At 40.5% G+C, this 1111531-nt stretch overlaps 6 protein-coding genes, 1 long non-coding RNA gene, 3 other non-coding genes and 3 pseudogenes across 12 annotated transcripts; 3 read left to right on the forward strand and 10 right to left on the reverse strand.

The window, feature by feature from the left end:
* Window positions 1-67542: 67542 nt before the first annotated feature.
* On the reverse strand, window positions 67543-68526 carry LOC118629326 (annotated as a pseudogene).
* Window positions 68527-95216: 26690 nt separating this feature from the next.
* On the forward strand, window positions 95217-792023 carry ADAMTSL1 (ADAMTS like 1). The gene is made up of 30 exons (XM_036260364.1): window positions 95217-95363; window positions 127192-127314; window positions 419887-420014; window positions 443189-443234; window positions 476772-477008; window positions 522169-522295; window positions 537614-537688; window positions 540906-541063; window positions 552010-552121; window positions 555782-555920; window positions 568478-568528; window positions 573080-573284; window positions 574523-574670; window positions 577098-577182; window positions 607252-607553; window positions 614372-614501; window positions 657100-657310; window positions 673375-673554; window positions 679058-679211; window positions 680020-681145; window positions 698487-698614; window positions 718014-718142; window positions 725555-725734; window positions 735582-735716; window positions 773084-773296; window positions 774878-775058; window positions 777942-778149; window positions 789046-789155; window positions 789867-790087; window positions 791429-792023. The coding sequence occupies exons 1-30, from the start codon at window positions 95217-95219 to the stop codon at window positions 791533-791535; spliced, it is 5496 nt and encodes a 1831-aa protein (XP_036116257.1). The 3' UTR covers window positions 791536-792023.
* Window positions 792024-809322: 17299 nt separating this feature from the next.
* Window positions 809323-840506, reverse strand: SAXO1 (stabilizer of axonemal microtubules 1). The gene is made up of 3 exons (XM_036261991.1): window positions 840330-840506; window positions 831244-831446; window positions 809323-810457 (listed from the first exon to the last, which is right to left on the reverse strand). The coding sequence occupies exons 1-3, from the start codon at window positions 840350-840352 to the stop codon at window positions 809454-809456; spliced, it is 1230 nt and encodes a 409-aa protein (XP_036117884.1). The 5' UTR covers window positions 840353-840506; the 3' UTR covers window positions 809323-809453.
* An 83070-nt stretch (window positions 840507-923576) lies between these two features.
* On the forward strand, window positions 923577-925149 carry RRAGA (Ras related GTP binding A). The gene has a single exon (XM_036261206.1). It carries the CDS (start codon window positions 923806-923808, stop codon window positions 924745-924747), a length of 942 nt encoding a protein of 313 aa, XP_036117099.1. The 5' UTR covers window positions 923577-923805; the 3' UTR covers window positions 924748-925149.
* A 5466-nt stretch (window positions 925150-930615) lies between these two features.
* On the reverse strand, window positions 930616-979401 carry HAUS6 (HAUS augmin like complex subunit 6). The gene is made up of 17 exons (XM_036261500.1): window positions 979046-979401; window positions 974484-974579; window positions 971916-971994; window positions 971054-971186; window positions 967785-967932; window positions 956883-956948; window positions 956171-956219; window positions 953276-953446; window positions 950745-950938; window positions 949508-949634; window positions 947675-947777; window positions 943184-943265; window positions 937529-937595; window positions 936803-936988; window positions 933915-934050; window positions 932250-932852; window positions 930616-930754 (listed from the first exon to the last, which is right to left on the reverse strand). Exons 1-17 carry the CDS (start codon window positions 979228-979230, stop codon window positions 930666-930668), a joined length of 2514 nt encoding a protein of 837 aa, XP_036117393.1. The 5' UTR covers window positions 979231-979401; the 3' UTR covers window positions 930616-930665.
* On the reverse strand, window positions 937671-937800 carry LOC118630349. The gene has a single exon (XR_004959591.1).
* On the reverse strand, window positions 951285-951419 carry LOC118630356. The gene has a single exon (XR_004959596.1). It is a non-coding gene; the product is annotated as a small nucleolar RNA SNORA42/SNORA80 family (small nucleolar RNA).
* Window positions 979402-994188: 14787 nt separating the features above from the next.
* PLIN2 (perilipin 2) lies at window positions 994189-1013267 on the reverse strand. Of its 3 annotated transcripts, none has more exons than XM_036261039.1 (9): window positions 1013200-1013247; window positions 1012226-1012280; window positions 1011944-1012139; window positions 1008868-1008950; window positions 1008149-1008434; window positions 1007121-1007302; window positions 1005728-1005862; window positions 1004746-1005036; window positions 994189-994576 (listed from the first exon to the last, which is right to left on the reverse strand). In XM_036261039.1, exons 2-9 carry the CDS (start codon window positions 1012253-1012255, stop codon window positions 994436-994438), a joined length of 1344 nt encoding a protein of 447 aa, XP_036116932.1. In that variant the 5' UTR covers window positions 1012256-1012280; window positions 1013200-1013247; the 3' UTR covers window positions 994189-994435. The 3 variants fall into 3 exon arrangements, with proteins under 3 accessions (XP_036116932.1, XP_036116931.1, XP_036116933.1); XM_036261038.1 differs by having other exon boundaries at window positions 994190-994576; window positions 1013196-1013267; XM_036261040.1 differs by lacking the exon at window positions 994189-994576 and having other exon boundaries at window positions 1004161-1005036; window positions 1013196-1013267.
* A 3925-nt stretch (window positions 1013268-1017192) lies between these two features.
* Window positions 1017193-1017356, reverse strand: LOC118630413. Its single transcript, XR_004959635.1, has one exon. It is a non-coding gene; the product is annotated as a U1 spliceosomal RNA (small nuclear RNA).
* A 15152-nt stretch (window positions 1017357-1032508) lies between these two features.
* LOC118629555 lies at window positions 1032509-1064533 on the reverse strand. Its single transcript, XR_004959491.1, has 3 exons — window positions 1064475-1064533; window positions 1033667-1033705; window positions 1032509-1032556 (listed from the first exon to the last, which is right to left on the reverse strand). It is a non-coding gene; the product is annotated as an uncharacterized LOC118629555 (long non-coding RNA).
* Window positions 1064534-1077674: 13141 nt separating this feature from the next.
* LOC118629559 lies at window positions 1077675-1078295 on the reverse strand (annotated as a pseudogene).
* Window positions 1078296-1082453: 4158 nt separating this feature from the next.
* Window positions 1082454-1086757, reverse strand: LOC118629328 (annotated as a pseudogene).
* A 5588-nt stretch (window positions 1086758-1092345) lies between these two features.
* On the forward strand, window positions 1092346-1092768 carry LOC118629560 (60S ribosomal protein L23-like). The gene is given in 1 exon segment (XM_036260975.1): window positions 1092346-1092768. A coding segment is annotated over 1 exon segment (423 nt).
* The last annotated feature ends 18763 nt before the right edge of the window (window positions 1092769-1111531 follow it).

The raw sequence follows: 1111531 nt of genomic DNA on the forward strand, positions 1-1111531 counted from the left end.
TAAATTAGATGAATGGTTAAGTCCAGGGGGAATTTCATTGCCCAAATACAAAAGCATTGCCCTTCCATAGACATTCTCACATATAGTAATAGGTTGTAGGTTTTTGGACTGAATTTAACTCTATTTTACCCTCATACATTGTGGTCACCATTCTCCATGAATCTGGCTGGCTGCTTTTTTCTAAAACCTTGGACTTTTTTTTAAGTGGTATCATCCTTCGCTACTCTAGGTCCTGTCATCTTTATTTTCTGTGTGATATTGATACAGATACATTCAAATATGTTAACATTTCCATCTTACTTTATTTTATTTTTTTTATCCTCACCCGAGGATATTTTTCCATTTTTTGTACAGATAGAGTGGGAGGGAGAGAGAGGAAGGGAGAGAGAGAGAGAAACATCGACGTGAAGGGACACATCGAGTGGCTGCCACCCGCACGACCAACCAGGGCCGGGGACAAACTGCAACCGAAGTATGTGCCCTTAGCGGGAACCGAACCCGGGTCTCTCCGGACCGCAGGCCGACGCTTTAACCGCTGAGCCAAACTGGCCAGGGCAACATTTCCATCTTAATCAACAAGTTTAGAGCCAAAAAATTCCCTGATCTATAGAGAAGAGAAAAATATTAAGGGGAGATAGTGATATTGGAGAAATGGTTTGTAATTAAGAGAGTTCTAATATCTAATAGCCATTGTTGAGAGAATCATATTTTTCCTGGAGGATGATTCCTGGATAATTCTTTCTTTGTGTTTAAATTCATCAGACAAAACCACAACGGATTATTAGGGAAATGGCAAGTTGAGGTAACTTCTGAAAGGCACACATCATAAAGGACGTGTACTAGCTAAGATACAGGTCGGCTGCAGTAATGAAGAGACTCAATAGTGGCTTAAATAAGACACCAACTTATTTATGTCTTACATAATAGTCAGCTATGGTTTCAGGCTTCTGTAGTGGTCCCACAATCTTGAAGGGACACAAGCCTTTTCTAGCTTGTTGATCTGCAATCCTCAGTGAATGGCTTCTATGCAGTGGTTCAAGATGGCTGTTCTCATTCTGGTCATCACATGCACACTTCAGTGAGCAGGAAGAAGAAAACAAGGCAGGCAAGCTCTTTCCTGTTAAGGACGTGACACAAAAGTTGCACTAGCACTTTTATTCTCAGCTCATTTGTTCAAACCTAGTGACATGCTTATGTCTCACTGCAAGGGAGGCTAGGAGATGTAGTTTTTAGCTGGATGACCATGTGCCCAGCTGAAGAGTGTTAGTATGTTAGAAAAGAAGAACTGCAGTGTCTACCAGAGGAAATAAAATTTGTTGAGCCCCTATTTTGTGCACTTAACTATTGACAAATAATAACGATGAAAACTATAAGAATAGCAATAGACTCTACCATTTATTGAACTGCACCTGCTTCATTACTTACATTATATCTAATCTTGCAACAGTCCTACAAGTTAAGCAGTTACCTTACAGAGAGTAAACTAAAACTGAGGCGCAGAGAAGATAATTAACTTGCTGGACAATACAGAGCTAAAGCAACATCTTTGGAATCACAGGTAATTATTTCCATAACTACTTGATTTGGGGAAGAAGATGAGTTCAGTTTCAAGATTGTTGCTTTCCAAGAGGAATCATCCAGCAGGCCATAGGACTGTGGAGGGTCAGGAATGTAGATCGAGACCGGAGTCCTCACCAGAAGTCAGACCGGAAGCCCGAGAGGAGAGGAGACCAGCAAGGCAGAAGCTGTGTGGCAAGAGGAACAGAGTTGAACACATAACTGTCAGAATGACTTCATTTAGTAACACGCAGTAAACACCATGCTGTAAGCATCATCTTGGAAGAGTTGTTAGATTTTTTATTTAGAAATGCTGTCGCCCTAATGATGATTAGTCTATCATCTCATGGTATTTAGCAGGGCATTTGAGTTATTCTTAGGGCAAAAGTTTGATTTTACATCCACCCACATTTTGTTTATATGTAGTATATACAGTCTTTTTGTTTTGTTTTTGTACGTCACTAGTAATTTTATTTTTAATAAACTAATTTTGGACAGCTTTGACTTTACAAGAAAATTACAAAAATATTACAGATAGTTTTTATAATCCTGTACCAGTTCCCCCTATTATTAACATCTATCATTCAGAATGCATTACGTGTAGTTATCATTTGCCTTTGGGCTCTTCTTGGCTATGGAAGTTTCTCAGACCTTCATTGTTTTGAAGACTTTGGTCATTTTGAGGATCACTGGTCAAGTATTTCAAAAAATATCCTTCAGTTGAAATTTTTCTTATGGTTATTTCCTGATTAGATGGGGGTTACAAATTTTGGGGGAGGGAGATCACAGAGGTTGCCATTTTTTTTTATCACTTCATATCAAGGATGCATACTATCATAGTGGTTTATCAGTCTTCATGTTGACTTTGACCATATGACCGAGATACTTACTGTTTGTCAGATTTCTCCACTGTAAAGTTACTCTTTTTCTCTCCTTTTCATACTTGACTTCTCATAAGGAAGTTACTATGTGTTGCTCACATTTCACTAGTTGTGAGTTACTCTCCATTTCCTTGGGCATGGAATAGCTATATAAAATGTGCAGTCTCATTGTGATCCCATTCTTCCTGTGTTTTCTTTATGTGAAAATATGTGAATACACACATTTCATGATGAGTTTTATAACTATGTTTCTTCATTTTACAAAGAGATTAAAAATGGGTGAATTTCTAATGGGTTATATGCATGTTATAGCTATTAAATACTGAAACAGAAAAAAGATATTAGATAAAAACAAAGAAAATCTGAATAAGGTATGGACACTAGGTAATAGTAATGTATGGATATTGGTCTGTTAATTGTGACATTAATCTAATGTAAGATGTTAATAGGAGAAATTCACTATAAAATACATGGGAATTCTTTGTACTATCTTCACAATTTTCTGTAAATCTAAAACTATGTTAAAATAAAACATTTATTTTTAAAAGGAGACTTAAGAATGAAATTCCTGTTTGAAAAACAGGAAGGTGTCTATAGCAGACATCCTTAGCTGCCCTCCTTCCTCACCAGCTTTGTTCCCACATCTGCTCTCTTCGACGCCAGCACGTTCTTCAGAAAGGCCGTCCAGCCCCAGAGGGCGGACCCTGTGTGTCAGTTTCTGGGGCTGCTTTGCCAGAGTACCACAAACTGGGTGGCTTAAAATAACAGAAGTTTAGCCCTGGCCGGTTTGGCTCAGAGGTAGAGCATCGGCCCGCGGACCAATGAGTCCCGGGTTTAATTCCTGTCAAGGGGCACGTACCTCGGGTGCGGTTTGTCCCCAGCCCTGGTCGGGGTCGTGCGGGAGGCAACCAGTCGATGTGACCCTCTCACATCGATGTTTCTTCCTCTCTTCCTCCCACTCTATCTGAAGATAAGTAGAAAAATATTCTTGGGTGAGGATTAAAAAAATAATAACAGAAATTTATTCTCTGACAGTTCAGGAGACCAGGAGTCCAAGATAAAATTGTTGGCAGGATTGGTTCCTTCTTGAGGGAGAATCTCCTTCATGTCTCTCTAGCTTCTGGTACTTGCTGGCAATCTTCAGTGTTCCTTGGCTTATAGCTGATGACTCCAATCTCTGCCTCCATCCTCACTCACCTTCTCTAAGTCTCTGCTCTCCTTTCTCTCATAAGGACACTAATAATTGGAGCTAGGGCCCACCCTAAATCCAGGATGATCTCATCTCTACATCCTTAAGTATGTCTTCAAGACACTATTTCCAAAAGAGGTCACATTCACACTTACCAAGGATTAGGACTTGGGGATATAAATACACACACACACACACACACACACACACACACACGTATTTGTGGAGGACAACTCAAACCCACTATATCTCAGATGGTAAAAAGGTTAAAATTAATTATAGTGATCAGTGATCATTTTCATATTGGGAATTTGTCACAATTCTGACTGATGAGATAAAAAGTTTGGGGTCTTCTAGAAAAGGTTTCATTGCTCATAAAAAGTAACAGAGGGTAAAGACAGCCCCTCTTCTTTCTTTGGACGTTGGTATGTATAGATATAATGACTGGAATTATATAGCTGTTTTATGACCCTGTGGGGATGATAAAGCCACTATGTTGAGAAGGGCTGAGCCAAAAGTCAGAAAGAAATAGAATTGAGCCCTGATTGTACTATACCTGAAGCCTCTTTTTTTTCAGACTTCTTATTATCTAGGAAAAAGTGTCTTTATTTTGTAAGGCATTTGAGTTGGGAGCTTCTGTCCCTTGCTGCCAAAGGAAATGCGGCAGATACATTATCTATATTTACATATTTCCCAGAAGAAAATTTAATGGTTTCAGTCATCTAATGAAAAAGTTTAGACAGTGTTTGAGTTTTTCTCACAACCTAGTGTGACATTGGTGTTAAAATCTCATCATATAGAAGATATAAAATATCCTGTTTAAATTATTATAGTTAAAGATATGGTTTCTTGAGCACTAATTAGTAGATTTTAATATAACAAATACTTTAAGTTTACTTTTAAATTTTCTGCTAAGTGGGTCATCCTTTCTAAAAGTAATTTTAGAGATCCATAAACCACTTTACTTGAGTTTTCTTATAGCTGTATCAAATTATTAAATACTTGGGTTGTGGGTCAGTAATATGCCACCTTCCAAAAGTGACTTTTTTAAAACTCATCTTTATTGTTGAATGTATTACAGGTACTCCCCCATTTTCTCCCCATTGATCCCCTCCTTCACAATCCCACCTTCCTCCTGCCTTCTTTATACTATTGTCGGTGTACATTGTTTATGCATATATGCATAGAAGTTCTTTGGTTTATATTATTCTGCCCTTACCCTCTTCCCTTTGAGGTTCATCAGTCTAATAACCAATTTGTACTTCTTAATTCCTTCATCTTTTTCAGCCATCACCCATCTGGCAAGTAACAAAAAGTTCTCTGTATCTATGAATCTGTTTCTGTTCTGCTTGCTTATTTTGTTTGTAGATTCAATTGTTGATAGATATGTATTAATTGCCATTTTATTGTTCAAATTTTTGTTCTTCTTCACCTTCAAGAAGACCCTTCAACATTTTATACAATACTGGTTTGGTGGTGATGAACTCCTTTAGCCTTTTCTTGTCTGGGAAACTCTTGATATGTTCATTGATTCTGAATGATGACTTTGTAGGATACAGTAATTTTGGTTGTAGGTCATTGCTTTTCATCACCTTGAATATCTCTTGCCACTTCCTTCTGGCCTGCAAAGTTTCTTTCGAGAAATCAGTTGACAATCTTATGGAAACTCCTTTGTAGGTAACAACTGCTTTTCTCTTTCTGCTTTTAAGATTATCTCTTTGTATTTAACCTTTGGCATTTTGATGATAATGTGTTTTGGTGTGGACCTCTTGGGTTCATCTTGTCTGGGACTCTCTGTGCTTCCTGGACTTATATATCTGTTTCCTTCACCAAGTTAGAGAAGTTTTCTGTCAATATTGTTTCAAAATAGGTTTTCAATTTCTTGTTGGCTCTCTTTTCCTTCTGGCGCTCCTATGTTGCGAATGTTGGCAGACTTGAAGTTGTCCCAGAGGCTCCTTACACTATTTTCATTTTTCTGGATTCTTTTTTTTTTTGTTATTTGTTTGGGTACTTTTTGCTTCCTTATATCCCAAATCGATGGTTTGCTTCTTGGCTTTACCTACTCTACTATTAATTTCCTGTAAATTATTCTTTATTTCAGTTAGTGCATCCTTCATTTCTGTCTGGTCCTTTTTTATGTTGTTGATGTTCTCACTAAGTTCCTTGGAGGTCTCACTAAGTTCCTTGAATGTCTCACCAAGTTCCTTGAGCAACCTTATAACCTGTGTTTTGTACTCTGCATCTGATTAATTGCTTATCTCCATTTTGTTTAATTCTTTTCCTGGAGTTTTGTTATTTTCTTTTATTAGAGACATGTTTCTTTGTCTCCTTATTTTGGCTGCTTCCCTATTGTTTCTATGTATTAGGTAGAGTTGCTATGTATCCTAGGCTTCATAGGGTGGCCTGTTATTGTATGTGTCCTGTAGGATCCAATGGCACAGCCTCCCTGATCACCTCATCTGGGCCCTTGAGGTGTCCCCCTTGTGTGGACTGTGCACCCTTCTGTCGTAATTGAGTCTTGATTGCTGTTGGCATGTCAATGGGAGGGATATACTCAGGTTGAACAGCTGCAAGGACTGGCTGTGCCCACTGACCACTGGCCTCTGACTACCTTGGAGGATCAGCTGTGTATGGGCTCGCCACACAGAGCAAGATTTACTTCATCAGGGCTCTGGTACCCACTGAGTCTGCTCATAAGTGTGTCACTTGTGGAGGTGGTTGGGTGTTGGTATTTTGATGTGGTCTGAAGCTGTCCACTGGACGTGCTGGCTCTGAGGCAAGGTCAGCCACTGCCTGTGTTCTCTCTGGGGTCACCCGGCATAAGCTACAAAGTGATCTGCAGATGGCTGCTTCTCGTGCTGGGCTTAGAGGAGCCCAGGAAAGCCACGTTGTAAACCAAGTCTGGTTGCTTCTAGTGCCAGGCCTGGGACCACTTAACTAGAGTATGGGGCTGGCTGAGACCAGATGCTGCTTGTTTGAGAGATTTTAGGAAATTCTGAAGCAGGATCCAGAACAGGCCAATCCTATGGTAAAGCCTTTGGAAACAGCTTGGGTGGGCCCGAAAGTTGAGTGCGGTGGGGCTTCAGGGAATCACCAGGGCAGGGCAAACAGTGTGAACTGGGTTGCTGGAGTCCAGATATGGGGTCATCTGCCGCCCCAGGGAAGGGCTCACCAAAGGAACATCAGTCTCTGCCAGCAGTATGTCCAAGAGAAAGCCACCTCTCCAGCCCTCGTCCTGAGGCCAAAAAGCTCAGTTCTTCCTTGTATGTCTCTGGCACCCCTCAAGCTGCCTCCCCTCCAAACTTACAGGGAGCAAGTCCGAGTAAGTCTGTGTGTGGGCCCTTTAAGAGGAGCTGCCTGGGGCTCCTGCAGCCTCAGCTTCCCTCAGCCTCAGTTCCCACTGGTTTTACAGCCTGAAGTTATGGGGATTCTCTTCCTGGCACTGGAACCCTGAGCGGGGTGCCTGGTGTGGGACCCCTCACTCTTCAGGGAGGATCTTTGAAGGTGAGGTATCCTCCTAATTTTTATTCATCACATGTGGGTATGGGACCAGCCCATCTGCCCCTCTGCCCCTCCTACCAGTCTCCATGTGGAGGCTGCTTTCATTTAGTAGTTGTAGGACTTCTGGTTAGCTTGACTTCAGGGGGTTCTGAAGGATGCTTGTTCTATAGTTTAGTTGTAATTTTTTTTTTATCCTCACCCGAGGATATTTTTCCATTTTTTGTACAGATAGAGCGGGAGGGAGAGAGAGGAAGGGAAAGGGAGTGAGAAACATCGACGTGAAGGGACACATCGTGTGGCTGCCACCCGCATGACCAACCAGGGCCGGGGACAAACTGCAACCGAAGTACGTGCCCTTAGCGGGAACCGAACCCGGGTCTCTCCAGACCGCAGGCCGACACTCTAACCGCTGAGCCAAACTGGCCAGGGCTAGTTGTAATTTTGATGTGCTTGTGGGAGGAGGCGATACCGCATTTACCTACGCCGCCATCTTGACCGGAAGTTCCCCAAAAGTGACTTTTTAATATAAATTCCCATATAAGAAGAATAAAAGGTATTCCCATGATTATCTAATCTTTAGATTCTAAAGGGTTTGAGCATCAATTCAGATGACAAATCTCTAAATTGGTATAGCTGTTTCCATACTGGAAGAATCTCCTTATTCCATCAAAACATGCCCCCTGGGAGACAATATTAGAGCTCGTAATATGTTCTCCCTAAATAAGATTGTTACCAAAAAATGCTGTGGAAAGTCTAGACTGTTGTAAATCTATTTAAGTGCTGATTTTCAGGCTAATTTTACTTATTTTTGTTTTATTTTCAGGCTGATTACTTTTTATTACCAATTATACTGATATTATTTACTGATATTTTTATTACTGATTTTTCTTTGTTGTTTTAGAGAAAGGAAAGGGGAGAGAGAGAGAGAAACATCTGTTGGTTGCCTCCCATAAATATGCTGACTAGGGATCCAACCCACCACCTGGTGTGTGCCCTGACCAGGAATGGAACCAGCAACCCTTCTGTGAATGGGATGGCGCTCCAACCAACTGAGCCACACTGGCCAGGGCTTTATTACTGATTTAATTGATGCAAACTTTTTGTTAGTGTGACTCTTATGTAGCCCCATGGGGACATCTAAAGTGACATTACCACAGATGGCACAAGCTGAGAGCCCGACTCACTCAGTATAAGGGGGAGAATGAGAGGTAAGAACTGTGTCATCATGGCAAAATGATTGGGGTTCCAGTTTCCATATCTTTACAAAGCTTGTTGTACAACAAGGAAATCCTTTTGTAATCCAGGTGTTGGTGATATGACCATTGTACATGAAGTGTGATGTGACGTTGCTTTCGACACACTGGAACTTTACACTAGTGCTTGTAGAATTCATTCTAATAAGTGAACTCACTTTACTTAATCCTTAAAACACCCAGACTGTAAAGAGTGTCATCATTTACTGTGCTACTTTAGCTGGAAGCTGATGGACCACATGAGAGGGAATCATTAATGGAGGAAAAGGTAGGACTACTTGGAACATCTGACCAGGGGTAGGTCTCGAGGGGACCATTTCAATGGCTTGTGTGCTGTCGGTCTGCATGGCGTCAGGCCCAGAATCAGGTTCTCCCTGGAGAGGGAGAAAGATGGAAGGATGCAGATAACACCTTAGATTTTTTTGTTTTTAATACAGGGAACCCCTGGAGTAAATGGACACTCTTCAGAAATAATTAGGTTTTTCGTCTTTTGCATTTTCTAATTAAATGGCACATGCCTATCAAACCACTATTCATATAGAGTGGCATAAGTAAAATAGATGAGAAGAGGTTCTTATTTTAAAGCTTTTGGAAAGAACAGTGACTGTGTCAGAGTTTTGATTCACATCTATGGTCTAAGACAGCTATTCTATGTCTCTCCCTGTTGATGTACTTACTATTACCCTGTCTGCTTAGACAGATGCTAGGTGGACCTAAACAGGTTTTCTCATGTCTCATTGGTTGTCTGTATCTGTCAATCTAGGAAAATATACCTGTATAAAATATTACCACTATGCAAAGTGAAAGATGCCAGTCACAAAAGACTACATATTGTTTGATTTTGTGTATATATGTCCAGGATGTGCAAATCCATGGAGACACAAAGTAGGCTAGCGGAGAGTGGGAATGTTTTCTGGGGGAAGTGATTGGTATAAATTCTGTCTAAACATCTTACGGGGTGTTTCAGTGTACAGACAGGAGCTCCTGTTTGTGGGACAGGCACAGCGAGCCGTCAGTAGCTCTTCACCTCCATCTTCTAAAATCATTGTTATGCTTATCGGTTTCTGTGAGTCTGTCAACAGATATATATTTAACAATTGCATTTACGGACATGGCCCTTGCCCTTCTGGAGTTTGCAGTCTGGGTCAGAAAGCAGGCACTAAATATATAAACAGCCAAATGAATACATACTTTGCACTGAACTAAATGTCCCGAGGGCAAAGAACAAGATGCTTAGCAAGAAAATAATGAGGTGCTTACTTTAGGTGGAGTGGACAGGACAGGCTCTTCTGAGGCAGTGGTGTTAAGCTGAACTGTAATGGATGAGTAAGAGTTGTCCCAGTGGAGAGAGAGGGGCAGAGTGTACCACACAGAGGACCCAGTGTGTGCAAAGCCCCCGAGCATAGATGAATTTGCTGGTCTGAAGACCAGCCTGGCTTCGGCTGCGGTGCTGGTTCCGTGCTCATAGCTCTGTGATGCTTGCGAGGCTACATGCCTCTCTGCCTCCGTGGCTTCAGGTGAAACGTGAGGCCAGCGATGCGTTCTTGCAGTGTGGCCTGAGGATGAACGATGACGTCATAAAGTGGCTTTCACAGTAGAAACCGGTTCGTGCTGCCGTCATTTGTTCTAGTTTACCTTTTGAGGAGTCTTCTTCACACTGTCTCGTAGCTAACCCCATCCAGTTTTGTACTGAGGTCAGGGGGTGGGGTGTGGGTCACATTTTTAAGTCAGAGCAGGAAATCCTCAGTACATTTTGAAAACTATTAGAATGAGCACAAACCCAAGTAAAACTTTTACAGTTGTGCCAAGGCTCCCTTTCAAAGAGCTGATCGTTTTGAACGTGGGAATCTAACTGAGACCTGGATTCTCTTTCTTCAAGTAGTATCCTTTTCATTTCCTCAGTCTCTTGAGTCAACTGTAATGAAAAGTGTTATTGCTTTGGTTTTTGCCTCGGTACTACTTGCTCAAAATCAAAACTTACAGAGCGAAGGAAATACCACCTGTGCAATCGTGTTCTTGCATTTCTGAGCGGAAATGGGACCTCATACTTCTTGGCTTTGTTGCCAGTGTGCAGACTGCCTTAGTGGAGAAGGGCTTCTGGTGGGTCGGTTGCACCTGGGGTGGGCACTGCTCAGATGAGTACAGCCTTTGCTCTGGGTTTGGTCTTAGATCTTACGACGAGACAGAGAGGGCAGGAGAGGGAGGAGGCATCTACTTCATTGCTCCTTTTGCTGCACTTCTATTTTCTAAAAAAAAAAAAAAGAAATCATTTTGAGACTTAAATTTTTTCATGTTCCCTTCACAGTAAAGAGATAAATCCATTCCCAGAAATTATAAGAAAATTGTTTCAGTATGTTTCATAATATATGACACTGTCTTAATTTTTAAGAACATGGCTATTTTCTGATTTCATGAAAAGTTGTATATTATAATAATTGTGTAATGTGCTCACATTCTTTCTTTTTTTTAAATCCTCACCCGAGGATATTTTTCCATTTATCTTCAGATAGAGTGTGTGTGGGGGGGAGGGGGGGGAGAGAAAGAGAGAGAGAGAGAGAGAGAGAGAAACATTGACTGGTTGCCTCCTGCAACCCTGACCAAGACCAGGACTGAACCACAACCAAGCTACGTGCCCTTGACCAGAATCAAACCTGTGACTCTTTGGTCAGTGGGCCTAAGCCAAACTGGCCAGGGCTACATTCTTTTTTTAAAATCCTCACCTGAGGATGTGTTTTTATTGATTTTAGAGAGGAAGGGCGAGAGAGAGAGAGAGAGAGAGAGAGAGAGAGAGAGAGAGAGAGAGAGAGAGATGGAGAGAGAGAGAGACATCAATCAGTTGCCTCCCTAATTTCCCCTGATCAGGGATCAAACCCACAACCTTTTGGTGTATGGGATGATGCTCCAACTAACTGAGCCACCCAGCCAGGGCTCCACATTATTAATTGTCAACCATTCTTGACTCAGTCTGAATATATTTCTTTGAACATTGCTTTTCCAAGTCTTTTTATTAACAAGAAAAAACAAAACCCAACAGAAACCATGAAAGCCACATCCATTTCTCAGTTCTTTGAACACATATTTATGGAGTACTTACAATGTACTGGCTTTGAGCAGGCTTCAAGGGTAAAACATGGGCAGGACTCTGGCTACTCTGGTCTGCATCTTTCAAGCCCTAACAGTTATCACACAGTATTATTGGAAGTGCAAGTGTCTTTTGTTTTTTCTTTAACTGTTGGTGTGCAGCCTTCAGTATTTGTGACGTTTTGGACACTTCTGATGTGTAAAACATGGGAAACAAGGACTTGCTACTTTTTTCTTTCAGTGTTTCAGTAGCATGTACAGCTCCCAATAGAAAGGGACACAGATATTTATAATAGAAATTATTTATCCACATCTGTTTTTGAAATTTATTTTTTAACTACAGCTGACATGCAATACTGTATTAGTTTCAGGTGTACAACTTAGTAATTAGTTATTATATACTTGTTTATATGCCTTATGAAGTGATTTCTTGATTTAGTCTAGCACCCATCTGATACCATTCATACTTATTACAATATCATTGACTATATGTACACATCTTTTATATAGCATATTTTTATAGCACAAGATATATAACTTGTATACATGAAGATAAACAAATACATACAAACACACACACATGTTGTAGATAATTGAGAAACTCTGAAAAGTTCCAAGGAATGAAATGACATGCAATCCTAATTCTAAGAGATGCCCTCGTTTAATATTTTGGATTAGAGTCTTTCATGTTTCATTTTATACATATGCGTTTATGTGTTGTATGCGTGCTGGGGAGTGGAACTAATATTTATTGAGTCTTCTTATATTTTAGCCACTAGGCTCTGTACACAGGTTTTCTCATTGAATCACCCCAACTGCCCTTGGGAGGGGAGGAGCAGTGTTTCAGCCAAGTCACAGATCAGAGGACTTTGAGTTACCCATAGTCTTTCAGCTGTAACATGGGAGATTGGGGAGGCATGCACATGGATAATATTTTTAAAAACCCTTTTCTGTCAAAGCTGACTTTTTATTATCTACACAGTTTCATATGAATCCAGATGGTTGGCAGATTGAGGGTAAAATCAGAAATTGACATTGTCCCGGTGGCCATGGGAAGGGGGCTGTTGATGGTGAAGTTGGTTTTATTTTTTTCTTTGTTTTACTTAAGGAAGCATTGTTTTAAAAAATATATTTTCTCTTTATTGATTTTTGAGAGAGGAAGAGAGAGGGAGAGAGAGATAGAAAGATGAAAGAGAACATCGATTGGCTGCCTCCTGCATGCCCCCCACTGGGGATTTGGCCCACAACCTGGGCATGTGCCCTGACCGGGTCAGCGCTGAACCACTGAGCCACACCAGCCGGGCAAGGAAGCATTTTTTAAAACAAACCAAGTCCTTCCATAGGAAAAGTAACTGTACTGGTTCACTTGTTACTTGGAACTTCCTACAAACTTCTGCTGAAGGAAGTTTATTTTGACATCAGATCCTGTGCCTGGTCCCGCACTGGCGCTACAAGAGAGAAGGGAGTGGTTGGGGACATGTGAGGCACCACGCCCCAGGGGGAGGGAGTCAGCTCAGGTGACCTTTCTCTCCTTGCCCCAGATGCAGCTCTGTGCACCCTACGAAAAGTCTCTATTGAACAGTTTTGCTAAAAAGCAGAATAAAATGACAAGACTTTAGCTATCTCAACCAACATAATAAGGTAGTAACAGTATTCTTTTTAGTACCCATTCCTAGCTAGTTTAGTAAAAGCAGTTATGTAGCTATTCTTACAGACTGAGTTGTAAAATATAAAAGTCTTTGGGTATCACAATCACAGGCGGTTTTATTGGTTCTGTTTTCAAAGCGTTTGTTTATAGTCATTGTACTTGTATTTCCTTTCCCCATGTGCTAAGTGCCGCCACACCCAAGACCAGGGAAGTGTGTAAAAGTAGGGTCAATCTCATCGTGCCTTCCTGGAATCACGTTTTCTCATGGAAACTCTAACAGCTCGTCTAAAAACCCTTGAATCAACTATAAATGAGCCCTAAGACCCACTTGAGTGTCTGCACATTAAATGCTTAATGTACGTACAAAGGCCAAAGTGATTTTTGCTTTTCTAGGGTTCCCTTCTAAAATTCCACAAAGTCTTTCAAAGTTACAACCACAGAGTCCTAGAGGCAGGCTTGTCTGTGTGCCCCCTAATCCTTGGGGTGTCGTGGCTCAGAGCGTGCCGCGCATGAAGTCAGCGAACCCACGCGTGCCTCTAGCAGCTTAGAATATTTACGATAGAGAAGAATAAAGGGGGACATTAGGATGGAGCTCTGGCTTGGGCTTTGAATTCCCTCGATTTTACAAGCCCGTCATTCTCTCGCCGTCCTGACAAGGTTCAGTGTTCAGATGTCAGCTCAAAGCTGGGAGGGTATTCAGATTTTATACCTGTGCATTCATGTCTCATTCTTTTTTTAAAAATAAAATCTTTCTTTTTTTAATGTTCAGTTCTTAAAAAGTTTAAAAATACACCTGGTAATCTGAATTGCTACTATGGTAACACCATTTTTTGAGAATTTTCCTGCCCAAGCTATTGAGCCCATAGCTCTGGCAGAGGCTGTCCCCGGATCAGTGGCACATTCCTCCTGGGGGGGGGGGGGGATGAGGGGGGCTGGGAACTGCTGGATGTTTAGGAGGGGTGACCTTTTCTCCTCAGCTAAAGGGAAAACCTTTTTTCTCCTTTGCTGTGCTCTTAAAATATGAAAGCATAAAGCAGTCTCTTTCCACTAAAAAAAAAAAAAAAAAAGGAATAAAACGTTTTTTTTTTTTTTTTCAGAGTTATGGAATGTTGATTTGGAGGTGGAATTTTCAGAGAGGAAATATGAACGTCTTGCGTAATTCATATGGTGGGAGGCTTGTCCACTGAACGTGGATGGCTTTGGAGAGCAGTTTGTTTCAAACCCTTGACTCTTCTGTGTTGGCTCCGCCAGGGCTGCCTACAGCCCTAGAGGTTAACGTTACCCACAGCCGGGCTGCAGTGGGCAGACGAGTAATTCCACCTTCAGAGGGCCACCGGCTGGCACCTCCTCACACGTTGTCAGCGTAAACAGTGTGCAGGGAGCTGGGGTATTTGTTGGCAAAGTATATTTCTGTGGGAGGTAAGGAGAGAAAGAAGAGGTAATAAAAAGAGACTTAGATAGTTGAAAACTACAAATCTCAACGTGGCAAGTAGTTCAGAGCATGGGAGCTGGCCAAGAGGAGGAATCTTAAGTGTACAAACACACGTCTAATCTCTGAGACCCTCCAGGTAGATCCATGGCAGGGAGAGGTCCTGCTGTGTCTCATGCAGCGTGTTCTCTAGACCCCACAGAGGAAACACTCTGGGTTTCTGCCCACATCTCTGCCTTCACTTCTTCTCCACCCTTTCTCCAGTTCCCCTTCTCCCCTTTGCATTTGTCTCTGTATATGTGCTCATTTAAATACCGGAGCCTGACTTAGACATACCATTACTTTGGAATATGTCTGCTTCTCTCTTTCATCAACTGGGAATATCTCACGATGGAACAGCTTTAAAGGGCATCTGGAGACATCCAGCTAGACTTCATACTGTCCTTTCGCAGGGGGACTCTTACGTCCATTTGGGCAGAGACCCCCCCCACCCCCGGTGGACAGACAGTGGCCTCTCTAGAAGGCAGTATTATTGAGAGCTTGTAGACCACAGAATTTGCACTTCTCTACAGAATGAGTTGTTCTGCATTTTGTTTTCCTGTGTGTGGAAATGATGTGTAGTATTGGGTCAGATGCTTTTTCCCTCCAGAAAGGGAAATCTTGAAGTATCATAAAGGAGACTTAACTATTTCCCTATCCAAGTCATTTTTGGGAAATTGGTTACATGGTGTTGGTCTAAGGAATGATTTTTACAAACATCATGCATAAAACAAATATGTGTGGTTTTTATTTTTTTTAAGTGCAAACCTCATTCTGTTCTCCCAACATGATGGTAAGAAACATGTCTCGTAAATACCTGTGAGGACTCAGGAAAAGTTGGCTACAGGTAGATTTGCAAATTTTCTAAACCCAACTGAGGGGTATTTGTGGTTCAAATGTTAAAAACAGGGGAGAAATCATATAAGCAAACCCAGTACCTAATCCCTTGACAGACGCAGTGAGAATGATCTTTTACAAATGAAAATCTGGTTGTGGCCTGACCATGCTCTATAGATCCTATGTGATCTAATCCTGGACCCAAATCCTGTCTCATCACCACTGCCCATGTTCTCTGGGCTCCAGCCCTACCTGCTGAACCCGTCAAGCTCCGCTTTAGCTCAGATCCTGTACACATGTTGTTCCTTCGTCCCTGATAGCCTTCCCAGCCACTCTTTATCTGCCGAATTCTTCCTTGCTCTGGAGGATTAAATTTTAATGTCACCCTTTCAAGCAGGCCATCTTCTTTGAACCCCTAGTCTTGTTTAGATTCCCACATTATCCATCTCCACTGACTACAGTATTTCTTCTCTACAGTATTTATCTCAACAGTAAAGGCATGGACATCTGGATGGTTGTTTCTCTTTATTTCCCTTGCTAGCCTATAAATTATGAGCACGGGGATTCCTTGTTCACCATTTTATCTGTAGCATACCGCATAGAGTATGGTACACAGAAGCATCTGAATAAATATTTGCTTGGGTGGATGGGTAGAAGAATAGAGAGCTGGAAAGGCAGATGAATGGAAGAATGGGTAAAAGAATACAAGAATGTTTAGAACAGTAAACAAGAATCATGTTTTGTTTCTACTTAATTAGCAGTCTGAATACAATCACCTTAATTACAGATCAGGAGATAGACCCTTCCATCCCTAGATGCCAGATGAGTCTATTTTCTGGGTGCCTGAAAATAACATTTCTTCGAAGAAAAGAGACTAAATGGCGACACCGCCTTCCTGGGAACTTTTGTTTGGTATATAATGGCCCTATTTACTTTAGTCATTGTCCAATCAGAAGGTTAACCATTGAAGAGAAAGTACTGCATCTCATTGGTATGCATGCCATTGGTTGCATTTCAGAATGTAATGCTTCAACATTATAAAGGTTCTGAACATATTTTTTTCAATGAAAAGTACTATAAAGAAGAATTTGGGGATGAATGGTCTTTCACTGATACAACATAAACACCGCACTGATCACATAAGGGAAACTATGTAAAATCCCACACCATTTCATGGGTCTCGCTTTCCAAAACAGAGAACTTGCTTTGCCCTTCTGTTGTGAACACACAGAGAGACTATAAGAAAACATTTTTGTCTGTGCATCTATTGTATTTCGACACCATTTTATTTTATGAATAAGCCAAGGAGGGATGCTTGCCTCTCATAAATCTTTTACAAGAACAATTCCAGCAAAAGAAACTGCAGATGTAACTGCCAGTTTTAAGTTTCTAACAAATTACTCTGCCAGCCCCACATGAGCTTCCAAGTTGAAAACTTGCAATGCTGGGAAATCTCATGGAGATTCCTGCATTTTAGCTCTGGGATGAACATTGCCAGTGATAAAATCATGTTCTTATTTAAGCCTAAAGAATGAAGGTGCTTAACGTCAATTTGAGATTAGCCTCTGCGGCTTTGTTCCTGTCCACTACCGTGTCCTCCTTTGCTTGTATCTCAAACATCCCCAGTTAAATTCTCTGCCTCATTCTCTTGGAGGGTGTCACAAACACAAACCCTGATATCAGATGTAACACTCATCATACAGTGTCCCCAAAGTTAATTTTCCTACTGGACTGTTAGTTCCTTACAAAAACAGAATACACATCACCTCTGCACCTGTCAGGCTGGTATAGTGTCTTAAGGATGCTCAGTAAACATTTGCAGAATGAAGCTAAACTGAGTATCTTTTTTTTTTTTGGTTGAGATATTTATGGTACTAATTTTGTGTTATCTGTTTTGTAAAATTTTGACTTGTGTATAAAATTGTTACCTCTTAACCTAGTGTGGATGATGGTGATATAGAAGCAGGCATATTCAAGCCTGGTAACATTTTGATATATGTTACATACAATATAATTTATAGCATGACTTTGATAGACTTCAGCAGAATACGGAATTTCTTTTCTTCATAGACACTAATAAAGAGGTGGATATTTTTACAGATACACACACATGACATTAGGTTCAAGGACATGCATAAAAAGCAAGAACAAGGTCTACTCTGAAATGATTTCTCTTGACCTTCTGAAAACTTACCAAGGGATGTTTGTGTCCCATGTTTTTATACTTTCTAAGCTATAAAAGTGGATTTCTACTTCACCTCATTAAATTTTGAATCATTACAGTTTGGAATTAAATAAAAATACAGAATTTGGCTTGATTTTTCAGCCTGTATTATAAATCTTACTTTGGTACCATTTTAAGTTCTCTTTATGTGCATTTTTTTCTCCAAACTCAAAGTCCTTAACAAACCTTCTTAAAAAAACAACAACAACTACAACTTCGATTTTATTCATTGATTAAGTAATACAATCCCATGGCACAAAATTTAAGAGGTTCAAATAATATTTAATATGTTTCTTTTCCCTTGTTGACCCCACCACCACCCAGTTTATCTTTTTGGAAGGAATTATCCACTATTGACTGTGACTTACGTATCTTTCCAGAACTGGTTGATGATCACACACACACAAGCACATTCCATATATATGAGTGTGTGTGCATGCAAGTATGTGTATTTTTTTTTATCCTCACCCGAGGACATTCTTCCATTTTTTGTTCAGATAGAGTGGGAGGGGGAGAGAGAGAAACATCGACGTGAAAGGGACACATCGAGTGGCTGCCACCCTCATGACCCAACCAGGGCCAGGGACAAACTGCAACCGAGGTACGTGCCCTTAACGGGAACCGAACCCGGGTCTCTCTACGGGCCAGTGCTCTAACTGCTGAGCCAAACCGGCCAGGGCAGTATGTGTATTTTTTTAAATGCAAGTGGTGGCATACCATATACTCTGCTTTGCACTTAGAGTATGTGTTTAATCCTGTCTTTAACCAGGGTCAAATATTTGTGTTTACAATGACTTACCATTTGTGGGTTCATGTGAATGTTTATTGCAAGTCTGTTCATTTCATATTGTATGTAACTCAGACACTCTGTAAAATGACCCCAAGGACTAAGCCACCTACAATATTTTGTTTTCTTCATTTCAAAAATGGAAAAGAATCTGGCTTCTGTCCATTGAGGGTCACAGTCTCTGTGATTATCCTCATTACCAGCTTCAGCTTCTGACATGTCAGGCAAGACTAAACACAAAACTACTTGAGTAAGCTGCCTATAGAAATTTGTCACAGAAACAAGAAATGCCTAGTATTTATTTCTTATTACATTCTACCTCCTTAAATATATCTCCTTTTATTTTTGCCCTGACGTGTCTACCTGCTTTTAGTTAGGTTAACTGACTAATTCTTGTCACTACCTCCACCCTAACTTTTAGAAATTCTAAGGTCCTCTGTTTATGTGCTTAGAATCCTATTGCTAGCCTTTTCACATGCTTTGTATATGTACACATTACCTTATTTATTAACTTTCTGGCTTGTCCTTGCTGGACTAGAAAATGTCAGTAATGGAAAAACATTTTTTTTTTTTTTCCTTTAAATTTCTTTACCACAGAAGTGAAACAGGGCTCTGGCCGGCGTGGATCAGTTGGTTGGAGCATCATCCTGTACACCAAGAGGTCTCGGGTTCGAATCCCAGTCAGGGCACATACCTAGGTTGCGTGTTCCATCCCTGGTTGGGGAGTGTATGGGAGGCAACTGATCGATGTTTCTCTTTCTCTCTTTCTTCCCCTTCCCTTCTCTTTAAAAATCAATGAACATGTCCTCGGGTGAAGATAAAAAAAAGAAAAGAAATTAAACAGGTATGTGTTACCTAAGAAAGTGACTTAAACCAAACTAGAGCAGAATTCTAAATAGCAGTTATAAGTGTACATCTGTTATGGGGTGAATATGTTAATTTGTTTTAAAACCATCTTTTTTGGCTGTTTTCTCATGTCAGAAAATTTAAATAGAAAAACAAACATGACATTTTCTTATTTTAAATTTTATAATAACAATTATAAAATTCTAAATGTACAAACTGCAATGGAGGGTATTAGTGTCACATATCCTGAATGGTTTATTTATTTATTTATTTATTTTTAATGATGATTTTTTTCAGAAAATTCAAATTCTGTACCTCCCAAGGAAGGGAGTGGGAGTAATGGAGCGATGACTGAATATCAGAAGGTCTTTTTTTTTTATCCTCACTCAGGGACATTTTTTGCATTTATCTTGAGGGATAGAGGGAGGAAAAGTGAGAGAGAGAGAGAAACATTGATGTGAGAGAGACACATCGAGTGGTTGCCACCCACACGACCCCAACCAGGGCCGGGGACAAACTGCAACCAAGGTACATGCCCTTAGCGGGAGCCGAACCTGGGCCTCAGGTCGGCGGCTGACGCTCTATCCGCTGAGCCAAACGGATTAAAACTAATAGTTGCGCTGAACTAGTTGGGTAATGTTCAGCTGGTCACTTAGCATCCCTGATGGTGGTGTTGACATCTGCTGCCAGTGGAAGAGGGGATTGAAAATGTTTGCAAAATGCTTTAAAATTGACTAGTTTTTTCCCCATCAATTTTTCATTGTTTTAATGATCTTTTGCTTGCACCAGACACCAGGGTGGCCTCCGTGTGTACTCCCAGGCAGAGTGGCACTGCCAGCCCTTCCCTGACTGTCTGATGGGCGCTGTGGAGGGCAAACCAAGACGCTGTCTGTGAGCTTGCCCCAGGCTCTTCAGAGTTCTTTGCAGATGTAAACTATGTGTTTTTTTTTAGGATCATTCAAGGAGTTTTATTTATTTATTTTTATTTATTTTTTCTTTATTGATTTTAGAGAGAGAGGAATGGAGAGGGAGAGAGAGATAGAAACATCCATGAGAGAGAACGTCGACTGACTGCCTTCTGCATGCCCCCCACTAGAGATCGGGGCCACAACCTGGGCACGTGCCCTGACTGGGAATTGAACTGGCGACCTCTTGGTGCAGGGTCGACGCTCAACCACTGAGCCACACCGGCCAGGCAAGACTTCACGGTCTTTCAGGATGCAGTGCTTCTTGTCCTCAGGTGGGCCTCTTCTAACCATCCCAGAAAAGTAAAAACCTATCCTGTTTTATTTTATTTATTTTTTAAATTTTATTTTTGTTACAGATGTTTCTCCTTTTTTACCCCATTGACACCCTCCTTCCCATACTTGTCCCCAGCTTTGTTGTCCATGTCCATTGGTTATGCATACATGCATATAAGTTCTGTGGTTTATCTCTTCCCACCCCCACCACCCCCTCTTCTGAGGGTTGTCAGTCTGTACCCTGCTTCCACGTCTCTGGGTCTACCCCGTTTCTCAGACTGTTATGTTCATTATATTCCACCAATAAGTGAGATCATGTGGTATTTGTCTTTCTCTGTTTGGCTTGTTTTGCTTAGGATAATACTTTCCAGGTCCCTCCATGTCATCTCAAAGGATAAGAGATCTTTCTTTCTTACAGCTGCATAGTACTCCATTCCATACATGTACCACAGCTTTCTTATCCACTCGTCTACTGATGGACATTCGGGCTGTTTCCAGATCTTAGCCATTGTAAATAGTGCTGCTATGAACATGCAGATACATACATTCTTTCTGATTGGTGTTTCAAGCTTCTGAGGGTATATTCCTAGAAGTGGGATCACTTGGCAGTTCAAATGGCAGTTCAATTTTTAATTTTTTGAGGTAACACTATAGTGTTTTCCATAGTGGCCGCACCAGTCTGCATTCCCACCAGCAGTGTACTAGAGTTCCCTTTTCTCGCCAATACTTGTTTGATGATTTGTTGATGGCAGCCATTCTGACAGGTGTGAGGTGATACCTCATTGTTGTTTTAATTGGCATCTCTCTGATGATTAGTGATGTTGAGCATTTCTTCATATGTCTCTTAGCCATTTGTACGTCCTGTTTGGAGAGGTGTCTCTTCAGCTCCTCTGCCCATTTTTTAATTGGGTTCTTTGTCTTCCTTTTGTTGAGTTGTATGAGTTCTCTATATATTTTGGATATTGCAGATGTAAACTATTAATATGCTCTTTCCTTACACATGGATTGGGACGGGCTCTGACTGCTTCCTCTGAACAATCTTGTTTCCTCCCCAGGATCAGGTTAGGCGCCTCCAGGGAACCTGGGGTTGTGCTGTATGCCCTGGGCTTGTTGCATTTAATACTCTCTGACAAAAATTTGTCTGACGTGGGTGTCATTTTGTTTGAAAACAATTTCCAGTTTCCATTCTTGTATAAATCATTCTTTTTTGTATTTCAAAGAGATCAGTTTGTGGTCTCGTGGAGTCTGCGCAACAGATGAAGTGCACCAACTCTTTCTGCATCTCTGATAATAGAAATGCTTTGAATAACCAAGTGGCATCTTCAGTTTTCAATAGAAAAATGACCAATTGTTCATGCACAGAATCTGAGGACCAGTAAGAAGCTACCCATATTTACTTTGTCATTTACCAGACAAGACTGAGAAGTACACGTTACCGAGCAGTGAGTTGGGACCAGCTGCGAGCTACACACAGCAATTCACTGCGTTAGGGACACCTGCCTGCTCAGTGGTGGGTTTTCTGAAACAGGGAGAATGGGCATTTTATAAACCAGATAGGTTCCCCAAGAGATATGTCTAAAGTATTAATTTAAAACTTCATATATTATTTTATCTTTATTTTCCAAATATTTTAACCTAATGATTTATTTTCTGGAACAGTTCAGGTTTATAACATATTCTTCTGAATGAAAAAATGTCATGATTGACTTGTGTATGCATGTTAGAGAATATGTTTGTTTCATGGGAGTCTTTTCAGATAAAAGCAAATCAGAATTTAACACTGAGTTAAACTATTAGAATTGCTGAACATTAAAATGGGAGGAAAAAAGGGGACATCTGTAATACTTTCAACAACAACAAAAAATACATAAAATACCTCTGCAGAATATCGTAGCATGGACTTGAATGTTGTTATTAATGTTATTGAATAATTAATATAATAAAATAAAAATAGGGAAGTTGTACAATAATCAGTTCTTTTATTCTGCAATCACTTATTAAACATTTACCATGTATAAGCTACCTAATGTGTTTGAAGCCATCTACCCACCCATAAGTTAAAAAAGAAAATAAGAATTTTATAAGAACAATAAGAGAAGATTTTGAACAGTCTGTAAGAAAGTCACAACATAAATATTTGGAATTAAAGAATTAAACAAGATTCTAATGATGTATAATGCCTAATTCAATAATTGTATTTTATCTATTCAATCTATGGCATGTAGTGATGGCACTTAAAACAGTGCTTATGCTTTTAAAAATTCAACTTTTTTAATTTTATTTTATTTATTTTTTTTTTATCCTCACCCGAGGACATTTTTGCATTTTTTTGTTCAGACAGAGCGGGAGGGAGAGAGAGGAAGAGAGAGAGAGAGAAACATCGATGTGAAGGGACACATCGAGTGGTTGCCACCCGCACGACCAACCAGGGTCGGGGACAAACTGCAACCGAGGTACGTGCCCGTAGCGGGAACCGAACCCGGGTCTCTCTGTACCGCAGGCCGACGCTCTAACCGCTGAGCCAAACTGACCAGGGCTCAACTTTTTTTAGAAAGGTAGTTTTTAAGTTTTTCCTCTGATTTGTGGTTAGATACCTTGATGAAACCTTCCATAAACAGATACTTGCTAACATTGCTTCCTCCTTGGTTTTGCTAATTTTCTTAAATTTAGTATCATTTTGCTCCTTAAGTTGTTTACAAGCAACGATTTTTCATGCACATTATGCCAAGAAAAGTTCGCTTTATTTAATAAGTGCAAATAATGTACTACATTCCAATTACATTAGATTTCAATTTAAAAAAAAAATAAGTTGGTGTGTCCATCCTTTTATTTTGGAATTGTTATCAAAGGGCAGCCTTTAGAAATCAAAAGGAAAAGGTTATATTCTGAAATGAATAACCAACCTATTTTCTCTTTTATCTAAACATGTTTGTGAACTACTTATTTTCAGTCCTTGAAGAGACCACAGGGACACAAAGTGTTCAAAACAGGAATCATTCAGTTCTCTTTTCTGTTGCTGAAGCCAGTGCAGGGGAAGGGCCACGTCGAGTGGAACATGTCAAAATGATGGGGCCATCACCCGGGGCAGGACAGTGGTCCTCATTTACTGTGCCGCAGGGAGAGAGTGTGGGTAGTGCACACGGATTGTATGTCCTGATCTTGTTCACTTAGACAAATAATTGGAAAAAATAAACTAGAATAATCTTTTGAGTATCCACCCAGGCATAGCGTTTTTGGGCTGAGTGGTTTGGCTGTCACAAAACACCCTGTTTCCTTGCCGTGTCTGCCTCTTGCCGTGGCAGACACCCTTGGCTCTGCAGCTTCTTTGTGAAGCAATGTTCCGCGCCAGAGCCAGGACTCCAGTTTCCCTCCGGCTTCGAATCAGCGACTGCAGGACTCCTCTTTTATTCCTCCATTGCCTCTCTTCTGTCCTTTCATGTACAGCATCATGCATATTTTGATGAATCCTCTCCCTTTTTCAAAGTAAAAAAGAAAGAAACAGGTAAGCACGGATGCTCCTGCTGTAACTCCATATGGAATCCCACTTTCTAAATGAGCAAGTTGTAGATCTAGGAAGCACACTGAGCTGTCTCAAGCTTTGCCCCCTGGGAATGTGCAGCTGGAGGGGATTCTTAATTCAAAAGAGCAAAGGAGACAGGGTGTGTGTGTGTTGCAAGGAAATGATCAGTGTATTCTGTAGGGATGTGCAGGAGAAATCTGCAGGATTTCACCTCCTCATCCCAGATGGTTCTCAGTTTATCCAGTTGTGAGTTTACAGTAGCATTCTAGAGACACTTGGAATTTGGAGTCCCATTTAAATGAATTTTCTGTCTGTTTCTTTTACAGTTCACTGTTTAGGAGCTCTGTTTCATCAGAATTGATTCTAGAGGGCTATCTGTAGAAACATAAAGTGAAAGTTCTATGACCACCTCCTTGATCTATAATTTCTATATTCATTTTTAAGAATCCAGTGTATTGATACACATGTAAAGTCTTTGAGAGCAGGAACTCTCTTCCCTTTTTATATGCCCTTTAGTACAAACCTAATACTATGAACATTCATGAAGTAATAGATGGGCCAATGAAAAAATTATTATACATTGCTTAAAATTAATAATGGGATTAGACATCTGTGAAATCTCGTTAGCTTCTTTAAATTTATAGATTCATACCCTTTTTGAGGTTTGTAGGTGCTTAATTTCAAATTATATAATTTTAAATATAATATAGATATGATTTCAAATATATAACATATAATTTCAAATATATACATATATATTTGAAAACTTTTTTGTTATATTATTATTTTTAATTGTTTTTATTAATTTATTTTTGTTACAGATGTTTTTTCTTTTTCCCCCATTGACACCCCGCCCTGTCTCCAGCATTATTCTCTGTCCATTGGTTACGCACACATGCATATAAGTTAAAACTTTGTGGACATTAGGTAGGCTAATATTTTCTGGAGATATCTTTTTGTCATGACATTGGAACAAAATACCAAATAGAACTGTTGCTCATTCCCAGCAGAATCACACTGATACTCAGTGGTTCATTCAAAAAAGTCTATTTGCCATAGATTTTGTTTGGTGGGTTCAGAATAAATCTGGGGACAAGGAGAGGGTTGATAATGATAAGGATTTTTTAGAAAATATGTTTGAAGCAATTCCGTACCTTGGGGAAAACAATTTCAGGCTTCCAAGAACTTCTCTGCAGCTGGGAAAGTAAATTCCTATAAAACCTTTTTTACGGTTAACTCTAGCACATGAAGTCTGGCTCTCTGCACTTCCCTGACTCATGCTTCCCAGAGGGACGGGTTCCCATCTCTGCTGAGATGTGCCTGCAAGGATTTCCTGTGCACAGAAATGAAATAGCTATTGCCTTTGGTGGCAATTCTAATCACAGAGTAAGGAGACTGTATGTCTTTAAGGATTTAGGTTTTCATCTTTAATTACAGTGGGTTAACCCATGTTCATCATCATTCCCTTCTCAAAGTTCAATCATTTGCATGCCCGCTTTATAATTATTGCTATTTTCATGTACCATTGTAATTTTGATATATTTAATTAAATCAGATCACTTTGTAAATCAATTAACTTAAAAGTAAACTTTATATCACTGCTATAAATGGAAAGTCAGTGCCACAGGCCATAGATCAAAGGTAATTATAAAAATACACACAAAGAAAATAAAACGATGTCATTAAGTTCTACTCTGTCCAAGTCTCTGTGCTTGAGGTCTGCTCACTCTTTGTTTTGTTCTTTTATTTTTAAAGATAAAAATATATTTACTAAGCAATGAAATGTTCACACTCTGTTAAATGTAAGATTATCAGTGTTTGAGAAGTTAAAGACTACGACCACCTCAATAACCTACTCACGTTCACCTAATCAGAATGGCCAAAAGAGACAGAAAAGAAATAAGCCTGTGTGATGTTATTTAATACAGTCCCACAACGGTCTTTCAAATTATCTCATATACTCCACAGAACATTACAAACATACCTAAAATCCTGGGTACCATCAGTGGTCAGATAGCTCATATCTTGGGAAACACTGCTGTATAATAAAGCAAGGATTTCAGCACAGAAACTGCAGGAGCAATAGTAAAGTTCCTGAGTGTATTTTTCTCATTTTCTGGAATACTACTAGCATCATTAGGTAACTAGTTTTGAGTTGCATTGAGACAGATTATTACAGATGTTCATAAATTTAAGATTCCAAAGGTAGGATTATGTAAATCTAACTTTAAGATGGTGCTATCTATCTATCTATCTATCTATCTATCTATATGTATATAATGATTTTATCATAATTTTATGTATTTATACTGTAAACTTTGAAATTAATATGATACCTTTATAGAATATGTATCTATTGTACAGAATGCATGTGATTATTTAAATACTAACTCTTTTTTGAAATACGATGTCTATACTTTTAGGTAATTATTGGCTGCTATTCATAGTAGGTATTTTGTTAAAGTATTTTGTTAGTGTTTATTCCTTTAACTTCAATGGCGATTCCTGGAGATAAGAAAAAATTATGGTTGTGAGGCCCTAATAAGTATATAGCAGTGGGTTCAGTAAACAAGCTGTTAGATTAGAAACCAGAGTGGTTCAGAATAAACCAGGCTCTTTGGATTCCATTCCCAGCTCTACCATTTACTTACCATGTAACATTGGTCAAGTTACTTAACCTTTTGTGCCAATTTTCTCATTGGTAAGTAACAACAGTAATAATAGCATCTACCTCATTGGTTTCACTCAAGAGTAGTACGTATAATGCATGGAACAATACTTGGATGCAGTAAATATTAGATAACATTAGTTGATATCCCTGCTGCTACTGCTGTTGTTCACCCCAGGTGGCCTTTTGCCACACTATCAAGTGAGACATATGACAGCATACAATCCCACACCTCTAATCATTGCCATCTCATTATTGTCACATTTTAGTGAGTCTCAGCAGTGGGCAGTTTCGGCTAAGCCTAGAAAGCATTCGTGGTTTTGAGAAGGACCACCAAGCTAGTTCCAGTGTCCTTGAGGGCATCCCAGAGCATGAAGGGGATGCTCCTCAGTGGGGATGCAGTGATGCTGGGCACCGAGAGCCGTCGGCAGTGCTAAGCTTTGCAACAGCAGTAGGACTTCGGAACTTGGAGCGTCTAGTCTGGAGGCGTGCTACCACGGTGATTAAAAGCTTGTAAAATAAGATCAATGGAGGAAGGCTGAAGAAATTTGGATTGTTTATGCTGGAGAAGAGAAGACTTAATGGTGATTTAATGCTGTTATTAAAGCATAAGAGGGTTCTTTTCAGAGTCTCGTGGTAAGCTGGGCTGCAGCTCTCCTGAGACCCAAATGGGAGGAGGTGGGCTCAGCGTGGAGCACAGAGGACTTAGGGTAGGTAAGAAAAGCTTTTCAGTGGGGAGATTAAAAAAATTTTTTTTTGAAAGGGAGACTCTGTGAGTTTTTTCTAGAGGTTTTAATAATCATCTTCTAGAATGATTTGGCCTGGTCCTACCCGAGACATAGTGGTGGGACATGTTGCTGGAGAAGGCGTCTTCTGCCCATCAGTAAAGGGAGGGCCTGTCCACCCAACTTTATTAACATAACAACTCTTTCCATCAGAAATAATGTGGGGAAACCCAAATCCCTAGAAGCCCACGAGGAAGGTCTGCAACCCAGGTGTAGTAAGGAGATATACAAACCTATCAGTCTGGGGACCACGACTCCCAATGCGAGCCATGGCTCACTGTGTGTTCCTTTGGATTCTTCTCTAAGTTTTCCGTGTTGTAAATCTAGAAATTTTAGTATATTTAACATGTTTTCACTGAACACCTTTAGTAACTGGGCTAAATTTTAAGTATTTTCATGAAACAAATACGACGCACCCTGCCTTCAGGAAGCTCAGACTCTAACTAGGCAAGGCAGCGTGTAAAGGGACCACAGCAGGCAGTCTGGTGTTGCCTTAGGAGCATTTTGCTCTGGGATCCTGGAGGACAGTGCCTATCTTGGCCTACTTGGATTGGGGATGTTTCCATTGGAGGTGGTCCTTAAGGTAAATCTAAAAAAATGAGTAGGATCGATCAGATGGATTTAAGAACAAAATAACTACATTGAAGGTGATCCCAGGCATAAGGAACAGCCTGTGCCAAAACATGCAGGGTTAGGGAAGACTGGACTGTTTAAGTGCGTGACTGTGTCTGGGACCACTCTATTAGGGCAGCCGTCACTAACCACGTGTGGCCAGAGCACTTGAAATGTGGTATCTGAATTAAGATGTGCTTTAACTGTAACACCAACACAGATTTCAAGGACTCAGTACAAAAAAGAATATATTTTGCTAAATTTTTTAATGTATTGCGTGTTGAAATGATAATATTTTAGATATATGGAATTAAAATAATGTCATCAAAACTCATTTCACCCATTTCATTTTACTTTTTTAAAATGTGGTTAATAGAAAAAAATTAAATTATACACATGGCTCATGCTCGTGGTTTGCATTCTATTTCTGTTGTAATGGCTTGTTCTAGAATGTAAGGTTTTGGAAGAAGGAAAGTGATGGGAAATAAGCTGGAGAAGTATTCATGACTCAGATTACTGTAGAGCAGTAGACTTAGAATTTTTTTTTTTTTACTGTATCCTACAGTATAAAGTACTTATTACACTGCAACCTGTTAGCTACATAGATACACACACACACACACACACACACATACACACAGACACAAACATGCAAAACCTGAAAAAGTTCACAAATTTATTTTTTTGGATTACAGTGCACTCTGCTATTATCTATCATATTCTATTTCACATTATTTTATTTTATTGCTTTCTTTTTATCCTCATCCAAGGATATGTTTTTATTAATTCCAGAGGTCAGGGGGAGAAACATGGATATGAGAGAGACACATCAATCAGTTGCCTTCCACATGCGCCCCAACTGGGGATGGAACCTGCAAACATTTTGTTGTACTGGGTGATGCTCCAACCGACAGGGCCACCTGGGCAGGGCTCATATTCTTTTAATGTTAGTTGAAACCTATTAAATTGATTTTAAAATCCACTAGTGGGCCATAATTACAGTTTTAAAAATACTGAAATAAAATCTTATCCACTAATCTGGGTTTTATTCCTGAGTTACTAAAATAATTTTTATCACTATTGTGATGTTATCGAATTTATCTCTAGAATTTGTTCGTATGTGTTTGTATTGGGTGGAAGTGAGCACGTGACTGGAACGCAGGTGTGGAGCTGACACCACTGTAATAGTCCATGAGAGAGGTCGGAGGCTCTCAACTGCAGCCATGGCATCGGTGGTGAAGAAAAGAGATCGATGAGAAGTTGGTGAAGAGAGGGGAAAACTGTTTAGAAAGTGTATTAGTTTTGGATTTTGTGAGTGATGATTGGATGTGGGGAGTATGTTAGTTTGGGGTTCGGTGAGTGATTGGATGTGGGGGAGTTGATTCTTTTCGATTTCTGGTTTGAGTAACGCGATGTAGATGGTCTTGTTTGCAGTGACGAGGAATGTAGATAGAGCCAGCTGGGGGCAGAGAAGAAGTTCAGGTTTAGACATACTGATTGGAGATGTCTGTTTGACATCGGGAGTAAAACACGGGCAAAGTCATCAGTGTTTAGTTACATATGCGACAGTAGGTATAAAGGGGGAGACCCAAGGACAGTGTGTGGAGTGAAAAGAGACTAAGGAAGAAGACTGAATTCTGAGAAATATGAACATGTGAGAAGCAGAAGGGCCACAAAAAGGACAGGAGAGGAGAACGTGGTCTAGCGAAGCCAAAGAGGAGAGAGTATCAAGAAGGAGTGGACAGCTAGTCATTCTACAGAATGGCCATTGCTGGGGAAGGCTGGTCTGACTTGCTATAGGAAGCTATCGGTAAGAAATGCTTCCATAGAGTCACAGTAGGGCACTGCAATTGGTTGAAAATTAAAAGAAAAGAGATGATAGAGTCTTACCTAGTTTTTCAAGAATTTTAGCTGGAGAGGGAGTGTGAGGTTAAGGAAAGGAGAAAAGGAGGCAAGGAATAGGAATTCGTGAATAAACAAAAGAATGGAGAAAGTGGAAAATGCAAATTCGAGCAAGTGTTTTGGCCATTTTTTTTTTTTTTTTTAAATTTTAGGAAGGGAAAGATTTGAGTATCCTTATGAACTGAATTAAATGAGCCCCACAGAGAAGGAGAATTTGAAGACAGTCATGGGAGAGGATAATGAAGCAAAGGTCCTCAGGGGTCTTATCATTAAACTAGAAGCAGTGGAATTCACTATGGCTAAATGAAGAGTGAAGCCAGCACTGGAGAGCAACAAAAGAGAAGGGGATGTTTGTGGGACCTGTGATGGGTTGCTGAGCAGAATAAAAGGACCCCACCCCACCCTGGGGGTCCGACACTGTACACCTGGTCACATTGGATTCATGGATGTGCCTTTCTGCACAGGACTCATAGCCCAGATTCAGGAGCAGCGAAGAGTGAGAGTCAGGTGAGAGCTTTAGCACCTGAGCTAGCAGGTAAGAGGGAAAGCAAAGCAAGAGCAGAGGTGAGGGGTCCAGAGACCAAAGACCTTATTGAGGTCAAAGGTCAAGTGTATGTGGAAGCAAAGAGCAAGAGAACAGAATGGACAGGAGATTGTGGTCAGGTTTTAAGGTTTGTTTTCTGAGACAGAGGCTTTATGGAAAATGACATGAACTCAAGTTGATGATAATCTCGTGAACACAAGTAAGCAGGATGTAGAACTATAATTTTCATTTGTTATTGGATGTTTTCGGGCCTAAAATATTTGAAGATTTAGTCACCCCAGAGAATGTTCATGTGAGCACTGTAGAATTTACTTGGATAATGAGACGTGTGTGTGTGTGTGTGTGTGTGTGTGTGTTCCTCATTCTGTCCAGATACTTGGAAAGAGAAATTCCTGCCTTAAAAAATAGATCTCCATGGTGCAGACATAGAGAGCTGTAGTTCAGATTCAGTTAAAAGATATGTAGGTGGTTTTGTTATTTTTATAAATTCTCAGAAATGACAAATACTTCATAAATTATTAGGCTAGGATAAACGTGTGAGGAATGCTAACGTACTCAGAGAGCAGTGCTGGTAAACCCGGTGGCAGGCACGAGTGATACCTGTCAACTGCGTTCTGGTTTTACCCGTTCACTGAGCAGAGCACGGATGGACACGAGAAAGGGGTAGGTTCTGTCCACAAGTTTCTCTATATCAGAGAGTTTCTCAACAGGAGTGGACAACGTTTGTAAGCATGTGCCACGCCTCAGAGTGCAGCCAGTGAGTTGTTTGGTGCACTGTGTGTTCGAGGAGGCCTCCGTTGGGCAGTGTGGATGTCGGCGCTGAGGAGATCTGGTGAAGGTGCTAACCAGTGGGATTCATCAAGCCCGCTTCCTGTGTGCTCCTTGCTAGAACAGAATCCTCAACTTCATCCCCCTTTGAGAAAAAAGACTCTGAGTTCTGTTTTAATATAGAACAAGCCTAACAGTTCCAAGCCCTCGACAGTGCCAGGAGCTTCCTAAGCCTCTCAGCTATTCTGGCAACTGTTCGAAGAAGAACGTTGCCCCTCATGTTGCCAAGCTTGTGTTTTCCGGGTGGTCCAAAAGCCGTGGTCCTTGGGGATCCCACTTCTGTGCTGTTTTTGTCATTTTTTCTTGTTTTTCAGGGAAATGATAGTTGCAGAAGCAAAAAAAAAAAGAAGACTCAGTGAAGGCTTCCCTGAGTATTTTTTATTTCTTTCAATGGCAACTGGTGGGTTTCATGTTTCTTATTACTGTTGTGCAAAGCATTATTTCATGTGATAGCCACGTTGCTGAATTTGCAACAACAGGAATAAAATGTCACCTTCAAATTCGAGTTGTAACAGAAAGACCCAAGTCTGGAATGTTACACTGTTAGATAATTTGTGGAGAGGGTGCTGGATTTATATTTCAGGAGATAAGTCCTATAGCTCTTGACCCACTCTTCAAAACTAACACGGTTTGCTAGAACACTATGTGAGTTGTGTGTAACAACTTAACTAGAGTGTGTTTTAATTTTGTTTTTAAAGTAGAGAATGCTATTTTCCACCTTACAGATAATGTGCCTTAAACATTGGTCATCACTTGATCCCTTAGAGCAGCGGTTCTCAACCTTCCTATTGTTGCGACCCTTTTTATACAGTTCCTCATGTTGTGGTGACCCCCAACCATAAAATTATTTTCGTTGCTACTTCATAACTCTAATTTTGCTACTGTTATGTCTTAAGCGACTCCTGTGAAAGAGTCATTCGCCCCCCAAAAGGGTCACGACCCACACAGGTTGAGAACCGCTGCTTTAGGCTCAACATTGCTCAGACAGGAAAGGAAGATCTTAGACCACCTGTATTTTCATGCACACATTTGGGTCAAGTCCACTTGTCTTTGCAAATTGGTAGCTGTTACACTGACAATTTTTAGTTCCTACTGAGGGCTGAGAGGGTAATGAATAGAACAGTCCCCCAGTTTACTCCTCTGGCTTAGACAACATCCTTTTTCTTTTCTAAAGAAAAAATGACATTTTCCCTTTCTAGTAAAAAATGTATCTGTTATCCATTTGCAACTTAGGGGCAACATTAAGGATATTTGGTGTGCTGTTCAGTGTTTGTTCCCTGTTTAGAATGTGAGGTAATAAAGGTGATGTGAAGATCATTTCCCTCTGGGTAGATTGATAGAGTTTTCATCAAGGTCATTGTTATCTTCATCAATGAAGTGCACTTAAGTTTATGATATTATAAGAGGCACAGAACAGGCAAACATTGCCTATTACCATATGTTTCCTTTCTTCTAAAGTCCTGGATTTCTTAGAATTCGTGGATTAAATATATTCACTGTCGGCATCTTGAAGGTAACCCCCAAAGTCTGTGACATCCAGCAATTCACTACTTGAATTGCGTGCGTTGTGTGGAGGAGGGTGACTCAGTCTAGGTGGGATCCCAGACTGATAAACATTCTCATCTCAGCTGGTTCTGTTGCCTTCTACTTGGTCACATGAAGTCTTTTGAAGAACTCCTTTATAAATCAATGTGGGTGGTGTATGTAGAAACATTAGGATCTAAAGGGTTCATGTGTAGTTTTCACTCGTTTTGTACACATTTGCAAAGGAAACTGCAAGCCAGAGTGTATTTACCACTGGAGTGTTGTGCAAGCCCAGAAGCAGCAGAGTTCTGGAGGACGGAATTGTCTTTTTCCTGAGTGTGAAATAGGACTTCACGCAGAACTAAATTATGCAGTTGCATTTTAAAGACATGCATGCAGTTTTGATACACATGGACCTGTACTGAGGTGACAGACAACATGGCATACTTGAAGAAAGCCTGGCAAGGAATAAAAAATAATGTGCTGAATCCCACTAAGGGAGTCACCTTGCTTCTAGGGTCTGGTTGCAGTTGTTGGCTAAATAAGGTACTCTTAGTTATAATTTCAGATCTGCTTGGGGACTAGGGATTGTACATCAGAATCCTCAAGCCCTATTTTATTTTTTAGATTTTTATTTTTTATTTTATTTTTTTCTTTATTGATTTTTAGAGAGAGAGAAAGGGAGAGGGAGAGAGAGAGATAGAAGCATCAATAAGAGAGAACATCAATTGGCTGCCTCCTGCATGCCTCTCACTGGGGATCGGGCCCACAACCTGGGCATGTGCCCTGACCGGGAATCAAACCGACGACCTCTTGGTGCATGGGTTGACACTCAACCACTGAGCCACACCGGTGAGGCTCAAGCCCTATTTTAGGTTAAAGCTCCAAGAGATGGCTTTGCCCAGGAGAGAGCCCCACCCTGTTCTATGCCTGGCTCATAAAACTCAGAATTTCTTGCATTAAAAGGGGTGAGGCTGTAGAAGGAACAAGGCTTATTTATTTTTTAGTGAATGACATAAGTTTCTAGGTTCATTTCTTAAAGCTGCTTAAAATTTCCTAAACTTTGAGAATTGGGGTCAGGAGATTAAAAATGAAGACCCTGTGCTCTGGTGCAGGTCCAGGTGCCCAGCAACTGGTCCCTGCCCCCTGTGCTCTATTGAGAGGCACCTTGGGTTTCCCTTGGGGTTGATAAACGTCTTCTGAAGACTTTAGGGTCATTTCTTCTTATGTAACTACACACAATGCAGGAAGCACCATCCAGGATGTCCATGGGCTGCCAGCGAATGTGATGCTTGGGGTGGAAATGCTTCAAAATAGATGTGACAAGCAGAGGATGCTGTCTGTTCTCAGGTGGCCACAGAGAAGAGTGCTCACCAGCAGCAGTAGTTGTGGGGTGAAGGGGGCTGTTGGTCTTTCGGGGACCATGTCTCAGGCGCTGCCCTTGACCCTGCCTGCTCTGGAGCGCATACCTGGGCTCCGAAGCTTCCTGCTCTGCTCTTTCCATGGCACAAAGACCAGAAATCCCTCAGGTCTCCCCGTCTGCTGTGTCTTCACGAGAAAGATTCCAGTGTGGCCATTAGCTTCTCTCCTCTGTAAGTCTTTTGCTTCTTTCTTTGGCCTCTTTCTTTCTTTCTTTCTTTCTTTCTTTCTTTCTTTCTTTCTTTCTTTCTTTCTTTTTTGTGAATTTATTTATTTCTCTATTTTGTAGACTCCATTTGGGTTCTTCATCTACAGAGAGGGATACTGTTTAGCCTGGTAGAACAAATGTGTTTGAAACGAATGTACATTCCTTATTTCCCTTCCTCCCTCCCCGACTTCCTTCCCTTATAAAAGTCCTGTGAGAAAAAAGTATACTTCCCTGTAAGCCCTGATATAAATACCTTTACTATGATAGAAATTGACATTTGTATCATTTCTTAATTATTTTAATGAAAATATTGTCATAGCTGTTACTAAATATTAAATAAAACTGCTATAACATGAAGAAGTACATGTGATACACTTGTATGCACTTTTTAAAAATAATGCACCTAATTTGGGGTCATGGTTAATGTCCAAAAGTTTTGATGCAGGTAGTTTAACCTGCATGGGGGCCACTAAGGATTTGAGACTCATTTTACCCTACTTTATCCTTCTCAAACTGTGTAGTTTAATTACTGTATAAAAATCTGGTTTAATGTGTGTAGTTTGAAGAAGTCAGTTTCAATATAAAGATTTTATAAATGTCAACTACTATATTACTATATAGCCCACCCAAATCATGTAGTTTTAGCATATACCCTGGCCAATTGCCCTGATTTATTTAAGAAGGAAAATGGTTTCACTTCTAAAGGAAGAAAAGGCAAAATCATAGCCAATATCAGAAAATGGATTAGGGAAAGAGAGTAGCATCCTTGGCCCTGAGCCTACCTTGGGAGGCCTAAATGACCCCAGGAGGAGGCCTTGGTTCTAGAGGGCTGACCCAGCCTTTGGAGCTTTGACAAGGTGAGGGCTGAGCTAACATGGGAAGTTCCTGCTGAGGGTATCCTGTGCATATAAAAGGTGCTGATGGAATATTTATTGATCAAGCTATTAGTTAAATCCTAAGAGACCCAAATTGGCACTATATCCATCTGAATTCCAAGGGAAGTAGTATAATGTTTACACAAATAACCTGACCTAAGTTATGAGCAAATAAAAACGTTGCACAATTTAAACATCACCTCAAGTTGAATCCCCAATTCAAGAATGAGGATATTAGTCTTTCTCTTTTATTAGGTTTTATTCAAATGCCTAAACAATTTGGCATTTAATAGTTGCAACTTCCTCAAATCCTTCAAAACCAAGGTCTGTTCCTGTGGTTTGGCCTGTTATTTTCTTCCCCTTTCATTGTGTGGATAGCTGGGTCCTAATGAAGTCATTGCTTAAGGTAGAAAATACCTGGGCTGTTTTATGAAAGGTAGGCCATGGCCATGTTGACGTGCTAGCCCATCGCCACATCATTCTGCACAGATCATTGAGAGCCTTCTGTCGGCTGGGGCTGTCCTCCTGATTGGGTGGACACAGGTAAATAACACTGACATGGTTCATATCTTTAAGGGGCTTAAAGCTTGTTGAAAAAGATAAGTAAACATGCACATGCATGGTTACAAGTGGGTGTAAGTGCTCGGACATAAATGGTAGGGACACAGTGATAAAAACAGTGCCTAGCCCTGGCCAGTGTGGCTCAGTCGGTCAGGCATCATCTCCTGTACTGAAAGGTTACTAGTTTGATTCTGGTTTGATTCCCAGTGAGGGCACATGCCTAGGTTGCAGGCTTGGTCCCTGGTGGGGGGTGTGCAGGAGGCAGCCGATCCATCAGTGTTTGTTCTCACATTGATGTTTGTCTCTCTCTCTCTCTCTCCCTTCCTCGCTCTCTAAAAATCAATAATAAAATTTTAAAAATTGTTAAAAAAAAATAGTACCTAGATGTGGTGATCAGAAAAGGCATAAGTGAGTTGACTGTTAGGCCAAGTCTCCAAAAAGAATCAGAAACAGCCTGTTTTTGGATGTGAGGGCTTCAAAGTGTGCTGCAGTCAGAGAGCAGAACCCTTCAGGGTCGCTCAGAGGCCTGTGCTGGCAGTGTGGCCGCATCACATGAGCGAGGATCTGCAGTTAATGGCTGGAAGGCAGGATTTTGTTGAGTGAATTGAGTCTTTTCATGTGTGGAGAGGAACTGCAGATACCATGTACATCATTGAATATCACTGATAACGTGTGGAGTGTGCATTGGCAGAGAATAGAAGGAAAATAGGAGGGAGGTGAGGAAACGTTTGCACTGGTCCAGGTGAACCGATCAGTGACAGTGATGATGGAGAGCAGTATTAGGGTGGTGGGATGGGTGAAAAGGGGGACAGATTAGGAAGTACAAATCGCCAGTTATAAAAATAGTCATGGGATTTGAAATACAGTGTAGGGAACATAGTAAAACATATTATAAGAACTATGGTGTCACATGGGTACTAGACTTATAAGGGTGATCACTTTGTAGGTTATATAAATGTCCAATCGTTATGTTGTACACTTGAAACTAATGTAATATTGTACATCAACTATAATTGAAAAATAAAATATTAATAATAAAGATATACTTAGAATTACCATTTGATAGATTAGCTATGGAAGATGAGGAAAAGGTAGAAATGCAGAATGACGCTCAGGCTCCTGGTGTATGTAAATAGTGGTGACATTTACTGAGATGGAAAGTGAGAGAGGGAAACAGTCTAGGTGGAGGGGCGGGTGCAGAGTTTGTGGTCTATTTTGGACAAGTGGAGTTTAACATGCCTGTGAAATATGCAAACAGAGGTGTAAAATGAGTGGCTGCCTCTAGTGTCTACACTTAGCAGGAGAAATTTGGGATAAATGTGGTAATCAATACGCAGATCGCATTGCGTATTGCGGAGAACAAGAGAGGGCAAAGGACAAAGAAATAAAGGCCCAGAGGCAAGTCCTGGACTCTCCTGCATTAGAAGGTCACGTAGAAGAGGAGGTTGCGAAGGAGGGTGAGAAACCGCAGTCAGAGAGCGGGGAGAACTAGCCCAGTGACATCGTCCAAGTCAAGGGTAGAACGCGTTTTGAGATTAGGGAGGGAATGCTACTAGTGAGATAATGAGTCCCATGACTGAAAAAAAAATCCTTTGGATTTAACATTGTGAAGTCACTCGCCAGTGACCTTGTTGGGCGGTCTCCAGAAGGGAACAGTGGCCAGAAGTTAGAGGGGAGTTGGCTGAGGAGTAAATGGGAGGTGGGGACGTGGAGACAGCAGTAAATGCCACCTTTGTGAGAAGATGAATTATGAAGAAAAGCCAAGAAATGAAAAAAATAGCTGAGAAGTAATAAAGGACCCAAGGAGGGTCCTTTATTTAAAAATGTGTTTGCCTTCAGTCGGTAAATGGATAAATAAACTGTGGTACATCCAGACACTGAAATATTATTTAGCACCAAAAAGAAATGAGCTATCAAGCTGTGAAAAGACTTAGAGGGACTTTAAAGGCACATTATTAAGTGAAAGAAGCCCATTTGAGAAGGCTACATACTGTATGATTTCAACTATATAACATTTAGGAAAGGACAAAACTGTGGAGACACTAAAAGGTCAGTGATTTGTGTTGACCTGGGGGTGTAGGGATCCCCAGAACCCCTTTCTTAGGTGATGAGTACTAGACTCAGAATCCCACCAAACAGATCCTCTCCTGAAAATGTGTTCTCGGTCTTTACTACCATTCTCAGAGATGAGAGGTATTTAAAGGTCATGAAAACTTGCATTCTGATGAACACTTCACACTGGAATTTTTTCTATCATTTCCTGGCACCTCAAATTAAAATTCCAATTTAATATCCTTTTCACCAGTTTTTATAATGTTTTAAGTGAGAAGCACTGTGGTGGAGAGCATCCAGCTTGAGTTTTTTCAAGCAAGTAGTATAGGCACATGAGAGTTGGATATGTTCCCAGAGGGATGACTTTATTGAAGGAGCTGAGGATCCCAGGTGGACAAGAAGAACTGAAGACAGGAGAGGACTGATGGGTCATGAGGAAGTGGATACATTAAAGGTCACAATGAGGTTGAAGAATGTTGTAGTGGAAGTACTTGACCCAGATGAGCTGGGCGGAGAGGAGGTGGTGGATAGAGTGGATTGTTGACTGTTGATGGTAAGGGTCAAAGGATAACTGTTGGACTCAGGCAGACATAGAATGGAGAAAAAGGTGGTTAAGTAATGAGAAGCCAGTCCTGGCCAGTGTGGCTCAGCAGTTAGAGTGTTGGTTTGAAGACCAAAGAGTCATGGGTTCGATTCTGGTCAAGGTCATGTATCTCGGTTGCAGTCTGGTCCCCGGCCCTGATCAGCCTCTTGTGGGATGCAGCCAATCAATATGTCTCTGTCACATTGATGTTTCTCTCTCTCTCTCTCTCTCTCTCTCTCTCTCTCTCTCTCTCTTCACCACCCCGCCCTCCCACTCTATCTGAAGATAAATAGAAAAATACCCTCGGGTTAGGATTAAAAAAAAAAAAAAAAGTAATGAGAAGCCAGATGATGGATGGCTCATCGGCTCATCTTCAGGTTGCTGCAGTCCACATGATTGCTGTGTTGGAAGTAGATGGGAAGATGGAACCGAAGTGAACATCTGAGTGAACAAGGGGTAGTGACCACAAAGTGGGTAGAAACACTGAAGACGTAGGCAGTGGAGGGTAAACTATTTGCGTGGTTTGAGGCTTAGAGGAGCAGTGATTTTTCTAAGTCTGAAGGGGAGGAATGGTAGAAATATAAAAGGGGGCACTGGTGAGATACCCACAAGATGCCTCTGAAGAGAAATTTTAAGATGCCATCATGCATTTCAAATTGTGCCATGAGTGTACAATACAAGAGAGACAGGTACAGCGTAGTACTACGCAAGGGCATAGACACAGCTAGGATCCCAGATCATGACAAAGTTTGCTGTTTCTACAAATAACTGGCTGTGTGATCTGGGACAAGTCACTTAACCCCGAATGCCAAACCCCTACATCGAAAGAGCAGCTTATAAAACACTTTCCTAATCAAGTCAGGAGATCATTTTGTAGAGATAATTACCCTATGATCTCAACTTTATTTTCACCTTTTTTACAGTTAGGAAATTAAGGCACAGAACCATTAACTGATTTGTAGAAAAAGTAGGATTGGACTTGAATGTAGGTATTTCAGTTCCAAGTTGTGTGCTATCCATTTCTGCTCTATAGCCACCCTGTCAGCCTCACTGGAGACCCAGCAGTGCCCATCTGGACCCAGGAAAACTTGTCTTTGAGTAACAAAATGCATTTTTGACGGTATTTATGTTGTTAGACCTAAAAACATTTTAACTGGAGTCTTAAAATATTTGTTAATATTTAATGTATTTGTGAGTCAATTTTATCGTCCTTACCAGAGGATATGTTTATTGATTTTTTTTTTTTTTTTTTTTTTTTAGAGGAAGGAAGAGAGAGAGAGAAACATTGATGTGAGAGAGAAACACCGATTGGTTGCCTCACATAAGCATTTGGACTGGGGATCTAACCCACAACTTAGTTATGTGCCCTGAGGGGGAATGGAACCCACACCTTTTTTGGCACATGGGACGACACACTAACCAACTGAGCCACTCAGCCAGGGCTCAGTCTTGTAATATTAATGATTTATCTGGTGATATAATACCTATGTTTAAACAAAAAGAAATCTAGTTACGCCTGCCTTAAACACATAGATTACTTGATATCTTGAACTGATCACTCTCCTGGAAAACAAACAAAACAAAAAAACTCTGTACAACTTATGAATATTTCTGCAGCTAGCATATTTGAGTGTAAAGGACTTTGAGATGTCTAGTCTGTCAGAATCAGTAGGCAGAGAATTCATGTGGTCCCACGGTGGAAACTGCTCTTTTAATTCTGAGGACTACTGAGATGCCAGCCAGTCTAGTGCTTAGTGGCTGTATGTACCAAAATATATTTACTACTGTGTTTTCCACATTTATACTTTATTGTGAAAGAGTATCTTTTCTTTTCAAGCTTGCAACAGGAATAATTCTTTTCCATTGTTTTTTTTTTCTGCCTTATATTACTCTCACTTTATAAAACATTCCCAATCTTTAAGAACAGTTAACCATCGCACAACTGACCTGCACACAAGAGTACTCAGCAGCCCTATTAAACGTTTAACAAGCTTCATGAAAATTGTGTGCAGGTGGATCAGGGCAAAACTCTTTAAAATCAGTATATCAGAAGGACACATTTTTGCATATTTTCTTGTCATTTAGTCAAGCTCATCTTATTAAAGTAACTAAAATAAGAAATAGAATTTAAAACTAAGAAAATGATTTTCTCATTTCGTTCCTATCTCTCCCAAACTGAAAAACAAAAGTAGAATCCCTGTTTTTTATTTATTTGAATTTGTTTACTTTTTAAAGATTATGAAAGAAGATTATTTAAGTGGTCACTTTATTTTAACCAGTTGTTTTAAGAGCGAAGAAAAACTATACATTTGTGAAAATACAAGGGTATACTTGTCATGGATAAACTCGAGATAAACTCTGGATGCTCTTACTGCATAAGTATGAGGTTACTATTATTAAAGAGTTTATTGTATGATAGAGGTTATAAATGAATAGCTTAATATGTGTTAAACTGTTTTTACTTTCTTATAATATGAATCACTCAGAATTTATTTCTTGGAGAATTTTGTAACAAGAATATAAAGTGAGTAAGCACATGTTCATTTGTAGTTATTTTAATGTTGAAATGGAACTCACATTTTTTAGGACAGCAGGCTTATATAAGGGCATAGAAATACCTTTATTTTGTCAAATAACATATAGAGAAGAAAGAGGGTAAAACTGAATATGTGCTCATTGTAAGTTTTAAAGGAGTAGAAAACATATACTAAGGTGTCGATTTGCATTTTGATAATTTCTGTTTACTCGATTAAATCCCCATTTTTAGCTTCTTAAGCACACCCAAGACACATAGTAGCCTTCACTTATCCACTCTTTAAGCCTCCCCAAAGCAGAGGACCCTTCAAGTTGCCCTCAAAGCTCTGTACCTCTGTCCCGTTTCTACTAGGTCTCCTGCTGTAGGTTCAAACAGATGTTGGGCGTAGTCCCTTTAATGTCCCTCTGCTAGCTGATGTGAAGGACATGGCAGAAGAGAGATGGAGAAAGGGAAGAGAATAGGAAGAAGAAGAGGTTAAGGGATCGAGGAGGAGTGTCTGGCCTCCATTATCTAAAAATCCTTAAATGACTTAAGGGCATGAGAAAATTGTGATAAGGAGGGTAGAAAAGCCCATAATTAGAAGTGAAAACCAATGTAACTGCTTGTAAATGAAAATATGTCACAACTTATATTGCCAGGAATTTGGACTCTGATACTATCAGTTATTAAGCAAAATCGTATTGGAAAAGTCCTGAATAAATGGAGAAATTAAATGCATGTCTTTACTACAGTCATGTTATATATAGATAGGTATATGTAACATCAGTTGAGAGCAATCAAAAGGCTTTTTTTTTTTTTTGAGGATTTGGAGCCAAACTCGACATTTTGTATTTTTTAGTTTGACTACTATTCAAGTCAATATGTGAGGTTCTTAGAACCACTGAGAACAGTGATAGTCTGAGGAGCTTATGAGAATTGGAAAGACAGTGGTAAATGCACTTTAAAAGCAGGTTTTTCTTGTGTAAGTTCAAGTCTCAAGGTAAGAACTCTGTAACACTGAAATGATATCTCAAGATACTCATCTAAAATTCTCTGAAGTCATTGAAGAAGAAAGTTATTGTGCTAGGAAATCTTTCAATGCCAATGAGACTAGGCTTTTCTGGATAAAAATGCCCATAAGCTTGACTATGGCATACATCACCTAAGAAAAATCTATGTCTGGTTTCAATGTTGATATTTAGCCTTTGGCTTGGTTCAAATGCTGTAGGTAATTTCAGGCTTAAATCCTCGCTTGTGTAAAGCTCTGAAAATCTCGCAGCACTTAAGAGTTATATGAAAGACAGACCTGCAGTCATCTGGAATTCTCATTCCAAACCTCGTGCAACGAGGGCTCTTTATGAGAACCAATTTGCTGTTTTGTGCCTGCTATTTAGAACTGTGTGAATAACCTTGTCCATAAGACATTCATTTGAAACCATGTTTCTGGATATTCGAAATAACTTGTAAATATTATTCCTGACGTTAGAGATAGCTTCTGCGCCCCCACTTCCAATACAACATTTTTGTTCTAGCCCTGAAAATTGGGTCATTTATTCCTCTTTTGTAGGGTTCACTACCTTAGACAGTGGTCCTGAATTCTCTATGCTCAGATAATTCTGGATGGGAGTCAGTAAAGATGAAATAAAACATTAAGGGAGACCAATTACAAGATTTACCATGGAAAAAGACTTGCTTCTGATTCCTAAGGAGAAGGTTCCTCTCTCGTTTTCCATTATCAGCAAGTTCCCCTGCTTCCCTAACCAATTTTCGTGGAGTGAGCTCCAACGCCTTGCTTTCACTAACCCTGAGTCTTTTGGTTGTTTGCTGATTTATTGATGATAGCCATTCTGACAGGTGTGAGGTGATACCTCATTGTGTGGGGGATTTTTCTCTTTTGTTAATCCTCACCTGAGAATATTTTTCCATTGATTTTTAGAGAGAGTGGAAGGGAAGGAGGGAGGGAGAGAGAGAAACATCCACTGGGGCCAGGGAGTGAACCCACAACCCAGGTACATGTCCTTGACCGGAATCGAACCTGCAACCCTTTGGTCCATGGGCTGAGGCTCTAACTGCTGAGCCAAACTGGCCTGGGCTCTCACTGTGTTTTTTAATTGAATTTATCGGGATTACATTGGTTAATTAAATAGGTTTCAAGTGTACATCATCTGTTTACTGTATTGTGTTCACCACCCAGAGTCTAGTCTTTTTCTGTCACCACGTATTCTTCCCTTTACCCTCTTCTGCCTGCTCCCACCCCCTTCCCTCTGGTCACCATACTGATGTCGTGTCTCTGAGGTTGTTGTTGGTTTGTTTTATTTTGTTTTGTTTTTTGCTTAATCCCTTCACCTGTTTACCCGGTCCCCAAACCCCCTCCCCCCATGGACAGCTCTCAGTCTGTTCTCTGTATCTATGAGTCTGTTTCTATTGTGTTTATTTTGTTAATTATATTCCACATGTAAGTGAGAGCATACAGTATTTGTTTTTCTCTGACTGGCTTATTTCACTTAGCATGATACCCTCTAGGTCCATCCATGCTGTCACAAAAAGGAAGATTTCCTTTTACAGCTGAATAATATTTCATTGTGTAATCCACTCATCTACTGATGGACACTTAGGCTGCTTCCAAATCTTGGCTATTGTAAATAACACTGCAATGAACATAGGGGTGCATATATTCTACGGAGTCAGTGTTTTGGGATTCTTTGGCTATATCTCCAGAAGTGGAATCACTGGGCCATAAGGCAGTTCCATTTTTGATTTTTTGAGGAAACTCCATACTGTTTTCCACAGTGGCTGCAGCAGTCTGCCTTCTCACAACAGTGCACTCGGGTGCCCTTTTCTCCACGTCCTCACCAACACTTGTTGATGTATTGATGATGGCCATTCTGATAGATATGAAGTGATATCTCAATTGTGGTTTTAATTTGCATTTCTCTGATAATTAGTGACAATGAGCATCTTTTCGTATGTCTATTGGCCATCTGTATGTCCTCCTTTTGAAATTGTCTGCTCAGGACCTTTGCCCATTTAAAATTGGATTTTTTTTCTTTTCTTTTTTTGATGTTGAGTTATACACAAAAATTTTAACTATTAACCCCTTATCAGATCTACCATTGGCAAATATATTTTTTCATTCAATGGATTGTTTTATTTTTATTTTTTTTTATTATTTTGTTGATGGTTCCCTTTGCTGTGCAATAGCTCTTTAGTTTGATGTAGTCCCATTTATTTATTTATTTTCTTTTGTTTCCCTTGTCTGAGGAGACATATCAGAAAAAATATTGCTATGAGAAGTGTCTGAGATATACTACCTATGTTTTCTTCTATAATTTTTATGGTTTTGAGTTTAACCTTTTAAGTCTTTAATCCATTTTGAGTTTATTCTTGTGTATAGTGTAAGGAGGTGGTCTAGTTTTATTTTTTTTGCATGTATCTGTCCAGTTTTCCCAACACCATTTATTGAATAGACTCTTTACTCCATTTTATGTTCTTGCCTCCTCTTGTCAAATATTAATTGACTATAAGGCATGGGTTTATATCTGGGTTCTCTATTCTGTTCCATTTGATCTGTATGTTTTAATGTCAGTACCATGCTGTTTTGATTACTATGGCCTTGTAGTATAGTTTGATATTAGGTAGCATAGTACCTCCAATTTTGTTCGCCTTGCTCAAGATTGAGAAGGCTATTTGGGGTCTTTTGTGGTTCCATATACATTTTTGAAATATTTGTTGTAGTTCTGTGAAATATGCCATTGGTATCTTGATAGGAATTGCCTTGAATCTATAGATTGCTTTGGAGAGTGTGGACATTTTAATAATGGTAATTTTTCCTGTCCATGAATAAGTGTATATACTTCTACTTATTTGTATCTTTCTCAATTTCTTTCTTCAGTAATTTATATTTTTTTATTAATTTATTTTTGTTATAGATGTTTCTCCTTTTCCCCCCATTGACACCCTCTTCCCAATCCTGCCCTCCCCCCCAGCATTGTTGTCTATGTCCATTGGTTACACATACATGCATATGAGTTTATGGTTTATCTTTTTCCTCCCCCTGCCCCTCTCTTCGGAGGTTTGTCAGTTTGTACCCTACTTCTGTATCTCGTGGTCTATTTTGTTCATCAGTTTGTATTATTCATCATATTCAACAAATAAGTGAGATCATGTGATAACATAATTTTTTGAGTACAGGTATTTTATCTCCTTGGTTAAATAGGTACCTTATTTTTTGTTGTTGCATTTGTAAATGGAATTGTTTTCTTAGATTCTCTTTCTGATAGTTCATTATTAATGTGCAAAAATGCCACTGATTTCTGAACATTAATTTTGTGTCCTGCTACTTTACTGAATTCATTTATCAGTTCTAATAGTTTTTTGGTGGAGTATTTATTGTTTTCTAGAATATATAGTATCATGTCATCTGAAAATAATGACAATTTTACTTCTTTCTTTCCAATTTGGATGCCTTTTAATTTTTCTTCTTGTCTAATTGTTGTGGCTAGGACTTCCAGTACTATGTTGAATAAGACAGGATAGTAGACATTCCTGTCTTGTTTCTGCTTTCTCAAGGAAATTGCTTTTAGGTTTCGTCTGTTGAGTATGATGTTGGTTGTAGGTTTGTCATAAATGGCCCTTATTATGTTGAGGTATAGTCCCTCTTCTCCCATTTTGCTGAGACTTATCTTATGATACTTCGTCTGCTCTCCATACAGGTCAGGTGAGTGTTGTCAGCTCTTTGTAGTCAGATCAGTAAGCAGTGATGGTATTCTAGTTTCTCATTAGTGTAGGTCCATAGACACATCGAAGCTGTGAAGAAAACTGATTAGTTACAATGTACAGCTCAAGCTATCTTTCTCAATCACTTGTCCCTCTCTCCTTTTCTTTCTCCTCCTGCCTTTCTTTCTCCCTTCCAAGTGCCAAACACTGTTCTAGGTGTTGCAGACACAGGAGGGAACAAAAAATTCAAGAATCTTTACCATCACGCAATTTACATTATGGTGGTGTGAGGCAGAAATATACACAAGTAAAACATATATCTTGTCAGGGATGCTAAGATGAAAATAAAGCAGGCAAGGTGGACAGGGAGTGAAGGGAGAAGAGGTCTACAATTTGAAATCAAGTAGTTCACTAAGACTCTACTAATAACTTGACATTTAAGCAAACCATGTCGGTGTCTGGAGTAAGAGTGTTCAAAGCTGGGGAAACAGCACCTGCCCATATGCTGACCCAGGAACATGCTGGCGTGTTTGAAAAAGAGCAAGGAGGTGGTGAGGCTGGAGTAGAATGAAAGGAAATTAATAAGAAACATGTTGAGCAAGGGCTGGATTATATAGGACCCTGTAGACTTTATTTTTACTCTGAATAAGATCGGAGCCCTCTGGAAACAATAGAGAGACTAATCCCAGACTGCCTGGGTTTGAATCCTAATTTTGCCACTTAGCAGCTGTGTGACCTTGGGCACAATACTTAACCTTTCTGGATCTCAGTTGCCATTCCAGCAAATAGGATGATAGTAGTACCTTCTTCATAGAGTTACGATGATGAGATGAGTTAATTTAAGTAAAGCACTTTCTATAATCCCTAATATATCATAAGTATTCTATATGTGTGAACTGGCTGGTTGGCCTTTGGAATCACAGGCTGCTGTTTGAAGAAGTGACTATAGGGGGATCAAGGACAGGAGCAGGGACAGCACTTAGGAGACAATTTGTGTAATCCAGGCAAGAGATGACAGAGGATCAGACCAGGGCAGCAGGAGGAGAGGTGGTAAGAAATGAGTAGATTACAGATATGTTTTTGAAAGTAGAATCAACGAGATCAGCTGAGGGTTTGGGTGTGAAGTGTGAGAGGAGGAGCAGGGCAGAGGGTGCCAGCTCAGCAAGCTATCATCTACCAGAGGGAGGAAGAATATGTGAGATGCCATTTTGGGGGGGAAATTCCCTTTATAACCATGTGAAGTTTGATGTACCTATTGGTCATGTAAGCAGAGTCTGCCTTTATCACTGAACAAATCAGGCATCAAATGGTGTCCAGATTCAGGGAAAGGTGGATTTCCAGAGGGAAGAACCACAACATAGGGAAGGAAATTGAAATTAGTTTGGAGAAATGTAGCCTAACCTTAAATAAAACAGAATGACCAATAATTTGAATTCTATTGCCTGTGCTTGGTACAAAGGAACTTATAATGAATTAAAAAAAAAAAAAACACAAAACCTGCCAAAATCAATTTCTTTAAGAGCCATCACATAATCCTAAATCTCCTTAAATGTTAGATCAGAATCTCCCTAATGCTGCCTCTCTGGATTCTATGACTATGATAACTACATTCTTCTACCTTCTGACTTATTGCTGTAAAAATAAAAGATATTATTAAGCATTAAGATAAGAATTTGTACTGTACACTCTGATACACAGCATATTAAATACAATCCTAAGTGACTGGTAACTGTGTTTGTTAATTTATGTATACTTTAGAAAGCTTTTAAATGATTTTATATGATAAGGATGGCTATAGTTGATTAAAATGCTGCTTGTGACACTTTCTGTAAAAAGTTGGGAACTGGTCCTTGATTAGAGCTAAGTTATGGTTTAATTTTTCATGTGTTATCTTTATCTTTTTTATTTGATTTGAAACCAGTGAATATCTATGTTTTTCATATTCAGGACTTAAGATTTTGATGACTTATAATTGCTGATTGCTTGTAATTTTAAGAAAACTCAAACACTGGCCTATTATGTAACTCCATAATCATCTCTCAATCAAAATTCTCATGGGGTTGAGTTAATTTTGTTATTAGATGTTTAATTCTTGCTTTGCTTGATTTGGGTTAGATAACTACATTGTTATGTAAACTTTATTTTTTTGCTTTTGTTTTCTTCTCATTACACCCTATAGTTAATTTCAGTCATAACCCTCTCTTCACTCTCTCCTTGAATACTTTAATAAAAATAAGAGACTTTTAGCCAGAAATTTTTAATGCTTAATTTCATTTCAAGGCACCCTCTTCAGGAAATTTTAGCAAAATATGTTTAGCAATGGCTATATTTTATAGAGGAAAATAAACTTTTCTAAACTTAAAAAAAATTTAAAGCAATCAAGTTTGCGTGAATTGATAAACTATTGACAAGAAATATCCATGTGTATAGCTAGTTTTTATGAGGAATTGTGGGTCATTTAAGGTTGAATACTATGAAAGTGGTAAGTTCTACAAATCAGTCTGAAGTTCCATAAATTTAAAAAAATGTACATGTGTTTTATAAAACATAATTTTCTTATTAATAGATGTAGAACTGTGTTGTTAGTAGTTTTAGACTTGCATTTTATGATATAGAATTTAAAGTAATGGAATGGTAGAACTTTGGAAAATGGTATGACAGTTCATCAAAAAACTAAACATAGAATTACTATATGATCTAGCAATCTACTTCTGGATATATGCCCCAAATAATTGAAGGTAGGGATTCAAATAAATATTTGTTCACCCGTGTTCATGGTGGCAATATTCACAGCAGCCAAAAGGTGAAATCAACTCACTGTCTATTAATAGATGAATGAATAAACAGTGGAATATTATTCAGCCTTAAAAAGGAAGGAAATTCTGGCTCAGGCTACAACATGGATGTACTTTGAAGACATTGTGTGAAAGCATGGGGGAGGGGGAGATTGATTGATTGATATCATCTCCCTGGGGAAGACAGGGGAGGTTTTAGAGAGGAAGTGATGTTCATATCGAGTCATAAAGGATGAGTAGACCTTGTCAGGCAGATAGATGATAGTGACAAATCTTCTCAGGCAGAAAAAAATGGCTTCAACAAGAGTTGAGGGAAAATGTGTGTGCACTCACATGTACATTTGTTCCAACATCAAACATGAATAATTCAGGGATTATCTGCTATCTTTGGTCCACACCACTACTTTCCCTTAAGTCTGGATAATTGAAAAATTATTCTAATGGCATAGGACCTTTTAGAATAGCTTTCATGCCTGGCATTCGCATGTTGGATTTTCCCAGTCTTTCCCCAGTGCTCATGGTCCAGAGGGCTCCTAGTAAGGAATTTTTCATTTGCTCTAGAATCACCCAGTTCCACCTCCCACAAAGATAATCTGGTCAGGATATTTTGGGGCCACCAACAGAATAGCAATTTGCCAAAATAAATGTTTTCCATCAAGATTTCACACTTGTACTTAATGAAATAGACATTTTCCAAACAGTTTCTTTAGAGCTAAGTTTTTCTTTAAGATTTGTAATGAAAATATTTCATGACCTGTTGACATATTCATATGGTGATTTTCAAAAGGCAGATTTCGTTTACAAAATGGACTTGGCAACAAGTAGGAATATCTGGGAAGTTGAACAAGGCTGTTGACAGGGAAAATTAGGGCTGAATCATAACTGACATTGTTTTGCAGCTGTGCCATTTTTTAAGACTGACCAATGAGACAGGCTTCATAAAGTCCTCATGGTAATAATGCCTAGATTGGCAGCTAATGACCATTCAAAATGGAACCGCCTAGTTGGTAGCTGACAAGTACAGAAGATTTAGTTCCTGTAACTGGTTTTTCTTGGTAAGTCCCAAAGGCGAAATCATGCCATTTAGAAGAAAGATAGGAAAGAAGTTTTGTAGTACTTTCAGGAGGAGAAGATTAAAAATTCGAAAATTTTCTTTGTATTCTTTGTTCTCTATATATTTTTATCTTGTGTTATCCCATTGTTAGCTGGTTGAACTAATTGACTGACATATCTAACTTAAATTTATAGTTTCAATGCAGGTTTCAGGAGAATATATTCTGTGTTTTCTCCAGTAGTTGATGATTAAAAAGTCATATATATATATTTTTGGTAGTACATGCCCATAGCGGGACCGAACCCAGGACTCTCTGGTCTGCAGGCAGATCCTCAACCACTGAGCCAAACTGACCAGGGCTAAAAAGTCATATTTAAAGTCAGGTGACATAAAGCAGCATTGGGAAAAGTTCTAAAAATTAATTATTTTCAACTATGCTTTCAGGTTTATGAAATTTATATTAGATCTAGTCTCTTTCAAGTTCATTTTTCCATATCAGTAGGCTAAGAAGATATAAGAAAAATATAAATATCCTTACAAAACTCTAGTCAAATTCTTTAGGGACTGAGAAACAGGTGTGTGTGTCCAAAGTTTTAGCCTTTCCTGGAAGTGGTACCTTTGCAAAGGATGTGGTATTTGAGCTTTGGTCTTGGAAGAGAAAGAAATCACAGAGGGCTTCTTGGAGAAAGTGGTGTTTGAATCAGGCTTTAAATAAGGAGGGTGGGACTAGGTGGTGATGGAATTCACTTGGGAGAGACACATAGGACGGTCATTGTGCAATGTAACAACTCCAAGAAGAAAGGACAAGAGGTAGGTGATTATAAGACATGGAGGGGAGCTGGGAAGGTAAATTGGTCTCAGGTAGAATTTCATGTTTGGAAGTTGATATAATATTTTATTTTGTCAGATACTGGGGAATCATTGAGAATGTAGTTTTCATTGGATAATGTTCCCATAGTAAATTTCAGAAGTTAGAAACTGGAGGCCAGGAAACCTATGAATAATTGTTACCATTTTGGGTTGACTATTAAATACTACTCACTGTGATACAAAGTTTAGATGCATTTTTAAAACCCTTTAAGCAATTAAAACTAGATGAAGAAATTAAGGCCAAGGGAGAATAGATTTCTAATCAGATATATCCCCAGAAGTGGAATCATGGGTCATGAGGCAGCAATTTTAATTTTTTGAAGTAACTCCGTACTGCTTTTCATAGCAGCTGCACTGGTCTGCATTTCCATTAAGAGTGTACAAGAGTTTTGGATCCCACACACAACTGAGATCATTTCTATTTGTCTTTCTCTGCTTGGCTTACTGCACTCAACATAATGCCCTCACAACCCATCTATGTTGTCGCAAATGGCAGAATTTCCTTCTTTTTATGGCTGAGTAATACTCTATTGTATATATACAACACATTTTCTTTATATGTAAATTTATTCTTGATGGGCACTTAGGTTGTTTCATGGCTGTTTTTAATAATGCTACAGTGAACATACGGGTGCAGATTTAATTTCCTTCAATTACATACCCAGAAGTAGGATTGCTGGCTCATATGGTAGTTATATTTTTAATTATTTGAGGAACCTCCATAGTATTTTCATAATGACTATGCCAATTTACATTCTCACCAACAGTGCATAAGTGTTTCCTTTTCTCCACATCTTTGCCAGCACTTCCTACCTCTTGATTTTTTGATAATAATCATTCTATTAAGTGTGTGACATCTTACTATGGTTTTGATTTGCGTTTCCCTGATGATTAGTGATGTTAAGCACCTGTTCATGTAGCTGTTGTCCATTTGTTTGTCTTCTTTGGGATAATGTCTATTCAAGTTCTTTGCCCATTTTTTAGTTGGGTTATTTGTTTGTTGTTTGGTTGGTTTCTTGGCTATTGAGTTGTATGAGTTCCTTGTATATTTTGGTATTGGCCCCTTATTGGATATGTTGTTTGCAGATATTTTCTCCCATTACAGAGGTTGCTTTTTTATTTTTCACACAGCTTGTTTCTTTTGATATGCAGAAGAATTTTAGTTTGGTGTAGTCCCACCTATTTATTTTAGATTGTGTTGCTTGTGCCTTTAGGATCATATGCAAAAAATCATTTCCAGGACCTGGTCAAGGACATGTTGACTTCTAGGCGTTTTATGGTTTCAGGTATTATATTTAAGTCTAATCCATTTTGAGTTAATTTTTGTGAGTGTGTTAAGTTAGGAGTCCAGTTTTATCCTTTTGCATGTGAATATCCAGTTTTCCCATTGGATATTCTTGGCTGTCATCAAATATTGCTGTTATATTTCTGGGCTCCTGATTCTGTCTCACTGGTCTATTGGTCTATTTTTATGCTAGTGTAATACTGTTTTGATTACTGTCTGATTACAATATACTTTGAAATCAGGAAGTATGATGCCTCGAGCTCTGTTCTTCTTTCTCAGGATTGCTTTGGCTCTTCAGGGTCTTTTGTGATTCCATATCAGTTTTAGTATTATTTTCCTGTTTCTTTGAAAAATGCCATTGGAATTTTGATACAGATTACATTGAATATATAAATAGCCTTGGGTTGTATGGAAATTTTAACAATATTAATTTTTGATGTGTAAGTACAGAGCATCTTTCTACTTATTAGTGTCTTCAATTTCTTTTATCAGTGTCTCATAATTTTTAGTGCACAGGTTTTTCACCTCCTTGGTCAAATTTATTTCTAGGTATTTTATTCTTTCAGTGATATTCTAAATGGGATTGTTTTCTTAATTTCCTTTTTAAATAGTTTGTTATTAGTATATAGAAACACAACTAATATTTTTTATCCTGCAACTTTGCTGAACTTATTAATTTTAAGAGTTTTTTTTGGTGGAGTCTTTTTCATGCCATCTGAAAATAATGACAGTTTCACTTCTTCCTTTATGATTTGAATGCCTTTTATTTCTTTTTAAAAAATTTGTTTGCCTTATGGTTCTGGCTAGGACTTCCCATACTGTGCCAAATAAAAGTGATAAGAGTGAGCCTCCTTGTCTTGTTTCTGATCTTTAAGGAAAAGCTTTCAACATTTTACCATTGAGTATAATGCTAGCTGTGGGTTTGTCACACAGATGGCTTTTATTATGTTGAGGTATATTCCTTCTATACCCAATTTGTTGAGAGTTTTTAATCATGAAAGGATAATGAATTTTCAGAAGCTTTTTCTCCATCCAGTGTAATGATCATATGAATTGTGTCTTTTATTCCATTAATGTGGTATGTCTCATTTATTGATTTGCATACATTGAATCATCCTTGCATCCCAGGGATAAATCCCGCTTGATCATACTGCATGATCCTTTTAATGTGTTGTTAAATTGGGTTTTCTAGCATTTTGTAAATAATTCTTTTTTTTTTTTTTTTTTGCATTTATATTCGGCCTGTAGTTTTCTTTTCTTGTAGTGTCCTTATCTGGCTTTATTATCCCAATAAGGCTGGCCTTGTAGAATTAATTTTGGAGCGTACTGTCTTCTTCAGTTTTGGGGAAGAGTTTGATAAGTATTGCCATTAATTCTTTAAATGTTTGGTAGAATTCAACCAGTGAAATCATGTGGTTCAGGGAATTTCTTTCGTGGGAGGGCAGTTTTAATTATTGATTCAATCTCTGGTCTGTTCAGATTTTCTATTTCTTTGTGATTTGATCTTGTTAGATTTCTAGAATTTATTCATTTCTTTAGGTTATCCAATATGTTGGAGTTTAATTGTTCATAGTCTTTTATGATCCTTTGTATTTCTGTGGTATCAATTCTAATGTTTCCTCTTTCATTTCTGATATTATTTATTTTAGTCTTCTCTCTTGCTCAAGGGAACAATAGTTCTTAAGGTTTTATTAAAAATCATATTTTTCTGAAGTATAATGTATATTAAATGCCACATTTAGAATTAACTTTAATGGGTTTTGACTTGTGTTTGTATTATATAATCACTACCAAATCAGGGTTAGAACATCTTTGTTACTCTAGAGACTTCCCAAGTGTCCCTTCTCAATTAATTTGTCTTTACTCTTGCTCCAAATAACCACTGATATGATTTCTGTTGCTATAGATTAGTTTCATTGGTTCTAGATGTTTATATAAAGTTGTATTAGCTTCTTTTACTCAGCTTATTTATAAATCAACTTTGTTGAGGTATAATGTATATATATAAAATAAAAGGCACCCGTTTTAAGTATGCCTTGTGATGAATTTTGACAAATGTATCTACTTGTGTATCAAATATACTATTAAGATATATAGCATTTTCATCATCAAAATAGATTCCTTTGTTCACCTTCCAATCAGTTGCCTATCCCTACCTAAAACAGAGACTGATGAACTGTGTCATTCTAAATTAGATTTGTTTTTTTGAGAATTGCATGTAAATGGAATCATATGATATGTATACTCTATTGGGTCTGGCTTCTTTGTTTTGTCTATCAGTATTGCTATGTAGCATTTCTTTGTAGGCATATATCACAATTGGTTGATCCATTCACCTGTTCATAGATTTTTGTGTGTTTTCTAGATTTTTGGCTATTATAAATAACACTGCTATGAACTTTACCATATTTTGGTAGCCATATATTTTCATTTCTCTTGGGTAAGTTCTTAGGAATAAAACTGCTGGGACATATGAAAATTGTGTATTTAACTTTGTAAGAAACTTCTAGACTACTTTCAAAATGAGTGCACCATTCTATACTCCTCCCTGAAATGTATAAAAGTTTGATTGTTCCACATTCTTATAACACTTTATGTGGTAATTCTTTCAAATTTTAGTCAATAAGCGGTGTGTTGTAGTATCTCATTGTGGTTTTAGTTGTCATTTTCTTGATTAATGATATTGAGCATCTTTTCACATGATTATTTGCCATTCATAATATTTTCTTTTGTGAGTCTTTTTACAAATTTAATTGTTTTTTCCCCATTACTGAGTTGGAAGAATTCTTTACATATTCTGGATACATCCTCCATCAAATATATTTTTATAAGTTTTTTCTAATATGGTTAGAATATTTTTGTGTACTGAGAAAACTCTGCATACTTTGAAGATGACAAAGAATTTCTCTTATACCTTTTTTAAAAGTTTTATAATTTTAACTTTTACATTTAAGTCTGTGATCCATTTTGAATTAATTTTCATATATGATGTAAAGGTCAAGGTTTTTGTTTTTCTCCAGATTTATACCTAGTTTTTACTGGATTTATTAAAAAGAAGATTTAGTCTGATTGAATTACATTAGTGCCTTTGTCAAAAATTGTGTGGGCCACTTCTGAAATCCATTTTATTCTATTTATGTATATGTTGATCTTTATTCTACTACAAAACTGACTTGATTAATATTATTTTATAGTATTGTAATTTCTCCAACTTTGTTCTTCTGTTTTCAAGATTATTTTGACTACTCTAAGTCCTTTGCATTTTCATAAGAGATTTAGAGTCAGCTTATCAATTTATGCAAGTACTGCTGAGAATATAATTGGGATTGTGTTGAATCTACTGATAAATTTAAAGGAAAGTAGATATTAACACTTTTGGGTCTTCCAGTTCATGAAAATGATATATCTGTCTTTTAATTTAGACCTTCTTTAATTTCTTGTAACACTACATTGTAGTTTTTAGTGAAAGCTGGGATATCTTTTGATAAATTTATTTCTGATTATTTAGCTTCGTTGATGCTATTATAAGTGGTATTGTGTTTTAAATTGAATTTTCCAGATTTTGTTGCTAGTCTGGAGAAATGCAACTGATTTCTGTTGACCTTGTATGATGTAACTTTGCTAAATTAGCTTGTGAAATTAAATAGTTCATTTTTATAGATTTTCTTAGTGTTATTTATGTAGACAATGATGTTATCTGCAAACAGTGACAGTTTAACAATGTCTTTTTCTATATCTGAGCCTTTTATTTCTGCCTCTTGCCATATTGCATTGGCTAGAACCTCCAGAGTAGAATGTTGACTATTAATGGGGAGAGCAGATAATTCTTTCTTTGTTCTTTATCTTAGGGGAAAGCAGTATTTCACCAAGTATGACATTCGTTGTTGATTTCTGTGGAGATGTATCAGGCTAGAGGAAGTTTTCATCTATTCGAAGTGGCTGCAATGTTTTTCATAAAAAAGCAGTGCCTTTTGTTACATTTCCCCCTCTGTAACTATTGAGGACACTCTTTTTTTATTTTGATATGATGACTTATCTTAATTAATTTTTAATTAATTGATCTTATGCATTCCTGAGACAAACATCATTTGGTTATAGTGTATTATTATTTTTAGATATAGCTAAATTCTACTTACTAAGATTTTGAAGAATTTTGGCATCGATGTTCATGAGAAATATTGGTCTGTAATTTCATTTCTTTGTAATATCCTTTTCAGATTTTGGTATGGGGATTGTTCTATATTTATAACATGAGTTGGGATGCAGCCCCTCCTCTATTTTCTGCAAGAATTTATATAAAATGAAATATTTGATCAGATTCACTATTAACATAATCTGGGCCTAGAGGTTTTTGAGGGAGCTCTTTAATTATTAATTTAATTTTCTTTAGTAGCTAGGGTTCTTGAGATCTAAGTTTTTTGTGTTTTCTTTCTTTTTGATTAATAGTACTAGGGTTTATTAATTGTATTCACATTTCAAATAATGCAGTTTTGTTATATTTCTCCATTGTTTTCCATTTTATTGAGTTCTTCTTTCATCTTTATTAATTCTTTCCATCTTCCTTTGGTCATACTTTGCTCTTTAAATTTTGCTTCTAGCTTTTTAAAGTAGCATCTTAAAAATGAACGTGGAGATCATTAATTTTAAAATTGCTTTTCTAATATAAGTATTTTTCTACATACAGTTTTTGTTGTCTCATGAGTCTTGATATTTTCCATTTTCATTAAGTTGGAATATTTTCAAATGTCCCCTTTGAATTCTTTAACCCATGGTAGAAGTGTGTTATTTAATTTCCAGACATACGAACATTTTCTAGATACCTTCTTTTTCTTGATTTCTAATTTAATTCTGTTGTGATCAAAGAGTATATTAAGACTCATTTTAAGACTCAGCATATGGTCTATTCTGGTATATATTCATAGCAAGCCTCATGTGGTTTCTCTCTGCACATGCACAGTCTAGCTCTTGGCCAAGAACTCTAGAGGGTCACCCTCTCAACCGCCCCCCCCCCCCCACACACACACATTCACCCTACATTTACAGAATTCCGTTCACCCTCTTTGTGCCTCTCTCTTCTTTCTGGTGTTCTGCCCTATGGATTTTAGCCAATTCACCTACTTTAAACTTTGTTGCGTGCCTTCTAATTGCTGCAGGACCACAGTACTTGCCTGAGACTCCAGCTCCCTGAACTGTGTTAGAGAATTGAGAAATGTCTCTACACAGAGTCAGGTCATTTCCAAGGCTCCCTTTGAGTGCGCCCCTTTCCTCAGGGATCACCGTTTTATGCTGTCTGCTGAATAATGTCTGAAAATAGTTGCCTTATTTATATTTTTTCATTTCATCATTTATAGTGGGACTAATTCATTTATTCCATCATACCTGGAAGTAGTAGTTCATTCATGTTGACAACAGTTTTTTTCTGCCCTTTATATTTGGAAGTCAGTTTTGCTGGATATGAAAGATTTGGCTCATATTTTCTGTCCTTGATTGTTTAAATATGTTACTCCACTTTCTTTTGGCATAATGTGTTGCTCTTGAAAAAGGTCTCATGATAATTTTCTTTCCCACATAAGTTACTGGCTGTTTTTGCTTCTATGCCAAATGGATTTTTAACTTAAAGTCCAGTAATCTTACAAGTATATATCCTGGTTATGTACACTCTGGAGTTTAATATTCTCCAATATGGGATACGTTCTTTCAATGGAAAGCTTCCGTATTTTCCCTTAATTTCAGAAACTTTTAAAAAAAGTGTAGAGTTATATTTTTTTGTTTTCTTCAGGAACTCATCTACATTTTGTATTTTTTAGCCTATCATCAATAATTGTCACTTTCTCTCAAATCCTTTTTATTCATTTCTTCCTTCCTTGTTCATCTTTAAAGTTTTTTCCTTTTTATCTTCCATTTATATTGACATTTATCTCTTGTAGTATTTGTGTTCCTTATCATTTATTTTAATTTCTGATATAATTTTTCTATATTTCTAATTTTTTTCTGATGTAATTTATTTTTAAGTTTTTCTCATTTCGATTTATGCTAAGCTTTGTGTAATGTATCATTTTCTTAATATGCTTTAGCCTAGTTACATATATAGCCTGGTGAGTTAAATAGCATGGTACAATTTTAAACTGTTCTATGGATATGTCTTTCAGATACATGTTCTTTCTCTATAGGAGTGTCATTCAGTTCCTTTGTCCTTATTTTTTTTTTTATTTGTTTTTCTTTATTGATTTTAGAGAAAGAGGAAGGGAGAGAGAGAGACAGATAGAAACATTGATGAGAGAACATCGATTGGCCGCCTCCTGCATGTCCCCCACTGGGAATTGGGCCCACAACCTGGACATGTGCCCTGACCTGGAATTCAGCCCGTGACTTCTTGGGGAATGGGTTGATGTTCAATCACTGAGCCACACCGGCTGGGCCTTTGTCCTTATTTTTATTTTAAATAACTTTGCGTGGGAGTTGACCTTAATATTTTTAGGTTACTCATGTTGTGAAATTTTGTGAAATTTGTTTCCCTGAACTTGTGGAAGAAGCGTCAGGGTAGTTTTTTAACTCCAAAGAGCTCCATCTTCTCTCTTCTTTTAAAAGTGCTATTTAAAAAATATGACAAGAGGCCCTGACTGGTTTGGCTCAGCGGTTAAAGCATTGGCCCACAGATGGAAGAGTTGCAGGTTCGAGATCCTCAGCCCTGGTCAAGGTCATGTGGGAGGTGACCAATCGATGTGTCTCTCTCACATTGATGTTTCTCCCATTAATGTTTCTCCCACTGTATCTGAAAAAAAATCAATGGATAAATATCCTTAGGTGAGGATGGAAAAAAGTGTGTGTACATTTTATACACACACACACACACACACACACACATACATACAAGTGAAAGACAGGACTAGTAAACTGATTTGAGAGTTATTTACATAGAAGTGTTGGCTGAAATGCTTGGGATGGATGCGACCTCTAAGAAATAAATAAAGAAAAAGACTAAAGGTCCAAAAACAGGAACTGCTGAACATCTATACTCTTTGGCAAAAGAAGAAAAAACAAAAGTTTGAGAGAGAAAGAAGGTAGTCCTAGAGTTCAGAAGAGAAATAGGATGGTGCCTTTGAAGTGAAGAGAAGACAGACTGTACAGAGAGACACGAGGGTTGGAAGGACAGAAAGCAGGCTCGTTATTTCGGGCCGAGTGGAATCACTGATCTCGGTGACCGACGGTGGTGAGAGTAGCAGATGTGAAACACTCATTTGACAGCTGAGGGAAGGAATTACCATGGGAGAGATGAATAAAGTATTTTATTCCAAGATAACAGAGATCTGATTATGTTTGAAAGGCAAGAGGAAAAATAAAATATCTGAAGGCAGGAAAATTGAAGACGCTAAAGAGAGAAGATAAATGGGAAACAAATGAAAGATGAGGAAATTCAGAGGAGTTTTCTTTAAAGGAGGAAAAGAAAAACTAGGAAAAGGATAGACTTGCTGTTAAGAAGGCCAATAAACATATTGAAAAACACTTAATCTAAAAAATAAAAAAAGATGGAAACTTGATTCTTGATTTCTGAAATTTCCCAACTCTGACTCCGTCACTTTTTCTGTACGTACCTTCTCTTCTCGTCACTTTGGTTTTCCTTTCCCTGCTCCACTTTGATTCCACTCACATTAGTTTCTTTGCAGTTTGGGATCCTTCCCTGGAAAGGAGTCCTGGCCGTTTGGTGTTGAATGTTGACAAGGGTGAACCTGCAAAAGCCCCTGAAAATCTTTCCATGGGCCCTCTATACTCACCTATTATTGGATGGGCCAAACCTTCCTCAATTTCAGTTTCTGTTCTGAGATGGACCTGCATATTTTACAGTAAATGTCTGTTGGATATTTTGGAATTTTTCTCTTTTCTTGTGTTTCAAATATTCCATGTTTTTCTCTGCTATCTCCACACAGTCACTGATACCATGCCATTTTTTACCATTGGTGGCTTGTCATCTGCTTGCAGTTGGGGACTCATAGGGATACCTTGTTACCTACATTTGTTGTACATGTTGTTTATGAGATTTCTCCCTCCCTCTCTTCCGCTCTTTTCCATTTGGATGCATTGTCTTTTTAAGACCACTATCGTTTTTTCCATCTTTCTAGAATTTTTTCAGGTACTTGGATTTAAACATTGATACTAACTAAAATCAAATACAGAGAAATTCATGAAATATGGACTGTGGTTCTTGAAAAGTTTGAAAATCAATTTCCCTATAAGTAGAAATCACAATCCCATCAAAATATTTGCTGTTTGAGTCCCTTCTCAGGGTGCCCATTTGATCCTGCATAAGTCCTGGGAAGGAGAATCACTCTGAACTTGGATGTAAGAGCAGTGCATGGAGGTCTAAGAGATCGCAAAGAGATATGGCAAGGTAGATAACTGTTATATGTAGGAATGAATTAGTACACTATGTTGAAGTAAGAAGGCTTAATTGAGAATGTACCTCATTAGAAGAAGAAAGGAGGAACTAGCTGGCCCTTAGCTCTTGTGCTGATATGAAAGGCTACATGTGCCCTAACTCTAGATCAGAGGAGGGTTTCCTTGTTGTACACTGGTGTTTATTCCTGTTAAGAAGGTTGACTCTATGTATAGGTTAGATAGTGCTATGGGGAGGGGGGGGGGAGGTCAGGGACACATAAGCAAAACTTAAAATTTACTCTATTTAGGGCAAGGACAAAAACTTTCATTTAACTTCAAAATATGTGGGAAGGTATTTTTATGTTTCTTTTGCATTGTTAGTTGAGTGCTTTGGGGAAGGGTGTTAATATTATTTTTTAAAATATCTAGTTTTTTTTTTTTTTTTAATATAGTAGAAAAACTCCTTAAAAGAATATCATTCTAAATCCTGATGAATGTAATTTGCTATGTTCTAACTTAAATTGATCTTTTCACACATTAAGATTTCCTAAAGTGTTTGTGTATGTACTTCATTTGATACAGAAGTCTTGAAATTCATTTACTTCTGAAAATATTATTTACCAAATACCTGAGATAAAGACATGGTGTATCATGGTCTTTTTCCTATAAATCATATACAAACAGAACAGATCATAAATGTTCCCCAAAAGTGTTCAACGTGGGAGGAGGGTTTTGGTTCGATCAGTTAGTGGTCGCATCTACATGAAGGACACAGAACAGTTAATAAAAGAGTTCGAAGTGAAGCATGTTTTAGATGATGAGTAAGATTTTGACCAGCAGGGTATGGAAATGGGGAATGGAGAAAGATTAGGGCAGCCCATCTAGCATGAGGGGCTGGCTTCAGCAAAGGTACCCAGAAGAAAAGCATAGGGCATGCTCAGGCGATACCAATGGAGCAGTTTGGCTAGAATATATGACATGGCTAAAGAATTAGCGAGAGCTAGCCTAGAAAGCATGTCTATATTATCAAAGGATGAAGGGCAGGGAGAGGAGTCTGTACATAATTTTTTTTTTTATAAAGGGACCCTTCAGAAGTTGTCAAATAATAGATTGATGTGATCAGAGCTAGAAGGTGACTCTGTGTGGAGGGTGGACCAGAGAGGAGAGAATACAAAAGTCAGGACCTCTCAGTTATGATACCTTTGGACTCGATTATGACTATGTAGGCTGGTTTTGGTTTAAACCTGAACTGATGTCCTTGACTCTGTTCTTTTCTCCCTGTGCTTATGTACATGTGCCCCTTTTATATCTGTTGTCAGGAAAGTAGACTATTTAGTGAGAAATTTCTTCTCTATATGCTTGGGCAATAAGTAGAGATGCCAAAAAAAATTCCAGGATAAAGAGCTCTTTAATGGTATATAACAAATTAGATTGTGAAAAGATCAGGGAAATACTTTTTTTTATCATTGAAAATTGAAGATAGCTGGACTTTCGATTGTAAATATTTTACATGCTTAGGAGTAAGCTAACTGATGATTTTGAGGACAATCTGAGGTAACACATATGACTTTTAAGCTCATTACATGCTACATATATTTTAGAAATCAGAGTTGGATACTTATAACTATGTTGTCTCAAGAGATGATGATCTTTTCTGAGGATTTTTATGATGTCAAGAACATGAATGTATTTTAAGAAAGACTCTAAGAAAGATAATAGAGCTCAACTTTTTCTTTATTCCCTCAGGTCAACTCTATGAATTTTTAAAAAGTAGATACAAGACCATTCTCAGATTCCCATGGAAAAGTAGGCATTGCAGGAATATATTTTCTGCTTCTGCTTCATCAGCAGTTTTAAAGTAGAGAATTGCATATTTTAGGCTTATCAGCTATTAAGTAGATTTATAGTAGCATTTAAATGCCCACTATAAAAGACCAGTGTTGTATGTGATGTGGGCATTTTTTGAAATGGAAGTTAGATTCTTCAACCTACATTACATGAATCATATTTAAAAATTTAAGAGCTGGAAAGGACATTAGATATCTTCTAGGCCAGTGTTGCATGGGATACCAGTTCCATAGATAGTCTATAAATAAGAATCTCTGAGAGAAATTGCTGAATACTACACCCCTCGTCTTGGAGATGCATGTGCTTAGTAGCATGTTGAAGGCTGTGGGGTATTCCTAGTGATGAAGCAGTTTGATTTTTAGAATTTAAAGTTTCTCAAACTTGTCAAACTTATTTGATTGTGTGTGTGTGTGTGTGTGTGCATTCAATAAATATTAATATCCTGTAGAACTTATGTTGTCTAGAATGTGCTTTGGGAAGTAATTGTTCAATCTCTTCATTCTGGGGGAAGCTGAGACCTAGGAAGCTGTATTCACTCTCTGCAGGTCGCACAGCACTTGACAGTGCTGTGGCCCATGTCTCCCAATTCCCATATTACCAGATGTGATGAGCCATTGACAGTGCTGTAATCATCCTTTTGCTTGTTCCTAGTTTATATAAATTTCTTTTCCACTGATACATTTTTCACTCAAGTAGGAGATTGAAGTCAGGGATGAGCAACTCCATCTTAATTAGAAATCCTTTGACTTGATTCCACAGTGCTTAGCGCTACGGAGACTGGAGTCTCCATTATCTCCTTTTTGGTTCTTTCCCTAATCTGCCCTCTTCCAACTACCACCTGTACCCTGTGTATGACCATAGTCATGGTAATGGACTACCTCTTTTATTACTGAAATTAATGATTCACACCTTGCTTACCCCATTTGTGAATCACCAGTACCCTGTGCTTTCTTTATCCTCTGCTGCCTCTTTGTCATTTTGTTACTTATATAATGCTTCAAACTAAGGGAGAATAGGAGCAAAGTGAGGCAAATTAGACTTAAAAGGGTGTGTTAGTGTCAGCAACGGTGCCCCTAAGAACTTATGTTTTTGCGAAAGAGGGCAAGGTTGTATGTTAAAACGAATGAGTGAATGAATGAATGAATGACTTGTAAAGATAATTAATGGGAGTGAAAAGAAAGAAGTATATTGACTTACAAGAGCAGTGGGAAGCCGGAGCTCAAGAGGGACTGGTGTGATCCAGCTTCTGGTGGGTCCTGTGGGGTGCTGGGGCACCAGAGAAGCCTGTGCAACCCAGCAGCTCACAAGAACAGTGGGGAGACGGAGCCCAAGAGGGACTAGTGCGATCCAGCTACCCGTGGGACCTGCGGGGTGCTGGGGCACCAGACATTGCCTTTGCAACTCAGCATCCCACAAGATTTCAGGTTATACTACAAAGCTACTGTAATCAAAACAGCCTGGTATTGGCACAAGAACAGGCATATAGATCAATGGAACAGAATGGAGGACCCAGAAATGGACCCAAGACAATATGCTTAATTAATATTTGACAAAGGGGGCAAGAGCATACAGTGGAATAAAGACAGCCTCTTTAATAAATGGTGTTGGGAAAGTTGGACAACTACATGCAAAAAATATGAAACTAGACCATCAACTTATACCATACACAAGAATAAACTCAAAATGGATAAAATACTTAAATGTGACTCATGAATCCATAAAAATCCTAGAAGAGACTGTAGGCAACAAACTTCCAGACATCATACGCAGCAGAATTTTCACTGATACATCACCTAAGGCAACAGAAACAAAGGAGAAAAATGAACACATGGGACTACATCAAACTCAAAAGCTTCTGCACAGCAAAAGAAACAACCACCAAAATGCAACCACCAAAAAAGGCAACCTACTCTATGGTAGAGCATAATTGCCAATGATACATCAGATAAGGGGTTAATATCCAAAATATATAGAGTGCTTATACAGCTCAACAAAAGGAAGACAAAGAACCCAATTAAAAAATGGGCAGAGGAACTAAATAGACACCTCTCCAAATAGGACATACAAATGGCTAGGAGACATATAAAGAAATGCTCAACATCACTAATCATCAGAGAGATGCAAATTAAAACAACAATGAGGTGTCACCTCACACCTGTCAGAATGGCCGCCATCAACAAATCATCAAACAACAAGTGTTGGTGAGGGTATGGAGAAAAGGAGACTCTAGTACACTGCTGGTGCAGCCACTATGGAAAACAATGTGGTGTTACCTCAAAACATTAAAAATTGAACTGCCATTTGACCCAGTGATCCCACTTCTAGAAATATACCCTAAGAAACCTGAAATAACAATCAGAAAGAATATATGTACCCCCATGTTCATAGCAGCACTATTTACAATAGCTAAGATCTGGAAACAGCCCAAATGTCCATCAGTAGATGAAGGGATAAAAAAGCTGTGGTACACATACACAGTGGAGTACTATGCAGCTGTAAGAAAGAAAGATTTCTTATCCTTTGAGACGACATGGAGGACCCTGGAAAGTATTATCCAAACGAAACAAGCCAAACAGAGAAAGACAAGTATCATACAATCTCACTTATCTGTGGAATATAATGAACATAATAATCTGAGGAATGGGGGTTGTCCCAGAGACATGGAAGTGGGGTACAGACTAACAACCCCCAGAAGAGGGGGGAGAGAGAAACCACAGAACTTATATGCATGTATGCATGAACAATGGACATGGACAACAAAACTGGGGACTGGGTGGGGAGGGAAGGGGAGGAGGGAATCAGTGGGGGAAAAAGGAGAAACATCTGTAACAAAAATAAATTAATTTGAAAAAAGGGGCTTTGAGGCAGAAACTTTGTTCTATTCTAGGATCTATCCCTTATTAGGTATGTAAATTTGTTCAAGGCACTTAAACTCTCTGATCTTGGTTATCCCACCTGTAAAACAAATAAACTAGACTAAATGCCCTCTGACTTCCCATCTAGCTCTAACTTTCTGTGAGTCAGTGATCTGTGAGTGCTAATTAGCCATGACCTGATTACTATGGATAATCAAGATTTGGCTGCCCTTGTTCAAACTGACAGCATCCTGAGGGAATGGTCTGGGAAAAGAAGGAAAAGTAGAATCTCTGTTCATGTTTTCACAGCCTTTCAAGCTACACATTTTGATCTTTTATTTAATATTATAAAATTAAAATCACCTTATTGTTTATGGTAGAGTATTTTAAACCCTTTATTTTATAAGACATCACCTTCTTAATTTTTGTAGTGTTCTGGCTGAGAGAGACAAATATGGTACTTGAAAGAATATTGTTGTACTGGCAAAACCACATAGCAACAAGAAAGCAGAAAGTAAACCGGCCTTGCAGAGAGCTCTTTGCAAACCTCACCCATAATGCCAGATGCAATAAAGGACCTGGACTGTTTCCATGGGGAAGATGTTGTAGAAAGATACAACCCTATTAGAATGTATACATAGTCATAATTCTATGTAAGTTAGAGACATCTTATGCTGTATGGTAATTTTTTTTTTTTTTTAAACTGCACTGACAAATTAGTCAAGTAATCATCCCAGGAGGTTAGAACAAAAACACAGGCCCTCTGGTCTATGTCAGGGTTCTAAAATTTAGGGAAGTTCTTCAAACCAGTTGGCTGTGGGACAGGTTTAGTATTGCATTTGGATGCTCATTTCTGTAACCAAACTCATGCTCGATTCTGTAACATCGATCAGGAGGTTCTTGGTTTATTCTCTGTCCAGCTATTTCTTATCTTTGAACTCCTAGGGTGATTTTCATCACCTGCTTTTTCCGCTGGGAGCTTCTTGCAGTGCTTGCTTGAAGCTCTCCAGCCTATCACAGGGCGGGCCCGTGCTAAGAGGGCTGTACTTGAAGGGAAGTGGACTCACACCGCTGAAGGCTGGCATCTCCCTTTAGCCCCCTTACTTCACATCTCGTTCTCCCAGCTTCTTGGTGAGAGCAGCTAACTAGGCGAGAGTGAGTCTCACATGAATAGGCATTTGTTTTCACAGAGAAAGCTAAACTGGAATTGTGGGCCCACGCTGCTTTGTATCAGCGGATGCTTTAAGAATGCAGTGAAAACATCTTACAGAGTGAAAACCTATCATTTGTAAAGCTGCAAAGAGAGAGCTTTGTTTGCCCACACAGCATTTCTCAATGGAACCCCTGAGGCCATGAGTTTTTCAGGACAAGTTTCAACCCCGCTTAAGCGTACATCCATTGTGCTAAGGAGAAAAGGCCCAAAGAAGCAGGGCTACTATTGTGAATCTTGTAAAGACTGCATGAGTTTAAGATCTCTGTCTGTCTGTCTTTGAACTAGAGCCAATTTATAATTACCTGTGATCAAAAAGAGCGCAGACAAATTAAAATGGAATCCACATAATCTCTTCTTGACTTTGCAAATGTCACCCTTACCCTCACTTGTTTAGTTATTTGTAACAGAGGAGCTTGCAAGTAGCAACAATTGTACATCTACGTTTTGGGATGAGGTTCTAGGCAAAAGAAGAATGGTCTAAATTTAGATGATAAGAATGGATCTGTTTGTTCAATCCAAATATAATCAAATAGACTGTACATTACCAGGGCCATTTTTTAAAGGAAGAACTTTCACAAAGATCTGCTAATACCCACATGAAAATCTTTTTGATTAACTAACAAGAATAAGTTGTAGACGACATAGATTTGGATTTCTTTTAATGCAACTTCTCCCAGCCATTTGGGAATAGAATTTGATATGTGTTCACTATTTTTGTGCATTTCTTGCTACTCTTTTTTTTTAATTTTTGAATTTAAAGAAAAATGTATTGAAGGTTTGAAAAACAATTCCTAAAAGATTGGCTTTTCCAAAAGACCACAGCTACACAATGCATTGTGTCTATCACGTTGAAACATGCGTTAGACACAAATACAAAAACCATACACAAGCCACTGCTCTTCAACAATCTGAGCAACGATGAAATGTCTAAGGAACAACGTGGATGACCTGCAAAGGACAAGCTCTTTACACCAATAAAAAGAGAGAGAGAGGGAGAGAGAGCACAAATGGATGAGTGTGATCAGTTACATACACTGAATTGAACCTTTGGCACTAGGAATCAGAGCATTTCATCCTATAACATTAACACATATCATAAAAGTGCATAGTGTCAAAGAAATAGACAAAAGCAGCTTTGTCAACTAGGCAGTAGAACATGTGTCTCTCCATTGTTCATCAATACACTGGTAGCAACTTTGCAATGAAAAAAAAAAAAAAAAAAAAAGGATTTTTGCCCTGGCCGGTTTGGCTCAGCGGTTGGAGCATTGGCCTGCAGACCAGAGAGTCCTGGGTTTGGTTCCCGGTAGGGGAACATACCGAAAAAAAACAAAACAACAACAAAAAAAGGATTTTTAACCCCCTTTATTGTCTCTATTTATGAAAACAAACATCAAGTCCGTTATACACTGAGATTTTAAAGTACATCACTTGTACGAAGGACTGGAAACAGAAATGTGCTGCGGAGATACAACCGTAGTGTAAGTGCTTCGCACAGGTTTCCAGGGGTGCTCAGCAAGAGCCACCTCGTAACTGCTGCCACCAAACAAAGTTTCTTGGCCAGGCATTTCAGGAAACCATGAAGATCATTTAGTAATAAAGCAAGGTTCTCCGATTTGTACAAATACTCTCAGTAGCTGTGGCACTCCCTGGGGCACGGGTGCATCAGGGTGACCTGTGAGGAGTCCAGCATGCTGCGGTCTCTCTCATTTGTAGAGTAGCTGAGCGCCCAACATCTCCTTGAAGCATCCCTTCATGCCCACCACAACTGCATTAACAGCACACTCCTGGTTATCCATGTTTCCTGGAGATTTCTTGTAATTTGCATAATCCTGCAGAATGGAATCCACATTCTTCTTGGTAGGAAGATAAATGAAAGCTTTTTCTGCCGGGTGATTAAGTCCCAGTCATCAACAAGGCATGGTTTTAGTTATGCAGGGGTCTTGAACTTCACACTCTGTTCATGAAGGTTTCCTCGTTTTTAACAGTAGCATCTACTTCAGCACTTTTCTTGCGAGGAGGCTGCGGTGTCTCATTGCTACGGCCCCCATCTCCATTTCTAGGTGCGTTGTGTTCGTTCTTTTTTTTCCCTTCAGTGTTTTTCTGTTGCAGCCCAGATGTCTTCGTCCTGGGGCAGCGCCTCCCATCCGCCCCTCTGCCTATTGCTCCTGATTGACTTGTTGAAGTTCTTGCTGTTGCCACAGATTGGTGTCCCCGTCTTTGAGTACTCTGCTCTCTGGAGCCCATTCATCCCAATGTTGATTCCAACCACTGTAATATATAAAGTATTTCACTTGCTTGTCCTTTATGGCGACCTTCACACACTTGGCTTCATAAAGAAGAGGCCCGTGAAAACACAGCTCTCGCTCACCCTCCTGGAATTTAGGCTTCGGGTCCTGCTTCGGTGCCATTTATAGGGATTCACCCTGCCTCCACCCCAACCACCGCCCCCACTCACCACCACCCCCAGCGCCATGTCAGAAGCCATGGGCAGTCTCTTCTCTCTTTTATGAATCTCACATCTAATCTTTCTGGTTCAACTGCAGCACCATACCCATCCTAAGGGATGATATATTTGGAAGTTACCCTAATGATCTGGAGATAGAATTGATCCACATATAGGGCTATGATGCTTCTTCATTTCCCTTCATGGTCTGTGAGCTGGCTGTCTCCCAATCTAGCAGTTTTACGTCGATTGTCTCCATGTACAGGTATTTTGCAATTTCCAGGATCTAACTGCAGATGTGAATTATATTAGTACAAGAATTTACCTCTAACCCTTGCAGTGGGAGCATTTTCTTGCATGCACGAAGCTGAAACAGAACTTCCTGGGTGGAAGTCCACAGTGAGAGACACTGTTAAATGAGATCTGTATTTTCTTGTGGCATTGAACGTGGTAGTACTTTGGGCAAAAAGGCACTGGAGTTCTAGATGGATATGGAAATAACATGACTTATAGCCAAACTCTGGAACTTGAAAGAATATAGAATTAGAAAGGAAGGAAGGGAGCGAGGGAGGAAGGAAGGAAGGAAGGAAGGAAGGAAGGAAGGAAGGAAGGAAGGAAGGAAGGATGAAAGAAAGGAAGGAAATAAGGAAATAAATAATAGTTTGGAGACTCAAAAATAATTTAAGCAAAAATAAATAAATAAATAAATAAATAAATAAATAAATAAATAAATAAATAACACTGAACAAATACCCATTTCCTTGAGCTTCAGACCAGACTCATGAGATCCAGACTATGTTTCATGTGCTGCTTTCCCCCCAAAAAACATTAAATTATCATTGTTAATATGATGTTGGTAGCATGGCTTAAGCCAATGAATGTTAAGGCAGGTATAGAACCTGTTACAGATGAGACAGTTATACCACCAGGTGTTAAATGCTGAGTAAGGAGTGAGTCTGGCCTGTCCCAGCCCTTCATGCCCACAGTGCCCCGGCTCTAGTGTGGTTTACTGCCAGCAAACCGCGGCTTATTTCTGGTGGGTGATAGAATAAAGCGATGCCTGGAAGAACCCTGTCTCCAAAATATAGGAGGGTCTTTATACTTAGATGTTTTAGAAAGAAGGTTTTTATTGGGCTACAGCAAAGGATTTCCATACCTAAAGCCTCTATTGAAGAAAGAATTTGGGGTGTTCACATTCCTCCAAGTCCCCAAAATCTTAACTTTGGAAGAAGTTTGCAGAAAGTATTCATGTACACTCTTAAAGGGAAGAGATTTGAGAACAGCGAGTTTACAATTTTTGGAACCTGGATCACGAAGAATGTGAAAATAAAAAAATATTGGTTTGTGTTTAGTGTGTCGGCAGTTGCAGAGTCCCTGGAGTTCTAGTCTAGCTTCTTGTATTTATTTAACAAGAACCACAAAACACATCAATGAATCCTCAATATCAAGCATATGTACAACTATTTTTAATTTTACTCTTAAAATCTACTTGAACATTGATAAGTAAAACTCAGTCAATGGGATGAACTGTTTAGCATCCCCTGTCGTGAAATTGGATGAGGGGAGTATCTAGATTTTTTTTATCATGTAATAATTTATTTCCTAGAGTGAAACGTTTTCAGTATTGAAATAAAAATGATAAGAATGCATTTTCAGATTAAATTTACCAGTTACCCATGAAAACACTGGTGTGTGCAAGTGGGTGACAGGACACATTTTATTGTTTTCCCTAACAGTGGTATAGAATTATTAAAAGTTTGGGGCCATAATTAATTGATAGCCAGTGCTCAGTCCAGCAGTCTTTTCACGACCCACCATCAGTTTCAGAAAGCGACTTCAGGGGAAGTATCATGAAAGACTCTCCTCAGTTGCCTATATAGATACTAGAAATTTAGGGCAAAAACATTTTATGGACAAATTTCTCTCCCTCACTTAAGTTGCAGTTTATTAGAAGAAATAAATTGCCATTATAATCTTTTCTCCCTTACATTCTTAGCTGTTTATTCCTATGCTTTGTACCTGTGTTTGTAAACCTCTCTTCTGGTTTAATTATGAGAGGTCCGGGACTCTGTAGATGTGCAGTGATTTGAGGGGCTTTGGTGCCGCAGAAGCATGGCTGGGAATCACCTGGAAACAGAGGCTCCCTCCTGCACGTCATCGGGGAGAGTTTGGACCATAGACACGTTAGCTCCAGGCCTCGTTGACAGCAGACTGCAATGCTACCTGGATCATATTGGTGGCCAGTTTGGGGACAGTCTGGAGAATGAATCAGGCAATGAATCATCCTCTTGTCTTCTTTCATCTAACTTCAGTGCAGGGCTCATTTCTTCTTTCCTGAGGGTAAATTTAAGGCCTAGCCAGGAGGTCTCTTGATCAAGTCTTTAAAATTCAAAGGGTATGAATAAAAGGATGTCCTTGTCTCAGAACTTGGAGTCCCTGGGACAAACAGATCCAGAATAATAACATTCAAACACACATCTAAAGTTTATACTGAGCAATCTTTTTGCCCTGCTTTACTAAAAACATGTAGCCAATGCGTAGGCACTGTGAACACCAGGCCCCTCAGAATTCTCAGCTGTTGGCAGTGTGGCGTCGCTCTTGCAATTGCCTGGTGCCCCTAGTCCTCCGATAGGTATGCGGGGTGATTTATAGTTACACTTGCCCCGGCCCATAAAACCAAAAAACAGAGAGGGTGACAGACTGCTATATTTTATTTCATTAGCTCTGTGCAAATTAATTTGGTTTATGAAAGGAGTAGAGAGTGACCTTGACGAGCAAAAGAGGAACATAGGGAGGGAGGACGTTAAGGTGCTCTCCACTCCCAGCCGCTCAAGGCAGACAGTGAGACCTGGCTTCCAGATGCCTTTTGTTTATTCATTAATGCTTTACTTTCTTTTTTCTCTAAAGACTACTTTCAGTTACTCAGTTTTCCTTGAACTGTGTTCTCCTCACTAGAGACTGAGGGCTTTATTTCTTTGAATATTTTCCACAGGCATCTGGTGTTTGTTTCTAACCTAGACCCGAGGACAGTTGGCTATAGAGTGTCTAGTTCTCAGCTCTCTGGCATCTTGTGGTCGAGGAAGGCTTATCCGTGATCATTCAATCTTTTTTAGTTCACATTGATTCTGGGTTGGTCAAGGCATTCTCAAAAAGGAACAGGTGCTGATAACTGTGGCCCAGAGAACGCTGAAGGTAGGAAAGGTACATGACTAGGGAGATGAGAATCCAGGCCACTAGGGTCTAGTACTGAAATCAAGATCCTCGGTTCAAGGGATGAAGCTTAAAGATAGATGATTTCCTGGGAGCCCCCTTTCTCTGAACTGTTTTTTGAAACGGCCACATCTCCAGCTGAGACAGAAGCTTTGTTGTGTCTCTTTTGCAGAAGAAATATTGGTGGGATGGAATTGTAGCGGTGGCCATGTTTCCCATGGTGACTACTGAGCTTTAATTCAGGCACGAGGAGTCTCCGGGCTAAATGGAAATAGCCTCTTGATGCTTATTGGAAAGCTGTTAGTTTACACAAAAGCCACTCAGGTAGGCCCCAGATCCCAGTTTCTCTTTTGATCTGTCTTTGGTATGTTCACTCACGGGTGATAGTTAAGGAATAAGCTGAGTCTGGGCGCACATGCGCAGGATAAGTTAACCCAACTCATCAGTCCCATACTATCTATGTACCAGTTGACTTGGGGGGTGGGGTGGATGAAAGGTTTGTTTTTGATCAACTTTGTTTAACAAACTTGAGTGAAGCAAATGCCCCTCTCATCTACCTCTAAACTATAATGTGAAAAAAGTAGCAATAATAACAATTTCATTTTCTAAAATGATGTCTTTCCATGTGTTCATTCTTCAGAGTGAAGTACAAAAATATGTTCCTTTAAGCTTCCCTTGCTAAAAATAACAGCAAGAAAATTGACCTTTTTGTTTTTAAATGAGACTGAGGAATTTTCTCTATCTTAGATTGAGGTTGAATTCTCATAACTGTCTATTGATAAAATCTTCCCAATCATTACATGACAAGCATTACTTTAGAAACCAAGAGCTTATACTCAAGCTAGACACATTGAATTGTAATTTTTTTTAATATCCAACACTAAAAATAATTTTGCAGTGGGCAAAACCCCAGATGTGTTTTGTCAGTCTCTTTTTCACTTAATGTCTAAAGCTTTATGTTTTTAAGGAAAATGTTATCCATGTGTTTCTCATTTATTTACACTTAACTCATCAGTATGTTTAATATGAGTTATTTGATGTCCAAGAAGTCTTTTTAACTATTTTATTGCTTATTTTATGCACCTATGAAATGGGAGGTGACTTATGCCAAGAAAGCAAACTGTGCAAAGCCTGTCACCATCACTGTCAACAAATATTCATCCTTAAAATGTCAAGACTGATTTAAAAATCTGAAGAAATTTCTGAGTATTTCTAGACAAATCCACATAAAACTTACTACTCTTTCCTGACATCACTGGTGGGCGCACCTCACCAGTAGCATGAATCTTTTCAGATGTGATTGTCTTAGCTCGGGCTGCCATACCAAAGACCTCAGACTCCGTGGCTGAAACACAGAAATTTATTCCTCATACTTCTGGACGCTGGAAGTCCAAGATCAAGGTGTGGCGGGATTGGTCTCTGGGGAGGACCTCTCCTGGCTTGCAGACATATGCCTTCTCACTGTTCCCTCACATGGTGGAGAGAGAGTCAGTGCAAGGTCTCTGGCATCTCTTCTTATACAGACACTAATCTTATTGACTCAGAGCCCACCACCTTTATGACCTCATTTAACCTTACATACCTCCATAAAGATACTCTCTCTTTATGGGTTGGAGTTTCAACATGTCCATGTGGAGGGCAACGCACAAATATGCAATCCATGACGGTGGTCAAGGGTTAGAGAGAAAGCTTTTCAAACATATAATCAGTGAGTTTCATATCTGGTTATTTCACCAAGAAAATTCTTTCCCCAACCAGGACCTCCTCACCTGTATCCTCTTAGCCTTCAGTGTTACAGAGCAAAGAAGTCTGTTGAAAGTATTTATCATGTTGATGTAGCGGAGATTTGTCGATTGATTCAATACACTTACTGAGTGGACACTCTGCCCTGGGTACTTTGAAAAGTCCTATGAATAGGAAGATGGGTAATGTATACTTTTTATGATCTCAGGCTGGTAGGGAAACTGGACAGTGTAGTAGATGTTCTGAGGTCCCGCCCATTGTTGCCTTAACACACCTGAATTGACCCACAAACAAGGGTAACCAGGAAGTGCAATGGAGTTAATATTTCGAAGGGGCCACACTGTGTTAATAAGGATGAACTGCATCATTTCTCGCTCCGTCTGGTGTGATAATTCTGAGATATGTTCCACATGGTTTCTCAGAGAGATTTCAGGGGTTGCCCATAGTAGCCATCTACTCATTAACATACCCCTTATTGTATTGTTTCCCCTCCTTGTCTTAATTCTCCTCATCTCTGCTTCCTGAGATCATCCACCAAATAAACCACCTGCACCCAAGTCCTTGTCTCATTATTTCTTTTGGGGACAAACCTAAACTAAATCCCACAGAAAATCAGGAGTTGCAGTATAGTGATAGGAGCTGTAACAGAAGTATGTACAGTAAGAAGAGGCAGTAGCAGATCACAGACCCATGTTCTTCTGGTAGAGATTTGTGGGGAATTTGCTGGCTCAGAGTCAACAAATCAACATTCCCCCTACAGTGTCAACCTCACAAAGGCAGGGTACCATCTATTCAGTGCTTCATGCCTAGAGCTTAACACAGATCTGGCATAGAAGAGCTTAACACCTATTTGTTGACTTAATGGTCCTTTGATAGAGGGAAAACACTTGTTCTAATGGACGGTTCACGGCTTGTTCCCCAAACAACTCTGAAAGAATAAAGAGTTAGCTAGATGATTACAGGCATTATGAAGTGGGGTAGTATGTACTGCAGCTGAGTTCTGAGCAATTATGGTATACTTGGGAAAACGAGTCATTTAGATATAGTTGGATTGTAGGTGAATGTTCACTGGAAAAACATAGGTGAAGGACAATAAATAGGTCAGGCAGGAAGACATGGTAGACATGCTGAGGTTCTTGGGATCTCAGTGAAAAATGGTGGTGGAGGTAGCATATCATGGAATAATTTTTATTGGGAACAATATCTGATTAGAAAGAAATCTTAGAAAGAAACCCCTAGATTTTCTCCTCTGCAGTGAGGAGGATGGATGGGGTGGGGCAACACTGGGGATACCAGAGTGGAGTCCAAATATGTCTAGGAAAGTGGATTAACAGCATTGATGCTGAGATGCGTAGGTTGAGGCAGAAAATACTATAAAGGACCATGTCCTGGCGTGGGCAACTGAGTGGTGCCAATTCTTGAGACCGAGAAGGTAAGAAGATAGGACTATGAGAACTGATCTTCAGCATTCATAGAGAATATCTGGGGTCTACAAAAAGAGATCTTGGTTAAAAATATAGGTTGGTGAGTCATCAGCACATGGGTGATCATTTGAAGCCATGAGATTTAATGAAAAAAAAAAAACAAAAAACACTTAAGTTGTGCTTACTATATGTCAATCACTGATCTGAGTACTTAGAAATATTAAACTATTAAGTGTATTTAATATTAAAGACTTAATATTAAGTAGCTCTACTTAACTATTTATAATTATACTTCATATCTAACTCAACAACCTTATGAGGTAGATATTATTATTCCACTTTGTAGAGGAGAAAACTTAGGCACAAAGAAGCTAAAATAACTGTCTCATAGTCACACAGCTAGTGAGTAATGGAGCTGGGATCATGTAGTTCAGTGAAATGAGCAAGAAAAGGCAACTGTCATAACTCCAGGGAATGAAATAGGAGCTTGAGATCAATTAAGACCAATAAGGAGCATCAAGAGAGGTAAAAGAAATACCAGGGAAAAGGTGGAATTGTAGGAGCTTGAAAACGAGAAGGTTTTACTTTGGTCCCATTGCCACTGAGAGATCAAGTTACAAATAGGCTAAGAAACAGTCACTGTATTTCACGTCAAGAAAAGTCATGGGTGATCGCAGCTTTAATAAAAAGATGCAGGTTTGTCAATCAACTCAATTACTCTCCCTAGAGGACTTGATTCTAGAGAATGAGTTTGCCTCGACAAGTTTGTGCTGCGTATATTGAAGGAGGAAATTCAAACGGAGCCAAACTTTCTGCCTGCCCTGATACCAGAATGGACAAGTCTTAACCTTGCAATAATGCTAAAAATGAAGGTAGGAGTGAGGAAGGAAGGAGAAATCTGAGTGAAAAACACAGTGAAATATGAATATTGGAGAAGATTCCACCTTAAAGAATATTCTCAAAATTACTATTTTGAAGACCCAGGATTTTTTTTTTTTTTTTTGCGTTTGATGTTGCTCATATGTGAAGAAATAAGTGTTACATCAGACTCTGGAGCTCAAAATATCAAGAATACAAAGATTCATGTTAAATCCCTTGCTGATGGATATTGGCAACCTACGAGAAACATGTGGGAGAAAATTTTCAAGCTCTGAGTACAAGTGGAATGACTTTTGCACATGTCATTTGTCAAGCATGTCCAAAGACAGTGGTGAAGGCCGAAGGGACTGTGGGAGTTAGACATCGGTGTAGGCAGGCCTAATGAGGTGGAGACATTTCTCTCCACGGTCATGTTTTAAGGTAACTCAGAAGTGTTTGCACGTAAGCTGCTGTGGTCAGCTTTGTCCGTGAGGGACTTTTGCTGATACCTACAATGAATTCATTAGTTGTCAATGATAATTGAATCAATTTGGGATGTTTGCCTGGAAAAGACTCTACTTTCATTCTGACTTGCCAGATTTCAAAAAACAAAACACAAAAACGAAACTTTAAATCGGTCAGCTGAAATTGGTTTATGAATCGCTGGAAATCCCTGGACAGATTTCCATCAATTCAAAACATCACAGACAATCCTGTATGTGCAGTGGGCTTTGAGTTATTCATGAAATCCTATTGAACATCTTTTTCGCATTAATTTAGTGATATTTCTCACTGACGTCAAGGTGATGAAAAATAACACTAAACCTTACTTGGCTGACTGTGGAGGACCTGGATCCCCCCAGGCGTGCTGCAGGCAGTTTCTGGGAGGCAGGCCGGCCGGCGGGCCTCAGAGGCGAGTCGCGGAGAAGATCGAGTCTACAATTGTGGGAATAAAACCGAAAAGTATGTAACTGCTGCCGGCAGTTTCTGAAAAGCTATAGAAACTATGAAAACATGCACCAAGGGCAGAGCTATACGGAAGGAGGTGCACTTTAAAAAGAAAAATCAGCATTTTACTTAATTACCGAAAACGCCCATAGGGCTTACTATTTCCAGGACTTTTTAAATGCCTTTATCAATATTATTTCATTTAGTATTCTTGACAGCACCCATGAGGTGGGTGCTGTGATTACCCTCATTTTACAGACGGTGGTGGTTTGGCACGGAGAGCTTAGGTAGCTTGCTGATGGTCACACCGCTGGCACTGAGCTAGGATTTAAACTTGGGGACTCTGGCTCCAGAGACCCTGCTTTTAGGTACCATATGCCCTCCCTTTCATACAGGAGACCAAAGGTAACACAGCTTTTCCTATCAAGAGTCTAAACCTGTTTTCACTAATTATGCCCAGGATGACTTGCACACATGGTAGTGTCCTTGATTCCAGGTTTGCTGCGTTGTGCCCTGTGAAACTGGGTTTTGGTGTTGGGGAGCTAACCTCTACAGCCTCACTCCAGCACTGTTAGAAGTGGAGACATGACATTGATCATCTTACGAGTAGGGGTGGGGGGCTTCTTTCTCTGCGCAGTTGAGATCTCTAGCACATGTTGAAAGATTATAAATAGGAATCATTTCCACTGCATACACTGTGAACATGGACATTTATGAACCATTTATGGACTACATAGTTCTGCCAGATTGCCTTCAGAGAATCAGGAATGTCAAGAAATGGTGAAAAGCAGAAATTGGGGGAGGGGGGTGTAAATTGATTCTGCACAGCATCTTTCTATTGACACATACATTTTTCCAGAGCAAAATCACTACATTTACATCAGTTGTATTGACTAGTTTGAACAATATTTGTGTTTCTGATATGAAGACTCTCGGTTACTGGGTTTTTGTTTCTCACAAATACTTGTCCATCTGATGGACACATGGCTTAGAAACTCGCTTCTTCCTGTGTCATCATGAAGTCTCTGTATCAATTATTTTCAGGCAGTGCGGTTCCCCAGGAGTGATGTGGTTCATATGGCGGAGACTCGCACTTTTCATAGTAGATGTCTTATATAGTGGCCAAAAGAATTTTTATTAAAATACTCTATCTCCAGTCTAGACTTCTCTCCTAGACTCTGGTTTCCAACTGCCGATTCAATTCCACTTGGACTTCTAAAATTAATATCTCAAATTTAAAACATCGGAAATGACCATCCTTCTACCTGCAGCCTTCCCCATCTGAGAGGATAACTACGTTCTGCCACTTGCGGAAGCCTAAAACCTCAGAGGCACCTTGACTCCTGTCTCACACCCATCAGCCAGTCTCCTCTAGCAATGTCTAAAGCCCACTCAATCCTTCTACCTTGTGCACCACCTATTTTGAATCACCATCTTCTCTGGCCGGGATGGCTGCAGTCATCTGCTGACGGTCTCTGTACAGCAGCCAAAGTGACCCAGTAAAAATATCGGTTGACAAATGCCATTACTTTTCTAACAACCCTGTAGTAAGTCACCCTCCAGAGTGAAGGCTGAGTCCACTGATGGCCTCTGTTACCTCGTCTCTGACGGCCTCCACCCGTGCTTCGCTCCCCAGCGTCTCTGGCCCACGCTGGGCCTGTGCGTCAGGCGCACTCCTGCCCTGGAGCCTTGCACTGGCTGTCTGCTCTGACTGAGGAGGTCTCCTCCCAGATACCCTATGAAAATTCCTGCGGCCTCTTTTGACTCTCATGTGAAATCTCACTTTCTTATTGAGGCTCACCCTGACTCTCTTATTTAAAATAGGACTTCTGCCTGGCCGGTGTGGCTCAGTGGTTGAGCATAGACCCATGCACCAAGAGGTCACCGGTTCGATTCCCGGTCAGGACACAAGCCCAGGTTGTGGGCCCGATCCCCAGTGGAGGCACACAGGAGGCGGCCAGTTGATGTTCTCTCTCATCGATGCTTCTATCTCTCTCTCCCTCTTCCTTCTTCTCTCTCTAAAATCAATAAAAAAATAAAATAATAAAACAGGTCTCCCACCCTGGCTGGCTCAGCAGTTAGAGCGTTGGCCCGTGGACCAAAGTTGTGGATTCGATTGTGGTCAAGGGCATGTACTTTGGTTACGGCTTGTCCCCCACCCTGGTTGGGTTGTGCAGGAAGCAGCCAGTCGATGTGTCTCTCTCACATTGATGTTTCTCTTCCTCCCTCCCTCCCCCTCTATCTGATGATAAATACAAAAATATCCTCGGGTGAGAATTAAAAAAAAAAAAAAGGACTCCCCTCCCCAACTCCCCTCTATGGCGTTTGTCACCTAACAAATGGCAGACTTTACCTATTACATCTATCATTCAGTGTCTGTCTCCTCTGACTAGAAAGTCTGTTCCTCAGGGGCAGGGAATGTTGATCTGCTTTGTTCACTGAACTCTAAGTGTCTAGAATAGAGTCAGACACACAGTAGATATCCAGTAAATACTCGCTAAGGAAATCAATGAAAGCGTGGATTTAAAAATGTGTCCTACATTGGACCTCTCTGCTGAAACCACCCTTGGCTACACTGCTTCTCCATTTCCCCGTGGTGAGCTACACAAGTGTTCCAAATATGCACTAACCATACACTTTGCTTTAACGTTTGACTATTTAAAACTTTACATTCTTTAAATTTCCATTTAACGTCCTTACAACACAGTCCTAAAATAGTGTCTACTATTTTAATTAACTCCATCATGAATATATCGTTATCTAAAACACAAAAGTAAACTGTTAGAGAAACATCTGGTGGGTACAGCTGGATTTGCTATCGCTGCACGAGTTTCTTAAATTGTCTTTCCATTCTGAGAGTCAAAAAGGATCATTTGCTTTTTGATCAAAATAAAAGAAGAGCTATTGCTGCTACTCAGAGATGGAGAAGATGGGCAACAATTCTGGCTCCCTTAGTGATTCTTCTTCAAGGACAGGTTGGTTGGGAAAGGATTCTAACCTTGCCTAAGCAGGTACGTGCTGGAAACAGAGGACCTGGGGTAAAACCTCCTTCTGTTTTGATTTAAGATGCCAAGCTATAAACAGTCCTGGAAGCTACCAGTATCCAAGGACACAGATCTAGTGTTTTCCACCTTGTTTGAATGTTCAGTTTAGGCAACACGTGGAAGCTGGACTCAATCCTGTTGTTAGGAACATCCCTGAAGAAAAGTGCCCAGTCATTATTCATGATCCGACTGGTATGCTTCGAGAGCCAGCTTTCAGTCTGAGGTCACCTTTAAAGGGGGAGCAGGAGAAAACTTTGGAACTAAGAGGCAGAAAACAAAGATAAACATAGAAACAGCATAGCCAAGTGTTAGAATCCCCAAATGCAGATGGGACAGTTTTATCTCTCTCTGCTCAACAGTTAGGACTAGGTGGGGCTTAGACAGCCACAGTGGTATCTGCACTGTCAGTGTGACATAGGGAAAAGAATTGTTCATAAGCCCCTGGACTCCTGTGCCCTTATTTGACGTTGTGGTTCATTTGAAGGCATCACGATGCCCAAGTGGTCTAGAATTCTGTGTTTCTTCACTAAGAGAGTAGATAGTGAAAGCATGTCACTTGGACTTTCTTTACCTTGATTTTTTAATTAATAGCTTTTATTTTTTATTATTACTTTATATTTATTTATTAATTTTTGTTACAGATGTTTCTCCTTATTCCCCCATTGATACCTCCTCCCTATCCTGCCTCCTGCCCACAGCTTTGTTGTCTATGTCCATTGATTATGCATACATGCATATAAGTTCTTTGATTTAACTCTTCCCTCCCCGCTGTCCACCTCCTCTGAGGTTTGTCAGTCTGATCCCTACTTCTATGTCTCTGGGGGTTTTTTGTTCATCAGCTTATTTTGTTCATTATATTCCACAACTAAGTGAGATCATATGATATTTATCTTTCTCTGACTGGCTTATTTCACTTAGCATAGTACTCCATGTCCCTCCATGTCATCTCAAAGGATAAGAGATCTTTCTTTATTACAGCTGCATAGTATTCCATTGTGTATATGTACCACAGCTTTTTTATCCATTCATCTATTGATGGACACTTGGGTTGTTTCCAGATCTTAGCGATTGTGAATAGTGCTGCTATAAACATAGGGCTGCATATATTCTTTGTGAATTAATTGCTTTTAATGTAGTAAGTATGTTTGTTATTTAAGAAGGTCAGTAGTGTGGGGTTGAGAGCATGGTCTCTGTAGCCAGACTGGCCCCATTACCTAACTGGCTGTGTGACTTTGTGCAAGTTATTTAATGTACAGTTTCTTCGTCTGTAAAATGGGAATGATCACTGCCCCTACTTCAGGAATTTGTGAGAATGACAGAAGTTATATAAAAAGGGGTTAGTGTAACAAAAGTAAATAAATTAATTAAAAAAATAAAAGCAAATAATAAATAAATAAATAAATAAATAAATAGGGGTCAGCACATGCCCTGGCCAGTTTGGCTCAGAGGTTAGAGAATCTGCCCGAGGACCAAAGGGTCTCAGGTTTGATTTTCAGTCAAGGGCACGTATCTGGGTTGCAGATTCGATACCTGGCCCCGGTTGGTCAGGGTCATGTGGGAGGCAAACAGTCAATGGGTCTCTTTCACATCAATGTTTCTTTCTTTCCCTCACTCCCTTCCACTCTTTCTGAAAATCAATGGAAAAATGTCCTCAGCTGGGGATTTAAAAAAAGGGAAGGGTCAATACAGCAGTAACCCGTAGCTGCAGTTGCTATTATTCCAACGAATAGCCATTGTCATCATAATCCTCTTAGTTTTGATGTAGGCTAGACATGATTATTGCTACCTAAGAATTAGCTCTGACATTTGTAGGTCACTTTAATATAAGATGGTTTTCCTTCCTTGGTATGATATATTACAGATAAGGCGGAGTGCTGCTTTCTACTACGTTAACTCCCTGTTCAGTTTCCCTGGGAGTCAGGCCAGGCTGCTGAGCTGCAGAGTGGACGGGGATAGCTTTGCCAGGTGTGGAGCTCAGGGCGTGTGCGTGAGGAGGGGCTGGCACTCCCACCTTCCTCCAGCTCTGCTCTGAGTGACACAGACAGACAGACTGACAAGTCATCCTAAGCCATTAGACAGTATGTTTTTTAACCATGGAAGGTCAAAAATTTCCTAATTATTTTAATGAAACATCTGTGAGTTATAGAGACAGACCAATCTTCTGTGGGTTTGTTACTGTATGTATTATTTTTGCCCATTACTGTTAGCTATGGTTCTGTATGTACCCCACCCCTTGGTGGCTTAAACAACACATTTTCATGAACCTATGGTTTCTAAGGGTCAAGATTCTAGCAGTGGCTGGGTGATTCTCGCTCAGATTGCCTCTGAGGTGGCAGTCACGATGCAGACTGGGCCTTCAGTCATCCGACAGCTTGACTGGCTGAAGGGCCTTCTTTCGAGTTCACTCATGTGGCTGTTGGCAGGAGATCCCAGGTCCTCGCTCGGCACGTGGGCCTCACTCAAAGACTGCTCACCCCATGGCAGCTGGCTTCCCCCAGGGGACGTGACCCAGAGAGCATGCAGGAAAGCCCAGGATGGAGCCACCACGTCTTTTATAACCGAATCTCAGAAATGACGTAGCAATTATGCTCAATCCTCTTGTTCACATAGCAATCCGAGTACAATGTCAGGGGACCACGGGAGGGTTCCAGAGGCAAGGATCTCTGGGCGCCATCTTGGAGACTGACTGCCACAGCCATAGTTAACTTTTTAAGAGGAATTTATCTCTCTCTCTCTTTTTTTTAATCAATAGTAGAATAGTCTGCATCAAACAGTCACATCTGATCCAGGTATTCTTCATTAAACATTATAGTTTTGTGTGCATATGCATGACGTTATACGTGTACACACACATTCACACGTACTAGAAATGCAGAGTATTAGCCCTGCCCAGATTTATTGCCTCAGAATCTACATTTTAACCAATGCTACAATTTATACACACATTACACTTTAGAAACACTGGTGTAAGTTATATTTTATATATATATACACACACACACACACTTTTTCAGGCATAAAACCTAATATACCCTAAAATTAATAATGGAATGAAGTTAACAAAATTACCTATTAAATTAATGTTTGATACTAAAGATCCGTGTTCTCTCTCCCCTCCCCTCCACCTCGATTTCTTTCCTACACACTCAGCAGAGAAATCAGAGAAATGCAGCCTGGCCCTCCAGAATGTGAGTGCCAACCAAGCTTTTGTTTCCTCTTCACCAGAACCTAGGTGGAGCCCGGCAGTGACATTTCAAACAACCATGTTTTGAGATAAGGTTTGTTTTTATTGATGGCAGATGGGACTAGACTTCCAAAGGATACAGTTGGCTCTAGGAAAAAGAAATAGTTTTGAAAATCATCAACTGGTATTTGCAAAATGTCATCAGAGACTTTCTTTTCCCCTCGCCTAAAACAAATACAGACAATTCTACATCAAGAGCAAGCCCATGTATAAAATTCAGCCATGTGTTTGAAATGATTCCACTTTTATAAGACAGCTTGGAGTACCGTGACAAAAACTCAAACTAATTTGTTTTTGTGCTTTTAATGAATTTGTATTGGCCTTGTTGCCATTGGCGCTAATACCCACCCACTAGTAAATTACAGGGTCAGCCCCTAGAGGGGGGACCTTGAAATGAAAGCAATTACGCAGCCTGAAGCTTGTTCAGCAAAATCGTTAACATGTATTTTTCTCTGATTACAAAAGGAATACAAACTCATTATAGAAAATTTGAGAAATACCAAAAAACTATAAGAAAAATAAAAGTTATTTGACATCCCACTGAAAGATAACTACTTAAAAAAAAAAGAGAGAGATAATGTCTGTCCTCATTCCCTACAGTCTTTTTCTATGGTATGCCTCGTATTATGTGTGCCATGTGCATGACATATATACGGTATCTACACGTGTCATACAAAAAAGAAATGAATGTGTAAGTTTCCTGCTGTGAGGGGAAAAAAAAGTAAAACGATAGTACAATTTTTACCTCTAAAACTGCGGTGAGTCTCCAGGTGACCGTCCCTTGCTGTCCGCATGCTGCCAAGCTGCCTCTGTGCAGTGTGCAGCCACCCAAACCACTCCTAGAGCCGGTGAGCACATTCCATCACTCCGAAGGAAATCTCAAACCAACTAACAGCCATGCTCCGTTTTCTCCACCCTCCAGTTCACAGTAACCAGTAACCTACTTTCTGTCTCTATGGTTTTGCCTGTTCTGGACATTCGTTTCCTCGAATTGTATGATATGTGGTCTTTTGGGTCAGGTTTCTTCAACTTACTATAATCTTTCTGAGGTTCGTCCATGTTGTACCATGAATCAGTACTTCCATCTTTTTATGCAAGGACAGTATACCATTGTATGCATATACCACATTTTGTGTATCCATTCATGATGTGGACATATGGGTTATTTCCACTTCTTGGCTGTATAAATAATAATGCTATGAAGGTTCATTTACAAATTTTGGTATGGATATAGGTTTTTAATTCTTTTGTGTGTATACCTACAAGTATAACTACTATGTCATGTTAAACTCCATCTTTAAAGGGACTCCATGTTTAACTTCATATTTAACTTCTTTAAAAACTGCCGAATTGTTTTCCAAAGTGGTTGCACAATTTTGCATTCTCACCGGCAGGGTCTGAAGGTTCCTATTTCTCTACATTCTTGCCAAGAGAGGTTATTGTCTGTGTTTTTGATTGTAGCCATTCTCTGGGTGTGATGTGGTATCTCATTGTGGTTTTGGTCTGCGTTTTCCCAGTGACTAATAATGTTGAGCATCTTTGCATGTGCTTATTGGCCATTTATATATTTTCTTTGGAAAAATATTGATTCACATTTTCTGCTGAATTATATGTGTCCTTTTATTGTTGAGTTGTAATAATTCTTTATACTATATTCTGGATTCTAGACCCTTATCAGATATATGATTTGCAAAGTTTTCTTCTATTCTGTGGGGTGTCTTTTTTTTTTTAATCCTCACATGAGAACTTTTTTCTATTTTTGTTCAGATAGAGTGGGAGGGAAAGAGAGAGAAACATCGACTGGTTGCCTCCTGTATGACCCTGACCAGGGCTGGGGATGAACCACAACCGAGGTACGTGCCCTTGACTGTAATGGAAGCCATGACTCATCAGTCCATGGGCTGCCACTCTAACCACTGAGCAAAACAGTCCAGGGCTTTGGGGATCTTTTTACTTTGATAGTGTCCTTTGCACATTTAGATTTCAATAAAGTCCAATTGCCTCTACCTGATATATGTGATCTAGAATGTGGATGACATACACACATGTATATAAAATTAGGACCTTTAAGAAAAGTAATTATTTTAATTGAAATTCTTGATGCTCAAAACTTATTTCAGAGAAAAAACTGGAAAGCCATTTTAAGGCAAGTTATACCAACTCCTTTGCAATACAAAAGGCAATTCAGTAAGTTCACACATTTTCTAATGATTTAAAAAAATAGTTCTCTGGTCCTCTCTCTAAATATTCTCTCTTTTGAATATGTAAGGAGTAATTTCTAGTGTCCAATGCCAAAAGCACTGGACAAAAGTTCCAGAGAGGAAATGGAACTTTCTTCTTATGAATCTGTTAGAGGGACTCATTATCCAGATTGGTACTACTTGGAGAGGCAAATATTTCAAATTCCCAGAGTAGGTTCCACCTCTTGTTTTAAAACATGTCAAAGGGAAGTGCGGTTTATTCACTAATTCTTTGGTTGTTTGTGCTTTGGTGTCATATCTAATAAATCATTGCTTGATCCAAGGTTATGAATATTTACCCCATGTTTTTTTCGAAGAGTTTTACAGTTTAGTTCTTTGAGCCGTTTTAATTAAACTTTCTCTGTGATAAGGCAGGGTTCCAAGTTCATGCTTTTGTGGTTGTACCAACACCACTTGTGGAAAAGAATGTTAACCCCTTTCAATTGTGTTGGCGCCTTTGTTAAAAATCCATTGTTCATAAATATAATGACTTTTCTGCATTGAATCTTTTCTCCACACTGTTGCCAGTGGTTACTCTGAACTGTAGATGTGCTCATGTTTTTCTGTTACTGAAACGTTTTCACTGGCTTCCACAGGTTATAAGGAAAAGACCAAACCTGGCTGTGTGCAGTGTGCTAGCGAGAGCAGAGGCTCCGGAATAGGCACATAGCCTATTAGTTTGGAATCTGGCTCAGCTTTTATGAAAAGTTTGACCTAGAGCATGTTCCTGAATCGCAATTAGAATGTGACCCTCACTCTGGCCGGGACCTTGCCTGAACTCAGCACCGAAAGTCCAGCATGATCCCAGAGCTCAGCACCTCGCCCACATTCAGAAAGTATTCATTGAGTGGTGAATGCATCTCAGTTTCCTCATCTACCAAATCCAGATTATTATAACTATTTCATAAGGTTCTGATCAACGTTAAATTACATCACTCACCCATTATAATAAGTATTCAATAAACGCCTGGGGAGTGAAATCGGCTGATGTCACTTTGAGCTTGGGGAGACAAACACTGTTTCATTTCAAGCTATTATTACAATATTTTAGAAAATGTAAAGCAACATCAGTTTGGCAGAATAACATAGAAATGGAAGAAGACTGGATGAACTAATAATTTGGGTAGATCTCATATTAAGCAGTTATCCAAACAACTCAACGTGGGTTTTAATTAGTTATCTCTGAAACTTCAAAAAAAGTTGTCTATGATGATGCCTCTGGATGCAAACACAGCGTGTTGAAAACCCAGATTGTAACAAATAGTTGCAGTGTGAGGAGATACAGGGAGTTTCCTACACAAGCAGTTTCAGTTTATCATCAGCACAGACGCAACCAGTCTGACTGTTGCCAATCGGGCGGGTGGGGGCGACAGGGAAGTCTTCTAAACTGTCGGCACCAAAATGCAGCCCAGCCGGCAGGGAGGCCTCTGTGCACTGTGAAGAGAGCATTTCAGGGGGTGACCATCACTGCGAATACTGTATGGCACACGCCACAGCTGTGGGGGTTTTGTGCCAGGGGGACTGAGTTATAGGAAAGCCTGTGGAGACCACTGGACCACTTAGACCTGCCTGCAGAGAGGCCGATGCTGCCAGTAGGAAGACAACAGGTGATGAAGCCATTTCCCTCCAGAGCTTAGGGAAATCACTTTGCGATTCATTATCCGGGCCAGCGGATGGATTGTACTGTACTTCTTTCCTGAGACAGCGTTTTCTGATGTAATAGCGATGCAAAGTGGGTGTGGGTGTATGTGAATGGAGTGGGAGTGGAATGAGGAAGAATTAAAGGGAATTCTTAACAAATGGAGTGTGTGAGTACGTGAAGACACACACACACACTCTCTCTCTCTCTCTCTCTCTCTCACACACACACTTTAATAGAAGGAGAGCACAAACATTTTCACCAGAGCCAAAATGTTCCTCTAGCTTGGTGGGCTTGAAAAGTAATACGTCCAATTCAGATGTTTGGCATGCTGCGTGTGGAAAGTTTGTACGTTTTGTCATCCTTGTTTTACGGAGTCTTCACTGTCAGCACCGGGAAGGTCAGTGAGCTGGGTGGGAAGGAAGGAGAGGTGTGTGTCAGTTTGGCTGCACACAGAGAGGACGAAAATGGTCACCAGGAAACGCTCCACGGTCTCTGAAGTGCAATTTAAAGCAAAGACTCCGAGCACATCACCATTTCGTTTTCTTTTTTCCCCACATGTTTCTCTCAAGTTTCTATGGCAACAGTGCGGCAATTCCACATAGTAGGATTGGCCCTTGACCTTTGTTTAGGAGGCACAGGGCTTAAGCAGATGATGGATTTGAGATGTTTTCATTTGGAGCTGACAAGTTACCTGATGATTGCTGAGTTTTATGGAAATTTCTGATCTGTCAGATGATTAGATACATAAGGTTATCCAGCGGTTTGTGTCATGGAAGAGGTTTAGTTAGGTAGAAAGACATCTAAGTATACAGAGTTTCAACAGAGTTTAAAATTTGGGAGAATTCTATTAGGCTATGATTTTAATGAGATGTGATCAACGAAAATCAGAAAATCGCTTTATATTTCCTGTTAAGTTATGAATGGGCACCCAGGGTAATGAGGTTTGCATTTTTAAACAGCAACAACAATAGTATTTCTGGATGTCTTCTGTGTTGGTAGAAACATCCTCAGGTTGTAGAATTTGAATGAAAATATTGAACATGTTAGTTAAATCATCATCTCTAATGAAACTGGGAATCACTAGGGTTCCACAAATTAAGCTATTCAACTGTGAACGAAGGGAAGGATCTTGATCTCTCTCACCCGCTCCATCCTTCCCCCTTCCCTTCCTCCCTGTCCTAAACTCGTTCCTGCATTGCTCTAGCAAATAGCTAAGAAAGTAGGCATTTAGGCTGTAGGCTAACCCTAACATGCAGACAGCTTTGACAAACAAGAGCAGAAGGAAGGTAACCACAGAAGACTTTTGTGGATCTTATACAAAAAATACCAGGTTATGAAATTATTTATTTTTTAAAAATAATGCATGTAAAACATGCATTATAATAACAACATAGAGGTACTCTAGAAAAGTTTTTATAAAACAGACCATAAATATATTAGGATTATAATAAATATGTTTCCCTATTGTTCTTTCCAAATAATTTGTAGAAATTTCTTAATTAATTAATTAATTAATTTATTTATTTATTTTTATCCTCATCCGAGGACACTTTTCTATTTTTTGTTCAGATAGAGTTGGAGGGGGAGAGAGAGAGAGAGAAACATCGATGTGAAAGGGACACATCGAGTGGCTGCCACCTGCACGACCCAGCCAGGGCCGGGGACAAACTGCAACTGAAGTACGTGCCCTTAGCAGCTACCGAACCCGGGTCTCTCTGGACCACAGGCCTGGGCTCTAGCCGCCGAGCCAAACCGGCCAGGACAGAAATTTCTTATTTTAATAATGCATTATTTTACTAGTGGTTTAATGTGTTTTATGTCTATATCCAGGGAAGAACCAACTCTGGTCTGCCTAGCATACTATTATGATTAAAGGAGACAGAAGGCTTAGCTGCTAAACATATTTTTTATTTTTATGCAATTCTGGAAATTCTGTGAAAAACTGTGAAATTCTAATAGCGTCTGATAGAAATATGTTTCCTGGAAGTTCATTTTGTCACAAGAGTGAGATTCATAATTATAGACTGATAGTGCTGGAAGAGACCTGAGAAGCATGTTTGCATTACACCCCTTTTACAGACGAGAACATTCCAAAGGAGAACAGGGTTATCCTAGGTCACATGGTTTTCTGGGGTCAGACCTGGAACCGGACAAAAGTTTCCTGAAAGAACTGAAAACGCCCCCAGAGGCCTTTTCTCCTCACCTCAGGTCCTTCCTCCTCATCTTTTCAATCCCATCCCTTTTCTGCAGGTGTTTGTCTGCTGTTTGTATCAACTAATAGATGAAGGCTGGGCCCATAAGCAGGAAGACATAAGGATGGATGCGTTTCTTACACTTTTATATTTGTATTAGGTCAATCATATTTACAGTAAAATAACGGAATGTTAAATACATCGTCAACAGAAAGGTGTTTGTCCTCCATGTAGGACCAGCTTGTTACAAGAGAGGGTGAGTTCCTTTTCCGCCCTGAGATTCTGAAATACTGAGTCAGAACTGCAGGAGGGCTCGACATCATCGGGTGTTGTGGTTCACAGCCAGCAGGAATAAATTTGAGGTTTAGAAATCTTTCCTGTTCCCCAAGGAAGCAGAGAGGAAGGGAATGTTTATCTAAGGAGATGCTTCCAGGAACTGGTTCTTGTCTACATGCATTACTCCGAGTTACCCCATTGCAAACCCACGTTGGCTTCTTTGGGTCCCAGGCACTGGGGCTCTTTGACAAGGCAGCGTGTCCCTGACCTTCAGGTGCAGGTCCCCTCCCTCCATCCTCGGGCCCTGCCCAGCGACTGCAGTGGAGGGCCCCTTCTGCTAACATCACAGTAACCGCCACCGCTCCCCCCTCTCCTTCCCCTCAGGCCTCCTCCCGCCTCCTCCCACATGCCTTGACCTTGCGTCACCTCGGGGAGAGCAGCAAGCACCCTGGCCATCCAGCAGCTCCAGCTTTCTGGCCATCGTTTTGAAAGCAAGACAAGAAGTTTTACCAAGAGAACAAACAGGGAGGGATGTTTAACAAGTCCCGCTACTGCATTATCTTATCCGGCAGCTCTTAGTTCCTTTTGACCAGGTTGTCCTGCTGTTTCCTGTGAAGCCTGACCAGTTCTATGCACACACACATTGGCCGTGCCCTCCCGCGCGTCCGGCCGGCAGGGGCTGGCACACAGCGTCATCCGGTGGTCCAGCGAGGGTCGAGACTTTAGTAGGCCCGACTGCAAGCTTTCTTTCTATTCCACAGTTGATGTTGACAGAGGGACGCTAATGAGTTTCTGAATGACACTGATTATGTGACCATTTTAGATGGTCAGGAAAATATATGAATAAAGTATTTGGAGAAAATTAGGAATACAGACCACTAAATAAGATAGTAAAACCCAGCATGACCTCTAGACACATAGGGCATGTTTTTCTTCCACCAGACGGGGGTCCCCTCCAGCTCCCTTCGGTGCAGTGCACGATCGTTTCTCTGCCATAACCTCAGGACGTGAGCAGAGAGAACACCAGACAGGCTCGTCCCCGGTGCCTGGGCAGCTTACGCATCCATCATCCTCCTTTCTGGACTTTCTTGAAAAGTAGTTGCCTTTCTTGGCTCATGGTTTCCCTCAGTTCCATCAGAAACTAAAACCTGGGTAGCCGGGGAGCCTCGTGAGCATGTTAGGAAACCAGAGAACCCAGTGTCGCCAAGATGTGACCAATCTCAGAACCAGACATTGCTTTCCAAAGGGAGTTTGGCCTGGGACCCTGCTGTCCTCAGGCCCCATTTGGCTCTCAATCCTGTGTTCTTTTCGTAGTACCACTTCTACCTAAGGCGTAAGTCTTTGCGTCTGGCCATCCTGGGGTCTTATTTATTTTGACTAAGTTATTTAAGAAGGTTTTGATAAATTATTTTAACTTTTCTCCCCACATTTCATGGTGTAGAGGCCATTTGGGGATTCTCTGGGAACAAAACCCAAAATTATACCAATATTTCTATGAGAAATTGGCCTTTGATTAATATTGTTTTAAATAAACTGACATCTCCAAGAACATGACTGCAGCGTCATTGAAGTCAAGACGGTCTGAGTGCTGAGGGATTCTGAGCAGAGGTGTGGTCATCCTTTGTGAAGTCGTCTTGGAGAAGGTCGATGTCACGTGACATGGGCGAGCGTCAAGTGACTAGAGGGTTAGTAGAAATGAGGCAGGAGGTTCTCTTCTGTGCTTGCACTTTGAGTTTCCAGGATTACTTTCTTCTTGGAGTTCTCTCTACTGGTCTCCCGTAGATCCTCTAGGGCTTCTCATTTCTTCTTTTCTTTCACTGTGCTCCGTTGTGGCCATTCTGTGTAGTAACCACCGCCCCTCTTATCTGCTCCTCTCTCATCTTTCCCAAGGAGTTTAGGTTCTTCGCAAATAAAGCAGAAAGACCACTGAGCTGGGCCTCGTTTATTCTCTGGGTGGACTTGTACGAGCCCCTTCATCTCCCTCAGGCTTGGTTTCTTCATCTATAAAACAGAAAGATGAAATCAGATGATCACAGTGAATTCTTCAGAAGGAAAGCAAAGCACCTCAGCTCTAGGCTTTCACTTTATACCTTCAGTGAACAAAATAGATGTAGAGACATGGAAGCATGGAACAGACTGACGAACCTCAGAGGGAAAGGGGAAGAGGGGGGCAGAAAGAGATTAACCAAAGGATTTATATGCATGTATGCATAACCCATGGACACAGACAATAGTACAGTGAAGGCCTGAGGGGTTGGGGGGTGGAGGGGGTCAATGACGGGGTCAGGGGGGACATCTGTAATACTTTCAACAATAAAGATGAATTAAAATAAACAAATAGATAAAATTGAGAACTTGGCCTTAGCCATGATGCAATATTATAGCTCTTTGGGTCTGATTCAAAAAATTCATGATGTCCTCATCTATGAATAAAAAGGTATTTGTGGGCAGGGTGGCATGTTGGAAAGGTTTGGGAGAAGATGGAATAACAGTAATGGTGTTGGATTGTTGAATATTAAGGAATGAAAATGGGACATGTAATTCTTTAAGGAATTTATATTTGCAAGCCATTATTTGAAAAAAAAAATCCCATTAAACCATATCTTTGCAAGTCTAATTTGGCACAATGCAATTCTGGTCATTTACTAGGAACTCCACATATGGAAGTAAGTATTCGCAGTAAAAGAAAATAGGCCTATGACCTGAGAGCTTTTAGTGTAAAGATTTGTGATGCTCTGAATGCAGGAACTGACAAGGACGTCCAGTGTGCGGCTACTTGTCTAAACTTCCACAGAAACAAGTTTGTTGCTGCTGCATGTCATGGGTACCATTTGATTATTAATATCATTAAGCTGATGTCTTGGGAGCTCAGCCATTATCCTATTTTGACTTCAGATTCAATTCTGGTTATTGACAAATGTTGGGATGGGAGCAGAGACTGACTTTGCTGCAAGAAAGAGGCTGTAAGATTATGATGTCTCTGAGGGCCCTGTAAAAAGCACAGCTCTATAATTTGTTGAGATGAGTTAAGTAGTAGTCATCCTGATGTTTGACATTTACAGATTCTTCCCATAGTACTAGACATTCAGCTGAAGCACACATTAGACACTGAAGAAGTACTGTTCTGTGTATATGCTCAAAACGTCAGTTCGTGCAATGGCTTTTTCCTTAAAGTAAACAAACAGCCTGGGGTTTACCAAAGTCGTTTTAGAATACATGGAAATGAATTCACTAGAGAAATGAAGCCCAAGCATCAGAAATGATACTCTGATCTTCAAAATAGGAAGCAGAATGGCAGGGTCTGTTGTGGAGACAGACATTTCTTTCAGAAGTGATAGCAATAGCATCCGTCAACAGAGGGAGTCTAGTTGAAGATGACCAGGAAGACTAAACATGCTATAGTCACACCAAAAACTGGAGGGAAGTCACAGTCAATACAAAAATCATACCAGTTAATTACACTGGTCATTTCACTTAGAGAAAAGTCATGTCCCGACAGGAGAAGCAATGATGTTCTCGCCTGTCCTATTGTCATCGCCGGGAACACCTCTGTTTTCACCTGGGGCGCATTCTGTCTCTGTTTATTGTCTGGTTAAACGAGGTATTTCAATATTGCTGACTATAAACATCTGACTTAAACCTGCTCTGCATGTATAACTGCACATATGGCATCAGCTGTGCTTCAGCGATGAAAATCGGAGTATAGGAGGGAAGTGAGTCACCACTGAATTGTTATAATGGAGCACGTCACACTCATGATGCATTCAGATCAAGTTTTCCAGGATAAACTTCAACACAAATACAGCGCTTAATAACATTCACGAGACTATCAGGAAAGCAACTGCTGCAGAATGTAAGAGCAAAGACTCAAAATGTAAAGTGCCTTTGAAAACATTTATTTTTCTAAGGAACTAGTTTGCAGGAAAGGAAGGAGGGTAGTGCCCACTAGTGAGAATCTTATTAAAACAACAAGAACAAAACAAATATTTGAAATCGGCTCTCAGTGAGATGGTTAAAAATAAACATTATTTTAAAACGTAATAGTGAATGTTTAAATAGTGGTCTACAGTTTAAAGAATGCATTGCTGCCCTGGCTGGTGTGACTTGGTTGGTTGGGTGTCACTTCATGCACCAAGGTTGCCGGTTCAATTCCAGGTCATGGAGCATGCCCAGGTTGTGGGTTTAATCCCTAGTAGGGGTCAGGCAGGAGGTGGCCAATTGATGTTTCTCTCTCATTGATGTTTCTCTCTCCCTTTCCTTTCCTCTCTCTCTACAATCAGTAAAAACATAAAAAAGGAATGCATTGCTTATTTGATATTTTTTCTATTGAGGGGCACATTTCTTAATCATCGCTTATAGAAATGTAAGATGTATTTCAGTTTGATCCAGGCTAATTTCAACTTGCCGTGTGGACTCTGCAGGTTATTAATGTGTGTTTGCTAGCGCCTTGCTTTTCCTGCAGTCTAACAGTAACTGCAGAGATATTTGTTCACAGGCAAGGACAATGGCAGCTGGGAGCTGGCACAGTATGGTCCTCCTTTCCTTCCTTTTTTGCCTGCTCACCTTCTCTGTCTTCCTCTTTCACCATTATCGTCATTGCCTTTGTCCCTTCCAGCTCTAGTATTGTGTACAACTTGGCCAGACTTCACAGAAAATGTTAAAGAATGACACTGTCAGGGAAGCAGCTATTGTGGAATACAAGGCCAGTGATTCAAAATGTTATACTTTTGAAATAATGTGTTTGCTATGAACAGGAATGCTGGAAGGAAGTAGGCCAGTGCGTACTAGCCAGAAGGTGCACAGTTACCACGTCAGCTACGCATCGAGAACGTAGGGCTTTCTTTATAGACAGAGAGCTTTCATACTCATATAACCAACAGGAGAGCAGTGACCTCAGACACTCAGGAAAAGGAGACTGGTGGCACTCAGCAGGGGAGCCAGGATGGGCAAAGCTGGTGCTAAATTAGCATATCTCTAAAAGGTTGTTTGCAAAGTGTGATGAAATTATACATTTCAAAAGGTCATTATGTTTGTCCATGAAAACATTAAGGATATACTGTGCCTTTGATTTATTTATTTATTTTTGTATTTTTTTAATATTTTATTTGTTTATTTATTTTTTTATTCCTCACCCGAAGATATTTTTCTACTTATTATCAGATAGAGTGGGAGGGAGGGAGAGAGAGAGAGACAGAGAGAAACATTGATGTGATAGAGCCCCATCAACTGGTTGCCAACTGCATGACCCCACCAGGGCCAGGAATGAACCACAACCGAGGTACGTGCCCGTGACCGGAATCAAACTCCACGGGTCAATGCTCTAACCGCTGAGTCAAACCGGCCAGGGCAGGGATTTACTGTTTTGTTGCAACTTCCACTCTTTCTCTAAATGTGGACATGTAGTGCTGTCATTCAAAGGAGGGACCATTGTTGTCATCGCAGCTCACGTGTAAGCAGTGCCCTGTGCTCATGAGATGCTACACTGAGGGGCTGTACCCTCACACACAGTTCCCTGAGAGAGACAACATTTCCCTCATTTCAAACAGAGAATCAAAGGCACAGATCAGTTCATTTATTTGCCTGGGATCACGTAGCTAGGATGTATAGAGCCAAGATTCAAACCGTCTTACTCCGTAATCCATGCTCTGCACTGCCTCCCCCTCAGTCATACAGTACTAATGGGGGGAAGACAGAGCATTTACAAGACTCAGCAAAGCAAGTAAGTTGCACAGTGGTTTACAAATCTGGCTACATCAGAATCACTGGGGAAGCTCATTAAGAATAAAGATTTCCAAGGAATGCCCTTCGAGTGTCTGATTAGGAAGGTCAGACGGATGCCTGGGGAATCATCTTCATTACTGCTCCCAGGTGATTCAGATGTAGCCTTCAGCAGCGTGCAGAAGGCACTGGCTGGGGACAGTAAGGTAAACGGAGTGCATTTAGGCAAGGAGGCTGCCTTCTCCAAAAACACTCTTCAAAAGGTAGGTCGAGCCCAGCCGCTGTTGCTCAGTGGTTGAGCATCAACCCAGGCGCCAAGGGGTCGCTGATTCGATTCCCAGTCAGGGCACATGCCCAGGTTGTGGGCCCGATCCCCAGTGAGGGCATGCAGGAGGTGCCAATCAGTGTTCTCTCTCATCTATGTTTCTCTCTCTCTCTCTCTCTTCCCCATTCCTCTCTTTCTAAAATTATATTAAAAAAAAAAAAAAAAAAAAAGGTAGGTTGGTATCAGAGGTATGACGTGAATACTGAAAACAGCCCCTGACATGGTAGTGTGTTAACAGAGACGGGTTGGTGAACAGGTAACCACAGTGTACAGGTAAAGTGCTTTAACAGAGGACGGCGACAGGAAGTCCTCCATGTGGGGAAGTCAGCACAGGCTTTGCAGAGGGAATAACATTTAAGAGGAACTTGGCACTGTCTCTCTAGAGGGAAAAAGGGGAGGAAGGGGCGGCATTCCACGCAGGAGGCTGTGAGATCTGAGGGCTGGGAAGCCGGTACGTGGGCAGCAGCTTGGAGCTGTAGTGCGGCTGGCTCTGTGTGCTGTGGCAGAAGTGAGAACTTGTGGTGGTAGCCACCAACCACTGACATATTTAAACAAGGTTGTAAAGCGTAAGTGCTGTGTTTGAAAAAGATCTCTGTGGCTGAAGTGTGGGGTGGCTTACAGGGGGTGAGGGTGGAGGAGAGGCGAAGCAGTAGTTAAGATAAAATTGGATAAGGCTCTAACTGAGGCAGGATGAATGAGTGTGGGTAGAAGGGTTAAAGCAGCTCTTCTGAGATCACATATGCAGGAGATGAAAACACATCGGATGGGGCGGGCAGTAGAACAAATGAGGAGGAGTCAGAGATGAGACAGGGATTTCTAGATCGGTCCTGACAGTGATCGCAGCCCAGATTTCTGGGAGAAATACCTGTTGTTGGAGATGCTAAGTCTAATCCTTAGTGGTTCCCCCCCCCCGCCCATTTTATTGTCTGAGTCCATCATTTTAAATAGAAAATAAATTAATGTAAGTTTGAAGCCAAGTGAAAAAATAAACAATTTCATTATAGAAATAATGATAAGAATTGTGGAAAGAGAAGAGAGGTTCTTCATAATTTTCATGCTAAATTGGGACTGTCAAAGCTTTGGGCCTTTAATATTCATCTTTGAAAAACACATGGAGATCATTAAAAAAATTTTTTTAATATTTTCTGATAGATTAATATTGAAAGCCCAGGCTCCATTAGTCCCAGTGGTCAAACTTAAATCTCTTAATGTGTAAGTCTTTCTGTAGTTGCTTTCCAGTAATAAAGTGGGTGATGGAATTTTTAAGAAAACACTTTATGGCTCTGCAATAGATGAATTTTTCCACTGGGGTTTATATAATGACTTTGGAGAAAGCTAAAACAATGTATAAAATAAAACCCTGTGGAAGAAAAAATAATTATAAAGAATTCCCACCTGAAATGATGGAATGCCTATAGTTGTAGAGTTCTACATTTTGTTTCAATATCTATTTAATAACAAAAGGACCCTTTAGTAACCAGAAGTCCCATTTTAAAGCACTTTATTCTAGGTGCTAAGAATTCCACTGGTGTAGAGCGGTAACTTTTTCCAAATGTGGGGAGAGGAACATGCGAAAGAGGCATCGTTGGTCTGAGACTCACTCTAGTGAGTACAGACTAAGGGACATTTCTTGTCGGGTGGAGGATTTCCTGAGGTAGGATCACTTAGTGGACAGCTGGACCTAATATCAAGAAGTCCTGACATGTAAAATCTATGGCTCTGTCTTGATATATTTGGAGTTGGACTAAGGTCCCTGCTTGTGCCACTCGCTGGCTACATATTCTTAGGCAATTTCCTTACATTTTCTAACCTCATTTTCCAACTCTGTAAGATAGGAATGATAAAGTTGACTAATGGGAGCATTGTCAAAACTATTAAATGAAATGAGGTAATGTGCTCAAATTGCTTTGTACATTGGAGAGACTTATGCAATTGTAATTATTTTAGTTTCAGAACTTCCTTAAAACCAAATCATGTTTATGTTAAAGAAAACTCACAAGTGGTTTTTCTAAATAGATATCTCCCTAACTATTTCTTCTTCACCCATGTAGCTTGCCACTCATGTTTTGAAGGCAGGGTGTGCTAACTTTAGGGAATAATGAACATGAGCAGGCTTTTGGTTTGTGTTATTTGCTTTTGCAAAATAAGTTATTTGCAATTTTTACTACAACTAGCAACCTCCAGCATCATAGTATATAAACAAGCTGGTGTACTACCATGCGTCTGCTACTAACGTGAACCATAGTTTCCGCTGTGATGGTCCATGTGTGGAAAACTGACTCTTAAAACAAGTATTCTCATATTGTGAGTGTTTTCAGTATGCCTGGATGAGAAAGGAAGCACTGAAGAGACCCAGCAAGTTAGGAATCCCAGGGTAAGAAGGGCGTGGAGTTGTGGTTTTCACAGCATCCTCATTAACTCCAGCTGGAGTGCCAGCATCCCAGTGAGATTATTTAGTTTAAAGTGATCTTGTCTTGGTTGGTCAAATTGCCCAAACCTAGATCTAACACTCTTCCTCAAATGGTTCACACCACAACCATGGGCCTCTTATATGTCCCCATGAGAGTGTGTGTACATGTGCATGTATTTGCATGCACTAGGAAGACTGAGAATCTGGAGATGTGGATCCTACTCTCGTATCTGTCACTAAGGAACAATGAGACCTTGGGGGACATCATCTCACCTGTGTAAATCTCTTTTCTTCTCTCTCCTGGAAGATAAAGGGCAAGATAAGATGCTCTAACATTTTATGGACTTGTGACCAACTGACTCACTGTTTGATTCAGCAAACCTTGGATCTTATGGTATTGTCATTCTAAATGCAGTGTTGAAAGGGCAAAGTTCTGTCAACCTGGGTTCTGTGTTTAGTGTTCGGAAGGCATAGATGTTAGTATTGGAGTCTCTTTTCCCTCCAAGGCACTAGAGGGCGCACTGGGGCATATACACCGGATTCTACACAGTCCAGGTTCCTTAAAGCAAACCTGATGACATCACTTCTCAGAAGAATTAAAAGTATTAACAGTGTCTTCACTGTGAGGGAGGAAAGCTTCCTAACTTGGCAATAGAGAGCAGAGTCAAATAAAGATGAAGCCAACTTTCTTCTTTTGCCTTTTGTTAATATTCTTGAAAATTCACAGAAGCGTTTTCAATCCTGCCAGATGAGAATCCTTCTAAGGAAAGAAATTACATCTAACTTTTACATGACCAGGAAATCATGAATTAATAGATACTGATTATATGTTATATAACCCCTGTACAAACTGATAAATATAGTCATCTTATGTAATTGCTGTGTGTGTGAGACACCTTAATCGTATAAACTTTATGACTCAAGACGAGCTGTATGCATGAAATCACATTTTTTTTGCCCACTGAGAATGGGTTGAAGTTTAAAATTCAAATTTTGCATTAGAAAAATTTAAAAATATATCCTGTATTTCTTCCTCTAAATTGAAATGTGATTCTTTCTTGTTGATTTCTTATGATCTTTAGCCAATCACAAAAGGTTGTTGTATCTTTCTCTATCTCCAGAGACTTATGGAATTTTTAGTTCTGGTAGTTTAGTGGATGCTAATAATCTCACATTCAAAAAGATCAAATAAAAGCGTACTGTATTTTGAACGAGGCATTGTAATTGAGAGAAATACCTAAGAGGCATTCATCTATTCATGTACCAACTTTTTTTTTTTTTTATCCTCACCTGAGGACATTTTTCCATTTTTTGTTCAGATAGAGCGGGAGGGAGAGAGAGGAAGAGAGAGAGAGATATTGATGTGAAAGGGACACATCGAGTGGCTGCCACCCACACGACCAACCAGCGCTGGGGACAAACTGCAACCGAGGTACGTGCCCTTAGCGGGAACCGAACCCAGGTCTCTGTACCACAGGCCGACGCTCCAACCGCTGAGCCAAACCGGCCAGGGCTCAGGTACCAGCTTTTAATAGGTATATTCTTATTCTTTGTAGAAGGCACTGGACCAGGTAACACAGAGCTCAATCAAGCCCCCGCCTACTCTTAAGGATTTAACACCCATGTAGGGGGGTTAGGCTTGGACAAAAATGACCAAAATACAAAGTAAAAGTACTGAGGTCAAAGAGAAACACAGTTGACTTAGGAAACATTTCTAAGATTTTAGAAAAGTTTTTCCTTCACCCTATGTGTCGGGTATTCCCAAGACCACTCTCAGATTTGATGATTTCCTAGAACTCACAGAACTCAGCATTTGATCCTATTGAGAGCTACACTATAAGTAAAATGGAAAAGGAAAAAAAAAGGTGTATTTGGCAAAGTCCAGAGGAAGCCAGGAACAAGCTTCCAAGAGTCCATGCTCCCAATGGAGTCACACAGATTGAGCTGAATTCCTCCAGCAACAAGTTGTGAAAACATGTGCAATGTTGTCTGCCAGGGAAGATACTCAGTAGATACTCGGTGCCAAAGGATTTTTACTGGGGGCTGGTCACATAGGCTCCCTCTGCCTAGCACATACCAGAATTTCAGATTCTCAGAAGGAAAGGAATTATTTGACATAAGTCACATTGTTGGTACAAACAATTGGGGCACCATGAGCCCTTTTTATCATGGCAGGGAGCTAGCAAACCTGTGGTGAAGTCTTGGGATGATTGCACTATAGGTGAAACTCTTCTCCATCTTGCAGACTGAAGCTAGGATATTAGAGTTGTCTTATCACGTAATCCAGCCCTCATCCCCACAGACTGCTAGAGTTGTCTTCTGCCCCCTTGCTGCTAACACAACCAGCTGTTCCATGAGCAGGGGTGTGAACAAATGTGCAAGCCTAGTTAATATTCCCTGCAGTGGTTCTCTGTAAAACCTAGAGAAGCAGGTTGGATCCTCGAGAATGGGTCTGTGTAAGCATTATTCATCACAGTTGTTTGGAGTGGGTGAGGTGTGGGGGAGGTGGGTGATGAGAAGAGTAAGTACTAAGTTAAAGCCACACTGGTAATATATAAGAGGCTGCATGCATGCTTATCTTGATTATGATAAAAAAAATTTTAATAACAAACGAGCGTGAATTGCTTTTGGTTCATCCTGACTCAACAGGTATACTTTTATGGAAAAGGTTCCCTTCCCCCCACCCATGATTTGAAGTGTGACTGACTGCTCTCAAACATTGCAGGGAATGCACTCAAAGGAGAGGCATGACTCACGAGGAAGAGGAGTGATTGAGCTTTGGGAACTATGGGCTGTGTTTAGTCTAACTATTGATTTAACCTCTGAGCAAGTTACTTAACCTCTTGTCCTCGGGAACTCTTCCCCATCTCTTGTATAATAATTCTTGACTAACAGATGTTTTAACAACAACATAAAATAAATTGGCAAGACGATTGACTGACTCCAAATTGACTGGCTCTGTCCACAAGCACAGCTCAAGACCGTCAGACCTTCAAAGCAATGACATGACAGCACTCAGAGCTGATGCTCGTATTTTCCAACTTTCTTTATAAAATATGTGCTTTTCTGTAATACATTATGCTTCTTTCTCCAAAAACTCAGCATCAGGAGTGATTTTCTCTGCTTTACTGTGACATGTCCCTTCCTCATCAGACACATGTAAGGCAAACAATAGGAATAAATACTTCACGAGTGCCTTCTGCTTGCCAAGTGCACATCTAATAGCTTCCAATTTAGCCGTTCATTTCAGTCTCATAAACAACTTATGCAGTAGGTACAGCTGAGGAAACTGAGGCACAAAGAAGATAAATAACTAGCCAAAGTTCCTCAGCTAACAAGAGGCCAAACTGGGTTTGAAACAAGGAAGTCTGGAATCTCTGAACTTACCTGTGATACTGTACTGCATCTCTGAAAAGGAAATCACAGCAAAGTCACATCACAAAGTCATCTTCCTAATAAGAGACCAAGGCCAGGTGTTGATACTACGGAGTATAAAAGTGTAAAAAACTCCAGACTTTGGAATGAGACAAGCATGAGTTCAAACCCCGCCCTAGCCAGTTCTTACCCTAGACTTTCCGAGCGCCAGTCTTCCAATCTATGAAATTGGGTGAGTAATGCTTACTTCCGGTAGGATTTTGAAGATGAAATGAGCTAAGGTCCACGAAGCACCCATCTGGGTTCTGGATTCTGCAGGGGCTCAGTAAATGCTAGCTGGGATGAGGAAGATGATGGTCCACAGGTGGCTGTTCACTTCAACTTCAGGTGGCATTGAGCCTGGATAAAGTAGAACTGATTGTGGTCAATCAGGCTTGCCATCAGAGCGTTTAACCACCACCTACTCTTGGCTGCCATCTAAGAGAATGGAGCCAGAGCCAAAGGACACACTCATTACCTTAATACTCACAATTTCCATCTTCCACCTGTAGGGTGTGCTCAGGGGGGCCTGTGGGGCCTCTGGAGCAAGTTCCCTTCTCCTTCATTTAGCAATTACTCATGTGCTCGGGTCAGCTGACTCTAACAGAAGGATTTTAAGGAGCAGGTTTGTAGCTTCTCTCCATCCAGAGTACATCTTCCTTTCCCACAGTCAGGAACTTGCACTTCGCTCTATTTTGTATGGTGGTGGGGGTAGGGGTTGGGGGAGCAGGACAATGTTGCTTAGCAGCGCATCTCAGAGCTGCCGCTTGCTTTTGTGTTTTTGCAAGCCCAGGGTTGTGTCGCCCTGGCCAATGGAATCATATTGACATTCTCCCTTGTCAGAACCCGTGGGTCAAGTGTAGGCGTGTGCATGCTTTAGACAAGGGCCCCGTTCCTGCCTGCTGCCTGCTCGAGAGGATGGCTGTTGCTGGTTTTGTTTAACAGACACTTCATGCTGCAAATTCTCAAGTGCAAATCACCTTTTGTTTCTTTTATCCCCAGCAATAATGAAGGGCTGAACTGGAGCTTAAATAATTCTTTCAATGAATACATTAAACAGACTCTTTCATTATAGATGTTAGAGGAATGAAAATAATCTGCACAAAGCCACATTTCCTTCACAAAGTTTTAAAAGAAGTGAGGGAACTGCCATTGGGGGAACAATTAATTTTGTTTCTGTAGGAAAATGGAGAGGGGGTTGATGAAATATGTTTCAGGACTTTCGAAAAGATTTCTGGTGGGAACATTTAACAACCGAGTAAAACATTCCCTGGGGAAAGACAGTGCTATTTGGATCTGTGTTTTGTGGCAGTTTCATATTATCTTGTGAGCAGATGAAGAATAGAATTCCTCCTCTTTTGAGAGTGAAAACTTACTACAAAGACAAATTTCGAGAATGGCATTTCTGTAAGGGCTATGGAAGCGACTTGACCTGTCATAATATTATACATCTCTTTATGGCTGAACTTCGGCAAAGCTGGCTATTTAAACCCTCTTTCTCCTGTTTCAATGCCCCTTCGTCCTTCCTACTGTTTTCTTACTCCCCAGGTGCTTTCCCATTATTTACTTTTATTTTTAATTGATTTAAAATGGATTCTTGCAAATTTACTAGCTTTTTTAAAAACAGAGAATTGGAAAGCTATATCTTAAATGAATGAATTAAGACATAAGGGGATAAAACACCCGGCTCAGACTCACCCAGCTCAGACTGGTACCTCGGTACCTTTCATTTAGTTGGTGTTCCTTCCAAGATACCAGGCCGAGGATGTTCTCCATATTTAAAAATGATGGGACTGCCCGGCCAGTGTGGCTCGGTGGTTGAGCATCGACCCATGCACCAAGAGGTCGCTGGTTTGATTTCCGGTCAGGGCACATGCCCAGGTTGTGGGCCCAATCCCCAGTGGGGGGCACGCAGGAGGTGGCCAACTGATGTTCTCTCTCATCGATGTTTCTATTTCTCCCTCCCTCTCCCTTCCTCTCTCTCTCAAATCAATAAAGAAAAAATATTAAAAAAAAAAATGATAGGCCTTAGGTGGCATTCATGAAGATGAACTCTGCCCTGGCCAGTTTGGCTCAGCGGTTGGAGCGTCAGCCTGCGGTCCGGAGAGACCCAGGTTCGGTTCGCGCTAAGGGCACGTACCTCGGTTGCAGTTTGTCCCTGGCCCTGGTTGGTCGTGCGGGTGGCAGCCACTCGATGTGTCCCTTCACATCGATGTTTCTCTCTCTCTCTCTCCCTTCCTCTCTCTCCCTCCCACTCTACCTGTACAAAAAATGGAAAAATATCCTCGGGTGAGGATAAAAAAAAAAAAAAGAATGAAGATGAACTCTGACTCAGTGTGACAGTGACGGTATTTCCCCTGTAATATTTGCAGCTGTCAGGTCCAAGCCCATAGGTAACAGGGTTGTGAGAACTGCTCTTCGTGTTCGGGAGGACGTGAGCCTCACTCTAGCTAAGGGTTTAAAATGCTAAGTTATGTAGGTATATCCTGATCATTCTAATAACCAAAGAGGTGAAACAACTCTCAGTGGTTTGAGTATGTTAAAAGTGAACTGCTGGCCCTGGCCGGTTTGGCTCAGCGGTTAGAGCCTCGGCCTGCGGTCCGGAGAGACCCGGGTTCGGTTCCCGCTTAGGGCATGTACCTCGGTTGCAGTTTGTTCCCGGCCCTGGTTGGGTCGTGTGGGTGGCAACCACTCGACGTGTCCCTTTCACGTCAATGTTTCTCTCTCTCTCTCCCTCTCACACTCTATCTGAACAAAAAATAGAAAAAATATCCTCGGGTGAGGATAAAAAAAAAAAAAAAAAAAAAAAAGTGAACTGCTGAAGACAGGAAAGACTCTAGAAGCCAAGATACACCATAAAATGTAGTAGTAACAAAAGACTTGAGCCTTCTTGAATAACAGTCCATAGGTACTATGTGTTATGCACAGTTACTGCTGCCATTTTTTCAGTTCTTTGAGGACCATGTGTGACTGACTCTAGGAAATTACTATATTTACTGAGCCTCAGTTTCTTTGTAAATGGCTCATGTTAATGCACCCCTGGTGCTTTATAAACTCAATGACATTTTAATTATATTAGAATTATTCATTAATAAACACATATAATCTACAACAATCTCTTCATTCTATTGATACTAAAATTGATTATGATTATGGAGCTGAAACAATTATATGTCCATATTCAGCAAAATGAAGCCAGACACAGACCTCACAGAAATGAACTCTAAAAGGAATCATAGACCTAAATGTAAAATGCAGAACTGTAAACTTTTAGAGGAAAACTTCCAAGAAAATCTACGTGACCTGTGTTTGGTAATAAGTTTTTAGATACAACACAAAAAGCATAGTCCATGAAAGAAAATATTAACAAGCTGGATTTTATTAAACTAAAAGCTTACGCTCTGCAAAATACATTGCTAAGAAAATCTAGAGACAAGCCAAAGACTAAGAGAAACTATTTGCAAAACATACATCTGATAAAGGACTTAAACCTAAAATATGCAAAGAGCTCTTGAAACTCAACAATAGGAAAACGAATGAGCTAAAACTCTGAATAGACAATTCACAGAAAATATATACAAATGGCATAAGCATATGAAAAGATGTTCAACATTATTTGTCATTGGGGAAATGCAAATTAAGACCAAGGAGTTACCACTACACAGCTATTAGAATGACTAAAATCCAAAAGTCTGACAAGATCAATTGTTGAAGAGAATGCAAATCAAAGGAACTCTCATTCCATGCTAGTAGGAATGCAAAATAGAACAGCGGTTTTGAAAGACTGGTGGTTTCTTACAAAGCTAAAGAGTCTCATTGTTTGATCCAGTTATCATACTCCTATATATTTGTCCAACTAATTTGAGAACAAACCTGCACGTGAATCTTTTTTTTTTTTTTTTAATTCTCAACTGTGGACATTGTTTTTTAAATATTTTCTCTTTATTGATTTTAGAGAGAGAGAAACATCGATGAGAGAGAACAATAATTGGCCGCCTCCTGCATACCCCTGACTGGTGATTTGGCCCACAACCTGGGCATGTGCCCTGGCCGGGAATTGAACCAGTGACCTCATGGTGGATGGGTGGATGCTCAACCACTGAGCCACACTGGCCAGGCCATTTTTTTTTTTTTTAATTCATCTTCCGATAGAGCAGAGGAGAGAGAGAGAAACATCAATGTGAGAGAGACACATCTAGTGGTTGCCACCCACACAACCGCAACCAGGGCTGGGGACAAATTGCAACTGAGGTGGTGCCTTAGTGGGAACCAAACCTGGGACTCTCTGGTCTGTGGGCTGACACTCCAACGACTGAGCCAAACTGGCCAGGGCTGCACTTGAATCTTTAGAGCAGCTTTACTCATAATTATCAAAAACTGGGAGCAACTTGTAAGTCTTTCTACAGGTAAATGGAAAACAATTCAGTAATAAAAAGATATGAGCTTTCAAGCCATGCAAAAACATTAATGACTCTTAAATGTATATTACTAACTGAAAGAAGCCAATCTGAAAAGGCGGATAATTCCAATTTTATGGCATTCTCCCAAAAGCAAAACTGTAAAAGCTGGTAGATAAATCAATGGTTACCAGGAGTTTTGGAGGAGGAGGGAGGGTTGAATAGGTGAAGTACAGAATTTTTTTTAGGGTGGTGTATTCTATATAATATTATAATGGTGGATACATTACATTGAAAACAAATATTTTTTGATCACATGCTATCTGCAAAGCATGTGGTCGAAAATATTTGTTGAACATTTTGGTCTTCAGTGCGTGTAGTAGTGTGCCCTTATAATGAGCTAGAGGATTCAAGTCTTTAGGCAGTTTCATTTTATACTGAATATGCTTCTATATTATTAAGAATGTCTTTATATATTACATATATTAAAACATAAAAATTTAGTGTATAGCTTTTTACGACGATTTAGCAAAAATACAAAGCAAATTGGTATCACCTTCCTATTCCCCCTCTTTCTTTTTAGATTCTAATTCTTTGAGGGTAGGGATCTTACCTTTGAATTATTCATAGCTTCTGCCTGTGTTTTTAGGTACTTAGGCATTCAGGAATATTCATTTAAGTGAACAGCATGCCTTAATTTCTAAGAAAACACAATTGTGGATGCAAATCCAGCTATACTATTATGCAAGGTATATAACCTTTCTGAAACTTAGTTTCATCAACTATAAAACAAAAAATAGTAATACTGAAATTGTTTGGCTGATTTGTGAGGATTTGAAATGATTGTAATTGTACGATGCTGAGACTAATTTATGAGATGTTAGGAATCCAATAAATGGTCTTGAAAAAAAATAATGGCTATAGATTGATAAAAGGAGATGGCAAAGTATTTCAATTAATTGGGGAGAGGAAAAGATTCAGTAACTAGAACAAGAAAGATGGTGGGTAGTATGAGGAGGAGGTGGGATGGCTCATCATTGAGCACCTATTGGGCATAGTGTTAGTTTCCATCAGCGCCTTCATTTTTGTGACCAAGTTGCAGCATTATTGTAGAATGGAGATAATTGTTGGGAATTTTCTTTTCCTAGCTGCTATTGACATTGATGAAGGTACCCAGGAAATGGATGTGCTTGACCTTTTATTGGTTTCATTTTCACAGGTACCCAGCAAGTGTAACGGGACTTCCCATAGAGTCTATACACAGAGTGGAGGCTCAGTTGCTATTTGTTGACAGACACATCTCTGGGATTGTTCCAAAAGACAAAAGCAACCAAAAACATTGTTATCTATAGACTATTCTATTCATCAGTTGGGTTCCTGACATACTCATGAGCATCCTTGAAAATGAACATGAATAGTTGGAAGTTCTCAAAGCACATGTCATCATCCTTTAAATTACTCTATTTCATTATTTCACATATATCTAAGGCATGGTGCTTATATTTCCAAAGAGTAGACCCCCCCCCCCCCTTTTTTTGGCATTTTGTTATCACTACATCTTAAGGAAATGTGAAGGAAGCCAATGAAGTACCATTGCACACCTACCTACCGTGGTCACCAACCATTCTCTTTCTCCTACTAGACTGTAAGGTTATGAAGACCATGGTCCACCCTCTCCTGCACCTGGCACAGCTCTCACAACATAGAAGAAGCTAAATAAATATTTGTTGAAGTAAAATAATGTAGTAAAGGACCAAAACCTGTTTCATCGATGGAATAAAGGCTTAAAAACCTTCAAAACATAGTAATGTTTTTACAACAGAAAACCTGACAAAATTTGAGTTTAAAATATATAGTTTTGGAAATGGAGGGAGTGGGCTTTTTGAAACTAAAGGGGGAAAAAAAGTTCACATTTTTTTATGTTTACATAGTATAAACAAATGGAACATCCTATTTTCAGTTTGCATTTGAAAAAGAATGTTTATTTAACATTCAGTAACCCACACTTCACTGACAGAAAAAAAAAAAGATTAACAGAGTACAGGAATTTATTTGGTAGTTATAAAACAAAAATGTCTCTTAAAGTCAAGATCAGATACTAAAGTTTAGTCAAATGGGAATCTGCAAAAATATAACTAAAATATGCAATATTTATGAAGAGTGAGCAAAATGTTGGAAGCATCCATGAGTTCTGTCTAGGAAAGACAAGAGGGGCAAGTCATGAAGTTCTAAGGAATCTTACTTTTAATAAGTAAATAAATATTTACTTTTTCACTTTCTTCAGAGTATTGATAACACTTGATGATTAGGCTCCCAGCAATGATACTGTAACAACTAATAAGCAGAACCTTCAAATGACACATTAGCTAATCCTTCATTAGTATCCATTTTGTAATGGGTGACACATTTAACACATTTAGTAATATACTCAAGGGGCGCATTTAAATGAAAGAGTTTGGTGAAGCAATTTTAAAAATACGAAGATATTTTTATTAGTGATAAATTTGTCTAAATTCCAGTTGATTAAAAACAAGATAAGATCTGACTCTATGTGCAATATCTGCTTATATTACAAAACTTTTCCTCATCTACTCCCACTTTAGAATTTGTTTTAACCTCTAAAAGGAAAAATAGTTATGCTTATCTCATTGGAGCTTTAGTTTTACGATTATTAGCCAACATGTTCTCCACTAAAAATTGTTTAAGGAGCAATGGGTATGTTAAGAGGCTTCTGCTGTAGACAAATAGATTGAGTACTGGAGGCATACACCCCTTGGCCAGGATACTCTACTAGGTTAGGACCTTGGATATGAACTATACTCCCTCTGAAGCATCTCCTGGCCTGGTGAGGAGACAGACTTGCCAAGATAGAGTGGAGCTGAGTAGGAATTAACCAATAGACTCTTATGGGTGGGCATGCAAAGCAGATAGAACTAACCATGTAGAGGCATAGAGGAGCCAATGACCGCGGCGTGTTTGGGCAGCCACATGCCATTCAGTGTTGCTGGAGGTTAAAAGCGGAGAAGGGAAGGGTTAGAGAAGAGGCTGCAGTAGCAATTACAGAACCAACAAAAAGGCCTTGTGGGACTTTAAAAGGTGGTTGGGTTATAATCTGTAGAACCTTGCTACTGAAAGTGTGGATGCTGGACCACAGAAATGGCATCATCAGGAGTTTGTTAGAAATGCAGAATCTTAGCCCCCAACCCAGATCTCCTGAACTTCTTATATTATAATGAGACCCCTGATCATCGTTTAATGTTGAGGAACTTCACGTAGAAGGTATATAATTGTGAAGCGTGTCATGCCAAAGAGGGACATGCTCAGAACTGTTTTTTTTTTTAAGAAAACTCGCTCCAGCAGCAGTGCAGGTGTGGGACTGAAGAAGGGATAAGATTACAGACACAGAGACTGCTGGAAGAGTGCTGTGGTAGTCTAGCAGACAGGTGGGCAAACCTGGAGATGGAGAGGCCAAGTAGGGAAAGACATTCAGAATAGAGCAATGTCAGAATTTGGCAATCGATGTAATATAGGGGAAAGAAGAAGAAAAAAAAGACAGATTCTAGGCAGACTAAAAGGTTCTTGGCTTGCAACACATGGGAGGATATAGTGCCAGTATAGACAAAGTCTTCTAGAGGAGGAGTGTATTTGGAGGAGGTGGATGCAATGATGAATTCTCTTCAAAATATTCAGTTGGAGGTACCCATGGGACATTTGGTTGGAGAGTCTTAATAAATAACTGGGTGAATCTGTCTGGAGTTGGGGCTACAGATATAAGTGTGTGTGTGTGCATACACACACATATATGCACACACACATATTTTATATATATATATATATATATATGATACACATATATTTAAAAGTAGTCATCTCATTAGTGCTGTCTAAATCCATGATCATGGTAAAGCTTTCCAGGAAAAACTTGTAGAATAAGACACAAGTGGTATAAGGTTAGAGCACTAGAGAACACCAGGGTTTAAGGGATGGTTAGATGAATATCAAAACATGGGGGAAATTGAGAACTTGAAAAGTGTGCAGTCATGTGAAGTAAAGCAGAAGTTAGTTTCAATACAACCAGGTCATGATTCATGAATGTAAAATGAAGACTGGAAAATACCTGCTATATTTGGTAACTAGGAAGTCATTCATGACCTTAGCCTGATACATTTCAGTTGGATAATATCGAACTCAGGGTTGCTGTTTGTCAAGCTCGTGGAGCTACTAATTGTCGTGAAGATGTATTTATAGAAAAGTGTCTGTGAGAGGAATGAAACTGTTGGATACTAGATACAAGAGCAGAGAGTCAAGAAGAGACATATTTGTTCCTTTCTCATTCTCTCTCTCTCTCTCTCTCTGAAAAGCTCTGGACACAGAGAAGAAAGAGTCATTGGAGATAAATAATGACAGCATGTGGGGGATAGGGGACAGGAGAGAGGAATAGCAGAGGAACACAGTCCCGAGGGGGACATCAGCTGATGGGACTCAGAGTACAGGTGGAATAGAGTCCCCTTAGCCAGGAGGAAGTACATGTTAATGTATGAGACCAAGGGAAGCTTGAGGACAGAAGCATGTAATTTTGGGAAGGCAGTCGTTTTACAGTAGTCACATCTAAGGGACATAATTTCTTTCTGTGAAATAGGAGACAATGATATTCATGTAGAAGGAAAGTGACTAGTAGAAATGGGAGCCTCCAAGGAGAGTAAGAGAAAAAGCTGACTAGACATGAAATGTGGGTTTGGGTGTCAGCATTAAAATCATGCAACCCAGATTCTGTGCATATAGAAAATGTATGATGGTAGTGTCTGCATTATCTAGATCATGTATTTAATGAATAAACAGATTCAAATGTGTGTGAATTATCCATCATCTGTGATATTGATGCATGATCAAAGGGGCCATTATTCACATGCCTAGGAATAGAAATTGCTCCAAAGATGGCAAAAACAAACAAAAAGACCTTTGCACAACTGTGGTGTAGGGGAAATAAATGTTGCCACCAGTTGTTGAATATCTATGTCTACTATTATAGAGGAGGTGGGAGATGACAGTAGAAACAATAGCATAGATTTTAGCTAATTAATCCACAGATTTGCAGACTTAGAAAGACTCTCAGAAATTACCTAAATGCTTTCTTCAGCTCCTGTGTGGATGCTGATGGTGAGTCTTTGTTACCTACCAAGTAGCCAACTCCATGTTCAATACACTGTATTTAATTGTTTGAAATATCTACTTTATCAGGATAAGTTATGGCTGAATTTCACTTTCCTGAAACTAGATGTGTCAAATTTATTTTCATTCAATTCAACAAATATTGTGCACGTACTAAGCTTAAGGTATTGTTCTTGGACTTGCAGGATGATCAATAGGTCAGGATCCATGACCTTCATATCTTTAGCCTAGTAGAGGATGTAAGACAAGTTCCCAAATGACTACAAGAGAGATGAAATGTATGCCATTACAGAGGTAATAATATGCTGTTTTTGTTTAAAAATGAGGTGCCAGGACTCATATCTCAATAAATTATGACATGTGTCTCCTACACCCACTGCCCAATCCTGTTTATATTGGAATATCCACATGTTTTTCCAGCCAAGTGAGTCAGTCAAGATGAAAATGTTAATTTATTTGACTGGACATACTCTGTTAGCTCATACTGTCCAAAAAATAAAAATAAAAAAAAAATTCCCTTGTAGTAATGATACTACCAAACTGTTTGTACAGCAGTTTATAGTTTACTAGTCACTCTTCATGTGTTAGTCCACGTAATCGTCACAGCTCTGTAAAGTAAGTAGTGATGTTCTCCTCCATTTACACATGAAGGAACTAAGTCCCAATTTAAATTGTTTACCCAAATCACATAGCAGGTTACGTTAACATATCCAGGCCTCATGAATCTGGATCTAAACTATAAGAGCAGGACCTCTGTGGATTCAGTGGGGTTATTAGGTGCTTAGAGGGTTTAGGGAGAGTGCATAAAAGAGGCAGTATTTAAATACTGATGCAATTTCAGTAACAGCAGAGGGAAGGAGGGCATTCCAAGCAGAGGACATGGCAATGTTCAATGTATAGATTCAGGAAGTGCCGGGCATGCTTATGTAAAAACCCTGGTTCTATATATGGGTTTTATAATCATATTTCTGATTCTAAATGATTCTAATGATGGCTGATTCTAGTGATGGCTGGCTCTCTGAGAGCTCACCAGAATCCCAGGACAAAAAATAAAAGAGAGAGAAAAAGATGCCCATGGAAGAGCCCTAGGATCACCTATGATTATTGGGTGGGAGGCATAGGAGGAACCAACAAATGAGAAACCAGAGCAATGGCCAAGGGCTAAAATCCTATTCAATTATAGAAACCGAAGGTGGAGACTTTCAGAGAGAATATGTGATCATTAGGGATGAAGACTAAAGATGAGTGGGTGCAAGACCAGTCTTGATGAGCTTGGAGAGAGCAGAAAAGCCAGTGGTCAGAATGTAAGGAGCAAGTGCGTGGGAAGGAAGTGAACATCAGGAAGAGGTTGAGGAGGACTGGACCTAAGCAAGTAAGTTTCCTCTGTCTCAGAAGCCACCCTTCAAGTCCTTCAAGATAGCTCTCCAATCTTCTCCTTCCCTTTCTCAGGCAAACAAGCTCATAACGAATCCAGTTGATTACCATATGCTTTCCTGCTAGTCACCGTCATGGATTCTTTCCGTAGGTATTGTTGGTTTGTCAGTTGTCTTCTTAAATTGGCATCTAGAAATGAACTCTGTACCCCATGTTTATGGTCTGTTGATCATGCAGGAGAAAAAAGCTATCATATGTTTTGTTTCCCGTAGTGTATTTTTTTAAAGATTTTTTCTTTATTAATTCTAGAGAGAGGAAAAGAGAGAGAGAGAGAGATACATTTATTAGAGAGAACATTGGTTGGCTGCTTCCTGCATGACCCCTACAGGGGATTGGGCCCACACCTGGTCATGCGCCCTGACCGGAAATCGAACTGGCAACCCCCTGGTGCATGAGTCAATGAGTTAATGCTCAGCCACTGAGCCACACTGGTTGGGCTCCTGTACTGTATTTTTAATAGCAGCCACATTTCACTGCTGGTTCATTGAGCTTACAGTCATTTTGGATTCCACACAATTCCTGTACTTGCCAATATTTAATGACAACCCAAACAGGGGAGAAGGACACTGGAGCCATGAGGTGGAGAGGGCGCGGGACTAGCATCCGGAAATCTACATGCTCGTCTGGGCTTTGACACGTATTAAATATATGTTCTTGGGAAAGTCAGTCTGCTTCTCTCTGTGCTCCGGGGGGGGGGGGGGGGGGGGGGGGCAAGATTGAATGGTTTCTTAGCTTCTTTCTAACTCTAAAAATTCTGAAATTAATAACTAAAAAAAAAGGCCTTCATTAATTTACTATTTAGATATTTATAGAACTCAATTCTGTGCCAGGCACGGCTAGGATTTCAGGATATAGTGGAAAATAAAACAGAGCTGGTCCTGATCCATGGGGCTTAAATGGTGACATTTTCAGGCTGAAAAGTAGTTGGTTAAATACAGGGGAGAGTGCCTGAAGAACAGACACAGAAGGTGCCGTTAAAATTACCTGCAATTCTCTGTAAAGTAATGGAATTGAGTAGGTGATCAGCTCCTGAATCCATGGTCCTAATGAGCCAAAGGCCCCAAGCATGTCAGTAAACTATGTATAGATACTTCATAGCATTTTTCACGTCATTTCCCTTCTCAAAATCTATAATTGCTTTACTTTTTCCAATAAAAATTCCATCATAACCTAATTTTTAACCTTTTTTACTCTTTCTTAAATTGAAAATAGATGAGTAAATTTACAAAATAAATTTTTTTAACCTACCTAAAGGTGTGTAGAAGGGCTTTCAAAATAGAATGAAAAATAAAGTCTCTATATTTCTAATTATTAGTGAGAATTGATCACTTTATGTCATTTCATAGCTATAAAAATGATATGTGGGCCCTGGCCGGTTTGGCTCAGCGGTTGGAGCGTCTGCCTGCGGTCCTGAGAGACCCGGGTTCGGTTCCCGCTAAGGGCACGTACCTCGGTTGCAGTTTGTCCCCGGCCCTGGTTGGTCGTGCAGGTGGCAGCCACTCGATGTGTCCCTTTCACATCGATGTTTCCCTCTCTCTCTCTTCCTCTCTCTCCCTCCCACTCTATCTGTACAAAAAATGGAAAAATGTCCTTGGGTGGGGATAAAAAAAAAAAATGATGTGTGGAGCCTGGTTGGTGTGGCTTAGTGAATTGAACATCATCCCACAGACTGAGAGGTCCCAGTTTGATTCCCAGTTGGGCACATGCCCGGGTTGCAGGCTTGATCCCCAGTAGAGGGCATGCAGGAGGCAGCTGATTGATGTATCTCTCATATCAATCTTTATATCTCTCTCTCTCTAAAAAGATCAATAAAAACATTTAAAAATATATATGTGGAATAACACAGTGAACAAGAGAATAGAAGAGTATTGCACTGAAACTTTTCCAGGGACCTAGTATTTATAGGAATTATAGTTATTTATATTGAGGAAGAAGATGTTAATAAAAACACCATCTGTGATATGGCAGCATCATTATCTGGTTTTGGTGTTAATAACCCTAAACATAAAATTAGTGAAGCATACAAGAAAATTCTAGCAGTTTTGAACTTTATAGCATGAGACACAAAATTAGAGGTGCCTACTGAAAGATCATTATTTTTCCCAGAGAGTGTCAACTGGAGATCAACACCTGCAATGATCTTAAAATTCCATTTTTTCAACAAATATGGGCAACCTGGAAGTAAAATTGCCCCCTTTGTACGCTTCTAAAAGCAAATATGCATTGTGAAGATTATTTTCTCCCTTCCCTTTTCAACATATATTGACACAGTATTTCAGTCACCCATTGCTATTAGTAATAAACTAACCCAAAACTTAATGGTTGAAAACAACTATGTTACTATTACTTCTCATAATTTTGAGGCTTAGCTGGGCTCAGCTGGATGATTCTTCTACTCCATGTGACATCAGTTAGGGTTGCACTTGTCTGGGAGCTTCATTGGACTAGAATGTCCAAGATGGTTTAGTCACATATCTAGTATCTTAGCAGGGACAGCTAGAAGGCTGGGCTTAGTGGGGATACTGAAATACCTAAGTCTCTTTACATATGCTCTTAGGACTTGTCCTGTTCCATGTGGCCTTTCTACGTAGTGGCTTCGTGTTGCCTCTTTAGCTAGGTGCTGGGCCCTCTTGCTGGTCCGCGCCACCGATGCTCCAAGACTTAAGGGGTCAAAGCTCCTACCTGGTGAAACAGGAAGGCAGTCTTCCGTGCTCTGTTAGAGAGTTTAGAGCACACACCATTTTTGTTTAGTTTTTTTTGTTTTTGTTTTTTACTTAAAGAATCCCTCACTACATAGAATCTGAATAATCACTATGCTGGGAGTAGAATTACTCGTTTTGTTTTGTTTTGTTTTTATTCTCACCCGAGAATATTTTTGCATTTATCTTCAGGTAGAGAGGGAGCAATACAGAAAGAGAAACATCGACGTGAGAGAGACACATCAACTGGTTGCCTCCCGCACGACTCCGACAAGGGCTGGGGACAAACCGCCACCGAGGTACATGCCCTTGGCTGGAATTGAACCCGGGACTCATTGGTCTGAGGGTCAATGCTTTACCACTGGGCAAAACCAGTCAGGGCAGAATTACTCTTTTTTTCTTTGATATCCAGGGTTCTGGGACTAGACCAAGCTGGCATGACTTCTCTCCCAGGAGGCTCCTTCCTCCCTCATGAAAATAGACCCATCATCTATCGGACAGCCTAGGTCTTGCAATTTAGGGTCACAGTGGGATTTCCACTATTCATGCAAACGCACACACATACATTCATATGCATCAGTATACATGCACACACGTGTGCCTATAAAGTGCTTTCATTTCCATACAAAGATCATGCTGCTTTAATAGGAACAGATTATTATTACTATAAAAGAATGACAGAGTAATTATACACAAATATATTCAGCATTCTACTTCTCTTTCCCCCAAAATACATGGGCTGAATTTCAGAAATAACTTGGGAGTTAAGAGACAAAACCATTTTGAAGAGCAGCTGCCATCTGTATGAAGTCCATTGAGAATGACAGACGTGGGTGAGGTGAAAGAGTGGACATTTAAGAATGCTTGCTATGCATTAAGTATAAACCTCCCCACTTCTTGGGCATTTTCTTGAGATACTGAGTAAATATTTGAAATTCTTTAAGTTACATATAAAATTTAAATGCTGATTACATTTCTCCCAAGTTTTCATGTTTACATTTTTCAGAGACTGGACCTTGGGGTATGTGTGTTGTGGGGGCGGGAGGCAGGCATGGTGAGCTCACATATATCTGAGTTTACACTACTGCTACTATTGAAGCACTGTCTATAGCATTTGAATATTTTTTAAAAGGGGGAATGCATTTGCATGGGTCCAAACTATCCTGTCTTTTTTTTTCCTCTGAAATATTGGCATATGTTGGTAAGTTCTAGCCAGGAATAAGAGAGATAATGAAAGCTCAACTTGCTAACTTGCCCACAAAATGATATAATTTATTACCTTGACTCTTGTGTGTGTAGTTAAAACCATTGAGACAACTGAAGAGAGTGAGTGTGTGATGTCCCTCTGCAGTTCGGAGGTCGGATGAAGAGGCATGCCAGAACAGGGTGAACTTGGAGCTAGATGCGGGCAGTCTTGGTGAGAATCACAGAGGCATCACCAGTCTCTCTTCCACTCCTTCTGAACACTGTTTCCCGGTACTATAGAGAATAACTGAGGCTTCAATGCAGAGGAGAGAAGAGTCCTGACAGGGTTCCCATTTCTTTGGCTTCATGAAGACTCGGTGGCTCCCGTGTCAGTTAAAGTCCGCAGCAGCAGCTCCAGGGGCACGCCTTCATGGCCCCAAGATGCTAATGTATCCTAAGCAAAGGTGATGAAAAAGCCTCCTCCCATAATTAACTTCCATCCTGATTCAGGATGTGAGAGGTATGCTGACTTCCAGCTCCTCTTAACTAAGCCTCTCACTTTAGAGAAGCTTAGATAATAACATTGTATTGATCTATGTAAATGTTTGCCAACTATATAATCAAAAACGGTTGATTTCTACCACTGCATGTGTTCGTAGACATCCTTATGTCCTTCTTCCATTTATTCTTCACCTTAAAACTCTCTGACTGCATATCTCTGTCCCTTCATTTTTGACATTAATGAGTGTCTCATGTAAGATTTTAAGTTGATGTACACGAGAGCGATTTAAAGACCATTTCTGTTTCTCCTGGTTATTGGAACATGTGACAATGCTGTGCTCATCCATCTAGGAGTGGAGCACAAAGGATTCCACCTTTTCTGTCTCATCTGTTATCTCTTTGTCCAAGTGCGACTCTGAGTCACAGCTGTTACCTGCTTTCTGAAGCAGCGTGTCTTTAGACATTTGGAATTGGTCTCTGTTCCCCTCTTGATAGGAGTAGTGTAAAATGAGTTAAAATAGTTGAGGAAGATAAGGAAGAAGAAAATTGGCTATATATTATGGTAAAGTTGCTGCTTTCCTGGAGTTCATTGGCTGTTTTGCCATCTTATATATGTCAAGGGAGATATCTTAAAACCCACATGTTTCTCTGCCCTGTGCCTAGGAAGGTGGTGGTGGTGGTGGTGTTCTCCCTTATCTGAATATGTCAGTTTGGTGAAGATGGTCCCTAAAGTTGTTCTGAGCACTTGCAGTTCAGTGCCCGTGTTTATAACAGGTTTTGGAAATGCCACAGCTTATCTATCATTATATACAGTGCATACCCTCTGATGGAATTTCTTTTCCTGTATTTTCTTGATACATCTTTATACATTGTTCTGTGAGGGTAAACTTCTCTACATGTTTTTTTATTTTTATTTTTTAAGAATCTTTTTCTTGTCAAGGTAGCCGTCAATCTACTTGAAAGATAAAGTAGATATTTTTTTAAGCATGACTCCTCCTCTACCCCCATAAAGGTTATTTTGCTGGGGCAATGGAGTTTCTTTTCATTGACATTCTGGGACAGATCTTTAAATTCAGCTCCATCTGGTCACCTTGCCTGCAACCAGGTTATAGCTGTTTCTCTAAATCAGACCTGAACTAAGCAGGAACATCTGTACCAAGAATTATGAGGCCCAGCTGAGCGTTTTGGACCAGCGTGTTCCATCTCACTTCTTTCTGCTCTAACCTTTTAGCAATTATCTTTACAATCCTTAGAAATGGTAATTAAAGTTGGGAGAAGAACAAACAGAATACTGAAATGTTTTCAAGCTCCAAACACCAGGTATATAAATGTCAGTGGCTTAAATATGGTTATAAGAATGTTTTTATTAGCAACCCCCACCGATCTTCTTGGGGATCATATTTAGACTTTCCTTCAGGGAGTCTAACACTGCTAATCAGCTTGCATAGTTGGCAGCTATGAGCTGGAGACACCTGAAGCTACTTCAAGAATTTTTTTATTTTCCCAATCAAGCCTACCGAAGCAGTAGGTATAGATAAATATATTGGCATTGCGTAGTCTCTGTCTAAAAAGATTTTGTCACTCACCAATACAACAACCAAAAATACTTCCAAAGGTGAGCAGATAGTCTTCTAAGCCTTTCAACATTGAGAGCAGTTTATTCAGAGAATCTGCCTCGTACCTCTCTATAAAATTTGTGAATGTGTGCAGACAGATTTGCTGATTTCCACACATGCTAAACCGATTGAGCCTCTTCTGATTGGTGACCATGACTTTGGAGTCATTTATAAATATTATTTTGGTATTTATTCTCATGAACCTCTGAAATACTTCTCTTTCTGTTTCATAATGAAGAAGTTTCTTTGATATGATTATATGCTCATAATTTCCCCCTATCCTTTACAAATGAAATACTGTTCATTCATTTCCCCATCTTGTTACATTGGGGTATTCCAACCAGGACTGAAGTTATTGGGGATAATGGGAAGCAGGCCACTGAGAGTAGACTGGGTTTTGGGTTTGTTTTATTTCATTTGCTTGAGTTCATTAGAATAGCCCTACCAGGAACAAGCTGACAAATGGTCAATTCCCTTCCAAAAACGAGGACCCCCCCCCTTTTTTTAATCCTCACCTGAGGATATTTTTTCCATTTATCTTCAGATAGAGTGGGAGGAAGGGGGGGAGAGAGAGAGAAACGTCAATGTGAGAGAGACACATCGACTGGCTGCCTCCCGCATGACCTTGACCAGGGCTGGGGGCAAACCGCAACCTAGTTATGTGCCCTTGCTTGGAACCAAACCCTGCAACGCATTGGCCCACAGGCCGATGCTCTAACTGCTGAGCCAAACTGGCCAGGGAGAGGCCCTTTTTTATTGCCAAGTGTAATTTACTATTATTAGGCAAAATCAATTATTGCTACCAAATGTCAGGACATTTAATAAAGTTAAAAATATCCATATTTATTATTTTCATTTAGACTCTGTTTTTTAAGTAATTTAGACAATTTTTAAAATTTTATTTGGAACGATTATTTTTGGCTTAGTGTATCAATACTTTAAGAGCTAATGTTAACATAGTGATCCTTTGGCTTGATTTTCTTCAAACCAGAAGTTCCTTATACTTCCACATTGGAAATAGATTTTTTTCTTCCTTCCTTGGTCTCTGCATCACTTTGATTTTTAGGATCAGAAGTTAATGACATTGAATGGTAGGGCTACAGCTGAACTCTGAATCCATGTAAGTTTTCATTGTTTCCTCTTATTCATAGCAATTCTCAGAACAGGAGCTAAAGATTTTTTTTTTATTTTTTTATTTTGGCTCCAAGAAAACTTTCTACTCAGCTATTTATTCAATAAACATTTGAGGGTCCCCTTGAACTCATAACCCTGACATCAATCATTTCACTTTCACTGGTATTTATATATAAGTACATGTATATTCAGATAACACAGTGGCCAGTTATTTAAGTTGTTTAAATTATTTTTCTAATCTCATGAGCATTTTCAGTTTTAGTATCTTAATTCTTAGTAAACTATGAACCAAAATATGGGCATAAATATACCTTTCAAACTCCTAAAAAAAATTAACAGTGTGGTTTTCAGCACTCTACTTTGTAAGTAATATTGAAACCTAAATCCCACCCAGGGGACATAGGCTTGGCTACATTTCAGTTTTCACAGAAAAACTAAATGAAGAACGAAGAACAATGAACTGATCATTTGAAGGCATGTTTGTATGTTTAAGCTTCTATTATTTCTACAGACCTTTCGCCCAAACTTACAATAAATGACTGCCTCACCTAGAGTTATAAAAACATGATAGATGCTTGACAGCTTCAGCCATAATCCACTCCCATCATGAGCATTACAATTTCTCTAAAAATCATGACTCTTCCTTAATGATGGTAGAGATTCCAAAATGTGAACCAGTTGCTTTATATTTTAACTTTCCAAATTCTAGTCATAAGTCATAGAGCGAACTTGAAAGAAGTAGAAAATTCTGAAGGGGTATTTTTTTTTTCTCATGTCTTTTACCAAAGAAGTTCATTGTGAGCTGATGGGTTAGAATCCTAACCAGTAGTCTCTGAAGCCACTGAAAGATCAAGGGGGGAACGGTTGGTACAAGGTCATGACGGGATGAGTGTGAAGTGGATTGTAGACATAGTTGGAGGTTCTGGCCATCTCCCCAAAGCCAAATGCAAAAGCTTTTATTATTATTCAGTAGCTTTTGTTTTGTTTTAGTTTTAAACTACTCTTTCCTACTAATAGGGGAGAGAAGAAAGAGTTATTTAAAAGATTCCCCTGTTTTCTGTTTTTACTTAAGTCCCTCTCCAAGATCCCTCTATGGCCGATGGCTTGGCTCCTTAAAGAGAACATGTACCACAACAATATATTGCTTCAATGGGATCCTGGAGCTAAATGAGATTCTCTTCTGAGAGCTGGTATTTCTACATTCCTGCATTTTCCAAAGAGTACTTTGGTGTGCCGACCATCAGAAAGAGGACTCACTGATCGAAGCACCTCAGCTTTGTGATTCCTGGGGAGCAGGCCTTCGGAGTCTAGAAATCCTATAGGAACATAGGTGTCTCGGTAACGATTACTTGTTTCTTGCCCTATTCCTGTGGGTAAATATTTGGGTTTGAGTTCAGGGGAGACTTGATTTTTTAAGAGACACTCTCTCTGGTCCCTAGTAGCCACTGGCCATGTACAAAATTCCACCAGTTCTTGTATTTCTGCTTTCCTATCTGCAAAACTAACACCACTGAACAATGTGACACAAAGATAGGGTGCTGGTTTTGATCCATTTTTATGATTCATTAACTACCATGTAACTGCAAGGGGAGTTTTGACATATCAAATGTAATGTAACCATGTATTTCAAACCAAAAGTCAGGAAATGTGGTCTGACTATGAAAATAGAATTTTTAAAATCTGAATTATCCTGGAAAATTTCAAGTTTTAGTCAAAGTTTAGTTGAATTCAGGGGCTGGGGGCTGTTGATAGTCTGATGAGCCATGGTCTCTGTCCTCAAGGATCTGATTGTAATAAATTTGATATCAGGCTGCCACAAATGTATTTTCATAGGAAAAACAGTAAACTAAGATGGATAAAAATCAGTGTAAGTCTGGGTTCTCCTTGTTAACGTGTTCTGCGGGCATAAATGAGCCATTAGAGATGGATCCATTTTATCTGATAAATGGTGCTCTCCAGGGTTCTTATCTCAGCTCGCTTGTCTTCTCAGTCTTCTTTCTTTTCCTTAGCAAGTGAATTCATGCCAAATATCATCTGCTTCCCTTATGACGTCAACACTTACATGTCTCTTCCCCATGCATGAAACTCACCTTTCTCTGCCCAGGGCTCCTCAGACTCCACTTCTCTGGAACCAAACCCCTCATCTAACCCAGACACTTGACCCTCCTCCTTGGTTTCCTGTTTTGTTGAATCACTACTCCTGTTCACTTTGCTCTTCTCAAATCCAGGCATAAAATATAGACATAACCTGGGACTTTCCCCCTGCATTCAGTTGGCCACCAAATCTTATGATCTTTTTCTTCCCTGTCAGCCCCAAGGGTCTTCATAAAGTTCTCATCAGAATAATTACAGTGATCCAAAAACCAGTCACGTCATTGCCACTCTTACCTCTTCAGAACCACCAGAGTACTCTTCCGAAGTCCCAAGTCCAAGCAAGACTCTGCCTTAAGTCTTTCAGTGACCATGGTTCATAATCTGGCTCCTGCCCACTCTACAAATCCAGTTCTGCCGCTTGTTCTCATGTACTCCACAGTCTGGCAGTTTTAGACTACTTGCAGCACACCAAACAAGACAAGAGGTTGCAGGCCTCCATGCCTTTGCCCAGGCTGTTAACCTCTTCCTGGAGCAGGAATCTTCCCTTTCTCCCTCTGGTTCTCCGTGTCCCGCTGGTAAATCCCGCTCTCACTTTAACCCCACTTTAATGCCTTTCATGATCCTCCCTGGGATAGGTAGTCACCCTTGCTCTGTATCCCTCTAGCAGTCAGTGCCACCTGGATTTTCTCAGTGTATTAATTAGGGTAGTTTAACCATAGTAACAAATGGTCTCTAAAATAGATAATGGTTCAAACAAGTAGATTGTTCTTATTGCTCACTTATCAGTATTAGCTAAGTGAATAGGTCATGGGGTGGCCCTCCTGTATGCAATTATTCAGGGAGCCAAGCTAATGGAGCCTCTTCCACTTTTTTTCTTATCCTCACCTGAAGACATTTTTGCATTTATCTTCAGATAGAGCAGGAGGGAGGGAGGAGGGAAGAGAGAGAAACATTGATGTGAGAAAGACACATCGACTGGTTGCCATCCACATGACCCCAACAGGGCCGGGGACAAACTGCAACCGAGGTACATGCCCTTAGGGGGAACTGATCCTGGGACTCATCTGGTCTGCTGGCTGACGCTTTTACCGCTGAGCCAAACCAGCCAGGGTGCCTCTTCCACTTTTAACCATTGATTTCAGGATTTCCTTGAGGCTATTTCCATTCCAAACAGACCTGGAGCAAAAGAGCATGGGGGAGGGGATGTGGGAGATTTTTATTGGTCAGGCCTGGTAGTAGCATGCATTACTTCTACCAGCTAACACTCAGTCTTGACTGGAAAGGAGGCTTAGAAATATACTCCAGGTGTATGCCAGAGAGGATGAGAACAGACATATGTTGTCTATTGAAGCTCCTAGCAATTGATAGGTCTTGAATATATGTGTATACATAGGGGTGAATAAAAGAATGAATGAGTAAAAGTACTACTTTGGATTTAAAAAATAATTTTTAAAACAACTTAAAATAGAAGTATAAGATTTATATATTTATGTATCTTGATATCTCTCTTTCATTACAACAGTGCTTCTAAAACACACAAAATAGCATTACTATTCATGGTTGATAGATATTTAAAACTAACTTAATATTGACCAAAGCAATTTCGGTATTTTAAATCACCTAATTAGTAATAGTGTTGGTGGATAGAAATTAAATTAGAAACAGATATGTACAAGATATCTATAGGGGTAAAATGGTTATAATTTCATTCATTTAACTTTTACATTCTTATCTGTTCATAGGATTAAATTGAATTTTAGTTTAGTTAAAACCTTCTGCCTTAATATCACTTAAAAGTATTCGATAAATTAAGCATCTTGGTGAGAATTGTGAGACTTATAAAAGGTCAACATTCTAGGGAAAAACAAACAGGCAGAAATTTTTTTCTTAAACAAATACATAGTATGATTGAGAATTAAAATATAAACTAAATAGCCTGGCCAGTGTGGTTCGGCGGTTGAGCTGTGCACCAAGAGGTCACCATTTGGATTTCGGATTCCCAGTCAGGGCACATGCCCAGGTTGTGGGCCCGATCCCCAGTGGGGGGCATGCAGGAGGTGGCCAGTTGATGTTCTCTCTCATCGATGTTTCTATTTCTCTCTCTCCCTCTCCCTTCCTCTCTCTCTAAAAATCAATAAAGAAAAAATATTAAAAAATATATATATGTACCAAATAGACAAAGTGCTGATTATCCTTCACTGTTGTGTTAGTAAACATGCAATCCTTTTATCTGACATCTTACTGTCGCTTCTGGAAGAGATTTGAGTCATTTTTATCTATTTCTCTAATCAGTTCAATAAAAGTTTTTACAAAGAAAATGCATCTAACTTTATTAGTCTACTTTTCAGACTTTCACTTTTAAGAACCCTGGCATTAGATAACTAAAGGTGACCTCTATTTTGACTAATGGAGTTAGAATTCAAAATAGCCTAGGATTTGGGGAGATCATTCCTAAAATGTGAGATTCAATAGCAATCATTATACATTAGTTCTTTTGAAAACAATACATTAAAATACATCAATCCTAGGTCACTTTAAACTCAGGAGTTCTTGATCATTTTCAGAGGGTTCCACTAGGGCAGTTGCTCCTTATTTCAGACTGGAAGAGCTGTGAGTGGTTGGATGACCAAGCCTGGGAACTTGCAATGTACCCAGCAGGAAGTGGGGAGTCCTTCAAAGTTTCTGAGCAGGGAAGTAAGTAACATGGTCAAGGCAGGCTTTGAGGTGTATTTGATACCATTGTAATTAACCTAGTACTTAATAACAGGAAAGGAGCAAAGGGAAGGCCAAATATTACAGGCATGTCATTTGGGCAGCTTCACCAGGAAGCTACAGCTTTACAGACTTTAGGGAGCCGCCTGTCTATTCCCTGCAGATCACTGGGGGAAGGGACTGGGCAGGGAGGGAATAGATACAAACCGAGTAAGTTGAGTGATATAGGGAAGGTACTTGTCTGTCAGTCACACCTGGCAACAAGTCATTGGCTGGAATGGGTGTGGCCACTACAAGGGCTCAAAATTTGGGATATCTTAACCCCCTAAACAAAGGAGTTCTCTCTTATGCTCTTGTGCTGTTACTGCCCTTGGGACTCTTGTTGCTTAAGCGCCCTCTCCTGTGTTCACTCACATGGCCTTAGACCCCACACACAATGGATACTATAATGGACTGCAACTAGACTGATGCTGAGCTGGACCCGCTGCAACATGGAACAAAAACTCTGGACACTGGCTTTGCTTTTAGCTCTACTAAAACCTCAGCTACACTTCTTCTATGACTGGAATAGGACTTTGAAAACCCAGGGATGTAATTCCACAAAAATAAAAATCACCCCTTCTCCCATGTGAGTCTCAGAAAATTCTTTTTCTCGAGATATCATAAGGACCCCTCTCCAGCACCCAGTGGGGAAAAAGGATACCCCAGTTTCCCCGATAACATTTAACTACAGACTCCAGGGATGATTGACCTTGATGAGAAAGAAGTAAGAGAAAGTTAATTTTAAATGGCACAGGAATAAATACATCTCTAAGACTTAGTTCTTGCAAATTCTACCTCTACTTGTTTAGTGCCAGTCAATTCTTAGGAAACTTAATGCAGGAGAAGAAACAAGGTAACCTTTCGTGTCACCCTGCCTCTTGAAGATTCACCTGTTTTCTATTGCTGCCATGATTACCACAGATTTAATGGCTTAAAACAATACAAACGTATTCTCTCACAATTTCTGTAGGTCAAAAGGCATGACTAGATTCTCTCTTCAGAGTCTCATTAGGCTTAAAGTCAATTAATGGCCCAAGATGAAGTTCTCATCTAGGGCTCAGGTCCTCTGCCAAACTCACTTGCTGGCAAAACTTATTTTCTTCTCACATTTCCATGTGCCACACTTCATCTTCAAGCCAACAACATAGCAATTTAAGTATTTCCCATTCTTTGACTCTCTCTTATTTCCTTTCCTGCCCTCACCCCACTGAAATTTCGAGGCCACGTGATTACACCGGGTTCTTCGGGATAACCCCATCTTGAAGTCAGTAATTAAGTACATGTAGTCATATCTACATAGTCCCTTTCACCATATTAAGCAACATAGTCACCAACATCACAGTAGGGAGAAAAGGGGCCCACGATTCTGTGTACTCAAATGATACAGACTATACTGTATGTCAACACAGGCCACTTACATATGAATTAAAGAAAATTATCCTTTCCAAAAGACTTAGGGCTTACAATGATTTTAACTATTATGAATTATTGCAGACTTTCATGACAGTATACATTAATGTGATAAATATCCACATAGCATTACTGATATTACCAATACCATAAAAAGGTATAAAATTAAAAATGTATGAAAGTTGAAAGTTAAAGCAATATAAAATTAATGTGCCCAGCCAGTGTGGCACAGCGGATTGAGCGTCGTCCCAGGGACTGAAAGGTTCCAGTTCACTTCCTGGTCAGGGCACATGCCTGGGTTGTGGGCTTGATCCCCAGGAGGTGGTATGCAGGAGGCAGCTGAGAGATGTTTCTCTCTCTCTCTCCCTCTCTTTCTAAAAATAAAAATCAATAAAAATATATTTTAAAGTTAATGTAAAGGTAATATAATACCCATTTGTAATGTCCATTACAAATATAAATGTGGTTGAAGAACTTTGTGTATGTTAAAAGCTTAGCGTTTTACTGGTTCCTTGAACAGAATATGCTTTTGTTAATGATGGCTGTTATTTATTGAACACTTACTATATGCAAGTCACTGCACCAAGCTCTTTACATATATTATCTCCTATTTTCTCAGTAATCCAATAATGCTGGTATCATTTCTGTTTTATGATGAGTACACTGAGGCTCAGAAAGGTAGCAGGAGGTCTGGGTGAATTGCTTATTCCTCGAATCTATAGGAGTGAGTTAGTTTCTCCTTCACCGAAGGAGGTTTAAGTAGTTCAGTAGCAAAATGGTATAATGAAAAGAAATGGATTTGAGTGTCAGACCTGCCATTGAGAGCTGACTTCAACACTTACCAACTTGGCAAATTCCTGAGACCCTTTGTGCCTCCAGTTCCTAATTTGTAAAGTGTGGCTAATAACAGACACCTCCTGGGGCTGGTGCAAGATAACACGTGTAAAGAACCTGGTATGTGATAAGCTCTAGATAGAAGTTCTCCAATACCTCTCTCCAGAGTAGCTTAAGTGCATCTGGTTCTAAAGCACTTGATTAACTCAGGAAGTCAGTTCTGGGCTCAGGCCAGCTCTGCCTGTCCCAGATATCCTATCCTAGATATTTAATAGGACATCAGGATCCACCCGAAGGTCCGATCTAGGGGACTCAGATCCATGGGACTAGGGGTAGATCCTTGTGGGTCCAAAACCCCAATGTGACACAAACATACAGGTGGACAGCACAATGGAATGAGTCTAGGAGTCTGGTAACACTGGACCTGGCCACAGAAATGACTTATAATCACCGAATTTTGACATGTGCACCAGTCAATTAAGAGGCACCAACTTAGCAGGGGACTTTCCTGGCATTCAACCAAGTCTTTAGCCACATGTCAGAATATTTCAGTGGCTCTCACATTAATATGTATTTGCTCCTGTTGTTTTTGCTTGCTCTAATCAGACTTGAAATGAATCCAAGAAGTTTCTACAACTCCGAGACATTAATTCCTCAGTGCCCCCACCCTCCAGGCTCTGTCTGAAGGCTTAACTCAGCTATCTTATCTCTCTAGGTATGTGGAGACCAAAATGACGGGCTTGTTTTCCTGAGGGAATTTCCACTGGTTGGAAGAGAGGACTTTTATGAAGATTTAATCCTGTCTGACCTCTTGAATAGTCACAAAACTGAAGATCCGGTACAGTGTCTCTATTTATTCTTAGAAACACAGAAGTTCAATTGCTAATTCTGACTGGTGGTGGTGGTTGGGTTTAGCAAATCAGAAGAGGTTTGGGTGGTATTTTCTTCTATCTATGAGAAGGAGAGGGAAGCAAAGTGATAGGGCCGTGGACAGACTGCACAGGGTAACTTTCTGACTTTTTCTGTGTCTGGCAAGCTTCAAACATCTTACTCAAGCATTCGAGTTTGTTTGGGGTAGCATGTGGAGGATTCACATTAAAATAACTGATGTTTTGCCAGCAAGTTTAAACATGAAATGGTAATAATTTAAACGAGTGAAGAAAAAAGGAGGTTTATATTTAAAGCCCAAATTGTTTTATGGGTCAATGGAAATTCGACCATCTTCCAATCCTGGCTTCTTTGTGGATATTTTTACTTCAAAGTGTTAGTCATATTTATTTTCTGACAGTTTGTTTCTCTGGTGGTGGTTTCGAGGGTAAAACAACTAGAAAAATGAGCACTCAAGTGAAAACAGGTAGTGTCATTGACTGGAGAGGTCAAGGTGCAGGTCCCTCTTGCAGATCAAAGTGTGATTGGTCATTTGCACTGTATTGTGAGAACTGGACGGGTAACTTCGGAAAATTCTCAATGTGGCTCACGATGATGGCAACCCTGTGCTCAGGAGGACTCTCAGTGTCATGGGAGGATGCCCTCTGCACCAGCCAGGGGGGTTCTTGTCCAATCATAATGAAGGAGGATCACACAAAAGAACGCCTCACAACACCTTCAAAACAAACATGGATGTGTCTTTATTCCTACCCCCTCGACTTTGCCTCCTTATAGCCCTCTCCCAAGAGTGTTTTTGTATATTTGTCTCATCAACTTCTCTTGTAGACATTCAGTAAATTAGCTTTCTCAGCTACTCACAGGCCACCTCTTACTGCCTTTGTCATTTCCATCCTCTCTGTAATGGAAATTTAATCCTTTTCAGAACATGTGCCCAGTGTGGCAGGAACAGTAGTGTGGCGAAGGCTCCCAAGGGTATTCCAATTAATGTTCACATTGGTGTGCGTGTATGTTTTTATCTGAAAATGCAGAGCTGTTAAACTTTTGTTGTTTGCTCAAGGCTTTTTGTTTTGTTTTGTGATCTACGCTGGTAGCCACGCATTGCCACCTAAGTTTTATTCCTCCTTTTTGTGAATGATATTTTACAGTTACATTTAAATTTTGTCCTATTTGATATTGTATAAAATCTGAAATATGTTAACTACTTTTACATTTAATGTATTCAAAGTCCTGGAAAGTGCTGCTATGTGGATACTCCATTCAAACTTCACAAGCAAGTCTAATTAATACATAATTTACACCGTAAAGGAAATTGAATAGTAGGAACCAATTATGAACATAATGGAATTGTTATAGTGGTGCCACTAAAAACAATTTTGTCACTTGGCAAGCACTGAAGGTGTCACGAACATTGTCATTACATGGTTTCACATTGATTTACATCATAATAAAGACTGTACATGCTGCTGAATTTCCTGAAACCTCCTGAGGTCATAAGTCATTGAATGGGTTGAAGCATTAAACCTGAAAGAGGAATTACCTACCAACACATTCAGAACTAGGGTTATAAGGGAAAATGTGAGGAGAAAGAAAAGATCAAAGCTTCCTGAATACCAGAAGCTAATTCAGCCTCTTCATACATTTGTGAAATTCTAACAATTTCTGTGGAAGGTGTGTCTCTCTCTCTCTGTCTCTGAGCACTACATTTGGGCCAGAGGATATAAAACTTTGAAAGTGTAACTTTATTTTCTAAATAGACATTAAAAGATGAATCACCATCATCTGTGTGTTTGTCTAAGGTGAAGAATTTAAGCATGAGTTGTTACTTGTATTAATAGGCAGGAAAGTGGAAATTCCTTTTGTGCTCCTTATTTATGAGTTTCTGCTCTATTGGGAGGAGGCTCTTGAGCAGACGGGGGAATCAGCCAGAAAGCTTCCTGGTATAGGTCACAAACGCCACTTGGCAAGCACAGGTAGGTGAGAGGAAAGAGAGCTGAGCAACATAATCTGTTTGTACAATTCTGTCTGCTTCCAAGTAAGCCCTCTCCAGTGCCCTAAACATGTACGCACGTATTTCACCTCTCCTACCAGATTCGGAGCTCTGCTCCTCCAGGTGGGGATCCAGGTGGTTCCCACCTCCCTTGCATCTGGTCCTGCCGCTGGAGGTGATAAATGTTCAGTCGTGTTCAGTGTTTGTCGTTGGAGAAAACGCACCATGACTATTCTCTGTTTCTAGTATTTTGTATTGAAAACACTGTGAGAATTCCATCACAGACGATGCATGAAAAGGGCCTTATAAGTGTGAAAATCCTTCTAAATGCAAAGTATTATTGTTAAAATGGCACAAATGACTTGTTTTTAATGAGGTGAGGAAAGAACATTGGAAATTATCTCCATGATGTCCTGTCAAGTAATATGTAGGTTTATAGTAAAGAATGTCAATCCAGGGATGTTTGCCCACCGGAAATTTATAGTTGTGGAAGTAACAAATTTATCCCCAGTACGTATAACGATCTGAGCAGAAGTAGCATTAACTGTAGAAAACATTTTGTCACATTTCTGCGTAAAACTACCGTTATCCTCTTTTTAGGTCTTTCCTTTTTCTTCTTTATAACCTTCCTTTATTCTTCCACATGATTTTGAAAAACAGAACAGCCTTATTTGTGAAACTCTTTCACTTAAAAGCTTGAATTGAGGGGAGGCATTTTTGACCTTTGAGTTACATTTCCTCAACTCCTTCTCAATTAAGACCTCTTGGCACAGTTAAGTTTGACCTTGCATTAGAGAAACTTCCTGGTTCGCTTCCTCACAGAGAGCCAATTCCATTCATTCCCTCCCCTGTGAAAAGCTACCCGCCTGAGCCATTTGTCTAGAATCCACAGCAGGCAAGTAAATTTCAAATCATTGCCTGAAACTCTGCATGTAGGATTTGCATTGTTTACAGAAATAGGACGTTTGTCAAAGGCTGTCATTGATGCTTGGAATAGTCAAAACAGATCACGTTGTTTTTGGCTGTCAGCCGAATACGACATCAGGATAATAATTAACATGAAATTCGTTACAGAATGGGTTTCTTCAGTCTGTAATTAGTACAAACCTCATTTGTCGGTAGCTCTGTGGTTCACAAACTGGTTATTTAAGCCACTATTGTACCTTGGCAGAAAAGTTATTTAAGTATTTGTTCCAATTGAGGGTAGAGTGGTCATTTTAATGACTGATAAAATAGGGGTGTCCTCTGTGGAACAGAGGTGAGCTCTCACACAGAGATCCCCAGAAATGCTTGTTTTTAAGGGTTGTATGTGAAAAGATAGAGTTTGTTCTCTAGGTCGTCAGTAATTCTCTGAAGTTCAACTAAAACAAAAGAGGCAATTTATTAAGAATGATTTTGCTTTACATTGATTTTTTTCTCTCAGTTTGGCAGGGGTGGGGGACAGTTGGGGGCAAGTATTATTTCTGTGAGCTGAAAATTAGTTTAACCAACACACATACACTTATGAAAATGGAATATATCGATTTCTATATATCTTCAAGGAGTCCACTAACCTCCTCCCAACCCGGCTAATGGAAAGGAAACATTAGAATTTAACTAGTAACATCTGAAGATAACTTAATTTGCTTACTTATAATTTTATGTTGGCCACTATCGTATTGAGTAGACATAAATACAAGGAAGTAGTAATGTGTCAAGAACATTTATATTACTGAAGAATTGATACCATTATAATTAATATAGTTATTAATGACAAGAAAAAAGCAAAGGGAAGGCCAGACATTATAGGCATGTCCCCTGAAAAACACTGGGTGAAGGGGACTGGACAAAGGAAAGGTAGACATACAGCCAGTAAAGTTGGGGTGACATAGAAAGGTACCTGCCTGTCAGTCACACCTGGGAACAGAAGTCATTAGCCAGAATGGGCATGACCACTGCAAGAGCCCAAAGATTTGGGATATTCAATCCCCTGAACTAGGGAATTCTCCCTCTTGTGCTTTCGGGACCGTTGGAACTCTTGTTGCTTGGGGTGCGTTTTTCTGCATTCTCCCATGTGCCTGCGGCCATGGACACAGTGGACTAATGGACTGCAGCGAGCCTGAAGCTGTACTGGACCCAGCTGCAGCAAGGAACTGAAACTCTGGACTCCGACTCTGCTCTAGTTCTACTAAAACCCCAGCTACATTTCTTCTATGAGTGGACTGAGGGAAATAAGATTCTAGAAACCCAGGGATGTAATTCCACAAGAATAAATCTTTCTTCCATATCTCATCTTCCCATGGGTGTCTCTGGAAATGTTTATTCCAGCATTGCCCCAGGCACCCCACTTCCACCAATAACAGAATGATTTACCTCGTTACTCTCTTATTAGCATCTTCTCACCTGAATTCATTGGGCACATTCTTTTTTTTTTTTTTTTTATCCTCACCCGAGGATATTTTTCCATTTTTTGTACAGATAGAGTGGGAGGGAGAGAAAGGAAGGGACTGAGAGAGAGAAACATCGACATGAAGGGACACATCGAGTGGCTGCCACCCGCACAACCAACCAGGTCCGGGGACAAACTGCAACCGAAGTACATGCCCTTAGCGGGAACCGAACCCGGGTCTCTCCGGACCGCAGGCCGACACTCTAACCGCTGAGCCAAACTGGCCAGGGCGGCACATTTTTGATAGACTTACCTTTTCCCCAAACGAGTTGGATCTACTTGTTCTTCGTGAGTGTTTATGGAGTAAAGAGAAGAAGGAGTTAACATGTAATTGCAGAAGCACACATGCTCCAATATGCTTACAGCTTCATAAAGCCTTATTAATTAGTGACCACTATATTTTTTATTAAATGATTTTATGCAAAAAAGTTGTACAGTGAGTATTGAAGGAGCCAGATGTTTAGAAACTAGAAGTACATTCCAATGTAGTCTTTGATTTTTGTGGCATGTTTATAGGTATAATGAATTGGCTATCAAAATTCGTCCTTGGGAAAATACATTGAGACAAGAAGATTAGATTTGCTTTCTAGTACATCTGCTACTTTGAGTTATATAATATGATTTCACAAATAAAAAATCAGAACACTCTATAAAGTATATGTAATACGTCTGTCACCCTATAAGGGTTTTACATGTTTTTATTTGCCTATGTTTGTAAAACTTATCTGATGCATTATGATTCTAATAATCATGAGCTATTTTTAAAAATACTTTGGCATATAAAGATTTTATATAACTTTACATTTTATTATTATCTTTTGGTATTCAAAAGTAATATTCTACATCACTTCTACATTTCTGTGGAAAGGACAGAGGAAGCTTGGAGAAGGCCCAATATGTACCAAGCACTTACAATTTATACAGATTTCTCAGAACCCCAGATAGGCAATGATAGAGCCGTTTTGCAGTAGTAATAATCAATTGGAAATATAATTTTTGAAACATCCCACTCTTGATTGTAACAAAACTACAAGAATGTACGTCTGGAAGAGTAACAAAATCTGAATGGATGTCAATGAATAACTCAAGATAAACTATTTGTTAATAACCTGTTATTTACTTGTATACAAAAGAAGCTAATGTAACCAACAAGTGCTTTTAGCTAAGAAAGGCAATATGATTAAATCAGAGTTAGAGAAAAGGGGAGAAAGGAAAACCACAGATTGTTTGCATTAGCAAATTGTGTTTTTCACTTCTTAATGTTTGAAATAGTAAGTAGATGGTTAGTTGGCAGTTTCCAAAAGGATTGACCAGGCTTCCGCCTTGAATGACTAACTGGGTCATCAGAGTAAACAATTTCAGTTGTCTATGGATTCTCTAAGAGAACTTGGGTGTTTCACTGTGTGTATACGCGACAAGCTTTCTCTGTACCGTTGCAGTCAGGTTTCTGTGTTAGTGCCTCCGTTTTGTTATGCCAAGACTGCATCACATCCCTTCTCCAAACATCTCAGGGTAAAATGATGAATCTTGACTGAAGGATTAAAAAAGATTTAACTGAAGACATAGATAATGTTCATGAATGGGAAGTCATACACCATAAAGATGTTGGCATCCCCACAAATTAATCCACATATCCAGTATAAGAAAAACAATTTTAAAAGAGAAAAGGGATAGAGATAAAGTGCTCTACCAATAAAGACTTACTGCAAAGCTATAAGAATTAAACAATGTGATTTTAGAGTATAGATAAATAGACCAACATAGATGAGTGAAGAACCTATAAATAGACATACACATAAAAGAGAACTTGATAGATGACAAAAGTAGTGTTACAAATAATTGGGAAAGGATATAATAGGTGGTCACTATCCATAAAAATAAATTCTAGATGGATTGAAAGCCTTTATGTGAAAGGCATGACTTTAAAACTTGTAGATGAAAATGTAAAAGACTTTGTTTATAACCTCAGAGTTGGGAAGGTTTTCTAAAACACAAAGAGTCCAACTTGTAAAGGAAAATATTGATTCTTTAAATTATATTAAAACTTTAATATATCATTAAACATTTAATGTATAAAAATTCCATGAACAAAGTAAAAATAAATGACACAGCTGGAAGACATTATTTGCAATGTATATAACTGGCAAAGAAAAAAACTGTACTATTTAAAGAGCTCATAGAAATTATGTTTAAAAAGACAAACCATCGGCGGAGGGGGCGGGTCGTCATCAGACATGGTTGGCTAAGATGAACTAAGGATGCTTAACCTTACTCGTCATCAGGGATTTACAAATTAAAATAACAATTATATGGCATTTGATGGCCATCTGGATGGCAAAAAATTAAAAGAACTGACAGGCAAGTGTCAGGGAGGAAGAAATGTAATGAGAGACACTTCTATGTTGCTGTTTAGTATGAATTGGTATAAGCACTTAAAAGACAACTTGCCGAAGTCTATAAAAAAGAAAAAAAAAAATATATATATATATGTATATATATGTATATATATATCTCATTTCCCTTTGGGAATCCACCCTAGAGAAACATGTACATATATGTATATGTTCAATGAAGTATTGAATGTTTTAGTCTCAAATTGAAAGAAAATCTTAAATATTCATTAGAAGGTAAATGGATGAACTTGTGGTTTATTCATAATAATATAACATTACAGAAGCAATTAAATTAAATAACTAGATCTACATGCAATAGTATAGATATATCTCAAAAATACAAGGGAGAAATCATGCCATTCTATAATATGACACATTTGTATGAATTTTAATATTACGTACATATTATAGCTAGTTTAAAAAGAATGATTATGTATAAAAATGGGTGGGAAAATATGTTCCAACTCTGTAATGTTGCTTACTTAATGGGCAGGGAGAAAAGGGAAATTGGATTAGGGAGATGTACATAGTACACCTTGACCATATCTATAATATTTTACTTTTTAAAAAGAATATGATTAAATGTTAATATATGTTTAAATAGCTAGTGGTCACAGAAAAAATTATTACTTACTGAACACTTTATGATTTAAATATTCTTAAATACATGCATAATAAAACTTTCAGCTTAATGTCTGGCTAATAATCTGCAATATAAATGCTATTTTTATTAGCAGTGGCTGAACTGGCATAAAGTGACATAGCTCAATGCCCAAGATTTAATATATACACTATTCACATTTCTGCTTCACAGTATAATTAAGGAGTAGTCAAACGTATGACAACAGATCACACGGTCACGGGGCCTCCTATCAGTTCATGAACTGCGACTCTGGTAAATAATGTCAGGATGATGAATCTCAGTCTGTAAGGAGAGGGACCACTTTTTTACACTTGACCTTTGGAATTTACTGAGAAAACCATTATCCTTTAAGGAAAAATTTTTTTTTCTTTATCAAGTTCTGATTTTCTTACAGCTTATACAGTTCCTATCTGTTGTTTATGAGATGTCTTTTTACTGTTTGCTAGGATTCTGTCATTTATTCCAAATAGAAAATAGATATCAAGATTAATTATCTAAAAGACACTGGAAGTAATAAAATGTGAAACATTAAAAGTCCCGGTAATCATGCAGGCAGATTTTTAAGGTCAAACAACCTCTCAAAATACATAATTCTGTTAAAAAAGATTGAACGTCAGAAATATTTAAGCATATTTTCAGGTGTCAAATCATGAGTTCTTGCCCAAAGAGAACCTTGTCAGTAATGGTGAAATTTCAATACTAAAATTCTTTCTAGGCTTGAACTCCAACTTTGTTCCTTTAAGTTACCATTTAAATTCTCAAGCTAGTCTCCACTTATAGTTATCCTAAAGTAAACTAGCATACTTCGAAATGAATGTCAAATATTTTTAGTAAAAGTTATAAATATAAGGAACTATTTGCTGCTTAATTTTCAAGTTTTTCTAATCAGCGTAAACTAACTCTACAGACGGTGATTTAAGATTCATGCACTTTTCTCTATGCATGTTATACTTGGATAAAAAGTCCAAAAGGTTAAAGAAAACTACACCTCAGAAAATCACTTGGGGCACCAGAGAACAATGTATCGCTTCCTGGTGCTATGTGTCCTTAGTATAAAGAACTGATATTCATCTCATGGAAAGACAAATAACTTTCAAAGGAGTTCCATAGTGGTGTACAAGGCAGAGGTGAAGTGATCAGCCTCCGTGAGTTCAAATGCCTGTGTTTCATAGGCGTTTATGGCTTAGATGTGCCTGGAGGCGCTGTCCATCCGTAGTTGAAGGTGGCCAGAGAGAAATGGCTGTCACAACTCTAGCAGCTGGCCAAGGTCATTGGCACCAGGCTTCTGTCCCCTGAGTTTAAGAAAATGTAAGAGGATACTATGCATTGTAGGCATGGGCAAAATGTCCCTTTGAGGCTGCACATCATCTTAAAGTTTATTTTTTTAATCTTCTAATTTGAATAGATATATTATTTTAGAGTAGATGCTATTTCAAAGTAGGTAGAACTTTAGGCCTTTAAACTGAGATTGTAATCGGCTTGGCTAATTGAAGGGAAACATTAAAAGCACAATATTATTGAGTAGATGTAACCTCTAAATGTTGGTTTTTAAATTCTGTATACCATATTACCTTTCTTAATAGTAACTTTTAAGTAAGAAGAAGACTGTCATAGTTTGGTTTAATTTTAAAAAGTAATAGCATTATCACCAATGGAGAGTTTTGAAAAGGAGCACATTTTAGTTTTGTGTTATTTTATTAATTTTGATTTCAACTTGATGCTGACAAAAAGGAAATGAATATTAAAAAGAAATATCTGGATTACTTAAATATACGTATGCAACTTTTGCTAAGAGAAAGTATCTCTACAAGGAAATTGTTTTACCATAGCTGGAACTGTGGGACTTGATGGACAGCAGCAGTTGTACAGCCTAAAGCCCGGTGTGGGCGTGGGAGGGTGTTGTCAGATTGGGAGACATCAGGCAAGTCATACAGCTCTTTAAACCTTGTTTTCCTGAACTTTAAAATAAACATGTTCTGGATGATCCTACAGCCCTTAGAATACTGTTTCAAATTATATATTTAATGGAAACTCAAATTCCTTACAGTTGCTATCTGGTAAACTTTTTTTTATTTCTACTCAAGTGATGGTTTCTGTTAAAACTAATTATGTGTTTCTGAAGTCAGGTCTTCCCACTTACAGTAGACTTACCTTCTTTTCCAGTTTCCCACAAACATCGATTGGCTGCCCACTCATTCTGTGCGGGCCTGCACCAATGGAATATTCCTAGCGCTCCGCTTTGCCTTTCATACAATCAGAACGTGTATGTCAAAGCCACTTGGGTATTTCTGGAAGGTCACATTCCTCAAACACAGTTTACTGTCAAAACCCCTTAGTCTGGCCCCTACTTAACTCTGGCCTTGTTTCTGACATCCATTTAGACCTCCTTGACCCTCGCTGACGGAGGCCATGCTGTTCCCATATGAAATTGTCAGGTCACAGGGCCTCTTCTGCCTGGCAGGTCTTCTTTTGCCCTAAACCTCCCTTTATTAACACAACTCAAGTCTTACCTGCTCCAGAAAGCTGCCCTCAGGCTGGTCCTTGGGGTGAGCTTGTCTCTCTGACCTTGTATAGCAGTCACTGGCTTTGCTCATGGAACCAGCCCATGCCCTGCCTTCCCGTGCTGCCCAGAGGGCCTGCCACAGATGTGGGGAGTTTATGACGAGGCTCTTAATCTGCAGGGGTGCTCAGCCAAGAGTGGAGTAGTAGAGAGCATCTGGGAAAAGAAGGAGGAGATTGTGAGATCTCAAAGGGTGGAATGTGATGGAGGAAGCAAGAAGGGAGGGGACAGGAAAGTGAGGGTGTAGGTAGAGGTCAGTGGGGTACAGGCAGTCAAAAAATTCAGACTAGGACTTCCTTCCTGGATCCTATTCCATGAAAGTTGTGTATTTGTTGTGGCGTCCCTCATACTTTGCATCTTTATTTTTTTATACATGTAGGGGTGGGCAAAAATAGAATTATAGTTGTTTGTATGGAAACTAAAACAATAATTAGTAAATAATAATAAAAGAATAAAAACTATTTTATGTACTCACAACTGGAAAACTACTTTTGCCCCACCCTGTAAAGACCATCTGCAATGGACATTTTAAAGCAAAAACTATGTTTTATGATACATCGTTTTACTGAGTGTATAGCATAGACTCTTAAGCAGAATAATAATAATAGCATAATAATAATAAAGATACCAATAGTAACAAGAATAGCAACTCTCATTTATTGTCTGCCTCTTCAGTACCAGGTGCTGCTAAGGTACATTGCATACATATCTCATTAATCCTAACAAATGAAGAAATAAAAAAGAAAAGTAATTTTTCCCAGGTCATACTTTTACTTAAATTATTAAAATGATACACACTTAAAGAATACTGATTTATCTCAGCAGCCATTTACTGAGCACCTACTCTATTCAACATACTAGTCTAGTTAGTACCTAAGGATATAAAGATGAGTTAAGGAGTCCTTGCTCTCTAAGGCTGTAGAATATTAACATTTTAATTCTCACTGCTGAGAAGCTTTTATTTTTATGTGAGCTCACCAGAGTAATGGCAGAGTGCTTAGATTACAAGTATCATTTTAGGATAGCTCATTCTTTGATTAGGAAAGTCTTCAGAATAGCATTTAATTTATTTTGTTGTTTTTTCAGGAGGTTGAACTTGATTACATATGAAGCAGGTTCGGAGGAGCCATGGAACACATGATTTGGGTGGACTTTATTTCAGTTTACAATTAGATTCCCACATGAGTTATTGCTTTGCACACTCCACTGAACTTTAATGGATTTAAATGTGGATATATGTGTGTTCACATGGCTGCTTGTCACCAGCTTGAAAGTGCAGTTTAGTAGGTTGGTTGGAAAGTATGATCAGTTACCCCTGCAGGTAAGTGTCCCAAGTTACTATGGGGAAGATTGATTTTCATGTATTACTTGTGCCCCAAAGTATAAATGAGTGAGTGTGTGGAGCACATATGTAGGACACTAAGATAAATAAGTTGCTGAAAGCTATGTTGTTCTGTGATAAACTGCAGTTTGGTATAATTCTCAAGAAGAGTGAAATAAATTGTTACTAGTTTTTCAAGTCCCCTACCTTCTTAGTTCTAATGCAAATATAGCAAAAAAGTTATGTGACTTGGTAGTATTAAGTCCACTGTATGTGACTGAAACCTTCCCAAATAATGACATAAGCATAGACCTTTGCTTCTCTCTTATGTAAAAGCCATTTCTAGAGATAGAAATTTTAGGGTCAGTATGATCCAAAGTGCCAGGGACCCAGGCTCATTCAAATTTTCTCCTAAATCATTCTAGCCTCTGACTCCCATTCTCAAGGACTCCTGTGATCCAGAACTCCAGCCGTTACACCCATATTCTAGACAATGGGATGGAGGAAGGCACAAACAATAAGGTGGCAATGGAGAAAAAGGAATACATCAGCTGGCTCATAAGAAGCTTCCTACAAGTCACCCGTTATATCTTTTCATACTTCATTGCAAGACCTTAGTTTACATAGCCATGGCCAGGTTCAGGGGTATCTGAGCCATGCAGTTTTTATCCTGGGCAGCCACATACCTAGGTAAGGGAGAAAGGGGAATATATTTTGGAGTGAGCAGCTAATGGTCTCTCCCACAGTGATAACAATAATTGAACTAAATTCCCAAAGTTGGTGTGCTGACTGCAAAATTCATTTTCCAGTAGCTTTAAGATTTCGGGGGGTGATGATAATGTTCTAGAATTAAATAATGGTGATGGTTGCACAATATATATGAAACATTGTAGTGCATACTATAAAAGGATAAATTTTATGGCATAGGAATTACATTTCAATCAAAAAAACAACAACTCTGTAGTCTATAAAGTATCAATCTAGGAGGAGAGGACCAAGATGCAAAAATCTTTACTTGATTCCCATGAATGTGAAGAGGGTAGCTCAAAAGAGAGAGTGAAGGTTATCACAACATATTTCAGTGGATCTCTGTTATATAACGAGAACCGCCCCACACTCGTACTCCCTGCCTGATGTTGGGTGTAAGGGGAACGCAGGCTAGTTGGATGAACTGGGGAGCAGCTGGCGGTGGTGGTGATGACAGAGAGCACAACAGGAGCAAACGTGTCATTGACCCATACTGGCTAAATTTGTTGAGTAGATGATAATGATCATGGCAAACACTTCAGATAATATCAAGGTCATTTTATGGGAAAACTGAGGCATAGATTAGTTAAGTAACTGGTCAAGGTCACACCCTCTGTAAGTAGCGGAGCCTGTTTTAGTCCATACTTCTGACTGCTACACTAACAGGCTCTCTCTTGCGATCAAAAATGACCGCTCTGATTCAGAATAAAAAGCCATCTTTTATGGATTTTGTGATTTTTATAATATGTACATTTAAAATTAAATTCGATTATAATTACTCAAGTGATTTCATGACGTAAGACTGGATATCTTCTGTTCCAGAACTGCCTCATTCATTCATACTAAAACGCTTTCCTGGACTAATTGAAAACATGATGTCAATTATCAAGCTACACACACACACACACACACACACACACACACACACACACAGATGAAGACAGTGACCTACTTTATTAAGCAGGAACAAACAATAAGGTGGTAATGGAGAAAAAGGCATCAGCTGGCTCATAAGAACGTTCCTAATAGCTGTCACTCATTATATCTCTTCATACTTTTATTTAGATATTTAAATCACATATTTCCTTTGTCAAACCTAATGTGAGGCAATAAGACAAATGTATTTCCTTTCCCCCCCTGATGATCCCATATGGTCCTCGTAAATGTATGGCTGACTTTTGACAGGGGTAGTGGCATATTTTTTAAAAACTGGATTGAAGTTGTTTTCAGTTTTTTACCATTTAGATGTTTACTGTACTCATTGCTATAATTAAATAATACATGTGAATCTGAAGAGTTTATTTTTCAAGGCAATTGAAAGCTTGGGCAGACATACCTTAGAACAGAAATAGTCTCTTCCAAATTTGTGTGCATACATGAAGCTCTTCTCTATGAAATCATTGTACATGATACATGCAACACATTAAAACTTGGAGCATTTGCACTCATAGGATTTTCCCATTTCCTTTTTAGACAGGCTTTGCCTTATACCTGTAAAAATAGGGTGTTTTGTGTATTTATGGCATATCTGAGTCTATACCATAATTTTACCTATTTTGTGACTATGTTAGGGTATATATTGGAGCAAAACTTGTCCAAATCTCTTAATTGCAAGACCTAAAATCCCACAAAGGAACATACAGTCTCAAGAGAGATATAATAAAAGGCTGGTTTTAAAAGGGAAACAATAAGACTCTACCTGGCTTCTTGAAGTTGAATGAATATCCATGATCTCCAAAGAGATAGAGTTGTTATCATACACTTCAAAAAGTATTTTTAAAAATTTGTATTTTAAAACATAATTTTGCCCAAACATAGATGTGGTAGATATTAAATGTCACAGTTATACATGTAAGTGTGCAAAAGAGTGACTTTGGCTTCTTTTTGTTATCGAATATAGTTTCTCTTTTACCCCACCCCCTGTCCCATTCATCCTGTTGCAGTTCCTGTAGTTCCTTCCAGGTAAATCTACTCCATTAGTTATTTGGATTCAGAATTGTCTGTTGTATGTGCTCATCATCACCCCCCCCCCCCCCGCCCCAGTTCTCTGGGAAGTGTATGTAAATGCCACAGAGAGGAGGGGAAAGGCATGTGATTCTAACTCCCTCAAGGTGTTACCAGGGCTCTGGATCCCTGTTACTACCTACCTGCCAGGTAGCAGCCTCATTTATCAGATTCCTGGCAGGAACTGTCCAGGCCTTGTCCATCTGCCCAAGCATCTTCAATGATGAACATTCTGACAGATAGGCCATCATTATTTCTTTCTTTGATAATTTCCAGGTCCCTCTGGAATCCATAGATTATTCTAAAGCCAAGGGAAACCAGGGCCGAGGGTGTGGACTTGTGAGCTTGCAGCCTCTTTCAGGCTAGATCTATATGTCAAGGCACCAGGAACCATAATGGACTTATCTCTGAAGCTTGATTTTTCCCTTCCACTAAGACAACGTAGACAATGTCTTTTCTTCTCTAAGATCCCAAAACGTAAAACTTTAAAGTTGAGGCACAAGCTTCCTTTTTTCCCTAGCAACTCTTTCTGGTGGGTGAGCAGGGGATACAGTTTCCAGACATGTCCTTCTTGAATTCTCTGCCTCCTCAACTTCTGTAGGTTCTTATAATGTGGAGGAAGTAAGGAATAAGTGTGCACGGGGGGGAACGGTGTGATACATCATGTCTGTTATCAAATAATTGATTTTTTTACCTTACTCAGCATTTGAACTTAGAACTCAGTAATTCAACCTCTTTGTCTTCTGGCCTGGTTCGATAATCTTTCACTTGTGCTTCATGGTGATCCCCATTGCTTGTGGAGCAAATAAAAAAAAAATCAGTTAATGTCTCAAATAATTATTCCACCATACTAGCTTATGTGATACATTCAGTAATTATGAAAAAATGAATAGTCCAGCCTTTATTTACAGATTAGGTGACCTTGGGCATAATTTCATTGTTCCAGTTGCAGTTTTGAAGATGCTACTAACCTTTCTATGATTTTGAAGCTGTACTACAGAATTAAATTTTACGTAGTTGTGACAAGCACACGGTAATGAAATATGATGACTAGGCCAAAAAAGTTGTAATGTGTTTAAAATAAGAGCTATTGTTTTTCGGGTAAGAGTTGGTCATAGAATCAACTCACCCTGTTGCCTTACTTCCCTGAAAGAGGGAGAGATTATTTCATCATCCAAAACACAATTCCTAAATGTAACAAATGCTGACAGAAGTGACAAGCATTTGATTTTTTTTTTGAATGAATTCCAAAGTTCATTTCACTTGCTGCAAATAACTCCTCTAAAAGAGTTCTTGTTCTCCAAATAATGGCTCTAAAAGAGTTTAAATTCTGATTGCAACTTTGGTCTAAAGTAGTTAAGCGCATTGAATATGATGCCTATGACCTCTGCCTCGTACTGATGAAGGCATAGGGAGCTGACCTTTAAATGCTTGGAAGAAGAAGCTAATTTAAACAAGTTCCAGACTGGCGGGTATAGTGAGGGACATATCAACTTTGTTCAAGTCTATCTAAGATTGTTGAAGTAGTTCCTACATAGAACTTTTACAAGGATTTTAAAAAAATACATCAATATCAAAATATTCCGTAAACAGTCAAACAGCACAGGGCTTCAGAGGATAAGCTTCCTCTCTCCCAGGAGTCAGAGAAGAAGGAAGATGTCTGCTCTCACTTTGCCCATCAACATGGAAATTTCACCATAGAAAACGCTTAGTCCTTGCCCACTCCAGGGGGTTAGGCTTTCTAGTTACTGAGCAGTAGACAGAGACAGGCTCAACCTACTTAAAAACAAACTATTTGAATGTAGGAATGACAGCGAATTGACCAGCATTTTCACAATCCCTCTAGAGAAGAATGTAAAGAGGAGGGAGCATTGTTATTCTTTGAAAGTTGTGACCTCTGGCTCAAGAACTCATCCACGTGTCTAAAAATCACCTATCGAGTAGCTTGGACTATCCAGAACATGGTCAAGATTCAGAAAGTAATGACACTGGAAGTTATAAAAATAGTTAAGTTCGCTCACAAAGGCACCTTAGCCTCTTGTTCTGGATTTACTGCTCTTTCATTCAGTTCTACGTGGATTAGTTGGTATGCTGACAGATTGTAAAATAGTCCCCCAAATCTCAACCTCCTGCTATTTATGGGCTTAAATTTGGGGCCGACCTGTGACTTGCTTCTAACCAACGGAATACGGTAAAAGTGATTGTGTGTCGTTCCTGAAATTACGTTACGTTTGACTCCATCTTGCTAGAAAACTTACTTGAGAAGCTAGCCCTCCTTTCTGTTGGCATTGAAGAGACAAACTACTGAGTTCTAAAGACACAGGAAATGAATTCTGCTAACAACCTGCATGCTCAGAGGTGGACCCGTCCCCAGTGAGCCACCAGCTGAGAACTTGGCCGCCTTGCAGAAGACCCAGCTCTGTCATACCCCGACCCCGGGCCCATAGAAACTAGGTTAATAAACGTGTGTTGAGTTTAGCCTTTGAGTTTGTGGTAAGTTAATAAGCAGCACAAAAAATGAACACATTGGTTTCTTAAACTATGAAAGAGAAGGATTGCCACTCAAATCAGTCATTGATATTAATGAGGGAAGATACTCCTGACAGGGAGATAGACATGTTGTAAAAACAAAAAATCACATAGCTGTCTGAACCATTCATCACAGAGACTAGTAGCTGTATACACCAATATAATCTCAAAAAGTGTAGAGAAACAATAAATGGTGTTCATAATTATTATGATTTTGAGTCCACAAGCAGTGGATTTATTAGACAAAGTACTTTCTGTACCAGAGGTAGAGCTCTATGTAATACAACTGAAAAAAATTCATAATGATCGAGTTTGCATTAGATGTATTTGATTTTGCATCTTGAAATTGAGAATTTGGCATTTATCTTAACTAATTCAAAAGGATCCTAAAATAACTAAATATTTATGGTCAAAGGTTACACATGCCTTTCTCACAATGTCAGAATGCTTATAGAACCTTAAGTTCAAGTCTTGAAGAGAATTTTGAGTTGCAAATAAATACTTGCACTGGAAATTCAAGTATCATTTATTTCCATGCAGCTTGTAAGAGCTTGGGCTCTGATTCTGAGCAGGAAAGGCACCTGGAATTAGAAACAAAGACTAGCTGATAACCGTTCTATAAATATGCTTAAGGTATATTTTTCATGGTCTTTTCTGCATCTCCTGGAGTTTAGAATAGGAAGAAGTCATATGGGTAAGTATTGAAATGCCCTGGATACTGCAGAAATTTGAAGCCATTTTCTCTAGGTCTAGTTCAAGCACATACTAGTCATGTCATCTGCCAGGGACTTAGTTTCACCCACTATAAAATGGGAACAATATTCGTTACCATAAAAGCAGACTACATACCATCATCCCCCTTTGACTGACCCATCTGTAGATAAAAGTTTTGTAATTTTTTTTTGTGACTGATGATAAAAATTTTTTTTAAAAAGCTAACATGTTTATGAGGTCCATCAGATGAGCAGCTTTGAGATGAATCTCTATGTAATTTGGATTTAGGATTTCATGTCACAATTTATAAATCACTTTTCCCTGCATCCAATAATTGGACCTTCCTGGTCATTGTGGGAGGTCGGTATTACGTGTCAGCAATGCCTGCTCATTGTATACAGTACACCCTACCCAAACATTACTGATTCCTGAAGGATGGAGTTGCCCAGGGTCTCATAGCTGGTGCATGTTTGTCATTATGAAGGGAATGAGAATATAGTGTGTATAATTAAGCTGTGCCTTTATCCTGTATTTTAATAAATTTGTTTAAATGTCTCACATTTTCTGTGATATCTATTGCTTATGTTCCTGAAATCTCAGAACATGAGGTTTGGGTGGATACTGGGGAGTGTGTAAAATGTACAGTAAAGCCATGTGTGCATTGATCTTGCAGCGAGGTGCAGGAGAACACAAGGATGGACACACTGAACCCAGCTTTGGAGGGGCGGGGAGACCTGGGACAGCTCACAGGCCATTTAGCAGGGATGGGATGGTGAATAGGGGATGCCCTCACCACCTCTGCACCCTCCACCCCTCGTGTAAAAGTCTCTAATTGACTGGGTTACTTTTTGATACTGAGCCAGAGCATCCGTCAGGTCCCTTCTCGACCCGGCAGGAGCAGTCATTAGGGCCTGCTTGGCACTGGCTTTCAGTCTGTTGTAGAATTTAAAAGTTCTGAGGAATTTTAAGTCTACAGAGTCTTTCTATTTGGCTGCTCACGTGTGTTTTCTCATGGGCACATGAAAACATAAACTATTTAAGTGACCTTCCATGAGAAGATATCTGGGACCATGATAACTGTTTACCAAATAGCTGTTACATAGACAAATTTGATGTTATTGGATGAAAAGGGGATGAATGGGTAAAAGTCGACGGAAGACAACTTTTAGAGAATTTTAGGTTTGATCTTAAAGCAAAATGGTGAAATAATGAGAGCTGGCCTTTGAGGTCGCGAGTTCTCGTTTGCCAGAGCTATTCGAATGGCTTCTGGGGAGGGACAGCCAGGGTGCTGAGGAGGGGACTCATGGCTCAACCCTCCCGGTGCAACCCTCCCGGCGCTTCCATTCTACCTTACACATCCCGTTCATGGTTTCTTTATTCCCTTGTTTGGTAATTAATTGCTTATCTGTTTACTTGCCTATTACAGGATAATGATTAATTCATTGAACACTGTTATGTGCCAGGCAGCCCTAAGTGCTAATGGCATACTTTTTTCATTTAACATGTATAGGAAGAGCATGAAACCGAAATGATCCCTATTTGACAAGTGAGGAAACTGAGGCGTAAGGTTCAGTAATTTGCTTAGCTCATGATGTTGGCAACTCTGTGCTCTCTACCACTGCACAGTACAGCTTCCCAAGACAATTAGTGGCTGAGTGATGCTTGGATGAGAATGGTAATAGGCTTGAATAAGTGGGAAAAGCTGTCTCTTAAGTAAATCATTTCTATTTCCCACCAGCTAATTGGAGACAGGCGTTAAGAGGAAGGAATTAGTTCCGCTCCACAGTTCCAGGCTGAGTCCTGTATTGCCTCCAACAGAGGTGGGGGGGGGGGGGGGGGGAGAGCATGAGAACATTATTCTCATTGAGATCTTAGAGGAAATTGCTCTTGGAATGGCCCTGAATAGCTATATTGAAATCTAATTTGATATAACTTTGCTAATTTACAGAACATAATTATTAGGTAAATTTTGCCATTGTCATTCACAAAGCAGCAAACTTCCCATTGGTTTACACTTGCTGTGCAGTAGGCCAGGTGATGTCTATATAAGATTTTTTTCTAGTTGCCAAGCACATACAAGTCTTTATATCCAGCCAGGTCCTGCAAACTAAGAAGTCTTTTTATACTACTCCAGTGGGCAGGCTTGACTGCCTGTTTTCCCCCAATTTTATTTTATAAATCAATAAAAAAAAAAAAAACGTTATGGATATGACATAGTTCAAAATATATCTGCCCTTCTCATTCCCCCTGCACACAAGTCCTTGCAACCGTACAGAGGAAAAACCTGATGTAACTCATTTTTTTAGGAATTAACTTTTAGCTCCCAGAAGTATCCATGGCTTTTACTCTATTATAGAACTGTTTGGCGAGATAAGTATTTTTTTTTTAACTTCTCAAGTTTCTTTCTTTCTTACTTTTTTTTAAATGCAGGCTAGTTTTGTGGACTTTTAAACTCTCTGAGAACTGCCCTGTGAAAGGTTCTGTACTCTCTATCAAGTATTATTCAATAAATCATTCTCAACAAGTAAGTCAAATAAGCATATTAGTCTGTGTGTCGCGTTTAACCGGGCCTGTTAAACTGCATTTTGGCAGCTCGCCCAATTAAAGGTTGTCATAATGCATCTACCTAGAACAGGAATGAGCCTGGTCAGGTTTCAAATGAAATGTACGTTTTTGTGTAAGTAACCTCGGAGGGGCACCAGCCCTGCAAATTGCATAATATGATACAATAGTCACAGAAGCTCAGAAATGCAGGGCAATGAAGGGCAGCATAGTCATCCAACTATGTCATATATTAATCACAATGGTTTAGTGTCAGCTTTTGCTTTCAAATTCCAGTGACTAAGAAGACAGCTTATTTTCATAAGGATATCATGATGTGTATGTGTATTTTAAGTGGAATGTTATATGAATGGGTAACGCTTGTCCGACCAACTCCTTTTAATCCTTGACCATTTAAATGGAAAATCCATCTAAGCTGACTTTATTCCATGGAAGTCACTTTTCAGTGGGGGAGATTAGGAACTGTCACTGTGACCAGCATACTCTTGCACTTTAAACAGAGAGCTGTTATTAATGCTTGCCTGAATTTTATCCTTTATTTTGTTAATTAGAGTAGCTGTTTCAACCAGATTTCAAGCTAGGCTTTTATTGATTGTTCCCAAACGGGGGGAAAATGCATCTATTTACCAACTAAGAATTAATTTCTGGCTCTGAGTGTAGCAACAGCTTTCTCTAGATTTGACCTCATTAAATAAATCGTGGGGGGGCTTGATGAAGAATGACAATTGTTATTTGAAATTTGGCCAAAATAATTTCTATTGCATGTTAATTTTTAAATCAAGCATGCCCTTTTCGGTTTTCCCAACCCATCTGTTTGGTTTAAACAAACTGCTGGTTCTCAAGTGTTCTTAAATTCTGCGGCAAGCCTGAAAAGAACGGTTATGATAACCTACCACGAGGTGGCGCTATGTTTTTGCCATTCCAGAGGAGTGGGTGTTGCTCTAACACACCCTTTGGGCAAATGAGCCTTCCCATTTTCTCATTACCAGCCTGCAGGTGTCAAAAGAATCCAAATTTCCACATGAAATCTGGGATGATGTTACAAATAAGCAGATGAAAATTATCTTCTTATAATCATTTTTACAGTGGTAAAGGAAATGGGTTAGGGCTCCAAAAGAAATATTTAGGTCATATATTTCTGCTGGAGGGTGCCAGTTGGGGACTGGGTTCAGTAAGGAATGTTTATGAGCAGCCCTTGATAGTTTGCCTGGGTGGCTGCCCGCCAGGCAGTCATCTGGCCTGACAGATGAGGGTGAGAGGAAAAAGAAATTAGCTTGTCCCTCCCTTCCATGAAACCTCCAAAAATTGCTAGTAGGAGCTTCTGTAGATATGCTCTGGAGCTCCAGAGTCTCCGCTTCTTGAGCCCCAACAACAAGGCTAGAGAGTGGCATCTTCTCTGGCAACAGAGTACCTTCCCACAAGGCCACTGTTCCCCTCAATCCCCAGAGACTCAAACCTCACAAGGGAGTCTGGCAGGGTTAGCTCACAGCCTGGAGAAGTGGCCTGTTACCTGGGGCAGAATGGGGGCTCTTAGCTGAGCATCAGAACACCCGGGACCCTGAGCACAAAGAAAGCTCCTGAGAGGCTCTGCAGGAAGGCTTCTTCATTGAATCTAACTACCAGCTGAAAATACACTTGCCAGCCCGAAGACCCAGCTTTCATGAGTTTCCAGGTCTCTTATTAAGATGTCACTTCAGACTGCAAATCATTGTGGTAACTGACATCAACTATTAGAGGGTTTGGTGAAGATTATTATTCCAGAGACTTGTCTTACTCTACTTCTTGACATATTTTGTTATGCTCATATTCTCTTTCCATTTCTTGAGGTTATAATGTACCATTTCAAGGGAGGTTTGAAAGAAGAGAGTAATAAAAGGGATTCTTAGGATCTTGCAATGGAAACTATATTGTTATTTTAGTCATAATTGCCTAACAGGCCCTATGATAGATGCAATTAAGATCTACTTGTGGCGAAGTAAACTGGATATGAGAATCATGGTGTTTGATATTGATAGTTTAGTCTTTCCTGAAAATTTTTTTTTTTTTTTTGTGAATCCTCGCCCAAGAATATTTTTTCCATTGATTTTTAGAGAGAGTAGAAGAGAAAAAGGGAGAGGGAGAGAGAGAAAAACATCAATGTGAGAGAGACACATCGATTGGTTGCCTCCCACACGCATCCCTGCTGGGGCTGGAAATTGAACCTGCAACCCTTTGGTGCTCCGGCTGACACTCTAACCATGGAGCCACACTGGCCAGGGCAAAATGGTGTATTTTTATTGGTAATTTTATTTTCTTGCTGTCTTCATGATTAACATTAATTAATTAATTCTGTTTAACATTTCTAATAGGAATACTTGGGTTCTTGAGTGCTGCCCTTCTCTCTAACCAGGATTCATTCTATGACATAGCATCCTTGCATATCTCAGTAACTCAGTCATGGTGTCCAGTAAGACCCGCTTCCTCAGACTTGACCTCTTTGATGCTGCCACGTGGAGCGTGTCAAGGAGACTAAATTCTAAATTGAGTTCCTCTCTGATTTGGGCAAGAACTGTTGATATTTCAGTTTCTTCACATGCACCAAAGAAATACTGTCAAGTGGACTGTCTGAATGGTGATTAGTAACAGATCAAATGTAATACAACTTGAACGTATCAGTGGGGGAACCCAGAAATCCATCCTGCCATGTGGGTCTACTGTTGAGTAGAGCATGAAGCTTGCTGGACCCTTTCATGATATAATTTTCATAAAGAGCTTTGGAGAAAAGAAACCAGACTTTGGAAGCTGTATCCTCCAGTGTTCTCCCATGGTAAATGACAGTGAATTTTGGTTTTGGATAGGACATTTCTAAATTCCTTTTGTGGTATAATTTATGGATTACTTCACAAATGTTTAGCACTAACTTTTTATAAGACTAAGGAAATATTTAGAGTGCTATTTTGAAGACTTGATACTGAAGAAAAGATAGGATTTGAAGGAACGGAGGAAAGCTTGGCCAACTTAGAATACTTATATAACTCCATTTCTAAAAGTTGTATTCATTCATTGTACATTTATTGTGTAACTTTTACCTCAAGCATGGAGTATAAAAGTAGATTATTCCTGATTTCTATAATTCTTATTTTACTGTTCTGTATAATATACATGGAAATTATACAACTGGAGAAATAAAGGATATAAAAATATTTAGACAAAAGGGGCTGAAGAAAGTGCAGTAACAGGGGGGTCGGCGGTCATCGAGTCATCGTAGCAGATCAGGACCACCTTTTCCAAGGCTTTTCTTAGACAAAATAAAGCTACTGCTGTTCAGGTTTCCTGTGCCTCCCATAGTGCATTCCCAGCAGACTCACACCGAGGCAAGGCTGCAGTCAGCCTCACCATTGTCTGTAGATTGCTCACGTCAAGATGAGATTGGTGTCCAAAGGTTTTAAAATGGCTTTTAAAGGATGGTCCTGCCAGCCGTGGGGTGCAGCTAGACTGCGAGGTGACTAAGAATTGGTAGGGACCTAAGCTCGAGTGGGTTAGGATAGTGGGGAAGAATCATACACAGGTGGGGCAAGGGAGGTTTACAGTTGTTCGTATGGAAAATAATGCCACAGTAATAAGTAATAATGCACACATGAACCCCACGTTTCACGTACTCACAACTATAAACCTACCCTTGCTTCCCCTGTAGAAACAGCGTGAGGGGACCCAGCCACCCTGAACGTGCAGGAGGAAAGGGAGAGGGATGGACAGCTCCCCGGGGTGATGGAGCCCAGGGAAAACGTTCCCTGCCTGAATGAAGCCCCTCCCCTCCTCCTCCCCCCACTGCTGGCCTTTTTACCTGCTAGGTCTCAGATATTGCTGTCGTGTCCATGTAGAGGTGAGGAAAAGGACGAGGGGCCAACAACATTGGAGAGTTCCTGGAGAAATGGGAAGGAAAACAGACTGACAATCTGCCGCACACACCAGAAGAAAGGAGCAGGCCTGGCTATTCGGACAGTCCTCTTGCATAACAACTTTACAAGTCCCCTACCATGGACTGGGGACCCCAGTGCGGGATCTGTGACGTAACCCTATGGATTTGGGGCGGAGGACTAGATATCTGTCTTCTTTTTTGCCCAGCCTCTTACTGTTTGTCCTTTAAAATTATTTGCACTCAGTTAACTTGATCACCTTTTTAAGTTAAGGATGGAGAACATGGCTGACTGTTTATTACTGTGTCTCCTTCACTGAGTACAGTGTGTTTAATAGTACTCAGTGGTGACTGATTGCTATGGATCATAATAGCAGCCGTAATTATAGCAGAGAAGAGCTATGGATTTGGCTAGGAACACTGTGATTGCTAAATCTAGTGACGAGGAGAGTTGGAGAAATAGTAAATCATAATGGGGGCGAGGGAAGGGTGCTAAGAAGTCAGGTGAGTGGGAAGAAAAAAGAAGACCATGTGTTTGACCATAGATTCCTGCTTAGGCCAAGGGAAAAATAACAATATGGATCCTGGTGGAAAGAGTGGAGACTCAGGTGACATTTCAAAATAAGAGGTTTGAGCATATTTAAAGGCAGAAAAGAAGACACACTGGAGAAGAGGTTAAAATGTTGGCAGGGGAGTGAGGGGTTATCATAGCGGGAGATGAACCAAATAGAAATGTAACAAAAGCAACAAGTGCACCTTCTAATGCACTGTTCTCTCCCTCTGACCCCACATATCTCATGGTCCCCCTTCTTGGGCCAGGAATATTGTTGACGTATTTCTCCACCGATGCCCTCCCCCAGCCCAGGGATGGGGCGTGCTGACGGGGTGGGAAGCATTAGTTCCAGGGGATCCGAGATTGCTGAAAAACAGAAAGGTTGCTGTCCCAGAGGTAGGGGCTACCCTCTCTGTGTTCTTCCTTCAGCCATGGCCATGTACCTTCCTCGTCGCTCGATGTCAATGTTTGTACAAAAATTATGTAGTAGAACCTAGGCACCTGAGCCAAAACAGCAAAGGAAACAGCGCTCCCCTTGTGCCCCTCCCCCTCCACCCATGTGGCCCAGACTTCCCTGACCCCCAAGTTCTCAAGTTGTTCTCTGTGTACTCCCTGCCTGTCCAGGTTTCCTGTGACTCCCTCCGGGGGGGTGCTATCTGACTAATAAATATTTGACACTAAGGAGTGGGTGACATGTTGTGCTTACTCTTCTCAGGAGCAGTTGGCTTCACCAAAAAATGACATTGCTACCTCTTCAGAGTGTCCTATTTAAGAATGCGTGCAATACTAGTAGCCAGCTAGTCCTTGTTTAACAATAGTACCTCTAAGTTGCGAGGGTTACAATAACACTTACACACACATAATGTGATGCCTGGCATATGGTAAGCACTCAGTAAAAGCTAGCTGTTATTATTTCTTATATTTTATATTTATTTCTGGGGGGCGGAGGGGTTTTAGCCGCTGGTATCCATCTAGGAGTAAAATACATAGAATACTTGAGTCCACCAGCTATTCGCCACCAGCATGGCTGTCCCCTGCAGTAGCCTGTGTCTTGTCCTTTCTGTGGTTGGAACAGAGAACACTCGAGCATCCAAATGGGGCGGTCGGTCCCTGTGTGGTTTCTACCGTTGCCTTGTCTCTGGTGTCAGGATCAGGATGGTCCCTGGGAAGGCCTTCCATGTGCCAGGCTGTGCGCCAGGAAATTTCACGCTCATGATTTCATTTCGTCCTCCTGACAGCTTCAACAACAGATCATCATGGTCTCATTTTAGTGATGAGGGCCTAGGGTCAAAGGGCAAGGTGACATGATAGTAAGTGGCAGGACTGGGAACAAACACAAGTTTTGTGACTCTTAAGTCGAATGCTATTTCTAAGCACTTGGTTGAAAGTTTAAAAATGGTTCTGAAGAAGTAATGGTGCATTCTCATGGAGACATTTGTCTCAGTGGTGTTTACTTTGGCTTCATAATCTCAAAAGAGCTGGTACTTGTTGATCTTTGTTTGATAGTTTAAAATCCATCACTCTAAGACAATGTAAAAGCAAATGTCATGAACTATAAGCCTTATTTGTAATGGGCATAAGACATTAACTTCACACTTGAAAACTTGTTTATCTCAATACCCTTTTAGGTTATTTTATTTCCTTTGCAGAAATGGAAGTCATATGTTCCTTCGTTAAGATGTTTAACAGATTTTTAATTGGATGTCTATACAAGATGCTTTCCCCCCATATATTTCTGTCTTTATTCTTGGAAACCATTTTAGCTGATTCACATTTTTGAACCTTAGAAGAAAAAATAATTCATATATAACTTTCCATTTTCTATTTAGGACCAGTCAGATAAGTGTGTGTATTTCAGGATGTTGAATAGAACATGCCCCAGGCGGAAGTTTTGTAACCAAACTCAACTCTCAGGGACATTGCCTTTGGAGCCTGGAGCTATTAGTTAGAAGTTAGAGAGCTCTGCAGATTTGCATTCCTCTTTCCACACCACCGGCCTTCAGGCCAACTGCTCTCACGCAAATTCAGGCAGCTTGGGAAACTACCTACCGATGTAAATAATTTAAGAAATAACATGAGTTTATTTGAATTTTCAGGTATGTATGTGCATGTGTATTGTTTTATTCTTTACCTTATCCTAAAAGACGAGTTGGTGAAGTTCGAGTTCTGGGAAGCTCAACTCAGGTGTAGTCAGCCTGTAGAAACCTGGCTGTTACAGCTAGCCAAACTGAGTAGGTGGGCCTCCGTGGGGATTCCCTGAAACAGTTTTAGAAAAAGCAGCCTGATGGGACAGGGATGCAGAACTCTGAGATTATAGGACATATCTGCATGAGTGGTTGAGATGCTTTTGCTAAATCTTTTTATAAACCATTAGTGTATATTTAGCTTCAATGGTTAAAATCTCTTTATGCCTCTTAAAAAGTTGACAGATGTCACTGAAATATTGGTTGGTGTTTATGTATTATAATAAATGTTAATTTTGTGCTGGGAAATTATCTGTCCTAAGAAATAATGATCAAAAACCCCTGAAAGGTAGACCAAAGAAAACAAACCCATCTGCCTTTCTTGGTCTCTACTATGATTTAACTTAGAGGAAACAAAGATGCCTCATTGACTGAATAATATGCTACAGTAATTATTCACTCAGGTAATATATTATACCTCTCATGCTTTTGTTGTTCAGAGAAACATTACAACATATAAACAAATGTAAATTGATACAGTATTGTTTCAGGGCACAGTTTCCAAATGAGTTATGTTTAAGTTGAAAATTAATAGGTTCAATGTATATAAAAATATTCACATATCTCTTTTTCATCTTCCTCATGTGAGCCTAGCAATAGGATAGGAAAATAAGTAAAATAAAAGAGCTAATTAAGGAGGAACAGTCATGTTCTTTCAGTATACTTTTCTTATTCTCTAGAAATAAATATGATGGCCCTTCGAACCACATAATTTACATGAATTATGAATGATGCTACCTCTGATGCTAGAATTTTAGTTGTCACCTCTGCTGATATGTCTGATATTTTTCAACACTGAGAAACTTTATCAAGCTATGAAATATTTATTCTGGAATAATTCCTGATTGTATTCCTCTGAAATTTCATCTATGTTGCCTGGTGTGCTATAACTTAAGATGTCTTCTTTCTTTCTTTCTTTTTTTTTTTTTTTTACTGAAAGCATACAGTTTATCAAACAATGTTTTGGAATTTGAGGAAAGAAATTGATTTCCCACAGAGAGTAAAATTTGGTCCAGAAATGAATTCAGCACATTGGCTTTGTTAAGGAAATGCTTGGCTGTATCCATTTGGGAATTTCCTTGAGCAATAAATTTGATGATTTAGCCATGTACCTTCCAGTATGTCTACTGTGTTGGATGATGTTGAGTTATCTCTGATTAAGGGGAACATGCTTCGTTATGCTAAGTTGCTTTCATCATCATTCATTTTTTAGCTGCTTTCATGTATTCTCCTGATATTCTCTCATTAATAACAAGAATCAGTCAACTTGGAGTTTGCCAGACATTTTTGGAAAGTTCCAAAGAACATTCTTCCTTCACTTTTCTCTGCCCCTTCTTCCCTACTACAGAATATATAGTATCATGTCCTTAGAAAGAGCAGTGGACTGAAAAACTTTGAATCTTTTTTTCATTGAGATAGGAACAGAATATAAGGGAATAGCCCAAGCCTTTGAATATAGAAAACTAATCTAACAATAGGAAGAAGAGCGCTTTGCTCTGCCCTGGTCTTATTCTTGTCATGTGACAGGTATGTGACAGGATTTGGGACCCTGAAGACTTCAATTTGAATTCTGGCTTTGCGATTTATTTCTTGTATGCCTTAGGCAATGTTCTCAAACCCAATAATCCTTAGTTTCTCCATCTGTGAAATAGAAATAACTTTATATATGTATATATCTCACTATTTTGCTTTGAGCATTTACTGTGGAAAATATAGAAGAAGCACCTAGGTATATCTAACATGTAGTAATTTAGCAAAAGTGGATTTTATCTTTTAAAAAAATCTCATACATTCAATTGGTATACTTTCTAAGAATCTAAGAAAATCATTCAGTATAATTTGCTGTTACCATATTATCAGGACTATGGTCGTGATTGTTGGGTGATTTGCAGTGATTGTTATGATAGATGAAATAAAGCAGGTTATAAAAAATAGATAAAATCCATCTGTTTCCCAGACATACATGAAATTATAGAGGAAAAACATGAATGTAGATTCAGACAGAACTGGATTAAAATTCTGCTTCTAATATATCTAAGCTGTGTGACCAAGAGAAGCTTCAATAGACTTTTTCAGTTTGAAAGAACAAAAAAAGATAAAGCCATATAAAACACAAAGAATTGGGTTCAGGATGATATCTCTTAACTACTCAGTGTTTGGGTGATGTTTGGGACTTCATACAGAAGTCAGTTAATGTCAATATCCTTTCTAAACACCCGCTCAGTCTTCAGTGGAGCCAGTATCCAGTCTTACAAATGATGATCCCTGGAAATAGTTTAATTATCTTTCAAGTTGGTCTCATCCTTGGACTTTATGTATTGCTTTAGACCCACCCGCCCAGCAGAATATTTTATATCTTCTAAACCTCTCTTCATGACCGACCTGCAGATACGACCTGCTCTGTTCAGAGGCAGACTGAGGCTTCCCTGACTCCCGCTGGATTGATGACTTTCATTCTCTGCCTCCACTGCACCCTGAATATACCTTATCTTGCATTTGTAGCACATTTGTCCTTATTCATTTGCATATATGCTTCCCTCTTCAAGGCCGGACGCATTCCTTGGAGGCCAGGATCATGTCTTGTCTGGTTTGGCTCAAATGCTTGACACAGAGTAGACATTCAGTCTTCTACTGAGTGGGTTAAGCGGATGGATGAATGGATGGGTAAGAGAAATAAGCAGATTGTCTGATAAATGGCCCCAAGAGATCTTTCTAGAGTTCCTAGAAATTAGCTAAATGTAATCGAGGATGCTGCCTTCCAACAGGAGTGGTTTTACACAGACTCAGTTCTCATAATACACATAGTTCTGGGGCTGCCAAGGTCTCTAGCTGTCAGCTCTCCCCTGACCAGGTTATATCTCAGCTCAGACTTTGGTTCCAAAGCAGTTCATGAATTTCCAAAGGTCCATCCAGTCCTTGCTCTATAGAAAGAGGACAGTGAACTCTGGGGGAGGGCCTCTCCTGAAACCTATAGTACCATAGAACCTCCAGCTGCACTTCAGCCCCAGGTGCCTCTAAGGGGTGCCAAGGGAATGGGGGAGACACTATATTCACTTGCCAATGCTTCTTGCCAGACGCGTTCCAGGCTGTACTAAGTGATGCTGTTGCTGCTCTCGCCAAGTTCCTTTCAAGATGGACAAGTTGGCTTGACAAAGTCATACACATTACATCTATTAAATGACAAAATATAAGGCCTATGTAATTAAGAAGTTTGGGTTAGATAGATAGGCAGGCAGATAACTATACAAAAAAGCATAGGCTCAGGATAAAATTTGGATTGGAATAGAAATTTGAGCATTGGAATTCCTAAAACATAAGCCCCAATACCTGAGCCCTCCAGAAAGTCAAACATATTAAATTATATACTTACGCACATGCATACGTATTCACAGAGGATCTGAGGAAGCTCACAGGTTCACATTAATAAGATAGAAAAATATGAAATAATAGAAAATCAACAGGAAAAATACAGACTATTTTGAAAGGTAAGTGTGGAGAAAATGAGAATGAAGTTATATAGGCCATTGGCTCAGAGGTGGTTAGCACAAGTGTGACTCAGATTTGGCCCAAGCTTCACAGACAAACATTGTCAATGAAAGAATCTGATTTAAAAGGAGACATTGTCCTACATTTACATGTTAGAAATACAGTTAACAAGGAAGAAGAGCTCTGTGTCCTTAATGGTTGCCATGTTAGCAAAAGAAACACTGAGAATCGATTTTGGCAGGAGGGAGGGAGATGCAGTGTGACTGACCAAAGTGTCCCACCCATGGAAACAGAGAATATGAAATCCTGTCACCTTGAGATGGTCACTAAGCATCATGTCTGATTATTTGAATACAACATATAACAATATTAATAATAATATGTAGTGTGTACTACAGGCTAACTGCTCTTTGGAATTTTCTCCTGTTTTCCTTAAACAGCCCTATGTGATGGATACAATGTGAACAGGAGAAAATGGAGAAGTCTAGGGACTGCCATGCATATCAAGCAGAGGTGCAGAGAGGTGGGAGACTCGTAAGACTCTTACGCCTCCTGTTCACCATCCTAACATACTGCTTCCAAGTAGACCCAACAGAGTAGCTGAAGATTGATTTGCCAGAAGCCTTATGTCGCTCAGCATGATGTATTTGGGTTCACCCAGAAATTCACAACGGAAAGAGAATCTATGGGCTGTGGGAAAACAAGTGACGTCCAAAGCCATGAGTCTGATTGCCCTGGACAATAACTTGAACATAAGACTTTGAAGGAGCATCTGTTCAGACTCGTTTGTTCTAGAAGCAGCTCATGAGAGCATCTCGGCTCACTTTTATCCACTGTATATTGGGGCACTGGTAAGCAGTAAGGAGTGTGATTGGGTTGAGGTTAGACTTGGGCATTACAACAGTCAAAATGCCACAAGCGCAGTCATTCCCAAATCATCTTTCGTAGCGTTCCCACAGGCGGAGGGAGCGGAACCCAGTTCACAGTGAGCCACCGGCATGAGTCGCAGACCCGCCTGGTGTCTCATCACAGGGCTCTCGTCCAAGGAGATATCAGGCTCAGTCCTGTTTTGTTAATGAGATCTGACAGAACGATTGCCTAGGGTGGTGTATAAACACCAATTTTATTCTTTCAGAACAATTAAAAAGCCATCAAAGGACTTGAAGCATTAGTTATAATTATATATACTGTAATGCCCTTAGAAATACGAATTACCAGTTTAATTGATCTCAGAATGAAGGAAAGAGAAAATGAAAAAAACACAGTAACTTCTTAGGATATGATTTTACAGTTCTCAGAATTTTTATTTTCAAAACAAACTTATCTTTTATTGTTAGTTTTAAATAAATACAATAACGGATTTATGCTCTCCTTTTCTGTTTTGAGTTAGCCTCAAGAAACTGTTCTAATGTCTCTTACATTTCATCTCTATTAAACGATTTAGTATTACTGGGCTTCATTTTTATGTCACCTTGAGACACCTGAGGCACAGAGGAGTTAGGAAACATGGTCAGGGTCCCCCAGGGAAAAAACAAACCCAGGTTTCTCTGGTTCCAAAGCCCGTACTCTCCCCATATTCTGTTCTCTTCTCTCTTGGGAATTCACTCCCATTTTTCTGGAGCAGGTAAATGCTAGCATTCGCTTCTGCAACTGCCGTCTCGTGAGATTTGGAATCAAGAGCCTTCAAAAAAGCTAAGGTCTCAATTTTTACATGGAAATGTCGCATATTCCTTCTGTTATAGCTCAGGTTTGCTAAGGATCATCTTTTCAGTGCAGAAGCCAAAGTGGGAACCTCTGCCCAGGAAGGTGTTAGAACTCACCTTTTGTCCCTGACCCCTGCCTGCTTTGACGCAAGGTTATTGCCATGTACACTCTTGCATTTAGTTCCTCAGAGCTGTGCAGGCACTGAGGGCCAGGGGCTGGGGGTCCTGGTATGTGCTTTGGATCCTGGGCCCTGGGGCCCTCTTGCCCCTCTCCCAGTTTCCTTCCCTTTCATGAAGCTGTCCCTGACAATCTTCTTTGTTCTCTTCTGACTTCACTGAGTTCAGGTTATTCTGTTTCCTTGTTACGTTACAATGTTCCTTCCAGCTCCACGATCCAGAAACACTCTAAGTAGACCTACCTGTGCTCCCCATATCTGGTCAGAATGATCGATTGTCCCCAGGCTTCTCTTTATACCGCTTTATTCATTCTCATATCCCCATGTTTTAGGCATTGACAATATGTATGTCCACTCCTTGTTAAGAATATGAATTTCTTTTTAAAGGAAGCCGTGTTTACTTTTTTGCATCCCGACTTTCTTTAGACAGTACTAGGCTGTCTTAGGTAATACTTCAAAGTTGGTTCCTAACGTATCTAGAAATCTCTTCACTTGGATGGAAGGGGAAGCTGCCCAGCCAGGACGGAAAAGGGTATAAAAGGAAGGGAAAGGAAGAAGGTAGGAGAAGAAAGAGGAAAAAGGAGGAGAGAAGGAATTGCAAGAATTATCACGGTAATAATAGCTGTCAAATGTTGAGTGTTGTTATATATTCTTTGTTAGAGAGTGTGTTTATAATATGGTAACCTATTTAGTGCTCTCAATCACCATGTGAGATACATACTGTTTTACAGGTGAAAGAAAAACTAAACCTTAAGTTCAGTAACTTGCCTAAAATCACCCAGCTAGCCCGGCTGCTGTGGCTCAGTGGCTGAGCATCAACCCGTGCACCAATAGGTCACCAGTTGAATTCCCAGTCAGAGCACATGTTCAGGTTGTGGGCCTGATCCCCAGTCGGGGGCATGCAGGAGGCGGCCAATCAATGTTTCTCTCTCTCCTTCTCACTTCCTCTCTCTCTAAAAAGCAATAAAGGAAAAAATAACACCTAGCTAGTTACTGGCCAAATTGAGATTAGAACTCAGGTTTTTTTGGTTAATTAGTGGTGGTTTCTGAATAGTTCAGTAATTAGTTATGTGCCTAAATACACATCACACTGTGACTGTGTATAATCTTAGTATTCTCCCCTGATAGAGGACATGAAGTTAAATACTTTAATGCTGATGAGAATTTGAATTCATGGTCTGGTGCTAGTCATTTTACATCTTTATAGCATGTGTTTCTTAGGTTAACTTTTTATTTGGCAAAAACTCTATTTTCTCTTTCCTGTTTTCTATTCCCTTAGAAAATTGTTATTTAGTTTATATATTTGCTTAAGAGGTCTCAGTTTGTTTTGGAATGATTTAAAGTAAAACAAAAATAAGATAAATTTGGTTTTGTTTTATAATAAGGCAAGATAGGATCAAGGAAATATTTCATGAATTAGCCTTAGGAGGAAGCACTGTGTGATGTCATGGGCCTTAGTTTTGGAATCACACAGCACCTGTGAACCATTTAAATACTGCTTTTACAGCTTGCTCTGTGTCTTTGGACAAACTGACTCTCATTCATCAGAGTCTCATTCATTAGATGGAGGTAATGATGCATACTTTGTAAGGAGTATAAAAGTGGCTGAAAACACTTAGCACAGGGTTTTGCACATAGTAGGTGCTCAATAAATGGCAGCTGCTGTTATTTATAATAAATTGAAATGTTAAAAAAAAAGTAGCTGCTTGAAATATAATATACAATTATTACCCCAGGTTATAAAGAGGCTATGAATCCAAGACGCAGAGTTCCTCTGTACCCTTGGGTAGGCTGCCATGACATTGCTCAGTGAAATCAGAGAAGGCGGCTCTGAGACCCCTGGTGGCAGGATTCCTGAGGACTGTGTGGGCTGGCTGCCGGAGCTCTGTCCTACTCAAGTGTGCAGTTGCACCTGACGCCCACGAATCATCAGATGAATGGCCATCTGCCAGTGTCCAGGCCATCAAGCAGGCCCTCACGGTCAATGTGTTACTTTACTAAGCTGAAATGGGAAGAATATTATTTTTATTTACTATATGGCAGTCACTGTTTTGAGTGCTTCATTTGTCTAACTTTGATTTTATCATCTATAAAATGAGGATGATAACAATGAATGGATTGTTAGGGTTGTTAGGAAGATAATGTACTCAAAGATGTTTTGTGAATTGTGGCATGCCGTATAAAGGAAAATAGCACTAACAATTTAGGTTTATGTTATGTGAAGATGTATGTGTCTGCGTATATTGCAAATTCAAATCTGCATGGTATAAACTTGCAGGAATATTGTACAAGTCCCCCCCCCCTTTTTTCTGCTTTTTTGAAATGTTTGTTATGTTTTCTTACAATTGAAAAAAAAATCTATGACATAAAAATGCATTTAAAATTCATGCCAGACAGACTTGATTGTGATGACTGAAAGAAACCACTTGGGTTTATTATCACGCATTATATCATCATCAGAACCTTCACTATTATTTTGCAGAAAATGTCACATTTATGCATTTCATGTTGCTGCTGGAATGTGCAGCATAATGCCTTTTGTTATCGAATCATACTTATTACTCAGAGATATGTGAACACTCATTTGAGACCTATTATAAATATTTAGACCATGGAACCAAACCCAAACTCTGCTCAAACTCTGTGTCCAAATTTAGTAAATGAAACTTTAAAAAAAAAATTTTTTTTTCCTCTATTGATTTTAGAGAAAGAGGAAGTCAGAGGGAGAGAGAGATAGAAGATGAGAGAGAACATGGACTGGCCACCTCCTGCATGCCCCCCACTGGGGATCAGGCCCACAACCCAGGCATGTGTCCAGACTGGGAATTGAACTGGCGACCTCTTTTTTTTTTTTTTTTCATCTGAGGACATTTTTCCATTTTTTGTTCAGATAGAGTGGGAGGGAGAGAGAAAAAAGAGAGAGAGAGAGAAACATCGACGTGAAAGGGACACATTGAGTGGTGCCACCCGCACAACCAACCAGGGCCGGGGACCAACTGCAACTGAGGTACGCGCCCTTAGCAGGAACCAAATCCAGTTTTCTCTGGTCCACAGGCCAATGCCCTAACCACTGAGCAAAACTGGCCAGGGCAAACCAGTGACCTCTTGATGCATGGGGTCGACGCTCAACCACTGAGCAACATTGGCCGAACATGAAACTTAATTTCTAAGGCTATAGAGCAGCCTTGATTAACTTAAATCTTGGTCCTAAATAAACCACCTGAATTCAATCTAATTATCTTAGCCATTCTAATTAAAATATAATAGGTTGTTGATCTTTAAGAAATGCAAGTTTTAGCTTTGCTGATGTAATTTTTCTTACTGAAAAAAATGTCCTTGTTCCTTTAAACACACTTCCAATTGCTTTTTGCTGGATAATACTGACTTTTCACTTTGTTGCTTCCTCTTTGCTCTATTTGAGTGACATAAAATGGATAATCAATTCATTTTGTTGGTGATTTTGATGGTAACTGCCTAGGACATATGCCAGCATGCATGTAGGCAGTGGGAAAATGTAGCCCTGAATTACCTCTCTGAACCTGCGGCGGGTTCTCTAGGCTGTGGATCCTAAAGAAGAAAATATCTCATCAGCACAGAATACATGGAAATAACTTGTATTGGTTTCTGCGCATTACATTTCTGTATCTGTTTCTGTTTAAAACAATATCTGTGTTGTAAGCATGCTACATTGTTATCTCATCTTAAGCTTATAAAACAGGTCCCCTTCCTGATGTCTTCTTTCTCTTCCCTTCATCAGGCTCTTCTCTGTTAACGTAACCACAACCCGCTTGAACCAGTCCTCCAGAATAGGGTTCCATTTTCTTTCTTTCCTCCTATTAAGGTATGCTTTTTTTTTTTTTTTAGACAAACGCATGCCTCTTAAACAATATAAAATGAACACATGTCAAAATTTCATATAACTCAGTTAATGAGAGGAATCCGTAAAATGTTACAATTAGTTTAAAAGAGAACTTCAAAAGGGAATCAGGAATACTGTGATGAATTTGCTAATGGATGTAAAATTAGTCAATATCAATTGGGTAGTAATTGCTTATTCACCCAAACCCTTTGCATTTAATGGAAAAGAATCATTTACAGTATATCGCTTTTACATAACTTGGAGAATTGAAAATAACTCAGAAGTGAACTGCTTAGCTAACCCAGAAGGTGCCCAAGACAGAACACTAGGACTCTTTTTGCTTATCTTTTTTTAAAAAATTTTTTTGTTGTTGTTGTTACAGATGTTTCTCCTTTTTTACCCCATTGGCACCCCCCTCCCCATCCCCCCCACCCCATCCCTGACTTTGTTGTCCATGTCCATTGGTTATGCGAACATGCATGTAAGTGCTGTGGTTTATCTCTTCCCACCCCCCACCCCCTCTTCTGAGGGATGTCAGTCTGTGCCCTACTTCCATGTTTCTGGGTCTACCATATTCCTCAGACTGTTATGTTCATTATATTCTGTATATAAGTGAGATCATGTGGTCTTTGTCTTTTTCTGCTTGGCGTATTTCACTTAGGATAATATTTTCCAGGTCCCTCCATGTCGTCTGAAACCCCCATGTTCTTTTTGCTTATCTTAAACTCTTTCTCAACTTTTTCTGACTCTCTGTTCCTTAAATATTAATGGAGTGCCTGGCCAGGGATTATGGAGCAATCAGACAGAAGGAAAACCTGCCACCATAGATTCTAAAGCCCATTTAGAAACAAGGAGAGAATATTAGAGAAACACCAATATCTTATGGTGTGTTGCAGTGGTGCTAGCAAGAGAAGGTGAAAGGCAGGATGAGCAATTGGAACAAGAGATGCAGCGAGGGGTCTGAGGGAACCATGGTTAAGCCACTTTGAAGAGGAACCGGGGCTGGGTGGTCAGAAGAGATGAAGACAGCCCAGCTTCACAGACCAACACTGTTGTATCGATTCCTAGACGGCAGTCCGAACCCTGAAATAGTATTGGATGCTCCCAAATCTTTAAATTGTTTTATTCATCTTCTCTCTCCTTTTCTCCAAAGCAATTCAATGTTCATGTCACCAATTTTATTTTTAAATGTCTTTAACTTTCTAACTGTAGCTTTTTTTTCCTGCTCATCTAGGTGAGAATTAAAAAAAAAAAATGAGACCGTTACCATCCAAACAGGAATACATAGCTCCCCTAATCCTGTACACACAAACTGAAATAAATGTTTCACAAAATAACACCCTTAGTATATGGGATATTCTCAGATATTTTCTTCCTGCTTTTTTCCCCTACTATATTTCATTCTAAACATGCCAGTTTGAAGACTACTAAATTGATTTCATAAGCCAAATGGGCAACCATTTAGATTTTGAAAACCACTGTTCTAAAACAAAAGTGTTATGTATTTAGCCTCTGTATCTCTGTCAGAATGTCTTATTAAAAAATAGCAAACAAAACAAACACCCCTCTATGATCCTATTCTGAACTCTGTCCTTTGGTGCACAGATTGAGAATCTTCTGGTCCTTTATCAGCCAGTGTCCAGCCTGGATTTCCAAACTTGAACTTTCACGTACACATCACAGTTCTACACCCTGAGGCTAAAGATCTAATCTTGATGCTAAGAAAAGACCCTCCTTTAACTTTAACTTTAGTTCTCAAGTATTCCAGGTGTCCTCAAATGCCTGTGCACTGGGAGGTGCCCTTCCTGTCTCCTGGACAACTACTCCATCCTTCAAGCTCAGCAGACTCCCAGCAAGTGGGGGCTTTCTCTTGGGTGCTTGGTCTGCCCTAGTGTAATAGCGCCTCAGAGCCATCTTCATCTTGCACCTTAAATGTCTGTGGGCAGGCTGTCTTCCTGCTAAGAATCCAACACTTCCGAGGGCAAGAATCCAATCTGTCTCCCAATCTTGGAAGAGGGGCGATCAAAGCCCTGTGGTCGAGCCCTCACATGCTCACAGGGCTTCTCATGATCTCATGATTACCTAGGATCTCCTGGTTTTATACACAGCCTCAGAGATACACCGAGAACTGAAAGGTGTTAATTATGTAACTAAAGATGTGTCCTTTCGCTAGGTCACATGGCCTTACAGAGTGCTATTCCTTATATTCTGTAATTATTCCACAAATAGCATAATCGTATTATATTGTGTTTTTATACTATTACTTTATGAAATGTAAAGACTTAAAATGTGCCACAATTTTGGCATTATTCTTATTTTTTTTATTTTTTAAAATAAATGTAGGAGCTAAAAAAAAAGAAAAAGTAGAAGGGAGCTTGGCCACTGTTCGCCTCCTAAGAGGGAGATATTGTTGAGTGATTCAATGAGTGATGCATAGATCACATCAGTGTGATGTTGGGCAGGAAAGAGATTAGGGCAAGGATAAAAATACACGATTCATGGTAATCCTCACCTTTTACATTTATGACATTTCTGTGTGCTGAGACAATAATTTGACCCCCTGGATAGAAGTTTCTTGTGTGAGGTGACTAAATTCTAAGTCTGCCCAAGATTTTAAACTTATTATAGATCATGTTTGACAAGTGTACTTATGATTAACTTGTGTTGACCAACCCACAAAAATTTATAGAAGTAATATCTTACCTATCAGTTTTGTCAAACATCAGGGTCATCCTGCTGATCTTGAAAAAGACCGGATTGATCAGGCTGAAGTGTAATTTAAAAAGTTGTTATTGTAATCATCCAGTATAATCTTCTCTCTGTAATTTTATATGCAATTGCAAGTACATATGCAAGTTGGCATCACCTCTTTCCAAAAAATGTGTACATATCAAACGCACAGGAGGTACTACATTATACAGTTCCTATAGCGTATAGTTGGTTGACATGAGTTGTCTTCCATCCAAAGGTAGGACCACTTCTGGCTCCAGAGCACATTTCATTTTTGTGGTGTGGACGATGCCCCTCAGTCAGGTAGTGGATGCTGAGACCAACCGAGACACGCTTCCACATTTAAAGATAAAGTTTCTACATCAGTCATAACACTGGAAAGATTTGGACAGAATGACATCTGAAAGTCATATTTCAATTTTGCTGTTTTTATAGAATTTGCAGCTCATGGTCCTAAATACAAATTACCTGCCCTTTGAGATGTTATTATCATGGAATTTTCTATATGTATGCTAACAGTATTTTGAAACATCAACTCAGCTTGACTTTAAATAATGCTGTACTGGGCCATTTGCTAACGTTTATAGAGGTAAATGAGTGTTTGATATTTTGGCAACAATACACACACACACACACACTCACTCACTCTCTCCCCACACCAGAACCCCTCCCCCCACACACACGTGTCACTCACTCTCTCCCCACACCAGAACCTGACTAACCTGCATGAGTTATTGCCCCTTTGCTCTTCTTAGAATCTATTTACTATCTTTTCACCTAGTTGGATGATAGCCTACTAGAGCCAGTGTGATTCTTGTTTTCTCTCTTTCTGAGTTTAGTAAAACACAGTTACAGGTTCATGATCTTGTTTCATTGGAGCCCTGATGATAAGGGACATTTTCGGGAACTGAATTGATGTCTGTCAGATGAAACATAGGGTGTTGCTGGTTGATGAGCCTTTAAGTTGCAAACTGCTGGCGCCCTCTAGTGTTATTTTCCCCCAGAGCTCTGCTAGAGCTGAAACTTGCTTTGAATAGATGCTGAAAAAGAGATTCAGTCTTCAGCCCTTGGAGCCAGTGGTTTGACAATAAAACATGAGGGTATCTTCTGAATTCCAGCTACTCCCTAGATATACCTAGAAAATGAGGGTATTCTCTGTCCACTTTTTTGGAATTTTAATAAGTAAAACAGTCTTTATTATGCTTCCACAGGAACTTAGAGGTTTTAAAGAAAACACATAAGGGAACATCAATGTTGTACTTGAAAAATTTAAAAGATAGAATCTGGGTCCAAGGAAATTTAACTGTAATTTTATATTTTTAATTTATCTAAGATATTTAGATCATGCTATAAGAGATAGTTCGCTCTTAGTGATCTACAGGCTAATTTTTCATGGTCTAATTATCAACCCATATTTCTGTTTTCTCTTTGTAACAATCAAATTCCTCTATTTTCATCAGTCCACCTCAAATCATATTTACAAAGTAGATGCTGACTTTTCTTTTGTAAATGAAATTAATCAGCCACCGTTGTACTACATGTTGTCATAAACTATATTCCTAAGTCAAACACAATTTATGTTCACATAAATAGCTTGTTTGAAATTACTGAGGGAATTTGTTATTGGGAATGTAGCTTCTAATGTGCTCATAGGGATAATATTCTCTGAAACAATTCAGAGATCATGTCTCATGTTTTTGGGACCTGCTCGAATACAGAACATCTCCAGGAAATGCATACCAGTATTGACATTGTAGCCACTTTTGGACACCTGATGTCTGGCAGTGCAACTCAGTGTTATTAAAATACTTAAATTCAATTTAGGAAAAATACACCAGAACAGTTACATGCCATCACAAAAATCCATAAATGAAGAGCGAATCATGGTCTTTTACAGAAACGAATTTTGAATATGTGCTACTCATGGCCCCGTGGTAGGGTCCGTTGTTTGCTATTAATAGTGTTTGCAAAAGTTTGATTCCATAAAAACCCATTAATGCCAAAGTTTGTTTATTTCATTTGATAAAGGACTTAAAATATTTAAACATTTTAGATAAAAAATGGTTTTACTACGTAAAATGAAATTGGGAAACAACCAACAAAAGTGGTGTTCCAGTAATTTCATTACAGCCGCCCCTCGCCACTCTGCGCTTCGATTCGCGGCTTCACTCTATCGCGGTGTTTTCAAGTATATTCATTAAAAAGTTGATCAAGACAGTGAAAATGATACAGCGTGCGCTTGGTTGTCTGAGTCAATTATACACTCCTGTATTACAATTACAATTAAAATGACTGTCCGTATGGACTGTAGGCCTACGTACTCGAGCACCCCAGGAATCCTCCAACGCCAGGTGCAACCGCTAGCGTCTGGAGCGGATTAACCGCGATAAACGAGGAACGACTGTAACTGTAAAGGAGAACATTTATGTCAATGTAATATTGAAACTAATTTCTGTAGGTATTTTTTTCTGGCTACCACAGATCAAGAGATAGTCTTTATTGAAAGAAGACTTTAACAAACTGCGCAACTTACTGCTGCTTTTGGATTTCTTTATAATTACTTCTCATTGAAAAATTTGCCAGAAGAAATCCTAAATGTTTTATAGATCTAAGTATTGCTTTAAGAAATACTGGAAGTTTAATATGAGATGGTGGTTTAAATTATGAAATTAAAATATTGTCTTCCTATACAAATAAAAAATTATCACATGTGATTCCATTACATTGTTTGAACATTAAAATAATATGTAAAACTAATGGGTCACTTTTTAATTTGTTTGACTTTAATAGTTTTATTGATAATTGTAAAGTATTGCCTCATCAAATGGGAGTCTGTCTAAATTAAAATTAATGACAAAAATATAAGAACTATGATGACTCAAGAAAGATGATCTAATTTAATATTACTGTCAATATCAGAAAATATGTGAAATCTTAACTATAGTAACGTGATTATTTTATAAAAATGAAGGCAAGGAAAATTAAATTTTATGAAATAAATCTATAACGTCTGTAAATTATATGTGTGCTTATTTTATGAGTCATCTAAGCATTGCTGGCCTATCATCAGAATCCTGAGAGGTTCACAATTATGATCTTTGATGTCCACTGACATCATCAATAAAATAATAATAGCTTTACACCTTTTTCAGTTTTGTTGTCATGGAGGTTTATGTATCAAGCTGAGAAGGTAGAATATTTTATTTTATGGTTTATTAGCTTAATTTATGACCTTTGTACTATTTAGATTTGTGGTGAGAGCCCCATGTGTTCCCTTGTTCCTGCTCTTGCCAATGCTGGGGCTGACCTGCAGAGGGGGTTTCTGGGCGTGACCTTGGGAGGGACACTGCACCTGCTGTCCCCACTGAGAGTTCTGATTCTTAATTGTCCGCCTGAGAGCTGTCTGAAGAACCAGAGAGATCCCGCAAGTCAGTTTTGTCCATTCGCTGAATGTTCAGGCTTGTGAATTGTGTTCTTCCTGAATGAGGGAGGGCTGACCATGAGAGCAGAGTCAGGACCTCCGACCCACATATATACTAGGAAAACCCCAAGTTCTGTGATAGCTCCTTTTATAACACCTCTACTCCTCTACTCCTGGTAACACATCCTAATTGATACTTAAATACATTCCACCCTCGTATTCCGTTGATTGCGTGAACCAAGGTTTCTCTCTTTAGTAAAAGGATTCTCAGTGAAACTAAATAAATATTTAAAAAATACTAGGCTTGCACTAAGTAAAAAAAAATGAGCTCCAACTTTGGTTTTTCCTTTTCAGAACTCTGTACACACCCTTAGGTGTGTCCTGTTTTGAAGGAAAGGTTGACTTGAATCCGAGATGGGAACACAGCATGCGGTGTAGTCGTATAGTATTTCATTTTACGTAACTGGTAGGCAGGGCTGGAAATAGAAGCTCTGCCAGGTTTCTATAATTGTCGATCGGGCAGGCAGTTTTCATCGCAAGTAGTTCTTGTACCCTTGCGTTGCGCGCCTCTGAAAGAAACACACATGGACTATTAAGAGGAGAAGATATTAGCATGAGAGGAGTCAACTCGTGCTGCTGAGGTTGGTGGCTACATCAAGTTTACTCTGACAGTTAAGATGAAAGCCCAGGCGGAGAAGCCCAGACAAGCCAGCACTTCCCAGACTGATCTGAGCACGCAGCAGCAGCACCTGTGCCCTCAGGTGCTCAATCCTGGGTGCCCTCCCCTCTAAACAATGTTTGTTTTCTTTCAAGAAGACAAGCGTTTCGTAATTCTCTTCCCTTTTCCTTTACTGGCATTCCACTGCCTTCTGTCCCACCCTCTTGGTGAATGATGAATTCAGATATCAACGTTTTTGTTTTGGTTCATTGTAGTTTTTTTAATTCAAATTCTAGATCACATAATAGCATGGGAGTTACGAGCAAGGATGCTGGAGCTTCAAATCCTGGCTAGCTGTGTGGACTCAACTTTTCTTGGACGCAGTTTTCTCGCCTGTAAGATGGGAGAACTGTGGTGCCCCCTCATGGGATGGCTGAGGGTTGAGGCAGGGTTATGAGAAAACAAGTAAAGGGCCAGGTGGAGAATAGCAGACACTTACTCTAGGTGGCGATGGGAGGACTCTCTAGGGAAATGTCATTGCATCTAGGTCCCCAGGGAAGAGGGAAGGAAGGGGTCAGTGACTAATCTGTCCTGAGAGACAGCCCTATCACTTTGCTGTTTTGTTTTTGTTTTTAATTAGAAAGTTAGTCACTGAGCTCCACAGCCATGAGAGCTACGAAGGTGCTTTCGCATGTTATCTCTGTGTCCCGTTTGTTGTCATAACCGTCCTATGGTGTTTAGTGGAGGAACCGGAGCGCCGAGCAGTTTGCTGTTTTGACTGTGGTTCCTGGGACATCACCAGGGTCCTCACTGGGACCGGGAAGCAGCACCACCCCCGTGTCCCCTCCCCTTGTCTCTCACCTTAGAAATCTTGGGGTCTTATATTTTTTTCCTGCTTTGAGGAACCAGTGAAGAAGGATTCCTTTCTCATTTCAAAAGACTTAGTTGCTCTCCATCAGCCTGCTTCTCACCATCACTTATCTTTGAGGAGATGTGGACATGGCTGGTGACGTCGGCAGTGTTGTTTCGCTCTTGGGCACTCAGCTCTTGCTCGCTTGCCTGACCATTTGCGCTGACCCTTGGTCACTGTGCACCCTGCTCTGAGCCGAGTTGGATGCTGGCTTCACCCGAAAAAGTGAGACTTCCAGAAAATGTGGCTGATGGCTGAATTCTTCACCACAGAAAAGGCTTCCCTTTGATTTAGACCCAGGAACGGGTCTAATCAGCTGTTATTACTGAAGTGGGCAAAGGAATATAGTTTGAAGAAATAAAAATTAAGAAAGTTTAATCTTGTCTTTTTCCTGACATTTTCAAAATGCTTGCTTAGTGAAAGTGGAAAATAATGCTTTTTTCTTTAATCTCTCCAGCTACAGTTGTCTAATAATTATTCATGTTTGTAAACTGAATCATAGGCTGAAGATTCATCTCATAGAAACAAAATTTGATTTTTTTTGACATATCTAATTCTGTAGAAACTATAAGTCCTCCCAAATACCAGTACCTTTCTTATATTTACATGCACAAAGCATCAGGTATCACCATTAAAAAAAGTATTTCATTTAATTTTGAGTATTAAGTTCATGCTATTTAGCTGCTATATTTTATATATTTTTAAATATTTAAAAAGTTTTTTAAATTTTAAATATTTTTCTGTCACAAAAATATTGACTACTTGCTAATTTTTATGATAAATTTAATCATTCCTGAAGTTTTTTTAAAAAGGTTCAAATGTTAGAGAATACCGTGAAATGAAAAGTTACAGCTGTAAAGACTTTCTTTGATTACAAATGGTGCTGGGAATCTTTATATATGTATTGACCATTTCCATTTCCCTCTTTATTGGTTGTTTGTATCTTTTGTACATTTCTTTATTAGGTTTGTTGTTCTTATCTTACTGATTTGCATCTGACCTTTACATATTCTGGACACTAATCATTTGTCTGTACATGAAGGTACCTTCCTTTGGCTGTGGCTTGTTTGGTTATATAAGTATTTTTAAATGTAATGGGTTTACTTTGTTATGTTTTCTCTATTATGATGTATGCTGCTATATCTTGTTTAAAAAACCCTCTCTATTTTGGTTCGTGAAAATAGTCTGTATTTTCTTAAAGTAGTGATTTTTACATTTTGATGTTCAATTTACTTAAGGAATAATTTGATACAAAAATTTAATTTTACCTCTTCTAATATTTATTACCAACTTTCCCATCTTCTTGTCCATGTTGATATGTAATTCTACATCTATCAAAAAGCAGTTGCATTTATATATATATATATATATATATGTATATGTATATATATATATGTATCTCTATTTAGTTCCAGTATAAATATTAGTTTATACTTGTACCAGTATTACATTGTTTTAATTGCTATAGGTTTATACAGTCCTGCTATATTATTTCTCTCTAATTTGTCTCATCTCTTTCCTGTTCAATATAGATTAGATATGGCTTTTCAAGTTCCATAAAAACCCTGTTGGAATTAGTATAGAATGGGCTTTATAGATTAATACATGGATAACTGATATCTTTATGATATTATATCCTCTTATCTATTAACATAGCATATATATTTAGTTAATGAAACAATTGTATCTTTTATTATTATTCCTGTAATGACTTTGAATACTTGATAATTTTGAAAAGAAGAAAATAGGATGCCCTTGAAATCTCATCTCCCAGATAAATCATCATGTATCCTCTGATGACTTTCTCTAGCCTTCTGATGTTCGTGTTCCTGGCTACATATCACTGACCTCGGGGGAGCAAAAGGGATGGGGGAGCACCTCCCAGAGCTGGCCGAGGGCACTGCACAGAGCTCCTGCCAGTTCACCGGGGGCACCAGGAGATGGAGCTTCTGTCCTTTTGAAAGCATGATTCTTTCCAGAAAGCAATCATCATAACATTTATAAGTTAGTGGAAAACTAATTAAATCACTAGTAGTGGACTATTATGCTGGCAGATTCAAAAGTTTTCTTTTTTTCTTTTTTTAATTTAATTAAAATTCTCCAGCTCCCTTACATCGTTCTTTGTAGTATATGTAAACCTCTCAGATCTGGCCCCGGCTACCTAGGACACACGCGGTCACTCCTCCAATTCCGCCTCATTTGCATATAGTTTTTCTCATTATACTGTTACCTCAGGTGAGGGCAGAGGACATGCATGGTCACATTCCTACTATTGGACACTGGGTACAGTTGAAATTTTACCATACTGACAGTCTTCGAACCTACTTTTTAAATTTAATATAAGACTATTACCATATAGTTATTTTTTTTTATTATTATTATTTTTTATCCTCACCCGAGGACATTTTTCCATTTTTTGTTCAGATAGAGCGGGAGGGAGAGAGAGGAAGAGAGAGAAACATCGACGTGAAGGGACACATCGAGTGGCTGCCACCCGCACGACCAACCAGGGCCGGGGACAAACTGCAACCGAAGCACGTGCCCTTAGCGGGAACCAAACCCGGGTCTCTCTGTACCACAGGCCGACGCTCCAACTGCTGAGCCAAACCAGCCAGGGCACCATATAGTTATTTTAACACACATATAACATTCTGTGATATTGTTCTGTGATTTATTTTCTATTTTCTTTTTCCCCAATATTTTTGCTATGGTAAATACCTCATTATGACCATCATGCGTAAAGCTTTCTCTAAATTTCCCATCTTTATAAAAGTACATAAAACAGTTTCTATAAACTACTCTTTTGTAGTCTGAAACTGCCCTGGGGTAGGAAACCTGATGAAGAAGCTTGTTAGAAGTAAACCGAAGTAAAAAGTTAATAAGCTTTGCGGGAAGATCAAACCCAGGGACTTTGTGCATGTTGATGTCACAGAAGCCTTTTGTGGGGTGTTTTCCTGGTTTCAGGCAGGTCCACGTGGTGAGTGTGGCCTAAAATACCTTCCGAGAAAATGGGACACTAAATTACGGTTCACCTGGTTGAAAAGCAAAGGGTATTTTGTAGTTCAAGTTGTTAATGTAATTTAGCAGAAACATGAACATAAAATAAAACCTCATTTTTGGAAACCTTAGGTCATTATTTATACATCGTATGCTAGGCAAAATGTGCCTTGTCCTAACAAATACTTTCATAATGAAAATAAATATTGCATGTAAGCATTTCTAAAACTTGGTGTTTGCAAAGGATACATCTTTATCCCTTAGATATATCTTTGTTAAAATCCGTCTACTAGGCAATTACTTGTTAGCACAACTTGAATTATTTTTTGCATTTGAAAGCAATAAAATCACATTTTCTAAAATAGTAAAACTTCCTAAATTATGAACCATTCAGATAATCTTCAATTATTCTAATTTCTGAGTTTCTATAATATTACCTTGCTCAGAAACACTTTTAATAATGCTGAGAATAATGAATGAAGAAAAAAAATTGAGTTTGGCTCCCAGGTAGTTAAAGTTTAATATGATCATTTATGGAATCATTATTATTCTGCATAATTTAAGTAAAATCCCTAGAGGCTTAACTTGCTTCATTCTTGCATGATGTTTATATTAAAATACGTATTTGTGAATTGGAGGAATATATTTTAGTTCTGTTTGTATATGATTAATCTGCTTTCTCTCTTTTTCTCTCTGTAATTACTTCCTATCCCAGATAGGTAGGTGCTGATTTCATAGTAAACTTCATGTTTTGAGAGTACGAGTGGGTGGAGGATGGGCAGATAGTTATGTTTTCTTCAGCCGTGCCTGCATTTTATAAGGAGAGTGGCAGAGAAGTCAAAGTAGCAGCAGATAGCTAAAGCGAGTTTCATTTTTGAAGCAACATAAATTGATAGTGTTTCGGACTTGGGAAATACATTTATACCCTGTATCCTAGCAGATCCATCAAATCTACCCACCCTCTTGTCTGTCCTCTCCTGACTTTGCCGTCCCCCTGGTCACCCAGGTTTGAAATGACAGTTCTTGCTGCCCCTCTGCCCTTCCTCTCCTTGTTCCGTCGGCTGCCGTACTCTCTGTTCGGTGTCCGTCACAACTCCTCTGTGCAGCCCCTTCATCTTTCCCGATGGCTGCAATCCTGTGCTAGTCATTTTGTGTCCAGAACCTTCCACCTCTTTCTAGATGGTGTTATCTCCATCCTTTCTTCTCATGGCTCTGATCATGTCACTGCACTCTTGTAATTCTGCATCTGCCTTCTTTTGAACTTAGCACGACACTGGCCATCCAGCCTTCACCTGTGTCCGGATCTCTCTCCTGATCTGCTTACCCACAGGGCCAAGGCATCACCGTGTATGACCGACAGCACCTAGGGCCCAAGGCATCTTTAAGGATCGAGGAAAGTCTTTTTATTTTAATTAATTTTAATATCATAAGAAAGAATGAATATAACAATAATAATGAACGATCACGAATCCAGCCTGAGTGTATTTAGCTGCACACTCACATCCACTGTAGTATGTGTTCACGGAGGAAGAGGCTCACAGATGGGAGAACCTGAGGCCCACGGGAGGGAGGATGCATCTCCCTCCACACGCTAAATCCAAGCCCCGTTAGATCTCTCACTATTCTGAGCACACCTTTCTTTGTTTCAACACTGTTGTTCTCTTTACCTGGAAGTCATATCCAGACTTAACCGCTCAAATTTTTTCATAAAATAAAGCATGCCCTGGCCAGTTTGGCTCAGCGGTTGGAGTGTTGGCCTGCGGACCAGAGAGACCCGGGTTCGCTTTCCGCTAGGGGCGCGTACCAAAAAAAAAAAAAAAAGCGGTACCTGTACTTCAAAGCACAAATGGCTACTTTCCCCTCATCTTCCCTACTCTCTTGTTTTTTTGTGTTTTTTTTTATCCTCACCCGAGGATATTTTTCCATTTTTTGTAGAGATAGAATGGGAGGGAGAAAGAGGAAGGGAGAGAGAGAGAGAAACATCGATGTGAAGGGACACATCGAGTGGCTGCCACCCGCATGACCGACCAGGGCCAGGGACAAACTGCAACCGAGGTACGTGCCCTTAGCGGGAACCGAACCCGGGTCTCTCAGGACCACAGGCCGACGCTCTAACCGCTGAGCCAAACCGGCCAGGGCCCTACTCTCTTGTTTTATATCTATCCTAAGTCATATATATTCTTCATTGTCATCCATTTTTATTAACTCAGCAGTTATTTATTGAATACCTGCTATGTGTCAGGCTCTGTGCAAGACTTGGAGTCCATGAGGAATCAGACATCCAGCTCTCAGAGGTTTCTCCTCTTCATGGGAACAGGACATGAAAATAGAAAATTAGTTACTAGAAGGTCATGTGATAGTGCTATGGTAGAGAGGTATGTTCAGGGTGTTCCGCTTACGTTGTCTGGAGGTAAGCCCATCTTATCCATTTGTGTGGAGATGGTCTTCACCATGGAAGCAAGCTGTGTTCCAGTTATTTTCGGAGCCCAGGCCCGACTCGACTCCAGGTGTCATCTAGCTCCTGAATGGGCAGCAAATATGCCTCTGTGTCTTTTTCATGCAGAAATTTATACCTAAGCTACTTCTGGGTCCTCTGCAGCCTGTTAAAGATGTATCTTGAAAGTCTCTTGGAGACTTTCTCTGACACCCCAGGTAGCAATGATTACTCCATCTCCTCCATTCCCATAGTATGTTATATGGCACATGGTGTAATACAACATATCATAACTATTTCAGAAAGAGGAGGAAAAAGGAGTGGCTAGTAGCTCCTTGAGAATACTGTGCCTTCCTTCAGTTTTGAATCACGGAACCTGACTTCTAGAAGGTACTCAAGGCATATTTATTAAGTTGCTGAAAGAATAAAAATAAAACAGTTGTTTGGATCAGAATGTGTTTTTCCATTTATCCATAGAAACACTATGCAGGGAGTTAGCTCTTCCAGTCAAGGTTCCAAGTGATTAACTGATAACACAACTGAAATATAAATCTAATAGGCATGTTCCACCTAAATATCATGGGTTGTGTAATAATCTTTTCATGCAGAAGTTATTCAAAATGTTGGTGAAGCCCTGGCTGGTTTGGCTCAGTAGTTAGAATGTCAGCCTTTGAACCGAAGAGTCTTGGGTTCGATGTCCAGTTAAGAACATGTACCTGGGTTGCAGGTTCGATCCCTAGCCCTGGTTGGGGTCATGGAAGAGGTGGCCAATTAATGTGTCTCTCTCACATCAATGTTTCTCTCTCTCTCTCTCTCCCTTCCTCTCCCTCCCTCCCACTCTAAACATCAATGGAGAAATATCCTTGGGTGAGGATTAACAAAACAACAAAAAATGGTGAAGAATACAAAAAAAAAAAAAAAAAAATCAAAAAAATCTGTGTTCCTTAGAGAGAGGATATTGGCTTAAGCTCTTGCTAGCTGTTGGGGGAAGAGGAAGATCTTCTAGATCTTAAGGTTTGATGATGGCTTCTGTGTGGTCTGGATCCCAAGTTCTAGAAAGATTGTTTGTGGGAACATGAGCATAAAAAGAACAGAATTCTAGAGCCTTGGGAGGGAGAATATGGTGAGACCTGAGACTCCTGTCACTTATTAAACAATCTCACCACCCCCAGCAATACCACCCCCTGACAAGAGCAAAGGTCAAGTCTCCATATCCTGCTCAAATCTATGTTCTTCTATAAATGTTAATTCTACTGTTTCCATTCTTAAATCTCTCTCAAGAAACAGATGTGTAATTAGAATTGAATAGTTTTATTTTTTCCCATGCCTTAAGATTAAACCATCTGCTTCATTCAAACAGCAAGTATTTGCCTCCTTACTGGGTTACTTCCTTAATCTCCTTGTAGCAAGGAAAAACTTTTGAGTGTTTTTAGCACGTTTTTCCAAATCTTAGTCATCCTTGTGCGCTTCTAGACCCATGTCTGTTTTCTACATTAATTTTTGACTATGTATCCCTCCTTCTATATTTACCACGTCCCATGACTGTAGCGGCCGTCATCATTGTGATCATCATAAGAACTATCATTTAGACACATTCTTCCGGTGCCAGGGCTTAGCAAAGAGTTCCAAATGTACCATCTCATTTCATTCTCACTTCAAAGCCCAGACAGTTGTCAATTTATAAATGTATTTTTTATTGAGATATAGTTAACATATAACATTATATTAGTTTCAGGTGTACAACATAATAATTCATTATTTGTATATCTTGAGCACCACAATAAGTCTAGTTAATATTCATCACCACACAAGATTAAAATTTATTTTTCTTGTGGCAAGAACGTTTAAGATTTACTGTCTTAGCAACTTTCAAATATAAAATACAGTATCATTAACTATGGCCACCAAGATGTACATTACATCCTTAGCACTTATTTACTTTGTAACTGAAAGTTTGTACCTTTTGACCACATCCTCTGCTTTGTATTTATCCTGAATCACTTATAATATTCTGCATTGTCTTCCATCTTTGGAAAGTCTTCCAAATATTAAATATGACATGGTCTGGATCTCAAACTCTAGAAAGGCTGGTTATGGGCACAGGAGGATAGAAGAAGCAGAACTAACTCCAGGGCCTTGGGAAGGAGGAAATGCTAGAGACTAGGGCCTCTTGTTGGCTTATACCCCCTCTCTTCTCCATGCCAAGGTGAGTTCTGTCATCCAAAATGAAACTTTCCAGAGTTGGTGATATTTTTATAGAGTCCAGAAGGATAGCTGGAAGCTGACTGGGAGAAGAGTGGAGAAAGGGCCCCTGGGCTGAGGAACGATGTGAGTAAAAGTCTCGAAGCCAGAGAGATAGCATCATACTTGGGGAGCTGCCCTCACATGGCTGAATGTAGAATTCAAGGGAGAAAACAGAGACGGATAGAGTTCTGGCACATAATGGGTGTTCAATAAACACTCATGTAGGAGTATGAATCTATGAACATATGACTGAGAATGAAGAGAGACAATGTATTATGAAATCCACCTTCCTAAAATCTAGGGAGGAGTTACTGCGAGAAGGATCCTTAGAGCCATGTGCATACCAAATGTTATCTGTAGACTGAAAAGATGATATGGAATGTCTCAAACATATACGGACTACTTTTTTCTCAAACAGTGTTGTGATTAGTAAGACACAAATTCAAATAAAAGGATTACTGAAGTCATGATAGCTTTTTGTTATAAATTTTTAGGCAATCGATGTTAAAATTACATCATTTACCCGCAAGTGACTGTGGATATATTTTGTATTAAATGAGAGTTGAAAGGCTGAAATTTACTAATCTATTGAGGCAATTTCCTTCTATTGCTAGTTTGTTGAGAGTTTTTATTGTTGAAAGGGTGTTGAATTTTGTCAGCTGCTGTTCTGCACCTATTAAGATGATCGTGTGGTTTTTAACTTTTTCATCCTGTTAATGTGGTATGTCATGCCTATTGATTTTTGTATGTTACTGAAATTCATTAATCCGGAATGCACATTTGTGTCTAATACTCTCCTCCTTCAGGGCATTTTCTTATTATTCAACTGGACACCATTTAAAAAATTTGTTTAAGTAGCTCTCTGCTTGATGTACCACTTCCCTTCACACCCCACCTCTGAGACGGGGCAGAGCTTCCTCACACCGGACTTCCCATTCCGGCTCTGCCTTCCTTGATGCCTTTTTGTTACCCCCAGACCACTGTGTTGCTTTCCCTTCAAGGGAACTACTTGGAAGCTACCACGGCCCACTCCCCCTACTGTTCACGTCTCTGCACCCCTTGATACCACACCTTCCAAACACGTTCTAGACTTGCTGTTTCCATTTCTACTCATTTTAGTCAGGCGTGCACCCCCACCATTTCACCAAAGTGGTCTTTGTGAAGTCACCAGTGATCTCCATGTTGTTAGACCCAACGTTTTAGGTCTGTATGTTCTATGACCAGTTGACCAATAATCCTCCCTCCTTGGAATCCCTTTGCACTTGGCTTCAGGATGACACATACTCATGGTTTCTCTCCTACCCCTGACTGTTACTTTGAATTTTATTTTACTTTTTTCTTGTCATATCCAGGGCTCAGAACTTGGATTGTATTTTTACTCTCTCTACACTCATGACTTTGGGATCTCAGCCATTCTCATGGCCCAGAATAGGATCCATACACTGAGATTCCTAAAATGTCTCTGCTCTGGACCTCTCTCCTGAGCTCCAGACGCGTATATGCACCTGCCTACCTGCCTGCCTGCCTCCACTGGATGTCCAAATATACTCAACTGAACTGCTGGCCTTTCTCCAGGCCAGTTTGTGGCTACTTCTTCCAGTTACTTAGGCCAAAAAGTTCAAGTCATCTTTGACTCTTCTTAGCCATGCCTACAGCAAATCCTATTGGTTCTACCTTCAATATATATCCTAGATCTTTTCACCTTTACCCACACCACTACCACTCTGGTCTAAGCCACATCACCTCAGCCAGGGGGCAATGACCTCCTAACTGGTTTTCATGCTTCTTCCAGCACCTTTGCCCCTAACGCTTGTTCTCAGTACTGCAGCCAGAGTGTAACGGAGACGTTGTCAAAACGCAAGACGGATTATGCCACCCTGAGCCTCTTCACTCAAAGTCAAAGTCAAAGTCGGAACAGTGGTGATAGGTCCCTATCAGGCCAGTCTCCTATTTTCTCCCAGTGTTTATGTTTTCCTTCTGTTCTTCCTCAGCTCACTCTACTCTACCCACACTCATGTCTTTGATATTCCCCAAGAAGGCCAGCCTCTCCTTTATACTTGCTGCTCCCTCTGCTTGGACTGTGTCCCCGGGTAGCGCATAGTTTGCCCCTTTGCCCAATCCAAACTTTTCGGAGGTCACCTTTTTCACAAGGCCCTTTCTGACCTCCATATTTAAATTACGACTCATTGTTTTATATCTCTCCATTTATCACTTCTGTATAATTTACTCAGTAATCTTGTTTACCCCATGCAAGCAGTTTTTTTTAAACTGCTATATATGTGGGACCCCGAGAAAGACCTAGTACATAGTTAAAACTTAATAAAAATTTGTTGACTGAATGAATGAATGAGACACAATAGGTGTTTGCAGTCAAACCTCTAGGGTTTGATTCACATTCCTTCTATTTTCGCTCTGAGTCATCCTGCCAAATAGAATGTTTGGGACAGCAAACCTGTCTTTCTTTCTGAATTTACGCGATAGCAGTGCCATTATTATTTACTTAGAGAAGAACATTTTGCTCAAGTGTATAGTAGTGGCTGATAAAATAAAAATCTACTCTAGTTACAGGGGAAAACCTGCTTTCTTCATACTTCAGTATATGAGTATATTTTATAAATAGAAGATTTTCATTTCTTCTGGAAGGTTTTGGTAGCATACAGACTAGACTAGAGGAGGACTGTAACCACTCAATTTTGTGGCGTTTTATAATTTACCAGAGACAAAGATAGGGCAGGTATTTTTATTGTCATCTCTTGCTGTCATCCAAGAAGATCTATAAGGTTTCTGTTTGTCAAACACAGAGCTGGCCGGTGCTAAAATTGAAACAGTAACTTCAGACCGAGGAAACCACGTATTTTACAGAATAAACTAACAAGAACCTCCTTAGATTACAGCACAAAAATAGGTTCACTTAGAGTGAACCTTCTACTTTTTATCGTGAATTAATTATATTTTACTATAAGTTAATGTTTTCCCCTAGCTTAAAGGGATTTACTTATGGTACAGAAAGGGAAAAATGCAGAAAGATGAAAACAAACAAACAAAATGCCTCTAATCCCATCAGTAAATTAATCGACATAAAAATTAGGGTAAATTTTATCTTTCTTATTTATATGTATCATTTATTTACATAAAATTAGGATCATTCTATGAGTCTCCCTTTTTTATGGCGCTTTTCAGGAGAACGCAAGAGACCTTACTTAGGGATTCGCGCATCTCTTTAGTGACCACCTGCTGTACCAGGCCGTTTTCCAGGCTCTGGGATTGTATCGTGAGTGAAGAGGCTAGTCTCTTCCCCTAGAAGCTGACAAACGTGTAAAGTGAGACAGACAGCAAACAGACAAGGAGAGAAAGCATCATCAAATGTGTAAACTGCTATCAGAAAAATGAGCTTGAGACAGTTAAAGAGGAAAATCAGGCCTTGAAACCCTTGTTAGGAGGGATGACGAGAGAAGCTGACGGTCCCTAAGGCTGGGAAGCGGCCAGTCGTGGGAAGAGCTGGGGAATAGCACCTTCCAACGTGAGCGCGGCCCGGGGCCCTGGATGGCGGGCCAGAGGAAGAGTGGTGTGCCAGGGGGCGGGGCTTTGACTTTCTTCCAAAAATAATGAGAATTCCTTGAAATCTTTTAAGGGTGGAAATACAACACGCCCTGGTGAAGGTTTTAAAGTTGTACTTCGGCCTATATCTGCAAAACCGATGGTGAGAGGCAGGAGTGGAGATGAGACCGGCAAAGGCACTAATTCTTGTGGTAGGCTGCTGGCAAGGCAGGTGGACAGGGCACAGATCTGAGAAACAGCTCCCAGATAAACAGGGCAAGGCTTGCGGGGGGATTGGCTGTGGAGGGCGGGGGTGCGGAAAGGAGGCAGCCGGGATGACTCTACCTTGCTGGCAGGAGCCTCCGGGTGTCTGGTGGGCTGCTGGTGCCGTTTACTGAACTGGGGAAGTCTAGGAGGAAAACGTGTCAGCGGGAGAAGGCGTGTGTGAGGAGGTGTAAGAGGAATCAGGGCTGGCGATTGAAACCTGTGAAACGTGAGCTATCTGGACGACATCCAGGCAGAGATGTCAGAGAGGCTATCAGATGGTAGCAGCTGAAAATAGAAGGAGAAAGGGAGGAAATGGACCTTTCTTGAGCATCTGCAGAGCTAGATACTGCGTGTGTTATTTCATAGTCCTCAGGACCTCGAGAGAGAAGTCAGCCTGTTTAATAGTCACGGAACCAAAAATCAGTGCGGCTGACTTGACTTCTAAATGGTGATGGTGTAAATGCGGGCGCCAAGACTGGGATCCCTGTTTGCCTGGCCCAAAGGCCACACTGTTTCCACCCCACCAAGACTGACGATTGTTTTTATTTGATTAACATTTAATTGGACTAGAATTGGCCAGATGGGCATTCAACTAGCCATGCTTAAGGAGTATTTAAGAATATAGCCGTGTATTTATTCATTTCATGCAGCAAGTTATATGAAATGTCTGTCTGTGGATGACGGAACAACAGACAATCTCATTATTGCACTCTGGTCTTCAATCAATGGTGTCAAGTATGTTGCTACAATACGTTGAGAACCACATTGTCCGTGGGACCTATTTTGAAATAAATGCTTTATTTTGGAATAGTTATACATGTATGAAAATGTTGCAAAGTTAATACACGGTCTCTACATACCTCACACCCGATACAATTACGGTTAACATCTTACATTACTATAGTATTTGTCACTAAAAGGAACCCACGTTGGTTTATCATTATTATTAAATTCTAAACTTATTCAGATCACTAGTTTTCCACTAATATCTTTTTTTCTGGTTCAGAATCCCAGGCAGGATACCACATTGTATTTAGACATCCTGTCTCCTTAGGCCCCTCTTGGTGAGACAGGATCTCAGACTTTCCTTGTTTTTATGACTTTAACAGTTTTGAGGAGCATAGTCAGGTACTGCATAGAATTTCTGCAGTTTGGGTTTGTCTATGTTTTTATCATGACTGTACTAGTGTTGGGGTTCTTGGGAGAAGACCACCGAGGGGCATGTCCTCTCTGTCACATCATATCAAGAGGACCTGCTATCAACAAGACTTCTCACTGATGATGGTCGTCTTGATCACATGGCTGAGGCAGTGTTTTCCAGGTGTCTCCACGGTTAAGTCACTACCTTCCTCTCACAGGCGTATGTTTATTGTGTTGGATTTCCGCCATGTGCTTCTGGGGCTGACATGTCGCACCTATGTAGGTATTAGCTCTAGTGATTCACAGACTATTGAGTACTTAGCAAGTGCCAGGCATGGGGCTAAGGGCTCACCTTGGAATAGACACTGGTGTTTCTATTTTCCATGAGAGGAAACGTGCCCACCCAGCTGGGAGAGGTTGTGGAACGTGCCCACTGCTGCCCAGCCAGTGTGACTCAATGCCCACCTTGCAGGGGTGGGGCTGGCCCCACTGCCTCTTCCATTGATCTCAACAGAGCCCAGCACAGAGTGGAAACCAAGCCGAAGGCCCTGAAGACTGGACAGTCTTCCTGTTGGGCTTTCTCCCTGTTGTTGGGGAGTCAGCTTTCAGTTCTCTGGCCCTTTCCTTTCACATTAGTTGTTCATAGGCACACTGACAGAAAGTAACAAGGTACGTTGGTAGGGGGGATGGTACTCTGGCCAGCTTTCTACTCTTGGTACTTATTGCCTTTCTACTCAAATTCCAAATAATCAGTATCTGACCCCAAATTAATCAGTGGTATTTTGACTGTGTCACTGACAGTCTTGTGCCTAGCGACATCTGTGCATGCCAGATTCCAGCACCCAGCTGAATTATCTCTGGACGAAAGGCCCGCGCTGCCCACATCATTGCCATTTCATCCTTCAGCAGCACGCGGACCCGCTTCTCTTCCTGTGGTGGCGACGGAACACGTGTTTGCACTTTTCATCAAACTTGGGGAGAAATTTCATCCAGTTGTTATTTTTAGGTTGCTAAAAGAGATAAAATGCTACGAGTCTCTCTACTAAATTCAATACGTATTCGTACAGCCAAGACTGGATCTATTAATTTAATTTATCTCAGCAGCACAGGAATTAAATTAAAGCTTCGATATCTTTTCAGGGAACTATGAAGATAAACACATTTCATTCATATATATTCTTTTGGAAAATGCAATGCAAATAATCAATATTCTTGACATTCCAGTGCTATTCAGTTTCCCATAATGTAATAAATCTCTCATCTTAAATAGTCATAAAGGATATGGTTCAGAAAACCTGCAGATTTACGAACATCTACAGTTAAAGAAGTAATCACATATTGTTAAAACTTTCATGTTTTATGCCAGTGTGAGGGGTGGACTCTTCACAGTTAATCTTTCTTCCAAAGGCTGACTCTTGCCTACACATTTTTTAACCGTCTAATAAATATTTAGTAACATTTCTGTTATCTCCAAGTGGAAGTAAGCCCAGATAATAAACAAATACCACTTTATGTTCATCTCTGACTTTATACCTCTCAGATTTCCAAAAATATGTCATGTGTCGGAAGGTGTATCCTGCATGAGCCCTCAGTGTGGGCGGTGGGCCACCTGCTGTTTATGTCCCTGGAATTGCACCATTTGTCCCATATCACTGTGTGGCCATGCAGAGTCGCCTGGCTTGGCATGTCTGTTTACTAGCTCAGGAGTGACAACATGACACTGGTGTTCACAGACATGTGCAGCACCGTGTGTGGGAAGGGTCGATTTACTCCGCGTTGGCATGTTTACATTTACTTACATCTACAGTTCTGTTCTTATTTCCTCACTGTTCTCCGTTTCCGGGCTCTGCTGTTTACCTGAGTTGCTTTTGGCATTTTGGGAAATGTTTGGTATTCTTTATATAAATGTTATGGGTAAAGAAAGCACTTTGAGCTCTTCAGAGCTCAAATAAATCTAATAAATCTAAAATATCCTCTTGTACAGAAACCTAATACAGACCACCCCTGATATATATATATTTTTTTTTAATTTACTTCTTCTATGTCATATAATGAAATGCGGGTATTTAGAAAAAGTTAAGTAATCAACTGAATCTTTTTTTGTTGTACCCTGCTGCATTTGAAAGCTTCCATAACACCAACAACTTGTTCTAGTTCACTTTACATGGAGCATTGATTCTTAATAGTATACCTTTTTCTTCCTTTATTAATAGTTCTTATTTTACTTGCATCTGATGCATCCTTTGGTTAAGATAAAGCAAAATGAAATGTAATTGCTCAGCTAAAGTCATGATATTCTTTTCCCACACGTGGTTTGAACCTTTCATGCACTAGGCTGTGAGCCAGGCTCACTAAAGCACGTGTAGAGTTGTTAGAATGCAGAATTGGGCCACTGTGCGCACTGTAGCGCCCTCTAGAGGCCGGAGGAAGGAGCTTCATTCACCTTCCCTGAAGAACTACTTTTTATCTTGGTTCTAAATTATTTCACTGAAGAAAGTCGCTTTTCATCTACAATTCTAATTTGGATCCAGAAGACGAAGATGGTGACATTAGGTGTCCATGGCAATAAAATTTACACTGGTTTTTTTTTGTTTGTTTTTGTTTTTTAAGAGATGTTAAATAACTGAGTTTTAAGATTGTGTGGAAATTCTCTGAGATATTCAATATTCTCACATATAATTTCAAAATAGGGTCATTGCAATGGGAAAGAAATGAATTAGGACCCTGATATTACTCTTCCAGTGATTCCATCTTCTACTGTTTTCAGTGACTCATTTATAACACAGCACCTTTGGCAGGAGGGACTGTGCATTTTGAACCACACCCCTTAGAGCAGGCCACCCAGTGCAAGGAAGGAGCTGGGCTTTGGAGCCAGACCCAGGTGCAAATCTTGCCTTTTCACTCTAGCTCCTACTCAGTCGCTCTGGGTGTATTTTTTCATCTGTAAAGTGGGGATAGAATAGGATTATTAGGAATGTTAGATGAGATTAGTCAGCACAGTGCTTGACTTGTGATAGGTACCCAAAGATTGATAATTTTTTCCCATCCCTTTTCTAATGTTGTTGAAAGAGGAAAGGAGTAAAAGAAAAGCAATGATATAGCTTGGTAGTGAAGAGAAACAGGAATAAAGGAGGCAAAAGGCCCCAGAATAGTTGTCTTGAGATGACCAAGGCTAGGTGTGTCCTGTGAGAAGCAAGTATTTGGAAAGAAGTTGTGATTACCTCAAGTGATGGCAAATATTTGTTCCGATAACTGAAGCTTATCAATATTGTTTCCTGATAACTTGTTTGTTTCAGAACCAGTCACATAGAGTGAAATAATTAAGGAACACTTGTGGGGAGTTTAGTTTTTTAATTCACTGAAACTTTAATGCATTTAACTTTTTAAAATGGAGGTAGTATTGGCTTATACCATTATATAAATTGCAGGGCTATGACATTATAATTTGAAATCTATAGCACTATAGTGTGCTCACCATCAAAAGTCTGGTTTCATTATTTACCATATAATGGATTCCCCTTACCCCTTCTCCCCCGCCCCACAGCTGACATTTTAATTCTCAATAGAAATACTAACTTCAGATAGGAATGAACCTTATTATTCTAACTTAAAGGAGACATAGAGGAATGTTCTGATTGAATTTAGGGGAACATTTATCATAACTTGGTAATGATGTTAATGTTTTTAATAAAGGAGTATGTTCTCCAGATGAGCTAAACAGTTACAATAAAGTCGTTAAGGCTGCCTTAAACCATAACCGAGTACGTGATGATCCCTATACTAACATTTTAAGAGGACCCGACATGGCCTCTTTTTTCTGTTATCTCTCCAACTTAGGTCTATGAATTATTTCCATGAGAGAGTCATTCCCAGAATTTTTCTCTTTTTAGCATACATTAAAAATGCAACGATTCTTATGGGTATTAGTAAACTGATTTACAGTAAGGTATTTGTATTGGTAAGGACTTTTCCAACTAACTTTTCTTTTCTTTTCTTTTCTTTTCTTTTCTTTTCTTTTCTTTTCTTTTCTTTTCTTTTCTTTTCTTTTCTTTTCTTTTCTCTCTCTCTCTCTCTCTCTCTCTCTCTCTCTCTCTCTTCTCTCTCTCTCTCTCCTCTCTCTCTCTCTCTCTCTTTCTTTCTTAGAGAGAGAGGAAGGGAGAAAGAGAAAGAAACATCTATGTGAGAGAGATACATCAATTGGCTGCCTCCTGCACGCCCCCTACTGGGGATCGAGCCTGCAACCCAGGCATGTGTCCTGATGGGAAATCGAACTGGGACCTCTCAGTCCGTGGGAGGACATTCAATCCCCTGAACCACACTGGCCAGGCCCAACTCACTATCTTATACAAAACGAGATAGGGATTAGGAGTGGTGCAGAAGAGAAACATTTTACCAAAGACATCACGATATCAGATTTCAGAGTTCATTGTGGGGCAACAGAGTGGGCTCCATATAAACTTACCTGTTTTTACCTGTAAAATTATTGCAAATAATTTCTCTAACTCATGCACAATGAGGTAGCTCTACATAATTTTTTTACTGCCAGTGAATTTTGTTGTTTTCACTATGAATAAAATGCTGTTTGTAAATAAAACATGTTTGGGAGAAGAACTAAAGAGAAGCCATTATTCTATAATAATTTAATTAAGCAGTATTTAAAACACTTTTTAAGTCATTTTCATTCTCACTATCCTCTCTTTGAGAGCTGTAGATCAGTTTTTTTTGGGGGGGGGCATGAAAATGTGGGTAGTTACTGATATTGAAATAAGCTGGCAAAGTAAACACAGTGGTGAAGGATAGATGTGTTGAACATTCAGCTTTTTTCAGTCTAAATTGTTAAATTATTATTAAAAGTGTAGACAGCACATCAATATGATGTGCATTCTTTAAAAGTTTGATAAACTAGTATGCCTCTGTGCCACACTTTGAAGCCTGTCGTATATGCTTTCGCTTGCCAGCCAGTCCCTTGACTCAGCTGTGTTCGGAGTACTGGTCAACCAGTGGGCATATGCTCAGTGAGCCTGTCCACCTGGAGGCTGGACTAGGCCTGGGACTTTGAGCCAGAGTGAATGGCCAGCATTCTGTGTTGCTAAAATGAGAAACCATTAAATAATGACCTTTCCAGTGTTTAATAAACATGTTGCCCATTTACCTATAGCTTCTACATCTAAAGAATTATACAGTAGTAAGCGATATTCACAATGACTTAGTTATTCATTCATTCATATATTCAGAAAACTTTGCTTTCTGTCTGCCAGGCTCTGTGATGGAGGATGCAGTTCAAACCCCAAGGACCAGGGTACTGGCCATGAGCCTGGGCTTTGGAACCAGGCAGGCCTGAACTAGAATCTTGGCTCCTACACTTATGTAGAGACAAGTGATAAGTTATTTACCTTCCCTGAGTTGTTAAATAGTCCGATGTCTTTATTCTCTCTCTCTTTCTTCATAACTTGTTCAGAAGGTCCACCTTCTGGCCTCTCCCTAATTTCAGCCCACTTGCGTCCTTGATCACATTTTCCTAAGCTTCCTGAGTTTTGCTCCATCAATGATATCTTTTGCAGTTTAGCATTAATTTTGCCCTTTCCAGGAAAGCCTTCCTTTTAGCCTAAAAAAAAAAAAAGCCAAAATGCATTCCTTCTCTTCTGTAATTTTTAAAAAATAGTACTCCTTCTTCTCCTGTCCTTCCCTGTGCTCAATGCGTATATGCCCTTAATCATCCCTCCATTGTAGACTTCCTTCCGTTCCCACCATCCCCAACTCTGAGGACTCTCGCAGAAATGACCAGTGATGCCCCCGATGAACAAACTCGATTGTCTTTTTATCACTTCCAACCACCCTGGCCTTTGACACAAAGAACTTCCTTCTTGTTAAAATCCTCTCCTCTCAGTTTCTAGGACACTTCATTAGCTGTTCTGCGGGGGCCTCTGTGATCATAGGTACACTGCCCCACTCCTTCATCCTGCCACACAAATGTAGACGTGCTCTAAGTCCTCTTCTCAGCCCTTCCCATGTCTTCCTCTAAATGTCAGTCTGTGTCTTCACCTATGACTTCTCGATAGAACACTTTCCAGTCAAGATCTCTGACCTACCCTCTATCCAGCCGCACATCCCAGGCCTTCCTGGGATCTTCTTCCTAAATTATCCACCACTGCTCCATATACCACATGCCTAAAATCTAACCCTTCACCTTTAAGGGAGGACCACAGTCTTCCCTGGCTCCCCCGTTCTCACCACCACCGTCCTAGGCGAGCAGGTGTGAACGCCAAGTTCGACTCCCACTTTTCAGTGAGTTGTCAGATGACTATATTCAACCCGAGAGAATTTAGTGTTTTTTCTCCTCTGCGAACGTTGATACCACCCTGGTTAAGGGCTCTAACACTTTTGATAACTGAAAGATAGAAAGGCAATTTTCATTCACGTGCCAGTTACAGCGTCCTGCAACACGGTGTTGAGAAGAAACCAGAGGCTGCATTGGGGAGAGTGCTGGACTAGCTGGCACTACCAGGACATGGAAAGGAGGAGAGAGCCTCTCTGGCACAGGCTCCTCTCTTCCAGCCTCCCCCGTTTAACTTCAACTGTGCGGTAGTATTGACTGTTCTCCCAAAGCCCAGAGCCGGCCGCTCACCATTGCCTCCCGCAGTGGGTGCACCCTCTCAGGCTGCACCCTAGTGTTCTCACACTCCTCCGTCTGCCTCTCCGGCCTTCGGTCCCTCTGCTTCAGCCAAATTCATTACTTATTTTTTCCCAACATTCCCTACACCACCCTGCCTCCTCCTCTTTACCCAAAATATATGATCCTTCATTCTTCCACCCCAACCTTGAAACATGTACTCGTTTATTATTTCTTCCTGGAGACTTTTCCTGATTTTCTAATTTATCTAGGTTTTCCCTCACTTCTAAATCCCTGGGCTACATTATAAATTTCTGATACAAACATGCAATGGGGCTGATGGGGTACTGTATGAGAACAAAGTCACCATTTTGGCTGTGGATGAGCCTGGCTGTTTCCAGATCTTAGCAATGGTAAATTGTGCTGCTACGAACATGGGGGTACATATATTTTTTCTGATTGGTGTTTCAGGCTTCTTAGGGTATATTCCTAGAAGTGGGATCGCTGGGTCAAATGGCAATTCAGTTCTTAATTTTTTGAGGTAACACCATATTGTTTTCCATAGTGGCTGCACCAGTCTGCATTCCCCCCAGAGTGTACTAGAGTCCCCTTTTCTCCACACCCTCGCCAACACTTGTTGTTTGATGATTTGTTGATGGCGGCCATTCTGACAGGTGTGAGGTGATACCTCAGTAGACGAATGGATACAAAAGCTGTGGTACATATACACAATGGAGTAGTATGCAGCTGTAAGAAAGAAAGATCTCTTATCCTTTGAGATGACATGGAAAGTATTATCCTAAGTGAAACAAGCCAAACAGAGAAAGACAAGTATCACCTGATTTCACTTATTTGTGAAATATAATGAACATAACAGTCTGAGGAATGGGCTAGTCCCAGAGACGTGGAAGTGGGGTACAGACTGACAATCCCCAGAAGAGGGGTGGGGGGAGAGATAAACCACAGAACTTATATGCATGTATGCGTGAACAATGGACATGAGCAACAAAGCCGGGAACAGGGCGGGGAGGAGGGTGTCAATGGGGGAAAAAGGAGAAACATCTGCAACAACAACAACAAAAAGAACAAGGTCACCAGCGCCCTCCTATGCGGCATGCCTCCCTTCCCTCTCCAGCTTAGCTCTCTGGCCGTTTCCCTTCCACTCCACTGGAAGCGCCTTGCTGGCAGGAGCTGCACCTGTGCCTGCCTTGCGTCTTTGTGGTCTATGCCGTGTCCTGCACAGTTTCTTGCATGATGGCATTGGGTTGAGCTGTCACAAACAACTATTATAAAATAATGCTATGTATTGCTTTTTATTTGCATTTCATTCAGAACATCTGAAACGGAGCTTGTATCTGGCAGAGAGCCTGACCATCAAGGTAGGAGTGAAAAGCTGAGGTTGGGTGAATGGCAGGAGTTAGACCAGGCAGTTCCTGCGAAGGAAGCGAACAGCTTTAAACCACATGGAAAGCTGAAATCCAAAATATCATTGAGGGAGCCTAGCGCGGTTCTGTCCAATGGAAATATAATGCAAGCCACATAGGTAATTTAAAATTTTCTAGTTGATATGTTTTTAAAAAGTAAAATGAAACAGGTGAAGTGCATTTTAATAGATTTTGTTTAACCTACTTTAAAAATATTATTTTGGTATTTAAGCAATATAGAAACATATTAATGAGATATTTTATATTCTGTTTTGTCACAGTAAGTCTCAGAAACCCAATGTGTATTTTATACTTGCAGCACATCCCCACTGGGACTCTTTGCGTTTCAAGTGCCGCTAACCATGTGTGGCTATGACGACAACCTTATTGGGCAAGGCAGGACTAGAGCATCACCCAACCACAGACCCTGTAGATTAACGTGGAGACTGGGCTTGAGAACTAGGAATCCAGGAATTATGGGGATGAAGAAACGGGTCAGGATCTGACTGATGTCTCCTTTGGCAAGTCAGGGTGGGAGAAGTGGGAAGGGCCTCATAAGCTCAGCTGTGGTATTTGTGGAACAGCTTGTTCTAGCATTGGGATAGTGACCACAGAACCAGCTCATCCACTTTCGAGAGTCAAGGAACAGAACTGATCCCAAGCGCTGATTCCAAAGTCCCAAGCTCAAGAATGCTGCAGTGCCTACCTCATGCTGGGAGGTTAGAGATTCAGTCAGTGATCATTCTAAGGGTTTCAGGGAACTTAGAACAGAGAATGTTTACAAGGGAACGTGGCCAAATCTTTGGTTGATTGATTAAATTTTAAAAAGAAGGGTTTAGGGTCTTGATTACTTATTTTGTTGTAGATATACATTCAGATATGATTGCAAATCAGATAGAGGGAAAAGAAAGTTCATGAAGGGAAATGAAAGAAAACACCTTTGTTTTTCCCTCACTAATATCTCTTTCTTCCTCCTACCCCTTCTGTACAAGGGAATGAACGTCACCTCCCTGAGGACAGAGCATGTCTGTTCTGTTCCTCACTGAGTTCCCAGGACCCAGAACCAACCTTTTAAATATATGTGTACTTTGGTGAATGAATAACAAAACAAAGCAAAAAATCTGGCCTAAATTTCCTTCTCAAGCCACATTTTGACTAGCTGCATAATTTATTATTCTGCATTTTTAAACTTTGAATCAAGCATCTGCAAGCAAAGATTTTGTTCCCTTTTTGTTCTTTAACATTAAGTAGCACCCACCTTGAAAACTTGAGGGTAACCATTTTTGTTGTTGTTGTTCTACATGGAAATCTTCAAATCTTTTTACACTAATAAGCCCAGACTTTTTTCTGAAAAGAAGGGCAAATTGTTGCTATTACCATAAATTAAACTATATTTCACTCCTGTATCCCTCAATGGGTTGCTGTGGGTAAACTGCAGACACAGATTAGACACAGATTTTGCCCTTGGGGAAGCTATAAACAGTCAGGACTTTAATTTTTTTTTTAATAACCATGTCACCCTAGAGCCATCTGGTGTATATTTAGAGTAATGTAATTTCTATTCTTGTTTGATGATACTGATGTTATGCAGCAAATATATTGCCATTTTGAAGGATAATTGGGTTAATTTCTGCATGTAATCCAACAGTGATTTAATCTTTTATTCTGCGTGAACTGCAATAAATTCTGAATTAGTTCCATTTTTAGAACAGAGAGAACAGGGCACACTGAGAAGCCAATGCGTATTACTATATGGGAACATAAAATAATTTTTTAAATGTGTTCATGTAGTAGGTTGGTCTGAGGGTGCCCAAGTAAGAGGGAGATGAGAGTATTAGATAAAATGAAAATGGTCTCTAAGCAAAGATGGTGCTTGTTACCCTTTGCTGTGTGCTCATCTGTGCCAGGGTCACAGTACCGAAGAGACTTTACCTATGTCTTCTTTTTCCCCTTACAGCAGTGCGCTAATGTACATGTTACTTTCCCCTTTTTTAAAGGGTTAGGAAAATGAATCAGAGAGAAATTAATTTGCTTTCCTACAGTTTGACAGCTGCCAAGTGACAGAACTCACATGACATCCAAGGTCCCCCTACTACTCTTCCGTGTGTTTTAACATGTGAATCCTAGTGGGAACACACACACACACACACACACATACAGGCATACACATACCACCACCACCACCAGCCACATGAAAATTAAAATAATGCCTCCAGAAAAGAAATAAGTAATTCAGTAGGTTCAATGTAACATATGTATGGTTGTGGAAGAAGACTTTCTAACTGATAACTCTGCAGGACAGTACAGACATATATAGCTCTTTCTAAAGCTCAATAACAGAAACTCCTTACCTAATAATGGGTAGGCTTAGGGGAGTTCATGAACCCACACATTTTCTAGAGAATATGGGTGAGCATGTATTTTTCTAAGTATGGGATTGTATAGATTTAATTAGATTCTCAAAGAGATACATGGCAACTAAAAGGTTAAGAACAGCTGTATTAACAAATGGAAAGAATGGATGCATGAGCTGCTTGGTATAGCTTTTCCTTCACAAGTAATAAATACAATATCAGGTATCCCATGTTGCAATATTAATAGCAACTGTAGCATGTATTGCTAACGTGGCTATCTACCTCTGACATTTATAAAATGTATTGGGGTGCCCTAATGAGAAATAGGATATAATAATTATATTATTTACCTAAGTTTTGAATAAACAGGAAGAACATGCTATTATCCATATTTCATTTGTTTAACAAATATATATTGCGTGCCAATGTCCTAGGTGTTTGGAGCACAGCAGTACTCTGAGTTCTCTGTCTCGTAGAGTTTACTGTGAAAGACAGGACAGGTAAAAATAATACACAACTATTATTTCTTTGGCGGGAAGTGCTAAAATAAAAATTGACCAAGCCGGGTGCAGAGTATAGTGGTGAATTATGGCTGAAACATGGTGTAGGGCTCTGCAGGCTTGGTAAGAAATTTGTATTTTATGCTGAAAAAGAAAGGTGATGGAGTCTTGTGCAGAAGGATGACTTGGCCTGTCAGACTAGGTAGTAATTGAATTTTTCTTCTCCATAAACAGGGGAAGATATTCCAAAGGTGATTTTCTTACAGGTGGAGCATTTCTAAGGTTGCTCAGGTGTTTTGGCTACAAGTAAGACTCTCCCTATGTGAACTTCAGCTTAATTGAGTGGGAAATCTAGGGGATGCAACTTTGAAAAGCTTTAGATGCTGTAATTTCAGTATTTTCAAAAGTAGCAAGCCCAGGCACTCACCCTGCTCACCGGTGGCCACACAGAAGCTGTCACTGAACAGCCGGCGGGAGGCAGCCCGGCCCGGCCCTCCTCCCTGGAGGCAGCTGCAGGCAGAGACGCGGGGCTGTGGGTCACGTCCTACATGACAGCTCCGCTTCCACCTGGGCTACTCCAGGTGGCTGCATTGGGACCGGTGAGCCAAGGTCTATCCGGTCAATCCAGGAGCCTCCAGGCAGTTTCCAAAATACTATTATTGTCTTATATTCGGAAATGCGAAAGTCTGAGCAGTAAGGAATGGCCTGAGTGTCTGACAATGGTGACCGTCAGTGTGAAAATGGAAAGAGTGGCAATTGAACTCTTTCATCAAAAGGAAGGAAAGGAGAGAAAGTGGAGCAGTAGGATGTAAATACCCCATCAGAATATTTACGAACCACTGCAGGGCTTGGGTTCGTCCAACATCCTGTCAGGTCCCCACGCTGCAGCAGACCCCTCCATTAGGGGGTCTCATCACCTGGCTTTGATCCGTGTGCCTTGTCATTGCAGAGATTCATGGTCTCTTTCTCTCTCTTCCCCTCCCTCTCCTTCTCTCTGGTTTTTCTGTCTGTCTCTTTATCATTGAAAAATACGTTAGGAATGTGAAATGTGTATGTATTTTTCCTACATGGTTTTATAATTTTCAACTTTGAACAAAGTAAACAAAGTACTATGTGATAAGCATGGATACATTATGAATGTCACCTTTATCTACATGGCCTAGTAAACATCCCCAGCATCAGTGCAGGCACAGTTTCAGTGAGGATTGAGGGACAAGGACCTGTTCAGAGGAGCCTTGGCTATTTAAGGAAGAGAGCTCTTGCCCCCTTGGAGAGGCCTAGGAATAAGGTAGAAAACCCACTTTACCCCTTCACCTTCAGACACAGAACAGGGAAGCCAGTTAAGTGGTTGCTTCATTAATCCTGAGGTAAGAAGAGTGAATCATAAGCAAAAAAAAAAGAAAGAAAGAAAGAAAAGAATGATAAAGTATAGGTAGGACACTGACAATGTTCCTACTTGCTCAAATCACAAATGCACATTCTAAACTTGCCGAGTAGAAATGACCAGCTTAGAAATGCATTTTTAACTGTTTGGTCCTCAGCTGATCACCTGTGTCCACAGAAAGGCATCCCTTCTGTCAATAACAGTTTTTCAAATGTAATGCAAAGTACTCTAGACCTACAGAGTAATATGGCGAGGGACATAAAACGCCAAGCTGCCTGTCCCTACATTTAATAAACCTTAGCATTTTGTCGTATTTGCTTTAGGTTCTCTTTTAATAAGGCACGTTTTCCAGAAAAAAAAAGTAGGACAGCTTGGCCTACTGCTAATGTTTCATGCCTAGTTAGAAGATTTTCTATTTACTGGAAATTCTTATGTGGTATTGCTAAGGCACTGTGAATCAAGAGTAATCGAACATGATAGCTCTTGAAACCCTAAGGATATATAGGTCTCAGGGCTCCTCATGTTACCCTTAACCAAAAGCCAAAACCAAAACGCATGTCTCAGGAACTATTAGACTGAAATATTCTCTGGAAGGAATAGCTCAGGCAGAGAGGTTGGCCTAGACTCGGGGACCTGGGAGGATGTCATTCACGGTCATGGATGAGATTTTCTCAGGGGCAGTTGCTGAGCTGTTTGGAATACCTGATATTTTCCCTGATAGAATCACATATTGTGAGACCTTTCAAAATACACACTTCTTACATCTAAAATGGCATACCCAGATTTATCTACATTCAATACGTAGTATCCAGTCTCCTGCCCCTTTGCACGCAAGTGTGAAATCATCGTGCGGTGGGAAAATGTTACCGGCTTAGCCCATATAAGTGATCATTCCGTTTCTCTATTACTGGAAGGTAACTGTGACAGGTAGCACACGTATTCACTCTTTGCTCCGTTCAAATCCAGCCATGGGGCATGTGAGGAAGCAGCCGAATGCCTGTTCCTGCCCCCCTCTTCAGGAGGGGCTGGAGCGCTTAGGGGGTGTGGTTTCCTTGGGATCTGCAGGGACTAAGCAAGTGGGGACAGAGGTAGTGTTCCTGAAGCCTAAGGAGCACTTAAAAAACTGATAAGAAGAAAAGATCATCCTTTCCCAGGGCAAAACAAAGACCAGCCTTGCAAACTACCTTCTGAGCCCCATGGAGCCCGAGAACCCTCTCCCTTTGAGAAGGCTCCGGATCCACCCAGTTGCTCCATGTGACCTAGGAAGGCGCGTTCCAAGCCCCAGTACCAGAGGGGACGCCCACTGGAAGACAGAAGTGTGCCCGGGCCTTGCTAACGGAAAGGGGGCTGCCTGCCCCGCGGACGCTGGGGACTAGAGTGGCAGGTCTTCCTGTCCCTCAGAGGGTTCACAATTTGCAAACTGACTCACAGACAGAAAGTAGGGGAAGAAGCTACTTGTCTTTCAACCCTGACTGGTTTGAAAACCTGGTTTGAAGTCAAGAGACTTCAAAAACCTGAGCCCCGTGAGAGCTGAAGGGACACAAAACCCTGGTCAGGAGACAAACATGACGACTCACTCACTAAAGAGAAGTGGAATCTTCACAGCATGTGACCGTCCTAGAATCCCAAGTGTCAAGAAAGGAGAGCTGATGGGAGAAATAGGAGAGAACTTTAACAAAAGAATGGCAGAGAACTGTCAGGAAGATGCAATTAGGGCACCAAATTTAAACTCTAAAACTAAGAAGCAAACAAATAACCTGATGAGGAGGTCGATCTGCAGAGAACTGAGTTTGTGATGTAGATGATCAACAGGCAGAAACGCCCCAGTATGGAGAGAAGACCTAAAGAAATAACAGGCATGAGAAAACAGATAAGAAACTTGAAGGACATATCTAAGAGATAGAACAGGCAATAATAGAAGTTCTGGAACAAAAAATGGTGGATAGTAGGAGGAGAAGTAATAATGGGGGAAAAGTTTTCCTGAGCTAAAGAATGTTTTGAAAGTCTAGCCTAGAGAGATTTTTCGAGTTCTGAAAGAAGATGTGTTTAAACATTCGCTAGTAACTCTGTAAACTCCACAGAGCATTAAAAAAAAAAAAAAAACTCACAGTTTTCCAGACAGAAATCATAGGTTACTAATAATGGATATGTTCCTAAATGGAAGGAGATTTTTATGCGTGCTTATCCTTTTAAAATTATTGTTTAAATTGAATTCATTTTCTAGTAGAACATCAATTGGGGTTTGGTTTTGTTTGTAGAAAGGAACTGGATGACATGCTTTCAAGGCTCACATGAAAGAAAAAGGGTATAAGAAGAATACAGAAAATGGAAGAAGAGTATTGAGAGGGAACTTGTCGTACTGGACATCAAATATTTCTATGAAGCTACTGAAAACCAAATAGATTTGGCATAGGCATAGGCAGACGTTAGTACAATATAGCAGACAGATACAAATGTGAGGAATTACATTTGACTAAGATGGCATTTCGGTTCAGTGTGAATAGTTTGGTTCAGCTAAACAAAACTGGATATCATTGCTGACATAATTGACTATTTAGCATCAGAGAAAACAAAAGCTAAATGCCAATCCATTTTTAAAAATGAATTCCAGATCAAATAAAGGTATAAATATAAAATATGAATTAATTAAAATGTTAGAAATTTTTTCCTGACAAGACAGAAAACAAAGCCAAAAGAGAAAAAAAAAATTTTTTTTCTGTGACTTTTTTTTTTTTTTACTTTTATATTGTATGATAAAAGATACTATAAGAAAAAAAAAATGAGAGGCTGGAGGTCAAGTTTCCATGGACATGAAAGACAAAGGGTAATATCTGTAATATTAAAAACGTTTTTAAAATAAAAAAGACATATAACAATAGAAAAATGGTCAAGTTATATGGATGTGGAATCCAAATAGCCTATATGACATAAACATGCTCCACCTTGTAAAAGAAAGGGAAATTAAATACTTTAAAGTCTATCACTCTGACAAAACTTAGAGAGTAAAAAGTATCTGCCCTGGCTGTTCTGGCTCAGCTGTTAGAGCATCGGCCTGTGGACCGAGGAGTGATGGGTTCAAATCTCAGTCAAGGGCACGTACCTGGGTTAGAGGTTCGATCCCTGGCTCCGGTTGGGTTCATGCAGGAGTCAATCAGTCAATGTGTCTCTCTCACAATGATGTTTCTTTCTTTCTCTCTTTCTCCGCTCCCCTCTCTCCCTCCCACTGTATCTAAAAATCAATGGAAAAATATCCTAGGGCGATAATGAAACAAAACAAAAACAAAGTATCCATTTCTGTTGAAAATATTAGGAAATCAGCAGGCTTGCAGTCTTATATACATTTTCCGTTGGAGATTCAGATGTCACTGTTTTTGAGTTATCACGCAATAGCAAATAAAATGTAAAATATACATACGTGCCCTGGCCGGTTTGGCTCAGTGGTTAGAGCATGGGCCTGCGGTCTAGAGAGACCTGGGTTCGGTTCCCGCTAAGGACATGTACCTCGGTTGCAGTTTGGCCGCGGCCCTAGCTGGGTCGTATGGATGGCAGCCACTCGATGTGACCCTTTCACGTCAATGTCTCTCTCTGTCTCTCCCTCTCACTCTATCTGAACAAAAAATGGAAAAATCTCCTTGGGTGAGGATAAAAATATATATATATATATATGCACATACGCTTTGACTAAGCCATGCAATTGTGTAGACTGTCTAGAAAGCAAGCGCTAGGAGGTAAAGATGTATGTAACAGGTCAGCTGCCTCAGCATCTTCCAGTGCTATAACCTGGAAACAAAAGCAATTTTCACCAACAGGGAAATAGTAGAATTACTTATGGCATGTCCATATTATGGAATATTGTGCAGCTTTTTTGTTTTGTTTTGTTTTGTTTTATCCTCACCTGAGGACATTTTTCCATTTTTTGTTCAGATAGAGTAGGAGGGAGAGAGAGGAAGAGAGAGAGAGAGAAACATCCACGTGAAAGGGACACATCGAGTGGCTGCCTCCTGCATGACCCAACCAGGGCCGGGGACAAACTGCAGCCGAGGTGCATGCCCTTAATGGGAACCGAATCCGGGTCTCTCTGGGCCGCAGGCTGACACTGTAACCACTGAGCCAAACTGGCCAGGGCTGTGCAGCTATTTTAAAAGTATTTTTCATTGATATCTGTCAACTTGGGGAGATGCCCATGATGCAGTGAGGAGTGAGAATTTGCAGAACAATATGTTTCGTACATTAAAAAACCCTCGAATCTCGCATATGTCTGTATGAGTGCATACGGCTGCACGGTGTGGAGAAAGGGGAAGGATGGACATCGGATGTTTACGTTGGGTACGCAGGGAGTAATGGGGACTCTGGGTAGATGGAGATGACTCACTTTCCCTTTATACATATTCTGATGATTTTACTGGTAACAGTGACCATATATTAGTCTAGTAATAAAAAAAAATAACAAGAAATTAAAAAAGTAATTGTCCAATTTTTATCGAAAATAATATAAAAAGCTAGGTTTGTATTTATTCTCTGGAATTAGATCTAAAACTCTCACTTTCTCCATTACTATATGACTTGTCATGGATTACTCTCTAAATCCTAACAGAAGTAACTTACCAAGAAAAATCCAGAGTGTTCTCCAAGATCTGGGCCATTATCTCTGGCTGCTGTGGCCAATCCAGGGATCGATCATGCCTGTTTCTAGAGACTGCCAGCCTCTCTGTGGTCAGGGCTCCAGCATGGGTCCTGTTGGCCCCTTGTTTGTAGCCAGAACCACGGCTCAGAATTTTCATGTTAACCTGATGTTATGCTTTAAAAAATGCTTGCTGGTAGGAGCAGCTCCAAGATTCCCACAGAGATCTCTCCGTAAGGTACCACTCCCCTGGAATCTCAACTTCAACAGAGCCTGCGGGAAGGATCGCAGCTTAGTTTGTAGACGATAGAATGAGGCAAGTGTCCTGGGGCATCACGACATCCCCTTTTCTAGGCTGATGTTCACATACAACTTTTCAAACACATCGCCACCCCTGACTGGGGTCCTCGGCAACAAAATTACATGTCAATTCATGTGCCGACTTATCTGTGTAACCTGTCGCTGTAGACTCTGTGTAGTATCATTGCACTTGGGAGGCAGCGTATACCCGAGTGACTCAGCTCTAGCGTCAGACTCCCTGGGTTTGAATCTTATCTCAGCCAACCCTGTGAGCGGTCTGGCCTTAGGCTCAAGTAGGGTAGATAATAATGCCTCCAGTACTAGTTTGTTATGAGATAATCTCTATAAAACTCTTGGTAGATAATGTGTTAGTTGTCTTCGTCGTCGTCATCATCATCATCATTGTTGTCATCATCATCTAAGGGATAACATTCATTGAGGGGTCATCTGCTTTTTGTTACTAGTGTCTTAGTCATATCTGTGGACCTATACACGGCACTCTGATTAATGAACTTGTAATGAGAAAGTACAGGAAGAAAATAAATGTGAGAGCAGCATTTTAGAACCAATTGCCATGCCTAATTTAAAAAATAAAAACAAACTGCTTATAAGATACTTTAATAGCTATGTGACAAGGAGCAAGTTTGATGAGCCCTACTGATTGACTTTAATAAGTTTAACTCCCATTTAAAAAAGCTAAATGCATCACATTGTCTAGAACAAGAATTAAATTAGCCAGCTTTCCTTACCCTGGCACCGGAGACCTAATTTCTAAACAACCAACTCACCTTTGCCTGAGGTATATATTGCTCTATATAGGCTTACAGTATTTGCAAGTGACATTGCATTGATCATCATTGCTATAATAAAGTGTTATTAAAATGTTCAACTGACAGTTCATATTTATTACTTGTATTCATTTTTTTCTTTGAATAAAACTTCACATTGTTTGAAGTTGGGTTTGGAATTGTAGTATTAACAAGATTTTGGTGTTTTGGTGTTCTGGCAGTCTATGAAAACAAAGGTCCGTTCTAAGGGCACACTTGTGGAATGTAACTGGACTCGGAGAACACCAGGGGGCGCTGCTACATTCTTTACCCGGTGCATGTTGGAGTTAGCTAGCACCTCTAAGCTTAAAGCATGATGTGTGTATGCACACACTTAGACAAAAAGAATGAGGCTTTCAGAGTAAAAACAGATGAAACTCTCAGCAGGTTTCACATGTCAGTACTTAATTTTTGCAGAGTCAGAAAGAAGGCTTTGTGTTTTAGGCTGTACTCCTGTGACCAACTACTTATGTTGACTTCTCCTAGAAAAGCTTTGAGCTTTTCTGAGAATCCCCAGTGCATTTAGCATTTCCTATGTAATAAGAAATAGGCCTTTTACATTACAGGATATGTATGAATAAAGGTGTGAAATATAAACCAGTCATAACTACCATGGTTTCCTCACTAAAGGAAATATCTATGTTTGCAAATCCAGAGACAGGTGAAAATGAACACTTTGTCTTTTCATATTCTGTTATTAAATCTTATTTATCTGGATGCAATCCATTGTTCTGTCAAACTCCCGCTGTCTCCCTGCCCACTGTCTCCCACTCCCGGGCTCTTTCCTGATGTCCAGCAGGCCCTTGGTTAGCTGGCCACCTACCACATTTATCAGAAGATCCGTGGAGTCTTTGACAACAAAACTGAGGGGAGATTTTAATTTGTTTCTGTATCTGCTTGTGTACTTGTTTCTGAGATGTCACTGATTTTCACTTCATCCAAGGGCCCTTTGGATGTCTCATATCTGGATGACTGTAATGTTTTCTTTGGCTGTCTTCCTTTTCCCTGTGCTAAAATGCTCTTCCGACCAAAAAGTATGACTTCTTTTGCTCTTATCAGGAGATTCCATTTCTTAAATCTTCCCTGGTGACACTATACTTCTCTGAGCATGTTCTGCATGCTGCACCTTTGTATCGAGGTCCCGGTGTGATTTCCAGTCAGGGCACATGCCCGGGTTGCAGGCTCGGTCCCCAGTAGGGGGTGTGCAAGAGGCAGCCGATTTGTGTTTCTCACATTGATGTTTCTGTCTCTCTCTCTAAAAAAAACAATGAAAAACATAATTACACAAGCCCTGGCCAGTTTGGCTGAGCGTTTAGAGCATCGGCCCGCGAACCAGAGAGACTCGGGTTCAGTTCCCGTTAAGGGCATGTATCTCGGTTGCAGTTTGTCCCTGGTCCCCGTTGGGGTCATGTGAGTGGCAGCCAGTTGATGTGTCTCTCTCATATCGATGTTTCTCTCTCTCTCTTCTGCCCTCTCTTCCTCCCACTCTATCTGTAAAAAAAAAAGAAAGAAAGAAAGAAAGAAAGAAAGAAAGAAAGAAAGAAAGAAAGAAAAAAGAAAAAAAACCCATATTTAAACAAAAGATAGAAGATGCTGGACAGACAACTATTTAGTTGTAATAAGAAGGAACAGCTTGAGCCCTCGAGATCTTGGCAGGCCTTCTAGGGGTTCCTCAGAGGCAGGATGTGGATACACGAAAGGAAGCTGAGTACAAGGTCAAATGGGCCCTAGGCCGGAGTTCACAGGCGCGTGAGGGGTCTTCCAGAAGTTCACAGGGGACGTTTTCTGTCCAATACAGTATTCTAGATGGTGGATGATGTCATGAAAACGAGGTGGGAATAGAAATGAAGAGAGTATGGTCCCTGGTCCATGACTTCCAAGGAGTTACAACCCAGTGGGGAAGACCAGAGAGTCAGTGCAATAGGAGAGGGACAGGAGGGCTTAGGGTTGACTCTAGAAGCTACCAGCCTCAGGCAGTTTTACTTCTAGCCCCAAGCTCCATTGCTCCCACGCGCACCGGATGAGCCAGCGGCTTTGCCCAGCAGCCACCGTAATATACAGCCCGGGGCTACGATGGCGACATCCCATGTGCCTGTGTCCTGGGAACATTTTCCTTGGTTCATTTCCCCACGGAATTTCATTGAGGCATGTTCAAGGGAGCTGGCCTCCCACTGACTTCCAGCCCGCTCTGCTCCTATGCTGTATCGACAAGAGAAGTCCCAGAGACCGCTGAACCCCTGTCTCGACTTGTACATTTTATGAGACAGCATTGTTTGATTCGTTATTAAATTATATCTTGATGTTATTTTGAAATGTACTCACAAAATAAGCTTGACTGATAGAAAACTGAATAGATTATGGATAGGCATGAGATAAGACACATGTAATAAAATATTAAGTACAGAAGCTAGGTGTTAGGTATAGTGATGTTCACAGTATAATTGGTTCAACTTCTCTGAGTATCTGTAACTTTTCATAACATCGTGGGGAAAAAATCATGTTTGAATTCTTCCCTTTATTGAGAGTACCTTGCTACAGACAAGAGGGTCCAAAAAGACAACACGCAGGCAGAGAGCTCCCCACAAACCCACTCCAATAGGGCGGTGGACTTGAACAGACGTCTTTCCAAAGGAAGGGCACAGGGATGGGCAACCAGCATGTGAAAGGGTGCTCAGCATCAGTAGTCATCGGAGAAATGCAAATCAGAACCACACTGAAGTACCACTTCACACTCCTTCCTATAGTTGTCTTCCAAAATAATAACATATAATAATAACAATAAGTTTTGGTGAGAATGTGCAGAAATTGGAATACTCATACATTGCTGGTGGGGGAGTAAAGTGGTGCAGCTACTCAGGAAAATAGCTTCATGGTTCCTATAAAGTTAAACAATTGTCGTAGCATCCATCTGCTCCCCTCCGAGGTATACGCCCCAAAGACCTAAAAGCAGGGATTCAAACAGATACTCCGACATCCGTGTTCATAGAGGCATCATTCCCAGTGGCCGGAAGATGGAAACACGAACAGCTGAATAAGCACAATCTGGTATATGCACACAAGGAAATATTATTTGACTGTAAAAGAAATGAAATCTTGATACATGCTATAATATGGATAAAATATGAAGACATTGCGCTAGGTAAAATAAGCTTGATGGGAAAGGACATGTATTATTTGATTCCGCATGTATGAGCTACCTAGATTAGCCAGATTCTGAGAGGCAGAAAGTAGAATGGAGGTTACTGGGCTGGGGGAGGGGGAGAGGGGGGTTCTCGTTTTTGGTGAGGAAAATTTCCGGAAATACTGGTGATGGTGGTACAACTCTGTGATTGAATGTACTTAATGTCACTGAATTGTATACTTAGAAATGATTAAAATCGTAAATGTTACATTATGTATATTTTATCACAATTTGTTAAAAAGGCAGGGAGTCCCTTTCCCAAACATAATGTATGCTGAAGAAAAACTTAAATAAAAAGGCAAGGCAGCGTGCTCTTATGCAAAATGAGGTAAATGAGTAATGATCTGTAAGAGAGAAAGAAAGTAAGTTGGAGACAAAACAGAACACTGAGGACAAGGTGGTCCCAGGCCAGATAGCTAACGGGGTCGGGAATGCGGGAGATTTACCAAATACGCTTTCCATCCCGGCTCTCCCGGCGCTCTCTGGCCCTCCCTTCGTGTGCCCGTCCTGCCCCTTGCCATCCAGAGCAGAGGTCCCGCCCGGCAAACTGAAAAACCTTCATGTGTGGCCTGGATCTCCACATACCTTTCGTGGGACCTTGGGCCCTCAGTGACTCTCCCACATCATCAGTCTCTCTGGCTCTTGGATCCTTCCAACTGCACCAAGGGTGCTCTCCCGAATGAGCAAAGCGGTGAAGCCTGCACATCTTTCTGCACCCCCCCCCCACCTGGTTCTCTTATCGTTCTCATATCCAGGCATCTTTGCTGGCTGTCTACACTTGCTTAATTTTCATGTAGCCTTTAACCTATTCTAATCTCGTGTTTTTTCTGGTCATCCATTGGAATTACTATTGCCCAAGTCAGCAATGACCTTCATCTCACTAAGTATCATGGAGACTTCTCGGTCCTAACTTTATCAAAACTGCCAAGCGCGGCCAACACAATGATAACTCCCTTTCGGAATATCCCACGTCCTTGACTTCCTGGGAAGCCGCCTGTTTTTCACCCCTGTCTTTACTGCTGGCTTCTGCTTTTGCACATTTATCCTGGCTCAATATTGTGTCCTCTTCTCTCTACATTCACGTCGGAGGCAATTTTATCCCTTCACCTGGGATAAAAGACCATCCATATGCCTGCTTAAGTCATAGTCCCAACAAAACCTTGCTAGCATTTGAAGCCCAATAGCCAAGCTGCCTGTTACCCATCTCTAGTTTAATTGCTCAGCTAATACGTCAAATTCAGTGGGCTCCAGGAACAAGGTTACAGGGCTGTGAGTGAACACAGCCCTAACCTTTCTGCCCAGCTCCGCTGGCAGCACACCTCCCTCCTGGGCGTCGGCTGCCTTACTCTTTCTCACGCGTCGTCTCGTTCACAGGGTCTAAGAACACCCGCGTGGTTTTGTCCTATGAAAAAAAGATAAAATGAGAGGGGCTTAGAGTAGTGGGAAATGATAAAATCATTACTAGTGTTATTTATGCTGATCTACGCTGCTAAAAAAAAAGGAAAGCAGAACAATTAACATACAAATTCTTGATGGGTTGTTTTCTAGTCACTAAGAGGACAAATATGCTTGATAACTGCTTGGCATTTTTAATTCATTCATGGAGTCGGAAATACCTCGTTCGTACTACCCCCTCTGGAAATATTTGAAATGAGATTTTATCTATATTTTAAATTTGAGAAAACTGAGGCTGGCAATTAGGCCATCAAAGGAATCAGCCAGTTCGGGGCAAATAGTCACGCTATTATGTATTGTTTAGCCTTGGGAAACGCTTTCATTCCACGTCAGCTAGCAATGCTGGCATTGTGGAGCCGCCACCACAGATGCTAAAAATGGTGACCGGCCAGTCAAAGCCCCCTGCTGAGGCCTCCACCCACTGCCCTGGATTCCTTCCTCTTTCATGCAGCACAAAGCAAGAATGTTTCAAGTATCAAATCATTTGGCAGTCTTCAGTGGCATTAAAAAAAGGAAAAGAAAAAAACAACTGTTTGTATAGCAAAATATTTTCCAGAGCTAGAAGCCCATAAAGATTATTGCCTTCTTTTTAGTACACAGAAATATTCCACCAACACGACACTCAGCTTTCTGCAATATGGCACCCCGGAAGGGGTGGTCCCTCGCCTCCCCCACCGTGGCACCCTCTACTCGGCGTCAGCTCCTAGGCCTTGGGTCCAAGACCCTCCACGCTGCCGGATCACTCGCAGCCCATCCTCCCACCCACTGGGCTCACTGTTGGTTAGCCCAGGTTCAGGAGAGAGAAAGTCCAAGTTGGCGAGGCTGGCCCCTCCCCGCCGATGCCGGGGCCTTGGCATTGCTTTTGCTGCCAGTCTGGTGGCTTCCTTGTTGCCTTTGGAAGCCTGCACTTTCTCTGTGGCTTTTGTGGTCGTTTCCATCCGCCAGTGTGGTCCCTCTCAGAGGCACTAGCGTGCCAGACCGGCCTATTTGAATGGGTGCCAGGCCACTTACTGGGGAGGTGAAGCCAAACCCCATATATTTAAAACTGTAATGCTTTGCTTGTCCACCTAGCTCCTGTCTCCTGAAGTCATTAGTTGTGGTTTTACTTTACTGTTAAAATACTCTTCTTTTTTTCCCTTTCTCTCAGCTCTGGCTATTTTCAGCTCTATATATTTAGCAAGTTGTATGTAGGTAGAGATTCTGCTGTTCTACTTAAGTCTTTCTTTCTTTCTTTCTTTCTTTCTTTCTTTCTTTCTTTCTTTCTTTCTTTCTTGTGAGGTTTTGTGTGTGTGTGTGTGTGTGCGCGCGCGCGCGTGCGTGTGTGTGTTTGTCCTAAGGAAAGAGAATATGTTTCTTATTAAATGAAGGAGGAGGGGGGGAGAAGAGAAAGAATTGATGTTTGACTAGAATATAAACTGAGACAATGGTGGCAGCCTGTCCGGTCACATGGGAGTAGGGGAGCCCATTTGTATGGCCCCAGGACTGATGTCACACCTTATCTTGAATCTCTTCAGGAAAATTGATTGCGGTTGCTTGAGAGAAAAGTCTTCTGTGCTTCATTCTGTTTGGCATATTTTAAGATCCTTAGAATGTCACGGGATTCCCTGTGCATCATGCCATGTCTAAGGCTTTGCAAAATTCAAGCATGGTTGTGCGAGGTAAGGCAGATAAATAATACCGTTTCTATTCCACAGCCGAGTCAGGGAAGTTAAGTGATTTTCCTGAACTCCCCGAGGAAGCTAGAGACACATCTAGGAACACTCCATGTGAATTCTACATCTCAGACCTGTCAGCCGTTGCCCCATCTCCCTGTCTTTATTTACTCCAGAAATCAGCACACATGTTTTTCAAGTAAATATTTGGTTCTGGGGAGATCTAGGGTAGAACAATCTTCTAACTTCGCCAGTGAAAGGTGCTGGGTTAGCAGCAGATCCGAGTCTGCCATCTGTCCAGGGCTGCAGTGATAGCCGCCGTCCCTGCTCTCCAAGGGCCCCCACTACAGCCGGAACAGAACCCACGCTTACCAAAAGCAAAACTGTGTTTTCGGGAAGCACCCTCAATCAAGAGTGGAGCTTAGTGCATGAAAAACTACCCTTCTTAGGGCACTAAAAAGACAGCTTGCCCATGCTGGGTAGATGGGAGTGCTCCATGAAAATAGCATGGATTCATGGGTCTCTACCATAAAACCTGTGAAACTCATCCTTAGAGAAATACGACAATTTTCCATCTGGCTTGAAAGATGCCATCACGATACGTGTGGTGGTTTTAGGCATTCCAGCATCCGCAAAGAGGGAGAATTTGACTAATGTGTCGCGTGATAGATATAGTCTAGCAAACTCTGTAATTTCATTTTGCTTGGGTCTTTCCGGAATGAGGGTCACACATCCGAATATTTTAAGAGCCCAGGAAAAACTAAAGGAGAGTAGGGGCTGGTGGAGTACAAAGGCGCGGTGAGCATGATGTTCGGGGCGGTGGAGACTGCAGGCTAGCGCACGCGGCCCTTGCGAAGGGTGCGCTGCCACCGCTCCAACAGCGCTTCTCAGGCAGCCTGCAGACAGTGTGGTCAGATTGTCCGATTCTTTCAAAAGAACATGGAAATTAGATTTTTATGTAAAAATATCCCAACTTTTAAATGTTAGAAACTAATTTTTAAAAAATTTACAACACAGTGTTGGCCAAAGAAAGCATATTATACAAGACACATTCAACGAGTAGGCGGCCAGCGAATTTCTTTTTACCCTTGAAAGTGACGATTTATGTGATGAAATACGGGAGCTTGGGGAAGGGGGTTAGTAGAGAATCTGAAAAAAAAGAGGAGAAATGGATGATTTGATCGAAGCCAGAGATTCTCATTTGACACCTACAAGAGCGGTACATTGACACACAAATGACAAATCCACCAAAAATATTTCAAATAGAAGAAGAAAGAGACCCAGCAGAGCTCATCAGGGTATGTGGACTCAAGAGACAAACTGGTCTGGTCAAGTTGTGCAGGTAGGAGAGTGAGAGACCTTAAGGAATATTCAGCTGACTATAGAGAGAGTGCTTTTACCTGGGTACACCTGGGAGCCATACTGAAAGAATATTTTATTTGACCAGGTTAAGAGCCTATCTTGGAACTAGGAAGTGAAATATTAGTAACAGCCTGTTACACATCTGATTAATGAGTTAGGCTTTGCCAGGCGAGTGAAACCAAAGAGACTGGGTACAAGCACTGCACCAGCACGAACAGGGTGTGGAGCTCAGAGCTTTCTGATGTCAGCCAAGTAGTACGCGTTTCACTATTAAGATCTTTGCAAGCAGATGTTATTTACCCTCTTTACCACTGCCCCAGCACAGTGGTTGAGACAGGAGTAGCTCAGGAAATGATCTCAGTAAAGACACCATAACCACGTGATAGCACACATTCTGCTGAAGGGGACCCAGGTGACAGAGGACGCACTTGGTACCAGATTTAATGGCTACTTCTCAGTGCACCTACTACTCAGAGGAGTTTTAACATCATTCAGTCTCCAATCATCCTCTCTTCGAATGTCTTAGCATCCCTCTTTCCTGACCTTACCGTCACCTTTCTGGGTTATGCATTTTTCCCGTTAATCTAATTTACAGGCTCCTACTGTTTCCTCCATGTGCTCCTTCAATGACAGTGCCACCTGAGGTTGTAGAACTTATCAGCCCTGCTCTGGCTGCTTTGGCTCAGCAGTTCGACTGTTGGCCTGCAGAACGAAGGGTTATGGGTTGAAATCCAGTCAAGGGCATGTGGGGTTGCAGGTTCGATCCCCAGCCCCTGCTGGGTTCATCTGGATGCAAGCAATCAATGTGTCTCTCTCACATCATTGTTTCTCTCTCTCCTTCCCTCTCTCCCTCCCTCCCTCTCTCCCACTCTGTCTGAAGATCATTGGAAAAAATATCCTTGGATGAGGATAAAAAAAATAACTTATCAGTTCTACTCTTTCTACAGTGTTTTTCGGTAATTTCATCAGTACCTATTGGTTCAATTTCCATGTATATGTTGACATCCCACATTTCAGCTGGAACTCAAATTCCAGAACTACATGTTTAGTTACTATTATGGACTGAATGGTTGTGCCCCCACCCACTTCATATGTTGAAGTCCAACTGTTTTGGGAGATGAGGTCTCTAAGGAAGCACATAAGATTAAATAGGTCATAAGGTGAGTCTCTTGATCCGACAGGATTAGTATCCTTATAAAAAGAGATACCAGAGAGCTTACCCACCCATGTGCTCGCTCTCTCGCTCTCTCCCCCCCCCCTCCTCTCGCTCTCGCTCCCCTTGCACAGATGGAGGAAAGGCCCTGTGAGCTCACAGTGAGAAGGCAGCTGCCTACAAGCCAGGAACAGCGCTCTCACCGAAACCAAATTTGCTGACTCCTTGGTCACGGACTTCTAGCCTCCAGAACTTAGAAAATAAGTATCTGTTGTTAAAGCCCCCAGGTCTGGTATTTGCTATGGCAGCCCAAAGTTCCCCCATCTATATGTCGGGATCTCATATTGCTTACCTGAGATTTCTCTAATTTGATCACTAAGCTCCATTCTCTTCAGATTCAAGTTCATCTCCCTCCTTATCTCTGGAGTTCTCTTTCTAAAACATCTGACCGCCCTGGCCGGTTTGGCTCAGCAGTTGGAGCGTCGGCCCGTGGACCAGAGAGTTTCAGGTTCGGCCCCCGCTAGGGGCACGTACAAAAAAAAAAAAAAAAGATAAAACATCTGACCATTTAGCAGTATTTATGAACACACTTTCCTTTCTCCCTAAGTCTAAATTTCCCGATAGAGAGCTTTTAGCTCCAGCAGTGTGTCATTCAGAGGAGAAGCTGTAGGAGTGGGAAGTATCGTCCACGGATGAGATGAGGAGGGAGTCGGCCAGGAGCACTGCCTAAGAAGTCCCCTTTCCAAGGACCCTGAGGAAGCTGAATGTCCCCGTTTCTTAGCCAACAGGAGTGAGGTGACGGACATTAGAAAGTACGGCACTTAAGAGGCATGGAGAATTTCCCTTTCTAATTCAGGATTTTAAAAAAGTGCTGATAATCTTTTTTTTTTTTCCAAATAAGTAAAACTGTTTACTAACATTTTTTAAAAACTGTATACTGCGGTAAGAACACTTAACATGAGATCTCCCCTCTGGCAAATATTTAAGTGTACTTACCATATTGTTGACTATGGGTACAATGTTGTTTAGCAGATCTCTAGAATTTATCTTCTGTAGCTGAAACTTTGTGCCCACTGATTAGTAACTCCTCATCCCACCCTCCCCAACCTCTGGCAACCACCATTCTACATGTTAATCCTAGGATTTTGACTATTTTAGATACTTCGTAAGTCGAATTATGCAGCTTTTATCCTTCTGTGACTTTGTTATTTCAGTTAGCATAGTGTCCTTGAAGTTCATTCACGTTGTTGAACATGCCAGAATTTCCTTCTGTTTAAAGGCTGAATCATATTCCATTGTATGCGCATACCACATTTTTTTTATCCATTCATCCATTGATGAGCATTTGACTTTATGTTTATCACAGACTATTTCATGATGATTAGCAAACATATACACCAAAATTGGTCTTGGCCTACAAAGGTGGAAGTAAGCCAAGACCTTCTCTCTCTCTCTCTCTCTCTCTCTCTCACACACACACACACACACACACACACACACTTAAGTATAGTGTTGCAATTCAAATTGGAGGCTCTGGATTCAGATTCAGATTGCCTAGACTTAAATTCTGCTCCCCCTCCCCCCCACTGTGTGACCTTGGGCAAGTCACTTTATTTTGCCAAGCCTTCGCTTCTCTATCTGTTAAATGGTTATAATAATGGTATGTTTTGATAACAGTAATAAGGATCAAACAAGGCAAAGTACTTAGCATAGTGCCTGGTTGATAGTAAGTACTCAGAAGATGTTTATGCTGGCATCAGTGGTAGTCACAGTCCTAGTATTTTCTACTAATCCTTTAGTAAAAGGCTCAAGAATCCTTTAGGATTCTGGGGCTCAAGGAACCCAGTTTGAGAAGCATCGACTTAGGCTCCAGACACATTGCTCTCCTCCTCCTTGAATACGCCAGGCACGTCCTGTCTCTGGCCTTTCCCCTTCTATTCCTTCCTCCTGGTTACTCTGCTGCTGGCTACCTGCATGCCTTACTCTCAGTCCGGGTGAGTCGACCTGGCCATCTCGTCTGAATTTTAATACTGCAACCCAGCACAAAGCTATATATATCCTTTTTCTGGTTCATTTCTTTTCTTGGATACTTATTGTTAGCACATCATTTCTTTTACCTGCTCATCCTTTTCGTCTCTCCTACTACATAAAGCCAGAGGTGTCTATTTTGTTCCCCAGCACAAATAGGTTTTTAGTAAATACTTAGTGAATGAATGAATAAATAATCTCTAGTAAAATATTCAACATAATTTTGTACACTCTGTGAATATATCTTCATTTAACATTCTGCTAAAATAAAAGCTTTAACTATTTATTTAAAAAACAAAGAATATGCTGGCTGTTGTATTTATGTGAACATCGAGAAACTTACAAAAACGCCTTTTAAAATAATCTAATGTAGAATGTTTTCACATACATGGTGTATAATCCTAAAAGGAAGGAGGGCATTTAAATATTTAAGAAAATAAAATTATGAAGAAACTAGATTAAATTGCAACTTATTAAAAGTTTTCAGATATGGCACAGCATCAATCATGTTACTTAAACCATAACCATCAGCCAGAATGCAAAGCCATACTGTGTGCATTAGACCGGCTTGCTGCCAGCAAGGACACTAGGGGGCTCACTATGAAAGAAAAAAAAAAGAATAGCCTGGCCCTGGCCAGTTTGGCTCAGCGATTAGAGCATCAGCCTGGGGACCAGGGAGTCCCGGGTTCGGTTCCCGCTAAGGGCACCCCGCTAAGGGTACCCCGCTAAGGGTACCCCGCTAAGGGTACCCCGCTAAGGGTACCCCGCTAAGGGTACCCCGCTAAGGGCACGTACTTCAGTTGCAGTTTGTCCCGGCCCCGGTTGGGGTTGTGTGGGTGGCAACCAATTGATGTGTATGTTTCTCTCTCTGTTTTCTCCCTCCCGCTCTATCTGAAGATAAATGTAAAAAAAAAAAAAAACAAAACAGCTTGGCTATTCGCTCTGTTTTGTTAGGCATTGATATCTCAGAAATATAATTGATAAAAGAGAGTGGGATCCGCTGCTCTCTCTAATTGTGTACTTCTAATGGCCTTGCCTTTTGCTTAGAAAGCAATGATTATTTTCTCATTTGTATTTCTTTGCTAGCATAAGTTTTATGTAGGTGAATTGTGGTTTGGTGAGAAGGATATTCTAGTGAGAGGACAAGTCTGACCTTAGTGAAGTCACCATGGACCACAGTCTGATCCTTGGTCCAGAAACAATTGGGTCTGGCCATCCAAGTCCGTCATCCAAGAGAACTCAATGAGATCTACTAACCAAACGGGTTTAAGCAGACAGAGATGAATGTGGCTATCTCTTCAAAATAAATTAATGACACTTCATAAGTTCTTGGTATTGTATAAACTGTCAAGTGAAGGTCAAACACTTTCCCTATGGGTGAGCTCTGGGAATGCTGAAATTAGAAGCCGAAGTTTTATTTTGTTTTCTGAGTTTTTACAAAATAAGAAGCCAGAGAAGATGAATCAGTCTTCTGGAAGGGGTCCCCCTCAGAGAGGACAATGTGCAACTGTCCTCTTCAGAAGGTGATGGTCTCCCTTCAGGGGACACAGTGATGAACTCTTTGGGCCCTGATTAAGTCAACACGACCAAACCTCTGGCTCTTTGGAATTTTTTCATTTCTATGCTCCACATCACTGGCTCCTCTTTTTTTTTTTTCTTCTTAAAACTTTCTCTGCACAAGTGAAATAGAGCTGATTAGTCTCGAGCTTACTAAATTACTATCACGTTCCAGGCCCAAGCTTTTTAAGATGACTACTCCTGGGTCCTCAGCATCAGAATTGGATGGCCTCTGATATTTTTCATTTCCTCACCTGCCGACATTACACATCAGGGATGAGCTTGCTCAGGTACGGGATGGAGTGCAGGCCATGGTATCTTGCCACTTAATTTAATCTGACTTCTGTATGCTTTGCCTAAAAAATAGCAATGGCATCTAGTTGGCCTTCCATGCAGGACCTTGTGATGTCACTTTATAATATTTGTCTCCCTAGTGCATTAGAGCTATTTTGAATCATGTCTGGGCTCCCAAGGCCAAGTTAGGTGCAGTGTCATTTGGGGACTATTTTCAGAGGTAATATAGTCAGTCATGCAGTGATTTCTTACCTCATAGTATGGGTATCAGCCAAGCTCAGTTCCAGATGGTATTTAAAAGGTAATGTTTTGAGCTTTTATCTTTTATAGTTCTTACAGGTGAGAGAGCTGGTAAACAGAAGACCTGAGTCTAACAAGTGGCCAAATTGAATTCAGATTAGTTCATACACAGAAATTTATCAGAAACACATTTCTCTTGCCACCAGAAGAGAGGACAAATGGCAGGAAATGTAAAATCTGTGCATTACCATGCCTCAGCGCATGACTTACAGAAATGAACCTGTCATTGTATTCAGGCCACAGGAGTTCCTAGTTAAGGGGCAAGCACTCTATGAAAATTACAGAAAGCATAGACAACGTTCAATATATAAATGTTCTGTCTGTAAAGAACCCAATTCCTGAACCATCTTTATAAGCATGTGTTTTTTTTAAGTTTAGAAGAGTAGTAGGAAATTAAATCATGAATTATAAATACTGTTGCCTTTTTCAGATAACTTGAAGGCTGTCTACCTTCAAGTTTAAAAATATCTTAATCCTGGAAAAGCAAGACACTGAATCCAGAAGCCAAAATATTTCTTGTGATGGCTTTGATACATTCATTCCTCTTCAAATAAGATTCCTTAGAAGTCTTTTTGCCCCGAGTTCTACTTTCTCATCATCTCACTCATCTCTCTCAAAGTAAACTCTGGAATCAATTTTATTTTTATACAATTTAGATCTAGTGATTTCTAAGTTGTATTTTACCAAACAAGTGTGCAGATTTTTAAAATGGATATATTGTGCTAAGAACCAAAATTCATTTAAATAGGAGAGATAAGTTTTGATTAAATAAAAAAGCCAAAAAGATGAGAACCTTCTGTCGGCATAACTTGCCCCATTAAATTATGTTTCTTAGCATAAGCTTTGGAAGCTGAGTATTCTGCTTAACATTTGCAATGTAGTTTACTAGATGTGTTTATTCACTGTGTTTATTTTGATCTCTCTTATTGCTATTTAAGAGTTTGGAGTTGGAATCACTGGTACCCCTATTGATTATAAGATCATATCTCATGAGCAAAATAACTTTTTTTGATGTGCATTAGTCCCAAGATGACTGACTCTCTCCACCCCCCGCCACTAATTTCTTTCTACTTTGATTTAGTTAATCAATTTTAAGTGACAAAATCAAAGCAGCTCCACAAAAACACACGAGCAGGATTTCAGAATTGCTCTTTTATGTCATTTGGTAAGATATTAGTCATTTAAAAATATTTCGGGGAAGCAGGAGGAGGGGACGTTGACGAGGAAGCTGAGAGACACGTGTGACGCGTTCCTCTGCCGGCTGGCGAACAATGCCTCCTCTATTCACCGGCTGCGCCCAGGGGATGTGCTCTTCCTTTCTTCTGGGACTGAGAGTTGGACAGAGCGAAAGAGGAAGAGAGAAGGGCAGTTGAGTCCTCTCTAAATCACCAAATACCTTTTCAGCTGACAGACCAGCTCATTGTCAGGGTGTACTTCAAAGAAAGGGAAGCTGAAGTCGGTGCTTTATAAAGAGTGCACGCTGCGTCCTCCCCTAGTTAGATCTTTGGGCTGTTCTCGACACTGTAAAACAAGGCAAGTGGGTGATAGTTCACTGGATATTTCTTATGTTCTTTCTCTCCAGTGGAATATAAGATGGAATATCAACGGTCCTTCAGAATGAACATCTATCTCCCGATAAGAAAAACTTTCAGTACCATTTAGAATTTCCAAAGACTCCATAGCTAGACATTCCACCTACAAAAATGGTATTTCTTATAGTTCTGAGATTCTGTATAATGCATTGTACATCTAGGCTGTCTGTATTATTATATAGATATAGGAGAGGAAGACCAGATATGTGTTAAAATGTTTAAGGTCAACATTTATATAACAATGATAAATAATCCTTCTTGTGCTATGGAAAATATTCTATAGAATGATAGGATATTATGCCAAATAAAGTTTGTAGACTCTGCATTATAGTTATTCCTATTAATATCATCTCTCCCCAGTTATATTGTGAATTTCTTGAGAGAAGGGGTCAATTTAGTTTTGTATCTTCTGAAGATCTTAGCATAGAGTCTCTATGTTATAAGTTCTCAATAAACATGTACCAAGTGAAGGAATGAAACTGTAGGATAACTCTGCATGGATTTCTTGAGACTCTCTCTTATAGGCCCTTCAAATAAACTTGAAATTTGGAGTTCTTTGAAAGTATATAAAACATCAAATAAAAATACCTGACAAGTAAAATACACCAGAGGGAGACTATATTATGGTTTTCTAAGAATAGATAAATGTGGTCTCATGATTGATAAACTTGGCAATACTTCTTGAAAACATAGAAACAATTAGAGCATAATCATCTTGGTCACTAATTTGTTTTGAAAAATGTCTCTCTTCATTTTATAATCGGGCTACTTGTTCACCTTTGTGGTGAACCATAAAGGGCCATGTCCTCGGAAAAGTGTATGGACAAGCCCCTTGCAGTTTTATTTGGGGGCTGTTCAAAGCCAAACCCTCAACCTTTCCCAAAACTCGAGACCAACGTAAGTGCTAGCACAGATGAAAGTGAGAAAATTTGAGAAGAGGTTGTTTCCACTTCACCTTCAGCTCTGTGTGTGTGCCAACTGCTTGTTTAGATGTCTCCTGCTTTCTCACGGGTGTGCTGCTAGTCTGGACAGTAAAATCTCAGGACTAGGATGTTGGAACAGCAGCTTTTGGGAGGTTTATATTCTGGTGCTGTCTGTACAAGACTCCTTCCCATAAGAAGCTAGAGGGACTTTCAGTGGCACAGTTCAACTGAAATAGTAAAATCCACAAGGACAGAATTATCTTAGTATTTTCCCTAGAGCCAGAATGCCTTTGTTGAGGAGCTAAATCTTGATGTTTATAGGATGATAATTGAGTGGAATGAATGCTAGCTAAGAAATGTGAGTGTTAATCTAAGAATGGTTGACTCCTAGGTAAGCCTTATTAACATTTTTATCATCATCCAGTTGACCTTGCCTTAATGGGCCTTTTATCAAAAACTACAAAATAATTATCATAATGACCTAAAACATATACTTTTTAGAGGGGCAGTGGGGACAAGTAGCTGACAGTCAGATTTTGGTGTTCCCCTTCCACAATGTGGAGTTGTCATGGGGAAGCCACTGTCTGTCTGCAGGGACCATAATTATGATGCTGTGACTGGTTCTACTGAGAGGAAATATGAGTAGGAATGACACCTGTCATTTTGGGAAGCACTGAAGAGTCAGATGTATCTTTTCTGTGGTCTCTTTCCCTTCTCTTAATGAAGAAGACTCCGAGATCCTAGAAGGGGGTGGGGCCACAAGATGGATAGAGCCAAAGTTTCAAAATGACCATGTAATGGGGGAGGGGGGGAGACCACCCAATTGGGAGCATCATAAACAAGATGTTTATTGTGTTAATAAAAAAGTTTTGGTGGGGGGGGTGCATATCTGTTCCAGCATCTAGCACCGCTTTAATAAGTACAGGAGATAAATAATAATGTCCCCATAAAATGTCACTGCAAAATGGCAAATCTGCTTCTATCCTCTCCATATGCTGAAAGTGGAGGATTTGTACAAGTGAAGGCTTTCTCTGACAGTCACATCACAACGGCAGGACTTACAGACATAGGAGGCACGCACACTTCATGAATGCGGACCCATTCCTATCTTCCCCTTCCCAGAAAATGGCTTTCCTAGAAGTCTTTAAAACCATCCTGCATGCTCATCTCTCTTTAATCTACCTGTTGCTCTCTTAATCCATATTTCCATTCAATTCTCATCTCTTCCATGAAGCTTTCTCTTACCACTAAAGGCATCATTCATTTCTGTGAGCGCATAGCAATTAAAATCTTTACAAATCTTCATACTGCCTCATATGCTGCCTAGTGAGAGTACTTATTCCATTATTAATGAGTAAAGGCATCATTTGTCTAAATTGTAAGTTAATGGAAGGGAGAGATAAATAAATGTTTTTAAAAATGGAATCAGGATACTGGAAGTAGATAGACACACCTCTCCTTTTGTTCACAGCAAGATGAATACAGGGTGCAGTGTGGGGGAGGTTCCAAGACATGCACCTCATTATAATAGTGAACCTCCACTTTAGAACACTTTTTGTCTTATATCCCAGAAGGGATATAGCACTTACTGAGCCATTTACTTTCCCACAAGTATTAAGCCATTTATTCATAAGCAGAGAAGTAGAAAATTGCTCGGGAGTAGTGTAGGCATCTCTAGTAATTTTGGTTCATCAGGCCCCCTGGTTGCAGTCATCTTAAAAATTTGAGAGCATATCTTTCACTAACTTAGTTCTTGGCATCAATCTTATTCTGCCAGTGAGAGTGTCAATGGCAGTACCCTTAGGATGGCAAGTTTTATGCATTGATCCTACCTGAGAGTTGAGACCAGATTCATTCCACCCACAGTGCCAGCCATGTGGTAAACCCCATCAGTGGCTTAGATGGGACCTAGATTTCAATGGACAAAATGTAATGTGAACATTCCATATCCTCTTACCTAATTCTGGGTGATCAGTCCTCCATGGTTGAGTATCAAATGTCTACATTTATCATACCAGATCTTAATCATTGTCAACTGTGCAGAAAGACCCTTAGAGATTTTCATATGCACTGAATTCAGGAAATTTTCAGGTATGCTTCTCCCAACAATGTAAGCTATGCCCCTTGTGCGCACACATCCAAATCATAATTTCAAAGACAATTTTATATTTAGGCTTCAATAATTTGGAAGATGATTCCAAGATGAAGCCATAGAAGAGAAACTTTGAGTGACTCGAAGGGTTGGGGAACCTTTTTTCTGCCAAGGGCCATTTGGATATTTATAACATAATTCCCGAGCCATACAAAACCATCAACTTAAAAATTAGCCTGCTAGATTTGGTCAGGCTAATTTGGTGAGATGTGTAATATTAGCTGGTATTGATTTCATGGGCCTTATATGACCCGCAGGCTGGATATTCCCCACCCCTACAGGCATCTTATACTTGTATTGCAAAAGTAAGAACAATTAATTCTCTTTCATGCAGCGTAGTCCAATTATTTTAAGTAGTTATAGGAAAGCTTGAATTATTAACCTTATCTATAGACAAGGTTTATTTGAGGCATTTAAAAAATGTACATGATATCTAGTGCTCTTTCCTCTCACACATTAAGGTTCAGTTTAACATATGGTAATAATGCAGCATTGTTTAGTTGTCAAATTCTTCATATAGCATGAAATATAGAGTACAAAAGCACACATGTGCAAACCGAGCTAATATTTCTTTCTCCGAAATAAGTAACAGTTATTCATCTAGATTCTTTTCAGTTATAGAAATTGATGATGTCTTCATGAAAGGAACTAATAGTTTAAAAAGAATTCTGAAATGTTTGACTTACTTAATAGGACAACAGAAATGGGGCAAAATGAAAAGAAAGTTTGTACTTGATGTAGCAACAGTTTTGATGCCAATGTAGAAAGAAACAGTTTGAAAATTTTCAGCCCCAAGGTTAATTTTTATTATATATTAAATGCATGAAAACAGAGTTTGGAAAAGATGTGATTTTTCAGCTACTTTCTAGTATAATTCTTCAGTCACAATGAAAATGAAATTAGTTGAATTGTTGCATAGGAAGGAGATGTCATAAAGGTAGTAAGCAGATTTACCCACCATTTATTCCATCATCCTGTTTTCAGTGCTGCGTTTGAGGTTGTGTCGGTACTTCCATTATAAGCCTGTACTTTAAGGAATTTGGAATTTGGCCAATAAAAGATCATTCTGAAATAAAAGTTGGCACAGAAAGTTTCCTCCCATGAGCAAAAGTTGTTTTCATTATTTCTTCATTGTTGTCTTCTTTTTTCTCCTCCTCTTACAAAATTCCATAAAGCTTCATCTGGTTGCTTTTAAACCTGGATATCTGAAGAAAAAGTTAAGAATAAGAGAGCCAGGCCAGTGGTTTGAAGACAATGCATCTTTTGTCCATCTGGGCAGAATGTGTATTTGGTATTTTATATAAAGGAATCAATACTATTCAGTGGGGAGTATTTAGAGAAAGGGTAAAAACTAATTTTAAAAGACGTCTGAGTCTCTAATAATGAAGTTAAAAGCAAAGAAATGAGGGTGAGAGAGAGCTTAGTCACTACCCCCATCACTGTGTACATTACTTTATAGCTATTTATAAAAGTTCTTCACAGCACTCCTGCATAGTTTCATATCCACTTATTATACAGTTTTATTGATGTATAATTTACATATAATAAAATTAATCCATTTTAAGTATAAAGTTCTATAAGTTTTGGTAAATGTATGTAGTCATTCAGCTACCCTTAACCACAATCATGTTTCGGAACAATGCCATCCCCACAGAGTTTTCTTGTTCTACTTGCCAGTTATTCCCACCCCCAGCCCACTCCAGCCCCAGGCAACCACTGAGCTTCATTCTTCACTATAGATTTGCCTTTTAGAATTTTAAGTAAATAGAATCAAATGATACATAGTTGTTTTAATATCTATATCTGACTTGCACATAGCATGATGTTTTGCAGGGTCATGCATGTTCTTGCAAGTATCAGTAGTCCATTTTCATCGCTAATAGTATTCCGTTGTATGGATATACCACTATTTGTTAGTCCACTCATGAGTCATGGAAATTTGAAGCTGTTTCCAGTTGGGGACTATTATTAGTAAAACATCTGTACATATTTGCATACAGGTCTTTATGTAGGAGTGCTTTCATTTCTCTTGCATAACTAACTACCTAGGAGTAGGATTGCTGTGTCTTTTGGTAAGTTTATGTTTAGCTTTATATGGAACTGCTGTTTTCCAAGTTGTGTGTGCCATTTTGCATTTCCACCAGCAATGTATGAGAATTCCAGTTTTTCCACAGGATCACCAATAGTTGTTTTCTTTGAGATGTTCTAGTGAGTATGTACTGATCTGTCACTGTGTTTATTTGCCATTGTATATTTTCTTCAGTGGTTATTTGTATTTTTATCCTCTCCCTTTGTATTGGTTATTTGTGTTTTTATTGTTGAGTTTTATAAAAGAGTTATTTGTCAGGTATATATTTAGCAGTTGTTTTTCTCTCAAAATGTGGTTTGCCTTTTCATTTATTAATAGTATTTTTTGATGAGCAAAATTTTTAAAATTTGGAGTCCGATTTATAAAAATATTTTTTTGTTTCATGTTTCATTTATTTTTGTGTCCTAAAAAATATTTTCCTAATCAAGGGTCTCTAAGATTTTTTCCGTGTTTTCTGTTAGAAGTTTTATGGTTTCAGCTGTTAGATTTGGGTCTCTGCTCCATTTCAAGTTAATGTTTATGGTGTGAGGTAAGGATTAGATTTTACTTTTTCTCACATATAGGAATATTCAGTTTTTTCAACAGCATTATTTGAAAAGACTATCCTATCAACATTAAATTCCCTTGGCATCTTTCTCAATAAACATTTCATATATCAAATCAAGTATGAGTCTATTTCTTGACCTACATTTTTTTCCCATTGATTTATATGTAAGTCCTTATTCTAAAGCCACACTAACTTGATTATAATAGCTTTATAATAAATCTTTAAATCAGGTAGTGCAAGTCTCCTGACTTTGTTCTTTTTTAATATTATTTTGGATATTCTAGTCTTCTGAATTCCCATATAAATTTTAGAGTCAGCTTGTCCTACTAGAATTCTAGTTGGGATTGCATCATATCTATATATCAGTTTGTCAAGAATTGTCATCTGAGTCTTCTAATCCATAAATATGGTATACCTTTCTATTTATTTAGGTCTTTATTACATCAATTATTCGAGTTCAGTGTTTAGGTCTTATACATCATTTGTTAATTTTTTTATTTTTAAGTTTTTGTTTGATAGTGTTATGAATGGATTTTTTAAAATTTAAATTAATTAATTTATTTTTGCTACAGATGTTTCTCCTTTTCCCCCCACTGATTCCTCCCCCTTCCTCCTCACCCTCTCCCCAGCTTTGTTGTCCATGTACGTTGTTCATGCATACATGCATATAAGTTCTGTGGTTTATCTTTCCCCCCACCCCCTCTTCTGGGGAGAGTCAGTCTGTACCCCACTTCCACGTCTCTGGGACTACCCCATTCCTAAGACTGTTATGTTCATTATACTTCACAAATAAGTGAGATCATAAGATACTTGTCTTTCTCTGCTTGGCTTGTTTTGCTTAGGATGATACTTTCCAGGTCCCTCCATGTCGTCTCAAAGGATAAGAGATCTTTCTTTCTTACAGCTGCACAGTACTCCATTGTGTATATGTACCACTGCTTTTTTATCCATTCGTCTACTGATGGACACTTGGGCTGTTTCCAGATCTTAGCTATTGTAAATAGTGCTGCTACAAACATGGGGGTACATATATTCTTTCTGATTGGTGTTTCAGGCTTCTTAGGGTATAATGAATGGATTTTTTAAAATGTTATCAGATTGATCTTTGCTACTGAGTAAAAATATAATTGACTTATTTATCAACCTTTTATTCTGCAACCTTGCCAAATTCACTTGAAAGTTCTAGTAAGTTTTTGTTCTAGTAAGTTCTAGTAAGATTTTCTAATATAAGCATTTAAGCAATACATTTTTCATAGGCACTACTTTTGCTGAATCTCACAAATTTGATTTGATTTTTTATATTTTGTCAATTTAATAGATTTCCTTGCTTCTTCTTTGTCTCTTGGGCGAGTTTGAATTGTGGGAATACATGGAAATATTCCAGATTTCTTTCTAATTAAATTTTTTTGTGATTACAGAACATAATTTTGGCTCTTTTAAATATACTCAGGCTTGCATTATGACCTAGCATATAGTGGATATTCCATGCATACTTCAAAAAAAATATCTATTTATTGTTACCGAAAGTTTTTTACAGATGACAGTTAAGCCAGGTGATTTATAGAGTTTTAAAATCTTGTCTAGTTTTATTGACTTTCTCTTTACTTGTTCTAACAATTTCTTATGGAGAATTAAAATATTCAACTATAATAGTTGACTTGTCTAATTTCATTTTCAGTTTGGTTTTTGCTTCATTTTTTTTGGAGCTCAATTGTTAGGTACATATACATTTATATTTGGTATATGTTTGGTTGACATTTTTATTATTATAAAATATTCCTCTTATTCTCTAGCAATATTTTTTGGTCTGGAAGTTTATTTTGCCTGATATTAAGATAGATTCTCTATCTTGTGCTTCTCCTTTACATAGTATATTTCCCCATCCTTTTACTTAAAATGTATTTTTTCTACATTTAAAGTATATCTGTTTAGACAACATATATCCTAAGATCAAGATGTTTTTTATAAAAATGCAGTCTGACAATCTATATTTTTTGTTGGAATGTTTAATTGATTCACATTTAATGTTAATATTGGTATTATTAGAGTTAAGCCTGACATTTTGCAGTTCTCTTTTATTATACCTCTGTTCCTCCTTTCTATTGTTTTCTATTAAATATTTTAATATGCCATTTAAATTATATTCCGTTGATTCAGATTTTGTTGTTGCTTTAGAAATTACAGTTTACATCCTTCATTTATCATAATCTATTTGAAGTTAACTGACTTCTGTTAAAAAATAGGAAATGTGTATCAATATAGCTCTTTCCCTCACTTTGTATTATTTTTGTTATTTTATTACATCTATTTAAGAAAGCCAACAGTATAATGCTACAATTATTAAATACTAATGATTTAAAGTAATTAAAATAAGCATTCTGTATGTGTATTTATATACATATACATATTTATACTCCCATACACACACATTTCTGGTGCTCTTCATTTTTACCTGTGAATCTAAGTTACAATTCATTGACATTTCCTTTCATTTTGAAAAATGCCTTCAACATTTCTCATAGCACAGGTCTGTTAGTGACAAATTCTCTTATCCCAAAATGTCTATATTTCACCTTCCTCTTTACAGGATGGGTTCAATGGATATAGAATTCCTGGTTGACAGTTATTTTACTTTTGAGCACTTTGAATATGTAATATTAATATCTCCTGGCCTCTCTGATGCCTGATGAAGAGTGAGTTTTAGTTATGTCATTGTTTCTATTATATAATATTTTAATATATTATTCTTCCCTTCATGCTTTTAAGAACTGTTTCATAATTTTTACTTGCAGAATTTTACTTTCAGATGTCAAACTAAGTGTATTTCTCTGATTTATTCTACCTGGGGTCTGGTGAGCATTTTAGTTAATATGAATTTAACCAATTAACTGATATTATTTAATTAGTTAATTGACATTAGTTGAATTAATTTGTTAAGTAAGCTAATTTAGTTAATCTTAGTTAATATTTTATAACAAATTTGGTAGGTTTTAGATATTTCTTCAAATATTTTTCTGCCCCTTTTTATGTCTCTTCTCCTTTTGAGATTCCAATGATGTACATGTTGGAATCCCTCTGTTCTATTTTTAGTTTTCTTTAATATTTTGTCTCTAAGTTCTTCAAGTTGATCACTTTCTGTTGCTGTTCCTTCAAGTTTACTGATTCTTATTTTTCTCAGCTCTGTTGTCTAGTCCCTTTAGGTTCAGGTTTAAAGTGTCTATTAGATTATTTTTATAATCTGTTTGTTGGCATACTTTATGGTTACTTAGTATATTTTTTCTTAAAATTTTTGAGCATATTTTTCTTTAAGTCTTTGAACATATTTAGAATAGCAGTTTTAAAGTTTTGCTGAATCCAATATATGGGCTGGCTTGGAGTTAGTTTTTATTGAGTTGTTTTCTGTTTTGTTTTTGTAAATGAATATCAATTGTTTTTTGTTTTCTTAGAATATCTAGTAATTTTTGGTTGGAATATGGACATTTTGAACAATATGCCATAGCAATTCTTAATTCTATTTTGTATTAGGGGGATGGAAGTAATGAGTGGCTTTGCTTTGCTTTGTAGGTAATTAAATTTTCTGGACTGAACTATGTCTGAAATAAAGTCTCACACATGGTGTACAGTTGTTGATATATCTGCTCAGTTTCTTTTTTCCTGGTTATTTTTTAGCATGAGTTCCTTAGCATCTCCCTTGTACCTGTGTAATTTAGTGATCACCCGACCAATAACTGGGCATAGGTTATGCTCACACAGTCAGGCCAGTAAAGTTTGCATTCTTATTATGAAGCTACGGGTGGGTTGGAGACACTCTTAATGGCACAGCACGTTCTTATGTGTCCCAGACTTTTAATTCTTGTCAGGCGTGTATAGTTTAGCAGTCGGCCAAGTATGTATGGTGAATACATTATCACAGGACTTCAATAGCTCTCCCACTTCTAAATTCCCATTTTCCTTAAATTTCTAGCTGCTGTATCATCTGCCCTAACTTAAGCCCATCATTTTCAACTAGTAAAGCTATGGATTTTACCACCAAAGCCTGAAGGGTATGGGAACACTCTCATGTGAGAAGGCTATAAATTCACAGTTCTTAATCAAATACAGTAGCAGGTTTTTATGAATAAACACTTAACAAACTGTTGCCAGCTTTTGGCTATTTCCAGCCTCTAAAATGGCTGTTTTGAATAATTTCATCCAGTTGTATACTTGTATTCCACCGAGAGAAATTGCCCGGCTGTATTGTACTGCCTAGTCCCAAGGCTGAACTTCTATCTGTTTTATAAATGGAACTAAACTAGGCAAGCTTATGCTCTCCTTGATGTTATTAGATAACTATTACCCAGGAAAAAAAGAAAAAGAAAAATATACCTACTGCTATAAGAGAATATAGGTAAACAGGCATACTGTACATGTCTTTGACAAACTCTGTGAAGGGTTTTATAGCTATAGTCTTTAAAATATATATACCTTGGAACACTATGCAGCTGTAAGAAAGAAAGATCTAGTATACTTTGAGAGGACATGGAGGGACCTGGTGAGTATTACACTAAGCAAAATAAGCCAATCACGGAAAAATACCACATGATCTCATTTATTTGTGGAATATAATCATGAAAGAAAGCTGATGAACAAAACAGAGCCAGAGACATAGAAAGGAGTGTGGTTCAGACTCACAGACCTCAGAGGAGGGGGCCGGGGGGAGGGATGAGATAAACCAAAGAACTTAAATGCATGTATGCGTAACCAATGGACATAGACAACAATGTTTGGGGAGGGAGGTCGGGGCGCAGGAGGTGGGTGGGGGCAGGATAGGGAAGAGGGTGTCTTCAGGGATAAAGGAGAAACATTTCTAACAAAAATAAATTAATACAAAAAAACTTTAAAAATATATACCCTTTGACTTGATGTTTAAGTTGTGATACCATTTAATCTAGCTATTCTACTTCCAGGAATTATCCGACAGGATAATTAGAAATGTGTCCCAAATTACAAATACAGATATATTCACTGAAGGAGTATTTATAATAGTGGAAAATTGGAAGGAACCCAATGTCCAACAACAATCAGGTTTTCAGTGTATCTATGTAATAAAATATCATGCTGTCAGTGTAAGTAATGGTACATGGTAGTAGATATATTTTATTATTGTGTGAGCAAAGCAGGGCTCAAAGCAATATAGCAAAATCATTCCACCACTCTCCCACTTTTTAAAGTTCATATAAATACACTGTAAGAAATCTAGAGGCACATGTATCAAAGGTTATTCTAGATACAAAGCTTATGGGTAATCACCTGTTGCCATTTTGCTGTTGTATTTTATCTGTTTCATATTTATTTTCTATAATGAACGTGATTAATGTGTAATGAAAAATGGTGACCTCACTAGTTCTATGATGTGACTTGTGGTTACTAAATCTTATTAAATATTAAAATAGAATATCTGTTTGGTTTTCCTATTGTGTCAGAGACTAGGGTTGATCTGTTCTTTGAAAGTTGCTGTGCCAGAAGATTGGCTTTGCCCGGTGCTGCGGGGTCTGGAGAAAGTGGTGAGAACACAGATGGCACAGTTGTAATAAGCAACAGCTGAGAGAAGGCCTGCATTCCCACCATTTGATAGATTCGGGCTACGTCAGTTCACCGTAGATCACATGGAAACCAAAGAAGGTGGTTGGGGTTGAACCTTTCTGCAAGAACCCCTCTCCCCTGCCTTGGTGGAGGGTTGGGACAGGGTAAGGCAGAGATCAAGCCTCAGGTGAATCTCTCATACAAGGTCTGTGGAGCACAAGGCCACACAATAGGATCTTCCAAAACCAACACATGCACCCCATGAAAGAGCTAGGATTCAGAAGCCTACCACCCAACTGGACCCTATGTCATTCAGCGTTAGACCCAGAAATGATGGCAACCAAGTCACCACGGGCAGTGTTCCCTCTGGTCCTACTCCACCATACAAGTGGTGAGGGCCTGGGGTTGAAAGTTGATTTGTGAATTGAGTGAGAAATTATATTTAGATTCCAAGTATTCTAGCTGGGCTGCATGGGAGGTTAGCAAGAGGAGAAAAGAACTTAGAATTAAATTTGAGTCTCAAGTTCTAAAATGAATGAAACTAAATTCCAAGAACCAGAATAAAGCACTGTAGCCATTGGAAGTAGTTACCAGAAAATTAAAACTAATTTCATTTATACCTGAACAACGCTAGACCCTTCAATATCAAGTGGTTCCTTGGTCAACAGAATCGAGCTTATAAGCTAGAGGCTTCTACGCTATCATTTATGTATTTTTCTCAGCAAATATTTACTAGGCTTCTGTGGTATGCCAGTCATTGTTTTAGGTGAAGATACAGCAGCTAACGCGGGCTCCTAAGGACTGTCCTTATCACTCACTATTTGAAATATCTACTCTAGCCCAGAGGTGCTTGAACCACTTCCCAAACAGTGGACTCCCTGCCTCCTGTCTTCATACAACTGAATATCTGTCCTCGGGATTCTTGCTACTGGTATGATCAAGTTCAGAAGACAGTCTCCCCATCCTCTGATACACAGACACTTCATCTCTGAGGGGATCTCTTTAAATTCTGTTTCAGAGCCCAGCACACATCCCTCTAGCACGACTTTACTCTTCTGTGGAAACTCTGTGCCTTCACACAGGATGTGCCTTTACTCTTTACACCCAATAAGTATCGATCATACCAGGTCTCACCTCCATATTTCAAAAAATCACATACATAACGCAGTCTTCGGAGCCGTGTGAGGAAAGGTGCCGGCCCAGGGAAACCGGAGCAAAGAGAACCAACGATAGGACTGAGCCGCAGAAGCAGGGGCGGGTCTGCTCGGATAGACAGCCTGGGCCAACCAGTGTCAGCACTGAAACATCACCCGAGGCAGGAACTGGCCATGTGATAAGGGATATGAATACAGAGAGAGATCAGGATTTAGATGATCAGTCTCGAAGGAAGCTTCAGGTAACTCCCCAAGAACCATTCATTTTAAAGTTCAATCCAAGTTCATGTCCCTGGCAGGGCTAGAGCAGGTGACCAACCAGTCATCAGCAGAGGCCGAGCACAGCTTGCCATTTTGGGGGCTCGAGTTCCCTACAAGAAGTAGGGTGTATAGGATACAATCACATGGAAGCAAAGCAGCTAACAGGAAACTAGGGTAGCAGCAAGTGCCCAGTCAGGGATTGAGGCCATTCATGGTTGTTGAGAAATCGAAGTGTCAGGATTAGAGTAGAATCAGCTAGGGAAAGAAGAAAAAGTATATTTATTTAGAGAATACTAAGTGCCAGCCAGACATTTCCTCCTAACTTACCTCAGTTTTATCTCTCAGCAACTCTGAAAAACAAAAACAAAACAAAACAAAACCTGCTATCTTTCTTTCTCACATCCTTTCTCCAACGTGGAATAACTATGTGCCAAGCACTTTCCTTAGAGATGAGCCCCCTTTCCTTAGAGGGGCTCCGACGGGTCAACAACTAGCCAGAGGTCACACAGCCAGAAACTTAGAGATCCTGGGGTAGAATTCTGCTCATTACGAGCCCTCAGAGTTCGTTTTTGCCACTTCATTACTCTTCAGAAAAATGAAACAGGTGATAACCTTGCCATGGATTTGCTCATTCTATATGGGTGCAGGCGGGACCAGATCACTCTCGCAGCGGATAGGTCCACAGGCCTGCATGGTCAGGAAGCAGGCAGGTTATTATACTCATATCACCACACCACTTTCAATGAAGCCTGCCGTTCCTACCATTGAACTGACTCCTTTGAGGTAAGATATGGCAGGTGGTACACAGATATATTAATGGGCAGGATGTACCAGTGAAGATAGAATCAGTTATAAGTAACAAAACACTAGATGGCTAGCATACAAAAAAAAGGAAGAGAGGCTATTGTTTGGATCGTGATTGGCAATTTTCATTTATTTTTTGTAAAGGGCCAGAGAGTAGATATTTTAGGTTTTATAGGACGCATGATAAAATCTCTGACACAACTACTCATTTCCACCATGGTGGTTTGAAAGCAGCCACAGACAGTTTATAAACAAATGGGTGTTCCAATAAAACTTTATTAAAAAAAAAAAAAAAGCTGCAAGCTGGATTTCTTCCATAGGTTGTAGTTTATGGTTTCCTAATCTAGAAAACCTACAGTGTCTGCCACAGTGGAGGCAGACACATTTAATAACTAGGGACTTGTTAACTTGTAAAATCATGTTAATTCACTAGACAGGCATCATCTTAAAAAGAAGGTTCTTGTGCCAGGGCAGGGCATTGGGGCCCTCGGTGCCTGGCTCAGGGGGCAACACTGAAAGACACACATAAAGGGCTCTTTGGCTAAGAAGGTGAACTCTGCTGACCTCACAGTTTTCTCAGGTGGTCCCAGAGTGAGCAAATGAAGAATCATGCAGAAAACCAGATACTGAAAACCTCATGTGGTATTTGGTCTTTCTTTCCCTCCACAGGATTGTAATATGGGCTCTGGTCCATGTAGGAAGGGAAATAAACTTCTGCTTCACTAGTTATTGTCAGGATGCATTACCTTCTGCCCAGAGGGTGGGTCTTAGCTCTAGACACTGCGCGAGTTACTTAGATAGACTATATAACTGAAGGATTTGCAAGTACTAAAAGAGGTATATGGTGCTTCTAATCGGCCCAAAATGGGTTGAGGGTGGAGTGGAGGAGGAGGTGATATAGCGTAATAGCCATATTAAACTGTACTGAACTTGAAATAACGGGAAAAATATTTCCTTAAAGCTAATAGGAAAAATCAGTTAGCAGACTCAGAACAATGAATCTAAGTTGTCATCCAGCTGCATGGGCTCAGGAGGAGAGTTCCTATGCTAGGTTTCCATTAGAAAACACAGAAGCATTATTGGGGATAAATGAGCCAATATGAATGAAATTCCTGTAATTGCCAACCTAAAATTTCATGCCAAAAATCATCTGATTCCCAGGTTGACGTGGAGTGGTTTTTTCCTGAAAGTTCAAAAAGAATCCACTTTATTAGTGGAGCGGGATACTTAGCAGGAGTATATTTATAAACTTGGATTCTTTGGGTTTCCTCTAATATTGAAAACAGAAAGAAAGGGAACTTCTTCCTTGAATTTTTTTCCCTGAATCTACTTCTTGTGGTCTTTTGTTTGGTATGCTAAAAATAACAGTAGTGGTGTCTGACCACCAAGGTGAGGAGAGGCGAGGTCCTGCCAAGGTGTTTGCCAACCCGGGAGCCAGTGGGGCTGTCAGCCCAGGGTGGGTACTTTTGTCTAATTCACCTGCCCAGGTAGGTTGCCTTTCTCCATATTTGCACAAAAGAACGTCATAGTCTCGTGGTAGCTCTGCCTGGTGGCTACTGTTGCCAGGCTCGGCCCATCTTGGACTTGAGAAGGGCGAAGCTGTGGGAATATTTCTAGTGAAACCTCCCAGGAACAGGCAGCAAGATCAGAGGGGCATCTGAGCTGGGCGCTTCCTTCTCCCACAGCCCAAGAGCAGAACTTTGCAGAACGCAGTCACGGGATGCGCAAGACCCAGTGGAAGACTCATGATAGGATGAGGCTAAGCGAGTGCTTTTTGGGGAATCCCCATTTCCCTTCCCCCCTTCTTTTGCCCTCTCTCCTTCTCCCTTCTCCTGATCAGTACCAGGATCAGCTCAGATGACAGTATCTGGCTGACTCTCCTTCTCCCCTCTCCCCTCCTCTCACGCATTCACCCCCTTCTCTCCCCTTGATATATGTTTGCCATATTCCTGTTGTATAAAGCTTTGTTAAATTCTTTATAAAATGTCAGCCTATATGCTGCACTATATATTATGGTCACAATAAGAATGGGTCATGTAGCTTTATAGTCCAAAAGTAATGAGTTCATTAATTTGGCCATAAGGCCATATCAGTAAATCATTAGCTCTATTGAGAGGTCCCAGTGTAGGGAGCATCAATTTGCCAGAATAATGTGAAGGCCAAATAAATGACATAAAAATATATTCAAGAATGAAGACCTTGACTTAGTTGTTCTTAGTTACCTTTGTGTCTTCATCCCCTTTGAAAATTGCATGAACTTTATCTTCTCTGGACATAAGCGTATATATACATAACCTTTGCCAACAGTTTTAAAGAGTTCCTGTATATCCTGCATATGTACCCATCCATAGATCTGAGGTTAAGAGTTATTGAGCAATATGGATCTATAATGGCTTATATATGCTATATTTAATAACATCAAAATTGACACTGATATTTAATGTAATAAAAAGGAGAAAATATACTTATTATGGGGAGATCTGTCACTTGTCACCTAATCACGCAATTAAATGATTAAATTTAGCATCACCAGTAGTGACTCAACCTGGCATTCGTGTCTCCTGATAATGCTACAATGTAAAGGCTTCTGCACGGTTGATGAGGAACCCCAGCCAAAAATGATTATTTACATTAAACAAGCCTCTGGATGTGAAGTTTAGTTAACAGGGAATTCAGGAAGTAAAAAAGTTAAAGGGTATTTATTTCAAAGAAACAACCAGACAAATTCAAAATGCGAAACATTCTAAAAGACAGCTAGTTTGGCATCTTGAGAAAGTCAAGATCTTTAAAAACCAAACAAAATATCTGTGAGGACTGTTCTAAATTAAAAGAAACTATAGAAACGTAACAACCAAAGGCAAAATATGAACTTTTATTGGATTCTGGTTCTAATAAATAAGCTATAAACAAATATTTAGATAACAATTATGAAAAGTTTAATATGTCTACATATTAGTTGATATTAGAGAATTATTGTTATTTCCTTAGGTGTGATAATGGCATTTAATATATCTTACATATATTAAATATAAATATGTGTATTTATATATTTTGTATATATTCAATACTTGGAAGCATATACAGGTGTGGCAAAAGTAGATTTACAATTGTTCATGTGGAAAATAATATAATAACAAATAATAAGAACTCTGTGTTTCACGTACTCATATCTGTAAACCTACTTTTGCCCCACCCTCTACATGTAAATAAAATACCTATGGCAAATTTTTTTTTATTTTTGTATGTATCTTCAGATAGAGTAGGTGGGAAAGAGGGGGGAGAGAGAGAAAAACATTGATGTGAGAGAGACATATCGACTGGTTGCCACCCACACGACCCCAAGCAGGGCCAGGGACAAACTGCAACCGAAGAACATGCCCTCAGCGGGAACCGAACCCAGGACTCTCTGGTCCGTGGGCTGACGCTCCAACCGCTGAGCCAAAATGGCCAGGGCCCTATGGCAAAAATCTTAATACACTGTATCATTCTTTCAACTTTTCTATATATTTGAAATCTTCAAAATAAAAATAGAAAAATAAGGATTAAATGTACATTTAAAAAACAGTAATGGCACAAGAAATTTTAGTTCTTAGTCATGTACATTATCAACTTACAGTATTTTGCAGCAGTGGCTGGTTTTGAATAGTTTGGCTTCACCAAGCCGAGACTGAGCACTTTCCAATAAACAGCGAAACCTCTTTGTTTCTCTCATTCTTACAAAGGTAAAGGTGATTAAGAATCTATACTTTTAACACTAAAATGCAGCATTGCTTTGGGGAACTTTGTATCCAGAGGCTTAAATAATGCTTTCTGGCAAACTCTGAAGTTGAGTGCTTTTTAAAAGGAAACATACCCGAACTGCCACTGGCCACCAACCCCACCAGCACCAGCCTCCTGTGATGTCATAAAGGAGATGTGGTGTACATAAAAGTTAAGGAAATGTTATCACCTGAGATCATATTTTCCAACTGGAATTCATTGAGAAATAAGGAAGTTGGACTTACAGAGTCACGATTTGCCGGCATCACCAAGTCTAATTAAGCCAGCCCGTATTATCTCATGTCCCGTCCGGCTCAGTACTGTGTAATGCTGCAGATTACTGGAGATTGCCAAGAACTCACTGCACAGAATTAAATTGTATAGATAATGGCTTTTGGCATTTTTGTTACAAGGGACTGGTTTCAATATAAAGTAAGGAAACATCGTTTTACTCTCAATGGTTAGTTCATCACCAGCTTTTTTCTTTCTTTTCTTTCTTTCTCTCTCTCTTTTTTTTTTAAGTCCTGAAAATAGCTTACCAAAGATTTGTCATTTCCTGCCTGGAGAAAGTTCTGGAGCATTTGTGTTTTTATAAATATCAGATGTATAATTTCAGACATGAACTTATTATAACTAGCCCCAAGGCATCATGAGCTGCAAGTTGCCACACGAAAATGAAGGGGGTCAAGTTCAAAAAGGGTGTGTGTCCAAAGACTCCGGAGAAAGGGCAGGAGCTTAATAAGCATCCCTGAGATGAACCTGCAATTGCAGTGGAAGCTGCCATCTGTCTTCCACTGTTGGTCAGACTCCCAAATACCTTTTATAGCCCCCCGGTAGTAAATAGGGTCCCCTGGGCTCAATTGGAAGAAAAATATATTAAGTTGGCTCCTCTTAACTGAAGGGGAAGGGAGAGAAGTGTTTAAATGACTTACTATCTCTTGGGCTCTATTTATTCTGTTAAAAAATATTGTACCTAGTATTTCAGAAATGGCAACTCTTTGAACCTCAGTAAAAGTCTTTTGGGGGTCATTTGGTATCCTTTTGGAGCAGGGGACTTGATGCTATTGTTTTATTGGCAGCATTTATCATCAGTCCCACTTACTATTTTACCTTTTTCTGTAACATGGGATGATAAAGTAGCATCATAAAAACAGACCTGCAGGTTTGAATTAGTCTCCGTTCAGCTAATCCATTGTTTCTCGATTCGAGTCTGCTACAGCCAGGAACAGGCTCTCTGTGCTAGGACGTATTCCCAGGGGAGTGAGGACAGAGGATTTAACAAGTGTGGTGAGAGCAGTGATTAGAATAAAAGGTTAACTCCCAGGAGGCTAGAATAGGCGTAAGAGTGTGGAGAACAACCGTTACTTACATGCAGGAAAGGAGAGACCAAATATAAAAAGTGTAAACATAAAGAATGATGGCCCATGAGTCATGGAGAAAAACAGGTTTCTCTTTTTTTTAGTTAAAAGGGACACCAGAAAAAAAATTAGGTGACAAAAATGAGTCTTCTCCAAAGTAAAAGGAGGGTAGAAATGCTGTGAAGCTAATAACAGGAACCATGAGGCACATGGCACTGAATTTTGACTCAGAAGTGTAATCTTGATCCTGGGTAGGTCAGTCAACACGTGACTAAGGAGTAATGCGTGTGTGCGTGGGTGCATGTGTAGCTAACTAACTTTTATTAAGTGCTTAATAAAAGTGTGGGCACTGAGCAAGTACTTTATGATCATTTAAATGTTTGTTCTTCAAAATCACCCTATGAAGCAAGCACGCAAACTATTCTCATTTTCCAAATGAAATTTTAAAAAAGCAAAAAACAAGGGGTAAGCAATTTGTTCAGTTGTGTAATTAGTAAGTGTCAGCTAAGGACAACAGTGATCGCTGCCATTTGTGCATACTGACCTCATTCAGTCGTCACGATAGCAGTACTGTTATCACCATTTGGCAGACGAGGAAACTGAGGCTTGGAGGAGGTACTAAGTTTCACGAGATCCTGCAACCAGTGTGAAAGGCAAACTCAAGCCCATGAAATGGGACTAGAATGTCTGGCCTCTGCACCACCGCACTATTCCGCGTCTTTATGTGGATTTCATGTGTAAATTTGAGCCCCTCCCTCCCCCAACACTATCTGTATCTTCTCCATTGGTAGAGAAAATAACTTTTGAATAAAACTGTTTGATATTTTACGTCTAACATCGGTTAGGTGTTAAGGAAATGCTATAAAACAACTCCTGTCATCATTTGGAATAGAAATCATGCTGCTGCATAGATTAAGGTACGAATAGTCTTCATTATTTTTTGGAACATAACTTCGGAAGTTCTGAACTTCGTAGACGAGAAGAGGTACTTCAGGGACAGAACACTGGCTTATTTCTGACTCTTGTCATATTCAAATTGTCTTTGGGAAAGACAAATCATGGGACCATGTTATGCACTCATTGTTTTTAAACCTGGAATTCTTAGCTTGCCTTAAAATTGGCTGAACGCCGAGGCGGCCAAACCTGGGTGATGGAGCAGAGGCTGGGTGTGAGCATCTCCAAGGTTCACAGATGACTGACCGGAAACTGCAAAAACTGGTCTGTGGCCCCCGAGGCAGGCTACGGTCCGAGAGTAACAGAAATCTGGAATCCATGAAATGGAAAGTAAGCCACACCAAAGCACACTCCTGCTGATATTTCAAAATACAGGGAAACTGGAACCATTGTACACTATTGCAGAAAACTGGGAATCATAATTATAGCCGTCTCCTCATGAGCAACATTAGAAACTAAAAGACGGCCGAGCAGTGCTTTCACACTTCTAAGGGAAAATGATTCCCAAGGAAGCTATTAGTGTACATGTGTACACCCCCACACACACAAAGGAGAAGTCCTAGTGTGAGAGCGGAGGGTAAGCCCAGAGCAGCCAGTCCAGACTGGAGCAGGAATGTGCCGGGTTCCAGAGGGAAGCTTACACCAACGTTAAACTAAAGAGTACCTGATATGTGGGGCCATGTAGGAAATTACATTGATAGGCTTTTTACAGATGTTTGGGATGACTGAGCTGTAGGTTAAAAATAAGTGAACAAAAAATAACTGGACAGTTATTCAGTGGAGGGGAAAGTTATAGAAGAAAAATGTAATCAGGTCACTACTTAGCTGCAGAGCAAGTACTATTTTTGTAGTCATAATAAAAAAGTATTGAATATGGATTTCATCAAAATTATTTTATCAATCCAGGACACCTTATAAAATGCACCGTTATTTTAATGTGCATATTTTATGTGTGAAAAAAATATGACACACATTCTTTATAAAGTGCATATCAATTTCAGAGATATTAAAACGTATGAAAACAATGCATCTTAGAATTGATGAAATAAGATTTATTAGCCTAATAAGGAGAAGGAAGTATAAATTCCTCATCTAACATGATCAGAAGCCAATATATATTATTTTAATTTGATGATTCTGGAGATTGCAAAACATATACTGCTTAGAAAAACAGAGCAAATACCAGAAGAAATTGCTAAAAAAAATGTGCCTGCCTTATTTGGGGAGAGTGAAGGATGAAGGGAAACTATATGCTGGAGTCTTCTGGTTTTGGATGTAAGTCTCTGAGCACTTTTTGTCTTTTTAAATGGTGTGCATACATTATTCTTATAAGTATAAACTGATTTATGTTACACATATCTGAAGAAAAGTTTCTTGTTCTGTGCTGTTGGCAAGTGCCCTAAACTTCCTACACATGATCACGGAAGCCTTAGATTATATTCCAAAGGGAAAATATGGAAGATGATATTCATTTCCAAAGAGATAAGGCGGTGCCATTTTTGAAAGTTCAGTGGAAGTCCCATTTCATTAAAGCTTGTCACAGCTTTTGACATTATGTGACTTCTCCATTTTCTGAATTCCTGTGGTACCTGGGCCATTCCAGCAATTCTCCACATCAGTGGGGAGGCTTTGGGCAAAGGCAGAGGGAGCTCATCTTGCTGGTGGGAGTTGTCTGATCACCTGTGGAACATTTTCAAATGATAACACTACCCGAATGAGATATTAGTACTTTTCTAAGAGGATACTCTCCACCCGACCCCATCAAGGCCCTGCTGTCTTGAGGTACTGCCACTGTCAGTGATAAAAGTATTTCATAATCCTTTAGTGTGTTGGGGTGAAAAGAAGTTGAAATCCATACCACTTAGCCCTTCATTATATGGGTTTCCTTTCTAGATACATGAATAGGGAACTACTTTTTCTTTTCTATATGTTTAGGTCTTACCTCTGCAACAAAACAGTCAGGTATTTGAGGGCCCAGTACCCTTCCTAGTACCCTTCCTATGATAGAAAGTTGAATTAATAGGGTGATTTAATACACGAGGAAAGACACATAGAAACTCACACTTTTGTCCTCTCTATTCACCAAATATCCTCCAACAATTAAAAAGGATAGAGGATGGGTAGTGTCTAGCATGATCTGGGTAGTCAACAGGCACTTATTTAAAGAAAGTAATGATATAGGTGTTGACTGCCAGGTTTAATATTTAAAGGAACCAAGAAATAATCAAGGAATGTTCATGTGCAAAGATAAAAAAAAAAAAAAAAATTCTCATTTCTTCTTTTGAGAGAGTTGCCCAGTTGCCCTCCTCAGGCTGAATTGCTTGCCTTAGACACCTTTTCCCAAATGTTCATTCCTCTCGGGACAGAGCTTCTCTGGCCTTCTAGCCTCCTCCAGGAATGACGTAGGCCTTCTTTCCCGAACGGGCTGCCCCAGAGCCCCCTCGGTCTGAGCCGGTCCACGGAGAACTGCGAGCATTGGCTGTTCTCTTTGCTGCACAAAGCAGGGGCGGTTTGTTCTGCTCAGCTCAGCCTCAGGCCAAAGACAGGTTTCTCCAGCTAATTGGTTAACAGTCTCCAGGAGTAGGTTTTACATTTAAGCACCGCTCTGTACTTCCTGCAATGTCCAGCTGGGGGCGTAAGGGAGCCCCACTGGATAGAAGGGAATGACAAGAGGTAATGTCAGGAGAGAGAGAACTCAAGAGAGGCCAATGAGGGTGCGAAATAGCTGACATTGCTGATACCAAAGAGAATAAAGAACAATCCTGTCTAATGAGGAGAACTGTGACGCTTTTATGACCATTAATGGATTTAGCAGCAAGACTTTACTTTTTAATAATCATGGAATCCATTTGCGATTTTGACCTAGGCTTGGAATGCCTTGCTCTCCTCTCTGGCCCCCTGCTAAGCTGCCTTCCTTTCATCCCACAGCCTTGCAGTTCTTCCTTCTTCTTCTAGGGGAGACCCATGTGGAGGTGACAGCTCGCTTCCCACAGCTCTCTACCCGTTTGGACAGTTACGTTGCTCCACACCAATAAAATGCATTTAACCTTGGCCTCTGGGGGGTGTAAATCTTTCAGGGTCTATTTATGTATCAGTTTAATATTTTTATTTTCCTGTCTAGATGGCTGCTACGTGTCTGTCACTGCTGTAAAACAGTGGCTTTCCAACTTTCCCCGTTGCAGACACGTTGCTGGGACTCGTTCTCATGTAGAACCCAGTTTGTTTGTGGAGGAACATGAACTTGGGGTTCTCTGAAGCGATGGTGGGAAGAAGGGAGGCTGGCTGCTGGCCCTTCTCCCCCTCCCACCCCTTCCTCCAACAGGTCCCAAGGGGCCTCAAGCTAAGTTTTGTAAAAACACCATTTTTAACACAGAAAACCTTGTGAGCCCTGAACACTGGAAGTGTCCTATTTCCTCTGGACTATGCTCAGGGTTGCTTGTCCTGTGATATCAAAATAGTGGAACCTCAACTGAAATTTGGAATTAAGAGTCCTTCCCAAAGGATACAAACTCAGATTTCTTTTACTATCAGAAAGCAAAGGATTTTTTCTAAAAACTCAGAATTAAAAAATATATATATAAGCAGATCATTGACCTAAAGTGAAAGAATAAACTACTTCCAAACACAGTTGGCGCTGCGGATACAGATGAGCTTGGTAACACGGCCCACGCTTGTTTTTGAAGGCTCTTTAGTATGCTAATTAGAAATCTTTTTTTTGAAATGAACAGTATACTTTGAAATTATCTCTATTTTATAGACTTTAGAAATATTTTGTAAATCATATTTGCATTAATTCAAACTGCCTTTCTCATGAGTCTAAATTAGTCACGTTTTACTCTAAATTACTTTTGTAAGAAAGATTCAGGAGAATCTTTCTCTTTTATACATAATAAAATGTACACTAAAAAAGTATCATCCTCTGGAATGGTATAGTTCTATTAGTCTCGTCTTTTGGTGGAATCAGCGGGCATGTCAGTGTATCAAGTTGCATAAGGTAACAAGTACTGTAGCGATCACTGTGCCTGGAAATAGTAGATGCTTTCAAAGCGGAGGCTCCTGGCTTTCCCCTCAGTTCCGACCTAACTCAGCACCCCCGTGTCTACTCAGTGTTTCCCCAGTTCTGAATTGCTGAATGCCATCGCCAGTTAAGAGTTTTCCTGAAGTCCCAGGAAGACCATAGACCACAGAATCCTAATGGATCCATGCTGGAATCATATACTGACAGAGCCATATTAGCAAAGACGTGGTCCCTGCCCTCAGACCTTCCAAGTCCAGTTGGGGAGTTAAAATTTGAACACACATAATACTGCTGCAATTCAGCACTCTCTCGCCTTCAGCAGATTAGAAATATGACCTTAAGGCCAAGGAGACATTTGTCAAGTGGGCCAGTGAGCAGAGTACTTTTCTGAGACAGAATCAATATGAAAAGGCACGGAGAATTACAAATTTATTGAATGCTCTAATACAAAACAGCCATCAGGACCAAGCCCTAGTCCAGGAAACGCACACTCAGAGAATGCGCCGTGTTCACTGGCAGTTTAACATCAATGAGGGAAGCGGTGAAGGTGAGGTTGGTGATAGAGTTTAGCTTCCAGTGGAAGGGTCTTGAAGGTCTTGAAGGACAAACCTAGGAATCTGAACTTTAACCTATAGGTGGTTCCAGAGGCTGGTGACCAGTTTAGTCTCCAGAGGACAGGATTGATGATGACTTTCTGTGGACAAAATTAAAACCGCATGGTGTGTCTAAAACTGCTGCAGTGTTCAGCTGGGCATTTGCTTGAGCAAAAGTGCATGAGCTGGTTTCATACCTTGTCTTGGGTGGGTATTAAAATGCCACACCATTGTGTATAAGAGGATTTAAAAAGGAGAAAAATTAAAGTGAGAGCAGGAGTCACAGGAAATGGATGCAAAGTGGTGGCTTTGTACACTGGCCTTGGACCTGAACCCGAAATTCCTGTTGAGTGTGCACACGTTTCACCTGAGGTAGTCAGATGAGTAACAAAATGCCAAGATGTTCCCTCTGGGTACTTTAAAGGTTCCTAGAGCAACACGAGGCTTCTGTGCAAACCCTGAAAATGTGTAATCTGGGAACCCATTTGTCACCCTCAGTTTGAAACAGGAGTCTAATCTGTTGACTTGTCTGCCCCCACACCACAGCCTGTCCCACTGTCTTAAAGTTCTTTGAAAGTGCCCTACATATGTATTTTGCAAGGGTGATTGATTTTTTAAAAATGGTAGTCACTGAAAGAGCTCAACCTCTAGTGAAAGGAGCGTTTCTAATGTTTACACAAGCGGTGTGCTCCGTCTGGTGACCAAGCACGCCTGTCCTTCGGGGCAGCAGAAAGGGGTGTGGTTCATTCACCTTTGACCAAAGACTTGGATTAAGAATACAGCCTTTAGCCCTGGCCAGTGTGGCTCCGTCGGTTGAGAGTTGTCCCATACACCTAAAGGTAGCCGGTTCGATTCCTGGTCAGGGCACATTCCTGGGTTGCAGGCTTGGTCCCCTGTAGGTGGTGTGCAGGAGGCAGCCCGTCGATGTTTCTCTCTCCCTCTCTCTCTCAAAAATAAATACATTTTTTTTCAAAAGAATATAGCCTGTAGCAGCATAGTAAAATATCTCATTTTATGCAGATTGACCGCATGACCTTGACCTGACACATCTCCCTATCCAGTGGGTCTCAAATGTCTAATGTGCATCAGATTCACATGGGATTTTCTAAAGTGCACATTGCCGGGCTCGGCGCCCAGAACTGCTTACAGTGGGTCTAGGGGTCGGGCCCAAGAATTTGCATTTTTAACCAGTTCTCGGGCAATCTGATGCATTTCTGGACAACACTTCGAGAATTATTTATCTTGTATCCCAAATTCACCTGACCTACCGAAACAGAATCTTTAGGGGAGGGGCCCTCAGATGTTTGGGGTTTTGTTTTCCCCAAAGTGCCCAGGTGATTCCAGTCATCAGGGAAATTTAGGAAATAATGTTAACTCTCCCCAGGTGAATTACGTGATCATTATGTCTAACAACTTATTTTAGCAATCATTTTGAATAATGGTTCTCAACTTTGGATGCATACTTGAATCACTTGGAGAGGTTTTTAAAAATACTAATCTCTGGGTCATACTCCAAGAGATCCTGAGTCAACCGTCAAGGAAAGCACAGACATCTGTATTTTTAAAAAGCCCCCCAGGTATTTCTCGTGTAGCCAGAGTTTGGCTGAAAGCCTATTCGAAGGTCCTTAGTCCCCTGCTTTACCAGACTAATTACTTCAGCACCCGGCCTGATCTCCTCCTTGGGAAGCCCTCCCTCCCCTCTCCACCCCCAGGTGGGGTACATGCAGCAGGTCTCCTCCTCTGCACAATCAACAATCCCATCAAAACAGTTGGCACAACATTCGTACTCACCGTGGACTTACCAGTTTCGCCTGTGAGAAAGTAAACTTCTCGGGGCCAGACACTGACATGAGGTCCGAACTTGCTCTGCATCCCGGTGCCGGGCGACCAGGACTCGTCAGTGTTTGCAAGAGCAGAGCTGTGTGTTTCCTGGGCTGCCTCCAACAGTGGAGCAGAGGGCAGACCTGGCTCAGCCACCCATCTGCCCTGGACATCGCACACGTTCGTTCCCTTTGTCTAGCCTCTGTTTCCTTCTTGTCAAATGGACGCTTCATGGGGTAGTTGTGCAGTTTAGATGAGATGATGGATGTAAAGTGCATCTCACGTGCAGTAAGAGATTCGTCAACGTGAGCAACCCTTATGTTTTACCACCTGCACTGGTTAAGTTCACTTGCTGTTCTTCAATGCTATTACCGCTAGACTAGGTCATAGTTCATCCTGGCAGTGCTTTTAGACAGTGGCCCAAAGTGTGCTTTATGGGTGGACAGGCCCATTATCTTATTCTCACAACATTTAGAGTGATATTTCTCAAAGGGTGGTCCATACCTGGACCAGCAACATCAGCATCACCTGGGAACTTGTTAGAAATGCAAATTCGTAGGCCCCTATCAGACCTACTGCATCAAAAACTCAGAATTAGTCCCATCGATCTATGGTCCCACCAGCCCTTTAGGTGGTTTTGATATTCTCTCAAGTTTGAGAAACACTGAAGAATCCCTGCTTTAAAAGCACTTTAAGTACCTGCTGCACATTCCTGATTTGTCTGGACCCTGGTTGCTGACCTGTGCCTTTTCCTGCAGCGGTGCAGCAGATCCCCAGGGGGAGGGGTGGGTCCTAAAAGTGATCCAGAGATGCTTATTCTAGAGAGTCTCTAGAAGCCGTATTCCCGGTAGACAAGAATTGTTTTTTGTTTTTTAATTTGTTTTTAGGCCATAATGTTGGAACTGATTCAGATTCAGTCAAGATTTATTTAAAGGATATTATATGCCAAGCTCTGTGCTGAGTGGCTTTACAGATATAATTTTATTTAATGCACGCAAGTAACTTTATTACTGACACTTTACAAATTAAGAAACTGAAGGTAAGGGAATATAAATAATGTGCCTTTGGCCACACATTTAATAATGATGGAGCTGGGATTTAAGCCCTTTCTATTTTTTTTATTTCTTTTTTTCTTTATTGTTAGAGAGAGAGAAAGGGAGAGAGAGAGAGATAGAAACACCAATGAGAGAGAACATCGATTGGCCGCCTCCTTCATGACCCCCACTGGAGATTTGGCCCACAACCTTGGCATATGCCCTGACTGGGAATCGAACCAGCGACATCTTGGTGCATGGGTCGACGCTCAACCACTGAGCCACGCCGGCTGGGCTAAGCCCTTTCTGTTCTTAATCACTTGGAAATTTTCCTTTCAATTATATTTATATTTTCTATTTCCTTCATATGGCCTCAGTCACCTGATCTTTGGAATTAATTTATTTAAATATAAAATAATTAATCATTATGTCATTATCAATCATTTCACTATTATGTCCTATAGCAGTAATATTTATCTAACTTTAAAACCAAGGCAAGGGAAAGGGGAAGTCCAAGTTCTGATGATAGCTGCCTCTCCCAAGAACAACTATATAAATCTCAACAAATATATTTTTTTATAATGAAAACAATTTATTTAAGGTGAAATTCATGTAGGTGAAGCCATAGCAAACATTGTTTCTTATTCACTAATTTTAAAAATTCAGTTGCACAGAAAAGGGTATTATAATTTTATTGTACTGCAATATAACATTCATGTATACTTCTAGATTTGCCATCTTTGAACATTTTACCACATCAATTTCTCCTCTCTTGCTTTTTCTCAACCACTTGACAGATAATTTACAGACAGGATACTAATTATTCCTAAATATGTGGTCACATGTCGTCTCAGATGAAAATATATCTCTGCATAACTTTAGTATAGTGGTCAGTATCAAAAAAGTTAACAGTAACAAAAGAGCATTATCTCTATGTAGCCCATAATTAAATTTTCTTATTTATGTCATTGACGTCTTTTATAGACTTTTCTCAGTACATTACTATTGCACAAAATTGAGGTGCATTTAAAATAGAACATTTTCCCACTTTCTCATTTCAACAAATATTTTAAAAATCAAATAAATAGACCCCCGTTCCGCAAATTAGCAAGGATATACAAGATTTGATCAACCCAATCAACCACACATTTAAGGGGAAAAAAATTCCAATCTTACCAAAAAATTCTTCAGAAAGTAGAAGAGAAAATATGTCCCAATTTGTTTTGAGACCAGCATAACCTTTATACTAAAATCTGAAAATACATTATAAGAAATGGAAATTACAGCTAAACACATCTCATAAATATCAATGCAAAATTCCCTAAAATGTATTATCATATAAAATTGAGCAATTAACAAAAAGATTAATGCAATATTAGCAGATAAATGTATTCAAATAATGCAAGACATTTAAATTAAATCAATATAATATACCACAATCACAGAATAAAATAAAAATTATATAATCGGTTCAATAGAATCATATAAAGTATTTGATATAATACAGTCCCATTCATGATAAAAACTTTTAACAAACTAGAAAGAAAAGGGATCTTTGCTAATCTGATAAAGAGCATCTATGGGAAACCTAAAATTAGTGTAATTTCTATTTACCAGTAACAAAAAATAGAAATTTTAATTTAAAAGTAATTTCTATAATAACATTAAACATATGAACTACATAAGAGATACATTTAACAAAATACATGTAAAATCTGTACACTTAAAACCGCACATATTGCTCAGAGAAATCAAATAAGGCCCAAATAAATGAAAAGTTATGCCATGTACATGGATCGGAAGATTCAGTATTGTTAAAGATGCCAACACTCCCCAAACTGATTTATTGATGTATAGATTTAATGCATTCCCTCTTAAAATTGCAGCAGCCTTCTTTGTAGATATCAACAAGCTTATTCCGAAATTTTTATAAAATTGCAAAGGGTCCAGAAGAGGCGAAAGAATTTTGAAAAACATGAACAAGATTAGATAGGACTCATACTACATGAGTTCAAGACTTCTAATAGGCCACAGTAATAAAGATAGTGTGATGTTGGTATAAAGATACATGAACAGAACTGAGACCAGAGATAGACCCACACATAAATTGACTTTGACAAAATTGCTAAGGCAATCCAATGAAACTCTTTTTAACAGACATGCTAGAACACCTGGATACATATATGGGGAAAAAATGAACCTTGATCACTATCTCACACTACACACAAAACAATTCAAAATAAATGAGACAAATTTAAAAGCTAAAAATGTAAGTAAGGCTTCTTGTAAGAACATTGCAGAAAACCTTCAATGTCCTTTTTTTTTTTTTTAATCCTCACCTGAGGATATTTTTCCATTTATCTTCAGATAGAGTGGAAGGGAGGAAGAGGGAGAGAGGGAGACAGAGAGAAACATCAATGCAAGAGAGACACATCGACTGGTTGCCTCCCGCACAGCCCTGACCAGGTCTGGGGACCGAAGTGTAACGGAGGTACATGCCCATGACCGGAATCAAACCCACGACTGTTTGGTGTGTGGGCCGATGTCCAACCACTGAGCCAAACCGGCTGGTGCTCAATGTCTTTATCACCTGGAAGAGGCAAAGATTTCTTAGATGGGACACAAACGATTTTAAATATAAAAAGAAAGAACAAACAATACTTTATCAAAATTTAGATTTCATTCTCATCAAAAGACACTATTGAGAAAATGTAAAAGCAAGCCATATACCAAAAGGGAATATTTGCACTACATATCTGACAAAAACCTAATATCTAGAATACACAGAGAACTTTCATAATTCAATAATAAAGAAGCACTTGGTTGTTTAAGTGGGCAAAGAGCCTTGAACTGGCACTTCACAGAGGAAGACATACAAATGGCCAATAAACAAAGTTCTCTATTATTCTTGAGGGGAAAGCAATTTACAGCCATAATAAAATATCCTAGCCCTGGCCAGTTTGGCTCAGCGGTTGGGTCCCGAGAGACCTTAGTTCAGTTCCCGCTAAGGGCATGTACCTCCGTTGCAGTTTGTCCCGGCCCTGGTTGGTCGTGAGGATGGCAGTCACTTGATGTGTCCCTTTCATGTCAATGTTTCTCTCTCTCTGTTCCTCTCTCCCCGCCCCACTCTACCTGAACAAAAAATGGAAAAAAATAATAATAAAAAAAGTAAAATAAGATATTCTACACAGTGAGTAGAATGGATACAATTAAAGACTTAGACAACACCAAGAGTTGACAAGAATGTGGAGCAACCAGAATCATCATCTTTTGATGATGATCGTGTGAATGAGTACAAACCACTTTGGAAAAGGTTGGGCAGTTTTTATAAAGTCAAACACACACACCTACCCTATGTGTATTTACCCAAGTGATGTTACTTCTGTGTATTTACCCAAGAGAAATTATAACATAATATCTAAAAAAGATATGCACAGGAATGTTCCCACCAGCTTTATTCAAGCTTTAATATTGGAATCCTCTCAAATGTCCAACAGTAGAATGGATAATCAAATCATAATATATTCATACTATATACTACTACTTAACAATTTAAAAAATAAGTAATATTACATACAACAATATGTATGAATCTCAAGCATTACTTTGAGTGGGAGAAGTCAGACACAGAATAATAGTATCGACCTTGATATACAAGAATAGGCAAATCTCATCTAATGTTTATGTAAGAATGTCTCTAAGAGATTTCTTCTGAGAGGAGAGCTTAACTGGAAGGAGGCATAGGGGACTTTTCTGGGATGATGGGGATTTTTATGTCAATTATGATGTTTATATAGGTGTATTCTTTTATCAAAACTTATCTAATTATACACTAAAGTCATGTGCATTTTTCCTATATGTAATTTTTTATTTAAAAAAAAAGGCAAAAATTTGACTGGTAGCTAGATCATTAAGAAAAAAGTTCATAGTGTGTTTTGAATTTTACTCTAATATAATACACTTTATTACACATTGGATATTTAATATAAGTCAAGCATCTTACACATTAATCAAAAATTGGTTTAGAAACATTAGAGTGTTAGCACATTCTTCCTGCGTAATGCGTTTTCACACATCGGCCCTACATGGTTCCACTTAGGCCTTTCACGCGGGTAGTAAATAAGGGAAGGCTATTGAGGCTATTTTGCAGATTAGAGCTCCACTTTCAATATACTTGACCTCTTTGTGGTGGTTGATTATTTCCCAGAATGCATTTTTCCTAATGTGCAATGTTTATGTAAGAATGTCTCTAATATCGGACTACCTGTCATTATTTAAGTGAAATACGACCTGTTGCTTGCAGTTGGATTGAAATGCAAAGTCAACCTTAAACAAAAAATTGAGACTGGTTAAATTTTTTTCAAAAGCATAATTTTTGCCAATACAAAGGAAGGAAAATGAGCCAACAAAATGATATATTTCAGATCTGCTTAGTAAATAAGGAATCCTTATTTGGTTTGGAGTGGAGAGAAAACTTAATAAAAGCTGATAAAAACTTCAAATTCCTGATCCTCCACTTTTATTGAGTTTCACAGTAGGTCATTTTTAATTATATGCAGCTTCTTTCTGAACACCAATGACAATCCTGTTTCTGTAATAACTGACTGGGCAAAAACCTTTGCTCTCCTGGTAATACATTTTACAAAGTTGACTGAAACATAAATACAATTAGACTTACGGGTGTTTAGCATGATGTCACAGAGTGGTTGTGTTATTTTTTACTTCAATGACCTGTTCCAAAGAAGGAACCGAAGAGACCCGTTAATGACCCCATGTAGAGTCAGGCCTGTGGGCATACTTTCTCTTTTTATTTTGGGGATTTAGAAATTAGCCCTCAAACTCAAAGCAGGGGAATCTGGGCTCTTTCCTAGGCAGAACTGAAAATCATCTGGCCCATGTCAGCATTTCCCCCCATATATGTGTAAGGTCAGGATATGTCAGAAGTTGTCTTTCTGTTTTATAGATGCATATATTAAGGGGTCGATCGGCAGTGAGGAGTTTGCAAAGCCACAGAACGAGGCAGAGATAGGTAACAGTTACACTCTATCTTCCTGGTTCTTGCTCAATATTTTATTGATCATTTTGTTAGGCAAATGTATTATAGTCTGTTGATATGAGTGCCTTTAGACTAATTTTAAAATGATTATACAGCCCTGGCCAGTTTGGCTCAGCAGTTAGAGCATCGGCCTGCGGTCCCAAAAGACCCGGGTTTGGTTCCCGCTAAGGGTGCATACCTTGGTTGCAGTTTGTCCCTGGCCCTGGTTGGTCGTGCGGGTGGCAGCCACTCGATGTGTCCCTTTCACGTCGATGTTTCTCTGTCTCTCTCTCTTTCTCTCTTTTTCTCTCTCTTCCTCTCTCCCTCCCATTCTACCTGAACAAAAAATGGAAAAATGCCCTCGGGTGAGGATTAAAAACAACAACAGCAAAAAAATGATTGTACAAGGTTCTAACCCTGAGGTTAAAAAATAAGGAAAAGAGGAATATTTCTAATTCAACTAACTCCAAAGCAATTCAATTAGAAAAATACATGATAGAAAGAAATAGGACTTATCAATTTAACCACGTTGACTTCTTATGCATTCATTCAACAAGTATTTTTCATATGGCTTTACATTGTGGGAGTTCACAGATATTTAAGATGATTTTCCTGTTTGAAAGTAACTTAGAAACTATTTGTAAGGAAAAAAATTTATACACTGGAAATCTTGAATGAAGTAACAGTACAACATTCAAATAACAGGACACGCTGGTAACAGAGGTGTTCCAAATCAATACAAGTGCAAAAGATCATTACTGATTAAGATGATCATGTGAAATTTGAGAAGGAAACTAAATATCTGGGCAGAATTGACTTGTTTTTAATCAGTGACTGCTTAGGTGCCAGTTTAGCCAGTTAACTACTGTGTGAGTTTTCTCTCTGGAATCACATGTGTTCTCAGCAGACTATAATGAGCTATGCTTTTTGTGTGACTGTATCTGCGTAGCCACTGGAGCTACCTATTATAACTCTGACCACCATGTATTGTAATCAGTTATTTTCCTAGTTTATCTTTCTTTCTCTACTCTGGAACCCTGACTTAATAATAATCAACATTTATTAAGCTCTTTGAATATACCAGGTATCGTTTTAAATTGCAAGTACTTTCCACACATTAACTCATTTAGTCTTTCTAATAGCCCGATAACATAGATGTTCTCCACACACTTACAGGTGAGAAAGCGGAGGCCTGAGAAACGTCCTCAGCAGGTGGCTGGGGCGGACCTGAGAGGGGGACCGGAGTCTGGTTCCAGAGCGCATGCGTTAGTCCCTGCGCTGTACATCGGTCTTAGTCTCGTTTGTGCCTAAAATAATAGTTGATACAGTATCACTGGCTAGATTCACACATAGATGATGAATAATTTCTATAACTATAAATTTTCTGGAAATGTATGCCAGGATTAATTCAAACATTAATAGAGCAACTCCAGAAGGAGTCGCCCAACACTGAAGGATACAGAACCCAGAATACCCGCCAGAAATTGCAATGTGTCCCCAATCAATAGATGCCCTTAGATTTTCAGTCCCTCCTCTGTTCCTTCCTATACCTATATTTTAGCATGGCTGGCTGTGCAGTCAAAGCTCTTTGCAGGAAATAGAAACTCCTCCAACTAGTTCAGGTATTAACTTTATTAAGAGAAATCTCATGGGTACAAGGGAAGAAACATTATGGGGGTGCGGGAAAGATTAGTTCTCAGGGAATGGGGTGTGGCCCAAGCAGTCTCCTAAAATGTGTCTGCTACAAGTACGTTGCACTGGTACTTTTCAATGTTATAAGGTAACTGTCGCTTCAGGATTTATTTATTTTTCTCATATGAAGCTAAACAGTACTCCAAATGAAGGCAGTGCTTAAAGCCCCTCGTTCAAGTGGGCAGCGGCCTCTCTGTATCAGCAACACCCATCCAGTCAGGATCTCAAGGGCTCTGGCCCAAACCAAAGCTTGGTGCCTTTCCTTTGAATGTGTTGATAATTAATTCATTTCTTCATTTTCTTGTTTATATATATATATATACATACATTCTTTCAGAAACCTTCCTGTTCTTTGCTTCCTGTTTGCCCCCGCGGCCCTGGGCTGGGAGTACGCAGTGCGGGACAGGCACAGGCCTCCACATCCTGGAGGGTAGACTTGAGTGGTGTCGACATTAAACGTGTGTCTTAGTGAATATACAGATATGTCACATGTAATTCTTAGGCACTTAATTACCGAGTCCTGCTTTCTCATCTACATAACAGGGGCTAAAACTGGCCTGGCCTTTCTCACATGATGAAATGAGACGTCATGTGCATGACATCTCCTTTTTTAGTGTAAAGTTAACTAGAAATAGAACGCAGTTATTTGGTCATTTAACAGAAACGGATCATGGTGGCAGCTGGAGCAATGGGATGCCCCAGAGGCTTCAGGAGGAAGCCTGGTGTGGTGCAGGGAGCCTGGCTACTCAGAGGATGACAGCTGAGTTTGAATTCGGACTCACCGCATACCAGCCATGTCTCCTTGGGCAAGTTACATAACCCCTTTGGGCTTCAATTTCTTTATCTCTAAGAAAAGGCAAATCATTCCTGCTTTGTAAGGTATTGTTGAGGACCAGCAAGAGTTTGTAAACCACCTGACACAGTTCAGTCTTCCGTGCATGCTGCCTACTATTTTCAGAATCCTGAACCATTCAGGAGTTAGGTATTAGGACTGGCAGCTTTCCTAGGCTTCCTCCTTCTCTCCTTTCCTCTCTTCCTCATGGTCTGGCCACTCCCTGCATTGTCTTAGCCATCCCCTGGTCTGTGGTCACCCACTACAACTCCACCGTCAAGGTGTGCCTTCCCAGGTAGTATTCCACCCTCCATCAGTAAAAACCGGTGTCTCTCATTCCATCCTCTGGGGTCCTGTTTTCTGTGTGGGTGTAGAGGCCTGACATTATTATCCCAGGAATAAATCCTATTAGTTTATTTGTCGAGCACCAAGTGCATGCCAGGTATTTTATCCCTACAATATTCCTACAAGACAAATATTATTTCCACTTTATACACAGGTACAGTATTATCCCAAATTCACACAGTAGAAAGTGGTGAAACTGGCATCTGAACTCTTTCTGCTGAACCCAACATTTAGTGATTTCTACGTCAAGGTGACCCCAGTTATAAAGAAATACAACCCTTAGTTGTAGACCTAGCAAGAAAATTGTTAGGGATTGTATTTTAAGAAATGTCTAACCTTGCTAAAAGTAAACTCATAAAATCACTGATAACCAACATTTATTGAGCGCCAGTTGCATGCCGGTGACTGTTCTAGACGTTTAGCATACGGAGATAGATGCGCATGATCTTAACAAAAGGTGTTCATGTAAATGAGGAGGGGGAGTGGGGTAATGGGATTATGAACAGAAGGAAGAAATTCTGCATTTTTGGTCTGCGGTTGGAAATCCAATTTAAATTATACGTGGATTGTCTACCGCATGGGTGGTCTGCTCCCTTAACCCCACTGTTCAAGAGTCAACCATAATTAGTTCAGCCTGGATAAGAGACTGCATAGTCAGGGCGTATTTACATGTGTGTTTCGGTGGAGCATGCTCACAGGTAGACAAAGAGGGGACGCGCATCAAATACCAACAGCATGACCAGGGGGCAAAGCTATGCGAATACTGGGATTATTTGTAGGGCTGCAAGAAGGAAAGTGGCTAGATACAACAAAATATTCATGTGGAGGAATGAGAGATGAGGCTAAGGAAGTATGCTTGGGTGAGGCAAGATGGGAGAAATGTCTTTGATGCCATAGCTTCTAGACTTGGGTCTATAACCAGTGAGCAGCCATGGAGAGTCACTGTTTTCAAATAATGATTCTGGTGATGGATATGTTAATTTAACTTATTGTGGTAATTAATTATATATGTATATATATACATATATAATCATCACAATGTATACCTTAAACTTACACAGTTTCCCATGTCAATTATAGCTCAACAAGGCTGGAAAAATAAAAATAAAATAATGACTCTGTGTAAGTATCATTTCACCCTGTTGTGCTTGCTGGCTTATGGTTTCTAAGATGCCACAGATCAAAAAGCCTCTCTCTGGATCTGCCACAGGTAAAACTTGGTATAACTCTATCTAAATGAACAGCAGGACTTAGCCTGAATCATGGCTTGGTGTTATAATGCAATACATATGGTGATAAAGAATATGTCCCCAAGGACCCATAAATAATATGAATGAATTATTGAGGTCCCTATGCTAATTGTATCTGTGATGTAGAAGTTGAACTATCCATTAAAGCAGTCCTCGAAAGAAAACCAAGAAAGCCCCGTTTGCCACAAGACACCAAATTTTCTTCCCCACGGCCATCTTTTTTTTTTTCCTTTCTATCATGATTTCTATTTTAAGCTCTAACTTGCCTATATCACACGCTGGGGTTTTAGGAGCTAAGCAGCAGTAGCTCTGGCATGGCCCGGAGTCTTCCTCAATCCAGCAATAGAACTGAAATGAAAACAGAATTATGGAAAGGGCAGATGCAGTATCTTATATCACTTTTATTACATTATATTTTAGCAGCTGAGACAGGAGGGGAGAATATTATAGAATCAGCTTGCTGCAGTCGCGCCTATAATTATATTTTTCCTTGATAAGGCATTGGCAAAGAGCCCACCAAAATATTGATGCGAAACTTGATCCCTCAGCGCTGTGGAATTTCTCCAGGCCTGGGACTGAGACTGAGAGGTTTTGGAAGTGTTTGGCAGCTGTAGTAAATTCAGGAGCTGGAGGCAAGGAACAATTCCTCTAGCACGAGCCCAAAGTCAATATATTATATAACTACAAAAGGCACACCCCTCACTCCACTTTCATACCCTTGATTGGATCTCGTCCAGCACATGTATCCTATGTGGGTGTAAACATACACTTTATACAATATTTGGGGAGAAGGTGGGGAGCCCTGTAAAGTTTGATGGTTTTCTATTTAGGGAGGAGTGTGTTCCTTATAAACAGAGATGCTCATTCTAAAGATCTCTGAAAACGAGCGGCAGTAAAAACTGCGTGCCCGTGTCATCACGCGTTTGGAGTGTTGCTCTGTTGTGCTATCTTTTTCCTAAGTTCCAGTCCAATTTTTCTTTTTCAAAAAATATTTGCCGCAATGTGAACACAGAGCATGGGCAGAGTTTGCCGGGGACTACACAAAGTTTTTTTAAATTAGAGCTTATACAGCTATTTCCATAGGTAAAGCTGTAAGATATTGCATGCTTATGACATCATCTGGCCCACGGGAGTACCAGCATCCGTGGTGACTGTCAGGAGGCTGCTGGCAGAGTAAATTTGCACAAGCTTCAGAACCAGACGTACCTGGATTTAAAATCCCCATACTGGCACATCTCAGCTGCATGAGCCTAGTGAATATCTGAATCTCTCATCTGTGAGGACTAAAATGAGATTTTATACATATATACCCCACCATATCTGACACCTAGCAGGAGCTCAATAATACATTATTTCCCCCTATTTTCCTTTCTTTTTTTCCACCTCAGAATGTAATTACTTGTGTATGAATGGACAGAATGCCAGGAAATTTACTTCACAAATTATCTAACAAGTAAGAGATCTGGTTACTGAGGTTTACAGTTAGCTTCAGGTGTGATTTTTTTAAATGTTGCCATCTGTTTTATTCCATGCCACTTCTGTGGAAATGATTTGAGACAGATTTGCAAGTAAGACATGTCATACACTTGCTAAAATGGTAGTGGAAAGGTAAGATAAGGAAACACAGACCAAATATTCTAACCCAGTTGCTGTCACTGAGTACAATATTTGTCCAGGAAAAGTCCTTGGAAATTATATGTACTTTACATTGTAAGAGAGAAAAGATGATGACAGCTCATCAGAGGGAAAAGAATTTAGTCTGGTATTTTAAAAGTTCTCTTATTTGGGTAATTTTATTGGGACTGTTTAGAGGCTTTATTGATTTTAATATGATAGGTGATATTTTTAATTCCTACCTTTGAAACTCCAACTAGTGCAGTTAGACCAGACCAAGCAGTAGGAATACAGGTTCTGTGCAGATCCTGGATGGGAGGCCTTACCTCTAAGAATCAACTAGCTTCATGGCCAACCCGGGGAAGACACAACGGTAGAGGGGAGATTTCCTATGCTTTGAAGTGAAATCAACCTCGGTTCAAATACAGCTCTGCAACCTATTTATTCCTTGAAATCTGGGGTATGTTTGCTTAAGCTCTCAAAGCATTGTAAAAAAGGGAATAATGATACCTATTTCTTAGAGAGTTCGTGAGCATTTAATGAAACAAAATATATGAAAGGGAGGGGAATGTGTCTAAATGGTCCTCTGGCCCCAGAAGTGACCCGGCATTCTTTGTCTAAGCTGGCCTTGTCAAGCCTGGATGGAGGCTCCATGTGCCCATTTGTTGGAGATCCCTCACGCATGCACACACATGCACAGGACTAGTCCTTGTATGTTCATGGATCATGAAAAATTTATTTATATCTTCTCCTTTTAAAGTGCTGCTGCTTCTACTTTAATTCTGAAATTATACCCTATATAATTGGCTAGTTGGTAAATTTTAAGTTCTTAGTCCTAATAGTGATAGTATCCAGCCAACAATTTGTTTGTTTTTTCAACATTTAACATACTTGCAAATCATTTTCTAAATAAGCCAGTTCATCTAGCTCATTTCTGCATTTCTTCTAAATTCACATGGCAGAGAGAGTAATCTTTAAGAAATAGTCTGTTATCAATTTAGGTCACAAGACTAAGGCTTGAAAAAACAGAAATCCAGTAGAATTATATGACTTTGTTCTTTTATTTACTTATTTCATTTTGTTTCTATTTAATGTTACCACTGCTAAGTATTCTCTTCTCCAATTCTTTATTTCTAATATTTTCTATTGTTTCATTAGCCAAGACAAATCCTCCTGCTTGTAACACCATCTATAGATTTTACAGAATTACTTATATATAATATATAATAAAAGTTCTTGATAACTTAAATCCCTTAATAACCTGAAGGTTGTATAACATGTTGTGAAACTAGGTCAGCATCTCAGTATAATAAGAATCAAAGGAGCAATTGCCATAACAGATTTATGGAAGAAAAATCTTACTCATGGAGCTCAGGTTCTAATGGGAAAGAGAATACATATTTACATTTTTTTATATTGAGCATATCCCTAGAATTGTTGAGTTAAGATGGGTTACTATAGCACAGTGAAAATATTCTAATCAGATATTCAACTCATTTTGCCCTCGTTTTATATTTACTAAAAACCTACTGGTTATTGATTAGTTCCAAACTGGGAATGCAATATATTTCAGTCTTCATAGTGGAGTTGCCGCACATTGTAATCTATACAAAACTGTTGCATATGATTCTTTAACGTAAACAGATTTTCGGAGTACAGAGGACCCTGTAATAGAAAGAACAGATTCTGGGTCCTTCACACATTGTAAGTCCCAATTCAAGACAGTCTTCCTGATCACCGTCACCATTAAATAACCTCACAGCTTTCTCATTTTAGAACCAGGTATTCCAAAAACAAACCTTCAGAAATGAAAATCGGAACTATGTATGCCATACCTCTATCAACTGGTATTAAAATATGTTAATACTGTTAGCCTTTCAAAGTATTTAGATATACTGCCATATTTTAAAAGATCTTTTTTTCTTAGTACCTTTCGACTTTTATAGAGTGTCAGAATAGTTGACTGGAAGGTTTGCCTAATTAAATTTGGGAGGTTACGGAAATTATTCCACAAAAAGAAAAGAAAACTCTGGTGCCCTGGTTTGAACATTTATAGGAGTGAAAGTGACCGCGGATGTGTGGTCGATAGAGGAGACGAATCAACTGAGCAGCAACAGGAGTGTCTCTGAAGTAAGTCTGCAAGGCAGCTTCTCATATGATGAGGAGGCTCAGGTTTTATTACATCTTACATACTATAATTAACTGGAATTTAACAATTTACCTACACCTTATACCAAAACTTATGCTATAGAATTTAAATAGATTTTGGTGAGATGCATAAAGAATTTGTGTTCCGGGTGGCTGGACCTGGGAAACAACTTAGAGTTGCCTTTGTAGAGAGATTGTTTTACTTTGTAAGAAGGGCTATAGGAAAGTTTAAGCTGCTTATAAGGATTAATCATGATGTATAAACATTTTGTTTTTAGGAGGAAATCATAATCCCCCCCCCTTTTTTTTTAATACCATAGGCACCAATTTTTCTACTCAGAAATCCTGAAATCCTCCTGGCCAGGGCAGCAGTGCTCCTGGTTGATTAACCCAGTGGGCATTTGTGCTGATGTTACTCATCTTCCCTTCATCCTTCATGTTGCTGATCACTTCCTTCTTAAAGTTTATCAGAGACCTTGGAGGGTAGACAATGAACAGAGGAGTTTAGATCTGAGCGGAAATGGAAAACCAATGGTCCGGATAATTGAAATTACTCAAGAAAGATACTTAGATATTTCTTGTTTTTTTTAAAGTGTAATAAAATGGTTCTAGAATTGTCCGAAAAATAATACAATATTTAAGAAGTGACCTGCAGGGCTAAATATTTAGAAGCAGAACCATGTCATCTATACCAAATTCTGTGGATGATACCATCTTTTACATTGTAGAATTTTTCATTTTTAATGTAACCCAAGATCTATTTTTTTAGATAAGTGAAGTGATTTGACCAGGCTTTCAAGTTAACACAAATATTGGACTAGCTTTTAGATTTCTATCTGTGTCTATTCATAAATAAACAGAAGATTGTGTTTGTAGAGATGTTCATTTGTCGGGAATATCTAGTAGCAGGAGAAACTCTAATAATGATAAGATAGCAACACCACTTTATATATACCTCACTTGTGCCAGGCAGTATTTCAAGCCCTTTCTTTTTATTAACACACTTTATGAGTTAATGCAGAGGTTATTATTTGTATTATTTCTCTTCTAGTAGTGTCCTCATTTTACAGATGAGAAAATTGAGATACAGGGAGGTTATAGAGTTAACCCAAGGTCACACTTCTAGAATATAGAAAAATCAGAATTTAAACTCAGTCCAGCCTATTTCAGAGTCTGCTGCACTCCTAACTTTCATACTATGAGCCAAAGTTTAGAAACTTTGCTCTATAGGATGAATATGTGTAACATATAGATTTTAGCATGGTACTAATCACTGTGCTGCAATTCACAGAATAAATTTCCCTCCGGGTGGTCTGCTATGATCTGAGAGAGACATCTGAAGACATAATCATGAAGGGTGGTAGACTTGGGAAATGGCCAATCTCCTTCCCAGCCAAATGTGAAGATGGACTCCACCTGGGCTGGGTTCTAGAAGCTTTGATAGGTGTGGGGGTGGGCAGGCCTGATGTGGTTTTGGGATTGGGGCAAAGGTGAAGGGGCACAGAAGAAAGATTCTACAGGATACTAAGTCCCAAGGGTGATAACCATACAACTGTGCTATTACTTTCACTGTAAATGCTTGGTAGGCTACCTCCTCTGGGCCCTCGATGCTACCTAGTTGGCATTCTCTTCCACAGTGCATCCAGTCAAATCTCGCTTCTCAAAACTCTCCCATCTCAAACAATTCGCTTCTCAACCAACTTGTCCATGGGAGAAGTGGGGCATGTCTAGGCTGTTGAACCCAACTTCAGTTTTGGACCTGACAACCCTTTCAGGCTGATACCCCAGCATGACAAAAAGTGCCCCTCAGGCAACAAAGAAGAGAATGATTTTGTTGCTGGCAAATTCCGAAGATTACCACAATTTTAAAAGGACCATCAAGATGAAGGAGAAACATCTGTAACAAAAATAAATTAATTAATAAAAAAGAGAGAGAGTACTAATGTTGCTAAGAGGGTGAAAGAAACAATGATCACAGGCAATAGAAGAGGTAGAAAAACTGCTGATTTGGTTGAAGGAAAAGCAGTTAGCCAGTGACTGCGTTTTGTAGGCACGCTGACCTCTTGGAAGACACGTCTGGAATGAGTGCTGAAAATGATTCGTTTAAGAAAAGAAGTGTTTGTTTATAGATTAAACAGTACATTAGACATGTCCTGTGCATAAGAAAGGTTAGGACGGGGAGTCATTGGTGGATCTGGAATGGATTAATTCAATTTACATATTTCTAACTGGTAGAAAATGATTCCGTTTTCAAACAAATGGCTTCTTGAACAGCCTTCCAGAACGAAATAAGTTCAAGAACCGAGGTTCCACGAGACTTTTTTCTTTTTCTGGTATCTTTAAACTACTGACCCCAATTCGTTTATCTCACTCTCAGAACAAAGAAAATAACCATCAGCCTCAAGTCCCTCAGTCTCTTCCCACCAACCCACAGATTTCCTGCATGAAACACCCACCTTTGGCTACTCTCCTGCCTCAGTGTCCTCCCTCCCATCAGCTCCTGGCTTTCTCCTTCCACTCGGGATCCTACTCCTTCCTGCCTCCTCAGAGGCCTCATGTAACTGATTATCCGTCTTTTTCTTTTATCTTAAATCTCCGCTCTCTGCTGGCTCCTTCCCATCAGCAGTTAGAGATGTTCAGAACTCTTCATTGTTTAAAAAGCCTTCTTCGACCTGACCTCCTCCATCTTATACCGAGACATCCTCAATCAGACATCTTCAGAAAATTGTTCTCACCTACTGTATCCACGACCCCACTTCCTGCCAGTCATGAACCCTCTGACATCAGGATTTCCTCTCTCCCACACTACTGGAATCCTCCCGGCCAAGGAGTAGTGCTCCTGCTTGGTTCACCGGTGGGCACGTCCACCCAGTGCTGCTGTTACTCCTCTTCCCTTCATGCCGCCGATCATGCCTTTCTTGAAATTTATCTGTGACCTTGGAGGGCAACAACTAAATGGGAGTTTTAGGCTTTCCAATACTGCTGAGTTTTTGGTTTTATCCTCGCTTTCTGGTTGTTGTTTTTCCCCTCGTCTTATTGGCAGTAATTTTTTTCTTTGCCCATTTCTGGAAGTTTCTTAGATTCTCTCCTAGACTACCTTCTCTTCTTACTGTACACACTTTCCCTGGGTCAGTTTCATCAAAGGTTTAATTATTATCTAGGTGCTTCTTCTTTTTTTTAAATGGATATATATTTTTTTTTTTTCTGTATTGATTTGAGAGAGTAAGGGAGAGGGGGAGAGAGGTAGAAGCATTGATGAGAGAGAACATCAGCTGGCTGCCTCCTGCACGCCCCCCACTGGGGATCTGGCCCACAACCTGGGCATGTGCCCTGACCAGGAATTGGACAGGCAACCTCTTGGTGCATGGGTCCATGCTCAACCACTGAGCCACACCGGCTGGGCTATGTGCTTATTATTCTTGAATCTATATCTTTAATCCAAGCATATGTCCAACTGATTCATCATTCTAGGTATACACCAAACTCACATTTCCCAAGCTGGACTCATAATCTTCTCTTACCTTTTTACGTCTTCTTCCTCTTCCTGTGCTTCTATAGCCCAAGTGTTCAGCATGTTCTATCAAGTCTACTTCTCTGTCTCTCAAATCTGTTCACTTTTTCTCCATACCCACCGCCTCCACTGCATTACCCCAGACCAGACTCCCACCCTCTCTCAAATGGCTGCCTACTACAATCTCCTAACCAGTCTGATGTGCTTAGGTCCATTTTCAACACTGCAGCCAGGATGATATGTCTGACATAGAACATAGAGCACTTCAGTCCCTATTTCAAACATTCTGGCAGCTCCAGATTGTCCTCTGGATTAAACCCAGATTTCTTACGTAAATTGCGAAACTTATTACGAGTTGGTCTCCACTCATCTCCCCACTGTCATTCTCAGTACTCTCCTCGCAGGCTCTGTGCTCCAGTCATACTGAGAAATGTTTCATCCTTACCAGCTGCATTCTGCGTCTCTTAGCTGGGCTTTTGCTTATGCTGTTCCCTTTGCCTCAGCAATACTCTTCCCCATACTTTTTATCTTCCAACATCTCATGCATCCTTCAGGCTCCAGATTCCAATGGACTTCTTTGGAGAGCATGTGCTGGCCTTCCACATTCTCCATAACCCTTTGACTCCTTGTACCTTGGCACTGTGCTCGAATAAATGATTTATATATTTAATAAACACTTAGTTGAATAACATAAACTGAATAACATTTTATATTTCCTCTCATTTTTTAAATCAAGTCAGTTAAGCCTTTCATCCATCACCTCACAAAATAACCCTAAATCCATTCTAGTTTTGCCTACTTTCCTTCTGTAGTTTAATAGACTTTAATAAATAAGTGTTTCTCCGCCACTTATGTAGATAGAGAATAAGATATACTAATACAGAGAGGGAGAAAGAGCTGAATTAAGTGTGCCAAGTATTGTGTTGAATGAAAAAAAACAACATAAATACTAAGGGGTTACTTAGGTAAAGTATACCCTTGGTTGATGTCCATTTTGGTTCATTTAATATCTATGGGGCATAAAACCATATGATGCCATGTTCTCTCTGTGCCAAACTCTTTAGTGTGGAAAGACATACTGTATAACAAAACAGTGAATGAGGTACAACCCCATGCTGCCACACCTTTCCCTCGCTGCCCATGTCCTACTTCACGTCCATTCCCTTCATTCCTATGGAAGTCTTCTTATCCCACTGTCTATGCAGGAGGCTAGTCCCCAACGAAAGCAAGAGAGAAGATAAAGCAAAGACCCAGTGAAATTATAAGTGAATTACAACTTGGAAATATTAGAATATTTTTTCTTTGATCTTCCTTTGAATAATTTTCATAACAGTTTAGGCAGTGTATAGCCCATTCCCTTTAACTCTTATCTCAAGACTTTTATGTGTTTTAGTACATTTCAGACACTTTTCACGAATATCACCTCAATCGTAGGGAGCACCAGGGCCCTGGAAATGGACAAGAGGAATCAGAGTCGTGTGGCCGAAGGAACCAGGAGGGGCCATCTGTTTTTGTAGCTTATTTCGTTTTAGCTGCAGCTCTTTTAACTTAAATATTTATATTAGCCAATACCATCACTTTTTACTTACTAAAATTTTTTCAATACATTTTATGCTTTTAGCCTTTAACCCTTAACAAACCTGACTATGGTTTACTAAGATATTTCATGGGCTGGAGAGGTGGCAAACACGACAGTTCTCCTACCCATGTTGTGCATATTTGGAGAAGCTGAGCCCTTTGAAAATGAGGGTACTGATGTGTTTTTTTCTGAACTTTCCTTTGCTCTAAGTTAAATCACTTGAAATATCTTCAAGCCTTGAGATGCACAAAGCGCAGGACTGAGAAAGACAGAGCCTGAGAGAAGGGGCTGCTGTGTTTCAGGATTTCCTACACCCGTACTGCATCCAATATCAGCTGAGGGTCAGCATCGTGTCCTATCCCGAGTTTGAAAAGAACTGGACTCAAGGAAGATGGTATCTCATGCTTCTGGTCTCTCATCTTCTCCCCAGCATATCAATTACTTTCTATAATATGGTCACTGGAGCAGAGATCAACTATACGTTAATGGAAGTGAGTGTAATTCTTAGTAGAATGAACATTTTTCATTCTTTTTCTCAAAAAAAATGTGTCTTCTTTTTAAAAAAATATTTTTTCTTTATTGATTTTAGAGAGAGAGGAAGGGAGAGGGAGACAGAGACAGAAACAACAATGAGAGAGACCATCGATTGGCCGCCTCCTGCATGCCCCCCACTGGGGATCGGGCCCACAACCTGGGCATGTGCCCTGACTGGGAATCGAACCGGCGACTTCTTGGTGCATGGGTCAATGCTCAACCACTCCGGCTGGGCAAAAAATGTTTCTTTAATATGTTCATAAGCTGGGTAGATGGACTTGTAGGTCTTAGGAGTTTTAGTTCTCTTTTAATAAAGTTTCCCTCATATAAATTTTTAAAAAATGTTCCTTCTCCTTTCATTTTTCAAACTTGATCCTAGCCTTTATTCTTTGTCCTCCTCCTTTTCCTCCCTCTCTCCTTAGCATGTTAATATCTAGAAATGAGGTTTCCTGCTCCTAATCTGAACCCCAGCAGTGATCAATGAAGTGAGTATCAATTACAAGCACTCATCCAGCAGGAGCCAATTTGGCTTAAAATCAGCCTCCCTGGGTAAACCAAGAGAATATATAATTCTGATTGATTACTCCCAGAGAATATATTTGTGTCACTGATAGCCTGTGCAGCTGAACTAAAATCATTCTTAATTCTAAATCCTCCCTTGGATTTTTACCTTCTCACATGTCTATGCCACAGGTAAACAGCTGGGGTAAAGAATGAGGAGATGAAAGTTTATTTCAAAGTTTTGTACAGTAGTGAATAGGTAACACCATCCTGAGGTCCTTAAGCTTTTTAGAATTTGTCTTAGAAGATGTAATAAACTGTAATGTATTGATTTGACCCAGGATCCTTGCACATTTATGCTTGAAAAGATTCCATTGATTGAGACCTTACCTCTAATTCATGCACTTCGAGCTCAATCTATTACTAAAATAGCCTTACCTCTGAAGAATATAATAAGCATGGCTGCTTTTTTGGGAAACAAGGTTCATAATTCCCTGTATGCAGGCCTCTCCTGAGGTCTAGCAAAGTGTCTCTTGCTGGAATCCAACTTCATTTCTTCATCTTTAGTACCGAGTACTAAATCACCAATTACTGCCTTGGCCATAATGCCTTATTTTTCATGTATCTGTTCCCTGCATCCTTCTCATAATAGCTCTTTAGCTCCTCAAAGGAGTAATCTAACTTCCCCTGTTTTGTAACATTTTAATGATTTATATTAACATCTTCTGGACCATGTCTGTATATGTCTTTTAAATTTGGAACCTTTTAAGTACACGATGCACATGTGAAATTCACAAATAGGTTTTGTTGATGTTAATGATAAGATAAACTTGGGCTTTTGACATGGAGGGGACCAATGCTCAGTACTTGGGATGATGAGGAATGGGGAGTTGTTGAACCCCAGACTTCCCTCTGGCCATTAACTCATACAGAAGTAGCAAGGTAAGAGGCAGGGAAGACAGAAGTGGATCTGTGAGGCTGAATAAATGAGCAGCAGTGAGGTAGGGGTAGGAACTTGGCAGGTGTCAAGTCTGAGTACATCGCATACTTGAAAACTACCATCCAATACTTGATCTGAGTTCAGAACCCAGAGCGTTGAGGAGGAAGCTCAGCAAGGCAGTTTGGAAGCTCTCTAGTCATCCTGATGGAGCTGTTTAGACAGAATTCTCTTCTGGAGGACTTCTTTTGAAGGCCTGGAGAATATGTCTCCACTAAACTCAAAGCCATGGTCCTGGCTTCTGACAGACATGATGAGAGTGGCCACATGACTCAGACATTCTTTTTCCATCCCTGGAGGTTCAATCTGATCCTCCAAGGGCAGTGCTGGGCTTTCCTCATGTACAACCTCAACCTGACATAGGTTCCTATAAGGCTCTGGGTCCCTGTCAAGAATATTCACAGGCCAGATGGCATATGGGACCCTGTTTAAATGAGGAGGACGCACAAGTTAATGAACATGCATCTCAGGGGTGAGAGAAGCTGCTTCCATATGGGATGCATGCAGAATTGGCTCCTTACCATTTACAAATCCAAGTGGCATATGAGACCCCAAACCAGTGATGAGCAATAGAGCAAGGAGACTCAACCAAGTACTACGTGTCCAGCAAAAACAAGCAAGTCGGGGACTTTAGACCCCTCGATGGCCGTTGGGCTGGCCCTCTCACTTAGCTCCTACCATAGCTGTCTTGTCCTGCTCTGTTCTTACATCCACAGAGCTTCCAGTTCCCTCTGATCTGTGTCTCCCCTTTGGCTCTTTTAGCTGCCATTCGCTCTAATTGAACAAACACATCTGGTTGCTACCATGTGCCATACACTGGTCTAAATACTACTACATTTAAAGAGGTTACCCTGTCATGACCCCACTTTATAGATGAGTTTGTTCTCACTTTTGATTTTCATATTCCCGGACCTTGCACGTGGCTAGCCCTCTGGGGACCCAGCATGGCCAGGACCTGCATTATCAGGACCCTGGCAGTGCCTCTCCTAGAGCAGTGTTGGACAGTGACCATTGTCTGGCACTTACTAGCTGGGTAATTATAAGCATGTTAGAGTTTTCTCATCTGTACAATGGGAACTGTATCCACCTTGGAGGTTTACTGGAGGTTAGAGATCACTTAGGAAACTCTAGCAGGGTACCAGGAACCGATGGCATTTAGGAAATAATAGCTACTGTGACTCCCTCTGATTTCACTAAGAATGTAGAAAAAGTCATGCTTGGTTGAACTGCACCCAGCAGAAACTTTGAAAGTGGTTGTGACCTTAGATTTTGTCCATTTGGATTCTCTCCTTTTTGGGTGAGGAAACGGAAGCCCAGATAACTTCAGATTGTCTTGAAGTCACCTGGTTAATTAACAAGAGATTGTCTTGAAGTCACCTGGTTAATTAACAAGAGAGCGGGAAAAGAACTGAGACCACCTGATCCCTAACTGAATCTCCAACCACATCCACCTCCTGCTACTGCCTGCGCACGTAAGGGGCTCAGCCTCACACTGACAGCCTGAGACTGGAGACGATCTTTCAGGACATGGGGGCCCCAACACATTCTTCTACTTCCAGTCACTTCCAGTAGAAGCAGCGTTTTCTCTCAGACCTCTCCCTTTGGGTTTCTGGAATAAGAAAGCTATTGTTCGGAGGCAAACGCGCCGAGCCCTGCAGCAGCCTGCTTTTCAGCACCAGCGATTTCTTTCAGTTCTTCCAAGCTTTGTAGAGGGTCATCTGATTTGAAACAGAAACACATTCTAGGCTCTTCTCTCTTTTTCCCCCAACCCCTCTTCTAGGGCAACAGGGTGCCTTCAGTAAAACGCATTACATTAACCTGGGTCACATTTATTCTCCTCTGATAATGTAGAGATTGAAATTTACTTCTTAGGAGAAACTATTTCTGGGTGCGGGGCTGAAATTGAACTATTTGCTGTCTCTGGTAGCAGGAATTTGGTCGCGGTAATATTGTTACCATATGGATGGATGCGTAGCGATTGAAAACGGGGATGAGAATTCCAGGGCATTTTACTGGGACCACCAAGATGATGAATGACATACTTGATTCTCAGGAACTAAAGCAAAGAAGAATTTCACATTTCAAATTGGAGTATCATGTCAAAATGAAAACCTTATTATAAATAAAAGTACATCTACGCCTAGGAACAAAACCCCTTTAGTTCTGGGAAGGATCTCGACGACACCAAGACGTTAGAATGCTTCAGAATTATTTTAAAAACAACAGCAATGCATCCGCAGAGCTGCCACCATCGTTCATTCTCCTCTTCCTCTCTATTGTAGAGCTACTCTTCTTCCTCCCCTAGAGGAAAATTGGCTGGCCCTTCCTTGAAATATTGGACGATTTGGGGGTTTTCAGGCCTTTTTGCTCATGATATTTATCACTGGGGCCACTGATTGGTGAGCTGGACCCATTGTGCTCTGAGGAGCTCTCTGTTTCAAGCCCTGCTTTGTTTTAAGTTAGGTGTTGAATGCAGCATCAAAGGTAGGCAAGCAGACATTCAGAGGCAGATGTGGGCATGTTCCCAAAAGCTCAGTGCCAAGGGCCTTGTGTTTCTTAACAGAGGTGACCTGGAAAGACTCCAAAAACAAGATGAAAAATACAAAGTTGAATTTAGTTAAATGGAAGGAGAAAGGAAAGCATTGAAAGCTTGAATCCCGTTAACTTGAAAAGTTGAATTCTGGCCTTTTAAAAGCTTCCTTCCAAAACAGGCCTGTGTTGGTTTAATCTCTGGCCAATTGTAGACTTAAATTGAGCTTCTCACACTTATTAATCTTTTTAGGAGTGAAAATGGCCATTGTTGCTAATAGGGAACTGATTTAGTATTTTCTGTTTATAATGGACTTTTACTTACTTGGATGATTAAAACAGAGACCATTGCAATTATTTTATTAATGGGGCCCTGGCCAAACAGCCCAGGAGTGGAACACAGTGATTATGGCCAGAACCCGGAGTCAGTGAGGACTGAATACAATGCCCGGCGCAGCCACCTGGGAACTTAGGATGGCAAGCAGGCTGCCTAATATCTCTACAGCTCACTGTTGTTATCTATCAAATGGGAATGTTTTGTGACATTTGAGTGACCAAATGAATGTAAAGTATAATGCTTGCTACGCGGTAAATTCTATAGGTCATGGACATATTAAATTTATATCTTTAGAACGATTTGGAAGTAGTACCAAGTCCAACTGCTTACTTTACCCATGAAAAAGCGGAGCTAGAGCAGGCTGCCTCGCCTGGCACCCCGCGGCCCACAAGTAGCAGAGCCAACATAAGAACTTAGGTCTTTGTCTTCTCTCCATTGAAGCTACTCTGTACAAGTATAAAAGGCTATTTTAAATTTAACTACTATAAAATAATTATTTTATAGCTATAAGGCTATTTTAAATTTAATTACTATAAAATAATTATTTTATAGCTATATAAATATACATTATAGCTATATAGACTATAACAGTTCTATAAAATAATAACCGTCTTATTAAGCATGTATTGTTTGCCAGCCATTCTATTAAATCTTTACACATATTATCTCATTTAATCCTCGTAATGACCTTATGTGGTAAATACTACAATGGCGCCTATTTTTCACAGTTGAAGAAAGCCTAGCACAGGGAGTTTAAATAATTTGCCAAAGTCCTACATTTACCAGGGGCAGGGGCAGGGGCAGGGTATGAATGCAGGAAGTCTGTCTCTGGAGCCAGCCCTCTTGAGCACCACAAGGATTGTGCTTTGATAACTAGTCTAAGTGAATGAGACATACCTGAATAGTCATCCCTCTTCTCTCGTTGGACAACTTGGAAAACGATGAGACCACATCCCAAAGAATGAGGGTACACCTGGACAGTCACATCCTGGTCATCACAGCTTTATAGATCTAGTCAAATGACTGCCTGGAATATATGGGTAGCTCTAGCTCATCAGAAAAATAATAAGTTTGGGTGTCAGAAGCTGGGTATTCAAGTCCCATCTCGGGGTCTTTCTAGAAGGTTGAACTAGCACCCTCACCCTCGCTGAGCCTCGGTTACCTATTGTGTTAAATGGGAATGGTGACCTCAGGGATTAGTACACGGCTTTAATGAGGTGTAAGTGCAGCACCTGCGCACCAGAGCGCCTTGAAGGAGGCCTCCGCCTTCTGGAAAGGGCAGATAGTGACTGGGGCAATTTTCTAGTTTCTCTATAAACATGAGAAAATTACACTTAGCAACACATTTACCCATTTCCTTCAGGATGGAATGCGTTCATGGCGAAATTGCCCCTTGGCCGGCCTGCCCGGGGCAAGGCCCCTACGCAGGGCTGCAGACCACGGGCATTCACTGGGTGGACTTCCTGGGCGGAACTGCTGCCTCCAAGCTCCTCGGTGCACTGAGCTTCCAGGAGGACACTGGGCCCGAATTCAGTCTGAGAGAAGCTTTCAAACTTTCTCTGAGCTGAAACCTCTGGAGAGAAAAAAGCACAACGTGGGTGTTAGCTTGCAGGAACCTGGGCCCCGGCACAACCAGAAATGGAAAAATGCCCCCAAAGGGTTGAAAGGGGAGAGCAGATTTAAAAAAGAGTTTTAAACCAGTGTGGCAAATGGCCCGTCACACACTCTCCTCCCCTAGTTTATTTTGATACATGCCCACCTGGTGCCCAGGTGTGTCAGAACCACACAGCGCCGTCCGTGCTGCTGCTGGGGACCAGACTCGTGCGTGAGGCTGGGCTGCGGACCCTGGAACAAGGGCTTTATTCTTTCTAGTGCCCGAAGAGAGTGTGCGAGGACCGGCTGCGGGAAAGGGCAGAGGGAGAAGGAAGGAAAGAAAATAAATTGTATGTTTTGAGGAATTGGTCTCAGTGGAAAAAAAACCAGAAAGTGGAAAGAAACTCTACTGGGAAGAGGTGAAGACAGTCCTTACCATTTGTCCCCGCACCCGGTGCTCAAGCCTGAAATAAATAGCAAGGTGAATTGGCTGCATATGGAGAAAGGAGAGGAGCAGGGAGAAAACTTTTTTCTTCGAAAACCCAAGAGTTTCAGTCTAGAAATACAAGACGTTTGCCAGAATGGAAAGTTGGGAGTGTTCTTGATTACACATGGGTTTGTAGGAATAAAGACAACTCGGGAGAGTTTGTTTTGGCGTTAATTATCTCACACTGGAGACGGTCGTCACAGAATGGTACATTCTGGAATTTCCACTTTTCCTTCACCTGAAGAGGGTGTACATTTTTTGCTTTGGCCAGACAGAGACCTCACATTATTAGAGACACGAGTGAATTGGAAAGAACAGTTTTCCACCTCACTCTTTTATGGAATTGGCAGGAAAACTTTACTAGTCTCCAGGCAAAAATGTAGTCTGTGATATTCTCAAATTTTTCTATAAGGAGAAAAGGTGGCGAGAACTTCATAGAATTTTGTCTGAGAAGAATTGGCAAAGAAATATATGCACATATATATGTGTGTGTATATATACACACATATATATATGTGTGTGTGTGTGTGTACACATATATAAATTTCTTACATTTGACTTTTAGCAATGGAGAAACAAATTGTATCTCACATACATGGGATGAGACTTATTAATCCATGTTGCCTCATTGCCTTGAAATAACTAAAATTGTAGAAAGACATTAAGTAATAAGCATCCTGCCTCAACACAGATTTTCTGGTTTGAAATGAATGCCTTGTATCTGGATTAATAAGGTGATGCAAGACACTACATCATCTGGCAGAAGAAGATTTAAAGCAGGTCAGTTTTCTTGAGAGAAGAGAAAAATAACTTTCAGTATGAAAGACTTAAAAATAAAAAGCTCTGTGTGTGGTCCAAACCACTTTTATTTATTTATTTTTTAAAACAATTCGCCAAAGGTGTTTCAGCTTCATGGTGATAGTTTTCTTACCGCTTTAATGATTCACTTGCAAGGTGTGATTAGTCATATCTTTGACCAGTTGTAAAACACATAAATAAGAACTTATTGTTATCATTATTGTTGATTCTAAGGGTATTGGGAAATTTGATGAGAAAGGGTGCACTTAATAATGTCTGTTCCTCAAGCAGGGACAGGGGGTGTTGGCATGAACATTATACTTCTAAAACATAATTATAAATACTTAGTAAGGTTAGAGCAAACGGGAAAAGAAGTCTGGCTGAAACAGAGGTCAGACCTCCCAGAAAGCTTAAACTTGAACTTCTTCCTTGACTGCTCTTTTTATATCTAGTGGGTGTATTGGATAAGACTTAACCTGTGGCTCAGTCAAATCTTCTGAAGAGGATTATTTGCCACATTCTCTGAAGCAACCAACGTAGTATAGGGTGTCTTTGTCACAAGGAAATCAGAGAGATTTCTTTTTAAAGAAAGAAACTTATGTAAATATTCCTTTATATTTCACTCGGGAGTTCAGGGTCATAGACTGTGGTTTCACATATGTAGCATTATCTAGTTGTTCAGTTATAATCATGCTGTACTCAGAGCCTCTGTGAGCTGTGGAACTAATGACAGATTTCTTGACCTAACACCTATGTACGTGGTAGGGTTGAACAATGTCTTTTTGTTTATTATTATGGTAAGAATGCTTACATTGAGATCTACCCTCTTAAATGCTTAAGTGTACACTACATTATTGTTGTCTACAGGTGCAATGTTGTATAGCAGACCCCCGGAACTTACTCATCTTGCTTAACTGAAACTTTTTTCTCATTGATTAGTAACTCTTCATTTTGCCCCACAACCCCACTCCAGCCCCCGGCAACCACCATTTCACTCTTTGATTGCATGTATTTTGCTATTTTGTTCTTATTTCTTTTTTTTTTTATTGAATTTGTCAGGGTGACATTGGTACCTCATGTAAGTTTAATCATGCAGTACTTGTCTTTCTGTGACTAGCTTGTGTAGCTTAGCATCATGTCCTCAAGTTTCATCCATGTTGTTGTATATTGCAGAATTTCCTTCTTCTTAAAGCTGAATAGTAAATATTCCATTGTTTGCATGTACTACAGTTTCTTTATTCACTCATTCACCGATGCATATTTAAGTTGTTTCCACATCTTGGCCATTTTGAATAGTGCTACAATGAATATGGGAGTGTTAATATCTCTTCAAGATCTTGATTTTCATTCCTCTGGATAAATACCCAGAGTGGGATTGCTTTATCATATGGCAGTTTGTTTTTAATTTTTTAGGCACATCTATACAGTTTTCCATAGTTGCTGCACCATTTTTCCCTCCTACCAACAGTGTGCAAGGCTTCCAATTTCTCCACATCCTAGCCAGAACTTGTCATTTTTTAATTGTTTTGGATAAAAGCCATCCTGACTTGTGTGTGGTGATATATCCTTGTGGCTTTGATTTATATTTCTGATCATTAGTGACATTGAGCATCTTTTCATATACCCATTGGCCATCTGTATGCCTTTTTTGGAGAAATGCCTATTCAAGACCTTAGTCCATTTCTTAACCTGGTTATTAGTATTTTGCTATTGATCTGTAGGGGTTCCTTATATATTTTGAAGATGAACTGCTTATCAGATATATGGTTTGCAAATATTTTCTTCTACTCCAGAGACGGACTGCACACTGTGGATTGTTTCCATGCTGTGCCAACGGATTTTACTCTAATGCAGGCCCACCCCTTGAGGCTTGCTTCGATCACTTGTGCTTTTGGTGCCATACCCATAAAATGATTGTCAGTGTCATGAAGCTTTTCCCTATGTTTTCTCCTAGGGATTTTATAGTTTCAGGTCTTATGTTTAAATCTTTAATCTACTTTTAGTTGATTTTTATGTATAGTGTAAGGAAAGATCCACTTTCATTCTTTTGCATGTAGATATTCGATTTTCCTAGAACCCTTTGTTGAAGAGACTAACCTTATCATTAATGACTTGATTTTCTTTTTCTTTTTAATTTTAATTTTAATTTTTTATTTCTCACCAGAGGATCTTTTTCTCTTTATCATCAGATAGAGTAGGAGGGAGTGAGGGAGAGAGAGACGGAGAGAAACATCAACATGATAGAGCCACATTGACTGGTTGCCTCCTGCACAACCTGACCAGGGCCAGGGGTGAATCGCAACTGAGGTGCGTGTCCTTGACTGGAATCAAACCCACGGCTCATTGATCTGAGACCGGACACTCTAACCGCTTAGCCAAACTGGCCAGGGCTCACTTATGACTTTTAATGTAAATGGATTAAATTTCCCAATCAAAATATATAGAGTCTCTGAATGGATTTAAAAAAAAAAAAAAGGACCTAACATATTTTTTTTTTTAATCTCAAGTTCAAAATATATAAAATAAATTTATTCTCTCTTTATTCTTATCTTTAAAGTTTTTTTTCTTCTCATTGATGTTAGAAAGAGAGAGGGAGAGGGAAGAGAGATAGAAACATCAATGAGCGAGAACATCAACTGGCTGCCTCCTGCATGCTCCCCATTTGGGATTTGGCCCACACCCTGGCCATGCGTCCTGACCAGGAATCAAACCGGTGACCTCCTGGTGCATGGGTCGACACTCAGCCACTGAGCCACACCAGCCAGGCTATATTTATTCTTATCTTAAAATATAGTTCTGTCTCCTATGTTGTTGTCTTTAGTGCACCTTTAGAGAAACAAATAGCACACTATAGAGATTGATGCTAGCCATATTCTCTTTTAAAATTGTAAGAAGTAAAATTGTAAGAAGTATTTGGGAGAGGAAATACCAGTGAACTTTATGAGATGACAGATTTTACTATTTGGGAGAAATGTCTCCAAAGGTACATACTATAAAATTTTGAAATTATTTATAAATACTCTATAAGGATATTGTTCTATTTTTTCTCTCTACCCATCTCACAGATCAATACCCAGAGAGCAATATCCAGGTGCCAAGTCAGGCGATTCTGCGTCTGAAGCACCTAGCCTTCTAGTTTAGGTTTGTCACATGCTACACAACCGTTACAGCATCTGCCTTCTCTCTGAACTGCCAGCTTCTTCCGGCAGGGATTGCGTTTAAACTGTCTTTATACACAAATACTTAGGATACTTTATGTGCAAGTGCGCAAGTTCCTTTGCCTTTGTACTTTGGTAATCTATGAGTTTATTGACAGCTGTATTTACAACTGCACTTCATAGTAGGAAGTTTCTATTTGCTCCCATAGGAAACAATGAAGTTTTTATTTTATTTTTGCTTAGTAATAAATACATAAGCTAAAAAAATGTTACAAAAGGTATAGAAGAAAAAAATCAGTCAGCTTTCACTCCTATCCCTCAGTCTCCTAACTTATTCAGCGATTTGCAACCCCTGTTGGATATCTTATTTCTTGTGAATAGCTCTATGAGGCATTTTATATATACATAAACAAATACATATATTTAAAGTCTATGACCAACTCACAATAGGCCCTTCATGCAGGAGAAATAAAATAGGGCACGCTAATGTCTCTCACATGGTATGTCGTTGACCCTTGAGTATTAGCCTGGAGTGTCCGCCAGGCACTCTGAGGGAAGTAAGTCCTGTATTCTAGGTCCCTCTGATGTAATGACATTTCACTCCATGGGGCCATCCTTGACCACAGAATGTCAGGCATGAATATAGGGAGACAGAGACATACCAAGGAGCTCAACTCACTATATTCTTACCTCATGGATATCCTTTGTGGTGATTCTTTATCACAGAGGTAAAGATAATACCAGTGGTAAAATGGTTAATATTTACATAGCATTCTCTACGTACCAAGTGTGATTCTAAGTATTCACTTTCTCTTAACTCATGTAAACTAAAGTAAAATGAACCTTAAACCTAGACTCAACTGTTCTTTCTCTTCAGTGACCAAATCTGGAGTGGACCTATCGGCCTAACATGCTTGCTTTAAGGAATTGACCCCCAAGTGAACAAGATTAATAGCTTTGCATAAGTTTTAGGTTAGTTCATGGATATCCATAATTGTTCATTGAGGATAAGAGGATGTTTCTTGGCTTAATCCACAAAATTAGGGTTAGGATGAAAATGGAGAAGCATGCCCTTGGTCATAAAGCTCTCACTTATCTGATTTTAGATTCAAATACTTCATGGGTTAAATTTAGCTAGTAAGGATGCTCTTAAAATTCTTATCTTGCTCCACCAGGGGGCAATGGAAAGTCACAACCATAGTTTCTATTCTCACGGGTTATAAGGCATAAACAAGTGGCTACCATCTTTGTGTGTGTATGTGTGTATTGTGTGTGTGTGTGTGTGTGTGTGTGTGTGTGTGTATGTATAAAATTCCATCTCCTTTTTCTCCAAAATGAAAATAGCCTTATTATTTTTTCTGATTATAAAAGTAATATATGCCTATTACAGGAAAAAAACAAAACAAAAACAAAACTTAAATGTAGTCAATATAAGGAAGTATTTAAAAACAGTCATTATCTACCCGGCTGGTGTGGGTCTGTGGTTAGCATTGACCCATACACCAAGAAGTCACCAGTTTAATTCCTGGTCAGGGCACATGCCCGGCTTGTGGGCCTGATCCCCAGTTGGGGGCATGCAGGAGGCAGCCACTTGATGTTCTCTCTCATTGATGTTTCTATCTCTCCATCTTTCTTCCTCTGTCTCTAAAATCAATGAAATAAAAAGAAAAACAGTCAAAATCTGACCTCATACAATTGGAAATTACTGTTAATAGTTTAGTGTATGCATGTCCTTCCAGATTTTTTGTGTACATGTATATACCTAAAAACATTTATTTTCCCTTTTTGCTAAATAGAATCATATTCTTCATAATTTTTCTTCACAATATATATCATGTACATCTATTTCTGTTATAAGTAAATATTTTTATAACCTTTAACTATGGTTCTATAGTGTTCCCCTGTATGGATATACCATAATTTAATTACCTAATCATTGATATACTTTTAGACATGAAGCTTTGATAATGTAAATAAGTATTACTATTCATACATCTTTATCCATTTCTCTAGTAGTTTTGTATGCATTTAGTTAACTTGTTAGACAGGTTCTTTAACAACAGCTAAGCACATTTTCCATAAGTGAATTTATACCTTCTTATGGAAAGATAGTTCAGAAACTTTGCTGCTATGATGAATGGTTACTTCTTTCTATTTTAAATGAGAACCCATTCTTCCTGACACAATGAGATTATTGTTGTATTATACTATTCAAGATTTCTCTATTCCTGTCTTCATTTTTAAAGAGGATTATAGAAGATAAAAAGTGATAGAAAAGAGGAGACAGCATAGATGTAGAAGGTAAGAAGTAGCATGTGTCTAATGTGATTATGGGTTATAAATAGACATTTAGAGTTGGGAAAGAGTCAAAGTACCTTGTTATTGCTCCATCTCCATGCTGGGCTCCATGGATCTCCAGGAAGACCAGGTTTGGAAATCCTGGTGTAGAGACTTGGCCTGAGAGACCCTCACTGGGGAGATCCATGAATCCATCTGTTTTCCTCTTTGGGATTGCTTGTCTCTTTGTAACATGGTAGCACTTTGCCATCTTTCTCAGGTGGTGCCATAAATAGGAACTAAAATGCAGTTATTTGAAAATCCTTAAACATCTAGAAGCAGTTTTAATGATAGAAAGGTGTAATGTGAACTATATAATTTCTAATTTTTATAAAATTTCTAAAATAGTGTAATCAAGTGACTTACTATAGCTCAATATGTGTAGTGTAGGAGTAGCCGTAGAACCTGAAGTTGGCTCATAAATTGGAGGTGGTGTTTTCATCTTTCTCAATTGGCATTCCATAGAACCAAAGACCCTCAAAATTGTAAACTTCTTGTCTAATACAACTGAGAGTATGTTTCTAAAGCTATTTTGATATATTTTTGTAGATAGGAAAAGACACTCATAAAAAATATATACAGTACCAAAAATCTATTTTACTTTAGATAAATCTACAAATATATTTTTAAATTTTTTTATTAATTAATTATTTTTGTTACAGATGTTTCTCCTTTTTTCCCCACTGATTCCCCCCTCCCCCTCCCTCCCTGCCCTGTCCCCAGCGTTGTTGTCCATGTCCATTGTTCATGTATACATGCATTTAAGTTCTGTGGTTTATCTCTCCCCCACCATCTCCTCTTCTTGGGATTGTCAGTCTGTACCCCACTTCCACATCTCTGGGACTACCCCATTTCTCAGACTGTTATGTTCATTATATTCCACAAATAAGTGAGATTATATGATACTTGTCTTTCTCTGTTTGGCTTGGTTCACTTAGGATAATACTTTCCACGTCCCTCCATGTAGTCTCAAAGGATAAGAGACCTTTCTTTCTTTATAGCTGCATAGTACTCCATTGTGTATATGTCCTACTGCTTTTTTATCCATTTGTCTACTGATGGACACTTGGGCTGTTTCCAGAGTTTAGCTATTGTAAATAGTGCTGCTACAAACATGGGGGTACATATATTCTTTCTGATTGGTGTTTCAGGCTTCTTAGGGTATATTCCTAATAGTGGGATCAATGGGTCAAATGGAAGTTCAATTTTTAATGTTTTGAGGTAACACCATATTGTTTTCCATAGTGGCTGCACCAGTCTGCATTCCCACCAGCAGTGTACTAGAGACCCCTTTTCTCCACACCCTCACCAACACTTGTTGTTTGATGATTTGTTGATGGCAGCCATTCTGACAGGTGTGAGGTGATACCTCATTGTTGTTTTAATTTGTATCTCTCTGATGATTAGTGATGTTGAGCATTTCTTCATATGTCTCTTAGCCATTTGTATGTCCTATTTGGAAAGGTGTCTACTTGGTACCTCTGCCCATTTTTTAATTGGGTTCTTTGTCTTCCTTTTGTTGAGCTGTATGAGCACTCTATATATATTGGAAATTAACCCCTTATCTGATATATCATTGGCAATTATGCTCTTCTATACAGTGGGTAGCCTTTCCGTTTTGATGATTGTATCTTTCGCTGTGCAGAAGCTATTGAGTTTGATGTAGTCCCATGTGTTCATTTTCTCCTTTGTTTCTATTGCCTTAGGTGATGTATCAGTGAAAATTCTGCTGTATATGATGTCTGAAATTTTGTTGCCTAGGATTTTTATGGATTCATGAGTCACATTTGAGTCTGTTATCCATTTTGAGCTTATTCTTGTGTAGGGTGTAAGTTGATGGTCTAGTTTCATTTTTCTACATGTAGCTGTCCAATTTTCCCAGCACCATTTATTAAAGAGGCTGTCCTTACTCCACTGCATGCTCTTGCCAACTTTGTCAAATATTAATTGAGCATATTGCCTTGGGTCCATTTCTGGGTTCTCTGTTCTGTTCCACTGGTCTATATGCCTGTTCTTGTGCCAGTACCAGGCTGTTTTGAGTACAATGGCTGTGTAGGATAACCTGAAATCTGGTCATGTGATCCCTCCAACTTTGTTTTTCTTTTTCAAGATTGCTGTGGCTATTCGAGGTCTTTTTTGGTTCCATATGAACTTTTGAAGTATTTGTTCTAATTCCGTGAAGTATGCCGTTGGTATTTTGATGGGGATTGCATTGAATCTATAGATTGCTTTCGGTAGTATGGACATTTTAATGATGTTAATTCTTCCAATCCATGAACAGGGTATGTGCTTCCACTTTTTTATATCTTCCTCTATTTCTTTTTTCAATGACCTGTAGTTTCTGTGAATAGGTCCTTTATTTCTTTGGTGAAGTTTATTCCTAGGTATCTTAATTTTTTTGCCTCAATGGTAAATGGGATTGTTTTCTTAGTTTCTCTTTCTGTGAGTTCATCATTGGTGTATAAGAATGCCATTGATTTCTTGACATTAATTTTGTATCCTGCTACTTTGCCAAATTCATTTATTAAGTCTAGTAAATTTTTTATGGAGTCTTTGGGGTTTTCTACATATAGTATCATGTCATCTGCGAATAATGACAGTTTCACTTCCTCGTTTCCAATTTGGATCCCTTTTATTTTTTCTTCCTGTCTGATTGCTGTGGCTAAGACTTCCAGTACTATGTTAAATAAGAGTGGCGAAAGTGGGCATCCTTGCCTTGTTCCTATTCTTAAGGGAAATGCTTTTAGTTTTTGCCCATTGAGTATGATGTTGCCTGTAGGTCTTTCATATATGGCCTTTATTATGTCGATATATGATCCTTCTATTCCCACATGGCTGAGTGTTTTTATCAGAAATGGATGCTGGATTTTTTCGAAGGCTTTTTCGACATCTATTGATATGATCATGTGGTTATTATTCTTCATTTTATTTATGTGGTGTATCATGTTTATTGATTTGCAAATATTATACCAGCCTTGCATCCCTGGGATGAATCCCACTTGGTCATGGTGAATAATTTTTTTGGTGTATTGCTGGATTCGATTTGCTAGTATTTTGTTCAGGATTTTGGCATCTATGTTCATCAGGGATATTGGCCTGTATTTTCTTTCTTTGTAGTGTCTTTTCCTGGTTTTGGAATTAGAATTATGCTGGCCTCATAAAAAGAGTTTGGAAGTCTTCCTTCTTCTTGCATTTTTTAAAATAGTTTGAGGAGAATGGATGTTAGTTCTTCTTTGAATGTTTGGTAAAACTCCCCTGTGAAGCCATCCGGGCCTGGGCTTGTGTTTGCTGGGAGAGTCTTGATTATATTTTCAAATTCTTCTGTTGTTATTGGTCTGTTCAAGTTTTCTATGTCTTCCTGGTCCAGTTTTGGGAGACTATGTGTTTCTAGAAATTTGTCCATTTTGCTTAGATTGTCAAATTTGTTGCCATATATTTGTTCAAAGTAGTTGTTAACAATATTTTGTATTTCTGTGGTGTCAGTTGTTACTTCTCTTTCATTTCTGATTTTGTGTATTTGGGTTCTCTCTCATTTCTTGGTAAGTCTAGCTAAGGGTCCATCATTCTTGTTTATCTTTTGAAAAACCAGCTCTTTTTTTCATGTATCCTTTAAATTGTTTTTTTGGACTCTATGTCATTTATTTCTGCTCTGATCTTTACTACTTCCTTCCTTCTACTTGCTCTGGGGTTTTCTTTTTGTTTGCTCTCTAGTTTTTTAAGTTGTGAGGTTAGATAGTCTATTGAGATTTTACTTCTTTTGGAGGTAGGCCTATAGTGCTATGAACTTCCCTCTCAGAACTGCTTTCGCTGCAACACATAGATTTTGTGCTGTTGTGTGTTCATTTTCATTGGTTTCCAGGAAGTTTTTAATTTCTTCCTTGATCTCCTTGGTGACCCATTCATTGTTTAATAACATGCTATTCAAATGTCTTTGCATGTTCTTGTTGCAATTGATTTCTAGTTTCATGCCATTGTGATCTGAGAAGATGCTTGATATGATTTTAGTCTTCTTGAACTTGTAGAGACTTAGTTTGTGCCCTAACATGTGGTCTGTCTTTGAGAATGTTCCATGTGCACTTGAGAAGAATGTGAATTCTGTAGTTTTGGGGTGTAGTTCTCTGTAGATATCTATGAAATCCATTTGGTCTAGTGCTTCATTTAGAGTCTCTGTTTCCTTGCTAATTTTTTGTCTAGAGGATCTATCCAGTGGTGTCCACGGGGTGTTGAAGTCCCCTGCTATGATTGTATTGCTATCGATTTCTCCTTTGAAGTCTTCCAGAAGATTTTTAATATATTTTGGTGCTCCTATATTGGGTGCATATATGTTTATCAAGGTTATAGCTTCCTGTTTGATAGATTCTTTCAATATTATGTAGTGGCCTTCTTTGTCTCTAGTAATGGCCTTCATTTTGAAATCTACTTTATCAGAGATGAGTATTGCTACCCCAGCTTTTTTTTCCTTTCCATTTGCTTGGAATATTTTTGTCCATCCCTTCACTTTCAACCTATGTGAGTCTTTTGTTTTGAGGTCGGTCTCTTGTAAAAAACATGTACATGAGTCATACTTTCGTATCCAATCAGCTACTCTGTGTCTTTTTATGGGAGCATTCAATCCATTTACATTTAAGGTGATTATTGATATGTACTTTTTTATTGCCATTTTTGTTTAGTGTGGTTATATTTTTCTTCCCATTTCTCCTGCTAATTACAGCAGTCCTTTTAACATTTCTTGCAGTGCTGGTTTGGTGCTAATGTATTCCCTTAGCGTTTTTTTGTTTGTTTGTTTGTTTGTTTTGTTTTTGTCTGGGAAGCTCTTTATTTGACCTTCTATTTTGAATGATAGCCTGGCTGGGTAGAGTAGTCTTGGATTCAGATCCTTGTTTTTCATGACCTTGATAACCTCATGCCACATTCCCTTCTGGCCTGAAGTGTTCCTGTTGAGAAGTCAGCTAAGAGCCTTATGGGGTTTCCTTTGTAGGTGACCTGTTGCTTATCTCTTGCTGCTTTTAGGATTCTCTCTTTGTCTTTAATTTGTGGCATTTTAATTACAATGTGTCTTGGTGTGGGCCTGTTTGGGTTCTTCTTACTTGGGGCTTTCTTTGCTTCTTGAACTTGAATGCCTTCTTCCTTCACCAAATTAGGAAAGTTTTCTGTAACTATTTCTTCAAATATATTCTCTAACCCTTGCTCATTTTCTTCTTCTTCGGAGACTCCTATGATGCGAATGTTATTACGTTTCCAGTTGTCCCACAGTTCTCTTAAGCTATTTTCTTGTTTTTTAATCGTTTTTTCCTTTTGGTTTTCTGATTGGTTGATTTTTTTCTACCCTATCTTCTAATTCACGGATTCGGTCCTCAGCTTCCTCTACTCTGCTCTTTAGACTTTCCAATGTGTTTTTTTATTTCTAATATGTCATTCTTCATTTCTTCTTGGTGGTTTTTAATTTCCAACTGGTTGATTTTCAATATTTCTATGTCTTTACTCATGGTGCTCATATCCTTACACATGCTGTTGAGCTTCCTCAAGATCATGGCTCTGAATTCTAGTTCTGTTAACTTGCTTAACTGCACCTCATTATCTCATCTTCAGTAGAGGTCTCTTGTTCTTTCATTCAGATTTGTTTCTGTGTTTCACCATTTTGGCTATCACAGTGGGCTTTTGAGCCTGCCAAATTTTCCTTGTGGGTGTTGGTGTTCTGCTGTTTGTGGCTCCCTCTCCTGGGTTTGAATGAGGCAGGGAGGACCCATGTTCAACACCACTGTCAAGTCTTACTTTTCTGGTTAGACTTGCTAGCCCAGGGAATGGTAGTTATCCTCTAGCTTTTTTGCCTGGAGGCTATTAGTTGTGGTCACCTGAAGAACCTTGGTTTCTGAGTTGTATGAAAAACTCCCTAGGTGCTCAGTGTAAGAGGATTTCCCGAGGGTGGGGCAGATGCTGGTTGGTAATGGGCCTCAATTAGCATTTCAGTGTCCAGCAGGTGGGGTTGAATCTTCAAGGGAGGGGCCACCACCTCTCCCCAGGGCCCTGGGAAGGAGTAAATGATCATAGTCCTGCTTGGCTGCAACTCTGCAAAATCTCTGAGCGCCCTCCCAATCCCAAGTGTCTCCGTACAGTTCCAGTCCAGTCTGCCCTCCCTTTCGGGAACCCAAAGTGAGTGGCTGCTGCTAATTTAGCCTCTGTCCCAGCTCTGCACTGTGGAGCCACTTGGGACTTTAACCCCAGGGCGCCGCTCCCAGCTAAGGCCCTAGCTACAGGCCGAGGCTGCGGCAGCTCCCAGCCGAGGACCCAGCTCCCAGCAGGGGCCACCGCAGGTCTCAGCCCAGGCCACTGTAGACCGTGGGCTCCAGGCCCCCTCTCGTGTCTTCGCAAGCCTACCAGGATTGAGTCAGTGTCCTTGGTTATGTGATCCTCCAAGCTGCTTTTCGGTTGCCTTTTCCTGACGATTTGTCATTATTTTCATTGTAATTCCAGTTTGGTCCTGCGAGATGGTCTGTGTAGCTCCATTCACTCCACCGCCATTTTCCTAGTCCTACAAATATTTTTTAAAAGGGGGACATTTCCTGAGCTTATTCAATTAAAGTTAGAGTTTACACAGCCAGATCGCCTTGTAGCATCAGACTTTAAAAGAGTTGTTTGGATCAAGCTTAATTTCTTGTATGTTCCCTAACTACACTAAGTAATGACTCTTACTAAAGAAAAATTTTATTATTGAACATTACATGCATCTACTTATTGCGTTTTTTCCCATTAAAAAATATTCTCTACTCATTTGGACCACTTTCCAGAAGGTGTTAAATGAATCAATGAAATTGACACATATTAGGGTTAGGAGGTAAGGAATAAGCTTCATCATCAGAGAGATAAGGCAGCAAGAGTGGATCTAAATGGGTGAAGAATTTAGTACAAGCTACTAATTGGCCTAATAGAGAAAGAAAGATCAATGGCCCATTAATTCATGTTCCACAAAACATAGAAGTTTCACATAGTACACACATTACAGACATCCGAGCTGAGAAGTAACTTTGGCTTTAAACATCCACCACTCAACACAGTTTGTCCTGGTAATTCCTGCAACAGTTTCTTAGTAATGTTTATATAGGGCTCTTTGAATACATATGAAACACCATTACCAAAGCTGAGAGACCTTAAATTTGTCATTGTCCCATCTCCCCAGCCTATATACGTGTCGACCATACCAGGTCGTGTTCTATCCAAATTAACGAAAATTTATGGGGTGTCTGAAATGTGTAAGGGAATATGTTTTAAAGAAGGGACCCTGGAGTATATGCCCTAATGAGAAACCTCACCTTTGGAGGCTTTTGATTGAAAATGTAAGTAGGGCCACACAGAGCAAAGAATTTTTCCCCCAATTAATTCAGAAAAATCCTGTTGAGAAAACTGAATGTTTTGATTAAGAGTTTAAATTAAAAATATTTTCAGGTTCGCCCTGGCCGGTTTGGCTCAGCGGTTGGAGCGTTGGCCTGTGTCCAGAGAGACCCGGGTTCGGTTCCCGCTAAGGGCACGTATCTCGGTTGCCACTCACTGTGTCCCTTTCATGTTGATGTTTCTCTCTCTCTTCCTCTCTCTCCCTCCCATTCTATCTGAACAAAAAATGAAAAACAAAAATAAAAAAAATGTTGAGGTTCAACAACTGGTAATCCCTTTGGTAGAAGCATTATTAACATATTCCATTTTACTTCAGCAGAAAATTGGAAAAGGACAAGCATCGAGTTCCCATGCCCTATCAATTCCCAAGGGAGGGCATTTGAGATCAGGGTTTTTCTAACGCGAGAACACCTCAAATGCTGCCTAGAGATCTTTGGGGCATTCTGTGACCAGAGACTAGCTTCACGAAATCCTGTGACATTGCTGGATTTTTTTTTCACTATTTCAAGTTTCCATAAGGATAATATTTTGGAATATGAATCTAATTTTCTTTCTTCATCTGCATTTCGTCCTCTAGTTATGTATGTGTTCCTCAGTATAGTCAAATGTAGTGACAAAATACATATATTTCATTTGTTTTCCCATAACAGAGTAGGAAAGCATAAAAATTAAGAATAGTTGTTGCAAACTTGCAACCTTCATCTCTAAATTTATTTTTCTAATAGAATAACATTGCTATAATTCAGACCCTAAATCCTTCCCCACCCAAATCCATTGGACTTCAAAGAGAAATGTATTTTCCTTCATTGTTGCTCAGCCTAAAGCTCCCTCTCACCCTATTTCTAAGAAGGTCATATTGAATAGTAAAGAGAACATTAGATTTTGGATCTAATAGACCTAAATAGTTCAAATTCTGACTCTGCCATTTACCAGACATATAACCTAGGTTAAATCAGTTAATTTTTTTTTTAATCTGTATAGTGAAATTATCAATAGCACATTTAGAGTGTTTGTAAGAACTAAATGAGAATTGTATTAGGTACAAGACAGTGCCTGGCATAAGGAAGAGAATAATGAATCCTCGTTAACTTCAGAACAGTTTTCCCACATATTGTCAAATAGGATCTGGAGGAAATGATAGTTGACTTCAGTGTTTTCTCTCTTCTTTGTTATGCTTAGGGAAATTATGACTATTAAGAATATATTTTTAAATAATTTATTATAGAGATAAAATTCACATAAAGCTCACCATTTCAAAGTATGAAATTCAGTGGTTTTTAATATAGTCACAATGTTGCATAACCATCACCACTAATTCCAGAACATTTGTATCACCCAGAAAAGAAACTTCATAACCATTAACGGTCATTCTAAATTCCTCCCCTCCCCCGGGGCCCTCTGAAAACTATTAATCTACTGATAATAGCCTATTCTGGACGTTGTGTATAAAGGCAATATATGGACTTTAGTATCTAACTTCTTTCATGTAGCATAATGATTTCAATGTTCATCCATATTATAGCATGTATCAGTACTTCATTCCTTTTTATGCCTGAATAATATTCCATTGTATGCATATACTACATTTGTTTTTCCATTCATCACTTGATGGACATTTGATTTTTTTTCATGTCCTGACTATTATGAAAAATGCTTTCATGAGCATCCATGTACAGGTTTTTGTGTGAACATGTTTCCAATCAGGACCATTAAGAATTTGCTTCCCTGTTGGGATGGGGAGGAGAGTGTCTAGGGGGTAAAAAGGAGAAACATCTGTAACAAAAATAAATGAATAAAAATTGAAAAAAATAAATAAAAGTTCACAGATCTCAAAAAAAAAAAAAAAGGAATTTGCGTCCCAATATCACATGCTGAATAGTATAGATTATTGTAATTGTCTAAAGCAGACATTCAGAGGTGGGGCTGTATTAAACTTCTGTGACCTCTTAATCAATATAAATTGGTAAAGTTCAACTCATTCACTATTTCATTTTTATAATAATTACATACAATTAGCCTCGCCGGTGTGGATCAGTGGTTGAGCATCTACCCATGAACCAAGAAGTTGCTGGTTCGATTCCTAGTCAGACACATGCCCAGGTTGTGGGCCCGATCCCCAGAGGGAGGCATGCAGGAAGCGGCCAATCGATGTTCTCTCCCATCATTGTTTCTATCCCTTTTTCCCTCTCCCTTCTTCTCTCTCTAAAATCAATAAAGAAAAAAAAAAATTTTAATAATAATTACATACAATTATATGGAATATATACTCATATACGTGCACCCATTAAGATGTGGTGACTTTTCTAGTACACAACACACAGGCTGGGCCGGGGCTGAGCTGTAGAGGAGTTTTCCATGTGAAGGCATCCCCTTTCCTACTTTGAGCCCTTTTGGATTCCTTCGTCCCCCATCTCTTCCAGTCTTCCACACCCAGAACCCAGTACTGACCTAAGAAGGTTTGACCTCTTGTAATCTTTGAGGAAATGTTATGTGACTAAATCATTCACTGGTGACTTATGGCTTAACAGCGTGCTTGTTACCCCAGAGCTAGTTCTGCATTTGAGGAGAGCAGAGTAGGACAATGTTTAACACAGAAGAGGGTTACTAATGATGGTGTTCTTCTCATGGAAGAGAGATAGGAATCGGGGTCCTTGCCACTGTTCAGGTTTTCATCAGGGAAGGGACAGTACACGTTGCTTCCTCCTGCACCCAAATTGTGTTTTCAGGTCTTTTCGCATATTTTCTGGGCCTTTAGCTGTCGTGATCATGAATGATATGAATTAAGCATAATTTATACTATTTTAACTATTTTAAAGGTGTTTCTCATTTAACTGTTGGCATTCTACCAAAAGTCCCCACCCAGCAGGGTTCGAATACTCCACCACGCTCCATACACACCCTGCTCTGACATGGGCTATGTCTTGGCTCAAGTCGTGTTATGTAACCTTGAAAAAGGCCCTTACCTTCTCTGAGCCTGTGTCCTCAGCTCATAATAATACCAATCCTCTGGAATTATTGTGAGGGGTAGAGATTAAAGCATCTGGGAAGGTATCGAGCAATTGATTAGTGCTCCAGAAATAGTAACTTTTATTATTGTTGTTATTCCACTGAAGGAAGCCAGACTGCGGTTTCCTAGGCCCCACTCATCCTCGGTGGCTCGTGTGTCTGGTACAGCTCTCCTAGGGCGTGCTCTGCCCTCCCAACCCCCAGGCAGCTGCCTCTGCTCATCTCCATGGCGTTAACTCCAGACTGAGTGGAGTTGAATTTAAAGCAAGGTTGAATAAATAGTACCTTAAAGATGTATGATCTTAGAGACACACAAAAGCATCTTCAGGGATAAGAAGCCCTTCTTCAGATCCCTGTTGTGGTGTCTGGGTACCGGGTGGCAGGGTTCAGCAGCCTGGCTTCCAGGCTGGTTCATTTCCTGGATGTAAGATTCGGAGAAAGATTTTAAAACTCACGGGTCGTCAGCTCTTTCTTCTGTGAGATGGGACTAACGATATTGGCATTAACTACTTGATGTTTTGGGATGAATGAGTGAGAAATTCTATATTAATAATAGGCAAACGGAGGCAACTGTAAATTCAATGGGAAGAGCATGATTAGCCCAGTGACGGAGGAAAGCATCACTAGCTAATTTAGGGGGTAGGACCAGGAACACTCAACATTCTGCAGTGGAGCAGTCCCACGAAACAGGCGTCCCACTCAAACGTCAACAGCACGGCTATTGAGAAACACTGCACCTTATGAAAATGTTTTGAAAAATCTAACATCTAACATGGAAAAGTCACATTAATACCCATTGATTTATATGCAGACTTGAGTGACAGGAAGTGGGTTCCACTTTCTATGTTCTGGGACTAGCAAATCTCGGACATAATCCTAAACTTTTCATTTGCCCTTAGGAAAAAAAGGACAAGAAAATATCTATTCTTAAATTTCCCATATTCTGCTTTCTGTGCCACCAAATAAATAAATGTCTTAATTTGGGTAAATCATAGGAGTTAACCATTGGTAAGAAATGCACCTCAGAAATATAGTGATTGGAATTATGAAATTAAGCTTCTTAAATATATTTTTGCCATTTGGAATGCAGGAGTTTTATAAAATACAGGCTGGTATTGTTTTTCCCCTGAATCTAGTTGCCTACACAAGTCATACTGTTGACAGGTTTACATTTTACAGCAGTATGTGAATGGCATAAGAAACAAAACCATCTGTAAAGTATCTAGAGTTCTTTTCCAATGAATGTATTTTTCTATTATAAAGAATATTAAAGTCACTTTATAAAATTTGGAAAATAGAGAAAAGAACAGAGAAATCATCTATAATAAGTCCACTTCTAAAATAACCACTATTAAAATGTTGGTGTATTTCCATTTAATGTTTTTGTTTTGTTTTTTTAACTTGGTATAGTCTCAATTTTTCACTAAAAGTTTTTTCACTGAACATTACATCTAACATTTACATAATTCCTTTTAAAATTAGAAGTTATTTTTGATAAATGTTTTTGTGGTTGCAGATTTTAAAGGGGGAATATAGTAGGTTCTTCCATGTAAATGACTTTGAACTTAATGATGTGTTGCTCCTTGAAGCAAATAATAAGGGAAATATAATTTTTCAGTATCTAGAGTTGTTTGTGTTAGAATCCAAAGCCACTTCTTTTTTCCAACTTTTAATCCCCTAGAGTACTTCAAGGAGCATAACTCTGAAAAGCAACATCAAACTGATTTAGTTTTCGTGCAGAGAAAGATTCTAGTGCTGGATTCAGATATTTTTGTGAGCAAATAAAAGCTCCAGAGACTTTGTAGCTTAGCGAATAAAGGATTGGCCTCCAACCAAACCCAACTAAATGATTTTGGTGGTCTCAGCTGAGTTTCCAGCAAGTTTTAGCCTGCATTACAAATTCATCATGCACAATTATGTGCAATTTGGCACGATTTCCAATCCCTGCTTAGGAGAGGCCCTCTGTTTGGGGCTGAAGGGGAGAATAAAATACTTCTTGTGCCTAGAGGGAGCAATTCTCTTAGGTCAAGGTTGTGTTACAAATGGAAAGAAAGGGGGTGGAAGTGTGGTCAAGCACAAAGAATCTAGGGATAAGTAGGTACTGGATGTCAACTGTACTTAGCGTTTGAAATTCCTCACTCTAAGAGTCTCCATTCAAACAGGAGATTTTGATGATTCCAACACTGATGGGTACATAGATTCTCTCCCACCTGTAATTGGCACAGTTGAGTTAAGATCCAGGAAAATGTTCTATTCACTTAACCCTGGAACATAGGGAAGGATGAAAAATCAGTTTTGAAGGTAGTTGGGGAAAAAATTCACAGACTTGATGAGGTGCCTAATAAGTTGGAACAAATACATTATGAATCTCTAGAAATCTCAAATATTTCTAGTATTGCAGTAATGCACAATAATTGTTTGATTGAACATAAGCCAACTCAGGAAATGAAAATTCTAGCAATTAACTTTTTTTTTCCCATGGTCCACTCCTCTTACATTCCAAATATTCAACTTGGATTTGTTTTAATTATTTGGAGAGAAGTGCGTCGAACAGCAAAATGTTCCTCGCTTGTGTTCTAGTTCTTAACGAGTTGGCATTTTACTGGCAAACTCACTATGTATAAGACTAAATAATTAGATTCCTGAACAATAATTATTATCCATAATCAGAGATGGGCTAGTATAGTTCATCCAGGGTCCTTCATTAGTTAGATCTGGGCGGCAAGGTAAATTCAGCCCTGCGAGTTGCGTTATTGATAAAATAATAGTGTCTTGTCCAAATGAGACCTGCATCAGTGATTAAATTAACCAAAATGCTGGAACTAGAGTTTGCTCACTATTGGATGTAATCTAAAATAGTCCCTAGTTATTGCATTATCATTAATTAAAACTTAAATAATAAAAACCAGCAAAATGTTGATTAATCCGAGCAAAGAAATCCAATCAAGTAATCTAAAGAAAATAACTCAACTGAACATTATGTTGACATTTCAACTCATTTCAAGAAGGTCTGGCATGGATATAAAGCAGATTATCTTTCTAATTAAGAACAAAATGGATTCAAGCTAGCCCCAGGGGTGCATAGGTTGGTAATAGAACTTCTTCCCTTCTGCCTCCCACCTAAAAGTAACATTGGAGAAAAGCAACTGATGATGGGAATATCCTATCAAGAATATTCCAAGGCAGTTGTTGAATGGGACCTCTAGCCATCTTCTTCAGAAAAGTCAGTCCAGATAAGGTGTTGACTCGGGGACTCATACCACGCTCACCAGCTCACTACGCAGGCACCCTGCCACAAATTGTTGGCAAAAGCTACTGTGATTCTTCTGAGGTCTCTCCTAAGTAAACGGTCATAAATTCAGTTTTGTCGGCAATCCAATTTCTTATTTGCCTGTTAGAAGCTGACCAATATATATAGGAATTAATTAATTTTTTGGAGGCAGCTTAGAAAGAACCTGGGCTTAGAAATCAAAACAACATTCAGTTTTGATTTGCCTCTTCCAAGCTATGTGATTTTAAATTAAATTACTTAATTTTTTGTAGTTTAGTTTATTCATTTGTAAAATAACAACAGATAATGCTTCATGTTTTTAGTGTGGAATGCTTATGAACCTGTTAACATAGTATTTGGCACAAAGCTTCAGTTAACTTCAGATGATCTTTAAAATCTTACTATTGTACCTGTGGCGTGCCTGCCTTGTAGGTAAGGTGACACATAACAAAATCCTCCCAATTAATGCTTGAAGAAGGAGGCAATCAGAACTGACAACTCCTCTTTTGCAACGTGTTACACCTCCCAGTAATACCTAGCTGCATTGGTTCAAGAGCAAATGAGACAGGAAACTTAACAAAGGAAGACGTGAAGATGTGTAAAAATCAAGATGAACAGAGTGCAGAGGTGTCTTCTGGAAACCACAGATAGAAGAAAAGCACAATTAAAACCAGCAAAAAATAGAAAAAGAACTGTACTTTCTAGCAACTTGGTGGTTTAAACATCCTAGATACAGAATGGCCAGTGATACTAAAATACTAAGATTACATTTTTAAAGCATATCTGAGCTGGAATGAAAAGAAGTTCTTAGAGACTAAAAATGAAGTGAAAGCTTTCATCCAGAAAGGAAAGCATGGGCGGAGCCATCTGCCAGGTCCTGATGGTCATATAGGTACCAGGAGGTGAGACAGAGCCCGAAAGCCAGAGAGAAGACAGAGGTGGGAGTAGAGTCTCCTTCACAAATCTGAGATACCCCCACCCACCAAATGACAGCACCTTAAGTGGTAGAGAGATACCTTAATTCTCTTTGACTTTATCTTGACTCTGAAATAAATAAGTGAAAATAATTTTACCTAAAATATCTACTCACAAACACAAATATGGGGCCTCAAATAAAAACTCAGGTGATAATTTAAAGTGGGTCTATGTTGATAATGCCTTAGGGGTAGAAAAGCAAGTGCAAATTCTCTCAAGTAATGAAGTGTAATCTCCAACCTTAAAGAATTTCTAAAGAGAAAACTGTAAGGAATATGAGTTCATAGTCAAAGCTCTCTAAACCCATGTATGTGTCCATGAAGTATCATAAGCAATAACAATCAAATATGTAAACAGACGCTCAAAACCGACAGATATTAGACATCTCAGGTGCAGAATAACGTGCCCAGACTCTAGGACCCAGCTATACACTCTAGACAGGCACTGAGATAGGCCGCAGGATCGATTAACAAGAATATTCATAGCAGCTATTTCTTCAAAAGGTTTAAGCTGGAATCAACCTAAATGTTCCATCAACAATAGATTAGATAACTGAAGTGTGGTATATTTAGTCAATGAAATACTTAAGTGTAAGAGCCCCTAAAAATGAATGAATTATAGTTATGCTTATCAACATGGTTATATATCAAAAATATTGGAGAAAAAAAGGCAAGTCATAGAAAACTACATCAAGTGTATGTCTATTAATATAACTTTCAAAAGCAGGACATTATTTAGGAATGTAATTCATATGTATGTTGAATAAATAATGGATCGATTAAAACAAAATTTAGTCCAGTAGAAGACAGAGAGTCTTGGAGAAGCCTGTAAGTCTGCGTGGAGGTACAGAGGTGTTCATTTTTTAAGCTTTATTCAAATTATACATGCGCATTGCATACATTCTTTGGATGTGTAATGAATTCCAAATAATAAGCAAATGCAAATAGCAATTAGAAGAAAGATCCAATAGAATCTAGATTTAGGCTGACTTTGAGGAAAAACTTGAGAATCTTGAAGTGAAAAAGGAAAAAGAGTGTGACAGAAAGAAAATGGGGTTTGACTTAGATTATTGCCATGTATTTTGAGTGTAATTTCTTTTTGGCATTTTCTTGAGAGACAATAATGATCGACTCTTTATTTATTTTTGGATGCCAGAGTGAAGTTGCCTGGAATGCAACCAAGCAAGAAATGAGGCATTTCAATTTATATGGATTTCTTTTTTAAAATATTTTTGTTTGCATGAAATTTTTGTGATAGAAAAAAATTGAACCTCCATCAGCTATGTATATACACATGACTGACCTCATCAGCACGCTCCCTCATTTCATCCTATTTTTTTATTCTCATTTTTGTTTTCTCTCTTCAGTATTCCATGCACTATAATCCTATAATGTGCACATTCGGAGTCTTATCATGTACGATTTCCTCATTTCTGAGACACAGGCTTTTCATATTATAACTCTTCAGCAAGTTGGTGGCATTGAATAATTAGCATGTACTTTAATTGTGGTATAGTACTTTTCCTTAAAAAACAAAAACAAAGAAAAGAACCCATATTTTTAAATTAATGGATGGTGTCTTTTAAGTTGACAACCATTGAGGGTGGAACAAATAGGAAAATTAATAATTAACTCTTATTCCTTTGTCTGATTCAAGTGTAGACATATGCATTTCTCTTTTCCTGGATTTGCTGAGTCTTGAAATGGTGACATTTTCTCATGTAAGCGGTTCTTGCTTTCTGACATTTTCCTCTTTAACCCTCTTTTCATTCTACTCAGAAAAATATTTTTACTTACCAATGTACTTTTCTTGTGTGAAGGGCTCTACCAATGTGCAAACCGACAAAGGCAACATCCAAAAACCTGGGACACAGTAAGTGGATTATAGCATATAAACATAAGGTTTTGTTTAAAAGAGATAGTTCCTGGGAATGCATTAAGTTCATGCTTATCAGTTCATAATGAACCACAATGACTGAGTTTTTGGAATTAAAGAATTTTGGATAACTGGATATTTTAAATAATAGAAAATGAGGTTTTTTGTTTTTAAGAAGATGGCATTACATGATAGAAAGAAATAAAACTTGGCATGAAAAAACCACTGGGTCCCTAGAGTTGCCATTTACTAGCAGTGAAACTGGGAAATCTAATATCTGAGTCTGTTTTTTAATCTCTAATAATAATACTTTCAAACATTAATAACTTAATGAACAGTTACAAGGTGCTAACTACTATTGTTCTAAGCCCTTTACATATATTAACTCTTAGTCCTCAAAATAACGCTAGGAGGCAGGCACTGCTGTTAGCCCTATTTTGAAAGATACAGAGCAAAAGCACAAAGAGAGTTAAAAATGTTCATAGACCAGGTGTAAGTTTAGTGTCAGAGCCAGGTTTTGAATCTAGGCAATGAATGGGTGGGTGAGTGGATGGATGGATGGTGCATGGATGGATGGATGGTTGGATGGATGGATGGTGGATGGATGGGTGGGTGGATGGATGGATGGATGGGTGGATGGATAGGCAGGCAAGTGAGCATCAATAAGATGAGGCAGTCTTTCTAAAATGTATTACATGCATTCTGCGCATAGATATGAAATAGTTATTTTTTTATTTATATCACAGGACTTCACCATGAGCACATGCTCACTGCTGTACCATAGCACTGCTCTCAGTGGTAGCAAGATGGGAAGGGCCTCCTAATCCCAGCTATCTGCTGTGGTACTGGAATGTATCTTTCTAGAGATACCTGCAGACCATGACTTGGGGAAAAGGCAATGGGACTTATAGGTGTTGCATAGGCACAACATATATGGCAGTGTGACCATTTTCCTACACATTTTATTTAGGCAGATTTTATCATCACCATTTTATACAAGAAGAAATTGAGACTCAGAGAGGCAAAGAGGCTTAGCCAGGGTTTCACTACTCTTAGGTGGTGCAGACAGGATTGCAGTGCAGAATTGGCTGCCTCCAAAGTTTGTCTCCACTCTTTATGCACACATACTGCCTCCTGGGATGAGGCCAGAGAAATTCTGTGGATGGAAAGAGAAATTCTGAATGATGAATGTGTTTGATACCACTAACGATCAGTGTATAAGCCCATGCTGTATGTTTCAGTAATATTCATTTTGTACAAAAATAATAAAATTATAGATTTTAAGTAGGATGAGAAAATAATTACTGCTCAGCCCTTAGGATATTGCTACTTGGCCCAATATGTTGTAGGGAAATCACAAAACAATAATTAATTAATGGTTCAAACTGATATGTGTTCTTTGCACTTTGCCTCTTAACTAACTTTGTTTATTCCCCAAACAATGAATCCATTCCAGACATACTATTCTTCAGTTGGAAGAAGTGTCTAAATATGATTATGAGAAGAACTAAAAGTGTATAATCTTATAGGGTAATTTAGATATTGATCAGTTAACTGTAGACAAGGGATCTGCTAAATTTAATATTTTTTTAAAAAGAGAGTTCATATTTCAGGAAATGTTCTTACTCTGGTCACCATATAGTAGCTGGGGCTTTTGAATCAGATCCCGTAGTTGAACTCTCAATACCACTTACCATTCATGAGGTCTTGAGCAAGGTAATTAGTCTCCCTAAACCTCAGTTTTCTCATCTGTAAAATGTGATAATAATTGTATCTATGTCTCAGAGTTGTTATATTAAATGACATAACCCATGTAAAGCACTTAGCACAGTACCTCATACATGCTAAGGGCTCAATAAATAATAGCAACTTATATTCATATTGATAAGGTTAATAATAGAAATTATGACTTTGTTTTGTTTATCATTACTATATATCTAGTATTTCTTCTTTTGCTGTGTGTGTATATGTGTGCATGTGCATGTGTATTTCATACATAAATGAGGTGTGTTTGTAGAGCATGTTTGTTCCAAAGAGAGTGCAGCACTTTTGCAATGAGCTCAGCAATGCCAGACACGGTTTTTCAATTGGAATAGAAGGAGACAGAGGATGTTGCTCTTGTTTTTATTTTCAGAAGGAGAAATCACGGTACAGTAATCCCAACTTATTATGTCAGGTCATATGAGTTGAGGAACATATTTAGGGTAAAATTTTTGGATAGGACCTTTTTAAATAAACATTGATACGTGATCTGGTTGGCACAGATGCTGCACTGAAGGCATTGCTTAAGAGAGCAAAAGCTCTTTATAGGAGTTCTTGGTTGACCTTCATATCTGATTCTTTTTATATTTGTTATACTTGGGTAACAACATATCGAAATTTGGAAAATAATTTCTTGCTTTCAGCACTACACTTCTCAGATAAAATAAGACCCTTGGCTTTGCAGTGCTCATAGATATTTTATTCATGTTCTGATGCTTTGTACTTTGTGCCATATATGTGTATATGCATTATCCACTCAGACCTTGGTCAAAGATTTTGATTTAGGTTTGCTTTTTGATATAAAACTCAGCATGGCTATCATGCATTCCATCATTAGAATAATATTTTATGATTATACAACAAATGTCTCTCTCCTCAAGTTGGTATTTTAATAAGGGTGGAGTGCGTCTGAAACTTATATCACATTGCAAACTGCATATATTGCCAAACCTAAAAGACATACTAGGCACAAGGGGGAGGTTCTTTTTAATGGAATCTGCTATTATCTGAGTTGTTACTCTTAGATTTACTGGGTATTTTTATTTGCTTTATAAATATATGTTTGCTAAGGCATAATAGTGTTGTTATTGTAATAGGTTTATGTAGTTCTTTGAACATACATTGTTAAACACAAAAGGATAATAAACTTATATTAAATAGGGTTTCAGAATCATGAACTACATATAAAGTGTATCAACCGTTGTCGATGATGTCCTGAATTTTGGAAAATGTATCTCACAATCGCAAGTACACATGGGCCTTAATATGTGAAAGGCAAATCTTATTCTAGTTTAGAATCTCTCAAGCCAGCTGCAGTTTTGATGAAACTCAGAATGTTAAGGCAGACAGGTTTTTCAAATAAAACTAAGTTCCTTTCCCACCAGGGCTCTGGATTCGGTTCTGACCTCTGGATAACAGGGCCCATTCTCATCACCAGGTACCACAGAGGGATGTGACTGCAGGAATTCTAAGACGGGCAAAACTATAGTTTTGAATAGTGGGAATTTTTAATCAATGCAAGAATAGGCCTGGGCAACAAAACCACTTAAAAGTCAATAGCAAATCCTTTCACTGCACTTCCCCAATGACTGATTTAGAGAGCAAAAGTTCGGAATTTAGAAGTAGCAAAACAAGACTGATCTGTCATACAGCATCTAAAACAAGAGGGAATGCATAATAGAATAACCTGGAAGCTGTCTTAGAAACGGCAGCTCTCAGGAGTAAGTAGTGCCAGCAAGAAAATTACTAAATGTCATCACTGTCATTCAGAGGAGAGGGAAGAGGCATGTTGGAAGGATGGTAATAGATAATCAGAAGGATAAAGAGCATGCCATGGCTCATACTCCTATGGAATAATAATAGTGCATACGTGAATAGCCCTTTGTTATTTACACCCTGTTAAAGTATCTCATTTGATTGTCATGATCACCTTATGAGAAGTAGAGCATATGAATCAGCTGTACTTACAGCTGAGAAGAAACTGAGGGAGAAAGAGGTGATACAGTCTGGCTCAAGTCTAAGTAGTGAACTTGAACCTAGGTCTTTAGATCCTGAGTCCAGGGCCCTTTTCATTACCACACATCCAAATTCCAAATTTCACAAGTCTCATTTTCCTCCATTTAATGTGAGTCCACCAACACTATAAAAACACATAATCACTAAGCTCTATCATCAAGGATTTTTGGTTTGGCTCTCCATGGAAAGCTTGCTCCCATGTATTACAGATATAATATAGTACTGAAGGATTTAGTTACATGTGGGACTCTCCAAAATATATGCTTTGTGTACACACAACCACTTCCTGATTCCAGACTGAAATATGGGACAAATCACAATAAAATGATAACCATAAAAAAATAAGAAAATGGGATGAAGCAGAAAACTGGAACCATCTCACTCGCTATTCATAACGCTCGGTCTGGGAGCACATGATGAACACCATCCTGCCTGGACGTGTCATGGCTCCTGAGACGAGAGTGGACCTGACAGTCAGGAAAAGTCGGAAGGGCATCTGCACAATCCTCATGGAATCCTTTGTCTTCTGACGTTGCTGCTGTGATTTCTAAGATGACAGGATCAAGTTGGATGTCTATAGCTCTAGGATTCAATGACCTTTAGTTGAGCCTCTCATTCCCCCCAAATTGATCATTATTTATCATTTCACAAAATGACTTCTAAATGAACTGTCTCAGCTGCCTTTTATTGAGAATTTGCTCCAGGCTAACCACTGGCCGAAGAGCTCTTCATTTTTCTGCGGGGTCTGGATTTTAACCTAGTGTCTACGTGCAAAGAAAACATAGCATCATTTTATGAAATTATTGACTCTTGTTAGTCAAGTCCCCCACTCTGTTGGACAGATCGTGAGGAAATGTACGCTTGCCTTATAGTATGCTAGTCATTTCCTTTCAGTTTACAACTTGCATATATTCTTTGCTTCCCCAAATTGTATCTGAGTGCAAAAAGGTTTAGCTCTGTTTCTGTGGGATTAGCAGAGGAGTCAGAAATTTTGCAAGTCAATTCCCAGGTTCCCACTGTCACCTCAGCCCTGCCGACACAAGGGAAAATTTGGAGACCTACACTCAGCATGCCTCCAGACTCCATTCTATACCAAGGTGTGCATGGACACCCTAGCCATAAATTCCATCCCTGTGCTCGCGACATAAGGTGGACAAGGTATTTCTTAGCACCCCCAGCAGCAGCATGGCACTCAGCCTGCCCAGTTAAATGCAAAGAAAGTAAAGGTCTGTTTAAGTTAATGGTGCCAAACCTGGAGCTGCAGGTGAGCTATGGTCTCTCAACTGGCTTCTAGCGAAGTTAGCATCACTGACTGGTCTGCCCTAGGGTAGAGGGCAGTTGTTCAGTGCATCTGGTCCTGCGTCCATCACGGTGTCACTCTGTCTGGCTTCGCAAGGGTGCGGTTGGCCTACTCATGGGTTGGAGCTGAAATACATTCGAGGCCCAGAAGTTTTCTTTCGTTTGACTAAAAGTCTATCTCTGTAATCAACAGACCTGAGGCTTTGTTCCTAAAATTATTTGATGCTGACCAGAACCTCATTGTCCCGAGGGCTTAATGCTGAAGGCAGAGGATGTGCAGGGAGAAGGAGGTAGGTGAGTCAGGGTGCCCTTAGGCTGGACAAGGCCAGTTTGAATCAAAAGGAAAGAAGGCGAAAAGGTCAGATGAAAGAAATGAAGTTTCTTCATGGTTACACTCGTCTAAGCAAGAGAGGTGGAGGAGGCAGTACAGGTTGCTTTTGCATACTCATCCCTGCTGGATCTGCCCTGTCTTTGCAATAAGGCCACTGGATTAAAGTAGAAAGGACCTACTTTGAGTTCTTTCTGCATTTTGCCTAGGAAATGAGTCTTTAACCATATAAAAATGCAAGGATTGTTATTTGAGGACTAAAGGAAATAATGTTTATGAAGTTCAGGTGTCAGGCACGTAGTAAACACTCAATAAATGGTAACTATTTTGAGCTATTTTTTCAAAAGTATAATGAGGGTGAGCAAGTAAAGAAATTTTTCCAGAATCTTGGCAATATAGCCAGAGAGGGATGTAGGATCAAGGGGGCTTTTTAAATTCTGCTTTTATTTTAAAGATGGGGAGATATAACTTCACTGAAGCCACAACTCACGCACCAACAAATTGCTCATTTTATGTCAGAAAAAAGCAACACATTCAGAGAAATGTGCATTACTGACATCTTTTCCATGATGCTAAATCAGATTCAAATCAGTGCCTGGTACTATCTCCTTTCTCACTTCTCATCCTCTTCAGAACAAACTTCCTCCTCCTTTACTTCTTCCTTAAGACTGGTCCTCCCTTTCCTTTACCTCCTCTGGACCCCACCAGAGTTCTTCATTATGTATATAATGTTCACTTCTCTTTCAATAAGTCCTTCTCCTCTTCCTCTCTGGTCAGGTCATCCTCTGACCAGTCTATATCAATAATGTTTTTTATTGCAAAGGCTAATAGAATCAAGACAGAGGTGGTGGGGGTAAAAGATAATTGATGGAGCAGGGTCCTTGGAAAGGGTAGACTTTACATCCCCAGGACTTGAGAATGTGGGTGAGGAATTAGCTTTGGGTGCAGAACACTTGATCCTTTGAGACAAGGAAAAAGCAGTAAAGGAGGTAGCAGCTACTCATGAGGGGTTAGGCAACTTAAGGGGGCCCCTGACCAATGCCTCTAGTTTTTTCTGTGAAGTTAGATGCAGGGTCATCTTCTAAAAGTAATGATGGGGGTCACTGAGGTGAGGACCTCGATGTGGGTGAGTTGAAGTAAGGGGCAGCCACGATGACATGGGAGAGAAAGCTGATGGAGTTGCCCCAGAGTCTAGAGGCTGCCTTGAACGTTCAGGAAGAAGAAAAGGAAAACATTGATTTTATAAGGGCTGAGAAGATAAGGACATAGAAAATGATGAATGTGGTATAAAGGCAAGAAAAAGCACAAAGAATGTCATGGAACAAAAAAGAAAAGGCATGATTATTACAAGGAGGCAGAAATGCGAACCAGGGAATTAGGATGGGCAGCATCTCCCAAACACGCGTTCTTGGGCCGTTTCCTCAATTCCATCCTCCCATAAGGATTAAGTTCTTGTCATTTAAGTCCCCTGCCTGTCTCCCCATTCCATGGGCATGAAGAAACAAAGCACATACTGAATGGGTAGCTAAGTATGGGGAGTACCCAGGAGCTCTTAAAATAAGATATGGCGGCCCTGGCTACTGTGGCTCGGTTGGCTGGGCTCCGTCCCATGCACCGAAAGACTGCTGGTGGGCTCCCGGTCAGGGCACGTGCCTGGGTTTTGGGCTCGAGGCAGCAGGTAGATATTTTACTCTCACACTGATGTTGTTTTCTCTCTCTCTCTCAAAAAATCAATAAAAGTATTTAAAAAGAATAATAAGATACATGGACTATTTTCCTACTTTCTCATTTTTTTCATTCTTTCTTTATCTTTGCTATCTCCTTTCCCTTCTATGTCCTTATTTTTTTTTAATTATTTTTAAAATTTCATTTTCAGTTACAGTCTATATTCATTATTGCTTTGTGTTAGTTTCAGGTGTACAGCATAGTAGTTAGATAAGCATATATTTTACAAAATGTTCTCCTGATATTTTCAGTACCCACCTGGCATGTACATTGTTATTACGGTATTATTGACTATGTTCCCTATGTTGTACTTTACATCCCCAGGACTGTTTTGTAACTACCAATTTGTACTTCGTAATCTCTTCACCTTTTTCATCTAACCCCTCTGGCAACTATCAGTCTGTTCTCTATATCTATGAGTCTGTCTCTATTTTGTTTGTTCACTTATTTTGCTTTTTAGATTCCACATATAAGTGAAATCATGTGGTTTTTGTCTTTTTCTGTCTGACTTATTTCAATTAGCATACTACTCTCTAGGTCTATCCAGGCTGTTGCAAATAATGAGTTTATTTATTTATTTTATGACTCAGTAATGCAAAAGAATATATGAACCCTTACGTTCACTGCAGCATTATTTACAATAGCCAAGATATGGAAGCAACCCAAGTGCCTATCAATAAGTAAGTGGATAAAAAAGTTGTGGTACATATATACAATGGAATATTGCTTGGCTGTGTTCTAACCTCTTCATCCAGTGTGTCTATTTTAAGATTTTTTTAGTATTTATTCTCTAACAGTCTTTCTCCATTTACTTATTCCCTAGGCTTCTCTTTGTACTTGAATTTGTTAGTATAACAATTCAGAAAGAATATGAGGAAGAAGGATTGCAGAAGACAGAAAGTTATAAGAAATTGACTAAATATGAATTTGAAGTTTTAGAAAATGCACAATTTATAAAGCAGAAAGTGTGTGTATAATAAATTTGTTCACAATGAAAATGGATAGAAAATATGGAAAAAAGGTGGAAAGAAAAAACATATCAGGGAAATAGAGAATGAGAAAATTAAAGACTATATATGCCTTAAATGGATACTGTAAGGCAAATTTAGGTTTTGTATACCTTTCCTCCATTCCCCACGAATAACCCTAATAGTTATTTTTGAGTTATAAATAATTTTTAATTGTCGACTTTACTTTTTGGTTATCCCTTCTGGGAAAAGTACATAAAATGTTGCTACTTTTTATATTAGGCAAGGAGCAGTTTAATGAAAAACTTGGGAAAGAAAGAAAGTATACATGTTCATGAAAAAACTTCCAGATGATTCGGCCAATCTGGCAGGGTCACATTTTATGTATTAGTGCTTCATTTAAAAACAAAAAGAATTCTCATGCTTTTCTTATTAAGGTTCAAATCACCTCTATTACTATTAATTCCATTTTCCTCACTATTACAGTGCTTCAGGTGACCACATACCACAGACACAGCTTGTGCTGTGGTCAGATGGAGTGAGAGGGCTGGGTCATTTCCACAGGAAGAACCTTTATTCTGTGATAGCTGTAGCTCTGTGGATAGCACTGGTTCCTGCTGGTCCGACTCCTTTGTCCCACACGGGGTGCTAGCACATCTGACTATTGCCTTGGCTTTCTTGTGTTTTCTCTAGACTGTTCAGTTCTCCACCTGGCTGAAATCATGCAAATGGAATGCATTTGAATAGGTGGATATAATCTGAGTGAAAAGATAATGTGCGTATGTTGACCTAAATAATAAAAGCTTACGCTGAGCTTAAAGTGGTTAAACATTTTCTAGACCTTGGCCTCCAGCTCACCTGCTGAGCAGAGGCAAATTAGACCTCCTTCATACGGGTAATTTTAATATGTGAAAGAAAATAGAATATTTAAGCTAAGCAATAAACTGTTACTTTTGTTTATCCGTTCATCTTTTCCCTTAAGTTTAAAGAGGTATTTCTGTGGCAGAAAGTTCATAGCTCTCTGTATCTGATTTTTAAAGCTATGATAGTGTTGTTAATAATAGATACAAATTATTGAGTGTCTACTTTGTGGCAGGTACTATTTTGGATAACTTACATTTACTTTTTTAAAGCAGCTTTTGAGGCAGGTGTCATTAGTTCTGTTTTATAAATTATAAAGCTGAGGTTTGGAAACCTTAAGGCTCTTGGTCACGTGCCTGCTTGGAGTACAGCCATATCTGAACCCAGGAGAGCTGCCCCCTTCGCTCCAGGCCGTGGCTCCGTGGGTGCAACCCCACTTTGCCCGTGGTGGTGAGAATAAGGCAGAAGACATCACATGGGGGAAAAATAATAAGTCCTCCTTTTTCATCGAAAGTGAGAAATTTCCTTTAACTAAATGTATGCAGAAATACACTTGAGGAAGGGCCATGATATCACTGGCTCTCTAAAGAAGAAGGGAAAGAAAACAGTGCCCGTTCACAAACAAACAAACAAAACACAACTGTATATCCCAGGGAGCTTACTGAGAGCAGGGGCGGAGAGAACTGGACTTTGAGTCTGTTCCCATTCTTCTGGTGAAGTACTTCTCCATATCGGTAAGGATCTTTTTAAAGACAGCCAAAGGATGAAAGAAAAGAAAAGACATCGGTGTTTGCACCTTTTATTTAAAACGTAGTGGGTTTTAGATGTTTCCTTTTTTTCCCCTCTCCTAGCCTGTAAAATACTATTTCTAGACAGCTCAATGAAATATTTTTCCTGTGCTGTATCTTGGCTCCTTCCTGAGGGCTTCTGCTTTTCCGATGATTGCTGGCGGACAAAGGCGATAAACCAGATTCGTGCAATGATCGTGTAGATCCTCAGCCTGCCACCAGAGAAATGTGACAGGTGGCAGGTAGTTAGCTCCTCCTTACAAAGTGCCTTGGAAAAGGACTGGCTTTTAAAACTAAGAACTTTCCACGGCTGTGTTTTCTAGGCTGGAAAATCCTAAAGAGTAGCTCAGATGCGGAGATCTGTTAAGTCTTTAAGAAGCTAGTGAAGACGACGTCTCCCTGCTGTAACTCGAGTGGTGCTCACATTACCAGCTGCCACGCACCGTGCCACATAGCTCAGTCTTACCACATGTGGCTGTCTTATTCAGAATTGTTTGGAAATTTTAATTATGCCAGAATCCTGGTGGGTGACAGACTCCAAAACTTGTGTCTAAATTTAGCCACTTTCCCTTTCAACTGTGGTGATGGACTTTTTCTTTTTTTAATAGCAAAACCTGCTTTAGATTGGGAAGAGCGGGAGGAATGTTTGTCTTGGAGAACCTCTCTAGGCACATGGAATCTTACAGTTCAGAAAGGAAAGAAGTATCAGTATCTCCAAAGACTCCAAAGAGCCATAAAACCCAGAGCCTGTTTAGGGATATGTTAACGGCAGGAAGGAGACCGTGCTTCAGGATATATCCTGAATATGTGTGAGTCTGGATTAGGAGTATCACAGTGCATTTCTCTCGGTTTCCTTGAAGTTACCTCCCAGCTCTGCTGAACACCTAGTGGGAAGAGATCCCCACTAACAAGGTTATGATGAACAGTGCTCATTATAACACCACTCTGGTGGGCTGTCCCTCTTTCTAGGATAGATTTTCAGAGGATGGTCAGCTACCAGCTAGGAGGATGGTCGTGAGGGAGGGAGAGAGCACAGGAGACTGCTGTGGATATGTACCTGAAATGGAAAATCAAGCACCACAATATGGCTGAGGGTAAAATCACGACCATCACCCATGTGTTTTATGCCCCGACATTTCCTCCACTGCCGTAGAAAGGGACCGCTCGGTGTGGCTCGTTTCGGATCCCCCCATGTACGTCCTGGCACTGTGGGAAGTTACTTAGCGGCACTGAGATGAACGTCCCTCATCTGTTAATACCTAAGTTACAGGGCTGTGGAGTTTTTGTAGCGAGTGTGTGAATATTAAATAAGTTACAAATGGAATGGGATATTTTAAAACATCACGATGCTGATGTTGTCCCATACTTTCTGGTATCCACGTGTTCCCTCGCTCTGAGGCAGCCGCTTCCCGTAGGCACGGCTCTGGGCAGTGGAGGGAAGTGGGGATGGCTGCTGACCAGATAGAACCACCGTAGCACAAGGACTTCCTTTTGGACTTTGAGAACATGATTAAGGCCTTGAAATTCTGTCTTTCAGTTGCAAGACCTAGGCCCAGGAGAGAGAAGTATTTCTCTGACAATAGCTATTAGCGGACCACAGAGATCAGTTGAGTCAGTCTAGATCAGAACTGCCCAGTTAACTCAGAATCATCAGAAATTATTAAAAAGTGATGGTTATTTTAAACCACTGAGTTTTAGGGTCATTTGTCACTGAGCAATAAATAACAGATGTGAGATTTTGAGAAAGCAGGACTACTCTGAGTGTCTCATTTAACTGAGGTTGAATCTTGAATTAACCAAATATGTGTCCCCAGGAAGACTATTTTATTTATTTAAATTTTTTTTCTTTATTGATTTTAGAGAAAGAGAAGGGAGAGGGAGAGGGAGATAGAAACATCGATGAGAGAGAATATCGACTGGCTGCCTCCTGCATGCCTCCCACTGGGGATCGGGCCCACAACCTGGGCATGTGCCCTGACGGAAAATCGAACCTGTGACCTCTTGGTGCAGGGGTCAACACTCAACCATTGAGCCACACTGTTTTAAACTGCAAAACATTGTCCCAAGTGGAAATGACACATGTCAAGTAGTTACTGTTTACCCCAGAGGGAACTTGAGGCCTTGTGCTGCAGCTGAGTTCAAGTATGGAGGCATAAAGAAAATGACATTCCTGTGCTCCTCAGATTTTCGTGGGCATGGGAATCACCTGGGGTCTGGGTAAATGCAGGGCTGCTTCAGTAGGCCTTGATCTCCAGGTCACCTCCAGACTCCACTACCAAGTTGCCAGGTCATGTGGATGTGCTGCTCTGTGGACCAGACTTTGAGTAGTAAGGCTTTATGTCGCCAGTGCTTTGCACCTGATCACAAATGTAGCGCCTTCCTCCTCCAGTGCCCTCATCCCTCTCTCCCACACGCCCCGCCCAGGAAGTCTTAGATGAAGAGATTGCCCATCCCCCCAAACTCCCTCATGGCCACTGGGAATGAGTTTCTACCGCTGCCTCAGTTTCCTTCTTCAGCCTCTGTAATCTCATGAGCACACTTGCCATCCCCTAAACTGCTTGGATTTCTGACGTCCATCTGGTCAAACCCAACGGATTATTTTTCCACATTGCCTTCTCCTTGACATTTCTGCTCCATTTGTCACTACTGACCATTTCTTTACCCTTGGGACGTTCTCCTCCCCTTGTTCTGCTGGTTGACTTCTCTGTTTCTGCTCATGCATCTCCTGGATCACGCTACTCTCTCTTCATCGTCTCTGCCCTCTCCCATTCCCTCCCTACACTCTTTGTAAACATCTAGCAGAGAACTGCCTGTGTGCACATCTTCTGAACCTCACTGTTTTTGTCTCCTCAGTAGCAAACATTCATCGGAGCCCTGCTGTTGTCCAGACCTCCTGGGAATGCAGGCACAAATCCTGCCCTCCAGGCGCACACAGTCAGATGGCTGGGCTGCAGGCAGAAGTTGGAGGGGCAGGTCATTTAAATGATTCTCTTAAATGATGATTCTGGGATATTTTTCTCTTTTACCCATCATAGAAAATAAGACTTAACAAATTTTCTACCTAAACCTTTTCTCAACATTGACCTCTTGCCTGCATTTCTTGGACAATTCCCTAGGCCTCTGACTTTATCATCCATCCAGATTCCCACATTCACCCAAGATGTAGTGTTGAGGGCAGGGATGGTAGGACTCATTCTATGGGGAAATGAGTGTCTCCTCTGTAAGTAATGAGGAATTTTCTTTTCTATAGGTTTAAAAGATTTTGCTTTACTTTTATATTACTCCTTGAATTTATTTTGAGTAATACATTAGTTAAAATGAGTTTTTTTAAAAATGTTCAAATATTTCATCTGAATAATATGTAATAATAAAGAATGAAGCTTCTTTCTTGCCCGTCCTTTTACAATACCTTTTCTGTGCAAGAGTCCCAGAAGTTTTTAGTAACGTTAGCTATAAAATGAACCTTGAGTTTTAACTTGAATTTATGAAAAGAATAATTATTCACCTTTAAATTTTCAGCCCTCTTTACAAAAGGCACAGAATTAATTTCTAAATCCTTGATATATAATGAATTGTGGTTTTCCTTACTCCAGTAGTTTTTGGCTAACTTTTCACTTTATGCTTGTCAACATTTATGGTCCCAAACCAGCAACACCTGGTGCAGGAAGGGACTCGGAGGCAACTGATTGGCAGGGTTTGTTTTAAATGATGTGAGGATGTCGGTTACTCATTCTTATTTTTCAAATAGCTGTCCCCCTACCTGCATCCTCTCTATTCCAAGCTAAAATGATAATAATAATTTTATGGCAGCTCGTATATACCAGTGAAGTCAAAGAACGTGTATCAAAACGAGTGTCCAAAGCCATTAATTCATGATATCTGTGCTTAACTATTATATTTTTTGAATCAGTGAAATATTATGTTAGTTCTAACTGCTTTCCTTTTTGTTGCAGGAATAGTCTTCTTTTAGAATTCACTGTCTAAAATGATTGTTTGTTAAAGAGTGCTGAAAAATATTATTTTCAACGAGGTTGAAAATAACACTGTTGGCTCATGGAAGATGATCACTGCTTTTACCATTTCAAAATAATGGCAACAAAGTGACACACTGCCGAGTGCTGGATCTTCGATTTGATATGGTTCAGCTTTTTAGCCCTGGTTGATTTCTCAACGGCAGTGGTTAGTGGTGAGGTAGTCACTGGAGCCAGGCGTAATTGGGGACTATTTTACATTAAAGACACTGGAATACTAGGGTTCAGAATTCTTTCTCTGTTCCAAGGTAGCAGTGCCCCTCCCCACAAATTTGCTATCAGACTTGCTCAGACCAAATTGTAAAGTGTTTCTCTCCTTTCAGAGACTATTTAGATTTTTTTTTTAATAGAGGGCCTCTCTTTTCTCTTTTGGTTTCATGCTGGAGACAGGTTTACCTGAGCTCTTTCAGAAACGTTGCCTAACTTTAGCTGAAATCGCTTTCATTTCTTACGTGCGAAGCCCTCCCCCGGTCTGGTGCCGCGGTTCTTGACCTTGCGGCGCTTGGCACTGGGTCACCGTGTACTCTGTGCGCCGTCATTGTATCTCCTTTAATCATTGTAGGACCCTTCAAGCCGACTTCACAGGATTTCCTTGCTATTTCACATTTCCTTTCAGTAATCTTTCTCACTTATTCTTGAATATGATGAGCTGAATTTCTTTAAAATTCCTGCAGCGCTCATCTTCCTTTTTTATAAGCCCCAATTCTTTTTCGTTGCAGTTACACAAAGTTTCTGTGCTTCTGTGGACAAAATTCAAGATGTCCAAAAAAAGAACGTGTCAGCACACATCCAAGGTCTTATAAATGATGTGGGAGACATATATTTATTGATGTGAAAGGATGTCCAGGAAATATTGTTAGGTGAAAAAATTATTTCTAAAACCAAAATATACAGTGGGATCCCATTTTTATGTGTTTACATAGAACCTGTTAAATATTTTTTATTGTGACTGTAACATATAGAAAGAAAGCCCTTTAAGGAGCGGCACCAACATTAAAAATAATTTTCTGAAATATTTTAAACATTTAAAATGTATAGAGCTAATATAATATAAATAAATAATATAATGACCACATACCTGTGTGCCTACTGCCAAGTCTCTTCAATCTTATTTTTTTTCCTTTTATTAATTTTAGAGAGAGGAAGCAAGAGGGAGACAGAGATAGAAACATTGATGAGAGAGAACATTGATGGGCTGCCTCCTGCAAGCCCCCCACTGGGGATCGGGACCACAACCGGGGCATGTGCCCTGACCGGGAATCGAACCGGTGACCTCCTGGTGCATGGGTCGATGCTCAACCACTGAGCCACACCAGCGGGACTCTTCAGTCTTAATATTTTGCCATATTTGTTAGAGGTATATTTTTAAATATACATATCTGTGTTATCATTGAAGCTGCCAGTATAGCCCTCCTATATCTCATCACTCTTCCTTCCTTACTGGGGCTGTTTTGATCCAGAAGTTCATATTGATCATTCTTACTCGTGTTTCTAACTTATCACTCAACCTGTAGGTGTCTGTATATCATAAATAGTGTTACATTACATGTTAAATTTTATTGAAAGTGTTTCACTTAGTACATAACATTACACAGCTTGATTTTTTTTTCTTAAAATCCTTTTTTTTTATATTTGTCCAGGTTGACACATATAATTCTAGTCCATTTATTTTCATGGCAGTATAGTATTTTAATGTATGAGAATACATTAGTGAGGTACCAATTCTCTCATTGGCAAGCATTCAAATTGTTCTTTCCAGTGTTGTGTGCAAATGAAGTTTGTAAATTTCAATATGCATTTTCTGTGATCTTTTTATTATTGATTTTGGATTTAATTGCATTGTGGTCAGAGAACATTATATATATGGTAATTCTTTAGATTTTCCTTGAGCCTTTTTTCATGATTATTTTTGTAACTGTTCAATGTAGGCTTGAAAAGAGTCTGTTCACAGTCTAGAAGTTGGTTGTAGGAGTGTGAGTTAGTTTTTCATATATTCTCTCTTCTAATTTTTTTAGTTTGATCTACCAATTAATGAAATTTTTTAATTTTCCCCCTAAAATTCTCAATTTCTTCTTGTAATTCTGAAAACTCTAGCTTTATGTGTTTTGCAGCTCTGTTATTAAGTGCATACACATTCAGCATTGCTGTGTCTTTCTGCTGAAGAACGTGTACTCTTTTTCATGTGTAATGATCCTCTTCATGCCTATTATTGCTTTTTGTTTATTATGTCTAATATTTAACATAACTAGGCCTACCTTATTTTGGATAATATTTGCCAGATAGTTTTTCATCCCTCTACTTTCAATGTTTCTATGTCCTTCAGTTTTACATATGATTTTTGTAAACTGATATCAGGATCTTGATATTTTTATCTAATTTAATAATCTCTGTGTTCTTAATAAATAAGTTTAGTCTGTTTGCATTTATTTTTATTAATGGCTTATTTGTATCTATTTGTACATTCTTAATTGTGCTTTATCTCTAACACATTTTTTGTTTTGCTGCCTTTTCTTCCTTTTCAGCCATTTCTTTTTCTGCATTTTCACTAATGTTTTTTCTTCCCCATTGGTTTAGAATTAAAATGTTCTATTTCAATTTTTTGTTGAGTAACATTACATTGTAACACCTATTTCAAAAGTTAAAATTACTCAATATTTCTACACGTTTCCCAAGCAATGCAAAGACCTTAGATTTCTTTTTACCCCAAACTATTGTTGCTGCTGCTCCTTGTCGTCCTCCTTCTTCTTTTTCAGAAATTGAACCGGGTTTCAAATTTTTTGCTTACTTACTGAAGTGTAAAGACCTGTTCAGGGCTCTATATTAATTATGTCAATGAATTATTCCAAGAAGGGCTTTCTATGCTTCTGATTAATTTACATAACCCAATTTTCATCCAGTAACCAAATTAAAAATTTGTATTGAGCATCAAGTATATTTCCAGAAATGAGGCAAATGTAGTGAGGTATGAACTGAAACCATCCAGTTTTCTCTTCTGTCAAAATAGCTGTCCTTCATTTTAATTATGGAAATAATTGCACTTGGAACTTAGGTCAGCCAGTTTGTACTGTAGTTCTTGTTAGGAATCTTAGCTTCATGATTCTTATGGCTGCACTTGTGTCTTACATCCCAAGTCTGGGAGCTTTGCATGCACTATGTAGTGCTAAAACTTGGACAAGCCACTCATAGAAAAACAATATTTTATATTATACATTCTCTTCATTAGTATATTAATTTTTGAGTACTTTGTAAATACAGACACAGATGAACACCATAGTATTATGAAAATAAAAAGTAAACGCTATTAGGAGAAAAAGAATTGAACTTAAAGTCTTATATGAGCCCTGGCCGGTTTGGCTCAGCGGTTAGAGCGTCGGCCTGCAGTCCGAAGAGACCCGGGTTCGGTTCCCGCTAAGGGCATGTACCTCGGTTGCAGTTTGTCCCCGGCCCTGGTTGGTCGTGCGGGTGGCAGCCACTCGATGTGTCCCTTTCGCATCGATGTTTCCCTCTCTCTCTCTCTCTTCCTCTCTCTCCCTCCCACTCTGTACAAAAAATGGAAAAATGTCCTCGGATGAGGATTAAAAAAAAAAAAAAAAGTCTTATATGAAGTGGTTCTAAGAGCATGTGTTTAGAAACAGACATAGATGGATAAAGACTCCCGCTGAGAGGCACACTTTGCTCCTTCACGGCAAAGCTCTGATCTTTCATGTTCATGCGTAGCTAGCATTGTGCCAGAAGAGGCTTTTAAAAAAGAATATAAAGGAATATGTGCAGTGAGATCTAAAGAAATGATAAATAAGTAGATAATGAAATTTGGGTAAGTTGAAAATTTCCAAAAAATTATGTAATTTAAGCCAGAATTTAGCAGAATGTCTGCCATGAGCTCTTGTATATTTATTAGAGATCGGATACAAATGTGGCCCTCAGCTTCTTAGCCACTAACATGAAGTGGGGAGGGCCGATGGTTATATGATTCATAGTGTCCAAAAAAAATTTTTTTTAATTGCTCAAGGGAAGCAAACCATTTCTGGTACAGAGACCAAAAAGTAAGTTTTTCTTGCTAATCATGAAGCTGAGACATAGGGCACAAAAGTCCTGATAACAAGCACAGTGAATTCTGTGATGAGATGCACAGACGTTTTCAATGTGGACAAGTATCATCATACATCAACACAGGCTTTCTGTGGAATTGAGTTCTAAAGTGATCTGAATTTTCTGAACTATTCTTCATGCAACCGAAACATCATTCCTCTCGGGCAGCCTTTGCGTACGTACTGTATGGCGGTCAGCGTGAGATGCTTTGCCTGTGGGAAGCATCTGGAGAGCAGCTACTCCTCCCTGTTAGTCATAGGGCAGAACCGCATGCTGTAACAATCAGCCGCGCTGGGTCTGGCCAATATCCTCCCAGAAGTGCTGACAAACCCCAACAAGAACGCCTAAGGAGTCTTCCTCACTTCCCATGGAGGAAACCAATACCTATGTTAAGGACCAACGTTTTCTCAGGAAGCAACTTGGCGCTCACTGTAGCACACAGATAAACAGAAAAGCTTCCAAGAAGTCCCATTTGAAGGACCCACAGCACTTGAACCCTCACTGTGTAAGCAAGCCTGTCCAAGGCAGCTCTGCAAGATAAACAGGGCTGCATAATGTAGGCTGAGATAACTGGAGGTGTTAATTTGTTTATGATTGTTCACGATGGGCTAGATGTTGGGGTCGTCTAGTGAAAACAATTGCTTTGCCTGTGAAATGAATGATCTGCATGCGCCCTTCTTCCTGGCAGTCATGAGTGAGTTGGGTCTTTCATCGGTCCACACCATTGCTAATTAATAACAGCAAAGCCATGCCCTCATCTATTCTGTTGGATCTGAAACATGGTGTGCACTTTTGATATTTAGACTCATTCTTTATAGCTTTTCCCTGTTAAAGCTTTGGTATTTATAAACCGCTTTCTTTGCCTGTTCAAATTTTAAAAAGTCTTTTCAATGTAATTCTTACCCAGAGTACCAGAGAACATATTTTTATTGCAAATGACATCTTTGTTACCATAGTTTGCTAAATTTTATAAATTACATTGTATTTAGTTTACTCTATAATTCTATCATTCAAATTATTAAAATTATTAGTACTAAGCAGATGTTACAGAGTACAGTTGGTTTTTAGTTTAGTTTTATTTATTTATTTATTTTTTGCAAACAGAGATCCTGAATGTGGTGTTTTTCATTTCCTATGAGAAATTGGTCTTGCTCATTGTTTTTATGTGATTCAGTGTGAACATTTTATTTATACTTGAATGAACAAACTGTTTTATTGGGGCACCTCTAACAAGATATTTCTTTCATATATTTCATATATCACTGCTGTGGTTAATGAAATCTTAACTGAGTACCCCCACGAGACAAATAGGAAGCTCTTCATCGTGCACGCTCTGCAACTGCCATCAGACCAGTTTTACCAGAACCTGACTTGATGGTCCTTCCTCAGAGAGGTGTACAATGTCTTCAAGAAAGAAGTTCAAACTCCAGCTTTTCTTTTCTTTCACAAAAGTAGAAATCTTTTCTTAGGAATATTTTAATTCCTACCCAAACTTAAATACTAACAGGATTTTACTTAAGTTTGCAGAAAGAAAAGTCATCCTGGGATGGATGAGAATCTTTGAAAATTTCCTACAACACAATCATATTAAAAAGTCAGCTATAAATAATTGTAATATGGGCTTCTCTAACCATCACATTCATTGGGATAGGTATTATTTACATGCTTAATCTTTATGCCTCTTCCCAAATGTATTCTTGGGAATACATTTCTTTCTTTAATAAAAGAAACATTTAATTAGGACTTCGGTTTAGCAGAAAAGATAGTGACTAAAGACTCAGATGATGTTGGTTCAAGTAGCATCAGCTACTCCCTAGCTTACCTTGGACAAGTCACCAACATTATGAGTCTCAGTTTCTTTGCCTGACAAAAATATAATTAGCAATACTGGTCCCAGTACCTTGCAGGGTTGTTGTAAGAACCAGAACGGTGCAGTGTGGGTGAGACAGTTAATCTATATAATGCTGTCAATATGTTGCTACTAGCAGCATGTAGTTCGTAAGGCAGCGCTCACTAGCTCAGCTTTGTGGTCCTAGAATAAAGAAAGTGTAGTAGGTTGTTTAAAAGTCTTCTGTTGTTCACAACTTAGCATGCAGACACTGTCCTCTTGGCATCAGCTCTCGAATGAGCATCACTTCAGTTAACCCTACACCTTGACGTGGCCTGGGATGCCCTGCAAAAATAATGTTCATTTCTGTTTTCTCAGTTTTGCTCGGTATGCTGACCACAGCTTTCCATTCTGATAGCCTTTGTCACCATCGTTGCTGTTCACTAGTTTTGAGACTTCCATCATTGGCACCTGCATTCTGAGCTTCTAATCCAGGCTACTTGTGTTTATAGGTTAGAACAAAGCTACAACATAACCTCAAAAAATAAGTACATAAAAATATATAATAGGCTAATTGAATTAAGAAATCATTTAATTTGTAGAATGCTGCGAAACAATTCACTTTCACATTTCTTAACCTTAAAGGATACCATAAATTTATACAAGAAATAGTCCTCTTATTTATGCATCAAAGTGAGAAATATCAACCTTCTTTCCTTATTTTTGTTTTCTCAGCTACCGGCACCTTAGTGCCTAACTCCTTCCTTTTTCCAGTAAAAAAAAAAAATTCAATATTTTTTCCAACAGGAAAAAAAAACTCTCCTGCCAATCTTTGGCTATATCAGGGCTGGTTCACATGTTATTCAAGGCAAGAAGATGGTTTATCTTTACATTTGACTACTCAATTCAAGACAATATTTACTGAGTCCTTGTCACATTCTAGGCATAATGCTATATGCTCAGGTCACTTAGAGTGCTTGCATGGTACCTGTAGACTGGGTTTTGAAGACCGGGTTTTTGCTCTGAGAATTCCACTGTTTGTTGAATGAAAGAAAGAATGAATGAATGAACGAACGGATGGACGAACAAACGAACAAATGAATAAATGAATGAGAGATTAAACAAAGAATCTCTAAAGGTTTCTCCAAGTCACAGAGTCTACGAGTCTGTGATATACATACATAATATAACTATTGTTACAGATTGCACACACATATAGTATGCTTTTTTTACTGAAATTATAATGTGAACCTAATAAAGTGCTGTTGCTTGGCATTCCACTTAATTACCTCATTTTGTCTACTTGTTCAGGACAAGCCATGATGGCTTGAGCCTGGTAGGGATTCAAGGGCATGTGACATCGTAATAGGGTGACCAGCCATCTTGGCTCACTCAGAAGTCACACACTTGTAGCACTAAATGTCCCATGTTTTGGTAAACCCTTCAGTTCCAGACAAACTGGGATGTTTAATCCTGTAGGTAATTGTCTGGGTCCTATTTCTCCATCTTGCATCATTCAAACTTAGAAAAATATTAGAGAAGACAGTGTGGTGGGCACTGAGGTCCACTCCCAACATCTGTTTCACCCAGTGTTCTCTCATCCCTTTGCCAGTATCTGGTTAGAGGTACGAATGTCTCAGCCAATTTGAGTCAAAGAAACATTAAGAAAAGTTTGCTAGGGGCTTCTGGAAATGGTAATTTCTTTCTTCTAAGAGGGAAACAGAGAAAAATAGCCTCTCTCTCCTGTTAAATGCCCCAGTGTTCCTTGCAGCCATCTTACCACTTTGAGGGTATGAGGCTTAGAATCAAGCCAACAGTGTAGACAGATAAAAAGAAACAGGGGCCCTGGCTGGTTTGGCTCAGCAGTAGAGCATGGGCCAACGGACCAAAGGGTCCTGGGTTTGATTTCCACTCAAGGGCATGTACAGTATGTGGGCTGTAGGTTTGATCCCAAGCCCCTGTCATGGTGCAGGAGGCAACAAGTCGATGTGTCTCTCACACATGGATGTTTCTCTCTCTCTCTTTCCTCCTCCCTCTCTTCCACTCTATCTTTAAAAAAAAAGAAAGCAAAAAAGAAAGCCCTGGCCTGTTTGGCTCAATGGTTAGAGCATTGCCCCACAGTCCAGAGAGCCCTGGGTTCAGTTCCCACTGAGGGAACGTACCTTGGTTGCAGTTTGTCCCCAACCCCACCTGGGGTCATGTGGGTGGCAGCCAGTCGATGTATCTCTCTCACATTGATGTTTCTCTCTCTCTCTTCTTCCCTCTTTCCCTCCCGCTCTATCTGAAGATGAATGCAAAAAAATGTCCTTGGGTAAGGATAAAAAAAAAAAAATCAATGGAAAAAATGTCCTCATGGGAGTATTAACAAAAAGAAAGAGAGCGAGCGAGAGAGAGAGAGAGAGGGAGAAAGAAATTGGGGTCCACAATGATATTGCTGAGCTGTCAGATAAACTAACTCTAACCCCAGAGCCCACTCTACCTCTGTCTACTATCAAATAAATAAATAAATATTCTAATGTATGAGCCAGGTTTCTTGTTTTTCCAGCTGAAGGAATTGCAGATGACACTCAAGGAAAGTAATAAAGCCTTTAATTAGTGGCTGTCCTGACTAAATGGATGAAAAATGTAGCCCATGGTAAGGAAATGATCATGCAGGGGAAACAGAGCAGTCATACAGAGGTGATTTCTTCAGCTTTAAAAGTACCACTAGGATAAAGAATTTTTCTTAAAAAAGAAGAAAGAGAAACAATTGGATGGACCATTGAACAATAAAAATCAGCTGGTGTTGCATTTTAAATCTGCAAACTGAGTGCTAAAAAGAGTAAAGAGCTTTTTAAAAATATTTTTTTAAGAGTAAAAAGCTTTTAAAGTTTATATGCTTGGAGCTAAGATCCTTGAGTCCAATAGCAAGATTGATCCGCAGCATTCTATTTCAGTCCCATACCTTAGTAAGTTCCCTTTTGCTTTTCAGATGATGTTACTTATTGAATGGCTATATCCCTGACATTAAAAAAATGTAAGACTAGATCAAAAATGATAGAAATATAAGTGAAGGTGCTCATTCTGTGTGTGTGGGGGGGGGGGTGAGAGAGAGAGAGAGCAAGAAGGAGAGAGAGAGATTGTGTTTATAAACTCTTCTGCTTTAAACTAATCACAGAAAGTCCATTTTATATTCTTAAGCTTCAAAGCCAACAGGCTAAAATAATGGCATATAGGTAAAGGAAAGTTGATTAGAAATTCAGCATGAATGTAATCATTCTCTATTTCGAGGTTACATTCATCACAAAGACACACCAACCCAGAAAATAGTTACCAAATCTTTTTAGACAGCAGGAGACAATATGAGAACAGCAGGTCTGAAGCAAAAGAAAGAATTCACATCACACTATTAAATGGAACACTTAATCAGCTTTTTTGCCAAGAGAGAACTTCCCATTATGTTAAGTTATAAATAGGTCTGTGAGAAAATATCTACACACTGAAAAGATGTGGACCTGTGTCTGTTGACATTGGTTGTTTCATAAAGTGTTATGGACTCAGTACTTGTCAGAAAGAGCAACTCACAAAGACCTTTGGAAATCTCAGTTTTAAGTAATTATTTTTATCACTTAGTCTAAGGTTTGTTGCACCGACTTGATAAATAGTGCATTTTCCAGGGCAGGTCTCCCCGAGTTTCCCCTTGCCACCCTCCCCCCACCTCTCCACTCCTGCTTTATCCTTAAGCCATTTCCAGGTGCCGTGAGTATTATTTCAGCTCTCCTGCATTACGGCATGGAAATGCAACAGCAAACTTTGTAAAGTGCATTTCAAAATAGTGCTCTCAGGAAACCAGACTGAATTTACTTAGGTTTAAAAGAAAAAAAGAAGAAGAATTACATGTTTAATCTGGGGTGGCTTTAAGTCCTCTTTTTTCCACTAGAGGTAAAATAAAAATGAAAAAATGTGAATATTGGCTGTTGCGAGGCCAGATCTTGACCTGAAGTGTGGAATGTCCAGGACAGAATTAAATTCCCATGCTTTATTGAAAAGTCTTCTCCAGCGAGGAACGAGGTCATTTAGAGACAGGACTAGTGATTATACCCAGTCCTTCTCCAAAGGATGACTTTGGCATTTGCAACTTTCAGTGACATAATGGAAACGAACCCATTGTTTACAGGGCATTTATTTAGCAAAATCAAATAGGTAGATGGTGGAGGGTCAATATAGGATCAATTCTGGAGTTTCTGGAGTAGCCCTAGACCCGATCACATCCAGAATTGGATTCCTCCAGACCTGCGTTTCTCAAGGACAAATGAGCCAAGAACTCTGAGCCTATGCATCAGGAACCGGACAGTGGTGGGAAGGGTAGTTGGGCTTGTCTCCATTCAGCCTAGTTTAAGTGGAACACATTTTAGTTTCTTAGGGTCTGTGACACAGATGCCTGTTAGATGCATAATATGCTAGAAGCTACACTAAAATTTACAAATGTGCCATTTCTCTGAGGAGGTGATGTGTACATCAAAGAGGAAATGCAAGAGTCCAATATGCTGTCTTCTGCTCTCCAGATGTTCCTGAAGTGACTCCTTTTCATAGTGGCCTTTCTCTAGAAGGAAACCTTTGATACTAATCAGCATTTGAATTAGACCGCTGGGGCTGAGAATTCCTAAAGCTGCATCTTGCCTCTGAGGGGGTCATTCATAGGTCATCTACTTTAATCCATGATGCAGGCAAGATTGTACTTTGTCCAATCCTGAAAACACTACTGTTATTTTCATTAAGCTGTTGTTCTGCTCTCAGGCTTTCTGCTCTTGCAGCATTTCAGGTGATGCTAAGACAGTTGGTGCCTATGGCTGGGAGAATTTAGCTCAATATGACAGTAGCCAGGAGGTTGACTGAAATCTAGAATGTCAGGTTAGTCCCTGGACTGACCAAACACAAAATTAAATTTTGGCTTACATAAAGGAAGTGTACTGTTACTCCTTAAAATATAAGTCTCTAATGCTGCAGTTTTTAGTTTTATGTGCAAATGCAGTCATGTACCTCATAACAACATTCTGGTCAACAACAGACCGCATATACAACGGTGGTTCCATAAAGTTATGATGGAGCTGAAAATTCTCTATGCCTAATGACATCACAGCCATCATAATGTTGTAGCAAAGTGCATCACTACGTGTTTGTGGTAATGCTGGTGTAAACAAACCTACTGTACTACCAGTCATATAAAAGTATAGCACATACAATTATGTACAGTACACAATACTTGATAATGAATGACTATGTTACTGGCTTATGTATTTTCTATACTATTATGGTTATTTTAGAGTGTACTCTTTTTAATTATGAAAATGTTTTCTGTAAAATAGTATGTGGTGTTATACCAACAGCAGCCTCATACATCACACGTTTCCCCGCGTCTTTTGCTTGTGTCATTTTCTCTTGTGCTTGATTTTATCTCATGTTGATATGTTGACCATTGTCTGTAGGCATACACAATCCACTGCTAATGTTGCCAGTAAGAGGCCACATTGAGTGATGGACCTGAAAACAAAATTAAAAGTTATTAAGGACTATGGAGGTGGAAAATTAGTGATGGTTACTGCTCACCAGTCTGGCATGTCTTGTTCCACCACAGCTACAACCTTGAAGAACAAGAACAAAGTGATGGGTGAACACACAACACAATATACAGATGATGTATTATAGAATTGTATACATGAAATCTATATAATTCTATTAACCAGTGTCACTCCTATAAATTTAATAAAAAAGAAAAAAAGAACAAAGTGACAAGATTTGTTAAAAGATCTGCTTCATTGAAGGTAATAAGATTAACAAAAATTTGAGAACGGCCTATATCAGACAAGGGGAAACTGCTAATAACCGAAATTGAAGACCAAACACAGGAGCCTACCCCTCTCAGCACCATCATGATCACAGCCAAGGCAAAGAGTTTGTTTGTGTTGAAAGAAAAGGCTGGACCTGACTATGATGTTGAATTTACTGCTAGCTCTAGGTGGTTTAAATGACTCAAGAATCATTATGTATTACATAATGTGAAAATGATTGGTGAGTCTATGAGTGCAGATGTGAAGGCAGCTGAAGAATTTTTGGAAATTCTAGCTAAGCTGATTGTGGAGGGAAATTACTTGCCAGAGCAAATATTCAATGTGGATGAAACCTCCCTATTCTGGAAACAAGTCCCTGAAAGGACTTTCATCCAAAAGGAGGCCAAGTCAATGCTAGGTTTACAGGATCTTAAAAACAGGATAGCAGTCTTGCTTAGGGGTAATTTTGCAGGCTACACATCAAAACCCATTGTGACCTAGCACAATGAGAACCTCAGGGACTTCAAGCATGTCAATAAGTGCACACTCCCAGTGTGCCACAGGATCAGTAAGAAGTCGTGCATAACTCAGCTCCTCTCCTGAGATTGCTTCCTGGATTTCTATGCCAGAGAAATGGGGAAGTACTTTATGGAGAATAACATACCTTTTAAGATTTTCCTTATGGTAGTTCTATTTTTAATTTTTTGAGGAAGCTCTATACTCTTTTTCATAGCAGCTGAACCCATTTAAAATTTCACCAACAGCACATAAATGTTCCCTTTTATTCACATGCTCATCAACACTTGTTATTTGTTTGTTTGATAATAGCTATTCTGATGGTTGTGATGTAATATGTCATTGTGGTTTTGATTTGCATTTTTCTGATGATAGTGATGTTGAGCATATTTTCATGTGTCTGTTGGCTACCCATATGTCTTCTTTGGAGAAATGTCTATTCAGCACCTCTGCCCATCTTTTAATCAACTTGTTCTGTTTTGTTTTGTCTTGATGTTGAGTTGTATACGCTTTTTATATATTTTGGATATTAAACCCTTGTCACATATATTGTTGCCAATATCTTCTCCCATGCAGTAAATTCTTATTTTGCCTTGTTGATAATTTTCTTCACTGTGCAAAAGTTTGTTTTTTTTTAGTTAGATATATTTCCATTTATTTATATTTGCTTTGGTTGCCCTTGCCCAAGGTGATGTATCCAAGAGAATTAATAAGACTGATGACAAAGAGTTCACTGTCTATGTTTTCTTCTAGGTGTTTTATGGTTTCAGGGATTATATTTTAGTCTTTAATCCACTTTGAGTTTATTTTTTCATATTGGTGTAAAAAAGTGGTCCAGCTTCATTTTTTTTTTTTTTTATGTATGTATCAGTCCAGGTTTCTCACCATTTATTGAAGATAAATGTCTTTTTTCCAGTGTATATTCCTGCTTTCTTTGTCATCAAGTAATCGGCCATATAAGTGTAGGATAATTTCTGAGCATTCTATTCTGTTCCATTGATGTATGTGTCTGTGTTTATGCCAATATTATACTGTTTTGATTATTATAGTTTTGTAGTATAGTTTGAGATCAGGGAGCATATTACCTCCAGCTTTGTTTCCCTTTCTCAATATGGCTTTGGGTATTTGGAGCCTTTTGTGGTTCCATATAAATTTAAGGATTATTTGTTTTAGTTCTGTAGAAAAATGCCATTGGTATTTTGATAGGGATTGCATTGATTCTGTAGATTGCTTTGGGTAGTATGGTCATTTTAATGCTATTAATTCTTCTAATTCATGAACAAAGTATATAGCTTTCTTTATTTATGTCTTTTTTTTTTTTTTTTGTCAGTTTCTTATAGTTTTTAGAGTACAGGTCTTTTACCTCCTTGGTTAAATTTATTTCTAGGCAGTTTATGCAGTTGTAAATGGGATGATTTTCTTAATTTCTTTTTTGATGTTGTTGTTAATCCTCACCCGAGGATACTTTTCCATTGATTTTAGATAGAGTGGAAGGGAGGAAGGGAGAGAGGGAGAGGAAGAGGGAGAGGAAGGGGGGGGGGAGAGGGAGAGAGAAAAGATGGAAGGAAGGAAGGAAGGAAGGAAGGAAGGAAGGAAGGAAGGAAGGAAGGAAGGAAGGAAGGAAGGTCCATGTGAGAGTGACACATCAATTGGCTGCCTCCTGCACGACCTCAACCAGGGCCGGAGATGGAACCCACATCCCAGATATAGGCCTTTGACTGGGAATCAAACCAGAGATCCTGCTGTCTGCAAGCTAGCACTGTAGCCACAGAGCCAAACTGGCCAGGGCTTAATTTCTCTTTTTGATAGTTCATTGTTAGTATATAGAAACATCACATGTTATATATTAATTTTGTATCCTGCAACTGATTTCATGTATTACTTTTAATATTTTTATTTGGTGACATCTTTAGGGTTTTCTATATATAGTATCATGTCATCTGCAAATAGTGACACTTTTACTTCCTCCTTTCCAATTTGGTGGCCCTTTGGTACTCATGCTAAGGTTAGTCAATGTAATGTCTTCACATATAACCCAGATGCTTTTCAAACTGCTGTCTCTGCACTGGAACTCAGAGCAAGTGAGTTTGTGTGTGAGCACTCGAGTCTCAGTTTTCTATAGCCCTTCAACTCTCTCAGATGTAAGCCCCCTGGTTTTCAAAGCCAGATAGTATGAGGGCTCCTCCACCTGGTGCAGGTGTCCTGGGCTGGTGAGTCTGGTGTAGTGCTTAGACTCCTCACTCCTCAGAGGGGACCACTGCAGTTTTTAGAACACTCCAACTTGTGGATTAATCACATCAGAGGTGTGGGACCTAATTAAACTATGTCTCTACCCCTGTTACCCACCTCACTGTGGCTTTAAAAAAATATCCTTAATTTTTGAAAATCTGTTCAGCTAGTCTTCAGGTCTGAGCAATGGTTGCTTTATGTCTAGTTGTCCATGGGAGAAGGTGAGCTCAGGATCTTCCTACTCCATCGTCTTGACCTTTCCCTCCTGCCATAAAGATCATAATTAGTGAGGTTTTAATCACTTACATTTTTCAGACCTTCTTTACGTTTACCTTATTCAAACTATAAGCATCAGAACTCAGCACATTTCTAAAGAGGGGTCTTAAGCAATGCGTGTATCACTTCTCTATGTACTATGCCTGTTTGTATCTTAATATTGATCAAGTTCTTGTGCTTTCTAACAGAATCCCTGATCATAATTTTTATTTTCTAGGCATGCCATTCACTACAATCTTGGGATCTCTTATTTTTTAACCCATGTGAATAAATCAGACATTATTATGGATTTAGGTTTATTTAGATTTCTTATCCAATATTTATTTCTCGCCTTTCCCCTATCTTATCCACAAATGTTGTTCTTGAATGATTTCCCAATGATCTATGAAGTTAAAGTATGAACTTAGCCTGAGTTGAGAGTACCTTGCTTCCATTCCAATATGATATTATCATCCCAAAAGGAAATCCTGCCTTTGGTCTTGCTCTTCCCAAGAGGATAAAGGAGAAAATTTCTCTGAGCTTTTTAAGTATTATATTTCTGGAATCCATGATGCTTTGATAAAAGATACACCATTATTTTATGCATACCCCCAAAAGATAAAAGCTCAACACAAGTGATCTAATAATAATATAATATACAAATGTAAGAGAATTTAATAATATAAGAGAGCTTATTATATGTGAGGGCTATATCCTCATTGTATAAGTAAATGAAAAGACAAACAAATAAACAAAACTACCATGTAGGAAAGAACAGACAAAAAGCTTGCATGTCTGAATATTAGAACTGAATGGAAGAAGAAAAAAAATATTCCTCTGATTATTTGAACCAAAACCCAGTACAAATATAGGCTTGCCATCTGAATTTACAAAAGTGATTGTAAGTTGCTATTGGATTGTAAGACATGTCTCAATTTTATATATGTTGAAATATGTTTTAAAAGTTGGTTTTAGAATCAACAAAAGGAATTAATTTAAATTGTTTAGAGATTAGTGTTGTTTATAGGTTTGCCTATATTTTTTTAACTTCTAAGATGTTTGGATAAGCATCTATATCTATACCTCATTGTTCTCCAAACTGAATTTCCAGATGTCTCAAGGTCATTTATCACTGGATAAACCTCTCTGGGTTCAACTTGATGTTTTCTCCCATCATCCATAAAGATGGAACATTTGAGAGGCTAATGTCCATAATGAGGTGTGTATATTTTAAAGACCGTCGGAGCAATGCAGTATTGTCTTGCTCAGGGTCGTATACATCAAAATGCCATTGTCAGATGTAAAATAGCACTGAAAATATATTCAGTTTAACAACTGGCTTTATGGTATTGGTTTTCGACACTCTCCATCAGATACACAGTAGACTATCATATTACTAAATTTCTCAAATTAAGTGGAGGCATACTTTTCATTCACATTGAATGGTTGACTCTCAAGGAATACCTTGATGCTTCTTGTGACATATGTGCAGTGGAATTACTTTGCTACTGACCCGTAAATCCTCCCATGGTGTCAGAAAAAAATAATGTCATTGTGATAAAATAGAAGTATGAGATCATATTGAGCTAAAATAATTTAAAATGATGTTTTTTCACAATAAAAATGACCTGGAAACTATATTCATTAGATACTAGATATATGCAGATTTTTCTCTAGTTGATTTAGATTTCTACTCTGGAACATTAGTCCAGTGATTAATGTTAATTAAATTTGGAAAATTCTGCACACTTTGCCCCCCTCTTAAAAAGCCATGATACACATTTGAAAATTAAATGCTATGAGAAGCCTGGGCAGTGAGGAAACCTAGTCAACTTTTCACAGCCATTTACCAAGAAACCATGTCTTTCACATAAAACCTATTCTCCATTGCATTGCACAGTTTAAGATGCTAGAGAACAATTATTCATTCGACTCTATTAGCAATGATTAGAGAGGCAGACAGGACACAGAATGGGTAGGGCCTTATGGGCTGTTTAAATGGGAAGGTTTGAAGGGTTTTAGGTGAGAGTGATCTAATCTGATGTGCTGTAGGACTAAACAAATCAAATCTCCTTCATCAATAAAGAGTTTATTCCTTCATTTATTCATTCATTCAACAAGGATTTAGTAAGTGTCTATTATATGCCAGGTGTTGTGTTAGATGCTAAAGAGTAAGATTCAAGAGACAGAATAGATGATAAATTGTAAGATGATAAAACGATGGTCATCCGCAGGGCCAGAATCTTAAAATAATATGTAGGAGAAGTGATGTGGTAGAGAAATTCAATCCAACACACATCCACAGCAGTGCCTCTATGGGCTAGATAGCTGTTCCCTCCTAGAGTTACAGAAATAGACCCAGTACATTCCAGGCTGCTGGGGAGCCTATAGCTTGAGTGGAGCCACCTCTCTTTGGTTGCCGAGTGTCAAACCTTTGTAGAGCAAGATCTAAAGAAAGCAGAACAGTCTTTTATTTGCCCTGAGACAGTTCATAAATGTAAGTGTTGAAGAAAATTCTATTTCTACTGTCCACTTACAATTGATCTAATATTTTTGTTTCCATTTTAGAATATACTATGCGATAGCTTTCAAAAATAATGTAATTGATTATCAAAAACTATAGAAAAACATAAAAAAAGAAAATGTAAATAAGTCACAGTCATGGAACTGGCTTATGACAGAGAAACCAAGGTTTTCTAGGGTTATCTTGACTCCTGACAGATTTGTAGTTTTGGTCTCCAGTCCACATAGGTTCTTACAATAAGCTTCCTTTAATTAATAAGTAAGGAAGGGTCTCTGTTCACGCAATATAACAACTGCGATAACAACAACCCAAAAACCTAATTAGTTGCCCTCTAGTACTGTAAGTTACAGGTGACCAATAACAATGCTTTACTTAGGAATGTGTTGTTTAGCTATTGGTGCTCACGGTGGCATTTTCCACTGTGTTCTTTTGCTTAAATCTAACCCTAGCAATACCTCCTTTTTAAAACCTTTAAGTTATGACATTTTTATGACAAAGAAATAACAGTTTTATTATTTATGGACATACTTTGGTAAGACTTTTTTCCTAAATGTGTGAGGTATATCTTCTTTGATCACCCTATTGTATTTCAACAAGTTGGTAATATCATTTTTTTATAACAAGCATAGAAACATATTTAGTCTTTTCCCTTGTAGGTTAATCAGAACAATTTTTATTGATATTTTTAAAAAACTTCTTTGAACTTCATTTCTTAATATTGGTATTGACATGTGAGCTTCTGGGATTGTTGTCAAATATGGAAAACCTTTATCAAGCTTCTTTCATATTATGCTCCTACAGAATACTTGCTACCCTCCAGGCATAGGAATTCAAATAAAGTCTATTTTGTACTCCCCATAAAAATATATGATGTATTTATAATTGCACATAGAATATATTTCTAATGGGTGAATTTTCATTTTGACTTGGTGTCAATGAAAACCAAATTCTTAGCTTAAAATTTTTATATGTCTAATGAATAGAAGAATTTTCCACAGCAAGCTTCTGGTTGCATACATTCCAAACCTTGTTTCTGCTCATTATCCACATACTTCTGGTGTTAAGAGCCCCTTACATCAGGGTAAATGTCAGTGGGACCTCGGCCTTGCACTTTGTGCCCTGAACCTGGGTGAGCCAGAGCAGTGGGTAGTCCTAGTATTCCTGGAAGCCACTCATACCAAGACAGCCAGCAGTAGGGGAACTGTAAACAACACGGATACACCTCACTGAGTACAAACTAAATCCACCCCAATTTCAGCTTCTCCTTAGCTGGATCTCAAAAATGCTCTTGATCACTCCAGTGAAACTTGACCAGAGAGAAAGTATAATGAAAGGGAAATTGAAGTGGAGAGAGGCAGCAGGCTTAACCAATTGTGGTTTAAATATTTTATTTCTGCAATTTTTTTTAAAAAAAACTAACCTTCTATGAATGCTTTGGTAGGGACCCTCCCAAGATCTTGGAAGGGGTTTATGATGTTGAAGAGTCTGAAGCTTAAGTTTCACTGGCTTTCCACCTCTGAGTTTTATTTTTCTCTTGTTTCCAACTGACAGGCTTTTTCTACTTAACTCTACCTTTTTTTATTGCATGCCTTCCTCTTACAGTTTCTGTTGACTCCCATGGAGCCCAGTTCTACTTTATAACTTCTTTTCCTGCAGCCTTTCAGCTTAATCTTTCACTGCTTAGTTCTTTTCCCCCCAGAAGTGGTTGCTTTTGGTTTAAGTACCAGTGCCTAGAACAGTTGCCTAGGATGGCGTAGGGAAGAATGGGAAACAGTAGGTGTAACATGTTCTGAATGGGACTGCCCCAGGGTATCACCAGATTCTAACATCAAAAAGGTAGGAAAGTGAGTTAAGAAAGTAGACCTGCTGGGTGGTGAGAACCACCGCTCTTGGATAGTGGTGGATAGAGCACATTTAAAGGAATATTACCTCTCAATTACTATGTCTCTCACAGTCTTTCCATCACAACCAATTTTCATAGGATTATTGATATCTTACTTTTAAAATGCTTATAAATACACCACTTTGGGACATTGTGTTCAGGGAGAGGGACCTCAGCTATGCCTCTGAGGGGCTCCCGTTACTGAAAGGTATAGAAGATCATCCTCACATAGAGGGATTTGGGGGCAAGCAGGATCCATGACTGGCATTTCTAGTACAAGTAAATATTTAAGTATCAAATCTCTACATGTAATATAGAATTTCTCATTTTGCAGAGTTGGATACATTTAAGTGAAAGCAGTATTATTGTGAGCTATCTGGTGATAGGTGAAAAGTTATTTTCTTCTCATCATATGGGTCATCTCCCAAATCTTTGCCTCCACCCAGATCTTCCTCCTCTGAGCTTCCCATGAAACCACCCAGAAGACCTGTGTGTTTGAAGCCATGCTTATTCCAGAATTGCTTTCGCTCCACTGTTTATTTCACAGTGAGGACCACCACCTTTTCCCATGCCAGCTGCCCAGGACAAAAAGAAACCCTTTAAATGCAATTTGCATGTTGTCCTTCTCATTTAATTGGTCAACACAGTGTATCAATTCTAAGTTTGAATGTCTCCCATATCCATCCACTTCTCTCCACCCCACTGCACTGTCATGAACGTGACCCTCATCATTTCACGTGAGTGACCGCATCAGTGCTCTAAGTGGCCACTCTTTCATTCCATTTATCTCCCTCATCTCTAGTCTAAATGGTTTTAAAATTACTACCTAAACCATGTGTCTAAATCACTAATCTCTTCCTGTCCTTCCTCTGCTTAGGGTTTCTCAGGATGGAGTTTAAATTATTTCAGTATCTCTATGATACCTTTTAGTCCTTTCTTATCAACCTTCTCCAGCCTTTCAATCCATTAAGCATATCATGCTCTTTCTCATCCTCAGGGGTCTTTGCATCTTTTGGTATACCCACCCCCCTCCCTACCACCACCACCACTGCCGCCTCCCTGAAAAACTTTCCTGTTCATTGCTCAGCTCAGGTGCCCTGCCTTTCAGAGAGCCCACCCTGACCTCAGACCTCATCTAGTAGTCCGGTTTAGAAATTCCCAATCATCCCTACGCTTGCCAGTACCATGACTGCAATGGAGCTGTAATCACCAGCAGAATTTTTGTCGCTATTGTCAATCATAATTAGACATTTACTGGATGCTAGTTTCTGTACTTGATAGGCATTCTTTTTCTTTTTAATTCTTAATGATTTTATAGAAAGAAAGGAAGGAAGACAGAAACATCAATGTGAGAAACATCCATTGGCTGCCTCCTGCACACCCCCTACTAGGGATCAAGCCTGCAACCTGGTCACGTGCCTGACAGGGAATCAAACCAGGACCTCTTAGTCCATGGGACGATGCTCAATCCACTGAGCCACACTGGCCGGGCAGATAGGCATTCTTTCATTTAATCCTCACAAAATGTTATGAAGTTGACTTCATTAATTTACCCATTTTATAAGTGAGGAAGCTGGGGATTTGTGAAATAATAAGCTTTTCCAAGATGCCACTGCTGGTAAGTAGTAAGTGGCAGAGCTGGGATTTTAGCCTGGGTTGATTTCATGGATTCCAATGCAAATGCTGTTAAATTCAGCCTATCTCCTGCCCATTTATCACACTTTCTTGTAATAATCTTTTTAAAAATTGATCTGTAATAGGCTATATTTAGTTTTAGGTTCACAGCAAAACTGAGGGGAAGGTATAGAGACTTCCCATATACCCTCCGCTCCTACACATACCTGCCTACCTCCATTATCAAACTCACACTGTCATATTATTATCACCCAAATCCCACAGTTTACCTTAGAGTTCACTCTATGCATTGTACATTCTATTGGTTTTGACAAATGTCTAATGACATGTACTTGCCATTATACTATCATACAGAATAGTTTCACTGCCCTAAAAGTCCTCTGCGCTTTGTCTTATCATTCCCTCTGCTTCCCAACCCCTGGCGAACACTGATGTTTTCCTGTCTCCATAGCTTTGCCTTTTCCAGAATGCCGTATATTTGTATATTTTAATGTCATATAGTAGGTATCCTTTTAAGATCAGCCTTTTTTTCACTTAGTAATATCCATTTACATTTTATCACGTCTTCAAGGCTTGATAGCTCACTTTTGTTTTAGTACTGAATAATATTGGATGTACCAGTTTATCCACTCATCTATTGAAGGATATCTTCATTGCTTTCCATTTTCAACAAGTATAAATGAAGGCCCTATAAAAAAATCTCTGTGCAGGTTTTTGTGTGGATGTACATTTTCAACTCCTTGGATAAACACCAAGGAGCATGACTGCTGGATTATATGGTAAGAGTATGTTTAGTTTTGTAAGAAGCTGCCAAACTATCTCCCAAAGTGGCTGTACCGTTTTGTGTTCCCACAAGCAATAAATGACAGTTTTTGTTATGCCACAGCTTGGTGTTGTCAGTGTTCTGGATCATGACCACTCTAATAGGTGTGTTGTGGTATCTTATTGTTGTTTTAATTTGCATATCCCTGGCGACATATGATGTAGAGCATCTTTTCATGTGCTTATTTGCCATCTGTATATCTTCTCTCTTGAGGTGTCTGTGAAGGTCTTTCACTGATTTTTTAATTTGTTGTTCATTTTCTTATTGTTGAGATTTAAGAGTTCTTTGTATATTTTGGAAAACATTCCTTTATTAGATGTTTTTTGTAAATATTTTCTCTCAGCCCAAGGCTTGTCTTTTGATTCTCTTGACAGTATCTTTCACAGAGCAGAACTTTTTATTTTAATGACATTCAGCTAATCAGTTCATTCTTTCATGGATTGTGCCTTTAGTGTTGTATCCAAAATGTCATCACTAAACCTAAGGTCATCTAGATGTTCTCCTGTGTTATCCTTTAGGAGTTTAATAGTTTTGCACTTTACACTGATGTCTGCAATTAATTTTTTGTTAATATCTGTAAAGATCTATGTCTAGATTTAGTTTCTTGTATGTGGATGTTCATTTGTTCCACCATCATTTGTTGAAGAAACTCTCTTTGCTCCATTGTATTACCTCTGCTCCTTTGTCAAAGATAAGTTGACTGTATTTATATGGGTTTATTTCTGTGCTTTCTATTCTGTTCCAGTGAGCAATTTGTGTACTTTCACCAATGCCACACTGAGCTTCTGACATATATCCTTTTCCTTTTTAAAAAAACTTCTTCACAAATTCCCTCATTTTTTGTTTATCTGAGGAAGTCTTTATTTCTCCTTCACTTTTGCAGGGTAATTTTACAGGGTACTATATTCCTCTTAATGCCTTTTTTTCTTGACACTTTATTTTCACTCTACCCTCTTATTGCTCACATGATCTGAGGAGGGATCTGGCAGAAGTCTTATCTTTGCTCCTGTATAGGTGATTATCTGTGTTCATCTGCTTGTCTTTCTAATGTGGCTGCACGTCTCTTACAGATCTAAGAAAAGTTGTTGATTTCTCAGTTTGTTCAGCTTTTTACTCTTGTGGATGGAGTGCCAAGCTCCAAACTCCTCACTCTGAGCTTGCTCCTCAAGGGACGAGGACTTGCTTGCTTTGTTTGTTTCACGGCAGAACCTAACAGAACCGCACAGAGAAGCCAGCACTGAATGAGTTAATGCTGGGTTGGTGAGTAAAGAATTGGTAATTCATGATGTTTGTATTCTAATGACATCGATTTATTGGACATAGAGATCTGCAGTAGGTAGTGTGCCTCTTTTTCCCACACTGTCTCCCCCGCCTCAGATGTCCATTCCCTAAGTCCCCGGCACAATCTCACCTTTATGTTGCTTCTGACAATTGACTTTCTTTACCTGAAGTTTAAGAACATTTATTAGGCTACTCAAAACCATTTTTAATTAATATAATTTCTTTTTATACATGTATGAACTTTGAGTGGTTTGGAGTTTTTGTTGTTGTTGTTGTTGTTGAGGGAGTAAGGATGGTTGTAATATATGAGCCTTTCATGTAAAAATAAACTTCCAGGGAATTTCTGAAATGTAGCTCCACATGAAAAGATCAATAGAAAGAAATAATGATGAGGTTATGGCCTTCTGTTCCATCATTTTATGGGTTATAATAAAATCATGCCATATAATTTTCATAAGGGTGAGGTTATTTTATTCTGTCTTTTCTCATAAGAACTTCTTTCAAGATTATTATTCTACTCCACCACAGTCTAGCTTCTCTAAATCTAAGTCAACTAACCTTTATTTCAAGTATCGGAGATGAGTGAATGCCTTTTTTAAAGTCGTTATCATTTTATAGAAACTTTTTATCTTTTTGCCTCATCCTTCATGTTTTACTTGGTATAATGAACTCTTGAATACTTCAAAGCCTTTCTCCTCTTGTACTACCAAACAATGAAGTATAGCCATGTGAAGGATTTTATGAATATTTGAATCTAAAAAGCCTCATTCTCCCGTAGCTCAAAGAATGCAGATTTAATGCGTTTCTAGCTGCTTTGAACCCACAGGAACGCATGTCTAAATCATATCAGGGTTTTGTTCACCAGGCTCCTATCAGTCTTGGCGGAGGTGCCCTGGTAATCTCGAGCTCTTTCCGAACGGCCAGATGATGGATGCATCCAGGCTTTCCCCTTCAGCTACACTCCTCTCAACCCACCTAAGCGTCTTTCAACAAGTAGACTGAGTATCTTAATCAGTTTTTCTCCTCTCTCGCCACTTCTCCTGTCAGGATCCTGGACTTGTGCCTAGCAGAGGAAATAACAGTAAATTTCATTGGCAGGATTTCCAGTAGACTTCTAGGTGCCACCAGGAGAGTTGCAAAGTGTCCCGTTACAGAAGCTGAACACACTAGGTGTTTTCAGCACTCCTGCCTCCCTAGGATGGAGCACCATTGCTCACCTCTTCCTTCCGTCTCCCCTTTTCCAGATTGTCCCCCATTGCTCCACATCCCCCACCCCATCTTCTTCCATTCATCTCTCTCCCACTTTTCCTTTGGGCCCTGGATTTAGTCCACCATCAGGTCCTGCCAGCTGCTTTCTGGACTAGGCTTTCCTGGCTCCTCCCTGGTCCTTTACTTCAAGAGCTTGACTTCCCCTCCAGCACCCCAGTGCCTGCAGTAGTGTCTCCTTCCAACCTCAAGATCAAAGATTTAAGACTCAACTTGCACAGTTGCATAGTTGCAACTTGCATCTTTTACTCATGGTACTATACACTTCCAACCATATTTAAACAATGACAGAATTTTTTTTTTTTCATCTGCGGGCAAACATATCTCTTGATTTTCCAATTGCGTCAGGGACAGCAAACACCCTTTCTCCACTGTCCTTCCACATTTGTTTGCCAATTGCAACATACCTTCTGTGTCTTCTTCATTTCCTTAGCTAGGGAACAACTGGGCTGTCTCCAAACTCGGTCGCTCAGGAGAGGGTAGAAATGGAAGATGATAATGATGATGCAGGGAGGTCAGGCAGCAGATGGCGCGGACACTTTTGCAAACCCCTATGAACATCTACTGCAGTTTAAATTCCAGAATTGACTTTATGGATTTGGCTTCGGACCACCCCGTGTGCTGGGATGACAAGTGCCAGTCAGGCCAAGCGAAAGCTGAGGCGAGACGGAAGGATTCTTCTCAGGAAATGGAAGGATGGAAGAAAGAGGGACAGATGGCTCGACTTTATTTAAAACTGGTATAATGGTAAATGAAGATCATTTCTAGCAGTGGCTAAAATTTTTGAAAACAGTGGATTATATTTAGGTAAACTAGACTTAGAAAGAGAAAAAGAAGCAATATGGCACTTATGTCAATTAATATAATGGTGTGGTTATTCCTCCTTGCCTGACAATTTCATGGCCCTGAACAGCTTGGTTTGGCTCTATTTCTTTTTTGAAAAACAACTTTTGCAAAAATGTTTCTGCTTTCTCTAAAGGATTATAAGCAGAAAAAGTTACTCAACTAAGTTATCATAAATACCTTTAAACTTGGTTTTTCAGCTCTTGTTGGGAATGTTAAATCTTGAAAAAATTACATATCTATTATTAAATTGGCAAGGCATACAGATTGAACACAATCCAGTCATGTTTTAGATATTCCCCAAACGCATCTCTTCTTGGCCAGCTCATGGAGGGTCAGGTCTGAAGAGCAAGCCCTGTTTCCATCTCAGCAGCGGGACCCCGGAGAGCGTCTCTGGAGGGGAGCGCCCTGTTCTGAACTGCTCACGAAAGTCAAAGTCAAATGGCACGGTCCATGCTGTAAGGGACTTGTCCATCTTCAGTGAAAAACTACTCACCTGTTCCTATGAATTAGAAGCCTTTACTGATCCACATAATCAAAAGTTGTTCATGTCAGTGTCTGTTGTAGTCTGTTCAAGGTGCTCAGTTGTATTTTTCCTCAATACAGTGACTAGAACCCTTGAGATACAGAATGAAGGAAGACTTGGGTTCATGTCCTTATGTTCATAGTCTGCCATTTAGTAAATTTATACTCATGGAAAAGTTTTGTGTTTCCTTATTTGTAAAACAGGAGTCATAATAATCATAGCTACTTCTCAGGGAGGCTCTAAGGATTGAATTTGAGAAAGAAAGTGAAAAGCAGTTTTAAAACAACCACAAAGGATTTATCTCTTTATCCAACAAGCAGATTTAATGAGTTCCTAACAATATCCAGTTTTGACCTAGGTACTGGGACTATCAAAATGAGAACTGAGACCCATGTCTAGGGCTCTTTGTCATTCAGTGGAGGCCATATTCACACATTTAAACACGGAGATAATTGCTTTAATTAAAGTGTATACAAAGTACAGGAAGAGCAGGGGAAAAACTCAAATCTGCCGGGAGTGGCGAGGGGCTTCCCAGAGGAGATAAGCATTTGAGCTGACTTGAAGAGCGAGTAAAATGTTGCCAAATGAGCAAACAGAGAACTGACCCAGGGCGAAGACCCAGTGCAAACACAAAGGCACAGGGAACATGGCACGTTTATAACCTAGAGCCGAGGGAAAAGAGCTGAGCTGGAAAGATTTAGGAGTTTTCATCTTACAGGAAACTATCAAATCCAAGATAGAACGAGAGGCGATGAGAGCGCAGGATGGTTTCAGATGGATAAAAGATGAGAAATCCATGAAGGAGAATGAGAAGGAGCAGCCAGAGAAGTAGATGGAAGACTAGAGGAAAGTAATGTTTTAGAAATGACTGGAGAAGATAATGGGAAGAAGGAAGTGTGGTAACAGTGTCATACACAACTGAGAGAGCAAGCAAGAAATGGACTGGAAGGTATGCACTAGATTAAACAGCCCAGACATCCTTAATAACCTCAGTGAGGATCAGTGAAGAGACAGTGTGAAAGCATGATTGCCATGTACTGGGCCGTGAATAAGAGGTCGGAGAAGACTACTGGCTCCTCGCTGGCTGAGAGGAGGAAGAGAAGAATGACAGCTTCAAGGGTGTTAGGGAATGTTGATTCTTATTTCCAGCAACTAGGCTGGAACTGTGTAGAGTTGTGACTAAGGATGACAGAAGAACTTTTGTAGGGAACATTTCAATTCAGACAGAAAAGACCGAAACATGTTTTATTTATGTTTTACACACATATAGCATATATCTACACAATTTAACAATTTTTTTGTGTAATTACAAAACACATCTTGGTGGTTTTATCAATTAAAATTTGAGCATACTTATCACAGAATATGGCTAAAAAATAAATTTTAGAAACATGGGTAATTTTCTTAAGTTGGGATGAATAGCTAATTGTGCAAACTGGACCTAAACCTTTCAAGAATAAAACATGATAAAATATCACATATAATATGTTTAAATGAGAGATAAAACACATTTTTATAGGAGTTTTAAATTTTCTGTGTCTCAGATACTGGTTTTAAAAAGCATACATTTAATGGCTTTTAATTAGCTAAAATCATATGAAGTTACAACTATAAGGGAACCTAATTTTCAGGTAACCCATAAATTTATTTTGCAGATGAGAAGACTAAGATCCAGAGAAATGTGGGACTTGCCTAAGACCCCATGAATCAAATTTAAAAGTTGCAACTCTAATCAAATGCTTCCATTTATAGTTGTTAAACATTAATCAGAAGATATTTATGACAGGGTTAAAAATTTCTATCAATTTTCTACACTATTCCTGATCCAAATATGCTTTTTTTCTGTACTCCCAGTACCTGTGGTAGCCAATTTTGGGGTAAAATTTATTATTATTTTGAGGATGATTTCTGCATCTGTGTTCGAGTGAAATTTATCTTTTAGACACACACACATATACACACCCCTACCTTGTCTTGTTTTATTATAATTTCAGTAGCCTCACAGAAAATTTAAGGAGTGATTTCTCTTTTTCTATACTATGAAAGGATTTGTGAGTGAAATTATTTGTTCCTTAAGTATTTGGAATACCTTGAAAACCTCAGGATGGTAGTTTCTTTTCTTTTTAATGTTTTTCTTAATTGATTTTTTAAAAAAATACATTTTACTGATTTTTTTAGAGAGAGAAGAAGGCAAGCAGGAGAGAGAGAAACATTGATGTGAGAGAGAAACATCAATCGGCTGCCTCCTGAATGCCCCCTACTGGGGACTGCACTCGCAACCTCAGCACGTGCCCTGACTGGGAATCGAACTGGGGCCTCTCAGTCCATGGGATGACGCTCAATCCACTGAGCCACACTGCCGGGCAGGATGCTAGTTTCTTTGTAACACATGTTTATCTATTAATCCCATTTCTTTAATAATTAGTTTTCCACCAGTTTAACAGTGATTTTTAAAGAAAATAAGTGTAATGTTTAATAATTTTCATAGCATTTCTAGATGTTTTCTTTTGGAAGCGTTATCTCAGCACATCTGGTACAATATATTGACTCATGATTTCTTTTTTTAAAGTGAGGGAAAGATGGAAGAAAAAGTTTCAATTACCCCAGAGTCTAACTCTTCATTCCCTTTTATTGTTGAATTGTTGTGGCTTCAAAGTGCTGGTTGTAAAGTCTCTTTCCTCGCACAACTTCCCGTCCCATTTTTCTTGCTTCCTTCGTGGCAGAATTCTTCAAGACATGTTTATGGGATTTCCAACAGAGCTTTCAAATAGAAGATTGGCCACAGTGTGATATCCTTGCTAAATTTTTTCTTTCTCAGATACAAAAAATGGCACAATTCTCTCTAATCTACTAAGCCTTTTGTAAAATTACGGAATCCGAAATGTTGGAGCATTACAGTGAGTGGCAAACAAGCAGAAGGAGTTGCCAGCTGATCAAAGCAGTGGGATGTGGGTACAGTTGGCATTTTTAATTGGTTTTACAAAACGTATTTGCTCTGCAGTTGACTATTCAAGTATGAGTGCAATAAAGTCTCTAAAGCATATATCATAAAATTCTGTCACTTCATCAATTTCACATTCTATTTCTTTAAAAGAACTTTATACTTCAAAGAAACTAAATCTGAGATGTCACATAAAATATGCTGATTCATGCATTTATCGACATCTGGAATATATAGAATATTCTCCCTATTGATTGATTCTAAAGAGTTAACTGTAGTTGAAACATAACTTTTCAATAAAATGAGAAACTTCTTCATTATATCCAGATAATAGATTGATTTTTAATGTATTTCTTTGACATAAGCAGCTTCTATTAAGCATCTGTAAAAAGAAATAAGGGCTTCCACTTCTGGCCAAAATGAAGTGGCAGAAGCTGGTTTACTCTCATGCCTGAAACAACCCAAAACAGACAAAATACATGAAACAGCTATCTTCAAGACTGGGTATCAGATATTGAAGGACAGTGAACTCTCAAAGATGGCAAACAAATTAGGTTTATCTGAGACAATCTCCAGGCTGTGGTGCAGGGAGGAGGAACCTGGGCAAAACCTGGCAAGTCCTCAGAGTTGACAAGATGATCTTTGAAGACCAAGACTGGGTTCACCAGACAGTACCATCGAGGAGAAAACTGCATAGAGAAAGAACACCACAGAGACCTACAGAGGGTCCCAGTTGAGTGTCCAACTAATAATGATCAGTGCATGCATGTGAGCAAACTGCTCATTGGCAGGAAAAGAGCTCCCCGATAGGATTAGAGGGCATACCTGGCACCCACATAGGGTGATCAGTCCCACAAGCCAAACTGAAAAACCTCACAGTTTATAGGGTTTGGGATAGAGTACTAGAAAGTATTGCCTCAGTAATGGGGAATAATTAGCCCTAGTCTAAGCACAGCTCTGGTTCTTAAATCTTAAAAGCAAGACCTAGCCCTGGCTGGTATGGCTCAGTGGTAAGAGTGTCACCCACGGACCAAAGAGGCCCGGGTTCGATTCTGGCCAAGGGCATGTATCTCGGTTGAGGTTTGTCCCTGGCCCCGGTTGGGGTTGTGTGGGTGGCAACCAATCGATGCGTCTCTCTCACATCAATGTTTCTTTCTCTCTCTCTCTTCCTTCCTCTTTCCCTGCAGCTCTATTTAAAAGATTAATGTAAAAATATCCTTGGGTGAGGAAATAAAGAAAGGAGAGGAGGGGAGGGGAGGGGAGAAGACCTAGAAGGATCAAACATTTTCCAAGTAACTTAAACACAGACCAATGCCCTAAGAATGTTTGTATAACTACAAACATTTCCAATACCCAACAAGGTAAAATTCACAATGTCTGGCATCCAATCAAAACTTAGCAGGTATGGAAAGAAGAAGGAAAAAAAAACATAAAAGGGGAGTAAAATCAATCAATCTAAACCAACAGAGAATTAACACAGATGTCAGAATTAGCAAACAAAGACATTAAAAGCATTACAATTTTATCCCATGTGTTCAAAAAGTAAAGCAGAGACACAGAAGACATTTAAAAAGAATCAAATTAAACTTCTAAATATAAAAACTCTAATATTTGAATTGTAGCATCCCCAGATAGTATTGGTAACAGATTATATTTTGCAGAATAAAAGATTAGACAATTTAAAGACATATTAGTAGGAAGATCCAAAATGAAACACAGAGAGACACAGCATTTAAAAGATGAAGCATCAAATAGCTGTGAACCAACTTCTATTCACTGATTTCTCCTATGTATGTGTATATTTTTTCACAAACTAAATGGGATTAAGTATAGGTTATTTTATAATCTACTGCAACAATGATTGTGAACATCTTTGCTTATACATGCACTATCACAAAAAGTATTTATCAAATTGTACATTTTAAAAGTGTGTGATGTCACTATACTTCAGTAAAGCTGTAATAAAAAATAAAAGACCAATACCACAGCTATGCTTACTCTAAGATATATGTATTATTCAAAGACTGACACGATAATCTGTTTATTGTCCTTCCCCAAATGAATGGATTAGATGTAGCACGTAGAGAGACACCTATAGAATTTCCAAGGTGTGTGTATGTCGGGGGCTGGGGCTGTGAGCATGTGTGGGTGGAGGTGCAGAGAGCAGGAAGGAGAGGTAGGGAAGACAGTAAAGAGACTGTTCTCAATAAAACGGAGAACTCAGGAGAAACAGAAGGTGGAACATATGAATAAGCTGGATCAAGATTTTTGACACAAATTCCAAGTAATAAAATTTGAACACCTAGCTAGAAAATTATTAGTTTGGGGACAAGGAACTGCCATTATAGAAGTGATGTTTTAAGACTAATTATCTGACTGTATATTCAGGTGTTCATTCACTTAACAAATATTGAATGTCTAAGCTATGACCATTACAGGATGAACTGGAGAGGGGAATCAGTTATCCATATGTGAAATGAGAAGGACTTGAACTAGAGTAGTGTAGTGACCATGGCCAGACCATTGTAGACTCAGGATTATCATTAAAGACATATGGGTCAGGTAAGGAATCATTTACATGGCGACAGGAGGGCTCATAAGCCTCCCCATAAGCCTCGGTAAGAAAAGCAGCAAGCTGACAGCTCTGAGTTGCTCTAACTCTGGGTTTCTTGAAAGAACCGCCCATCTTTGGACATGCCTCTGCAGGGAACTAGGGAGGCAATGGGAGTGCATCCACGTACCTGTGTTATTTGGTGTGTATTCTTCCTTGCTCTTTGCTGGTATTAATAGCTGTGGACATGTTGAGCGGGAGAGGGTTTGAGAGAGAGGATGTTGCATTCAGCACCCAATACACAGAAAGTTTGCTGAATGAACAGACGAATAAAACCTTTTTGAGTTACTTATAATAGTGCATTCCCTAAAGAGCTTCCAAAGAAAGGGCTAGACACAGAGAAAAGCAAACTCTTACCTTGAGTGTCAACTCCGAGTGGTAATGATTGCCTGGAGCTCCGGGTTGAGTGAAAATGTGAGGTGGCGTCTGGGTTCTATAAGAAAATCTCCTGGCATAACCGTCAGTGTCCACCTAGGTCAAGGGAGGAAGAATGGCCTAGGAGGTGAGAATAGGAGGGTAAGCAGAGGTTGAAAAAGAGGTCAGACTGGGACCGCATCAGCAGAGGGGAGGCTGGAGTCTAACAAATAGAAGCCCTCCTGTGAGAGGAAGTGCGGAGAGGTCGCACATCGCTGCGGTCCTTCCCTGCCCCGCTCTCCAGTTCCCACCCACCTCTCAGCTGGGCTGCGTGGGAAGCATGCTGCAGCTTTTTATTTAGACATGTTTAATAGTCTAAATAGACTGCCACTGATGACAGAGAGGGTGTGAATTTAGCAGTCCGAGCTTTGAATCCTGGTTCTACCACTTACCAGCTGTGTAATACTGAACAAATTCTTAACTTTCTAGAGCAGGATTTCTCATCTTTAAGAATGAAATGACAATGACTTGTAGGAATTTTGCAGTAATACAAATGACGTGTGTAATTAAATGAGTGTTCAACAAATGTTAGTTATTATAAGTATTGCACGGCCAAACGCAGTACTCTATTTACCAATGGGATCCTGCTTTATTATGGCAGTAGACTATTATACATGGTCAAGGATTTAAGAATGTAATACTTGCAAGATGTTCTTTTCGTTTGAATTTACTACATAATACTAGCAGAGTATTTTAGTATTAATAGCTGGATGCTGGAACTGGCTATCGCTTTGTGATGTAGAACTAAGCATAATAACGGTAACCATTTAAATAGTATGCTGCCTATATCTGTTCAACAGTATCATAAAATTGACAACTTATAACTGCATCCAGCTCATCTCTATTTCATTTCTCCCTAGTCTCCTATAAACTCTCCCTGGTGAATTTTTTAGTTAAAAGTGCAGTATATTCTGGCTATTGAATGAAATCTTATACACACACAAGCAACCTTAAGCACTGAAAAGTGTTTTTAGGATATTTGGCATTTTCTGAGTTTGGGTGAGGTCCCTAAAATTTTCAGTCCCATCAAAACAGTCTCTCTGATCTGATTATCTAGAATCTCCTGTGAGTTCTTCACACACATCATTGAATCCCCTTCTTCTAGGTCAGGAAATAGACATTGACTTCTCTCTGAATAGTGTTAGGCCACATTTCTATGGCATTTAGACACATGCTTTCTGTGGTATTTATGTGGTTTCTTTATCATCCCTCTAATAGGATGAGCTTTCTGGAACCTCATTTGTCATCCACGTGTACAGTGTGCTCCGGCTGCTGCAGCTACTTGGACCTCACAGGCAGTGTGTCCCTGTTCCTCTAGCATTTCTCATTTTGCCTCACTACAGAGTATCTTTCCTTGGCTGTCTTTCCGCTGGGCAGCCTACCTCGGTGTTCATCAAAGGACACGGCTCCTTCTTCTTCTCTGTTCCAATAGCATCTAGTATGGCCTCTGTCACAGCCTTTAATATAGTTTAGTAACTGATAGCTTTGTCTGTCTTCACTTCCCCGTGATAATCTCCTTGTGAATAAAGACTTTAGCCTTCACACCTACAGATAGTATTTACATCTACTGAGAGACCAAATGAAATAACTTGCCCCAATAGTTACTTCTCAGGGTCGGAAAGAGCACTGAGTTATTAAATAGTGCTAATTGGAGAATCTTCTGGGAAGATCCCACTCTTCTAGACTTTGGTATGTACTGAGTGTGAAACCTGTGTATAGGATAGAAACACTGCTTCATGTTGTGGGGGCCAATTTCTTTCCCCTTCCTGGAAATCTCTGTAATTAAATTTTCCTAGTCCTTTTGCTAGAGACCTGAAGGCCCCAAGGAATTACATATGTAGAAACTAACCTGGCTTTGAGCCTTAAAATGGTTTATTGCTTCAGGGGGAGAAATTACTTTCCAGACAATTTAAACTGGATTTTCTTTCTGTATATGTTTTAGATAATGGGGGAAAACCCTAAATTACCCAGAATTTAGGAAAAGGGGCTTTAAACTTGTTGTATGGCATTGGTCACCTGTGTAGGAAATGTGCATGTTAGGAGATGTCAACAAAGAATTGAGTAGCCTGTATGGGGTCTCTGGTCTGATTGACACCCCCTGATAATAACTTCTGTCCCCATGAATAATTACACATAAACACATGCGCTCAATCTTGCCCTTTCTTTGACATTTCTTAAGAGAGAAGTAGCATACCTGAATACATTGTTTATTCACTCAACAGACCTTAACTGAGAACCTGTTAGAGGTAAGGCCCTACACTAGGCACTTAGAAGGATGCAGGTCCTTGAGAACAAAACAGTTGTAAGAGGCAAAATAAGAAAGATTTTATAAACAAGGTAAAAACAGCATTATGCCTTATGAGATGCTCAGGGATGTGCTTTTGGAGGTCGGAGAAAGGGAAAGGCACATTTGTGAACTGCATCATTGGGGATTAGATGCTGAAACCAAATCTTCTTGCAGAATGAGTAAGAAATCCATGTGTTATTTGCAATGCAGGGACAAATCGGATGGTTTCCATGGCCTTTCAAAAGAGTCTGAAGATTTAAAACATACATATCTTCCATATTGAATCTCGTGTCTTCATTTTTCCAGGATAAGGTTGAGATAAACATGTCCTATAAGAGCATTTATCCTCAAAGTCTTTATCCCACAGGCTAGTGGGTATGGTTTTGGTGTGTGCATGATGCTTCTGAGCAAAGGGCAAAAATGTAGCTCAACATGAGAACATTTGAGGTCCTTATTCAAAGATTGGCTAAATTTAACCTCAAAGAAATGATTACTTCACTGGTATCTCTGAATGTCTTCTAAAATAGGATCCATTCCCCTCATTCTGGGATGTTTTCAATCTGGCCTTGCATAATGGTGAGGGAGTGAACCAGAAGCTGAGCTATTAGTGACCTTCCATTTCCAAGACTCTGTGATGACCCTTTCATTCGATCAAAGCACAAGCAAGTGAGGGTGAGAACAATTGCCCTGTTGAACCCCTGCTTTGAGAAAATGTGTGCGATGCCCAGTGACACATTCAGTGAGTGTTCAGGGCTGAGGGCTGTGCTGGGCTGAGGGACTGGAAAGATGACTCTTAGTGCCTCCATGAGAGCACTCTGAGCCTCGTGGGGCGACAAGGAACATACATTACTGCAATCAAGAAGTCACGTAATAAGCTCACAAGAAGAATGAAACAATTACTGTACAGCAGGTAATTCTTTGGGAAGGTTTTGCACAGAAATGACAGCATTTAATGATATTGAATAACAAACCTTCAAGTCAGAAAAAAATGAAAGACCAGAACACTAAGCCTGTATGAGGGGAGGAAAGCCCGGCCCACCCCGTTCTGTTCAGTACAAAGAACTAAGATGATTCTCTCACTTATGGCCTAGAAAGAGGGTCTTCAGATTGTCTTTCTAGTGGTGGTTTTCTGTGAGCCGTTTAGACACATCTACCCCATCTCACTCAGGGCTAGGGGGTCCTTATTTGCAAGCAGAAGCGGGAGGTTTCTGGGAAGTGTTCTGGGGTATCCCTTTCTGACCCACCACACCCTTTCACCCTGTCATGGTATTGGAAACTCCATCATTCAAAGATGAACGCTTATCTAAATTTTTCTCCGAAAAGTATTTGGTTGACCACCGATTGTTTGAATATTAGTTGGCAACCCCCTGAAAATGAAGCTGACATACACAGCACTATTGGAGGAAGAACTTCAACCTTTTAAAACCATTATATTGTACTCCTGAAATTAATATAATGAATATCGTATTGTATACCAACTATACTTAAATTTAAAAAAGGTAAATTACAAAAAAATAAAGAACACAACTGAAAGTGCTAAGAGGAAGGACGAGAGCTGAAACTGAGACCTGATAATATCTCCTTTATATTTTTACTTTAGGAGTTCCCATGTGTGCTTGCTTTCTCTCACTCTGTCTTACCTAAAAAAGGAATTGTAAGATGATTAGTTATAGGAGTTCCCGCACCTGAGCAACGTGTGCAGAAAATACACACATTCGATCTTACCACTGCCATCCTTTAGCCAGACTTGCAACCCTATCTAATACCCCTCCCAAAATTATAACTTTACCCAAGCTCCAAAAGTTTACTAGTCCCCAAACATTGTCATAATATCTGAGTACGTCCAGTGCCTAAGAGAATTTGGAGGAAGACAAACGAATGAATGAACAAAAAAGCCAACTTCTTACTTCGCTGTGGCCCAGACCATGGTTGACTATAATTCTTAGTTTTATAGCAATATTTCTGTGTGAATTTAAAAATTTACACATAATCTATGTTTTATAGATTCCAAATAAAAAGCAGTTGGGGCGGGGTGTTAGTACTGGAAGGGGAGACAATCAATGAAACATTTCCCAGGAAATTTCTTGCCCATCTGAAATATCTCGAACTTCAATGTTGAGTGTGGGGTGTGTGTATTTTCTCACCAGTAGGCTCAGGATATTGCATCAAAGGTGTGGCTACATAAATCCTTATTAGAACTCTTTGATGGAGGGGCACTGACCCCTAACATTCTCATAATAATAAATAAATCCGATAAGATAGCCTAATTCATGGTAGTACTTGGTTAATAACAAAAACCCATGTATGGGAGGGGTCAGTGCCCTGGCTGGCTATGCTATACCCAGGATGTCTCCATGACCCAAGACAGTGCAAAGCTGGAAAAAAGAAAACTTGTTTGCATTCAAGTTATTCCCTTCCCTAAAGGAATACCTGCATTTTCAACTTCCCTGAACTTATTTCATTTTTTTTTTCTTATTGAATTGATTGGGATGGCATTGGTTAATAAAAGTACATAGGTTTCAGGTGTACAATTGTATAATACATCATCTGTATATTGTGTTGTGTGTTCACTACACTAAGTCAAGTCTCCTTCTATCATCACTGATCCCCCCTTTAATCTGTCGTACCTCCCTGCAGACCCCTTTCCCTCTGGTAATCAGCATACTGTTGTCTATGAGTTTTTTTGTTTTTGTTTCTTTTTGCTTAATTCCTCTTTTTCTCTCAGCCTCCAACCCCCTTTTGTCTGCCAGCTGTCAGTTTGTTGTTTGTATCTATTAGTCTGCTTCTATTTTGTTTGTTAGTTTATTTTGTTCATTAGATTCTACATATAAGTGAAGTAATATGGTATTTGGCTTTCTCTGACTGGCTTATTTCAGTTAACACAGTACGCTCTAGGTCCATCCATGCTGCTGCCAAAGGTGAGATTTCCTCTTTTTTATGGTTGAATAGTACTTCGTTGTATAAATGTACCAGTTTTTTTTCTGCTCATCTACTGAGGGGTATTTGGGCTGCTTCCAAATCTTGGCTATTGTAAACAACACTGCAATGAACATAGGGGTGCATATATTCTTTAAAATTAGTGTTTTGTCTTCTTTGGATGTATTCTCAGAGTGGAATTGCTGGTTCCTAAGGCAGTTCCATTTTTAATTTTTTGAGGTAACTCCATGTTGTTTTCCACAGTGGCTGCAGCAGTCTGTATTCCCAACAGTGCACTCGGGTTCCATTTTCTCCACATTCTCACCAACACTTGTTGTTTGTTGATTTATTGATAGTAGCCATTCTGACAGGTGTGAGATGATATCTCACTGCGGTTTTTAATTGGCATTTCTCTGATGATTAGTGACATTGAGCATCTTTTCATATGTCTATTGACCTTGTTTGTGTTCTTTTTGGAAAAGTGTCTGTTCAGGGCCTTTGCCCATTTTTTAATTGGATTGTTTGGTTTATGGTGCTGAGTTGTATAAGTTCTTTATAAATTTTAGTAAAGGGGGCAAGAACATACAATGGGATAAAGATAGTCTATTCCATAAATGGTGCTGGGAAAATTGGACAAATACATGCAAAAAAAAAAAAAAAGAAAGAAAGAAACCAGACCACCTTCTTATACCATACAGAAGAATAAACTCAAAATGGATTAAAGACTTCAATGTTAGACTCAAAACTATAAAATTTATAGAAGAAAATGTAGGCAGTAAAATCTCAGACATTTTTCATAGCAATATTTCTTCTGCTATATCTCCTCTGACAAGGGAAACAAAGGAAAAACAACAACACATGGGACTACCTCAAACTAAACAGGTTTTGCACAGCAAAGGAAACCGTCAATAAAATTAAAAGACAACCCACTAAATGGGAGAACATATTCACCAATGATACATCGAATAAAGGGCTAATATCAACTTCCCTTAAGTTAAATTGGCAAATAACTTCCTGAGTACCAGAAAACACCATGGGCAAAGGGATATAAGGTACTCAGTATTTCTTCTGCATTTTGGGACTCAGCTTCTTGATTTCCTGGTGGCAACTGTAATTGTAAAAGTACCTACTAGTAATAGCTACTATTTATTGATTGCTTACTGTAGTTAGAAATTCTAAGCAATTTAAATATATTATTTGGGTGAGGGGAGGTAGAAAAAAAGATACAAAGGAAAAAAGATAAAATAAATAAATAATAAAGCATTCTAGATTAGAAATAAATAAATAAAAATAAATGAACACTTTTTAAATTTTTTTTTTGCTTCTGAGGTAATGATATCTCAAATAATAAGAGCTTAGGTAATCTGCCACAGGTCACAGAGTTAGTTCATGTGGGTACAGAGCTCAGCCCACACTCAGTCGCAAAGTCATGCTGTCTCCTGTGAGGAAGCAGAGGCCCGGAGACATTTCCACTTGCCCAAGGTCACCTGGTGAGCTGGATTCACACTCAGACCCAAATCTAGAGCCTGCACACTTTCTTAATTTCTGTGCTGTTTGTCTGTAGTGGGCAACCCCGAGCCTAACCAAATAAAGACTAGCGAACAGTTTTCCTCTTTATTTTTTTTCAAGGAGGCTATTTCTTAATGAATCAAGTCAGCATGCCAAAATGTTTTATTACTAGGCTTGGAGAACTGTAATATCATGGAAACATCACTTGATGTATATATCTCCTAAAAGGCTTAGCACTGAAATTATAGTTCTCTTGAAAGACTTTAAGCAGAATGACTCTATTGATGCTTCCATGATTACTGTTCCCAAATGGCTCTCTTCCACCTACTAGTCTAGTCATCTAAGACATAATTTGAAGCAAATTGGAAAAACTTGGAATTAAATAAATCCAATTAAATGCCAGTGCACACAGTTCTTAATTACTTAAGAATTGATGTGATAATGATCAGTTTGGCTTAGTAAGATTTCAGTTTAGATTTGTATCAGTTGAGTTGCTGAATAGGGATATACTCAGTGAAATATGCTTTCAATGGATGTTTCCATGGATCATTCTAGGGATAGTTCCTGTATTTGGGGGTGGAAACAGTGATATGTAGCAAAAGCAAGTAATCCAGATACTATATGAATGTGTGTTGCAAAAATATTAGGGGGGCTACTTTCATATCAAAGTAAATAATAAGTCACCATAAACAGCTATTAAATGATAGAAAGTAAATATGAGAGTATACAGCAAAGAGAATTGTGATTTCTAAAAATCCCCACAGTTTTGTGCCTGTTGTCAGAAATAGGCTTCGTATAGTAAAGTTAAACTAGGGGAGCTAACTGGCTTTGCCCACGTTCATCTCTTGTTCTCTTAAAATCTCAAAATCTCGAGAGATGTTCATGATCAGGCAGGAGCCCAGGACCTGCCGGGAGGCCCGAAGCTTCGAGAGGTAAGCCTTCCAGTTATGTTTTCCTAAACCTTACAATTAGCTAAGAAGTTTTCTTAGGCTTGTGGCTAAGTGTTAGCTCTCCATTCTGAAGCAGGGCGGGGCCCGCTTTGCTGTTCCAAATGAACTGAGAGATGCTGAAAGCCCCTCCATCCCCACGGCGGTGTTCAAGTGGATGCGGTTGGCACTTGGTACATCTTAGTACATGGCAGAGAGCAGAGTCCCTCGTCCTTCTGCGCTTTGTCCAAGAATTTGATGACTGATGTCACAGGAGCTGTCGGGCACTTTGCCACCCTTCTTCTTCACTGACCTGTCGTCCCCTACCCAACTACATTATTTCTTGAGGGTTACCTTTTGTTTTCAACATCTTACAGTCATCCAAGCATGGTAAAGTGATTTTAGATCATTATGTAATTTTCCCACAAAATTCAACAGGCTTTTGTAAAATCTGTTTTGTACCTGGCATTGTACTTGGCTAAAAAAAAATACATTAACGTATGTAACATTCCCCCAAAGATTGCAAGGATTTCTTGTTTCTAGAAGGAAAAAACAAAAACAAAAACATATATATATACAACAATCGCAAGACAACAAAAGTCTGAGCACAAACAGTAGCATGTAAATAGAAGGTAAAATGTGCTAAATATAAAAATGAGGCAATCTACATGATTTTTGACCATTTCCACTGTTTTTTTCTTGAGTATGCATAAATAAAAAGTCTTAGTTCTTTTGAATGCCTTCTTTCTTACTCATTCTGATCTTTAGCGTGTAATCCATAAAAGGCCATTGCTCTCTCTATAAATCTTCTTTAATTCAAAGCATAACTCTCAGAGTTCAAAAAATGAGCAGATTAGCTCTTGCTGCTCCTCACTGAAATCGTCGGTATATAAACATCTCCCTGGAGTCACAACTACAGTTGGCGTAAAAATAAATCAAGAGTCAGCTGTATGTTCCAATGATTTATCAATGAGTTTTTTAATGGTGTGTGTCTGAATTATAGCATTTTTGCAAACCCCTCCACCAATTGCTATTTTCATTAGTTCATAACATTTTTAGAGTTTACGTATGTACATAAATATACATACACACACGTGTATTTGCATCTGTAAACTTTGCATTTCATAATGGCATATTCTTTGCCACTAGATCAGCTGTGCTATTTTTGGAAGCATTACTCTCTTTACTTGGAAATCAGAACCTCTTAGTCAATCTAAATATGACTTCATAACTTTTATAGCTTTCACCCCATGCTTTTGCAAAACCTTATTGTGATTGCAAAAGAGCTCAGTGTAGTTAAGAAAAAAAGGAGGGACTTCTCACGAGATACCCTGAAAAGTGCTCTGGGTTTCTGTTTGTTGCCGGGGCCCTAATGTGCTGATGCGTTTGTGTGCTAGTGTGTGAGCAGAAAATCTAAGAGGTTAAATAAAGGAATATTTTTAAGTTGAACCGAAATTTTACCTCTCTTGCTTCTTCAGTCACTAATTAAATTAAAGTCGAATCACCCAGAACAATGCTTTCAGGATTCTCTCTACCCTGGAAAAAATATTAACATTAATTTAAAATGCAGAACCTCATTAATTTTATTCATTAGGCATAAGCAATTCTCTTACTGATTTATCATTCCACTTTAGGGGGAGGAGGTCTAAAAGTTCTGTTTCTGTTTTTCAAACACAAAGGTTTGTTGTTTTAATTAAGTGAAATTGCATTTGATTATAATTCTCTATTGATCTGACTGTAGTAAATTTTAAAGCAGGGCTTCTTGAAAGGTTAGATACATAGGAATCACCTGGGATCTTGTTGAAATGTGAGTACTGGTTCAGAAGGCCCAAAGGGGGTCCTGGGATTCTGCACTCTTAGAAATCTCCAGTAATGTGTCCCTACCAGTTGTCTATAGACAACACCCTAAACAGCAAGATTTTACAGTATCATAAGCATTTCTTATTGTAAGACTTCAATAGTGTTGTTTTTCTGTGAGTGACAGTGGATTCCTAGGGTATATTTTGCCTGAATTGTCTTCTGAGGCCAAGTTCAGCATTTCTTACTCTGCATCGCTCATGTTAGAGGTTGCCAGTCCAGAAGGATATCCCAGTAAATCTCCTTAGGGACTGGGAACTGACCCGGCTCCAACCTTTCTCCAGGTGTGTGTTCATACGGACTTGAAAATGTTCTAGCTGTATGTAGAAAACCGAAACATACTTTAGATATAGACATTTAAAGGGATTTAATGTGATGCCTGCAGTCTCATTCCAGACTGACCTCTCCTGTTCCCCTGACCTCCAAGAGTCACAGAACTCAGAGCAGCTCTGCAAACTCCTCTCTAACAGGAATACCGAGGCAAGGCCAGTCCGTCTTCTTTCAGCTGCCCTAGTCCCAGAAAACCTCTTGGACCAGGCGTGCACCCCTCCAGCTGAAATGACAATTGTACATCTTAAAGGGAGCACTAAATGTTTGTTGAATGCACTCAAATAAGAGAAGCAAGAATTTGATGCCACTTGTAGCACTAACCAATACGTCTCAGTTCTTTGAGTTGGGGAAGGAGGTGGGTTAAAATGGTTAACCCTGGGGTGACTTCACTATAAATAATTTACATGTGACATTTGCACATTTTAGGTCCCCACAGAGATAGGGGGGGAAATGGTGCCAAGTTGTCCATGTGCACTGATCATTGAATGCTGGGTGGTGTGGGCCAGAGATGCAAAATAATTATAACATGGACTTGAGCGGATGTGCAAATGTGTCACACCTTGCCACTGTCCCCTCGTCACCTACTGGGCAGCATCAATGAAGTAGATTTCCATCAAGACAGACTTAAGGGACCAGCTCAGGTTCAGAAATGTCCCAGAGGGGTTGTCATTTGTTGAAATATTAAATTTAGAAGTTCAGAATGCAAATACAAAGTGCTGCTTAGATGACTTTCAAGAGTCTGGCACTGTCAGAGACAAATCCCATAAAATATCCCATTTGTGGAAGAAGCCAAAAGTGTATTGATGTGGCTCATTATTCACAAGTCCCTTTTGGACTAGACTTGTATATGTTCATTCAGAGACCATTATGAATATCCTCTGAGATATTTAAAGACTCAGATTCCTGTGATTTGGAACAAATTTCACTGGGTATAGGAATTTGTGTATAAGACACTGTTCTAAAAACTCCAAGTCTTAGAATTGGAAGCAACATTAGAGGTCATTAGTCCAAACTCTCACTCAAAGCTGGACTCCTCTCTGCCCCATTTCTTGGCAGATGGTCATCTAGCCTCTGCCTGAATATTTCCAGGGATGGGAAACATACCACTTTTAGCAAAGAAACCATCCCCTAAGGTTCAGACTTTCTTCCTAATATAGAGCTCAAATATGATTTTCTTAAATTTCCACCCACTGGCCCTATTTCTGCTACATGGAGCCATAAAGGCTAAGTCTTCACCTTCTTCTACCTTGATGAAGAGAAGCTCTCCGCTGCCCCAAAGTATTCTCTGCTTCAGTGTAACAGCCCAATCTTTGCCTCCGTGAACCACCCCTTACCCACCCAAATGAGCAGATTATCGACATGCTGAAAGTATGATCCCTAGATGTGGGCCCAGTAGGAAAAAACAACTAAATAAGTGCAGATACAGCAGAACTAATGTCTTTATAAGCTGGAGTTTTATTTTTTATTCATGTGGGATAAAATTGCAAATTTTTTCCACCAGCCACATGACCCTGACTTGTACTGAGTTTGTAGAAAACTAAAAATCCACAGTACTTCCACATGGATAATGAATGGTAAAACGCTGGTCTCGTTCCCATTCCACATAGGATGATAATTTTGTTTCCTTTTAATTAAATTCAGAATCTAACATATATCCCTTTAAGGAGGCCAGCTCACTAACCTTGGTTTGTTCTAGTTGATCAAGATTTTTTGTATCTACTCATCACAGCTTGGTGCTAACCACAGACCACGTAACAGATACCTTCAAAGTATTGATAAAAATGCCAAAGATGACTCAGTCTTTCACATCTATTTTTTTACTAGCATTAATTTACTAGTTTTACTCGACGTAGGAAAGAGCCCCATACACAGTAACTGCTCAATAAATATTTGCTAAATTGAATGTACAGGTTTTCAACCATCCTTCAACTAGAATCTCATGTGGCTCACGTTGTTTGGTCTTGCCCACTGAACATTACCAAAGATTATCAAATGCATCGCTAAAATCAAGTACAGTCATACAGTAGAAACAGGCACTAGATTGAGTAGACTTGATTTTAGTACTTACTTGCTATGGGCCTCAGATAACCTTTTTTAGCCTTTGTTTCCACTTTGTTTTTAAATGGGAATTACTATTACCTGCCTTGATACTCATACGATTATTGTAAGGCACCAATGTGACAATATACATGAAAATAGTCTATAGATCACTGAGTCCTAACTATACAAATGTTAGGGCTAATGATTATGTTCTCTCATTCCTTTGATCTACTAGTCCCTCTAGTATTGCTCTGGTAAAACAAGTAAGAGTTGTTAATGTCACTTGTCCTTAATGAAGTCTTGCTGGATGCTAGGGATCATCATCACTTTACTTTTCTACATGCTCTCAAAAGACCCTCCGATATATAATAATTCTGGGTCTGGAGCTAGCTGTTATTTTGGCCTCAAGGCTAGTTCTGATTCTAAAGTTTTTCTTCTTAGAGTCCTCCACTGATCAAAGCACGTGGTGGGGCTGACAATGAATGTGTACGTGAAATTGCTGAGGCAACACAAGAAAGGGCACCTTGTTTTCCTTTCTGACAATGCTCATCATTTGCATCATTTTTAGTATCACAGTTTTTCTATTAAACTAAAGCCAGTATCTTTAGTTGTAGGTTTTGGTGTCTTCAGATACCAGCAGATGTCCCTGACCTCTTTGTTTCAAATTTTGACCTGCTTTTGAAACTTTAACTATACTGGAAAATTGTTCTTGTTCACATTTGCTCAAAATATTCAACTCTGTTTAGTAATCAGTAGGATTGGAATACAAACATTTCTATCTTTTACACATACAATATTTTGGTTCTTAAAAAATAATTTGGCTAGTTTTTTTTTTTTAAAAAACAACAAGCCTCTTGTTAATTTTTGGTAAGAAGAAGAAAGTACAAATCATGCACAAATTGTGCACAAGTTGGGTAGGCCCTTATAGACCCTTACCATGCTATTACTAAAAGAAACAAAAACAAAAAACTTCATTTGTATGACTTCATTACTTAAAGGTTGTGAATAATTTTAATGACCATAAATTTGTTCTTAATATAGACTCTGTTGGAAGCCCATTCTCATCAAAATGGTATTAGTTCATATTTATTTCCCCTAAAAGGATGAATATCTTTATGAAAAGAAACTTAAGTTAATTATTCTTTATTTCTGCTAGCCTGAACTAGAGAATTTTACCCATGGATTATGATGTATATTGCAGGAATATATCAAGAATAGCAATTAATTAATTTAATACTGCCATTTAAAAAAAGAAAAATACATCATTTTGAACCTTCCTGATGGTGCTGAAATTGGGGAAGCCAAATCACTTTTAATAGACCAGTCTGGATGTGTGTAAAGATGGTGATACACCCCAGAAAAAACTGGGCAACCACTCATACAGGTCAAATTAAAGTCCCAATTTGAAAAGGAAGCCATGATTTTATAACCAGTTTTATATTAATCCCAGAGATCTGAACAGAAAACTCAGTATATTCACACAAAGCTAATTAAGCCTAAATACTGGCCTGAATCTAAACTACATACTTATTAGTAGACTAGGAGAACTTTCAAATAGTTCCACAAGTTTCAACAGAATAACTCGTAAAACTCTAACAGACCTGGACCATAATTTGTATATGTCCTAATATACAGAACACAGAATTTCTAAAGGAGTCAACACAAAATGTGTCCACATCATGCTTTGCTGTTTACAGGAACGTTATTTGCAATTTTCATATCTTTCTTTCATACAAAGAACTGTTAGAAATTATAATTTTAGTGTTTCACACAGGTTGGTTATGGTAAGTTGTCTGGCAAGGAAACGCTGAACCTTTATGTAGCTTTTCCAACTCAGGAAAGGTAGCTGGTAGACCATCGCTTCAGTAGTTTAGAAAAACTTAACCACAGAAAAAGGGTAAATTTATATTTAACTCCATTCTTGGTTCCGTAAAGACAGAGCTATTAAGAGGTTTGCAAAATCCCCTCTTTTAAAAGAGTTTAGTGTCATAAGAGCTTTGGGGAAGGTCCTGTAAGCTCATAGTCAAAGAAAAAAACAACACAGGAGACTATGCTTAGTTGGTCAAGAAGGAATGGTATTATTCCCAGAAGCCTGAGCACATGTCCCACCTCCCAATAAAGGAAATAAAAGGCAGTGTTGGCAAATTTTTATGTACATGTGTGCCACAAACTGTTCTATACACTCTGTAGTAAAGAACGGGATAAACAATTTCTGGCCATCATGGAGCCTACAGCCTACTGGAAAAATGCAGAACAGATAAGAATATAAAATTAGAAGAAAACAAAAGAAAATATTCATTAGTGACAAAGATTTTATTGAAAAAACAAAAACAAAAAACAGGGTGATATAATGGGAGTGGCTGGGAAGTTCCTGTAGATTAGGGAGTGGTAAAAAAAAAAAAAAAAAAATCTGTCAGAGGGTGCTTCATTTCCAATTGATTCTCCTTCCTGAAGACAAAGTGATATTTTAGAAATGCAGTTGGTTAATTTTATTCCAAAGTTGACTCAAATGACTGCCCTTTACTCATAGGACCAAGTCTATATCTTTAACATGACCCCTTGGCCCTGCAAGGTCTCGTTCTACCTGCCTCTTCCATCTCATCTTGTGTCCTACCTTGGTTTGCTGTCAGCACTCCATTAAGTACTCGGTTCTATGTGTCTTCATAATCATTATCACAGTTGGAATTTTTCATCTATTTACATGATTCTTTCCACTACTAGACTGGAAACTCCATGAAGACAGGGGCTCACCACTGTATCCCCAGAACTTGGCACAACTTCTGGTACATTATAGATGCTAAATACATGTTTTGGAAAGTATGAATGCGTGAGAGTCCTGCAGGCTTCTCAGAGATCCTGGCATAGCAATTCCAAGTACCAGTCAGCTCCATGATCACATGGTCCAGTGATGCTTTTTAAGTATAGTTAAAAAACTGTTGATTGCTCATTAAGCTTATGTTTATTGAGTAAGTGCCTATTATGCAGGGGTGGGAAACATCTGGCCTGTGGGCCATATAAGGCCCATAAAATCAATACCAGTTAACACCACATGCCTCACCAATGGGCACATGCTCTAGATATCTAGGGGGGAAAGGTGAAAATGCACGCTTCTGTCCTTATGGAATTTACATCTCATTCAGTTTTTAAGATAACCAACCCTAAGATAGACTGTAGCAAGCATTCATTTGTTTATCCAACCAAAAAAATGTGCCAGGCACTAATCCATGTTGAGTCTCTGACTTTGTGAAGTTATGATATAATGAGGAAACCAGACGTAATCCAATATTCACATAAATACATAACTGCCACCGTGGCATGTGTTATGAAGGAAGCGCTGTTATGAGGGTATATAGTAGGACTTGGGAGTGGATAGCTAGGAGACTGGAGGTCCAAGAAAGGGATCCGAGGGGGCACATGCCAGGCAGTAGTAGAAGTGAACTTCGACCTGGGAGGAGGTCTATGAGACCAGGACAGAGAAAAAAAAGAGGGATGTGTTAGATGATATTTGACCTTCTCCTTTAAAGGATAGGTAGAAATGTAAAAGCAGGCAATTGTGGGTCAATCCAGAAGAGCAGGCTAAGGAAATGGCAAGAACAAGGTCCAGTGGGAATAAAATTTGGTGAACCTTGGAGGGTTTGCGGTGGTCTGGACTTGTTGAGGATTGCAAGTCCGAAGGAGGTTGGTGGGAAATAAGAAATAGAGGTTGAAGATGAATGCAGGACCTTAAGCACTAAGAGAGGGATTAGGGTATGATGATGTAGGAAATGATAGACAGCCATGCTCACCTCTTCACCCTCCTCCACCCCTCCCTGCAGCCGGTGTCAGAGGAAGACATGGCCCTGTATCACATCCTACTCCACCTCCTCAAGTACACCACTCCTTTAAGGTTTTACTCTTTCCCCAGTATCATCATTCTCTTTCATTCCATTGGCTATTTCTACTCAGCCCAGTTCTTTTCTGTTCAGGGGGACCTTGATCTTGTACCCTTCCCCAACTTTGACAACCATGTCCATCTCCACTGACAAGCTTCTTCAAACAATAGTCTACACTGACTCTCTCCACTTGCCCATGTACCTCTCTGTGGTATTCAACACTACCAACTCCTGCCTGCTCCCAGAACTCTCCTCATGCATTAGTCTTCAGAACCACATCTTTCCTGTTTTCTTAGCCATTCTCATGGAATCCTTTCCCTTTAAACATACTTTCTATATTACCTTCCCTGAAACCAGACTGTGGGTTGATTGTTACCTGAAGAAGATTTGTTGGAATGTACCCTTGGGAGATGAAGGAAGGAAGGAAGGAAGGAAGGAAGGAAGGAAGGAAGGAAGGAAGGAAGGAAGGAAGGAAGGAAGGTAGGAAGGAAAAAGCTGACCTACAATGAGGATATAGCTAAGCCTAAGGGGAGCTTTGGAGCTAGAATAACCCTTCAGAACTGTACCGAATTGAAACCAGTGAGCTTTGTATCTGGGTCTCAGCCAGTCATTGGCTCTGGGCCACCATCTGGGAGGGTTGTAATCTTGGACAAAGCAATTCCCTGTGGCTGAGAGGTTCTCACTGAGGGACCTTGGCTGTCATGGGGACCTCACACTCTGCACATCAAAACTGTGCTCACCACCTCCACTCCAATCCTCTTGCAAACTGACTCCTTAGTTCTCCATCTCTTTTAATGGCAGCAGCATCAACACATCTGGGTTTCAGTGCCAGAATATTCTTCTCTTCCTCATGTCCCACTTCCGTATAGTTACCCTGTCCTGTAAATTCAACCTCACTAATATCTCTTGCATCCTTCAATTTCTGCTGCTGCTACTTTGGTTCAGGCTCTCTTTCTCCCTCCCATTTCTCCCAGGGGGACCTCTTTTTGCAGTCATGACGGCGTGCTATTACCCTGCTTTATACAAAGCTTAAAATCTTTTAACCGCCTTCTCACTGCTACAAGGTCAAATCTGAACCCCTTAGGATGTCACAAAAGTCCTTTACTGATCTGCCTCCCCTGTGTTCTCTGTCCCTTTCCAAATTCTTGAATACTGTTCGTAGATAACTGGTTCTCCAGAGTCTGACTGAGACAACTCTTGAGAGTTTAGCAAGGCAACCCACAACACTAGATCACATATTTAGAAAGTATTTCTTCTCGGTCAGAAATAAAGCCCTTGGCCCAGAATAGTGATAAGCGAGGCATTTCATTAAATGCCAGTATTAATCCCAGGGGGTCATGTGACCCCCAGCCTTGGCAAGAAGACAGCGCCTGCCTGCTGGCCGGGCTAATCTGAGACTGAATGTTGCCACTAAATCCTTATTGAGCATGATTTATGCACCCAGCTGTTAACACTGATACACTCCAAATGCCAAGACCAGGCGCTATTCCCGGGCACTTATACATCCCTGCATGCTAATCCCATCTGCAAGTGGGGTGGGAAGGAGAGGAGCAAGGTCACCCCCAAATCAGCGAGGGGTAGTGGCACTGTTGCTACTGTGTGCCTGGTGGTGGTGTGCTGTGCTGGTTTATTCTCCACAACATGCCAGATAATGTAAGCAGAATATAAATTTTCTTCATTGGCCTATGTGACAGGAAAGCATTGATTGTACATTTCTGGTCTTAATCATGAGTGGAGAAAATGGGGGAAGGAGGGAGAGAGAGACAGAGAGAGAGAATGATAGAAATAGAGAGAGAGAGACAATCACTCCAAACTTGTTATTTTTTAAAAATAACTTCTAGTGAAAAGAGACTCCTCTCTGAAAAGCGCATGCCAAGTTTCACTTTAAGAGTAGCAAGCTCCCCTTTTGATCTCTTGTGAGGAACCCAAGGCCGCCAGGCAGCCACCCCTCGGACAGGGAGCTCAGCCGCCCAGCCCCCCGGTGGTGAGGGATGTTTCTGCTTCGGGGTCAGCAGGAACTGACAGCAGTCCTTTGGAACCGCGGCCGGCTTCCTCCCCCTCTCCCCGAGCCCCATGCCCTCACTTAGGTTTCAAGCGTGTCCTTTCCGAGCTGCCCTCTTGCATTCGCTTTCTTCTTGAGCTCCTGAATGTTACCCTAGAGGGGGCTGCAGCACCGCAGGCTTCCTCCTCGCCGCCACCATTTGCTGTTGTTGGCTGCAAGTCCGGTGCCCGGCGCCAGCTCCTCGGCAGCCAGCAAGGACCCCGAGCTCGGCTTACCCAAACAGACAAGCCCGATGCAGAGTCTGTACCCTCCGGGCGCCCCGCTCCCCGCCCCCGCCCCGCGTTCTGAATCCGATCTGTGCATTTCACCAAGTGTGCATTTCACCAAGTGTGCATTTCACCCAGTGTGCATTTCACCAAGGGTGCTGATCCGTGGCACCCAAGTAGCCACTCAGCCGCCTAGCCCCCGCCCCCTCCCCTAGCCCTGTGCCTGTCTCCCATCTATACGCCCTCCCCTGCTGTACTTGATGAGGGGTTGGCAGGTCTTTTTCTTCTTTCTTCCTTTTAAATGGATCCATATTGTTTTGTTACAAAGTTCCTTTTGGAAGCTCCATGGGCATTGCATTGCTAAAGCATCTTACAGTGTCTTCCTCACTAGGTCATGACCAACCACCTGTCCCGCATTGGCAAACTCCTTGTCCCTTCGGCAACATAGACACTCCTGGTGTCTTTGTCTTCATTTTCTTTAAATGATTTATTCCAGTAAAGCAGTAAAGAATACAATTTCCTAATGACTAAATTTGTTCATTATTTCTTCCTGAAGAAATTCCGTTTTCAGAAATTTATGGCAGGTATAAGTAAGTGAGAAACACCATCCTAATAGCTAACTTTTTAGACAACTGAATGCCTACATTGCACTTTGTTTAAAGTTGTGTATTCTCAGACTCTCAAGCAGTGCTTGGCTCCCAGACACCTAATCAGTACTCATGAATGAAGCCAAGCAAGATGTGAAGCACTTTAGATTATTCTCCCTGTTCATCCTCCGGCATGCCTATAGTCCTGTGATGGATAGCTAATGAAATGGAGATGTAGAGAGGAGAATCTGTGTGCCCAAGGTTGTATAATAAGAAAGTGGTCTACCCTGTGGCCCCAGTGTGGTTTGAGCCTAGACTTTTAATCATTACAGTATGCTGCTTCCTACCATCCAGTAACAGGCTATTTGTATTCCATTTTAAATCTTCCCTCAAATCCTGAGATATCTTTACTATAGCACTGGCTAGCAAACCACTGCCGATCATGTTCAGAATTCTATTGTTCATAATATTCTCAAGTGGCCTTCTTCCCATTATATTTGTTATTATGCTCTGATATTTACAGGCAGGTCTACTATAGAGTGATTCGCCTTTCTGAAAAATATTGCATCCTTGGAAACATATACTACAATGAACACAATTTATAAGAAAATTATATCAGGCAAGCCACGCAACACTCAGGGAATCTTGTGAGCAGAATGCTCACAAAAACAATAACAAACCTGTAAAAACACTAGCACCATTTCAAAGGTGTGTTAGATTCCTAACAAATACTACTATAAATATATCACTTTACCTTTAAAACAAAAAGTAAAAGCAGCTTAATGGAAGGGGAACTATGGAAGGGCAGTGACTGCTGAGTAATGGAGAAAAGGCAAAAGGCACCAAGATGGGAAAACCAGCACCGATCGCTTCCCAGCAGAGCCTGAGGCCGGTAGCAGAGGAAGAAGATGGGGAGAATGTAGGAGGCACGGACCTGCAGCCTTCCACAGCAGGCCAGCTGCGACCGTGTCAGCACACCTTGCATGTAGCTAGGGTCGGGACAATTTGGCATCAATAGACCAACTTCCGTATGATTCTGACATCCCTCCTCCAGCAATCAGGGGGCTGTGTCTTACAGCAGAACTCCTTTCCCTCAAAGAGGGTGCATTATTAGAGGGACAAAGAGCATATCTTATTCTTTTCACATTCCCAGTGCCTGGCACTTATTGCCTTCTTAAAACATGTTATTTTGCATTTTCTCTCTTTTTAAAGAACAAACACATGTGCATGTACATGTTACTCATATCGTTATAAAACTGCATATACATATTTTACCATATACAGTTTATATAACTATCTGGTAAATATTTGGGCCCTTGCTTCAGAAAACATATAAGAGTTAAAGTAGCATATTTTCCCTATATACTTTTTAGCTTCATATTTTGTATGTAGATATTACTTAAAATTTTTTTCAGAATATTTCATATCTTCACTAAAGATTACTTAGTGTTAGAAAAGGATATAGTTTGATTTTGAAATCATTATCCGTCCATGCATCCATATATCAATCCATTCATTCAACAAACACCTACTGTGGGCCAGACACCACAATGAGAATTAGGATACAGTGATCGGTCTAACAGAATTACTTAATTTTTTTAAAAAAATTTTTTTAGATTAAATTTTTGGATAAATAAAAATCACCATTTATGTTAGTAAACAATAGACTGTTTCAAAGATAGCTCTTTAATTCAAAGTGAAATGTTTCTTACTTATTTTATAATAGATTTTCCTTAAAAAAATGCTTAAAATTTAATATTATGCATACCACCTTGAAGGGATTATCATATGTTGGAGATTTTTCTAGTGAAAAGTTTTTTGTTTGTTTTTTCCTAATGGTCATTATTGAAAAAGTTAAATCTAAAAAAGATTATTTTTTAAATTTACCAGGATACCAGAAAATTAGAACTTCAACATTAATTTCATTGAACTATTAATATTTTAGCATGTAGCTTTAATATTCTTCTGAGACAATTCAAAGACCGACATTAGCTACTCTTGGGCAATTAGAAAAGAAAATGTTGGAATATTATTGAGACATTATAAAGGATAAAGTACTGATTATGCTACAATATGGATGAACCCTGAAAACACTATACTAAGTGAATGAAGCCAGACATAAATGGTAATGTATTGTATGATTCCATTTGTATTTAATGTCCAGAATAGGCAAATCTATAAAGACAAAAGTAAAATTAATGGATATCAGGGGTTGGATGGGGGAGGGAGGAATGGGGAATGATTGTTTCATGTATATGGAGTTTCTTTTGGGAGTGATGGAAATATTCTGGAATTAGATGGTGGTGATTGTGCAACATTAAAACTACTGAATTATATACTTTAAAAGAATGAATTTTATGCATGTAAATTATGTCTCAGTTTTTAAAAAGAAAAAAATTGCTGAGTCCATTCATGCGTTTAATAGTTAAACTGTTCCTTGGGGAAATCCGGACTAGTAAGTTCTTAGTTCTTATTAGTTCTCAGTTACTAAGGCTGCTAGACATCTTTTACTTCTAATCAGTTTTAAAATAAGGCAGGATTTTAGATCCAGTGTTTTCTTTCTGTTGGGGATAGAAAGGAAGATCTAGTAAACTCACTATGGATCGCAACAGAATTCACAAACAAATGTGAAGCCCTCCTGTAATGTCAGGAGATGAAGAATGGCATGATGCCTCTTTAAAGACATGCTTAGTTTGTAAAAGAAATACATATGTATTTTTTATAATAGGAGATGCTAAGAAGACCAAAAAACAAAACAAAACAAAACAAAAAACCTTTGAGATATGCCTGCCCCATGAGGCTTAGAATGTAATGATCTCAGCCTGGGAGGGGTAACATTTGAAATACCATTTCTCCAAGTGGTTGAACATAAAGCTTTGAGCTATATTACCTAAAACAAAAGATTCTCAGTTCAATTTTAACTAAGCTTTTGGTAGTGCACAAGTATACATAACTTTACTGGACAAAAAATATAATAACAAATTTTGGGGACAAATCAAAACTGACTCCAGTATATGGCTACTTTGGAATGGCTGGACAATAATGAATATTATGCTAATATGCACATCAATTTGTGAATAAAGTTTTCACTATAGGAAAAATGCTGGCTTTTCTTATGGCCTTGGGGACTAAAAATGTTTCTTTATTTAACACCCTTCATACACAGGACTCAAAATATCTTTTGAAGACATAAACTAGAGCCTTATTCTAAAAGAAGCATTCTCTCCAAGAGCTTGGTTTAAATTTTACAGGGACTGTTATACCTGTTAGGATGTGTAATAAATGTGTATTTTTATATATGTAGCAGATTTGAGCTTCAGTCTTGCTATAGTAAGATTCCCAAAGTTTGAGGAAAATATGAGAGGGAGAAAACAAATATAATTTGCCTTTTCTCATTTGCCCGAGTGTTTATTAAAGGTTTAGGTCATCTATGGAGATTTTCAAAGGGAGTTATTAAAGTTCAAAGTTGGGAGACACTGTGTTTTCAAATGACTGAAGACATTAGCAGCTCAGTTGAATGTATGCTTTGTACTCTTCCAGAAGGAAGGGAAAAAATCCTCACTTTAGTTATCTTTTCCTTTAATATATACTAAATCTCTCAAATGTGCTAGATATTTGTTTTCACAGTCTCAGAGGAGGAACTTAACCATAGGATTCCAAAATGGGTTTAATAATATACCTCTAGCTGCTGTGATAAGGAGAAGAACCTGACACTTTATTCTTTTCCCTTTAAACTTTTTAATAAGATGGAGCTCCTGACAGGTGGCTTTGCCATCAGTCAACTTGGTAGTGCAAAGGAGCGCCCCCTAGTGGCAAGCCAATAATTTGGTTGTTGCTGTCCAGGAGAGAGCCCAACTAGGGAAAAACGAATAGGGATTGAGTTTCTACTGGGCCTTCCACTATTTGATACAAGTCAGCCAGAGTACCTGGTTTTATAGAACTGAGTGATGGTTCCGGCTCCCTCCCTGCCAGCCCCTCCCTAGTCAGGCTGGTGTTTAACAGTGTCTTTACAAGCCTGTGCTGGCGATTTCTAACCTTGCCGTTGACATGGCCATCTGCTTAAAATGAAGGATTTGGGGGCCTGGATAGACCTCTTTCCAAATAGCCAGCCATGCAGGGCTTTGAAAATCTGGCCTTTGATGTATTTTATAGGGATAAGGAAACATATATTAAAGTCAGCTCTGCTCTGCATACTAGGCCACAAAACGGAGTCAATACTAAACTTGTAATTTCATCTTCAGTTTTTGTGGAGCTTAACTGTTCTAGCTTTCCTGTTGCTGATGACCTCATAGGAAGTCACTGATGAGCTGACAACCTTTTATGATCTATCTAAGGATACATTTCTTTTGTCTTTCTCTTCAGTGGATAATGAATACCAGTGCCTGTATAAATGTAAAAGAATTATCTGCAAAAGAAAACCACGCCTCTTAGGAGCAGACTGAAGGCAAAGCCAGGGGATTTTCTTCTCAGGGTGTTCTCTTATGCTCTATAATCAGCCGTGGAGAGCTCAGAGTTAGAAGGTGGACTTGAGGGAATGTTAGTAAGCAGATGAAGACCAGAAATTATAGGGGGGAAAATGACTTTGTCAATCAGTTTGGGGTGAATCAAAGGTCTGGTGAATTTGAAGGCTCCCCCCCCCCCCCCAGCCTAGATGTGTATTGATTTTGAGTTTCTTGATAAGGTATGAAGAGATCTGCTGTACATTTGGGCCCAGGTCCTCAGTGTGCATGACTCACAGCTCCTCCAGATTGTCCAACTGGAAACTACTGTCTTAGAGAAGAAAAGCTAGGACTGTCTCTCTATATAGATTTTTAAATATTGCCAGAATTCATTTGAATACATTCTGAAGCATCAAGTAGTAAACCCTTTTATTTTCATTAATTGATTGTGAAGTAGAAATAAGTGGTGGTGAAATGAAGGTCATTTTGTGTTCTAATGACAGAGATGCATTTTCAAATTTAGGTAAGAAGAATAATTGTGTGGCCTTTTCCATAGAAATGATATTGTTATGGGGGTGTTTCCAGAAGCCATTCTACGTGGAGGATGAAATGGACCAAAGAAAGCTTGCAGGGGTTTACCGTGGTATCGGGAGCATGGCTTCATGATTTTAGAGAATTCTTAGAATCTTTATTTTCTTGATTATGCAGTTAATACAGGAAGGAAAATCACTGAGTACCTGCTAAGGGCCAGGCACTGTGCTGAGGGCATTGCAAATGCCATTACATTTAACTCTCACACCATTTCTTTGAGTTAACAGATAACATTTCCCCTTTACAGATGAGAAAATTGGAACTTGCAGAGACTAATAAATTTGCCCAAGATTATGCAGCAACTAAATGGTGGAAATGGGATTTGAACTCAGGTCTTTCTGGTGCTGAAAAGCTCAGCTCCTCCAACGTTAACATAAATGCAAACAAAAGAAAAAAAAATGAAAACAAAAGAAAAAATATTATGTATATATAAAATTCTACCAGTCTTCACTATTTTGAATTTTAGCCCTAAAGGACAAAAAAACCAAGCTTTGAGGATTAGCCTTCAAGCAGATTCCCAGAATTTCATTTGTGTATGCTTTTTCTCTGTTGAAAGAATACTCACTCTTTGAGAACAGGGTTATGTCTTTTGATTTCCTTAAATATTTGATAAAAAGAAGAACAGATGTAGGTAATAATGGTCTCAGTGATGGCCAAAGGATATACACAGGCATGAGGACAGATAAATATCCTGAAGATTTTCATTCAAATGCAAAAATGCCATATTTAACGTCTTTCCTCCTACCAATTTTTTAAAAAGTCTGTGAATTTTACCAAGAGACTAATAATATCCACTGCTAATATTATTACATATGATCAGCAATAATAGTGCATAAATAATTAGCAACTGCTAATATTATTGAGTAATTTCTTTGTTGTCCCAAACACTTCTCTACATCCCTTACATGTCTGATTAATTTTCACACCATTAACCAGTAGAGTAGGTACTATGATTAACCTCATTTTACAGGCAAGGAAACGGATTCAGAGAGTTTAGGTAACTTGCCTAAGTTCAGATAGACTGCTCTGGATCCGGGGTTCAAACCCAGTCAGTTGGATTCCAAAGTTCAAGTTCTTAAAAACTGTGCTATTCTTCTATAAATTAAATGTGTGTACTCATTCTCCTCGGTTTCTTCTCAATATTTAAATTCTAATGGGATTGTTCTGACAGTTGATTAGCAGATTCTTTTTTTACTGGCTCAGTTTGATGGCCCTGCAAGTGCAAGCTTGGGTTCCAAAGCTCACCAACCCGTTACTACCATTAAGCCTTACATACTTGTGTTCTCAGGAAAAACAACGAAAATTCTTGGTAATGAATGCTTTGACTATGCTTCTCTAATATTCAAAAATACGTTGAACATTGGACTTGATAAGATAAAGCCTTCATTCTTTTCTATTCCTAAGTATAAAAAAGATGTCTTTTTGGTGCATTTTTTAATCACAATGTATGTTAAACAGTTCTTCAATATCTCATTATTTACAAAATGGGCAGTGAATAGTAATCTTTGGCATTGCTTTTTTCTAAGGTTTCAAAGTCACTTTTTGTTATTCCATTTTAATGATGGGGAAACTGAAGAATTAAGACGTGTTATAAACAGTTGACCATTATTTGCATTTATGTAGAAAGTTCAATGTTTTTCAAAACCTGCACTCAAAAAAATTACTTTTTTCAAAATAACCAGAATAATGTATTAAATAAGAAGAATAAAATGCTTATTATATACTCAATACTTCATGAAATGCTTTTAGACATTATTACATTTAATTATTTTAGTTAATCCATGATATAGATATTATATTCCCTATTTTTTATCTTTATTGTTGAAAGCATTTCAGATGCCCTCCCCTGTTATTCCCCCCTCCCCCTTCCCACAACTGGGGTTTAGGAAAATTAGTTACTTGCTCCAAATTATGCAACCAGGGAATGATAGAGCCAGGGTTTGATTCCAGATCTGATTTCAAAGCCCACATTTTATTTCTCCTGTTGTACAACACTGAAATTAGCTCACTTGTCTGAGCACCTCTAGCAGGAAAGCCAAAGTTTTATAAATGTCCTATAAAGTAGAGAAAGGAAAAAACAACTGCAAAGTGATCTGTTAGGATTGAAGTTCCAGAACTTTAGATATAACCTTAAGTCTAAGAAACAAAATCTCACTCCCAAATTCTCAGTGGGAAGGTATGCCCTGGGGTTGGCAGTGGGGGGGGGGGGGGGATCAGGGGGGGCATGATGACATAAATATTAATCTGGATTCGTGCTGGTGTACATGATTTTCTCAGCATTTAAAGATGTTCTGCTACTCTGGATTTATTTTTCACTCTTTAAAAATAAACTGAAACAGGGTTATAGATGAGATTTAAAATCAGTCAGAAGTCTGCCAAATTACAATAAGTATTAATCACAAAATGTCAAAGGGCAAGGATACAAATACAGACAGCCTGGACTGACATGTTTTCGTAATACAAATATGCATAAACTAGACCCTACGGAAGACCAAATGAGTCCATTTTAACTCTGGACAATCTTAGAAACAATTTAAGTATACAGGGCAGGTTGGATCTGGAACTATATGTAATCAGCAAAGCCAGTGCCATATATTCAAATATAGATCAAATACATCTGGGTGCACCCATATTTCCAACAACACATGTTCTTACCTATGGCGTCTAATAAATAGCACTCTTGATATTTGGGGCAATACTGTTCATCTTAGAGCAGAATTAGGCCTACCTTGGACCTTATCCAAAGAAAAGGTTTAGTTCCAAAAGTACCTTGAAAAGACTTCATTGTGAAATGACTTCCCGTAAAAGGCAATCACCAGAATGGACTAAAGACAGTCCTGAGGGGGAAAAGTTGCTTTAAAATTTAAAATTGACATGCACTTTTAGAAAACAACTTTTTTTTTTTTTTCTTTTTTCTTTTTGCTGGAGAAGGAGGTGAGGCAATCACAAGATCTGGGCCACACAATCACTGTGCTGATTGTTTACATAGTTTTTGACTAGTTTGGAACAATGGTAGTAGAGAGTGTTTTGAACTCTGTTTACCACAAGCAACAAAAATCAAAATAAATATTCAGTTGGCTTCATAATGAAGCAAATATTTTCTGTATTATGTAGTAATAAAAGTCAGTGTTCACTGTAAATAAAGTTTGCTCAAGGGCTCTGTGAAAAAAAGCCAATGTCTAATGACAGCCAGAATTCTACTACAGGGCGCAGAGAGCTGAGAAATTAGTTACAATCCCTGAAGCTGAATGTTGCAGCATGTTTGGTTTAGTTCTTTTTTATTTTGTAAAAAGGGGAAAGTGTAAGGCCCCGTAGGATTGGCTTCATGCCTGTGGTGTCATTACTCATTGAAATAATGGGGAAACTGATGCCAAACCTATGGGGAGGAGGGGAGGGGAGACGCCAGACAAGTTTGATATTTAAAAGAAAGGGGGGAAAACAGACCAATGAAGGAAAGAAAGCAAAGGCATTGTCCTGAGGATCATTAATAGGGGAATGAGGCTGTTTGTTTCACCTGATGTAAAACAAAATGCCCTACAATTTAAGTGTATGATTGGAGGCTTGGCAGGTCACAGGATGCCCTCATGAAGTGCTTCGCTAGACCCTCTGTGAATGTCTTTCTGTTCTCTCTCTTGAAATAGAGCACCTTCCTCGGAAGAGTCTGACACACCTCTCTGCCAAATAAGCTTGCTCCCTTTCTCTGCGTGCATTCCCCCGGGGGCTTGATGACAGGAGCTCTTTGAATGTATAAAGAGCTTTGATGTATAAAAAAATTGCAGGTGTTGGGTACACATGGTTGTGCGTTTAGCGGGACGTGAGCAGTTCAGTTGGGTTTATAGGTTTTAGTCCAAAGCTTTGAAAAATTTGGGGAAAAAAAATTTCAAGACTCCAACAAAACAAAAGATCTCTCTCTCTTTTTCTTTCTCTCTCTCTCTCTTCCTCCCGCCTCCCTCCTCCCTCACAGAATTTGTTTGACCAGAAAACAAGAGAGAAAGAAAATCAATTAATAAACAAAACCCCAAGCCTCAGTAATAAATCCTTTTTTAAGTTTCTGAATGCCCCGTTAAGAATCACTCTGGGTGTTCTGTTCCATTGTGATGCTTTTGTTGAGCTGCTCAGGGAGAATGTCAAGAAGGAGCTCTGGAGAAAGGAGTTTGGCGTGGACAGTGTAGGGTCCGCTGCCAGCCAACGTGGGAAGGACACAGCGCACTGGATGAGCTAGTCATCCACTCAGTGTCCAGGGAAAATTATTGCTATTGTCACTGCAAACTGAAAAGCTTGAAAACTAGAACAATGAGATCGGGGCCACATGTCACAGCTGCCAGGAAGAAAAGGGGAAAAATTATAAAGGTCATGACCTATCCTCCAAAATTTTTACTTTTAAACTTCCTAAAAGAATTTAGAAAAATTATCTACTATGGGAATGTTTTAAGTCAATATTTAAAATTCATCAATATAAGTGAAAATAGTTGCAAAGCATGTAATAATCTGGAGAATTCTAAATATTGACAATTCTAGATGTTTCTACTGCAATCTTTATATTATACCAGTCAGAGATTTATAATTAGCCATTAAAAATGTATACTGGAAATTATTTCATTCTCTTTTCTCTTTGAACTCATATTATCTTAGTGGAATATATTTCATGATGGAAAGTTTTTCCCTTTCTACAAAATAAAAATGAACCCGAAGTATGATTGCCAACAATTATATTTCCTGCAAACAAAAGAGACATGTTTATAAAATGAAATTTAATTTTTGTTAAATTTTTTTATGTTCACATATCTAAATTTTTAAAAATGTTTTTCTGGGATATGGTATTCTTTCATTTGCTACCAGTATTCTAACAACACAAATAATACAAAACTTGATAAATAACACACTTTACTGAAAATACTTCTCTAAATAAAATATAGGGAGCTTTTCCCCCCCAAGTAATCCATCTATCATGGATAAACATTATTTATTGCCAGAATGAGAGAGGATTACTCATAAATCCTACTTCTAATTTTCACATTTATTCATGTAAGTGCTAAAAAATGGTGATTACATAAAAGAATATGTGAGTTATTTAAAATAGTGTGACTCAATTCTTTAAACTTCGTCTGAGTTATATGCCAAAAAACACTTAGCGATTAACCATCAAAATTATATTTAATAGTTTACCAGCTAACAACTCAGTTATATCATTTAAAAGTAAAAAATATAAATGGCTTGGCCAGAAAAATGATTTGTAACACAATCATTAGGGCCATTTATCTTCCTGGTTTCTGCTTTAGCAAAACTTCTCAAATGCCTGTCCATTATACCTGTTGCTCTTTCTCATAGTGGCACCTGATTTAACTAAACCTATTCAGGAAGATTTAGAAAAATTTGAATATAGTTAATTTAATATACCTTTACCAATACAATGTATTTTGATAAAGTGGTATTACCGACATCCCATGTTTTAAATATATTTTTGTCAAAACCTTGTAATTGCAAAATGCGTATCTGATAAAGGATTTGTGTCCAAAATATATAAGGACCCCTCACAACTGAGTAATAAGAAACTAAACAACTCAATAAAAATTAGACAAAAGATCTCAACAGACTCTTCACCAGAGAATAGATCCATATGGCAAACTGGCACACGAAAATATGTTCATCATTAGTCATTAGGGAAATGCATATTAAAACTGTAGTGATATATTACTTCATACCCAGTAGAATGGCTAACATTTTAAAACCTGGCAATACCAAGTGCTGACAAAAATGCAGAGAAACAAACTCTCTTACATTGTTGTAAGAGTGCAAAATGGGACCGCTACTTCGGAAAACAGTTTGGCAGTTGCTTATGTTACATTAAATATACACTTACCATAAAACCCAACAATCCCATTCCTGGCTATTTATAAGATAAATGAAAATATAAATCCAGGTAATTATATGTATAGGAATATTTGTAACAGCTTTATTCATAATCATCAATAGCTGGAAAAAAAAAAAAAAAAAAACTAAATGCCCATCAGCTGGTATATGAATAAACAAACTATGGTATGTTCATACAGTGGATTTATATTCAGAGATAAAAAGTGGGAAGGGGATTAACTACTTCATGGAATGATGGAAATAATTCTATAGCTCTGATTGGCATGGTGGTTACACAACTGTATATATTTGTCAAAACTCTTAGAATTGTATATCTAAAATGTATATAATTAATAGCTCAATAAACCTAATGTTGAAAAACACACAAAAAAAACATTTTGTAGCTTTAGAATTAACTCTATTAACGGAAAATATTTGCCATATAATTTAATCAGTAAAACAGGTCAGAAAAGGTCTGACTTCATTTTTTAATTGAAAGGGGGGTATGATCTACAGCATTTAAACTATATCACTTTTTAATTCTAAAAAACCATATTAATATATATATTCATTCATTTATCTATTAATACATCCATCGATACATGCATACATACATACCACAAGAACTTCCTGTGAACTGGATAAAATAAGTTGACATCCTCTAATATTCCTTCCCCAACTCCATTTGTGTTGCTCTAGCCGGATGCCCTCCAAAGAGATTCATTCTGTGGCCATAGTTGGAGAATGGAAGACAATAATATTTAAATGAAAATTATCATCGTTCCCATTGGCCACTCTGCCGTTCATCTAGATTCAGAATAGCTTTATATAGACCAAAATATCCTGTTTCTAAAGCCATGCTGTGTCTTTACAGAAAATAGCATAAACAGTGGAAGATAACAACTATAGTATAGATTTTATGGTGCCTTAATTAAAGGAAGCCTCACGGAAGCCAATATTTTGAGTCATTATTTTGTTTGGTGCCCTGGTTTTATGCTATGGGGTAATACACCAGTGTAAGTTTGGGGTACTTTTGAAAAGTTAGAGAGCATGCTTCAGAAAGGGGAACTGGGATAAGAGGCCATCAGAACACTACAACTGCATGGGCATTTTCCCACAGTTCAGTTTTAGCAAATAGTAAATATGTTGAGAATATGGAAATTCTCCCCCTTAGAACAATCATGTTTGCATATTCCTTGCAAAGGCTTTGAATACCCACAGCACACGCATATCTCCATATGAAGATCACACTGTGCATTGATTTTTATGGTAAAAGAGCCACATATAATAACCTGCTGTGTGTGTGTGTGTGTGTGTGTGTGTGTGTGTACAAAGGGTGGGACAAAAGTAGATTTAAGTTGTTCATATGGAAAATAATACAATTAATAAATAATAATCCAAGAATAAATTCTGTTTTGCATACTCACAACTATAAACACACTTTTGCTCCACACTGTATATTTTTAACCCAGTTCATCATCAGCTCAGAGATGCTTTTACATCTTTAATTTCCATTTGATTTTACACCTGGAAAATGAGGTACAGCTTTACCTGTCTAAATGAGGTTGTGTACCTATGTGATGGAGATATGAATGGGGAGAAAAGAGGAATTAATTTACTGAAACTGTTATTTGAGCAACTTTCAGGAAAGCCATTGCCTCTTAGATAAGTACTAGCTTAAAACTTGTATGACTGAAATAGCTCTTATGTAAATATATTTGTTTATCTAGCCACCCCAGAAATGAAATCTTAAAATTTTCAGCTCCAGGTGCTATTCATTTACTGTATCTAAACTCGGTGTTCATTGCATGCGGTTCTTCAAATAAAGGAGACCAAAGGTTGATGCTAATGTCCCAAATACACCTCAGGCACATGTACCTCTCCTTGTCAGTTATTAGTCTGTCAACTCAGGCTGGCATATTGTGCCACAAACCCAGAATCCAGAGAACAGAGCTATCACCCCATTTTATCTCACTGTTTCTGGTTCTCAGTTTTACTACTAGTTTGTAATATTCCCCTCCCTTTATAATAATGGAACCAGAACTAATTAGAATGTAGGATTCCATCATGTTTTAGAAAAGAATTATTGTATACAAAACTGAAATGATTACTGATGAGCAAATAAGAAAAATGTTTGCACATTTATGCAAAACCAACCACATTTGCTCCACAAAGATACATGTGAGTTTTTAGGCTTCATAAAATGTCTCCCTTTTATTACTGATTCAAACATGGAGATAAGCACAAAATAGAATGTTGTGTTTCACCTGTTTCGTTAATGCTACAATTTTCTCTGTTTACACAATTCATAGGGGATGGAGTATATGGATATTATCTATATGCCCGATTGATTAGGATTGTATTGCATCACTTCCTGTGGATCTCTGAAATCTATACTATATTGAAAACTGTTTAATCCATCAAGTTAAAATTACTGTTCTTTGTAAAGTAAACTTTGGGAAAGAGAAATTTAATATGGAACCTGATAGCCTCCCTCTTATTAACATTATGATTTCTTTCAGTGTTTTACTGCTTGCTTATAAATACATTTTTTGTTAAAAAAGAATAGTGCATTCATAGTCACGATTGTATACAGGTACAAGTTGTTCACTTTTCTCAAACATTTGGAAGAAATACAAACAAAAACCATATGTTTTAAATATTCCACAGCATATCTTTCTCCCATTTGCTCATATGTTCAAGAGTTTTTTTTCCAGTTGGTACTGTTCCCAAGGAGTACCACTTACCCTCCAGTTTTATGACAAGAGTCCATATATATATATATATATATATATATATATATATATATATATATATTCATAAATGCATTTTTCACTTAGAGGTAATTTTTTAAATAACCAAACATTAAACTCCTAATATACATTTTCTTAATCTTCAGAGCAGCCATGTATGAAGGTCCCAAAGTCTCCTCAGTAACGTATAAGATGCTAGACAAACTCGAAAGGGCGTCTAGTCCATTCTCCTTCTTCAGACCAAAGTTTTCTTCAGATGATCCAAATAGATGAGAATACAGCTGGTTTCTTAAAAGCAAAGATTTTTAAACATTTTTAGGCATGGACCCAGTCTTCTTCCCAGAAAAAAAAATTTTTTCATGTGTATACATATACCCACAAAATTTTACATTGAACTTGGCAAGAATCACCAAATCCATCCATGTGCAAGGGTTTCCAAGACCTTAAGTTAATAGCCCCTATTTTAAAGTTTAAAGGACATCCAAAATGCTTACTAGATAACTCACTCTGTTTTGAATACTTTATAATCCAAACATTCTTATCTTTAACTAAAGACCCTCCCATTTCAATGTATTCTCTTCATGGAGGTCATAAAGAACAGTTAGTCACCATTACCTTTCATATTCTTGAAGGCCATATTAAGCCACGCCTTGGATGTGTCCTTACCAAGATAAATAATCCTCGCTAAGTAATTCCAGTTTGGCTATACCTTTTCTCAGAGGCCCCATTATTCAATTCTTAATCATCTTTGTTGACTTCCTCTGAATAGTCTTCAAGTTTCCCATAGTCCTCTGAGATTATTGAGTCTATAATTATTCCTTAGACTGTAGTAAAGGTCTACCAAAGTGGCCTTCGTGCTTAAAAGTCTTGTGTAACCCAGTATCCTACCCTTTTCTTGCCATGTTGAAAATCCTGAGCTAACAAGTTGCTGCTAATTTATCATTGGTACTCTTGAATGCTTGGTATAACGGGTGGGGAACCTTTTTTCTGCCAAGGACCATTTGGATATTTATAACATAATTTGAGGGTCATACAAAATCATCAACTTAAAAATTAGTCTGCTATATTTGGTCAGGCTAATTTGGTGAGGCGTGTCATGTTAGCTGGTATTGATTTTGAGGGCCTTATACAGCCCGAGGGCCAGACGTTCTCCACCCCTGGTTCCTTTTGGGATGCGTGGTATCTCAAGGTGGCGATCTGCACCACTTAGACATGCCACTTCCAGACCTCCAGGTCATTATTTACAGCCCATGTGACAGGAAGTGGAGGCCCTTTCCTTAGTGCCTAATGGATCCATTTAAAACAAACTTTGACTCACCTGGATTCCTTTTTTTTTTTTCAGTTAATATATCTCTATTTCGTTTTCTTTCCAAGTTAGGAGATTTTTTTTTTTAATGTCTAAGTAAATACCAATTCTCATGCCTACTTGCTTTTTGAAAATTTTTAAATATTTTTATTGAATGTATTGGGGTTACATTGGGTAACAATTATATAGGTTTCACGTATACAATTTTATAGTACATCATCTGTGTATTGTATTGTGTGTTCACCACAGTCAAGTTTCCTTCTGTCACCATTTATCCCCCCTTTACCTTCTCTTCCTCCCCCTATCCTCCTATTTCTCTACCAATCTTACTTTTGTGGTAGCATGGACCTGGGGAGTATCATGCTAAGTGAAATAAGCCTGTCCGAGAAAGACAAATACCCTATGATTTCACTTATATGTGGAATCTAATGAACAAGATAAACAAACAAAAAAATAGAACGGACTCACAGATACAGAGAACTGTGGGGTGAAGGGGGGGCACTGGGGGCTTGGTGAAATAAGTGAAAGGATTCAGCAAAGAAAAAAACACTCCTAGACACAGAAAACACTTACTTGCTTTAATCTCCCTGGAAACTCTGGTTACTTTCTTCTTGTTTTTTGAGATATTGGTTCAAAGGTCACCCCTCAGTGATCACCCCAATCTCATTTTGTACCTCAACCCCCCCCCCACGAAGTCACTCCTGTTTCTCTTTGTCATAACACTTACTACTATCTGAAATCACTCTTTCATTTATCTGTTTAATTTTTGTTCATACCTTCCCCCTGACTAGATAGAGGACCACAAAGTCAGAGAGCTTACCTACCTGTATCATTCATTTCTGTAGCATTTAGAACAATAGTTCCTGACACATACCAGCCACTCAGTAAACGTATGTATTTTTGTGTGTGTCTCATCTTCCATTTGTCAGATTACAAAATCTTTAGACTCCATGTCCTTATGAAAAACTTTATTTTTCTATGCATTTTATATCCATAATTACTTTTATGTTACAGTGCTGTTGACTGTCTAGTTATTGAACTAACTTTGAGGTTTTACTTTTAAAAACACCAAACTAACTTTTTTGATAAATAAAAGGAGATGGAAATTCTGACTCATCAGTTAAAGTAAAATCAAAATCTGGGGAGGGGAAGGTAATTTTTATAGATATATGCCAAGAAGAAGAGAGGATTTTTTTAATTGATTTTAGAGAGAGAAGAAGGGATATAGAGAGAGAGATGGAAACATTAATGAGAGAAAACATCGACTGGCCGCCTCCTGCATGTCCTCTATTGGGGATTTGGCCCACAACCTGGGCATGTGCCCTGACCGGGAATCAAACCAGCAACCTCTTGGTGCCTTGGTCGATGCTCAACCACTGAGCCACACCAGCCGGGCAAAGAGAGGAATTTTTATATAAGGTGTTTTCGCTTCTAGAATATCTCCCTCTGTCCTCCAGAAGCCACTGTGGGTTCTGAGAAATCCCTTACACAGAACTGAAGACAGGATTAAGACAGAAATCCTTTAGACAGGATGCCAAAGGAGAAAGAGTTGGAGAAAGCTACAGTGCCTTTCCTTTCTTCTCAGGACAGGGAAAGAATTCCTAATTGCACTTTACTGTGTGCATATAATGCTTCAAAAAAAATTTTTTTTTAAATCCCTTGGCTGGCCTATATTCTGTCTTAGCTCAGGCACATCACAATTAGGTGTAGTTGACATCTACTCTCCATCAGGGCAGAACAAGGGATGTGCCCGGTGTCTCCAATCAGAGCTGTTAGAAGGAAGAGCTTGGGCTCAGGGATCTTGACTTCTGATTGTCAAAATCAGCAGGTGAGCTTGGTGCTGCTTCCCTTTGAACCCTTCCATTCACACCCTACCTCTTTTCTGCAATTGTATAGGATGCCCATGAGATCTTCGATAGTTCATAGAAATAATTATAATGTTTGAAGGGATTTTGAAAGGCTGTTTGCATTGAAACCGATAGTTTTCTAACTTTTTTTAATGTGTCCCACAGGAAGAAATACATTTTTCTTGGTGACCTAGTATGCATACACCTACATGGAGATAAACACTCCTGAAATAAACCTTTTGTCAAACAGTATTTACTCTTACTACATGAAACACACTCAAAATTTTCTTTTTTTTTTTTTATTTTTTTATTTTTTTATTTTTTTTATCCTCACCCGAGGATATTTTTCCATTTTTTGTACAGATAGAGTGGGAGGGAGAGAGAGGAAGGAGAGAGAGAGAGAAACATCGACGTGAAGGGACACATCGAGTGGCTGCCACCCACATGACCAACCAGGGCCGGGGACAAACTGCAACCGAAGTACGTGCCCCTAGCGGGAACCGAACCCGGGTCTCTCCGGACCACAGGCCGACACTCTAACCGCTGAGCCAAACTGGCCAGGGCCAAAATTTTCTATTCTACTGTGAACTCTTTCCTTTTTTTCCCTTTTGTTTTTAATGTTGGTTGTTACACACTAAATTGATTTCACGACCTATTAGTGGATGACTCCCCACAGTCGAAGAATAATGCTTTAACCATTTCACAGAACGGTGAGTGTGAGATCTGAGCACTATACCTCGTTCTACCCTAACCTTCCACATTTGGTGTCTTCTCTTATTGGGGCGCCAATCCCCAAACTCAATTGTGAGTCATGATAGACTCTTCATGGCTTGTTTCATAAGGTTTCCAGAACATTATTAAAAGAAAAAGACCTGATCGAGGCTTAATTCACTGTGAACAACATTTGAGCCAGAATATGCGGAATCAGTGAGATGTGTTTGTCCAGTGACGATGAAAATTCTGAGTGAGTTACAAAGACACTACTTCCCCATGGATAGGTTTTTGTGTTTTTTTTAAAGCCAGGGTCATAAAATTTTAGAGCCAGAAGAAACTAGCAAATATAGTTCAGCTCTTTGATTTGATGACAGAAATATCCCCATGCACATTCTGAGGGGTTCAGAACATGAGTCTTGTTCCCTTATCAACAATATTTTAAAAAACAGTATATGCTGCCATGAACAGATATATTTTAAACAAATACAACTTTTATGTTTTAAGAAATAGCACAGGACTAAAGATTTTTAGTGTTATCAAAAATACTGGAAACATTATTTCTAATATTTAAAAGGGGGGAATGTTAGTATTTTAGCTCTATTTTTTATATTTATTTGTTTGTTTATTTTTATCCTCACCCGAGGACATTTTTGCATTTATCTTTCAGATAGAGTGGGAGGGGGAGAGGGAGGAAGAGAGAGAGAGAGAAACATTGATGTGAGAGAGACACATTGGGTGGTTGCCACCCACATGACCCCAACTGGGGCCGGGGACAAACTGCAACCGAGGTACGTGCCCTTAGCGGGAACCGAACCAAGGCTCTCTGGTCCGCAGGCCGATGCTCTAACTGCTGAGCCAAACCGGCCAGGGCAGTTAGCTCTATTTTTTAGAAGTGGATATAATAATTGAGTTGTAGAAGCCTGATGCTTCCCACACATCTGCTTGAGAAAATACTTCTATAGGCATGGATTTTCCATTATTTAGACATTCAACAAATATAATTTGAGACCCTGGTATTTGCTCTCAAGCAGCTTGTATTATAGTAAAATATAAAATGCTTGTTTTTATATTACAAATTATGTTATTCAGGAAATAATACATCATAAACAGTGTGTATTTCATGGTCAGACTTATGGATGTTTTATTAGACACAGTTGATATACCAGTCTGGATCCTACTTTCTGGACAGGGATCTAGACCTTTTCATTTCAAGTCCTCTGTTGTACTCAGAACCCTATCTCACTAGTTACTTTATTCATTAATTCCATAAATATTTTTTGAATACCTTAGGTTTATCAAGCACTATTCTAGATACTGGAGTTATAGAAGTGACCAGGAAAAACCAACACTCTGTACTGGGGAAATTATTTATACCAAAGGGGGCCCTCATGAGTAGAGAATGCTCTGCCCACTGGCTTAATCAGATCCTTTGAGAAAGTTTTGAACTATGTCAAATTTTACAAATATCGATGCCTAAATCTCTAACGACACTATGAAGATGAGTGTTTAACAAGTGGGATTTATTAGGTTATTTAAAAGTGAGCACATTAGCCTAGATTGCTGGGTGTTTCAAAGAGCAATCTCTAAATGTGATTCTTCCCATTCGAATTTAACCACCACAATAATGATGTTATTAACCAACCATAATTGACAAAGACAGAGGGAGGGAAAAGAGGGGTAGAAGGAATGTGGGAGGAAGGCAGGCTGCAGGGGAGGAAGATAGAATAAAGAAACAAGCAGCCCTGGCCAGTTTGGCTCAGCGGTTAGAGCGTCGGCCTGCGGTCCTGAGAGACCTGGGTTCGGTTCCTGCTAAGGGCGCGTACCTCGGTTGCAGTTTGTCCCCAGCCCTGGTCAGTTGTGCGGGTGGCAGCCACTCGATGTGTTCCTTTCACATCGATGTTTCTCTCTCTCTCTCTGTTCCTCTCTCTCCCTCCCACTATACCTGAACAAAAAATGGAAAAATGTCCTCGGGTGAGGATAAAAAAAAAAAAGAAACAAGCAAGTTTAAAATTCAAGATTTACCAATAATATGTTCAGTGTCATGGCTAGACAGAGTAATGACAAAACCTATGGTACTCCCAACTCGGGTAGAGTTGAATCTAGCAGACGTGGAAAAACTGTTGGCACTCTGCTTCCAGAATCGCATTGTCTTGATGTTCTGACTCAAGCCTTAAGCATGACATTTCATGATGGGCTAAGCTGTGGAGCAACCACACCCTTTTCTTGGAAAAAGTATATATCATATTACATTACTAAGGAGAAGAACCATGGAAAGTTTTAAAAATAATAAATAAACACTATATCTTATTTATAAATCTTGTCAAGGTCTTCAAGGACTTGCCTGGCTCTCGGACGGACCCCGTCTGTGTGCTGTGTGAGCTGCGCAGGCAGAGCGACTGCTTGAACAGCAAGCTCCTTTTCCGTCTCAGCTTCTTCAGCCCTAACCATGGGGGACTCTCCTCTTTAGCAGTAAACGTAGGTCCAGGTTTTATGGCTGGACAGAGTCCAGGGCACTCAAAGTGAAGCAGACGGTTGTGAAGAATTATTGATGGCAGATTTTGTGATGCCCGTGTTGTACTCTGATTTAATGGGGGAAAACCGAAATGTAAAGCAGAGTGAATTCAATTTCTAAATTTTACTAGGTGTACATACAGGTTTTTACACTGGGATACTGTGGCTGCCCCCAGCTTCTTTTCATGGACTTCATTGTTTGTAAAGGTGAGTTGTTTCTTGAACAGACCCATGGAAAGACAACATTGGGTCGTTCTCAAGAAGTCTTCAAGCTAACACTTTTGAAGTCCACCAAACAAACCGATTCTGTGACACACAGAGTGTATAACATCTCTGTCTATGATGAGCAAACTCACATTTCAACAGAAATCACCCCTCCAAAAGACGAGAAAAAATTATAGAATCCTTAAGCAAATGACGCCACAGATTACTTTTGCTGGTTGTTTATAAAATCATTATATTGGCCTGTGGTAACACTGGCCATTTAAGAGCATCAAAACACTGTCATTTTGCAAGGAAAATTAAATATATGTGTTCAATCTAATTTTAATGCATGTAACTTTTAAAGCAAATCTCTATTATTTTTTACCTTATCTTCAAAGAGAATATTGTGAATCTAAGAATGCACAATTAGAGAATAATCAATATAAATCTTAGTTAAGAAACATAACAGACAAATATCAGTATTAAATTTTATTATGTATCAGATTTTAACATATATCCAAATACATTGTTGTTGATAAAAATATTTTACATGCATCATCTTTTTCTCTTTACTTTGGTAAGCAAATTATATCATTATGGTTCTTAAATCATTATATATAGACATGTCAAGTACAACACTTTTGTTCATATATGAAGTATATGTAGGCGAATTTCCCTTGCATTTTTACTTAATCTACCCAACCTCATTTATTATTAAACTGGTATCTCAGAATAAAATTTAAAGAAGAAGTTAAATTCCATACTTACAAAGCAATAAACCACTCACCCTTACCTATAGAACACAGACCTTTGGAATGAAAGAAGGGAGAAACAGAACAACATGCTGAACCAATCATGGTTTTTGAGAAAACAGGCAGGAAAGGGAATTAGATATGAGGAAATAACATTTGACTTCCTTGGTCTATTGATTAACAGTTGGAAAATAAATATAAATATTACTTGTAAATATATATATGCATACATACATAAAGTCTGTGTATGTGTTTAAGGTATACATAATATAAATTATGTACATGTGTATGTATGTGTATAAAGTATTTAAAAAATAGCAAAATGACTGTTATCTATTACCCAACATAACAAATTGACTGTTACCAATGCCTTTGAAGAATTCTGTTTAGAAATTAACTTATTCATTCAACAAATATTTTTTAGCATGCACTATGTGCGTGGGTCCTGTGCTGGATACGGGATGCAGTGGTAACAAAACTGTAGTAGTTCTTGCCCTTAAAGAGCTCACTGTAATGAGAGAGAGACATTGAAGATGTAATCACACAAATGCATGTAAATACAAACACAAATGATTTGTAACTATGAACGATGATCGGTTCTGTGCAAGAAGGCAGTGAAAACCAACCAAAGGAAAGGCCAGTTTAGATTGACAGGTCTTGGAAGCCCTCTCTGAGGAACTGCTAAGATGAGAAATGAGAACTGTTGGAGTCGCACCCAGACAGCAGGGAGAGCAAGTGCAAAGGCCCAGCGCATTCACATTTCAGTTGAGAGAAGGACGTCCAGTTTACCTACGTGAAAACGTAATCCAGAGAAATACTTCTCTAATACTTGCTTTCCTTTTGAGTGAGGGTGGCATTGTTGACATAACGTCGTAAAACCTGTGCTTGCTGGATTTATTTTTAACTTGTAAGTAATGTAGTAATCAGCCCTGCCAATGTGGTTCAGTGGTTGAGCATAGACCCATGCACCAAGAGGTCACCAGTTCGATTCCTAGTCAGGGCATATGCCCAGGTTGTGGGCCTGATCCCAGGTGCAGGGCATGTAGGAGGCAGCCAATTGATGTTCTCTCTCATCAATATTTCTATCTTGCTCGCTCTCTCCCTTCCTTTCTCTCTAAAATTCAATAAAGAAAAAAAATTTAAAGAAAAAGAAACTTAGTAGTCAGACATGGCAGTGTATGCATTATCATACTGAGTCCCAAAGTTATTTGGCACAAGGATTACGAGTTCACATCGGGGGGTTTCATTGGGACTGCTTTTACACAGGTAAATTCTTTTTTATTTCATTTTTTCCCTTCCTTAAAATGTTGTATTGTAATAAATACACTGCACATAAAATTTTACTGTTTCAACTATTTTAAGTGTACAGTTCTATGGCATCAAGCACTTTCAAATTATTATGCAACATCACCACCATCCACCTCCAGAATTTTTAAAAATTCCCCAGCTAAAACTCTGTACACATTAAACATTCATTCCTCACTCCTCCTCTGCCCCTAGCTCCTGGCAACCACCATTCTACTTTGTCTCTATGAATTTGACTGCTCTTGGTACCTTATATAAGTGGATTCGTACATGTCTTCAAGGTTCATGCATGATGTAGCATGTGTCAGAATTTCCCTCCTTTTTAAGGCTGAAAAATATTGCATTGTGTGTAAATACCATATTTCATTTATCCATTCATCTGTCAACAGACACTTGGTTGCTTCTAGGTTTTGGTTTTTGTGAGTAATGCTACTGTGAACAGGGGTATCCAAGTATCTGAGTTTCTGCTTTCATTTCTTGGTATATATCCAGAAGTGGAATTGCAGGATCCTATGGTAATTCTGTGTTTAATTTTTAAGGAATCAAGCTTGTGCTTTTTTTCTCTCTCTCTTTTTTATTTTGTTAATCCTCACCTGAGGATTCTTAGAGAGTGAGAGGAAGAGCTTGGAAAGGAGGGGGCGGGGAGAGAGAGAGAGAGGGAGATCGATGTGAGAGAGACACATCAATCAGTTGCCTCCTGCATGCACCCCGAGCACGGGAGATAGAACCTGCAACCCAGGTACATGCCCTTGACTGGGAAGCGAACTCTGCAGTCCGCTGGCCAATGCTCTAACCACTGAACCACACCAGCCAGGGCAAGCTTGTGCTTTTTTATTTTTATATTTTTCAATCCTCACCTGAGAATATTTTTCTATTCATCTTCAGATAGAGTGGGAGGGAGAGAAAGGGAGAGAGAAAAACATCGACATGAGAGGGACACAATGACTGGTTGCCTCCCACAGGACTCTGACCAGGGCCGAGGCGAACCACAACCGAGGTCCATGTCCTTGGCCGGAATAGAACCCATGACTCATCGGTCCGTGAGCCGGCACTCTACCACGGAGCCAAACCAGCCAGGGAAAGCTTGTGCTTTTCAAATTCATACTTTCAACAAATGTTATATGCCCGGTGGCCATGTGAAAAGTTGGGAATGAACAGGCAAGATACAAACACCACCTTCAAGGCTTCCAGTCTAGTGTTGGAGTAGTTTGTTGTTCTTTTTTTTTTTTTTATGGTAGTAATGATTTATACTTGATTCATTAACTCCCTTTCTTAGCCTTTTTTGAGATAGTAGTATATTTATATAGTGTATGGCAAGAGCGCCCTCATGACCTCAAGCTTTAGTAACTTGAGGTTCTCAGTAACTGAGTCAATTAGAATCAGATGGAAACCGTACAGTCCTGTAAATCAGGTGACTCAGGACATCGTCAACCCCTCCCCCCATGTACATCATCTGTAATAGTAGCTTGAAAAGAAAATCATTGCAGCTAAATTAGAAATTTGATTAATGGAACCTATACAAATGAAATTCCAGGATTATTGTATGTTCTCATTCTAATCACAAGGAGGAAAGGGCGAAGCAGGATATGTCCTTTTCTTTAAAGACATTACTTGGAATTGCACATGTACCTTCACTTAAGTCTATTTAAGGAGAACTTTGTCACATGGTCATCACACATAGCTGCAAGAGAGGCTAGAAAAGGTCTTTCTTCTGGGTGACCATGTATGTTTGTTACCAAAGCAAAATAAGAATGATAGGTATTGGGAAACAATTAACATTTCTGCTACAGGTATGTTGTTTAAACGTTTTTTCCTTAAAATGCAGGCATGGGTTTAAAAACCAAGCTGTTGAGAACAAAAGTAAATGCAAATGATTATAGTAAACATTCTGCATAAAAGGCCATCCTGAGGCTGACAAGACCATGACTATCTCAGTCCCAGTGATAGAAAAGTGATGGGGCACAGAGGGAGAGATGGGCAGGTGCAGAGGGAAGATCTGTAACCAAACTCTGAAACCAAACGCTAGGCCTGTGTGACCATTTGGACAGATACACCTCTCTAAAGAAGACCATGAGAAAACCATCACACAATCACGTGCCTTGAACCTTCCTGCCTATTTATCTTGCATAACGGAGACATGCTTCCACTGGTATTTTTTCTAGAAGTATGCTCAGGTGACACACAGTGACCTTAGCTTGCTGGACTGAAATGCAAGAAACCCATGCCCCATCCAGCTGCTCCCAGAGGCTTTTGTGATAGGCTCTGACTCGCATCACATCTGAGGGCCAGGGCTTCTTCCCGTTATCCTTGGAACCCTGTACTTTCTATAACTACTAGTTTCTGTGCTATGGAACCAACATTGGATTTTTACTTCCAGGAAATGCACATGTAAAATATATAGATCTCTGGATTCTTTTACTTAGTTCTGCCAATTGTACCCTATATTTCCCCTCAGGATACTTGCATATTGGTAATGTTTTTGTTGTTGTTGACTTGTATTTAATTCTTCATTTTTTTTATTCAATATAATTTTTCCCTTTACCATACTTAACCATTGCTAAATTTCTTCATGAAAGTCTTTTCAGAAGAAAAGCCCACCACATTTTCAAGTAAGAATGAAAAATATCCAGTTTTACCTACAAACCCTATGTCCTGTTATGAAATCTAACCTGCCCCCCACCACAAGGAAAAACTATGCTATAAATTGTTTTAGTTATAGGTTCTTTTTCACGATTTTATTATTTGACTTTTTAACTTTGACAGTATTTATAATTGTGATATGAGATAAACTTTTTAACTTAACAGGGAAACCATTTATTCATTTGGTGTTAGCAAATATAACCAGCATGTAACAGGCATAAAATTGCAGGCTCATAATGATCTACTTTATTTTAGAGGAAGAGAATTCTGATTTTCCGTGGTATAATTGCTATTTTGAAATTCAAATTTTATTTCCATTTTGCCTTAGTTTCCAAAGGCCCTGTTTTCTTTTGTAATTCTCCTGCTTGCTTTTTTATTTTCTCTTGCTTTCTTCCTGCTACCATATCTGAGAACATAGCATATGTTCATTAGCTCATATGTTAATTTAATAACTATTTATCTAATGTCAATTACGTAAAGGCTTTTTGATGGAATTGACATTAGGGCTACACTTTAAAGGTTAAAACAGACATTAGCAAGGCAGAAATGGGAGGAGGACTTTTCGGCAGAAGGGGCAGGATGAACAAGTAATGGCAGTGGGAGGATCGGAGTTTGGGCAATATCAGGTATTTCAATTGGGCTGGAGCACGACTTTCTATTCTCCTGGGACTAGAAGCAGATCGGGGAGCTCCTTGAATGCCAAGCTGAGGAATTTGGCTTTTGCATTTTAATCCCATTCTCTCTGTATTGTCTATAAATCTGTTAACACCCCTTCACCTTATTGTCTGGCTCTGGTATAATTATTTTATCTGTAGAGGATGATGTCATGGAAATAGTACTGAACTAAGAATCAAGTCCCTTGGATTTATATATTACATTTGGGTTTAATATCTGAATATTGCAACCATAATTCAAACCTCAGCAATTAATTTGGTGTCTCTCCATGTCAAAAGGCTACCAGAGGCAGCTTATCTGTTGCCAGAATTCTCTACGTATTGTGCCTTGCACACAGTAGGTGCTCTGTAAGTGTTTGCTGAATAAAATTCAATAGCAAACTTCTGAGATCTGTGACATAACCCCTGCAATGTCGAAAGAGGGAGACGGCTCTCTGATCTGAGGCTGGTGAAAAATTCTATCCTCCCAATGCAATTCAGTGTTCTTTGTTTGTTTGTTTGCTTTTTCAGGGGGAAAGAAAGCCTAATACTAGAATCTAAATTACGATAATGATTTTTTCCAGTATTTTATTAGGATGTTCAAGCATACAGAAAAGTTGAAAGATGTGTGCGGTGGACACTCACATACCCACCACCCATCATGGTAATGATTTGTTGAGTTCTTCGTGTGAATCAGGCTCCGAGCTAGACTGCAAACCCCTCACTCCACTGCCCACGACAGCCCTGTAGTGCTGAGCATTACTCTCATCATTTAACAGCTTAAAACAGAAACAAAAGAAACAAACAAACAAACAAAACTGGGCTCAGAGACTTTCAGCAATTTATTTCCTTGAAGTTTTCCTGGTAATCAGTGGAACAGCTAGGATCTGAGCTGACTGGCTCCAAAATCTGGGTTCTTTGCACTACGCGGAGCAGCCTTCAGAATTCCTCTCTGCTGCTGGCCAAGGTCACAGACTCAAACCAAGTACCTACAGTGTGAGAGCCCTGAATTAAGCAGTGCAGACAATAGCAAAAATAAATGTGAGCTGAGGCTTCGTGCTTTGGCCAGCTAGAGATGAATCAAATCAAATTTTAAAATTTGTGCCCAAATGGTGTGGCTCAGTGGTTGAGCGTCGACCCATGCACCAGGAGGTCACCAGTTCTATTCCCGGTCAGGACACATGCCCAGGTTGTGGGCCCGATCCCCAGTGGGGGGCATGCAGGAGGCGGCCAGTCCATGTTCTCTCTCATTGATATTTGTATCTCTCTCTCCCTCTCCTTTCTTCTCTCTCTAAAATCAATAAAGAAAAGAGATTTAAAAACACTGTAAAATGTATTATGTCCCTTCCGTACAGCACATGCAGTGCTAGATGCTTTGTCGGGAAAGAGAGACTGTGGCATAAAGAATTTAAAAACAAACAAACAAACAAAAAGAATTTAAAAACGGTCCTGGCAGGTTTGACTCAGCAGTTGGAGCATCGGCCTGTGGACCAGAGTCCTGGGTTTGGTTCCTGCTAGGGGCACGTACCCCCCCCCCAAAAAAAAATTAAAAATGTGTTTTTCCCCTTTAAGCAGCCTAAACTAGTATGGGTCAGGGTAAGTAAAAGCCTGGGTCTCACATGTTCCTGCCTTCTTTCTGCTTACTCTATTCTCCTCACCTGGAGAGCCTTTCCCCTTTCCTTTTCATCTCCTAAAGGACTCTGTATGTCTCAATCTTTTCAAATTTCTATTTCTTTCACTCGCGTACTCCTCACTGAGTCCTCAAGCTGGCATGACCTCTCTGTTCTCTAAGTTCCTGTGGCCCTTTGCGCTACAAAGAGGCAGTGTTGCGTAAGGTTAGGACCCCAGATGTGCTGGGAGCAGATCTTGCCTTTCCTCCCCTGGGTATGTGGTCTTAGGCAAGTTATTTAAATGTATGGGCCTCAGTTTTCTCCTCTGTTAAAGGGGATATATCAGTCAAGGATTCTGTTCCAGAGAACAGAATTTATCCTTGCTAATCTGAGCATTAAGTATTATGGGGTATTAGCTGACAGAAAATTGGAAAAAAGTCTCTAGTTTGAGCATTCCAAAGACTCCCATCCTGCTCTGCAGCAACAGATCACTGCAGGGGCTCTGCCTCCTCTGTAACCGGAAAGTCACCTGCTGAATGGAGGTGGCAGGGCTTCAAGAACCATGCCCACGGTTTCTGGTCCATCCAGTCAGCTGCATGCCCCAAGCCTCCTGACACCTAGAAAGGTAGTGACTGGCCAGCATGGCTGCAAACAAACCACAGTGCTCTGTAGGCATTTTTACAAGCACAAAATGCAAAGTGTGATCTCTGCCCCTCTTCTGCCTTCGAAATCTTATGGAAGCGTTTCTGAGTGGCCAAGTCTAGTCACAGCCAGTGTACCCTAGCTGCAAGGGAGTCTGGGACATGTAGTTTCTCAGTTTCTGGTCTCTGTGTTTCAGGAAGGCACTGATTGGGATGAGGATAATAAGTATACCTACTCTCTATAGGGTTGTTGTGAGAATTAAAAGAAATAGTAAATGTGAAGTATTTAGAACAGTGCTTGACCTGTGAGAAACTCAGTAAATGCAGTTATTGTCATCAACTTCTCATAGAGTTGTCCTGGGGAATGTCAAACCACTTTAGATTAGACATAGCTCCAATTTTCACTTGCTAATAAGTAACTTTGATGAACACACTTCTAATAGAGCACTAGTTTCCTCAACAGTAAATTGAGGGTAATAATTGCTCTCTATCTTATAGAGTCTCTGCTCATATCACATTAGGTTATGCGTGAAAGATGATTTGAACATTGTAGTGAACACTCTCATCACTTAGGTGTTCAATGGGTTTTAGGCGAACTGGAAAGCTACAGACATCTGCTCTAATTCCAGCTCTGTCCCTGAGACTAGCAGTCGACTTCCTGTCGTTTTATCTTATTTATTCTCACACCATTTTTCCTCCCTTTAATTTTCAGAATTAGCCCGGGAGTCACACAACTTCCACACATGCCCACAAGGACAGTAAGGCTCAGGTGCCGCCCTAACCATCTCCTTCAAGAGGGGAGATGAGGCCCTGCCCAGCTCGTCAGTGCTCCCCACTCCTGACTTCTTTCCAGAAGACCCTCTGCAACTGGCGGGTCATGAGAGAAGCCCCAACCTCAGGGAGAGACAGGTGGCTCCAGCGTGAACACTGTAACGTACTCTCCCCAGGGGGAGAAATTCCGAGAGTTTAGCTCACTCTTTCCTGCCATAAAGCACACTGAATGTTAACAGCTTGCTCCTGTCCAAGCTGGTGTTTTTTAAATTAAGTATTGTTAAATCCATCCCATTTGGAATGATGCTTCAGACAGCCCTGACACGCTCACTTCTGCTTCCATTTCACCTAATATATTGTGCAGGGAGCCGGTAACCAGCGTTACAGCAGCCGGGCTGCTGCTGCTCAGACACCGGCAGACGCTTTGATTTAGATACCTGGAGCGGGAGAAGGGACGCAGCCACCGCCCTGCTCAGACGCCCTGACAGGCCTTTCCCAGGCTCCCGTGAGAGTGGATCTGGAATACCTAGGTCTGATATTTTGCCCTGCACTGATAAAGGTTTCAGAAATGACGAAGAGAGGAGACAGAGAAGCTATACGCCAGCGTAAGATACTTTGCATTGTCAGGTAGCAGATACCCATAGTAAAACCTGGGTAGCCTGCCTCCTGCTCCTTTGCCTCCACTATGAACATTCCCCTCCAACCGCTGTGACACCACAGCCAACATCTGAAAGTGTGTGTTTGTGTTTACACATATGTATGTAGAAATGTGAGTGTGAGAGTGTGTGTGTGTGTGTGTGTGGTGTGAGAAGAGAGAGTCAAAGTCCAAGACCTCGTTCAGAGGCCTGTTCTAGCAGTGGGGCCTGAGGCAAGTCACTTCACTTCTCCGAGCCTCAGTTTCCTCATAGATAAAATGGGGTGAGTTACTCAACCGACTTCACAAAGTAGCCATAAAGGTCAATGAGATTAAGACTGTAAAATAATTATGTGAATTTTAAAGATATCACATCAACTTTGCTAGGTATCAAAATTAGCTCATCCCTCAAATTGACCTCAGTCATCCCAACCCAACCTGGTTTTGTCCTCCTATTTCTAAAGTCACAGGAAGCTTGGAGGTTCCCCTCCACTGTGTAATGCTTGACCCTGCAACTGTCTTTCCTTGTTTCTCCAGGCGTCTCTGAAAGGAAAGCAACGCTGTGAGCATAGGGCAGAAGGATGAGACACTGTGGTGGGCATCCTGCAGGCAGTCAACAAAGGATTCCGAGCTTGTACTTAGCAACAGCGCACTAGTCAGTGGCTCAGTAGCCATCTTGCAGTGTGTTGACATGTCCATCAAAGCTCCAGGGCAGAACTCTCTGACTCAAGTATCTAGACAATATGATTTCTTAAGCAGGAAGGAATCTAGATTAGCATAGAAGTGGCTTCCAGTTATTCTCTTACATACCATTTTTTTCTAGTCTTCTACAAATGGTATTGTGCCGTTACCATTTTTCCATTGTTTCTTCTCCACCCTCTGTCCTTCCCGTTTGACCTGCCTGATGAGTGAAGTTTGTGTGTGAGGAGGGAGAAGGTGGTGCTAGAAAAAGTATTCCACTTTTTTTTTTTACAGAACTAGTTGGAATTCTTTAGCTAGTAACTCCGATAGAAGGAAAAAAGAAAAAACAAAAAACAACAACAACAAAAAAAAACCCTGTCACAGAAAGCTCTAATGTGTAAAAGAGAAAGAGAAAACATAGCTTCAAAATGAAAGTTTATTTCCATCACTCCATTTTTTAATATGATAAAGATTTCAGATAATATTAGTCAAGTATTTTTATAGTTACTCATGAATATTCTTCAGTTTATGAGCATTGGATAGTTTTTGAGAGGTTTGTGAAACAAATCTGTGAGAGATAAAAGCAAACTTTAAGAACAAGGCCTCTAGCCCTGGCTGCTTTGGCTCAGCGGTTAGAGCATTGGCCCACGGACCAATGAGTCGTAGGTTCAATTGCAGGCAAGGCCACATACTTGGGTTGTAGTTTAGCCCCTGGCCCTGGTCGGGTCCTGTGGGAAGCAGCCAGTTGATGTGTCTTTCTTGCATAGATGTTTCTTTCTCTCCTCTCTTTTTCTCTTTCTCTCCCCTTCCCTACCTCCCACTTTATCTGAAGATAAATAGAAAAAATATCCTCAGGTGAGGATTAAAAGAAAAAAAAAGAATATGGCCTCTGTGCTATGGATTTGTACTATGCATTTTTCTAGGTGAAGAAAAGGTAGGTCCTTGTATGCCCTTGACTTCCCTAACAGGTTACACATGGGAATTTTAAAGCTCTTCGGGCTTTAATTGATATACCATATGAAGTAAGTGACCTGGAGTCGAGCAACCTGCTTTTCCCCAACTGTTTGAAAAGGGCTCTGCTGATATGTGATCGGTAGACCTGCCTGTGTTCACATGCCTGTATGGCCTCATCAGGTTTTCCGTATTTGTGTGTTTCATGCCTCTTGTCGGTATTTTTATTTTTATTTTTTAACAAAAGGAAAGAACATTAGTTCTAAATGTCTTCTACCTCCACTATATATATTTCTCAGCTACCAGGAGATCTACAAAGGAAAAACTTCCTGGTGATACACCTATGGAAATGTAAGGCCAAGTCTGCAATTTCATTCTTTCAAAAACCCAGCGATTTCTTTAGCAGATAAGGAGAAAGACGTCCTTGTTGGACACTTGACACTTTTCTAAAACTGTAATCAAATCCTCCTCTGGTAGAGTCAAATCTTACTTGTGGTGGATTAACCCGACACAGAAGCTTCCTGACCTTCCTTTGGCCTTGTCATCATTTCACTGCTCATTAGCACTTCCTCCAGGGCAGGGCTGGGCCGGACTGGAGGGTCATCTCCTCACCTACTGTATGAGGGAAGGAAAGAGGAGGTAAAACTTACTTCAGCCTTTTCTGCTGTGTTATAACAGCCCCGATAAAAGACACGAAGAAGGAGGCTGAAACTATCGGTTAAAAAGTTTGGGGATTAACTGAGGATTTAATTCATCCTTTCTTTCTCTCCCCATCTAAAGCAGACAGTTGAGAGTTGGCCCTGTGTCAAAAGCAGGCTGTTCCTCAACCTCAAATTTCAGTGCCACTCATCCCCGTCTTTGTTAAGGGCTTCTTTTTAAACTGGTGGATCTAAATTTCTAATTGTGCTTTTAGCCTTAGTAAACCTTGGGTGTTTTAAATTGTCATCTTGTAAAGAATCAACTTCCTTTTTTTTTTTTTTTTCAGATCAAGTTATTAATATACAAAGTAACTTATGCCACTATTTAGGTTTAGTGAGTAACTTTCAAAAATTTATATAGTCTCCCTTTTCCAAGTCAAGGGGGAAAATAAAGAACAACTTTATGGAAGAGGAATAAAGCAGTTGTACAGAACACATTTAAAGGGCACATTAAGTCAGGTTTTGTCTATGATTCTTTCCCTTTATGGCATATGTTATATATTGACAGGGATTAAGTTTCTCTCCTGAATGGAACAATACAGAGTCACAGGGAGCTACTGTACTTTACAAAGCAACAGGCATCAGCACAAGCAAATGGCAAAGAGAAATGTATCTCACAAAGAACTAACCAGGTTAGTTAATAGCACAGGGCTTGGCTCCATCTTTTGCAATTCTGCATCTTTTGCATTTCTCTTCTGGCTCTGCTGCGCTCTGCTCTCCTTTCTTTTTCGTCCTTCCCCGCCTCCCCCCACTTCTTTTTTTTTTTTTTTTTGCTCGAACTGTTACACTTTCTCTGTCCCCCTGGCTTTGTTATTCAGCATGTCTGATTAGCAGGAGCCTGATTGGCTGGCTGCCTGCTCCGAGAGAGATTCCATTCAGCTTACCCCCCACCCATCCACCTACCCACCCACCCCTAGTCAGGAAATGTGAGCAGGGCTGATGGAAGCTGATAGGCAGGGCTGGAGTGTTAGCACCAGGACTGGATGTGACAGCAGGCAGAGGAGCACTTAGCAGCTTATTCAGTGTCCGATTCGGATTCCGGCAAGGATCCAAGCATGGAATGCTGCCGTCGGGCAACTCCTGGCACACCGCTCCTCTTTCTGGCTTTCCTGCTCCTGGTAAATGCCTTTTCCTTTCTATACATTGCTATTGCCACTTCGTCTGGGTGCCGTTGGGGTGCCGTGCATGTGTGTGGGGGGTGTATCTTTCTCTTCAAACGCCAGGTAAAATAATTTACATAATTAAATATAATTCTTTCAGAACTTTAACCCCAGCTTCCCAAGCAAAATAAAGTCTGCCAGACTTTGTGGGATTAGTTAGGGGTATATCATAATATCGAGACATGAACTTTGAGATAGACAGACTGCAGAGGGTTTGCAAGCTGGGGACTGTATAAATGCTGGTGTGTATGCTTGGAATTTGGGTGACAGGCGTCCTCAAATCAAACTCACACTCACTTTGGTGTTCCTGGAATTTTTTGAAGGATGGGCTGTGACGGGCTTTCCCCCACTGCCTTTTAAGAATTATTTTCCTTCCGTGAACATGCGCTATGGAACCAGGTAAAAGAGGGAAGGGGAGCCTCTTTGCAGCCAACCCAGATTATAGCTCATAATTACAAGTCATCTATGGATACAAGTTAACGCTGATATTTATGAATTGAGGATTATGGTCTTTGATCTCAGATCTGCTTTTGAAGAAGAAGAAAATGCTGACTTTCTGTACGGCTGCTTTCCATAGTCACAGTGATAAGATGCTCTGCTCTGGAACATCAGCACACACTGCATTTTTGACTCAAAGTAAATGTTCCATTGTGACTCATACTTGGTTTTACGGGCAGAAAATGAACATTTACTGTCCAAAAAAAATCTACACTCAAAATATTAATAGCAATGCACATTTTTTAAACCAGAGTGTTCTGGGCAGGCAGCTTAGTAAACCTCATCTGAAGGTTTGATTCCAAAATTTGCACACACTGATTCCAAACAAACGTGATTGCAGCTCTCCCTGTCACGTGTATGGCATGCCAGCGTCGCCTCAGAAGGCAACATGGCAAGGAGGGAACGAGGCAAAAATGCAATGAATAGATAGGTGGCATTGATCCATCGATGGTGAAGGAATGTTTTGTCTCTCTGACAAATTTGGTCTGCACTATAATTATGAAGAAGGGAAGTAAGCCATTTGGTACAAATTGAAGATTCATCAGATAGGGTAATCAGATAGTGATTAACTATTTTATATAGTCCCACTTATTTGCACCATGGTAGCCAAGAAATCATAATGCTACCTAGCAAATGCTGTAAATATAGAGATGTATTATTAAACTTTCTCGAAAATTTAAATTTAAACTGAATTTTAAGTGTGAATAGACTGTAAGTTTTAGTTGTTCAGAGGAATATAAAAAGCAGAATGTTTAGGTGTGTTTTATGACTACTGAAGCAAGCAATTTATGAAAGGTGTCTCATTTTTTCCATATGAGACGTGTTACTTATATACACACCATTAGGTTGCCTCGTCTTTTTCTCTTTGTGATTTTTAAAAAGTGTGTGTTATGTTCCCATCTAATTGCATCATATAGCAAATTACCAGCACACATTACTTTTTTGGTATCTTCCATATGACGTATGATCTCATTTTACTTTGGAAAAATGTTCCCATTCAGGAATAGATAGTTTTGCTATCCATTTGGTAAATGCATTAAATCCCTCTTTGATATCTTGCCTATTCATGTGTGTATTTGAGCACATAATGGGACTTATTTCAGATTTAAAACATAAAATATATTGATTTAAGTTAAAATAATTGTATTGAGGATAAAATGAAATCAAACCCAGGTTTGTCTCATACCTGTATTTAAATGAGCAGGGATTCTGAGAGTTATGCTAGAGAGAGAGAGAGAGAGAGAGAGAGAGAGAGAGAGAACGAGAACTAAATGGCAAGTGCCAAGATACACCCCTGTGCAGAGCGATAACAGCATTAATAAGACTTGCCATGTACTGTGTGTCTGAAAGGACCAACACTGGGCCAGTTGTTTGAAAGGTATTACAAAGCATCCGCACTATAACCTTGCAAATAAGGCATTTTGAAACCCATTTTACAGATAAGGAAATAAGCTTATATTTGAACCCCCTAATCAAACACATACTGGAGAGAAAAAAAAATTGTTTACTTTGTACTGTGATTATAAAATGTTTAGCAAGGGTGGAATCCGTGGCATAGGTTGGTCTGTAGACTTTGTTTGAGATACTTAGGCTTTTTGCATCATCTTGGCCATTAAAGATGTGAACCAGATTAGAGGCCATTGTTATACTTGCTCATTAACTGCCCCCTTTAGCTTTGTAGCCAAATTAAATTACTGGCCTAAGAGAAAATGACCTTGAGCCTGATCAGTAGTGGACTTAGAACTAGGAGTGTGACATTGTCAACTCAGCCTTCAGTCTGGATAGAGAAGCTGAACTGGTTGGCTTGTTTTTTCTACAGTTCTTTTAAACATTACAAGTCTGTCTACTCTTAGAATTAATTTAAGCAATTTTGAAAGATCCCTTTAACTTAACTGGCAAACATTCTATTTGTTTAGTGGCAAGCCAGTTTCTACTTTAAAACAGCCTTCATATCACTGACAGCTAAATCATCTGTGTCATGCCTTGGGTCGTGAGTGTGTACAAATATCACATGTGGTTCACCAAAGCCCTTTTGATTTGGAGCATTGTTCCTGAGAATGCAGTCCCTGTGTCCATTATTGTATCTAGTTTACGTTACCACTGACGTTTTCATGCAAAGCTCATACATCATAGGCTTCATTTTAATTCTGGACACAATAGGACAGTAGTACTGATCAAGAGGTTTTCCTCCTGATATTCAGGTCAAATTAAGCCACATCACCCAACTTTCCTCATCCTTCCACCCTGCTTCCCTTTCCTTCTCCCTTTTTTTTTTTTTTGTCCCAGTTGTTTAGCTCAAAAGGAATGTGGCAGAAACCATGACCAGCCATTGACATATGTGTCCATCCAAACTCGAAGTCAAATCACTTCTTGTCAGAAAGGCATTTAATCAAATTTGCATTTGCTTTTTGTTTCTTTTAAGTGGTTTTAAGCTCTTTCGCCTGCTATTGTGGGAATTGCAAGAGTAACACTCGGAATTATAATAAAGTACATGTGTTTTTCTGTTGAATTTCTTTTTCTTTTCTGCACTAATTTATACATGGAAACTAGTCAAACACAATAGCCCATTCCCTTCAGTCCCTCTGGCGCGCTCCTCCACTATTATCTAAGTGGATCTATCTTGGATGGAGAAAAGCACCATTAGCTTGTGGAATGAATGTTAAATCCCTTATTTACAACAGACTGTGGCCTGCTCCAAGAAGAGTGTGTGTGTGTCTGTGTGTGTGTGTGTGTGTATCTATGTGCATAAACACCTTTCTATATCTATTGTTTATTCTTAGGTTGTCTTTAAATCAAATTTAAGGACTTTTTTACATAAATCTGTAAAACATAGTGAGGCATTTTTTTTTTTTTTGACATTATTTTCTTCGTGTTTTTGTGAAGTTTCTTGTCTAGACATGGTCAGCTGCATTTTTGTTTTCTCAGGCTCCTGTTTTTAGTGTTTTGGTCTGTTCAGGACCACTTTCTGGCCTCCGTTGTTATTTTCATGTGAACCAGTTCTATTGCTTTATATATAAGTTGAGGGAAGTATGTCCAATAGTGGTCACTAGTGAACTACAAAAGAATCCTGTTACACCAGGAATTTTGTTTCTTTGAAAAACTACATGGATCTTGAAGGCTTTTGAGACAAAGTGAGAGAATGAATAAATGAATGTATTTGTGCATTTCAACAGGTGTTAATACATATCAATTCCCCTTTATCAATATGTATGACTAAACAGAAAATAGTTCTTTCGAATATCATGGGGTAGGCTGTTACTCAAACTTAGGAGCAGCACAAAGTCATCGTTATATCCTTATATCAAAATCAAAGGAGATTTAATTTGTGTAATTTCCGTCTGTAAAGTGGTTAACCTGTACTTGGTACTCATTCTTTTAACCCAGTGTACATTGATGCATTTGGTGCAGGATTTATATTTGGAAGAGCTGTGAGCTGGTGTTTTGCTTCTCTCTTTATTATGGCTTAATCAAAATATAATTTAAACTCTTTCAGGGAAAAATGCAGTGTCCAGTGAATTTATGCATTTTCTGCAACACCTAGTAGAGTGTCTTATATATACAAGCATAATCAATGTTTGTGAACTAAATTAAGAGGCGTAAGACCTTACAGACTATCACACAGTTCTCTAATTCTCCACATATTTGGTGTTTTCTAACTTCAAGTATATAGTCCAGTTTCTTTGGTCTGCTTGAAATTTATTTATTTCAGGTTCCAGGTCTACTTATTTAAGTTTCTCACAACTGATTATTTCAGGTTCATTCTACCCTTCCCTCATTATTCATATTCTACGGGTTCCTGTGTTCTCACGAATAGAGTGACTCAAAAGTGACCTATTCATAGCATGGAAAGCATAGTGTTTTTTTTTCAGTGAGAGCATTCCTTGAATCATCATGAGTAACCTACTGGTTAATTGTCTTGAAATAATCACAGGAAAATGTGTCTAAATTAAGTTTTACAGTCTTGCCATTTTTACTAACTTTCTTCTTCTGGAGAGCTGCCTTCAAACTTTGTGTTTTCACCAGAATGAGACAAGTTCATGTCATTTTCTGTCTACATCATAACAACCATACCATGTGGTCGAATTCTGGCTTGATTGGCAGCACTGGCTCATGGGTGGCTTAGGACGGGCATACCAGGGGTGATGTCAGTCCTAAAGGATCCTGATTGAAATAGGCCAGCACAGCTGTGTGGGGAGCCTGCCTCTAACTGGGGTGTGCTGTTGCTATCAAGCCCTTCTTTCCATGAGCTCAAAAATAAATGACTAAGTCTCCCCAATTCCCAAACTTCAAGATTAAATCCTACACTGAGTAAATCTTTACTGTTCCGGTTTCCCTTCCCTGGGACTTTGCCAACTGGAGTACCCAGCATATAGGGCCATGAGAAGTTTTCTGGCTATGTCACAAAGATGTCCCTATGGTCATAGTGTGCAGCCAACAATGGCAACACTGGCTTTTTATTTGTTGTATTTCCAGAAGCTCAGTATTTATAAATGTTTTCCTATATTTATTAATAGTTTCTATTAAAGTCATAGAAATATATCTTATCTCTTTAATTACTTAACCTTCATTAGAAGAAATACTGTAATTTCTGTGTTTGACGATCTCCACCCCCAATTCCACCAATATAGAGCTACATGTATAGTCAGCATTTAATAATTGCTTTTCAAAGGCATAAACACTTCATTGTATTCTCTATAATATTTTTCATTGTAACTTCGAGTTCTTGTGCCGTCTTGCATTTCTCTCTGTCATTCTGCTTCTCGTACTGTACTTACATGTCTGTCTACCCCACAAAGTTGTGGACGACAGAAGGAAGGACTTGTTCCTCCCTCGTCTCTCAGAATGTCCAGTACAGTAAACCCTGGGTTTTTCAGACTTCTAATTAATGGACTTCAGATGCAATGGACAAAATGTCTGGTCCATATGTCATATGTGAAAATTAACACCCAGTTAATTTTGAAATGTTTTTAACTGAGATTTGCTTATAATTAAATTAACAGGTTATTTTTTTTATTTATTCACAGTTATTTTTTTATTTTTTATTTTTATCCTCACCTGAGGACATTTTTCTATTTTTTTTTTTTTTGTTCAGGTAGAGTGGGAGGGGGAGAGAGGAAGAGAGAGAGAAACATCGACGTGAAAGGGACACATCGAGTGGCTGCCACCCGCACGACCAACCAGGGCCGGGGACAAACTGCAACCGAGGTACATGCCCTTAGCGGGAACCGAACCCGGGTCCCTCAGGACCGCAGGCCGATGCTCTAACCGCTGAGCCAAACTGGCCAGGGCATATTCACAGTTATTTTTAACAGATTCTAGCAAATAGGCCATATTTGGAAAAAACTGTAGTAATTTTGCTGGCTTAAATAAATATCACATATCTACAATTGTAGTCTACATATTTAAATCCAAGAGTCACTGCTTGTGAACAATGTTCGGCCAATGATTAGCACATGATCACACTGCATGGCACGTGGTACTTGGCTCTGTTGTCACATGGTGGCGTGACTTTCTGCAACAGCTTTAACGTGTGTGGGTACGTGTCCCCACATGGCTGAGCCACGCCCCAGCCGCATTTGTTTACTCGCTGTGACCGGTGAATGCAAGTATTTTCTAAACCTACTCAGTATAAATTAAAAGTTATAGAAATACATATAGCACACTTTTCTGTGAAATTAAACATTTCATACATAATTTTAATTACACTAACATGTCTATCTAAGTGAAAACAGGTAAACTAACTTGTCATTTTTTAACATACACATTCAGAAAACCTACTTTATTATATAACAGACTTCCAGCTTTAATGGACACCCCCTTGCCTGAATTAGTCTGTTATATGGAGGTTTTACTATTATAGATCACAATAATTTTTTAAATTAATGAATACATAGATGAATAAGAATGACTTGACAAGAGAAGGTGAAGAGAAGATAAGTACAGGTAACAGGGAAAATATGAACATCCATTTCAAATATGAAGCATTTCACTAATTCTGATGTTGGTAGGACCAAGTCAACAATCCTAATAAACTCCAAAGAGAAAGCATCTATTTTTTTTTTCTCTCTCTCTCTCTCTCTTAAGCATATACATGCACACACTGAACAGAAATTGAACAACAATCCTTTCTGCTGTTGTTAATTAGAGTAAATTTTGCAAGTTTTATATATTTTTTACATTCCTTAGTACTCAAGTATTTGTTTTATGAAATTGATCCTCAGGAAGAAAAGGATATTTATATTAGCCACAGTTTTATAAAACTGGAAGGTAGTTATAAACTCTCATTTTAGTAGAGATAATGCTATGGAGTCACGAACACTCATTTCTTTTTATTACTTGGCACAAGGTAGACTGTATTTCCCAGCCTTCTCTGTGAAGGCTGGAACAGTACGATGGAGTTCGAGTCAGCGGATTACAGTTAGACATAAAATATGGCACTTCTAGGCCTGACATCCCTCACTTAACCCTCTCAGCACCAAGCACTCTCTTTTCCTGCCTGCTGGATGCAGAGAATCCAGTAAAAACTTCAAGACTCTAGGGAATGGCAAAGCCACCAAATTGAAAGCCTCGGTCCCTGAATGACTACATGGAGCAGAGCCCACCACCACTCTCATGGAGTCACATGTGTGAACATTCACTTAACCACAAGCAAGAAATAAACCTTCGTTGTGTTAAAACACTGAAAATTGCAGGAAGGTGTTATTTGTTCAACTAAAACATTTTCAAATGGCATGTGCTTCCAGCTTAAGTGACAAGCATGCTAATACTCACTGATACATAAGTGTTGCTACTTCTTTCCATTTATTATATAGGAAAATTGAAATAAGAAGATGCCCTGTCATCCTAATTAATGGCGATTCAATCATTGTGGTTTGCAACTTATCACATACCCAGAGAGTATTTGGGGTATGTGCCAGTACTTCAGGGAAAATAGGAAAATGGCTCACATGCATCGTTTTAAATGTAGGATCCAGTGAATGGAGCAGTAATAAAGGAGGAAGGGAACCAAGGGAGCAGGACTGAGGTTAGCAGGTGGAGTCTAGTCTCCTGGAACAGAGCAGGACCAACCAACCTGGTCAAGGACACAGAACCACAGAGACCTAAGGGCAGTCGGTGAAAACAAAACTAGATCCTGAGATGCAGACACCGAGACACAACAGCAGTGCAGTTCCAGAGACAAATGTCAGACACCAAAGAAGTGAACAAGTGACCGAGAGGAAAACAGGCTCCTACACCCAAAGAAAATGAATGTTTCTCCCAGTGGCATATGAGGTAAAATGTACTTTTGGGGTATACCTAGTCTCACACTCTCTTTGATACATTTTTCTAGGAGGTCGTGAAAGTGGCACTATTTTTAAAATGTAACCATCTGGGCTGAAGCACTGTTTCCCACTCTGTGATCGTGGCCCAGTCACATGGCTCCCTCCAACTCCTGCCTCCTCGTCCACACCCTCACCCACCCCACTCACTTGCCATGATGCCGTGAGGGGCAAATACAGCGTGAGACGTTGAAGTGCTTTGTAAACTTAAAGTACTATAAAACTTCAAGCGATTAATTCATGTAAAAATCATTTATCTATCACCACCTGTGTACCCAACACAGATCCGGGCGGCATAGATAGATGAAGACAGTCCTTTCAAGGAAGAGCTTGGTGGTTAATTGGACACCGTATTGTCAGTTATTTTTTAAATGTTTCAAAAAACTCTTTTTTAGGGAATAGTTCTGTGGTGGATATTAGTACTATTTTCAATTCCTCCACAAAAAGCCTCATCTGGTAGCTTTCTGCATCTGCATAGACTCTATCTGTTTAATTCTTTTTCCACATATAAATGTAAATTATGGCTTCTCACAGATTATAAATGTGTTATTTTTATGGATATTATTAGTCACTATTTGACTTCAAACATTAAATTTTTTCCCAATTTCCATATTTCAGAATATTAATTTGTACAACAGAACACACTAAAATAGTTTCTTAGGCAAGCTAAATTATTTAGGGAAAAATTATTTGCAAAGCAAATTCTTATCTTTGTGAGCATTACCATTAGTTATGTATGACCAATGTCTAGCGATTGTCCCTCTGCCCCATCATCACTGGAGCATTATGCTGGCCGACTTCAATCTAACATAGTCTCCACTACATTGTGCTTAGTTTGTAATAACTGAACCATGAAAAAAAAAAAAAAACAAGCCTATTTCATGTGAAACTATATTTCTGTAAGTGCAATTACTAGAGTAGGTTGCATCTCCCTTCCTCACTAGATTTTTCTCTGAAGTTCTCATTAAAAATAAATTAATTACAATAAAACCCAAAAGGCCTTGTGCATGGAAAGGGGGGTAGTTGAGAGAAAGGAAATAGTAGAAACATCACACATATGAGCATACGCCATTTATAATACAGGAGATTTATTCTACTTCTGAGGCAAGAAATTGCAGGGCTCTAATAGTTTCAGCACCTGTGAATTATTTGGGTGCACCTCATAAGCGGGTTCTTTCTTCTATTTGTTTAAAGAAATAAGTGGTATGTTCGCCAATTCTACACTACATTAATTTTCACAGAGTTTCCATTTTCATCTTCATTGCTTTTTCAGATTTTTTTCCAAAGCTTCTGCCATTCTTCAGCTAAAGCTTTGGGTATTTTCCCCTTCAATTTTTGTCCGGGGACTTTCTCTGAGTCAATTCAGTCTGTTGGCATAAATGTTGGGACAAAAGAGGGAAGGAGTATGATAACCTAAGACATCCTGACATAAATTCCAAGAGCCCCCAAGAAATGAGGCAGGAAATTATGAGCAACCTCTAATAAATTCAAACTGTCCAATAAAAGAAATACACCTTACTCTGTTCTCAGAGTATGGTGTGGTAGGGTGTCCGATTTCTCAGCCTCCTTTGCCACCTGTAATCTCAGTCGCCATTTGAAGTCTGCCAGAGTATTGTTCAAATATTGTACTTCATCAGGAAGCCAAACCTGGAAAAGAGGCATAGCAACGATGAGCACCCCTACTGTTCAGGTGCTGCAGTGAGACTTAGAGGAGAGCTCTCGAGAAGCCATCTGTTTTCTCATTATAGTTGTTATAATCATTGCTCATTGAGATCCAGTGTAATTTCCCTCATGTGCCACATGCTTTTACTTTGAGGCTAGTAGCTGGTCTGACAATGAACATGCCTTGAAATTAGTTACAGAGTTAGTTTAATTGACGTTTGGGATCCCAGGACATTGATTCCTAGCGTTTTAGAATTAAAAGGAATATTTGAGGTATAAAATGTGACCTCTGGTAGCTGAGATATCTTTGAAGGCAGGAGTTTGGTTCTGTTTTGTCTTGGATATTTTTATACCCCTAGCACCAGGCAAAAAAAATGGAATCTGCGAATGAATTGCCTATTCCAGCCCCTTTAATTTGCAGATAATTGAATTTAAAATATAATTGCATGCAAAGAGATTTGGGACATAGTTGCCAGGAAATCCTCATGGGTAGAATCCAGATACTAGAAGCTGGATCTCTCCCCTGAGCCTGTACTCCTGGGAGAAAGAGTTTATTCTCTTTCTGTTGCACTGTGTGGACCCCGAGACCCTTTATTTGAGCCAGGTGGGCTGGCCTTGGTAGAGAGAGGTTGAAATGCTGAAACATCACATACAGAAGAAACAAAGGAACCGATGAAGCTGATAAAAACTCATCCTGAGTTAAAACTCCAGGATCATTGTTAGTTGATAAACCTCAGGGTGACATCTCACCCGAGACTTGTGTCATGTCAATAAGCTTCATTTCTCTTGCTTTCCTTATCTATAAAAACGGGAACACTTTTGGTGATGTATACGTGAAAATAACTTCATGCGGGACCTTGCACATACTAGGTCTCCACAAAGTGTTAGCTTCCTTCTGTCTGTGCAAAGTAGCACATTTGTTGAGAGTCTGCTCGGCAGGAGGCGCTGGGCTAGATACTGGGCACACTGTGTCGAAGAGAACTAACACGGTTCTAAACATGGGTCCCTTCTCCATATACTATCAGACAGCACTTGGAAAGGGGGGAAGGAGGAGGCAGGAATTAATTGGCTGGTATTTTCACTGGTTTTATGTTGCTGTCATGATATTATTTTCTTTAAACTGTATATTTAACTATTGCTGATGTAAGAGGTCTCTGGCTAAAGAAATAGACACATTAATTCATTATTTATAGTGATCCAAGAAAGAATGTGTTAGAAAAACTCTAAAACTCTAAAGATTTATATGTAAGGTCACTCTTTCGAGTTATGCCTCCCCCCCGCCCCCGAATCCTCTTTTGTAGTAATACTGAAATCTAAGCTTAATGAGTATATTACTTTGTCTCTGTGTTTATTTGATGCATAAACACCTGTCTTTTCCGTCATAGGACTGTGCTTAAGTAGTGAAACCTATAGACCAGCCCCTCATTCAAGAGAATGCAAGGCCTCCGTGGCACACGCTAATGAAAGTAGGCTTTTCTGAGAAGGTTTTGCTCTGTGGAACCATTCCTATGTCAGACCTTTACGCTCCTTGAGCATCACCCCTGTGACCGATCAGCATGTGCTCAGCTCTCTGCTAGAAGGGGCTCTGCTCTTCCAACACTGCCGCCAGGTCTCTGCTACCAGCCCCGACCTGCCCTCATCCAAGGCAGACGTTCTCCCCCCGGGAGTTCCACTTGGCTCACTTCGGTTCAGCACAGCTGGACTCATGGGTGGGACTGTTTTGCCTGCAGCCTCCAGGATCTTGATTTTGAGGACCCCCATTTATGTCTACTTCAGAGTTCTAGATTATTGAAAGCAGTTTCAAGTATGTAATTTCAGAAGAAAATCTAACTCAACACATCTAGCTTTATGAAAAACTAACACGTGTCCTCATTTTTCTGTTTATTTCTTCTTGATGTTAGTGAAAACTTTGTTCGTGGACTGGCCTGCTCGATGCCAGGCACTTTTCTTAGGACACGAAGACAGACAGGACACAGTCATAAATAACACCCGGAAACCTCGGGGATTCTAAACAAAGTTCCATAAAGATAATCCAGGGGCTGAGTAAAAGGAATAAGATGCCGGAGTAGCACAGGGGAGGACGCGGGGCAGGGAAGCTGCGGTTTATCGTCTGCCGCGTCTCGGGCCCTGGGCTCAGCACAGAAGAACTTGGCTTTGAGGTGGGTCACTGAAGGTAACGCGTAATCTTTCAGGATCAGTGGAAATGCAGCGGGCAGAGGCACCTGCATGAGCAGAGGTGCAGAGGAAGGGAGAGGAAGGTGAGTTCCAGGAGAGCTGAGTGAATCCCAGTGGCTGGAGCCGTGCATGCCATGCCCAGGGCCTTTGACCCAAGCGTGTGTTTGGAAGGACTGCTGTGGTGGCCACATCGAGTGGAGAGGCCCCGAGAGCAAAAAGTCAGTTAGATAATGGTTGCTCCTCTCCGGTGAGGTGCCATGAAGACAGCAGCAGGTGATGAGGAAGAGGAGACAAGCATCCATTTCTGTGGCTGCCCAGCTCTGTGCAGGACAGATTCCCTGGTCCACATCCTGCAGCCTCAGAGACGTAAAACACCAGCTGTGTGCTGGCCTCTTTAGGTCCCACTGCTCAGCAACAGCCTGTGCCTGGCACTGAGCAGGTGCTCAGATGTTTGCTGAATGAATGTGTGAACGTGTGAATACTTTTCTCGAAGGCCTCCTTGTTCAAATGTGACTTACAGTTGGAGATTCCCCTCCGCCCCCCAAATCATGGCAGGCCTGGAGCAGCAAATCTCTCTCTCTCTCTCTCTCTCTCTCTCTCTCTCTCAGGAAGGAGTGACCTCAGGCCCAACCCTTCTAAAGAGATTGCCACACTGTGACTTAACCTTGTAGTCACTCTCAGGGAACCTTTCCGAAAGCAGCGGCGGTTTCAGTGGGCACCCCTGCCTGCCCTTTTGAAAGCTACCCTCCTGCAGCACAAAGCCCACAACATGGAGTCATTCGGGGACCTTGAGCAAGTATTGTAATCAGAGAGTGCAGCGTTTGCCCGTGGCTATTTATCTGACTGTTTTCTCAGCACACAGTGCCCCATTCAGCTCTTCAGATTCACGCCACCGTCCGAAGCCAGCGAACCCCTTTGCCCTAACCCTCGCATTGCTCCGCAGCACCGAATGTGGACTCCACAGGGGAAGTTCCCTTTGAACGCCGCCGAAACGCCAATAAAAGACGCAGCACGAAGGGTCTAATTCAAGTTGTCGGTCCTGATTCACTATTCATTGTGGTCTTCAGAAAATAATCAGGCCACATCTAAAATTCATAAATTTATTACTTCATGTAAAAAATAAGACGTGACCCCCAAAATAACCCACTCGTTTTATTCCAGACAATGTGAGTTAAATGTCACATATCTATCGAAAAAATTTTTTTCTTTATGAATCCAAATACTAAGACATCAGATTTTTGATCAGGCGCTGGAGTCCTGTGGGTAAACGGTTTCTTCATCTCCCAGTTATGAATAGACTCCAATGCTCACGTAGCTCTCTGCTCAGCATTAGCACAGAACTGATCCTAGCCGGCCTCACCTCATAGACTACATTTGCTTTGGAACAGCATCAAACAGGTATTTATGCTTAAAATCATATGGTCCTCCTGACTTTCATTCTAATTTTGGATATCTACTACTTTAACTTTCTTTCCTCCTTCCCCCAAATTGACTGCACATGACATAAAAATCCCTTCAGACCTAGTGAAGGGGAAAAATTGTGATTTTCAGTCTTCCCCGATGTGCCAAGTACTGAGCTGTTTGTTTATCGACGTTTCCTCAGATATGCCTTACCACAACCCATTTCACAGATCAGAAATCCGAGTACAAACCTAAAGGGCAGTGTGAATTCCTCTACTTTTAGTGTATGTGTATTCAATTTTCTTAGCAAACAAATCATATTAAAATATGCAGTACAGACTATTTTCCATGTTGCTGGAACTATGCTATTTGGACTGTGTCAGCAGGAGCCTCCCCAGCGTGCTGAGTGATTTCCACAGTTTCAGAACCAAGTTCATTAGAGTTCACTGTTTGTACCGTATTTCATCTATCCTAAGATACACAACTTTTTTCTTATTTTAGAAGCTTGGATGCATCTTATAATTGATAGCAGGTCATGGTTTAATCATTAAGCTTTAATGGATAGCTTTTGTTATTCTTTATGGTACATAAAATAATGTGACTTCATTCTATGGCATCTTGGATTCTATGAAATACTGTGCCTGAGTCTTTCCCATATCTAACCAATGGGAGCAAAGGTAGGCTTCAGATTTAGATGTAGAAACATGATTTATGGACTTCTCTCCTCTCTCCTTCTGGCCATTCACCATCCGCTGATGCAGAGGTTTCTGCCTTTGTTTGCCAGTCTGCAGCATTGCAACTGCGTACATTTGCACCTACCTCATTTCTGGTCTGTCCTGTATCAAGGTAAAAACCTCCTTGCCCAGGACCTCCTTTCTTTTTTGTGTGTGGGTACAGCTTTCTTATTTATAGGCAGTATTGGGGGGGTGGGCAAAAGTAGGTTTACAATTGTAAGTATGCAAAAACAGTTTATTATAGTATTAATTATTGTACTATTTCCTCCATACGAATAACTGTAAACCTACTTTTGCTCACCCCTGTATGGTAATGCAGTAGATTCCTCTTTTTGGTCAGTATCAGAATCAGCTGAGCACTTGTTAAAATTGTGAAGGCCCAGGCTCCTCCTACTTGAACAAGCCTGGTTCCCTGTGTACTTTATTAGCTCTCCAGGTGATTCTGATAAACGCCAGGTTGAGAACGTTACTGGGGTGGTTGCTCAGAGCCAGACTGCCTGGACTCAAACCCTGGCTCCACCAGTGTAAACTTTGTGTCTCAGTTTCCTTGTCTGCAAACCAGGGACCAATAATAGCATCTACCTCAAAGGATTATTGTGAAATTTAATAAAACGAGTCATGCAACATACTTAGCACAATAGCTCACACACATAGCAAGTGCCCAGTAAACATCAGCAGTTATTATTGCTCCCTCCTACAGCCTGAAATTCCTCTATCTCATTCCCAGAAACCAATCTGTTATCTTTTCAAAGATTCAAGGTGGCTGATAGCTTTGCCTGGTCACTGACGTCTCCCATACCACCTTAAAGAAAGGGGCTGGGAAGAAAAACTAGGATTTATTTTTTTGCTGGGGGGTGCGGGGTCCAAAACCCATTGAAGTCAGGGATTCTAAACAGATAAAGGCTGGTTTGAAAAAGTCATCCGGTGAGTTCACTCATAACCATTGTCTAACTCGGGGTTCTAACTGTCCTCTGCATCAAAATCACCTTGAGAACTGGGGATGGAAACTGTCTGGGCAGCCACCAATCTCCCTCCCGCCAGACAGGCCCAGACACTGGCAATTTTCCTTGAGTTCCTGGGTAATTTGAGTGTGTAGTCACAGTTGATCACAACTGATCTCATAGAATATTTAAAAGATTCTAAATACCTCTCACCTGTTAGGGATTTGGCTCCTCTTTGAAGATGATTTATAGAACCCTTCCCACCTCAAAACAAAACAAAACAAAAAACAGTGCCCCTTTTCCTTAAAATAGAAATACTACTATACCAGTTCCAATAACTCATATAGTTGATGTGAATGCACTTTGTAAATTTTCAGTGTGTGTGTGTGTGTGTGTGTGTGTGCGTGCAAGAACATGAGAGAGAGAGACAGAGAGAGAGAAAGAAGTGAGGGAGGGTTATAATGCCTAATGATTACCCTATTTGTTAGGATATTATCCTGTTATTCTATTTGTTAGGTAGCATTTACAAAGGGACCCAGAACTCTTTCAGTTAATAGGATGTAATGTAATCTGAGGTATAATCTACCAGCCATTCAAATGTATAAACTTTTTATTTGAAAATAGGAACCATGCACATTTTATACAACATAAGAATTAGAACCTTTCTGAGCCTGGTTTGAAGAAAGAAAGTAAAACAAAGCAGATATCCTGAGGATGTCCAGTCTTCTGCATATACCAGTCATCTAATCTTTTATTTTTGTATTTTTTCTTTTTGTGGGTGGCGATTGTGTCAGATTAAAAATTTGCTATCCCCCCCTCCTTTCCTCAGAGTTTAATTCCTCAGCATTTAATTCCTGTCCAGATGACTGACTTACTCTTATCCCTCCTTAGCCCACTTACTCATTAGACATCAAGAGATTCTAAATTCCTCCTATCTGTTGGGAAAGTGGTTGTAAGATGGACTTTTCTCTTATCCTTTTTACAGCAACATCACTGCCCCCAATCTTACTAGTCCCTTTTTTCTAAAATGCCCATAAACCTGCTGTGCTTCATAGGGATGTTATGAGGATCAAATGAGTAGGTGCAAGTACTTTGAAAATTGTAAAACCCCAGTCACATCACGCCCTGCTCCAAAGCCCTCATTGACTTCAGCTGTCAGTCTGCCCAAGGCCCAGCCCCCAGCTGGAACTCAGCCGGATCCCAGACCACCAGGCCACCTCGTCTACAGCCATGCTGCTGCGCGGAGAGCTGGGCTGCGGGGAGCTTACCACCCCACACCGGAAGCAGAGGGGATGCCAGTGGTGTATCAGGTAGAAGACACTGAGAAGAGTCCGAGTTAGGGCACCAATGGAATGGAAAAGAGGGGACAGGGAAGAGACGCATTGCAGGGGTACAGGCCTGGGTATATGTGTGTAGATGGATGGGGTTGGGTAAGGTGGGACAGAGAGGCTGGAGGTAGGGGAAATGTTTTCTAGAGAGGTTTATATATTTATAACTAGGTTCAAGAAAGGACTGCTAATAGATTGGGGACCCAAATATTGATCTTGGTTTTGGATATGTTGAGTTGAAGGTGCGTGAAAATAGAAGCCTGGAGATGGGAGTAGAGGTGTGTTTGTGTATCATCTCCCAAGAGAAGAGTTCAAGCCGGGGGGGTAGATCAGATCATCAGGATAGTAGGAAGGAGCAGGGGCCCCAGGACGGGACATGGTGGATTCCAGCATTTCCCCGTCAGGATGAGTAAGAAAAGGCGGGGTGGGACAGGCCCTCGTCACTGCCGGGGAAGCCGGGAAGCAGACCCCACAGCAGGATCCTGAGGGAAGGTCAGAGGATGTGGTGAATTACAGGGTCCTGATGAATTTCCGAGGAACCAAGAAGCCAGATTGCAAAGCGCTAAGGAATTTCAGGGGCATTAAGGAACCAGGTGCCCTGGACCTGGATCAGCCTCTCAAGAAGGTTAGAAATGAAAGGGCAGGCGGCGCAGGCAGCTGAACCCTCACCCCGGGCAAAGTGGACAGCAGAGGCAGGACAGCGCAAAGTGGGAGCTGGGAGATAAAAGTGAGCTGGGTTTTAACACAGAGGAGAAAGAGCTTTCTTCCTAACAGCTTGAGGATGCCGATAGCAGCAGCGTGTGAAATTGATTTCTGAGACCCAGCACCAGAGACAGGGAGGCTGGTGAGGCGAACGGGGCAGTAAACCATGATTTAGCACCTTCACTTTCTCTGCTTATTACAAAACAGGCTTTAAAAAAGACACCTGTGGTGCGCCTCAGCCATCGTGATATTGTCTGTGGCCAAGATTCATGCTAATATATTCCTGAGGCATTTCAGTGATTGTAACGTTGCTTTAAACAGCAGTCAGTTCACCTTTCTCGTTGCTGAACATGGTTAATGTGGTGCACGGCACTGCTATTTCTACCATGAAATAATACTGAATGATTCTGAAAGAGAAACATATTTTTTCTTGCTCGAAGCACAGCTTACACACCGAAAGCAAAATTTACGTTTTATAAATTCTGAGAGAATTGCTCCTACTTTATCAAGCACTGAGTGTCTGAGAAGGGCTTACAAGAATCACAAGAAAGAATGATATTTTATATGCTAATGAACATTTAATAAGTTGTTTCACTAATGGCTCCTTGACAGTGTCATTTACTGTACAAGTGACTGGAAGAGGGTGTTACTTTCCAGATGTACAATAGTGAATGATATTTTTCAATTATGATTTTAAAATGCTAACAGTACAGGAAATTTAGCAAGCTTAAAAATATAAATACTTTTCATGAACTTGACTGGGAGACAGGAAGAGATGGCCGGTACATATGTCTCAAATCACCAGTATTATTTCCTATCCCAATGCAAGTAGATCTGTACTGTTTACAGTAAAGATGAAAAATTATAATTGGCCAAGAGAGACAAGTTATTTTTAGAAAACAAAAGTCTTTCTTGTAGTGTTTTAAAATAAGGAACTTATACTACAATCTATGCTGCACAATATTAAAGAAAAAATTGTAGGCCATTATGTTTGTAAAATAAAAAATAATTTTACTCGAGAATACTTACCCTGATTTCTATAGTTACAGCGAAAGCTATACTACCAAGGCAACTGGCCCTCAATTGTTACTGATAAAGGACTTAATAGTTTAAAAATATATCTGGAAATCTGAATATTTTAAAAAATAACCACTATAAGTTTCACCAGTAAAAAATCATGCATAATAGCAGAGTTTCTGTTTTGGTACAAAAGAAATTGTGTCATGGCCCTGGCTGGGTGGTTCAGTTGGTTGGAGCATCATCCCATACACCAAAAGGTTGCAGGTTCAATTCACTGTCGGGGCACATACCTGGGCTGTGGGTTCAATCCCAGGTTGGGGCTCGTATGGGAGGCAATTGATTGATGTTTTTCTCTCACATCAGTGTTTCTCTCTCTCTAAAACTCAATAAATGAAAACACCCTTGAGTGAAGATTAAAAAAAAAAAAAAAAAATGAAAGAAATTATGTCATGAAAATTATTGATATACTTATTAGTAGAAAGGTCATAAGAAGACAACATTATTCTTCCTTAACACTTGGATAGAAAATAAGCCAGTACAGAAATTGAAAAACATCATATAAAGCAAACTTTTATTTATCATTTGGTAAACTTTTGCTTAAAAGTATTTACTGATTTTCACAGATTTAAATAATACACATTTATCAATAAAAATACAGCACATGCCCTGGCCTGTTTGGCTCAGCGGTTGAGCGTTGGCCTGCAGACCAGAGAGTCCTGGGTTTGGTTCCTGCTAGGGCACGTACCACAAAAAAAAAAAAAAAAATCACATAATTTAGCATTTCTTTAAAAAAATTTTTTTTCACTCAGAAGTCTCTAGGATTTGACAGAGCTTCTGGATGCTGGTAATTATATTAGTAAAGAAAAGGCGTCCCAGAAGAGATTCTTTAAGAACTACTTTTTATTTTAATATTTAAAAAAATTTTTTTTCTTTATTGATTTTAGAGAGAGAGAAAGGGAGAGAGATAGAAACATCAATGAGAGAGATCATCTATCGGCCGCCTCCTGCATGCCTCCCACTGGGGACTGGGCCCAAAACCTGGGCATGTGCCCTGACTGGGAATCGAACCAGTGACCACTTGGTGCATGGGTCGACGCTCAACCATTGAGCCACACCGGCCGGGCAAGAATTACTTTTTAATTAAACGATTCTTAGAGCTGAAGCAATAGGATCATCTCTATTTGAATTTCATTTAGCAATTGTACTGGCCAACCCTTTCATATTTTAGCACTTTTATTTTTAAAATAATCGTTACAGCAACCCTGTGAGTTACATTAAGTAAACATTCATGTCTCATTTTACAGTTTAGAAATTGATTTGTTAATATGCTTTAATGAGCTAGGGTGATGTAGAATCGTCGACGTTTTATGGCTAGGGATGCATTAGGAAAATATCAGGCCAAATTCCTTCCCGTGGAAGGGACAGAACTGAGTCTCAGAGAACTCAGGGACCGAAAATCCCATAATGGCCGAGTCCTGATCCCTAGCCTGTGTCCCTGTTTAGACATTTTTGCCATTAATATTATCCATGTCCATCCAATTAAACATTTTAAAAGTAAAAGTGCTGCCCAGACCGGTTTGGTTCAGCGGTTGGAGCGTCGGCCTGCGGTCCTGAGAGACCCGGGTTCGGTTCCCGCTAAGAGCGCACCTCGGTTGCAGTTTGTCCCCGGCCCTGGTCGGTCGTGCGGGTGGCAGCCACTCGATGTGTCCCTTTCACATCGATGTTTCCCTCTCTCTCTCTTCCTCTCTCTCCCTCCCACTCTATCTGTACAAAGAATGGAAAAACGTCTTCAGGTGAGGATAAAAATAAAATAAAATAAAAAAAATAAAAGTAAAAGTGCTCACAAAAAAAGTTAGTTAAACACTCACATTTATTGAGCAATGATCTCTTTATCAAGCCCCATTAGACGTTGGGGGTGTTAGACATCATCCCTGTCTTCCATCTCATGTCAATGTTTTGCCTGTACATTTCTTTTAAACATCAGAGCACTGTGATTTGACTTTTTAGATTTATTTTCACATAGAATCTAATGAAAATATATTCTCCCTAGTCCAGAACCCTTACTTTAAAACCTGTATCAAGCCCTGGCCGGTTTGGCTCAGCGGTTAGAGCGTCGGCCTGCGGTCCGGAGAGACCCGGGTTCGGTTCCCGCTAAGGGCACGTACCTCGGTTGCAGTTTGTCCCCGGCCCTGGTTGGTCGTGCGGGTGGCAGCCACTCGATGTGTCCCTTTCACATCGATGTTTCCCTCTCTCTCTCTTCCTCTCTCTCCCTCCCACTCTGTCTGTACAAAAAATGAAAAAATGTCCTCGGATGAGGATAAAAAAAAAAACTTATTTCTATCAAGTCATTTTTTCCTGATTAATTTTGCGCAACATTAAAATTTTCTGTGATCTATGATTATCTGTTCTATACTTATTTTTGCAGTCATAGAAATACGATTTGATAAATATTTACTTTTTTATTGGTAGCGACCTATACCTTTAAGTCAGGGCTCCCTCGCCCCCGAGTCGCAGCACGCTGGTCTTCACACACCGTGCTTCCCGAGTGTGGCCGAAGCACGGCCTGTTGTTGACGCAGCGATGAGGGCTCTTTGGCAGATACACATCTAGGACTTGGGTTAGGCTGGATTAAGGCAAGATGTGACAGGTTAATAATCATCTTTCTGCTTTAAACATTTGAGCAAATTTAAAGTTGGAAATAAAAAGACATGAATAAGCAGAAATCTGATCTTTTTATTTTATGGGTCTGATTAGGTTTTTTCCTCTTCCATTTTTTTCTTATCTGCAGCTGATTTTATATATATATGTGTGTGTGTGTGTGTGTGTGAGAGAGAGAGAGCGTGTGTATTTCTATCTTTAGAGAATCCGAATGTATATGAAGTCTTGAGAGTGAAAGCTGATAGCTGTTATGAATTACACATTTAACTACAACTTGCCCTAGCCTGCCTGTGTTAATTATTCATTCAATGACTATGCACTGAGACTGATTACATATCCGGTGTTCTACAAGGCACTGAGTACATCTTTGTCATGGCCCCTAAGAAACACGCGGTCCATTCCGAGGGATGTATAAACAAGTAACTATAGTATCGTGGCTGACAAATTCTGAAACAGCCATCCATGTGTATCAAGTGCTGGCAATATGCTCAAAATGCAAAGAAGACGCAGTGATGGATTCTACTGGAGATTAGAGGACATTTCACTAGGTGTCCTTGGAGCTGCATATTAAAGCAGGAGCAGGAGTACACAAGTCAAAGAAAGTAAAACGATGCGAGGAAGATGGAGAGGAGGCAGATCTAGGCATTGGCAGGATCCTGAACAGAACGTCGGAGGGCCCCATGCAGGCTGTTTACTGAGCAGCCCCCAGCCGCTGGTGTGTAGAGAGCACCAGGGATCAGGGGCAGCAGAGATGAGTCTAGAACATTGATTTCAGGGCTGGCTAGGAAGGGTGTTGTATGCCACACTAATAACTTGGACTTTATCCCATACTCAATAGTTCTTAACCTTTTTTGGAGAATCTGACGAAAGCTATGACTCCTCTTTTCAGAAATATGATAATAACACACATACGCCCAAATGTTGCATACAGTTTCTGAGCCCTCATAGCCCATCTGGAATCCATTACTAGATGCTACCAGCTATCGGGAGTGGAACCATAGTGAGTTTGTTAGGGAGTGAACAGTGTAGCTCTGTATTCTAGAAAGATAACTGGCAGCAATGTGGAGATCAGACTGGTGGGAGCAGAGGCTGGAGGTTAAAAAAAATCAGATGGAAACCCCATTGCCAAATGGTGGGCATGAAATCCTAGAACCAGAACGAAGGCAGTCAAAGTAAGGATGGAGAGAGTGGGGAAGGAAGAGGGAAGCATTTCAAAATGGAGCTGATAAGACTTAGTGTCTGATTAAAGGTAGAGGAAGTTGAGCAGTCAAATATTTTGCTGTTGTTAATCTTTATCTTACTTCCCCCATTAAATTATAAATCTTCTAAACAGCATTGCTGCACCAGGCTGGACTCGGGGGAATGAGCAGAAGCTGAAGCAGAAACATTGAAGTATGAGATCTTATTCATGAGAAAGCAACAAACAGATTCCTCTGTAAGGCAAGAGGCAGAGTGCTTCGGGGTAGTGAGCCCGAGGGCTAGTAGCCAATTACAAGTAGACACTGAGAATCAAAGAAAGAGCTGTTCAAAATGGTGATCCTTGCCCTGGCTGGTCTGGCTTAGCAGTTAGAGCATCGGCCCGAGGACCAAAGAGTCATGAGTTCAATTCCAGTCAAGGGCACATACCTCAGTTGTGGTTTGGTCCCCAGCCCTGGTCGGGGTTGTGCAGGAGGCAACCAGTGATGTGTCTCTCTCACATAGATGTTTCTCTCTCTCTCTCTCTTCCTCTCTCCATCCCTCCCACTCTATCTGAAGATAAATGGAAAAATATCCTTGGATGAGGATTTTTTAAAAAAAGGGTGATCCTGGTTGAGAGACAATCATTTCAAAGCAACAAGTCAACTTTCTGGTTGCCTTTTGTGCCTTGCTCACAAGGCTCTCTGCCCCAGTGCATTTAGCAGGGTACAGGCACTAAAGAAATCTGTTGATTATCAGCATGAGTCTACACTAAAAACTATGATGCTTCTGTGTTACTGGGACTCTTGGTGGTTTGCTACACATTGATGATGGAAAAGTATTAGGGCCATAAGTAGATCCTCAAATTGATTTCCTAGCAAACTTCCAAACCTGTAAAACTGTTCCAGTTGTCAAGCCGCTACCTACAGCTACAGCTACAGGTTAAAACGAGAGGGAAATGGTATCTATTGAAGATACAGAGATACAGTAATTGAGAGAACTATTGCTTCTTGACGAAAGTCATCTAGTAAGAAAGGGGGCAGTGATACATATTAGAACTGGAGAAAAGAAAAAAGCCCCAGAACTTGAAACTACTTGGAAATTTTAAATAACTAGATCTCTCTCTCTCCCCTGCCCTCTCTCCACCCCCCCCTTTTTTTTTGCCTCCCCCCACCCTATGCTTATTCCATGCCCTATATATGTTTTTGAGAAATAAATGACAAACTTCCAAAACATTTCATCATCTATATTATATACAGGGTGGGGCCAAAGTAGGTTTATAGTTGTTTGTATGGAAAATAATACAATAAAAAATAATACAAGAATAAACTCTGTCTTCTACATACTCAGCATGTGCCTCACCATGTGTTTGTCCAAATCTCTTTATTTTCTTCTAAATGACATGCCTAGGAAGTGTTGCAGTGAAAACTGTAGGGAGCTTAGAAATAGAAAGCAACATCCCTTTCCTCGCAGAGTTTGTAATCTAATTGGGAAGATATTTATTACATACAACGATAATCCTGGAGAAACACAAAATCATGTTCTAAGTTTTATTTATTCTGTACTAAATCTTGAAAACTGTTAATGCATGGATGTAACATCAAATGACCACAGATTAAGCAAACTGTTGAGATAGTAGGAGCTAAATTGGGAATAAATGATTTTTTAAAAAAATCATTGCAGGTTCTACAGGATGCAGTTCTCCTATTGTACAATTTTCCCTTGAGAAAGAAATGGAGTTACTGGTTTCAGCCTTCTAATTGAGCAGCCTCTAGGTTTACGAGTTCAGCTGTTATTATTGTTATGATCAAGCAAATTATTATATAGAAAGAGGAAAACTAGGCTGACAAGCTATTTCTAGTATAAAATCTCTAAATCTTCCAGTATAGATAGATGATGATAGATAGATAGATAGTAGATAGATAGTAGATAGTCTGTAAAATATACCCCCACACAATTATGTATATATATACACACATATGTATATGTGTGTTTATATGTTTTCATCCAAACTTAGAGTTTGAAATCTCTATCAGAAAAAAATGCATAGTGATATTTATATTAATATTCTATTAGTATTACAACAAAGCTGAGTATTTCTACTTGCTAAGTTTATGTTTTTAATGTAATAGAAACTGACAGTGATAGAATATTTTACTATGCCTTTCCTTGAGATAAGCTGACCCAAAGTATTCCACGACCAGTCGCAAATCTCCTGAATGCTAATCCTCGCTCGTATTAGCAGTCACTGATTTGAATTCAGCTGGCTGTGAAATTGTGTCCTGCCGGGGCTGCCAGAATGCCCAGAGGTTCTCAGCAGCTCCCTAGGTGAGCTGTGGTCCAGCCTTGCCCTTGGATGGAATACAAAAAATCAAGTTATCATAGTTCTGAAATGAAAATCTCACTGAAGCACTTGACATTGATCAGAGTCAGGTTTTTGTTTCCTCAAAAGTTATGCAGCTGTCTTAATTCCATCTTTAAATTGTCATTCCTACATTGGGAAAGAATTCTGAGGGCCAAGTAAATTTTATTTAAAGAAAAGCAGCAAGCCCCGGCCAGTTTGGCTCAGCGGTTGGAGCATCGGCCTGCGGACCAGAGTCCCGGGTTCGGTTTCCGCTGGGCCCTAGTGGCTAGGGGCATGTACCAAAAAAAAAAAAAAAAAAAAAAAAACAGCAACATTAGTTGCTCTATAAAAAAAATCATGCACTGATAAATACTGTTTAAAATGCAAAGGAAAGTCAAAGTTTGAAGCTAGGCATCACAAAAGATTGTCAGATATGTGTATAAAACCTGGTTCTGCCCTGGCCGGTTTGGCTCAATGGTCAGAGCATCGGCCTGCAGTCCGGAGAGACCAGGGTTCGGTTCCCGCTAAGGGCATGTACTTCGGTTGCAGTTTGTCCCCGGCCCTGGTTGGTCGTGTGGGTGGCAGCCACTCGATGTGTCCCTTTCATGTCGATGTTTCTCTCTCTCTCTCTCTCTCTTCCTCTCTCTCCCTCCCACTCTATCTGTACAAAAAATGGAAAAATGTCCTCGGGTGAGGATAAAAAAACAAAACAAAACACCTGGTTCCACCAGATACTAGCTGTGTGACAGGTGGTGTGTGTGTGTGTGTGTGTGTGTGTGTGTGTATGTGTACACATTTGTGACATGAGAGAGAAAATGATTAACACTAATGTGCCAGAAACTGCACTAGGTACTTCACATAACCATCTCTCGGTTCGTCTTCATGATCACCCTAGTAAGAGAAGGGTCCGTGTTCCCATTTTACAAATGAAACTGGCTCAGCGAGATCTGACAATGTGCCTAAGTCAAGTTCATGACCAGTACAGTCGGTCTGACTCCCAAGTCTGTGCTCTTTCTTCTGCACCATGATGCAGGTTGTTCAACTTCCGTGAGCCTCAATTATCTTATTTGTAAAATAGGGAGAAATTTTCCTAACTTGACATGGCTCATCGTGAGTATTAAGTCCGGAAATGTGTGTAAATTCTGGCATACTTCCTGGCACATAGATACTTAGTATATCCCAGCATTCTTCTCTCATCACCAGCCCTCCAGGCTTAGGTGCCAATTAGGTGCCCTCACAGGAATATGAAAGGGGTATGCTTACGTGAGTGTGTGCATCCATGTGCATGTGTGTGTCCATGTGCATGTGTGTGCACACGTGTGCATGTAGGCACAGTGAAAGGAAAAGGAAGGCAGGTACCCCACAGGCCTCTGTGCCCGGATAGCTTTCACACCGTGTTACAGGATTGACTTTTCTCCTCAGTAGCAGGGGACGGGCTTCAGGCAGTGGCCTCCGAAAGACCGTGCGCTCTGTCACTGGCAGTTCATCATATCCCCCAGCAGTGCAGCCGTGATAAGAACCAGATGATCCGAATTTCCTCAGCAAAGCCAGCAGCAAATATCTGGGAAGGCTCATGCCTCAGTATCCACACACTCTGCTCTTTAAGAAAGTACATCAAAAAGCTAATGGACTTTTACAAGAGCCCAGTTACTGCTTAACGTCTGTGAGCTCTCAGGAGCAGGGAATCTCAGTCCCTACCACGTACCGTTGGCGGCAGAACCAGTATTCCAAGTTGTTATAGAAGCCAAGGATTAGATAAGATTTATAGAGACCTGATGTGTGTAGGGGAGCTAAAAATGGAATCCGCAAATTCATTTCCAAAGCTTGGTGCACGGACAGGATGTTTCTGTGTATAGACTTCTCCACTGTGCATGGGCACAGCACAGGAAACACGGTTCTCTCATCACTGCCGGACGCCCCCCCCTTTTCATTTAGAGGTGTGTGACATCCATTTTATACAGTCACATACACAGGTCCAGATGGCTTAAGCTAAATGCTGTCTGTCTGGGCGGAGAGGAAAACCAGAGACTCACATGCCTTCTTGCTGATCTTGAAACAGTAAGAACCGTTCCTTGCCTCATTCCATAATCCGTTTTGCTACCTTTGAGGATCTGTTGAGGTCTGAAAAACACTTCACTTAGAATATAACTTCATCTGTTGTATGATTTCAATTTTACGAAACCTATCATCCATTTCCTCAGCACCTACTTTCGTTTTCATTTAGTTCTATGTAGTTTGACCTCTGGTTACACCATTTGGTAAAAATATTTTTCAAGCACTCTGTAGGTATGTGTGTGTGTGTGTGTATGTGTCTGAGCAAATATAACTTCAGAGTCTTTTTATTGCTGATTTGTGCTTCATCCTACGACATCTTTCATAAGTTCTTGATAACCTGTCCAGGTTCCAGTGAAAGCGGTTTCTGGATAAAGTGGTTCATAGGAGGTCATTCGAAGGTTAAGTGTCTGCTGGGCAGTGAGGTGCAGGGAAACTATTGCTTCATGTGATTACTCAAAGTGTTTAACTACTTGTAGCTGTCAGGCTTGAAGCTGAGACTCGGTTGCTGCATTTGGCCCTGAAATCAACCACAAAACTATCAGATGAAAACTACATTTAGATAAGCCAGTATTGGTGAGAAAACGACGCCATTCTGAGGTTGATGGATTTAGAGAAGCTCTTTTAATCTTCTATTATATCTAGGAGGTATTTAATGATCTATGGCCACAATCTGTAGCATAGCTCAGAGATATTGCCGGTTCAGTTGAGACCATTGCAATAAAGAGGGAATGTCAGCAAAGCGAGTGGTCATCTTTTTGCTGGTGGAGGGTCTTGTCTTCTATTTGTGGGAAAAAAAAAAAATCTGTGAAGTGAGATAAAGCTATGTGCAATAAAATAAGGCATGCCTTTGACTGTGGGGTAGAGACACTTAACTGACCAGGAGCAATGGATGGATGGAACTGGGCAGTTGATTGATGAGTTTTTAAATGAAGTAGTGATGTAGAAGTCGTCATCAGTGCTACATTCAAAGATCACCATGTGGCACCAAAGATGTAGAAATAGCTGGATGTTTTCTAAATTCAATAACTCAAGGGAAGTAATCAATTGGATTTTAATAGGATTATGGGACCAAGGCTCAGGCCTTTCTTTTAGTGTCTGCTGAATTTCTGACATGCTGGCTCACTGAGGTGCCAACTGTCTGTTTTAACCCATCCAATGGCTATGAAGTAAGTTAAATGCTGCAATAAGAATGGGATTTATAATGGACTTTTCCCTCAAGTTCAATATCAGATACAGTTTCAACCTCTTCTGATAAGTGTACCAGTGAAGCATTGGCTTACACACAGAGTTCAGTGGTCAAGACCATCACCTCCCCTGACACTGTGGCTGAAATTTCCATCAGTGGGGTCAGGGATAATCCCTTAATTACTGCGCTTTTATAACACCCATGACTTTGTTTCTGAGATATCAAGATTAGAATATTACAGTTATATGATGGAAATTATATGGAGAAACATTGCCTGGGATGTATTAGAAAACCTTACAATTTTGGATTCAAAAGGCCCTTTTAAAAAACTGTAATAAGCAAATACTTTTAGGTCTTAAATGACCTGAAAGACATTACTGAAATGTCATTTTGGGTCATAGATGTAATAATCTGGCACAGTTAAAGAGGAAGAAGACACTTTATACTCTCTAACATTAAACAAGGATTCAGTTGAAGTGAATAGTTAGTTCCAGTTTGAGAACTGGGTCCATGACTTGCTTCTGGGTTGGCGTGCAGTCTCCTTCGGAGAACTGCGGGCACTTTCTATGTCTAGTGCTGAAACTTGTAACTTGTGATGAGGTAAGATGTTTGGGCAGTGAGATCTCCCCTCAGAGCGATTTTAGTGCCTCTTTAAACGGGGCACATGAAAAAGATCAAGCAACTTTAGCACAGAATTTGAAACACGTTGCTTCTCTAGACGAACTAAATCTCAATTATACATTATTTCCTAAATATCTTTAAGCACAGAGCAGCCAGAGAGAAACCTCCCAAGGATTTGGCATTCTGGTGTCCTTATCTCATGTGGAAATGGAGTTCACATGTAAATCCTCATATGGCTTTTGTATTTTTGCAGTTGTAGTAGTTGGATAGTATCACTCATCTTGTTCATTTTAATTACTTCACGAATCCTAGCATTTGTCATGTTGGTTTTCATCTCAGTTGTATTTAATTTTAATACAATGAAGGAAATTGGATTGTACAATAAATGTGTGTCACACAGTTACTGCATCAGGCAAGTGCTCTCTCAACAGAACCATCTTCTAGTCACACAGAATAAGCAGAAAGGAGATGCAGTGTGAGCTTTCCCAATATCTGAGGGATGATTTAGTGGGTGTCTGGAGAAGAGGCTTGGTACACTTCAATGGCAATGAGCTTTTTTGGTCTCACTATTTAATTAAGCTCTGGAAACAGAGTACCCCACATTGCCAAGATTAGAGACTGATTTTATGAATCCCAAACCTCAATAAATACTTCCTTTAGAAAGGACGGGTTTTGCAATAACCAGTGTGTTTCTGTTACCCATTCTATGCCACCTCAAACTACTGGCAGGTCATATTACCAGGCCAAGCAATGTGGCAGGTCGCTGGGAGGTTCTGCTGTGGGAAACTTGGGGTTTTCAGGGAGATGGTACCTTAACAGTGCAGTGTCTCAACTGAGCTCGACAGAAACAAAGAAAGTAAAACATATGTACCTTCCCAGTATACCTCCTAGAACCTTTCAGAGCCCATATATGTTTATAAATGATGTTTATAAGTAATGTTAAATAATAGTGTCAAATGTTTATACTGTGTTTATTATTTAGTCCCTATGAGCTTTTTAAGATGTAGGTATGTATCCACTCTTTTATTGTTATATAATATGCATAACATGAAATTTACCATTTCAATCATTTGTGTATAGTTCCGTGGCATTAAGTACATTCACATTATTGTGTACCCATCAAGACTTGCTATCTCCAGCATTATTTTCATCTTCTCAAACTAAAACTCTGTGTTCATCTCCCTTCCCCCACTTCTCCAGCCCCTGGCAACCACCTTTCTAACTTCTCTCTCTGACTCCGACTGCTCTAGGCACCTCGTGTAAGTGGAATCCTGCAGTATTTGTCCTTTTGTGCCGGGTTTATTTCACTTACTATAATGTCCACAAAACGTCAGTCATGTTGTACCAGGTGTCTGAACGTCCTTCCTTTTGAAGGCTGAAAAATCCATTATATGTTTATACCACAATTTGTTTATTCATTCATCTACCCATGGACACTGGGGTTGTTTCCACTTTATGTGCTTTTTATATATTAACTATTTTAATCCTCATAATGTTTTAGTGATTAAAAAAACGACCTGAACCCTAAAGAGGTCTCAGCGAGGGCTCCCTGGAGTCAGTATCCACCACTGGCTGAGTCACCCCCACTCCTGCTCTCAAGCAGCACCTAAGCCCTGCTCTTTCAAATGGCAGATCTACATACAGCACGCAGCAACTAGCAAGTCCTTGACACAGCGCTCTGAGGCCAGGTTTCTGACTCAATTTGTACCAGTTTTGAAACTTCTAGGAAGTCACCGGTTTGACACCTGAGCCCCATCGCAACTGATTTATAAACAATCTATTACTGCAGTCTGGCTGGTGTGGCTCAGTGGTTGAGCATCGACCCATGGACCAAGAGGTCACCAGTTCGATTCCCAGTCAGGGCACCTATCCAGTTGTGGGCCTGATCCTCAGTGGGGGGCATGTAGAAGGTGGCCAATTGATGTTCTCTCTCATTGATGTTTCTATCTGTCTCTCCTCCCTTTCTCTCTCTCTAAAATCAATAAAGAAAAAAATTTTATTAAAGACTCTATTACTGCAAAATAAATAGCTTTCTGGGGACAAGAGGCTGTTCTTTTCCTTCATAGAGCCCCACCCTGCTTGGATGATACAATGCTAGGTATCACGAAATGAGAAAGTAATTTGAAAATGCTGATAAGAGCTACCATATGTGAGTCTCCTATATGCTGGTCCCTTGACTTACATCATCTCTAGTTTTCATGTGCTTCGTGAGAGGTCACCCTTCTGTCTCTCCCTGTCCCAGGCTTTCCTAGTCTTCCTCACTGCCTGTGCCCCCTCTTCAGGGAGAAAACTGAACATGACATTGCCGAATTGCCTAACGTGCGCATTTTCTGAAAGGCTTGTTTTTTACAAATATAGTTTTGAAATTTTAATATTTGTCATATGTATGTCTTTGATTGACATGAGAACATACCACCTTTAATGTTTAGATATCTCATTTTGTTTACTCAGTAAAAGAATTTACATTAGCTGTTTGTAGAACTATTACTCTGGATTGAATTGTCCCTTCTCCCCCCATCTCCCTCCCCTCCCCCACCCCCACCTCATTTACATATTGACGCCCTAACTCTCAACGTGATACTATTAGGAGATGCTGCCTGTGGAAGGTAAGGGTGAGATGAGGTCATGAGGGTGGGGCCCTCACGATGGGTCAGTGCCCTTACCAGCAGACACGCCAGTGAGTTTGCTCACTCTCTCCATGTGGAGATCCTGCGAGCACCCGTGAGAAGGCAGTCCTCTGCAACCCAAGGGGGGTGCTCTAACTGGGGACTTACCGTGCTGGCTCCCTGGTCTCAGATTCAGCCCCCAAAACTGTGAGAAAGTTGATTTCTGTTGTTTTTAATCTACCCAGTCTGGTAGTTTGTTATTGTAACCCAGAAGATTAATATTACTATGTAAATATATATATGTGTGTATATATATATAATATTCTCAATTTATAATAACATAGTGATTACAGGTGATATTAATCATTGCTTTGCTCTGGAACTAACCCTAGGCTAAGTTCACTGAGCTAATACTCCTATACGGTGTGTGTGTGTACATGTGCATAACTTTATCTCCATTTTATAGAAAGAAATTGAGCCCTGATCAGTGTTGCACAGTGGTTAGAGAATTGGCCCATCCACTAAAGGGTCTCTGGTTCGATTCCAATCAAGAGCATATATCTGGGTTGTAGGTTTGATCCCTGGCCCTGGTCGGGGCATGTATAGGAGACAACCAATCAATGTGTGTCTCTCACATAGATGTTTCTCTCTCTCTTCCCCTCTCCCTTCCTTCCACTGACTCTAAAAAAACAACCAAAGGAAAAAATATCTTCCAGTAAGGATTTACAAAAAAGGAAAGAAAGATAAATTGAAGTGTAAGGAGGTATTAAGGCAATTGTTCATTGTTCAAGGACACAGTAAAAAACAGAATCCATAGCCAAACCAGACACTTTCTCACTGCAGAGCCTGTTCCTCTGACCATGGCACAGATTTTCTCTTTGGCGTTCCCTTATAAGAACGTGAAGTGCGACATTGGGCCTGTACATAGCGACTTTCCTTACGGTAGATGCAGTTTTCTCCGGGAAGCCTGTCAATAAAAGCGTGTCATTCTGTCTAAAGCCAATCTCTACTAAAGTTACTTCATGCAGATATTTTAATTAACAAATCTAAAAGCTGAGAATGACGTTGCTCCTTTAAAAAAAAATTGTGAATTCGCATGCAGTGTTGCTCTGGAGAGCCGCGGGGTATGCGCACGCCATATGTACAATGTTGCTCTGGAGGGTCGCTGGGTACACACACGCTGTATGTACAGTGTGGCTCTGGAGGGACGCTGGGTACGCGCACGCTGTATGTACAGTGTTGCTCTGGAGGACCACGGGGTAGCGCACACTATATGTACAGTGTTGCTCTGGAGGGCCCCGGGGTAGCGCACTCTGTATGTACAGTGTTGCTCTGGAGGGTCGCTGGGTACGCGCACGCTGTATGTACAGTGTGGCTCTGGAGGGCCGCGGGGTACGCGCACACTGTATGCACAATGTTGCTCTGGAGGACCACGGGGTAGCGCACACTGTATGTACAATGTTGCTCTGGAGGGCCGCAGGGTAGCGCACTCTGTATGTACAGTGTTGCTCTGGAGGGCCGCGGGGTAGTGCACGCTGTGTGTACAATGTTGCTCTGGAGGACCGCGGGGTAGTGCATGCTGTGTGTACAATGTTGCTCTGGAGAGACGCCAGGTACGCGCACTCGCTTTTCTCGGAGGAGACGCACCTCTGAGAGCAGCTTCTCTGCACAAAGAGATGAAGAGTAGACTCATGAATTTTATTGTGACTTTATTACAATTTACCTCCCACTAACCCAGATTCCTATTTTGGGCCCCCTTTTCCATTTGCTCTATTAGTTCAGTCTCTTGCCCTTTTCAGTCATTGCCCAGGGTCCTTAAGCTTAAATATCCATCTCCCCAAACAGATGTACATTATTAAATTAGAAAGAATCAGATGCATGCTTTCATCCCCAGAAAGCCCACCATGTACAGGCATACAGACCATCGATATTTTAGGACACGGGTTTCAAGGTTCAGTGGGCATGATACTGACCATCTCTTGTTTCGCACAGAGCTCCAGGACAACTCGCTCTGAGGAGGACAGGGACAGCCTGTGGGATGCCTGGGGCTCATGGAGCGAGTGTTCACGCACCTGCGGCGGAGGGGCCTCCTACTCACTGAGACGCTGCCTCAGCAACAAGTAAGTTCTGTACCCACGGGGGGGCTTTTGCAAGGCCCAGAGGCAGCAGGTTTAAGACTTACTCTTGTGGTTGGGGTTATGCAGAACATTGTTTTGCAGACAAATCCAGATGAAGGAATGAAAGGAAGGTACAAATAATTAAATATGTGCATTTCAGGTAGGTATTTATATATTTATATAATAAGCAATATAGAATGTATCTCATTTACCAAGCAAATTTTGTTAGTGTTTTTATGTTAGAACTAGAAGAACTTATTAACAGAAATGAATCGAGTACCTTTAGCTCCATATCACATTACACTTTTTGCACTGTCCTAACAATCATGGTGACAATAACAACAACAACATGAACATTAATAAAGTTTATGTTGTTGGATTCCAATGTTACCAAATCCTTTGCAAATGAATGGTATATAGGTTTATTTTTTAAGATGTTGGAATGGCCAGATGCTCCCTAAAGTCATTCAGTTTAGTGACGGATGAACTGTGACTATAAGATTTGGGAGCAGGTGCAGGCAGTGAGGATCGGGCATGAGGAGGGATAGTGCTATGAAGGTGTCAGTGAGAGTGGTTAAGGATTCTTCCGGTGTTAGAATGGAAAGTCTAATCATTCATTGCTACTTCTTGAGTTGTGTGGTCTATGACTAGATTTTTCTCCAAACTGTAACATGTAAAGCACCCTGGTAACATTTGTTAATGAAAGATTTTATTTGACCTTGAGAAGTGTTATCTGTGGCAAGTAAGAGGTTTGATCAAAATTATTGCATATTATTAAACATGAAACAAAAGAAGAAAAAAATATATACCTCTGAGTCTTCTAGACTTTTCATAAACAGCAGAAAGTGGTGAGGTATAAGTTGAGGAAAATGTCAACTTATTCTACTAAGAGAGAATATCTTGAAATCAGGGTCTGAGTCTTCTGTATCCCCCGGGCCTGCTCAGGGTATTAGGAACTCAACAGATGTTTCTTCACTGGATCCATTGATAACTACAGACCATTTTGGTTGTAGACACAGGTACCAGTGGAAAAATGGCCAAAGGGCATATCTTGCAAGAAACCAGAACAATTCTGGTATTTGGCTATTCTAATGCTTGGGTTTGTACTGAAGATGGGTCTACTGGATTGTATCTAAGTTTGTTTATCTTCTTTGGAAGCCAGGTTCATGTCAAACCAGATCCCCAACCTGATAAGAATAGACCTTTCATTTTTATGTTTCACCTGTTCTCTTAATCTTGAACATTTCAAGCTTCCTAAATCTGCACCACGTGATGCTACGTGGTGATAGCACTCTGAGGCTTAACTGATAATAAGCATGCATCAGTAAGGCCAAAATGTACAAATTTGGAATGTTCCTATTATGCTGTTCTCTCAAATTAGCGTGCTTGAGTGTTCTTTAGGGATGAGCCAAAACATGTGTCTCCCAAAGCTGGTCAGAAATGCATGGGAACTTTCATGTGGGCTCAGTGAATGTTACACTATGAGAATCTTTTATTGAGTGAGAGACTGAGAAGCCACTTAAGGAATAAATTAATATCACAAGTAAAATTCTGTCATTCAGCATTTTACCAAATATTGGTGTTATGTGAAGTTTAAAAATGCCATTTTTGTCATGTGGTAAATTAAGACTCCAGTTATTAAGATTATTAACTCCAGTTATTAATTTAATACTATGGAAGATATCAGTTGTCATCTACTTATAATCAATTGTAAAAGTAGAATATAAATTCTAAAATTATAAATGTATAAATTATATATCTCCAATGGACTTGCAAATGCGTTAAGTAACACATACTGGGCGGAAAAGGAAGGCACATCAAGGGGGGAGGGGTAGACTACCCACTCTTCAGGGACTCGATGAAGGTTGGAGCCTCCAAGCAGATGGCATTTCCAAATCCAGTAAGAACGTGAAGAAGTATTAAAAGAACAGACAGAATGGCTGAATTAACATTTGTGTCATTTGTCTCAAGAGAGCCAGAATAGTATAGTGGAGTGTGAACTGACCTCACAACCCAGCCGTATTCAGGAACTGTCAAAATATGTGCTGGGGCACAGATAAATAATCCTGTTATGATTTTATATTTTATTTTTAAATTTCTTTTTATTGATGAAAGTATTACAGATGCCCCCCCTTTTGTCCCTCATTGACCCCCTCCACCTCACTCCTATACCCCCAGGCCTTCAGCACACTATTGTCTGTGTCTGTGGATTATGCATATATGCATAAAAATTATTTGGTCAATCTCTTCCCCTTCCCTCCCTCTTCCCTTTGATGTTCCTTAGTCTGTTCCATGCTTTTAAAAAATTCATATTGGCAAAAGTAAGTCACCTGGCCAAGCCTAGAGTCAAAGTGGGAAAGCAGAATTGTTCCGTGGAAAAGCATACTATGTAGGGAGGGTGAAGGATTGGGATTAGTTTTGCAACCTACCATGGATCGTCTCCGTGGCTTTCTTATTTATTTTTAATGGCTAACAAACTTAATGGGATTTCTCATATCTGTGCACCCCAGATTTAGGCATCTGAATTCAATTCAGTCACCTTATACTCTTTGGAAATATCAGAGGCTATGAAAGTCTGTGTTCTTAAAACCTCAGCAGATGGCTGGAGTGTATGTGTCATAGTCTAATGGAAAGCATTCCAATTCAGCCCACATAAACCCCATGCACCTGCTGGATTAACCTGCCAGGCCAATGTCTTAGCCCTGATCATATGCTCTCTTAGGTCACATTTCAGTCTCTCAGTTAATAATTATTCTGTTCCTAACATGATAGAACTATAAAGATAACTGAAATACCCACTTTTATTGTATAGATAACTACTCAACTTCTAGAGTTGGCTATGTTGCCTGATGGATTGGAAGCTTGTAAGGAGGCTTGGTTAACTTTCTGAGAAGAGAACCTCTTCTCTGGGAGATTGATAATATAGGGATAAAGAAATTCAGTGGAGGCAAAGCACAGTGAAAATACAGGCGAGCATTAAATAGTAAATCCTTCACTCTCAATGGGCAGTGCTTAATGCTGGGGGTGGAAAACCACTGACCCAGGGAGATACTGAGCAGAAGTCTTTCCTTATCTTCTCCCCCATCCTTTTTCTGAAGCTCACAGAAAGTAAACAGTGCTTCACCCCCCAATTTCTGGTACTGGAGCATTGATAATCATCTTTACCTTCAACCCTGATTTGAGCACTGAAGGAAGGTGCTCAAATTTATAGAAATTTGCTAATTTCTATAAGATTATATTATGTTTTATTGAGTAACTCTGCTAATACAACTGTTGCTAATCTTGTATCACCAAGTGATACATAATGTCTACTTCTATTTTACTTTTTAATTAGAAAACAGACTATACTTGTACTTTATGACGGTTCCTTATTTTATTTCAAGTGAATTAAATAATGTACCCACTACTAGAAAAGCTGTTTTTCTCTTTCCAGTTCTTTACCTTTCCCACTAAATACTCTGAAATAATAGCTTTAGCAAATTCATTTTTCTAGTTGACCTACCTAGTGTGTGTTCTTTAGTGGAAACAATCCTTCTTCAACCTAAATTACTTAAGCATATTTTTTTAAATTTGATACTAAAGATCTGTCTCTGAGAGCTCTAGGTTTGTCTTCAGCAAGTTAATTTAGTTTTGCCTGTAAGAAGTTCCAGATGCATAAGGCTCTGGAGAACAGTGTGTTTTAATGTGATACATACCACTGTAGTAGTTCTACGCCAAGACCAAGGTCAAAGGGGGAAACTGCTTCTTATCTGAAGTGGCAATGGGTCAGATGGCTGGATGCTCTTAAATGTGATGTCAACCATTGCACTGGTGGTTGAAGAAGATTTAAAGGTCTTTTATAACCTTTTTTACTTTCTGAAATGCCAAATTAATCTGCAGATAAAGTAATAGTATGGATTAATAGGTGAATTAATGCATTAAAATATAAATATTTTGTTAATCCCAGTGGATTAAATGAAGGGCTTGTCACTTCATCTATATCCAAAGAGCCAAAAAACAGCCTACCTAGAAAATATGAAAGCACTTTTTAAAAATTAATAAATTTTGAATTGGATAACATTTTTTGAGTTGAATAAAATTATTAGATAAACAAAAGATAAAATCATCACACTGTGGAGGTACCTAAAAGAAGTAAGCTGATGATGTTATTTCAGAGGGAGATGGCTGCCACAATGGTGTCAGTATAAACACAGAAAAATTAAAATAAATAACCTTAAGGAGTCTTATCTCATGGGAATGAAGATCATTCTAACCATTTCATTTCATAATAATTGAGCTAAGGGAACGTAGGTTAACTTCTCTGATTTTTTTTTTAATTGCAAACAATTTTTCTCCAATAAAAATATTGATACTTAACACTAATATATACTTTAGTTAGCAATTAATTTCTATATCATATAATAATACATACCAAAAGAAAAAATTTAATGCTAAGATTTAGCTTCTTAAACAAATATTGTTTTTAAAGTTATCTCATCTCTGTCATAACATCTAATTAAGGCTTGTTTTAAGACGTTTTAGAACTTTCAGTTCAAGTGAGCCCCAAAGCAAGATTTATCTGTTTTTCTTCATCTAGTATTGTATGTTATCAGCCTTGTTTTCCTTGGAAAAGTTTGAGTTTTTGTTTAAAGCAAAGATATACAAGTTCAGAGTTGGTCCTACTACTCATGTCTTTTATATGAGGTGGTCTTTTCATTGTGTTAAAGGCGATTTCACATTTTGGGATTTATGTTTGAGAGTTTGCGGTTGCCTTCCTTTTACTTTTTGGGTCAAAGCCTAGTCTAAATGTATTACTAAGACTTCTAATATTCCAGGTCATATATCTCAACGGAAAGTTTCGTTCCAAGATCTGATCTCCTTTCAAGGAGGAGAATTCACTAAGGCCAATGACTGAATGTTTGGGACTAATTTATAGCATGGTTTATCCTATAAACCTATTTGTTGGAATAAAAGATGGTTGAAAATGTGTTTGGTATCCATAACCTATACTAGCCATATTGCAAACCTTTGGCTGTCTTTTTCTGTTCATTTGAAAATTCCTTATTTGGTTAGTTCAGTTGTCTTTCTGAAGTTTTTATTTCTTTAATTTTTTTTCTTTTTTTGCTTTGACTGCTTTATTTGGGTACCTTTGAAATGTAAAAATTATGTAGCTTTAACTAGATGTTTTGATATTTATACATTGTGAAAAGATCACTACAATCAAGCTAAATACTTTCTATCACCTCTGCATAGTTACTGTGTGTGTGAGAGTGTGCATTGAAAAACATTAATTTAAAATCTGTTTTCTTAGCAAATTTCAAGTATGCAATACAGTATTGTTAATTATTGTCATTGTGCCATGTATTAGATCTCTGGAACTCTTTCATCTTGCATAAATCAAACTTGGTACCCTTTGACCACCCTCTCCTCATTCCCCATCCATGCTACCCTCTGCTTCTGAGTTTCACAATTTTAGATTTCCCCATATGAGTGAGATTATGCAGTATTTGTCTTTTTGTGTCTGGTTTATTTGATTTAGCATAATATTCCTCAGGTTCTCCATTTCATCACAAATGGCAGGATTTTCTTTTTTGTTAAGACTAAATAATATTCCATTGTATGCTTGTATCTCTCTCTCTCTAAATACCCACATAGACACATACACACACACATCCCCAAATATTTTTTATTTATTCATCTGTTGTTAAGGTGCATTTATATGTCTTGGTTATTATGAATAATGCCATGTCTTGGCTATTATGAATAATGCTGCGGTGAAAATGGATGCAGACATCTCATTGAGATCGAGATTTCATTTCCTTTGGATATATAAACCCAGAAGTGAGGTTGCCGGATCATATAATAGTCATATTTTTAATTTGGAGGGTAACCTCCATACTGTTTTCCATAATGGCTTTACCAATTTATGTCTCCACCAACAGTGTACAAAGGTTCCCTTTTCTCTGCATTCTCATCAACACTTGTTACCTTTTGTCTTTTTGATAATAGCCATTCTAACAGGTATGAGCTGATAGTTCATTGTGGGTTTGATCTGCACTTCCTTGATGAGGTGTTGCACACGTTTTCATGGGCATGTTTGCCATATGTATGTCATATTTAGGAAATAATCAATTCAGGTCAGGACCTAAGAGCCTTTTTTTTTTAATTGAATTATTTGATTTTTTTATTATTGAGTTGTTAGAGTTTCTTTTATATTTTGGATAGTAAGCCTTCATCAGATGTGTGGTTTGCAAATATTTTCTTCCATTACATATGCTACTTTTTTACTCTGTGGAATGTTTCCCTTGCCCTACAGGATATTTTGGTCTGCTCTAGTTCTGCTTGTCTGTTTTTGCTTTTGCTGCCTATGCTTTTAGTGTTACAATCAAAATAGTCATTGCCAAGACCAATGTCAAGAAGCTTTTTCCCTGTTTTCTTCTAGTAGTTTTACAGTTTGTCTTACATTTAATCTTTTGTCCATTTTAGTTCATTTTTGTATTTGGGGTGAGATAAGGACCCAATTTCATTCTTCTTCGTGTGGATATCTAGTTTTCCTGACATTCTGTTGAAGAGGTTATCTTTTCATATTGTGAATTCTTGACACCCTTGTCAAAGATTAATGGTTACATAGTTAATGAAAACATATTTCTGGACTCTCTATTCTGCTTCACTGATCTGTATATCTGTTTTGATTCAATACCATACTGTTTTGACACTATGATTTTGTAACTTAGTTTGAAATCAGGAAATGTGATGCCTCCAGTTTTATTCTTCTTTCTCAGGATTGGTTTGGCTATTTGGGATCCTTTGGAGTTCCATATGGATTTTAGGATTTTTTTTTTCTATTTCTGTAAATAATACCTCTGGGATTTTTATAGGGAATACTTTAAATGCATAGATCACTTTGGGAGTATGGTCATCTTTTTGTTTGTTTGTTTGTTTTTAATCCTCACCCGAGGACATTTTTCTGTTTTTTGTTCAGATAGAGTGGGAGGGAGGGGGGCGGTAAACATCGACGTGAAAGGGACACATCGAGTGGCTGCCACCCGCACGACCCACCCAGGGCTGGGGACAAAGTGCAACCAAGGTACTGTGCCCTTAGCAGGAACCAAACCCGGGTCTCTCTGGACCACAGGATGACGCTCTAACCGCTGAGCCAAACCGCCCACGGCGGGAGTATGGACATTTTAACAATATTGACTCTTATAATCCACGAACATGGTATCTATTTCTATTTATCTGTGTCTTCTTTAATTTCCTTCATCAATGTGTTATAGTTTTCAGGATTTAAGTCTTTCATTTCACTGTTTAAGTTTATTTCTAAGTATTTTTTGATGCAATTGTAAATGAGATTGCTTTCTTAATTTCCTTTTCAGGTAGTTTGTTTTTGATATATAGAAATGCCACCAATTTTTATACATTAATTTTTTATCCTTTAATTTTATTGATTTATTTGTTCTACCAGTTTTTTTTTTTTATTGTTGAGTCATTATGGTTTTCATTATATGATCATGTCATCTGCAAAGATTATTTTCTTTCTTGTCAATTGTTATACCTTTTAGTTCTTTCCTTGTCTAAGTGCTCTCTCTGATTAGGCTCCTGATACTATGTTAGTTAGAAGTAGCAGTAGTAGCCTCTTTGCTTGTATTGGGAATTAGAGGAAAAACAGTCGGTTTTCCCCATTGATTATGATGTTAGCTGTGGACTTTTCAAATCTGGCCTTTATTGTCTTGAGATAAGTTCTTTTTATACTTATTTTGTTGAGAGTTTTTACTTTTTTAAAAATCATAAATGGACATTGAATTTTGTCAACTGCTTTTGCTGCGTCTAGTTAGATGGTTTTTTTATCTTTTATTCTGTTAATGTGGTATGTCATTGACTGATTTGTGTATGTTGTATTATCCTTGCATCACAGAGATAAATCCTATTTGGTCATGGTGTATAATTCTTTTAACATGCTGTTGAATTCAGTCCATTAGTGTTGTATTAAAGGCTTCTGCATCCATGTTCTTTAGGGATATTGGTATATAGTTTCTTTTCTTGTGGTGTCTTTGTCTGACTCTGGTATCAGAGCAACATTGGTCTCATAATAGTTAGGAAGTGTCTCCTCTTCTTGTATCTTTTGAAAGAGTTTAAGAAATATTGATTTTTTTTAATATTTAGTAGAATTATCAGCAGTCAGTAGGTCCCGATTTTTCTTACTTGGTAGGTTTTGATTACTACTTCAATTTCCTTACAGTTACTGTCATTGGTTTGAACTAGTAAAAGAAAAGCAAATACCACAGTTAACAGAAGGAAGAAAAGAATAAAATTAGAGCATAAATCAAATAGAGATTAGAAAAGTATTTTAAATCAACTAAATTAAGAGTTTGGGTTTTTTGAAAAGATAAACAAAATTACCAAAACTTTAGCTAGACTCAGAAAAAAAAGAGAGAAAAGATGCAAATAAATAAAATCAGAAATTTAAAAGGAGACATTACAACACATAACTTAGAAATTAGAAGGACCACAGAGGACTATTGTAACAATAATATGCCAATTAATTGGATCACCTAGGGGAAAAAAATGGATAAATTATTAGAAACACATAACTTTCCAAGATTGAATTGCCTCAATTTTGTTTATTCATTTAATAAATATTTCTTGACCGTCTAAAATGTATTAGACAAGTTGCTAGTTATCTAAGGATAAAAAGTCCAAGGGACAAGCTTCTGCTTTTGGGAGTTTACCAAATCATTAAGCTTTTGTAGATTTTTCTGAGTTTCTACTAATTATAGTTGCAAGATATTTAAAGAAGTAAGAGAGCTTCCTCCAGGTCTCTAAATATGTAATATATCTATAGCAGTGGTTCTTAACCCTAGCTGGACTATAGAACCACCTGAAAAGCTTTTCTAAAAAATCAGTACAAATATCTGGGCCCCACTAAAAAGCAGTTAAATTAGAATCTCTGGGGGCGGATCTCTGACATCAGCAATTTTTAAAAGCTCTCCAAATGATTTAAACGTATCGTATTAGAACTGCTGCTCTGTGGAGGGGGATAACAGTGCAATGATGAGGTTTGTCTCCAGGTCTCAGGAAATTTAGAGGTTGGGATAATGAAGAAAAGAAGGAATTACCTGATAAAACAATTTTGTTATGTTTAAATTTCTCACTTACATTTCTATGAAATGATCCAGTCCGCATCATGGACACCCACATGTCAGGACGTAGGAGCAGTGACCACCCCTGCACTACCGTGAGCCAAGGCAATCACTTTTCTGAGTAGTTATCCAGTTGTCTAGTACTGGTCAAGATCAGCCCTGCCCACAGTGGTAAATGGACTAAGTGGTTTCTGCAATTTTCCTCCATTCCATTATTAAGCCTATACCCATGGGTGGGTAAAAGCGGGTTTACAGGCGTGAGTATGTGAAACAAAATTTATTCTTGTATTATTTTTATTTATTAACCATTTTATTGTTTGCATTACAACTGTAAACCTACTTTTGCTCACCCCAGTATATGACCCATCAAATCTCCATGTTGTTAGTAAATGATTAAGTCAATGCCCAGTAACTGGGTTGTTTTCTGTTGTTCTTTTTAAATCCTCACCAGAGGATATTTTTCCATTTATCTTCAGATAGAGTGGGAAGGAGGAGGAAACAGAGAGAGGAAGGAGAGAGAGTAACATCCATGTGAGAGAGAGATATCGATTGGTTGCCTCTTAAATGACCTTGACCAGGGCTGGGGACCAAACCACAACCCAGGTACGTGCCCTTGACCGCAATCAAGACTCTTTGGTCTGCAGGCCAATGCTCTAACCACTGACCAACCTGCCCAGGGCTAAATGGAGTGTTTTATGCAAATTCTCTGATATCTACTTCCCCTCAAATTCATTAAATTTCTTATCCACAGAGTGGAGTTTAACTTTCCACCTTCAATTCACCCTCTGCCATTGCCCCTGTTGCCCTCAAAAAGAAAGACTTCCTATTCAATTATTTTCTCTGTTTGAGCCCGATTTGTGCAATAGGTGAGGAGAGCTTATCTAACCCTAACTGTTTTTGCTTGGTTTCAACCAGTAAGGCAAGTGGTGGAATGTGGAGGAGGTGGGGGTGAGGGGAGAGAGAGAGATTGAAATGAAAAATTAAAGGGGCACCAGATATTAAGAGCAAAAAAAGAGGGATGCCAGAATCGCATACCTAAGGGAATGGATGCTTTCCCCGGAGGCAGAAAGAATAAGTATAGAATGCTGTGGAACATCATACTTAGGTGTGATCACCAGCCAAAGCCCATAACTACCTATGCCAACCTGCAGAGCCCATCCCTAGTGCTGGGCTTTGGTGTGGGACTCTTTGGTCAAGATGGAGATCCTTCCCGGTGGGAGAGAGGCAGATGTTGGAGAATGCAGCTCTCATAACTCTGTGTTTCGTTGCTTTTGAGAGAAACTTTGTTTTTATGGATCATCCCTTTTATTTGTTTTTTTTAATCAAATTACGAATTTTCTAGCTGTGTGACATCTGGCTGGGTTTAGTTTCTCTGGGATTCAGTTTTCTCATCTACCGTGTTAAGGGGGCAGTGCCTAGAACAGAATAGGTCTTCAATAAGTATTTATAGTGAACAAATACCTAAGGTGCCCTTCAACTCTAAGATGGAGTGTGTGACCCTGAGAGAGAGAGTCTTTTTCCTCTGTGTATGCATCCAAAACCCATTCTGCTGCTAGATAGGAAGAGGAGCAAAAGTTGCTCTTAATGTGAGTGGTTTTAAAGAAAAATGAGATTCTCCAGGCTCCCATTTTGCAAAGGACATCTGGATGATAGGGGCGGACTGAAGAACTTTCGTCTCTAGCCAAAATAATTCATAAATTCCCAGCTCCAGGGTTGTATGGGGTGAGGTTGTGAGAGTCCTAGAGTTTCATAATATACATTTTCCTCCTGGGGAAGATGGAGGAGTTGGATTTGATGTTGCTAAAACACATTTGTTTTTATTCTCATTCTTTGCCTCTTTTGGCTACTGAGCAAATGTAAGATCATTTGCAAACCTTATGGCATGTGCACATGTATTATAAAGGGCATGTCCTTCCTGCTGGCGGATCTCAAGCCAGAGGCAGCAACCCCTGGCCCCCACCCCTTGCCAATTTGCAGAGGGACCAAATGCATTGCAGTGACAAATACAATTTTGAGTAAATATGTGAAAATAAACATGTTCACAGAAAAGAGCCAAAGTCTCTTTCCTTTGGTAGCTATTTAGTTTCATTTTAAACTTTTCATCTTTGGTCTATTATAGAAATATTTTAATCCAGTTTCAGGGTTCAAAAATTAGAGCAAATATCAGGCCAACAATTCTTTGTGGCCTGAAATTATTCTCATAGCATTTCCTTCTGTTCTACTGCTTCCCTCTTCCTTTGACCCTTCTTTCTTTCCCTCGCTCCCTCCCTTCCTCTCTCTCTCTCCTCCTCTTCTCAGTAAATGACTGTGGAGTGCTGATGGTACACCAGGCACTTTGATCAAACACACAGACTGTAAGAGAGAAAAGCAAATAAAGAAACAAAAAGATGTTTTGTAACAGCCTCCCGGTCTTGGCAGGGTGGCCTCGGGTGGCAGGTGTCCTGCAGGCCCAGTGGTGCATCTCCCTGATCACTTGAGCCGGGTGCTCCAGGAGTCCCTCCTGTGGGCTGTGCGCACCCTCCTGCTGCAGCGGAGTCTCGATTCCTGTAGGCACGTCAGTGGGTGGGGTTGACCCTCAGGCTGACTGTGAGGAGCGGCCAGGACCACAGCACAGGATCTACCGTGCAGGGCGGACCTTATCGATGGCGCAGGCTGCCCCCAGCAGGGCTCTCGTGTCTGCCAGGAACACCCTTTACAATTAGCAATTTGTAAAGCTAATTGGATAGTGCTCTGTAATGGAAATAAAACACACACACAACGATAAGCTGTCCACATGGCATGAGAAGGGTGATGAAAACATCTCTATACAGTCTGGCCTAAACTGAACTTTAAAACTCATCTTTTTGTATCCACACACATCTTGCTGAGTGAAATAAGCCTTACACAAAAGAAATAAAATTTCTTCTGGGAATGAAGAGTCCTGGCAGCTGCAGGATGCGTCTAGGTTGTGGGAGTGTGGGCCCCTTCGCGCCACGCCCACCTCTCAGAACCCTACAGGTCACTGTAAGTTACTCACGGCAGTGGCCCCTGACGTCCCTGTTCTATATTTATAAGGCAATTTAATCCCATTTACATCGTCTGGATTGTGTTATAGGTTTTTATATGACACTGTCCCCCATTAGGCTATCAGCACTGTGGACCCCGGTTTTTATCTTGCTTTTTTAGAAAGTATCTTCCTGCCTTGTACATAATAGGTACCCAGCCAGTGTTGAGTGAATCAACGAATTGACTGTAGGGCCAGGAACCTACTGTGGCACTTTGGGAAGCAGGAACAGGGAGGGAACGATGTTCCTTGAATTCCTCTTTCTTTCTTCTGTCACGCTCTTGGGACTCATATGGCCCACGTAGGACACCCCACCTAAAATATCGTCCTCATAAGTCACTTCCCTCTCATTCACCTGTCCCTTTGCCCAGCTCCTTCGATATTTAGTATCCAGATCGTGTCCATTCCTGGTTGCCTATGTGTTATAAGGTCGTGTGTTCTTTTTGGACTCGTGGATTTTTTTCAATTAAATTTTAACTTTGCTAAAGGTCAGGGAAGTCATCATTTTTATATCTTTCACACTCCTTGCTCAGGACTGGTTCAGACTGGATACTCAATACCTGTGTTAAGTGACTGTAAACCAGAAAACATGCAAAACCTTCTTCACCAGAAAACCCTGCCCAGGGTTCGTTTCCACTTTCAGACCGTACTGGGCCTTGTTTCACTGGGTTCCCCAGCAGGGTCCCTGGAACGGGTTCCGGCTCGTCACGTGCTGGGCGTGAGTATGATGGTTTACAATGTCCTTGTTCTTTCTTTCTTCCTTTTTAGATTCCCCAAGCACACTCCTCTCTTTCATAACCCCAGTCCGTATTTGTGAGAGCGCGATGCTTTGTTGTAGCATGTCTGTCTTTGAAGAGCAGGCAGAGATATGTAAAATCATACTTGTTTGGGGAAAAAAAAAAATTGGCAGAAAGTTTTCTAGTTATAATTTGGAACATACCAAACACTCATAATAGCAAATAAACCAATCTGAAACTCGCAGGACAAACTCCAAAATTCAATCTGTAATATCCTCACATGGGTCTCACTTTTAATTTACCGGCTCCGCAGCCTCTGAGCCGCTGCCCAAGAGTCTGGAAAAGTGCAGAGACGCCGTCTTTAGTTACCTATGTGGGAGCGAAGATCACACAACCAGAGGACATGTCATCTGACAGCGTCTTCCCTAAACCTACATCATTTCCATGTACATTGAACTTGGTCTCCACATTAAGTTGTAGAAACTCTCTCTCTGGACCACAGGCCGATGCTCTAACCGCTGAGCCAAACCGGCCAGGGCTCTAGGAACTCTCTCTGTATACATACCTCAGAGTCTCTATGATGGGACAGCATCGGAAATGTTTTTATAATGAGAGATTAGTATAGAGCAGAGGTGTTGAATTATAAAACGGAGGTTACAAAAATGTTACCTGTGCCAAAAAAACGCTTTTAAGTCAAGGTCTCAACTTATGGCACCGTTCTTCAATTCTTCAGGGTGGGTCTTCACTACCCCCTATTCTGTTTAAAATTGCTTTGAAAATGCAGCTTTAAGGTTCCCTCTCTCTCTCTCTCTCTCTCTGTCTCTCTCTCTCTCGGCTCCTGAGGCCACGTTGGAGGCTGCAGATTGCAAGGGCCAGTGTGACACCAGGGCCGTGTCTGTTCCCAGGCAGCTCAGCTCCTGATGGATGATGGCTGGCAGCGTGCCTCCTTGTTGTTTGTTGTATTATTACAACAGAAAGCATTTTCAAAAGCTACATTTATCAAGTTGTCATAATAGTTTGGCTTGTGTATCTATCTACCCAGAAAAAAAATAAATCTCTCCCTCAGCCCCGACCTGAGCCGCGTGACGCGTCACGTGAGAAGAGGCCATGCGAAGGGGCGGGCGTCCTGCTGGGGTTCAGGGGCCTTTGAGCAGGTGTGAGGGGTTAGAGATGTGTTTCCTGTGAGCACGGGAGGCCCCACAGCACCGGACCTCGGCCTCCTCCTTGTTGCCAGTGGTTCCTCTGGCGGTTGTGTTGTTGAGGATGCATGGTTCCTAGAACTTCGGTGGCTTTGTCTGACTTGAAATGAAGTTTGCCGTGAAGAAGGTGAAAGACACCTTTTAATGTTAAAGAGCGGGTTTTCATAGGCAAGTGTTGCCAGATTAGACATTACTTGTTATGGAGAATCTTGTAAGCACTTTTTTTATTATTTGAGATAGGTGGTTGTCTGGGAGCACCTATCTTCTTGCAGGTGGAAGGGTCAAGGACAATTCAAAGTCGTTGTCCAGAATAATGTACATTCATTAAATGTTTGTTTAAAAAACTTCAAATCTACTTATATTAATACAGATACTGCAGACTAAAACATCTCCAATAATGTGGAGATATAATGTTATGAATGTATATAGTAAGTGTGATTATCTGTAGATACATTTTTATTGAGATACAATTGACATAGAATATTGTGTAAGTTTAAGGTGTACAACATGTTGATTTGATACCTTTGTATATTGCAATGTGATCACCACTGTAGTGTTAGCTAGCACCTCTATCAGGTTACATAACTGTCATTTTTATTTTGGTATTGGAAACAATTGATATCTAGTCACTTAGCAACTTTGAAGTTTATAATACAATATTGTTGTTTATAATCACTATGTTGTGCATTAGATTTTTAGGACTTATTACTATTGGCAAGTTTATACCTTTAAACAACATCTGAATTCTTCCCATCCTCTCACCCTTGGTAACTATATACTTTGTTTTTATGTAGATGCTCTTTTTTAAAATATGTTTTTATTGATTGTTTAGAGAGTGAAGAAAGGAGAGAGAGATAGAAACATCAGTGAGAGAGGAACATCGATGGGCTGCCTCCTGCACTCCCCTTACTGGGGGGCAAGCCTGTACCCTGACTGGGATTCAAACCATGTTCTCTCAGTCCATGGGGTGACACTCAGTCCACTGAGCCACACCAGCCAGGCTTTAGATGCTTTGTTGTTGTTGTTGATTTTTAGAAAGAGAAGAAGAGAGAGGGAGAGAGAGATAGAAACATCGATGAGAGAGAACACCGATTGGCTGCCTCCTGCATGCCCCCCACTGGGGATTGGTCTCACAACCTGGGCATGTACCCTGGCCTGGAGTCAAACTAGTGACCTCTTGGTGCATGGTCAATGCTCAGCCACTGAGCCACACCAGCCGGGTTGCAGATGCTTTTTGATGAAGGGACAGTGCTGAATGAACTCCTCTTGTTGGGACCAAGTGTTATACAATTCAAGTTTCCACATAAACAAGGCTCATTTGATTCTCATGAAAGACATACTAAATTAAAATTAAATAATAACTATTTCAAACATGGAGAGAATTAAATTAAAATGCAGAGAATTACAGGATGACTTTTGAGGCACAAAAGTAAAGCAGAGAGCTGAAGGGAAGATGAGAACAGGGGACTTATGAAACCCACAGGGATGGCATGTCATTGACCCCCTTTTTCTGCCCTATATGCAAGGCAAGACCATCTCTGGCCATCTGCTCAGCATGGCCTCCGGTTCTCGCCCCTACGTTTTCAGCATTCAGTTTGACCCATGGATGAGGACAGTGAACATCTGAGGATAGCTTTACACACAGGGTCCGGAGGTTTTATCACTTCCTTTTTGATGGTGGATTTGATTGGTATCAAGTGTTGTTTCCTGAAAGAACCTCTCACAATAATGTGTCTGTGGAAAATGAAAAGCAGCCCAACAATGCATTTGCATTCGGTTCTCTCCGGTGTTCTCAGAATTTACTATTCCTCTTGAGGTCTTTGTAAAAAGCCCCAGACGTGGTTTCCCTGGCTCGCTGGGGACATGCTTCTGCTAGATAGCTCCCGTGATACTGAATCGCTCACTTGAAGTGAGGGGAAGACAGTGCTCCGATACCACACGGGAGTCTGTCTTGTCTAAGCCACGGTCTTTTTAGGACCCACTCGGAAGGACCCAGGGCCATTCTGGCTTCAATTGCTGATGTGGTTTTATGTCTCTTGAAAAGAATTCAGTTTCCTTCTAGATGACTGAAAAAAGAGAGATATGTAATCAGATGGACTGTCCTGTTTGAAAATTTGTTGCCCAAAGTTTATATGTTAAAAGTAGGAGGTATTCAGAGAACTACAAAAACCCATTCTTAGCTGCATTCTGCTCTTCGGAAATCGAAGGCAAAGCTTCCTGAGCCTAATACAAGGGCGGTGGTCCTGAAGACCTCTGGGCCTTCAACCCGCAGTGACAGATTTTCCGCCGCTCACTGATGCCAAGCGTGAGTGCGGGTATGTCACCAGCAGGATGTCTGCTTAGACAGGAGAAGAGGAGAGCTTCAAAGTAGAAGTGGATGCAGTTGACCAGAATTTTGCATTCCTAATGAAAAATAAATAAAATATTGATCCTCTTATAAAGACTTACCTTATGTAAGCCGAGGAGGGCAAGCCAACAAATTGCTAAAGCCTGAAAAGACAGCTTTTAATTTTCCATGACAGTTGATCTCTTCTCAGGTTGTTCAATTATGATCCTTGAAACTAAGATAATATCAGGATTTAGGTACTGGAAGGGTTTGGATAGCTCGTTACGTGTTAATGAGAGATGAATAAAATAGGCCTCGAGCCTGTGCAAATCTTATTAAGAGTGCAGTAAAGTCGGAACAGTTCGCAGATAACTTGTGACTGAGGTGATTGCTGTTTTTGAGAGAAGGAATTCGTCAAACTTAATAAGTGACTGGCTAGGAGTAAAGTGTTGAAATAAATCAGGAACTTTCTGTACAAATTTGGTTTGGATATATTATTATTTATCTTGTGTTCTTTCATTATTAAACCAGTTTCCGAGTCCCTAATTGGTACAGCACTTCTCCCCCTAAGCACGGCCCTGTAACCACTTTAGTCTTCATTGACAGGATGCGTTGACTTAAATTCGCTGTTATCACTGGTCTATAACTTTCCTCGGAAACCATTTTGGACTAAAATTTCTAATGTTTGTTTTCATTCCTAGAGGCACATTTCATTTTGTTTAAATGTGAAGGAAACTATTCAGCTGTTTTATATTAACAAACTATTTCTTTTTTAAAAACGGAGAAAAAGAAAATATATTTTACTGCTTAATTCTCAGATGAGGCTTTTGTGCCCAGATAAATGCCTTGGATGAAGAAATTTACACTTGGCAAGAATTAAATTCTTGTGGTGGAAGAGTCACTTCATTACTTATGTAAAATTTATGTTTGAGTTTAATAAATTCGAACTTTTAAAAAATACAAGCTGCTCTGCCCTGTAGCTCTTCCACATGACATGTGACTGACAAGCGAGGGTCTCCTGGAGGTGTTCCACGCGTGCAGTGTGTCCAGGCATCCTTTGTGCACTAGTGTGGACTTACCAGAACTGAGAAGCAGCTGATATATTGATATGATAATAATAACGCGCAGTTAGTCCAGCTGGTGTGGCTCAGTGGTTGAGCATCGACCCATGCACCAAGAGGTCGCCAGTTCGATTCCTGGTCAGGACACATGCCCAGGTTGTAGGCCAAATCCCCATGCAACAGGTGGTCAATCGATGTCCTCTCTCATCGATGTTTCTCTCTCTCTCTCTCTAAAATCAATAAAGGGAAAAACAAATAAAATAATAATAATAACAACAACAACACACAGTTAACCCCCAGGCCAATTCTCTGCTCGGCTTTCCAGATTTAATCTACTGTTAGTATTTTATACATCCTAAGCACATCTTGTTCCTTTATTTTTATTATTGTTTTATATGCTTTGGCGTTAGACACACCTGGGTTGCAATCTCTAGTTCTCTCTTTTCTGTGTATATGACATTAAGCCTCTTAATTATTCTCAGCCTCATCTATTAAGTGGGACGAATAAAACCTTGTAGAGTTGTTGGAAGAGGAGCAATAATGTACACAACATACCTGATACTGGGCCCAGATTACCTGTAGCAGACATACAATACATAGTAGAGGCTAGTCTTACTGTTATTATCCACAACTCAATAATGTCTTTCAATAATGAGGATCTTTTCAAACTCAGGCACTGCCACTTTAATAGTCATATTTCAGTCAATTAAACTAAATAAGCTCTCACTATGTAAGTAATACAATATAGCAAATGGAAGACAATTCAGGGACAGAATTAAATTATTGGCCAATTAATATTAGGCATTAGACAGTTAGAGGATAGTCTGGAAATTGCAGCAAGTGTTTCTCTTTGCTTGTTTTTTGTTTTTCTTTAATTTTGCTGAAGCATTTAAATCCATATTTTACATTACATGCTTATATCTCCTATTATCCAAGGGTACTTTTAAAATGTGTGTAGGAATTTATAATTTGAAATACTTGGCAAAGGCTTATTTAACTTATTGATTCAAGAACTTTTCTGCTTTTTTGTGTTTCTGAGGTTTTTGTTTGTTTTCAGTAAACAATATCTCTGCAATAACCCGCTGGCATGTGGACAAAGTGTGTGTGAGTTGTCTCAGTCGGTGACCATGACATTGTGCACTGCCATTCCAATATCCATTTGACAGATGAAAACCTAAGACCCCAAGAAGACGAGAGGCATGTGCAAGGAGGGGAGCAAAGTCTCACACCCAGATCTCCAAACCCTAAACTCAGTTTCCATTCTTTCTTTTAGGGAGATAAGATTAGGAAAGAAAAAGAAAAGAAGATGAGCCCTGGCCGGTTTTCTCAGTGGTTAGAACATCAACCTGCAGTCCCGAGAAACCCAGATTCGGTTCCCACTGAGGGCATGTACCTTGGTTGCAGTTTGTCCCCATTCCCGGCCCTTGGTTACAATGTGTCCCTTTCACGTCAATGTTTCTCTCTCTTGCTCTCTCTCTTCCTCCCACTCTACCTGAACAAAAAATGGAAAAATGTCCTCAGGTGAGGATCAAAAAAAAAAAAAAAAGAAAAGAAGATGAAAATAGTGGTTTTAAAGGTCTGAATCATTAATACCACAGTTTACTTTTTAAAAGCAAGAAGTCATAATTGTATCTTCTGTTTTAAAACCTTCAATGAGTTCCCTTTGCCTATTGCCAAGTTCAAATCTAGAAGGTATCTCCTACAATTCCTCACATAAACCCAAAACTCGAACAAAAGAAAACTCCGTGAAAATTTGCACATCTACCATGTCTTTTTATACCTCTGTGCCTCTGCCTACAGTTTCTCCTTCACATATGCTCAACCCCCTTTCAATATCTATTATGTTGTTACATCCATTATCCATTTAATTAATTTGTCAAATGTCTACACAATGCTTACTATGGGCTAGGCACTCTTGAAAGTGCTTTATAAATATTAACTGTTAATCCACATAATAATCCCAGAAGATAAGTAATAGTATCCCATTTCACAGAAGACAAACTGACATATAAAAACTGAGGAAAAAAGCCAGGATTTCAGAAAGAGAATTCTGGTTTCAAACCGGGTACGCTTATCCTCTACACTATTTCACATACACACTTGGAATTTCGAAATCAGAAAGCCTGCCACATTCTGCCAAGACTGATGTCTCAATGGCATGCTATCAAAGACCTCTGGGTTGTAGGATTTATTATGTTGTAAGTGTCCCATCAACTGGAACCTAGCCGCTATCTTTTTAGACTCAGAAACCTGATATTTTCCAGCAATCACACCAAGAACAGATCCTTATCTGGGAGGTAGACTCACAATGACTTGACCATGGGATTAATGTTTCAAACTAAAATGCCAGTTTATTGATTTACGACTAAAAAAAGAACGGTCTGTCCCATAGACTGGAATACTCGTGTCAGCATGACCGGCACACTCTGTCTCTTCACATTCACGAAAAGCCACATCACTCTTGGCAAGTTGTTTGGTCAACATGGCATCATAACTGGGTATTTCCTGGGATGAGCAGTACTTTAATTGACATCTTAGTGTGAGGCATCAGCATGGCAATAGCAACAGCCTTGCCAATGGGACCTGAAAGACTTCACGTTTATTGGTCCTTTCCCTGGGATGATGCTGGGCTGGGCACTGACAACCATGTATCTGTCTTCTCTTTTCTATGATTCTTCTGCCTGGCCAGTCCTTTCTTTACTTGGCCACATTTTATTGTTAACGTATATTAATGTAGTCAGTCTGGTTATGGTCAAGTGTTTTAGCCTAGGACCTTTCTGACCTTTCTATCTCTTTAAGATAGTCTTTGCGTAAGGCCATTTTCAGATATTTTATTTTTTATAACATTCTCAAGACCTAGCACAAAAGTCATCTAGCATTTCTTCCACTGGTTTATAATTGAGTGATTTTCTTAGTAGAACAAGCCACGTCATATTTGTTCCCAGGAGTAAATGCATTGCCCAGCACATAAGAGCTCATTGGACATTTGTTGAACAAAGAGGTGAATTAGGAGGCAGTAAATCATCATAGTTATGAGTGTAAGCTCTGAAGTAGATGGCCTGGTTTCAAATCTCAGCTCTATTATGTAATAGCTGTGTGATTTTGGCAAGTTAGTTACCCTCCCTAAGTTTCAGTTTTCTCATTTGTAAAATGGGTAAAATGATAGTACCCTGTCTCCCAGGGTTCTTGAGATGATTAAATAAATTAATACACTATACAAGATACAAAAACTTAGAAATATACCTCAAACTCCATAGCTATTAATTATTAGTAATCCTCCTCTCAGAATTTTGTATTATGTTTTTACTTTTTTTTTAAGTGTGACTTTTTAAACTTATTGGGGTGGCATTGGTTAATAAAATTATATAGGATTCAGGTGTACAATTCTATAATGCTTCATTTGTATATTGTATTGAGGGTTCACCACCCTGAGTCAAGACTCCTCACCATTCATCCCCCTTTAACCTCTCCTATCTCCCCCCACTCCTCTTTCCCTCTGGTAGTCACCATATTGTCTGTATCTATACAATTTTTTGTTTAATCCCTTCACCTTCCTCACTCAGGCCCCCAAACCCCCTCCCCTCTGACAGCTGTTCATTTGTCCTCTGTATCTATTAGTTTGTTTCCATTTTGTTTGTTAATTTATTTTGTTCATTAGCTTCAATCTAATAAGTGCAATCATATTGTACTTTTTCTGACTGGCTTATTTCACTTAGTATATAATACTCTCTGTCCCTTTATGCTATTGCAAAAGGTAAACTTCTCTTTTTTTGGCCAAGTAGTATTCCATTATATAAATATACCACAGCTTTTTTATCCATTCATCTACTGATGGGCACTTGGACTGCTTCCAAATCTTGGCTATTGTAAATAACACCTCAGTTAATATAGGGGTGCATATATTCTTTTGAATTAGTGTTTCAGATTTCTTCAGATATAGTCCCAGAAGTGAATCCCTGGTTCATAAAGCAGTTCCATTTTTAACTTTTTGAGGTAACTCTATACTGCTTTCCACAGTGGTTGTACCAGTCTACATTCCCAGGAACAGTGCATGAGGGTTGTTCCCTTTTCTCTACATCCTCACCAACACATATTGATTGTTGATTTATTGATGATAGCCATTCTGACTGGATGATAGCCATTCTGACAAGTGTGAGTTGATATCTCATTGTGGTTTTAATTTGCATTTCTAAGATGATTAGTGACATTGAACATTTTTTTCATATGTCTGTTAACCATGTGTGTGTCCTCTTTGAAGTGTCTATTCAGGTCCTTTGCCCATTCTTTAATTTGATTGTTTTTTTTTTATTTTTTTATGTTAAGTTGTATGAGTTTTTTGTGAATTTTTAATATTAACCCCTTATCAGATGTATCATTGGCAAATGTGTTCTTCCATTCAGTGGGTTGTCTTTACATTCTGTTGATGTTTCTTTTGATAGGGATAAATTTTTTAGTTTGATGTCATCTCATTTGTTTATTTTTTCTTTTGTTTCCCTTGCCCAAGGAGATATATAAGAAAACAATATTGCTATGAGAAATGTCTGAGATTTTACTGCTTATATTTTCTTCTAGGATTTTTATGATTTCAAGTGTAACATTTAAGTCAATGTGACTTATTTTGAAAAGAGCAGAGTACTGATGTTCTTGTGTCATCACTGAATGTTTAATCAAAAATTGATTGTTTTTGTTCACAAGAGTTCAGTAAAATGAAAACTCCCATGTATTGCTGGTGGGAGTATGTAATGTTACAAAGTTTATGGAATGTAATTTATCAAGAGCTTATAAAAGTTAATTCCTTTTTGTCCAGTAATTCTTCTAGAAATTTATCCTAAAGACAGAGTCAGAAATTTAGATAAAGCATATGCATGGATAGGATTCTTTACACTCTTATTTATCAAACCCCAAATTGGAAGCTACTTAAGTAATAGAAAATAATTATACAAATTGTTTCATTTGATGGAATATTATGTAGCTCTCAAAATGTTGTCTTTAAAATTATTTAATAGTGTAAGAAAACTCCTCCAAAAATTTATAAGTGGAAAAAACAAGCTACAAAATTGTATAAGTGATGTGTTGTTTTTTTTCCACACTGGAGAGAAATTGATAAATCAAATAATAGTAGTTATCTTTAGATGAGGCAACTATGAGGGATTTTTTTTTCTTTTAGGTAATCCTTCTTTTCTAAAATCTCTACAATGAACGTGTATTTTAGAAATAAAAATAATTCTTTAAGAATTATGATTTTTATATTCATTTAATAATGTTATAAGACATGCTAAATATTAAGTGCAGTTTTTATTATATTCACAATCTAATTTTTCTGTGAAATATCTCCAGTTTTATCCCAGAAGTAATTAAGATAGGATTCATTTAATATTAATATTTTTCAGAAAACCTTACATTAGTATTTATTTGGTTAAATAAAGACTAAGTATAAGAACTTATTTTGACAACTTTCGAAGCACAATAAATGCTTAGTTTCAATCCTCATGGAGAAATCAATTTATATATACAACTTCTTTAGATCTGCTCAATTCAGTATTTGATAATAACTCCTCTAAGAATGTTCTCAGAAGAAAAGAGAGGCCCTTATATGAATATTAAGAGATAATTCTTTTTATAAGAAAATAGTTCAAATGTTGAACCTTTCATAGATAGTAATGTGGTGTTTGTTTTTCTTTTTATCATCTAGGAGCTGCGAGGGAAGAAATATTCGGTATAGAACATGCAGTAATGTGGTAAGTACTGGGGCTATATGATTATGTATTTTTTAAGTATTGAATTTTTATCACTTATCACTTCAATGAGAATAATTTGTCTCATACCACATGGATTATGCAGCATTGAAAAATAAGTATTTTTCATGTTCCTTAGTACAAACTTTTACAATTTGGGCCATATTGAAACTAACCCCACTGTTTGATGACCAGGACTCTCTGTATTTCCTCTGTGCATTCTGACTTTGTATATCTAGGTCTCATGAGAACGAGTAAGAGGAATGACAAAAGGAAAACCACTCAGGGTATCATGAAATGAATATTAGTTCATCAAACTCAGATTTAGCAAATTCATTTATACGTTCAACAAATGCTCTTTCTTACCCACTGTGTGAGGCACTACATTAGTGCAAGGATAAACAACATGTGGTCACTGCCTTCAAACATCTGCTGATGCAGTAAGAGATGCAGAGAGAGAGGATAGATCAGAGTATGACAGATGCTGTAGAAAGGGATGCAGGTTTTTGTGTCTTAAAAAGAGAGATAAATGTGAAAGGTCTTCAAGGAAAAGGTGATTTGACATAGACCTAAGAGGGCTGTGCCTTGCCCAAATTGGGTAGGAGGGGGTGACAGCCAGTCTAAGTACAGGAGACATAATGGGCAACTTTGAAGGCAGGAATATCTAAGGTGTGTTCTGAACACTAATTTGGGTAGATTGTGTTTAGCAGTGTGGAGGAGAAAAATTGAAAGGTATGTTGAGGTTATACCAAGACCAAATTTGAATGTTACACCTACAAGTTTACATTAGTTCAGTGAGTAATGGGGGAAAAACGGTTAATAGAGATTTTGGATCGAGAGTATGATGTTACATTTTCACTCTCATTGTGTAGTGACCTGAGCAATGCACTGGAACAGGAAATAGAGAGCAAGAAGTAATGAAAGTTTAACAAGGAAGAAATACATACAAAAAGGATCAAAATCCAGGTCACTCTGTAAGACTTAAGCAATTAAAATTGGTGATAAGCTGAAGTTGGAATAAAGGAAACAGAGTCATGTGCATATTTAGACTTTTGTATTCGCTTACCCCATCGTTAGAGAAACTCTTTCTTCAGTATTTGCTAGATGGGCATTCTCCTTATTCTAGTTTCAGTTCAAATGCCACCTTCTCAAAGAGGTTTCCTGGATCATTGTGTCTAATTTAGTTGTCCCACTGCCTAAATCCATCCCTCACAATAGTCTATCAATCACATTTTACTTTTTTTTTTATATAACATTTACCTCTACCAAATTTATCTTATTTAATTATTTGTTTGTTTTCAGTTTTCCTCATCTAGAATGCAAATTCCATGAGGATAGGAGACTCATTCATCTTGTCCACTCTCGTATCCCCAATGCCTAGAACTTATGACTTACATACAGTAAGGACACAGTAGATATTTGGCAAATGCAAACCTTCTGGAATAATGGGAAATGTCATTATCAAAAGTAAAATGTTAGGAGGAAATTTGGGAGAAGAAAATAATTTGATTTAAGGACACCATGGAGTTGGGCATGAAGGTTGGAGTTGTATACGGTATGTTCAACTAGGCAATAGGGGTTTGATCTAAGGAAAGAGAATGGGGCTCAAAACATAGAAACACAAAGTAAGAAATACAGAATTTGAAGATTTGGTAGCAGTTTGTTTGGCAGAGTGTATAGGATGATGAGAGAAGGGAATCTCTGAACTTTGGTGAACGTCTGCATTCAGGCAGGAAGAGAACATAGTGCTGGGTAAACCATCAAAGAAAGGTGCCATGAGAGAAGTAAAACAATAAATAAGAGCCCTGGTGAGTGTGGCTCACTTCGTTGGGTGTTGTCTCCTGCACCAAAATGTTGTTGGTTCAATTCCCACCCAAAGCACATGCCAGGGTTGTGGGCTCAATCCCTGGTGGGGGTTGTGCAGGAGGCAGCTGATTGATGTTCTGCTCTCACATGGATGTTTTTCTTTCTCCCTCTCCCTTTGGCTCTCTTTAAAAATCAATAAAAATATATTTTTAAAAAGAAATAAGAGAGAATTCCTGAATATGTTAAGTAGGATAAATGTTGCCAAGAGATTGAAGTATGAAAAAAGGCCAATGGGGGAGTAGTTTCTGTAGTGTATTAGGAACAAAATCAAGATTCCAGGAATTGGAATCTATGGGTATAAGCTATTCTTATAAAATGTTAATAGAAACATCTCATCATTTGCAGAGTCACGAAAAGGTGGGTGGGTTGTTTGTTCACAATGAGAGACTCTTTTTTTCTTCAATTTTTATTAAATTATTTTTTGTCACAGATGTTTCTCCTTTTTCCCCCAAGACACCCTCCTCTCCTTTCGCCACCCCCCCCAGCATTGTTGTCTATGTCCATTAGTTACACATACGTGCATATAAGTTCTTTGATTTATCTCATTCATCCCCCCTGCCCTCCTCCTCTGAGGTCTGTCAGTCTGAACCATCGTCCTTTCTATGTCTCTGGGTCTATTTTGTTCATCAGCCTTTTTTGTTCATTATATCCCACAAATAAGTGAGATCATGTGGTGTTTGTCTTTCTCTGATTGGCTTATTTTGCTTGGCACAATGCTGTCCAGGTCCCTCCATGCCATCTCAAAGGATACGAGATCTTTCTTTTTTACAGCTGCATAGTGTTCCACGGTGTATATGTACCACAGCTTTTTTAAATCCACTCATCTACTGATAGACACTTGGGCTATTTCCAGATTTTAGCAATTGTAAATAGTGCTGCTATGAACATAGGGGTGCATATATTCTTTCTGATTAGTGTTTCAGGCTTCTTAGGATATATTCCTAGAAGTGGGATCATTGAGTCAAATGGCAGATCAATTTTTAATTTTTTGAGGAAACATCATATTGTTTTTCATAGTGGCTGAACCAGTCTGCATTCCCACCAGTGGTGTACTAGAGTCCCCTTTTCTTCACACTCTCACCAACACTTGTTGTTTGATGATTTGTTGATGGCGGCCATTCTGACAGGTGTGAGGTGATACCTCATAGTTGTTTAAATTTGCATCTCTCAGATGAGTGATGTTGAACATTTCTTCATATGTCTCTTGGCCATTTGTATGTCCTTTTTGGAGCGGTGTCTAGGTCCTCTGCCCATTTTTTAATTGAGTTCTTTGTCTTCCTTTTGTTGAATTGTATGAGCACTCTATGTATTTTGGATATTAACTCCTTATCTGATGTATCATTGGCAATTATGCTCTCCCATACAGTGGGTTCCCTTTCCATTTTGACAGTTGTTTCTTTAGCTGTGAAGAAGCTTTTTAGTTTGATGTAGTCCTATATGTGTTCATTTTTTCCTTTATTTCTTTTGCCATAGGCATAGTATCAGGAAAATTCTGCTGTGTATGAAGGCTGAAATTTTGTTGCCTACTTTTCTTCTAAGATTTTTATGGGTTCACAAGTCACATTGAAGTCTTTTATCCATTTTGAGTGTATTCTTGTGTATGGTGTAATTGATGGTCTAGTTTCATTTTTTTGCATGTCACTGTCCAATTTTCCCAACACTATTTATTGAAGAGGCTGTCTTTACTCCATTGTATGCTCTTGCCACCTTTGTCAAATAATAGTTGAATATAATGTCTTGGCTCAATTTCCAGATTCTTTGTTCTGTTCCACTGGTGTGTATGCCTGTTCTTGTGTCAGTATCAGGCTGTTTTGATTACAATGGCTTTGTAGTATAACCTGATATCTGATACTGTAATTCCTCCTAGTTTGTCCTTCTTTTTCAAGATTGCTCTGGCTATTGGGGATCTTTTTTGGTTCCATATGAACTTTTGAAGTATTTGTTCTAGTTCTGTGAAATATGTCATTGGTATTTTAATGGGGATTGCATTGAATCTACAGATTGCTTTGGGTAGTATGGACATTTAAGATGTTAAGTCTTCCAATTCATAAACAAGGTATATGCTTCCACTTTTTATATCTTCCCCTATTTCTTTTTTCAATGTCTTGTAGTTTTCTGCAAATAGGTCCTTTATTTTCACAATGAGAGACTCTAGAGAGATTAGTTGATCTAAGGGAGAGACTGATGATATGTGGAGGTAAGGGTATACTTGATGCCAAAGGAGATAGTAAGTGAAAGAAGAAATCTTGATAAAAGAAAAGGACTTATACTTTATTCTTAGAAAACAGACACAAGTTGAGATAGAAAGGATGAGGGTTAAGAAAGATTTCTGCAAAAGAGAAAAATTGAGACTGCTTTAAGAACAGACTCAAGCATCTACATAGAGAAGTTTTCTCAGTCATCCACTGAAAGTGAAGGAGGTAAGTTGGACTTGAGAAAATGAGCATAGAGGAACTAGAATAGCCACTAAGGAAATTGAATGGAAGCCAGTAATGCAAAATAAAAGAATTTTAGAGTAACAAAGAGAACTCTACTAAGGTTAGAGAGCTTGATCTGACAGAGATCATGGACAGCAGGGGTTAGGACTTAGTCCAGCATCTCCTACACTGAAGCAGTAATAGATAAAATGGATATTGCAAGTGACCTATGGTCAGAATACAGATGAGATGGGAGAGACTAAAATGAGTAAAAAAAATGCCTGACTTTCAAATGCCTGGCCAGAGAGTGTATAAGGAACTAGAAGGTAGTTAGAAATAAGGGTAATTGTTCAATAGAAAATTTTGCCTAGTTTATTTCTCTGTTTCCATTTAGAATACCAGGTGCCAGATAACATGACTTATGTCATTGCCTTTACCACATACACACACACACACACATACATACACACTTACACACACAAACTCATGTGCACATACAACCCTCATTCAACTGTGGACTGATGAAAAGGGTCAAATAGTTACAGGGTATTTTGGTATTTTTTTAATAATTTTTTAAAAAAGTAGTATTGACCAAATGTGTTTAAGAAACATTATGAAAAAAATTTTTTGGAGGAAATATACTTTAGCTTATTGGTTTTCTTTACTGTCCCTTTTATTATATTGATCTTATATACCAGTTAAAAAAAAACAAAACAACAAAAAAAAACACCACCATAATGTTAAAGAATCTCCTTGCCTTATCCTTTTCTTTCTAGCTTTTAGAATAGTGGAAAGAATCCAAAAATACCCTAAGGAGATGAATGCCTAAAGCATCATGAGCAGATGTTTGCCTGCCCTTTCCTTAAAGCTGCTCAGAAACATCCCACAATTTCCCTGCTCTCGTTCTGAGCATTTTCATGGACAGATGCAGGCTAAGACTCTGACCCAGTTTGACTTAAAACCCATAGCATTGCCTGAGCCAACACTTTCTAGCTTGTAGAATCAAACTGACACTGAGTTTTTTATGAGAATCTAGAATCTTCAAATGATTTAAAGCATTTTTTTCTGGCTTTTGGCCATGACAGAAGCAACATTGCCAAGAAAACAAATAAAAAAAAATCTCATAAGAAAGAGTTCTTTTTGTAATCACATTCCAGTTTTTTTTCAAACTAAGAAGTTCAGAAATATTCAGTTAAGTGTTCTCCTTTCAGATACTTGTTTTGGAAAAACTTGAGGATCTCTTGTTAGTTAAGCCTCCAGGGTCACTCCTTAGTCTCTGGACAGCTTCCTGGGGCTCTTCTGAACCATGTCTCTTCCAAAGATTCACACTTTTTCTCTCCTTTGTAGAGCTGCTACATATAACATTTCTTTGGGTTTTTGCTCCCCAAGGCCAAGGAGGAGAAAACAACTCCTCAGTTTCCCAATTTTTCTGGCTTGCCTGAAAAATTAATTCATAAATTTTAATGTTTTGTTAATCACTCTACAGAGTACATCAATATCAATAAGAAGGTTCAAGTTCCCATTACGTTTGCATAGTTCTCAGAGCCAGGATACCTTCTTACACTATTTCTAGCTGATCCAGGTAGACTGTTTTCATTGTTAAGGACATAGTTCATCTAACCGTTCCCTATTTACACTCCCTGCTTTTCCCCCCAGGAGAGTTGCAAGGCTCTCTCCTTCTGGGAGGAAAGACTAAGGATACTGTTAGGAGAAACAGTAGGTGTGAACTGGCAAACCAATCGAGTGAGTCATTTAGGGCTCAGATCTTCCCTGGGACCCCTCAGAAAGGACTCCTTAGGTCACATCTTCAAGTTTATTCAAATTAAATCTCTAATATGAACCCCTTGATCTTAATTATGCATTTTCTTATTTGTTTTCTTTTAATTTAAAAAATATTTTTATTGATATTTGGGAGAGAGAGAGAGAACTATCCATGTGAGAAACACTGATCAGCTTCCTCCTGCACACCCCCTACTAGGGATCGAGCCTGCAAGGGGGCATGTGTCCTGACCGAGAATCGAACTGGGACCTCTCAGTCCATGGGACAATGTTCAATCTACTGTGCCACACCGGCTGGGCTTAATTAGGCATTTTAGTTTAGTTTAGTTTTTATGAAGTTTTTTAAAACATTTTTTTTTCTTTATTGATTTTTTTTTTAGAGAGAGAGGAAGGGAGAGGGAGAGAGGGATAGAAACATCGATGAGAGAGAATATTGATTAGCCATCTCCTGCACGCCCCCCACTAGGAACCAGGCCCACAACCTGGGCATGTGCCCTGACCGGGAGGGAATCCAACCAGCGATCTCTTAATGCATGGGTCGACACTCAACCACTGAGCCACACTGACCGGGCTAATTCAGCATTTTAAATTGACTTCCAAAGTGTTTAGATAAATGCTGTTATTCACAAACTATCTTTTTGTCGCTATCCTTAATCTTCACATGATTTTTGGTTTAGGATACAGTGACTACAATTAGCAACACAATAGGCCAACGTGCCTGTGGGAGCCGATGGTGCTCTTAAGTTCTTTATAAAGATTTTATTGCTCCTCTGCAAAACATTATTATTCTAAAAAAATCAAAACTCTAAGATTAAATTCAGGAAGCCACATTTTTATATCTCTTCTAGAACTCCTAGGGAGGTGAGTAGGCAAAGGATTTCTAACTTCCAAGGAATGGTTAAAACAAATAACAATGCTTTTAGCACATGAAGACAAAACATTCTCCATTCATTCAAAAAATAATTGAGCACAAGGATTAATCTCAGTACTGAGATAGTTTGGTGAAGAAGACCAAGACCTGGCTTTCCTTTAGCTTTCATTCTAATGGGAGAACACAGATTATGAACAAACATGCAAACAAATTGTTTTTAAAAATATATATGAAGATGTGACCTTAGGAGACCTTTCTGAGGGGCCTCGGGGAAGATCTCTGAGCCCTAAATGACTCACTCGATGGGTTTGCCAGTTCACACCTACTGTTTCTCCTAACAGTATCCTTAGTCTTTCCTCCCGGAAGGAGAGAGCCTTGCAACTTTCCTGGGGAAAAAGCAGGGAGTGTAAATAGGGAAAGGTTAGATGAACTACGTACTTAAGAATGAAAATAGTCTATCTGAATCAGTTAGAAATAGTATAAGAAGGTATCCTGGCGTGCGCTCGCGCGCTCTCTCTCTCTCTCTCTCTCTCTCTCTCTCTCTCTCTCTCTCTGTATGTGTGTGTGTATAAAATCAGGTAGTGATCAGTGTTCTGCAGAGAATTGGGTGATTGGTGCCTACTTCAGAAAGGATGGTCTGGGAAGTCCACTTGCGAAGTGACATTTGAGTGACAGGAAGGAATCAGCTCTGTGAATATCAGAGGAAGAGCAATCCTGATAGAAGGAACAGCTAGTACAAAAGCTCTGAACTGTGGAGGAAATCAGTGTGTTCAAAGCCTACCATGTCTAGAGTATAGTATGCAGGTGGAAGAGTATTAGAAGATAAGAGATAGACAGCCCGAGGGTAGACCAGAGCTGGATCATGCAGATGTCATCGAGTATAAGTGCAAAGGGAAACTCCTGGAGAACGTTAAGGAGGGAGTTAAATTTAAGATTACAGGGGATAGGTTTGGCTACAGGGTCACTCTGGAGATGGGTGTCAAAGAAGGGCATGGAAGCAGCAATGCTGGCTGGGAGGCTATTGCAGTAGTCCAGGTGAGTGGTAATGGTTGCTTGGACTGGACTGGCACTGGTGGGAAGATTTGAGATACATTTTAGAAGTAGAATGTCTTTTCCTAAGCCACTTCGCTTCATCCTCAGTTTGACACAAGTCACTGTCATGCTCTCCAGTATTGTTACTGTGGAATGTCTTGGGTGCAGCATTCCAACAAGATGCAACGGCAGCAGCTCTGTGACCAGAGAGAATAGAATGATCCGGGGCAAATTTTTAATTTGGTGCATATAATTAGTTTATGCACCCAGACAATGAGAGGGTCGAACTGAATGATTTTAAAAGTCCTTTCCAGCTCTAAAATTCTGTAATTCTTCAAAAGTACTATGTCTAGGCTATACTGGATTTGGATCTGAATGCATATCAATGAAGATATCTATGATGGTTTAGCAACTGGTAATACTTAGTGAAAAAATTTATAGCCAGCAATAGAATCCAAGTGAAGAGAGCCAACATAGACAGTAGAAACAAAGGTCCCATCCTTGCTACAGACCTTAGCCATCCATCTTAACCAGTAATGCTCATCATTGAGGCTGTAAAGGTTCATGGCATTCACAGAGTCCATCTCATTGTTCTTAATGGTTGATAGCAGGTGAATTCCCAATTTACCCATATGTCCATTTTTCTCATAGGGCCTTTGTACAGCATGAAGTCAGGGCACATTTCTGCTTCATGTCAAGAGTCAAATAGTAACAAACACATGGAAGGAATGAACATTCTGCTCCAGGCTTTTCTCGGTCAGAGTTTGAAAAAAAAAAAACAAAAAAAAAAAACCTGCTGGAACAACATTCCGACCAGTGAAAATACCCCTGGAGTCTAGACAGATGCTGTAGTAAATACTAACAACTGCGAGAGTCAGTCGGGGAGCCTGCACGCTGGGCCATTTTCCAGCCAAGAGCCACGTCGAAGATAGAAAAGAGGTTGACCTCCCATAATCAAGTCTTTATTCTAGTAACTGAAAATAAGCCATTGTGCTACTTGTCAGAGCCATTTATTTGTTCACTTGTTCACTGATTCATTCTCTTATTTTTTCAGTTATTTAACCAACACTTATTAAGCACTCAACTCTTATTCGGCTTTAGGGAAGCGAGGAGCTGCCTCTCACAATGGAAGAACAGGGTAGCATTCTTCAGGGAAATCAGAGTCTAGTAGAAAACACAGAGACACAGCACACACATCACATCATTAATTATGATGTTGTGAACGCTGTTGGTGTGGAGGCAAGCAGAAAGTTCCAGGAGGTTACGGAAGGACCACGCCTGATTCTCCTACTACAGCACACACTGGGCCTAACACAAATGTGACTGTGCTTCTGACACTGTCCCGGGAAACACAGCCGACACACATGGCACCGTGGGATATTTTATTTTATTTTTTTAATCCTCACTCGAGGACATTTGTTTTTTTATGTATCTTCAGATAGAGTAGGAGGGAGAGAGAGCGAAGCATCAACCTGAGAGGGACACATCGACTAGTTGCCTCCTGCATGACCCCAACCAGGGCCAGGGTTGAACTGCAACAGAGGTACCTGCCCTTGACCAGAATCAAACCCACAACTCATTGGTTCGCAGGCCAGTGGCCAATGCTCTAACCACTGAGCAAAACTGGCCAGGGCAGTATGGGATATTTTAAATAGTCAAAGGAAATACGGCAGTACTTGCATCTGTTGGACACCATGTGAACTCCTCTATATGCTGTGTTTCTTTCTATGACGTCTTTATGAAGTTGGGTTTGCTTTGATAAAAAGCAAGTACTCTGAGAAAGTCAATATGGGACAGGAGGTGAGGATGGCATTGTCCAGTGTGATTTCAGACGTTAGGACGTTGAACAGTGCCCAACAGGTCCACACATACTATCAGTAAGTAAATATGATTATTTATGAATAAAATAAAATATTATTTTTCTTTCAAGTTTTTTTTTTTTTCCAAATTGCTACATAACTTATTAGAACACAAATACCTATTCAGTTGTTTGGACCTAACTACTTGATAAATAGAATGGTTAGACCGAGGGGCGTCATGGGGAAGGTCACTGAGACATTAAAGGGGCTGTGAACAGATGACGTTCGTAACCTCTGTCACATGGTAAGCATTCAACATGTGATGAATGAATGAATGACATCCTAAGGACAGTGACATTTGAGACCAGCCTTTCAAGATGATAGAATTTTTTTCCAACTACATTGAGAGAGTGTGTTGTGAAAAGTAGACATGGGATTCATCCCACAGTTTCTGCTGTGGCCTGCTATGTGCCAGGCACTTTTCTACGCACCGGGGGGAAATTGTGACACAGAAGGAAAAAGTCCTGTTCCCAAGATGCTTGCACTCTAGTGTTAGCAGGCAAATTACAAACAAGTACAGAAAAGTATGACACTTGCAGGCAGTGAAGGTCTCTGAAGGAAGCAGGGCAGGGTCGTGGGATGGAGAGGACACAGGTGAGGTTGCTCGTGTGGCCAGGAATCCTCTGAGGCCACATTGGGTCCAGTTAGTACGTGGGAAGGGTCAGGCCAGGAAGCATCCTGGCTTATTTTGGGCCCTGGTGGATTATTTGATGAGTTGCCGTGGAAGGTACGTTGTGGGGAAAGAGGTATTTATTTGTGCTGAAAGGTCTGAACTTGACCCCGAATGTTATTTCGTAGGGGGCCCTCTCAGCCTCTCACAAAGGGGATGGCTCTGTTCTGTCTTCCAAACGAAAGCGGCGCTGCTGCCGCCGCCCCTCCCACCTCCCTCGCGCAGCACAGGTGGGTTCTAGGCCGAGGCTGCGGAAGGCAGTGGAGGGCTTTCTTCACCTCCAGCAGGAAGTCTCGTAAATGGAGAAAAAGATTCCGGGGAGAATATGTTGGTTTCTTCTTGATAAAAGCTCAAAGCCCACCCACTAAAGGGGCTTTCTGAGGGCACCCGGGGTGGTTCTCCTGGACGCTGACCCAGCTCTCCATCAGTGGACCAGAGATGTGCTTCTTGCCGGATCCGCCCCTCCTCCCTCTGTGTTGACCCGTCCAGCTGAAACACATACATTCTCCTTATATTTTAATTTTCACTGAGGCGGGAAGTGCTCTCATGTTAATGTCTGGTGGGATATGTCTTTTCCAAGTAACTTGATTAAGACTTTATTTTCACTTTCATATACTTTCGTTCATGCAACAAAATCGGGCCAGGCTCTCCTCCCCGTTAGCTTCCATGCAGCTTGCACGCGGCGGTCTCTGAGAGGCCGTCGAGACAGATGGTGGGAGGCAGGGCGATTTCAAGGGCTCACTCTTCATTTTCGATCCTGGACACTGAGGCCCGAAAGCAGTACTGTGTGGCAGAAAGAATACAGGCTATCCTGAGTCCCAGGACTGCTACTTCGTAATAATGTGCTTTGAAACAAAATTCATCAACCTTTCTCAAGCTCAGCTTTCTTACCTGTAAAAATACCTTCATATATATAAGTGTGTGTATAAATATATATAAAGAATGTTTGTTAATTCAATGTTTATGGTAGTTTAAAAATTGGAAGCAAATAGAAGGGGGCTAGTTAAATAACTTGTGGCATGTCCATACTATGGAGCACTCTACAGTCGTTAAAAGAATAAGAGAGCTATATGTATAACCTGTAAATTTCTTCCAAGAAATATTCAGTACAAAAAAGAGAGCCAGTTGTGGAGTACTATCTTTAATATGAACTCAGTCAGTTTTTTAAAAATCCATAAAAAGAAGTATGTCTGGCTGGGTTACATATCACAAGCCTTGAAGGACGCAAACTGATCACAGTGATTATGTGTCTATGTAAGTCATTGAATAATATTTATTTTTTAAATTGAAAAGAAAATACCACATCTCAGGGGAGATATATATATATATATGGCGGTCAGCCTGGTGCCTGATTTAGTCCACTTCTTCAATTTCCCCTTTTTTATGGCAAAATACTCTTTCTAGGAGAATACACTATTTTCGCTTAAGTGAAAATTAAATCACTATATTTCTGAAGGTCATCCTTACTGCGTGGCATCATGGGGCACCTCTCCTGATTATTTGGCCAAATAACAGGTTGCAGACATTCTGGAACAAGAACATTAGACCTCATCTCTGGCAGAAGTGCAGGCTTCTGATGACCCTTCCTTTGGACGAACTATAGAAAAACAGACTTTCTCGACAATGCCCAGTCCTTAGGTCTCTAGCAGCTACAAAGCTTGATTATACTTTGGCCAAACAAATCCGTGGTCAGCATGGCTGTTTATTGTCAGAAGCATGTCCCAGGGGGACCAGTCAATGTCCCCGATAACAAGTCTGACTTACCACAAAGCCAGAACGAATGTAGAAGGGCAGCTTAATTCCTTGTAGGGCTTTATGGCTTGTGTGTGTTTTTCCCTTTTCGCTTTGAGAAGAATGGCTGTTGCTGAAACAAAAAGATGGGCTTTAGGGAACACATTTTCAGAAACACTCCACTTTTCCTCACTTGGGCCACGGTTCTTTTCATCCATGCTGAAATTAGAAAACAGAGGAGAATAATTTTTAGGAAGTAGGAAATGATAAATGACTTTTATGGTTTCTCCGAGGACAGAGTTCCTCTCCAGCCTATGATAGCACTAATGCTCACTAAGCTTTAACCATCTCACAAATGAATTAATCTCTAAATGCAAGTACACAGCATGACATGTGGACAACTGGAGGTTGATTTTGGTTCAAAATCCATTATTTCTTTTTTAATAGTTAAACACTGAGCATTCAGAATAATGGTTGAAAATATTTCCAGCAATTATTCTGGGAAAACAAAAACCCTCATATTTTATGACTAACTGTTTTATCATTTGTGGCATAAAGAAATAAACATTTTTTTAATGATTCACAGATCCCTTCATTTGGTGGATCTGGTGGATATAGATCTCTCGGCGTGCTGGCTGCCAGGCAGCTGGCCAAGTTTTGGGGGTTTTCCCTCCCCTATGGGTTGGGCCCTTCTGCTTTTCTTCTCCCCTAGGCCTTCTTCTGACTGCGGCACACATTTCTTTTCTGTTTTAATACTTTTTCTCACATGTCTTTATTGGACCCCTCCTAAGTCTCTCTACTTTTCCTTTCTCCTTAATGTGTTCTCAATTTCTTATCCTCTGCCTCAACTTCTTACTCTCTCGGAGTGTTGTGCTGTGACCCGGACTCTGTGGAGAGAACATCGGCTGCAGAGTCTGCTACTTGCTCACTTTGTGGCTGGACGTGCTCTCGCTTCTGGCCTCTGTTCCCTCAGCCGGACGTGGGCGTCAGTGCTGCTCCCTACAGGACTCCCACAGGAATCAGTGCGTTCCTGTGAACGCATGGGGACGCCTCGTGCATTTCCGTTTCTTCTCCCTCCTCATTTGGCAAAGATAAGCAAGCGGTGGTCTTCCGGAAGAGCAACTTCCCCAGCTGAGGACACATTCACCCTTGTCCATTATTCAAAGTGATATGGAGAACTCCAGATTGTTGGGGAAGATAATGAAGGAGATATAGTCACACAACTGACGCCCGCTCATTGGCATCTTTCTGTTATATTTAAAAGGCCATAGGGGATTCCCCCTACCCCAAGTCCATCATAGTTTTCCTCAGCCAGCATCACCCCCTGGAGTCTGTCAGAGGGGATGTTGCAACACTGGGAAATGGTCTTTGAGTTATGTGGGTGGGCCTTCCGGGCCTGAAGGGTCACATGATCCAGTTCCCGCGTGGATGCTGACTAATAAGAAATCAAATGGCCTCACATAACAACCATGTTTTTTTCTTGTGGGTGGACAGCTAATGTCCAGCACTGCTTTCCTAATGCTGTTCATACAGAAGGAATGCCTGCTTGGTCAGCCCAGAATTGGTTGCCTTTAATGTTGTCGTGATCATTGCTGTACTGAAACTCTGAAGGAAAAGCTCAGCTAGACCTCTAGCAAGTGTGTATCTTGTTATTAATGCACAGTACTGGCTTGATAGACTTTTGAAGAAAAAAAAAATCCTTCATTGATTCAACTGATGAAGAGGATTAAGGATGAGTCTATCATTCTCTAGAGTGTTGGGACTTATTAGGTTGAGAAAAGCTGAGATAAGCCCTCATCTCCCAGCTAACTACATGACCTTAGGCAAACAGCTTTAACTTCTGTGTTTGAAAATGACTAGAACACTGATCTGTACCTTAGAGGGATCCTGGCAAAGTCATGGACTTATAAATATAGCATTAGAAAGGAACTGGTGTGTTTGGGTATCTATAGGTCATAGGCATGATGCTAATGACCTATCAGTCCCTAATTCATTTAATTCTTACAACCACCTTAAAAGTGAGTATAACCTTGATTTTATAGGTAAAGAAATCTGTACATTTAAAGAGATGAAATACTTTACCTTGGTCACACAGCTAAGGAGTGGTGTTGCTAGGCTTGGGTAATACCCAACCAAAGCCCATGCTCATTTCTCCATAACACGAGAAGATATATAGATGATCCAAACTAACCCATTTAGCAAATGACAAAACAGATACAAAATGTTTAAGGCTTAAACATCTTTACAGTGTATACATTTTTTTATTGATTTTATAATTTTTGTTAATTTTTGAATTGATTTGAGAGAGAGAGAGAGATTTGTTGTTCCACATATCTATGCATTCATTGGCTGATTCTTATATATTTCCTGACCAGAGATCAAACCTGCAACCTTGGTGTTATCAGGAAGATGCTCTAAACCAACTGAGCTACCTGGCGAGGGCAACAGATTCTTTTTTAAAGAAAAGAGATATTCAAATGAGCAGTTATAATTCTTCAAGGCTAGAACTGCTGAGAATTTTAATTGTGCAAGTTAAATGCCACAGAAAAGGCAAATTCAAGAATCCTTGCTGAAAACATTCCAAATTCCCTCTTCTTTGAGCTTCTTCACCTGTCACGAGGATATAAATTTACTGAATCAATAGTCCTCAAAAGCTACTTTCCCACGTCCTAGTTTCTGAATTGCATAAGATGTATGCTGGCCTCTGGTGACACAGATAGAAGCTTGAAGCAGGGATTTGACAGTGACCTTGAAAGAAATGACTTCTGATGATCTTCCCTTGGCAGAGTGCCCCTTGGAATGAAACCGAACAAGCTGCTATGCACAGGTTGCTAACGTGAAAATACTTGTCTATGCTCAGCCTCGTTTCCGTGAAACTAGAAATGATAAGCATCATCAAATCGTCTGATTAACACCAAGATGTGTTGAAACTTGGCAACATCAATTCTTGTTTGTTTTTTTCCTACTGAGAAATCGCTCACAGACCTTTGTGCTGAGGCCTGTGAGCTTGGGCCGTCACTGGATTGGTTAACTCACTTTTGTACTATATTGTACTTCTAGGAATCGTGTTCTTCATGTCTTTTTCTTTTCATTGTAAACATTCTCTTCCTTCTCAGAGAAGATTGTAAAATTTAAAGAGGTTCTCTTTGAGGTTTGGCTATATTTTTCTTTATAATTGTTCAATGAGCAGAAGCTGCACATGACTCAGAGTATATTTAGTTTGGGTTTCAAATTCAGCTTAGAGTTTTGAGTGAAATACGGTCATCACAGAAGGAAGGGCAAAGAGGCATTATTTACATTTCTTTTCCTTTGAATATTTATTGAACAAATATGCTTCAGAACTCCTTCAATGCCGGTATTATACAATGTACCAGCATACTTTTCCCAAGCCATGTATTCATCATAAAACTCCCCTTCCCAAACAGTAGTTTAAAATGATAGATAGCTACATTTTACATGTACTGTATAATTTGTCGATTTTTCTTTTTCTTCCTTTAAAATGTTGCTGGGAATTATTTACTTTGAATTTGTATAGATATTAAAAGTAATTTAGACACACCTTTCAATCCTTATAGGACTTAGTTTGAAAACAATTTTCAAACGACTTTCTGTGGCGTCACCTTGACAACATCGCTGGGTGAAGAAGGTTGAGCAACCAGGTCTCGGCACACTGCCGCTATTTCATCCAGAACAGCTCTGCTTACCTGCTTTATTCATTAGCTCCATGTAATAGTATTTGGAGGGAAAATAGTTCTGCCATAAAGGTTTTTTAAAAAAGAGTTTGAAAATCCATGCTTTATCTTATCTTTCCTAGAAGATCTTATCTAGGTCTTCTAATTTCTGCCTGATCATTCCTAGGGAAGACAATTCTCCATCTTATATAGGGGTGGGCAAAAGTAGGTTTACAGTTGTACTACCAAAAACTAATACAATAATCAGTAATAATACAAGAATAAAGTCTGTGTTTTGTATGCTCACAACTGTTAACCTACTTTTGGCTACTCCTGTACTTTTGGTACAATGCTAATTGCTGGGAGGATGTTTTCTTTAAAATAAGCTGATGTGTACTTCCCTATTACTGTTTATTTCAACAGGTGGTTATTGACTACATATAAGGCATTGTGCTCAGAGCAAATAAAAATGAAAAGATTTGTATAAGACAGTTTCTGCTAGCGAATGTTTTGTAACTGAAGGCAGGAAGGCGAGAAAGAAAAAACACAGATGTGTCTAATGTAATGCCGGATAAGATAAGCTGTGAAAGAAAAGCTACCAAGGTGGGCCAGGTCTGATCATGTGATGCCTTAGCCGCAGAGACCTTTCTGCAGCTGGAGGCAGAACAGACGTGGCAAAAGAAGTTAGACTCTGAGCACGAGAACACTTTCCTGAACAATTACTGGATGAAAGGGGCCATAGGCAAGGACCAGAGAGGCCTCAAGGAGCATGGTGGTCTCCCACTGACAGCCAGCAAGGAAAGGGACATCTTCCTACAACCCCAAAGAACTGAGCTGGACCAGTAACCCAGATGAGCTTGGGAGTGGATTCATCTCCCAGCTCCAGAAAGCAACCTAACTATTCCAACTCCTTGATTGTGGTTGTCCTTGTGAAAGAAACTCTAAGCAAAGGACCCAGTGGAGCCACAGTGTACCTGGATTTCTTTTTGTCTTACAGAATTGTGAGATAATCAATTTGGCACCTAAGTTTATGGTGATTTGTTAAGGCAGCTATAGAAAACAAGTAGTGAGTAAACCAACTGTTGACCATAATTTTATCTTTAGTTAATGTATGCATATTAACAGCACTTTAATGTTTTAGCTTGTAGTAAGTTCCATGTTATATTTGGGAAGAGGGTAGATTATAAAGTTAGATTTTTAGAAAATTTAAAATATGTATTTAAAATTTTTAAGTATCCCTTAAAGGAATGAAAATACAATCTATAGTTTTTAAACGAGCAGAGGAAATACTAGGAAGTAAAAACAATCTTGCCAATTTACTGGAAGTTACAGAAAAGAGAAATAAGATAGTAAGTAAACAATACAAAATAGAGTAATCAAACTTTACAAGATAATGGCAGAGTTTTCTATAGTGATTGTTTCAATTCATACTTCCACCAGCATTATACCTGTTCTTTTTGCTCTGTATTCTTGCCAATGTTTGATGGTATATGACTTTTAAATTTTTGTCTGATCTTGTCGGTGCACTCGTGGAATATACCCAACTTGGTCATATATATATTACATTTTTTGCATACATCTGGTTTTGGTTTTCTAATATTTTATTTAGAACTTTCGCATCTTTGTTGATGAGTAATTTTCTTTCTTATACAATCCTTATCTGGTTTTGATAGAATGAATTGGGCAGTCTTTTCTCTTTTTTCTAGTCTTTGGAAGAGTTATTTTACATTGGTATTATTTAGTGAACTTCGCTTATAAAATTATGTGCTAGGTTTTTTCCTGAGTGGAAAGATTTTTAAATACTCACTGTTTCTTTTTTTTTTAAGACTATATACAAAGCATAGCATAGTGGACAAGAGAATGAACTCTGGAACCAAACTAGGTTCAATCTCAACTTTGACTTAGTAGCTCTGTGAAAGTCATTTAACCTCACTACACCTCAGTTTTCTCATCTGTAAAATAGAACACATAGGGTTGTTATGAGGATTAAATTAGTTGATATATGTAAACTATGTAGGACAGTGTCTGGTACATAGTCAAGTCTATGTACATTTTTATTTTTATAGTTGTTACTTCTGTTTGTTCTTGAATAGTTTTTTTTTTTTTTTTTCCTCTTGAATAGGTTTTTCTAACACTATTTTCAAATTTGTCTTAAAACTGATCATACTTGTCTGTTACTATCTTTTTGACTCTGGCTGTAACCTGCAGTTGCATCACTAATAGTGTGTGTTTGGGATTTCTTTGTTCTTAATATTATAATTCAATAAAGTTTGTCAGAAGTTTATTTTAATAGTCTTTTCAAGTAACCAACCTTTGGCTTTGTTGAGTCTATGGTTTCTGTATTTTCTGTTTCATTGAAATTTGTATTTTTTTCATCTACTTTCTTTGAATTTATTTAATTGAACTTTCTCTAATTACTTAGGTTTGATACAGTATTAACTTTCGGCCTCTTTTGTTTGCACATGTAAATGTTCAACTAAGCACAGCTTTGCTTGATTCCCACAGTGTGATAAAGAGAGTTTTTATCATTTACTTCTAGGTATTCTAAAATTTTCATTATGATTTCATCAAGTCATAAGTTATTTATAAGTCTGTTTATTAACATCAAAATATATGGCAGTTTTTAAATGATTTTTCTTTTATTAATCTCTATCAATTGCATTGTGATTTCTTAAAAATGATCTTTTCATTCTTTTTCTTTGAAGTTTGTTGACACTTGCTTTATGACCTAATATTTACCATGTGTTGTTGGAGAGAGCATGAGTAGAGCACGCATTACAAATGTGGTTTTCAAATGTCCTACTTCTTCGGTGAATTTTTTTAAACTGCTTGAGAAGAGGATTTAAAACTATACTTTATTGGTTAATTTGCTAATTTTACTTTGTGGTCTGTTTGAACTATTTGAATCTGCCTTATTAGATAGATATACATTTTTAAACAGTTTAATCTTCCTGGGGAACTTAACCTTTATTTATAATGTAGTGACCATTTTTATCAGTAGCTTTCTGCCTTAAAATCTCTTTGATTTGATATTAATACAATCCACCTTTCATTTGCTTAGATTTGTTTCATACATCTTTTTTTGTTTTTATTTTCAACCTTTATCTTTAAGTCTGTGAGTATCTAATACAAACATTTTTTTAATTGCTATCTGATCATCTCGGCTTTCTTCACCCTAGTTTCATTTTCCATAATTAATGATTAAACTGGATTTATTTCTACAGTCATATTTTGTGATCTATATTTGTCCTTCTTTTCTGGTGTTTCTTTTTTCCTTTCTCTCCTTCTTTGAACTATTGAGTCTCTTGTTTCCTTATTATAGTTTCCCTCTCCGGTTTTAAAGTTATGCATCTATTTCTATTGTTTTAATGTTTACTGTAAAATTTAATATAGATACTGAAAGACCATAGTTAAGTAGTATCTATACTTGCCTGGCAAACAATTCAAGCCTCTTAAAGCACTTCAATTCTGATTACTCTCCTCCAGACATATGCGCTTTTGTTGTCAAGTGTTTTGGCTCTATTTTTATTAACCTCACAGATTAGATATTTTATACAGTCAATGCTTTATATAGTAAGCTCATCTTTATAAATCCCACAGATTAGATAATTTATATGGTCATTGTTTATTTAGAGATACCTGAAAATATTTCATTTTCTTTGATTTCTTTGATCCATATTCTCTCTTAAATCATACATCTTCAAGGTACATTTTTTTTCCCCTCAATGTGGAATACATCTTTTAGAAGTTCTTCTAGTGAGGATTCCATAGAAATAAGTTATCTTGGTTGCTTATGTTTGTAAAATATTTGCATTTGGTTCTCTTAAAAGTTAGTTTTACTGTGAAAGGAAATCTAGGGTGACAGTTACTTTCTCTCAACACTTTAAAGATAACTGTCCATTGACTTCTCATTTCTATGATTGCTATTGAGAAGTCAACTGTCATTCTAATTGTTCTTTGTCTTTTCTCTTATGATTTTATCTTTATCACTGGCATTGTACAGTTATCTGTGATATGTGTAGGAACATATCATTTATTTATCCTGTTCTATTTTTATTTGACTTTCTAACTCTAGGGATTTGTATTTTTAATTACTTTTGGAAAACCATTTTTCTCTATATAATCCATACTTTTTTATTCTGTTCTTCATATTTTCTATACCTTTGTCTCTATCTGCTGTATTTTATTTATTTACTTTTTTTTACTTGAATAGTATTTATTTTTATTTAGGAATAAAACTTTTTTGTGTGGTATTTATTTTTATTTTTTAATAGAAGTTATAGGGGTGACATTGGTTAATAAGATTATATAGGTTTCAGGTGTAGATTTCTGAGATACATCATCTGTGTATTGCATTGTGTGCCCACCATCCAAAGTCAAATCTTCTTCTGTGACTACATATTTGACCCCCAAAGAATATAGTTTTTTAACGAATGTGTGATTTCACAGAAGAATCTGCAGTTATTCCGCATAACTGCAATACCTCTCTCATCATCCTGTGTGTGGAGGTCCCTGAAGCCCCGTCTTTCCCTAAGTATTTGTTCCACTGTCTCTAGTGGGTAACAGATAAGACGCGTGCATCTTAGGACCTGAGCATCCAGTTTTCTTTGTCACCCTGGCCAGGGCTCTATTCATCCCAGTTTGCAGACTAAATTTTTCTTATCTTTTATGCTGAAAATTCCTCATAAATCCTTTTGTGTTATTTGCATTTTAACTATTTCACCTTATTCTGGGATTTATTTCTTCTCTGCTATTTTTTAAATAATTTCTTCAACTCTTTCTTCCATTTAACAAGTTGTGACTCCCACTGTGCCTAAAAAGGCCTTTTTTCCACCTACTGATTTCTAAAGACATTTATGTTTTTTTATTTATCTAAGTTTGATTTGGATCTTTTAAAAAATACACATGATTACACTTCTCTACACTTTTAACATCCTTTTTAAAAAGTTCCCTAAGCACATTAGTTTTCTTATTTTGTTTTCTTAGTCTGACAATTTTTACTATAGGAATTTTATGTGAGTCTGATTTTGGTTTTGCTGTCTCTTTTTCATGCTACCTTGTTTCCTCGTATGTTTCATGATGTCTCCATGTACTATTATGATGGTTGGCATTTAAAAGAGAGTTCCTTGTGGCCTGAGTTTACATGTGTACTTTCTGGGAGAATTTGCATTTGCTTTTGAAGAAGATTATGTTGGGACATGGTGGTGATCATTACTAATCAAGGCCGTTTTAAACTAGATTTTCTACTGTTTACCTTGTGTGAACTGTGTCCCAAACTTTCATGAGTTCTGTTAAGAATTCTGAAGGGAATTTCTTTCCCCATTGCCCAACTGAGGCAGACAGCACAGTTTCTTGTTATTTCTCTATGTGAAGCAGAGTAGGTGTTATTTTGTTGATATCATCCTATTGTTTTTTTTTACATTAACTCTATTTTTTAATAGCAGCAGCTTTAGAATCACAGCAAAACTGAGCAGAAAATACAGAGATTTCTCATGGGCCCCCTGCTCACCACATGCACAGCCTCCCCCGCACTTGACACCCCCCACCAGAGCAGTACATTTATTACAATCAGTGAGCTTACATTGACACATCGTTATCACCTACAGCTCACAGTTTACATTCGGGTTCACTGTTGGTGTTGCGTATTCCTTGGACTCGGACAAATGTGTGTAGTGACATGTATCTACCATTGTGGTATCGTACAGAACACGGTAGTTCCACCTGTTCATCCCTCCCACCTCCATACCCAGAAGCCACCGATCTCTTTACTGGCTCCGTTTTTTGGCCTTTTCCACTAGCTAAGTGTTTTTTACTATTCCATTCCTGGTTTACACTTTCTCTGAGGGTTTGGGCTTTTAGAGAGGATCTTTACCCTTGTCCAAAACTTCCAGATTATAGACTTTATGTCTTGTTTCCTGATCTTATAGGCTGTCTAAATGGAAAGCTCCATACCTCTACGAACTAGCAGAAAACCCTTTAGTACATCCATCAGTCTCCTTTCTAGGTTCATGCTTTCTCATTGTTTTTGTCTCTGACAAAACTTTCTTGCCAGCTCAGTTGTGCATGTAACAATTATAAAAATTTTTTTTTTTACTTCAATGTAGTATTTTTAGGTATTCTGTAATGGGAAGCTTTTTCAAAGTATATCTGATTGTTGCATATGAAAGTTCCTTAATTTAATCCTTAACAGATAATTTATTTAGCATCAATTTTATGCCTGATTTGTACTAGGCCCTTATATGACACTTACGTTTTTCATGTTTTCCTTGTTTTGGAGGAAATACAGAAAAACCAGCAATACTATACAGCAAGATAAGTCCAGGGATAAAGGTAATATGGGGAGCTGCCTCACAGGGGCTGAGGGTAGGGAGTTGTCTGAGAAAGAGACAGGAAGTGATACTTATGCTTTAAGGACTGGCCAGGTGAGCATAGGGAGGCCTTCTTGGGTAAAGTCAGCCAGAGGAGCAGACACTGACGGAATGGCACACCCTCTGATGTGCAGTGTAGAGGGTTGGAAGAACTGGGGAGAGCTGAGGCTATAGAAGAGGAAGAGCTAGGTTAGCTCCCCGCAGAAACCTGCTGAGTTATTTCTTACATTGCCACACCATGCAGTAGGCAGAAAGCAGCCCGAGGTGGGTCTGGGTAATGTTGAGACACTCGGGGTGAGGAACGGTTTGGGCAGTCCTATTTCTTTGCTACTTTCTCCAGATTCAGGCTTAAAGGGAGACAAACTAGGAAGGGAGGTCACCTCTGTTCCAAACTTATTTTTCACTTTTGAACTATCTTTCTTTCTTCCTGTAATCTTATCATTAGAATAATAATATGGCCTCAGTACTATCTTCCCCCATTAAATTGTAAGCACTGTGAAGGCAGGAAGTATATCTGACTTTGCATTTGTGTTTGGCAAGTGTCTCTCTGGTTTTTTTGTTTGTTTTTTTATCCTCACCCGAGGACATTTTTCCATTTTTTGTTCAGATAGAGCGGGAGGGAGAGAGAGGAAGGGAGAGAGAGAGAGAGAGAAACATCGACGTGAAGGGACACATCGAGTGGCTGCCACCCGCACGACCAACCAGGGCCGGGGACAAACTGCAACCGAGGTACGTGCCCTTAGTGGGAACCGAACCCGGGTCTCTCAGGACCTCAGGCCAACGCTCCAACCGCTGAGCCAAACCGGCCAGGGCGTGTCTCTCTGTTTTTGAACATACGTAATGAAAAGTCAATGGGAGTGACTAAGTAGGAAGCGCTGCTAGTCCTTCAAGCCGTGTCCTGGATAAGTGGGTCAGTTTGCTTCCCTCCCCACGCGCCCACTGCAGTCCCCTTCACGAAATGCCCGTTTTGCAGGAAGAAGAAAAGGAAAATCGACTTTGGAGCAAAATGCTCTTCAGGATTACAGCAGGTCCTCAGAGGCCGTGCTTGAAGTTTCAGGGGACAACCTGAAAACACTGAGTTTTAAGGGTCAGAAAATATATTTTTCTAATTCTTTTTTAGTTTCTTAAAATATGTCTATGGTCCAAGATCAACAAACTAAGGAGTATGAGCACATATGAACTAAGTTGAGTGTTGTCATCCATTAAACTTCTAACCCAGTCAATTTGGCACATGATATTGTTTGATTAGACTCATATGTTAAGACATTCATATAAGTCGCTTTAATTAAAACTATGTTCAAACAACTAAATAAAGTAGTTTTAGAGGTAGCAAGGCAGTGGGAAAGTCAAACCGGGATGAAACAAGTCCAGTCTCGGATTACTCTGAAGCCCCGGAGCTGCGTGACGCCCCTCGCCCCTCTGTGGCGTGGGTAATAATAGTAATACCTTACGTTTATTGAGTGTTTACTATGTGTCAATACTGATTTAAACATGTTACTTATATTAATTCATATCCCATTTGTCCACAGAGCCACCAAACGACAATGTCAGCCACCTTTAGGTCAGGGTGACTATTGAGGCTCGAGACAGGGCTTTTTCTAGGAGTTGACTTTTCACTGTTTTCTGAAAGTCACACCCAGCAGTCCATTTTATGGCTCTAAGTTGAAAGCTAGTGAGAGAGAAGCATTAAAGGAGCAATATTGAACCCATTCCCCTGTGCAGGGTAAAGAGGAGGTTAGGGATATGGAAAGAGGTATGGTTAGGGACATTACGTAGGTCCCACACCCCTGGGAGAAAGGAAGGACATTTAGAAAGGGGGCTGGGAAAAGAACAAATGTCTAGGTCGCACTCAACCAGAGTACTCTGAGTGGAAGGAAGGATAACTCCCTGCTCTAGTTATATAAGGGAAGCTTTTCCCCTTCCCTGAGAGACCTGTGGAGGGTCCCACCTCCACCCAGGCCGACTGCCTGAACCCACTGAGGGGGTTTTGTCTGCTGCTTTGTTCTGGTTTCATGGCTATCAGATTTTCCTAAAATTCCCCTGGTGTTGCCGTAAGTACCTTACCAAGCACGAGTTCTAATGTTTGGTATGGAAAGTGTCATCGCCATACCCATGATGGAGCTTCCAGAAACCTGATGATACTTCTTCTCCAGGATCAGTTTATATAGCACTGACCATGTTGGTTGTTGGAATAGGAATTCTGACCCAGAAGTTGAAAAGAGACAATGGAAGAGAGAGGGCCATTAAACTCTCAATTATTTTATCCACAATAATCCTACCTCTTTCCTCTCATTTCAAAGTTTATAAGGAAAGACCCAGCTAATCCTCACTGCTACTGTGGACAGTCCGCGAACACCTTGTTTTCTGTCTTTGGAGAATGGGACACAGAGCATCATGTGTCTTGCCAGGAAGACTCGAGTTAGTGGTCAGGTTTAGAGTCCCCCACCCAGAGAGGAATCTGGCTGAGAGGAGACGCTATCCTATTCCACTGATTGGAGAATAGATGTCTTTCCCCTTTGCCCATTGACTTGGTGCCTTTTCCCAGTGGACAGTGCAGTCCCAATATCATTCTTCAGTGAACTGCCTGGATGATCATTCAAGTAGAAGCCTGACCTCTGCTTTGCAGGAAGTAACTGGGATGAACCTTAAACTGTGTGCTACAAAGATCTTACCAAAAGAACCCTGGCCAGTTTGGCTCAGCGGTTAGAGCTCCGGCCTGCAGTCCAGAGAGACCCGGGTTTGGTTCCCGCTAAGGGCACGTACCTCGGTTGCAGTTTGTCCCCGGCCCTGGTTGGGTCATGCAGGTGGCAACCACTCGATGTGTCCCTCTCATGTCGATGTTTCTCTGTCTTCCTCCCACTCTATCTGAACAAAAAATGGAAAAATGTCCTCGGGTGAGGATAAAAAAAAAGATCTTACCAGAAGAGTGCTCAGATGTATTTCAACTCATTCACGGGACTGTATTACATGCCCCCAAAAAGGAAGATGAATTAGGCACAGTGCAGGAAAGCAGACAGCTTTCAGGACTCAGGAAAAGCCAAAAAGCAGTTAAGCCTGTGGGCAACATTAGGTGGTTGGTCATAGACTATGAGGGAGCAAGGCGCAAAGAGAATGCTGGGGTCTTCTCTGAATTGTCTGATATGGTTTTTACCTTCGAATTGTTTTGGACAACGTCTTTCCATTTTTCCTCCGAGGGACTGGCATCAACGCCACATGTTCCCAGAGACAACTTCAGTCTACCTATTCGCTTGTCTCATGGCAAACTTCATCACCCTTCCCGTGTGTAATTAGATACATAGTGAACTTGTTGTGCAGCAGACCTAAGCAGTAGTGGCAGTTTGAGTATTTACGTACTAAAATGTTTCTCCTATACGAGTCCTTCCTCTATCCTGACTCTCCACCACAAATATTTTGGTAAATGCAGTCTGAAAACAAAAAAAAGTGTATAATTGTATGCTTATAAAATGAAATCGTATATCATGTTCCAAAAAGGACTTCAAATTACCACTTTAAATATGCTAATTTGGGGGAGAGAGGGAAAAGCATTTATTTTAGACTAGAATAAGAAATAGTGAAAAGTCAAAAATGCTGATTTAAGAAAAGATACTGCTAAAATTGAAGCTAATTCAGAGAAAGGAACTAAAAATAATAAAAGGCCTCAAGGAATGAATATTTTCAAAATTGAGAGAATTTAAGAGTCTAACATGACAAACTACAGCCAGTCCTACAAATACCTCTGGGGAATTAGATTCCAAAAGTCTGCATTGTTCAAAAAAAAACACACAAAAAAACTGAAATAAAGCTACCCAAAGAAGAAAAAAATGAACTTTTAACTAAATGCTTTTACTTAGACCAGCTTACAGATGCCTGGAGATAGTTAAAAACAAAACAAAACACTAGCCAGGCAAAGCATATATTTTCACATAATACGCTTATCGAGAAAGGAGGGTGGGGTTAATGATTTATTATAGCATACATTTTGAATCTCTTATGTCTGGATCTGAATAAATACATTGCAGTGGTCTGGAGCTCTTTAATAGACCTGGTACCAGTGTTCACTTAGTAGACACAGAGTAGGACACACCCAAAGCTTGAATACACTACAGCGTCCCATATTATTTCACAGGGTCACAAATCTGTAAAGAGTTATTTTATTGAGCATGAGCCTGAGAGTTAAAATGGTTAATGATTAGTTTTCATGGGTGCTTATTTCCCTTAGACATGTTGTTTTCCAAAAGCATTGACAGTTTAGAAGGAAAGTAAAATAAATTTGTGAATCCTTTATACCAGGAAAAAAGGGGAAAAAAGAAGAGTTCTTTATATATCTTGTATACATGAAAATGTAGTGTCCCAAAGAAGTCTGTGGGCATTTTATGAAAAGGAGGATGACCGAGCCAAGAATGACTGGCACCACCCTTCAAAATCGACCCCATTTTCTGTTCTTTGCACTCATAGTGATGTGTTAAAGATTTAAATATTACGTTCTTGAAATATAATAGAGTTGTCTATACACAGACTGTCTAGACAGTGCAGGGACCATGTCTGTTTAATTTCATTTTACATAGCAGCTAGCAGCCTTGCACAAATAAATGCTTTTGATGATGATGTTGATGTTAGTATAAGCAGGTGGCCAAAAATTGGGGGATAAAGCTTGATACCTTAACATTAGCGCTTTATAGTGCATGCATGCACTGCTATATAAAATTTATAAATGTCTGCCTATTTATTGAATAATAAATTATTTCAGCACATTTTATGTTTCTTAATATTGCCCTATTAAATTTGTTTACACGGAGGAGGAAATATCAATCTGCCTATTCAGAAAGTAGGCAAGAATCCACAGTCAATTTTCCTAGTGTCTGAAATGAAAAGTATTCTTGTAAATCTGTATTTTAGAAAAAGAAAGAAGAAAAAAATAGATATTCCATTAAGTTTTTCTAAGATTTCTTGATTAGAAAGCTCTCAAGATTCAGATTTCCTCCTGCAAGATTGAAGAAAATGGGATTGGAGTTTATACAATGAAAACCATGACTTCTGTTTCATTTTTTCAATGTGTTAGTTGTTTGTTTTAGAAAACAAACATTTAAGTCCTTGTGTATAACAGCAAGCCGAACAGTCAAAAGATCCCTGTCCTCCTGGAGCTTATGCTTTAGTGGAAGGAGACGATGAAAAAAAGTAAATAAATAAGCATAATAAGTAAATCATATGGTGTACTTGAAGGTGATTAAGTGTGATGGAAAAAAAAGAGAAGTTGAGAGGATAAAAAGGAATCAGAACTGGGAGTGGATGTTGCGATTTTACATGGGGAAGTCAGGATAGGTCTCATTGAAAAGGTGATAGTTGGGCAAAGACTTGATAGAGGTGAGGTCATTAGTCACTTGGAATCTGGAAGAAAATTCCTGGCAGAAGTGATAGATAATGCGTGTGTCCTAAAGTAAGTGTATTACTGGAGTATTCAAGAAGTAGCTAGGAAGTCAGAGTGGCTGAAGTCAAGTGAGTGAGGAAGACAATAGGAGGGTATGGGGCCAGGTCTTGACCTTCATTTGAGATGAGGATTTTGGTTTTTAATTTGAGAGAAGTGGGGAGCCATTGCAGAGTTATAACAGAAAGGTGACAAGATCTGCTTTATGCTTTAGTAAGATTATTCTGGCTGCCTTTTTGACAGAAGTCTGTAGGAGAGCAAGGGCAGAGGAAGGAAGATAAGTTAGGAGACTGTTGTAATAATGCAGGCAAGACATGATGGTGGCTTGCACTAGATTGTGCTCAGAGTCTGTATACTTTTGTATCTAGAGCTAACCTTTCCTGATGGATTGAGTATAGGAGGCAAGGATCATTCGATGGCAGTAGTTCTCAAAGTGTGGTCACCAAACCATCAACAGTGGCATCATCTGGGAATTCATTATAAATGCAAATTCTTGGATCTGACCCCAAATCTACTGAATCAGAAACTGGAGGGTGGGGCCCCAGCAATCTTGTAGTGTTAACAGGCCCTCCAGGTGACTCTGCTGCATACTCAGGTGTGAGGGCCACCGCATTACGATCTGGGGCCTAGAAGGATTGACTATGATGGTGAGGCTGCAGAGGGAGCAAATTTGAGGGGAGAGGGAGGAACAGGCGTTCAGGTTAGAACATGATGAATTTGTGATGTCTTAGACGGTGAGGAAGCAGTTGTAGATGTGAATCTGGAGTTCAGGAGAGAGGGTCTGAGTTGCAAATAGAAGCTGAAATGTTGATTATGTTTCTGGGAACAAAAAATTACATCAGTAAATATTTACTCTTCAGCAGTTTCGTCTTAACTTTGAATAAAAGAAGCAGAGAGACAAATAATAAAGATCAAATATATAGAGAAGAGGCAGCCCGCCATCTATTCAAGTGTGCTAAGAGATTTGAGAGCTTCAGGGAGTGCATTTTCCAGAGCCTTCATCCATTTATTGTAGATGAGCCCTTCATGGTAATATTTTCCCATTCTATCATCCATACACTGCTGGTTTTTAATATTTTGAGGTTAAAATTTAGAACCAATAAGATTTTCTAAAGTCACCATGTACTTGATAAATTTTTATTCATGTTTACATCATAAAGTGGCAATCCAGAATTTCTAGAGGGTGGAATACATACCTCATTAAACAATTCCAATTTTGTTTTCTTGCACAGTGACTTTTATGGAGGGTAGGTGATTAGGGCAGGATGGAGGAGAAAGATAGAATTTAGAAGAACAGTTGCAAGATAGAAAAAATTCAGTGAGATGGACATTCTTCAGTTACTACACATGGTCACCAAATATATACTTGCCAGTGTTTTCTTAATACTATCAGGTATTAATATTGACTCTACAAATAAAACCATAGAATCCGAATATGGCACTTATACCAAGGCACTCATAGTAATTTCAATGAAACAGAAAAATTAGCAGAAAAAGACAACCACTGAATACTTAAGAATAAAGGTAAAACAGAGGATGTCTCTCAGGAAGGAGAATGTCTTCTTTAAAAAGAACAAAAATAGAAAGTAATCTTTCTTCTGACCCTGAATTTATTTTCTGTATATTTTTTCAAAATCATCTGAAAAGCCTTTCAGTTGCTGCCACCTTAGCTGCTTAGATACAATCTTTTACCTTTCACCCGGTGAGCCCCCTTTTGTCCCACAATGCAATCTGATCCACCTGTCATCATTAGGGGACATCTGGGATCCATCTTATCTTCCCCACTGGCTAGTTGATTAACCAGGAAATGTTTTGAATTGGATTCATATATGGCAGGACTCCACAGACTTTATGAATTATAATAGGAGCACATGAAAGGTCAGATTTTATTTTTGTGCTTTTAAAGAAGAAAGCTAACATGGTAGGATTGAGTTCTTAAAAATTGTAGAGAAAAAATATTGTATTAAATGGCTAAATCCAATAATTCATGGGGTTATCTGACTATGTATACTTTTTCAGAGTGAGAAAGTCTCTAGCTCAGTAGCCTCACACAAAGTTGTCAGTCCACAGATATATTACTGTTAGTTGGAAATACAGAAGGACTTTAGTCCAGTGCATCCTTCCCACAGCATAGTTTTTGCCAGAGTCTTTGTGGGGGTGTGTGGGGGGGTGTTTAGTTCAAATAGCCACTAGACTTCTCAGTGATTTTAATTGTCTTATCATTACTACCTATGAGCCAAGTCCAGTGCATAAACATATAAATAGTAATTTATTTGTTTTCCTCTTTGTTTTAATTATCCAAATTTAAACCTCATGATTTTCTACCACTAAGGTTTTATCAGAGCAGAAATCTCACATTGTATATATTCAGTACATTCTATACTCTGCATACCCTAAGGAAAACCACCTGTCTTGGTCAGAACTGATGACTTGTGGGATCATAAAGCATCTCTTCAGAAGCTGACATGTCAAAGATGAGGCCCAGGATAAGATGCTAAATATTTTCAAAGCAGTTAGGGCATCGGGTTCTAAATCTGTCTTCTAGGAGGACCAGGAAGCATAGTGGTTTGATGGACCAAATTATAATAAAAAATGTACGTGGTGAACCTCTATAGTTATAAGAAATTCTGTTGTAATTATACATGTGGAACAAGAGTCTGTGATGACTTTGAGTTTCCACTCCTGCAGCTGGGGGATCCCAGAGGCACCAGGAGTTCAGTGAGTGTCTTGAACTGTGCTTGAGATGTTTTGGATTCAATGAAAGAAACTTTTGCCAAATCGTTCTTTCCTTAATTTTTAAACGTGTATTTCAAGGGAAATTTGATTCATATGTTTCTAATTCATTTACACTTAAATCATCAAAATGTTATTTTGTAAGAGCCATTTGATGTCCAAGAAGCTTTCTAAACCTGTTTTATAAGTCTTCTTAAATCCTTTTTCTTAAAACAGGAAGTTGCATTTTGCCAAGAACAAATAAACTCAAACATTAAAAAAGTTCAAGTTCAGTTTCTAACTCTGAACTCCAGGTTTTAAGTGCATTCTCAAATTAGCAAAATATAGTTTCCCACTCCTACAAAAACATGGGTGGAAGGCAAGTCAGTAGTGATGAAAGGAGTAAAGGTATTCACAAAAATTTTTCTCAGAGATATATCTCCAATTGTGAAAGTTTATAAAACCTGCAGCAGGTGTTCTTATAGCTAATAGATACAGGTGAATTCTGAGTAGGAGCAATCTGTCTGCTTGTTGGTTCTCTGTGATGTGTCTAAATAAGTTTACTGCTTTTGTCACAGAAAAGAAAACCTAAAAGTTCAAATATTTTAACCTCACTTTTTACTAATTTTACCTTTGAGTCTTATGTATTTTAGTAAACTTGGGAAAAGTCACATATTTTTTTGAACAGAAAGGACTCATAAGAGACTCTGTGGGAGTTTTATGTCTGCACTATGATGATGTAACATCAAGTTAAAAATGTAATTGACACTCTTTTCTTGGAACTGGATAAATGCAGAAAATTATCTCTTATGCATACCAAGACATCTCTTAATTATATATTATCCTCCTTACTGTAATGCAGAGGTGATTCAGCCTAACCGTGGAATTCCCTGTGGTAGTTTCACTTGTATTTATAGATAAAGAAGGCAAAGGTAGTTATGAGAGGGGTCTGGGACTACTCTAAACAATTTCCTCAATGTTATGTTTTATTGAGTCCATTTTAACATTTCTTCTGTACTACTGAGTAGTCAAGTGACTCTTGGGATGAAAGGTAATATGCAACTGAAAACACTTTATTTAAACATTAATTAAACTATCAGTTCACTGTAGAAGCTCTCATGCAATGCCCACCAGGGAACTTGCTGACTATATGAAGTTGGTTTTTATTAATTTTGCTAAACAAGGGGGAGCAGCTTCTGACAGTCTCTGTAGTGTCTCAAGATGGGGATTTAGGGACAAGGATGGTGGCGTTTGGGGACTGTGGTTAGTCACAGGGTTATTTTAGGACAGAAGCTACTGAGGTCTAGGCAGAGACTGGTAGTATCTGTCATATAGGAAAGTTGCATTCTTGTTTTTGGAACATAAATCTAAAGAGTTAATGTTAAATTCGTTCGTACTTCTATTTTGAAATACATGGTCCTAAAGCAGCTGGCATGGAAACATTGAAGCTCAGGTAGTGGTGTTGCCGGTCATACAATTTACTGTTTTGTGATTGTACAGTTTTGTAGGTTGTGGTTTTCGGTTTATTTCTCACAACAAACAAGTAAATATCACAACAAAATATAACACGCATTTATTTATCTTTTTAAAACTTTTAATATGTAGCTTATCCTTTAAGAAATTTTAATAAGTAATGAATTTTAATTTTACATTTTCAGACAATATTCAAAATCACTTAAGCCTTGTTGAGTACCTATATGTGTATCTACATGTATGTTAGATAATTTATTCTTTTTCTTTAGTATATATATTAACTCTGAGAACATTTATAATACTAACAATAAAATACCTTCTAGAGTTCATACTGCATTTTAATCTATTTGTGCTCATCCTAAAAAAGTATTTAATTTTTTATACCCTTTCTTGCTGAGAAAATTTATGCTTCTCCAAATATTAGAGTCTTATATACTACTTAAATTTTGATAAAAGTGTCAGGAATTCCATTTTATAAAATAGAGTAGTGTTATTCTCAGAATGTTTATTTAAGTATAAAGAGAGTTTCAGAGAAAGAAAACTGGTATAAGAAAACTCTCAAAAATGGTATGTAGAAATCCGGAACTGCTAAGGACCACATGATACTTCTTTATTTAAGATAAAAACTATAATGACCTTTCCACAGATGGATATTCTATGAAGTATGTTCTAATCTGAACACATGATGACAAGAATAGACCTATCGAAGATCCTGTACAAGGGGTGGGCAATATTTGCCTTTTTAAAGTTAAATCATATTTGCTTTCAAGTTATTCATTAGATAATAGCCATTGTTAATTATAGTTTTACATTTTTAAGTGCGCTTTATAAACTACATTTAAAACATCCTTGTTTTCTGCTGGTCTCTGCCAACATTATTTAAAACTCAAATTCAGAAAATCTCCTTATTCTCCAACTCTTTCTCTTCAGTGGCTTCATTAAATAGTAATAGCTATCACGTACTGTCTTTCTTGTGCCGGTATTTGGCCGTCCTGAGCTCATGAAGTTCTCACAATGAATGGCCTAGATAATTGGGTATTATTATTGCCTCTGCTCTAAACATAAGGAAACCTAGGCTCAGAAAGACCCACTGCAGTGAAGCCAAACCATCTTCTGAGGAGGATGTCGGTACCTTTCCACTCTGCATGCTGCCTTAAGCTAAAGAAATCCATGCATAGATGCTGTTTCCTTTCATTTTATTCCTCATGTTTAAAAAACAACACATGAACAATCCCACAAAAAATTTTCGAATGAAATTATCGTAACTTTTTGCTGCTGTTGGTTAAAATATTTCATAGCTCTCATTATCAACAGAGATGCTTTAACTAACCCTCTGATTTTACTGTTACAAGGAAATAAAAATGATATTACAAGGTAGAGGAATCCATGGACCATTAAACATCTTTCAGAAGATGTATTTCAAGATGATTGCTTTCCCAGCTAATATCAATCAGATCTATTTCAAGCTAGCTTCTTTCCCATTTAACTTCAATCAGAAAATATATTTCAAGGTGGTTACTTTTTTTGAATCGACACAATCTGAGGGCCAAATAATCATATGACCTAGCAGATGATATGACCGGAATATTTGCTTTGTTTTCTGAGATCTTGAAAGCCCAAGTATCTTCCCTTCTCACCTGTGTTTGTCCCGCCCCATTTTCTTCCCCAGGACTGCCCACCAGAAGCAGGTGATTTCCGAGCTCAGCAATGCTCAGCTCATAACGATGTCAAGCACCATGGCCAGTTTTATGAATGGCTTCCTGTGTCCAACGACCCCGACAACCCATGTTCACTCAAGTGCCAGGCCAAAGGAACAGAGCTGGTTGTTGAACTGTCACCTAAGGTCTTAGATGGGACTCGTTGCAACACAGACACTTTGGATATGTGCATCAGTGGTTTATGCCAAGTAAGTACTGGCTTCTTTTCATCCCGTTTTTCCAGAGGGCTCTACTGTCTCTGTGTAAATACCTTTTCTATCGTCCTGCTATCTGAATCACTCAGCACTACTTTTTATTGCGTTCATAAATCATGACAGATTTGAAAATTGTGGTTTAATTGCAGTTAGAACTACAAGAGTATTTTGTGTTAGAGGAACATAGGGTAAAATCTTTTTTTCTTTCCTTGAGTCTCACTTGAATACGGAAGCATAGAAATTCTTAAATACTGTATATCATTTTTGGACTAGACTCTGAAATTACATCTACCTTGGTTGCCCTGAGATGTGTTTCATGTATGTGTGTATGGAGACCTCTCTTTTCATTTACTTAGAGCTTCAGACCCACTCAAATGAAGTTGACTCTAAAATTTCCCAGCTGTAGAAAAACTTGTTTCTTTATTGTAACTGTAATTTTGTTGAAAGTTCAGGCAACCTGTCCTGAAGGACGTGGCAGTGTCAGGTAGATCAGATTTCAGCCAGGTAAACCTGTAAAACAGGAGACCAAAGAAGTTTGATTTCTGGTATCAATTTAGCAATGTCTGCTTTGGGAAGGGAGTCAGTGAGGTGAAGGAGAGTTAGTATGTTTGCCATTTAAAGTTTAGATTTCGAATTCTCCTCTGGATCAGGATGGCCAGCCTCGTTTGTGGAGCAAGCATATGGCATGTCGTCCTGCGTGCTATGTACACACTTCACCATATACTTTTATATCTCACAAAAGAGACATTTTGAGAATCCTTGCATCTCCCTTCCAAGAAGACGGTGGGATTTTTCTCTCTTCAGATTCTTTGGTATTACAACCAGCAGTATAAGAATTAACATAAAATGTGTCTCCGTAGTTTGTTTCAAATTGACATGTTTATTTAAAACTTAAATCTATATTCAGCTGTAAAACGAATAACTGTAGTGTGAATTACTACAAGAGATGTGAGCTGTCCTGCAAGGTTTTATGTCCATGAGAGGGAGACAGATATTCTAAACCTTCGTGAGATCTAGAATCGTGAGACAGGGAAACATGGGCATGTCCAAGCACTTCTCAGATAGGAGGATGGGGATGATGTTTTCATATCTGAAGTTTTCTTTATATACAGATATAAATTTGAAAATAAAATCTTACTATTTGAAAGCTAAGACTGGCCTAAGAGATGATCTAAGCTGAAAGCAATATATCTAAACATCGTTGGTGCTATTTGGAGTTTGCTTCCTTGTCTAGGACACTCAGTGGCATTGAAATGAAATTATGAAGTCTAAAAGCTTTGGGAATAGTAGAGAATTGAAAAGCAAAAAAAAGGGGGGGGGCTATGTTGTAAGGAATGGAAAATAAAATAGTAATAATTCCTTATGCACGTATACTGTTTGAATAAAGCAAGGCAGGTTCCCATTTTGTAAATGAAAAAAAATGAGGACCAGAACAATTGCATGATTTTATGAAAGTTACACAGTTGGGCATGGCAGAAATTGGACTAAATTCCAGGGCTCTTGATATCTACTTTAAAGTTGTTTGTACTGTATTACACTGATGAATGAACCAAAATAAACAAGACAGGTCAGCAAATTAGGTTTCATTTGTTTCTGTTGCATGGGAGATCAACAGGCGTGGTTTTTCCCTATTCCAATCCTGCCAGCTGGCCCCGAGCACCGAAAGAAAATCCTATATCAGCAGTGAAAAAATACATTTTATATTTAGTAAATATCAAATGATTGTGCTGGGCTTTTGGTTAGAACTATAAGCATACCTCCTTAAGTTAGATTCTTATGCACATGACTTGTTCGATTTAGAGGCGATGTGAACTAGACAATATCTGTAATGAATTGTCACATACATAGAAATTATAGTCAGTTATTATTGTTATCTTCATTTATTTGTCTTATTAGAAGCACTAATATGGTAAAGGAGATGAGAAACTAACATTGAATTTAGTCACCAACAAGCAGTTTAGCGGGAGAACAGGGTACCCCCAGGTACACAGCAAGAAGAGAGAGTTTGGGAGGAAACCATGGAGGCTTGAATGGGACACAGGATCGTCGTCGAGTGGGTGGCCAGGAGACAGCGTTAGTGGGGAAATGACATCATCATAGAGTGCTTGAAGCGGAGGCCCTAGAGGCAAAGCGACCAGCTGAATGGAAAGGAGACTCTCCCAGCGGCCACGGTGCAGGCAAGCAGGACCTCGGTCAGGGCGTGACAGCGGGAACAGAGGGTTTTCAAGTCTCAAACCAGGAAGGAGTTTTCATTTTTTTTTTTTTTTTATCCTTACCCGAGGACATTCTTGCATTTATTTTCAGATAGAGCAGGAGGGAGAAAAGGGGGGAAGAGAGAGAGAGAAACATCGAGTGGTTGCCATCTACACAATGCCAACCGAGGCCGGGAACAAACTGCACCCGAGGCACGTGCCCCAGCAGGAACCGAACCCGGGGCTCTTTGGTCGGTAGGCCGACGCTCTAACCGCTGAGCCAAACTGGCCAAGGCAGGAGTTTTTCATTTTGATTATGACTAGGGCATAGGGTAGAAAGCAGTAAATAAAATTAATCAAAAACTGCAGGGAATCAAAACTATAACTTACTGTGACTTGGTAGTGGATATAATTTCTAATCCTTGCTCCCATTACCATAATAGCCAGTGTTTTCATTATTAAAACCTACTTGAATTTTATAAAACAAGGGAAGAAACAGAAAATAGTGAAATGATATTGGCATAAAGATGGAATACTTAAATGCAGCACATACTTTTTCAGAAGAACAAGAAGGAGGTTGGTGGCCAAAAAGAAAACATGAGCTACTACCTCAAGAGAATTTAAATGCACAAATTTCATTCTACTTAGAAAAATGTCTTTTATTTACATTTTATCTGTTTATTAGTAATTAGTATGTTCAGTCTTTGGTTAAAAAAAAAAAAATTTTTTTGCCCAGCCGGTGTGGCTCAGTGGATTGAGTTTCGTCCTTTGGACTGAGAGGTCCTGGTTTGATTCCTGGTCAGGGCTCATGCCTGGGTTTCCTGCTCAATCCCCAGCAGGGGGCATGCAGGAGGCAAATAATAGATGTTTTTCACACCAATATTTCTATCTCTCTCTCCCTTTCTCTTTAAAAAGTCAATAAAAACATATTTAAAAAATAAATAAAATTGCCAAAAATCTTAATGCTAACTTAAATGTGCAGTTTTTATAAACAGCTTTTCCTTGTTTTCTGAAAAAATCATCTCACCTACTGTATTTTCTCATCTCTTCCATTTCTACTCCATTTGGGGGGATTCTTAGCTCTTTTTCTGGCTTTATTTTAGTCTTATTATAATTTTTGTAAGCCTCTTTATTTTTTTTTTTTTTTGAAGGAGCATGTAACATGGTTTTCCTTTTATAAAAGTAAGTGGTTGAACATATAAATTAGTACAGATGAAGCTTACGGAAAAATTATATCAAGCTTAACCTTTTTGGATTCTTTGTAAAAGTGTAATAATTATGGCCCTGGCCGGTTTGGCTCAGCGGTTAGAGCGTCGGCCTGCGGTACAGAGAGACCCAGGTTCGGTTCCCGCTAAGGGCACGTACCTCGGATGCAGTTTGTCCCCGGCCCTGGTTGGTCGTGCGGGTGGCAGCCACTCAATGTGTCCCTTCACATCGATGTTTCTCTCTCTCTCTTCCTCTCTCTCCCTCCCGCTCTATCTGAACAAAAAATGGAAAAATGTCCTCGGGTGAGGATAAAAAAAAAAGTATAATAAATATGAAAGATAGTTGGTTTGTTGACATTTGATATTGGTACATGAAGAATACCATGCTAAAATACATATGTATGTGTAACTATATGTAGAACAAAATCTGGAAGCAGATATACCTGAGTGTTATTAGTACATACTTCAGGGGCCTTAGATATCTTACATTTCTGCACTTGAATGTTGTTTCAAATGTTTTTGAGGCTAAGCAGTTATAAATTATAAACTGTACAGAGGCAAACATTTAGCTTTGGACATAGCCTGACCTTGATAGAAAATGAGAGCATAATTATAGAGATTTGTCATTTGTAAGCCCCAGTTATTTCAATTATACCTTTTTTTAATCCTTGCCCAAGGACATATTTTTGGTTTTTGCATTTATCTTCATACAGAGTGGGAGGGAGAGAGGGAAGAAGAGAGAGAGAGAAACATTAACATCGATGTTAGAAAGACACATCGAGTGGTTGCCACCCACATGACCCTAACCAGAGCCGGGGACAAATTACAACCAAGGCATGGGCCCTTAGCGAGAACCGAACCCGGGACTCTCTGGTCTGCGGGCTGACGCTCTACCGCTGAGCCAAACTGGCCAGGGCTCAATTATACCTTTTTAATAATCAACTAAGAACCATTTTTTTTTTTCAAAACAAAGCTTTTAACTCAACCAAAACTATGGAGTCCTAGACTTTTTGAGCCAGGAGCTACTTTAACAATGAACAGATACAGACATTTCACAGAAGAAATTGAGAACTGAGAACTATCCCAAAGTCATGAATGAGTGTATTTTCTATATTTGTTGTGAATGTGCTTTAGAAACATTTTAGAATCATCACTATTTATAATATATACCTTATTCTCATTCATTAATATTAGAGAATCATACTAGGCAATAAAATAGCTCACGTTTTGTTTTTTTTATTGATATAACATTGTATTAGTTTCAGGTGTACAACATAATTCAATATATGTATATGTCGAGAAATGATCACCACAATAAATCTAGTTAACTCATCACCACACATAGTTAAAAATATTTTTCTTGTGATGAGAACTTTTAAGATCTACTCTTAGCACCTTTTAAAACATGATAAAATATCGTTAGCTATAATCATCATGCTATACATTACATCCCCAGAACTTATTTTATAACTGGAAGCTTATACGTTTTGACCACTTTTACCCATTTTGTCCCCTCTCTCATCCACTCCCTACTTCTAGCAACCTCGATACTGTTTTCCATAGTGGCTGCATCCATTTACACTCCACAGACAATACACAAAGGCTCCCTTTGCTCCACCTTGCCAACACTTTTGTCTTGTCTTCTTGTTAATGGTCATTCTAACACTGTGAGGTCATATCTCACTGTAGTTCTGATTTGCATTTCCCTCATGATTAGTTATGTTGAGCACTTTTCATGTATATGTTTTCCATTTGCATGTCATTTTTGGAAAAATGTCTATGCAGATCCTCTGCTCATTTTTTAATCAGAGTGTTTGTTGTCTTTGCTATTGACTTGTATGAATTCTTGATATATTTTGAATATTAACGTCTTATGAAATATATGATTTGCAGCCCTGGCCAGGTGGCTCAGTTGGTTGAAGCATAATCCTGTACAGCAAAAGTTTGCAGGTTCGATTTTGAGACAGGGCACATACCCAGGTTGTGGGTTTGATCCCAGGTCAGGGCATATATAAGAGGCAACTGATTGATGTTTTTCTCTCACATCGATGTTTCTCTCCTCTCTCTCTCTAAAAATCAATTTTAAAAAATATCCTCCTTGCCCTGGCCAGTTTGTCTCAGAGATTAGAGCGTCACCCTGCAGACCAAAGAGTCACAGGTTTGATTCTGGTCAAGGGCCCATACCTGGGTTGTGGTTCGGTCCCCAGCCCTGATCTGGGTCATGTTGAGAGGCAACCAGTCAATGTGTCTCTCTCACATTGATGGTTTTTTTCCTCTCTCTCTCTCTCCCCCCCCCTCCCACCGCCCCCCCTCTCCCACTCTATCTGAAGGTAAATGGAAAAATATCTTTGGGTGAGGATTAAAAAATATATATATCCTCATTTGAGGATAAAAAATGTGTATTATTTGCAAATATATTCTCCCATTCTATAAGTTGCCTTTTCATTTTATTGATGGTTTCTTTTACTATGCAGAAGCTTTTCGGTTTGGTAGACCTCGCTGGTTTAATTGTGCTCACATTTCCTTTGCTTTTGGTGTCAAATCCAGAAAACCATCACCAAGACCAATGTCAAGGAGATTTTTTTTTCCTATGTTTTCTTCTGAGAGTTTTATGGTTTGGGGTCTTACATTCAAGTCTTTATCCATTTTGAGTTTATTTTTGTGTGTGGTGTAAGATACAGGTCCAGTTTCATTCTGTGACGTGTAACTTTCCAGTTTTCCCACCCCATTTATTGAAGAGACTGTCCTCTCTGCATTGTATATTCTTGGCTCTTTTGTTGTAAATTATTGACCATATTTATGTGGGTTTATTTATGGGATCTCTATTATGTTCCATTGAGTTATGTGTCTGTTTTTATGCCAGTATCATATTTTATATTACTATAGTTTTGTAATATGTTTGAAATCAGGGAGTGTGTGACCTCCAGTTTTGTTCTTTCTCAAGATTGCTGTGGCTATTCAGGGTCTTTTCTGGTTCCATACAAATTTTAGAATTGTTTGTTCTATTTTTGTGAAAAATTTCTTTGGAACTCTGAGAGGGAGTGCATTGAATCTGTAGATCACTTTGGGTAGAATGGACATTTTAACAATATTAATTCTTTCAATTCATGAGCACAGAATATCTTTCCATTAATTTGTGCCTTCTTCAAATACTTTCATTGAGGTTTTATAGTTTTCAGTGTACAGGTTTGTTTCCTCCTTGGGTAAAATTATTTATTGGTATTTATTTTTTATGCAATTGTAAATTGTTTTGTTTTTTTAATTTCTTTTTCTGGTAGTTTGTTATTATTGTATAGAAAAGATTTTTCTATATTGCTTTTGTATTCTGCAACTTGACTGAGTTGATTTATTAGCTCTAACAGGTTTTGGTGGAGTCTAGAGTTTTCTATATATAATATGTCATCTGAAAATAGTGATAGTTTTCTTTTTTCTTATTTTATTTTATTTTTTATTGAATTTATTTGGGTGATACTGGCTCACAAAACCATACAGGTTTCAAGTGTACAACTCAATAAAACCATCTGTAAACTGCCTCCTGGCCACATAGCCCCAAGCAAAGTCTCTCTCCATCCCTATTTCTCCCCCATTTGCCCACTTCCTCCTACCCCCCACCCCCTATCTTTCTGGCTATCACCAAAGTGTTGCTGTGTCTATGTGTTTTTTTAATATATATAATATATATTTTGCTTAGATTTGGATTTTCTTTTTTCTCTCTCTCTGTCTCTCTCTGTCTCTGTCTCCCTCCTCCCTCCCTCCCTCCCTCCCTCCCTCCTCCCTCCCTCCCTTCCTTCCTTCCTTCCTTCCTTCCTTCCTTCCTTCCTTCCTTCCTTCCTTCCTTCCTTCCTTCCTTCTTTCCATCCATCCATCCATCCATCCATCCATCCATCCATCCATCCCTCCTTCCTTCCCTGATTGCTTTGGCTAGTTATTACAACAGTATGTTGAAAGAAGTGCCAAGAGTGAGCATCATTGTCTAGTTCCTGATCGCAGAGAAAATGCTGTCAGCCTTCCACCACCGAGTATGACATTGGCTGTGGGCTTGTCATCTATGGCCCTTATTATGATGAGGTATATTCCCCCTTTACCCGCTTAGTTGAACATTTTTATCATAAATGAATGTTGAATTTTGTAAATACTTTTTCTGCATCTATTGAGATAACCATATGATTTTTATCTTTCATTTTCTTAAAGTGGTGTATCACACTGATGTGTGGATGTTGAATTGTCTCTGCATCCCCAGAATAAATCCCACTTGATCTTGGTGTATGATCCTTTTAATGTATTGTTAAATTCAGTTTACTATTTTATTGAGCATTTTTTACATCTGTGTTCATCAGAAGTATTGGCCTGTAAGTTTCTTTTTTGTGTGTGTTTTGGGTATCAGGGTAACCTTGCCTTATAAAATGAGTTTGGAAGCATTCCTTATTTATTTATTTTTTTGAAGAGTTGGAGAAGGATTGGTATTCATTCTCCTTTAAATGTTTAGTAGAATTCACCAGTGAAGCTGTGTGGACCTGGACTTTTGTTGGGACAAAATAACTTCCAATTTTCAGTGACTACCATATCTAGGCCCTTTACATATATTTTTCTAATACTTATAACTCTGCTTATTAGGCAGCATTATCTTTGTTTCACAGATAAAGAACTGAAGTTCAGGTAGATTATAGGACTTGCCCAGAGACACTTAATTCTGTCTGACTCCAAAGCTACTTTTCCTTCTAGTGAGACTGGGTGGACAGAGGTAGGTACTGTTTGGTGTTGTGTAGTGGTCCCCAAATGAGTCTGCATACCAGAACCACCTGGAGAACTCTCAAAAGATAAAACTTGACCCCTCCCCCCAGAAATCACAGTTATGAGTTCTCTGTTTTTAGAACACTCTCCTTATGATCCTTCTGTTTGACCAGATTCACGAACCACTTATGGAAAGGTAGACAGGTTTTAAAGTCAAATGGCACAGGTGGGAATCTGGCTGCCCTTAATAATCTGTGATCTTGAGCAAGTTACTTAACCTTCTTACATTCTGGTTTTCAATCTTTGATAAATAAAATGTTCTCATAAACTACAGAGCAACAAGAGAGACAATCATGTAAAAATGCTTTAAAAAGCTGTAAACTGCTGTGGACATATAAAAGAGCCTGAAGATTTTGAGTTCCAAAATATATTAAAGTAGTGGTTCCCTGTGTGGAATTTCATAACCCTGTAACAATTCAAAAAAGTTTATAGAATGAGATAAAGTTACCCACTTATTCTGCTAAGTAAGAACATCGAGGACTAAAAAGACCTTCTGCCACCTAACTTTCACCGTCATCATTTTGTTATTGAAATGTTAAAAGAAAGTAGTAAGAATCTGATTTCAGAATAAAGGACAATCCTTTAAATTGGATATTGTGTGCCTAAGGAGAAAGTTGCTACCCAGTACTTATTTTTCTCCAGAAATTGCCACAAATAGTGCTTCACAGACCAGCATTTGGAAAACACTACCATCTAGTCCAGCCATGGGAAATATTGCTGCACTAGACTGTGCCGGTTTCCCAGAATCTCACAGCTAATTAATGGCAGACTCAAGGCCAGATGTCAGCGTTTATCAACACTTTTTAACTGTGCCCCTGTGTTATTTCGTCCGCATTGCCCGTGAGACAAAATTTTGCCCAGCTTTAACTCTGTTGTTTATATATAAAAACAATAGGTTTTGTGAATATATCTTTTCAAAACACATTGTCTCCTTTCCCTCCCTCTTGGAATCTGATAATTGTCCCCAGAAGGTTGTTGTGCCAGTATCTCTCCCCACCTTTAACAACTCAGACGAAAACACTGGAATTTTTATTTGCTCATTATTATTCTAGTCTAGGTGAGATTGGAGACAAGTAGAGCTAGGGAGGCAGTTTGTCATAGTATGAATAGTTAGGAGCAAAGGCTCTAGAGTCATACCACATGCTTGGAATTTACATATTACATGGAGTCATGCTTGGAATCTAAGCTCCACCACTCATTGATATGTGACTGAGCTACTTCCTGGGTCTCAGCTTCCTTGTCTGCAAAATGAGGTTAATATTTGTAACTACCAGATAGGTTTGCCATGAGAATTAAGTAACCAAATGCATTCAAGTGCTTACTATGAGCTTGAAAAATACTAGCTTGTAGTAACACTAGTAGTAATACCCAAATTACTTCTTTTCTTTGACTCTTCCTCTTTATTGACTTTTTTAATGAGTGGTTTAATGTGATTCTCCATGCAAAAAGGGATACTGGCTTCTCAATGAATGAACAGACTTTCTGTTAATTTTGTATTGAAACCTTCTTTTGCTAATAGCTCCATGATGTACCATTATTAACCCCTGATCCAGGGTAGAATTGCATCCTGTAGAGTTAATGAGCCATCATAAATAGGATCAGCTCTATTAGTACTGCTGCTATTCGTTTATTTTCATTATCCAAATTACCCCATTTATATTTGTTGTAAAGTATAAAGCTGGTTTCTGTTATATATATATATATATATATATATATATATATATAGAGAGAGAGAGAGAGAGAGAGAGAGAGAGAGGAACTTACAGATAGAACATGTGCTGCTGTTAAAAGTAATTTTGAGATTACTTTGAAGTCAAATACAGAAAAGTGTGTTTTATTTTTATAATTAACTAAATTCATCAGTTGATACCTAATATATGTTGATGCAAAAGACCAAGCATAATTATAAGTCAGCTCTTTTGAAATGAATCTACATATTTATATTACTTATTGCTATTTCAGAAAGTAAGACATTTCAAAAAGGAAAAGGAGAATTCCTTTCAAGTAATTCTTTATATAACATTGCTTTAAATGAATGACACAATAAAGAAATAAGCAATAAATTGGATCATGGAATTTTGATGTTAATACTGTGGCAACATTAAAATGAACCATACTTCTAACAAAGAAGGTTTTTCCATTTTTAATAATTCCTATGGAGAATAGTTTGAAATGAATTGAATGGAATGATTATTTCTCCATCTCTGTCTGTGACCTAAGTCACCAGTATCAAATGTCTACCAGTTATTCTAAAGGTGGCGATGTCAGAAACAAGAAGTTGGCCATTTTTCCTTCTGAGTTTTGTAATCTAATTTCACATGGAAGCATGCGTTGCTTAAAAGATTTAATGCACAGTCTTTCTTTTTTCCCCTTTGCATGATACTGTAAAGATAAATGAACTACTTTACAGTTGAATTTTGGCAAACTCCTTCATTTCTAAACATTGTTTTTTTGTTCCCTCAACAATCTGCTCTGTGTTGGGTTTTGAGGATACAAAGTGGAATAAGATCTCTTCCCTCAGGGATGATACCTCGATTAGGGTTTTTATTAAAAATTCATTCATTAAATATGTCCTTAGGAATTAGCAGTGTATAGAGACTGAAAAAACATGAATGGACAGAAAAACGCACAGTCCTTACCCTCCCAGAACTTACGCTCGAGGGAAGATACGATGAGTACACGGGAAACAATACTGTCTTCACTATACTACATTTTCCTCACCCTAATCAATAAAGTACACACTGTAGTCACTATACTTTAGTCTCCTCACTGCAAACAGGGTACTTTTTCTAAAATACAAATTTACCTTATTTCTTATCTGCTTGAATCATTCTAATTGCACTCTTTTGGTTCAGGGTAAAGAAAGCCCAAATTTCTTTACATGGTGGGTTTCTTTACTGGATGGCTTAAAACAACAGGAGTTCATTCCCTCACAGTTCTGGAGGCTAGATCTCCAAAACCAGTGAGTCTCAGAGCCACGCTCCCTCTGAGGCTCTAAGTAGAAACTTTCTTCGCCTCCTTTTAGTTTCTGGTTGGAAGGATCAGTCTCTGCTTTCATCCTCACATGGCCAACTTCCCTGTGTCTGTGTCTCTATGTCTTTACATGACATTTCCCTCTCAGTGTCTCTCTTTTCTCTTCTTACAAGAACAACAATGGTATTGGATTAGAGCCCATTCTAATTGAACATGACCTCATCTTAACTTGATTATGTCTACAAAGACCCTATTTCCAAAAAGATCACATTCACAGGTACAGTGGGTTAGAACTTCAACATATCCTTTTGGGAGACATGATTCAATTCACAACAGCATACATTCCTGTTTATTTGCATATAGTACAGACATGTATATATTTATACAAAGATATATATATAATTTTTTTAAATAGTATGTAAGAGTCATAGTGGGAGAAATTTATACTGTGGTAAATCATAGGGCTGTTTAACTAACACATGGGATCCAAAATGTTCAGAGGAAGAGATAGCTGGAAAAACCCAATCAGTGCCTACAATTGAAGAAAGAGAGTGAAGAGATAGAACACTAAAGAGGTTGTCAGAGCCTATGTTATTAGAAGATATGTAACTTCTATTAAGAGGGTTGGGGACTTATAATATTAATTCAAGCAGATGAAAGATAAGCTAAGATACATGTTTTAGAAAGAGTTCTCTATCTGCAGTGAAGGCAATGGGTTGGAAAGGGGCAAAAATTGGTGGTGGGATGACAAAGAATGATTGGAAAATAAACCAAGGTATACATGCCATGGATTTAGTTACTGGTTCAATATAGTGGAGAGAAAAATTGAGAGGTGAAAATGATGCCCAGGTTTAAGCCAAGTATGTTGCTACCATTCATTGGGACGCAGAACTTAGGAGAAGGGTGAGACATTGGTTTGGGTAGAGGTGAGGAATAAAAAGATAATGTATGGACAGTGCATATCTGCTGTATTCACTCAGTGAATTTGTATCCTTTCTTCCTCTGTCTTATGTCTGTCTTAATCAAAAGATGTGTTTTCATTAAATGTGTATAGTCACAGGCCTGCTTCTGTATGATTAAAATTTGTCAGAATAATCTTTTCTGTAACCATGTATCAGTTAGATAACAATCCAATTTAAATGTTTGTTGCTTTTAGGAAAAAACTAAAGTCAAATTAGTGTATAGTAGTTTAAAATTCCTTGAGGTATCCCCTCTCTTTGAATAGCTAAGAGATCTAGAAAGTGACATTTCATAGGGACTCTCCCCACCATGCATCTTGGACTAAAAAACAGGGATTTTTATTTTTATTTGTTTCTCTGCTATATTGGAATTTTTTCCATCTTTTCTCTTATTTTTAAAATTTATTGTTGAAAGTATTACAGATGTCCCCCTCTTTTCCCCATTGATCCCCTCCTGCCTTCTCTCACCCCCTTCCTGCCTTTCCCAGCCTAATGTCCATGTCGATTGGTTGTGCATATATGAATATAAGTGATTTATCTCTTCCCATTCCTCCTATCCCTATCCCTCTGAGATTTGTCAATCTGTCCCCTACCTCTATGATTCTGGATCTCTTTTGGTTGACAGCTTATTTTGTTCATTGTGTTCCATAAATAAGTGAGATCATGTGGAACTTGTCTTTTTCTGACTCGCTTATTTCACTCAGCGTAATACCCTCCATGTCATCTCAGAGGGTAAGAGATCTCTCTTTCTTACAGCTTCATAGTATTCCATTGTGTACATGTACCACAGCTTTTTTATCCACTCATCTACTGATAGGCATTAGGGCTGTTTCCATACTTCAGTGATTGTAAATAGCACTGCTATGAACATAGGAGTGTATATTCGAATTTTGAGGTGAGAAACCTTTTTCCTATTGCTCTCATATAAAAACTTCTTTGAAAGCTATATTCATTTTTTTTTAATTAAGTATGGGCTGGGATAGACAAAATCACTGATTAGTTTTCCCAAAAGAAATTCAGTAAAGTATATAAAGGAAGAGTGAATCTAATTTACAAATTTTTTGCAAATTTTATTCATTTTAATGCTCATAGCATGCAAAGTGCACTATGCATATCACCATGTGCTTATGCCAGTTCTTTGGGATATCTTGATTATTTTCACATTATAAATGAGGAGATGGATGCTCATAGAAGACCCTACCAGTAGAAAAAGGCACAGCTATAATTCAAATCCTGTCCTTTCTATTATTATGTGCCACCCTTTCGTCTGGGAAAAGTATGTTAATAATGAAGCATAAGTACAGTAAGCACAGCTCTTTGTTAGTAAAGTATGACTGTGTAGCTCAGGAAAGAAACTCTGTGGCATAGAATTCTGCATTTCATTACATAGAAGCTCTACCAAGATCCAACAACTTTCTTGATTTACTCTATGATGCTTTGTGTGATAAATGATTCTTTAGGCCATTTGTTTGTAGAAATACTGAATGTGCTTATCTCACCTAATCATCTTTAAGAATGCTTAACATTGTTAGTAACTACAAAGTTTGAGATTCTCCAAACCACCCTCACTACTGATACTAACTTTAAGTTCAGGATCTCCAAGATTACTCTCAGGCTTGATAATTCACTAGAAGGACTAACACAGCTCACTATTATACTTACAGTTATTGTTTATTACAGCAAGAGGATATTAATTAAAATCAGCCAAAAGGAGAGGCATAGAGCAGGGTCCAGGAAAGTTCAAGTGCAGATCTTTCCATTGTCCTCTCTTAGTAGAGTTGTATGGACTGCACCTACCTTTCCCAGCAACAGTGTGTGAAAATATGCATGGAGTACTGCTAACCAGGGAAACTCACCCACATCTTGACATCTAGACTTTGCACTGAGGCTCGATCCCATAGACATAGTTGACTACCTGCATGGCTGACTTTAGTCTCCATTCCCTCCAGAGCTTGAATTGATATTGAGTGGCCCAAAGCCCTCACCATAAATCATATTGTTAGTAGATTATCTGGCTTAGTCCAAGACCCTCAGACATACAAAGACACTCTTATTGGTCAGGAAATTACAAGGGCTTAGAGATGACCTCTGAGGAGCAAAGGGCTAAGGCCAGACATCTCTTTGGGCAACATTTGCTCTTGACTGCACAGTGACTTATAGGGGCTCTTTAGTCACTTGACAAATATTGAATGCTTGTTGTTGGGCACTAGGATATCCCTTGAAGGATATAGCATTAAACAGGACTCAAGTCCTCCCCTCAAGGAGCCTGTAGCCTCAACTATCTGCAGCAATCAAAACTGAAGAAAAAGTATGCTGTATTTTTTCCTCATTTACTGTTTCTAACTTTGGAAAATCACCTCATTACCTATGAGAGGATTGCATGACAATTGCTGCAACATTAACACCAAATAGTCATTCTGTGTTTCGGTCTGTCTGTCTTAAAATATGCAGAATGGTGCAACTACTTTGGAAAATGGTCTGGAAGTTTCTCAAAATGATGAACATAGAGTCACCATATGAACCAGCAATTTTACTCCTAGGTTTATACCAAGAGAAATGAAAGCATATGCCCAAAAAAACAACAAACAAATAAAAACCTTGTATTCAGATGTTTATAGAGGCAGTATTCATAATAGCCAGAAAGTAGAAACAACCCAAATGTTTATGGATAAACATAAACATAAATGTTAGTGGATAGATAAAATGTAGTCTAACCATACCATGTAATGTTATTCCACAATAAAAAGGAATGAAGAACTGATACATGAATGAACCTTCAAAACAATATGCTAAGAGAGAAAAGCCAGTCACAAAGGCCACACTTTCTGTTATTTCATTTATATAAAATGCCCAGAATAGGCAATACTATAGAGACAAAAGGGAAGTTATTGGCTGCCTAGGGCTGGGAGTTAGAATGGTATGGAGAGTGACTGCTAATGAGTAGGAGATTTTTTTTGAGGGTGATGGAAATTTTCTAAACAGATTTTGGTGCTGGTTTTACAATTCTGTGAATATACTAAAACTATTGAATTGTATACTTTAACGGGCTATATTTTATAGTATGTGAATTATATCTCAAGAGCATTGTCATTTATTTTTTATTAATCCTCACCCGAGGATATTTTTCCATTGATTTTTAGAGAGAGTGGAAGAGAGGAAGGGAGAGGGAAAGAGACAGAGAGAGAGAGATTGGTTGCCTTCTTGTGGGGCCTGGGATCGAACCTGCAACCCAGGTATGTACCTTTGACTGAGAATCAAACCCGTGATCTTTCAGTTCCAGTACACAGACTGACACTCTAACCAGTGAGCACACTGGCCAGGGCAAGGAAGTTCTTTTAAATGAAGCACAAAGTGTATAGACTGAATCTAAAGACTGTGTTAGCTCTGACAGTGGCCTGATGTCACTCTTTGACACAGTTAATATGACTAACTCATTAGTCTAGGTGAGTGTCCCTTTACTTATTGTGTCTTAAGAAGTAATTTCTGACCCTAAGTATTTGTATGATTGAAAGCTATTTAGAAACCAGCACACAATAGATTTTTAATGACTATTTGCTGAATGAATAGAGAGTGATATCAGGCTGGGAGTTAAACATCTCTCCTTTTCTTTGTAAAGAAAAATAAGTTTGGATTTGAGAGGCCTTTTCCATATAGTAAATTCTCAACAAAGCATTATTTATTTGCTTCCATTATATATTAACTCTGCACTTCATTCCTTGAGTGATTTCACAGAAGACTGTTTTAAAACTGAGAAGGGAATTTGAAACCCTGCAGTTTAATCCTTTCATTTTACATCTGAGTTATTTGAGGCCCAGGTAGTTTCAGTCAGTTTTTAAAATAGGGATGCCATGTGGTTCTGAATTAGATTCTATAGGGATACAAAAGTAGATGGCATGGTCCCTGTCTTCAAGAAGCTTACAGTCTTAGTGTGATGAGGCTCAAACACTAATAACTGCATTTAATCAGCAGCAACATGAGATGGAGAAAGAGCTTGAGCTTTGGGCTCCATTTGATGTCTGACTTCTAAACTCACTACCCATGTGATCATGGACTGTTACGTATTTTAAGCCTCATTTTTTCATCTGTAAAAATGGAGGTAATGCCTAATATCAATAATAACATCTGATCTTTATTGAGCACTTACATGCCAGGCACTGAACTATATAAGTGTTTTGCATGTTATCTCCTTTCATCCTCACATGAATCCACGTGGGGTTGTTATTGTTTTTATAAAGGAGGAAACTGAGGTTGAGAGAGATTAAATACTGTAGATCCATTCATTCAACAAATGCTTATTGCTAGGCATTATGCTAGATACGAGGAGTGCAGCTCCAAGCACAGGACGCAGTGGAGCAGGTAGGAGGAGTACTGTGGTTCAGGTTTCGGGAGGGCGGAAGGTCAGCCTCTTCCTCAGAATACAGTTTTCAGCGAAACTCCCCAGAGGAACTAATGTTCATTCCTCTCTCTTGCACCTGTTCTTCTCGTTGCCTTTGTCTTATATGAATGTTCATGATCATCTAGCCCATTAGATTGAAATATGAGACCATATTTTACTCATCTTGATTTTTTTATATTGAGTTGCATATAGACAGTCGCATGAGTGGATCAACGAATAAATATATCTCTCTGTTGACTATTTTTGAGTCTTAATGACTGAGCCATCTCTAAATCACATGAATTATTCATCCTAGATTTTAAAAAATATTTTAATCTAGTTGGGCCTTGTTCTCATTTCCTTCAGGCTATGAAACAAAGTCCATTTATGTGAGTTTAATTTTTGTTGTTATGGTTTTATGATACTAGGCCAGAAATAATTTAGAAGTTGGGATCTCCTGCCATCTACTTTTTTTTTCAATTAAAGTTTACATTCAATATTATTTTGTATTAGTTTCAGGTGTATAGTATAGTGGTTAGACAATCATATATTTTACTAAGTGGTCTCCCAGACATTTCAAGTACCCACCTGGCACCATATGTAGTTATTACAATATTGTAGACTACATTCCCTGTGGGGTACTTTACATCTTTGGGACTATTGTGTGACTATCAATTTGTAGTTCTTAACTTACTATGGCTTAGGGGATGGCACAGATCTACCCAGGATCTTCTCAATCAAGATAACTGTTGGTTTGCTCAGTATATCAACCAGATAGATTCTCTGGATGAACTCTCATTGCTGAAGGCACTAGATCTTTCATGGGGTTAAACTAGCAAAATGCAAGGTTTCCAAAAGCCATAAATATCAGTCAGGATTCTAGTGTGATGTAGTTTCTTTCCTAACTGTATATTAGAAAATGGGTGTGGAGTTTGTTGTTTCCTCCTACAGGATGTTCCATGGTTAAATTAGATGATCTTCAGACATATTTTTAATTAATTCAACTTGCTCCATAATGAATGTGGTTATCAAGTTTTGGACTATAAAATGCTAGTCATCCCAGAAATCTTGAAATGAAAGGTTTAAATGTCTCAGAAATTTGAAAAATTCAAAACTTGGCTTTAGGTTTAAAAAAAAAAAAGTTCAATTAAAATAATAAAGTAGATGCCCTGGCCGGTTTGGCTCAGCGGTTAGAGCGCCAGCCTGCGGTCCTGAGAGACCCAGGTTCGGTTCCGCTAAGGGCACATACCTCGGTTGCAGTTTGTCCCCGGCCCTGGTCGGTTGTGCGGGTGGCAGTCACTCGATGTGTCCCTTTCACATCGATGTTTCTCTCTCTCTGTTCCTCTCCCCCCCCCCCCCCACTCTACCTGAACAAAAAAAAAATGGAAAAATGTCCTCGGGTGAGGATAAAATAATAATAATAATAATAATAATGATAATAATAAAGTAGAAATGAGAAAGCTTTTTTGAAATTGGGTATCTAAAAACACTTCATATAATGGTTTTAAAATGTTAAAAATCAAATCCAAGTATGAAAAACGATTAGTAAGTAATTATACATGGGCTGATTGGCATATTTTTAAGGAAATACCGAGTTAGGTAAAGGGATAATATTTTTAAATGTTGTAGCTACTTTAATTGTCAAATCTTTAATAAAAACAGTTTAAAGCATCAAGTACCTTCCAGATCTTGAGCCATGAACATAATTTTACCCCAGTTCTAACACACTCCTCGTTGCCAAGGACTCTCCTGGAGCACTCGGAGGAGGCCGCTTGCCAGCATCACGAAAGCCTACACAAGCACCTAAAGTTAGTATAATAAACCCCACCTGTCCTTTCTATTGCCTTTTGGTTAGACTTCCCTGAGGAGCTCAAATCAAGACGGAACAAAGTGTTTTTGCTGTGGGCTGACTACTTGTGATCCAAGAGAACACTTAAGCATCTGAGACATCTAGAGAGCAAGGCAAGCAATGAACTGTGTGGTTAACAGAAGAGGGAGGCCAAGACAAATTCAGAGGCCTCGGGAGATATTCTGAACTTCTTTTCAAAGCTAAGTCTCCTCACTCCATTTCAGAAGACACTGAGCATCAGAGCAGGTACTCGAGGTCTCTCCCTTAGCAAGTCTCAGAGCCAAGAAGACTCAAACTCGGTTCTGGCGCCAAGTCCCCTACTCTTGAATCGGTACTAAGTGCACATGCTTTCTGTATGTGTGTTTTTAAGAACCTTTAAGAGGAGTTTAAATTATTTTCTTTTGATTTGGATTATTTATTCATTTTGTTAGTCTCTTTTACCATTACTAAGTGCATTTCAGTCCTTGAGCTAAATTTCCCTCCCTTGAGGCTAAATCATCACAGAGCATTCTATTCACTTAAAAATAGTTGTACTATAAAAGAAAATACAAGTAGAAAACCTTGCCAACAATAAACATTAAAAAAAAAAAAAAAAAAAAAAAAAAAAAGAAGCTTAATGCGCACACCACTTCCATTCCTGCAGAAATGCCAAGTGCAGACCCACTGCACCTGCACGCTGTGGCGAGCTCACAGGGCCAGGAGCTGGTGGCTGGCGGCCGCGGGCCTTTGGGGTTATGACTGCACTTGAGTACCAATTTAGTTTCTTTGCCAGTAGAGGCAGGTGATTTAAAGAAACAAACAAATATTTCACGGGAAGGGGGAGGGCACAGGGAACCTTGGGAAGAAGTAGGCAGTCACATGACAATGAAAGAACACAACCAGTGTTTTGTTTTCTCAAGTTCTCAATTGTAGTTGACCACTGTCCCCTTCTCTGTCCCCTATTCTCCGGGTGGGGGAGGAATTCTTCCTGTTGGCTGACTCAGCTCCTCAGGTAGAAAGCTTAGTCTTGCTATTGGTCGACAGAAAGATATGTTAATTTGTGGATTCCTTCATCCACACAACAGTCTTTTATTGAACAACACATGATGTCTGTGTAGCCATTTCCACTCTTGATTTTTACGTAATCTAGCTCGGGATGAAAATGGGTTTTCTCTTTTCTTGAATAAGGGTAGCAAGGACTTACTTTGCTTGGGGAAAGGACAGGATCTGGCTTATGAAGGCAAAAACACACTCAGTGGTGAAACGGGCAGCTCTTTTGGCCTCTCCCTTTTCCTTCCCCGAGGCGTGTCTTGGGTCAGTACTGTGTGTGCTTAGAAGGAGTAGCAGAGGGCCACCTCTGCAGGGGCTTTGTTTTAGTCCAGAGAAATATTTTTATGCTCATTTAAAACATACTCTCGCCCTGGTAGGTTTGGTCAGCGGTTGAGCATCGGCCTGTGGACCAGAGAGTCCGGGGTTCGGTTCCTGCTAGGGGCACATACCACAAAAAACATAAAACATACTCTCTCAGGCAATGTATGTGTAGATGGTTTCCTCAAGGCTACGTAGGTCTAGCCTCCTATGGTTTCCCCAACTATTGTTTTTTTTTTTATCCTCACCCGAGGACATTTTTCCATTTTTTGTTCAGATAGAGCAGGAGGGAGAGAGAGGAAGAGAGAGAGAGAGAAACATCGATGTGAAGGGACACATCGAGTGGCTGCCACCCACACGACCAACCAGGGCGGGGGACAAACTGCAACCGAGGTATGTGCCCTTAGTGGGAACCGAACCCGGGTCTCTCTGGACCGCAGGTCAACGCTCCAACCACTGAGCCAAACCGGCCAGGGCTCCCCAACTATTCTTTAAGTCTCTCTCTATAATTCAGAGTATGGTTTTATGTTTTGTTTTTTAGTTTTCTCCCCAGATGAGTTTCCTGGCTCTAGAGCGGAGGTTGCAGACCAAAAACGCACGAGCCAAATGCATCCCACTGACAACTTTTGTTCTGTACACTTAGTGTGATTTTGTAAAATTTTGAATTAGTTGCCAGTATTTAAAAATAACATTTCTAAGAACAATCCAGATTCATAACACATCTTTTAAAAATATCGGGTCTGCAACATTTGGTCTGCCCTTCAACACAGCAGTCATTCGATAGAACTGAATAGTCACTGCGGCCTTGAGACGGTGTAAACATGTTCAAGCCTACACTGTTACCTACACAGCCTGGACTCTGTAGCCATCGGTGCCTCCGACCCTTCCCTAAAGGATATGTAGGCTAGGTGTTTCTTGGGGGAGGGAGAAAGAGTTAAAGTTATCATCACAGTAATGATAAAAGTAATAAAATAATCCATTTCATATATTGAGCACTGACTATGCCAGGCACTTGCCATGCCCTTGAAACCTCTCAGGAACCTCATCTGCAACCCAGAAAGTTAAATTTGTTTGCCCAAAGTTATGTATCTTGTGAGTGACTGAGTTAGGAATTGAACTCCAGGTCTATCTGACACTAAAGCCTATGCTTTTCATTTTATCGCATTGCCTCTCAAAATTATCCCTCCCTCCCAAATAGCCTTCCCGGAATTTTAGGCCTACCAGAAGTTATGGATGCCAAGAACTGGGGTCCTGTTGGCCACTGGTGTTTTGTTTCTATCAGGAAGAGGAGAAAGGCAAAGCGTGGTTATCACTCTTGAGGCTGCTTCTGCTCTGTCGTATGCTCCAGCTAGAGACCTTGCTCTGGGTGTTGGTCATACAGCCATGTCCCTGGGGCAAAGGAACACATGTGAAAATTTGTTCTAAAGCAACTGGAAGCCACATAAAAGCTTCTAAGAACATTTGAATGAGTATCAGCAAAGGAGTAACTACTCAAATTTTTTTTTAAATCGTAAGCTATGAAAATATAAAACCTTAACCTGTGCACATGGTTATTAAAAGGAAAACAATGAAATTTCTTATTCTTGAAATTGCGTATCTTATTTATGTTATCTTTCTTTTGCTTGACCCCAGCCTTGTACTCTCTTTAAAGCCCACTCACTGTCGTTCAAGTCCGAATGTTGTGGGTTTACCTCCTTCACTTCTGCTTCTTTGCTTCCGAATTTCTCAGAACCTTAAACTAACTCCTTTGGTGTTTGCCATCTCCTTTTAAAAATGCTGGGAATGCAAACAGTAACAAAATTTTCGTTTATACATTTAGTTTTAGGCTAGGAAAATAAATGCTCTTCCTGGCACAATACGTATGCCCTATGTTACGATTCTTTTGGTTGCGAGCCATAGAAATGTACTTGGTCAACGTAAATTCAAAAGGGGAGATTATCAAAAAGATAGGGACCAATGATAGGAACCTCAGATATTTGTTTAAAAACCACTTACTGGGTGACTAGAATTAAGGACAAGCGGAGGGACCAGGCTTCAGGAGGCATCAGAACTGGGGCAGCTTTGAGGTCCTCAGCTGCAAATGTGCTTAGATATCCAAAAGCTAACTGCACCAACCATATTCTGTCTCTCTGTCTCCAGTCAGTTTTCAAATCCCAGTGAAAACAATCTGGCCTGGTTTAGGTGTATCTACTACTGAACTAATTAGCCATGGCCACGGGGGACTTCTTAGGGCTGCTGTGCATGACTATGACTATGATGACAGGTTTGCAGTTTTTTATTTTCTTGTATGTTTATTTCTAAATCAGGCCTGTAGGCTATGTAAAAGTATATTTTATTCAGTGTGTGGAGCTTCATGAGATATAGTAAAATTATTTCACAGAGGCATTTAGAACTTTTAAAAGTCCAGAATTTCAGCTGTTTAGAGATTCCGCCTGAGAAATATCCCAGATCTTTTTCTGTAATAGGAAATAATTTGTCATGGCAATGTTTTGCAAGTTGCATTAAAGTTCTATCATCTTCATGATTATTAATAATTATAACAAGGCATGGCCGTATGGGCTCATGCCTAAGAAATGTCTTCCTGGTTAATAAATGGATATGATACTGCCTGCTGTCTGTGAGAAAGTGGTTACATCTTGAGTGGTTCTTCTGTTTCCTGGACAGTGAGCAGCAGCCTTTGGTGGGTGAATCTAATGGCCTGGAAATGCTCAGAAGTTAATGCTGATAGACAAGCCATAGAAAACTTCTGTCTTGGTTCATGCTAAAATCTTTTTGTACTAGGACAAGATAAACCTTCTGCTACAAACATAAGCGTCCTCTCTTCTTCAGCCAAAAGTTCACTAGGGTTCAAATAATGTCTTAATGGATTCCAGCAAGATTGGGGGGGGGGGCTAAAAAAAGAAATTTCTGGTTTGCAAACTGGAGGAATGTGTCTAGCACAGTACCAGCTCTGAAATCAGGACTCACCTGGATTCAAGTCCCAGGACGGCCCTCTAATCTGCTTCCGATTTGGGGTGACTTGGCAGCCTGCCTTTATTGTTCAAAATATTGCTGCCATTCTTTAATTGACAGCTCACATCTCACCTCCTCCATCACCCCTCCCAAGGCTGATGAGAATTCAGCCCCATCTGTACCCCAAATCTAGTCCATAAGACTCTTTCATTCTCCCATTCAAACAGAGAGAGAGAAAGAGACAATTCTCAGTTGTTCATATTGATAAAGAATATGTTCCTGTAACCTGTTGTTATATCTAGTCTGTCAAGACTTTCTTTCCTCATTGAGAGGTGTATGACATATGGAAATAAGTAGTTCAGATGTTGAGAAGTGGTACGAATGGAAGACTGACTAAGGGCACAGCCAATGTGTTAGTGATGGTGAATTCTTGCTGAATTTTTGATACCTACCCTCTGAATAATCTCATATTACTTCCTTATCTTAACTCAGTGGGCAGCTTTCAAGAGCACAATTAAGTCATTTGAATAATGAATAATAATGTTTTATGTAAAATAAGAATTCCAGTTTTGAATTTTGAAGAACAGCAGAGAACAATTTTTAAAAACATCTATTAGCATCCACTTCCTTTCCTTTTTTATTTCTTCATCTTGCACAGTTGTATTTGTTGTTATCACTGGAGTATTAGTAGCTGCTCCCATTAGTAAACTCTAAGAACATTATATTCGCACAATGAATTCGCACAACATTTGAATGTATGCTTTGTACGGTTATAGAAGAAGAAACGAAGGCATTGAGAAATGTGGTAACATGGACAAGGTCGTGCAGCTAATAAATAATAGAGCTTGCATTCAAATTCAGATCCATCTGTTTCCAAAGCTGTTATACTATACTGTATTATACTATACTATATGATTCTATACTATTCTATACTGTACTATACCATTTTATACTAAACTATTCTATTCTATTCTATTCCATTCCATTCTATTCTATTTTTTTTTTTTTATCCTCACCCAAGGACATTTTTCCATTTTTTGTTCAGATAGAGTGGGAGGGAGAGAGAGAGAAACATCGATGTGAAGGGACACATCGAGTGGCTGCCACCCGCACGACCAACCAGGGCCGGGGACAAACTGCAACCGAGGTACGTGCCCTTAGCGGGAACCGAACCCGGGTCTCTCTGTACCGCAGGCCGATGCTCCAACCGCTGAGCTAAACTGGCCAGGGCTACCATTCTATTCTATACCATTCTATTCTACACTACACTACACTACACGACACAGTGCAGTGTGGTTATAATCTTTTTCATGCTTGCTCAGTGGAAGAACAGGAAGTACAAACACAGGAAGCTTTGTCCATGTCCAGATAGAAGGAAGCCATAGGACCAGCTGATGTTAGAGTAATGACATTACTACAAAGCTCCTCAACCACAACAAACAACCATCAGAGCACATGTTTAGTGATGTATTTCTTTATCCAATTTCATCTGTGTGTTAATTATTTCTATCTGTTGCTTTATCTCCTATATTTTTATTGTGATAAAATACACATAACATAAAATTTAGCATTTTACCCATTTTTAAGTACACAGGTCACTGGCATGAAGTAATAGACATGGATGTGTAAACATCACCATCATTCATCTTCAGAACTTCATCTTCCTAATTGGAAACTCCATATTCATTAAAAAATAACTCCCAGTTCCTGCCCAATCTCAGATCCTGGTAACTGTCTTTCTACTTTCTGTATCTATGAATCTGCCTATTCTAGAAACTTTATATAATTGGACTCATGCACTAATTGTCCTTTAGTGGCTCATTTATTTCATTTAGCATAATATCTTTAAGGTCTCTGCCTGTTGTATTGTGCATCAGAATTCCTTTCCTTTTTATAGCATGAATAATATTCCATTGTATGAACTATTAAAAGATAAATGGAAACATATTATAAATTTTAATAGTTTATTTGAGCATGTGTCAACTAGAAGGGAGTAGCATCAAACCAGAACTGGTTAGGAGCACTCCATGGACAGGAGCCAGGAAAAAGTCTTATTTAGAGAAAGTGCAGAAAAGGAAATCATTTGATTGGCAATAGCTTAAAGCTTAGTTGGCTGTATATGATTGGTTGTCATTAATGTTTTGATTCTGTAACCTTGAGGCATTTACAGGCTCAGATTTTGGTTTGCTTATGTAGGTCACTCTGGCATTCGGGCCACATCAGTCTAATGGCCTCCTTGTTTAATGTAATAGTATATAACACATTTTATTTATTCATCTGTTGATGGACACGTGGGCTGCCTATTGTGAACAATGCTGCTATGAACATGGGCCTAAAATATTTGTTCAAGTCGTTGTGTTCAATCCTTTAATGTATATACCCAGAACTGGAATTGCTGGATCATATGGTAATTCTTTGTTTAATTTTTTGAGGAATCTCCATACAGCTTTCCACAGCAGCTGCACCCTTTTTCTTCCCCACCAGCTCTGCCTCCTGCTTACACCCATACTTCTAAGTTATAAAGCCCTCTAAAGCCTGGCTGTGACTTCTTCAGTCTTCTGCCCTTTATCAGCGAGTACAATACCATTCACAGGAAGGGTGTTGAGTAAAAGACTTGCTCATTGTGATGGAGATCATGATGCTGAAACTTCTTCAGCAACTTATGTTTGGGCATAAATTCCTCTAGCCTGTATTCTTCCCTAACTTTTCTCCCTCTGCTGCTCCCAACCTCAGAGAATAACCATGAAAATAATGAGATGCTTGTCTGCAGGAAAGAAATAAAAGTATAGCTATGCTTCTTTGCATACCAATGAGGTGTTTCAGAGAGTGGCAGCCTGGTATTTGGGTGTTGATTTATGATGGCAAGTACATGTTCGGCAGGCTGAACCCCCATCTACAATTTAAATGACTACTTACAAAACAGTGCTTTTTTCCCCCTTAATATCTAATTAGAACCAATGGCTATCATTGTGGACGAAAAAACAGTTATGTCTAAAACAAAGTTGTAATACCATTGCAAAAGAAGTTACCAGTGTGAAACTATCAAAAAGCACTTGGTCCAGGAATGGAACCCTGACAGTATTCACACTGCAAAGTGATGCATGATTGTGTTCAGCAGTGGATTCTGCCCTGACTTAGGGGAACTTGAAAAGAAATGGGTAGACTGCTTTTGGTTCATGCTGGAGACAGAATAGCACCTTCAGGGATATGAGTTTCTCATGTAACTCTTCCCATGGTCCTCGTGGTATATTTGCATCACCCCAGCTTTTTGGAATTATGTGAGTTTCTCAAATAAAAACTATTATGAAAATACTCTGCCCACATGCTTTCCGATTTTTTTTTTTAACCTTTGACAGAGAGGGACCAAGCTGAGTGTAAAGGTGCTTAAATATTGGATCACACTCTTCCTGCCACTGGCCCTGGCCCTTGACCCAGGCTGGGTAGGGGCAGCAGAATCAGGTACTATTGGTGAGAACTGTGTGTTCAAGTCAGCATGCAGTGCCATGGAACTGACAGTGTGTCATTCTGGGTTTTCCTCTTTTTCCTGATGCTGCATGGTATGAATCCAAAGTTCACATGGAGGTCGTGATCACTGGACATTGGCTGGGACTGAGAGGTCTCTGCCGGGTCAGGCTGCCCAGATGTGAGCTGTGCTTGGGCTGAGTTCAATTTGTTTCCACTCTCTTGCTCCTCACTCCTTCCTTCTCCCTTCTCCTTAGTCTTTCCAACTGCTACTGGAGATGTTTTCTTCCTCTGCTAAAGGTAATAACTGAATTTGTGCTGAAGCCAAAATACAAGCAAGCAGTGAAAATAAATTTGCAGGGGGCTTATTTTCATACTGCTAAAAAAAAAAAAAAAAGACTTGAAGTCCTTTTTGGAAGTTCTTGTCATCCAAGAAACTGCTTCAAGAGCATCTTTCTCTCTAGAGTGCACTTAGCTGGGCACTAAAACACACATAGGGAGAATATGATTGATGTGTGTTGAACTCGGTTTTGAAGCTGAGTGATACAAACGTTCCCTCAAAAAAATAAAAAAATGGGGTTACAGCAAACTAAAAAGCTGCTGCATAGCAAAAAAAAAACAAACAAACCATCATCAAAATGAAAACGGAACTCACTGTATGGAAGAACTTATTTGCCAATGATACATCTGATAAAGGGTTAATTTCCAAAATATATAAAGAACTCATACAACTCTACAAAAGGAAGACAAACAATCCAATTTTAAAAATGAGCAAAGAACCTAAATAGAACTTCTCCAAAGAGGACATACAGACAAACAAGAGACATATGAAAAAAATGCTTGACATTACTAATCATCAGAGAGAAGCAAATTAAAACAAAAATGAGGTATCACCTGCCAGAATGGCTGCCATCAATAAGTCAACAAACAAAAAGTCCTGGGAAGGATATGGAGAAAAGGGTACTCTAGCACACTACTGGTGGAAATGCAGCCACTATGGAAAACAGTATGGAGTTTCCTCAAAAAAATAAAAAATTCCATTTGACCCAACAATCCCGTTTCTGGGAATGTATCCTAAGAATCCCGAAACACCACTCGGAAGGAATATATGCTCCCCTATGTTCATAGCAGTGTTATTTACAATAGCTAAGATCTGGAAACAGTGCAAGTGTCCATCAGTAGATGGATGGGTAAAATAGCTGTGGTACATTTACACAATAGAATGCTATGCAGCTGTAAAAAATAAAAATAAAAAATAATAAAAAATAATAATAATGGAACTCTTACCCTTTGAGACAGCATGGAGAGACCTGGAGAAATACTATGCTAAGTGAAATAAGCCAGTCAGAGAAAAACAAATATCACATGATCTCACTTATCAGTGGAATCTAATGAACAAAATAAACTGACTAACAAAATAGGCCCAGAGACATGGAAACATGTTGAGATTGTTGAATCTCAGAGGAAAGGGGGGAGGGGGCCAGGAAGAGATTAACCAAAGAGTGTATATGCATATATGCACAACCAATGGACACAAGCAATAGAGCAGAGAAGACCTGGGGTGGAGTGGGAGCCGGGTGGAAGGGGGTAATGGGGGAAAAATGGGGGACATCTGTAAAAATAAATTTTTAAAAATCAAACAAAAAGTAGTTTCTTTTTTTATCCTCACCCGAGGATATTTTTCCATTTTTTTTTTTGTACAGGTAGAGTGGGAGGGAGAGAGAGAGAGAAACATCGACGTGAAGGGACACATCGAGTGGCTGCCACCCGCATGACCAACCAGGGCCGGGGACAAACTGCAACCGAAGTACGTGCCCTTAGCGGGAACCGAACCTGGGTCTCTCCAGACCACAGGCTGACGCTCTAACCGCTGAGCCAAACTGGCCAGGGCCAAAAAGTAGTTTCTTACAACACTGTGCTTTTGTGTGAGCGGCTGCTGCATCACGTGGTACACCTCCACCCTGTTGCACACTGTTGACTTCAAAGTCCCCTGGTATGTTAGGCAACTCAGAGTAATAGCGATGATGTATTAGAAAGAGGTTGGAGCCCTGGCTGGTTTTGCTCAGTGGTTAGAGCGTCGGCCTGCAGTCCAGAGAGACCTAGGTTCAGTTCCCGGTAAGGGCATGTACCTCGGTTGCAGTTTGTCCCCGGCCCTGGTTGGTCATGCGGGTGGCAGCCATTCGATGTGTCCCTTTCACTTCTATGTTTCTCTCTCTCTCTCTTCCTCTCTCTCCTTCCTGCTCTATCTGAACAAAAAAATGGAAAAAATTGTCCTCGGGTTAAGATAAAAAAAAAAAGAAAGAGGTTGGAATCCCAATTCTGTCATTTTTAAGTAGGCGACATAGGATTTTGCTTTGGTGTTGTCTTCTGTGCAGTTAGCAGTGGTTCTCAACCTGTGGGTCACTACCCCTTTGGGGGTCAAACGACCCTTTCACAGGGGTTGCCCAAGACCATCAGAAAACACATATTTCCAATGGCGATTCATAACAGTAGCAAAATTACAGTTATGAAGTAGCAACAAAAGTAATTTTATGGTTTATGGTTCCAAAACATGAGGAACTGTATTAAAGGGTCACAGCATTAGGAAGGTTGAGAACCACTGAGTTAGAGTCGGTGTAAAAGTTTCACAAACTCTGCAAAACACTAACAGTATCTGGCCCATAGTAAGTGCTTCATGAGAATCACAATTCCTTTCCTCTTGACTATTTATTTATTGTGGTCTCTTCTCAACATCAGATTCGATAAGTGAGAATTGTTCATTGCCACAGTCTAATTTCCTAATATAATTTCCCACCCTTCAGAATAATTGTGGCTGTGAGAATTTATTTTACACCTTCCTGCCAACTCAGATACAACTGTCATTCACTAGCCACAAAACATGTTTTGTGAACTTCAGCTGGGAAGAGCGCACCTCTCTGAGACAAGCAAGCACTCTTATCTTAGACAAATATATGTGTCCTTGCTTGACACATTCATTAGAAAGAATTAAAAGATCATGGTTGGAAATCATCTGAGAACTCAATGCATAAATTTCTGGGGAGTACTATGTTCATAAAAATTCTCATGCTGATACTAACAAATGTTTTCATCTTCTCTTTGATTTATATCCTAGTAAGTGATTCCTTATAACACACCTGCATCTACAGCAAATAGATCAACTTTAAATAGTGGGATTTTAATGTAGAAAAAAATGGCATGAAGGATAGGTCAAAACCATGCAAAGAATCCATTTGATGACAACACTTAAGAAACCTTGAAATCAATGGTTAAACCATGTTTTTCTAGCAGATGTGGTATTGGTAGACTCAGCCTTGTAAAATTAAGGAACTTTTCTGTTTAGATCCACTTAAAATCAAAATCCATATTGATAAAGACACATTGCATATTTAAAAAATATAAGCCTCATATCTCAAGTCACATGCCTTATACACAATTCATGTGAAAGAAATGTTGCTTGGTTTAGTATGGCCAAATTATGTTTGTTGCATCAACAATAAACATTTCTTGTCTTCTTTACCCGCAGTCCTCGGGAAGTATTGGGTGAGGGCACTGAAGTAGGTAATTTGAGTGCCTGTAGAGAGGATGGAAAATAGCACATATATAAGTTTTCTGTGTGAAATCTTTTTAGGTCATTTTAGAAAACTGACTACAGAAAAATTGTAACTATAATGAAAACTTGAATTTTAAAATATTTCTAAATTTAAATGTTAATTTATTTCCCAAATTAGACATATACTGGGTGTTGAGTTCGGTCAGATTTGAAATTTGTAATTTCAGCTGGTTTTCAACTAGGACTGCGCTAGGAAAGAATAAGAATTCGTTTTTATGTATGTGCGTGGGTGGCTAGTGGAATTTTCTCATCTTTTTGAATGGGAAAAATGTTTGCAGTCATTTCTTTTTATCTCAGAGCCTTTGCGTGGGTGTTTTGTTGTCTAAAAGGGAAGAGGGGGCAGTTCATTTCGCCACTCATCGCAGTGACTCAGCAAAATGCAACTGATTGTCCTGCTCACACAACCTAGAGCTGGAGAGGGCGGCCAAGCGGATCACCATCAGCCTTCCCTGCCCAGGGCCGTCACCACAGCCAACCGCTGACCTTTCCTCTGGCTTCGGACATTTTTGGCCCATTATAAATCATCCAGTCTACTTTTCTCTTAGGACTCTGTGACAGCTTTAACTGGTTTATTGCTAATTCTGATTAATAAGCAATTCAGATTCCCATTTTCAAGAAGGCTAAAAAATTAACTGATTGGTGTTTGGCTTACACATTGAGATTTAAAGTTCCCTCCCCTTTAAAACAGATAGATTTCGAATATTCCCTCTAATATTTCCTGAGTATTTACTTTATTTCATTAAATTCAGCTGTTATATCAACATATTCATACGGGTACAGGTTTCCATGGAGAAAACAGGACCCCAAGTTCTTGTTCCAGCCCTGGCAAATATATTTTTCCCCAGATGCCAGGTGTTAGACTTTAAAAAATCTTTATCTTGTGTTGATAAATAGTGATTGCTTATACATATATGAAAGTGGCCCTGAATGAACTCTGGATCTGTGGTCTGGAACAGGAGCGGGTTCTATAAGAACCCTAAGTACTCCTCTCTCAGCTGAGTGGGTTGCAGAGGAGACGATTTGCTACAACACAGCAATTTCTGGAAGCTCTTTTCACTTCTAACAGAATCCTTAAAAGCTTTCCCAGAGAGCACACGAGATGTACTTCTATTTCATCGGCTACGTTAGCAGGATAGAGGGAAGTGAAGAGCTGTTCTCCAATGAGACTCCATCCGCGCTGCCCTCCAGCGGAGTCTGTTTCTTCTACAGGGCTAGGCTTATAATCTTCGTATTTGCTATTGTCAAACCCGGAGGAACTGAAATGGATCTGAGTTTTGCAAACTTGACCCCATACCTGGAGCAGTGAGACAAATTTCTATGTGCTCGGATCACTAAGCCATTCTTTACAGATTCATATAGATTTTCATGTTTATGACCAAGTACCTCCTGTTTGCACAATGACCACATATCCCCCCGAAGTAATCACATATGGTCTGATAATTTTGGGGCCTATGAAGTAGAAGATTTGAAAATAGAACTGTCTCAGAAATTCCAGGATATATGGAATTCAAAGTTGTTATGTGCTAGGCCCTGTACTAGACTTTTTATATAAGCTATCGTGTCAAATTCTTATGAGTACATAAGGTAGACCTGATTGTCCTCTTGTAACTCATGAGAACTGAATCTCATACTGAGAGTGTGTGATGTATTCAAGCAAATGGTAATAAATCAGCACATCCAGGTTGAGTTGTTTGTTCTGCCCTCGTGGCATCCTGCCTCCCTCATGGCCTGGGGCTATAGAACAGATAGATTCTTGGTGTGAGTAATGACATGCCAGGGTGAGAAGTGACCAGGGAACTTAGTGTGTGGATAAGATCTGAGATGGAACACTATGGTCTGGTTGGTCTTAAGTGTAACATTTCCAGAGGGAGAAAAAAAATATGTTTAACAAATATAAGGATCTTGATAGAACCTAGGATCATATCTGGCTCTATTTGTTCTGTGACAGAATTTTTTAAAAATTGTATTTTTTCAAATAAAAGATGTTTGCTATCCTATCCAAATATTTTATGATACGACTTAGTCCTCTGGGAATAACATTAAATTAAACCTTTAGTTTCTCAAGCTGATGTGACAATTTTCTGCTTGTGCAGACAGGCATTCCCTGGAACAGAAGTTTGGAGTTATTTTACAGAAGATATTTTTGCATAAATTCTGTTTTGAGCAATTTTCTCAGGCTGTTTTCTGAGACAGAAATGGCAGTAGAGAACCCACGAAAAGAAAAGCGTAGAAATATCTCAACTGAGGACATCTTTGACTTTGAATCAGAATGATAACAGCACCAATAGCTTTATTAGTATAAAGCAATATGTTTTGGGAAGTAACCAGGAATTGGCTTGAGAACCAGGAAATTTCAGAAGCCCTCCTGACTTGGGGCTCTGAGACACTTGACCAATTCCAGTGGGAGGAGAAGGGGCCTGGGAGACAGATACGCCCTGTCCTTCTTCTCCGCCTCTGGCCTGGACACGCACATGCAGCCGGCACACTACTGCTTTTGCAATGCTGACTTCAGATAACACATTCAGACATGTAGATGAGAGCTTTACTGTATGCAGAAATTTGCTGACTTATGGCCCATATCTGAATTTTGAACTCTTTAGATGTAAATGTTCACAAAATTTTCCAGGGCTATATAGCGTGTGAACGAGTTCTGGCTGCCACACAGAATGGCTGCTTTGTGGTGACTTACTGAACAGACACATTCCGTACGATCCGCATTGGTACCAGGGCAGAAGGACAGCTGCTATCCTTTCTTCTCAACAAAGGGCTCCTGTGTTCGAACAAAAACGATGTACTGTATGCCCAGCAGCAGAAGGGAGTCTGAGCAGTGATGTCAAAGTAGACCATGATGTCACCACAATTCACAAAGAATTACAGTTAATGCCATGTGAAGTAAGGCCAAATTCAACACTTTCCCTCTTGGGTACTTCACAGTCTGAGAGACAGGAGCAAGGCCAGGGGTCAGGCCTTTGTATAATTTTGTTTCACATTCTCCAGACACCCTAATTTTGGAAGCAGGGGAGGGAGAAGACAGCTTGTTAAAGCAAAGTCCCCTGACCATGTGCTGAGAATGAATTCTAGAGTCTGCATGCACACTTTTCTATCCTAGGCTAATTCTTCGCATTTCTGCTGAAGACTACCAGACAAACACATTTAACTAAAAACAGACCCTGAAATAAATAAGAAAGGCAAAACAAACTAGACTGGTGGCACCTGAGAAATTTAATACATCTTGGAAATAAGACAGCCATTCTCTTTTTTTCCTTTTCAGGGTGTTTATCCAGCCATTAAATAGATCAGATTCTTTTTTTTTTTTTTTTTAAAGAGGCATTTTCTTTTTTAAAAAAAATTATGTTTTTATTGATGTCAGAGAGGAAGGGAGAGGAAGAGAGGTAGAAACATCGATGAGAGAGAAACATCAATCAGCTGCCTCCTGCACACCCCCTACTGGAGATCGAGCCTGCAACCAGGGCATGTGCCCTGACCAGGAATCAAACCTGCGACCTCCTGGTACGTGGGATGAGACTCAACCAAGTGCACTGGCCAGGCAAATAGATCCGATTCTTGATCTCCAGAAAGGCAGCCCAGGAAAAACTCTTAAAAATATTCGCAATCAAATAAATTTACCACTTTTTCTGTCCGCTCTCTTATACCCCTAACATTGACATTTCCCTTTTCTTCCATTTACTTCATAATATAAAGAGATAAGCACCACAGAACCAATGGTGATCCCTCAACATCTCTAGAACTGTAGGGTAAGCAAGCTAATGAGAAGCACAGGAAAACACCTGTACCTCAAACAGTGAAGAGGATAAGAATGGGACTTTTTAAAAAGCACCTGGCCAAATCTCACTCCTATGGAACGAGGTTCTCCTTTAGACTAACCACAGAGGTGGTTGAAGTTCCTACCCTTCGATGGGGGTAGGGGTGGGGGTAGGTTGGACATGGAGAAAGACTACGGCTCTGATCCAGCCAGATGACCAGCCAAAGGGCCAGAGCTTACGCAGAGTAATGGGAAAAGTCAGGCCAGGAGGCTGTCCAAGCTAAAGTCCTTCAGGAAGAGCCAAGAATCAGGCGCTAAGGAGATCAAGTACAAAGTGTGTTTCCAGGTCCAGCGCTGGTGTCCGAGCTAGGGCGTGATGCCCAGAGCACTGTGCCTAGTGGGAAAGAGGTCAGAAGGAGACTTGGTTGGAAGTAATAAGCATTATACCCCAAGGCACTTCTGGAGTACTGGATGAAGGACTAGAGATGTAGCAGGCGAAGTGACAAGAAGAAATTAAACTCTCAGATTACAGTGCTAAAAACTGAGTCAAACAGAGAGATCTTTTTATTTTTTACAGAGAGCTCTGTTTTGGTCTTTGAAATTAGTGGAGGAGAGTTTATGGGGTGGAAGCTGTTGTTAAGTTCTAGGTTGGGACAAAGAGGAAATTTTTTTGGAAACCATCATGTACCCCTGTCCCTGGTACCCTTGCCTGTAGAGTAGGCCCTCATTATCCACAAGGGATATGTTCCAAGGCCCACCCTGCATGCCAGAGACGGCAGGTAGTACTGAACTCTCTCTATATATATACCGTTTTTTCCTATACATATAAGCCTAGGATAAAGTTTCATTTATAAATTAGGCACAGTAAGAGATTAACAACAGCAACTAATAATCAAATAGAACAATCATAACAATGCACTATAAGAGATATGTGGATGTGGTCACTCCCTTCAGGGGTCCCTTGCTGAAGTTTTCATATGGGGTCCATGCTTTCTGGGGCAACACATTGTGCTCAGTCAGAGCACGTGTTCTGATTTTGTCTTCCACCCTCAAATTTGGTGCCTTTCCCATCTTACTTGAGCACGTATCACACACGAGGACCATAACTTTTGAAGTTTGAGATGCAACAACCAAACTAGCACAAGTTTATTTATCCTTCTTCACGATTTCGTGAATACAAGATTCATTCTTACCATCGATCTTCGCAACGTTGCTCAGCATACAGTTATTTTTCTTTCCTTATTAAGCTGAGAACATTCACCTTTTTTCTTAAAGAAAACACTTCATGGCTTCTCTTTGGCATTTCTAATCACCAGCATTGCGCATTGAGGCCATTACTAAGTAAAACACGTGTTACTTGAACACAAGCCCTGTGATATTTGGACAGTCGATCTGGTGACTGAGATGACGACTAAGGGGCAAGGAGCATTGACAATGTGGAGATGCTGGACAAAGGGATGATTGTTTCTCCCAGTGGGACAGAGCAGGACAGCGCGAGATTTCATCACACTACTCAGAATGGCAGGCAGTTTAAAACTTATGAAATGTTTATTTATGGAATTTTCCACTTAATGTTATCAGACCGCAGTTAACTGTGGAAAGTGAAACTGCAGATTGGGGGAACTACTGTATACTTCATTCATGCATTCAACACATTTTTATTAGTTAGTTGTTATTAGATACTTTGTGGTTTTATGTTTTATTAGGAGGTAGAAAGTAAACATCAAACTTAATAAATAAATCATATTGTATTATATAAGTGCCACAGAATAAAAGGAGAAAAATGGAACAGGGTAAGAGAACTTGGATCTAGGGAGGGAATATTCTGCCCAAGTGTCCATCAATAGATGAGTGGATTAAAAAAAGCTGTGGTACATGTGCACAATGGAACACTATGCAGCTGTACGAAAGAAAGATCTCTTATCCTTTGAGACGACATGGAGGGACCTGGAGAGCATTATGCTAAGCGAAATAAGCCAATCAGAGAAAGACAAATACCACATGATCTCATTTATTAGTGGAATATAATGAAAAAAATAAGCTGATGGACAAAACAGACCCAGAGACATAGAAAGGAGTACTGTTCAGACTGACAAACCTCAGAGAAGGGGGACATGGGAATGGATGAGATGAACAAACAACTTATATGCATGTATGTGTAACCAATGGACATAGACAACAATGCTGGGGTGTAGGGGGGGGTAGATGGGGAGGAGAGTATGTAGGAAGGGAAAACGAGAAACATCTGTAACAAAAATAAATTAATAAAAATTGAAAATAAGATAATAAATAAATAGTCTGGTCAAAGAAGACCTTATTGAGAACGTGGAAGTTTCCAGAAAATGTAAAGCTGCTGTAGAGGTGTCTAAGGAAGAATGTGCCACTCGGAGGGAACAGCTGTGTGGTTCTGAGACGAGAAAGTGCTTAGCGTGTTTGAAGAGAGCAAGGAGAGTGAGCCGGAGGGCGATGAGGTCAGAAAGGTAAGTCAGCGAAGTGACACAGGTCCTGTGGGCCATTGTAAGGCGTCTGGTGAGTCCAGAAGGGAACGGGCAGCCCTACCCATGATGAGTGAACCCAGTGCGGGGAGTACCATATATGGGAAGCATTCCTTTGGAAAACCTTCACCTGAAGGAATGCTTTCACGTAGTTTGTTTGTTTGTTTGTTTTTTCACAGAGTGGTATATAAGAGTATAACAGAGCTACATCTCATCTGGCCTAACAATCTGTGGTGTTTACCAGAATTTCCCTGTGGCATGTGTGTTAGCTATGGAACAAAAGTAACTAATTTTTTTTTTTTTTTTTATCCTCACCCGAGGACACTTTTCCATTTTTTGTTCAGATAGAGTGGGAGGGAGAGAGAGAGAAACACTGATGTGAAAGGGACACATCAAGTGGTTGCCACCCGCACAACCGACCAGGGCTGGGGACAAACTGCAACCAAGGTACGTGCCCTTAGCGGGAACCGAACCCGGGTTTCTCTGGACCGCAGGCTGATGCTCTAACCACTGAGCCAAACCAGCCAGGGCCAAAAGTAACTAATTTTTAAAAAAATATATTCACTTGCCCTGGCCAGTTTGGCTCAGCAGTAGAGCATCGGCCCACAGACCAGTGAGTCTCATGTTCAATTCCAGTTAAGGGCACGTACCTCAGTTGAGGTTCATCCCCAGCCCTGGTCGGGGTCCTGTGGAAGGCAACCAGTTGATGTGTCCCTGTCACATCGATGTTTCTCTCCCTCTCCCTTTCTCTCCCTCTCTCTCCCTCCCATTCTATCTGAGGAGAAATAGAAAAATATCCTCAGGTGATATATATATATATATGTGTGTGTGTGTGTGTGTGTGTGTGTGTGTGTGTATTCATTTGCTTCCTAAAAAAGAAAGGACAAAAAAAAAAACAACCTGTTTATGTATAAAGACATGCTTTCAAAGCTCCTGAATGCAAAGCTTGACCTTTTTTCCTGGTGCTCCATCTTAGTGCTTAGAGCTGTAGGCTGCTGTTGCTTTTGGCAACAAGGTGTAGCTGACAAAAACATGTTCATCCTCCTCCTCCTAGTCTCTCCACTGCCCTCTGACCCCCAAGAGAAACCTAACACATCACAGAATTGAGGGATCACTCATCTGTGTCAGCTTGGATTGCAAGTCCAGCAACACCGTTCCCAGTCCGGTGATCTTGGGCAAGTGGTTGAGCCTGTCTGAGTCTGTAATATTTTTGTAAAATAGACATAATTTTAACTAATGTTCAGGGATATTGTAAGAATTAATTGAGAAGATGTATATTGAACCTAAATACAGCAAGTGTTTGGGAAACACTCATTTGCTTTCCCTCCTCCAGGTGGCCTTCCCCTCGGCTTCCTCCTCCATGCCACTTTGACCTTCAGCCTAGTGGTTTTACTCCCTTTCTGTTCTCACCTGTTTTGAGGAAACGATGGGATTAAACGCGTTCACCCTGACTAGGACCATGCCTACCACAATTTGTGTGTATTCCCCACAGCACCATAACAGTCAGCACAATGCCTTATGCTCAGTTGATGTGGTTTAATTTAAGTGTAATCAACAGCTTCACGTGTTAGTCCTCCCAGAGGCACGTGAACAACAAACGAAGGGCTGCAGCAGTGGTTCCCAACTCTCTAAGACAAAGGGGTTCTTTATTATTTTTTTTCCTATGGGCCTTGTGTTTTGGACGTTTCCATTTACTCAAAACACTGAATGTATTAAGTAATAATTTGTTTTCCCACTTTATGACTTAAAGACCTGAGTACAATTAAGAAGAAATGCAATAAATATCAAGATTGAGCTTATTTGTATAATGAGATGGTTGGTGTTTTGGTGACCTTATGTGATTTTATTGCCAGTAAATATATTTCCATTAGGCGTTTGGAAATACTAAACATAGCTCATGGATCACTATTAGCACCTTTGTGAATGACCAAGGATCTTGTTTTCTCATATTGAAAACCATAGTTGAAAAGAAACAAGTCTGTAAAGGAGGAAACTTGGGCCCTCATAGCAAGTCATGAGAGGTGTAGGGTGTGTATATGTATATGTATGTGAGGTATGGAGAGTGGTACATTCCCATTTATTTCCTATGTGTGCTTCCAAACCACATAGTACAGATGAAGCTATTTATTCATCTTTGTGCGTAAGTCTGCCTCTAGTGGGGGTGATCTGATAGAAATATTCAACCTTGTTATCACTCTTCACCACCGCCATAATAAATACTGTGCAGTGTGTGTCTTCATGGTTCATAGGCATCCTACTCTAACTTAGGAATGCCAAGTTAGAATTTTGGTTTTATTAGTTACCAGCTATGTGACCTTAGGTAAATTGTTTATCTTCTCTAAACCTCGGTGTTATAATCTGTCCTTGAAATCATTTCAATTTTAAGAGAATGCTAATCTTAAGAGAAATATCTGAGGAGACTTGCCTAAAAGATAGTCAGCCAATTCATTTCTCTGGCTCTGGAAGGCTACTTTGGTTTAGTCTCCTTGCATGGCAGCCATCATCTATTGGATGTGGCTTCTAGAGCAGTGTCGTAGAGGATGTGGGACCACGTGAAATCTCAGTGGCAGAGAGTGCTGCCCTTGATTAGCAATGTCTGCTGTGTGTCCTGGAAGGAAAACAGCTGCACTCGGGCCATGCTTTTGCCAGCCCCGCTCTGTTAAAGCAGATCATTACAATGCTCTGTGTCTGGACTGTTTGTTTTGGCTTCTTAAATTTGCTTTGACCAAATGTTCCCTAACCATGAGGACTCAGAAAGGTTATTGAAGAACCTGTTCTTTGAAACGTTCTTTATGTATTTGCACAGATGTTACTGGGGCATTGTTACATGGCACTGTCTTCCAGAAAGCTCCCAGCAGATGTATATCTACGATTTCGGTACCCTGAGCAATTCGGGTTCTCCTGAGCCTGTTGTCCTTCATTCATGACATAAATATTTCATAAGCATCTACTACAAGGAATGCACTACCTATACATTTTTTAAAAGATCCAGTAGGTGCTGTCACCCTTGCAATTCCTCGTGTTTTCTTCATTTCTAGGAAACTCACATCCAGCTATGTGACCCCCTCTAGCAAATGTATAGGACGTGACAGCGTACATTTTATGTAGTTCTCTCATTTTTTACTTGATTCATCTTTCTTGCCCTCATTTTTCTCTTACCCCATTTTCCCTTTTTTTTTTCAAGAATTACATTACATTGTATCATATGTATATGCTAGAAATCTTCTTCTAATAAGATAAAGCATAAACAAATCAATCAATATCTAAATCTTTTGAAGATAATGTTGGAGATATACTATTTTCCCTGTTAACATAAATAGTACATGAGTTATAATGTATGTAAAAGCACACTCTTCCCCATAAAGTTCTATCTGAATTAAATAATTATAAATAAGACCAGCTGTGATCAGATTTGCAGAGTTTAGTTTTCCATATTTGTCTTTCCCAGTGCTGAAAATAAAGGGATTTAAAAGTTTCTTACCTCATGTTGTTGGATCAAGAAAAGCTTGACATCACTGGCTCAGTATTTAATGCTGGAAGTTGAGGTTCTTATGGGAAACCACTTGAAGTGCGGCCAGTGTGAACCCATCTGAGTCTGCGGCATGGTATCTGCTTATGGCTTGTGTTTATTTACGTTCTCCCAATTATGGACGTGCTGATCTTTTTTTTCTCCTGTGGCTCCTAGTGAAGACATTTTATTATACATATTTCAGTGTCTAGAGAGTTTCAGCCTGGTGTTCTGCCTGTTCACTTGCTATCGGCTCTGTAAAGTTAAGGAAGAAACCCCTATCAGCACACACTGTAGGCCTGATGCCTAAAATCTGCACGACACACTGCAGGTCTGGGAGCCAACTTGGACTGGATGTCAGAGTCCTACTTCTTTGTTTAGGGAGTGTTTTCCCCCTATTTCTGGGAGACCCTGAAGGAGAATGAAGGAACTCAGCACGGCTAAGTGTGAGAGTTCTACTCAGAAGATGAAAGACCGCATGTCTGTTACATATGTGGACTCATAGAAAAGCAGACGTTGATGACCTCGCTAATGGCATTTCAACAAAAACATCTTGGAGTTGGTCACGTTTTATGTCATCTGAAACAAAAGCTTTGTTTAAAAGAAAAAAGAAAAGAAAAGCAACACTGCAATCATTTTAGGTGGAGGTGGGTGGGAGGGATTAGACCACAGTATTGAGCTGACACCTACTAGCAGAATACTAATAAGCTGCTTGAGGCCAAAATATCCCGTTTGTTTTCCAGTCTTGACAAAAACTGCTATGCAACTGCCAAAGTTATGAGTGGTCATTATCTCACTTTCATATTTTGACCAGAATAGGATGGTCTGGGAACTCAGTGACAGGAACATTGCCTTCCATGACATTTCACTAATAATGAGTGTAGGTGCACTGGGAAATAGTCTTAAAAAGTATAGCCCTTTAGAGTAATTCTTGTTCATGCATCAGGACAGAGGTTTCAGTTTGGCCTCTAGTTGTCATTAATGGTATATCTGTTTCTCTGTATACACAGATATAAGCAAACAAGTATAAACCCACACATAAACATTTTGTATACATGTGCATCATCAATGAGTGCAATCTCAGGTTGCCTCTCTATAGCCTACATTGAAATTATTAGCACCTAATTTTTTTGGTGTTAGTATTTCACTGATTCACCAACATTCACTGTGCGTCTCAACTGTCAAATACTGTACTAAGCAGCTGAATAACAAAGATTAATAAAACAGGAGCTCTCAAATAGCCCATGATCTGATGCAGAGACAGACAATAGATTAACCTCAATATCCATTATATAACTGTTTCAATTGAGAATATATAAAAGAAACCCAAAAATAATACTGGCTTTAACACATACAGGATTTACTCTCTCACAGAAAATAAGTGAAGGTGTTATCAAGCCAAGCAGGGTTTCAGAACTAGGCTCTTTCGCCCTGGCCGGTTGGGCTCAGCGGTTAGAGCGTCGGCCTGCGGTCCGGAGAGACCCGGGTTCGGTTCCCGCTAAGGGCACGTACCTCGGTTGCAGTTTGTCCCCGGCCCTGGTCGGTCGTGTGGGTGGCAACCACTCGATGTGTCGCTTTTACGTGATGTTTCTCTCTCTCTCTCTCTCTCTCTCCCTCCCACTCTATCTGAACAAAATATCGAAAAATATCCTCGGAGTGAGAATAAAAAAAAAAAAGAACTAGGCTCTTTCTCTTTCTGTCCTGCTTTCCTTAAAGCAAGGTTCCAGCTCAGGACTGCCTCATTCTTCAGGATAGCAACTGGAGCCAACAGGGAGGCAAGGAGGCCAAAGACAGAAGGGACCTTCCCCAGCTAAGTCAAGTTATTTAAGTAGCCACCCCACCCCAGGAATCTCATACACTTCTACTGTATTTCACTAATTCCAACTTGGTTACATAGCCAAAGATAAATATATTCTTTCAACTGAATACATTGCCACCGCAAATAAAATTGAAGTTTTGTTACTGAGAAATATAGGGAAGATGGATATTGGGTAGCAACTGGTTATCTCTGCCACGTGAACAAAGGACTGAGGAAGCATGAAGCTGTTAACTCTGGGATCTGAAAAAGGCATTTTTGAGAAGGCGACAAGTTGGAGGTTTGAAGGATGAATAGAAGTTTGACAAGTAAAGAATTGGGATAGTTTGCTAAATAAATTTTGCCAAATAAGGAATTATTTCCAGACAAGAAATAACACATTGCATATGCAAAGACACAGAAGGTTCTGACATAATACCTATCAATGAAGCCCATTCTTACTTCTAATTTTCCTCTGTTACTAATGATAGCTCTTAAAATAACTAGTTCTTTTAATTAATCAAACAGTTATAAAAGATCAACAGATTAAGATATGTCAACAATAATTTTCCTGATGTAACTATGGTCCTAATTTTCTACTTGGACCATAAGAACATTTTTTCTGATGATAAAGTATTCCACATTTTAAAAATAATTGAGTTAGAATATTTTGACATCTTAAAAAGGAATTGATATGGGGTGGGGGCAGTTGTGTGAGGGCAATGTTTGTCTTTTCGATTCTGAATTCAAACAAAGCCCAGTTAGAACTGACTTGATCCATATCCTGGGGTCCATAAACCTACGTTGCGAGCTCTTGATGGTCTGCCCAAGTTAGCCTTAAAATATGTCACCTTCTATTTAGCTGTTTCTAACATGACTGTGACTTTGGATCTGTGAAGCTGGATTGTTCTTCTCTTAAAATGACTTTAGAACTATAAGAAATCTTTAGGATTAGAGAGATTTTTATGATTATCTTCTTTTGGCTCCTTTAGAGACATCAGAGCCTAAAAACATTTCAGAGAAACTGGAATCTTTTGGGAAACCTGAAGTTTCTTTAAGAAATAAACCTAGTCACCTTTGAGACACCTGTGAGTGTAAATTCCCATGCCCACTGCCCATCTTGCCCTTGCACAGAGCTGAGCATCTTGTAAGAGAAAGGTCATCTCTTTCCAACCCCAAACAACAAAAGTCAAGTCAGTGACTCTTTGAATACTACCTAAATTAAGATGGCCATGTTTTCTGTAATGATTCAACCCTACTAAGGCAGTCAGATGATTTAATCATCTGATATTTTGGTGTTTTGGTTTTGTGTGTGTGTGTGTGTGTATGTGTGTGTTTTGTTTGTTTTCTGCCAATTTTTCTTTTTGCTTTTTAAAAAAAATTATTGATTTGAGAGAGAGAGGAAGGGAGAGAGAGACATCAATCTCCACCTATTTATGCGTTCACTGGTTGCTTTTATCTTTTAATGTTTTTATTGATTTTTAGAAAGAGAGGAAGTGGGAGAAAGAAACATCAATGAGAGATAAACACTGATTGGCTGCCTCCTGAATGCGTCCTTCTGGGGATCAAGCCCACAACATAAGCATGTGCTCTAAGAGGGAATTGAACTCGCAACCTCCTGGTGTGTGGGACAACACTCAACGACTGAGCCACACCAGCTGGGTACTGGTTGCTTCTTGTATGTGCCCTGACCAGGGATCAAACACACAACCTTGGCATATTCAACGCTGGGACGACACTCAAACCAACTGAACTACCCCATCAGGGCCTATTTTTTTGCTTACTTTCTAATTAGTATCTAGGCAAGACTAAAATATGCTGTAAACCTCACAGCAACACCTCCCCTTTGCCTAGTTAACTCTCAGTCCTTTTTCATATCTCAGCTCAAAAGACTCTTCCTTGGGGACTTCTCTGACCTCTCAAACTAGCTCAAATGCTCCATATTTTATGCTCTCAGAGTACCTGTATCTGTGTTTTATAGCTTGTGTAATGATTATCACTATATATTTATTGTAGTTGATGATTTGAGTAACACGTGCCTCCACCACTAGAACCCCATGAGGGTGGACCCCTATGTGCTTAAACTCGCCATTGGGTTTTTTCCCTCGATCAGTGCCTGGCCCATCGCAGATCTTTGATCACTGTTGGCTGAATGATTAAATGGTTTTATTTTGTAAATAAATTACTTCTGCACTCCCATTCTGTACTGTGCTTAGAACATAAGAGTGAATACAGAAGTCGATCTGCTCAGATGTGGGTTCATTTTGAAAATAACTTTACTTCAGTCATATAGAAGCACGTCGAAGATGTCTTAAACCAGTATGTGCCTGGCTCTTCTGGATGAAGGTTGGTTGAACTGTGGTGTGGCCTCACTGCAGCCTCTGCACCTACTGGAAAGTGTCGCTGCTTCACCACAGTGAACCCCTCCAGATGGAGTTAGCTGACCTTTGCTCCCTGTTTAAGAGCCAGGCACTATGTTTTCTAAATGACATCTTTGTATCCCCGAAAATGTACAGCCATTGAAGGAGTTGGTGCTTTGTCATCTACTTTGAAAGATGCATGTGTGCTTTTAATGGAAAAAAAAAAAATACACATTAACACATTTAAAAACATAGCACGTTTATAACACAATGTTAAATAATTGTACTTTTCTAGCCTTTGCCTAAACATGTGTTTGCAATTATTAATTAAAGGTACAGGAAGGAAAATGAGGCCTCAAAGGAAAGTCATATTAACAACAAGATTTTTGAAAGACAGGATGAATTGTGGAGATAAGCCCCTCAAATGTCATCATACTTCTCATTTTGGTTTGTCAAAGACAGTAGTTGAAATAGTTTGGGAGTGGAATAAGTCTTTTGATACTAGATCTAATGAGAACTATACGGGTACAACGGTGGAGTTTGGATTTGAATCTTTTATTTTTTTAATTTGAACATTGGAAAGGAAAGAGTAAAACAAATGAGTTTTCCCATACACTTGATAAAAGCTTGTGATTTTGTTAAGCCTGACTTGGACTAAGCATAAAGATTTTGTTAGATGTGTTTAGAACTCGGCTACTTATTAACTAAGTGACCTTGGCCAGATGTATGACCTCACCTATAAATTGGGGCTATCTTACATGATTGTTTTGAGAATTAATGAGATACGTGTGTTGTGCCTGGTACAGGACAGGGCCAGGCAATAGCAGGTTCTCAGGGTGGTTATCTCTCCTGCCCACCCTCCCTCCCACCACATGCACATCCGTAAACCTTGTTTCTGTTGGCTGATTCTGTGGTTCAGTGTTTCTCTTGTAGCTAGAAATATAAGGATTTTCACTATCATTCAGCAGATATTTACAGAAGTCCTACAGTTTTCCAGGCATTCCAGTTGCTTGGAATACATCAATGAGCTCAAGATACAAAACCCCTACCTTTATGCATCTTACATGCTAAGGAACATATGGAATATGGAGATTATTCATTAAGTTTTTCCTGTTACAGTCACCTGCATGGTTGTTTTGTATGTGTGTGATTTGGGTGAATCATAATTACTGACAGTGGGAATTATTTTGGAATTAAGGTTCTATAATATCAATAGTGCGGGATCTTTCTCCCTCACCTTCACCCCCTGCCTGACTCCCTCCTTCCCCTCTCTTTCTCTCTCTGGCCCCCTCCCTTCCAACCTCCCTCCCCGTCCCACCTGTCTTTCTGTTTGTTTATTTGAACTAGAAAAACATCTTTTCCCATGCTGTTTTTTTTCTTCCTTGGCTTGATTCAAATGCCAGCTGGATGCAGTCCCCTTCACCGGAAGCATGTTTCATGGCCCCTCAAGGACAATGGGAGGCTCCGCGGTCCAGCAGTGGGCACCTGGTTGAATTACACATCTCTCTTTATTATTAGATCGTTGGATGCGATCACCAGCTGGGAAGCACCGCCAAGGAAGATAACTGTGGAGTTTGCAACGGAGATGGGTCTACCTGCAGGCTGGTCCGTGGGCAGTATCAATCCCAGCTCTCCGCAACCAAACGTAAGATACTGCAGAGAAGGGGCAATCTTTGGGCCTCTTGACTTGTAATCTCCTGCCCTGCCTGCCTGCTTAGCTCCTTTTAGCAACTAGTGAATAACACCTCCACCAAAATGAAGACAGATCTGAAAATATTGTGGAAAAGTATATGACCCTACGTTGTGAATTGGTTAGGTGAGAAATCAGGCTACCCATTACAGACCCAAGGAGGAAAGCTTTCCTTTTGAGGCACGTTAGGAGCAAACTAGATAGGGTTCTAGATACACTCCATGTGCAGGCCTGCGTTTGCTGTCCAGCATGAAGATAGACTGCATCCGAACCACTACCCCATACGTACAGGTGTGCCTGGTGGAATAGAGCAGGGAGCATGAACAGATCAGAGCAAATTCACCCCTACCATGGTGAAATCCTCCGGTCTTCACTGACAACATGACCTTGGATCAGTGCTGATCACAGGGGTTTTTGTTTTTTTTGTTTGTTTGTCAGAATTAACATCAGGCAGTGATTATGTGAAGCCATTGATTGACTTTTTGTCTCAGTCTCCCTACACCAGCACTATAAATGTATGCTTACTATAGGCATGTCGGTGCTGGAACCTTTACATGGTCATCTCATTTAATCCTTAGAGCAATCTTTAGCAAGGTGCTATTTATCCCCATGTTACAAACGAGATAACTGAGGCTTAGACATGATTTGTTCAGAGTCACATGGCTGTAAAGTAGCAGAGCCAAGATTTAAGCCCAGAGTCTGCTTCCAGAGCATAAGCATGTATTCATTCCTCTAGACTGTCCCACAGACCTGTTCCATGGTGGGACATTTGTAAAGCAGTTAGATGGATCAAGGCAAGGTACCGCAGGTATCTGCCTAGCTGGGTCCTTCTAGGTAGGTGGTGTATGTTCTCATAATACCTAACCCAACAGTGGAGTCATACATCAATGTAGTTCATTTTAGAATACACTGTTCTCTATGACAGTCACTGTGCTGAGTACTGCAGCAGATACAGACATAAATAAGACAGCCCTTGTGCCAAGGACAAGCAAGATCATGTAAGACGACCTTGCTTGGTATATTGTCTCCAGATTTTGCCCTTATCCCACAATCCTTCCATAGATCTTTGATTGAGTCTCCTCTGGCTTCGAAAATGAAAATGAATATCTTTACCGAATGTGGTTTTTGTTCACTTTGCTTGTTGACTAGATAGAGGAAAACAACTGACATATGAGAGGTTTGTTACTTTAAATGGGCTTGCAGGTCAAGAAGAAAGGCAGTGTGTACTGAAGCACTGTTCCGAGAAGTCAGGAAAATCAGCTTGCCAAAGACGAGGCTCTAGGGGAAAGAGGTGGCAGGGAGAAAGCCTAGGGACTTTTAAATACATGAAACATGCCCTGGCCGGTTTGGCTCAGCGGTTAGAGCGTCGGCCTGCGGTCCAGAGACCCGGGTTCGGTTCCCGCTAAGGGCACGTACCTTGGTTGCAGTTTGTCCCCAGCCCTGGTTGGTCGTGCGGGTGGCAGCCACTCGATGTGTCCCTTTCACGTTGATGTTTCTCTCTCTCTCTCTGTTCCTCTCTCTCCCTCCCACTCTACCTGAACAAAAAATGGAAAAATGTCCTCGGGTGAGGATAAAATAAATAAATAAATAAATACATGAAACATTGGAGGTTCCAACTTAGGACACATTCTGACACCCCTGCAGGCAATGAAAAATGTGATTCTAGGGGGAAAAATTGTACAAGTACTCGGGCAGAGAGAATGGACGATGAGATAAGTTAGACACTGATATAGTACATTCAGGCAAGATGCTTTTCCTTGGTCACGTGTTGGTGTTTTCTGTAAGATGAAAAATTAAAGAATTTAGACGATAGAAACCAGAGAAGGATAGAAAGGTAGAGGCACAATTCTCTGTAAATCTCTGAAATCATGGTGGGATATATTTGGGGGAGAAAAAAGTTACATTTAGAATGTCACTTTTACAGAGCTCTGTGAAGAGTCTGAGAAGAGGTGGAATCATTTGACCTGTCCCATGACTGAGTCAGTGCTCATTATCCAGGAATCTGGAAGTTTCCGCCAGGCACACCAAATGGCGGGCACTTGTGCAGGCCCTTGCATGGCACCTTCTGAGGGCCTGTTCCTTCTTCTTTCCTTCTCCTGCCCCCCACCTTCCTGTCCTCGTAGTGGACCCTGACAATGCTGCTCGGACACATATTCCTCTTACCCTCCTGTAACAGGGTGATTGGGGACCTTTGGGGCCTGGATCGTTGGAGCAAAGGTGGAGAAACTATGAAGGAACAAAGTGGAGCCAAATGAGAGTCCTAAGTCATCTTGGGGGCTGCAAATAGATACCTCAGTTCACAGTGCTCTATTCAAGGCCGACAGTGGGTAAACTGCACAATACACAACCCGACGATTTTCCATTATGACAAAATGCAATTGATTCGTTTACCTTAGCGCCGATGATGCCTCGTGACAAAATGATTTATGTCGATGAGGCCCCGCGTAGGCGTGCACCTCACCTCAATCTATAGCAGATGCTGCACGGACTGCCTCGCTCATGTTTTCTCCACCCAGAAGGGCCGTCCACCCAGATTTACAGTCTGTGGGCGGCCCGCGGGCAGGGAACAGGCTGCTCTGCGGCCCCGCTCCAGCCAGGTGAGCAGCCTCCCCCTGACGGCCAGCACCGCTCCAGGCCCTCCGGCCCGGCCAGCACCGCGCGCCAGCCACAGGCTCTTCCAACTCCCGGCGCTCGGATTCCCCACATTGAACTCATTTTCTTCTGAACTTACATCCAACTTTTTTTTCTTTATGTTATCAGGCCTGGGGGGAACAAAGAAAAAACAGGAGAGTGGAGAAAGACCGGGTAGAAAGTGCCAGAAGGCAAAGGAGTGGGAGGAACTTACAAACGGCTGCCATTAGCTGGCAAATAGAAAAGAAACCGTTTTTGTATTAAAAGACAGCAGTTTTGCCTAATACAAATGCAGACAACAACAACAACAGAGAGCTATTTCAAGCCCTCCTTGCCCCTTTTCAGAAGGAAAACCTGTCCACTAAGAGCTCAGCGTTTCCATTTTCGCCTGCTCACCTCGTGTCTATTTCCCCAGCCCAGTGAAAAATAATCAAATTTAGCTAACATTAACTTACTTTTGATTCTTGGTATTAAAGACTGATTTTCCCCAAATTGTATTGGCTTGTACCACGTTATGTATTTTCCAAGTCTATTTAGAACTACTTAGGCCTAGAGCTAGCCTATTTGCTATCAATGATGATTCCAGCTTTGCAAACCTCTTCTATGTATCTGCATGTCTTGAAATCTTACTGGGTATCCTGAAGCTCTCTCTCCACCTCTCGGAAATGGCAAGAGCTTGATAAACTAATTTGTATCAAGATAAAATGAAGCTCCAAATGCCTGGCTTTGCTTCTCAGACTGTGGCTTATGCTGGTTTAAAATAATATGGGTAAACATATTCTTGAACTATCATTCTGGCTCAAAGATTTTGAGGTAAAGGGTGTTCATAATAAGACAGATCTATATATTAGAAAGTTAATAATACATATGAACATTTTAAAGAAAGCACGGAATTTCTACCTTGAACTTCAGGTTTTATTCACAAGCTACTCATCCATCCATCCATTCATTCATTTACTCTGCAGCGATTCACTCATTTATTCAACAACAAATATTTCTTGAGTACCTGTTACATGTTGAGGAACGTTTTAGGTACTGGAAACATAAGAAAGAGCAAAACAGATAAAAATCAACTTTTCTCGTGGAATTTGCATACTAGTGTCAGGGAAAGACATGTACAGGAACAAAACAAATAACTAAATAAAATATATGTGTGTCATGTGATGATAGGAGAAAAGTAAGTCAGGGAAGAATTAAAGATTGGGCTGCTAGCCAAGGATGTTGGAAGTGGGTTACAATGCTAAAAAGGTTACTAAGGAAAGATTCACTGATAAGATGGCATTTGAGCAAGGATCTAAGGGAGGTACAGGAGGCGCACCATGTAACAGTCATGGGGAGAGAATTCTAGACATCGAGAACAGCAAGTGCAAAGGCCCTGAGGTAGATGCATTCCTAACTTTTTTTTTTTTTTTTGAAGAGCAAAGAAGCTCGTGTGTGTGAAGAATGGCACAGATGTTGCAGGATTTTATAAGAACTTTGGCTTTTAATTTCAATGAGATGAGAAGTCACAGTAGGATTTTGAGCAGGGGAATTATTTGATTTGATTTGATTTACCTTTTTAAAGGGATCACTCCCTCTACTGTGCTGAGAACAGATTATAAGGGGTCCAACTATAAAAGTAAGAAAAGCAGTCAGGAGGCTATTACAGTAAGCCAGGCCAGGGATAATGATGGCTTGGACCATGGTAATAGCAGTGAAGGTGATGAGAAGTGATGCAATTTGATATGTACTGCATTTTTTTGAATTGAAGGTATCAGTGCTTGAAAGATGTACCATTATTTTATACACCACTACGGGGGTGGAAAAAGCTGCCATTTAAATTAAGAAATTATTACACAATGCCTTCTGACCACTTAGGGCTTTACTTCATATTTACTAAAAGATCTATTTTAGACTTAGATATATTTTTATCCTATACTGTATTAAACTTAGGCATTCAGAAAAGAAAAATAAAACTGAAATAAAGTGATAAATAAAATGAAACTTTTTCTCAAACTTCAATTATTTTTAATCACTTTGGACTCAATCAATTTTCACATGTCATCAGAGTACAAAAGAAATAAAATCCAGTCCTGGCCAGCGTTGCACAGTGGTTAGAGCATCGGGCCTGAAGGGTCTCGGGTTCAATTCCCATCAAGGGAACATACCTGGATTGCATGTTCAAACCCTGACCCTGGTCAGGCTGCATGCAGGAGGTAACTAATCTATGTGTCTCTCTCACTTTGATGTTCTTTCTCTCCTTCCTCTCTTTCTCCTACCTCGCTCCCTTCCACTCTCTCTAAAAATCAATGGAAAAATATTCTTGGGTGATGATTAACAAAAAGAAAAATAAATAAATTCCACTGATATTGGGTTCTTTTTTTAAAAAAGTTTTCTTGAGGTATAGATGATATACAATAAACTATACAGTTTAGTGAGTTTTAACATATACATATATTTGTGAAACCATCACCATGCTCAAGATCTGAACATATCCAACATCTCAAAGTTTTCTTCTTCCTCTGTGTAATCCTTTCCTTCTGCTCCCTCCTACCCTGTTTCTGTCACTAGAAATTAGATTTCATTTTCCAGAATTTTATATAAATAGAATTATACAGCATACACTCTTTACCATCTGGCTTTTTCATTCAGCATAATTACTTTTGAGATTCATTAATGTTGTAGCTGTATCAGTGGATTCTTTTATTTTATTACTGTAATAATCCCATTGTATGGACATACCACAGTTTATTCATTCACCTGTTGATGGATATTTGGGGTGCCTTCACTTTGGGGCTCATTCAAGTAAATCTGCTATGAACATTCATGTCTTCAGATGGACAAATGCTTTCATTTCTCCTGGGTAAATTCCTGGGATTAGAATGGCTGGATTATGTAGTAGGTGTATATTTAGCGTTTTAATAAACCACCAGACTGTTATTCTGAGTGTCTTACTATGTTGCATTTCCACCAGCAATGTCTGAGAGTTTCACTTGCTCAGCACTCTTACCATCATTTGATATTGTCAGTATTTTTTTATTTTAGACATTCTAATTGGTGTGCAATGGTATCTCATCATTGCTTTAATTTGCATTTTTCTGGTGGCTAATGATGTTGAACCTCTTTTCATGTTTTTTTGTTTGTTTGTTTGTTTTTTCAAAATTGCTCAATGTTATCTTTCACAGAGCAAAAGCTTTTAATTTTGATGGAGAGATTTTTTATGGATTATGCATTTAATGTCATGTTTTAGTACTTCTTACCTAACCCCAGGTCAAAAAATTTTCTTTTCTGTTTTCTTCTAAAATTGCTAGAGTTCTACATTTTACCTTTAGAGCTATAACGTATTTAAAAGGGAAATTAATCAGTTAATTTTGTAAAAGTTATAAGGTTTATAGCTATGTTGATTTTTTTTTTATAAAGGAGGTCCAAATTTCTAGCTCCATTTGTTAAAAAGAGAACATTTTCTCCCTTGAATTCCTTTTAAAATGTCAAAAATGTATTGGCTATTTTTGTGTGAGTCTGTTTGTGGAGTCTATTCTGATCTCTTCGTCATACCACATTGTCTTAGTTAATATGGAGTTAAAGTAAATCTTCAAGTCAGGTAGCTTAATTTCTCCAACCTTTGCCTCCTTAACTTCTTTTGGCTATTCTATTTTAATTCCTTTGCCTTTCCACATAAATTTTACAATCTGTTTTGCCATGTGTACAAAAATCTTGCTGGGATTTTTATTACAATTATTTTAATTTTACAGATCGATTTGGAGGGAATTGACATCTGTCATATGTTAAGTTGTTCAACCTATGAACACTTCATGTCTCTCCATTTAATTTGGTCTTCTTTAATTTCTTTCATTAGTCTTTTTTAGTTTTAAGCATACATACCTGTATGTTTTAGTTAGATTTATAGCTCTTTCAAATGGCATCATATTTTTATTTCAGTGTTTGTGTATTGCTAGTTTATTCTTGTCCACATATTTTGTGAACTTGCCAAACTCACTTATTAGTTCTGAGTTTTTAGATTTTCTACATAAGCAATCATGTTATTTACAAATCAGGATGGTTTTCTTCCTTTCCAATTTATAAACCACTTGTTATTTTTATGACCTTACTTCACTGGCAAGGATGTCAAATACAATGTTGAACAGAAGTGGTGAGAATGGATATCTTTACCCTATTTCCATTTTTATGGGGGAATGTATTCAATTTCTTACTATACAGTAAGATAGTGATGTTAGCTGTAGGTTTTTTATAGATGCTCTTGATCATCTTGAGAAAGTTCTTATCCATTCTTAATTTGTTGAGAATTATTATCATAAATGGATGTTGAATTTTGTCAAATGCTTTTTCTGCCTCGATTGATATGATCATGTGCTTTTTCTAAGACTTTTGTGGTGAATAATATTAACTGATTTCAAATAGCCTTGCATTCCTGGAGTAAATTCTACTTGGCCATGGTGTATTATTCTGTCTATAGATTACTGAACTTAATTTGCTAGCATTTTGAGAGTGTATTTTAAAAATCTGTTTATGAGAGATGTTTGTAGTGTCCTTAGTTTATACTATCTTTGGTTTTCATATAAGTGCAATAATACTAGCCTCTTACAATGAGTTGGAAAGTGATTCCTCCTTTTCTGTTTATTGGAAGAGATTGTATGGAATTAATGTTATTTCTCCTTTACAACAAAGCTGGGGAGGGGAGGAGGCAAGGAGGGTGTCAGGGGGTGGGGGATGAGAAACATCTGTAACAAAAACAAATTAATAAATAAAAAATTTTAAAAAATTATTGGTAGCACTCACCAGTGAAATTCCCTGGACCTAGAGTTTTTTGTTTTGTTTTGTCTCTGTTTTATTTTGTATTGGTACTTTATTTTTTAACATGTGGAATACAGTTATAAAACTATTTTAATGTCTATTCTGTTTTGACTGATGTTTCTCTTCAATGTGGGCTGTATTTTGTTGTTGTTTAACAACAGTGCCTAGTCATTTTTTTACCTGACTCCTGACATTGCAAATTTTTTCCTGCTGGGTACTAGATATTTTTGTATTCCTATAAATATTCTAAATTTTTTTCCAGAAGCAGTTGAGTTACTTAAAATCAGTTTGATCCTTTTGGGTCTTAGAACTTGGTAGCAGGGACCAAAGCCGCATTGGCTCTAGTACTAATAGTGCCCTGCTGCTGAGGCAAGACCCTTCTGAGTGCCCAGTGTCCAATGACATGAAGTTTTTTCAGCCTGGCTGGTGGGATATGATACTATTCAGGCCCTATATGTGTGGCAGATAGTCATCCCTATAGTTCTTTTATGCGTGTGGTTCTTTTCCTGGCCTCAGGTGGTTTCTGCACACACATGTACTGGTTGGGTAGGGTGAGTGTGCTGCTGGATACCTAAAAGGAGCACTCTTAACTCTCTAGCATTGTCTCTCCATGTAGCTGTCTCTCTCGGATAATCTGTCCTTCAAACTCTAGCCACCTTGGTCTCCTTGAACTCTCAGCTTTGTCTCCTCAACTCAGGGAATCCAATGGGCTCTCACTTCCCACTTCCTGAGCTACTGCCTAGAAAGTCTTGCACAGCGGTAATCTGGAGCAATGTGAAGGCTTACCTACTCTGTTTCCTGACTATCAAGGATCACAGACCTTCTTTGCTTTATATTCTGAGTCCTAAAAGCCATGGTTTCATATATTTTTTCTGACCTTTTGGTTGTTTCAGGTAGGAGATTGAGCCTGGGCCCTAATACTCCACCTTGGTAGACAGCAGAAGTCATGATGCTGGGCTCTTAACTCAGCTTCAGATTCTGCAGAACTAGCCAGATTTTGACTTTCACTTTGAGGATGTTCTTTAGCACTTGTAATTCCTCATCTTCCTACAATCCTTGTAACCATTTGATTCCCAGAGGTTAAATGAATGTGCTCTATTATGATCTTGGAATTTTCATACTGGCTGTTTTGATGTTAGTGCCTGTGCAGACAAAGACAACTATGGCAGGATTACTGCCTCGGTGAGAAAGCATATAAGCACCAGTGCTTGTGAGATGCAGTCTGATTTCATATATGTTAAAATGTGAAATATGGTAGAATCACTGAAATATGGCTTTTGTATTCTAGTCACAATTGGACTTTCTAACTGATTGGATGTAAGCATGACATAAAGATAGCTCCAAACTTTTTGATCTAGGCAAGAAGGGGGGGGGGGGGGTGGCATCTTATTTGGTCTGTCCAGTATACATTCTCCATTGTGCAATTACTGATAAGCTGGGGGAGGGAGGATATGAAGGACTTATTTTATTGGATATATTTTTAAGAGTAATAAAGTTAGCATGAAGATTAAAAATATAACATTAAAACCTCATCAAGATTGGAAGACTATTTTTATATGTAGTCAATTGTATTAAGCAGGGCTGTTTTAATAAGAAAAAAAAAATAATGATAAGATTGAGTATCAGCCCCAAAGGCTTAGAGCAAAGAGTCTTTAAAAACATGAACTTATCAACAGGTCTAAAATGAGATAAATCCTGTCTTTTCAAAACTTATTTTTATTATCACCTTTCTCTGATACAGCAATGAATTACACAGAAAAATCCACATATAACAAGATTAAAATGAATTAAAAATGCTCTCTCTATATATAAACTATAAAGTTTTCTAATCTTCACCTGAGGATATTTTTTTTAATTGATTTTAGAAAGCAAGGAAGGGAAAGGGAGGTGGCGGGCGGGACATCTATGTGAGAGAGAAACATCAGTCAGTTGCTTCCCATATGTACCCAGATAGGGGATTGAACCCACAACCTAAGTATGTGCCCTGACCAGGAATCAAACCTGCAACCTTTTGGGAGGATGCTCTGACCAACAGAGCCACCCCACCAGAACAATAGTTGTATATTTTTTTGACAAAATTTATTAGGTACAAATCTTGTGAACAATTTTCTTGGAAAAGGGCATTTACAACCATATATGTGAAATAACAGGATTTATGATTCCCATGGAAACCTTGTCAAATTAATGGAGAAAGAGGTTAACTGATCTTTAAAGCAAGTCTTTTAGAGTTGTTGATTAATAACCTGGAAATATGTCCTGAAGATTGGCATCAAGGTTGCATCAAGAAAGCCGAAACAGATTAGGGCCGATGCACTTGATCACAGAGCGGTGTGCCTTTGGAGCAGTGGGTACCCCGAGCGTTGTGTAGCGCAGCGGGAGAGAATACAGCCGCCTGCTCACCAGCCACACCCATTGACTTTATCACTGAGGGGCAGGTGATGAAACCAACTGCTCACACATTCTCGGATGTCTTAAACAAACACCTCTCTGTGCACAATATAATAATAGACACCAATAGAGGAATCCCTCGACTCATCCCTAATCACTGAGAATTTATTGTCAAGTGATACAATTATTAATACATAAACAACTCAAAGATTGGCTTTCTATCAGCATGCATAAAATGAAAGTAATTTTTTTCTTCTTGCTTTTTGTCAAATTAAGAGCACCATATATTAAAGTGCATTCTGAGATGAATCAACTGGTGTTAACAGAGTACACATAAGAGACAGTTTCCCTGCATTAACACATTGGGGACATGTTGGGTCACACATAGAGTGAAATGGATTTCTAGGCTCCTGGGAAACTAACCATGTGCTTTGGGAATTTCCATATGAAAAGGGAACAGTATATGGCATTTCCCACACATTCTTTATTTTAGGTCCCTTTCTTATGGACCATCGTGGTGCTGCTGCTGCTTTGTTTGTTTGTTTTAATTTATCTTTATTGTTGAATGTATTACAGATGTTCCTCATTTTTCCCCTATTGACCTCCTCCCATTCCCGCCCCCTCCTGCCTTTCTCCAAACTGTTGTCTGTGTTCATTGGTTATGCATATATACATATAAGTTCTTTGGTTTATCTCTCCTCACTTCCCACCCTCCCTTTCCCTTTGAGGTTTGTCAGTCTAATAACCAATTTGTACTTCTTAATCCCTTCACCCATTCCCCTAACCCCCCTTCCATCTGGCAACCAATCAAATGTTCTCTGTATCTATGAGAATGCTACTATTCTGCGTGTTCATTTTTGTAGATTCAATTGTTGATAGATGTGTATTCATTGCCATTTTGTTTGTTCATATTTTTTATCTTTTTCTTCAAGAAGACCATTCAGCCCTGGCCAGTTTGGCTCAGCAATTAGATCATTGGCCTGTAGTCTGGAGAGACCCAGGTTTGGTTCCCGCTAAGGGCACATACCTCGGTTGCAGTTTGTGGCCCTGGTTGGGTTCTGTGGGTGGCAATCACTCAATGGGTTCCTTTCACGTTGATGTTTCTCTCTCTCTTTCCCTCCCACTCTATCTGAACAAAAATATCAAAAATGTCCTCAGGTGAGGATAAAAAAAACCTTTTTTTTTCATATTTTTTCAACATTTCATATAATAATGGTCTGGTGGTGATGAACTCCTTTAGCTTTTTCTTGTCTGGGAAACTGTTTATATGGCCATTGATTCTAAATGACAGCTTTGCAGGATAGCTAATCTTGGTAATCTTGCTTTTCATCACTCTGAATATTTCTTGCCATTCCCTTCTGGCCTTCAAAGTTTCTTTTGAGAAATCAGCTGACAGTCTTATGGGAACTCCCTTGTAGGTAACTAACTGCTTTTCTCTTGCTGCTTTTAAGATTCTCTGTTTGTCTTGAACATTTTGCATCTTGATGATGATGTGTCTTGGTGTGGGCCTCTTTGGGTTCATCTTGTTTGGGACTCTCTGTGCTTCCTGGACTTGTATGTCTGTTTCCTTCACCAAGTTAGAAAATTTTCTCATTATTGTTTCAAATAGGTTTTCGATTTTTTGTTCTCTCTCTCCTTCTTCGGGCACCCCCAAGATGTGAATGTTGGTACGCTTGAAGTTGTCCCAGAGGTTCCTTACACTATCCTCATTTTTTTGGATTCTTTTTTCTTTCTGCTGTTCTGATTGGGGATTTTTGCTTCCTTATATTCCAAATCAATAGTTTGCTTCTTGGCTTTACTTACTCTACTGATGAATCTGTGTAAATTATTCTTTATTTCAATTAGTACCTCCTTCATATCTGACTATGCATCTTTCATTTCTGACTGGTCCTTTTTTATGCTCTTGAGGCCCTCACTAAATTTATTGAGATTCTTGCTAAGTTCATTGAGCATTCATATAAGCAGTGTTTTGAACTCTGCATCTGTTAAGTTGCTTATCTCCATTTCGCTTAGTTCTTTTCCTGGAGTTTTGTTCTGTTCTTTCATTTGTAACCTGTTTCTTTGTCTCCTCATTTTGGCTGCCTCCCTGTGTTTCTATGTATTACTCAACAAGAGGTATGGAGCTAGCTGAGACAAGATGCTGCTTGTTTGAAAGAATTTAGGAAAACCTGAAGCAAGATCCAAGACAGGCCAACCCTATGGTAAAGCAACTGGCAACAGTTTGGGTGGGCCTGAAAGTTGGGTGAGGCAGGGCCTCAGGGAATCACTAGGGTAGGTCAAACTGTGTGAGCCAAGTTGCTGGAGTCCCAGATATGGCAGCTGTCTGTGACCCCAGGGAAGGGTTTATCAAAGGAACAAAGACTTCTGATAGCATGTCTGCCCAGGAGAAAGCCACCTCTCCAGCCTTCACTCCAATGCCAAACAACTTAGTTCTTCCCCATATGTCTCTGGGGCCTTTCAATCTGCCTCCCCCACACTGGAGCCTGGAGGGTGCGAGTCTGAGTAAGCCCATGCACAGACCCTTTAAGAGGAGCTGCCTGTGGCTCCAGAAGCCTCAGCCTCCCTCAGCCTCTGTTCCCGCTGATTTTTTCAGCCAGAAGTTATGGGGATTTCTCTTCCTGGCACTGGAACCCTGAGCTGGGTGCCTGGTGTGGGACGGGGACCCCTCAGTCCCCAGGAAGTACCTTCCCCACCAAGATATCCTTCTAATTTTTTTCCGTCACACGTGGATGTGGGACCAGCCCATCGCCCCTCCGCCCCTCCTACCAGTCTCAATGTGGCTTCTTTAATTCTGTAGTTGTAGGACTTCCATTCAGCTCAGTTTCAGGTGGTTTTGAATGATGGTTGTTCTGTAGTTTAGTTGTAACTTTGATGTGGTTGTTGGAGGACGCGATACCTGCTTTACTTACGCCGCCATCTTGACCGGAAGTTCGCTTTGTTTATTTCATCACTGAATCGCTGGTACCTAGTCTAGAACCTGGCACTAGGAGACACTCAGAAACCTTTGTGGAATACAGTAATGAATTTGCTGGTTTCCAATGACCTGCCAGTTGTCTGTTAGCCCTTTATGGAACCGTAGAATAGGCCATGACTTTCCTACTCTGGTGTTGTGTGCTGCTGACAGTTCAAGTTTGCATCAGCTGAGCTGCTCCATATTGCTCTCTGACCAGGCAAGTGCAGAGGGCTATCAGACATTCCATTCTTGCCTGGTCTACTCTCTCCACCCTACCCTCTTTTTCCCAGCAACCTTGGAGGTTCCTCCCATCTTCCTCAGGGAGCATACAAAGGTTACTGCATCAGCCAAAAGTGAGGTCAATGCCCGGCATATGGAATGTGAGTCACTTCTCAGAAGCACAAGAGGGAGGCTGCCTGAGCAGTGCGGGTCAGAAGACTGCCGCCAACAGAAAGCTTCCCTTTTGCTTGCACTTTACTTGACCTGTGGATAAACAAAGACTTTCTATTTCTAGAAATCCCATTGTTTTAACTGTGTTGAATTTCTTTTGTAAATTTAAACATCCATGTCTTTATGCAAGGCATTTAGAGGTCTGTGGGCCCAGTCTGAATATTCTTTGTTCCTTTTCTATATTCCCCTTACATATCTTGTTCTTACAAGCCACAGACTCTTAGCTATCTGAAATTCAGCCTTTTCTTTAACAATGTATGGCATTAAAAACAACGAGATGTTTGTAGTGTGAGTAGAATATTCAATATTACAGAGAACGTGATCAATGTAACCTCTTTGGGGAAGAAATTGAGGATGGAGTCTTCTTTCTCATTCAGCTGGCTATGTGGAGGGCTCTTGAGGCACTTAAAGGCATCATAGAAATAAACAGTTTTTCACCCAGCTGGTGTGGCTCATTGGATTGAGCATCATCTCATGCACCAGAAGGTCATTGCTTCGATTCCCCGCCAGGGCACAGGCCCCGGTTGCAGGCTCCATCCCCAGTAGGGGGCATGCAGGAGGCTGTCTATAGATGTTTCTATCTCTCTCCCTCTCCTTTCCTCTCTTTCTAAAAAAAAAAACAATAAAAGCATATTTAAAAATTTTTAAATATAAAAATAAACTGTCTTTTAGTTCCTGTTTTTAAGGAGATTTGAAATAGAGGAAGGAAAATAATATTTACAAAATAGTGTGCTCTAGGCTATACATCTATATATCTATATCTATATCCATGCCTATATCTCTTCACAAAAATATTATGGTAGTTAAGTGCTATTGTCCCTCTTTTACAAACAGAATAACTAAGGATCAGGAAAGTTAGGGAACTTCCCTAACTTTGACTTATTTATTGAAATTAAAGTTACCCAAAGACAAGATCGTATGTTGAAGTTCAGAGAAATTGGCTACCTTTTGAGATTCTTTTATTTAAACTAAATTCTTCCAGTGATAGGATGACAATGTATGATACTGGAAAGATTTTGTGAAACAGAGAATCCTACAGAGCTTCTGACTATGCTGGTGAGTTTAAAATGCCTGCTGTCCCTTGCCTTCTGTTCTTTGACCTTGGTCTTCTCATTACACTTCTCAGAGGCTTCATTTCTTCGTCATAATGTTGGAGTAGTGGTATCTCCTTTGCCTATATTAACAAGTTTTAGGTGAAGGAATAAACAGTATAATTCAGGGGAAAATGAAACTCTTCAAAGCCATGTAAATATAAGGTACTGTTATCACAAACGAAATTCTAAATAAGAATGCCAGTGGTGTGTTTGGGGTGCATGTAATATACCTTCATTTTTTTTTTTTTTTTTTAATGTAAGTTTGGGAATTGCTTCCAATGAGTTTAGGCTCAATCTCAAGCATGGTGAAAGTAATCTGGTTTTAAATGATCTATAATTCAGGCTTTTTTTTTTTTTTTTTTTTTTTAAAAGAGAGGGTGTGGGAGAAAAATGTGAATAACCATTTGTGGGACATTCACTATGTGTAGAACTGGATGCAGATAGAGTAAAGGGTACTGAAGAACTGGAAGGCTTGATTTCTGTCTTAGAGGGCTTCAAGAACCTAAATAAGCATTTGTTTCCCCTATTCTTAATCTGTTTTACTTATCCAAGATAGTTACTTTGCTAGAGAGAAATCTAGATTTTGATATAATAAAGTCATCCTTGGAACATTCGAATTTATTTTTCTTTTCTAATTTAACACAGTTGCTCTAATCTATAGAAATTTGGCAATATAAGATCAGGATTTAAAATCAGAAATAAAAAACTTGCAAATCTATTTTTTTATATATATCAAGATTCACATATTTTTTAAAGGTTAAATCTCCCATGAGTTAGCTAGTGAGCAGCTTTTATGTCATATTTTATTTTGAGGAATGTAAGAATTTTGATTCGCAAATATTGGTGTTCACGTTTCAAAGACTTAGAAAAATATTGTTATTATGTAAATCAGTGCCTTTCTAGGAGACAGTCATGAATTTTGTATCAAATTACGTACTTTTAAGACTTTGCTTTGTTTCACTCTAGTGGATGACACCGTGGTTGCCATTCCGTATGGAAGCAGACATGTTCTCCTTAGCTTAAAAGGACCTGAACACTTGTGTAAGTAAACTTGGGGATTTTAGGTATTATTATAGATATTTTTTTGTTTCCAGAATAGATTAAAATACAGTTGTACAAATCTTTCTACTCGATCATAATATGATGTTTGAATGCTTCTGTTTATCTTTGATTGCCTAATGAGATAGCAAAAAACTCTGGTAATTATCTCTAACCACAGTCATCCTGAAAATTACAAAATAGATGCTCCCCATAGATTGATCATGTTTATGCTTTCATGAATATTATTTATCTTCTGCCTTCTTCCCCTCCAGTTAATCTCAGTCTTTTTCTTGCCTTGCCTCTTTTTTCTTTCTTTCTTTCTTTCAACCTTCCCTTCCTCTCCTTCCTTCTTTCTTTTATTCCTCCTCTCATGTTTCATTACTTTATCAATTCAGAGGAACACGGAAACACCAAACAACCTTAGCCCTTCAGCAGTTAAAAAAACCCATTTTGGTTTAATTAAAGGCAATATAAGGTCCTAATATCTTGAAGATAGCTATTGGATTCAGGATTACTAAAGGGGTGATCATAACACAAAGATCAAATGGTAGCATGGCCACACCAGTAGTACACAGCCACATCTTTTTTAAAAATACCATTTAGAGCTGCCTAGACATAGACCTGGAAATAACACACAGAAAATGATGGACTATGCCCCAGGGATGGGTTAGGAGAGGATATGCTAGTATTTTTTGCAAAATTCAGTTTCCCTGAAAGATTTCATTTCAGTTGATGCCTTGAGCATTTGCGATCTCCACTGTCATTGTTCCTGGGTTCTGACAAAGCCATCTATCACCTTCTGCTCTTTCTCCCCTCCCACACAGGCCTAAGAAACTAATCCAGGCAGCAAGCACTGTCTTTTGGCAATTGGATTATGACTGCAATCATTCCAGAAAGACAAACAAGATAAAGACAAATTGGAGCCTGTGAAAGTTCAGATAGCCTACTATAGTCTTTCTAAAAATAAAAATAAATACATTTCATGGGAGAGGTGAGATTGGAAGGGTCATGTGAAGGAAAGGAATAAGTAAGGTACAGTTCAGGCAAAGCCAAAAGATGCTGATAAGACACCTTATATGGTTCCAAGTTCTTTCCTAGCCCCGAACAGTCCCAAAAATATAGCGTTCACATGTCAAAGGATAATATATGTCTGTTCATTATTATCATTTAAATGATTTGTTTTTCCTCTTGAGAACTGGACAGAGGTAACTGCTGGTGTAACAATCCCACTCAAACAGTATCTTCTTAGCAGGGGCAGGCTAAAATGAAACATCAGACTAAGACCATCACCAGCTTGGTGACTGACTCCATGGAAGGAAGAACCCAAAGGAATATAGAATGAAAGGAAATTTTATTTTTATAAATGTATTAGCCTTCCAGATTTCCTAATTATGTGATCACTAAGAAGCTGACAAATTGGCTTTCTTTGCTTTAATTGTCTCAAGGATTGGATAGGTAAAACTGTAGATATTCATAGATGCTGAAAAGCAAAATGGAACCTGCTCTTTTTCTCCCAACAGACACACTGTTGATAACAAATGTATACCTAAGGACGTTTCCATTTTGCTTTTGTATTTGGAATATAATTCAAAATGAATATGTGAGTAAATGGTGCCCTGTTTCTCAGGCAACACTTTGCCCTTCACTCCTAGCAGCCGCTCCAGTGCGAGTCCACCCTTAAATATTCAGGACCAAACTGGAACAAGGGTGGGCAGCCTGGGGCAGCCCCAGCTCATGTTCGATCAGAAGTACCTTGAGAAGGACACCGGGAGGCCAGGTGATCAAATTAGATCAGATGCTCCGATTAGGTTTAGATCTCCAAGATTTTTCCAAAACTAAACTTTCTATCCTGGAGATACCTCCACAGATTCGTATACATACATGGAAGGTGGCTGGAAGAACGGGGCTGGAGGAGGGACAGGCAGTGCTTTCCTTCCCTCTGATGACAGCTGTGGGCCCTGCACTCAGACCCCTCCTTAGGGTGCCTTCCGTTCTTCTGTGAGGTCCCCTCTGCCTGGGACAGGGGAGGGAGGCTGACCTATTCCCAAAGAAGAGTTACACAGACTTCGTCTGAGGATCATGGGCGTTTAATTGGGCACCAACATTTCTACCTGTTGGTCTTCCTGGCAGTCGAGAACTCGATTTAAACAAGAGCTAGAAGAGTTTAGTACAAATACTTTAGCACTTTAGTGTGTCCAAAGACCTTAAAATTATTCTTAACCACAGAACCCAACCCCAATCTATAAAGCATATAAGAGGGGATTCAGTGTAATCGAATATAGGGTAGAAGACCTAGAGCTTCACAAAGGCTCCCCACCTTTCTTCTAAAGAACCCCTGCCAGAACCAGGAGTTCTGGTTAGATTTTGCCTCTCTACCTTCCTTTATGCAGCGGGCAATTATTCTAAATCCCTCTTAATCACATGAGAATTTCACCTGCTCTGAAATATATGTCATAATTACCATTGTCCCCAGCAGGCTTTGATTTCCTACAACAAAAGGTGTTTCACAGGCTTTGTCATTGGCAAATTCAGATTGGACTGTTCCAAGAATCAAGAAGTTCTTCTTTCTGTCTTAAGCTCTTACAAAATATCATATATGTACACAATACTAAATGAAGTACCAAAAAGGATTTTTTTTTTAAAAAAAAAAGAGAGAACTAAGAAGGACAGTTAGTTCCCTGTCCTTGAGTCACTGTACTTTCTTCATTTTCAACAGTAGCACACATGTAATAAGTAACTAGAAAGTATAACTATTTATACAAGGTAATACATGAACATAGAGTCACATAGGTACTGAGGGTATGCAGAGAGGTATCCTGGATCTCAGAGCAAAAAGGAAAGTGTAGTGTATTCTAGGCTGAGGGCCATAAAGACAAATCAATAAGATATGTATGTGAGATGATTTAGTCCAAGAAATAGGATTGTGATAAGTGGGGTGCCCAAATGAGGTCATCCAGGGAGTCAAAGATTTTTTGACCGGGAGCCTTGACTGTTTGGATAATGAGTTTTAAACTAATTTCATTAGCAGCATAAACTCCTATATGATCCAAAGTGCCTATATATGTTGTTTACATCATAATTTTAATTGTGTCAGCCATAGAAAGAATGATACTTCTCCCTTAAATAGTTCTAGACTCTGTTCCATGGAAAGTACTTGTGTGTGGCCTGCTATAGCCCTGGGAACATCTTTCTCTTCTCTTCGTGTTTGCTTATGTAGATCTGGAAACCAAAACCCTCCAGGGCGCTAAAGGTGAAAACAGTCTCAGCTCCACCGGCACCTTTCTTGTGGAAAATTCTAAAGTGGACTTCCAGAAATATCCAGATAAAGAGATGCTGAGAATGGCTGGGCCACTCATGGCCGATTTCATTGTCAAGGTAAGCCCATTCAGGTACCTTGTTTTCAAGCCCCCTCCAAACAGATGGTATTTATAATCTCCTGAAGAGAGAGACTTTAGGTTTTGACATAGATTTGGAAAGCCTATTATCCAAGAGATGTTTAATTCAGGGGTGTTGAGCTACATTCTGGACTTTATAAGGACATATGATTTTTAAGGTCCTAGGAAAATCTTGTGTGTATATGTGTGTGTTTAAGTTAATAAAAAGACCCTACTCACAAAGCCAACATATTAGTTTGGGGATATAAACTGTTTTTAAAACAAGTTAGGATACAGTCACTGACTCATTTAAGGTGTCCTCAAAGAGAAAGACAAACTAATGATCCATGGACTTGGTCATGCTTCCTTCCAATTTCAAGTTACGTTTTCTCTTGTACTGGCAACAAGACTAAGTTGTTTCCTTCTATCAGAGCTTCCCTCCTCTTCCAGGTAATATGAAACACATTGCTGGAAACAACATACACATTCTGTAAGAAAAAATGTACACACTAGAAGAACATTTGGGAATCACGATAAAATAAAACATATTTTTGCCTTCAGTAGGTCAGAAGGACCTGAAGGGTTTCAGCTGTAAAGCTGTAAAACTTGTAATGTGTCCAGGACCGCATAAATTTTTCATCATGGGACCAGGAGCCAGAGGACATTTGATTTAAGCTAAGGCTTGATGACCCCATGGCAGCTGGAAGGAAGAATGCATATAGGAAAATGTGATAGGCAGTGAGGTTGGATGGAAGAAGCGTTCCAGAATACTGTTCTGTCTCCATCTGCATGGTAGCCTTTTTAAGTCTAGTTCACCTGCTAGCCACATGAACATGAACATGAAAGCTATAAACCATCAGAGATAGCTCACAATACAACTGATGCTGTAGGTAGTTAAATAAGCAAATACAGGCATACCTCAGAGATATTGCAATTTCAGATCAAGACCACTGCAATAAAATAAGTATTGCAATAAATTCATAATCCTTTTACTGGCGGAGGGGCTTGCCTTCTATTGTTAAAAAAAAATGCAACACTTGCGAAGCATAATAAAGCAAAGCGCAATAGAATGAGATGTGCCTATACAGTAAAAAATTGAGAGATACATATTTTGAAACTCCTAGAGTACTGTTGAAGAAACCATTTATACTGATTTCCCTAGTGGCCTTGTGAGAGTTAATACACATGCTGACAATATAGAATTGGATTCAAGTAATATTATTCACATTTGAATAGTTCTCTGCATTGCTGAATGCATTTCATACATCCAGCTGCCTTCTGCACATCACCACCTGATGTCCCACAGACACAATGAGCTCAACATGTCCAAAACATGACCTGTTTATCCCCAAACCCTACTCTACCTTGTTTATTTTTTATCTTGTAGAATAATATACTGTTTACCCAGCCAAGTCAGAAAACTCTGATTCACATCCATGTCCCTATCTCCTATACACTGCTCATTAGACATTAAACTTTGTCAGTTCTACCTCTATAACATCCTTCAAAACTATCCTTTCTTCTCCATCATCAATCCTTTGTACTTCTCACCTGTGGTGATATTACTGCCTCTGCATTAGTTTCCCAGCCTCTGATCCATTGCCCAGTTTTCTAAAACCAGAACTCCTGTCTTGACAATGCTGCACTGCCCCTTACCTCCACTCACGGCAGATCCAGAGCATAACACGTGTAACTCTCAATAATCTGGGTTTTGTCTACCCTTCCAACCTCACTTTTGACTTTTCCTTTTCTGTTTCAATCCACTAAATGGCTTGCAGGTGCTAACATCTTGCAGTCTCATAACGGATCACCTTTGCAGAAGGCTGTGCCCTCTGTCTGCAATGCTCTCTTCTCTTCTTGCATTCGCTTCACTAACTTCTTATACCTGTCCTTCAGGGTTCTTTCCATCCGAAAGCATTCTGTGATGCAGCCGGGCATGCCTGTTTACGTTATCAGGGACAGAGTCGTATCTATCTTCATATCTTCATAAGAAAACACAACTAAGTGTGGGATGAATAAAGGACTTAGCCATGCGGCAGTCGCTGAAATGGGACAGATGTGGGACAGATGCTGACATCTTTATGTCATCTGCAAGGAAACTGAGCTTTAGGGAAGTTGAGTGACAGGACCAAGCTCACCTCGATGACAAACCAGGACCAAAATCATCTCTATACTTCTGGCCCAGAACTCTTTTCACTATTCTCTGTTGTTTCTAAGACTATTTTTTTTCTTCTACATATAAAAATGCATATTTAAGAAAATAAATGGACTTTACAGAAGTTATTGATACTTTCCTAGATGCCTACCATGAGTAAATATTCTCATTCAGAAAAAAGCTATTATTTTAGTGATTTTTGCATTATATGTCCTATTTGGTGACCTAGCTTCAGGTTGCAATTGAGAGGAGATTAAGGTTTCATTAGGAAAAAACCAGGATCAAATAAATGTAAAGTTATTCTAAAATGAATTATATAATGTTTTAAATGATTCAGTCCAAACTTGAAAATTAGTCAGATAATTTAAGAAGATATAAAAAAAAAAGAAAATTAGTTTTTTTCCAGTGATTCATAATGACGCAACTTTTATTCTCTAATTTCCCCCTGTAAATAGCTGAAAATAAAAGATTACCATTTAATTTTTTATCACCTTTCGTGATTTAAGTGCTGAGAAATTATACACATAGTTTGTCATTCATTTTTAGTATCATTCAAAGTGTAGTCTCTTTTGCATTACATATTAATTTAAGCAATGATTTTCTTTTTGAATGAGATACACAGGAATCAAAATTGAAATGGTTATTTGTCAACATCTTTATGGAATTTTATTGCAAAAATACAATTTTTGTTTATTTAAAAGAAAAAACAACCTTTTTGCATGAAAAGAAAAATTTCTCATAGTGAGGATCATCATAGATTGCCATTGGTTCCAAAGTTATGTTTTGAAATCTTTAAAGGTTAAAACTGGACTGAATAAAAAAGCTGTGGTACATATACACAATGGAATACTATGCAGCTGTAAGAAAGAGAGATCTCTTATCCTTTGAGACAACACGGAGGGACCTTGAGAGTATCATGCTAAGCAAAATAAGCCAATCAGAGAAAGACAAACACCACTTTATCTCACTTATTTGTGGAATATAATGAACAAGGTGGGCTGATGAACGAAATAAACCCAGAGACATAGAAAGGAGTATGGTTCAGACTGACACACCTCAGAGGAGGGGGGCACGAGGGATGGATGAGATGAACCAAAGAACTTATATGCATAATCAATGGACATAGACAACAATGCTGGTGGGGGGCTATAGGGAAGAGGGTGTCTGGGGGGGAAAGGAGAAACATCTGTAACAAAAATAAATTAATAAAAATTGGGGGGGATTAAAAAATAAAAATCAAATAAACATATTTTTTAATTATAGAAAAAAAAATAGACTGAATTTTTTTTTTTTTTATCCTCACCGGAGGACATTTTTGCATTTTTTTTTGTTCAGGTAGAATGGGAGGGAGAGAGAGGAACAGAGAGAGAGAGAGAAACATCGACGTGAAAGGGACACATCGAGTGGTCGCCACCCGCACGACTGACCAGGGCCGGGGACAAACTGCAACCGAGGCACGCGCCCTTAGCGGGAACCGAACCCGGGTCTCTCAGGACCGCAGGTCGACGCTCTAACCGCTGAGCCAAACCGGCCAGGGCTAGACTAAATTATTATATTTCTTCCTAGGGAGGCATGTCTTCCAAAAATTTAAACTTTATACATTGACTGTACAAACATTTTGGCAATGCCAGTGTGGAGTGGTACAAAGCATATACTCTCTAGAGTTTGGTATATTCTCCTTCTTACTGGATATGTAAACTTTATTACATTGTTCTACCTCCTTGAGACTGTTTACTCATCTGAAAAATGGTAATAGAATACTCCCCCATAGTCTTTGTGAGGAATTGAATCAGATCATGTGTATAAAAGCTTATAGATCCTTACTTCTTTTCTGTCTTTTTGAAATGTTTTAACTTCTGATCCAACTTATCACAATACTCTGTCTACTCAGCAACAGAAAGCTGCTTCTCTGAAGATGGTCAATTTACAAATAAATGGTATACCCAGGAACAATTTGGCAGGTGTAGCTAGTAAGACAGATGGATGTGAGAACAGACTGGCTGTGACATCCGTCATCACAGTAATTGTTAAGGGCAATTGGTGATTGGCTGGATGACTGCCCGGCTTAGTATCCCCTTCCTCCTCCCATGCCATTTGCATCTTTTCTGAAATTGCAGACTCAATAAAAGGTAATGACTTTCCCAGATAGAAGAGGGTCTTTTTCAGTTATGATTTATTCTTTATTCGAACTTCTAACTTAGTTCTACTTGTATAAGAAACTTAGGTATATTTATACATGTTCAGATTGTGCTCATTTTTAAACTTAAAGAAGAAAGCCATATTAGATAGAAAAGTGACTGATGAGGGTACCTAAGCCACCAAAGTAGGAGAAATACATAGCAGAAGAGTAAGCAGTACGTGTACTTAGAGTGAAGAACACTGACTCATAGTGCATGCACCAATAACTGGAGACTAGTTATTTCCTACAGAGGATAATTTACTAAATGCAGTACATTTTTATAGTTGGAGAATTTAGTTAGGGAAATTGTCCTCATTCTAACTGTTGCCTGAGAAGCTTATTTGAGTAGTCTAGGGAAGAGAAATGTCACGGTTTCCATTTGTATCACTTAGAGCATTGGACAAAGAGGATGCCTTCATATTTCTTTCTGGATATCCTTGAACACAACACTGTACATAATTCCATACCCAAATATGGTATCTGCCTTTTTCTAGATTATAATATCATTTGAGAGAAAACACACTGGATAGGAAATTTTGAAATAGTGATGCATGTAATGAAGTACTAAAATAAAATAGATAGAAAAAAAGCTATAGATATTTTCTACAGACTAAAGTGATTAAGGAAGCCTTTTTGAGACTTGGCAGCCTGTGAATCTTGGGTAGGACTCAAATCAGTTCTTTTCTCCACTGGAGTATGAGCTTTGGCAAATGTTTAAGCCCAGGTTGGTTTTGTCCTTCCACCCAGCCTGTTTCTAGATGGCTACACCATACCAGTCACCCTCTGCTCGTACAAAGCGGAAATCATTGTTGTAAGCCAAACATTCTTCAGAGGAAAAGTCTACACTACTGTAGGAAATAAAGGAAGCATGTGATACATAATGATTCTTCTTCCTGCCCAACTTTTACAGATTGCGATTTTCCCAATAAATATACCACTTTATGCTGACAGAGTCCAAGAGTTTAGAACTGAGTTCATTGCAATATACTGAATTTCTAAGGAGAAACTTTCCTATACCCTTTTAGGTTTTCCAGCTGGTCTAATAGTTAGATCTACATGAGGCAAACTCAATTAATAAGAGAAAATAACCAAATTTAATTACATATATACATATGGGAACTTCACGTACATGGGATAGCCAGAGGCCCCACATACATGAGCAGTACAGTGACAGGAAGTTAAAACGAGGCACACATGCCATTCTGAACTAAGGATGAGATAAGGTGCACTGGCTTGAAAGGGGAGGGTGGTTATTACAGGACAAGAAGAGTAGATGTTCAATAACTAACAGTTTGTCCTCCCATATACATAGGTCAGTGAGTTATCTCTGATAATCTCTTATTATGGACATAGCCCCTAATTTAAATTCTTCTAGGTAGCTGTGGGGTGGCCCAGGAGCTTCTCTTGAGTCTGCAGGGTCTCAGTTGCCTTTAGTTCAACACAGTTCATATACCACAGGAGAATCTTGGGGTGACTTATGCATGCCTACACCAATTGTTTTATCAATTGCACAGCTAGCTTTAAGATTCAGAATCAGAGAACCAGTGTTGAGAGTGGCAGACTCTTGCCCAATCCCAGCCCCCCTGGTGCTACTCTAGTCATTTGTTTTCTGCCCTCCTTCTCCCTCTGACACTGAGGTCATCCTTCCAGTAGATTCAGATCTGCACAGCCTCTTAGCATCTCCTTCTTGACATATCTCTTCCACCCTTTTTGTTCCTTAGCAAACATTATACCCATTGTTCCCAAAGAGGCATCTCGGGTCCACTGCCCTACTCAAGGGCTGTGGGCAGTAAATCCATAACCAACATCTCTCATGCAACTCTGAGCCAGGGACCTATGGGGCTGAACTGCTATAGTTCCATATATATATCTATATATCTATATACATACACACACACACACACGTATGTGTGTGTGTATATATATGTATATGTATACACATACATATACACACACATACATGTATATATATATATACATATACACACACATACATGTATATATATATATATGTATTTTTTAATCCTCACCCAAGGATATGTTTCCATTTATCTTCAGATAGAATTGGAGAGAAAGAGAGAAACATCAATGTGAGAGAGACACATCTATTGGTTGCCTCCCACATGACCCTGAGCAGGGCTGGGAACTGAACCACAACCAAGATACGTGCCCTTGACCGGAATCAAACCCGTGACTCTGTTTTACATGCCAATGCTCCAACCACTGAGCCAGACCAGCCAGGGCTGTAGCTCCCAATATTGAGGTCTGGAATTCTGGGAGGACTAGAAAACTCTATAAGAAGTATACAAGTAAAGTTAGTTGCTAACAATTTTTTATCACTATTTTTACAGAATAATTCTTAATCTTAGTATTTCCAACTGTTGAAATTCAGTTATTTCACACAATGTAATGATTGGATTTATGTTTCGATATAATAATAATTAGCATTTTACAAACCCTTTCCACACTACTATGCTACTATATCATCAAAGGAGGGTGGGAAGGGTTGTGTTATAACAGTACTGCATCTTTTCATGAACTTCAACATTTTATCAACATTATCAATTTTATCAACAGAAAATGATCAATAACATCTTTTTAAAATGTATTTTTAATGATTTTTAGAGAGACAAAGGGAGAGGTAGAGAGAGATAAAAACATCAATATATAGATGTGAGAATCATCGATTGGCTGCTCCTGCATGCTCCCTACTGGGGATTGAGCCTGCAACCCAGGCAGGAATTGAACCGGCAACCTCTTGGTACATGGGTCGATGCTCAACCACTGAGCCACACTGGCAGGGCAGTCAATAACATCTTCAAGAAAACTGTATACACACACACACACACACACACTCACAAAGATGATGATTATAAGAATTTAACATAAATAATACTTGGAATGATCATGATCATTCATATGATTCATTTGTTTGTTCATTCATGCATTCATTTATTCAGCAGTTGGTTGGACACTTGCTATGTGCCAAACATTGTAGGTGATGCGGAAGAAAGAGTGCTGAGCAAGATAGCTGGTACCTGCCTTCGTGGGATTCATGGACTGCGGAGGAGGAAAGCAATGAAATGACAGTTGTGTCAATATTAAGTACTTGTAAACACTTTAGTGATATGAGGAAGATCTTATTCTTTTTGAAAGCCCAAGAAAGCATTTTAAAATATTTTTACAGTTCCTTGAGGATTCACTATCACCATCAACCACTGCAACAGCCCAAAATTGAATATAATAGACTGAGACATTTAAAAATATAAACCTGTCTTCCATTTTATCCCTTCCTAGCAGGCATATGGATGTATTTCTGCCATTTTCAAGTACAACCTTATATGTCACCCATGGCTGTCCTGAGACCAGTGTGACCAAGTTAATGCCATTGTGGGTTCCAGCCCAGAGGCTCACAGGGTCTGCCCACAGCTCCCTTTGTCCAACTCTCCTCAGGCCAGAAGGTGGGGGCTGGGGGACCCCTGACTGCCAGCTCTCCTGCCCACCTGTCTGGGGTGAAAAAGTTTCTACAACATCAGAGAGAGATGAGAACCTAGTTGAGAAATATTCCAAGGCTCACAACTAACCCTTTTCCCAAATCAGAAGCAAAAGGTACAGCATTTCATATGCTTCATCTGGGAGAGCCTTTGAGTAAATGATGTCTTTCGTGTGTCTGAACTTTCTCCTAATTCCTTTGATTTTACATGGACTTCAGCTCAGCCACATTTGCTCTGCCTGCAGCTCTGTTATGACAGTGCGGTCAGTCACTGTGGAAAGTGTCCAGTTTGTGTCCTTTACTTTCAGCGTGAGAAGTCATTAAATTGAATTAGAAACACTGATTCATTGTAATTATAGGAAGAAAAGCTTGGTTCAGAACATTCGTTTTGCTTATTAATTTAAGGAGGTCAAAATTACATATGCCGGATGTATTTAGCTCCCTTAAACAAAACTCTAATGTGTCAAACTGAAGCTTTCATACTAGGACCTGATACTTAAGGATTTAGGGTTTATGAAGCCTCAGAGCTAATGATAACAATGATCCCAGCAGCCCATTATTACTAAAACCAAAAAAAAAGAACATAGTGGATAGTGGTTCATCTCTGTAAGCAAGAGTTAGGCCATCAAAGTTAGATATCAAGTTAGCCTCTTCTTTTTATTTTAAACATTTTTTTCTCCTTTAAAATGAAAATTAAGAGGATACTGAAAAGAGAAGTACAAGGATACTGCTAAAGATAAATGCATGGATCTTCACAACACTAACAAGGATGGCTTGGCACCATGAAAAGTATGGCAGCTTTAGAGCCAGGCACCCCTGAGCGCAAAGCCCAGCTCTGTGTTTCCCGAGCTGTGTAGCCTTGTCCAAGACACTTCGCTTCTCTGAGCCTCATTTCTTTCATTGTAATACAAATGTGGAAGATAATACAGGAGTAGTTTACAGATTAGATTTAGTATAAATAAAATGTACCCTGCACAAAGTGGAAATGTATTTAGTGCTGATTACTGTGGGAGCTGTAGCTACCCAATGGTGGAGAAGAGAGAAGTCGAAATGTTATCAGCGTGAACATCATACCAATCGAGCAGTTAGGGCCTATTCCCTGTTTCTTCGGCGTTCCTGTTATCCTCTGCATCCTAGGTGTTCAGTCCAGTTATTAATTGCTTTTCAAATCTGGACATACAGTCTCAGCATTTACCGTCATTATACATCACTTTCATTGAATTCATTAAGAGCAATATTCTTTCTAAGCTGGTTGTTGAATGGTGTTTAGTAACCCTTCCCTTGACACCAGATCTTCTTGTCATTCGTTCCTTCCTCTTGGAGCATGAGTTGCCTTTACTGGTAACTTCCAGAGAGCTGGAAAAAACCCTGCTCCATCTCTTTGCTGCTTTAGATCAAAAGATAAGCCCAGACATTATACAGATATTCTAGAAAAAAATTTCTCCAAGTCCTTTGATGTTATATCCTGCTCATTTTTATTCCCCCACCCACTTTCCTAGGAATTAGTTTAACTTCTAGCATCCCAAAAGGGACCCCTGCAAAACAGTTTATTTCTCAAGATCTAAACAGATTTTCTACCTTTTTATTTTTCGTGGAGCTTGTGTTCAAATGAGAGTCTTCTTCTAATAGCTTTTCAGCATGATAACCACACATCCCAAGAGAGCTATAGGCTTTTGTGAGCTTTAAAAAAAACTTCCAAAGAATGTGATTAATACTACATCCCTGAGCAAGCGATTAGATATACTGTATTGGACACACTGGACTGGAAAATATTAATCTGTGGGCCATGCGCCCCGTTTGTGAAAGATATCATATTGCATCAGCTGTTTTTGCTTTCAAGTAGGGAATTGTATCACTGTTTATTCTAATTAACAAAGACCTGGATGCACCATGGGTCAGAATTCCATCATAACATGAGATACTCTCTAGCTTTTCTCTTTTTGTTCTTTCTCCTTTCCAGTTCTTCCGGATTTTCTAAAGAATATTTCCATATTCTCATCAAAACTCCAAACACCAATCTAGGGGTTAGGACCTAGTCCCTGTTTCTTCAGTATTCCTGTTATCCTGTGCATTCTTGGTGTTTAATCCAGTTGTTAAATTCAGTAACAGATAGATAGACTATCTTTTTAAAAATCCGACAGCCAAATCTCTCCATGTATCTGAGATATACAGGGCAGTTGAAACAGTGGTAAGGCTTGAAAACATTAACAAAGACCGTGGCCACATGATTCAGCTAATGACACCTCTCATTCCTGTAGCAGAGTCGGAGTAAGAGGTGGTCCTCTCAGTTGTCCACGGAACTTCCTTTAGTGTAACAAACCTCACAAGCCTTGCCCTTGCCCAGCCGCCTGATGGCTGTGTGATTGGTGTTCTGTCTTCGTGAAATCAAGGCACTGTGTCTCTGGGGTACTCTTTTCTTCTCTTTCAGTTGAGTATGCTTTCTCAACCTAGTACTTCTGAGAACCATGACAAATTATTGCCTCACATCCTCTCTTTTGAAAAACAAAGCAGTTGTAATTTCCATAAGCACATGCTTTAGTTGGTATATTTGCTTTCATACTGTAATGTGGTGTTTGCCGAAGTTTGTTTCTTGGATTATGTACATTCGAATCGCCTGGATCTCTGGGCTTGAGCCCAGGAATTTGCATTTCAGCAAGCTTCCAGTTGGTAACTTTGCACTTTAAAATCTACGAATCACCAAGTTGTCAGGAAACTCCATGTATGTCTCTGAGTGGGAAGAGCTACTTAGTTCTTTAACGATTATTTTTCTTAACCAAAGACAGTATCTTTCATTTGTTGCAACCTATGGCATTTAAAATTTTCTTTTAACAATTTGTTTGTGATCTTAGGTTTAAAAATCCACATAATTATTACAGAAAGGGTGGAAATAAAAGAGGGTGGGGGACTAAATGGCTTTGGATAAGATCCTACCGGAATCACAGCTGGGAAGGTGACGATAGTGATGGTGTCTGCATGGCTATTGCCACTTCTCTCCCGAGCAGCCCTTCCCATAGCCTAACAACATCAGCACTACCGCACTTTCTTCTTCAGAGTTGCAAGGGACCCAGGAAGCACCTGCCTGTCACACTAGTTCCTCTACTTTGCTGTTGTCTCTTACAGATCCGCAACTCGGGGCCTGCAAACAGCACAGTCCAGTTTATGTTCTACCAGCCTATCATCCACCGATGGAGGGAGACGGATTTCTTTCCTTGCTCAGCAACCTGCGGAGGAGGTAACAGTGTTGTTCACCGAGCCTAGGAGCTGTTGGTGTCAATGAGGGAAGACTTGGCTGTTATAAGAGTAGAGTCACTTCAACACAGAAGAAATTTAGTGGTGTGGGATCAGACCCTGTCTTCTGAATGAGCCAATTCCTGAAGCCCTTCTGTAAGGCAGACACCGCAGTGTAGATGCTATAAATCGTTTCTGTTGATGGAGTCCCATTAGAGGAAACAGTCTTGACTCCTTTCCTTGATTCCATGGAAGGCCAGGACAAGGAATGGCATGCTTGGCAATAGCGTGGCCTAGAGGTGATTCTGTTCATTTGAGAAAAAACTACTCATCTGGCTGAAGTGAACTTATTTATTCAGGAATCAAGGCAAGAGTAATTTGTGTGGTCTACCACATAGCATGATGTGGTCAAAAAGACTCAGAGATTAATTTTAATTAAAGAAAGTAGTTTATTAGCAAGGGGGAAAAATCACTGCACTGCAGACTTAGGCTCAGTTATTTTTCAGCTCTGCCCCATCATCTGTGCAGTAAAGGGAATGCCACTTGCCTTATTTAGTCATAAAAACACATCTCTTTTGAAAAGTCACCAAATGAGCCTGGCACACGCACCAAGAGGTCACTGGTTCGATTCCCAGTCAGGGCACATGCCCAGGTTGTGGGCCAAATTCCCAGTGGGGGGCATGCAGGAGGTGGCCAATCGATGTTCTCCCTCATCGATGTTTCTATCTCTCTCCACCTCTTCCTTCTTTTCTCTCTAAAATCAATGAACAAAACAAAATTTGTTTTAAAAAGAAAAGTCACCAAATGAATTTCTGTCTCTGTAATATGGACACACTTTGTGCTGCTGGAAAGACTCAACCCCATTTTCTGCTTTTCATAATTATAAAGGTTATGGAATAATTTCTTTGAATTATTTCATAATTTATTTAGCCATATCCCCATAGAAGATCATTGAGTTCATTTAAAATTATCCATTATAACGTAATGAATAACTTGATACCTAAGTATTTTTCTCCTTTGAAATTATTTTCTTGAAATAAATTCTCAAGAGTGAGTTTCAGAATTTTTATGGCCATTGGCATATATTACCAAAATTCTTTTCAGAATATTTTAGTTTCATTTCCAACTGAGCCAGTGTTTGTGGATTATCACTTTTTAAGTTTTGGTAATTTAATGGATATAAAATTATATGTATATTCCTTTAAAAATGAGCACATAAATAAATTCTGGCTCCAGCACCTGTTCATTGGTGGGCTTTAAGTAACTAGTCCACATGGGTATCACTGGATTATTTTGACAAGAGAAAAGAAGGATGGTACCTCAAAATGAAGACAAATGATTATTCATTAATTTTTTAAAAACAGTTAAGAACATATATAATTCATCTTCAGCTATGTAATCTACATCTACATAATGTGAACAACCGCTGAACATGAGGTCCTTTAGGGCAATGTTAGATTTTAGCGTAAAGGCAATTAATCAGAAATATATTAAGTGGTTGCAACTTGATTAGTAAATAACTATTTTCTCAATATCTTAAGCATTTTAATAAAAGAGTGTTTGCAGTTGCTGTAAACGTAAATTACTTTGTTTAAAAAAATAACAGCCAATAGCCTTGATGTTTCATTGGAATATGTCGTTTTGATTCACCTATTAATGACTAGCATAAGAAATGGTTTTAAAGAAAGAAATCTGAGGAAATAATTTTTTTCTTTTTAAATGAAAACCATGTTTTGAGAGGAGTAGCAATTCAGTAACATGCCCACTATGCCAGTTTCCCACACAGCTGCTGTGGCGTGGAGCGTCAGTAACCTTGACGATGGCTTGCTGCGCATATAATGAGGCAATTAATGTTAGATTCATATATAGCCCAGCCCTTTGGGCCTATTTTCTTTCCATCTAAGTAAAGAAGTAGAGCCATCAAGGTTTTCAAAAGTGTTGAGCTATCAAACACTTTCTTCAGAAAACAAAAATCTGACTTGGAAGCCCAGATAAAAGGAAAACAAACTGCTCGGAGAGAAGATGTGAGGGATGCAAACCAGCCTTCCTGGACCACAGTTTTAAAATTACTTAAGAAATGATCGCTAATGTCCCTTTTATGTTTCTGGTTCCAGATTCAACTGGTTGACCATTTCGCTAAGTGTAAAGAATTGCTATTCCAAGTAACTTGTGAAACTTGAGAAAACACAAGTATCTGACCATTTTGATCATTTATTTAATTTTTGTTCTAAACTTTCATTTTATGTGCTCTAGAATAGCTTCACAGCCTCATTTTATGCTGACAGATTGTGATTTTAAAATAATTATAATCTCAGGTTTATAATTTACTTATTGCTTGTACCCACATTTCACTATATGATAAATTCTGTACTAGAGTAGAAATTGTTTTACGGAAAATTATAAAATGATTAGCTTGTCATAAACTTACCGACTTTTGAGAATAATGTAATTGAAAACTAAAGATATATTGTATAAAATATTTTGCTCTTTGATTTTCTTCTGAAACAAAAAATTAAATGGAACATGTGTTCTTACCCATTAACTTATAGTGCTTTTCATCCTTACAGTAAAATTGTTAAAAGATCCTTTTTTAGGTCTTAAATGAACAATTATTTTTTTGTGGGTGGTCTGAGAAAACAGCCTCAAGCCAGGAAATCTGATTTATAAACTCCATCTGATTTCCTAAAAATTTGTGCAAGACTTTTAAGTCCTCTAAGCATGCCTTCCTAACACGTATTTAGTTAGCAACAGCAATATCGAGCCACCTGCCAGAGGGAATATATTTTGGAGTTAGTTAGGGTTAGAACGATGCAAAAAGTCTAGTTTTAAAAATCTCTATGTACATTTATTTTTCACCCTGAGAATCTAAGTCCTCATCAGTACCCCCCAGAAATCCACAGGACAAAAATAATAATAATAATAAAAAGAGGCAGGAAAAACACATTATAAATAAAATTAAGTAGTACTCTGCAACACTACATTTTTTTCAGAGGATTCTCTAAAAATAGACATTTGTGCATGGAACCTAAGAAATAATTGGCTAGAAACTTGAAGCAACAACAAAGGGTTTTGAGTAAAGCAAAAATTACTCAGGTAGGAGATTTATTGTTGTTTTAAATCTGAAGGAAACCTTGAGATTCGTGATGGCTACTGTTAAGATTTTAATCATCCATTTACTCATTTAACCCATGCGGGTTGAAACCAGGCAAAAATAATGTCAGTTAGCTTGCAGGATCTGATCCTATGTTATATTTTATTGTCCCCCGCTGATGGAGGGGATCAGTATTGGGGTCTATCTATCTATCTATTCGGGAATTTTTCCTTCTGGTGCCCCAGGTATAAGGGAGTCAGTTTTTCATCCTTGTATGAGATGCTTGGTAAATAAATACCGATGATCTCTTTAGGATACAGAATCTGTGTCAGACTTTTAAATTATGCAAAACAAATTTATGAGTATAGTTCTTATGACAGAGTCTTATAAACTAGTGATGCCCTTATGTAGTTCAAGCCCTACAGCATGACTTAACATTTAGCTGTCTTTTGTCCTGGAAATGACTGGTGCATTGGAGAAGAATTTCCTTAATATGAGATGGCCAGAAAACATAAAGAAAGATATTCTATGGACATGCGCCTTTAAACTTGCCTGTATGGTTTGATTCTGCAGGTTACCAGCTGACATCGGCTGAGTGTTACGATCTTCGGAGCAACCGTGTGGTTGCTGATCAATACTGTCACTATTACCCAGAGAACATCAAACCCAAGCCCAAACTTCAGGAGTGCAACTTGGATCCTTGTCCAGCCAGGTCAGTCCAATTTACCAGTTCATCTATTGTAAACATAAAGTTTCAAATAAGCTTCTTCAATTAAAATGTTTTGAATTAAAAATAAATAAATGTCGCTGTCCAGTATCCACTCCTGCCCATGTGTTTTAGTACCCATGCCCCTTGTTCTTGTGGCTACCTGATGCCATCCCAGGGCCTGCGGATTTCCCATGCGTAAAGCCACAAGTGAAGTTCTCATTTTCTCTTCTGATTGTTTTTCATTATGGTCACTTATTTCTCTCCTTAATGAGGTCCAGGCCAATGCACCTAACAAATGTGATGGTACAATGTTCTCAGGATTCTTTTCATTTCAACTCTGCCACCTAATCAGTGACATGATCACAGCAGACCCATTCAGGGTCACAGCTGACCCATTTTCCATACTGATTAACTGGAATCCAAACCAGTCTTAGAGAAGTTTTATATTTGAAGAAACTCAGCCCTGGTTAAAAAGAAAGCAATACTTATTTCCAATAGTCAAAAATTTTTAAAGGTCTTTTTAATTAGAAACTATAAAGAGACATGTGATGCTTTCACCTATCATTATTTGCTTTTTGGAAACCATAATTGGCCCTCAGTTATTTGCAGGATCAAGAATCAGACAAATAAAATATCTCAGATAAGGAATAGTCATAGAAGTGCAAGTCAAGGATCTTGTTATGGGTATAATATTTGCCCTAAGAGCTGCAACACTCCCTGTTAAATCTCTTTATTAGCTTACTCATCTCCAATAAATGAGAGAGGATATAAGAAAACTCCTCTCCTACAAAAATAATCACGAAGACCAAAAGACAAAGAACTCTTTCCCAAGCTCCTTTGACTTCTGAGAAATACCTCATTGTATTGTTTTAAAAGCATAGTTTACCAAATATATGTGCATAAAACAAAACATGTTTTGTTGTTAATCCTCACCCCAGGATATTTTTGTATTGATATTTAGATAGAGTGGAAGGGGGAGAAAGAGAGAGAAATATCCGTATGAGAGATGAGAGAAACACATCAATTGGCTACCTTCCCCATGGACCCAGATGAAACCTGCAACCCAGGTGCATGCCCTTGTCTGGGAATCAAACCCACGACCCTGTGGTCCACAGGCCGATGCTCTAACCACTGAGCAAAGCTGGCTAGGCATAAAACTAAACCTTTAATACTTAAAATACTACATGAGCAATGTGGATGAAAATCATTCTATCTTTAAATTGTAGGCAATGCAATTTTAGTTCTTGCTTTCTGCTGTTAACTTTTTAAAGTTTACTTCTAATCTTTCTGCCTTCTGTTCATGAATTCTAAATTCTACATGTGTGATGTGAAATTGAGTATTTCATATACCTAGCTTGTAAAAGTAAACTAAGAATGGCAGGTTTTCGTGCAAGAAACAAAGATTATAGATATTTTATAATTATATATTTCAAGTAAAGCTTAATTTAGCTTCATATTATATCAGAAAATTATGTATTAATAATTGGGTATGGTATAAAAATTGAATGAGGTGTCAGAATTTTGCTCAGGCATCTTTATTTTGGAACTATTAAGGTACGAAGTATTATTAGCCAAGATAATTATACCTAATGTAATTCAACCCTATTTTTAAATCATTCTACTTATTATACATCTTTATATATATCTATACCAGAGAGACTGGTGCAGGAAAAGCCTACTTAATCCAATTTGCACAGGTTGGCTCAGCCATAGAGAGACGTTGAAAATCTTATACACACTTCCATAAAAATGTGTATGTGTGTCTCTAGGAGAAATGAGGGATTCACTCCCACAATTGCATAAAGCCTTCCCCCACTGGGAAAAAACTTGAACAATTCAATGACTGTAGAAGACAATTGTAAAATAAAAGCATTACGTTAACCATCTTAAGAAAAATTATATAATCAGAAAAAAATGTATGCAGTTTTTTTCTGGCTTATGATTTTTACCTATCTTCTCTGTTGGAATAATATTTGTGCCCTATTTCTTATTATCCAAAAGCAAAAGTCCATTTACATTGAAAGAAGGGTCCCTGTGAAATGTATGCTTTGTCTGCAGCCTATGTTATTTTAAAACATCTAATACAGCACATGTACAAATGTTGGGACAGATGGCTATGTAAAAAAGAAAAAGAGAAAGAAAAAATAAGGTAGAGGCCCATGTCAGGAAGCTGCTCTCTTATTTCAGAAGTAATTAAACAAAGAGCTGAAGAGGAGTCTGCCTTAGGAAATGGAGATGTGCCGCTCTAAGGTTAAGATACTTCAGGATGGCTGTGAACTCACTGAACTCACTGGCATGCCTGGGATCAAAGCAGCCTTTCCGAATTCAAAAAGAAAATAAGAAGTGATGGTCTGAGAAAAGAGAAATAGACTATAGAAAAGGTCTGCCTTCTCATCAGACACAGCAGAATCAAACCCTCCAGGAACTGTTTTCTAACTACGGGCTTAATTGGCTAATGGTAAAATCAGTAGTGCCACAATGATTATGCTTTTATGTTCACAATTAGAAGCTCCCAAAAGGGAAAGCATTGACAAATTTAGTACAGATAAAGTCACATATTTTTTAATTTCAAAAGAAATTTATTTTATCTAGCCAATGAGATATTTGTTCACTTTATGTGTATTAGACTAGGATTTTTGACCTATTATATATTATTTGAGAACAAATGCCATTCATATTGCCACAGTTATTCCCTGTCAAGATTGGAAGGACCATGGACAGCAAAAAGGTCACTGAATAATTACGTTAGTAACCCTAGGTTTATTACTTTACCTTCTGGGCCTCAGTTTTCTCCCCCACAAAATGGGGGTAGAAAAATTATTTGTTGCATTAAATTAGTGGTTTGCAAACTGTGCCTACAGAACTTGTTGTTCTACAGAGTTGCTTCACTGAATTTCATTTTCTGTATTTTTAGCTATCTAAACAATAACTTACAAAACATATTCAAACATGTCCATTTTAAATCATTTAAGCTAAGCTAAGTTATAAAAATCGTAATACTACCAAAAATGTTATACTACCAAAGTAAATACTTTTTTTCTCCTCATTTAGTTATTCAATTATGTCAGTTTAATTAAAAAATTGTTTCCTGAGACTGCAAGGTGACCTGTAAAAACTGTTACCCTTACCAGCTACTTCTCTGTGATCACGAGAAGTTTCTTTACTCCATGTCTGAAACCAAAACAGACTAGATGTGACAACCATTAACCATAATCCTTGATACCCATTTTTCTATTTTCTAAATAGCCTCACTGTTGTTATTAATTCGCTTTAAAATAAGTAAACGTTATATGTTTGAACTAATGAACAGCATCACTTACACATTTCACTCACCAGTAACATCCACTGGCTTCCATGATTGTTGTTTAATTCATCTTGGGGCTAATTAATTCATCGGTCAGGTTCTTGGGGCTAAAAAGATTGTTGACATCTAGCCTATTTTTAAAAGTATTTTTTATGTTTTTATAGCTTTTTTCTAATTATTACTGTTAATTTAGAAATGTTGATGAGTTAAAAAGCTATGATGAAGACAATAAAACTCTATCTCCAGGGCCCAAAGATAACTACTGTTAATACTTGTGCTATATATTTTTTTATCTTGTCTATAGCTCATAACACAGATGAATCATACTGTATATAATAGACAATTGGAATTCAGTGACTTAGTGTTCTTGGTTTCTCCTATTTTAAAGAAAACTTGAATGTCCATGACTTGTAGTGACTTGACATTTTACGGAGACAGGAACTCGAGTCCCGTGCACTACAAAATTAACAAGTGAGCCTACCTGGTGGCCAGCCGTCTCATCCCAAGAGACCTCTGTTGCTCTTTGCTGGTATCATTCATGCAGCCATTTTTATGAAGCGATAAAATACTTTGTTTCCTAGCCAAAAGTGGTCTCAAAAAGGAAACCAAAACTTAATTGTTATAATGGGAGGAAAGAGAAAGTGAAGTTGAAAATTTATGGGCTTTTGGCTAAAATTAAGAATGTTTTTCACTGGTGACTTGGAGCTATGACATCATGAATCTTATCCCATGTTCTGTATATACAGGGTAGTATGTGTTCTGGTGGTAGTGCCAACTCGGGCACTCCCAGAAGTCCAGAGGCAAGCCCCTCCTGAATGTCAGGCATCTGCTGCAGGCTTGTTTTGTGCCTCTTTAATTTAATACTGCAGTAGAAACCCTTCCTGATGTAGCTGAGACACTTGAAATCTAATCAAATGTCAAATTCTCTAGTGCTTGCCATGCTACAGTCATAGCTCTGTCTTCCCCTAGGAGTTTGTGCAATGGCTTGTGTCACCTTTGCCTCTTGAATGAAGGGTAAAGTCCACCATGTGGTCAAAGTATCTCAAAACGCATGCCTGTGCCTCATCCACGACTGAAAAGGCCTAGTTTTAGATCAGCTAATGAGCACCTTGTATTTTCAGAATGGCTTTAAATGTAAAATAGGGGACGTTTGGCCTTATGTGGCTCATTCTATGAGACTGGTAAGACTGTTGAGGCTGTCTGGGGGTAATTGTACATGACATTGTTCGTGAGAAGATCAGAGAACCCCTTTTGCAGAATTTTTTGAAGGGGGCTCAAGTTGGCAAGGGTTGGACAAGTGAAAAAAGCTCTCACTCATCACACGCTCATGGTCACAGTCATTAGCAAACAAATCTGTTTCCAGCTAAAACTGCCTCCAGATTCCCCCTGCCCTCAAGGAACTCAGAGCAACAGTCCTAAGCAAATGCCCAAACTTGTATGCTCTGAGCAGCAGTTCTTTGGGCGTTCCAGTGGACTTTTTTTTGTCTAGCTCCATTTAATTAGACAGAAAATTGTATAAGTCATCCTGGCCAGGGACCAAATTGTGAACGAAATCTCATAATTGAATCATAAAGCAATTTTTAAAAAAGTAGTCTGCATTGTGAGAGGCAAGATGTGTAAAAACCTGGTCATACTAATTTGGTGACTAGTCCAGTGGTGATGCAGCCTGGTGGGTAGGAGGGGAGCTTTAGAGCACAGCCGCCTGGCTTGGGGTCCTGGCTCTGCCACTTAGTGGTTGAGTAGCCTTTGGCAAATTACTTCTTCACAGTAAGCCTCAGTTTTTTCATCCTGTGAAGCGAGGATAATAACAGTACTTACCTCATAGAGTTGTCATGAGGAATAAATGGCATAATACATTTAAAGAGCTTAGCAGATTGCCTAACACATGATAAGCACTCAATAAATGTTAATTGCTGCAGCTATTATGACTAAGATCATGATTATGATAATGTTAATGTTACATCAGAGAAACTTTTAAACTCTATTAATCAGCTTTCTCTTCCATGAAGGGAAAAGATAAAACTCTAGAATTATCTGTAGGTCCGAAAAGGTAGTTCTTTAGTTCTTATTTTTACAAGAGACACAAATCCCTAGGAAATACTTCGTGAAAGTAAATCACATTTATCAGATTTTTAAAATCTAATGACCATGAGAAATTAAGATAATTAGCATCTCCTGAAATCCCCGGAACCAGCTGTCAGATGTTGCCATTTCATTTGCGTAGGATTGATGCCATGTTCATCTCCAGAAGCAAGAACTCAAAGTAAGAACTAGAAAATGGTTTTCAATTAAAACAGACTATAGTGTTTTCCTAAAGACAGAAGCCTTTTTTGTTTTATTGCAATAGGTAAGTTATTTAGAAAAGTAACAACTTCCTTTCTTTTGATCAGCCTCCTTTAAATATACTGCTTTGAGTAGCTAATGAGTAAGCAATTAGCAAGACCACCACAAAAACTTATTTCCACTTGCATGCATTATTTATAATGAGATAAACAAAGCTGAGTCCCGGTGCTTTTTAGAGTGCACGGTCATATCCTTCCCAAATTTATGGACATACTGTGCGTTATCAGACAATCAGCTGTAACTCAGTTATTGGGGCTGTTTGGTTCTTCTACCAAGCCAGCTCATTAATAATAATCACTTGTTATTTTACATTTAAAATTGTTTAAGTATAATTAATTATGCAATATTTTCAATGAAGTTGTGAGTAAATAGAACAGGTATTGTCATCCTCCTCATTTTTTAACCTCTCTCTATCAATTTGACTTTACTAGCTAAATAACTTCTTAACTTCTCTAGGCCTGAGCTGTGTCATCTATAAAATGAGTCAGAGAGTAGCTATGAGAATTAAATGAGATAATGCATGCAAAGCTTTAGCAAGGTGCCAAGCTCCCAACAAAAGCCAGATAGTATTCTTAAATTAGAGCCAAACTTGTCAAATGACTTTTCCAATGTTACTTCTATTTGAAGCTTATAAAGGGCTTTCACATCTATTATCTCAGTTCAGTTTTATAATCCCTATGAGGTTAGCAAGACAGAGACCATCATCTATATGTACAGGTGAAAAAACTGAAGCCCAAAGAGGTAAGTGACCTACCCAAGTTCCAGTTGACCAAAGAAAGCTGGGTCATGGATCCTAGTGCTTCCAATTCTGATACTACTCAGGTAACCTGATCCCTGGGCAGCATTTATGCCATCATGTGCCACAGGTACACTTGTTTTCTGTGATGCCTTCAGCAACCTGTAAGATCTGGTTTAAACCCAATATAGACCCCCATGGCCAGCACGGACCTGCCAACTATATCAATGCACAGTTGGTGCCCTGGGTCTTTGAATTGATGCAAACCCAGGTTAAGCAAGCCTCTTTCATATATGCATGAATACTGATGTTTATGCAAACCAAACAATGACCAAATTCCAAGGGCACATTAGTCCCATTTATTTAAAAGCAGTTCAGAAATTGCACTCATTAATATCAAGAATTCAGAAATCGCATTCATTAATATCAAGAATGTTTCCAGAAAAATAAGATGTGAGGAAATTTTAATATTTGGGGAAAAATGATTAAAACTCTCCAGTAGTTGATTTTATAGAAAAAGACATTGTTTTCAAATCCTAGACAGTGAAACAGGGTTGTTTGGTCTGGTTCCCAAAGATAAGTGAATGTTACCTAGCAGGTATTATGGTTTTTACAAATTGTGGCTTGTTTACAGAATATTTTCTCATTTGCTGGATCCCAAGTTGGCTCTTTAAGTAATGGGGAAACTTAATGCATTTCATCAAGTCACCAAATGTTAGAATAGGAGAAATTTTTAGATGAGCAGCAACTTCAGTGATTTTCAATCTGTGATCCACGGAGCTCTGACCTCTGCCCTCAGCAGCCACTTGCAAGGGAACAAGTTAGATAGAGCTCCAGGAGATGGGTTTCCAGCCACTCAGTCTTCCTTCATCTTAAAACCCCTGATTTCATCCAATACTCGGATTTTGCAGAAGACCAAAGCATTAGTCCTAATGCATACGTCAGTCACTCAAGGTCACACAGCAAAAGAGTGGCAGAGAAAAGAACTGACTTTCCATCTCCCAGCTCCTCAGGAGGTCCTTTTCCTCATTATGCTATGATCTCTTGTGCTATGCCACTCATGAAAAAGCAAACGCTTGTATCTCTTCCAACTTTTTATTACTTCTCACTTGCCCCTTTCTAAACTGTTGCTTAGGAGGAGGTTGGTTTCTATTGCCCTAGAGTTGTCAAGAGAAGATGAATTACTCTCTTCTGTGCCAGAGCTTCCACCACCCACAATTTCATTCATTTTTTTTTATTGTGCACCTAACCTGTGCCAAGTTCTGTGCTTGGTACCATGGCAAAAGCAAAGAAGAATCCACTGGAGTCTGAGCCCCAAGACTGCCCTGGCAGAGTTGAGTTGTACAGTTACAAAACAGCATGGTGTCTAAAAGATACCTGAGACAGAGAGGGGAGAGATGATTTTTAAGAAGCTGCTGTAACTGTATCTGGGCGATATCCAATGGGAGAGATGCAGAGTGAAGCCAAGCAGGCTAGAAGCACAACTGCCATTAATCTGTCCTTTCTTTGCCTCAGATCACCCAGTCTCCTTCCTAAACTGCCAACTGCCCTCCCTCCCACAGATGGCAGGGCTAGCAAAAGGCAGGGAGGGGGACTGAAGATGTACACAGTCAGTGGCAGTTTGGGAGTTTCTTTAACCTTGTTTGTGTTTGCCTCCTTTAATCTGGTTGATAGTTATACTATTTGCTTTGCATCTGCACGCTAATGGCATGATTTTATTGAATGAATATTTACCAGTTGCCTCTGTGCAGAGCAGTGTGTTAAGAGAGATTGTAAAGAATCAATGTGGATTCTGTCCCTTGGTGTCTAAAGAAAACTTATGCCTAGTTAGAAGTTAATACATAGTTAAAAGTGAAGAGAGGAGTTAGTGCTATGGATATTTGGAAGGGGAAGAGAGAATTTCTGGCTAGATGTTGAGAGGGAAAATAAGGACAGGCTTTCGAGGAGGTAGCACTTGACTAAGAAATTTCATTGAGCATGATGGAGCCACTGGAGACTTTGGAGTTGGGAAGTAAGGTAGCGGTTGCTACGACAGCAGAGAGCAGACTGGGTTGGAGGAGGCAATATGGGCAGGCAGAGAGACCTGTTAGGGCGCTACTGCAAATGGGCCCAGACTCATGTCACCAGGGAAGATGCTTGGCAGACACTGCAGCTAGAAAAACTAGGTGCCTGTAGGGAGCACAGGAAAGATGTCCACAGTATCGTGCTGAGGTGGATTGGAGGATGGCAGTGCTCTGAACAGTAAAAATGGTCACAGGAGAAGAAGCAGTCTGCAGGGTAAGAGAATGAGTGTTCCAGACACTTTGAGCTGGACACATCTCAAGAACATCCAGCTGTCAGTGGCTCAGGAGAGAGGCAGGGGTCCTGAGAGAGCCGCTGAAGGGGACAGTTGAAACCAGGAAAGGGACAGCTTATGGTTCACGTCCATTATAAAAAGAACCCCACAAATGAGGCATCCATAGAGTTAGTTGTATTAGGATGCTGTTGGAGAGTTGCGGCACTGTATGCGAATGCCACAGCGGAGGAGTGTGAGCCTACGTCCGGCTTGACTTTGAAGTCAGGGGTATTGTTCTAAGGTAGCTTCTGCGATGATTTCAGGACAAAGACTGAATGATCTTTAAGTGACACGTGGAATTTCAGGTGATGGGCTCATTTATATTTTCTATTATATTTCCAAGTGTCTCTTGTCTTATACTTTCTCAGACTTGAGTTTTGTTTTTATTTGAATGTTCTATTTCCTATGACTACACGTTATAGAAAAACTGGAAAACAGAAAAACATTACAAAAAAAATAAAAGCAAAAAATACCAATAATTTAAACACCAGGAACTAACAACTGTTTTTGGTCTCTTCCTTATATATCTGTGTATACATATGTGTGATATATTTGCACACACATATGTACTCATATACACACATATTTATTAGACCTTATGAAAATGATTGTATAGATGATATATGAACACATGAATTTTCTTAGTATTATGGGTCACATTGTACATTCTACTTTATATTGAACTTTTTAAAAATTGACATTGCATTTGAGCATTTTCCATGTCTTTAGAAATGGTTCCAAAGGCTGCAGGTTTAGGCTTCCTAACGTTTCATTACACGAGTCGCTCAGAAACCTGGGGCGCCCCGCTGTCACGGACTGTCCTGCAAGCAGAGTACGTGGAGAGGATCTGGTGTGATCTTTCTCCCTCTGACACAGCATGAGTCTAGAATGACGGCTTCCCCACTGTCATCTTCTCTTTTCCCACCACAACCCCTGACATTCGGATACAAGAGGGACACTCCTCGGTGTGAGCAGTACATGAGGGGTCAGGATAGTTAAGGCAATGGAGAATGAGCAGTTTTACCCCAAACCAACTGTTTCTTGTGTCTTCCCTTTGTGATTATCGTTTAAATCATTTGGGCCTCCTTCACCACTCCCCACACATTCAGGTGCATGTAAGAGTACACACATGTGCATACACATACAAATCAAGACCTAAACATGGGAAGGACTTCTTAAAATCCCTAAGTGACCTCGTTTTTCATCATTTTTCTACAAGTACACTTTGCCCATGATAAAAGTCCAGTGTCTTAAAGGCAAGCAGTAGAAAGTTAAGTTTTGACAACATTGCCTGCCCCTCTGTGACAGTGCTGAAAGGCGAGGGCCATGGCATGAACCCCAAGAGAGAGCAGAGCCTATGCACACGAATATGCATGAGCAGGACTGCACAGAGCACCATTGTTTTGATATCTTTCTGTTTTTACAGGTGCCATAAAGTCATTTTATGAGTCTTCACTATGACCCATGCCATAGAAAGACAAACATAGCTATAGTTTTGCTGAATCCAGGTTTAAAGCTCCTTGTTTAAACAAAAACGTAATTTCTAAATCAGTTGAAAGCAAAGCCTAACCTCTTGAATTCTATACATTCCCTCTTTTATTCCCTTTTTTCATTTCTAGCCTGTCTCCTTCAACATTACTGCCTCCATTTTAAATATCATCAGCTGATAAATCAATTGGCAAAGATCTGCAACAGTTCATTCTAATATTGAAGATGACAAATTAGAGCTATAAATTTTTTCAGGAGCGAAGGCAACGCTATGCATTTCTGCAATTAGAAAGTGAAGTGGGCATCCTCAGGTCAGCTCAAATATAACCACAAAGTCAATTTAATTTATTTCCTAATGAACTACTATTAGATTATGTTCCAAGTTATTAGAAGAACTTTGGAGGGTTGAATTGCATTAAAACACCGTTTTTTTAGATAGAAATTTTCTTAACTATTGGACATAAGAAGTATTGTAAAGGTACTACATGATTCTAACTGCAGATAGGATTAGCATTTTACATCGATTTCTTGTCTATTAGAAGGTAGAAAGCAATAGGAAGTTTCTCTAACTTGGAAAAACAGGGAGAAATGCTTAATTTTAATATTCATTCCATTCTTGTGTTACAGCTGTGAGATTTTGAGTTTCCTCAAAAAACAATGTTGTTTCCTAAGCACTGTTACTTAAGGGTGCTACATGGACATTCACCATAAAAACTGAGTCATACAAATGAATACCAACACTTTATTCATACAAATAAACAAAGAAAATGTAGTCATGTAAGATAAGTAAATTAAGTACCCCAATAGTTGTTCCTCCTGGGAATACAAATCTATCTTCATAGCTTTGTTTCCCATTTTTCTTCAAATTTAATTTCTCTCATGTATCCCTTACTTTTCAGTAATTTCTTTAGGAACCACCCTCTTTAGCACTTTCTCTTTCCTCCTCATGATCTCCATTTCCTCATAACTGCTATTTAGTGCAATTTTATAAATCTTTCTGATCCACAGTAGAACCACTTTCCTTTGTCTACCAAACGCTTAGGCTTGAAAGCCATATATTAAAAAAATATATACTGCATCATTCCATATCAGAGGATGGGATCAAAATCAAAGTCTTAATTTGTTTATTTAATATAAATATAAACATTTATATAGATATCTAAATATAAACTTATCCATCCAGGAATACATATAGAATACATGGGTTCCTTCAGGATTCAAAAAAGCGACTTCCTGTCATTTATCATTTGCAAAATAAGCACCTGCTGCTCATGTCCTGCCATGCTCTACCCCAGGGTGACGTCTGCGTATTGAGCTCTGTCTCTCACTATTGATGGAGGGTCTGTTATACTATCCCTTTTATCTGAGACCCATGAGTCATAAGTCTTCCACAAGCCAGGGGACTCAAGAATAAAAAAGTCTTGCCAATTGGAAGCTTTAGTTGAATTCAGTGAAGAAGGTTAATGTCATTTCTTGGAGTCCTGAAGGCCTGTGGGGCCTTCCACACAGCCTATAATTTCATTTCTTGTGAATCCATTAGCCATACAGACTATCATGTCATTTCTTACGGCTTTTTTAGTCTCTGTCTCTAAATCACACAGGTTTCCCAGGGCACTGGGTATACTAACAACAGTCACAACAATCACAACCACCACTGTAATAGCAGTTAACACTGTATCGCATTTTATAGACCACAAAAAGATCTTTCCTACTTTTCTCATTTTAACTGTCCTTCCTTTATTTTGGTAGAGATCTTGCTTTTGTTGATAGTTGCCTACTACATTCACCAGTTCCCCTTAAAGTAACCAAGTGGCTGCTTTCCAGACATTACTAAAATCCTTAGATCTGCCAAGAGGAAAAACCTATTTGCTAGATTATGTAGCACATTATACAGCGTTGTCAATTCCCAGGTACATACTCTTATGTATAGCTCTCTGTATCATCAAAAGTGATACAGTAACTATAATTGCTTGGTAAGCATCTGGAAGTAACATTAATAATGATGATAATAATGACCTCATAGGATGTATAATTTGGGGGATTAAAGAACGTTTACAAGCTTATTGTGTCATAGTTAATGATGAGGTGCCAAGTTTTCTTGCCACCACCCTTTCCAATGGTATTTCCTGGTTGGATCAGAGAACTAATTATAGTAACTGGTACCCTTTCAAAGAACTTGCCCCATCCTAAACCATATGCTAACATAAAGATATTGAACTGTTTTTGTGTTGTTTTCACAGACAATTTATTAATGTTGTTTTGCATTTGTCTAAAAATGTATAATGTAATTATTTAGTGTTTATTTTATTGTGTGTACCTTCTACTCAGAGGGTTGGCATTATTGTTCCTAACAGTGGCGGATACAAGCAGATCATGCCTTATGACCTCTACCATCCCCTTCCTCGGTACGTAAATCAATCATCCTGATGCTAGAACTAGTCACCTGGTCTTCTGCTTCTTTTGTATGTGCGTAGAGATTTTGTGTTTTTCTGTAAAAATAAGATGGTAGATATATTTTGCAATCCATCCTGAGCTCTGCTTTTGAATGGCCTGCTCAGACTGGAAGCTTGTCCTTGAATAATTATTTTAAGATAGGATCATATTACATTAGAGTGGACGCAGTAATTCATTCTGATTAGATACAGTGGATGGGTTTATGTTATGTCTTTCTTTCACTCCCTTTGTCCTTTTCTGTGTTTCCTCTGCAACTGGACCCTAATCACTAAAGCCCTGTTGCTAACTGCTAAACAAACACTGCCCTGGGGATCGCTGCAATACCCCACGCGTGGGGATCCAGATGTGGTGCTCCTCTGAATCGGGCTGGAAGCATCCTCCTGTTGTTCCAAATAAATTATAATTAAGTACAAAAAGACAATTTTTTTTAATATCTTTATTTTTCAGAACATTTGAGGGGACTTTCTTTTCCAAAACATTTTAAAATTCCATGCACTGTGTTGCTTTTTTAAAGTACTGAACGCTTTAAAATGAGAAAAAAAGTAAAGAATGGAAGTTCTTTTAAAAGAACTTGTTCTCTTTATTAATATATTTATAAGAAAACAGGAGAAGTTGAAAAATATGCTGGCTACTAAGTATATTTGTCAGCCACACTGGAACAGCTCCCCAGATGGCAGAAATTAGAATTGGGTTTGAAATAACCACTATGCTGAGAGAGACCTTTGCTCCATTCTCTGGGTTCATTAGGACTTCAGGGAGTCAGTTGCTATTTAGAACCCAGGGTTTAAATCAGATAGTAAACATAGTAGTTGAAAATAATCCACAGTAGTTTGCTCAATCTCAAACTGAATAAATCCCAGAAAATAATTTTATTCTGAACTATAAAATAAAGCAAAGTTTGATTGAAAAATCTCCAAATACTTAATGAATTGGAATCCCATTTTGATTCATTAGTCCAGCTCCTTAATGATGCTTGGTTTTCCCATCCCCCCATCCCCAATCACACCGATAAATAGATGGATGGATGGATGGATGGATAGATAGATAGATAGATAGATAGATAGATAGATAGATAGATAGATAGATAGATTTATTTGGATGGAGAGAGAGAGAGAGAGAAATAGACAAACAGACAGACATGTATTTACAGAAATATGCATGGATGTATGTTTAATGCACAGGTATTCATACGTGTATATACACATATATAGATATTTATATAATATGTATACACCATGCAAGTTGTCCAGTCTCTACTTAAATACTTCCAGTGATTGACAGGGAACTTACTTTTCACCGTCCTAATAGTAGCATGTAGAGAGGGACCTTTATACAATATATAATTGTTTGTTTGTTTGTTTGTTTGTTGTTTGTTGTTTGTTTGTTTTTAAGTTCTTCCACTAAAGGGTTACCTTAGTAGTCAGCTCTCTCCCACTTTCCTATGACTATATTGATAAAGATGATAAATGATTTTAGAATGCTACTGATGTATCATTTTGCTGGTTTGATTCAGAACCAAACTTATATAGTAAACTCTTCTTCTTGAAAAAAAAGAAGGAAAATACTAAAAGATTAATCTAACAGAGTCAAAACTTCATTTGATTGCAATTTCTTTATCTAAAAATAAGTATCCATAAGACACATGTATCTGCTTGTGTGAAGGCTGTATATTTCAAGATAAAGACAAAGTTGGGTGTCAAGGTGAGCAACATCAAGTTTATGTTTTTCCTGTAATTGTACTCCTAAATTTCTTGAATATCTATGATCTCTTTTGTTTCTATTTCTCTGGTATGACTACTGCCTATCTTAGGTTAAACTTGGTTTCTTCTGTGTTCAGCTTTCCCCCAAATGCTCTCAGTAGCAGGTTGAGACGAGCCTCCTGGTGTTTGCACCTTTCCTGTGCACACTGGCCTGTCCATGCACCACAGTGGGAAAGGACAGCGAGCAAATGGACTTTGTTCTTACTCCCGTACTTCTGTTACTGAACTAATTCCAAAATTAGATATTCTGCTTTATTGATAAAGTCTTAGTAAATGGAAGCTACTTCAACAAATGTTTTCGTTTCATGTGCAGAATTGAGGCCCCAAATGGTTCTCAGATGGCAGCTACCTGCTGATCAAAGCAGAAGGCCTTACTTATTGAAATTATTTAGAGTTTAAGAGCATAGTATAGATACAAGACAAAATTAACAAATTCTTAGATTGTTTTTCTTGCTTTTGTTTTTGACTATAACACTTATCTGAACATAACATAAGAGTGTAATCTGAAAAATTATTTTTAGTTCATAATTAATACGTACAACTTTTTCACGTCATTCTTAACTCTGAGAATGTCTTAAACCAAACACACTGTGTGTTTAAAAATTAAAAGCCAAAGGAGTTAAGATATATGATATAGGAGCACATTGCTTATTTTTCCAGGAAAAGTTTCTTGGATACGCTTTTTTTTGTTGTTGTTTTTTAATCCAAGCACTTACCTAGTGCCTTTATAAAAATACCCTAACTGATGCCCTCTCTCACCTTTTGTTGTGCTTTCTTTAAAGCATCTAGACATGTTTTTCTTTGAAATTCCTCATAACCCTATTATTATGCAAGGATTCATATGATAATTTTTCACATATAGAACTATAGTTGCATGCTATAAACATACTCCAAATTCTTAGAATAATATTAGCATCATTTGTCTTTCTGTGATCACTGACATGGGAAAGGATACTTTTACTGTTCATGAAATTACACAATGGGTCAGACCCAAGTGTTGAGACAGAAGTTAATCACTTTCTCTTTAGAAGGGTCAAGTCTAGGGATGTGAGAGTACCAATTAAAACATGGTCTCCTTTTATAGCATCTTAATGTTTTAAGAGATTAAAGTACATTCAAAAACATATTCCCACTTCACTGTCAGGTCAAAGCCAAGGCGAGCATGTACTTACATATTCAGCCCAGTTTCGGTCGTAACCAGACTTGTCTTCCACCTCCAGTGGGAAGCTCTCCAGAGAGCTGTGGAGACAAATGAGCACTGGTCTTACCTTTCTGGAAGCGAAACACTTTACAGAGCTGCTTCATTGTCTTGAAAGGGATCAGAACGTTTCCTAAGGGCTAAACAGAGGGCCTCAGTTTCCCCAGAATAACATTTTCTTTTGAGTGTCCTGGGGAAATATGCAAAGGAAAATATTGTATTTGGCAACAAGTTTAGGCTGTTGGCAGTGGAGATAACGGTTGTTGCCTAGACTTGAGTAGTACAAAGAAAATGTGGAGGAAAACTCTAACTGTGAAACACACATTATACAGTCCCATGCACAAGAGGAGTCAGTATTGCAATGTCCATGAAATCCTAGTTAGAGAATAATGACTGTCTCCACCGTATACCTGTGCAGTGTTTTTAACTATTCAAGTGGATCAACTTGGTGATACATTTTGTTGTTCTCATTAAAATGATATCTCTCCTAATTCTAAGAGAAATCTTAAAGTTCCTCAGCAATCCTCCTCAACAAGCAAAATATATGCAAGAATATATATGCAAGTGTATCAGTCCCCCTGCTTCTGTTTTTCAGAATTCTACACTCATTAAATCTAGAGGAGGAGAGAAAAGAATCAGGCAAAAATACTTGCCTGCATCGGCTCCCAAATGCTTCAGAGCTATGTGGAGATCTGACAGATCAAGGGGATTCTCTTAAATGGATTGACAATATTCTTTTCTCCCTTACTTAACTGTATTTCTAGATCCCAATGACATTAGCCTTCCAACCAAAACCAAACATCGTCACGATTCCAGGAGTTCTTTTCTGGGGGAGTGCTAACGATAGTGTCCCTCAACTAGGGGACAAGCGGGCAATGCCTATATCAGCACATTTGCTCTCGGTGTATTGATGGCACAGCGTGAGCTTCAGAATTGTGCAGAATCCATGTAGTCCCAAAGCTGATGATTGTAGAAGCAAGGGAGTAAAAGTGTTTAGTTTACCTTGATCTTTCATGAGCTTCTTGTGTAAAAGAGTCTGGAAGCTAAGTAGTAAAATACTGCACCGAAAATAACAAGTATCAGCCCAGGTGCAAACTATTAGTGTTAACTAATTAACCAATTTTAGTCTTGACATAAATATTTAATGGTTTAATAAAATATATAATATTACATATGCAGAATATGTATCTCTAAAACATACACACACACAAAGCCTGTATATTAAAACTAAAAGAAGAAAGATGTAACAGCCCTCCTTTGAGTAAGTTACAAACAACACAGATATCTTTGTGGACAGCTCTCAAAACAGTGATTTCTTATATTTGTGTAGAGCTTCAAGGTTTACAGAGCACTTTTGCCAACATTGACTCCTTCTCTCTTACTCATCAGATTTCAGGCCACAGATGGCTTTTAGTACTCTGGACCAAAGCCTCTCAGAACCCGATGGCCCCAATAGGCACTGGGAACGGGGTTGGTTCGGAAAGGTCACTAAGGAGGTTTGGCAATGTGCATGTCTGCCCTGATAACTCCCCTTGCTTCTGTAGGTGGGAGGCCACCCCGTGGACCGCGTGCTCCTCCTCGTGTGGGGGGGGCCTCCAGAGCCGGGCAGTTTCCTGTGTGGAGGAGGACATCCAGGGGCATGTCACCTCAGTGGAAGAGTGGAAATGCATGTACACCCCTAAGATGCCCATCGTGCAGCCCTGCAACATTTTTGACTGCCCTAAATGGCTGGCACAGGAGTGGTCTCCGGTAACTGTGCCTTCTTTCTTTGTTCATTAAGAGAATAAGTCCACTCTTCCCTCTCATCATCGTGCCCCCACCGGCCGCCCTGTGCAGCTCCCTGCTTCTCCTCCGGAGGTGTCGAGAAGATGACAAGTTTAGCTCCTGGGGGAGGCATGCCCTGAAGTCAGCATAGTCGAATATATGAGTAAATCTGTATCCCTGTCTTTAAGTTTCTTCAAGGAGCCTCTACCGCCTCCATGTCCCCTCGAGGACAAGGACAGGTGTGTCAGACTGAGGCCAAATGACTGGTCCTGAATATGTGCAAGATCTCAGTAAACCGAAAGTTTGGTTCATTTTTTATTTCTCATCCTTTATATTCAAAAAGGGTCTGAGTGGATTAAAATTAAAGCTAGGTATATTAGTCACTGAAAAATAAAAGATGCAATGAAAATCACAGAATCATTAGAATGAGATGATGTAGATTAACTAAAACTAATACATTCTAGCCATTAGGGAGACTGCGGCAGCAGCTTAAATGTAAAATGCTTTTGATTCGGGGTTTCCTGGCTGCCAATGCCAAGAGGTCTGAAATAGGAAAGGAGATAGAATGATGAGATAAACCATTGTGCCCTTAGCCATGGAGATGGCAAAAGACTTTTCACTTTAGCGTTGTGGCTGCAGATCCGAGCTGTGACCTTTCTCTTTATCTGGACTGGCTCCCGGGCATATAGAATCATTGAGGTGCTGTCTACATCTGGCCATTGAATCCGTTTCTTTAAACACTTGTTTTCCATGTCAATATAATCAATTGGATCAACCATGCTGCAATATAAATTAGCTAAGATGTCAGTTGAAAAACTTTTTATGTCCATGTGGGAACTAGCATTTTCCATATTTAAGACCGAATGATCATTAGCAAAGTGACTAAATAATATTAAAATGCAGTGTTGGTCATCAAAAGTGAGCACACACTCAGTTTCCTTTCTCCTCCTTTTTGCTGTGTGGTGTGGGCCTTTGCACATAGTAGGTGCTGAGGAATGCCGATTGAGTAATCCAAAACTGAGAAATCAAAAGTGAGTTAAGTTTCAGCCAGCTACACCCTAAACAGCCAAACAGAATAAAGACCCCATGATGAGTAAGAAGTGGTATACATTCATCAGGAGTCTTTATATATACAAGTAGCCCTTTTAAAAGTCTCAGGTGGGAAATGCAGAGTCAACAAAGCTTTGCCTGTGAGTCTCCTCTCTCTTGCGTTCTCCTTCTAGTGCACGGTGACATGTGGCCAGGGCCTCAGGTATCGTGTGGTTCTCTGCATCAACCATCGAGGAATGCACACAGGAGGCTGTAGCTCCAAAACCAAGCCCCACATAAAAGAGGAATGCATCATCCCCACCCCCTGCTATAAACCCAAAGGTAACTCGGCAGGTGCTCTGTTATCAGGTTTTTATTATGTGTACTCGGGTGCTGTTTTAAACTCCTTAGACAATTGTTAAGTATCCCACATGTTAGTAACTGTTCTTTGTAACTTAGATTCTACTAAATGGACTTAACGTTTTAAAAATCGTTCAAATAGTTTTGCTTGCAAATTGTTATAGAGCACTGCATATCTGTATAATGCTCTCCTGAGTCATAAAGTTGTTTGAAGACTGTCACTGAGAAATATCAGATATATTTGCATGAAAGGAGATATTGTAGAAATATGTGTGATTTACTGTCCACATTTCTTGCTATTAAAAGCAATGCAGTGAATCCAAAGTGTCTACTTTGCTAAGCAGGAAAGTCTCATGCCTCAAACAGATGAAACAGAAAGCTGTTGCTTTTTCTATTAAAAATTAAAAATTATTATGAGACTGGATTCCAGAAGTATAATTTGAGTGAAACATTGAAATAAATTAGAATTTAATAGATACTGCAAGTAATTTTTAAAAGAATAGACTTTGGAAAATTTCTAATTAGTAGCAAGATTTATTACAGGTATGCTGGGTCTCTCAGATCAGCATGAATACGAATCTGATTTCTCTGCTGATACTGGGAAAGTCTACATCAATGAAATAGAAAATCCCAAAGTCACAAACCATTCAGAAGTAAAGAACTTTTTATTACAAGCATCCTTCTATTTTTCATATTAAATATAATTCCCATTTTCTTCTTAATTTATTTTCCTAAGTCATTAAATTCCTCTTAAAAATCAGCCACAATATAACTTTTTATTATACTATAGTTTACCCTTGGTGGGAATAAATAGCATTGTGAAATCTAAATTAATGACATAAAAGAAATCCAAAAAAACAGAAGCATACCAGAAACCCTAATTAATTTTAATTTATTACATCTCTCTTTAAGCCTCAGTTTCCTCATCTGTAAAATGGTAATAATAACAGTAACTCCCTCAGAGATCATGGGAAGAGTAAATTAGATATAATACAAATAGAGTGCTTAGCCCACTGCCTAGCATGTAGTAAGTTTTCTACAAATGTTATCTTGACTATCATTAGCATCCTCAAATAAGGGAGGAAGTGGCCACTGGTACCTTTGACAGGATTCAGTTCAAACAAGAAGCCACGTATTACAAGCCTACTTACTAGCAGTGCCAAGCCTAATGCTTGGTTGTTGAAAGACAGAGATGGCGTCAGGGAGTCAGTCAGCGGGCAGAGGTAGACTAGTTGTACAATGATGTATGTAGGTACCGTATTGCTGAGTCTAAAATCTTAGCTCATCTTCTGGGCTTTGGTGGTTTTCTGTTTCTCTCTCACGTTGTTTTCTGACTAGAAACAATTGCTGCACGTAGAGGACAAGAATGATACCTCTAACTTAAAACAGTCGATTATTCATTAGCTCTGTCTTTACCAAGCCACTTCAGAGAAAGAAAAGCAGCTTGTGGTTAACTATCCAAACTAAAATCTGGATTTTCACAACTAAGTAGTGAGTCTGGCTCTACTTAAACATCATTAAAATGCCGTATAATTCTATGGTGTATGCATATATAGACATTTCTTTCATCTTTGCAATTATATGTTATAAAATGGTGATAGAGCTTCACTGGCTTCTACTATAAAGCAAATATGCCTATAAATGACCCTAATAAAATATGTCAGAATGGAAATCTTGGCAGTTACTTCTGTAGGAGCAGTTTTAATCTCCCTCTTTCTTTTTCTCCTCCACAATTGTTTTCCAGGAAGTAGTTAGGAAGCTTGTTCTGAATATTTTGGCCAAAGCTACATAAATAGGTGAAACAAGTCCGGTGATGGGTTATTGACCTTCAGCAGCTCATATTCCAGTTGTCAGTGAGCCTTGGGGTGGTATTTTGGGTGAATCTGATATCTAAAACAGTGCTTTGTAAATATCAGAGTGACAGTTTTGTTTGTTTTCCACAATATGGCATAGATCACACTCAGCCGAAGGGCAAAAGAAAAAGAAGTTAGAATTTATGGAAATGTCACAGTATAATTTATTGTACTTTGTGTTTGTTTTAAAAGGTAAATATTGCTCTATCTTTTCAACAGGAAATAGTGAAAAGATACTTAGATGGCACATTGAGCTAGTGCTCCTAGAGTTATGACTTTCATAATAAAAAGGCTGTTTTTCACTCTTCAACATAATAAAGGGAAAACATATACACAGAGACCAGTATTATTAAATATGTTAAAATCTCATTCTTTTTTTCTTGATGTAATTATCATCAGAGGCAGCAATTTACCCAAAAACTTATTATTTACAGTTACCAACATAGCTTGTAGGTAGTGCAAAGTCAAGAACTAGGGGTGTGGTGGGGGGAACAAATGTTTCTGAAATCTAAATTGGTTCTAACTTCTCTTTTATGTGCATGCATTTAATTCTCAGAGAAACTTCCGGTAGAGGCCAGGACGCCGTGGTACAAACAAGCTCAAGAGCTAGAAGAAGGAGCTGCTGTGTCAGAAGAGCCCTCGTAAGTTTAAAAACCACACCTTGTTCTGCTGTTGAGGCTGATTGGTTTAAAGAAAGCGATGCCTCACTGGTTGTGGCTTTCACAGGTTCTAAACTAAGTGCAATCCTCTTTCCAGGCATGGAACTAGGCTTTGGGGCTGTCAGATCAGAGATTGATCAGTTTCAAAATGCTTCTTAAAACACGACTGCTCTCTAAATACTTTTCCATTTTGAAGTAAGAAAATGAACGTGGAGTACCTGTAGTCTCCAAAATCTGACTTCTTTTCTAAGAGGCCGAAGGAGAGAAGGCCCATCTGCATCCGATGATGATGTAGATTTGATGTGGAATCTGGGCAGCTTTTCACACCATTTGTCTCTTGCCTTCACTGGATAGCCACTCACAAAAGCAAAAGGGTGAGGAAATGTATCTGAGGGCAAAGAAGTTATTAGCTTTCCTTTGCCCTTGCCCGCTGGTGTTGGTATGAAATGGATACCATGTCTTTGCCTCACTTGATCATGGTCTCATTCCTGCTCAGCTTTATCAAGGCCACGAAATCGGTCAGACCAGTAGGCACAGATTTTCCAGATGTTTCATAAGAAGGAACAAGGTAGAAACAAACATAGATTAATTGACTGATCAAGAATTGTATATTGATTCTAGTAGAAAACACTGATAAGCATCTCTGCTGTATCATTTTTAAAAATAAGGAAAAGCATTTCATTGATGAAATTTTATTTGTAAGCCAAACGATTTCTCAGAGTTTCTAAATTAATTTACTTAAGTACTTGGCTGTGTGCCCTAGGCATTGATGCATACAACATGTTGCGCCCCCCCCCCCCTTCAGCGCTCATAGTATAGCTGGTAGGTTATGAAATGGTTTCCAAATTCAACCCATAGTTAACATTTTACTAGAGACATAAATTAACATTATCATCTATATATTCAAAAGCAGTTGAGAATTTTCTCTGATTCATCCTATTTGAATCTAAATCTTATATGGTTTGCCAGAACACAAACTGTGTCCCTGAGTCACACCCTAACCAGCAAGAGATTGAAAGAGAAATCCAAAATACAGATTGGTACGGTGACCAAACTCATTTGTAAAGAAGTGGTATTCAGTCACTTGTCTTCCCAGAAAAAATATTCCTACATTAGGTAACAGATTTCATACTTAAAAGGACAATAAGCAAAACATAGATTAGTTCTGTATTATGAAGTTACTATAGCACCTTTTTCTGTTTCTATGGGAAAAGCCTTTAAGAAAAAATAGCTAACCATCACAGAGCTTTGGAGGAAAGGCAGTGGTCAAAGATTGTAGTGCCGTGTTTACGTGAACCCGTGAAGGCTGAAAACTTTGTCTTTCTTTCCTGCCAGTACCTGGCTTGACAGGCCTCCTGCTGCCGGAGCGGGTGTGAGCAGTTCACTGTAGACGGGCATTAAGTCTTTACTCCACTGAAGTCCTAGCTAAGACACAGAAAGATGCCCTGTAATTGGAGCCAGTTACTCCATGCAGATATTCTTGCGTTAAGTATGTTTAAAACCAGATATGTATTATTTTACCTGAGTAAACCCTGCTCTCCCTAGATTTGGTAATTTTGTTGAAAGCATAACCCTATATATAACATTGCATTATAACCAACATTAAATAGTACAACAAAGTTAAAATTAAATCAAAATATCTTGCATCAATAATTAAACATCTTTCTCATTATTATATCCCTCTCAAATGAGAGCTGTAAGTGGAACTTAATGCTTCTGCAGAAGCATTAGCTAGACCAGGCTCAACCATATTTTGTAATGAGTATTTTCCACTAAAAGTCTCTTTAAGGTGCATTATGTTTAACTTTAATCTTAATAAAATTCCTAAAGTAGTTAAACACATACTTTTAGCCACTGGAACCATAGCCATATATTAGATTATTAAATTTTACTCTCGGTGTAATGGAATTGCCATCTTGGCATGATTAATCTGAACTGAAGTAGAGTGTAATTGGAGTGCTGGGCCAGGTAGAAGAAATGTATACTGTTATGCTCAGAACAATTACTTTTATACCAAAATAAAATAAATGACAGCTTTAGGATAATGTAGTGAAAGGTATATGGTTTCCACATTTTAATACACTTTACATGTTTTGTGCACTGAACCCTCGGAAAAGTCCTACGTGTCACGTTATATTTTTTTTATTGATTTTGAATTGAAAAAACATAATTTTGCATGGTCTTAATTCTTTCTTTTTTTAAAACCACATAGACTAGTTTCTAAATGTATGTAGCAACCTATAATTACTCTCCGTAGTATAATGAAAAAATGATATACTGTCAGCAAGTCTTTCCTTCTCCCACCGAAGAGACTCACGTTGCTTAAATTAAACAGTAATGTTTAGAAGCTGTGGCTGTCACTTCTGCTACAGAGAAGCAGCAACGGGGCCCAGAACTATTCTCTCTCACTTGGCTGTAGCTGACATGGGGAGTTCTATAGTAAGACAGCAAATATTATTTCTTTCCCCTTCCGTAAAATAAAACAGTATCACTAGGCCTGTCTTGTTAAATAATGCAGGGAAATCAGTAGGTGAAAGTCTTTAGCATATGGAGATACTATTATTGAATATCAGATATTTTAGGTAACCCCCAAATTTCAAAAAAAAAAAAAAAAGTTTGGTTAGCCCTCTGGCCAAAAATATGTTGGAAAGCAACCACTGTAAGATATGACCTGCCAAGAAATAACTAAAACTTTCTAGAAGAGAAGTTTGTACGAGGAATGTTGTTTCATTAAACTAAACACTATACAGAAGCTACAAATATAGGTGTCAGAATGGCTGAAGTAAGCATTGAGATTGGGTCACGTTATGGTAAAGTATCTAATATATTGAGATCTGTGTTATAAAGCTGCAGCTTCATTCAGAAATTCTTTTAGACATTAATTGCTTTTTCCTCAGCAACAAACTGGTTTATTTATGACGTACTTGATTTATATGGTACCAAGGTGAGACTATAGTGATGAATACATTTTCTTGATTAAAAAAAATGATCTCCTAACACACTTGTGGGAGTCATATCCTCTAAACTGCTTTTTCACTGGTGGCCAGGGTTTATCGTGACTCAGGCACGTGTTTTTATCAGGTTTGCCTGACCACCATCAGCAAGAATGTTTAAGCAAGGTAGTTTTGTCTCTCTCCACTGAACAGGACAGTGTGAACAAGATCCACCCCCAAACCAAGCCTAAGCTATGTGGGGCTTTAGCCAATAAAGCTGATCAAGCACAGACGATCTCATAAATAAATAAAGTGAAGTAGCTTCCAACGATGTCAGCTGCAGAATCCATAGAAATCCCTGCTACTCAATTCACATAGAAAGACTTACGGTTAGAGAGAGATTTCCAAAACTAATCAGATTCTGGAAGAGTTGCATTTTTCTAAAGGAAGGAGCATGCCATTCTAGCACCAAAAAGAGGGAGATGGAAAATGACTAATGGAATTCCCTTCTGTTATTATTTGGATTCTGTCTTTCTGAATATGCCTCCAGCTGATGAGATTATTGTCAGGTTTAGGACGTGTCATGTAGACACCAGATGGAGCCCAGCTGATCTCTTCCACTGACAGATATGTGGGAGTTGCTCTCTAGGTATCTTTTTAAACCGTCAAATTTGTACTTTTACTTGGTGAGGATCAGAACTACAATGTGGTAGAAGAATTCTATTTATTAATCAGAGAGAAGCTAAAGAAATCATCGGCGTGAGTTCCAAGCTCCCTCTTTTTACCTTACTTTCCGTCTTTGTTGAGATGTAAGCGTCAATATCATGCCGACCTCAAGCCAAGTGAACCTTATGAACACTCTGACAGCTTCACTTCTTGAGCAAAAGGGATACGGTGGTGACCTCTAGGACATGAAAAGACACAGCTTGTCAACTATTGCTGTACAGGACGTTAATGAACTGGCCTTTTTAAAAACCCTGATCTAGCTAGGAAAGAGATTATTCATTTCCTTCACTCCTCAGGCCACTAAAAGGGCGCCCAGTGCCCTAGACGGTATAATCTGTCCAGGGAGGCAGGCGCAAGGAGAAGGTATGGCCTGGGTGCTCCAGATTCTCTGCCTTTGTCTTTCCAGGCTTTCTGCTCTCCCAGTGAGGTGGCCCCAGGGAGAGGAAGGGAGGGCTGGCGAAGGGGGCGCCTAGGGTAGCAGGGTTCCTCCCAGGTTTATTTCAGTTGCTGGGACTTCTGCCTGGATGGCTCAGAACAAGCAGCAGGTGATTCCTTTGGGCACCACACAATCAGCACAGCCATTTCAACCAGCCATCCCGCCAGCAAGCCCTGGCACACAGGTGGACAGCCTTAAGGGCGCCATCCTCTCAAAGGTAGGATTGACTGGTCCTTGTGCCTTGGTCTTGCACATAATCAATTAAGAAATCTTGAGTTGTCACTTTTCAGTTAACAGCTTTACTATAGGGTTAGGAAACATTTCGTGCTGCAGCACAATGCTCAGGCCTTAAACTTATTGCCATAAATAAGCTCGATGGGAGCCCTTTCAAAAAGGAAGAAGAAGGAAAGCAAGCGGGCAGAAGGCAGGAGGAGTATCTGGATGCCAGATGGCATCAGCTCAGTGATGGGGCTGATGCAGTAAGAAGCAAAGGGAAATTCCTGTCATGCATCTGTGTGCGAACAGAACCCACAAAGAATTAGGTACAGAAAGAAAAGCCGGTGAGAGTCACCATGGTGATCCTATAGTCATTAACTGCTTTGTTTACCTTGTTGGAAATAGCATTTAGATGTATAATATTTAAGCATATGTTTACATTAGTTCATATTTATATCCAGTAAGTTGTCTGAGAATGTGGATGGCTTAACTCAGTGCTTGAGAATGTGAATTCATATTTTAAGAAAAAAAAAATGGCAAAAAATGTTAATTATGTGGCATGTGTTTTCCCCTCAAAGAATATTTAGGGAATCCAACCTCAGTAACTGATCCAGATAGTTTTGTTGTTTATATCCTCAATATAAGGTGCCTGAATGACATTCTCTTTGGGTATCTCAGGCCACAGAAAATAAAAGGAATATTGTGTATATAAGTAAAAGAGGTATATTTCTTTAGAATCAAGAGTCAGCTCACCTAAGATCGAGGAATTTAAACACTATTTTCAGATCATTAAATCAAAATAAAGGAGAGTCAAGCAGACAGGATTGAGCATTAGAATTGCAATATAAGAGGGAGGGCATTTTATTTTGAGGACGGACATGTGGCAAAGCTGAAGCCTCACCCTAGCCAGACAGAACCAGTCCTTACACCTGCAACAGTAGTGACCTCTCCCCAGATTGAACAGACGAGCTTGTTGCTTTAAGAACTGTCACTGATGCTTAGGTCTGCAGAGTGTGATCGTGTTACTGATTTAAAAAAGAATGGTGGAGAATGTTTATTGAATTTCCAAATGATCTTCGTTAACCTATGTCCTTCTGAGCTAAAACATCAGAATAGTTAAGCTAGACCACGGTCATTCCCACACATGAGAAATAAATGAGAGAAGAATGTAATGTACATGAAAAAGTTTGGAGGGGGGATGTTTATGTGAACTGATGTTTGGCAGATTGTGATTGAATTTACTTGACTCTGACTTTGACACCTAAACTGGCACTTGAGGAAAGATTATTGGATCTTTTTACATAGCAAATGACCAGATAGTTGGTATCAGTATATGTATCTCAGTGATTCCTACCTATATGTTGATCACAGATCCTTTCCTAAAATTTGAATTTTTTTTTCCGATACAGGACGCTGCCAGCTCTGTGAGTTGGTGTGGGATGAGTCTGTGTGTTTGTGTGCTCAGACATGGATGCAGCCTTACCGGGATCAAAGCAAAAGCAGTTTAATTATTGATAATACTTTTATGCAGAGAAGCAGTGAGCATAGTGGTGAAAGTGTGGGTTCCACCACCCAAAGTCATTCCTGCCGTCTTCACTCAATGCAGTATACAGATGATGTGTCGTAGGGTTATATACTTGAAACCTACATAATTTATTAACCAAATCACCTCAATAAATGTAATAAAAAATGTCAAAAAGACCATATGTAATATATCTAAACCATTTAGATATAAAATAATTCTCTTCATAAATTATTGTATGAATAAATTAGTAATTTGCTTGAAAGAAAAAGTGTGGGCTCCAATGACAGACTGATTGGGTGTTAATCCTGGATCCCCCACCAACCACAGGGACCCTGTAGGCTGCAATTTCCTCATTTATGAAATGAGTATAGTAATAGTACCTTCATAATAGACTTATTGTGAAAATTAATTTAATATATGTAAATTATCTGGTATGCAGGAAGCTCTCTATCTGTGTTAACCATGCTTATGATAGGACTTTTTCAGCATCATTCATCTTCCTAGAGAACTTTTAAGGGAGTAAAAATGTATAATAATCACCATTTACAAATGACTAAATTGAAGCATTGTTGTATCTGCCGCACATATGTCATATCTAACGGCATGTGAGAGAGAGGTATAATTTAACCCAAAATTCAGCTAGTGGTTCCCCAGTTAACACCACCACCCTGCCTCTCTTCTCTACTTCTCAGGCTCTTGAAGACTCACTTTAAGCATCCCACTTTGAATTTAGTCCCCAGTTTACTCTCAGGGGGGAAAGGGAATCTTTAGGGAACTGCAAACATTAATAAGGAAAGTTTAGAAAATGATTGAGTGGAAAAGCATCCTCTCAACTCTGAGTTAATGCAGTTGTTCCCCACAGATTGCTCCCAGCATGCACCAAGACAGAAAAATCAATCACAGATTCAAGAGAACAGACAGAGCCATTTTTATGTAGTCATTAGAAGAGCCACTAATGCAAACCAAGAAGTTCTAAATTTGACACCTCTTCTCCTGTCTCCACTGAGTCCTCATTCTGTAGCTGCTTTCAGAAAGCTAAATCTGAACTACTGCTCAGCTGAGCCCTCATGACTGACAAAGACAAATTCATGAGATCCTTGTGTGCCAAAATAAAGTATGGACCCTGTCACTACCAATATATGTTATGTCCATTAAGGTCATTTTTAATTAACTGAATTTTCATTGCAAAGTTTTGCCAAACTTGTTGAATTAAGGGAAAGAAACCTTTACAAAATTTAAACATAGACTAATTTCACTCCATGAGAAGAAGAAATGATTCATGAAAAGTATTCTGAGTTTATAATATTTTAGATTTTTATCATAGTCAGGGAAAATAATATGTCTTTAAAAATTACATTATGATCCTGGCCGGTTTGGCTCAGCAGTTAGAACATCGACCTGCGGTCCAGAGAGACCCAGGTTCGGTTCCCGCTAAGGGCGCGTACCTCGGTTGCAGTTTGTCCCCGGCCCTGGTTGGGTCCTGCGGGTGGCAGCCACTCGATGTGTCGCTTTCACATCGATGTTTCTCTCCCTCTCCCTCTCTCTCCCTCTCCCTCTCCCTCTCTCTCCCTCTCTCCCTCTCTCCCACTCTGTCTGAACAAAAAATGTAAAAAAGTGTTCTCAGGTGAAGATTAAAAAAAAAAAAATTACATTATGGGTTCAGAAGATGGCGGGGCAGTAAGTGGAAGTTACGTTCACCTCCTCCCAGGACCAACTGAAATAAAGAGCAATCAACCTGAATAACCAACTGAAGGCTGGCTAAAGAGAAGTCTTATAAGCAAGGATTTACAGAAGAAGGCACATCAAGACTGGTAAAAACGGCGGAGACACAGAAAGGGCTGCCCCCACTCCCACAGCAGCTGCGTAGAATCCTGGGGGATAGCGCAACTGCAAAGGCTCCCCCTGAGGACCGACGGCTCTCAACCCCACACTGGGCTCCACGGCCCAGATTATCAGAGCTGGAGAGAGGAGTCAACATAACATCTGGCTGTGAAAATCATCAGGGATTCTATCTGCCAGGGAGAGGCAGGAGTCTGCTAGAGACACAAGTGCCGTCTTGAAAGACTGCCACACAAAATTTCCTAAGCAACCACCCACCCTGGGCTCTGGCAGAGGGAGGGCAGAGTGGACTAGAGTCACGTGAGGAGAGACTGGGGTCTGTGGCTCTTGGGAGAGAGCTGAAGGGACAGCCACTAGTATCCCTGAGCTGAGTCCCTCTCCCATAGCACAGATGCCATCTTTTTCGTATGGAGCATTGCCCTCCTTAGGTCATCAGCCTGGGGGAATGCAATAGTCCCACCCAGCAAAATCCCTGTCACCCAACCCTGGGAGTTCATGGCCTGCTGAGGAGTCAGCTGCCTGGACCCAGGGTGTCAGTGACTGAGTTGTATGGCTCTGGGGCAGGGGCCATTATTACCCCCACCTTCCTGTGACCCTGACTGGATCCTTCTCCTTACAGGAGATCCTCTAGCCCCACCCTCCAGACTCCTGGCAGCCCCACCCAGCCAACTTGGGCCCTCCAGGAGGTCCAGGTAGAATCCAGGACAGACTGAGTTGTGTGGCTCTAGGACAGGGCCATTTTTTCCTCACATTCCCAACTGGTACAGAGCACTCCCTTCACACTGCCCAATTTTGGTCTGTTTGGGCCTGATAAAATCTGCTGGCCTCACCCTGACAATTTTCTGAGACTCTACCCCACCCCAAGGGTCTCCCAGTGGGGGAGCAGCTAGATTTGGTATATCCTGGGATTTTTGCTGAGTGTCATCAGACCCAGCACAGGCAGTTCATTTGAACTTGTATCAGTCTGGTGAACACCATTCACCTCTACCTGGTGATTCACTGAGACCTCGCATGCAACTCATACCACCAGATGCTCTTTCATTGACTGAGCCTAACAGGTAGCCAGCAGGCAAAGGCAGATCTCCAGATGCCTTGGGCCTTTTGCTGACCTACCCCCAACTCTGTGCTGGTAGAATCCAGCCTTGGTGCTCGGCTTGGTCCTTTCCATGCACACCCAGGCTTAGCAGAGGCAGCCATAACCTGTGGATGACTTTGTAGCTCCGAACAGGTTGCCCAGGGTCAATCCCAAGCAGCATCTGACATAGATCTGCACCAGGGTCCTTCCCAAAAGGCCCCAGAACCAACACACCCAGTGGCAAGCTTCAGACAAAACTAGAGCAGGATCTAATTACCTTCACAAGCTACACATTCAAAGGGAAATCTCAGCAGGTGCCAGACCCTGCTCAAGCAAATTTTTATTTATGTGGTCAGCACCTTGACAACAGTTTATATGCTGTGGTCATGGTTAATCCTCACAGTCAGCCAGCCTGAGGGTCAACTCCACAGACAAATGGGCCAACAGCAATCAAGACTCAATTATAACAACACAACCATGTGTGACAACGTGGATGGACCTTAAGAATATTAAGAAACAGAAAAAGTTAATTATCATATAATTTCACTAAGATAGGATATAAAGCTGAAAGCAACAAATAAAAAAAAAAGAAAAACAAACTAATGAAAAATAGACACAGGCAACAGCATGGTGGTTACCAGAGGGAAAGGGGGATGGAGGGGTAGAAAAGGGTAAAAGGGTCAAATATATGGTGACAAACGATTATTTGACTTGGGGTGGTGGGCACACAATCTAATATATAGATAATGTATCAAAAATGTACACTTGAAACCTATATAATTTTATTAACCAATGTCAACAAATAAATTTAATTTTTAAAAATTAAGACTCAATTACAACAGGAGGGCTTATATAATGCAAACAACAGACATTCCTGCAGCAAGCACCCAGATCAGGTCACCAAAGAGGCTGCATGACGGGTTCCACAGAACACCTGTTACAGAAGTCCACTCTGACACTGGGAGATAGCAGATCTATCTCATACACAGAAACAAACATAAAGAGGCAGCCAAAATGGGGAGACAAAAAAAAAAAAAAAACATGCCACAAATAAATGAACAGAAGAAATCTCAAAAAAAGCTAAATAAAATGGAGGCAAACAATCAACCACATACAGATTTCAAAACAATGATTATAAGGAATCTCAAGGAACTTAGTGAAAACTTCAACAGCATAAAATGACATAGAAACCATAAAAAAGAACCAGTCAGAAATAAAGAATACAATATATGAAATGAATACACTAGAAGGAATAAACAGTAGGCTAGATGAAGCAGAGGGTCAAAGGAAACATGGTAATAGAAAACACTCAATCAGACCAGCAAAAAGAAAAAACAATTTAAAAAATGAGGATAGTTTAAGGGAACTTTGGGACATCATGAAGCATAACAACATCCCTATCATAGATGTACCAGAAGAAGAGAGAAAGAAAGGCATCAGGAACTTATTTAAGGAAATAATAACTAAAACCTTTTCTAACCTGGTGAAGGAAAAGGACACATAAGTCTAAGAAGCACAGAAATTCCCAAATAAGATGAATCCAAAGAGGCCCAAACCAAAATACATAATTAAAATGTCAAAGGTTAAAGAAAAAGAGAGAATCTTAAAAGCAGCAAGAGAAAGAGAGTTATCTACAAGTGAGCTCCCATAAGACTGTCAACTGATTTCTCAATAGAAACATTTTAGTCCAGCCCTGTGTGGCTCAGTGAATTGAGTGCCATCCCATGGGCTGAGAAGTCCTGGATTGATTCCCGGTCAGGGCACATGCTAGGACTGTGGGCTCAATCCCAAGAAGGGGGCATACAGGAGGCAGCTGATCGATGTTTTTATCTCTCTCTCTCCTTTCCTCTCTCTCTCAAAAAATCAATAAAAACATTCTTTTAAAAAAGAAAAGAAACATTTCAGGCCAGAACAGATAGGCACAAAATATACAAAGTGATGAAAAGCAAGGACCTACAACCAAGACTAGTCTACCCAGCAAGGCCATCATTTAAAATTGAAGGAGAAATAAAGAGCTTCTCAGACAAGAAAAATCTAAAGGAGTTCATTACCACCATGCCAGTATTACAAGAAATGTTAAAGGGTCTTATGAAAAAGAAAGAAGGAAAAAAAGGAATATAGTTATAGAAAATAAAATTGCAATAAATATGTACCTATCAAAAAGTCACTTTATTTTTATATATGTTTTTATCCTCACCCAAGGACATTTTTGCATTTATCTTCAGATAGAGTGGGAGGGAGAGAGGGAGGAAGAGAGAGAGAGAGAAACATCAATGTGAGAGAGACACATCGAGTGGTTGCCACCCACATGACCCCAAATGGCCGGGGACAAACTGCAACCAAGGTACATGACCTTAGCGGGAACCAAACCTGGGACTCTCTGGTCCACAGGCCGATGCTCTAACCTCTGAGCCAAACTGGCCAGGGGTCAATAATCACTTAAATGCAAATTGCTTAAATACTTCAATCAGAAGACATAGGTTAGCTGAATGGACAAGAAAACAAGGCCCATATATAAGCTGTCTACAACAGACCCATCTCAGAATGAAAAATACACAAAGACTAAAAGTAAAGGAATGAAAGAAGATATCTTATGCAAATAGAAATTAAAAAATGTGGGGTAGCAATACTTATATCAGCTAAAATAGACTCTAAAATAAAGGTTATAGTAAGAGACAAAGAAAGACATTTACATAATGATAAAGGGATCAATCCAACAAGAGAATATAATCCTTGTAAACATTAATGCACCTAGTATAGGAGCACTTAAATATACAAAACAAATCTGGATGGACATAAAGGGAGAAAGGGATAGTAATACAGTCATAGTAGGAGATATTAACACCCCATTGATATCAGTTAAGATCTTCCAGACAGAAAATCAACAAGGAAACAACAGCCTTAAATAATACACTAAATCAGATTGATTCAATTGATATCTTCAGAGAATTTTACCTTGAAGCAGCAGAATATATATTCATGTGCACATGGAACATTTTTTAGGCTAGACCACATGTTAAAACATAAAACAAGTCTCAATAAATTTAAGAAGATTGAAATGATATCAAACATCTTTGACCATAATGGTTTGAAATTAGAAATTAATCATGAGAAAGAAAAAAAAAATGAACAACACACAAACACAAGAAGGCTAAATAACATGTTACCAAATACTGAATGGATTAACAATAAGATCAAGGAAGAATTCAAGAAAAACTTGAAACAAATAAAATGAGAACACAACAACCCAAAAATCTATGAGGCACAGTGAAAGCAGTCCTAAGAGGGAAATTCATAGCATTACAGACTTACCTCCAGAAACAAGAAAATTCTCAAATAAACAATCCAATCTTTCACTAAAAGGAACTAGAAAAAGAACAAAAAACAAAGCCCAAAGTGAGTAGAAGAAAGAAAATAATAAGTACTGGAGCAGAAATAAACACAATAGAGTCTAAAAAAATTAAAAAATCAGTGAAGCCAAGAGCAGGTTCTCAGAAAAAATTAACGATTGACAAACCTTTAACCAGGCCCATTAAAAACAAAGAGAGAGAGCCCTGGCCAGTTTGGCTTAGTGATTAGAGCATCGACCCGAGGACCAAAGGGTGGTGGGTTCAATTTCTAGTCAAGGGCATGTACCTGGGTTGCAGGTTCAATCCTCAGCTCCAGTCGGTGTCCTGTGGGAGGCAACCAATCAATGTGTCTTTCTCACATCAATGTTTCTCTCTCTCTCTCTCTCTCTCTCTCTCTCTCTCTCTCTCTCTCTCTCCCCTTCCCTCCCTCCCTCCCTCCCTCCCTTCTATATTTAAAAATCAATGGAAAAATAACCTTGGGTGAGGATTAACAACAGAGAGAGAACCCAAATAAATAATATCAGAAATGAAAGAGGAGAAGTAACACCCGACACCAAAGAAACACAAAGAATTGTAAAATATTATGATCAGTTATATGCTAGCAAATTGGGCTAATTTGGATGCCATTCTGGAAGAAATGGATAAATTCTGAGAAATATTTAATCTCTCAAAACTCAATCAAAAAGAAACAGAAAATCTGAACTGATCACTTGCAACTAATCAGATTGAAGCAGTAATAAAAATAAAAAATAAAAAACTCCCCAAAACTAAAGTTTCAGACCAGATGACTGCATGGGTGAATTTTATCAAACATTCAAAAAAGAACATCTATCCTTCTCAAAAATTCAAGAGGAGGGAACACTCTCAAGCTTATTTTATGAGGCCAGCATTATCCAATTCCAAAACAAGAGAAAGAAAATTATAAACCAATATCCCTAATGAACATAGATGCAAAAATCCTTGACAAAATACTAGCAAACCAAATCTCACAATACATTGAAAAGGTCATACACCCTGACCAAGTGGGGTTTTTTTTCTGGAATGAAAGGTTGGTCAATCAATTAACATGATACACTGCATAAAAAAACTGATGGATAAAAATCATGTGATCATATCAGTAGAAAGAGAAAAACTATTTGACAAAATCCAGCACCTATTTATGATAAAAACTCTCTGCAAACTGGGAGTCAAGGGAACATGTCTCAATATAATAAAGGTTATATATGACAACCCACAGCTAATATCATACTCAATGAGAAAAACACAAAGTATTTTCCTTAAGATCAGAAATAAGACAAGGATGTTCACTTTCACCACTCTTATTTAACATAGTACTGGAAGTCCTAGCCTCAACAATCACACAAGAAGAAAAAATAAAAGGCATCCAAATTAGAAAGGAACAAGTAAAACAGTCATTATTTGAAGATGGTATGATACTGTATATAAAGAACCCTAAAGATTCCACCAAAACACTGTTAGAACTAATAGATGAATTCAGTAAAGTAGTAAGATACAAAATAAATATCCAGAATTTGTTTGCATTTTCATATACCAATGAAGAACTATCAGAAAGGAAAACTAAAAAAAAAAAAAAATCCCACTTACAATTGCATAAAAAAAGAAAAAAAAAAAAAAAAAAAAAAAAAACCTTAGGAATAAATTTAACCAAGGAGATAAAAAAGCTGTACTCAGAAAATTATGACACTGAAGAAATAAATTGAAGAAGGTACAAATAAATGGAAGCATATACCATGCTCATGGATAGTAAGAATTAACATTGTTAAAATGTCCTTACTACTCAAAGCAATCTGTAAATTCAATACAATTTCTATCAAAATACCATTAAATAATCTAAAAATGTATAAAAGACTACAAAAAAAAAAAAAAACACTGAATAACCACAGCAATCTTGAGAAAGAACGACATAGTTGGAGGAATCACACTGCCTGGTATCAAACTATATTACAAGATCATAGTAATCAAAACAGTATGGTACTGGCATAAAAATAAACATATAGATCAATAAAACAGAAAAGGGAGCCCAAAAATAAACCCACACCTATTTGGTCAATTAATATTTGACACGGAAGGAAGAACATGCAATGGGTTAAAGACAGTACGTTCAATAAATGGTGTTGGGAAAATTAGACAGATACATGCAAAAATAATGAAACTAGACCACTTCTTCAGCATATATAAGAATAAAGTCAGAATAAATTAAAGACTTAAATGTAAGACTCAATACCATAAAAATACTATAAGAAAATACAGGCAGTGAAATCTTGTAGCAATTTGTTTTTTCTGCTATATCTCCTTGAGCAAGGGAACCAAAAGGAGAAATGAACACATAAGACTACATCAAACTAAAATGGTTTTACACAGCAAAGAAAACCATCAACATAATGAAGACAACTCACTTGAATGGTAGAACATATTTGCCAATGATATATCTGATAAGGGGTTAATATCTAAGATTTGTAAAGAACTTATAAAACTCAACACCAAAAAAACAACAATGCAAATAAAAAATGGGCAAAGGACCTGAATAGACACTCTTCAAAGAGGACATACAGATGATCAATAGACATATGAAAAGATGCTCAGCATCACTAATCATCAGAGAGATGTAAGTTAAAACCACAATGAGATATCACCTCACACCTGTCAGATGACTATCATTAATAAATCAACAAACAAGTGTTGATGAGGATGTGGAGAAAAGGGAACCTTCCTGCACTGTTGGTGAGAATGCTAATAGGTACAGGCACTATGAGAGACACAATGAGAGTATGGAGTGTCCTCTAAAAATTAAAAAATCGAAAGAGGAAATGCAGCCCTGTGCTCACTGCAGCATTATTTACAATAGCCAAGCTATAGAAGCAACACAAGTGCCATCAATAGACGAGTGGATAAAAAAATAGTGGTATATATATACAATGGAATATTAGTTGGCCATAAAAAAAAAAGAAAGGAAAATTTGCTTTTGCTGGTTTGACTCAGCAGTTGGAACATTGGCCCACAGACTTAAGAGTTTCAGGTTTGATTCCAGTCAGGATTACGTACCTTGGTTGCTGCTCAATTCCCCAGCCCCGGTCAGGGTTGTGTAGGGGGCAACCAATCAATGTGTCTCTCTCACATCGATGTGTGTGTCTCTCTCTCCCTCCCTCCCTTCCTCCCTTCCACTCTATCGGAAGGTCAGTGGAAAAGTATCCTTGGTTGGGGATTTTTTTTAAAAAAAAGAAAGAAATATTGCAATTTGTGACAGCATGAATGGATTTAGAGGGTATTATGCTAAATAAAAAGTAAGTCAGTGAGAGAAACACAAATACCATATGATTTCATTCATATGTGGAATCTAAAGAACAACATAAATAAATCAGGCTCGGCTGGTGTGGCTCTGTATTTGAGCGTTGACCCATGCACCAAGAGGTCACCAGTTCGATTCCCAGTCAGGGCACATGCCCAGGTTGTGGGCCGGATCCCCAGTGAGGGCCATGCAGGAGGCGGCCAATCGATGTTCTCTCTCTCCTATGTTTCTCTCTCTCTCTCTAAAATCAATAAAGAAAGAAATAAAAATAAACAAACCAGAAGCAGACTCATAGATACAGAGACTGATGGTTACCAGAGGAAAGGGGGTTTGGGGGATCAGTGAATAAGGTGAAAAAATGAAGAAGTACAGATTGGTAGTTCCAAAATAGTTATAGGCATATAAAGTACAGTATAGAAATATAGCCAGTACTATTGTAATACATAATAACTATGTATGGTGCCAGGTGGGTACTGGAAATGTCAGGGGGAACACTTGGTAAAGTATATGATTGTCTAACCACTATGCTGTACACCTGAAGCTAATACAAAATAATACTGACTGTAAACTATAATTGAAAAGAATTTTAAAAATTAAAAAAAAAAAAACTACATTCTAGTATTAAGCTGAAAGCTACAACTATACTAATAGTATCATAAGCTATAATGGCATTTTAGTCCCTGGACTATGGCTTTTTAAATACTAACCTCAAGAAAAATCAAACTTATAAATTATGTTTTGTTCATACAAGTGTCATAGTCTCATTTTTCATTTGTGAAGAGAGTAACTTGGCTCCTTTTGATCTGCTACCTACCGTTAATGATCTATCTTCACTTTTCCCCCAAACTCTGCATTTTGAGTTTTAGAGAGGAGACAGAAGAGCAGCGCTCCCTGGGTGTCTTAACCTGGACACAACTCCAGTGCTCCAGAGCCTTCGCTGTTGGGCTGCTGGGAGGATAGAGCGATATTAGAACCTAGACTCGAGCCACGTATAAATTACTGAAGGAAGCCTGTGGCTCGAAGTTGTCCAAAATATTTTTTCTTTTATAAAATATCATTTTAATGTTAAATTGAAGTGTGATAGACACAGAATTTAAACTTGCCCCAAGCTACATGATAACCCATACCCCATCAAGATGAAATGAGGCCAGCACATCCTGCCTGAATACATCTATAAGAAATATAAAACCAAATTACGCCCTCTACAGCTCCTAAATTTTGGCACCAAAAGAAACTCCTACAACAGGAAAAAGTTCTTGGGTTTGTTGTTGTTGTTGTTGTTTTATGTCAGTGCCTGGAACTGAGAGGCATGATTTAATTACTTTGAGTTTTGAGGTCATTGCCTCCTTAGTTAGCATGTTTTCAGTCTTTAAGCCCAAGAAGAAGTCCAATACCAGTCACTCATAACATTGACTTTTCCCCTCCTATTTATTCATTTGAAAAAAAGTATTTATTGCTCAGTTGGTTGGGTGATCCTCCCCTATACCAATAGGTTGTAGGTTTGATTCTCAGTCAGAGCACATACCTAAGTTGCAGATTCAATCCCCAACTGAGGCATGTTCAAGAGGCAAGTGATCAATGTTTCCACTCTCTTACATCAGTGTTTCTCTCTCTCTCTCTCTCTTTCTCTCTCTCTCTCTCTCTCTCTCTCTCTCTCTCTCTCTCCCCCCCCCCCATTCCTTTCTCTGGAAAAAAAAAATCAATAAACATGTCCTCGGATGAGGATATTTTTTAAAGTATTTATTGAGTATTATGTGAAGTTCTGCCTTCATAGAGGTTTGGTCTAATGAGGGAGACAGTTCTTACATAAAGATTCACACTCGATTCTCAAAAACTGATTACAGCCCTGAGAAAATTGAGAGGCACCATAAGAGAGCCTAACAGGGGCCCCAGTAGGTCTGAGGGTCGGGGAAGTCTTTTTCGAGGAGGGACATGTCAACTAAGACCTGAAGGACAAGTGAGAATTATTCCAAGCTGAGGGAAGAGAGGAGAAGGACCTACACATGACAAAATCTTGAGTCAGGAAAGTATGACACACATTTAAGGAACTGAAGGAAGACTAAAGTCTCTGGAGGTTAGTGACTGGAGTGAGAATAGTAGATGTTAGATGGAGAATGGCATAATGTAACCTTGGTAAGGAGTTTGGCTTTTTTCTGGCTATAGGGGGAAACAATTAAAAGCTTTACATTTTAAGCTCTCCCTGGTTACAGTGTGAAAAATGGATTGGCAAGGGCTAACAGAGAAAGAAAACAGACTGGTACCTGTCTTGGTAGTCTAGTAGAGAGAGATGAACTTCAAGGATCGTGGCTCACATCAGCCTGAGAGCCAGGATGGGCTCTGGAAACCTGAGTGTGAATCTCGACTCTGCCAGCATTACCTTTGAAATCTCAGTGTCTCAATTTTATCATCTAAAAATTGAGGTTGAAAATAGCACTGTTAAAATAGAATTTTCAAAACATATAATCATGAACCCTATAAATATAAAATAAGCACACATCAAAATTTTTATTTAACTCATGAATTATTGAAGGAACCAGTAAGATGTTGAAACTAGTTTAAAGGAGAATCGAATTTATAAAAGTTTATATTTTCTACCAGACAGAATCATTCCCACTGACATAAACAGAAAATAATTTTCATCACTGTTGACAAGAAACATCTGTATCATCACCATCCCTTGAAACTTCTTTCTCTGTGGAGTTTCAGAGCAGACTAGCCCAAGACAAAGACACTTCATGGAATTAAACAAGGCCTGAAGGTTGACCAGGCAATGCCAGCCTTTCATTGCGAAGGATGATCAGCCATCTCTTTCAACCATTTCACAATGTTTCTGACAGTACCCACTCCTAGCAATGGTATAATGAGTTAATAGATAGAAAGCGCTTGAAACATATCAGTAAACATTAGCTGTTAATGTTGTTTTTCAATGATGAGGTGGTAATAGAGATGGAGAAAAGCAAATGAATTTCTGATACATTTTTGAGGGATAATTGATAGAATTTGGGAATCATTTAGAAGTGAGCAGTCAGGGAAAATGAGGGGTCAAGAATATTTCCTAATGTTTTACTTGAGCAATTGGATGGACAGTAGAATCATGTGCTGTGATGGACTATAATACTGAGGAGGAAAATCGAGAGTTCAGTTTTGGACATTGTAAGCTGAAGATACATTTGAAATATCGAAGTAAAAATGTCAAGCAGGAGAGAGAAAAATGTGCAGTAGTCAAGAGCATAAGTCTTACTAGTATGTGACTGACTTATGCTTCACTTTCCTCATTTATATATGAAATGGAGATAAAAATAGTTCTCATAAGGTTGTTGTTAAGACTTAACAACTTCTATTTATTAAGCACTTAAAATAGCGCCTGGCACATAAGAAAAATTATATGTTTTTGATAAATAGATTAATTATATTAAATTAGTGTTTACTCTTCTCAAAGAGTAAAATAGCTCCCTAGCCCAATCTTAACCAACAACAACAAAAAAAGTTTGGGTATAAAGCTCAGATAAATGGTCTAGACTAGAGATTAAACACATATGTCTTTCAATATCCATGGGGCGTTGGTTCTAGGACACCCCACAGATACCAAAAACTGTGGATGCTAAGTTTCTTACATAAAATGCCATAGTATTTACATATAAGCTACACACATCCTCCTGTATCTTGGAAAGAATCTCTAGATTACTTAAAATACCTAATACAATGGAAATGTTATATAAATAGTTGTTATACTGTATTATTTAGGGAATAACGACAAAAAAAAAAGTCTGTACATGTTTAGTACAGGCATAACCGTTGCAGGCCTAACTACATAGTACATGTCAGCAAAACAACTTTTTTTTTTTTTTTCAAATATTTTCTGTCCACAATTGGTTGAATCTGTGGGTGCAGAGCCTATGGATACCGAAGGTTGACTATACTTAGAGGTTACCCTGCTCTGGCAGGGTGGCTCACTTGGTTGGAGAATCATCCCCATGCACCATAAGGTGGCAGGTTCAATTCCCAGTCAGGGCTCATACCTAGGTTGTGGGTGCAATCCCAGTCAGGGAATATACAGGAGGCAACTAACAACTGTTTTCTCTCACATGAATGTTTCCCTCCCTCCCTCCCTCCCTCCCTCCCTCCCTCCCTCCCTCCCTCCCTCCCTCCCTCTTTTCCTTGTTCTCCAAAATCAATAAACATATCTTTTGGTGGCCCTGGCTGGTTTTGTTGGCTCAGTAGTTAGAATGTTGGCCCGTGCCTGGGTTGCAGGTTTGATTCGTGGCCCTGGTCGGGGTCATTTGGGAGGCAGTCAGTTGATGTGTCTCTCTCAATGTCTGTCTGTCTGTCTGTCTGTCTCCCCCCAGCCCCCTTCCATTCTATCTAAAAACCAGTGGAGCCTGGCCAGTGTGACTCAGTGGTTTAGCATCAACCAGGCACCAAGAAGTCGCCAGTTCAATTCCTGGTCAGGACACATGCCCAGGTTGTGGGCCAAATCCCCAGGGGGAGCATGCAGGAGGCAGCCAATGTTCTCTCTCATTGATGTCTCTATTTCTCTCTCCGTCTCCCTTCCTCTCTCTCTCTCAAATCAATAAAGAAAAAAACTAAAAATAAATAAATAAAATAAAAACCAATGGGAAAGTATCCTTGGGTGAAGACTTTTTTTAAAAAGTTACCCTCACATTGGTAGTATTTGAAACCAAGAATCATTGATGAATACATCAAAAGACAGCACCAAACTGAGCCCTGAGTTTGAGGGGGGAAGGAGGATTTAGAAAGGGAGACTGATAAGACAGTGACCTGAAAAGAAAATCAGGAGAATGTGGTGTCATCTAAATCAAGAGGGGAAAGTAGTTCAAGGAGAAAGGTAAGGTCAGTCGTGTTGGGTACCACTGGGAACACGGTAGGTGAGGACTGGGTTTGTTGGGAATAGCAGACAATGTGGGGCCACTACTGTTAGAAATCGATTATTAGCTGTTGTTCTGTAGCCTTTTCTCTTTTTAAAAATAACAATTTTTGATGATCAGTGAGGTGCCTCCTTTAGTAAGTCTCTTTCTAATATTTTATCTGGAGCCATGTCAGAGAAAGCAAGGTCAGAACTGCAAGTTGAGTAGAACAAAGACTCAAATTTGGGGTCCTAGCCCTTAAAAGAGCCATAACCTGACTCATTGGAACTTTGAGAAAACCCTGATTCCCTGCAGCATTTCCTAATGGTATAAAGTCTCTGGAAGGAAACTGTGGTCTTCAATGCCTTTCTTCCGTCACTTCCAGCACTGAGCATTTCTGCAGGAAAGCCACTGAGACATTCTTGCAGAGGTGAACTGCCCCTCAAAGAACACAAAAGGGCATTATTATCATGAGAAAATAAAGTCCACTACTGGAAAATGTCACTTAAATATAGCTCTTCCAATGCTGCCTAGTATGTTTTGGAATTAGGTCCTTCTTTCTTTTTTGTTAATCCTCACCCAAAGATTATTTTCCATTGATTTTTAGATAGAGTGGAAGGGAGAGAAGGAGAGAGAGAGAAAGAGAGACAGTAATTGGTTGCCTCCCACATGACCTTGACTCTGACTGGGGTTGGGGATCGAACCTGCAACCTAGGTATGAGCCTTTGACCAAGAATCAAACCTGTGACACTTCAGTCCACAGGCTGATGTTCTAACTGCTGAGCCAAACCAGTCAGGGCTCTTTTCTTTTCTTTTCTTTTCTTTTCTTTTCTTTTCTTTTCTTTTCTTTTCTTTTCTTTTCTTTTCTTTTCTTTTCTTTTTTCTTTTTTCTTTTCTTTCCTTTCCTTTCCTTTCCTTTTCTTTTCTTTTCTTTTCTTTTCTTTCTCTTCTCTTCTCTTCTCTTCTCTTCTCTTCTCATTCATTCATTACTGGTTAGTGCCATTATACAGGGAAGTCACTAAATATTTTTAATCAAATAGTTATATTGGTGGCTGCATCAAAATTGTCATTTGTTTTCTTCTTCTAACTTCTAGGATCATTCCATTCTTCTTTATATTACTAGGGCACCTGGCAGTGCTGAAGACCTTCAAAAACCTGGCATGATACTTAAGGATTTGAGGAATCTATGAAAAAAAAAAAAAAGTGGTACTATCAGCCCAGCCGGTGTGGTTGAGTGGACTGAGCGCAGTCCTATGCAACAAGAGGTCACCTGTTGGATTCTGGTCAGGGCACATGCCCTGGTTGTGGGCTTGATCCCCAGAAGGGGGCGTGCAGGAGGCAACCGACTGATGTTTCTATCTCCCTCTCCCTTCCTCTCTAAAAGCAAAAAAAAAAAAGAAAGAAAGAAATTTAAAAAAAGTGGTACTGTCAGATGTTTTGTGCAATGGAGTCCTGGACACCTTTGAAAGTTTTTGCTTGGAGACTTCAACATGAGCCGCATCACTGGCATGAATTGTTTGCAGCTCCAGAGAGTTGTAAGCTAACAACAGCAGATGAGAAATATTTTCATAATTCCCTATTCAAATCAAATATCCTTGACTAAAGATCTTTCATAATAAGTGAGATTCTTGTTTATTTGGAATGATTTAGGTATGGTTCTTTGGGACTGTAGAGGCATATTTGGATAAATGTTCTCTGAAAGCTTTAATGCGCTAGTTAGATTTTTAAATAATAATTTTAAGGTTGGCTTGGTATGATGGGTTTTACAATTCTAAAATTCCTTAAGGGATTAAGTTAAAGAGTTGCCTCCCCTTTGTAGCATTCCAATGGTTTTGTTTACTTATTTTAGAGAGTTTTTAAAAATCTTCCCTTTTAATTTCATTGAGAGACACTAAATAACTAAAAAGTTCTAGCTATTTAGGTCTTTTGAGCTCGTGTAAAATTGGGACAGATGGAAGAAGGTGTTTCCCTTTCCCTTGTCTACGTTCCTTCCTCACACAGCAGCAGTTTTCTTTCTCCTGCATCCAAATGCCTCTTCCTTCCAGACGCCAAATGTCCAACTTCATCTTAGGTCACTGCACCTTTTCCTAAAGACTTTACTTGTTAATATCCCAAGGATTTCCCAGAATCAGGAGAAGAACCAGCTTTTCAAAACTAAAGAAAAAGAATAAAGGAAGGAAAATTGTGTTAAAAATAAGATAAGGCACTATGGAATCACATAATCACCAATAAAGTATGGTGATGTTTTGACCCCAAATGACACATTTAGGTAAAATACTGTTGGGTAAATTTGAGGTATAATTACTTATACAATTTTTATTTTTTCAATATACTATTTTTCACATCCCTCAGTGGCCACTAGTAAAGTGATACATTTTTATAAAGCGAAAAAAAGAAAAAAGACTCATGATTCTCATGCAAATATAAAATAAACATCTGTTGAAGATTTTATTTACTTCATTAAAGTTACAACCAATTCAAAGGAAATTTAAAAGAACCATGTGTATTTTGGCAAATAAGACTGAAGATATAAATTCACAAATAGACACAAAAAGAGTCTATCCACAGGGCAACAATCAATGCATCTCACTAAACATAATTTGCATTTCTATGGGAAAGAATCATTTGCGTTATCAGTTTTCTACAATTTATGGAGTGGTAAAATAACTCACAGTCAATGCAATAGTGAAATAACTAGGGAAGAGTCACTTAGAAAGATATCCAGTAATCTTTTGGGGGCATTTTAGAGTTATTTTTTCTTCATTTTTTAATTACATTTATTGAGGCAACATTTGTTAATAATATTATATAAATTTCCATTGTAAAGCATTATCATAAGATATAACAATCTGTATACTCCATTGTGTGCTTACCACCCAAAATCTAGTCTCCTTCTATGACTATATATTTGACTCTTTGTCATCCCACCCACTTCCCTTCCCCTCTGGCAACCACCATACTGTTGTCTGTGTCTGTGAGTTTGTTTTGTTTATTAATTTGTAACTTTTTGTTTTATATCTCACATATGAGTGAAATCATATAGTTCTTTTCCTTTTCTGTCTGATTTATTTTACTTAGTATGATACTCTCGATACCCATCCATGTTGTGGCAAATGGTAGTAATTTCTTTTTTATGACTGAGTAATGTTCCATTGTATATATGTACCACATATTCTTTATCCAGTCATTCATGAAAGAACAGTTAGGTTGTTTCCATGCCTTGGCTATTGTGAATAATGCTGTAATGAACATAGGGGGATTGACTGATTGATTGATTGATTGATTGATTGATTGATTGATATTTTCAAATGCCTCAGGTTTATACCCAGAAGAGGGATTGATGGGTCATATTGTAGCTCTATTCTTAATTTTTTTGGAGGAACCACCATACTGTTTTCCATAGTGGCTGTACCAGTTTACATTCTCACCAGCTGTGAATGGGGGTTCCCTTTTCTCTAATCCTCTCCAGCACTTGTTATTTCTTATTGATAACAGCCATTCTAACAGGTGTGAGTTGCTATCTCATTGTGGTTTGGATTTGCATTTCCCTTATAACAAGTGATGTTAAGCATATTTTCATGTATCTGTTGGCCATCTGTATGTCTGCCTTCCTTGGAAAAGTATCTATTCAAGTCCTCTGCCTATTTCCTAATTGTATTATTTGGATTTTGTTGCTGAGTTGTATGAGCTTGTTATATATTTTGGATATTAGCCCCTTATTACAGGTATCATTTGAAAATATCTTCTCCCATTCCCTTGATTGCCTTTTTGTTCTGTTGATGGTTTCTTTTGCTGTACAGAAAGTTTTTTGATTGATGTAGTCCTCTTCACTTTTTCTTTTACTTCCCTTGCCTTCGGGTTTGTGTGTCTGTTATTCTGCCAATACTATAATTCTTTGATTATGTCGCCTTGTAGTATAGTTTGAAGTCAGGGAATGTCACACCTTTGGCTTTGTCCTCTTTTCTCAGGATTGCTTCGACTATTCGGTGTCTTTTGTGGTCCCATACAAATGTGAGGATCTTTTCTTCTATTTCTGTGGCAAAGGCCATTAGGATTTTGATAGGGATTGCATTGAATCTGTAGATTGCTTTAGGTAATATGGAAATTTTAACAATGTTAAAACTCCTAATCCATAAACATAGACTATCTGTCCATTTCTTTGTGTTCTCTTCAGTTTCATGAAACAATGTCTTGAAGCTTTCGGTATATAGGTCCTTCACTTCTTTTTTTTTTAAATTTATTTATTGATTTTTGTTACAGATGTTTCTCCTTTTCCCCCACTGATTCCCCCCTTCCCCTCCCTCCCTTGCCTCTCCCCAGCTTTGTTGTCCATGTACGTTGTTCATGCACACATGCATATAAGTTCTATTGTTTATCTTCCCCCCCACCCCCTCTTCTGGGGATAGTCAGTCTGTACCCCACTTCCACATCTCTGGGGCTACCCCATTCCTCAGATTGTTATGTTCATTATATTCCACAAATAAGTGAGATCATATGAAACTTGTCTTTCTCTGTTTGGCTTGTTTCGCTTAGGATGACACTTTCCAGGTCCTTCCATGTCAACTCAAAGGATAAGAGATCTTTCTTTCTTACAGCTGCATAGTACTCCATTGTGTATGTGTACCACAGCTTTTTTATCCATTCGTCTACTGATGGACATTTGGGCTGTTTCCAGATCTTAGCGATTGTAAATAGTGCTGCTACAAACATGGGGGTACATATATTCTTCCTGATTGGTGTTTCAGGCTTCTTAGGGTATATTCCTAGAAGCGGGATCACTGGGTCAAATGGAAGTTCAATTTTTAATTTCTTGAGGTAACACCATATTGTTTTCCATAGTGGCTGAACCAGTCTGCATTCCCACCAGCAGTGTACTAGAGTCCCCTTTTCTCCACACCCTCGCCAACACTTGCTGTGTGATGATTTGTTGATGGCGGCCATTCTCACAGGTGTGAGGTGATACCTCATTGTTGTTTTAATTTGCATCTCTCTGATGATTAGTGATGGTGAGCATTTCTTCATATGTCTCTTAGCCATTTGTATGCCCTGTTTGGAGAGGTGTCTATTCAGCTCCTCTGCCCATTTTTTAATTGGGTTCTTTGTCTTCCTTTTGTGGAGTTGTATGAGCACTCTATATATATTGGAAATTAACCCCTTATCTGATATATCATTGGCAATTATGCTCTCCCATACAATGGGTGGTCCTTCACTTCTTTTGTTAATTTTATGCCCAGGCATTTTATCCTTTTTGTTGCATTGTAAATGAGATTGTTTTCTTCATTTCTCTTTCTTATATAAGAAAGTAAATATAAGAACACAACAAATTTTTGTATATTGTATTTTGTATCTTACCCCTTTAATGAATTTGTTTATTATTTCACATAGTAGTCTTAAATAATTTTTAACTACACTATTTCGTGTATTCCCTCCTCTCTCCTCACTCTGGTATTATGCCACCACTCTCAACTCAAATATTCGCCAAAAGAAAGAGGGAATAAAAATCCACAACCCCTGTCAACTTATCACTCAGATGTAATAAGATTGACAACTAACCCAAAGTTCAGTATTTCTAATGTGAGTTCCTGCACCTTTTGACTTGCATTTTGAAGCCAGAGCATGCCAGCATCAAAATGATACACCTATAAAACTACTCTTATTTTGAATAACCCCAGTGATTTTTTAAACAGATATGTAAGCGAGAAAGGAGAAGAGCGGAAAGAGGGAAGAGGAGAAAAGGAGAAGTTAAATATCTTAGCTACAGATCATATAATAGTACATTACAATCAGAGCTAGGCTCTGGCTAAGATTTGCAGTGACATGAGACTAATTAACCAGGAGTGAATTGGTTCTGTTTAAGACTAATTTAATAAAGTGATTGTTTTTATTATCCTAGACCATACTTCTGACTCCATATTTAGCCACTAATAAACTAAACCACTTTGGGATTTTACAAGTAAATTTCATTGTCACTGTTTTGTATTTCATGAAAAGATCTATGTAATAACTAATTAAAGAATAAGATTTTTGTTAAAATGAACAATTAAGCTTGAAAATTGGAGACTAGACAGAAGCATAAATCATTTATTTGCTAGGATTTTTAAAAATTTTCTGAAAATGGAAAGATTAAATGCAGAAATCATTAGTCCTTTCTAAAGTGTGAGCCTATCTTTTATTTATTTCCTTTTCTTTTTCTTTATTGATTTTAGAGAAAGAGGAAGGGAGAGGGAGAGATAGGGACATCGAAGAGAGAAAACATCAATTGGCCACCTCCTGCATGTCCCCCACTGGGGATCAGGCCCACAACCTGGGCATGTGCCCTGACTGGGAATTGAACCGGCGACCTCTTGGTGCATGGGTCAATGCTCAACCACTGAGCCATAGCAGCAGGGCTTAAGCCTATCATTCATTCATTCATTCATTCATTTTATTTATTTATTTATTTATTTATTTATTTACTTGTGGTACATGCCCCTAGTGGGAACCGAACCCGTGACTCTCTGGTCCGCAGGCCGACGCTCAACCACTGAGCCAAACTGGCCAGGGCTTAAGCCTGTCTTTTAAAAAACTCACTTATCTAGACATTTTTTTTATTCATCTCACAATAGTGCTAGCAAAAAGAATTTTTAAATTACCTAAATTAAACTTCAATAATAAGAACTTTTTAATTGAACACTTGTACATCAAAATGATTTTTTTACTACCTACTGACTCTGTTTTAAAGATCCCATTTTAAAGGTTCTAACTCAACACGTACCATTCAAAGTGAGTCATCTACACATTACCTTTAAACCTCCTAGTTCACTTGCCTGCCCTCTAACTGACCTTGCTTCCTCCCACTTGTGGCCAGAAAGCTCAAGAGCGTAAATACAGAGTTGAGAGATCTAAGGGTGTGGGGGAAAGTTTCGTATGAAAAGGTTATTATTCATTTGGCCATTTGCACTATTATGTATTTTTCTTTTGAAATATAATCTTCTGGCTTCAATGAGAGAGAATATATCATATCATACAGTGTATGCATTAGAGAAATTAAGATGACTGCTAGAAGACAGAACCACTTAAAAGCCAAATTGTTTTTAATTGGTGTGAACTTGATGAAGACCTTAGGGTAGTGGGTTGGGAGATAAGCCAGTAAGGCTGTTTGACAGTTGATAAGACTCTGTCTTCAGGGATGTAAAATAGGTGTTTATTGTTTTTGCTATTAACCCTAAATGTTCAGTTGGTCAAAAATACAGACACACACATGCATACTTATTTCCATTTTTCATTTAGATGCTGCTTTAAAATAAATGTTTTGACCATCGCATTGAGTTATGGGGCTTCAGTAGCAAGCCCTTCTACTTTGTGAGCTTTTGGTGTATCTTCTTCTTCCTGGAAAGAGATCAAATACAGAGTGATTCACATTATAGACAAGGAGAGCTAAGTGTTTAGGTTTTTCGTCATTTATATCCTAGAATCCATCTGGGACTCACTTTAGAAGATAAAACAGATCAATTTAGCTACTTATAATTCTTATAATTGTATATATGTGGGAAAAGATAGAAAGTAAGACCTAAAATAAGTTTGGAGATTATTTACAAATCTCGGTGTGTTTGGCATCTCCACTAAATGTTCTGTAGCAGAAGTTGGTAAACTGCAGCTCACAGGCCAAATTCAGACCTTTCCACCACCCTTCCCAACCCCCCAGCCCCCCAGTTTTTGTAAATAAACTGTTATTGGAACCCAGCTGAACCAAATGTTTACATACTGTCTATGGCTGCTTTCTCACTATGTTGGCAGAGTTGAGTAGTTGCAGCAACAAAGACCTACAAACATGGCCCACAAGATCTCAAGTATTTTCTATCTGGCCCTTTACAGAAAAAGCTAGCTGATCCTTGTCCTTTTGTAACGGTCACTGAAGAGGCTATGATAAGTGGCAGAACAGTAATTCTGACTGCATAGGAAAGCTAATAGGGTGCAGCTCATTTTGAGAGCTTGTCATCTTTTTGTATTTGAAAACAGAATTCAGCACCATATTATTGAAGAAGCATTATTCATCACATTATGACCAAGTTGGCAGACTTATCATTTACTTTTGGGTTTTACTTGTATACAGAATTGTTTAGTATTTTGCATTAGTTTTGCATTTTGCTTTATGTCTACACCTGGGTGTGAAATTCAGTGTTTGTGTATTTGTCATGATTCTTGTTCCAGGAGCCAGGCACATATATGTATATGTAAGAAGAGGGTTAAGATTATTTTGATTGCAGATCTTGGTTTTGTTTTTTCTAAAGAGTTCCTATAGGTGGCATTATTAAAGAGAGAGAGACTTTTTAACCCTTTAGGATACTGTTTTCCCCCAGGTTCTCTAGTTCCAGAAGATGAAGTCAAAAATTCCAAAACAAGAGAGGGAGATGACATTGTGATGAGAATTTCTTGGGAATCATTCTGGGTGGCCCTTCCCCCTCCTCCTCCTTCCTGGCAAGGCTGTAGGTGACTTTCGATCTCTCCTAGAGATGGCTCCTCAAGGATCACATATGTCAGACCCTCCCTAGGGACTCCTCATGCCTCAGACATCACCCTAGACCCCCTGCTCCATGCTCAGCCCAGGCTCAGGCCCAGGAAACATCTTTATTGTGTTCCTTCCAGTTTGAAAACTTGGATTGACTTACTGTTAGAATTTCAATTTTCCTAAACTAGATATGAACCATTTGCACTCGCTAGGATCGAATGCTGTAAACGTCTTATCAGTCCTTTACTTTTCTGCCAAAGTCAAGGTTAAGGAGCCAGGTTTGCATGCCTCCTCAGCACGGCTCCCCGCGAGACAGCAGTGGGATTGTGGAAAAATAAAAAAGTTCTGTTCCAAAGTTCTTTCTCCAGATTATTTTACTAACTTTTTGAAAATGTTAGTGGTTCCCTCTGGGCTTTTTCCCTAGGCCCCTCTCAAGTTCATTGCAGTTCTGGCCATTGTTGATTAGTGGGAGGGGGGGAAAAGCCTTTTTGGGGAATTTGGATGTTGTTCTACATTCTAGAGAAACCCAGAGCAAAACCAAGTTCTTACTAGTGTGGCTTCTCCCCCGGTCGGGAGGGAGGCTGAACAAGCGGTATGAAAGCGCAGCCCCTCGCTCACCGTCACATGCCTGTGGACTTAAATCTGTAGCACAGATTTTCTCTCTGATATAAAAAGAACTTTAGTCCAGACTAATTCAAAGAATGTGTGAGGAACAAGACTGCTCCATTCTTGGAAACTTACATAAAACAAAAAAAAAAGCAAAAAAACAAAACTTTTTCTACATATAAATAAATCTTGGGAAGCATATTCTGCAGAAAAGCAAAGAAAGTTGCACAATATGAGATCCAGACTAAGAAAAATACTTCCTTAAATATCTCCAAGGGCTTATTTTGCTATAGTTTTTAGCATCAGAATTAGTCTGCTATAAGAATAGCCGGCATCTTGCAGCAGACACAAGTGCTGGGATTTAGAGCGCGAGAGGAGAAACCATCAATCCCCTGCTCTGAAGCGCTGTGGGTGCAAGGCAGGGGCAGAGCAGGTGGTCTGTGGCTGGAATGTCTTGCAGCTGGGAGTTCACATGACACTCTGGAAGAAACCAATCCAGAAACAGTGGCAAATGAGCTGATGCACGAAACTGAAGCACCCATCATAGGACAGGGTGGCGGAGCCCTGAGCACACCCTGGGACGACACTGGGCCGTGGCAGCAGGTGGGATGCAGCCCCTCCCGATGCCCAGGCCCTCCTGCCTGGGGCTTCTCATCCTGTCCTCTTGTTTGCTTGCTGACTGCAGGTTCATCCCAGAGGCCTGGTCCGCCTGCACGGTTACCTGTGGTGTGGGGACCCAGGTGCGAATAGTCAAGTGCCAGGTGCTCCTGTCTTTCTCTCAGTCCGTGGCCGACCTGCCTGTGGATGAATGTGAAGGACCCAAGCCAGCATCCCAGCGAGCCTGTTACGCGGGACCATGCAACAGGGAGGTTCCTGAGTCTCACCCAGGAGAGACAGATGGCCTCCTCGGTGGCCCACGGGATTTTGACGAGCTGTATGACTGGGAGTATGAGGGCTTCACCAAGTGCTCTGAGACATGCGGAGGAGGTAAGAAGGGGGTTTCTGGCTCAGATCCCCGCCATCTTCTCGTCCTTCTTCTGTATCCCCTCTCCCTTGTGCAGCTGTGTCACGTGACTGCCTCCAGTCCAGGAATGATACGCAGGGGAGGAGGGGAGGAAGCCTCTCTAAATGTAAAGCAGACTGAATGAAACACAGATGTAGTTCTCCTGGGGCTTGAGTAGCTCTCAGACTGTCAGCTGCGAGTGGCCAACACAACTAATGATTTTACTATCAGTTGTCATTCTGATGTTTTGAAAAATATCCTGCTGTATCTGACTGAGAAACACAGTTGACATGGACCCAGCAATGCCCCCAACTTTCAGTTTTACTGACCTAGGCCCGAGCCTCAGCACACATGTTATGAACCAGAACCCAGGATGACAAAACGTCCTGCCATTGCCAAGGATAAGTTCTGCGCCCTCTGATTTACTCAGCTGATTTCCCAAAGTCATATCGATTTGCAGAGGGAAAAGGCGTATAAAGGGCAGTTAACGCTATGGTTACCTGGAACTGGAAAGGGGTTTAAAAATTGACGTCTGACCTCACCGCCATTGTACAGATGAGAACATGAAGATACAAAGGGGCTGAGTGACTTGTTCAAGCTCACACACCTAGTGAGTGACAGCTGGGACTAGGCTTGCCATTTATTTAATTTCTCTGTCTAGAGTCCATCACACTACACTTCTCTAAGCACCTGGACAATTCCTGAAGCTTTCTCATTATGAATATTATTTAACTAATGTTAAATGTTCCATGTATATTGACCTGGTTCTCTTAGGTGTGCTCCATGGAAATAAAATAGACTCGGTGATTCTTTATTTCAGGTGAAATCTGAGTGGGGTTATAGTGGGAGAGGAAGGCGTTTAAATCAACGATGAATTCTTCAAGATTACAATCTTCCTTACCATTATAAACAATACCTTAGATTCGTACTGCCACTGTCTCCTACATCTACTCCCAAGTGAGACTTTGATGGGGAGGGAACGCTGGCTGACTTCCTGCCAAATCCCCCTCGCTGGCTGTCAGTACCCCCTTTGCCACCTTAAGGTTTCACATCCCCGGCAAAGTTTCTTACTTACATGGTAGATAGACAGACAGACAGACAGATAAAAATTCTTTCCTCACACTGTTTTAGAAACCATGACATTTTGAAAACTCTTTTAAAAAGGCATCTTTTGTCTTTATTGAGAATGTAAAGATAAAAATGCCCAAATTGTTCGCATGGAGTTGAAAAGGAATGAATAGCTCTGGCCGGTTAGAACCTTGGCCCGCGGTCCAGAGAGACCCGGGTTCGGTTCCCGCTAAGGGCATGTACCTCGGTTGCAGTTTGTCCCCGGCCCTGGTTGGGTCATGTGGGTGGCAGCCACTCGATGTGTCCCTTTCACGTGGATGTTTCTCTCTCTCTCCTTCCCACTCTATCTGAACAAAATATCAAAAATGTCCTCAGGTGAGGATAAAAAAAAAAGAAAGAAAGAAAAGGGATAAAAAGTAGAACAAGTACTAGAAAGAATCCATTTTCTCCATCATGTCTTTTAATAAGCATTAAATAGTTCTGACCTCGAGTTTCCTGTTTGTTTCTAAGTCTTCCCGTTTCAAACCACGAAATCCTTAAGTGGTTTCATGGAGAGCCCTGTTTTTTTTAAAACCTAAATTTTTCCATCTGATTCTGGATGTTTCCTGGAACTCAGCTAATCTGTGATCTTATGGTGTCCTGCACTCACACTGAGGACATCTTCTCATCCATGCCTAAGGAGGGAGAAGTGTTAAAGGGGCTTTGATCTCTGAGCTCAGGCAGGACCTATGAGATGACGGAGAAAGACCACCGCCGGTGGCCACAGGTGCTTCTTTCCAATACAGCAAATGACTCCACTTCAGATGGTGTGTGCTTATCGTCCATTTCCCTGATCACCTGAATTGAATGATCTTTATCTCTAGTCTAAAACAAATGTGCTTTGAAGAAAATTATTTACGGTCTCTCGCTTATGGTTCTCAGTTACAAGTGAAGTCTGGAACTTGGTGAACAGATGGAAAACATAGATGCAGTAATGGAATATACAAATAAGCAGATACCTGTATCTTTAAGACTCTAACGATTCTGCTCATCAACCAGGGGTATAAAATTCCAAGTGTAGAGAGTAGATGGAATGTTTTTCATTTAAAATGTTTTCAGAAGATATTGCTTTAGAAATAAGATTTGGACGTTTGATATACAATTGATCTCTGCTTGTAGGAACTGAGCATCTTTGTATAACATAAATTGTATATCCTTTATATCCAAGGAAGGTTAAAGTTACTGAAATGTCTTAGGTCTTAACTGTCATCAACTGTGCGTGCTTACCTACAGTTATGTCCCTGAGCCAAGGTCATATATTTACACCTAAAATGTTAGAGTTGAAAATTCCGAAGTGGTGAAAATATGCTTGGGATATATGGGTTCATATGATGCCCATATGCACTTTAAAAAAAACATATTGTTATATGGGACATGTATATTTTGAAGTCAGTGTTTGGCAGTAACATTTTATTGTATTATCAACATAGATCTTTCACCAAAATATAACCCACGAGGTTATATAGATTTTTAATCATTCTTGCTCAAGGCAACCAAAAACATACAAGATTAACAGATTTTGAAATCAATTTTGGGCTGTAAAGCCGGTAGGCTAATTTTTGTTTTGTGATCTCAAGAGATGAAATTGGATAGACACAAAAGTAACCTTTCACCTAGCAGAGGTAGCAACCAGAAGGAACTAGTTAGTAATTTAGGCTGTAGTTGGTGACTACATTTCCCCAAGCTGTCATCAGATATCATGTAACAGTTATGTTATTCTGAGAGATATAAACAATGAAAATCCCATTTTCTGGAGGAGCAGAAGTAAGCCTAGCCTATTCGGGTCTGTGTCCCGTGTTCCACTCTCATCTCTTGTCATGTTTGAATTTCCCTTAAGGGCAGTATTAGGTGTGGTCAAGGAGAGAGGATTTGAACCTGAACAGCTTTATGACATTGAACTCCTTGAGGGTAACGTCAACATTAAACTCTAGCTAAGGCAAACTGGTTGACTCAGCAAAAATGAAGAAGTCTTGTACCTGTTGTTCCGTTTTCCTCATGAGTCCTCTCTCCTTTGGCTTCGGTCAAGAAAGAAAAACTCAAAATTATAAAGTACTGTACTTAAACATATGTTCCGTGTTGGTTTAGAATGTCCTTCCCAGTGCATAGATTAGCCTGTTTGGAAAGAGCGCAGACTGGATGACCTAACTTCTCACGTCTGAGCCGACTCCCCTAGGCCAAGTGTCCTGTGGACTTGCAGGTGAAGTCCTCACATTTCCTCCTCCCACTTCCCATGCTCCCCCTTCCAAGGCAGCTCCTCACTCCTGTTCCCTTCTCCAGGCATCCCCTTCCCACCTTCCCTCCTTCCCTGGGCCGAAACTGCACACTCTGCTTGGAATGCCCTGCCCTTCAGGCATTTCATTCGTCAGGCCAAAAAAAATGAATTGTGTGCTCACACAGGGCAGGTCTCAGATACTCCTTATAATGACAGAGCTCGGTCCTTCAGTGCCCTGGCCATCCTGAGCGCCACGGGCCCCTGTGGCAGTGGACAGTTAGCTCACAGCGCTGTGGGGGCCCAGAACACTCTTCAACAACATGCCAGATTAGAAATGGAATAACCCTAAAATGCTGCTTAATCTCAGCACTTAAGACCCTGAAGGTGATTTTTAACTTGGGCTATGATTATTGGTTTAGTTTACAGTCATGTAAATTTGTGTTCCACACATCCAAGAAAGGAGATTACGGATGTCCTAGTAGAAACCTTAAACCTTTTTACACACTCTGTTTGAAGTCTTAGAAGGACCTAAATCCTGTAAACCAGGAGTCACACAGTGGAGGCAGGTCACATGGCTCATACACCCCCACACACACCTGAAATACTTTGGAGTAAGGCAAATGATAACATGTTTATAACTAAACAAAGCCGAAATACATTTTATTTTGGAGTAGCATGTAGCATCTCTTGCATATTACTGGAGATGTAAATGAAAACTCAATTACTTAATGTATTTCTTAATATAACCAAAACTCTAGATTCTGTATGAAATTTTCAGCCTCATCCATTGCCTTGTTGTCATTACCTTAATAATGCCAGACTATTCCAGCGGGAAGAATCAGTGATGATATCGACCATTTCTTGTGAAATGTTTTACGATATCATCATACCCTGAATTTCAAATGGTTCATCCCAGCCGGATCCAACAGAAACACCCTGTCATCAGCCTTATAAGACATGATGCGGAGGCTTGACTATCTCATACAAATCCCCACTTCTCCACTCTGAACTGGCTGTGATATATTTAAATTAAATATTGAAGTTTTTATTTTTCAATTAAATTAAATTTTATTTTCCCCTCACCCTTTACCCCTCTACCACTTCCAACCTTCCCCCTCCACATCCTCAATCAGCACTCTGTTATTCATGACCATGAACTCTCTCTCTCTCTCTTTTTTGTTTTGGTTTTTGCTCAATACTTCTACCCTCTAGCCACCCTCCCCCCCTAAAAACAAAAATTTACATTTGTGGGCACAGGGTAAATACTGTGACTGATTTTGTTTTTAATGTTTGATTTATGAGACTGACTAGGAAGAAAGGTAATGTGGATTCTGGCTTTAAAATGTCACTTTTTGACTGATGGTCTTATTGAATGACCTAAGCCAGTATAACATCACCTTAGGAAGCATTAGTCTGTTGATTGGGGTGGTAACTTCTTAAAGAAACATAGGGTAGAGGGGAGGAGGGAAGCAACAGAGCTGAGAAGTGATGGGTCAGTGCCCTGGCCAGTGTGGCTCAGTTAGTTGGGCGCTGTCTCATGCACCAAAGGTTGCCTGTTCTATTCCTGGTCAGGGCACATGCCCAGGTTATGGACTCAATCCTTGGTAGGGGGTGTGCAGGAGGCAGCTAATCGATGTTAAGCTCTCACATCGATGTTTCTCTCTCTCTCTCCCCTCCTCTCTCTCTAAAAAAGAAAATCAATAAAAATATTTTCAAGAAAAGGAAGTGATGGGTCAGTTGTACTATATCAGGTACTAATTGCAAAGTAATGTAGAAAATAAAAATAAATGCAGGGATGGTAAAAAAGGAGCTTTACAGTTGTAATATAAATAATACAATTAATAATTAATAATACAAGAGTAAACTGTGTTTCTTGTACTCATAACAATAAAGCTCCTTTTGCCTACCCTTGTATATGTGTATTTATATATAAAACTAATTCTATACACATTCCCTGCTATAACTATATACAAATATTTAACTACAGATAGATATCTTTAGATGTACAGATCTTTATATATATAACTATGTATGACTGAAAGCATATTACTAAGTATGTTCTGTCTCACCTGTTCCTTAAACTAAACTCTGTTGACATGATTCCAGACAAATGTCTAGGCTATTCCTGAAGATCTCCAGCAGATATAACAGACTCTTAGTATTTTTTTTATCCTCACCCAAGGACATTTTTCCATTGTTTTGTTCAGATAAAGTGGGAGGGAGAGAGAGGAAAAGAGAGAGAGAAACATCAACGTGAAAGGGACACATCTTGTGGCTGCCTCCTCCACAACCCAACCAGGACCAGGGACAAACTGCAACTGAGGTATGTGCCCTTAGCGGGAACTGAACCCTGGTCTCTCTGGACCACAGGCTGATGCTCTAACCGCTGAGCCAAATCGGCCAGGGCCAGACACTTAGTATTTTTAAATGTTAATGCTATCAGCCATTAAGGCTCCAGGGCTAATGCGCAGCTTCATGTTGTCAACTGTATGACCTTAGTGAGTCTTTTCACCCTTCCAAGCTTCAGTTTGCTTGGCTCTAAACTGAGATAAAATAGTGTTTTCCTCGTGGAGTTGGTGAGAAGACTGAATGATGTATGTCAAACTCTTAGCCTTATACCTGGCCAATAATGTACAACCTGTGAATGTGGACTATTGTTATGACGGTGGGCACCAGAATGAAAAGTCTGGTCTGGTAAGGTAATGGTCTTACCCAATTAAATGCTCCCTTATTCCATAAAAGACTTTATGATGGATGCTGCCCACCACCTTAGAAGACCTGCCAAGTAACCTTGTGCCCATCACTGTTCAAACTCCTGTTTAGTAGCTCTGAGTCAGAGACACACAGGTGTCAGTGGCACACGTTTCTATGGGTACACAGAAGATTGTCTTCCATGGATGTCATCATTGTGCATCTTGTTCTCTTTGTTCTAAAAGAATTGACCTAGGTCACTAAAGAAATGAACCAGAATCCAAAGGAAATCGAACAAAAAACTGGAGTGCTGGATGCAAGGTCCCAGGAGAACAGCAGTTTACAGATTTCTGGATATTAAAACATGGCTCCTGGCCTCCCTTCCAACATAACAATCTCCTGTTGATTAAAATGTAACGTGCAAAGGTCCTGGGGCCATTTTTTTTTTTGTCACCCTGTTCTCCTTCTGCATTAAATTATGACATTTTGGCACTGGCAGCTATAGAGCTTGATGGCATTTTTTAAAGCATTTCAACAGTACTGGTAGCAGCCTATACTCTCGGGGGAGTTGAGCTCTTCAAAGGGCACACTTACAGAGAGGTGCAAGCTTTTGTGGACTTTTCCCCAGATTGCACGATGTTTGACAAGATGGGCCATCCTGGGCTTTAAACTGCTGTCTCTGACATGCAGTAAGAGTCCTACCAATCACAGAGACCTCCCACCAGCTGCCTTGTCTACACTTCATCACCCCGCACACGCCCACTCTGGCCTGACAGTGTGATTTGTACACAGGTGTCCAGGAGGCTGTGGTGAGCTGCCTGAACAAACAGACGCGGGAGCCTGCTGATGAGAACCTGTGCGTGACCAGCCGCCGGCCCCCAAAGCTCCTGAAAGCCTGCAGTTTGGATCCCTGCCCATCAAGGTAACAGGCATGTTGCCTGCCCTGCTACCCAGGAGCGTGTTCAGAGCTGGGTGCATCCGTCCATGGGCAAGTCCAGAACACTTATTGTTACCCAGTGTTTTGAAAACCAATTAGCATCAGTTCAAACTGTGAGTCAAATCCACTTAAATTTAATTGAAACCAGGGCTTTGGAATTCCAGCCCAGTGGTCATTCTCAGGGTCCAGAAGGCTCCATGCGCTGAAGCGAGTCCTGTGGCCTGGCCGGCGTGAGCAGGGGCCGCGTGGCGGCTTTCTCCTGGAGGGCATGTGAACCGACCACAGACTTCATGGTCTCTGCCACCTTTTAGCCTGTGTCCCAAGCCCTCACACCACAGTAATGACTGGCTCGTGGAGCATCTGGGTGGTATAATCGATCCACTGTAAATCTTATGCACACAGCATGCGGATTCATTATAGCATGCTCTGGGGTGGGTGGGTGTCATTTCACATGCATAAAATCAATTAGAGCATTTTATTGTTCAGCCCTGCCTGGGTCTCATTATTACTCAACCTTGAGTCTTACTTAGTCTATCCAATCACTGCTTCAGTCCACACAATTTTATGGTGTCTTGAGAGACTTGCCTTCTGACACTTCTCTGGAGCAAATCTCTGTAGAAACTAAACCATCTCATCTATAATTCTGGTTTTAAGGGAGATGTTTAAGGAGCCAAAGCCAGACTTTCAAGTCAGCTGATGGGATGAAGAATGTTACCAGATAAGGTCATATCCTAGACAGGAGGGGAATGCTGTTTCTGAATGGTATCTCTTCTGTTTCTGCATTGTATCCTGTAAGAAGCCATGTGTTGCCTTCAGGAATTAATAATATTTTGCTGATCAAGTGGTTGCTCCTTGACTTATTCCTCAGCCAAGTAGATGCCTTTCTTTGGGACTTGGAGAATGTAACTTACAAGCTTCCTCATGTTATCAGAGAATTGCATGGATGGTCCTTCTTTGTCACCAGTGGGAGTGAGGCTCTTGGGGCACCTCTGTAATAAGCACTTCCAGAGGCCCCCACAGGAGAATGAGATGTGGTAGAAAGTTTTATTTGCAAGGAGTTCTATCCCTCGGTTTGTGAAGTCCCATTTCCCTTAAACCAGTTCTGGAAGAGGTACAGCTGGAGATTCAGCAAAACTAAAAGCAAAACCAGTGTCCGAAGTTTCCGTTTCATGGTGGAGTTAAGTCTGGTGAAACATCAGGCTAGTTCCAATTCATCAGTCCATTGTGTGGAGTCCATGTGGCTGTGAGCCAGGTGGGCAACTGCAGGGGAGTGTGCCCCCTTCAACAAGAGAGCAAACCAAGGGGATGGGACTCCTTTGTTCAGAAGCTTAAGTATCAAATTATCCCTTGTTTGCAATGGCCACGCCTATCCTGTCCAATGACCCATTTCCAGGTGTAACTGACAAGCTAGCACCCTTCCCCACATCACACAGACTTTACTAGTCATGTGTCTAAATTACAGCTCCCCTTTACTCCTTTCCTGTTGTTAATAACTGGGTTATCACAATGATATCACTCACACCAGATTAGGGCACAGTCTTACGGTGATACTTCTGCTGGTCACCAGAGTTATTCCATATATTGATCTGAATGTTGGGCCTGGCTTCCCCTTTCAAAGGCAGCAGTGAGGAGGGCCACGAGGGCCATATTCTACCAGGAACCAGAAAATCAGTCAGCCACTGCTTGGACCAGCACTGCACTCAAGGGAACGGCAGCCCGTAAAAGAGTTAAGAGCTAGACCCAAAAACACTAGATCCAGTGCATGGAATACTGACAAACCTCTTTTCTATTTCTTTTTTTAATTTTTTTTTTCTTTATTGATTTTAGAGCAAGTAAGGGAGAGGAAGAGATAGAAACATTGATGAGAGAGAACATTGATTGAACACCTCCTGCATGCCACTCACTGGGGATTTGGCCTATAACCTGAGCATGTGTCCTGATTAGGAATTGAACCAGCAACCTCTTGGTACATGGGTCGACGCTCAACCACTGAGCCACACCAGCCGGGCCTCTTGTCTATTTCTGCCTGACCTAAATTGACATCTCCATCCTAACTTCATTGTTCTCCAGTTGGGTGAATCTAAGACCTAATTACTTGGGCAAGGGGTACAAAGCCCTTCTGGTTGACAGTGTTGTCCCCACATAGGAAGAAACTGAGTGACTTCAGCATATCCCCTGACTCTTCATTCTTCTGTAGATAGAAGAGTGACAACTACTGCTGCTTTATTGTGCTCATAATTTATGTCATTTATGTCTGCTTATTTACTGTCACTTTAAAGACAAGCATAAGTATCTTTCTAGCCACATTCCAGTGTTGCAATGACATCCCCGTGCTGGGAGGAGCTGAAGCAATGGCGAGGACTCAGTGCCTGGGACTAGCTGACAATCTTCTGGGGTTTGCAGCCACTAAACCTGTTCCTTTCTGGGCAGCAGAAGGAAGAGGACACAAGATTTTACTTCTCATCCTCCAAGTAGTGACAATGGTTAAATTAGATGAGCTTAATTTATACTGAGTCCCAGACAAGAACTCTTGTTACACTTACCTTGATTTCATTTGGTCCAGAGATACTCGGTGCTTTGATTTTCCACTAGCCAGTTGTCAGACTGACAGGCGAGACCTCTCTTATTGGGCTCAGCAGAGATTTCTTGGGCCAGCCATACACAGATGAGCACTTGTAGGTTGATGCTAATTAAAACAACAAAATGGGCACAAGTACAGTGCACTGGTATGACTCGCTCTCTTCGTCCTATCAAAGAGCCAAAGCAGATTTTCATCTTCAAAATGAGAAATGTGTGACCCTGGCTGGTTTGGCCCAGAAATTAGAATGTTGGCCTGCAGACCGAAGAGTTGCAGGTTTGTTTCCCGGTCAAGGGCACATATGTGGCTTGCAGATTTGATTCGCAGCACCAGTCAGGGTCATGCAGGAGGCGACTAATCAATGTGTCTCTCTCACATCAATGTTTGTCTCTTGCTTTCTCTCTCTGTCTCTCTCTCTCTTCCCCTCCCTCCCTCTCTTCCACTCTATCTAAAAAGAAATGGAAAAATATCTTTGGGTGAGGATTAACAAAACAACAACAAAATGAGAAATGTGTGGAAGTAAATTGTGGAATATTTCAGTTTGACAACAAGGGGTAAAAATAGCTCTTTCTAAAGGTTGGTGTAAAGTGTACATGAAAGAGAAAGTGTGTTTGGTAGGGACATAATAGTGTGGTGGTATTTTCTCAAACACTTCTGTTCAGTGGGAGTAATTTAGATCTTTAATTCACAGAAATTCTTATTGTGCATGGATCAGTGTTTCCTGCACATTTTAGGGTGTCCTCTGCTGGGCCCCGAGTTTCAATACACTGGCTTTTGGGCTCTTGGTCTGTGATATCCATGTGTTCAACAAACCATAGCCATTTCCATGGGACGTACAGAAAAGGCGTCTCAAGCCTTGGACATTGGGCTTACATCTCTGAGAGGAGGCCGCTGGTTAGGTAGCTTCCCTGGGCAGTTGTTAGTTCTGCTGAACAGCAGTTAGGAAGCCGCTTCTCCTCCTGTGTGTGGTCAGAGCCATCGGGTCACAGGGTGAACACCAAGGCCCAGGCATGTCCTGTCTGGGCAGCTCTGCAGGGCTTGCATGCCCCTCCTGACTGACGCTGGCCAACGGCAGAGCTGGTGCCAGAAGCACACGGCCGACTCGCACCAGCTCCAGGCAGATGCGCCCTCACCCCCAGCGCGTCACAGCAGGAAGGGCATGTTCTCCAGCGAGACACTGGCCTGTGTGTGCGCGCATGCGCACGGCTGCCGGCACTTTTTTAGGGAACTTTAAAAAATAAGTGTTATCAATTTGAGAGAACTATATTTTAAAGTCCTTGCTATCAGCTTTATGGTCCCCTCCTCTCTGCAACTAATGCCTAGCACACTATCTGACCCATAGCAGGGCTAATTGTTTACTGAATGAATGAGTGTAAGGGACTAGGGCCACATTCACGTGTAGTCGTGTTTAGACCCTATTATTAATACTAGCTGGGAAGAGCCCGGTGCTGTCTGCTCCCAACCCCCCCCCCCCCCATTCTCTCTCTCACCTACGAGATGGCACTGAAATGCCATCAGTAGAGTCCCTCCCTTAAATTGAAGGCTTTAAATACCAATTTAAATTATAAATAGCCTTAGGATGAGTAACCCTTTACATTAGCAATCACATATGGTAAAGTATCCTCAAAATAAGAATCAGCAGGCAAGCTTTAAGACAGGGGATGTGCGCACAATTGGTGATTGAATTGCTAGCATTGTCCAGAAAGGAGTTTGCTCATTGGAAGAGATGGATGGTAATGTATATCATGAGGACAGGTGTTAATCCCTTAACCACCTTACCTAAAATCGGCTGGAAGAAATTAGGATTCTTTTTGCTGCTGAACTGACAGTGAGAACTTTTCATCAAAGTCGATAGCAAAGAAGTTATCATTACAAGGAGGAGGACTCATTTAGGCACCTTGACCATCATCTGAGTAATTTGAGTCAGGAAGCCTCACCAACCTCACTGGTGAGTTAGACCAACTAATGGGAAAAATACCCAAAAAGAAGCTAAGATCAATCATTAGGACAGAGGTCTGCCTCCTGTTCCCAATGAGAAAGCTTTCTGAGTGTTATAGTAACTATCCACATAATGCATGAATATTCTCATTCTTTAAAAGTCAAGCGTAGCAGAAGTGATCAAGAAAGAAAGGTAGGTATACGCTCCCCTTCCTCCACCATACACGACAGTTCCACTCCCGTCTTCCCCAGAGAGAACCACTCTGATGGTTTGGTACATGCCTTTCTAGACCTTTTTCTATGAATTTATATACATATATGAACACACAAGTATATAAGTTTTCCTTCCCTTTGTAAATGGGATTATATTTACATCTTGGTCGGCAACTTGATTTTTCACTTAATTAATGTTCACTAAGGATCTTTCCCACCCATGAGAGCACCAAAATTACACCAGCAGATAGCGTGACACCTGCATTCCACTTCTGCTGTGTCATGTTTAGCTGCGTGACCTTAAGAACATCATGCACCTTTTCAGATCCTCCGATTCTTCATCTCTGAAAGAGAATCATAGTGGGCACTCAGAAAAATTAATTTTCTTCTTCCCTCTTATTTCGTGGTGAGAAATACTTTATTTTTAAATAAAACAAGTTTTTATATTGAGGACTTAACTCAAATTTGATTAGTTTTTTCTCTCTTATTCAACTAAGGCTTTATTTACCATCTCCCGGGTTTGTACTAGCACTGACATGAGCAGCCAAGGAAAGCCAGAAACCACTACCTTAAAAGAAAGGGAAAAAAAGGAGTTTGACTGTTATTAATTATAAGCATTTGATAGCTTGGCCAGTGTGTGTTGAAAAGATTTGGTAAACGTACCTGGAGGAGGGGAAAGAAGTAAGCAATGAAAGCCAGATGGCTGAAAATGAAGGAAATTCCAGGCAATTTCTGCAGCTTTGTTCTAACATACTTTTTAAACTAAACTTTTATTTCTCTGCAACAGAGAACAGCTGAGTGGTACAGAACAGATAAACAGTAAAGGGGGGAGGAAGCTCATAATTCCAAGAACATTACTTGGTTTCTGCCCCCCGCCCCAATCCCAATCTCTTTTCTCAGACCTAGGGTGGTTCCCAGAACCAGTGAGAACTACAAAGAAGTTTGGGAATCCTATTTGAAATGAGAGAGTTAAGAAAAACATCTTAAAGGTCACAGAGTCCCCTCTTTAAAAGCAAACTTCAGAATGCCAATTTTATTGTACACTAACAAAAGCCATGCGTACTAGCACCAAATGATTTTCAATTTCTGATTTTCTTTTATATGAGCCTACAACGGCTGGAGCAGAAGGTGTCACCTTTTTACACAACCACGTTCTAATTTATTTGTTGGAGCTTTCAAACCTTCGCAGGCACCTTTCCCTTTGACAACTTATTTTAAGGTTACTGTTTCAGCGTGCTCTCTGAATATTGGTTTATCTTCTGCTGTGTTCCCAAAGTTTCCACATGCTGCCTTTTGGCTCTGTTGATACTAACTTTTAAGTGCTTAAAGCAAAAGCACACCGAACTCACCGGCGTCCACAGAAATTGAGTCCAGACTCGGAGGCAATACTCAGGCGCCTTTGGAGAACTAACGCTTATTATCGTCAGTCTCCTTGGTAAACCCAGATGCGTAATTACACTGCCCCTCTCTATTCTTCCACTGATGAACAAGTTACAACAGAGGAACCTGCCACGACCTGTTTCTTAACTATTGGACCTGATTGGCCCAATGGCCGCCTCTGTTACTTCTCTACCAGGGAATGTGTTGGCTCAGTGATCAGAATTGTCCCCAGCAGCATTTTGACATCAACCAGAGTAAATGTCTTATGTATATTTGCCTCAGGGCTTAAATCTTTATTTCTCTTGAAGACAGCCCTTTCCCTGGTTATACACCATCTGTTCTATCAACCTCAAACCTCTGTGAACTGAGCTTTGATGATACTAGAAATCACTCTGCATACATAGATTCAGTTGTTGCCTGAATCTGGGGTAAAAATCAAAGGACTGGGTCTACCTTCCCATCATGTCACCTTAAAGCACAAATAACTTTTTCTAATAAGGTAGAAACATCGGCTTTAGGCAAAGCCATGCAATGAAGTCCTAAGGGGGAGGCTGTCCTTGGTTTTGAACATCCGTGTCATCGGACAGCCCCTTAGGCCACGTAATTCTGCCTGGACTGTGGGAAGTTCCTTCTACAGACCATGGACTAAAGTTAACCTTATGCACAAAACAAATATGGCAGAAAGTATTTTACATCTCAATTCATTAAAAAATAAAAGTGAACTGGGCATTTTCATGTATACAGTCTGCTTGTATTCGGTCCTCAGAGGTGACTAGAAGACAAAGCCCTATTCTAAAGGAGTTATGGCTTCATGGAGGAGGAAGATTTCAAAACAGTCACTGCTGTGAATGAGACAAGCATGGGGCTCGGTGGGAGTGTGAGGCTGAGGGAAGGCTTCCTGTAGGAGGCAAGGCCTGTGCTGAAGCATAAGGCATGAGTAGGAGTTACCCAGATGAAGAAGAGAGAGGACAGATGTTGCAGGAGAAAGGAAAAGCATGAACACCAAGGAAAGGCCAAGAAATGCAGGCTAGTTTTAGAGGGTGGGTGGGGGCCAGATCCAGGACAGCCCAATGTGCTAAATTAAGTTGCTTGCATTTGATGTCCCTTAGTCAATGGAGAACCACTGAAGGGAGTTGGAGCAAAAGAGCAAATTCTCTTGAAGAATGTTGCCTCTGACTGCTCATCCAACAGTCCTAAAGTGTCATGGTGGCTAACTTTTATATTACGGGCATCACACTTTTTCTCATGGAGAATCACAAATAGTGTGCTCTGTGTGATGTACACCGTTACACTTTCATTGAAATTAATGATGACTCTTCCCTTAAGTATGTTAGCATTTTGTATGCTCCCACGATCAACCCTGTATGATGTGGACTCATCTGTCCACCTGCAGGAGAAAAGAGCCCGAAGTAGGGTATCGTAAAGGAAGTAATGAGAGCTGCAGCTGGGTGATCCCTGAGGCCTTCCCAACATTCTGTGATTCTTTGAAGGCAATGATAATTATCCACAGGGTTAAAGTTTTCAAGAAAGAGAGAAAAAGCAAATTCTATTAGAAAAATACCTGAGTCAGATTTAAGTCCTGAAGACAAAGTGCCTCTATGAGTCACAAAACAGGAACTGGCTTTAACTATAAATTCAAGAGCCATGAGAAGTCTACAGGGAACAAGACTTACATTTTCATAAGAGAAATGTAGATGAGAGCATTCAGGCAGCGAGGATGAGAAAACACTGAAGTGACAAACGTATTTATACCTTCCTAGTGTTTGTCCATGTGTGGAAGGATACAAAATGACCTGTATCCCTTGATTCAGACTTTTATAGGCCCTTTAATGTAACTAGAACTTCTCTTCTTTCAACCTCCATTGAACAAATATTTATTTGCCTACTTCGTGCTGGGCATTGTGCTGGGGACTCAGTGATGAACAAACCCAGTTTGTTCCTGAATCAGGGTTTTGGGAATGGCCCTGGAGAAGCCATTCCCTTTGTTTTTATCTAGGACATTTTAAGTGCTACCCTTGTCAAGATAGTTATTAAACTCGACAACCTCCTCCTCACTGCTGCAAGAGCTGACGTGTCTGTACCGGTAACCAACCCCATTGCTAGCAAGCACCACAGGGGTGAGCATACCCCACCAGATAGCTTTCTGCTGTGGATATGGTGAGGAAACATTGGAGTTTTATAGTTCAAAATCTTCCAGCTTACAAATCAATCAACAGAAGTGGAGTAGAGACTCCCAGGGTAAATCCTTCCTACTTTTTTTTTTTTACCTTCCCTATAATCCAGTGTTTCAAAAGTCCTGAAACAATGAGTTAAGAGCAATGGTTTGGCCAACGCTTTGAGACGAAAATTATTGCCCCTAAGTGTGCCCAGTGACTCCATCGGAGACTCTGAAAGAAGGCTGCGTGCGCAATTTGAGATGAAGAGCTTTTCTATGACCTTAGTGCTAGGGATCTGCTGTTCCCGTGTTCCCTAAGCTTGGTAAACGAAGAAGTAGGAAAAAGACAAGAAAGAGATGGAGAAAAAGAGACATTTAAGCAACGTGAACATGAGGCAGTGGAGAGGGGAACGCTCTAGTGTGTGCCCAGGAACCTGGAGGACACAGTTCAGACAGAGTTCATCGCGCTGGAAATATTGTTCCTGTCACGGAGCCAGCCCGAGGTCCGGCAGTTCTCAGGTTATCTGCCAGGTGACAGAAAGATCTGTCACAAAGCAGAGCCCAGCCCACCACCGCCTTTCCTGTGGCGAATCAGCATTCTCCCTTTACTCTTGCCTTTACCATTGCTTTTTCTTCATCATTTTGTCCAGTTGTCTTCCCCAGGGCTTCAGGACATTTTGGTGTTTGTGTTAGTGACGCAGTGAAGCCTAGAATGATTACTGCGCAATTAACACAGCTCCCAGGCCCACCAGGTGCTCATTACTTTCTCACTGGGCTTCTGATTTCATGTGTGGAGTGGCTGTCCTTGAGGCCTAGACAGATGCAGACATGGGCAGGTGGTGTGTTCTCTGTACCTCACTGCTGTTGACGCTGGTTTCTGAGTGGAAGACATACGCACCTTCCTCACTGGCCAGAGCTGGCTGCTCATGTGACTCGAACAGCCAAGCAGGGCTCTCTCCCCAGGGTGCATAGAACTTGGCACTTACTCTGCTGTTAGCAGTGGTGTGAGATACCGAAGCCAGGGTTTACTTTGATGGCGTGTGTGCCTCTGGGGGAGGTAGCTCATTATCCTCTTAGCGTGATTTTCTTTCTTAATCAGGCACCACATTTTTTCCAACAGAAATCTTGGCGACACTTGGAAATGGGGCAACATCAGGACAAGACCCTAAAGGGAACTTTGGCAATGACAAAGCTAAATATTCCCCACCAGGAATAGGGACACTGCCTGGAATAAGGGGGGAATCATGGGTGTTGAAGTCGAACAGAGATGGGCTCTCCCATTCGCCTCGTGGCCTTAGGCTGGCTACTCTGGCCTCCAGAATTTAGTTGTCCTCAACTATAGAGCAAAGATAATTGTTCAGACCACAGAGAGGGCTTGTGAAGGTGGTCATACACAGGGTGGGGCAAAAGTTTACAGTTATGAGTATGTGAAACAAAAAATTTATTCTTGTATTATTATTTATTAATTATATTATTTTTCATATGAACCACTGTAAACCTCCTTGCCACACCCTGTATGTAAAGCACTCCAGTTCCTACCTCATAGAGTAGCTGCTCAAGAAAATAAGAGTTGAGGGTGTCAGTGGGGGGAAAAGGAGAAACATCTGTAACAAAAATAAATTAATAAAAATAATTTAAAAATAAAAGAAAATAAGAGACTGCCATCCTCTTCATCCCCTGTGCAGGACATCAGACGATATAGTCATTGCAATTTATTCCTAAACTTTCATAACCAGCTAGTATGGGAGCAGAACGAAGGGGAGGCTGTGGACAGAACCTCGCTTGGAGCCAGCTCTCTGTGCAGCGCACCAGGCCCCTTAGGGCCCGGGTCAGGCCGTCCTAGACCAGGAAGCAGAGCAGCAGCTCCTCACCGACTCCACCAAGCCTGCAGAAGGTGGCAGTTGTTGGGACGTTCCGTTTGACTTTAACACCTAATCCAATAAGGTGTGTTTTTTTAAGAACAGTAATGAGATGATGAAGTGGGATCGGGGGAGACAGAGTCCAAATATTCCTAGAAAGTTAATATCCTGTGTGACACGATGGAAGGAAGGAAGGCCCGTGGGCAAGTGAGGTGTGAGTCCTGGAAGTGAGCAGCTGTGTCGTGGTGGTCAGAAAAGCCTGTGATAAGTCAGGAAGAAACCAGAGAGCTTATGTAAATAATGTTATTCCTAGCCAGTTGTCTCCTCAAATACTTGTGGGAGAGAGGAGGAGAGGGAAGAAGGACGGAAATAAGGAAGAGAATAAAGGAGAGAAAAGAAGGAAAGAAGGGAAATCCAAGCCAGGGTGCAGGGAAGGCACGGTCGTCCTGCACCCCACTCTAGCTTACCCCCCAGGCCATCTTTGAGCAAGGGAGGGTTTCCCTACGGACTTCCGTTTACCGGGAGCTTACAGCGTGCTGGTCACTGTGCGCATCACTTTACATATGTTACTTTGTTTAATCTTCCCCACAGTTCTGTGAGGATTTACTATTCCTCCCTAACTTTATAGCTGAGGAAACTGAGCCTTTAAGCAGACCATGTCATTAGCCGGTGGCAGGTTCAGAATGGAACAAGGTCTGTTTAATTCCAAAGATGTCACTGAAGAGTTTGTGTTTCAGTCTTTGCCTCTGTTAATGGTGTTTACACCTCCCCTCTCCCTTCCTCTATCCCTCCCTCTCTCCATCCCCCATCCAGGTGTGAGAACTCCCACAGTAAAAAGAACAGTCCCACAGAAGCTTTTAACCTGGTGGAAATCACACCCAAGTTAACAGGCTCTTCGTTTTTACCTCCAGTAGTTAAGCTCCATCTCATACTCTCAGTTGCCAAGGGTAGAACTAGACTCTTGGTAAAAGCTAGTGCGTAAGGGATAATGAAAAAAATTCAAGTACACACTTCTCGGGACAAAGCAAACATATAGGAAATGAGCCATGCTAAAAGAGAAACCAAGTAGATCTAAGTGAATGTCTTAAAACCCAATACTGAGTCATTAGGCAAAGTACTTGGTTTCTAAGAAAACATTTTTATACAAAATACTAAGTCATCCAGAGGGATGCAGGCTGGGCTTCTGAATCTGGACCACATTGGGGACTATCTTGGAGCTTTGCATCTTTGCTCTGCCTCTACCAACAACCACTGGCTCAGTTTTAGCTTAGCTGATGGCCTGTTCATGTAAATTATAAACACCATTTCTCCCTTACACACACACATGCACACACACACACACCCCTCTTTCCCCAGTTCCCCAGTGCAGCCTTGGGTGCCTTCCTTCTTTACTGTGCCACCCTCTTCTCTCACTCTTTCCTGGCACCTCTCTCGTCTCTCTCCCAGAGATTTAATCCTAATCACCTTGCCCTCTGACCACCCAAATTCCCAGATGACCCTTTTCTACCATGTGTGCAGGATCCAAATGCTTTCAACTCTTTTTCTCCAAACTACCCCCATTTATCCAGTTCCACTCAACTAAGAAGTAGGAAAATAAAACTACCTAGACAAATTCACACTAAGGTGTGAGTAACTGATCCCCATCCTTCATTCCAGCCTTAAGAACATGGGTTTGGGAGTTTTACAAACCGGGGGTAAAATCCGGGCCATACAACTTACTTGCTTTTGGTCTTGGGCAGGTGGTTTAACTGTTCAGAGCTTCAGTTTCTTCAACTTCAACTCTGATATATCCTGTAAGGATGTGTATGTTAAGAGCTTAGCTTATTAATTGCTCAGGAAATAGTAACAGGTATTAGCTGTGATTTTTTAAATTTAATACTCTAAGAAGCTGTGCTTGGGTTGGAGAATGTGAGTGATTTGTGTGCACTTAGGGACCTGGGGCTGTCACCTTTCTCCCTGAAGGAAGGACACTGAGCTCTGTTGCAGAGGACAGGGTGCGGGCTCAGCCGGGAATCCTGGTCCCCGATTATCTCTTGTGAGCTCTAGCTCCTGGGGGGAGGGGGGCATTTTCTACTGGTGATAGGAAAATCCAGCTCAGTTCAGCAAACACTTATTAATTTCTTGCTGTGTTTTAGGCTCTGAAGAAACAGACAAGTCTAATACACAGACAGATCATCACAGTGCAGTCAAAATGGTCACAGGGGACAAGAATGACTCTCTTCTGGAAATACTGAGAGGAGTCACCTAATCCACATAAGAGGGGACCCAGAGAAGGTGGCCACTGAGCTGAGTCTCTTGTTCTCAGATATCAAACTATTTTTTCCTAAAATCCTAATCAAACATGTCATTGATATGCTACTTACACATTTCTCCAGGTGTTTCAAAGGCCCTTGGGGCAAGTTTGTGTCCTGCCTTTTGTCCCCTTTCAATCTGATAAACCTGAAAATGCTTGATTCTCCTGTATTATAATAGTATGTCTGTTTGCTCTCAATTAATTCCCAGGGAGCTGATACAGTTGTGTCTCATAAGCATGTAATCCAATAATAATTATGACAACTATTTTAAGTGGGTCAGATTAATTTACTACCAGATATAGTGTATCTCTGTCCCTAGAGGTTAAACTGGAACTAGAAGTCTGATCATTTATCTGTAACTTCTATGCCCTCTCCAAGGTACCACGCTGTCCTTAGGCAGCTCTGAGGGACCTGGGGCTGTCACCTTTCTCCCTGAAGGAAGGACACTGAGCTCTGTTGCAGAGGACAGGGCTGCGGGCTAAGCCGGGAATACCTGGTCCCTGATTATCTCTTGTGAGCTCTAGCTCCTTAGGCAGCTCTGATGGCTCAGGAGGGTAAAGAGGGACCTGGAGTCTAGTACAGTGTGTTGCGCCTTCAGGCGATGGTGGAGGACTTTGGAAAAGAGCAGGACCACTTGGCTCTCACATTCCCCAAATCCTGCCACTTCCCTCAACTGTAAACTGAGGGTCACCAGCTCTTAGATTCGTTTTGGAAAGGTCTCTGAATTCTGCAAAACTTGGTGTTTTGTAAATACAAGATATTGAATTATTACTTCCTCAGTATTTCTTCTTTTAAACTACTGCTTCATCTCCTGCCACATGAAATACGTCAGAGGGTGAGTTTTGAGGGCCCCGCTATCGAATCTGTCTTCCTAACACGTGCTTATTGTACAGATGTCCTTGGAAGGTCTGCTTAGCACAGAGAGACAGCAGCAGTACCGAGAAACCTCAGCCTGGGCACTGACGCTCAAGCTGTTTGGACGTTTAAGGCGTAAACAAAAGGACATTTATACTCTGGCGCTGGTAAAAGCCCCACATGTCAAACATGGGTTTCCTCTTTCTTAGAGTCGAAGTGTATGTGGGAGGACTCTCTAGATCATTGCTGAGTATGTCCGGGATTCTCTTTGCGAAATTGAATTAAATTTCTTCGTGCTGGAAAACAAAGCTTCTGCATCATGGATGCATTTACTGGGGCCATTTTCTGGAATTAATATATATGTATATATGTCTGTGGGTGGTCAATTGCCTGCCCGACTCCCACCCATCTATGACACTTTTCCTGCTCCAGCTTCTTTCCCACATAGCAAGCCAGCAAAATCAAAGACTGCAATGCCCAGAGCTTACACACTGCTAAGCTTTTCAAGTTCTGGAAAATCACAGAAGGAAACTGTTATATGCAAGGTATTTATTGATGTAAAATCCACCACAAGTAGACAGATTCCATTGATCAATGCTTTCTTTGTGAGGAGAATGGTGCCAGGATTATGATGTGGGGAGAGGCTAATATGGAGCCAGATCCTCCTCACAAGGTGCACCCCACTGTCAAGCTCAATTTTGTGGCCTTTTTTTTTTTTTTTTTTTTTGCACTAATGTTAGGCTGTTTGTGTGCATGGGGGGGAGAGACAGTAAGATGACAGTTTGGGGCCAGAAAGGCTTTCATTCCTCTCCTCTTCAGTCTGTGTTACCTGCTGGGCTCCCCCGCCGTCCTTCTGGAGGCGCGTCCCAGGCACACGGAGAAACACCTCACGGGAAATGGGCACTGTCATGCACTTTAGCTTTCATCTAATGGAGGCTGACGACATAACTGACCCATGGTGGGGCGAAGTGAAACCACATGTGGGCTGGAGTGACCTTCCCTTGATCTAGCAAAAAAAAAGTGCTGTTTTCCAGCTCACCCTTGCATACTTAACTCCTCCAGGAGGGTAGTCCTGCAGAACAAGGTTGGCAGGAAGTAGACTACTTTTCATCGCGCGTGGTCTTGCTGCAGCTGTGGATCTCTCTGGGTCTAGAAAGAGGGCCATTCATTGTATTCCTTTCCCTTGACATATAGAATGGTAGTCATGTTAAAAATCTCAGATACTGCCCTGGCCAGTTTGGCTCAGCGGTTGGAGCGTCGGCCTGCGGTCCAGAGAGACCCGAGTTCGGTTCCCGCTAAGGGCACGTCCCTCGGTTGCAGTTTGTCCTCGGCCCTGGTTGGTTGTGCGGGTGGCAGCCACTCGATGTGTCCCTTTCACGTTGATGTCTCTCTCTCTCTCCCTCCCTCCCACTGTATCTGAACAAAAAAGGGGAAAATGTCCTCGGGTGAGGATAAAAAAAAAAAAATCTCAGATACTTTGTTACAACATCTTTCTGCATCTTTTCATCCTCAGATGTGTAAGATTTCCTTTCCATTGCCTCTCTGAGCATAGGTGGTCTCTAGATGTAAGCCTCTCCTAACACTGATGCCAGTTCCATGATTGTTTGTTTGTTACTTATCACATGTGGGACCCCAAATCCTCCTCTATAGACAGACTAGTGTCTGAAATAGATGGGTTTTCTGAACAGCAAATGGACCTATTTGTTCAAGATAATTCTCTCTACCTGAAAAGCCAATTAAAAAGTGGAAGCGTGGATGATCTTCACTCCAAAGCCTCATGCTTGTGCCCATTGAAAGATGTGCTGATGGATCTAGAGGCTTCACCTAGCATCCACAGTCCTCAGGGAGCACTGTGAGCAGCAATTTTGTGAACCAGTTACTAGAAGCTGGATGCATCACTTCCCCGACGGCTCTATCAGCAACAGAAGATCATAGGTTTTATTCTTTACACTCTAAAAAGCCAGAGAGTGGCAAGGAGTTTAGCTAATAGACTTGTCTGGAATCTAAAAATTCAATACATGAATCTCCTTCAGTGACTGGGGTTTTAGGGTCCTAGGATATAACTTTGCTGAATTCCCTCATTTTATCTGTGAAGAAAGAGAAGCCCATGGTATTAAGTGACTTGCCCAAGTAGCCATAGCTAGCAGAGCTCAAATTAAAAGCCTAAAAAGGAATATAGTAATATTTTACTCATAGTGAATCAGAATGTGGGAACTACAGCCGATTTCCTGGGTTCACATCCTGCCTCTGCCACTTACCAACTCTGTGTCCTTGAGCAAGATACTTAACCCCTCTTTGTTCTTGGTTCCTTATCTGTAAGATAAAGATAAAATAATACTTTTTTATAAGGATTCTGTGCAGATTAATGAGTTAATATGTGTCATGCACTTACACGAGAGCCTGGTTGTTGAAGAACATGCTCTTATAAGAGTTTTCTGTGCTAAAGACAAAAAGCTGGAATCGGGTGACAGAATAGGGGACCCCGGTGGTCAAAGGTAGATATAATATACTCCTAACTAGGATAAGAAATAATTTTTTACCAAACTACTGAAAGAAGTTTTTATTCTTTTTCTATACCTCCTTATCACTATAGAAATGAACTGAGTATTTTATGTGCAGCTGGAAAGATACCAGTTACCTCCGGTAGAAATCTTTTATCCTTTCCAGAGATATGCATGTTGATCAATAAGAAAAGCATGCCTTCCTCCTTGAGCGTGAGGAGTGGGGGGTAAGAGGTCAAGTGGGGCATGAAAGGAAAAAAAGGAAAATATCTGCATTCATCGAGCGTGAAGACTTGTCTAGTAATTCACTATGAATGAATGATATCAGGGGTTAGGAATCCAGCTGACCTCCATGTGGCATGGGGTAGAAGCCCTCTCCACAGTTTTTTGGAAGTCATATGGATTCCAGTGTACTTGCTCAGAAGTAAGTGACTAGGTTGCCCCACTATTTCTCTTTTGCTAACTGGAAAAGTGGATAATATGCTCTGAGGACCAGAGGTCAGCTAGAAAGTTCTCTGTGGCCTAGGGAATGTTAGTCTGCATGAAGCTAAGCTATTCATTACTGTAAGTGTAAGATAAAACAAGCAAAATGGAATAGCAAAATAGTTCCTCGGATTTGGGTATAATCATAGCAGTAAGTCCTTGGAACAACAAATGGGAACATGGGAAGGAACCCCAAAAACCCATTCTTTGTGTTGGCCTCTCTTGTGTATGAGAAATAATTTCTAACAACAATGACAGCAATAACGATGGCAGCTACCATGAGGTACTTTGTTCCCAGCACCTGTGCACGCTAGAGGCAAGCAGGTAAGGGCACAGTTCAGAACTCTGGAGGCAGATCACTTAGGATTGAATCCTGGAACTCTTACTGACTCACTATGTGACCCTGGTCATGTTACTCCAGTTAACCTATATGTAAATGGCATAATATTAGTACCTCTATCTTTGGTTGCCATGAGAATTCAATGAGTTAGTACATATCAAGTTCTTACAACAGTACGTAGTACACAACAAGCATCCAGTAACTATTGGAAGCTGTTATCGCACCTGTTGTCCCATTTTACAGATAAAGAAACTGACTTTCAAAGTAGGTAACTTGCCCAAGGTTATAAAACACAGGTGGGAGTAAATTCCAATCCTGGTCTGTTGGAATCCAAAGTTCTGGGTCCATGTGGTTCTGTGATGTCATGCTCATGTGTCCCCAGCTTGATGAACACAACTCAAGGATTTAGGACAATTCATCAGTACTATTCAGATCCAAGTGTATTTAAAAACGGTGTTCCAGGGTTAAAAGCGCTAGCCATGCGTAAGCATCATGGATAATCAAAAACAAATGAGAGATTTAATAAGTCAATATAAATGCTAATATGAAGGTTTAAATTTATTCGAACTTCACCCTGGCCATAATCCCTTAACTCACCCTGAGATAACAAAACATCAAAAAGTAAAACATACATCTATTTAAAGAGATCTTTGAGCCTAACTTGAAAAATAATGTTAGGTAATTTTTGTGTAATCAAATAGGAAAACATTTGTGAAAGGTCTCAGTCTCACTCCTCAAGTAAACACCCTCAGGTCTGGAGAGTACAGGGCTGCTGCTCACCACGGCCTGTGGCTGGAACATCTGTGAGAGTAGAAACATTCCCGGTCTGTGAAGAGCAGGTGTGTGTGTGTGTGTGTGTGTGTGCGCGCGCGCGCGTGCGTGCGCGCGCGTCCCAGCACTGATGGAATTAATCACACCCTGCACCAATAGCTAGCGGCTTCCTCTCCTGACTGCACATATCAACCTCTGGAGAGTGAAAGAGAGTGATCTCTCCAAGAGAAACAGCTCTATCCTTTGTTTTCCTCTGTCAAGCCAGATTTGAATTGAATTTATGGTCCCATTAAATGTGGTGGAAGATCTGTTGAAGCATTGTGTCTTTAGACCTTTTGCCATGGGCCTATAGGAATTCTCACCGAAGCCTAGCATTCCTTGAGATGGACAGAAAGGTAACGTGCTAAGCACTCAGCCCTCACCTGATGAGGGGTGTGCCATTCAGCAATGTCATGGTGGCTATGAGTATGAACTGTAGTGAGCTTAAGTCACCTTGGTCACTAGGGCTTTGACTGCCCACAGTGCCTCTATTTCCAAGGCTCCCTTACCCATCCATAATTACATTAAAGGAAACAGAGGAGTGAGAACCAGAATTTTCCAGGACTTACAAGGCTTTCTGTTCAATAGTCTCTCCGACCTCAAGCATGGAAATAGATAAATTTGATTTCTCCAAGTACCTCATGCATTTTTGTATCTCATTCTGCCTGATACCTTCTCTTTACTTCTTCCTTTGCCTATCCACCTCTTAGTCACCCTTCAAGACTTAACCCAGACATTACCAACTCCGGGAAGCCTTCCATAACTGTATCTCCTCCCTCTTGACTCCCAGTCTATGTTTCTATGCTTCCCTATCACTTCAGGCTTATCTGTCTCGTAGACCAACCTGTGAGCCCATGGGAATGAGGCCCATGTCTGTCTCCTTTACTACTCTATTCCTTCACATGGAGTCTGGACACAAAAAGTGCTCAATAAGCACTAGTTGAATGAATAAATAAATGAATCACACTTATTACAGTGTCTTGTGGTTGTCTCTGAAGACCCTATAATCAAGAATTTTTTTTTAAATCCCTGCCTCCCCATTATTCAGTATAGCACTTGATGTATAACACATTTTTAACAAACAAATGCATGGTTGCAGTTACACCTACATAATATATGAGTGGTTGAATACATAGATGGATTTAAAAAATTAAGTCTACAAGGCTGAAAAAAACAATTATCTTGCAAGAGATAACAGAATCAGATATGTGGATATTGACATAAAAGACTGACTGACCTTCCCAGGCATTTCACTTGCAAAAAAAATAAATAAATAAGTGAATATAAATGTCCCAAAAGGTTTCTTTTTACAACATAAATAAATGGAGTAAAAGAACTAACTCAAGGGAACTAACCTTTGCTAGGTCTACTATAACAAAGTACCACAAACTGGGTGTCTTAGAACAGCAGAAATGTATTCTCTCACTGTTCTGGAGGCTGGAAGTCTGAAATTTGTGTTGGCAGGGCCTTGCTCCCTGTAACACTGGCAGGGAAAGAATCCTTCCTTGCCTCTTCCTAGTCTCAGGGTTTGCCAGCCATCTTTAGTGTTCATTGGCTTATAGATGCATCTCTCTAATCCTCCGTCTTCATGTGGTCATTTTCCTGTCTGACTGTGTCCAAGTTTCCCCTTTTTCTAAGGACACCAGTCATATAAGATTAAGATCCACCCTAATGATTCATTTTTAACTTGATTACCTCTGTAAAGACCCTATTTCCCAATAAGGTCACATTTTGAGCTACTAGGAGGTAGGGCTCCATCATATCTTTTTGGAAGTACATTATCAATCCATAATAGGGAGAAATTCTTCAATTGTAGGACTTTTTATGAGAAATGCCACCTGAAAATCAACAAATGGAGATTTTAATGGCCTGATTTGAAGGTCACATTTTGAGCTACTAGGAGGTAGGGCTCCATCATATCTTTTTGGAAGTACATTATCAATCCATAATAGGGAGAAATTCTTCAATTGTAGGACTTTTTATGAGAAATGCCACCTGAAAATCAACAAATGGAGATTTTAATGGCCTGATTTGACAGTTGCCAAGCAGTTCTCTTTTAAAATTTGATACCAAGTCTTAAAAGCCTTGTATTCTACTTGGGATAATAACTAGAGAATAACTTTTAAGCACATAGAATTATGTCAAATAAGATAACTCTAACCTTGGCTTAGAACAGCTACATGGTCATCATTGTAGAATACAAACAAGATCCAATGACAGTAAATCCAACAGAAATACAAAGAGGGTGTAGTTGATGTGGGTTGAGATATGAGAGAAACCTTCCCAGAAGAAGAAGGGCTTGAATCAGACCCTGAGGTAGGAACATTCCAGGCAGGAAGAGTTGGAAGCAAATTCACACCCATGAAAATGAGAAATGGTGTGTTGGGAAGCCAACAAGTAGTTGAGCCTGGTGGAAGCTCACTCTCTTTGAAGAAAGTAATTCAGGAAAAGAAAGGAGCTCATTTAGGGGAAGACCACTGGTGAGAGAATGCTAATCAATTAATTGAATCAAGCTGCCTGTCAGTAAACAGGCATTTGGGTATTTCTCTATAACAGTGAAAAGTCAAAGAGAAGGCTGAAGAAATGCTGTACAACTGGGCCTAGTTTTGGTACCATTCTCCTGCTTGACATGCTCTGGGAAGAAAGTAGGCTGGAAGCAAATAGATCAAAAAGATAGAAGATGAACAGTCTTGCTGAACTGTAATCAGTCATATGAATGCGAATGTTTGTGAGCACCACACTGTCTGTCTTCTGAAATCCTCAGTACTCATGGGTTAGTCAAATAGTTTAGCAATTAACTCATCAACACCACCTGACATTATTTACTGTGTTCTGGGTGTTTGTCAGTCTCCCCATCTTTGCTGAAAGCACGTTGAAGATGGTGACATTTCCCACTTGTGTATGTCACAGTGCTTAGCAGTGAAGGCTTAAATGGTACGTCAGTGTGGGCATGCCACCATGTTCTCTCCCTCAGTCTCCAGAAACGATGGCTCCTTTGTCCCGGGATAAGTCTCAGTCCTCTTATCTAATCTCTACCCTCACAGTAATCCCCTATGCATTTAACAAGTATGTGGCAGCACCCAGCAATAACAGTTCATATTAGCTAATGTTTATAGAGCCCTTAATCTGTGCCAGGCACTGAGCATAAGCCCTTAACCTAGATATTCTCACTTAAACCTCATATCAGCCTTTTGAAGTGGGTAATGCTATTATTCTCATTTTAAATATGAAAATTTTTAAGTAACTTGCCCAAGATGATGCAATTAGAGAGTGGCAGAGCCCAGTTCATTTGTAGATAATCCGATTCCAGAGCCCAAGGTCTTCTCCATTATGCCACAGTGCCACCCAGAGCACCTGTGATGTGCCAGGCACTGGAGTGGGTGCTGGAGACAGGAAGATGAATAGGTCAGAGCCATTGCTACCCTTGTGGAGTGCAGAGTCTAGTAAGAAAGGTAAACAAGTAGACAAATAACTACAGTATAATGATGAGTGAAGAAAAGAGTTCCCTTAAGAGGAGGGAGACAGTAGTGTGCTGCAGAGAGAAAGGTCTAGCTCTGCCCAGTGGGAGGAAACAGAAAAGTATTGAGACAGGAGGGGGATGTATAGGATCCACCCTGAGAGGCAGCAGAGTTTGCCAGCCAGAGAAGAGGGGTACTGTTCTGCTGGGTACTCAGCCGAGCTCTATATGGGGCTGACCTGAGATTAAATCAAAGATACATTCAGATTTCTTTGTAAAGCACATTACAGGACAGGCAGAGATTTGAACCTTGGCCTTTGGGTAACTGGGAGCCAATAGATATATTTTTATAATCTTTATTTTGAAATAATTTTAGTTTTTAAATATTTGCAAAAGTAATACACAGAGCCCTTTTATACCATCTCCTCAATTCCATAGCTGTTAACACTTTGGGACCATTTGAGAATAATGCCAGGAGATATCCCATTGCATTGTAACACTTCAGTGTGTTTCACCTAAGTACAAGGATGCTGTCATAAATAACCACAGCCCAACCATAAAGGCAAGAGATGACATTAAATCACCATCTCATTGACAGACTCTATCCGAATGTTGCCAGGTGTCCCAACAATGTCCTTTATAGATACAAGATGTGGTTGTCATTTCTTTTTAGACTCCTTCAATAGGGCAGTATTTTCTTGTCTTTCACATCCTGGATAGTTTTGAAGAATATAAGCCAGTTACTCTGTAAAATACCACTCAGTTTGGGTTTGCTTGATGTTTCCTTGAGACATTTTTAATTTTTGACAGAAATACCACAAAAGTATACTATATTCTTTTAGTGCATGTGGCAGGAGACAATGAATGGCATTGTGTTCCATTCATTACTGATGATTGTAACTCTTATTACTTGGTTAAGGTGATGTCAGCCAGGTTTTCCACTGTAAAATTATTAAGTATGTTGCACTTATTAATAGTAACAAATAAGTATTTTATGGGGAGACGATCTGAACTAAGTAAATACCCTATTCCTCATCAACCTTTGACCCACCAGTGTTAGTATTCACTGATGATCCTTGCCTGAATCCGTTTTTTTTTTATTATGGTTGACAAATGGTGACTTTTTTAATTCTATCATTCCTTCTAGATTATTAATAGGCATGCTACTGCAAGGTAGAGCTTTTATTTATTTATTTATATTTTTCTCAAGGGTTAAAATTCATTACTATCACACTGCCCTGGCCATGGCCAGTGGGAACCCCTTCAAACTGGCCCTTCTGTCCTTTGGACATCTATCCCATTATTCTTTGAGCACTTCTTAGTTTTTTGGTACAAGATGTTCCAGGCTCATTTTTCATTTTCCCAACCCCTGCTAGAACCATTTCTACGGAAACTAGTTTCTTCATAGAGAATGGTATTTAGAATTCAAGATCTGGGCACTTGGTATACTTGGTACTACTGGGATACCATTGCTTCTAGGTCTCTCAGCTAAGAGCTAAGAAATCTTGTTTGTATATGTTCATTTCCATCTGTTGATATATCTATATCTGACTATCTGTTTATTAAAAACCACGAGTTCAGCCCTGGACAGTGTGGATCAGTGGTTAGAGCATCAACCCACCCACCAAAAGATGGGGGGGGGTTGATTTCTGGTCAGGGACACCTACCTGGGTTGCAAGTTTGATCCCCAGTCCCAGTTGGGGTGGGTGCAGGAAGCAACCAATAGATGTGCCTCTTTTACCTCTCTCTCTTTCCCTCCCTCCCGCTCTCCTTCTCCTCCTCCACCCCTCCTTTTCACCTTCTCTAAAAATCAATGGAAAAAATATCCTGGGGAGAGAATTAACCAAAAAAAGAAACTAAACAAAAAACACCATTTCACAGAGAAATGCAAATTAAAATTCACACCTGTCAAATAGCTATCATCAGTAAATCAAAAACAACAAGTGTTGGTGAGGATGTGGAGAAAGGGAACCCCACTGCACTGTTGGTGGGAATGTAAATTGCTGCAGCCACTGTGGAAAACAATGTGGAGGTTCCTCAAAAAATTAAAAATAAAACTACCTTATGACCCAACAATTCCACCTCTGGACTGTATTTGAAGAAATCCAAAATGCTAATTTAAAAAGATACATGCATCCCCATGTTCATTGCAGCATTATTTACATTAGCCAAGAAATGGAAGCAACCTAAGTGCCCATCAATAGATAGTTGGGTTAAGAAGATACTGTATATGTAAACAATGGAATATTATTCAAACATAAAAAAGAATGAAATCTTACCATCTGCAACAGCATGGATGGACCTAGAGGGTATTTTGCTAAGTGAAATAAGTCAGGCAGAGAAAGACAAAAACCATTAGATTTCACTTATATGTGGGGTCTAAAGAACAAAATAAATGAACAAACAAAACAGAAACAGACTCATAGTACAGGGAACAAATTAATTGTTGGCAGATGGGAAGAGGTTGAGAGGCTGAGTGAAAAAAGTGAAGGGATTAAAAAGTACAAATTGGTAGTTACAAAATAGTCATGGGAATGTAAAGTACAGTGTAAGGAATATAGTCAACAATATTGTAATAACTATGTATGGTGCCAAGCGAGTACTAGACTTCTTAGGGGTATCACTTCATAAATTACATAAATGTCTAACCACTATGCTATACAACTGACAAATATAATATTGAATGTCAACTCTAATTGAAAAATTAGAAAAATAAAAATTAAAAAACACAAATTTACACTAGTTTCTACCAATCCAATTCCATATTCTTACAGTAAGAAATTGGATTCTCAATCTTCATTATATATTTATGTATTTGTTTAATCCTCCCTGAATGCTTGATTCCCAGCTACCCTGGCCTGGTGCTGAGCCTCGCCACATGCCATGGATCATTCCCCATCAAGGCTCAGGCTAACATTTAGTCCTTACAAAGGGGAAGGAAGAAGGAAGGGGGAGGGAGGAAAAGCAAATAAGAAAGCTCAGCTGCAGCCATGCAATGTCCCCTTTCCCCAACTGGGTGCACTGGACAAAAGCTGAGCCCTGGACATACTGGTCCCCACCTTTCTGAAATCTCAGCTTGGATTCCAAAGGGGGATTGTAAATCAGAGGAAGTAAAATGACCAGATTTGCATTTTGAAAACTTTGGGTTATGGATAAGTTGGAAACTGGTAGATGTAGAGATAAATTGGGAGCTGCTAGTAATAGTCCAAAAACCTTGACATAGGACAGGATCCTAGACAGTGTCCCAGATGCCCTGCCTTAGGCTTTCCAGAGCCGGCTGTGCTCCACGTGTCTGATTTATTATCACCTGATTGCTGTCTCTTCCTGACCTCCTTCAGAGGCACTCTGAAGGAAACAGGTATCTTTGGGGGACTTAAAAAAATCATGGGAGAGAAATGTTGGGCAGGAATGCCAAGGTGGAGGATTACACACCTTTTTAAAGACTATGTCTAACAAATAACCAACATTTATTTTTTTATTAATTAATTTATTTTTGTTACAGATGTTTCTCCCTCTTCCCTCCTTAGACACCCTCCTCCCAATCCTGCCCCCACCAAGCACTGCAGTCGATGTCCATTGGTTACTCATACATGCATATAAGTTCTGTGGTTTATCTTTTCGATCCCCCGCGCTCCCCTCCTCTGAGGTTTGTGAGTCTGAACCGCACTCCTTTCTATGTTTCAGGGTCTGTTTTGTTCAAACAGCTTATTTTGCTCATTATATTCCACAAATAAGTGAGATCAGGTGGTATTTGTCTTTCCCTGATTAGTTTATTTCGCTTAGCATAATACTCTCCAGGTTCCTCCATGTTGTCTCAAAAGATAAGTGATCTTTCTTTCTTAAAGCTTCATAGTGTTCCATTGTGTATATGTACCACAGCTTTTTTTTTTTTTAATCCACTCATCTATTGATGGACATTTGGGCTATTTCCAGATCTTAGCAATTGTAAATAGTGCTACTAGAGGTACATATATTCTTTCTGATTAATGTTTCAGGCTACTTAGGATATATTCCTAGAAGTGGAATCACTGGGTCAAATGGCAGTTAAATTTTTAATTTTTTGAGGAAACACCATATTGTTTTCCATAGTGGCTGCACCAGTCTGCATTCCCACCAGCAGTGTCCTAGAGTCCCCTTTTCTCCACACCCTCACCAGCACTTACTGTTTGATGATTTGTTGATGGCAGCCATTCTGGCAGGTGTGTGGTAATACCTCATAGTTGTTTTAATTTGCATCAACCTGGACCTGGAGAGCATTATGCTAAGTGAAATAAGCCAATCAGAGAAAAACAAATGATCTCACTTATTTGTGGAATACAGTGAACAAAAAAAGCTGATGAACAAAATAGACCCAGAGACATAGAAAAGAGTATGGTTCAGACTGACAAACCTCAGAGGAGGAGTGTGGGGGGATGGATGAGATAAACCAAATAACTTATATGCATGTGTGAGTAACCAATGGACATAGACAACAATGCTGGGGGGTTGGGGGGGGGCGGGATCTAGAGAAGGGCATCTGGAGGGGGGGGAAACATCTGTAACAAAAATAAATTAATTTTTAAAAATCAAAAAAGAAAAGAAACAAGTGCTATTTTGCTGCAAAAACCAAAGAAGTTTCTTAGAACATAATAGTTTGGGGTAGGGAGAATCTGCCTTTAGAAAGTACATGCATTTAAACCAGGAACAAGCACTGAGTTGCTGGAGACAACAGACCATGACCTCCTCTGAAAGAGTAGGGGAGAAAAACCTGGGCAGCTCACGTAATGAGCCCTCAGCCAGAGGAGGGCAAACGTTCCTCCTCATGTGTAGCGAATACAAACACAAGCTGCTAAAAAGAGCCACCACCATGAGTTCTTGATTGACCACATTGCTTCTGATTGTCACCATTACAAAAACAAACCTGTCCTTCAGGGGACCACACTCTGCCTTTGCCCATCGGACTGTCAAGTACCACTGCTACTTTACTGAAATAACTCCAAGTGTATTTGTGACCCTGGGTGGCGTCAGTGTATTTCCGTTATTTAGGAATACATCTGTCATTTTGTCGTTTGTCACTTGTTGAAGCTGTAAGCACCAAGGATCCTAGCGTATGCATCTCTATCTAGTTTGTACTGCGGTATTCAGCATCCTGACCCTAAGAAGCAGTGTAACATGACTAGGCATGTAGGAGCAGATCGCCTGAGTTTGAACCCTGATTCTCGTGTTTCCTAGCTGTGAATTGAGCAAATTACTTGACATCTGAGAGCCTCTTTTATGTCACCCTGTAAAATGGGGGGCCTTAAAGTACCTGCTTCATAGGGTTGATGCAAATATGTATGCCACATCTTGGGTGAGCTTAGCCCTGAGTCCTGCTGGAACTTGAGGGTGTGGAGCTAGGGCTTATAGATCCACAGTGCTGGCCTCTGGCAGGAGCAGCCCATTCTCAGAGCTGTGTCCAAGTCTCAGTAGACTTTTATATGATGCAAGTGGCATTCGCACCCGTGTGAGCACTAGCAAGAGGCACTCTCAGCCATGACTAATCAATCACTTACCCTCTCTAGGCCTCAATTCCTTGTTAAAATGCAAATAATATAGTATCTATTTCACAGAGCTATGGAGAGGATTATAGAAGACAATGCATGTAAAGCAACTAGCAAAGTATCTGGCTCATTGTAAGCTCCGTGTAAATGTTAAAATTACTATTGTTGTTAGCAATAATGTGTGATATCAGCTAGGCTGCTGTCACATTATGGCTAATAGCTCATGGCTAAGGGTCTCTGCCCAGCCCAAGACCAGGGGCTGGCCAGGTCCAGACAGAGTAATGGGATAACAATCTAATAGGCTAGACTTTGGGCACCATCAAGGGATTGGGAAACCAAGGCTAAACCTAAAAATCCATTTTTAAAGACAGACCAACTGAAGTATACCTGGTGCTGAGCTGAGGGCAGGAAGATTAATTCCAGACTTGGGGGGTGGGAGGTAACCCTCTATCTCCTGCCTGCTGGTGAAGAACTGTCAATCACTCAAGACCTGGGCAGGTCCAACCTGAAGCTACAGAGCACCAGCTCTGACTTTTCAGCTCACAGACCCTTCCCTGAAAGCAGATTTTGACAAAAGGGCCAAGGATGTGGAGAAGGGCTGAGGAGAAAAACAGCAGTATAGAAAGAGAATTCTGAGGAAACCAGAGCCTCCCTAACATTTTGGCCAAGGGCCCAACCATAAAGCTAAACATCTGAAGCCTAGAAGCCAAAAGAAATCACAGTGATCATATTTATCACCCTCCGTATACAGGGCCATGGTCTTTCAGCCAAAAGCTTTGGGGCACGTATGTTTTTGGAATTCAGAACTTTTAGTATTTTTAGGAATAGGTTAGGATTACTAAGACATAAATTGTGTAATGCCCCTAGCAAGTTCTGGGGAAAATGCCATAATCCATCAGGCTAATATTGTTGTAGTAAAATGAATAAATATTTACACCATTTGGGATGTGATTCAGGTCCCGTGTTGTCACCAAATAGTTTGCACCACACTGAAGAAAACCTTGCGGTGTTCAGAGCGCTGGGGTCTTTGAAATTGGTGGTGCCAGTTTGCTAGAGGATACAACTGAGACAGCTGGCCTGCTGACTAATCCAGAGGTACCCACAGATTTCACTGCGCTCTGCTTGGTTCAAGTCACCTCGTACTTACTGAGCACTAGCTGTGTTCCAGGTACCGTGCTAGACGCTGAGGTTTGGGGTGTGTTGGTTCCCTAGGGCCTCCTGTAACGAAGTACCATAAATGGGGTGGATTAAAACAACAGAAGTTTATTCTCTCATAGTTTTGGAGGAAAAAGTCAAGCTCAAAATGAAAGTGTCAGCAGGACCAAGATCCCTCTGAAACCTGTGGGGGAGAGTCCGTCCTTGCCTCTCCTCACTTCCAGTGTTTGATGGCAGTCCTCGACATTCCTTGGCTTATAGATACATCACTGCCCTGTCTGTTATTACATGACATTCTCCCTGGTGTTTCCCTCCCATATATTTTTAATTGATTATTGTTTTAGAGAAAGAGAAAGATAAAGAAACATTGATCGGTTGCCTCCCATATGCACCCTGATCAGGGATTGAGCTCACAACCTGGGTGTGTGCCCTGACCAGGGCTTGAACCTGTGACCTTTCGGTGCACAGAACAACATCGAACCAACTGAGCCACACTGGCCAGGGCTCCCACCCATCCTATGAGGACCACATTTTGGATTAAGGACCCACCCTACTCTAGTATGACCTCATCCTAAGTGATTACATCTGCAATGACCTTACTTCCAAATAAGGTCACATTCTGACTACTGGGGGTTAGGACTCCAACATATCTCTTTGGGTGATACAATCAACCCATACTCTCATCAAGGTAATAGATAAGAGGTATGTTGAACACAGCAAAAGAAACAGTCAGTAGAATAAAAAAGCAAACCATCTATCTAAAGAGTTAATCTCTAAAATATATAAGGAACTCCCACAACTCAAAAGCATATAACAACTGATGGGAGGGGGGTTAGGGAGATGGGTGAAAAAGATGAAGGCATTAAGAAGTACAAATGGGCTCAGCTGGTGTGGCTCAGAGCATTGACCCATGCACCAAGAGGTCACTAGTTCGATTCCTGGTCAGAGCACATGCCCAGGTTATGGGCCCAAACCCCAGTGAGGGGCAGGCAGGAGGTGGCCAATCAATGTTCTCTCTCATCGATGTTTCTATCCCTCTCTCCCTCTCCCTTTCTCTCTAAAAATCAATAAAGAAAAAAACATTTTTTTAATAAATAACAAAAAAAGCATAAAACAGCTAATCCAGTTTTAAAATGGGCTAAAGACTTGAATAGACATTTCTTCCAAGAAGACAAACAAATAACCAGTAGGTATATGAAAAGTGCTGTGTTATTATTCATCAGGGAAATACAAATCAAGACCACAATGAGATAGATATCATCTCAAACTTGTCAAGATGACTATTATCATAAACACCCCACAAAAGATCACAAGTGTTGGCGAGGGTGTGCAGAAATTGGGACCCTTGCACACTATTGTTGGGAGTACAAAATGGTGCACCCACTCTGAAAAGCAGTGTGGTTTCTCAGGTGATTCCTCAGACAACTGAAAATAGAATTACCATGTTATCCAGGAATCCCACTTCTGGAGATTTATCAAAAAAAATTGAAGTCCGGACCTTGAAGAGTTATGAGCACTCTCATGTTCACTGTGGCACTCACTGTTCACAAGAGCAAAGGTGTGGAAACAGCCCTGGCAGGGTGGCTCAGTCGGTTGGAGCATCATCCTTTACACCAAAAATGGTTGCAGTTTCAATCCCTGGTCAGGGTGCCTATAGGAGGCAACCAATCGATGTTTCTCTCTTTCCCTCTCCCCACCCACCTCCTCTAAAATCAATGAACATTTCCTTGGTTGTGGAGTTAAAAAAAAGATGTGGAAACAACCTAAATGCCCATAGACAGATGAATGGATAAAAAAATGTGGTATATACATACAATGGAGTAGTATTCAGCCTTAAACACAAAGTAAATTTGTAACATAGGACAACATACATAAGTCTTAAGAACATTTCACTAAGTGAAATAAGCGTCACAGGAGGACAAATACTGCATGATTCCACTTATAGGAGGTATCTAAAATAGTCATAGACTCAAAGTGGAATGGCGGTTGCCAGGGGCTCTGGGAGGGGGAAATGAGGAGTTATTAATCAACAGGCATAAAGTTTCAGTTGTACAAGATAAATAAGCTCTAGAGATCTGCTACACCACCACATTGTTAGCTACAGGCAATGATAACGTATAAAGTATACTTAAATTTTTGTTAAGCGGTAGATCTTGTGTTAAGTGTTCTTACCACAATAGAGTAAAATAAATAATATAGTGTGTTGAGAATTCCAAATGGAGAAATATTAATGGAATCATATAGTAGAAGATCATTTTTCCCAGTTCAAGATTTCCTCCCTGAAAAAGTGACACTTTTAATGAAGATGGAAAAATGAGTAACAGTCAACCAAGCACAGTGGAGGAAGAAGCACTAATGCCCTCACCCTCCGAAGCCCAGAACCAAGCTCCTATCCTCCTCAGCACTGGGCTGATGTGGAAGCCAGGCCCCAGAATTCCAGGGAGGCCCAAGACTCACAACTGCAACCTCTGTGCAGAGGAGAGTAAGGCAAGAGTCTCCGCTTTCCCCTTTTCGCCCAAGTTAACTCAAACACTTTCAACCAAAACTATGTGTGCTGCCAGGTGGGTACTAGAAATATCGGGGGGGACACTAGGTAAAGTATATGATTCTCTAACGCCTATGCTTTACACCTGAAACTAATACAAAATAATATTGAATGTCAACTGTAATTGAAAAGAAATCTTAAAGTGAAAACAAATACTTTCAACCCAGAATCAGCAAAGTGCTTTCTCCGCGGGGAGCTGCTGTTGACCTCTTCCCTTGAGAATGTAAATGCACTTTACCACGGGAGGCAGGTTTGTATGTTTTGTACGTTTGCCTGAACAGTGTTGAAGTGGCCTCTTGGCTGGCGAAATGCCTCTGCTTCAAGGTCCCTACGCCTGAATTTTCTATAGGTGGGGACGGGTGTGGGCAACAGGAATGTAGAGCTTCCACTCTAGCAAGTTTTAACCTCGGGACAGCGTTGACTGCATACGCATCTCCTTTATGAGACATACTCAGAGGGATCATAGCATTCAGTGTGGTTGTTGGATTTGTTTTTCATCCATAGCACTTAGTATTTCACTTAAAAGTGGGAGAAAAGCACCCTTTTTTGTATTGTTGTGTTTTTTTACTTTTCAAGAAATATTTATTGACAAAAGCAAGTGAGAATAAAGTGTGGTATTGACAGAGGAAAGCCAAGTGCTCTTGACTCCTCCCCTTTTTTTTAACTCATCTTTACTGTTGAATGTATCATAGATGTCCCCCCCCTTTTTTCCCTATTGACTCCCTCCTCCCCAATCCCACCCTCCCCTTGCCTTCCCCACACTATTGTCAGTGTCCATTGGTTATGCATATATGCATAGAAGTTCTTTGGTTTATCTCATCTCATCCTCCCTCTCCCCTTCCCTTTGAGGTTCATCAGTTTAACAACCAATTTGTACTTCTTAATTTCTTCATCTTTTTCACCCACTCTCCCAGGCATCTGGCAAACAACAAAAAGTTCTCTATATCTATGAGTCTGTTTCTGTTCTGCTTGCTCATTTTGTTTGTAGATTCGATTGGTGATAGATATATATTAATTGCCATTTTATTGTTCATATTTTTGTTCTTCTCCTTCAAGAAGACCCTTCAGCATTTCATATAATACTGGTTTGGTGGTGGTGAACTCCTTTAGCTTTTTTTTTTTTTTTTTGTCTGGAAAACTCTTGATATGTTCATTGATTCTAAATGATAGCTTTGCAGGACACAGTAATCTTGGTTTTAGGTTGTTGCTTTTCATCACCTTGAATATCTCTTGCCACTCCTTTTTGGCCTGCAAAGTTTCTTTCAATAAATCAGCTGACAGTCTTATGCCTTTGTAGGTAATGGAACTGCTTTTCTTTTGCTGCTTTAAAGATTCTCTCTTTGTCTTTAAACTTTGGCATTTTGATGATGATGTGTCTTGGTATGGACCTCTTTGGGTTCATCTTGTTTGGGACTCTCTGTGCTTCCTGGACTTGTAAGTCTGTTTCCTTCAACAAGTTAGGGACGTTTTCTGACATTATTGTTTCAAATAGGTTTTCAATTTCTTGCTCTCTCTCTCTTCTCCTTCTGGTACCCCTATGATGCAAATGTTGGCACGCTTGATGTTGTCCCAGAGGTTCCTCACACTATCCTCATTTTTTTTTTAATTCTTTTTTCTTTTTGTTGTTCTGATTGGTTGTTTTTTGCTTCCTTATATTCCAAATCGATGCTTTGTTTATTGGCTTTACCTACTCTACTATTGATTCCCTGTAAATTATTCTTTATTTCAGTTAGTGCATCCTTCATTTCTGACTGGTCATTTTTCATGTTGTTAATGTTCTCACTAAGTTCCTTAGAGGTCTCCTTAAGTTCCTCGAAGGTCTCACTAAGTTCCTTGAATGATACACCAGGATCCTTGAGCGATCTTATAACCTGTGTTTTGAACCCTGCATCTGATTGATTGCTTATCTCCATTTTGTTTAATTCTTTTCCTGGAGTTTTGTTCTTTTTTTTCATTTGGGTCATGTTTCTTTATCTCCTCATTTTGGCTACTTCCTTGTGATTGTTGCTATGTATTAGGTAGAGTTGCTATGTCTCTCAGGCTTTGTAGGGTGTTCTATTGTTGTAGGTGTCCTGTAGGGTCCAGTGGCACAGCCTCCCTGATTACCCTAGCTGGGCCTTTGAGGTGCACCCTAGTGTGGACTGTACACTCTTCTGTTGTAATTGAGTCTTGATTGCTGTTGGCACATCATTGGGAGGGATTTTTTCAGGCTGATCAGCTGCAAGGACTGGCTGTGCCCACTGACTACTGGCCTCTGACTACCTTGGAAGATCAGCTGTGTAGGGGCCTACCACACAGCAAGACATACATTATTGGGGCTCTGGTACCCACTGAGTCTGCTCATTGAGTGTGTCACTTATGGAGGTCGTTGGATGGTGGTGTTTTGATGTGGTCTGAAGTTGTCCACTGGGAATGCTGGCTCTGGGGCAAAGTCAGCTACTGCCTGTGTTCTATCTGGGGCCACCGGCATAAGCTACAAAGTGATCTGCAGATGGATGCTTCTTGTGCTTGGCTTGGAGGTGCCCAGAAAAAGCCAAATTGTGAACCAAGTCTGGCTGCTTCTAGTGCCAGGCCTCGGCCCACTTAATGAGAGGTATGGGGCTCACTGAAACCAGATGCTGCTTGTTTGAGAGATTTTGGGAAACACTAAAGCAGGATTCAAAACAGGCCAATCCTATGATAAAGCCTTTGGAAACAACTTGGGTGGGCCCGAAAGTTGGGTGTGGAGGGCCTCAGGGAATCACCAGGGTGGGGCAAACAGTGTGAGCCAGGTTGCTGGAGTCCCAGATATGGTGGCCATCTGCCACCCCAGGGAAGGACTCACCAAAGGAACATCAGCCTCTGCCAGCACATCTGTCCAGGAGAAAGCCACCTCTCCAGCCCTCATCCCAAGGCCAAACAGTTCAGTTCTTCCCTGTATGTCTCTGACGTCCCTCAAGCTGCCTCCCCTCTGAGCTTAGAGGGAGCAAGTCCAAGTAAGTCCATGTGTGGGCCCTTTAAGAGGAACTGACTGGGGATCTAGCAGCCTCAGCCTTCCTCAGTCTCAGTTCCTGCTGGTTTTACAGCCAGAAGTGATGGGGATTCTCTTCCTCACACTGGAGCCATGAGCTGGACACCTGGTGTGGGATGGGGACCCCTCCTCAAGTATGACCTTCCCAGCCAAGGTGTCCCTCCTGATTTTTATCTGCCACACGTGGGTGTGGGACCAGCCCGTCCATGCCTTTGTCCCTCCTGCCAGTCTTAGTGTGCTCATTTCTTTAATTTCATAGTTGGAGGACTTCCATTCAGCTCGATTTCAGGTGGTTCTGAATGATGGTTGTGTTATAGTTTAGTTGTAATTTTGATGTGGCTGTAGGAGGAGGTGATACCATATTTACCTAAACCGCCATCTTGACCTGAAGTCTCCCTCAGGCTTTTTTCCCATCCTCTTTTTAGCATTAAACATTGGTGCAGAATCCAAGAGAGGAAGGTGTCAGGAGAAGGGTGTAGGCAGGGCAGGAAGAAAGTGGCTGCATGAGTCACATGATGATTGAGCTCTAAATTTACATTACAAGTAGGAAAACCATCCTCTTTGGAAGTGTAATAAACGTAGAAAAGTGTACACAAATCCTTTGTGTATGGCTTGGTGATTTTTCATAAAGTGGGTCCAGATCCAGCACCCCATTCAAGATTTCATCCAAGATGCTTCCCCTTGTGTCCCTCTTCTAGTTACTGCTCACCGAGGGGAACCACCATCCTGACTTCTAATACCACAGTTGAATTTTGTTGTTTGAGCTTTATATAGATAAAATCACAGTCTGCATTTTTTTGCCTTTGTGGCTTTCTTTACTCAATTTTATGTTTGTGAGATGCATCCATGTTGCTTACTGTTATAGTTTATTCTTGTTGTTCTTTAGTACTGTATGAATATGTCCTAATTTTTTATCCATTTCATTGTTGATGGACATTTTGGTTGTTCTCCAATGGGGAATGAATAGTGCTGCTTTGAATATTTTTGCACATGTCTTTTGATGAGCATGAACATATTTTGGGAGGAGAGTATATTCTTGTATTAGTTGTCTATTTTTGCAAAACAAATTTGCCCCAAACCTAGGAGCTCTCAACAAAAATAAGCATTTATTACCTTTCACAGTTTAATGAGTGAGAAATTCGGGAGCAGCCTGGAAACAGTTCCGGCTCAGTCTCATGAAGTTGCAGTCACCTGACAACTATTCAGGGTCCAGCAGCTCTGCCTTCAAAGTGGTCCACTCACATGACTGGAAAGCTGGTGATCAGCCTCGTTCTTTGCATGTGGACTGTCCTTAAGACTGAGTGTCCTTATGACATGATGGCTGTCCTGGTGAGCAGTCACAGTGACTTCCCCCAGAGTAAGCAGTCAAAGAGAGAGAGCCGAGAGGACACTATATTCTCTGTATGACATAGCCTTGGAAGTTATATAGCATTAACCTGCCTCATTCTCTTCATTACAAGGGAGCTGCAAGTTCAGCCCTCACTCAAGACTCCATCTTCAGAAGAAAGGAGACAAAGGACATGGGGATATATTTTAAAACAAATAACCCCACAACACTTTTGTTTTATTTATTTTTTATTTTAATTTTGTTACAGATGTTTGTCCTTTTTTTTCCCCATTGACACCCTCCTCCCCATCCCCCCACACCCTGTCCCTGGCTTTGTTGTCCATGTCCATTGGTTATGCGTACATTCATATAAATTCTGTGGTTTATCTCTTCCCTCCCCCCACCACCCCCTCTTCTGAGGGTTGTCAGTCTATACCCTACTTCCACGTCTCTTGGTCTACCCTATTCCTCAGACTGTTATGTTTATTATATTCCACAAATAAGTGAGGTCATGTGGTATTTGGGTCCATTTCTGGGTTCTGTTCCACTGGTCTCTTTCTGCTTGGCTTGTTTTGCTTAGGATAATACTTTCCAGGTCCCTCCATGTCGTCTGAAAGGATAAGAGGTCTTTCTTACACCTGCATAGTACTCCGTTGTGTATATGTACCACTGCTTTTTTATCCATTCATCTACTGATGGACACTTGGGCTGTTTCCAGATCTTAGCTATTGTAAATAGTGCTGCTATGAACGTGGGGGTACATATATACTTTCTGATTGGTGTTTCAGGCTTCTTAGGGTATATTCCTAGAAGTGGGATTACTGTGTCAAATGGCAATTCAACTTTTAATTTTTTGAGATAACACCATATTGTTTTCCATAGTGGCCACACCAATGTGCTTTCCCACCCGCAGTGTACTAGAGTCCCCTTTTCCCCACACCCTCGCCAACACTTGTTGTTTGATGATTTGTTGATGGCAGCCATTCTGACAGGTGAGAGGTGATACTTCATTGTTGTTTTAATTTGTATCTCTCTGATGATTAGTGATGTTGAGCATTTCTTGGCCATTTGTGTGTCCTGTTTGGAGAGGTGTCTCTTTAGGTTCTATGCCTATTTTTTAATTGGGTTCTTTCTCTTCCTTTTGTTGAGTTGTATGAGTCCTCTATATATTTTGGAAACTAACCCCTTATCTGATGTATCATTGGCAATGATGCTGTCCCATACAGTTGGTTGCCTTTCCATTTTGATGGTTGTTTCTTTTGCTGTGCAGAAGCTTTTTAGTTCTATGTAGTCCCATGTGTTCATTTTTTGTTTGTTTCTGTTGCCTTAGGTGATGTATCAGTGAAAATTCTGCTGCGTAAGATGTTTGAAATTTTGTTACCTACATTTTCTTCTAGGATTTTTATGGATTCATGAGTCACATTTAAGTCTTTGATCCATTTTGAGTTTATTTTTGTGTATGGTATAAGTTGATAGTCTAGTTTCATTTTTTTGCACGTAGCTGTCCAATTTTCCCAACACCATTTATTAAAGAGGCTGTCTTTACTCCATTGTATGCTCTTGTCTCCTTTGTCAAATATTAATTGAGCATAATGTCTTAGGTCCATTTCTGGGTTCTGTTCCACTGGTCTATCTGCCTGTTCTTGTGCCAGTACCAGGTTGTTTGATTACAGTAGCTTTGTAGTATAACCTGATATCTGGTGTTGTGATCCCACCTACTTTGTCCTTCTTTTTCAAGATTACTGTGGCTATTCGGGGTCTTTTTTGGTTCCATATGAACTTTTGAAGTATTTGTTCTACTTCTGTGAAATACGTCATTGGTATTTTGATGGGGATTGCATTGAATCTATAGATTGCTTTGGGTAATATGGACATTTTAATTATGTTAATTCTTCCAATCCATGAACAAAGTATTTGCTTCCACTTTTTTATATCTTCCTCTATTTCTTTTATCAATGAACTGTAGTTTTCTGCAAATAGGTCCTTTCCTTCTTTGGTTAAGTTTATTCCTAGGATTCTTAATTTTTTTTTTTTTCCCTGCAACAGTAAATGGGATTGTTTTTCGTTTATCTTTCTGTGAGTTCTCTTTCGGTATAAGAATGCCGTTGATTTCTTGACGTTAATTTTGTATCCTGCTACTATGCCAAATTCATTTATTAAGTCTAGTAGATTTTTGATGGAGTCGTTAGGGTTTTCTATGTATACTATCATGTCATCTGCAAATAATGAGTTTCACTTCCTCCTTTCCAATTTGGATCCCTTTTATTTTCACTTCCTGTCTGATTGCTGTGGCTAAGACTTCCAGTACTATGTTAAATAAGAGTGGTGAAAGTGGGCATCCCTGTCTAGTTTCTGTTCTTAAAGGAAATGCTTTTAGTTTCTGCCCATTGAGTATGATGTTGGCTGTAAGTCTTTCATCTATGGCCTTTATTATGTTGAGATATGATCCCTCTATTCCCACATTGCTGAGTGTTTTTATCAGAAATGGATGCTGGGTTTTGTCGAATGCTTTTTCAGCATCTATTGATATGATCATGTGGTTTTTATTCTTCATATTATTTATGTGGTGTATCACATTTATTTATTTCTGAATATTGCATCAGCCTTGCGTCCCTGGGATGAATCCCACTTGGTCATGGTGAATAATTTTTTTGATGTATTGCTGGATTCGATTTGTTAGCATTTTGTTCAGGATTTTGGCATCTATGTTCATCAGGGATATTGGCCTGTAGTTTTCTTTCTTTGTAGTGTCTTTATCTGGTTTTGGAGTTAGAATTATGCTGGCCTCATAAAACGAGTTTAGAAGTCTTCCTTCTTCTTGAATTTTTTGAAACAGTTGGAGGAGAATAGGTGTTAATTCTTTTTTGAATGTTCGGTAAAACTCCTTCGTGAAGCCATCCGGGCCTGGGCCTTTGTTTGCTGGGAGAGTCTTGATTACATCTTCAATTTCCTTAGGTGTTATTGGTCTGCTCACTTTTTCTATCTCTTCCCGGTCCAGTTTTGGGAAACTATGTGTTTCTAGAAATTTGTCCATTTCACTTAGATTGTTGAATTTGTTGCCATATAATTGTTCATAGTAAGTGTTAACCATCTTTTGTATTTCTGTGATGTCAGTTGTTACTTCTCCTCTTTCATTTCTGATTTTGTGTATTTGGGTTCTTGCTCTTTGTTTCTTGGTGAGTCTAGCTAAGGGTCCATCAATCTTGTTTATCTTTTTGAAAAACCAGCTCTTTGTTTCATTGATCCTTTGAATTGTTTTTTTTGGATTCTATGTTGTTTATTTCTGCTCTGATCTTTACTATTTCCTTCCTTCTACTTGCTCTGGGGTTTTCTTTTTGTTTGCTTTCTAATTCTTTAAGTTGTGAGGTTAGGCAGTCAATTAGACCTTTTTCTTCTTTCTTGAGGTAGGCCTGTAGTGCTATGAACTTCCCTCTCAGAACTGCTTTCACTGCATCCCATAGATTTTGTTTTGTTGTGTGTTCTTTTTCATTGGTTTCCAGAAAGTTTTTAATTTCTTCCTTGATCTCCTCGGTAACCTATTTATTGTTTAATAACATGCTATTTAGCCTCCATGTGTTCAAACGTCTTTGCATGTTCTTGTTGCAATTGATTTCTAGTTTCATGCCATTGTGATCCGAGAAGATGCTTCATATGATTTCAATAATTTTAAACTTGTAGAGACTTAGTTTATGTCCTAACATGTGGTCTATCTTTGAGAATGTCTCATGTGCACTTGAGAAGAATGTGAATTCTGTAGTTTTGGGGTGTAATTCTCTGTAGATAACTATTAAAGCCATTTGGTCTAGTGCTTCATTTAGAATCTCTGTTTTCTTGCTAATTTTTTGTCTAGAGGATCTATCCAGTGATGTCAGTGGGGTGTTGAAGTCCCTTGCTATGATTGTATTGCTGTCGATTTCTCCTGTGAAGTCCTCCAGAAGATTTTTAATATATTTTGGTACTCCTATATTGGGTACATATATGTTTACCAACGTTATATCTTCCTGTTCGATAGATGCTTTCAATATTAGGTAGTGGCCTTTTTTGTCTCTAGTAATGGCCTTCATTTTGAAGTCTATTTTATTAGATATGAGTATTGCTACCCCAGCTTTTTTTTTCCTTTTCGTTTGCTTGGAAGATTTTTTTCCATCTCTTCACTTTCAACCTATGTGAGTCTTTTGTTGTGAGGTGGGTCTCTTGTAAACAACATATAGATGAGTCATGCTTTCTATTCCAATCAGCTACTCTGTGTCTTTTTTTTTTTTTTTTTAATCCTCACCCGAGGACATTTTTGCATTTTTTGTTCAGACAGAGCGGGAGGGAGAGAGAGGAAGAGAGAGAGAGAGAAACATCGATGTGAAGGGACACATCGAGTGGTTGCCACCCGCACGACCAACCAGGGCCGGGGACAAACTGCAACCGAGGTAACCGAACCCGGGTCTCTCTGGACCGCAGGCCGACGCTCTAACCGCTGAGCCAAACCGGCCAGGGCTACTCTGTGTCTTTTTATTGGAGCATTCAAACCATTCACATTTAAGGTGATAATTGGTATGTACTTATTTATTGCCATTTTTGTTTAGTGTGGTTCTGTTTTTCTTCCTATTTCTTCTACTAATTACAGCAGTCCTTTTATCATTTCTTGTGATGCTGGTTTGGTTAATGTATTCCCTTAGCCTTTTTTTTTTTTTTTTTTTTCTGCGAAGCTCTTTATTTGACCTTCTATTTTGAATGATAACCTTGCTGGGTAGAGTAGTCTTGGATTTAGATCCTTGTTTTTCATGACCTTGATTACTTCGTGCCATTCCTTTATGGCCTGTAGTTCTTCTGTTGAGAAGTCAGCTGAGAGCCTTATGGGGGTTCCTTTGTAGGTAACCTGTTGCTTATCTCTTGCTGCCTTTAGGATTCTCTCTGTCTTTGATTTTTGGCATTTTAATTACTATGTGTCTTGGTGTGGGCCTGTTTGGGTTCTTCTTACTTGGGACTCTCTGTGCTTCTTGAACTTGAATGCCTTCTTCCTTCATCAGGGAAGTTTTCTGTCACTATTTCTTCCAATATATTCTCTAACCCTTGCTCATTTTCTTCTTTGGGGACTCCTGTGATGTGAATATTATTACATTTCCAGTGGTCCCACAGTTCTCTTAAGCTGTCTTTCTGTTTTTTCATTGTTTTTTCCTTTTGGTTTTCTGCTTGGTTGATTTTTTCTACCCTGTCTTCTAATTCACTGATCCAGTCCTCAGCTTCCTTTACTCTGCTTTTTTAGACCTTCCAATGTGTTTTTTATTTCTGATATGTCATTCTTGATTTCTTCTTGGTGGTTTTTAATATCCAATTGGTTGATTTTCAACATTTTTATGTCTTTAATCATGGTGTTGATGTCCTTACTCATGCTGTTGAGCTTCCTCAAGATTATGGCTCTGAAATCTAGCTCTGTTAACTTGCTTAACTGCACCTCATTATCTTATCTTTGGTAAGAGGTCTCTTGTTCTTTAATTTAGCATTTATTCTTTGTTTCACCATTTTGGATATCTCAGTGGGCTTTGGAGCCTGCCAAATTTTCCCTGTGAGTGTTGGTGTTCTGCTGTTTGTGGCTCCCTCTCCTGGGTTCCGATGAGCATGGGAGGACCCATGTTAAACACCACTGTGAAGTCTTACTTTCCTGGGCAGAGTTGCAAGCCTAGGAATGGTTCAGTTATCCTCTAGCTTTTTGCCTGGAGGCTATTAGTCAAGGTTACTTGAAGAGCCTTGGGTTCTCAGTTGAATGAAAAACTCTCAGGTGTTCAGTGTAAGGGGCTTTCCCGAGGTTGGGGCAGATGCTGGTTGTTAATGAGCCTCAATTTCCATTTCAATGGCCCACGGGGTGGGGTTGAATCTCCAAGGGAGGGGCTACCACCTCTCCCTGGAGCCCTGGGAAGGAGTAAGATGGCCACTGTCCTGCGTGGCAGTAACTCAGCAAAAGCTCTGAGCAACCTCCAAATCCAGAGTGTCCCCATACAGTTCCAATCCAGTCCACCCTCCCTCTGCCAGAGCCCAAGGTGAGTGGCTGTGGCTATTTTAGCATCTGTCCTGGCTCTGCGCTGTGGAGCAGCTTGGGAGTGTAACCCCAAGGGCACTGGTCACAGCTAAGGCCCCTGCTGTTCGTAGGCTCCCAGCCCCCCTCTCGCAGCTCCGCAAGCCTACCAGGATCGAATCAGTTATATGGTCTTACAAAATGCTTTTCTGTTGCTTTTCTTGATGATTTGTCTTTATTTTAGTTGTAATTCCAGTTTGGTCCTGGGAGATGGTCTGTGTAGCTTCCATCCATTCTGCCGCCATTTTGGAATCAATAACCCCACAAGCTTGAGCTTCACCCCAGCTAGGGATTTAAAAATAAGTTTATAGAAATTTGTGCAGGTTCTAAAAGAAATATATTCAACCCAGCTTCTCCTCTCCTATTTATTTAAAAATATGTGAATGTTGATAGGACAGTTTCCAAAGTATTTTCTGGAGACAGCATAGTACAATAAAAAACAAAGGCTTTGGAGTAAGACACACCCTAGTATGAATCCTGGATTCACTACTTACTAATTATGTATTTGGGTCAGTCATCCTCTTCCCCAACTGTAAAATGAGGACAATCAGTAGGACCTGTCTTGTGCTGCTATGGAGGTGACTAATGACATAACATGTATAAAGTACCCACTTGATGGTAGATCCCTTCCATCTGCTAATTTATCAGGAAATAATTAACCATATACATTAAATAGAAGGTGCTATGATGAATCCTATGACAGATAAAAAACTGACTCAGACATAGACAGTGCCTTTAAGAGGTGAATACTTCCACAGGGCTCTTAACAGGTGGAATAAGTGTAATACACTGGAGAAAATGATCAGTGTTGGCCGCAGGCATAATCCTTGAAATATGGATCAGATTTGGATATATAGAAATGGAATACATTTTGAGCGACGAGAGAAGTACAACAAAGTATTCCAAAGTAGGAGTAACAACTTGAGTATAGATAGAGCCAAAAAACCAGGGGTGGGGGGGTGGGGAGTGGTGTAGGCATGAACAGAGAATAAGAAAGTAAATAGTTCACTACAGATAGAGCCTAAACATAGGATAGATGGAAAGAAGTAGTGGAAATAGGGATTGGAAATGTAGGTACATATCAGAGTAGCAGGAAGAGATTGAGTATATAGTCATTTTTATAGTCTGATTAAAAGAATACTAAGCCCAAAAAATTTAGAACCATTTTCAGAGCTGGCTACGGAGAGTAGGGGGCCCAGCTACTGAAGGATCTACTTGCGATGCTTTCCTTGGCTGAGTCCTATTTGCAGAATCTTTCTGCCTCACTTTGTAAACAGAACTTTCTAAAACTGATCATTAAAAACGCTTCTGACTCAGAGCCCAAGCAACTGAGCCTTTTCCTTATCATTCCCATTTTGGAGGCTGCAACAGCAGGGAAATGCAGGGGGAATATTTTTATAGGCCCTTAGCTCGCCATAAATGTAGTTCTCAAGACTTGGCCATTTGGAATGGCCAATTTATGCACTCAACTCATCTATGGTTATTTGACTTCCAGATAATGAGTGGGTTTTCTCCACTTATTTTCCATCAGGAAGACTGATCTATTTAGCAACCTTCACTTTTGTTACATTCTCCAGCCCCAGGCAGTGATGAGATTTACACATAGGACAGACACATTTCTATGCTACGATGGAAGTTAGAAGTGGAGCCAACAATCTTTCACTTTGAAGCCAAAGGAAGATATGCTGAATTTTTTCAGTCTTGCTAAGAATGGAAGCTGGAGAGATGAACAGAAAGGCTTTTTCTAGACCTACTATTTGACACTTGGAGCCCCAAACCTTTACATGTTCCACCTATATCTTACCTAGCACACGCTCCTTATTTTGATGACGTTTATGTTCTATCAAAGTAAACATGATTGTGACCATTCTTGATGATTTTGTGGGTAAAAATTAGATATTCTATTTTATCACCTTCTTTGCTTTATTTAAAATAAATCCTACAGCATAAAGGAAATGGATTGATTTGAGGCTTGGGATAGCATTCCTAGTCAATCTTGTGCTGGAACTTACTTCATTATCATTTTATATCAACACTTCATGGGAAATGTCTCTGCACAGGTGCTCAGAGTGTCTTCTTTCTTCTCTGATTTCTTCCCAGGTGGGAAATTGGCCAGTGGAGTCCATGCAGTCTCACCTGTGGGGTTGGCCTGCAGACCAGAGATGTCTTCTGCTCCCAAATACGTTCCAGAGAGATGAATGAAACAGTAATCCTGGCTGATGATCTGTGTCGCCAGCACAAGCCCAGCACAGTGCAAGCTTGTAACCGCTTCAACTGTCCCCCAGACTGGTACCCTGCTCAGTGGCAGCCGGTGAGTTCTGAGGTGACTCGGTATTGGAGTTTGTGTTTACATCACTGATTCAGGGCAGGGGACACTCCCTTAGAGAAGTTTCATCCTTTTAAAGGAATGTTCAAGGTCAGCTCACTTTTCCCTCCTTAGTGCTCCCCCAACCTTATTCAAATCCAGATCTCTTTACGTTACGTACCACATTCTTTCTACCGTGCCACCCATGTAACCTCCAAAAGCAACTCAAATGAACCATCTAGTAACCAGAACATATCCATGACAAAGTTTTCACCAGGTTCATGAAAAATTTTAGAAATAAGGAAAACATGGTAGGTTTTTCATAAAGCCAAATTTGTTCTGAATCTATGCCTTTTATAGTTTTTTGCTCATTAAAATTCTAAGAGATAAAGGTACTAGGCGATGATATTTCATATTTTAAAATATAATTACATGGTAAAATAAAAAGTTAGAAATCTTGAGTCAATTCCAGACTTGTTTATTTTATTTTTCTGGTCTTATGAATTCCCAAAGTCTGGGAACTATTATTTTGAAGCAGGAGTTGGCAACTGCAGCCCAGAGCCAAAGCCAGCTCACACCCAGCGATTGTAAGTAAATTCTATTGGAATACAGCCACACCCATCCTTTGATGTGTGTTGTCTGTGGCTGCTTTTGCCTGACAAGGACAGGACGATGTGGTTGTGACAGGGACCAGGTGGCCCACCAACCCTAAAATATCTGCTCTGTCCTTTTACAGAAAAATGGTGCTGCCCCACTCCAAAGCTTTCATTATAACAATGCAAACAAAACTATTTTATCATAGTAGCTTATCTAAAATTATATTTATCAAACTTTAGTTAAATGAGCTTTTTGCATTGCCTTTTAAAAAACACAGGAGGCCCTGGCCGGTTTGGCTCAGTGGTTGGAGCGTCGGCCTGTGGTCCGGAGAGACCCGGGTTCGGTTCCCGCTAAGGGCACGTACCTCAGTTGCAGTTTGTCCCCGGCCATGGTTGGGTTATGTGGGTGGCAACCACTCAATGTGTTTCTTTCATGTCGATGTTTCTCTCTCTTTCCTCCCACTCTATCTGAACAAAATATCGAAAAATGTCCTCTGGTGAGGATAAAAAAATATATAAAAAACACAGGAGGACTTAGATTATTTGAATGGGATCTTATTTTGCAATTTCCTCCCCATTTAGGACATCAGACATAGGTCCAGTTCCAGGACCTTTAGGTGACATCAAAGGTCACAAAAAGTAAGACTGAAAGGTGGGGGGGGGGGGCATACATGCTGGTTTTACTGAAATGGTTTTCACTACCAAAAGTGTCCCAATTAGAATGATAAAGTCTATGCTTGCCCAGACTTTGATTTATGGAAATCAAAAGAATGTTATATATTTTGAACATCTATATAATAGTGTTCGGTTAAGATACAGTATTACCGCCCAGCCAGTGTGGCTCAGTGGCTGAGCGTCCACCCAGTTCAATTCCCGGTCAGGGCACATGCCCAGGTTGTGGACCTGATCTCCAGTGTGGATCATGGAGGAGGCAACCAATCGCTGTTCTCTCTCATCAATATTTCTCTCTCTCTCTCTCTCTCTCTCTCTCTCTCTCTCTCTCCTCCTTTCCTCTCTCTCTAAAATTAATTTTAAAAGATACAGTATTACCCTCATAGTTGAATCCTCATACAATCTGGTGAAAAGTAGGTTTTATTATCTTCATTTTGGGGGTTGGAGTTTAAGGAAACTGAGGCTCATACAACTAGCAAATTTAGGGTTGGCCATCAACTCAGTTTTATGTCATCCTTTCCACCATACCCTGTTGTTGGAGACCACTGTGGCTGAAAGGCCCTCAGGAATTATGTATGAACCTCTTTGCGTTACACATGATGTAACTGGGGCCAGATATGGCTTTGCTCAAGATCATAAAGCCTGGTCCAGAACCCAGGCCTCCTGATTTTTAGTGTATTCATCCTTTTACCTTTAACTAGAGTGTATCCAGGACCTTATACCGCACCACTAACCCATGCCAACCCTCAGACAAGACAATGAATCAGGCCAAATCAACCTCCACCAGTGAAACTATTAAATCCCTGTATTCTTAGCTTTTTTTTTTTTTTTTTTTTTTTTTTTTTTGCCATTAAGCACATAGCAAGTTCTGGATAGAACGTTTATTGAATAACAAAGGAATAAATAGATCACAAGCCCTGAAAAATCACACTGTTCTGTTTGCTGTGTGGTTATCGGTCATATTGACCTAGCAGTAAAAGTGAGAAACACCAACCTCTTTCCAAAAGCCACAGGTGCTGCTGAATAATGGCAGTAAACGAGGGTGTTTTTTAAGTTTTTAGAACAGTTCTATCTACAGGACCCTTTCTGGTCTTCTGCCGCAACCACCACGCCCAGTCTCCCTATTAAAAAGAGTGGATTTCCAAAGAGTTCATTCTTCTTCCATTTTCCATCTTCCTGGAGCCTGTTTAGACATGACTTTATTTTGAAAACTTTCTATTTCCTTCCCTTAGGGAAAAGCCTCTGGGATAAGTCAGGTACAGGCATACCTTGTTTATTGTGCTTCACAGATACTGCGGAGAGAGTTTGTTGGTTCATTTGGTTGGCTTTGTTTCTTTGTGTGTTTTACAAATTGAAGGCAAGACTCTCCACCAGCAAAAATATTACAACTTGCTTTATTGCGGGGGTCTGGAACCAAAACCATAATATCTCCAAGGTATGCTTGTATAAGTACATTTTTCAGATCAGGAAACTAATAGTAAACAGCTCTTTAAAGTTCATCCAGTGAGCCACTGACTACACTTTATTGGGACCTTTAAAAATATCTTATTTCATACTCAATACATAGTCATTGTAGAAAATATTAAAACAGAACAAGAAAAAAGAACATAGAAAGTCAGTGAAAGCCACCAGTGATTCTATCCTCGGGGGGGGGGGGGGAGCCCTGCTAAAGCATTTGGTGCATAACGTCTGTATTAAGGAACCTTGGTCACTTCTAGGAATCGCTCTGAACCTAGTAGAAATAATGGACTATTTTTCTTACATTATTTCCTAGAATCCTACTTCTTTGGTTAAGTTTTGTTAGGCAGAACCAGCTATTACTGACCACATATTAAAAGAAAGGAAGTCATTGTTTATGTTATATGGAACAAGTCAAGAGTAACATGTGTCTCCAGGCTAATTGGCTGTAGTCTTCGGAGAGGACTTACTTAGGACACCAGCTGTGGATCATCCATGTGTCTGATGAGCCCTAGGTCCTTGACAGTCCTGTTGGGACAAAGACACCTGCTATGCACTCATAGGATCTTTTTCATTCAGCTGTTTGTATCTAGCAGAAGATAGTGCTGAGGTCTCTAATCCTTCAACACCCAGTTTACTGTCTTTATTCATGTGAAAGAAAAGGAGATGGGGAAATCAAATGCTTCATTTCAAGAAGATAAATAACCCCAGGGACTATGGGCTTTGGCCCATTCGAAGGGAGAACTCTCCCTCTTTGCTGTTTGAACATCAGGCTACACTGACCTCATGCAATATGCTGTTTTTTGGGGGCGGGGAGAAGCATACTTTAGGTTAATTATCATTTTCCTGCTAAGAATGCAGCCTCCATTGTGATTTGCAGAGTATTCGCCTGACAAATGGCCAATAGCCAATGTTCACACATTCTGCAGGTCTGGAGGGGCCTCGTGTGGAGCCCAAGTATTTGTGTTACAGTTTTAGTTTAGAAACAATTAGGCAAATATGAAACAGAAATCTAATTCTAGATTTGGTTTTTAGAGGGCCTTCTTTATGGTTCTGCCTCCTACTTAATAATGTGTGCCTTCGTTTTTATCTCTGGTCTTGTTGAAGGTTTCATTTAATATTTATCTTTATCAACTTAGCTTTAATATCTTGTTGGGTTTTGTTTGTTTGGATTTTGAAACACATATGTAGTGCATTAGTCTTCTGAATCTTCTCTAATTCTTTAAATACACACACACATCATCATCAACTTTGATGTTGGCTGTATATTAACATATTATACACACCTCACAGGGGACCATACCACACTGGTGTGTTACAGCACCATGATTGAGAACCACTTGCATAAGGCAAAAGTCAGTCTAACACACCTTGATCATGACAGTCTTCTGCTAGAATGTGTTTCACTGATTCTCTATTGTCATGGAATAAAGCCCAATAGCTTAGTCAGGCCTTCATCCCCCTGCAGTCTGCCCCTGCCCATCTCCAGTCTTGCTCCTCCCATCCCTGCAGGTGCACTGCTCTCTGCCCACGCTTCCTCCTGCCCACACGCAGCTCCCCTTCCCTCTGCCTGTCAAAGTTGGGCAGAAGTCCTACCTCTTCCGCCAGGACCTCTACCATCCTCCCACACCGAAGTCACACGCTGTTCATGATCAGTGCTGTTCATTTAACAGTCACATGCCACCTTACCTGGACAGGTGCTTTCCTGTGACTTCTGAGTCAGACCACCAGGTCAATGACAGCAGAGACCAAGTTTCAGTGAGACTCCATAACACCCAGTGCAGGTGTGTAGAGCATCGAGGATGGTGCTGAAAAAGTACCTGGCAAGTCTTCCAGTTCATTTGTCGAATACCTGCTTCACTTCAGGAGCGTCTTCTCTTTAATGAGAGCGGCACTCCCTATGCATCAAACACAGTTCTAGACACTTGACATTTAATTCACTTCATCCTCACCATCCTTAATGTGATCCTACACTTCCCCCCATTTTACTGATGAGGAACCTGAAGCCCTGAGAGGTTAACGTGAATTCACACTTCATATGGTAGAACCTGTTCTACTGCTCTTGCGGTTTCTCTTTTAACCCCCACAGCAGTCTGTGAGAACAGGCTCAGGGAGGTTGTGCTTTCCCTGGGTAATATATCCAGTCAATGAAACAGTGGGGTGGGGGTGGGGGTGCATGCTTCAAAAACCAATTCTCTTTTCCCTACTCAGTGCAGCTTTCCCAAGACCTCTTTACCATTTGCTCAAGCATTAAATTGTGAGAAAATCTGTTCCAAAATGAGAAATTGACATAAAATTCAGGGCAGTTAATCTGTGTATTAGTTTCATATTGCCGCTATAACAACTTACCACATATAAAGTGGCTCTGGAAGTCAGAAGTCTGAAATCAGTTTCACTTGGCTAAAATCAAGGTGTTTGTTAGCAGGCCTGCATTCCTGCTGGAGACCCTAGGGGAGAATCTAATATCTTGCCTCTTCCAGTTTCTGGAAACTGCTTATTTCCTTGGCTCATGGTCCTTTCAAGGTGCTTTACTTCAATCTCTGATTCTATCCTTACCTCCTCTCTCTCTGACTCTGACCCTCCTGCTCTCTCTCATAAGGATCACTTGACTACATCAAGCCCACCTGGATAATCCAGGTAACCTCCCCATCTCTAAATGCTTAACTTAATCACATCTGCATAGTCCCTTTACTCTGTAAGGTAACATATTCACAGGTTTCCAAGATTAAGATGTAGATATCTTTGGGGTCACTACTAAAGCTACAGAAATCTGCATATTGTGGGCTAAGCATCAGTCTCTACTAGCATAGAGTGCTTGGGATTCAGACTGCTTCTGCTACCACACTGCTCACCATTATCTATGAGCTCCGTCTGCATCAATCTTCATTCCGTATTTGTTTTTATTCTAAAATATTTTAAGAGAAATGATAAAAAAGGAAGAGGTCATATATGGGTTAAATGGAAAGAATTAGAGTCCACTCTGAAGCATAATCTATATTTCTCCATGTTGCCTCTGTTTTATGTTCAGGATTGTATTCACGCAACTGTGCACACATGTTGCACACATCTGTGCAGAGAATGAAACAGTCACCACAGCCCCTATTTTCTTCCTTGCTTAAAACTGATTACGTGGTCATTTCCCTATATGCCTCCTTTTTTAAAATCAGGGTTACAATTCAAAATGCCTGTAGTTTAGCTGCATGAAAAGAGTTCCTGCTGGTAATATTAAGAAAAAAGAGAATTTTAATAACAATTATGAATGCTTGAGAATTAATTTTTTTTATTTTCTAGATTTAAACACACAAAGAGACAAGAATAATTGGTCTGGATTAGAGGACTGAATTCTGGCGGAAGTGTTCCTTTACTCGTCAGTTTTGTTATATTCCACTGACTGGAATACAAATCCTCATGTGTTAGAGACCATGTTTATTCAAAATATCATATCAGGAGAGAAAAAATTTCTTAGGATGTTTATCTCATTTTCAGTAGTGTATTTCTTAAGAAAGTGGGCACCCCCATCCTACCTTTAGAATCAACATTAAATGTAAGCAAAACAGAGATCAGAAGTCCAATCTCACAAGGATGGGGCTTTTGCATTTATTAGCAGAAAGCTCTTTGTAATAATTGCTCTGAGTTTTAGTGGGTATTCAGCCCCTGCCACCGTCTCCAGCAGACCCAGCCCCTTCATGATCTTGCGGCTCGGGTGACACCACCATCTAGCCTCTTTGGTAGCTGGCACCTGGAGCCATCTCAGCCTTGCTTGTCCTTCCCACTCAGTCAACACCGAATACAGTGGATTCCACCTCCCATAGCTCCCCAACCCCAGCTGTTTTCTTCCTTCCTAATCCTTTTCCTATGTTGATTCTAGTCCTCACAACTCACCAAACTATTACAAACAGCCTTTTCCTTGGTCTCCCTGGGTTGTCTTGGCTTAACTTTCCTCCAGTGGTTCCCAACCTGGTATCCGTGCTTCCTGACTACAGGACCTCTGTTGCGCCTTTAAAATAGTAATATGTGCTGAGAACCCCCGAAGTAGGTGTAAGGTGTGCGGCGTTATTTAGACTTGCTTGACTTGGAAGGCTCTTCTCCGTGGCACAACGACCAACATCTCAAAGGTCAGTTGTCTTCGGAACCCATTGGCCTTTGCTGCTTGAGTCACTTTCTACAAACTGGATCCTGTTACTTGCTGCTTTAAAATCCCAATGATACCCCATGGTCTTGAGATTATGTCTAAGACCCTTCACAGTCTGCTCCTTGTCTGCCTTCTCAGCCTGTTTCCCAACTCCCCTTCCCTGTGAAACCTATGCTCCACCTTCTCAGGACCCCTCAGAGTTGTTTAGCGTGACATGTCCTTCATATCCTGTGTCCGTGGACATGTGGTCTGACTGCCAGCACTCCTTATCTGCCTGGCCAACCTCCTCTGGAGAGCCTTCCCCAACTTTTCAATAAAGACTTAATTGTACTCTCCTCTATATCCCCTCTTTTATAAAACTACTCACATTTTATAGCCATTTTTTCCTCCCTAACTGGACTACAAATACCTCAGTCATAGTAACCATTTATTAATCATCTTAAATCCCAGCACTAGATACAGTGCCTGGCACTCAGCTAGTGCCCAGTAAATGTTTACTGGAGGAGGGAGGGAGGGAGGGAGAAAGGGAAGGAAGGAAGGAAGGAAGGAAGGAAGGAAGGGAGGGAGGGAGGGAGGGAGGGAGGGAGGGGAGGGAGGGAGGGAGGGAGGGAGGGGAGACTGAGAGACGGAGAGGAAGGAAGGAAGGAAGGAAGGAAGGAAGGAAGGAAGGAAGGAAGGAAGGAAGGAAGGAGAGAGAGAGAGAGAGAGAGAGAGAGAGAGAGAGAGAAAGAAAGAAAGAAAGAAAGAAAGAAAGAAAGAAAGAAAGAAAGAAAGAAAGAAAGAAAGGAGTCAGAAGCTATAAATAAGAGTACATCATGTTAAAACTGGGAAGTTGACCTTAGAAACAGAATGTAAATGTAAATGTCTCTTTATATTAGGCTCAGTAATATGACTTGAGGTATCAAGGAAATTAACTCAGCTCTCAGTAAATTAAACAATCAAGATGAAACCAAAAATGTCAATATGGGTAGAATTTATTAATGTGATGATTATTGGCAAAGTCTTTAAAATGCAAGTCCCTTGAGCCATTGTATTTTGCGTATTATCATAACTTTTAAGTGGCCCCCTTATTGTATATTTCTTTTACTTTTCTTATAAAACTAATGAATCCATGACCTTATATAATGAAACATATATGGCAGCTAGGATAAGCAATATAAATGCTATTTTTTGTTATTTATTCTGTTTATGGCATATATTTAAGAATAATACCCCTTACCAGAGGTTTACTTTTTCATACCACAATATTATTTTAAATGATTTATAAAGTCAAACATTTTTCATTTAGTTTTATTAAATTTCTCTGCTGTTTCTTTAAATTTTTTTTCTTCTTTGCAGTTGGCCTCACCAGGCAATCTCAATGTGTTTACATAGTCATCACAGACTTTGGAACCTTTATTCTTTGAAATTTCATCCTCTATAATTAAAAAAAAATCTAAAAACACCTTTTCATCAACACAGGGTGGTGCAAAAGTAGGTTTATAGTTGTTCATATGGAAACTAACACAATAATTAATAAATAATAAGAGAATAAACTCTGTTTTGTGTACTCACAACTGTAAACCTACTGTTGCCAACCCCTGTATTAACACACCAGGGAAACTTTTTGAGCAAAGATGAGACAGATGTTTGGGAAACCCTGACAAATATCCCTGACAATATGAACTCAGCTGGAGGGTCCTCTGCCACACCTGGAGGGGCAGGGCACCCAGCAGAGCACATGCTGCTGAGGCTGAACCCACTGCTGACGTGCTTAGAGACAGCTTCTGGCTAATGATGAAACAGCCCGATAAAAGGAGGATGTTCAGATCATCAGCTGGATTTTGTTTTACATCTTTTAAACATCTGGATTGGGGGCCCTTTTATTCATCCAATCATCAATTCAACAAACATTTATGAAGTACATGCCCTTTGGCAGACACTATACAAAGCAGTGGGGAATAGAAAGATGAATACATTCCCTTTCTTCAAATGATGCATAATCCTGCCTGGCAGGTGTGGCGCAGTGGATTGAGGATGGTCCCATGGACTGAGAGGTCCCGGTTTGATTCCTGGTCAGGGAATATATGCCTGGGTTGTGGGCTTGATCCCCTGTAGGGAACATGCAGGAGGCAGCTGATCAATGCTTCTCTCTCACATCGATGTTTCTATCTCTCTCTCCCTTCTTCCTTCTCTAAAAAAAAATAAAATAAAATAAAAATAAAATCATTTTTTAAAAAGATGCATAATGCTGTGAGCCTGCAGGGAGATGGAGGAAAATAGCAGGACACAACCACTAGTCCTCACGGGAGAGACACGGTGCCCTTCCAGCTCATGCTGGGTGGGAGGCGACTCGTTTGCCACAAGGCAGAGGCTCTAGAGGAGGCTTCTGTGAAGCAGTAGCCTTTGAGTTAGGCCTTCAAGGATGTCTTAGATGGACAAAGAAGTGAAGGGAAATGCTCACAGAGTGAAGGCCTAAACAGAGAAGGCATATGTGTTTCTAGATAGGCAAATTGTCCATTGTAGCTAAAGCACTAGTCCATGGCAGGTCTGCAAGGAATGTGGCTGGGAAGTCAGTGCAAGGTCAAGTATGAGGGCCCTGAAGGATGTTTTTAGGGGTCTAAGCATCATCTTCTGGGCACTGAGAATTTCCTAAAAGCTTTCTGTGTATAGTAGCCACCCAATCTCCCCCGCTACCCCACCCCCCGTTATTAGCAGGGGATGTTTCAAGACCCCCAGTAGATGCTTGAAACTGCAGATAGTACCGAACCTTAATATGTACTGTGCTTTTTTCCTATACATGCATATCTATGATAAAGTTTAATTGATAAATTCGGCATAGTCAGAGATTAAAAACAGTAACTAATGTTAAAAGAGGATAATTATAACAATGGCTGTAATACAAGTTATATGAATGTGGGCTCGCGCGCTCACTCTCTCTCTCAAAATATTTCATTGTACTTGTCCCACCTTTTGACTTAAAGGAAGCAGTTTACAGCTTTTCTTTGGCATTTCCAAATTGCCAGCATCACTACTCATGCACTTTGTGGCCATTATTAGGTAAAATAAGGATTACCTGAACACAAGCTCTGTGATACTGCCACATTCAATTTGATAACCACATTCAATTTGATAAGTGCTATTAAGTGACTAATGGGAAGGAAGCTTGTACGTTGTGGAGACCCTGGACAAGGGGACAACTCACATCGCAAGCAGGACAGAATGGGACGGCGCAAGATTTCGTTATGCTACTCAGAACAGCAGGCGATTAAAAGTTTATAGATTGTTTATCTCTGGAATTTTCCATTTAATATTTCAAACCATTTCGGTGGGTAACTGAAACTGTGGAAAGCGGAACCACGAATCAAGGAGGACTACTGTAGGTCAAACTTCAAATAAGCTGTTTTTTTGTTTTGTTTTGTTTTCCACTTTTTTGACAGCTGTTCTGTCATCATATTGTCACAGACTGCTGTACAGAGTTTGGGGCAATTATCTGAAGGCCTGTCCCTTAAATGAGGTCCTATCTGCACATTGATAGCCCAGTTTTGCTATTTTAAGTGAGTTGTCACTCTCTATAGCACAATTTTATTACATCTCTGCCCTTGAAATAAGACTAATTATTTTCTTCATCTACTTCCTCAATTAGAAAGAGAAAATTAACCTGTATCTTTCCTTATTGCCACATTTGCTTTAAAAAAAAAAAAAAAAAAAAAAAAAGCTTGAATTTGAAAGCTGTTTTATTCAACAACTTGTTTATTTTTGGATGATTTATTCAAGTTGAATAGAAGCTCATGCTCCTCAGATGAAATTTAGAAAAAGAAAAGTTCAGTCATCAAGCACTGAAGCGATCTGTACTTCGACAAACTGACATCACCGGGGAAGTGTCTGAGATGTCAGTCACAGGTAACAGAAACTTCAAGGGCATGTTCTCTATGCCTAGCAACTCAATAGGACCCACGGGGAATTTGAGTATGAGTTATAATCAAAGGATTAGAAGAAAAGTGGTTTGATGTCATTTTGAGGTTTAGGGGATAATGATTTTATGAACCAGCTATTACATCTGTCATAGAAAAATACACTGCATTTTCACTAGAGGGTACATATTTATGGATCACACCAAAACATCACATACCTCCAGCATCTGTTATAAAATGTCATTCTACGGTTTAGCTCATATCCTGGGCTGTTTCTTTACTGGGAAACAAACAAATCGTTAACTTTAAAGAGGAAAAAATGAGAAAGGATGTGGATGAAAAGAAAAAAAAAACTAGAGATGAAGTCATCTAATCCTAAAGTCTCTTATTAAAGATGTAACAGTATCATGCTGAGGAAAGTTTTTAATGCAATTCTCAAACACTAACATTAGCTATAAGAGAAGCAAAATTGCTTCCTTTTTAGAGCTAGTAGATTATAATTTCTGAAAGGGATGAGAGCTACTTAAAAGAGCTATTTTAAAAATAAACTAAACTAAGGTTAATAGGACAGAGACTGCTTTGCCTACTCTAGCGAGGAGGTGAGGGCTGGCCTCTCCAAGCAGGTGAGAATGAAATTGAACCTAAATGGTTAGAAATTCTCAGTCACGTGGAGATGTAAGAGAAGAACAGTCCAGGCAGACAGAAAAGCAAGTGTGAAGGCCCTTGCTTGTGTGAAGACACAAGCTTGGCACTGGAGGAACAGTGTGGCTGGAATCTGCACGGAAGAAGGAAAGTTGTGTGAGACGCAACTGGAGAGGTGTGTGAGCTCCTCGTTCACTGCTGGAACCTAGAACCATGCTTGGCCCATGCTTGGCATGTAACAACTTTGTGTTGAAGGAATGAATGATGTTGGAAGGATTTGAGTTGGACGGTCTCCAGGTTTCATCGGGGTGGGGACGAGAACACGTAGGCTTTGCAGGGCCAGGTTAGAGGAGTTGAAATTTTATTCTAATCATCAGGGAAAGCTATTGGAGGCTTTTAAACAGGGGAATTATGTGAGCTGATTTATGCTTTGAAAACATCACTCTGCCCTGGCCGGTTTGGCTCAGCGGTTAGAGTGTTGGCCTGTGGTCCAGAGAGACCCGGGTTTGGTTCCCGCTAAGGGCATGTACCTCGGTTGCAGTTTGTCCCCGGCCCTGGTTGGTCGTGCGGGTGGCAACCACTTGATATGTCCCTTTCACGTCGATGTTTCTCTCTCTCTCTCTCCCTCCCGCTCTATCTGAACAAAAAATGGAAAAATGGCCTCAGGTGAGGATAAAAAAAAAAAGAAAACATCACTCTTGCTACCGTGTCGAGAATAGACTGTAGGGGAATAAAATGATACGTTTAGTATCTTCCATTGTTCCTCTAGATCCGCTCTCTACCTTCTGTACTGTGTCCAGGAGGCTGACCCAGATAGACTCTACCCTCTGGCTTCTAATTGTGTTCAACCAGTGAGGTTTCCAGCAAACCTTCAGAAGGAGAGAGGAGCTCTCTTCAACAGAGTATGCTATGTATATCCTGTTGGGAGCTAACTGAGAAAACTAGAAATTGGAAGACAAGTTAGGAAGCTTAGTAGTAGGCTAGGCAAGAGATGATGGTATCCCAATTTATTATTTATTGTGGAGGTATAGCTTCCTTATTTTAGAGGCAAATCTGAAAGTATTTGCTCATAGGTTGGGTGGTAGGGTAGAGGTGGTAAGAAAAAATAAAAATCAAGAACTTTTCCTAAGTGTTGGTCTTGGATATGGCACCATTAAATGAGTGGGGAAGACCGAGAAGACAGCAGATTTGAGGTGATATTAGAGAGGCAGAACCACAGGTTCCATTTGAGACATATTTAGGTCAAGATGCCTATTTGCAGTTAAGGGAACATGTTGAGTCAGGATAGGGAAGAGGTCCAAGCTTACGATTTAAACGTTTGACTAATTATAAACTTGTGGGTTTTTTTCAAGCAACTATGATTTGAACAAAATTATATTAAGTTTGTGAAAGAAATGGAATAATTCACAAAATGAAAAAAAATTGGAGAACACAGTCCCTAACTCTGGCAAATCCTTAGGAAACAGTAATGGTTTGTTGTCTAGTTATAAACAAGTTCTGAAGATGGGCTGAACAATGAAGCTTATAATGAACCTGATAATAGAATAACCAGTTGGTTAGAAGTGAGAATTTGACAAAAATAGGATAAGGCTGAACCTTCGAAGTCATGCAAAAGACTATAAACCCAAATTTAAAACCTTAGTCATCCTCAGTAACAAGAAGGATTATTCTAAGTACATGGAAATCTTAGCTGCTAATTTAAATTTCCCCCAACCTACAACTTGAGTTCAATTCCACAAATATTTATTGAGGATTTATATTTACAGAAGGCACTTTGCAGAGCAGTGTGGGTACAAATGCATTCAAGAAGTAAAATCCTTTAAGAGTCCATTAAACTACTACTAAACAAGAACTAAAATAAAAATTTGCTTCTCTGATAAATAAAAAGGCCAGGAAATCACTAAAATGAGCCAGAGAAGCCAAAGACCTGGGCCACTCACAGCTTGAATCACAAGCCTCAAAGCCATAGAGATTTTTCCTTAATTAAGACTAAATGAGTCCTGGCCGGTTTGGCTCAGTGGTTAGAGCGTCGGCCTGCGGTCCTGAGAGACCCGGGTTCGGTTCCCGCTAAGGGCACGTACCTCGGTTGCAGTTTGTCCCCGGCCCTGGTCGGTTGTGCGGGTGGCAGCCAGTCGATGTGTTCCTTTCACATCGATGTTTCTCTCTCTCTCTCTTCCTCTCTCTCCCTCCCACTCTATCTGAACAAAAAATGAAAAAAAAAATGTCCTCGGGTGAGGATAAAAAAAAAAAAAAAAAGACTAAATGATATGCTAGGCAAGTCCTTGGGAAAAACCTGTTTGAATCTGTGATGGGTAACAACTGGCTGTAGACTACCGCATGTAGTCCCCAGCTTGTGGCATAGCCTAGAAGTTCAGTGTAGCCTTTCAGCTCAGAAATCAAAGGGTATAGGGAGAACACACTTCCAGAGCTTCCACAATGCAGAGAGCTATTTTAGAATATTGGTCCCCAACCTGGATCATATCATGGTCCCTACTGGTCAGGGACAGTGACAGAGTGGAGGCTAAAGATCGAATTTCAAAGCACTGCCCTTCCAGTAGGGGTCTGGGGGAGATCAGGCTCTTAGGCTTGGGCCATACACAGCCTGGGCCCTCAGCATGAAGCAGCAGTCAGAGTACCCTCCACTGCAAGCAGAGAGCAGTTCCTACAACCACAGGAAAGGGACACCAAGCCTGGGCTCATTCTTCAGCTGTGTCCACCACCCCAGCCCAGAGAACATGAGCTCGGCGTGGGGCCTTAGTTGAGTCACTTCACCTGTCTGGCCTCAGCTTCTCCATTTGTACGGTGGAGGCAAGACCGACCTCATAGGGTGGTTTCTCCTCTATCCTTAGCCTTCTTTGATTCAGTGAGTAAGTAGTTGAACCCAGCCATAAGAAAATATTGTTTTTTTTCCCTATAGGACTCAATAAAATTCAACGTTATTTTTATTTAGAATGCAATGAAGGTTGTTCACCAACGCCTTGGATGGTTTGAAAGCTCTAGGGTCAAAAGGCCTAACAAGACTAAATGCATAGTTTTCTTACTTCATTATTCAGTAGCTCTGTGACCTCAAGCCATTCCCAACTGTAAATGAGGGCACTTCTGCTCCAGTGGGGGCCAAACAATCACTGGTTCTAACAGAAGCCTCTCCGGGTCCCCAGATGTCCCCTCTATGTTTATCTTATTCCCATTGGAAATGGTAGAGGGGCATTCTTTGAGAGAGGGTTCTCAACCCTGGTTGCAGAATTACATGGTAAAATTATTATTCTTTTTTTAATTTAAAAAACTGATGCCTGGAACCCATCTCCCAGAGTTCCTGATTTAATGACTAAATTTCTGATAAAATGTAAGGCATCAGTATTTTATTTTAAAAAAAAACCCAGGCAATTTAAAAATGTTTTCAAGTCCTGGCCGGTTTCTCAGTGGTTAGAGCATCAGCCCTCGGACCAAAGAGCTGGGTTTGATTCCGGTCAAGAGCATGTACCTTGGTTGTGGTTTGGTCCCCAACCCTGGTCAGGGCCTCTCTCTCTCTCTCTCTCTCTCTCTCTCTCTCTCTCTCTCTCTCTCCCCCTCCCTCCCTCCCTCCCTCCCTCCCTCCCTCCCTCTCTCTCTCTTTCTCTCTCTCCCATTCTATCTGAAGATAAATGGGGGAAAAAATATCCTCAGGTAAGGATTAAAAAATAAATAAAAATGTATTTAAGGTTGGGACCATTGAGTAAGGGGTGACAACTGGGCCACAACAGCATTCAGACTGGACTTAAGGACATGGATCACCATCCTAACCTCAGCTAACAAATGTCCCTTGCAGTCTGATTTCAGTGCACTGAGCAAAGACCCCTGACTTCTAAGAGGCCCCTGCTGTGGCTGGAGCCACACGCGGTCACCTGGACATTTCTACCTTCAAGGGAGGTGGGCAAATCTAGTCTGTAGGCTGAAAAGTCATGTGCCCACCTAAAAGTCGGGGGGACCCTATGCTATTGCAAGGGAGGAGACAAATAGTTGGGATAACAGCCAACACCCGGTGCTGCTGGGGGCCTCCCTTTCTTCTCGTGCAAGTGGAGCATAACTATTAAGTTACATGTAGACAGCATGTTTGGGATCCAGCTGAAAACCACTGAAATAAGTTATTTTTCTTGTATCCCAAATTTCAGTGGCTCTTGCTCCCACTGCCCTAAGAAATCACAACTTCGACAAGAAAAGTATCCCAGGGCAGTTCTTCAGAAAACCAGGCCTCGTATTGAACGCCCCTCCAAGGTGGTCGAGTGAGTGTTTACACTTAGAAAGGGCTGCCTTCTCTGCAGATTAATTCCTCCAGATTCACACCGATGGCAGGAGCTCTCTCTTGTTCATTCAGGAAGCAGCACAGATTATTTTCCCCGGGTCATAAATATGCTTAACACTCTATTATACTAACCTTTAAACCAGTTGTCTTGGGTGGCTGCGAATCCTCATTTAGAAGCAACTTTCTGAGATTTAAATGCTCTTGAAATTCCTGGACGCTCTAGTTAAACACTTGAGATTAAGGAAGCAAAATTCTTTGGACCTGTTCCTGGTTTTTCTTCTTTTTCTGTGTTGTTTTTTTTTTTCTTTCCACTCTTTACTGAGCCAAAAGAGAAGGTAAAACTTAGCACTCAAACACGCCACTTTCTTACGTTGGGTTGACTTTCCTTCCTTCCCCAGTGTTCCAGGACCTGTGGAGGCGGCGTCCAAAAGCGTGAGATTCTTTGCAAGCAGCGCATGGCTGATGGCAGCTTCCTGGAGCTTCCTGAGACCTTCTGCTCAGCCTCAAAACTGGCATCCCAGCAAGCCTGCAAGAAAGATGACTGTCCCAGCGAGTGGCTTCTCTCTGACTGGACAGAGGTACGTATATGGTCCTCAGAAGGAGATGATAAAAGAGGCATAAATAAGGAGGGAAAGAAGGCACCCCAAATAGACACCTACAGAAGGCGAGACCGGAACAAAACAATCCTAACATTATGAAGCAGTATTATTGTAGCCATGTATACCATAGTGTGTGACTTAACTTTTAACTAGTCTACAGGGATGTGAGTTAAGAAGCCAGCCTTTATTCAACAATCCAAAGCATGCAATGATAAACGGGTTCCTCATGTCACAGAAGTAGGCCTTGCTCCAGCTCTTTGGGCCCAGGATTCTTCTCAGAACACAAGGTTCTTCTTCCTCTATCTCCACACGTGCCTTCCTGGCCTCTCTGCACCCCTCCTCCCAGATGTTTCTAGTCTCTACTCAGGAAGGGCCAAGCCTCCCGAGTCCTTCTCTTCCAAGTTACTGGACAATAAGGAGCATGACTTATTAGGAAAAGAAGGCCAAAGAAATCTTACCTCTTTACTGTCAGTTTCCTGGCTCCAAAACTTCAACAATTTCCAAGCAAGAGAACTTGAGTTCCCCTCTTGTCCTGCATTTAGGGAGGTGATTGCATCAGCACTCACCATCCCTGACTTGCCTCATAAGTTGGGGATATATCTCCAACTAATCTATATGTCTAAATAATTCATATTCTAACATCAGCATCAATTAATTCGTTTACACCCAGCTTCAATTGATTCATTTACAGCCCCTACACTTCTTTGAATTGCCTACTACAGGCCGTGTGTCTTCCATAGAGAAGCCCCTCCGCCTACCCCAGTTATTGCCTCACAAGCAAACTTAGCCAAAAACACAATCACTAGGCCTGAAGTGATGCATCAAAACCAGATTCAAGACCCTCCCCTTTTTTGAATTGGCTTTGCTGATTCTATTGCCTTCTTTGTTTGATATACAACTCACAGGATGCGGCTGCTGCTGGTTGAAATACATCACAGAACTCTTGCTTCCATGGTGTGGGGAAAGCTGCCTCTGAAAATTAACACGGCAGCTCCATCAACATAGGTTCTTTGAATTCTTGTCCCACATCTTATCAACCCTTTTAGAGTTCCATCAGATGGGGCCTGCTACAGTCATTGCAATTGAGAGTTAGCCTATATTATCATAGGTTTTATAATTTAGCAGTACAAGTGCCTTCTGGGCAGTCAAAAGTGTGTAGAATGAGCATGTGTATATTCAAGTGTGTGTGTGTGTGTGTGTGTGTGTGTGTGTGTGTTTGTGTGTGTACCTGCACACATGAACATGGTAATGACAATATTTCCATGAAATGATGATTTGGGGTAAGGTATTATATGTGAAAAAATCATAATAATTATAGCAGTGCAGGAAAGAGCCCTGATATATTTGCCAAGTAAATAGCTCTAGATGGAGACCTCCTCCCAGGGTGTATAGGAAAAGGTATTGTTCTCCTATGTCCATCGGTGATAGTCTGCCTTGAATCGAATGCTGACTGGTGATTATAGTTGTCCTCCCATGATCCTGGACTTTGTAGTCTCTGAGCATATGGGACACAGAATTCAGAAAAGGTTCTTTTGGTCTGAAGATTTGAAAGAGGGACCCTTGTGATTAGGCACTCTGGAGAGTGCGGAACTGAGGTCCCATGGGACCTGTTACCCTTTAGAACAGAGTCACGTGTGCTGAAGAGTTGAGACTGAAAGACAGGCAAATTTAGGTTCTAATGCTGACTCTGCTATTTACTGATTATACTATTTTACATTCCCATCAGCAATGTATGAAGGCTCTAATAACCTCGGGCTAATTACTTAACCTTTCTTGGCCTTAGTTCATTTATCTGCACACTGGAGATAACAGTGTCCACCTTTATGGTTATCAGAAGGCTTAAATTAAATTATATATAAAAAGTGCTTTGTGCCTAGCAAAAGTTAACTTTAAATATTGTTATGATTCTCTTCTATCCTGGCTCATTGTCAGGAAGAAAGAGAATAAAAGAAAGGACTTACCTTGACTGCCTAGAATGGGGGTCATGGTGTAGACCTCCCCAGCCTCTCCAGTCTTCCTAGGAGAAAGAAGTTACATTTTGGGAACTTGGAATAGTTAGGTCTTGTCCAAGGAATGTTATTAGGTTCTGAGTTACCTGGGTTGATGAATGGAAATTCCAAACACTGGGGAGGGGCTGAGAATGGCAGGATGCAATCAATGACTCACCGGGGTGAAGCGCACGCTGGTGTCATACGAAAGTGCTCCTGGGGTGTTCACTGAGGCTTCAGTTGGCCCTGGCATCCAAACAGCCTTTCTCTGGGCCCCATGGCTGAGATGAGACGTGCACGCCACACACTCGAGTGCACACACATACACACACACAAGACCCCTTGGAGAAAGAAAGCCCTGGATGATCTATGAGTGTTTTTATCCTCCTTTATCTGGCTCAATCTCATGGTTACTGCACAGAATCCTTCAGAGACGGAATTAAGCCAAAAGTTTAAACACTTCAAATAAAATTACTCTCAGACTCTGTTTTTGAGAATAGGACACTCAGAAGGCCTTACCTCTTGCCTGGCTGATGTGGCTCGGTGGTTGAGCATCAACCCATGTACTAAGAGGTCACTGGTTCGGTTCTGGGCCAGGGCACATGCCCAGGCCAAATCCCCAGTGGGGGGGCATGCAGAAGGCAGCCAATCGATGTTCTCCCTCTTTGATGTTTCTATCTCTCTCTCCCACTCCCTTCCTCTCTCTAAAATCAATAAAGAAAAAAAATTTTTTAAAAGGCCTTACCTCTTTTATTTTTTAGGAAAAAAACCTTCCATCTCTTGAAAGAGTTGGCTAGTAAATATTTTTAAATCATATTTTTAGGAAAGTTGTCCCCCTCCAAAAAAAAAAAAGAAAAGAAATTAAAGTCAGAGTAGTAAACTTTGAAGCTAGAAGGAAGAAACTTAGACGATCCTATAGCCTAGTTGTTCTTTTAAAAATTAAAGTCACACACAAAAAAAATTAATGTCACAGAACTCATTTTTAAATTGAAACGTTACTATGAAGCCAAATATCTAAAACAGATCAAATTAGAGCTGTTTTTGCCCTGGCCAGTGTTGTTCAGTGGTTAGAGCATTTGGCCACACACAGAGGAGTCATGGGCTCGATTCCTGGTCAAGGGCAGGTACCCGGGTTGTAGATTTGATCCGCGGCCCTGGTCGGGGTATATACAGAAGGTAACCAATTGATGTGTCCCTCTCACATCAATGTTTCTCTCTCTCTCCCCTCCCTCCCTTCCATTCTCTCTAAAAATCAATGGAAAAAATATCCTCATGTAAGGAATAACAAAACAAATCAGAGCTGTTTTGGTTGAAGTAGATGTAGGGGTCCCAAATTTCCAATGGTTGGGTCTCCAGTTCACATAAGCCCTGAATCCCCTAACATAGTTACAGAACACGGCTTGAAAACCCCTGCTCTGGCTTAGTTTCCCTGTTTTAGAGATACAGAAATGGAGCCTAGAGGAAAAACTAAACTTCACTGAAATCATAAATCGATCTTCTGACATGCAGTCTCTTTTTCCATTTTTTTACTTAGCAGCACTAAAATGACCATGCTTGCAAAATTTCCAGGCTCTTTACCTCTATTCTACCTGATCCCTGGATTTGATGCTGTCATTTACAATAAAATAAAGGATGAGTGGAATCTGGAATCTATAATCATCAGGGAACAAAACCAATGGGTTTGACTCTCATCCCCGTTTTTTGCATTTTAAATGTCTTTCAGGATAGTGTATATCATAGAACTTTGCATGGAATAGTTTATTTCAATGGGTGAGCATATGATACTTGAAAAGATAATATTTTTGGGGTTTTACTGTCATTTTTCAAGTTAGCATGGCACACTGCCATGACCCTAGTTCAGGCCTTTATCATCTCCAGCCTGAACTACCGTGGCAGCTTCCTTAACTGATAGCCCTGCCTGCCATCCGTCTCCCGCTCCCATCCCTCCCAGACACTGTTGCCAGATTAACCTTCTCAAAACACCTCTTTCATCATTTCACTCCTTCCTTCCATGGCTCCTCATTGCTTTATGGACCAATTCCAAACCTCCAGTCTGAAAATTAAAAGTCTCCAGTGTCTGGCCCCAAACTATTTCTTGAACTCCTGACACTCTCAATGTGATCCTTCTGCTCAAGGAGGTTTAGCTCTGCCCCCAACCCTGCCTTGGACTTCTGCGCTGAACTGGTCTACCTTTGTTCAGGGCATTTCCCTGACTCCCGTGCGTATCCCTGGTTCTTTACCCTGTCCGTGCTCCACCCATCTTCAAGACCTAGGTCAGGAAATCCCTAGTGTGCCATAAGCATTCAACAGTTGTTAGAATTAATTTTATAATACTTCACTTGTCTTTTAGTTTTGTAGTTTTACTAAAATTTTTATTGCTATTTAACTCTTTAAACGGCTTCACTGAGGTATAATTTGAATACTATAAAATTTAATTTAGTATAATATTTTCAAGGTTTAAACCATGTTGTAGCACATAGAACTAAATTCCTTTTTATGATAGAATAATATTCCATTGTATAGATATACCACATTTTGTTTATCCGTTTACCAGTTAATGGACATTTGAGTTGTTTCCCCTTTATGTCTGTTATGAATGTGCTGCTATGAATATTCACTTACAAGTCTTGGTGTGGATGTATGTTTTCATTTCTCTTGGTTAGACACCTAGGAGTGAAATTGCTGGGTCTTATGGTAAATTTATATGTAACTTTTTAAGAAACTAGAAACTGTTTTCCAAGAGGGCTATTCTATTTTACGTTCCTACCAGCAATGTATGAAGGCTCTAATTTTTCCACATCCTTACCATTATTTATTACTGCCTGTTTTTAATATGGCTATTCTAATGAATATGAAGTGATATGTCGCTGTGGTTTTGATTTGTATTTCCCTAATGTACTATTTCATTTTAACAATACATTTGGAGTTTTTCAAATTGACATTAGGAACCATCTTGCACACATTTTTTCTAGAGCATCTAGCACCCCACCTCAGACAAATTACATATATAACAATTATCTGATGCTTGACATCAAAATATTGTAATTTATTTGTGAAGGAGAAAGGAATTCGCATTGAATGTCATTTCTGTGTGTGACATTTAAAATACAGTGTCTCGTGTAATTTCCAACCTTGCAAAATAAGCACAAGAAGTGGAAACAGCCTCAGAAAATGTAACTTGCCAAATAATGAAATACTGAGCTGGATTTGAACACAGGACTCTCTAACTCTGTAACTCTAAAGCCCAGGTGAAACGACTACAGGAAACCTTACAGTAGAAAGTGTTGGAGTAGAATGTGGCTGCAATGTGGATGTGTCTTTTCACATTATCGAGTAAATCTCTCTCTCTCTCTCTCTCTCTCTCTCTCTCTCTCTCTGGCTATTGCTTTTTCAAACAACTTTTCTCATATCCTGGTGAGCGTGAGAACTCGTACAAAGCCCGTTAGCCTATAGTTCCCTGCATTTACACGCACTTGGCCTTTCTCTCCCCTCAGTGTTCCACGAGCTGTGGCGAGGGCACGCAGACTCGGAGTGCCATTTGCAGGAAGGTGCTGAAAACCGGGGCCTCGGCCATTGTCAATTCCTCCCTGTGCCCTCCCCTGCCCTTCTCCTCATCGATCAGGCCCTGTATGCTGGCAACCTGTGCAAGTGAGTACCTCAGAGCTCTGGGGATGGGGAGATGAGACCCACGTGGAAGGACCCAGTAACCGTCCCTAAGCCCAGGCCAGTGGGAGATTGTTGGGTCCTGGAGAGCAGCAGGCTGGTGAGCTCAGCTGTTGATGGAAAAGGAATCTTAATTACACTTGACCAGGTGAAATTCTCTTCTCTCCTGGAAAAACAGTTTGCAAGAGGGAAAGTAAAGTTCCCTTGAGGGCATAAGGAGATCTGGGAGCTGGAGGCAGCATATTGCTGATGAAGTCTGAAGTTAGCCACTCTGGGGTTTTAAACTACTCTCAACAGATTTGTTCTCTGTATTAATCCCTGGAGTCCTAACATTTCTAGGCCCCTCGCCTGCGCCCATGAGGGCCCTGGTGCGCTGCAGGGTGCAGAGGAGAAACATTGCAAGGAGGACATTCTCCTTCCCTCTGTCCTCTCTGCCTCTTTTTGATGATACTGACTTTCTAAAGTCCTTTTAATGAGAGGAACTGCCTTTCTCCCCTGGGGTCCCCTCCATCTAGAACCCTGCATCTCAGCTTCTGCGGGGCAGAAAGTCCCAGCAGGGTGAGCGCAGGCTGCCCCACCGCAGCTCATTTGTTCTCCAGTTTGAGATCCTGGCTGCAGCCACATGGTCCACGGCCGGGAGCCACTTCCTCCGGGAAACACAAGGCAGTCACTCAAAACCCTGGCCCAGATCAACGCTGAAGCTCTTTCTTCCCCTCCTCTCTGCTGCCGCTTCCCCCCCTCTTTCTTGTCGCTGCATCTCACTCTCCTTTTTCTCTGCTCTCCTCTGTCCCAGGGCCCGGGCGGCCGTCCACAAAGCACAGCCCGCACATTGAGGCTGCCAGGAAGATCTACATCCAGACCCGCAGGCAGAGGAAGCTGCACTTCGTGGTGGGCGGGTTCGCTTACCTGCTCCCCAAGACCGCGGTGGTGCTGCGGTGCCCCACGCGGCGCTTCCGCAAGCCGCTCATCACCTGGGAGAAGGACGGCCAGCACCTGACCAGCTCCGCCCACGTCACCGTGGCCCCTTTCGGCTACTTGAAGATCCACCGCCTCAAGCCCTCGGATGCGGGCATCTACACCTGCTCCGCAGGGCCAGCCCGGGAGCAGTTTGTCATTAAGCTCATCGGAGGCAACCAGAAGCTCGTGGCCCGGCCCATGAGCCTGAGGAGCGAGGAAGAGGCCCTCCGGGTGAGGAAGGCCAACCCCAAGGAGGCCCTGCAGACCCACAAACACCAGAACGGAATCTTCGCCAACGGCAGCAAGGCTGAGAAGCGGGGCCTCGCTGCGGACCCTGGGAGCCACTATGACGACCTTGTGTCACGGCTGCTAGAGCAGGGGGGCTGGCCCGGAGAGCTCCTGGCCTCGTGGGAGGTCCAGGACTCCACCGAAAGGAACACGTCCTCGGAGGAGGACCAGAATGCTGAGCAGGCCCTCCTGCACCTGCCCTTCACCATTGTGACCGAGCAGCAGCGCCTGGACGACATCCTCCGCAACCTGTCCCAGCAGCCGGAGGAGCTTCGTGATGTCTACAGCAAGCACCTGGTGGCCCAGCTGGCCCAGGAGATCTTTCGCAGCCACGTGGAGCACCAGGACACGCTCCTCAAGCCCTCTGAGCAGAGGATCCCCCCCGTGGCCATCCCCCCTCGTAAGCCGGTGTCCAGCTTCACCAGCTTGCTGCGGACCTCCTCCTCTGGGGAGGTGGCGGGTGGCTCCCGCCGGCCACACCGCAAGCCCACCATCTTACGGAAGATCTCAGCTGCCCAGCAGCTCTCCGCCTCCGAAGTGGTCACCCACCTTGGGCAGACGGTGGCCCTGGCCAGCGGGACACTGAGTGTGCTTCTGCACTGTGAGGCCATAGGCAACCCCCGACCCACCATCAGCTGGGCCAGGAACGGAGAAGAAGTACAGTTCAGTGAGAGGTGAGCCTTGCTGGGGAGGGCGGGGTCAAAGGGCCACACCCTTCCAAGGCACCCTATTCACTCTTCTTTCAAGGCGTTTCCAAGGACAGCACTTAGAGCCCTGGGATCTGGGATCACACCCTGGGGTTCAAGCCCTCTGTCAGCACTGACAGACTGTTGGAGCAAAGACAAGATATTTAATTTCTCTAACCTGTACACTCTCATCTTTATAAGGTCATAGCGACAATGCCTACCCACCCTCATCCCCAAAGGATCCCAACGATTAATGAGATACTCACTGGAGAGCTTTGAACTTGAAGCAGAAAGCAACAGTTTCAGGATCAGGCATTACTTATTACATTACCACTTTGTGAGATGAGCTCTTACACATCCAGACATTGACTCCATGTGCGTCCCCAGGGCTGGGGAGAGAGCAGCCAGCACCCACCACTCCTCGTGGGTGAGCCTGCCCTCTGTCCAGGTCGGACAAGGCTTTTTGTTCCAGAAAGCTTCTATTCCTGGTTGGACGTGTGATTAGTTCTCCTAATATCTCTTGGTGTCTCTGTTTTGATGTGTCATTACTGGCATGACAGCATGTATTACTTACTGGTCTCCTTGGGCCATAGCCATTGGTAATGTAAAATCAAGAGGGGTATTAGAAGTAATAATAAAAACACCATTTTTTGGACACTACCTGTGTGCCAAACACTGTGCCCTGCTTTCTACATACATTGTCTCATTTAAGCTTTATGGTGGCCCTGACAGCAGCCATGATGCCTGGCAGTAATGAGTAGTGACCCTCTGCCAGGCAAGTGTAAACTCTTCATGGACATTATCTCACCGAATTTCAATAAGAGCCCTGAGAAGTGGGGACAATTTTTATCCACATTTTAGAGAAGAGGAAACAAAGTCAAGTGACTTGCTAAAGATCATATTTATTAGGTGATAGAGACAAGATATGTGACAAAAATAACACAGTCACTTGAAGGATCACAGACTAGGAATGGGAGAGGAACCTTTAAGGTCCTCTAGTCCAGAGTCCTCCTTTTAACTTTTTATTCAATATACTTCTAAACACTATTATTTGGTTGCCCGTCTTCTCTGGTTTACTGGATTTGGGTAAGAAAGGAAAGAAGCCAGGATTGACTGTGCCAGGCGATGAGCCAGGTTTATTTCTATGAAACTGCGTTTGTTCTTCTGACAGTCACAAGATTGACATTATCCTCCAGTTTTGCATAGAAAATCAAGGTTCCGCAACTCTCCCAAGATTATGTTAGTAAGAGCCAGACTGAGGATTTGATATCACGTTTCTGTGATTCCAAAGAGTAGTTCTGTCTACTCTTCTGTGATTTGGTGAACAAAAGTGATGTGGTCCATCCTGCCCACATCTTTGGTGCCTTTAAATTGTCAATAATTTTGCTTCTCAGCCTTAGTACTTACAGACCAAATGGCTTCACTAACAATGCTGTGTTTTTTGGTGTGCCCTTACTATATATCAGACCAGTGTGCTCAGTGTTTCAAAGGTATTATCTTATTTAATTTTCAACAACAACAAAAGCCCTGCGGGGTCGGGGCTGCTGTTGTTACCACAGCGTTGATGAGAAAGCCGAGGCACACCTGTGGGACCCCCGCAGCAGCTCCAGGCACGGTCTGGGCACATTGTGGCTTGAGAGCCTGTGCTCCTCCCGTCTCGCTTGTGTGCAGTTTGGTCCACCCCAGCTCGTACTTTCCTTGATCAGCTTAGCTGCTAGGATCCCTGCAATTTTTGCCAGAAATCTTGACAACAAACGTTCAGCTCAAGCCAAAGTGACAGTAAGTCCCCTTGAGGCCACTGGGACCCTGAGAGGCAGCTCCAGTACCAGGCCCCCGGGCTGATGGGTGCCAGCAGGGAGCGGCGCCCTGGTGCTCAGGTGGGTGGTGCACTGGGACTCACCTCCATCATTGCACCGGTCACACCTATTGCACCCAAATTATATAATCTCTTTCACCAGCCAGCCAGTTTCTCAAATGTAGGTACCATTTTATTCATATCCCCTGGGCTTATTGCCCAGGATTGGTACCATTCGGACTGAAGGGAGTGGTAGGTGGCTGTGTGAGGGAAAAGGTGGGAATTCACATTTCTTGACTAATTGCATCCACTGGGCCCATATGCTAGCAAATCGTAGCCACCAATTAGTTCACGTCTTCCACAAGGTGTGACAAACAAGCTGTTAAGCCTATTTCAGGGGTGAGCAGAGGTGAGGAAACAGGGGCTCCCAGACGTAAGGAACTGAACAGTGTTAGATAGCTAGGGAAAGGCAGACTCACGAGGTCAGAGTCAGAGCCAGCTGTGCCCCACTCAAGCCCATGCTGTTTGAGGAAGCTGGATCTTCTATGTATCTGCACTTCACCAGGGACCACAAGTTGCCTAAAGACCCTTGCTGTTTTCTACCAACTATGTCCAGGGTCCCGTCCTGTCTCCTCCTAAAAAGCTGTAGAAGAAAGGGAGGGGTCCTTAGGACTCCCCTGCGCTCTGCCTGGGACTGCAGGGAACACATTGAGGCCAGGCCTTACTCAGAGGTCCTGACAATTCCCTGGAGTGCTGGAGATTTTCTTTTAATTTAATGAATTTGTAATGAAATTCAGAGGTCACCTGGTGGTTAGAGGAACAATGTGGAATGTGCAAGGTAAGGGTTGGGGGCTTTAGGCAGATCTTGCCAAGGTCATTCTCTTTTCATGACCTTAGTTCCTTCATTTCAACAAGTGAGGGCAGTGTCCCAGATCATCTCTGAGGTCCCTGCTACCCCCTTAACTCATGTACAGAAGGTCACAGAGGGCGAACCCCATGTGCTGACAGGGAGGTGGAGAGTCTGAGTGCAGTAACTTCAAAATCTGTTGCACAAGTTGTTACACAAAACGGGTTCCTTGATCACATGGGTTTGGGACGTGCTCACTTAAAGCTAAACAGATGTATTTACTGCCGGATTTTACTTCTATTTTTTAATATAGTGCTTGTTTTTTATTATAAAAGTAGTAAAGGGGCTATAAAACAATTCAAATAATACCTAAATCTATAAAGTAAAAATGCACGTCTCCTTCCACCCCCAATCCTATCCCCCAGAGGCTGTCCCTCTTAATAATTTGGTATACATCCTTTTGGAATTTTTATGTATATTATTGTATTGTATATAAAACATACACACATAGACTTTGGGGTTTTAATGGGCTATTACTCGTGTTTAGAAATTTGATTTAATTTTTATTCACAAACATGTCTAGGAAACATTTCAGAATAGCATGTAGAAATTTATATCATCTTTTATAAACAGCTGATTACTGTTCTTGAATGCATTTAACTATCCCCCAATTGAAAATTATTTTGGTTTTTCCTTTTTTTCAACCTTTTAAGCATTCCAGTGTGCATTGTGACTTTCCAAGCAGACAACATAGTTACGAGTGTTTTCCAAGTATTCCTTTGATCAATGAATAATTTTTTGGCCTAGTAATCTCAGGAATACCAATAATTCTTGAAATATGACTTAGAAACACTACTTTTGTCTTTTAATTTTCACTTTAATGGAGTCTGTCCCTCATGACTTGCAGATAAAGTTTCAGCAGGATCTTGCTAGAAAGAGGCACAGGGCGGCCAGGCGCTAACAATCCTGAAGGTGTTGGGCCTGGGACAGCACAGGGCAGATTCTGCATCTCAGTCTCCAGGACATCGTGGGAGGGAGGCGGAGGCAGCACTGAGAGGGAAAGCACCTGAGGCGTGTGGACAGATAGTTTCACAACTTTTGCCACCGTCAAGACTTTCTCTAGATCTGGCCTTGACGGAGCTTTTCGATGCAGGTCGATGGCACGAGGTAGAGAAAAATAAGAGTTTTCCATTTCTGATCTCTGACATCCTAATTTTTCCATTTTACTTCAATAGCCAGTAAGAAATATGGCTGAGGTTTAGTTTCTATACAGTTCACCCAGTCCTTTTTGAGAAAAGAAAGTGAGCGTATCTGCACAGAGCACGCAGGAGGCACGGAGCCACCGCTGGGACTGCTTTGCTATGGGCTGTTGGTGACCTCTTTTGTGTTGGGTTTCATTGCTTGTCATCATCACTGGGTTTGGGAGCCGTTCAGAAAATGCCTTTTTCTTTTCAAACAGAGAAGTGCTGAAATGCCCAGTTTATAGTTCAGTTAGTCTGTTTTTGCTTAGTACCCAAATCACTCTTTCTGAAAGAGTCTGCGAGATTCAGCTGTTGGTCTGTAGGACTCTGCAGTGTACTCAAGGATTCTCTAAACAGCCTGAGCCAGCAAGACAGATTAAGGTAGGACTTACGATTTACTCTGAGTGCCACAGGGACATTTTAGAGGATATTAGACAGGAAAGTAAAATGGCCTAATTGGCCTTGGCCGATACGGCTCAGTTGGTTGGGCATCCTCCCATGCACGGAAAGGTTGCTGGTTCGATTCCTGGTTAGGCACATGCCCAGGTTTAGGCTTGATCCTCTAGAGGGGGTGTGCAAGAGGCAGCTGATCCATGTTGTGCTCTCACATTGATGTTTCTCTCTTCTCATTTCCTCCTTCTCTCTAAAACTATACTTTATTTTTAAATTATCTAATTGCCATTTTTATCGACTCATGCTGGCTGTTTTGTGGTGTGGTGAGCATAGAGGAGCATGAGTGGAGGCTGGGCAGTAGGGGGTGGTGTGGGGGAAGCAGTTAGTAAGGGCGCCTTTGCAGTCATCCCTTCAACTCCACAAATATCTGCCGGGCATTAGACACAGTGATAGGACCAGATGGCGAGATGATAAATAAGGCGGGGTCACCATCCTAAGAAACACACAAGTGCTGGGGTAGGAAAAACAACTTAGGTCCCATGTTTGTATTAAACTCCAGTGGGCAGAATACTTCTCTTTAAACTTCTAAGCTTGTAATAGTGGATAGGGGAGGGATTCTCAAATAGTGTGCATCATATTACCAGGAGCCTGTCAGAAATGCTGACCCTGCACCCTACCACCCTGCCCCAGAAATTCGTTCTATTCAGAGCCCCATAATTTGCATTTTAAACAGGTGCTTCTGAGATCTGAGATTCAGTGACCACCTTTAAGAAGTGCTCACAGAGAGAAAGGGAGGAAGGTGAACCTCAGAGTAGAATTATACACTTACTATTCATTATTTTAAAAGAATTGGAAGATGCCCATTAGAAGAGAAGTATTCTAGCCTCACTTAATGGGTCTGTATGTTATGGTGCCTGAATGGCTTGAAAGGTTGTTCTTATTGTCCTAAAGTAGCCAACTTATATGCTAGGATAGAGATTTTCAACTAGTTTGCCACAAGAAATTTTTTAAAATGCAGTACCTGACTATTTACCTGACCTCTTTTCCCTTGGGTTGTCAAATAAAAAAATGACAACAGCCAACGCATCAATAGCCATCCAATGTGAATGAATCAAAATTATACCTATTTTTTAGTCTGCTCAGCAAAAGCTATAATATATTTTTGGTGTGATGCAGAATTTTAGTAATTAGTTTATGTGTGCCATGAGATGAAGAAGGTTGAGCATGGCTGCCCTAGAAATATTTCACATATAAAAGACTATCTTAGGTACACCACACACACACACACACACACACACACACACACACACACAGAGGCTGTTAATTATGAATTTCTTCAAGTCCTACTTAACATTTTTATTCAGTTCATTATAGAATTGGCTTCTCTTTACCCACCTTGTATTCTAAGGCTATATGCAACATACACTTTTGGAAAAACAAAAACCTTACCCCCTCCCCAAAACATTATTTCTTATTTATTTTTTAAAAAGTAAGTTGTCTTTCGAAATATTCCTTATCTAATCTGGCTTGTCAGCAGCATTCTACACAGGCTAAGCGTGTCTTCCAAAAACAAGTTCTTGCCACTTCAGTAACCACGCACACTTGCTTTGCTCCCTACTTCTCTGGTTATTTCTTCTCAGTCGTCCTTGTGAATTAAAGAGAATGTTGCCTACCTTCCTAGGAGTCTTCCTTTATAAACACGAATGATTCCTATGGCCCAAACATCCCCCTGTGTGCCAGTGATTCTCACGTATCTAGCACCAGACCAAGTCTCTCTCCTGACTCATATGCATAACTGTCTACTGCACATCCCGACCCAGATGCTCCACAAATAGGTCGACTCCATATAGCTGAAACCAGACTCCTGAAACCCTAGCTCAGCCGAGTAAACACCAATATGTCAGCTTCCCGAGCCAAAATATTTTGAAGCTGTTCCAGCTTCTCCATGGCTCCTTCATCCTCCACTTTTCTCTGTTTTCACTGCCTCTACTTTGCTTTTGTCAGTTCTAGATGGTTGCAACAGCCTCCTAACTCTGTCCTTTGACTTTTCTAGACGAGAGGTTGGTAAATTACAGCCAGTGGCTTTTACATTTTTTTAAAGGGTTATTACAAATGGCTTTTAAAAAGTTATTAACAGAGCCATTGAAATTGAGCCCAGAGCCATTAGGTTAATTTGCTCAAGGTCTCAAACGTACCAAGTGGTAGAGCTGGGATTTGAACCCAGGTTATTTAAAGGGTTATTTAAAGAATGTTGCACTCATACTTAAAGTTCTTATACTGGCTTGCCATCAATTGAGGATAAGTTCCAAATGCCTTAGAATGATATAGAACACCTGACAGCTCCCTGTCCCTCTCACTTCATCTCTTGCCATGCCCCAACATCACCCTCTGAGCTCTGGCCTTCAGTACCCAATTACTTGCTGTTTACAAATTTGCCTGGGGCCTTCTGACTCACTTTGTCTGCCTAATCCTACCCTTTCTTACAGGAAGCTAGGGCAGATGACCCCCTTCACCACCTCCATAGTTTCCTACACATAGTACTGTATCTCAGCCCTAGCTTCTGTGTATTAGAATTAGCTACGTGTTTTTCCACATTGCTTCTGCATTACATTAATCTTCCTCAAGGACAGATGTTTAAGAAAGTTTTATTTTCTCTACAATTCCAAGAACATAATAGGCACTCAACACATGATAAACTGATGAATGAATGAACAGAGGAATGATGGATGCCTGTGATTAGGAGGGCGGTTTCCTAATTGTTGGAGCATGTAGTTTGCATGGTTTTGCATAATCTGGATTTTTAGTATTTAATGTGCAATTATGGCAGAGTTCCAGAGTGGTCCTCACTCCCACCTAAACATCTCTGCCTGGCCAAAGTGTTCTCTGCTAGAGAAGTTTCAAGAAACTAAGGATCTGTGGCTCACAGCTGTACAATTTGAAAAGCACTGCTTTGGGGTGAATAGCTGCAGAGAGTAAGCACCTGATGACACCCTTTCTCCCATCACATCCAGGCCAATGGAGAAACCATCATCATCATGAACATTTAATGAGCACTTGCTTTGAGCTAGGAACTGTTAATTGCTTTACAGGTGTTCATTTATTCATACAATAACCCTTTGAGGTTACTGTCCCAATTTTACAAATGTTGAAATCGAAGCACGGTGATGCTAGATTCATTTCATAAGTAGTGGAGCTGGGATTTGAACCCAAGACAGTCTGGCTCCAAGGACTATTTATTTTTAGTGATTTTAATCTCAGTTGAATACATGGACTTGTCCTTGTTTTGAAAAGAAGCCACTGGGGTCAGCTAGACCAGCATAAATTAACATTCAATCTCCTGGCCAGCTGGCTTCCATCTATGAGGCTTTTGTTTCTATTCTGGCACATCTGGTTGCAGGAAAGCCTTTTCTTCTGTTGGTTGCTCTTTCTGTACATATACATACCCAGTTATACATATGCCCAGTGCTAGGCACATAATAGGTACTCAGTAAACATTATGATTGTTACATCTGTGTTTGTGTCTCTTACTTTGTATGCTTACAGTGTTGATGGCCTCTGCCTGTGTGTGTGTGTGTGTGTGTGTGTGTGAATGTGTGTGTGTGTGTGTTTAGAGCCCTAGACCACAAGCAAGATGAAACAAACTGTTCTTGCTTTTCAGTTACACTGTATAAACACTGAACACTTATTGGGCCATCCTGTTCTCTACCACATTTTGAGGTAAAATTTAGGCAAAAGCGAACACCAATTTGCACTTGGTTAGAATACAACACTAGCCAAGGAATCTCTGAAATAACTCTTCCTCACATTTAATACCAGGAGGCTCCATAGTACAGACAAATATACAGGGTGGGGCAAAAGTAGGTGTACAGTTGTATGTGTGCAAAAGAGAGTTTATTCTTGTATTCTTATTTACTAATTGTATTATTTTCCATACTAACAACTGTAAACCCACTTTTGCCCCACCCTGTATGTACAATGTTCCCGCATCTGAATCCAACTCCAGAAACAATACCTGTAAGGACACTACTGACTTCATTGCAGAAAAGCAAAGCCAAATTCCCCAGAATTGGCACTAGAAGTTGAATTAGAAATTGGGAAGGAAAGCTGGATGAGGATTGATTCTTTCCTCCGCAAACTTTCTGCCTTTTGTTCCCTAAGCTTTTTCCTGTTTTCTTTCTATTCTGCGTCTGCCTGATTCATGCTGATCATTTCTGAACACCTCCTCGGTCATGAGGAACAACCCGCATCACTTAACATGAAGGACAGTCAACAGAGGGAGAAGGATGAAAAGGCCAGAATCAGAGCATCTTGGGCTCAAATTCCATTTCAAATGATCCTACTTGCCCTGTAGTCGAGCAAGGGTGTGAAGAACAGAAATATCTGAACTGCCAGGGCAACAATGGGTACTGATTTGTCAGTATCTAGGTCACTGTCATGTGGATAGATGGCCAATATATCACACTATCTTTCAGGTCATCACAAAATAAGGAGCTTTATTCTTATTAGGAAGTTGAGATTGAAAGGTATCTAGGAAAACACAGTGTGGTGGTGAATTATCAGCCTAAATCCGGGCGATAGGAGAGGATGCTTATATTCTACTGACAATTTTTTGCTATCATTTCTGATCTGATAGGTAAGAAATCTGTATGCTTTAAATGCTTATACTTTCCAGAAAGCTTTGGACAACGTTCCAAAGTGGTGTTGAATAGGAGATGAATTAAGGAGTGTTTGAAAGGCTTGGGCAACACAAAGTATCCACAGATGGAAACTTCTCAGACTGGAAGAGAGCATCGGATGGGAACTGCCTCCAGGGTCAATTTCAGCACCGCAGTTGTGAATAATGCTAGATGTATAAGTTATAAGCACATGAAATGCAGTTTCCAAGTTTGCAGATAATATAAATACTGGAGGCAGGGCAGATAGGGAAGGAAGAAGAAACCAGTTTCAATTTGGTTTGGCTTGTTTCCTTTACAGAACTAAAGGAAATGGGGATGACAAATGTTTTTCCCAGCTGAAAAGTGTAAGAATAGCAAATCAGAAAAAAAAAAAAAAAAAAAAAACTATCCCCGTAAATACATTACGTCTCAGCCAAAAAGGAGGGAGGCAGTGAGGGAGGGTGAACGCGAAGGTCACAGAAGTGAGCAGTGTTAATCAGGCAGCAGAGAGCATCAGAGGGCATGAGACAGTAGGTGACAGTCGGGCCACTCACGTGAGGCACTGTCTAGTCTCTGAAAGCCGAGGAAGTCTCCCAAGATTCCTCAAGCAGTTCACGTATTCTTCTCAGAAAAACGGTCCTAGCAAATGGCAGAGTTCCGAAAAAATAATTAACATTTTTGTCATAAATGAGGAAAGCACTGAAACAAACCACAAGTGAAAAATTCCTCCGTGTTCTAGGTCAGGGACAGCAAATTTTTCTTGTAAAGGGCCAGAAAATAAACATTTTAGGCTTTTTAGGCCATCTTAGCTCTGTCTCAACAATTTAGCTCTGCCACTGAAGCATAAAAGGAGCCATAGAGAATTCTAAAACTGGCCCTGGCCAGGTGGTTCAGCTGCTTGGAGCTTCGTCCCGTGCACAGGAAGGTCGATCAATGTGTGTGTGTGTGTGTGTGTGTGTGTGTGTGTGTGTGTCTCCTTCCTCCCGCTCTAGAAATCGATTTTAAAATATACTATTTTTTTAAAAAAAGAGAGAAAATACTGAAACTGGTGTGGCGGTATTCCAATAAAACTTTACAAACGCAGCTGACAGCTCACTGGAGTTTGAGGATCCCTGCCCCAGTAAACAGGAAATCTAGGCAGAATCATTTTACGCAGAGGTTTGTAGTTTGAAATGAACTACCCAGTAAGCAGATAAAACTCCCTCTCTTAGAAAATCCAAGACTTCATGAATTTCTGAAGAGAAGGAAGCTGAGCTGTTCGGCCAGGAGTATCAGGACAGGGTTAAGAATGTGTGGTCAGGTGGCCTTTCCCATTCCAAAAATAGTTGCTGTACTTCCACCTGGAGCAGTCATGAAGCTTCTAACATTAAATAGCGTTTAGTTGGCAATTACATTAAAAACAAGTTTTAACAAGTTGCCCTAGCCAAATGGTGATATGAAACTCTTCATGAACCTCAAATCGGTCCCCCAAAATATCTGTACAGAAGAAAACTCTCCCTTGCAAGTCTCTGGGCTACTATAATTTTTGGTTTCAGGAAAAAAATTCCCGCTCATAGAGTTCTCACAGCATTTCCCCCCCCTTCAACCTCAAGCTATTTAAAATCTAGTATATTCTTGTTAGTGATTGTCCATTTCCCTAAGTAACTACAAACCTTGGCACAAATTGCCCCCCACCAAAAGTAAAGCCAAACCACATGCCTTCCAGTTATTTAAAATCCAGAATATTCTTGGTAGTGATTGTCCATTTCCCTGAGTAACTGCAAACCTTGGCACAAATTGCCCCCCACCAAAAGTAAGGCCAAACCACATGCCTTCCTATTAGGCCCCAGTGGATGCCTGGATGTAGTCAGTTTTTTAAAATGTCAAAGGTCAGTCCCCATTCCTGATTCCACCATGTGCACTAGCTGAGCAAGTTACTACTCTGAGCTTTGGCTTCTTTTCTAAAATGGGAGCATAATGTCAATCTAGTAACATGATAATGAGAATAAAATTATATACAGTTTATACACTCGTCTAACAAATATTGCTTCCTACTCTCCCTTTGTGGTAGATTTAATTTTATTATCCTTAATTAAAGAATCCCTAAGCAGAAAATATAAGAGATGTGGATGTGGTTGTGGATGTAGACGTAGAGGAAGACGTAGACGTAGACGTAGACGTAACGTAGACGTATCTATCTGCATTTCACTGTAAGGAAAAGTCCTCAACAGTGCCCCCAGGAGTGTGGAGCTGATATTCTTTGCACAGCCTCCCTTAACTTTCCTTGTTTGATTCTAAGCCTACTTTTTTCCACTCTTATCCATATACATTTTTGCAATTGCAAGATTCTGGCTTTTTTTTTTTTTTTTTTTTTTTTTAAGTGTTCTAAGGTTTCCCTATTAGGTTAGTAGTGTTAAACAGTTGTGGAATTAAGTAGCTGCCCTTATTCAGATTCCTGACTCAAGAACAGAATGGAGGCTGTTGCCAGCCCGTCAGCATGCCCTGGGGCCGCAGTCCTCTGCCCTTTCCATGCCCAGTGCGACCACCCAGGGCACCGCGGCTCCCGCTTCCTCACGCAGCAGACCCCTGGCTCCCTGCCCATATCCTCGATAGACTCTTTTTCCCTTGAAACACCTACATCTCAGTTATTTGCCGATGTCAGAACAGTTTCTCGCGACATGCAGAACACACAGGCTCAGACATGAAGAGGGAAGGACAGCGCCGACGGTGAGCCCGCAGCAACAGGATACCCGCAGCCTGCACTTGGCAGTTTCTGCCACCGGTGCGGCGCCGTTTGTGTGCTTCAAGTTCCTGAAGTCGTGTAGGTACTCCAACAACCCCGGAGAGGCGCTGTCATTCCCCACCTTCTGTAGATGAGGAAAATGTGCCGCTGAGAACTTGAGGAAATTACATGCCCAAGGTTACACAGCTAGGAAGTGGCCCTGCTGGGCTGGAACTCGCCCGGGGCTCCGGTCCGCGCTCAGCCCTGTGCCGTATGGTCCTTGGGGCTGTTTCCAGCCCCACTGACGGAAGGTAACTAAGCAAGTGTTCCCGAGGCGTTTATTCAGCATGCCAGCGTTTTGCGGAATACTGAAGAGGGTTCCAGTCCCTGAAGTGTTTCCTTCACAGTCTAACTGGGAGAAATGAGACATTGTGGAATGGAAAAGGCTTTGTAGTACAACCCGGCCAGACCAGGAGAGGGAGAGAGTCTTATGGGCTGTGGTAACACAGGAAGTAGAATCTGAACCCATCTTTAAGGGACGGGAGAATTGGGAAGGATAGACAGGAGGAGAAGGAGCATGAATTCGGCCCCAAGTTCATCACAAGGGGAGTCAAAGAGGTCATCTTGACTAAAGAGATAAGTTTGTGCTGGAAAGTGGGGCCAGGAAGTGTGAACAGATGAGGAAGATATTGTTACAGAGAGGAAGGGTATACCTATGATTTCCAGCTTCCGGTCCTGTGTTGAGACCTACAGTGGGTTTAAGAATGCTTGCTTGTTAGGTTGAGAGGCCTGTGATCATACAAAATTATGGCCCAGGTAGCAGATGGGTATTTCTGTGTCCAGAGCTTGAAAATTTCCTCTGACAACTGGAAATTTCAAGGAGAAATTCCAGGATGGTAACATAAGTTACCACCACCTGTACCACTCAATATATATACATATATATGTCTACATATGCACACACACACACTAATTTTTTAGATGCATCTGACATTTAAGCCTTCTTACTTAGAAAACAGTAAGAATGAGTCTGTATACGCCTTTACTTGATCCTCATAAGAGCTCTCTGAGGTCAGTATTACCCTAAATTTGCAGAAGGGACTTAGAGGCTCAGGAAGTTGAAAGGCTTACCCAAGACTACCATGCGGCTCCAGCTCCTTGGTGAAGTCGGGAAGGCTTCCTGTGCAAGGCAGCTCCGGCGGTGGGCCGTGGAGGTTACTTTGAGAGGTGGGCCTGCACAAGACCGTGACATTCACAGTTGAGCCAAGGATTCAGAATGTATCCCGATGCCACCCCACTCACAGAATTGCTAGAAACGTTCCTTTGGCCACTCAGAGCTGCCTTCTTTTCAAATAAGAGTACTTTCTCGTTGTACATTGCAAATGCAGAGGAGACAACTTCACCTCAAGGAGCTTGTACTTGGACTAACCCGCAAGCACTCTGTCCGTATCCTATTCACATGGATGAAGAGGACTTTACTTGTGTCACAAAACAAGTCTTTGTATTCTCTCAGCTGCTCCTTATGTAATTGGTAGAGTGCTTAAGAATACGTGCTTAGAAGCTTACAAGTAAAGGCCACCAGAAAGGCAAAACTGCTCCTTCATTTTCAAGCTAAAAATATGACCAAAGAAATAAAGCATTAAGATTTAGCTCAGTAAACCAAAAGGAACGTGTGATGTGGGTATTGGAGGAAAGCAGTGAGTATTAATATGCCTAATATGACCACAGCACCATTTGCTATGTAGGTGCCATTCCATGTGCCCTTGTCCTCTGAGTCCTTGAATTCCAAAATGACCCCAGAGAAATCTTTCTGGCTTTGCTTGCAAAGCAGCACTGTGTTTCTGCGCCTGTACATTCAGAAATGGTCCCGTCAAACTTGAAACCTAAATACAAGCTGGCAGAAATCAGCTACTAACAAATTAAGTTAAATTAATAAGAGTAGATGCCTGAAGTATAAAGGAAATGTGTTGTTGTTTTTCCAGGAACCTCTCTCTGTAGATGCCAGGCTAGATAGACAGCCTACAGCAAACCTCACTGCAAGCCCCTTCCTTCGCCTCCTCATGTTTCCTAGAGAGCCTCGCGTGGATTCTTCTTCAGAACTAGCATGCCCACAAGTGGTAGCCTCCAAACCCCATCTACCAATTTTATGGGCATATTAAAGACATGATATATTGGAAAAATAGTGCTGACCCAAGAAACCCTATTTCAAATCCTGACTTTGCCATCAAATAACTATGGACCCTTGAGCTAAAGAGTTCAGTTTTATGAATATAAATAATTTATAAGTATACACTTTACATGACCAATTTAGATTTAGTCCCATGTAGATTTTGCCTTAAGACACGATTTTTAAAACTGTTTTTATGAAGGCAAATACTTGAGCTTTTTTATCTTTGTATAGACAGTTTATGAAATAAAAGAACATATGAATGCCAGGTCTCAAGATCCAGATTCCTTTCCATTTGTGCTCTTCCCATCCTACTTCAGACCCTTACAGCTTCGAGCCCGGTGTGCGGGGTCTGCTCTCTTCTCTTCAGCAACTTTCTGAACGCTCTTCCCCAGCTTTAGACAGGGGGAAAACACTGAGGCTCACTCAGTAGCACCGGTGCCTGGAGGAACTCACGTAGCTACAAAAGCAAACCCCCACCTAAAAAATAAGTAGTTGGTTCAGACCCAGTGGGTGAGCGAGGTGTACATCCTCTGCTTAAGATCGGGCAAGGGGCCCTGGCCAGTTTGGCTCAGCGGTTAGAGCGTCGGCCTGCGGTCTGGAGAGACCCGGGTTCGGTTCCCGCTAAGGGCACGTACCTCGGTTGCAGTTTGTCCCCGGCCCTGGTTGGTCGTGCGGGTGGCAGCCACTCGATGTGTCCCTTTCACATCGATGTTTCCCTCTCTCTCTCTTCCTCTCCCTCCCTCCCACTCTGTCTGTACAAAAAATGGAAAAATGTCCTCGAATGAGGATTAAAAAAAAAAAAAAAAAAAAAAAAAGATCGGGCAAGGGCAGTAGTTCTGTGGGGAAAATGTGATCTGGATATGAAGATCTAATAGGTTGTGTAGGAGGAAATTAGCCAATATCATGTGCTCTTCTTGCTTCCTTCTCACAATCTTCTCCATCCCAGCTCCTTCCTCACATTTAATCCTCCATTCAGATTGTCCAACATTATCCATGGAGGGGTCATGAAAATACCAAAAGATGGTCTGGAGGCACCTTATCAAAGTCATTTTAACAGTTCCCTCTGCTGGATAGGAAAACATACTTCAACTGGGTTTTAGAAGTTGATAAACTAAAATGCAAGAAGGTGAAGGGGTTTGCCAATAGTGGTTATTTAAATCATAGCAGGACCAAAATAAAGTCCAGTAGAACTGTCTTCTAGCCTCCTACTGTGAATGTTCAATCCAAAAACTCTTATCTATAGAGAAGAGAGAGTGCCGGTTTTATGGAGGCAACTATCCCAGGGGCCTTGGGAATTTAGCAAATTTTAATCCATGCCTTTTGAGGGTAGTAAAACTGAATAATGATCATCCGAGCTCAGTCATCCTGAGTAGTTAGTTCTACTGAAATTTGACTAATAACCCTGCTGTCCTTGGCACACATGTTCCTGGAGCATCACAAAGTTTTAAATCATAAAGTCACTTTGTAATTTTTCAAATTTAAAACAGCCTGAACATCTAATTCTCACATTCTGGATTCTCACATTCACAAACACAAATCTAAATAGATTTGACAATGATACTCTATTATATCTGTTAAGATACCTTTAGAAAACAGTGACATTATTTCTTAAATATTGTAGGGCTTACCAAAGATAAGTAAACCTTTCCCTTATTAGTTTCTTTGAAGTAAACTGACAAATGAACATGGAACTGTTTAACTTGGAGAGAACACATCTAATATCTGATGGGTGAGTGACTGAATGAGTGGATGAGTTCTATCACAATCTCTCATAGCTGCTCTGTTATCCTGCACAAAATTTCAACTCTGGTTCAATGCCACAAAAGCTTGACTGTCCCTGTAATAGCAGTGATGGTCTGGAATGGCACTGAATCAAACACAAACCATCCAGAAATTTCCCTTTGGCTAAGGTTTTCTATTTCCTTCCCCATTTTTTTTTTTTTTTTATTATTATGAGCTGCCCATACATAACTAGATTGAAGATTGATATAAGCCTTGCTTGTTCTTTTTTCTGCTTTTCCTCTGACAGAAGGTAAGAATAAGCAATAAAATAGGCCCAGAGCCAAAAGCAGTGTGGAGGGGGCCTGATTCATTGCCAGACTCCTCACCCACCTCAGAATAATTAAGAGCTGACTAGAGGCTGCACTAACTGCAAATGCCACAGAGTCTGGAGAAGTAGTGAAGAAAGAAAAGAATTGTATAGCAAAGAGAATGTGTTGCTAAGGCAGGAGAGTTGACTCCCTGTCTTAATTTTATCACCAAGTCTTGTGAGTTCTAAGATTTTTATGAGCTGTGTGTATGTTTTTTTTCCCTTTTCTGAAAACCAACCCATTACCTGCTTGACTTCTAAGGGTGGATATTAACATGATATTTATATGAGCAGTTCTTTGGTCCTTTTGAAACTAGGGAGTTGGAAATAATCACAATGATAGAAGTGACTGACTCTGAGTGTCCAAATGCCAACTTGAAACCATTTCTGTGCTGTTGAATGATTTATCAACCTACGGCCCTGCCAGGTCCAAGCACTGGATCTCTGAGCTTCCTACCCTGTCCTCTCCCACTGCCTTCTGGATTCTCACATTCACAAACACATTCCAGTTATCATCAGCCTCACTAAGGCTCCAAGATATTAGCCCCAAGTCATCCTTAGTCATTAATCTGCTTAACTGTCATGATATAGCAGGTAGTTCTTGTAAGTGGCCTAAGTCGAGAGAAGAAAAAATTGTAGACTGAGGTTGGAGTGGATTTTGAAGCTCATGGTGTAGGCACCTACAGTTTGATTCTTGTAATTATTTGCAAGTAAAGCAAAGTGTCTGAACCAGTGATTCTTCTGGAATAGTCTCTACATGACCCTGAAGGGCAGGCGTTGCCTTCATTCTACTGGGCACCTTCTCTACAGAGGGCCCCCTGCCAAGTATTGTGGGAACAAAAACAGTAAAAAAGATCTGAGTTTTGTGCCGATAATGTTTGCAGACTAATGAGACAGTAGCTGTACATATGACTACCTGGAATTGAGATTTAATTACACATACAATTGCCTTCAAATGTACGCATCAAGACCCTCTCATTGATGTTTGATTTCTGGCTTCCTCTCTCCCTCCTCCAAGCCTTAACAGATGCATTTCTTCATATCTGGAAACTCTTCCTACTTCCCCCATCCAACCAAGCCCCTTTCCTCCTTTATAACATTGCCTTTTCCTTAATAAGCTTTCTCCAGATTCATCTGCACCGTTCATTCTACCTCCCCCCTGACTCCTGAGGTGTTTTCTATGTACTCAGTACGCATAATACTGTCTACTCCACCTGGTAGCATTTAGACCAAGTAATCAACAAGCAGCATAAGCAATCAAAAAACCTTATTTGCTGTTGCTACCAGAGAGAACCTAGGTTCCTGAGTATCACTGTGGCTGGTTTGTCCCTGTTAAAGCAGGATTGGAATGTCCCTGGGGTTCCTTAGTGCTTTACCATTATTAATTGCCAAAAAGGACTCAAATGACCTCACCTACATTTTTTTCCTGTTGTTCCAGAATTCTTCTACAGCCAGATGATTCCTTACAGATCCTGGCACCAGTGGAAGCAGATGTGGGTTTCTACACGTGTAACGCCACAAATGCCTTGGGATATGACTCTGTCTCCATTGCCGTCACGTTAGCAGGTAACATGGAAATCCCTGTTCAGTTCAATTCAGAAAACATTGTTGGGTGCATGTTTACAATGTGCCAAGCAGGACCCAGGGACACAGAGATAAATGAGATCCATACCCCGCCCTCAGGAAGTTTATAATCTGTAATTAAAATTAAATGCAGGTGATGCGTACTATGAGGTAAAATGAAATAAGTGCTCTAAGTGATAACCAAAGAGTGTGCAAGGATGTTTTATTCTATCCAGAAGGTCTTAGAGTTGGGATGAATAGAATTTTGATAAGCAGAGATTGGGGAAATATTTCAGACAGACAGAACATGAGAAAAGGAGGTATGTACAAGTAAGTAGCATGTTGGGAATCATATTCGATGACCTAAGATTATTGAATGCTCTTTTGGGATCCTGTTGTTTCTCCTTGCTCTACCCGTTGCAAAGAAGACTTTAAGACACATGGGAAATTGGAATTCTGTGGCCATGATTTGAAGCCAGGAGTGTTCTGATTCTGTTTTATTTCAACTTCTTGCTGTAATGCACCTGCCAACACTTTGCCTTTACCCATTGATGTTAGCCAAAACATTCTATGCATGGTATTTAAGAAAATTGAAATCCAGATTACAATGTCTCCCAAGGTATGGTCTTGTAGTAGTGCACTTTTATATACCCTCTCTTACATAGGACAAATCCTTGCCTTAGAAACTAAAGAAGACCTTAGATCCATACCAGTTGGACCAGTGTCCTCATTTCTCAGGGGCCAGGCAACCTGAGGTCACACAGCTGCTCACCTGGTAGTGCAGAGAATAAGCAAACCGAGGTCTCCTAACTCCCAGCTCATTGTTCTCTCCATTTCCCCACTGATCCTACCAAAATAGGATCCTTTTTCTCAGATCTGGGCCATGCAGCCTTTGTGGCGGTATGTTGCATGTGTTTGTATTTATTCTTTCAGTTGTTGCTCCCATCAGATGATTCAGTAGATGCTAGAAAAGCCAACATCACCCCACACTGACCTCATCGGTCCATGCTGGGATTATGTTGTCACATTGTTTTCCAGTCACACATGCTACTCCCTTGCATATCTGCTTAGCAACAGTATTTCTGCCCCCATGACCTAAAGCTGATCTGAGAAGGGCCCTTTAGCAGGAGGCTTTACAGAGAAGATGAAAGTCAACAATGAATAAGGCAAGCTAAGGAGCATTGGCGTGGATTAAAGACTGATATTATTAATGCCTAGTGTGTGTGTGTGTGTGTGTGTGAATAGAACATTTGCTTTTCTCCTAATGTATTCCAGTCACAAGCTTGATTCCCCTCTGTAATACAGAGTCCAGATGCTCAGCACCGGTCTTGTTAAATTTCTGCCTTCCACCCTCCGACCTCCCTTAGCAAAGGCACTGCCGACATCCTTCCAATTGAGGGTAAATAGTGCCTCTTAGAGGATTAACTCTCTTGTTTATATTTATCCAGATACTATTCAGCTCTGTCACAAACTAAATGCCTTTTGTTCACCTGAATTTAATACGATTAATGGAAACCCGTCTGGAATTAAGCAAGGCAATTGAAACATCAGGCTTGTCTTCGGCTCTATGAAGAGGAGCTGTTGGAGGCTGCCAAAAGCTTCAAAGCTAGGGAAGGGAGACAGCAGCCAGAGAGGCACAGGGCAGGAGGGAAGGGGCTGTCTGGTGAGGCAGATCACAGACACCATCCCCAGGGCCTAGGGAGCTGCATCCTGTGCTCCAGTGGTAGGGTTTGTTCAGGTCTGCTGGCAAATATGCCAAACAGCCCCTCTAAAACTGAGGCTCAAATGTATACATTGCATTAAGATTGTACTTGTGTCTTTACCGGGGATTACCAACCAGCCCTGTGTCAAAGTCTACACTCACAGTATTAAGGGGCTCGCCAGCTACTGTTCTGAGCATACCCTTGGCCACGTATTGTTGACATATAGCAATAAATAAGACCTGAGTTTTGTGTCTCATAATGTGTACAGACTACCAAAGGCAACTGATGCATTCATGGCTACCTAGAATCAAGAGGTTACAGTTCCCTTCCAGTGTCCACATCAAGATCTTTCATCGCACTATATAACATACTACCTAAATCACAAGAGGGTGTGGGGGCAGTGTGTCTTTCTAAGTTTGATTACCAATCATACTGCTTATTAGCTGTGTGATCTCGAACAAAGTGTAAAACCTCATTGAGTCTTTGTTCTCATCCATAAAAATGAAATTAATAATATTTTATAGGATTGTTGTGACGTTAAATAAGATTGCACGTGTGAAAAAGCACTTAGCCCAATGCCAGGCACATAGTTCACACTCAATAAATGTTTTCTGGTTTTTCTCTAGCTTTTCTAAATGAAACACATCCTGAAAGCAATTCTACAATGTGTAAAACATTAGCCCAACTTTGCTTCCATGTATTTTTCACTGTAAGTCTTCACCCTGGAATGTTTCAAGTATGAACTTAGGAGCTGATTCCACTCACCCGCAAGCATGGTAAATCGCAGTGCGTCTGTACAGTTAATGACATTGCGAGCTTTTTCCCTTCAGTTCAGTGGGAATGTAGGCCAATAGGGGGAAAAATGTTTTGAGGCTCAGGGTGCTCAGGTGTTCCCATGATTTGTAAGGAATGTGTGGACTTGGGTCTTGCCAATGCACCTGAGTTGACCAGATGCAGGAAAATTTGTTCACAATAATTCACAAGAGCAGCAGAGCATAGCAATTAAGCCTGTGGGCTCTGGAGCCTCATGGTCTAGATTTGAATCCTGGCACTGTCACTTTCTAGCTATATAACCCTGAGCAACTTCTTTATATTCTCTGAGTCAGTTTCTTTCTTTGTAAAATGGTGATAATAATAGTGCTTGACTTGGAGGGTTCTTGTAGAGATTAAATGCATTCATCATGTAAAATGCTTATAATTGTGCTGGGCATATAGCAAACTCTCAGTATTTATCAGCTATTATGATTGTGAGAATAATGCACAAAACAAAAGCCAAGTAGGGAAGATTCTTTTTCAGAGACCAGAATGCTCAGGACCCTTAGCAGACCACCTCTCTGTGTCTCAGCGTCTTTATGTCTCAGTGTCAACTGGAAAGATTGAACTGGCCATCTGAAAAGTGGTTGGCATGCCTGAATTCAGAGCACGGGAGGTGTCTAGCGACAAGGCATATTTCACATGGACCTCGGGAAGGAAGGCCTTATGAACTCTCCCTGGTCCACAACTAGACCTCTCCTGTGGAGCGGCCTCATCCTCTGAATTGAGTTGCCACTTCTGCCACTCAGATGCATTGTAGGTCCATTGCTACTTTCTCCACAGTTTGTATTTAAACATGTAAACACCATTTTGTTTCAGCCATACCAATACAGCCAAACCTTCCTTTCTCTGCCTTCTTTGGGCCTGTAAAATATTGTCTTTTGTGCCTTTTGCTTCTCTCCAAACTCATCCCTTACGTACTGATTTTATCTTTTAAGTCTCCAAGCTTAGAGAGAACTTGGCAAGTGTCTCTCAGCATGGAGATGGCCAGTGTTTTCCTCTCTGCCTCCCGGTACACAAAACACAGTCATACATGTCCGGTGGCAAAAAAATTTCTTTCCATCCTAAACTGACTTAATGAAATGCCTGTTTCACTTCTCAGAATACGGATGAGAGTAACATACAGTAGAGTGGAGCAGGGAATATAAGAATATCACAAAAATGTCACCTACCTAACATTTTGGAGTATTGATTACTTTGTGTCCAGGGCGAAAACAGGACTGAGTAAAGGAGAGTTTCTGGTACCAAGATAGGCACAAAGATCGGAGAACCATCTCAACTAGTCCGATTCAGCACTCGGCCACGTTGTTCAGAAACCTTTCGAATCCGACTGGTCTGGGCAGCACTTTGAAAGAGAGCAGTAGTTCCTGGCCAATTGCTTCAGTCTGGATCAGTGGAGTTGAGCTCTATTTACCAATGCAGATGAGGCCTGTCCAGGTGTGGACCGTTGATGAAGTCATAGCCAGAAGGGAAATGTTTTTGGTTGTCATTGATTTTATAAGATCACAAAAGAGATACTGTAAGGCCTGCCTGACATCAGCAATGGAAAATGAGAAGAAGATGAGGGCTGAGGGATGAGCATATCTTTCATTGAAAGGAGAGAACATCGATGAGCTCATTCAAAGTTTTCACAGGAAGGGAGAAACAGAAAATATTTCTCCTTTCCTGGCATGTTTTTCTGCTTTTTTATGAGTTGAATAGCTGACACATATTGTGTCTAATAAAGAGATCACAGAAACCTCTCTGGGAAAATAAAAATAAAAGGCAGTTGTTTTTGAAATCCTTTTTCTTTCCCTTCCCCACCGTGATTTAGGAGCTGCAATAAAAGACGAGTAGGTTTGTAAGCTATTCATAATGTAAGTCATTTCAAATTGGCCTTTTTTAGATTTTCATCCAGCATTTCTGTTAACCAGAGGGAGATTTTGCTTCACAGAGAGTTTGACTCAGAGAGGGCCTTGTCACCAGTGGCAAGGACTGGCGAGGGCAGGTTGACTCTGGCGCACTGGACCAGAGGGAGAGGCAAGCCAGTCTGGCTATGTTCCTAATGGTACTCTGAATAACAGGGTAATGAATGGCCCTTGAGTGATTCAAGCTGCCATCAGGGGACCTCGTTATCTGATAGAATACTGAGTAACCGAGCCCCTTAAGTTTTTCTCAATACATACACATGTGTAGCAGGCCCACTGAAGACTCTTAGCTATTACAGAACTTAGATTAGATGAATAAAAGTAGAGCAAGAGGATCCAACTTACTCTGTTTCCCAGTAGACTACAGGAAGTACAAATGGTCCAAGCTAGTTCATCTCAAGTTCTGAAAGAGCACTTCCCACAGGAATGAGGGGGGAATGGAGGACATGCCTTATCCTTGGTTAACTGTTTCTAGGAGAGGCTGCAGCATCACACAGCTGCTGTGGGTGTGGGGTCCCTTGTTCAGACCTCTGCAGTGGAACATGCAAAAGAAGCTGTGATAGCACCACTTGCTGCCTCATCTCCTGAGGAATCATCAGTTTAATTAGAAGAGATGACCTGAGTCAACTGACTTGTGCCATTGGCAACAAATATCTTTATGAAATGGATGGAGAAGAGGGAAGCCATGCAGCCTGGGGATGTCTAAGCCCTACCCACCCCCTTAGGTACTAAGGACCCTGCAAAATACATATACTGAAGGCACACCAACTGAACAAAATTACAAGGGCAAAGAATCGGATTTCTTCTCAATTTGGGGGCAAGATAATTAATTAGTAGTCACAATGTTGTCCCTGAATCATCAAGAAAAGGTTAAATCGGGTTAAAGCTACTTTTCTGCTTAATCGAGGTATAATTTAGATACCATAAAATTCACCCACTGTAAGTGTGCAATTCAGTAATTATTTTTTAGCAAATTTTTAAGTTGTATAACCCACACTCAAATCTAAAGTGATGGTTTATTTTTTTTTAAAAATCTTTATTGAGTATAGTTCACATACTATGATCATTCAGCCATCTGAAGTATACAATTCAGTGGCTTTTATAGTACATTCTGAGGTGTGCGTCCATCACGTGCTTAATTTTAGAGTGTTTTTATTATCCCAAAAGTAAACTCCACACTCTTAGCTGTCACTCCCCACCCCACCCCGACTTCCACCAGCCCTAGGCAACCATCAATATACTGCATCTCCACGGATCTGCCCATTCATCATGCAATACATTGTCCTTTGCTACCCGTTTCTTTCACTTAGTATAATGTTTACAAGGTTCATCTGTTTAGTAGCATGGTGGAATAGTGGTCCGTTGTGTGAATATACCACATCAAGTCATCATTCATCAGTTGATGAGCATGTAGGTTGTTTCTACTTTTTGGCTGTTAGGAATAATGCTGCAATGAACATTCATGTGCAAAGTTTTGTGTGGACATAATGTTTTCATTTCTCATGGGTATACAGGGTGAGCAAAAGTAGGTTTACATTTGGAAAAGAATACAATATTTACTAAATAATACAAGAATAAACTTTCACATACTCACCACTGTAAACCTACTTTTGCCCACCCCTGTATATACCTAAAAGTGAAATTGCTGAGCCTTGTGACACATTTATGTTTAACTTTTTTTAAAACTTCCAATTATGTTCTAAAGTAGCTGCACTCCTTTACATTTCTATCAGCAATGTACGAGGGTTCCAGTTTCTCTGCATTCCCACCATTTGTTACTATTTTTCTTTTTCTTTCTTTTTTTTTTTTTTTTTGTTGTTGTTAACCCTCAACCAAGGATATTTCTTCTATTGATTTGGGGGGAGGGAGTGGCAGGAAGGAGGGGAGGGAGAGAGAGAGAAACATTGACGTGAGAGAGACACATCAATTGGTTGCCTTCCACACATGCCCTGACTGGGGATTGAACCTACAACCCAGGTACGTGACATTTACCAGGATTCAAACCCGTGACCCTTCATTTCTTGAGCTGTCTTAACCACTTAGTCATACTGGCCAAGGCATCAATTTTTTTTTTTTTTTTTTAATTCTGGCCATCCTCATGGATGTGAAGTGATAGTTCATTGTGATTTTAATTTATATTTCCTTTATGACTAATAAAGTCCAACATCTTTTCATATTATTAGTCACATATATATCTTCTTTGTTATAGTGATAACTTTGGTTAGGTAGACAGGGCATATGGCCTGTGTATTTGTTTTTTATTGCTGCCATAACAAATTACCAAAAATTTAGATTGTTAAAACAACAAAATATATTACCTTACAATTTTTTTTTCTAAATTTTTTTCTTTATTGATTTTTAGAGAGAGAAGAAAGGAAAAGGAGAGAGCGATAGAATCATAGATGAGAGAGAACATCAATTGGCTGCCTCCTGCACGCCCCCCACTGGTGATCAGGCCCACAACCTGGGCATGTGCCCTGACTGGGAATCAAACCGGTGACCTGTTGGTACATGGTTGACACTCAACCACTGAACCACACCCGTGGGCTTATCTTACAGTTCTGTAGGTCAGAAGCCCAGTCCAGACTCACCAGAATAAAATCAAGATGTCGACAGGCTGCATTTCTTCCCGAGAGCCCTAGGGGAGAATGCTTGTCCTGCTCATTCCAGATGTGGTAGAAGGTAGTTCCTTTTGACCTAGGACTGTGGTGCCTGTTTTCTTGCTGGCTGTGAACTGAGTATCGTTCCAGCCTCTACAGACACTGCGTTCCTTAGCGCTCGGTCCTCTTCACCTTCCCAGCCAGCAGGGGTGGTTGAGTCTTTCTCATGCTGCCTCTGGACAAACTCTTCTCTGTCTTCTGAGTTTAAGAGCTTAAAATAAAATAAAATTTTAATTTTTAAAAAGAGCATGTGTTTATAGTAGGCCCGTGTAGATAATTTAGGATAATCTCTTTATTTTAGAGTCAGCTCATGAGGTACCTTTTGCCATGTAATCTGACATAGTCACAGGTTCCGGGGATTAGGGCACAGGCATCTTTGGAGGGTGATTATTCTGCCTGTCACATACCCTGTCAGTAAGGCACGGCTCACTGTCATCTGACTATTTGCCAAAGAAAAATGCAAATCTAACATTGATAGACCTTCCAGTTTTTCCAAGTGAAACCAAAGCAAGCTCATGCGCGTGCACACACACACACACACACACACACACACACAGGTGGTTTTTTTTTAATCTCTCTATTCTTAAGTGAGTCCAACTAGTTTTAAATTTTTAATAGTTTTTTTCAGGCTAAACATGTCTGTGCTCTGAACATAAACTGGAAGTTACCAGTCATTTTCTATATTTTCTGATCATATATTGCATCTCATTTCCTAGATATGGTCAGAGTGTTATTCAAAGTATAACAACAATCTGTTTTATTAGATTAACTTACACCATGTAATTATTTGCATGGGAGAGGAATATTTATCTTCACTGTTACTAAAAAAGGAATATTATTATAAAATAATTAAGATTCTAGGAAAAGTATTTGCCTGGCTACAAATTTAGAAGCAGATTTCGAACTACAAACCTGTGTCCTGATTGTATCAGAGGGGTTTTTAGTAGATGCACACTTGGGTCACTTTTAGACCTAAGAGTTCCACAAATCTCTTACATACAAAGAAAGCACAGCAATCCACACCCTCCACTTCCAGCTATGCTATCACTGACCTTGAATTTTAACATTTGCAAGTTGACTTCCTTCATATTTGGGGGAATAGAAGAGTAGATGGCAAAGTACAGCTTTTGCAATATCTTGGGGAAATAACCAAGGAGAGGAAAAGTTCTCAGCAGAGTAGTGGGGGAGAGAGTGCAGAGTAAACAGAGCTGATTGAAAGGCCAAATGCTGACTCAGGAGGCAGGAGGCGGAAGGAAGGAGACCTTGGGAGAAAGACAGCAGGACGCGGTTGGGTTAAACAGTTCTGAACTACAAAATGTGAAAGGCATTTGGAAGGAGAACCAGACCCCCCAAAAAACAAAAAAATCATGCATTTTAATATGACTATAATCTACAACAAAGCCACTCTTGTTGAAATTGCCAGGTAGCCAGATCCTAAAAAGTTTCTGGCCAGCAGGAAATGATAACTGCACGTCAACAGTATCTACCATTAGTGATTCTGATGTATGAGGTGTTGTTAGTTAGAAGTATTTCATAGGTTCAAGTTTAAGTGAGCATGGTCCCTTAAACTTGACTTAGCTCATGAGGTTTTAAATTCCTCAACTGGGAATTTTCATTTCAGGGAGTTTTCATATATTTTACTCCCATGGTGCTTTGTGAGGGTCCTGTGCTAATTAATTACCTTGTCAGCAGAGGCTAGCATTCTTAAAGCATTGCTTTGATATTCTCACTGATTACAGAGCATTATCCATTGATTACATCTGGATTTATACACAATTTTATAAATTTATACAATCTATAAAATTAAATCTGGATTTATACAATTAATTAGTTTTAGTTCTTGAAAGTATGTGAAATATCTAACACCTCTGTGCTCTAAACACAAATACTTTAATTAGTAAGCATCACTATTCTATTCTCCTTTCTCTTGAATTGGGATTGGGTCTGCTGTGGATAACACAACTGTTTTCTTGAGTAGTCTCATGGAGTCACCAGCAAGAGAGGAAGAGAGAGAGAAACTTCAATATGAAAGAGAAATATCCATCAGTTGCCTCCTGTATGTGCCCCAATGGACTTAAACCTGCAACCCAGGTATGTGCCCTGACTGGGAATCGAACCTGCCACCTTTTGGTGTACGAGACGATGCTCCAACCAGCTGAGCCACACCAACCAGGGCAGTGTGACTTTTAAGCTCTCTGTGTCTGACCAGTTACTGATACCAGTTTTGGGAGAAATCATTGTATTTAAATGATTTCTTCTAATGATTCTGATGATTCTGAAACCCTCACAGTTCTTCAAAGTAGAAGCCACTGAGCTCCTTCTCACAGATGTGTTCCCTCTCCTCTTTCCTGGTTTTTTGTTTATTTGTTTGTCTTTCTTTTCTTTAAAGTTCTCCTTTCTTTGTGTTTTCTTAGCTTACCGGAAGTTCCCAACTCTGCTTGCTCCTCACTGCATTTTCTGTCTGGTAATGTTAGCGTTGTGATAGCCAACGTTTACCGAACAGACCTCGGGCTGTGCAAAGCCACCGTTCTAAGGGCTTCACATGCTTCATGTACTCAGTCCTCTCAGCAGCCATATGAGTAGAAAACTGAGGCAGAAAGAGGTTAACTTTCCCAAGGTCACTCAGCTATTAAGTGATGAGTCCTGACACCTGGCATGTAGGCTGCCACTTCTCATGCCCACGCCCACTGCCCACATCATTAGTTTACCATGTATGCTGCTACCCACGCTGCTCGGCCCTCATGAATTTAACCCAGATCTGTATCTGAGCAGTACTCCCAGAAGACTACCAGTCACTTAGTTTAGGTGTCAGGATCTCAACCACTTTGCCATCGATGTATTCTTTCTGGCGTTCTTGGTCATCTCCACACCTGCCTGCTGCAGTCCTTGTTCTGCCATTGCCCATCTCAGTCATCTGCAGCAAACCTCCTCGTCCTCCTGCAGAGTGAGCACACATGCACCCTTCCCAGCATGGATTTCCTCTAGCTGAGCAGTGAGGATGGGACATGTTCGAAGTGCAATTCGTTTTTGATGGCTAAGGATAGTAAAGAACCATTCTCAACGGATGCTTCTGACTTGTTCAGAGAATTGAAAGAAGACCCATTTGATTCACTCCTTCAATCAGTGAACAAATGTTCATTAAACCTGGATCAATTTGCATTTGATAACTACTATAACAAACAAAATCATAAATACACGATGGCTAAAATATGATAGATTATTTCTTGCTCACATAAAGTCTAAAACAAATTTTAGACCTTGTGAGGGACCTGTGCTAATTAATTACGTTGTCAGAGGGTTTTCGTGGTCCAGGTCAAGTCTAGTGGCACACTTCACTTCTGCCCACATTCCATCTGCTAGAATGCAGCACCTTTCCTCCACCTAAGCAGAGAGGCTGGGAAATGACCTGGCTGTGTGCCCAGGAAGAAGAAAAGGGTTTGCTTGGTAGCAAATCAGTCTCTGGCATGGCATCTAAGATGGAAGGTAGCATGCTGTCGAAAACAAAGTTTCTATTAGCAGAGGCCTGGACTTGGGCCCTAAGTAAAAGTGACTTATAATGCTCTCTGTTCTTGGCTGTACTGGAAAAAACAAACCTTCCATCTCCTCTGGCTCCTCTTTCAATCACCTTTATACTGGGCCAAAGCTATTTTTCAAGCACACGTGTTCAAATTTTTTCCCATTGGGCTTGGTTTTACCCAGAGTCACACAGAAGGGAAAGAGGTTGAGCCAGAGCCCAGAGTATACACAGGAGTACATTTCTGAGCATTGGCTTCTGGAGCTGCTCATTGCCCCCGCCTTTCCCACCATCACTCCTTTGGGGTCAGGACAGGGCCTGATTGACCAACACCTGCTATAAAGGCATCAGAGGATGGCACTTCTTCGCATCATTGGATATCGACACACATGTTTTAGATACATCTCAGGTTCACCCTTTGTACAAGGGCTGCCTTTGCTTACTGAGGAGGCTCTGTTTCCCCTGTCCCATGTTACTTCCAGCAGGAACCACAACCCAAAGGCTAAGGGGTAGGGTATAATGAGGTCTGAAGAAACCAAGCAAAAACGATTCTCTTAATGCTTCCATTTGTGTCTGCCTCTCTTGGCGAGATTTGATTCCTCCTATTAGGCCCAATAACTTGAGGAGCTTACCTTTGTTTCCAGGTTCTTATTTTTCTTGAATTTGTACAGCTATAAACTTAGGCATAATCTCCTTCTGCATATAGCTCATTCGATTATAACACAGATTTAAAGATTAAATGAAAGAGTAATCTACACACCCTGACAATTTCCATAAATTAATTTAATCTGCTGGCTCATGCTGATTTGCAGAAATAGAATGGCTGCTCGCAACATGTCCATGGTCCCGAGGGTGGGGGCGCAGCTCTCAGAGGCTCTGCGGAATCGGCACTTTCTTTTGTTTTGTCTGATATGAAAGCCTTTTTGGTGGGGCATGCCATGACCTTTCTTCAGCATTCTCTTAGCACAAACATGCAATTTATCATTTCACTCCCTTTCTGTGTCTCTTTTTTCTTCTTAGTTACCATCCATAATTGAAGTAATACTAATGTGATTATAATTGAACACAAATGCAGGCATGTCATTACATAGCAGTGCTCATTAGGTGATCATCCAAGTGATCTAAAATGGGCTTATTTTTATTATTGTTGTTTTTGGTTGACCATTAAAATAAGAGTTCCAACTTTAAATTGTCTAATAGAGAACTAGTAGTCTCTCAAAAGAAATCTTCTCGGCTCTCATCAGGAATCGGGGAAAATCTGTTCAAGAAAAACTAAAACAATGTAATTCATTGATTATCAAACCTGGCTGCGTATCAGAATCACCAAGGAACTTGTTAAAAATAGAGATTACAGCTTCCATCCCACCACCTGAGATTCAAGTTTAATAGGTCTAGAGTGGTACTCAATTAATATATACAAGCTTTTACTAATAAATGTAAGAGGGTCAATTGATTACAAAACATAGTTTTCATTATGAATTTCTATTAATTATAAATAATTGGATAACTTTGTGCTTTGTCTGAACAGTGGATCATGAAGGAATGAGAACGTTTAAGTAGCCTATGCTAACACCAGCACCTCCAGTGACAGGACAAAAGGCCATTACTTTTCAGCGAAAACTCAGTATAATTAATTAAGGCCTGGATTTAATTCAGTGACATTTGAATTTTATAGCTATACACTTGCAGCTATAAAAACCACCTTTATTATTAAAATTCCTATAGGAAAAATAACTTGGTAATTGTGAGTCTGCAATTCCCCGGTCCCTAACATGCTTTTCCCCATTGGCACAGTTGTTTTTATTACCCAGTGAGGCAACTATAGTGTTATAACAGGACAGATTATGTTTTTGACAAGTGACCTGGGGGTTCTGCGGCAGCCTGTCCATAAACATGGATTTGGGATCCTCAGTTACAAGCACTGGACTTCAGGTCAAAGTTCTGGGGTCTAGTTCAGCCCTACACTTGCTTGCTGTCTGGCCTTCGACAAACCATGGGCCTTTCTGAACCTTAGTTCCTTGCTATATAAAAGATAAAAAGTCTTTGCCTGCCTCTCAGAGTTGTTATGGAAAAAAATTCAGATAATGCACATAACATACCATATGCATACATATATTCATTAACTGGATATTTATTGAGGACCTACTGTGTGCCAGGAGTAGGGGGTAGGACTAACGAAGAGGAGAGATGTGGTCCCTGCTTTTGTGGAGGTTACAAGGTGAGGGCTGGGAGGCAGAGAACACACAAATAAGGTAAATTCTGATTGCTCTAGTGCTTGTAGATAGACGATGAGATACATCATGACTGGCAGGGCAGTGAAGGTTGCATGTTTTAGACGGGGTGGTTAGGAAAGACCCACTAGGTGATATTTACACGGAGACCTGAATGACCAAAAAAACAGAGCTGTGCAGATGTCTGTAGGTGGAGGATGCCAGGTAAAGGGAACAGCCAGGACAAACGTGCTGGTGTTATAGAGGAGGAGACAGATGTCCGTGTGGCTGAAGCACAGGGATTGATGGGAGTATGGGCTCAGGGAGCCAGGAAAGGTACAGAGCTGGGCCTGAATGTGTAGAGAATGGTTGGTCATCAAAAGGAGCTTGAAATTGTGTGCTAAGTGCACTGAAAAAGCACCGGCTAGTTTAAGCAGAGAAGTTTCATTATCTGATTCATGTTTTAGAAAGATCACACTGGCTGTCTTGAGAAGAGACTGTAGTGGAAGAAGACTAGAAGCGTGGAGGCCAGGTAGGCTCTGCAGTAGTCCAGTCAGAGAAGATGCAGATTTGATTATGAGAGTCCGGTTAGATTTAGGATATGTTTGGAGTTAGAGCTGGGGAGCTTCTTATGGGCAGGGAGGTAAGGTACATATGCAGATATTAATTCAGTGTGGTTCCAGGCAGCTTTCTCCCATTATTACCCTATATTATTCTCAGAAAGTATCATAATGCAAAACCACTCATCTCTACATCAGGTCATACATAATCTCAACTATATGGAATATAAGTGAAATAAGGAAAAATATCCCTGAACAGTCAAAATAGATAATAGAGAGCCATGCATATATTCAAAGGTGCGTTCCTCAAAACCTTACTTAAGTTTCTGCCCTTAAACATAGTTCTAAGGAGTTTAATATTCTATGCCGAGATGGCAGTTAGAAGGGGAAAGGAAAAATAATAATAAAAATAAATCAAAAATAAAAAGTTTCATAATGCACTGTGTTGGTGAGAATGTTGGGAAACAAGCAACTTTATATACTGTTGGAGAGAGTGCATACTGGAACTCTTATTTTAAGAATGAATCCCTAAAACTTTAGGCCGCTCAGTTGATGAACAGGTGTTAAGGAGAAAGACGGGCATTTGCCTCTGTTAATTTCAGGGGCCACCTTCTCTTTAGAGAGTCTCACTAGATGCTGGATATGAGAGTCATCTCAGCAGTCAGTGCTTACTGCAAACCTGAATGGAATGAAAGAGAAGGCATGTGAGTAGAAATTAGTAGATTCTGGCCAAAGTCCATGGCCAAGTTCCCAGGAACCAGGTCAAGGATCCAGAAGAAAATAATTGACCTCAAAAGACCCAACGAATATGCATTTAGTGCTCCATTACACATTGAAACAGACTCACCCATCCATCTTTATAGTCACACACTTCCCATCATGTTTCCCACAGTGGCCATTTCTCGCCTCTGTCTTCTCTAATATGGCTAATTCCTTTCCCAGAACCCTAAACAGTAAATAACCTCACCCCCATACTTCATATAGAAGATTTGCAGCCATTTATTCATTTAAGAAACTCACTAGCCAAAGCTTTCAGTCAGATAACTCGACTCACCCAAAAAGTTCTGTGTCTTCAGCAAAGGAAATTTATCCATATTTGGCAAGGATTTCTAATAATGACCTAAGTGCTCCTGGCTCTGTGTTAGGTGCCAGTCATTCACATCCCTTAAGGTGGTCATAGTGGGGAACCAGGAACAAGTCAACGAAACAACTCCAGCTTGGAACTTGCTAGGGTAGCCTAAACTCTCTACACTACGAGGAGTTCAAGTTTTAGTGTTCCAAGCCTGGGAGCTGCAGCCTGGATCACACTGGAAGTCTTCTGGTGACCATGAGTGGAACCAGCCGTAGGAGCCTGGCAAGTTATAGGAGGGACGAAGGCCATGCCACACCACTGTGGGCCTGGAGCCTGCTCTGCCTCTCAAAGGACATTTGGGAGAAAGTAAATGCCTTCACCATTTGAAAAAGAAAGGAGGCAGAGAAAAAAGAGGGACAGCTTCTAATATGAGGCTGTGTGACAGCACACGCAGGAATAAAGGATAAAAAGATGATGAAAACAAAGCAGGAATAAAGGATAAAAAGATGATGAAAACAAAAATTTTAAGGAGCGGTTATAAGATTCCAAAAAGCATTATTGAATTATGGTTTTCTTCACAGTTAATGAAGGCACAGAAGAACAAATGCCATGTAAAATGTCCTACCTGTAAAAGGGTTGAAACAAAATTAAATCCATTTGACTTACAGAAAGTTAAGCTTTAAGTATGTAAAAATGATCTCATGTGGACCCTTATTTCCCCAAGGTGCTCAATAAATGAATTTTTCATTGTATTTTGTGGTCATGTACTTGAAGTACTGGATTTTTATCCCCAGCTGATAAAGGCCTATTAAAATGTAATGTACACAGAATTTCCACTTCCAGAAAGATGGCATAGATACACTTTCCCTGTTCCTCCTGCTAAATACAACTAAAATCCATGGACATTATATGTAAAACAATGACAAAAGACTGAAAAGTAGAAAGCAGAAAGCAGGTTAGCTAGGGACCTTGGAACTGAGGAACAACACAATGTGACTTCCTTGAGTTTTCTTTTTGCCTCCTAAATCCCAACCTTGGAGCTGAAGAAGCCAGCCACCAGGAAATGCAACGGGAACAGAAAAGATGGCCCCGGGTAAAATAGCACAGCCAAAAGCACCAGGAAAGAGACGGCCTGGCAAGACAGAAAACTTTGGGAAAATACTGCTCTGCTCCAAATACCACAGAAAACACTGTATTCCACTGCCACCCACACCAGCAAAGGCTGAGTGGGGAATCTAGACTCCACCTAGTCAGACTGAAATGGGGTTCCCAGCACCCCCATGGATGCCACATCAGAGAAGACAGATTCCATCCCTACTAGGGCATCATGTGGAGACCACACAGGGAGCCTGGAGTTCCACCCTCACCCTGTGGTGCCCTCCTTACCCTCTCCTCTGGGGTGGTGGTAGAGGCAGCCTCCTGGAGAGGAAGGACTTTCTCCCTTCGCCCAGTGGTAACAAGGTACCTCCCACAGTGATGTCAGTGGAGACCATGTAGGGACCCAGAATTCCCACACCTGCCCAGCAGTAATGCAGAGCCTTCCCTTAGATGACAAAGGACACCAAGTGGAGGACCTGGACTTGTACTTTCGCTGGATAGTAATGAGATGGCACCTCCCTGCTCCCCAGCTTGAGTGGCTTCGGAGACAGCCAGCTAAAGCAGAATGAAAATAAGATCCAGTGTTGCATACCATAACATGGAAATGTCCAGATTTCAACTAAAAATGACTCATCATACCAAAATCCCACTTTCACCACTCTTAATTCCACAAAGTGCTGGAAGTTCTCTCCAGTGAAATAATGCTAGAAAATGTAATAAAAGGAATACAGACTAGAGAGGAAAAAATAAAACCATTTGCAGATGAAATGATTGCCTACTTAGAAAATACCAAGGACCTACTGAGAAAAAATCTTAACACTGATGTGAGTTTAGCAATGTTACAAGATATACAAAAATTAACTTTCTATATACTATCAGTGAACACTGAAGTTGAAAATATAATAAAATTTAACATCCCTCAAAAATTACAAAATAATTAGTTATAAATCTAACAAAATATATACAAGACTTGTATGTTGGAATCTACAAAACTCTGATGAAAGAAGTTAAAGGAGATGTAGAGAGACAGATAGTGTTCATGGATTGGAAGACTCAACCCAGTAAAGTGTCAGTTCTCCCCAAATTGATATATAGCTTAATGTCATTCCTATTGAAATACCAGCAAGATTTTATAGTTGTAGACATGATTAATTTAAAATTTATGTGAAAAGGCAAAGACAATAGAATATCAAAAAATTATAAAGTAGGAAGACTCATCCTACCCATTCAAGATTAATCACATAGCTACAATAATTAAGATCATGTGGTATTGACAGAGATACATAGATCAATGGAAGTAAAGTGGGAATCCATAAATAGAGTCACGAAATATATCCAACTGATTTTGTCTAAAGTGTAAAGCAATTCAGTGAAGGAAGGCTAGCTTATTCAGTAAATGGTGACAGAAGGAGAGTTGACTTTGAGTGGTAAACATACAACACAATATACAGATAATGTATTATAGAATTGTACATCTGAAACCTATAATTTTATTAACCAATGTCACACCAATAAAGTCAATAAAATGTTTTTTTAAAACTGCTAGAATTAACCACAGGCATACATGTAGTTTAAAAAAAATAAATAAAATAAAATAAAATGTAGGGCAGGAGCCTTTATTTCAACAATAAAGATTAAAAAATCTTAAATGGTGATGGAGCAATTGGACATCCATAGGCACAAGAAAAAAAAAAAAATGAACACTGACCTGAGTATCACACTTTATACAAAAATTAAAACATATCACAGACTTCAATGTAAAATGTAAAACTATGAAACTTTTAGGAAAAAATCTTCAGCATCCAGATCGAAGTAAATAGTTCTTAGACTTAACAGCAAAGCATGTTCTATGAAAGGAAAACTTGATAAAAGTGAAAAACTTTTGCCTTGTGAAATATCCTGTTAAAAAATGAAAAGAAGAGAACCCAGAAATTGACCCAAAACAATATGCTCAATTAATATTTGACAAAGGTGGCAAGAACATACAGTGGAGTCAAGACAGCCTCTTTAATAAATGGTGTTGGCAAAATTGGACAGCTACATACAAAAAAATGAAGCTAGACCACCAACTTACACCATACACAAGAATAAACTCAAAATGGATAAAAGACTTAAATGTGACTCTTGATTCCATAAAAATTCTAGAAGAAAATGCAGGCAATGAAATTTTAGACATTATACACTGCATAATTTTCAATGATACATCACCTAAGGCAAGAGAAACAAAGGAAAAAATGAACACATGGACTACATCAAACTAAAAAGCTTCTGCACAGCAAAAGAAACAACAATCAAAAAGAAAAGGTAATTCACTGTAGGGGAGAGCATAATTGCCAATGATACATCAGATGAGGGGTTAATTTCCAAAATATATAGAATACTCACACAAGTCAACAAAAGGAAGACAAAGAATCCAATTATAAAATGGGCAGAGGACCTAAAGAGACACCTCTCCAAACAGGACATACAAATGACCAAGAGACATATGAAAAAATGCCCAATGTCACTAATCATCAGATGCAAATTAAAACAACAATGAGGTATCATGTCACAGCTGCCAGAATGGCCGCCATCACAAATCATCAAACAAGTGCTGGCAAGGGTGTGGAGAAAAGAGGACCCTAGTCCCTAGTACACTGCTGGTGGGAATGCAGGCTGGTGCAGCCGCTATGGAAAACACTATAGTGTTACCTCAAAATATTAAAAATTGAACTGCCATTTGACCCAGTGATCCCACTTCTAGGAATATACCCTAAGAAGCCTGAAACACCAATCAGAAAGAATATATGTACCCCCATGTTCATAGCAGCACTATTTACAATTGCTAAGACCTGGAAACAGCCCAAGTGTCCATCAGTAGACAAATGGATTAAAAAAAACTGTGGTACATATACACAATGGAGTACTATGCAGCTATAAGAAAGAAAGATCTCCTATACTTTGAGATGACATGGAGGGACCTGGAAAGTATTATCCTAAGCGAAACAAGACAAGCAGAGAAAGACGAATATCACATGATTTCACTTATTTGTGGAATATAATGAATATAACAGTCTGGGGAACAGGATAGACCAGAGACATGGAAGTAGGGTACAGACTGACAATCCTCAGAAGAGGGAGTTGGGGGTGGTGGAGATAAACCACAGAACTTATGTGCATGTACGCATAACCAGTGGACATGGACAACAAAGCTGGGGACGGGGCAGGGATGGATGGGGTGGAGGGTGTCATTGGGGGGAAAAGGAGGAACATCTGTAACAAAAATAAATTAATAAAAAAAGATTGCATTTATATAACATTCTTGGCATAACAAAATTATAGAAATGGAGAACAGATTAATGGTTGCCAAAGATGAAGGTGGAATTGGGGCAACATGAGGGATTCTGTGGTGATGGAAATGTTCATTAGCGTAACTCTGTGTCAGTGATATTCTACTCTAGTTTTATAAAATATTACCCTTGGGGAAAGTGGTTTTCTCTGTGTTATTTCTTACAATTGCGTGTGAATCTACAATACTCTCAAAGTAAAAAGTTTAATTTAAAACAAAAAGCTCTTAAAATGTTAATTCAATGTTAAAATGTACAAACGACCCCAACGTGTTGTATACCACCCTCTAACCATCCTGTGTCCCCATATTCTTCAGTCCTGTTCTTTATCTGACAGTTCTGTGGTAGGTAGATGGGTGGGGGAGTAGATGGTTTTTATATTGTGCAGTTACAATTGTTTTCAAAGGAAAACATAGTTTGTGGTTAGTGGAAAAAGCCTGGGTATATCCGTTGTTCGTTGTTCATCATCCTATGATTCAAGGGAATGTTTCAAGTCTATAGTCACTGTATATAAAATTTACATTTCTTCCCATCTTCAGGAAAGCCGTTAGTGAAAACATCACGAATGACTATGATCAACACCAAGGAGCCTGCTGTCACAGTGGACGTAGGAAGCACCATCAAAACAGTGCAGGGAGTGAATGTGACAATTAACTGCCAAGTTGCAGGTGAGAAATTTGTTTACGTGTTAATTCATTTGTTCAGGTATTACTGGAGCCCTGTGCTAAGATGGGGATACAGAGGTAAACATCAATTCTGCCCTCAGGGATTCAGGGATCGTAGGAAAGGCATGAACCTCGGCCACTCTGAAGCTGGAAAGTGCTACAGAGGTTCAGAGGAGGAAAGATGAATTCTGATGGGACAGATGAAACAGAAGAGGTGGTTTTTCTCTCACCCTTGCACACTTATAGAATGTGAACATGCAAAGATGAGGACAACAAGTGCTCCAAGTAGACAAGGAGTATGAGAAAATTCATGGAAGTAGGAAAACCTCAGGACTGTAAAAGAACAGTGTGTGCTTTGGTCTGACTGGAGCCCAGAGAGCAGAAGTGGGGTGAAGTGGCTTAAGCTTTAGTAAGGTGAGTTGCAGCTCCACCATGGAGACCTTGAGTGCTTGGCCAAGGAGTTTAGACCAAGGCAGATAGAGAGTGGCCTTAGTTAGGGAGCCATACTTCAGAGAAGTAAGCTGCCGGCAGTGCATAAAATGAATGGGAGAAAGGGAATTCTGAAACAGAGAGGCCAGTGAAGAAGCAATCCTAGTAGTTTAGAGGAGAGGTAGTAGGGGCCTGAACTTAGAGCAGTGGTCGTGGAAAGGTAAGGAGTGAATGGCAGAAATAAGACCTACAGGAACTGGAGCTTGTTTACATCAGAAAGGAGGAGGAGTCATTAACAAAAATAGCCAGCGCTGTTAGGAATTATGTGATAGGCATTGCCCTTGGGTTGGCTTTCAAAACTCAAAAGCCTATAGGGACCAGAAAGTCACAGGGAAGCAGAGGAGTAGTGGACAGTAGGGTGTGGTAGTATGTTCTGTATAAAGGTATTTACCTTCAATTAAAAAACAAAACAGCCTGGCTGGTGTGGCTCAGTGGTTGAGCATCAACACATGCACCGAGAGGTCGCCGGTTCGATTCCTGGTCAGCGCACATGCCCAGGTTGTGGGCCTGATCCCCAGTGGGGGACATGTAGGAGACAGCCAATCGATGTTCTCTCTCATCGATGTTTCCATCTCTCTCTCCCTCTTCCTTCTTTTCTCTCTAAAATCAATAAAGACATTTTTTAAAAAACACACACTAACAAACAAAGCCCCGCTGCTAATTCCCCTTCTTGTGGGCCAGAGTTTGCGCCATCTCCCCTAAGGGTTTTCACTTCCACGATGCAAAGAAGAAATGAATGGTCCTTGTGCCAGGGCCCAGCTGCAGTCCCCTACTTGCTGTCCTCATCAGAAATCCCCATCTGTGGTATACCCCAACCCAGGCTCCCCTGTCATACCCTGTCTGCAGAGTGGACAGGCTGGGAATTTCTGATAGCTCCAGGAAACCAGAAATACAACAGTTTCTTCTTTGTAAAGCTTCCCTTGGTCCGCACATCCAACCTCACCAGTGAAACCTTCCAGAATCAAATCCCTCCAGGCCCAGTACCTCCCACAAAGGGAGCAAGATAAAACCCCTAACAGAGCTTCCCATGAAGGAGCTGTCCCTTTGTGCAAGGACTGACGATGCAGGTGGGACCCTTGGTACAGAACCACCGTTCCCCACCTCATCTCTGAACACAGTCGTTGGAGACAGAACACCAACTAGAAAGATAATGTACCGCGTTGGGTCTCCTCTTGAGAGCTGGGGAAAGAAGGAGTAAAAGAATGGGGAGCAAAGGCAGCAAAGCAAGGAATTGGGCATTTGAAGGAGATTGAGAAACCCCGAATTCAGGTGGGGAAATATTTACCGTGGGGAGCCCAGGACACTACAACCAGCTTTGGCCAACTCTTCCTTGCCACCTGATGCCCCGTCTCCCCAGCTTCCTCCGGAGACTGACTCTTGGTAACCTTATAATGAGATCTTAGGTTGTCATATCCAGTTTTTGTCTGGCCATGCATATTAAACTCTTTATTTTTATTCATTTGTATCAATCATGATTAAAATAAATATGTGTGTGTCTGTCATTATGCCTTTTATTAAATAAAACACATATTTAAAGCGGGTGGAAAAGAACCTGGTATTTTTTTTTTCCAATTACAGTTGACATTCAGTATTATTTTGTATTAGTTTCAGGTGTACAGCATAGTGGTTAGACAATCCTATACTTTACAAAGTGGTCCCCCTGATATTTCAAGTACCTATCTGGCGCCATACATAGTTATTAAAATATTATTGACTATATTCCCTGTGCTGCACTTTACATCCTCGTGGCTGTTTTGTGACTACCAATCTTTACTTTTTAATCCGTTCACCTTTTTTTACCAAGCCCCCAACCCCCACCCTTTTAATTACACAATTGTTCTGTGAATTTACTGGACAAAGAAAGCATCCTTCAGCTGAGTCTCCAGCCAGCATACTGACAGCTGTAAAGCTAAATGGCAGAAGGAGCTACTTTTCCTTTGCTGCTACAAGTGGCTCATGGCTCTCTTAAGACATCATTTTAATGGCTACATAATAGTCTATTTTAAGAATGTTACATAGTTGACATAGAGTGACTCATGTCCTTACATGTTTGAGTTATTAGTAGTTTTTCATTAAATAGCTTTTTGCACACATATGCTTTCAACTTGTAAAATGCAGCCTCACAAATTTTTCCCAACCCTTAAACACAAAAGGCATTAGGCAATGAGTATGCTGAGGCTTTTACTTGAAAAATGATCCAAGTTATTGTTCCCCTTCCCCCTTCATACTTGTTTTCTATTTGAGAAGAGTTCAGAAAACTGAGTAGGAGATAAAGGGTTTGTGGAGGAGGGGGTGTTTTAGTCACTGTGAATAGAATGTGCAAAGGGCCTGAGGTAGAAACAGTATGCTACTTCTGAAGGAGTGAAATATGACTGGTGTTGCTGTTGTATAGAGAACAGAGAAGAAAGTGCTGTGACATGTGGCTGGGAGGTTGGGGAAGAGGAGGCAGGAGGTAGACCTTACATGCTCTCATAGATTATGGTACAATTTGAGATTTTATCCTAAGAGCAAAGGGAAGCTTTCAAAGGACTTAGGAAATAAAATTGTCACGACCGATGATGCAGAAATAACTAGCTGAGGAGTCAATGATGGGCAGTATATTAGGGTAGGCCAAACTCTGGTAACACATAGACCCCCAAATGTATAATGATGCAAACACAATAGAAATATAGTTTTGTTTACTTAAGAGTCCAAAGAGTATTCCTGGTCAGCTAGAGAGGATGTGCCCCACACAGTCATTCAGGGCCACAGAATGCCGGTGGCTCTGTTACCTTGAGCACATGCCTTCCAAGGCCTCCCTGATGGGGATCTCTATCCTGCCAACCAGAAGAGGAAAAAACAGTGTAGGTGAGGATGGCTAGAAAGGATTTGAGGGCCATCCCAGAAGTAGCACGCACTACTTTTCACATTCCCTCCTATTCCTGTGGCCACTCACAACGACAAGGGACGTTGGGCAGGAAATCGGTTCTGTAAACAGCAGTCAGTGACTGCATGGTCAGTAGGGAGAAACTGGAAGGCAAAACTCTCCTTGCCAGACTCCCGTCATTTTTTAGAATGGCCAAGGCTGACATTTAAGTTACTGTTATCTTTCCTTTTCTTGCACCAGGCCATCAAACTTACCACGTCAAGGTGCACCTCTCCGGGGACAGCCACCTTGAGATGTTGACATACGGCCATGGTGCAAGCAGCCTTCCAGATACAACAAGTAGTCTAGTTAACAAGAATATCCTGTCCGGGTTTAAAAAAACAATACTATAACGTCACCCTACCTGGCAGCTCAGTGGAGATTAAAGGCACTAATCCTCATAATCATTTCAAATTGCAACTCATTTTGGCCAGACTCATTTAGTGATTCTGTCAAGCAACAGGGAGGGCATTGTGCTGTTGATAAGATATGCCGCAAAGAGGAAAAAGTAGAGGTAGGATCTTTTCCTTCCTTTTCTTAGACGCAGATCATACCAGGAAGCCTAATCAAGTAACTTGTCAACGGCATAGCTGTGGACTTCGCTTTGTGGTGGAGTGTGTTTTCTGTCATTTTTCAGACATTTCTGTCTGGAGAAGATGCTGTCATATCACAACAGACTAGGGAAAAAAAACATCTCCCACAACCTGACCAAGCTTCTCAACAAGAAGAGAGCTAACAAAGCTGGCGCACATTCGAGAATCCTCCCTCCTGACAATACAATTACAGCAGAAGGGGTAATTCTGGAAGTAGGAAGTACTCGAGGATTTGACACCAGAAACAATGCTTGAGCGATTCAGATCCTCCCTGGGGAGTCAGTCTAGTATAATGGCAGGCAGTGTTTAAGTTCAGCAGGATCGGGGACAATGTCACTTCAGTCAGCGGGTGTTAATGATAATGTTGATGAGGTGCTGTAGGAACTTCTCTTGTTTCTATCAGTTAGCCTATAGTAAATTGGTTTGGTTATAACTTTTTTAGCTTAGTGTCTCAGAACCTGTGACAGTGTTAAGTGAGGATTTCATACTTGTTAAGATGAGGATCTGTGCCATTAAATGTATGAGTTTGGGTCCTCACCCTGACATTTGTAGGGGGCTGAGTAGTGGGGGATGGGCTCTGTCCCCATATAATCATTCCAGGATCCAAATTAATGTGACTTCAGGCAGATTTCTTAATCTCTTCGAGTCCCACTTTTCTCATGTATAAAACGGGGTTAATAATGATCCTCATAGGGTCATTGTGAAAATGTGATGTTTAGAAAGTATTTGGCTTATAGTAAGCATTCTCTCTCCCTCTAACACGTTCAGGATATTTTCATATAGCTCCTGACCCTGCTGCACCTGATGCGTAGGTGTTCTGAAAGTCAGTGTTGCGCATGTGTATCTGGAATCTTTTCGAGGGACTCTGGCCCACGGGAGACCTAGCGGAGTTTCATAAAGCATCATTGTCATCTCGAGAGAGAAGAAGGAAAAAGAGCTTTATAATGCCTCACTTATTTTTCCTCTTCCCATATTCCAACCATACTTGTAATGTGTCAGAGCCAGTCATGGAAGGACTGGCTGTCACTTCAACCCATCTTTTTAGTGTCATTCTCTGCCTAAGGCCCACAGTCTCAGACAGGAAGTCCCCAGAGTGTGGAACCAGCGGTGGCACTTCTATCGGCGAGTCCTGATGCAGGACCTGCTTAAGCCCGAGTGAGAGAGGTTTGCTAATAAATATAGCAGAATGAGTCCTACATAATCTTCCTTCCTTTGCACTGCAGTCGCCTCTGCAGTTCCAGTTTCACAGACTGGAGGTGACTTCCTTCTCCCCTTTCTTTCCTAAGCATTTCCATTTCTCTCATGAACCTGAGGAGGTCAGCCCTGTCAGTGGACAGACCCAGTTTCATGAGGGCGTGAGGCAGAGGGAGGAAGGAACAGAAGAGACTTACACCACTTCCTGGGGAAGTGAGAAGTGGCTCCCAGGTCTCTCCATCCTGGGGTCCTGTCCCTGTCCTTCTCCCTCTCATTCCTCTTTCTCACCGTCTCCCTCCCTCCCTCCCCTCCCTCCGCCTCTAGCTGTCTTGCAGGAGCTGGTCATGGGCAGAGGACAGGTTGGTGAGCAGCGGGTGTCTGCTGCAGGGGCTGCAGAAACACACACCCCAGCTCATCTCTGTGCCGCACAGTCACACAGAGGGAATGTTCGCTCCCTCCCTCACTGAGTCGTCATGCTTTTGAGGGTGAAACTGAAGGCCATGTAACCCAGTTCTCCTCCTCTGCCTGCTGCCCCAGCAGCCTTGGTTCTGTGTAGGGTTATGTGGGTGCTGCCCACAGCCCTCCTCAAGGAAAGGTGTGGCCACAGTGCTACATGCGAGCAGTTCATTGCAGGGGAACCTTGTAGAAAGGGTGTGTAGGACCTCACCTGTTCTTGAGGAGAGAAATGACGGGGGATGTTTTCTCCAGCTCTTTTCAGAGACTTTCTCCTGAATGCTGTGCATTTTATTTTTATAGGTAAAAACTGAGCTCAGAGTCCGAAGTCCACACTGGCATGACCGGGCATCATGATGCTCTTGCTCTCCCTAGTGGTGCTGCAATGAAAAATCAGCTGCCCTGTCTCCCACCTGTCCAGGTGTCTTTAGAGACCATGACAGCCTGGCCCCTCTCATGTGCTTGAGCAAGTATCACCGTGTGTGCTTCTCCCTGATGGGTCAGGGATGCAGTATCCATGGCCACGCTCTCTCAGCAGCCCTGCCTCCTTCCAGCCAGTGTATAGGTCCCTAGGGATTCACACCGAATCATGGGCATTATGAGTAACAGAGAAGACCAGAGGGTCACTGCTATGTTCCCATAACAGAGAGAAAGGGCTTACAGATTGGCCAAACACTTTGGGCACCTGCCTTAGGCCACCACTGCAGGCCTGAGGCAGCGGAGCAGCGGGGACAGCAGTGAGTTCACACAGGGCAGCTCATCGTGAGCCAGGGAGCGTGGACTGCCCTCCCACGCCACGTCACTTCCTCCGCGGGAGCTCCAGAGCACTGAGGAGGGCTCTTCAGCTGGGTGCGCAGCGTAGACTGCGGTCAGTTTTGTTCAGACAGAGCCTGACTTCCTAAATCAGGTCCCAATTCACACGCACACATTCTCCCCAGCTCTCTCTCAGACAATAAACCCGGACTGAGGCGCGAACAGAGAACTTTCTTCCTGTCTTTCTTTTTCTGTGTTGCTCCTGATACCTGAGGTCCATGTTCTCTTGTTCCAAGAAAATACACAGGCTTCAGAATTACAGCCATGTTCTCTAGGTATAGTCTCAGCTCAGTAAGGACCCAGAAGCTTTCCTTTGTCTGGTTCGGGAAAGTAGTAACTTGTAGCTTTTAACCTTCATTGAAGTGTAATACTGCTACAGAAAAGGGCACATACACAAAGGTGCCAAACTCACCAAACCGGGCCCCCAGGTCAGAACACAGAGCATCACCAGCAACCAAGCCCTTTGTCCCTCTCCCAGTCACCACCCCCCTCCATCACCCGCCCCCTCAGAGGAACCATTACCCCGACTTCTAACAGCAGAGACTGACGTTACCAGTTTTTGCTTTTTACTTACAGAAAGGTAATCATACAGTATATCCTCTTCTGTGTCTGACTTTTCTTACTCAACATTTTGTTTATTTCATGTAGTTGTTGCTCACTTATATTCACTGATGGGTTCAGCTTTGGTTGTTATATTTTTATAATATGTTTTCTCCAAAGAATCTTTGTATTGTCCTTCCGTCTTGGAAGTGCCCATTGCCAGCTGCATGCTTCCTCTTCTTTTAACTGGCCTCCCTCTTCCTGCCTCATCAATGCAAGTTCAGAAAGTCAGAAGATCTCCAGACAACTAAGAGGCTGAGGCCTTACTTAGTGTGACCAAAGGCTGGTGGCGGACGCCCAGGCAGATGCTTCCCCTGGAGTGCCCTGCACCTGTCGGGCTGATGAGTTTATTTATTTTTTCTTCCTAGGTGTGCCTGAAGCTGAAGTGACTTGGTTCAGGAATAAAAGCAAACTGGGCTCCTCTCACCATCTGCATGAGGGATCCTTGCTCCTCACAGATGTGTCCTTCTCGGACCAGGGCCTGTACTCCTGCAGGGCAGCCAATGTGCATGGAGAGCTGACTGAGAACACCCAGCTTCTGATCCTAGGTAAATGCCTCCAGGTGGGCTGCCCCTGGTGCACCCTGTTGGGAGTGACTAACTCCCCTTCCACCTCTTTTCCATGACCCAATTAAATGCGTAATGGTAAAATCAATATCCCTTCCCTTCTCCCCACCTTAGGGCCTTCCAATAGAAAGAATACAGACTTTGGGGCCAGGCAGACAGCCGTTTGAACCCTGGCTCTACCACGTTCTCACTGTGTAACCTTGGGCAATATACTTAACCTTCCTAAGTTTACATGCTGGTCTCAGTGTAGATGCTGTCTCTGTGTAGAGACCTGCAAAACCAGGATTGCCCACCCTGCGGGGAAGGGGGGCGTGGCAAATGGAGGGAGCGGAAGTGAGGTGGTCACACCTAACTTCTTTGTTAAGGACTTCTTGGAGAACTGGAGGAAGACCATTGATTACCCTCTCCGGAAAAATTTGTACATACAAAAAATTTTATGTAGTTTAAGGAAGTTCATAATCTAGTCCACACGGAGTCCACATATGTACCATCCTGTCTTAATCCAGTCAGGCTGCTATAACATAATACCCACAAACTGGGAAACTTATAAACAGCAGGAATTTATTTCTTACACTTGTAGAAGCTGAAAACCCAGGGTCAGGGTGCCAGCATGGTCAGGGTCTGGTGAAGGTCCTCTCCGGGGCTGCACACTGCCGGCTTCCTGCTGTGCCCTCATTTGACAGAGGGAGAAGCCAGCTCTCTGGGGTCTCTTTTATAAGGGTGTTAATCCCCTTATGATGTAATCACCTCCCGAAGTCCTGACTATCCAATGCCATCACCTCGGGGTGGGGGAGAACTCCACCACATGAATTTGAAGGGACACAAGCATTCAGACTAGAGTACTCCCAAACATAAGAACTCCTTATTAAAGAGTCCATTACAGTTCCTGGAATAAAATAGGTGTGTAACATTAACAACAATTGCCTGAAAACCATCTATCACTTGCTTTTGCCCATTGCTGGACTCAGCCAGATTATAAACTACAGCCTTTGTCCCTTGGACTAGGGACACACTGTTTCTCTTCCCCAGATTCTGGGAGTCGGGAGAACAGAATTTAAAAAGCTGGTGTTTGTCTTACTTTTCTTTTAAAAAAGGCAATTTGTTGGAGCACTTTCTCTTGGTGATAAAGGTATCATTCTAAGAAAAAAAAAAAAAAAAGGAAAAATATGACTAATTACAGTCCATGACCGCCTCAGGGAAGAATAATTAAACTGCATATTGTGTTTTCATACCCCAAGTTGACGATATACCAAAGCACGGGATCTCCAGCCCCTGCCAACTCCGATTTCAGAGAGGCCCAGATGGGTTTTCACCCTACCAGTGGCTGCATAAACCTCCAGTCGTCTTAGGAAGTCACAGAAAATCAACTCACTGAAGGATGTCATTTGTTCTGTGTTTGGTTTCATCAGCTGAGCTGCTCACTAGCCTGGAGCCAGGGGCCCAGAGGCCGTTGCCCCACACTGAGTTATGGTGCTTACTAGGGGTTTCTCCTCCCTAATAACCCTTCCTTGTTGCCTCTGCTAACAGAGATGAAAGCCTACATGTGTAGCTACTACTGAAGCTTTGCCAATGAAGTGTGTATATTCTGGGAGCCAGTCCTTACAGCATTTCAGTGCTGACGTGGTGTGACTGTGAACACGGGGCCTGAAGAGCACAGCATCTTCCCATGTTAATCAAACTTGAGGGGAAAAAATCACTATTTAGACTCTTAAGTTTGGGCTTTCTTAATCAGAAGCCTGGGTGTGTTAATCAACGTTTGCTAGTTTTCTAGGTAGTTTATAAACATAGTAGTAGTATTTTTTTTTTTTACCATTTTTTTTACCATTTTTTTTACCATTTATGACTTTTTTTTAAATTAATTTATTTTTGTTATAGATGTTTCTCCTTTTTCACCCATTGACACCCTCCTCCCCATCCCACCACCCCGCCAAATCCCTAGCTTTGTTGTCCATGTCCATCGGTTATAAATACATGCATATAAATTCTGCAGTTTATCTCTTCCCTTCCCCCCCACCCCCTCTTCTGAAGATTGTCAGTCTGTACCCTACTTCTGTGACTGTGGGTCTATTTTTTCATCAGTTTATTTAGTTCATTATATTCCAGAAATAAGTGACATCATGTGATATTTGTCTTTCTCTGCTTGACTTATTTCGCTTAGGATAATACTCTCCAGGTCCCTCCATGTCCTCTCAAAGGATAAGAGATCTTTTTTACAGCTGCATAGTACTCCACTGTGTATATGTACCACTGCTTTTTTTACCCACTTGTCTACTGATGGACACTTGGCTGTTTTCCAAGTGGATCTTAGCCACTGTAAATAGTGCTGCTATGAACATGGGGTACATATATTCTTTCTGATTGGTGTTTCAGGCTTCTTAAGGTATATTCCTAGAAGTGGGATCACTGGGTCAAACGGCAGTTCAATTTTTAATATTTTGAGGTAACACCATAGTGTTTTCCATAGTGGCTGCACTTGTCTGCATTCCCACCAGCAGTGTACTAGAGTCCCCTTTTCTCCACACCCTCGCCAGCACTTGTTGTTTGATGATTTGTTGATGGCGGCCATTCTGACAGGTGTGAGGTGATACCTCATTGTTGTTTTAATTTGCATCTCTCTGATGATTAGTTATGTTGAGCATTTCTTCATGTGTCTCTTGGCCATTTGTATGTCCTGTTTGGAGAAGTGTCACTTTAGGTCCTCTGCCTATTTTTTTTAAATGGGTTCTTTGTCTTCCTTTTGTTGAGTTGTAGGAGTACTCTATATATTTTGAAAATTAACCTCTTATCTGATGTATTGTTGGCAATTATGCTTTCCCGTATAGTGGGTTTCCTTTCCATTTTGATGATTTTTTTCTTTTGCTGTGCAGAAGCTTTTTAGTTTGATGTAGTCCATGTGTTCATTTTTTCCTTTGTTTCTCTTGCCTTAGGTGTTGTATCAGTGAACATTCTGCTGCGTATGATGTCTGAAATTTTGTTGCCTACATTTTCTCCTAGGATTTTCATGGATTCACGAGTCACATTTAAGTCTTTGATCCATTTTGAGCTTATTCTTGTGTATGGTGTAAGTTGGTGATCTGGCTTCATTTTTTTGCATGTAGCTGTCCAATTTTGCTAACACCATTTATTAAAGAGGCTGTCTTGACTCCACTGTATACTCTTGCCACCTTTGTCAAATATTAATTGAGCATATTGTCTTCAATCAATTTCTGGCTTCTCTGTTCTGTTCCATTGATTTATGTGCCTGTTTCTGTGCCAGTACCAGGCTGTTTTGATTACAGTGACTTTGTAGTGACTTTGGTATTGTGATCCCACCTACTTTGTCCTTCTTTTTCAAGATTGTTGTGGCTATTCGGGGCCTTTTTTGATTCCATATAAACTTTTGGAGTATTTGTTCTAGTTCTGTAAAGCATATTGTTGGTATCTTGCTGGGAGTTGCATTGAATCTATAGATAGCTTTGGGTGCTATGGACATTTTAATGATGTTAAGTCTTCCAGTCCATGAACATGGTATATGCTTCCATTTTTTAATATCTTCCTCTATTTCTTTTTCAATGGTGGGTTGTTTTCTGTGAAGAGATCCTTTACTTCTTTGGTTAAGTTTATTCCTAGGTATCTTAATTTTTTAGCTGCAATGGTAAATGGAATTGTTTTTTTAGTTTCTCTTTCTGTGAGTTCATTGTTGGTGTATAAGAATGCTGTCAGTTTCTTTACGTTAATTTTGTATCCTGCTACTTTGCCAAATTCATTTCTTAAGTCTAGTAGATTTTTGATGAAGTCTTTAGGGTTTTCTATGTACAATATCATGTCATCTGCAAATAATGACAGTTTTACTTCCTCCTTTCCAGTTTGGATCCCTTTTATTTTTTCTTCATGCCTAATTGCTATGGCTAAGATGTCCAGTACTATGTTAAATAAGAATGGCAAAAGTGGACATCCCTGTCTTGTTCCTGTTCTTAAGGGAAATGCTTTTAGTTTTTGCCCATTGAATATGATGTTGGCTGTAGGTTTTTCATATATTGTCTTTATTATGTCGAGATATGATCCCTCTATTCCCACATTGCTGAGTGTTTTTATCAGAAATGGGTGCTGGATTTTGTCGAATGCTTTTTCAGCATCTATTAATATAATCATATGGTTTTTATCTTTCATTTTGTTTATGTGGTGTATCACATTTATTGATTTGCAAATATTGTACCATTCTTGCATCCCTGGGATGAATCCCACTTGGTCATGGTGAATTATTTTTTGATGTATTCCTGGATCCAATTTGCTAATATTTTGTTAATGATTATGGAATCTGTGTTCATCAGGGATATTGACCTATAGTTTTCTTTCTTTGTAGTGTCTTTATCCGGTTTTGGGATTAGGATTATGCTGGCCTCATAAAGTGAGTTTGGAAGTCTCCCATCTTTTTGGAATTTTTGGAATAGTTTGTGGAGAATGGGTGTTAGATCTTCTTTGAATGTGCAGTGAAACACCCCCATGAAGCCATCCGGTCCTGGACTTTAGTTTTCTGGGAGTTTCTTAATGACATTTTCAATTTCCTTTGTTGTTATTGGTCTATTCAAGTTTTCTATCTCTTCCCAGTTTAGCTTTGAGAGACTGTATGTTTCTAGAAATTTGTCCATTTTGCCTAGGTTGTCCAATTTTTTGGCATATAATTGTTCATAGTATGTTTTGATGATCCTTCGTATTTCTCTGGTGTCAGTTGTTTCTTCTCCTCTTTCATTTCTGATTTGGGTCCTCTTTCTTGGTGAGTCTGGCTAAAAGTCCACTGATCTTGTTTATCTTTTCAAAGAATCAGCTTTTTGTTTCATTGATCTTTTGAACTTTTTTTTTTTTTTTTTTAGTCTCTATGTCATTTATTTCTGCTCTAACCTTTACTATTTCTTTCCTTCTACTTGCTCTGGGTATTTCTTTTTACTTTCTTTTTAGTTCTTTAAGTTGTAGGGTTAGAGAGTCAATATAGGAATTTTTCTTGCTTCCTGAGGTAGGCCTGTTGTGTTATGAACTTCCCTCTCAGCATTCCTTTTGCTGTGTCCCATAGATTTTGTGTTGCTGTGTGTTCATTTTCATTGGTTTTCAGGAAATTTTTAATTTTTTCTATGATCTTGTTGGTAACCCATTTGTTGTTTAATAGCATGCTATTTAGCCTCCAAGTGTTTGAATGTTTTTGTGTATTTTTGTTGTAATTGAGTTCTAGTTTCATGCCATTGTGAACCAAGAAGATGCTTGATATGATTTTAGTCTTTTTGAATTTGTAGATACTTACTTTTTATCCTGGCATGTGGTCTATCTTTGAGAATGTCCTGTGTGCTTTGGGGTGAAATGTTCTGTAAATATCAATTAAGTCTAACTGAACTAGGTCGTCATTTAAGGACTCTATGTCCTTGTTAAGTTTTTATCTAGAAGATCTATCCAGTGGTGTCAGTGGGGTGTTAAAGTCACCCACTATGATCATATTGCAATTGATCTCTCCCTTGAAGTCCTCCAGAAGTTTTTAAATATATTTTGCTGTTCCTGTATGTTTACCAGGGTTATATCCTCTTTTGGATTGATTCTTTTAATAGTATGTAGAAACCCTCTTTGTCTCTTATTGCCCTTCTTTTGAAGTCTATCTTGTCAGATATAAGTATTGCTACACCAGCTTTTTTTATTATTTCCATTTGCTTGGAATTTTTTTTCCCATCCCTTCATTCTCATCCTGTGTGAGTCTTTTGTTGTGAAATGGGTCTCTTGTAGACAGCATATATATGGGTCATGTTTTCTTATCCAATCAGCTACCCTATGTCTTTTGATTGGAGCATTTAAGCCATTTACACTTAAGGTTATTATTGATAGATAGCTGTTAGTTGCCTTTTTTATTTTATGCCTGTGTTCCTCTTTCTCTCTCTCTTGTTTCTTCTTCTTCTTATAACAATCCCTTCAGCATTTCTTGCAGTGCTGGTTTGGTCGTGGTAAATTCCTTTAGCTTTTTTTTGTCTGTGAAGCTCTTTATTTCTCCTTCAATTTTGAATGATAGCCTTGCTGGATAGGCTAACCTTGGATTCAGATCCTTGCCTTACATTACTTTGTACACTTCATGCAACTCCCTTCTGGCCTGCAGTGTTTCTATTGAGAAATCAGCTGTCAGTCTAATGGGAGCTACTTTGTAGGTAACTTTCTGTCTCTCTCTTGCTTCCTTTAACATTCTTTCTTTGTCTTTAGTGTTTGCCTTTTTTATTATGATGTGTCTAGCTGTGGGTCTTCTGGGGTTCATCTTGCTTGGGACTCTGGGTTTCCTGGACTTGTGTCACTTTTTCCTTTACCAGTTTAGGGAAGTTTTCTGTCATTCTTTCTTCAATCGGGTTCTCTATTCCTTTCTCTAATTCTTCTCCTTTTGGTACCCCTATAATGCGAATGTTGTTACATTTTGTATTGTCCCACAGCTCCCTTAAACTGTCATTCAGCTTTTTAATTTTTTTCCCCATTTGCTGCTTTATTTGGGTGATTTCTTCTACCTTGTCTTCTAAGTTGCTGGTTCTGTTTTCAGCGTCTTCTAATCTACTATTGAACCCTTCTAAGGTATATTTCATAATAGCTATGTCATTCTTTATTTCCTCTCGATTTTTATGCATAGCTTCTACCTTTTTTTAAGCTGAAGTAGTTCCCAGTGAACTCTTCATGATTTTATTAAGTTGCTTGTAGTTCTCACCAAATTGTTTGAGCACCCTTATAATCATTGCTTTGAATTCTTTATCTGACAAGTTGATTTCTTCTAGTTCCTGTAGTCCCTTTTCTGGTGAGTCCTCTCTTTTTTTCATTTGGATGTTGTTTCTTTGTCTCCATTTTAGCAATCTGGTAGTTCAAAGCCCGATGAAGGATGTTGGAGTGTTTAGGCAGGTTGGTGTGTATCAACTGAGGCTGTTGTACCTCCCAGCCTGTTTTGGTGTGTGCCACCGCTTGCTTGCTGTGGGTCCTAGAGGGTTGACACCTGGCGGCTGGTATTGGTCTGTCGTGCAGGTCTTGGCTTCCCCAAGACTTGCTGCTGCTTGGGCTTGGGCACCGCTCCTGATCAGCTTCTGCTGATGCTGCTGGGGATGGGTCTCAGCTGCCAATATGTGCTGCTGCCTGGGGCACGTGGGTTCTGCTGGTATGTTTCTGTGGTGCCTGGGGTTCCACTAGTATGCTGTTGGGGTGCGTGGGTTCCACTGGCACCCTGCTGAGGTTCATGGGTCCCTCTGGCATGCTGCTGGGGTGCATGGGTCCCTCTGGTACACTGCTCAAGTGTGTGGGTCCTACTGGTGTGCTATTGGGGTTCACTGTTGCCTGGTGCGGCTCAGCTCCTGATCAGTCACTGCTGGGGGGCAATTGTCAGCTCCTGGTTCGCACTGCTGCTGCTGTTGCAGGGGATGCTCTCAGGTCCTAATCCATTACTGCTTTTGGGGGCTGAGTATGCTTCGCACCTGGAACTTTGCTGCTGCTGTGGGGAGGGGCTCCACTCCAACTCCACTGCTGCAATTGCCAGGGATAGGTCTCAGCTGCCCAAGCCCTGTTGCCTGGGCTGGGGCACCACTCCTGATCAGCCTTTGCTGATGATGCTGGGGATGGGTTTCAGCTGCCAATCTGAGCTGCTAACGCCTATTAGGGGTGATGCTCTACTCCCACCCAGTCACTGTTGCTGTGGTGGGAGGTGCTGGGCTCCCAAGCTGGTGCTAGTGCCGCCAAGAGCCTGGGTGGCATGGCGTGGCTGCCGTAAGCCTGGGCAAGCTGCTGCTGCTGATGGGGGTGGAGCTCCGTCTCCCGGTCGGTTTCAGTTACTGCAGCAGGTACCTCAATAGCACTGCTACTGTGCGCTGACCATGTTGACACAGCTGAGTCTACTGGACTGATGGTGCAAGGCACTCTGGTGGACTCAGATCTCGGCCCTAACCTGTTTCTTCCTCCCTGGGAAAACCCAGGATCTTCCAAAAATCGTATCTTCTTTTTATCAGCCAAAAATGTGGCTTAATTTTTATATCAGGGATTTTTGTGTATAAAGCTGAAGTTTTATGCCAAGTTCTGTGATCTAACCTGTAGCACATAGACTTGAAATGAGATGAGATAGAATGTTATGCATTTATTCAGGCAGCCCTGGATGGGTATTCATTAAGTATTGCCTCTAACATCCATGTAGGATAAATATAAGAGGTGACTTCTGACCTTGGAGAAGTTACAGTTTCCCTAGGAAGATCAAATAGACAGGCCTCAAAAAATGAAACTATGATAGAAACTGTGAGGACATCAGAAGGTGCCGACATTTGGCCCAAGTAGATCTGATGGGTTTGGAGATGGGACATAACCGAACCCTTTTAACTTTTAAGTAAGTAAAGGCATCCTGGGTTTTAATATTCTTGAAGAAATATTCAATTTCAATATTGAGGGAATTTAGTTTCCCTCAATATTCAGTATTAAATTTCAGTGTTCTTATGGGAATATTAAAAAGGATGAGAGGAAGAGAGTCTAGGTTTGAGTAAGCTTGCCACCATTAATTCCTATAACTATGGTCTTTTAGAGTAGGAAGAAATCTTGGAAATGACAAGGTTCCAAGGCTCAGAGGGATTAAGTGACTTGCTCAAGTCAGTGAATGACAGAGCCCCAGCTCAAAATGAGGGTTCCTGAACCCAAACATGATGCTTTTATCATATACCATATAAATAATCTTTTAAAATTATATATAGTATATAATATCTTTGTAACTTTTTAATTATATGTATAAATTTTATATATAAATAAAATTCATCGTTGTTTCCTGTATGCAATGATTTTTTGCAGTCCAAGGCAGAGTAGACAGAAAGTATGTTTCTGAAGTAGACTCTGGCACCGGCATGAGTTACTTGTCATACATAGCAAGTACCTAACAAGGCAGCAAGCACATAGTAGGCTGTCACTGAACACTGTTGACATAACCATCAATTATAAGACCAACACTCCTTCCTGTTTCTCCTTCCACTCCAACAAAGGCTCTCAAGGAAAAGGTGGGCCTTGGGAGTGTGAATTGCAACGCGGCAGGAGATACCTGAAGAGGGGAGCAGGTGTCTGCTGCTTTCCCAGGGGAGTCTGGGGTCATTCCACCACTTGTCTCTGAAGGGGCTTGCCTCTTTATTTGTCCAGTGGAAGTGACAAGTAATATACTGTATTTCCCATTGTTTTCACCTTGGATCTGGTTAACTGTGACCCCCTGATGACTCAGCCCTGACTCCTTATCAGACTTTAAATAGCAAATCATCCCTATCATGCTTTTCTGCCCTATTGAGCATGAACAGTTAACACCACAAAGCAAATCAACCTATCAACTTCATAAGTGAATCTTTTTCCTTATAGAAAAAGTCATTCCTAGGCTCCTCTTAAATAAGGGTCCCTGTGGTATATCCCTATCTGTGGGGACAATAATAAAGAGCCCTCATTTAAAGGATATTATAAATGAAAACTATTTCGCGTAGAACTTGACATTTAGTAAATGCTGAAGAAATGTTGGCTTCTTAAAAGTGTCTTTAGAATATGGTTTAATGTACCTACACATTTATAGGGACCCAGTGGTACTGTGGTATAAAGTGGTATTAGTGAGGAACTCCTGAAACCTACATGCTTGATTCTTATTATGGACCTTATTGATTCAGGCATCAAATGTTAAGTTTGACATTCAAACTCAGTTTTATAGCACATCTTCTCCATAGGAAAAATTATGTCAAAAGGTAACAAGAGTAATGCTGCCTTACACACAGACACACATGCATGCTCTCCTCTCTTTCTTCCCTTAATACACCCTTTATGCTTTAACCTGCCTGATTCACCATCTGCCTTCTCACAGATCCCCCGCAAGTCCCCGTGCAGTTGGAAGATATCAGAGCCTTGCTTTCAGCCACTGGACCAAACCTTCCTTCGGTGCTGATGTCTCCTCTGGGAACACAGCTGGTCCTGGATCCTGGGAATTCTGCTCTTCTTGGTGAGTTCAACCCTCTGGAACATTGGGCAGAAGTCCAAGGCTGGACAGGATTTATGGATGGGTGACTGCTTGCAGGTGGGAACGAGGCAGCGGTGGGGGGTGGCCAACAGGAAATCATTAAATTGCCTACAGAATCCAGACTCACCAGTGGAAACTTGGCTGACTTTCCATATGAGGTGAGTGCAGTTCTTAGTCTGGACTCTAGTTCGTCTAGATTTCAGCGTGGCTCCTTTCTGAATCCTTTCGGGTTGATTCCACAGTCCAGACCCTCCACATCAGATCAACTCACTGAACAATGAGTGAAGAACAGCTCCCGTATCTCCTCTCTTCTTGCCAACCATACCCCAGTATTCTCCCATGACTTCCTCCCAACTCAGCTATAACTATATAATCAGCTTTCAAAGAGAAAGATGAATTATCAGCATCTCCCAAAAGCCAGGCAATTCTATTTAAGCCAGGCTTTTAGGGCCCTAACCCTACCCAGACAGTATCCTCAAATTAGGTGTTTAAATAACTTCAAGTGTTTAAATAACAACTTCCCTGGCATCTGTCATTGGGACCTTCACCAAGTTAATGCCCACATAGCTGTTGCCTTCTGGTAGTAGAGAGTTGTACAAGGACATCCAAGTTTTGGGGTCCTTCACACCTGAGTTAGAGGAACCTCTGCATTCCCAGCATGACCTCTGGGGATGGTACAGGTGGAGAAGAATTCTATCTTCAAAGGCCTGCAGAAAAAAACAGGCCTACAAAATGGAAGAAAATCTTTATGCTAACTCTATGTGGTCCCAAATATTGGTAATGGCAGCTAGAATTATTTATTTGGCTCAAAGTTCAAAGTTTCTGTGCCCTTCTCCCCACCAACTAGCAAGGACCAGGAGGCCAATGAGTTCCCAGTCCTACTGTTGATGACTTATCAACATGAACATAGGGTCTGGCCATCTTTAGGATTACAGCACAGAAAGATTATCTTCAGTCTTCATGACCATCTGAAATTAGCAAAGACCACTCACAGCATATGGGCATATGGAAAAAGCTTCTGATGTCTCTGTTTCTGATCTAGGTAAAAATAAGACACACATATATATATAGTAATGAGTAGCCCTTTTCTGTTTCCCATAACTTATACAGCTTGGCATTGAGTTTTTCCATAGCATGTTAATCAGAGTTCATGGAAGTTTCAAACTGCTTGTTTTCTTTGGCTTATAAATGGTAAATGTATTCTAAATTAAATATGTACATTGTAAACTTTGTTATTTTAGACTCACACTATGAGAAATTGTCATAACTATTCACCAGAGCCCAGTCAGTAGCAGGGTGAACAGCGATTGTTTAAGTTCAGTAACTCTTGGGTCATTCTGGTGCCGTTGAGCATGCTGGAAAAATTAACCTGCTCATGCTTTTCCATGATATCTTTACTTTCTTTCTTCCTTATTCTGGAATAATATTTTATCTCATTGTAGCCATGGGCAATAAGAATTTATTGTGCCTATGCTGCTTATTTTATTGCTAGTTTAGGTTACTTTGTTACTTTACACTGGTATTTAAATAGAATAGTTAAGAGACACCTTAATACACCAGTTCACATCCAGACTGCTCCATTTGAATGAGACAGCAAGTCAGCGTCCATAGAGACCATGAACAAAACTGCCTGGGCAAAAGTGGCAAATGTCTCACCAGCACCATAGAACTAGGAGAGATCTATGTGGAAATGCAGAGGTGAATTAGGGAATGATGTCGAGTTTCAGGACTCTGAGAAGTAGGTCATTTGAAACCGACCAGAGCCTCACTATGATGCTTTGGAGCTGAGCACCAAAGGATAGGTTGGGCTCCAATAGTCAGAAAAGAAGGGAAACAGACACTCAAGGTGAAAAAGATGCTACAAGCCCAGAGATGAAAATGTGTGGATATGTATCAGCTGTCTGTTCAGTAATAGATATAAAATGCCACTGCTTTAAAACTGATGATGGACAGCTAAACTGGGATAGAAACTAGGCCATCAAAAGGAGCAAGCCTTAACTAGAGCTTGTCCACTACGATTTGTCTTGGACCCCTCCCCAAGATTTCTGATACCTTTCTCCATCTCGAACCTCACAGCGATTGACTCATCCTGATCTCTTAGTCCAGTTGCTCCCATTTGGACTGGCTCCCGTCTCTGGCTCCTATCGGTGGTCCTTTTAGACCAAAGTGTGTGCTCTGAGTACAGGAAATAGGTCAGGGAGGTGATTCTGTGTATGGTTGCTGAGAACATTAAATGGTGTCAAATTGTTGAGAACCTTGATTAACAGACTAAGGAAGTACATCTACCATGTGGAAAATTGGGACAGAACTTTAGAAGGGTTTTAAGTAGGAAAATGATGTAGTAAAAGTAATGTTTAAAATAATGAATCTGACCTTCTGTAAGAGTAATCAAGAATGGGAGAGATTTCATGAAGAAACCCTATTTTGAGGGTAACAGAGGTTCTAGATGAGGCTAGAAACAGGTGGCAAAAATACTGTTAATTGCCCCTTACACAGCCAAGATATCCTTGATCAATAATGACATTCTTTCCACTTAGTCCAGGCACTGCCTTGGAATTTATTTTAACATTCCACCAAGCATGGTGGCAGTTGGCATACAGGATGAAAGCTATTTGCCAACCTACTTGTAGCCAGCGAATGGTGAGATTCCTGTGTATGTGCTTCTCCCATCTACAAGGTAGGTTGGCTGGAACAGATTCCGAGAGCTTCATGGTTCTGTAGCACAGGGACAATAATTCATGGACCTTAATTTTTATGTTTTCATGCAGGGGAAGGGAGGAAGGAAGATCTGGGTTTTGTTTTGTTTTTTAATCCTCACCCTAGGATATGTTTTTCATTGATTCTAGAGAGAGAGAAGAAGGGCGTGGGGGAGAGGGAGAAACATCAATTGCTTGCCTCCTGTATGCGCCCTGACTGAGGATTGAACCTGAGACCTTCAGTGCATAGGACAATGCTCCAACTAACTGAGCCACACTGATCAGGGCACAGTTTTGGTTTTTCTAAGGCCATATATCAAAGCTAACTCTTCTCCTAAAGCTCACGTGTTGAGACTCCCAGTAGGTAGGCCTATTACAGAAATGGTTTAGTTATACTCTGGCATTGATATCACTCAAAGCCACTGCTGCAACTTTCAAGAAGGAAGGTTGATTGAGCCACATGTGCATGGGTCCATCTGGGCCTCACTTTCCATAACTGTAAACAAAGACCTGGGACTAGTGGGTCCCTTGTTATTCTCACACTCTTTGCCATATGACAAAGACATGAAAAATGCCCAGTGGAGGCTCGGCCATGCAGAATTGACCCAACTTAACTGAATCTATTGTCCTAGGCAAGACAGGTGCTACATTTTTTGGTCCTTATTTTACAGCTGTTTTTCCTGCAGGGAGGCCTAAACTGTGCCAACTGTTCTAGAGGGCTATGCCCTCCTCCTTAGAGATCCAAGTGCAGGGCTGGTCACGGGGCTCCATTTTCAGAACAACTGTAGCTCAGGCCTCCCTGCAGCACCTACACCTTCTTGCAGCCTTCTATTAAATATTTTGTTTTTGTTTTTTATTTTTATCCTCACCCGAGGACATTTTTTCCATTTTTTGTTCAGATAGAGTGAGAGGGATAACAAAAAAGAGAGAGAGAGAGAGAGAGAGAGAGAAACATCAACATGAAAGGGACACATCGAGTGGCTGCCACCTGCATGACCCAACCATGGCCGGGGACAAACTGCAACCGAGGTACGTGCCTTAGCGGGAACCAAACCCGGGTCTCTCTGGAACACAGGTTGAAGCTCTAATCGCTGAGCCAAACCAGCCAGGGCCTGTTAAATGTTTTTTGGCCCAAGACTAATATGTCTCACAGTATCATTTATAGGGTATTAGCATTGATATATTTCGAAAAATAACCTATATTGGAGTTAATATAAGAGCAATACATATTCATTGTAGATTAAAAATAGAAGCAAAAAGCAAAAAATGAAAATTATCTATAATTACCTAGCTCAGAGATAACCAGTGCTTATATCTTTTGTCTAAAGTGAAATTATACTCTATATACTGCTTGTAACTTTTTTCACTGAATGGTATATGACAGTCATCTTTCCATGCCTCTAGATATTCTTATACCCTTTATTTTTGATGGCTACATTGGTAGGAAGCACAATATCGTATTCAACCTATTTTCTCTTGTTGAGCTTTTAGATTCCTTCTTCTATTCACTTTGAGCTTTGTTCTCCTTTTATTAAGTCCTTTAGGTATAAGGTTAGATTGTTTATTTGAGATTTCTCTTATTTTTTGGCTGTGCTCCATAGATTTTGAGTCATTGTGTTTTTGTTTTCATTTATCTCAAGGCATCTTTCGATTTCTTCCATGATTTCATTGTTAATCTATTCATTGTTTAGTGTCATGTTATTTAGCCTCCACATGTTTGTTTTTTTTTTCTTTTCAGTTTTCTTCTTATAATTGATTTCTAGTTTTGTACCATTGTGATCTGAGAAGATTTTAGTCTTCTTAAATTTAATGAGACTTGCTTTGTGGCCTAACATGTGGTCCATTTGGAAAATGTTCTATGTGCACTTGAAAAGAATATTCTGATGCTCTTGGGTGAAATGTCCTGAAAATATCAACTAAATGCATCTGGTTTAATGTGTCATTTAAGACCACCATTTCTTTGTTGATTTTCTGTCTGGATGATGTATCTATTGATGTCACTGTGGTGTTCAAGTCCCCTACTGTTACTGTATTACTGTTGATCTCTCCTTTTACATAGTTGCTTTATATATTTAGATGGTCTTACAATGTTTACAAGAGTTATGTCCTCTTGTTAGATTGATCCCTTTATATTGTAAAAATGCTCTGTCTCCTCTCACAGCTTTTGTCTTAAAGTGTATTTTGTTTGATAGAAGTATTGCTACCCTAACTTTTTTTTCTTTCCATTTGGATGAAATATCTGTTATTATCTCTTTACTTTTTATCTGTGTGTCTTTTCATGTGAAATGGGTCCCTTATAGGAAGCATATGTACAGGTCTTGTTTTTATTTATCAGTTCAGCCACCTTATGTCTTTTGATTGGAGCATCGGATCCATTCACATGTAAAGTAATTATTGATAAGTATGTACTTTTTGCCATTTTATTAATTGTTTTCCAATTGTTTCCTATAGTTCTTCTCTGGTCCTGATAATCATGTTCTAGAATTATTCCATAGATGCTTTCAAGAGATAATGTTCCCTGGGGTTGGCAAACTAAGATCAATGGGCAAAATCTAGTTCATTACTTGCTTTTGTAAGTAAAAGTCTAGTGGTACATAGCCACACCCATTTCCTTACCTGTGTATTATCTATGGCTTCTTTCACACCATAATGGTTGAATGCTTGCGACAGAAACAATATGGCCCACAAGACTAAAATATTTCCTTTTGGCCCTTTCCAGAAAATGTTTGCCAACCACTGTTGAGTCCATCCACCTCATTAAGTAGAAAAATTACCAAGGTCTATGGTGGTGACCACACATCTCCTGTCTCTGAGGAACAGCACATGTTTCACTGTATCACTCCTGTCACTAGGGTAAGCTTTCTCCATGAAATTAAAGAACCTGAAAATAAATAAATAAATACCATCCAGGAATGGAGATCTTCCAGAGGAAGGTCAGGAAAGAGAGAAAAATCTGTATTTTAAAGATTGTGGATTTTTGTCAGAATTAGATGACACCAGGTGCCTGCAGTATCCACATACATAATCATGTGTGTCTTACGAGAAGCATTTCGGGACCTTTTCTCAGCATATCCTGTGTAGGTCCCAGTGAGTCCAGTGTTTTACAGAACAGATACATAAGATTGGCTCCAGCCCTGTATTTGGTCACAGATCTCCTTTGTGAAGGAGCAGGCGCCAGTGCCCCAGTCAGAGGGACTGCTTAGGACACCTCTGCAGAAACACATGTTGTGCTCACCCCATGGAAAGTCAGGCGGCGCAGCCTTTCTCGTGCCTTGGGATTTACCAAGAGGAGAGATCCGAGCCTTCAACCCCGAATTTGCAGAGTCAAGATTTTCCATGAAAGAAGTTATTGTTTCTGGGCCCGCTGGTCACAGCCAACACACACAGAGGCATCTCGGCAGCACCAGTGCGCTCCGCAGGGCCCTGCTCAGTGACCCCAGCTCTCAGAGCCCTTCCAGCCCTGGAGAAGCCAGGCAGGCAGGCGGCGGCCCTTTCCTTCTGACCACCCGAGACGAGCGGCCTGCACACTTTCTTCTCTGCTTACTGACAATGCTGAGCGCTGCAGAGCCTGGCTGGCCCGAGATCCAGTTCCAGATGTCTCTGCTAAGAGCAACAGTGGTTTTGTTGACCCCAAATCTCATGCTGAAAGGTGAAAAATTATTTGTTTCTCCAGTGCTGAAGTTGTGACTAGACTACTCCTACAAATCTTGTCACACTGAAGGGAGCTGTGGCTGGAATACAGAGGACCCAGGTCTGGAAGCTCAGGTGGAGCTTATAGTCTTTGTTCACATATAAACCCCTCAAGGTAGAGGGTATATAAGAAAACAGTTGAATAAATATTAATGTTCAAAGTTGAAAGCCTTGATAAAGAAAGGCAATATCAAAGATCATTTTACTCATTCAATAAGTATTTGTTGAGTGCCCTCTATGTGCCAGGCATGTGCTAGGACCAGAGATACACAGTAAATAAGATAGACCTAGCCTGCCATTCATTCATTCAGGAAAAAATTATTGCACATTTACTAGGCACTATTCACCATTCTCTGGATACCGAGGACACAGGAATGAACAAAACAGATGAATGTACCTGCCCTTGTGCAATTTGAATTCTAGTAGGAATAATTTGAGTCTTGTGGGAAAAGTAATTCAAATAAGAAGACAGCCCTGGCCCTGGCCGGTTTGGCTCAGCGGTTAGAGCATCAGCCTGCAGTCCGGAGAGACCCGGGTTCGGTTCCCGCTAAGGGCATGTACCTTGGTTGCAGTTTGTCCCCAGCCCTGGTCGGTCGTGCGGGTGGCAGCCACTCGATGTGTCCCTTTCACATAGGTGTTTCTCTCTCTCTCTCTCTCCCTCCCACTCTTCCTGAACAGAAAAAAAAAAAAAAAAAAAGTCCTCAGGTGAGGATAAAAAAAAAGAAGACAGCCCTGACCAGTTTGGCTCAGAGGTTACAGAGACCCGGGTTCGGTTCCTGCTAAGGGCATGTACCTCGGTTGCAGTTTGTCCCTGGCCCCAGTTGGGGTCCTGTGGGTGGCAGCCACTCGATGTGTCTCTCACATTAATGTTTCTCTCTCTCTCTCTTCCTTCCTCTCTCTCTCTCCCGCTCTATCTGAAGATGAATGTAAAAATGTCTTCGGGTGAGGATAAAAAAAAAGAAGAGGACAGTGATAAAGAGGAAGAAGTGGGTGTACTGGGGGCATGTGACAGGACAGCACCCCTGGTCTGAGCTTTAGACAAGGTTTCTCCAAGAAGAGGTAGTTGAGCTGAGCAAGGGTGGAAGTTATCCAAGTGAAAGAAAGCATTCCAGGCGGAGGAACCAGCAGAGGTCATAACCAAGGGGAGAGTGGTCTAAGATGAGGTTGAAGCCATGGTAAGACTTTTGTGCTTTGTGCTAAGAGCAATGGAAAGTCTTTGAATAGTTTAAAGCAGGAGAGAGACATCATCTGATTTGTGTTTTTGAAAGCTTGTTGTGGTTGCTGTGTTAGAGGATGGATTCCAGGGGAAAAGACTAGATGGAACGTACCTTTAGGAAGTGGTTGCAGTATTCCAGGTGAGCAATAACTGTGGCTTAGGCTAGAGAGCAGTGGATGATGAAAAGAAGTGATTAAATTTACGGATATGTCGGAAGTAACATTGACAGGACTTGGTCAATAGATTAATGGAGGAAGGAAAGATAGTCCACACAACCAAAAGGTTCTCAAAAGCATCAGATTTTTTAGGCTTTTCTCATTGAAACTCATGTACCTTCTATGTGATGATGAACCATTTCAGAACAACCAAGTCAAGGTGTTAGAATACAATGGAGAATCACACAGGTGTGCAACTACAGAAAGTGTAGTTACAAAGAAAAGACTACTCCAAAGCTTGTATTGCCCAATTCTGGCTCATTTCCTTAACATATACCTGTTCAGCCTCCACTAGATGCTAGATCCTATGCCCTCTCCAGCCCTGGAGAAGGTCAGAAGCAGCAGGGGACACAGAAAAGTCAAGAATGCATGAGAAAGCTCTAAAGAGTTTCAGAAGAAGCCGGAGTGAACAGAGGAGGGAGGATTCCTTTCTTTGTCAAAGAGAATCAGGGAGAGTTTGCAGAGGAGCTATTCAAGCTCAGTATTGAGGGCAGGTAAGAGCATTCAGAGCACTGATGCAACAGACACGTCATTTTTAGTCCCTTCTGTGTTCCAGGTGCCATTAAAGGCACTGGGGACAGCAGAGAACAAAATAGATAAAATCCCTTCTCTCATACAGCTTGCATTGTAGTAGGGGAAATAGAAAATAAGTATAATGAAGTAAATGACATAGTATGTCAAAAGGTAATAAGTGCACCCTGGCCTGTTGCTCAGTGGTTAGAGCATCATCCCATAGACCAGAGTCACGGGTTTGATTCCAGTCAAGGGCACGTACCTCGGTTGCACTTCGCCCCTGGCCCTGGTTGGGTCATGTGGGAGGCAACCAGTCAGTGTGTGTCTCTCACATTGATGTTTCTTTCTCTCCCCCACTCTATCTGATAATAAATGTAAAAATATCCTCGGATGAGGATTTTTAAAAAAAGGTAGTAAGTGCTATGAAGAAAAATCAGAGTAAGGGAATTGATAGTACATGTGTGGAAAAGGGGATGCAATTTTAAATTGCGTAGATGGGCAGGAGAGGGCTTGCTGAGAAGGTAATCCTTGAGCAAAGACGTGAATGTGAGCTCCTGGGCCTTGCGCATGTCCGGAGGGAAAGAGAAGGGCATCTGGGCCCGAGGAAAAGCCTGTGTGGAGTCCTGAAGGCAGGGACATGCCGCATGTGTCCAGGAACAACAAAGAGACCAGTGTGGTGGCAGTGATGGTCATCAGGGTTGTATGTGGATGAGAAGATCAGAGAGGTAACAAGGTAACACGGCCAACGGCAAAGGGCATAAGGCCTTGTAAATGGTCGTGTTAAAATAACAGTGAAAGAAAAATCGATAAGTGCCCAAACGTATAAACAGACTCAATACTCCATTGAGCATCATGGGCTTTGCAAGATTCGGCCAGGGCAGGCAGAAGTAATTTCTTTTCTTTGGAGACCATGAGGTCAACTGAATGTGATATAGCTGACTCGAGTGAAACAGAGGCTTATCAGGCTGGCTCTGGGACAAGCCAGCATTGCTGATTTGATTTGACTCACATGGGTTGGGTCCTGCTGCCTTTACCTGGCCCCGAGCTGGGCTTCTGCAGGCACAGTCCGGGCTGTCTCCTCCGTCTAGGAAGAGGCTCCCAACTGCACAATCAAGTCGCCTGAGAAGTTTTTCAAACCAAATAAACGCAATGATCCACCTGAGATCAAGACAGACATTCTGGGTGTGGGATTAGGCATCAGTACTTTCAAAAATTGATTCTTAGAGCTTGAATGGCCTTTAAAAGTCATCTCCCCATCTCCTACTACCCATGTAGAGGCTGGTATGGGAAAATATATTTTTTATCACTTAGAGTACTTTAGCCAGATATTCGAGGCTTTTTGCTATTCAGACCTAGCCTGTACATCCATCCTTCCATCTTATTCCTGTTCAAATTATCCCTCTACTCCCATCAAACTTTTCCCTGGTAACTGCTATGCCCTTAGCCTCCCTTGCCTAGAAGACCCTCTCCTGCCCCATCCTCTCTAGACCGACGCTGGGAGTCTTTGAGAATAGTCTGAGCTCTTGTGTGAAGCCTTCTTGCAGTGCCCAGCCTGGAGTGACCTCACCCTGAGGGCCCCCTGAGGCACCCACTCTAGACCAGAATTGGGCACACTTTGTAAAGGCTGGATAGGAAATGCTTTAGGTGCTGAGGGCCAGAAGGTCTCTGATGCAACAGCCCAGGGCTGCAGGTGTAAAGCAGGCATCTACAGTAGGTTGATGAACAAGTGTGGCTGTGATCCAATAAAACTGTATTTACAGAAACAGGGTCAGACTTGGTGTGCAGACCATAGTCTGTCAACCCCTGCTCTAGACTGCCCATATGACACTTAACCTACCACACCATGGACTATTAGAGATAGTGCCCATCTCTGCCTTGTCTCCCAGCTGGATTCTAGGTCCTGGGGAGAACAGAGGCTGCATAAATATTCTCCGGTGATTTAAAACAGGACTAGGTAGCTGGGCCTTGGCTTGGAAGGCCTCTTGAGTCATTTCCATCCTTCATTTCTATTATAATTGTAGCTTTATCATCTGTCCCACGTACTTCCAGCGCCACCCCACCCTGTACACTTCCTTATTCTTCCCATACAGACGGGATGGGACACTTCCTGAACCCAGTTATGAGGAAACCCACACAGTAACGGTCAGTGGCCGCCCGGGGCCACATCTGCTGGGCAGTCACTTTTCATGTGATAATTCGGAAGACTAAGATCATCACTGCTTCCTCTCTAAAGACAGCTGTGGGAACAGCAAGTTCTGATGGCCGAAGGTTAGGTAAAAGTTCATCCGCAGCGGTGGCCCGCCACACCAGAAATCCCAGGCGTGGCGAGGACAGCGATGCAGAGGAAGGGGAAAGGGTGGGAGAGGCTGGCATACTTGACAAGGAGGGGACAGAAGAGGAATTTATCAAAGACATCAGTTGGCATCTGTTTCCTCATTTATATTGGACGCCTACAGTTTTATGTCACAAGGAAAATGCTTTTGGTTTCCTATAGTTTTGCCCACAAAGAGAATATGCGCTGCTATTAGGAAGAAAGATCAGCATTTTGTGGTTGATGATGACCCATGTTTATGCACTTTTGTCCTTTTTTTTGCTTTTAATAAAATCCAAAGTAGAGAACAGAAACCCGCCCCATAGGGACTGCAGGAAGCTATATAGTCACGTAAAACTAAGTTCATGTTTCAGAGGGCGTTTATGAGGAAGCTATGGGAGGCAGTACAGAGGGTCTTTGGACTGGAGTGAACAGCCAAAAATTTTAAAAAACAGAGCATAAGTGACACTTACAATAGCTGGACACACAGAGCGGGGCAGTCGCTCTCCCTGCCTGGCCAGTGTTCTAAGCCACCGCAAGCATCCAGGCATGGGCTTATTTTAAATAGGACAGGTGACCTCCAGAAACTCACTCACACTTACCCTTGCCCTTTCCTGGGCCAGGACACATTCCCAGGCCCATCTGTCCTCCCCACCACGTCTGACGTGAATGAGGTGGATGTCCCCAAAATAGACAGGTGGCGAAAGTCCATCGGTGGGAAAATGAGGAACTCTGCACTTTCCCTAATAAATCCTTCCTCAACCCTGCATCGGCTCTTGAAACTACCCAGTCTGGTTCTGCGCCTCCTTGAGTCTGTGGTACCAGAGGCGGAGGCAGGGTCCTGGGGCCCAGAGGCAGGTGGTGGAAGGGAAGACAGGCTGGCGGCCACTTTGTAGAGTAGAGAGGACGGGGCACCTCAGAAGACCCGTTTCTAAATCCTCAGCACCTGCTTCCGCATTGCTGAGTGAGGGTGTCAGGCTGTGCAGGCTGCTGTAGCAGGGCCACGGAGCGAGGAGCCTGGGGACACTGGAGTGCACGGCTCACGGTTCGCGAGCCCGGCAGGGTGCACCCTGGGAAGGCCCTCTTCCTCACTCAGCCAGCACCCTGCTGGTCCTCCCAGGGTGGAAAGGGCTAAGGGTCTCTGCGGGGTCTCTTTCATAAGGACACTAGCCTATCCATGAGGGCGCCGTCTTTATGGCCCAACACCTCCTCAGATCCCCGTCCTGACACCACCACATCCCGCATTCGGATTGCAGCATATGGTTGGGACATTGACATTCAAACCATAGCAATGATGCCCAGTTCACAGGATTAATTGTACTAAGTGTTAAATAAGATATGTGCCACATGCCCAGTTTAGTGTTTGGTACAGGGCGGATGCGAATACATGTTCATTTCCCGCCTCCATGCCTCCCTTCCCTGTGGAATCTACGAACCAAGAAATCCATCCTCTTCCTCACCCTGATTTGCTGTCAGTTCCTCCTGACTGAAGGGTCATCCTGGAGACGGGGCCGTATTGAAGGGTTCATTCGATGCCATGCTCTGGGTCGGAGCAGGGGAGAGGGTGTCCTCTGACATCCAGGAACGTTTTATCTCGTTAGAGAAAACATCAACACAGAGGTCGGGAAGCAATAGAAGCGGATGAGGAGGGAGAGCAAAGAGAGGGCTGAAAGGCTGCTCTGTGAATTTATGATAAAAGACCGTGGTGTCAGTCCTCTCCTGCAATGCTGCTCCCATCCATCCATCTCAGTGTCCTGCTGTCCGTGGACCCTTCCCAGCACATTAGGGCCCCGCACAGCACAGCATGGGAGGTGCAGGCGCCGGAGGGCCTGGCTCTGCCACATGCCAAAGCCACGTGACTTTGGGCAAGTTCTCTCTGCCTCCGACTGTAAAGTAGAGGTAATAGCTGCATATACCTTCAGGGATTTTGAAAAGAGTAAATGAGGTAATACATGTAAAGTGCCTTGGCACACAGTACGTGCTCAGTTAATGTTAGTCATTACTATCGTGCTAGTACCAGCTCTGGCCACAGCCCTCCCCAGCTTAAAGCGGAGGAAGCCGGGAGACAGGAATGCCCCTGGGCACTGTGTTATATACTATAGATCTTAAATGTTCTTACCACAAAAAAGGAATGGCAATTATGTGAGGTGAGGGAGGTATTAGCTAACGCCATGATGGTAATCATTTTGCAATATATAAGTATATCAAGTCAACATGTGCACACCTTAAACTTACACAATGTTATATGTCTCAGTGAAGCTGTAAAAATAAATAAATAAAGAGCCCTGCCCGGTTTGGCTCAGCGGTTGGAGCGTCGGCCCGCAGACCGGAGAGTCCCAGGTTCGGTTCCCGCTAAGGGCACGTACCTCGGTTGTAGTTTGTCCCCAGCCCTGGTTGGGGTCATGTGGGTGCAGCCAGTTAATGTGCCTCTCTCACATCGATGTTTCCTCTCTCTCTCTTTCTCCCTCTCTCCTTCCCACTCTATCTGAAGATTAATGCAAAAATGTCCTCAGGTGAGGATAAGAAAAAGAAAAATAAAGAATGCTCTTGGAAGCTGGGTCCTGGAGGCAGGGATAAAGAAGCTAGGTTTGAACCTCCCTCAATCCACATTTTCAGTAACTTACCAGTTTTATGCTATTTCTATTTTTGGTATGTATTTGCTAATTAATTTAACATTTTTTAATGAAGTTACCTTTGAAAATTTTAGCCTATCTCATATAAATTAAGCAAGAAAAATGAAGGGGCTCTTGCTCACTACTGAACCAAAAGGATGCAAAAGCATGAACTTTGGATTAGGAGTTGAACTGTGGTCATGTCTCATAGCCTTTATGAGTCCTCCTTTCTCATAAGTAAAATGGGCTGATATCCTGTCTCTGAGGACTGATTTTAGAATCAAATGAGAGCAAAAATGCAAAAGCATTTTATAAACTGTAAAGCACTGTGTAAAACTAAGTCATTGCCTTATTCCTGGGGTCACAGCAACAATGGCTGCAAGGCTAGGATGTCTAGGACCCCAAGGAGAAGCAGTCTCAGGGGAGATTCTGGGCCTTTCTGAAGCCTCCTTCTAGCCAAGCGCAGTGTCCTACTGTCCCTCTCTGCTACACACTGGTCTGTAGATTGCCCTCTTGCCTTGTTCTTTTTTAATATTATTTTTTGTTGTTGTTGTTAATCCTCACCTGACGATATTTTTCCGTTCATCGTTAGATAGAGTGGAAGGGAGGGGAGGGGGGAGAGAGAGAGAAAAACATTGATGTGAGAGAGACACATCGATTGGCTGCCTCCTGCACAACCCGGCCAGGGCCAGTGATCAAACCTGCAACCCAGGTACATGCCCTTGACCATTGAGTTGTGGGCTGATGCTCTAACCACTGAGAAAACTGGGCAAGGCAACATTATTGTTTCTTAAGGAAACTTTGGGGAGGATGCTGACTGTCCAGGAGAGTCTCACTCATAAAATACAGAGAACTCACAGCATCTGAGTAGACTTCATGGGGAAATGGGACAAAGCAGTGCTAAGAAGGATACATGGAATTAGCCAGGCCAAGAAAGGAACACAGGTGTGAATTAGGCACTCACTCCGTGGGAGACAGGGAGGAATGTGGACAGGTCCTGTTCCCCATCCAGTGCTTGACCTATGGAGTCTAGATGTCTGGACTTGGTTTTCTGTGCAAATAGATGACTGTAATGGAATCACCATTCAGGCAGGGTCTTGTCTCAGATCAGGTACCTATTAGCACTTGTCGGGGTTTGCAGTCTTTCTCCTTTTCATGTGTTATATACTCTGCTATGTCTTGGAGTTGAGTTTTGTGCGTATTGTAGAAATTTATTTAACCTTTTACTACAATTAGCTTCAGTTTCTTCTATGTTTTGTGAAGCAGGAGAATTACTAGCCAGCTTCTGCTTTATGATATGTTTTTGTCTTCTGGATAAGAGTTTTGAAGTCAGTTTTGAACACACACACACACACACACACACGCACACACGCGCACACACACACATGAACCCTATCTTAAATTACCCTCCTTGTTCCCCAGAGGTGTTAACATTATTGGCATTATAACTTCAGGCCTTCCTCAGACCTGAAGGCCCCCAGAGGTTTAAAAAAAAAAAGCAGACTACTGAACTGCAATTTACTCTTGAAAAGAAAAATAAAAAGTGGAAAGTATGGTGTTCTTTGGGGCATCAACTTGAATTTCTTTTTTTATGTCCATGAAGTACCTTCCAGATATATAAGAAAGTGGTCAGTGAGGAGAGGAACCAGATGGTTGGGGGAAGAGGTGTAAGGAAGAATTTCACAGCATTCCTTTCGTTACCTTTTAGATTTTGAATGAAGTGTGTGTATTAATTATTCATAAATAAATTAGTAAAACCCGGATTGGATACCTCGTTCTATTCCACAAATATTTCTTGTACCTCCACCATGTGCCAAGAACCCCACGGTACCTTGACCATCACTCAGCTTCCCGTCCGCAGAAACACTGGGCTGACAGCTTGGGAAAACACCTCCCTTTGCTGGCCGCGAGGAGGGCAGAGGAATGAGTCAGTACCCTTACAACCACGATAAGGAACTCACTGGTATAGCGGGATTTTGTTTGTGTTTAAATGGTTTCGGGAACATTCTACAAGAGACATTTTGCCGAGACATGCCCACGCCAGTGGCATTGCAGGGACCATGGCTGCGAGCAGAGGAGGCTCGGCACCGGCTCTGCCGATGGGAACAGCGTACCCGGCGTGCTGCCCGTCCGCAGTCCCATCCACCGGAGCCTGGCAAAGCACATCTTAGAAGGTAGGTTAGGCCAGATTTTTTTTTAAATAATGATGTAAAATAACTGCGCTATTATTCTAGAACTATAACCTAGTAATATGTTTGTATTTGTTTAAGAGTTCAAACTCTTTTATCCTTCAATGATTTAGCTCCAAAAGGAAGACAGGTTTCATTCCAAAACCATCATTCTGTCAAGAATCTTTTTATGTGAACATCCATTTTGATTATGAAGTTCTCCGTTTCTCTGTTGGAGGTTGCCTGCTCAGAGATAATGAGCTCCCTGTACCTTTGTTACCAAGGAGATAAGACCAAGAATTCATTCAGGGCTCTTTCTGGGATGTGGCAGGGACCGTTGTGTCTTATGTGTGACTCTTTGAAGTGGTATCAAGAGAGAGAAGCCAGCACAGGCCTGTGCGTCTGCTGTCCTGCCAGCTTCCTGGGCCCAGGAGAAAATGACTACAGTGTTCCTATATAGACCATAAAGATTGCACCGCCTCCTAATTATTCTCCTTGTAACCCCACTGTTCTCAGCTTTAATGAACTTTTTGCGTATCTCAGATCCTTGTTCAAAGCCATGGTTCAGAGACTAACTCATCACAGTTAGGTCAGAAATGCTTATCAGGGAGACAGAGAGGGCCTCAAGATTATGCTAAAGATTTTTCTGCTAAGCACACTGAAATTTCTAAAACAGTTTGGTTGCAGAGAGAAAAAAAAATATTATGAAAAGCTAAATTACAGGTTTAAAAGAGTAAAACAAACCAGACTTTTGTTAAGTAGTCTTTACAGGCCTTAAATATAAGCTTTTTATATTTAATAAACAACATCAACAAAAAACTCCTCTGTTCATGACTTTGGAAGGGTCGTTCCTCCTTTCTCCAGCCAGCTTCTCTGAAAAGGGCTTCTCTAGCCATTAACTACCACAGACAACTCAGAGTCTGTAACACAATAACTACTTTATTCAAATGCTGATGATTTCTTCTCAGATCTTTAAAAATACTTAAAGTCTGATTAAACATGTGCGAAATGAAGTTCTGTCTAACAAGCTCACTTTCTGAGCCATCAGCAATTTTGCTGCTTTGGGTGCTCATGTTTCTCGGTTCCCCAGCCCTCCAAATTCTGAGGTCCTGATGGATAGAGCAGGTTTTCCTCTCTCTTTTCACATGGTGTTTTATTGATTGCTTTGATATAAGAATTTCTTTTTTCTTTACCATACTTTCATTTTGAAATCATCTCAGTTGTACAAAAATTTTAAAATGTTACAAATAACTTTTTCTACCTGACCCATTTGAAACTAAGTTGACAACATGAACACCCTATCACCCAGTGTGTATTTCCTTCAAGTTTTGCCAGTTGTCCCAATAATGTCCTTAATCACAAAAGAATTCAATCTCAAACCACACATTGTATTTAGTTGCCATGTCTCTTGCGTCTTCCTCAGTCTGGAACCATACCTCCGGCTTCCCTTGTCTTTCATAAATGACTTTAACAATTTTGAAGATTACGCACCTGTTGTTTTAAAATATGCCCTTCAATTTGGATTTGTCTCGGGCTTCCTAATGCATCTTTGGCAGAAACATCGCAGAAGTGATCCTGGGCTCTTCTCACTGCATGGTCACGTGACCATGAATACCATTGTACCACTACCAATGATGTTAGTTCTGGTAATGTCTGCCAAACTTCTCTATTGCAAAGACTTTTTCCCCTTGTAGTGATATTTTGTAGAGGTGCTTTGAGACTATGGTAAATCTTTCATTCCTCATTGAACTTTTAAATTATTCATTTATTTATATTTTCATGGTCTCATAGATTCCTGTCTTAATGGGCTATAATCTGTTACTATCCTTTTTTTTTTTTTTAATGTGAAAAAATTTCCCAGATTCGGCCAATGAGAGCCCCTTAAGATGACTCCTGTCTTATCAAGAATGTCTATATCATTCTACAAGAACTTCATTTTCTGCCACAACAAGATATTCCAGGCTCCTCTTGAATGTTCCCTGCTTCAGAATCCGAGAGTAGTCCTCAGAAACCAGGATCTGGGTGTCAGGTCTGCTCGCTGGTATTGGAGTCACTGGTCTCAGGTGCCCTCAGTGCACAGAACTAGAGAATATCTGTATGTATGTGCATACACAAACATGCAAACATGCTTGCTATATTGCTAAATGTATCTGTACATTGGGACCCATGAGTCCTCCCTTATAGCTCCAATTCTTATTGAACACCACAAGATTTATTCTATTTTTTACCCTTTCAATATTTCAATTATTTATATTCATCTCTATGAAACCAATCTTCTGTCACAACTGCCTCTGCCCCCACATGGCTGTAGTCCTCATCCCATTTAAATTCTGACAACCCTCACCAGGTCATCGCCACGCCCCTCGGGGTGGACACCTCCTTCACCCTGTTCAGGCTCAGTGCCCCACTGTGTTTACCATACACCCCCTGCTTCCCGGGAACACTGCCTTCTCTGGCCTCACATAATGACTTTTGGACTGAATTGTTAAAGAAAGGAAGGGGAAAAAGAGAAGAATTGGTAGTATGAGAATTTCTAAACAGAAACCAAATTGCTTCCAGGCTCAGAGCTAGAGGGAGAAACAGGTAAGAAATAAGAGGAGCGGGTGCTAGGCAGTGCCCAGGCGTTGTACTCTATGCTAGAAGGAAGAAGGATCTGTTTGCCAGGCAGGCTCCTGATCATTGCCCTCTCGGCCAGGCACTTGTTTACAACATTAAATCTCAGGTAGCCAGGGACTCGGACTCTGACCCTGATCCTGACCCTCTCTCCTTCCCATTATAAGGACCTTTGTGATTGCCTTGGGCCTACTTGTGTTATCCAGGATCATCTCCCATCCCAACATCCTTTCTTAATCATATCTGCAAAGTCTCTTTCCCCCTGTTAGGTAACATAGATGTGGATTTCAGAGATTAAGATGTGGATCTTATTGAAGCCATTATTCTGCCTATCAATCACAATATCCAAGAATTGATTAATGTGTACTGTCATACATTGTTGCCCAAAACATAAATTAGTGTAATGCTTCTGGAGGGCAACTGGACAATGTATACCAGTATTCCTAAATAACCCTCACTGACCCAGCAATGCTACCTCAGTAATGTGACCTAAGGAGATGTTTGGATACAGAGGTGTATATACCAAGTCACTGTGCCATCGTTTATATTAGTGAAAAATTAGAAACAATGTACTTATCTAAAGAACTTATTGAACAGAAGTTCTGATACATTCATATGTAGAATCTTAAGGAACAATTTTAAAGGATGATAATAGATTTTGACGAGGAGACAATCCAAGATGTATCAATCTATCCAGCGAGACATGTGCATATGTCTGATTGGAAAGAACAACATTCATGGGGTTAAAACTCTTTTATTTTTATATTCTGAATTTCTAATCTATAATGGTAATGAATATGCATTGGTATTTTTAAAATAATAAGTCTATTAATTAGCAACAAACGTATAGCACTCATCTTCTCTTATGAAAATAACAGTTGTCTTTGAGGTAAAAACATTTGCATAGGCACTTAGTGGTTTTACTATACTGTGTGTTCCCAGTGTTCAGAAACCCTGTGACCTCATATCCTAGACCAGGGGTTAGCCCTGGGGCCACGTCTAGACTACCACCTGTTTGTAAGCACAGCCACACCCATTCGATACCCGTTTCTTTTCTATTTGGTCTGTGGCTGCTTTCAAGTTACGATGGCAGGTTGAGTCGATGTGACAGTGACCACATGACCTACAAAGTCTAATGTGGTCTTTTACAAAAATTTTGCCAACTAACTCCTGCTCTAGGCTTTCTTACCAACAATGACAAAAATCTTTCTTCTGCTTAGTTTTTAAGAAGTTATTTTGACAAAGCAGAGTCAAATTGCCATATGTGAGTACCTTATTGTAAACACTTTTCATGCACATTCCCCTCTCCAAGAAAAAAATCATAATCCAGAAATGCATTTTAGTGGAAAAACCCTCATTGCTATAAGAAAAAGTTGTCTTTTTTTGCTTTCTGAGACTTCTCACCTTTAGTCTTTAGAAAGATCTGGGAGCAAAACTCTAGTGGAGTGCTAATTCATATTTTAAAGTAGAATATAGGTTCCCACTGAGGTTACTGAATAGCAGGCATAACCCCTCCCTCCCCCATATTGAGTGTCCTCACTCTGTGCAACCTGGACCTTTAGGCTGTCATATCTCTGCTGTACTTAGAATGCCTCTGGAGAGCTTAGTGGGAACATTAATTCTCACTTCTATCAGTTATACTGAGATTAGGCAAATGTCCCTGTTTCGAAATCTATTTTCCATTGTAGACCTTCTACATTCCCCTAATATGAGTGCTTTGGAGAATCCCAAAAAGAATGCATTTGATCATAAAGTTATCTGTCCCCAGCAGAATATACTATGTGCTCTGTCTCACTTGGGAACAACATGGTTTTAGGGCCTTTAAGTCCAGGTGATCCTCTCAAAGGTCAGCATGGCCCCAGAGATCTGACTCACTACCTCCCCCTGAGCCTTCGGGAAGCCCACTGGATGCTCCAAGGAAGTCTCTGAAATATATAGGACCAAGACAGCTCTAGGAGCCAAACTCAAAGAGGACTAGGAGCCAAGCAAATCAGTACAAGAAATGGATGGTGCCAGGCAAAGAGCAGGCATTTGGACAGCTACCGTCCTCCAGATGCACGTCACCTTGCTGCGGTGGCCTTTCCAGTCGTGAGTGTCGGTTTCTGTCTTCCTCTTCGTAGGACATCTCTATTTATGGGCCCTTCACAAACCACACGCTCTTCAGGCTGGGCTGCCAAAGGCCAGGCCATCACCTGCCAGATTATACGATTCCCCAGCAGAAGTTAGCAGCCACATCCCTCCAGCGCTGCCGGCCACCGCTCCTCCCTCCGCAGCCCTCCACATGGCTCGCAGCCCTGCTGCACTTTGCCTGCTTAACTCTCCCCCCTGCTCACTCCACTCACATTGTTTATTATTTTCTTTACTTTGTTGAGAAGTTTCTAGAACCGCAAGACTCAGGAGACTTATATGGGAATAATAAATTCAGGGAAGGTCTTCGAGGCCCCCTCCCCCGCCCCACCCCTGCGTCTCACTCTGGAATTCCTGGTCAGCAGTTGCTCCTTCCTGTGACTTGCGGCTGAACTCTGTGGCGTGCCCCCGCGAGGCCTCTCAGGATACCTGCTATGAATATTAGCCATTCTTCATACGCACTGCTGTTCTGTGGCTTCGGTTCAGCAGAAAACTGAAATGGGGTGTGTACAGGGCTGTGAGCAAAGGCTGGGGTTTTTTTTGTTTGTTTTGTTTTGTTTGCCTGGGGGGGATTTTATTTCTTTTGCAAAGGCTCTGGCCCATAAACAGAGCCAAACCTAGGCTGCGTTCATGAAGGCGCGTTGGCTCTGGGCGGCTGCTGGCTTTTGTTTTGTTTCCCCAGCCTAAGCTGGGTACTTTCTCGCTTGCCCTTCCTGGCTGGAGACCGGGGTGAGAAGGGCTCTGTTGCTCGGGGGAAGGGAATATTCCGAGCCCACAGCTTTTACTCTGAAACTGCTGCTTCCTTCTCGCAGCACTTGTGCCTTGATGACTGCAGAGCACTTCTTGAAAGTCCTCAACCCTTGTTCCATTTGGACCAAGTGTGGAGGAAGTATCAGTCTCGTTCCTTACAGAATCTGGATTCAGTGGGCGTAATCGCTACACACACACACAAGGGAGTTCTGACTGGGGGCCTCAAGTCCAGGAGGGCCCAAGTGTGATCCGCGTTCTGGAGTTCATTGAAAGGCCATCTTGTCAGTGGACTGAAACCCCTCCCTCAGCTCCAGGAGCCTGCAGCCAGGCCCCTCTGGGGTCATCCCCGTCTTCCCCCTGCAGGCCAGGTAGCACCTGCCAGCAGCCGGAGGGTAGAGGCAACCAGGGACATATAAACCCAGAAATTTGAAACTCAAAAAAATGCTGATGTGTTTTTAAAGGTGTGTTTATGCCAAGAGCCTACTGGCAGAGAAGGACACATGGGAATTCTGTATGATCCACTTGAGATAGCTTCAGTCTCAATCAACACTACTATGAATTTAAGGAAATTGGACCAATCTCCTAGACCCTCTGCCCCCACCCCGGGTGGCCCAGCTCACCCTGGACGCGCGTGTCGCTCAGCACTGCCAACCCAGCACCCCAGTGCAGTCACATGTTCACACCAGGACTGTGTACGCATGGCCATCAGAAGTGGCATCTCACCTTCTTACCTGTAAGAATAACCAGGTTCCTAGGATTATAGATGAGGGCAGCGACCAAGCAGTAACCGATTCATTATGGAGAAGGCAAAGCCTTAATCAAGTCATAAATCTGGATGGAGCTGCTTTCATGCTGAGAAATATATCAAGTTCTTCCACCAGATGCCCAGGAGCATGGAGACATTAGCGTACCCCCTGCCAATGGAAACCCAAATCTTGCCCTAGGGGTAAAAAGACATTTGGGGAATGGAAAGTGGGCTTGTTATAGTTCCTTTTTTCCAGGAATGTTTTAACGTTAGTTTTCTTTGGGCAAATGTACATGGGAATAGTGTTGGCCTGGTTATTTGACCAGCTTTTTGGGAGGTCCCAGAACTCGAAGTGAAAATTAAAGTTGCTTGTCTTCTCCCACAGCCTTCTGGGGTCCAGCTGACAAATGGGGAGTAAGGAACTGAGTTTTTTCCGATACGAATTAATCACATCTCTCGGCCTACTGCCTAGTGCCAATTCTCACTCATTCAGTGCTGCTTTGGAGACCATCTCTGTCACCCAAGGGGACACAAAACCTGAACAGAGAGGGAGCCAGAAAATGCACTTGCCCTGATTTCATCCACTCACCCCACGGCCTTACAGTGAGGCCCCGTACACACCATATACCACGCACAGAATGGAGATTTCTCCATAAATTTTAAATAGCTGAGTGTTTTCCAGTTTTGTAAAATTAAATTAAGGAAAGGACTCCCAGACTGACTCCACCAAGTGCCAAGTTTCATCCCAGCACACATCATTTTTATAGTAAGTTTTAACTCTGTGAAAAGTACAGGATTCTAATGGAAATGCTGACAGGCCAGCAGCCAGCTCATGAAGTAATAATGCCACGTCTTTGTATTTTTACCCAGCATGGCCTAATTGGCCACAGCTTTAGATAGCAGTGAAAACCCCCAGAGCTCCACTTTTTTCTCCTCCTCTTTCAGATTGTGTTTCCCCATTTTCAAACCATCCTTCCTTGGGAACCTCTTTCGGTCCATTTACAAGTTTTGCTTCGTATAATCCATTTATCAAGCTCAGCTGCCTTTTTCTGAGCTATTTGGCTGGAAGGGAAGGAGGGGAAGGGGAATATGCACTTTGAACTCTTGCCTCCTGCTCATTAAGGCTAAGAACCCATGAAAGGGAACTCCGGATGCGTGGCTCACTCGAATGACGAACAGCTAACGAACGCCTGAGTCGGCTTGGTCTACGCTACAGAGAAGCCCACAAATCAAGCTGTTTGCCTGTCTCTTAGCAGACCAGAAAATTTGCTGATTTTCAGCCCTTCAAATGACTAGCAATATCCACTAAATAATGATCGTGATGAGCTCAGAGCTTCCTTCTTGACAGGTGCCTCAAAGGCAGCCCTCTCCCCCTCCTTCAAGGTGAGCCACCTCTACCAGGGACGCTGCGGGGGCACCAGGCCTCCGGTTTTCTACCCCCATATTTCCCTGACCTGTCGAACTCAGGCTGTTTCCTTGAGTGACACTATTTTAGTTACAGAAACCAATGTGAAATAGGAGACAAAAGTGAAGAAAATCAGTGAGGTCAATTTGACTGAATCAGGGGTGTCAACTGGTGGCAGGTTACAGCTAAACCGGCTCCCAGAAGATACCGTTTCATGTATAATTTATTTTTCTTCTTGTATACCTCTCCATTCTAAATTTTTACCACTCTCCAGTTAATGTGATTCTTTTGTAATTTTTTTTAAGGAGGTGAAACCAGGAGGAAAACGCTCACACATGTGAATCACGCCTGGCTTGGGCTCAAGGTAGAGCCTCAGTGGACCTAGGAATGGAGGCCTCAGGGCAATACTTTCCTTCTCTGTTAGGAAGAGTTGATAGAGGCCTCTGCTGCCAGAGCTCTCGTTAACTAAGCCTTCCTGAGCTCTGCTCCCTCCTCAGCACCTCACCAACTCAAGGCCTGTGCTCACTGAGGGCAGAGGAGGCAGCACTGCCCGTCCCGCCGGCTCTTTCCTGGGGTGGGTGGAGGTGGGGAGGGTGGAAATGGTCGCCATCGAGCAGCTGGGAGGACGACGGAAAGAGATGTGAGCCCCGCGTGAAGCTCTGTTCACTTCCTCGCTGAAGCAAAGGGGAGGGGAGCGGTTCCTGACTCGGCCCCTCTTGACGTATGGAATACGTTAGCACATGGTTTTTGGTGTCCTTGAACATGGCGCACACAGAGATTGCTCACCTTCGAGAAATGATTGATATTTCTTTTACTTTAACAAATGAGAAACATCCGTGACAGAAAGGAACCCCTGTTACAAGCCAGGTTTTCTCATTAGCAGTGAAACGTGGATAATTATTCACTGAGAACATACACAGTGGGAATTCATGTTAGAGCCCTTATTTTGACTATTGCTGTTGGCAAACCTCAGAGACCACTGTGTACACATAGAAACATGCACATATATATGGACAAAAAGGTACAGAGGCCTGTACCTCATGTACTGAGGAGGGTACAATTCTGAGTACAAAGTCCATTTTTAAGGAGAAGCAGCAGCTAAAAGCATTGAGAGACATATTAGGGAGAGAAAAAAAGATGCCCAGCAGTTTTGTTCACTTACTTAATTATAATTAGTTTCTTCTGGTCTTTACTTTTACTGTAGAAAGTAGACTTTCTTAGGTCTTCCAATCTAAGATGACTAGCCACCCTATACATGCTCTAAGGTCACTGTCCACATGTGAGGGAAAACAGGACAAGCTGTTTAACAGAGGGACACTGCCACAGGGAGGAAATGATATTTAGGGTTGTTATGACCCTAACTGTGTTAGGATATTCATCCAGCAACCTCTAACAGCCCTAAAATGGTAGTCAGCATGTGAGGCGGGAGCATGTCCCTGTCTCACACCGCAGTGCAGTGGAGACGGTCCAGGCCTGATCTGCCTGCTGCCATCTAGGGTCCCAGGCAAAAAAATGTAAACTCCTGTTCTGACATCCTGGAGCATTGCCCCTGCTCACCTCGGCCACGACGGTTTGCTCCACATACACATTCTCCATCGCAGGAGGGAAGGAGGGGCAAGAAGAGCAAATTCTTTTCTTTTAAAGACATGTTCCGGGATGTACAAACATCACTTCCCCTGTCATTTCACTGAATGTAATCGTGTGGCCCACACCTTATTGCAAGGGCACATGGGAAATGTGTCTATTCCAAGCAGCTATGCACCTAACTAAAATCCAGGGGTTCTTTGACTATAAGAAGGAGGATGGATATGAGAGGACCACCCGCAGTTTCCGCCTACAGAGCAACGACTGAAGCTGTCAGAGTCAAGGGTGACAGACGTACAAATGACCGTGATCTCCAACTTCGACAGAGCTGAACGAAGGCCGGCAGGGATTTTTAAGTTTTGCAGATGATAAAATATTTGGGGAAACATCTGCAAATAGCAGGCTGAAACAACAAAATTTTTTGTTGTTGTTAAAACCCTTTTTCTAAAAAAGCATAGAGCTGACTAAGCAGAAGATGTGAAAGTAACTATTTGGACACCGTGTCATTCCTACCAATCAATAATTGGAAAATGCAAACATGTTTCTTCCTTTTTTATTATGAATAACTTTACATATATATGAAGTAAACAAAAACAGCCTAATGCCCCCCATGTACTCATCACCCAGCTTCAGTAAACAATATTCTGCCATTTCTATTCTATTAGTGTTTCCACTGACTCTCTATCCCCTCCCTACTAACTATTGTTTTAGGTAACATTTGCATACATTAAAATGTACATCTCTTAACCATAGACTTTTTTTTAGGATGCACCATGTAACTATATTCTTGTCTAACATAGATTTGACCACTTGATTTTTTTTCAGCCTTTTTTCTCTCTTTCACTCTGGATAATTTCTATCACTAGATATTCAATTTCGATTTTTTTCTATAGTATTTAGTCTATCAATTCTATTCAGTGATTTTTTTTATTTCATAAAATATGTTTTATTTCTAGAAGTTTATTTGATTTTTTTATAGCTTCCATTTCCTCTTCACTATTGTATGTTTTTCTTTAAATACTTACCATGTTTTTAATATCTTGTTTTAATACCCTTGTCTACTGATTCCATCACCCCAATCCATTCTTGATCTGTTTCCATTGACTGACTTTTGTCTTGATTATGGGTCACATTTTCCTACTTCTTGACTTATCAAATAATTTTTATTGAATAGTGGATGGTGTGAATTTTATATAGTGAAGTGCCTGGATTTTGTCTTTTTCTAGAGATTGTTGGATTTTCTTCTGTAAAGCAGTTAAGTTATTCTAAGTTGAATTGATCTTTTGAGATTTGTTTTAAGCTTGATTAGGGCAGATCTGGAATAGCCTTTACTCTAGGGCCCTTCTGGGTCCATCAGGATGTTCCATTCTGGCTGGTGACAACTTGCAGGTCTTCCAGCCTCTTTGAGCTTTGGGAAATATTAAAATCACAGGTCCTTGATTGGCCTTTTCTCAGTCTGACAGAGTTTTGTCCTATGCATGTATATCTTCAACTGGGCAAAGACTCAAGAGGAACTGACGCAGATTCTGGAGCTCTCTTTCTATGCAGCACCCTCATCTCCAGAATTTGTCTTAACAGCTTCCAGCTGCCTCAGCCTCTTTGAACTCTGTTCTGGGTCTCATCAGTTCATCCAGATTGCTGTGTTCTGCTTGAGATAGTCCTCTGTTATGGGTTGAACTGTGTCCTCTAAAAAATGTTGACATCCCTAACCCTCAGTGCCTGTGTATGTCACCTTATTTGGAAATAGGGTCTTTACAGATAATCAAGTTAAGATGAAGTCATAAGGGTGGGCCCCAATATGATTGGTGACCTTACAAACAGGGAAAATTTGGACACAGAGAAAGATTCTCACTTAAGGGAAAGCTCCATGAGAACATGAAAGCAGAAATCAAAGTGATGCATCTATAAGCCAAGAATGCCAACTATACCAGCAAACCACCAGAAGATAGGAATTAGGGATAGAACAGGTTATCCTTACAGCCCTCGGAAGGAACTTGCACTGTTGACACTTTGGTCTTAGACTTCTAGTCTCTAGAACTGAGGCAATAAATTACTGTTGTTTAAGCTGCCCAGTCTGTGGTACTTTGTTATTAACAACCTCAGGAGACTGATATACCCTCCATACTTTGCAGTTTAGAATGTGACTCCAGGCAGGAAGCCAGGGAATTCATAGGGCTCACTTAATGTTTCTCTTATTTCAGACATCACAGTCCTCTATTGTCTGTTGCCTAGTGTATGAAAAATAGTCATTTTATACATTTTTGTCCAGTTTTTTGGTTATTTAAGATAAGAAACCCCGTCCTTATTGCTCCATCATGACTTTTTCTTTATTAATTTCAACAGTTTGACTATAATGTACCTAGGTGGTTTGTGAACTTTCTTGGAACTTTAGTTTTCAAAAAATTTGAGAGGTTTGTTAGTTTTATTTCTTCCAATATTTTTCTGTCTCATTTTCTTCTTTCCTTCTTGGACTTTAATTGCACATATATTAGACCTTTGAATGTTTTCTTACAGATCCATGAGACTGTTCATTTTCTTTCCATCTCTTTTTCCTCTGTTCTGCACATTGGGTAATTTCTGCTCAACTATCTTCAAGTTCATAGACACTTTCTCCTGCCATCTCCAGTTTTATATTAAGCTCATCTAATGAATTTTTAATATCATTTTTTACATTTCAGCTCTAGAATTTGCTTATATAATTTCTACTTCACTGCTGAGATACTCCATCTGTTAATTATGAGTATATTTTCCTTTATGTTACTATATATTTATAATAGGTGCTTTAAAGTCACTGTCCACTTATTATAACATTTGCATTATCTTGATTCATTTCTACTTACTGCTGTTTCTCTTGAGTATAGATTACACTTGTCTTGTCTATGGGGGTTTTACTGTATTCTGAACATTATAGATGATACATTGAAGAGATTCTGGATTCTATTGTGTTCCTCTGAAGAGTGTTTATTTTTGTTCCAACAGGTGGTTAACTTGACTGGACTAAAATCTCAACCTCTTCTCATCCCTTCTGTGGACACAAACTAAACTTTCTACTCTGTTAATTCAGCTTCTAACTGCTGCCCTTTTGCTGGACCCCCTGGGGTCTGCCTATTAAGTATTTGTGCAAGATTCATGTGTATTTTGAACTTTATCACCTCTGTGACTCTTCCAGGATGTTCCCTGTTAACTTTCCAGCTGCTCCAAAAGCCCCCAGACTCTGTCCTTTGACATCTCAAATCAATAAAGGTATAAGTTTCCCAGACCCCTGAGTCATGTGGGGATTGAGCAGTTTTCTCAAGCAGAAAGCCACAAGCTGAAAAAGCACACCTATTGCACCTGGGTTTTTCTAGAATAAGCACACCTATTGCACCTGGGTTTTCCCCTCCTGTTTCTGCTACTGTTTTTGTTTTTATTATCATTATTATTATTATTTTAGAGAGGAAGGGAGAGTGTGAGATAGAAACATCAATGAGAGAACATCGATTGGCTGTCTTCTTCATGCTCCCCACTGGGGATTTGGTCCACAACCTGGGCATGCACCCTGACCAGGAATCAAACTAGCAACCTCTTGGTGCATGGGTCGACACTCAACCACTGAGCCACATCACTGGGCTCTGCTACTTTCAAAGAGTTGTTGTTCATTTGTTTATATTTTATTATTGTTATCTGCAGTAAGATTGGTCCAAACAAGTTATTTACCACTACTGGAACCTAGAATCTCCAGTCAAATTGTATTAAGCGTTTTCTGGCTGAGATCTACTCTGTTCCTGTTTTACAACACTTAAAGCATTCCCATTCACCTTCCTTTTTAACTCTTTAACTTCTTAATGACCCAGTTGTTGGCCCACTTCTAAAGATTCAAGACCCAGAGATAAATTCTCTTAAATTAAATAAATGAGTATGCAGAGCATTAAATGGGATGTTTTAATTATACAAACACTTTTATTTCCAATTCCACTAACATGGGATTACTGACTATTCAAACATGAGCTATAGTTAATTTTACCAGTTATGTTACCTGAAAGGGGAGGTTGTTTGGTCAGTTATTTTCATAAGCTAATGAAACCGTTCATTTGTTTCACAAATTCTTATTAATTATTTGCTAACAACTTGTTTCTTAATCAACTTCCTTTCTATATTTCCATCATATTACATAGTCTCAACTGTGCTCCCATTTCTCATACCACTTCTTCTCAGACTCTTTTATTGCCTCCTCTTCCTTCTTTACTCATCAAATGCCAGAGTTCTCCCATTGCTTTGTCCTGAGGCCTGATCTCTCCTCATTGAAGATTTCTTCTCCACACATATACAGACTGGTTCCCAAAATCTATGTCTTCAGATCTTACCTCTGACTTCAGTTTTTATCTTTATCATTTTAATGGATTTTCCATCCTGAAGTTACATAACAACCTTAATATTCTTAAAATTAATATTCTTAAAATTAAACTTATCCATCCTCAAGGGTGGGTATAAGAAATAACTTTTCTTCCTGATTTCCCTATTTCGATTAATAGTCCCTCTAGTGTTCCAGCATCTTTAGCTTCTCCACTTTATCTCCACCACTCTCCTCCTCACATCCTCTCAGAGCTACTTTTGCAAATCTATTTCACTCCTTGCCACATCTGAACTGAAATTCTAGACTCTCCTTTCTCTCAGCCCAGCACATCTTGCAAATGATCACCTTAATGATCCATCTAAAGCCCAATTAGATTATATCACTCCCCCTCTTCAGTTGCTCCCAAAAGACTAGACTCTGGCCTTGAAGACCCTTCCCATTGCAAGTCCCTCCCGCCACGCCAGCCTCACCTGTGTTCCCCATGTTCCAGTCAGCTAGTCTTTTCTCCCAGCCACACCACCGGTTTTCTCATCTTTGCATCTTTGCTGACACTACTTCTAGACTGCCCTCCCCTTCCTACTTTGTATCCCCGGTCTCTGCTTGTCTGAATCCTAAATAATCTCTCTATATAATATCTATTCCATGAGCCCTTCATTGACATAGTTCAATTTCACTATACATTGATCTAAGCAGTATGCATTGAATATAGATATACTTTGCCCTTGGCTACATGGGTGAGGGGGAGAAGACGAGTTTGAGATGATATTGAGAAACCTTGGAATCTACAAGCACCTTAAAGATCATCTAATTTAGTGGTTACTAATGGTGGAATCTTCTTATGTAGAAGCCCAATATCTAAATTCTGCTGTGATTAAAATGTGGATAGAGGCCCCAAGCTCCCACCTATGCAATTTCTGTCTCAGAGTCCCTCCTCGGGTACCTATGAAGAACCCTAGGTCCTCAGGGAACATCAGTTTGGAAAATCACTAAATCAAAAGCTCTCACAGATGAGAAAACTGAAGCCAGAGAAACCAAAATTGGAGGATAATGAATCTGTGTAGCTGCATTTGAAAGTAACTAATTTGCATTCCTTTTAAAACTTTCTAAAGGGAGGGGCGGGATCAGGAGGAGGGTGTCTATGGGGGACAATGGAGAAACATCTATAACAAAAATAAATTAATAAAATAAATGAATAATACAGTGATTTTCTCTTGAATAGATTTCATAGTGAGAGGTATTACTGTGAAGGCAAGCTCTCAAAAGACATCTGTCTTAGTAACTGATCCTCACAGAGCTTTCTTAAGATGAGTTTCAAGAACTCCACGTGCGTGGCAGCCCTCACGCCTGTCCTTAGAAGGAACTCTGCCTCATTCTCATCCCCACTAGGAACACTAGGCAAAGGCCCTGGTAATTTTACCTGAAAGGGAACCTGGCCCTGAGTGGATCTGCCTGTGGCTGGTCAGTACTGGGTAGGTTCTTGACTTCACGTAGGAAAAATTTCACAATACAAGTCCAGGTGAATTTTCGTGGGTGTTTATTAAAGCTGGGGACAGTGAAACAAGAAAGGGCCTAAGATAACAGGAGATGGACTAGGTGAGGAAGTGAGCCTAGGCTGGGCTGCTTTGGCTCACTAAGAAGTCAGAGAAAAGGGGTCCTTGGGGACAGGAGCAGGGGGTTTGCCTGGAATGAACTGCCACTGCCCATTGCCACCCTGGCTGCAAGCCTTGTGGGCTCCTTAGAGTTTAGGAGATGCTGCCTGTGAGAAGGGAAGGCACAGGGGAGGGAGAGGGGAAAGGTGCAGTCGTGCTCCTGGGAGGGAGGGCGCACTCTGGGACCTTCACTGCTGAGGGGTTTGAAAGGTTGGGCATTTAGGGAAGGTCTTAGTGGAGAATGTCAATGGAATATTTATTCGGTTTTTTTGTTGATGTGCCAAAATGAGATTTATTCCCTTCATCTGTTCTTGGGTATGGTTAGCAAATGGCACTAACTGGATTTCTGTTATCCATCTCCATCTCCCTAACTAGGCTGATTTAAACTATTTACCCTCTGGTTGGGGGAAGTGAAAACCATTTACTCTTAAGTGTTCATGGTTTATGGAAGATAGGATTTAATAAATGGCTGCAAACTGTTTCCGTATTCCACTTGTCCTGGCTTACTAGCCTGTCTCAGTAATGTGTCCAAGACCTACGATCCAAGTGGGCCAAGAGATGTCTTCTGGCTGCTCACTATGGCCTCTAACTCCAAAAAGGAGGGAGGATTTTGAAAATCATTATTATGCAAATGCACCTCTTATTAGTTAATATTTTTGGTTCCCAGATAAGTAACTTTATCAGCCACAGAAAACAGCCTGAGGCTGCTACCATTTCTTTTCCTGACTAAATCTTCTTTCCTGCCTAAATCTAATGGAGTGGGGAAAATGAAGACTAGGGGTAAATATGAGAGATTCCCGGACCAAATTATCTCCTATTTATTTCCTTGGGAATAGCAAGGTTCTTACGTATCAGGTTATAATCTAGTCAGCATCATCAGAGGTCTGTCCACACTGACCAAACAATCATTTATGAAGCCAGCATCTAGCAGTTGTATGGCACCTTTCTTTTTCAAAGCAGATGTTTAGGAGACACACATTTGCTGGTTCAGTCAGTCTGAAAAGCTGTACTTGTTTCAAGCTTCACTTTTTAAAGCAGCAGTTCTCAACCTGGGGGTCGAACGACCCTTTCACAGGGATTGCCTAAGACCATCGGAAAACACATATTTCCGATGGTCTTAGGAACCCAGACACGGCTCCTCTATCCATCTCCAGGCGGGTCCGCCCACATGCACATACCCCCGCATACAACATGAGGAGCTGTATTAAAGGGTCGCAGCATTAGGAAGGTTGAGAACCACTGTTTTAAAGCATTCTATTTGCCTAAATAAATGCACAGTTTTCCTGCCTTTTATTAAAAACTGAAACCTTCATCTAACCCCACACTCTGGAGCTCATGGCATACAGATGCCTCATACCAGCGGGTGGTTTAGATGCGGGGAGCCCACTCTTCCTGTGTACCCAAATAAGATACAGGTTGGGTGACACCTAGGTCAGCACTCAGGTAGAAACTACCCTACCCCAAGCCATGTGTTATTAGTGGGTGGTTCTCTACCATGTCCTCACCTGTCATTGGTGGGAGTGGGCTTCTTGGGATACTACAAGAACAAGAATTTCCTGAGGCCCCCATGGGAGGATGAGATATGGTGGGAAGCTTTATTGATGACGTAACATTAAGGGAGTTTCTCTCTAGGGTCCTGTCTCCCTCTCTTCCACCATGGGAAAAGTCCCATTTTATCTTCAGAGCTGATTAAAGCCACTGCCCAGGGTCTTCACTCCATATTAAAGTCCAGTCCAGTCCAGCATCTAGCTAGCTTAGCTTGTGTTCCTAGCTGCAGTCCATTGTGTGTGTGGGGGGGGGGTCCACATAGCAAAGGGCCATGTGATTTTTAGGGCCCCATGGCAGGCTAGCACGGGTCACAGAACAAGCAAATGCAAGAAAGAAGGAGCAAGAGAGAGAGTGTCTTTGGGGACTTTGGGAGCTTCACCAACGAGTCCTTCAGGATATCTCATACTTGCAGTGGCTCCACCCTCTAGCCGATCTATGGTTCTCCAGGCTAAACCGGCAGGCACGCATCTTCCCTCTGTCACCCCAACTTCACTGCACATGCACCCATCTTCCCTTTGTTGGACCCCTTTCCCCAGTGATCTGAGGGAATGGACTGGTGGTTCCCTGAAGAATGTAAAATTGTAGCTTCCTGGTGAAGATGCCCAGATGACTGTGCTTATATCTGGCCTCCTTTTACTTTCTTCCTATTATTAATATTAATAAACTAGCTAGTTATGATGGTAACGCATGAGCCAAGAGGAACTGGAAGGATTACTTTCTCCCTAAGTGTATCAGTTAGCTATTGTCATGAAGAAGGAGAAGTATTTTTAAAAGGAGAAGAAAAAGAAGCTGCATCACCCTGGCCAGTTTGGCTCAGTGGTTAGAGCATCGGCCCATGGACCAAAGAGTTGCAGGTTCGATTCTGGTGAAGGGCATGTACCTCAGTTGTGGTTCAGTCCCTGGCCTTGGTCAAGGTCATATGGGAGGCAGCCAATCGGTATATCTCTCTCACGTCAATGTTTCTCTCTCTCTCTCTTCCTCCCTCCTTCCCACTCTATCTGAAGATAAATGGAAAGATATCCTCCAGTGAGGATTTTAAATGGAAAAAAAAAAAGAAGCATTAAAAAAAAAAAAAAAAAAAAGATTCAGTGGCCTAAAATGACAATCATTTATTCTTACCGATCTTATTTAGTTCAGCTTATCGAAACTGGGTTTGTCTAGAGTGGCTTGGCTGTTCTCCATGTTTCTCTTATTCTCCTGGGATCATCAGGCCGGTCCAGGCACGTTCTGCTGGCGATGGCAAAGGCACGCGAGCACAAGCAAACTCGCACGCGCTCTTGAGGTCTAGGGTTTTGAGCTGGTACAGCAGCACCTCTGCCTCATTTTTTTATTGTGGCAAAATACACACAACATAAAATTTATTTCAACCATGTTTAAGTGTACTGCTGAGTGGCATTAATGACATATTATTGTGCAACCATCATGCTCCACACCTCCACAACTTTTTCATCAGCCCAGACTGAAACTCTGTACCCATTAAATAGTAATTCCCCATTTCCCCTTCCCCAGTCCCTGGCACTCACTAGTCTATGAATTGACTACACTATGTACTTCATATAAGTGGACTCATACAGTATTTGTCCTTCTGTGTCTGGCTCCTTTCACTTGATGTTTTCATGATTCATCCATGTTGTCACTGTATCAGAATTTCTTTTATCCATCCATGGATATACATTTGGGTTGTTTTCATCTATTGGCTATCATGAATAATGCTGCTATGACATTGATGTAAAAATACCTGTTTAGGTCCCTGCTTTCTGTTCTTTTGGGTACATAGCCAAAAATGGAATTGCTGAATCATACAGCAACTCTGTTTAATTTTGTGGGGAACTGTCATACTGTTTTCCACAGTGGTTGCACCATTCTACATTCCCACCAGCAATGTACAAGGGTTCTAATTTCTTCACATCTTTACCAACACTTTCTATTTTCTATTGTTGGGTTTTTTAAATAATAACCATCCTAATTTTTATAACAATTAGTGATGTTGAGCAGATATCTTTTCATGGGCTTATTGGCTGTTTGTATATCTTCAGAGAAATGACTATTCAAGTCTTTGCCTATTTTATAATTTGGTTGTTCATGGTTGTTGTTATAGGAATTCTTTATACAGTCTAGATATTAATCCCTTATCAGATCTATGATTTACAAACATTTTCTCCCATTTTGTGGGTTGCCTTTTCAATCTGTTGATGGTGTCCTTTGCACAAAAGCTTTCAATTTTGATGATCTCCAATTCATCTAATTTTTGTTGTTGTTGTTGTCTATGCTTTTAGCATCATACACAAGAAATCTTTGCCAAATCCAATACCATGAAGTTTTTCCCCTATGTTCTCTCCTAAGATTTTTATACTTTTAACCCTTAGATTTAGGTTTTTGACCCATTTGGAGTTAATATTTATATATACTATAAGGTAAAGATTCAGCATTTTTTTGCATAAGGATATCCAGTTTTTCTGGCACCATTTTTTTGGGAAAGACTGTCCTTTCCCCATTGAATGCTCTTGGCACCCATGTTGAAAGTCATTTGTATACGTAACAGTTTGTTTCTAGGGTTTCTATCTATCCCATTGGGCTATGTGTCTACCTTTACGCCAGCACCATGCTCTTTCCATTACTGTTGCTTTATAAGTTTTTAAATCAGGAAAAGTGAGATCTCCGACTTTGTTCTTCTGCTTCCAGATTGTTTTGACTATTTGGGATCTCTTAAGATTCCATCTGAATTTTAAGATAGGTTTTTCTGTTTCTGCAAAAGAACATAGCCTTTGCACTGAATCTGTAGTTCACTTTGAGGACTCTTGACATCTTAATAATAATAAATCTTCCCATGCATGAACATGAGATAGCCTCTCTTTTTCTATGTTTTCATTTCTTTTAGCAATCTTTTGTAATCTTCAATGTACAAGTCTTTCACCTCCTTAGTTAAGTTTATTCTTAAGTATTTTATTCTTTTTGATGCTATTGTAAATAGAATTGTTTTCTTAATTTCCTTTTCAGATTGTTCATTAGTGTAATATCTAACTCACTTTATTGACCAAAGTAGTCACATGGCCAAACCCAACGTCAGGAGAGAAGTGGGGAAGTATAGCCGCCCATTGTGGGAGGGCACTGCAGAGTTACATGGCAAAGTGAGTCAATACAGGCAAGAGTGAGGGATTGGATCCTGTAATACTATACCCCACACTGAGCTTCCTATGCAGATTTTAGCACTATTTTTCCAGGGCCCTTCTTCAAAGTAGTCTGTTCCAACCTCTTCAAGCTACACAATTACAATGAAAGTGTGAAAAAGAAAGGGAGGGAGGGAGGGAAAGAAAAGAGAGAGCGAGGGACTGAAAGGATTGAGCAGACAAAGGACACAGGTAGCAAGGTGCCTAGGTAAATGCTGGTGCCCAGCTGAACAAGTACACAAGGCAAGGAATCAGAAGGCTGTTCGTTGATCTTGGGAAGGTCTCTTAACATCTCTGAGCCGCAGAGTCCTCCTCTGGCAGCGGGCTAGATGATCTCTAAGGGCCTTTTCTCTGTTAACTCTGTACCCTATAGCAATTCTAACAGTGGTGCCCAGGATGGAAAACAAGCCAATGCTGGAAAATCCCTTCTCTCTACAGATCCATAGGCACACACATCCATGCAGGTGGGCCATCCAAGTGTCCCATCTATCTCATTTTCTGCTTTATACTGCAGCTTTATTGGTGTACTTTTTTTCTTTTAATCCTCACCCAAGGATATTTTTCTGTTTATCTTCAGATAGAGTGGGAGGGAGGTAGAGAGAAAGAGAGGGAGAGAGAGAGAGAGAGAGAGAAACATTGATGTGAAGGAGGCACATTGACTGGTTGCCTCCCACAAAACACAGACCAGGGCCGGGGATGAACTGCAACCAAGGTACGTGCCTTTGACCGGAATCAAACTCATAACTCATTGGTCTGCAGGCCACTGCTCTAACCACTGAGCAAACCAGCCAGGGCTGTGCTTTTATTTTTAATCCTGTGTCACTGGGTAAGAGGAAAGACTCTTAATTATCTTAACTGTCCCCAAAACAGTAGTTAACAAATAGATTTTTTTTTAGCTGAAGGAAAGCCTCCAGTATTTTTAATTTTTAGTGATTTATCATGTGTTTTAAACTTCCAAGTAAATTTTCATTGGAGCCAGTTTTCTGGGAACACAACAGCAAATACAGCAAGTACTCTGAAATTAGAGAAAATGAGTTTTCTCTCACAACTGCAATTGGTTTATTTTACTAATTCTATTCTACAAAGCCTTTAGTGGACATGATATCTCAGTTTAATATTTTGGAATTTCAATGTATCAAAGTATGTTCAATGACTATGTAAATAAGCGTAATATTGTAAATGTCCAGTGCTAGCTTGGTAATAGTTGTCTGAAAGCCAAGCTTCTTGACTTATAGAGAAATGAGATCAGTATTTAAAATTGTTTGCCTAGTCTCTGTTGAAAAATTTGGACTTGAAAATCATATAAAGAGTAAAATGAAGGCTGATATTAGATTTTGACTGATTAAAGTTTGATTCTTAACTATCACTATATAGTATGTATTTTTTTCCAGCTCACTGCATTTGAAGAAATTATTTTTTTTATTATTAAATTAGTGTAGGAACTAATTAACTCAAAAAATGTTCAATGAGTAAATATTAATTGCTTCATTTTTTTAAATTATTTTTTCTTTATTGATTTTTAAAGAGAGAGGAAGGGAGAGGGAGAGATAGAAACATTGATGAGAGAGAACATCAGTTGGTTGCCTCCTGCACACCCCCTACTGGGGATTCGGCCCACAACCTGGGCATGTGCCCTGACTGGGAATCGAACCAGCAACCTCTTGGTGCATGGGTCAATGCTGAACCACTAAGCCACACTGGCCGGATAATTGTTTCTTTTCTTTTTTTTTTTTTTTTTTAAGTCAGTACAGGGACATAGGTAGAAAGAGGCACTTTGCGTCCACCAGGAATTTTTACTTAATTGAATAAATAATAGTCACCCTCCCAGAATCCCAGAGTATAAAAACATCTCCTGTTTGCTTAGGAATGGCAGGCATAAGAAAAATGCCCTTGAGAAGACCACAGTGTACAAGTGGCCTCTGGAGCCACATAGACGCTAAAACAACTCATCAGGATGTGCCTTTTTGGCTTTACCAATGGCTTATCTCTCCTTTCCTCTGCTTCTAGGCTGCCCCATCACAGGTCACCCTACCCCCAATATCACCTGGTTCCATGGTGGCCGGTCAGTTGCTACTGTCACAGGATTGACACATCACATCTTAGCAGCTGGACAGGTTCTCCAGGTTGCAAATCTAAATGGCGAGTCTCAAGGGGAATTCAGCTGCCTTGCTCAGAATGAGGCAGGAGTGCTCGTGCAGAAGGCCTCTCTTGTCATCCAAGGTAAGAAACCCTTTGGGCTTTGGTGCTGGGCTTACTTCTTGAACAAGTGACTCCCCCTGGGAATCTACTTCTCTAGTAGATAAAATGATTTCTGATCTCCGGAGGTTCCTGTGGCATGAAAACTGACACTGAACCATGTTTGCCTACCATGAGGCCCTTCAGAAGAGCCACCAGGCCCCACACCAGCAGAACCTGGACAAGCCAGTGCTGCTCTCACAAGTGGGCCCTTCGGCTCCTAATGTTGCGGCTGCTCAGGACCAAGGAAACACTACCATGTAGCAAAGTCAAATGCATTTCCTTTATGCTGGGTGAACTAGTAAAGCACATACACACACGCGCGCATGCACACACGCACATACGCACCTGTGCATGTAAAGTGGCCTGTTAAGAAAAATGCAAATTTTCTTTGTTGATTTGGTTCCAAAATAAGTCATAAGCTGAACCACTTGGTTATTGCCTCCCGCCCTGGAGAGTCAGGGCCGGGGCCGGCACCTGCCCATCACCTGGAGCCTTCAGCTGCAGTCACACACTGCGTGCCCGCCAGGCTCCTCCCCGTGGCCCTGGCAGGGCACAGAAGCCTGTGTGGCTGGCGGTCCACCGTGCAGGAACCCCGGCTGATCCGAAAGCCCCGGGCTGGGCCTGCCGTTTGCTGCACTAAGAAAGTTATGAATAAGCCCAAAGTGGTGGGAGAGGAGCCAAAACTGTCCTCGTTATAGGAACTAAATGAGGCTTTAGAGTTTTCCATAGGCCAGTTGTCCCTGCGGCCTACATGTGACACTTTTAGGGAAAGCAAAATTCTACTGTGTATTCTAAATGGAGGATTCTGTGGGAAGGGACAGACTTCTGTGCCAATATAGCCCATAAAAAAGGAGACCTCTGAGCACATGGGTTTTTCCCTTAAACATCCTCCCCGCCATAGGCTTCCCAGACAAGAAAGTCAGTATTCCATTCTCGGCTGGAAACCGGAGCCCATCTGCAAGATTTGTGACACACAGCTTTGCAGTTTACCGACCCACAATTATTTTAACAGCTTTCCTACCAGTGAGTCCCAGACCTCCAAATAGAAAATCCACAGAAATTGCCTTGCTCAGTGACATCAGTGTCTCACGTAATGGCAGACTCTCCAGAGACGCTGGATTTTTTGTAACATCTACAAAGTCTCACTTGAATCCGCACTTTCAAATATGATGGTTAAGTATCTCTGATATTTGTAGACCTCTTTGTTGAGAAATAAAATCACTCTCTGGTGAGCCAGCTGAGGAAGAGAGTACGTCGGGAAGTATGTTTAGAGCTGTAGCCTCTGATTAGGTACTGTGCCGGGCACTGGGCTCGGCTCTTGATCTCCTTGCATCCAGGCCTCATAGGAACTTGATGTAAGAGCTATTGTGCCATTTTACAGATGAGCCAACTGAGGGGTCTGGAGACCTCATAACTTGCCTAGATGCGCTGGAAAGAGAGCCCACCGAGGGGCAGAGGCTCATGATGCCCTCCCCTCTCCCACCACTGCCCGGCTCAGAAGAAATGTAGAGCATGGGCAGTAATGCTATGTGCTTTTCACCTCCGATCCTCCTTCTGTGGCAGATTACTGGTGGTCTGTGGACAGACTGGCAACCTGCTCGGCCTCCTGTGGGAACCGGGGCGTTCAGCAGCCCCGCCTGAAGTGTCTCCTGAACAGCACGGAGGTCAGCCCTGCTCACTGTGCAGGGAAGGTTCGCCCGGCAGTGCACCCCGTCCCCTGCAACCGGAGGGACTGCCCTTCTCGGTGAGTGTGGCGGAGGCTGGCTCAGGTCTCCCCAGCCCCCAGTAAGCACCCTGACTTTTAGGCACATCGGTGACCAGCCCCTCCTTCTCCAGCACTATGCATGGAGAGACTTCAGGTGTAGGTGAGCTGTTCTCTCGGTAGGCACAGGTTCGTCAGAACTCTGCACCTCGCAGAAAATATCCCTCAGAATGAGCCTCCTCCCTCAACCCTGTTCATTCCCTCAACTCTCAGCAAGTGAAGGGCTTTCCCAGGCATCCCACGTGCCTGAAAACTATTCAGGGAGCAGGCAAATCCCAGGCACTGGCCCGAGCTCGCTCCCATCCTGCAGTGAGAAACAGGCTCTGCTCGTGGAAGAAACGTGTTTGCAGTTGAAGTACTGAGAGATGGGGTTTACTGGCCTCTACCCCAACCCTTCTCCTTCCTTCTAACTTTAAATACCTCTGCTAATCAATACTTCCATTTAGTTGAAGAAATCTTACCTTCTTTTCCACAAAGGGTAGCATCCTGCTAAAGTTGAACTAAGTCTTCATTTCCTATAGTTGTCTCAATGTTGGATATACATTCTCTGCATCCGGGTTCCTTACAGAGCCCAGAATGACACCCATAGTCTCTGCCTCTCACATCTTCCCGAGCTTTGAGAAGCCGGAGTCCCACTGAGCATACCCACCACGGTCTTCAGTCAGTAGCTAAAGGGATAATGGATGGGCTTAGAGTTGCCACCAGCATGGTGCCGTGAGCCTGTGGGGACTTAGCTGGCCCCGAAATGCTCCTTCACTACCTGTCTGTAGGACTTGTGTATACCGCTTAGGCAACCACTCGTGTTTTGCCAGCTGAGTCATAAGGAACAGCTGAAACCAGGAGAGACCCAATGAAATATGACACACACTCATTAATATCAGCAGTTTGACTTGCTGACGGGAAGGTTTCCACAGGAATGATTAATGTCCTTTTATACCCTTCCTGAACTGTAACATAGCCTGTACCTCTCCCCTCTCAAACCCCTCAGCCCAGCTCCTGAAAAATTGCTGAAATGTATATTTGGAAATAAAAGTTGATTGAAATGCAGGCCTGACATTCACCAGGGATATGAGAGACTGGGAGACTGCCCTTGCCAAGCTGTGTGAAATGAAGAGGAGGTCTTGGACATGCCAAGGACTTTTTGATTTGCTGGGGTGATAGTCAGAGTCAATCAGCCTCATTGACTTCTGCAAATGGAATAATGGCTGTGTCTGCTTGGGTTTCAGTGCCCCCAGGAGCTGTCAAACACCTTGTGCCTGCTTCCTAAGTGGCTCTCCTTCTGTGGGTTGGAATTCGGCTTGCAGTCCTCTCCTTCCAGGGCAAACGGAGCAGGAAAGTTCCACCAAACTAAATAAATCACAGATCCAGATGCAGGAGGAATTTGCTCCCTGTCCCTGCTACTGGCCTCTCCTGAGAGCCAGATGTGGCACCACTGGACTTAGGTGGCCACAGGTTCACCTTTGACTGGTTTCCCTACCTCGAGCCTTCCTTGCATTTACGTAAAAAGCTTCGCCCTGGTCGTCTTTTTTGAATAGCTGTGGGCAGTCCTGTTTTGACCCAGATAGGACCCTTTAATTTAGATAATTTTTTCCCGGGTAATAAAATCAAAGAATGCTCCACCCCCGTTTGAATGCAATGGCTGGAAAGTATCATCTTTTCTCACTATTTTCCCCGAACTGTTCCCCCTTCCCTTCCTCTTTGAGAATTATCCCAGGGTGTAAACATGCAAAGAGAACGCCTACATCTTTGTATATGGACCAGGGATTTCAGAGTTTCCCAGCTGACATCTTGGCTCTATGAAAAAAGCCATTTTTCACTGTCTTGGTTGGTCTCACTTCCCAGGATCTGGATTGTACTTGGAACCTAGTGTTCTGGGAACAACCACCTGCAGCCCTCTAAGAGGTACGAGACCTACAGACTGTCAGTCACACAGGTGGGAATAGCTCCAGAAAGCTGGAAGGAACTTGGCATGTTCCTGAGGGATTAAACAAGATCAAATGACACATGGGTTAAGGAGCGGTAGAAAATACAGTGGGTACCAGCAGACAAAATGTGGGCTTAAGTGAGACCCAGACTGCCTCGTGGGTCAGGAGGTGAAACGGGTTTGGATCTGACTTCCTCCTCCTCTGCCACACTGGGGGCCCTTCGGAAGGACCAGGACCGCAGTGCAGTGGGCCTAGCTCGAGGCTGCCTCTGCAAGCTCACGGCCAGTGTCAAGCTGAAGCAACTCATCTTCAGAATAGTCTTTCAAGGTGTAACTTTTTAGTCAATTTCCAAAGAGTATTTGTTTCCTGTGCTGTAATAAATTACCACAAACATGGTAGCTTAAAACAACAGAAATCTATTGTGTATCAGTTTTGAAGCCCAGAAGTCCAAAGTCAAGGTCAGCAGGGTTGTACCCCCTCCAAAGGCTCCAGGGAAGACTTACTCGGCCCCTGCTGATGCCTCTGAGCGCCCCTTGGCTTGTGACCACGTCACTCCATCTCCTGCCTCCGTGATCACACTGTCACCTCCTTTTCTGTATGCAATCTCCCTCTGCCTTTCTCTTATAAGGATACTTGTGATGACATTTAAGGTCTAGCCCGATAATGTAGGATAATCTCAAAATCCTAATTTAGCTGCAAAGACCCTTTGTCCAAATAAAGTAACATTCACAGGTTCCAGGGATTTGACATAGATTTATTTGGGGGGTGGGGGTGGGATTTGCAGCCTATCACTCTGAATATATACTGTACAAAGGGCCATGGCCCCCAAGTTAGCGGCTGTGTGATAAGAGCATGGGGATCTGTGGGGCTCTTTTCCTACACTGTTCCTTTCCCCGAGGCTGACCCTCTGCAGCTCCCTGACTCCTCTTCCTCTCCACAGGTGGATGGTGACCTCCTGGTCTGCCTGTACCCGGAGCTGTGGGGGAGGCATCCAGACCCGCCGGGTGACCTGCCAGAAGCTGAAAGCTTCCGGGATCTCCGCTCCCGTGTCCAATGACATATGCACCCAGCTTGCCAAAAGGCCAGTGGATACCCAGGCCTGTAACCAACAGCTCTGTGTGGAGTGGGCCTTCTCCAGCTGGGGCCAGGTGAAAGGATTTTATTTCAAAGATAAATCTAAAGTAGGAAGTGCCTAGTATGTAATCTGTCCTGGAATATATTCCCTGTGCACTGAGAAAAATGTGCAATCTGCCGTTTGGGGATGAAATGCTCTATAAATGCCTATTAAGCCCTGGCCAGTTTGGCTCAGCGGTTAGAGCGTCGGCCTGCAGTCTAGAGAGACCGGGGTTTGGTTCCCGCTAAGGGCATGTACCTTGGTTGCAGTTTGTCCCCGGCCCTGGTTGGGTCATGCAGGTGGCAGCCACTCGATGTGTCCCTTTCATGTCGATGTTTCTCTCTCTCTCCCCTTCCCACTCTATCTGAACAAAAAATAGAAAAATGTCCTCGGGTGAGGATAAAAAAAAAATTGTCTATTAAGTCAAACCTGTCTAATGTGGCACTTACAACCATTATTTTCTTCTTAATTTTCTGTCTGGATGATCTGTTCATTGAAGTAAGTAGAGTAGTAAAGTCCCCAACTATTATTGTATTACTGTTAATTTCTGCCTTTATTTTATTTTTTTTATTTTTGTGGTACGTGCCCCTAGCAGGAACCGAACCTGGGACTCTCTGGTCCGCAGGTCGACGCTCAACCGCTGAGCCAAACTTGCCAGGGCTAATTTCTGCCTTTATGTGCATTAATATTTGCCTTTATTCTTGGGTACTCTTATGTGAGGTGCATAGATATTTATGACTATTATTTCCTCTTCTTGGATGGACCCCTTCAAAATTATGTAATGTCTTTGTTTCTTTTTACATTCTTTGTTTTAAAGTCTATTTTGTCTGATATGAGTGTTGTTACCCCAGCTTTCTTTTCATTTCTATTTGCATAGAATATCTTTTCACTTTCAGCCTATGTGTATCTTTCTGTCTAAAGTGAGTCTCTTGTAGGCAGTATGTATATTGGGTCACTTTTTTTTTTTAATCCATTCTGCAACCCTGTGTCTTTTGATTGGATCATTTAGTCCATTTACATTTAATGTAATTATTGATATGTATGTGCTTACAGTAAAACCTCAGTATAACAGACGAATTCAGGTGGGGGGGTGTCCGTTAAAGTTGAAAGTCTGTTATGTAATAAAGTAGGTTTTCTGAATGCATATATTAAATAATTGACAAATTACCTATTTTCACTTATGTAGACACGTTCTGTGTAACGAAAATTTAGTATGTGTGAAAAGTTTAATTTCACAGAAAAGTTTTCCTTATATATTATACTAATTTTAAATTTCTACTGAATAGGTCTAGTAAATGCATGCATTCACCAGTCACTGCAAGTAAACAAATGTACACATCTGGACCTTGGCTTAGCACAATGGGAACATCGGCCTGCATGCATTAAAACTGCTGCAGAAAGTCACACTACGAAACAACAGAACCAATTACTGTGTGCAATGTGATCGCATGATAATCATTCACTGAATATTGTTTATGGGCAGTGACTCTTGGATTAAAATATGTAGACTAGCCCTGGCCGGTTTGGCTCAGCGGTTGGAGCGTCGGCCTGGGGTACAGAGAGACTGGGTTCGGTTCCCACTAAGGGCACGTACCTCGGTTGCAGTTTGTCCCCGACCCTGGTTGGTCGTGCGGGTGGCAGCCACTCGATGTGTCCCTTCACATCGATGTTTCCCTCTCTCTCTCTCTTCCTCCCGCTCTATCTGAACAAAAAATGGAAAAATGTCCTCGGGTGAGGATAAAAAAAATAAAATAAAATATGTAGATTATAGGTGTAGACATGTAATATGTATGTTGGCAAAATTATTAGTTTTTCCAACATATGGTCTATTTGTGAAAATTTGTTTAAAATAACAGTGAATAAAAAATAACCTGTTAATTATAAGCAAATTTTGTTTTAAAGCATTTTAAAATTAACAGGGTGTTAATTTTCACATATATTACATATGGACTGGAAATTTTGTCCCTTAAATCTAGGTCCACTAAATCGAGGGTTTACTGTATTGCCATTTTGTTTACTGTTTTTGGTTGTTCTCTATTCCTTTATTCTGCTCTTGATTTCTTTCCCTTTGATTTGTTGGTTTTCTTTAGGGTTTTGATTGGATTTCTTTATCATTTTCTTGGTTTATGGTTACCATGAGGTTCATATATATCCATCTATATGTACAGCAGTCTATTTTAAGCTGGTAGGCATTGAAGTTCAGCTGCATTCTAAAAGCACTACATTTTTACACCCCTTCTATTATTTATTTTGAACATCATGTTTAAATATTTTTGTTTTGTGTATATTTATTGTATTTATAGTTAATTTTGCTACTATTGTCTTTTAACCTTCATATTAGCTCCTTAAGTGGTTGTGTTGATGCACTGTGATTATTGTATATTTGCCTTTACCAGTGAGATTTTTTTTTCTTTCCTATATTTTTTTATTTCTGGTTATGGCCTTTTCTTTTCTTTTTTTTTTTTTAATCCTCACCCGAGGATATTTTTCCATTTTTTGTACAGATAGAGTGGGAGGGAGAGAGAGAGAGAAACATCGACGTGAAGGGACACATCGAGTGGCTGCCACCCGCACGACCAACCAGGGCCGGGGACAAACTGCAACCGAAGTATGCGCCCTTAGCGGGAACCGAACCCGGGTCTCTCTGGACCGCAGGCCGACGCTCTAACCGCTGAGCCAAACTGGCCAGGGCTGGCCTTTTCTTTTCTACATACAGAAGATCCTTTAACATTTCTTATAAGGCTGGTTTAGTGGCTGTGAACTCTAGTTTTTGCTTGCCTGGGAAAACTCTTTATCTTTTCCTCAATTCTGAATGAAAATCTTGCCAGATATAGTATTCTAGGTATTATAGTCCAATTTCTCCACACTTTAAATATTTTGTGCCACTCCCTCTGGCTTGTATAATTACCTCTGAGAAATCAACTGATAGCCTTATGAATTATTTCTTATATGTGACTTGTTGTTTCATTCTTGCTGCCTTTAAGACAGTCCCTTGATCTTTACTTTTGCCATTTTTGCTGCAAAGCTAGTCGAACCAGACCTGAGGAGGGGTGACAGGAGATTAAGACAGACACAGAGACATTTTACAAAGAAAAGCTGGGGCCAGATGGGACACTGCTCTCTGATGGAGGAACAGTGACTCTGAGCTAGTTCAGCATGTTTATTATAGAGCAATAATAAAGGGAGGAAGTTCAAAAACTTCATTATTTTCAAACACCAGATGTTTCCACCAGCCTCTGAACTCAAGGTCGAGACATTCTTGCTCGAGGCTCAGAATACTCCTGCGTGGGCCTTGCCCGCATCACAGGATCAACAAGAGACCCTGGCTCAGCCTCTTTCCACACATTTTATTTATAGTATGTCTGTTCACTTTCCCAAGTTAGGAAAGTTTCCAGTCATTATTTCTTCAAATATGTTCTCTGCGCCTTTCTCCCTTCTCTTTCTGAATTCCTACAGTACGAATGTTAGGGCACTTGACGTAGCCCAGAGATCTTTTATACTAATTTTTTTCATTTTCCTTTTCTGATTGGATGATTTCCACTATTCTGTATGCTAATCCATTCATTCTTCTGTATTAACTAATGTATTTTTTCAGTTATTGTATTCTTCATCTCTGATTGGTTCTTGATTACATTCTCTTTGTTGAAGTGCTCTGAGTTCCCCTATTCTAGTCTCAAGTTTGTTGAGCATCTTTATGACCATTTCTTTGAATTCCTTTTTTTTTTTAATCCTCTCTTGAGGACATGTTTTATTTCTAGAGAGACAGGAAGGGAGAGAGAGAAACATCCTTTCTCTCACACATCCTACTAGGAATCGAACCCATAACCTTCTTGTGTACGGGATGATGCTCCAACCAACTGAACCACCCGACCGTGGCTCTTTGAATTCTTTATTAGGAATTTCTCCAGAGTTTTTTCTAGTTCCTTTATTTGAGGAATATTCTTCTACCTTCCCATCTTGTTTGACTTTCTGTATTTGTTCCTATGAGATGGATGGAATGAAAAAGTGGTTTCTGTTTCAATGTGTGTCAGAAAGTTTGGGCAGGCCAGTTGTTGTCAAGGCAGGTGCATGTGGTGCCTGGCCTGAAGGAGTGAGTTCCGGGAGGCTGGTGTGTGCATGCTAATCCAGGTGGGGTTGCCTGGTGTAGACGGGCTGCTCAGTGCCTAGTGTGCCCTGTTGCTTTAATTATCTGTTGTCAGAGCAGGGTTGCTCTGCACGCTTGCCTCTCAATGCCCTACTAGCTGCTCCCTTTCTCTGGGTGGGGCAGCCCTGTGTGTGAGTAACACAAAGTTTTGCTAGCTTTGAACTTTCTTCATGTGGGCAGGTCCACGTGTGCATGCAGCAGTGCCCCACTATCTCTGCACTTTTTCTGGCTGGTGCAGTACTGCATGTGGGGATCTCAATGTTTTGCAAGCTCCGCACTCTCTCCAGAAGGACAGCACCACACGAGCACACAGTAGCACCCCACTATCTCTGGACAGAGCAGCCCTGCTAGTGGGTACTGCAGCATTTTTCTAGCTCTGCACTCTCTCGGGGGAGTTGTGTGTGCAGCACAGTGGATGCATGAAGCATCACCCTGCAGTACTTGCCAGCTCAGTCTCTGGGTAGAGGGGTCTTTTGTGTGCATGCTACAGTGCCCTCCTGTTTCTGCTGGCTCTAGCTCTAGCTCTAGCTCCAGGAGGGGTAACTGTGCACACACTGTAGCACTCTGTATGTCGGCCAGAGAACCTGGATAGAGCTCCCGCCCATTATCCATGTGCAGGGGAAACACAAACAATGGTGCTCAGCAGTTCCTCTGGTCCTGAGTTGTTCTCTCAGCTGCCAGAAAACTCTCACAGTTCCCCCAAATTTCTCTATCCAGTCTCTCTCTCTCTTGCTTATTGTGTAGAAGCTGTTCAATTGGCTCAGAGTCATTTCTTAGGAGAAACTGCTCTAAATACAGGTGCACATTCAATGTGTTGATGGAAGAGAGCAAGCTCAGTGTCCACTTAAGCCACTATTCCTGAACCTGGTAGCATGTTTTAGAATATGTTTACTGTGTTCAAAACCTATTTGGAGACCTACTGAGCATCAAAGAGCTGTCTTCCAGGACTGATAATCAGCTGGTACCCACCAACTGTGTGGTAACAACTACTATGGTTTGTCAGGGGCTGAAGCTAGTTGGAAGGATGATCATTCTGATTGGTTGTTCTCTGAACCATAGCACTAAGCTTGGCCAACCCAAAACAACCACAAGACTCTTAATTCTTTATGATACTGTATGAACTAATGTGACAATGCTTTGGGGCAGATAGCAACTCAAAACTTATTGGAATTGGCTATCCACACATTGCTGCATTCATGTCCCTCCACCCCCACCTTCAGGTGTGCTCTTTGGAAAACAATCACTTGGAATTTCCTATCTAGTTCTTACATTGCGCCATCTCTAATGAAGATCAAATGTTATTTGGGGAAATGTGGCCACATAATTTACTGGTAATGCATAAGCCATTTGTGTCCCAGGTGAGTCTGGGACATGCTCAATGCTGGCCAATCGACACATTCAGCCAGAGGCTCTTTTCTGGCACCTCCACCAACCCCCACTTATTTCTAGTGACCTAATGTATGTGCTGCATAATCAAAGATGCATGAACTCCCCCTTGTTCCCACGCCTAGGGGATATCATCTTTCTCTTACCTGGAAAAGTCCACTTCTGATAGCTCTCATTCAGCCCAAGGGAGCTCTGCCTTTAGGCTCTCAACTTATTGGCAGCTTTTGAAATTAAAATTGGGACTACATCTGGCTATACATGGGAGAATTTTCTATATTGTACCATTGAGGTCCATCAAGGGGACATACACTGCACCTTGATCATTCTCAGTAATTATTTTTCCTAAAAGAGAAAAATAGGTCTTTCCCATCAAATACTCTCACCCCTTCTTATAGCTTCTAAAACTCTTTAGGCAAGTATGTCTCAAGTTTTAATGTAAATCACCTGTGACTCTTGTTAAACATGCTAATTCTGATATGGCAGGACTGGAGTAAAGCTTTGGATACTGTTTTTTGTTGTTGTTTTTTTATTGAGGTATACTTGGCATATAACATTAGTTTCAGGTTTACAATGTGGTGAGTCAATATTTGTATACATTGTGAAATGATCACCAAAGTCTAGTTAACATCTGTCACCATATATAGTTATAAAAAAATTTTTTTTCTTCTGAGAACTTTTAAGATCTACTCTAAGTAACTTTCTAATATATAGTACAGTATTATTAACTATAGTCGCCAAGCTATACATTACATCTCCATTTTCTTAATGGAAGTTTCTAACTTTTGGCCCCCTTCACTGATTTTGCCAATGCTCACCACCAATCTGTCCTTTAAGGGTTTTTTTGGTTGTTGGTTTTTTAGAATATACATATAAGTGAGATTATACAGTATTTGTTTTTTCTTCATCTGGCATATTTCTCTAGCATGATACCCTCAAGGTCCATACATGTTCTTGCAAATGGCAAGATGTCTTTTTATTTTATGGCTGAGTAACATTCCTATGTGTGTGACATTCTCCTTATCCATTAATCAATTGATGGACACTTAGCTTGTTTCCATATCTTGGCTATTGTAAATAATGCTTAGAAAATATCTTAAGACAAGTGAAAATATGGAATGCAGAGAAAGCAAGAAGAAAATTTATAGTTGTAAATACCTGCATTAAAAAAGAAAGATCTCAAATCAACAACCTAAATTTATGCCTTAAGGAAATAAAGAATAGAATGAAGATATGTAAAATTTTAAAGAGAGACACAGTAGAGAAAAAAATCAATGAAACCAAAAGTTGTTTCTTCCAAAAGATCTAAAATAGAGCCACTTTTAGCTATATTGACTAAGGAAAAAAAGACACAAATTAGTAAAATTTTAAATGAAAATGGTAACATTATTGATTTTACAGAAATTTTAAAAATCATTATATGAGAGCACTATGAACAATTATTCACCAGTAAATTGGATAACCTAGATGTAATAGACAAATTCCTAGAATCATATAACCCACCAAGATCAAATCAAGAAGAAATAAAAATATACTTATAACAGTAAAGAGACTGAATAAGTAATCAAAGACATCTCAACAAAGAAAAGCCCTGGATCAAAAGATCTCGCTGATTAATTCTACCCAATACTGGAGGTGTTTACACCAATCCTTCTCCAGTTCATCCTAAAAATCGGAGGGGGACCCTAATATTTGATAACTCATTCTATGAGGCCAGTATTACCCTGATACCAAAGCCAGACAAAGAAAATACAAGAAAACTAAAGACTAATATTTCCTGTTGCAGAAATCTTCAACAAAATACAATCAAACCAAATTTAGCAGCACATTAAAAGGATTCTACATCATGAACAAGTAGGATTTATTCTTAGAATGTAAGAATGGTTCAACATATGAAAACCAGTCATTGCAATATACCACACTGAAAGAATAAAGGGGGAGAAACGCATGGTCATCTCAGTTGGTACAGGAAAATCATTTGTCATAATTCAACACCCTTTCATGATAAAAACATTCAACTAGGAATGGAAAGAAACCACCTCAAGACTATATATGAAAACTCACAGCTAACAGCATACTCAGTGGTGAAGATGGAAAACTTTTCTCCTAAAATGAATAACATGACAGGGATTCAATGTCTGCCACTTCCATTCAACACAGTATTGGAAGTTCAGAGAATTGGGCAAGAAAAAGATTCCAAGTTGGATAGGAAGAAGTAAAATTATCTTTATTCATAGATGACATGATCTGATATATATAAAAATCCCAGTAACAATAATAAAAAAAAAAGATCTTAGAGCTAATAAATTCAACAAAGCTGCAAGATAAAAAATCAATACATAAAAATCAGTTGTGTTTTTATACACAAATAAAAACAATCCAAACAGAAAAGTTAATTCAATTTATAGTAGCACCAAAAATAATAATAGGTATAAACTTAACCAAGGAGGCAAAAGACTACAAAACATTACTAAAAGATAATGTTAAGATGTCAGTACTGCTCAAGTTGATCTACATATTTAATTCAATTCCTATAAAAATCCCAATGGCTTTAATTGCAGAAATAAAAAAAAAAATTCTGTAATTTATATGGAATCTTAAGGGATTCCCAAATGACCAAAACAATCTTGAAAAGGCAGAACAAAGTTTCAGGTTTCACACTTCCTAATTTCAGAACTTATTACACAAAGTTACAGTAATCAAAACAGTATAGTGCTGGCATGCAAACAGACACATAGACGAATGGAATGGAATAGAGGCCAGAAATAAACTCTTGCATATATGTGCAGATGAAGTGTGCCAAGATCATTCAATGAGGAAAGGACAGTCTTTTCAACAAAGGCTGCTGGGAAAATTGTATATCTACATGCAAGAGAATGAAGTTGGATCCTAACCTTACACCATATACAAAAATTAACAAAATAAAGACTTAAACATAAGAGTAAAAAGTCAAACTCTTAGAAGAAAACAGGGAGGGGTTTTGGTTCCTGTTATTGGTTCCAGGACCCCCGCCCCCACCACAGATACCAAAATCTGCAGATGCTCAAGTTCCCTATATAAAATGGTGTACAGCCTGGCCAGTGTGGCTGAGTGGTTGAGCATTGACCTATGCACCAAGAGGTCGCCAGTTTGATTCCCGGTCAGGGCACGTGCCCACGTTGTGGGCCTGATTCCCAGTGAGGGACATGCAGAAGGCAGCCAATCGATGTTTCTATCTCTCTCCCTCTCCCTTCCTCTTTCTCTCAAATATCAATAAAGAGAAAAAATGGTGTACATCAATGCATACAGTCAGCCCTCCACAGACTCTCAACCACGGGTCAAAAACAGCACAGGTATTTATTGAAAAAAATCCACATATAAATGCACCAGCACAGTTCAAACTTGTGTTGTTCCAGGATTAACTATATTTATAAATCACAACTCTGATAAAGGATTAATATCCTGGGTATACAGAAGAGAACTACAACTCAACAAAACACAAAGCCTTGAATAGACATTTCTCTAAAGAAGATGTACAAATAAATGGCCAAAGACAAGTGAAAATATGTTAAACATGACTAGTAATTAGGGAAATGCAAATCAAAACCACGATGAGATACCCCTTATCAGCCACTGGGATTGTTATTACAAATTTTTAAAAAGTGTTGACCAAGATGCAGAGAGATTGGAACCCTCGTGCACTGTTGGTGGGAATATGAAATGGCACAACTGTCATGGAATGTAGTATGAAGGTTCCTCAGAAAATTAAACATAGAATTACCTTATGACCCAGTAATTCCACTCTGGTTATATGCTCAGAAGTACTGAAAGCTGGGACTTGAACAGGTATCTGTACACTAATATTCATGGCAGCATTATTCACAATAGCCAAAAAGTGAAAACAAACCACATGTCTATTAACAGATGGACTAATAAACAAAATGTGGTGTATACTTACAATGGTACATCATCCAGCCTTAAAAAAATTATATATATGCTAAAATATGGTTGAACCTTGAAATTAAGTAAAAATTAAAATTATTAATTTGACACAAAAGGACAAATACTGTGTGATTCCACTTAAATGAGGTACTAGAGTAGTCCAAGTCATAGAATCAGAAAGTAGAATGGGGGTTACCAGGGACTTAGAGAAGGGTAATGGGGAGTTAGTGTTTAATGGGTACAGAGTTTAGTTAGGGATGATAAAAAAGTTCTAGAGATGAATAATATTGACAGTGTACAATATGAATGTACTTAATGCCACTAAACTGTACATATAATAGTTAAAATCATAAATTTTAAATTATGTATCTGTTTTATCACATTTTTTAAAAACTCCCAGTTGTTGGGGTCAACGGGCGTTTTTAGATTTTCCCTGACCCTCCTGTGTCTCTATGGACCCTTCAGAGCCCATCTCTTTATGCTCTGAGTTCACACCTTCTAGCATCCCTTGGTCAGACAAACAGATGAGATTTGATTGACGAGACTGTGGTATACTCCCCTATAGCAGAAGGAGCAGTAACTGGCTTTGGGCACAGTTGCCTGACCTAAGGCACTACCTTTACCTTAAATCCTTTCCTTCAGTGGTTCTTAAACTTTGAAATCCTTTGAGCATCTGATAAAAGTTGGAGCCTCTTGCTAGAAAAATGTCAATAAACTCAAGATTTCTGCTTATAATTTTAAGGGTTAATAGCTCCCCTGAGGTTCCCTAGGAAGTCCAAAGACCCCTAAAGTAAGGACTTTTATTCTAAAGGGACCTGCAAGGGACTCTGTTCTCTTACTCCAATAGCAGATGTCAGCTCAGGGCCTGCTGCCTTTGTATCACCGACACCATGGTTAGGGGTATTTACTGTGAGGGGCTCCGGCTCTGCCAACTCTAGGAAAAGTGTGACAGTCTCCATGAGCACATATCACGAGAATATAAGCAGGAACTAACTATACATACCTAAGTCTGCATTTGCTCAGCCATCCTGGGTTTAACCTCGAGAAAATGAAGCCAAAGGAAGGAAAGAAGTGATGGACTTAGTTACTTGGATGAATTTAGCAAGAAAACAATAAATTACTCTCTCAACTAAAGGAGGGACTTCTTTAGAGGTCTTCACCTCTAGAGGTTACCAGTTCCTGGCACATTATGCCAAGAAATCTTTCACGTGTTGAATCTGGGAGGGTTTGACATTCTCTGGCTCTGCATCACCATTAGCCCGTTTGCTAGCAGATCCTCCCAGACCAGAGGAGAGCTAACTGTCCCACTGTGGCAGAGGAAACATGCCAGTGAACGTCCTTTAATGGGACCAGACGGGCAAGATGCATGATCCGAAAGCCTCAAACAAGGCCCAGCACGTGTCCCATGCAGCCCGAGTACTGCAGCCTGCCCCTTGACTCGGCTGACATTATATGTAAACATCACCTTTTTCTGCTTCCCAGTGCAATGGGCCTTGCATTGGACCTCGCCTAGCTGTGCAGCACAGACAAGTCTTCTGCCAGACGCTGGATGGCGTCACCTTGTCGTCAGAGCAGTGCAGCGCCCTTCCGAGGTAAGAGGAAAGCTTGCACCCCCTTCCCCTAGCATGCACCCTAGCCCGTGTCAGTAGCACAGAAAGATGGTGGTAAGTGAACGTTTCTCCTCCAGTCTCCCACAGTCCCAGGGGTCAAGTGCCTGCCCTTTCACTCAGTGCGCCCTCAGCCACTGGCCTCCTCAGAGGCGGTCTCAGTGGTAGCCTTGTGCTTGCCGGATGGGCGAGGCTGGGCTCTCCTTTCTGGGAGATGAAGAGGTGCAGCCTCCTCTGGGGGAAGCCTGACACCAGAAGAGACCTGACCCGCCCAGGTGGGCAGGAGGCGAGGTCCACGAAGTGGCACCAGATCTTACAGGCTCCAGCAGCCCCCCGCACTCCTGTTGACCTCCCTCTAGAAGGTATGCAGACCAGAGGCCCTATGTAGCCCCCATTTCCTGTCATGCCTCCTTGTAGGTGTCCCCCTGAGGTGAGGGCCCCAGTCCCTGAAACTGGCTCCAGGTCTGCCTCTGCCAACCCACACCCTGGGGAGAGCTTATTCTCGGTGAGGTAGACATTGTAGAGATGAACAGAGTCCCAGTTAGAGGAGGTGGCCTTCTGAGATCTTACAGCCGTTCAGTACCAGAACGAGATCAGAACCCAGGTCTGGCGGCACTGGAAGGTATTGGGTTTGCAGCACTGTTTTCGCATCCAGCCCCCACGGAGGCAGACCCTAACCGTGCCACCCTCCTACAGGCCCGTGAGCACCCAGAACTGCTGGTCAGAAGCCTGCAGCGTACACTGGAGGGTCAGCCTGTGGACCCTGTGCACAGCGACCTGCGGCAACTACGGCTTCCAGTCCCGGCGTGTGGAGTGTGTGCATGCCCGCACCAACAAGGCAGTGCCTGAGCACCTGTGCTCCTGGGGGCCCCGGCCTGCCAACTGGCAGCGCTGCAACATCACCCCATGTGAAAACAGTACGTTCCAATCCCAAAGGGCCTTCTGCAGACTCCCCGCAGGGCATCAGGTGCAGAGGGCATTGGATCAGGCTTCCCAAGGATTGTGAGCTGGGGCTAGAGTTAGCTATTTTCAGAGGGGTGCATGGGTGTGTGCAAGGTATGTGTACACATATCCAGCCTAAGGACTCCATCCTGGCCGAGAGAGCCAGGTGCATTGGCCAAGTGCCGAATGAAGTCAGCCTCCAGCTCACCTGTAGTCATTTGGCCGGTGTGCACAGGGGACAACGGGGCAGTGGCTTTGGGGGGCGGGCTGCTACAGGGGAAGCACTGTTCACACTAATGCAGCACACAGAGGGCCTTCCGCTCAGCAGGCCCTGCACCCGCCACGGCTGTGCTTTTCCTAGAACAAGGACCTGCTGCTGACCGTCTCCCCCCTCCCCTGCCCGTCTCCCCCCTCCCCTGCCCCACAGCCACCGAGGGGACTGCACCCTGCCCTTGGGATCTGAGCCTACTCAGCCCAGCACCAGCATTTGTATCCCTGTTGGGAAATCTATGTTTTCTTCCCCTGGACCCAAAAGAAATTGGAGGTGCTTCCCCCAGGGAAGAAGACAAAGCGTGAGGCAGAGAATAGGGGACTTGGACATAGTGCCCTTCTCTCCCACCGGGCTCGCGGAGCATCACCGCCCAGTCCCCGGCCCTCTGCACCGGGGAGGGCTGGGCGTCCTCCTGCGTGGGCTGACCCACCTTGGTGGGCGGAGCTCACCACACTCAGTACAGGCGCTCAGTGACAGTAGTTCACACCCACCATGTCAGTCTGAGATGTCCACAACCCAAATCAGCACCAGTCCTGAAGATCCAGCTCGTCTGGGCCAGCGACGCGGAGGGGAGAGGTTTAGGTGGAGAATACAAGGAAACGAAGCTTCACAGGGAAAGGAAGGCTCGCGTTCTGGGGCACGAGGCCATCGCCTCACTTACCTGCTACCTCGAAGTGGAACAAAAGTCAGTCCTTCTGGGAACCATCTCAAGGAGGAGAGTCACTTAGTTAAATACCAGGCGAGAAGTCAAGCTTGCCAGGGAGGTGAGGGGCCCTAAAGGGAGGGCGATGACACACCGCGGGGAAGGAAGGGCGCTCTCAGACAGCAGGTCAGGGCTGGGCCCCAGCTCGGCCTGTGGGCAGCCTGGGGCCCCGCCGCTGAGCCCCACTGGGGCAAGGCCAGCACAGAGGAGCTGGACAGCCGTGGCCCCTGCAGCACGGGTGTCTGGTGCCCAAGGCAGACCCAGGGAGCACTCAGCTGGCCGCAGCCATTAGCCTCTGTTTCATGTTTCCTTTCTGTCCCTACCCCTCTCCTCCTCTCCCAGTGGAGTGCAGAGACACCACCAGGTACTGCGAGAAGGTGAAACAGCTGAAACTCTGCCAACTCAGCCAGTTCAAGTCTCGCTGCTGTGGCACCTGTGGCAAAGCGTGAAGACAGGGCACAGGGAAGACTCGACCTGGCCGCACAAAGGACTCACGCAACCACCTTGGACAGAACTTAAGCTTTCTTCATTTTATTTATTTATTTCCCCTCCCTGCCCCCAACCACACACACCTTCATCCATCCCCCTCCCCCACGACCCCCAGACATGAGGACCTCAGCATGTCTTCTCTCGGTTAGATGGAGGACAGAATGTTGGGAAAGGACAGACGGAGGTCTGAAGGAGGTTGCAGAGTAGACCGAGCCAGACGGTGGGAGCTCCCCTGCAAAGCTCGCTCCCTCCCAAACCTGGGTCCTGAAGAGACCTGGGAAGTGCAGGCACAGCCCCTGGGGACAGCAGGGAGCCAGCGCTCCAGCAGGCAGGAGGGCAGGGTCCCAGATGGTGTGAAAGGCAGGGGTCCAGACTGTGGACAACCGCTGGGTCTTTCCAGCAGTGCCCTGAATGCAGGAGGGTGCTGCCCCGTCTCCTCCTCTGCCTTTGCTCTCGGCCTCAGAAGGGCAGGCAGGGAGGGGCGCACCATGCTGGGGGCGGGGGCACAGAGCAACGAGAACTCAACACACGGACACGTAGGGGGAAAGGGGGAGACAGTCCAAGTAGGCCTAACGCACACAATGCAGAAAATGAAGTAGCAAGGGCAGTGGGGACAGAAGTAAAGAGAAACCTGTGCGTGTTCCTCAGGGGGGAAGTGGAGGAGACAGGGCCGGAGTGAGCAGGCAGGAGGCTCTGAACCCGTGTGTGTGGACGGACGAGCAGGCTCAGGGGAGGGGACACTCAGAGGGCTCGGGCTGGGTAAGAGACATAGCGGAGTCCCTGCTGCCCACACTGTCTCGGTGAGCTTTCCGCCTGCACCCCTGCAGCACAACCGCCCAGGCATCTCTTTCTCTAAATCTGGTCCCCCAGCCTGGAACTCCGCCGACGGGAGCCAAGGCTTTGTGAGCATAAGCAGGCTGGGTTTCTGCCTGGATGGCCTTTGCTGCCCCACTTAAGGGCCACGGACTAGAGTGCATTTTCGAAAACTAATTCATTAATCATTTTGCCAGAGAACAGCCATCAGGTCATAGCGACCACTTCCTTCCAGAGCTGTCTAGGGCCTGGCGGGAGAGCAGGTTGGGACGGGGTGATGGGGTGCAGTGGCAAAGCCAAAGGGTAACTAAAGCTTCCAAGACCCTCCTCAAAGGTTTTCAACCCATCCTCCCACACAGTGAACTACTAGGAATCAACATTTACCAGTTTCGGTGATTTGGCAAATTGCTCATTCAGCAAGTGGCTTTGGACAAGTGATGGTGGTCACCTCCCCCTGAGTGGCCACCGTTTAGTGGTCACAGCAGGGCAGGGTGACCAGAGTCACTCACTCTTCAGGAAAAGCACCCCTCACGTGCACACTTGTGAAATACCACCCCCCACCCCACCCCCACCCCCCCAGAGCCGCCACTGACATGAAGGCTGCATTTTCCAGCCAGCCTGGAAGGAACTCGAGGGGAAGACCATGCCAAGCTGTGTCTGTCCTCCTAGGTAAGCTGTGGACAATTAGGTGGGTTTCTTTCTTCCTCACCACAAACATGGGCTCTAAGAAATCATGTTACTAAAAATCAATGTAATGTTTATTTAAAATAAAAGAGAATGTTTTCTATGTCTGTATATCTTTTGTGAATATTTATTAGGATTTCTTGTATTAAAAAAGTGCAATATTAATAATTGTACATTGTCATCCAGAAAACAGTCTTTGGGGGACTTTTTAGTAACTTCCTGCAGTTGTGTTTCTGTAAACTCAGTGGTGATTATTGTATTGTTCCTATTTTTAATAGAACCTGATGTTTAACTCTGGATCCATTCACTGTGTACAGAATACATTGTAAAAACTAACGTGGGATGATGGGAAATGAGAGGGAATTCATTATAATTACACGTGGAATGAAGACGACAAATTCTATACTACTAATAATGTGGCTGATTATTTCTAGTTCAATAGCTATTGAAAACCATGGGCCAATATTCACATCTGCTACATAGCAATTGTCCTCCAGCTCTGCCGTGTGTCAGGCGCACCCTTGGGAGGTGGGTTTTGGAGCAAGCTGGGAGGACCTGGGTTTGGGGTAGGAAGTCGTGTGCTCCTTGCATGACATGAATGTTCATTTACTGTTTGTTCTGTGAATTGTGACTCAGCAGCACCCCAAGATTATTAGGGCTGCTGAATAATGTGGAAGGAGGCACTTCCTTCTCTAAAACACAAAACTGTATTTATATTTTTTGTACAGATAATACAGCTTATTTATTTAAATTGTGTTGTCTGAGTCTCTCTTAAGCTCAGCCCTCCCATCTTGTTTTGAGCAGGGGGAGAGGGTGGTTCCCAGACACGCATGTGTGTCTGGCTGAAGAGGAAGAATTGCAATTTTCCACTTCCCGTGGGAAGCTGGGGGCCATGCCTGGAAGGGCCAGCTCTGTAAATGGACCCAGAGGAGCTACGGTTGTAGACGTGCACAGATTCAGGCTTAGTGCTGCCCTTGACAATCATCTTAGGTACGACCCTACGGAGTGGGAAGATGGGAGCCACAGTACCGGTAGGAAGAAAAGCAGACACAGGTATCTCCGGGGAGATGCGGGCCTGGGTGTGGGAGGCGCCCCCTCCCGGTCAGGCTTCCTGCATGCAGTGTGGAGTGACCGCACGCTGAAGTTGTGCATGTACACCATCGGCAGGGGCTAACATTTCTAGATCACTGCCACATTTAGTCCTCAGACCAGCCCTATCATGATCTCCATTAACATGTGAGAAGCCCAGGGTCATCCAGCTGGTGGAACCAATCCAAACTCCAGCCGTCTGGCTTTGGAGCCAGAGCCTCGCCCTTACCCACTGTGCCGTCTCCGGCCCCTCCGTGCGAGGGCCGACTGTGCGCGCCACCTTGGTGTGGGCCCCATTCTCCCCCACTGCTTGGAGGTTGGTAGAGATGACAATAGCACATTTTACTGGGGTTGTCATTTCCTGATCCCCTAAAATCAATTATGGCATTCCTGGGCTCCTAGCTCCCTGTTTTTTAAATAAAGCTACTGTGGAAAGTATTAAAAAAAAAAAACAGCCTAAAGCCTATTTCAGAGTTCTTCATAAACAAGCACTGTGAAAGGGCAGCGTGTCCCCAGGCCCAGAGGATGGCCATGCACGGACTCCGTGAGATGCTCAGAGGGCCCAGCCGAAAGCCAAGCTCCAGCCTGTCTGCCAGCAACTGACTTCAGCGCATCGTACTGCACTGAGCAGCATAAAAACACACCAGAAAGCTTGTCCTGAAATCCCAGTGACTTCCTGAGGCATGTTAGGTTTTGCCAATGAACTATAAACGCATGCCAGCAACCAGTGTGCTACAGAAACCCCAGTGGAGGGGGGATGAGACGTGCCAGAGCAAAACCCCAAGAAGGTAATTGGTGGAAGGGCCAAGCAGAGCCTAGGGGAAACTGCCCAACCAAAATCACAGAGCACAGCAGGGAGGGAAAGATTCTTTCCAAGATGCCACCAACCACAGTGTGAAAGTTTGGGATGCTAACCACAGGCCCGTCCTGGGGTTGTAACTCCTCACACTAGAGTCCCTACTTGGCCCCGGACATTTCCAGGACTTTGGCAAGATGAGCCCAAGAAATCTGTGAGCCCACTGAGCCCAGAATGGTCAGCAGTCACCAATGCTCATTATGCCTCAATTTCTTCACCTTTCAAAAGAGGATGCCTCATAGGGTAGGGTTGTTGTGAGAAAACGCTTACTTACTTCATGTCGAGGAAATCTAAGGGTGCCTGGCATGTCACAGAAGCAACCAGTGAATATTAATTGCTATTTCACCATCCAGGTTACCTTAGAGAGAGGGGGAGCTGAAGGACAGGGCTGGCAGAGCTACCACATTACTTCCCATTGTCAGCACTGCAAGATTTCCCATGTTCTCATTCTTGACTGAGAGGGACATCAATCATTCCTTCAAAGTTCACGACTACACAATAGTGTCAACTAGAGAGGCATCCATGAACCAAGCTCTGTGTCTTAGAAGAAACAGAACAGTCCATGCAGCCAACTTAAAGACTCACCAAAATACTGACAATCTTCCAGAAATACCTCCCAAGACAAATGTTATGATCCCAATGTACAGCCTGGTCTCGGTACAAAATACCCAACTGTACACTTAAGAGCTATTTCCTTGAATTTACTAAAAAATAAAAAATAAATAAATAAAAAAAGGAGCAATACTCATTCATGAGCATACAAGTAAAGTAAAAAGTAAAATTAAGGCTATTTCACTTACCATGTGGTATATTTTCTCATCCACAGCATGCTATTGTCCACTTACCTCAAGTATTGTCCTGCAAATAAACCCAAAGGAAATAATCCAGTTTTATTCATGGTTCTTAGCTGAAATAAGACAAGTCAGATCTCACTAATCTATCTGTGGGCTCTCCAAAATAGGTAACTTCATCCCCAAAGGTAAGGGAATGGTGGACTGGAGAGAGGATGAAGCTCTTGGAGAATAACCCAGTGAAAACTGACCTGTTTGGTGAATTAATCCAAGGAAGGATAAACGAGGAGACAAAATAAGGTAACACCTCCTTGCTTTTGTCTTTCTCTGCCCCTTATTGTATTTTCTTAACCAGCTATGATTTAAAGACCTCAGGATTCTTACTCAGAATGCATCCAATGTGAGTTAAATTGGGGAAAGTTACTTACCCATTTCACATACTGCCAACTAAGAAAACATTGGTGTTAATGCCAACCTTGAAGTAAACAGTAAAGAACTAAATACCCAAAAAATTCTACCAATCTTCTAAGCGTAACCTAAAATTATTGTCTGCCCCTCACACATCCATCCTGTGCTCTTGGAGCTGCTTTTATAGGTTGAATGTATATGAGTTGATCAAAGAGTGTTGTCTTTGGCCAAATCTCAGCTTCGTATTCATAGCATCCCAAGGTTTTCAACTTTTCTTGCCACCCCTAAAGTGAAATGTAGATATTGCTAATCAAGCCTTTGCTAACAAGAACTGGGCCATCACCTTGCCTGTCAACTAGACGTTTATAACTTCACTCAGATGCACTCTGTGAAGCACCTGGTCCCAATCAACCAGGTGTCACGCTTCTGATAACACAATACACAGATGTCACTCACCTCTGTGTTTTCCAAAGTAAAATCCATCTTCAGCCACGGATTTCCCAGGCTGCTCCTAAAGACATGGTTTATATATGTGTAAACAGAAATTAAATGTGCAGTTTTAGGTAACTGAAGAGAAAGCAGACAGTGGGAAACAGTTCTCCTGCCGATCATAAATAATGTTTGTTTAAACAGAATGCCTAGGAGGGCCTGAGAGATTGAACAGTCATCATTTCAATCAGAAAGCATGCCTAGGAAATTTGCCTCCTTCTTTACAATGACAAACAGCCCTCCTCCAGGTCTTTGTGATGGCCAGGGTTGACCTCATTACAAATCCCATGAAGGATAAGTAGACAAGCCATGAACAACTTAGTTACCAGGTGAACGACTCTAGAAAATGTCTAATGATCAAGGCAAAGAGTGTGATGATGAAGTCTACTGTGGGCTTGATCCCCCCCCCCCCCCCCCGTCCACCATCATTTTTTAAATAACAATGGAAAGGGCCAGGAAATGACTAAGCTGAGGTCAGCTGCAGAATGATGTTTTTCAGTCATCCAGTAGCTCTGTCCCATAGCTAGAGTTCAACATGTCACAGTGTCAGGGCACAGAGCAGATGCCAGGTCCATGTACCATTCACTCCTGAGCTGAATGTCTTTGCCTGCACAATTTGGACCCCTTTTATTTTTTCTTCATGTCTAATTGCTGTGGCTATGACTTCAGTACTATGTTAAATACGATTGGCGAAAGTGGGCATCCCTGTCTTGTTCCTGTCCTTAAGGGAAATTTTTTTAGTTTTTGCCCATTTAGTATGATGTTGGCTGTAGGTTTTTCATATATGGCCTTTATTATGTCGAGATATAATTTCTCTATTTCCACATTACTGAGCATTTTTATCAGAAATAAGTGCTGGATTTTGTCAAATGCTTTTTCAGCATCTATTGATATGATCATATGGTTTTTATCTTGCAGGATACAAAATTAACATCAAGAAATCAACAGCAGTCGAAAAAGATGGCAACAGGCAGGACTGGAGCAAGGGTGAGTGTGTGAGAGAAAGTGAGAAAAAGTGTGAGTGAATGTGAGTGTGGACGACCAACCTTAAGCAGTGCAGAGACACAGGGCAGAAGGTTCCTGTGCTATGGATGGAAAGCAGCCAGCTTCTGTGGTAAGTGGCATGTCAGCAAACTTTCCCATATGTGGCCAGGAGAACCCACCATTTTGGAAGATCCCGGGTCTTCCATGGGAGGAGGAAACAGGGAGAGGCTAGGGCTGAGAGACCAGAGTTCACCAGAGCGCCTTGCACCATTGGTCCAGTGGACTCAGCTTTGCCAACACAGTCAGCACACAGTAGCAGCACTATCGAGGTGCCTGCTGCAGTAGCCAAAACCGGCCAAAAGCCACAGCCCCATCCCCAACAGCGGCGGCGGTCCGCCCAGGTTTGGAGTGGCACTAGCACCAGCTTAGGAGCCCGGCACCTCCCCCCATAGCAACAGTGACTGGGCGGGAGTAGAGCCCCATCCCCAACAGGCATCCCCAGCAGCTCAGATTGGCAGCTGAAACCCAAGCAGCAGGGCTCTAGGAGCTGAGACCTGCCTCTGACAACTGCAGCAGCGAAGTAGGAGTGAAGCCCTTCCCCTCAGCAGCAGCAAAATCCCAGGTGCGGAACATCCTCAGCCCTCAATAGCAGTAAAGGATTGGGACCTGAGAGCACCCCCTGGCAATAGCACCAGCAGTAGCAGTGCAAACCAGGAGCTGACACTCGCCCCCAGCAGCCACTGATCAGGAGCTGAGCCCCACCAGGCAGCAGAGTACACCAACAGCAAACCAGTGGGACCCATGCATCCCAGAAGCATACCAAAGAGACCCATGAACCCCAGTAGCATACCAGAGGGACCCACAAACCCCAGAAGCTCACCAGTGAAACCCACGAACTCCAGAAGCATACCAACAATATCCATGAATCCTAGCAGAACACCAGCTGGACCCACATACCCCAGCAGTGTGCCAAAGGGACCCACAAATCCCAGAAGCATTCCAGTGGAACTCACACACCCCAACAGTATACCAGCAGAACCCACACACCCCAGGCAGAGGCAGTGCATATCAGCAGCTGAGACCCATCCCCAGCAAAAGCTGATCAGGAGCCCAAGCAGCAGCAAGTCTCAGGGAGCCAAGACCTGCACGACAGACCAATATCAGCCGCCAGGTGTCAACCCTCCAGGACCCACAGCAAGCAAGAGGTGGCACACACCAAAACAGGCTGGGAGACACAGCAGCCTTGGTTGATATACACCAACCTGCCTAAACACTCCAACATACCTCGCCAGGCTTAGAACTACCAAATTGCTAAAATGGTGAGACAAAGAAACAACACCCAAATGAAAAAGAGAGAGCACTCACCAGAAAAGGAACTACAGGAATTAGAAGAAAGCAACTTGTCAGATAAAGAATTAAAAGCAATGATTATAAGGGTGCTCAAACAATTTGGTGAGAACTACAAGCAACTTAATAAGAATTATGAAGAGCTCCCTGGGAACTACTTCAGCTTAAATAAAGAGGTAGAAGCTATGCATAAATATCTAGAGGAAATAAAGAATGACATAGCTGTTATGAAAAATACCTTAGAAGGGTTCAATAGTAGATTAGAAGAAGCTAAAGACCAAACCAGCTTAGAAGACAAGTTAGAAAAAAACACCCAAATAGAGCAGCAAATGGGGGGAAAATTAAAAAACAGGAGGAGAGTTTAAGGGAGTCATGAGACAATACAAAATGTAACAACATTCGCATTATAGGGGTACCGGAAGAAGAAGAATTAGAGAAAGGAATAGAGAACCTGTTTGAACCCTGAATGACAGAAAACTTCCCTAATATGGTAAAGAAAAAAGTCACACAAGTCCAGGAAACACAGAGAGTCCCAAGCAAGATGAACCCCAAAAGACACACAGCTAGACACATCATAATAAAAATGGCAAACACTAAAGAAAAATAAAATCTTAAAGGAAGCAAGAGAGAGACAGAAAGTTACCTACAGGGAGCTCCCATTAGACTGACAGCTGATTTCTCAATAGAAACACAAGAATAAACTCACCATGGATAAAAGACTTAAATGTGCCTCGTGAATCCATAAAAATCCTAGAAGAAAATGCAGGCAACAAAATTTTAGACGTCACACGCAGCAGAATTTTCACTGATACAGCACCTAAGGCAAGAGAAACAATGGAAAAAATAAACACATGGTACTACATTAAACTCAAAAGCTTCTACACCGCAAAAGAAACAACCATCAAAGTGAAAAGGGAACCCACTATATAGAACATAATTGCCAACAATACATGAGATAAGGGGTTAATTTCCAAAATATATAGAGTACTCACAAAACTCAACAAAAGGAAAACAAAGAACCCAATTAAAAAATGGGTAGAGGTCCTGGCCGGTTTGGCTCAGCGGTTAGCGCGTCGGCCTGCGGTCCAGAGAGACCCAGGTTCGGTTCCCACTAAGGGCACGTACCTCGGTTGCAGTTTGTCCCCGACCCTGATTGGTCGTGCAGGTGGCAGCCACTCGATGTGTCCCTTTCACGTCTATGTGTCTCTCTTTCTCTCTCTTCCTCTCTCCCTCCCACTCTATCTGAACAAAAAACGGAAAAAATGTCCTCGGGTGATGATAAAAAAAATTTTTTTTAAGGGGGGAGGGGCAGAGGACCTAAAGAGACACCTCTCTAAACAGGATATACAAATGGCCAAGAGACATATGAAAAATTGCTCAATGTCACTAATCATCAGGGAGATAAAAATTAAAACAAGAAGGTATCACTTCACACCTGTCAGAATGGCCACCATCAATGAGTCATCAAACAAGTGCTGGCGAGGGTGTGGAGAAAAGGGACTCTAGTACACTGCTGGTGGGAATGCAGACTGGTGCAGCCACTGTGGGAAACACTATGGTGTTACCTCAAAAAATTAAAAATTGAACTTCCATTTGACCCAGTGATCCCACTTCTAGGAATATATCCTAAGAAGCCTGAGACACCAATCAGAAAGAATATATGTACCCCTATGTTCATAGTAGCACTCTTTACAATTGCTAAGATCTGGAAACAGCCCAAGTGTTCATCAATAGAGGAGTGGATAAAAAAAAAAACTCTGGTGCCCTGGCTGGTTTGGCTCAGCGGTTAGAGCGTTGGCCTGCAGTCCAGAGAGACCCGGATTCGGTTCCTGCCAAGGGCGTGTACCTCGGTTGCAGTTTCTCCCTGGCCCTGTTTGATCATGCAGGTGGCAGCCACTCGATGTGTCCCTTTTGCATCAATGTTTCTCTCTCTCTCTCTCTCCCTCTCTCTCCCTCCCACTCTATCTGAACAAAAGATGGGAAAATGTCCTCGGGTGAGAATTTTAAAAAAGCTGTGGTACATATACACAATGGAGTACTATGCAATTGTAAGAAAGAAAGATTGCTTATCCTTTGAGACAACATGGAGGGAACTAGAGAGCATTATGCTAAGTGAAATAAGCCAATCGGAGAAAGAAAAATATCACATGATCTCACTTATTTGTGGAATATAATGAACAAAATAAGCTGATGAACAAAATAGACCCAGAGACAGAGAAAGGAGTGTGATTCAGACTGACAAACCTCAAAGGAAGGTGGTGAGGTGGAGGGATGAGATAAACCAAATAACATATATGCATGTATACGTAACCAGTGGACACAGACAACAATGCTGGGGGGAGAGGGGTGGGATCAGGAGGAGGATGTCCAGGAGGGGAAAAGGAGAAACATCTGTAACAAAAATAAACTAATAAAAATTGCACACACACACAAAACTGACAAGGGGGGAAAAAGGAGTCAATCTCAAGCCCCAGTGACCAGAATATTTCAACAGAGTCGACCCTGAGGCACTTTAGGATCCACTGAGGTTTCTAAATCCTCAAAGAAAGGTTCAACCACATGTTTGGATGCATGTGTATCTTATTGTATTCTAAACTTACTGGAAAAAAATGTATGACGAGCACTTGGCAGGATTTCTCCATGTGTGTTCCAATAGGTTTTACACTATAAAAGTGCTCTATGGTCACAGTTGGAAACTGTTGTTTTTGCCTGCTCAGCATTCATCCCTCCCTACCCTGGAAACTACACCTCAGTTTTCCTTTAGGGACCCACCCCACCCTTAGCCCTCCTACGGTTCATGTAGTTCACAGGGGACTGACCCCACACATACACACTGCTCTGGCCAGGGTGGCCCCATTCAGGCCCAGACGATGCACATTTCCTGTCGCCCTGGCCATGGTGATCAGTTCAGGGATTAGCATGAGATTCAGTCCAGGCAAAATTCATGGTGTTTGACTAGAACCACTAGAAAAGAGAAGCCCTTTAGCTAAAGGGATGGTGTAAGCTCAGAATTGCTAGAAAGTACCACATAGAAAAGGCCTGCCTGAGGTCATGCAGAAGAAAATGAAGCCGGAAGCTCAATGGTCAAGCCCCTATCACAGTGTTCAAGCCCCTGGATCCAGCTGTGCCTAAAGCCCACAGATGAAGCTCTAGACTCTTCAGTTGCCTAAACCAACATATTCCCTTTTCTGCTTGAGCATGTGTAATTCCAAAACTGCCGATCCATACAACGGGTTATAGCCGGGTTATAGAAAGGTAAACAAAGGTCCTTCACTACAGAGCCTTCAGAATGTTAACATGAATCTCCAACAGGAGAATGGAACATGCAGCCTTTCCCAAACTTGTGTGTCCAATGAACTATTTTGTAGACCATGTGACAGGACTGGTATAGCACAGAGAATACCTTGGAAAAGACTGCTACTTATTACCTATAGGTTAACCTCATATTAAAATACTCCAAATCCCCAATCTCTTATTATTCCAGATAAATGAGACCAGTGGGAATTCATTTATCCAACACTGTTGACACATTTGTCCAGACTTTTAAAATGTGTGTATAATTTTTTATTCTTTTTACTAAATTAAGGTCATAAGCACAAACCTGGTATATTTTTCCAGTCATAATAAAAACTGTATGTGCACGTGCACACAAGTGTGTACGTGTCTGTATTCCTACTTTTTTATCATATTGGGGTCATAATTCCTCAGCTGCCATACTTTTAAGTTCTGCATTTGTTTTCATTTTGGGGCCTCTGGTCCCATTGCAAAGCTATCAGCTGTCGCTCCTTTCTGTTCTGAATGTGTCTGCCTCTAGCAGCAGCCCCTCCTACTCTTCTGCGGGCTAGTAAACCAGATAATAGGAGTTCATTGGAACTGTGTTTTAAAAAAATGTAGAGGAGAGAGGGGCCAACGTGCTCAGAGACAGCGCCAGGGTTGGGGGTGCGCTGAGCAAAGTACCTTAGTTTCTACACATGAAATGCATGTCAATGGTTTTGGCAACTTAAAGGCTGCTTATTTCCAGGTTCTTGCCTTGGTTTTGGACAGCTGAAGTTTCCAAATAACTGACCTTCGAATATGGGAGGTGTTGCAATACTTAGCCAAGAAAAGAGCCACTCCAAGTTGATAGTAAGCACTGAGCTCTGCTTAGAAACTGAAATGAAAAGTTTTGTTGCGTGTTATTTTTTTTAAGCCCAGGAGAGCCTACAGTCCAAAAAATTCAATTTCTTAGTTTATAAGTCATTCACTGGCATAGATGTCAAATTGCAGTCATTTTTCAGGCATTCTGTCTGCCTGTAACCCTCAAGTAGCTGCTTGCCTGTTTAAAGGGTGTTTGTAGGCTCCTCTGTTTTACGATCTCGTAACATGAAATGGATGGGGATTTGGGACAATGGCAAAGTAGCCAAGCTTTCCCCTTTTTGTTGAAAGAACGGCCTTGGTCCTGAGTAGACAGGCAGGGCGCAGGTAGGCAGGCAGGCTGGCTGCTCTGGGCAGTTAAAGACCAAGAAAACAGTGTTAGATTTAATCGCCAGAGTGAAAAGTTTCTGAATCCTTTTGGTTAGCATCAAGCTGGATTTATTGCCACACATAGAGGCTTCACAAGGAAAAGCCATCAGAACCACTCATGTTGGCATCCAAAGATCCAAAGGCAGGGACCGGGGCATCTGTGGCCCAGAAGTCACTTAAAGAGTCCAAGCTAGCCCTGGCCGGTTTGGCTCAGCGGTTAGAGCATCAGCCTGCGGTCCAGAGAGACCCGGGTTCGGTTCCCACTAAGGGCACGTACCTCGGTTGCAGTTTGTCCCCGGCCCTGCGGGTGCGGGTGGCAGCCACTCAATGTGTCCCTTTCACATTGATGTTTCTCTCTCTTTCTCTGTTCCTCTCTCTCCCTTCCACTCTACCTGAACAAAAAATGAAAAAATGTCCTCAGGTGAGGATAAAAAAAAAAAAAAAAAGCCCAACCTAGCTTGGCCCCGGTGCCTTTGCCAGAACCCAGAGCCACAGGCTCCTAGGCTCCCACTGTACCCCCAAAGTGAGGAGAAGCCAAGCACCTGCTCAGCCAGTCATGGGAGGATTCTGAGCCTGCCCTGCCGGAGAAAACAACCTGCCTGCCCTCCACCCCAGGACCGACGCTCAGAGGAGCCTCTGTCTTTCCACTTGGAGGCCTGCGGACCAGATGGGGGCAGACCGAGGAGCCGAGGGGCCATTTAATCTGAAATTGGGACCAGTGTACACCCCACCACCACGCCTACTTCCTCTAGAAAACTGCACAGCTGAGAAGCACTTTCAGAGAACGTGGATCCCTCGGTTCATCTTCCCACCCTGAATCACAAGATCCCAGAAGGGGCATCACTTTGGAAAGACTTTGTTTGGCTGGTCCCAGTGCCTCGAGCAGTTCTCTTCACTCCCGCTTTAGGGGCAGAGCGTGGGGTTGGGGTGACAGTGTTCTGTGTACATCACTGCAAACACGCTCAGAGCAATGAGACGACAGTGGAAGGTTTGCAGGACAGCACGTGAAAGCAGCCCCATGACGGAGCAGGGAGAATTGCTCCCCCAGCCCCCCAACAGCCCTGGCAGGACGGCCTCTCTGATGTTAGGACTGGACCGTGGTCTCTGAAGCCCTAGGCCCTCCTCCGTGACATCGCAGCTGTCGTCTGAGAGGGCTGGAAGGGGGGAGGGGAGGGCCGAGGATGGAGATGGGAGAGCCCTGACTGATGCTAATGCTGTCTTCACAGCCTTGGAAACGGTCGGGGCCCAGAGGGTAATGGCCCAAGGTCCAGGGCTTCTTCCCCTGACATACACTGGTTGGCCCGGTACTCACTCTGCACTGCCCAGGTTTGCCTTCCCGTCCACCCGGGAAAGTCCCCTCCAGTTTGCATTCCAGTTGAGGAGACGCTAATGAGGCTTCATCACCTGCAACTGGCTTCTTCCAGGTCAAGTGGCAGGTTGCCTACTGTGCCATCTCCTTCCTACCTCCCACATGCACCATTCAGCCCTAATTAAAGGATAACATGCCATAGGGAAGTAAGAGGAGGGTCATCGACGAACACGCGTTTCCCAGCAATTTCAAGAAGACAGGCGGAAGATGGTGGAACGATGACTGACAAGTGGAGATGGGGAAGCCACAGCCTAAAATAAAAATACAGCAAGAGCCCTGGCCAGTTTGGCTCAATGGTTAGAGTGTCGGCCTATGGCCCAGAGAGACCCGGGTTTGGTTCCCACTAAGGGCACGTCATGCGGGTGGCAGCCACTCGATGTGTCCCTTTCACATCGATGTTTTTCTCTCTCTCTTCCTCTCTTTCCCTCCCACTTTATCTGAACAAAAAAAGAAATGGAAAAATGTCCTCAGGTGAGGATAAAAAAAAAATACAGCCAGAATGCTGGAGCTGGTGAGGAGTAGGTCTGCAAGGCAGAACTCAGAGGGGGTTCTGGATTTGAAATACAGGTACCACAGAAATCAGAGTGACAGATGGGGCTAGAACTGGGGACGGCTGAGAGACCGACAGGGGGCCCCGCCAGCCCCACCCTCCAGCCATTACCTGGCAGAAGATCTTAGTGCCAAGCCTCAGAGGGGCTCATCTGTGAAGACACTGACCCTTGTGAGAACACAAGTAGTTGAATGGAGAGTCCTTTCAGCTGTTCTTGCTGTTGTATTTATACCTCAATTGGAGGGCAAAACAGAGGTGGGTTCTTAATCACCAAAAAGAGAGTGATGTGCCGGGGTCTTCACCCACCAGCTGGCCCCGCGGTAAGGGAGCCAAGAAATAAGACCTGCCCGGCTTCCCTCCATTTCCTCAATCCATTTTCCAGAATAAATTTTGTTTTCTGTATTTTACTTTTTTATCTATTTATTCTTGTTACAGAGGTTTCTTTTTTTTCCTCATTGACACCCTCCTCCCACTCCCGCCCCACCCCCAGCATTATTGCCTATGTCCTTGCTTACACACACGTGTAAAAGTTCTGTTAATTGACATATTCATTTCATTTATTTTTGTAATTTAGAAAAATAAAAAATTATTATCCATATAGAAAAAAAAAAAAAAAAAGACCTGCCCTGGCCACCTACCCTGTGCACAGCACAGACAGGGAGACACCATCATTGGAAGTGGGACCTCATCCCAAGAGGTACCCCTGGGCACCATTTCTGAAACCAGCAGACCAGTCCGACCAGCTCAGAGCTTCCATGTCAACCACCCTACTGCCTCAGCCTGGCTTGGAAACGGCTTTCCTCTGACGGGATGGCCTGCCCTGGGGGGCTTTAGAAGCTCTATCTGTTTTCTCCAGAGTTTCGTCCACGGGGCAGACTGGGTTCTGCACTGCAGCAGGTTCCCTGCTTGGACATAAAACTTGCCCCTGCGGGTCCCAGTTTTGGTCTCTAGTAATGTTCTTTTATCACATGCCTAAAGCCTTGAGAACCCCGGGCTGTGGTGGGTGATTACGTTCCCACTTCATTCTCACAAACGAAAACTCTGCTATAAATCGGGTGCGCGTATTTTCAAGAGAAGACAATTTGTTCGCAGCCTTTCATCATCAGGGTTTATGGAACAGGATCATATCAGGTACTACAGCAGTAAGTGCATGCATTTTAATAGACCCTTTTTAAACAAGCTCTTATGTGGAAGCCCAATGCACAGAATTGATCAGTAAGCTGCTGCTATGACAGCGCAGAGGAGGGGAACCAAAGCCCCATCCATTCAACTCGGCTTCTCTTTCCCTCCTCGTGACCCACGTCACCTCCTAAAATGACATTTCCAGGGAGAGGAGTTAGCAACCCAGACTCAGAACCAAAAAGTAAACTGGATGAAAAAAGAGGTAAATATGTCACTTTGTAAAATATATACAATATAAAATATGACTAGTTATCCATACATGCATGCTTGTAAATACTGACCAATAAAATCATAAGTAGATTCAACCAGGCAGAACTCAGCAACTATCTTCATCATCACCATCATCCTCACCTACATTTAATGAGAGTTAACTGTGAGCAAGGGCTAAGTGATTGACACACATTCTATCAGTCAACCCAAACAAAATCATGCAGCCAGTATTGCTAGTGTCTGTATGTTAAAGAACTTGACCATGGTCTCCTAGCTACTGGGCAGCAAGGGCCGAGATGAAGCCCAGGTCTGGGGCTCGGGGTCCATGAATGCTCTTAGCCACTGTGTTGCACTAGTCCCCATAGTAGCTACTTGTGTCCTTCATTGTATATTTTCTTCATTTTTAACTTGTGTTAACCTCTTTTATAATAAGAATATTTTGAGACCAAAAAGGACAGATAGTGGGGGGTGCACCTGGCTCCTTAAGTCAGAAGTGCGCAGGGCAGAGATGCCCCCGAGAGCTCATCTAGCCAGGGGTCACCAGGGACATGACCCTACATGTCCCAAAGGAAGGGCTCAGAGGGCATTCCTCACCCAAGAAGGCTCAGCGCTCCTTAGGAAGGCAGGTTCTTCATCCGTCTTCTTCTTCCCTTTCTACTCATCAGAAATGTTAGAAAAACTTATCAGCCTTGATATAACCACCAAGTATTGTCATACAACCATTCAGAAAAGAAGGGTGAGGGAAGGGGAAGTGACTAAAATCAATGAGTCAACCGACGGCAGTGCAGGCACATTATTTAGGAATATGAAGGAAAATATTTGCAGAAACAGATTAAAACTGTTCTCTGGGGAAGAGATAATGGGGGAGGCCAAAGGGCTGGAGCATAAGAGATGGCTGAATTTTTTACAAGCATTTTAGCACTACTTGGCTTTTCAAATCAAGTGCAAATATTTCTTTGATTCGTAAAAAATGACGAAACAAAATAATAAAACCTACCCTCCTTAGTGATCTCCTTGAGCTTAACGGACTCCAGGACAGACTCCGGACAGAGAGACTGTGGTTCGGTGTGGCTGTGGGGCCATGAGAGCTGAGACACAGCAGGCAGGAGGGGCTGGTGTTGTAGGAAGAGCACTGGATCTTGAATCAGAAGACCTAGGTTCCAATCTGGTAAGCTCCGAGCTCTGCAGCCTTGGACAATGTGTGCAGTCTCTCTGAACCTCTCTACCCCACCGGGCAGGTATCCAGATCCCATGTAACCAAAAACAGGATTAAAGGATATAAATCCCAACCCAGTGATGCAAACTAACCTCATGGGAGGCTCCAAGGGGTAGGGACCTGAGCAGTCTGGGCCAGGCAAGAAAGAGCCATGGGAAGACTGCGCCCTGGATAAGAGATACAGCTTTCTCACCCCTGAGCCAGGCATTGAGCCTAGGTCTCTGGACTGGAGCTGACATTTTCTCTTCCTTCTACCATGTTCCCAAGTTCTCTGAGAACATAGCATATATTTGAAGTTCTGTGGACTTGAGAGAGAGGTGGTGTCCAGGCATCAGTCTGCATCCCTCTGTGAGAGGCTCACCCGGACCATGAGCCCATCTGACCCTGGCATGGGCCTCCTGAACAAAGTCCTTCCTCCATTCTTCTCCACTTAAAATAATCTCCAAATTACTTAGCCTTAGAATCAAACTTGGTGAAACCTTAGACCCAAAAGAGAAACACCCAGCCCTTTCTCCAGGGTAGGGTCCAGCTCACCACTAAGTCAGGCTTTGTCACATGTCTATCACAGTTACTATTTTAGGACAAGCAGGTCCAGACTTCCCAGGGACTAGCCCAGCATGGCGTCATTGTTTCCATGCTCCGAGCATTTAGAACTCACAGCCCAGGGTCTGGATGCCGAACACCTTTTCCCCTCCTCCATCTGGAATTGCTGGTTTAGGGGTGGGAGAGGTCAGGCAGGTCCATGCTCCCTTGGGACTACTATCTCCTGTAATCAGAGAGACTCATGCACCGTCAGACAGCACTGTTCTTGCTGGTGTGTCACAAGGTGAAGAGGTAGAAAGACACCCTCTGAAGCAGCCCCAGGAAGAAAGAACCTGAAACAAGACTCCAGACTGGGCCCCAGGCTCCCACCAAGACAGGGATGCAATGGGGGCTTTAGTCTGAAATCTCTCCTACAGTCACAGGGAACGTAGCCTGCTCTGTGCACAGATGGCATGTGGGGGTGAAGACACAGCCCTCCAGATTCACTCCCCCCAAAACAAAGTTTATTCTTTGGCACTTTGTATATGGCAAGGGTTAATCATAATGTCAATTCATACAATGATTAAATTGATAAAACACATCTGGTTCAGAGAAAACATAGAGACCAGCTTGAGTCCATGAGCACAAGGTAAGGGACTCAACAGGGAAGCGAGCAGAGGGAGGGTTAGAGGAGTAATTACCAGTGACTAAATGTCATTTTCCTGAGTCAAGTGATTTTATTCAAGTGTCCTGGAAATGATGATGATTTTTTTTTTTTCATTTTTGGGAATTCTTTGCTGTCCAACAAATAACTTTCAATCATCTGCTTTTAAAAGTATTTTGCAATTCTATAATTTTGTAAAAATCACGCTGACACTGCCAACTCCTGTTGGTTGGGGTTTTCTGAATCACCTACCAAAAGAGGGCTGTTCCGCCGAAGGCCTGTCTGGGAAACTGGCCTGTATATCTTGTGCCCCAAAGCATCTGTTTCTTCAAAGATGTAGCCAGGGGGCTCAGGGTACGAAGCCAGGCACCTACCCATGTCCTTGGGAGTAAAGCTGACGGTGTATGTGGTCTGGCCCTCCACAGGAATATTTCCTCGGGGACCAGACCAGAGGGGCTTACAGCTTTTGGTATTAATGGGTGGATGGGGTACATAGTGGGCCCTGGAGGTGGTCAGGCAGTCTAAGGGCTCGGTGGGACGGTTCAGCTGGGGAATGGGCTTGACTGGCTCTGTGCGCATGCTGACCCACTGCTTGTAATCATCCTTGGTGGTGGTGGAGCTTTCAAAGCGGACACCCTTCTTGACACTAAACACTGGTCGGCAGGACTGAGCTGGAGCACCCTTAGGGTATGTGTAATGGGATTGCACTGTTGTCAGAAGGTCCATCTTTTCTTCGGGAGGGACATAGGGGACAGGAGGTTTGGAGAACATCTGGGGCGTTGGCCAAGCTTGGTACTTATCTCGAAACTCAGTGATGTTAGAGAAAGGTGTGTCTAGCCCACAGGACCTGGCTGGAGGTTTCAAGATCTTGGCTGGCTCCCCCATCAGGCCCCGATAGGATTGTTTGTGGGTGGTGAGGCTTTCAAAGGGGATTTCACAGGGTTTGAACTTCTCCATTTCATACACAAAGCGCTTCTCCATAGGGTGGGCCACGTAGCTCATCTTGTAGTTAGTCAGGTCCTCCAGGGGGATGTTACAGACCTTGGGCACGGCTGGAGGCTTACAGCTCGTGGTGTTCACTAGGCCCTTTACAGAGTAATCATCCTGGTGCGTGGTTCTGTTATCAAACCTAGTAAACTCTGGCCGGTAATTGTGCTCTGGACGAAGTAGCTCTCGTCTTGGTTGGTTCCAGGGTAAATAATCAGCTGAAAATAAAGCAGAAGTGGTAATTCAATTTACTCAACCTGCATCTATTCCAAGGGGTCTGCAAAGCCGTGAGCCAGTCTCCAGTGAGATGTTCCCTGAGACAAAGGAAGAACAGAGTGGATTCCTGCCATCACTTCAATCAAGAGCTTCATATTTCAACTTTATGGTATCTGACAGTCACTGTGACAGAAGAGAAAAATTTGTAAGAATCTTATCATACCCTACAATTCAATATCAGGGATTTTAGACGGTCCATGGCCATGGGAAGATCCAGGGAACCGGCTAATGTGCTGCCAGCCAGACCAACCAGGCCTGCCTGGTGTCCACGGGAAGCCTGTCATTGTGTCCTTATAATCTCACACATCTAATCCACATAAATCAAATATGCTGCTGGGCATTGTATTGGCTGGTGAGAGAATAACAGCAGCTGCCTGTTGTATAGAGTCTATTACATGATAGGTAGTATTCTACACGCTTCTGCGTTAACCTCTTGTAATATTCAGATAGCCCATTAGTTGTGGATTATGATTTTCCTATTTCACTGTACCACATGCATCTCCCCAGTCACTCTGTGCTGATTCAGAGAGGGCACCTTCCCCATGGAGGCAGGTACTGGTCTTGGATCAGGTAAGTTAGTGGTGGGACGACTCTGCTAGAATCGGTTCCCTGGATCTTCCCATGGCCATGGACCATCTAAAATCCCCGATATTGAATTGCAGGGTATGACAGATAGTGGAATGAGTCAGAGCGTGGATTATGGATGTGGCTTTCATCCATTCTTTTCTACTTCTAGCCGTGTGACCTTGGTCAATTTCCCCAATTTTTCTGTTCCTCTGTTTTTGCATCTGTAAAATGAGCATATTGATGGTACCCACCTCATTAGGGCTATCAATAGTTCTGACAACTAAGGAACACTGACTATGTGTCAGTCAATTGTACTCAGCGCTTTTCATATACAATTTTGTTTCATCTCTACAGTAACCTTTTGTAATGGGAATGACTGTCTCCACTGCATAGATTTCTAAAAGTAAGGCTCAGAGTGCCTAAAATACTTGGCCCAAAGTTACATGGCTAGAGAGTTAAAAGTTGACATTTAAACCACATAGTTGATTCCAAAGCCATGCTCTTCTGACAGCCTATATCCTAGGAATACAGCATTTCTAGACAGAGTAGAGGTGAAAGAAAGAAAGAAAGAAAGAAAGAAAGAAAGAAAGAAAGAAAGAAAGAAAGGAAGGAAGGAAGGAAGGAAGGAAGGAAGGAAGGAAGGAAGGAAGGAAGGAAGGAAGGAAGAAAGAAAGAAAGAAAGAAAGAAAGAAAGAAAGAAAGAAAGAAAGAAAGAAAGACTATTAGCAAATAATCAGGGAAGATTAGCAAGAGAACAATTTCAAAATGTTTGAAGAATGAAAAAGATTGTTTAGCTATGTCTAGGGGATGTCTGTCTAAAAGGAATTTCTGCTGTAGGACTGCTATCATTCTGTCCATAATAATTGGCTTAAATCCAAGTCCTACATTACCTCCACTGAACCCATCAATGACCAGATCTAAAGTAGCCAATATAGGATTTCTGGTCAAGATGGCAGAGGAGGTAAACTAGGAGCTCGCCTCCTCCACAACCTATCTAAATTACAGTAGCACTAAATAATAGAACAATCATCATTGAGATCCCCCTTAAGACTAGCTGAACAGAAGTTCTATAACTCAGGCTATAAAGAAGAAGCCATGACGAGACTGGTAGGCGAGACGGAGACGTGAAACAGGTTCCATACCTGCAGTGTGGCAATTAAAAACAGGAGGAATATTTTGGCTTCATGGGTCCTTCCCTGAGGAGTGAGGGTTCCAGCCCCATACTAGGCTCCCCAGCCCAGGGCTCCAGTGCCAGGAAGAGAACCCCCCATAATATCTAGCTGTAAAAACCAGTGGGGACTGCCATTAAATGAGATGCGGGGCTGCTGGAGTCCCCGGTGTTCCTCTTGAGGAGCCTGAACATGGAGTCACTGGCTTACAAATTCATCCACTCTGGGCTCCAGCACAGAGGCAGCAGCTCCAAATGTGCCAGGGATATACAGGGAGGAACTAAATCACCTAACTTCAGGGTGAGAGCTGGAGGGGCGAGGGATGGGACTACTCTCTCTGGGGATGGAAGTGCTTGAAGGCACCACTGTTCCTTTTTCAGCACTCTACCCATCCTACTGGCGGGCACAGGAGGGCATCCGATCTGAGCTCTCCATGAACCTGACTAACATTCACCCCACCCTGGTGATTCCCCAAGACCCTACCTCACCCAACTTATGTGCCCAACTAAACCTCTTCCAGTAGATTTTTCACATAAGTGACCTGGCTCAACTCTGCTGCAAACTTTCCTAAAATCTCTCAAAGGCCCACAAACCCAAAACAAGCAGTAGCTGGCCTCAGTTTGCCCTGTACCACTTGCTAAATGGTCCCAACCCCAACATAAGCAGCAACCAATCTCAACTTGCATCATAACTTTCATCAGGTAGACCCAAGCCTGGTATAAACTGAGGCTGATGTTGGCTTGAGACACATCTTCAAGTTAGAGGCCAAAAGTTCAGCACAAGCGGCAGCTGGCCTCAGCGCACATCGTGGTGCCCACCAAAGAGTCCCAAGCCCGGCACTAGTGGCAGCTGGCCTTGATTCCACTGCACAGCCTCTCCAAAATGCCTCTCAGCCCAGAAAAATCAGCAGCCAACTGTAGATCGCTCTGTAGTTCCCACTAGGCAGCACAAGCAGCAGCTATACTTGGCCTGACCCAGTGTCTCTCCCAAGGATACAGAACCCAGTGACCAGCCTCAGACCATCTCAGAATACCACCCAATAAGCTCCACAAAGGACACACTCAAAGAGCAGACTAACCTGACACCAAAGCCCCACTGAAGCAACTCCCACTCTATGGGATCAGCACCTGCACAACAGCTCATCTGCTATATTCATGGTCAGCACACACAGCCAACCAGCCTGAGGATCAATTCCACCCACTGATGTACCAACAGCAATTAAGGCTTAACTACAGCAAGAGGGCACACACAACCCACATAAGAAACACCCCTGGAACATTGGTCTCAGGTGTACAGGGAGGCTGTACAACTGGGCCAATAGGACACCAACTACATAAGGCCACTCTGTCAAGACTGAGATATGTAGCAGATCTACCCAATACATAGAAGCAAATACAAGGAGGCAGCCAAAATGAGGAGACAAAGAAACATCCCAAATAAAAGAACATAACAAAACTCCACAAAAAAGTACTAAATGAAATGGAGACAAGCAATCTACCAAATGCAGAATTTAAAATACTGGTTACATTAGACTGTCAGCTGATTTCTCAATAGAAACACTGCAGGCCAGAAGGGAGTGGCATGGAGTGTACAAAGTAATGCAAGGAAGGGTCTGAATCCAAGACTACTCTATCCAGCAAGGGTACCATTCAAAACTGAGAAAGAAATAAAGAGCTTCACAGACAAAAAAAAGTGAAAGGAGTTTACCACCACGAAACCAGCATAGTAAAAAAATGCTGAAGGGATTGCTGTAAGAAGAAACAGAGAGAGAGAGAGAGAGAGAGAGAGAGAGAGAGGAACAGAGGCATAAAAAAAAAAATGGCAACTAATAAGTACCTATCAATAATAAACGTAAATGTAAATGGCTTAGATGCTCCCATCAAAACACATAAGGTAGCTGATTGGGTAAGAAAACATGACCCATATATATACTGCCTACAAGAAACCCACCTCACAACTAAAGACTCACACAGTATGAAAGTGAAGGGATAAAAAATAATTTTCCAAGCAAATGGAAATGAAAAAAAAAAAAAAGCTGGTGTAGAAATACTCTCATCTGAGAAGACAGACTTCAAAATGAGGGCCATAATAAGAGAGAAAGGAGGTCACTACATAATATTAAAGGGATCAATCCAACAAGAAGATATAAAGTAAACACATGTGCCACAAATATGGGAGCACCAAAATATATGAAAAACTTCTGGAGGACTTCAAGGGAGACATCAATAGCAATACAATCATAGTTGGTGATTCAACACCTTATTGACCCCACTGGATAGACCTTCCAGACAAAAAATTAACAAGGACACAGAGTCCTTAAATGACGAACTAGATCAGTTGGACTTAATTGATATTTATAAAACATTTCACCCCAAAGCTGCAAAATATATATTCTTTTCCAGCACACATGGGACATTCTCAAAGACAGACCACATGTTAGGACACAAACTAAGTCTCTACAAATTCAAGAAGATTGAAATCATATCAAGCATGTTCTCAAATCACAATGGCATGAAACTAGAAATCAATTACAACAAAACACACAAAAACATTCAAACACTTGTAGGCTAAATAGCATGTTATTAAATAACAAATGGGTTACCAAGCAGATCAAAGAAAAAATTTTAAAATTCCTAGAAATCAAAAAAAATCAACACACAACACAAAATCTATGGGACACAGCAATAGCAGTCCTGAGAGGAAAGTTCATAGCACTACAGGCCTACCTCAAGAAACAAGAAAATTTCCTAATTTACTTTCTAACCCTACAACTTAACGAGCTAGAAAGTAAACAAAAAGAAAAACCCAGAGCAAGTTGAAGGAAAAATATAGTAAAGAGCAGAGCAGAAATAAATGACATAGAAACTTAAAAAAAAAAAAAAAAAATTCAAAAGATCAATGAAACAAAGAGCTGGTTCTTTGAAAAGATAAATAAGATTGATGGACCCTTAGCCAGACACACCAAGAAACAAAAAGAGAGGACCCAAATAAACAAAGTAAGAAAAAAAAAGAGAACAACTAACACCACAAAAATACAAAGGATTATCAAAACATATCATGAACTATTATATGCCAACATATTGGAAAAGCTAGGCAAAATGGACAAATTTCTAAAAACACACAGTCTCCCAAAACTGAACCAGAAAGAGATAAAAAACTTGAACAGACCAATAACAACAACTAAGGAAACTGAAGAGGTAATCAAGAAACTCCAGTGACTTCCGGTCAAGATAGGGGTGTAGGTAAACGCAGTATCGTGTCCCCCCACAACCACATCAAAGTTACAACTAAACTACAGAACAACCATCATTCAAAATCGCCTGAAATCAAGCTTAATGGAAGTCCTACAACTACGGAATTAAAGCAGCAGCCACATCAAGACTGGTAGGAGGGGCAGAGGCGGAGGGGCTAGTCCTACACGCACATGTGGCAGATAAAAATCAGGAGGATACCTCGGCTGGGAAGGCCCTCTCTGAGGACTGAGGGGTCCCCATCACACATGAGGAGCCCTGCTCAGGGTTCCAGTGCCAGGAAGAGAAGTCCCCATAACTTCTGGCTGGAAAAACCAGCGGGAACTGAGACTCAAGGAGGCTGAGGCAGCAGGAGCCTCAGGCAGCTCCTCTTAAATGGTGCGCACAAACTTATGGGACTCACTCCCTCTAAGCTTAGAGGGGAGGCAGCTCAAAGGGTGCCAGAGACATACAGGGAAGAACTGAGCTATTTGGCATTGGAGCGAGGGCTGGAGAGGTGGTTTTCTCCATGACAAACCTACTGTCAGAGGCGTTTGTTCCTTTGGTGAGCGGTGCCCCCATATCTGGGACTCCAGCAACCTGGCTCATACTGGTTCCCCCACCCTGGTGATTCCCTGAGGCCCTGCCCCACCCAACTTTCAGTCCCACCCAAGCTGTTGCCAGTTGCTTTACCATAGGATTGGCCTGTCTTGGATCCTGCTTCAGATTTTCCTAAATTCTTTCAAACAAACAGCATCTGGTCTCAGCTAGCCCCATATCTCTCATTAAGTAATACAGACACAGGAAGGCAGCCATAATAAGGAGACAAAGAAACAGGTCCCAAATGAAAGAATAGAAAAAATCCCCAGGAAAAGAACGAAACAAAATGGAGATAAGCAACCTAACAGATGCTGATTTCAAAATACTGCTTATAAGGATGCTCAGTAAACTTAGTGAGGGCCTCAAGAGCATAAAAAAGAACAAGTCAGAAATGAAGGATGCACAGTCAGAAATGAAGGAGGCACTAACTGAAATAAAGAATAATTTACACAGACTCAGTAGTAAAGTAGGTAAAGCCAAGAAGCAAACCATCAATTTGGAATATAAGGAAGCAAAAGACACACAATCAGAACAGTAAAAAGAAAAAAGAATCCAAAAAAATTAGGATAGTGTAAGGAGTCTCTGGGACAACTTCAAGTGTGCCAACATTTGCATCTTGGGGGTGCCAGAAGGAGAAGAGCAAGAACAAGAAATCGAAACCTATTTGAAACAATAATGGCAAAAAACTTCCCTAACTTGGTGAAGGAAACAGACATACAAGTCCAGGAAGCACAGAGAGTCCCAAACAAGATGAACCCCAAGAGGCCTACACCAAAACACATCGTCATCAAAATGCAAAAGGTTCAAGACAAAGAGAGACTCTTAAAAGCAGCAAGAGAAAAGCAGTTAGTTACCTACAAGGGAGTTCCCATAAGACTGTCAGCTGATTTCTCAAAAGAAACTTTGCAGGCCAGAAGAGAGTGGCAAGAAATATTCAGAGTGATGAAAAGCAAGAACCTACAACCAAGATTACTCTAGCCTGCAAAGCTGTCACTTAGAATCGATGGACATATAAACAGTTTCCCAGACAAGAAAAAGTTAAAGGAGTTTATCACCACCAAACTGTTATATGAAATGTTGAAGGGTCTTTTTGAAGAAAAAGATAAAATACATGAACAAACAAAATGGCAATGAATACATATCTATCTACAATGGAATCTACAAACAAAATGAACAGGCATAACAGAAACATTCTCATAGATACAGAGAACATTTTGTTGGTTTCCAGATGGGAGGGAGGTTGGGGGAATGGGTGAAAAAGGTGAAGGGATTAAGAACAAATTGGTTGCTAGACTGACAAACCTCAAAGAGAAGGGGGTTGGGGGTGCGAAGAAATAAACGAAAGAACTTATATGCATAACCAATGGACAGAAACAACAGTGTGGGAAAAGGCAGGAGAGGGGCAGGAGTGGGGAGGAGGGGGTCAATGGGGAAAAAATGAGGAATATCTGTAATACATTCAACAATAAAGATTTTAAAAAATAAAAGAAAAAAAAGAAACTCCCAGAAAACAAAAGCCCAGACACAAACAGCTTCACGGGGGAGTTTTACTAAACATTCAAAGAAAAACTAACACCCATTCTCCTCAAATTATTCCCAAAAATCCAAGAAGAAGGGAGAATTCCAAATTTATTTCATGAGGCTAGCATAGTCCTAATTACAAAAGTAGATAAAGACAATACAAAAAAGAAGACTATAGGCCAATATCCCTGATGAACACAGATGCCAAAATCCTTACCAAAATATTAGCAAATTGGATCCAGTGATACATCAAAAAAATTATTCATAATGACCAAGTGGGATTCATCCCAGGGATGCAAGGCTGGTACAATATGCGCAAATCAATAAATGTGTTACACCACATAAACAAAATGAAAGATAAAAATCATATGATCATATCAATAGATGCTGAAAAAGCATTTGACAAAATCCAGCACCCATTTCTGATAAAAATGATCAGCAATCTGGGAATACAGGAATCATATCTCAACATAATAAAGGCCACATATGACAGACCTACAGCCAACATCATACTCAATGGGCAAAAACTATAAGCATTTCCCTTAAAATCAGGAACAAGACAGGGAAGCCCACTTTTGCCACTCTTATTTAACATTCTTAGCCACAAAAATTAGATATGAAGAAATAGTAAAAGGGATCCAAATTGAAAAGGTGGAAGTGAAACTGTCATTATTTGCAGATAACATGATATTATACATAGAAAACCCTAAAGACTCCATCAAAAATCTACTATAGTTAAGAAATGAATTTGTCAAAGTAGCAGGATACAAAATTGACGTCAAGAAGTTGACGGCATTCTTATACACCAATGATAAACTCACAGAAAGAAAAACTGAAAAAACAATCCCATTTACCATCATGGCAAAAAAATTAAGATACCTAGGAATAAACTTAACCAAAGAAGTAAGGGACCTATTTGCAGAAAACTACAGGACCTTGAAAAAAAGAAATAGAGAAAGATATAAAAAAGTGGAAGCCCATATCTTGTTCATGGATTTGAAGAATTAACATAATTAAAATGTCCATATTACCCAAAGCAATCTATAGATTCAGTGCAATCCCCATCAAAATACCAATGACATATTTCACAGAACTAGAACAAATACTTCAAAAGTTCATATGGAACCAAAAAAGACCCCAAATAACCACAGCAATCTTGAAAAAGAAGAACAAAGTTGGAGGGATCACATTACCAGATTTCAGGTTATACTACAAAGCCACTGTAATCAAAACAGCCTGATACTGGCACAAGAACAGGCATATAGACCAATGGAATAGAACAGAGAACCCAGAAATAGACCCAAGACATTATGCTCAATTAATATTTGACAAAGGAGGAAAGAGCATACAATAGACAGCCTCTTTAATAAATTGTGTTGAAAAAATTGGACAGCTACATGCAAAAAATGAAACTAGACCATGAATTTACACCATACACAAGAATAAACTCAAAATGGATAAAAGACTTAAATGTGACCCGTGAATCCATAAAAATCCTAGAAGAAAATGTAGGCAACAAAATTTCAGACATCAGCCCTGGCCGGTTTGGCTCAGCGGTTAGAGCGTCGGCCTGTGGTCCGGAGAGACCTGGGTTCGGTCCCCGCTAAGGGCACGTACTTCGGTTGCAGTTTGTCCCCGGCCCTGGTTGGTCGTGCGGTGGCAGCCACTCGATGTGTCCCTTCACGTCAATGTTTCTCTCTCTGTCTCTTCCTCTCTCTCCCTCCCACTCTATCTGTACAAAAAATGGAAAAATGTCCTTGGGTGAGGATAAAAAAAAAAAAAAATTTCAGACATCATACGCAACAGACTTTTCACTGATACATCGCCTAAGGCAACAGTAACAAAGGAAAAAATTAACACCTGGGACTACATTAAACTCAAAATCTTCTGCACAGCAAAAGAAACAACCATCAAAATGGAAATGCAACCCACTGTAAGGGAGAGCATAATTGCCAATGATACATCAGATAAGGGGTTAATTTCCAAAATATATAAAGTACTCAACAAAAGGAAGACAAAGAACCCAATTGAAAAATTATCAGAGGAGCTAAATAGACACCTCTCCAAACAGGACATACAAATGGCCAAGAGACATATGAAAAAATGCTCAACGTCACTAATCATCAGAGAGATGCAAATTAAAACAACTATGAGGTATCACCTCACACCTGTCAGAATGACCTCCATCAACAAATCATCAAACAACAAGTGTTGTGGAGGGTGTGGAGAAAAGGTGACTCTAGTACACTGCTGGTGGGAATGCAGACTGGTGCAGCCACTATGAAAAACACTATGATGTTGCCTCAAAAAATTAATAATTGAACTTCCATTTGATCCAGTGATCCCACTTCTAGGAATATACACTAAGAAGCCTGAAACATCAATCAAAAGAATATATGTACCCCCATGTTCATAGCAGCACTATTTACAATAGCTAAGATGTAGAAACAGCCCAAATGTCCAACAGTAGACGAATGGATAGAAAAGCTGTGGTACATATACACAATGGAGTACTATGCCGCTGTAAGAAAGAACAATCTCTTATCCTTTGAGATGACATGGAGGGACCTGGAGAGTATTATCCTAAGCAAAACAAGCCAAGCAGAGAAAAACAAATATCACATGATCTCACTTATTTGTGGAATATAATGAACATAACAGTCTGAGGAACAGGGTAGTCCCAGAGCCATGGAAGTGGGGTACAAACTGATAATCCCCAGAAGAGGGGGTGGTGGGAGAAAGATAAACCACAGAACTTATATGCATGTATGCATGAACAATGGACATGGACAACAGAGCTGGGGATGGAGAGGGAGGGGAGGGGCATATCAGTGGGGGGAAATAGGAGAAACATCTGTAACAAAAATTAATTAATTAATTAATTAAAAAATAAAAAACCTGGAGCAGGATCCAAAACAGGCCAATCCTATGGTTAAGCAACTAGCACCAGCTTGGGTGGGCCTGAAAGTTGGGGGGGGGGGGGGCTCAGGTAATCACCAGGGCGGGGCACCCAGTGTGAGCCAGGTTGCTGGAGTCCCAGATATGGCGGCTATCTGCTGCCCCAGGGAAGGGCTCTCCAAAGGAACAAAGGCCTCTGACAGCACGTTTTTCCTGGAGAAAGCCTTCTCTCCAGCCCTCGCTCCAGTGCCAAACAGCTCAGTTCTTCCATGTATGTCTCTGGCACCCCTCAGGCTGCCTCCCCTCCAAGTTTAGAGGGAGTGAGTCTCATAAGTCCATGCATGGGTCCTTTAAGAGGAGCTGCCTGGGGCTCCAGCCACCTCAGCCTCCCTGAGCCTCAGTTCCTGCTGGTTTTTCCAGCCAGAAATTATAGGGACTTCTCTTCCTGGCACTGGAACCCTGAGCGGGGCACCTGGTGTGGGACGGGGACCCCTCAGTCCTCAGAGAGGACCTTCCCAGCTGAGGTGTCCTCCTGACTTTTATCCTCCACACGTGGGTGTGGGACCAGCCCCTCCACCCCACCCCTCCTACCAGTCTCAATGTGGCTGCTGCTTTAATTCCGTAGTTGTAGGACTTCCATTCAGCTTGATTTCAGGCAGTTTTGAATGATGGTTGTTCTGTAGTTTAGTTGTAACTTTGATGTGGTTGTGGGAGGACGCGATACCATGTTTACCTTTGCTGCCATCTTGACCCCAAGTCCCCCATTTTCTTACTGGTGTGTTTTGAAACACACCAAGCTTTTGAATTTTTATGAAGTTCAATGTTTTTCCTTTTAGTCAAAAAGATTTATAGTTTTAGCTCTTACATTTAGGTCTCTTATCCTTTTTTAGTTAATTTTTAGTATGGCATGAGGTAAAGGTCTAAGTTCATCTTTTTGCAAGTAGATAGCCAATTGTCCCAGCATCATTCATCAAAAAGACTAATTTTTATTTGTTCTGGTTTATTTGGATTTAATACATAAAATTTAGGATCACCTGGCCAATTTATGCAAAAATGGCTAATGAGATTTTTATAGAAATAGCACTGAATCTATAGATCAATTTAGAGAAATTCCATCTTACCTGTATTGACTCTTCCAGTTCATGAACATGAATTGTTTCACCATGTGCTTATATATTAATCTTTCTCAGTACTACTTTGTAGTTTTCAGTATATAAGTCTTATACTTCAAAAAAATTTTATCCCAAGTATCTTGTTCATTTTGAGGTATTGTGAAGAGATCTGTTTCTTAACTGTATTTTCAGATGTCAATGGTAACATATAGAAATACAATTTGTTTTTTATGTTTCTCTTCAATACTGACACTTTGCTGAATTCATGTATTATAGCTCTAGTCATTTTTGGGTTTTTTGTGGATTCCTTAGTTTTATCTGCATACAGAATTATGTTGTCTGAGAATAAAGACAGTGTTACTTCCTCCTGTCTAATCTAGATGCATTGTTTGTTTTTCTTGCATCATTTTACTGGGTGGAGCTTCCAGTACAATACTGATTGGAAGTAGTAATAGTAGATATCCTACTCTTATTCCCAATCTCAGAGGAAACGCATTTAGTTTTTCCACATTAAGTGTAATATCAACTATAGAATTTTTTGTTGGTGCCCTTTATCGGGCTGAGGTTTTCTCCTATTCATAGCTTGTTGAGAGCTTTTATGCATATCAAATTATATCAAATGCTTTCTCTGTGTCTATCAGTCATGAGGTTTTATCTTTTACTTTATTAATGTGGCATATTATATTGATTTTCTGATGTTAAACCAACCTTGCATTCCTGACATAAGCTCCACAGTTTTATAATTATTTATTTGTTCTTTATCTTATAAATTAATTAAAATAAAAAATAGTTTCCTACATAATAACCTTTACCAGTGATGTTTATTTCTTTATGTGGATTATGTTACCATTCAACATTATTTTCTTTCAGCCTAAAAGCCTTCCTTCAGTATTTCTCATGTGGCAAGTGAGCTAGCTAGAAATTCTCCCAGTCTTTATCTGAGAATGGTTTTTCCCCATCATTTTTGAAGCATAATCTTTTACTAGTTATAGAATTCTTGGTTGACAGTTTTATTCTCAGTACTTTGAATGTCATCCCACTACTTTCAATCCTTCATTGTTTCAGATAAGAACTTAGTTATTGTTGCTTTCCTTCATGTTGCTTTCCTTTGTTGTTTCTAATGAGAACTTAGTTGTTATTGTTGTTCCCCTACATATGATCAGTTGTTTCTCTTTTGCTTCATTTTAAATCTTCGGCTTTCAACAGTTTGACTATTAAGTGACTAGGTATGGACATTCTTATGTTTTGTTTTGTTTTGTTTTGTTTTTTATTTATTTTTTATCCTCACCCGAGGACATTTTTCCATTTTTTTGTTCAGATAGAGTGGGAGGGAGAGAGCGGAAGAGAGAGAGATAGAAACATCGACGTGAAAGGGACACATCGAGTGGCTGCCACCCGCTTGACCAACCAGGATCGGGGACAAACTGCAACCGAGGTATGCGCCCTTAGCGGGAACCGAACCCGGGTCCCTCTGGACCGCAGGCTGACTCTCTAACCGCTGAGCCAAACCGGCCAGGGCTGGACATTCTTATGTTTATTCTATTTCTATTGTACTGCTTGGATATGTAGATTAATATTTTTCATAAAATTTGGGGTGTTTCAGCAATTATTTTTCTGCCCCTTTTTTCTCCTGGGGTACCTGAATACATTGGTTCAGGTGACGGTATTCCACAAGTCTCTGAATTTGTTCATTTTAATGTTTTTCTGTTCTTCAGTTTGGATAATATCTATTGCTCTATCTCCATTTTCACTGATTCTTTATTCTGCCAGAGATATCTAATGAATTTCCTATTTTGGTTATTGTCCTTTTAACTCCAAGGTTTTCATTTTATTCTTTTTTCATAATTTCCTTTTAGTAATATTCTCTATTTGATGGGCAATTGTTTTCTCATTTTTCTTTTTTGTTGTTGTTGTTGTTACAAATATTTCTCCTTTTTTCCCCGTTGACACCCTCCTCCCAATCCCGCCCCCACCCCAGCATTGTTGTCTATGTTCATGGTTATGCATACATGCATATAAGTTCTGTGGTTTATCTCTTCCATCCCCACCCCCCAACCGTTCCCCTCTTCTGAGGTTTGTCAGTCTGTACCCTTCGTCCATGCCGCTGGGTCTATTTTGTTCATCAGCTTGTTTTGTTCATTATATTCCACAAATAAGTGAAATTATGTGATATTTGTCTTTCTCTGATTGGCTTGCTCCTTAGAATAATACTCTTCAGGTCCCTCCATGTCATCTCAAAGGATAAAAGATCTTTCTTTCTTACAGCTGCATAGTATTCTATTGTGTATATGTACCATAGCTTCTGTATCCATTCATCTATTGATGGACACTTGAGCTGTTTCCAGATCTTAGCTACTGTAAATAGAGCTGCTATGAACATAGGGATACATATATTCTATCTGATTTGTGTTTCAGGCTTCTTAGAGTATATACCTAGAGGTGGGATCACTGGGTCAAATGGCAGTTCAATTCTTAATTTTTTGAGGTAATACCATATTGTTTTCCATAGTGGCTGCACCAGTCTGCATTCCCAACAGCAGTGTGCTAGAGTCCCCTTTTCTCCACACCCTTGCAGGCGCTTGTTGTTTGATTCTTTTATTTCTTTAAACATGGTTTCTTATTGTTCTTTGAACATATTTATAATAGCTATTTTGAAATATTTGTCTGCCAGGTCTGACATCTTGGTCCTTTCAGAGATAGTTTCTACTAACTCCCCTTTTTTTTCTATTCACAGATTACACTTTCCTGTTTTTTTCATGCCTCATAGCTTTTTGTTAAAAACTCAACACTTTAGATAGCTAACTGAAACAACTCTGGATGATGATCCCTGACTGGGAGTTGTTTTTGCTGTTTGTTTAGTGATTTGCCTGCACTGATTCTATAAAGTTTTATCTCTGCTACAGTGAGTAGCAACTGAAATTTTTGCTCAGTTTTTTTGTTTGTTTTTGTTGTTTTTTTATTAAGCTTAAATTCCTAAGAGTCACCCTGTGTCAGCATAGTTTAATTGATCATAAGTTATGCTTAAGCACCTTAAACTTGTAAGGCTTTCACCCTTTGCTAATGAATCTTTGTGTGTGTTGGGAAACAGTCAAAGATCCGGCACTTTTCAAGTTGGTCCTGGCTTTATTTTCCGCTGGGCTTTCTCATGTCTCCTCTGCACCTGCACTGAGTACCATATTCAGCCAAGGAAGATGAATAGATAACTAGGCCCTGTCTCTGATCTCTCTTCAGCCTGTACACTACACCTTGCCCATATGAACAGTCTTCCAGACCACTAAGAATATGTATGAGCTTATCAAGACCCAGTATGTCTTTCATATTCTCCTTGTTAAATTTCTGGCAGTCTGCTGGTCTGTTGCCGCCCCAACTGGTACTGCAACCTCAGACTAGCTGCAGAAGTTGTCTTCCCTGATATTTTACCATTGAGATTGCTATTGATTTTATTGAAACCCCTGGTATGCACTTCACAAATCAAGGCAGCCTTCACGGGCAATGGAGTGGCTGGTTTCCACAGCCTTGCCTGCAGGATAAACCACCACAGACTCCCACTGTTCCTAACCAAGGTTTAGTATTGTTTCTTAAGTAAATGCTTCTCAATTTTCTGTGTGCCTTTGATTTCCTGAGCCCTAAAATGGTTGATTTTTACTGTTTTGTCCAGTTTTACTGTTGCTTTTGGGGCAGAAGATTTGCCAAGCTCCTCACTCCACCACTTTGGAAGTCCTGACATCTCCATCCCCCCCAGGCACACTCTTAAGTTTATTTTAGGCTAATAATACTACCAACTATTTATTTTAAATTGGCTTCATTTTAATTGAAAATCTAATCTTTCTCCAAGAGCCATTAATGGCTCTATCAGCATCTTGAAGGCATTAGGGGGCCTCAGAGGGAACCATCTTGCTGAATATAAACCACATGTTTCCCGTCAGACTTCAGGCCTCCCTGAAATGGGGATATCTACCTGTAGATGCCTACACACTGCCTCAAGGTTCGTGGGGGTGGGAAGGTGAGGGCTTTTCTGGCCTTCTTTTGTGATGGATGAAGTGATAAGAAAACAGGTTCCTAAGCTGAAAGTTGCTTCATGTGATTTCTGATACCCAACAATATAGTTGAAACCACATTATTATCCAACCTTCTAACTTCCTCCACCCAGCATATATTACAAAAAGAAAGAAAAAAACTCCACAAGACCCTGAAAACCTCAGAATTCCACATGACAAACTATTCACAAGCATGAAAACCATCAGTAAAGCCCTTCAGGGCCAGGGTGTCATGTGGGTAATTGGCAAGAACCTCTTTAAAGGGGATTCTACTCAATAACGTGTCTTGTTTTAAAAACTTAGCTAAACCTAAAGCTGAGCATCAAGTAATTACACTCTCAATCTTTCCAATTGCACAGTGTTTCGAAAATGTCAAAATTACAACCAAATGCTGCTGAAGCATATTTTACTGGTGGTTTTTCTGGACCCTAATAGAGGTGCTGGCCATGTGAATGGAAAGGGGAAAGTCTGCATATTTTTCCTGTAGAACCATAGTAAGTGGAGCATATAGATATAATATAGATGGAATCCATTGAAATACAAATATTTAATGAGCTTGGTCTTAGGTTGCCCCCGTCACCCCACCTGGAAGGAAAATCAATGTATGGCCATAAAACCATAAGGTTGCTATGACAAAAAGCTTAATAAAGCAGACAATCTCCACAAGAAACAAACAAGTCATTGAGAGGTGATACTCCAAGAGACAAGGCAAGGGTGTGGCACCTCATACATACAAAAGGTTGTGCAGGGCTGCCACAAGGGCAGAGTAAACATCATGGGTCTTCCCCAAGCTTCACCTCAGCTCTTGACCAGGACCCATCTAGGCTTTGTGTAAATCCAATGCCAAACTGTGTCACCTGAAACCCTTGTAAACAGTGGTCCAGAACCACACATTCATATATTTCCTCATTAAACACACCTTTGTAATGTCATCCCCTGTGCTTAATGCTGGAAATACATATGTTGACCATTCAAGGCCCAGTTTGGGGAGCCATTATATATGATAGAGGAGTGATGGAACAAAGAAACCATTTAAATGAATAGAATATGGTAAATATATACTATTCCAAAAAACTATTAAGACACATAAGTTGCTAACTGGAACTCTATGAGTCAAATCTAACTATAAATATGTTTCCTTGGCTACATACTAATTTGCTTGTTTTTAAATCTGAATTTCAGGGTAAGGGGGAAATGGAAAAGAAAATAGGGTTTTCTTGATTTCAACTTTATCAGTAGGGAAAAGCCAGGCACAATTTTGTTTTAGCAGCGGCATACTATTCTCTGGTTCACAGAGGGGAATTTTAGATGTTACTGTTTGGAGAAGATGAGGAATGTGGGACTGGAGGTAGGACAGATTAAAGCATGTATATGAGAGGGAGGGGAGGAGGGAGGGAGGGAGAGTGTTGAGTGAGTATTTTGCTAGAAGAAAGAGAGGACTGCCTTCAAATAATGACAATGGGCTACTGCACCCTTGCCAACCCCTAAGGTAAGCAAGGAGCCTTTCTCACTTCCTGACCTCTCCTTGCACTGAGGGAAGGGTGAGGAGGGGAACTGAGCTGGGACACAGCTGCTCTAAAGAACCTCTAACTACACCAAGATTCCTAAATCCAGGAGGGCCACAGAAAGTGTGTGGGAGAAAGAAGTTTGTAGCTGCCAGTGTCTGCTCCCTCCCCCATCAGAGGTAAGGGCTCACTTCAGCTTTAGGTCTCCTTCCCACCTGCTCAGTGTCCCTGGTGCCCCATTGTTTGCCTTCCAGTCAAAACTGGATGAAAAGAGAGAAGGAGCCCTGTGGAGACAAGAGTGCCACGGCCATGTACCCGGTACTACTGACTCCTTCGTAAAGCATCTAGTACGGTGCCTGCCTTGGGTGTAGCTGGCAAAGAGAAAGATAGGTCCTTGCCCTCTTGGAGCTTACTGTCTAGCCAATGAGACAAATGTTAAGCAAAAAAATGCAACAGGAGAGTACGAGGCACTCTTAGAGGATCGAACAGGATGTGTCTAGTCCGGCAAGCGGTAGGGGGAAGGTCCGTAAAGGCCTTGACGGGTGTGGCATCTCGCTGCTCACTGAAGGACAAGTGCTAGACAGGGCAGGGGAGGAGGGCTCTATAGAGAGGATACAGCATGTGCAACATGTCCTGAGACAGAAAGAGATGGAGGGAAGTAACAGAAAGAAGGTCCTATGGCGGAGCAAAGGGGCACTGGCGGAGGCACCAGCTATCAGGGGAGTTGGTAAAGGTTTAGAATTTTATCCTCAGAACCAGGAAAATTATTCGAGAAGTTTTAAGCAGAGAAGAGGCCGGATCAGATTGCTATTTTTAAAAGACCCCCTGGTTCCTTTCTGTGGAGAATGAATAACAGCTGACAAGACAAGAGATATGCTCAGGTGTATGCCCAGGTGTACACACAGAGAAGGCAGAATTGGGGCTTTACTAGGAAGAAGCAACAAAAGAAGAGAGAGCATGTAAAAAGACAGGCCACAATAATATAACAGGCCCCATGGGGGACAGACACAGGCAGGGCTGATGGTGAGAAGAAAGGTTGAAGCATCAGTGGCCTGGAGGTCCTAATGAAGCCAAGAACTGCCGTGGTGGGAGTAAGCAGGAAGCAGCGGAAGGTCTGCATGTTGGGGTGCACCAAGGCAGAACCACCTCGGGGTATGACAACAGCCAGAATGTGGCTTGGCAGAAGATGGCTATGAAAAAGGACGACAGTGATGATAAGAAGGTAGAGGCACAGACTAGACTGCTGAAGAGGCCAAGTTCAGTTCCTGGGGACGCAGGGAAGCTCAGCCACAGGCCAAGTCTTCCAGAATATAGAAGGAGAGCTCCTAGAAGATTCTGGCTGCAGCAACTCCCCGACCTCCTCTTGCCTGAGTGGCTTGACTACATAAAAGCAACTATTAGCACAGTCATTTAAAGATCCACAAACCTTCTACATGAAGAGTTCAGCATGTATTTCTATGTGCATCATAAGCAGAAAAATTATTGATAAACCTGGCCTCCATTCCCATGATCTCAGCCTGTGACTTGTGCTCCACAGAGGAACTGCTACATTGCTTGCACCACACATACGACTCTATGTCCTGTGTCCCTACCAGACTCAAAAGTCACAGAAGGTTACGTTCCTTCCTTCACAGTTCCTCTTGCCATGCCTAAGATGCATGTAGTAGATGCTCAATAAAGAATGAATCAATGCCATTCATATAAAATTCAAAACTGGCTAAACTAATTTATGGTGTTAAAAGTCAGCATAATGTCCTGGTCGGTATGGCTGAGTTTGTTGAACATCGTCCCATAGAATGAAAGGTTGCCCATTCTATTCCCATCTAGGACAGATGCCCCAGTTTCAGGCTTGATCCCCGTAAGGGGTGTGCAGGAGGCAGCCGATCGATGTTTCTCTCACATCGCATGCACACACTCTCACTTGCTTGCTCATTCACATGCTCTCTCTCTCTCCTTCCCTTCCTCCCCCTTTCTTCCTCTCACTCTAATAATCAATTTTTAAAATCTTAAAAAAAAATAGCATAATGATACTATCCTGGGTGAGGAGGGTGACTGGATGGGAGTATCAATGTTATATTTCTTGATCTGGGTGCTGTTTTCATGGATGTGTTCAGTTAAATTCACATGTCTGTGCACAACAAAGAAAACCATTAACAAAACAGAAAGACAGCCTACTGAATGGGAGAAGATATTTGCCAACAATACATCCAATAAGGGGTTACTATCCAAAATTTATAAGGAACTCACACAGCTCAACATCAAAAAAATAAAAAAATAAAAGCAAACAATCTAATTTAAAAAGACATTTCTCCAAAAACGACAAAGTTAGCCAACAGACATATGAAAAGATGTTCAACATCACTAATTGTCAGAGATGCAAATTAAAACCACAATGAGTCCTGACTGGTTTGGCTCAGCAGTTAGTGTCAGCCTATAGATAGAAGAGTTGAGGGTTAGATTCCCAGTCAAGGGCACATGCCTGGGTTGCAGGTTTGATCCCCAGCCACAGTTGGGGTTGTGCACAAGACAACTAGTTGATGTGTCTCTCCTCACTTCAATGTTTCTCTCCCTTCTTCCCTCCCTCCCTTCCACTCTGTCTAAAAAAACAAATAGAAAAAAATATCCTCAGGTGAGGATTAACAAAAATAATAGTAATAAATACAATAAAACCAAATGAGCTATCATCTCACACCTGTCAGAATGGCTACCATCAATAAATCAACAAACAACAAGAGTAGGGAAGGATGTGGAGAAAAGAGAACCCTCGTGCACTGCTGGTGGGAACGCAGACTGGTGCAGCCACTATGGAAAACAGTATGGAAGGTCCTCAAAAAATTAAAAATGGAACTTCCTTATGACCCAGTGATTCTACAGCCAGGTATATATCTGAAGAAACCCAAAACACTAATTCAAAAGAATATATTTACCCTTATGTTCGTTGCAGCATTATTTACAATAGCCAAACTATGGAAGCAACCCAAGTGCCCTTCAGTAGACACGTGGATAAATATGTTGTGGAACATATACACAATGGAATATTAGTCATAAAAAAACAAAATCTTACCATTTGCACCAGAATTGATGGACCTAGAGAGTATTATGCTGTGAAATAAGTAATTCAGAGAAAGATAAATACCATATGATTTTACTTACATGTGTAATCTAAAGAACAAAATAAATGAAACAAAATTGAAACAGACTCATAGACACAAAGAACATACATTGCCAGAGGGGACAGGTGTCAGGGGACTTGGGTAAAAAAGGTGAAGGGATTAAAAAGGTAAATTAAAAATTGGTACTTACCAAACAGTCATGGGGATGTAAAGTACAGCCTAGAAAATATAGTCAATAATATTGTAATAATGATGTACGGTGCCAGACGGGTACTAGAAATACCAGTGGGAACACAAAAGTATATGACTGTTTAACCAATATAGTGTACACCTGAAACTAATACAAAGTAATATTGAATTAAACTGTAATTAAAAAATAAAATTAAACAAATAAATTATAACTAGGAAAACAAATACTTGTTAAATAGAGTTTATAAAAATTCATTGGTCTGTATAATTATGATTTGAATATTTTTCTGTCTGTATGTTATATTTCCATAATTTTTTTAATTGATGAATAAATTAATCACTCGACTGAAATCGTTCCCCAGTGTAGGGTTTCCACAGCAAGCTAACGCGGGCATTGCAAATACCTTCTATAAAAGGGAAGAGGAGAAATATCTTAGGCTTTGACACCATGCAGTCTGTCTCAGCTCCTCAGCTTTGCGCTGTAGCACAAAGGTAGCCACAGATAATGTGTAAATGAACAAGTGTGGCTGTGTTCCAACAAAACATACTGATGAATAACCAGCTTCAAAAACTGTATCATTTTCACATGTTCTGAAACCGTCTTTTGATTTTAAAAACCGCTCTTAGTTCCCCAGCTGTACAAAACCAGGCTGCAGGCCCGATCTGGCCCACAGGAAGTTGTTTGCCCAGCACTAAGGGAGTGTGTACATAAAACATCTCCTGTCCTGCAAACAGGCTCAGCCTCTCCCTCCCCCAAGCTGCCCCTCCCCCAAACTGCCCCTCCCACCTTTGTAAGTAGGCAGACACTCCATCTTGTCACCACAGGGATATTTACTGTCCCGAGGTTTGATGGGGTCCACTCGACAGACAGAATAGGGGTTGTAATCTTGTTTATAAGTCGTGAGCAAATCCATATCCTCTTCACTTGGGACAAACTGGTCAGGCTGGTACATCTTCACTGGTAACATTTTGTGAGGTCCAAAATCTCTCCTGTAATGAAAATAAGCCCATGCCATTGGTGCTGTTGGCTCGAAACACAGTTCATGGTTTCCACTCAACCCGATCCTACAAATGTCTGCAAAGACGTGTCTTCTACTCCATCCCCCTAACTGCTCTTCCTTCTCTGTCTTTCGAGAAAGACACCACCATTCCCTTCTCACCCAGTCACCCTGGACACCACCCTGGATCCAGACAACCATTCACCAGCCGGGCCGCCACCCCATCGGTCTGCCTTCCCTCCACGGTTCAGACGCTGACCAGTTCTCACTCGGATCAGGGCTTCCTGCCGAGTCCCTGCCACTTCTACTCCAATCCCCTTACTGCAGCCACAATAAGCCCCCTAAAATGAAAATTAGATCATTTCACTCCCCAGCTTAAAAACTCTTCCAGATAAAGCCCGACTTGCTCGCGTGGTTTGCATGCTTTGGCGGCCCTGCCCCTGCCCTGCCTTACTCCGGACCTCATCCCCCACCTCCCCGCCCACTTTCCACTCCAGCCACCTGGACCACCGCGAGGCCTCTCCTGTGCCTGCTCGTTCAGCCTGCCTTCCCTCCAACCCCTCACTGTGGAGCCAACTTCTATTTTTCAGGTACCACCACTTTCTTCTTGGTGCTCCTGTCGCTTCTCCTGATAATATTTATCTCCTCCCTCTACTTGACCCTACAGAAAGCCCAGAAGGGCAGAACAGCACAACAAATGGAGACGCCGAGACTTTCATTGCTCGGCTCCCGGGCATCAGTGCCCCCATTATTTCAGGGACTATGAAAACAACGTGATAGAAAAAGCATGATGGGCCCTGGCTGGTGTGGCCCCTCGGTTAGAGTGTGGCCCCTACGGACAGAAGAGTTTTGCATTGTTCCAGGTCAAAGGCATGTACCTGGGTTGCAAGTTCGATCCCCAACCCGGTCAGGGTCATACGGGAGGCAACCAATCACTCTCTCTCACGTCAATATTACTCTCCCTCTCTCTGTTCCTCTCCTTCCCTCCCACTCTACCTAATAATTAGTGGAAACATATCCTCAGGTGAGGATTAACAAAAAAGAAAGAAAAAAAAATCATGCGAGTCTTCACTGAATAGGAAGCACTCCATACCCTAAGTCCCTAAGCATCCCACAGTTACAGAGGCCAAAGAGGTCAATGCACCACTACCGGGAACCACCCTAGCAACACCAGGGCTTGGCTTGGGCTTCCAGACCCACCAGGGCAGTCCCGACTTCCAATTAAGTCTCCATGCAAACTCTCCTAAGCAAACATTTCTCCCCAAGGGCGTCTGCTTTACACAACAGCCTGGTTTTGCCTGGAACCCATTTATTAAACTGGACAAGGGGAAGGTAGATTTTCCCTGACGGTGCTTGCCAAAACAGCCTCGCCAAGGGAGAGGGCAGGTTTCCGGACAGGAAAACATCAGGCCCAAATACCAATAAAACCTACTTCCCGGCCGAAATCTGGAGCAGCATTACCGAGCCACGCTTGACTAGCAAAGGTAACACGCTCCACTGTAACCTGTCTTGCATGAATTATACACATGGTTGTCCATAAACCTAAAGCCAGGTCTGAAAATGCTTGGAGGGATGGGGGAGGGAGTTAGGAAGCAGGAGAATTAGTCTCCCTAGGGCTCTGAGGAGGAAATGGGAGATGCTCCAGTTGAACTCCCAGTAACACCCTCTGGGTAGATTTAAAAATATATCTCGGCAGCAGTGACAGGTCTTCAGCCAGAGCTCCCTCCCCAAGGGCTCCATGTTGGCAAACAGCAAGAGGAAGCTGAGTGACCTGAGGCTGTGTGTAAATTGGGGATATGGAAGGAGCAGGCTAAACAAGAACCCAAAGACCAGTCCCACCCCTGCACCCTTCTTCACATAGCTCCTGCCAGTGTCCGCTTAATACTAAACCAACTGCAGCAGCGAAATAGGAGTGAGGGCCCTGGCCTCCTACTGGCTTCTTTCTGTCAGTTTTTCTTTTAATCCTCACTCAAGGATACTTTTCCATTTTTCTTCACATAGAGTAGTAGGGAAGGAGGGAGAGAGAGAGAGAAGGAGGAGAGAAACATCGATGTGAGAGAGATACATCACTGGTTGCCTCCTGCATGACCTCGACCAGGGCCAGGGACCAAATCACAACTGAGGTAAGTGCCCTTGACCAGGAAACGAACCTAAGCCTCTTTGGTCCATGGGCCGATGCTGTAACTGCTGAGCCAAATTGGCTAGGGCCCCTCATTCATTTTTTAATAATGTTTCGCTTGGCTTCTGAGATACTTACTCCTTATGATTTGATCTGTTTTCTCTTTCAATCGCCCCTATGGGGTTTGCTCTGTCCGTCCATCGATTTGATTTCATTACTTCCACACGCAATTCTAAAATTCCCCAGGGTTAAAAGGCACCCTCTAAGGAAACCATTATGCCATCTCAGGCAGGCTAGGGAGTCCATCCCGGCACACTGAGAAAGGTCCCTAGGCTGGTCCAAAAGGCTTCATTTCTGTCACTGATGCTGATGAGAACAGACTGAGCCCTCCTCACCTTCACTGTGAAAATGGGATTCCAAGCCCCTGCCTCCAGGATCCAGGTTATATAGTACCTGTCTCCTGCTCTACTTGCTCATGTTATAACTCAGTGCCATTGACCCAAACCCCCAGAAGCCTTCACGACAATCAAAGGGGTTGTCAGTTTACTCATTTACTGAAGAACATTCTTCACTAACTAATCCCTAAGTAATCGCTAACCCTGGGGTAATAACTAACCCTTGAGTAATCCTGGGCAGCACCAGGGATAATCTATTGAAAACATCTTGACCTTTGAGATGTCTGGGAAACTGAGTAACAGGTAATTAACTAACTGCTAAATTCCGCTTCTGTAACATGCTTGCTTACACGTAGCACCCCCCCTTACAAAATCCTATAAAAAGGAGCCATTTTAGCTCTCCGGGGCCACAGCTATTCCTGTGTGGGACATACTGCAGGTGCCTGCGGACTTAGCTCAATAAACTCCTTTTATTAAACCCCATCTCGGCGTCTGAGTTTGGTCGATCTCCTGGGTTACAACACTCATCACCTCAACCCTCACTAAAGCTGAGGCTAACATTTGTCACTACTTCACAAAAACTCTGGACAAAATATAAAAACAACCACCTATAAGCACTGAAGAGCAACCAAGGCAGACAGACCCTAGAGCAGAATCCGGGCTGGAACAGGGCAGGGCACGGGGAGCTCTGTGCACGCTTCCACTTTGATTCAAGGCTTCCGGTCTGAAGGCAGATTCCGCGTGTGCCAGGTAAGGCAGCGAAAATGGAACTAGAGCAACTCTTCTTTCTTGACTGAAGAACCAGAGGACCAAATTCTGAGGCAACCACAGGGACCAGAAAGTGAAGAAGGAATCCTGAAAGGAGAGAACCAGAGACCAGAAGTCTCAAATTCCCTCCACTGGGCCCGGACCTCTGGCTGACCTCGCCTGCATGCCGGCCTGCAAGCTACAGGGCTGAAGGTGAAGAGCCGAGCTGAGATCTGAGCTGCCACCAGAGGCACTGTTTGCACGTTCAGCCCAGTCAAGTTACCTCCTATCTCTCTGAAACCGCCACCAAAAAAAATCCTCTTCAGAGGAATGTAGACAAATCTAGTCTCCACTACATCCACTATATAACATCAACAATGTACAGGATCGATCCAAAATTACTTGGCACACCAATGTGACCCACTCTCAAGAAAGAAAAAGATAATCATGAAGACCAACCCCAAGCAGACCCAGATGTTAGAATTAAAGCAGCTATTTAACTATGCTCAATTACAAACAGCAAAATGGGTCATAATAAATTAAAAGGAAACCATGGAAGACAAACAGTAACCAAATAAAAAGAACTGAATGTAGATTCTAAAACTGAAAAATACAATGTCTGAAATAAAACATTCACTGGATGGGCTTAGTATCAGAATGGAGGTGGAGGAAAGAGTCAGTAAACTTGAAAATAGATGAATAGACAATATCTATTCTGAAGAACAAAGAGAAAAAAAAAGACTGGGGGAAAGAAATGAACAGAGACAGAAATAAATAAGTACTTGAAGAAAGAATGGGTAAATTATCCACAAATTTAATCAAAGACACACAACATCAAAGGCTCTGAAACTGCTCAGGCAAGTCTAGTGCTGAGACCTTTCCTGCACGTTTTCATTCATTCTCAGGCCCAGTATATAAAGGGGAGTGAGTCTGTGCCCTGAGGTATAGCTCTAAGTAGAAAGCCAAGTATGTATTTGAACAAAAAATGTGTAAAATTCAATGGTAGGGAAAGACTTAAGCCCACTATCAATTTTCTTGCTACTTTTCTGGCTTTTGAAGAGGATACCAAATGCCTTTTCTCTTTTGGCACTTGCCTCCCTTAGTCTCCTTAGTTTACCCAAGAGTTTTGTCAATAAACAAAAGAAATCCATGCTGCCAACCTCCTGCCCTCTGCACTTCCACCAAACCCATCAAGTCTGACTCTAATGCCGTCTCCCCACACACATGTGCATCTTCAATTCACCCTTTAGAGTAAAGGTCTAACACCAGCTATCCTGTGAGGCTATCCACTTTGCCCATCTTAAAGCATCTGGCTTAGCTAACAGAAATAATGTCACAAACTGGGGCCCGAGTGTTTTCCAGAATGACATGCCTATGGGGAAGTGAGGCTTGAAGTACAAGCCTCTCTCTTCTTCATAAATTGATCTCACGTCTATCTGAACCAAAGGCAGAGCCTATGTGAAAGAATTACCCAGGCCTGCAGGAAAGCTGTGTACTGAGGAGGGCTGAGAATCACAGGCATTGTCCCAGAAAGCTGTGTACTGAGGAGGGCTGAGAATCACAGGCATTGTCCCAGAAAGCTGTGTGCTGAGGAGGGCTGAGAATCACAGGCATTGTCCCAGAAAGCTGTGTACTGAGGAGGGCTGAGAATCACAGGCATTGTCCCAGAAAGCTGTGTGCTGAGGAGGGCTGAGAATCACAGGCATTGTCCCAGAAAGCTGTGTACTGAGGAGGGCTGAGAATCACAGGCATTGTCCCAGAAAGCTGTGTACTGAGGAGGGCTGAGAATCACAGGCATTGTCCCAGAAAGCTGTGTACTGAGGAGGGCTGAGAATCACAGACATTGTCCCAGAAAGCTGTGTGCTGAGGAGGACTGAGAATCACAGGCATTGTCCCAGAAAGCTGTGTACTGAGGAGGGCTGAGAATCACAGACATTGTCCCAGAAAGCTGTGTACTGAGGAGGGCTGAGAATCACAGGCATTGTCCCAGAAAGCTGTGTACTGAGGAGGGCTGAGAATCACAGGCATTGTCCCAGAAAGCTGTGTACTGAGGAGGGCTGAGAATCACAGACATTGTCCCAGAAAGCTGTGTACTGAGGAGGGCTGAGAATCACAGGCATTGTCCCAGAAAGCTGTGTGCTGAGGAGGGCTGAGAATCACAGGCATTGTCCCAGAAAGCTGTGTGCTGAGGAGGGCTGAGAATCACAGGCATTGTCCCAGAAAGCTGTGTACTGAGGAGGGCTGAGAATAACAGGCATTGTCCCAGAAAGCTGTGTGCTGAGGAGGGCTGAGAATCACAGGCATTGTCCCAGAAAGCTGTGTACTGAGGAGGGCTGAGAATAACAGGCATTGTCCCAGAAAGCTGTGTGCTGAGGAGGGCTGAGAATCACAGGCATTGTCCGTCTGGCACCTGCTGTAAATCCGAGATTTACAGTCAGTAAGGGTTGTGTGCAGCTGCACTCACGCCTCATGCTGGGATGATAACCTTTCCAGACACCAGGTGTTTTTTTGTGTCTGGGCTTCATCACCAAACCCAGCCAAGCCCTGGGCCACATGACTTTATCATGCAGCAGGTGGCAGCCTCCCAGCCAACCTCAGAAACCAAGCCAGGTCAGTCTTTAAATAGGGACGTGGGTGGGACATTCTGGTAACAAGGGTCCTAAGGGCAGAGGGTAACAATCATGCAGACACCGGGGTGTGCAGACACAGGGCTGACCCATTCCTTCCTGCAGAAGCCTCTGGTGGGCACCCAGATAACAGCGTCTCTACATTCCTCGATAGGGATGGTTTTGTGTGTGTGCACATACCTGAATCTGAGTCCCCGCTGAGTTTATAAGGTTCAGAAAACATGATTGGTAAAATCTTGATTTCTGTTGATTTATCGCAATAAAAACGCATTTAAACTCAAAAACAGCATCCTGAGAGGGCCATAGTTTTGTTCTTGGTCTATGAACACTAGTGCCCAGCGTGGAAGGCACAGGGCTGAGAAACGAGTAAATGAGATTCAGGGGAGAGAAGAGATGTCCCCTGCTTATTTCTCCCTTAGTGCTCTTTCTGGGGAGGAAAGTAAAGGACAAGAGAGAGTATTTCTGCTTTTTCCTTCCCATGAGTAAACTTGATCCTCCCCCTTCTCAAGGCCTCTATGATCATTAACTTGTTTTGGAAATTCTTTCGGTTTCTGCATTCCTCCACTTTGGCCACGTTTTGACATGAATATTGTTACTCCAGCTCTGGCCAGAACAGAGGGGCCTTCTGGGTGATATGTTGATTGTAAATGACATGAGGCAAGGATCATTTAGGACAGGTCAGAGGAGGAGTTTGTGTTTTGCAAAGCACCATCAGGAGGTGGAGGGCCTGTGGAGCTCCGTCTGGGGGCTCAGAGCCAGGTGACCAAGCAGGACTCCTGCCCCAGAGACAGGGTTCATCCTCATTGTCCTAAACTTGCGGGCAGCAAACAGAAAGCATTCCTCAACACACAAGCCTCGGACCCTTTTCTGTATTTCCAGGACATGAAACAGATTCCTGAACTGCGCTGTGCTTGACATTTCCTGCAGATTGGGTGTAAACAGAGGAGAAGACCAGCATCCGGAGGCTGTGTGTGGTGTGTGCACGCCCCTCCTCCATACAAATGTATCCTTTACTACCAATTACACGTCTCTAATGCATATGCCAAGGACTCTTAATTTGTGTTGACCAGTTTTTTTTTGTTTGTTTTTTGTTTTTCTTTATTGATTTTTTAGAGAGAGAGAGGAAAGGTGAGGGAGAGAGAGAGAGTAACATCAATGAGAACATTGACTGGCCGCCTCCTGCATGCCCCCCACTGGGGATCAGGTCCACAACCTGGGCATGTGCCCTGACCAGGAATCGAACCAGCAACCTCTTGGTGCATGAGTTGACGCTCAACCACTGAGCCACACCAGCCGGGCTTGACCAAGGTTTCTTAAAAGGAAAAGCAATGCTCTAGAAAGGTCCACATCTCTTGTTGTGGTCTTTAGACTCTTAGAAACTTTTTTTTTTCTTGGTAAGATGAAGCTTCAACCTTAAGGTTCATATTGTTTAATAAGTCATAGGCTAAAAAACAGGTTGTGTGAATTATAATTTATTTCAAGAGGGACCCAGAAACCTTAGCATAAAAGTGAGCTGATTCAAGTCAAGCATCAAACAAGGCACTCAACTCCCTCCCATTGTCAAGCTGTTCCATCCAGTGGTTCCCACCAAATTTGAAAATCCTTTAACTGCATTTCTCCCTTCTCCCCTGTGGGTCTTTTCTGCCCCATAACCCAGACATAGACTTCTTTCTTTGCATCTAAAAGATAGTAGCTTTTAGTAGGAACACTACGTACGCCTCCAACACACAATCTCAACAGAGGATGTTTCCAGGCCTATCCTGGGGCAACCTGGGGACAGAATGAATTAGAGCTGTTCTGCTGGGTCATCTGGAAGCTTTACTGCAAAATCATAAAGTTATGAGGCACAGGGAGGACAGCACCAGGCCTTGAGCACCTGTAATGTGCAGCCACCACGCTGGAACCGCTTCATCTCCACCTCCCAGCAATCCTGTGACAATGAGGCAAGGCACAGGCCATGAATGTGTCCACCTTTCAGGGCTCACCTGGGACTGAGCTATACAATCTGAAACGCTGCCCAACAGCACTCAAAGATGTCTCTACTCTGCCCGGCCAGCGTGGCTCAGTGGTTGAGCGTCGACCCATGTACCATGAGATCGCCGGTTCAATTCCCAATCAGGGCACATGCCCAGGTTGTGGGCCGGATCCCCAGTGGGGGGCATGCAGGAGACGGACAGTCAATGTTCTCTCATCGATGTTTCTATCTCTCTCTCTAAAAAATCAATAAAAAAAAAATTTTTTTTTAAAGATGTTTCTACTCCATTGAGTCACCAGTCGCAAATTATCACCTGGTGGCAACTGAGTTGTCAATGGCAGATTCTGTTAAGAGTGTTGCAACAAGTAGAACGATCCTGAGATTAATTGCTTTCCCCCACCCCCTCCATACAGATACCTCTGCAATCCAAATACACTGAGCCTGGTGGTTCAGTCTCCACACAAAACTGCATCTAAAGAATCAGCGTTTATAAGGCAAGAGTAATTTAAAAGGAAATATCCCTTGTTCATATTCTTGAAGAACATTCAAGGGGACCTCAATTCAAAATCTATAGCATAGTTTCATAAAAAGCCCTCTATTATCCAAGTCTCTTTCATCACCACCAACAGCACTGCCGCCACCAGAGCCGCCCTGGAGCTTAGCTGCCAAAGCGCGAAACTCCTTTCTCAGCAACATCCCCCCCTTTCCATCCCTTTATTACTTCAACCTCCAAATCTTTTCATAAAGATCAATTTAGTCTTTTTCTTCCCTTCTTCCCCACCCTCTACATGAGAATCCTTTCTCTTTAAGAGGAGATTGGGAAAAATTGAACAGGGTAATAATCCATGCAGGATGCTCTTTCAGAGACACAGCAAATTAACATTAAGACTTTAACAGCATATGTTGAGACCGCACACTAATGCGGTACTGATTGTTACATTCATATTGTTCGTTAGCCTCGCACTTTACTCCATCAGCGCTGTGCGCTCATGCATTCATACCCTGCCCTCACCTCGATGTGGTCAGGCCTTCCATTGGTACGGACCCTTTCTGGTACTCCCGCTTGGGCTTGAAGGACTCTCTGGGCAGGTACGAGTGATAGAGAGGGTAGTTCTCGGTGTATTCGGAGAGAAGACATGGTTTCTCTGTTTTATCGTAAATCTTGGTAGGGAGATGTGGACAATGATGCCGCCTGTAAAAACACATGAAATTAGGTTGGCTACCTTCTTGATAAGATTATATCTAGTTTGAGCCCTGGCCGGTTTGGCTCAGCGGTTGAAGCGTCGGCCTACGGTCCTGAGAGACCTGGGTTCGGTTCCCGCTAAGGGCATGTACCTCGGTTGCAGTTTGTCCCCGGCCCTGGTCAGTCGTGCGGGTGGCAGCCACTCGATGTGTTCCTTTCACATCGATGTTTCTCTCTCTCTCTTCCTCTCTCTCCCTCCCACTCTACCTAAACAAAAAATGGAAAAATGTCCTCGGGTTAGGATAAAAAAAAAAAATTTAAAAAAAAAAAAAAAAGATTATATCTAGTTTGATAACGTGACCCGGATTATAAAACCATGTCACTGAAAACAGAAATGTTATCCTTCTTTTTCTCTACTGAACTAGGTCAAGTCACCAGAAATTTTTTTAATGAACTATAATTGCAACTGGTTAATTATCAGAATTTCTTGGATCATAAAATTACACACAAGCAGTGCTGATGCTCAGCCACTACGCATGCCCTACTTCTTGTTGAACTACTTCCCTGACAACAGGTCAAGGCTGTGGCCCTGAGCCCTGTGAGTACCAACTCAGCTGCCCGAGGCCCTCCCCTGAGACCTCCCAATCACCTGGCAACTAAGGACTTAACACCTGACCTGACAGGGTGCTCCACGGCTGTGCCCTGGGGTCAGGCTACTGCCTTCCTCATTGGTTCCTGGGTCAATTCAAGTGTCATCCCTGCACATCAGCGGTATACTAAATGCCACTGACTACCTGAAACCACTTTCACATTAAACATCTGGCTCCTTTATTCTTTCAGGTCTCACTTCAATTGCTGCCTCCTCGGAGAGGCTGCTACTGATCACTTATACCTAAAATACACCCACCTCCCTGCTCCTCACTCACAGTTTCCCTCACCACTCCGCATGCTCTCCCCTCGCTTCCCATTATCTGCCATTGGTACGTTAGTTGCTGAGTTAGTTTGTTGTCTGTCTCATCTTTCAAGCTCAGGCCCTTCTCTGTCTTGCTCACTGCTACATCCCTGGCACCTCCTATCCTGCCTGGCACATAGTAGGCACTCAGTAAACTTCTACTGAACACATGACTGAGTATACAAATGAATGATTAAATAAACTCTAGGCCTCATTATGCAGGTGATAAATAAATACTAATTTGCAGTTATACTTTATAGTGAGCTTTTCATTTTATATGCTAGTAATAAATGAACCTTATTATTATTCTACTAACTGCTAGACAAAGGGCAGCTATTTGAGCTCTCAAAAACTATTTGTGTGCCCACATACAATCCTTACAAACCAGTTGGGGGACCTCTAGTCATCAGACCCCAGCCCATCAACAAAACTTCGTTTGTGATTACCAATCTGGTTATATCAAGGAATGGTATGGAATTATTGTAAATTTTCTTTTACACTGAACTGATTTAATTACAGAAACTGGCATGCACAGCACTCTGCGGCAGTGCCTAGGGGAGGAGAGAAGGAAAGAAAAAGGGAGAGAAACAAACATACAGAGAATTCAGCACTCTCTAAAACTATCTTCTGGGCAACAATTAACTAATAAGTTCAACCCTCTCTGTAAATGTTGCTGCTACTGATGCTGTTATTAGGCACCTCTTCAATCCAGCGCCCAGAGAAGATGCGCAGCACCTGCATCGTTCATGCTGCACATAAACAAGTACCGCCACAGATACTTATCTTCTTCTCGTTTGTAGATTTCTGTCTTGAGAAGCCATGACATAAACTTGTCATATTTACTTTTTATTTCTGTGATCATAAAAGTGTTGTTGATTCGTGATGAATGTTTTAAGTTTTCCTAATTACTTACAAGGAAATCTTTCCCAAATATTCTGACCTTATACTATGCATATCTGAATTCACAGTATTAGATGCAATCAATAAAAGTTTAGTTTTCCTTTTTCAAAGTGCACTTTTTTGGCATTTAATACACAAAGAAGAACATGTGTTTATATCATATATATTTAATAAAGTATCTCCTAATCATAGGAACATAAGTTGAGTGCTTTAATCTTCTGTCCACTCAAGATAAGTTGTGTTTCATAGTAAACAAAATAACCATCTCCTACAGTATGAAATCATCAGCTATGATTACCATTTCTGTGCTCACGATCCACCCAATTATCTGAGATTTCAGTCTGAGCCAATTAGTATCCTATTATTTTAGGATTCCTACAAATCTTAAATCAAAAGCCAAGAAATGTGTTGACTACCAAAAATATCTCTGCAGATACATTTTATTCACTCACACCCTATATTTTATTCACACACACTCTGACAAAAAAAAAAAAAGTCAAGATTTTATTAAGGATAACTGATTCAGGCACTTGCAATAAAACAGACTCCACAGATATAAGCAATAATTTTCCTCTCCAATGCCCTTGTTTTTTAATCCAGTAAAACTTTGTTTTTATATAACCCTCTTTCTATATTGTTACTTTAAAAAAAACTGTAACATAGTGTAAAGGCTTATTCCAAAAGAAAAATAAATTTAATAGCAAAATACTACATTGTGAATGGTATCATGAGAGGGGATTTTAGTCTAGAAAACACTTGCATCCAGACATTGATGTTCCATTAAATGGAATTATATCTAATATGTATTTATAGGGCAGATTTTATTTATTGCTAGACTTATTACTAGTTAACTAAAACCTTGTCTTACTTTGAAATATCAAAAGTCATATTTCAAAGTAAATATTTCATCACCTGAATTCACTCAAAGGGTTGCCTTCTTTCCTTACCTGTACCCACACACCTGAATATCCTTCTCACGTCACCAAACACCATGGATTCTCCTTGTTGGTCTTTATCCAGGAGTTCCTCAAGGATAAAGACCAAGTCTGACATCTCTGTGCTCTGGAAGCTAGCCCAATGCCTGACATATTTATTTAACAGATGGATGTACAATTGGGTAGTGTATAGCATGATAAACCACTGAAAGAAAGATATTTACAAAGAAAATGAATTGTTCTAACATTAGTAGAGTGAAAAGGAAAAAGGCAGATTCTTAGTTTTTATGGATCTAGATAGTGGCCAACAGAAAGTTTATGGAACCACCATACTTGGGGTATTTTAAAGTAGTCTTCGCAGTCATAAGCCAAAGATATGAGACCTCTTCAAGCTCTCTGATACATGTAGCATTTTAGGAGCCCTGGCCACCTTGCTCAGAAGGACACACTAACGAGGCTAGATGGGGCCAATGGGCAATAAAAGGAAAGGGGAGGGAGAAGGGGCTTTAATCTATCAGAACTCTCTAAAGTCTTTCCACTCCAGGCTTTACTAAAAACCCAGAAGGAAAAGGAAATAATCTTGACCTTTTCTGATGTATGGTGAAGGGAGTAGTAGAGACCTTTCAATGAAACCCAGAAAAAGTAAAACAATAGTTAACTCCAAACTAGAATTATCAAATTTTAAAATTAAGGGGCCAGGAGAATATCTGATCCAATGTTCCCACCATGAAGATGAAAAATCTAAAGCTCAGAGAAACACGTACATGACCTAGCCATAGTCAGAACCTAGCTCCATCACATCCGCATGACCAGGCATGTTTCCTGACACACACCTAGCTCAAAGCCATCTATGACTCGGGTAACCCTGGAATGGATGACAGAGTTCAAAGGATATAACAAGTACCTCTAGACTAGTACCATCCAACAGAAAGAATCACAAGCCATGAATGAGAACCACTTATGTCATTTTAAGTATCTAGCAACCACATTAAAAAGGTAAAAAGAAGCAGGTGAAATTAATGTATTTTCATTTTAACCCAATATATTCTAAATATTATTATCATTTCAACGTGTAATCAAATATTAAACATATGGCTAAGGAGAGAAGAGGGATGGAATTAAAGAGAAAAATTGAGAGGAAAGGTGGGAATCTGAGCAGCACCAGTCTCATGGTTTCAAACCAGGGTGTAAGGGCATCTAGAGAGATCAAGCAGAAGTGATGGGCATGGCAGCCTGAAGAGAGAGGTCCCAGGAGTACACAGAGCACTCTAGTGAAGGTGCTGAAGGGGCAATGAGAAAAGAGTGCAGATTTTTTCCAGCAGTAGTCATGCTGAGAAGGGCCCAACTAGGCCCATTTGGCCCAATGTCGGGACTTTCCAGCTATGATTAAGCTCCAACAAAAGCACTCTGGTTCAGCAGAAGAAGAGGCTCAGAAACTAGCAGGATGGCAGGCACCATGGAGGGTGGCTCCTATGGGACATGCAGCTCTTGGGCTGAGTGGGCAGGAGGGAAGTCGGCAGAGCCCACGATCCTTGGAAAAACTGAGGGCCTGAAGTGAGCAGCAAAGAATATATTCAGGGCTTTGGGAGAGCTCCTCATGGGTGCCTCCTTGGCACTCAAAAGGAAGAAGTGTTTCTTCCGTGAAAAAAATATTTAAATTAATTGGAGAAACTTCTTCAAGAAGGTACAACTGGACTGATTACAAAATGGCAGCAGAGTGAATGGAAGCTATACAGACCATCTCCCAGGACCAAACTGGAATTACAACTAAAATAAAGACAAATCATTGGGGGGAAAAGCAACAGAAAAGATGCTGGAGAGGACCCATATAACCAGGAACAGAAAAAGGACACTATATCAAACCTGGTAGGAACTGCAGAGGCGTGAGAGGGCAGGCTGGGAGCCCACAGACAGCAGCTATTTTAGTTGTGAGCAGCTCCCTTGAGGTTAACATCCCAAGCTGGCTCCACAGCGCAGAGGGCCAGGACAGAGCACTAAATTAGTTACAGCAATCACCTTGGGCTCTGGCAGAGGGAAGGTGGACTGGACTGGAATTGTGTGGAGACTTGGGAGCTTGAAGATTAGGGAGGGCAATGAGAGTTTTCTGCTGAATCACTCCCTCACAGGACAGTAGTTGTATTACTCAAAGCGCCCCTTCCCTGAGCCTTGAGAAGCAATAGCCCCTCCATCAGGAATTTAACACCACCCGGCAAAGCCAGAGAAATGCAAATTAAGGTTCATTAACAGCCAGTAGGGCATTGGCCTCACCCTCTGGAAATCATCTCATCCTGAAAACCTGAGGGATTTTTTTTTTCCATTCGGTAGAGGGCTACAACCCAAGGCTCATCAAAATAACTGAGACTAATAGCCTCCATGCAAAAAGCTAGAAGATAACTGAACCTTTCCCAGGTATGAAAAGCTTCCCAGGAAAGTGAGACTTGACAGTGGTGTTTAACAAGGGTCCTCCCACACTCATCCAAACCCAGTAGAGGGAGCCACAACTAGTGGAACACCAATACATACAGGCAAAATTTGGCAGGCTCCAAAACCCAGAGACAGCCAAAATGGTGAAACAAAGAAATAAATCCCAAATGAAAGAACATGAGAACTCTACTGAAGGAGAGATGAATGAAATACAATTAAGCAAGTTATCAGAGGTAGAGTTCAGAGTGATGATAATGAGGAAGCTCAACAGCATGAGTAAAGAGCTCACCAGCACAAGTAAGGATATAGAAACATTGAAAACCAACCAATTGGAAATGAATAATGACAGAGCAGAAATAAAGAACACATTGAAAGAATAACCAGCAGAGTAGAGGAAGCTGAGGACTGGATCAGTGACTTAAAAAACAGGGTAGAAAAAAATCAGCCAATCAGAAAACCAAAAAGATAAAAACAGTTAAAAATCAGAAAGAAAGCTTAAGAGAACTATGGGACAACATGAAATGCAACATATATGAACAAGCGTTAAAGAATATATTTGAAGAAATAGTGACAGAAAACTTTCCTAACTTGGTAAAGGAAAAAGACATTCAAGTTCAAGAAGCACAGAGAGCCCCAAGTAAGAAGAACCCAAATAAGCATAAAGCAAGACACATAGTACCTAAAATGCCAAAAATTTAAAACAAACACAGAATCCTAAAGGCAGCAAGAGATAAGCAACAGGTTATCTACAAAGAAACCCCCATAACGCTATCAGCTGACTTCTCAACAGAAACACTACAGGGCAAAAAAGGAATGGCGTGAAGTAATCAAGGTCATGAAAAACAAGGATCTGAATCCAAGACTACTTTATCCAGCAGGCTATCATTCAAAATAGGTAAAATAAAGAGCTTTGCAGACCAAAAAAAAAAAAAAAAAGAGGCTAAGGGAATATATTAGCACCAAACTAGAACTACAAGACATGTTAAAAAGACTGCTGAGATTAGTAGAAAAAGAAAAATATAACCACAATAAATAAAAATGACAATAAATAAATACATATCAATAATAATCTTAAATGTAAATGGATTGAATGTTCCAATAAAAAGACACAGAGTAGCTGATTGGATAAGAAAGCATGACTCATATATATGTTGTCTACAACAGACCCACCTCACAACAAAAGACTCACATAGATTGAAAGTGAAGGGATGGAATAAAAAAATCTTCCAAGCAAACAGAAAGGGGGAAAAAAGCTGGGGTAGCAATACTCATATCTGATAAAATAGACTTCAAAATGAAGGCCATAACTAGAGACAAAGAAGGCCACTACATAATATGAAAAGGATCTGTCCAACAGGAAGATAGAACCTTGGTAAACATATATGCACCCAATACAGGAGCACCAAAAATATATATTAAATCTTCTGGAGGACTTCAAAGGAGAAATCGACAGCAATACAATCATAGCAGGGGACTTCACACCCTGCTGACATCACTGGATAGATCCCTTAGACAAAAATTGACAAGAAAACAGAGACTCTAAATGAAGCACTAGATCAAATAGGTTTAATAGATATCTACAGAGAATTACACCCCAAAACTGCAGAAGTCACATTCTTCGCAAGTGCACATGGGACATTCTCAAAAATAGACCACATGATAGGACACAAATTAATCTCTACAAATTCAAGAAGATTGAAATCATATCAAGCATCTTCTCAGATCACAATGACAAGAAACTAGAAATCAATTGCAACAACAACATGCAAAGACATTCAAACACATGGAGGCTAAATAGCACGTTATTAAACAATGAATGAGTTACCAAGGAGATCAAGGAAGAAATTTAAAAATTTGTAGAAACCAATGAAAATGAACAAGAAAACAACATAAAATCTATGGGATGCAGCAAAAGCAGTCCTGAGAGTTCATAGCACTATAGGCCTACATCAAAAACAAGAAAAAAATTTAATTGACTATCTAACCTCACAACTTAAAGAATTAGAAGGCAAATAAAAAGAAAAACCCAGAGCAAGTAGAAGAAAAGATACAGTAAAGAGCAGAGCAGAAATAAACAACATAGAGACTTAAAAAATAATTCAAAAGATAAATGAAACAAAGAGCTGGTTCTTTAAAAAGATAAACAAGATGGATGAACCCTTAGCTACACTCACCAAGAAACAACGAGAGAGCATCCAAATAAACAAAATCAGAAACCAAAGAGGAGAAGTAACAACTGACACCACAGAAATACAAAGAATCGTTAACAAATACTATGAATAATTATATGCCAACAAATTGGACAGTCTAAGCCAGCAGTTCTCAACATGTGGGTCACGACCCCTTTGGGGGTCAAATGACCCTTCCATATGAGTCACCTAAGACCATCGGAAAACACATATTTCTGATGGTCTTAGGAAGCAAGACATCACTCCTCTATCCATCCATCCACATGCAGATACACCCACATACAACATGAGGAACTGTATTAAAGGATCACGGCATTAGGAAGGTTGAGAATCAGTGACTAAGCAAAATGAACAAATTTCTAGAAATACACAGTCTCCCAAAATTGAACCAGGAAGAGATAGCAAACTTGAACAGAACAACAACAACTAAGGAAATTTAAATATAATCAGGAATTTTCCAGCAAACAAAAACCAGGGCTGGGATGGTCACGGGGGAGTTTTACTGAACATTCAAAAAAGATCTAACACCCATTCTCCTCAAACTATTCCAAAAAGTCAAGAAGAAGGAAGCCTTCCAAACTCATTTTATGAGGCCAGCATAATTCTAATTCCAAAACCAGAAAAAGACACTACAAAGAAAAAAAACTACAGGCCAATATCCCTGATGAACATAGATGCCAAAATCCTGAACAAAATACTAGCAAATCGAATCCACCAATACATCAAAAAAATTATTCACCATGACAAAGTGGGATTCATCCCAGGGATGCAAGGCTGGTACAATATTTGCAAATCAATAAATGAGATACACCACATAAATAAAATGAAGATCATATCAATAGATGTTGAAATAGCATTCGACAAAATACAGCACCCATTTTTGATAAAAACACTCAGCAATGTGGAAATAGAGGAATCATATTGTGACATAATAAAGGCCATATATGAAAGATCTACAGCCAACATCATACTCAATGGGGAAAAACCAAAAGCATTTCCCTTAAGAACAGGAACAAGACAGGGAGGCCCACTTTCGCCACTCTTATTTAACATAGTACTGGAAGTCTTAGCCACAGCAATCAGACAGGAAGTAAAAATAAAAGGGGCCCAAATTAAAAAGGAGGAAGTGAAATTGTCATTATTTGCAGATGACATAATATTGTACATAGAAAACCCTAAAGACTCCATCAAAAATCTACTAGATTTAAGCCCTGGCCAGTTTGGCTCAGCAGTTGGAGCGACAGCCTGCGGTACAGAGAGACCCGGGTTCGGTTCCCGCTAAGGGCACGTACCTCGGTTGCAGTTTGTCCCCGGCCCTGGCTGGTCGTGCGGGTGGCAGCCACTCGATGTGTCCCTTCACGTCGATGTTTCTCTCCCTTCCTCTCTCTCCCTCCCACTCTATCTGTACAAAAATGGAAAAATATCCTCGGGTGAGAATAAAAAAAAAATGGTGTTGAGAAAATCGGACAGCTACATGCAACAAAAATGAAACTAGACCACCAACTTACACCATACACAAGAATAAACTCATAATGGATAAAAAACTTAAATGTGACTCATGAATCCATAAAAATTCTAGAAGAAAATGTAGGCGACAAAATTTCAGACATCAGACATAGCAGAATTTGACCGATACAATGCCTAAGGCAAGAGAAACAAAGGAAAACTTAATACATGGAACTACATAAAACTAAAAAAACTTCTGCACAGCAAAAGAAACAACCATTGAAATGGAAAGGGAACTCACTATATGGGTGAACTTAATTGCCAACAATACATCAGATAAGGGGTTAATTTGCAAAATATATGGAATAGTCACACAACTCAACAAAAGGAAGACAAAGAACCCAATTTAAAAAATGGGCAGAGGACCTAAATAGACACCTCTCCAAACAAGACATACAAATAGCCAAAAGACATATGAAAAAATGCTCAACGTCACTATTCATCAGAGAGATGCAAATTAAAACAACGAGTATCACCTCACACCTATCAGAATGGCCGCCATCAACAAATCATCAAACAACAAGTGTTGGCGAGGGTGTGGAAAAAAGGGGACTCATACACTGCTGGTGGGAATGCAGACTGGTGCAACCACTATGGAAAACAATGTGGTGTCTCCTCAAAAAATTAAAAATTGAACTTCCATTTGACCCAGTGATCCCCTTCTAGGAATATACCCTAAGAATATCAGAAGGAATATATACACCTCTATGTTCATAGCAGCACTATTTATAATCGCTAAGATCTGGAAACAGCCCAAGTGTCCATCAGTAGATGAGTGGATAAAAAAGCAGTGGTATAGCCCTGGCCAGTTTGGCTCTGGTTGGAGCGTCGGTCTGTGGACCAGAGAGTCCTGGGTTCGGTTTCTGCTAGGGGCACGTACCAAAAAAAAAAAAAAAGCAGTGGTATATATGCACAATGGAATATTATGCAGCTGTAGAAAGAAAGATCTCTTATCCTTTTAGAGGACATGGAGGAACCTGGAAAGCATTATGCTAAGCGAAATAAGCCAATCAGAGAAAGACAAATACCACATGATCTCACTTATTTGTGGAATATAATGAACAAAATAAGCTGATGAACAACATAGACCCAGAGACATAGAAAAGAGTACGGTTCAGACTGACAAACCTGAGGAGGGGGACAGGAGGGATGGATGAGATAAACCAAAGAACTTATATGCATATATGTGCAACCAATAGACATAGACAATACTGGGCGGGGAGGAGGGGCTCTAGGTGGGAAAAAGGAGAAACATCTGTAACAAAAATTAATTAATAAAAATTGCAACAACAACAAAAAAAGAAGGCCAAGGAGATAGAGGGTAGGCATTTGGCAAAGGGCCCACTGTGTGTTGAATAGACACCCAGTAAGAAACATGCCAGGCACCCAGGCACCTTTCCTTTCCAACTTTTGGAGAACTAATCCTGTGGGGAAGGCAGGCACCACTCTGGGCTGTTCTAACTTTGCCTATCTTCTCCCTCCCTCCCCCTGCCCGGGCAACAACCCCCCCCCCCCACACACACACACACACACACACACACAACCTTTTTCCTATCCCAACCTCTGTCACTTCCTTCAAGGAGGCCTTCCTGGACCCCAGATCAGGTCATGTTCACTCTGCTCTTCCCCTGTCCACACACCACATGATTGTAGCCCCCTGTACAGTCTGACTTCCTGCAGACAGGTCTTTGATACAATTGCCTCGTGCATGGCACCTAATAGGCACTCGATGTATGATTGCTGAAAGCATGCAAGAACAAGAATAAGAATCACACACACATGGGCAAGTTCTGTCCCTTGTGGTCTGATCCAGCAGCACACTTACAAACTGTTTAAAAAGAAAACCCAGCAGCTAGACTCATATTTGTTTACCCTTGCTGTGTGGCGCTTCCTATATAAACATAGCCTAGAAATTGGTTTGAAAAAACAAATCCTTGAATCTGATATCAAATCACACACACACACATAATTTGAGCCAAATCACAAATCTAAATGTGAAAGCTAGAATTACAATGTTTTCAAGGAAAGCATAAAAAAATGTCTGTGTAACTCGAGGGAAGGCAAAGATTTCTCAGGTCATGGAAAGTAATAACCATAGAAGAAGAAACTGGTAAGTTTAACATCTTCAAAGCCAAAAGCTCCTGCTCAAACATACTATTAAGAAAATAAATAAGCAAGCCACACACTTGAAAACAAAATTTGCAAAACAGAGATCTAGCAAAGGACTGGTATCCGGAATATATAATCATCCATAACTAAAAAATAAAAAGACAAAAAAGATAACAAACAAAAGATTTCAGCAGACAGATCACAAAAAGATATACAAATGGACAATAACATGTAAAAAAAAAATGTTTAGCATCATGAGTCATCAGGGAAATGCAAGTTTAAACCACAATGAGATACCACTACATACACACACCACAATAGCTAAAATTAAAAAGACCAACAAAACCTACTATTGGCAAAGTGGAACAACTGGATTTGTCATTCATTGTTGGTAAAAATGCGGAAAGGCCTACACCAGTTTGGCAAAACATGTACATGGCAGTTTCTACGTACTGGGCTACCTCCTAGGCCAGCAATTCCATTCCTAGGAATTTATCCCCCCAAAAATAAAAACCATACATTCATTTTTTTTTAAAGTTGAACAAGAATGATCATTGAAGCTTATTAATAAAATTCAAAACTAGAAAAAGCTCAGGCATCCATCAATGGGAGAATAAACTGTGGTATAATCATTCAAAGGAATACTACTTGGCAATGAAAAGGAACTACTTGCAGCCTTTATAACATCAGACACACAACAGCATGGATAAATCTCAAGAACATTTTGCTGAAGAATCCATAAAAAAATACATATTTTATGATTCTATTTATAGGAAATTCTAGAACAGAAGAAACTTATCGTTAGTGGAAAAAAGCAAACCAGTGGTTACCCCTGGGAAAGAGAGAAGGGGTTTATTGGGAAGGGGTGTGCAGAATCCTTCTGGGGTGCTAGCATGGTTCTATATCTTGGCAGGGATTGGGTTACACAGGCCTTTGAATTTGTCAAAACTCAGCAAACACAGCTCATGATTTATTCATTTCATTGTCAATTTATCTCAAAGAAAAAGTTATCCAATATCAAACTGTTGTTAATGATATGAATGCTGAACTATGTAGGGGAGAAGTTTACTGACCTCAGTGATTTACTCTGAAATACATAAAAAAGGTGGATTGATGGATGGATGGGTAATGGGATGCACAGATGGATGTGTGTCCATGTGAGGGACAGGATCCAGGCAACAGATATACAGCCATTCACTTTCAAATGCTTTCCATTTTGTTGTATGCTTGAAATTTTTCATAATAAAATGCCGGGAAGGAAAAAGAGCAAGAAAAAGTTTCTAACAATCCCCTATCATAGCTTTGTAGTTAGGAAAGAAAATGTCCATACTTTTAAAGAGACATAATAAAGTATGTAGGGGTGAAATAAGAATCTGAAATTAATGGATGAACCAAAATTGGCAAATTCTTGATAATTATTGATGCTGGGAGATGCATACATGGGGATTTGCCACTCTATTTTCTCTTTTTTTGCAGATTAAAAATTAATTAGAGAAATATTAAAACAAACTCATAAGAAGTAGGACCAACATGAAACAAGCATGTATCTGCTTAAGCAAGAGTTCCCTCTAGGCTAATACGGCTTTAGTCCAACCACCTGGGACAAAACAGGATTTTGATTTAAGCTGATGATAAGTACAGAGCCAACAACCAGAGGAAGCTTCTCTTCTCACAAGCTGAAGTTTGTGTCAGCTGCACTGGGCTTGTTCCCACATGGCCTTTTTAGTGTCCTCCAGCCAAAAAGCAGCAATCTCCCATACTAAACTGGAGTTGCACTCTCTTCTCAAGAAATCTAGTAAATACCCTGTGAATTTCGGATTAAACTCAACAGCTGTGCTAAACAAATCTTCCCAAGGCTCTCTTCCAAGCACTGGGGGTAAGGGGGAAAAAAAAGCACAACTAAAACCCCTTTAATCTTTATCTTACAACAAGAACTGTCCTTGACCCACCCACCTCACCCCTTGCATAGCACTCTGTGATTACTCTCATCACAGCATTTATCCCACAATATATTTCTTTGTTTTTGTTTTATCCCACAATATTTTTTAAAATGCTTGTTTATGTGTTGCCCAGACTAGGCTCCTCAGGAGGGGTGGGAGGGGTGTCTTGTTCATGACTAGAAAACCAGTAAGCACAATGCCTGTGACACCTACGGGCTTATGAAAATGTTTTTGGATAGCTAGATGAACAATTTGTGAAACACATACAAATTACAGAGCTTTCCCATATGGTCTCATGTTCTTCTTCCTGCAACCTGAAGAGCTAACCAGGGCAGAAACGATTCACTTTCCACCAATATCCCAGAAGAGGCAGCCAGGCCAGGGGGTTCGAGACTTGCTCAATCCCACAGAACCACCAGTGGGTGAAGCCAGGGTGAGTGCCAGTTTTGCTAATGCCTCAAGATGCTCTTTTCATCCTATCAAATTCCTTTCTGAGGAAAATGCAAGCTGATTACTCGGAATATGAGACACTTCTCTTTCTACAATCACAGAGCTTGGAGCTGGATTGTGTGGCCTCTGACCTACTACATTTAAGAGTAAACAGGACCCAGTGAGCATGGATCTTACTTGTAAAGCAAGGATAGTAAACAGTTGGATAAATGCCACCATCCATTAAATCCCAGATGTCTGGCTTAATGTTTCAACATGTTAAATATCTCAGATAATTAATTAAGGTGGAAAGACAACAATTATGCTATACACCATGTTCACTTCCACCAGCCAGCTGACATCAACTACTCAACATGTATTCATTTGTTTCCTAATTTCTCCCCCCACACATGCCTTGTTCCTCATTTCGCATAAATAACAATGAAGGATGGTGTTTTCACAGCCTCTTTCTTGGGAATAATCAGGGACTGGCTAGGATTACCCCGAGCTGTTGTCTATGAGCTCAGATTATCCCAAGCAGTAGTTCATAAAAGACAACCTCTTGTCTCTTTGCTTCAAGTTTGGGGAAAGAAAGGGAAGTCCTGGGTGAATCTATAAATAAGACACTGGCCATCGGCTGAGGTGCACTCCCTACTCAGACCTGTCAACGTGTACATCCTCCACAGCCTGGATTTCTGCTTTTGGGTGCAGCAGGTGAACGGGGACAATTTGCATGGGGACAAAGGTCCAAAGAGCAGGAAGTACTCCAGGCACAGCCGCACTCCCCCTTCTTCAGTAAAGTGTCCCAACATCCTGACATGCCATCTCTGGGGCACAGTTATGCTTTGTAGGTCCCATATGGAGTTACTGAAATGCCTGGGAGCTGCCAAGAGTCTTGTGAATTACCAGGTACACTTCCTAGTGTTTCTAGAGGTCCTATCGTCTTGAGCTCCACAACTTGGTGCTGAGGCATTTTAGCCTCCGTGTCAGATTTTCAATGCCAAGATCTCTCTCTGTCCAAATTTCTGGGGGCCTTTCTTTCTCTGAACATGGACCTGTTTCATGCTGTGGATGATGGAGAGAAAGTGGTTCCCATTCACTCTCCCCTGGCTCCAGTTTGATCTGCCTTAGCCCCCTTACCCAATACCATTCCCCACCTGACCAGCCACAGAAAGAAGCACTGATGTTCCTCAGAGCAGCAAGTAGCAGCGTAAGATGTGCAGAAAGAAAGCTGTGAGCCGATCCAGTAGCCAATGCCTACTTCAAATAGTGAGAACTTGCTCCACCGCCTGCTCACAAGCTGCTGGCTTTCCCATCACGAGCTGAGGACTACTCCCCATGGCCCTCTGCTGCTTGCTTCAGTTCCTAAAACCTTCAGAATTTCAACCGATACCAAACTTCAACTGTTATCGCCTCCATCAAAAAAGATTTTCCAATGCTAACCCGCACTTTTTTTCTCTGCCTCAAATGAGCTATTCAAAATTTGATCCAAATCTCCTATAATGTCATTAAAGTCAAAGAAAAATAATTTACACAATGAGTGAATGATTTTAGAAAAATAGCCTAGTGCACCAAATGTATTCCTTCATGTACCATAAATATTTTAAACAAGCAGTTGATTCTTAGGGACTGATGTCACTGTTACAGGACACCCCCTTTCTCCTTCCCAAAAAGAGCAGGAGGCTGCATTTCAAGTTTAATTATTACCACAACTGAGCAGCTGAAACAAAATCACTTCACTGTGCTGTGTGTTCATAATTCAATATATCAAAGTGGTCTCTAATTTCATTAACAATTTTTCTCTATTTCTCATCAGATGTTTAGCTTAAAGGGAAAATTTTTAAATTACCTCTTTCCAACTGTACTTTCAATATGGTCTTATCTCTAGAAATTAAAGTTTACTGATAGTAACTTTATACTCAGTGTGAAATCCACACATTCAATAAAATACATTATAAAATGTATATTTCTTATCTCTGAACAAATATCTTGCTTTATATCGATTGCCCAATAACCACTAACAAAAGATTCAGGTTTTACTTCTTCACAAATACATAAAGATTTCTGGCATAAAGAACCAAGTTACAGAAAGTGTGGTTTTTTTGTTTGTTTTGTTTTGGGGTTTTTTTTGTTTTTTTTTGGTTTATATGTTTTAGCTAAAATCAGAACTTGTTAAACCCCTTGGGCTTTTGGAAGAATGCAGAGGATTTAAAGAGTATTTCTTACTAGACCTCCCAGATGCTGGCAAAGTTCTGGGGAATGAGGAGGTGTTAGGAGAGAACAGGCAGATACACACACACACAATGGGTGTTAACTCCATTCTTGATTTCCAGTAGAAGAGAAACCTTCTTCACAAAAAAAGAGATCCATGAAAATAATATTTTTGGCCCCTATAATCTTTGTAAAGTAACCCTCTTCCTTCTCTCTTCTCAAACCACTGAAGAGACAAACCCCATACATGTCTATTAGACTGGCTGAAATCTGTTCTCTGTGGTCTTTGCCTTTTGTTCATCAACGTATAAAATTTGTACACCAATAGATTTGCACACTTTCAAAAATAACAATGTGAATAGTTAACAGTGACTGAGCACTGACTATGTACCAGGCACATGATTGTGTATATGTAATGTACCAGGCACATGATTGTGTGTATGTATCATCTCACTGAACCTTCACAGTAACCAGAGGCACACAAAAGTCTCAGAACCTAAGGTTGTCAGTCATCTGTGGAAAGCCTGGGACCACAGAAGACTGTGGGAACCAGCTCAGAGACAAAGGCTCACAAGGGCATTCCTGAGGGAGTAAACCCCGGGGTCTGAGTCTCTGAATCTCCAAGCCTGAGATGTTGTCCCCCAGCTTTGACCAACTTCCCTCTCTTTCCTCTTAATCTCCCCTTTATTCCTCCCCTCCCTCCTTGTGGTGCCCCACACTAAGCCTCGAGTCCTTCAGGACCTAAGGCAGAGACCATCTCCAACCCAGAAGACACTCGGGGAGGCAAAGTTCATTGATAGAACGTAGCATCAGCAGCCCCAGGTACTGGGAATCCTACCCTCTGCAACTGGACAAAGGAAAAGTGAAAAGCACTTCCCATAAGCCCTCTCACTGACTGGAATCAGGTCATAAAGCCACCCCCAGCTGCAAGCAAAGCTACAAAGTCAAGGGTCTGGCTTCTTTAGTCACCACAGTGGGCAATAGGCAGGAAAGATGGGTTGGGGGAATAGTCTGAGTGACCACCCAACACAATCGGTTCTCAAAATGATTCTAACAAAATAAGGCATGTTTCTGTATTGTCATTGCAGTACAGGTAGCTACCATGGTAAGGGTCAGTGAAAACTCAGAGATGGTAACAGGTTTTAAGCAACCACAAAACTAACACTATGCATGCTTGTTTACAACTGCATGCCATTAGAATTAATCATGGATTCTAAAGGACCCTCACCTTTAGACTAGCATTCAATACAGTTGGCATAAAGTTGCACATCCCAGTTGAGTTGGACAAGGATGTCGTTGTATACTGCAAGCCAAGTGGAATTTCAGAAAACACATAGGTGAACAGGAACTAACTATTCTGGAGTGTTGCCTTATATTAGCTGGGAGAGAGAGAGAGAGAGAGAGAGAGAGAGAGAGAGAGAGAGAGAGAGAGAGAGAAATCTCAAACAAAATGAAGCAGCCAAAACTCAGACTATGCCTTGTGCTTGTTCTCATCATTACACCTCCCACTTAAAGTGTCCTCATGTGCCTGGTGCTGTCCTGGATACAGACAAGCAGACTGCTTCATCTGTCAACTGACTCCAGACCGGCTTCATCGAGTTCCTCTGGCTGCGTGAGCAGGTGGTCCCAACTCTGGTACCTTTTCTCTACAGCATTCCAAGCTGTTTGCAAGATGGAAAGGAGACAGAAATCTTCCTGGATAGAGAAGATGCTTTGATCATATCTATTCTATTCTCATCCTCTGATAATCCCAATATAACATTATTAACAAATTAATGCACAATAATACAAGTTTGTTTACTCGTTTATTCATTCATTTATACAGCATTCACAAAGCCCCTACTGCCAAGTACCACGTCAGCTGTTATGGTTAGAAAGAAAAAGCACACATCCCCTGCCTAAAAGCACATAACTTTTTCTTCCTACCTTCACTTCTTGACTTTGGCACTCAGCATTCGAGAATGTGGGGAGAGGGAGGGCACCCTTATGCCTTATGAGAACACGGGTGGCAGTGTGACAGCTGAGAAGGCAGGCAGGAAGGGGTTGGAGGTATGGAGATGGCAAAGAGAAGAGGCGGCCAGAATAGTTAGGAAAACTGGTTACATTGAACGACTAAGTAAATACATTGAAAATAAAAGGAGCCAGGTTTCTCACTTTGACAAGGGATTTCTAAACATGAAAAGAAGGCTAGAAAGACCTCTGGGATGCTGGGTTGGAATTGGAAGTATTGGTCTGAACTGATGGGTTTTCAACATATATTCAGATATAGAAATACTTATTTTCTCTATATTTCTGTGTATGTGTATACTATATGTGTATGTGTACACACACACACAGGGGTGGGCAGAAGTAGATTTACAGTGCCCTTGTGACGTTCTTCCGAGTTAATAAACCTTCTGTAGTAATCACCACCTGCATGGTTCTTCCACACCAACTGTAAACCTGCTCTGGCCCACACCCACTTACCCATGTGGATTTATATATATGCACATTTGTGTATATACAGGGGCAACGAGCACAGTGAGCAATCAGTTCTTGGTTTCTAAATATCATCTTTCACTAAAAGGGCCCAGAGCTGTTTGAAGAAGTTGACTTCAGCGTTGCAGCAGGGAAGACGTAAGATGAGCCATAGACCATCTGTGTCAGAAAGCAAGGAAACACTTAAATGACGGGCATGTGTCAAGATGACATAGGAGCTCAAATTGGGAAGAGTTTGAGGATTAAAACAATGATGGCAACAGGTTAAAACCCACTGAATAAAATAGAACCGTTTGTTCATAATGAAATAAAATAAATGCATATATAAATGGAAGAGAATGAATGTTCTTTTTTACAGTAAAAAGCCAAGTAAAAAATGTAGAAGAAACGGTGGAAATAGATCATCACTATTTAGCAACTGTGGAGGGGGCAGGATGCAGGCAGAAGTCGACCAGGGATATGAACCCTGGCAGGTGAGTCTTTTTTTAAGAGAAGCTGCATTTTATTGGCTTTCATTTTTAATTTTCTACTCATTTGAGCTGAGTCATGAGAGACAGCTTTACCCTCCTCCTTTCCTGTGACCCCACCCCCCACCCCACCCCACTGGGCTCACGGGCCTGGAATTGTTTGGAAAATTTTTTGAAAAGATGTTACATGGTGTTTCAAAACCAGCAAGTTACTAACCTCCAGCATCTCTTCTCTCTATATCTGTAACTTCTTTTTCCAGGTTTTAGTTTCAGTTTTAAATTCCCAGGGAGAGCAGTTTCCTGCAGTTCTCTAGCATCACATCCCTGGAAAAGGCCCTCTGGCAGGGCCCAGGCGTTCCCACTCCTCCTGAGAGAATTCAGTGGTCAGATCCATGAAGGTCAACAGCATTTGTTAGATGTGGTGACATAAAGACATCAATGACTGCAGAAATGCGGAGCAGTCCATACTCAAAAGAGACATAGAAAGTTCACACAAGAATCTCTGCTGTAGCAACAAATGATGGGATCAGAATTTGGCTCCAGTCTCTCTGATGATGATAATAACGTCCTCTGCTCCAGGGACATATCTTCACGTAACACGCCTGCTGCACAAAGGTCCCTGCATGAACACCAGGGTCTTCTCGGCACAGACATGTTGGGAAAATCATTTCTGGCTCCTCTTTCTTTCCTCTTCCTCTAAGTTTCTTTCTCAGGTACGATCATTCTTGATAAGCCCATCCCCGTGTGTCTGTCGTTCAGCTCAATTCACTTGCAGGTCTCTGATAGGTGATGTTTTTAAGGAGCAGGATATTCATATGATTCAAGAATATCTCCTCCATATTAATCAGATGAAAAGAACAATGGTAGCTTTACAGTGGAGACACCTGGCAGATCACCTTCACCAAATGTTAACATCACCAGGGATAAGATGGGTCACCATCACGTGCCTCATGACCTACCGCCCCAGGAGCAGCTCAGCATTCCGTCTGTGGTTTCCCCCCAGCAATGCATGGCCTGAGCTGATCAAAAGGAAACACTAGACAAACCCAGGTGGATGGTGATCCTGTAGGAAAGGCCTGTCAAGGGCATGAGACACCAGGAAAAGATGGAGGAACAAGTCCAGGTTAAAGGATACTGCTGAGATGTGGTTACTAAATGCAATACTGTTTCCTAAAGAGGGTCCTGAACCAGAAAGGAAAAGAGACATCGTTGGAACACTTGGAGGAATCTGAGTGGGTATGTGGATTGTACAGTGAGTACCGTTGTATTAGTACTGACCTCCTGACTGGGATGGTTGCACAATGACAATGCAGGAGGAGAAATCCTTGTTTGGGACAGTAGTATTAGGGGTGATGAGTCATCATGTAAGAAAAACATGTGGGCCCTGGCCGGTTTGGCTCAGCGGTTAGAGCATCGGCCTGCGGTCCTGAGAGACCCGGGTTCGGTTCCCGCTAAGGGCGCGTACCTCGGTTGCAGTTTGTCCCCGGCCCTGGTCGGCTGTGCGGGTGGCAGCCACTCGATGTGTTCCTTTCACATCAATGTTTCTCTCTCTCTCTCTGTCCCTCTCTCCCTCCCACTCTACCTGAACAAAAAATGGAAAAGGGTCCTCGGGTGAGGATAAAAAAAAAAAAAGAAAAAAGAAAAACATGTGGTGTGTCCACCTGAATGTATGGAGAGAAAGAGAGTGACCAAAAATTGAGTTAAGATATTAATAACTGGAAAATTTGGTTGAGATGAAAGGAATACAGAATATTTTGTACTGTTTCTACAAATTTTTGGTAGATTTAAAACTATTACTGTATTTTGTAAAAACACATAAGGAAGAGGACATCAGCCCTGAAGTCACACACACCTGAGTTTAAAATTCTAATTCACCAATTTATTTGATCTACCACCCTAAGGAAATAATTTGAGACGCAGGTGCAAGATTTTAAAAATTAACTCCTGCTGTACCTCACAGAATTGGTCTACAGATAAACTAGCTGACCAATAACAGTTTCCATTTGTTGAGGACTTACTCTGTATGCTAACATGTTAGAAATACTATATTGGGATTCCAAAATGGCGGCGGAGTGAACGGAGCTACACAGACCGTCTCCCAGGACCAAACTGGAATTACAACTATAACACAGACAAATCGATGGGAAAAGGCAACAGAAAAGCAGCTTGCGAGGACCATATAACCAGGGACACTGACTCGATCCTGGTAGGCTTGCGAAGGCGTGAGACGGGGGCTGGGAGCCCACGGTCAGCTCGGCAGCGGCCTTAGCTGGGAGCGGCGCCCTCGGGTTACACTCCCAGGCGGCTCCACAGCGCAGCCGGGACAGAGGCTAAAACAGCCACAGCCACTCACCTTGGGCTCCGGCAGAGGGAGGGCAGACTGGACTGGAACTGTGTGGGGACACTTGGGATTTGGAGGGCGCTCAGAGCTTTTGCTGAGTTTCTGCCACGCAGGACGGTGGCCATACTGCTCCTTCCCAGGGCTCTGGGGAGAGGAAGCAGCCCCTCCCTCGGAGATCCAACCCCACCCTGTGGGCCATTGAAGTGCTAATTGAAGCTCATTAACAAGAGCATCTGTCCCACCCTCGTGAAATCCCCTTATGCTGAGCACCTGAGGGAGTTTTTCAATCAACTGACTACCCCAAACCCACCAAATAACCTCGACTGCTAGCCTTCAGGCAAAAATCAAGAGGATGACAGTGCCTTTCCTGGGCTGGCAACTTTAACCAGGAAAGTAAGACTTGACAGTGGTGTTCAACGTGGGTCCTCCCTCGCTCATCTAAACACAGGAGAGGGAGCCACACACAGCAGAACACCAACACCCACAGGGAAAACTTGACAGGCTCCAAAGGCCACTGTGATAGCCAAAATGGTGAAACACAGAAACAGAAGCCAAATGAAAGAGCAAGAGACCTCCACCGAAGATGAAATCAATGTGGAGCAGTTAGGCATGTTAACAGAGCTAGAATTCAGAGCGATTATCTTGAGAAAGCTCAACAGCATGAGTAAGGACATAGAGACGCTGAAAATAAGCCAATTGGAAATTAAAAACCATCAAGAAGAGATAAAAAATGACATATCAGAAATGAAAAACACATTGGAAGGCTTAAAAAGCAGAGTAGAGGAAGCTGAGGACCGGATCAGTGAATTAGAAGACAGGGTAGAAAAAAATCAACCAATCAGAAAACCAAAAGGAAAAAACGATTAAAAAACAGGAAGATGGCTTAAGAGAACTGTGGGACAACTGGAAATGTAATAATATTCGCATCATAGGAGTCCCTGAAGAAGAAGAAAATGAGCAAGGGATAGAGAATATATTCAAAAAAATAGTAACAGAAAACTTCCCTAATTTGGTGAAGGAAGAAGGCATTCCAGTTCAAGAAGCACAGAGAGTTCCAAGTAAGAACAACCCAAACAGGTCCACACCAAGACACATAGTAATTAAAATGCCAAAAATTAAAGACAAAGAAAGAATCCTAAAAGCAGCAAGAGATAAGCAACAGGTTACCTACTAAGGAAACCCCATACGGCTCTCAGCTGACTTCTCACAAGAAACACTACAGGCCAGAAGAGAATGGCATGAAGTAATCAAGGTCATGAAAAACAATGATCTGAATCCAAGACTATTCTACCCAGCGAGGCTATCATTCAAAATAGAAGGTCAAATAAAGAGCTTCCCAGACAAAAAAAGGCTAAGGGAATACATTAGCACTAAACCAGTACTGCAAGAAATGTTAAAAGGACTGCTGTAATTAGCAGGAGAACTAGGAAGAAAAATAGAACCACACTAAACAAAAATGGCAATAAATAAGTACATATCAATAATCACCTTAAATGTAAATGGATTGAATGCTCCCATAAAAAGACACAGAGTAGCTGACTGGATAAAAAACCATGACTCATCTATATGTTGTTTACAAGAGACCCACCTCACAACAAAAGATCCCATAGGTTGAAAGGGAAGGGATGGAAAAAAATTTTCCAAGCAAATGGAAAGCAAAAAAAGCTGGGGTAGCAATACTCATATCTGATCAAATAGATTTCAAAATGAAAGCCATAACTAGAGACAAAGAAGGCCACTATGTAACATTAAAAGGATCTATCCAACAGGAAGATATAACCTTGGTAAACATATATGCACCCAATATAGGAGCACCAAAATATATTAAAAATCTTCTGGAGGACTTACAAGGAGAAATCGACAGCAATACAATCATAGCAGGGGACTTCAACACCCCGTTGACACCACTGGATAGATCCTCTAGACAAAAAATTAGCAAGGAAACAGAGACTCTAACTGAAGCACTAGACCAAATGGATTTAATAGATATCTACAGAGAATTACACCCCAAAACTACAGAATACACATTCTTCTCAAGTGCACATGGGACATTCTCAAAGCTAGACCACATGTTAGGACACAAACTAAATCTCTACAAGTTCAAGAAGATAGAAATCATATCAAGCATCTTCTCAGATCACAAAGGCATGAAACTAGAAATCAATTGCAACAAGAACATGCAAAGACATTTCAACACATGAAGGCTAAATAGCATGTTATTAAACAATTAATGGGTTACCAAGGAGATCAAGGAAGAAATTAAAAACTTCCTGGAAAACAATGAAAATGAACACACAACAACACAAAATCTATGGGATGCAGCGAAAGCAATTCTGAGAGGGAAGTTCATAGCACTACAGGCCTACATCAAGAAACAAGAAAAATTTCTAATTGACTGTCTAACCTCACAACTTAAAGAATTAGAAGGCAAACAAAAAGAAAATCCCAGAGCAAGTAGAATAAAGGAAATAGTAAAGATCAGAGGAGAAATAAATGACATAGAGACCAAAAAAAAACAATTCAAAAGATCAATGAAACAAAGAACTGGTTTTTCAAAAAAATAAACAAGATTGATGGACCCTTATCTAGACTCACCAAGCAACAAAGAGAGAGAAACCAAATACACAAAATCAGAAATGAATGAGGAGAATTAACAACCAACACCACAGAAATACAAAAGATTGGTAACAGCTACTATGAATAACTATATGGCAACAAATTTGACAATCTAAGTGAAATGGACAAATTTCTAGAAACACACAACTTCCCAAAACTGGACTGGGAAGAGATAGAAAACTTGAACAGACCAATAACACAAGAAATTGAAGAGGTAATCAAGACTCTCCCAGCAAACAAAAGCCCAGGCCCAGATGGCTTCATGGGGGAGTTTTACCGAACATTCAAAAAAGAACTAACACCCTTTCTCCACAAACTATTTCAAAAAATTCAAGAAGAAGACTTCCAAACATGTTCTACGAGGCCAGCATAATTCTAATTCCAAAACCAGAAAAAGACACTACAAAGAAAGAAAACTACAGGCCAATATCCCTGACGCCAAAATCCTGAACAAAATACTAGCAAATCGGATCCAGCAATACATCAAAAAAATTATTCACCATGACCAAGTGGGATTCATTCCAGGGATGCAAGGCTGGTACAATATTTGCAAATCAATAAATGTGATACACCACATAAATAAAATGAAGAATAAAAACCACATGATAATATCAATAGATGCTGAAAAAGCCTTCGACAAAATCCAGCATCCATTTCTTATAAAAACACTCAGCAATGTGGGAATAGAGGGATCATATCTAGACATAATAAAGGCCATATAAGAAAGACCTACAGCCAACATCATACTCAATGGGCAAAAACTAAAAGCATTTCCCTTAAGAACAGGAACAAGGCAAGGATGCCCACTTTCGCCACTCCTATTTAACATAGTACTGGAATTCTTAGCCACAGCAATCAGACAGGAAGAAAAAATAAAAGGGATCCAAATTGGAAAGGAGGAAGTGAAACTGTCATTATTTGCAGATGACATGATACTATACATAGAAAACCCCAAAGACTCCATCCAAAGATTACTAGACTTAATAAATGAATTTGGCAAAGTAGCAGGATACAAAATTAATGTCAAGAAATCGACTGCAGCCCTGGCCGGTTTGGCTCAGCGGTTAGAGCGTCGGCCTGCGGTCCAGAGAGACCCGGGTTCAGTTCCTATTAAGGGCATGTACCTCGGTTGCAGTTTGTCCCCGGCCCTGGTTGGTCGTGCGGGTGGCAGCCACTCGATGTGTCCCTTTCGCATCGATGTTTCTCTCTCTCTCTGTTCCCCTCTCTCCCTCCCACTCTACCTGAACAAAAAATGGAAAAATGTCCTCGGGTGAGGATAAAAAAAAAAAAAAAAAGAAATCGCCTGCATTTTTATACACCAATGATAAACTCACAGAAAGAGAAACTGAAAAAACAATCCCATTTACCATCGTGGCAAAAAAAAAAAAAAAAAAGATACCTGGGAATAAACTTAACCAAAGAAGTAAAGGACCTATTTGCAGAAAACTACAGAATATTGAAAAAAGAAATAGAGGAAGATAAAAAAAAGTGGAAGCACATACCTTGTTCATGGATTGGAAGAATTAACATCATTAAAATGTCCATACTACCCAAAGCAATCTATAGATTCAATGCAATCCCCATCAAAATACCAATGACATATTTCACAGAACTAGAACAAGTACTTCCAAAGTTCATATGGAACCAAAAAAGTCCCCGAATAGCCACAACAATCTTGAAAAAGAAGGACAAAGTAGGTGGGATCACAATACCAGATATCAGATTATACTACAAAGCCACTGTAATCAAAACAGCCTGGTACTGGCACAAGAACAGGCATATAGACCAGTGGAACAGAACAGAGAACCCAGAAATGGACCCAAGGCAATATGCTCAATTAATATTTGACAAAGGTGGCAAGAGCATACAGTGGAGTAAGGACAGCCTCTTTAATAAACGGTCCTGGGAAAATTGGACAGCTACTTGCAGAAAAATGAAACTAGACCATCAACTTACACCCTACACCAAAATAAACTCAAAATGGATAAAAGACTTAAATGTAACTCATGAATCCATAAAAATCCTAGAAGAGACTGTAGGCAACAAAATTTCAGACATCATACGCAGCAGAATTTTTACTGACCCATCACCTAAGGCAATAGAAACAAAGGAGAAAATGAACACATGGGACTACATCAAACTCAAAAGCTTCTGCACAGAAAAAGATACAATCATCAAAACGGAAAGGCTACCCACTGTATGGGAGAGCACCATTGCCAATGATATATCAGATAAGGGGTTGATTTCCAATACATATAGAGTGCTCATACAACTCCACAAAAGGAAGACAAAGAACCCAATTAAAAAATGGGCAGAGGAGCTGAATAGACACCTCTCCAAACAGGACATACAAATGGCTAAGAAACATATGCTCAACATCACTAATCATCAGAGAGATGCAAATTAAAACAACAATGAGGTATCACCTCACACCTGTCAGAATGGCCGCCATCAACAACTCATCAAACAACAAGTGTTGGTGAGGGTGTGGAGAAAAGGGAACTCTAGTACACTGCTGGTGGGAATGCAGACTGGTGCAGCCACTATGGAAAACAATATGGTGTTACCTCAAAAAAATAAAAATTGAACTGCCATTTGACCCAGTGATCTCACTTCTAGGACTATACCCTAAGAATCCTGAAACACCAATCAGAAAGAATATATGTACCCCCATGTTCATAGCAGCATTATTTACAATAGCTAAGATCTGTAAACAGCCCAAGTGTCCATCAGTAGAAGAATGGATAAAAAAGCAGTGGTATATATACACAATAGAGTACTATGCACCGGTAAGAAAGAAAATCTCTTATCCTTTGAGACGACCTGTAGGGACCTGGAAAGTATTATCCTAAGTGAAATAAGCCAAGCAGAAAAAGACAAATACCACATGATCTCACTTATATATGGAATATAATGAACATAACAGTCTGAGGAATACGGTAGACCCAGAAACATGGAGGTAGAGCACAGACTGATATCTGTCAGAAGAGGGGGTGGGGGGGGTGGGAAGAGATAAACCACAGAACTTATATGCATGTATACATAACCAATAGACATGGACAACAAAGCCGGGGACGGGGCGGGTGTGGGGTAGGGAGGGGGGTGCCAATGGGGTAAAAAAGGAGAAACAACTGTAACAAAAAAATAAATTTAAAAATTTAAAAAAAAAAAAAAGAAAGACTATATTTGAACTACTCAACAACCTGGCATAAGCATTATGATTCCCAGTTTACAACATGAATAGCCTGAAACTCAGAAATGACATATCCTGTCCATTAGTAAGAGACCAGAAAGTCAGCTTCAAACCCCACCCCTGTCCCTACTCCACTGGGCTTCTGGATGGGCAGTGCCTCCCAGTGTGTTTAGGATTTTGAAGGAACTCAATCAATACTGATGTTTCTATCAAGTAGTCTAGTAGGAAAGCAAACATATGATTAAATGATTATAATGTAATGTGTCAATAATATTATGTATATACAGAATGCAACACAAAACCAGAGACAGAAAAAAAGTGATTTTGTGAGGTCTGGCTAAGGGGTAAAAAGGTGAGGAAGCGTCAAAGGCCTTCCTCGGGTGTTGAAGGATGAGACAGTAATGGACAAACAAGAGGCAAGGGATTTCTGGTGGAAGTTGGGCAGAGGCCAGGTCAAATCGATGTGCCGGCAACAGTGTTGGGGAAGCAGGGCATGGAGGGAGGGTGCATGCTGGGAAGTGATGAATGTTCTGGACAGGTGGGCAGAAACCAGCAAGTCTCATGTGCCATGCTTAGTTCACACCTCATCCTCTTGGCTCAGGATGAGGTGGCACACCCGCTCCCACGGCCTCTCCCCACACATATCAGACATTACAAATCGCAGCACTGATTCCACTTCAGGCAGCCCACACTTCAGGCAGCCACGACCAATCACCTAGAATTGGCACCTGAAACAGAACATTTGCCATCCCTACTCTAGGCGATGGGTAAGACTGGCCGTGGGCATAACAGAGCTCAGGCAGGATGGCAGTGAGGACTGGTGCGCGGACAGGCTGCAGGCGCAGTGCCCAGTGAGAGGCCACCGCAACAGTCCTGTGTACTGCGGAGATAAGAGGTGCACATCCGAACGAAGTCAGAACTGGGTGAACGTCAAGCTTTCAAGTAGTCCCTGTCAGAGGCATGTTATGGTGGAGAAAGCGTGTCAAGTGCTCTTCAAACAATAAAGTCCAGCAGCCAGGGCAAGCTGACAATCGAGCTCAGGTGACAATAAGACCCAGGAGAAAGAACGGGAGTGGGAGTAAAGCAAGCAACCAAGAGATGTGAATACGTCCACTGACCTTGAGGTCGCACACAAACACAGGTGCAAACTGACCCCATCAGTACCGTCACCCTGGCTGCCATCAGGCCGTTAGTCATCTCCCTCTAACAGTTACAAGTGCTCAGTGGAAGAATATTATTAAAAGGCAATTAGCACAGTTTCTACATCATGAAAAAGACATATGATATTTAAAACCCACACACAGGTACACCCATGTGTGCAAACAGACATATGGCACAATTAAGGAGGCATTCCAACCCAGAACATGGGGCAAGACTCTGGTTTCTGAAGTTTGAGTAGCTGAGTACTGGGTGCAGTTTAAAAAAAAAAAAAAAAAAAGTACCAGACAGAGCTGGGTTTCATCCTTCTCTCAGCCCGTTTCCCTGACTGAAAAATGAGAGGACTGAAAAAGAGAGTCTCCTCTAACGCCATGATGCTGACTCAAACCCTCCTCTCAGAAGAAATAGCAGAAAGTCAGGCTACATCCTCCGGTGTGCAGACTCAGGGAGGCAGCAACAGCAGACCCAGAAACATGCAAAGAGGGCTGAGAAAACAGAAAACACTATAAGTGAAGGCCTGGGAAGCATACACATTCTGCTTTAAGATGCTGACTGTTTTTGAAATAAAACTTTAAAACATGCCATAAAAAGCAACTATTCCTCCGGGGGAATGAGTGGCCTAAAGTCTCTTTGATTGTAACGATGGGAAAGACTTTCATCTGCGTGCTTTACGAGGTTAATTGTAACTCTCCCCCAAGCTCAGAAACCCTTTTCTGGATCCTGAGGTTGAAACCTGACACGCTGCATGATAAACCTTCATTTTTCAACAGGCGCATTCCAAAGTGTTCAACATGAGGCTCAGAAAGCAGTCAAATAAGTGAAAGCTGATAAGAAGCTGTTTTTGCTAGCCTGTGTGCTGGTACACACATGCACACATACACACACACACACAGCCTGCAGACCTCCAGCTACATCTAGTGAAAGTCCTTTATCTTTCAGACTTCTGCTCTCCTAAGTGAGCAAGCGTCACCAGAAAGGACACCAAAATACCCACAAAAATACAGAGACCGGCAAAAGTAGGTTTAACAGTTATGAGTAGGCGAAACAGAGTTTATCTTGTATTATTTATTAACTATTGCATTTATTATTATTATAAACCCACTTTTGCCCACCGCTGTATAAAGCACATAGTACAATGCCTGGCACATGGTACTCCCTCAATAGCTCATAACTGCTATCATCTTATCCTCCTTTTTCTTCATTATCACTAATGAATTATAACTGTTAGTGTTTATCAGTCATTGACAGAGATTTATTCCCGCCGATGAGGTCATCTCCATGGAATATATAACCACTGAAACCCCTACAGAATGCTGTTGGGTTGCCTTCTTTTAGAAACAGGCATGAGACAGTTGCCATAAATTTGTTGTTTATACAGATGGAAAACTCCAACACATTGTTTTTCACAATTCTTTTAGATACAAGACTTCAAATGAAAATTGTGGTTCATACTTTCTTCCCAGATGCTAATAGTAATTAATCTCCTATTGTACTGCTGAGACTCCCTCATAGCAGGCTTATTAATAATAATTACGTGTTACCATCCACTGACCATTGACCATGTGCCAGGGACAGTGCTAATAGCCTTTCTGCTTACTCACTTCTTTCATCTTCCCGAAAACCCTGTGAGATGCTGTTGCTATTATCCTCCTCTCCATGAAGTGTCCGAAACAGCAACGTAACTATCTAAGACCAGTCATTCATTCAAGGGGATATATCACTGGTAAGGACTGGGACGCAAACCTGAACCAGGTGTTTCTGAAGTCAATGTGCTAATGTTTTCCACCAGATTATAATTACTAAATAAAGGGTTCTCAACTTAGGGTCCTTAAGTGAACTTCAGGGGATCCATGAGCCCTGGGAAATTGTATAGAACATAACGTGTGTAGGTACACATTTCCCTTTGCCATATTTTGAAAAAGATTTTGGAAAAGAGTTCGGGATGCAAAAACAAATGAACAGGTGGGATCGGGAGGAAGGTGTCAATGGGGGGGGGGGGACATCTGTAACAAAAATAAATTAATAGAAAATTAAGGGGAAAAAACAAGAAACCAGACAGCCTCTGGCAGGACTGCATCGTATCATCTTGTATCCTGTATGACCACGCCCACCCCACTCTGCACCCGAAAGCAGTGCCTACACGAGAGAGGTGTTCAACTACCAGTTGTCCAGTTGATCCAGTTTTCTTCTCTGGTCCCTTCTTGCTCATCACCCCATCCTCAAATGGAGATGCCGTGAGTGATGAATTTCTAAAGCTCTGTTTTCAGCCACGCACACATGTAAGAGCTCCATCAGCACAGGCCCAGAGCCCAGCCTCTCACGCTGTGGCCCATCACAGCCTCACACTGTGAAAGAGAAAACGAGACCCCAACCTGCCCCCTCATCCCAGAAAACTAAACATCTGCTTCTTCTGGCCCAAAGAGCTCCCTGCTGAGAAGGCGATGCCCAGCATGGCCTAGCCCAGCACACCTGCCCTTCCTGCTTGAGCTCCAGCTCCATTTTCAGGATCGGCTATCAAGTAATCCTCTGCTTTATAAACAATCTCACATTTTAATAAAAGCCATTGTGCAAGGTGAGTTTTTGCAACATGTGATTTCATTCTGCAGCTGCACTTACAGATGCCCCACTTTCTAACTGAACCGTGTGCAATGGCTATGAAAATAATAACCCACTATTGCACTTTTGGCATGCCTTTTGTGGCCAGATACTATTCTAGATGCTTCCACCCATCACCCTGCAATCTGCACAACAGCTTTAGACAGACACTGTCAACATTTTGCAGATGGAGAATGTGAGGCTCTATCAGAGAAGCTAAATTTGCTCAAGAATTGAGAGGTGACTCCATTATTAGGCCGACACCAAAATCTTTACACCTCCTTCTCTCCCCATGCTTCCTTTTTCATGGAGCCAAAATTAGTCTCTTTTTAAAGAACATCTACTTGAGTTGGAAAATAAAGACTTCCAGGCCTTGGCAACTTAAGTATCTGCAAAACAATATCATTTCACAGCATTCCACTAAAATGAAATAGTATACAATTTTCCTTTTCATTCTTCACCAGTGAAAGTAAGAAAAATTAGTATGTTTCTTAAACCTATTCTAGATGCTTCATTAAAGGCTTTTTTTTTAACCCTCACCCAAGAATATTTTTTTCATTGACTTTTAGAGAGAGTAGAAGGGAGGGAAAGGGAGAGAGAAAGAAACATCGATATGAGAGACAGACATCAATTGGTTGCCTCCCACAGGCACAGGGGATTGAACCTGCAACCCAAGTATGTGTCCTTGACCAGGGAATCAAACACGCAGCCCTTTGGTGCCTGGGCTGACACTCTAGCCAATGAGCCACTCCAACCAGGGCACTTATCTGGCAGGGGAAATACCATAATCACAAAGGCCAATTTTGAATCCCACTTTTATTTTTCATTTTTTTTTATTGATTTTAGAGAGAGAGGAGGGAAAGAGAGAGAGAGAAACATTGATGAGAGAGAACATCTATTGGTGCCTCCTACATGACCGCCCCCCACTGGAGATTTGGCCCACAACCTGGGCATGTGCCCTGATGGGGGATCAAACCGATGACCTCTTGGTACATGGGTCAACCCTCAACCACTGAGCCATACCAGCTGGGCCCACTTTTCAAGTACATTCAACAAATATAGGTCTCAAGGCACTGGGCTAGACAGTGGAGAGACCTAAAATACTGTGATAGGGTTAGTCCCCACCTAATGGATCTTTCAATGAATTGAACAGATTAATATACAAATTATTTAACATACTACTAAAACAAGAAAGGAAGAATTTCATAACATGCTAATGGACCCCAGGGGAGTAGACAGGACGGTATGTGACAAATTCAGACTTCATGAGGAGATAGCATCAAAGCTGAGAAAGGGCAGGCTCTTGCATGTCAGGGATGAGCAGACAAAGGTGACAGCTCTGAAGAGAAGGGTCTGAGCCAAGGCTTAGGGAGGAGAAGGCACAGGGTACTTGATGGGATGGCCTCTGGCTCTTTGGGCTAGAGTGCTTGGTCTGGGGGTGTACATAAGCCTGGAAATTGCACTGGGAAGGGCTGATTTACCTCCTTAGTTCATTGAAGGCATCTGGGAGCCCAGTTAAGGCTTTGGTTCAGGAGAGTGACCTAATCAGTTCTGTTTCCCAGGAAGATAAATCTGGCAGTAGGGTATGGACTAAAGGGAAAAGAGTCTAGATGTGGAGAGACCGATTACAGTTGTCTGGTGATGAGATGAAGGCCTGAACTAGGGGGTGGAAGGGAGAACGTAAAGGGTTAACTCAAGAGACATCTAACCGGGACTCAGTGGTAGACTGTGTCAGAGGAATGCAGGAGAGCAAATTCCCCACCAGAGAAACCTCCCTGCAAGGAGCTGGTTAGAAAGGGAGTTTGCCTGAGAAAAAACTGGATCTCGGTTTTTATAACTTTCTAACCGGCCCTTGTGCTTCCACTTCAGGATTAACAAATTAGAATAATTACAAAGCTTAATTTGCCAGGAGGGCTGAAAACCGGGTTACTCTCGAGTCCTTTTCATGCTTTTGGGCTGCTGAGCTCTTCATAAAGCTGCTTTCTGGCACAGTGTGGTCCAGAAGCAACAGGAGGAACGGAGGCCCCGCTTGGGCGGGGGGGGGTTTCAGCATCGAATCAAGTACAGTGGGGGGCATGGCTGTGGTGGGTCACACTTGGAATCTGCAGTTTGAAAGGAAGCTTCAGGAGATGAAGAAGTCGAGTTCTAGCAGCTCGTTCATCCTCCAGACCCACCGAAACTGGTATGTGAGCTCACTGAACACTGAGCTGCTCCATAGGAAGGCCTCGTCCTCCAAAGCAGAGTCGTGTCCCCACTCCCCAGCTCTGAGTGGCAGAGGGGGAGGGGGAGGGTGCACTGTGCTGGGCCCAGCGTGCTCTGGGGAGAATTTTCCACATACTTGTAAGCAAACTGAGGATGACTAGTGTAACAGACTTCTGAAATCTGTATTTTTTCTAATATTAAATAATAGTACTACATTTGATTTGTGGGAAGAGGTATATATAAATATCCATTCATACATATGTATATGTTTTTATTGATTTTTTTTTTTTTTTTTTTTTTTTTTTTAGAGAGAGAGAAACATCAGTGAGAGAAAAAGATTGATAGGCTGCCTCCCACAGGCAGCCTGACCCTCAGCCTGAGTATGTGCCATGACTGGGAATCGAACCAGCGACCTTTCAGTGCACAGGATGTCACTCAACCGAGCCACACTGGCCAGTGCAAAAGGCTATACATATAGATATATTCCAAAAACAAAGCCCATCATCGAAGAGTTGGAAAGTACAGAAGGGTAGAGAAAGGAAAGCTCACTCAGAACTCTCCTACCCATGAGTTAGCATTCTGCTCTATTATTTTCTGGTCTTTTCCACCTGCACTTTTAACACAGTCAAAAGCTTTTCACCTTTAAAATGTAAAATGTAGTTATCCTAGAGCGCGTTATCTAAGAGCTAAGGAATAAACTGGCTCTTGGACTGTAAAATTCAAATCGGACCAGCTGCTCGCCCAACACCTGACAGCGGAGCCGGTGTACAGAATTAAGACCACTTCAAAGACTTTCCTGAGAACCTCTGGAAACATATAATGACGCCTACAAGAAATCCCTTTAAAGGAAATGCTTCTCCTCTGTGTTTCTAGGTTATTTTTTGTGATGCTGTTAATTAAACAGCATTAGTGGAAAGAAGGGAAAGCGAGAGGAAAAGACAACCCCCCTTCACTCCGGTTCTCAGCCATAAAGTACCCTGTAGTATTTTCATACCAATTTCACATCTGCATTACTTGAGGTAAGCAAGGCTGGTCCGCACCAAATTCCGAAAAGTCTGGAAACAGGCCAGTAGAGGGCAAGGGCCTCATCTAAGGTCACACAAGTGGTTGGTGGCACAGGCAGGACCAGAGCTCAGGCGTGCTGCCCCTACACCTCCTCCAGAGAGGCCCTGAGCAGACGCTGTGGGTCAGGGGCCGGACCAAAGCTCCTCACAGCCTGGCGTCCTCCTGAGTCCGTGTGATCTAGTCCTGCCGCCGCTCCACTGGCCGGCAGCAACGACTAACATCCACGCCTCTCCGTGCCTCCTTGCACGGCTCAAATGTTTTGTCAGAACAGACACGCCCCAGTAGGACTCCTGAGCTCCCGGCTTGTATCAGGAGCTCTACCAAAATGCTATCACCTTTAATCCTCACAGCAACCCACAAGGAGCGGGGCCCTGTTTTATAGGTATAAAAAGAAGGGACTCAGCAGTTTGGCCAAGGTCCTACAGTCCACGCCAGAAAGGGGATTCTAGTTCATCTCTGCACAACTCCGAAACTTTTTCCTCAACATCTTGTCACACACAAAGTTTAAAGGCATTGGGCTCTAGAAGGCTGAGCCAGCTGGAACCTGTCACCAGGGGAGGGGGAGACCCCATGACAGGACCACTCCCCGCTCCATGGGGCTCTCAGAACTCACGGGGCAAGGCAGGGGGAGCAGTCCCATGACAGCCCCCTTCATGCAGGCTGCTTTCTGAAGAAGGAAGAACCGCCCTCCCCAGGGCCACCTGCGGCTGGGACAGAGCCCTCCCCTCAGCTCAGCCCAAACTGAACAGAGGCCACAACGTGAAGATGCCCACGCACTGAAGACACGGCTGCCCTCCCAGTGTGGAGAAATGTGACGCCTGCAGTGTGACACACCATGTCGAAAATATCACTGCAAAACGGAGCTGAACGAATGGAGATGGCACATCTTGGAATTCCGCAGCAATTTCTACTGGATGGTAAAAACGCTCCTGCCCGGAGAGGGCACCCACGGAATCCTGAGTCCGGGGCCCTGCAGGAGCTGGGAACACAGTCCAAAGCACATTGGGACACACAGGGGGAGGGCCCCAGGTGAGCGCTCCCGCACCGGCCTGTGGCGCTGAGGACTTCCACACAGTCACCGTGGCGGTGGGGGTGACCCGCAGCAGGGCCTTCTTTCCGTGACATTGTAATTAACATCAACATAGGAGAGAAAGCAACGAGGACAGAGGTGGACAAGGCCGTCTGGCTGAATGTCACTGAGATGCCTGAACTTTTTCACCACAGCCATTCCGTCCTCCTACGTTAACAGGCTGGATTTCGAGATGTCTGAAAGAACGGCTGCACGAGACTCACTGAGCTGTAACTTGCAACCTTTCCTTAATTTATTCATTGAACTTCTATATACCAAGTTTGTGATACTTTATGGAGATCTAACTGAAAGGCTACAGTCCTCAACCTGACCTCAAGTTGCTCCGAGTCCTGTCAGGACCAGCAAGTGTTTGCACCAAGTAACTGCTTTCCTGGCTGTGTTTACGTAAAGCTCCGTGGGAGCCCAGAACGCTGAGCACCGAAATCAGCAGAGGAAATTCGTGAGGGCTTCAAAGATGAGGTGGCATTTTGGTCGATGGACCATTAGCAGGGAAGACATCCAAGGAAGAAAGGAAAACAAGAGCAAAAAGAATGACAGAGCAAGATATATTTCCAAAATTACAAGTGGTCCTGTATTCCTGGCACATAAAATGACAGGTGAGGAGTGTTGAGAGATTAGGCTGGACAAGGAGGTAGTGGCCAGACTGTGAAGGACCTTCAGCAACCTGCAAAGGGCTGTCCGTTTGTGCTGTAGGTGACGGGAACTCCGGACGGGCTCTGAGCAGGGAGAAGAAAAGGCCATGCATCTTTAAAAGGTCACTCTGGCCCTGGCCAGTTTGGCTCAGTGGTTAGAGCGTCGGCCTGCGGTCTGGAGAGACCCGGGTTCGGTTCCCGCTAAGGGCACGTACTTCGGTTGCAGTTTGTCCCCGGCCCTGGTTGGTCGTGCGGGTGGTGGCCACTCGATGTGTCCCTTCACGTCGATGTTTCTATCTGTCTCTCCCTTCCTCTCTCTCCCTCCCACTCTATCTGTACAAAAAAATGGAAAAATATCCTCTGGTGAGGATAAAAAAAATAAAAATAAAAATAAAAAAAAAATAAAATAAAAGGTCACTCTGGCCACAATGTGAAGGGAAGACTGGAGAGAGCAAGGGGCCTGTTAGGAAGCTACTGGACAATGCAGGCAAGCTTCATGGGGTCCTACAGCAGGCAGGGGTCAGAAGTGGAGAGCAGGGACTGACAAGAGATGTTAGCAAGTGGAATTGTCAGGGCTTGAAAGGTCTGCACACTCTCCTGTGTCCACTGCTGTTAAAGAACCCAGGCAGGCCTTTAGCAACTATTTCCGAAGGAAACGGGGTGTTGGGAATGTGATTACATGCAGGAGGGCTATTGTCGCTGGATTGCAGAGAGATGAGGTTCGTTTTGTTACTTGGCTTGTCAGCTAAACAGAGCAGCAATGAGCTGGGGTTGCGGGGATCCTGCCTGCACCTCCTGGCCCAGCCGCCTGAACAAGCACTGAGACGCTGCCGCTCAACGTGGAACCCAGAGGCCCCCTGGAAGGAGAGGTGAGCCCCTTCGCAGCCACCGCTCTCTGGCTGGCTCCCTGGCCCTTTCTGTTCCGGCAGCTGCATTCCAGAGACTAATGAGAACAAGGTGCAACGTGGTTTAACAATTTTGATACATTCCTTAGCAAAACATAATTTCTTGAGAAACACATAGGCTGCCTTGCAGTGACTCCATCAGGCAAGACACATGTCAGGAAAAACGCATGAGAAAATTTGGCAGGTATGTATAATGTGTCAATAAATTAAGCTAAGTTTATTTTCACAAAACCAAATGGTCAGACTTGCTCGTGGTTTCCTACCAAGGAATAAGAATTACTCCCTAGACAGGGCAATCAAAGTGCAATTAGACCAGTACCGGAATTTTTTTTAAAACATACTATCCTTTCTTCGCACATGATTGCTCCTTCATTTTTAGGAAGGGTCCTTAACTCAAAGAAGCAGTAATGGGCTTTTCCAGGTTTGGGTCCTTCTGTGATAACATGCAGTTATAAAACACATTTAGGAGAGAAAAAAGCAATTGGTTTACAGTTAAGTCTAACTGTTCTTCACAATGTGTTCATTCATTTGTTCATTTAACGAATAATAATGCCTGTTGGGTTGGTCTATTTCAAACGCAGGCAAACAGAAAATTATTTTCCTAATAATGGCAATAATCTTTAGCCTCTGGGCAGGAATTTATCATTCTGAGGATATTCCATTAAGGTCCTATTTGAGTACAAAATTTTGAATAAAGGAACTATTATACCAGAGTGACTCCATATTTTCAAAATGTAACAATGGTCAAAGAATAGAGATACCAACAATGGATGAAGGTATATGTAATTTTAAAACAAATCAACTAAAGATAGATGATATCTGCCTCAGAAAATGGCATAGAAATTTGACCTTATGAAAAGAAGTGACACTTTTTTCTTGGGGCCTAACAGAACTGAAAACATCATCTCCAAAGAAAAGAGCACCTCACTATATTTACCAAGACTGGGTTTTCACCTGGGACTAGCTGAAGAACTGCAGAAAGATTCGATAGTAGGAAGCAGGGAACAAAGCCGCCACACAGAGTGAGCAAGTTAAGTACTGCACAGGGTGACATCTAAAAGGGTGACATCTAAAAGGGAAATGTCAATTTGCATATTTGACAATTGCTCAGAAGACAGTAATGGAAGAAATCGTTCTAAGGAACTCAGTGTGACATTTCCTGACAGGCGCCGTAAGATGCACTGAGGAAGGGGTGCCTGTTTCCAGTGTGCACCAAGGCTTCACCTGGACTCACAGTGGCCCCGAGGCAGAAGTCAGGATTACTGGGCGAAACACAATTCAAGTGATTCTTTGGAGTAAATTGCTGCTTCGAGTCAACTTTCCAACCCAATGCCTTTCACACAAGTGCTCCATACATGTTTACTAAACAGACAAAAAGCCACCAAGATGATTATCAGGTACGGTCAGGTCAGGTGATTAACCAGGATATTACTGAAGACAGTGTCATGACTCTGTTGCTGTAGAAGCCAATAATCCCAGCACAGAGAGGAACAGTTGATCATGAGACCACACACCACACCCCTTAACTCAGGGGCAGACACGTTTATTCCCCTCTTGATCATTCCTAGAAAACAGAAACTCCGAGATGGTGGAGTTGCATGATGGCCAACAGCCCTGTCCTCTGCACAAAGAAGAGCCTCTGACTGTGTCTGATTGATGGGTCTTTGTTATAACTAATGAGACTTGAGGTTTTTATTGTTACAGCAGCATTCACTAGGATAGCCTGACTGACACACTAAGTGACCCCTATTCCTCCTATTCATGTGCCCTCCTCAGACTGCCCTGCCTACTGTGGTCAGTAAAGCTATTGCGGGGGAGGAGGTGGAGGAAGAGCAAAGACTCAAGAAGAGTCTTTCCTCTTGAACCCTCACAGCTAGAGTCCTCTGTGAGGAAGACCTACACACTGCTCTAAGGCCCCTGAAATAATTGTGATAGCTTCTGCTTACTACAGAGGGAATGTCAGGTTCTCATGATGCATTTGAAAGAGCACAGAATGAGGAGTCAGAAATAACAGGCTTTAGTTTGGGTTTTGCAACTTCCTCATGACAAAGTGACCCTGAAGGTGCCACTTATCTTCTGGGAGCATCAGTGTTCTTCCTCCTCTTCAAAATGGGGGTCATGGGTATCTTCTCTTAAAGGTGATCATGAGGACTACCTTCCACAACACATGTACAAACATTTTGAAACAAAATAGATAAGCATGAAGAAATATTAACTCCCCAAATACCATCCATTCAAACTTCTCTACATACCCTAGCTCATGAGTCACCCAAACTTCTAAATTCTAAGGAAGGCAAAAATATTGCCATCTAGATATCTAAGATTGTCTTACTGCACATATACTATGTTAGGCTCTATGCACAAGGCTAATAAAATGTCAGCTTACATCTGTATAGCTCTCTATAGTTTATTAAGTTCTTTCATATATATTAAATCGTGGCAGAGCTGTGCATTTTATGTGCTAAATGTATATTTTATAAAGCACCCGGGCCTTTGGATAATCAATGTCTACATTATACGCAGGCCCATGGTATGTAAGTAGGAGGGTAATGCTGTTACTTCAGTTATTACATGATGTATATTGCTGTACAATATTAATGGTCATGTTTATGGCTTATATGATGCTGAGCACTTTGTCAGGAATAAAATTCCTGATTAAAACTAGACTCCTACGGGGAAATAGGATTCACCGTACGATGATTCTCTGCACACTGGTTTCCAGATCATAAGCTATTCAACCCAGGGTCCTGCCTGAACCCAGTTTGTGAAAATAATTATTAACCAGAGGAGGGTATGAAGACCTTGGGACATTTTCTGTTTGAATTTGCCCTTATGGAATTTTTAAGTATTTTATTTTTAAAAGGAAAAAAGATCACTTGGCTTTAACTACACAAAAAGCAGTTATAGAATGAAGTTATATTGATTATGATAAGGTATAAATAATCTCCCACCCTCATCTTCTCTCATTACTTTCATGGAAAATAGCAAATATCCCACCTCCTTTTAATAGGATCATCTGAGAATGGCTTTGAGACTAGGAAATAAATAAAACAAATAAAATGATGCTGAAACATAACATTCTATGCTTCTTTTTTCCCCTACTCCAATGCTCTTTAAGAGAAACTGGAGCAGACTCCTCATCCAATACCAAATGACTAATTCAATTAAGCTCAAACTGAAGGCCTGTTTTATATGGATATTAATATAGTCTGCATTGATGTTTATAAAGAGCTTAGAAATTTCTAGGTTATTGATGTTATCTGAACCCTAAGTGCTCAAATAGCCATAGTTATTAACATAGATTTATCTTAAAGAACTTCCAAAATATACATTCAATTTATAGAGATGACCAATTCATAATTAAAGAACACTAGCTATAGGAAGATTTACTTCTGTTTAGGCATCATGCATGCACACACACATGTCTCATGATACTGCATTCTTCAAATGTTTGGTACTTTCAGACTTTATAAAAAACAAACAACCCAGAAGTTATACATTTACCCAAAGAACTATATGTAGACTATCAGATTCATTTCAGAACATATTGAAACAAAATTTTGTATCTGAACTATGTCACTCAGAGGTTCTCAGCATATAGCTGTTGGCAAGCTCTCTACAGAGGACACTTTGAAGGGTACAATAAGCTTTTACCTGTCCCAAAATACCCTCCACATCATGTCTGAGTGGCCAGCATTTGAGCCATTGGCTGTAAGAGTTGAGGAATGGGAGAGCTAGGAAGAAAGAAACTGTTTTGGAGTATGTACCATATGGAAAAGTTGTTTCTTTACCTATGTTATCTTACTTAAACCTTAAAATAGCCACCGGGGCAGATATCATCACCTTAGTTTTACAGAGGAAAAAGCAGATGCTCAGAAAGATTAAGTAACTGGCCCGTGGCCACACAGCTACAGGTGTGAGCCTGAAGCCCACATCTGGTTTCAGATGCCATGTACCTCCTACATACCAAGAAGGATGTACAGATTGAAGTTCACAGATTTTAATTTTTCTTCTAACGACTACCAAATAAACCAGGCCTGTGGTGACAAGCTTTTAAACGTAAGGACATCAATGGGTACTTGAAGAGTATCATATATAACAAAGGCTCCAGTGGAAATGGTTACCTGAGGGGGGGAGGCCTCAGCCTGTTAACACATCCTAACCTGTTCGGATGGATGGTTTTCAGACTGTGTGTTGCTGAGTATTCGTCAGGAAATGAAACCCCCATTAAACTGGATTCCCATGGGAAAACATGATTTGCGTTACACTAAGGCTTCTAGATCGAATGGCTACTGAAACGAGAACCTGGCTGAGCAGCTTCTGGAGAAATGCAACAAGGGGCTGCTGCGATGAGGAGTGGCCCAGGGCTGAGGAGGGCAGCAGGCTGGGGCAGCAGTGAAGGGATGCCACCGACACAGCCCTTCCAGCGTGCCAGCCTGTTGAACCCCAGAGGAAGCCTGTGAGGTAGGTACGGGTCATCACATCCCATTCTGCAGATAAGGAAACTAAGCTGAAAAGGTGAATCAAACCGCCTGCTCCACGCAGTGTGTTCGTTCCTGCGGCTGCCGTGACACAGGCTGACAAACTGGCGGCTCGTACAGCAGCAGAGCCGCCTCAGGGCTCCTTCTGAGGCTGGGGGAGGCGCTGTGGCCTCTCTCCTAGCTCCTAGCAGCCTGGGCATCTCCTCCTGGCTTACAGACCTTGCTCTCTCTGTCCCTCCACATCCTCTTCCCTCTATACATGCCTGCCTCTATGTCCAAATTTCTCCTTTTTAAAAAAATAAGTTTTTATTGATTTTAGAAAGAGAGAGAGGAAGGGAGAGAGAAATATCAATGAGAGAGCGCCATTGATGGGCCGCCGCCTGCACGAACCCCCCGCCCCCCAAGGATTGAGCTGGCCACCTGGGCATGTGCCCTGACTAGGAATCAAACCTGCGACCCCTCAGTGCATGGAATGATGCTCAACCACTGAGCCACACCAGCCAGGGCCAAATTTCTCCTTTTAATGAGGACATCAGTCATACTGAATTAGGGCCCACCATAATGACCTCATGTGACCTGATGACCTCTCTAAAGACTCTATTTCCAAGTAATGTCACATTCTGAGGAATGGGGGTTAGGACATCAACGACTTCCGAGGGCCACAACTCCACCGTCATACACAGCTATTACGCAGTCAGGCTGGCTCCTGTTAACCAGTACTCTATAAACCTGACCTCCGCGGGGACCACGCCTGCTCAGGCGACAGGGCAGAGGCCTCCAGGTGAGAGGCCTGGAGAGAGAAATGGGCAGCTGGAAAAATGCAGGAAACAACCACCACCTTGTGAGCAAGTACTACTCTGATTTCTTTTAGAAAGCGCCCACACAGCTGTTGAGGGCTCGTCTATGTCACACCTGCTGTGTGTGCATCATGCTCTAATGTCTCAGAGGAAATGCTGTCCTCAGACAGCCTCTGTGCAGGGGCTCGGCCAGATGGGGGGTGACGCATGCACAGGCAGGTCCCCTGTAATCACTCTAGTGAAAGTCTTCACATCGAAGACCTGTGTGGGGAAGGCACAAGGTAAGGGCACTATGAAAACAGAGCGGCGAGACTACACAGAGCGGCGTGACTTATTCCAACTCGGGGTGGCTTCAGGAGAGAACAGGCTTTGCTGTAGGCACAATTTCAACAGAAGGGGGTACAAGACATAAAGATAAAAGGCAAAGAGAACCAACACCCCTGAGAGCTCTATGTGGAGCTCTGGTGGCTCTCATGGAAGCTACCACTCTCGATCCTTAAAATAGCCCTGCGCAACAGGTATCATTAATCCCAATTTGCAAGGGAAGAAGCTAACCTTGGACAGTTCATGGAGGGGGACCAGGCCAGAACCGTAACCGACTCGGCCGGAAACCCAAAGGTCTTTGCACAGGATTCAGGAACCTGACTCTCAAGAGGTAAAAAAATAAAAATAAAAATGTGCAAAACCAATTCATCTTCTTATCATTTCTGACACTGACACGCAAAAGCATCATCCAGCAAGCAAAACCGAAGGGATTTTATTCCAAAAATGTCAAATCTGCTCTGATCCACCACAGTATAAAATAAAAGCTTACCATAGGCAAGTAGAAGAAAAACTCAGCAAGATGTAAAATAGGTGATTTCTGAAAACAGAAGTTATCATGTAGCCAGCTAGGGTAGCTCTGCACATGTGGGTGTGTTTGTGTACGTGTGTTTTTATGTGTACATTTTTTTTCCCTTAAGCCATTAAAACCTTAGGAAAATTTTATGACAACATCGTGCCATGTACATAAAAGATGGATGGGTTAGAGTTACTGTTTTCTTAGGATCAGTCTGGCATTTGACAGCCATGCACCAGTGGACTATCTGGAAAGATTTAGGACCTCTGCTGTAAAATTATTTATTAGTTGTTATTTATACGTGCTCACTGGCAGACCACCCAGTGCTGCAACAACAAAAGCAGTCACGCCGCAGCTCTCCAAAACAAGCAAAAGACCACGGGGGCCGCCGCGGGGTGTCACCACTGAAAGATGTGGCTTCCGGCAGGGAAGTAGGTTCTACGTTTTGAAGGTGCTGCCCTCCAAAGAGCCTGGGCTCAGCGTGAGAGGGCTCTGGGGCTCAGCTATCTCTTTGGGGGCCTCGGTTCTGTCATTTGTAAAAGAAAGGGCGGCACCCAAGTTTCTCAGATCCCCCCCACCCCCCCAAACCCTGGATCTTTAGAAGACTGGAATCTGCTAGCAGTTGCACACTAACGCCTGAATGTGATCTGGGACTAATCTCAGTGCCTGGGGGCCTCAGGATCCGACAGGCTGCCAGCATCTTTCCGACCTCCCAGTTTGGCGTGAGTATGCTAACAAGGCATATCCGAACACTCTGAAAGGCCTCAGAAGAAAAGCTCATTGTACAATGTGCTTAATTTTATTGAACATGTCAAAGCTGCGGTTCCACTAGACCATCCAAGAAGAGATTGAGTTTTTCTTTTTGAAATGTAGACAGTAACTATAGAATGCCACATTTCTACTACTTATGCTGAATAAACTAATAAAGCAAGCTTCTCCTCCACCCCCACCCCCACCAAAAAAAAAAAAAAAAAAACCTTTGGGAATTTATAGTTATTTTCCTTGAGCAATTTGTCTAACAATTTAATCAACTAATACAGATACACAAATATCTTCTCCTTCGTTGCACAGGATTACTCCACGTTAAGCCCCTCACTTCTGGTGATCAACATCTGTCTCTCAGGCTGAGCTGCATCAGCCAGTCTCATCATGAAATAACTGATTCATCAGGGAGCTCACCGGTGGTACAGTCCAGTCTCCTATTTTTCCAAGGCTGAAGGTACCTGTTCAGCCAAGGTCTTTTACATCTACAGACATGATAGGCACTTCTGATTCCAGGTCCTGCCATCCCTCCCACTAAAAGCAGGATGCTCTGCAGGCCGGTAGGTAGGAGCACAAAGTTATGTGCTCCGGTGCCCTTTCTGAAGCCTTGCTCATATTCAGTGATGCTCGAACCCGACTGCATCCCACTCACTTCTGGGGACCCCAGGCCTGATGGATCTGTCTACAGTTCTACACTTTTTTCAAAGCCCCCAACTAATTCAGGTTTAGAAACTATCACACAGTCATAGTAAACACCCAAGAATTCACAAGTATCAACTTCACCAACTTCTAGCAGTAAGAAGAACAATTTCGGCGAGAGTGAGACTCTCACCAACAGTAAGAACAGAAGCAGATTTTTTTTCTATTTGGGGGGAAAAGCAAAAGCATACTAGACTTGGATGCTCCAAAAGATTACCCTGGTTGGGTGGCTCAGTTGGTTGAAGTGTAGTCTGTACATCTAAAGGTGGCAAATTAGATTCCTGGTCAGGGTACATACCCAGGTTGTGGGTTCGATCCCCAGGCTGCAAACAGGAGACAACCAATCAATGTTTCTCTCTCTCTCTCTCTCTCTCTCAAATCATTTTTTTTTAATCACAACATTTCCTAAAACTAAGAGACAAAAGTAAAAGTAATTTTAAAAATTAGTTTAAAACCAGAAAGATATTTTAATAAATAAGAATAATGTTTGAATAAAATGAGTATGTTAATGGAAGTTTTTTCTCTAAATTTTTATAATGTAAATATCCAAAGATACTCTAAAGCAGTGCCAACAGTTAATCCCCAAATCATCACCCCTTCTCCACAATTATCCAGACTTGGCCACCCTTGCTTCATCAAACCTCTTTTGTTCTTTGCTGAAGTACTTTAATGTAAACCTCAGAAAGTATTCTTATGTACTTTACATGCATCTCTATATAAGCAGAATTTAACAAAATTCAACATCCTTTCTTGATTTTAAACACTCAAGCCCTGGCTGGGTTGCACAGTGGTTGGAGCATCATCCCATGCACCAAAAGGTTGCAGATTTGATTCCTGGCCAGGGCACATACCTAGGTTACAGGTTCTATCAGGGCACATACGGAGGTAGCTAATCAATGTTTCTCTCTCTCACTTCCTCTCTCTAAAATATATATATTTCCCCCTATATACAGATATGTAAACTCAAACTAGAAATAAAAGGAAACTTCACAACATAATAAAGATGATATATTAAGAACTCACAGCTAAGCTCATACTCAGTGGGAACAGGCTGAAAGCTCTTCCCTTTAAAGCAGGAAAACGACAAAAACATCTACTTTCACCACTTCTATTCAACAAGGTACTGGAAGTTCTAGCCAGAGAAATTAAAGTAAAAACAATAAACGGTATCCAAGAGGATGCCCTGGCCAGTTTGGCTCAGCGGTTAGAGCGTTGGCCTGCGGTCCGGAGAAACCCGGGTTTGGTTCCCGCTAAGGGCACGTACTTCGGCTGCAGTTTGTCCCCGGCCCTGGTTGGTCGTGTGGGTGGCAGCCGCTCGATGTGTCCCTTCACGTCGATGTTTCTCTCTCTCTCTCCCTTCCTCTCTCTCCCTCCCACTCTATCTGTACAAAAAATGGAAAAATATCCTCGGGTGAGGGAAAAAAACGGTATCCAAGAGGAAAGAAAGAAGCAAAATTATTTCTGTTTGCAAATGATATAATCTCATATGTGAAAACCCTAAAAAAAAAAATTAAAAAAAAAAATAAAGATTTTAAATGTTAGACCTAATAAAAAACTCAATGCAATTGCAGGGTACAAAATCAACAAGTAAAAATTAGTTGAATTTCTGTATACTAACAACGAATAATCCAAAAGAAACTTTAAAACTATCCCACTTATAAAAGCTTCAAAAAGAATAAAATACTTAGGAATAAATTTAACCAAGACAGTAAAAGACTTGCATATTAAAAACTAAAAAAAAAAATTCTGAAAGAAACTAAAGACACAAAGATATCGCATATTTGTGGATTAAAAGACTTGATATTGCCCTGACTTGTTTAGCTCAGTGGTTAGAGCATCAGCCCACAGACCAAAGAGTCGTGGGTTCAATTCCAGCCAAGGGCATGGACCTCGGTTGCAGTTTGTCCCTGGCCCTGATTGGAGTCATGCAGGAGGCAGCCAGTCAATGTGTCTCTCTCACATCGATGTTTCTCTCTCTCTCTCTCCCTCCCTCCCTCCCACTCTATCTGAAGATATTTGAAAAAAATATCCTGAGATGAGAATTGAAAAAAAAAAAAAAGATTTAATATTAAAAATATAACAATACTACCCAAAGCAATCTACAGATTCAAAGCAATCCCTATCAAAATCCCAGGTATTTTTTGCAGAAATAGAAAAACCCAACTTGATATTCATATGAAAATAATATTGAAATCAGCCAAAATGATATTGAAAAAAAAATGAACAAAGTTGGAAGACTCACACTTCTTAATTTCAAAACTTACTACAGAGTTACAGTAATCAAAACACTGGTACTGGCATAAGACAGACATATAAAGCAATTGACTAGAATAGAGAGCTCAGAAATAAACCATCACATACATAGTAAAATGAGATTTTTAATATTTTTATTGATTCATGTTTTTAAGAGAGAGAGAAAGAACGAAGCATCCATGTGAGAGCAAAACATTGATTGGCCGCCTCCTGCACACCCTCTACCAGGGATCGAGCCTGCATCCTGGGCGTGCGCCCAGTCCTGGAATCAATCCAGCAGCCTTTCCATGCATAGGACAATGACAACCAACTGAGCCACACCAGCTAAGGATAAAATTATTTTTTAAAGGGTGTCAAGACCACTGGCAAAGTCTTTTTAACAAATGGTTCTGGGAAAACTGGATATCCACATGCAAAAGAATGAAGCTGGACTCTTACCTTACACCATATATAAAAATTAACTCAAAATAAAATAAAGACCTCAATGTAACACCAAAAACTGTAAAACTCTCAGAGGAAAACATAAGGGAAAAGCTTTATAACGCCATTGTAATCAAAACAGCCTGATACTGGCACAAGAACAGGCATATAAATCAATGGAACAGAACACAGAAATTGACCCAAGTCATTATGCTAAATTAATATTTGACAAAGGTGGCAAGAGCATACAATGAAGTAAAGACAGGTTCTTTAATAAATGGTGCTGGGAAAATTGGACAGCTACATGCAGAAATATGAAACTATACCACCAACTTATACCCTACACAAAAATAAACTCAAAATGGATAAAAGACTTAAATGTAACTTGTGAATTCATAAAAATCCTAGAAGAAAATTAGGTAACAAAATCTCAGACATCACACGCAGCAGAATTTTCACTGATACAACACCTAAGGCAAGAGAAACAAAGGAAAATATGAATACATGGGACTACATCAAACTATAAAGCTTCTGCACAGCAAAAGCAGCATCAAAATGGAAAGGGAATCCACTATATGCCAACGATACATCAGATAAGGGGTTAATTTCCAAAACATATAGCGTATTCATACAACTCAGCAAAAGGAAGACAAAGAATCCAATTAAAAAATGGGCAGAGGACCTAAATAGACACCTCTCCAAACAGGACATATAAATGGCCAAGAGACATATGAAAAAATGTTCAACGTCACTAATCATCAGAGAGATGCAAATTAAAATGACCATGAGATATCACCTCGCACCTGTCAGAATGGCTGCCATCAACAAATCATTAAATAACAAGTGCTGGTGAGGGTGTGAAGAAAAGAGGACTCTAGTACACTGCTGGTGGGAATGCAGACTGGTGCAGCCACCTCAAAAAATATAATATTGAATTGTCATTTGACCCAGTGATCCCACTTCTTAGACTATATCCTAAGAAGCCTGAAATACCAATCAGAAAGAATATATGTACCCTTGTGTTCACAGCAGCACTATTTACAGTGCTAAGATCTGGAAACAGCCCAAGTGTTCATCAATAGATGAGGGGATAAAAAAGCTGTGGTACATATACACAATGGAACACTATACAGCTGTAAGAAAGAGAAATCTCTTATCCTTTGAGATGACATGGAGGGGCCCAGAGAGTATTATCCTAAGTGAAATAAGACAGTCAGAGAAAGATAAATATCACATGATCTTACTTATTTGTGGAATACAATGAACAAAATAAGCTGATGAACATAGAAGTAGGGTTCAGACATAGAAGTAGGGTTCAGACTGATAAACCTCAGAGGAGGGGGTACAGGGGGAGATAAACCAAAGAACTTATGCATATTAAGTATAACCAGTGGACATAGACAATAATGCTGTGGGAGGTTGGGGGGCGGGGAATGGGAAGAGGGTGTCAATGCAGGAAAACATCTGTAACAAAAATTAATTTTTAAAAATTGAAAAATTTTATGCATCAAACTATTATGTACCACAGAGAGAATAAAGAGACACCCCATAACATGGGAGAAAATATTTGCAAATCAAATATCCGATAAGGGACTTATCTTTCAGCATTCTTCACAATAGCTGAAAGGTGGAAACAACCCAATGTCCATCAACAGATGAATGGATAAACAAATGTGGTATATCCATACAATAGAATATTATTCAGCCTTAAAAACTCATGAAATTTTGCTACATGTGACAATATGGATGAACCTTGATGCTAAGTGAAATACCCAGATTTTAAAAAGACAAATATCGTATGGTTTCATTTATATGGTACCTAGAACAGGCAAATTCATATTGACAGAAAACATAGTAGATGTTACCAGGGGCTGGAAGGGAGGGATGGTGGAGAGTTAGCACTTAATGGGTACAGAGTTTCTATTTGTGATGATGAAAAAGTTCTGGAAATGGACAGTAGTAATAATGGTTGCATATATTGTGAATATAGTTAATGTCACTAAACTATACATTTAAAAAATGGTTAAAATAGTAACTTTTATGTTATATTTTATCACCTTAAAAATAAAAATAAAATCTCTCTTAAAAAATTTTGGGTATTCGGTATTTTTCTAATCTAGTGTTATATTTTTACGTATGTTAGAATATGTGGCCTCAAAACTTAGTCAATACTTCTAATGTTTTTAGATTTTCCTGCCCTCTGACCCATTTCAGAGTCTCATCCTAGTTGACCAACTTCTATTTAGAACAACAAAACATTACTTTTCCTTATAGCTTATTTCTACAATTATCATCTAAATTAGGAATTAGCAAACTATTGCCCTTGAGCCAAACTTGGCTCAGAAATCAAATCAAGGATTTCTGAAAGGAGCAGAAATTATTTTGAAATCCACAGTAAATAAGAAATTGGTGGGGAGAGGGGAGGTTGCCATAATTGAAGACTTGATTGCGGGAGAAAACAATAACTACTTAACCCAATATATATGTATTCCCCTTCTTCCATGATAACAGGATTTCCAGTGTTTAGCTGAGCCAGCCAAAGAGTCTTGTATGATACTTCTGTGAGAAGTAATCATGAAGCCTGGGACACAAGGGGCAGGCAAGGCTGGAGTATCGGTGAGGGTCTTTGGCCAGCCACTGGACACTGGACTTGAGGTTTGGGGAAGCAGACAGTCAGCAAGCAGAAAAGATGCAAGGATCAAAGCAAAGAGTTGGGAGAAATTTTCCTGGCTCTCACACCTGACCTCTCAGAGGCCACCACACTGACCTTTCACCTCTTGTCAAGGCTGTCACACCAACCCCACTCAGCCTGTCTGCAGTGTCACAGGGTGAAGGAGGAGAGAAATCAGAAGGAAGAAGAAAGGGTGCCCCAGCCACAGCAGGTGACTTTTTTCAAGGACAGGCCAGTTCTCTGGGAGCATTTTTCAACATGCATACAACTCAGCAACTCAGGTAGGCAGATGCTGATCACAGCACTCCAAATCTATCCTAAATTGAAAGCAACTCATCATCCAGCTAATTGATGGATCAATTTAGTCAAAACAGCCAAACTCATTCATACATGGAGCAAACTGTTATTTTCAAACAAAAATCTATATTTTTCCTTCAAATAGACAACGATGCTTCACTTGAATCAGTACCACACAGCTCTGGCGGACAGAACCGAATCCATCTTCACTGCCTGTACTTTTCCCTCTGTGTTCAGAGAATGAAAGGTTGATGCTGACGAGATTGCGCTAAAGTGATTTTCTGTATCTGGGGGGGAAATAACCTTTGCATGTGAAAAAAATCTGCCAAATTTAAAAATAAAGAAAATAAATCCCAGAAGAGATGAGAAAGGTAAAAAGAGAGTTTCAAGATTAAGTCACCCCAAACCGTCACAGCAGAAAACTGTCCAAGATGATGCTGGTTTTTAAGCGTGGGGAGCGTCGCCACTTCTGAGATTACAGCTTCAGCTGAAACTAAAAACTCAACTGGGAATACCCAGAGATACAGTGATGATGACATAAACAGCTCAGAGAGAAGCCCCCAGTTATAAGATGTGGCAAAGGGGGTGGGGGCTGCAGAGGATTTTTTGGCTCTGTGCAAACTCCCGAGACCACAGGTGGAAACTGTGAAGTAATAGAAGCAATTTGGTATTAAAATCTGTGAGGAGAGGCACACACAGAATGAAATGGAACAAACATTAGGGAAAGTTGAGATTTCTTGTGGTGTTATTCCCCAAGTGGAAGGACTCTGCCTATGAAACAGCTGTGAGAAATCCTCACTTTCTTACACTCTTTCATGACCAAAGCCAGTCATAGTTTCCTTTACTCCAGCAATTCCCATCACCTCAAAAGAGAATAGTCACTCTCTAAAGAGGTAAAGTCCATTAAAGTTGTTTGTTGGTTGGTTTTGTTTTGTTGGTTGTTTTTTTTTAACAAATATTTCACTTCAAAAACAAGGCTTATATAAAGTTGAAACCTAGTAAGTTCACTTTCACTCATTCTGCACCTTCCTTTTCCCAAGAGGGTCTAAAGTGTTTTTCAGTAACTGACATGCAGTTACTGAAAAACTCCTCCGGCAGCCCTGACATGCAGTCATGGCCTCATTATCAGGGCTGGAACCCACATTTCCTACCCGCTTATGAATTAATCTTCCCATCAAGCTCACATCTGATGGGAAACAAAGATAATCCAGGGGCTACTCGATGCTTCTTTATACTCTGGTCCTACTAAACAAACACTCCATTTAGCCGGTTCCACCCTTCTAGAAACCCCATCTTTTAGAACACAGCCAAGAAGGAGGAGCGAAAGGACTCAGAGCACCCAAGACACTGAAGTTGTCCCAGAGCCCTTACTTATCGGTCCTAGTTCCTGCCCTTGTCTTTACTCCCTTACATATATTGCTTGGTTAGCTGACTCTCCAGAACAGAAGCAGCTGATAAAGAACAGGGGTACAGCCCTGGCCGGTTCGGCTCAGCGGTTAGAGCATCAGCCCACGGACCAAAGAGACCGGGGTTCGGTTCCCACTAAGGGCACGTACCTCGGTTGCAGTTTGTCCCTGGCCCTGGTTGGGGTTGTGTGGGTGGCAACCAGTCGATGTCTCTCTCTCACATCGATGTTTCTCTCTCTCTTCCTCCTTCTCTCCCTGCTATCTGAAAATAAATGCAAAAATGTCCTTGGGTGATGATTTAAAAAAAAAAGAAGAACAGGGGTACAAAAGAAGCAATTACAGGCAGGCACACTGATTTTTAGAAAGATAGGATCTATGGGTCCACATTTCTGTTATCAAGGAAAAAAGTTTATAAAAGAAGTCAAGAAGCTATATAATAATATTTTAGGAAATTTTCTTTCAAAGAAAATAACATGAGCAATGGGCATGGGGCATCTCTCCTTTCTCCAAAAAACTGCAGAAAGGAACCTTTTATCAGACCCAGGTCCTATGATTATCTACCAAACACTGTTTTAACCACATGCCAGGCTCAAGACTAAGTACTCCATATTCATTATTTCATACAATCTTTTCAGTGCCCTCATTTTACATATTAAGAAACTAAAGCTCAGAAAGGTTAAAAAATACAGGCCTTTCTAAGCCAAGAATGTCATCTAACCTCACTGCCGCACGACAGTGGGCTGTTTTATGCACATGTTCAATTCCATTCATTTCTAAACTCCTTAAAAACAGGAATTAAATCTTCTACTTATCCTAATAGCACTATGAAACCTAAGCACAGTTCAGATCATTAAAAAGGCATTTAAATACATGTCAACTGGACTAGTACCAAATAAATGTTTCAGCTACCCTATTTCTCCAAATCCCATACAACTACGCCATGAGGCATCTGAGCCTATCGCCACCTTCCTGCTGGGAGAGGCAGAGCGTGCACAGCCACAATGTCACCACAGTCACGTCCCACTTCCTCCCTTTGCATTTGGGAACCGCAGGCCCACAGGTGATTCTACAAAACACGACTGAAGGGGGTCCACCTGGAGCACACGAAGGTTCCCCTCAACTAAACTGTGTGCGTGAATAAAATCTGCCGAAAGTGTTCCCTGATGAGCACTCATGTTCCTTGCACCCTGCCCAAAGCCAAGTCTTAGGTTATAAGACCCAGGCCTGGGTCAACATCATTTCTGACTGTAGGCAAATTAGTGGAAACTAAGGTCAAAAATAGGATTCACAGGCTTGTATGTATATATATTTAATTCAGTATTTGATTTACCTAATGGAATGTGAATATTCAACCAAAACTGATACAGGGAAAAGTAAATAAAACTTACAAGGTTTTTTAACAACCAAAACCAGATTTTTTGTTTTTGTTTTTTAATTTTTTTTTTTTTTTAATCCTCACCCGAGGATATTTTTCTATTTATCTCAGATAGAGTGAGAGGAAGAGAGAGGGAGAGAAAGGGAGAGAGAGAGAAACATCAATGTTAGAGGGACACATCTACTGGTTGCCTCTTGCATGACCCCAACCAGGCCAGGGACAAACCGCAACTGAGGTATGTGCCCTTAGCCGGAATTGAACCCATGACTCATTGGTCCACAGGTCGACACTCTTATCGCTGAGCCAAACTGGTCAGGGCCCAAAACCAGTTTTTTTTAAACCCAAGACCCAACTTATATCATTTATGCTCTTTCTCTTCCTCTTCTCTTTTTTATATTTCCACATTCTTATTAATCCATTTCAAATCTTACCAGCATCAAGGATGAATTAAAAAAAGAAATGAAAGAAAAAATGAGGCCAAGATGAGTTGTTTCCTTTTAACCAAAGGCAAGCAAAGAGACGAAAACCAATAGAGAAAGTAAGACTTGGAATCTTTGTTTTCACTTATCAAATACTTAGTCACCATATGGCAGATAAGAGCTAGTTTTATTATCTTAAATCTTTGAGATCTCTTGGGGTGCTTAGAGGTGCTAAGGGCCCCCACCCCAACCCTCCAAAATCCTGAGGCCTAAAGGATTAAAATCATCTGTAATAGATAAGATGTAAACAGGATCTGAAGTGAAAGTGCTGCATGTTCATATAATCTAATTGGTGGCGTTAACTATTGGCCAGTATATGTGGCATGGCCACAGGGAGAGGCGCACAGGCAGAATCTGAGAGGCGAACATGGCCAGGCCCCCAGCCATCCCTTAGCACCCAGCGGGTCAGTCCCTCAGGGCATCCCAGCAGGACCTCCAAAGGTGCAAATCATAGCATTCCCCCTGCTCAGACCTCAGACAAGCAAACAGAAGGCTATATTTTGGCTTCTACTGTTAATTTTTCTCAAAGGAAAGTACACTCTGGCCAGCAAAAAAAAAAAAAAAATGAGTTTGTAGGCCCCCCTCCACAGATATGCCTCATTCTAAATTAATGAATAGGCATTTTGGCTAACACAACTCTCTGCCGGCCTGATCAGCGTTAAGGCATGCCCAGGGCGACTACTCTGCTCTCAGAGTGCTGACACAAAGCAAGATGCTGTGCCGACAAGCAGCACCCCGAAGGAATGCCAGGCTAGGAGTCTGGCTGCCAATCAGGCTGTTCCTGTGGAAGCAACGCTGCGTCATCGGACCCACGCCCGCCCCTCAGCTGCAGGCGGCTCCAGGAGCTCCTGTGGCCCCACGTCGGTCTCCCTCCAACTGGCTTTCAGATGAATTGAATGAAGATCATGGAGGGCAACCAGGCCAAATGAAAGGAGTTTGTGAAAGTATGAACAACAACAACAGACAGCATGCTAGCACCCATTCAGCACACAAAACAGGTGGGTGGCGAAATAACTTTTTCACTTCAGTAGTAACATCAAGCAGGCAGCCTTTGCGATTCCAGTCCGTTTGACTTTTTGAGAGAGTCTAATACCCTCTTGTGGAAAATGGAAAGGTCAAGATGCCCGGCATTTCCCCTTACTTCATCCAGGGACACTATGGCGAGAACATGCCCCATCTCAGGCAAGAGCCGACTGCTGCCCTATGGGGACGTGGGCACAGTACTGTCACATCTTTTGAATTTTCAAGAGAAACTGGAAGCCCGTGCCTTTTAAAATCAGAGTTTGCGTAATGTTAGCAACCAATTCCATTCTTTAGACAAAAATGTTTGGCAGGCACCCACTTTGTGAACTGGGTATTGCATATTAGTCTATAGAACAGTCTGGTGAGTCTAGAGGACAGGGTATTAGTATAGTTGCATAGAGGGTCAGCATAGTTTGGGGAGCCTGGAATGCAGGGTGCATGGTAGAAAATAGCTGGAAAGGTAGTCTGGGGACTTGAATAAGTGAGAAGTTTGTCCACTGATCCATGGACACCTACCAAAGGCTTTGAATCAAAGCCACAGGATCTGAGCTTCATTTTTTAAGTGCTGCAAGAGCCTGGCTGGTGTGGCTCAGCGGACTGAGTGTTGGCCCATGGACTGAGAGGTCCTGGTTCGATTCCCAGTCAGGACACATGCCTGGGTTGCGGGCTCGGTCCCCCGTGGGGGGCATGCAGGAGGCAGCCAATCGATGTTTCTCTCTCATGTCAATGTTTCTATCTCTCCCTTACTCTCTCTAAATAATCAATAAGAACATATATAAAAAAAAAATGCTGTCAGAAGTAGCATTGTGACTAGTCCTAGCTAGAGCAGGACTGAAAGCAGAACCGAGGAGCGCAAGTAAGCTCCCCAAACATGGTAGAAACTGCAAGATGCTGTCACTGGATGGAATCTTCTTACTTAGATTTAAGGCTTTCTGAGAGCAGGGCACAAAGGGAGGGTGCTCGGAAGGGCCACAGCTGTCACAGGTATACCAGATGTTTCCTCCGCCCCATGCACATTACACTGTGGGACTTCCCAGCAGGGAGGCTCCTCAGGGAAGTCAAGCCAGTGATGCCGAGAGCTGTTCTCTGCTCCTGTGGGCATTAGGGTGTCTGTGAGCAAGACCACAAAGCAGACCAGACAGAACTGGAAAGAATTAAAACTTCTCTGCAAGTTTTGACTAATACTTGAGGTGGCAGGGGGCAGGGGCCGAAAGGTGCTTTTTCAAGAAGGATTGAGAGGCAAGTCAGAGCTCAAAAAAGAAGCCACTGCCCGCTGACGGTGATGGAAGGCGATGCAAGCCAGGATCACAGGACTAGGCTGGTTCCAAACAACCCTCTCCAAAGAACTCCTAAGAACAGGACGCAGCTTCACCATTCTTCTTTTTAATCAACAACTGGAAAGATCTGAAAGTCTTAAAATTGTGTCTCTTGCCCTGGCCGGTTTGGCGCAGTGGTTGGAGAGTCGGCCTGCGGTACAGAGAGACCCGGGTTCGGTTCCCGCTAAGGGCACGTACCTCGGTTGCAGTTTGTCCCCGGCCCTGGTTGGTCGTGCGGGTGGCAGCCACTCGATGTGTCCCTTCACGTCGATGTTTCTCTCTCTCTCTCTTCCTCTCTCTCCCTCCCGCTCTATCTGAACAAAAAATGGAAAAATGCCCTCGGGTGAGGATAAAAAAAAAAAAAAAATTGTGTCTCTTTTCCTTGAAGAAACACGTGCCTTTTATTTTTGAGGTCCATACTCAATGAAGTAGCCACATGTTTCTTAAAATGTGGTCCATAGCCCATATGCATCAGAATTACCAGGGTGAGTTGTTAAAACTTACAGCTTCCTGGACCTCAGACCCACAGAGTCGAACTATAAGGAGGCAGGACCCAGGAATGTGCATCTTGCAAACAGCTCTCCGGTTCATTCTTCAGTGCACGGAGGGTTGAGAGCACCGCAATTTCAGACCTTCACATACAGGGAAGGGGCACCGCCGAGGGCAGGGTTGAGGACTTTTGTCTCTATCCTAGGACAACAGTATAAGATTCATTCCTGTGGCAAAGCCATTGTTGCAAGGCTATAAAATCATAACCCATGATTTGAGAAAACCTCTAGCCCAGTGATTCTTAACTGGGGTCAATTTGTCCCCCGCCCCCAGGGGACCTTTGGCAATATCTGAACACATTTTTTACCATCACAACTGGGGGGTGCCACTAGCCTCTAGTGGTCAGAGGCCAGGAATGCTACTAACCATCCTACAATGTACAGGACAGGCCCCCACAACAGAAACGTCAGGACAAAACTCCCCTGGAAAACCACGCTCCAGCTTGAGTTCAGCCTTTTTATTTTTATAAATTAATGCAGACGTTTAAACATATATTCTTAGACATTTCTTTTTTTAGCTGCCTAACATCTGAAGTCCTTCCCTTGTTTGAGTAATTCCCAACCATATTCATTTTGTGAGAGGCACTACCCACCTCCCACTATAGAAACGGAGAAGATACCCCTCCCAACACCCAGTTCCACAGGGAGGCCTGAGCATGTGACCAAGGCCTGACCAATCAGAAGATCCATCTGAACATTTTAATGTAGAATAAATGATGCAAGAAATAAAATAAAATAAAAAACTGAAGTGGTGACAGTGACGAATTCCTTCCACAGGCAGGGCCGGGGCTGTGTCCGATGACCGTGTCACAGTGGCAGCATACCGAGATCAGTGGCTTCCTCACCAGATGGTCTCTGGAGAGTGATTTGGGCCATGGCTCTGGCTTCCTGAGCTGTCCTTACCTTCCTCTCTTCCACCCTTGGCTCTCCAGCCTTCCCAAACATTCTGGGAACTGCCCTGTCCCTCCTCATCTGTTTAAACCGACTCAAACCACACCATGTCCGTCTCAGTGGCTTCACCAAGAATTCTGAATAATATAACCATCCTAGGAGCTTTCCTTCATATACCAACATGATCACTTCAAAACATCCAAACCGAGTTCCTACACCTTCTTACACAGGAACAGAAGCTTGGGAAGCTAAGGAGAGCACAGCAGAAACCCCAAGCCCAACACTATGATGACTCAGAGCCGGCGCACCGGGCAATGTTGGGGTAGAAGACATGGAACTATTTCATTGTGTTTTTCTTTCCTACTGCATTGTGCTATCTGAAGTTTTTAAAAGATTCTTCTCATTCCTTTTGGGGAAGAAGTAACCTTAGTAAAATCCATTTTTATAAGAGTAATGAAAGAGAAATTAGAATGCTTGATGCATAGAAGTGTCGGGATTTTAGGAACCGCCATGGTTGGCAGCAAGGAGCAAGGGGGGGTCTTCTGAGGGTGGAGCCCAGTTTAGAAAAGCCTCTGAGGTAGTGTGAAGTTGGAATGTCATAAGGAAAGAAAGAAATATTCCAGCTTTGCAATGAGTGTTTCAAAAGTCCGCACACTGGTTGTTAGAAGCTTGAAATATATTTCTCACAAAAGCATTGCTTCACAGGGTGGCTAGTGTCCCAGGCTAACCCACAGGAAGCCTCCTAAGCGAACTGCTACATGTAGACATAATCAGGGAAGGTCCAGGAAGCAACAGATGCTTTTTCATAAACTACCCAAAGGTTATCGAAGGTCTCAGACAAGCAGGGACACCGAGTGGAAGGCGGGCTCGGCAGGCGTGGTGGACACAGCAAGAGGCTGAAGTCTGCACATGTGCTTTGTGTGTTAAATACAAAAGCCTTAAGACCCCTCCTCATTTCCTTGGTTTTTCAGGCACATATGGATCTCAGCTTATCTTCACATCCTATGTACCCATAGTTCTTTGCTCTGTAGTAGTCTTTCAAGTTCAATCATCATAGTAAAATAAATGCTCTTCCCCTTTTCCAGAAATGTGGGTTTTCAGTGCTGAAAGAGACCCTAGAGATCATTTTGTCAAACCTCCTGTCCAATGCAGAACTCCCTTCCACAGCATCCTGGCAGGCACGCACCCTATAGTTCTAATCACTAGGAAACTCTTCTTTATTTGTATTGACTCAAAATCAGTTTTCCTGAAGTGACCAGCAGTGGACTTAGTTCTACCCTCTAAACAACCTGGAATGAGCATAGGCTCCCCTCTGCAGAATCCAGCCTTTCAAATACTGGTTGACTCTCTATCCCCTTGATCCTATCAAGTTCAAGTTTTCTTACTCCCAGAAGGCATTCCCCTTAGCCTACCCCTCCTGGTCACTTGCTGGTATCCTTTAAAAATGAAGTTTCCAAATGTAAAAGCATCCTTCAGTCATGGTCTGACCAAGCCAAAATCCAGTGAAATAATTACATTTGCTGGACACCCTCCTTCCATTCAGCCTCAAACTAAGTCAATGCTTCTTAGCAGTCACATAATATCATCAGATCATATTAAACTGTGGTTGAGTAAAACTCAGACCTTTTCACAAACTATGGCCAAGACAAACCTCTCCCATTATAAAGATGCATAATTGATTTTTCATCCCAAATGTAGAACTTTGTGTTCACTCTTAAGTTTCAGCTTGGTTTTGGGCCCAGCCTGTCAAGATAACTTTGAATCTTGATACTATCTATCGATCTTGCTATATTCTTCCCATTTTGTTTTTGATACATTTAATAAGGATGGCTTCTAAGTCTTCATCCAAGTTTTGATAAAAATCTTGAACAAGGCAAGGCTTGATGGAGTCCTGTGGCATGGTGCTAGTGATGTTTTTCCAAGAAGGCAAAAAGCCATCAAATGATACTTGATGGGCCTGCTTGTTCGATAAGCTGGGTACTACCTAATTATACTGTCATCTAATCCATCTTTCACCAACTACATCTACAAGGATGTCTTGGAGAAAGTCCTGAAGAGGCCAATCATTTCCTCTTCTAATCATTTTCTTCCTACCCATACCCCTATTGCACAAAGCAGCCCCTTCCCCAGATGCCCAGTTTGTGCCGTGCAACCCCATGGCTCAGAACTCAGCTGGCTGGACCACAGGGAAGGACTCCAAGGCCAGGGGAACCACAGCGTAGGCTGTCTCAACCAGGCCCTCTCCTCCCTGAAATGTGGACAAGGTGACAACTCCATGAGTCTCTGGTTACCTGAAACCACAGAGAAGTGGAGTAAAGCTAGGGCTGGGCAGCCATCCCTGGCCGATGTGCAGAAGAAGCCAGAGTGCTGAGGGGACACTAATCAGATGTGCCCCCAAGAATCCATGAGGCCTGAAAAGCCCACTCATTCATTCTAACTGGGCCATTCAATCATTTTTAGAAAAGTCAGAAAAACGTCTGTCCATCTTCAGCTCTGTGACACGTCTCCACTTTTCCCTCACTTCTCTAAGGTCACCCGCACAGGCTCCAGTAGACCCCGGCAGACATCTTCAGAACCCTAAGGTAAACCTCTGGGCCTAGGAAAACGCCATTACAGAGGAGAGGGGCTGCCTCATCGTCTGGTGATTATTAACTTTTCATTTCAATTTTACTGTTGTAAGAACACACGAGATCTACCCTCTTAAAATGTTCAGTGCCTAATACAATCTCATTGGCTATAGGTACAATGTTGTACTGCAGATCTCTAGACCTTATTCCTCTCGCACAACTGAAACCCGTGCTTGTTGGTGACTCCCCATTTCCCCCTGCCCACAGCCTCAACAAACCACCAGTTCAATTCCCAGTCAGGGCATATGCAAGAAACAACCAATAAATGCATAGATGAGTGGAACAACAAATTGATGTCTCCTTCTCTCTCTCTCTCTCTCTCTCTCTCTCTCTCTCTCTGTCTCTCTCTCTCTCCTCCCCCTTCTTCTTTCTCTAAAATCAATAAATAAATTTTTAAAATACATGAATAACTCAGGTAAGTAGAGTCATGCAGTATTTGTCTTTCTGTGACTGGCTCATTTTACCTAAGGCTCATCCATGCTGTCACATATTACAGAATTTCCTTCTTTTTAAAACTGAATAGTATCCCTCTGTATGCATGTACCATATTTTCTTTATATGGTGATTCATCAGTGTACATTTAGATTTCTTTCACATTTTGGCTATTGTGAATTGTAGTTCAATAAACATGGGAATGCTATTATCTCTTTGAGATTCTGATATCAGTTCTCCTGTATGAATACCCAGAATTGAGCTTGTTGGATTATATGATAGTTCTATTTTTAATTTGTTGAGGAACCTCCATAATGTTTTCCATCATGGCTGTATCATTTTGCATTCCCACTAAAAGTGCAAAAAGACAACCTACAGAATGGGTAGAAATATTTACAAATCATGTATCTGATAAAGGGTTAATCTCCAAAATATAGAAGGAACACCTATAGCTCCACAGCCAAAAGAATAACCTGACTGCCGGTCAAGATGGCAGCGTAGGTAAACTCAGTATCGCCTCCTGCCACAACCACATCAAAATTACAACTAAACTACAGAACAACCATCATTCAGAACCGCCTGAAATGGAGCTGAATGGAAGTCCTACAACTACGAAATTAAAGAAGCAGCCACATTGAGACTGGTAGGAGGGGCAGAGGTGCAGACAGGCTGGTCCCACACCCACGTGGCAGACAAAAATCAGGAGGGCTCTCTCGGCTGGGAAGGTCCTCCCTGAGGAGTGAGGGGTCCCCATCCCACACCAGGCACCCAGATCAGGGTTCCAATGCCAGGAAGAGAAGTCCCCATCACTTCTGGCTGGAAAACCAGCAGAAACTAAGGCTGAGTTAGAATGAGGCTTCTGGAATCCCAGGCAGTTCCTCTTAATGGGCCCACGTATGGACTTACTCGGACTTGTTCCCTCTAAGTTCAGAGGGGAGGCAGCTTGAGGGGCACCAGAGACATACAGGGAAGAACTGAGCTGTTGGCCTCAGGACTAGGGATGGAGAGGTGTCTTTCTCTTGGACAGACGTGCTGGTGGAGGCTGTTGTTCCTTTGGTGAGCCCTCCCTGGGGCAGCAGACGGCCTCCCTATCTAGGACTCCAGCAACCTGGTTCACACTGTTTGCCCTGCCCTGGTGATTCCCTGAGGCTCTGCCCCACCCAATTTTCAGGCCCACCCAAGCTGTTTCCAAAGGCTTTACCATAGGATTGGCCTGTCTTGGATCCTGCTTCAGAGTTTCCTAAAATCTCTCAAACAAGCAGCATCTGGTCTCAGCCAGCCCCATACCTCTCATTAAGTGGCACCAGGTGTGGGACTACCAGCCAGCCTTGGTTCACAACTTGGCTTTTCCTGGGCACCTCCAAGCCCAGCACAAGAAGCAACCATCTGCAGATCACTTTGTAGCTCATGCCAGTGGCCCTGGGTAGAACACAGGCAGTGGCTGACCTTGCCCCAGAGGCAGCACACCCAGTGGACAGCTTCAGACCACATCAAAACACCACCACCCGACCACCTCCACAAGTGACACACTCAATGAGCAGACTCAGTGGGTACCAGAGCCCTGATGAAGTAAGTCTTGCTCTGTGTGGTGGGGTCCTACACAGCTGATCCTTCAAGGTAGTCAGAGGCCAGTGGTCAGTGGGCACAGCCAGTCCTTGCAGCTGATCAGCCTGAGTAAATCCCTCCCACTGACATGCCAACAGCAATCAAGACTCAATTACAACAGAAGGGTATACAGTCCACATGAGGGGTGCACCTCGAGGGCCCAGCTTGGGTGATCAAGGAGGCTGTCCCACACTGGATCCTACAGGACACCTACTGCAATAGGCCACCCTAGGAAGCCTAGGAGACAGAGCAACTCTACCTAATACAAAGAAACAAAAACAGGGAGGCAGCCAAAATGAGGAGACAAAGAAACATGTCCCAACTAAAAGAACAGAACAAAATTCCAGGAAAAGAACTAAACAAAATGGAGAGTTCAAAACACTGCTTATAAGGATTCTCAGTGAACTTAATGAGAACACCAGGAAACTTAGTGAGGACCTCAAGAGCATAAAAAAGGACCAGTCAGAAATGAAGGATGCACTAACTGAAATAAAGAATAATTTATTGGGCATCAATAGTAGAGTAGGTAAAGCCAAGAAGCAAACCATCAATTTGGAATACAAGGAAGCAAAAAACACCCAATCAGACCAGTAAAAAGAAAAAAGAATCCAAAAAAATGAGAATAGTGTAAGGAGCCTCTGGGACTACTTCAAGCATGCCAACATTCACCTCATAAGGGTGCCAGAACGAGAAGAGAGAGAACAAGAAATTGAAAACCTACTTGAAACAATAATGACAGAAAACTTCCCTAATTTGATGAAGGAAACAGACATACAAGTCCAGGAAGCACAGAGAGTCCCAAACAAGATGAACCCAAAGAGGTTCACACCTAGACACACCATCATCAAAATGCAAAAGGTTCAGGACAAAGGGAGAATCTTAAAAGCAGCAAGAGAAAAGTAGTCTGTAACCTACAAGGGAGCTCCCGTAAGGCTGTCAGCTGATTTCTCAAAAGAAACTTTGCAGGCCAGAAGGGAGTGGCAAAAGGTATTCAAGGTGATGAAAAGCAAGAACCTACAACCAAGATTACTCTATCCTGCAAAGCTGTCATTTGGAATCGATGGACATATCAAGAGTTTCCCAGATAAGAAATAGCTAAAGGAGTTCATCACCACCAAATCAGTATTATATGAAATGTTGAAGGGTCTTCTTGAAGGAAAAGAAGAACAAAATATGAACAATAAAATGACAATTAATACATGTCAATCAATGGTTGAATCTACAAACAAAATGAGCAAGCAGAACAGAAACAGACTCATAGGTACAGAGAACTTTTTGTTGCTTGCCAGATGGGCAAGGGCTGGGGTTATGGGTGAAAAAGATGAAGGAATTAAGAGGAACAAATTGGTTGTTAGACTGATGAACCTCAAAGGGAAGGGGGGGAGGGCAGAATAATATATACCAAAGAACTTCTATGCACATATGCATAACCAATGGACACCAACAATAATGTGGGGAAGGCAGGAGGGGAGCGGGATTGGGGACGAGGGGGTCAATGGGGAAAACGGGGGACATCTGTAATACATTCAACAATAAAGATAAGTAAAAAATTAAAAAAAAAAAAGAATAACCTGATTTTAGAAATGGGCTAAGAATTTGAACAGACACAGGATGCGAAAAAATATTCAATGTCACTAATCACCAGGAAAACACAAATCAGCACCACAATGAGATACCACCTCATCCTGTTGGGATGGCTATTATAAAATAAAAAATAGATAATTAAAAAGACTAGCATGCTTACTGATTTTTAAGAGTCCAGAGATGTTAAAGAATCTGAACAAATTCACAAAGCTTATAATTAATCAAAACCAGGACTCAATTCAAACACACCAGCTCACTGCCCCAAGCTCTTTCCCTGACGTTACCTATTTGAAGCGGGAGAGAAGAACAGGTATTCAACTAATTCTTTGCTTTCCATTTTGAGCTCATGTTCACAGATATTATACTTTCTTTGTTTGGAGAACAGAGTTTAAACACTTCATACTTGAAAGAGAAAATGAATAGTTAAGGGGATAAGTTCTGACTTTTAAAAATAATCATCACATAAAGGATAATGTTTCTAAAATTAAGTAACTGACCAGCACTGGCAGAAATTTAACTTATTCCTTACATTACAAACTCAGTTTGTTAACATTAGAAATGAGGGACTTCGAGATATTTTCAATATCCAAAATATATGGATATATTTGGCTACGTGGTTAACTTGACAGCTATTTAGAAACCGTCCTTTCCTTTCAGAGAAACAGTCAGAGACGCTTCAGTTACTGTGAACGAGCCGGTGAAGACAGCAGTTGGCAGGATGTAGGGCCTGCCAGGCAGTGAGGAAGCCTCTAGTCCCCTGGTCGTCATTTAAGTCTTGGGAAGCCCGAAACTGAACAGAAACTTCACCTTCACGTTTGGTCACATCAGCCTTAACTTGAGAAGTACAAGCTCTGCTGGACCCAGTGTAGATGGGGCTCAGAGAGCAGAGGTCCCCAGCGCTGTGAAGAGCAGAGGGAGTCTCCGCAGGCGGCCCCCAGCCTCCAACAGCACAGGGCCCTGCGTTACTTCTCTGCAGGGCATTTTCCTTACCTGCCGGTTAATAAACTAAATTAACACTCTCCCCTAAACTGTAAGCTCTTTATTTTTTTATTAAAAATGTTCAATGTTGGCATTACTGCAGGTGTCTCCCTCCCTCCCCTGCCTCTGCCTACCTCCACCCACTCCTGCCTCGTCCTTCCTTGGACTTCAAACTACTGTCCACGGGGTATGCGTATATGTGCTTCAGTTAGTCCCTTCACCTCCTTTACCTAGTCATTCCCCCACCTCGGGCACCAGCCAGTCTTTTCCATTTCGCCATGCTTTTCCATGCTTCCGTTTCCATTTTGTTCATCAGTTTATTTTGTTCATGTGAGTCCACATACTAGTGAGATCAGGTGGCATTTGTCTTTCTCTGACTGGCTTCACTCTTCATGGGAGCAGAGATCTTGTTCACTCCTCCTAGGGCCTCACTGTCCTGAACACAATGGCATCTTCATATTCTGTTTATTCAGTAATACTTATCTAGCCTTACCGTGTGCTGTTCTATTGGCTTAATACTGACTCGATCCTCACAGCGACCCGGTGAGCTGGGGCCTATTGTTATCTCCACTTTCCAGATGAGAACACTGAGACGCACAGAAGTAGACTCTGCTTACTGCCAAGTTCAACCTGACAGCTGGAGAGTGGAAAGGCTGGGATTTGAACCCTGGTGGTCCGACTCCAGCCCTGCGCTGACTCATAGTCAGCTGCCTCTCACGATAAGTCACCCACGCCAATCAGCCCTGGCCCGTGCGGCTCAGTAGGTTGGAGTGTCATCCTGTACAACAAGGGGTATGGATTTTATCCCCCATCAGGGCGTACTGGAGGCAACTGATCGATGTTTCTTTCTTACATCGATGTCTCTCTCTCTCCCCCCCTAAAATCAATAAAAATATATCCTTGAGTGAGATTTTTTTTTAATTTTAAGAAATGACAAAAATGAAATGAAAATCAGATACCTTTAAGGAAATATTAGTGAACTACAAATCCACTCAGAAGTTCTAATTGACTAACAGACTTAAAGTTGGCCTAATTCAGATATTGTACATGTATTTTAACAGGAGAGAGAGAGAAATGCTGCTTTCTTGAGTATGTACTTCTTTGGGGGAGAAGACTGTTTTATCTCTTACTGGCCTGTTCAGATCAGGGTTCACACTGCGGGGCATTCAGGCCCCCATGCAGTCGGCCCCCTCAGCTGGCACCAGCTCGCCCTGGAGGCTCAGGGCTCGTGTGGCTGTACTGTCTCCGGTGTGGGAGGCGCTGGGTTGGCGCAGCCGGTGTGGACGACCCTGCCCCACACCACCTTCCCCGTAGCGCTCCCCGCTAACTGCCAGCCATGTTCCCCTCCCACCTGATCTCCACACCTACCCTAAGAACAATGGATTGTTATTATCTGTTTCACAGGCACATTCAATGACCTGCATAAGCTTACACAGCTAAGAAGTGGCAGAGCCAGGACCTGACACCAGGCAATCTGGCTCTAGCACCCACTTTCCTCATCACCCCAAGCATGCCACGTCCCTCCTCCCTCTCCCTGCTGCCCCGCCCACGGTAAGCTCTCCGGCCTCTGAAATCCGACATCACTTATTTTATTGCTCTCATTCATTGAAGCTTAGTTCTTTCCCCCCATGGGACAGGTCACCTACCCAGGTAAAATATAAATCACCTGAAGGTCTATCTAAACTATTTTAATACCAATGGAGAGAATGATGTTCGAAAACGTCCCAAATCAGAAGGAATTAGAGCAGGGGCACTCTAAACTGATCAATCCACAGACTATGAGATTGAGTAGCTCGTTTTAACTACGGCAATCTGAATGACTACTAAATTGTACTCTGTAATTTCATAATATCTGAAATTTAATTATACACTAACACATTCATTTCATAAGATGAAAGGTATACATGAACAATTACACATTGATTTTGATATCACAAAAATGCCATAATTTTTAAAGAGCATGTAATGTAACAACATGAAAAGTACATAAATTCTACAATAAATATAATTCAATATTAAAGTGAAAGGAATTTCTTTCCTTCCCTTGGCTTTTCTATCTGAAATCTGCTAAAGATAAAAAGTCACCAGCAAACATCTATTAAAAGCTGTTCTTTTTTTTTTTTCCCCTTAATCAGAATTTATGAAGTCAATTTTATTTAAATTAAAAACAAGAATTCTTCTTGAAATATGTAATATCAAACCAATTCCTCGATTTTTTTTTTTCCTTCCTCTTAATTTGTAACAGAGACTCTAAGAAAATAAAATCTAAGGTTAAGGAAATTTCCATCAATGTGAAGAAAATATTTTCCAAAATTAAAATAACAAGTTCCTCCCTGGTTAACATAACTGATTTGAGTTGCAGATACATGGCTGCCCCTGAGACCACCTTCCTCCCCGCGCAGCGCAGGGACCACGTCCACATCCTTGCCAGCAATTTGCAAGTGCTCTCGGGCCTCCCTTTTTATGAAATGCTGCACATACTACCAATGCTACATAAATATTTCATGATACATTAGCCAGTCCTGGAATTTCCTGCAAGACTGCACAAAGTCTTTAAAATAGTGCACTGCAAGCCATAAAATAATCAGATATAAAAGTAAGCTATATCAATCCCTTGATTAACTACATTTTTTTTTACAAGAATTTTTTTTTGAAAAAGAACGTTACTACGTTTTAATCTCAGGAGAGAGATTTGCCATTTATATTACCTTACTAAAGGGTTTTTAGAATTATACCTTTTTTTTCTTTTTTTTAATCAGATACTATTTATCGATTGGACAGGAACCTTCATATTGTAATCTGTAGTCAAAAATGGCCCCAGGTGACTTGAAAACAGACCACAGAATATGAATTGTAACATCCAGTACAGTGTCTGGTACACAGTAGAAGAAAAATAAAATTCAATTAACCTAAATCATGCCTAAAGCTTAACAAAATGTGTTCCTGTATATTAAAATAAGCCTCGATACTTTAATTCCCTTATCTGTAAAATAAAAGAGCTAACGACCCCTTTCAGCTTTGAAAAGCTGATACACATTCTACTTTCTCTACAGCTCTCCCCAAACCCTCTCTCCCATTTCCAATTTAGTAATTAGGGACAAGCACAGCTCAGTAAACAGAAAACATCCCAGGGAAAATTGGAAGCTAAGATTAAGAAATCAAATTTCCAAACTAAGTAATGCTTCCCATGTTGGGGGACACCCCCCCAAGTAAGATAATAATATGTGAAAAGGTGCTTTTTAAATATTCAAGACACTACAAATACATAAGGTGATATAATACTGAAAACTGTGAAGGGTGGCATTTTTCAAAAATAGGAAATGCTGGGGATATTCAGATATAATTGGAAATAGTATTCTCCCATACAAAAGTAAGGTCACTCCAAACCACCAATGTAGCTCTCTTGTCAAGATAATGAAGTGGTAGAGTTTGGTTTTAAAAAAAAAAAAAAACTGCTCACTTTACCATATTTCTACAACTCATGGATAGTTTTGTTTACTGGCACTGATTGTATTGAAACAAAAATATTATAACATTTTTTGGTAATAATTTCAGTTGCCAGATTTTGATTGTCAAGTGGAGTGTCGTTGTGGAGCGAGAGCCTTGAACCTGATACAGTAAAAAAGTGTCTGGTTTTTAAAACCAGCAAAGCTCATTAAAAAGTTTTATGAGTGGCTGGAATCTTTAGATATAGATATTTGAAACACCTTCACTGTGTAATCTGTAATCTACTCTCAAGGTACACCACTTCCTGAGTTCTTCTGGGCCCTAAACCCTGACTAATTGCTCATTTTAGAAAACTTAATAAGGTAAATCTATAAAAAATAAACTAAAGGAAAACGCAGAACTCCAACATTTTTTTCCATTCACGCTGGTCTGGATTAAGAAAATTAGTTGGGGAAAGGCTGCCATCTTGTGGCCAAAAGTAAGAACTTGCTCCAGGAGCGCTGTGGGTTCCCAGAGCCTCCGACAGCTGCTCCTACAGAAAGAAGGAAGCCCTCCTATCCAGCTCTCTGTGCATCTGGAGCCTCCCCACTAACAGCAAAGTCTTCGAAATTAAAGTTGAAAGAACATTAAAGAGTTCTTTGCTCAAACAAAACCTTAGGAGGAAGTTGAAGTGGAAGATAATAGAAAAAGATTGAGCTTCCCTCCCTGGCAGCCCCAAGAGCCTCCATGAATTTCCTGATTTCAAATATTGGAGGAACTGAAGCCCAGTGATCAAGAGCCTCACTCAGAAACCCCAGTCTCCGCTCTCCCACTGCAGGGCTCTCCCCTCTGACAAGCAGAGTTCTTCACGCATGCTTTTCCTCAGACTGGAAAGTCAAAAATCATCGACTTTCATCCCAACCCACCTCTGAGCAAATTCGATGGGGTTGAGGATGAAGACTTCCCAATAATGAGACTCTCCATCAGTGTGACTTCCTGCCATGATGGAAATATTCCCTGTCTCTCCTGTCCAATAGAGTAGCCACTACACACATTGAACACTTGAAATGTGGCCAGTGTGATCAAGGAATTGACATTTTAATTAATGACATTTTAATTTTATTTCATTTTAATTAGTTTAGATTAAATTGCCACATGGGACTAGTGGCTACCCTACTGGTCAGCACAGCTATAGATCTTGCCTCCCTAATCTATTCCAGCATTTTACCTTTACAACAAAAATCTGCTTATTCAAAAAGATATGTTTTGACTATTATATGGCGAACAGTATATATTATACAGCATACACACAAAATCAAAAAATGTAGTCTCCACTTTCCGGGATTATGCAATCAAATAGGAACACTAGAGCATGCAGACAGGGATCTAATGCCAAGAACATGGGGAGCAGGTCCCCCACCGATGGGGAGCTGCAGGACTGGGTTAATGGGAGATTTGCAACTGAAACAGGGCCTTAAAAGGTGCAGCAGGAAGTGAGGACACAGGTATTTTAGAGAAAGGGCAGCGGGGTAATGAACAGAGATGGGAGATCAGAGGTTTGCTCAGGGCACCCCAGGAAGCCCACGCCCACCCCAGGAAGCCCACTTTTGAGAAGCTGTATATAAAGGGCTGTATATAAGGGGCATGGGAGAGAAAATCAGAAAGGTACATTAGGACCAGTTTCCAAACACAAAAAATGAGAGAACCATGGAGGGAACAATGTTGGGGCGGAGGGAGAGAACAATTAATAAAAGATTTCAAAGGAGAAGGGGACCAGACTCCAACCTTCGGAAAAGATTAAATGTTGGGGATGGGGGGAGATAAGAGATGATTTGAATCTTTAAAGCCAGGGTAAGTGGAAGATTGCTGGTACCAATGGAGAGGTAGATGGGGGATGAACAGGTGAATGAGGCTGTTGATATTGAGGTTAATGAGAGAGCCAGATGAGTCAACAAGCACTTTGGGAAGTGCAATGAGAGTGAGAAATGAAATAGAGGCTGATGGATGTGAGTATAACCAGACTGTTGACTGAAACCACAGAGCAGAGGGGTAGACACAGGAGGAGGAGGAAGGAAAAAAGAAGAGACTGAGGGCAGCCTCTGCTGGCAAACAGCCCCTTTGCAGGGAGGAAGGAGGAGGAATAGAGTAGGGGAAGGAACATCTAGAGAGCTATCCCCGACCACAGGGATGGGAGAGAGTCCTCTCGCTGCACACACTCTGTACCCCTTAAACGAGTGTCTCTGCCTTCCTAACCAGGTCGTCTGCTGTGCAAAAATGCCACGTACTTCAGTCTCAATACCCACAACAGTGCAAAGCAAACCCAATGCCAGTCCTATCTGAATACCTCAATATCTCAGGAGGAGGCCGGAGGTGATGTAAATGGCCCAGAGGAGGGTAAGCCTTTAAGGTTTTGCCTCCACAATATGGAAAATTAGCCCTAGACTAAGTCACTACTCTGGTCCCACCGAACAAAACTTAAAAGCAAAACCAGTGCTTGTAATGTGACTAGTTCAGTGGTTCCCAATCCTGGGAAATGGTCAGAATCACCTCAAGCCTGCTGGTTGGCCCCACCCTCAGAGGGGATGATTTAACCACCTGGGCTGAACAGCGATGGGCGTAAAGCTCCCCAGGTGACTCTCATGAGCGGCCAGGGTTGAGAACCATCCACTGCTGCCAGAAAAGTGCGAGGTTTCTAGCCCGGTTTAGAACGCCCTTCCATTCCCCTAACTGCTGGTGCAGTTTTTTATATTCATGTAGCATACTGCAGTTGGCAAGCACTTTTTGCAGATTTCAAGATATTAACATATATTAAGCACAATCTATTAGCAGGAATCCCACACACATTATCTCCATGAATGCTTAGAGAATCCTGGAGAAGTGCTGTTGTCTGCCCAAGATCCCACCGTTAGTAATAGCGCAGGGGCCCTTACCGGTTTGGCTCAGCGGTTAGAGCATCGGCCTGAGGTCCGGAGAGACCCGGATTCAGTTCCTGCTAAGGGCACGTACCTCGGTCGCAGTTTGTCCTGGCCCTGGTTGGGCCATGTGGGTGGCAACTGCTCAATGTGTCCCTTTCACGTCAATGTTTCTCTCTCTCTCTATCCCTCCCACTCAATCTGAACAAAAAATGTCCTCAGATGAGGATAAAAAAAAAAAGTAATAGTCCAGGGGAACTGACCCAGAGCCCCCTCTCTAATCTGCTGCTTCTGTGCGGCCCCCCAGCCTAGCAGCTCCCCAGATGTCCTGGGAAGCAGGTTGGGGCAGTAACACTGTGAGATACGGGAGGGGAGCCAGCTGCAGAACTGTGATGAAACCCCACGATTTGTCCCTGGGACCACCTGCCTTTGCCAAGCTTCACCCAGGCAAGGTCCTCAAGAACAGGTGACCTGCAGAGACACCTAGCAGGGCCAGAACAAGCTCCGTGCACCTCTGCAGAGAAGGAACAATGGGAAAGACCTGACAGCCACCCAGCCGTACTAATTAAGCCCGGTGCAGAAGGCTGGTTGACAACACTGCGGCCTAAAGCAGGTTGACAAGGGAACGAATCCCCGTGAGGCTGCCTGATGATGCAGCAACACAAGGTTAGAGCTCAGCCTAGTTTCGGAATCGGAAAGTGCAGGCTCCTGGGTCCTTGGCCTGGACGCGGTCACCTTACCCGCAGGAGCACAGGTCGCAGATACACTTCCTCTTCACCGGGGCCATCCGGAGGCCTGAATGTGGGCGCAGAGCATCCCCCGTTGTCGCTGCCTCGGAGACCCCAACCGCCTCGCCGGGGCGCACCAACTCTCGAGGGCCTTGGCAAATACTCTGAATATTTACTCCAAAGAAAACGTAAGTGGCCTTTTTGCAAAGTCCGGTTGTGGGTTCCCTTTCTTGAGCTGGCCTTGCGCGACAGAAGCACAGAGCGCGGACAGCGCGCCAGCCCGGCGAGCTCCCGGTGCACGCACGTCGCCGCCCCGGCCTCCGCAGGCCCAACCGCGCGCCTGGAGCACGGCCCAGCCCTGGAAGCCTCGCCGGCTTCTGTGATATCACTGGAGCCAGGGGGCGCGCTTCTGGTGGCGATGATGTCACAGGGGCCACTTGTGAGGTCAGAAAGCTCCCAGCGCTTCACCTGGCAGGCCCAGGACAAAGGTCCCCGGTTGGAACTTGGAAAAACATGAAGAAAGGTGAAGGACATGTTGACTGGGAAGTTTGTGATGAGCAAGTCAGCGAATGCCATAGTCACTTGTGCAAAAGAGTTGTCATAACATTGGGGGGCATGTTCTATCTCTAGGATCCATGGTGCCCCTTCTTATAGAAAAGCATCCTTTGACTTCTGGAAGGCTGACCTTAAATACCATTCCCAGATCTTTCTTGTGGAAACTGATGCCTTTGGCTCCACCCATAGACCTTGCACTCCTGAAAAGAAAGCAGTTTCCGGCACTTCAGGTGGGTGCCCAGTAACCTCTCCAGGTGCTAACGATGGGACAATGGGACAGTGCTTACGTTTTAGTTGTGCATCAGAATCACCTGGCTTGATAAAAACAAGATTGCCAGGGCTCACAGCCCCCCACACACACACCTCCCCACCCCCTACACACACACACACACACACACACACACACACACACAGTTTCTGATTCAGTAGGTCTGGGGTAGGCAGATAATTTGCATATGACACAAGTTCCCAAGTGCTACTGATGCTGTTGCATCAAAAACCACACTTTAAGAAGCACGGCTTCCCAGATTAGTATTTATTTAGTATTTCAGCTTACCTGATCCTGAGAACCATTATAGATCCTGCCCAGAAGCCTCCTACTTCAAAATCTCTAGTCTGGAATGCCCGTTTCAACAAAAGCCAGGTGACTCCGATCATGAAGCAAGCACAGGAGTCCCCGCTGTAGGAGGCTGTGTGGAATTAAACATTATGACTTCCTGGTTATGGGAAATGGGAGCTTACAGTGTTGATCATCCTTGCGCTTGTTTTCCTTCCCCACACTTGCTAACTTCCCATTTATTTTAGTGACAGATTGTGTCAGTCAGTTGCCAGATTATTAGACTTCAGGACACTTAGTATTCACAGTTTATTTGGGTTTTTTTTCTTCCATGTTGGGCTTCCTAACAGAGGTCAGCAAATTATTGCTTGCAGGACAAATTCAGCTGGCCACCTGTTTTTGTTTGGCCAGTGAGCTAAGAATGGTTTTTACATTTTTTTAATGGGTGAAAATAATTTAAAGAATATGATATGACACATGAAGTAATAAAATTCAAATTTCAGTCTCTATAAACAAAGTTTTAAATTTTGTCAGGAATTTGTGGAAATATTCCTGATTTTGCTTCTTGGCCCTTGAAAGCTACAATATTTACTATATGACTTTTTACAGAGAACGTTTGCCAATCCCAGCTCTAGAAAGTCAAAAAGGTGGATTAGAGGGGAAGCAAAGCTTACTGATATTCTTAAGAACGGAGGAAGGTGAGGCCGCCCCTTGCCTTCCTGATAGGAGGTCAGGGTTCTAAAGCAGAGGATGGAAACCTGGGGGATGAGACGCGAGGTAGGAGCGAGTGGAAGGCAAGGCAAAGCCTGCACGCCATGCCATCCCTTGCCATTGACAGGGAGCATCAGCCACATGGCCCTTACAGAGGAACTGTAGTGCTGAACTCCAGCCTTCTCCGGGTAGCTGACTAAAGATTATCCATGAATCTTCTAGAAGAAGGATGTCCCACACATGCCCCCCAGAATTTGATGAGAATCCCCCCAAACTGCTATTAGGGACAGCAGCTTTCTAAGCAAGTTCTGGCCCTTCCAGCTTCTCCCATCCCTGACTTCAGCAGAAGATGAAGATCTTGAAAGACGGAGATGGAATCTACCCAGGAAAGTAAGACTTGACAGTGGTATTTAACATGGGTCCTCCCACAGTCATCCAAATCGAGGAGAGGGAGCCACAACAAGCAGAACACCAACAGGGGAAATTTGGCAGGCTCCAAACCCACTGAGACAGCCAAAATTGTGAAACAAAGAAACAAGTCCCAAATGAAAAAAACAAGATAATCTGACAGAAGATGAAATAAATAAAAGGGAATTGAGCAAGATATCAGAGGGAGAGTTCAGAATAATAATCAAGAGAAAGATCAACAGCATGAGTAAAGATATAGAGGCATTGAAAACCAACCAATTGGAAATGAATATTGACATAGCAAAAATAAAGAACACATTGGAAGTAATAACCAGCAGAGTAGAGGAGGCCAAGAATTAGATGAGTGAATTAGAAGACAGGGTAGAAAAAATCACCCAATCAGAGAACCAAAAAGAAAATACAATTAAAAAACAGGATGACAACCTAAGAGAACTGTAGGATAATATGAAACATAACAAGATCTACATCATAAGACTTCCAGAAGAAGAAAATGAGCAAGGGTTAGAGAATATATTTGAAGAAATAGTGAGAGAAAACTTCCTTAACTTGGTGAAGGAAAAAGGCATACTAGTACAAGAAGCACAGAGAGCCCCTAGTAAGAAGAACCCAAACAGACACACATCAAGACATATAATAATTAAAATGCCAAAAATTAAAGACAGAGAGAATCCTAAAGGCAGCAAGAGATAAGCAACAGGTTAACTACAAAGGAACCTCCATAAGGGTATCAGCTGACTTCTCAAGAGAAACACTATAGGCCAGAAGAAAATGGCATGAAGTAATCAAGGTAATGAAAAACAAGGATCTGAATCCAAGACTACTCTATCCAGCAAGGCTATCATTCAAAATAGAAGGTGAAATAAAGAGCTTCCCAAGAAAAAGTCAAATACCACATGATCTCACTTATATACGGAATATAATGAACATAACAGTCTGAGGAATACAGTAGACCCAGACACATGGAAGTAGGGCACAGACTGACATCCCTCAGAAGAGGGGATGGGGGGGTGGGGGAGTGGGAAGAGATAAACCACAGAACTTATATGCATGTATGCATGACCAATGGACATGGACAACTAAGCCGGGGATGGGGCGGAGGTGGGGAGGGGTGGGGGGTGCCAATGGGGTAAAAAGGTAAAATATCTGTAACAAAAAAATAAATAAAAATTCATATAAAAAATAAAAATAAAATAAATAAATAAATAAATTTTAAAAAATAAAATAAATAAATAAAGAGCTTCCCAGATTTAAAAAAAAGGCTAAGGGAATATATTAGCACCAAACCAGCACTACAGGAAATGTTAAAAGTACTGCTGTAATTAGTAGAAAAAATAGGAAGAAAAATATAACTATAATAAACAAAAATGACAATAAATAAGTACATATCATTAATTACCTTAAATGTAAATGGATTGAACGCTCCAATCAAAAGACACAGAGTAGTTGATTGGATAAGAAAGCATGACTCATATATATGTTCTTTACAAGAGACCCACCTCACAACAAAAGACACATAGGTTGAAAGTGAAGGGATGGAAAAAAATCTTCCAAGTAAATGGAAAGGAAAAAAGAGCTGAGGTAGCAATACTCATATCCGATAAAATTGACTTCAAAATGAAGAAGGCCACTACATAATATTGAAAGGATCTATCCAACAAGAAGATATAACCTTGGTAAACATATATGCACCCAATATGGAAGAAACAAAATATATTTAAAATCTTCTGGAGGACTACAAAGGAGAAATCGACAGCAATACAATTATAGCAGGGGACTTCAACACCCCACTGACATCACTGGATAGATCCTCTAGACAAAAAAATTAACAAGGATGCAAAGACTCTAAATGATATACCAGATCAAATGGATGTAATAGATATCTATAGAGAATTACACCCCAAAACTGCAGAAGTCACATTCTTCTCAAGTGCACATGGGACATTATCAAATTTAGACCACATATTAGGATACAAACTAAGTCTCTACAAGTTCAAGAAGACTGAAATATCAAGCATCTTCTCAGATCACAATGGCATGAAACTAGAAATCAATTACAGCAAAAACATTCAAACACATGGAAGCTAAATAGCATGTTATTAAACAATGAATGGGTTACCAAGGAGATCAAGGAAGATATTAAAAACTTTCTAGAAACCAATGAACATGAACACACAACAACACAAATCTATGGGACGCAGCAAAAGCAATTCTGAGAGGGAAGTTCATAGCACTACAGGCCTACCTCAGGAAACAAGAAAATTTCTAATTGACTAACCTCACAACTTAAGAACTAGAAGGCAAACAAAAATAAAAATGCAGAGCAAGTAAAAGAAAAGAAATAGTAAAGATCAGAGCAGAAATAAATGACATAGAGACTAAAAAAAATTCAAAAGATGAATGAAACAAAGAGCTGGTTCTTTGAAAAGATAAGCAAGGTGGATGGACCCTTAGCTGGATTCACCAAGAAACGAAAAGAGAGGACCCAAATAAACAAAATCAGAAACCAAACAGGAGAAGTAACAACTGACACCACAGAAATACAAAAGATTGTTAACAAATTCCATGAACAATAACACGCCAACAAATTGGACAATCTAGGTGAAATGGACAAATTTCTAGAAACACATAGTCTCCCAAAACTGAACCAGGGAGAGATAGAAAACTTGAACTGTCCAATAACTACTAAGTAAATTGAAGATGTAATCAAGAATTTCTCAGCAAACAAAAGCCTGGGCTGGATGGCTTCATGGGGGAGTTTTACCGAACATTCAAAGAAGAACTAACACCCACTCTCCTCGAACTATTCCAAAAAATTCAAGAAGGAAGACTTCCAAACTCGTTTTATGAGGTCAGCATAATTCTAATTCCAAAACCAGATGAAGACACTACAAAGAAAGAAAACTACAGGTCAATATCCCTGATGAACATAGATGCCAAAATCCTTAACAAAATATCAGCAAGTCAGATCCAGTAATACATTAGAAAAATTACTGACCATGACCAAGTGGGATTCATCCCAGGGATGCAAGGCTGGTACAATATTCACAAATCAATAAATGTGATACACCACATAAACAAAATGAAAGATGAAAACCATATGATCATATCAATAGATGCTGAAAAAGCATTCAACAAAATCCAGCACCCATATCTGATAAAAATGCTCAGTAATATGGGAATAAAGGGATCATATCTCAATATAATAAAGGCCATATACAAAAAATGGACAGCCAACATCATACTCAATGGGCAAAAATTAAAAGCACTTCCCTTAAGAACAGGAACAAGACAGGGATGCCCACTTTTGCCACTCTTGTTTAACATAGTTAACATTTAACACTCTTAGCCACAGCAATTAGACATGAAGAAATAATAAAAGAGATCCAAATTGGAAAGGAGGAGGTGAAACTATCATTATCTGCAGATGACATGATATTTTACATAGAAAGCCCTAAAGACTCCATCAAAAAACTACAAAATTTAATAAATGAATCCAGGAAAGTAGCAGAATACAAAATCAACACCCAGAAATCATTGGCATTTTATACACCAATAATGAACTCACGGAAAGAGAAACTAAAACAACAATCCCATTTATTATTGCGGCAAAAAGTTAAGATACCTAGGAACAAACTTAACCAAAGAAGTAAAGGATCTGCCCTGGCCCTGGCCGGTTTGGCTCAGTGGTTAAAGCGTTGACCTGTGGTCTGGAGAGACCCAGTTCGGTTCCCGCTAAGGGCACGTACCTCGGTTGCAGTTTGTCCCTGGCCCTGGTTGGGTTGTGCGGGCAGCAACCACTCGATGTGTCCCTTTCATGTCGATGTTTCTCTCTCTCTCTCCCCCTCCCACTCTATCTGAACAAAATATCAAAAAATGTCCTCGAGTGAGGATAAAAAAAAAAAGGATCTGCCCTGGCCTGTTTGGCTCAGCGGTTAGAGCGTCGGCCCGCAAACCAGAGAGTCCCGGGTTGGGTTCCCACTAAGGGCACGTACCTCGGTTGCAGTTTGTCCCTGGCCCCGGTTGGGGTCATGTGGGTGGCAACCACTCAGTGTGTCTCTCTCACATCCATGTTTCTCTTTCTCTCTTCTTCCCTCTCTCCCTCTCGCTCTATCTGAAGATAAATGCAAAATGTCCTCCAGTGCAGATAAAAAAAAAAAGTAATAAAAACATATATATATATATTTTTTTTTTATCCTCACCCGAGGATATTTTTCCATTTTTTGTTCAGATAGAGTGGGAGGGAGAGAGAGGAAGAGAGAGAGAGAGAAACATCGACATGAAAGGGACACATCGAGTGGCTGCCACCCGCACGACCGACCAGGGCCGGGGACAAACTGCAACCGAGGTACGCACCCTTAGCGGGAACCGAACCCGGGTCTCTCAGGACCTCAGGCCGACGCTCTAACCGCTGAGCCAAACCGTCCAAGGCAATAAAAACATATTTTTAAAAATTTATAAAACAATTTGAAGGGCTCACCAAAGGAACAATGGACTCCACCAGCACATCTGTCTGGAAGAAACCTATCCCTCTAGCTCTCGCCCCAATGCCAAACAACTCAGTTCTTCACTGTATGTCTCTGGTGCCTTTCAAGCTGCCTCCCCCACACTGGAGCCTGGAGGGTAAGAGTCTGACAGAAGCTATGGGGACTTCTCTTCCTGGCACTGGAACCCTGAGTTGGGTGTCCGGTGTGGGATGGGGACCCCTCACTCCTCAGGAAGGACCTTCACAGCCGAGCTTCAAATGCATCCGTCACTCCAAACTAAGGGACTCTTCCCCATGACTCCCTTGGAGCGCCCCTCCACCAATGTGTCCAGCCACAGCCTTGGCTCCAGCATTAGAGCTTAGATTCTAGAAAGGATGGAGGATGCCTGGAAGACTCCCTCCTCCCCCACCATGTGGCCCCACCCCCAATTCAAACACTCTGTTGGAATCTGGCCATTTCTTTTATTTCCCTACAAATTTCTCCCTGTAAGGTTTATTTTCCTTCGAAACTAAGTTGACTCTCACTAAGCTGGTGTTTCACTATTGAAGTGATTTGTATTCACCAATGGGTTTCTCTTGACTGTACACCTAGCAATAGGTTTTAAGGAAAGCACAGATTAGCTGTAATGGAGATTGCTGAATAGTTTTTCAAAATGGTTGTACAAATTTACATTCCCACCAGTAAGTATGAGTGTACAAGTTGCTCAATCTCCTTGTCAACACTTTGTCATGTTGACCTCTTAATTTTAGTCATTCCAGGGGTGTGCAATAATCTTTCATTGTGATTTTAACTGGCATCTCGTGGTGCAGTACTGATGTTAAGTAACTTTTAGATGCTCTTTGGCCATTTGGATAGCCTCTTTGGTAAAACAAAGTACCTGTTAAGGTCCTTTGCTCATTTAAAAATTGGATCATTCTTTTCTATTTGTAGAACCTCTCTCTACATGTTCTGGACACTAATGCCATGAGATATATAGATATATATAGACATAGATATAGATACAGATATAGATATATACATATATATATAGGACAGCTGTTAGTCTATGGTTTGCCTCTTTGCTCTCTTAATTGTATCTTTTGATGAAGAAAAGATACATTAATTTTAATGTAGTCCAATTGATCAACCTGATTTTTAATGATTAGTGCCTTTTGTGCCCTATTTAAGAAATCTTTGCCCTGGCCGGTTTGGCTCAGCGGTTAGAGCGTCGGCCTGCGGTCTGGAGAGACCTGGGTTCGGTTCCCGCTAAGGGCACGTACTTCGGTTGCAGTTTGTCCCCGGCCCTGGTTGGTCGTGCGGGTGGCAGCCACTCGATGTGTCCCTTCACGTCGATGTTTCTCTCTCTCTCTCCCTTCCTCTCTCTCCCTCCCACTCTATCTGTACAAAAAATGGAAAAATACTCTCGGGTGAGGATAAAAAATTAAAATAATAAATATAAATAAATAAATAAATAAATAAATAAATAAATAAATAAATAAATAAATGTAAGAGCTAAAACTATAAAAAATAACAAAAAGAAAGAAATCTTTGATTACCCCTAAAATCATGAAAATGTTCTCCTATGTTTTCATCTAGGAACTTCATTGTTTTACTTTTCACATTAAGACCTATAATCTATTTTGAATTAATTTTTGTGTGTAGTGTTAAGGAGGGCTCAAAGTTCATTTTTCACATACAGGTATACAATTCATCTAGGACCAGTCATTAAAAGGACCATTGTTTCCTCCACTGAATTGCAGCAGTACCTTTGTCATTAAGTAATTGTACATGTGGGTCTGTTTTGGGCTCTTAATTCTGTTCCATGGATCTATTCAAATATCTCTATGCTAATACCATACTGTCTTGATTACTATAGCTTTGTAATAAATCATGATATCTGCTAGCATAAATCTTCCAATGTTATCCTTCAAGATTATCCTGACTATTCTAGATTTTTTTCCTTTGCCATATAAATTTTATAATCAGGTTGCCAATTCTCTCTCTCTCTCTCTCTCTCTCTCTCTCTCTTCTCTCTCTTCTCTCTCTCTCTCTCTCTCTCACACACACACACACACACACTCACCCTACTGGCATTTGACTGAAATTCCATTAAATCCATAGACCATTTGGGGATAGAACTGACATGTTGCCAATACTGAGATCTGATATATGCATCTACTGTTTAGGTCTTTAGTTTCTCTCAACAATGTTTTGTCATTTACAATGTAAGAAAAAAAATTTTTTAATAAAATATATCTTTTTACTTGGCAAATAAATAAAACAATTTGATTCACAATGGCATCAAAATGAATAAAACACATGAAAATAAATGTAACCCTATAAGTGCAATACTTTTATTATGAAAGCTACAAGACTTGAACATAAGATCTGAAACCATAGAACTCCTAGAAGAAACCATAAGGTAAAATCTCCTTGACAATGGAAAATGTTTTTCGGGATATGACACCAAAAGTACAAGCAACAAAATCAAAATAAACAAGTGAGACTATATCAACCTAAAAAGCTTCTCACAGCAAAGGAAACCATTAACAAAGTAAAAAGGCAACCTATTGAATGGGAGAAAGTATTTGCAAATCATTTATCTGATAAGAGGTTAATATCCAAAATATATAAAGAACTCATACAACTCAATAGAAAAAAATCATATTAAAAAATGGGCAGAGAAGCTAAATAGATGTTTTTTACAATGGAGATATGCAGTGGCCAACAGATACATGAAAGGATGCTCAACATCACTACCAGGGAAAGGCAAATCAAAACTACAATGACATATCACCTGTTAGAATGCCTATCATCAGAAAGACAAGAGAACAAGGGTTGGTGAGGATGTGGATAAAAGGTAACCCTTGTGCATTGTTGGTAGGAATGTAAACTGTTGCAGCCACTATGGCAAACTATGGTGTTTCCTTAAAAAATTAAAAATTGAACTACCGTATGACCCAGCAATCCCACTTCTGGTCATATATCCAAAGGGAACAAAATCACTGTCTTAAAAAGATATGTGCCACCCCTGTGTTCATTGCAGGATTATTTATAGTAGCCAAGACATGGAAACAACCCAAGTGTCCATAGATAAATGTGATGGGTAATTTTTCAGCCATAGAAAAAAAGAAGGAAATCCTGCCATTTACAACAACAGGGATAAACCTTGAAGGCATTATGCTAGGGAAATAAGTCAGACAGAGAAGGACAAATACTGTATGATTTCACTTATGTGTGGAATATTTTTAAAATTTTCTTTTTAAAAACGAATGGATAGCCCTGGCCGGTTTGGCTCAGCGGTTGGAGTATCGGCCTGTGGACCAGAGAGTCCCGGGTTCGGTTCCCACTAGGGGCATGTACAAAACAAAAACAAAAACGAATGAATACAGAAAACAGATTGGTGATTGCCAGAGGCAGAGGTTGGGGAATGAACAAAATGGGTGAGGATGGTCAAAAGGTACAAACTTCCACTTAAAGATAAATAAGTTCTAAGGAAGTAATGTGTCACATGGTGACTCTAGTTATCAATACTGCCTGTATGTTTGAAATTTGCTAAGAGTAGATCTTAAAAGTTCTCATCAGAAGAAAATTTAATATGTGAGGTCAGGGGTGTTAACTAAACTTCTTGTGGTAATTATTTGGCTATATATCAAATCATTATGATATACACCTAAAACTAATGCAGTGTTATATGTCAGTTATATCTGAATAAAACTGGGGGAAAAATCACTATAATCCAATATAAATATGAGAAGAATTTAAATAAATCGAATGCTAAAAATAGAAAATGTTCAACCCATCCATGAGACAGGAGGAATTCTGCTATTGATATATTTTAGCTAAAATCTATGTCAATATTTACTTGTAGAATATCGTGTTGGAAAATATTCTTGGTGACTTAGACTGAAAGTGTATTAACTTTTAAACAGAAAATCATAAATTTTTAACACTGAAAGAGAAAGGACAGTTTATATGAATAAATGTAATAGTATTCAGGCTTTAAAGAGGAGATCCTGCCCATCCGGTGTGGCTCAGTGGTTGAGCATGGACCCATGCACCAAGAGGTCTCCGGTTCCATTCCTGGTCAGGGCACATGCCCAGGTTGTGGGCCAGATCCCCACTGGAGGACATTCAGGGGGCAACCAATTGATGTTCTCTCTCATCAATGTTTCTATCTCTCTCTCTAAAATCAATAAAGAAAAAAATATTTTTAAATAAAAATAAAAAGGAGATTCTGTCATTTGCAACAATAGGATGAAACTGAAGGACATTATGCTGTGAAATAAACCAGACACAGAAAGAAAGAGGAAAAAAAAAAAAAAAAGCCTGCATTATCTCACTTATGCGTGGAATCTTAAAAAAAAAAAAAAAAGATATAGATAGATTGATAGATTGATTAACTACATAGTAGCAGAGAGTAGACTGGTTAACCAGAGTCGGGGAGGTGGGGAAAATGGGAAGATGATGGTCAAAGTGTACAAAGTTGCCCTTAAGTAGGCTGGATAAGTCCAGAGATATAACCTACAGCCTGACGACTATCGTGAACACTGTACTGAATACTGGAAATTTTCTAAGAGTGGATTTCAGATGCTCTCACCATATAGATAAAAAGGTGACTATATGAGATATGTTCATTAGCTTGATTGTAGTAATCATTTCACTGTGTATTATCAAATCGTGTTGTAAACCTTAAAGTACATCTTAAAGACACACTATATTTTTTAAATAAAATTGCATGTCATCATTTAATAAATGTGTATGTAACTTGGCAATGTTCCTTAACCCCTTCTAAGCTTCGATTTACTCACTTGAAAATCGGGTTGTTTACTATTCAGGTCATTGTGAGGATTGAGCTAATGCACAGGCTCCCTGTTCTAGTTTCCTCGAGCTTTGGAACGCTGATTATAAATTCTAAAGTCTGAGATTACGGGAAAAGCAGGCGTGAGAAAGGAACTTCCAAGTGTTAAAAGCACTAACTGGGAGTCAGGATATTGCCCAATAGGAACGGACTACCATGTGGCTTGGCAGCACTGGGACATCACATAACTTCTCCAAGTCTCACATTCCTCCTCTGTACAGCTGTCATTCGCCCTGCCTTCGTTCTCGGGGAATCGGGGGAAGCCTACGCGGGCTAACTGATTCCTGCCTCTGCTTCCCGGGTCCCCGCCCTGGCCTGAAACCACCAGGCGCACCGCGCTCCTCCAGCCAGGCGTCCTGGGGGGGCGGCCGCGAGATGGCCGCTCGCTCCCACGCGACCTCACTCGTACAACTTCGCAGCACTGAACCCAATTGAAACAGAACAGAACACCAGAGCCCTAGGTTGCCCTCCCTTTCTCTCGTTCGGGGGACCCCTGCTCGGCTTTATTAAAAGAGCAGTTTCTCAAAGCTCGTTAGGCAGTGACGGCCGAGGGCGGAGGTTCTCGCGAGATCGCCGCCGGAAGTGGATGGCAGCGGAGACCCCGCGACTCCCCTCACCGGAAGGCGAGCGCTTCGCTGGAGCTGTTGCAGCCGTTTGCCCCAGGGCGCTCTCCGAGGCGGCTCCCCCCACCGCGCCCTCCGCAGCCCGAGCTCGCGCCTTCGGCTTGCCGACCGCACAGCTGCGCGGCCCAGCCCGCCGAGCCCCGCCACGCCCGGCCGCTCCCTCCCTCCGCACTGCAGTTAGGCCGCGCCCTGAGGCCCAGTCCGCGGCGACTCCGGCGGGCGATGCCAAATACAGCCATGAAGAAAAAGGTGCTGCTGATGGGGAAGAGTGGGTCGGGAAAGACCAGCATGAGGTCGATTATCTTTGCAAATTATATTGCTCGCGACACCCGGCGCCTGGGCGCCACCATTGATGTGGAGCACTCCCACGTCCGGTTCCTGGGCAACCTGGTGCTGAACCTGTGGGACTGTGGCGGTCAGGACACCTTCATGGAAAATTACTTCACTAGCCAGCGGGACAACATCTTCCGGAACGTCGAGGTGTTGATTTACGTGTTTGACGTGGAGAGCCGCGAACTGGAAAAGGACATGCATTACTACCAGTCGTGTCTGGAGGCCATCCTCCAGAACTCGCCCGATGCCAAAATCTTCTGCCTGGTGCACAAAATGGATCTGGTTCAGGAGGATCAGCGTGACCTGATTTTTAAAGAGCGAGAGGAAGACCTGAGGCGTTTGTCTCGACCACTGGAGTGCGCTTGTTTTCGAACATCCATCTGGGATGAAACGCTCTACAAAGCCTGGTCCAGTATTGTCTATCAGCTGATTCCCAATGTCCAGCAGCTGGAGATGAACCTAAGGAACTTTGCCCAAATTATTGAGGCCGATGAAGTGCTGCTGTTCGAGAGAGCCACGTTCTTGGTCATTTCCCATTACCAATGCAAAGAGCAGCGCGACGTCCACCGATTTGAGAAGATCAGCAACATCATTAAGCAGTTCAAGCTGAGCTGCAGTAAATTGGCCGCTTCTTTCCAGAGCATGGAGGTTAGGAATTCTAACTTCGCGGCTTTCATCGACATCTTCACATCGAACACGTACGTGATGGTGGTGATGTCGGATCCGTCGATCCCGTCAGCAGCTACTCTGATCAATATTCGCAATGCCAGGAAACACTTTGAGAAGCTGGAGAGAGTGGATGGTCCCAAGCACAGCCTCCTTATGCGTTGAATATTGCCAAATGCCCTTTCTGAAAATGCTGAATTGCCTCCCCCCCCCCCCCCCCGCGCATCCTTTTAGTATTCATGTCGTGTGCTTAAACGTGGGCTTTGAAATGTGTGCTGCTTACTACTTCCACCTCTTTCTTTCCTAAGCCCCATTCTTTAAACCTTGAACGCTATTTACTGTTCTATGGTTGAGCTTCAAGATGGCCTTTCTGAAAAGTTGGTATGGTATAACACTAAAGTAGGTGAGGTGTGTGTGTGTGTGTGTGTGTGTTTGTGTGTTGATTACCTGGTTATAATAGATAAACACATCAAAGCCTTTACAATATCTTCCTGTATTCCTTACAAGATTGCAAAGATGGAATGTTACTATTTTATGAGCAAGGTATTAAAGTGCATTTATAAATTCTTCTTGGCTTCAATCATGAATAAACATTTGCTGTTAGCAATTTAAAATACGGTCTTATTTGAAATAATTTGAAGGTGGTTAATATGTAAATCTAAAGATTCTGACTGCCCACAAGTATTGCCTAACTGGTAAATTTGATTTTGTGATCTTAGCCCCCGTGACCTTAGGGATGTTTCACCGCAGCTTTAACAGAGTGGTTGAATATTGGCTTTGATGCTAGACCACCTGAGCTAAGTTAGTATTCTCGCCGCTTCACTTACTAGCTCTGTGAACTGGGCAAGGTACTTAATTTGTTTGTTTGTTTGTTTCCCCCCTCAATTATAAAATGTGGATAAGAATAGCACTACAAAATAGGATTGTTAAAATGATTCAAATAAAACATGGAAAGCATTTAGAGGTGTCTGGCACATACTCAGGACTGTGTGTCAGCTAACAATACCACCTGCTGAGCGATCCCCCCCCCCACACACACACACACACTCCAATATTACTGGGCATGGAGCCTAGCTAAATATTTGAGCCCTTACTAAATGTCATGTATTCTTAAATATTTGATGTGCATTTTCTTATTAATCCTCACAACCTATGAGGTAAATTTATCCCTTCATTGATGAGAACACTGGTATGGCTTAATACAGCTGAACCTAAGCAATATGATTACAGATCCTCCCCCTTTCCTATTACACCCCACTACTTATTCTACTGACAGAAAAGTTAATCATAAAAATACTAGATGTTTAAGTGTACATTATTACTTTATATAATTCCCCTAGTTTTACAGATAAAGGAAAATTAAATCCAGGAAGTTAAGTGACTTCTTTGAATAGTGCTTCACTCACTTTGGGCAAGATCATTTTCCCATCTGTATTCATCTGGAAATTGGATAACAGTGAATCAGATTCTTAGATTAACTACTTTGAGGAAAGGATAAGATTCCTAATTTGGGTTCACAATGTGGTATAGTGAAATCAGAACAGACCTAAAATGTCCCTTTCCAACTGCCTTATTAAATGCAATCTACAGTTCAGAGCCAAGAAACCTCTCATCAACTCCCACCTCTCTTCTTACAAATGAGACAGCTCTACATTTAGATTTAATATAAGCAGGACTTTAGAATTTCCAAGGTTTTATAAAGTTAATATTTTGTAAACCCTTTATAGCAGCAGCTATGGATGACAAGGTCCCTGCCTGTTAGAAAGAAGAGGCTACACAGATGTTTAAGTAACTAAACTCATCTACTTGGAGCCTTTGGCAATAAGTTAGTATAGACTGCAGGTGAAAAAGCTCTGAAGGTATAGATGTACTTTTTAAAGTACATTTAGTGACTCTAGTAATTAAAATGGTGGTAACAAAATGCTCTTATCTGAATCACTGTATCTCACAAATTTCTATTGATCAAGTCACTGCTGTATGTGTGATCATTTTATGATTCGAAGGGCATGGTTCTTTTTGATACATAGGAAATTCCAAAGCCAGGTGGTATAATGTGTTTATTTAAGACGAGTATGTAGAACACATTTACAAATAGTCCCATAAAGGACTCATTTAACATTCACAGTGCATAGGGAGAAAGAGCGACCATGTATCTGCAACATAATGCGAAAGAGAATTTTACTTCAGCAAATACTTTCCTTACATTGAGGACAATGTCCTTAAATGTTTTATTTTCTTTAATTTTGGTATACTCAGAATAGGAAACAAATAGGGTTTCCTTTTACACAGGTCTCAAGAATTCTGTTTTTTCCTTTAGATAAAGTTGACTTGCCCTGGCTTGGTAGCTCAGTTGGTTAGGGTGTCATCCTGGTAAGTCAAGGTTGTGGGTGTGATTCCCAGTCAGGGCACATATAAGAATAAACCAATGAATGCATAAATAAGTGGAATAACAAATGGATGTTTCTCTTTCCCTCCCTCCCTCCTGCTAAAAAAAATAGACCATAGTTAAGAAACACATGGTACAGAATGGTTTCAAAATACTTGTATTTTTGTCTTCAGTTAATGATCTTCAATTTTCTTTAACCTCAAATATTCTTTATTCCACTTAATAACATTTTTCATGTTAAGTAACATTACATGCTTGTCCTCGTTAAACATTTAAAATAATTAGGACATTTTGGCATTATCTGAAGTTTCAAGTTGACACTGAAGCCAGTAAATAAAACAAGATACAGTATGTGTAACCTATGAATGTAATGAGAAAAAGTACATTTACAGCAGTAAAGTACCCTTTACCATTAATTCCATCACAGAAGAGGCAAAGAAAATCCCAATACTTCAATATTTGCCTTGGTATATGGGTAGACACACACATACCCCTATACACATTTACATAGGCGTATACATATGTCTGTAAGTATATAATCGGTATAACTGGAGAGAACACACACAACCATGAAAAACTATGATAAAAGCAATAAATGAATACTAAATGAATAAAATTAAGATAAACCATAGATTTCAGAGAAGGGTTAGGCCCATGGACATGGAAAGGGGAGATTAAGACTTCAAGGTGCAAGTGACATATGTTCTGAGCCCTTAAGGACAGCTGTAATTGTGATAAGCTGGGAGACGAAGGTAAAATACACCAGGTTCAGAACTGTGAACTAAGATTTCTGAAGATCCATGCTCACCAAAGCATTTCAGTAAAAAATGGAGATAGAAGCAGGAATAGAGAAATCTACACAGGGGATTTGATATGCTTTTATATTTGAACTCTATTCTGGAATTAACAACAGAATTAATGGAATTTTTAAACAAAGAAGTGCCATGATCAGAGCAGACCCTTATAGTCAAAAGGCAGCTACGCAGGCAATACTGGATAGGGAAGACTAAAGACAGTTAAGTTATAATCAGAATGTTTAGGAGAAAGTGATCAATTTGAAATATTGTTTATACTTCTGGCATGCAAAGGACAGGAAACAATGCACAAAACTCTCAGCCTATCACAGGTATGACTCACTCAACAAGGATGTGGTTTTTGTAAATCAATAATGTCCAGAAACATTTTAATCTTTTGATTCTCATTAAGAGCCTCACATACTTATTGAACCTGAGCTTCTTTATTCGTTAACAATCTCTAAGTAGTATAAATGCACTAGCTTCTTTAAGGCACCCCAGGGCTAAATGCGAATATTCCTAGCTGTGATTAACTTAAAAAAAATTTCTTTTAATAGAAAAAAAGGGAGGGAGAGAGAGAAGCATTGATGTGTTGTTCCACTTATTTATGCATTCATTGGTTGATTCTTGAATGTTCCCTGACTGGGGAACCAGGGATTAAACGTTCAACCTTAGCAAATCAGGACGATACTCTAACCAAGTGAGCTCCTGGCCAGAGCTAGTTCTTAAGCTTTTTAGAGTCTGATAACTACACTAAGGAAGCAAATTTAAAATGCAGATTCCTGATCCCCATTTTAGACCTATAGAATCTATATTTTTTAAGATGTATCTCTCCCAGGTGATTCCTTGAGTCCGTATTAGATAAGTCATTTAAGCTCCCTAGCTTCAGAGCATCTGTAAAATAGGTGTAATAATCACTATCTTAACAGTTGTAAGAATTAAATGAAATATGTATTGAGTGAGTAGAAATGGTTCTGGCACTTTGTAGATGCTAATGATGGCCCTACCTCCTCCCTAACATTAATTTTGGACTTATAGATACTGAGTTTTCTTAAGACAGTCTAAAGAACTTAGTTCACAGTATACCTTCAGAGTCCCTTATTTGTTGTATTAACAAAGAAATATAGCACCTTAGGAGCTTTTCCCTTCCTCTCCTTCCCCTACCCCTCCACTGCAAATATGTGGGGTTTTTTTGTTTTGTTTTTTCCTTTTCTCACAGACTGGCCTTCAATCTGGGATTAATTTAGAGATAGCCCAAAATGAATGAAGGAAGATAATTATTAAGCCTATCCACTTCCAGAATTCTCCCCTTCCCCTTTCCCCTCTCCTTGCTAGTTTCTTGACAGGTAGACATGGTTTTGATGGTTAAGAGTTGGGGCAAGAGAGAGGGGTGCTGTTGGTATCACCTTCCAGTATGTGCTGTTCCTGCTGGTTCATTGAGGGCCATGGCATGCACTCACATGGATTCTAGAGACAAGCTCTTTTCTTGGCCAGAGGCCATGACTGAGTGAGGCAGGATTCTGTACAAGAGGTCTCACAACTGACTACCACTTCCAAGCCATATCCTATTGTCCTGGCCTTTTAGTAAGTTAGTTGTGGTTTATTAAAGGAAAATAAAGTCAAATCCTAGCTTCACCACTGACTTAGCTGTGTGACACTGATCAAGTTATTTAACCCCATATTCAGTTTTTTCAAATTATTTTGAAGCACTTCTGTAGGCTGTGGAAACTGATAGTTTCTGAGGAAGCAATATGATAAAAATTAGCTCCTTTCCCACAAAATAGTGCTCCCACCAAAATAACAACAATAAACACACAAATTTTTAATTTTTATTCTTTTCTATTAAAATATAAAACTAGGGTTAAACTGAATTCTCAAAGTCTAAATTAGACTAAATATAAATCTGCTATACAACCCACTGAATGGATTTATAGTTTGATAGTGTTCCTTAAAGTGTCTAGTCATCTTCCATCTTTTTCCCTTTCACTAAATTCATTCTGCTCCAGTCTTCACTTACACATGCATTTTGTTCCATGAAACATCATTTTTCAGGATCAACTTATTTGAATGATCAATCATGAAGCCTGTTTAGATCTTTCCAAACTTAAACTTTGTCCTTTTGACTATACATCTCAAGGCACTATTTTTTTTTTTTTTTTTGCTTAGTACAGAATGTTCCAGTAAGAAACAATAAAGCTATATATTTCCCTAAAATTAAAGATCAGTGTATTCAATGGCTATTATGTTAACCATGTAATACAAGTACATAAAAAACTCCTCCTCCTTATGTTAATTAACTGAAATTATAACAAATTTTAACTACTACTTTGCCATTTTCTTAATAATTACAAGATTATTCAAGAAATCAAAATGGCTTCACATAACTTGATGGTTGCTTTCAATATACTTCACATTTCAACCCCATATCCATACAGAGAAAATACAAACATACTCCCCTTACTAAAAACATCAGAAGAGGCTAAAAGGAATTATTCAAGACTTTTTAGACCTTGAAAAAGAGTAATACTTCCAATGTATTTTTAAATTATGTCAGTTTTTGTTTTTTTGGTTTTTAATTTTTTTTTCCCCAACACTTATTCCTCCTCTACCCACCCCTATAAGTCTGGGGGTATTTTTGTTTGTTGTATGTTTTGTTTCATTTTTTTATGTTACTTTTATTTTAGACAGCGACAGAGGAAGGGGGAGACACAAAGAAACACTGATGTGAGAGAGAAATATCGATGGGCTGCCTCCTGCACATCTCCTACTGGGAATCAAGCCCACAACCCGAGCATGCGCCCTGACCAGGAATCAAACTGATGACCTCTCAGTGCATGGGAGGACACTCAACCAATGGAGCCACATCAGCCAGGGCTTTAAGTCTGTTTTTAAATCAATTTGCTTCAACTGAAGTGTGCATCATAGGTAAATTCTCTCTTCAAGTCATACGGGGATTCTTTTGCATCAAGGCTCTTGTTCAAGATTCCTTCTTCTGCAAAATTGATTTTTAAAAAAGAGAAAAGGATAAACAAACATTACCAAAGAAAATCAAATAGGACAGATTCCAAGTAGTAGCAAATTTCAGTCTTCTTAAGTAAAAAATTCACATACAGATATTTAACTGTTAATAAAATTACCATTATTCTCATTGAGATATCTCCAGAGAATATCAATATATCCCTTTTAGAATACTTTTTTTATTTTTTAATCCTCACTCAAGGATATTTTTACATTTATCTTCAGAAAGAGTAAGAGGGAAAGAGAAACATCGATGTGAGAGAGACACATCAATTGGTTTCCACCCACACGACCCCAACCAGGGCCGGGGACGAACCACAACCGAGGTTCATGCCCTTGGCCAGAATCAAACCCAGGACTCTTTGGTCCACAGGCCAACGCTCTAACTGCTGACCCAAACTGGCCAGGGCTAGAATATTTTTCAATATACCAGTGTTTAATTGGGCAAATCAGTGACATATATATCACCAGATCTATATCTGTTCTAACATGCTTTAAGAGCAGGTTTTTTTAACTCGTTACAATAAAAAATCTCAAACATATAAAAGTGAAGAGAATTATGATTAACCCAATGTATCCAATAATTCAATAATTAATACTAACTATTAATGGGTTAAATTGTATCCCCCAATAGATATGTTGCAGTTTTAACCACAGGACCTCAGAATGTGGCCTTATTGAAAACAGGGTCATTGAAGATATGATCAGTTAAATGAAGTCATTCTGGAGCAGGGTGGGCCCTTAATCTACATGACTGGTGTCCTTATAAGAAAGTACCTAGACACACAAGGGGAGAACACCACGTGAATAAGGAGGCGGAGAGTATAGAGTTATGCTGCCAGAAACCAAAACAAAAAAACACACCTGGGGCTACCAGAAGCTGAAGAAGCAGGAAGAATTTTCCTTTGGTGGCTTTAGAAGGAAAATGGTTCTTGCCAACACCTTGATACTGATTTCTAGCCTCTAGAATTTATTGTCTAAAGAGACAATAAATTTCTGTTTTAAGCCACCCAGTTTGTGGTACTGTTATGACAGCCCTAGGAAACTAATACACTGACCTTACTTGTTTTACCACCCTACCTGCACCAGATTTTTTCAAACAAAATCACATATATTATTACAAAAATTATATTTAACATCGTGTTTCTCAACTTTTCTAGAACCATCTTCCACCAGCCAAGATCTTGAAGAAATTTACTTTCACAAGTTTGTATTACAAAAGCAATAGGTTTCAGGTTGTTTTATTTTCAAACCCTGTCCCATATTAATTGTAAATTACACACACATCACTAGAGATTCTAAGAGTACCTATAATGGTAATGGTTACACTCTTCTCATCCTAGCCAAACAAATAAGGAGCATATTCTGGTACATTAATAAAGATGATGTAGCATTCATTGTGTATTATTTTTATGAGAAGTTGAAAGAAAACTTCAGCAGATTAAGTGCACAGATCTATTTAATCTTACCTTTTAAATTAGGTAGAAGTTCTCCAAGACTACATGGCATTGTGGTCCTCAATCTCTGTTCCACTGGAGAAAACTTAATTAGTGGTGAAAGAGACTGTTTTCTTTCACCAAGGGACATGTGTAAAGATGGTTTTGTATAGTCAGTGTGCAAATCCTGAGTGTCCAAAAGGTTAAGCATATCATCTGTTTGCATGTTTTGAGGAGTAGGGTTCAATTCTGGTTTGTGTCTTTCAGGTGCTTCAGAATTAGAGAGGTAGGTTTCTTCCTTTTTCTTGATAAGAGATTTTTTCAAAGCCTCATATCTACTGTAAATAGCTGGTAAACTGAAGTCTGATTTTGGAGTAGTCTGTCTTTCTCCCACAGCATCTTCTGGAAAAATGCTACTGTGCATAGGACTATTTAGTTCCAGTTTAAAATTTGCCTCTGTACTACTGGAGCTATTAAGACTTAAATGACCAACTTCTTCTGGAAGGGTTTCATGTAATATGCCAAAATCAATATCCTTAAGACCTTCTCTATGTTCAGTATCCATTTGAATTGATTCTGTAGTTCTTTTATCTTCCATTTCAACAGCTTTTCTCCATGAGCTCCTAATATCACTGACTAATTAAAGGAGGAGAAAAATACAATTTACTAATATTCCCAAACACAGCACGCAAGTAAACATTTCATTTCTAGTGCTCAATATAAAACTACTAAGTATATGTTCCACAGATATGCTGGTTGGATGACAAGGCTCTACAATATATCAAAGCCCAACAAGATCAAAGACCTCCATCTCCAACTGATTACACACAAATAAAAGCTATTCCCTAAATATGCATATACTTTTACATAGCACATGCAGATTGCATGTATCAAAAAGATATTTTGGCTACAGTTTAGCAAACTTTCTCTGTAAAGAGACAGACAGTAATATTTTAGGCTTTGCAGGCCATCCAGTCTATGGCAACTATTTAACTCTGCCACTGAGCATGAAAGCATCCATAAACAATATGTCAACAAATGAGCAAGATTGTATTTAATACAACTTTATTTATAAAAACACACAAGGCAGTGTGTAAGGCTGTGGTTAGGTTCAGCCTGAATTGAATCCATTTAAATTTGAATATATCATTTCTAGCAGCAAAATGGAAATTACATTTAGTCACTCAACCAGGATGATGTGCCTACATAAAGACAGTATCAGAACTTTACCTACACAAATTATAGATTGTACAAAAAAAGTACTTGGGCATTCTGGCTACCTTAGAAGGGGTAGGAAAGATCTCTGAACACACGGTGTTTGGCTGATGCTGCTGGTTGTTGACTGTGAGATCACAGCCTCTATACTCTGTAAGTGTTGATCACAGATCAGATGTGGAGACAGAGGATTTTTTAAAAGTGATCAACTAAATATTTTCCAGGAAAAAGCCAAGTAAAACAGAAAACAAAATTGTACAGTACCAGGCAAAATAATACTACTGAAGGGGATTATCATGTGAGAGTGCCTACACATAATACTTCAATAAAAGTCCCTTACATCCAAATAAAGACCCACTGCCACTAAACTTGAAGATATAAAAGAGTTTTAAAGTGAACTTCCAGAAGATTTGTCAGACCATGGTTTTAATAATAATAATGTCTAAAAAATAAAATAAGTGATAGAAAGCATTATTAACTTACTCAAGTTTTCTGGAGTTCGGGGAATTTGGTTCCTTGTTAAGAAGGGGTTAGAAACTAGAGAGTCAATCAGTTCCTCTAATTTTACTTCTTTTCCTGTGGAGAGCTGTGGTGAATCAGATAAAACTGTCTTCACAACCTAAAACAGAAAAGAAAAAGTAAAACAAAAATTACCCCAAAATTAAGCCCATTGGTAGAATGCAACAAAAGCCCTGATAATAACAGAAAGCACCTCACCGTCAGCAGCCCTTCCCATTGCTGACAGCACAAAAGGAAGTTCAACAGTGTAGCTCCCAGACACTCCCCACAGACTATCTGGGCACAATCCTACAAGGCAGTGATTTTCAACCTTTTTCACCTCATGGCACACATAAACTAATTACTACAATTCTGCTGCACACCAAAAAATATACTTTTGGCTGATGTGACCAAAACAATAGGTATAATTTTGATTCATTCCCACGAGGCAGCTATTGTCGTTTTGGCTGTTGTCATTTTTTTTATTTGACAGTCTAAGGAAAAAGAGGTCAGTGCCCCTGCTAAATAGGTACTGCATGGTTTTTTTTGTTTGTTTGTTTGTTTTATCCTCACCCGAGGACATTTTTCCATTTTTTGTTCAGAGAGAGTGGGAGGGAGGGAGAGGAAGAGAGAGAAAGAGAGAAACATCGACGTGAAAGGGACACATTGAGTGGCTGCCACCCGCACGACCAACCAGGGTCAGGGACAAACTGCAACCGAGGTACGTGCCCTTAGCAGGAACCGAACCCGGGTCTCTCTGGACCGCAGGCTGATGCTCTAACCTCTGAGCCAAACCGACCAGGGCGGTACTGCATGTTTTAAAAAGTCTTGCAGCACACAGGTTGAAAATTGCTGCTATAAGGTAAAATCAAACACAAAACTTTCTTCACTTATCTCAAATGGATATCCCATTATAAAGGAGAGAAAAGAAGAATCTTTATACTTAGGAAGATTTGGAGGTAGCTCTGACTACACAGTGACCTAAAACTAAACTACTATCTGCCACACCATTAAGCTTGACAACACTGTACCTGCTAAAACGACTAGTTTTAAAGTAAGCAGATTCTTAATTATAAACCATTTTGCACAGTAACACTTCTATTAACAAACAGAACACATTCTGATAAAATATTTCTTTGCCAGAAACCTCATTATCATATATAAACTAGTAAACAAGGCATAGATGCATTCTAAAATAGAGAAAACATAGTGTACGATATGAAAATAGCACTCTATATTAATTAAAAGTGAATAAATCCAGAAAAAATATGCAAATTAAAAATGTCTGCCCCAATAGATAAACCACAGAACTTATATGCATGTATGCATAACCAATGGACATGGATAACAAAGCCAAGGATGGGGAGGAGAGTGTCAATGGGGTAAAAAAGGAGAAACATCTGTAACAAAAATAAAATTAAAAAAAAAAAAAAAAAAAAAGTCTGCCCCTTGCAATCCCTAAAAAATAAATTTCCAACGACCATAATCAAATTGACTTTCACTTACCCTCCCCCATGAAAACAGAGGGCTTTTTAGAATTCAAACACTAAATATTCCTTGTCACAAACACTATTAAATAAGATTCATTTTACTTTGTTTTCAGAGCTTTATGAGATTTTTCGGACTCTCCTCTTCCATCCCATTCCATTCCATTCCACTGCTACTATAAATACTTTTAACCAGACAATGTGCCTTTCCTTCCATATCAGGAAAGAAAAAAAGACTGACAATCTTTTATTTAGTGTAATCAACTAAGAAAGAAAACAATAGAACTTTAGAAATTTAAAAATATTTAGAGCCCTGGCTGGTGTGGTTTAGTTGGCTGGGCATGGTCCCATGGACTGAAATATTGCTGGTTCGATTCCCAGTTCAGGGCACATGCCCAAGTTGTGGCTTGAGGCGGCAGATCAATGTTTCACTCTCAGATTGATGCTTCTCTCTCTCCCTCTTCCTTCCTCTATCTCTGAAAATCAATAAAAGTATTTTTCAAATATATATTTAGAGACCATAAAACTGGCCCAACCTCCTCACGTTACAAATAAGAAAAATGTCTGGCATCCAGCTCTCTTATTTGGACAATATTCATTTACTTTGATCATAATTGAGATAAAAGAGGGAACTTCAATACCTGAATCAATCAATATGTACTAAACCAAATGTTTCTTTCAATCTCTCAGGACTAGCATAGCTGATTTATTCTCTGGCTGCTTATCCAAATTCAAACAATGCTAAGGGATGCTGTGGGAAACTGTAATAAAAATAACATTAGAGAACGGCTTGAGCATTTCATTTGTGTAAACTGAATTCTGTTAATACTACTGAGCAATAGTAGTATTAAGTGGCACTTGCCAATAAAAAGTGAAACAGCATTAAGTTAGGAAAACCTAGATCACGAATAATGTCGCATTTAATTATTTTTGAAATACTTAGGACAAAAACCTTCGCTCAGTGACAATATGATATTGCAGTCTGTGTTCTAATAATCGAAAAAGAGGATACTCAGCTAAGCAACAAACAACATTCATGGAGTATTTTAATAGAGTATAACCACTGGGTATATTTACCCAACAACTGAGATGTAATGCTTAACTCCAAAATATCACACATGAATTATGTTTATACTTTTGGATATTTATAAGATGGAACATGAGTGCTAAACCATGGAGGTAATCTTAACTAAATAAGTTTATATAAAATCTATTTCCACTTTTGGGAAGATCCAATTTTGCTTCAACCATGATTTTTATTATCTGTGACCTCCTTTCCCAAATTTCTCCCAAGAAATCAATAATTAACTGTATTTCAATTTCAATCACAAAACTATAGAGGAAATAATAGCTATTTCAGTATATTTGCTACAATCTTTTTCTAACCTCTTCTGCCAGATGATCTTGCTCTTTTTGAAATGGATCGATTTTTTTAACTGGCAGAGGCCCTCCAAATGCACTACTCTCTGTATTCGCTGCAATATCTGATGATGGAAGGTCTTCCCGTTCACACTCTGGTGTTTTCTTAGAAACTGCTTCAGTTTTTTCTCTAGATGTTTTCATCTTCATATCCTGAAGAAAACAGACATATAATGTTAAAACCTTAATAATTGTGCCTGATTTTCATTAGAGGTTCTTGAGTTATAATGGACCTATAAAAGTGTATTAACATTAGCCCAGCCGACGTGGCTCAGGATTAAGCGCCATCCCATGCACCAAGAGGAGGTTCGATTCCCAGTCAAGGCACATGCCCCGGTTGCAGGCTCAATCCCCAGTAAGGGGCATGCAGGAGGCAGCCAATATCTGTTTCTCTCTCACATCCATGTTTCCATCTCTCTCTCCCTCTCCCTTCCTCTCACTCTGAAAAAAATAAAAACATTTTTAAAGAAAAGTTTATTAACATTATTGGGAAATTATATGTTCGCTGGTACAATTAAATAATTCCAATATTCTCATTTAGAAGCACAGGGAATGTGTAAATAGAAATGGTACATAATGTGCAAATACTGGAAGATGTGAAAATAAAATTTTAATTTAATTGGGGTATCAACAAAAATAAATATTTTATCCTAAGTTAGTATGATCAGAATTAAAAATTATTTTAAAATGTACCTCTTCAAATACTGTAACATTGTTTCCATTTGATGATGAAACTGGCTGCAACAGAAAAGAAGCAGAGCTAAAAGGAAAAAAAAATCCAAGTTATGAGTAAGAAAGAATTCCATTCACTTTATGTATCTGAATATTCTTTAAAAACTGTCTGCCCCGTATCTGTCCGTTACGATTTCTCTCAATTCGTCCCGGTCATCAAAAGGCAGTTTATTCTAGGGAGGTATGGTGACAATGAGAGCAGTACTGCAGCCCAATTGTGTATCAGCCTCCCAAAGTGTGAATATTTGCTTTACCTGCTATATAGTTTAAGTAGACAGCATTTTTTACAGGGGTTAAATGACTTGATGAACACTCAAAAACTTGAGTACAGAGTAAGAACAAATTCAATTAATTAGAGTCGCATCCTCGGTCTTCAGATCACAGATTTTCATTGTAGCAGAGACTTTCTTTTAAGATCTTCTGATATTTCATATCCAAAATCAATATCTCTTATGCTGAATTTTGCTCTATAGCAAATACATCACACTTACAACAGTCATAAAGCTATTCAATTTCATTCTATACATAATATTCCTTAATCTCTTAGATTCTCTTGCCCCTTTGAATAAACATAAAAACTTTATGTATGTTTTCATTATAATTATAAAATAATTTATTAAATTTCTAAAGCCTTTAAAACAATAACTTTAACCATTTATCTTCATCTTGAAAGAATTTTCTAGTTCAGTCATGGACTGGGTTTGCTTGTGACCAAAAGCTTTTCTATTCCAGGTTATATGAAAGGCAGATTACCAGAAACCACTTTTCAACATCAACCATGTCAACTTTATGTTCACAGCCAGAGCATAAAATTTACAGCTTTGCAAATATTTTAAAAAATAGCAAATATGCTTTTGCAAACTTTTTCAAATATGCCCTTTTTAGAATTATCATCTACCTTCCAAACAATTCAAAATCACTGAAATTGCTCAAGCTTCAGCTTCACCTCAACAGGATATAATCTACATAGCAAAGGCAGAAAATTAACTATCTACTGCAATTTTACCTCAATTTTTCCAAAAACTATACATTAATCAAAAGTCCTGTGAAGCAGGGCCAGCAATCTACACACCAAGGCCACTAAGATGCTATCACAAGATGGTGAGCTCCTTGAAAAAAAGATTATGACTTTCCAAAGGCTACTCCCAGGGACTAACACAGTGCCTGGTCCTAGTGCAACACATATTCGTAACTGACTGACAGATTGACTAATCATCAATGAATAAATGTCACTTAAGGATGAGGATCTACAGATGACATCAAGTTTTTCTATTTGAATCATTCTTGCAGAGCCTCATAATAGAGAAAAGTGGAAATATATTCTATATCTTCTCTCATTTGTGAATTGACAACACGCAATTAGCACTGTTAACATCTCAATCTAAGACAACTTTTTTTTTTATCTTCACCAGAGGACATTTTTGCATTTATTTTCAGATAGAGCGGGAGGGAAAGAAGGGGGAAGAGAGAGAGAGAACATTGATATGAGACACATGGACTGGTTGCCACCCACACAACCCCTTCTGGGGCCGGGAAAAACTGCAACCGAGGTACTTGCCCTTAGCGGGAACCAAACTGGGACCTCTCTGGTCCGCGGGCCGACGCTCTAACCGCTGAGCCAAACTGGCCAGGGCTATCTAAGACCACTTTAAAGCAGCCCAGGCTCAGTGCTTACTCTCTATCTACTTGCCATGCCAAAACTGAGGCCTGTGAAATCCTAGCACTGTAAAAAGATCAAATGGGTGTTGATCACATTGTGGGAATTTATCCTAAGGAAAAAACACTTCCAAAGGAGGGGAGGGTGATATGCTTTTTATAGTAGTAAAAATTTTGAGAAAAAAACCTAGCCCATCCAGTGTGGCTCAGTGGTTGAGCATCAACCCATGCACCAAGAGGTCGCCGATCGATGTTCTCTCTCATCGATGTTTCTATCTCTCTCCTTTCCTTTCTCTCTAAAATCAATCAAAGAAAGAAAAAAAAAAAAAACCTACGTCTAAAAATAAAATGTTACAAAGCCATTATAAGTGAAATTTGGTAATATAATGTTAAGTAAACATACATACATACTTTTTAAAAACTGCATTTATGCTATGATAATGTTTAGAAAATGTTGTATTTTAGAATATAAAACTATATCCATGCTTTAATTAGAACTAAATCTATGATTGTAAAGAAAGCCTAAAAAGACCCTGGCCAGGTAGCGCAGCTGGCTAGAACATCGTCCCAAGTCACCAAGATTGAGGGTTCAATCCTCGGTCAGGGCACTTTATTAAAGAAAGATATAATATTGGAATTCAACTTCTAAGACTAAGGATGTTTAGTTGACAGGCATGCAAGATCATATTGCCCTATCTTTGAAATGCAGTAAAGGAGAAACTATAGAGGTTAAAGGTCTAAAAAGAACTGCATCACCACTACTAGAAATATCACGGAACCCTCCCTTCTAGAAACCATTGCAAAGAAAGTTAGTGTCCCAGTGTACAGCACAGGCACCATCAGTCACTGAATTCTGATTTTAAGTATGGTGAAGCCTCCATCAGCTCACTCTGACCAAAACCAGCCATGAGATTTATGGAGAACACCATTTATATTTTTGAACCTGTGAATGACAACTCTATGCCAAAGGGCTAATAACACACTTACTTTAAAAACTACATTCTGTCTACGTTTTTAGTTGAAGAGTTGAATTAATCATATCCACATATAAATTTCCCTGTTAACTACACTGATACTGATATAAGATGATGGCAAATAAAATATTTAGTATAACAGCTGAACTACATGCAAAAAGAGGTATTATTTTCTTTAAATACATTCTACTCACATTACACATTACTAATAAAATATTTTGTTACAAAATACCATTTACAGTCAAGAATTCTGAACAAGTTTATTTTCACATCCCATTAACAGCTCTATCTTCTGCTATCAAGCAGTAATATTCTTTTATATCCCATTAACCACTTATCCCTTATCACAAAAAGCCTTCCTCTACCTCCCTTCAAAATACAAACCTAGAATTAAAGTATCTAAAGATAATTAAAAGATCCAGGAGCTTGGGAAAGGGCAAATGTAGAAATCAAAATATATGTAATACAATTTCTTTTTCCCATATTAAAAGAATTCGTTTTAATTTAATTCTTGGAGGCTGTGTCTGGTTCTTGTAGAATTATGAAGATAATATATCTTAGTACAAAATTCTACTTCAAGAAAAAATCTTGCGGTTCTATGGAGTTCATAAATAAAATCTGATCTATGAACTAATCTACTAACTCCATCAATCTTTAGTTCAGCAAGAGACTTTAATCAAAATACTTAATTTGCTCTCTTGTTGGAAGACAAACCAAAAACTTAACTAAGGTCAGGAAGCACCAGCTATTCCCCACTATCATGCTTTAAGAACAATTGTGATAAGGGGGTAAAATACACAAGCCCAACAACTTAACTATTTCTTCAATATCAGGTCTTCACAGAAGATTTCATTATGTTTCTTTATATACTTAGAAAATCAACATCATATCCAGATATAAGAATAAAAATATAATTCTTCCACAAGTAGTCCTGACCTCCGGTGAACCAGAAAATTACTACAGAGTAAACTACCAGTAACTCAACGTCATATACAGCAGTGTTTTATATACAGGTATACTGCATATATACCTTTTCACTTAAAGAAAGCACTTTACAGCTTCAGCATATCCGAGCTGCCAGCATCACTCTTCTTGCATTTTGGGGCCATTATTAAGTAAAATTAGGGTCATTTGAACACAAGAATTACTATATCACAACAGTTGGTCTGCTAACCAAGACAGTTACTGACAGCTGGGCAGCATGTTCAGTGTGGATATGCTAGATGATGGGACAATAGACATCCTGGGCAGGACAGAGCAGAATGCCCAAAGATTTCATCCCACTACTCAAAATGGTACACAATTTAAAATTATCAATTATTTATTTCTGGAATTTTCCATTTAATACTTTTGGAATTTGAGTGACCACAGGTAACTAAAACTGCCAATAAAGAGGAACTAGTATACATTTCCTTGTTATGGTTTTTCAACTTATTAATAGTGTACATAATAAAGAGGGCTTCAATTCATTTAAAATTTAGAATTTCTTTTTAGAATTTTCCTAAGAATTATTGTTTCCATATCTGTGTCTCATTTACATGGGGAACTGGACTGCAATACACCTATTTAAGACAAAAAGTAATGAGAAAAATAAAAAATAATAAAGAAATATGTTAAAGTATATCTGTATTTGATTGTTATTTAATAATGCTTAATTTCACCCTGGCTGGTTTGGTTCAGCAGCTAAAAGCATCAGCCCTTGGACCTAAAGGTCACAGGTTCAATTCATGGTCAAGGGCATGTACCTGGGTTGCAGGTTCAATGCCCAGCCCTGGTCGGGGTTGTGTGGGAGGCAACCGATCGATGTGTATCTCTCATGTTAATATTTCTCTCTCTCTCCCTCCCTCCCTCCCTTCTACTCTATCTGAAAAGCAATGAAAAAATATCCTCGGATGAGAATTAACAAAACAAAATAATAACAATACTTAATTTCAATAAAAACAAATATATTCCCCAAGTAGATTATATACACTTAGTTTAAAGATTTCTATTTTTATAACCTGGCATCAGTTTTAAAGGCCAAAAAATAGTTACAGAGTAAAAACAGGCAATAAAGAAAATAAGAATACTCCTGAAAAAAGTTACAGAAAATTAAGTAGGTTCAGTTTTTTCACATGTTAAATTATGCAATTTGAATGAATCATAAGGCTTTCTTTTTTTTTTTAAAGAATGAAACTTTTCTGCGCTGGCCCGTTTGGCTCAGCGGTTAGAGCATCGGCCTGCGGTCCTGAGAGACCCGGGTTCAGTTCCCGCTAAGGGCGCGTACCTCGGTTGCAGTTTGTCCCCGGCCCTGGTCGGTTGTGCGGGTGGCAACCACTCGATGTGTCCCTTTCACATCGATGTTTCTCTCTCTCTCTGTTCCTCTCTCCCTCCTACTCTACCTGAACAAAAAAATGGAAGAATGTCCTCGGGTGAGGATAAAAAAAATAAAGAAAGAAAGAAAGAATGAAACTTTTCTTATCAAATGACATATAGAAACCCCAACATATAATACAGATAAAAGAGCGAGCTGCTCAGGATGAAGTGGAAAGGTTGGACTGCCAACAGGCTGAATTAGAGTCACACCACAGAACCAGAGGGCAGTGCAGAATATAGACTGAAAACTACCAAGCAGATGATCTCAAAGGTCCCTAAACTCTTAGATTTAGTCAATAGCTACAAAAGGTTTCAAAGAAGTTCACAGACACAAAAAGACAAACATTCCCAAGCCTGCATTAGATATTTTCCAGGTATGTTTTTTCTTCAAAAATTAGACAAGTCCCATGAATCCCAACAATTTAATATAGAAAAGACGACGACAAAATTGCCCATGTATTAGAAATGTTGAATCTTTCCTGAAAATGTAGATTTGCAGTGGAAAACTACTGCCTGATTAAGACAAGAAAATTATGGATTATCTCACAGTAGAGAAGCTTGGAATCTGGCTAAAGATGGGACTAAAAGCAATAAAGGAAAAAAACCAATATGAAAATCAATGTTGTTTTACCTGTTGGTTAGATCACATCCAGTTCCCAGTACATCGCTGGCTCTTCTGCAGTCATTTTCCTGGTTATGCTGTTTAGGTGTATCTAAAGGAATAGAAAAATTAATCACTATTTAATTATGTTTTTACATTCTGATATTAGGGATCTCTTGAAATTCTACAACTTCTAAACAAAAGAAAACAAAAAAATCAAAATAATATGAATGCTAACAGGAAAAGACAATTATTCAATCATTATATATATATAATGATAGGCAGGACAGTGATACAGAATATCTATTAATAGCCCAGAAGAAAAATAAAAATCATCACATGCCAAAACCAAAGATGGAAAGCATGATCAGCATGGTAAGCTCACACTGAGAAACGAAAGCTCAATGAGCTGAACACTGGAGACTTGATGCCTACATGGTAACAAAAAATATCATCTCAGGTCACTCAGGCTGAGACACTGCCATAGGCAGGACACTAAACAATGCTTGGCCCCTAAAAAGGGGATTATAAAAATTCTGCCAACTGGACCAGGGAAGTAGCAGAGAAGCTTGCTGTCTGGATGGAGTGCTGGAGGAGGGAGGAAGAGAGGAAGAGAGGAAGGGCAGGAGGAAATTTAAAACCTAGCCTACTCAAAAGGAGATATAAAATCCAAATGTATACTGGCTACTTGTTGTAGGACTCCCAAATCAAAGACACTAACTGGCCTAGCTCAAAGGAAACAACTGGGTCCCTAGGCCACTCTGTAGAGACCCTTCTATAATTCAGAGCCCATATGGCTCCTCCAGAGGTAGAGAAATGTTGAGACCATAGTTAATAGGGAGCAAACCACTATGAAAATTAGCAGGCAGAGACTAGAGGAGCAAAAGTACCTGAAACAGAGATATTAGAAAAGTTGACAAAGATAAAATCAGTACATTTTTAATGATCAGGAAAACAAAAACAGGAGAAGAACCATATGATAACACCATGAAGAACAGGCAGTTTTGAAAAGGAAGCAAATGGAAAGTACATTCATGAAAACTAAATACTAAATAGACAGGTCAAAAAGGAAAATAAACCTGACTAAAGAGATAATTAGTGAACCGTCACAGAGATCCAAAATACCCAGAATGCAGCCCAGTTACAAAGAGATTATAAATATGATTGGGAAGTTAAGAGATATAAAGGACAGAATTAGAAGTCCCAACAATAGGACTTACAAAAGGAAAGAGTCAAAACAATGAGAGAGAGGTAATACTAAGAAAGAAATATTAGTGAGTAAGTTTTCAGAACTAAAGATCTGAGCCTTCACATTAAGTAAGTACACATAAGTCCCAAGCAGGCTAAATAAAAAAAAAAATCTACATTCAGACACATCTCAATGAACCTGCATAATGCAAATATAAATAAATAAGAGTCTTAAGAGCAACCAGACATCAGAAATTAATTACCTACAAATCAATGACAATTAGACCAACAGCAAATGTCTCAGAAACAATAGAAGGCAAAAAGCAATGAGATCATATCATCAAAGTCCTAAGGAAAAATAAGTGTCTATCTAGAATGCTATATCTAGTCAAACCATCATTCAAGGAGTAAGTGAAAATAAAGATGTTTTCCCAGAAAGACTAAAGAGATTTTACTATTCAGGGTCCAACACTAAAAGTAAAGGATATACTTCTAGATATATTTCTCAAAAGGAAAAAGTAGAACAAATGAAGTAATACTGATGCAAAAAAAAATCAGTCAAATGTTGGTGAATCTAAAAATGCAATGACTGTTGAAAACAAGTTCTACCAATGTCAGGTCCTGGTCAGTTTGTTCAGTGGTTAGAGCATCAGCCCGCAGACCAAAGAGTCCCGGGTTTGATTCCAGTCAAGGGCACGTACCTCCTTGCGGTTTGTTTCCCGGCCCTGGTCAAGGTTATGCGGGAGGCAACCAATCAACATGTCTCTCTCATGTCGATGTTTCTCTCTTTCTCTTTCTCTCCCTTCCTCCCTCACACTCTATCTGAATATACTCAAGTGAGGATTAAAAAAAAAAAACAAGGGTAGGGATATTATTCTAGAATAAAAATTAGGTGGACAAAACAACCAAATGTAATGCGTGAATGCTCCTTGAATCCTGGCTTCAAAAATAAATATTTACAAAGGACTTTTCTGGGGATAAGAAAAATCTTAGAATAACAGAACAATACTGTGTCTTGTTAGATCCCTACATAATAAAGTAAAGTTATCTTTACAGATATCAGAATAGACATACGATTCAGATAGTGGTTTATCTTGGCAAATTCAGGACGAATGGGGTTGAGGAAAGCACATACCCAAGGGTTAACTGTGTTTGTACTTTTTAAAAAATTCTAAAGCAAATACAGCAAAGATTTGTCAAGAATGTTCAGCAAGAAGGTATTTACATTATTCCCTATACTTACTATTCTGAAATATAATTTTTAAAAGCAATTTAAGAGAACATTACTTCAAGTAAGACATAATATGTAAGGTGGGGGGCAAGGGGGAGTTGTTTTACTACAAAAAGTATAAAATAATGTTGTGGTTCTCCAGCTCAGGGAATAAAAGGAATCCCAAGAGTACAAACTGTGCGATGTTGAAGGAGGGAGTTACCGCCAAAAAGTTTTCAAACACCTCTAAATGTGGACTTCCAACTGAACTTCTTAAGCAGACACAAATATGCTGTTACTGTCAAGGCAGGCACAGAGATCTCTGAATGAACAAGAGGACAATTTCATGGTTTCACAGACCTAACCTAAGTGTGACAAGAGTACAAAGGCCTTTTCCAAGCTGAAGTGAGAACACAATGCCAACCAAATATGCCAAAAGATTTCAACGTAATCAAAAGCAAAGCTCTACTGAAAGTCCTTTTCATTCATCAAACCATGCAGTCAAAATGTTCAGCTCTTCTCCCAGCACCTATTCTGAGCCTTGCTTCTGGTCTATAATCCTTCCCAACCAGTGTCCTCCCCCAATCACCTAATCCATTTGTGTTCACCCTTTCCTTCATAAGTCCCGCCATGACCTCTGGCCTGCCTGAACTCAACTATGACCTACACTTATTACCTTCCATCTTGGCTACGTAATTCATACACTTTTTTTATTCATTTATTTCTCCACCTATCCATATTACATTTACTGAACCCAGTAACAATTTCTTTTACACAGTACTGGGAAACTGAATATAAAGTGCATATTGGATATTGTAGAGAAAGTAATTTTTAGGGGTGATATTGGCATGATAGTTGAGGAAGCTTAATAAAACAAAGAATTATTGTTCATTTTTAGGTATGATATCAGTAGGGTAGTTATAGAGAGAAATCTAATTTTATGGGAAAGCATGCTAAAACACTTAAAGTATTTCAATATCTAGAATTTACTTGGTTTAACAAAAATACAAATATATATATGTAAAGCAAATATGGCAAACGTTAAGTGTTGAAACAGGTTGTAAGTATTCAGGTTATTTCTGTACCATTCTTTCATGTTAAAAAATTACGGACTTCCACACAAAAACTTGTAAACAAATCTTTATAGCAGTATTACTCATAACAGCCAAATAGTGAAACAACCCAAATTTCCAAAGAACAAATAGATAAATAAAATATGGTTTAATCATTCAATAGAATGTATTCATAAAAAGTAATGAAGTACTGCCCTGGCCGGTTTGGCTCAGCGGTTGGAGCGTCAGCCTGCAGACCAGAGAGTCCCGGGTTCGATTCCCACTAGGGGCATATACCAAAAATTAAAAAAAAAAAAAAATTAAAAAAATTAAAAAAAAAAAAGCAATGAACTACTGATACATACTACAACTTGTTGTTGAAAACACTACACAAAGTGGAAAACTATACAAGTAACAGAAGCCAGACACAAAAAGCCTCATGTTATGATTCCACTTATACAATATATCCAGAATAGGCAAATGCATAGACACATGAAGTACATTAACGGTTGTTAGGCACTGGGGGAAGTGGAAATGGGAGTGACTTCTAATGATTCAGTGAATACAGGGTTTCCTTTTGAGGTAATGAAAATATTCTGGACTAGACAGTGGTTGGTGATGGTTGCAAAACTTTGTGAATTTATGACATGCCACTGAGATGCACACTTTACAATAGTGAAATGATATGCATTTCATCACAATAAAAAATAACTGGGGGAGGGGTAGAATGTAAAGGAACAGTATCATAGTGAGAAATATTGATGAGAGGAAAGTTTAAAAGAGAAAAAAATAGCTCTGACTGGTTTGGCTCAACAGTTAGAGTGTCAGCCTACAGCCTGCAGACAGAAGGATCTTGGGTTCAATTCCAAGTCAAGGGCATGTACATCGGTTGCAATTTCAATCCCTGGCCCTGGTAGGGGTTGTACAGAAGGGAACCAATCGACCTATCTCTCTTACATTGATGTTTCTCTCTCCCCCACTCCCTCCCCTTCCAATCTATCTAAAAATCAATGGAAAAATATCCCTGGGTGAAGATTAAACAAAAACCAAAAAAGAGAAAAAATAACCAACCTGGAAGTGAAGCAGGATACTGCAAAAGAATACTTCTTGCATATACTTCTTCTGAGGCAGGATCAAACGAAAGAGGAGACATAGGTGGTAAAAGATCCACAGCCTTAAAACAGAGAATTGATCATTTTAAAATATACACTTTTTACTCACTACCACATAATACTACTAAGTTAATCTATCAATAGATGATTCTAACAAAGATAGAATTACAAATGCATATAATGTATCCTATAATTATTTTAAAAACAAGGAGTACCATATTAGGAACAAGAGGATTACTCTGTCCTTCAGCTATATCTCAAACATAATAGTACCTCTAACATCAAGAGGAAAATCTCATTTTTTAATACAATCCTCTGTATCTAAAAATAGTAGCTATATATCACAACAGCTGCCTGATGAAAACTCTAGTATGTATTTAGAATAATTATAGAAATCAAACTTTTGATCTTTAGGCTCAAATGCAAAGATGACAAACATACACACACATAGCATTTCTAGGTCATTCGTAACATGATAAATCAAGAAACTGCCTTACATTTAACTACTCCAAAAGGCAAGTCAATCCCAGACAAGAAGAAGCTAAAGGAGTTTATCACCACCAAACCAGTATTACAAGAAATGTTAAAGGGATTCTTTAAGAAGAAAAAAATAAATAAAAAGATCAAAACTATGAATAAAATGTCAATAATTACATTAAATGTAAATGAATTAAATGCTCCAATCAAAAGACATAGGGTAGTTGAATGGATAAGAAAAAAAAGACCCTTACATATACTGCCTACAACAGACTCACTTCAGATAGAAAGACATACACAGATTAAAAGTAAAGGGATCGAAGATACTTAATGAAAATAAAAAAAAAACTTTTTTGAAAGCTGGGGTAGCAATACTTATCAGACAAAATAGACTTTAAAACAAAGGCTATAACAAGATGCATCTGGTTATTTATCCAAAGAAGCCCAAAACACTAATTTAAAAAGACATATGCATCCATATGTTCACTGCAGCATTATTTACAATAGCCAAGATATGTAAGCAACCTAAGTGTCCATCAATAGATGAATGGATAAAGAATTAGTGCATATATGACTCAGCCATAAAAAATAATGAAATCTGCCTGGCCAGTGTGGCTCGGTGGTTGAGCGTCAACCCATGCACCAAGTGGTCGCCGGTTTGATTTCCGGTCAGGATGCATGCCCAGCTTATAGGTCAAATCCCCAGTGGGGGACATGCAGGAGGTGGCCAATCGATGTTCTCTCTCATCAATGTTTCTATCTCTTTCCCTCTCTAAAATCAATAAAGAAAATACATTTTTTTTAAACACGGCAAATTAAATTTTTAAAAAAGAATGAAATCTTGCCATCTGAAACAACATGGATGGACCTAGAGGGAATTGTGGTTAAGTAAGGTAAGTCAGACAAAGAAAGACAAATGCCATATTATTTCACTTAAATGTGGAATGTGAAAAACAAAATAAATGAACAAACAAAACAGTAACAAACTCATAGATACAGAGAACATATTGATGGTTACCAGATGAGAAGGGAGTTGATGGGATGAGTGAAAAAAGGGAAGAAATTAAGAATTACAAACTGGTAGTTACAAAACAATTATGGGTATGTAAATTATAGCATAGAGAATACAGTCAATAATATTATAACTATGTACAGTGTCTGATAGGTACTAGATTTATCAGGGTGATCACCTCATATGTTATATAAGTGTCTAAACACTATGTTATATACTTGAAACGAATATTGTAGGCCAACTGTAACAAAAAAATTAAAATAAAAGAAAAAAAGAAAAAAAAAGCAAGTCAGTTCTACTTACTGGAGTCCAACCTTTAATTAGACTAAAAGGAGACAGACCAAGAAATTCTTTCCACTTTTTATGCCATTCTCCTTGTTTTTCAACAATAGAATGTGTTACAGTTGTAAGATCTTCTTCTAATTTATGCCTATAATAGCATAAACATAACTTTATTCAAAGCATTAATATATAATAAATGTAATAAGTAAAATTTAAAAATTTTGTAGGAAAAGGGAAGATATATATAACAGTTCAATCAATACAGCACATATAAATTGAATAAATTCTCACAATACTCAGAACCTAAAATACCTGTTTTCCTTTTAAGACTAGAAAGTAATAATACATCTATTACTCCATTTATCTTTAAAATACAATTTTTTTCAGCCCTGGCCAGTGTGGCTCATTCGATTGAGTGTTGTCCCAGTTGCCAGTTCGATTCCCGGTCAGGGTACATGCCCAGGTTTTGGGTTCAGTCTCCGGTTCAGGTGCATAGAGGAGGTAAATAATCAATGTCTCTCACATCAATGTTTCTCTCTCTCTCTCCATCCCCCCCCCCATTCCTCTCACTCTCTCTCCCTAAAATCAATCAATAAAAACATGTAAATACATAAAATACAATCTTTCTTCCTGGTTCTGAACTCGAATAAAAATTCTACTCCCATTCTCTGTCCATTCTTTTTTTTTTTTTTCTTTATTGATTTTAGAGAGAGAGGAAGGGAGAGGGAGAGAGACAGAAACACCATTGAAAGGGAACATCAATTGGCTGCCTCCTGCATGCACCCCACTGGGGATTGGGACCACAACCTGGGCATGTGCCCTGACCAGGAATCGAACCAACGACCTCTTGGTGCATGGGTCGACACTCAACCACTGAGCCATACCAGCCGGGCTCTGTTCATTCTTAAAGACAGCCCATACCTCTCAGTCACTATGCTCAAATAAAATACTTTTCTGAGCCCTAGATTTATTAGTAGACTCCACAAAAGAAAGTCCACAGAAAAGTTAAAATTATTTCATGCAGAATCATCACTCAGGGCAAATAATATAGTCCAGACAAAAAGAAAACTACATTAATTCTCCTTCTACTTCATGAGTCTCTCTGAGAATTGATGACATAAGATTTTTAAGTACTAGGAAAATTTTCACACTTGTTTGCCAAAGCTGAAGAGTTGTTAAACTACACGAGTTGTACTGAGAAATTATTAAAACCATCCTACTCCTCCCCCAATAAATTAAGAGAATCTTACTAGTGTACCTCATATGTTTCAGATCCAATAATCTTTCTTTCTGAAATTTGGTCTCTTTTTCAAGAAAACGAAGGTCTATTGTCAGTCTTGCTTGGTCAGCCTGACAACATTCATATTTCATTACTTTCAAGACTTCATTTAATAACTGAATAACTGTTAACAGGTTCAATTTTCCAGCCTCATAAACATTTCCTATGTGCAACTAAGGGTTCAAAGAGAGAAAAAAAAGTGGTGAATTATAGATTTTCAACATATTAAACTGCTACATAAATATATTTATATGTTTTACTATTATATAAGAAAGTTACTTAAAGAAGAATTTAAAAAGTCAAATGTCTACTCCAAAATAACACTATGTAAATAATTTTGGTCCAAAGATAACTATTGTGGAAGAATTAACATGGCATGCTACAGTTTTTGTTACGTAAAAAGTTGAAAACTGGAATGAAAGAAATGCAAATAAATGGAAGCAAAATAAAGATGGAGAAGAAAGAGCAGATTTGGAGAAAGATCATGAATTCATGTTTTGTTTTGTTTTTGTTTTTTTCCACTGTGTAACTCACTTCAGTGCCTGCAGCCTACAGGTAAAGGCCAGGCAACGGTTCAAGGCCACAGTTTGCTCTGGCATAGGGCACTATGAGAGACCCAAGGGGAACGGACCTGCCATAAAACCAAACCCATTCATGATAAATTCATGTTTTAACAAAAGTTGCAAACTGATGGTACCTACAAGCCGAATTCAAACTTAGACACTATGTTTTGGCCTGTACAGTTCCAGTGTTTTAAAATCATTTGAGCCCAGCCGGTGTGGCTCAGTGGTTGAGCATCAACCCATGCACTGAGAGGTCACTGGTTTGATTCGCGGTCAGGACACATGCCTGGGTTCTGGGCCCAAATCCCAGTGGGGGGCACGCAGGAGGCGGCCAATCTATGTTCTCTCTCATCGATGTTTCTATTTCTCTCTTTCTCTCCCTTCCTCTCTCTCTAAAATCAATAAAGAAAAAAAAAAAAAGACATTTTAAAAAAAATAAAATCATCTGAATTAGTTGCCAATATTTTTAACCATAGATGTCACATAAAAATTACTATTTCTCCTACTTTATTCCAATTGTCACACACAATTAGCATACTTCATTTCTACACATTTACCTGCCTAGTACCTCTGGAACTCTTGAGTTGGCAGATCCAAATTTTTATGTGCTCCAAATTTCAAGTGCCTGTCATGTTACCTATGAAAGTGAAGCTCTTCGGGGTCACAACAATATTTTATCTTTGTATCCCCTGTACTATAATCAATACCTGGCATATAGTAGATGCTTAATAAATTATAACTTTGATTTTTTTTAAATGCAGGCTATCCAACTGGAAATGTCCCATAAGCAAGTAGAAATAATTTTTTTTTAACTTTTTTCAATCCTCACCCACAGACATGTTTATTGATTTCAGAGAGAGAGGAAGGGAGAGAGAGAGAAAAAAAAACACTGATGTGAGAGAGTAACATTAACAGTATGTGCCGACCAGGGATCAAAGCCACAACCTAGGTATGTACCCTGACCGTAAAATGAACCTGCCATCTTTTGGTTTACAGGATGACGCTCCAACCAACTTGAGCCAGGGCGCAAGTGGAAATAATTTGATATAGTTTGGGTTACAGGAGAGAGAGTGGAAATGCCAGTCTGAGAATATTAATATATGGGAAGCTGATGAAGCCAAGTAATTGGTTAAGAAAATACACATAAATTTGTAATGTGGAAAAGAAAGGGGGACATTAAAGGAAACATGGGAACACTTTCATTTAAAAGTCAGGTAGAGAAAAAAGAATCAGTGAAAACACTGAGAACAGCAATCTGAAAAACCAACAGAGAGCAGAGACACTGAGGTCACAAAAGCTAACAGAAGAAAACACTTTAAAATATTCATAGCATCAAGATGAAAGAGAAACCAGAGAGGCTAGAGCCTTTTTAAGAAGACATTTAGCAATCAGATCATTGTTGCTCTATTTGAGAATTTATAAAGATCTAAGTACCATGTCATCTTCCTAAGTAACTTCCTACTCGCCATACTACATATAATGTAAAACTATACAAGGTACAAACAATTAAAAAAAGTTGATGGAGCCCTGGCCAGTCTGGCTCAGCGGTTAAAGCGTCGGCTTGCGGTCTGGAGAGACCCGGGTTCGGTTCCCGCTAAGGGCACGTACTTCGGTTGCAGTTTGTCCCCGGCCCTGGTTGGTCGTGCGGGTGGCAGCTACTCGATGTTTCTCTCTCTCTCTCCCTTCCTCTCTCTCCCTCCCACTCTATCTGTACAAAAAAATGGAAAAATATCCTCGGATGAGGATAAAAAAAAAAAAAAAAAAGTTGATGGATATAAAGATACATAGCCATATCACTACCCCTCTTTATGGAAGTTTTACCAGATATACTCAAAAATAAATTCTGAAAACAGTAGAAAAACAGTGTTAAGAAAAACAACATGTAATACATAAAATAATTACGTGAAAGGTGTTATCTCAAAAGCTTCTTTAATATCAAATACTTACCTGACACATTTGTTTCTCAATTTTGTCCAGTAAGAGTCTTGGAACATTGATAGCAACATTAGTTCCATCTAAAGTATATTGGTTAACAAGACTAAGAACCGAACTAACTATTTCTCTCTCTTTTTCCAAAAACAGGAGTGTTTCATTCACTGAAGCCCACAAAGACCGAACCTTTGAAAACAGAAACAAAATATTAAAAGTCTATATGTAATCTGTACATAATTAAAGAAATGTAAAATACAAATATATGCTCACTCCCAAGAACAAATGCAGCATTCCTGAAATGGCTTCTGGTGAGAAAATTAACTAACTGTATTTTAATAGTCTAAAAGCACTGGTAGTAGTCCGGCCGGTGTGGCTCAGTGGTTGAGACCCATGCACCAAGAGGTCGCTGGTTCAATTTCCAGTCAGGACACATGCCAAGGTCATGGGCCCAGTCCCCAGTGGTGAGCATGCAGGAGGCGGCCAATCAATGTTCTCCCTCATTGATGTTTCTCTCTCTCTCCCTCTCACTTCCTCTCTCTCTAAAATCAATAAAAGAAAATTTTTTAAATAAAAATAAATAAATAAAAGCACTGGTAGTACTTCCAATGGGGCACTACTTATTTTTTAGATAGAAAATATTTATTAAGCTCTTTAATAAATTATGTGTACAAAGCTTTTAGGAAAGAGAGCATTTTGTAATGAATATATATTTAGATATCTTTAAGTTGTATTTTTAATGCTGACTCCTAAAGTGTCATCTTTTTTCAAGAACTAGAGGTTTATAACTCTTGTATATAGTAAACCAGAAAATGTTTACTAACCCTGTTATTGCCAAGCATCTCAAAGGAAGAAGGAATTCAACATGGGCATATTTCAGGCAAAATGCCCCAAAATTCAACAAAAATGAAATAATTTGAAATTTGATTCCAATTAAATTACTTCCTTCTATTTATTCATTCGTTTAACATTCTCAAAGGGTTGTCAGTAAATACTCTAAATATCTCTGACACTCTTTTAATGCTCACTTGTCATTAGAATAATCCTAAAATCCCAACATACATGCAATACAGCATGCAGCTGGTATCTTTTCTTGAGGCAAATTCAAGTGTTCTGGCAAACAATAATAAAGTATCTCCAACAGGGCTTTAAAATTAAAAAATTTCTCAGGATACTCTAGTCCACTCTGATTTTCAAAACAAATCTAATACTAATATTTCCTGTATTCTGATATGCCAGCAATCTAATAAAGATTTTTCAGCAAGAAAAAATAAAATATTTTCATGAGAGATAAAAGAAAAAAAACTACACATTAATCATAAGAGTCATTCAAGTTTCAAAAACTTAACAGGTAAAAAAAAAAACACCATGCTTCTTTAAAGGCATCAAAAACTTCAGTCAACCTAAATGTCTGCATAGAGTAAAATGAGTGCACTGTGCTATATTCACAGAATAGAACACTATACAGCAATGAGAATGAACACACAGCAACTATACACACTAAAGCATGAATAAAACAGCATGAGAAAAATAAGTCAAACACGAAAGAATATATTCTATATACTCCAATTTATGTAAATTTCAAAAACTAATCTTTAGTGTAAGAAGGGAAATGATGGTAAATGAAAGGGACCTTGAGGCTTCTGGGAAGCTGGATGATGGTTACATGGAGGTGTCACTCTGTGGAATTTTTCAAGCTATACATTTATGATTTTTACACTTTTTTGTATGTTATTCCTCAACGTGATTTACAAAAGTGAGAGAGAGGTGGGGAAATACAATAATTATACCTATGCTGATGTCTGACCTCCCATGGTACAAGGTAAAGTTTTCCCCAAAAGAAGACTTCTTGGTGGGCAGTCTAGAGGTTTTACAGGACAGCATTTCCTTGGTGCACTTACACAGATCCAGTCTAGACATTTTATCTTGTAATTGGCTCAAAGTTGAAACTGAACAACATTAAACGAACTCAGAAACAACTGCTGTGAACACTTTAACAGGTTTCACACTAACCTATTAAATTTACAGATACTACGTTCAGTAATAAGAATATTCACATTCACTAAGCTAGAAGCACCATGAAAAAAGTGACTTTGCTGGTTTTGTCATTGCTATAGAAGTTCTGCTATCTAGAAGAACACCTGGCACATGTCAGATGATCAATAAATATTCACTGAATAAATGAACAATTATTTCCTGAGGATGGCATTCACCTTTTCCAGTGACAAAGTGCTTAAGAAGCCAAATTAATACACAAAGCAGTGTGGTCATTACATAATCAGAACAAGAGCTTAAAGACAGATGTCATCTAAACACAGAGGCCTAAGAAAACACTCCTATGCCACATCAAAGCCAACCTCTAAGCCTCAGACCATTTATGTCTGCAGATTACTCTGTACTACCATGCCAGCCTCAATTTAACATCTCATTTTTCTTCCATAATTACCATCTCCCTTCAGTTATTTTATTTTGATAAATTAATACTACTGATTAAGTTACAATCAAACTGAACTTTTCTTGCTGGCGTGAAAGACTTTAAATTAACCATACTTAAAGTCGTTTTTGTATATATTTAGTTTTATAAGTTATAAATGATTTTCCCATCACACTCAAGTATTTTAAAGGCACCCTATTGATACCTTTACATATATAACATTTATGATGAGTAAAAAAGTATGACAAAAATAGTCAAATTAAGTAAGCAAACATTGCCTATCAGAAAAGTAAGAAAGATTACATTTCTCTCTTCAAGATATACCAGAGAATTTATATGCATAACCAGTGGACATAGACAACATACTGTAGTAGGGGGAGGGAGTGGGAAAGAGAGTGTCAATGGGGGAAAAAGGAGAAACATCTGTAACAAAAATAAATAAATTAAAAAAATAAAATAAAATAAAAAGGTTGTCTCACCTTTTGAATTTTCTCTTGTATATCACTTTGGTCATCATAAGGTTCCATTCTAGTTAAAAATTAAAAATTAGTCATTTTATTTTTTTAACTTTATTTTTATTGTTGACACTATTACATATGTCCCCATTTTCCCCTCCTTTCTCCCCCTCGACCCAGCCCTAGTCCCCCTTCCTTGTGGCCATCACCACTGTTGTCTATGTCTATGGGTAATGCATATATATTCTTTGGCTAATCCCTTCACCTTATTTCATCCAGTCCCCCACTCCTCTAGCCCCTCTAACAGCTATCAATCTGTTCCATATATCCATGCTTCTGTTTCTATTTTGTTCATCAGTTTATTTTGTTCATTATATTCCACATGCAAGTGAAATCATATAGTATTTGTCTTTCTCTGACAGGTTTATTTCATTTACCAAATTAATCCCCAAGTCCGTAAGTCATTTTAATAATCACGTGGTAATTTACTATCCAAAGAGCTAACTGATCTGCAAACCCACCCACTAACAACCATTCCAATTAAGGCAAAAATAAAATTCTAGCTCAAAGCAATAATGTATTAGAAGAACTGGTCTAGGAACCAGAACTATATTCTATACCTATCATCAACTAACTACTGATATATTATTTATGTTTCCGGGGCTTTCAGTTTCCTTACCTGTAAAATGCAGGAGCCAAACTAATACATAAGGCAACTTTCAACATTAAAACTTACTTTTTTATTTGGTTTTGCAGTCCTATACATTCTGATTTCAAATTTCGTACTTCTTTATCTAATAATCTGTAAGAAAACATACAAAATGACAATTATACAGATGCTCCTTTACTTAAGATGGGGTTACAGCCCAATAAACCCATCATCACAAGTTGAAAATATCATAAGTTGAAAATACACTTAATACACCTAACCTACTGAACATCATAGCTTTGAACAGCCTACCTCAAATGTGCTCAGAATACTTACATTAGCCTACACTTGGGCAATTGTCTTGAGTTTTATCTCTAGAGTAACTGCCTTACCCTACTTTTTAACAGAAACAAGAGATACAGATGGGAACTTTGTAGACATGATGGGATGTGAAAACATAAAAACACAACATCCAAAAAACACTGGCAACACAGTTAAGTGCTGCAGTTGTCTGTTGATCATGTGCCTGAAGGGGACTGTGGCTCAATGCCACCAGCAGTATCAAGAGAATCATACTGCGTATCACTAACCCATGAAAAGATAAAAATTCAAAACTCAAAGTACAATTTCTAGTGAATGCATATTGTTTTCCACCATGATAAAGTCAAAAAATTTTAAGTCCAACCACTGTAAGTCAGGGATCCTCCATAATTCCATTATAATTAAACAGTACAGTTATTTTAACATTTTCTCCCTTTTAGATCTTTGCTCAGGGCCTCTGAGTACTACACTTCCAAATACAACAACAGGCAGCTAAAGGACTCTACTCTCCCTTTTAGAGATACAGATTTAACATATAGGCTGCTGTTGAGATGGATCAAGGACTTTGAGGCTAGTATACTCTCTGTCTTCAAATAAAAATGTTGGAGGTCAATAAAACTACTCTGCTCTCTTATCCTTGTCTCACAGTCCTAGGGGATAAATTTCAATGTTATCTAAGACAGTCAAGCAACACTGCACATTTAAGGTAGTATCAAAAGATTTTGTAGTGATATTCCAAGATGGCAGCAGAGTGAATGGAAGCTACACAGACCATCTCCCAGGACTAAAATGGAATTACAAATAAAATAAAGACAAACTGGTAGGAAAAAAGCAACAGAAAAGAGGCTGGAGAGGACCCATATAACTAGGAACAGAAAAAGGACACTAAATCAAGCCTGGTAGGAACTGTGGAAGCCTGAGAGGGCAGGCTGGAAGCCCACAGGCACCTGTTTTATCTGTGAGCAGCTCCCTTGGGGTTAACATCCCAAGCAAGCTTCACAATGCAGAGGGCTGGGACAAAGCACTAAATTAACTACAGCCATTCACCTTGGGCTATGGCAAAGGGAGGGCAGACTGGACTGCAACTGTGTGGAGAGACTTGGGAGCATGGAGAGCTGGGAGGGCAAAGGGAGTTTTGTGCTGAAACAATCCCTCACAGGACAGTAGCCATCTTACTCAAAGAGCCCCTTCCCAGAGCCCTGGAAAGAAGCAACAGCCCCTCCCTCGTGAATTTAACACCACCTGGCCACACCAGAGAAATGCAAATTGAAGCTCATTAACAGCCAGCGAGTATCTACCCCACCCCCTGGAAATCCTCTTATCCTGAACACTTGGGGAATTTTTTTTCATTCATTTGAGGGCTACAACCCAAGGGTGTTATCAAGTAACTGGGACTAATAGCCTACAGGCAAAAAGCTAGAGAATAACTGAATCTTTCCTGGGCTTGCAAATCCACCCAGGAAAATAAGACCTGACAGGGCTGTTTAATGTGGGTCCTCCCACACTCATCCCAACCCAGGGAGCCACAACCAGAAGAACACCAACACCCACAGAGAAAATTTGGCAAGCTCCAAAACCCACAGAGATAGCCAAAATGGTGAAACAAAGAAACAGATCCCAAATAAAAGAACAAGAGAACTCTACCGAAGAAGAGATACATGAAATGCAGTTAAGCAGTTATCAGAGGTAGAATTCAGAGTGATGATAATGAGGAAGCTCAACAGCATGAGTAAAGAGTTCAAGAACATGAATAAAGATATAGAAACACTGAAAGTCAACCAACTGAAAATGAAAAACCACCAAGCAGAAATGAAGAATAACATAGCAGAAATAAAGAGCACATTGGATGGAATAACCAGCACAGTAGAAGAAGCCAAGGACCAGATCAGGGAATTAGAAGACAGGGTAGAAAAACGCACCCAATCAGAGAACCAAAGAGGAAAAAAACAGGAAAAAAGTTTAAGAGAACTATGGGACAATATATGTTAACAACATCCACATCATAGGAGTTACAGATGAAAACGAAAATGAGCAAGGGTTAGAAAATATGTCTGAGGAAATGGTGACAGAAAATTTCCCTAACTTGGTGAAAAAAAAGGCATTCAAGTTCAAGAAGCACAGAGAGCCCCAAGAAAGAACCCAAACAGGCCCACACCAAGACACATAATAATTAAAATGCCAAAAATGAGAGACAAAGAGAGAATCCTAAAGGCAGCAAGAGATAAGCAACAGGTAACCTACAAAGGAAGCCCCATAAGGCTATGAGCTGACTTCTCAACAGAAATACTATAGGCCAGAAGAAAATGGCATGAAGTAATCAAGGTAATGAAAAACAAGGATCTGAATCCAAGATTATTCTATCCAGCAAAGCTATCATTCAAAATAGAAGGTAAAATAAAGACCTTCCCAGACAAAAAAAAAAAAGCTAAGGGAATATATTAGCACCAAACTAGTACTGCAAGAAATGTTAAAAGGACTGCTATAATTAGTAGACAAAACAGGAAGAAAAATATAACCACAATAAATTAAAATGGCAATAAATAAGTACATATCAATAATAACCTTAAATGTAATCGATTAAACACTCCAATCAAAAAACACAGAGTAGCCCTGGCCAGTTTGGCTCAGCGGTTAAAGTGTCGGCCTGCGGTCCAGAGAAACCTGGGTTCGGTTCCCACTAAGGGCATACCTCAGTTGCAGTTTGTCCCCAGCCCTGGTTGGGTCATGCAGGTGGCAACCACTCAATGTGTCCCTTTCACATCAATGTTTCTCTCTCTCTTCCTCTCTCTCCCTCCCACTCTATCTGAACAAAGAACAAATGTCCTCAGGTGAGGATAAAAAAAAAAAAAAAGAAACAGAGTAGCTGATTGGATAAGAAATCATGACTCATATACAGGTTTACGAGAGACCCACCTCACACCAAAAGATTCACATAGGTTGAATGTGGAGGGATGGAAGAAATCTTCCAAGCAAATGGAAAAAAAAAGCTGGGGTACCAGTACTCATGTCCAATAAAATAGACTTCAAAATGAAGACCATAACTAGAGACAAAAAAGGCCACTATATAATATGAAAAGGATCTACCCAACAGAAAGATAAAACCTTGGTAAACATATATGCACCCAATATAGGAGCATCAAAATGTATTTTAAAACTTATGGAGGACTTCAAAGGAGAACTCGACAGCAATACAATCATAACAGGGGACTTCAATATCCCGCTGACATCATTGCATAGATCTTCTAGACAAAAAATTAACAATGAAACAGAGACTCTAAATGATACACTAGATCAAATAGATTTAATACTTATTACAGAGAATTATACCCCAAAACTGAAGAATTCACATTCTGATCAAGTGCACAAGAGACATACTCAAAGATAGACCATGTTAGGACACAAACTATGTCTCTACAAGTTCAAAAAGATTGAAATCATACCAAGCATCTTCTCAGATCACAATGGCATGAAACCAGAAATCAATTACAGCAAAAACATTCAAACACATCAAGGCTAAATGGCATGTTATTAAACAATGAATGGGTTACCAAGGAGATCAATGAAAAAATTAAAAACTTCCTAGAAACCAATGAAAATGAACACACATCAACACAAAATCTATGGGACGCAGCAAAAGCAGTCCTATGAAGGAAGTTCATAGCACTACAGGCATACCTCAAGAAACAAAACAAATTTCTACTTGACAATTTAACCTCACAACATAAAGAACTACAATGCAAACAAAAAGGAAAAACCCAGAGCAAGTAGAAAGAAAGAAATAGTAAAGATCAGATCAGAAATAAACAACATAGAGACTAAAGAGAAAAACAATTCAAAAGATCAATGAAACAAAGAGCTGGTTCTTTGAAAAGATAAACAAGCCCTGGCCAGTTTGGCTCAGCAATTACAGCGTCAGTCTGTGGACCAGAGAGTACCCGGTCCGGTTCCCACTAAGAGCACGTATCTCAGTTGCACTTAGTCCCCGGCCCCGGTTGGCATCACGTAGGTGGCAACCACTCGATGTGTCTCTATCACATCGATGTTTCTCTCTCTTTATCCCTCCCACTCTCCCTCCCGCTCTATCTGAAAAAATAAATAAATAAAAAACTAAACAAGGTGGATGGACCCTTAGCTACACTCACCAAGAAACAAAGAGAGAGGACCCAAATAAACAAAATCAGAAAACAAAAAGGAGAAGTAACAACTGACACCACAGAGATACAAAGGATCATTAACAAATACTATGAACAATTATATACCAACAAATTGGACAATCTAGGTGAAATGGATAAATTTGAAGAAACACATAGTCTCCCAAAACTGAACCGGGAAGAGAGAGAGAAAACTTGAACAGACCAATAACAACTAAGGAATTTGAAGATGTAATCAAGAATCTCCCAGCAATAGATGTTCTCTTTCATCGATGTTTCTAACTCTCTCTCCCTCTCCATTCCTCTCTCCCTAAAATCTATAAAGAAAAATTTCTTTAAAAAAGCACTAACCAGTACTGTTCAGCAGTAAGAGTGTCGCCCACAGACCAAAGAGTCCCAGGTTCAATTCCAGCCAAGGGCATGTAACTTGTTTGCAGTTCATCCCAAGTCCCGGTTGGGGTTGTGAGGGTGGCAGCCAATTGATGTGTCTCTCTCACATTAATGTTTCTCTCTCCTTATCTCTTCTTCCCTCCCTCCATCCCTCCCTCCAGCTCCATCTGAAGATTAATGTAAAAATATCCTCAGCTGAAGATTAAAAAAAAAAAAAAAAAAAAAAAAAACCCCTGGCCGGTTTGGTTCAGTGGTTAGAGCGTCAGCCTGCGGTCCTGAGAGCCCAGGTTTGGTTCCCGCTAAGGGCACGTACCTCGGTTGCAGTTTGTCCCTGGCCCTGGTCGGTTGTGCGGGTGGCAGCCACTCGATGTGTCCCTTTCACATCGATGTTTCTCTCTCTCTCTCTCTCTGTTCCTCTCTCTCCCTCCCACTCTACCTGAACAAAAAATGGAATAATGTCCTCGAGTGAGGATAAAAAAAAAAAAAAGAACCTCCCAGTAAACAAAGGCCCGGGCACAGACTGCTTTATGGGGGAGTTTTGCCGAATATTCAAAGAACTACCACCCATTCTCCTCAAATTATTTCAAAAAATTCAAGAAGAAGGAAGATTTCCAACTTGTCTTATGAGGCTAACATAATTCTAATTCCAAAACCAGATAAAGACACTACAAAGAAAGAAAACTGCAGGCCAATATCCCTCATGAACATAGATGCCAAAATCCTTAACAAAATATTAGCAAATAGAATCCAGCAATACATTTAAAAAATTATTCATCATGACCAAGTGAAATTCATCCCAGGGATGCAAGGCTGGTACAATATTCACAAACCAATATATGTGATACACTACATAAACAAAAGATAAAAAACAATATAATCTGCCCTGGCCGGTTTGGCTCAGCGGTTAGAGCGTCAGCCTGCGGTCTAGAGAGACCCGGGTTCGGTTCCCGCGAAGGGCACGTACCTCGGTTGCAGTTTGTCCCCGGTCCTGGTTGATCGTGCGGGTGGCAGCCACTCGAAGTGTCCCTTTCACGTCGATGTTTCTCTCTCTCTCTCTCTCTCTCTCCCTCTCTCTCTCTCTCTCTCCCCCTCTCTCTCCCTCCCACTCTATCTGTACAAAGAATGGAAAAATGTCCTCGGGTGAGGATAAAAAAAAAAAAAACAATATAATCTTATCAATAGACGCTAAAAAAGCATTTGACAAAATCCAGCACCCATTTCTGATAAAAACGCTCAGTAATGTGCAAATAGAGGGATCATACCTCAATATAGCAAAGGCCACATATGAAAAACGTACAGACAACATCATAATCAATGGGCAAAAAAAGCACTTCCCTTAAAAACAGGAACAAGAGAGGGATGTCCACTTTCACCACTGTTATTTAAAATAGTACTGAAGTTTTAGCCACCACAATTACACAGAAAGAAAAAATAAAAGGGATCCAAATTGAAAAGGAGGAAGTGAAACTGTCATTATTTGCAGATGACATGATACTGTACATAGAAAACCATAAAGAATCCATCAAAAATCTACCAGATTTAATAAACAAATTTGTCAAAGTAGCAGGATACAAAATTAACATCAAGAAATTGACAGCATTCCTATACACCAATAATGAACTCACAGAGAGAGAAACCAGAAAACCAATCCCATTTACTATTGCTTCAAAAAAAATTAAGATTCCTAGGAATAAACTTAACCAAAGAAGTAAAGGACCTATTTGCAGAAAACAACAGGACATTGAAAAAAGAAATAGGGGAAGACATAAAAAAGTGGAAGCATATACCTTGTTCATGGATTGGAAGAATTAACATCATTAGAATGTCCATACAACCCAAAGCAATCTATAGATTCAATGCAATCCCCATTGAAATACCAAAGACATATTTCATGGAACTAGACCAAATACTCCAAAAGTTTAGATGGAATAAAAAAAGACCCCAAATAACCACAGCAATCTTAAAAAAAAAGACCAAAGTAGGAGGGATCACAATACCGAATATCAGGTTATACTACAAAGCCACTGTAATCAAAACAGCCTGGCACTGGCTCAAGAACAGGCAGATAGATCAATAGAACAGAACAGAGAACCCAGAAATTGACCCAAGACAGTATGCTCAATTAATATTTGACAAAGGTGGCAAGAGCATACAATGGAGTAAAGACAGCCTCTTTAATAAATAAATGGTGTTGGGAAAATTGGACAGCTACACGCAAAAAAATGAAACTAGACCACTAACTTACACCATATACAAGAATAAACTCAAAATGGATAAAAGACTTAAATGTTGACTCATGAATCCATAAAAACCCTAGAAGGAAATGTAGGGAACAAAATTTCAGACATCACACGCAGCAGAATTTTCAGTAATCCAATGCCTAAGGCAAGAGAAACAAAGGAAAAAATTAATACATGAGACTACATCAAACTAAAAGCTTCTGCACAGCAAAAGAAGTATCAAAATGGAAAGGGAACCCACTATGTTCATAGCATCACTATTTACAATTTCTAAGATCTGGAAATAGCCCAAGTGTCCATCAATAGAGGAGTGGATAAAAAAGCTGTGGTATATATGCACAATGGAACACTATGCAGCTGTAAGAAAGAGAGATCTCCTATCCTTTGAGGTGACATAGAGGGTCCTGAAGAGCATTATGTTAAGGGAAATAAGCCAGTCAAAGACAAACACCATATGATCTCACTTATATGTGAAATATAATGAACAAAATAAGCTGATGAACATCAACCCAGAGACACAGAAAGGAGTATGGTTCAAACTGACAAACCTCAGAGGAGGGGAGTGGGGGAGAGGGATGAGATAAACCAAAGAACTTATATGCACATATGCATAACCAATGAACATAGGCAACAATGCCAGGGGGAGGCAGGATGGGGAGGAGGGTGTCTGGGGGGGGAAAAGGAGAAACATCTGTGAAAATAATTAATTAATAAAAAATTGCAAAAGGAAAAAATTTTGTAGCTTTTGTAATAGATAGCACAGCATTTAAAAAGTTATCTTGGACTTCAGGTCAAGATGGCGGCGTAGGTAAACGCGGTATCACGTCCTCCCACAACCACATCAAAGTTACAACTAAACTACAGAACTACCACCATTCAAAATCGCCTGAAATCAAGCTGAATGTAAGTCCTACAACTACAGAATTAAAGCAGCAGCCACATCCAGACTGGTAGGAGGAGCGGAGGCGCCACAAGGGGCAGAGGCACCACGGGCGGGTCCCACACCCACGTGTGGCGGATAAAAATCAGGAGGACACCTTGGCTGGGAAGGTCCTTCCTGAGGACTGAGGGGTCCCCGTCCCACACCAGGTGCCCTGCTCAGGGTTCCAGTGCCAGGAAGAGAAGTCCCCATAATTTCTGGCTGGAAAAACCAGCGGGAACTGAGATTCAAGAAAGCTGTCACGGCTGGAGTCCCAGGCAGCTCCTTAAAGGGCCCGCACACTGACTTATCGCACTCACCCCCTCTAAGCTTGGAGGGGAGGCAGCTCGAGGGGCACCAGAGACATACAGGGAAGAACTGAGCTGTTTGACAGTGGAGCGAGGGCAGGAGAGGGGGCTTTCTCCGGGACAAACGTGCTGTCAGAGGCCTTTGTTCCTTTGGTGAGCCCTTCCCTGGGGCAGCAGACAGCCACCATGTCTGGGACTCCAGCAACCTGGCTCACGCTGGTAGCCCCGCCCTGGTGATTCCCTGAGGCCCCGCCCCACCAGACTTTCAGGCCCACCCAAGCTGTTGCCACTTGCTTAATTAACCATAGGATTGGCCTGTCTTGGATCCTGCTTCAGGTTTTCCTAAATTCTTTCAGACAAGCAGCATCTGGTCTCAGCTATCCCCAGACTGCTCGTTAAGTAATACACAGAAACAAACACAGGGAGGCAGCCAAAATGAGGACAAAGAAACAGGTCCCAAATGAAAGAACAGAACAAAACCCCAAGAAAAGAACTAAGCAAAATGGAGATAAGCAACCTAACAGATGCGGAGTTCAAAATACTGCTTATAAGGATGCTCAATGAACTTAGTGAGAACCTCAGTAAACTTAGTGAGGGCCTCAAGAGCATAAAAAAGGACCAGTCAGAAATGATGGATGCACAGTCAGAAATGAAGGAGGCATTAACTGAAATAAAGAATAATTTACACAGATTTAATAGTAGAGTAGGTAAATCCAAGAAGCAAACCATCGATTTGGAATATAAGGAAGCAAAAGACACCCAATCAGAACAGCAAAATTAAAAAAGAATCCAAAAAAATGAAAATAGTGTAAGGAGCCTCTGGGATAACTTCAAGCGTGCCAACATTCGCATCTTGGGGGTGCCAGAAGGAGAAGAGCGAGAACAAGAAATTGAAAACCTGCTTGAAACAATAATGGCAGAAAACTTTCCTAATTTGGTGAAGGAAACAGACATACAAGTCCAGGAAGCACAGAGAGTCCCAAACAAGATGAACCCCAAGAGGCCCACACCAACACACATCATCATCAAAATGCAAAAGGTTCAAGACAAAGAGAATCTTAAAAGCAGCACGAGAAAGGCAGTTAGTTACCTACAAGGGAGTTCCCATAAGACTGTCAGCTGATTTCTCAAAAGAAACTTTGCAGGCCAGAAGGAAGTGGCAAGAAATATTCAGAGTAATGAAAAGCAAGAACCTACAACCAAGATTATTCTATCCTGCAAAGCTGTCACTTAGAATTGATGGCCATATAAAGAGTTTCCCAGACAAGGAAGAGCTAAAGGAGTTCATCACCACCAAACTGTTATTATATGAAATGATGAAGGGTCTTCTTGAAGAAAAAGATAAAATATATGAACAAACAAAATGGCAATGAATACATATCTATCGACAATGGAATCTACAAACAAAATGAACAGCAGAACAGAAACATTCTCATAGATACAGAGAACATTTTGTTGGTTGCCAGATGGGAGGGGGATTAGGGGAATGGGTGAAAAAAGTGAAGGGATTAAGAAGTACAAATTCATTGCTAGACTGACAAACCTCAAAGGGAAAGGGGTTGGGGGGGTGGGAAGAAATAAACCAAAGAACTTATATGCATAACCAATGGACACAGACAATAGTGTTGGAAAAGGCGTGAGGGGGGCAGGAGTGGGGAGGAGGGGGTCAATGGGGGAACAATGAGGAACATATGTAATACATTCAACAATAAAGATTTAAAAAAATAAAATTAATTAAAGAAATAAATAAAAAGTTATCTTACTGGAATTGTTAATCATTGTAAAACATTACACACACTATTTTTTGACAGTAAGAACCTTGCCTGTCTTATTTAACCCTGAAGGACCAGTGCCTAAACAGTATCTGGCACATATGTGCTGAATAGATGACTGTAAACATAAAATAGTACAAAATGGTTAAAGAAACAATGGAATACCTACTTAAAGGAATATCTACTTAACAGATACTCAACAAACTATTAAGTAGACATTAAAAGTAATACACTATGGCAATATGAAAAAACTTACAGAATAATATATCAAGATAAAAAAGGAGCCCTGGTCAGTTTGGCTCAGCAGTTGGAGCATCAGCCTACAGACCAAAGGGTCAAGGGTTTGATTCCAGTCAAGGGCACATATGTGGGATGCAGGTTCGATCCCTGGCCCTGGTCAGGGTCGTGCAAGAAGCAACCAATTGATATGTCTCTCTCACATCAGTGTTTTGATCTCTCTCTCTTCCCCCACTCCCTCCCTCCCTCCCTTCCACTCTAGAAAAAAAAAAAATCAATGGAAAAATATCCTCGGGTGAGGATTAACAAAAAAAATTAAAATTAAAAATTAAATACTAAAAAAGAACAGTTACAAAACAGAATGAGCACTATAGAGCTTTGAAACATACTTCCATGTTAGAAAAAAAAAGAAAAAGCTTCTAAGATTTAAAATTTTAAACTAAAGTGATCTTTTCCTTTCCTCTAAACTTTCATTTACAGTATACCTAAAGTTTAAAACATTTTAATACAAAGTTATCTTGCTTTAAAATGGAGAGATAACAGCAAGGGTATTCTGAGGTAAGCATGGATCATTACCACTAAAAGTATACTGATGACATTTATATAAAGAGAAAAGAATTTTTATTTTCTAACTATCATAGTATTACTTACTGTGCATTTTCCTGATACTTCTGGAAAACAAAATCTTCTCTTTGTAAAATCTGTAAAAATCTGTTACGTGCTACATGGGACCTGGCAATGCACATGTGCAAATCTTGTGGGTTTACATTAAATGTCTCTGCAACACGTCTGGATGAATCTACAAGGAACACAAGATCACAGAAAACTTAAGACTTATAAGCTAATAATTATTTAAAATGTTGGATTTTATTAATTATTTACATAGTACTTATTAATTATTAACTATTAAAGAGATTAGCAACCTCATATAACTAATAACTCCTTAAAAGATGGCATGCCATATACACAAAAAGTTACAACTAATTTCAACAAAAGCAAGGCAACTTTAAAAGGATATCTGAAGTTGTTTTACATAATTAAAACTTTTTAGAGTCCATCTGCCTAAAATAACTCTTATCACAGCTTGATATATCCATGAACAAATACATTGTCATACCTAAGCAAATTTTTAACAAGATCTTTTAATAACAAAGGAGAAAATCTACTAAAAGAGATGAGGTGAGATCACATCACCTCTATGGCTGCCATCAGCTTACTTTTCTTCCTAGTAAGAACAGGACAAGACAATGACAACAAGTTTCCATTTCTCGAGTAATTCTTAGCTATGTTACTAATGTTCAAAGCAGACTAAGAGAATAATCCATGCAAACATTTCAGAGTCCAGGTTTTTTACCTGTAATGAATGCAATAAATCCTACTTTAAGATGGCTCAGTATAATAAAGATGAGTATTTTAGAAAACAGGGACCTCACACTACACTTAACATTACTAAGCCAAGTCCCAGAATTAACCCCAAAGAAACCACCACAATCTCTAAATATTTAGTATAGGATGAGTTCACTGAATGTAGAAGTCATCTAGAGACTGAATATGTTGACTAGAATTGTTTTAATTCAGAAATAGGAAAACCCATGCTTAGAAGCCTCGTGCACAATAAACTCTTCATGTATTTCATATAAAATAGTTTAGGTTACATACATGTAACTGAAATAGATCACCTACTAATAGAAAAAGTGGTAAAATGCTTATGTTACATTAAATTTAAAATATGCAAATACCTATAAAGCAAGACCACATGTATTTTTTTTAAGCATGCATAAAACATGAACTAGAAAAAAAAGGCTTACATGTCACATCACAGAGAAGGGATAACAAATAAAAGCTCCTACAAATGAAAAACAAAATAGCTAAAGAGAAAAATGGACAAAGGATATAAATATAGAGTACAAAAAGAGTATAAATTGCTGTTAAATATTTGAACAATTTTCAATCTAACTAAACACATAGTAAGAGAAGTATAAATTAAAACTACCCTGAGATTCCACATTAACTATCAGATTGAAAAGATAAAAATGTCTTATCACACACAATGTTGGTGAGCCTCTGGGAAAACAGACACTATACACTGGTGATATAAGTATAAATTGTCCAATCGCCACAGAAAACAATCTGGTAATAATAGCAAATTACAAATGCACAATTTATTTGACCAAGAAAGAAATCACCTTCCAAAAATTATACACACACACAGACGCACACGCGTGCACACACACACACACACACACACACACACAGCATATACACATATATACTTGAAAATACACTAAGTGATACACAAGGTGGGGCAAAAGTAGGTTTACAGTTGTGAGTACATGAAATAGTTTATTCTTGTCTTATTATTTATTTATTTTCCATACGAACAAATATAAACCTACTTTTGCCCCACCCTGTATGTATCAAGTTTTTTCCTGTAGCATTGTTGCTGTTGGTTTTCTTCCTTTTTTTTTTTTTTCCTTTATTGATTTTAGAGAGGGAAAGAGATGGAAACATGGCCACCTCCTGCATGCCCCCCACTGGGGATTTGGCCCATAACCTGGGCATGTACCCTGACTGGGAATCGAATTGGTGACCTCTTGATGAATGGTCTGAACCACACCAGCCAGGCTGTAGCATTGTTTTTATAGCAAAGGATTAGGGAAAAAAGCCAACTATCTCAGCAGAAGACTAATTAAATACATTATGTGATATCTATTCAAATATGCAGTTCTAAAGAGAGAATAAGAATAAGGATACTTTATGAACTGATATATATATATACTGTTACATGAAAAACACAGGATTCAAAATCGGATGTCTGTCACCATTTAGGGTATATTAAGAAAAAGAATATATACACATTTGCTTGATTTACTGATTATATTGATTGCTTCTAAGAAGGGTAACTAGGTAGTTAAAGAATAGAGGTGGGCCCTGGCTGGTTTGGCTCAGTGGTTGGAGCATCAGCCCACAAACCAAAGAGTCTCGGGTTCAATTCTGGTCAAGGACATGTACCTCAGTTACAGTTGGGTCTCTGGCCCTAGTTGGGGTCTTGCAGGAGGCAACCAGTGGATGTGTCTCTCTCACATTGATGTTTCTGTCTCTCTTTCTCTTTCTCTTCCCCCCTCCCTTCATGAAAATAAATGAAAAAATATCCTTGGGTGAGGATTTAACATATATATATATATATATATATATATATTTAAAAAAAGAATAGAAGTGGAAGACAGACTTTTAACCTTTCGATTTTTGAATCATAAAAAATATTACCGATTCAAAATAATTAAAACATAAATATATATGTGCACTAAAAAAAGAAAAAAGCTATAAGAAAATAAACCTAGATGTCAGCAATGGTTGTCTAGAAATTGGAAGATGAATACAATTTACTGCATTAACTTTTCTGTATTTTCCTGTCCATGTTTTGTGAGCATAAACCAATTAAATAGAGCAGCATATTTAACAAGCTACAAGTAGCACTCCTTTTTTAAAAAATATGTTTTTATTGACTCAGACAACAAAGCGTGCACTGTATCATTTTCACTGTCTCAATCAACTTTTTAATGAATATATTTGAAAAAACTGTGATAGAGTGAAGTCTCGAAAGTCGAAGCGCGAAGTGGTAAGGGACGACTGTATGTGACAGAGACCCTGTGTGGTCCACAAAGTCTAAAATATTTACTATCTGGCCTTATATAGAAAATGTTTCCCAATCCCTGTATTAGAACATAATACAATAAATTGAATTGTTACTTATGTTCATCATGAGATTTCAAACTATAGTTCCAGTAGAATACTATTTGCCTTCTGAAGTTACTTAATGTTTTTATCTTACCTTGTTTTATTAAAATCTCTTGATCTACAAATGGCAAAGAATAAATATTTAAGAATCAAAAAAAAATCCTACTATAAATTTAACTTACCTTTAGAATGGGTTTTTATATATTTTATTGCAACAAATCTTGCAAAATGATACATCAGATGAATAAACTTAGGACCACCAGGAGAAAGAAACAGTGAACCAACAACTTGAGGAAAACTACTTCCACATTCAGCCTATGGAAAAGAGAAATAAGATAATTTAAAGTCCTTACCAACAATATAAAGTCCTTCCTTTATATTCACATCATACTGTTTTGAAGTATAATACGATTGATCAGGTTAATTCCATTCAAATCCGAAGGTGAATTTTTGAATCTTTCTAAACTCTTGGTGGACTCGGTCACAAAAAAGTAATTACAACATAAACCCACAATTATTGACACTATTTGGGGACATAAGCTAAAATAGTCTATAATCAAAAAGTTTTCCTTAAATAAAAACTGTGGCCCGGCGGGTGTGGCTGTGGACTGAGCATCATCCCTTGACTGAGAAGTCCTAGTTTGATTCCTGGTCAGGGCACATGCCTGGGTTGCAGGCTTGATCCCCAGTAGGGATCATGCAGGAGGCAGCCGATCGATGTTTCTCTCTCTCTCTCTAAAATATCAATAAAAACATTTTAAAAAAGGAAAAAAAAAAAACTGTGGTATAAGCTCCAAGGAACTCAAAAACCTATTTCCAATATACCTCGCCAACAAAGTTGATTTTCTAGAAACATACAGAATCCCATTCAAAAACCATGAAAAGTATTATTCTAATTTATCTTGCTTAGAGTTAGCATAAAAGCATTAAATATATTTCACCTCTAAAAAATAAATATACAATTGTACCTCAATAAAGCCCGAAAAAAAATTAATGTAGTTTGTAACCTCTAAAGTTTTCATTTTCCAGAAGGAAAATACTTACAGAAATTTTTTTTAACCATTCACAGCAATGTTTCCGGAATTCAGTTTCACTTTTTTGATCAAATGGAGGCCAACAAAACCTTAAAAACAAAAATAAAACATTAGAATTATGAACAACAAAAAAAAAACTCAACAAAAATTAAAAACATCAAATTTATCTCATACTAAAAACAATAATGCTAAATGAATCAAGGCTAACATTCATAGATTTCAACTATGAGAAACTTGCCCTGACTGGTTTGGCTTAGTGGTTAGAGTGTCGGCCCTGGGATTAGAGAGTCTCGGGTTCGATTTCTGGTCAAGGGCACGTACCTGGGTTGCAGATTCAATCCTCAACCCTGATTGGGGCTCATGCAGGAGGCTACCAACTGATGTGTCTCTCTCACATCGATATTTCTTTCTCTGTCTCTCTCTCTCTCTCTCTCTCATCCCCTATTCTCTTCCTCTCTCTAAAAATCAATGGAAAAAATACCTTCAGCCCTGGCCAGTTTGGCTCAGCGGTTAGAGCGTCGACCTGCGGTCTGGAGAGACCCGGGTTCGGTTCCCGCTAAGGGCATGTACTTCGGTTGCAGTTTGTCCCCGGCCATGGTTGGTCGTGTGGGTGGCAGCCACTCGATGTGTTCCTTTCACATCGATGTTTCTCTCTCTCTCTGTTCCCCTCTCTCCCTCCCACTCTACCTGAACAAAATGGAAAAATGTCCTCGGGTGAGGATAAAAAAAAAAAAAAAAAAAATACCTTCAGGTAAGATTAACAAAGAAAATAATAATTGGGTCTTTTTCTTTATAAATATCTACAGGGTTGAGTTCAGTTTCGTGTAAATAACCAATGTGTGTGTGTATACACACACACACACACATATATATTTAATGAAGGAATTAATCATTATTAAAATTACTAAAAATCAGCTAAAGATGAGAACACTCTCAATGGATTCAGTGGACTAACACATAAAGGTGGTATAAATAATTTAGTATGTTAAGCCTGGTGAAAAAAAGAGAGAAACATAAATGGTTACATATGAAGAGCACATGAGAATAGCAATGAGAGCTTTTGACTGCTGAAGATAACCTATAGTAAGTGGGTGCTACTATTTGTGGATAAAAATATATATAATTATTTAAAAAGTAAAGTTCTGCCTCAACTTTAGTTCAAAATAACAGACTTTAAAATTTACCTACTGCTTTCCACTAATAATCAATTTTACCCAAATTTTTATTCTGAGGTATCTGTTTAGCACTCCATGTTTTTTAAAAATTTCTATAGCATATCATACATTCTATATTAATAGAAAAAAATTAAGTATGCATAGGAAAAAAGACTGAAAGGCTGTAATGTCAACAGTGATATTCTCTGGTTCGTGGGTTTAGAAATGATTTCTACATACTTCTTTACATTTTTCTGTATTTTCTGAATTGTTTAAAATGAGGTGTATTTTGTTTATAATCGGAAGGACTAGAAAATCTATTTTTATTTGAGAAGAGAAAGCCCTATATCGTAATGATGGGGATTTCTAAAAAATGTTTCAAATATACCTGTTCTACTGATCATTCATAACTTTAACAGAAGACAAAATATTAAGAAAAAAGTATCAAAAATAAGACAATGCCCTAAACAATGTGCTTACCTGTTGCTTTTTTATATTAAGAGGATGACACAATGAAAATGTTAAAATAAAAGTGAACACTTTTTCTGACAGAAGAAACTCAAATCACTTGCAAAATAACTTAGAAAACAAGACTAGTGGGTATTCAAAATTTTATCTCCTTCTTAAACTATTTAATATTTAACAGTATATAACAATAGGCCAAACTTAATAAAAATGATTTTTGCCTCTAGCATTTGACACTTTGTTGTTGCTGTTGATCCTCACCCAAAGAGAGTAGGAGGAAGACAGAGGATGAAAAAGGGAGAGGGGGAGGTTGAGGGGGAGGGGTTGAAGGGGGAAAAGGAGGGGGGGGGGCATCAATTGGTTGCCTCCCATACATGCCCCAGTTGGGCCGGGGATTGAACCAGCAATCCAGCTACTTGCCCTTGACTGTGAATCAAACCCAAGACCCTTTGGCTCACCAGTCAAAGCTCTAATCACAGAGCCACACTGATGAGGGCCACACTTTAATATATATATCATTAACAAAAATAATGAGCCTTTACAGAGATAATAGACAAAACAAATATCAGTACTTACAAGAAAAGGAATAAGGCAGGGGTAATTAATAAAAGGAAAAGGAAAAATTAAATTTACAGATAAATTGGTACCAGTTAATTGTTTTGCCTAATAATTAAGACTATGAAGTAAGACTATGAAGAGTGTTAGAAGTTAATTTTATAAAACAAAATCTAATTTACCTAGGAAGTATACAATGATTTTTAAACTGAATACCAAATAAACATTACTCAGATTTATAAAGGTTAAGCACTAAATTTGTAAGGCTCAAACCTGATTTTTGTGACATCCTCAAAACAATATTGAAAGGCCAAAGCTGAATCCTGGCTTATATCAAGGCACAGTCCCTTTTCAAATTTGAGAATGACCAGTTACAAAAAGAAAATTAAATAACTTTTACTTACTTGAAAACTTCTTTAGTGAGAGACTGGTCCAGTGTTTGAAACAAGAAATAAGACACTATTTGAAAAGCATCACGGTTCGGCTTGTCAAACATGTTCCTAATGGTTTAAAAAGAAATAGAAATAGGGAACAAAAAGAAAAATGGTTAATAAAACTAAATATCATCAAAAGTTGTATGAATATGATGCAAATTATTATTTTTCATTCTTGCCCAGCTGGTGTGGCTCAGTGGGTTGAGTGTCATCCCATGGACTGAGAAATCCTGGTTCCATTCCCAGTCAGGGCACACGCCCAGGTTGCAGGCTCAATCCCCAGTAGAGGGCATGCAGGAGGCAGCCAATGGACATTTCTCTCACATCAATGTTTTTATCTCTCTCTCCCTTCCTCTCTCTCTAAAAAAATCAATAGACATATTTTAAAATACGTATATAGGCCTTGACAAATTAATTTTTCTCATTCTTGTACATTTTAACAACCAGTTAAGAAAGACATACAAGTTTTATTTCTGATTCTGAAAATACAGATCAAATAGAAGGGAACTGGTAGAACTTGCTTTATCACAGTGAGAACGTTCTACAGGGAAAAAAAAGGAAAGGCTTAATTAGGTGGAGAGAATACCATGCATGGCCTATGATACAATGAAGATGATAATACCAACCAACATTTACTGAATGACAATAAAAACAGCTGATATTTATTGAGTTTATTATTTTTAAGTATTAATTTAAGCCTTTTAAAAGCAGTAACTCATCTAATTTTTACCACAATCATATGAGGTTAAGTACTGTGCTAGCTGCTTTAACATGGATTATTTTATTTAATCCTAATGATAGTAGAAAGTAATTTGATTATTCTCATTATACAGATGAAGAAATTTATACTTTAGAGAGATGTGAAATATGTCATCTGATCCCAGAATCTAAGGTCTTTATTTTTACATTTTATTCCTAGAACCATCCTTATAATGTAATTCTAGCAAGCCCCTTAGAGTTTTTATTGTCCTGATTTCCTAACTAAATCAAGACAAAACCTAAAAAAAAATACAGTATGTAAAAAAAAAAAAAGAATTAAACCTTGTAAGAAATGTCACAGGTATAAGGCAGCCTCTAGGCCAAGGTCATCAACCACTGTTCCATGCTCCTCATACCCCTACCAGGATTCTCCCTATGTGCTATTATAAAATAGTTTTAACATTTAGAATAGAAATCTGAAATATTTTAATGTTTAATACATTTTCAACAATGATCTGAAGGAATATCTCACTTGGTTTATTCCTTGTTTTCAGACTCGATAAACAAACTAGATTAGGAGTTAGGCAATTAAAATATGAGCTGTGAGCCCTGGCCAGTTTGGCTCAGCAGTTGGAGCATCAGCCTCCGGACCAAAGAGTCCCGGGTTCAGTTCCCGCTATGGGCACATACCAAGAAAAAAAAGTAAAATAAATGAATGAATGAATGAATGAATGAATAAAATATGGGCTGTGAGATCTGGCCACATACCAAGAAAAAAAAGTAAAATGAATGAATGAATGAATGAATGAATGAATGAATGAAAGAAAGAAAGAAAGAAATATGGGCTGTGAGACCTGGCCAGGTTGGCTCAGCAGTTAGAACGTCAGCCTACGGATCAGAGTCCCAGTGTGGATTCCAGCCAAGGGCACCTACCCCGGTCGTGGTTCGTCCCCAGCCTCGTCGTGCAGGAGGCAACCAATGGGATGTGTCTCTCTCACATCAATGTTTTTTCTCTCTCTCTCTTCCTCTCTCCCTCTCTCCCGCTCCATCTGAAGATAAATGAAAAAATATCCTCGGGTGAGGATTAAAAAAATAATAATAATAGTAATATTATTAGTAATAGTAATATAAAATAAAAGACTTATTTTTTAAAAAATGGGCTGTGAGTTACTGGAATACATGACAAGCAGATGTGACTATTCCTTCTATGAACACATACAGCTATTATCTTGAGGTTTTAAAAAAGAGTTAAGCCCTGGCCTGTTTGGCTCAGCAGTTAGAGAGTCGGCCCACAGACCAGAGAGTCCTGGGTTCAGTTCCCTCTAGGGGCACATACCTCAGATGCGGTTTGTCCCTGGCCCCAGTTGAGGTGGTGTGGTAACCAGTCAATGTGTCTCCCTCACACTGATGTTTCTCTCTCTCTCTCTTCCTCTCTCCCTCCCTCCCTCCCTGAAGATAAATGCAAAAAATGCTCTGTCTGAAGATAAATGCAAAAAAAATATCCTCGGGTGAGGATAGAAAAAATAAAACAATAAAAAAAGAGTTAATGTTCCAGGCTGGTTTGGCTCAGCGGTTGGAGCATCGGCCTGCGGACCTGAGAGTCTTGGGTTCAGTTCCTGCTGGGCCCTAGCGGCTAGGGGCACGTACCAAAAATAAAAAAAATAAAAAAAATTAAAAAAAGAGTTAATGTTACAGTTCCCATGCTAAAACCATGTACAGTGACAAATGGTTACTAGACTTATTATGTTGATCACTTTGTAAGATATGTAAATGCTGAATCACTATGTTGAACACCGAAAACTAATATAATACTGTATGTCAACTATAACTATAAGTAAATATTTTAAATACACACACAAAAAAAATTTTTTTATTTTCCTTTCTTGATTTTACAGAGAAAGGAAGGGAGAGGGAAAGAGACAGAAACATCGATAAGAGAGAATATCGACTGGCCACCTCCTGCATGTTCCCCACTGAGGATCAGGCCCACAACCTGGGCATGTGCCCTGACTGGGAATCGAACCGGTGACCTCTTGGTACATGGGTCAACACTCAACCTCTGAGCCACACCGCTGGGCAAAAAAAAAAAATTAAGTTTCCATGCTTATCCATGTCAAACAACTGTCCTGGAAATGTTTCTATTCGTCAAAAAACACAAATCTTACCTCCTTATCATTTCATAAACTTAATGTTTTCATATAGTATCCTGGTTTTGCTCTTTGACACTTACTTTAATTTTTTTTTTTTTTTTTTTTTTTTTTTAGGGAGAGAGGGGAAAGAGAGAGAGAAACATCAATGTGAGAGAGACACATCAACTGGTTGCCACCCACACGACCCCAACCAGGCAGGGGACAAACCCTTAGGGGGAACCAAACCTGGGACTCTCTGGTCCATAGGCCAATGCTCTAACCGCTGAGCCAAACCGGCCAGGGCTATGCTTAAAGCATTTCAAAGATAACATCTGTTTCCAAATAACCCACTGAAATTACTCTAAAGAATTAGAGGGGGACCCAGCCAGTGTGGCTCAGTGGATTGAGCGTTGTCCCATGGACTGAGAGGTCCTGGTTTGATTCCTGGTCAGGGCACATGCGTGGGTTGCGGGCTCCATCCCCAGCAGAGGGCACGCAGGAGGCAGACGACTGATGTTTCTCACATCAATGTTTCTATCTCTCTCTCCCTTCCTCTCTCTCTCTAAAATCAATAAAAGCATATTTAAAAAAAAAGACTCAGAGGGGGAACAAGATCAATGACAGTGTTGGGGGGAGAGGGGACCTGACATCACTGGACCAGACTTGACAGATTTTACTAATTTTCAAAGACAAGAAGCAGATTACAATTGAACAAACCAGAGCAGAGAAAACCAAGATTGCTAAAACACTAGAGAGAAGGATGCAGTGGCAATGGGAACCAATCTCAGTGGAGGCCTGGAGAAGCTTTAAGCTTCTTTGACAGTAGAGAAAATGAGACTGTGCTGTGGGGCATGAAGTCATGTGAGATAAATGGAGTAATCATAACCTGATAAATGCTATCCATAGTCAATTTTAGAATAGACTCCTGAACAAAACACTTCTACATGTAAATAGTAGTAACTTCTAAACAAATAGTTACCAAACAAAACTTAATTACACCTTGACAGTAAAAGTTATAATACTGCTGAAAAAAGTCAAGAGGAGAAGGCAGAGGTGGTTAGGGAGGTAGGTGTAGGTGAGCTAATTATCTTATAAATAACAGCTACCTTCCGGGTGAAATTACATATTAGGGAATCAAGAGGCATTTCTGAGATTGATAAATCAAGAAATAGAGGTCTAAACACATACTAAAACACTGCCACTACAAGAACTGAAATAACATAATTAAGTCAAGATTTGAGAACAGGAGGTAGCTAATGGACCCCAAATTTCTCTTGGTCTAAAGTGGGAACGTTAGATACTGTCTCAAGTTAGTAAGTTAAGACACAGAAATATATAAACAACATAGCGATTTCTAATCACAACCATAACATAAGTGGCAAAGTAGGGAAGGGGCTTTTTCTTTTCATCTTAATACCCATCTGTTTTGTGGCGTGCCTCGGTTTGCTAATTCAAAAGTAAAAATTATAAACTAAAGAGCAACCAGCTTGAAGGCTCCGTCGAGCGCTCAAGGCGTTTGCATATACTGTTCTCACGTCCCTCCACGACCAACTAGCAGCCACCGCGCGCAGAGGATTTGCGGCCAGGCCCGGAGTGCAGTACCACTCCATTTCTTGGTTTAACACCAGCCAGGTCCGCAAAGGGCGGATCACCCCGGCGGGTCCAGGCTTGGGCTCCCCCGCCCCGCCGCCCCGGCCTCCTTACACTCCGAGGTGCGTGTGTGACACGACCTTTCCGCAGGCAGTGGTGGCCGGGCCTGGCTCGAAGCCGAGCGTCTGCAGATACATCCAAAGATGCTCCTTTTTGAAAGAGGTGGTGCCTCGGCACAAGCTCATCTTCGCGGTAGGCAGTGTCCCTGCAAAGGAAGAAAGCAAAGGCCCAAACGACATCGGGGGCCCTCAGGCTCCTTCCCTCCAGGCAGCCTGAGGTCGTGGCGGCCCCTGCATTGCCAGCGCCTGCTCCTCTCTAGTCCGAAGCCTTTTCGCCTCGAATGGCCGTCAAGTCTCAGGGAAATGGAGCCTCTAACGGTAGCACAGCACAGCTGCCGAAGCCACCTCAAACCCAGGCAGGCTCCCGCGCTTGCAGCTCAGCGGTCTGCGCGCGCCGGTTGGCTTCCGGGGGAGGAGGGACTTCCACGACTGTAACTCCCGCCGTGCAATGCGCTCTTCCCTCCGTCCCTTCCCGCCAGGCCCAGCCGAGAACTACAAGACCCACAGTGCATTGCGTGGCAGCGAACTCTTTTGTGCCTGCGTGATTGCGAGCGGTATCTTAGGCGGTTCTTCCGCTTAGTGCTTTCTGACTTGAAGGCTTTGGGCTTCCTTTGGCTCTTGTAACTGTTACGTCAGGTAAGAGCGTAGAAGACCTATGGCTCCGTGTAGTAGAAAAAGCACTGTGTTTCATTCTCAGCTAATTCTCACTAGCTGTGTGACCCTGAACAAGTCACCTAACCCTCTGAGTCTCGGTCTGTTACTAGCAATAGCTCCTGTACACTATTCTCAAGGGCTGAAAGTTTCTTTCATCTTGCTCTAAGAAATCTGGCTGCCCCCTAAGCATACAGTCACCCCACCCCCCCAGCCCTCTCAATTAATGATTGTTTTCTCCCCCACACCCCATAACAACAGGGCCTGGAAATGGGGTGGGTATCCTACTCATTTCTCATTGCCAACTCTGGCACTGAATCGCCTCACTAAAACCACCAGCTCCTTTGAAGGTTGTGCTGTCACCCACAGCGCTTCTTTCTGGAGGTCCTGTGTAAGATCTCTGGTTGCTGGACCTCATTTTGAGAAGATTTAGCACATTATTCTGTCCCTCCAACATCACTCCTGGGATAATTTTTGGTGATTTTGATATCTATGTAGGTGACCTTTCCAATGCCTTGGTCCCTGGGTTCCTTCATCTTCTCAGCTCCTTGGTCCCTTTCTCTCTTTTCTAAATTTATCTTGCAGAACCCAAAAACCTATTGAATTCCATTCTCAGCCTATTCTACACCTGCAGTTTAGAACCTAAACACAGTTATGATGCCTGGTGTCACTCAAAATTCATGACAGCTCAAGTGGGCTCTTAGGCCCCCTCCATCCTATTATTTTTCCCAAATCTCCTCTCCACATGATTAGACATATCCTCAGCTCTCCCCTAAACTTCCAGTACCTACTTTTCCCTCCTCACTCTCAATGATGTCCTTTGTTCTTAATTAATAGATGCTTCCAAAAAATAACTTCCATCAACAATTGACCAATTTGCCTAAATCTTGTTTCCATAGTCTTCTTTCTGTCTTGTTAATCTGGGTGAATGAAGTCATGCCTCCATAAGACCTTTTAGTAATAAAAAAGGATACTACTCCTTTTCTCCTGCTCAAGGAGTTTGCTCCAGCATTTGTCCTCTGTCCTGCATCATCAATTCTTCCCATCCATTAAAAAAAAAAAAATGCTATAACATCTTCCATCATAAAAAAAAGGGGGGGGGGTATCTACGCCCATCTCAAGGCTAATGGTAACTTGCCAAGGCCACTTGTATCAGTTAACATTCTTTTATTGCAGACAACACAACTGACTTTGATGGAGTTTTATTGGATATTGAGTAGCATAAAGAATGGAAAGACCAGCCCCGGCTGGCGTTGCTAAGTGGTTAGAGCATCGGCCAGGAGCACTGGTGGAGGGTCCTGGGTTGGATTCCCAGTCAAGGGCACGTACCTGAGTTATAGTTTCAATCCTGGCCCCAATGTGCCTCTGTCTATCTCTCTCCCTGCCCCCTCCCACCCAGCCACACTCTTCCCCCTTCCTCTCCCTTCCACTCTCTTAAAAAAAAAAATGGAAAAAATATCCTCAGGTGAGGTTAACACACGTATACAGGAAAAAAAAAGAGAGAGAGAGAGAGAGAGAGAGAGAATGGAAAGGCCAGAGAATAAAGCTCAGGAAACACAGGCCCATGTGCCACTGCACTCACGATTTATATTCCAGGCAGTCAAATTTGCTTGTTGTGAGTAGCTTAATATATTAATATAGGTGAATGTCCTTGTAACTACCACCCAGGACAAGAATTTGTGGATGAAATGGGGGCTCTGTAATAAATCTAACCAAAAGTAGCCTCACAGGGTGATTTGATCATAAATTCATAACAGGTGGGTAGTCACACCTCAGGCCTATAACTTCCCTAGTAAAAGATTATCTTTGCTTTAAGCATGTCCTATCCATTGTTTTTGTGTATCTAGTTTAACACAGTTTAAAATGCCACTATTTCAGACCCCCTCAGAAATGTAACTACCCAGGCCCAGCCGGTATGGCTCAGTTGGTTGAGCATCATCCATCCCATGGTTCAATTCCCAATTAGGGCACATGCCTGGGTGGAGGGTTTGATCCCCAATAGAGGGTGTGCAGGAGGCAGCCAATTGATCTTTCTATCTCTCTCTCCCTCTCCCTTCCTCTCTCTATAAAATCAATAAAAAGCCTATTATTTAGAAAAAGGAGAAGAAAGAAAGGTAACTACCCAGGAGAGAGCACATGATCTTGTAAGCTATCTAATAATCCAGTCACGGAGATTCCCCTGCCTTACTTTCTCCCACCTTCATGTAATCTTCCTCACATTCCCTTCCCAATTCCTGATGTATAAAAAAACTGCTAAACTGTCATTCTCCTAAGGATTTGAGACATTGCTTCACAGCAATGCCATCAGTTAGTCTCAAATAAACTCATAGTCTCCAGGTTTGGACATTTCTTATGTTGACAAAGTAAAACTCCAGCTATTTTCCCCTTGCCAAAAAAGTAACCACTATTGTCAGTTTCATAGTAATCACTTACTTTCATTGTCTTCTGGTTTTACCACCCAAGTTTGCTTCCCTATACAATATACAATATAATTTAGTCTTGCCCTCTCCATATTGATCTTGGCTTTGGGGGAGGGGGGGATCTTTCCCGGGTTGGTTTGTTTGTTTGTTTGTTTTAATAACATAATTTAACATATAGGTTTTCTTCCATCCTCCTCCCTTTTTATCTTAAAATGTATCTGTTGAAGACCTGAGGTTATTTAAACAGAATAATTTCCCATAGTCTAGATTTTACTGGTAGCATCCTCACAGTGCAGTTCAATATGTTCCACTATCTCTGTCCTCCAAATTTTTCAAACTGGCACCTGAGTCCAGAGGATTGATCAGATTCAGATATGATCTCTTTGACAAGACTGGGTGATGGTGCAATCCCCATCAAAATCTCAATGACATTTCTTAAAGAAATAGAACAAAAGATCATTAGATTTGTATAGAACCACAGAAGACCCTGAATAGCCAAAGCAATCCTGAGAAAAAAGAAGACAGAGGTATCACACTCCCTGACTTCACACTATACTACAAAGCAACAATAATCAAAACAACATGGTATTGGCAGAAAAAACAGACATATGAACCAATGGAACAGAATGGAGAGCCAGAAATAAGCCCACATGTATAAACCCACAAATAATTAATTTCTTTCTTTCTTTCTTCCTTCCTTCCTTCCTTCCTTTCTTCCTTTCTTTCTTTCTTTCTTTCTTTCTTTCTTTCTTTATTTATTTATTTTAATTTTAGTTTTGTTACAGATGTTTCTCCTTTTTTACCCCATTGACACCCTCCTCCCCATCCCCACCCCACCCCATCACCAGCTTTGTTGTCCATGTCCATTGGTTATTCATACACGCATATAAGTTCTGTGGTATATCTCTTCCCACCCCCCACCACCCTCACTTCTGAGGGTTGTCAGTCTGTACCCTACTTCCATGTTTCTGGGTCTACCCTATTCCTCAGACTGTTATATTCATTACATTCCATATATAAGTGAGATCATGTGGTATTTGTCTTTTTCTGCTTGGCTTGTTTCACTTAGGATAATACTTTCAAGGTCCCTCCATGTTGTCTCAAAGGATAAGAGATCTTTCTTCCTTACAGCTGCAGAGTACTCCATTGTGTATATTTACCACTGCTTTTTTTATCCATTCGTCTACTGATGGACATTTGAGCTCTTTCCAGATCTTAGCAATTGTAAATAGTGCTGCTACAAAAATAGGGGTACATATATTCTTTTTGATTGGTGTTTCAGGCTTCTTAGGGTATATTCCTAGAAGCGGGATCACTGGGTCAAATGGAAGTTCAATTTTTAATTTTTTGAGGTAGCACCATATTGTTTTCCATAGTGGCTGCACCAGTCTGCATTCCCACCAGCAGTGTACTAGAGTCCCCTTTTCTCCACACCCTCGCCAACACTTGTTTAATGATTTGTTGATGGCGGCCATTCTGACAGGTGTGAAGTGATACCTCATTGTTGTTTTAATTTGCATCTCTCTGATGATTAGTGATGTTGAGCATTTCTTCATATGTCTCTTGGCTATTTGTATGTCCTGTTTGGAGAGGTGTCTATTCAGCTCTTCTGCCCATTTTTTAATTGGGTTCTTTGTCTTCCTTTTGTTGAGTTGTATGAGTACTCTATATATTTTGGAAATTAACCCCTTATTTGATGTATCATTGGCAATTATGTTCTCCCATACAGTGGGTTGCCTTTCCATTGTGATGGTTGTTCCTTTTGCTGTGCAGAAGCTTTTTAGTTTGATGTAGTCCCATGCGTTCATTTTTTCCTTTGTTTTTGTTGCCTTAGGTGATGTATCAGTGAAAGTTCTGCTGCGTATGATGTCCGAAATTTTGTTGCCTACATTTTCTTCTAGAATTTTTATGGATTCACGGGTCACATTTAAGTCTTTTATCCATTTTGAGTTTATTTTTGTGTATGGTGTAAGTCAGTGGTCTAGTTTCATATTTTTTGCATGTAGCTGTCCAATTTTCCCAACACCATTTATTAAAGAGGCTGTCTTTACTCCACTGTATGTTCTTGCCACCTTAGTCAAATATTAATTGAGCATATTGCCTTGGGTCCATTTCTGGGTTCTCTATTCTGTTCCAGTGGTCTATATGCCTGTTCTTGTGCCAGTACCAGGCTGTTTTGATTACACCACAAATAATTTTTGACAGAGGAGCCAAAAACATACAGTGGAGAAAAGAAAGCCTTTTCAATAAAAATGGTGCTGGGAACATTGGAAAGCCACATGCAAAAGATTGAAACTATATTAGTTTGTCCCCATGTACAAAAATTAATTCAAAATGGAATAAATTACATAGAATAAAGCATAGGTACTAAATTTATGTACCTTGGCCTTAGAGAAGATTTTATGAATTTGACCCCGAAGGCAAAAAAGAATTAAAGGCAAAAATATTATGCTAAGAAAAATAAACCAGTCAGAGAAAGACAAGTATCAAATGATCTCATTTATATGTGGAGTCTGGTGAACAAAATAAACTGATGAACAAAACAGATCCAGAGACATGGCAGCATTGAACAGACTGATGAGTCTCAGAGGAAAGAGGGGAAGGGCGCCTCTTAAAGAGATTAACCAAAGAAGTTATATGCATATATGCATAACCAATGGACACAGACAACAGTGCAGTGAAGGCCTGTGGGGTTGGGGGGTGGATCAGGGTGGAGGGGGTCAATGGGGGAAAATGGGGGGACATCTGTAATACTTCCAACAATAAAGATAAATTTAAAATAAAAATAAAAACATAAATGAATGGGACTATTTAAACTCAAAAGCTCTGCACAGCAAAAGAAACCACCAACAAAACACAAAGGCAAACATATGGGAGAAAATATTTGCAAACAATAGTTCCCACAAGGGGTTAATATTCCAAATATATAAAGAACTCATACAACTCAACAACAAAAACACAAACAATCCAATTAAAAAATGGGCAGAGGACCAGAACAGACATTTCTCCCAAAAAGACATACAAATGACCCACAGATATATAAAAAGATGCTCAACATCACTAGTTATTAGGGAAATGCAAATCAAAACTACAATGTTAGACTAGTTATTATCAATAAGACAACTAATAACAAGTATTGGAGAGGTTCTAGAGTAAAAGGAACCCTTACTCGCTGCTTGTGGGAATGTAAACTGGTACAGCCACTATGGAAAACAGTATGGAGTTTTCCTCAAAAATTAAGAATAGAGTTACCATATGACTCAGCAACCCTCTTCCGGGTGTCTATTCAAAAAAAAAAAAAAATTGAAAACATTTATTCACAAGGATAGATGCACCTCTATGTTCATTGCAGCATTGTTCGCAGTGACCAAAACTTGGAAACAACTGGGATGATTGGATAACGAAGATGTGATACACATGTATTATGGATTACTACTCAGCCATTAAAAAAGATGAAACACTGCCATTTTCAACAACATAGATGGACCCTGAGAATATCATGCTAAGTGAAATAAGTCAGAAAAAGTTAAGAATCATATTGCACTCATATGTGGGATATAACATTGAAAGTAATAAATGAATAGACAAACAAACAAAAAAAACCTCATAGATGCAGACAATAGTATGGTGGTTACCAGAGGGAAGGGGAGTGCAGGTAGTAAAGAGTAAAGGGGGTCAAATATATGGTGATGGAAGATTGGGTGGTGGGCACACAATGCAATACACAGATCATGTATCATAAAAGTGTACACTTGTGCCCTGGCCGATTTGGCTCAGTGGTTGGAGCATTGGCCTGCGGTCCAAAGAGACCGGGGTTCGGTTCCCGCTAAGGGCATGTACCGTGGTTGCAGTTTGTCCCCGGCCCAGGTTGGGTTGTGCAGGTGGCAACCACTCGATGTGTCCCTTTCACATGAATGTTTCTCTCTCTCTCCCTCTCTCTCTCTCTCTCCCTCCCACTCTATCTGAACAAAAAATGGAAAGTGTCTTCGGGTGAGGATAAAAAAAAAGTGTACACTTGTAACCTATACAATCTTATTAACCAATGTCACTGCAATAAATCTAATAAAAAATTTTTAAAGCCCTGGCTGCCTCAGCGGTTAGAGCATCAGCCTGTGGTCCAGAGATACCTGGGTTCAGTTCCTGCTAAGGGCATGTACTTCGGTTGCAGTTTGTCCCCGGCCCTGGTTGGGTCGTGCGGGTGGCAACCACTCAATGTGTCCCTTTCACATTGATGCTTCTCTCTCTCTCTCTCACCCTCCCACTCTATCTGAACAAAAAATGAAAAAAAGGTCCTCGGGTGAGGATTAAAAAAAAAAAAATTTAAAGACTATGTAATGGTTGGTGTAAGCTCTTCATCAGACAGAATATAATATCTTTGTTTATGCCATTGACAGACATTAATGCTAAATACCTAGTGGAAGGTAGCCAGGCGCTGCTGGTGGGAGGTGGGAAGAAACCGAAGAGCCAAACAGCCGAATAAGCAGAAATCAGGCTTTATTGGGTACACTCCGGGCGGGTTCACAGACTCCGGGAGTCGAGTCCGAGAAGCCGCGCCCAATGCTGGGGTTTGTGATTTTTATATCCGCGCCTGTGGCAGCGGAACTTGTTGTTAGGGTTAGGTCCTGAGGGGCTACGCATGGGAGCCCCTGGAATGTGAGTCTATTGTCCTGGAGCAAACAGTTCCTGGACTAGGACAGGAGAATGGGACAGAAGTTGATCTATGAGTTCGGGGCAAACAGTTCCTGAAACAGGGAGGGAGTCTAGGTTGGGTAAGCAAGGTAATGGCTGAGCAGTTTGCCTGGTGCCAGTTCCCAGGCTCTCGGACATTCCTGACTCTGTGATATAGGAACAGGGGCCAGGTCGTCTTTCTGACTACTTCCTGCTGGACGGGGGCGGCGTCAGGGGTGGGGGGTGCCGAGTCGGTGTGGTCCGAGTTCGGGGGACTGGTCAAAGGCTGGTAATGTTGTAGCATCATTTGGTGGACCTCTATTGCCCGTGTGAGCTGTGCGAATCGGTCCTGGATGAAGCGGAGAAAACAGGGGGCAATTAGCAATATAATTATTATGATGATGGTTGGGCCGAGGAGGGGAAGGAATAAGGAGTACATGGAGGAATTCCACCAGGAGGAGGCATCTACTGAGAATTTTTGTTTTTTTAGTTCTGAACTTAGCTGGTGGAGGGTTTCAATGCGGGTTTCTACCAATGTGGGTTTCTACCTGATTTGTTGATATAATAGCAACATTCTTCCCCAAGAAAGAGACAGGTTCATCCATGTTCCGCTGTGAGGAGGTCCAGGGCCCTTCGATTCTGCATCGACAGCCGGGCCAGGGAGGTGATCTGCCTCTGGAGAGAAGCTAGGGACTCAGCCGAGCTGTCAATAGCAATCTGAAATTGAGATTCTAAGTGCTCTGAGGTGACTAAGGAGTGTGCCAGGGCACCCCCACCCAGCCCAGCAGCGACAGCCGAGGCTGAGAGGGAGAGTCCTACTAAAAGGGGTAAAAAGATTGCCCGCTTTTGTTTCAGGTTGTAATATATGTATTTTTGTTGGAATTCAGCAGGTGTATAGACCATGAGTTGGGGGGTTAGGGTGACAGGTAGGCAGAGGAGAGTGGGATCCAAGGGGGTCGAGAGGGTTTTCGATAAGGTATGATTACACCAGAAGAAATAGCCTTTAGGGGCAGTTAAGTTGAAAGTGGGAGATTGTGTGACATTGCAAAGGTTGGATGAACTGTTACTGTAACAAAAGGGAATTTGAGAGAGATCAGGAGGCATATATAGGGCTACATTGGCAAGAGGAGTCATAAGTTTTGGTGCTGTGGATGTCCCGGAGCAGTTGAGAGCGGTGGGATAAGGGACCGCAGTCAGAGGAGGTTTTCCTAAGGTTGCACACATTAAACAAGATAAAAGTTTGCCTGCCCCAGTGAGATTGGCTAGAAGGGCAAAGCCTGGAACCCAGTGGCGAAAGAAGCCTACCAGTCCCAGAAATGACTGGATTTCAGCCGCCGAGTTAGGGGGCTGCAGGCCCCGAAGAGCCTGTAGCCTGTCGGTAGTAATGGCTCGATGAGTCAGGGTGATTAGGAGGCTAAGGTAAGTGACAGATGAGGTGGCTATTTGTGCCTTCTTGGTGGATACCCGATATCCCTTGCTGCAAAGGAAATTCAGTAGGAGGGTGGTGGCCGTGAGGCAATCGGCCTTGGTTGGCGAGCAGATCAGAAGATCGTCTACATATTGTAAAAGGGTGGAGGGAGTAAAATTGCAAGCAAGTAGGTCTGCAGCTAATGCTTGCCCAAATAGGTGAGGACTGTCCCGGAATCCTTGGGGGAGGACCGTCCAGGTCAGTTGTTGAGCGGTATTGGAAACAGGGTCCTCGCCCTGGCTGGTTTGGCTCAGCGGTTGGAGCGTCGGCCTGCGGTCCTGAGAGACCCGGGTTCAGTTCCCGCTAAGGGCGCGTACTTCGGTTGCAGTTTGTCCCTGGCCCTGGTCGGTCGTGCGGGTGGCAGCCACTCGATGTGTTCCTTTCACATCGATGTTTCTCTCTCTCTCTCTGTTCCTCTTTCTCCCTCCCACTCTACCTGAACAAAAAATGAAAAAATGTCCTCGGGTGAGGATAAAAAAAAAAAAAGAAACAGGGTCCTCCCAGGTAAAGGCAAATAGGAAGTGGGAATCCGGGTGGAGGGGTATAGTGAAGAAGGCATCCTTGAGGCCAAGGACCGAAAAATGGATGGTGGTAGGGGGAATGTGAGAGAGAAGGGTGTAGGGATTGGGGACTACTGGGGAAATGGGGACGACCGCCGCGTTGATGATGCAGAGGTCCTGAACAAGGCGGTACTGTCCTGAGGCCTTTTTAACGGGGAGAATGGGAGTATTACAAGGTGAATTGGTGGGGATCAGGAGGCCTTGTGTCCTAAGCCTGGTGATGATGGGCAGGAGTCCCATCCTATGAGCGTGTGAGATGGGGAATTGTGGGTGGTTAGGAAAAGAAGATGGGTCTTTGAGTTTAATTAAAACAGGAGTGTGGTGGGAAGCAATGGTGGGGGTATCTGTGTCCCAGACCTCGGGGTGGACTCCAGGTAGGAGCTGGACTTTGGGGTCTGGGTTAGGCTCAAGGTCGGGACCTGGCACCAGTGCCAGCAAGAAGGTCTGTTTCGGGGAGAATGAGATGCTTGCCTGGAGTTTGGACAGAATGTCTCTCCCCAGGAGGGGGACTGGACATGAGGGCATGACTAGGAAGGAGTGGGAGAACGGGTGACCCTCAAATAGGCAGTTAAGGAGGGTCGTCCGCTGTGGGGTCGAGGGTGATCCGTCAATTCCCATGACCGAGACCTGGGAAGGAACCGTAAGGCCTGAATGAGAGGGAAGGACAGAGTAGGTAGCCCCCGTGTCTACCAAAAAGGAGACAGACTTACCCGCTACCTGGAGCGTGACCCTGGGCTCAGCGAGGGTAACCGGAGTCGAAGAGCCAGGGCCCCCTCAGTCGTCCATTAGCCCCAGCAGTTCTAGGGCCGGGAACGTCTGGTTCTCAGTCCCCCTGCATTGAGGTGCCGAGGGCTGAGCCAGGGTCGGGCAGTCCGACTTCCAGTGGCCCATTTGTTTGCATTGAGGGCAAGGCTTGGTGGGGGGCCTGGGCTGCGGACAGGCCTTCGCCCATTGGCCTTCCTTCCCGCATTTGAAACAGGCGCCCGGGGGCGTGCGCTGTCCTCCTTTGGAGGTCAGTCTTTTTGCCGGTTCCCCTGCCGGCCGGAGGGCCGCCACCAAGGCCCGGGTCTGGAGGCTAACTTTCTGTTGCAGCCGCGCCTGCCAGGCTGCTTCAGCCATCTCCTCTCTGGCATTAAAAACTTTAAAAGCCATTTTACCAGGTCTTGGATGGGAGTTTCAGGGCCCTCTTCAGCCTTTTTTAGTTTTTTCCTGATATCTGGGGCGGACTGAGAGATAAAGTGAGATGCTAGGATTGTGGCCCCGTTGTGGGACCCCGGGTCTAGGCGGGTGTAGCGAACCAGGGCCTCCTGCAGGCGGTTGAGAAAAAGGGCCGGGTTCTCTTCGGGGAGCTGGGTAATTTCTCTCAATTTGTCATAGTTAACTACTTTATTGGAGACTGCGTCCATACCCCGAAGGAGGTACCGGAGCATGAGGTCCCGGCGTGGAATATTAGATCCGGGGCCAGCCTGATAGTTCCATGCAGGATCGTCCTGGGGAACTGCTTCATTGCCGAGGGGGACAGTATTGTCTACCAGGTGGGCTCTATCTGCCTGCTGCCTGGCGGCAGAGAGGATACGCTCATGTTCCTCAGGGGTGAGAGTGGAGGTGCAGATTACTTTGATGTCATGCCTTGTCAGGTCATAAGTCTGGGACAGGTATCGGAACTCTCTGATGTAGGTTGAGGGGTCAGCTGAGAAGGATCCTAACCTCTTTTCAATCTGAGAGAGGTCCTGGAGGGAGAAGGGGACATGCACCCGCACCAGTCCTTCTGCCCCAGCCACCTCGCGGAGAGGGGCCAGGACAGCAGGCGGGGGTTGGGGAGTGCGAGATCGGGTATGGGCTGCTATGGGAGAGTCGAGGGGGTCAGCGGGAGGTGGGGCAGCTGGAGCTGGGTCAGGACCAGGGGGGTCTTCTCTGAGGAGGGTTGGGGGAGGCGATAGGTGATCAGGGAGGTCATCAGGCAGAGAGTAAGGAGGGGGGTCTATAGGAGGTGCCTTTGGAGGAGGGGAAGTCTGGGCTAGGAGAATCTGGAGAGTGGAGCAGTGTGAGCAAAGGTCAGGGCGGGAGCGGAGGTCCCAAAAAGCCTGAATGTATGGGATCTCAGAGTCCTTTCCGGTCCTCCGGCAAAAATTGGCCAGGTCCCGGAGGACGTTGAAGTCAAAAGTACCCGTAGGTGGCCAGTGAGACTGGTTGTCTAGGGTGTATTGAGGCCAAGCTACCTGGGACAAGAAGATGAGTTTCTTCTTGTGGAGGGTCTGAGAGTATCCCAATTTGGAGAAATTTATAAGAAGACATCCCAAAGGAGTCTTAGGGTCTATTTTGGATTCGGAGTTTCCCATAATTTAGTGGCCTTCCGGACCCCTAAGTGCCGGAGGAGAAAGGGTATGAGGGAGGCGTCCCTTCCAGATACCCGTCTCCGGACAAAGATAGAGGGGTGAGTGAAAGGCGTCCCTTTCAATCAGTCCCCCTATATAGACTCCAGGAGTCGTGAGGGGAGGGCTCTCGGCTCAGCCGAGTCTAGGACGAGAGACCCTGGCCAGGACACAGGGGTCCGGCAGGAAGGGAAAGGGATCGAATTACTTACGGTTGCAAGCCGTATCTGCAGGGAGCTCCGAATTCAAAGTGGTGGAGGGCGGCACGAGGCAGGGAGAGAGAGGGGGGACTCTCGCCTCAGCCTGCAGGGACTGAGGCGGGTCGCAAAACCCCTCTCCCGGGTTTCGGCACCAGATGTAAGGTAGCCAGGCGCCGCCGGTGGGAGGTGGGAAGAAACCGAAGAGCCAAACAGCCGAATAAGCAGAAATCGGGCTTTATTGGGTACACTCCGGGCAGGTTCACAGACTCCGGGGGTCGAGTCCGGGAAGCCGCGCCCGATGCTGGGGTTTGTGATTTTTATATCCGCACCTGTGGCAGCGGAACTTGTTGTTAGGGTTAGGTCCTGAGGGGCTATGCATGGGGGCCCCTGGAATGTGAGTCTATTGTCCCGGAGCAAACAGTTCCTGGACTAGGACAGGAGAATGGGACAGGAGTTGGTCTATGAGTTCGGGGCAAACAGTTCCTGAAACAGGGTGGGAGTCTAGGTTGCGTAAGCGAGGTAATGGCTGAGTAGTTTGCCTGGTGCCAGTTCCCAGGCTATCAGACACCTAGATCAATTAATTCTCTGGGAATTTACAAAATGCTGAAATTTTAATTTACCATTTGTTATGGACTGCATGCTTGTGCCCATGCCCCAAATTTATATGTTAAAACCCTACTCCTCAATGTAATGGTATTAAAAGGTGGGAGGGCCCTTGCCAGTGTGGCTGAACGGTTAGAGTGTCACCCCTTGGACCAAAGGGTCAGGGGTTCTATTCTGGTCAAGGGCACATACTTTGTTTGCAGTTTGATCCCCGACCCTGGTTGGGGTCATGTGGAGAGCAATCAATCACTAAGTCTTTCTCACATTAATGCTTCTCTCTCTCTCTATCTGAAAATCAATAAAAAAGTGTCCTTGGATAAGGATTAAAAAAAAAAAAGTACGCACGCCCTGGCCGGTTTGCTCAGCGGTTAGAGCGTCGGCCTTCAATCCAGAGAGACCCGGGTTTGGTTCCCGCTAAGGGCATGTACCTCAGTTGCAGTTTGTCCCGGCCCTGGTTGGGTCGTGCGGGTGGCAGCCACTCGATGTGTCCCTTTCACGTTGATGTTTCTCTCTCTCTCTCTCTCTTCCTCTCTCTCCCTCCCACTCCTTCTGGACAAAAATGGAAATATGTCCTCGGGTGAGAATAAAAAAAAAAAGTTAAGAGGCCTGCGTGGTTCAGTGGCTAGAACATTGGCCCTTGCAGTGAAGGCTCTCTGGTTTGATTCCTGGTCAAGGGCACATACCAGAGTTGCAGGTTCAATCCCCAGCCCCAGTCGGAGTCTTGTGGGAGGCAACCAATTAATGTGTCTCTCTCAATCAATGTTTCTCTCTCTCTGCCCCCACCATCACCTCCCTCCTCCACTCCCACTCTTTTTCTCTCTAAAAAAGAAAAAGGCAGAAGGTAATTAGAAATAGATGAGCTCATAAAGATGGAACTCTCGTTAATGGGATTAGTGCCCTCATAAATTACAGGAGAGCGTCCATCATTCACTGCTTTCCACCATGTGAGGATACAAAAAGAAGTTGACTTTCTGCACTCTGGAAAGGGACCAAAAACCTGACCATGCTGTCACCCTGATCTCAAACTTCCAGCCTCCGGAACTATGAGAAATACATGTTTGTTGTTCAAACCACTCAGTCTAAGGTAATTTGTTACAGCAACTCAAACTGACTAAGGTATCATTTATTTTTCATTTGTTAGTGGGAACTTTTATGAGAGTTTTCCTTCATTTACTATTTGTGCACTTAGTGGTAAAGATATAAAGAAGGCTAGATTCTTGATTCTTTCCCTTTATTTACCAGTTTTCAAGATAAAGAATTGGTTTGCTATTATCCCCTTGAAAGTGACTAATTAGATTGTGTATATATATATATATATATATATATATATATATATAATGATATATTTGAATATTTTATGGCATTCACATTTGATGGGGTTCAATCTATTGAAATTATTATCCTTATTGAAGTTCAAAATTGCTGTCTTTGGTCAATGGGAACCCCTTCAAATTGGCTTCCTTGCTATCTGGAATAACAAGAAGTTTAAAGCTCATTTTTTACATTTCCTCAGACCTGAAATCAGCTATTTCTCCAAGAAGCCTTGATTTTATTTAGTGGTAAAAGGTATTTCAAAACTACAATCTAGCCCAGCTGGTGTGGCTCAGTGGATTGAACATTGTCCCGTGCACCAAGGTCACTGGTTCAATTTCCTGTCAGAGCACATGCTTGGGTTGTGGGCTGGATCCCCAGTAGCAGGCAGCTGATCAATGGATGCTAAGGATGCTTATGGCTACTTAGTTGGCCATTGTTTCTACAATTTACTTGACTACTACTTAAGTAATGGTGCTCTGTGTCAAGCCTTGCTCTAGGTTTTTTACAAATGTTAATTCATTGATTCTTCATGACAAACCTACAATTATCCCCATTTTACAGATGAGGAAATTGAGGTCACAGAAACCAAGTAACTTGTTTAAGGTCAGAGCTAAGATTAGAACCCAGAGTCTAAATCTTTTCCATCATTATATGCTTCCTCCCAGTTCATCTGTTTTCAGTCATATGCCCATCCCTAGGCTAGGGGAAAGCAAGAAATCCTTGACCAACATACTCACTGAGACACCCTCTCCTCCACAAAAGACACAAAGATTCTGTTACCAGAAGAAGCAGAGGTTAATCCTGGGAAGCAAAACAAAACAAAAAACACACTCACAAAAATGTTCATTCTATTAGTACAAACACACACACACACAGCAATTCAAGATTATACAGACCAATTTTATTATAGGCATTTCAATGATTAAACTTTGAAGGATTATATTAAATGATATAAGATCTCTTACAAAAGTTTAGATCAAAGTTTCATTACAATTAAGACCAAGTAGTCAAAAAACAGACTAACCCCCAATAGATTAATCCCCAAACCCAGAGGAATAAACACATGAGCAAACATGAAGTTTAATGTGACACAAATTTTGTATTCAGCCAAAGAAGTATTTTTTTGTTTTTAGTTTTTCAACAGTTCACCCTGAGAGGACACAGGATTATTAGCATGTGAATGATTTGATCCCTCCTCTTCTTCCAAAGCTATAATATCTGGAATTTCATCAGTCTCAGATGTCAAGTCTATGATAGTGAAATCAAATACCTGTAAGAGAAGAATCTTGGATAGTAAAACAAACACTAATGAAATAAGCTGTCGGGTTCAGGTGAGCTCATGGCGACATTTTTGTGAGTGAACCTTACTTTGTCCATAGTTGTGCTTTTTGACAAGGTGTTTATAGTCTTATTCCCCAAATTTGCTCATATTATAAAAGCACTAAGGAAACATCTCTGTAAAAGGAAATTGACTAGTGATGGACTTATTAAATGAGAGGTTTTGTGGTTTTTTTTAAATACAAGATATAAACCATTTCTTGCTATTCATCTATCTATTAATCTATTATTTTCTGTTAAAAACAATAATGCTCCAGTTTTTTATAAGCCTGACTTCCAATAATATAAATGCTTTAGAAAATGTCTAGGAACTGAGGAAGCAAAATTGCCATCCAAGTCCTCTTCTCTGCATTGGAAAGGCTTTGAGGGATAAGAAGTTCCATTAATTCTCACTTTACATACCATTTTGATAACCTAAGTAATGTTTCTTAGCCAAAAGCAGATTAGAAGCAGAAAATTAGAAAGGCATAATAAGTTACTAAAGGCTAGAATCTTCATAGCAGAGGATTACTTAACAGAGGCAAAACAACTAACTAACAAAAAAAAAAATCCGTCAAAAAAAAAGAGGGAGCGCTTTCTTTCCTATTTGGGGCAGGCATAATGGCTCCCACAAAGAAAGGTGGTGAGAAGGGCTTTTCTGACATTAACAAGGTGGGGACCAGAGAACACACCATCAGCATTCACACGTGCCTCCATGGAGTGGGTTTTAGGAAGCGTGCCCTCGGCCACTCAGAGAGATCGTGGGAATTTACCATTTAAGAGATGGGAACTCCAGATATAGGCAGTGACACCCGGCTAAAGGAGTAAGGGATGTCTCCTACCGTATTTGGGTGCAGTTGTCCAGAAAACATACTGAGGATGAAGATTCACCAAACAAGCTCTATATGTTTGTCACCTACACCACTTTCAAAAATCTACAAACAGGTAAAAAAAAAAAAATCTACCAACTGTTAATGTGCATAAGAGCTAACTGTTGATTGTCAAATAAAGTTATAAAACTGCAACAACAACAAAAACAGAGGGGAAGGGGAATCAGTTATTGTTTAATGGGTATAGAGTTTATTGCTTGGGATGAAGATAAAGTTCTGGAAATGGATAGTGGTGATGTTTGTACAACATTGTAAATGTACTTAATGCCACCAAATTGTATACTGAAGAATGGCTAAAATGGTAAATTTGATGCTGTGCATATTTTACCACAATTTTTAAGATAGTTAAAAAACAAAACAAACAAACAAACAAACAAACCAGGAAGAATCTTGCTTTGGTCATGGGAACACCTTATCAGACTCTGTGTCCTCTACTGCACTTTCCCCTAAGAACCAGGTGCTCAGAGGATTGTCTGGCCTGAAGCACCAACTTCCACCATTTGTTCCTGGGGCTTCCAGTTTGAGGAAATCGAACTGCGTTCTGCTGCTCATAGATGTTCACTTTGCAGAGATAATATCCAACCTGACATCCCCAAAAGCCAGCAATATTTATACAAATGGATTCAGGGCATCAGCCAGGCAGGGCAACAATTGTAATTTTAGACTTTTCAGATTAAAATCGTATCTTGTTTAGCTTCCTTTCCTGAACTATTTCTAGTAAATGTATATTTTAATATCCAATATCACTTCATTTGTTTTTAAGTAAATGCAAAACAGAACAGGAAGCTACAACACAAGAAGATATGGACAGAGGGATGTTCTGGGCCCCAAACAAGAAAACAAGCTGTGGCTTTCTTTTAGCAAAGGCCTAGAGTACTAGACAGAAAAAAATACACGCTTTGACATCAGTAAGACTTTGCCAAGTTTCTCTTTTCTAGTTCTTTCCTCACCTGAGTGGGTTGCAGGTGAAGAATATAGGTAGTATAAATCTAGATTGTAAAAGGTGTTCAATAAGCAGTTGCTTTTCTCCTTAGATCCTTAAATATCACCACACATAAAAACCTTCAAAGTCACATATAGGCCAGGTAACTGTTGGCCTAAAATAGAGTTCTTTGCTAAGGTTGGAAATTCCACACTTAGAGTTTTAGGAGAAAAGTTTCACCACCATCACTTAAAAAAGTACCCCTAGTCCCTGAGATGATTTAGGCGAGTCATATGAATAACTGACCTTCCAAATGATCAGAATGACTCATGGTGTCTACTTTCCATTAAATTCAAAGCTGCCCTGGCCGGTTTGGCTCAGCTGTTAGAGTGTCGGCCCGCAGACCAAAGAGTCGCAGGTTCGATTCGATTCTGGCCAAGGCACGTACCTCAGTTGTGGTTCGGTCCCTGGCCCTGGTCAGGGTTGTGTTGGAGGCAAGCAATCGATGTGTCTCTCTCACACCGATGCCCCCCCTCCCCCGCGCCACTCTATCTGAAGATAAAATGGAAAAATATCCTCAGGTGAGGATCAAAAAAAAAAAAAGATTCAAAGCCTACTTGGGGCTGTGGAGGAGACATGGTGGGGCAGCTAGGAGGTAGCCACAGTCTACCAAGTTTCCATGGGGAGTTTAAAAATGCAGTGGTTGTGCCTGACAATCTTCAGAAGTGTGGCAGAAATCATTTCACAGATTTATAAAATAAATCCCTTTACTGTTTGTTTTGTTTTTTTGTTGTTTTTTTATTTGAGAGGGAGAGAGACAGAGGGAAAGAGGAAGGAAGGAAGGAAGGAAGGAAGGAAGGAAGGAAGGAAGGAAGGAAGGAAGGAAGGGAGGGAGGGAGGGAGGGAGGGAGGGAGGGAGGGAAAATCCCTTTTTCATTGACCTGAATAAGTATCAGAGTAGAGTAGAAGTCTCTTGATATAAATGCCCATCAGTGATGGAGGCCAAACTCAGAATCAAATGCTTACTATGAAACTAATGAGATAATCATAGTCCCTGAAAAGAACAGGAAACCGGCAATACATTCTTTTCAAGAAACCAAGTGTCCCTGCTAGGATTCCCTGGACTCTGAGTACATTTACCAGGTGTTCACCATACAACCACAATGGGCACCTTTCCTATCACAGATTTCATTGACTCGCATATTTATTATGACTTTCCAGAAGGTGGCGTTCACATGTTGAGGATAAGGTAACATCTAGGCTAGTGGTTGCCTGGGGCCCAGGACAGGGGAGGCAGAAATAAAAACACCATCTGTTAGAATTTAACTTGCTAGTAAAGGTAAATGTGCATGCAATGCTAGTAAACATGACACAGAATGGCGGTTTATTTATTTTGAAAGAGAATAATTATTGAAGAAATAATGAAGTAAAAAGAAATACTCAAACTTTTGGGGTTTTTTTTTGTATAAAAGGAATTCCTATGGCCCTCACTAGGTAGCTCAGTTGGTTAGAGCATCATCCCCATACACCCAAGTTTGTGGGTTCGATCCTGGGTCAGGACACTTACAAGAAGTAACCAATGAATTCATAAATACGTGGAGCAACAAAAGTTTCTCTCTCTCTCTCTCTCCCTTCCTTTTTCTCTCTCTAGAATCAATAAATTAAAAAAATAAATAAAAGGAATTCCAATGTATAGGGCCATAAAAGGATCATGCAAGAGGTAACAATTAGCTCTAACAGCAAATACGTAAGACTAAGCCTGTTAAGGGTTTGATTTTAACAGAAACCTCTCACCATTCATGAGATTGGGTATGCAGCTTGACCATGTGCTTGCAAGTTAAAGGGTCGGTAGCATCTTGGTTCTACTTTACTCCCTCTTTACCCTTTACCCAAACAATTTGGTAGAGCTGAGGTGGGGGCATACCGCTGTCCTACAGTAGGAACCTCTTGTACCAATGTTTTGTCCTTGGCTAAGAAGAGTCTGTTAAGTACTTAGAACTCAGCCTAGGGAAAAGGTTGGCACTTATCACAATGAAATTAAAGTGATTCTTGGTACCACTGCACAACATTCAACTAGTCAGTGCCAACTCCTGTAAATTTGATTCATTTAAGCAGATACATCAAGAGCAGTTCTTTTTAAAATAAGATATTTTATGGAGCCCACACTGAGGGTCTTGTTTAGAGAGGGGACTACAGGTAACCCTATCCCTTTTTTTTTTTTCAGGTTAAAATCATTTGTTTTCTATTTCCTTTGCTTCTCAAAGTGTGGATAGTTGATCACCTGCAGTAAAGTCACTAAGGATGTTTTTTTGTTTTTTTTTGAGTGGAGCAGGGTGGGGATGCTTTTTAAAAGTGCAGATGCCTGGAGTTGGTCCGAAGGTTGTGGGTTATTGTTAAGCTGATTAAAAGTGCAGATGCCTGGTATGACCTCTAAACCTACTAACCAGATTCTCTGTTTGTGGAACCCAGGAATCTGAATTTTATCAGTCTTATTGGTTAATAATCCCTAGAATAGATAGAGAGGGCAGGGGAAGATGATGTAGTTTTATCCATGCTGAGGGCTCACTCAGGACACTTTATATACGGGAGTCAATCTGACAGATACATTAGCTACCCCCTTAGCTGAGTTTTCCTTTGTTCTAACCTGTATAGAGTAGATAATGAAAAAGTAAAAGTGCTTGATTTACACTATGCAACACCTACTCCTATTCATTTACAATTTGAATAGTTGACTAGAATCAAAAAGTCAAACAAGTATCGACGAAGATCTGGAGAAATCAGAACCCTCATACCCTGCTGGTGAGAACGCAAATGCTGCAGGCGCTTTGGAAAACAGCCTGACAGTTCCTCAAAGAAACACAGTGACCATATGACCCACGTGCAATTCCCCTAGGTACATACCCAAGAGGAACGAAAACAATCTAAATAGTAACCATTTTTCATCAATGATACTTACACAAAGCACCACTTCACTTATTCATTACTTTAGTAAAATGTCAATTAATAACAACACTCTTTACTACTTTCTTAAGTTCTAGAAGACATCAGAACTTTGTTCCCCTCAGAGGAGATATAACTTAGGTTAGTGCTCTCTTTCACTCTGATCAATAAAACTTAAAGCTAAAATATTTGCTCTGTACAGCTTCATGCTGAAATGTCATATTCTGCAGGTAATTTTGTAATAAAGGTAGGGAATTAAAAAATTAGCAACCCGGGGCCGTTAAAGGTGAAGGACAAATAGAGCTTTATACCAAGACAGTTCTTGAATATTCATCAACCAGCCTCTCCTAAGACTTTTACAAGTCTCTTGAGGACAGTTTCTGTTGTTTTACATTCTCAATAGGGTAGAGTTCATGCCTTATACTATTAGGAATTCAAATATTGAATCAAATCATTTTTTAATGTAGGTGCATATAATAATGTAACTACATATCCACATTGTCTCTAACCAATGAATACACCAATTATATTTTTTCAGGGTTAGCCCAAAATGTACATATTATGATATGGCTTTAATATATTTTATATGGTTCTCTCAAACAGCACTTTCATAAAACCAGTACCAAGCTAAATAACCTAGAAGGTCCATTCTACATCAAGACTAGGCTTCCCTGTGAGATTCAAAGCCTTTCATTACATTATAATCCATTTCTCTCCAATCTGAAAGCCCAGTTTTATATATACATAATTTTTTCTTTAATGCAAGCCCAGTTTAAGCAAGCATGGAAGAATCCCAGGCAACTCTGTCCTACCTCCAAACATATGCCTTTCATACTGCCTTCTTATCATTTCACTTAGTCATCTTACCGACAATCTTAACTAAAGAATTCATCATATTGCCCTGGCTGGTCTGGCTAGGTGGTTAGAGCGTCAGCCTGTGCATCAAAGGGTCTCTGGCTCGATTTCCAGTCAACGGCATGTACCTGGATTGCAAGCTCGATCCCAGGTCCCCATGTTGGTGAATGTGGGAGGCAATCAATTTCTCTCTCACATTGATGTTTCTCTCTCTCCCCCCATCCCTTCCTCCCTCCCTCCCACTCTCTCTAAAACTCAATGGAAAAAAATATCCTCGGGTGAGGATTAACAACAAAAAGATTCAGCAGTCTCCAAGTCAAACTCAATAAGCTGCCAGCTTCTTACCACCTCAGCACCAACTGAAGATGTGATTTTCCTTTTCAGCCTTTTCCATCTGAGTACAGCACCCACTCAGTGGCAATCAAGAAGGCTTCACCCAAGCCCTGGCCAGGTGGTTCAATTGGTTGGAGTATCATCCGGTACACAGAAAGGTTGTGTGTTCAATTACTGATCAGGGCATATACCTAGGTTGCAGGTTTGAACCCTGGTCATGTAAGAGGCAACCAACTAATATTTCTCTCTCTCTCTCTCTCAAATCAATAATAAACATGTCCTCAGGTGTGGATTAAAAAACAAAAACAAAAAAACCCCAGCCAGTGCGGTTCAGTGGCTTGAACATCATCCCATGGTCTGAGAGGTCCCAGTTTGATTCCTGGTCGAGGCACATGCCAGGGTTTCAGGCTCAATCCCCGCTGGGGGGCATGCAGGAGGCAGCCGATCCATGTTTCTCTCTCACATGGAGGTCTCTATTTTTCTCTCCCTTCCTTTCTCTCTGAAAAATCAATAAAAACATATTTTGAAGAAGAAGAAAAAGGAGGAGGAGGAGGAGGAAGAGAAGGAGGAGGAGGGGCAGGGGAGGAAGAAGAAGAAGAAAGAGGAGAAGAAGAAGAAAAAGGAGGAGGGGGAGGAGAAGAAGGTTTCACCCAAGAAAGAAAGATGTTTTTTTTTTTTTTTAAAGAACAAAAAAGTCAGGGGGAAAAAAAATTATTTAAAAGAAAAGAAGGCTTCACCCCTCACCAGACCTAAAAGTATGACCTGGGCTTATCCCAGTGAGGGTCCACTTGACACCATTTCTTCCAGGAATCAGTAACTTCTAAAACGTGGAGAGTGGCATCAGAATCTCAAAAGGTAAGCAAGGAGAATAGGGAACACACCATAAAACATATCTTTGGCTTTAGAGACTTATGCCTTATGCCTGAAGAGACTTCTTATTCTTCTCTCTCAACAGTTTGATGCTATTACCTTTTAGACTAGAAACATATACTCAACAGTGGGATGATTCAGTATCTTTTCCTTACCAAATGGTTACTGTAGAAATATTATAAAATACCTGCTAGGAAGGTGGACACCTATAGCATGAAAGTGTTGCCCTGGGATACAAGCAATAAATACTTTGATTTAGAGAGCAGGGACATCTCACAAGACCATTAGCTGTGCAGGCCTCAGTGTAGGCCACTCCTGAAACTGAATCAGGACCAAGGCCATCTGACCCAGTCCCGAGTCCATGAGAGCCCAGGAGGGTCAGGCTGGCAAGAGGCCCTCCTTTCCATGCCCCCACACCTGATAGATATATGCACAAATATCTACCCTGCTCCTTCTTCCTCCTTCCCTCACTACCACCTCCATGAAACTCTAAAAGAGGTTGTCTCAATCAAGCCACATTTTAGTTTTTCCCTTTTCATTTTTTTAGTTTTTCAATATCCATAATGCCTTAACAAAGTGGAAATATTTGACTAATCATGACCTCACAGTACACACTCACACCTAAACTTCCAAACTTCCAAGTTAAAGATATTGCACGTCACTGTCCCAGACGGTGTCCCCAAGCCTCTAGTGCAAAAATAGAAAAAGATAGCCCATCTTCATACTTCACTTTCATCTGTTGAGGCATCACTAATTTTATAACAGATGAGAAAACTAAGACTAAGAAATTAATGGCTAGTACACCACGTCCCTGTGATTTTTTTTTCTACCCAGAGATAACGATAAAGTCCAAATTATTATTACATACAAAGGAAAACCCAGCCTTGAACATTTGGGCAGACCATGCCAGACTTCAGGCAGCTCAGTGTTTAAACGCCTGCCATAGTTACTGGCCTAGGCTTAGCTGTTTTCCTCAAAAATATTGTCCTCCTTAGGGGAAAGTCTGTTAAACCAAAACTGCCAGTTTATACAACCATAAAGTTTAAGATGCAAGAACACTACAAATTTTGAGGCATGTCGAAATGCATAGAATGAAATGCTTTTAGGCACAAACTTAAGACACAAAGACAGACAAAACCACCACCAGTGTCCATAGCTCATGGCAAAAAGCAAGGGCTAGTGGTGCTCTTCCAAAAGCTAAGAAGTCTCCTTTATATTGTCTTGCTCATGAAGAATAGCTCTGAAACATCTCCTTTTCACAAGCAATTCAGTTGGCACTGTAACTCTTATGATGGGAAAATGCCAAAGTTTATGTTCGGGTAAGAAAGCTATAGTATATGAATTTTTCAACCAATTAGAATAAACCACAAATTACCAGCCTTGGAGTTTTGAGGCAAAAAGGGGCAGAGTCATGTCCAGTTTGAACTAAAGTAAAACAATTTTAGAGGCTCTAGAAAATGCCACTCACTGAGGGCAGGCTGACAGGCAAGTGAATGGATAGACTATTCCCGAAGCCCATAAATCAGGATAGTCCCATCTTCCCAGAAACCAGAAGCTCTTTAGCTTCAAGAATCTCAGTGAGTCCTTACCCTTCAATTCAACTCACATGTTTACTGATTCCTGTTGTTACCTCGGGGGGAGGATTTAGCTCTATGACTTAGTTTTGATAGATTCATTCACACCAGTGCATGTAAAGTTATGTGCTGCTTCCTTGTTTTCATGGGAGAAAGAGGCGAACCCGAATAGAAAGAGGAAACAAACTAGATTTAGACTTTGGTTCTGCTGAAGGGCAGCCTTGCTTACCTTTTAGTAAGGACGGGCAGAGGCATGTAGTTCTATTTCACAAATTCTAAGATTTTTTTTTCTTGGAAACAATTTGGCATTCTGCAGCCTTTTTATAAGGAGATTTATGATATTTCCCAAGTAACTGACCAACACTGAAGGAGCTAGAATTCCGAACACCCTAGGCAGGAGGTAAGATAAACCCTCTTCTACAGGGTGTCCAAAGTTTTTTATTTCTGATCTGACTACTCTCATATGATCTTCTAAAGGTTTCTTTTTTTCTTTAATTTTATTTATGGATTTGAGAGACAGAAGGAGACATCAATTTGTTGGTCCACTTATTTATGCACTTATTGGTTGATTCTTATGTGTGCCCTGACTGGGTACCAAACCCACAACCTTGGCATATTGGCATGACGCTCTATAACCAACTGAGTTACCCGGCCAGGGTTGTAAAGGTTTCCTACCAACAACTATTAGTGACAACACAGTCCAGCCAAGACTAGACACAAAAAATCTCACTGCAAGGGTCACAGTCTGAATGGCCTGTGGGTGAGAAACGCCTACTGCCTTTATGTGAGACTGGTGCAAACAGTCACTCACTTGCTTCCTTTCAACTCTGATTCCTTTTCAGCAAGGCAGTCAGTCATGAGGAGGTCCTTCTACTGGCCTAAAAACCCACTCTCAAGGGATCCAGTAAATGGACAAATGAAGGCAACTGTCACCCCATAAAGTTCTTATATGCACATTAGCTTTTCACTTGTTTAACACCTATTACCAAACGTTCCATTTTTGACATTACTCATCCAATGTTATCACACTGCCAAATTCCCTCTAACAAGCCATTTGAAATTTAATACGCATGTATATTAATAACCCTGTCACGCAGGCCAAGCAGCTCTATGAAAGCAACACACAAAGCACATGGAACACAGTATAAAACTGATCTATACTACAGTGAATTTTATTGATCTCACAGGAGGCATTCCTTATGAAAAATAAACAAACTAAAGTAGTACAAGCATACATTGTGAGACAAAACAATGATGAGGCCTTCTCAGATCACCGGAGCAAACACCAGGTCATCCGACAGCCCACATGAAGGTGTTTTTATTCAATACAGACAGACAGCAACAGTGGCAACAGAATGAGACCATAAATGTAACGTAACTTTTTGTGACCTCTGACTAGGCTCTGACCAGTCTATCATTCTTGTCATACCAGCCAGGTAAACAAAAGAACACATCTGCTAATGCCAGAAACTTTAAAAGTATTAATCCAGTTGGAAATGGCTATAATGAAGGGACCTGTTTTCTAGCTGCCTGTTGCCCCAATTCAGAGTTGTCAAGCAGGTTAATTTCAATATAACAGAAGGTGTCATCTGGCTGGCTACACCATGCACTGGTGACAGGGACAGAATTAATGTGTTTTGTGCTCAGGTTGCTGGGCCTCCTGGCTGGTTGTGTCTTTCTCTGCAACTGGGTCCCGAGTATTCGGAGACTCGGTCATCTGAGGATAAAAGGGACCTACCAGCCAGTTGAGGGGTGTGTTGTTAACAAGATAATCCATCACATCATCTAAAGACTCCTTCATTTTCTGCAGCTGCCCCTTGCTAGAAGTGAGGAAGCCATCAGACACTTCTTTAAAGGAGGCAGCGTTGCGGAACACTGAGTAGATGTCTCCAGCCATCACCCCCAAGTGACTGGCCTGATCTTGGATGTTCTGCGGTAACCCTTGGATGTTGGACAGGAGGGTGGAGCACGTGGTCTGCAGCTGCTGAGTCAAGTTTCGGGCAATAGCAAGAGTACGTGACTCGATGTGCTAAAAATAAAACAAGTTTAAAATTAGCAGTCATCCCAACAGTGCCAAATATGAATTAGTTCAATTACAATAAGCTGGTTATGTGTCCACCACATATGTAAGTTCTTCAGCTTTTAAAATCCTCATAACAACCCTGAGTGCAGCAGTCTCTTTATTCACATTTCATAGATATGCATACTATATTTTGGAACCTAAAGAACCACTTTCAAGGACTACAACATGCTATTTCTTCTGTCTGGAAGATTAGTCTCCTTACAGCCCTTTCACCTAGTTTATTCTCCCATCAATCCCAGCTCAACATTCACCTCCTCCAGGAAGTCATCTGACTCACCCATCCTCACTCCAAGACCAAGTTAGGTATTTTTCCTATGTAGTCTCATAGTCCCTGTTTTTATGTTGTCAAAAACACCATGACATAAAAACACCTATATCCCCTCTTGGTCTGTACTGAGGGCAAGGCCCATGTTTCTCATTTAGCTGTATCCCATTTGGAGCAAAATGCATATCTGTAGGTTGTTAAAGTTACTGCCTATTTTGCTTTTCTATCATATAACTTTACTTTTCTGTTCAAACTTTTGCTGGAGAATAATATTCTAAGAGGAATAATGGAAAAATTGAAAAAAAAAAAAAAAAAAGTCTGGTAGAACTTCTTCAGAAAGTGTCATGGATAACTGTGTCCAAGTCGTCTCACCTCAGTACAGTGGGATTCATCAGTGTCATCGTAGCCAATGCTTCTCTTCCACTCTACCCAAGAGAGATAGAACTTATCCTGAGCATCCTGAATTCTCTGGTTGGCACTATGCACATTCTCCCTGGCAAATTCAATCTAGAACACATTGAAATAAAACAGAGGAGCAGTCAGACATTTATGTCAGCCTGTTCTCAGATCTATGATGCAAATCACAGAACATAAAATCCAAGAATATCCATAAGAATTTAAGGACAATCCCTGCCATCATCATTATTTATTATCAAGTAATCGTACTTCTTTGCTGCCTCTATTTAACTATTAAACCAGTCTCCAAATTTACTTCCAATTTAGCATAGGTAAGGCAACTGAAATTTTTTCTTTTTATTTTTTTTATCATCCTCACCGAGGACATTTTTCCATTTTTTTGTTCAGGTAGAGTGGGAGGGAGAGAGAAGAACAGAGAGAGAGAGAAACATCGATGTCAAAGGGACACATCGAGTGGTTGCCACCCGTACAACCAACCAGGGCTGGGGACAAACTGCAACTGAGGTATGTGCCCTTAGCGGGAACCGAACCCGGGTCTCTCTGGACCGCAGGTCGACACTCTAACTGCTGAGCTAAACCGGCCAGGGCAAGGCAACTGAAATTTAATCTTTATGTGTAAAATATAAGAAAAAAATGACAGCCCTGGCTGGTTTGGCTCAGTGGTTGGAGCGTCGGCCTGTGGACTGGAGAGTCTCGGGTTCAGTTCCTGCTAGGGGCATGTACCAAAAAAAAAAGAAAAGAAAAAGGAAAAAAATGACAAAAGAGAAAAGAATTAAAATTTCCTCTTCTCTGTTGTCAGTGGCCCATTTCCCCTCCCAAGAGTGGCAGTACAGTACATACTGTTCTGTAACTTGGCAATCTTTAATGGCTACACAATAGTCTTTTATAATGTATCAATTTAATTAGTTTCTTATTAGTTGACCTGCATTGTTTATAGTCTTCTGCACCTCTAAACATACATACATACCTGTGGGATGTTTCTAAAATTAAAACTGCTGAGGAATAGGTATGTTTATAACTTTCCAAGAACCATCCCTGAAATCTTTCAGAAGTCCACAAGTACACCTTTTTTTACACCATTGCCCACAGCATCAACACTTTGCCAGTGTGTTAGGAAAAGAGAGGCATCTATAATTTGACCCTTCAGGGTAACATTAACATAGCTTCATATATTTCAACTATTTACACTTCCTTTTCTGTGAGGTGTCTGTGTACTCTTCACCCATTTCCTACTGAGTTGTTCATTTGTTTGGTAAAATTAAAATTCTTGGATTTCATGATTACATTTACTCTTATCCCTTGAGATACATAATTTATTTTAGATACCTTTAAATGAACATTTACTCACCAGGTTAACAGTGGAATGGAGCTGAGAAATGGTCTCTTGGCTTTTTTGCTTAGCGTCTTTCACCCTGCAGAGAGCCTGCTGGTAGGCACGTGAGCGGAGCTTGGTAGACAGAGATCCCAGCCTAATATAATAACTTGGTTTCTGAACAGTATCAAATCCTTCTATTTTTTTTGCTTCTTTTTCTGAAGTTAAAAAGAAGGGACAAAAACATAAGGGACCACACCTATAAGTGATGAGGTCTGGACTCCAACATGGATATTGATTTTGTTGATTCTACACACCCACCTAGCAATTATGCACTCATTTTCCCAAGACAACTCATCTACTGGGCTTGACTACCTAGAACATATCACTGCATCTAACAGGTTCATCTACACGTCTCTTCTCACTAGAGCAAGCTTCTTGAGCAACACAGTACTTGGCATACAGTAGCCAGTAAATGTTAATGATTCTGTAAAGCAGCCTATTAAGGACTATCCATTTGTAGAAGATATTTCTCTAGGCTAATTTCTTCAAAACTTACTATGTATAGTTCAATATGAGACTTAAGATTGTTTTAAGAAAGAAAATCTAGCCCGGCTGGTGTGGTTCAATTGGTTAAGCATCATCCCAAGCACCAGGAGGTCACCAGTTGGACTCCTCGGTCAGGGCACATGCCAGGCTTGTAGGCTCAATCTCCAGTAGGGGGCATACAGGAGGCAGCCAATCTCTCTCACATCGATGTTTCCATCCCGCTCTCCCTCTCCCTTCCTCTTTCTGAAATCAATAAAAAAGAAAAAAAGAAAGAAAATCTATAAGGACAGAAAGATTAGTGGTTGTCTGAGGGAGATAATGGAGATTCAGGCATGAAGAATCTTTTAGGGTGATAGAAATGTTCTAAAACTGGACTGTGGGGATGACTGCACAACTGTAAATTTAGATACTGTAAATTTAGTATGAAAAAGGTTTATTTTTTTGGTATATAAAGTATATCTCAATGAAGCTGATTTAGGGTATGCAACATTATTTCAAGAAAAAAATCCACTTACCTAGCTCTTCCTCAGTGAGAGGGAGATACTGGTCTACCAGCAGCTCTGATGTGGTGAGTGCATTTTCCACTCCACTGTTCACTAGCTGCATCATCCGACTCTCCATGACTGTGTTAATGCTGCCATTGACCACGGACTTGGTCTTCTCCACACTGCCAGTCACGGCTCCTTTGGTCTTGTCCATCACCCCAGTGATTGTGCTGGCCACGGAATCCTTGGCCCCAGTCACGGTCATTGTCACAGCATCTTTTGCCCCCGTCACAGCACCTTTGGCATTGGCAACAACCTATACGTAGAAAAGTAGATCATATGGCTGATAAGCAACAAGAGCATAAATACATATTTAGCATCTTAACTAAGGCAGCACAGTGAAGAGTTAAAGAAGACATCAGGTCCTTCCACTCTCTAGGTTTATGTCTTGGGCAAGTCACTAAGAATTGATGACCCTCAATTTCCTTAAAGGTATATTTGCCCTACCTGTCACCACTCAAGGGTTGTTGAAGGAGCAAATGAGGTAAATATATAAAATGTGTCAAAATGGTATAGGCAGACATGTCTGTTTCTCCATCTTACTGGATGTGCTCTCAGACACCAAGGGAGAAAAGGTTCTATATACCACCTGTGCATTTCCCGAACACCACATGGGAACCAGTTATGCTAAATGACAGAACATGAAAATATGTGAGGTGGAAAGACTCAGCACTCTGTCCCGAGCTCACCTGGTTTGTTGGCTGATTCAGAATAGGCAGTTTCTCCTCAATCCTGTCTAGCCCCATACATGCATAAGTATTGGCAACAGCAACTAGAAGAATCACACATGGGGAAAATGTTAACAGTGTAGGTATAGAATGAATACATACTATTATACCTTAAACAGTTAGTTATAAAAATCAGCAAGAACACCGATCTTCATTTATCACACTATGCACTGCCTAGTTTCCCTAGCTCAGACAGGAAGTAGCTCAGTATGCTGCTGGCAACCTTCTCCTACTGACAGGGAAATAAGGGGGTGGGGAGCAGCAGGCAGAAGAAGTGACAAGCCAGGTAGGAAGCTGGCTAAGAAACTTCTTCCTCTTTCACTGGTTCCTAAGGTTAATGCTGAGAGAAGCCAGGCTTCACCTGAATCCTCATTCAGGGAATAAGGTATCTGAGAACTCTCAAGAGTTCTTCTCCTTAGAAAGACCTGATGTCTTCTTTAACTCTTCACTGTGCTGACTTAGTTAAGATGCTAAATATGTATTTAGTCAGAAATGAAGGATGCACAGTCAGAAATGAAGGAGGCACTAACTGAAATAAAGAGTAATTTACACAGATTTAACAGTAGATTAGGTAAAGCCAAGAAGCAAACCATCAATTTGGAATATAAGAAAGCAAAAAATACCCAATCAGAACAGCAAAAAGAAAAAAGAATCCAAAAAAATGAGGATAGTGTAAGGAGCCTCTGGGACAACTTCAAGCATGCCAACATTCGCATCTTGGGGGTGCCAGAAGATGAGGAGAGAGAACAAGAAATCGAAAACCTATTTGAAACAATAACGGCAGAACACTTCCCTAACTTGGTAAAGGAAACAGACATACAAGTCCAGGAAGCACAGAGAGTCCCAAACAAGATGAACCCCAAGAGGCCCACAGCAACACACATCATCATCAAAATGTAAAAGGTTCAAGACAAAGAGAGAATCTTAAAAGCAGCAAGAGAAAAGCAGTTAGTTACCTACAAGGGAGTTCCCGTAATGCTGTCAGCTGATTTCTCAAAAGAAACTTTGCAGGCCAGAAGGGAGTGGCAAGAAATATTCAGAGTGATGAAAAGCAAGAACCTACAACCAAGATTATTCTATCCTGCAAAGCTGTCATTTAGAACAGATGGCCATATAAAGAGTTTCCCATACAAGGAAGAGCTAAAGGAGTTCATCACCACCAAACCATTATTATATGAAATGTTGAAGGGTCTTCTTGAAAAAAAAGATAAAAAATATGAACAAACAAAATGGCAATGAATACATAGCTATCAACAATTGAATCTACAAACAAAATGAACAAACAGAACAGAAACATTCTCATAGATACAGAGAACATTTTGTTGGTTGCCAGATGGGAGGGGGGTTGGGGGAATGGTGAAAAAGGTGAAGGGATTAAGAAGTACAAATTCATTGCTAGACTGACAAACCTCAAAGGGAAGGGGGTGGCGGGGGGGTGGGAAGAAATAAACCAAAGAACTTATATGCATGTATGCATAACCAATGGACACAGACAATAGTGTGGGAAAAGGCGGGCGGGGGGGGGGGGGCGCAGGAGTGGGGAGGAGGGGGTCAACGGGGGAAAAATGAGGAACATCTGTAATACATTCAACAATAAAGATAAATAAATAAAATAAATAAATATGTATTTATGCACTTGTTGCTTACCAGTCATGTGATCTGCTTTTCTATTTATCTCCATGCTGTTTTAACCCCCTACCTACACTTAATGCAATATGTGGCAACAGGAAATGGTATGCTAACAGCACCTTGGATCTCCCTAACAAGGCCTAGACTTTAGTCCAAGCTCTCCCTGAATACTGACCAATCCAAGCACTAGTCCTAAATTCATTTGGGAAGTAGCAGAGCTGGAAAACTGATCTCTAAAGGTTCCTTATACTCCAGAGAGTCCATGACTTAACCATTTGGGGTAATGACTTAAACCTTCATTCAAAAGGGTTCATGTGGAAAACTTTGATACACTGCTAGTGGGAATGTAAAATGGCAAGCCACTTTGGAAGACAGTCTAGCAGTTCCTCAAAAGCTTGAAGAAGTTACATGACCTGGCTATTCTACTCCTAGGTAATATACCCAAGAGAACTGAAAACGTGTCCACACAAAAACTTACAAATATATACGTTTTTGGCATTCATTATTCTTATTGCCAAAAATTAAAAGCGCCCAAATGTCTATCAACTGATAAAATATAATCTAACCACACAATGGAATATTATTCCACAATAAAAAAAAAGAAATACTGGCATGTTCTGCAGCTATCACCCATATCATTCCCAGAACTTTTTCATCATCCAAAAAGAAACTGGTATGATAAAAATGTTCTAAAATTGATTGCGGTGATGCTTGCACAACTCTGTAAATATACTAAAACACAAAAAAACGACACAGACTTGTACACATTAAGTGGGTGAATTGTATAGTGTGTTAATTATATCTCAATAAAGATGTTATTATCTATTTTTAAAGCAGTTCATGTACTGTCTTGGTCCCGGGGAAGTCAATTTCAGTTCACACACTGGCTCTCCTTGTGACCTCAATTACTAAACATAGAAGCATCTTCAGGGGGGTTTTATTTGTTAATAAATATTTTTTCTTTATTGATTTTAGAGAGAGAGGAAGGGAGAGGAAGAGAGAGATAGAAATACTGATGAGAGAGAACATTGACTGGCCGCCTCCTGCATGCCCCCACTGGAGATTGGGCCCACAACCTGGGCATGCGCCCTGACTGGGAATCGAACCAGCAACCTCTCGATGTATGGGTCAATGCTCAACCAGTGAGCCACACCAGCAGGGCACATCTTTGGGGGATTTTTAAAAAGTTATCATGAACATCTGCCATTGCTATGAAGCAGGCCTTCTATGACAATGAGGGTCACCAGGCAGTTTCTAGACAAAGGCAGCATGTGCCTCAGGAAAACCTGAGGATGCTGCCACTATGTGCTCAGGGCACTAGGCTGGCATTTACCATACTCATACCAGCTCCAGGCTCTCTCCTAACAGGTCCCTTGGGCTAAATCTTGAGGGGGGAATCAGAACTCACTTTGTGGCTCTAGCTTCTGGATGATGGGCAGAGCGCTCATCACAGCCACCGATGTGATGGTCTTCACACCCTTCTCTGCCATCTCGCACACAGACTTCAAGTAAGGGTACTGATCCTTTGTACTGACATAAGCCGAGGAGACGAGGTCATATGTGGAGCTCACCAAGGGTAGGTTGGCCACCCTAGTTACCACGCTCTGCAATCAAGAAAAGGAGGGGGTAAACGCCTCAAAACAAATGGGGAGGGAAAGGAATCAAGAAAGAGCTATTCAAAAAGTCATACCGGCTGTGGATCAACTGCAGCAGATACCATTTTTCTTCCTGGGGAAAGGAGAAATCTGCGGAAGAGAAACTTATTTCAGGACACTAGGATGGGACTCTCCCAGATTCATTCCCCAACTCCAGCAAATGTTGTCAAGTAGAGAAAAATTCAAGATGAGGTGAAGTGTAGTCTTCTGCACTTCTTCCCACCCTCGGGCTCTGGGAGCGCTCCCCTGGGCAAACACCTTCTGAGGCAAGGTCGGGGCTCCTGTGTAAACTTTCCGTAGAAAACTGGCTCTGAAGGGAAAAGCAAAGTTGCTGATATTTTTGTCTTGTTTCTTCACCAGGATACTCGAAATGCCGTTTGAAGGGGCATATCTGTTCACAAAAACGCTTCCAAGTTAAAATCTATGTTAAAACTAGGGAGAGATGTCACGCTGGGGGCATCGTGGGCAGCAGAGACTGCGAGTGGGAGACTCTGGGGAAGGGGGTGTTCCTTCCCCGTCAAAGAAACTAGTTTGGCGGTGACTAAGCACAGGAGGAAGGTGGTGCTCTCAGGAACTGAGAAACAATTCAGGAGGCTTTTGAATGTAAATGTAGTGTTTTCAGTTCACCCTCCGGCCACCAAGGGTCCCAGTTCTACAAGAAATGAGGAAGAACCGCCCTGATGGCGGAAGTGAGGGGCCACCCGCGGCTGCCCCGCTGTCCCTGCGTCCCGCACAAAACTCTGTTTTAAGAGGATGTTCTAACAAATGTAAAATGTGACTGCACAACCAGGCCAAGAAACTACACGGGTACTAGCGCGGCTGGCAAAAAAGAAGACTCAACGAACAGAAGCAAGTGTCGAAGGCGCAGGCCCAGGAGCCCGACCCTCCCCAGCCGGGGCCCAGCGCGGTTAGTCAGGCCCCACCGGCCACCCCCCCACGCCAGCCGGCCTCGAGCTCCGCGGGGCCCCCGGGCAGCTCGCAGGTCACAAAGGGGCGCGCACCTACCGACCCAAGAGGGGAGATCCTGCGAGTCGCACACTCGATGCTCCAGCAACACCCAAGGCGTCCCGAGGAAGCCCCGGGGACCTGCCTATATACCCGCCCGCCCCGCCCCACGGCACGTGATCCGCCCGGGACCGGAACCCCCGCTGTGAGCCCAAGGCCTGCCCCCCCCTCCCCCCCCCCCCCCCCCCGCGGGCCGCCGAGGGGTGGGGACCCGGGTCTGCGTGAGGGGTGTCCTGCCTGTTGCGGGACTTTGCCTGAGTTGGGAACCCTGGGAGGTCGGCGGCAACAATGCGCAGGCGGTTCGCTGGACGGCTCTGGGGGTTTTGCAAAAGGTAGCGTGGAGGAGTCGCACGAACGAATGAACACTAACCTGATTACCACTGGTCCTCAAAGTAGAGGGGTTTTGTTTGTTTTTTAATGAAACAATGATTCTAGACTTAATTTTAGCACACATTGTAAAGTTTTGTAAAATTCTAACCCGATGACCCAGAGAGATTTGTTTCACTGCTCCTTGGACTTTGAAGTCAGTTCCTCACCCATAGTTCTATTTTCAGGTTGAACTGGAATTTCTAAAAGGGGCCTTGAATACCTTAGGTTGGTTCCCCCTCGCCCCTTTTTTTTTCTTAGCGAAACACTCCCAGGCTGACAGCCACCTATGCTTATTATGCAAGTTGACTAATTTTTTTAAAAAGTTGTGAGTTATGCATTATTTTATTTGAAAAGAGACTTAAATTAACATGTGAGACTCGGGTTTGTGTGTGTGTGTGTGTGTGTGTGTGTGTGTGTGTGTGTGTGTGTGTGTGTAAAACTCCGGACTTCAACCTGATTGTGTGAGCAAACAGACTGTGCAATCGCCCGGGGCGGGTAGGTGTTTCCTGGCCTTCTCCTTGAGCGCGTGGCGTGGGAATCTCCAGGCGGCTTTGCTCAGGCCTTGGCCTCCCCTGTGTCTCTCTGGCAGCGGAGGCAGCAGCCAGTCCTCCGCCTCCAGAATGCGGTGCAAGCGGAGGCGGCGAATTGTGAAAAGCCCTCAAAGGCATTCACCTCAATTACTCAACTAATGTTGCATACACACAGATACTGTTTATCATAGTCAAAGCTCCAAACCCACTAAAAATGTGTCCCTGAATACATATACAAACCCTCAACAAAGAAAAACAATTATGGAATTTCTCTTCCTCCCTCCCTATGTAATTCAAGATAAAATACAATAGTAAACCACAAAATAAATGTTAGAAAGTCAAAAGAAGTTCTGCCCCGCCCCCCAATGTGACAGCTTCAGTGTTTTAAGCAATCAAATTATGACCTTTTTCTTTTCTTTGTGGTGCTCTGGCCTTGTTGGTGCTCTGACCAGATGTTTGGTGTGCCTAGCATTCATTTACCTCTGCCCTATGACACAGGAATGTGCGGAATTTTGAGTAATGATGGTTGTCGTTTTTTTACTTCTCACTAAACTGACCTCTTATTTTGCAGAAGACTTTTGCCCTTTCACCTACAAGTGCCACCATCTTGTCCTTTTTTTGGGGGGGAGGGGGGAAGGAGTCATTTGTCCTCTTTAAGGATGAGCAACTTTTTTCTGCTTTTCTATTACTTACATCTGTGAAGAAGAGGGCTCGAGGAACTAATCTTGGGTGCAGATTCTCTAATCTCAGAGCATGAAGCACTAAATCTGCACCTGCAACTGTCTCATATTTATGAGTCTGTGAAAAGGTGGAGCTGGTAGCAAGAATGATACCTGCATCTTCCAGGTGATTTTGATAGTCTCTAGAACAGCGATTTTCAACCTTTTTTCATCTTATGGTACACATAAACTACTAAAATTCTGGGGCACACCAAAAAATATATTTTTTGCCAATCTGACAAAAAAAAAAAAATAGGTAAAATTTTGATTCATTCATACCAGATGGCCATTATTGTGTTGGCTGTTGTCATTTTTTAAATATTCTTTTTTTTTTTAGGAGAGAAAGAAAGAGGAAGGGAGAGGGAGAGAGCAAGAAAAACATCGATCAGCTGCCTCCTACATGCACCCTGACCGAAGATCGAGTCCAAAACCTGGACATGTGTCCTGATCAGAAATCAAATGGGTGACCTTTCAGTGCACGGGATGATGCTCAGCCAACTGAGCCACACGGCCAGGACTGCTGTTATTTTTTAATTTGACAATTTAAGGGAAAAGAGGTCAGTGCCCCTCACTAAACAGTCAGGTATTGCATGTTTTATTTATTTATATTTTTAAAACTTATCTTTATTGTTGAATGTATTACAGATGCCCTCCCTTTTTTTCCCCCATTGAGTCTCTCCTCCCTGGTCCAGCCTCCCTTATCCCTTCTCCACACTATTGTCTGTGTCCATTGATTATGCATATAAGTTCTTTAGTTTATCTCTTACCAACCCTCCCCACCCTCTTCCCTTTGAGGTTCATCAGTCTAACAACCAATTTGTACTTCTTTTTTTATTAATCCTCACCCGAGGACATTTTTCAATTTTTTGTACAGATAGAGTGGGAGGGAGAGAGAGGAAGAGAGAGAGAGAGAGAAACATCGATGTGAAAGGGACACATCGAGTGGCTGCCACCCGCACGACCAACCAGGGCCGGGGACAAACTGCAACCGAGGTACATGCCCTTAGCGGGAACCGAACCCGGGTCTCTCCGGACCGCAGGCCAACGCTCTAACCGCTGAGCCAAACTGGCCAGGGCCAATTCGTACTTCTTAATACCTTCATCTTTTTTGCTCATTCCCCCAACCCACCTTGCATCTGGCAACCAACAAAAAGTTCTCTGTATCTATGAGTCTGTTTCTCTTTTGCTTGTTCATTTTGTTTGTAGATTCAATCATTGATATATATGTATTTATTGTCATTTTATTGTTCATATTTTTTTTTATCTTCTACTTCTTCAAGAAGACCCTTCAACATTTCATATAATACTGATTTAGTGGTGAAGAACTCCTTTAGCATTTTCTTATCTGGGAAACTCTTTATATGTCCATCGATTTTAAATGATAGCTTTGCAGGATAGAGTAATCTTGGTTGTAGGTCCTTGCTTTTCATCACTTTGAATATTTCTTGCCACTCCCTTCTGGCCTGCAAAGTTTTTTTTGAGAAATTGGCTGACAGCCTTATGGGAGCTCTCTTGAAGGTAACAAACTGCTTTTCTCTTGCTACTTTTAAGATTCTCTCTTTGGCCCTGGCCGGTTTGGCTCAGCAGTTAGAACATCAGCCTGTGGTCCAGAGAGACCTGGGTTAGGTTCCTGCTAAGGACACGTACCTCAGTTGCAGTTTGTCCCCAGCCCTAGTTGGGTCGTGCGGGTGGCAACCACTCGATGTGTCCCTTTCACGTGGCTATGTTTCTCTCTCTCTCTCTCTCTCTCTCTCTCTCTCTCTCCCCCTCCCTCCCACTCTATCTGAACAAAAAATGGAAAAATGTCCTCGGGTGAAGATTAAAAAAAAAAAAAAGAAAAAGAAACCATACCTAACCCACCATGTTCTTGACAGCTCTCCATCAGATGAGCACATATGTGGCTCATAATTCATAACCAGCCCTTTATTTATATTTATTATTTCTTGGATAATTCTGATAAGGACATTCTGGGATTGAACTAAGTTTTAATATATTCATGTTAAAGAAATGAATGACCTAACTATCTAATTCATAACATAATTTCCTATGAAAGATACAAATCAAGAACTGAAATGCATTTCCTAGAAAAGCAGCAAGGGTGAGTTCATAACATTTATTCTGTCTCTCTCTTTTACACATAAACATACACACAACTTGCTACATATACTCTAAACTGCCAAGGAATCTCAATTTGTGGTACAATTGGGGGATGGGGTCAAATATATTGTGTGTTAAGACACAATCTGCTTCAAAACCACAAAGTACAGCATCTTGAGAGACATACCAAAATAGGCAATGGCAACTTAGGGTAGGTGGGCACAGACTGTAAAAAATTTCTTCTACTTTTCATGTTACATATTTCTTTTGTTTGTTTGTTTTCAGGGGAGAGCGTGAACGCAGTCGCCCACTACCACAAATTATGCAGTCAAGTTTCCCAAATTTGGGAAAATCGCAGGGGTCAGCACATCCGGAGTGCAATGGATAAGCCTCACCCTGGGAAAACCACCTTCATGATCATATTATTTTCCCTGCCAGGTAAGTATGATATTATATATTTCTTAAAACATTTGTAAATGTAAAGTGGGATTCATCCCAGGGATGCAAGGCTGGTACAATATTTGCAAATCAATAAATGTGACATACCACATAAACAAAATGAAAGATAAAAATCATATGATCCTATCAATAGACACTGAAAAAGCATTTGACAAAATCCAGCACCCATTTCTGATAAAAATGCTCAGCAATCTGGGAATAGAGGGATCATATCTCGACATAATAAAGGCCATACATGAAAGACCTACAGCCAACATCATACTCAAGGGCAAAAATTAAAAGCATTTCCCTTAAGAACAGGAACAAGACAAGGATGCCCACTTTCGCCACTATTTATTTATTTATTTATTTATTTATTTATTTATTTATTTTTTATCCTCACCTGAGGACATTTTTCCATTTTTTGTTCAGATAGAGTGGGGAGGGAAAGAGAGAGAGAGAAACATCGACGTGAAAGGGACACATCGAATGGTTGCCACCTGCATGTCAAAACCAGGGCTGGAGAAAAACTGCAACCAAGGTACATGCCCTTAACAGGAACCGAACCCGGGTCTCTCTGGACCGCAGGCCAACGCTTTACCACTGAGCAAAACCAGCCAGGGCTCACCACTCTTATTTAACATAGTACTGGAAGTCTTAGCCACAGCAATCAGACAGGAAAATAATTAAAAAGGGATCCAAGTGGGAAAAGAGGAAGTGAAACTGTCATTATATGCAGATGACATAATACTATACATAAAAAACTCCAAAGACTCCATCAAGTATTTACTAGACTTAATAAATGAATTTGGCAAAGTAGCAGGATACAAAATTAACGTCAAAAAATCTATGGCATTCTTATACACCAATGATGAACTCACAGAAAGAGAAACTAAGAAAACAATCCCATTTACCATTGTGGCAAAAAATTAAGATACCTAGGAATAAACTTAACCAAAGAAATAAAGGACCTATTTGCAGAAAACTACAGGTCATTGAAAAAAGAAATTGAGGAAGATATAAAAAAGTGGAAGCACATACCTTGTTCATGGATTGGAAGAATTAACATCATTAAAATGTCCATATTACCCAAAGCAATCTATAGATTCAATGCAATTCCCATTAAAATACCAATGACATACTTCACAGAACTAGAACAAATACTTCAAAAGTTCATATGGAACCAAAAAAGACCTCGAATAGACACAGCAATCTTGAAAAAGAAGAACAAAGTTGGAGGAATCACATTACCAGATTTCAGGTTATACTACAAAGCCACTGTAATCAAAACAGCCTGGTACTGGCACAAGAACGGGCATATAGATCAGTGGAACAGAACAGAGAACCCACAAATGGACCAAGGCAATATGCTCAATTAATATTTGACAAAGGTGGCAAGAGCATACAGTGGAGTAAAGACAGCCTCTTTAATAAATAGTGTTGGGAAAATTGGACAGCTACATGTAAAAAAATGAGACTAGACCATCAACTTACATCATACACAAGAATAAACTCAAAGTGGATAAAAGACTTAAATGTTGACTCGTGAACCCATAAAAATCCTAGAAAAAACTGTAGGCAACAAAATTTCAGACATCATACGCAGCAGAATTTTCTCTGATATATCACCTAAGGCAACAGAAACAAAGGAGAAAATGAACACATGGGACTACATCAAACTCAAAAGCTTCTGCACAGCAAAAGATACAATCATCAAAATGGAAAGGCAACCCACTGTATGGGAGAGCATAATTGCCAATGATATATCAGATAAGGGGTTAATTTCCAATATATATAGAGTGCTCATACAACTCAACAAAAGGAAGACAAAGAACCCAATTAAAAAATGGGCAGAGGAACTAAATAGACACCTGTCCAAACAGGACATACAAATGGCTAAGAGACATGAAGAAATGTTCAACATCACTAATCATCAGAGAGATGCAAATTAAAACAACAATGAGGTATCACCTCACACCTGTCAGAATGGCCGCCATCAACAAATCATCAAACAACAAGTGTTGGTGAGAGTGTGGAGAAAAGGGGACTCTAGTACACTGCTGGTGGGAATGCAGACTGGTGCAGCCACTATGGAAAACAATATGGTGCTACCTCAAAAAATTAAAAATGGAACTTCCATTTGACCCAGTGATCCCACTTCTAGGAATATACCCTAAGAAGCCTGAAACACCAATCAGAAAAAATATATGTACCCCTATTTTTGTAGCAGCACTATTTACAATTGCTAAGATCTGGAAAGAGCTCAAATGTCCATCAGTAGACGAATGGATAAAAAAGCAGTGGTACATGTACACAATGGAGTACTATGCAGCTGTAAGAAAGAAAGATCTCTTATCCTTGGAGACAACATGGAGGGACCTGGAAAATATTATCCTAAGCAAACAAGCCAAACAGAGAAAGACAAGTATCATATTATCTCACTTATTTGTGGAATATAATGAACATAACAGTCTGAGGAATGGGGAAGTCCCAGAGATGTGGAAGTGGGGTACAGACAGACAATCCCCAGTAGAGGGGGTGGTGGGGGAGAGATAAACCACAGAACTTATATGCATGTATGCATGAACAATGGACAGGGACTACAAAGCTGGGGGCAGGGCGGGGAGGGAGGGGGGAATCAGTGGGGGGAAAAGGAGAAACATCTGTAACAAAAATAATTTTTTAAAAAAGTACAAAAAAAAAACATTTGCAAATGTTTAATGAGCCTGTATTTTTCCTTTATAAGTTGAAAGCATTTAACAAAAATTTAAAATAAAAACATCATGATATGAAAAACTTGAAACTTTCCCACTAAGATCAGGTACAAGGTAAGGATGTCCCCTCTCACCCTTTCATTTTAATATCATACTGGGAGTTTTAGCTAATGCAATAAGACAAGAAAAGGAAATAAAAGATATACAGATTGGGAAGAAAGAAATACAGTTGTCTTTGTTCACAGGTGACATGATAGGCTATGTAGAAAATCCAAAAGAATCAACAAAAGAATTCCTGCAAATAATAAGTGATTTTTGCAAAGAGGGTTGTAGTTGTGGGGGTTCAGGGCTAGTCATCCTAAGATGTGCTTCTGTAGTATGTGGATTATTTTGAGTTAAGGGCAATTTGAGCTTCAAGCTCTAGAGAAACTTTTGCCCCTCCTTTAAACTACTTAAAAGAACTTGAATTAGGGACCTTATCCATAATAAGAGATTATTAGTGATAATTTCCTTTTGACCCACCCATTTGGCAGGGCAAACTTCTGTTTACTAGACATCTATTCTTAGCATTCTCCAATGACCCCTTGAAGCCCACAAGGCACATTACTTCATCCCTAGCTCAGAATATACCTCAACCCCATTTTCATTTTTTATCCTCACCTGAGGACATTTTTGTATTTATCTTCAGATAGAGCAGGAGGGAGAGGAAGAGAGAGAGAGAGAAACATCGATGTGAGAGAGACACATCACCTGGTTGCCACCCACATGATTCCAACTGGGGCTGGGGACAAACTGCCACTGAGGTATGTGCCCTTAGCGGGAACTGAACCGGGCCTCTCTGGTCCATGGCCAGTGTGCTAACCACTGAACCAAACCAGCCAGGGTTTCAATCCCATTTTCTATCTCTGAACCTTTTGTGTATGTGAGGTCTCTTTCTCATGTATGTGGCACTCCCATACATAAGTATGTATTAAATTTGTTTCTTCTCTCACAAATCTGTCTCATGTCTATTCAATTATTAGAGAGCCAAAAGAATCTAAAAGTAGAGGAAAGTTGGTTCCTCCCACACACAGGATACAAGGTTAATATACACGAGGCAGCCTGCATATCACTTAACAATGGATCAGATATTACCATCATTAGTTTCATGCCAGACTTTGTGAAATTCCTGCTTATCTTTGAGAATTTCCAATACAATCATCAAGCACCTGTGAGAGTCCCTGAGAAAATCTGGCAGCTCCTTACCCCAATTCTCTGAATAGGTGGGAAATTGTGCAGATACAAATCTTGAAAAAGTCGAAACCCCTCGGCTTCCTTTTCCTGTGCCTCATTCCCTTGGGTCTGCTGGTACTGTATTCATTCGTGAGAACAAGCAGTTTTCCTTCAGGTCCTTGTTTACCACCACCCCTAACCACCCACTTCCACTCCCTACCCTACATCTTTTGTTTACAGGTGATTCACCTGTCCTCTCAGAAAGTGGCTAATGGCCATAAGGGTTAAATCTAGTATTGACTGTTGGCAACAACAAATCTCATGCTTAGTCAAAGACATCTGGTAGAACTGGCCTGTGAGGCAGAGATCTTAAAATGTGTGGAGGAAGAATGTTTGAGGTGAGGTGAGGCACTTTGAGCTCCTGGGGATACAAGTGCATATTGCCAGGAAGCCAAAGACCCATTTTCTTTGATACCCAGAAGAACAGCATGGTGTATTCAAGGAGGCCCTGCCAAGCATGTAGCTCTATGCTGGGAAATACTGGGACACATGAGAGAAAATACACGACCCTTGCTCTTAAAGAGCCCAAAATATAGTTAATGTCTGAGGATTTGACTGTTGTAAAGGGTCAAGATAATATTGTTCCTTCTTTCCCTCCACTCCCACCCGTCACTCCTTGCACACATGCTCATGGTACTAATTCTTGCTAATCACCATTCTGCTAATATACACAGTTCTTTAAAGATATCCTTCACCAAATCAAGTGCTGCTGTTCAAGCTGTCTATTTGGCTCTGGTGTTGGCTCCTTCTACTCTCCAGCTACAATTTCTGTCTCCATAGGAACAGATTAGCAGAAAGTAAGCATTACTATGATCCAGTCTGCTGCTGATGAGGTTGCTTACACAAGACTCAGCTTATTCTAGTTGCTTCAATATTCTCTCCACTGTCCCTACTCCATAGCCACTCTTCCATGCATCACTTCAGAGTTGATCACTCCTAGAATATGGGCCCCTGAAGGGTTCCTGCTTCCTTTCTCAGCCAAGCACACTTTAGGAATGAAGACCTAATTGTTCTGACAAAATATTCTGTTTATTCAGAATTAATTCCCAGTGGAGTCCTGGGAACTTGGCAAATAGCCAGCCAGATTGCTGCCAGCCAGTTCCAGGAAGGGCCTAGAAGAGCCTGCTGATTCCCTGCCTCCTCCCCACCCCACGTTAAATGCTATCCTGCTCACAGCTTACAATGCCCCCATTCTCTTGGTGACACCATTTCAACAGACTTAAACAGCTTCCTTAGACTAGCATTTGTGGGGTTTTTATATTTCCTGAGAGACCATAAGGGCTACCTGCAAATGTTAGATCTTCTGGCCTACATAAATTCCTAGAATCTCTAGGTTGGCATCATAATTAGAAACCCCAGAGAATAGATACAATGAAAAGTGGGGCTGGAGAATGGTAGAGGACAAATTGTTGAACAAAGAACAACAAAAAAGGAACCTCAGAGTCTTCATATAAAGAGCAAGCTTTGTGAACTGTCATAAATTTGCACAATTTAATAAAGCAGTTACATTTTTTTTAATGAATTATTTATTTATTTTTTTTGTTTCAGATATTTTACCTTTTTACCCCATTGGCACCCCCCACGTCCCCCCACCTCCGCCCCATCCCCGGCTTAGTTGTCCATGTCCATTGGTCATGCATACATGCATATAAGTTCTGTGGTTTATCTCTTCCCACCCCCCCACCACCTCTCCTGAGGGATGTCAGTCTGTGCCCTACTTCCATGTTTCTGGGTCTACTGTATTCCTCAGACTGTTATGTTCATTATATTCCGTATATAAGTGAGATCATGTGGTATTTGTCTTTTTCTGCTTGGCTTCTTTCACTTAGGATAATACTTTCCAGGTCCCTCCATGTTGTCTCAAAGGATAAGAGATCTTTCTTTCTTGAAGCCAAGCAGAAAAAGACAAATACCACATGATCTCACTTATATACGGAATATAATGAACATAACAGTCTGAGGAATACAGTAGACCCAGAAACATGGAAGTAGGACACAGACTGACATCCCTCAGAAGAGGGGATGGGGGGTGGGGGGGTGGGAAGAGATAAACCACAGAACTTATATGCATGTATGCATGACCAATGGACATGGACAACTAAGCCGGGGACAGGGTGGAGGGGGGGGGTGCCAATGGGGTAAAAAGGTAAAATATCTGTAACAAATAAATAAATAAATTCATTAAAAAAAAAAAAAAAAGAGATCTTTCTTTCTTACCGCTGCATAGTACTCCATTGTGTATATGTACCACAGCTTTTTTATCCATTTGTCTACTGGTGGACACTTGGGCTGTTTCCAGATCTTAGCTATTGTAAATAGTGCTGCTATGAACATGGGGGTACATATATTCTTCCTGCTTGGTGTTTCAGGCTTCTTAGGGTATATTCCCAGCAGTGGGATCACTGGGTCAAATGGAAGTTCAATTTTTAATTTTTGAGGTACCACCATATTGTTTTCCATAGTGGCTGCACCAGTCTGCATTCCCACCAGTAGTGTACTAGAGTCCCCTTTTCTCCACACCCTTGCCAGCACTTGTTTGATGATTTGTTGATGGTGGCCATTCTGACAGGTGTGAGGTGATACCTCATTGTTGTTTTAATTTGCATCTCTCTGATGATTAGTGATGTTGAGCATTTCTTCATATGTCTTTTGGCCATTTGTATGTCCTGTTTGGAGAGGTGTCTATTCAGCTCCTCTGCCCATTTTTTAATTGGGTTCTTTGTCTTCCTTTTGTTGAGTTGTATGAGCACTCTATATATATTGGAAATTAACCCCTTATCTGATATATCATTGGCAATTATGCTCTCCCATACAGTGGTAAAGCAGTTACATTTTTTACAAGACAAAATAATTTTCATTTACGTGCTCATGTAGTATGCCAGACATAATCAAATATATATATAAGTATTTTTAATGATAAAATATTAAAAATGATAGCAAGCTGATAGGAAAAAGGATGGACCCATCTGGTGACTCAAGTTGAAGTTCATAAAGAGAAAGATAATAAAGAGCATTAATTAGAAGCACAGCCTAGAGTCACCCAGATCTATGTTTTATGCCAAAACAGTATTGAACTTGCAGGAAATGCCTCTAAGAGGAAATGGGACGGAGCCAGGAGAGGCTGAGAGAGCCATTAGACTGTGATGCAGGCCTCACTGGGGTGAAGAAGAGAGGGAAGGAAGGAATGTGGGGCGGAAGCTTGTAAGAGGACAGTGTACTCCGGGGCAAGGTCAGCGAGGCTGTTGAGGAGCACTCAAGCCATCAGAGGAGTCCCTCGTCTCCAAAGAATGGACCTGCCTTAATATTCCTGCTACACTCCCTCACTGGCTGGGAGCACCCCATAGGTAGCATGGCCTCAGCTAGAACACATTGATGGACTTCAGGACTTGAAGAACTCATTCAATTGCTTCATGCAGTTGGAAGAATATCTGAAAGGCATATCTCAGTGTCACCACACTTAATTTCCTCTTCAGTAAAATGGAAAAATCCATGCCCATTCACCTCCTAGGGCAGTAGTGTGGCACAGAGGCGGCAATGTTTAAGAACACTTTGTAAACTATAAAGTATGGAATATGTAATCTAGTATTTACACAGGACTATGCCCAAGTCATGGGGTGTATTTCTTCACTCCCTACGTCCGTCTGCCTCTTTGAATACCAGCCTGTGGCAGTGGACCAGACCTCCAGTCTGCATCTGAACCACTCATCCTCTGGGCTTCCCAACCTAGTTACTGCCTGAGCTCAGCCCTATCCATACAGTAGAAATGAAAAGCACAGTCCTTTGGCTCGTAGCTAAAAATGTCCTCACATAAACAGAGCCAGCTTGTTGCTGCTGGGTTGGTCCAGCCCCATGATGCCCCACTTCATGAAGCTGGACATTGACTTCTTCACTAGCCAAGAGCCATAAGCAGCAAGTTTTGCACCTTAACACTTATTATATACTACTTGGAAATGAGGCAGACTATTAAACTTGGGAGCTATTTGTTATTTACTTTTGAATAGATATTGCATACTTTTTTTTTTTTTTAACTTTTTTTTGTGTGTGTGTGTGGTACGTGCCCCTAGCGGGAACTGAACCCGGGACTCTCTGGTCCACAGGTCAATGCTCAACCGCTGAGCCAAACTGGCCAGGGCGATATTGCATACTTTTCATCTGATATTCAAAACTTACAAAAGGGAACTCAGTGAAAGTCTCCCTACCGTTTTTGTCTTCTAGCCACAAAGCTCCCCATTCCTGAGGCCACCGATGTTATTATTTTCTTGTGTGTCCTTCCACAGATATTTTATGTATACAGGGTGGGGTAAAAGTAGGTTTATAGTTGTTCAGATGGAAAATAACATAATAATTAATAAATAATAATATGAGAATAAACTCCGTGTTTTGCATACTCACAACTGTAAAGCTAATTTGTCCCACCCTATATTTATGCTTATAATTTCTAAAACTTCTAAGAGAAAGTCGCTCAGAAAGTACCCACTGTTCAAACAAGGCTAATGTACTTTAGATACATCTGCAATGTTCTACTTTCTCTCATTTCTACCTTATGGAAACCCTCAGAGGTAAGAAGCATAATTTTTAAAAAAATGTATTACAAAGATTTTCAAACATACAGGAAAGTTGAAAGAATTGTTCAGTGAACATCCATACAATTACTACTTAAATTCTACAATTAATACTTTGCTATATTTGGTAATTTAATGAAATTCACTCAGTTGACACTGCATGTTGGTGTTTTCTTCCAACTCACCACACTGTTTTGCTAGAGGAAAGAGGTATTAATGGTTTGTTGCAAAAGCCTCACATGCTATCACCTCTTATTTATCCTTTTCTATTCCAGCATTTTAAGCAAGGTCCAAAGAGATTAAAGTTCCCCAAGAAGCATTTAAGTCCAGTTTCTTGTATCCAAATATGGTCTGTAGATAAGCCCAGAGAACTCAAGTGCTCTGTTTTATTTATAAATTTCCTGTCCTTTGGCCCTATTAACCCACGTGGTGCTGCTCCCCCTGATGGGCTTTAGCCTCCCTTGGCTGACCTCATTCTTCTCCAAAGCTCGGAATTTTTTAGGCATGTGAAAGAAGCAGACTGGACAGTCCAGCAGACCCATCTATCTTTCTTTACCTCAACAGCCTACATGGATGAACATCTTGCTACTCACAGTGTGGTTCCTGGACCACCAGCATGACATCACAAACATCCACTCTCAGGTCCACCCAGACCCACTGAATGAGAAGCTGCGTTTTAACAGGTTCCCAGGTGATTCCTGTGCACATACCAGACAACTACACTTTCACTTCAGCCATGGTTAAAAAGGAGGCCAGTGAGATTTTCTGGATAGATTCCAGGTGGGAAAAAAGCAATTAATGACATTTATCTTAAGGCCTACCTTTTCCTCTTTTTATTTCTTAGACCTCCTTTGCTTCTTCACTCCCCTCCTTTACAACCTATGATAGCACTTGTTGAGCCCTCCTCTGTACCAAAGACATTTCTAACCCTTAGACAAATTCAAACCATATGTTTGTTCTCAATGTGCAGCTAAGGCTCAGAGGGTTGCATATCCACCCAAAGTCGAAGCGCTGTAAATTTTAAGCATAGGTGTGTCCCTTTCCAAGGTCTACTGGTCTCTTCCCACTGCATGACATTGACTCTCAAAACCCTGGCAAATGCCCCAGCCTAGACCTTGCCCACCTGGGCCAGAGGCCTTACGTCTGCCTGTCACCTGAGGCTTCTGGACTTGTCTTTCCCTCTCAATCCCTTCTCAATCCTTTCACTGCAAGTTTACCTTGATCTTATTCTCTCAGCTTCCAAGCATCAACCAGGTACTCATCGTCTCAGAGCAATGGGAAACACCTGTGCATTGTAACTGTGGCCTCGGCAGGCAGTGGGGAAGGGGAGGTGAGAAGATGGCAGACAGGTGAGGACAGATTTGGGCAGGTAGGATGCACTCTGCCAGGGCATGCCCTCTTTCCATCCAAATAAGAGCTTAAATGGCTGCTATGGATATGGTACTAGGCTGTGCTCATGCTGGGTGGAAAGAGCTGTCAAATGTGATTTCCTGCCCGTAGGGAACATTAATTCAGCAGAGGAGCTAGAACCTGGGCACATAAAAGCCCCATGAAAAAAGTACACAGGAACAAAGAGGAGACTGCTTCTGGGTATTGAAATCATAGATGATTCCACAGAGCAAGTAGCATTTGAGGATATCGCCAAGAGGAAGGGTAGGTGGGAGGGAAAGGGCATCGGGTTAAGGGGATAGTGTATAGAAAGACAGAAGTAAAAGCATCTTTGGGGAGTGTCACACATAGAGTCCTGTATGGCTGATCTAGAGGGTATGTTAGAAGCCAGGAGGGTGAGATTAAAGAATGAGGTAGATTAAGGAATGGCTTATGGGAATCACTGAAGTTTGAGAAGTGATATGGTCAGAAATGGTCAGTTGCATTCCTAAATGGCAGAGAAGATGGATCAAAGCAGACAGTGACTAGATTGAGGAAGATGACGGATTCATATCTAGAATGAACTTTAGAGAACATGCAGATGAGACAGTTTCAAACTTTTTGGCCAGTTGTGCAAATGAAATCTTACTCAGCTATGGAAACAAAATGGATCAGAGTTCAATTGCTCTGATTGGAATGAGTGGGAGGAAAGTACTCAGTCCGTTCCAACCTCTCATTCCCTTCTTTCTCTCCATGCAGATTCCGAAGGGGTTTCTTACTCGAAAATCAGTGATCAACAGGAATCAGCAAACTAAATCCTGCCTGTCACCTGTTTTTGCAGGTAAAATTCTGCTGGAACACAACCATGTCCATTCCATGACGTGTTGTCTGTGCTGCTCTCATGCTATATTGGAAGGACTGAGTAATTGGGACAGATTCTCAATGGCCGGCAAAATGAAAAATATTTACTATCTGGCCCTAGAGCCTGGCTACTCAAAGATGGTCCTTAGACCAATTGTACTGGCCTGCACTTATTGTCTCTATATGCACAGAGAGTTCGGCGTGGGGAAAGTTGATTTGGTAGTCATTACCTTGCAGGGGATCATAGGAATTAGGAGTTGTGTGATGTGGCTAGGGGTCAAGGGAGAGAAATCTGAAAGAAAAGAGGGTCTTTCTTTCTAGTTTGGCTCAGCGATTAGAGCATCTGCCCTCAGACCCGTGGGTCACAGGTTTGATTCCCTGTCTAGGGCACATACCTGGGTTGCAGGTTGGATTCCCAAGGGGGTCGAGCAAGGGGCAACTAATCATTGTGAGATGTTTCTCTTTCTTTCTTTCTTTCTTTCTTTCTTTCTTTCTTTCTTTCTCTCTCTCTCTCTCTCTCTCTCTCCCCCCCCTTTCACTCTATCTAAAGAGCAATGAAAAAATATCCTTGTGTGAGGATTAAGCAAAAAAAAAAAAAAAAGACAGCCTAAGAAAACCATGAGAATTACCTAGATTTAGGGAGCAGGCTAAAAGAGGAGAAATCACCAGGAAAATCGCCAACTCTCACTGGTACCAGCAAATTATGACACACTGAAAGACTTTCTTATAGATTACAATCAAACATTCTGAAATATTTCTCTCCTCCAATAGCCTTGAAAAGTTTGCATCCTACGAACTCAGGTTAAATGATACAAGATATATAATCCTCTTGCTTTTCGCTATATACAATGTCCCTATATATATTTCTCTTTACCTTCTTCAAAGTAGTGTTTTTGAGGCCACTAATATTTATTCTTAAAATGTAAACTCCTCTCTAAAAAGAAATGTGCATAATGATGTGTTTGTCAAATATCTGAAAACATACGGTAAATTTTTTGTCTTATTTAAAGCCATATAAAATGGAAAGGGAACCCACTATATGGGAGAGCATAATTGCCAACGATACATCAGATACGGGGTTAATTTCCAAAATATAGAGAGTACTCATACAACTCAACAAAAAGAAGCCAAAGAACCCAATTAAAAATGGGCAGAGGACCTAAAGAGACACCTCTCCATACAGGACATACAAATGGCCAAGAGACATATGAAAAAACGCTCAACTAATTATCAAAGAGATGCAAATTAAAACAACAATGAGGTATCACCTCACACCTGTCAGAATGGCCGCCATCAACAAATCACCAAACAACAAGTGTTGGCGAGGGTGTGGAGAAAAGGGGACTCTAGTGCACTGCTGGTGGGAATGCAGACTGGTGCAGCTACTATAGAAGACAATATGGTGCTACCTCAAAAAGTTAAAAATTGAACTTCCATTTGACCCAGTGACCCCACTTCTAGGAATATACCCTAAGAAGCCTGAAACACCAATCAGAAAGCATATATGTACCCCTATGTTCACAGCAGCACTATTTATAATGGCTAAGATCTGAAAACAACCCAAGTGTCCATCAGTAGATGAGTGGATAAAAAAGCTGTGGTACATATACACAATGGAATACTATGCAGGTATAAGAAAAAACGATTTCTTAATCTTTGAGACAACATGGAGGGACCTGGAGAGTATTATCCTAAGTGAAACAAGCCAATCAGAGAAAGACAAATATCACATGATCTCACTTATTTGTGGCATATAGTGAACAAAACAACCTGAAGAACAAAATAGACTCAGAGACATAGAAGTAGGGTACAGACTGACAAACCTCAGAAGGGGAGTCGGGGACGGGGGGAGGAGGGAATTGATAAACCACAGAACTTACATGCATGTATGCATAACCATGGACATAGACAACAATGCTGGGAATGGGTGCGGTGGTGGGATCAGAAGAAGAGTGTCAATGGGGGAAAAAGGAGAAAAATTTGTACAAAAATAAATAAATAAGTCAAACATGAAAAAAAAAAATAAAGGCATATCCTATTTTTTTAAATGATTTTTTTGTTGTTGTTAATACTCCCCCAAGGATATTTTTTCCATTGGTATGTATGTATGTATGTATTTTTGTTAATCCTCACCTGAGGATTTCTTCCATTGAATTTTAGGGAGAGTGGAAGGGAGGAAGGGGGAGAGAGAGAGAGAGAGAGAGAGAGAGAGAGAGAGAGAGAGAGAGAGAGAGAGAGAGAGAAACATCAATGTGAGAGATGCACATGGATTGGTTGCCTTCTGCATGATCCCAACTGGGCCTGGAGATCGAACCTGCGAACCAGGTACATGCCCTTGACTGGGAATCAAACCCGTGACTCTTTGGTGGGAAGGCCAATGCTCTATCCACTGAGCCACACCAGCTAGGGTGGCATATCATGTTTTTTAAGTTGACATAGCTGTTAGGAAAATTATAATACAAACTCAAAAATTAATGAACAGTTTTATAATCCCAGCCTTTATATGTTTACTTTTTACTCTGTATATATTGCAAAAGGCCTACAAAGATGTTTTTGACAATTTTTGTTACTTTAAAGATTTGAAGTTTTCCTCAAAGCAATTTTTCTTTTTTTTTTAATCCTCACCCGAGGACATTTTTCCATTTTTTTTTGTTCAGATAGAGTGGGAGGGAGAGAGAGGAAGAGAGAAAGAGAGAGAAACATCAACGTGAAAGGGACACATCGAGTGGCTGCCACCCGCATGACCAACCAGAGCCTGGGACAAACTGCAACGGAGGTACGTGCCCTTAGCAGGAACCAAACCCGGGTTTCTCTGGTCCGCAGGCTGACGCTCAGGCTGACGCTCTAACCGCTGAGCCAAACCGGCCAGGGCCCTCAAAGCAATTTTTAATGTTTTACCAATGACTTCTTTTTTCTTCTTCTTTATCTGCTGTAAACCTGGGCAAGTGTTGAATATCCAAATGTAAAGCATTCATATTCTCTAAGATGATGTTATTGTTATCAGTGCTATCCTTCTGTGCTCACAAGAATGGTTTCTGTATGGTATACAGTCGGCCCTCATTTATCGAGGTTAATCAGTTTCAGATTCTACCGCGATAAATGGATTTCCGCAAAGTAGGATTCTTTATTTATAAATCAAATATTTTCACAGTTAGAGCATAGAATACCTGTTTACAACCTTCTATATATGTTTTTTAACATTATTAGAGCCCTTTAGACATGAAATAATACCCTTTAGTCACTATTACACTCTTATTACCCAATATATTAGACAAAATAAGAGAAAATGAGACACATTAGACATTACAAATATCATATTATTATTGTACATTTAATTACACATACACAGTTCTTACACACAACCACTAGCCTTTGCAAATAGTGCAACTTGTTCGATGATGAAGCGATGAAGATGAAGAGATGTACTGCACAGCAAATAAGAGCAAGGTTACTGCTCCTCTGAAGGCACGACCTCAGTAGGAGAGTCTTCAGGTGGTGCAGTATCTTCAGCAGGTGCATCGTCACCTTTTTCTGCTGAAGGGGCACTAGGAGTAGGCAGTGGGTGTCTAGGTGCGCGGCTGAAGAACATCATGATAGGCAGTTGCTGGCACTGTCTTTTCATATTCATGAGGAGGCTTTTGTAGGATTCTGTGGCTCCATCAAGTGCATTCTGGAACCACAATGCACGCATCATTTGTGGGTCCCATTCACCAATCATGTCCTGTACTACCTTAATAGTTCTCACGACTTGTGAGAGACACTCAAGTGTAAGGCCAACTTCCTCCTCCTGACCCTCAGGAACCTCTGGCTGCTCTTCTTCCTCCTCACTCACAGACTTAGTCATCTCCACCAGATCCTCGTCAGTTAAGGACACCTGTTCTGGATGATACTCGCCCTCCTCAAGGATCTTCTAGAACATGTTGTTCACATAGTCCTCTGCTGCAGGCTGGTCAACAGAGGCAACTTCTCTGTAGAGAATGATATTCTTCAGATGATACCACTTCTGGAACTTCTCAAACCAACCCTTGCTCACCGTGAAATCCACGAACGTTGCAGAGGAGGGTCATGGTTGAGGTTCGTCCACAGTAAAGCGCTGATAGAGCTGCCGCGCCTTCTCCCGGATGATCAGTGAATCCAAGGGAATGTTTTCTTGCAGCTGTCACTGATCCAAACAGCTAGGGCAGACTCTGTTTTCACTGTGAACTTATTACGACTTGTTGCAACACACTTTGCTTCCTTGTTGAAAGAGACGATAGCCATTGCATGGATGTTCTTATCATCTTTACAGATGGAACAAATGGTAGACTCATTCAAGTCGTAATGGCGGTCAACCTCCATGATTTTCTTGCCATCTTTGATCATATCCAAGAATTTCACCTTCTCCTGGATGGTATGCATCTTCCTCTGGCGCTGAGTTTCATCGTCAGAAGGCTTAGAAGAAGAAGCAAGTTTAGGAGGCATTGTGGGGCTTAGATAAAAGTTCTCAGAAATTGCAAACACTTACAAGATCAAAGATGCTTCTGATGTGTAGCGATGCAGAAGCATGTGTGAGAGAGAAACAAACTTCCATGAGGCTGAGCCAATCAGTGGCCAGGATAGGAAGAGGCTAGATAGCCAATCAGTGAACAGCATGCTCTGATTGGCTTGGTTTCATCACACCCGATTTTTTGGGAAAAAGTTATTGCCCACACACCAGGAGTGGTGGAGTGGTTGCACCTGGCTTTGAAGGATTCCTGGGGTGCTCGAATACATAGGCCTACAGTCCATACGTACAGTAATTTAAATTTTAATTGTAATACAGGAGTGTATAATTGACTCAGACAACCGAGCGCATGCTGTATCATTTTCACTGTCTCAGTCAACTTGTTAATGAATATATTTGAAAAAAAAACACGGTAGAGTGAAGCCCTGAAAGTCGAAGCACAAAGTGGTGAGGGATGACTGTATAAACTTTATCTTATGTCCACTGATCTGTACCAATAATCTTTCTAAATCAATGCTGTCCAATAGAACTTACAGTGAAAATAGAAAATACAAATGTTCTATAGCTGTGCTACTCGTTCACTAGACACTAGCCACATGTGGCTACTGAGTACTTGAAATGTAGATAATATGACCAGGAAAAGGAATTTTAAATAATCTAAAGAATTAATATTAAAAATTTGTTTAAATTCTCACCCAAGGATATTTTCCCATTTATCTTCAGAGGAAGGGAGGGAGGAAGAGAGAAAAACATTGACGTGAGAGAGACACATTGACTGGTTGCCTCCCACATGACCCTGACAAGGGTCACGGACAAACTGCACAGAGGTATGACGTACCCTTGACCAGAATTGAACCCATGACTCTTTGATCTGCCAGCCAACGCTATAACTGCTGATCCAAACCAACCAGGGCGAATTAATATAAATTTAAATAGTCATAGGTGGCTATGGTTACCATATTAGATGATACTATTCTAGATTCTTTGCACCGCATCTGAAAGATATAACTTTATTTATTAAAATGAGAAGAGTAACGTCACTTGTTGCTTTGACTTACCTCATATACAGATGATTTAGCAAATGTCATCTGGCATTTCTTTTATTCATAAGAAATAGATTATTAAGGGCATTTTCAATGAACATTATCTATGTACCAGGTACTTTAGTAGAATCTTCAAAAGGATATAGAAATGAACTAGATACAGTGTCAGTCACCAATCTCAAGAAAAAAAGATTATAAACAACTAAATGTACTATGTTGAAGATGCAATGTGATCTAAACAGAGAATCAGGAAGTGCTCTCTATCCCGGAAACATGCGTGCATCCCCCACCACCACCGCCGACCCAGGTGGTTACCTTTACCTTTCCTCTCTCCTAAGCTCCAAGGATCTTTCTTTTGCCTCTGTACATATTTTGTTTCAGTTTCCTGAACCCATTTTTTTCTATGGCTCATTTCTTCAACCTCTGTGACTTTCTAAATAAATGTTCTCTTATAAACAAAACAATACAAAAACAGAGAACCATACCCCAAAGACATAGCTGAAAGTATAGCTCATTCATATGGAGGTGGGGGGATTGGGGCAGTGGTACAAGGAAGGTCTCATATAGGAGGTGACTTTGGAGCAGGCCTTTCAAGAACAGTGAAAACTAGGGAAGGGAACCATATGAACAAAGTGCATGATATATTTGAAGAAAGCTTAGTCTAGGGAGGGAGGCTGGGGCAGAGGGTACATTGAAAAATGATAGGAGATGAGGATAGAAAGTAGATCTGAGAGGTCCTTGAAATGCTGAGCTAGAATGAAGATGAGCCACTGCGTTGTGGAAGGGAGTGAATGGAAGGTACATGTGAGGAAGTAGCCAACAAAGAAGCAGAGACCAGATCATCAGTGCTTGGTGTGATGAGCTCAGAAGTTCAAACTTTATTCTGAAAATGATGTTGGGAAGTCTGTGGATGAGTTTACACTGGATTATGTGGTTTCTGGCAGTAGTGCCGAGGATAAATTGGAGAGATCAATGAAGAATTCAAAAAATACTCAGGAAGCACAAGCTATTTTGAAAAAAAGAAAGATTTAGTGTTGTCTGGCTTCTATGGAAACCCTAAAGAAGTTGGAAATGCCTAGGAAGCCAGGGGTGGAAAAACAAGTGTTCTACAACTGGTCTACCCCAACCTCTCACTGAGGGTCATGAGTGATTCTAGAGCCCTCCCTAGATCACAAACCTATTCCAAGATGTGGATTGACTTCCCTTACCAGCATTTTGGCCTCTACACAAGGCCTATGGCACTCACTGAAATGTTCTTAACTATTACAGAGCCACTGATAATACTACCCAGTCAAAGAATCATGACATTCTGGTACATCATGGAATTGGATTACTGTGTTCTGACAGCTGGTTCCCCACCTCAGCTTTACCAGTATTTGGCTATGATAGCAGAGGGCAAAGGTCATTAGAGGCAGGACGAGAAGACAAGAAGGGAAAGTAGAAAATGACAGTAGCAATAAAACAGATGGAGGGCTTTGTGTCCTAAAAAGTTCATGGCTTAGTGGTTAACAGTATGGGCTTCAAAGCCAGACTTCAGGAGGTGCAAGCACCAGTTTCCCTAAGCAAATTACTCAACCTCACTGTGCTTTAGTTTCCTGGGTTATAAAATGGAGATAATAATTAATTAAACCCACCTTTTATGAGTATTACCTAAAGGGTTTACAATAATACCTAGCTTGTAGTAAGAATTCAATAAGTATTAATTATTACTGTTACCAGAGGATGGACAAGATAAGCAAGTGCTATTTTCTATAGCTGAGATGGAAGAGTGGTTTTAACTTTAAATGTGTGTGCTAATAATGTTTATGTATTATTTAGATAACTCAAATGTTAATAGATTAAAAAAGGATTATTAAATCTACTTGAAGTACTATTAATAATTTTAGGGAATCAGATATCTAAGTGAAAGTTCACAGAGGAGTATATGTCACTGCAACACAAACTAGACCAAAGTTCAGAGTTAGACAGAGTTGCTAAATTACTCATTTACCATATCATAAGACCAGCACCACACAGGGGAGGTAAAATTTAACAGGAAATGACTCAGATCTAGAACAAAGTTAGTCCCATGCACATGGAAAAGTTGTGCAAGACAAAAGTGATGCGTGTTACGTGTCCTGCATGATGTGGTGATATTGTATATTGCTTAAGATGCTGGTGTGTAATCAGTCTTTGCAGCAGTCAGATCATCATCTCACTTTAGAAAAAGTTTTCCATCTGCCCTCTACACTTTCACTCTCTGGGTTACTTCTCAAAGTACATTTATCTTAAGGCAATAAGCAAAGAGAATCTTTCTCAGATACACTGAGTTTATTATTCCCCTTTTCTAGACTCTGTCATCAGGGTCATGTGAGTGTGGACGAGGTTCCCAGAGAAGATCCCCTAAGGAGATCGAGTGTTTATGAACTCAAGAGGTGGCAGGAGTGGCGACACTTGGGGCTGGAAGCTGAGTGTCACAGCTTGACTACATGAGTAGCACACACATTCAAAGTTAAAACTACTCTTCCATATCAGCTGCATGGAGTGCACAGCTTGAGCACAACCACATGACTCTGTCACCTGTTCAAAAATTAAAGCAACTGATTTAAAAGAAAAATTAAGGAATTATACATCTGGAGAAAACTTAGAAAAAGAAAAGAAGAATTCCAGTTTTCCTTTTTACTGGCTATGCAAACTTGAACAAATTCTTTCACTTGTACAGGGTTAGTGTCTCTTTGTATAAATGGGGATAACAATAAGACCTATCACCTAGGTTTGTGTAAGGATTAGGTAATTATCAGTGTACATTAAAGGAACACATTTACATTTACATTGATTGTATCATGCCTGACATGTAAATACTAGATATTAACATTTTCATATTTGTCAGAATTCTGATCATAAAGGTACTACTGAGAGGAGGAAAAGAAACATAAGATACTGGCTATGCTGATAAGGAGCTCACAGATATATATATATCACACACACATATATGTAGACACACACACACATTCCCCCACACAGTAATCAGTAACTCCATTCTTCTAATAGCTTAGGTAAAAAAATCTGGAGTCATCCTTGAATAAATATATATCCAGAATTCAACTGCCATTTGACCCAATGATCCCACTTCTAGAAATATATCCTAAGAAGCCTGAAACGTCAATCAGGAAGAGTATATATGCACCCCTATGTTCACAGCAGCACTATTTACAATAGCTAAGATCTGGAAACAAGCCAAGTATTCATCAGTAAATGAGTGGATAAAAAAGCTGTGGTACAGCCCTGTCCAGTTTGGCTCAGCAGTTGAGTGTCGGCCTGCGGACCAGAGAGTCCCGGCTTTGGTTCCCGCTAGGGGCATGTACCATACACACACAAAAAAAGCTGTGGTACATATACACAATAGAATGCTATGCAGCTGTAAGAAAGATCTCTTACCCTTTGAGATGACATGAAAGGACCTGCAGAGTATTATGCTAAGCTAAATAAGCCAGTCAAAGAAAGTTAAGTATCACATGATCTCACTTATTTGTGGAATATAATGAACAAAATAAGCTGGTGAACAAAATAGATCCAGAGACATGGAAGTAGGGAACAGACAAACCTCAGAGGGAAGGGGGTAGGGGAAAGAGAGGAAGAGATAAACTAAAAAACATATATGCATATATGCATAACCAATGGACACAGACACCAGTGCAGTGAAGGCAGGGGGTGGCAGGAGTGGGGAGGAGGGTGTCAATGGGGAAAAAAAGGAGGGACATCTGTAATACTTTCAACAATAAAGATAAATTATATATATATCCAGAATCCATAACCCTCTTACCTCTTTCTCCCATACCACCTGGTCCAAACATTATCTTCTCTTGCCTGGCCTTCTACAATAATCTCTTAACTAGTCTCTTACAAAACCCCCACCACTACATTCCCTTTTTATTCTCAGTGTAATCTTCTGCTCAGAACTCTTAAAAAATGGCTCAACTCACTCACAGTAAAATCCAAAGCCTTTTTAAAAAATAGCTTTTTAGTGATTTTTAGAGAGAGAGGAAGGAAGAGGGAGAGCGATGAGAGATAAACATCCATTGACTGCCTCCTGCACTCTCCCTACTGGAGATCTTCCTCTTGGTGCATGGGATGATGCTTAACCGAGAGCCACACCTGCTGGGCCCAAAGTCTTTAAGACATGACCTGGCCCTACTGCTTCTTTCATCTCAATTCCTACTCTTCTTCTCTTTACTGCCTTTGAACCACACACTGGACTCCTTGCCATTCCACAAGCATGCCAATCTAGAAGATTGTAGTATATATCTCAAACAATGAGAATTCAAGCCAAAAATAATGTTTTAAAGAGTTTGCAATTTGTACAACACAAAATACTTCCTCAAATGATTGATATAGAACTATTGGCGGTGGAAACGGCACCAGGTGTTAGACCTGTGGAGTCAGATTGGACTTCAGTTCAACAACCTCCGTACTTGAGTTCTGACCACAAATTCAAAGCCAAGACTCAAATACAAGCAAAAGTTTATTTAGAAAGTCACGGAGGTAGAGGAAGTAAGCTATAGAAGAAATGGGTTCAAGAAACAAATTACAGAAAGAAAAGAATGGCCCTTAGAGCTTAGGAGAAAGAGAGAGGTGAGAAAAATGTGTCTGGGGAAGGGGGTCAGAAAAGGCATCAGTGTGCTCAACAGAGGAGAGGGGGGGGGGAGGAAGGAGGGAGAGAGAGAAGAGAGGAGAGCCAAACTGATTCCTCCCTCCTGTCCTAAGGGCTTTTAAGGGTGGGGATTTTAGGAGAGATTCCAAGGGAGGATCTCAATTGAATATTCATCAGCTTTCCTCCTGTGTCCTTTCAAGGTCATGGTCTCTACTGATTGGTGATGACTAGGGCAGGGGGTCATTAGTCAATGCAGCAGTTGCTTGTCTGGTTTTGCTGCTTTTCTGGGCCTGGAGCTGAAACACAATGGAGGCCTAGATGTCATCCCTAGGGGTGAATGCTCAAGGGAGTGGTCATGCAAAGGCCTCCAGGGGAGTTGCTTGGGGCCATTCTTCAGCCCCTTATTTCTCCTCCAAGGGGATCTATCTCATGACTAGTAACATGCCAGGGGAGGACAGGTCAGGAAAGGTCTGAACCGCATGACCAGCCATATGAAAAGTCAGGAGCTCTAAACTGCATGACTAGTGATGTTTCTAGGGGAGGAAAGGTCACCGTGGGGGTGAGGTCCTTGATTTCCCAGGTTTGCCCATTGCTAGGCACCTAGGGTTTTCCACCCTGGTGACCTTCTGCACCTGGCCTATTGTCCTTGCTCTGCTTGTGCCTATCTAACTGCCTACCACAGAATTCTGCAACCAACAATTAGAGAAAAACCATACTATTTAAGCACATAAGGATTATTTTATAAAACTGACATGGTACTGAGCCAAAAAGAAGGTGCCCTAAAACAAAATATCCATTATATAAACCAGATCCTCAGATCACAACATGACAAAATTAAAAATGAAAAGATAATTTAAAAATACAAACCACGGCCCTGGCCGGTTTGGCTCAGCGGTTAGAGCGTCGACCTGCGGTACAGAGAGACCCGGGTTCGGTTCCCGCTAAGGGCACGTACCTCGGTTGCAGTTTGTCCCCGGCCCTGGTTGGTCGTGCGGGTGGCAGCCACTCGATGTGTCCCTTCACGTCGATGTTTCTCTCTCTCTCTCTCCCTTCCTCTCTCTCCCTCCCACTCTATCTGTACAAAAAATGGAAAAATAGCCTCGGGTGAGGATAAAAAAAAATAAAAATAAAAATACAAACCACCGCCCTGGCCGGTTTGGCTCAGCAGTTAAAGCATCAGCCTGCGGACCACAGAGTCCCAGGTTCAGTTCCTGCTAGGCCCTAGCAGCTAGGGGCATGTACCAAAAAAAAAAAAAGAAAGAAAGAAAAGAAAAAAAATACAAACCGCCAACTCTTATGTGGCTTTTTGATTTTCAAAAAACACACCAAACAATCCAATGAGCAAAGAACAGTCCTATCAATAAATTATGCTGAAAAATTAAATATGCATATGGGAAAAAATAAATAAATCCTAACCATTAAGCTCACAATATGCACAAAAACTATTTTGAGATGAATCACAAACCTAAATGTGAAAGTTAAAACCATAAAGCTTTTAGTGGAAAACATATGAAAATATCTGGATGACTTTGAATTAGGCAAAGGTTTCTTAGGACACAGAAAACAATGACCACACACACACACAAAATGATAAAGTAGACTTCATCAAAATTAAAAACTTCTGATCATCAAATGTCACCTTTAGGGAGCTGAAGAGGTACCCTAGCCAGTGTGGCTCAGTTGGTTGGAGCATCGTCCCATATACCAGGAGGTGGTGGTTTTGATTCCTAGTCACTGCAAGTGCCCAGGTTGCAGGTTGATCCCTGGTTGGAGCATGTGCAAGAAGCAACCAATTAATATTTATCTCTCACACTGATGTTTTTCTCTCTTTCCTTCTAAAATCAATAAAAATAAAAAATTTTTAAAGAAAGAAAATGAAGAGACATGCCACACATAGGGGAAAATATTAATAAAGAATATTTCTGATAAAGGTCTAATATCTAAGATATATAAGGAATCCTATAACTCAATAATAAAATGAGCAAAATATCTGAATAGACATTTCACCAAAGGAGATAAATGAGTGGCCAGCAGCACAAGAAAAGATGTTCAAAACCATTAGAGATGGGGAAATGCAACCTAAAACCGAATGAAATACTGATAGTGTTATAATAATCTGGTTATTATTTAACAGGAAAGGAGTAAAAGGAAGACCAGATAATATAGGTGTGCCATTTATACAGCTTTGCCAGAAAGCTGCAATTTAGCACTCTCCAAGTCTGTTCCCCACAGGTTAATGGGAGAAGAGACTAGACAAAGGCAGTTTAGACACCTGCTCAATAAGGTTGGGTGATGTGGGAAGGTGCCTACCTGTCAGTCACACCTGGGAACAAGTCAGTGGCCAGAACAGGCATGACCACTGCAAGAGTGCAAAATCTGAGATACATTAGCTCCTGAACAAAGGAAGTTCCCTCTTTTGGCCCTTGGCCCTCCTGTTGGGACTCTTGTTACAGGGGGAGCACTCCCTTGCATTCACCCACGAGGCTCACAGCCATGTGGGACCCCCATAATGGACTGAGGAACTGTGACTGGCCTGATGTTACATCAGACTCCACCATGGAACAGAAACTCTGGACACTGGCTCTACTTCTTGCTCTTCTAGCTCTACTGAATCTACAACTGCCCCCTTTTCAGGACTAGCTTAAAGGAATTGAGACTTTAGAACCCAGGGAATGTAACTTCATGCAAATAAAGTCTTTTACCACATCTCATTCTCCTGTGGTGGCTTCTGAAAATGCTTATTTCAGCAGTACCCCAAGAACCTCACTCCCACTAGCAATGGAGAAATTTGGCCCACTAATTTCTCCTTCAACAATACCACTGTACACCCACCAGAATAGCTAAAATAATTTATTTTTTTATTTCTTTATTTTTTCTTTATTGATTTTAGAGAGAGAGAAAGGGAGAGGGAGAGAAAGATAGAAACACTGATAAGAGAGAACATTGATTGGCTGCCTCTTGCATGTCCCCCACTGGGGATTTGGCCCACAACCTGGGCATGTGCCCTGAGCAGGAATTGAACTGGTGACATCTTGGTGCATGGGTCGATGCTCAACCACTGAGCTACACCAGCTGGGCAGCTAAAATATTTTAAATGATGAGGTTATGAGCACCAAAACCTCATACGTTGTTGGTGGCATGGGGCCGAAAAAAAAAAAAATACCCTTTCTCTCACGTTCAAAGTTCTTCTAGCTGGGCTAATAATTAAATTAACTGACAGACTAACAGGAGAAATTCAAAACTTAATACATGCACATGGGAAATTCACATATGCATGAAAATTTCAAAGACAGTGAGGAAACATTGGGTATATATGACATTTGGACAAAGGAGAAAAGGTGAGGATCAGGTAATAGACTTCAGAAGTGAGAATGGGCAATTTGCAGGTGGTTGAAGAAGAGCAAGAACAAACATCCATGGCAGGAAAATTCTTGCTGGGCAGCTCAGAAACAATGGGACACAGAGGGCACCTAGCTAGCAGGCCCCTGCGTGAAGCCTTGTTTCCCATACTTAATTCAAATTAGGCTAAGGCAACATCTTAATATTCCCTTCCTGGAATAGGCCTGTCCATCTGAATCTCTTAGGTAGGAAGGAGGAGAGTCAAAGTCTCCTTCTAAGTCTTTTGTTTCTTAATAACCAGCTTAAAATCAATAATCTAAAAGGAAGTTTTGTTATCATAATTAGTTAATATTAATAAAGGAAAGAAAGTCAGATATTATAAGCATGGTTATCTGGACAGCTTCACCAGGAAGTTACAGCTTCATGTTTCCCAGGGAACCACAAGTCCATACCCTGCAGATCACCGGGGAAGGGATCAAAGGGAGAGATGGGTACACAGGCAGTGAAGTCAGGGAAATATAGGGAAGGTTCTTGCCTGTCAGTCTAGCCTGGGGAGCAATGGATTGGCTAGGGAGTGGACCCCATCAGAAATGGATGAAATATTGAAAAGTTAATTGGTTAAAACCCTAGACAAAGGAGCTTTCTCTTTCTTTTTGCTCTTGTTCACGCTTATGCTCTCTTTCTCTCTCTTGCTACATGACCCCCACTCACCAGTGCGATCGCCTGTTCTCTCTCCATAGACATGTGGTCTTAAGCAGCCGCATGGCCCATGGCTGTGCAGACCCTACAATGGACTGTAGCTGGGAACACAAACTAAGCTAGCCAGATGCTGGACTGGGCTGTATTTAAAATTAAGCAGAAACTATGGGCAGTGGCCTTTATTCTGGCCCTGTTGAAGACACAGTTGGACTTATTCCATGGTGGGACGGAGGGAAAGGGGTCATTGGAAATCCATGGGCTTATTTCCACACCAATAAATTTAACTCATCCTTCCATGAGAGTATCAGAAAATCATTTTCCTCACGACATCACAAATACTCCTCTTTCACCAATAACAGCTTCAGGGTGGCAAAAGTTCGGTACCCTTCAGTGGTAGAGTTTCACAGTATTTCAAGAAAATATTTTTTTATTTTCCTCTGAATTTTCTTCACATTGCTCAACATACACAGAAGGCAGGCATAGAAAAAAAAACGATGGGGGCAGGGGAATCATAGGAAAAGACAGTGGTGAAGCAGAGAGAAAAACAATGGGAGCAGGGTAAATAATAGAGAAAGGAATAGGAGTCAGAGGCAACAGGTGAGCTAAAAAGAAAAAGCGCAGGAAGAGGGGATACAAGTGGGAAGCCAGAGGAAAGCTTAAATGAGGGGATGTATGAAGTGCCTACAACAGTGCCTGGCACATAGGATATAGAGTATCAAAACATATGAACTGTAAATCAGGAGAAAAATTAAACAAAAGGCCAGGTATTCAATAACTTTATTAAATAAATATCTAGCTGCTTTGGTGACATATAAAATAAATTGGTTGTAAGTGTTCTGTACTAAATTAGCATTGTGGGGCTTTTTTTATAATTCTATTTTTATTTTAGCCCAATATTGTTTCAGGTCTATTGTTGAGGCAGCAAGGAATATGCAGGGTGTTACTGTGTTTCTCATTTTCTGGCATCAACCATGTGAGAGGCAAATGAGAGCCTTTTGCTAAAGAGCTTTTTAAATTTATGAAGATGAGAACAAATATTAAGTAACCCACTTATGGATAAACAAAAACTGCAAAATGTTGAAATTCAGTCTTCATCTGATGAAACCAAAGTTCACCATGAAACCATGATTACACTCAAGGTTCTGTACAGAAATATGGTGTTAGGCTGGAACACTTCATTAGAAAGTCTCCAACAGCCCGGCTGGTGTGGCTCAGTGGTTGAGCATCGACCCATGCACTAAGAGGTCGCCAGTTCGATTCCCAGTCAGGGCACATGCCCAGGTTGTGGGCCAAATCCCCATGAGGGGCATGCAGGAGGCGGCCAATTGACGTTCTCTCTCATCGATGCTTCTCTCTCTCTCTCTCCCTTCCTCTCTCTCTAAAATCAATAGAAAAAAATTAAATTAAAAAAGTCTCCAACTGTGTCTCAGTTTCCTTCTACGTTGTAAAATGTACAGCCAACTAAAATGACTTTAAAGAATGTCTCAAGTATAAACAGCAGCTTCTCAAGAATGAAGAGGGTTGGAAATGGTGAATACCAGGACAATTTTTTTCCATTGGGGAGAAAAAGATACCTTAGGCAGCGGTTCTTAACCTGTGGGTCACGACCCCTTTGGGGTTGAACGACCCTTTCACAGGGGTCACCAAAGACATAACAGTAGCAAAATTACAGTTATGAAGTAGCAACGAAAATAATTTTATGGTCGGGGCTCACCACAACATGAGGAACTGTATTAAAGGGTTGTGGCATTAGGAAGGCTGAGAACCACTGCCTTAGAGGATCCCAATTTAATGCTCAAAAAGACACCTTCTGTGGGGTGGTGAGGACATCCTATAGGTACTGATGGTGTAGTGGGCCTTGGCTCACCCACCTGCCAGCTGTCATACTGAGCACCACCCATCCTCCCTCAGGCAACCTTCTCTTTCCTCTACTCAAGTCTGCCGACAATGCATTCATGCTACTGTTATTCTTCCTCATCCCCAGTCCTACCGGTTCATTAACCTAGGACCTGTAAATCGTTGACCTGGCTTGAACTTTCCTCTGGGGTTCGTGGTGTGTCCTACTTCTTTCCCCTAGTTAAGCCTTCGTTGGAGTTTTCTAGAAAGCCCATCTTAAAATGTTTTATGTCTATAAAAGAGAGAACAGCATTGTGATGGATGATCTTGTCATTTCTGAAAGTGTTGTATGTGTAAATTGCTGACTTCTCTTGGAGTTATGGAAAAATCAGCTCTTTTGTTCTGTGAGATGACAAAGCTCTTTTGTGTGGAAGTAATATGATGAAGGAAGAAGGAAGATGCCAGGAACATAAAAATAAAGTATATTTAAATAATTTTGTTGGCCACTATTTTAACAAGAAACAGATGTAGCTGACAAATTTTTAATTATATTAAGGACACGTTAGGCCAGAGAGGTTTTTATATTTTAGAGAAAATAGAATGAACTCACTTAAAGATTTTATTAGGTCATGGGTAATACATCGATTGAAATGTATATATTAAGGATTTGGGGCAAAAACCTAAATGTTTGGTTTTTGGTAAATTAATCAGTCTAATACACTGACTTTTAGTGAAATAATTTTTAGCGCAATAAAGAAACTTGTCAACAAGGAAATTGTTCTCCAGAGATCTGCGTCCTAAGACACAATGCTCCTTTGTGAGATTCTTTTTAAAGTAACACTTGCTATTGTTTAAAAAAAAATTTTTTTAGTGTTACAAGAAGGTATATAAAGTGGTTCTTACTGCCAACTTCACATTTGAATCACCTTGGAAGCTTTGGAAAAACCAGTACCTAGTCCCTTCTCTCAGAAATTTTCATTTAATTCACTTGAAATGGGCCCAGACAAAGTATTTTTTTAAAGTTCTCCTCATGATTCTAATATGCAGCCAAGGTGGAGAAGGACTGGTGTAGAATGGTAAGGAACTTGCCCTTCTACCGACCTTCAGCCTCAATGCTCCTTCCAGATGCAGCCACCGTTACCAGGCTGCTATGAATCCAGATAGATATGGTGCATATGTATACACCCTGCCTGAAAAATTGTTTAATATATATATATATGGCACTAATATATCCCCTAAACTACTACACATAAATGTAGTATAATGATTTTAAAAAAGGGCCCAGAAATCAAGGCTACCTGGATTTAAATATCAGTTCTTCCAAACAAGAGCTAGAATTTGGACAAATTATTTAACTTTTCTTTCTTTTTTTAAAACTATTTTTTTCATTAATTTATTTTTGTTACAGATGTTACTGCCTTTTTCCCCTATTGAGACCCTCCTCCCAATCCCCACCCCCTCAACCCTGCTCCGTCCCCAGCATTGTTGTCTATGTCCATTGTTACACATACATGAATATAAGTTCTGTGGTTTCTCTCTTCCCTTTCCCACCCCCCCCCAACCTTCTCTTCTGAGGTTTGTCATTCTGTACCCTACTTCTACGTCTCTGGGTCTATTTTGTTCATCAGTTTGTTTTGTTCATTATATTCCACAAATAAGTGAGATCATGTGATATTTGTCTTCTCTGATTGGCTTATTTCACTTAGCATAATACTCTCCAGGTTCTCCATGCTATCTCAAAGGATAAGAGATCTTTCTTACAGCTGCATAGTACTCCATTGTGTATATGTACCACAGCTTTTTTATCCACTCATCTACTGATGGACACTTGGACTGTTTCCAGATCTTAGCCATTGTAAGTAGTGGTGCTATGAACATGGGGGTACATATATTCTTTCTGATTGGTGTTTTAGGCTTCTTAGGGTATAGTGCTAGAAGTGGGATCACTAAGTCTAATGGCAGATCAATTTTTAAATTTTTTGAGGCAACACCATATTGTTTTCCATAGTGGCTGCACCAGTCTGCATTCCCACCAGCAGTGTACTAGAGTCCCCTTTTCTCCACACCCTCACTAGCACTTGTTTGATGATTTGTTGATGGCAGCCAAAATTATTTAACTTTTCTTTGCCTCAGTATCATCTGTAATGTGGTGATAATGTAAGTGCCTAATTCCTAGGGCTTTTACAAATAGTAAGAAAGAAACTCCATTTTAAAGTGCTCAATGAATGTTGACTACTACAACTTCTGGTAATTCACTGTAAGATGTACAAGTTAACCAGTGCCTGTTGATGGACATTTAGGTCATGTCTAGTCTTTTTCTATCACAAATAATTGTACAGTGAAAATCTTTTTACACAGGCATTTGTGCAAGTGTGAAAGTACTGTACTATATATCTTTAGAGAAGTGTCTAGAAGAAAAATTGCTGTGTTTAAAGTTTTGATGGATATTGCAACTTGTCTTCCAGAAAACATAAACCAGTGTACATCCACAGAACGAATGAGAATTTGTTACCCTAAACCAAATATATTATAAAATTGTAGATATTTGCCGAACTCCTAAGTAAAAATGGCTACTTCTTTTTTTTTTTCCTCACTCGATGACATTTTTCCATTTTTTGTTCAGGTACAGTGGGTGGAAGAGAGAGGAACAGAGAGAGAGAGAGAGAGAGAGAAACATTGAAGTGAAAGGGACACATCGAGTGGCTGCCACCCGCACAACCCAACCAGGGCCGGGGACAAACTGCAGCCGAGGTACATGCCATCAGCGGGAACCAAACCCGGGTCTCTTGGGACCGCAGGCCGATGTTCTAACTACTGAGCCAAACCGGCCAGGGCAAAAATGGCTTCTTTTTGTACGTTTGGTTTGCATTTCCTTTATTATAAAGGAGATTCCGATCTTTTCCAGAACTTGAGGAGACAGATTTATAAATAAACACAATACAAAGGTATTGTGACAAAGATTTCCCTACAATGCTCTGGGTTAGGAAGGAAGGTGAGATTAGGCTCCACAAAGCAGGTGGCATTTGAGCTGGGTCTGGAAGGATGAGTGGGAATTTCACTGTGGAGCACCTTGATCCTGGTATGCAGTAGGTCAGATGTTCAATAACTATACATTGACTTAAATGGCAAAATTGAGACATTACAAAAACATATTTTCTGGTGGCCGAGGGAATTTTTGGCTACAAAGGGCAAGACACTGACATGCAAATACCAGTACGTGACTAAGCAAACCACAAATTCAGACAGTGGGAATGGTGGGGGCTGGAAGACCAAACTGGAGTCTAATAATTCATGCCTGGTTTCTTACACTTCCTGGATGTTTAGCGACATCTAATGGCCAAATAGAAAAAAGAATTTTATGTTTTCAGTTATTTTATTTTCAAGGAACCGCCCCTTGTAGTCACAGAAACAATGAAAATGTTTACCTCCAGAGAGTGAGAGAGAGAATAAATTTTAAAATTTACCTCCAGGTTTAAGGATAAACAGAATATCTTTTCCCTGTGAACAGAGGAGAAAAACCAAACAAAAATTAATTTGTTTGGTCTGGTGCATGGAATGATACAGAAGAAAATAATGTCAGAATTGGAAAAGAACTTAGACCAGAATCCAAGCAATTCATTTTATCAATGAGGAAAGTTGCTTCCAGATAGAAAGGACTTATTCAAAGCTACTTAGCTAGTGAATTATTGGTGCTCTGATATACTTTTGATTTTGGTACACCAAAAAAAAAATAGGAGCCCTGGCCAGTTTGGCTCAGCGGTTAGAGCGTCGGCCTGCGGTCCAGAGAGACCCGGTTTCGGTTCCCGCTAAGGGCACGAACCTCGGTTGCAGTTTGTCCCTGGCCCTGGTTGGGTCATGCAGGTGGAAACCACTCGATGTGTCCCTTTCATGTCGATGTTTCTCTCTCTCTCTCTCTCTCTCTCCCTCTCACTCTATCTGAAGATAAATGCAAAACTGTCCTTGGGTGAGGGTTAAAAAAAAAAAAAATAGGAGCCTGGCTGGTATGACTCAGTTGAATGTCGACCCATGCACCAACAGATTGCCGGTTCGATTCACAGTCAAGGCACGTGCCCAGGTTGTGGGCCCGATTTCCAGTACGGGTCATGCAGGAGGTGGCCAATCGATATTCTCTCTCATCATTGTTTCTATCTCTCTCTCCCTCTTCCTCTCTCTCTCCCTTCTTCTTTCTCAAAAATCAATAAAGAAAAAAAGAAAGGATATAGTGAATATTTACCCATCCATTTGCAAAGCCCAGGATGAAAAAGACAGGCACTTTGGATTACACTAACACCAATTAATTCACAACATGGGGCATGTATAAAATTAAATGCATGTAACATTTGAGATAATGAAGTAGTTGGTTACGGACCATTAGGCTCTTGATTTTTCAGATCAATAGTGGACAAACAGGCAAGTTCCCATGGATGCCAGACTAAGTTTTAACACATCCAAGTAAGACTTCCGGTCAAGATGGTGGCGTAGGTAAACGCAGTATCGTGTCCTCCCACAACCACATCAAAGTTACAACTAAACTACAGAACAACCATGATTCAAAACCGCCTGAAACTGAGCTGAATGGAAGTCCTACAACTACGGAATTAAAGCAGCAGCCACATCCAGACTGGTAGGAGGGGCGGCGGCGGCAGCAGCAGCAGCAGCAGCAGCAGCGAGGTGGGCTGGTCCCACACCCATGTGTGGCGGATAAAAATCAGGAGGATACCTCGGCTGGGAAGGTTCTTTCTGAGGACTGAGGGGTCCCGTCCCACACCAGGTGCCCCGCTCAGGGTTCCTGTGCCAGGAAGAGAATCCCCATAACTTCTGGCTGGAAAAACCAGCGGGAACTGAGGCTCAGGGAGGCTGAGGCGGCTGGAGCCCCAGGCAGCTCCTTAAAGGGCCCACGCACGAACTTATCGGACTCTCTCCCTCTAAGCTTGGAGGGGAGGCAGCTCGAGGGGCACCAGAGACACACAGGGAAGAACTGAGCTGTTTAGCACTGGAGTGAGGGCTGGAGAGGCGGCTTTCTCCGGGACAAACGTGCTGTCAGAGGCCTTTGTTCCTTTGGTGAGCCCTTCCCTGGGGCGGCAGACAGAAGCCATACCTGGGAATCCAGCAACCTGGCTCATACTGGTAGCCCCGCCCTGGTGACTCCCTGAGGCACCGCCCCGCCCCACCCCACCCCACCAAACTTTCAGGCCCACCCAAGCTGTTGCCACTTGCTTAACCATAGGATTGGCCTGTCTTGGATCCTGCTTCAGGTTTTTCCTAAATTCTTTCAAACGAGCAGCATCTGGTCTCAGCTAGCCCCATACCTCTCGTTAAGTAATACACTGAAACAAACACAGGGAGGCAGCCAAAATAAGGAGACAAAGAAACAGGTCCCAAATGAAAGAACAGAACAAAACCCTAGGAAAAGAACTAAGCGAAATGGAGATAAGCAACCTAACAGATGCTGAGTTCAAAATACTGCTTATAAGGATGCTCAATTAACTTAGTGAGAACCTCAGTAAACTTAGTGAGGGCCTCAAGAGCATAAAAAAGGACCAGTCAGAAATCATGCATGCACAGTTAGAATTGAAGGAGGCATTAACTGAAATAAAGAATAATTTACACAGCTTCAATAATAGAGAACGTAAATCCAAGGAGCAAACCATCGATTTGGAATATAAGGAAGCAAAAAATGCAGAACAGCAGAAAGAAAAAAGAATCCAAAAAATGAGGATAGTGTAAGGAGCCTCTGGGACAACTTCAAGCGTGCCAACATTCACATCTTGGGGGTGCCAGAAGGAGAAGAGAGAGAACAAGAAATCGAAAACCTGTTTGAAACAATAATGGCAGAAAATTTTCCTAACTTGGTGAAGGAAACAGACATACAAGTCCAGGAAGCACAGAGAATCCCAAACAAGGTGAACCCCAAGAGGCCCACACCAACACATATCATCATCAAAATGCAAAAGGTTCAAGACAAAAAGAGAATCTTACAAGCAGCAAGAGAAAGACAGCTAGTTACCTACAAGGGAGTTCCCATAAGGCTGTCAGCTGATTTCTCAAAAGAAACTTTGCAGGCCAGAAGGGAGTGGCCAGAAATATTCAGAGTGATGAAAAGCAAGAACCTACAACCAAGATTACTCTAGCCTGCAAAGCTGTCATTTAGAATCGATGGACATATAAAAACTTTCCCAGACAAGAAAAAGTTAGAGGAGTTCATCACCACCAAACCCTTATTATATGAAATGTTGAAGGGTCTTTTTGAAGAAAAAGATAAAATATATGAACAAACAAAATGGCAATGAATACATATCTATCGACAATGGAATCTACAAACAAAATAAACAGGCAGAACAGAAACATTCTCACAGATACAGAGAACATTGTGTTGGTTGCCAGTTGGGAGGGGGTTGGGGGAATGGGTGAAAAAGGTGAAGAGATTAAGAAGTACAAATTCATTGCTAGACTGACAAACCTCAAAGGGAAAGGGGTTGGGGGGGTAGGAAGAAACAAACCAAAGAACTTATATGCATAGCCAGTGGACACAGACAATAGTGTGGGAAAAGGCGGGAAGGGGGCGGGAGTGGGGAGGAGGGGATCAATGGGGGGAAAATGTGGAACATCTGTAATACATTTTACATTCAACAATAAAGATTTAAAAAAATAAATAAAACATCCAAGTAAAGATTTGACATCTATAACATAAGAGTTGCTTCCCTAATTTTTCTCTTTGTCTTGTATCTGAAAACAGGAAAAGTTGGGGCAGAAGATGAGGATCAATCCACATTATTCAATCAACCAACCCCTAAGCTTTTATTGACCCTTTGTGTATATGCACAGTCATAGGGAATGTGAGGAACCCAATACTGTACAAAGCAAAGAAGTCACAGTGAACTCACTTCTCCAACCTGTTGATCTGAGTTAAATCAAGAGAAGCTACAAGGTAGAAAGGTATTTACCATAGTCCAACCATAGCTCTGGGAAATATATTAACCAGTCCATTGAATATGTATTTATTTAGCCTCTTTTATGTACTAGTGCTAAGGATACTGCAGAGACCCAGACTCAAACTCTCATGGAGCTTATAACCTGGTAATTATATGCTAACAATTGTTATGCTTCAAAAGAAAAGTACAGGTATCATAATTACAAAACATAGCTAATACTTATTGAGTGGTTGCTACGTACCATGCACTATTCTTAGCATTTAGCACACATTAAGTCCTTTAGATGGCAAGCAATTCTATAGTAAAGGTCCTTTATCCTCATTTTATAGATGAGGATATTGAAAATAGAAAGGACTTTTTTTAAAAAAGGTTTTTATTGATTTTTTTAATTTAACTTTATTTTTTATCCTCACCCGAGGACATTTTGCATTCATTTTCAGATAGAGCGAGAGGAAGGAACAGAGAGAGAGAAATATTGATGTGAGAAAAACACATTGACTGGCTGCCACCCACATGACCCCAACCAGGGCCAGGGACAAACTGCAACCAAGGTACATGTCCTTAGCTGGAACTGAACCTGGGTCTCCCTGGACCATGGGCTGACGCTCTAACCACTAAGCCAAATCGGCCAGGACTTTATTGATTTTTTTAGATAAAGAGGAAAGGAGAGAGAGATAGAAACATTGATGTGAGTGAAATACAGTGATCGGCTGCCTCCCACCGGGGACCGAGCCAGAAACCCAGGCATGTGCCCTGACTAGAAATCAAACCGGGACCTCTCAGCCCACGGGGCAACATTCAGTCCACTGAGCCACACCCGCCAGGCCAAGAGGCCTTTCTTTTACTTGCCTAAAATCACACAGATGGATTAGTGTATCCTTGGACAAAAATAGAATGTCAGGGATGTGTAACCTCCTCTGGAGAATTAGGGTATATGTAAAGAGAAGCATAATTACTCCCCATCTTGCCTAAGTAAGATTGATTGTGTATATGTCTTGTTCAGAACTCTCTGCTGAACTCCAGATCCATAAACGCCTACATACTAATTCTATCTGGATGTCCCATAGGCACCTCAAAATCAACACATCCAGAATCAGTCGTCCCTTCCCCTCTGAGGCTTAGACTATTCTTCCTATGGTTTCTATTTCACCTCTATCCACTAAGTACCTAGGCCATCATATTACCTAACATTGATTTTGAACAGTGAGTGCAAATATCAACACATGAAAAAGGCAAATAAAATTTTTATGTTATTATAAAAATATTTTTTATCTTGCAGAGCCCCTAAAATTTCTCGGAAATTCCATGGGCCCAGAGACTACACTTTGAAAACTACTGCTGTAGCTATTAAATTTGTTAGTTGTAGACATTGTACCTATCTTCTCTCAGTCTATTATTTGCTCCAGGCTCTGGTACATTAAACAAATGGTATCTTAATGTGCCACCAGATCAATCTGCATTAGAATCACTTTAGGTGCCTTAACAAATGCAAGGTCTCAGAGCCCACACTATACCTACTAAATTGGAGTGGAGAGGGAGGATTTACATTTTCAACAAGCCTTGTGAAAGATTAAGCATTCTGGTCCACTGCTTTCTAAAAAATCAGTCTGTTTAGAAATGCCTACTTTTAAGCATTTGTGAAATCCATTCTCCTCCTCCTCCTCCTCCTCCTCCTCCTCCTCCTCCTCCTCCTCCTCCTCCTCCTCCTCCTTTGACTGGGCTAAGTGGCATTTTCAGAGAAAGCCAAGATTACAAAGGATTTAAGTGCTGGCACTGGAGCCCTTCTTCTTGCCAAAAGTGGGCACAGCATTGACGAAGCACCTGTTGTACCGCATCGGCTGGTTTGTGTTGTCTTCCTGTGTGGCCACCTTGGGAGTGCAATCTCTCACTTTCCCAGCACAGGCCAGGGATCCAGTCCAACACCAGCACAATCAAGAAAAAACGTTGCTCTTTCCTTAGCTCCTAGTCTTTCCTCTATTTCCTTCTGCAGTGGCCATGCAACAGTTTCAGAAATGGCAGTTTTGGAAGGGTTGCTCAAGGAGGGAATATAGAGGTAAGGGCAAGAGGAGGCATTAATGTTCCTCTTCCCCAGATCTGTCTCCTTGGTGGTAGCAATGAAGGCTTGTGAACTCTGATTTAGCTGAGTTAATTTTGTATATAGTTATACAAATGTGTGTGTGTGCGTGCGTGCGTGTGTGTAACCCTGGCCAGTTTTGCTCAGTGGTTAGAGCATCAGCCCTCGGACCAAAGAGTTGCAGGTTCGATTCTGGTCAAGGGCATGTACCTCAGTTGTGATTAGGTCCTTGGTCCTGGTTGAGGTAGTATAGGAGGCAACCAGTCGATGTGTCTCTCTCACTTCAATGTTTCTTTCTCTTTCTCCTACTCTATCTGAAGATAAATATAAAAATATCCTCCAGTGAGGATTAAAAAAAAAAAAAAAGAGTGGTAGCCCTTGCCGGTTTGGCTTAGCAGTTAGAATGTCCTCTGAACCAAAGGGTTACGGGCTCAATTCCCAGTCAAGGACACATACCTGGGTTGCAGGTTTGATGTTTGATCCCCGGCCCTTGTCAGAGTTGTGCAGGAGGAATCCAATCAAGGTGTCTTTCACATATTGATGTTTCTCTCTCTCTCTCTCTCTCTCCCCCCCTCTCCCTCCCTTCCACTCTATCTAAAAATCAATGGAAAAATATCCTTGGATGAGAATTAGCAACAACAAAAAAGACTTATAGTGATTGTTTAAAATCACAGATTACTGAGTCCTTCTCCAGAGATAACGATCCTTAACCTTCATGATTCCAATGTAGGTGTCCCTGAGGCCACATTTTGGGAAATAATAACTTAAACCTGGCAAAGAAAAACTACAAGAAACCTTGAAAATATGTGGTCTCTTTTGAAATCTACAGGTTGGCTACTGAATATTGACATTTCATTTTCCCAACTATGAAAATTCTCCCTGCTGGGAGGAACGGATTCATTTTGTAAAGAATATGTTCAGTAATCTCTGAAGCACAGAAACATTTTTTCCATTCTTGATGTGCAAATAAACTGTTGGCCTTCTTCAGGGAGGCAGGCCCAGACAATATCTCAGCAGGGCCTTCTGGACAGCATTTTTTTTTTCCACAGAAGAAATTAGGTCAAAGAGAAAATTCAGAGCAGTTTGAGGAGGGGGGAAAAAAGTCCCTGAAAGGCAACGTAAAGTTGCGGGCCAGAGAGATGCCCCGCCTGCTTTGTTTGCCCTGGTGAAGGCATATGGCTGGTCACATGAATCTCAGGCCTTCCTGTTATCTGCAGCTGCCTTCTGAGTCACTGGGGGCAACAGGGGAGGGCTCTCTAACTGTCAGGGAACATAAGACCGACCGACTGACCATGAGACATTTAGGTGAGGCTGCTGGGCCAGGCCAATTGAAAAATTAAAGAGCAACTACATCATTGCCTATTTTCATTTACTTTAAGAAGTTCTTCAGTGTAGTTTTGTCTGTTGCTGCAAGTCAGCAGAAGGCACAAAACACAAGCTGCTAAATGGAACTCACATCTGGTGAGTGAGAGCTGGTGCCAGTCCCATTAGTCACCATGATGATCTAAGGGTGGAGTGCCTTAGCAGCATAAACACTAACCCAAACGCAACACTTCCTTGTAACAGTTGATTGGGGTTTCTTAAGATAGCCTTAAAACAAAAACTTAGCTGCCTAGGCAGGCAAATACAATAGTTAGAAAAGTGGACCTTTTTTTACTGTCCTCAGTTGCAGAATGGTATTGAGTATATACCAGGTGAGTTAAGATTTCTCTATTAAACATGTTTACATTATAAGAAAGCTACCCCAAATCTAAAAACATTCAGTCTTTTAAACAGAAGCATTTAAGAATCATCCAGTGTACTAGAAACACCATCGAGATATAATGTCATTAAACTTGAAATCCTGTCTCTACCCCTCAGTCTAATGCCTGAATGAAAGAAGTACTTAATAAAGACCTAATTGATGGTGTGATCAACATATTAGTTGTGAAGCAGTTCTAATGATTGATTCACTTCTCTAAACCTCCATTATTGCTTCTGTGATCAGAGAGGAAACCTCTTCTGCCTACCTTACAGAATTTTTGTTAGGATCAAATAAAAAAATATATATTCAAGGTTTGCTTTCTTATATCAGAAAAATGCATCATATATATGAAAGAATAAATTTTAAAAACTGGCTCTCTCTTTCCACACCCCTACCCCTTCCTTTCTCTCTCTCTCTCTACACACCCCTACCCCTTCCTTTTTCTCCCTCTCTCCCTCCCCCACCCCAAATAAAAATAAGCCCTGACCAGTTTGGCTCAGCAGTTAGAACATTGGCCTGAGGATCAGAGAGTCCCAGGTTCGGTTCCCGCTAAGGGCCCGTACCTCGGTTGCAGCTTGTCCCTGGCCCCGGTTGGGGTTGTGTGGGTGGCAGCCAATCGATGTGTCTCTCTCACATCAATGTTTCTCTCTCTTCCTCCCTCTCTCCATCCCACTTGATCTCAAGATAAATGCAAAAATATCCTCAGGTGAGGATAAAAAAGTAAAAAAATAAAAATAAAACAAAACAAAAAAACTGGGATTAGTGGTCAATTCAGGGTAGGGGAACTATGAGACAAGGGTCATGGCTAGGCAAAAGAGTTCTTTCATTGTATATACTGTACCAATAGACGTGAAAAGATGTTCAGGACTTCCGGTCAAGATGGCGGCGTAGGTAAACGCAGTATCGCCTCCTCCCACAACCACATCAAAATCACAACTAAACTACAACACAATCATCATTCAGAACCGCCTGAAATCGAGCTGAATGGAAGTCCTACAACTACGAAATTAAAGAAGCCACATGGAGACTGGTAGGAGGGGGAGGGGCGGAGGCGGACGGGCTGGTCCCACACCCAAGTGTAGCGGATAAAAATCAGGAGGAGACCTCGGCTGGGAAGGTCCTCCCTGAGGACTGAGGGGTCCACCAGGCACCTCGCTCAGGGTTCCAGTGACAGGAATAGAACCCCCATAACTTCTGGCTGTAAAAACCAGTGGGAGCCCTGGCCGGTTGAGCGTTGGCCTGTGGACCAGAGAGTCCCAGTTTCAGTTCCCGCTAAGGCAGCGGTTCTCAACCTGTGGGTTGTGACCCCTTTGGGGATCAAACGACCCTTTCACAGTGGTCGCCTAAGATATAACAGTAGCAAAATTACAGTTAGGAAGTAGCTCCTCTTAAAGGTCCCACACACGGACTTACTCAGACTTGCTCCCTCCAGGCTCCAGTGTAGGGGAGGCAGTTTGAAAAGCACCAGAGACATACGGGGAAGAACTGAGTTGTTTGGTATTAGGGCGAGAGCTGGACAGGCAGCTTTCTCCTGGACAGATGTGCTGGTGGAGGTCTTTGTTCCTTTGGTGAGCCCTTCCCCCATGGGCCTGGCAGATGGGCACCATATCTGGGACTCCAGCAGCTAGGCTCACACTGTTTGCTCCACCCTGGTGATTCCAGAGGCCTTGCCCACCCAACTTCTGGGACCACCCAAGCTGTTTCCAGTGGCTTTACCTTAGGATTGGGCTGCCTTGGTTCCAGCTTCAGATTTTCCTAAGTTCTGTCAAACAAGTAGCATCTGGCTTCAGTGAGGCCCATACATCTCCCTAAGTGGCCCCAGGCCTGGCACTAGAAGCAACCAGCCTTGGTTCACAGCTTGGCTTTGCCTGGGCACCTCTGAGCCCAGCACAAGAAGCAGCCATCTGCAAATCACTTTGTAGCTTATGCCTGGTGGCCTCGGGTAGAACACAGGCAGTGGCTGACCTTCCCCAGAGCCAGCACACCCAGTGGGCAGCTTCAGACCACATCAAAGCACTACCACCCAACCACCTCCACAAGTGACACACTCAAGGAGTGGACTCAGGGGTACCAGAGCCTTGCTAAAGTAAGTCTTGCTCTGTATGGTGGGTTCCTGCACAGCTAATCATCCAAGGTAGGCAGAGATTGGTGGTCAGTGGACACAGCCGGTCCTTCCAGCTGATCAGCCTGAGTAAATTCTTCCCATTGACATGCCAACAGCAACCAAGACTCAATTACAACAGAAGAGGGTACAGTCCACATGAGGGATGCACCTCGAGGGCCCAGCTGGGAGACTAATAAGGCTGTGCCACTGGACCCTATAGGACACCTACTACAATAGGCCACCCTAGGAAGCCTAAGAGACATAGCAAATCTACCTAATACAAAGAAACAAAAACAGGGAGGCAGCCAAAATGAGGAGACAAAGAAACATGTCTCAACTAAAAGAACAGAACAAAATTCCAGGAAAAGAACTAAATAAAATGGAGAGTTCAAAACACTGCTTATAAGGATTCTCAGTGAACTTAATGAGAACATTAAGAAACTTAGTGAGGACCTCAAGAGCATAAAAAAGGACCAGTCAGAAATGAAGGATGCACTAACTGAAATAAAAAATAATTTACAGTGAATTAATAGCAGAGTAGGCAAACCCAAGAAACAAACTATCAATTTGGAATATAAAGAAGCAAAACACACCCAGTCAGAACAGCAAAAAGAAAAAAGAATTTAAAGAAAAATGAGGATAGTATAAGAAGCCCCTGGGACAACTTCAAGCATACCAACATTCACATCATGGGGGTGTCAGAAGGAGAAGAGAGAGATCAAGAAATTGAAAACCTAGCCCTGGCCAGTTTGGCTCAGCAGTTAGAGCGTCGGCCTGCGGTCCGGAGAGACCCGGGTTCGGTTCCTGCTAAGGGCATGTACCTCGGTTGCAGTTTGTCCCAGGCCCTGGTTGGGTCGTGTGGGTGGCAACCGCTCGATGTGTCCCTTTCACGTGGATGTTTCTCTCTCTCTCTCTCCCTCCCACTCTATCTGAACAAAATATCAAAAAATGTCTTCGGGTGAGGACTAAAAAAAAAAAAAAAAATGAAAGAAAAGTTCCCTAACTTGGTGAAGGAACAGACATACAAGTCCAGGAAGCACAGAGAGTCCCAAACAAGATGAACCCCAAGAGGCCCACACCAAGACACATCATAATCAAAATGCAAAAGGTTCAAGGCAAGAGAGAATCTTAAAAACGGCAGGAGAAAAGCAGTTAGTTACCTACAAGGGAGCTCTCATTAGACTGAAAGCCAATTTCTCAAAAGAAACTTTGCAGACCAGGAGGAAGTGACAAGAAATATTTAAAGTGATGCCCTGGCTAGTTTGGCTCAGCAGTTGGAGTGTCGGCCTGCGGACCAGAGAGTCCCAGGTTCAGTTCCTGCTAGGGACACATACCAAAAAAAAATGTATGTATACACATATATATATATATATATATATTTAAAGTGATGAAAGATGAAAAGCAAGGACCTACAACCAAGATTACTTTATCCTGCAAAGCTATCATTTAGAATCGATGACCATATAAAGAGTTTCCCAGACAAGAAAAAGCTAAAGAAGTTCATCACCACCAAACAAGTATTATACGAAATGTTGAAGGGTCTTCTTGAAGATGAAGAACAAAAATTTGAACAGCCCAGCCAGTGTGGCTCATTGGTTGAGCATCAGCCCATGCACTAAGAGGTCACCAGTTCAGTTTGATTCCTGGTCAGGGCACATGCCCAGGTTGTGAGTCTGATCCCCAGTGAGGGGTATGCGGGAGGTGGCCAATCGATGTTCTCTCTCACTGATGTTTCTATCTAGCTCTCTCCCTTCCTCTCTCTCTAAAATCAATAAAGAAAAAATACTTTAAAAAAATATGAATAATAAAATGGCACTAAATACACATCTATCAACAATTGAATCTACAAACAAATGAACTAGCAGTACAGAAACAGATGGTTGCCAGATGGGAGAGGGTTTGGGGGGATGGGTTTAAAAGGTGAAGGGATTAAAAAGTACAAATTGGTTGTTAGATTGACAAACCTCAAAGGGAAAGGGGCGGGGGAAGATAAAACAAAGAACTTCTATGCATATATGCATAACCAGTGGATACAGACAGTGTGAGGGGGGCAGAAGTGGGGAGGAGGGGGTTCAGGGGGTAAAAAGGGGACATTTGCAATACATTCAACAATAAAGATAAATTGTTTTAAAAAGTTCAACACCACTAGTCATCAGAGAAATGCAGATTTAAACCACAATGAGCTATCACTTCACACCTGTTAGAATGGCTATCATCAATAAATCCACAAACAACAAGTAGGATGTGAAGAAAAGGGAACCCTTGTGCACTGTTGGTGGGAATGCAGATTGATGCAGCCACTATGAAAAACAGTATGAAGTTCCTTTAAAATATTAAAAATGGAACTGCCTTATGACCCAGTGATTCCACTTCCGGGTATCTGAAAAAAACCCAAAACCCTAATAGAAAGAATATGTGCACCCCTATGTTTATTGCAGTATTATTTACAATAGCTAAGATAAGGAAGGAACCCAAGTGCCCATCAATAGACTATGTGTCCTGGATAGCTCGGCCAGTGTGGCTCCAGGGGTTGAATGTCGATCCATGCTCCAAGAGGTGGCCGGGGCCCTGGCCAGTTTGGCTCAGCAGTTGGAGCGTCAACCTGTGGACCAGAGAGTCCTGGGTTTGGTTCCCGCTAGGGGCATGTACCAAAAAAAATAGAGTTAGCCAGTTCAATTACCGGTCAGAGCACATGCCCAGGTTGTGGGCCAAATCCCCAGTGCGGGGGATATAAGAGGCGGCGAATGGATGTTTTCACTCATCGATGTTTCTCTCTCTCTCTCTCCCCCTCTCCGTTTCTATCTCTCTCTCTCTCTCTCTCTCAAATCAATAAATCTTAACATTTGCAACACCATAGATGAAGCTAGAGGGTCTTATGCTAAGTAAAATAAGTCAAACAGAGAAATACAAATACCATATGATTTCACTTATATGTGAAACCTAAGGAGCAAAATAAATGAACAAACAAAAAAGAAACAGACTCACAGATATAGAGATGAGACTGATGATTGCCAGAGGTGAGGGGAATTGTGGGGGGGGAGGGGGTTGGTAGTCAAAAATAGTAAAGCACAGCCTAGGGAACATAGTCAATGATATTATAATAACTATGTGTGGTGCTAGGTGGGTACTTGAAACACTGGGGACACCACTTTGTAAAGTATATGATTGTCTAACCACTATACTGTACACCTAAAATGAATATAAAATAATATTGAATGTAAACTTATTGAAAAATAAAATTTTAAAAAAGAATGATTAGTATGAAATTTAAGCTTTAATAAAATCTTCATGAAAACACAGAAAGAAGCATGTTCATGTTATTTCATTTACATTCAGATCTGTTATGTTGACGGCAACACCTTGTAACAGGGTCTGAATTAGGTGTGTTCTATGTGAGAATTAAAATGACATGGTAGAAAGCGTACCTTTTAGGGTTACATTTTTTGTCTTATAAAAGTCACTGTCCTTAAACTATTTTATACAGTGAAAACATTAGTTCAGAGACCCTTGAAAAGACAAGATAGAACAGTATGAAATTTATGTACTGGAATATGATATAGTATTTATAAATTTAAACATTTTGTTGTTTTTTATCCTGAGAAAGTCTGAAACACAGGAAGAACAAGACTACTTTAATAACTTAATCCAATAAAAAATACCATAAGCTTATTATGTACCAAAAATTTCATTTATTTAATATTGTGATATGTCTATAACCTTTTAAAAAATATATGTTTTTATCGATTTTAGAGAGAGGAAGTGAGAGGGAGAGAGAGAAAAGCATGGATGAGAGAGAAACATCAGTTGGTGGCCTCCTGCATGCTCCCTGTTGGGGCTCAAGCTGCAATCTGAGCATGTGCCCTGACCTGGAAAAGAACTGGTGACCTTTTGGTGCATGGGACAATGCTCAACCAACTGAGCCACGCAGGCCAGGCTACAATCTCTTTTTTGCTTAAAGCTTTAAAATTGGGGTGAGTTCACTGAAAATTATATCAGAGAGTTTTGTCTGAAATATGCAAACCTCATCTAGATGTTTCACTAATACAGCAAGAACTACTCTAAATCTTTTAAAAAATAAATCTGAGTAGAAGTGATGGTGAAATTTCTCCATAAGCTCCTCTCTTTCTCAATAAACTACAATTCAGTTTGAGGACTTGAATCTTCAGTTACCCAGAACAAGATTGGGTAATAAATGTGGTAATCATAGAATAGACCATCATCAGCACTGTTCAAAAGAATATGCACCTCTTGAACAATTGAAGCGGAAACTAAGAAGCAAAAATGCAGGGTTTGTTTCCCTATAAGCAAGACACAAGAATGTCCATAACCATTACTGAGCATTAATCATATAAGAATCTCTTTCCCATTAATCTCAAGAGATTATCATGTCTCTTCCTACTGTCAGGAGACCTAGAATGGTCTTGGCTCTGTGCCTGCAGTCAAAACTTTAAAACCCTTGTCTTTATTTTGAAACCAGAATAACAGAGGGACACAGTGTGATCACTGCAAAAATCATAGAATCTGAGCTGAAAGAAACTTAAAGACTATCTTGTTATGTAGTTATTGTTTTTAGCAGAACTCTTTTATTCAAACAAAAATATAAAAAGTAAAATGGCCCTGGCCGGTTTGGCTCAGCGGTTGGAGCGTTGGCCTGCGGACCAGAGAGTCCCGAGTTCGGTTTCCGCTAGGGGCACGTACCAAAAAAAAAAAAATATATATATATATAAAGTAAAATGAAAGCTAGATATCTTTGCTTGAAGGAGGATGGGAGTTTGATGCCTGCCTATTGGTCTCCCATTTCCTCAGGGGAACCCTAGGGCTCCACAGGACAATTAAACCACTTAGTCCAACCTCATTTCATAGATGGATAAAACTGAGGAACTTTCTTAATTCTTTGCAAATTAATAGCAGATTCAGGACCCCTTGTTCATTGTTGCATCCATATTCATAACAATAAACATTTATTGAATGATATATTTGGGCTAAGCACTGCTCTAATTCTTCAACTGCACTATCTCATTTATTCCTTACAATAATCCTTTGAGGTTTAAGTACTGCTAAGATCAATTTAATAGATAAGAAAAGTAAGACAAAGAGAAAATAAGTAAATAGCCCAAAGTCACACAGTTATTATGCTATCTTTCTAAGTGCTTCATCTGTAAGGACCTAGATAAGATAATTTCTGAGTTACTCACTAGTGGGTGTTTCTAAAATCCTATAATCTTATGATTCCAAGATGTGAGAATGGTTCTTCCACCATAAATTGTTTCCTTTAGAATGAATTACATTCCTGAGACTTAACATGTGAGGCTCCCAGAAGGACCTTTTAAGATGCCATTGTTTCAATTCACCAATCAAGTGAGTCTGATAATCTTTCACCTGTGAGCAAGTACTGCCATTGACCCAGTGTTTGTTGATGCAATAAATGGTATTATAGTGGTACTTTGTTTTGGTCTTGGTCTTTGGGGTCAGACAATAATGAGGTGGTGGGAAGAGGTGAAACAAAAAGCTTCTTTGGAGATGATTATTTGGCAGTAGAGAGGCAAAAAAGATTCATATGGAGTGGATAAATAGGGAATTGTAAGAGAAGTTTAAAAACAGGTAAGTGGCAACAAGAGCAGGTAATGACCAAGTCAATGTGATAATGGTAAATCTGGGAGTGACTTTTATTATGTAAATAGATGTGAGTCCATTAACAATATGCAAAAAACTTTTTATGTTCAACTTGGCTAAAAACATAACTGCTAGCATGGGAAACAAAACTTACTACCTAAATAATTCTGGAACCGTTGTGATGACCTTGCAAAGATAACCAGTTCTTGAACTTTCACCAATGTATAATACAGAGATGATTTTATCTGACATCAAAGTAGCATGACTCATTAGTCTTCCTTATTTTATTTCAAGTAACATTTAAACTCAAGGATAGTTCACTGCTTCCCTTGGTTTGAGTTTCCTGCCAACAGGGTTAGATTTCTCATCTCTCTGTGTATATTTGCCAACCTAAAGAAGGTGTTTTTTTACTCAGAGTAAAATTATTGTGATTTTGTTATTGTTGTTGCTATTGTGAATCCTCACCCAAGGATATTTTTCTTTTTTCTTTTTTTTTTTTAATTGTTAACTTTATTTTATTTTTTGGTACATGCCCCTAGCGGGAACCGAACCCAGGACTCTCTGGTCCACAGGCCGACGCTCCAACAGCTGAGCCAAACCGGCCACGGCCCGAGGATATTTTTCCATTGATTTTTAGATAAGAGTGGAAGGGAGGGAGGGAGAGAGAGAGGCAGAGAAACACTGCTTGGCGAGACACATCAGTTGGTTGCCTCTAGCACACGCCCTGACCTGGGCTGGGATTGAACTCAGGCTGACATTCGAACCACGGAAAAAACCTGCCGGGGAAAATTACTGTGATTTTTAAAACAGGAATTAAATTTTGTTCTGCCTCCTTTCCAGTCATGCCCCCAACCCCAGCACCATTCACAATATATTCTTTGCTTTAGTTATTTCCAATTTCTCATAATTCCCTAATGCACCAGACTCTGTCACATCTCTGTACCTTGGTACGTGGTGTTCCCCAGAGCTGGGACACTTCTCCTCTTTCTATTCTCTGCCCAGTAAGCCTAGTTCATTTCTATTCACCTTCTAAGGTATCACTTTCCTCTTGCATTTTACTTTTACAAAACGGGAATATCCTTGCATATCTTTTTTTTTCTTGTATATGTCTTTACACACATTTGTGCCCTTAGTGGAAGTTATTAGACATGAAATTACTGTGACAGAGATTATTCACACATATTAGGATCTTAATACATACAAGAGCTTTTCCCTTAAATAGTCAGGAATGATACCGTGTTTATAAAGTCGATCAGTTCCTGACTTGCAGAGCTGGCCCTGAGGGCACCAACAAGTGGCTCCTTCAGCTTCACTCCTCTGGCCCTTGAGCTCCCTGGTGTGGATCCTGCTTCCTTTTCATAAAGGTCCCTGTTTCTATTTCTAGGGTAGTCTCTAATATCTGGCTCTCCTCCTCGTGTGCTAGAAACCTCTTCCTCTGCCCCTCTGTTGCTCGGGAGCTGTCCACCTGCCTTACCCAGCTCCGACCGCTCGTGCCAGAGGAAGGCTCCAGGCTGAAGAATAGCAGACTAAGAGGAGCCCACCGGTCAGATTTCAGGGACTTCAGGGGGCCCCGAGGCGATGGTTTAGTGCGTCAGTGGCTTCCAGGGTAATGCCCTAGGGTTCTCCAGAGATGCTTTGGGGGCCTCTAAAGGGAGAGAGGGAAGGGAAGAAACGGCCAAAGCTCCAGGTGCTGACTCCTGCCCAAGAACCAGGGGCCAGTTTGTATGTTTTATATGTGCTGTGCTCAAGTAAGGTTGTTGGTTTTGTTTGTTTGTGTTTTGTTTTTTTAAGCTTGAATGTAATATTTATTTGGTGAGTTTACATGTGCGGTCATTCACAGAAGTAAAGATACAGATGCAGCTTTCAGTGCAGGTTCAACTACTTTTCAGAACAGGCGACAGTCCACGAGGATTTGGTTGGGATGACAGTACTGAATGGCACATGCCTCCATTTCCTTTGTGAGCTTTTCTGCAAGGGCTAAAAAGGGAGAAGAGAAGATCAGTGTTAATAAATACAGCCAAGCAAATAAAAACATTTCTTTAAAGTCAGAGGTTATTGAGAACATTTCTGTATTAAGCAGTTATTGCAGGAGCATCATCTAAGAACTAAAATGCAGAGTTCTCATCTTCTCCATTACCCAAGTCATCTTAAATTATATTAACTGCCCCCACTCATTGGTTAGAGGCCTCTCAGTATTTCCCAGACTCTGACTTTGGAAGTCATTTCTCATAGTTTCTGAAATGATAGCATATTTAAACAAAATCTTTTTGGTTTCAATAGGATAAAGTACCCTTTAAAAGAAGGGTAAATCCTGGCCGGTTTTGCTCAGGGGTTAGAGCATCAGCCCGTGGACCAGAGAGTCCCAGGTTTGGTTCCTGTTATAAGGGCATGTACCTCAGTTGTAATTTGTCCCCAGCCCCAGTTGGGGCTGTGTGGGTGGCAACTAGTTGATGTGTTTCTCTCACATCGATGTTTCTCTCTCTTCCTCCCTCCCTCCCACTCTGTCTGAAGATAAATGCAAAAATGTCCTCATGTGAGGATAAAATAAATAAAATAAAAGAGGGGTAAAATGTTTTTTTTTACTCCCATCAATGTAAACTCTAATTAGATTTTATTTCCAGGAAAGTATAACTAAAGGTTTTGATACCATTTTAATTACCTAGTTATTTATAACAGGAAAGGAGCAAAGAGAAGGCCAGACATTATAGGCATGTTCCCTGCAAAACACTGGGTAAAGGGGACTGGACAAAGAGAAGATAGATGCATGCTCAGTAAAGTTGGGATGATATGGGAAAGTTACTTGCCTTTCAATCACACCTGGGGACAGCGGTGGTTAGCCAGAATGGGCGTGGCCACTGCAAGCCCCCTTAGTCTGGGATACTTAATTTCCTGAAGAAAAAAACTTGCTCTTTTGAAAATTTTTATTAAATGTCTTTATTGATTTTTTTAGTGAGAGGGAGAGAGAAACATCCATTGGCTGCCTCCTGCATGCCCCTTACTGGGGATCAAGACTGAAACCCAGGCATGTGCCCTGACCTGGAATCAAAATGGCAACCTCTAGGAGCATGGTTCAATGCACAATCAACTAAGCCACATTGGCCAGGCAAAACTTGCTCTCTTATGCTCTTGGTTCTTGGTACCCTTGGCTTATGCTTGGTTTCCTGGCATTTGCCCACATGGCCCATGGACTAATGGACTGCAGCTAGCCTGATGCTGTCCTGGCCCTGCTCCGACATGGAAAGGAAACTCTGGACACTGGCTCTGCTTCGAGCTCTACTGAACCCCAGCTTCACTTCTTCTATGACTGTACTAAGGGAAATGGGACTTTGGAAACACAGAGATTTAATTCCATTAAAATAAAAATCACTCATTTTCCCACTTGAATCTCAGAAAATTCTTTTTTGTGGAATATTGTAAAAAGTCTACCCCCAGCAGCACCCAGTGGGGATGGGGATCCCCCCACTACATTTGATAACAGCTTGATGTTTTATTATTCTTAGGCTTAAATAAACCTCTCCCACCCTGGCGAGTTTGGCTCAGCAGTTAGAGCGTCAGCCTGCAGACTGAAGGATCTTGGGTTCGATTCCGGCCAAGGGCATGACCTGGGTTGCAGGTTTGATCTCTGGCCCCAATCAGGGTCACTCGGGAGGCAACCAATTGATGTGTCTCTCTCACATCAATGTTTCTCTCTGTCTCCTTCCCTTCCTTCTACTGTCTATAAAAAAAAAAAAAAAAATCAATAGAAAAATATCCTCAGGTGAGGATTAACAACAAAATAAATAAATAAAAAAATATACCTCTCCCCACCCCGAATAGCTCAAAACAGAAAAATCCAGCATATAAGCAAAAAGATGGTTGATATAAGTGACAACTGAAAAAAATAAAAACATAGTCCAGCCAGTGTGGTTCAGTGGTTTGAGCACTGTCCCTTGGACTGGCAGATCCCAGTTCAGTCCCCAGTCAGGACACATGCCTGGGTTCAGGTTCGATCCCCAGTGGGAGGCATTCAGTAGGCAGCCGATCCATGTATCTCTCTCACATTGATGTTTCTGTCTCTCCCTTTCTCTCTCTCTAAAAATTTAATAAAAACATATTTAAAATAAGTAAATAAATAATAAAAACATAAATGGATTTATAAGTAAGAAGGTAAGGTAAAGAGATAAAATGAACAATACAAAACAAAAATCTGCTGTCAGTAACCTTAGTGAATACCAGGACAGGGGCAGTCAGTCAGCCTTACATACCAAGGTTAAGTCAAAACTAAAAAGCACTTCATGTTCTCAGCAAGTAAGGTTTTATTTAAAGAGAAAAGAAAGCCCAGCCAGTGTGGCTCAGTGGTTGAGCATTGACCTATGTACCAAGAGGTCGCCGGTTCTATTCCTGGTCAGGGCATATGCCCAGGTTGTGGGCCAAATCCCCAGTGGGGGCATGCAGGACATGGCCAATTGATGTTCTCTCTCATCAATGTTTCTATCTCTCTCTCCCTCTCCTTTCCTCTCTCTCTAAAACCAATAAAGAAAAAAAATTAAAGAGAAAAGAAAAACAAAAAACAACAAACAAGGAAACAAACAACTCCAAGGTATAATAAAGTTTTAACAAGAGTTATAAAGTTTGCCAAGCTTTGGTGGGCTGGCCTAGGAACATCATCTCATCATTATGTCTCAACTTTGGTCTCTTTTGGAAAATGCATTCATTCATTTATTCCTAAAGTGACCAATTCATCCTGGTTTGCTGAGAACTTCTTGGTTTAGCACAGGAAGTTTTGTGTCCTGGGAATCCGGTTGGTCCTAGGCAATGTCATCCCATTCCATTCATTCTTTCCACCCATTTATTTAAAAAAAAAAAAAAAATCACTGAGCAGTTACCATGTGCCAGGCACTGTACAAGGCACTGGACTCTAAAGAAAAACTTTGACAAAGGACTTGACCTTGAGGAATACACAAAGTAGTAGGTTCAGAAGGACACTAACACTGAACAAAAAAACTTGGTAAATAACACTACAGAGCAGTCTTCAAGTGTTGTGTTCTCCACCATAAAGAAAAATGAAGTATACACCCAAATATATTCTATCCATAAAGTGCATTCCCATTCATAATAATAAGAGCTAAAACTATACAGCACAACTAAGTGCCAAGCATTGTTGTAAGCGCTTTACAAACATTAAAACAATTAATCCTCACAACAACTCCCAGGTAGGTAGTATATTATACCCAAGGTGGATTAAAAAATGGCTGCAAATTCTTTGATATGCCTCCTTTCAAGAGGTCTAACTCCTCATCCCTTGAAGCTGATCTGGCCTTAGTGACTTGCTTGGTTAACAGAATGCTGTAGGAGTGACATTCTGGGACTTCTGAGGTTACAGTATTATTTTTTCCCCTTTATTGATTTTACAGAGAGAGGAAGTAAGAGGGAGAGAGACAAAAACAACAATGAGCGAGAACATCGATTGGTTGCCTCCTGCATGCCCCCCACTGGGGATCAGGCCCACAACCTGGGCATGTATCCTGACTGGGAATTAAACCGGAGACCTCTTGGTACATGAGTCGATGCTCAACCACTGAGCCACACCCACTGGACTGAGATTATATTATTAACTGCCTTGCTCTGGTGTAAGCCAGATGCCAAGTGAAGAAGCCTAAGTTAAACACATGGAGAGAGAAATACCTGAGCAGCCCCCTCTGTTACAGACATCCTAGCCCAGGTGAGAGATACTTGAGTGAAGAAGCCTACAGGTAAGTCCAGCCCCAGTTTCCAGACCTTGGCTGAGTTCAGTTATCCCCCAAAACTTTGGAAGAAAATAATAAGGTGTTGTTTTAAGTCATCAAGTTTTAGAGTGGTTTGTAATGCAGCAATGAGTAATTAGAATAATATCCACCATACAGATGAGAAAACTGAGACACACAATAGTCAAGTAATTTGTCCAAAATAAGTGGTTAAGTAACTTGTCCAAATCAAAAACAGCTAGCAGGGGGCAGAGTCAGGATTTAAGCCCAAACAGTTTAGCTCTTTTAGCTGTGTTAGTAACCAGTGCACTTTTCTACCTTTGCACAAAAAAAGTTACACACACACACACACACACACACACACACACACATAAGTTTAAAAGGACAAGAAGAAAAACATAAATTTCTAATTTTTTCTCTCTATATCTATCAGAGACCACATTGGACATTCCCAGGCACTGCTGTAATTACAAGTTGTTAAGTCTGTGTGAGATCATCAAGGGCAACATCACAGGGGAGGACACCTAAGCTGGATCTTGAAGGATGTCAGAGGTTATTATGCAAGAAAGGGGAAGAAGGCAGTGCAAGTGCAATGCATTTAGACTGTGGGGTACAAGGAGAAAGGAGCTGATGCTGGGAAGGTGTGCTAGAGTAAGGTAGTGAAGGGCTTTTACAAGGAACAAAGGAGTCTGGATTTCACCCTATAACCACTGGGAGCAATGAAAGGTTTTTTCAACAAAGACATAATGTAATAGATAAAATATAATATAGGAGATAGCTGCAGAGGAAAGATAGAAACCAAATAAGCAAATGCTATAGAGCAGTTGCAAAAGGATGAATACCTAAGGAAGTAGGAGAAAGAGGGGTGATATTCCTGAAGTATGACTGACAAGCCAGGGCAACCAATTAGATAACAGTGATTTGAGAGAAGCCATCTTCCATGATGACTTCAATGTTTCTAGTTTGGGTGACTGGTTGAAGCTTTACCTATAGCTAAGTAATGCTTCAAGAGTCAGTGTGTCACCTCCTTTCTGAAAACAAATAGGTGTTCAAAGCAAAATGGGTATTGAGAACAGAGGTGTAGCTCAAAAGGGTCAGTGAACAAAACTATTTATGGAAAGACATCCCATGTTTATGGATTGGAAGACTTAATAGTGTTAAGATAGCAGTATTCCCCAAACTGATCTACACATTCAACAGAACCCCTATCAAAATCCCAGCTGGGTTTTGTTTTTTTTTCCAGAAATTAACAAGCTGATCCTAAAAATAATCTGACAATGCAAGAAATTCAGAATTGCCAAAACAACCTGGGAAAAGAAAAACAAAGTTGAATGACTCACACATCCTGATTTTGAAAATTAATACAAAGCTATAATAATCAAGACAGCATGGTACTGGCATAAAGATGATAGTTCAACCCTGGCTGGTTTGGCTCAGCGGTTAAAGTGCCGGCCGCTGAGAGAGACCCGGGTTTGATTACTGCTAGGGGCACGTACCTCAGTTGTAGCTTGTCCCTGGCCTCGGTTGGGGTTCTGTGGGTGGCAACCAGTTGATGTGTCTCTCTCACATTGATGTTTCTCTCTCTCTCTGCTTCCCTTTCTCCCTCCCATTCTACGTGAAGATGAATGCAAAAGTGTCCTCGGGTGAGGATAAAAACAAAAGATAGTTCAATAAGTAAAATTGATAGTGCAGAAACAAACCCTTACATTTATAGTAAATTAATTTTTGACAAGGATGCCAGACATTTTATTAGAGAAGAAAGAGTGTTTGCAACAAATGATGCTGGGACAAATGTATGTCACATACAAAAGAATGAAGTAGGACCCCTACCTCACACTATATATAATAATTAACTCAAAATAGACCATAGACCTAAATGTAAAAGCAAAAACTATAAAACTCTTAGAAGAAGACATAGGTGTAAATTTTCAGCACCTTGGATTAGACTATATTTTTTTAGATATGACACCAAAAACACAAGCAACTAAAAAATAATAGATATATTGGTATAACGATAAACGTATAATTTTTTGCTTCCAAAGAAAGTGAAAAGACAAACCACAGAATGGGAGAAAATATTCATAAATCATATATCTGATAAGAGAATTTCTTTATATATCCTAGCCATGTGGTGAGAATGTGGAAAAATTGGAACTCTTATATGTTCCCACTGGGGATGTAAAATGGTGCAGCCACTATGGAAAACAGTTTAGTGGTCTCTCATAAAGTTAAACATAGAATTATCATATGACCTAGCAGTTCTACTCCAGGTATATAATCAAAAGAACTGAAAACTAGTACTCACATACTTGTATGCCACAGTTCATAGTAGTATTATTTACAATAGCCAAAAGGTAGAAACAAGTCAATTGTCCATCAACAGACAAACAAACGGTGGTATTTCCACACAACAGAACACTAGTCAGCCATAAAAAAGAATAAAGCATGTGTTAGAACGTGGATGAACCTTGAAAACATGCTGAGTGGAAAAAGCCAGACACAAGAGGCCACATATTGTATAATTCCATTTATATTAAAATATCCAGAATAGGCAATCCGCAGAGACAGATAGTAGAATAGTGGTTGTCAGGGTTTGGGGGACAGGGGAATGGAGAGTGACTGCTAACAGATACAGGATTTCTGTTTGGGATGATGAAAATGATCTGGAATTAGATAGTGATGATGATTGATGGCTGCACAACTCTGTGAATACACTAAAAGCCATGAATTCTACACTTGAAGTTGGTGAATTATATGGTGTATTAATAAGGATTCTCCAGAGAAATGGAACCAAAAGGATATATATGTAAATATATATAAGAGGAAGTTTATTATAAGAATTGACTCACATGGTAATGGAAGCTGAGAAGTCCCACAATCTGCCATCTGCAAACTGGAGAACCAGAAAAGCAAGTGGCATAATTCAGTCTGAGTCTGAAGGCCTGAGAATCAGGGGAGCTGACAGGGTAACTTCTAGTCTGGATATTCTGGCTCGAGAGAAAGGGAATTCAACCTTTCTTCCTCTTTATGATTTAGTCCAGCCACCAGTGGATTAGATGATGCCCACCCACATTGAGGGTGGATCTTCTTTTCTCAGTCTACTGAATCAAATGCTAATCTCTTCCAGAAATACCCTCACAGACACACCCAGAAATAATGTTTTGCCAGCTATCTAGGCAGCCTTTAGTTGACACATCACATATGGTATGTGAATTATATCTCAATAAAGCTGCTCAGTTTACCAAGATTTGGGTGAAAATCAGTCAGCGAGTGTGTGTTATTTCCAATGTAAGGGTTGAAAAAGTGTCATGAAAATATGAGATTGTATGGGATAGTGCAAGTTCTGTTTTTCTAAGTGTAAAATTTATATTTTCATAGCATGAGTTGGTGACTGATATAAAATTCCATTATTAAAAAGTATTTAAATATTACATTTAAATGTTCTAAGTGTCAGACTTCCTTTCCTTAGCTTTTCCACAGATGTAGAATTTTAGTTCTGGCTCAAACTCTACAGTTAAAATGAGAATAAAAAGTATGACTCTCAAACTGTAGAGATGAAATTAAGATAAATTTGCAGGCAGCATGGTGAAATAGTTTAAAATATTTTGTAGATATAAAACTCATTCTTCAAATAAGATCTAAGTTGGAAGTCTATCATGTGGAACACATGAAAGTATTATAAATGAAACTCCTTTGGTTGAGGTACAGGGAAAGAAGCCTTCGCCTCCAATCATCCAAACAAAAACAACTCAATGCAGCCAAATCTAAGCAGCTTTTTAGTATTCCCTGGGATAGTTTAAAGATGTGGGGACTCAGCATCCCAATCATTGGCAAAGTACAGAAACTCCATGGGCTTCTGTCTCCTATCTGTCAGATGAAGGGATTGAACTAAAACTATTGAAAGCCTCTTCCTATTCTCAAAGTCTTAATTACATGGCCTGAAAAAAGCTAACACAAAACCTAGTGGCAACTGGTTACTAAAATGTTTATCAATCATCCCAGAGCTTAAGGAATTCAGAGATCAAAACAAGCCTTGAGCTATATCTACCTTTCCCTATAAAATAAACATCAAATTTGGATGAAAATAGAGAATAGGAAAAAGGCTTATTTATATCTAAGTCAATGAAATAGAGCAAAGGGCAGCTGGTTTCCATTGATTTTTCTTATCTCTTAGATAAAGGTAGTTAATGGGCCATAAATACAAACAAAGGATCTAGTATCCCAGGAAGAGGGAAGGCAGGCAGTGCAGACCTTCCCTCCCTGAGTAACAGCACCTCAAGAGGAAACAGAATAAAGGGTCTCTACTGGGCCAAGAAATGGCCACAGGTCAGACAACTGTGGGTCCTGCATTTGAAGTTCCTAAGAACTAGAAACCAGTTGAAAAGTTGGGGTGGGGTGGGATGGGAGTGGGTTTGAGGGGTGGAGCAGAGATTGTGCTGGCTAAGGTGCTGCCAACATGGGCAAAGGCAGCCCTCACACAAACTCCTGAGGGAGAGCAGATTTACTCCTAGACACGTGGTCTTTTTAGTAGGCAAAGTGTGGTCCTTGGAACAGTGGTGTGGGCAACACTAGTGAGTTTATTGGAAGTGAAGAATTTTAGGACCGACCCTCACCTATTGAATCACAAGCTGCATTTTAACAAGATCCCTGGTAATTGTGCATTAAAGCTAGGGTGTAGCTTCACAAAGATATCAACCATGCTGGCCATACCTGATGAGAGTGAAAACTCCTAAGCACTCAAATAATTGTATCTGAGTTACATCAATCTTAATAAAGAAAAGGCTAAAAGTTTAAAAAATGAACTTCATGCTAAAAATGATTAAGATCATTCTTCAGGGCAGAAAGAATCAGTATAAGCACAGATTAATTCTAATTAGTCCTTGTGACAGGTAAAGAAGATATATGAGTAATCAATCCTAAGAATTCTTGTGGGGTTGGGGGCTTGGAAGATGGATATTTTGTAACCTTGTGTTAATGCACTCTCAGAAACCTGGCCTGCTCAATGCATTGAGTGCTTCATTTGCATGTGAATAAGGGTCTGTTATCTTTTGGCTTCAAAGTCTCTTCCCGTAAAAAGCAAGAGACAAAGCTAGGGTATACGGTTTGCAGAAACTCCATCTCAAGGAAATAATTTACATAAATACTCTTGTAACCTGGGGGTACCAATCTGCAAATAAATGGGACTGCATCCAAAGATCTGGAGCATTTGCTCCCTTGCAAAGCTCCTTCTCACTTCAAACAGCGTGTGCTTATAGTTTTATTGCGTTGCACCAATCCTGGCAAGCCGCGAGATGGCAAATTCTCATTTCACAAGGGAAAAATTCTTTTCTTTTTTTGCTTTCTCTTTTTATTATGTCTATATGAGATGATGGATGCTGACTAAACTGATTGTAGTAATCATTTCACAATATATGTAAGTCAAACCATTGTGCAATACACCTTAAACTTACAGAGTGATATATGTCAATTATATCTCAATAAAACTGGGAAAAAAAGAATAATCAGTCCAGCCGATGTGGCTCAGTGGTTGAGCATTGCCGGTTTGATTCCCAGTCAGGGCACTTGCCCAGGTTGTGGGCCCAATTCCCAGTGGGGGCATGCAGGAGGCAGCCAACTGATGTTCTCTCTCATCTGTGTTTCTATCTCTCTCTCCCTCTTCCTTCCTCTCTCTCTACAAAATCCATAAAAAAAATTTTTTTTTAAAAAAGATTTATCAATGGAAATAAAGAAGATGAATTCCAGCATTCTTACTAATGTGGACCCCAAGAAGAAAGATTCATTTCATGTGAATTCTGAGAAGGAATTTATCTGGTGAAATGGACTCCTCATGGTCAACTGAGGGTCCAAATTTTACAAATAAGAGTCTATTGGTCATTTGCTGACAGGGACTCCCAGGAAGAACCTCAGACTGAGCTCTCAGCTTCTGCACCGTGCCCCCCTGGTTAAACTGAGTCTGAGTCAACCACTGCAGAGGGAAGCCCTGGTTTCATCTTTCTGTCATTGGACTAAGACTTGCCCTGTTCAATCAGAACTGCACAATTAATTCTTCATTTTCATTTATACCCATCAGAACTAATCTATAACTATCAATCAAAATGCACGATACTGACCAATCAGAATTGCATGATTCAAGCCAATGAGAACTGTATGAATTTGGAAACCTCATTTGCTTAAAGTTGGATCAACTGGGAACCTGGGCAAGAACTTTATATATAAAAGGTGGCCTCCCCTTTGTCTCTGGGGAACCCACTTTTAGTTTCCACTAGAGGCTGTGTTTCCTCACTTTGCAAACTGTTTATATGAATTAAGTCTCTCCATTTTCTAATATTCTTTAGGGGAATTTTTGTTGACACTATCTAGTAACTCTCCCCTGTAAAACCTTTGGGGATTAGGCAATATCTATTTCACTTACCTAACATAGTGTTTTACATATCACCAACGCTCAATATATACAAAATAATATAAAGCACTTTAAAATAGAGTCTGAGAAATGCTGGATCAGAGAGAGACTGCCTTGTTCCTTTTACCCTTCACAACCTTGGAATGTTCAAACTGGGCAAAATAGCCCTTGGACTGGGTCTAAAGCAGCCTAGTACTTTTAACAACTGCATTATGACTACCAGACTGAAAATTAAAGACATTCTTTAGAATTAGCACTACTATGTTAGCTTATCTGCATCTGTAGAAATTCCTTTCTTAACTTATTAAGACCCATAGAAATTCCTTCCTTCTACTCATGTAATTATTCCCCTTCTCTCTCTCATAAATACCCCATGCCCTGACCTCCTAATTCGAACACTATTTAGGTTTCTACCTGGATCAGCACTTCCTGAATTCTTATTCTTTTTTATCTCAAATGCTTGTTGCCTCTCACTTTTTGGCCTTTTATTTTTGGGTTAACAAAGAAATAGTTGAATGAATGAATGAAGATAAAATCGGTACTTTAAAAGGTAAATTTTATGGTATGCAAATTATATCTTTAAAAAAGAGATACAATTAGTAAGGGTGGTATCCCAGTGTTGACATAAGAATGTCCAAACCTGTAGAGAATTTTTATAAAATTTGAGTCAAACATAGGATGTCCCTGGAAGCGAGATCTCAATAGACTGAGAAAAATGCTTCTGAGAATAACAGTTTGTAGTTTCTTTTATGAATTTGAGATTAAGGAAGGAATGAAAGGAAGTTTACATAAAGGTGGGAGAAAGCAAATTGGGGATCGGATTATAGGTAAGATTATGTGCTCTCTTGCGGGTGGTCATGCTTTAAAAGGAGGATTCTGAAAAGAGGCATTTCAAAGGTTTGTTAACTGAGATGCACAGAAAATTGGACAGGACTTGCTTAAGGCAAAGATAACTCTTACTAAAGGTTCCATGCCTGGGGCCTGACTAGCCACCAGGACCTGCCCAGTTAGGAATTTATGATCAGATCACTTTCCCTGATCTGAAAGTGAGGTTACTTTCCCTACGACCCTTTTTTTCATCCACAACAGGAACACACCAGATGATAAGCTCCATGAGGGGAGAGTCCATGTCTGGTTTGCTCACTACAATATCCCTACCATAAATTTAGTATATGCCTAAGACATTGCTGAGGAAATACAGGGTGGGGCAAAAGTAGGTGTATCGCTGTGAGTACGCAAAACAGTTTATTTTTGTATTATTATTTATTAATTATTGTATTACATTATTTTCCATACAAACTGTAAACCTACTTATGTCCCACCCTGTATTTGAGCAAATGAATAGATGAACAAGTGAAAGAAAGATGAGTCATTTCTCCGTGAATATACCTGAAAGTGGAATAGATAGTTAGCTACCATTGGAGGAAGCTTCTCTTCTTTAATCCCTGGACTCCCATGAAATCAAGGATGAATCATACAGCTGATGTGAGTAGATATTATACAATGCTTACCATCATAACTTAATTATTTGAAGTTAAATTTCAATAGTTTAAACTATACCATAAAAATGGGGTAAACTTGACCCTGGCCAGTTTGGTTCAGCGGTTAGAGCGTCGGCCCGTGGACCAGAGAGTCACGGGGGTTCGACTCTGGTCAAGGGCATGTACCAGTTGCGGTTGGATCCCAGCCCAGATCAGGGTCATGCAGGAGGCAACCAATCAATGTGTATCTCTCACATCAATGTTTCTCACTGTCTCTCTTTCTCTCTCTCTCCCTCTCTCCCACTCTATTTGAAAATAAATGGGGAAAAATATCCTCAGGTGAGAATTTTATTTATTTAACTATCTATCTATCATCTATCTATCTATCTTTAATCCTCACCCGAGGACATTTTTCAACATTTTGTTGAGATAGAGTGGGAGGAAGAGAGAGAGAGAGAAACATCGATGTGAAAGGGACACATCGAGTGTCTGCCACACACACGACCCAACCAGGGCCAGGGACAAACTGCAACTGAGGTACATGCCCTTAGCGGGAACCGAACCCTGGTCTCTCTGGACTGCAGGCCGATGATCTAATCGCTGAGCCAAACCGGCCAGGGCTCAGGTGAGGATTTTAAAAAATGGGGTAACCTTTAACCTAATATGGGTCTGTCTTACACATTCTAGTTTCTGACATATTTTTAGAGATGCTACTTATATTGTCTATAAAAAAAGTCCCTCTGCATGAATCTTGCCAGGGAAGGCTTGGGCAATATTGGGAAAATAAGAAGTTTATTTTCAGGATTTTTGTGTTGTTTTTTTTTTAATCATACAGAAGCCATAACTTTAATAATGATAGAAACAGTACAAATTTTTAAAAATGGTTTTACTGATTTTTTTGAGAGAGAGAGGGAGAGAGATAGAGAGAGAGGGAGAGAGAGAACCATCAATCAGCTGCCTTCTGAACGCCCGTACTGGGGATGGAGCCCACAGTCCAGGCACGTGCGCTGACCGGGAATCAAGGCAGCAACCTTTTGGTGCATGGGACAACGCTCAACCAACTGAGCCACACAGGCCAGGGTAAAACAGTACAAATTTCAAACCAAGCTGCAGTTATTCTTTAGAAACTTTCTCCTTTTTATTTATTTGTTTTTATAATTTACCCTTTATTTTATTTTATTTTTTTAATCCTCACCCAAGGATATTTTCCCATTGCTTTTTAGATAGAATGGAAGGGAGAGAGGGAGAGAGAGACAGAAGCATTGATGTAAGAGAGACAAATCAATTGATTGCCTCCTAAACAGCCCTCACCAGGGCCAGACATCAAACCTGCAACCTAGGTACATGCCCTTGACTGGGAATCAAACCCACAACCCTTTGGTCCATAGGCCAATGCTCTAACCACTGAGCCAAACCGGCCAGGGCTGAAGGTTCTCAGTTTTAGATGGTTACATTATTAATTCCATAATAGCATTTATAATATTACTGCTCTTCTTCAGGGCTTGGACTGCCTTTGCTCTGCACACATTTGCTTGTGACATGACCAATTCTATGTCCTTAACTTCCACACCTGTTTCATCAACCTCATCCTCTTCACCTACCTCTTGTACAGTTTGGTCTGTGTATTTTCTTTTGAGACAGCTTCACCTTGACCTTTGAATTTCTCAGCAGCTACTAGCTGTGCTTCCTGAGATAAGTTCTCAATCCTAGCTTCCCCCAAACTATGTAGGTATGTGAATCTGGGCTCTTGTAGATATCTCGTTTTGTGTTGACAGAGGATATTCTTAGATTTCCTGGTAGTGACTTTAGTAACCCCTGTAACCTGTAGAAGACCCAGTTTGGACATAGCTTTCCATGCCTATCTTTGTACTCAGTTCTGCTTTGCTTTACTGACTGGTTCTTCATTGATTTTAGCTGCTGCTGCTGCCAAGTGGGCTTATTGTGTGGCTGCCTGTGTGGAACCTTGTGCCTAGAGCTCTGGTACTGATTCGTCACTGTCCGATTCTGTTCCAGACCCTGTGGTAACTCCTGTTCTGTAGCAGGAAGGTTTCTGTGGCTTCCCCTGGCATTTTGTGCAGGAAATGCGGAACGGAAAATGCAGAACAAAGATGGCATCGGAAAGAGAACGAGCACCAGGACTTTTTTTTTTTTGGTACGTGCCACTATTGGGAACTGAACCCAGAACTCTCTGGTCCGCAGGCCAACACTCCAGTCGCTGAGCCAAACTGGCCAGGGCAGGACGTTTTTTATTTAAAAAATATTTTAGTGTAATATTTGATACATACAAAGAATGAGTTATGTGAATGTTATAAGATGTGTTCTGCTTAAGAACAAGAACATTATCAATATCAGGATTTACTTCCTTTGGGGATCTTATACCTATTTTGGAAGGATTCTGGCTTCTAGTTATCTGGCATTAATGTCAAAGGTTTGAAAAATACATATTCAACAAGGTGCTACCAACTGAGAATAGCTTTAGCTTTTTACCATTCTTGGGCATATAAAAAAATGTATAGTATTTTTTTCTGATAATAAAAGTGTATGTATTCATTGTAGAAAATTTTGAAAATATGTAAACTATAACGAGAGTAAAAATAATCAATTATAACCCCACTATCTCCAGATAATTGTTAACATTTTGAAATAACACAGGAGCATGCACGAATATGCACACACCCAGACACACACTCACACACTAGTACATTTTATTAGGTGTACACAAAGCTATGAATCTCTAATAGTGGAATTTCAGTTTTTTGTGGGGAGCTAATGGGAAACTTATTTGTGATTAAGGTTTTCTCAAATTGTACCAAATGAAACACTTGGCATTTCTAAAAAGATAGCATTATAGTGAGACTCTCAGATAATCAGTTAGTAAGTAACCTGAGCAACTCTAAGCCCACGATATGGATGTAAATAATTGAACGTTTTAATTCAAGCAAATTGGCATCAAATTCATATACTTATAATAAGATGAGAGTATTTGGCTACCTTCATGTTAAGGAAGCATATGCCTGATACTTCATGCATTCACATGTTCACATATACAAATTTACCTGGACTAATGGGAGGTGACAGAATCAAAAGAAACACCAGAACAGAACTAAGGTATAAGAAAATCAGTTCATTATAATAAACTATCCATGAATCAGAGAGCTATTGAGGCAAGTGTGTCTGTATTTGGGTGGTGAGTGAGGAGATGAACATTAAATGAAAGACAGGTCTCAAGTGTATATCACATGGATGTCTTTTCTAACTGAGAGATGGCAACTAGTCTAGCAGGTTCTTCTTGTCCCATTGGGGGGGAAATCTGTATTAACAGATAACTCTTGCACAATGAATTTTGGATTAACACATTTTGGTTTTTAGGTGAGGACCGTTCATCTCAGAAGAGATTAAATCTAGACATCATATCTAGAAACTTAAAAATTGCTTTTCTAGCCTGGCCTGTTTGGCTCAGTGGTTGAGCATCGACCCATGCACCAGGAGGTCACCGGTTCCGATGCCTGGTCAGGGCACATGCCCAGGTTGTGGGCCAAACCTCTAGTAGGGGGCATGCAGGAGGCGGCCAATTGATGTTCTCTCTCATCGATGTTTTGTTCTCACTCTCCCTCTCCTTTCCTCTCTTTCTAAAAAATAAATAAAAAGAAAAAAAATGCTTTTCTAGCTGAGTTAATACTTCCTCTGTGGTTTCAGTCTCTAGGACATAGGAAATAATCTCTCAGTTTCAGAGGTTTGTGGGTGGAGCTTGGGGTGGGGGCTGTCAAGTTCAGGAATTTGAATTGAGGCACAAGGGCAGAGCGGAACAAAAGCTAAGAAACATGCCAAAGGTAGGGTCCAAAATGTGAGAAACCAGATAAACTAAAATCAGAATCCAAAGCTAAGTTTACAAATTAATGCCATGGCAGAAAAGGCCAACAGTAAGATTCAGAATACAAAGAAAGTACAGGAGAACTGGTGTCAAATAATAAGCTTCTACATATTTTTCTAAAGAGGGCTAAAAATGTCAGCAGTTGCTTACATGAGTGGGTCTGGCAAGCTTTGAGAGGGATGAGTCAGTTCATTCTTGATAAGGCCAAAGGTTCATACCTGGCAGCCAACCTTGAATCCTGACTATATAGTATGTTATGGATTAAATCAGCTAGTATAGGCATTTATCAAACAATGTTAAAAAATAAATTACTACACCTTAATTTGTTTAAATTGATATATTGAGAGGAGGTATTAAGAATTTTCAGTTGTGCCCTGGCCGGTTTGGCTCAGCGGTTAGAGCGTCGGCCTGCGGTCCTGAGAACCAGGGTTCGGTTCCCGCTAAGGGCGCGTACCTCGGTTGCAGTTTGTCCCCGGCCCTGGTCGGTTGTGCGGGTGGCAGCCACTCGATGTGTTCCTTTCACATCGATGTTTCTCTCTCTCTCTCTGTTCCTCTCTCTCCCTCCCACTCTACCTGAACAAAAAATGGAAAAATGTCCTCGGGTGAGGATAAAAAAAAAAAAGAATTTTCAGTTGTGATATCTTTGGATAGAAAAGATTGTGTGACTCACTTGAAAGGTCATCACTTGTAGATTTATCAGAGAACTATCATTTGTATGCTGTAACGAATTATTGCCCAAAATCTAAAAATAATAGCCCAATCTTGTAAAAGTTACTCATCAATTAATCATGGGGTTAATAGTTTTGTTGAGTTTGATGTTCCACTACAGTTTTAGGTTTCAAATTTAGCCTTCTGGTCATTGTTTGTTCCTTTGTGTTTCATAGCTGTTCGTTATATGTGGTGTTATCTTGATTAGGGTCACCTTGTCCAAACAACTGGATTTCAAGAGCAGAAATGGTTAACCAAAAAAAATTAACACACTTTTATATTCTTCTTCTCTCTAATAACAAAAACACATACAGGGCTATTGCTAAACACTATGTTCAGATATAAAATCTATCATGCAAGATTTTATTGAAAACATACCCATAAGCTAAATATAATACTTTTACCACATTTCAAAATATATCCCATTTTGGTTTTATGCCCAGACTGACTAGGAAGATTTCTTTGTAATTGACCTTAAATGTAAGTAAGTCTTATAAAAGTTCTCCTGCCAAGATGATCCCCACATTTTAGGCCAATCTAGTCTCAAAATTCCTCTGGTAATAGGAGCTCAATGAGGTTTTTCTCTAGCTTCATCAAATCCAGACTATGCTCTTGCTACAAAAAATTACTTCAAGAATTAATTGAGGTTTACTTTTCTTAGTTTCCCTTACCCCCCAGACCTGTTAAAGGTCCTTATCAGTTTCTTCTAACTGCTTTGTTCTCTTTCCACTTGGCTTATGAATAAAGAAATGATAGTCACAAAGACACATCCTTTGAGAAAACTCTAATCCACAGGGAGTCATTCGCTCTTCTCCTAAATAGAGAGCAAACCTTCCTTACCAGCAGCAATCCAGCTGTTCTCTGCTTTTGTTTCCTTCACAGTCTACTTCTGATAGACTGCCTTATTTTTTAACTTATATCAATGCACACTCTTTATTAAAAATTTTATAAAAGCTTTTATTACATGATTGTAATATGTGTTCATTGGAAATATGATTAAGCAAATTGAAGAAAGTAGATTCTCTATTACCTCACCAAACTTAGTGGCAGTATTTTTTTACACATATATGTAGGCATATGAGTATTCACAGTAATTTAAAAAGCAGTCATCTGTGCATATCATTTATAACCTACACTTTTCCATATAAAAATATTTTTCAGTATCAATCTAAATATGATGCATAGTAGTCCATCTCACAGATGCCCTAAAATTTAGTTGTTGAATATTTGCTATTTTATTTTTTAAGGGCAAAATTTAATCTTTTTAAAAAATATATATATGTTTTTATTGATTTTAGAGAAAGAGAAAAGGAGGGGGAGAGAGAAAAACATCAATCAGAGAGAGTGACATCGATCAGCTACCTCCTGCATGCCCCACACTGGGGATTGAGCCTGCAACCTGGGCACAAGTTGGAATTGAATCGGTGACCTCTTGGTGCATGGGATGACATTCAACCAACTGAGCCACACTGACCAGGGCAAGAATTTAATCTTTATTTACAGGACACTGCAAGATATGAAATGTCACACAGAAATAAGAAACCCATTGAAAGAAGAAGCTTCATACATTATCTACACTTTGGAACTGTTCAAGTATAGCATTATTATAAAAAGTGCTACAGTAACCAACCACATTAAAAAACAGTTCTTAGTAGAAAAACAAAAGGACAAACTTATACCAAACATAGTAAGCAACAAATAACTTTGGCACAGTAAAGTTCCCAGGAGTGTCATCCTGAACTTGGAACATACAGCCTTCAGAGGTAGTTTCTGGCATAACATTTTGATCTTCTTCTCCTCTACAGAGAAATATTTATCAATCAAGTTTAAGGAAGCTTTATACACAGACTAATTTTCATGATTTGTAGAGCTTCTTCAATCATTACACTACATTTACATTCTCAGTTTCACCTAGTTTCTCAGCAGCCTGAAAGATCTTTGAAATGTCATCCAGAATAACCAGAATAATTCTGGTATCTTTCATAGGTGAGAGGTTCATCAATGGTTCTATTATGCCGCAGTGAACAAAACATACAATCTGTTCAACTGTTTCATTGCTTGCAGAGTTGGTCACAGCCCATACAGCTTCTTTTTGGTGTCTTAAAGACTGCCTTAGAGAGAATGCCAATGAGGAATGGGACTAATCCATGATTTATAACTTGTTGTATCTGGTCCTGCCATTGATATGTGATGTTTTACATTGTCCACATAGCTTCCTTCTGGAACTCATCAGCAGGCTGGGAAAGACAGCAAGTGCTCCCACATTGATTACAGCCTCAGTCTGATCATTTGTGCCAGTGACAATATTTCCTATGGCTCTTAGCATAGGAGTCATAATTGGCAATTCAGTAGCTGCTGGAAGCTTCACAAGTTGGAGTACAACTCTTGTTTACATGACCATTTCAATCCATTCATTTGGGCCATCAGTAAAATAGGAAATGGCCCAGCAGCTACCAGCTAATACTTCTGGATCATGTTACATGAGATAAATTTAAGTAGGAAGAATTTGCTAAATAACATCTAATGGGTTGCAGGTTTCTTGTTGTGACAAAGGTTTGAAAGTGTCCAGGTAATATTACTAAGCAACCACATGTTAAAGGTGACATATCAGGAACTGCAAGAAGAACCAACAGTGGGTCAACTGCACCATACTTCATAACCAAGTCCCAGAAAATGGAACCATCACCTGTGATGCTTCCTACAGTCCATACGGCTTGTTTACTGATGTTAGCATGAGCAGATGCCAATAGAGAAATGAATGCTGGGATAGCACTTGCATCTACTGCAGCCTTGGTCGATTCTGATGTCCCAGAAGCAGTGTTAGTGAGGGCCAAGCAGATTCAAAATGAATGAGACTATAATCAGTTCTGCCCAACAAGAACACAAATTTTGGAATCAAATCAGCCTAGATTATGTTGTCTGTTGGTGGCTGTTTATCGCTAGAAAGCAGTTTCATAGCAGCTTGAACAGCTTGGAGCTGGCTTTTCAAACTGCTGCTGTTTATGCCTTTGACAATGTTCTTAACAGAGCAATTAACAGTGCCCTGGTTGTTGCCCCCTCGCCCCCCTTCATTGGAGAAGTAGCATCATCAGGAAACAAGTTTACATTTCTCCTTTTGTAGCATCTGGTTCTCCTTCTTAGCTTTCCTCAGCTTCCGATTAACTTATTCTTTTTTTAAACTTATTTTATTGTTGAATGTATTACAGATGACCCTCTTTTTCTCCCCCCTTGACCCCCTCCTCCCCAATCCCACCTCTCTCCTCCTTTCCCACACTATTGTTTGTGTCCATTGGTTATGCATATATGCACATAACTTCTTTAGTTTCTCTCTTCCCACCCCACCTCCCCCCTTCCCTCTGAGGTTCATCAGTCTAACAACCAATTTGTACTTCCTAATCCCTTCATCTTTTTCACCCAACCCCCCTCCTATCTGGCAACCAACAGAAAATTCTCTGTATCTATGAGACTGTTTCTGTTCTGCTTGCTCATTTTGTTTGTAGATTCAATTGTTGATAGATATGTAGTTACTACCATTTTATTGTTCATTTTTTTATCTTCTTCTTCAAGAAGACCCGTCAACATTTCATATAATACTGGTTTTGTGGTGATGAACTCTTGTAGCTTTTTCTTGTCTGGGAAACTCTTTATATGGCCATCGATTCTAAATGATAGCTTTGTAGGATAAAATAATCTTGGTTGTGGGTCCTTGCTTTTCATCACTTTATATTTCTTGTCATTTCCTCCTGGTCTGCAAAGTTTCTTTTGAAAAATTGGCTTACAGTCTAATGGGAGCTCCTTTGTAGGTAACTAACTGCTTTTCTCTTGCTGCTTTTAAGATTCTCTCTTGCCTTGAACCTTTTGCATTTTGATGATAATGTGTCTTGGTGTAGGCCTCTTTGTATTCAACTTGTTTGGGACTCTCTGTGCTTCCTGGACTTGTATGTCTGTTTCTTTCACCAAGTTAGGAAAGTTTTCTGTCATTATTGTTTCAAATAGGTTTTCAATTTCTTGATCTCTCTCTTCTCCTTCTGGCACCCCCATGATGTGAATGTTGGTATGCTTGAAGTTGTGCCACAGGCTCCTTATACTATCCTCATTTTTCTTTAAATTCTTTTTTCTTTTTGCTGTTCTGATTGGGTGTTTTTGCTTCCTTATATTCCAAATCGATGGTTTGCTTCTTGGCTTTGCCTACTCTACTATTGATTTTCTGTAAATTATTCTTTATTTCAGTTAGTGTCTTCTTCATTTCTGATTCGTCCTTTTATATGCTCTTGAGGCCCTCACTAAATTCATTGAGCATCCTTATAAGCAGTGTTTTGAACTCTGCATCTGTTAGCTTGCTTATCTCTATTTCACTTAGTTTTTTTCCTGTAGTTTTGTTCTGTTTTTTCATTGAGGACATGTTTGTTTGTCTCCTCATTTTGGCTGCCTCCCTGTGTTTCTTTGTATGTATTGGGTAGACTTGTTTTGTCTCCTAGGCTTCTTATGGTGGTCCATTGTAGTAAGTGTCCTGTAGGGTCCAGGGGCACAGCCTCCCTGGTCTCCCAGCTGGGCCCTCGAGGTGCACTCCTCGTGTGGACTTTACATCCTTCAGTTGTATTTGAATCTTGATTGCTGTTGGCACATCAATGAGAGGGTTTTACTCAGGCTGATCAGCTGCAAGGACTGGCTGTGCTCACTAACCACCGACCTCTGACTACTTTGGATGATCAGCTGTGCAGGGGCCCACCACACTGAGCAAGACTTACTTCAGCAGTGCTCTGGTACCCCCTGAGTCCATTTCTTGAGTATGTCACTTGTGGAGGTGGTTGGGTAGTGGTGCTTCACAGTGTTCTGAAGCTGTCCACTGGGTGTGCTGGCTCTGGGGCCAAGTTCAACTGCTGCCTGTGTTCTACTCAGGGCCACTAGGCATAAGCTACACAGCTGCAAATGGCTGCTTCTCGTGCTGGGCTTGGAGGTGCCCAGGCAAACCCAAGCTGTGAACCAAGGGTGGCTGCTTTTAGTGCCAGGCCTGGGGCCACTTTGTGAGAGTTATGGGGCTTGCTGTGGCCAAATGTTGCTTGTTTGAGAGAATTTAGGAAAATCTGAAGCAGGAGCCAAAACAGGCCAATCCTGTGGTAAAGCCACTGGGAACAGCTTGAGTGGACCTGAACGGTGGGTGGGGCAGGGCCTCAGGGAATCACCAGGGTGGGGCAAATAGTATGAACCAGGTTGCTGGAGTCCCAGATATGGCAGCCTTCTGCCTGCTCTGTGGGGGAAGGGCTCACTAAAGGAACAAAGACCTCTCTCCGGGAGTAAGCTGCCTCTCCAGCTCTCACCCCAATGCCAAACAACTCAGTTTTTCCCCATATGTCTCTGGTGCCTTTCAAGCTGCCACCCCTCAGCGCTGGAACCTGAATGGAGCAAGTTCGAGTAATTTCGTGCACAGGCCCTTTAAGAGGAGCTGCCTGGGGCTCCAGCAGCCTCAGCCTCTCTCAGCCTCAATTGCTGCTGGTTTTACAGCCAGGAGTGATGGGAACTTCTTTCCTAGCTCTGGAACCCTGAGCTGGGTGCCTGGTGTGGGATGGGGACCCCTCACTCCTTAGGGAGGACCTTCACAGCCAAGGTGTCTTCCTCATTTTTATCTGCCACACGTGGGTGTGGGACCAGCCCATTGGCGCCTCCATTCCTCCTACCAGTCTCCATGTGGCTTCTTCTTTAATTTTGTAATTGTAGGACTTCCATTCAGCTTGATTTCAGATGGTTCTGAAGAATGTTTGTTCTGTAGTTTAGTTGTAATTTTGATGTGGTTGTGGAAAGAGGTGAATACCACGTTTACCCACGTTGTCATCTTGATCAGAAGTCCAGATTAACTTCTGTTTGGCACTACCTCATGTCTATATGGTATTTTGCCTTTTTCTTGAATCTGTTAAGGCAAGCAGCTGGTGAATTAGCATTCCCATCGGTGGACATGTATGAGACAAAGGGAGAAAGCTACCCAGTTGGTTCAAGCTTATCAAGAGACGGTGTGGGGTGCAGTTTGTGGGTCTGATGCTCTGAAAACGTCTACCACAGACCAACCTGAAGATGGTGTGCAAATATTTATTTTATTTAAAAATTTTTAAAAAATATGTTTTTATTGATTTTTTTAGAGAGAGATAGAAACATCGATGTGAGAGAGACACATCGGCTGGTTGCCTCCTGCATGACCCTGACCAGGGCCAGGGATGAACCACAACCGAGGTGTGTGCCGTTGACTGGAATTGAACCTGTGACTCATTGGGCCACAAGCTGATGCTGTAACCACTGAGCCAAACCGGCCAGGGCAAAATATTTGTTATTTTAAACTGCAGTATTTAAATAATCTAATAATGACCTTAACTGAAAATTAACTAAGATGTAGACTTATTTATTTTAATCCTCACCTCCGGATATATTTTTATTGATTTTAGAGAGAGGAAGAGAGAGAGACATCAATATGAGAGAAAATATCAATCAGTTGCCTCCCGAATGCACCCTGGACCTGGGATTGAACTGAAGCACAGGTATGTGGTCTGATCAGAAATTAAACCTGCAGCCTTTTGGTGTACGGGGCAACACTCCAACTGACTTATCCACCCAGCCAGGGTGCCTATTATTTAGTTAAATTTTCTATAGATGAACCCATTGGATAAAAAAAGCTATGCATAGCTTTGGCTGGCGTAACTAAGTTGGTTGGGCATCATCTGGAGCACTTAGGTTGCTGGTTTGATTCCGGGTCAGGGCACATGCCTGGGTTTCGGGCTTGATCCTTGGTAGGGGGTGTGCAGGAGGCAGCTGATTGATGGTTCTCTCTTCTCCCTTCCTCTCTCTCTAAAAATCAATAAACCATTCTTTTTTATTATTGTTTTAAATCTGTTTTTATTGCCTTGGCTGGTTTGGCTCAGCGGTTAGAGCGTTGGCCTGCGGACTGAAGAGCCCCGGGTTCAGTTCCTGCAAAGGGCACGTACCTCGGTTGCAGCTTGTCCCCGACCCTGGTTGGGGTTGTGTGGGTGGCAGCCACTCAGTGTGTCTCCCTCACGTCAATGTTTCTCTCTCCCTTTTCCTCCCTTTCTCCCTCCTGCTCTGTCTGAAGATAAATACAAAAGTGTCCTTGGGTGAGTATAAAAAAATAAAAATAAAAAATATGTCTTTATTGATATTTTTAGAGTGAGAGGAAGGGAGAGAGAGATAAAAACATCAATCAGCTGCCTCCTGCACACTCTCTACTGGGAATCGAGCCCACAACCGGGGCATGTGCTCAGACTCGGAACTGAACTGGGACCTCTCAGTCCATGGGAGGATGCTCAATCCACTGAGCCACACTGGCAGGGCTAAACTATCCTTTTTAAAAACAGAACAAACACACACACACACACACACACACACACACACACACACACACACACACAATGCTCCCTGGCCACTTTTGGGTCAGATTAGAGTGTCAGTCCTCGGACCAATGAGTCAAGGGTTCGATTCCAGTCAAGCTCACATACCTCAGTTGCAGTTTGTTCCAGGCCCTGGTCGGGGTTGTGTGGGAGGCAACCAGTCAATGTGTCTCTCTCACATCGATGTTTCTCTCTCTCTCTCTCTCTCTCTCTCTCTCTCTCTTTCCCTTTTACCCCCTCCCACTCTATCTGATGATAAAGAGAAAATATCCTCGGGTGAGGATTTTAAAAAAACTGCGTAGTTTTAAGGCATTTAATAAACACTCAAACTGTACTGCTGAAAAAAGATATGAAATAACTCTTCTAGCCCTGGCCAGTTTGGGTCGGTGGTTAAAGCATTGGCTCTTGGACCAGAGGGTCTCAGGTTCAATTTCGGTCAAGGTCACACACCTGGGTTGCAGGTTCAATCCCCAGCCCTAGTTGGGGTCATGTGGGAGTCAACCAATCGATGTGTCTCTTTCACATTGATGTTTCTCTCTCTCCCTCTCTCCTACTCTATCTAAAAATCAATGGAAAAATATCCTCAGGTGAACATTAAAAATAAAAGAAATAGCTCTTCTAGCTTAGTTTATAATAGTACCTTTCCCCCCAACACCCACACTTTCTTTTTTTTTTTTTTTTGTTCAGATAGAGTGGGAGGGGGAGAGAGGAACAGAGAGAGAGAAACATCGATGTGAAAGAAACACATCGAGTGGCTGCCACCCGCACGACCGACCGACCAGGGCCGGGGACAAACTGCAACCAAGGTACGCGCCCTTAGCGGGAACTGAACCCGGGTCTCTCAGGACCGCAGGCCGACGCTCTAACCGCTGAGCCAAACCGGCCAGGGCAACACCCACACTTTCTCTTTTTTCACCCCTCTTTGCTGGATGAAAGGCAGTATCTCATTGTTTTCATTTTTTCCCCTTTATTACTAGTAAATACAAATATTTATTGGCTAAATATATGCATATATTTCATCTAAATTGTCTTTCATGTTATTGTCCATTTTTCCTATGTAAATATCATCTTTTATGTCATTTCTCAGATAAATGTGCTGTTTGGATTTTTTATTGATTTGAAAGAGCTATGTATATATATATTACTAATAGTAAACCTTCATATATTTATTATAAATTTCTCTTTAATAATGTCTTCCAGACTGAAAAAATCTAAAATATTCATAAGTAAGTGATTGATTAAGTACATTATTGTTCATTCATATAATAGAATATACAAGGCTAATGTTAGAAAAAGTAAAGTAGCTCTGTATGTGCTGACGAGGAAAAACATCCATGATACACTGTTGAGGGAAAAAGACTAGGTGCAAAATATCACTTAGAATGTTTCCTGTTTTGAAAAGGTTATGTATTTAGGTACACACATTTTATGTGTATACATGTACTGAGAAAGGTCTGGAAATATAGAAACAAATTATTAAAAGTAGTTACCTATGGAGTGAGGGATTGAAGAAAGTAAGGGGACACTAATTATTTTTTATATACCTCTGTATTGTTTGATGTTTTTATATCAATGAACAATGAATTCATATTACTTTCCCAACTGGAAAATGCTAATCAATAAAAATGGAACGCATTTTAATTTTTGTGTAGCCATATATTTTCCTGTATGGTTTTTACTCTTTTTTATTTCAATTTTTATTAATTTATTTTTGTTACAGATATTTTTCCTTTTTCCCACCGACCTCCTCTTCCCTATCCTACCCCCCCCCCCAGCATTGTTGTCTATGTCCATTGGTTATGCATAAATGCATGTAAGTTCTTTGGTTCATCTCATTCACCCCCCCCCCACCACCACCACCACCCTACTCTGAGGTTTGTCAGTCTGAACCATAGTCCTTTCTATGTCTCTGGTTTTTACTTTTGGCATCAAACCTAGAAAGATCTTTCTTGTGCCAAGACTATATCATTATTATTATTTTGTAAGCATTTTTATAGCTTTACTCTTTGACATTTATAACTTTAATCAATTACAACTTATTTTGCTGTGGTTTGAGTTATGTAACAACAATAAAAATCCATCTTTCCCCAACTTTATCTTATTATAAATTATTTTATATATGTACACACACACACACACACACACACACAATCTGTCTCTGAGTTCAATATTCTATTCCACTAATCTATCTTCCTAGTTGAATAATGATACCATACTTGTTTTAATCTTTATAATTTTAAATACATTTTAATGTCTGATAGGTAAATGAAAGATAATCTATGGTCTGAGGAAAAATATTTACAACACATATAATGGAAACATTGTAAAGATCCCTAAATACATCAAGAATTCCTTTAATAGGCTTTTAGCTGCAAGTATCAGAAATTTACCTCATACGGCTTAAAAAAAAAATTACCGACTCACACAAATAGAAGTCCAGAGGTAGAGAGGTCTTTAAGTTCACTTCGGTCACTCTGGTTCCATTTGCCTGTGATGTTCTCTATTTTTCTCTATGTAAGTTGGCTTTGTCTTCAGAGACTGACTTCCCTCATTAAAGCACGACAGTTTCCAGCAGCCACTAGGGCATGTTTCCTCCCGAACCTCTTCTAGACCTTTCTCTTCAGTTCCAATGTGCCAATTTAGGTAACCTGCCCAGCCCTGGCCCAAAAACTGTGTCCAGGGTTACTGCTTTGTGATGATGATTTGAGCATGAATTATTCCCTGGAAAGAGACAGGTTTTCTGTGGCACTGGCCCTTCAATCCCTGTCCCAAATTACTTCCTTGTAGAATTCTTCTCTTGTATGCAGAAATCTCTCATTGTCTCTTACCTGATTTAGAGGACTACAGAAAAGGCGGAATATGATTCAGTTTAATGATTAAACCTGTTTTATTTTACTATAGTATTTTTGTAACAGTTTTGTTTTTATGGCTAAATTATATTAATGTGATCTACTGACATCAGGAAAGCAGATATATTTATTAACAATTTTCTTTTATATATTACAGCCAATGCCTAAAAACATATCCTCACTTAAAGGTCCAAGTGCAGGATATGTAAACTAATATGGGCCAACATATTATAATTTTGAATCCTCAGTTAACTATTAAAAAAAAATTTTTTTTTCTTTATTGATTTTAGAAAGAGAGGAAGGGAAAGGGAGAGAAAGAGAGAAATATCGATGAGAGAGAACGTTGACTGGCCACCTCCTGCATGCCCCCCACTGGGGATTTGGCCCACAATCTGGGCATGTGCCCTGAAAGGGAATTGAACCAGCGACCTCTTGGTGCATGGGTTGACGCTTAACCACTGGACCACAACAGCCGGGCATTAACTATCAAATTAAATTTATTTAGCATACTACTTGAAATGTAGTTGGGAAGCAAAATTGTTTTTAGACTAACTGAAACCAACTTAGAGAAAAATTTAAATGATAGAATATATCATGCAATGTTAAAAGTTTTGTCTGTATTGAATAACCTGGAAATAACAATAACAACCTGCAAAAGAAAAGCTAAGTACATTTACACACCAAAGCACTGAGAGATAGAAAAATCCAAATAAAGTAAATTAGAATAATGTTATCTAAAGTGCTTTAGGTATAATACTCTTGGATAATATTGTAAAGGCAAAAAACTATATTACAATGTGGTTGACAGTTTTAGTTTAGTTCTTTTTAAATTACAGTTTGCATGTACTATTTGAATAGGCTTAAAATGAATGATCTGTAATCAGGAGAACATATGAGGATTCTGTTGCATGTAAAAGCATATTTGTCAGGATTAATCAATATTTATTTGTTATATAAATTACAACTAATAATATTTTAAATTTAAATGAGGAGTGACAGCCCTGGCCGATTTGGCTCAGTGGTTAGAGCATCGGCCTGCGGACTGGAGAGACCCGGGTCTTCTTCTTGCTAAGGGCACGTACCTCGTTGCAGTTTGTCCCCGGCCCTGGTTGGGGTCTTGTGGGTGGCAACCACTCAATGTGTCTCTCTCACGTTGATGCTTTTCTTTCTCTCTCTTTTCCTCCCTCTCTCCCTCTTGCTCTTCCTGAAGATGGATGCAAAGTGTCCTCGGGTGAGGATAAAAAAATAAAAAAATAAAAAAATTAGGTGTGTACTTCCTTTCTATCTCTTTCCAACATCCAAGATGTCGAAGTGATGACATGGTGGGTCCTCCGGGGTGAAATTCCGGATTTCCCTTGGTCTTCTGGTAGGAGCTGTGATCAATTGTACTGACGACACAGGAGCCAAAATTCTGTATATCATCTCTGTGAAGGGGATCAAGGGACGACTGAACAGACTTCCTGCTGCTGGTGTGGGTGACATGGTGATGGCCACAGTCAAAAAAGGCAAACCAGAGCTCAGAAAGAAGGTACATCCAGTGAGGGTAATTCAACAACAAAAGTCATACCGGAGAAAAGATGGCGTGTTTCTTTATTTTGAAGATAATGCGGGGATCATAGTAAACAATAAAGGCGAGATGAAAGGTTCTGCCATCACAGGGCCAGTTGCAAAGGAGTGTGCAGATTTGTGGCCCAGGATTACATCAAATGCTGGCAGTATTGCATGATTCTTCATTGTATTTGTAAGGAAAAAAAAAATTAAAAATTATCCCCTCTCCCCCAAATTAAATGAGGAGTGAGATCAAGTTGTACAAACTTTGGAGTAGATGGGGGTCACTGGAAGTCATCTGTTCAAAATCCCTGCTTTCACACAAAATGCACTAAATTCTCCCCTGATCTTCTCTTGGCAATTTCTTCCACCTGTGTTTAGCCCCTTCATAAAAAAAAATGTTCTTAGGAGAGCAAAACTGATAATGAACCAGGGCTCCAGAATCAGATAGATATGGGATCCAATTTAGTCTCAAGGTCTCTGTGGACTTGAACAAGTTATTTAATCTCTCTGAAATACAAATGCCTTATCTATAAAATGAAGGAAATAACAGTACCTACCTCATAGGGTTCATATAAGTCTTAACTAAGTTAAGACACATAATGCATTTATCAAAACTCCTGGCAGCTGTTATAATTAATAATCATTATCAAGTTTTTATTCATGTACAAAGCAATGCAATACTATGTTCCCAAAAAGTTGCTCTGAGGCGATCTTAATATAACTCTGGCCAGGTGGCTTGGTTGGTTGGCACCATCCCATATACCAAAAGGATACAGGTTTGATTCCCAGTTAGGGCACATACCTAGATTTTGGGTTTGGTCCCAGTCAGGGCATGTATGGGAGGCAACTGATCAATGTTTCTCACTCACATGGTCTCTCTCTCTCTCTCTCTCTCTCTCTCTCTCTCTCTCTCCCTCCCTCCCTCCCTCCCTCCCTCCCTCCTTCCTCTCTGTAAAATCAATAAACATATCCTTGATTAAGAATTTTAAAAATTAGCCCTGGCCAGTTTGGCTCAGTGGTTAGAGCGTCGATCTGTGGTCCAGAGAGACCCGGGTTCGGTTCCCGCTAAGGGCATGTACCTCGGTTGCAGTTTGTCCCCGGCCCTGGTTGGTCGTGCGGGTGGCAGCCACTCGATGTGTCCCTTCACATCGATGTTTCTCTCTCTCTCTCTTCCTCTCTCTCCTTCCCGCTCTAGCTGAACAAAAAATGGAAAAATGTCCTCGGGTGAGGATAAAAAAAAATAAAAAATAAAAAAAAATAAAAAAAGAATTTTAAAAATTAAATTGAGCCTAATATAAATATTCTAATATTTATATTCTAATATTCCAATGGCATTTTCCACAGAAACAGAACAAACAATCCTAAAATTTGTATGGAACAACAAAATACCCCAAAAGGCCAAAGCAATCTTGAGAAAGAAGAACAAAGCTGAAAGCATCGTATGTCCTGATTTCAAACTATATTACAAAGCTATAGTCATCAAGACAGTATGGTAATGGCATAAAAACAGACATATAGATCATTGGAACAGAATCGAGGGTGAAGAAATAAGCACACTCCTATATGGTCAATTAATTTATGACACAGGAACCAAGAATATATAGGGAAAAAACAGTGTCTTCAATAATTGGTATTGACAAAACTGGACAGCCACATGCAAAAGAATGAGACTGTACCTCCCTCTTACACCACACACAAAAATGAACTCAAAATGAATTAAAGACTTGAATATAGGACCTGAAACCATAAAACTCCTAGAAGAAAACATAGGCAGTAAGCTTCTTGTCATATGTCTTGGTGATGATTAAAAAAAATCTGACACCAAAAGCAAAAGCAATGAAAGCAAAAATAAACAATAAAAGCTTCTATACAGCAAAGAAAACCACCAATAAAATGAAAAGGTAACTTACTAAAAGAGAGAATATAATTGCAAATCCTATATCTGGTAGGTGGCTAATATAAAAAATATATAAAGAACACATATAGCTCAAGAGCAAAAAACAAAACCCAATTTAAAAAATGGGCAAGGTGGCAGGTGGTGGAAGTAATAAAGAGAAAAAAAAAAATGGGCAGAAAATCTGAATACACATTTTTCCAAAGAAGACATGATAGCCAACAGGTACATGAAAATATGTTCAACGTTATTAATCATCAGGGAAATGCAAATCAAAACCACAATCAGAAATCACCTCACATTTGGTAGAATGGCTGTCATCAAAAAGACAAGAAATAGCCCTAGCCAGTTTGGCTCAGCGGTTAGAGCGTCAGCCTGCGGTCCGGAGAGACCCGGGTTCGGTTCCCGCTAAGGGCACGTACTTCGGTTGCAGTTTGTCCCCGGCCCTGGTTGGTCGTGCGGGTGGCAGCCACTCGATGTGTCCCTTCACGTCAATGTTTCTCTATCTCTCTCCCTCCCTCTCTCTCTCTCCCACTCTATCTGTACAAAAAATGGAAAAATATCCTCGGGTGAGGATAAAAAAAAAAAAAAAAAAGACAAGAAATAACTAGTGTTGGTGAGGATGTGGAGAAAAGCAAACCCTTGAGCAATGTTGGTGGGAATGAAATTAACACAACTACCATGGAAAATGGTAGGGAGGTTCTTCAAAACATTAAAAATAGAACTACCATATGATCCAGCAATTCCACTTCTGGGTATTTTTCTGAAGAAAACAAAAATGCTAATTTGAAAAGACATATGTACCCTTTTTCACTGTGGTGTTATTTACAATAGCCAAGATATGGAAACAATCTAAGTGTCCACTGATGGATGAATGGATAAATAAATTGTTATACACACACACACAAATATTATTCAGCCATAAAAGAAATAAAATCTTGCCATTTGTGACAACATGACTATACCTCATTATGCTAAGTGAAATAATTAGACAAAGACAAATACCCTATGATCTTTCTTATATGTGGATAAAAACAAAACAAAACAAAAAGAAAGAAACAAGCTCAAAGGTACAGAGAACAGATTGGTGGTTGCAAGAGGTGGGGGCAGGGGAGTTGAGAGACATGGATAAGTTTTTTGCTCTTGAAATTAATTGAATAAAAAAATTTAAATATAAAACATATTCTAGTTTTTTGAAGCCATTCAAATTTTAATCAAAATTGACGTTAACTTTTCTATAGTTTAAAATCCACTTTGATGTAAAATATAAATATATGAAAAAAATTTGATATATGTTTCTAATAAAAAACATTCCTGGAGATCAAAGAGTCATGTAAATCAGTTGTAAGATCCACATTCTATTTATTCATACACAAAACCCAGCTTAATAATTTACTTCCTGAATTAAAAAAATATGATTTACTTCCTGGAAAAAAAAGGAAGCTTTATTCACCTAGGTTTATGTAATTAATGAATTGATTAAAAACAAGTATTGCCACATTTTAGAGTTTCACAAATGAGGACCTGAGGCCTAGAAAGGTAAGTGATCTATTCAGGTTGCATAGGTATGCAGTGGTATATCTGGTACCAGTAGCCCATTTTAACTCATTTCTTTCCAGGATACTGTGCTCTATTTCAAATAGAAAGAATTTCTAAGGTGGATTCAATCATTAGTTTATCTTCAATATAAAAAACTAGGGGACTTCTGCTTTTATACGATTTCCATTTCTAGAACTCATTAGAATTTATATTTTAAAAAAAATGCGTCAGGCTTAAAATAGCAGCCAAAATCATTTTTTGTTGTTGTTGTTGCTTTGTTTTTTTTACCTTAATTAGGTATATGCAAAGCAACTGGCATGGAAGAAGTGGCCACGGAGGCGGAGAAGCCAAGGAAGGTTAGATATGAAATAATGTTCGGGCTATGCATAAGGTCTTTTTTTTTTTTTTTCAAATCCTCACCCATGAACACTTTTGCATTTATCTTCAGATAGAGCAGGAGGAAGAGAGGGAGGAAGAGAGAGAGAGAAACATCTATGGGAGAGAGACACATCGACTGGTTGCCACCCGCACAGCCCCAACTGGGGTAGGGGACGGATCGCAACCGAGGTACGTGCCCTTAGTGGGAACCAAACCTGGGACTCTCTGGTCCACAGGCTGATGCTCTAACCTGAGCCAAACTGGCCAGGGCCATAAGGTCTTAAGTAATGCAAACCACCACCAGTCCTAATTCCTGTCTTTTGTAACCCTCTTTAAGAGTCTAGCTAAGTGTTGCTCAGCTTACTTAATATGAATGGTAATTTAGGCATGTTTTCTGGCTAAATTATATAAATAATTGTGGGCCTTTCTCTAAAACAAAATCCTTTTCTAACATCTTACTGAAAAAACTTATTTTCAGCACACCAGAACATTACTAATAGTGTTTTGATTTTAGGTGTCTTCTGAGCAAAAAAAAAAAAATCTGTAAGTCCAATTTTAAAATAAATTTTAGATGTGTAAAAAGTGAAAAAGTAAAAAGGTGCCCGCCGGTGTGGCTCAGTGGACTGAGTGTACTCCCATGGACTGAGAGGTCCCTGTTCCATTCCTGGTCAGGGCACATGCCTGGGTTGTAGGCTTGATCCCCAGTAAAGGGTGTGCAGGAGGCAGCTGATCCATGTTTCTCTCACATCGATGTTCCTCTCTCTCTGTTCCTTCTTTTCTCTCTAAAAAATAAAAACATATTAAAAAAAAAAAAAAGTGAAAGAGCTGAAGAATATTAAGATTAAAGTTAAAAAGAAAATAAACCGCTATTGAACTGAATATAAACAGGTAAGCTTAAAAATGCTTCTGAGCCCTGGCCAGTTTGGCTCATTGGTTAGAGTGTTGGCCTGCAGTTCAGAGAATCCGGGGTTTGGTTCCTGCTAAGGGCACGTACCTTGGTTGCAATTTGTCCCCTGCCCCCATTGGGTTGTGCGGATGACAACCACTTGATGTGTCCCTTTCACGTCGATGTTTCTCTGTCTCCCTCCCACTCTATCTGAACAAAAAATGAAAAAAATGTCCTCAGGTGAGGATAAAAAAAAATGCTTCTGAGAAAAGACAAATACCACATGATCTCATTTATTTGTGGAATATAATGAACATAACAGTCTGAGGAACAGGGTAGACCCAGAGACATGGAAGTAGGATACAGACTGACAACCCTCAGAAGAGGGGGTGGTGGGGGTAGGGAAGAGATAAACGACAGAACTTATATGCATGTACGCATAACCAATGGACATGGACAACAAAGCTGGGGACGAAGCTGGGAGGAGGGGGTCAATTTTGTCAATCTGTAACAAAAATAAAATAAAATAAAATAAAATGCTTCTGAGTTTTGTCTCAAAATAGTATGGAATCTTCAGAAAAGTTAACCTAAGTTACTGACTCAGTGAATATTAAACAAGTTAGCACTCTGCTTAAAAATTCTGGAGATGCCATAACTTGCAAAATATGTAGTAAAAAAGGCTCACGAACACTGAGTGATTAAAAAAAATCTAGTAGGGACAAAAGGAAAGTATGTATTCATGAGTCAGAACTCCTGAAACAACACTGGAGACAGTCTCCTCTTTTTTTCTTCTTCTTAAACTTCCAAAAATCACATTACTTTTACATGACTTTCCTACAATTAAAAAAGAGTATTTTAAAAGGTGATATTTTTAAAAATATAAAGTAAAAACATATCAAAAGGCAAGATATAAGGTTTTACTTTATTTTCTTTTTAACTAGTGATATATTTTTTTAAAAACTTATCTTTATTGTTGAATGTATTACAGATGTTCCTCATTTTTCCCCTATTGACCCCCTCCTTCCTGCTCCCGACCCCCTGCTGCCTTTCCCCACACTCTTGTCTGTGTCCATTGGTTATGCATACATGCATGTAAGTTCTTTGGTTTATTTCTTCCCTAACCATAACCCCACCCCTCTTTCCTTTGAGATTTGTCAGTCTAACAACCAATTTGTACTTCTTAATCCCTTCACCTTTTTCATCCATTCCCCCCTCCCCCCTCCCATCTGGCAAATAACAAAATGTTCTCTGTATCTATGAGAATGTTTCTGTTCTGCTTGCTCATTTTGTTTGTAGATTCAATTGTTGATAGATATGTATTTATTACCATTTTCTTGTTCATGTTTTTGTTGTTCTTCTAGAAGACCCTTCAACATTTCATATAATAATGGTTTGGTTTAGCTTTTCCTTGTCTGGGAAACTCTTTATATGGCCATCAATTCTAAACGACAGCTTTGCAGGATAGAGTAATCTTGGTTGTAGGTTCTTGCTTTTCATCACTCTGAATATTTCTTGCTACTCCCTTCTGGCCTGCAAAGTTTCTTTTGAGAAATCAGCTTATGGGAACTCCCTTGTAGGTAACTAACTGCTTTTCTCTTGCTGCTTTTAAGATTCTTTGTCTTGAACCTTTTGCATTTTGATGATGATGTGTCTTGGTGTGGGCCTTTTGGGGTTCATCTTGTTTGGGCCTCTCTGTGCTTCCTGGACTTGTATGTCTGTTTCTTTCACCAAGTTAGGAAAGTTTTCTGTCATTATTGTTTAAATAGGTTTTCAATTTCTTGTTCTCTCTCTTCTCCTTCTGGCATCCCCATGATGCAAATGTTGGTACACTTGAAGTTGTCCCAGAGGCCCCTTATACTATCCTCATTTTTTTGGATTCTTTCTTCTTTTTGCTGTTCTGATTGGGTATTTTTTGCTTCCTTATATTTCAAATCAATGGTTTGCTTCTTGGCTTTACCTACTGTAGTATTGAATCTCTGTAAATTATTCTTTATTTCAGTTAGTGCCTCCTTCATTTCTGACTGGTCCTTTTTTATGCTCTTGAGGCCCTCACTAAGTTCATTGAGGTTCTCACTAAGTTCATCGAACATCCTTTTAAGCAGTGTTTTAAACTCTGCATCTGTTAGGTTGCTTATCTCCATTTTGTTTAGTTCTTTTCCTGGAGTTGTATTCTGTTCTTTCATTTGAGACATGTTTCTTTGTCTCCTCATTTTGGCTGCCTCCCTGTTTTTGTTTCTACGTATTAGGTAGAGTTGCTAAGTTTCCTAGGCTTCCTAGGGTGGCCTATTGTAGTAAGTGTCCTGTAGGATCCAGTGGCACAGCCTCCCTGGTCTCCCAGCTGGGCCCTCGAGGTGACTTTACATCCTTCTGTTGTAATTGAGTCTTGATTGCTATTGGCACATGAATGAGAGGGTTTTACTCAGGCTGATCAGCTGCAGGGACTGGCTGTGCCCACTATCCACCAAACTCTGGCTGCCTTGGACGATCAGCTGTGCACAGAGCAAGACTGACATCAGCAGGGCACTGGTATCCACTGAGTCCATTCCTTCAGTGTGTCACTTGTGGAGGTGGTTGGGTGGTGGTGCTTCACAGTGTTCTGAAGCTGTTCACTGGGTGTGCTGGCTCTGGGACCAAGTCAGCCACTGCCTGTGTTCTACTCAGGACCACCTGGCATAAGCTACAAAGTAGTCTGGAGATGGCTACTTCTTGTGCTGGGCTTGGAGGTGTCCAGGAAAAGCCAAGTTGTGAACCAAGGCTGGCTGCTTCCAGTGCCAGGTCTGGGGCCACTTAAAGAGAGGTATGGGGCTCGCTGAGACCAGAAGCTGCTTGTTTGAGAAAATGTAGGCAAATCTGAAGCAGGATTCAAGACAGGCTAATCCTATGATAAAGCAACTGGTTACAGCTTGGGTGGGCCTAAAAATTGGGTGGAGCATGGCCTCAGGGAATCACCAGGGCAGGGCAAATAGTGTGACCCAGGTTGCTGGAGTCCCAGGTATGGTGGCCTTCTGCCTGCCCTGTGGGGGAAGGGCTCACCAAAGGAACAAAGGCCTCTGACAGCATGTCTGTCCAGGAGAAAGCTGCCTCTCCAGCCCTTGCCCTGATGCCAAACAGCTCAGTTCTTCGCCATATGTCTCTGGTGCCTTACAAGTTACCTCCCCCATGCTGGAACTTTGAGGGAGCAAGTCCAAGTAAGTTCGTGCACGGGCCCTTTAAGAGGAGCTGCCTGGGGTTCCAGCAGCCTCAGGCTCCCTCAGCCTCCGTTCCCACTGGTTTTTACAGCCAGAAGTTATGGGGACTTCTCTTCCTGCACTGGAACCCTGAGCTGACAGCCTGGTGTGAGACGGGGACTCCTCAGGGAGGACCTTCACAGACGAGGTATTCTTCTGATTTTTATCCGCCACATGTGGGTGTGGGACCAGCCTGTCAGCGCCTCCACCCCTCCTACCAGTCTCAATGTGGCTGCTTCTTTAATTTCGTAGTTGTAGGACTTCCATTCAGCTTGTTTTCAGATGGTTATGAATGATGATTGTTCTGTAGTTTAGTTGTAATTTTGATGTGTTTGTGGGAGGAGGCGATACCGTGTTTACCTATGCCACCATCTTGACTGGAAGGGACTATTACTAACATATTTCAAATTATCTCTGTGCAATCTGGCATATTGATTGCCATAATTTCAATAGGTTAAAGAATGAAAACAACTTGATTGATAACATTTGCTGAATACCTACAGTTAAAAAGCACCGAGGGTGTAAATCCTGTTCCCTTCTTGCTTACAGTTTATAAACCAAACCATCAGCTTCATCAGGCCACCAATTCTACTGGAACCTGAGCTTCTAACCAAGCTAAAGCAAGCACATGAGAAGAATCTTTTTGCAATTGTGAAGCCAGACTAGTCCACTATGTTTATAATTCCCATCATCATCTTCAGTCACTGTGCAAAATATGTCCTTGTCATGCTTCTCGTGCTGCTCACACTTTTGTTTCCTGTTCGCATTCCCGACCTCCCACTTGTGGAGAGTGCCAATGGGGCCTTAGGGGGTGGCTTCGGATCTCCCATGATCTCCTTCGGCTCCATCCATTCTTTAGCATGGATGCATGATATTTTCTCAAGCAGTGACATGCCTAAGTCCCTTCGGTTATAGACATTCTGGAGCTAACACTACTCTCTTCCTTTACACATCTTTCCACTCTGGCTTCTGATATTTTCCATGATGAACAGATTTCCCCTCTACATCCTTAACTTATTCACTGAACACTTTCCACCTGGCTCTCCCCTGAGGACTGCTAATTGAATTCAAATTCTTCCATGAGCACACTGCCTGCCTGTCTGTAGTGGAAGCTGTTCACTCCGTAGTAGGCAATATATCTGGAAGTCACAAATTAGAGTCTCTACCTCCATTTCTCGTATCTATTTATTCATTCAGTTTTGGCAAAAATCTTGGGACTCCAGCCGTTTGTGACCCACTCTCTAACCATGTTTGTCTGCTTTACTCTCCTGGCCTTTTGTTTGGATGGGAAAGTAAATCAAACTAACTTTTGTTGATCTCCTAGTAGAGGAGTTGGCAAACTTTTCTGTAAAGGACCAGATAGCATATATTTTTGTCTTTGCGGGACATATGGTCTCTGTTATACTCTTGAATTTGGCCACTGTAGTGCAAGAGCAGCCATAGACAGTAGTATACAAATGAGTATGGCTGTTTGCCAACCTCTGTCCAAATATATGCCAGTCAATATGACAGAGGCTTTACGTACATTATCTCATGAGAAACTTCAATGACAACTGCCCTAAGGGGTTGGAGTAGTAAACAATGAAAGTTAAGCCCCTATCATAGTGACTGGCCTATAGTAGGTGCTTGATAAATGGTTACTGCAAATGATAATAATTAATCTTATTTATTTATTTATTTATTTATTTATTTATTTATTTATTTAATTTTATCCTCACCTGAGGACATTTTTCCATTTTTTGTTCAGACAGAGCAGGAGGGAGAGAGAGGAAGAGAGAGAGAGAAACATCGACATGAAAGGGACACATCGAGTGGCTGCCACCCACACGACCCACCAGGGCCAGGGACAAACTGCAACTGAGGTACATGCCCTTAGCGGGAACCGAACCAGGGTCTCTCTGGACCACAGGCCGACACTCTTAACTGCTGAGCCAAACTGGCCAGGGCAATAATAGTTAATCTTAAATGACTCTGCAAGATGGAAAGTCAGGAACATCAAATAACTTTCACAGGAAGAAGGTAAAAAATACTAGTATTCAAAAGCCTTAATTGTCTCCTCTATTCTTTTCCAATGAATGCAGTTTTGACTGAGTTTGATCTAACTGTAGAGATCTAGGTGAAATAAGTAGTAAGAAATATGTCCTCCGGTGAGGACATTTTTGCATTTATCTACAGATAGAGAGGGAGGGAGAAAGGGAGGAAGAGAAAGAAACATTGATATGAGAGATACATATTGACTGGTTGCCACCCACATGACCCCAACCAGGGTCAGGGACAAACTGCAACTGAGGTACATGCCCTTAGCGGGAATTGAACCTGTGACTCTCTGGTCTGCGGGCTGATGCTCTAACCACTGAGCCAAACTGGCTAGGGCTCTTAGTTTCTTAGTGATCCTCACCAGGAGCTATTAGCACATTAAAAGAGTATTAAGATCACAATTAACCTTGGTTACTAAAGTAAACACAACTACAATTTTCCTTTTGAAGAAGTAAAAAAAAAAAAAAAAAGCTCTACTAATTTTTTTTTTTTTTTATTGATTATTTTAGAAAGAGATGAAGGGAGAGGGCGAGAGAGATAGAAAGATCAATGAGAGAGAACATCAATTAGCTGCCTCCTGCATGCTCCACTGGGGATTGGGCCTAAACCTGAGCATGTGCCCTGACCGGGAATCAATGTATAGGTCAACGCTCAATCACTGAGTCATACCGGCCTGGTTCTAATAATTCTTTAATGAAGGCAGTAGGCATCAGTAAATAAACCATTAAACTGAGAATTAACACGTTACTCAAGTCAGTTAAGACAGAATTTGCTGGCCCTGGCCCATTTGTGACCCACTCTCTAGCCATGTTTGTCTGCTTTATTTTTCTCGCCTCCTGTTTTGTTGGGAACGTAAATCAAACTAACTTTTGTTGGCTGGATAGCTCAGTTAGTTAGCGCATTGCCTGATATGCCAAGGTTGTGGGTTCAATCCTCAGTCAGGGCACATGTAAAAATCAACAAATAAGTGCATAAATAAGTGGAACAACAAAAAAATTGACGTTTCTCTCTCAAATAGATTTTTTAAAACTTAAAAAAAAAGAAAGGCCCGCCCTGGCCAGTGTGGTTCAGTTGGCTGGGTGATGTCCAGTGCTTTGGAAGATTGCTGGTTTGATTCCTGCTCAGGGCACATGCCCAGGCTGCGGGCTCGACTCCCCAGTCAGGGGAGTGCGGGAGGTGACCAGTCTAAGGTAGATTTGAAACCTGTATAATTTTACTAACCAAGGTCACGCCAATAAATTCAATCAAAAAAAGATTTTGCTAACTTGTTGTTCTCTTTTAGGCATTAATCATTTCAGTTATTGCTATAATAGAATTGTTCACCACTCAAAGAAGTGTCTTACAATAGATTGCACAGGAAAGAAATATGGATAAGAGTCCCAGAGATTTTCAGATATGCTCAGGTATAGCTGCAGGATTGGAGAAGTGGGGCCAGATGGGGCTTGCCAGTTCTAGAATTTAGAAATCCCAGAGATGAAAGAATGACCAGAAACATGAAGGCTGAACTTTGGTGAGGCTGACTGACTCCTAAAAGTGCTTAGTTATTTGTTTGATCCACCGACAATTATTTACTGAGTATTACGACTGTCTGGGTACCAAGGATATAGTAGTGAATAAAATAAAGCTCTTGTCCTTATGGAGCTTCTATGCTAGTAGGAGAGATCACTAGTAAATACATAAATAGGAAATATCAGTGACCAGAGTATATGGGGAAAATTTAAAACAGGGCAAAATGATATAACGTGAATGTCAACCCATGCACCAAGAGATCACTGGTTTGATTCCCGGTCAGGGTACATGCCCAGGTTGTGGGCCCAAATCTCTCGTGCGGGGCATGCAGGAGGTGGCCAATCGATGTTCTCTCTCATTGATGCTTCTATCTCTTTCTCCCTCTCTCTTCCTCTCTCTCTAAAAATCAGTAAAGAAAAAAAATAAAGAGGGTAGACAGGGAACACTGAATTAGCAACACTAAACCATTGCACGTAAGGGAAATAAATGGTTAGCTTCCTAGGTTCACATTTACGTCAAACACAACCTTTTTTTACATGTGTTTAGACACCTTGTTTAATTTATATCATTGATTCATTAACATTGAACTCATGGCCAATAGCTCTACAACTCATGACTGAACACAGCTTATCTAACACATTTTCTCCATAAGGCAGTGGTTTCACCTCTGCCCTGTCTGCTCAAGAGTTAATGCTAAGGCCTTCCCTCCTGTACCACCACTGCCCCCTGGGTATTAAGGTCACCCTGGCCTTTATCCTAGAAAACTAAAAAGGGACAATTGTTTACATGGACAGGCTAACATTCTTTTGGTCAATAGCCACAGCTATGTGCAGGCTGTTGTCAATAGAAAGACCACATACCTCGATGACCAGACACACAGCTAAGGTGACTTGACTTCACATGACTTCATGTTGTGCATCAGTGAATGGCAATGAACGGTCTATAGGCATTGGCCCTTATGTGGCTCCCTGGCACTGGCCCCTGAAAGTGCTGGGTAGTTCTCCCAATGCTGAACCCCACTCCACTTCTCCTGTATCTTGCCAAATGATGTCCTCCCTAAGTCCCAGTTCTTCACCAACCTTTGGGGAGAACATCATTTGGCAAGAGAGATGAGATAGTGCTACCATGTAATGAAATAAAGTAGCTTAAAAAGGAATAATTTTGGTGGGGAGGCAGATGCAAAGTGTGAGATGTCATTCAGGCACTGGATGTAGTTTGACAGTTGAAGCAATAGCTCAAGGAAATTTGGGGCTGGAGAGGTAAATCTATCAGTTAACAACATATATGGAGGATAGCATAAACACCACTGAAATGAATGACATTGCTTAAAGATAAAGAAGAGGTTAAATCTGGAATAACAAAAAGGGGTTGAAATCATTCTGTTTTCTATTGATCCTTTTTAGAGATAGTTTCTAATATTCAGCTCATTTATCCTTTTCTGTGTGAAAGGAACCACAAAACTAGGAGAAATTTTGAATAGGTATTAAAGGGTTATCAGCATCAGATTCCAATTCTTTATTTTTTGGTCAGGGCATGTAAAACAATACTTAGCTTGTTGAACTCTGATTGAATATATGCTGGAAAGCGAGTATTACTTTTGAGCCCCCCCCCCCCCCATTACCATTTATCCTCTCTTTGCCCTATTCTACCTCCACACATTCACTTTTGAGATATTTTAGGCAGTCTCTGATTCTTATGTATTAGGCATCTTTGATCTGAATAATGAAGCATCGTTAGGGGGTAAAAACCTCAAAGGAAAGAGTCTCTACTGTATATTCTCTGAAGCATGGATGAAGCTGAAAACAAGTTAGGACTGGGATAGCAACATTATAGTTCACCAACCAAAGAGGTTTTGGCAAATTCAAACTCTCTAGGCAGGAATTGTATCCAAGGGAATAGATCCTTGAGGAGTGGAAAGGGATGAGAAATGATGCATATCAGTATTTCTAGGTTCCTTTTCATTAAAAAAAAAAAAAATTTAATAACACATTAATTAAAATAATTTTTAAATGGTGAGAATGGCCTTGTGGTTATGGTTTTTAAAAAAGTCCTGACCTGCTCAGCTGGTGTGGCTCAGTGGATTGAGTGTTGTCCCATCGACTGAGAGGTCCCCGTTCAATTCCCCGTCAGGGCACATGCTCAGGTTGTGGGCTCGATCCCCAGTGTGAGGCTTGCAGGAGGCAGCCCATCAATGTGTCTCTCTCACATTGGTGTTTCTCTCTCTCAAAAAATAAAAATATACTTAAAATACAAAAAATAAAAGTCCTTATCTTGCCCTGGCCGGTGTGGCTCAATGGTTAGAGTGTCAGCCCTGGGACTGAAGGGTCTTGGGTTTGATTCCTGGTCAAGGGCATGTACCTGAGTTGCAGGTTCAATCCCGGGCCTGATCAGGGTACCTGTGGGATGCAACCAATGGATGTATCTCTCTCACATCAAATGTTTTGCTCTCTCTCACCCTCTCCCTCCCTTCTAATTTCTCTAAAAATCAATAGAAAAAAATATCCTCAGGTGAGGATTAATAACAAAAGAATGTCTTTATCTTTTAGAGATACATGCTGAAATATTTACAGATGAAATGAAGTGTCAAGTATTTGCTTCAAAAAACTTAGGGAGGAGTGGGTAGTAAGTATGGGGTTACATGAAACAAGATTATGAGTTGAAGCTGGGTGATGGATATGAAAGAGTTCATTATAGTACTATTTTGTTTATGCTTATATTTTCTTTCTTTTAAAAAAATTTTTGTTACTGATGTTTCTCCTTTTTTTCCCCCCATTAACACCCTCCTCCCCATCCACCCCCCACCCCGTAGCCGGCTTTGTTGTCCATGTCCATTAGTTATGTGTACATGCATATAAGTTCTCTGGTTTATCTCTTCCCTCCCCACACCACCCCCTCTTCTGAGGGTTGTCAGTCTGTATCCTACTTCCATGTTTCTGGGTCTACCCTGTTCCTCAGACTGTTATGTTCATTATATTCCACAAATAAGTGAGATCATGTGATATTTGTCTTTCTCTGCTCGGCTTCCCTTAGGATAATACTTTCCAGGTCCCTCCATGATGTCTCAAAGGATAAGAGATGTTTTCTTCTTACAGCTGCATAGTACTCCATTGTGTATATGTACCACAGCTTTTTTATTCATTCATCTACTGATGGTCACTTGGCCTATTTCCAGATCTTAGCTATTGTAAATAGTGCTGCTATGAACGTGGGGGTACATATATTCTTTCTGATTGGTGTTTCAGGCTTCTTAGGGTATATTCCTAGAAGTTTGATCACTGGATCAAATGGCAATTCAATTTTTAATTTTTTGAGGTAACATTATATTGTTTTCCACAGTGGCTGCACTAGCCTGCATTCCCACCAGCAGTGCACTAGAGTCCCCTTTTCTTTTCCTTTTTTTTTTTTTTTGGTACATGCCCCTAGCGGGAACCGAACCCTGGACTCTCTGGTCTGCAGGTCGATTGCTCCAACCGCTGAGCCAAACCAGCCAGGGCTAGAGTCCCTTTTTCTCCATACCCTCGCCAACACTTGTTGTTTGATGATTTGTTGATGGAGGCCATTCTGACAGGTGTGAGGTGATACCTCATTGTTGTTTTTATATTTTCTTTTTTATTGTGTTCTGTAATAAAATGTTTCCAAAAATTAATCTGTGGAATAAAGAATGCATGTATTTTTTGGTCTATGGTTGGGATGATTTCCTATGTCGTGGGGAATAATCAAAACTGAGGCCCACAAAAAGAGTTTGAGGGAAGCAGGTAAGAGTTGAGCTCTAGTTAGGATAGAAACATTTCTGTGAGTTGGGAACCTAGGAACTATCTCGATGGATGGATATGGACAAGTGCCAGTTGAGGAGAATGGCCATATTTGGAGTTGTTAGGTGCTAAAGTGGTATTCAAGTTAGCACAGACACTGATCCCCAATATGGGGAAAGACAGGGTGGAGGACTATGCTCTCTACTTAAAATACTATAGGGAGCCCATAAAAGCCAAACATGGGCGGCAGGTCTTGAGTCTCAGATATTCATATAGACTATTCCTGCTCTACCTCTCTACCCATTATTTCTTCCTGTTTTGCTCCTTCTGCTAATCCCTACTTAAGGATCATTAAGACATTGTCCTCAGGATTATTTACTCTCCTCTGATTTAAAACCAAGAGCTTTGGCCCTGGCCGGTTTGGCTCAGCGGTTAGAGTGTCAGCCTGCGGTCCAGAGAGACCCGGGTTCGGTTCCTACTAAGGGCACGTACCTCAGTTGCAGTTTGTCCTCAACCCTGGTTGGGTCGTGCGGGAGGCAGCCACTCAATGTGTCCCTTTCATGTCTATGTTTCTCTCTCTCTCTCTCTTCCTCTCTTTCCCTCCCACTCTATCTGAACAAAAAAATGGAAAAATGTCCTCGGGTGAGGATAAAAATAAAATAAAACCAAGAGCTTTGTGTCAGTCCTTTCTACTTCTAGTTCAGCTGTGTTTGGCCTATAGGCTTAGAAAAAAAAAAAAGCTAGATAAAGAATGTGCTGAGCAACTCCAAAAGACTATAGAATAGCCCATTCTAATAATGTTGAGACAGAGACCCTAGCCAGGTAAGACATTGGAGTGGAGCACAAAGAGCAGAGTGGAGAGTAGAATACACTGGGTCCTTTAGATATTACATGAATAAAGCAGATTTAATGTTTGTTGATGTCATTCTTATTTAAAACTCTTAAAGAATAACTAAGAGCACCCACAGGTGTGAAGCACCAGGCCCCTTTAAACACTGTTTTCAAAAATTGATGAGTGAAGGGTTGGAACCAGATAACTTGTCAGTCTACAACGTGTGGAAGTGAAGAGCAGGCTCAAATTTTCATGCTGTGGAAGCTAATTTAGGAAATCTGGAGCAAGTTATTCTGTTTGGGAAAATAGCGAGCTATGAATTTAGCAGTTTCCCCTCAATACTCAACTATGAAGTCACCAAAACTGAGACTGGGAAACTCTAGGTGAGTCAATAAATTTTAGTGGGCCTTAAATTCCCCATCTATCAAATGAAATAATTAGAATAGATGATCTCTAAAGAGTTTCCTCAGCTCCAAATTTATGATTCCATGAAATACTTAAAACAAAACAACTATTTATTACTGCACTATTAATAACTATTTATTTCAAAAAGGCATAAAAAGTAGCGAACAACATAAGAAACCCTGAAGTACCAATCACTCTACTTCAACATATGTCTAATGGTGTTTTACCCAAACTCCTACTCACTCTCCTACCCCCACTGCATTATTTTCAAGCAAATCTTAAACATCTTATGAAATATGTTTTAATAAATTCTCCTGGAGCAAAGATAGTTTGTAAATAACAGATCAGGTAAAGTTAGCCTTTACACTTTTCCTGGATACCTTCTCTCACTGCAATTGTAAACACTATAATTAAACTCAGCATTATAGGATATTAAGTATCACATGCTAAACCCAGTTATATTCAGTAAAGGAAGAGCTACCATTAATGAGACCATTACTTACTATCTTCCAGGTATTACAGTGTTGTAGTATTAGTTATCTATATCTGTGTAACAAATGTAAGGAATGATCTTAATTCTTATTAGTATCATTTCACCCACTTGACAGATGAGAATTAAGTAACTCACTCCAAATTTTGTAGCTGGGAACAAGAAACATTATTTCACAGTTCCTGTGTGAATAAAGAATTCAAGAGCAGCTTAGTTGGGAGATTCTGGGTCAGAATCTGAGGTGTTGGCTGTACTCATCTCAAGACTCAACTTGGCTAGGATCCAATTCTGAATTCACTTACAGGGTTGCCATATGATACGGTAGCTGGTTTCACCCAGAGTGAACAATCCCAAGAGGATGAGAGAGAGAATCCAAGACTGTAGTCACAGTCTTTTTTATAACCTCATCTTGTTAGAGAAACCTCATCACTTCTGATGTATCCTGAATATGAGAAGCCAGTCTACCCCATAGTCAGTGGAAGGGGATTACACAAGGGCATAAACCAGGAGGCAGGGATCACTATAAGTTACAATGAGAGGCCGCTCATCACATGCTAAGTATTGATTACTGAACTAGTCTGTTTGATAGTTATAACTTATTATAAATTAATAAATTATCTTAATTCTTATTAATATCATTCTATCCACTTTACAGATGAGAATTAAGTAACTTGCCTAAGGACAGAGTAGAAGAAAGTGGGGGAAACACAGACTGATTTAGTTCAGTCATTTATCAAGTTATTTTCTGAGAGACTATTATATATTGGTTATTCTGCTAAGTACTGATGATTTGGAAGAGAAACATGACATGTGAATACATATATGTGACATATGTCAACCCTGCTCTCACAGGGCTTACAATCTAGTATGGAATTCAGACAATAAATTATAAAAATAATTACAATAATCAGATTAAACTGCTAGATTTAGAATACTTCTGTTAAACATGGAGTTGAACAAATCAGATAAAAAATATAAAGGTCTCTGAATAATCCTGTGAAAAGCAACATTTAGAAGTGGTTTTTTTTTTTTTTTTTTGCATTTATCTTCAGATAGAGCAGGAGGGAGAGAGGGAGGAAGAGAGAGAGAGAGAAGCATCGATGTAAGAGAGACACATCAACTGGTTGCCACCCACGTGACCCCGACCAGGGCCGGGGACAAACTGTAACAGAGGTACTGTGCCCCCAGTGGGAACCGAACTCAGGCCTCTTCGGTCCAGCAGGCCGACGCTCTAACAGCTGAGCAAAACCAGTCAGGACTAGAAGTTTTTGAAGAGAGCAAGAAGACGAAAATAACGTGGCACGTTGCAGCATTGAAGATGGCTGTCAAAAATCTCTTATTTTAAGAAAATTTTCAACATTTCACTCACTTCTTTTCACTGCTGATCCACAGAGCTCTGCAGTGACCGTGCCCAGTCAGATGTCTTTATTTCCTTCTTTAAGGGCTGATATTTTAATCTTGTATCTATATATGTTCAACTGTAACTGTGCTACTACAGCGATTATGACAATTATATTGCTATTGGGCTCTCCGGCTCCCCTTCCATTTTTTAGATAAATATTTATCTGGGTACATAAGAGTGCAGTTGAGAAGGTTGTTCAATCAAGGGCTTTTAGACCTAATACTCATTAGCTATGCACAAATCTTAAGCCCAAAACATACACATTCATTCTATAAAATTTTGGGTGGAAATGGCAATGAAAATTTACGGTAAATCTATAGGACAATATGAAAATAATTAAAGAAATTCTTAAATCTACATTGCTAATTGAGAGAAATCTATCAATCAAATGAAGAAATATAATGACTTCTTTCATATTCATTTCTGTGGGTGCAAAAAACCAGGAAACGAGGAAAAAAAAATCTCTCAATCTGTGAGTGTTAATGAACTGTACCCATTAACATTTTTTTGTCTATATTGTTTTAAAGCTATTAATTTTTTTTTTTTTTTTACCCTCACTCGAGGATATTTTTCCATTTTTTGTACAG

This window comes from Molossus molossus, unplaced genomic scaffold, assembly GCF_014108415.1.
Source record: "Molossus molossus isolate mMolMol1 unplaced genomic scaffold, mMolMol1.p scaffold_m16_p_14, whole genome shotgun sequence".
In the NCBI taxonomy this organism is placed as follows: Eukaryota; Metazoa; Chordata; class Mammalia; order Chiroptera; family Molossidae; genus Molossus; species Molossus molossus.

Excerpts from the sequence above, each read along its gene's own strand:
- SAXO1 (XM_036261991.1), bottom strand. The coding sequence starts at position 840,352 with ATGGAAGGCCTGACCACATCGAG. Across the intron at positions 831,447-840,329 it reads GAAGGCCTGACCACATCGAG|GAGAGATTTTGGACCTCACA; the intron begins GTGAGGGCAGGG and ends TTTTCATTACAG. Across the intron at positions 810,458-831,243 it reads GTGTCTGCCTACTTACAAAG|CTGATTATTTACCCTGGAAC; the intron begins GTGGGAGGGGCA and ends CTTTATTTTCAG.
- PLIN2 (XM_036261039.1), bottom strand. The coding sequence starts at position 1,012,255 with ATGGTATCTGCTGCAGTTGATCCACAGCCG. Across the intron at positions 1,008,435-1,008,867 it reads TGAATCAGCCAACAAACCAG|GTTGTTGCCAATGCCAAAGG; the intron begins GTGAGCTCGGGA and ends TTCTACGTATAG. Across the intron at positions 1,005,863-1,007,120 it reads TCCATTCCACTGTTAACCTG|ATTGAATTTGCCAGGGAGAA; the intron begins GTGAGTAAATGT and ends AATGTGTTCTAG.
- ADAMTSL1 (XM_036260364.1), top strand. The coding sequence starts at position 95,217 with ATGCCTGGGGAATCATCTTCATTACTGCTCCCAGGTGATTCAGATGTA. Across the intron at positions 568,529-573,079 it reads CTCTACCATCCCCTTCCTCG|GTGGGAGGCCACCCCGTGGA; the intron begins GTACGTAAATCA and ends TTGCTTCTGTAG. Across the intron at positions 698,615-718,013 it reads CATTGCCGTCACGTTAGCAG|GAAAGCCGTTAGTGAAAACA; the intron begins GTAACATGGAAA and ends TCCCATCTTCAG.
- HAUS6 (XM_036261500.1), bottom strand. The coding sequence starts at position 979,230 with ATGTCGTTTGGGCCTTTGCTTTCTTCCTTTGCAGGGACACTGCCTACC. Across the intron at positions 949,635-950,744 it reads TTGGATCTGAAACATATGAG|GCATAAATTAGAAGAAGATC; the intron begins GTACACTAGTAA and ends ATGCTATTATAG. Across the intron at positions 930,755-932,249 it reads ACTTCTACCTAATTTAAAAG|AAGAAGGAATCTTGAACAAG; the intron begins GTAAGATTAAAT and ends TCAATTTTGCAG.
- RRAGA (XM_036261206.1), top strand. The coding sequence starts at position 923,806 with ATGCCAAATACAGCCATGAAGAAAAAGGTGCTGCTGATGGGGAAGAGT.